The 1026581-nt window shown below is 41.3% G+C and overlaps 6 protein-coding genes across 28 annotated transcripts; 4 read left to right on the forward strand and 2 right to left on the reverse strand.

The window, feature by feature from the left end:
- Positions 1 to 14252: 14252 nt before the first annotated feature.
- On the forward strand, positions 14253 to 85403 carry PTCH1 (patched 1). Of its 3 annotated transcripts, none has more exons than XM_058565452.1 (24): positions 14253 to 14310; positions 24358 to 24550; positions 44201 to 44390; positions 47550 to 47619; positions 47716 to 47807; positions 49195 to 49393; positions 49685 to 49806; positions 50618 to 50765; positions 51550 to 51681; positions 52091 to 52246; positions 52918 to 53016; positions 53532 to 53657; positions 59754 to 59872; positions 60423 to 60825; positions 61232 to 61541; positions 66807 to 66949; positions 69050 to 69233; positions 70674 to 70954; positions 72877 to 73014; positions 76064 to 76206; positions 79757 to 79856; positions 80364 to 80618; positions 82272 to 82827; positions 83363 to 85403. In XM_058565452.1, exons 1-23 carry the CDS (start codon positions 14308 to 14310, stop codon positions 82824 to 82826), a joined length of 4161 nt encoding a protein of 1386 aa, XP_058421435.1. In that variant the 5' UTR covers positions 14253 to 14307; the 3' UTR covers position 82827; positions 83363 to 85403. The 3 variants fall into 3 exon arrangements, with proteins under 3 accessions (XP_058421435.1, XP_058421434.1, XP_058421436.1); XM_058565451.1 differs by lacking the exon at positions 14253 to 14310 and adding an exon at positions 22179 to 22750; XM_058565453.1 differs by lacking the exon at positions 14253 to 14310 and adding an exon at positions 23547 to 23676.
- Positions 85404 to 171099: 85696 nt separating this feature from the next.
- FANCC (FA complementation group C) lies at positions 171100 to 438267 on the forward strand. 8 transcript variants are annotated; one of them, XM_058565471.1, is made up of 18 exons: positions 171100 to 171264; positions 254799 to 254880; positions 268839 to 268965; positions 270382 to 270499; positions 279623 to 279865; positions 281774 to 281858; positions 287336 to 287430; positions 356827 to 356940; positions 357848 to 357912; positions 377369 to 377533; positions 398231 to 398387; positions 407144 to 407196; positions 408528 to 408627; positions 415054 to 415129; positions 417470 to 417551; positions 419927 to 420101; positions 429933 to 430139; positions 436283 to 438267. In XM_058565471.1, the coding sequence occupies exons 5-18, from the start codon at positions 279701 to 279703 to the stop codon at positions 436424 to 436426; spliced, it is 1683 nt and encodes a 560-aa protein (XP_058421454.1). In that variant the 5' UTR covers positions 171100 to 171264; positions 254799 to 254880; positions 268839 to 268965; positions 270382 to 270499; positions 279623 to 279700; the 3' UTR covers positions 436427 to 438267. The 8 variants fall into 8 exon arrangements, with proteins under 8 accessions (XP_058421454.1, XP_058421450.1, XP_058421451.1 ...); XM_058565467.1 differs by lacking the exon at positions 254799 to 254880; XM_058565469.1 differs by lacking the exons at positions 171100 to 171264; positions 254799 to 254880 and adding an exon at positions 171271 to 171381.
- AOPEP (aminopeptidase O (putative)) lies at positions 284697 to 799494 on the reverse strand. 12 transcript variants are annotated; one of them, XM_058565457.1, is made up of 17 exons: positions 796140 to 798130; positions 766954 to 767888; positions 754022 to 754188; positions 728616 to 728769; positions 720602 to 720847; positions 612937 to 613126; positions 608247 to 608353; positions 587054 to 587156; positions 586302 to 586409; positions 562232 to 562275; positions 551658 to 551718; positions 529020 to 529082; positions 528568 to 528642; positions 475497 to 475613; positions 455163 to 455249; positions 453227 to 453371; positions 284697 to 284708 (listed from the first exon to the last, which is right to left on the reverse strand). In XM_058565457.1, exons 2-16 carry the CDS (start codon positions 767748 to 767750, stop codon positions 453231 to 453233), a joined length of 2460 nt encoding a protein of 819 aa, XP_058421440.1. In that variant the 5' UTR covers positions 767751 to 767888; positions 796140 to 798130; the 3' UTR covers positions 284697 to 284708; positions 453227 to 453230. The 12 variants fall into 12 exon arrangements, with proteins under 12 accessions (XP_058421440.1, XP_058421438.1, XP_058421437.1 ...); XM_058565455.1 differs by lacking the exons at positions 284697 to 284708; positions 796140 to 798130 and adding exons at positions 448599 to 449890; positions 799440 to 799494; XM_058565454.1 differs by lacking the exon at positions 284697 to 284708 and adding an exon at positions 448599 to 449890.
- Positions 799495 to 896506: 97012 nt separating this feature from the next.
- Positions 896507 to 922365, forward strand: FBP1 (fructose-bisphosphatase 1). Of its 2 annotated transcripts, XM_058565476.1 has the most exons (8): positions 896507 to 896778; positions 907963 to 908125; positions 909997 to 910089; positions 915849 to 915989; positions 918735 to 918938; positions 919084 to 919221; positions 920189 to 920308; positions 921911 to 922365. In XM_058565476.1, the coding sequence occupies exons 1-8, from the start codon at positions 896609 to 896611 to the stop codon at positions 922100 to 922102; spliced, it is 1221 nt and encodes a 406-aa protein (XP_058421459.1). In that variant the 5' UTR covers positions 896507 to 896608; the 3' UTR covers positions 922103 to 922365. The 2 variants fall into 2 exon arrangements, with proteins under 2 accessions (XP_058421459.1, XP_058421460.1); XM_058565477.1 differs by lacking the exon at positions 918735 to 918938 and having other exon boundaries at positions 896511 to 896778; positions 921911 to 922362.
- Positions 922366 to 932074: 9709 nt separating this feature from the next.
- On the forward strand, positions 932075 to 984328 carry FBP2 (fructose-bisphosphatase 2). 2 transcript variants are annotated; one of them, XM_058565478.1, is made up of 7 exons: positions 932075 to 932261; positions 936896 to 937058; positions 939134 to 939226; positions 953394 to 953534; positions 957602 to 957739; positions 980580 to 980699; positions 983921 to 984328. In XM_058565478.1, exons 1-7 carry the CDS (start codon positions 932092 to 932094, stop codon positions 984113 to 984115), a joined length of 1020 nt encoding a protein of 339 aa, XP_058421461.1. In that variant the 5' UTR covers positions 932075 to 932091; the 3' UTR covers positions 984116 to 984328. The 2 variants fall into 2 exon arrangements, with proteins under 2 accessions (XP_058421461.1, XP_058421462.1); XM_058565479.1 differs by lacking the exon at positions 957602 to 957739.
- Positions 984329 to 999478: 15150 nt separating this feature from the next.
- Positions 999479 to 1003698, reverse strand: CTSL (cathepsin L). Its single transcript, XM_058565480.1, is given in 9 exon segments — positions 999479 to 1000094; positions 1000563 to 1000677; positions 1001325 to 1001481; positions 1001944 to 1002123; positions 1002125 to 1002178; positions 1002363 to 1002382; positions 1002385 to 1002508; positions 1002610 to 1002732; positions 1003035 to 1003698. Coding segments are annotated over 9 exon segments (999 nt in total). The 5' UTR covers positions 1003161 to 1003698; the 3' UTR covers positions 999479 to 999994.
- Between the last annotated feature and the right edge of the window lie 22883 nt (positions 1003699 to 1026581).

Here is a 1026581-nt window from a genome sequence, read left to right on the forward strand (position 1 = left end):
CTACAAGGAGATGCTTTTCAGCAATGCAGAAATCAGAAAGTGAGTTCACACACATTTCCAGTGCTTAACTTTCTGGGGAGGAATTACTATCAGCATCGCCTACACCAGCTTCTTTGTCCTTTACAGGGAGGAAGTTGAGAAAGTCCCAGAAAGTCCTAGACTTTGTTTTAACTTATGGGCTATAGTGCAATCTCAGGCCGCGATTATTGGTTTCTGCTGTATCCCTCTGCCATACATGGATTAAATGCAGGTAAAATGGGGTCAAGAAAAGCAGAGAGAAGAGAGAGAAGTCCTGGAAAAAGATATCAATAGTTGATTAACTCAATCAAAAATATTCATTGAGCATACTTTTTGAGCAAGATATTTTATAATTGGTGATTTAGAAATAAACAGGATGGTCCCTATCTTCAAGGAACTTATAGGCTAATAGAAGATTAATGCGTTATTCAACACTTTTTAGATTGCAAGTATCAGAAAGCCCACTTTTACATGATTTAAACGGGATATTTAACTGATAAAATGGGAACGTACGTGGCCATGTAAATAAAAAGTCAGCACCTGATTCAGAGACTGAAACTGTAATGGGGTGCGATTTCTCTACTCTGTCTTCCAGGATACAGGCTTTAATTTATTATCAGGCTCCAGTTGGTGTTTCTAGAAGCTCCAGATTTAGTAATTATTACAGTTTGGGAATCTCAGTGGGAAAGGAAGATTATCTCTTTCTCAATGGTCCCAGAGAAAGTCTCACTGTGTTTCATTAACTCTGATTGGCTCACATGCCCTTTTCTGAACCACTCACCGTGGCCAGGAGAATGAGACGCTCCAATTGGCCTGGTCAGTCTTAGGATTTGTGCCAGAGTGTAGGATAAAGTCAATTCATCCCGAAGCCCTTAGATGGGGACAAGAGTCCCCCAGAAGGAAACCGAGGTGAGGCAAGCAGAAGAAATGATGAATGGAGGCTGGATATCAAAAATAACAGCCACTATAGCCTGTGTAAAAAGAAAGTTAGATAAGGTCAGTATTGAAAAAGTTTATTTCAAATGGGGGACCAGGGAAGTCTCCTTGGGGCAAGTGACATCTGAGCTGAGTGGCAGGAGTTGGAAGTGAAGAAATAGGATGTCCCACATGAAGGAAACAGCAGGAGCAACGGTGAGAAAGTAGGTCACCTGAGGGGACAGGGAGCCCCTCAGTTTGGTACTTCACAGTGAATGAAGAGGAGCTGAGGTGGAGAAGGCTGCGGACGTGGAGGTGAAGCTGCTCGCAGCCAGGCTGGGCCTTCACCCTTCCTTTAACAAGTGACGGGGAAGTACCGGCATTGGTTGAAAAGAGCTGTGCCTTAGGAATGAGACTTTGTCATCACCTATGTGATGGATTGGAATGGGTGAGGTGGGACGCAGGAAACCAGTTTGAAGACTGTTACAACAGCCCGTGTGAGAAGTCCTGAGTACCTGGGGCCAGGGGCACCTGTGGGAATGAGGAAGTGAATGAACAGGACAGAAATGACAGTGGAAGAAGAGGTGGGATGGGGACTGCTTGGTGACTGCTTGAAAGCGGGTAAGGAGTGAGTTGGGCAAGAGAAAAGAACAAAAAATATACATAAAGTGCCAGGCGTGGATGGATGTTGATGCCTCTGTGTGTGTGTGTGTGTGTGTGTGTGTGTGTATAACAGAGAAAGGAGAGGAATGATATTTTGGCGAGATGATAATTTCCATTTTGACATTTTGAATTTGGGGTATCAGTAGACAACTCAGATAGAAATTTACAAATTTCTGAGTTCTAAGGGAATTTAACCATTAGAAGAGCTGGCCACACTGCGCCCACACCCCCGCATGGCAACAACCTATCTGCTGGATCTGGGTGGTTGCTGCCCCTCTGGACAGGGCTCTGCAGTTTGCCACACTGCCCACCACTCCCTGCTGTTTCCGCTATATGAAGATTGTATTTGTCTGGTTACTTAATTTCCTGTATTTTTTACCATTCAAAAATGTTTAATTGTTTTGGTTAAAATCTGTGTTTCTTTTCTCTTTGAGACTATAAATTTCCTAGCTCTACTAAAAAGGTTTCCCCAGTCCCTAGGTCATATTTTATGTTTCCTAAGTTATACGATTTTTTTTTTTCTTTTTTCTTTTTGCAGGGGAAGATTCACCCCAAGCTAACATCTGTCGCCAATCCTCCTCCTTTTTTTCTTCCTTTTTCCCCCCTAAAGCCCCAGTACCTAGTTGCATATAGCTGGTAGTTCTTCTGGTTCTTCTGTGTGTGCTGCCGCCACAGCATGGCTGCCAACAGACGAGTGGTGGGGTTCCACACCCAGGAATCGAACCCAGGCTGCCGAAGCGCAGCACACCAAACTTCGACCGCCAGGCCATCAGGGCTGGGTCTATATGATTTTTATTGTTTTACTTCTTACATGTAAACACTTACTCTATCTAGAATTTATTTTTGCAAATGTTTGAGATAGGAGTCCAACTGTATTTTCTTCCAGGAGATATTCACTTGGGTCAGCACCATTGAATTTCCCACTAAATCTTTCCCATTGAATTAAATTATCTCGTTTGTCAGATATTAAATTCCTGTACTTACTGGGTCTATTCCTGTGTTCTCTATTCCATTTTACTAAACTATTTGACTTGCCTTATGAGTAAAAGAAGCAAGACAGAAGCAAGACAAAGAACGGGGGCTCTGTCTAGAGAATCTTTCTCTAGGTCCTTTACAGGAGGATCAGGAGGACAGAGGAGGATCAGAGACATGTGAATGGTTTGGAGGTGGGGAAATACAGGCAGTTTTGGTGACATTGAGTTTTGTGTCCTTGGGAAGCAGCCATATGGTGCTGACTAGTTTACCGTTGAATGAGAAGTCAGGAAAGGCAATTGATCAACTATTAGGCCAATAATTTGAAACAAGGAAAGCCCTAGCAGTGAGATAAAAAAGAAAAAGAGATGAAGAATCTGGGCCATAAACACCAACTTTCTGATACTGAGACCAATTTCTGTCCCATTCAGGGAGCATTTTATAGTGTTTCTGCTGGGTAAGGACCCCATCTCAGAGTACACGTGAGTTGGTTGGATGAGTGGCTGTACCTAGGAGAGAGACAGGAGAGAGGTGCAGGTCTCAGCCAAGGGAAGCCCCATTTAGCTACCTATAGGTGCCAAACTCACCATGCAATTGCATCTTCCCTCTAGGCCAGGTGTAGACTAATGGCTCTCAAATTTTAACAGGCACCAGAATCACCTGGAGGACTTGTTAAAACACAGATTGCTGAGCCCCATCCCCAGAGCTTCTGATTCAGTAGGTCTGTGGGGCCTGAGAATCTGCATTTCTAACAAGTTCTCAGGTGATGCTGTTGCTGTCGATCTAGGGACCCCACTTTAAGAATCACTTCTCTAGACTTTAACATCAAAATGACTAATAATTATACTAATGACTAATAATTTAACATCAAAATGACTAATAATACTTGAGAGATTTAAATTTCGTAAGAGAAAACTTTATTTGTGAAGTTTTCTCTGACCACCTCATGCAGAGTTGGTGCCATCTCTGGGTACACTGATAAAGTGACATTTGAGTTGCCTCTGAAAGGAGGCATGTAAAGGTAGGAGGTGTAGGAAGTAGATCGAGGGAAGAGCAAATGCACAGGAGCAGAGGAGTGAGAAAATCAGAAAGCTGCACATGATTCTGTTGGCTAACGAAGAGCAGAGGGCGTGGAGATACAGGTGGAGAGGAAGGCGACAGACACATTCTCCAGGGCCTTGTAAACCACACCAAGGAATGTAGACATGGTGCCTGAGGAAGTCCTCTGGGTAACAGAAAGGGAGCCATTAAAGGTGCTGCTTACTTCCTGGCTGGCCAACTTCTGAATGGAAGAGCCATTGATTGAGTCAGAAGAGCAGGTTTGGGGAAGGAGGAGGGGACGAGGAATTCAGCTGGAGGAGGTGGGAAGGAACGTGCTCAATTTTAGGCATCTGTGAAGCATCCATGTCCAGGAGCCAGTTGGATGTAGAGTCTGAAGCTCAGGGTGGATGGCTGGGAAGAAGATTTGGTCATTGTCCAACCTACAGAGTAAAAGAGTAAGCCAGCAAGAGGAACTGAGGTCAGCAATGGGCCCAGGGGAGCAGCAACCTTTCAGGAGTCAGTGGAAGAACAGGAACCAGCAAAGGAAGCCAGGGAGGAACAGTCAGAGGAGTAGAAGCAGGACAGAGGCAGAGGCAGGAGAACAGAACTGGACCACAGGTGCTGCAATCCATGCATGAGCACACCGAGGAGTGTCAGGACTGCCTCGTGGTAACAGGCTGCCAGTCCTCAGGGCAGCTCCGCTAGCCAAGGACTCTGGAGCCCCAGGGCAGTCTCTCTAGTCCCGCAGCAGCCTTGGTTGGAACTCCCGGAGTGGAGTGAGGTCAGACCACTGAGGTCCCTGTCTGCCTCCAGCGCTTGCTGCTCCATTGTGACAGTGCAGGGTAGCCTGGGAGGTGCCCTCCAGCAGTGGCTGGCTGCAGTGCTTACTGTGAATAAGCCTCCATGAGTAGAGTCGGCTGGGGGAGGTCATGTCTCAGGCATCCCAAATCTCTGTCTTTGCATTGATTGAATGGGTCTCTCTTTTTCACAACTGGCGCACTATTTTGATGGTGTCCGAGGTGGCTCAGGATGATGGCTCTAACCATGGGTGCAGATTAGAGCTTCACGGGTATTGTGAAATGCTTGCTCTGAAAAAAGCCCCATGGTGTTAGGGGTTGCATTGTGTCCCCCAAAAAGATATGTTGAAGTCCTAAGCCCCAGTACCTCAGAGTGTGACCTTATTTGGAAATAGGGTCATTGCAGATGTAATGAGTTAAGACGAGGTCATACTGGAGTAGGGTGGTCACTTAATCCACTATGACTGGTGTCCTGATAAGAAGACAGACACAGAGCCAGAAACACAGGGAGGATGCCATGTGCAGATGGAGGCAGAGATTGGAGTGATGCATCCACAAGCCTAGGAACGTCAAGGATTGCTGGCTGTCACCAGAAGCTTGGAGAGAGGCCTGGAACAGATTCTCCCTCAGAGGTCTCAGAAGGAACCAACACTGCTGACACCTTGATTTCAGATTTCTAGCCTTCAGAACTGTGAGAGAATAAATTTCAGTTATTTTAAGCTACCCTCTGTGTGGTACCTTGTTATGACAGCCCTAGGAAACAAAAACACATGGAAAACTAGAAATCCATTTATATTATCATAAGACATTTCAATGTGATATTTGTCAAAGCAAGAAAGGGAAATTTGCCTAACAAACAATTTGTTAGATTCTTTGAATATAATTTCAACAGGTGTAAATTTTGATTTTTTCAACTTTATTGCGGTATTATTGACAAATAAAATTGTAAGATATTTAAAGTGTACAACAGGATGATTTGATATACATACACATTGTGAAAAGTTTCCCCTATTGAGTTAATTGTCACATCCATCACCTCATGTATTTACCTTTTTTTTTTGGTGAGAACATTTAAGTTCAACTCTCTTAGCAAATTTCAATTATATAGCATAGTGTTATCAACTATAGTCACCATGTTATACATTAGATCCTCAGACCTTATTCATCTTATAACTGAGAATTTATACCCTTTTACCAACCTCTGCTATTTCCCCACCCTTCAGCCCCTGGCAACCACTTTTCTACTCTCTGTTTCTATGAATTTGACTTTTTTTTTTAATTCCACATATAAGTGATACTATGCAGTATTTGTCTTTCTCTTTCTGGCTTATTTCACTTAGCATAATGCTTTCCAGTTTCATCCACGTTATCACAAATGACAAGATTTCCTTCTTTTTTTAAGGCTGAATAATATTCCATTGTGTATATATTCCACATTTTCTTGATTCATTCATCCATTGGCAGACACTTAGGTTGTTTCCATATCTTGACTATTATAAATAATGCTGCAAGGAACATGAGGGTGCAGATATCTCTTCCAGATAATGGTTTCAATTCCTTTGGATATATACCCAGAAGTCTGATTGCTGGATCATATGGTAGTTCTGTTTTTAATTTCTTGAGAAACTCCATACTGTTTTCCATAGTAGCTGTAACCAGTTTACCTTCCCACCAACAGTGCACAAGGGTTCTCTTTTCTTCACATTTGTTATTTCTTGTCTTTTTAATAATAGACAACCTGACAGATGTGAGGTGATTCTCATTGTTTTGGATTTTTTGGTTTTGATTTGCATTTCAATAGGTGTAAATTTTGAATGGTTGAAAATGGTTTTAAATTTTTATCACCTACTTCTGTAAAGTTGTAAATCATAGTAACTAGAAAGAATTTTAAGAGATCATCATTTAAACATCTTAAAGAGATCATTATTAAAGTCTTGGAGACTTCTATTCGGTCACTTTAGGTATAAAAGCAGACATAAAAATTGATATTCATGGAAGGAAGTTTAAGTTTGTTTCTCAATCAAAAACTTGAAAAGATTTTATTTGGAAGTTTTATACAAATTTCATACTTAATATTTTTCCTAAATTTTTACTTATTTATCTTTCTCATAACTTTATAATATAAAAAGATGTAAAATTTCTGCTAATTACCCCACGGATAGGTGCCTTGAGCTCTCCTCTGGTTTATCCCGTTGTGTTGTACCAATATTATTCTTTCTGTGTGTACCATGACATAAAAAGCTGGAAAGCACTGGAAACACTAGAAGGGAGGGTATCAAGAAGAAGTGATTAGTGGAGCCAAATAGAATTATATGACTGCAGAAGCAGGGTGGCATGGAAGTAAGTGCGCCTCTCAGTGGAGGGTGGGCTGGTAGCTTGTTCCAAATCATGAAGGTTAAAGAGAAGTGTTCACCTGTATAAGCAAATAATGAGCTGCAATTTGTAAGCTGCCTTCTCCTGCACTTCTCCAGGCCAATGCTCGTTTGTAACTGAATATTTTATAAGCAGTCTGGCTCTCATGATACTCATAGCTGAGTGACTTCATAATAAACCATCCTATCAACATCACTATTTTATGGATTTTTGCTATTACTCACATGTATAACTCCTAATAGTGTTTGTAGTAAATAAATAATATTGCCTTATATGCAAAAAAACCACGGAAATGTCACTATACGATGACCCCATGCAAGGGTTGACTATATAATGCAGACTTTCTAAAACAAGGTTTGGGCCTATAAAGTAATGTTGCATTCACACATTTCCTGGCTTTAAGCTTGTGTAGCCTCATTCCCTTGGAAAAGATTCCATGGGTTCTAGTCTGTCCCTAGGGTGTTGCGTTGATACAGAGAAGGCGTGAAGGCAGTGGCTCAGAGCTTGGACAGGCTGGGGTCCAGTAGCAGAGACCTGGGTTGGAAAGACAGGATTTGCTCTTGGGCGTCTCTGGCCCTCCCCTCCCCTTCCCAGGAATGCCTTTGCCCTCTCCCTCTGACCTGTCAGCGGCCACTCTCCCTTTCCTCAACACCTCCTCCCCACTCCCGGCCCTCTCAGGAGACAGGGCTCGGGCACCCGTCACAGTAGTCCACGGTTATTTGTTCTCCTTCACACCCCACTAGGCTACAAGTTTGTCTAGAACTAGATGACATCTTTTTAAAAAATGTTTTTATTATGAAATAGATCATAGATTCAAAAATACAGGTATTTATCACCTGTATGTACATTTTAAATAACAATAATAAAATGAATTATTTTTGAAGCTTGCCAATCCCTTCGCCTCCTGTACCCCTAGAGGTAACTGCTTCCCTGAATGAGTTACTCATTCTCTTGCTTTTCTTGATAAGTACTACCTGGCTTTGACCTTTATGTAAATGGAATTTACATGTACATTCTTATGAGACTTGCTTCTCACCTGGGTATTTCACCTAAGATGATGTTTGTAAGATTCATCCATATTGCTACAAGGTAGCTATGGCTCGTTCATTTTCACCTCTTGGTAGAATCCCATTGTGTGAATTCTCCACAGTTTATCTATTCTGCTTTGATGGACATTTTGGTCATGTCCAGTTTTATGCCATTACAAACAATGCTACTGTGAACATTCTTGAATATACCTCCTGGGCTTCATATTTCTCTGAGAGATATACCTAGGAGTGGGATTCGACCTTTCTAGATAACACCAAATTATCTTCCAAAAGCAGTTAACCTGACCTCCACTCCAACCAACAGTGCCCAAAATTTCCCATTGTCTCCCAGTCCTTGACACTTGCTCCGGGTCACAAGCTCACACTTGTTATGGTCAGACTTGTAAATTTTGCCAATCTGATGGGTATGAAATGGTATTTCGTGGTGTTTTTAAGAAGAGGGCTTTTTCATTCCTCAATCCCCAGCACCTAGCAGAGGACTCTGCATGTAGTAAAAGCTCACAGATCTTTTATTTGATGAATGAACAGCAATAATGCAAGGTGACAAATACCATCATAGGAATGTCGAGAACATTTTTGTAAATTAACTGTGTGTCCCTTAGGCCTCCAAATCTAGTTGCACATCAGAATCACCCAGGTGTCCTTTTATTTTCTCATTGACATTTTATTATGAAAAACTTCCAACATACAGCAAAGTATGTTTGATTTTACAATGAATACCCGCACCTAGATCCCACAATTAGCATTTTAACATACTTTCTTTAGTGGGATTCTTTTGAAAAATGCCACTTCCCTAGCGCTGAGATTCTGATTCTATAGCTCTGGGATGGGAGCAAAGAATCTAGTTTTGTTTCTTCGTTTTTGTTTTTAAACTCCCCAGGTGATACTCCTGAGCAGCCAGTCTCGGAAAGCACTGCCTGAAGGAACTCGCTGCAATAAATAAAGAAGACAGATTTATAATTAGCCTAGCAGTGCTCATTCTTTGTGGAGGGAAAAAAGTTCTGCTGGGTGCCTAAAGCCATTTTCTTAGACCTCCAGCATTCCTAGGAGATGTGTCACGCAGAGTCAGTTTTGTTGAGGTGTGGACAGGTTCCCGGGAGGTGGCAGGCAGGTCCTCTCAGCACTAGCCACCGAGAAGAACCTGCTCCCATCCATCCTGACTTCTCCCTCCCACATCGCAGGCAGAGAAAGGAACTTGCCCTTCAGGTCCAAGCCAGATCCTTTCAACGGTTAAGTGCTGTTATGGGCTGAACTGTGTCCTTTCAAAATTCCTATGTTGAAGCCCTAACCTCCAGTACCACCGAAGGTGACTGTATTTGGAGATAAAGTCTTTAAAGAGGTAATTAGTTAAATGAGGTCATGTGGTGGGCCCCAATCCATATGACTGGTGTCTTATAAGAAGAGGAGATGAGGACACAGACATGCACAGAGGCAGGACCACGTGAGGACACAAGGAGAAGACGGCCATCTACAAGCCAAGAGGAGAGGCCCCAGAAGAAACCAACTCTGCTGACACCTTGATCTTGGACTTCCAGCCTCCAGACCTTGAGAAAATAAATTTCTGTTGTTTAAGCCACCCAGTCCGTGGCCTTTCCTATGGCAGCCCCAGGAAACTAACACAGGTATGGAGGAAGAGGTACCAAGCCTGGGGGCACACAGCAGGGCAGGGTCAGCAGGCAGACCAAGCTCCCACCTCCCCACCTCCCCACAAAACAGGCCTCCATCAACAGCTGCTGGGAGCTGCCGGAGAAAGTGCCACCACCCCAGTGCGTTCCCCATGGGGCTACCAAGAAACAGAAACAACATCCTTTCCAGGCCCTTGATCTTCAGAGGGGTCCGCCTCACAAACACAGGGAGTGGCACTGTCTGTATATTTGTGGATCTTCACAGCCACCAACAGGTCTACAGAGCAGCCTGCAGAACACAGCACAATAACAGGGCTCGAGGAGGCTTCACACACGTGTCTCAAACCCTCCCTCTAAAATCTCACCCACACGGAGCCTTTGCCTCACACAACCTCTCTCACTCACAGAGTGGAAACGAAAGTTGGCTCACTCCTCCTGATGTTTAGTCACTTACCTTAAGTAAATGAAGTTTGGTTCTGTGTCTTTTCCCACCCATCTTAATCAAGACAAATGATGAATTCTGAGTAGCAACAATGCCAATTGTATAAAACAGCACTTGTTGTCAGACAGGTTTGTCTTTTGTATTTACTGTATTTAATATCTTTTTCAGTCCTTTTAGGTACAATTAGAACTTTGAGATAATTTTTCTGACCTGCTTGATCGCAATAAGCTGTTTCTCCTGGCCCTGACTCACCACTATCACCACCAGTCAGCCTTGTCATACCTGCCTCCCACAGTTTAGCCATGTCCCTTGGCATTTCATTTCTTATGTCACTCTTCATTGGTAAGGCTGCCCCTGCAGGTCTTCCACACAGGGGAGCTTGTCAGAGGGAGTCCTGTGTGGACATCAGTCACAAGAGCAAGCAACTTGGGTCAGTTCCATTTTTTAAGGTGGGCGATCCACAGGTCTCTCTCCCTGTTTCTTCCTGTCCTGAGACTGTTGTCCCCTCTAGAACACTACAATGCCTCTGAGTGCTTCCCGACTCGGGAATGGGGTCCCTTCAAGCCTTTGGTTTATGACATTCCATGTCTCACTCCACCCCTTTTGTTTCCAAGCCGTTTGTTCAGGTTTTACTGTTTTGCAATCCTGTTTTACTTCTTGTTGTTTAAACAGTTCTCCTTTTACTGTTTTAGTGTATCTTACCATTGTAATTCAATTGTTCATCTAGTCTCATAATTCCAACCAACCACCTTTAAGTATTTCTTACCCCTCCAGTCCTCAAAGTCCTAATTCTACAAGTTGGTTTGGCTTCTGGGTATCTTCCTGACAGGAAGGAGGGAGGGGGCGCGGGTAGGTAGTCATATTAGATTTGCAATCCCTACATTGAGCAAAATCACTTTTTATGAAAGTTTGATCTGTCTGATCCAGCATCAAAGAATGGCCACGCCTAAGGTGACTGACTGTGCAAGAGTGGCATTCACCCCGAGGTGGAAAGCTTCTTAAACGTGGACAAATGTTTCTTCTGAACCCTCAATCATTCATTTGAAGCATTCCAGTTGCTGGAGGTTGCTGTGGGGGAGGGGATGAATGAAAATGCACAGGCACCCGCTTTTAGTGGGAGCCAGGGAAGAAGGGAGTATAGAATGAAGAACGTGTGTGTGAGCCTGCATGTGCCTCTGTGTGTGTGTGTGTGTGTGTGTAACAAGGGTAACTGTCTCTCAAGTAGCAACAGATATTCAGAAAGACAAACAGAGCCAGGGATGACCTTGCCCATTGATAGATTTGATCATGCCCATGTGGTCTGTTTTCAGACCTGTTTCAAAAGGTCCGTCTACTGTCCCCTCCTCTGATGCCCCAAATGTCTCCATCTGGTCCTGCCTTAATGCCCTGAAATCTCCAACTTTGGAACTATTCCTCTGGGTATGGCTCTAAAAGTCCAAGCTAACTTGCAAAAGTATTGTCTAGCAGCCTCATCAGCCGTTAACACCTTGATGCCAATTGGCTTATCAGACTGGGCAGGTTACAGCTGAGCTCTGTTGCCTAGAAGCCTTGTCAGTCACTGACACTTCCATGCCAAGTGGGTTATCAGACTGGGCAGCACTGGAGCTGGTTTTGCGGGGAGATGAGGCACAAGCAACTGTAGAAGGGCGGAGGCAGCTGTTTAATGAGAAGGAGCCTGCCCTGCTGGGGAGTCTCAGAGAAATGCCAAAAGGTAACAACAAAAGGGGCTCTGGCTCTGGAGAACACATATCTTGGACTTGATGTCTTAACATTTCCAGCATCTAAGAGCAGAGGGAAGAGGGCACAGCACCGAGATAATTTTCAAAGACTGATTTCAGAGGAAGGAAAAGAAGGACAGGGTGCTCTTGGGAAAGAGCATTTCCAGCGAGCTCCTGTCCTTCAGGACCTTTTAGGTTCCAACTCCAAAGGTCTCCTCTCCCTGATTCGCTATACCACCCCTGCCCAATTCCAACTATTTACACTCAAACCAAGCTCGTCTTTGCTCCCAATTGTAAACCTGAAATATGATGTATTATTAACACATTCAGTCTTAACTAATGGATGCAAGACCACAAAATCTGGATATCTCTGTAATCCCCCTGTTCAGTGCTATAAAGGGGGTGATTTGATAGGAAGCTCAGTCAGCTTCAGAGCCCCTCACAGCACAGCCCACTTCCAAGGCCCTATACTTGACTTTGTGTTTGTAATTTTGGGTTCCTTAAGCCCTCCCCTCCTAAACTACATAAGCCTCAGACCCCCCCAAACCTGGGTCCACCTCTGATTACCAGCCTTAGCCACACTCAAGGAGCATGTAGCCAAGTGTACTTTCAGGAAGGTCTTCATTTTAATTAGGAAAAGCAAACTTCACAAGTTCTGCTGGAATTTCTCCACAAAACTGGCATTAACTGTACCTAGCAACTCTATATTGTGGGCCATTTAAATGTCCTTTGATAAGCTGTTTCTATTTATTCTTATCCTCCTTTTTCTTTCACATTCTAGACCACTCTATTTGGAGATGTATTTATACCTTCCTCTTCTTTGCCCCACCCAAGTGTATAGCAGTGATTTGACACCATAATGTAGCGTTTCAGAAGGAAATATTGGTGGGTTTGTTTTTCCAATTATTATGACTTTTAGGATCCATGTAGCTAATAACCATTTGAGACCATTTTTTACTAAAGTCAATTGGTGTGAAATGACTTTCTGGATGAGCCTAATTCACAGGGCTGCTCAGCATTCCAATGTTTAATTATTTAATGCGTCTCAAGTACAAAACACTCTGGGAACTCAAATGACCCTATTAAAGAATGGTATATCATCTTTAGAGAAGGGAAATAAACTGTGACTCCTAGGTTGCTGGGTTTTTTAAATAACACATGTGTACACACACACACATACACACACACACCTAATCACACAGTCAGCCCAGAATGAGGTGAGAACAGGCTGGCTTTACTTGAAGACCAACAAGTTAACTCTTGATAGTTTCAGTAAATTGTCTTCCTCCTTGTATCTGTAATTCATCTTTATTCATAACGTGGTCCATTTAAGACAGCACCTTTCAACTGCGTGTGAAGCACAGTCTAGCCTGCAGGTTTGAGCAGATAAAATGTTCAACACTGTAGCAGGGTTTCTCCTGAATAGGACTTGCCATTTAGGGCAAGAGGCTGAGAGGCGTTCTGCACGGACCCACAGCACTTCCGTCTATCCCAATCACCCAAGCTCCCCTCGTTTGGGAAGGCAGCGTGGGTGGGAGCATTTGGGTGGCATACCCCAGAAACCACAGTAATTGGAAAGGAAACAAAGCAAATATCAATTAGTGACTCCTCAGCCAGCTACCAATCTCGGTTTCCAAGGGACCCCACCTTGGTCTCTTGAGAAGAAGCGGCTTTCAGGGACCTCCGACAGAACCGACACGCATCCACACACATCTGGGTGCATTGAACATTTCCCCAGGGCGGGGTGGGGGGGGGGCTCTTGTTATCTGCCTGGCTTCCCTGGCTGTCTGCCTCCTTGTCAGCCTGTGAGCCTGTCAACCAGAAGGCCTCCAGCTTCGCAGGGTTTCCGTGGGAATGCGAGCAGGAGAGGGCTTTGAGAATTGAGGACAGGAAAGGTGGGCTTCTCCTGCGGCGCTCTGGGCATCCCGCATTTCCCGGAGTGCTGGGGTTGCTGAAATGAGCTTCTCTGCTCCCCCAGCACCCCACCTCCCCAGGATGCGGGCAAGCGGCTAAATGTTAGCAAACAATGTGTGTGGGGTGGGGGAGCACAAGGTGGGAAAGGCGAGGCGGCGAGCGGAGACCCCCTGCCCAGCGGCCCCCCGCAGACAGGGCCGCGGGGGGCGGGGAGGGGGCGGCCTGGGCTCGCCGGAGCTCGCTCGGCTGGGCGCCTCCCAGGAAGGCGGGGAGGGGAGCGCCTGTTTACCCAGGAGGGCTGTGCTGATAGCACGTTCCTCGAGTTTACTTTGCTTTCCTTGAGTTTATTGTAAAGGGGTAAAGTTTTCGGATCTGTCACGTGACCCTGACAGGTCCTGCCTATGGCGCGGCAGACCACCCACGCCGAGGGCCATGGAACTGCTTAATAGAAACAGGCTTGTAATTGTGAGTCCGCGCTGCACTCTGCCGAAAGCCTCCGGCGGCCCAGCCCGCCGGGGTTTTTACACTTTCCGTTCCTTTTGTAAAGACGGAGGAGGAGGAGGAGAAGACGAAGACGAAGACGGAGAAAAAGACGGCGATAGGAAAGACAAAGAGACCCGCAGCGACAAGGCTAGGGGGAGACGAGGGAAGACGGGGAGCAGACAGAGGAGCGGAGGACCAGGACAGGGGGGCACGGGGAAAAAAGGAATTGATGTGAAATCCAAGCCCAGCGTCCGCGCCATCGGCACCCGCGCTCCGGGCAGGGCTTGACGGCCGGCTATGGTGAGTGCAGCCGGCGCGGCCGCCGCCGCCACCTCGCCTTCGCGCGGCGTGCGCCCCGGGGACGCGGGCTGGCGGGGCCGGGCGCCCCGCGCGGCGGACGGAGGGCCGGGCGAGGAGCGCTGGGCCGGAGGGGCGGGCGGCGCGCCGGGGCTGGGGGGCTGGGTGGCCTGGGCGGCCGGGGCGCGGGAGCGCCGGCCGCGCTCTCCACGCTCCCTGGCTCGCACGCTCCGGGCTTCCGCCCCCGGAGGCCGACACCGCGGGGCGAGAGGGGGCCGGCGGCGGCGTGCCGGCCGGGGAACGGCTCCGGGGGGAATTCTCACGGAGGGGGTCGCCTGGGATCCCATTTTCACGCTTGAAAGGGTCGCCACCTTGGCTTCCGCTCCTCAGCCTGGTGGTGGCTACTGACCCGCCAGTGGAGGCAGAGCTGGGATGGAAGGGCCGGTGCGGAGAGAGTGACAGCCCGGGGGGGAGGGTGCGGGCTAGGAGCGCGCGCACCGGAGCGAGCCCTCTGGTCTCGGTGGAGCTCGGGGAGACCTGCGGGAGGGCGTGGGCGCACGCTCTCGGACCCACACCCGGCGTTCTCGGCACCCGGCCCGGCCACCTGGTTGAGTGAGACACCCAGGGTTAGGAGAGGAGCACCTTGCCAAAACCCGAAGCTCAAACATCCCCCTCCCCGCCGCCATTGGTGGGAAAAAGGGACAGAGGAGCTTTTTTGAGTTCAGGAAGGGGCCACCGGTAGGAGAGAGGTATGTGTTGACTCTTGCGCCCACGGAATCGGGCGTTCTGGTGCCTGCCACCCATTAAAGAGGTAGGCGGCCAACCCAGTGCTGAGAGGGCTGAGTGTGGCCTCAGGGGAGCCCTGAGGTGGGCCGGACTGATTCAAACCCTTTACACCCGGTGCCAACACTGGGACCACAGGACGGCCAGGGACTGTACCCTGGGGGTGACGTGTCCTATGTCTCCAGGTATTTAAGTTCATGTCAAAAATGACTCCTAGTGTGTGGATGAGCAATAAGTCCAAAATTTTCAGATCTTAATTTCCCTCACCTAAGAAGACCCATATGGATTGTTGTCTATGGAAGACAGGCAGAGACCTCTGTTTTCCTAGACCTGGGAGAGAAGACCATCTTGTTCCCTTTTATCCCTCCTTCCTCCCTGGGGAGGGGAAATATAAAAGAACTAGACATAAATAAACAATAAAGACCCACAATGGGTGGCTCTAAATATTTAATAAATGGCTAACTGAGGTCTTGAACTACTACAATAGTCTTTTTTCAGCATTCTGTGTATGTTCGAATTTTTTTTTGGCTCTAGTAGTTCAACATGCAATTAATTGCCTCCACAAAGAAAGACAATGCTTTTTGGTGTCATCCTTTGTTACTGTAACATTATTTCTGGGTGGTACCTCAGGATAAATTGTTGCCTCAGGTGTATTGTGTATGCATGCTGTAAAACAAGGGTCTTTCAATTGTGAGTTTGTGTGTGTTCTAGTTGTCACTCAGCTTCCTCTCACAAGGCTGTAAAATGCTTTTGAGTCTAAGATCTTTTTATATTAAAATGTTGAATCAAGGTAGACACCAATAGGCCCATTCTCAATTTGGGGTATTAGCTTCATTTCAAACTCACTGTGAGAAGTGTATCTAATTTCTGGTTATAATCTAGTCATAATCTAACCAGCTCTTTGAATAGGAGTTAGCACCATTTGGAATTATTCTGTGAAGAAAAAAAAAAAAGACTGTTTTTACAAATTGTCTTCAACTTTCTACAGATAGAAAAACTGAGGACACAAATCAATATAGATTAAAGTATCTGTCTTCCTGTTTTTATCCTCATTTCTCTCTCTCTCTCTCTCTCTCACACACACACACACACACACACACACACACACACACCTTTTATTTTCTCCCGCCTCTGCCACAGTGTATAAAGCCCTATTGAGACATGTAGGCGTGATGTGTAAACCGGATTAGCAGTATGAAAGAAAGACACACAATAAGCTGGAATTGTTTTACTTTCCTTTCATTTCTCATGCCTATATCTCTAATAAATTTGTTGCTCCAGCAGTGGGTCAAAGGGATCATGTTGCTCAGCTTCTTTTTCATGCAAGACCCAATGGCAGAGATCACTGAAATGAATGGTGTGCCTTCTGCCAAATGCAAAGCTTGATATAGATATATTAGATGGGGAGATAGAGATGAGGCAAGAGAGAGATGGAGAAAAAAATGTTCAAAATCTGAGTCTTTCCAGAATACATCGCTATCCATTAGAGTAAAGTAATGTGGCTAAGAAGATATTTAGAGAAGGGGGGAATCAATATAAGTGTCACTGCAACGTTTTCTTTCAAGTTCATTGTAGGCTCTGAACATTTTCTCTGCAGTTGGTGCCATTCCCAGCAAGAGAGTATCAATAGCTTTGGCACTGCATAGAGTCTAATTCCCCTTTTTGAGCTTTGAAATAAATGTGGAGATTTCTGGGACCTTCTCAGGACATCTCCCCTCTGCCACTCTTCCCCCCACCCCTTACCCAAGCTCACTATAAGCTCAGAAAATGCCTGTGCTCCCGGGTTTGTGCTGTAGACCCCTCATTTACTCCTTTGTGGAATTGGGAGCAGCTTCCCATTAAAGGAGATCAGGAGTAATTAGCAGCATTATTTTGACAAGTTGGCCAGAGCTGTTCCCGTTCCTCCAGTCCTGGGGAGGAGGGAATAGGGGAGGAAACTGAAGGTGGAAGGGGAAAGGGGAAAGTCATGCTTAGGGGTTTTACATTCTGTGGCTGCTGAATCTGTTTTTCCTCCCCCATGAAACCTTTTAGACTCATTTTCTACCATCACCTTTTAAGTAAATACAAAAGCTGCCAATGAGAAAACAATAAGGCATTCGTAGGGAGCCAAGAAAATGTAGTGGAGGGTGGCATACTGGTTTGAATTGACTCAAGACTCAACTCTTATCCAAGGTACCTGCTTTGAGCTGCTCAGGCTCTGGCCCATCACTCACATCTTGTACTCTGGGCTCCCCATCCATAAATAGAATACTACATTAAATCCCCAGTTCCTCTCCCCATCCCACCCTTTCAACAGGAATACTGTGAGACTTAATGTAATGTTTGCAATTCATTGGACTTGTGGAAAAGAATATAAAACTCAGTAGAGATAATTATAACATGGCCCAAGGGTCAAATTACTAGAAAACATTTACCCCTTTATTCATTGGTACTCTGCAAAAATTAGCTAAATTACATTAGATTTTAAAGACCCATTTAATTGGATCTGAGGAACCCGTGAAAAGTTAAATCTCACTGTAGTTTCTCATTACTCCACCAATTCCAGCTCCCACAACTGCTTATCACTGGAATGTCCAAACACGAAGGGCAGATGTTTTATTTCAATGTCATCATTTGGATAATCAGATGTCATTTTTGAGATGTGTGTGGCATGGCCGTGGATATTGGAAGTATTGGAACAGAGAAGGGATGACATGAGGGAATCACATTTTAGTAGTTTAAGGACTCGTTTTGAAAACTACAGACTCCAATGAAATCTTGGATCACGACGGGGAAACCAAAATGACAACTGATGCATTGAGATGAACTTGACTTGGAAAGGGGAAATGGAACACTCAACTGTTGCTCCACAGAGGGCCAGCAACTCCTGCTAGTTGAAAAGGCCCGACGCTCTCACTTATTTGGTAACTCTCAGGAGGGGAGTCAGCTGCAGAAAGCCCATTAAAGGGACTGTCTTTCTTCCCAGCAGACACCTTCGCAGGCCTGGCTCCCCCAGCCAGCCTCATCTCAGGTCTGGAGAATCCTTGTGGTTAGCTGAAGTTAACAAAACCGGTGTGGCACAGCGGCCCCTGCACAGGGCATGCGTATTAAAGCCGACAATGCTTACAAATGTAAATAAGGGCAGATTGATTAGGAACAACATGATCGCTGGGAACGTCGCACTCGCATGCATCAGCAATGAGGCAAATTGGGGGCAGCCTCAGCCCTGACCACCCAAGTCGAGCAGGCTTTTACACTGGCTCCTCTTCCCTTTCTTAAAACGTTACAGAAACAAGGCCAATTAGATCCTCAAAGTAATTCATCTCTGTATATGAAAAAAGCAGACCACAGGGGAAGCGGCGGGTGGGGGTGGGGAGATTAAGACTGCGCTTGTTAAGAGCCCAGGCTGGCGATTGCGTCCTGGAACCGATGGGTAGAATTTACAGGCCTGGACCATTGTCTGAGATGCTGAAAACTTAACCTATCAAACAGCGGGTGAGGGGGCTCAAGGCACTGAAAACCCCGGAGTTCAATGTTCAAAACGTTTAGGAATTAAGTCAAACTGAGGGAAATGAGCCCGAGTGGAAGAGGCTTTGCTATTGAATCGGTGCACATGTAGCGGCAGCTAAAACAAGAGGACATGCAGCTGCGTGCGGAGAGGAATAGAGAACCATTATGTGCGCCTAGCCTGCAATTTCATTTTAGAATTCCATAATCCAACTAGCTATACTGAAATTGCTATAAATAAAAGATTGGGAGGAAAAAGTAATATTTTGGTCTAAAATGTTGTAAAGAAATTTGAAAAGACAAACATAGCAACCTATGGCTACATGGTTACCTTGTCATAAAGCACGCCTCAGATATAAAAAGACATGTGTAACGAAGAATACCACCCCCAAGTCTTTAAAAAATAATTTGCAGCGGCAAGCACGAAATGCTTTGACTTGAAACGTCTGCAGAACCATTCAGTAAGAAAAGCTAGAATAATAAACCACCTTTCCTGTTTTACGCTATTTATCAAACATAAGATCAGGATATTGCTCAGAGAGTAAACTTGCTCTGTGTCGAGCCCAATCCTCCTGCGATGATCTGTATTAATGTAGTGTCATTTTAACTGCACGGTGCTTGTCTTCCTTTCTGGATTTTAGCAGCCCTTCCCGGAGCTGCGCACAAAGTCACGTGCTCCTTCGGAGTTTTAAGTTTTGAATTTCCGCGCCGGCCGGGTACTCCGGTCCTCCTCCAGATCTCGTGAACACCCCCAGACACATCTACTTTCTTGGTCTCTCTTTATTCTACAGGATAACCTACCCCGCCCGGGGTACCACACAATTTTTGCCGGTTCAGGATTGAGGGGGCAGGGCCTCCCACTGAAACCAGGAAGGAGAAAAAGCGAGGGGAAGGTGGCCAGGCTGCGTAGGGAGGAGAGAGATCCGGGAGAAGATGAAAGAGGAAGGAGAAAGGAAAGGGGAGAGGGAAGGGAGAGGGAAAGGAGAGAGGGGAGAACCGCGGAAGAGGAAGGAAGAGGGAGGGTAGGGCTGGCCGATAGGCCCCCTGCGGAAGCCGCATGGGCCGCCCAGGTGGCCAGCGCGCCCCGCTGCAGTTCCTTTCGGGCCGGGGCCGCAGACGCGGGGTCGCTGAATGGGAAGGGATCCGTGCGCTCAGCCATTGGTCGGCCGCGGGGAAGCCGCGCAGGCATTGGGCAACGTAAGGGGGCCGGACCGCCTCCAGGAATGTACTACGGCGCGTCCGGCACGTCCGTCCGCGCCGGCGGAGCGCGCGACTCGCCTGGGCTCCGGGGACGCCGTCCTGGAGACATAGAGCCCGCCCGGCGCGAGGCGAGCGCACTGACATCCCTACCTGCTCTGCTGGGGCCGCGCGGACGCAGGGAGTCCCGGAGCTCGGGCGCGCGCGCGCGCGTAGGCCTCCCAGCCGCCAAGCGCGCGCCGGCCCAGCCCTGGATCACGTGGCCGCGTGGGCTCCGCCTTTTCCCCCGCTCCTCCCCCTTTCCCTCCATCTGGGTTTCTTTCTTTCCTTTCCTTTCCTTCCTTTCTTCTTTTTTTCAATGAACACACACCGTGTGCATCTTAAAGACACACCGCCCCATTTCAAGACTTCAGTCGGCTTCTTGCTGCCGCGGATCCCTCCGCAGTTAAACACCGTTTTTAAAAGAGAAAAAAAAAGGGAAAAAACAAATACTAAAATGAGGCAGAATCGAGGGCTTTTGGGTCTGGACCTATCTCAGAGAGGAACTTAAAAACTTGCAAACGTGATAAAAATAAATTCCACTGTCCAAAAAAATTATTTTTAAATAAGCGGAGCTGTGTAGACAGTTTAATTTGTCTCTGGCCCCAGGATCCACCTCAGAGGGTCTCGTGTTTTCTTCCCCAACGGGAAGCGAATCCCCGGGATGTCTCGGTGACACTGGCCGCAGTGTCCGGACCAGTCCTCGCAATCAGCGCACAATTTGTTTCGAATGAATCCGACATCAAAGCATTTATTCTCCCTTACGTCACGCTATTATTAAATATACCAGGATGCGTACCAGTTTTTGGGGGAAAAAGTTTAAAATACTTTACATAAACAAGGACATGTGGGTAATAAAAGGGGGGTCCAAATGAACCCAAAATAATCAGGAAAACTTTTCTCTCTTTCTCAAGGAAACATTTCCGTTTCTCCGAGTTGTTAAAAGGATTCTGTTGTTTCTCTTTTACATATGTCACATTAAAGATTCAAATATAAACGCCTCTGCCTCCGCGAGACTGCTTCGATGTCTGGATTCCACGTTTATAAAACACTGACTCCAAACCAGGACTGTGCTGCCATGGGGTTTTTTGGGGGCGGGGAGAGGGCGGGAGGGAACAGATTTTAAGAAAGGGTAGCTTTTCCCAATGTCCTTACTTTCCTCTTTAACTGTCCATTTTGTTTATCTTAATGCGAGGCGTTGTTCCCTGCGAGAGCCTACGTCTTCTCTTTAGTTAGAAAAGAAAAGAAAGGAGGGGGAAAAAATCTGGCAAACACTGGCGCACTATCCACCACCCTGTCATTATTGGTGCAGGCCTGGGAATTCAAGCCGGACCTCCCAGTATTTGCTGCAGCTTGAGGCCAAGGTGCCTCTGAAAGGGTTTTCTTTGAGGAATTTCAGAAATTGTTTAAGCGCTTAAAAAAATATTACATTTTCCCTCGTGTCTATCGCGAGGCAAATGCTCGTGGGTGTATGTGTGTGTGTGTGTGTGTGTGCGCGCGCGCGCAAAAAGCGTCTTACAAAAAGAAGACACTGTTGAAAAGAAAAGGAATAAGAAAGAAGGGGGGAGCATTCCTTAATGGAAGTATTGCATGCGAGAAGGTTGGCGCTCTCGGAGGCTCCCCCCGAAGCCGGGGATACACACACTGGGGTTGCCTACCTGGGTGGTCTCTCTACTTTGGTGAGCTGTTGCTAAGCAGCTAATAATAGTCATGTTTGCTGAGTAATTTCTGCCCTCCGCGAGCCAATCGCGTCGCAGAAACCCAAGCCATCTGACAGCCCCGGGGGCGGGAGCTCCAGCCTTTTTCTCTTTCGCTCGCTCTCTCCCCCTCTACCCCCTCCCCTCCTCCTCCTCTTTCTCCAAATGGAGAGAGTTCTTTTTTTTCTTCTTCCATCTCATCTATTGAATCAAGGAGCTGCTGCGGCCGCTGCCCGCTGCACACACACACAGCGGAGTCCCCAGGTCCCGGGAGCCAGAGAAGCGCGCTGCACGGGGGCAGAATGGTCCAGCGGGTCGGCGAGGAGCACAAGAAAGCAGAGTCCGGGACCAAGCAGCCACCGAGAACCCAGCAGCCAGAGCCCGAGCAGCCCGAACAGCAGCTTCAGGAGCCGCCACCACCAGCAGCAGCCGCCGCGGCAGCAGCGGCGGCTGCCCCGGCCCGGCAGCGCTGAGACCCGCCGGGCATCCACGGACCCCGCGGCAGCGGCTTTGCGCTTGCCCTTCGCGGCCGCTCGGGCGGCCCGGGAGGCGCCGAGGGAGCCAGCGAAGCCGGCGGGAGCGGCGGGGATTTGCTGGCGTTTTCTGCAGTGAAGGGGTCGCGGCGCGGGGCGGGGGGCGGGTAGGGGGAGTTGGGGACCGCGAGGAGCGCCGCGCGAGCGTCCGAAGGACAGGCTGGCTCCGCGCGCCGGCTCTTGCCCTCCGGAGAACTGGATGTGGGCAGCGGCGGCCGCAGAGACCTCGGGCCCCCCGCGCAATGTGGCAATGGAAGGCGCAGGGTCTGACTCCCCGGCAGCGGCCGCGGCCGCAGTGGCAGCAGCGCCCGCCGTGTGAGCAGCAGCGGCAGCAGCAGCAGCAGCAGCAGCGGCAGCAGGTCTGTCAACTGGAGCCCCAGCCCCAACAGCCGGCAGCCAGCAGCGTCCTCTCGAGCCGAGAGCCCGGGCGCGCCGGGCTCCCGCAGCGGCTGCAGCAGCGTGCCGGGCCGCCCGGGAAGCCTCGGTTCCCGCGGCGGCGGCAGCGGCAACATGGCCTCGGCTGGTAACGCCGCCGAGCCCCAGGATCGCGGCGGCGGCGGCAGCTGCAGCGGGGCTCCGAGCCGGCGGGCCGGCGGCGGGAGGCGCAGACGGACCGGGGGGCTGCGCCGCAACGCCGCGCCGGACCGGGACTATCTGCACCGGCCCAGCTACTGCGACGCTGCCTTCGCTCTGGAGCAGATTTCCAAGGTGCATTTCAGACTCTCTCCTCTCCTCCCACTTTCTCTTCCCTCCTCTTCCTCTTTGGGATCGCCCCGCCACACACACACGCACGCACGCACGCACTCACATACACACCTCTCCAGGAAAAGAAGCAGACAAGTGGGGATAGAAAAATTCAAACCCTCCCTCCGGTCCTGGGAGGAAAGGACTGTCTGAGGTCCGCAGGGGGTGGAGAGAGTGTGTGTGCGTGTGTGTATACACCCGCCCTCCCCGGCGTGCCTTTTTCCGGAGCACTGGAAAGCGGTCCACAGTGGACCACCTCGAGGGAGGCAGCAGCGCAGCGCTGCCCCGTGCCCCCTGCCCCGGAGCCCCCTCCTCCCGCGCCCCTGCTCCTATTTGCAGCCTAAAACCCTGTAATGCTGCCACATTTCTTAACATCGTGAAGAGGGAGGCGGAGTGGAGGGAGGCGGAGAGAGGAATGGGGGGAGGGAGCCGAAATAAAGGTGGTTTCCTTTTTTGGCAGCCAGTTTTGCTTTTGTTGAGCATGAAATATCTGCTCCCTTAAAAATTACCCTTGGGAGAGGGCATCTCCCCTTTTCTTTTCCAGTTTTTGAGTCATCTCTTTTCAGTGCCTGGGGGGCAAAAGAAAAGTTGTAAACAAATTGCCACCTTAAATCCGCGGTGCGGGTCTGCGGAGCGGCCGGGTTCATTGTGTTTACGAGGCTTGCTGAAATGTGTGGAATCCGGGGAAGGCGAGCACCCAGACGGGGGCCCGCCGGGGCCGCGGCCAGCGCCGGGGAAACGCCGCCGCCGGGAGCAGCCAGGACCCCCGCCTGCGCCGTCCTGGGCCCTTCCCAGGACATGCACTCGGCTGCTTTTTACGTTTAACCAGAAGGGAAGGGAGAGAAGGGAAAGATCCATGTGGCTGCCCTCTTCCGATCACAAATATTGTCGTAAGTCGCAGATGGCTGCCCCACTTCCTAATTCAGCTCACACAGTGTCTCCCAACGCTATGGAAATGCGTCGCGAGTGAGCTCGGGCGGCCGCGCTCACCACGTGGACCCCCACTTACTACCACGCCGGGCGGGGATCAGGATGGGGGAGCCCGCAATACATTGTTCCCAAGGCGCGCTCGCACCCCAACCCCCGTCCCCGCCGGGGCACCCCGAGAAGGGGTGAAGGACGGGGCAGGACTTGCGGGGAAGGGAGCCGTGGTTTGCTGCTTCTTAAATATTGGGCTCCATCGCAGGGATTACGCAGCCCCTCCCTTCCCAGGTCGGGTGTGAATATTGCCTGTGTTGAGTGATTTTTCTTCTCTCTGTCTTGGCTTCCCTTTCCCTTTCTTCTTGCAGCCCCTCCGCCCAGCGCCCCCAAGTTACACGCGGGGATGCTGCGCAGGCCGCGCGTGGGGGCGCCCCTGTTGTCTCCGAGGTGCTGCTCCCACGCTGCAGCCCGACTTTGATTTACGACCAGGACCCCTGTGCCGCTCGCGTCCTCTCGGGCCAGCCTGGGTTCCAGTCCAGAGGGCACCCCCACGGCTGTCGCGGGATGCGCGGGCGGGCGCGCGCGAGCGGGCGTGGGCGCGCGGGCCGCGACCCCCCAGCGCTCACTCCTCCCTTCTGCTTCATCCTCAGGGGAAAGCTACTGGCCGGAAAGCGCCGCTGTGGCTGAGAGCGAAGTTTCAGAGACTCTTATTTAAACTGGGTTGTTACATTCAAAAAAACTGCGGCAAGTTCCTGGTTGTGGGTCTCCTCATATTTGGGGCCTTCGCTGTGGGATTAAAGGCAGCTAATCTCGAGACCAACGTGGAGGAGCTGTGGGTGGAAGGTAAGAGCCCCAGCGCCCGCCGCGGCGCCCTCGAGTCCCCACGCGGGCCCCCTTCCCTTCTTGCAATTGATAGAGATATTTGCCAGCATACACCTAGAGCCTTTCTGTGGAGAGCGAACCCCCCTGCCCGCACCAGGGGGAATTGTTTATTGTTTGGGGGCCTGGCTCCCGGCCAGGCCCGCCCGACAAAGGCCGCGCTGTAATCTACTCGGGCGCTGCGCGGTGCTAGGTGTTGTGGGAGAGAGGGGCGAGGGCGGGCCGGCGGGGGCGCGGGGGCCCCTCCGCGGGACGGACCACTCTGCGCGGCTGGGGGTCCCCGGGGCCCGCCGCCGCCGCCGCCGCCCGCCGCCGCCGCGCCCCGAGACGCGGCCCGGGGAAGGCCTCTCTGCTCCTGGCTCGCGTCCTCAGCTTCCTTCCCTCCCCCACCCCCACCCACCGCGTCCAAAGAGAAAGGAGGGGGTGCAGAGAAAGGCCACCCCTCTGGCTGGAGGGAGTGTGAGCGCCCCCGGCGGCCGCGGGGCGGGCGCAGCGCGGGCCTGCGGAGGCGGCAGCGTGTGTGGTCCTGTTTTTGGACGGCTTTCAACTCTGGGGGAAAAAAACATTTGTCTCAAGGTACAAAAAAAAGGGGGGTGGGGGTGGGGGGAAAGAGTTGGGAAAAAAACAGTAAAGCACAGACTGGAACGCATGTTTGCAAAGTAGATTAATGTTTCCTCGCGGGTGGGGGCTTTTTAAATGGAATTATTCGGGGGGGAAGGCTGCGTTTTGCAGGCTGAGAAGAAATGTTTTAAGAACGTGGCTTTAGAAGGAGGGCATACAGGAGCTCTCCAAGGGGGTTCTGCCACTCTTATCCACATTCCCCAATTTAGGGGTTCTCAAAGCCTTTTTTTAAAAGCAGTCGTAAATTTAAAATGGATCCCCCCCCCCCAGACATTTTACATTCTTTTGGTGATACAGGTTTTTTGTTTTTTGGGTTTTTGTTTGGGTTTTTTTCTGTTGGTTATTTTTTAATTCTTTCTGGAAAGTAATAGTCTTGCTATTTCGAAACATTTGAACCCCTAAACACTGCCTTGGACATCTCTTACGGTGGGAATCGGAGGGAAAGATTGAGGTAATTATGTAGATATTCCAAACCGGAATATCTGGAGCATTCCTAGCGAAAGCTACCTAAGACAGCATTTCCAAGTCTAAGAGTTACCTACGTAGTTGCGTCAGTGATCCCTTTCAGAATGCTATCGGAGGACTAAGAAAACATTTTGTTAATCTTTCCTTGTTTGTGAAGATTGGGCTTTCATTGTTTTGCAGGCATATGGTGGAGTCTTTAGTTGAGAAGTGACAATTAAAATAATAGTCCAAATAAGACTAAAAAACATTCTTGCCCTAAGTAGTTTGGTAATTAATACAATAGTGTTCTTTGAGTTGAATCCATTACCCTAGTTCAGCACTTTAGTATCATTGGTAGATAAAAGAAGGATTTTATTGAGCACCTATGATGTCTTAGCAAAAAGCGTCCTGAGCACATGTAATGTCCCTAGCACTGTGCTAGGCACTGTAAGGGATGCTGAAGTATGTGAGACACTCCCTGTGCACAAATTCACACACTTAAAACTACCAGAGTTGAATGGACTTGCACTAAATTTGAGTTCACAGTTGAAGTGAGCTGTGAAAGTTAAGTGGGGGAAAAAAGCTTCCAGGGAGATGGTGAGGCTAATTAGGGTAACCTGGAGTGAGAGAGGAGGAAGGAGGGAGTTCTAGACGGGAATTCAGACGGCGGGTTAAGCGAAGGCAGAAGCTCAGTGGACAGATGGCAGTGGGAGGCCCTCAGTGAGGTGGGAAGAGCTTGCAGTAGCTGGGATGGGCCCAGGACAGCAGGGCTGTGGTTTGGAAATGATGTGATTGGCTGCACTGTGGGGAGCTGCCATAGGTTCTAAGACAGCAAGGGACGAGCAGAGGGGGCTCCCAGCCCTGTCCACATGTTCCCTTTCCTCTGCTTGTGCCAATAAGTTTACTGAGTGTTGATGATGATGGCGATGAAAGATAATTTTTTGTTGTTTTGAGCAAGCATTTTCAGTAGACCTTTAAGGTTAGAGAGAAGTAATGTGATTCATTTTCTTAACATTGTGTATTTCTAGAATCAACTGTGTTTCTGCATTACACAAGTGATTTCAAGTGCTGGAAGAGGAAAAACATGCTTGGTGGCAGTCTCATGGGCCTCCAGCTTAGAGCGCGTTGGGGAGTGACACCTCAGATGACACTGTTTGCCTTCTGTGGCCGTTGAGCTATTTTCCCATTTCTGTTTTGGCAGTTTCAGTGTGGCTCACTGGGTCTTTGGCCAGATATTATTTACTCAATACTATCACTTGTTGAGCAACCACCATTACCATTTATTATATTTTACCACATGCCTTACAACTCAATAAAGTAGCTATTATCATTGTTATTTTTATAACATGATAGTTTGTGAAATGTTTTTATATATAACTGAATTATTGTCTTATATGACAAATGAGAAACTATGGATCCTCCATGTCTCCAGGTCCACTTGGCCTACTAATGACTAATTCAACTTGATCTCCTATTGCCTTGCCCTTGATTTGTCATTCATTGTGTGCTGTATTCTTCCACTGTAGAAGAAGCAACAGTTTCGTAAATGCGGGTAAACCCAACCAGGGAGGCCACCATACCCTTTGATAATTTTAATTTAAATTCAGAGTAGAGGTAACAGTGAGGAGGTCTTGTTTATGATGTAGTGAGCTTAGTGTCCGTGTTAGCAGTAAGTAGTGTCAGCATTTGCTTTCAGGAGTAAGAATTCCCTGCTCTCCTAGACTGTAGTACAGTAAAATGAGTAGCCACTCGGAATTTAGGTTAATTTTGCATTTTAATCTCTTAGATAAATTCCTCATCACTATCAGCAAAGAAGTCTGTTAGGTGGTGTTTTCTTAATAGAGATTAAATGTTTTGGGCATGAACAAGGGTGCCTGCTACACTGAAAAAACCAAATGAGTAGAGGTTACATATTTCCCTAGTCAGAAAGCAACACAAGAGAGGAGAGCATGAGATTTTAATGGGAGAGGAATGCTGAGGGGCAGTTTGAAAAAATGCTATTTCACCTGTGATTAAAAAAATGACATACACAGATGTATATATGTAGTCGTATCTCTCCACTGCCTCTGTGTCTGTGTGGGCACATAGACTTTGTACATGTTTCCTGGTATCTGCCAAAATAATGTTATCTTGTTAACATAGCTAGCGAATTAAAGGGCTTCATTTGATAGGCTGTATCTTTGATTTGACTCTCGTTCTTTGTTTAACATGCTGGGGAAATGTGGCTCTATAAAGACAGTTTGAATACATTGGCCAATATAAGCTCAATAAGGAAGATTCTCTCCTATGTTTTTATGGCATTGGTGATAAGAATTCTTTGATTCTGTTGTTCAAATGTTCATACAATGACTGCCTTTTAAGAAATTGTCAATATGCATTAGATGCTAGCTTGGGTCTTAGGGTTATAGTATTTGCATGTCAAAAATGTCAAATTGAGCTCACTTGTGAATGGAGTCCTGCGGTTTGGTAACAGAATATGTGGAATGATGTAGTGGACATCTGCTGTTACTGAAACAGTGGTGGCAGCGCGATCAGGGAGAGACTAACTGTTATTTAAGAACGAACACATTCACTCAGCACATGTTCTCAGTGCCTGCTCTGTGCCAGGCACTACACAACGTTCCAGAGAGATGGTGAAAGGCCACAGTCCCTGCCCTCCGGGGACCTCCACCCAGCAGGCACACAGACCAGTAGCAGGATGTCAAAATGGCAGGGACACCTTCCAGGACAGCCCCGAGGGAGGGGCCTGAGCCAGGTACAGGGGCTGGAGAGATTGGGGGGGGTGGGGCCTTCCAGGCTGAAGGAACAGCGTGGGCACAGGCTCAGAGGACAGAGTGTGGCCTCAGAGAGAACTCCGGGTGCTTGCTTTTGGTTGGGACATCGGGGTTGAGGTAGGGAGCCTTGAGACTTGCAAGGTCCAGCCGCATGGCAGGAGGGTCTCTGATGTGTGCAGAGCACTTGGCTGGGGGGTCTGCCAGCTCTTTCTTTCAGCCGTTCTTTGCCCATCTCATGATTTGCACGAGTGTAATTTGCCCTCTAGAGCCTTCCGTGGTACCAGTGCTTCGCCTGGATCTTGCCTTTCTGGGCACAGAAGGGAAATGCTTTATTTTTAATCTTGCCCATTTCTCTATTGGCTTTCCTTTTTGTTTAGCACTTTTATCCTCCTGTTTCCCTTAATATCTACTCCCCACTCCAATCCTCTCTCAGACACAAGTTCATTGTCACGATTCTCTAGTGATAGAAGTTCCTTTCTCTCTCTGAGCTTCTGTTTTTTGCTCAAAGCTTGCTGGCTGCTGGCCTCCTTTACTGCAGAGGGTGACGGGCTTGAGATGCATCCATATTGCCTTGTGTTTGCTTATTAACGTCTCTGGGGGCGAGCGTCAAGGGAGGAGGTCACAAGTTCTGACTTAGATTTTTTTTTAAGAGAGAAAAAATTTTTTAAAAATGTATGCCTGTTGTTTATAAGCACTCTCAAGTTTATACCTTGCTAGCATTATGCTTTCAGTGCTCCGGGCTTGAATTCAGGCAGTTGTAGGAGATAATTGAGCCTCACCACCCCCTCAGTTTAGAGCAAGGTTTCTCACTACTGACATTTGGGACTGGATAGTTCTCTGTTGTGGGGTCTGTCCTGTGCATTGTAGGATGTTGAGCAGCATCCCTGGCCTCTACCCACTAGATGCCAGTAGCACCCTCTCAGTTGTGACAATCAAAAATGTTTCTAGTCATTGCCAAATGTGTGTGTGGGAGGTGGGGTGCGGATGCTCAAAATCACCCCAAATGAGAACCACTGGTTTAGATAATAGATTCCAATAGGTAGACCCATGCTGTGCAGATGAAAGGCTTTTATTATGATGGAGCTGCAGATGCATTGCCGTAAATGGAGAAGAGTTTTATTCTTTAAGATAGCTCTACGACCCTGTCCCCATATTTAGTGACCCAGGTAACTATTTTTTTATGCTAATAATTTAAATTTTTAGTTTTTCTTAGAATTACATTAAATATCAAATGTAAAACACCATGACAAGTTGAGAGACAGAGGGTAGGGGCGGGCCGTGGGAAAAAGAAAAAGCTTTACATTCAAATACTTTTTTTTCCTTCAGGTAGCTTAATTTTGCAGATAGACCTGTTGCATTTCAACTACAGTAGGCTGAAGGTTTTTTAGCATGAAGGCGACTTTGTAAAAAACAATAAAAGACACCACTGAACTTTGTTCATATTGAAATAACAGCTCCTTTCGCAAGCCCATGGAGCACATTCGCTCTTTGGTGGTCTAGTTCTCCAGATGTTCCTGTTACTTCCCCAGGTGCCCTTATGCAGCAGAACCAAAGGGACAGCGAGAGACTGAGGCAGTCAGCCAGAAAGGCGGCATGGGCTCTGCTTTCACTGCCCTTTCCAAGGTTATCACCCAGTCTCTGCTCTCTGAGGCTGTCAGTTTTGGTGCATTTCACAAGGAACAGAAAGAAAGAATAAAGTGCAGCTCCTTTCTGCTCCTAGGTCCCCTATGTACTTTTAAGCATTAAGAACATGTTTATTAGATAGGTGTTGATTAGAGTCCCATAGTGGGCACACACATCCAGGCGGTAGCAGTTGTATTTCTTCATATCTGGAGAAAAGCGATTGAAAAGTTAACACCCGATAATAACTGCTTTAAAAATACCCAGTATCCCCAGGTGCCTTCTCCCCAGGGCAGCTGGCCCTGTGAATCCTCCGAGTCCCTTTGCTGCCTGCTAGTCTTGACCCTCCAACAAGTGGGCAAGCCAGGTTGGGTGATGGGGTGTTTCAGACACACGAATGCTGCTCGGAGCCTCCAGAAGGTGACAGCTTCCAGATGTATGAGCCGCCGTCCGTTTGTTTGGGGTATGCGCCACAGCTGATGGCGAGATTAACGCTGGCTGGACGAGCGATGGGAGATTTGTCTGGTTTCCACAATGCCATGTTTATATTTCGTTGGGATTTCTCTTTCAAGGCTGACCTTCCCGTGACCCCTGGAGCTCTGTCCACTTGGGCTGAGCTGTAACTTGTCCGCCCTCTTTCTCGTGTTGGGGGGTCACAATTCTGCAACAGAATGGGCTGCTTTCATGGCTGCCCCCCACTTCGTGCATGCCAGCTGTCTACCCAGATTTAGTCCCTGAAGAGTAGTCTGTTCTACAGGGGTGAGGGTGGGCTCTTTGATTAAAAAAAAGTTTTTGGCTTTTAAAACAAATATGGAAAATTTTTTTTTATTATTTTAGAGGAAACCAGATTTAATAGAGGCCATTTTGCAGAAATATAGTATTTTAACTCAGCACCATTTTGAAAAAAAATGTCGAGGGAATTCCAGCTACATGACACATCCCTGAATAATCGCCATTCCTGTATGATTCTATTGTTTTATACTGTCATCTCCTTTACCCCTCACTGGCTCTCAGATGCTCTTCTTCCTCAACCCTCCTCCCTCACATTTTATCTCTTTGCTCATCTTCCCCTCCCTTCTCCCTCTGCCCTCCTCTCCCTCCTCTTCCCTCTCTCCTGCCCTTCCTTCCACCCACCTACTCCTAAACTGCCCAAATCCTTTCCTCCCAGTGGATCTCTGGAGTTACTAGTGTGAAATCTGAAATGGTAGTAAATCTTGTTAATCACAGACTGACAGGAGGGAATTAGACAATGTATTATTTTAAACCAGCTGTGGGAGATAGTAGAGGCAGACCTGTTATTTGCATCCATGGGGTTCTTACCTTGGTTCCAAGACTGTCCTCTTTCATAGGGTCTTGTCAGCAGAAGATATGCTTTCCCTATTGAAGAGTCATGGCATTTTTATGGATCTTTGAGGTAACTTTAGAATCCATTGACAAGTGGAGTGTGAAATAAGTGTTGGTCCCCTGTGCTTAACGTGCTGTATGAAATATGGAAAAATAGAGCCCCGCAGCATTTCCGAGATATGGTAAGAGAAACATAAACCAGGACATCCCATCCTAGGCCCCTAGTTCAGGCTCTCCCTGGATGGAACTCCCACCAAAGCCAAAAGGAACATGGAGCTTGGATAGAGATGGAAGAGAACAGATTTCCTTATCCAGATTTTGGCCTACTCTGAGGCATTTGCTGGTCCATCCAAAGGAGAGGTCCTGGAGAGCGGAGGGCTTTGCTCATGGAGCGCTTCTGGCAGTTCAGAAGGAGAGATGGGGATTTTCTCAGTGGGAACCTTCCTTGACCACACAGATATCATCAGGGTCATCAAAATATAAACACTTGTACTACTTGTTCTTTGCTTCCAATCTCTGAATTTGAGTGCTTTATGACAATACTTACTAGATCTTTTTCTCTTAAATTGGATTTAGGATTGTTTTTTTCTTTACACTGCAATATCTCAGTTTTTCTACATATATCTTTAGGCTTGACAGAAAATTAGCCTTCCAAAACAGTAGAATGCTGCCATCGAGAAACTGCTGAACTGTTGTGGAGGTTTTTAGGAGTTTGGTTTACAGAAGGATGCATCCTGTCCTCGGTCTCTTGAGGATGGTGACTGTTGTGCTGTACTTGGGTCTGTTAGAGAAACGGCTGTCGTGTGTGAGGGAGACTGTCAGTGGTGGCATCAGCTACCTGCTAATGAACGACGAGTTTGTTGGAGAGATTTATGACGTGGAGGAGGCAGGACCTTATTTCTAATTCAGAAACCCAGGTGTGAGTTGGCTCAAATAGTCCACACTGCATGTGGGTCCCAAAATACCACTGGCTCTGAGGCAAGGCTTGTGAGAAGTCTCCATACCACAGCACAAGCTTTATTTATTATTGTTAGGACAAATGAAAAGAAACTGTAGACTTGCCCATCTTATCAACCAAGACAGTTTTCAGTTATTGATGAAACATGGACAGAAGTAAGCACAAGGAACTGGAAGTGGGCTTTGTTAAGTCAACGTGCATGATATTTTTCCCCTTAAATCATTGCTTAAGGGCTTCTGGCCCCTGGCTCAGGAATCCTGCCCCAAGATGCCAGATGTATTACACAGTCAAGTACTGCAATGTAAACACTGCTCTGTGCCGTGAGGCAGGGTGGTCCATCGCCTATTTAAGAAGAGCGGGAAGTGAGAGGGAGGGAGAGGAGTTAGCCACTCTGCTTGACAGTGAGCACAGTCCTGGTTGGGTCGTTTGTGTTTTTGGCTGCACAGTCAAGATTTGGAACTACAAAAACCCAGATGAATTAATGCTTTGGACTGGCAAAGAAAAGCAACTTGAATTGGGATGCCAAAGAGAGCAAGATGTGGCTTGGATACTGTTGCTTCACTGGGTCGGATAAGTTTATAAAATGTAGAACAGAATGAGGGAGGAGTTGATAGGGAGAAAGCTGTTGTCTTCATAGCAGCGGCTGTGAGCGTTACTCTTTTCTTCTGCTGTGAGTTAGAGTGAAAGGTGAGCGAAGCAAGGCAAGGAGAGGCCAGCGTGCTCCCAGACCCTGCTGTGTCTGAGAAAGCCTACTGGGTTGGCGCATCTTCACACAGTAAACCCAAGAGGTTTCACAAAGCTGCTCTGGTGTTTTGTAGCACTGGGGGGTAGCGCAAGAAATGTTGCAAAATAAGTGGCATTCCAGTTTACTCCCAGTTTCTCAATTTGAGTCAAGAGTCTACTAATGCTGATCACTGGAGGTGAGAAAGGCCCTGGGCACTTGGGCTGCCCTCCAGGAGGACGAGTCTCCCAGTGCTGCAAGCCGTCCAAGAAGACAGGAATGCCAGATCTCATCCGTGCAGCCACATAGCCTAACACTGCACGTCCTTTAGACTGAGTAAATTCAGGGTTTTTAAAAATTAATATGAAGGTATTCTGTGAGTTAGGAGAAATGGGGTTTCAGTTTGAATTTGAGGAATTGTTAAAACAACCTGCAATAATATTATCCCAATTGAAGAAATGCATTCTATAGAGTGATCCGAGAAAATTGCTTTGAGACAGTGATGAATGATAAAAACAGGAATTTTGAGATTAAAGAAAATATAGGCTTCTTGACTCTCTTTCTCCCTCCCCCACCACTTTTCTGTATTGAATTCTCTCATCTTCCCCACCCCCCATCCCCTGATTTCCTTTGCTCCTTTAGTGGAGAAATCACAAAACTTCACAAAATAGACATAAATATCACACAGTGTCTTCTTAAATAGAAGCTATCTAAGAGAGAAAATAACAAAAGAATTTTCCCTAGCTGCCTAAGAAATTATTTCTTTCCTCTTACCTGATTTTTTCCCCATGAAGTTTATATGTTGTTGTAATAAGTAAAAAAAAATGATAAATATGATACCATCGTTTTAGTCCACACATGATCCAGAAAAAAAAAGTTGCACACGTTTAATACCTCGCTTAATTGCAAACAAAGGCTGCAATTTGAGAGAATTGGGATTAGGGCTAAATATCTATTAACTGCTCTTTCTAGAGATTTGGGGAATAGGATGACCCTTTTTTTTTTCCTTTTTTTTTTTTTTTAAATAGGCTACAGTTTCACATGGCTCCCAAAAGAAATCTCTCTCCCTTTTTGTTTCCCACACCAATTGATTTATCATTTTGCTTGCAAGCAGATCCAGAATGTTAGGGCAAGAACACACTCACTTTTTTCTCGTAACTTTTTTGTTGCGGACCGAAACCAGTTGACTTGAATAAATTTTTCTGAGACCTGAATGTAGCCAGCAACGTGGAAAAATCTTGCCATTCAGGGCTGTCTGAATGTACATTTCAGCCACACAGTAAGCTGCATTGGTAGGCACTGGACTGCTAAATACAACCATTTTTCGCAGCAGCGAGTTAGACAGGTGATTAGCATAATTAGCACCGAGCAGCTATACATATGGTAATGCTGAGTGTGTAAATGCCAGCTGCGGTGTAAAATTTATGTCAGGGGTCGGCAGGGCTGTGCGAAAGTATTGTGTTCCAGCTGCAGGTCAGGGCCGCCAGAGCTTACCTCCTTTTCTGTTGTTGGTGAATACGCCAACAGAAGAGAAAGACAGAAATATAACAGATACGGCTTTGATGGAACAGGCCAGTTCTGTGCAAGAGGGACTGTTCTGTAACACACACACACACACACACACACTCTCTCACACACACTTGCAGAAATCCCATTAGTTTCTCTACAAATTGTGTTTACTTCATGCAGGGTCCACATGAGTGGCAGCCAGGATGGGGGGTTTGGGTAGGTGAATGGGCCAAATGATTTCCTGGGAGGAAAACTTGCAATCACTGAATTTTTAGGAGTTAAGAGTTGTGCTTCTGTTCTTCTCCCCATCCTCTTGCCCCCCCCCCCCCCCCCCCCGCCATTCCTTCCACTACTCCTGCCCACATTGTTTTCCTTCACATTAAAAGGAGGGTCCCCGCTGGATGGGATAGTGTCTGTCCTTTTGAAGAATGGGAATTAACTATCGTGGAGGTGTTAGCGTTGAACATGATAGAAGGTTCCAACAATGCGAGTCTTCCCAAACTGCTTGACTGCTTTTAGCAAAGGGCTAGAAGTTTCTTTGTGTTTGGTGGCAGCTATGCTTATCATTCCACCTGCCACCACTATCAGACCCATTAAATTCTTTATAGATAAGAAAACAGTCACATAGCCTCTTGTTTGAGAGGAGGACAGTCTTGAATGGCTCATGCCCTGGGTGATGCACAATGGGGTAATTTATTGCTGTGACGAGTTCATGCATTTTGCACTAGAAGCATTTTTTCTGGCCTCCTCTCCTTTTTCAGTTGGTGGCTATAAGGAGTGGTGGTGGTGACAGAATATAGTTCACACCATGCTGACCTGGTGATGAAACTTCCTCACAGCACCAGGGGGTCCTTCTGCACTGGCCCCTAATCCAGCTAATCCTGATGGCAACAAAATCATGAAAGTGGCCCCCAGTGACGTGCGTCTCCCCGCACAGATGCAGAGGGAAGGATCGGTGCTGGAGATGAATGGTGCCAGCGTGGTGTTCCATGGGGCCGGGGAGCCTGTGTGCAAAGGTGGAGCTCACGTTGTCTTCTTTCCCGTGCGTCCTCAAGTAGGAGGCCAGTGAAAAGAGACCTGGGCTGGGTAATGGCAAGAAGACTGTTCAGAGGAGAGAGGTGATGTCAGCCCCACAGAAGCTGGGAGAAGGGAACTGGGGTTAATGTTATGCAACAGCCTGAATGCTGTGATAGAGAGCCCGCCGCTGTGTAAGCACTGGGGTTTTGTTGTTGTTATTGGGTTGTTTTCTGTCTTTATTTTTTTAATGAAGACTTTAGGAGGCCTTAACTAAGAACTTAGAACTTGATAAACAACATGCTGCCTTTGGTCCCTGGGTTCCACTTCTTGGTCCAGCATCGCCTCTGAGCAAGCATCTGCTCAGCTTCTGCAGGACAGGACTTAGGTCTGCATCAGCTTGCTGGTAGTGCTTGAGCGTTCAGGGGAAATCATGTTAGGACCTGGGACAGTTCACCGCTGGGCATGTATGCACTTAGGGATAGAGCGGAGCTCCACTCTGTTGCATCCTGCCAGAAGCCAGGAACGTCCTTGCGCCTCCAGGCTGTGACTTCACTCGGCCTGTCTCAGGTGGTGTTGCCTGCAGCCTTCATTTGCCACAGCACCGAGTGACCAATGAAGAATGGGCCTCACAATAGATGCAGTGGCATCTTGGGAGCTGTGGCTCTGTAAGAAACACTGGGTTGGGGGAGCTGTGGCAGGCAGCAGGTCCAGTGCGGGCAGAGTGCTGGGTGACCTGATCGTGTCCGACAGGGTGAGCGGGCAGCTTCAGGGAAAGCCATTCAGAGGAAGCAGCCCGGGTGGTAACAGATGGCACCACAAACGGCTGGTATGGGAGCTTGCAGCAGGCGCCTGCTCGAAGCCTACTGATTCTTCTATTGCACTCGGTCCTCCTCAGGTCTCTGGGGAGGTGTAGGGATGTGTCCTGCTCTTGTTTCTGTGGTTTTTGTCTCCCTGGGCTCACTTCATGAACGCACAGTCTCTCTGGGCTGTCTGATTCTCGCATTTTCCTATGGCAACACCCAAGGGCACAATCCCACCAGGATAAAAACAGCCCAGGAGCTGAAGCAGCAGTTGGCTGGTCATGAATAAAATAGATGGGTGGAAGAGTGACTAAAACTCACAGCCCTGGAGTTTTCAGCCAATTGCCCAAATTACTGAATCTTCCTTTTTTTCAATTTAGAATGGTGCTAACAGTTTTGCAGTTACATCCTTGGAGAGATTTGTACTTTTCACCCTCACAGTAACTAATCGCAACATTGAAAGAAGGACCTGAACCAACTAAAGGGGAAAACATCTCTCTGCAGGCTGTGAGATAGATAGTTCATGGGATTAGTCCACTGCAAATGCTCTCTTGTGTATACACAGACTCCATTTTCCTAATTGGGCTCTGAGTGGGTGCTTTTCAGGCTGAAAGGGTCATTTGTTTTGACTGATTGACTTGTTGAGGCTTTGGGAGAATTAATATCTTCATACAGATGATTGCCTGTTCCCAAGGCTCTGTATTGAGACTGTTCATTCGTTTATTCATCCGACACACTGCGTGTGCCGTGCGCCTGACGCGCCTAGGTGAGTGGGCAGTGGACAGCACCTTTTTGAAAGGACTTGGAATTTATTGGGAGAAGACTTCTGTTGGTCCCTCAGATCATCTTTATGTGGATCACAATGAGCTTTTGCATGAGTGCCACAGGTGTTGATTAAGGTCTGTGCAAAAGGCTTTGTGGAGGAAGCAGGCAGTGGGAGAACGTCCTGAGGGAATGTCTCGCCTACCTTGGGCAGGAACAGCATGGTTTCCCACCTGTACTGGCCCTTCTTCACCTTAGAAAACGATACCTGATTTGATTTGGGGAGGAAAGGATCAGCAGAGCTTGATCAAGAGCTTCTTTGCCAAAGTAATGCTCTCTGCCTCTTTCAAAGAATTGGTTTGACCCTCTGATTTCTGGAGAACAAGATGGCAGAATTTGCAGGTACTGAGGCTTCGGGCCGCCTGTTCTGTGTGTACCCTCATCCCTCCGCCCTCTCTGAGACAGGCCCTCTGGGGACCAGAAGCAAAGTGGGGCCTGTCCACTGCCACCCATGGGGCTCTGCTGAAAAAAACTGTCTCCTCAGTGGTCGTGAAAAATCTGGGAGGCAGTGTTGTTCTTTAAATAAAAATACCCATTATTTGTCCTGTGTAATACTTGTATGCGTTCTAAAAGCTCTAGCAGTGGGCTTGCTGTAGTCTGGGGAATGGAATTTGGCACTCCCAGGCTGCTGTCCTCGGCTGGTGCTCAGGAGCCTCGAGGCTCGCAGGGCACTTGGACTCCGGTTTAGATTGCCTCTTGTCAGCTGGGGGCCTGCAGAGGGCTCCTGACCCAATTCCGGTGTGTGTGGAGGCTTCCCCACACCAGCCAGCAGTCCTCAGACACCAGTAGGGTGTCGGAGAATTCAGCTCAGTTCTGACACTGTCTACCTGGGGATGGAATCAGGTTCCATAGGTTAAGGATTCAGTCCTACAAGACCACCCCTCACTTCAGATGCCAGTTGCAAGTCCAGGTCATCACCTGTGCTTCTGACCGACTGGCTGTAAATCAGAGGTTCCTGTGACCCCCTCGACAGGTCAATTAATTTGCTAGAATGGCTCACAGAACTCGAGAAAACCCGTTTACTCACTAGATTATCGATTTATTACAAAAGATTTTAAGGATAGGAGTCAACAGCCAGATGAAGAGATACGTAGGGCGAGGTCCTGAACAAAATAGCTTCTGTCCTCATGGGGCTTGGGGCCCAGCACTGCGGCACATGGGAGCATTCTGGTTCCCCAATGTGGAAGCTCTGCAAAAATGGGGGCCAACAAGCTGTCCTTTTCGGTTTTTATGGAGGCTTCATTACTAAGTCATAAGATTGACTAAGTCACTGGTCATTGGCAGTTGATTCAACCTCAAGCCCCCCGTCCCCGGAAGTCAGGGGGTGGGACTGAAAGTTCTAGTCCTTTGATCACATGGCTGGTTCTCGTGGCAGCCAGCCCCACTCGTGAGTGGGCTCCAAAAGTCACCCTCATTGACGGAAACAAGACCTTTACGGCTCTGAAGAGAGTTCAGGAACTGAGGACAAGAGACCAAATATGATGACAAAAGATGCTCCTGTTGCTCTTGTCGCTCAGGAAATTCCAAGGGTTTCACCAAATATATCTGAGAAATATACTTCAGTCATCTGAATGGCCAAATATATATATTTCTTATAAATCACAGTATTGCAGTGACCTTGGGCAAGTCGCCTAAACTCTGCAGCCGTGTTTGCTCCTCTGTAAAGTAAGGGTGATGATACATGCCCGGTGATAAACAAATAGATGGATGCCTGCTCAGCTCCTGGGTAAGGGTTTGGGAAATTTCACACAATTGTCAGTCCTCACACCATCCTGTGAGGTTAGTAGTGGCATTTTTATCCTGTTTTACAGAGACAGTTACTACAGTCAGCTATATCGGGGGCTTGTCCCAAATCTCAGTGCCTCAAGTAGAAGTCCTGGGACGTGGAACCCAGGTCTTCTGATCCCTGTTCTCATCACCTGTCCAGTCCACCTCGCCCCACGTTGGTGGGGGAGCGGCACCCATCGAAATAGTTATAAATAAGTAAATGATGAGTGTGAAAGGACTTTGGAATTGAAAAGCAGCTCACAAGTATAAATGGTTATTTTGTGTCCCAGGATCCCAAGATAACATTTTTCCTGAGTCTTGATCAAAGAGGTTTTTGTTATTTTATTATTAAAGTTGCTGTGTTTGTGAGGTGGGAAAGACTATAAGAGGACATCAGAATGTGATAGAGTTGCATGTTGTTTTTGGATCGAGCTTGTTTTTAATTCAGATCCCTACCAAGTAGCTTTCATGTTTATTTTTCTCTTTTTGTCACATGGAAGTCTTTAATTATACATGTTCATTGCAGAAAATTAAGAAATAGAGATAAACCCAAAAAAGGTAAGTGGGTAAATATTATACATAAGCCACCACATAGCAATAAGGGCTGTTCACATGGCTATCAGTTTGCCTACACCTGCATCACACATACTGGATCATATGGTTCATTCTGCTCAGTAGTCAAAAATGACTATGCAGTATTTCATGAGCATTTGATTATTTAAAAAACAATCTTGAAAATGGGAAAGAGAAGGGAGAAAACTATTTCCCCCAGACCACACCTGTAATTTCAGTCACTTGAATGGGTTCTGGGGGGCCTTCCTGAGAGCAGAGCTTCACCCCGATGCGTGAGAAGGAGCCAGAAAGGTGAGGGACAGCTCTGGGCCATCATGCCACTCAGCTGTAATTTAGCATAGGCATTTGCTAGGGCAGCAAAAGTCAGGCAAGTCCATGAAATTCCTCTGTCCAGAGGGGTTTCTGTGTCTGGTAGCTTGTTCCAGAGCACTGTCGGTGAATACTGATGTAAGACTGGATGAATGCTGTGCTGTTTATGACACAGGTATACCCAAGAAGGAGCTAAGTCTACCAGTGCAGCTGCATGAGTGACATAATTGTGGCCTCACCGAGCTCCAGCCAAGCTTGCCTTCTTTCTCTCCCTGCAGCAGGCCAAACCTGAGGTCTTTGCAGTTGTTGGTTCCTCTGCCCAGAACACTATTCCCCCAGCTTTTTCAAAGTCAGCGTAAACATTACTTCCTTTTAGGTCTTCCCTGGCCACTCCATTTGAGGTGGCCTCCCCCGCCCCACGACCCAGTAACTTACATGGCGTTGCCATCCTCATTTCCTCCATGGCACCTGTCATGCCATGAAATTATCTTACTGGTTTGTTTGTCTGTTGCCTGTTCTCTGCACTGGTCACTGAGCCTCTTGGAGCAGGGAACTCACTGGTCTCATCCACCACAGCACCCCACTGCTCAGCAAAGAACACGCATCCCCAAATGCTCCCTGGATGAGTGAATTGTGCTACAACTATTCATAAAGTGAAGTGGATGTGAATTAAACTTTTAAAAAGTTACTGAGTAGTTTTGCAGAAACATTCATATTTGGTTAAATATAAGATGAAATGTTAAGTAAAATATGGCCATGTAATATGTAAAAATAAATCATATTTAACTGTACTGAAAAATATATATAGGATACAGCATAGGTAGTTGAGGAAACTTTAGAATTCAAGGTCTTTCAACTCTAGTTGCTTGGTCCACCTATGATGATAATCTTGCCGTGGTTGAAACCAGACATTAGCAAAATAGTCATATTTATCACGAGAGCGAAGAGATGGAAGGGCCGAAAGGCTTTCAGTTCTAGAGACAGGACAGATCTACCCCTTTATTAAAACGTGTTTATTTAAATACATATCTAAGACATCTGAAAGGTGACACGATGGGGCCAGCCCTGTGGCGTAGCGGTTGAGGTCACTGTGCTCCGCTTCCACAGCCTGGGTTCGCAGGTTCAGATCCTGGGCGTGGACCTACACCACTCGTCAGCCATGCTGCGGTGGTGCCCCACATACAAAATAGACGGAGATGGGCACAGATGTTAGCTCAGGGCTTATCTTCCTCAAGCAAAAAGAGAGGAAGGTTGGCAACAGATGTTGGCTCAGGGCGAATCTTCCTCAGCCAAAAAAAAAAAAAGGTGACATTATGGAGTCCCTGAGGTGTATTTTATATCTTGTAGGAAATAGCATCATTTCTGAAAACCCCTGTGATAAAATGCTTGATCCCTTACGAGGCTGGTCTGGAAGAGTGTAGTCCAAGTTCTTCTAAGCAGCAGGAGCCTCGAGTTTGATTTTTATTTTGTGTGCACTCTTCTCTTGGTCACCACCTTGTTGGTCACAGTTACAGGGGCTTCTCTGCTAGGGCGGGGGGGGGGAGAAGAGGGGTTCTGTGGGTTGTTGTTGTTTGTTGTTGGTTTTAATTCACCTGGAGTTGTAAGCCTCAGTAAAGGTAAAAGGAAGTGTGGCTTTGTAAGCAGAATAAGAAATCGTGTATTCTGCCGATGCTTGAGGAGGCGGGTGGAAATGCGCATGATTTATAGGTGTGTGGTGTAGATGTTGTGTAGCCAGAGAAAGGAAGAGGTGAGCTTTTTTTCAAAAAGGCTATTTGGAGCTTCTTGGTGTGCAGCTTTTCGGAAGTGACCTCTGGCCTAATAATTTGCTTTTTAGCCTCACACAGTTTTCTAACTCTAGAGGATGTGCATTGAGTCTCATTCAGCTCACTAGTTAATTAGTTGGAATAATGCATTGTGATTCCTGCCAGAGGAGCCAGACCCTGCCTGCAGGCAGCTTTGCTAGAGCATCCTGCCTCTGTTGCAAGTGGTTTCCTGGTTTCCCTGTGGTCTTGCTTGAGCTCCAGATTGCTTGTGAGGGCATCAGCAATTCCCTGGGGCATTTGTCAGAGTTTTCTGCACAGGGAGTCTTAATACTTTGGTAACCAAATTGGTTTTGTAACCAACCAATTTCCCTCTGTCTTCCCCTCCGGCTTCCTCCCCCTCCCCTTCCCCTCCCTCCACCTCATCCTCCCCTCTCCCTCCCTCTGCCTCATCCGCCCCCCCTTCCCCTCCCTCCACCTCATCCTCCCCTCTCCCTCCCTCTGCCTCATCCGCCCCCCCTTCCCCTCCCTCTGCCTCATCCGCCCCCCCTTCCCCTCCCTCTGCCTCATCCTCCCCTCCCCCTCCCCTTCTCCTCCCTCCCCTCCCCCTTCCTCCCCCTCCCCTCCCCCTTCCTCCCGCTCCCCTCCCCCTCCCCTTCTCCTCCCTCCCCTCCCCCTTCCTCCCCCTCCCCTCCCCCTTCCTCCCGCTCCCCTCCCCCTCCCCTTCTCCTCCCTCCCCTCCCCTTCCTCCCCCTCCCCTCCCCCTTCCTCCCCCTCCCCTCCCCCTTCCTCCCGCTCCCCTCCCCCTCCCCTTCTCCTCCCTCCCCTCCCCCTTCCTCCCCCTCCCCTCCCCTTCCTTCCCTCCCCTCCCCCTCCCTCTGCCTCATCCTCCCCTCCCCCTGCCTCATCCTCCCCTCCCCCTGCCTCATCCTCCCCTCCCTCTACCTCATCCTCCCCTCCCTCTACCTCATCCTCCCCTCCCCCTCCCCCTTCCTCCCCCTCCCCTCCCTCCCCCTCCCCTCCCCCTCCCTCTGCCTCATCCTCCCCTCCCCCTCCCCCCCCTCCCCCTCCAGTCCCTCTCTGACACGGACAGTGTGTTCAGCCTCACCTCACCGAGTTCCGTGGTGGCCTTGGCCATCTGCATGAACCTGCACAGATGATCCTGTCAGTCTGTGAATCTGGACTGGTTTTTCTAATGAGGGCATTATTTGCTTTTTAGCCTGGCCCCCTTGTTTATAAAATATGCCAAGAGAACTAAACAACCTGCCGTTCCCAGTACTTATTTACTTGCCCAAACCAAATGTTTATGTCCTTGAATACTAAACTTGAAGAAAAAGGGTTCCTCCTCGTGGGAAAGCTTACAGTGATCACTGAAGGTTCTTTCTGAACTATAGCTGAAGGCCTGCTTTTCAGTCAGCATTCAACTTATCAGTGACTTAAGGAACTATTCAGACTCACAGGCTGGCCTTGGAGTGTGTGTGGGGAGGGACTCTAGGATTCTCCTTCTGGTTGCCCATTCTCCAGGCCCTTCCTTCTAGGCCCCTTACTCTTGACCCTCTTGGATCAGAGCACCCTCTTCAGAGCTTCACAGCACCGTTGCCGTCCCCATACACCTGCCCCGTTGAGAAGTGAACCTCCCTTCCCGCCATACCTCCTGGCCCTGGGCAGCATTCTGAGCCTGACTTGTTCTACAGCCGTAATTGAAATACAACCCAGGACCTGAGGAAGAAGACAAAAGACAGTGTGCAGTAACAGTGTCACTGCACCTCATTGCTTTGGCCGGCCTGTTGGAGAGCCGGGTCGGTGCTGGGGCAGGGGACCTGGCTTGAGCGCAAGTTTAAAATCACCTGGGGAGCTTCTGGAACACAGGCTGCCCGCCCCCAAGCAACTCAGAACCTGGCACCTGTGTTTTCTGGACGCTGACCCAGTGAGTCTGCTGGAGCCAGGTTCCGGGACCTGCCCATGACAGCCACGGCTGATGCTCTGGGTTCCTCTCAAGTGCGAGTTCCTCGTGGACATCTAGTATGAATCACATTGTTTATCTTCTCCTGGCAAATTTTGTGCTGAATACTCATTTGCCACCTTTCCTTGTTTCTTTTTTGACAGGGAGAAACATTTCCATGTTACTTTTCCCAGATTATTTAGGAGAAGAGAGTAAATTGAAGCCATTTATTCTGAAATGTGCTGCTGTGGCACATTGTTTATGCGAGTGAAAGAAATTGTAGCAGGTGTTTGCTCTGGTCTATAAGGAAGAGGTGTCTCAAGTGTTCCCTCCTCGCCCCCTTTCTCCCTATGGTGTGTTTGTTAGAAGGTGCAGGAGCACCGATGCATTTGGTTTGTGTATGTGACAGCAGGACAATCACAGTTAATAGATTTCGTGAGTATTTTTTGTGTGTTTGTTATTGGTAAGTTAACATTGCCAATAATAGTAAAGTGAATGTAACTCCCCAAGTCAGCTATGCATTCTCATGACCAGACTTCATTTATCGTGTATCCTGCGCCTCTTAGTGAAATAACAGAATGTGAATTTGTGGGGATTTTGCTGTTCTAACTGAAACCTGTACATGTTTGTCAGTTGGTGGACGAGTAAGTCGTGAATTAAATTATACTCGCCAGAAGATTGGAGAAGAGGCTATGTTTAATCCTCAGCTCATGATTCAGACCCCGAAAGAAGAAGGTGCCAGCGTCCTGACCACGGAAGCCCTCCGACAGCACCTGGACTCGGCGCTCCGGGCAAGCCGCGTCCATGTTTACATGTACAACAGGTGAGGCGGCACACAGGCGGCTGTGCTGGACCCCTTTGTGTTAGTACAGAAGGTTGCCCTTGAAATACACCTGGAGTTAGTGCAAATAGTTTCCTAATGAAATGATTTTTTTTTTTAAATCTTGATTTGTTTCTCGAGTTTGGTAACAAAGCCAATACATTACTTTATAATGTATTTTCAGTAAGTATCTTGGCACTGTACCCAGATGAGTATGGTCCTTCAAGGAGCCATTTGGGTGGCTATACGCCCATTCGAAAGATGTTTCATTGCTTAAGATATTTTTTTTTTTTTTTTTTTTTTTTGTGAGGAGATCAGCCCTGAGCTAACATCCGCCAATCCTCCTCTTTTTTTGCTGAGGAAGACGGCCCTGGGCTAACATCGGTGCCCATCTTCCTCCACTTTATATGGGACGCCGCCACAGCATGGCTTACCAAGCAGTACTTCGGTGCGCACCCGGGATCCGAACCAGCGAACCCCGGGCCGCCGCAGCGGAGCGCGCGCACTTAACCGCTTGCGCCACCGGGCCGGCCCCCTTAAGATATTTTTGGAACAGTTACATTACGAATTGCATTTAGTCAACTTAAAAAGAGTGAGAACAGGAAAGAAAAAGAAGGAAGTTACTTCTTGTGAACTTTGCATTCACTGCAGATACTGACGGTTGGTGTGTGTCACAAAACAGGGCTGAGCCGCTCTAGGGAGTTCCTGACAGGTAGCCAGAGTCAAGTGGATTCACACACAGCTTTACCAAATGTTACCCTTTAGCCTCATAGCTAATATAACAGTGCTGTGGGCGTAGTGAAAGCAGAGGAGGAGTTCTGGAGCAAAGCCAGCAGTCTTGTTTTAATCTGTCTAAACTGAGTTACTCAGGGCAGGGACCACATCTTATCCATTCTTGGACTCCAGCATTTAGATCAAGGGCCAAGTACTCAGAGATTGTTGATTGACTAACTGCCGGGATTGATGAATTTAAACTGGATCTTCTCCCTGAACTGCCAAAATGACTGTCACTAAACCCTGAGTCCAGGAGACCACTGAGTTGGCATTTACTTAATGCCACCCCCTTAGACTTTCAAACGCCTCTTAACTGAGTGATTGGCGAGTACAATTTATTTTTCATAGGAGACATGAGGAAGTGGCAAGTGTAGACATAGTCAGTGGCCAGGGAGAATGAGGGAAGAGAATAAGATGAAAATCTGTACTTGTCCCTGCTGCTGTAACCTCTGCTCTCCATAGTCTTAACTGGATTGGCTCTAAGACCCTTCTAGCTGGAGATAGAATCCTAGGGCCCAGCATGACCTGGGAGAAGGCCTGTATCTTTGGCGCACTCTTGTTTTCTCCTCAATACGCTAAGTTGATGATCATGTGTGCTCTGCTATCCTCAGGAGGTTCCCAGAACAAGATTAGCTGGATGTATGTATGAAAGGGCTTTGGAAGACGTCAGGAGGTGCTTTAGTGCTTTTGTCAGGCTGGAGAGTGCATCCCCACTCCTACTTTCACAGCCCTCCCAGTCTTCCAGGAGCTTGGAGGGGAAGCCACTGCCCCAGGGAAGTTTTGCAAAATTTGCAAGTGGAGACCCCATAAAAAGCCTGGAAATGGGTGTCCCAGAGCCACTGTAAACATGCCCCATGCATTCTTAACATAATGGGACCCTACCTTGAGAGGGCTTGTCACACACTTAAGGAGATGTGAGCGTCTGTACAGTGAAATTACACTCTTAAGCCAGATGGAACCAGAGAACTTTTATGCATTGGAATGATGAACGTTAAAGAACATCTAGTTCAACCCATCTCATTTTTTAGGTGAGAAAACTGGGAATTAGATTAATTAAAGCATTTGGCCAATTTCATAGAGTTATTAAATAGTAGAGAGAGATTTCAAACTCTTTCTTCTGGCTCCAAGCCCAGTGATTTTTCTAATGCACGGCCAGGCCCTTCTCAAGCAAGTGTAAATAAGAGTGAATTGATCAAGTGACATTGAGAACCTACTCACTCTAGATAGTCTGTGTTCACGCTGTGTGAAAAATTAATATATAGACATACGTAGATGGATGAGTGGGTGGGTGGGTGGGTGGGTGGATGGATGGATACCGTGGGCCCTGCTCTCAGGAGCTGACAGTCTAGTTTGGGAAAGGAAAGACATCAACACAGATAAGCGTGTACAAAGCCAAACACAGGCAGTCCCCACGCAGGTGGTCTGAGCAGCAGTGCTCTCGAGTTGAAGAGAAAGGGGTCATTTTCAATAGCGCCAAAGAAAGCTTGGTGGGAAGCTGGCATTTCAGCGGGCGCTGCAGGATGATGGGAAGGTTCCAGAGGAAAGAGGGCAAAGTCTAGAACGCTCCTTTGGGTGACCAGTAAAAGAGACAAAAAAGAGACCAACAAAATAGAGCAGTGTAGAGGGAGTTTATTTTTATTTTTTCTTCTCTTGGATTTCCCATCCCCACCGTTTCCAGATTTCCTATTTTTTCAAGTTAAATTTATCTCCCTAATATACTCACAAAGGCATGGGCTTATATAGCACTCTTTTAGAGATAACAGAACTCTGTAATAATAGGTAGATGGTAGATAATAGGGTTAATTGTTGATCAGTATATATAATATCATTTCCATAGGACAAGATTAGAAGACTGTAAAGTGGGAAATCAACCCACCTGGCAATGTGCTTTACAGCATTCGCGGTTAAAAGCAGGAAAGCTCATGTTGAGCACTATCTGTTAATAAGGACGTTATCTGCCAGTAAAGAAATGTCAGCCCTCTTCTCCCACCTGAATATTTATTCACACTTTATGAACCTTACTAATTTAGTCTCCACTTATTTTGAATCTGTGATAATTCAACTCTGAATTATCTGCCCTGAAGTTGTTTAATGTATGTAGAAAAGCAAATTAATGGTGTAAACAAGATTATTAGGAGAACACTTAGGAAAACAAGACTTTTCAAGTACTTTGGTAGCATTCATTTACATAAACACCCACATGTTAATTACAATTGAGTATTATCTATTCATTAAAGCAAGCTGGTTGAGTCTCTACTTGGCAAAAGCTCTGCTCGCTTTGACAGATGCTTAAAAGTGATCGAGATTGTGGTTCTTTCTATATGTTCTTTAGTTCTGATTTCCTTTGTTACAACGAGAAATTTTTGTCTCTGCTTTTTATTTTAATAGGCAGTGGAAATTAGAACATTTGTGTTACAAATCCGGAGAACTTATCACAGAAACAGGTTACATGGATCAGGTATAATGTTTTTGTTTGTTTGCAAAAAAATTCTCAAAAACACCCCAGTGGTATGCGTTAGCCTCATGTGGGGCCTGTTCTTTTTACTTTTGACAGATAATAGAGTACCTCTACCCCTGTTTAATTATTACCCCTCTGGACTGCTTCTGGGAAGGGGCGAAGTTACAGTCGGGGACAGCATACCTACTGTAAGTGTGGGGTCTTCTGACGTCTGTGATTTCTAAACTCTAGAATGTTTCTGATGTTAGTTTATCATTGTTTATTCTGTTTCAATTTTGATCAAGAATTAAAAACATTGAAATTCCATGTGCACTTTTTGAGTGACTAGTTGGGGGAGAGGGGACTTCTGAGAATGTTTTTCCTCTTTTCAAAAAAAAAAGTTCTGTAGGCATCATTAAATTTCATTCTCTTTTACCAGTCTATTTATATGCAAATAAAATGCAAATTATTCGGAGTATGTGTGATTTTTAACTCTTTAAAATGTACTCAGTTTTGCAGACCAAGCACTTTCATAGGTTTAGCTTATTTTTTAAGGAGAGAATTTATTAGTGGGTAAATGTCAGAACTAAATATTTTGAGTTAAAGTTCGAGACCTTCCTGTGAAGTAAAATTTTAACTAACCTTTCTTTGGGTCACATTAATGACATTTTAGGGGTAAAACTGCTATCTTTGAAGGCGATGGTAGGCGATGCTTCACAGTTTACCAGTTGGATATTATATATACTGAATCATTTAAGGAATAATTGTTAATCAGTGTAGACATTTTCAGTTAATTATGCAAGAGTTAGTGTTTGGGTTATTGTTTCTGTCCTAGCCTGCACGAATCTGCAAAAGCAATTTGCAGTGGCCATACCCTGACCCTCAGTGTACAGTTTTAGATGGGAAATAAGGGGTTTTGTGTTTTCTGGTTGGGAGATTCTGAATAATGACTTCAGCCTGGGTAAGCAGCTACAGTGTGGTTTGAACCACATAACAGGCAGCCAAAAGCCTTTCTCGTCTGTCAACAGCACAAATTCAAAAGTGAGTGTGGGGGGAAGTGGCCTTGATGGCGGTGATGGCAGAGGCGGCAGGGGGCTTGCGGGGTTGACTGCCAGTCTGTCAGAGAGAGCTCCTAAGTATGGGATTATTAAGGGTAATAGAGATCAGATATTTTGATTGATGACAATTACAAAGCATTTATTAGGCTGGCAAGTGCTAATCTGACATTGTGATTCCTCCGCGCCCCCCCCCCCCTTAATTTTGGATCTCAGTCTTCTGCTTAGAGGCACCCATTGGCTAATTTCATTTTTAGGTATTAAATAGAATATATCTGCAAGTAAAGATTCTTGGATGCCTTCATTAATTTATAGGCTCTCTGTTTGCCATCTTCATTCATGAATTATTTTCCTGACTTAGGTTTGCATGCAGATACACCTGAAGAGAGCATGTGTTTTTTATGCCAGGTCCCAGAATCGCAGTATTACCAGAAAGCCTCATGCAGTCCAGATGCAATATATGCAATATACGCAGTCTTGTTACTTTACTAAGGGCTTGGAAGCCTCTTTTCATTGTCCTGCCTCCTAATTTCTTTCACAGAGGTAAGCCTCCTTTACAGTGGACAAACTTTGACCCTTTGGAATTCCTAGAAGAGTTAAAGAAAATAAACTATCAAGTGGACAGCTGGGAGGAAATGCTGAATAAGGCCGAAGTTGGTCATGGTTACATGGACCGGCCCTGCCTCAATCCCGCCGATCCGGACTGTCCCACCACAGCCCCCAACAAAAACGCGACCAAGGTGAGGACAGTCATGAGTCTTCTCAGCAGGGGCAGAGAGGAAAACCTGACGGTCCCCCATTTTTAGTTCTATTATTTGCATTTTTAAGATTTCCTTCTCAACTTTTTTTGTCTATGGAACTAAATTTGTTTATAGAGCTAAATTTTGCTGTAAGATTTGCCATACGCCTTTCATTAGCCTTGTTATTAATGTTCTCTCTGAAACAAATAAGCCCTTAATGCACTGGATTTTAACAAGGCATGTGACCTGCCTACTAATTCCCGTAATTATGTGGTTGTCTTTTTATTGTAGCCTCTTGATATGGCCCTTGTTTTGAATGGTGGGTGTCACGGCTTGTCCAGGAAGTATATGCACTGGCAGGAGGAGCTGATTGTGGGTGGCACAGTCAAGAACAGCACTGGGAAGCTTGTCAGGTAATCCAGCACACAGAGGAGAATCCGAGCCATCTATTCTGTCCTTTCCTCCGAAACCACTTCCCTTCCAACATCTGTATTTGTGTTAATACGTAACTGTTACACTAGCTAGCCGTCTGGTGTAATCGAATATTAGGAAATGTTAGTGGTCCAGACCAGCTCAAAAAAGCACCTTGTGGGGAATTTTTCAAGTGCAGGTTTGTCGTTTTCATCAAGCTGTAGTTAGTGCCTACAGGGTTTTAGAAGATCTGCCCGTTATGTAGAAAGTCAAGAGAGTCTGAGGCAGGCAGAGACGTTGGTCCTAGCAGGTAAGGTTAAGTGAGGTGAGCTAAATTGCGTTACAGACTGTTAAAGGAAAAGACCAACAACTGACAGCTGAACGAGAATTATCCTCTGTGCCCTCGTGGGCTCTGCGCCATCAGGTGTCAGGCGCCCCGTCGGACAGTTCCCCATTGGGAAAGCCGTCGTCTGAGATTTCTGCACAAGCGAGTGTGCAGTGTGAGCCTAGCGTATCTGGTCAAGCTATCTACTCCTCTAGACTTCCTGTTTCATTGACTAGAAACTGAGAAAGGAAATTGCCTATTAATTTAATTTTGGGGTGTATCTGTAAAAGGTTTGTAAGGTTACACCTTTAATATGGTACATCAATCTTTTAAATAAAATAACCATCCAGGTCCTGTTCTAATGGGAACGTGTGCTCGTGTGGAAGGACAGGATGGCTGTGGGTGAGCTGGGGGCTCCAGTGGGATTTTCTGCAGTGAGAACTGCTTCCCGGGGATGCTGATGCTGTGCCTTGTCGACCCCATCACAGTGCCCACGCCTTGCAGACCATGTTTCAGCTAATGACCCCCAGGCAAATGTATGAACACTTCAAGGGGTATGAATATGTCTCGCACATCACCTGGAATGAGGACAAGGCGGCAGCCATCCTGGAGGCGTGGCAGAGGACGTACGTGGAGGTAAATCTGGCGTCCCCACACCCACCTTTGAAGCTGGGTACAAACCCCTTAGTTACGGAATACTTCATTTTAACAACTTTTTAAAACATTTGTTTTTTTCGTTAGAATTTATTTTCAAAACGGCTTGTAATTCTGGGAACTTGGTGGGATGAAACCTTGTTTTCATTTACTTAAAACTGAAAATCTTCGTATCTGGGCAATGCTAATTCTAGTTGGGATGCCCTGAAACAGTTGGAGGAACCAGTTGTGAACTCAAGAGCTAAGGCCGAACAGTGTTAAAAAAACACTCGGTTAGCAAAAAAAGGTGTCTGGAAAACATTAGCAAGGCATAGAATCTGTTCACAGCTGCAGTCCCCTTGGTTAGGTCATGTGACAGGAGCTGGCCTTTGTTTCCCAAGCAGTGACCTCTGCTGAGCTGCATGTGACCTTTTAAAAGTGGCCAGCAAATGGAGGGGGGAGGGGTGCCTGTACGAATGAGTTGTTTGGATAAGGGAGACGACGGGACCACAGATCTGCTGTGGGTTGTGGAGAGAATAGCAGTCTGAGACGTGGGGTAAATAGCAAGTGCTGGGGCGAGCTTCAGTCACACCCGTCACCGAAGCCCCACTGTCTCACCTGATTAGCAATAGCCTTCATTGTCCCAGACCTGGGGCCATTTAATGTTAGTTGAAGTTCAAACCCAAATCATGTAGAACTCTTTCTAATGCACCATTAAAAATTGGGGGTTGGGTGAAGGGGACATGTCCCCTGAGGCCTGTGCATGATCCTTATGTTGTGACCATAGGTGGTTCATCAGAGCGTTGCTCAGAACTCCACTCAGAAGGTGCTTTCCTTTACCACCACCACCTTGGACGACATCCTCAAGTCCTTCTCTGACGTCAGCGTCATCCGAGTGGCCAGTGGCTACTTACTGATGGTAACAATCAATTCACTTCTCCTGGGGGGTTTTGTTTTGTTTTTTAGTTTTTACCTTTCCATGACTGCTCCTGCTTTTTAACTGCTCTTAACATACACATGCATCCAAGACAGAGAGAGCTTGGCTTCATAACGGTTTAGAAAGTGGTCATGTGAAGCGTTTTTTCCCATTTGCAGTTTGCCCATCTTTGACTCATAGCATTTTGTGTGATGTCTGTAATGTAAATTGTTGTTGTTGTTGGATTTAGTAAGTTCTACCTTTTGATTTGGGTGATGGGTGGGGGAAAACATTAGAATCCTCACACATTCTAATGTTTGGCTTTTGTTTTGTGTCTCCCCCTCCTTCCTCTCCCCCTCCTCTGATTCCCCTCTGTTCCTTTACCTGCCCCTCCCCACTGTTCTGCTTGCAGCTTGCCTATGCCTGTTTAACCATGCTGCGCTGGGACTGCTCCAGGTCCCAGGGTGCCGTGGGGCTGGCTGGCGTCCTGTTGGTTGCACTGTCAGTGGCTGCAGGATTGGGCCTGTGCTCATTGATCGGGATTTCCTTTAACGCTGCAACAACTCAGGTACTAAAGGAGCCATCGGTCCACTGTTTGTTGACAAACACCCTTCCCTGGGCCCGGCCCAGCTGGCCTCCTGTGTGTCCATGTCACCTAAAGGGTCTTCAGCCTTTTCCACAAGGTGGCCACATTTCTCAGGGGAGTGCTGTCTCTAAATGGACCACTCAGCAGTGAGCAGAAGATCTGAATGGACTTGTCGATTAGTAGAGATGCTTCATTTGCCGATGGAATTGAGACCATTAATTAGCGCAGTGGTTCTCAAACTTTAGTGTACATTGGCATCATCACCGGAGGGCCTGGAGGGCTCGTGAAAACCCAGACTGCTGGGCCCACCCAGAGTTTCTCAGTCAATCTGGGTTGGGGACAGGGAGTTCCCAACGATGCTGGTCCAGGGATCACGCTCTGAGAACCCCTGCTTTAGATGAGTTCGATTCCTTCTCGTTGATTAACATTGTATGTGGAGCTTAGAAATAGAAACGTACAAGATCTCCTGTGAGCTAAAACTGCTAGACTTGAGGGATTTAACTATCAGATAAAACTCAGTTCTTCACTGTGAGTGAATGTAGTCTGTCCTTTGGGAGGCTGCTGGGGGCGTGGCAGCAGTGACTGACAGAGCTCTGGACTGGTCACAAGTGGGCCTCGCCTGACTGATGCGCTGCGCTCTGGTTTTACCGCAGGTTCTGCCGTTTCTTGCTCTCGGCGTTGGTGTGGATGATGTTTTCCTTCTGGCACATGCATTTAGTGAAACAGGACAGAATAAAAGAATCCCTTTTGAGGTAATAGAAAAACAGAAGAAGAAAGCTTTGGGGACAGCCAAAGGCCCTCCTGCTCCTGAGTGTTTGTCCTTTCATTTTCCTCGATCTGGCCCAGTAAATATTTTAGTCCCGAGTCAGATGACGTTACTGGCTCTAAATAAGTAAAGGAACTTAGAAGAATATCAAGACACTTATTCCAAAGCCCATACTTCCTTCTCTGGGGTTTTTTTCACTTTGTCCCCTTCCCTTCCCCACTTTTAAATCATTTAAAAATTTACTTAAATCATTATCTTCCAGCTTTGTGCTTTGGATGGTAATAACCATGAACAAAGCGTGACTATATAGATGGTACTGAACACTTTGCAGTGCCAGTGTTAGGGGGTGAGGCAGAGATGGATGTCCCTTTCAGATCGCTAACGTCAGCATTGTAAATGACCCGTTGTCTTATTTTGCCGTGTATTTGAAACGGTCACACACTCTGTGCTCTCAGGGGACCCGCCCTGTGAGCGCTCAGCACTGTGGTTTCTCATCCTCAGGACAGGACCGGGGAGTGCCTCAAGCGCACAGGAGCCAGCGTGGCCCTCACCTCCATCAGCAATGTCACAGCTTTCTTTATGGCTGCCTTGATCCCCATTCCTGCTCTGCGGGCATTCTCCCTCCAGGTGAGTTTCTGGGGATGAAGTCTGTGGGGATCCTCGAGCATGCCCTGACACTGAGCCTCCTGGCCTGCTGTTCCCCTCATGTGCTGATGGTGTGGCTACCTGGCAGTGAAGTGGGGTGCCAGCGTCTGGGGCTCCTGAGGGGGTGCTTCTTTCAGCAGTGGCCCTGACACTCCCTCTGAAAAGCACTCTAGGGTCCTTTCATTCCTTTCAAGCCCCGGAGCCCAGATGCCTGTGGCCTGGGTGCTTTCAGGGCCTGCTGCCTTAGGGAGTTGCCCTTTCCTTTCTAGTGAGACTGCAGTAGTACCAGGGCTGCTCCGTGTAGGGTGCCAGTTTACCCTCCTCCAGAGGGTCACGAGTCCTCTGGCTTTGTCCACAGAGCAGCCCCTTCTTGGCCGTCTCTGCTTCTAAACCCCACTCTCCATTTCTGTGTTTATTCCCCTCCCCTGCCGGTCCCCTCAGCCCTAACACGCCACCCTCTCTCTCCATTTCCCTAAAGCAGCCCAACACAAGGCAGTTGCAGAGACAGACTTCACTGACTGTGAAGATGAGGTTGCCGTGCAGCCCAGGCGAGGCAGTAACCTGAGTTGAGTATTAGGTACCGCTGTGTGAGCGTGTAGGCCAATCTCTGCCTGCAGTGGGGCTCGTTGCTGGGCCCTGGCTTGCCACCTCTCTCCCCTTGGTCAGCCTCCACAATCTCTCCTGTCCCCTCTTCTCTTTCCTTTTGGTCCCCTACTCCCCTCTCAGGCTACCCAAGAAAACTAAAACGTCCTCTCCCCTCTTATGCAGAGCAATTTGACTCCTGCATTGTTCTGCTCTCTCCTTCCAAACCAAGCCCTTTCACACCTAGAGGCCATCCAGATATTTTTTTTTAAGCAGAGAGCCAGCTGATATGAATTGTAGAATGGAGCATTCCCTAGCCTGGGGTGCAGCCCTGGTCATTCCGTGCGTGGCCTGAAGTACTGGCGTTGCTCTCCAGCTCCTTGAGACTCACAGGGACCCTGAGATCAGGCGATGCAGCAGATGACACAGGCTGTTTGGCTCGTCTGTGATGTGGTCCTAAGCACAAAATGGTTTAGGGTTTTGATAGCTCAAGGATATTATTGAAGTTTTGTGAACTAAATTCAAATTTTAAAACTTCAGCTGTTTTCCAAGAAAGAATAAGGAGCAATGGCTTTCCCCTTTCTTTATTTCTTTTTTTTTATAATAGGGTATGTAATTCATGAGATGGCCAGATTTTTAAAGGAAACTACTCCTGATGTCACTTTTTAAACTATTATTATATCCACCCCATTCACACTGCTTTACTTCCTAATCGCCAGATGTTCTAGGGATTGTGACCAGGAAGAGAAATTGATAAATCACAAATTAGGTTTCTGTTTTTATTTTTGTCAACATGTTCAGCTCTTTTTCAGTCTTCATATTTGAATTTCATTACTAATAAACACCTAAACAACTAATGATTCTGTTGTGTTTAGAACACTAGACTAGTTTAATATTTAGTGGAAGATATAACATGAGAAAAGATTTTGTACCAGTCATCTGACCGCCAGCCCCCAAAAGAAAAATACTAAAGAAAAAACCTAAAAAATAAAAAGTTTATTTTTATTATAAGTCTATATAAAAGTATAAATAGAAATAGTGAGTGAATAAGTGAATAAAGTTAAATCCGGAACTGGACCAAAGCTCAGGAAAATGAAAATACACCTAACCGCTTAGTATTATGGAAGATAAGTTGGAAATGCCCGCCCAGTCCTTAGTACCACTAGACTGAGAGGGCCTTTGTGCGCAGATATGGGTCCGTGCTGCGCTCTCTGATGTCTTCTTCCCGTTTTATGTACGGCAGATGCCATATTGAGAAACCGTCCTTTCAGCAGTGGGACCCTCTCTCCTGCCCCTCTCCTCTTCTGCTGGCCTTCCCCTCGCTGTTCTTCGTCTGCTCTGCCTCCCGCTCCTTCTTTTCTTCTTGTCCCCGCTCGTGTTCTCCTCTCGTCTCTCAGTACACACTGACGATCCATCAGCACAGTCTCCTTTAGTGATATCCTATGGTGTGGGGTCTGAAAAGCTGCGTGCATTTTCCTTATGCCTTTTAGAAAATCCAGTGCGCTAAGTTCTCCCCAGGTAAGCACCTTCCTGAGATGAGATGAGTCCTGTTGAGTTTGCATTTGTATTCCAAGCCACTGGAGTATCACTGTAGAAAATTGCATCGACGGCCTCCCTGAGTCCTCAGTTACTGCAGGAGGGCTTTCCAGGACACTGGCTCATTCTGTGTCAAAAAACAAACCAATAAAACCAAAAACAAGGGAAAGAGAAAAAAGAAAAGAGAGAATGTGCTGTGATTTTTGCAGTGGCCACCAGAAATTTACACTGGTTCCCTTTTAAATGTATTGACGTTTGAAATTGACCATTATGTAGCTCCCTTTCCTTTAGTGAACCGTGGTAGGTTGTGACTCTGGATATTCATTTGTGTTTATATTTTCAGGATGCTACAGATTAACGTCAACAAGGAGAGATCCAGAGTGGTTCTGTCCAGTAATAAACCCGTGTTACCTGGGGATTTTTCCCTGTAGAACTTTTCCAACTTTGTAGCCTTACCAAAATAAATAGAAATTTTCTTCCCAGAGAAACTATCTTAGATCTCCATATCAGTGTCCATCCATCTGTCCAAATGCCATCTCTATACCAGAAAGCAGTGTCACCCATCTGTAATTCTTTGGGAACCAATGGCCCTGCACTGGGGCTTTGCTGGTAACTGAATAGTATTTGTTCTTCAGTGAAAACTCCCAGAACAGACTGCCTTATTGTTCCTAATGGTAAGAGGGTTTAGATGAGGCCCCTCTAGGCAGGGCCAGTTTGTCTCTGTGCTCTGCCAGTGTCTCAGCGGGGCCACCTTAGATGCTCCCCAGGGGATGGGACATCTCCTTCAAGCACAGGAATGAGGACTAATTCATATTGCAGATTGCCCCCATCAGCTTTTCAGATTTACTTGCAATTTCTTAAACTCCACTGGCTCCAGCGGTGACACTCCTCCTTCCTGAGAAACCCTTGCTGCTTGTTTTCACTGTTTTGGTGCACCTGAGGGGACGCTGAAGTTCTGCCCTTTTCTTGTCAGAATATGTTCTCCCTATATATGTCATATGCCATTTGATAGTGAGTTTAGATGGGACACTGCTTTGGGGTTCTCCTCTCATCCCTTCATTTCAACCACAAACTCCTCCAATTGAAGAGGCCTGGTGTCGGGTACATTCCCCAGCCATGGTGGGAACCCTCAGTGTTGTTCTGGCCAGAATACTGGGGCTACGTGTGTATGCCTGCGTGGCTCTTAGTTTCACAGTTTCTGCCCTCGTCCTCAGGGACTTCTGTTCAAAGTGAGATATACAGAGTTTCTTCTGTGTTCCACTCCAGAATTCTAAACGTGAGCATAATTTAAAAAACAAAACAACAACCAGAAAAACCTGTAAGGATTCCACCTCCAGGACTAAATTTTCCTGGAAAATCTTCTTGAGAACCAGACCTGTTCTTCTCAGCATCCCTGTTGTCTGATTGGTCAGGGGTCCTAACCCAGCCTGTGTCCACCCCCTCCAGAAGTGACCAGATCTGACAAGAATCCCCGGGTCCCGGTTGGGCTGAGGGCTTTGGCATCAAGCCCAGGTTGGAATCCCATTCACTGGGTAACCTGCAGCAGGTGACCTTCCTCTGCACCAGGGGTCTTGATGATTGGGTAGTAATGTCAACAGTGGTGATGACGTCTGTCCTGGTTGCTATAGGAATCGAATGAGTCATGTATCAACCACCGCCCACCGCTCCCCCTTTTTCTTCCCCAACAGAATTTCAAACCCAGCAGGACTAGCAGCTTGTGCCAGGTGTGTCCCTCTCAGACACGGCCTGTCAGATTTCCTCCACGTGGACCATCCTTCCTCCCTGGGCCCGCCAGAGGTCTTTTTTGTCTTCTCCATCTCCCCTAGAAACCCTCCTTGACCACGATCCACCCAATCCCCCGCTGCACCCCACCCCCACCCCGCCACGTGCTCCTCTTCTCGGAGCCCTCTGGAACTGGCCATGCTCTCAGGACTGCGTTCATCAGCCTGGGGTGTAACTTGTGTGTAGGTCTGGCTGTGTCCGTCCTTGGGAGCAGGATTTTGTCTCATTATGTTTGTGTCTCCAGTACCCAGCACAGTGCCCTGACTCTTCTTTTTAAAGTATTTTCTCTTGGGTAAATCCTCGAGTCAAAACAGGGGTTTGCGTATTGAAGCAAGCCTGTCAGGCAGGTCTTTAAGACACGTGCGTCAGAAGGGCCAGTTCATGGGCTTCAGACACTTTGAATTGATGAGGAATTTTCAAGACAGACTAAGAAGAGAGGGGTTAGGTAATTTTTAAAAGGAGACTCTTGGTTATTTTTTGGTTTTATAGACTCATCAGGGAATTAATTATTGAAAGGCATCTCTCAGAATGTGGGCCGGCCGTTTCCCCGCCAGCATAAACTCACAGTGCCCATCAGAAGCCCGGTGTGAAGTCCTCCTCGGGTTTTGTTGTTTTTTTTTTAAATACCTTTATTATGGACTTTCTGTGTGTGTGTGTGTGTGTGTGTGAGGAAGATCAGCCCTGAGCTGACATCCATGCCAATCCTCCTCTTTTTGCTGAGGAAGACTGGCCCTGAGCTAACATCTATTGCCAATCCTCCTCCTTTTTTCCCCTTTTTCTCCCCAAAGCCCCAGTAGATAGTTGTATGTCATAGTTGCACATCCTTCTAGCTGCTTTATGTGGGACACGGCCTCAGCATGGCCGGACAAGCGGTGCGTTGGTGCGCGCCAGGGATCCAAACCCTGGGCCGCCAGTAGCAGAGCACGAGCACTTAACCACTAAGCCACGGGGCCGGCCCCGACTCCTTGGGTTTTGTTAGGTACCACTTATAATCAGGTTTTCTTTTCTCACCCTGAGACGTTTACCTCATTTGAGAAGGTGTTAGAATGAAGCAGTTCTTTGAAAAACCTCATGAGTTTTTTGTTTTTTGTTTTTTGTTTTATAATTTTATTTATTTATTTTTTCCCCCAAAGCCCCAGTAGATAGTTATATGTCATAGCTGCACATCTTTCTAGTTGCTGTATGTGGGACGCGGCCTCAGCATGGCCGGAGAAGCGGTGCGTCGGTGCGCGCCGGGGATCCAAACCCAGGCCGCCAGTAGCAGAGCTCGTGCGCTTAACCGCTAAGCCATGGGGCCGGCCCAGAGTTTTTAATTTTCAAAAAAATTTCTGACGATCTCTTGGTTGCTTAGCATTCCAGTTGCAGTTTTTTATTGTGCTCCTGCTTCCATGCCTTTCTGAAGGGGAGAGCCTTTTCAACTGTCCTGTGTTGACCTATCCCTCTTAACAGCCCAATTGTGTAATTTTTACTAGGTCAGCAGGAGATCTGCCACAGAACTGCAGAACCTAGCCCGTGTTTATTCTAGGTTATGGAGTGACTGTTGAATCTGTACTTATGTATTCTGTATACTATAATCACACACAGGAATTTCTTTCTGCTTAACTCTCCTTGACCTTTCTGTTCCTGTGCTCACATACCCCACAGGCTACTCCAGAGGCTATTTGGAATGTGCCTATTAAAAACCTCAGGGGATATGTTTGAAATTTTATTTCATGTTTTAAAGGTGACATTTTGATATACTCGATCTACTTTGTGTACAGATTTTCTAAGTGTAAAATCAGGTTTGCATGAACTCTTAGAAATGTTCTGAGAGGGAAATGTTCCTTTTTGTTTTAAATTGAAACATCTCAAGTATGTTCTCTTCTGCCTTTGTAGATTTGGTTTGGTCAGGTTGCTAGCAAGATGTTAGTTAAGTTCCTGTGTTTGTACCTTAGGAGTTCATAGAATGAGTAGACATGCGCAAGATCAGAATGATGGGGGCCTGTCCCAGTCAAATGGTCTCCTAATGATGGAGGAGAAGCAAAGTGATGAGAAACTCCAACATCTATTTCCATTTTAAACACTTCAGTAGGAAAGTGAAAGAAAGGTGTTTAAAAACATCTTTATTTTCAAAGCAGTGCTCTGACTGGAAGGAGATATTATTGGTGACCTCTACAATTTTTTTTTTCCTGCCCCTAGGCGGCTGTAGTAGTGGTGTTCAATTTTGCTATGGTTCTGCTCATTTTTCCTGCAATTCTCAGCATGGATTTGTATCGACGTGAGGATAGGAGATTGGATATTTTCTGCTGTTTTACAAGGTACATTTTCTGCCTGCTGTGGGCTTGGCGGGGAATGCCATTCACGGGGCTTGTACCAGTGTGCTGGAGGCAGGGCCATGTGGGCAGAGGATGCTTCCCTGGGGGTACCAGAGCCACTGGGATTCTCCCCTCCTCCTCCCCCAACCGAACATTCTCACGGATCTGATACATAGGATCATTTTTTCTATCATGAACCAGTATTGCTGATGGTTATGAGTGTGTCGTATCTCTGTGGATTAGGGCAGCACAAAGGTTGAAAACCACCCATCTGGAAAAAATACAGCCCTTGGGGTGGGTTTTTATAGGAATTGTGCTTCGACAGGGTTCATCAGCACGTTACTTGATTTTGTCAGCCAAATGCAGGATAACCGTCCATTTGGCCTCCTTTGACTTAAAGATGGATAAATCAGGTGACGTTTATGGAGTTCAACAATATGATGTTCCTCTCCTAAATCAGAGCTATGTAAAATGGATATTATCAGTCACCTGCAAAAATGAAAGCACCCTTCCCTGTTTCGGTTTAACATTTCTATGTTTTCCCTTCTTTCAGCCCCTGTGTCAGCAGAGTGATTCAGGTGGAACCTCAGGCCTACACGGAGACGCACGATAACACCCGATACAGCCCCCCACCCCCCTACAGCAGCCACAGCTTTGCCCACGAAACACAGATCACCATGCAGTCCACCGTGCAGCTCCGCACGGAGTACGACCCTCACACGCACGTGTACTACACCACTGCTGAGCCACGCTCCGAGATCTCCGTGCAGCCTGTCACCATGACCCAGGACACCCTCAGCTGCCAGAGCCCTGAGAGCACCAGCTCCACGAGGGACCTGCTCTCCCAGTTCTCCGACTCCAGCCTCCACTGCCTTGAGCCTCCCTGCACCAAGTGGACACTCTCCTCTTTTGCTGAGAAACACTATGCTCCTTTCCTCTTGAAACCAAAAGCCAAGGTAATGCAGCAAACAGAAGACTCTTCCTGTCCTCAAGAAATAACAGAACAGCCTTCTTTGGAAGTCATTAGACTGCTGCTTCGGGTGGATGTGATATATGTTAGGCCTCTGAAAGAGTCAGTCCTTCTAGAGCATGGGCCGTTTTAATGAGCTCGTCTTTTACAGGAGTTAATCTCTATGTAGCAAGCGTTTCTATGAATTTTAGACATGTTATTCTTCGTGAGCTTGTTTAAAAATGCAATTACTGTGATCTTATGTTTTTCTCTCCAGGAGAGCGACCCCTACATGCTATGTCAGGGCCAGTTTGGTGGTTAAAGTGAAGTAGAAACCAAACAACTCAGCTTTGTCAAGGAAGAGTCAGTTGTGTTCCTCTGGGTCTGATCTTGTGCCTCTTATTCTTTTGCAGGTCGTGGTGATATTTCTTTTCCTGGGCTTGCTGGGGGTCAGCCTTTATGGGACCACCCGGGTGCGCGACGGGCTGGACCTTACAGACATTGTGCCTCGGGAAACCAGAGAATATGACTTTATTGCTGCACAGTTCAAATATTTCTCTTTCTACAACATGTATATAGTCACCCAGAAAGCAGACTACCCGAATATCCAACACTTACTTTATGACCTTCACAAGAGTTTCAGTAATGTGAAGTATGTCATGTTGGAAGAAAATAAACAGCTTCCCAAAATGTGGCTGCACTACTTCAGAGACTGGCTCCAAGGTAAGATGCTGCTGGAGGGCATTCATCCTCGGTAAGCCTGCACCCTCTGGCCTTCAGTGTGTGCAGCTTCCACATGCTCGTTTGTTCATTTGTTAACGTGTTAGATTATAATGTAACACTGACATGTTTCCTGAATTTCTCAGTGTTGCTTAAAACTTAAATAGACTGTTTCTGAGGCAGCCTCCCGAATCTGGCTTTTACCTATAAAATGATGCAAACAGTTCGAACGGGTGACTCAGGAACTTCTATAAGAATTTATGAGTGCACATTAAGAAATGGGAAAGTGTGTTATAAAATATGGAACTGGACGCTTCTAGTGCTCTTTTTTTGCATGGTGGCTAGTTCAGTGACTGAGTGAAATCAAAGTGTTGATGGCTGACTCACTGCCAAATTATAGCTTACTAAACCAGTAGATTTTGCATCATTGGTGAATATAATTTAAAATTCCATATTTTGACCATCTTTTGATTTGGCACATGAAGTAAACTTATAAATGCTTAATCACATTAGTAGTATTTCATAAATAATCAAATTCTGCTTTCAAATGCCTTTCTTAGCTTCTTACCATGCTCTTAAAAACGTTTCTAGGAAATAGTAGTAAACTGGAAAAAAAGTGGTCTAAATTTGCTCCTAACTGCTGACTGAATATGAATGTATTCAGTGATTCCAAGAACATCTGTTCATTTATTTTGTGTTGACACATGCAAAGTGAAGTGGAGAATCAAGATAATTATCCACACAATTCAAGCAAAAATGCTTTTACTGAAATACCCAAATAATTATGGCCCCCAACATTTTTTGGCTTGAGTTATCCAATGATTGTCTTAATTTCCCACTTAATTAGGCTTGTTTAAACACAGATTTGAGTGCCTTTTTTGGTCTTAAGTCAATACACTTGTATGTAAAGATTAAGCAGCCAATTTCCCTGTGAGTTTGCATGAAATGGTAAACAGGTTGAGTTTGATTGAAAATGGTTCAGTACAGTTTCTGGCCTTGACTTGTGTTCCTAGAATTTTCTTCATACGTGTATAGCAGATTTGACCTCTTTTTTTGAGGCAGGCAAAGAGAACTACATGACATTAATATTATTTTTTTAATATGCTCATGAGATTAACTTGAATTTGTTCCAATAATTCCAAGTTATTTTTTACAGTAGTTTTGGAGGCAGTGTTTTTCAGATAATGAGTAAAAAGGGGACCAGACAGTTGAGAGATTCAGATTCCCACTGGCCAAAGACATGCAAATAACTTGCCACAAATGACAAAGAGGTCTGCAGTGCACTGCCAGGATCTGAGCAAAGGAGAGTTCTTGTAGAATTGATTTCAGTGTCTTCAGCCATTCCTTTGGACGCTCAATATGGCACGTTAGACAGCTTGGGAGGGGAGTAAAGGGGTATTGTCTCCATGCAGTGCAGAGGGCTAACCTTTTTATAGTGTATTGTAAATTATCCCTATGCTTTCATCCCTTTTAAAGACCTAAGGCAGTCAGACTTGAGAATCTTTTTAAAAGGTGCATTTGAATCATGTTTTGCTTGCTAAGAGAACAGCACCCACTAGACCAAGTGAGATCCATTCATGCTTGCAAGTCCGGATCCCAGCCAGCCCTAGAACTCTGCGTCTGACTCTTATAAGGTCCAGGAAAGCACCGTACGCAGAATGGCCAGATACTGGGGCCCTTGCTGCCTAGACTTTTTCAGGCCTATCGAGTGGTTGATTTGGTCTTTGAACATTTCTTCCAAGGAAGTAGTCATCCTTGAATCAGCTTTCCTACAAAACATTTTGTGTGGTTGTTAAGTGATGGGACCCTCATTGGTTTTTAATGAAATTAAATAGTAAGTCCATTAAAAACCATGTCATAAACACCAATGCGTAAAGATACATGCACCCCTGGGTTCATTGCAGCCTTATTCACAATAGCCAAGACTTGGAAGCAACCTAGGTGCCCATCAAGGGACGAATGGATAAAGAAGATATGGTATATATACACAATGGAATACTATTCAGCCATAAGAAACGATGAAATCCAGGCATTTGTGACAACGTGGATGGACATTGAGGGTATTATGCAAAGTGAAATAAGTCAGAGGGAGAAGGTCAAATACCGTATGATTTCCTTCATTAAGTAGTAGATAATAACAACAATAAACAAACACAGAGAGACAGAGATTGGATTGGTGGTTACCAGAGGGGAAGGGGGGAGGGAGGAGGGCGAAATGGATAATTCGGCACATGTGTGTGGTGATGGGTTGTAATTGGTATTTGGGTGGTGAACATGATATAATCTATGGAGAAATAGAAGTATAATGATGTACACCTGAAATTTATACAATGTTATAAACCAATGTTACTGCAATAAACAAAAAATTAAAAATAAAATAAAAACACTTCAGAGCCAGAGAAAACAAAAAATAAACAAAAAAAAAAAAATGTCATTCCGTTGGTCTTTATCAACATTCCAATAGTTTTTTGGGTTTTTTTAACTCAAAAATATATAATGCTGATAAAGAAGTTACCTCGCGTGTCATCTCACACACGCACGTAAGGTGAAGATGGAGATAGAAACCACACTATGCGGCATGTCCAAATGTTATTGGTCTATAGTTCACACTGAATTACGCAAATCAAATATAGATTAACATTTTCTTTTTAGGGTCCCATATCGAAGAAGAATTGACAGGTGGGATAATTAGCTCAGAACTTGACACTAGAAAATAATTTTTAGTATAAAATATTTAAAATGAAAAAAGTTCTGGCTAAAACTTCCATGTTTTGCTGTAGAATGTTACAATTCCTTTCTACTCTGTGCATGTGTTGGAACATGAAATGTTGGCCAAGGGACCATGGGACCAAATCCTTGTCCCTTGCTTTGTGTCCAGGATCATATATTGTACATACACTTTGGCCAACCCATTGTTACTTGAGGTTTTTGGTAATTAGTCAGAAAATAATACACTAACTATGAAAGGACTTAACTTTTCTATGAAGCTGGTGACTGTTTCTCCTGCGTCTTTGAATCCCCAGTAGAGTGAATGGCATGTGGGGGGCCACTGTAGGTGATGAGTTCAACTGAATTGCCAGTAGGGCTGACCTCCCCAAATCAGATCTGTCTTCCTTTGTTTCACTCTAGGGGGTCCCCAAAGTCATAGTGTATAAATATGTTAAAACTGCGCTCAGATTTTTGGACTCTCTCTTTGCTGCCAGACATCGTTGGTGCCCGGGTTAACTCTGCTGATCTTACCCATGCCTCCAACAAATGCTTCTGGCCCCATGGTGTGTTCAGGGCACCCTAGAGTGTCTCTGGTTCAAGCTGACCCTGGACTCAGGCTGCCTGCGTTCAAAGCTGAGCCCCAACGCTTTCCTGTCAGGTCACCGTCGTCAAATTACTCACCTTTCCTTGCCTCACTTTCCTCCTCTGTGAAGTGGGAACCTTAACAGGAATAGGGCTCCCTCACGAGGTTGTGGTCAGATCTAAGTGATGGGTAATGGGCATAAACTGCTTACACCCAGTGCATCCGAGCCCTCCAGTGCTGGTGAAGCATGAGCTGCTCTTTAGGATCAGCAAGTCAAGAGGGAAAGGGTTAAAGGACATACAAGCCACGGAGTGACCAAAATTCTATTATGGTGAGGAAAACAGACCAGGCCTTTTTTGGCGGGGTGGGGGGCGGGCGGGTGGCTTCCCTCTCTTGTTTATTTTTTTCAAAAACAGAAAAAAAGGCTCTAGGTAATAAAATAACATCTGTTCAGTACAGCTTGTTGTGTGCATGCCTCGCTATGAAAAACAGTCTGTGTGAGAGTCGGGAGCCGGCTGTCCCGGTGGTCCCCCCGCCTGCGCCCCTCCACACTCGTCCCAACAGCGCCTTCTGTCACCACCGAGCCCACGGTCTGCATCCAAATTGTTCATATAAAAACAATGCCCACAGCAATGTCGTTAGGAAGGTTTAGTTTAAAGAGAGATGGAGACAGAGAGAGAGAGACAGGGTCCTGTGCTCCCCTCTCCCCTGACTTCAAACCCCAAGAGCTTAACCATTTTGAGCACTGATGGAATCAGTTTTTTTTCGGGGGGGGGGGCTGTCTTTGAAGTCCCTCAAGGCGTGTCTCGAAGTAAACCCGTCTCCCTTCTCCCTGGCCGTGTCTAACCCGTGCATGTGCAGCTTGTTCAAAAGATGTGGTTTCCTGAGCTGCCGGGGCTTGAGCGCTCTGCTTGGGAGGTGACTGGGGGAGCAGAGCAATGGGAAGGAGGTGGGGGTGTCAGAAGAGAGTGTGTGCACACTGGTGATCACTCAGACCCTAAGGCTGGGTCACCAGGGCCCTGCTTTCTCTTCCAGCACGCTTATCTCTTTACAGCTGTAGCCAAACTGTCAGGTCTGTAATGATGGTTTTGATTACAGAGGCCAAGCGCAGCTGTGTGTGGTGGGCTGGTGGGCTCACCCATCCCCCAAGCCCAAAAAGCCCTTTCCTTCCCCTCCCCTGGCTTGCGGTTTGTCATCTGTTCTCACAGAGCCCCCTTGTATTGGCCTGTGGCTTCCTGTTCTCAGTCTGATCCAAATTTACCCTGTGAGGCATTTCCCTGCACACACACGCATGCATGAGATCCCTCCCTTCCCTCTCCTCCACGCCCCCTCTTCTGAGGAAGGGTGGCAAAGAGGAAGAGAACAGTCAAGAGTGAATAGGTGTTGGCTGTGATCTTTACACAACCTGGCAGCCGATCCCACAGCTTATATTAGCTCCACAAGTCGAACAGATGGAACAAATTGACAGAATCGTGTTCACTCACCCTGGGCTGGAGAAGCAGCTGAGTTGCTGTTTGAAGTTGGGAGTTTGAATGTGTTTTCCCCCCTCCGAGTGGAATTTCTGGTTGTATTGAAAAAGCCATGGCTTAGCACCGGATGGTGGCGTGAAACGGTTAATGAGCCTGGTGCATCTTGCTCCCCCAGCCAGCCAGCTCTCTCACAGTCTCTCTTTTGCTTTCTTTTGAATGGTCATGGGGTTATTTTTTTTGTAAAGGTAAACATGTATATATTTGTTTCTTAGAAACAAATGTTCCCCCCTCCTGCCTTTGAAGCAATGATTATTAGCGACCTGAAGTTCGTTGTGAGAAGTCTGATAGTATCACTTGACCTGAAGTAGAATACAGATAGAATACAGAGTGTTTGGGGTTGACATCAGCCACTCCCCTGCCCTGCTCCCTGTCCTCAGCCCACCCCGTGAGGACCAGCATCGTTCTGGTTAAGAGTTGTAATGTATTACATACATTTGCCTTTTCTAGGACTTCAGGATGCATTTGACAGTGACTGGGAAACTGGGAAAATCATGCCAAACAATTACAAAAATGGATCAGATGATGGAGTCCTTGCCTACAAACTCCTGGTGCAAACCGGCAGCCGTGATAAACCCATCGACATCAGTCAGGTACTTTCACTGCCCTACACCGTGGGAGTTGCGGAGGGCGCTGTTGAGCAGTGCTTTGGGGCAGCTGCCATAGTGAAGACTGGTTGACAGCCTGCGATCCCAGCCTTGGCCCCTGGGAGACCTGAGGCAGCAGGCACTGTAGAATATTGAGTTGGCTCTAATTCACTTCATCCCACCAGCTAATTGTATGACCACAGGCAAAACAGACAGCTTCACTTTGCTCATCTGTCAAGTGGGGACAAGTGTGTTACCTGCCTCCAGAGCAGTTGTCAAAACAAAGTACAGTCAAGACATGCAGGCTCTTTCAGATGCTAGGAATGCTGTGTTGTCCTGTTCTCTTTCGAATTCTAGTACTTGTTATCATGGTGGTCTTGGTTATATTCAAACTTGGAAAGATGTGTGCATTGGGTAGCAGTCATCTGAATGAACAGAATTTGGGGTGGACGGATGGGTTAGGAGATCAAAGAGGTTACTAAAAGAATGGAGGATTTGTTGCGTGTGGTTCCTTTGGGTCACCCTGGCCCGAGGGGAAGAGAGGGAGGACAGACAGATTGCTGTCATGAGTGAGGCGAATGGAAATGCACATCGTTGGAATCTGAGTGGACTCACCATTCTGCTCACTCCCCTAGGTAATAAGAGCTGCTTCTATTTGGTAATCCTATTCTCCAACTGCAGATGCATCTTCTCTGGAACACTTGGATTCCAGAATTTTCCTTTTGATTCCTCAGGCATGTTGGGGAGTGTGTTTGGACCCTTCAGATTTCAAATGAGTCCAACACTACTACTGCCTTTCCCAGATCCTATTCCCTCTGCTCTTTCTAGCTTACTTGCTTCACCTTCAGGCAGAAAACCGTCATGCTAATGATCTTCCCAGCAGCTCTGTTTATTGTCTCTCCTTTTTTGCTGGCATTAAAGGTGACACATTTACAAAGTACATTGTTCAGAGTTATTATGGAGTGTGAACTCAGTGCTTTATGGCCGCATGCAGCACGCTGTCAGGTTTGACAAGGATGTGGGCAGAGGAGCCTGCCTGAGAGAGAACGGGGGATGCCCGGGTGTTGGGTTGGGCTTTAGGGACCAGGGACACCGTGGAACAAATGTGATTGGCAAGGCCCCCAGACATCATTTCCTCTGCCTGGGAGGGAGAAAAGCGTGCTGCATGCATGGAGGCCATGAGCTGTACTATGTAATTCCAGAGATGGCTTGAAGACATACAGTTGTTACATATCCTGTGGATTAATTGAATCCAGATCCCTGAAATTTAGTTCTCTCACTCTCCTCCACTCTCTTTCTTCCTTCGCTCTTTCTCTGTTTAACTGCTGTCACTGGTGTTTTTCATTTTGTTAAAAAAAGACCAAAAATGTTGGAACGAGGCCTGAATCTAAAGTAAATAGGAAAAAAAATATATGTGCATATGTGTGTGTGCATCTCACAGTGTTTTTTTACGTAAGCAAAGCCCACAAGACCTACTTCAGAGGGAGTGTGCATTTGGCCACACGTAGGATGTGGCCCATTGAGTGTGGCCACCTTTCAGAAGTCACGTTACCCCAAAACATCGTGGTTGTGTGCCGTCCCTTCCACTCTCTGGCAATGGGCACTTTTTGAATACACAGGTCATGGGAGGCTAGTGTTAGCAAAATTTATACAGATGTTGTTTTATTTTTATAGCTCTCCTCCATTTACTGGGTGGCATTTCCTTCAGTGTTAACAGCAGAGGTTAACTGCACACAGACGTGTATGGGGATTCTTGCCAGGTTTTTTTCCCCCTTCCCCTCCTATAAATATGTTTCTCCAGATTGTTCATTCTCTGCCTTGGCTGCAGACAGTCTTTTAGCATTCAGATTTAATTGGTGCAGTCAATTCCTGGGCCATCTGCAGAGCTGTGTGTGTGTCATAAACACGCAGATTATTGCATCCTTGGATAAGTGCATTTTGAAAGAAACCAAAGGTGTTCTATGGGATTTTCTCCACTTTCAAACAGTGAGCATTCGTTTGTTTGTTGCAAACGCTAGTGCAGAGCTCTGCCTTCCTTCTCTCCAGGCAGGAATGTGTTTGCCCCAAACCCCATTCTGAAAGGCCCCTGTTCTTCCCATTTTGCAGTTGACTAAACGGCGCCTGGTGGATGCAGACGGCATCATTAATCCCAGCGCTTTCTACATCTACCTGACCGCTTGGGTCAGCAATGACCCCGTGGCTTATGCCGCCTCCCAGGCCAACATCCGGCCTCACCGTCCTGAGTGGGTCCACGACAAAGCCGACTACATGCCGGAAACCAGGCTGAGAAGTAAGTAGCCCCCCGTTGAGGGCCTTCGGGTTTATGGAGGCGCCTCGCCCCTTTCCCTTTCTTCCAGGCTCAGTCACAGCCCCTGTCCATTGACGCTACCCAGGGTTCAGAAGTGTACGCAGAACAATATATTTCTTTTAGTTGAAAACTCTGAGAGACGGATGAGGGTGTGTAAAGGAATACAACCTGAGCCCCATCACACTGAGAAATAAGAGTCTCCAGTCTCCCGTGTAGCTTGACCGCTAAGACGCCCACCAGGCATTCTCTTGAGTGCCAGCTGTTCCGTGTGCAAGTGGGGATGCCTCCAGGTTGAGTGTTCTTTTACTATTGCAGAGTTTTATTGCTGAGGATCATATGTTTATCTTGACTTTGTCAACTCTGCTGTTGAAGGGATTTTTGGCAAGTCGGGTCACCCCTATAAGCCACCAAGCACCTGTGCTCTGTCAGAGCTGTTTAAACCAGAGCAGAAAAGTCTGTACACAGCAGCGTCCTCTTCCTTTCACCTCTCAGCCCTGACCCTGAAATGTGGTTCTGCGTGGACTTGACTTGCATTATGTTAGAGATATTAGTAGCTTATACCTTGGACGTGAGGCCGAGGGAGGAGGTGAGAAAGAAGACAGTCCCTTTGCAGACATGGCTGGAGAGTCAGTGGGTTGTGCTTCCTTGTATCTAAACCCCAGAGCTTGTGGCAAGCAGCCAAGGCTTGTCTTAATGAAAATTTATAGTTGAGATTATAATAGGGCAAATCATGTTTAGCAAGTCAACTGAATGACCCCGAAGGGTCTGGAACACACACCAGCAGTAACTAAATGCTTGTTGTGTAAGGATTTCTTCCCCTGCTGTTGAAGACTTAGCATTGCATTGAAAAAGAAGCATGGAAGGTTTAAGTGTGTTAGATCACTAAAAGGATAAGAAAGTTAAGCATTTTTCTCAATAAAGCATTTTCAAGTTATTTTGTTCTCATAAGTGATTGAGTAAAACAGTTTGAACTTAGTATTTTCCCTTGTGTCAGTTGAACGAAAAATGCTCCCGCAACTGAATGCTTAAGTTGTTTAGACCCATTACAAAAGTGACTGCTTTTAGAAGATTAAAATCGAAGATTAAATACACTAATCACAGGCTTCTCCCCACCCCCCCAAAAAAATAAAGGTTGATTATTGCTTAAAATTTTTTACACCAAAGATTAAAATTGAAAAGACCCAAAGACTGTCATCGGCATTGTTTGTCCTTTATGTTGAAAGAAACATGGTGAGTGGACTTCCTTGCAGAGTTCTTTCTCTGTGCGTTGCAATTATGGAGAATCCAGGGGCACACATCTGGTATGGCCGATGATGGGAAGTTGTCGCCTCTCTTCCATACCTGGATGGCGTCCATTTGCCTTTCTCAGTATTGCAAGGAACTCCTCACCAGGGCCCCCTCCCTGTTGCCCTCTCTGTCCAGTCCCTGCAGCAGAGCCCATCGAATACGCTCAGTTCCCTTTCTACCTCAACGGCTTGCGTGACACCTCAGACTTCGTGGAAGCGATCGAAAAAGTCAGAACCATCTGCAACAACTACACGAACCTGGGCCTCTCCAGCTACCCCAACGGCTACCCCTTTCTCTTCTGGGAGCAGTACATCGGCCTCCGCCACTGGCTCCTGCTGTCCGTCAGTGTGGTGCTGGCCTGCACGTTTCTCGTGTGTGCCGTCTTCCTCCTGAACCCCTGGACAGCCGGGATCATTGTGAGTTTATTCTGAGGGTCTTTGTGGAAGTCAGATTCCTTTCAGCGTAGCTCTTTCTGCAGCCGGGAAGTCTTGTTTATATCTGGGCCTCTGGAGGAGGGTATAGATAGCATCATCTGTACTGTATTTATTCTGCTAGAGGTGGCGAGGTTCATGGTCAGGTAGAGCCTTTAATGGCCTTAATCCTGTATCCCCTATCCCACAGGTTTAAACTTTCTATGTAAAGATAGGGGAGTTTTAAGCACACTTTACATGACAGCTCTGAGCATTTATTAAATACAAACACTCAAAGCATAATTTTTTTTTAATTCAAGTGTCATTTTGTGACTACATCCCAGACCAAGTATTGAGAAAGTTCTTCTAAATGGAGGGGTAATCGTAAGAGTTAGGACAGTGGTATATGGATAAAATGGTTTTAGGGATGGTTTTGTGTGTTGTGTGTATTTTAACTCTTGGGAGGAAATGATAAACTAGTATTACTAACCTATTTTTTGGCATCCTTTCTCTAAGTATAATTTTCATGTAGAGTCTAATAAAATCATGGCAGTGTTTAACTTCCATGAACTGTGGTACAGCCTTCAAAATGCCAAAATTATAAAAACAGAGACCAGGTCTAGTTTCTGCACCATAAGTCTGTGCAGCAGGTATGTTAAAAGGTAAATGTTTAGTCTGTAGGAGTTTTCATGGTACTTAAGCAATTGATGTTGTCCATCTTTCATTAGCTTATTAAAAGAAAGCAAAGGGAACTTTATTATGCTTGTCCTTCCCCCCACCCACTGCCTGCTGCCCCACCCCCGAGAAGAAAAGATCATTCTCTCCTCTTTCACCCCTGTAAAGTTGTTTTATTTGTATTTTCTCCCCTTTGGCCCAAAAAACTCCAAAGCCTACCTCACAGAGTTTCTTTCCATCTCCTGCAAATTTTTACAAGGCAGATGAAAGATAAATATAAGCTGTTCCGTGCATCTAACTGTTTGCTTTGTCCACTCCATTTGTTCAACATTTCTTCAAAGTGAAGGGGTTCATAACCTGAGCCACATCAGCTGACGACCGGTGCCCTTTCTCCACTTAACTTGCTCCCAAGTCATCCTCACTCAGCCCCTGGGCTCTCCAAACAAAAGCAAAGCTACTTTTACATAAAAGAACTTTTTCTTTTTTGAGGAAGATTAGCCCTGAGCTAACATCTGTTGTCAATCTTCCTCTTTTTTGCTGGGGAAGATTGGCCCTGGGCTGTCATGCCGTGCCCATCTTCCTCTACTTTTATATAGGACACCGCCACAGCATGGCCTGACAAGCAGTGTGTCCGTCTGTGCCTGGGATCCGAACCTCTGAAGCCCAGGCCGCTGAAGCAGAGTGCACACACTTAACTGCTACACCACCTGGCCGGCCCCTAAAAGAACTTCTTTTTCACCCCATCGTATCAGCTTTCTTTAGGATGGAGGATGAGCAACCAAAAACTCTACAGTTTCAACTCAGTATAAGTTCAAAACAGAAGGACATACCTTGTTTTAAACTGTATTAAATCTGTAGCTAGTGACGAGTCCGTATGTGTGTAATTCTTCGTGGGTGGTTCTGGTGGAATAGTTTTGAACATATGTTTGCTTTCTAGATTGCGTATACTGGAAAAACATTTTGCAGTAGAATACTAAACTCTATCTTTCTGTACTCCTTCTACTGCCTTATTGTCCCAAAGTGGCTGTCCCGAAATTGTTCCAAAGCCTCCCTTCCCGGCAGGGAGACGTTCAGTTAGGGAGTGGAGACAGTTGTCCACAGTTAGAGCCAGTCAGAGCCTCCATCGTCTTCAGGTCCCAGTGTGTCTCTGCTCTTAATCTGAAGTGAGGCCACATCCATACTTCATCACCTCCCTTGTGTCAACACCCAGAGTGTGTTTGTACCCAGCCACTCATCTGTGTGTCTTTCTAAAGGTGACGGTCCTAGCCCTGATGACGATTGAGCTCTTCGGCATGATGGGCCTCATTGGAATCAAGCTCAGTGCTGTGCCTGTGGTCATCTTGATCGCTTCTGTTGGCATAGGAGTGGAGTTCACCGTTCACGTTGCTCTGGTATGGGAAACGTTTTCAGCTAAAACTTTATGAAAAGGAGCACATTTCCTCTAGCTCTTATAGTCTGCAAGTTGGGAACTTTCTCATTTTTGCCAACGTCAAGAAACACACCTGACACATGTCACAGTGAAAAGGCTTCAGAGCACAGGCATTCCCTGGGAGTGGCAGAAATTTGGCTGGATTCCTTTTCCTCTTGGTGACCGTCACGAGAAAGGCATTGAAGGTGAAGTGAGCTGGTGTGTTCTAGTGGGCCAGGAGGGATTCTGCTTATTTGGTGTTGTCACTGATGTCACCACAAGTCGTAAAGTTGTCAACTTTGTTCGTAAGACAGACAGTGTATGAGTGGGTGTGTGTCGGCGTGTGCGGGCATGTGCATGCAGGAATACACACAATTTTAAAAACCACAGTAAAAAGCAGGGATGAAATGAGACCACACTCACAGGCATGGTGGGGATGGCATCACTGAGGGTGAAGCGAGTTGGCAGCCGAGGAAGCCTCCTGGGATCTGTGAGCAAAGGCACAGGCTCTTGGCACCGGGGAGCTGCCTCTCCCATCTCAGCTCCCTCTGCCTCTCAGCCTCAGAATTCATGACAGCAGAGAGTAGGACAACTAGTGTTACTCTCTACAGGAATGTTTTTCCCCTCTCTCTTCCTATGCCCTGTCCTGTGAATGCTTTGTTGGAGGAAATTAAACTTCAGGAGGAGTCTTCAATCCAAGAGACAAGCCCATTGTATACATTTATCAGAGAATTATTCAAAAGCCTCATAGCAATGTGTAAATTATGTTGCATCTGTGCTTATAGCCTAAGTTCTTAGGGTTATTGGTAGACATTCAATAAATACTTACTGACTGAATATTTATTCTGAATATTTAAACAGATGTTTCAATGCCTGGCCAGGAAACCCAGCACTGGACTTGGATCCAATTACTTGTATCTCTGTTTTTGCAGTCTCTAGCATTGATTTTCTTGCACCCAACATGTGGCATATGCATGTCTACACATAGGCACATCTCCACACATGCTTCTTTGGTCCTTCCACAGGAGTCTTGCAGGGCAGCAGTTATTTTACAACTTAGAGATTGTAAATTTTCGTGTTTTAGAAGGACTGTTTTGTTGAAGTTATCCTATATGTCTCCCAGTGTATAATGAAAAGCTGATAATGCAGAAACAGTATTCTCTAAATTTTGAGGCTGCCCAAATTACTTTCCTCCATTGAGCTGGGAGGAGGGAAAGAGGGTTTTTAAAAAAGGAAAGCCCACCAGCCTAGCGCTTAGAAAACACACAATCCTAATATCATTTCTTCAAAACGGAGAAAAATTTGCATGTGAGTGAAAAATACACAAGTTATTTTATTCTGATGCAAATGAAAACTACGGTTTCTGGTGGCTAGCATTGCAAACAAGGGCAGATCTATCCTAGAACAGATATTTACAATGGAAATGCCGACTATAGTCTCTAAACTGTACTGGCACCCCAGGTCTCTGCTCATGAGGTAGTATGAACATAAATGCCACAGCATGTTGAATAAACAACTAAGGACTGCCTCTGCTCCTCATGCAAGATGTAATTCTGAGAATTTAAGGAGTCTCAAGAGCTGATGTGGCTTTATGGGGTCAGTGCTTCTAGCCCAAGTCTTCATCAAGAGACCATCCACACACGGGACATGATGTTCTTATCCTATCCTGTGTGTGAATGTCTATTGAAAGGAGGCAGTTACTGCTCTTACAAGGTTTGTAAAATGATGGAATAAGGTTGGTGAAGAGGACTCTTCTTCTGTGAACATCTTCAAGGAACCCTGTCAGTTCGCTGTTTCGGAAGCATAAGTTGTGTGCGAGAGGATATGCCCACCCTGACCCTCTTGGCCTCATGGCCCAAACATGGCAGAGAGCAACATGGTTCCAGATGGTCTTGATGCTTTCTTCCCAAGAGAGAAAGGCGACTCTGTTGACCCTCATGTCTCCCAACTCTGAAAGAGCATGTGCATACGTAGTATGCACTTGAGAGAAAAGTATGAAAACTCATAGCACACCTTTGTACGCTGTTATTTCTTCATCTGTTAAGGAGAATAACCTTCCTGTCCTTCCACAGTGTACATAAGGGATGGGAATGCACCCTGCAATGAGCTGTAGGCCTTGATTTTTAAGGAGCTACAGCTTGTAAAGGCTCTGAGCTGCCTTTTCAGCATATCCTAGAGCAGTCTGAACTTTGAGGCAGAGAATGAACTTGTGCCAGGTTCAGCCCTCCCTGATGGAGTCCCACTGTAGGACCAGGAGGGATCTGACGGTAACTGACCCACATGGAAACGGTCTTGGGTAAAACTCTCAAGCCAACATTCCGTGTAAAGTTCCCATTTTGTATCAATAGCATTCTTGACCTAGAAGAGCTTTAGGATTGCAAAGGAGGCAAGAATATGTCCACACATAGAGTAGGCTTGATTTGAATTTACAGTTCTGTATTTTTCTTGTATACCTTCGTGGTACTTACTAATGTACTACAAACACATTAGTTTGAACAGCGACAAATTCTAACCTCAGCGTAATCATGAGGAAATATGTATTTAGCTCCCAGGTGCACGTGACACCAAATTAAGCCCATTTGGAAGTAAGATCTCGACCATCCAAAAAATCAGGCAAAATGCTGTGCTTTCACAACTGGAGGTCTCCCACGTCAATGGTGTAAGATAATTTGAGTGGGGGAGAAAACTTACGGGTGAGTAGCAGTGAAAAGAAGGGAATATTTTGCTCATTTTTGTATAGTTTTGGTTTTGTTTTTAAATTTAAGGTTAATATTCTTTTCTTTTTTTATTGTTGTTATTCTGAGATTTACATCAGCGCCAAATATGACCCAGTATCATGAGCAGGTCATTTTAGTGTAAGCCTAGATTTAGCTCGTTGAGCAACCCTGATGAAACATTCCAAGAGCTAACCAGGAAGACCTGAGAAGTTCTGTAGAGGCATCTTAAAGCAGTGTATAGCACCTAAGACAGAGCTGACCATCAACGGAGTCGAGTCCAGGAGTCTGACCATGTGAACTCTGCTCGTTGCACAGGCGTTTCTGACGGCCATCGGCGATAAGAACCGCAGGGCCGTGCTGGCCCTGGAGCACATGTTTGCACCCGTCCTGGACGGTGCTGTTTCCACTCTGCTGGGAGTGCTGATGCTGGCAGGGTCCGAGTTTGATTTCATCGTCAGGTAAGGGGAGTGGGAGAGAAGACTTGTTTTAAAAATCACTGTTACAGCAACTAGAAGGATGTGCAACTATGACATACAACTATGTACTGGGGCTTTGGGGAAAAAAAAAGGAGGAGGATTGGCAATAGATGTTAGTTCAGGGCTGATCTTCCTCACAAAAAAAAAAAAATCACTTATTTGCTCGTGTGACCTCTGTTGCTTATTTCCTTCTGTATCTGGTAGATTGCAGCGTGTCTTGTGACTCTTTTTCCCCCCCAACTTTATCAAGGTATAATTGACAAATAAAAATGGTGTACATTTAAGGTGTACAACGTGATGTTTTGATTACACGTATACGTTGTGAAATGATTATCACAGTCTGCAACTCTACTTTTTTTTGAGTTCATTAACTCAGAGATATGCTGAGAAGTGTAAAGACAAGCTCTCTTCTAGAGCTATCTTGGGAGAAAAGATGGAGGTTTTGGGGCTAGCAGTGAAGGCAACTCCACAGCTCAAGGCCGAAGGATCACCCATATCCCAGTTATTGGCATCCCAGGTTAGAAATATCTACAGAAAGAGATGAAAAGAGACGACCGTGTTTCCCATTAATTGACTAAACTTGACCTTCACTTCTTCAAAACTGTAGAAAGGAAAACTTACCAATATCTAAAAATCGTCACCTAGATTTTATTCTTTTAAGAAGTGAAGATAATGTGCCCAGATTTCGTATTCAGGTTCCCACTAAGATTTAGGAAGCCTTAGGATGCCAAAGTATGTGACTTTGCTGTCAAATTTTGGGAATCAGAGCCTAGTGGAGACCTTTTGGAGACTTCTCTTTGGATCTCAAGGCAGGCAGTTTCTGGTGAATTTAATAAAGAATGTGATTTTGTGAAGTCTAGAAGGAGAGCAAGTTTTCCTTTGAAAAGCATTTGAGAACTGCAGGGAAAAACCATTTTCTTCTCTGAACCACATCCACAGCTTTGTGAAGGAGATGCTCTTGGATGTAACACTGCTGCTCCATGGAGGGGCAAGGCCAGAATCATCAATAAATAAAAGATAGTCCAGAAGCAGAGCCATGGTAAAGCAAGACCAAATGGGAGAAATGACTGGCTGTGCGGGATGCTTCCGTAGTCTGGAGAGAGAAACTAAACACGCTTTGCTGGTGTGTGTGTCTCTGATAGGCCCTTCATTTTCCAGTAAAAAGAAAGGGGTTTTATCTTTAAGTTTTAGCCAGAGTTTTTTTTATTATGGAAAAAAGATCACTCCCTTGTTTGTGGCATACCCCACCAGGCAGTCCAGTGTCATGGAGAGTTGGCCTTCCTAGAACGAGGGCCAGAGTTTGCTCCTTGCAGTTTGGTGTGGGATGAGTGAAGAGGTGACATGGCTGTTACAGTGTAGACAGGACTTCTCCTCTCTTCCTGTAACGTGCTTAGGGATCATCCGAGGCTCTCTGGAAATGCAGATGGGATTTCATGGGGTGGAGGAGCAGAGTCTGCATTTCTAGCCAGCTCCCAGGTGATGCCTGTGATGCTCGTCGTCTCAGCACAGACTGTTGATCAGTTCACGAGCCCATTAATGCATTCTTGTTGGTCAATCCCAGAGAGATATATGCCTAAACTAGATCAAGGTTTTGGTCTGGGTTTTGTTTTAAGCTCTTAATCTGACTTTGAGTTTTCCTTTATTTCCTCAGCATACACTTATTTGGACATTGGTAGTTTCTTTATGGTGTAAAAGCCCTATGTCAGGTAGATTTTTCTTTTGTGAAATTTCTCATCCAATTTTCAAAACATTCAAAAGTGCCGTTTCACACAACAGCAAGTAACATGGATCCCATCCTGCTCCGTGTAGCTTACGGTCTTCAGGGGGAAAGACAAGTTCACAGTACACAGTTCAGTGGTTCACAGTGCAAAACTGTGGGAAATGCAAGGTATGCTGGGATCGCAGAGGCTCTAATTCAGCCTTGTGGGGCTGCCCAGTGAGCCACAGAGAAGAAACTCAGCCAGAATTGGAGCAGCCAGCTGGGACCCTGGATGGAGGGCAGAGTCCCACCTCTCTCATCTAACCCAATGGCTTCTTGTTCTCTTCCAGAGATATCAGGGTTCTTGTTTCAAGCACTTAAAAGGGCTTCCCATTTTCTAGAACTGGATGGATTAGCCTGGTGAAGCCCTCACTGAGGTCGACTAAATGAGCAGACATTGTGTACACTAAGCCGTCAGAAATCTAATTGGTCTGTTTATTCTACGGTTAGATGGATGGGATGCAAATGTCTTAATGCCTGCTGCTGATATATGCCTCAGCCTAAGGTTCCAGCAGTTTACATTAGAGCAAGACGTTGGCTGCTTGGTTTTTACTAATGCAGCTCAGAAGTTTCTAGTGTTTACAATAGCTTCGAGGTATTTGTATTTTTATAGGGATTCTCTCTCCTTTCATCTAACGTTGAAACATATATAGACACAGCACAGTTTGGTGCCTGTTCCGTTTTATGATCAAGAGGACCATTAACAGATATCTTGTCCGCCCTCTTCCTGGAACATCCTAAGCTCACCCCTACCCCAGCCCACTTCCAGTAGAATCACCCTAGAAATCGTTAGTTACAGAAATGCACACTTGTGTGGAGCCTGCTCCCGCCAGCTGTGTGGAGTGTCCGCCAGCAGCTCTCCCTGCTGACAGGTTTACCTTGGTATTCATGAAGGATCCCAGACCTTAGCCCTCAATGGTGGGAAAGCAGGGCCACTTGTGCACTCTCCTCTTCTTCATGGTGCTGCGGCCTTTATGTTTCAATTGGCTGACGCAAAACAAGAGTATTCAGAGATGCTAAATTGTTCAACAAAAGATTGGCCCACAGAGCAGCCCTGTCTTTGTGGACTGCTCTCCCCCGCAAATGCCCCGGCAACCATAGAATGGGCAGCGTTTCTTTGCAGAAAGCTGGTTCCTGTGTTCTAAAAAGGTTGCAGTTGGAGCTATTGGGTAAAACTGGAACTCACAGAATTCTAGTTAGAAAGTTGTGATTAATGAAAGCACAGGGAAAGCCTTACCTGATATGCTGGAGACTTAATTAGAGATTCTGCTCTAAGATGCAGAAGCATTTCACAGTGGATTAGCTGCCTGCAGAAGTGGGCTGCTTTTCCTCCTGGGCTAAATTGTTTAAATTCTACACCCTTCACTTCATTTGTTTGCTTCTGCTGGGTTTTTGTGAACGGGGCCTCTCTGCATTGTATTTGTGCTTTCAGTCTGCTCAGCCATTCAGTTCACATTCCATATTTTTCTGTTTGTGTAACACATTCATAAATAACATTACATGCCATGAGATTTCAGCAAATTAACAAACTAATTTTTTTTTCTTCCCTTCACGAACTAACACTTTGGGTTGTGGAATGTAGTCCTCAGAGTCGTAAGGTAAAAAAAGAAAAAAATGCTTATCTCGTGCTGCATTTGAACGCAGTTTTGTAGCACCTTTTCAGTCGTGTGGATTGTGTTAATTTTGGGTTCTGACGTGCTGCAGTATTTGGGCACAGGAAGTTTCATTTCCTTGTGTCACAACAGTGAGTGTTCCTGCTCCTTGTGTCTCCAGGTATTTCTTTGCTGTGCTGGCGATCCTGACGGTCCTGGGTGTTCTCAATGGACTGGTTTTGCTGCCGGTCCTTTTGTCCTTCTTCGGGCCGTACCCTGAGGTCAGTAATTATGCCAGCATGACGTGCAACCCACAGGCCACCTGAATGCTGTTTTTCCTGGTGTCCCTCTAAATTTAGATATTTAGGTATATCCATATTTGCTGATCCTTTACTTTTTCAGTTAACATCTCAATAACTATGGCTTTTTTCTCTTCAGTTTCGTAGTTTGAGGGATGTAGTACTGGTTTGGTTTGTTTTTTCTAAACTGAGTGATTGGCAGCCTGCGTCTTGTAGGTCTGTGTCAACGAAGCGTTCTCCACTCCAGATGAATATCTGGGCTTGGACGAGAGTGAAGGGGGTGCAGCCTGCCTTCCAGTGTGTGAAGGCAGAGGGCAGTTCGTTTGCTCCAGCTGTCAGACCTGAGGGTCGTCGAGGTGGCAGAGGGGGAGGTGAATACAGGGTAGTGGGACAGGCAGAGCCCCTTGGACAGTACTGTGCTTTGAACTTGGAGTGTGGCCAACAGGTAAATGGATGATAACACTTTTAATATGCAGTCTCCTTCAATAGGTGTCTCCAGCCAACGGGCTAAACCGGCTGCCCACCCCTTCCCCTGAGCCGCCCTCCAGCGTGGTCCGGTTTGCTGTGCCCCCTGGTCACATGAACAACGGGTCTGATTCCTCTGACTCGGAGTACAGCTCTCAGACAACGGTGTCGGGCCTCAGCGAGGAGCTTCGGCACTACGAGGCCCAGCAGGGCATCAGGGGCCCTGCCCACCAAGTGATCGTGGAAGCCACAGAAAACCCTGTCTTCGCCCGCTCCACCGTGAGTCATCCTAGGGGGCAGCCCCTGCCTCTCAGCAGCGAGTCAGACAGGATGCAAAAATAAAGTATAGGTTAAGTGGAATCACATGAAATTGCCAATATTTGACTCTTCTTAAACTATAAAAATGTCAGTTTCATACGGTTGGATTTCATACAGATCGAAAAGGGCAGGGGCCAGTGACGCTAACTACACAGAGCATGCGCATATATCTTGTTCGGGCTGAGTACAATTTGAGCTTAAGGGCCTGTGGTAAAGCCTGTCTTGCCTCATTTTTTGTTTTGTTTTGTTTTGTTTTGTTTTGTTTTTTTATGCTGCATGTCATTTTAGAATGATAATTTAAAAAAATGTAGTGGTATTTTTATTGCCGGCAGAAGTAATTTTTTTTCCTACCACTTCTTTTACCTTTAATTGCCCTTGGTACAAAATAATTTCAATTATTATTGTCTAAGACTTTATCCAAAGCTTTTGTGGCTCCAAGCTCACGTTCTAGTTGGCTGGAAGGAGTAGAAAAGCTTAGCCTTCGGGAATTCAGGAAAGCCCTGAGCAGCCTAGGAGCCCCTTCTCCGAGGCTCCGAGCACCCTGGCCATGGCCTGCACTCCATGCTGCCCAGGATGTGCGTGGCCCCCCAGGCCTGGAACACAGCACACAAAACCCAAGGAAGGTGCTAAGGCTCGTGTTGCTCCAGCCGAGGGCCTCCTGCTGTCCCTCCAGGAAATGGGTATTCCAGTCCCAGGCCAGAGCAGCGCTTCCATGAAAGAGAGAGAGGCCAACCAAATAACCTGAATTTTCCTCCTCTTACCCCCCGTGACGACGCCTGCTGAGCTGCAGTGTGAATCTGGTTTTGTTCAGCAGGAGCCTAAAAATAGGTACAAGCTGAACGACTTTGAAGTTGGTCACGGTCGTCTTGATTGATGTGGCCACTGTGTTGCTCCATGCTTTGTATAGAGACCCAGAAACGAGATTCCTAACAACCCGACAGAGCAGCGCTGCCCCATGGAACTTTCTGCGGCAATGGAAATGCTCTCTGTGCTCTCCAAGGCAGTAGCCACTGGCCACATGTGGCTGTTGGGCACTTGAAACGCGGCTAGTACAACTAGGGAACTGAATTTTGAATTTTAATTTAAATGTAAATAGCCATATGTCCCTAATGGCTACCATATTCAACAATGTAGGTATGGGCAGTCCTGCCAGTGTCCTGCATTTGGGCAGGCAAGGGCCAGACACTTGGCAGTTTTAGAAACAGAGAAGCTCAGGGTCTGACTCTCTTGTGCAGGGCGGGGTGCCGGCTTGTGGGAGGGAGGCAGCTCGGATGCTCTCCGACCACAGCCCTGCATTTATGGGCAGCAGCTGTATGTGTCCAGCCAGCTGTGCTGGAGAAAGCCTAGACATAGGGTCCAAATAAGGCACTCCTCTGCCACGTGATGGAGGTTTTGAGAGAGCTGGTTTTTCTTTTGTGGGTGGAAGGCCCCCCTTGGCTCCCCAGGGCCTCTCCCAGTCATTTGTGGCGTTGGCTGAGTGCTTGGTTAAGAAGAGCTGTGTGTGGGTGGCCCGGCGGGAACCGGAGCCAGGAAGGGAGGGCTGGGAGCAGCGGGGGGCACTGCCCAGCCTGGGGTTGGCACTGGCCTGTTGTAACCTGCCCTCACCCTCTGCAGGTGGTCCATCCTGAAGCAAGACATCACCCACCCTCAAACCCTCGACAGCAGCCCCACACAGACTCAGGGTCCCTGCCACCAGGACGGCCAGGCCAGCAGCCCCAGAGGGAAGCCCCCAGAGAAGGCTTGCGGCCACCCCCCTACAGACCGCGCAGAGACGCTTTCGAAATTTCTACTGAAGGGCATTCTGGCCCTAGCAATAGGGACCGTGCAGGCCCCCGGGGAACTCGTTCCCACCACCCTCGGCACCCAGCCTTCACTGCCACGGGCAGCTCCATGCCCAGCTACTGCCAGCCCATCACCACCGTGACAGCCTCGGCATCTGTGACCGTCGCCGTGCACGGCCCGCCCACCTCCGGGCCCGGGCCCAGTCGGAACCCCCGAGGGGGCCTCTGCCCAGCCTATGAGGACTACCCCGAGACTGATCACGGGCTGTTTGAGGATCCCCATGTGCCTTTTAATGTCCGGTGCGAGAGGAGGGATTCCAAGGTGGAAGTCATTGAGCTGCAGGACGTGGAATGTGAGGAGAGGCCCCGGGGCCGCAGCTCCAACTGAGGTGTGTGCGTGTCACGGGTGGGGACCGCCGAGGGCCTTGAGTTGGGCTGCTCAGGAGCAGCGGAGGGACAGAGGGGGATGCAGAGGGCAAAGCGCCCTGGGTGCCTCAGGCTGCATCCTCCTGGAGCCCCCTGAGCATTGGTGTGTCCTGATCTGAACCCAGTGACCTCTTATCCCCAAGGCAGGTTCCAGGCTGGGCGTCTCCCCTCACTGCTAACCTGTGGAGGGTTAGTACAACTTAACTAAGATGCTAACAGCGTCACCTTTCACCTATTTTTCAGTCTTTATTAAAGTGTCGGAACAGGTGTATGTGATAAACACCCAGCTCCACGAATGGTTACAAAGTGAGCACCTCCACCAGCACCCAGATGAAGGAGGAGATTGTGACCAGCCCCCAGAAGCCCCTCAGGCCCTCACCCAGCCCTCCACCATCCTAACTTCTAATACCGTAGATCAGTTTTGCCTGTTTTTGTGCTTTATAAATATACACTCATATACCTATTACTTAGTTTGACTTCCTTTTTTTTCTTTTAAAGGGTGAATAAAATCTGAAGCAAAGAGGCCAAAGATTGGAAGCCCCCCCCCAACACCCCCCGCAAACTGCTTGAAGAGAACCGCTTGGAGTTATAAAGACATGCTGCGCACGATGGCAGTTCTCTGTTACTGTAACCAATTGTATTATTTTGTGAAATATTTCTATAAATATTTAAGAGGTGTACACATATGTAATATACGCAGGAACAATGTAAAGTAGTGTGATCTGGGGTTTCTCCACTCCTGCCCCCAGAGTGGGCAGTGGGGAGGCCGCAGCGGGGCCCCTCCCTCTTTGTACATTGGTCTCTGTGCCACAACCAAGTTTAACTTAGTCTTAAATTTCAGCATATGTTGCTGCTGCTTAATTATTGTATAATTTACCTGTATAATTCTATGCAAATATTGCTTATGTAATAGGATTATTTTGTAAAGATTTCTGTTTAAAATATTTTAAATTTGCATATCACAACCCTGTGGTAGTATGAAATGTTACTGTTAACTTTCAAGCACGCTATGCGTGATAATTTTGTTGTTGTTTATGAGCAGATATGAAGAAAGCATGTTAACCCGGTGGCTTCTCCAGGTGTAGTTGGATGCGGTTCTCCTGTCCAGCTGTGTGAATGCGTGTAACTTCCCAATGTACTGTACTGTGATTTTTTTTTTTCCTCTTGTGTTTCTTTTCGCTGTCTTTAACCCTTCGTGGGCTCTGCCCTAGTCAGGCTGGAAGAGTCAGGGTGTCTTGATGGCCTCGTGCTGGCGGAAGGCTAGCCTTAAACATTGCCTTCTCCTTTTGCCAGACTTGCTTTAACTTCAGGGCAACTCTTCAGATCATTGGCTGCCATCTAGACACCCCAATTCTTGCCTCCAAGGCAATAGGTTCCTTTGCATGATCACTGTGGTGGACGTTGGGCCCTCAGGGTGTGGAGCTAACATCTCTTCATCTGCGTTGGTGTTGACGAGTTAGAGAACATGCCTAGTGGTGAGCCTCAGCAGGCCCAGAGCAGGTACGCTCAAGTACACGGCCTTCATTGTACCTCTCATGACCAGCACACACGCGCGCACACATACACACCAGCCTTCACCCCCACAAAACATTTAGGAGTGGATTGGAAATCTGGAGATAATGACCCTCATACAGGTAGAAACACCTGTTAATTCTGGCGCCACAATAGAGTCAGAGGTGATGTTCTGAGTCTCTACAATTTAAAATCTCCCCCTCTTCCTAAATAGCACAGTTGGGTGGGGCTTTCTGGATCTGTGTGCATCTTCTTTAAAAATAAATAGTGAGCATCCCATGTGGTTATACGGAGTCGGAAGTTCTGTAGGATATGAGCTTCAGAAGGATCCTTCTCAGTGTTTTAATATTAACATTATGGGTACACACTTCCCAAATAAATTGTCTCCTTCCTCTCATCATTATTAGTGTTCTTTCAGAATGTGACATTTATTGAAGAGCAGGAAGATGCTAATGGCATACACCCCACTGAAGAATATATATGGAGGCAGATCTCTCAACGAGGCATTATTTTTAAAGATTTGCTTCTGTATTGATTCTCTTGTCTTGCTCTGAGGTTTGGTCTTCCTCAGCTCTTAGCCAGAGACTAGCAAACATCAGGGATGCAGTTGGTACCCAGACTAAGCTACTGTAGGCATGCTCAAATGGCAGCTCCATTGTGCCCTCCTGTTTTACATGGAAAATCTTAATCTAAGGCAGTGGGCCCCCAGTAGTACCCAGCAGTGTAGTGACCTCAGACCCTAAAACTCGCCACAAAGCTGTAAGATACTAATTTGAAGCCACCTGTGGCCACCAGGTGTGTGTGTTAATATGCCGGGGGCCCTGAAGGCCCCACTGATACTGTTTGCTGCATCTGTCAGCCACACTGTCTGTCTGTCTACCTAACACCCAGCTCTGCTCAGAAAACTTGTCCTGCATTCAGGAGAGAGAGGATGCAAAATTCTGAGGTCTGCTTCCCTCTGGCTCGTGGCATGCCCTTGCTTCCTTCTGAGCCCAGCCTGTGTGGTTGCATGACAGCTTGCATGGCCCCTGCACAGCATGGAACTTTCTCTGATAGTCACATTGGCAAAGGGAGAACTCGGGGGCTGGCAGGCAACTAGAATTTTTCTCTCTCTCCCTCTTTTAAATAGTTTAATTTTGTCTGTCTTGTTTGTTCATTTGGATGTTTTAATTTTTTTAAAAAAATCTTTGCTGATATTTATAATTTTGTATCATAAGAATGTTTTCCTACAGTATTTGTCATGCCAGTTTATAACAAAAAAAAATGCAGGGATTTTATTTCTATTGGAAACACTATTACAGCTATGTTTTACTTTTGAGCAGAACTTTTATTTGTATAGAGTGCTTACTAATGTTAAATAGTTCAGAGTATATAACATTTTCATTAAGGACTCATGGTAGGGTTTAGTGTGAGGAATTTAAAGGAAATAAATATTCAAACTGGGTCTCATTGTCTGCCAATTTTGGCAGAAATGGGTTTGTGTCATTTCAATTACAAAGATAAAAGTATGCCATATAATTTATTTATATGAAAATTTATTTTTGTAGTGTACATAGTAGTCATCAAGTCTTTTGACAGAAGTATATTTTTAAAGAATTTATATGTGATGAATCCGTAATGTCTGGAACTTTGCTGAGACATGAGTGGGGCACACTTTTCATTGTAAAGTACAGCAAGGAAAGAAAATGTTTAACAGTGTTAAGAGAGAGAGCAAGTGAATATTCCGGCAATTGTGAAATGTGTATTAGTTACCATTTGTGACCTAGTGTGGTTCTCATTTTAAACCTTGGAAGGCAAAAATGTACAAACTCTCTAAATATTAATGTTCAAACACTGATAGAAATTCTAACATGAATAAAAAATAATATAACTTGTTGGTTATGTCTTTGTTTATAGAATGTTTTTTAATTAAAATATTTTACAAAGGCAGTTAGTATGTCAGGTCATCATAAACTTGGTTGTTTCTTACTAACCTTGGTAAGTATTTTTTGTTCTACTTTGTGGAGGCATTGTTGATATAAGAAGAGTTCTGTTTTTATTTTCTGAGACCAAAAAAGTTCCTAAACTACCATTAGAATGATCCCTTCTATCTCTTAACATTCTTATTTTTTTATGTGATGCCTAATAATTAGAGGGAACATTTATAAAGACAAATTCAGTGATTATTAAAATAAATGAAGGTGTCATACTAAAACAGTATAGCTGATAATGGGGCTGACTGAACCTGATACAGAATGTTTTTCCTGAGTATTTATGATGTGATTATACCTTATCTTCATCACAGCCATGGAGAAAAATAAGACCAAGAATATTCTCCCCATTTTACAGTAGAAAGCAAGGAGTGGTAGGGAAGAACTCAAGATCCAAATTGCGCTAAGCCTGTGGTGAGGGTTCAGCAAACTGCAGCCCACGGGCCTCCTCCTGTTTTGGCAAAGATTTATCAGGAGACAGATGCACCCGTTCACAAACAGGTTGTCTAGAGCTGCTTTCCGGCACAGTTGAGTAGTTGTGACACAGATTGTATGGCCTGCAAAGCCTAAAATATTGACTAACTGGACCTTTTTGCCAGTCTATCTTAAGACAAGGTTATCGTGGGCCAGTGATACTCAAGTGGGGTCCATGGGTCGGCAGCTTTGGCATGTCCTGGAAGCTTGTTAGAAAAGCAGAAGTGGGGCCGGCCCCGTGGCTTAGCGGTTAAGTGCACGCGCTCTGCTACTGGCGGCCCGGGTTTGGATCCCGGGCGTGCACCGATGCACCGCTTGTCCAGCCATGCTGAGGCCGCGTCCCACATACAGCAACTAGAAGGATGTGCAACTATGACATACAACTATCTACTGGGGCTTTGGGGAAAAAAAGGAGGAGGATTGGCAATAGATGTTAGCGCAGAGCCGGTCTTCCTCAGCAAAAAGAGGAGGATTAGCACGGATGTTAGCTCAGGGCTGAGATTCCTCACAAAAAAAAAAAAAAAGCAGAAGTAACAGTGCCTCTGCAGACCTACTGAGTCCGAGTCCTAGGAGTGAGGCCCAGGAATCTTCCTTAACAAGCTATCCTGGTGGCTCTGATGCACCAGCAGAGGCAAGCCCTACATTCCTTCCAGCTGAGTGTGGCCGTGGTTCATAATTTTACTCGGGCTACACGGCCAGCGTAGGCCAGATCTGGAAACAACACAGATCCTAACTCTGTGTGGTCTTTCCACAGAAACACATGTTCATCTGGGGGAAAGAGTGGAGACCTGTGAACTCTGCATTTGTGTCTGGGAGTCCAGAGAAAGGAATTCCCTTTTTAGTGCTCTTCCGTGGCAGTGGGGCAGGACCTCAGGGCAGGGCGTGGGCTCCTGCCCTCACAGGCAGGGGAGGGAGGTCCACCCCGGGCCAGACCCTCTTCCTGCTGGGAGGGTTCCAGTTGGCCGACTCTGACTTGGGCAAGTTGCTTGAAACCTCGAGCCTGTGTCCTCATCTGTATATAAATTGCAGATGATGAATATCCCTCGCAGACTTCTCAAGGTCAAAAGCAATGATGGTTGTGATGAGGTCTGGACCAGAGGGGATAGTAAGAGTCAACAGAATGAGAATCAGAACCACCTCTGTGGACCCCACACTGACTTCTGGTTCAGTCACCCACTCTCAGCCTCTTCCTGTGTGGTGACGAGGACCATCGTAGAAGAGTTGCTATGGGAAGATTTCATTCTTACCGAGCCCCTGTTTCCAGGTCGAGGTACTACAGTAAACTCGGACAAAGGAATGAGATGCTCTGGAATCCATGTCCTCCCTAGTGCGTACTTTTCGTGGAAAAAATAATCAAGTGTTTAAGCAGGCTTTTCTGACTTATGTCCTCATTTTCTTACCTCCTGGTATAATCAGCAATCTGTTCCTAAGCGCTTCAGTAGTGAATTTCATACATAATGCTCACTTGGTTCATTCAAAAGTCATGGGGAATATGTACTCCCTGAGACTGAGCATGGAAAATATTAATTGCATTAATTGGAATTCAAATTGAGAGAGGCTTTCTTTTAGACGTGATTTATATCACCAAAATGAGCATTCATTGCCATCCAACTTTATATTCTTTTTAAATTACATATACTGAAGTGAGCTAACGTAGTTTTTCATGTTGGCCTAGGGAGAAGTTTTTAATCAGATTTGTGTCCCCAAATCCACCATATTTATTCAGGACTTAGGTAAACATAAGGCCCCATTTTTTTTGGCACAACGGACATATTTAACAGCTTTGGGAGTGCTGCATGCTGCTCAATTTTGGGCAGCAGCCACGTTGATGTAAAGGCAGGTGTTTCATTTTTGGTAACTGACAACCGACCTTCCAAAGGAGAAGTGAAGATGGCCTATTAATCATCCAAAAAGAATGTTTGCCAAGTTTTAATTACTTTTGATGAAGGCTGCACCTAATGAGAACCTGCCTCCAACACGAATCTGTTTAATTGTCCACATTGTCATGATGGAGGGCATGTTGGACGCCATTTTCTGCATAGTTTCTCTGCCAGGAAATGACAACAGCTGCCATCATAAGGATCTTGAAGGGATATTCTGATCTGTTAGGAACATGGTGGACCTCAGGGAAACAGAGAGACCCAGGTCTCTGTTACAAAAAGAAGTGAGCAATAGAAAGGACACAAATTAAACTCAGCAGAGCCAAATCATGTACTTTTGACATGGCAGGGTGTTTTTATTATCATTGATTTATGCCTCCTTCTTAGGGATTCCCTTTCTTGAGGCAAAGGGAACAGGGCCTTTCAGCTGAGATGCTGTGAAGGGAAGCGACCTTGTAAAGCTAGCATTTGCTCTGAGAATGAGACGGACCCCAGGGAGCAGTGCCTCCCAGAAGAGGCAACCAATAGCCTCTTCAAAGTCAGTTGAGCCTATTCGCATTCCTTTTTCCTGGAGAGTGTTCTCTTCATTCGTCGGCTTCCTATCCACAGGACTTGAGGCTGAGGGTCAGGAGTGTGATGTAAGTTAGCAACAATGCAAAAAATAAAGTAAGATAAGAGTTCACAGTAAAGCAAGCCCGGGAAATACCTCTGTCAACAGCACCATCTTCATACACAATGGACAACAGCTTGTATTCTCGTGGAAAGGGGGGTGGTGGATAAGAACCTGTTTTATTTTTATAAAGAAAAAAATCATGTAGATGGAGGAGAAACTGATGAGCACATTCTGACTGATGAGTTATTATATAATAATGAGGATTGCAGCATTAAGCCCAAGTCAAGATGCCAAGAGAATAATCTTCGTAATTACGAGGTTCAGTCAGCAGCAGTGGTAGGTGGACTCCTGTTGAGAGCCTCTTTTGCAGCAAGAGGAGAAGCAAGATGAGGCAGGAACAGAGAAAAGCAGGAGGCTGCCTGCTGTGGATTGAGAAACAGAACAGCTATCCATCAGCCACATCACAGGGGACATGGTCAGATGTCCAGAAAGTGAGGCCAATACTGTGGAAAAGACCAAAGTACCACCAAAACTGGGAAAAGATCATTAAAATGAGGAAGAGGTATGAAAAAAGATAGACTGGAACAGAGAGCCAAGAGATGGTCAAAGACCTTCTCTTTCAAAACATCCATGGGCTGTAAGAGCAGTTGCCAGGCCGTAACACGTGCATTGTGACTGTGCTGAAGTGTCAGTAAGCACACTGGGCCCTTCTATCAATGGATGACTTTTGTTTTCCTGTACAGCTCCCACCTGACATGGAATCGTGGAAGGTTATCATGAATCATGGGAGTTTGTCATGAATCATGGAAGCCTCAGCTATATTAGACCTTTGCCATCTAGTATCCAAGAAATCTGGAGAAGTGATGTGACACACCTAACATTAGCCAACACTTTAATGGTCAAGTCAGATTTAGAACCTGGATCTAGAACAGTCTGATGTTCTTATTCTCTCTTATTGCCCTCTTTTTTTTTTTGTGAGGAAGATCAGCCCTGAGCTAACATCCGTGCTAATTCTCCTCTGTACAGTGTGAGCTGAGTTTTGAGGAGAATACCAATGCAAGATCAAGAAGCCACCAGTCAAACTGGAAAGTTCTTGACAGCTCCTGAACCAAGCCACCACAACACTGCTTCCCAGCAGAAACACTAGAAGCAACACAAATATGGCCCCAGACTCACTTCTGCTTTCTGCTTTCTCTGACTGCACCAAATCAATGGGACTAAACCACATCCTAACCCCTAGCTGCAAAAGAGTCTGGGAAATGTTTTTAGTTCCTCACCTCTGAGATGTAAGATGGTTGGAATAAATGTTGGGCACCAATCCACCACAGTAATAAACAAAGTCCTTCAGCCATTAGGGAGCAAAGCCAGGATTCAAACTCAGGTCACGCTCTTAACCCCCACAGTACATTTCCTCCCATGATCCAGGAGGGTCTTTCTTATCTTTTCAAATTTGGGGATCTCTTCAGTCTGTGACTTGTCTAGAAATATTTCTGATCTCTACTATCTAAATTTGCATGTACCTATTATATTCACAGTTTCCATTGTTGTCATTGGCTGCAGACTTTTCTGATACAGCCTATACAGGAGGAAATAGAAACAACCAACTGTGTTGCTAGTCCATCCACATCGCCTCAGGCATCGGAAAGGCTTCGTTGTGTAGAGCCCTCCTCTTCCTGAGCCTGTCACTTCAAAATGCTTCTGTTTATGGAAGCTAGGAAAGCAGTTACTGGGCAATTAAACCCAGTGGTCTTAGTGATGCTTGGAATTACAGGAACTATAAGAAACATTAAAAAAAAACTTATGGTAATAATAATAGGAAATAGCTGCAATGAGAATGAAGCCTTCCTCAGATCTTCTCTTTGTGTCTTGGTCACATCAGTCCCACACCCCAAAATTCCTAAATACATCCCAGTGCACACTGATGCAGCAGCATGAAGCTCTCAGAGGACCATGACTGTCTGCCATGGGCAGCTCATGCACAAGGCAAGGTTGACACATGGGTCAGTATTACTCCTTCACAACCAGTACACACTTGGAAATAGACATTTTAAAGTCTCTAAAGAGAAGCAAATCAGCATTCCGAGCAAACATCCCCAATATCAAAGTTCATTTGTAAATCAAAACAAATGGATTTTTCTGACACAATTGTACAACTTCTTTTTAGGGAAGAATTCCCACAATAAGCCGTTAAGAGAAATCTTTCTTCATGTGGTTTGTTCAATAAAACCACACATATATATTTGGCTGTATACACAGAAGAAGCCCGATAAGTGACATAGCAGAACCTATATACATATTTTTTTGTGACACATTGATTATCTGGAAGATCAGAAAAAGCCTTGTGGGTCTGCAGAGACCACATGTTTACTGAAACTGAATAAAGTTCGTGATCTATTTATTGATCAATTAAAAGGCAGATTACGAAAAAAGTGGGTACATTATAATCCTGTTTCTGAAAAAAAAGTATCTTTATATAAAAGCAGAGGCAGTCAGAGAGGGTAGACATTTTCAATTATACTGTTCATACAAATAGTATTCAATATTATTTACTGATATTAATGTAACATTATTTCATAATTATTATATATTATTACTTAATATGTTGCATTACTCATTATTTATTATATTATGTTGTTTTATTATATTATTATTGTTTTGAGTGACCATATTTGTGTGTATCTGTATTTTTTAATTACTCTGCAAAAAACTATGTTACAAGGCACTTTTTAAAGATTTTATTTATTTATTTTTTCCCCCCAAATCCCCAGTAGATAGTTGCATGTCATAGCTGCACATCCTTCTAGTTGCTGCATGTGGGACGCGGCCCCAGCATGGCCGGAGAAGCGGTGCGTCGCTGCGCGCCTGGGGTCGGGCCGGGCCGCCAGCAGCGGAGCGCGTGCACTTAACCGCCAAGCCACGGGGCCAGCCCACAAGGCACTTTTTAAAAAAGAGATTTTATTATCTTCCCCCCTCATTTGCTTTCCCTTCTCTTTTCCCTCTCCCCACCCCCTTCTTTCCTCTTTTTCCTTTTCCAACTGGCATTTTGAAAACTATCTTTCTTCAGGGATTTCTTGCAAGCAGCCGAGAGTCACCACAGAAGCAAGGAGCCTCCTGGACGGTCGTGGTACTTGGTGGAGGACTCCCACGTGCTCTGGAGCAGTGACGGCAGCCTGGGCGCTGGGAGATGCTGCGAGGCAGGGCTGGGCTGGGTCTGTGGCAGACAAAGAGGCCGCTGCACATGGGAGGCGAGCAGATGCCAACAGACAGCTTTTGTGAGTCCCTTCATGTTAATTAACTTTTGTGAGAACCTTCATGTTAATTAACTTTGCTTGAGCTTTCCCTGGACTTGAAAGCTTTGGAGTGGTTTGTTTTGTAAAATGCTTTGACTCTGGGGAGAGCCGCTTCAAGAGGGAGAAAAGGAGAAACAAAAAGAAAGAAAGGGAACATTTTTAAGTGGGGCTTTGCTTACTAGGAAATTTCTTTCCTTGGCTCCATCTTTCCCCTCCCCCCACAAAGACTGACTGAACCATCAGCGAGAATTTTAATGGTCTTTTTCTTACCCTAAAAAATAAACCAGAACCAGACTTCCACAGCAGTGGGGACTGGCTTTGCCTCACCCAGCGAAGACAGGGGTGTGTGTGTGTGTGTGTGTGTGTGTGTGTGTGTGTATGTGTGTGTGTGAACACACACGTGTGTTTTAAAGGAAGCAAATTCAAAGTATGAAGAGCCTTGACCTAATTCATTCCAAGTTAGAGAAAAAGGAAAACAGAGCTAGATTTATGGGGCCAGTTCTGTAAGTGAACAAACTCGCCCATCCACAGAGCATCCGCACCCAGGTGAGAACAGGTGTGGCTCCCGGTGTTTCCAAGACTTCCTGTGACTGGACCGGATGTTAGAGTCCAAGAGAGGCTAAGTAAAAAGAGAAAGTGCTGCAAAGTGGAAAATCTAGTCAGCCCTCTAGTTATTTATAAAGTCAACACAGCATCAAACTACTGATTTACCTTTTCTCTCTCATTTGATTATGAAAATTTTCAAACATATAGAAAAAATTGAAAGAATCATACAATTAGCACTCATATACCCACATCCTACACTCTGTAATTAACACTTTGCTACACTTGCTTTTATCACATATGTAACGATCTATCCATCCCTCTTCCCTGTCCATCAAATCATCTTACTTGTTAGGCTTTTTGAAGTCACTAACATCAGTCAGTACACTTAAGCATGCATCTATTAACTAGAGTTCAATATTTGTTTATGGTTTGTGGAATTTTTTAGGTAAAATTTACATACAGTGAAATACACAAATCTAAAGTGGATCTTTTGATGAGTTTTAACAAATGCATACAATTTGCCTTTTTTAAAGATAATTTCAAACTTAACAAAAAGTTGCAAGAATAATACCAAGATCTCCCATCTGCCCTTTACCCAGATTCACTACTGTTTCTAACCAGTTGTAAGTGCACGCCTCATGTACCTTTACATCTGAATAATTCTGTGTATATTTCCTAAGATCAAGGCTATTCTCTTATTCAGGAGCTTTGACTTTGATATGACACTTTTATCCAAACTACAGCCCATATTCCCATTTTTCTTTTTTTTTTGGTGAGGAAGCCTGGCCCTGAGCTAATATCTCTGCCAGTCTTCCTCCACTGTCTATGCAGGATGCTGCCACAGCATGGCTTGATGAGTGGTATGCAGGTCCGCATCTGGGATCCGAACCTGCGAACCCCGGGCCGCCGAAGCAGAGCGCGCGAACTTAACCACTACACCACCGGCCTGGCCCCCACATTCCAATTTTGACAATTATCCCAATAATTTTCTTTAGAGCATTTCCCCTCCAATACAGGTTCCAATCCTTTGTGAATTATGATTTTAAATTTACTAAATGTCTTTCTTTAACTTGTTTAATGCTTTTTGGCTTAAATTCTATTTGTCTTATACCGCAATAACAATCCCTGAATTCTTGTTGTTTCCGTTAGCCTGGCAAATCTTTGTCCGTCTCTTTATTCTTCCTCTTTTTGATTCACTGCGCTTTAGGTGTGTCTTTCGATCACAGCATCGAGTTGGGTTTTGCTATATAAGCCAATTTGAAGATCTTTTCATATTGGGCAAGTTAAACCTATTCACATTTAATAATATGACATATTTGTGGTCTCAATTCCATCATATTATTTTATGTTATTAAAATGTATATTATATTGTATTCGTTGTGCTTCTTTCTCTATTTAGTATATCATCTATATTACTTTTAAAGTTTCTTTTGGTATTTAAGAATTTTTTGTTTTAGTTATTACTTTTGTATTTATATATTTTATAGTTCCCCTAATTCCTTTCTTTCTTACTTAACCTCTTATTATCCAACCCATCAGTGGTATCTTCTGACTCCCACTTATTACAACAGGCAATGTCTTATTCTGCTTTCTTCTGTCTTTGTCCTGTCTCCTCCCATTTTTTAGTTGTATTCTTTCTACTTTGTCAGAACATATAATATTAATATGCTTTCCACCCATGTTCCCTCCCTTGTTTTACTGTTAGCTTTACAATTAATTCTATTACATGCTCACCATTGGTTATTTTGCTGAGGTTTCTTCTGTTATCACTTAGTTGGATGAAGCTCATTCTCTAGTGTATCCTTCAGGAAGGGCATGTGTATAGTATCCTGTGGCTTGGATGACTTAGATGGATATAAAATCCTTAACTAGCACTTTCTTTCCTTATAAAATATATATATATTATATATATAAATATAAATATATATATATAAAATTTTATATATAAAACCCTTAACTAGCATGAGCATGCTGCCTCACTGTTGCCTTACTTTGCATCTGGCTCGGGAGCAGCTGATGCCACTCCTGATGGTCTTACCTACAAGTACCTGGATCTTTTTGCCTGGAGGCTCTGAGGATTTCTTCCCATTGTCCTAAAGTCTAATAGTTTTACTAGGATATGTCTTGGGGATCATAGTTTCATGTAAATTTTCAGAGTTATGCAGTAGGCCTGTTTTATATGTAGACTGAATTTTTTTTTCATTTCCAGAAAATTATCTTTGACGATAAATTTAAACACTAGTTCCATTCCAATATCTTGTTTGCCTCTTCAGGGACCACAGTTATTCATGTGCCAGACATTTTTTGTCTGCCTTCCATTTTGGCCACTTTCTCTTGGACCCTTTTAACTTGTTTATCTCATTTTAATTCTCTTGGTTGTTTGCCTACCTTTCTTCAATGTCCCTTATTAAGTTTCCATTGAAATATATTCTCCATTGGGACTTGTAATTTATTCTTAATTTCTGAGATAATTGAGTCTGTTCCTTCAATACCTTTCTTGAGTTCAATCAATTCACATTGCATTTCTTCCTGTTTTGCATCCACTTCTATTCTTAGTTTCTTTTAAATTTATGATTCTAGGATTTTTAAAACAATCTGTCTCCATATATTTGCTTTAGGAACTTACTTCAGTTTGGAGGGCTGTGTTAAGTTTTTTTCTGCTTTATGAATGATTTTTTGGGGGAGAATTTTCATCAGCTCAAATGTTATGATTAACATTTTCTGTTTTCTTCTTAACAATTGTTTTATAGGAAGTCAATTTGATTTTTTTCTATTTCTAGGCATTTATGGGCAGAGTTCCTTGATAAAGAGTGCCTTCTTACGCCAATTTATTGAAATGCAGTTTCTTTGATGGATGATGTTGATGGCAGTGGTGGTGGTGGTGGAGAAAGGGGATTGATTGGCACAATGGTGTACTGATAAATGTTTAACTAGATCTCCAGAGGAAAAAAGTAGCCTGATTCATGGCATTTGCCAGTTTCTGAGGTGTACATACTCCCTCCATGGCGAATTTCAAGCTACCAATGGGATGTCACTGAACACGGAGTTGGGAAGAGACTCTGTCAGGCCTCGTGAGCCAATATGACTCCTAAACCTCTTGTTTCTCTTTTGTTTTTGCATGATCTTCAGTTTCTCCTCTTATTTTCTTCTTGTCCTGCCTGGCAATGTCTTCAAGGGTACAACCCCTTCTCTATCTGATTTCTCCACTGAAGCTGCAACGCTTCTTCAAGGCTGCCTTTTCTGGCGCTGCTCATTTTAAGCCCCTCTGCTATAGCTGGTGCTCTGAACTACTAAGTCCCAGACACATGTTCAGTTTTTTGACACTTACTGTCAGACTTTTCTGGGGGTGATTTTACCTACGTTTCATGTATTTTTCACTTCCCTCTTATTTCTTACGGGTGGCTTAAGTCTCCCTCTCTCTACTCTCAGCATCCATAGGCTTGCAGTGGTGTGGGACTCTCCTGGAATTTGGTATTTATTTTTCTGTTTACAGGTAACTTGAAGGTCATAGCATTCTGTGCGTACTGCTAATGTTGAAGGCGTGGGTCCTGTGTTGTTTTATTTGCACTACTCGGTGATTTTACGTTGGGAAGTAGATGTATAAAGACGGAGATTTGGATTCAGACAGCCATCATTACCTCCCAGACATGAAGACTCTTCTGGCTTGACTTTTTATTACCAAATTCATTGATTGTTTCAATGTCATATTAATATAGGATGTGAAATGTTCACTTTTCCCCACTTCAGGTAAGATTTATCCCCTTAGGCTAAGTCTGTGTGCCCCGGTAAATAAAGCATGGTTTTGATGAATTGATCCAACCAAAACTTCAGGTCAAGTCTCATCCAGCTGTTCGTGTCAGTCTGACCTCAACGCATAGCAATTAGGCAGAAATGCTTGGCCTTTGGTGGCAGTGGTAGAGGGAAAGGGAGGGAAATATGTTAAAATAACAGCAATTTGAAGCTGGTTTTATTTCTTTATTATTTTATTGAGATTATAATAGTTTTTAACACTGTGAAATTTCAGCTGTTCATTATTTGTCAGTCACCATATATATGTCCCCCTTTACCCCTTATGCCCACCCCCCCAACCCCCTCCTCCTCTGGTAACCACTAATCTGTTCTCTTTGTCCCTGTGTTTGTTTATCTTCCACATATGAGTGAAATCATGTGGTGTTTATCTTTCTCTGTCTGGCTTATTTTGCTTAACATACTACCCTCAAGGTCCATCCATGTTGCTGCAAATGGGATGATTTTATCTTTTTTTATGGCTGAGTAGTATTCCATTGTGTATATATATACCACATCTTCTTTATCCAATCATCAGTCAGTGGGCACTTGGGTTGCTTCCACGTCTTGGCTATAGTGAATAATGCTGCAATGAGGGGTGCATAAGTCTCTTTGAATTGTTGATTTCAAGTTCTTTGGATAAATATCCAGTAGTGGGATAGCTGGATCATATGGTATTTCTATTTTTAATTTTTTGAGCAATCTTCATACTGTTTTCCATAGGCGCTGCACCAGTGTGAATTCCCATACACCGGGCAGTGTATGAGGGTTCCCTTTTCTCCACATCCTCTCCAACATTTGTTATTTTTTATAGTATAGCCACTCTGACAGGTGTAAGGTGATATCTCATTATAGTTTTGATTTGTGTTTCCCTGATGGTTAGTGATGTTGAACATCTTTTCATGTGCCTGTTGGCCATCTGTATATCTTCTTTGGAAAAATATCTGCTCATATCCTCTGCCCATTTTTTGATTGGGTTGTTTGTTTTATTGTTGTTGAGTTGTATGAGTTCTTTACATATTTTGGAGATTATCCCTTGTCAGATATTGCAAATATTTTCTCCCAGTTGGTGGGTTGTCTTTTCATTTTGTTCCTGGTTTCCGTTGCCTTTCAGAAGCTTTTTAGTCTGATGTAGTCCCATTTGTTTATTTTTTCTTTTGTTTCCCTTGCCTGAGTAGACATGGTATTTGAAAAGATGTGAAGCTATTTTTAATTTTGGAATACAATAGAGTAGGGCAAGTCCTCAATTAAAAGCTGTTCAACGTTCCTATGGCTCTCAGGGTTCACAAATGCATTTAATGTTCATTTGTTATTTAATCTCATCCCAACATGTCCCGTATGTGAAGATTTATCCATCTTTGAGTTTACCAAAATACCCAGCACAAATTCATGAGTAAAGCTGTTGATTTATTGATTTGATTTTATATTTTAAAAGGTTTTTTATTTTTTGAGTGCCAACATAGTGATAAAGTCAGTGACTCAGCAAAGCATAAAGGCTACAACATACAATCTGCAACACAGGCTACAATTCCATTTGCTCACACATTCATTTATTCATTCAGTCAGTCAACAAACATATTCTGAGCACAAGTTCCAGGGACTGTTCTAAGGCTTACGGGAAGAGGAGATGAATCTGACTTAGACTCTGCCTTGAAGTAGCTGTGCTCTCAGTTCCTTGCTGCCTTGCTGCCTCCAGTTTCAATCCTGGGCATCCCCTGTGCCTACACGACACTCAAGCAAGTCAATGCCACATTGAAAAATCCAATTTCTTGTCTGCATCTGTATCTTTTGTTTATCCCTGTAGATTTTTGATTCAAACACTGAAGTAACTCACCGTTTTTACGCATCTGTCATTGGGATGGTAAATGTCAGATTTGACTTCTTTTTCACTTTTCACTTCTCTGTTTTGATGCATCACAGTCACAATCACAGTTTTATGGACCTGGAGAAAAATTAAGTTTTCTAACTGCCTTAGAATGGAATATCTGCCACCTAACACAAACACTGATAGAATTTTGAATTTCATCTTAAAGAATTTGCTGTAAACTCTAGTAGGTTGTTTTGATGGAAAGAGATAAATATGTCTGTAGAAAGATTACAATGTTTTTAAAGATCTTGGTCCAAGGTTGCCTTCTGGTAATGGAAAAAAATAATTAGACTTCAAACTAACTGGACCTGGGGTAGTTTGGTTCGGTGAGGTAACATTCTAAATGGAAATTCTGAAAATGAAGTAAGGTAACACAAACTGGATGCCCATCCAAAGGATTTTTAAATGTATGTATGCATGTAAATACATCTTTCGGATCCTCAACAATATGACTTTCCTTGCCGAGATTCTCTTGCACAATATGATATAGGCCACTCTTGGTGAGCGGCCTGCTTTGAAGCGATGCATCGTGCGTGGCTCCTCAGATCTTGTAATTTTTCTCTGTTCGTGACACATTCACCAATATGCCCCCTCAATTACACATGCCCCTGCGGACCCGCGTTCTGCGGCTCCCTTTTCCTTCAGGGACTGCGTGAGAGAGACCCTGTCTGATTTCCTACGCTGAAGTGGAGAATGCTTCACGACCCCTCATCTTAAATGTGCAGCTGTGAAGCTGCCTTGCTTGAGTTGTATAAAAAAAGTTTATCAAGAAGCAAGGTGATTAGAGCTGGAAGGGCTCCACTGGCTATTGAGATTATGGATGATTTTTTTAATACTTTGCTGTATTTTCCAAATTTTTTTCAATGCATGTATATTACTTTTTTCAAAGCCACATGATCAAAATTTATTTTAAACACACACACACTAAAAATTGAAAGGAAATATACTAAAAGTATAGTTATGTGAATTGGAGTGATTTTTATATTCTTCATGTTTTTATTATTTTCTAAATATTATTTTTTAAATAAGAACAATTATACACAAAATATAGCCCATGAACTTCCAAAACCAAAAATCATTCTCTTTAGGGAAGTCAGTGAGAAAGCAGTCTTAGAACTTCTGATCTCTCAATATCTAGATCCCTTGTTTTCATTCTCTGCTTTAGATAACACTTCTTGATAAATGGTAAGATTTAATTTAAGACATTTTCAACCTTCTTGACTGTTTCAATGTTTTCAGCACACCTGACTATTCACTCTGCATCTCTGAGGCTCCCCCTCCCTCCAAAACACATACACACATACACGAACCACATCCCGCCCCCCACACACACGTCACAGTGGTGATCTCTGCGTAGCAGAAATATGATTTTGGTTTGTTTTTGCTTGTCTATATTTTCTCATTTTCTTCAGTGTACCAGTATTGCTTCTATAATAATGAACACTATTTTTAAAACAATAAATTGATCATGTAAATAACTGCCGTGCAGGCAAATAAATAAAACATTGCTCCATATTCTTATCAACACTTGGTATTATCGGAAGTTTCCGTTTCTGGAAATCAGGTGAGTATATAGTGTTATCCAGAGTGGTGTTAACTGGCATTTCCTGATTATTAATGAGACAGCCATTGGTGTATTTATCTAGCTCAGCACAAAATCCACACTGTCTTAATTACTACGTTTTTAAAAAAATAAAATGTTGATATCTGGTAGAGCAGCTTCTCCACCCTTGGTCTAAATCTGTGCTGTCCAATACAGTGGCCACTAGCTACGTGTGTTCACTGAGCCCCTGAAATGTGGCTGGTCCAAACTGAGATGTGCTGTGAGCAGAAAATAGACATCAAAGGCTTAGCACCAAAAAAGAAGGAAAAATATTTTTTAATAATTGTTATATTGATTACATGTTGAAATAGTATTTTGGTTATATTGGGTAAAATAAAATACATCATTAAAATTAATGACACCCGTTTCTTGGGCCAGCCCTGTGGCGTAGTGGTTAAGTGTGCATGCTCTGCTGCTGACGGCCTGGGTTCGGATCCCGGTCGTGCACTGATGCACCGTTTGTCACGCCACGCTGTGGTGGCGTCCCACATAAAGTGGAGGAAGATCGGCCAGATGTTAGCTCAGGGCCAGTCTTCCTCAGCAAAAAGAGGAGGATTGGCATGGATGTTAGCTCAGGGCCGATCTTCCTCACAAAAAAAAAAAAAAATTAATCACATCCATTTCTTTTTACTTTTTTAAATGTGACTACTAGAAAATTTAAAATTACACACATGCTCACATTTTTGGCTCATGTTATATTTCTTTTGGACAGGATCATTCTTGAACTGTCTGGTTTTTCCACTTCTTAAGTCAAAATTGATAGTCACATTTTTTTCCTAGAAATTTTTCCATTTTGTCTAATTTTCAAATGTGTTATCACTAAGTTGTTCATAATGTTCTTTTATGATCTTTTTAATGTCTGCAGCATCTGTAGTGATGTCTCTGTGTATTTTCATAAAATTTCTGATTTTGGTTATTTGTGCCTTCTCTCTTTTTTTCTTGATCAGTCATGCTAGGTATTTGTCAATTATTAATCTTTTTAAAGAACAAACTTTTGACCTTATTGGTCCTCATTTTATGTGTTTGTTTTGTATTTTACTAACTTTCACTCCTGTATTTATTACTTTCTTCTTTTAATCCTCTTTGTGTTTATTTTGCTGTTCTTTTTCTAATTTTTGAGATGTATACTTCAGTTGTTGATTTTTAGACTTTTTTCTATTTTAATATATTTTCTGTTCCATATGTTTTAATATGTATTATTTCATTTTTGTTCAGTTTAAATATTTTCTAATTTCCATTGTGATTTCTTATTTGACCCATAATATATTTAGGAGTGTCTTTCATTATTTCCAACCAAATGAAAATTTTTTCCATGAATTATTGATTTAATTTTTTTTTTTTTTGGTGAGGAAGATTGGCCCTAAGCTAACATCTGTTGCCAATCTTCCTCTTTTTGATCGAGGAAGATTGTCCCTGAGCTAACATCTTTCTCTATTTTGTATATGGGACGCTGCCACAGCATGGCTTGATGAGCAGTGTGTAGGTCCGCATTCAGGATCTGAACCTGTGAACCCTGGGCCACCCAAGTGGAGCACAGGAACTCAAACACTATGTCACCAGGCCAGCCCTCTGATTTAACTTTTAATAATTGATTTCTAACATAATTTCATTGTAGTCAGAGAATATTTCTCTGTAAGATTTATTGAGACTTGCTTTTATGGCCCACTAGATTGTCAATTTTTATATGTTCCCTGTTTACTTGAAAAGACTGTGTACTCTGCAGTTGTTGGGGACAGGTTCTATACATAATTTAGGTTGAGTCTGTTAATCATACACAAATCTTCTATATCATGAATTTTTCTTTCAACTACTGAGAGAAATGTTTTAAAATTTCCTCTTATGGTTATGACTGTACCTATTTCTCATTTTGGTTGTCAATTTTTAATTTAAATATATTTAAATATACAAGAGTATAGGCATACAAATATTTAAAATTATTATTTTTGTAAATCTAGCCTGTATCATTGTGAACTAATTGTCTATCTCTCATAGGCCTTTTGCCTCAAAGTCCATTTAATCTAATATTCATAAAGCTACACCAGCTTTCTTCAGTTAATATTTGCATGGTATATATTTTTCCATCTTTTATATAAAGTATCTCTCTTAAACAGCATGTAGTTGAGTGTTTTTTTAAAAATATATATAACAGACTGACAGCTTTTTGTCTTTTATCTGAAGAATTTAGTCCATTTACATTTAATATAATTATTGGTATATTTTCATTTAAATATACACCCTTATTTTGTGCCTTCAGTTTATCCTACTTGTTCTGTATATTTTCCTAAACTTTTTTCCCTTTTTTTTCATTGACTGAGTATTTTCACATCACTCCCATTTTTTTGTTGTTGTTAGTTTTGAAGTTACACCTGTTATTTCCATTTTATGGTTACATAAAAAATTACAATATACATGTTTAATTGATGAAAGATAAAGTTAATCAATACCTTTCCAATTCTTCTCCAGTATTCCTGATCTCAGTTAATGATAACTCCATTTTTCCAGTTGCTCAGGCCTAAAACCTTGATCAGGGTAGGCTCCATGCATTTGAGACCTGTGCAGTCACACATGGCCCCACACTCAAAAGTGCCTTGGGCTTGGTTTAATGCCCTGCTGTAGCTGTCTTGAAATTCTTCATAAGTTTTGAACAGGGGGCCCTGAAATTTCATTTTGTACTGAGCTCTGCAAATTGTGTAACCAGTCCTGACTTTGATGTGTACTTGACTCCTCCTTTCCCCTCACGCCTCACATCTATTCCATTAGCAAATTCTATTGGCTTCACCTCCTAAATATATGCAGAATTTGACCATTTTTCACCATCCCTCACCCCACTACCACCATCCTAGTCCAAGTCACAATCATCCTTTGCTTGAATTATCAATTTAGAGCCAAGTGATCCTGTGTAAACTCAAATCAGATCATGTCACTCTGCTTAAACTCTCTGAAGGCATCACGCATTACTCAAGGTAAACTTACCAAGTCCTTACCATTACATAAAAGGCCCTACAGGATCTGACCCCTATTCCTTTCCTCACTGAATTTGCTACTTCTCCCTCCAACTCCTCAGATATAGCCACACTAGCATCTCTCCTGTTCCTGAGCACTCTATGCATGTTCCCCCTTCAGAGCCTCTGCAGCTGTTCTTCCTTCTACTTGGAATGCTCTACTCCTCTCGTTGCACCCACCCCCCCGCCCCCATCACACACACCCCAATAACTACATGGCTAGCTTCCTCAATTCTTTCAGGTTGACTCAACAGTCACCTTCTTGGTGCAATCTTCCCTCGCCATGCCATCTATAGTGTAAAAGCCAACACTCAATATTTTACATTCCCCTTCCCTGCTTTATTTCTGCACTTATCACTTTATAAGATACTTTTTTTTACTTATTTTTTTGTTTATTTTCTCTATTCCCACTAGAATATAAGTAAGCTCTAGAAACGACAAGAGTCTTGTCTGTTTGTTTATCATTGCATTCCTAGTGCTTAGAACAGCACCAGGTACATAATAGAAGCTCAAAAACTTTTCTTGAACGAATAAATGAATAATACAAGAATCATTGAAAATCTCAACTCTATGGATTACCCCAATGTATGTTATTGTTGTCTTGTATTTTAAATGTAACTTGTTCTTTAGAAAAAAGTAGATATTATTATTACTGTTTCTTTATAGTCAGTGTTCATTTACACTCACATATATTTTTACCACTTTCTTTGCACTTCATTCTTTCCTGCATTTTAGACCTGCCATCGAAATAGGCCAATGATTTCTTTTTGCCTAAAGTATAGCCTTTAGAATTACAGTTAGTGGGGGCCAGCCCCGTGGCATAGGGGTTAAGTACGTGCGCTCCTCTGCTGGCGGCCCGGGTTCGGATCCCCGGCGCGCACCAATGCAACGCTTGTCAGGCCATGCTGTGGCGGCATCCCATATAAAGTGGAGGAAGATGGGCACAGATGTTAGCCCAGGGCCAGTCTTGCTCAGCAAAAAGAGGAGGATGGGCATGGATGTTAGTTCAGGGCTGGTCTTCCTCACAAAAAAAAAAAAAAGAATTACAGTTAGTAAGTATCCTCTGGTTACAAACTTTCTCAATTCTTTTCTCTGAAAATATTTTTACCTCTCCTTTCTTTTTGGAAGATAATTTTCCTGGTATAGAACTCTAGGTGATAGTTACCTTCTTTCAGTACATTGAAAGTATCATTCCTCTGACTTCTGGCTTCTATTATTGCTGATGAGCTTTCAATCTAACAACTAATCAATCCATTGAAGAGAAATTGTCTTTATTCTCTGGTTGCTTTTTTTTTTTAATTTGTTTTTCTGCATTTTCATTTTGACGTGACCATGTGTGGATTTTTTTTTTCACATTTAGCATGTATTGGTAGGTTGAAAATTGGCCCCCCAAAAATATGTCCATGTCTTAATGTCTGGAATGTGTGAATTTTACTTTATTTGGAAAAATAATATTTGCATATGTAATTAAATTAAGAATTTTGAGATGAGGGCATTATCCCGGCTTATATAGGTGGGCCCTAAATGCCACCACAAATTTTCTCATAAGAAGTAGGCAAAGGGAGATTTGACATGCACACAGAGGAGGCATGTGACTACAGAGGCAGAGATTGCAGTGATGCAGCCACAAGCCAAAAAACACCAAGGGATGCTGGCAGCCACCAGAAGCTAGTAGAGGCAAGAAAGAGATTCTCCCCTAGAGCCCCCATAGGTAGTACAGCCCTGTGACACCTTGAATTCAGATGTCTAGTCTGCAGAAATGTGAGAGAATACATTTCTGTTGTTTTAAGCCACCACGTTTGTGGTAATTTGTTACAGCAGCCACAGAAAACTAGTACAGCAGGTTTAGGGCTCAGTGTGCCTCTCAAATGTGTGAATAGATGTCTTTAGTCAGTTCTAGAAAATTCCTAGCCATTATTTTTTCAAATATTGACTTTGCTATTTCTTTCTCTTTTCTTCTTTTGGAAATCAAATATATGCTATATTTTTCTCACTACATCATAGCTCCTACCTTCTCTTGTATATTTTCCATGTTTTTTCCGTCTCTGTGCTACATTCTGGATAATTTCTTCTGATCTGTACTGCAGTTCATAGATTCTGTCTTTTGCTGCTAAACAAATCTTTTAATTTTATTAAAGCATTTTTTACTTCTATGAGTTTTGTTTGACTCATATTCATATGGATACATGCTTGTCATGCTTTATAGTTTCCTATTCCGTGCAATAAATAAATTAGCATCTAGAAGACCCTGTAAGCTGGAAAACAGAGCTCCTAGAAGCTAAAGGGTGTGCAGTCCCACAACAGCCCAAAGTTCCCTAATTAGCAATAATTAAGTCTGGAGAGAATGATATATCTCAAAAAGAACTGTGGTGTGGCTTCTGCAATGGAGTGGACTGGAATCAAATACATAGAAACCTATAAAGTTTTTTATATTTATATTGGCTAAAGTGCTGCCAGCTCAGACTAAAATGGGGGGTTGATGCTACAATCCTCTTGTCTGTAATTGGTTATAAGATTCTAACTGATATTTATGGTGCCCCCCTCCACTACCATCCCATGTTCCCTTTCAATTCAGGGTTTACTTTTCAGGGTTATTTATCCAGTGGAATGACCCAAACCTTTATTAACAGAGATCTGAGCCCTTGGTCTTGCTGTGGTTCCTCTAATTTTTAATCACTGAACACAGTAAAACCAGTAGGTGGGTCTCTGGGTTCCACTCATACTCCTCCCTGTTCCTGTTATGTGGCACACACCCTATTTCCCTGGAGAATCGGGATAAATCAACCCAGCCAATACTTAATCCAACCTTTTATTTATTTATTTTTTTGGTGAGGCAGATTGACTCTGAGCTAACATCTGTGCCAATCTTCCTCTATTTTGTATGTGGGACACTGCCACAGCATGGCTTAATGAGCAGTGTGTAGGTCCACGCCCAGGATCCAAACCCACAAACCTGGGGCTGCCGAAGCAGAACATGTGAAGTTAACCACTACGCCACCGGGCTGGCCCTCCACTTAATCCAACTTTTGCCTGATCGTTTAGTGGAATGAGGAGCCTGAAATGATTGGTGGAAATCACAGCTTCCAATTCAGTGACTGTGTGCCCAACAGAAGCATTCCTCTCTTGGGTACTAAAATCTCTAAATCAATAGAGCCCAGAATCACAGACGCAATAAACAAAAATTTTGCAAGTGGCAATACAGAAAAATTTTGTAAGTAGGTGATTAAATGTAACAATGAGAGGAACCATGTGCTCTTCAACTCATTAATTCTGGCAATGAGAGAAATCACACCATTGGTCACTGATTGTAAGCATGTACTATATCCCATAAGGCAACATGCCAATCTCACAAGGTGTTATTGGCAACACATCTGAGTCTTCAATAAGCTATTTTGCTATGATGTCAGATGCCTCTGGGTACGTGGGAAGAGAAACCCATTTTCATTTTTCCATTGCCTTTCTTCTTTATGGAGTGAGCTTCTTTGTCAAAAACACAAAGATGCATAATGCATTCAGTAAGTACATGAATGGCATTGCTGGAAGAAGCATGGTGGGTGGGGAAGCTAATCCAAAACCAAAATAAGTATCTATGTAGGTTCATCAATTGCAACAAATGTCCCACTCTGGGGGGGGGGGATGCTGATAATGGGGGAGGCTATGCATGTGTAGGGGCAGAGGGTGTACAGGAAATCTCTGTACCTCCCACTCAATTTTGTTGTGAACCTAAAACTGCTCTAAAAAATAAAGTCTATTTTTAAAAATGAAAAAAACTGTCTCTCTTACATGCCCCCTCCTCCCAGGCGTGACACTTTTGCAGGGGTTCAGGGGTGGTCACTGCTGCTGGCAGGCTGGGCACTCAGGAGTGATGGCACTTGGCCTGGGTGAGGAGAAGTGACATGGTTTGTTCATTGACAGCCTCCTCTACTACTATTGTAGCCACATTTTTAAAAAGCTCTATTGAGCAAGCAGTTGGGAGGCTATGGGAAGAGGCTAACTAATGAAGGGTGGGTCATCTGTCTACCTGCATATTTGTAGCTGCCTCTGTGATAGGGGCCTTTGGGTGACCATTCACACAGGATACAAATATTCTTGCACACTATAACAAAGAAGCCCATTTACAATCTTCTTCCCCAAGTCTCCTTGTCACCACTTCTCCAATCTTTTTCTTCCAAGTCCCTGACCATTTGTCCAAATGAACAGCCACTGCCTATGAGACAATAAAGATCCTCACTTCAGGCAACCTTGTGCCTTTCAGGAAGAGCGAACAATGAGCCGTATCAATTAAAGTTCAGAAAACTGGAAGCGTGTGTTTCACTAATGTCCTGCTGACCCATTGAATCCTCGTTTTAGGAAACCACCTGAGAAAACCATCAGGACCACTTCCAATTGCACAGGCTATCTTATTGAATTCAGATTCTTTGGTAAGTGATCTTGAAAAATTCAGGTTATCTAACATTCAAATAATTGTCATTCCAGAGAGTAAGAATAGAGAAAATAGAGGGGAGGAGATTAACAATGAAATAATGTAAGAAACTTTCCCAGAACTGAAGGATACGAGTTTCTAGATGGAAAGGGCTTAGCACTACTAATGAAAACTAACCCACATCAAGGTGCATCAGTGTGAAATTCAGAACACAACGAACAAAAAAGAACTTCCAATATGCCAGGGAATGTCTTTTTAAAAGGTCACAATCTGAGCCAGCCCTGACAGCCTAGTGGTTAAAGTTTGGCGCTCTCACCACTTTGGCGGGGGTTTGTGTCCCTCACGTGGAACCATACCACCTGTCTGTCAGTTGCCATGCTGTGGCAGCTGCTCACATAGAAGAACTAGAAGGACTTACAAGTAGGATATACAACCATGCACTGGAGCTTTGGAAAGGAAAAAAGGTCAATATCTGATAGACTTTTTCATGCCTTCAGACTTCTTAATTATAACACTGGAACTTAAGAATAATAGAGCAATGCCTCAAAAAAAAGCCTGAAGGAAAGTAATCTCCAATATAGCTTCTATGTACAACAAACTATCAATTAAAAATGAGAGTAAAAAAAAGACAAGTTTGGACATTGCAGTTTCAAAAAATGTATCTCCCATACACCTTTTCTCAGGAAGGTACTGGAGGATGTCCTTCACCAAAATAGGGAAGTAAACCAAAAAAGATGAAGATATGGGATATGGAAAACAGGAAAGTCCACACAGCAGAGGATTGAAGGGAGTCTCTAGGACGCTCGTGAAGGGAGAGCCCAAGACACATCAGTAAGCCAATCGCAGCCAGTCCCAACAGAAACAGCATGACTCAAGGGACAGGCACAGGGAGCACTCTCGTCATCATGCCCTCTGCCATTGTACCACATGCATGCACATAGCGTAAAAAGCCAAATAGTACTGAAAGGCATTAACAAAATACAGTGTTCTGGCAATCAAAAAGAACAAACTACACACAGCAGCATGGATTAATCTCAAAAATATTACGCTGACTAAAAGAAGCCCGACTGCTCAAAATACTTTTTATATAAAGTTCTAGAATTGGCAAAACAAGTCTAATTTATTATGATTGAAATCAGATCAGCGGTTGCTTTGGGAGTATGGAGTGGAATTAACTGGGAAGCGGCACAAGGGAACTTTCTGGGGGACAGAAATGTCTTATATCATACTCAAGGATATTCATTTCTCAATCCCCACTGAGCTATACATTAAGATCTGTGTGTTTTACTGAATATAAATGATACCTCAATAAACTTAACATGTGCAATATGTACATGTGTGTATACACATATATGTGTGTGTGTTTATATATGTCTGTTCTTTGGCTCACCCCTTTCCATTCCTCCCTTAAGAAGATATAAGATGTAGGAACTAGGGAATACAACCCCAGAGAAAGACAAGGCAATTCCAAGGATGACAGAAAAGAAGTCTCAGGATGACAGCTGTGCCATAGGCCCAGACAGAAGGAGAATGGAGGAGGGAAGTCTCCAAGAAAATAATGGAACAGAGAAATTCCTTCATGAGGAAGCCTGGGGACTTTCCTTGTGGAAAGTTGTACCAAGAAGTTACTAAAAGGTGTGGGAAAGAAAGCTAAGCAAAAGAAAAAGAAAGGCAATCATTAACTTCAGGAGGGAAAATGCAAGGAAGGTAACATGATCAGAGTACTCCACAATGCTCAGCTGAGCATAATATTTACATAGATATAATAATGCAAACACTAAATATTAACTAAGGCTAAAATTTGTGACATAATTATACTGGGGGACATAGAAGGAAAGGCTGAGGGTATAATTCCTCCACTATAACATGAAGTCAGTAGACAAAACAGATGAATCAAAAGAGGTCAGGTTACACACATTACTTACAATTATCAACATATAAATGCCAGAAAAAATACCTTAAAAAGTTGAAAGTAGTTGCCTAGTTGCCCCTAGAAAAGGAATGAAGGGTGAGGAGAGCAGAAACCACTGTGTTTTGGCACAAGCTGTTGAATACTATTTCACTTTATAAACATTGTACATGCACTGCATTGATAAAATAAAAATTACCTAAAAATTGTTGTGGATTTTAAATTCTATTTACAAGGCAACGTTACTCTTTTCCCATAAGAGTTCAACTTTCTAAGGAGATTTCTGGAGCAATTTGAAAAAAAATCAGAAGCAAGTTACTAAAGTAGTTTGTTAATTCAAGAGGCCCTACATGCACACACAACAGATACCACAATTTGTCTTTACTCATTTATTTATTCACTTGTTTTCAGAGGTTCAGACTAAAAACAAGTAAACAAGAAAACATTGAAAGCAGCTCAGAAGCAAACAAGAGATCAGAGCACTTACTTCCCTGATGTGAATGGAGCAGGGAATCACTTTCCTTAAGCAATTTGCAGACTAGAAGACCCCTTCACCCCAGAGTCCTAATTATCAGCCAGTCAATTAAATACAGTATTTCCTCAATTCTAAGATCATCTATTCTAAAACCCACCATCCAGTTAATAACAACTTTGAGGCAGGCAGCATGGGGAATGGTTGACAAACCTCCTTTGATGTGAATTGCAAAATGCATCCCAATTCCAAAAATATTAATATGTGAAGACTGTGCATCTCTCAACTGAGGAATACTTTAAAATACCTTATTTTCTGGTCTTGTTCCACAGGTCCCATTTTGGCCTGCTGAGTTCAGTATCTTTGTACAGCTGGGCAGTGACTGCATTATCCCCAGTCTCTCCATGATTCAAGCCATGGTTGTACTGAGTGTTGTACTGAGTGTTGGCTGCCAAAAGCTCTCAACGGATTCCCTCTCTATGATTTACCTTCAGCATAAAAGAGCCACCTTTCCTGAGCTCATACCCCCAGGACAGCTGGCATCCAGGGAATGACAGAGCACGAGCATGACAGCCCAGCCCTCTGAGGGCCCTCTCAGCTCCAAAGCTGCCTGGGGCTGGCTGAGGCCTCTGTTGAGACTGCCCGGAGCTCGCTTCTCCCTCTGCCAATCCTGCTTGCTTCCCCTCCCCTCCACAGAGGTAGACCCGGAGAGTGCTCCCCAGCAGAACTCCAGAATGCAAACCTCCTTCTCAGAGTCAGTTTCCAGGGATCCCAACCTGGGACAAAGTCTAATATCAGACTTTGGCCTTGCCCTTCATGCTGAGGTAAGAATTCCCCTAGTATTTAAGGTTTTTAGGCCTGAAGAGATCATCCCTCCCAGTGCAGAAATGAAACCATCACAGCTGGAGCCTTAACTTACTTCCTAAGGCTGGGGGCTGGTGCTTTTCTGGGCCAAAGCAGATCTCAAGGCTCCTGATGATTCCACTCAGACAGACACAGGCTGCCATCCTGCCTTACCACTGATGGGACACCTGACTGCCACAAGTTGCTTACCGTCCCAGAGCCTCCACGTCCTCACCTGCAAAATGAGGACAAATGAGAGAAGTGCTGGAAAGCATTCAGCGCAGGCCTGGCACATAGCAGGGGCTCAGGGAACATCCCTTCTCATTCCTGGGCCCCATGCCCCCGCCAGGCTGTGCCACATCCTATCACCCGCCCTGACAGGCTTCACTCTGAGCAGCCTACATAAGGTCAGGGAGAACGGGCTCAGCCGCAGGCTCACAGTGAACTCCACCTGGGGCCTGCACTCAGGGGAAGGACGGGCCAGACAAGCCTTTCAAGGTGCGGCAAGCCATGCAGGGTGTGGCCTGGGGTGAGACCGCAAGCCTAGGGAGGAGGCCACTGCATTCAATGAGCCAAGAGGTGTGAGGGGAAGAGCTCAGTCTGCCTCCCATTCCCTTGGGAACTGGAGGGGGTGTCAGGATGCATCCCCCTTCTGCGCTCAGCTGGGAATGAGCTGGCGGAGAATTTTCCCCTCGGAGCAGAGAGAGAATTCTCTTCCCCTCCCCTCTCCCGCCCCCAGCCCTGCCCCATACACTTGCAGCCCACCAGTTCTCTGGGCAACCCTGGTTAGCAGTGTGGGCCTTTCTTTCTGCACACAATTGACGTGGAGAGTCCGAATCTGGTCCATTCAAACACCACATGAAACACTCTGTTTTTGTCACTCAGCTTCTAGAAACATGATCTTATCCAACTGAGGCAAAATTGAACTGGCCTGTCCTCTCCCAGTGACAACATCTGTGCCTCCTCCTGTGGCACGGTGTTTTCTGCACCTTTTACATTTAACATTTCAAATGATTTTTAACAGAGGCTCCTACAGACGCTGAGTTCTGGTCACTTTTTTCCCCCTAACGCTGAAAGGTTCAATTCTTCCATCTATCCATCAACAAATCGCATTGAATGACGGTGCTCAGTGACCCAGGATGCCACTGGAGACAAAACACACCATACATATTTTCTGGTCTCCCTGGAAAATTAGTGCAAACACTTTCGTCACTGCAGAGAAGGAAAACATGCACCGAGAGGTAAAGATTTGCTTTGGTTTTTGTTTTTCTAAGAACAGATTTCCCCCTCCTCCAAACAGTGAAATTTATATTGTTCTTATTTGTCTGCAAATTAGCCAGTTAACTAGAATTCCTGCGCATCTCACTCACTTTCTAGGAGCCAAGGCCCGTCTTTCTCTCCACCTTGTATTCGTACATATTCCTGGATTAGAGTCTTCCCTCCTCCAGCGCTGTTTGAAATTTGTTCCATTTTCACTCTGCCTTACTAAAAGTAGCACTTAAAATATTTTAATTTGAATTCTTATCCCACCTGTCCTGCTTTTTTTACGCTCATTTTAAAGAATCCTCTTTTCTTTATGAACAGCCTGTTTTTAATTCAGCGGAAATCTGCTTGGGTTGCTCAGCCCTCTTTCTCTCTCCTGTTAAATTTTCCCTTTTATAAAGAGATACAATCTAGCCCTCTGGGAATGAAGTGGAGGAGAACCAGGAGCCCCTGCTGCAGTGCAGCCCTCATACTGTACTGTCTGTGAAGTCACCCCCTTGGTTAGGTGGAGAGGACAATTAATCCCTTACTACACAGAAGTGGTGCCTGAATGCTCTAAGAGGAAAATGTTTGTGTCCAGGGTGGTCTATTTAAAACAGTTCCCATGTGATGCAATGCAGCTTGAAAAGGAAATTCTGTCCCATGAGTCATCCATTTAGCAATAATAATTAGCATTTGGGAATCTTGCTTAGAACACCCAGCAGAAGAATATTTTATTGATTCCTTATGAGTTTCCACACTCTGGCTGGGGCCTCAATCAAGGCAACATATTAAAGATTGACATCCAATTCCATTTGTAGGAGTTTGGAGTAGGGGAGGTTTAGTTTAACAGAAAAGGTCTTAGGGAATTTAGAAGACTTCAAATTCAGATAAGCCATAAGTGGGAACTAGTTGTTCAAAAAGCCAATAAAATGTTGGGGTGCATTAACAAAAACATAACATCTCAAACAAAGGAGGTGATGATCCCATTGTACTCTTTGATGGTCAGGTGATATTTGTAGTATTTTTTCAGTTATAGGTGATGAATTTTTAAATAGACATTACAAACCAGAAAGCATCCAAGGAGGACAACCTGAATAATGATGGATCTGGAAACCATACAAAATAATCATATCTAGATTAGCTAGGAGAACAGGACTCTGAGTTAAATAGAATTGGATTACAGTCCTACCTCTAAATCTTAGCAGCTGTGACCTCGTCAAGTTACTTAACCTTGCCTCTGTATCATCATCTATAAAAATGGGGATAATAATAATAATACTCATATCCCGAGGTTATTCTGAGGATTAAATAAGAGCATTCATGTATACCTTGCGGCACAGTGCCTGGCACACAACATGTGCTCAATAAATATTAGATATTATTAATCTTGACAACAAAAATAGTTGTTATGATATAACCTTATAGTTGTGTAGCGTTTTCAGCTTATAAACTGACTTTACATCATTATGATTCCTAATGTTCACATTTAATGTGAGTTAGGCATTGCTGTTCTCATTTTTGAAAGTAGAGAACTTAACCTGCCCCAAAGGACCCTTTCGTTTATGCTCAGCTGCGGAGCACCAATCACCATACAGTCCTCACAACCCAGAGCAGCATCCTGGCACCAGGCGGCAGATAGGTGAAGCTGACCTACGCCTGAGGAGGCGGCGAGGACCGCCCCAAGGGGAGGGTCCTTGACAACAGATTTGACCAATCTTTGCAATCACAAAGCCTCTAGTCGACCTGGCCTTTTGTGTACAGCCGTATCTGTAAGTGACAAGCTACATCTCTAAGATCACCGTGCACTGTTGTCATGCACCAAACTGGCACCAGTGGAGTCTTGAGCGAGTGATTTAACTTCTGTGCACATCAGTTTCATCAGTAGAGAAACAGAGACCCTTCCTGTATCAGACAGTTCATGAATCAAATGTGTAAGCACATGAAAGTCCTTGGAAAAAAATAGAAAGTGCCCACAACAGCATTGCTAAAGTAATATCAAAGCGGATGATATTAGCGTTTAAACATCAAAAACACTCTATGTCAAGGCAACATTAGCTACAGCAGACTTGTGTAAGAGTCACTGGGCAGATGTTCAGATCAGACAGTCATAAATGGAATCACTATTTGGCCCAGCAAATTTACCCGGAGTGGAGGAAAGGCCCCTGCCTTTCCCATGAGCACAGAGCCTTCCAACACAGCAGCCTGGCTCCCAGGGCCTGCCCCGGCCACCCACAGAAGCCGGGGCAGACGCACCCCTCTCCGTACCTCCCCTCTTCATTTGGGGAATCTCTGGACTTCTCTGGCGTCCTGATCTTTCAACCCGCCTCAGCCCTTTTGCACTTCTGCTTTAGGCACCCTTATCACTTCTGGTCCTTCTTCCGGCACTAGCCCTGCCCCCAGAAAGCCTCATTCAGGCCAGCCCCCGTCCCTGGGGCAGGGAGCCAGGGGATTCAACCCCGTGCTCCACCTTCACCTTAGACAGCACCTCAGGTCGTGGCATCTCTGGAGCGGAGGTCTGAGCCTCGAGACGAGGTCTAGAGGAAAGCTCATGTCATCCGTCTTGGCCAGGATTTCACAGATCTGACACCAAAAGCACAGGCAACAAAAGCAAAAACGAACAAGGGAGACTACATCAAACTACAAAGCTCCTGCACAGCAAAGGAACCACCAATAGAGTAAAGAGGCAACTTACAGAATGGGAGAAAATATTTGCAAACTATATATCTAAGAGGCTTATGTCCAAAATATATAAGGAACTCCTACAACTCAATAGCAAAACAAACTAGTAACCTGATTAAAAAATTGGCAAAGGACTTGAATGGATATTTCTCCAAAGAAGATATACAAATGGCCAACAGGTATATGAAAAGATGCTCAACGTCACTAATCACCAGGGAAATGCAGATCAAAACCAAAAGACAACAAGTGTTGGCAAAGATATGGAGAAACTGGAACACTTGTACCCTGTTGGTGGGAATGCAAAATGGAGAACAGCTATAGAAAACAGTGTGGAAGTTCTGCCAGAAATTAAAAATAGAACTACCAGATGATCCAGCAAACCCTCTTCTGAGTATTTATCCAAAAGAATTGAAATAAGGATCTTGAGGAGATATTAGCACTGCCATATGCATTGCAGCACTATTCACAATAGCCAAGATGTGGAAACAACCTAAATGTCCTCCGACAGATGACTGGAAAAAACAAATGTGGTGTATACATGCAATGGAACATTATTCCACCCTAAAAAGAAGGAAACCCTGCAATATGTGACGACATGGATGAACCTAGGACATAACGCTAAGTGAGATAAGCCAGTCACAGAAGGACAAACACTGCATGATTCCACTTGCATGAGGTATCTAAAATAGTCAAACTCATGGAAGTGAAGAATAGAACTGTGGTTGCCAGGGGCTTGGGGTGGGTAAATGGGCAGTTGCTACTCAACAGGTATAAAATTTCAGTTATGCACGATGAATAAGATCTAGAGATCTGCTGTAGAACAATGTGCCTAGAGACAACAATACTGTATTGTACACCTAAAAATATGTTAAGAGGGTATGTCTCATGTTAAGTGTTCTTACTACAATAAAAAATAAATAAATATATAAATAGTCTAGGCAGCCAGGAAATTGTGACTTTTTAGTTTTTTGGTTTTTTTTTTGTAAGGAAGACCAGCCTTGAGCTAACATCTGCCAATCCTCCTCTTTTTGCTGAGGAAGACTGGCCCTGGGCTAACATCCGTGCCCATCTTCCTCCACTTTACATGGGACGCCGCCATGGCATGGCTTGACAAGCGGTGCGTCGGTGCGCGCCTGGGATCCGAACCAGGGAACCCCCGGCCACCGCAGCAGAGCACGCGCTCTTAACCCCTTGCGCCACTGGGCCGGCTCTGTGACTTCTTATTTAAGTGGGGTGGTGCCCACATGCGTGCACGAGTGTGCGTGTTTGTGCGTGCATGTGGGAAAACATGAGAGAAAGAGATGATGTATGTATCAGTTCAAATACATCTACATCCTCTTAGTTTGGGCAACGTTAAACCAACCCTCTGGTTTAGAATCAAGCATACAATATGGCAATGCCAGAAATAAAAATAAAGGTATCCAAAGTCCATTTTAAAAAGTTATTATGCGGGCAGCCGGATGGTGTAGCGGTTAAGTGCGAACGCTCAGCTTCGGCGGCGGTCCGGGGTTCACAGGTTCAGATCTCGGGCACGCACCGACGCACCGCTTGTCAAGCCATGCTGTGGCAGTGTTCCATATAAAATGGAAGAAGATGGGCACGGATGTTAGCCCAGGGCCAGTCTTCCTCAGCAAAAAAGAGGAAGATTGGCATCAGATGTTAGCTCAGGGCTGATCTTCCTCACACAGACAAAAAAATTATTATATATGAGTATATGTATATGTGCAGTGTGTGTGTGTGCATGTGTGTGTGTACGTGTCCATGTTTGAAAGGAAATACATCTCAAGGTTAACGCCAGTTCTCTCTACGTAATAGGTTAAAGGTATTTTTGCTCTGTTTTTTCTCAATTGCATTTTCTAATTTAAAAAATCTTTTACAATGAACTTGTATTACTGAATAATAAAGAACTAATAAGAGCTTTACGACAGCCTGGGGCTGTTGTAACTGGTTCATAGCAACTAGTGTTAGAAATGCTCCAATTTCCAAAAGATGTGAGTTGGCAGGACCTGCTGGTGTCCATCCAAAATCCATTTTCTCCTTGATACTTACCATCAACCCACGACCTTGGGGCAGCACTGGGCCCAGAAATCACTCACTTTCCTTTGCACCCAGGGGTGGTCGGTTCTAATCGATGAGATGTGAGCAGAAGTCACTGAGTGAGGTTTTAACTTTATTCTTGTTTCAGTTTTCTTCTATCATATGCCTGCAGCAATAGGAGAAGTTTGTGGGAAGCACGAATTCAAGCGTTTTTCCTACCCAAGAAAACTTTTTAGTACAGAACAGAAGATCGTGAAAGCCAGGTGGGTAAATACCCGGAAATAGCACATGGGCAGAATCCTTAACAAAGTACAACACCCCTTTGCCCTCCTCACAAAAATGTGGGACTGTGGTTAGACTCCAAATTTGGGAATCTTTTCAATTGATCTAGACAAAGCAGTGGCAGTTGACCAAGGGAAGGGAGGCAGGTGAGTTGTGAGTCTTTTCCTCTCCTGAATTCGGTAATTCTGAACGTCACAAAGGTCCTTTGTTTAAGAATACTGCGTGTTCCAAGCAATTCCCGGAATTTTTAAAATGGCTTCCATTTTCCTGGAGGAGAAGCTTGTAATGATCTGCTTGGCTCTCTGCCCGTATAGCCCTCTACTGGAGTTACTTAACCCCCAACTTGTAGGTTCAGCCCTACTCCAAACCCTGTCCCCAGACAGGGGGAAGCTGTGTTGACCCAGTCTCTCCTGCCTGTCTTTCTTGCTCACCTGGCTCATGTACGAAAAGCAAGGATCCCTGTTAGTCTCTGGTAGAGATGGACATTTACTCCTGAACAGAAGTCAAAAACAAAAGTTGTATTTATTTTTTAAGTCTGTTGGTAAATATAAAACAAAAGTGAAATCTTAAAAAATGAAGTGTTCCAAAAACACTTGCCAAATATCAGCACTCGTTGGTGGTCAAGGTGTTTAATGCATGGGGACCTCCTGCTTCCAACTGGTCACAGGAGGCTTAGGAGATCCTTTAGGATATATTATAATTTTGCAGGAAATATCCCATTTAAAGGGAAAAAAATACTTAAAAAAATAATTCCAAGAAGCCTCCACTATACAACCCTAACACACCACCTCTTCATTTAAAAGCTTGCACATTTCCATACTATCCCATTTTACTCAGACTGGTCAAAACTGTGCTTTTTTTTTTTAATTTAAGGAAAGTAATTTGGTGAAATTTAACAGCCCTAATGAATTAAGCTGAGGAAAATGCAGAAGGCTTTAATAACAGCAAACCTATTGAAATGAAAGAGCCTATACATTGTTCTACTGACAGACTTACTAGCAGAGCAAACCAGATGTAGGTTGCCAAGGGAAGTCCGGCTTGTAAATTGTAAGAAAAGAGTATACTGCCAGGCTCTGCTGGGCTCTGTTACTTCTTCATTAAAATGCACTGTCAATCAGGTTGAAAAGAAATGTCTAATTAACACCATAGGGCACCAAAAAATGTAGTGTCAGAAACTCAGCTGTTACCCCCATTTACAACTGTATCTCTCTAGGCAACTCCATTCCTCTCTTTCAATCCTCCCCCGACAATGGAGCCCCTCCCCCATATTCTACTTGTTTATGATCAAAAGCATCAGAGAAATTGCAAAATGCAGTGCATTACACAATTCCCTCTTTATAGCTGTGAACCAGCTAGAACTAAAGTTTCCAGCGACTTCTCTTCTTTTTATGCCCTGTACCCATGCGAGGACCCAAACAAAATGGGACATAATGAAAACCAACAGATCCTGTCTTAAGATCTCCCCTTCCAACATGCAGAAGAATTAAAAGAGCTCTAGCCTGGGAGCATCTCATCCTGGCTTTACCACTAAACAACTTGTGTGACTTGGGGGATGTTCCTTCACGGCACTGAGCCTCAGCTCCATCACTCATAAAATAGGGGTAAGTAATAAAGTGTCATCGGCCTATGTCAAGGATTGCTTCAAGGATCAAATGACACAGGGTGTATAAAAGGGCTTTGTAATACTTAATGCACAATTATTATTATCCCAGTGTCAGCAGAGTATGTGAAGGCCATCTGTTTTTGGTTAGTAGGAGACTTACTGCATCCTGATGCCTCCCGAAGGGTCATGGTCCCTCAGCTCCCCTCTGCTCACACATTGCTCATACCCAGGCTGTGCGGAGCAAGTGGAATGAGGATGAACCCAGGAATTTAGGTTTGGGGGAAGTTCTAGGAGGAGGAGGGAATATAAGATGTTAATTAGAGACTCTAAGGCTTAGACTAGAATCCTCCCTACTCCCGTGACATTTAGGCACCAAAGAGTGTTGGTTTCTCCATCATAATGCTTCTCCCTCTTCCACACATTCTTTCCATTCTCATTGCTCTTAGGATCACATACTAGTGCTCCTGCCATGGAATTTCTGATTGATCCTTATGTCAACCTCTCCCCTCTAGTCCCTTCTGCACATGGCTACCAGATTAGTCCTAGTTGAACTTCACTTAACAGATGTCAGTCTCACTGTTTGAAGATTTCAATGGTTCCATTGTGTCTGTACACAAAGTCCCACGTTCTTCACCTGGCATTTAAGGATCCCCACAGTTATGCCACTATCTGCTTTGCAGGCTCATGTCTGATCACTTCCTGTTTAAGACTGCCTGATCATTTTGAAGTCTCTTGTTCCTTACTCATACTTTTAATAGCCTCTTTTATTTCTTCAAATATGTTTAACATAGTCTTTGTATATTGTGTGTGTGATTGTTCTAATCTTTGCTGGTCTGTTTCTACTGATTGTTGTTTTGCTCTTACTCATGGTACCTTGTTTTCTCACATGTACTCTGATTTTTTTTTTTTTTTGACTCAAATTCTCTGTAATTTTATCTAAAGGAATTCTTTGAGGCTTGAGTTTAAGGTACATTTCTCCAGAGAGAATTTAATTTGTATCTGCATGTATCTCAGGCACCACCAACCCCGATTCACTTTGAACTAAATTCTTGGCTTAAGATTTATCAAATCACATAGGCAGTGTCAATTTGGGCCACACTCCTCCATAAGGAGCTGGCCTGTGGTTATGAATTTTCAGGGATGTTTTTTTCCCTGAGCTAAAACCAGAAGAGGGCAAATTTCAATCCAGTATCCCTTTGAGGGGCAGGTTTTTGTCTAGGTCTCCCATTGAAGGTGTCTCATATTTCTGTGGGCATCTCCAATCTGACTTCCTTTGTCCCCTGGCACCCTGTGCAGCCCTTTAAAACTAATGCTTTAGGCAGTCAGGGACTGACAAAGGCCCACAGAGCAACAGCTGGCCTCAGTGCTCATCACTTCACTGCATCCATCCGTTTTATACTTTTTGGAATTTGAAGACTTCCCTTACTTTTTGAAAACTTAGCTATACATTAAAAAAGACAAAAAATAATCAAGCATTTCTAGGGACTTTGTAGGGGAGTGATTTTTCAGAACCTCTAATCTACCATATTGCTATTATTTCTCTACAAGACTTCTTGGATCATCCAAATAATCTTCTTGTATTTGAAGCCTGCCATGCACATTGAAGACTCCTCATCATAGCTCATTATGTCCCGTCTCTTTAGAATGCTATAGCCATCCTCCCCTACTTCCACCTTGAGGCTTGTCTAAGCATTGCTCTCTTTATAAGGGCCAGAAAAGGCCCACTTCTTCCATAAAGCCTTTCCTCACTACTTCAGCTTTCTGTGGTCATTCCTATGTGGTCGTTGTTTGTATTGCCCAGTTGTCATTTACCTATGCTGTAATGCCACCTTACCATGTTGTTTATCTTTAAAGATTTTATTTATTTTATTTTTTCCCCCCAAAGCCCCATTGGATAGTTGTGTGTCGTAGCTGCACATCCTTCTAGTTGCTGTATGTGGGACTCGGCCTCAGGATGAACGGAGAAGTGGTGCCTCGATGCGCACCCGGGATCCGAACCCGGGCCACCAGCATCGCAGCGCGCGCACTTAACCACCAAGCCACAGGGCCGGCCCCATGTTGTTTATCTTTAATAGCCACCAGTTATTGAGGGTTTCCTATATGTCAAGCACAGAGCAAAGTACTTCTCATATATTATATCATTTAACCTTATAAAAACCTTAAGAGGTGACTCTAATCAGCAATTATTTGAAGACACTATTTTTTACAGCAGTTTAAGGTTCACAGCAAAACTGAGAGGAATATACAGAGATATCCCATCTACCCTCTGCTCCCACACATGCATAGCCTCCCCCATTATCAATATCCCCCACCAGAGTGGTACATTTGTTACAATTGATGGACATACATTGACACATCATTGTCACCCAAAGCCCATAGTTTACATTAGGGTTCACTCTTGATGTTAAACATTCTGTTGGTTTGGACAAATGTATAATGAGATGTATCCACCATTATCGTATCATACAGAGTATTTTCACTGCCCTAAACATCCTCTGTGCTCCATTTATTCATCTGTCCCTCCTCCAACCCCCGGCCACCATGAATATTTTTACTCTCCCCATTGTTTTGATTTTTCCGGAATGTCATATAGTTGAAATTGTACGTACGTAGCCTTTTCAGATTGGTTTCTTTCACTTAGTAATAACGCATTTAAGGTTCCTCCAAGTCTTTTTATGGCTTGATAGCTCATCTCTTTTTAGCACTGACTCATACTCCATTCTCTTGATGTACCACAGTTTATTTATCCATTTACCTACTGAAGGACATCCTGGTTGTTTCCAAGTTTTGGCAATTATGAATAAAACTTCCATAAACATTCGTGTGCACATTTTTGTGTGGACATGTTTTTAACTCCTTTGAGTAAATACCAAGGAGCACAATATCTGGATCTTAAAATTATGTTCAGTTTTGTAAGAAACTGCCAAATTGTCTTCCAAAGTGGCTGTAATGCATTCTCACCAGTAATGAATGAGAGTTCCTGTTGTTCCACATCCTCACCAGCGTTTGGTGTGGTCAGTGTTCCAGATTTCGGCATTCTGCTCAGTGTGTAGTGATATCTCGCTGTTGTTTTAATTTGCATTTCCCTGATGATGTATTATGTGGAACATCTTTTCATATGCTTATTTGTCATGTGTGTATCTTCTTTGGTGAGGGTCTGTTAAGGACTTTGGCCCATTTTTTAATCATGATGTTCATTTTTCTTTTTGTTGAATTTTAACTTTGTATATTTTGAATAACAGTCCTTTATCAGATATGTCTTTTGCAAATATTTTCTCCCAGTCTGTGGCTTATGTTTTCATTCTTTTGACAGTGTCTTTTGTAGAACAGAAACTTTTAATTTTAATAAAGTTCAGCTTATCCAGTCTTTCTCTCATAAATTGTGCCCTTTGTGTTGTATCGAAAAAGTCATTGCCAAACTCAGGGTCATCCTAGGTTTTCTCCGATGGTATCTTCTAAGAGTTTTATTGTTTTGCATTTTAAATTTAGGTCTAGGATCCATTTTGAGTTAATTTTTGTCAAAGGTGTAAGGTCTGTATCTAGATTCACTTTTTTGCATGTAGATGTCCAGTTGTTCCAGCACTGTTTGTTGAAAAGATTATCTTTTCTCCATTGTACTGCCTTTGCTCCTTTGTCAACAATCAGTTGACTATATTTATTTGGGTCTATTTCTGGGCTCTCTACTCTGTTCCATTGATCTATTTGTCAGTTCTTTCACCAATACCACACTGTTCTGATTACTGTAGCTTTACAGAAAGTCCTGAAGTCAGGCAGTGTCAGTCCTTCGACATTATTCTCCTTCAATACTGTGTGGGCTCTTCTGGGCCTTTTGCGTCTCCATAAAAACTTTAGAATCAGTTTTTGATATCTACAAAATAATTTGCTGGAATTTGGATTGGAATTGTATTGAGTCTACAGATCAAATTGGTAAGAAGGGACATCTTAATGATGTTGAGCCTTCCTATCCATGAACATGGAATATCTGTCTATTTATTCAGTTCTTCTTGATTTCTTTCAACAGAGTTTTCTAACTTTCTTCAAATAGATCTTGTACATATTTTGTTAGATTTATACCTAAGTATTTCGTTTTGGGGGGGGTGCTAATGTAAATGGTATTGTGTTTTTTTTGTTTTATTTTATAATTTTATTTATTTATTTTTTCCCCCAAAGCCCCAGTAGATAGTTGTATGTCATAGCTGCACATCCTTCTAGTTGCTATATGTGGGACGTGGCCTCAGCATGGCCAGAGAAGTGGTGCGTCGGTGCGAGCCCGGGATCCGAACCCGGGCCGCCAGCAGCAGAGTGCGCGCACTTAACCGCTAAGCCACGGGGCCGGCCCATAAATGGTATTGTTTTTAATTTCACATTCCACCTGTTTGCTGCTGGTATACGGGAAAGTGATTGACTTTTGTATATTAACATTGTATCCTGCAACCTCGCTATAATTACTTATTAGTACCACGAGGTTTTTTGGGTTTATTTTGTTTGGTTTTTTTGATTGGTTTTTTGTTGACCTTGGTTCAGTCATCAATTTTTTTTCTTCAATTATTTTATTGAGGTCATAATCGTTTATAACATTGTGTAATTTCAGGTATACATTATTGTTTATCAGTTTCTGTATAGACTGCATCGTGCTTGACACCAATAGTCTAATTTTTTTATCTGTCAGTATACATATGTGCCCCTTTACCCCTTTCGCCCTCCCCCCAACCCCCTTCCCTTCTGGTAACCACAAATCTGTTCTGTTTATCCATGTGTTTGTTTATCTTCCATATATGAGTGAAATCATGCAATGTTTATCTTTCTCTGTCTGGCTTATTTCACTTAACATCATACCCTCAAGGTCTATCTGTGTTGTTGAAAATGGGATGATTTTCTCTTTTTTTATGGTTGAGTAGTATTCCATTGTATATATATACCACATCTTCTTTATCCATTCATCCATAGAAGGGCACTTAGGTTGCTTCCATATCTTGGCTATTGTGAATAATGCTTCAGTGAACATAGGCATGCATAAGTCTCTTTGGATTGTTGATTTCAAGTTCTTTGGATAAATACCCAGTAGCGGGATAGCTGAGCTGTATGGTACTTCTATTTTTAATTTTTTGAGAAATCTCCATACTGTTTTCCATAGGGGCTGCACCAGTTTGCACTTCTACCAGCAGTGTATGAGGGTTCCCTTTTCTTCACATCCTCTTCAACGTTTGTTATTTTTTGTCTTGGTAATTATAGCCATTCTAACAGGAGTAAGGTGACATCTCATTGTAGTTTTGATTTGTGTTTCCCTGATGATTAGTGATGTTGAACTTCTTTTCATATGCCTGTTGGCCATCTGTATATCTTCTCTGGAAAAATGTCTGTTCATATCCTCTGCCCAGTTTTTGACCCGATTGTTTGTTTTTTTAGTTGTTGAGTTGTATGGGTTCTTTATATATTTTGGAAATTAACCCCATGTCAGGTATATGATTTCCAAATATTTTCTTCCAGGTGATGGGTTGTCTTTTCATTTTGTTCCTGGTTTCCTTTGCCTTTCAGAAGCTTTTTAGTCTGATGTACTTCCATTTGTTTATTTTTTCTTTTGTTTCCCTTGCCTGAGTAGACATGGCATTTGAAAAGATGCTGCTAAAACCGATGTCAAAGAGTGTTCTGCCTATATTTTATTCTAGGAGTTTTATGGTTTCAGGTCTTACACTCAAGTCTTCGATCCATTTTGAGTTAATTTTTGTGTATGGTGTAAGATAATGGTCTACTTTTATTCTTTTGCATGTGGTGGTCCAGTTTTCCCAACACCATTTATTGAAGAAACTTTCCTTTCTCCATTGTATGTTCTTGACTCCTTTGTCAAAAATTAGCTTTCCATAGATGTGTGGTTTAATTTCTGGGCTTTCACTTCTGTTCCATTGATCTGTGTGTCTGTTTTTGTACCAGTACCATGCCGTTTTGATTGCTAAAGCTTTGTAGTATATTTTGAAGTCAGGGATTGTGATGCCTCCAGCTTTGTTTTTTTTCCTCAGGATTGCTTTGGCTATTCAGGGTCTTTTGTTGTTCCATATAAATTTTAGGATTCTTTGTTTTATTTCCTCAAAGAATGTCATTGGGATTCTGATTGGGATTGCATTGAATCTGTAGATTGCTTTAGGTAATATGGACATTTTAACTATGCTTATTTTTCCAATTCTTGAGCATGGAATATCTTTCCATTTCTTTATGTCTTCTTCAATTTCTTTCAATAATGTCTTATAGTTTTCAGTGTACAGGTCTTTCACCTCCTTGGTTAAATTTATTCCTAGATATTTTATTCTTTTTGTTGTGATTGTAAATGGGATTGTATTCTCGACTTCTCTTTCTGCTAGTTCCCTATTAGAGTATAGAAATGCAACTGATTTTTGTAAGTTGATTTTGTACCCTGCAGCTTTGCTGTAGTTGTTGATTATTTCTCATAGTTTTCTGGTGGATTCATTAGGGTTTTCTATATATAGAATCATGTCATCTGCAAACAGTGAGAGTTTTACTTCTTCCTTTCCAATTTGGATACCTTTTATTTCTTTTTATTGCCTAATTGCTCTAGTCAAAACCTCCAGTACTATGTTGAATAGGGGTAGTGAGAGTGGGCACCCTTGTTTTGTTCCTGTTCTCGGAGGGATGGCTTTCAGTTTTTCACCATTAATTATGACATTGGCTGTGGGCTTGGCATATATGGCCTTTATTATGTTGAGGTACTTTCCTTCTATATCCATTTTATTCAGAGTTTTTATCATAAATGTATGTTGGATCTTGTCAAATGCTTTCTCTGCATCTATTGAGAATGATCATGTGATTTTTATTCCTCATTTTCTTAATGTGGTGTTTCACATTCATTGATTTGCAGATGTTGAACCATCCCTGTGTCCCTGGCGTAAATCCACTTGATCATGGTGTATGATCCTTTTTATGTATTGCTGTATTCAGTTTGCCAATATTTTGTTGAGGGTTTTTGCAACTGTGTTCATCAGTGATACTGGCCTGTAATTTTCCTTCTTCGTGTTGTCCTTGCCTGGTTTTGGTATCAGGGTAATGTTGGCCTCATAGAATGAGTTAGGAAGTGTTCCATCTTCTTCAGTTTTTGGAATAGTTTGAGAAGGATAGGTATTAAATCTTTGAATGTTTGGTAAAATTCTCCAGAGAAGCCACCTGGTCCTGGACTTTTATTTTTGGGGAGATTTTTGATTACTTTTTAAATCTCTTTGCTTGTGATTGGTCTATTCAAATTCTCTATTTCTTCTTGATTCAGTTTTGGAATTGTTGTTTTGGAAGGTTGTATGGTCTAAGAATTTATTCATTTCTTCTAGGTTGTCAAATTTGTTGGCATATAGTTTTTCATAATATTCTCTTATAATCCTTTGTATTTCTGTGGTATCCATTGTAATTTCTCCTCTTTTACTTCTAATTTTATTTATTTAAGGCTTGTGTCTTTTTTTCTCAGTGAGTCTGGCTAAGGGTTTGTCTATTTTGTTTATCTTCTCAAAGAATCAGCTTAGTTTCATTGATCCTTTCCACTGTTTTTTAGTCTCTATTTCGTTTCTTTCTGCTCTAATTTTTATTATTTCCCTCCTTCTGCTGATGTTGGACTTTGTTTGTTCTTCTTTCCCTAGTGTTCTTAGTGTTCGTAATTTCCTAGTGTTCTTCTTTTTCGGTGGGGAGCGCCGGCACTGTGTTTTCTGAACCCACCGTGTCTGCTGGCGGTTCTGCCAGTAAGGCTCATCTGTGTTTGCCCACTGGCCACAGCCACTTGGTGGGTCACACACAGACACACAAGCGCTCTGGTGTGGGATCATTGCCTTGGCTGGGAACCAGCCAAGCTGGTGCACTAGGTGGAAGAGGAGGGGTCCTTTCTCTTGCATGCGTGGGCCAGCTCTGCACTCACGGGCAGTTCGCCTGAGCTGCTGTGCTTGGTGGGGGCTCCATCATTGGGGCTAAGCTGCACCACTCGGTGGAGAGTGTTCCCATGGGTGAGGCTGCCGCAGCATGGTGGGCACTCTCATGGCTGGACCGCAACTCCAAAAGTGAAAACATTCATGTGCAGGCCTCGCTGCCCCTTGCCTCCTCTTACAGTCATGTGCCAGCTGCTATGTGAAGAGCCATGACCTAGATCACTGCCACTGGGGACAGGGACAGATCTGCTCACCTCCTTCCACCACTTCCTGAGGATCCAGTACCCCCACCTTCAGACGTATGGCTGCATGGATCTCTCAGATGTCCTATTGTGCTTTGTAGGGAATCCTCTGTTGATTAACGAATACCCATTTAGTTGTAACTTAGTAGGGAGAGACTAAAGGAACAACTCACTCTGCCATGATGCTGACGTCACTTCCCTCCAGGTTTATTTGTCAATTCTTTTGGATTTTCTACATGAACAATCACATCATCTGTGAACAAAGATAGTTTTATTTCTTCTTTCTTGATCTGTATACTTTTTATTTCCTTTTCTTTTCTTATTGCATTAGTTAGCACTTCCAGTACAATGTTCAAAAGGAGTGGTGAGAGGTGACATCCTTGCATTGTTCCTGATTTTAGTGGAAAGCTTTGAGTTTCTCATCAAGTATGATATTAACTATAGGTTTTTTGTAGATATTATTTACACAGTTGAGGAAATGCACCAAAAATCTAAACTCAGAGAAGTTAAGTAACTTGCCTAAAGTCATACAGCTAATAAATTAATGGAGGCCAGATTCATATCCAGGACCATTGGATTCCAAATTCTGTACTAAAAATCACTAAAGTAAACCACTTTTGAAGATTCACATTTAGTTTGCACCGTTGTATATCTTGTTCTCTGAGGGTAGAGAACATGTCTCATACATATTCTCAGCATCCAGTACAGTTATTTTTTCAACAAATATTCATTACTTATTTATTAAACCAACATTTATTAAAACATCTACTATGTAACAGACAGCATACTAGCTAGTCTTTGAGTTACAGAGAAGAAGCAGACAGAATCGATGATTTTAAAGAGTTCAAGGCTAGTAATAGAACTTCTGGTTCTGCCAAGATGGTGTAGCTCCTTTCCTCCCAGATCCTCCTCTTACAACTAAAAATCCACAGTCATAACATAACAAAAAAAACAGGTAGTCTCTGAAAGATGGAAAGAAAAAGACAGGCTGCCTCGGGACCTTAGGACTTGAGGAATGGCAAAGCAGTGACTTCCCTAAAATTTCCAAAGGCACCACAACCAACAAAAAAAGCTTCAAAAAAAAACCTATTCCCTCTAGCCAAAAGACCAGAAAAATTGTGGCCTAACAGTAGAGCTTTTTGGCAATATCCCCTGCGCTTTCAGGAAGGCTGAACAGGAGGTTAATCTTCCACCTCATTCTTCCCCCGTAGAATCAGTGGTGCTCTGATTCATATACCATGTGGTATTGGCAGGAGTAAGAGGGCAGCTGATCTTCTAACCCCCCTGCAGAACCAGGTGGCAGTGATTCTGTTCTACTACCAGGGTAGTGTTTGAGAAACCAAACAGGCAGCTCATCTTCCATCTTTTACCTGGCAGAACCAGACTATGCTCCAATTTCCCCATGAGACAAGCATCAGTGGGTTCCAGAAGCAAGTTGGGCCTGCACCACCAGCCAGCAGCAGCAATACATGACAAGGTAGTGTGAAGTGGGGCTTCAAACCACCCCCCATGTAAGGCCTAGTAGGGAGCTAGGCCTTCACCCCCACTCAGCATTAATGAGGTGGAACAAGGCGATGGGAACCTGGCTGTTGGCATTCTGCTTCCCCCCACCACTGGTGTCAATAGGGTCTTACAGAAGCTGAAATCCTGCTCCCACCCTAAGCAACAAAATGGTGTGAGTCAGCCCTCTTCTCCCCCATTTATAGTGGCAGCAGGGCCCTGCAAGGAGCTGATCCCTTTGACAAGGACTTTAAAACAGCCATTGTAAAAATTCAACAAGCAATTACAAAATCTCTTGAAACAAATGAAAAATAGAAAATCTCAGCAAAGAAATGGGCTATATTAAAAACTGAAAATTTTAGAACTGAAAAATACAATAATCAAAATAAAATGCTCACTGAATGGGGTCAACAGTAACAGAAATGACAGAGGATGGAATCAGTAAACTTGAGAACAAATCAATAGAATTTACCCAATCTGAACAACATGGAAAAACAGACTATAAAAAAAATAAAATGAACAGAGTCTCAGGGATCTGTGGAAAAATAACAAAAGAACGAACACTGGTGTCATCAGAGTCCCAGAGGAGAGGGGAGAGAGAGAGACTGAAAAAATATTTGAGGAAATAATGGCTGAAAACTTCCAAAACTTGACAGAAGACATAAACCTACAGATTCCAGAAGCTGAGTGAATCACAAATAAGACAAACCCAAAGAAATTTATGCCAAGACACATCATAATTAAATTTCTGAAAACTAAAGACAAAAAGAAATTTCGAAAGCAGTCAGAGAGAAATGATCCACTACTTACAGGGAAAAACTATGACAGCAGATTTCAGAATCTGAAACCCAGAGGCCAGAAGAAAGTGGCACAACATTTTTTAAAGTACTAAAAGAGAAGAACTGTCAGCCCAGAATTCTATAGCCAATGAAGATATCCTTCAATAACGAAGAGGAAATCATGACATTCTCAGATAAAAACTAAGAGCATTTGTTATAAGCAAAACTACCCTTAAAGAACGACTACGGGAAATTCTCTAAACAGAAGGGAAACGATAACAGAAGAAGGCTTGGAACTATAGAAGGAAAAGAAAAACATTAGAATGAGTAAAAATAATAGACTATCCCACTTCTCATGAATTTCTTAAATCACTTTTGAAGCAAAAACTATAACTCCATCTGATGTGCTGCTCAACATATGCAGAGGAAATCTTTAAAACAATTATATTTAAATAGTGGGGAGGGTAATGGACCAAATGGAAGTAAGGATTCTATACTACATTTGAAGTGGTAAAACTTTGATACCAGTAGATTGTGATAAATTACACATGTCTATTGTAATACCTAGAGCAACCGCTAAGAAAACTACATAAAGTAGTATACTCAAAAAGCTATAAATAAATCAAGATATAATCCTAAAAAAATGTTCAAGTAACCCACAGGAAGGTTAGAAAAGAGAAACAAGAAAAGAAACAGAGGAAATATCAGAAAACAAATAATAAAATGGCAGACTTAAGCCTTGACCTCAATAATTACCTGTCTTAGTCTGTTTGGCCTGCTGTAACAAAACACCAGAAACCAGGCAGCTTATAAACAACAGAAAGCTGTTGTTCACAGTTCTGGAGGTTGGAAATTCATGATCAGGGTGCCAGCCTGTTTGGAAGAGGGCTCTCTTCCAGGTCCCAGACTTCTAGTTGTGTCCTCACATGGTGTAAGGGGCTAGGGAGCTCAGTGTGATCTCTTTTATAACAACACTAATCCCATTCATGAGAGTTCCACCCTCATGACCTAATCACCTCTGAAAGGCCCCATCTACTAATACCATCACCTTTAGGGGTTAGAATTTCAACGTATGAATTTGAGGCTAACACAAATGTTCAGACCATAGCATTACCTTAAATATAAAGAGTCTAAAAATACCAATTAAAAGACAGATATTGACAAAAGGAATAAGAAAATGAACCAACAATATGCTATCTACAAGACTATCACCTCAAATACAACATAGGTAGAATAAAAGCAAAAAGATGGAAAAAGATATATCATGCAAACATTAATTTTTAAAAATAGAGCTGGCTATACTAACATCAGATACAGTAAACTTCACAGTAAAAAAACATACTATAGACAAAGAGATACAGTAAACTTCACAGTGAAAAAACATACTATAGACAAAGAGGGACATTACATAATGATAAAAGGATCAATCCTCCAGGAAGACAACAATCATAAATGCATACACATCAAACATCAGAACCTCACCATACATGAAACAAAAATTGATAGAGCTGAAAGGGGAAATGGAAAAATCCACAATTATAGTTAGAGGCTTCAACACTCCACACTCAATAATTGATAGAACTGCTAGATAGAAAACCAGCAAGGATATAGAATAATTGAACAACACAATCAACCAACAGGATCTAACTGACTTATATAGAACATTCCACCAAGAACAGTAGAATACACATTTTTATTCAAGTCCTTGTGAAATACTATTCACCAAGATAGACCATATTTTGTGCAATACAGTAAACAACAACAAAGTTAAAAGAATAGAAATCACCCAGCATATTCTCTGGCAATAGTAGAATCAAACTAAAAATCAATAACTGAAAAACATGAAAATCTCCAAACACTCGGAAATTAAACACACTTCTAACCAATCCATGGTTCAAAAGAAAGTCTCAAAGGAAATATTTTAGAAATACACAGAACTAAAAGAAAATGAAGATCCAACATATCAAAATTTCTGGGACACAGCTAAAGCAGTGGTGAGAGGGAAATTTATAATACTACATGTTTACATCAGAAAAGAGGAAAAGTCTCAAATCAATAATCTAAGTTCTGATCTCAAGAAACTAAAAAAAGAAAAGCAAAATAAGCTCACAGACAGCAGAAGGAAGAAAATAATAAAAATAGGAGCAGAAATCAATGAAATTGAAGTCAGGAAAACAATAGAGAAAACCAACGAAACAAAAGCTGGTTCCTCAAAAAAATCCATAACATTTATGAATCTGTAGCAAGATTGATGTATTAGTTTCCTAGGGCTGCCATAACAAAGTACCACAAACTGGGTGGCTTAAAATAACAGAAATCCATTCTCTCACAGTTGCCGAGGCCAGGAGCCCAAAATCAAGGTGTTGGGAGGAGTGGTTCCTTCTGGGCACTCAGAGCAAGAATCTGTCCCCAGCCTCTCTCCTGGCTTCGGTTGTTGCCAGCAAGCTTTGGAGTTCCTTGGCTTGTGGATACATAGCTCCAACTTCTGCTTCCACGTTCACATAATTTTCTTCTTTTCTTTTTAGTTAATTTTTACTTTACTTTAATTTAATTTTTTAAATTGAGATATAATTGACATATAAACATCATCTCCTTCTTAGAGTCTGTGTGTGTCTCAAATTTCCTCTTCTTTTGTCTTCTAAAGATATAAGTCATTAGATTAGGGCCCAAGCTAAATCCAGGATGATCTTATCTCAAGATCCTTACCTTGATTAAATCTATAAAGATCTTCATTCAATATAAGGTCACATTCTGAGGTTCCACATGGACATAGTTTTGTGGGCCACAATTCGACCCACTACAACTGACAAAGATAAAAAGATAAGACACAAATCACCAGTCTCTTATTATCCTTTTAATGGCTGCAGGATCTGCAGTGATATCCCCTGCTCATTCCTGGTTTCACTGGAGAATTCTACCAAACATTTAAAGAAGAATTAATACCAATTTACACAAACTCTTTCAGAAAATAGAGGAGAAGAGAACACTTTTGAACTCATTTTATGAGACTAGCCTGATACTATAACCAGACAAAGACAACCCAAAAAAGAAACTACATACCAATATCTCTCGTGAACTTTCACACAAAAGTCCTCAAAAAAATATTTGCAAATCGAGTCCAGTAATGAATAAAAAGAATTATATGCCATGACCAACTGGGATTTATTCCAGGTACACAAGACTGATTCAATATTTGAAAAGGAATCAATGTAATCTACTATATCAACAGGCTAAATATCATACCATCATATCAATTGATGCAGAAAAGGCATTTGACAAAGTCCAACACCCATTCATGATAAAAACTCTCAGCAGTTAGGAATAGAAGGAACTTCCATGTCTTGGTAAGGAGCATCTACCAAAAGGCTGCAGCTAACGTCATATTCACTAGTGAAGTTATGTACCAGTCTCCCTCTAAGATCAGGAAAAGGCAAAGAGGTTAGTTCTCACCCCTCTTATTCAACATAGGACTGTAAGTTCTAGCCACTGCAGTAAGGCAAGAAAGTGAAACAAAGGCATATAGATTGGAAAGGAAGAAATAAACTGTCCCTATTTGCTGATGATATGATTGTCTATGTAGAGAATCTCAAGGTATCTACCAACAAAAACTTCTAGGACTGGTAAATGAGTTCAGCAAGGTTGCAAGATGCAAGGACAATGTACAAATATCAATCCTATTTCTATATGCTAACAATGAACATATGGAAAGTGATATTAAAAACACAGTATCATTTATAATTGCCCCAGACAAAATGAAATACTTAGGTATACACTGAATAAAACACGTACAGGATTTGTATGTTGAAGATTACAAAATGTTGATCAAAGAAATCAAAGAGGACCTAAATAAATGTATTTAGAAACTGTATTCATGAATTGAAAGTCTCAAAATAGTGAAGATGTCATTTCTCCACAAATAAATCTACAGGTTAATGAAATTCCTATCAAAATCCCTGCAGGTTTTTTGTAGACATAGACAAGTTTATTGTAAAAATTATATGGAAAGACACAGGCTTTAGAATAACTAAAACAATCTTGACGAAGAAGAATAAAGTGGGTTGAATCATTCTATTTAAGGCTTACTATAATTGCTACAGTAATACCATGTGATATTGGCAGAGGCATAAACACATAGATGAATGGAACAGAATAAAGAACCCAGAAACAGACCCACACAAATATGATCAACTGATTTTTGACAAAGGTACAGAAGTAATTCAATGGAGGAAGGATTGCTTTTTCAACAAATGGGGCTGGAGGAATTGGACATAGACTTAAATCTTATAACTGATACAAAAATTAACCCAAAATGGATCAGGGAACTAAATGTAAAACTATAAAACTATATATAGAAAAATATAGAAAATCTTTAGGATCTAGAGCTAGTCATAATGTTCTTAGACTTGATACCAAAAGCACAGAACATAAAAGGAAAAATTGATCATCAAATTTAAAATTTTTTTCTGTGAAGACCATGAAAAGACAAGCTACAGACTGGTAGAAAATATTGCAAATCACCTATCTGACAAAGGACTAGTATCTAGGCTGTATAAAGAAGTCTCAAAACTTAACAGTAAAGAAAAAACAAACATCCAATTAGAATACGGGCAAAAGGCATGAATAGAAATTTCACCAAAAAGAATATACGGATAGCAGGGGCCGGCCGGGTGGCGTAAGCGGTTAAGTGGGCGCGCTCCGCTGTGGCGGCCCGGGGGTTCGCTGGTTCGGATCCTGGGCGCGCACCAACGCACCGCTTGGCAAGCCATGCTGTGGCGGCATCCCATATAAAGTGGAGGAAGATGAGCATGGATGTTAGCCCAGTGCCAGTCTTCCTCAGCAAAAAAAGAGGAGGATTGGCAGATGTTAGCACAGGGCTGATCTCCTCACACACACACACAAAAAGAATATATGAATAGCAAATAAGCACATGAAAACATATGCAACATTATTAGCCATCAGGGAAATGCAAAAATTAAAACCACAATGAAATGTCATTACACACCAATCAGATGGCTAAAATAAAAAATAGTGAGAACACCAAATGCTGGTAAGGATGCGGAGAAACTGAATCACTCATATATTTCTGGTAGGAATGTAAAATTGTGCAGCCACTCTAGAAAACAGGTTGGTAGCTTCTAACAAAACTGAACATTCCACTACCATGTGACCCAGCAATTGTACTTCTTGGGCATTTATCCCAGAGAAATGAAAATTTGTATTTACACAAAAACTTGTACATAAATGTTCATAGCAGCTTTATTTGTAATAGCCAAACAGACTTTGCTATATCCATATCATGAAATACTACTCAGCCATAAAAAGGAACTATTGATACATGCAATGACTTGGATGACTCTCCAGGGAATTATGCTGAGTGAAAAAAGCCAATCTCAAAAGGTCATATACTGTATTATTCCATTCATACAACATTCTTGAAATGACAAAATTATATAAATGAAAAATAGATTAATGGTTGCCAGGGGTCAAGAATGGGAGATGGTAGGGGAGTGGGAATGGCTATAAAAGGGCAACAAGAGAGATCCTTGTAGTGATGGAACTGTTCTGTATCTTGACTGTATCACTGTTAATATCTTGGTTGTGATACTGTACACAGCTTTGAAAGATGTTACCATCGGGGAAAACTGGATAAACAGTATATGGATCTCGCTGTATTATTTCTTACAACTATATGTGAATCTACAATTATCTCAAAATTAAGAGCTTAATTTAATTTAAAAAATATTTTCCCACACACAGCAATAGGAGACATAAGTGTACACAGAGAGAGGAATGCAATTCTCCCTACGTAAAGTGGGTAATTAACACAGTTTTCATGGATGATATGGCCTTTGGCCTGATTCTTACAAGGTGAGTGGATGTTCTCCAGATGGACAAAGAGAGAGAGAAAGGGCATTAGAATTAGAGGAAATATTCCTCCCAGATGGGTAGACAAATTTGTCCAGGAAGGGAAAAAAAGAAGTTCCAGATGTATTCTCTCTTTAACAGGCATTTCCAGGGGTGCCTAAGCCCCTAAAAGGAATTATCCAAGAACAGGGATAATCAGAAGGTCAATTTAGCTTAAATGAAACTGTGTCTGTTGAAATCTATTTTAGTAAAATAGATTAACTTGCTAATACAGAATTAGAAAATTTGGAGGTAACTTCTGACCAATAATCAATGTAATGATACTGTTGATAAAATCATTTTTCTCAAATACAATTAGGAAAAATAAATGGGTCAATGCTTTCATTTGAGACTCTGTGACACAAGAGATTTCTACAACAGCATATTTGTTGTAGTGGGATTTTATTTGTTTTTAGCAAGGTGGCAGTGACATTAAGGGAATCTAACCAATCTGCTCTGCCTGAATTCTTCCATAGGGAGGTCTGAGATTCCAGAATACATCATCATTTTGAAATGCAGGTCAACACAAAGATGGGATTAAGATAAGCAAATTAGCTTAGTATCCACATTGGAATGCAAGTCTTCCAAACAGTGGAATATTTCTGTGCTTACTCTTATCTCATCATCTCATTTTCTAGAACGAATTAATCTGCCTAGAGAAGAGCCTTGCTGACCACCAGCGTACCTGGAGATAGATTTTAAACCACAAAACCTGATGATGCTCCAAAACTCAATCATGAGATTCCCCTCAGCATATCCTATTTCCTATAAATAAAGGGAATATTTTCATCGTTAGTTGTAAAACCTGCAATTTCATCAACTTTGACTACATCTATCAGCAACAAAAATCTGAAGTTGGCAAGGAGGCACACATCGCAGGCTGGCAACTGCAATACTTTACACAGGGATAGGGGCATACTTCTAAATGTTATTCATTTATTTTTTGTATTCAGTCTTTGGTTCATCTAGGACGCTTCATTTATTTTCAGACCCCCAGCTGAAACTAGCTTGTCAAGCTTTCATCAGGGCTGGCTGGCCCTAGAAAAATAGAGAAGGAGACTAGCCTTGTATTTGGCCTCATCTCATCTTCCAACAGTTTATTTTCCTCCTTCACCCACTCTAAGCTCCCAATATTTCCAATCCACCCCTCACAATCTACCTACCCTCTCCTAGAAATCTAAGTGGATTTGGCGTGACACCAGCTTGACCAGGGCAGAGTGTCTGAAATGCAATTGAGTCATAGATGAGCTTTTGTTTTAAATCAACTTTGAGAAAAGACACACACCAAAATGTGCAGGTCTGGAGGGATCATTAATTTGGTGGCTGTATGACGATCCAATGCAGCTTGTTTCCCAATTGTCAAATAGCATAGCGATGGGCTTCAAACATACAACATATCTTTACAATGGTGCAAACAACATAAGCACATTGCATGTGCCAGATGTTGTGCTAGGTACTGGGGAGAACAAGATATAATCCATGCCTTCAGGGAGTTCAAGGTCTATGAAGAACATAGGGACCAAAGGAAATAACTACAACGCACAGTTAGTTGCTTCGCCTTAGAGTTTCAATTGCATTAGGCACAAACGTCTGTTGGCACTTACCTCACACCACGGTCTCTCCAGCTCCTAACACAGTGTCAGGCATATAGCAGGCTCTCAAAGCTATCTAATGAAATACTGAATGAATAAACAAATGAACAAGCACAATATTATTGAAGCATATAGAGGGTGGCAGAAGCAATTAACTCTGGCTGGAGGAAAAAGAAAGTTCTGAGAGATGGTGATTTGAGCTTAAAGCATGCTTAGCACAGAGTCTGACCTTGAATGAGCCCACAATCAAAGTCAGATTAAACTCAACTGAGTGGAAGTTTAGGTGGAAAAAGAGAGCATTTGGAGGCAAGGGTGTTCCAGGAAGAAGTACCTCCAGCACCTAGCATAGTGCCTGGCACGTGGTAGGAACACAAGAAGTATTTGTTGAAGGAATGAAGAATGAATGACTGAATGGACAGATGCATGTAACAAACAGTACATACAAAGTCACCAGTATTGTGAAAAATGTAGGCACATTTAGGGAATGGTATATTTGGAAAATTATATAATTATAAAAGAGAGAAAAAGTGAGATGGTTAGAACTGAAAGAATGGAGAATACAAGAAAAATGTAATGCAAGGAATAGAGCTGCTTGGAAACAGAGGAACTGGACAGGGAGAAAAGAAATTTTTCAATGAGAGCATGGGAATGGTACAGGTACTACTGAGTTGGAGGTCTGGTGGTTGTGAGGACTGAACTTAAGGACTGTATATCACCAAGGTCGAAGGAGCCTTCAGGCAACAGAACATTGATTGGGGATAGAAGTATGGTAAATTATTAAGGAAAGATAATAACTCAAATGCTTATGGTCCAGAAGGAGCAGACCTATAAGGAAAATAAAAAGAAGAAGAGTTAGGAAAAAATTGATTGTCTCTAAGCTAGGGCAAATCTGAGTGAGCTTTATTAGACTGTATATTAGTTATCTATTGCTGCACAACAAAAAATTACCTCAAAAGTTAGTGGTTTTAAACAACAATAAACATCTAGTACCTCACACAGTTTCTGTGAGTCAGGAATTCAGGGGCAGTTTAGTGGGTGATTCTGGCTCAAGGTCTCTCATGAGGTTGCAGTTCAAGATGTTGGCTGGGGCTGTAGTCATCTGAAGGCTTGGCTGGGGCTGGAGAGTAGCTCCACCACGTGTCTGTGGGAGTCTTCAGTTTCACCCACGTGGAACTTTCCACAAAGCCACTGATGTCCTTAGAACATGCAGCTGGCTTCTCCCACAACAACTATTCCAAGAGAAGGCAGAGTGGAAACTGCAATATTTTTTATGACCTAGCTTTGGAAATAAAACTCCATCCTTTCTACAATATCCTATCGTCTACATAGATCAGCCCTATTCAAAGTAGGGCCTCCACAAGGGTGACTACCAGGTAAATATCATGGAGGGCTATCTAAGAGGCTATCTTGGAGGCTGTGTTGAAGGCTAGTTACCACAAGCTGCATTCCATATCACCTAATCTGATGTAGTTCTCTATATTTCTCAGGCAGGCAGGTTCAACAAGAGGTGACAAAAGTAGCCTTCCACAGCTCCAGGCTTATGATAGCTTTTTCATAGTTGGTAATCCTTTTAATAGGAAAAACACTGCTTCCTAATAGTTCTAGCCACGCTCCCAAAAATGAGGCTCATTGGCTTGGCATGGGTCCAAAAAACAACAATGAACTCAATTATTGTGATGAGTTCAGGGTGTCCATACAGAAACAGTTCCATCTGAACTGCATGGACTAGGCATGAAGGATCAACCAGCAGTATGGCAGGAACTATTAACTCTGGCTGGTTCTGCTTCTGGCTTGGTTCCCCCAAAAAGAAGAGATGCAGGGCAAACTATAGAAAAGGTGGCAGAGGCCTTCTACAACCCCAGTGTAAAAAACTGCCCACTCTGCCCATATCTAAAGTCTTCCTTGGTTGATATAACACCACATCCTGTATCTCCTTGTGTTTTTTTCATCAACATATTTTTATCATCTGAGTATATTGCAAATATAGATATATGACCCAACAAAAGATGTGCAAGACCTGAAATCTATGAAATGTAATTGAGAGAATTAAAGAAATCCTAAATAAATGCAGAGATATACTGTGTTCATAGACTGGAAGACAGAAAATTGTTAAGATGTCAGTTATCTCCAAACTGATCTATAGATTCACTGTAATCCAAATCAAAATCTTAGAAGATCTTTTTTTTTGTCCAAACTGATAAGGGAATTATAAAATTTATATGAAAATACAAAGGATCTAGAGTAGCCAAACAACATTGAAAAAGAACAAAATAGAGAACTTACATTACCTAACTTCATAAAGCTACAGTAATCAAGACAGTGTTTTATTAGCATGAAGATAGACAAATAGATTAATGGAAGAAAACAGAGTCCAGAAACAAATCCAGATATATATAGTCAGCTGACTTTCAAGAAAAGTGCAAAGGTAATTCCATGAATTAGGATTGTCTTTTCAATAATCAGTGCTAGCCAATAGGATATCCATATGTACAAAAATGAAAATCAGTCTATATCTCACACAATATATAAAGATTAACTCAAAATGGACACAGAACTAAATGTAAATCCTATAACTATAAACCTAGGAGAAAATCTTTGAAACTTTGGGTTGATCAAAACTTTCTTAGAACAGCAAAAGCTCAATATATTAAAAAAAAATTGATGCTAAACTTCATCAAATTAAGAACTTCTACTCTTCAAAAGATTCTGAAAAGGGGCTGGCCTGGTGGCGTGGTGGTTGGGTTTGGTGTGCTCCACTTCAGTGGCCCAGGTTCGTGGGTTTGGTTAATGGGTGTGGACTTACACCACTCATCAAGCCATGCTGTGTGGCGGCAACCCACATACAAAATATAAGGAGATGGGCAAAGATGTTAGCTCAGAGTCACTCTTTCTCAAGCAAAAACGGAAGATTGGCAACAGGCGTTAGCTCAGGGCCAATCTTCCTCACCAGAAAATAATACTATTAACAGAAGGAAAAGAAACACCACAAAATGAGAGAAAGCATTTGTAAATTATATATCTGATAAAGGATTTATATCCATAACATAAAAAGAATTCTCTTAAAACTCAATAATAAGAAAACAACTCGTTTTTTGAAAGTCGCCAAAAGATTTGAATAAATCGATGAAAATATTTAGATGGCAAATAAGCCCCAAAAAAGATACTCAACATTATTAGTCATTAGGAAAATGCAAGTTAAAACCACAATGAGATACTTGTACATACCTATTAGAATGGCTAAAATTAAAAGGACTGACTATACCAAGTGTTGGTGAGGAGCATCTGAAACTCTCCTACTCTTCTGGTGGGAATGTAAAATGGCACAACCACTTCGGTAAACCATTTGGCAGTTTCTTAAATAGTTAAGCAGATAACTACCATAGAACTCAGCCATTCAACTTGTAGGGATCATAGATCCAAATTTCTTGAGGTTTATCCAAAAGAAATGAAAGCATTTGTACATAAAAGGAGTTGTACATGAATGTACATAGCAGCTTTTTTTGTAACAGCCCAAAACAAGAAACAATCCAAATGTGAATCAATAGGTGAATGAATAAAGAAATTGTGATATAAACATACCATGGAATACTACTCAGTGATAAAAGGCATGAACTATTGATATGACACAACATGGATGAAGCTCAAAATAATTATGTTAAGTGTACACCTTCTATGACTTTATTTTTATAAAATTCTAGGAAATTCAAATGAATCTATAGTGTCAAAAAGATATCAGTGCCTACTTGGGAGTAGGGTAAAGGCACAAGGAGGACCAGAGGGGAGGGATGACCAAGGGACAAGAAGACTTTTTTGGGGTGATAGATATGTTCATTATCTCCATTGTAGTAATTGCTTCACAAGTGTATACATGTGTAATTTATTTTAAGACAATTATACCTCAATTAAGGTATTAAAAAGAGGAATGCAAGATCTCAATTTATCTCTCATGTGCCCTCTCTCAAGAAGCTTCTAGAGATGTGCTCCACAAAAATAAGGGAGTAAACCAAGAAAGAAGAAGATATGGGATCTGCATGTATCCATGGGAAAAAGGGAATTCAATGCAGGAGAAAGAAAAGCAAATCCCAGGATAATGGTGAAAGGTTTTCTCAGTGCCACAGCTACTCAGGAAATCTGGAGAGCAACCCGTTCAGATATGACCAGGTCAGAAGGCTCCTGGAGAGATTTCTTCAAGAAGATAAAACTGATAGAATGGCCAATATGTCCTAATATACTGAGAGGAGGTTTATTCAAACTAAGAAGAGTCTGGAGATAATTTCTAGTAGGCATGTAGAAAACTCAGCATATGATAAAATAAGAAAATTATTGACTCCAGGGAAAACAACATTGTGCAAGAAAGTAATGTCTTCTACATGGCTCTGCACTAAATTGTGTTCCTTCCAAATCTACCATCATGAAAATGTCAACAATGCATATTGATCCAGCTAAAATTATTATCTAACTATATTGGGAGGATGGGGGTATAGGAAGTACATGTGTGAGGAGGGGGGTATAGGAAGTAAACCACTCCAAGGATGAAATCCTCATCATCCATAGTAGGAAACAATAGATAAGTTCTAAAGCTGAAAAATCAAAAAGTGGCAACACATGTAGATATATAGAGATAACTACAGAAGGAATATTTAAAAGAACTGGAAGTGGTTGTCCCTCGGGAGGGAAGGGAAAGAAATGAGAAGTAGGTAGGCCAGGAACTGCTGATGTAGGTAACAAGCCTTACTGAACTGTCGGGGGAAGAGGGAGAATCTCCCTCTGCCCTTTCCCTTAAGGTTCTTCTGGCTGGCCAAATAATCAACAAGACAGGTTAGCAGGAGAAAATAATACCAAGTTTAATAACATGTATACATGGGAGAAACTCAGAAATGAGCAAATCGTCCCTCTGTCTAAGCTGCTTGCTTAAGTATTGCAGCTAAAGGCGAGGAGCGTGTTGGGGGTGGGTAGTGGCCTGGGACTTCAGAGGGCAGAAGGACAATTCTTTTCAGGGTCATCTATTGATAATTTGGTCAGGGAGAGATAGAGTTTTTTTGATAAAAAGGGCTTGGTGCCCCTCCCATTGCAACATCTATTTTACATTATCTTTATAGCCATCATGATAGAAGATCTGTTCCAGGAATGAGCCACCATGCCAGATTCTCTAGGCAGTTAGTGGGGGAGGTCAAATATCCTTATTGTCTTCAGCTCAAAATAATCCGCATACCAGAGTGGTGCTTCCTGGGGCAGCTTGCCCTGAGCACCATCAGAACCATTTTACTCAAAATTTTGCATATATATAAATTAGATAAAATTAAGAACTAATAAAATACGGTGCAATCAAAAATACCTCATTTAGGATAGTGGTGATGGTTGCACAACAGTGTGAATATGCTTAATACCACTAAATTGTACACTCAAAAATGGTTAAAATGGTAAATTTTATGTTATGTGTATTTTACCACAATAAAAAATACTCATTTATTTCTAAAAAAAAAAAAATGTGACCAATATGCAAGAATCTTCAATGATGGATGACAAAGACCAGATGGGGCAAGAGGTGGAGGAGGGAAGTGGAGTGGAGTGGAGGAAGCTTTGAGGGTTGAGGACCAGAGAGAACTTGGGTTGGGGAAGAAGATGCATGCACAGTAGTATGGGTAAAGAGTATGATTGAGGGGCCCCCCCATCTTGGGTACTAACTAGGGTTTCACAGATCTGAGGTATGTTGAGTTTAGCTGGCTGAAATTTTACCCTCTAAAATAGTTTTCTGGTGAGTGGGAAGATATAGACCTCTTAAAAGGAATTAGATTAATCTTCTTTCTTTATTGGACAATGCTACACACCCACTGTTAAAGTCTGCTTCTCTCAACTCCGATTCTCTGAGCTGGACAGACACTTCAATAGAAGCATTCTTTCTTCAAATGTGGGACCCCTACCCTGGTGAAGCTGCTTTTTCCTGCCAAGCACTTTGGAAAGAATTTTCTATCTCCTCTTATTCTATGTTTGTTTGACTTAAATATCAAAGGGCGACACCAGATTTTGAGGAGAAGGGATGTGAGGTCTTCGCTCTCCTATGCACAACTACCCACATTTGACAAGTCAAACTGTGAAGATACTTCCCATCTCCTCAGAGAAATCTCCCCTTACCAACCCAGTTTAGAGGTAGTGTTCATTCTGCCCCACTTGTCTCGTGCATATTACAACCCAGAATGTTCTCTTGGTTCTTCTAATGCACTGACTCCTTTGTTCACTGTTTATTTAACCTACATTTTTTCGAACATCTACTATGTTGTACTACTACAAAGATACCTGTGGGGGAGAAGATAGCTGCAGAAACCATCACAATTCAGAGTGAAAGTACTGGAAAGACCAGAAAAAGGAATGGTTAACTCTTTCAAGGAAGGAATACCAGAGGAGGGTCAGAGTAGAGAGCCTTGAGCTGATTCTTGAAGGATAAATATGATGGTTTTTAATGATATAATCTTTTATCTTCCATTAAATTGTGAGCAATTAAAGACAGATATCATGCCTTCTACTTCTCAGTTCCCCCCTCTTCCTGTTAGCCTTGCATGGAGGAAATATTGAATATGCATTTGTGAAGTGATTAATAAATTCATACAGATGGACAGAGGCCCAGACTTCTCAGCTTAGAAATTCCATTTTCAGTGAGCAATTCCCACAGTGTCATTAAGCTTTGCAAATTTGTGTTCTGTGACCCACACTGAGATAGTCTAACGTGACTATTAACTTTTTTTGAGAATGTGACAGGTATGTTACCAAAATAAAAAGGGGAGCTTTTTTTTTTTTTTTGGTGAGGAAGATTGTACCTGGGCTAACATCTGTGCCAATCTTCCTCTATTTTGTATATGGGATGCCGCCACAGCATGGCTTGATGAGCAGCACATAGGTCTGCACCTGGGATCCAAACTTGAGAACATCAGGCCACTGAAGTGGTGAGAACTTAACCATTATGCCACCAGGCTGGCCTCAAAATGGGAGCATTTTATATGGAGATAATAGCTGCTCCTCTGTTATATAAAAGTGCTAATCTTGCTTCCTTTAAACATTTTCAATTTGGGGGCAGAAAACATTCATTGAACTATGGATGTGGTCATATTCCACTAAGACGTGAAATATTTCAAGCTCACTTTTCAAAGTGCAAGTCCACAATGACCCCGTGGGGCAGGTCATTATTGTTAAAAATAACTCATGGGTGTCCATCTGCTGTATCCTTACAGCCACGCCTCCACTGGGAGCACCATGAGTTTACTATTACGTGCTTGGGATAGCATCAGATACTATGAAAGTCAATAAAAGAAAGTGTTAGCAAATCTGTTAACAAATCTGTAAGACACAAATCATAAATTCTGCTTCCTTGTGTGGGTGTCTGCCTCACACACCTACTTGTTATTTTTACCTACGGATGATTCATGAGTCAAGAGAGGGAAAGAAATATAGGGATTGAGGGTGTTTCACGTTTAAATGGTAACACCACACCCCTAAGTGATCCCAGGTGGTGGGTAGGAAAGACATTTCTGGCCTGTGGTGTAAAAACAAGGTTGATCCTGGTTATTTCACTCTATTTTAACACAAAGAGATGGTACATCATATAAAATTATTAGCAACAGTTTGTCCCAGATAAAGTGGATTCCAGGAAACTAACACAACAGTAAATAACATCTGAAGTATGGAACTAGCATGGACCATTTTGATGTCATTCAATATTTTTAGCATTGATACTGAATTTATTTAGGAATTGAAGCAGACAAATTTCTCCCTTGGTGATTAAGAACTTATTGAATTGCAATTTTAAATAACCAAATCTATCTGGCTCCTATCTACTTGAACTGGTTCAAAGTAAGGTTTTTTTCCTTGCTACTGTCAAGGTATGCAAATATATTAAGCACATAATACTTCTCCAGGCTCATTCTTCCCAGATATTTGAGTTCACACTCTTCACACAAGAGAGACACAAGAAGCGCAATACACAAAATTGGGATGATTGTCAACAAGTGGTTCTTCAGGTGGGACAAGTGCACTTATGGAGATGCTTCCCAGCATCTGTGCCTGGTTGTTAAGAGGAAATTTATTCTCAGGCCCTCTGAATCTGCCAGCAAAATCTCTTCTGCAGGTGATTTCCCAGCCTGGTCCTGAAGTGGGGCTGCTCGGAGGGTGGGGTCGATACCTTTTAGAGTAGATCTCCACCTTGAATTCTACGTTTCCACACTCACTTTCAAGATCCACAGCAGCAAGTGCAAACTGCACCTTGTTGACATACAATGTGGGCATATTTATGTAGGTTTCTATTAGACCCACAGTTTGTCGACCTGGCTAACTGCCCAGGCATTTCCTCTCCGAAAATTTGCAGAGGAAGTGGGCAGGGTAGGCGCAGCAGGGTAAAATGTATGGAGAGATTCAAGTGGATCCAGGTGTGATAAGAGGGATGCCAGAAAGGTCATCAAGCCTTGGAATTTGGGAGATAGTGCGGTCTACAGAAGACAGGGGCAGTAGGTTTTTATTTCATTACTTTTAGAAATATCAAGAGTATAGCCCCCCAAAAAGTGTTTTACTATAACTAATTCAGGCAACATTTATTGAGTGCGATTGAGCTAGAAGCTGTAAGGTGCTGGGAACACTAGGATGTTTCTCTTAGGCAGAAATTAGGCAGATACAAAATCACTCAGAAAACATTGGTGGATACACTAGTCAGTGATACAGGTGTATGTATCAGCTAGGATGCTTCTGGCTGGAAAGAATAAAAAGCCTGAGTCAAACAGGCTTAAATGATCAAAGAGATCTGTTGGTTCACTGAACTGAAAAGTCTAGAAGCAGGGCTATCTTAAGGCTTGATCCAGAGGCTGAACCATGTTACCAAGTCATCAGTTTCTTTCCAGTTCTCAGAGCTGCTTGCTGCTTCATCCTGAGATTGGCTCCTCTCGTGGTCCCAGGATGGCTGCCACCAGATTCTAGTACTACAGGCTTTCGTCCATATCCAGCAGGAAAGAAAGATTTTGTCACACCATTACCCTAAAGGTCCTGAGAATAATGCTGACTAAACCAGCATGGGTCATATGACCTCCCATGAGGCCATCACTGTGGCCAGAAGATGGAATGCGTTATCTGAATTAACCTCTAGGTCACATGTCAACCACAGGATAGGAAAATAGTTCAATTTATCAATAAACGTGTTTTTGGATGCCAGGCACGAAAGATGAGGGGACATCTGACTCTGCCGGAGGAGGGGATTGTGTAAGAGGGAAAGAGGAGGTTTGGGAACCCTTGCAGAAGAGGAGTTATCAGCTGGGACCAGAATATGAAGAACCTTGAATGCCATGCTAAGAAATGTGGACTTGCAAACTGTGAGGAAAGACGTTGTTACAGCAAATTCATAGCATAATCCAGATGGACTCACTACTGCCAAAGCATAATTTTCAAAAAGTTAAAACATGACTCGCATATAAATATAGGATGAGTACGTGTCAAAAATTTTATTCAGCTCATTAATTAATGAGGGATCTAGTACGAACGTAAAGCTGGTTTAAAGAGCATCTGAGAGACATGGGTTTATATAGCTCATCAGGAAAGGCACTTCAAAAAAGAAAAAAAGGTTAGAAGAACATTACTAGGTTAGATATAAAACTGGTTAATGTACTTTGGAGCAATGAAATCATAACCTTTGAGGTTATCTTTTCTACCTGAGAGAAATTACTTGCGTTTCTACTGGATAGGACACAAATCTGCAAGTTAATTCTTAACACATAGTGTCTTGAGTCTTTAATAGTAACAAGCAAAGTAAAATAATAGCACAACCTCCTAGACCCAGAGAATTAAATAATCCTTAGGTGGGCCTGTTAAACAATGCTTTAGTATGACATTAAAAAGATAGTCATCCTCTTGGCTTGATTTCTAAGTTTTGGTAATTTTTCTTAATATCAGAGCACTCTATTTAAGACAGTTTGGGTTTTTTAATGGACTTAAACATTGCAGTACCTGCATGTTCATGAATCTTGCCAACTGTGCTTTGTCATTAAAGGAGACTTGAGGAGATCTGCTCAAGGAAAGAGACATTTTGACTGATACCTGGAGTGTGAGGTGATGGAATTCAGCTACTCTTTACTAGAAGGAGAGCTCCCCTGCTACCTGCAGACTAGAGGAGAGTCAAATAAGAGAAGCCAGCAGAAATGAGAAGGCCCAGAGGCCTCTGGTGCCCACGGAGACAACTTTTCCCTGGGGTTATTCAGAAAGCAGCTGGAGTGGAAATCAGGGCCTGTTTCAACACTGCCAGTCAAGGAGACATCATTCTGAAGCCATGCTAGGCTGTGGTAGGCCCACTTCCTGTCCCCTCTCTTTCCCATGAAGTGTTTTGGTTAAGAAGGAAAGACATTCTATACACTTAATAATCAAGTATGGCCCAGCTAAGCCATGTTTAGACCCACATTTTTGGATAACAGATTTATTAATGGGCTGGTTGAGAGAATTGAACCATTTGGTGTTTGGGAAAAATTGAAAATGTTTAAAATAAATACTTGGCATCTTTTCTCTCTGACTGCTGCAATATGTTCATATGTTCAGTTGTTCTTAGGGGTAAAATGTCCATGTTGAAGATTAATTTAATAGAAATTGCAGCTGTTCACTAAAACTATGGTACAAAATATTAAAAAGCTAACTAATATCCATTTGTGTGTGTGTGTGTGTGTGTGTGTGTGTGTGGAGATCAGCCCTGTGCTAACATCTGTCAATCCTCCTCTTTTTTTTTTGCTGAGGAAGACTGGCCCTGGGCCAACATCCGTGCCCATCTTCCTCCACTTTATATGGGAGGCCGCCACGGCATGGCTTGCCAAGCAGTGCATCTGTGCGCACCTGGGATCCGAACTGGTGAACCCCGGGCCGCTGTAGCTGAGCGCGCACACTTAATCACTTGCACCACCGGGCCTGCCCGGCTAATATCCATTTTTATAAAATGGAAAGCATTTGCTTCAAAAGCAGCTCACCAGTCCAAAGACTTTTTTTTATTATTAGAGTCTTAGGTATAACAGTTATCATGCCACACAGAATATAGCCCGTCCACACCCTCTAAAACTAGGATTGCCACATTTAGCAAATAAAAATACAATATACCCACTTAAATTTGAATGTCGGAAAAGCAATGAACAATTTTTTAGTGTAATTGTGTCCCATGCAATATTTGGGACATGCTTGTGGTAGGCAGAAAAATGCTCCACAACGATGTCCGCGTTCTCTTCTCTGGAACCTGTGAATATGTGACCTTACATGGCAAACGGGACTTTGCAGATGTGATTAGTTAAGGCTCTTCAGATGGGGAGATTATCCTGGATTATCTCAGTGGGCCCAAAGCAATCACAAGTGTCCTTATAAGAGAGAGCCAAGAGGGTCAGAGTCAGAGAGAGATTGGAAGTTACTACAATGCTGGCTTTAAAAATGGAAGAACAGTCCACGAGCCAAAGAATGCCAGTGGCTTCTAGAAGTTGGAATAGGCAAGGAAACAGATTCTTTCTAGAGCTTTCAGAAGGAATGCAGCCCTGCTGACACCTTGATTTCAGCACAGTGAGACCCAGTGGGATTTCTGATATATAGAGCTGTAAGATAATACATTGTACTGCTTTAAGCCACTAAATTTGTGGTAATTTGTTACAGAAGCAATAGGAGACTTATACTAAAAAATTATTTGTTGTTTATCTGACATTCAAATTTAATTAAGGCATCCTGTATTTTATCTGGCAACCCTACCCGAAACACCTAAGCACGAAGCAGTGGGATGTGGTAGAAAGCACTCTCACATAGGAGCCAGGAGAAGACTATCAGGATAAAACACTTTACCTTAGGGCCTGATTCCTCAGGTGTCAAACCAGGGGTTTGACCTAGATGATCACTGTGTTTTCCTTGTGGTCCATGATACCATCAAAGAAATATTCTTTTGCCAATACAAAATAAAACAAACAAATAAAAAGATGTTCAGGACAGTTGTCTTCATTTGCAGAGTGTGTTGGTGAATTTGTGTTTGTGTGTGTTCTGTTTTCTCTGTGGTTCTCCTTTAACCGCTCACCCCAATCTGCACTACCCTTTGCTCCATCTGTGTGTTGTCAGATGACAGGGCACACCCTGCCATGGTGGTGCTGTGTCCTTATACTTCTTTCTCTCTCCTCACTGCAGACCTCTTCACGCCTTCTCCTAACTCCAGCTCTGTGACAGACAACGCTAGTTAGCTACTGTATTAGTATCCTACGTCTGCTTTAACAAATCACTGCAAACTTAGTGGCTAAAAACAACACAAATTTATCTTACAGTTCTGAAGGTCAGAATTTCAAAGTAGGTTTCACTGTGCTAAAAACAAAGTGTCACAGGGCTGCATTCCTTCTGGAGACTAGAGAACCCATTTCCTTGCCTTTTTCAACTTCTAGATGCTTCCAACTTTCCTTGACTCATGGCCCCACATCACTTTCACTTCTTCTCCCATCATCACATCTCCTTCACTGACTCTGACCCTTCTGCCACCCTCTTCTAAGCACACTTGTGATTGCACTGAGCTCACCCAGACAATTCAAGATAATCTCCCCATCTGAAGAGCCTTAACTTAACCACATCTGTGGAGTCCCCTTTGCCATGTAAGGTAACATACTCACAGGTTCCAGTGATTGGGACACAGATGTCTTTAGGGAACCATTATTCTGCCTACCACACCCACCCAATATCTGTTCTCCCTTCTTCCTTTCTAACAGACCTATTATTTTGTTCAAGATGACAATAAAATTGGCTAAAAAAATTTATTGAAAAAGTTCCTTTGAAGCTGCATGTGGTCATGTGACATAGTCTAGCCAATGAGATGTTAGTACAAGTCTACTGGCCAATGAAAAGTAGAATTCTGGCTTCCAAGAAAGCTGTTGTTTTCCTAATTAAGAGAAGTCAACTCAGCTGGCATATGCTTTTTGCCATCTTCCATCAACTCTTCATCCTGCATGGAAAATGAATGTGATACCTAGAAGGGCAGCCACTATATTATGAGCAGGAGAAGGAAAATCACACATGAAAAATGGCAAAGCAAAAACGAAGCATCTGAGATCCCTGATGGCATCGTGGAAATGCCACTTTAGCCATAGTCTGCCAATCTCCAGACTTGTTACTGAGAAAAAGGAACCTTTAATTGTTGGCACCAGGGTAATCAGTTCATGCAACTAAATTCAGTGCTACCAGACACAAGTTCTGTTTAAATCCTCACTACTCAAAGTGTGCTCATCTGGCGGTGTGTTAAAATGCAGAATCTAGGGCCCTTCTCCATGTGTATGCATTTGATGGGGCTGGTGTATGCACTTCAGAGTTGGAGAAGCACTGCTCCAGGGCTCAGAGAGGTCAGTGAGGGAAACTGCCCCGGGTTCTTCTGCCCTAGGCTGGAAGGTGTGGTCTGTCTGGAAATGATGCTACCCTTGGGATTTACTGGGATAAATTTCAAACACTGGGAGGTGGGTGCAAAATTGTATATATACCATCTTTAAGTACATTTCTCACCCCCCACACACCATTACCCTGATTTAGTTCTTTCCTTGTTTCTGCTCTAAAGTTGTATTTCACTGCTAGTTAGCCTAAGACCTCGCATCTATTTTATTCAATCAAAACCAAATTTATAAGGACTTGAAAGCTGAGTGAAATCAGGAAAAGGAGGAGGATCACCTCTTCTTTTAAGAACTCTTGGTGTTTGTAAATACACCTGAAATCTCTTTGGTGTGTTTGACCACCTAGATGAAGGAAGTGCCGTACATATATAAATCCTCAGGGAGATTCAAATGAAGAGCCTTTCAACACACTGCATTTCTCATTTCCATAAAATCTCTCAATTTGTACATTTAATAGGGACTGTAAATTGTATACTAATTTCTTTGCAATGATTTCTATCAGACTATTACAAAGAAACACGGACAGCGAAGCACAGCCACCAAGTTTCCTGGGGAACGGAGGAAAACATCAAGGGAGCAGAACTTCTGATTGAATTTGCTCTCTTGAAAACTGTTTTAGGAGGTTTTTGTATTTAATTTAATTAATTTTTCAATAGGTAAATCCAAAAGGTACGAAAGAGTATACAGTGAAAAATCTGCCCCTCCTTCAATCTCTCCCTCTGGTTGCCAAATTTCTCTCCCTCAAGGCAAACACTGTGACCAGTTTCTTGGGAATCCTACCACAGGGGAATTTTGCATGTTGGAAGATGCTAAAAAATGTGGCTGAAAATCAAGAGTGAAGCACAGATTGCTCTGAATTGTACTTGCAGGCCTTCATTAAAATTAATCTTTCTCATCATCCAAGTGCTTTCTGTTAAGACCTTTTGCTGGCATTTAATTTTCCTATGTCACAGATAAAATATCTATCAAGTAAAGATCAAGAGTCTTGCCATGGACTCATCCCAGAGGATTAAGGAGATAGCGTTTACAAAACACTTGGAGACTCGCAGAGGAAGGCTCTGAATACACACAAGTGGTGGTTATAGCTATAGCTCCCTTCTATATAATTTGCATTTTATAATTCTTCCCTCATCCCCAAGACTACCACGTACGTTCCCTCCCCTGCAGCATCTTCTAAGGGTGAGAGGTTAATAAGAAAGGGTGATTGATATAAGGCAGGACTAAGTAGGATGCTTTGAGGATTTTTTTTGTTTGCCTAAAGCTTCCCAACTCATCTGTTCTTTAAGAAACCTAGAATTTTTTCAAAAAGAGAGACACCTAATAGCATAACTTTACAGTTGTGTGACTTCATTTAATAATTCAAGTAATTTAAGAATATTTTCCTTTTTAAAAAAAAATAGGATCCTACTTTATATACTTTTTCTTTCCCTTGGTAGTATGTAATGGGCATCACCATTCTGAACAGCTGCATTGTATAGCATGATTATTTGAAAACAAGAACAGCTACCGTGTTTAAAAGGTACACATAGGAGACTTGGCTCACATTTATACAGTCAAATCAATATGTGTTTTTGAGGGCCTACTACGTGCTAAAAATAAAATAGACACTGCAGAGACACCTAAGATGTTTTTCCTGCCCAATACAAAGGCTTCAGTGAAAAGTGTGAAATGGAGAGATTCAGAGGGAGTTCTCCGGGACCTCAGAAATGCAGGAGGCTGCTTAAATTGCAGTGGTTTGGGAAGACTTCTTGATTTTGTTCTAGACCATTTTCAGTACTCCAGTGGACTTACAGACAAACAGGTAGACTTTTCTAAGAGTCTAAAGAGATAAAAACCCCTATACAAAGATTCTAGGAAAAAGTACAAAACCATCCCTGGCAAGGGATATAAAAATTGTAAGTAACTAAGTAGATAGAAATCAATAGACTTTACTTTCTTTTAAAATACAAGACCTTTAATTATAGCACTGTTGGGCAGAATGCTGACTGATGGTTTAAACCATCTGATCAGCCAAAGTACAAAACAATAATTGCCAGGTACATTCCAAATTAAAGAGCATAGCCCATAAAGATAGTATTAAGAGTTTATATTTCCTTCTCCTTAATCTTGTACTTTAGCTAACCTCCTAGACCCAAGAAATTTCTAGCAATTAATGATTGGTTGAGGTTAATAGTTCTGACAAAGCTTTGGTTCATTGATCCTTCTCAGATTGTCATTAACCTCTAGAATCTGGTCATTAACCTCTAGGAACTGCTAAGTAGGATGCAAAAAAGCATTTTGCCAGTATTATTTAAAAGGCTATATAATTGTTTCATACGTATATTTCAAATGTAAGAAAATGTCTCTCTTATATTGCGTATGTACGTGCCTGATAGTTTAAAGTTTCTTTAGCCTTTTATTTCTAGAATTTTCTTCCAATACAAAAGAATAATTTGACATAAATATATGTATTTTGGGAAAACTATTACTAAGATCTGGCATCCTAAAATGTATTTATTGGCCCAAAGAAAAGAGGGTATAAAATTCACTTAAAAAATGAGAGTGTTTGTTTTTGTCATTAACACTTTGAATGGATTTATTAAAAGTTACAATGACAACAAAAATTGGATTGTAGGTGAATGTCCCCTTGAAAATGGTGCCGTATGTTTCCCATATTCTTAAAAGAACTGAGCATGAAGTATAGTTGAAACACCACAAACACAGGCCAGTTTATTATTGTAACCACAAATCACATTTTCACAGTAATTTGTTCTGATGTAGGAATTTTCGTAAGGAAAGATACGAAGTCTCAGTGGATCATTATGTTGCTCACTCTCGATTCAACATTTAATAAGCTTTCCTCTGATTTTATGTCCTGAGTCCATAAAGCTTATTAAATGACATTTCAAAATTTCTTTCGATGGTGGAAGATTTGGTTAAGTGAAAAAGCCTGTTGGCGTTTTTCCCCTGTAGTTTCCTAATTAGGGCTTCCTTATTACATCACAAACATTAATCACCACATTATCCAGTAACAGATCAGACCTTTCAGATCCTCATTAATCTACTAATAAAGTTATGAGCTCCATTAATATGATTACATTTAGAATGTCACCCTGAGGCACAGTATATCCATTACTGGGCTGAATAACGCAAAAGCCATACATCTCCTCCAGGCTGAAGATGTTTCTGAAATGTCTGCTCTGACAGAGCAGCATTTCCCAAACCCTCCACGTAGAATTCCTATAGAATGTTTACTGGTTTTGTTTACTGCTTTGTTTACTATTTTAGCAGGTGAAAAATTCTCTGAGCAGGATCAAGTTTGCATCTCTACAGAGACCAAATAGCAGTGTTGTTGTCCAGAGCTTGGCTGTTTTCCATTTGAAATGCAGGGCCAGCCCTGGGTAAGAGTGTGATCACCCCATCAAGCAGAGGGAGCGCTGCTAGTTCCTTGCAATCCTAAACCGACCAGCACTTTCTGAACACAAATGTCCCTGGGATGAGTGACAGTGAAAATGGCAGAGCATCTAGTTCACCTGGCCACATCCACATGGCTGAACGTGGCCAGTTCAGATGCAGAGCCTGATGTGGTCTTGCAAGAGCACAGCCAGAGAAAGGAAAGACTCTCCAGCTGTTCACATAGTCTGGGGATCTCTCATAAATGCCTATCATTTTATGGGCTATGGGAGTGGGGGATTTTCTTTCAGAACATGACAGAAAAAAGTCTGAGTCTCTCAGCTAACTTTAGAGTTGAATTCACTGCATTCATGGCTGGATTCGGCAGTTACTTTTTGCATTCTGATTTTCTGTAGGGTAGTATATACCCCACAGAAAGCATGCCATTTCCTACTAGAGGATGTAAAAATGAATAAGCAGTTACGATGTATGCTATATACATATGGTATTTATCATAAGACTCATTTAAGAGAGCTTAAATAAAGATACTCTCAAGGAGTTTTAGAAAATTAGAAAATATTTTCCTGAAAAGAAAATATTGAAGTCAACGAATATTTTGTCCAGAATGTCATATGGAGAAGACAAAATTCAAAGACAGACAAGGTAAAAGAAGGGAAATATCAATAAAGGCAGAGGTCTGTTAAAACAACTTAGTGATCATTGTTTTAAAGACTATGTTTCAAAGATTAGAAATTATGGATTTGTGAGCAGAGTAATGTGGATGACAAATTTTTCAGCAAAACAATCTAGTCTTAGAATTTGGGGGCTCATTTCATTCTTAGGGAAACCCTATATTATTTAGGGAGCTGCAATGAAAGGTAGGGGAAAATAAAATGGGTCTGGAAATAAATTAACAGTTTCTTGGTTTCAGATAGGCATTTCTTAAAGTCTTTCATGATATTCTTGTAGAGCACATGGAGAACTAAGGTCCGGGTAATGGCACAGTTTGGTGGATTTATAGGTGATCAAACCAAAGAAGTCAAAGAGGCAATGTATCAACGTTACATGGGAAGGAAGGTCTTTAAAGAAGAGCTGTAGTGCTCCGCATTTGACCTTGCAACAGAGAAATGTGCTTCTCAGATTTGAAAAGTATGTAAAACTCAGGATTCAAAAAAATCTCTAAAGATTGTACAGATGGACAGAAATCAACAAAAAGAAATTTAATGCAAACAACTAAAAATAAAAACCTGCATTTAGGTTCAAAAATTCCAATGTAAAGTACACAATCTGGCATAAGAAGTTTATAGGAGAAAACAGACACACCCTAGGTGTTCTAATTGATTTCAAGGGGAAAATGAGTCAAGAGCGTGAGCTGGCAAATGAACTAACAAGATCTTAATTTTTGTGTGTGTGTGTGAGGAAGATCGGCCCTGAGCTAACATCCATGCCAATCCTCCTCTTTTTGCTGAGGAAGACTGGCCCTGAGCTAACATCTATTTCCAATCCTCCTCCTTTTTTTTTTCCCTTTTTCCCCCCAAAGCCCCAGTAGATAGTTGTATGTCATAGTTGCACATCCTTCTAGTTGCTGTATGTGGAACGTTGCCTCAGCATGGCCGGACAAGCGGTGCATCAGTGGGCGCCCAGGATCCCAACCCTGGCCGCCAGTAGTGGAGCCCGCGTACTTAACCGCTAAGCCATGGGGCCGGCCCCAAGATCTTAATTTATATTAAAAGGATCATGGCGCCCAGATCAAGGGAAATAATCATCCCAATAGGCACATCCCTGGTGAGTCCACATCTGGAGTTGCACTTCTGTGTGCCACCCTGGGGAGGCCAGGCTAGGCGGAAGGGTAATGGAGAACAGGCAGAGGCCAGCAATGAGGGAGGTGGAGGGAGCGACTGGAGGGACGCTGAGAGAAGCAGGCTAATGAGAATCTAAGTCTTTGAAAGCTCGGGGAAAGGCTTATTTCTTCCATAGTGAAAGTGGAACGTTAGAGGGGCTAAGGGAAAATTTAAAATAAAAGAAATCCACCATTATGCACTCCTACATAATGGTGGCATGTATAAGTGTGGCATGAAGAAGAGAAGGGAAACAGATGGATTTTAAAAGAGTCTTAGGAGAGTTATCAACCAAATGAATTGTGTGGACCTTGTTAATCTTGATTCCAACAACTACTTGGTAAATCAAACAAAGATCTTTTTGAGATAATCAGGGAAATTATATTTTAATAACAGCTTTATTGAGCTATAACTCACATGCCATAAAATTTGCCCTTTAAAAGTATACAATTCAGTGATTTTTAGTATAGAAATAATATTGTGCACCACTCACCACTATTTAATTCTAAAAAGTTTTTATCACCCCAAAAAGACACCCCATAGTCAGTAACAGTCACTGCCATTCTCCCTCACCCCAACCCCTAGTAAGCATTAATCTGTTTTCTGTCTCTATGGATTTGCCTTTTCTGGACATTTCCTATAAATAGAATCATACAGTATGTGGTCTTTCATATCCAGCTTCTTTCATTTAGCATAATGCTTTCAAGGTTCATCCATGTTGTAGCATGTATCAGTACTTCATTCCTTTTTATGGTTGAATAATATTCCTTTGTATGGATATACCACATTTTGTTTATCCATTCATCAGTTGATAGACATTTGGGTTGTTTCCACTTTTTTGACTGTTATGAATAATACTGCTATGAATATTCATGTGCAAATTTTTGTGCAGACATATGTTTTCAGTTCTTTGGGGTGTATACCTAGAAGTGGAATTGCTGGGTCATATGGTAACTCCATTTTAACATTTTGAGGAACTACCAAACTGTTTTTCCAAAGTGGCTGTACATTTTACATCCCCATCAGTAATGTGTGAGGGTTCGAATTTCTCCACACACTCGCCAACACTTGATATTATGCCTTTTTTATTATGGCCATCCTAGTTGGTATGAAGTAGTATCTTATTGTGGTTTTGATTTGTATTTCCCTAATTATTAATGATGGTGAGAATCTCTTCATGTGCTTATTGAACATTTGTATATCTTCTTTAGAGAAATATCTATTCAAATAATTTGCTTACTTTTACGTTGGTTTATTTATCTTTTTATTGCTGAGCTGTAAGAATTCTTTATACATTCTAGATACAAGTCCCTCATCATATATATGATTTGCAAATATTTTCTCCCATTCTGTGAGTTTTTTTTTCACGTGTGTGTGTGTGGGTGAGGAAGATTAGCCCTGAGCCAACATCAGTGGCCAATCCTCCTCTTTTTGCTGAGGAAGATTGGCCCTGGGCTAACATCCGCGCCTATCTTCCTCTACTTTATATGGGACACCGCCAGAACATGGCTTGACAAGTGGTGTGTCGGTCTGCACCCGGGATCTGAACCCGTGAACCCCAGGTCGCCGAAGCAGAGCGCACCAACTTAACTGCTACGCCACCGAGCCAGCTCTTTTCACTTTCTTGATGGTATCATTTGGAGCACAAAGTTTTAAATTTTGATAAAGTCTAATTTATCTAATTTTTCTTTTTTCACTTGTGCTTTTTTCTATGTTTCTATAATTGGATTTTAAAAATTATTTTTCCACCAAGTAACTTAATTTGGTTAAAAATGTTATTAAACCATGAAATAACCATTGTGTCATGGTTGTGGAGGAGATGTTAAATGCAGTACATTTAATTTTATTAAGGTAACTTGGGACTGCTTCCCATGATAAAGACATATAACTAGTCAGCTTCAGTTTTTAAATCCACATTATACTAGCTGTTCAATTACCAAAATGATTTAGTCAAGTTTAGAAGGGAATGGACCCCTCTGGAAATCACTGTGTAAATAGTAACATACATCATATGAAAATTCTTTTCCTTGCCCTAAATTTCACAGAACAGTTATGCTCATGAATAAGGGAAAAAACCCATTATTGCTTCTAAAATTATCCTCAACGTAGTATTACCAACCTGGAAGGTCACCTGTCCTCCCTCCCACCCCCACCAGGGGGAACTAATTAGAATGTGGAGAAGCAATAAACTGATATATATATATATCATATATATTGAAATATATATATATAAATATATATATCATATATATTGAAATATATATATAAATATATATATTCAATACTTTATATTTGAAAATAAAAATAAAACCTTATTTTTATAATTCAAAATATAGAAGATAAAGCTTAACAAATATCTTCTAGGTTCCTAAGAGAAATTTGTCAGAAATGGCAAGGACTGGGCGAGATGGTGAGTTTTATTTGTCCAAAAGACACTTGAGTTGAAAAATATTGGGAACCAGTGTCCCAGTAAAATAAATGATTAATATTATAGAGGGTCAAATCACAATGCTTCTGCCTATAATTTTAAAATGTTTTAGATACTATTGCACAAATAAGCGTATAGAGTAGAACTTGTTTCATTTGATAATCAGTGTCCTCACATAAACTCAATTCCATAATCCTTGGGTCATTATATATAACTATGCACTAAAAATTACATAATACTTTAAATACATGCATTAATCCTAATGAAATCAGTGATTCATCTTCATATAACGAGTAGTTTTTTATAATTACTATAACTAACTACTCTACCTTAACTTTGTTCTCTGGCTGATTCTTACTTTCACCAAACTGAAATTCACACAGATCAAAATCTTATGATTATTTGTAGTGTCAAAAGCTATATCTATTTTCTAGAAGTAGTGTGAGCTGTAAATTTTAATTAGTTTTAAAAGAGTATGGGAAAATCCAAGAAATGACCCTCAAAAGAAAAATGGAAGTGTTTTTCTTTTATTTTTACATAAACATGATTTACTATATTGGACATAACACAAATCACTTCCAATTAAATATGGTGATTAATACATTTTAATTTTTGCTCCCTCCTGAAACCCCACTAAAATAGGGCAAAATAAATTAAAGAGGCATAAACCCAGAAGAATAAAGAAAGCAGAATAGACAACAGCAGAGGCAAGATCTCAACAAAGCTTTGGAAGCCCGCAAGCAGATCAGTGGATGGCATCTATCTTAGCAAGCTGGAAGCTAAAATCTCCGCCTGCTGGGACGATCAGAAATGAGCAGACTTGCACTACTAAACCCTGGGATGGCTCAGGACTTGGAGGTGCTGGGTACTTCAGAAGCATGGGTAGAACTAAAGGCAGGAGGAAAGTTGGTGATGTCGGTGAGAAATAGTCAGCCCCCCAAGCTGCACTCTGCCCCCTGGCCACCACACAGCCAGAGAATTACCTTGCCCTTACAGTGGCAGAAGACAGGATGGGTTGAACCATATGAACTCTGATCTTGGGCCTACACTGCCCAACTTAGGGCAGGGATAAAGTTCTGTACTGAAAAACTCACGTGAAAATCTGCACGCTAAACTGTTCTGCTCAGGTCCCCTAACACTGGCAGTCAGGAATATGCTCCCAGGTAGGAGCTAAGAGGATCTTTTTCTACTGGGAAACTTACAGCCCCCTCCACCCAATTCCATAGGTAGTGATATTTAGGGTTCCCCTACAAAAAGGACAGGTTGACACCTATCACCACCCAGTGAGGCCCACCACTGACAAGTCCTACCCAGGTACATGGAATTTCCAATGAGCCTTTACTGCCTCGACCTTAAATATGAACAGACAAAGTTCATCAGAAGTCTGAAGAAATCTTTTAGTATGGAAAATAAAAGCAGAAAAAAGAAACTCATAGGAAACATAGACAATTCAAGAAAACTTCGAAAGAAGAGGAGATATTGTATCCATGATAGAAACAGATTATAAACATGGAACGTCTAGAAAATAAGCAAGAGCTTTTTGAAATAAAATATGATTGCAGAAATGTGAAATTCAACACAATATTCAGAAAATAAAGATGAATTAAAAGTAATCAAAAGGAAAAAGACAATTAGACAGAAAATTGGAAGATAAATTATAAGAAGAGTAGAGCATCATTTATTCATTTATTCAACCTATCTCCATTGAATGCTGCTTTGTGCCAGAAACTGGCCTAGGTTATTCAGGATGCATCAGTAGAAGATCCCTGCCCTCAAGGATTTCACATGTTAGTTGGAGTAGTCAGAAAATAAACAATAAACCTAATAAGTAAGTAAATTATATACCATGTTAGGAGATAATGCTTTTGTCAAAAAAGAAAAAAAAACAGAGCAGGTTAAAGGAATTGGGAGTGCCGGGAGGGTTTTTTGTTTTGATTTTGGCTTCCATTTTAAACACGACGATCAGGGTACATCTCATTAAGAAGGAACTTTTGAGCAAAGATGTGAAAGAAGTGAGAGGAACAAGAACTAACAGCTAGTGCAAAGGCCCTGAGGTGAGACCTTCCATGGCATGTTTGAGGAAAAGCAAAAAGGCCAGTGTGATGGAGTCCAGTGAGCTAATAGGAGATTAATAGGGGGTGATGTCAGAGCAATAGCAAGAATTCAGACCTGGTGGGCCCGTGTAGGCCAAGCTACGGACTTGGACTGTTTTTTCTGAGTCAAATATGGGGCCACTAGAGGATGTTCGGTAGAGGAATGTCAACTTTGGCTTTTAAAAGGACTATGTGGCTGCAAGGTGGAAGCAGAGAAATCCCAGAGCAAGGCTTTGCAGTGATCCAGGTGAGAGACGTGATACCTGGGACCAGAGGAGTGACAGCTGACTAGTCCTTTTAGAGGAAGATGCAGATATTGATAAATTCAAGAAATCAGTAGGGGTAAATAAACACGAGGGCAGCCACTGCTGAATAAAAATGTCGTATAACTTAAACTAGCAGAAGAAATTGCAGAGTATCCAATGGAACGCAGGAAAGGAGAAAAAAGTTAATGGATTCAGAGATATATATTTTCTGAAATAAATCCATATTACTTTTTAAATTTTAGTTTGCTTTTGTTCTAAGGGTGGAGCCCTGCTGTGATTCACTTTGGAAAACCAGACTTGGGCTCCTGGAGCCACCTCACCTGCCTAGAGTCCAACATATAGAAGCAGAATTTGAGTTTGGGGGAGGGGGAGGCTAAAATGAGGAGGAAGGAGTTAGCCGCCCACCTCTGTGCTCTTGCTTGTTAAGTGTTCCTTCTGACCTTGCTCACAATTTCCCTCCCCTAGTTGTTTCTACCACAGAGCTGGCTCAGTGCTTCCCACAAACAAGGCAGAACGCCTAGAACAGGGGCCGTAAACCCAAACAGTCTTGAGGTCAGCCAAGTAACAGATATGGTAAGGTTGAAAATGTGAAGTCAGATTATAACTTGGGAGTGCAGAGAAAATGCATGTCTTAGGTTGGTGACTCAGAGGCAGGCCTTGAGATGAGCTTCTGTGTGCAAGTGATTTATTAAGGAGGGACCCCTCAAGAAACCAGGAGGGGGATGGAGGAAGAAGGGCAGGGAAGAGGAAGAAACCAAGCAAGGTTTCAATTTCACAGTCTGCACCTGCAGGCAAGGTGGCTCCAGGAGCCACCAGTTTTCCAAAGTGAGTCACCGCAGGGCCCGACCACAAAGGCACAGGGAAGCCAAAAGAGGGGCACCGGAAGGAATCAGCGTGAGAAGTTTAAACGGGACCTGGGCGACTGCCGCCATACTCATGCAGTTTCTTTATTTTGACTCTACTTAATCTGATCTTCCTTATGAACCACCACCCACTGGTTTATGGTGGGGGTGGAGAGTTGAGAGGGAGTTAAAAAATTAACTGTTAGTTCTGACTTAAAGGTTTCAGTCTGCTCACTTAATTTAATCAGTGTCTTTAGTTGTTGCTCAGCCTTCTCAGATAAATGTTTACTTTCTCACTTACCCCTCCCAACTTGCTTCTCTTCTTAAGATGGTATCTTGAGATATGGGGGGTTGAGTGCGTCTTATACAACTCCCTTGGTGACAGAGAAGGGCTGGAGTCTCCAGCTGAGGTGTCCTTTGACTTTTCCAGCCTCTGGACAATGGCTCTAGCCCCTCTGTTTGCAGGTCAACTGGATGTCATTCACCTCTGGTTTGGTCTCTGTCAGTTTGGTCACAGTCTGGGGTGATCCCCTCCTGACTTGGCGTCACATTGGCCTCCACTGGCTGTCAACCTCTGGGTGTGTACCATGTTTTCCTTCCAGCCTTCAGGCTCAGCAGTCACAGGCCCATTTACTGTCCATCACTCTCACCATCAACTCTCCACTCATCCACACTGCTGTAGGGAGCCCCACAGAGAAAAAATATATTTTTTTATTGTGGCAAAAAATACGTAACATAAAATTTTTCATTTTAACCATTTTAAGTGTACAATTCAGTAGCATTTATTTGATTTACAATATTGTACAACCATCACCGCTATTTCCAAAGCTTTTTCAACATCCCAAACAGAAATTCTCCTTATTACTTCTTTCCCTCAGGCCCTGTCACCTCTAATCTATTGTCTATCTCTATGAATCTGCCTATTCTAGATATTTCATGTAAGTGGAGTCATACAACCTTTTCCTTTTGTGTGTCTGGCTTATTTCACTTATCATAATGTCCTCAAGGTTCATCAATGTTGTAGCATGGATCAGAACTTCATCCCGGGCCGGCCCCATGGCTTAGCGGTTAAGTGCGTGCGCTCCGCTACTGGCAGACCGGGTTCGGATCCCGGGCGCGCACCGACGCACCGCTTCTCTGGCCATGCTGAGGCAGCGTCCCACATACAGTAACTAGAAGGATGTGCAACTATGACATACAACTATCTACTGGGGCTTTGGGGAGAAAAAAAGGAGGAGGATTGGCAATAGATGTTAGCTCAGAGCAGGTCGTCCTCGGCAAAAAGAGGAGAATTAGCACGGATGTTAGCTCAGGGCTGATCTTCCTCACATAAAAAAAAAAAACTTCATCCCTTTTTATGGCTGGATTATATTCCATTGTATGCATAAACCTCATTTTGTTTATCCATTCATTTGTTGATGGGCCCTTGGGTTGTTTCCACCTTTTGGCTATTGTGAACAATGCTGCAGTGAACATTGGTGTACAAGTACCTGTTTGAGTTCCCGTTTTCAATTCTTTTGGGTATATACCTAGTGGTGGAATTGCTCGGTCATATAGTCATTCTATGTTTAGCTTTTTGAGGAGCTGCCAAACCGTATTCCACAACAACGAAACCATTTTACATTCCTATCAACAGTGCACAAGGGTTTTAATTTCTCCACATCCTCACCAACACTCGTTATTTTCTGTTTCTTCTTTTTTTTTTTTTTTGTGAGGGAGATCAGCCCTGAGCTAACATCCATGCTAATCCTCCTCTTTTTGCTGAGGAAGACTGGCTCTGAGCTAACATCTATTGCCAATCCTCCTCCTTTTTTTTTTCCCTTCTCCAAAGCCCCAGTAGATAGTTGTATGTCATAGTTGCACATCCTTCTAGTTGCTGTATGTGGGACGCGGCCTCAGCATGGCTGGAGAAGCGGTGCGTCGGTGCGCGCCTGGGATCCGGACCCGGCCGCCAGTAGCGGAGTGCGAGCACTTAACCGCTGAGCCACCAGGCCCGCCCTCTGTTTCTTTTTTATAACAGCCATCCTAGTAGGTGTGAAGTGGTTTTGATTTGCATGTTGCTGGTGACTGATGATGTTGAATGACTTTTCATGTGCTTATTGGTCATTTGTAGATCTTCTTTGGAGAAATATTTATTCAAGTCCTTTGCCCATTTTTAAATTGTGTTGTCTGTCCTCTTGTTGGAGGCATATTTTAAGAGAAGTGTGAGGACAAAAGACGCTTGTGCCTTCAGTGTAGTCCTTACAGAATCTGTACACCTCTCTGGAGAAGGACACGCTCAGACACGCTCATATCCTGGACAGAATGTCTCTAGTGCCTCTGTATTCTTCCCTCAGTTCTCAGTGCTAAAAAAGTGGTGCTTTTCTTTTACTTTTCCTACAATGTATCCTCCTTCTGTCATCAAGAATGACAGGTAAAGTCTATCAGTTGGGTTTTCCTGGCCTAAGCCTAGAGAAGTTACCTCATTTTTTTTTCTTTAGGTATTCTTCTGTATTTTTAATCTCTTCCCACCCATTTAGAAGAATGCCTCTGACTGTACATTCAGAGGCAAAAGAGAAAGGCATGTTAATAATATTGAAAATATTACCATGACACACAAATGAGTAAATGAGGCCTGGCCTTAATGGTGTGTGTGTGTGTGTGTGTGTGCATGATAGGGCTAGCCATGAACTTTGTCTAGAGCAGCACTTCTCAAATTTTAATATATATCCAATTCACCTGGGTTTGTTGCTCAACAGCAACAGAATTTGCAGATTCTGGTTCAGCAGAGCTTTTAACAAGTTCCAAATTGATGCCAATACTGCAGGTCCATGGATTACACTTTGATTAGCAAGGTCTTAGAGGACAATTGACACTCTAAAAACTTTTTGTGAAGATCCCTTCAAATAGTTCCTGGGCCAAACATGAGTTTAGCAAGCAGTTTTCACACTTGAAAAATGAAGGGATACTATTAGGATATCACTCAAGATTTCTATGGGGTGTCTGTACAGGAATCTCAAACTCAAGTGCCTATGGGGTCCAGTCTGAGGCTGGGTGGACTGTTGAGCTGGAGAACCTCTGCCTGTCTACAGCAGGTACTGCTCTTGAACTGATGGTTTCCAGGCAGAAATGCTGGCCCAAAGTGCCCATATTGTCCAATTTTTTAAGAGAAGTGGGATATAGAGAATTTTTTGTGAAATCCTCTGATTTCTAAATGTTTTCAATTAATTTTTTTCTTAAATACCCTTCAAGCTAAACAAAACAAGTCTGTTGGCCAGATGCAAATTTCAGAGTGCTTTCTTACTCTCTAGCAATATTTTGCTAGACCCTTCAGAAATATAAAAGAAGAGGACCTGGTTTCAGCTCTTATGAGTGTGACCTTGTTGGGAGATAAGATATGAGATGAATAGCCAGGGATCATTGCAAAGACATGCGTCTGCAAGTGAGACAAAAAGAGATCAAAGCCATTTAAGGAAGCTGTGAAACCAAGCCCCAGTGAGACTGCAGATACCATCCCAAATCTGAATTTTATGATTTGTAAGTGTCCTCCCTGTGGGAAATAGCCTATTTACTTTGTCTTAGTGGGTTAATTAGTGCTAATGGACACACAGTGCAGTCATTATTGCTCAGTACCAAATTTGATAGTTAAGCAGGTAACAGCGATTTGAAGCAAATCTGGGTCAAGAAATTGACTCATCTGCAAACATTAGTGGAATCTATTGTGAATACTACAAGAAACAAAAAGTCCAGGGCCGGCCTGGTGGTGTACTGGATAAGCGTGCTCTCTCCACTGCTGCGGCCTGGGGTTCGCAGGTTCGGATCCTGGGCACACACTGACACACCGCTTGTCAAGCCATGCTGTGGTGCTTTATATGGGTGGTCCCACATAAAGTAGAGGAAGATGGGCATGGATGTTTGCCCAGGGCTAATCTTCCTCACACACACACAAAAAAAACAAAAAGTCCTTGCAGAAATAAAAAGGTTTTCTAAGTTATATGGGATGCAATAGTCTTCAATACTACAAAAACAACATACAAATGGTATTATGAATTGTTATATGAAAATAGAGTCATGAAAATTTATTTGAATAAACAGATGGGGCGTGGTAAACCGAATAATGGCCCCCAAAGGTGTCCACGACCCAATCCCTAGAATTTGTAATTATGTTACCTTATGTGGCAAAAAGGACTTTAGAGATGTGATTAAGGATTTTGAGATGGTGAAATTATCCTGAATTACCCAGATGGCAAAATGTCATCACAAGGGTCTTTATAAGAGGGAAGCAGGAGGGTCCGAGTCACACAGGGAGAAACTGGAGGATGGGACCATGAGCCAAGGAATGCAGGTAGCCTCCAGAAGCTAGAAAAGGCAAGGAAACACATTCTTCCCTAGGACACCAAGAAAGGACATAACCCTGCTGACACCTTGATTTTAGTCCCCTGAGACTATTTGGAACTTCTAACCTCCAGAAGTACAAGATAATAAGTTTGTGTTGTTTTAAGCCACTAAGTTTGTGGTAATTTATTACAGCAGCAATAGGAAACCAATACAGATGACAAAGAGATAGAGAAGGCAAGAAGCATGAAACAGAGTCCCAGACGTAAACAAAAGGAAGTGGTTTTCTGTTAATGGCACTCTGTCACTTGCTGTCTTGAATTTTTTTTACAGTTAAAATGATTTCCTCTGATTCGCTGAATCTTTATTGGCTTACATGTAAAATGGGAGTGTCATTTTTATTACAATTACATGTGATGAGATTACGTCAGAGAAACTAAATCAAATGAGACAATAAATGTAACATGCTTAGCAAAATGCCAGACACATAGTAGGTGTGCATTAAATGTTAGTTTCATCCTCTTGCCCTCAAAGATCTTGGATCTTGAGGAATGAAAGTATAATAAAGGTACATGTTGGTGTCATCTTTGAAGTTTGCTCCTTTATCATGCAGCAGTTTTTTTCTAGTTTTATTGAGATATAATTGACGTATAACATTGTGGAAGTTTAAAGTGTATGATTTGATACATGTATATATTGTGAAATAATGACCACAACAGGGTTAGTGAACACTTCCATCACCTCACATAATTACTTTTTCTGTGTGTGTGAAAACATTTGAGATTTACTCTCCTAGCAACTTTCAAATATATAATACAGTATTGTTAACTGCAGTCACCATGCTGTACATTAGATCCCCAGAACTTATTCATCTTATACCTGAGAGTTTGTACCCTTTGACCAACATCTCCCCATCTCCCCCACCCCCAAGCAGTTGTTTTGTTGTATGACTTGAGAGTACTGAAACTTTAATTTAGCACATGACTAAATAAAAAGATGTAGTTAACTAGTATTATTGGAAAACACTAGGCAATTAAAGGGTCAGTATGAAACAGACACAAGAATGGGATGAAACTTAATTTTGACTTGACAGTTGCCAGAATTAATCATATCATAAATGCCATAATTTCTTTTCATTTGGAATTTTTAAGTGCTTATTCTTAGCAGTTCTTTAATATTAATTTCATGCTAAATGAATCATTATGAAACACTTGTGAGGAAAATTATTTTTAAGCTCATTTAAAAACATAAGTTATTACTTTCTGCAGGCAATAAAAATGTGCTCCATTAGTTATAACACACCATGATTCGCGGGAATGCATGCTCTAAATACGAATGCATTTTTTACTGAACTAAAGAAAATCAGACTAAAATTGCTTTCATATATTTTTTTGAAGCAGAGTGTATCATTGCTTGATGGAAAAAGGACAGATTTTTGTTTTCTGGGAATTGTTTCAGAGATTGCACAATGATAGAGCTGTTTGTCCATTCTACAATGCTCACAAAATTTCAGTAAGTGGATAGGAGAGTCTCTTGCCTTCGTGTCCCTTGGTGTGGTTTCAGTCCCTCCCCCCGCCCCTTTAATGAAACTTGCTTCTCTCTTGAGTTTATCTCATTTTGACAACTATATATGTATTGATCTATACTGTTGGAAGAGATGTTGATTAAATAAAGATTCCTTTCACCAGACGAAGCTTCACAAGAGCTGAGAATACTTTTTTCTCACCACAGTAACCCCAGATCCTACTACATTGCCTCAGCGGAGTTCAGCTGCTAGCAACAGAGATCTAAAATAATAGTAGTTGAAGCAAAACAGATTTATTTTTCTTTATTATAAAAGAGGTCCAGAGTTAGGCAAACCAGGTGACTCCCATGATTACTGGGGACCCAGGGTTCTTCTATTTCTTTTGCTCTGCCATCCCTATTCCATGACCGTCATCCTTGAGAGTACCTTATGGTCCAAGATGACTGGAACTCCAGCCATCTTGCCCTTACACTAGGTAGGAAGCAGGAGAAAGAGGGAAAGGGCTAAAAAGCTCCTTGCCTATTGTCTTTCTACCTTTTAAGAAGACTTTCTGAAAGTCCCACCAAACAGCTTCCACTTATCTCTCACTGGCTACAACTTAGTGACATGGCCACCCCTAACAGCAAGGGAGTCTGGGAAATGTAGTCTTTTTTTATTGGGCACATTGCCATGCTAATTAAAAGGAGTGTTCTCATACTAATAAGGGGAAGAAGTGGTCAAATGAGATTAATAAGGACAATGATGAGGTTTTTGTCAAGCAAAATTTATTCAATTTACAAGATTGGTCTTTGAGACTTCCCTCCATCTTTTCTTGAAGTTAAAAATGTTTTTTAAAATTGAAATGATGGTAGATTCTTTCCCCCTAAAGTCTTTACTTGACCAAATAAAAAGTTGGTAACTCTGTTAGTCCTCTAATATTACTGACATTTTACTGGCCCAAGAAATCCAAAATCTAGGGAACTCTGACTATATAAGTGACCTGTAAGATTTCTCCCAACTCCAAGATACTCAGACAGATCTGTCTTCAACACAGCCTATATGTTTCATACCTTCTGCTAGGTATCCACTGATTAACTTATCAAGTAGGCTCAGCCAAAGTGCTAAAGCCCAGTGTAAAGAACAGCTACCACCTCCAGGTCCTCAGTCAGCACTTGCTCTGCAGTAAGGGAGAGAAACTCATTAATGTCAGAAGACGTAAAGAGGTGATTGTTGCGAGGATATGGGGGAATCTCATGGATAACTAAGAACCAAAAAATAAGCATAGTCAGTTCGCCTTAAAATTGGGCTTAAAAATAGAAAGTTGGGAATGGAAGCTACCCTCTCTCTCTCATGGAGTAACATGGCCTTTCAACTTCTTTTTTGCTTTTCTCTGCCAACCAACTTTCTTTGATAACGTGTTTTTTCTTCTTACAGTAACTGTGGTTGGCATGGGGTGCCAACCAGGCATGCGGTGCCACAGGAGCCGTGTAAAGGTGGTACAATCTCTCAGTGTTACAACTCCCAAACTCCCCAACAATAGCTTGATTGGTTCAGCAAGGGCCAGTTACCATTCCTGGTTTAAGTAGCTGTGGCAGGGACTGGGGTGATTAGTACAAACATGTCTTCCTAAGGTGCATTCTTTCAGCAGAGCTTAGGGAGTGAGCACATGGGGGGAAAGGGTGGTACTAGGCAACGGTTATAATATATTTCCGTTTTTCCATTAATTTCCACCTCTGGCAGCTGTTTCCTGACCTCAGGTGCTTATTCCCTATCAGGGTGGCAGATCAAAGACCTTCAATATTACTGGCACCATCTCTTGAAGCATTTATGCACAAACATTATTTTTATTGTTTTCTTCTCCAATTCAACACACATTTCCTCAGTCAGAATGTTTTAAGAGAAAAGAATGTTGTGATTAACATGCATGAGCCTCTGGGGTCACATCACCCCCTACCCCACTTCTACCCCACCAAGAACTTGGGAAGTGCTCTGGTACCCAGCCTGGGGCATGAGCAAGAGTGTAGCAAGTAGCAAGAAGCACAAATACCAGAGTCAACCTACTTGGATTTGAAGGTAAGACACCTACTAGTAGAGATTGCTCTGTGCGTCAGTTTCTGTATCTGTGAAATTGGAATATTACCTACCACATAAAATCACATAAGAATTAAAGAAAATAATCAGGCCCAGGAATCAGCCCAGTGCCTGGGACTTCATAAACAGTCATTATTTACAGTTGAGATACCAGAGGCAAATATCAGAGCAACAGACAAGACAGTGTTGAGTGTTAGGGTGTCAGAGAGCCGGAAACTAGGTGGGTGTCCAGACTAATTCTGAAAACATGACTAGTACTACATTGGCTAGAATCCAAGACAGTTGATTCTCTTTGTTGAATTTTGAAGGAAGGTTTGATAATGTCAGGTAGCACTCAGCTGTGGTGTTTTTCCCTCTACAATGTAAAGATTTTAATGTACTGATTCCATTAAAATGGATTCTAATTCTAATTATTTCTAAGGATGAAATAATTTCCACCTACACAAGCCATCTTTCATTTTTGCCACATTATTTGTGAGTGGACTCTGTACTATAACCAAAACCGTTTCTGGAGGCACACATACTCAATTTTATGAGCCAATTAAAAATAGGATTCATATCTAAGTATTTGTTTTCCAGGAAACTTTTCAGGCATTTTACAAAGTGACCATCTCATTACTGCTTCAAGTATTAGGAGAGTGCCATACATACGGATGCCAGATAAAATGAATGTCTATAATTCCCCACAAATTTACATTTGGATATTTATACTATATATGTTACCCATTTAGGTCTAAATATGATGTCCTTTCATCTACCATAAAGTTGAATGAGCCTAGCAACTCTTTATTAACCATTGAATTAAAAAGGCACAAAACCGCAAAATGCCAAGACCTCAATTATTAACACTATAAACACTAGATATGATTTTTCAGCAAATATGTAAAAGAATCTGAGTACCAAAATAGATATTTTCTCTAAAGAAATACATGGTTTAATTGCTTCCTTTGCTGGTAAATGCCAAGACTTAAACATTAACTTGCTCACATTTGTCACCACAAACACAATGCCTTACATCTTATGGCCAAGGTACATGATGAGTGTCACTCAAACATATTTCTCTCTACACAGCCTCTGCTTTGGATTTACCCACAGTGAACTATGCACACATCAAAACAGCACAGACTTCCTTAGCTGGCAGGGAATATTTTGAAGAATGGATTTAACACCTGATTCCTTAATACAGTTGCAGAGCCTGCCAATTTTGTCTCAAATTCTGGATTGGTCCCCTTTTGTAACTCCCTTTAAAAAAACTGTTGCTACCACTAACCTACACACTAACTTTGTCACTTCGAAGCTATATAACCTTGGTAAATTACCTAATCTCTTAATTCAATTTTCTCTTTAGTAAAATGAGTATTCCTTCACTACAGAAGGCTGAAAGTGTCTGAATATTTTTATTACTTGCCTACACTGCCTTGTAGTATTTTTAAAGCACCCGTGAAGTTGTAGTTTTATGATCACGAGGCATCGATTTAAAACAATTTTAAAGCTTAAGGTTAGGTTCCTCAGATTATTATTGTTTACCATTTAAACATCTATGAAAAACCTTCATGCATTACTAAGTTCACGAATAAAAAAAAAATCCAAGACAAGTGAACACTATTGACATGAACGGAAGTTTATAGAAAATGCTGCTTTCCAATTATTTAAGTGGTTTAAACATAGCGCTGAACTGATCTGAACCTGTATCAAACATTCTACGGAACTGATTAACCCAGAGAAGAGTCCTCGTTTGTGAGACCACAGCTAAAAAATCATATTCTAGGCCCTGTCTAGAGGTTTTACCGTCCTGACAAAGACTCACTGTTTCTTAAAAAAAAAATTTCCATTTTACCCCCTCTGCACTTTGAATAGAATCTTCAAATAACTGGTCAATTACCGGGCTTTTTCTCCTCGGATCCTCCCTGCCGTCTAGACCTTGCCCGAGACTAGAGCCCGGGCGGCCGCAGAGGCCCCACTCGCCCCGGAGCCGCTCGGCAAGGCCGACTTCCGGCGAGCAGGAGCTGGGTCCCCAACCCGCCCCGCCCCCACGAGCCCGAGATTCGTCGGAATTTTCCCGCGATGCCGCAGGGGGCGCGCGGGGCCGCTCGCCAGGCCCCAGAGTGCACTGCGGGCACGTGCGCGCGCGCGCGGCTCCACTGCCGAGCAACCGCGGGAAAATTCCAAAAAAGTCTGAACAAAACAAAAAGCCTGTACGACGAGGCAAACCCAAATTTTCAAGCCACAGAACGCGGGCGGTGGCGTCCTTTCCGCCACTGCTCAAACTGCTGAAGCAGCTCTGGCGCGGACCACCCGGTAAGAGAGAGACCGCAGGAGGAGAGCGAAGACAGACGCTTCCCTCGGGGGGTCTGTTGGACACGTTAGAGAGGGAGGGAAGACTCGCGAGAACGTCTGCGCTCTCCGCGCCTCTAGGTGGGCAAGGGGGGCCCCCCGCCGCGGGTAGTAGCTGAGGAGGGGAGGTGAGGAGGAGGGGCAGTGGGAAGGGGCGTGAGGCGGTGCCAGCCCCCGGAGGCGGGGCCTCTGACGAGGGGCGTGGTCAGAGGACGGGACCGGCTTCGGGGGTGGATCCAGCGGAGGGGTCACGCGGAACCGAGACCCCAGAGCGGTGGTAGCTGGGAGTTGGCGTTTTGGTGGTTTTTGTCCGTTAAGCGCAGGCAGCTACGACTTAAAAGGAGAGGAACAAAGGTGAATTTCTTGTTCCCGGGTCCTGGGAGCTTGAAAACCTCGCTTCCAGCACATCACCCTCTTGAGCTGGCCGCACACTCTCCGCCGCCGCCGCCGCCGGGACAACTGGGAGGGGGGCGACGCCCAATTAGGGGAGCCCGGGCGCGGTTGTGGGCCCTCCCGCCCCCAGGCCTTTCTTCCCGAGGGGTGGGAGGTTCTGATGGGCGAGCGTCTCCTCACAATTCTTTCTCTGAACGCCAGGCTGGATCACTTCCAAAGCCCTTGAGAGATTTTTTTGGGGTGGTGTTTATTGGCTTGTTTTTTTGTATTTTTTATGTGGGCGCGTTTACAACCACGAACCCTTTGTGGTCATGTTGTATGGGCTAGACGTCTGGAGGGGGGAAAAGATTTGGAGTTTTTGAAACATGAGAAATTTGGGACCAGAATTTTAAGGAAGGAGGACTAGGAATTTTCTAGCAAAGACCTGTCTGTGCTTTTGTGCTAATCGGAAACTGTTGGAAAGTTCCTGGGTTCCTGGTTTCATTCTAACCTGTGTCCCATTTAATGCAACTTAACTGTGATGTGGTTGACTTAGCATTTATCAGACGAGCAGGGCACTTTTGGGCCACCCAACTTCAGCTATTTATGGATGTCACTCACCTTCAGTAATGTGCAGCTCTGAGCATTTTTTCATTACTCCCCTCAAGAGGAGAAGAAAGGTTGTTACAAATGATAGAATTCATACCATGTGTTGGGATCATTTGTTACATAAGCTTAGATAGAAAACATGTTCATTGTGACTTTATCCATTAAACTTAAATCGAATTGATGTTTCTATCTAATGTACTGTGCCAGATACACATGGGAATAAGCACTCATATACATTACTCATATACATGTACAAGAAAGACTTCATCAAAAAAGAATTTGCTTTCCCTAGTTACATCAAAGGCCTCTTTTCCAGAGTAAAAGTTAGATCCTGCTTCTTTAGAATTGGGCTAATTATACTTTGGTGTATTATACATTTTAATTCATTTTTTCATTATTGAGTCATATTCCTCTTGATTTCTTGAAAAACGTTTACTAAGGCTCCAGAAAAGAAAGGCGAACTGTATGTTGGAATTTTTTGTTCTTTTCTCTGATGAAAAGCATTAACTTGATTGATTGGCTGGATGTGGAAGATGTGTTGCTTCGTGTATGTGAAACTGTGCATGTACATTTTAAAATAGTATTTTAAACCAGTTCCATATTTCAGCAAATAGTTCCAGTAACAATTATACAAATTTTGTATTTATGAAAACCAGCTACAGGGAGGCCAGCCTGGCCAGTAGAAGATTGGATTGATTACTTAGGCCACAGAGAGCACCAGAGAAATCGCGCATGTGTGGCAGTTCCAAGTTGGTAGTGGTGGAGCCTCAAATCAAGCTCAAAATCAGCACCAAATGGATATATAAAATTTTATTTTAGGCTGGGGTATGTATATTCTCTGTCCTCGTTTATGGATCCTGAATGATTGACTTTTTACTATGAAAGAACATGTATAGGAGTACATTGAGTTTGCAGTGTTTTAATGAAAATGCAGTAGGAGAAAAGGAAAAACTTAAAAATTCATCAGAAAAGCTACATAATACAAATCTTGAGCCTTTTATTTTCTACTAAATATCAAACCTTTTTTGGACTCAGTTTGGAAGAGACCTTGCAGAGTTATCTGGTTCATTCTCTTAGGCTCTTCATTAACTCTGCTGGGTATGTAGAAATCATTTCCCTGTAAGATCTCTACTATAGGAACGTCTATAATCTTCCTGATACCTTTCTCTAGTTACATTAAGGCAGATTTTGTATGGAAATCAGCTGTTTGAGACTATGTACCCTGTTTTCTAAAGAATTAAATGATTTTTAGTAAATTTAGTAGATTTTGGAATTGTGCAGTGATCACCACAATTCAGTTTTAGAACATTTGCATCAGCCTAACAAGTTTGCACGTGCAAGTTCATAGTCAGTCCTGGCTCTGGGTTTCAGCCTCAGGCAACCGTTGATTTACTGTCTCTCTAGATTAGCCTTTTCTGGACATTTAATATAAATGGATTCATAAATAAGTGCTGTCTTGTGTCTGATTTCTTTCACTTAGTGTAATGTTTTTGAGATTCATCCATGTTGTAGCATGTATCAGTAGTTTGTTCTTGTTTGTTGCTGAATAGTGTCCCATTGTATGGATATACCACGTTTTGTTTATCCATTCATCAGTTGATGGACATTTGAGTTGCTTCTTTTTGTTGTTAGTGCAGTTGAATTGATTCCTACTCCTAGCAACCCTTTGTACTCCAGAGCTGAACCCTTCTGCCATCTTTTTGCACCATCCTCATGTCTTCTGGCACTATATCAGAGAGTGCTCTGCTGCCATTCATAGGGTTTTCATGGCCAATTGCAGAAGTGGGTGGCCAGGTCCATCTTCCTAGTCTGTCTAGTCTGGAAGCTCTGCTGAAACCTGTCCACCATGGGTGACCCTGCTGATATTTGAAATATCAGTGGCATAGCTTTCAGCATCACAGCAACATATAGCCACCACAGTACAACTAAAAGACAGGTGGTGTGATGTTCTGACTGGGAAACGAACCTGGGCTGTGGCGGTGAGAGCACTGAATCTTAACTACTAGACCACCACGGCTGGTTTGAGTTTCTTCTACTTTTTGGCTATTATGAATAGTGTTGCAGTGAGCATTCATGTGCAAGCCTTTGGTTGCACATATGTTTTCATTTTTCTTGCATAGCTACCTATGAGTGGAATTGCTGTGTTGTATAGTTAGTTCATGTTTAACCTTTTAAGAAACTGCCAAACTGTTTTCTGTTGTGACTGTACCATTTTGTATTCCCACCAGCAATGAATGAGGGTTTCAGTTTTTCCACATTTCCACGTGTTGTGTCTTTTTTTATAGTCATCCTAGGGGATGTGAGGTAGTATCTTATTGTGGTTTTAATTTGCATTTCCCTATTGGCTAATGATGTTGAACATATTTTCATGTGCTTATTAGTAATTCCTAGTGTCGTCTTCGAAATGTCTGTTGAAATCTTTTGTCTATTTTTTAATTGGGTTGTTTGTCTTACTATTGAGTTCTAAGTATTCTTTGTATATTCTGGATGCAAGTCCATTATCAGATATGTGTTTTGCAAATAATGTCTCCTAGTGTTACTTGTCTTTTTGTTTTCTTTGTGGTATCTTTTGAAGCACAGAAGTTTTTAATTTTGAGGAAGTCCAGTTAATCAAAATTTTTTTTTGATTATGTTAGGGTCAATTTCTGTTAACTTTTGTGTGTGGTATGAAATATGGGTCCAAATTCATCTTTTTGTATGTGGATGTCCAGTTGTCCCAAGACTATTTTCTGAAAAAAACTGTCATTTCCCCCATTTCATTGCCTTGGCACTTTTGTCAAAAATCAATTGGCCATAAATCATTTCTAGACTCTTATTTCTGTATCAAGTATCTGTATGCCTATTCTTATACCATCACCACACTGTCTTGATTATGGTAGCTTTATAGTAAATTTTGAAATTGCGTAGCATAAGTCTTCCAGTGTTTTTCTCCTGTTCCAAATTGTTTTGGCTATTCTAGGTTCCTTACATTTCCATATTAATTTTAGTATCGGCTTGTCATTATTTCCCAAAAAGCCTGCTGTGATGGATTTTGATAGAAATTGCATTGACTCTGTAGATCTGTTTGGGGAAGAACTGTCGTCTTAACGTGAACGTGGAATGTTTAGATCTTTAATTTCTCTCGGCACTGTTTTGTAATTTTCAGTGTACAAATCTTGCCCTTGTTTTGTTAACTTTATTTCAAAGTGTTTCATTTTTGATGCTTTGTGAATAGAATTGTTTTTCAAATTTCATTTTTGGATTATTCATTGTCAGTATGTAAAAATGCAATTGATTTTTGTATATTAATCTTATATCCTGCAACATTGCTTGTTTATTACATCAAGCAGGTTTTTTGTGAATTCGTTAGAATTTTCTATGTACACTCTCATGTCATCTGTGAATATAGACAGTTTTGCTTCTCTTTGCAGCTGGATATCTTTAATTTTTTTCTTTTTTCCTTTTCTTTTTTGCTTAGAACCTCCAGTACATTGCAGAATAGAAGTGGGGAGAGTGGACATTCTTGACTTGTTCCTGATCTTAGGGGAAAGCATTTAATCTTTTACTAATAGATATGATGTTAGCTGTAAGTTTTTCCTAAATGCTCTTGATCAGGTTGAGGAACTTTCTTCTGTTCCTAGATTGTTAAGAGTTCTTACCATGAATAAATGTTGGAGTTTGTCCAGATGCTCTTCTCCATTTATTGACATGACCATGTGGTTTAGTTTCTTTGTTCTGTTAATATAATTTATTATATTAATTGATTCTTTTTTTTTTGGTGAGGAAGATTAGCCCTGAGGTAACATCCGTTGCCAATCTTCCTCTTTTTGCTGAAGAAGATTGGCCCTGGGCTAACATCCATGTCCATCTTCCTTTACTTTATATGAGATGCAGCCACAGCATGGCTTGACAAGCAGTGCATTAGTCAGCACCTGGGATCCGAATCTGCAAACCCCAGGCCACTGAAGCGGAGCATGTGAACTTAACTGCTGTGCCACTGTTGTAATAGTTTATGACATTGTGAAATTTTGGTACGTTATTGTTTGTCAGTCACCATATAAATGCCTCCCTTCATCCCTTGTGCCCACTCCCCAACCCCATTGCCCCTGGTAGCCACCAAACTGTTCTCTCTGTCTGTGTGTTAGTTTATCTTCCACATGTGAGTGAAATCACGCAGTGTTTGTCTTTCTTTCTGTGCTTTATTTCGCTTAACATAATGCCTTCCAGGTCTGTCCATGTTTTTGCAAATGGGACAATTTTGTCTTTTTTATGGCTGAGTAGTATTCCATTGTATACATATGCCACATCTTCTTTATCCATTCATCAGTAGAGGGACATTTGGGTTGCTTCCCCGTCTTGGCTATAGTGAGTAATGCTGCAATGAACATAGGGGTGCATGAGCCTCTTTGGATTGTTGATTTCGGAATCTTTGGATAAATACCCAGTGGTGGGATAGCTGGATCATAAGGTATTTCTATTTGTAATTTTCTGAGGAATCTCCGTACTATTTTCCATAGAGGCTACACCAGTTTGCATTCCCACCAGCAGTGAATTAGGGTTCCCATTTCTCCACAACCTTGCCAACATTTGTTGTTTTTTGTCTTGGTGATTATAGCCATTCTAACGGGTGTAAGGTGATATCTTAGTGTAGTTTTGATTTGCATTTCCCTGGTGATTACTGATGTTGAACATCTTTTCATGTGCCTGTTGGCCATCTGTAGATCTTCTTTGGAGAAGTATCTGTTCATATCTTCTGCCCATTTTTTGATTGGCTTGTTTGTTTTTTTGTTGTTCAGTTGTGTGAGTTCTTTATATATTATGGACATTAACCCCTTGTCGGATATATGATGTGCAGATATTTTCCCCCAGCTAGTGGGTTGTCTGTTTATTTTGATCCTGGTTTAATTTGCCTTGCAGAAGCTCTTTAGTCTGATGAAGTCTCACTTGTTTATTTTTTCTTTTGTTTCCCTTGTCCAAGTAGACATGGAATTCGAAAAGATCCCTCTATGATGAATGTCAGATAATGTACTGCCTATATTTTCTTCCAGGAGTTTTACAGTTTCAGGTCTCACCTTCAAGTCTTTGATCCATTTTGAGTTAATTTTTGTGTATGGCGAAAGAAAATGGTCTACTTTCATTCTTTTGCATGTGGCTGTCCAGTTTTCCCAGCACCATTTATTGAAGAGACTTTCCTTTCTCCATTGTATGTTCTTAGCTCCTTCGTCAAAGATTAGCTGTCCGTAAATGTGTGGTTTTATTTCTTGACTTTCAATGCTGTTCCATTGATCTGTATGTCTGTTTTTGACCTAGTAACATGCTGTTTGTATTACTATAGCTTTGTAGTATATTTTGAAGTCAGGGATTGTGATGCCTTCAGCTTAATTCTTTTTTCTCAGGATTGCTTTAGCTATTTGGGGTCTTTTGTTGCCCTATATGAATTTTAGTATTCTTTTGTTCTAGTTCTGTGAAGAATGTCATTGGGATTCTGATTGGGATTGCATTGAATCTGTAGATTGCTTTAGGTAGTATGGACATTTTAACTATGTTTATTTTTCCAATCTATGTGCATGGAATATTTTTACATTTCTTTGTCATCATCGATTTCTTTAAATAATGTCTTATAGTTTTCATTGTATAGGTCTTTCACCTCCTTGGTTAAATTTATTCTTAGATATTTTCTTCTTTTTGTTGCGATTGTAAATGAGATTATCTTTTTGAGTTCTCTTTCTGTTTGTTATTAGCATATAGAAATGCAACTGATTTTTATAAGTTCATTTTGTATCCTGCAACTTTGCTGTAGTTGTTATTTCTAATAGTTTTCCAATGGATTCTTCAGGGTTTTCTATATATAAAATCATGTCGTCTGCAAACTGCGAGAGTTTCACTTCTTTGTTGCCTGTTTGGATTCCTTTTATTCCTTTTTCTTGCTTAATTGCTCTGGCCAAAACCTCCAGTACTACGTTGAATAAGAGTGGCAAGAGTGGGCACCCTTGTCTTGTTCCTGTTCTCACAGGGATGGCTTTCAATTTTTCCCTGTTGGATGTGATGTTGGCTGTGGGTTTGTTGTATATGGCCTTTATTATGTTGAGGTACTTTGCTTCTATACCCATTTTGTTGAGAGTTTTTATCATAAATGGATGTTGGATCTTGTCAGATGCTTTCTCTGCATCTATCGAGATGATCGTATGTGGTTTTTATTCCTCGTTCTGTTAATGTGGTGTATCACGTTGATTGATTTGCAGATGTTGAACCATCCCTGTGTCCCTGGTATAAATCCCACTTGATCATGGTGTATTATCTTTTTAATGTATTGCTGTATTTGGTTTGCCAATATTTTGTTGAGGATTTTTTGCATCTATGTTCATCAACAATATTGGCCTGTAGTTTTCCTTCTTTGTGTTGTCCTTCTCTGGCTTTGGGATCAGGGTGATGGTGGCCTCGTAGAATGAGTTAGGAGATGTTCCATCTTCCTCTATTTTTTAGAATAGTTTGAGAAGGATAGATATTAAATCTTTGAATGCCTGGTAAAATTCTCCAGAGAAGCCATCTGGTCCTGGACTTTTATTTTTTGGGAGATTTTTGATTACTATTTCAATCTCTTTACTTGTGATTGTTCTATTCAGATTCTCTATTCGTGATTCTGTTTTGGGAAGTGGTATGAGTCTAAGAATTTATCCATTTTTTCTAGGGTACCCAATTTGTTGGCATATAGTTTTTCATAGTATTCTTTTATAATCTTTTGTATGTCTGTGGTATCCATTGTAATTTCTCCTCTTTCACTTCTAATTTTATTTATATGAGCCTTCTCTCTTTTTGTGTTAGTGAGTCTGGCTAAGGGTTTGTCAATTTTTTTTATCTTCTTAAAGAACCAGCTCTTTGTTTCATTGATCCTTTCTACTGTTTTTTTTGTCTGTTTCAATTTTATTTATTTGTGCTCTAATTTTTATTATTTTCCCCCCTCTGATGGCTTTGATCTTTGTTTGTTCTTTTTCTAATTCTGTTAAGTGTAGTTGAAGGTTGCTTGTTTGGGATTTTTCTTTTTGTTAAGGTGGTCCTGTATTGCTATGAGTTTCCCTCGCAGGACCACTTTTGCTGCATCCTGTATGAGATGGTATGTTGTATTTTCATTTTCATTTGTCTCCAGATATTTTTTGATCTCGCCTTTAGTTTCTTCAGTGATCCATTAGTTGTTAAGTAGCATGTTGTTTAGTCTCCACATCTTTGTCACTTTCCCAGTTTTTTTCTTGTTGTTGATTTCTAGTTTCATAGCATTGTGGTCAGAGAAGACGCTTGTTATGATTTCAATCTTCTTAAATTTGTAGAGGCTTGCTTTGTTTCCCAGCATATGGTCTATACTTGAGAATGTTCCATGCATGCTGGAGAAGAACGTGTAATCTGCTGTGTTTGGATGGAGTGCTCTATGTATATCTAGTAAGTCCATCTCATCTAGCTTTTTGTTTAAGTCCACTATTTGCTTATTGACGTTCTGTCTGGATGCTTTATCCATTGATGTAAGTGGGGTGTTAAGATCCCCTACTATTATTGTGTTGTTGTTGTTATCTCCTTTTAGGTTTGTTAATAGTTGCTTTATGTATTTTGGTGCTCCTGTGTTGGGTGTTTATATATTTATAAATGATATGTCTTCTTGGTGCAGTGTCCCTTTTATTATTATATATTGCCCCTATTTGTCTCTCATTGCCTGTTTTATCTTGAAGTCTACTTTGTCTGATATAAGTATGGCAGCACCTGCTTTCTTTGGTTTGCCATTAGCTTGGAGTATTGTCTTCCATCCTTTCACTCTGAGCCTGTGTTTGTCTTTAGAGCTGAGATGTGTTTTCTGGAGGCAGCATATTGTTGGATCTTGTTTTTAATCCATCCTGCCACTCTGCGTCTTTTGATTGGAGAATTCAATCCATTTACATTTAGAGTGATTACTGATATATGAGGGCTTACTGTTGTTATTTTATTGCTCATTTTCTGGTTCTGTTGCATTTACTTTGTGTCTCGTCCCATGTGTTTCGGAGTACCAATTCAGTTTGGTAGTTCTGTATGATGGTTTTCTTAGTTTTCTTTTTATTTATCACATGTGTCTCTGTTCTGATTATTTGTGTAGTGGTTACCATGAGGTTTGTATAAAAACTTTCATAGATGAGATAGTCCATTTTCTGACGGCCTCTTATTTCCTTAGACTAAGTCGATTCCATCCCTTTCCTCTTCCTCTTCCAAGTTATTATTGTCACAACTTATTCCATCTTGTATTGTGAGTTTGTTTAAAGTGATGAGGTTATGTTTATTTTTGGTATTTTCCTTTCCTTAATCTTTAGTGCTATAATTAAGTGTTTGCTAACCCATTCTGATAGAGAGCTGCAATTTTTCTGATTTTGTCTACCTATTTTTCTCCTTGCTCAAAGTTTTGTATCCCCTTTGTCTTTTTTTTCAGGCATTAGGGCCTTATTGAGCATTGTAGTGGAGTTCTTGTGGCAATGATGTCCCTTCGCTTTTGTATATCTGGGATATTTGCTATTTCTCCCTCATATCTGAAGGATATTTTCACTGGATAGAGTGATCTTGGCTGAAAGTGTTTGTCTGTCGGAATTTTGAATATATGATACCACTCTCTCCTAGCCTGTAAAGTTTTGCCGAGAAATTGGCTGAGAGCCTGATAGGAATTCCTTTGTACGTTATTTTTTTTTGTCTTGCTGCCCTTGATATGTTTTCTTTATCATTGATTTTTGCCAGCTTTACTACGATATGCCTTGAAGAGGGTCTTTTCATGTTGATATATTTAGGAGACCTGTTGACGTCATTCACTTGTATTTCCATCTCCTTCCCCAGGTTTACAAAAGGTTCTCAGCTGGGCCGGCCTGGTGGCGCAAGCAGTTAAGTGCGCATGCTCCGCTGCGGCAGCCCGGGGTTCGCTGGTTCGGATCCCAGGCGCGCACCAATGCTCCGCTTGGCAAGCCATGCTGTGGCAGCATCCCATGTAAAGTGGTGGAAGATGGGCACAGATGTTAGCCCAGGGCCAGTCTTCCTCAGCAAAAAGAGGAGGATTGGCAGATGTTAGCTCAGGGCTGATCCTCCTCACAAAGGAAAAAAAAAAATTAAAAAAGTTTTCAGCTATTATTTCTTTGAACAAGCTCTCTGCTCCTTTTTCCCTCTCTTATTTCTCTGGAATATTTATAATCCTTATGTTGCATTTCCTGATTGAATCGGGTATTTCTCAGAGAATTTCTTCATTTCTTTTTAGTTTTGGTTCTCTCTCCTCTTCCATCTGGAGCATTTCTGCATTCCTATCCTCAATGTTGTTAATTCTTTCCTCCATATTATCAGCTCTGTTCTCTAAAGATTCCAGATTTTTCTTTATCTTCTCCATTGTGGTTTTCATCTCCAACATTTCTTATTGGTTTTTCTTTGTAGTTTCAATCTCTTTTGTGAAAAACTTCTTAATTTCATTGAATTGTATATCTGTGTTTTCTTGTAGTTTGTTGAGCTTTTTTATGATAGCTATTTTGAATTCTCTGTTGTTTAGGTTATAAATTTTTGTGCCTTCAGGATTGATTTCTGCGTGTTTGTCCTTTTCCTTTTGGTCTAGAGATTTAATATATCTTTGCATGGTGCCTAAGGGCGTTGGCTTATTTTTCCTCCTTCTGAAGATATCTCGCTTTCACTTGCTGCCACTGTGTGGGGGTCAAGAGCTCTGTATTCTGAGCCCGCTGCGATCTGTGGGCACTCTGGCCCACCAGCTGTGCTGGTGTTCTGGGTGGGGGGAGGGGTCTTCCTTTTGTGTACCCAGTCCTGGGGGCTTCTCGTTGTTCCCTCACTGTCTGCTCTCCTGGGGTCCTAGCTTGATGAAGACACCCTTGCAAAAGTTCAGTTCCCTCCATATGGGAATTTCCCATAGGCTGTGAGAGAACTTGGAGAGCTACAGTTTTCCCATGGAGGGCTGCCCCTCCCTCTTCTGTCTCTGAGAGCCACGTGGTTCTGGAGGGGAGGGGCTCTTTCTTTTGCCTGCTCCATCCTGGGGGCTTCTCGTTCTTCCCTCACTATCTGCTCTCCTGGAGTGCTAACTTGCTGAAGACACCCCCGCAACAGTTCTGTCCCCTCTGTATGGGAATTTTCCACAGGCTGTGAGAGAACTTGGAGAGTGACTGTTTTCCTGCGGAAGGCCGCCCTCCCCCTCACCCCCCCCCCCCCAGAGAGCCACGTGGGCTTGGTCCCTGGGTCGCTGTTGTTGCGGAAGGAGAGGATTTCTCCCTACTTCCTTCTACTTCCTCTGGGGGTACCAGCACCTCCACCTTCAGATGTAAGGCTGTGTGGGTCTCTCAGATGTCTTTTGTGTTGTGTGAATATCCTCTGTTGGTATTTGAGTGTCTTGTTTGTTGTATCTTAGGGGGGCAGAGTCTAAGGGGGAAAGCTCACTCCACCGTAGTGCTGATGTCACTCATCTATTAATTGATTTTTTATTGTTATACAGACATTGCATTCGTGGGATAAATCCCACTTGACCATGGTGCATAATCCTTTTTATATGCTACTAGATTTGGTTTGGTAATATTTTATTTAGGATATTTGTGTCTGTGTTCATAAGGAATATTGGTTGGTAATTTTCTTGTGATGTCTTTGTCTGATTTTAGTCTTATGCTAATACATATCTTAGAATGAGTTGTTCAGTGTTCCGTCCTCTTATATTTTCTGAAAGAGGATTAGTATTATTCCTTCTTTAAATATTTGATAGAATTCACCCATGAAGTTATCTGTTCCTGGATTCTTCTTTATGGGAAAATTTTAAATTACAAATTCAGTTTCTTGTTATCGGACCGTTTTAATTTTCTCTCTCTTCTTGAGTACGTTTTGGCAATTTGTTTCTCTCTAGGATTTTTTTTTCATTATCTAAGTTATGTAATTTGTTGACATAAAAGTTGTTCAATTTTCCCTTAAAATCCTTTTTATATCTATAGAGTCAGTAATGATGGCCCGTTTCATTTCTGATTTTGGTAATTTGTATCTTTTCTCTTTTTTTCCTTGATTGAAGTAGCTAAATGTTTGTCAATTTTGTTGATTTTTTTCAAAGAACCAACTTTTTCTTTCATGAGTTTATTGTTTTTCTGTTTTCTGTTCAATCAGTCCCTGCTCTAATCTTTATTATATCTTTCCGTCTGCTTGCTTTGGGATATTTGGTCTTGTTTTTCTAGTTTCTTAGGTTTATTCTTAAGTTATTGATTTGAGACCATTATTCTTTTTTAATGCAGCTGTTCAAAGTTACAGATTTTCTGTTCAAACACTGCTTAAGCAGCATCCCACAAATTTTGATATGTTGTGTTTTTGTTTTCATTAAGTTCAAGATATTTTCTAATTTCCTTTGCAATTTCTTTTTTGACCCATTGGCTACCTAACAAGATAGAGCTGTCATCTTACAAGTGAACAAGTGTTTAGCTTTTCCCAAAATGAGCAGATGCACAATCCCGAGAGTTGTTGTGTTTATTGCTAACTGTATTACTTTTCAAAATGATCCACAGTCCCACAGAACTTCTGTTGCCTAAAAACTAAATTGCAAGTTAACTTCCAACTACTTGTATATAAAATAAAAGTGAGAATGGGAGAGAAGAAAATTTGCTAATATATATACATGAATACATACATATAATAAGCAAATATCCAAAACTACTACAGTCTTTGTTTCTGTAGTTGGCCACAAGGCCATAATTGACAACTATGACTTCTTTCCACTACCTAGTCTGTATTTCCTTTGCCCTCAGCTGGAGCCTTAGATGGTTGTGTTTTTTTACCTAGTGAATAAGCAAACCTTTATTCCTGAAGGATCTGAGCTGTAAAGCCTTCTCTTGCTCTGATTCCAGCTCTACATGTGACTCTATAGGTGAGTCAAAATAGCACATGCAAATGTGGTATATGTTGCCTCCAAAATTCAAAAAGGCCTACCTCAGTGTTATGCTTCTTTGCCTGGTAGATGGTGCAACGTGGAAAACTTATAATTCACCTTGTAGAAGATATCTCAATATGTACCAGACTGGGAATCAGCAAACTATGGCCTGTAGGCAAAATCTGGCCTGCTGTCTGTTTTTGTATGACCTATGAGGTAACAGTGTTTTTTATATTTTTAAGTGTTTGGTGGGAAGCAAAGAAGAATATATGGCAAAGACCATATATTGCCCCAAAGCCTAAAATATTTACTGTGTGGACCTCTACAGAAGTTTGCTAACTTCTGTTCCAAACGATTAAATCCCAATAAGTTCACTGATGTAGGGAACCCATGAATTTTTGTGGGGTTTATCTCCCACCCACTTGTTGGCATATGTCTTATTGAGGCATCTAAAGTACTTTCTACTTCTTGTTCATCAGGTCCAATCAGCAAGTAGACCAATGTATTTTATGTTATGTCAAGACAAGTACCTCTAGCTCCTGCAGCCCACATGGCTTCCCCAGTGCCCAGCTCCTGTAGCTTGACTGTCTCCTCCAGCGTGTGGCTGCTTCAATGTGGGCCTCCTGGGTGCTCGTGTGTGCTACAGTGCCAGACCCCTGGGTGCACCAGGCTCCTCCAGCGCCTATTCCTGTAGTGCACTATGCCAGCAGCACCCTGCCAACAGCTTACCCCAGCAACCCCCCCCCAGTGATTTTGTAACAGGGTGCCTCTAGTGAGACACCTCCTTATGAACAGCTTTTCATGGCGTCATACAGGGTGGATTTCTGGCAAGTTACAAAAGGTGGATTTCCAACAAGTTGTGCTGGTGTAGCACCACAGTGACTTCATTGCCATTCATTGAGCCATGGCTCTGCCCTCTCCAACAAGGTCTAGATCTCATTTTGGGGGGAAAAGAATGTGCTGTTCCTTGGGCACTGTATCTCAGCCCTAGGAGTAAGTAGGTGCACCTTAGATCTGCTGTCCCTATGTTCTTTAGTTCCCTTTGCTTCTGACTAGCCAATCTCTCAGTACTCTAATTCTTTGTTGTAGTGAATATTCTTTATATTTGATTTTCTCTATTCAAATTACTATGTGGTTTCTCTGTCCCGATTAGACCCAGACTGATCCATTGTCTTTGCTTCCAACTTCCTCAAGAAATAGTGAATGGTGGGACTAGTTAGCCTATTCATTTTCTTGAATTGTGAGTAAAACCTAGAGTTACTGCCACTTTTATATGACAAATGGTAGGTTTTGGTGAGAGTATCAGGCTTTTGGATAGTGATGAATTGAGCTTTATATTTCCTTTGTTCCTTCCCAGGCCTTTGAAAATTAGAAACAATACAGGTACCATGGGAAATGGGGTTAGAGAGTAGGAGGGGAGGGGAAGGGGAAAGGAATTGGGCTGTGGATAGCATTATGACATCCAGTGGGCAGGACCCCCAGATGACCTGACTTTACATCTATCTGTCTGATCACACTTCTCATTACCTTTTACCCCATCGTTTTCACTTTTCAGATCCCTGGGATTGTTGTTTTTTCATTTTCCTCTAGAGGCCCAATGCTGATTTTGTAATAGAGAATATATGTGTCATATACACATTTTATGTAAATTTAACCTATTTTAGCAGAATCTGACATCTGGGGTCTGGTACTCTGGTGACTACCCATAAGACAGTTGGAGACTGCTGTTTTTCACACACACACAAAATGATTCAGGGCAGGCCTTATTTAAGAATGTGAGTTTGGCTCTGTGATCCCTTACCTAGAAGGCGCAGAATTGTTAAACTGTTTTGCTTCTGTCATAGGAATTTCAATGTGCTTTTTACCTTAGTGACTTCCAACATCCTCCTGGGGCTGGTTCCTTTTTGTTATTGTTTTGTTGTCGTTTTTTATTTAAAGCAGTCACATTAAATCCTTCTTGTACTTAACCCTAATCCTATCTCTTTGATTCTGCTTGTATACTCACTTGCTGTTCTCATAGATTTCCTTCTTAACTCCTGATTCCTTGGTGATCATTTGTGGTTATGAATAATGACTTTTCCTCTGTCCTTATGCATTCTAGTTCATACTGTTGTCTTGTGTGTGTGTGCCTTATTTCCACAACTTTTGGCCTTTGTTGGGTTATTGGCCTTCGTTGGGTGCCTACCCAGCATCCTCTCCTCCTTTCCTCCTCCCTAACAGGGCCTAGGTTTTCTTTAAGTAGTCACCATTATATAGGCTTTAGAGAGCACTGATCTCACTTGTACCTTTGGGGGTGAACTCTGATTGACTTAAAACAGTCAGCCTTAAAATAGGCAATAAAATTTCCATGGTCATAATCATTGGTTAGGGATAGGCATAAGCTTAAGCAAGTCCAGTCTGAATACATATGAGGTCTCTTACTTGGGATGCTAGAACAGAAGTGTATACTCTCTTTTTGGGTGGTGTGGTGTATAGTGTGACTCCAGTAATGACTGAGGTATTTTGCTATCATGAGAGGAGCAGGGTGGAGAGATGAATCAACTACGAAGTCTGCCCTATCTCTAGACTTGCCAGTTTCTTGAACCAATAAATTCCTTTTATTGTTTTAGCCAGATTTAATTGATGTGGCAGACACATTAACTGCTTACTGGAGATCTGTATCCTTCCTAACATTTCCCAGTTCACTTGTAGCTATGCAGGGCCATGTGATAGTTCTAGCCAGTAGATTTTAAGCAGGTACTTCCAGGTAGAAACATTTAGTAGTAGATGCATGACCTTCTGACTCTCTCTCCTGCTTGCAGTGGTGATTATGGGGGCCAGGTGCTGAGATGTCAGTACCCGTTGTCCTGGATCCATGAGTAAGCCGACCCTTCTCATGCCTTCCACCTCCCATACCCACATTGAACAGACAGCATGAGCAAAAAGTTAACAAAGCATAATTTAGCCTATCTTGATGAAGAGTTGGGTTTCAGTGACTAGAAACCAGCAGCATCCTAGAATAATTCCTAGTGTATGTGGTGTACACAATGCATGCAGATTATACATTCTGATTAATTGGTAAGCCTGTCTGAAAGAATCATTTGTACTTAGCCCTAGCTTTCTGAACTTGGGGTACCCAAACTTGACCTTGTCCAACATGGATTATGATATTTCTTAGTTTATCCCTGCAGATCAGAGTTTGTAATAATAGGCTATTAGAATGTATATTGGGACATTTCCAATTTCTAGTGAGATCTAATTTCTGCTTTTATTTGAAGCTGTTAGCTATGTATCTGTAATCATAGTGTCAGCAGACATGGACGCTAACCCTCTTCCCTTGCCCTGCTTAAAAATCTAACTTTTGTGTTTAACCTTGTCTTCTTGAAAGGTACAGGTATTCCTTTATCTAACACCTTGGGGCCTTGAGCTTAGGCGGTTTTTAGCTGTGTTCCGGGAAGAAATTCTAAGCGACAACCGCCCTGGACCCAATCGCTCTGAAAAGGACCAGACGGGCCTAGACCACAACCACAAGACTGACACCTGCACACATAGGCTGAGAGTTGTACTTAAGTAACCTGCCCTCATTAACAGTGTAAATTCCCCTCCTCTGGGAGGGGCAAAGCAGCCATTTTTAGGTCATGTGATGTATGTAGAAGCATGATTTTTTTTTTTTTTTTTTTTTTTTTTTGTGAGGAGGACCAGCCCTGAGCTAACATCCAATGCCAATCCTCCTCTTTTTGCTGAGGAAGACTGGCCCTGGGCTAACATCCATGCCCATCTTCCTCTACTTTATATGGGACGCCGCCACAGCATGGCCTAACAAGCGGTGCGTCGGTGCGCACCCGGGATCCGAACCGGCGAACCCCGGGCCGCTGCAGCGGAACGCGCACACCCAACCGCTTGCGCCACCGGGCCGGCCCCTGTAGAAGCATGATTTTAAACCACGCATGTGTAAGCTTATGCCCACCTCTACATGTGATGATGAAACTTCCCCTTTGAATATTCATCCCCTACCCCGAGTAAAATTACCCACCTCCCCATGTTCAGGGGGCCATAGCTTTGTGAAATTATTCCCCACGGTCTTCATTTTTCTTTGTTGCATGCTGCAAATAAAAATTCTACTTCGTGAAGCAACTACTTGTGGTGCAGTTTGATTTAACTCCCAAGAAGGGACCCACGTTTGGTCCAGTAACAATAAGCCTTGAGAGTGAGTAACCCTGTATTAGTAGTATAGCAGCAAGACATTTTATTTATCAAATAGTATTTTCTGCAATATTTGACACCCAGAAGAATATCCTGTTTCTGATTCTGATCAGCACCATTAGATTTTCTGGTCATTACCCTAAAAAACGTTGGCAAAGATAGTGAAAATTTTGCTTGCTGATAAGTATTTTGATGAATTGGTATTTTTTTGAAACTATGCAGCCAGTTTTAGCAGTAACAAACATAAAAATGTTTTCATATGAAATGCTGTAATCAGATTGATTTTATTTTAAAATTAGTAGTTGTAAGTTAAGTAAAAGTGCAATGGAACTAACACTGTACTAAGTCCTTTTAGTTTTAAAATAATTTAAGTAATTTGTTTAATTAAATTAATTAATTTTTTTGTGAGGAATATCAGCCCTGTGCTAACATCTGCCAGTCCTCCTCTTTTTTTTTTTTTTTTCCCCTGAGGAAGACTGGCCCTGAGCTAACATCCGTGCCCATCTTCCTCCACTTTATATGGGACGCCGCCACAGCATGGCTTGCTAAGTGGTGCGTCGGTGCACACCCAGGATCTGAACCAGTGAACCCCGGGCTGCCGCAGTGGAGCACGCACACTTAACCTCTTGTGCCACTGGGCCGGCCCCTAATTTTAAAATAATTTGAGCTTTTAAAGAATTATCTATTCTTGAGACAAAATGGTGAAAATGGGACAAATCTTTGAAAATATTCTTATACTTGAGCAGAACCATCTTTGGTTACATTGTTTTGTGGCCACAGTGGCTATGACTAGTTGAATATACATTAGTTATTTTTAAAAACATTTTAATTGAGGTATTATTGATATACAGTGAGCTGCACGTATGTCAAAACACATCAGATTGTACCCTGAATAAGAATTCACCCTTGAAACCATCACCACGATTAAGATAATGAACACATATATCACCCCCCCAAATTTCCTAGTGCCCTTTTGTCATCCTCCTTCCTATTCCACTCCACCCCGCCCCCCGTTCCCAGGCAGTCATTAATCTGCTTTCTGTAACTATAAATTAATTACATTTTCTAAAACTTTATACAAATGGAATTGACAGTAGGTACTCTTTTTTTTCACTTAGCACCATTGTTTTGAGAGTTGTCCATGTTGTAGCATGTATTAACAGTTCATTCCTTTTTATTGCTGAGTATTATTTAATTGTTTGGATATAGCACAGTTTATCTTTCAAGGTAGTTTTCAGTTTTTTCTATACACATAAAACTTATGAATATTTATATACAAGTCTTTTTGTGGACACATGCTTTCATTTCTTTTGGGTAAAAATCTAGGAGTGGAAGGGCTAGATTGTAGGGTAGATGAAAGTTTTAACTTTTTAAGAAATTGCTAAACTATTTTTGAAAGTGATTATACCATTTTATATTCCTGCCAGCAGTATATGAGGGGTTCCAGTTGCTTCACATCCTCACCAATATTTGGTATGGTTAGTCTTTTTAATTTTAGCCATTCTAGTGGGTATGTAGTGATATCTCATAGTAGTTTTAAATTACATTTCTCTAATACAAGTCCTTTGTCAGATACATGATTCGCAAATGTATTCTTCCCAGTCTGTGGCTTCCCTTTTCATTTTCATAATGGTATCTTTCGAAGAGCAGGAAGTTTTAATTTTGATAAAGTCCAGTTTATTGATTATTTTATGTTAAAGTTTGTGCCTCTTGTGTCCTATTTAAGAAATCTTTGCCTATCCCAAGGTTACTAAGATTTTATCCTGTTTTCTTGTAGAGATTTTATAGTTTTTAGCTCTTACATTTTGGATCTGTGATCCATTTTAAGTTCATTTTTATGTATTGTATGAGAAAAGGATTCAGGTTTATTTTTTTACATATAGCTTTCCAGTTGTTCCAGCACTATTTCTTGAAAAGACTGTTCTTTCCCTATTGAATTGCCTTGGATCTTTGCCAAAAATCACACAATGTCTGTGTGGCTCTATTTCTGAACTCTTTCTTCTGTTCCATTGATCTGTATACGTGTTGAATGCCTTGATTACTGTATCCTTTTAATAAGTCTTGAAATCAAGTACTGTAAGTCCTCCAACTTCATTCTTTTCAAAGTTGTTTGACTATTCTAGATTATTTACATTTACATTTTAGAATTAGCTTGTCCATATCTCCAAAAAACCCTCTTGAGATTTTGATTGAGATTGCATTGAATCTGTAGATCGTGTTAGGAGAATTGATAGCTGAACAGTATTAAGTTTTCCGAGTATTCCTTCTTTCATCGTGAAGTATAACGGTAGCTATAGGTTTTTTGTAGATAGCCTTTATCAGGTCAAGGAAGTTTCCCTCTATTCCTGATTTGATGAGAGTTTTTTTTTGGTTTGGTGAGGAAGATTAGCCCTGAGCTAACATCTGTTGCCAATCCTCCTCTTTTTTGCTGAGGAAGACCGGCCCTGGGCCAACATCCACGCCCGTCTTCCTCCACTTTATATGGGACGCTGCCACAGCATGGCTTGACAAGCAGTGCATCTTTCCTTGTCCAGGATCCGAACCTGCAAACCCCAGGCTGCTGCAGTGGAGTGCACAGACTTAACCACTATGCCACCGGGCCGGCCCCTAATGAGAGTTTTTATCATGAATGGATACTAATTTTTGTGACATGCTTTTTCTGCCCCTATTGAGGTACACTTACATTCTTGGAGATTCTATCCTCATGTAACTTTGACTCCCTTTTTGGTAATTCTGGGGTGGTTCTCCACAATTGTCGTTTGTTTTAGAATGCAAGCCAGAGTGTCCATAATGAGGTTCAAGGTCATTACTTTCGTATTTGTTAGCCAACTCTGAGGGACAGGGATCTTTGAACTTTTCTTTTTTTTTTCTTTTTTAAAATTTTTATTTATTTATTTATATTTTCCCCCAAAGTTGTACGTCATAGCTGCACATCCTTCTAGTTGCTGTATGTGGGACGCGGCCTCAGCATGGCCTGAGAAGTGGTGCGTCAGTGCGCGCCCAGGATCCGAACCCGGGCCCCCGGCAGCGGAGCGCACGCACTTAACCGCTAAGCCATGGTGCCGGCCCTGAACTTTTCTTTTTTCTTTTTCTTTTTCTTTTTTTTTTCTGAGGAAGATTCGTCCTGAGCTAATATCTGTTGCCAATCTTCCTTTTTTTGGCTTGAGGAAGATTAGCTCTGAGCTAATATCTGTGCCAGTCTTCCTCTATTTTGTATGTGGGTCGCTGCCATGGCATGGCTGATGAGTGGTGTAGGTCCACGCCTGGGATCTGAACCTGCGAACCCAGGCTGCCAAAGTCGAGCATGACGAACTTAACCACTACCCCACAGGGCCGGCCCCGGGAATCTTTGAAGTTTTGAAGCCTAGATTCTTAATTGGCTGAGGCATCTGTTTATTTGTCTTGGCATTCATTTAATAAATACTGAACACACTCTTAGTCAAAGTAAATGCTAGTTGTGATAACAAACTCCTAAATCTCAGTGGCTTAACGTAATTCAAGTGCTAATTTTTACTGATGTCACAGTCCCCTTTATGATAGATGTCTCTTTTGTGCAGTTTTCCTGGGTGCAGATTTCCTGCAGTCTCCGGGATCTGGGCCCTTTTCATTTTCTGGCTGCACTGACTCAGAGGCCTTTACTTCCAGCCTTGTGTATTGGGGGAGAAGGTAGAAGACTGCACAGGATGTTTTAGGGGCCAGGCCTGGAAGTAGTATACATCACTTATGCCCTCATTCCTTTGGTCAGAACTTAGTCATATGGCCAGCCTAACTACCAAGGAGCTGGGAAGTACTCGGTTGCCCCCAGATGTGGAGAGCACTCTTAAACTCTGTCACACACACCTGTTATGTATCAGGCATTGTGCTAGGTGCTGGGGATATAACAGTGAACAAAATAGACTTGATTCCTGCTCTGGCCAAGGTTATCTTCCAGGATAGATTGAGGGGAGTGTGGTGTCATGGCATCCTTGGGTATTTGGTAACACAAGAATTGCTTAGTGTCTCCTATTTGCCATTGGCCAGATAATTTCTCTTGCTTGACAAAATTTAAGGTAATAATTTTCATAAGAAAAAATAATCCCATTGAATACATTATCATGAATCATAGTATAATTGAAGCATTAAAAAAAGTCACCACAGTTCCTTTCAACCTTGTAATGGTATTTTAAATAGGTATTTATAAACCAAACATAGTAGAGATGGTAAAGCGGAGACCATATCTTCCTGGCAGATATGTTTTGTGTGGCTTGCATGATATTTTAAGGTTTTTTTGAGTCATTTACTAACATTTAAATGTGTAAGCAATTTAAGCAATTTCACCTTAAAAAATCCGTATTTTCAGCCTTGTTTTGGATGAAAGGCAATCTGACTACACTAAATCTGACTTCTCTTTTGGTAGCAGCTGGCAGGAGCTAACTTCTGGCTGTCTTCTTTGGATAGTGCTTTGTCTTCCAGTTGCTTCAAGCCCATTTGATTGTTTTACTCATTTAACTTAACCATTGTGGGCATTTGAATTTATGACCTTTGTCTAAAGTAATTTACTAACTTGAATCATTTTGAAATTCATTCGGTTGTCAGACTAACACTTAGGGAAAAAAATGGGTAGTTCAGAACAAATTTATCATACTTTTCAGGGAAATTACTATAATATTCTATGTTCTCTGGGTTCTCTGTGTTCAAAGTTTCATACCTGTAGAAAAATGTTTATTGTTATTATTCCTGAATAATAGTATAGTTATATCCTTTAGAAATCAGAGCTTTGGTTCTACTGATTTTTTTAATTCAGGATTTTTTTTTTTTGTGATGAAGATCGGCCCTGAGCTAACATCTGCCAATCCTCTTCTTTTTGCTGAGGAAGACTGGCCCTGGGCTAACATCCGTGCCCATCTTCCTCTACTTTATATGGGATGCCGCCACAGCATGGCTTGACAAGCGGTGCGTTGGTGAGCGCCTGATATCTGAACCGGCGAACCCCGGGTTGCTGCAGCGGAGTATGCGCACTTAACTGCTTGTGCCACCAGGCCGGCCCCTTACTTCAGGATTTTATAAGCATAGATTTTTTTTTTTTTTCCTTTTTACTTCTTTTGGTTTCTTGATTCATTTCTAACATTACTTTGGTCACAAGCCCTATTAAATGTGTTTTGCACTTTCTAAATTATTTTCATATAGATTGTATGTGATTCTTACAGTAACCATATGTGCCAAGGTAAGATAAGCATTAAAAAAAAAAAAAATAGAGTGGAGCCTTTTCCAAAATATTAATTTGGACCAGGATTAGGGGGTTCCCAAGAGGTTGCCCAAAAAGAGGATAGCTGCTGAAGAACTTCTGGGGTTACTTCTGTTTGTGCAACTTTTAAATATATCTTAATTATCATGGCATGATAACTTTTTCAGTTAGTGAAAGAGCCCAGCATTTCTGGTTACCTAGACTCAGCTGGTTTTAGCAGAAAACATTCACCTTTGTTGAAATCAAAATTGGGGTGAGTTTATTATGAGCCAAATTTGAGGACCATATAGCCTGGGGCCTTCCTTCCCCAAGGGAGGAAGGGCACCAAAGAAGTGGGGTGTACAGAGCGGTTATATACCATCAAAGAGCATGTATCACATATGATTGCAATGTCCCTTTTACAGTAGTCACAAGATTGCCCTGTCAGATTGCTCTGTCAGCACAGCGATTGATGGACACGGCAGGTAGCAGGTTGGTCTGCTGTCTCGATGGGCGTGGCAGGTCTGTTGTCTCAGGTTGGGTGGTCACAGGATGAGTACAGCAATCAAATCCTAGCCTAGGGAGAAATGCTTATCCTTAAAGAAATGCCAGTGTGGAGCAAGTGGCATCCTTATCTTAAGGGTATTTGTTCTTGTCTTTGGGACATAGTAAATGCTTAAAGCAGATATACAACGCATGTTCAAAGGCCATGTCAGACCCTTTTGGAAAAACAAGGTCAGGCAAAATTAGTTTTAGGCCAAATGGCTTCCTCATGTGCTCCAGTAAATCCTATTGCTTCCCATTTATTTATCACCTTCAATAATAACTTCTCTTTCAGATGTTTACAGAGAAGGAAACTGGGGTTAGTGGCAAAGCTGTTGATTGTTACCCTGGGAAACTAATTCTTGTCTGGTGCTCTTTTCGTTGCACCAGCAGCCCCATGTCCAAGGGTTGCTGATGCTTCTTATTGAAACATTCTTAAGCAAGTCTTTGGCAGACTCTTTCATTGCATCTTTCTACTGTATAAATAGAGGCATTAGAAGAAATGTAATTTTTGAATACTGCCTAACCAATTTCTGCTTGGTAACGTGCCCTGAGACCCTCAATGAATGCCAGCAAACAAATTAGATCCACAGTGTATTTGATATGCGTATCTTTTCCCCAAACAAAATCTGAATTCCACAAACACAAGTTGAGTCATTTTCCAAATGTTTGTATATGAATGGAAGTTTTTGTCCTATCCTTCTGTAACCAATACTATAAAACTTCTGAAGGTCCATGATGCATTTGTTGTACAATGTTAATCCAAAACAAAACTTTATTCTGACTAAACTTGTAGCTATAGAGAGATACCAAACTCATTTCCATTGATCAGTACAACATGTTTGTACCAACCAGATCTAAAAAATGTGTAGAGTGCCATGCTGTAAAGACCTATTACAGTTGTAAACACAAGTGCAGCTGTTACAAATCTAGCAAAACCTCAGATTAAACAATTTAAAATTTACTGAAGATGACATTCCAGACCCATTTTTCATAATATAAACACTCTGGGACATGCCTTTGAAATGAGTGGGATTGTCATTAATATTAATGCCACTGAATTGAAGGCTGGGAAGTCATTTCTTCTCAATCTTTATTTTCACTCCTAATTTTGGAGTGTTTGTTCACAGCCTGAAAAAATTTGATCCTGTTGCTTTGAATTGTAGGAATGCAAAAATATGGTATAAGTATTTTATTCTTTCTTTATGATCTTTTAGCTTAAATGAGTTTGTTAGAATTAAATTTGGCAAAAATTAGCTGTTAATGGAATCCAATTGCATTGGTCAGTTAAAAAAATAAAAAGATACTAAAAATAGTTGACATTTTAGGATTGTATTAGTTTGACATTTTAGAATGCTATATTTAAGGAAAGAGTTTTATTCTAAATGATTCTGAACATGTTAATTATGGTCTTTTCTTTCAGTTAGACCAGAGTGGGACAAGCCTTCAAAATCTGCACCACTCTAATTTGTTTTTCTCCACATTTTCCACTTAGGATGACTGCTGAGGTATCAGTTTGACAATATAATATTTTCTAGAGCTACGTTCTGTGCTCTGATTTCCTATGAAATCTTGTATGCTTTTTGTTGAATTTAAGAGTATACAAGGGTCCTCAGGAAGCTCTTTGACTGAACCGGGCCAAATGGTTCGGGAGGGTGGTGGTTTTGTTTTTGTTTGCTTGTTTCTTGGTGACCACATTTTAAAATTCCATTTGTCTTTACTGAATTTCTTCCCTGGACTTTTGGGGAGGCCTTTAAATTGGGTAATAAAGCAGTTAAATGTCTATTGATAAACTGTCCCTTGTCCTTGCTTAAAAAGAGGCAACATTTATCAAAAGAAGACAGTTGAATCTTTCTCATTTACATTTGTTCTTTAATTTCTGTTAAACGTTTTTCTGATCAAGAGAATTGAAGGCAACCATTGTTAAATATCATGTTGTAACTTAAAGTTGGTCATTGTGGAAGCACATAGCTCATATGGTAATCCCTTATTCATAAGAACTTTCAATATTTCTATCAACATAGAACATTGCTATATCAAAATGACTGCTGCTGTTGTTTCTGTCTCTTTCTTTTCTTTTCCTTTTTTTTTTTGTGTGGAGAGGAAGATTGGCTCTGAACTAACATCTGTTGCCAATCTTCCTCTTTTTGTTGAGGAAGATTAGCCCTGAGCTAACATCTGTGCCCATCTTCCTCTATTTTGTATATGGGACAACACCCATATGCAGCATGGCCTGATGAGCAGTGTGCACGTCTGCACCCAGGATTCGAACCCAGGAACCGTGGGCTGCTGAAGTGAAGCATGCGAACTTAACCACTCTGCCACTGGCCTGGCCCCTCCTTTTTCTTTTTTTTTTTTAATTTAAGAGTTTGTGGAGATTTCTTCTTTTAAAATTTTTCTTTTTTTTAAAATTTTATTTTATTGAGGTCACATTTGTTTGTAACAGTGTGTAAATTTCAGGTGTACATCATTATATTTCAGCTTCTGTATAGACTGCATCGTGTTCACCAGCAAAAGTCTAGTTTCTATCTGTCACCATACATATGTACCCCTCTACCCTTTTTGCCCTCCTCCCACCCACTTCCCCTCTGGTAACCACCAATCTGTTCTCCTTATCTTTGTGTGTGTTTGTTTGTCTCTCTTTGTGGAGGTTTCTTTTAACTCTTTTGGCATTTACATAAAATTCTATATTTTGAGAAGGAAATCTGGGCAGATATAAATAGCCCCTTCCTTTCCTGTTCAAAAACTTCTTTGCAATCATCCTAAGATTTTCCTTCATTACCATCCAATCTTTTATCCTTTCTCTGATATTGGATCTTCTGCTTATTATATTCTTTCTTGGTTTACTCCCTGCTTTTGTTGGAGCACATCCTCTAGTATCTTCTTAAAATGGTGTGTGGGAGGTAAATTATTTCTCGATAGTGGCTATTGAATGTGTCATTATTGCAGTCCCACTTGATTGATAGTTTGTCTGGATATAGAATTCCAGGTTAGAAATGGGCCCTTGGTTAGCCATTTCAATCTGGGAACTCTTGTCTTTTAGTTCTAAGAAATTTTTTTTGATTATATCCTCCCCTCCATTTTCTTTGGAGCTCCTTTATTTGGAGTTTGATTTTCTGATTTTCTTATCTTTCTCCTATTTTCCATCACATTGTCTTTTTGCTTTGCTTTTGAGACATTTTTTCAACATTAAATTCTTTCTTTTCTATTGAGTTTTCATTTCTGCCACTATATTTTTAATTTCCAAGACCATTCTCTGAATGTTCTTTTTGTTAATATTCTCTTCTTGTTATATGGATATAGCATTATCTCCTCTCTACTGTTAAAGATATTAATGTTATGACTTTAAAAAAAGTTTTTTTTTTAAGATTTTATTTATTTATTTTTTCCCCCCAAAGCCCCAGTAGATAGTTGTGTGTCATAGCTGCACATCCTTCTAGTTGCTGTATGTGGGACGCGGCCTCAGCATGGCCAGAGAAGCAGTGTGTCGGTGCGAGCCCGGGATCCGAACCCGGGTCGCCAGCAGTGGAGCACGGTCACTTAACCACTAAGCCACGAGGCCGGCCCTAAAAAAAGTTTTTATAGTTAACTTTAAAGTAAACTTTAAAAAAAGTTTTTAAAGTACCCCCTGCCCCATATGACTTTCATATGGCTTTTTATCAGTATATTTTGGTTTCCATCTTTTGTGTTAGAGGTTTCTTCAGATGTCTGGTTATTTGCTCATATTTAGAACAGGGAACTAAAAAGGTGGTTAGAAGCTCTGAAAGCATGAATGTAAACTGACTTTTAGATTCCCGTTAAGATGATCTGGTTGGGCCAAGTCTTAGGGAACCTTCTCATGTCAGTACTTTAGATTTTTACTCTTAGGCTTATCACAGTTGTTTATCATCTATAAGTCAGACTACCCTTGTTCTAGGGCCCGAGTGGGGTAGAAAACTCCAGGGTAGGGGAAGGTGTGTTTCAGCATTCAGTATTCAACTTTACCCATTTTTATTTACCCCAAAACCCCCCCACCCCTGCTTTGTGGAACTGTAGCCCTGCTCTCAGTTGTGTCTGTTGACTCCTGGTCCAGAGACTCACTGTTTTATTATCTTAAACCACCTCTCTTTGGTCAGGTTGGGGGCTGGGCTGCCAAGAATGGAGATCTAGGGATCTAACTGCCTCTTAGATAGACTTGACAGTTGACCTTATTTTAGCTTCCCCTTCATCCCTATTTCTAGATGTCTCAGATGTCCTCATTTCCTGATCCCGTTGGGGGTCCAGTGATATAAAATGGGATGTAAAATGGGCTGGTTTTAGCTTTCCCATTGTCCCTGTCGGATTCAGTTTTCTCCAGTCTATTAAATCAGTTACCACTAGTCTATCTGCTTTCTAGCTTGTGAAATTCTATTGCTGTTTTCTCCTCTTCTATTCTAGTCTTTTTAACATTATGCCTTAAAAAATGAAAACTAAATTCCTTTACTGTCATTTAATAGGATTTCAGGAAGGAATGAAAGCATATGTTTATGTTCAATCTGCCATCTTTCTCTGGAAGTTCCAACAAACACCTTTCTTTTTCTTCCTTTAATGATTTAATTTTAAAAGTTTAAACTTTTTATCCATCTGTATTTTCTCCCTAAAATTGTTAGCTGGTTATTCCAAATCATTTTTGAAAATTCTGATTCATGTATAACTAATAAAGTGAGATTACCAATAGTGACATTTCTAAATGCAGCTGTGCTACCAGCATGGTGTTCCATTCTATTTGCCTACAGGTCTGATAGATGGTGATGATATTAATTTATTGAATGAACATTTGTTAAATGGCTGCTCTGTGCATAGCATTGCAGCAAGCTCTACTGTAATAGTGAACTACTAAATAGAAATAGGGTAGGCTGGAATACCAAAAAGACATGTTAGGGAAAGGATTCCAATAATCTTCTGTAACTTTGGATTGCTGTGATATGTAGCTATAGACAGATCAATTGAATTGTAAAGCAAACAGATGTAGATGATCTTTTTGAACAAAAGTGTCAAGAAGAACATCAGTCTAAGGATTGATTGATAGGATCCATAGATGTACTTATCCTGTAGGTGATTGGAGGTAAGATTCTAGGGCTTAGGACAGGTGATTGGTCTGAAGTTAAAGATTTAGGGATCACAGGTAGAAGCTAAAGTTATGGAAGTAAATGGAATGGTATGTGGAAAGTGAGATGAAAGAAGGCAGAAGATGGAATCCTATGGGCCACTAACATTTAAGGGTGTTTGGAGGAAGAAGAACCTTCTAGGCAGATTGAAGATGTGTTCTGCAGCTTCTACCCTTGCAGAAAGGTCAAGTAAAATGAAGCTAAGTATGGGGAAGTACCTGGGAACATTATCTTTTACTAAAAGATTTAGAAAACAAACATTTTTGTATTTAAAAAAAATTTGCTCTCCATCTCTTGGAGAATATTCAACCCAGTTATATAAACATTGATATATAGAGAGTTGATGGTCATCTTAACCTGAATTATTGTGATAATTGTAGAAAATAGACTGGATAAGGCCAGGGCTAGGAGAATTATGGGTTGGAGTAGAACCTGGGAAGATTAAAATATAAGAAAATGGGGTTGTTCTACTGGGAATAGATGTTTGGTATGTGAATTAAGAAAGTGGATTGATTAATGTGTTAGGGGTCCCCAAGGCCAGCGCCGGGTTTGATGATTTGCTAGGAAGACTCACAGAATTCAGCATATAGTTGTCCTCATGGTTATGATTCATTACAGGAAAAGGATACAAAGCCAAATCAGCAAAGGGAAAGGGTGCATGGGATGAAGTCTGGAGGAAACCAGGCACAAGCTTCTAAGAATCCTTTCCCTGTGGAGTCACACGGGGTACACTTAATTCCTCCAACAGGGAAGCTCATTAGAGATCCAATGCCAAAGAGTTTTATTGGGGGCTGGTCATGTAGTCATTCTCTGCCTAGCAGATCCCAAAATTCTAGAACCTTAGAAGGAAAGCAGATGTTCAGCATAAATCACATTGTTGGTATAAACGGTTTAGGCACAGTGAGTCCCTCTTAGCAGTTAGGGAGGTGGGGACTTTCTCAGTACTAAGTTCCCAGACTCTCGCCAAGGGCCAGCTTTCCAAGCAGTCCTTTCTAAGGAGAGCAGTCTCAGGCCTGCTATGTTAGCTCTTTTCAGCACAATCATTTTAGGAGGTAAGAAGACATTTTTGAGGGCCAAAGCTAGGTTTTAATCTTGGTAAATTTCAGAGATGTCTGATGGCAGGGTTAAAGCCTTCCCCAGGTGTAAGCTGGTGGTATGATAAGAATAGGTAGAAAACTAAGCCTCTAGAAGATTTGAGTTAAGGGTGAGAAATGTAGTCCATGGACTGTTGGAACTCGTGATAAGACAGCTAGTTATGAGAGAGTGGAGAGTTGTGCTATGGACTGAATTTTGTCCCCTTCCCCCCAATTCATATGTTGAAGCCCTAACTCCCAATGTGACTGTATTGAGAGATAGAGCCTTTAGAGGGATAATTAAAGTTAAATGAGGTCGCAAGGCTGGGGTCCTAATCTGATAGGATTAGTGGCCTTATAAGAAGAGAAAGAGAAATCTCTTTCTCTGTCTCTCTGTGTGTGCACAAAGAAGAGGTCACATGAGCACACAGAGAGATGGTGGCCATCTACAAGCCAGGAAGAGGATCCTCACCAGGAACCAAATCCTCCAGAACCTTGATCTTGGGCTTTCCAGCTTCTAAAACTGTGAGAAAATAAATTTGTGTTGTTTAATCCACACAGTGTATGTATTTTTTGTTATGGCAGCCTGAGCAGACTAAGACCTCAGCTTGATCAAGGTGAACTCTATGTGGAGGAAGAGAATATTAACATGGTGCTGGATTTGTGTTTTTGTTGGTTTTTTGGTGTTTTGTTTGTTTCTCTTTTTGTCTGTTTGCATAGGCAATAACCACATTTGATGATGTAAATTAAAATTAATTAAAATGAAACAAAATTAAGAATCAGTTCCTCAGTTGTACTACCCACGTTTCATGTATTCAATAGCCATATGGGGCTAGTGGCTATGGTTATTGGACAGCATGGATATAGATAGAACATTTCCATCATTGCAGAAAGTCTTGCTGGGCAACACTTTCTAGATATTTGCCTTACACCTCTCCCTGTTTATTTTCAGACTCAGTGATTCTGACCTTTTCCAGGTTCAAGGCATACTTAATGAATACTAAAATTTTTGGTGGGCATCCTTAAAGGTTTTAAAACAATAACACTAAGAAAATGAACAATTACAGTGCAAATTCTACTAAAGTATAATATGTTAAGCTGAGTCTGTAACAGTATCTGTGATTATCATGCTGTTCATTTGGTCACGCTTCTACAGTATGTGTCTTTGGAAGACATGTTTTCTACCCCTGCTGGGGTTGCTTATGTATATTTGTAGTAAAAAGAACTCAGATAAGCACACGTTTGTTCTCTGACACCTGCTTCCCCATTTTACTCTGCTGGGTGTTTTCTCTGCTCTCTCCTGGAGGTGGTAGGTGGCAGATGCTTTAGAAAGAAACATCAGTAACTATGCTGCTCTGCTGAGCACTGATTAGTCTGAGGAATCACAGGCTGAGGGGAGGTCAGTGAAGGTGGCAAACAATCTGGCATTATTCAGAATGGATTGTTTCGTGGGATAATAAAAAGCATAACGTTTGTCAGAAGAGTCGTAGTTCTCTTTGGTACCTATCCCACCAGTGCGTGTCGTTGTATGTGGGAGCTGTTCTTGAGAATTGTCAAAACAACCCTGTAAGTAGGTTTTATTCCACTCCTGAAGCCAAGTGAAGGCGGCACTCAGAAATTTCATATAATTTGCCCCAGGTCACTGAACTAGTGAGTACAGATGGTGGATTCAAACCTTTCCATTGGTCTTCACAGCTGTAGTTTTTTCCACCATAATGCGGCTGGGCTTGGCCAGTGTCTGCTTCTCCCCACTGGGTGGGAGCAGCTCTCTCAAAACTGTGTTCTGTGTGAAAGGAGTTCTGTGTAAATTCCGTATACATTTAGGGTAAAGACTAAATGACCTGGAAGGGGATATTTTTTCTTTTATTTTGTTGTAATTTTTATTTTAATTACCTTGAAAACACAGAAAAAATTTTATAAGAAGGAAAAATCACTCATAATACTAGCACTAATTTTGGGATCGTTTAAAGACTTTTCCTGTGCTTACACATATTTCTTGTGCTTAGACATATTTTTACAAAAATGTTATGCTATTACACGTATTTGTCTGCAGCTTCCTCATTTTTTTTACTTTTATTTATTTTTAATGTAATTTTATTTTTTATTATTTTATTGAGGTCATTGATTTATAACATTGTGTAAATTTCAGGTGTACGCATTATATTTTGGCTTCTCTATAGACTGTATCATGTTCACCACCAATAGTCTAGTTTTATCTGTCACCATACATATGTGCCCCTTTACCTCTTTTGCCCTTCCCCTACTCCCTTCCCCTCTGGTAACCACCATCTTTTCTCCTTATCTATGTGTTTGTTTATCTTCCACATATGAGTGTCATATGGTATTTGTCTTTCTCTGACTTACTGACTTAGCATAATTCCCTCAAGGTTCATCCATGTTGTTGCAAATGGCACAATTTTGTCTTTTTTTATGGCTGAGTAGTGTTCCATTGTGTGTGTATATGTGTATATATGTGTGTATATATATATATGCACACCACATCTTCTTTATCCATTCATCCATTGATGGACACTTAGGTTGCTTCTTGGCTATTGTGAATAATGCTGCAATGAACATAGGGGTGCCTGTATCTTTTTTTTTTTTTTTGGTGAGGGAGATCAGCTCTGAGCTAACATCCGTGCTAATCCTCCTCTTTTTGCTGAGGAAGACCAGCTCTGAGCTAACATCTATTGCCAGTCCTCCTCCTTTCTTTTTCTTCCCCAAAGCCCCAGTAGATAGTTGTATGTCATAGTTGCACATTCTTCCAGTTGCTGTATGTGGGACGTGGCCTCAGCATGGCCGGAGAAGCGGTGCGTCGGCGCTCGCCCGGGATCCGAACCCGGGCCGCCAGCAGCGGAGCGCGCGCACTCAACCGCTAAGCCACGGGGCCGGCCCAGCATGTATCTTTTTGAATGAGTGTTTTCATGTTCTTTGGATAAATACCCAAAAGTAGAATAGCTGAATCATATGATATTTCTGTTTTTAATCTTTTGAGGAATCTCCATACTGTTTTCCATAGTGGCTGCACCAGCTTGCATTCCCACCGGTAGTGCATGAGGGTTCCCTTTTCTCCACATCCTTTCCAACACTTGTTATTGCTTGTCTTTTTAATAATGGCAACTCTGGTGGGTGTGAGGTGATATCTCATTGTAGTTCTGATTTGCATTTCCCTAATAATTAGTGTGTTGAACATCTTCTCCTGTGCCTGTTGGCCATCTGCATGTCTTCTTTGGAAAAATGTCTGTTCATATCCTCGGCCCAATTTTTGATCAGGTTGTTAGTTTTTTTGTTGTTGAGATATATGAGTTCTTTATATATTTTGGAAATTAATCCCTTATTGGATATATGATTTGCAAGTATTTTCTCCCAGTTGGTAGGTTGTCTTTTCATTTTGTTGATGGTTTCCTTTGCTGTGCAGAAGCTTTTTAGTTTGATGTAGTCCTATTGTTTATTTTTTCTTTTTTTTCCGTTGCCTGAGTAGACATGGTATTCAAAAAGTACTGCTAAGACCAGTGTCGAAGAGCGTACTGCCTATGTTTTCTTCTAGAAGTTTCATGGTTTCAGGCCTTATATTCAAGTCTTTAATCCATTTTGAGTTAATTTTTGTGGATGGTGTAAGATAATGGTCTACTTTCATTCTTTTGCCTGTGGCTCTCCAGTTTTCCCAACACCATTTATTGAAGAGACTTTCCTTTTTCCATTGTATGGTCTTGGCTCCTTTGTGAAAGATTAGCTGTCCATAGATGTGTGGTTTTATTTCTGGGCTCTCAATTCTGAGCAACTTCCTCATTAGGCTGAAGAATTTAGGATGAACATCTCTCCAAGTCAGTCAGGAATATTCTTTGTGCTGTTCACTGCTTTGTTATTTTTAAAATGGTTTTTTTGTTTGGTTAGGAAGTTTGGTCCTGAGCTAACATCTGTTGCCAATCTTCTCCTTTTTGCTTGAGGAATATTGTCCCTGAGCTAACATCGGTGCCGATCTTCCTGTATTTTGCATATGGGATGCCACCACAGCATGGCTCCAGAAGTGGTATGTAGGTCCATACCCGGGATTCGAACCTGTGAACCCTGGGCCGCCAAAGCGGGGCACACGAACTCAACCACTACGCCACCAGGCCAGCCCCTAAATTTTTTTTTTTTTTTTTTTTTTTTGGTAAGGAAGATTAGCCTTGAGCTAACATCCGTTACCGATCCTCCTCTTTTTGCTGAGGAAGATTGGTCCTGGGCTAACATCCATGCCCACCTTCCTCTACTTTTATATGTGGGACGCCTGCCACAGCATGGCTTGGTAAGCGGTGCATAGGTCCACACCCAGAATCCCAACCTGTAAACCCTGGGCCACCGAAGTGGAGTGCGTGAACTTAACCACTACACCACCGGGCCGTCCCCTAAAATCTATTTTTTAATGGTTATTATTATACCCACTTTAACCACACTCCTTCATTTTAGCCTCTAGGTCTAGGTCATTTTTTCTTTGAGTAGTGTTACTATGAAATAATTGCAAGAGAGGAACAAAGTCTTAAGTTTGGCAGCACACGGCACCCAATAATTCCAGATGTTTGCTTTTCCCTGCATATAGAAAGAACCCACTCTGATGCTGTGTTTGTTCGTATCATCCTCCCTTGTCTTTATTTCTCTTCCATTTCATTTAATTTTAACCTCAATACCAGGCTTGTTTTGTGCAGTCCTTGGCCTGCTGCTGTGATATCTTTGCCATTGGCTCTCCCTCCAACCCCCAGTCACTGATGTGTCTCTTGGCAGGGAATGGAAATGATGGTGGTCCTCTCAGTTGCCTCAGGAGCACCCCAAGTCAGCAGTAATATTTGGCGTAACCAGTACCAGTGTGGGATAACCACATGTCCCTGGACTGGGATTTAAAAGTTGTCGGTTGTCCTGTGAGCTGTGGTTTAACGATCAACTTAAGCAAGAGATTGAATTTATTTCCTACAGACTTCTTTTTCTTGGTCATCGTCTGACATTATTGCCTTATTATTATCTATCTTATTCCCTCTTATTATCTTTGGCTTAAATTTTCCTTTTAGTAATTGTCCTTTGATCATTTTTTTCTTATCTTCTCCTTCCTATTGCTGATTCCTCAGACTTTTCCCCTTTTCTTAATCTGCCTTATGCTAGTCAGATTTTCCTTCTGCTTGAATGTAATAATCTAGTTTTTTGTTGGATCGGGACAGGAGGTGAGGTGAGGAAGGTGGGGGTAAATATGCGTCCTGCTAGTTGTTTAATATAAAACAAGATATTAAGGAACTTAATTCTGTTTGTATTCCTTGTGTTTGGGAGACTGTAAAATCAGCTGGACACTTTTCAAGTGGCTTTTGTGTGCAAAGTCTCACAAAAAGAGGACTGATAAGTCCCCACTTCCCCGGAGTTCAGGGCGTTTTGTGGGAGAAAGGGCTGGCCCACATAGAAGGTGCAAGAAAAATGTGCCAGCAAATGTGAACCAACATGACAGTAATAAACTGGGATAACAATGACACATACATTGTGAATGGATGATAGATAAAAATGGAAAGACTTTGAGAAGGAGCTGAATTTGAGTATACAGAGATGTTTTATGTTGTTGATAAATAGGGCTGTACTGCTAGTAACTTTTAAATGAAGAAAGGTTAAGTATTGAGTAAGGGATGGAACCTATTCTGGGGCCCAGAAAACAAGGTTTTGTTCCCAGAAGACAATTAAATATGGATAACAATTTCAGTACTGAATTGGACAGGTTTTTACTAACATGTGGTCTGAATGTGGGTTTTTATTATAGGTAACCTTATACCTACAATAGAATAATTGATAATGAAGCACATAAAGGGATATACAGGTGAATCAGACAGAATTTCTTAAAATAAGGTGTTTTTTTAATCTTTGGGGAAATCCTAGTTGAAATTGGAAAATTTTCAACTTTTATTGTTGTTCATTACAAATTATAGGGATTTTGATATTGTTCAGTTAAAAATTCAGTAGATTTTAGGGGCCGGCCCCATGGTGTAGCAGTTAAGTGCACTCGCTCCGCTGCTGGAGGCCTGGGTTCGGATCCCGGGCGCGCACCATCGCACCACTTGTCAGGCCATGCTGTGGCGGTGTCCCACATAAAGTGGAGGAAGATGCGCACGGATGTTAGCTCAGGGCCAGTCTTCCTCAGCAAAAAGAGGAGGATTGGCATGGATGTTAGCTCAGAGTTGATCTTCCTTACCAAAAAAAAAAAAAAATTCAGTAGACTTTAGAAACTAGTTATTAATTGACCTCAGTTCAGCTCATTTTTGTTGCTTTGCCAGAGTACCCTTAAGGTTCAAATCAAGTTAAAAGTAGAGTAAATGATATGTGCCTGTAAGGTCAGACTAAAACTATATTTTTTCCTGTCAACACTTGAATAGAAAAAAGCTGGTTTAAGAACATGACTACAATTTAGAATCTTACTCAAAACCACATATACTGTAGTACTTTTATTTATGTATTTATTTTTATTTTTTTGCGTGTGAGGAAGACCAGCCCTGAGCTAACGTCTGATGCCAATCCTCCTGGGTTTTTTTGCTGAGGAAGATTGGCCCTGGGCTAACCACCATGCCCATCTGTCTCTTCTTTATGTGGGATGCCACCACAGCATGGCTTGACCAGCGGTGTGTCTGTGTGTGCCCTGGATCCGACGCTGCGAACCTGGGGCCGCTGAAGTGGAGCACGCGCACTTAACTGCCGCGCCACTGGGCTGGCCCTGTATACTATAGTACTTTTAAAGCATGGAACCAAAATGTAGAGTCGTTGTGTTCTGTGGCACTTGAAACTACATCTGATATTACTGTATGTCTGTGCTGTCCTGATACAGCTTTTGGATTGTGTTAGTGGTACAAGAATGATTCTTTTTTTTTTTTAAAGATTTATTTATTTATTTTTCCCCCAAAGCCCCAGTAGATAATTGTCTGTCATAGCTGCACATCCTTCTAGTTGCTGTATGTGGGACGTGGCCTCAGCATGGCCGGAGGAGTGGTGCGTCGGTTCATACCCGGGATCCGAACCCGGGCCGCAGGCAGCCGAGCGCACGCACTTAACCGTTAAGCCGCGGGGCCGGCCCAAGAATGATTCTTAAATATAAGTAACGTACATTGCTTGACCGTGCAGATGGTATCAGTTTTGAATCTACTAAGTATAAGAAAACCAGAACAATAAGAATTTTGCCAGTCTGTTTTGACTGATTTTTATTTATTTTGAATGACTCTAGTCCATTTTCTGCACTGCTTCTCTGTGATCTTTCTAAAACACAAATAAATCTAATTATATCACTTTTGTGCTAAAAATTCTTCAGTGGCTTCTCGTTGCTCTTAGAATAAAGTCCAAAGTTCTTACTGTATCTTCTAAGGTCCTTTCAAATCCATCTACTGCTTGCCTGAGCAAGGTGACAGCCTCGGTCAAATTTACTTTTATACCCTGAAGTCCCCCTAACATTTACCATTCATGATGCTTTCTTTTCTTATGAGAAGCAAGAAATTTTATTATGGTCTGTTGTCCATTAGAACGCCCTTGTCAGATCCATGTACTCCTCCTCCTAAAGATATATTATACATATTGCAGTAGGTAGTTGTAATAGTTGGCAAATGAGAAACCCCTATCTAGCAGTTATGCCTGATGATGTTTTAATGTTTTTATTACAAACTATAGAGAGCCTGTCTACTGGGCCTGACACCAGTAAAGTAATGGAGCTAATTAGATGTTACCACCACCTGTCATTTTTCTGCAGAAGAGGTAATACAAGAGTTAACATCTGCTCCCTTTGAAGTGGTTGCCCAAACCTGCCAACAGAGTTTGGCTGTAGGATGTGGACATTATGTCTCCCCCTAAGAGAGTGGGAAAGTCTTGGGAAGAAAGGAAAAAAGGAAAGAACAAAAGAAGGAATGTCAACAGAGGAGGGATAAAAATGGTGAGGGCAAAATATAAAAGCACCAGTAGAGTAATTCCTTGGCTGGTTTCTATTTCTAGATGCCCTAAAATGTTTGTCTTCATTATTAAAAAAGAAGTCAGTGTGTAGACCTTGCCTGGAGAAGGGAGTAATCCCTGATTTTGCCGAGATTCTAAAACAATTGCCTTATGTCTTGTTTGTCTATGCTTTGTCTACTGACAGGTCCTCTTGCCTCAGTCTTTTGTACATGCTGTTCCCTCTGTCTGGAACCTTCTGCCTAATGTTCACTTGATGAACTCCCACGTATGGTTCAGGTCTCTTTCTCTGGAAACCTTCATTGACACCCCAAGTCTGGGTTAAGTCTCCGCTGAGTCTCCTGTACCACAGAGCACTTCTCACAGTGCAACTTTAGTTTATGTTTTAAGTTCAGTGACTATGACTAATTTTACCATTTGAAATGAAAGAGATTTTAGGAGTTTTTCAAGAGGATTGACTAGAGTCATGAGACATTTCTCCAGTCCTGAAACTAATAAAGCTATGAGTTGCCTTTGAACCTAATTACAATTTTGAAATATTTTAGATACACCATACCATAAGGTATTCTGTGGATGAGAGTTAGCCTGCCCCACTCCAGTTGTGAGTGTTTTGAATGTGAATGCCAGTGTTCATGTTTGATGTTCTTTATTTTGGTATATACTTCAGCTGTAATGCTTGCCCAGTCTTTTCCCAACACGTGACCTGTGCTTGTTTGGCTAATTCACTATACACTACCTGCATTTTCTCTGCTTTCTGCCTTAACACCTAGATTCTCCTTGCCCTCTTTAGCACTTAGCCTCTACCTCCCCTCCTGTTAGAATCGATATTTACTTTTATTAACCGAGTGTTTTTCCTTAGTGTTCTCTAGAACTGTTGTTTCTGAGAGCACTTTTATTTCTATGATCAGAGGAATTCAGTATGCTTGAAATACTGTAATCCACTAAGGATATGTAATTTCCTAATTTATACTTTACTAAAACCATATTGGAAAATCCAAGTGAATTTTCTTTGGATAAGAAAAAAATGTCTTGACAAAGATGTATGGATTTGATATGGTATCTAAAGGAGAAATAAAAAAGGAGCATATTTCTTTTCAAATGCATTGTTTTTTTCACTTTATCAAAGTTGTCTTTGTCATCCAAAAGACATGACATTTGGGGCCTCTGTCTCTGTGCTATTTTCCTCGTAGTGAAGCCTTCTGAAACATTCAATTAGTGTGTCTATATCATGATCCTTATGTCATTTTAAATTGGAGTGTGATATAGAGGAGTTTGAATATAGTATACCGTAGATTCTTGATACTTTCAGATTTAGCATGTGCAGTTTTAACTGTTTGCAGTTGATCTAAAAAGTCTTTGACCTGCAGTAAATTGTAATATTGCTGAGACTCATATTTGAGTAGCAGGCACTGTGAGGCAGGTTTGGGGCATGAGGCATTGACCTAGTGCGTAAGCGTAACTTACTCCTCAGAGTCTGCCTTTCAGGGCACCTTTGCTGTCTACCCATCATCAGAGCTTGTGCAATAGTTCTCATGAAGCAGTAGAACTTTTTTTTAATGGTTTCATTAAGAAAACCGACTGCTAGTCCTATTGATGAAAGAGAAGAGAAAATGTTAAGATCTAAGAAAGTGTTAGTTCTTGGTGTGAACGGTAAAGTTTTGGAGAAATTAAAAACTAGGATGTCTATTGTAGTTGTGAACTAAAATGTGAATGAGTCCATGATAGTCATCAAGTTGGTGAACCTGTTTCAGTGAGTACTCTAGCCAGTGTGAAAATTGCTCATCAAGTGAATGAGAAATTGTGAAAGTTGCGTAGGTAGTTTGTGCTCTGAGGATATGAAGAAGTCTGTTCTTCTTCTTCTTATATTATTCTTTCTGGAAATATTATTCAGTAGAAAACCAGGGGCATGGATAAAAAATATGAAACATCAAATATTGAAGGCACTAGTCAATTTCTAAAATAACCTTTAGTGTGAGTAAAGTTTGACTCCGTAATTTTAAGACATGATTTTCTTTGTGTAGTGCGAAGTTAATCTGAAGCATCAACCTAATCATAGTGCTAGGGACAAGTTTCCTCTTGAGTTCTAGAAGATGAAGCTATTGTAGACTGGAAATGTGCTCCACACATGACAAAGATGGAGACAAAACCAATGATGAAGAATATGAATAAGCTGCGTATGGTGTTGTCTAACGTTGTAGTGAAGTCGTCTAATATTGGCAGTTGCTAAGTGACATGTTCACTGTGATATATTGATGAATTGGAGTTTTAAGAATGCTGGAGCAGTAAATTTCTCATTAGCCTCATGTAAAAGAAATTTATAAAAAGCTAGAAAGGGAAAAAATAGTTATTAAGTATTCTTTAAGAAAGCATCTACCACTTTTCATTGTTCTCCTTCAAGCTTTTCACATTTTGGTTTAAAACTGTCTCCCGTATCTTCCACCTCCTGTTTCATTCCTGATATTATCGCTGATGGCCACAGGAGGTCAGAAGGACCTTGCTGAAAATTTATAACCTGCTCTTTTGCACGTTTCGTCCTGGGTGCAACTATAAGGCATGAGTAATAATGTGAAACATTGTCATTAGTCATTTAGAATCATTTTGGTACCTCTGAGTTCAGTAAACAGATGATCCATGCTTCCATAGTAATAATGTTATAAAATATTGAGTTGATTTTGATGGCAGAATTTTATATGACTAGGCTTTTATTTATTAAGGTTCAATTCATGTGTCACCATTTTAACCATTTTAGAGTGTATAATTCACTAGTATTAAGTGCCTTCTCATTGTTGTGCAGCCATTATCACTATCTAATTCCAGAACATTTTCATCACCCCAAAGAGAAACCCCTTACCCATTAAGCAATCACTCCCCATTCCTGCTTACCCCTCTGCTCCCCCGCCACCCAGCCCTTGCCAACCACTAGTCTGCTTCTATTCCTATGAATTTGCCTATTCTGACATATTGTATAAATGGAATCATACAATATATGGCTTTTTGTGTCTGACTTCTCTCACTTAGCATAATGTTTTCAAGGTTCACCCATATTGTAGCATGTATCAGTATTTCATTCCTCTTTATGGTTAAATAATATTCCATGGTTTAGATATACTATATTTTATCCTTTCATCAGCTGATGGATATTTGGATTGTTTCCACTTTTTGGCAATTATGAATAATGCTGTTATGAACATATGTGTACAAATTTTTGTTTGAATACCTATTTTCGGTTTTCTTGGGTCTATACCTAGGAGTGGAATTGTTGTGTCACGTGGTGATTCTATGTTTAACTTTTTGAGGAACTGCTAAACTGTTTTCCACAGTGGCTGTATCATTTTATATTCTCACCAGCGATGTATGAGAGTTTTAATTTCTCCACAACTTGCTAACACTTACTTTCCTTTGTGTCTCTAGTTTTACAAATGATTTTGATTGATACAACAATTAAAGTCTAAAAGAGTCATTTAAATCTTTTAGTTATATTTTGCTCTATAATATAGTTTAGTGGTATTGACAAAGTTCTAGTTTAGTGGTACTGACAAAGTTCTAAACATATTTCTTAATAAGTTCTTTTATATTTAGGAAATGATTTAATTTATAATTAACAGAGATTCATAACAGAATTTTAAACTTTTCTTGAACAGTTTCGTCATAGTAGTAATCTAGTACTTCTTCCTTTTTGCTATTTTTTTGATTCTTCTTTTTTTTCCTAGCTTCTTGAGATGTATACCTAACTCATTAATTAAAAAATTTTTTTTTGTTGTGGTAAAAATGTAGATAACATAAAAATTACCATTTTAACCATTTTCAATTGTACAGTTCAGTGACATTAAGTACATTCACATTGTTGTGTAACCATCACTACCATCCATCTCCAGAAACGTTTTCATCTTTCCCAACTAAAATTCTCTACCCATCAAACAATAACTCTCCATTATCCCCTCTCCCAGCCCCTGGAAACCACCATTCTACTTTTTGGCTCTATGAATTTGACTGTTCTAGGTACCTCATATAAGTGGAATCATACCTATTTGTCCTTTTGTGTCTGGCTTTTTCACTTAGCATAATGTCTTCAAGATTCATCCATGTTGTAGCATGTTTCAGGATTTCATTCTTTTTAATGGCTGAATAATATTCCACTGTATGTATATACCATACTTTGTGTGTTCATTCATTCCTTGATGGACATTTAGGTTGTTTTCACCTTTTGGCTATAGTGAATGATGCTGCTGTGAACGTGAGTATACATGTTCCAGTCCCTGCTTTCAATTCTTTTGGATATATACCCAGAGGTGGAATTGTTGGATCATGTGGTAATTAAATGTTTAATATTTTGAGGAACAATTGTACTGTTTTCCACAGTGGCTGCACCATTTTACATTTCAACCAGCAATGCCCAAGCGTTCCAATTTCACTACAACTTCACCAGCACTTGTTATTTTCTGTTTTGTTTGTTTTGATGATAGCCATCCTAATGGGTGTGAAGTGGTATCTCATTGTGGTTTTGATTTTTAAATTCCTTAATGATTAGTGATGTTGAGCATCTTTTCATGTGCTTATTGGCCATTGTATATCTTGTTGGGGTAATGTCTGTTCAAGTCCTTCATCTATTTTTTAATTGGGTTGTTTGGTTTTTAGTTGTTGAGTTATAGGAGTTCTTTATATATTCTGGATATTAACTTACCAGGTATATGATTTCCACATAGTTTTCTCTCGTTCTATGTGTTGTATCCTTTGATGTACAAAAGTTTTAAATTTTTATGAAGTCCAATTTCTTTATTTTTTCTTTTGTTACCTGTACTTTTAATGTCATATCCAAGAAATCATTGCCAAATCCACTGTCATGAAGCTTTTCCCCTGTGTTTTCTTCTAAGAGTTTTATAGTTTTAGCCCTTACATCAAGGTCTTTGATCCATTTTGAGTTAATTTTGTATGAGGTATAAGGTTAGAGTACATTAATTTTGTAGCCTTTTAAAAAATATACACATTTACAGCTATAAATGCTTTAATTACATCTCACTTGTTTTGATTGTGAAACTATTCCATTTCTTCTTGGAGTTTTGTTAATTTTTGCTTTATGTAATTTGATACTATGTTATTTGGTGTATACATATTTAAAATTATTATAGCATCCTGGTGAATTGAATTTTATCATTATGAAGTGAACCTGTTTCTCTAGTGATGAATTTTTCTATAAAGCCTATTTTGTTTAATAGAAATAGTTACACTGGTTTTCTTTTTGTTAATGTTTGTATCCATATTCAACCAGTCTTTAGCCTTAAGTTTTAGTTGTCACTCTGATAAACACTGCATATTTGGATTTTAAAAATCCAAATTGGTCATCTTTTTTAAACTAGATCATTTAGTCTATTTACATTTAATGTAACTAATGATATAGTTGGATTTAAGTCTGCCTCTTATTTCCTTCCTTCTTTGAGTTCCAACTATTCTGCGTTCCATTTTCTCTCCTTTCTTGCATTCTTTTTGGTTGATAATTAAAAAAAATCATTCCATAGTTTATTTCTTTTAGTTTCAAATGATGTACTCTGTGTCTGTTCTTTTAATGGTTACCTTAGAAATTGCAACATTAATGTTTAATTTATAAAAGTCTAAAACTACTTTTCTTCTTCTCTTGGACAATGTAAATCTTGTGTGCTATTGCTGTTGTGAGTTTTCTACATATATGTACATAATTGCTTTTTTTCTTTGTTCTTTATTATCATGTCTGCCTCCACCTTTCTCCTGGGATAATTTTCCTTCTACCTGAAGAATATTCCTCAGAATTTTCTTTGGTGGTGAACTCTCCCACTTTTTTGTGTGTGTGTGTGAGGAAGATCAGCCCTGAGCTAACATCTGATGCCAATCCTCCTCTTTTTTCTGAGGAAGACTGGCCCTGAGCTGACATCCGTGCCCATCTTCCTCTACTTTATATGGGATGCTGCCACAGCATGGCTCGACAAGCAGTGCGTTGGTGCACGCCTGGGATCTGAACCGGCGAACCCCGGGCTGCCACAGCGGACCACACGCACTTAACCGCTTGTGCCACCAGGCCGGCCCCTCTCCCACTTTTTAAAATCTGCCTGGTAATGTTTTTATTGCCTCTTCATCCTTAAAAAATATTTTTGCTGGGTATAGAAGTTTGGGATTAGCAGTTTCATTCAGAACATTGAGACTATCTTTCCATTGTCTACTATTAGAAGTCAGCTCCTATTCTTAGCATAAGTGTTCCTTTAAAACACTTTGGTTTTTTTGTCTTTTTAAAAAATCTCTGCCTGCTTTTATGATTTCTCCTTTGCCTTTAGTTTTCTTCAGTTTTACTGTCTGTTTTGTTTCTGAGGAGTGTGTTTTGTACCACTTCCCAGAGTTTCCTCCTGGACTGAGCTCCACTTATCCACTCTGGTAGTTGGCTTCATAGCTCTCCCTTTATAGCTCTCTTCTCCTCCCTGTGTCACTTCTCCACTTCCCTATCAGTGTTTACCTTCCAAATAAACCACTTCTACTCAAATCCTTTTCTCAAGGTCTGCTTCTGGGAACCCAAAATAAGGTATTTATCCTTCTCAGCAGTCCCTCAGAAGGCCTAACCTTCAGGCATGTCCAAGCTCCATTCTGAAATGTGTGCTACAGTTAAGGTTAAAATTAAAAGGAATTTCTTTAAATTTGAAACAGCAATAGAGAGTTTATGAATATTGGAATTTTTGTGGAGAATGATTTATGAATTTTAGCATGATCATAAGCTTTAACTATAGATGTTAAAACTTGAAATTATTATTCCCTTGTGAAATGCAAGTGTGCAAGATAGCTACCTTTTTATGGTGTGTTCTCTTTATAGTATACTCATGTGTATTTCTTCAAGGTTCAGTTGTGTAGTTTTTAGGTTCCTATTCCAACCAATGAATATGTAAACATTCAGTGATTGTATGAAAACCATACCTGTTAATTTATTTATACTTCATTGGCAGGAGACAGATAGATAGTGCTACATGTAAGAATTATATATGCTTCTGAACATTTACCTCACCAGATATTTTGAAGGTTCATAAAATTAAAAAAAGAAAAGCTGAACCCCATGTAGTACCTCTGAGGAAACAGTGAAGAAGGAGAAATGTGAAATTAAAAAAAAGAGTGAAGTGCTATAGGACTAATCAAGTAGAAGCACTGGGTGCAAATACTCATCAAACTGCAGTCAAGGTAGAAAAGCATGGGAAATATGTGTCATGACGTAGAGCTTGGTAACGCAAGATATCAGGGCGAGAGTTAAACACATTGCATCTATGTGCTAAGTGCTGTAATTATTGACTATTATGAGATCACGTAAAAGGAAATTTCCGTAAAACATAAAACCACAGATACCTGTATGAGAGTACAACTTGCTAATGGATTTCGTATCAGTGCGTGCTAAGATTATGTCACAGTGTTGAAATGTTCTAGTGGATTTCAAGTACGTGGGCAGATAAATAAAATACATCGACATCTTATTTATAACTATTAAGATCTCCTGGAACAAATAGTTATTACACTAGCCATAGCAAGTTGAGTTTTCTCCTATATATGGTCTTAGTAAAGACAGATGATCTTATATAAAAAAGACATGATAGGGCTGGCCCCGTGGCTTGGGGGTTAAGTGCGCGCGCTCCACTGCTGGCGGCCCGAGTTTGGATCCCGGGCGTGCACCAACGCACCGCTTCTCCGGCCGTGCTGAGGCCGCGTCCCACGTACAGCAACTAGAAGGAGTTGCATCTAAGACATACAGCTATCTACTGGGGCTTTGGGGGAAAAAAATAAATAAATAAAACATTAAAAAAAAAAAGAAGATGATGCTTTGAGGAAATCTTTATTTGAAAAAAAAAGACATGATAAACTTCGACGATGAAATTGTAAATAAAACTCTACTTTACAAATTCTTCTTTCTTGTTGGAACATTAGCTTATGTTTTAGAGAAAGCAAGAATGTTTTTACATCATAAGAAACAATTTTTTATCCTATTAATATTAAATGCCAAACATTTTACTTTTCTATCAGATATCCCTATTCTATTACATAGACTGTTAGGAACTGGGAACATGAATCTGTGCAGCTGAGAAATAAAATTTCAGAGCTCTTAAGAGAAATTATTAATTGAATTTGGGAGAGTGGGGGAAACTTCTCAGCTAGAAAAACTGATTTTACTACTATATAGTAATGGAAGAAAAATGTATACCAAATCCTTTATCTTGGATATCTATCTTGAATTTTTATACGAGGGGAATAGAAATAAATTTTTATTCAGGCTAAAAAAAAAAAGACATATCGCAAATATGTAGCTCCTGTCTGGAACTGTCTGCCTTTTTGCTGTTGACCAAAAAGAAAAATTTCTAGTTTAACTCTTTGAAGGCAATTTGAATGGTTTCCGTTTTGGAAATTATGTAATTTTATATTAAATAGCAGGTGGTAAGGTGGTCAGATGGAAGTGTTCAGTTCATCCAGCATCATCAGATTGATTTGACAAATGGAATTCTTTTAACTGTGTGAAATACATTTTGCTCCCTTTATCCTTTGGTAGAGGGAGATTGTTTGTGGTTTCCCTCCAGAAGTTTGGGTGGGTAAACTTGGGATGTGTAAACAGAAACAGCAGACAGAGAGAATGCCTCTGACAGTGGGAACGACCCATTGAGAATCTTAGATCGAGACTGTTGACACTGGTGATGTGGGATGGGATGGGGTTGTTAGACTGGAGAGAGGAATTAAGCAATGTGGACATAAATGAGGAAAGCAAATGCTCGGAATAAAATGATAGTTGCTTCTTAAGAAAAGAAGCCAAAGATTTTCGGTTGAGGTCCCTGAAAAATTTTGCTTTTGATATGGATAAAATTAAAATTACTCTTTATATTCAACCTTCATTTCCTTTTATGACATGTCATCAGTGATTGTGATGTGGATGAGCATGTGATGTGTTTCTCAGTGAATGGCTCTGTTTCACATGATGTGTGACCTTGAGCAAGATATTTAACCTCTCTTTGCCTCAGTTTTCTCATTTGTAAAATGGGGTTGTGGGGATTAATTGAGATAGATCTGAAGTGTTTATAATTGTCCTTGGCATAGAATAAACACTATGTAAGTGTTAGCTGCTATAATAATAATTATTATTATTATCATCATCATTTTTATTTCAGTAGATTGAGAAAACCTCTTCAGGAGGGAGCTATTTGCTTCTTCTAATAACCTTCTTCTAATAATATTTGATGTATTTTTATAGAAATGAATCAGGAATGAATTGTTTAGTGTTAAGGTGATTTATAATATGTCCATGTTACCTTTGAAAATTAATTTTTGAAAAATATAAGTAACTATGGGTAATTTCTATTTACTTAGCCTTTTTCCAGATTAAAAACATGACCCAATAAATGTCACATAAAAAACATATAGCTGCCTAGGGCCATTTAGTGTAGGGGCAAAGAACTGTACACACCCGAGTGATTCCTAAGGGCATTATTTTATTACAAAGCTGTACAGTAATTCTTAATGGTGGCCAGCCCCTAAGTCATCCAGATTTTAGGATGCTCTTTTATTTTATTTTATTTTTATTTTTTAAAAATTTTTTGTTTATGGCGGTAACATTGGTTTATAACATTGTATAAATTTCAGATGTACGTCCTTATACTTCTATTTCTGCATAGATTACATCATGTTCACCACCCAAATACTAATTACAACCAATCATCAGACACATTTGCCGAATTATCCCTTTCGCCCTTCTCCCTCCCCCCTTCCCCTCTGGTAACCACCAATCCAATCTCTGTCTCTATGTGTTTGTTTATTGTTGTTATTATCTACTACTTAAGGAAGGAAATCATATGGTATTTGACCTTCTCCCTCTGACTTATTTCACTTTGCATAATACCCTCAATGTCCATCCATGTTGTCACAAATGGCTGGATTTCATCGTTTCTTATGGCTGAGTAGTATTCCATCGTGTATATATACCACATCTTCTTTATCCATTCCTCCCTTGATGGGCACTTAGGTTGCTTCCAAGTCTTGGCTATTGTGAATAACGCTGCAATGAACACAGGGGTGCATATATCTTTACGCATTGGTGTTTTCAAGTTCTTTGGATAAATACCCAGCACTGGAATAGCTAGATCATGTGGTAGTTCTATCCTTGATTTTTTGAGGAATCTCCATACTATTTTCCATAGTGGCTGTACCAGTTTGTACTCCCACAAGCAGTGTATGAGAGTTCCCTTCTCTCCACATCCTCTCCAACACATGTTGTTTCCTGTCTTGTTAATTGTAGCCATTCTGACGGGCGTGAGGTGATATCTCATTGTAGTTTTGATTTGCATTTCCCTGATAGTTAATGATTTTGAACATCTTTTCATGTGTCTGTTGGCCATTGTGTATCTTCTTTGGCGAAATGTCTGTTCAGGTCTTTTGCCCATTTTTTAATTGGGTTGTTAGTTTTTTTGTTGTTGAGATGCATGAGTTCTTTATATATTTTGGAGATTAAGCCGTTATCCGATGTATGGTTTGCAAATATCTTCTCCCAATTGTTAGGTTGTCTTTTCGTTTTGTTGATGGTTTCCTTTGCTGTGCAGAAGCTTTTTAGTTTGATGTAGTCCCATTTGTTTATTTTTTCTATTGTTTCTCTTGCCCAGTCAGACATGGTGCTTGAAAATATGTTGCTAAGACCGATGTCGAAGAGCGTACTGCCTATGTTTTCTTCTAGAAGTTTCACAGTTTCAGGTCTTACATTCAAGTCTTTAATCCATTTGGAGTTAATTTTTGTGTATGGTGTAAGGTAAGGGTCTACTTTCATTTTTTTGCATGTGGCTATCCAGTTTTCCCAACACCATTTGTTGAAGAGACTTTCTTTTCTCCATTGTATGTTCTTGGCTCCTTTGTCGAAGATTAGCTGTCCATAGATGTGTGGGTTTATTTCTGGGCTTTCGATTCTATTCCATTGATCTGTGTGTCTGTTTTTGTGCCAGTACCATGCTGTTTTGGTTACTATAGCTTTGTAGTATATTTAGAAATCAGGGAGTGTGATACCTCCAGCTTTGTTCTTTTTTCTCAGGATTCCTTTACCTATTCGGGGTCTTTTGTTGTTCCATATAAATTTTAGGATTCTTTGTTCTATTTCTGTGAAAAATGTTGTTGGAACTTTGATAGGGATTGCATTGAATCTATAGATGGCTTTAGGAAGTATGGACATCTTAACTATGTTAATTCTTCCAATCCAAGAGCACGGAATATCTTTCCATTTCTTTGTGTCTTCTTCAATTCTTTCAGCAATGTTTTATAGTTTTCAGTGTACAGATCTTTCACTTGTTTGGTTAAGTTTATTCCTAGGTATCTTATTCTTTTTGTTGCAATTAGAAATGGGATTGTATTGTTAATTTCTCTTTCTACTACTTCATTGTTAGTGTATAGAAATGCAGCTGATTTTTGTATGTTGATTTTGTATCCTGCAACTCTACCGTATTCGTTTATTACTTCTAAAAGTTTTTTGGTGGATTCTTTAGGGTTTTCTATATATAAAATCATGTTATCTACAAACAGTGACAGTTTCACTTCTTCCTTTCCAGTTTGGATCCCTTTTATTTCTTTTTCTTTCCTGATTGCTCTGGCTAGGACTTCCAATACTATGTTAAATAGGAGTGGTGAGAGTGGGCATCCTTGTCTGGTTCCTGTTCTTAGAAGGATAGCTTTCAGTTTTTCACCATTGAGGATGATATTAGCTATGGGTTCGTCATATATGGCGTTTATTATGTTGAGGTACTAGGATGCTCTTTTAAAAAGACAGGGAATTGTGTAATTGCTTTTGAAAAAGATTTCCATCATGAATACGTAAATGAAATTTTGGCACTTAATATTCCTCTGTAATTTTAGCAACTTCCATTAGGTTTAATATGTTCTTAGGTGCATTGAAATGAAAGATTCATGTATTTTTTTCACAGCCTTAAAGTTAGCCTGAGAGAAACAGAACTCTTAATCTTCCTTCCAGACGTTTATCTTCCTCTTATTTTTTTTTCTAATATACATAATGTGTTAGAGGGCAATGATGGTTTGAAGCTGCCTTGTCTTTTTTTGTTTTTGTCGTTTTGTTTAACCTATGTGATCAGTCAGTTTTTTTTGTTGTGATAGATTTGTTTTATTTTCTTATACAATACAAATTCTCTTACCTGTGAAGAACAAAGTGGAAGAAGGATGACAGTTAAGACTTTGGTATGTAACTGCTAAAGTTATTATTTTAGGTCTCCTAGAAATAATAGCAAACATAATCTCCTTATTTAGTGATGGCTCAAGAACTGAGTAGTAAGTGTTTAGGTAAATGTGTATAGAATGATAAATAAATGAATACGCCTAGATGTGACATATTCAGAAAAAAAGCAATACCTCTCCCACTTTCCTTCTCAGGAGCGAGGAAACCTTTCCTGGAAGCCCCCATTCAAGATGTCTTGTTGTATGTCCTTGGCCAGGATAAAGTCATTGACAATCTGAGTGGGATTAGCCTGATTGACTTAGGTCGAATGGGTGTTTTGGGTGTAAACCACAAAGACCACTGTACTAGTTATAAAAATAATACATGATTATCATAGGAAATTTGGAAAATAATGAAAAGTATAATTAAGAAAATAAAAAACAGCGTCACAGAGATAGCTGTTGTTAACATTGTGGTGCTTAGCTTTCTAGTTTTTGGTTGTATGTGTATATATTTGTGTGTATAAAAGAAAATTGTGGTCATATTGTACATAGTGTTTTATAATCTTAAATTTAGCAGTGTAACACAACCATTTTTCCATGCCACTAAATTATGTTCTTCTAAAATGAGATGAGTGGTTCATTGTGTTCCTTCATATGGCTATATTACAAATTATTTAATTAATTGCTGGTTGTTAGAGATTTAGATTGTTAGCTGTTTTTTACTACTGTAAATATGCAGTGAACATCCTTTTATATCAGTGATTGTGTACATTTCTGGTTATTTCCTTAGGCTGAATTTCTAGAAGTGGATTAATGGGTGAAAGCTCATAAATAATTTGAAAGCTTTTGATATACTTTCCTGGTTACCCTCCAGAAAACTTGTACCAGTTACACTCCCACAAACTTGTATGAGTGGCTATTTAACTGTATTCTTGCCTGCACTGGGAATTATTTTTTAATTGCTAATTTTATAGGCAAAAAAGTGATATTCTTTTGTTTCACTCTGCTTCTTTTGATTACCAGTATTATTGAATACTTTTTCATTTAGTCAGCAATCAGTAGATATTTGTTGAATGGAAGAGTAAATATGTGTTTCTTGACGTGTAGGTTATCTATTCACATCCTTTACATGGCATTATTATTATTATTTTAAATTTTTTTATTATGATATACATAAAATAAAGAACATATAAAGTATGATAATGTGTAAAACTCCATAGAATTTATGACGTTCTGTTTTAAGCTTGTTATTCCAAATATTAGTTTACTTAATTTATAGTATTATAGTAATTTTAAATTGTAGTATCTGAGAGCCTACTCTGGTTAGATGAGTTATTCCATCATAGTTACATCCGCCTTGGAGCTCCTAATTACATATAGACTTCATCTTTGATACTGAGAAATAAATTGTTTCTTTCCAAATTTCTTTATGTTATTTAGTAAATGTTTATGACTCTTCCTCACACTTCTTTGCTTTGGCAACATAGCATTTTATTTAACTTCACTTTCTCCTGGATATCAAAATCTATTTTCCCCTATATAGAATTTTAAATTATTTTCTTTTTATGCTTTTTCCCTTATTCCTTGGCTCAGATTCTCTTTTCTTTGTGTGTGTGTGTGTGTGTGTGTGTGTGTGTGTGTGTGTGTGTGTGTAGGAGTCTCAGCTCGAGTAAATGATATTTTTCTGTTGTTTATTAACATAGCTACTGTTGTTAACTTTTATCTCATTTAATCTTCTTTTTGGTTCTATGAGATTAATATCATTACTCCTTTCTTTTAGAGACAGTGAAATATTTTGGGCCACACAGCTAATAATGATAGAGCTAGGATTGGAACCTAGTTTGTTAGTGATGTGTTTGGATTTCAAATTATAAACTGTACCATGTTTGGTCTTGCATGTAAAAAGAGGCCAAACTAAGTTTCCTAGTTATGGTGAGAAATTTACAGTTTATTTAAATTTGGTTCTTGCTCTCAAGTAGACTTTTCTCCCTATTATTTGCAGCTGGAAAAATAAAAGGCCTCAAATATAATTTAATATAACCAATAAGAACCATACCACTTTTCTAGTCATTTTTGTTGTAAACTCTTGTTTATACCACGTATGACTTGACAGCTGACCAAACCATCTTATATTACCATATTTTGAATGTAGCAGCAACTGGCTTAGCAAAATCTTGAAACCTCCCACTGTGATGTTTTTGGTATAGTAAAGTAAATAACTGTGGGGCTTTCAGGTTTGTGTGGTGCACAGCCTGTCCAGGACAGTGATGTTTATTCTCACTGTTGACTCCCTTGCTTTCACCAGCAGTTTTGCTGACAGCCATTTAGGTTCTCCAAGAGAGATTATTTCTACCTAATGGAGAAATCTTGGAGAAAGGTCATCAGCTTCTTTTTATTAGAAACACAATAACTAATGATAATAGCTAACATTTTTTGAGTGCTTACCATGTGTCAGGTAACAGGTGCAAGTGCTTTCTGTATATTAATACATTTTATTATTCACAGTAACCCTACTAGGTTTTCCCCACTTTACAGATGCAGAAACTGAGGGACAGAGAAGTAAAATAACTTCCCAAGGTCACAGGGAAGTATGTGGCAGAGCGGGGATTTAAGCCTCGGCAGTCTGCCTCCACAGTTGGCCTCCTTAATTACTCTGTTATACTGACGTTTATTAGATGGAAAGAGAGAGGCATGAGTGGCTCATAAATAGCTGTTCACATTTTTTGGGAAAGGTTTGACTTTATGCCTAGTGGCAGCTCAAAATGGTGAAGCAATTGCCATTCATTAAATTCTTAACTCACATACAATGAGTTATTTGTCTGTACCTAATATTGTGGTGGAACACAGTGAGTAAAGCATACTCTTTTGTGTTTATACAGATTTAGGTAAGCTTGCATTTCCAGTAAACAAAATGGTCTCCTAGAAAAACAGTGTTTAAAACAGAACTTTGAAGAGTGTGTTCAGAATCAAAGTAACAGTCACAGAATGATCAAGTAATCTGGTTAATGCTCTAAAATAAATAGTGTAGACTGTGCCTTATTGGTCCTGTACTCCATCCTTTATAACTGAATATTCCAGAAATGGCAGGCTAAATATTTTGGAATCACCCAGACTGGCTGCAGGCAGAATTTGTCTTTGACACCTTCTCATTTCACCTGTCGCAGGCACCTTGGTCTCTTCTGCCTTTCCTCATTACTAGGTGGGGTGCAGTGCCTAAGCACCTTTATTCACTGTCAACAACTCCCTCCTAAGATAGTCATATTAATGTTTAAAAGTATGGTATATCCTCTCTCGGGGCATTTGCATTTAATAAAACGTCAAAGGCCGGGTTACAGAGTTACTTTTGAGATTTACCTCACTCCTTCATCAGGCTCAGGAGATTTCTCCTTCTTATCTTCGTCTCTCTTCCAGCAGTCTGTCTGTTTTGCTGCCAAGTCTAGGCCTCAAGAAGGAGGCTTAGGTAGCCCAACTACCTACCATTGACAAGACTAATAATGGTAATGTTGGATGGTGGAAGTAATTCATTGTTGAGCACAGGTCTGTTCTCACCGTCCTCCTCTTCTCATGGTTGAGAGGTAGTGAATAAGTAAAAACTTAGTGTATCATCTTTGGACATTTAATATTACCCAGTGTCCTGCACCAGGTCTCCTCACCATCTCATCTAAACCACCGAGGTAGTTGAATTAGAGAGATTAAACTGATTCCAACCCAATTTTTGGAATGGTTGATTGTACAATTTTTGCCTATTTGGAAGGCTATCACTTAAAGTGGTCCTTGGTCAGATAATAATTGCTCAGTTCAGTTGTGGCACAATTGCTTCTCCATTTATTCTTACGGCAGTAGCATGTGGTGCAGTCAGCTACTGGCGTGAATTCAGGTCATTAGTAACATTGCTTGGTATCACTAGCAGACCTGGGAGAGAATATAGAGTTAGGATCATAAGTAACATGTAAAGAGTAGATGAATCCAGAGAAATAAATATATCCCTGTTCTCCATCTCTTTTGCTGAGGCATCTCTCATTATCTCTTTGGACTTAGAATTAGAGCTTTTTCCTTGGTAATAGTCAAGACCAATCTACCAGAGCAAGGATATGGTGAGAATGTCAGCCTAGGTTTTTCAAATGGCAAGGGGATAGGCTTTTGTGGTATATGGTGTATGTGTGGGGGTAGAGGGGAGTGTTTTACACATTTGAATATCTACTGCGAAGACAGAGAATCAGTCTTGAGAAATGTGGGCATTGTATGATGGCCAGAGGAAGAAGAGCTCTCAGAGGGGCTGACTTAGAGGCAACTATTGGAGAAAGGAAGAGTGATGCCCATGAAACCAAAGGAGGAGAGCATGTTTAGGGCAAGCATTGCAAACAGTGTTCGATGCTGCCGAGAATGCAAACAAGGTAAGGCCTGAACAATTAATATTGGACTTGTCCCAGGAGATTTGGTAACACAGAGTTGCTGTTGACCTTTGTTCAAAAAGCTTCACACGTTGGTGGGAGCAGAAGTCATTTCTGGAAACTGAGGAGCAAACAATTACTGAGAAAATGGAGCCAGTAGTGAGTGAGTATAGATTGATCTTTCAAGAAACTTGACTGTGAAGGAAAACAAGGAAGTATGATGACATGATCAAGGAAAAAGTTTTTACTTTTATTCTTGGTCAAGATGGAGAAAAAGAGTATTTTAATAGGCCAAGAGAAAAGGAGGTGATGGACAGGAGAACAATGGATAGAGAAAAGTCTTAAATGAGGTGGGAAGGAATTGGAGTAGAGCATGGATGGGAAAAGAGAGGGGTCCCAGAGACCTCAAGGAAGCAGGGAAGGATGCAGTTTCATTTGGAAGTGAGGCAAGTGTGGGGAAGTTGAGGACATTCAGGACAGATGGTTCAAAAGATGGAGAAACAGCTTCTGACTGGGTAGGATAAAGTGAATACAAGAGCTTCAAAAGATTCTGCAATAAAAATGCATATAATTTAAGATTATGCATTTGAATTTTTTTCTGAATTGAGTTATCTTTTTAATTATTCCTAGTGTACCATTGATTGAAATGATGTAAACATTTGATAAATTTTGAAAATAATCTATTAAACATAAAAGTAAAATTTTACATGAACTATGGCTCTTGAGATGAATGGGGTGGTGGTGATATTTTTAGTGCCTTGAGAAATGTATCAGTACTCACCTTTTCAATGGTGCCTTTGTTTGAAGGCCTGGGTTTTACAACCTTAGGACTATTATGTACCATAGTAAGGGTCAGGTGGAGTAAGAGTCAGGAATGGCTTCTGTAAAGGGAAAACATACCTCCTGTGTGTCTCCTCTACTCCTAATACTCTACTCACAGAATATTTCATTTCTGACACTTCTGATCACCCAATGTGTAGCACTTACCCCACACTAAGCACTTCTCAGACACCAGCTGGGGTTCCACAATATCACTCAATTCTGATGCTCTCTACCTAGAGAGAGTGTAAGATCCCACAAGTTAAGGGCTCAGTCCCACAAGACTGCCCCTGCTCCGTGCAGACACAATCACGAGTCTAGGTTGTCACCCATGCTTCTGATGTACCAGCTATAAATCAGGGGTTCCCATGACCTTATCCTTCGGTTTGATTAAGTTGCTAGAGTGGCTCACAGAACTCAGGAAAACAGTTTACTTAATGGATTACTGGTTTATTACAAAGGATAGTAAAGGATACGAATCAACAGCCAGATGAAAAGATAAATAGGGTGAGGTCCGGAAGGATCCTGAGCACAGGAGCTTCTTTCCCTGTGGAGTTTGGGGTGCACCACCCTTCTGGCATGCAGATGATTCTTGTTGATCAGTCTGGAAGCTCTCCAAACCCCATAGTTCAGGGATTTTTATGGAGGCTTCATTACACAGGCATGATAGATTAAATCATTGGCTATTGGTGATCAATTCAGCCTCCAGCCCCTCTCCCCTCCTTGGAGGTGAGGGGGTGTGTGTGAGATTGAAAGTTCCAACCCATTAATCATGGTTGGTTGCCGTGGCAACCAACCTTCATCCTTAGGGCTTTCCAAAACTTCCATTAACTTAGGTGTGGTTGAAAGGGACTTTTTATGAATACCAAGACACCCATTTCACCTTTATTGCTCTGAGGGAATTTAAGCTCAGTAACTGAGGACAAGAGACTAAATGTAACAAAAGATGCTCCCATTGCTCTTATCACTTAGGAAATTCCAAGGGTTTTGGGAGCTGTGAGCCAAAATATATATTTCTTATTATACATCACAGTTCAGCTTCCTTCTACAAAGTGGGAGAAAAATGATTATGACAGGAAAGGGAAGAAAAGAGTCGCTTAGACCTCAGTTCTCAGAATTTTTAGGAAAGAGAATGATACCGCAGATTGAATGTTTGTGTCCCTCCCAAATTCATTTGTTGAAACATAATCCCCCATGTGATGGTATTTGGAGGTGGGGCCTTTGGGAAACCATTAGTTCGTGAAGGTACAGCCCTCATGCATGGGATTAGTGCTCTTTTAAAAGAGGCCGCAAAGAGCCCCCAGCCCCTTCCAAAGTGTGAGGACACAACAAATATATGACTGTTTGTGAGCTAAGAAGCAGGTCCGTGCCAGACAACTGAATCAGCCACACCTTGATCTTGGACTCTCCAGCCTCCAGAACTGTAATAAATAAATTTCTGTTATTTATAAGCCACCTAGTTTGTGGAATTTTGTTATAGCAGCTGGAATGTGCTAAGACCGAGTACATATGAAAGTTGAAGATCAACAAATTGATCTTAAAACTGACTGTGCCAGTTTACTCCTTAGAAAATCTCTGTATATCCCCAGCAGTAGGTGTACCTCAATTTGAAGGCCAGTAGTATAGACTAAAGACTGGAAGCATGGCATTGGCAAAGCTGGGTCAAGGTCTTCTCCCTCTTTTTAAGGTGTTTGTATTTACTGCTCTGTAACACATGGCTCTTGAGTGTCTTCATGTCATTCTAGGTTTAGTTGGGTCAGTGAGTGATATAGGTTCTGAGTTGCCTCATCTGTGAACTGGGGGATTTGAGTTTAGACAGTCCCTAAAGTTGCTTGCGGTTCAAAAACTGTGATTTTATGATCTAATTATTTGTGCAGGCCACTGTTGAAACTGGGTAACACATACAAATTGAGATCAGTTTCATCTCATTTCCTTTTTTTACTGAAAGGTAGATCTGTTTAGTTTTTCCCTTCTATACTCTGATGTGTTAAAAATGATTATTTGATTATTTGAACTCTTTGGAATAATTTTGGGCTCTGCCTTTAAAAAATATTGGTAAAAAGGTCATCTTTCAAAATATTAAAAATTAAATTATATTCTTTATGCATAAGAGTTGCTGGCAGATGTACTGGTTTTCATTTGCTGTTGCTATACCACATATCTGGCTGTTGATTGTTGGTGACACTTTGTTAGAGAACTGATGTTTTTAATCAGTGATGACCCAGGTTCGTAGGCCTGTGTCCAATTTGATGTGGTAGTGATTATCATTTCTTTGAGTTTTAAGACTACCTCTCTTCTCTCCCTCCTCTACATACAATGAAGGAAACTAAAGATTTTGAGACAAGGAGCAAAGGAGGAAGCAAAAAGAGAAAAAAATTAGGGTTCCTTCTATACAGCAGAAAAAATATTTTGATATGTGTAAGAAAGTGAAATAGTTAATGAAATGATTTGTTGCCAAAGAGAAAGAAAGTGAGAATGAATGATAGATGTTTGCTGAATAACATAAAGCATTCTGGAGAGAAACCATTTATTATTGGAACATTTTTAAATTGGAAATTCTGTGTACATAGGTAGGTTTTCCATTACCTGAGTAGGCAAAGCATCTTTTTTATAAAGAGCTTCTAGGAGAGAGATTTCCCCTCAGAAAGAGTACCAGCAACACTTGTGCTGCTTCTTTACAACTAATTTGTCTTGAGCTTTTGGTCAAATTGAGTAGGATTTGTTTGCCAGTTTTGAGTTAGCCCCCCCAAAATAGAGTCAGTTGGTGCCAACCCACTGGCCATCAGGATGGGTTTTGTGTACTAACCTGCATTAGTTTCCCATTGCTTCTGTAATAGATTACCACAAACTTAGTGGTATAAAACAACACAAATTTCCTGTCTTATACTTGGAGGGCAAAAGTCTGAAATCAGTTTCACTGGGCTAAAATCAGGGTGTTAGTAGGGCTGATTCCTTCTGAAGGCTCTAGGGGAAAATCTGTTTCCTTATCTTTCCCAGCTTCTAGAGTCTACCTTCATTCCTTGACTCTTAGCCTCACATCACTCCCCCCTCCCCCCTCTGCTTTCATTGTCACATCTTCTTTTCCTACTCTCTTGCCTCTATGCATCCCTTATAAGGACCCTTGTGATTACATCAGGGCCACCTGGATAATACAGAATAGTGTCCCCATCTAAAGATCCTTAACTTCATCACATCTGCAAAGTCTCTTTTGTCATGTAAGGTAACATATTCACAGATTCTGGGGATTAGGACATCTTTCTTTGTCCTGTTTTTTTCATCCATTTGCCTTAGGTTATACTTTATATTGTTTAATTGTATGGGTAAATGTTAACCACCTTAAATTTTCATGGAAGAGGTTGGAGGTGTTTAAAAAAGGTCAATACTATAAAAACAAACAATTCAGAAAATAATGGAGTTTTGGTCCAGCCCTGGGTTGCAGGTTTTTCCATCTGACTTTGGACTTTAAAAAAGTAATATTAAGGATTAGTTCTTGGTTTTTACTTGTTTCAGTCCAAAATATGATGATCCTGAGGATTCAGAGAATTTGGGAAAATTATGATTTAGCCTCCTCTAGGGTGAGCCCAGGGTTTTGGCTGAGTGAATTAACCAAGTCCCTATATTCAGCCTTGAATGGGTCCCTGAGTTGGTCCTGGAATACCTGATTTTGCTTCTTACAGATTTATAACTCAAGGACAATTTGGGATTACTTTTGACATTGCCGAAAATTCTCTGATTCTAATCGCAAGGTAGACCAGAAATGGTTCCTTCTTTAGGAGAGTCATTAGAGTAAAGAAAAAGCCTTCAGGGCCGGCCCCGTGGCTTAGCGGTTAAGTGCCCGCGCTCCGCTGCTGGCAGTCCGGGTTTGGATCCCAGGTGCGCGCCTACGCACTGCTTCTCCGGCCATGCTGAGGCCTCGTTCCACATACAACAACTAGAAGGATGTGCAGCTATGGCATACAACTATCTATTGGGGCTTTGGGGGGAATAATAAATAAATAAATAAAAATTATAAAAAAAAAAAAAGAAAGAAAAAGCCTTCATCTTTCTGTGACTCCACTATAAACCATTAAGCCATGAGAGGTAAAGTTAATTCTTTAGGGCATTGTTTCTTTTTTTTTTTTTTTTTTTTAATGATTTCTCACTTTTTTTTAAGGAAGATTGGCCCTGTGCTAACATCTGTTGCCAATCTTGCTCTTTTTCTTTTTCTTTCGTTTTCCTCCCTAAAGCCCCAGTACATAGTTGTATATCATAGTTGTAGAGTTGTAGCTCTTCTATATAGGACACTGCCTCAGCATGGCTTGATGAGCAGTGAGTAGGTCCACGCCCAGGATCCGAATCGGCAAACCCTGGGCTGCCGAAGCAGTGTGTGTGGACTTAACCACTACACCACCGGGCCTGCCCCAGGGCATTGTTTCTTAAATGGGTATTCTACATAATACTTTTCCATGGTGTGTGCTTCTTTTTAATGGCTTTATTGAGATATAATTCACATATTGTAAATTCCTCCACTTAAAACATACATTCATTGTTGTTGAGTTCGTTCACAGAGTTGGACAACCATCACCACAACCTAATTTTAGAACATTTTCATCACCCCAGAAAGAAACTTCATACCCATTAGCAGTTGCTCACCATCTCCCTATCCCAGCCCTAGGAAACCACTAATCTACTTTCTGTTTTTATAGATTTGTCTATTCTGGACATTTCATATCAGTGGAATCATGTAATATGTGGTCTTTTATGACTGGCTACTTTCTTAGCATAATGTTTTTAGGATTCATCTATGTTATAGAATGTATCAGTACTTCATTCCATTTTATTGCTGAATAATATACCGTTGTGTGGATATGCCACGTTTCGTTTATCCATTTATCAATTGATGAACATTTGAGTTGTTTCCACTTTTGGTTATTATAAATAATGCTGTGAACATTTGTGTATATGTTTTTATATGAATGTGTGTTTTCAGTTCTGTTGGGTATATACCTAGGAGTATAATTGCTGGGTCATGTGATAACTTAAGGTTTAACATTTTGAGGAACTGCCAGAATGTTTTCCAAAACGATTGCATCATTTCACATTCCTATCAGCAGTGAATAATGGTTCTAATTTCTCCACATCCTCACCAATACTTGTTATTATCTGACTTTTTGATTCTAACTATGACTGGTGGGTGCGAAGTAGTATCTTATTGTGTTTTTGGTTTGCATTTCCCTGATGACTAATGATGTCTAGGATCTTTTCATGTGCTTATTGGCCATTTGTGTATCTTTCTAAGGGAAATGTCTATGCAGATCCTTTGCACATTTTAAAATTTTTATTTATTTATTTATTTCCCCCAAAGCCCTAGTAGATAGTTGTATGTCATAGTTGCACATCCTTCTAGTTACTGTATGTGGGACTCGGCCTCAGCATGGCTGGAGAAGCGGTGCGTCGGTGCGCGCCTGGGATCCGAACCTGGGCCGCTAGCAGCGGAGCACGCGCACTTAACTGCTAAGCCACGGGGCCGGCCCCTTTTGCACATTTTTAAATTGGGTTACTTATTGTTTTATTATTGAGCTGTTCTTTATATATTCTCAGTACAAGTCCCTTTTCAGACATATGATTTGCAAATATTTTCTCCCACTCTGAAGGTTCTCTTTCACTTTCTCAATGATGTCCTTTGAAGCACAAAAGTTTTTAGTTTTTATGAAGTCCAATTTATTTTTTCTTTTGTTGCTTCTGCTTTTGGTGTCATTTAAGAAACCATTACCAAATTCAGTGTCATGAAAATTTACTCCTGTATTTTATTCTGTTTTTATGGTTTGGGCTTTACATTTTGGTCTTTGATCCATTTTCAGTTTTTGTACGTGATGTGAGGTAAGGGTCCAACTTTGTTATATTGCATGTGGCTACCCAGTTGTCCCAGCACCATTTTTTGAAAACGCTATTCTTTTTGCCCTTGGATAATCTTGGCATCCTTGTTGAAAATCAGTTGACTATAGATGTATGGGTTTATTTTTGGACTTGAAATTATGTTCCATTGATCTTTATGTCTGTCCACGTGCCACTACCACACTGCCTTGATTACTGTTGCTTTGTAGTAAGTTTTGAAATCAGGGTGTGTGAATTCGCCACTCTCTTCTAGTTATTCAAAATTGTTTTGTCTACTCTAGGTACCTTGAAATTCTGTATGAATTTTAGAATCAGCTTGTCAAATTTTACAAAGAAGTTGGCTGGGATTCTGATAGGGATTGCATTGAATCAGTAGATTATTTTGTAGAGTATTGCCATCTTAACAATGTTAAGTGTTCTGATCCGTAAATGTGGGGTGTTTTCCCAATTGTATAGGTCTTTAATTTCTTTCAACAGTGTTTTGCAGTTTTCAGAATGTAAACCTTGCACTTGTTTTCTCAAAAGTTATTCCTAAGTTTTTATTCTTTGTGATGCTATTTTAAATGAAATTGCTTTCTTGGATTTCATTTTTGGGTTGTTCATTGACTTTGTATATAAATCTTATATCCTGCAACCTTGCCGACTCATGTATTAGTTCTAATAGTTTTCCTTTTGTGGCTTCCTTAAGATTTTCTACATATGAGATCATATCATCAATGAATAGAATTAGTTTTACATCTTCGTTTCCATCTGAATACCTTTATTTCTTTCTTTTTCTTGCCTATTTGCCTGGGTAGAATCTCCAGTACAGTGTTGAATAGAAGTGGTGAGGGTGAACATCCTTATCTTGTTCCTGATCTTAGGGGGAACCATCCAGTCTTTTACCAGTAAGTATAATGTCAGCTGTAGTTTTTTTTGCAGATGTCTTTTATCAGGTTGAGGAAGTTCCTTTTATTCTTATTTTGTTATGTGTTTTTATTGTGATAGGGTGTTGGATTTCGTCACTTGGTTTTCCTGCATCTATTGAGATGATCATGTGATTTTTGTTTTTTATTCTGTTGCTATAATGTATTATATTAATTGATTTTTGGATCTTAAACTAATCTTGAATTTCTGGGATAAATCTGTTTGGTCATGGTGTATAATTTTTTTCATATGTTGCTGGATTCAGTTTGCTAGTATTTTGGTGAGGATTTTTGTGTCTATATTCATAAAGGATAATGGTCTGTAGTGTTTTTTTTCTTATGATTTTTTCTCTTGTTTTGGTATCAGAATAATACTGTCCTAATAAAATGAATTGGAAAATGTTCCCTCTTTTTATATTTTTTGAAAAAATTTATGAAGAATTAGTATTAATTCAAATTTTCAGTAGGGTTTAGTGGTAAAGCTGTCTGGGCTTGGGCTTTTCTTTGTGGGTAGTTTTTTGGTCATTAATTTTATCTCTTCACTTATTATAGGTCTATTCAGTTTGTCTATTTCTACTTGAGTCAGTTTTGGTAGTTTGTGTCTTTCTAGGAATTTGTCAGTTTCATCTGTTATCTAATTTGCCAGTGTGTTATTCATAGTATTTCTTTTGAATTCTTTTTTTATTTCCACAAGATTCATAGCAGTGTCCTCTCCTTTGTTTCTGATTCTAGTAATTTGAATCTTCTCTCTTTTTTTTCTTGGTCAGTCCAGCTAAAAATTTGTCAATTTTGTTGATATTTTCAGGGAACTAACTTCTGATTTTATTGATTTTTGTCTATTGTTTTCTATTCTCTATTTCATTGATTTCTTCTCTAGGTTTATTATTTTCTTATTTCCGCTTGCTTTAGGTCTAGTTTGATCTTTTTTTATTGTCTTAAGCTGGAAGATTGGGTTATTGATTTGATCTTTCATCTTTTTTATATAGGCATTTACAGCTATAAATTTCCTTCTAAGCTCTGCTTTAGCTGTATCCCATAAGTTTTGGTATGTTGTGTCTTCATTTTCGTTCATCTCAAAGCATTTTTTTTTTTTTAGAGTCTTTTTCCTATTTATTTATTTATTTACTTATTTTGAGGAAGATTGGCCCTGAGCTAACATCTGTTGCCAATCTTCCTCCTTTTTTACTTTTTTTCTCCCCAAAGCCCCAGTAGATAGCTGTATGTCATAGTTGTACATCCTTCTAGTTGCTGTATGTGGGACACTGCCATGGCATGGCTTGATGAGCAGTGCGTAGGTCCGCGCCTGGGCTCCAGACCTGCGAACCTCGGGCCACTGAAGTGGAGCTCGTGAACTTAACCGCTATGCCACTGAGCTGGCCCCTCAAAGCGTTTTTTAATTTCCCCCTGATTTTTTTGACCCATTGGTTATTTAGCAGTGCATTGTTTAATTTCCACATGTTTGTGAATTTCCCACAATTTTTCCCGCTAGTGATTGCTAATTTTATTCCTTTGTGGTGAGAGAACATCCTTTATATTATCTATCTGTTTAAATATATTAAGGGTCTTTTTAAATATCCTGTCCTATATCCACTGTGACTTTGAGAAGAATGTATATTCTGTAATTGGGTGGAGATGTGTATAGATGTCTCTTAGGTCTAGTTGGTTTATAGTGTTGTTTAAGTCTTCTGTTTCCTTGTTGATCTTCTGTCTAGTTATTCTATCCATTATTGAGAGTGGGGTTTTGAAGTCTTCAACTATTAACATTAAAGTGTCTATTTCTCCCTTCATTTCTGTCAGTTTTTGCATGTATTTTGGTGCTCTGTTAGGTGCACATATATTTATAATTGTTATATCTTCTTCCTACAAAATATCCCTCCTTATCTCTAGTAACATTTTCTTTGTGTTAAAGTCTGTTTTCTCTGCTTTCAGTATAGCCATGGTGGTTTCCTGTTTTTGCACAATTTCATGATGTATCTTTTTCCATCCTTTTACTTCCAATTTGTTTGTATCTTTGAATCTAAAGTGTCTCCTGTAGACTGCATATAGATTGATTATGTTTTTTTAATATAGTCTGACAATCTCTGCTTTTTGGTGAGATTGTTTATTCCGCTCACATTCAATGATGTTATTGATATAATTGGATTTATGTCTGCCCTTTTACTTTTTGTTTTCAATATGTTTCTTGTCTTTTTTGTTTCTGTTTCTTCTTTATTGTGTTCCTTTGCATTAAGTGAATATTTTCTACTGTAGCATTTTAATTTCGTTAATGATGCTTTTACTATACTTTCTGAGTATTTTTTTTGTGGTCGTTCTAGGGCTTACCATATACATCTTAACAGAATTAGCTTTCGGTTTATACTAGGTTAATTCCAGTGGTTTGTAGAAACATTAATCCTATAGAGCCTATTAATCCTATGTAAACATATAGCTCTATTTCCTTCTCCCTTTCTTTTTGTGTTATACATATTGCATCTTTTAATATTACAAACACAAAATATATTATTATATATATTACTTTTCCATATGTACTTATTTCCTTAGCCCAATACAGCTTTGCTCCCACACACCTCATTTACACTGGTATTGGCAAATATATCATACATATCTTACATTTCTGTTTGTTATAGGCCCAACAATACATTATATACATAGCGTTTTATACAATTGATTTTTATGTATCAAGAAAGAAAAATAGGCGTTTGTAATTACTTTTACTGGTGTTCTTTGTTTTACTGTGTGGATTTGAATTATCCTTTATGGTCACTTGCTTTCAGTCTGAAGAACTTCCTTTAGTATTTTTTGTAAGGTGGATCCTCTAAGGAAAAAATTCTTTCAGTTTTTGTTTTTATGGGAAAGTACTTCATCTTCATTTTTGAAAGATAGCTTTGCTGGATATGAGATTCTTGGTTGACCTTTTTTTCCTTTGAGCACTTTGAATATATTATCCCACTCTCTTATGGCCTCTGTTGTTTCTGCTGAGAAGTCAGCTGTTAACATTTTGGGGGTTCCCTTGTAAGTAGTGGGTTATTTTTCTCTTGCTGCTTTCAAGATTTTCTTCTTGTCCTTGACTTGCAGCGTGTTTATTATTAAGTGTCTGTTTGTGGATTGCTTTGTATTTATCCTACTTGGAGTTTGTTGATCTTCTTGGATTTTTTTCAATAAATTTGAGAAAGTTTAACCTTATTTCTTTGAATGTTTTTCTGCGTCTTTTCTCTATCCTCTCCTTCTGGTATTCCCATTATAAATATGTTGGTGCATTTAATGGTGTCCCACGTTTCTCTGAGGCTCTCTCCATTTTTCTTCATTCTTTTTTCTTTCTGTTATTTGGCTTGATTATCTATCTGTCTATCTATCTATATCTTCAAGTTTGTTTATTCTTTCTTCTGTCAGTTCAAATGTATTATTGAGCCACTCTAGTGAAGTTCCCCCTCCCGTTATTATGCTTTTCAACTCCAGAATTTCAATTTGCTCCTTTTTCAGTAGTCTCTGTTTATTGATATTCTCTATTTGATGCAACATTGTCATCATACCTTTTTTTTGCTTCTTTAATTATGGTTTTCTTTAGTTCTGAGAACATGTTAATAATAGTTACTTTGAAACCCTTTTCTGAATAAATTAAACATCTTATTGCTCTGACAGGCGGTTTCTGATTCCTGCTTTTTTTCTGGTGTGTGGGTCATACTTTCCTCTTTGTTTGCATGCCTCATAATATTTTTTTGTTAGAAACTGGACATTTTAGATAATGCATTGTAGCAACCTTGGACACTGCTTGTCCTCCTCTACTCCCTTCCACGGCTTGTTATGCTATCTGCTTGTTTATTTCTTTAGTAACTGGCTAGTCTGTTTCCTTCCCACAGTGTTAAGCCTCTGATGTTGTTCCTCGACAGCTTTGGGTATGTCCATAGTCACCCTGGGAAGTCAGTGATACTGGTGGGGCTTTCTTCAGCTCTTTCTTTAACCATACCCAACTGTTGAACTCCACTAATTGCTGGATAATTACTCTGTTTTTTCTCTTAATTGCAATAACATTGGTTTATAACATTATATAAATTTCAGGTGTACATCATTATATTTTGATTTCTGTATAGATTACATCATGTTCACCACGCAAAGACTAATTACAATCCATCACCACACACATGTGCCTAATCATCCCTTTCGCCCCTCTCCCTCTCCTGTACCGCTCTGGTAACCACCAGTCCAGTCTCTGTCTCTGTGTGATTGTTTGTTGTTGTTTTTATCTTCTACTTATAGTGAGATCATATGGTATCGGACTTTCTCCCTCTGACTTATTTCACTTTGCATAATACGCTCAGGTCCATCTATGTTGTCACAAATGGCTGGACTTCATCGTTTCTGATGGCTAAGTACTATTCCATTGTGTATATATACCACATCTTCTTTATCCATCCTCTCCAACACTTGCTGTTTCCTGTGTTGTTAATTATAGTCATTCTGATGGGCATGAGGTGATATCTCATTCTAGTTTTGATTTGCATTGCCCTGATCTGATAGTTAATGATGTTGAACATCTTTTCACGTGCTTATTGGCCATCTGTATATCTTCTTGGGAGAAATGTCTGTTCAGATCTTTTGCCCATTTTTTAATTTGGGTTGTTAGGTTTTTGGTGTTGAGATGTATGAGTATTTATATATTTTGTATATTAACCCCTTATCAGATATATGATTTGCAAATATCTTCTCCTAATTGTTAGGTTGTCTTTTTGTTTTGTTTATGGTTTCCTTTGCTGTGCAGAAGCTTTTTATTATGTAGTCCTATTTGTGTATTTTTTCTATTGTTTCATTTGCCCAGTCAGACATAGTACTTGAAAATATGTTGCTAAGACCGATGTTGAAGAGTGTACTGCTTATGTTTTCTTCCAGAAGTTTCATGGTTTCAGGTCTTACAGTCAAGTCTTTAATCCATTTTGAGTCAATTTGTGTGTATGGTGTAAGATAATGGTCTACTTTCATTCTTTTGCACGTGGCGGTCCAGTTTTCCCAACCCCATTGATTGAAGAGACTTTCCTTTCTCCATTGTATGTTCTTGGCTCCTTTGTCAAAGATTAGCTGTCCACAGATGTGTGGGTTTATTTCTGGGCTCTCGATTCTGTTCCGTTGATCTGTGTGTCTGTTTTTGTGCCAGTATCATGCTGTTTTGATTACTATAGCTTTGTAGTATATTTAGAAATCAGGGAGTGTGATACCTCCAGCTTTGTTCTTTTTTCTCAGGATTCCTTTGGCTATTTGGGGTCTTTTGTTGTTCCATATAAATTTTAGGATTCTTTATTCTATTTCTATGAAAAATGTTGTTGCGACTTTGATAGAGATTGCTTGAATCTACAGATTGCTTTCGGAAGTGGGGACATTTTAACTATGTTAATTCTTCCAATCCAAGAGCATGGACTATCTTTCCATTTCTTTGTGTCCTCTTCAATTTCTTTCAACAGTGTTTTATAGTTTTTGGTGTACAAATCTTTTACCTCTTTGGTTAAGTTTATTCCTAGGTATTTTATTCTTTTTGTTGCAATTGTAAATGGGATTGTATTCTTAATTTCTCTTTCTGCTACTTCGTTGTTAGTGTATAGAAACGCAACTGATTTTTGTATGTTGATTTTGTATCCTGCAACTTTGCCATATTCATTTCTCATTTCGAAAAGTTTTTGGTGGTTTCTGCAGGGTTTTCTATATATAAAATCATGTCATCTGCAAATGGTGACAGTTTCACTTCTTCCTTTCTGATTTTGGTCCCGTTTATTTCTTTTTCTTGCCTGATTGCTCTGGCTAGGACTTCCAGTACTATGTTAAATAGGAGTGGTGAAAGTGGGCATCTTTGTCTGGTTCCTGTTCTTAGAGGGATAGCTTTCAATTTTTCACTATTGAGAATGGTATTAGCTGTGGCTTTGTCATATATGGCCTTTATTATGTTGAGGTACTTTCCTTCTGTACCCATTTTATTCAGAGTTTTTATTATAAATGGATGCTGTATCTTGTCACATGCTTTCTCTGCATCTATTGAGATGATCATGTGATTTTTATTCTTCATTTTGTTAATGTGGTGTATCACATTGATGATTTGCAGATGTTGAACCATCCCTGCATCCTTGGAATAAATCACACTTGCGTATGGTGTATGATCCCATGGTGTATGATCTTTTTAATGTGTTGTTATATTCGATTTGCTAGTATGTTGTTGAGAGTGTTTGCATCGATGTTCATCAGTGATATTGGCCTGTAATTTTCTTTTTTTGTGTTGTCCCTGTCTGGTTTTGGTGCCAGGATAAAGTTGGCTTCTTAGAATGCATTAGGAAGCTTCCCCTCCTCTTCAATTTTTGGAAGAGTTTGAGAAGGATAAGTATTAACTCTTCTTTGAATGTTTGGTAGAATTCACCAGGGATGCCATCTGGTCCAGGAATTTTATGGAAAGTTTTTGATTACTTTTTTGATCTACTTACTGGTGATTGGTCTATTCAAATTTTCTATTTTTTCTTGATTCAGTTTTGGAAGGTTGTATGATTTTAAGAATTTATCCATTTCTTCTAGATTATCCAGTTTGTTGGCGTATAGCTTTTCATAGTATTCTCTCATAATCTTTTGTATTTCTGAGGTGTCCATTGTAATTTCTCCTCTTTCATTTTTGGTTTTATTTATTTGAGCCTTCTCTCTTTTTTCCTCGGTGAATCTAGCTAAAAGTTTGTCAATTTTGTTTATCTTTTCAAAGAACCAGCTCTTGGTTTCATTGATTTTTTTCTTTTCTTTTTTTTTTTTTACTCTCTGTTTAATTTATTTCTGCTCTGCTTTTTATTATTTCTCTCCTTCTACTGATTTTGGACTTTGTCATTTCTTTTTCCACTTCCTTTAGGTGTACTGTTAGATTGTTTATTTGAGATTTTTCTTGTTGTTGAGGTAGACCTGTATTGCTGTAAACTTCCCTCTTACAACCACATTAGCTGTATCCCATAAATTCTGGCATGTTGTGTTTTCATTTTCATTTGTCTCCAGGTATTTTTTGATTTCTCCTTTGATTTCTTCATTGACCCAATCGTTGTTGGTGGCATTTTATTTAATTTCCACATAAATGTGGCTTTTCTGATGTTCTTCCTGTAGTTGATTTCTAGTTTCATACCGTTGTGGTCAGAAAAGATGCTTGGTATTCTTTCAGTCTTCTTAAATTTATGGAGACTTGTTTTGTGGCCTAATATGTGATCTGTCCTGGAGAATGTTCCATGTGCATTTGAAAAGAATGTGTATTCTTCTGTTTTTGGATGGAATGTTCTTTTATATGTGTGCTAAGTCCATCTGGTCTAGTGTGTCGTTTAAAGCCAGTGTTTCCTTATTGATCTTCTGTTTGGGTGATCTATCCATTGGTGTAAGTGGAGTGTTAAAATCCCCTACTATTATTGTGGTACTGTCTATTTATCCTTTTATGTCTGTTAATAATTGCTTTATATATTTCGATGCCTCTATGTTGGGTGCATAGATATTTACAAGTGTTATATCCTCTTGTTGGATTGTTCCCTTGATCATTATGTAGTGCCCTTCTTTGTCTCTTGTTGCAGCTTTTGTTTTAAAGTCTATTTTGTCTGAGATAAGTATTGCTACCCCAGCTTTCTTTTCATTTCTGTTTGCATAGAGTATCTTTTTCCATCCCTTCACTTTCAGTTTGTGAGTGTCTTTAGGTCTGAAGTGTGTCTCTTGTATGTAGCATATATATGGGTCTTGTTTTTTTATCCAGTCAGCCACCCTCTGCCTTTTCATTAGAGTATTTAGTCCATTGACATTTAAAGTAGCTATTGATATGTATGTATTTATTGCCATTTTGTTACTTTTTTTCTGGGTATTTTCGTAGTTCTTCTCTGTTCCTTTCTTCTTCTCTTTCTCTTTTCCCTTGTGGTTTGATGGCTTTCTTTAGTATTATGTTTGGGTTTCTTTCTCTTAGTTTTTTGTGTGTTTATTATAGGTTTCTGGTTTGTGATTACCATGAGCTTTATACATAATAACCTACGTATATAGCAATCTATATTAAGTTGATGCTCGCTCGCTCTCTCTCTCTTTTTTTTTTTTTGTGAGGAAGATTAGCCCTCAGCTAACGTCCGATGCCAATCCTCCTCTCTTTGCTGAGGAAGATGGGCCCTGGGTCAACATCTGTGCCCATCTTCCATTACTTTATATGGGACGCTGCCACAGCATGGATTGGCCAGCAATGCATTGGTCCACGCCTGGGATCTGAACCTGCGAAACCGAGGCCACCAAAGCAGTGTGCGAACTTTGACCGCTACTGCACTAGGCCGTCCCCGATGGTCTCTTTAATTTGACCTCTTTCTAAAAGCTCTACTCTTTTACTCCCCTCCTCCCACATTTTATGTTTTTGATATCACATCTAATCTCTTTTTTGTAGGTGTGTATCTGTTATCCTCTTATCATGGAAATAGATAATTTTTTCCTATTTGTGGTCTTCTCTTTCCCCCTTAGTTAAGTCCCTTTAGCATTTCTTGTAGGATTGGTTTCTTGGTGATAAACTCCTTTATTTTTTGCTTGTCTTGGAAACCCGTAACTCTCCTTCTATTCTGAATGATAACCTTGCTGGGTAGAGTATTCTTGGCTGTAGGTTTTTTCCTTTTAACACTTTAAATACATCGTGCCACTCCCTTCTAGCCTGTAAGGTTTCTGCTGCAAAGTCAGCTGATGGCCTTATGGGGTTTCCTTCTGTGTAACTTGTTGCCTTTCTCTTGCAGCTTTTAGGATTCTCTCTTTAATTCTGGACTTTTTAATTATGATGTGTCTTGGTGTGGGCCTTGTTGAGTTTATCTCTTTTGGTGCTCTTTGTGATTCCTGTACCTGGGTGTCTGTTTCCTTTCTTAAGTTAGGAAAGTTCTCAGCTGTTATTTTTTTATTTTATTTTATTTTATTTTATTTTTGTGAGGAAGATCAGCCCTGAGCTAACATCCATGCTAATCCTCCTCTTTTTGCTGAGGAAGACCGGCTCTGAGCTAACATCCATTGCCAATCCTCCTCCTTTTTTTCCCCAAAGCCCCAGTAGATAGTTGTATGTCATAATTGCACCAGCTATTATTTCTTCAAATAGATTCTCTGCCCCTTTGTCTCTCTCTCTCCTTCTCGGAAACCTATAACAGGGATGTTAGTGTGCCTGATGTTGTCCCAGAGGTCCCTTAGGCTGTCCCTGTTCTTTTAAATTCTTTTTTCTTATAGCTCTTCAGCTTGGGTGATTTCCTCTAGTTTTTTGTCCAGCTTGCTGATCCATTCTTCTGTATCATCTGCTCTGGTTTTGAGTCCCTCTAGTGAAATTTTTTTTGATTTTTTTTTTTGTGTGTGTGTGTGAGGAAGATCAGCCCTGAGCTAACATCCATGCCAGTCCTCCTCTTTTTGCTGAGGAAGACTGGCCCTGAGCTAACATCCATGTCAATCTTCCTCCACTTTATGTGGGCCGCCACCACAGCATTGCTTGATAAGGGGTGCATCGGTGCACGCCCAGGATCTGATCTCCAGGCCTCCAGCAGCGGAGCGCGTGCGCTTAACCTCTGTGCCATGGGGCTGGCCCTCTAGTGAATTTTTCATTTCCAGTATTGTATTCTTCATTTCTGACTGGTTCTTTTTTATATTTTCCAATTCTTTGTTGACGTTCTCACTGAGTTCATCCATTCTTCTCCCAAGATCAGTGAGTATTCTTATGACTTTTTGTTTGTACTCTTTGTCAGGTAGATTGTTCATTTCTGTTTCATTTAGTTCTTTTTCTGGGGTTTTGTCTTGTTCCTTTGCTTGGAATGTATTCCTTTGCCTCCTCATTGTGCCTCTTTCTTTGTGCTTCTATGTATTAGGTGGGTCAGCTATGTCTCTTGATCTTGGAGAGGTGGTCTTATGTAAGAAATGCCTTATGAGGCCCTGCAATGTGCTTCCCTCTCATCACCAGTTCCAAATGTTCCAGGAGTGACCACACAGTCACCTGTGTGGGCTACATGTGTCCTTCTGTTGTGGCAGGTTTTCTCTTGCTGCAGGTGCCCAGGGAGGCTGGGCTGTCCCCCTGGCCGGCTGGTTGTATTGCTCAGCTGTTTGTGGCTGCTATGGACCCTTCCGTCACATCGTCTGTTGTGGGGGGCTCCAGCACAGTTGGCTGCGAGGTCTAATAGCACGTTCATTTTAGGGTTTTTCTGTTAAATGAGTATGCCCCAGCTTGGCTGGTTGTTATTCTCAGAGGCTTACAATTGCTGTAGGCCTCCAGCCTATGAAGTAGTTGTCAGCTCTTTTGGGATTGCAGCTAAGTGGGGCTGCCTGAGGCACAGGAGCACCTAATTGCTTCAGGCTTTGGAATGTGGGGCTGATCCTCTATGTGGCTGTTTGAGAAGCACAAGTATTCTGCAGCTGACAAGCCACACCACCCATAGGACCACACACCCCATCAACACAGTCCTGCCCTGTGTGCATGCCCCAACCCCCTGAAGCGGACCCAGTCGCCCCACTGCAGAGGCCCCATATACTCCACCTGCTCCTCGTGCATGCCTTGTCCCACAGAGGTGGACCCACTCCACCGGTTGCTGGAGGGCTTGCTGTTGGATGGAGTCTGTCCCTAGGGCAGGCTGCCTGCCTTGGCTGAGCTGGATTAAATTGGTGCTCTAGTGGGTGGGGCAGACCCCTGAGCTACCAGGCCAGGGGAAGAATTCCAATGGTGTCTGCCAATGTCTGTGTCAGCATGCCTGTACTAGGTCAGAATAATGGCTGCCACCAGCGTCTAAGTCCCTGGAGAGATCTTACCTCTCACCAAGATGCACCTAGAGCCTATCGGGTGAGTCTCTTTTCACCAAAGGACTGTGCACCTTTCTTTCTGGTGATTTTATGTTGCTTTCCAAAATGGGTGAGTTTGTGTGTGGGCCCTTTAGAGCTGGCTTCTCTTTCCTTATGTCTGATAGCTTTTCTGGGGCTATTCTCTGTTGTTAGTAGCCAGCAAAGTCAGACCCTATGCTACTTGTCTTGGTTGTGCTGGGACCAAAAGATGCTTATAGCGGTAGCGCTCCCTGCTCAGGTCCCCACTTCTCCAGGGAAGGCTGCGTACCTTTGAATTGCTCCCAGGCAGCCGTGAAGTGCCACAGCTTGCAAAGGTGGCTTTTTTTCTCTCCAGAAGGGAATTTCTGTCTCTTCCACCTCAGTCAGGACTGTCTCTTGTTGCAGGGCTTCTTTTTGTCCACTTTTCAGTTCTCTCTCAGGGGTTATTGTTCCAAGAGTAGCTGTAAATTTGTTGTGTCGGTGGGAGGAGTTGAGTTCCGAGTCTGCCTCCACCACCATCTTGACACCATGCTCTTGTTTTTAACAATGCTCTGGGACATAAATTGTTCTACAAACTAATCCAATCAAGTTGTGGCTTCTTTGAAGGAATAGTTTCTGAGGGCAGTGTTTGATGTTTGTTCCAACCCCAAGAGGGCTTCTCCTGACTTATTCTCAGTTATCTCCTGCAAACTAGCTTGCCTGCAGTTAAATCTGTATCTTGAATCTCCTCTCAGTTGCCTTTCATCACATTCTCCATTGTTTATGAAAGTGCACTTAAGCTTGAACTTCTCCGTACTCTGTTGCAGATGAAATCAGTTCCTTTGGAAAGAAACTAGAAGCTATCTGTTGTGGCCTGCTTCCCCCTTCAGGCAAAATCTGTGAGCCAGGGCTCCAGAACTGGGGTGTTGACAATGACAAGCTTCTCTCTGAATGACATTCTTGCTCTAGGATGTGAACACTTGGTGGAGGTGTAGCAGCCTGAGGTCTTCTCAGCTTGCCTCTCCTGCTGTGAAACTGTTGGGGTAGGAGTGTTCAGGGCCCTGTTGTTTTCAGTGTGCCACACCCAAGGTGGAGCTGCCATTCCACAATTGGGGGCTGGATGGAAGAACGAGCCCTCACCTCTCAGTCATACTCCTCTGGGACTTAGCTTCAGCCACAGGCTGAAGGCAAGATGAGGCAAGACGAGAAGAGCTCAAGTCTTGCTCCTCCTGAGAAGAAACGCCTCTGGCTAGTAGCAGAAGGGAGAGGGAGCTGTTCTGGCTGTAGCAGTGTGGAGTGAAGTCTTGCTGAGCTGAGAAGAGGGAAGTAGGGAGTGGTCTTGGTTCAAATGCCACACACTTTCTCCTTTCTTACCAAATTTTTATAGATTTTCTCAGGTAGTTTTCATTTGCTCATTGCCCTCGGGACTATTCCTAGAGGCTTTAAATGATTGTTGTTTTAATAATTTTCACCATTTTCACTTGGGAACAGATCAGCAGAGCTCCTCATAATTGTCATGCTGGAAATCGATCCTCTCTTCCATAGGTTTTTAACAAGTGTGAGGTGATAACATGTTTAGGCTCAAAAAAGTTTAGGGAATGCTCTTTGATGTTCTCATAGTATCCTCTACTTATTCTTTTATATCATTCTTTATATTTTATTATCGTTTCTTGTGTAATATGTTTTTTTTGGTAGAGCAGGGTTTTCTAAAACTTTTTGTCTGTGTTCCACAAGAAGAAATATACTTTGTGTCCTATTTAGAACATACACATATATATTATTTTTTACAAAAGTTTCACCATAACAGCACCTACTCTTTCTTTGTATGATGTACTGTAATAGTTTCCATTCTATCTTACTTCATTAAAAAAGAATGCTTAGGGGGGCCGGCCAGTAGCATAGCAGTTAAGTTCACATGTTGCACTTTGGCGGCCCAGGGTTCACCAGTTTGGATCCTGGGTGCGAACCTCCTCACCGCTCAGCAAGCCATCTGAGGCAGCATCCCACGTAGAAGAGCTACAACTCTACAGCTATGATACACAACTATGTGCTGGGGCTTTGGGGAGAAAAGTGAAAGAGAGGAAGATTGGCAACAGATGTTAGCACAGGGCCAATCTTCCTCAAAAAAAAAAAAAAAGAATGCTTGGTTGCTATCCACTTAATTGATTTCACAACTTGCAGTTTGAAAAACACTCTAGACTAAGGCTCCCTGAGGCAAGGGACTGTGCCTGGGATTGACATTTTATCACCAATCTCTGGCACAGTGCCTGGCACGCAGTAGTACTTAATGAATGTTTTTTGAATGACCATGTGAATGCCAGACTTCTCAGAGTCTTGAACAAGCTATGGTGCACTGAGATGCCCTAAGAGAGGTTAGAGCTTACAGTTAGAAACCTCACTTGACTCCTGAACCCTTTGATTGTGGAGTTACTATAAAAATCGCTCAGAATTAGTGTTTGGGAAATGTTTTTTAGATGAATAAAAGTATGGCTTGGTAAATTTCTTTTTCCAATGAAAATGAATGGTAAAACCCAGGAAATATCATGTAAACATTTCAAACTTTGATAGGATCTTTCTTCTCAAAGGCTTAAAGGAGGAAATCTATTCTGTAGGAAAGAAAGCATAGAAACAAGGAAGAAAATGCAGAGAAAAGTGATTAAGTATGGACTAGTTTATTCTCAGAACTTAACTTTAATTAACCAAAGGTTACAATTATGCTTTTTATATATATAAGTGGAAATTTTTCAGGATGTTGACCCAGTTAGTAGGCAAAAGAACTCATACTTTCTTCGATTTTTTTTTTTGAGATGCCACCCACATAGATGCAGTTAAATCTTTTGAGGATTGCGAAACCAAAAACAATTCTTGGGGCATGACAAGGAATGAGCTAGTAGCAGTTTAAGACTTAGGCCAGGTACATACATACATAATTAAGTTGTTAACTTGAGATTACCTTGCCCGTAATTGAGAGATCTTGAAGATGAGGCAAGGGAGGGTACGAGAAAGCCCAGGCTCCCTGTGACAGAAAGAGGAGCATCTGTTAGAGGAAAGGTTGAAGGAAAAATTGGCCCTTGGAATTAATGCTGGTGGCCATATGGTACTGTTAGAATATCCTGCATTCTGATTTGGGATGAATACTTCTTCAAGAACAAACAAACCCAGCAACAACAAAACTTCACATTTTAGATGTGAGAGGAGATCTCCCCTATGAAATTCATAGTTTTCATTGGAAACGCATATTATCTTGGGGGTAAAGTCAGGGGGAGACCCAATAAAAGCTTTTGTATTTAATTTCCTGGTGAGTGAGGAGTTCACATTAGTAGACTTGGAAGCAGATAATACCTCATAGTGCAAGGAACAGGAATTATCCTCTCCCTCTGGAGAAACCAAGCATCTGGCTGTCTGAATTTATGAAATTGTAGCTCAGAGAACTGATTAATTTTATTATATAGGGTGTGAGGGCTGTGGCTGCTGCCAGATGTAGTTGAGATCCGTTCTTGCCATTCTTACTCTGTTGCTGCTATTTCTTTTTCTATTTTTTTGTTTAATTTGTTGTTTATTGCAGTAACATTGGTTTATAACATTGTATAAATTTCAGGTGTACATCATTATACTTCTATTTCTGCATGGATTACATCATGTTCACCACCCAAATACTAACTACAACCCATCACCACACACTTTTGCCGAATTATCCTTTTCGCCCTCCTCTCTCGCCCCTCCCCCTCTGCTAACCACGAATCCAATCTCTGTCTTTATGTTTGTTTATTGTTGTTATTATCTACTACTTAATGAAGGAAATCATATGGTATTTGACCTTCTCCCTCTGACTTATTTCACTTTGCATAATACTCTCAATGTCCATCCATGTTGTCACAAATGGCTGGATTTCATCGCTTCTTATGGCTGAGTAGTATTCCATCATGTATGTATACCACATCTTCTTTATCCATTCCTCCCTTGATGGGCACTTAGGTTGCTTCCAAGTCTTGGCTATTGTGAAGAACACTGCAGTGAACACAGGGGTGCATGTATCTTTACGCATTGGTGTTTTCAAGTTCTTTGGATAAATACCCAGCACTGGAATAGCTGGATCATATGGTAGTTCTATCCTTAATTTTTTTAGGAATCTCCATACTGTTTTCCGTAGTGGCTGCACCAGTTTGCACTCCCACCAGCAGTGTATGAGAGTTCCCTTCTCTCCACATCCTCTCCAACACATGTTGTTTCCTGTTTTGTTAATTGTAGCCATTCTGACCGGTGTGAGGTGATATCTCATTGTAGTTTTGATTTGCATTTCCCTGATAGTTAATGATTTTGAACATCTTTTCATGTGTCTGTTGGCCATCTGTGTATCTTCTTTGGCGAAATGTCTGTTCAGGTCTTTTGCCCATTTTTTAATTGGGTTGTTAGTTTTTTTGTTGTTGAGATGCATGAGTTCTTTATATATTTTGGAGATTAAGCCGTTATCCGATGTATGGTTTGCAAATATCTTCTCCCAATTGTTAGGTTGTCTTTTCGTTTTGTTGATGGTTTCCTTTGCTGTGCAGAAGCTTTTTAGTTTGATGTAGTCCCATTTGTTTATTTTTTCTATTGTTTCTCTTGCCCGGTCAGACATGGTGCTTGAAAATATGTTGCTAAGACCGATGTCGAAGAGCGTACTGCCTATGTTTTCTTCTAGAAGTTTCACAGTTTCAGGTCTTACATTCAAGTCTTTAATCCATTTGGAGTTAATTTTTGTGTATGGTGTAAGGTAAGGGTCTACTTTCATTTTTTTGCATGTGGCTATCCAGTTTTCCCAACACCATTTGTTGAAGAGACTTTCTTTTCTCCATTGTATGTTCTTGGCTCCTTTGTCGAAGATTAGCTGTCCATAGATGTGTGGGTTTATTTCTGGGCTTTCGATTCTATTCCATTGATCTGTGTGTCTGTTTTTGTGCCAGTACCATGCTGTTTTGGTTACTATAGCTTTGTAGTATATTTAGAAATCAGGGAGTGTGATACCTCCAGCTTTGTTCTTTTTTCTCAGGATTCCTTTACCTATTCGGGGTCTTTTGTTGTTCCATATAAATTTTAGGATTCTTTGTTCTATTTCTGTGAAAAATGTTGTTGGAACTGTGATAGGGATTGCATTGAATCTATAGATGGCTTTAGGAAGTATGGACATCTTAACTATGTTAATTCTTCCAATCCAAGAGCACGGAATATCTTTCCATTTCTTTGTGTCTTCTTCAATTTCTTTCAGCAATGTTTTATAGTTTTCTGTGTACAGATCTTTCACCTCTTTGGTTAAGTTTATTCCTAGGTACTTTATTCTTTTTGTTGCAATTGTAAATGGGGTTGTATTGTTAATTTCTCTTTCTGCTACTTCGTTGTTAGTGTATAGAAATGCAGCTGATTTTTGTATGTTGATTTGTATCCTGCAACTTTACCGTATTCGTTTATTACTTCGAAAAGTTTTTTGGTGGATTCTTTAGGGTTTTCTATGTATAAAATCATGTCATTTGCAAATAGTGAGAGTTTCACTTCTTCCTTTCCAATTCGGATCCGTTTTATTTCTTTCTCTTGCCTGATTGCTCTGGCTGGGACTTGCAGTACTATGTTAAATAGGAGTGGTGAGAGTGGGCATCCTTGTCTGGTTCCTGTTCTTAGAGGGATAGCTTTCAGTTTTTCACCATTGAGGATGATATTAGCTGTGGCTTTGTCATATATGGCCTTTATTATGTTGACGTACTTTCTTTCTATACCTATTTTATACAGAATTTTTATCACAAATGGATTCTGTATCTTGTCAAATGCTTTCTCTGCATCTACTGAGATGATCATGTGATTTTTATTCTTCATTTTATTAATGTGGTATATCACGTTCATTGATTTGTGAATGTTGAACCATCCCTGCATCCCTGGAATAAATCCCACCTCATCATAATGTATAATCTTTTTAATGTATTGTTGTATTCGATTTGCTAGTCTTTTGTTGAGGATTTTTGCATTGATATTCATCAGTGATATTGGCCTGTAATTTTCTTTTTTTTTTGTTGTCCTTGTCTGGTTTTGGTATCAGGATAATGTTGGCTTCGTAGAATGACTTAGGGAGCTTCCCACCCTTCCTCAATAGTTTGGAAGAGTTTGAGAAGGACAGGTATTAAGTCTTCTTTGAATGTTTGGTAGAATTCACCAGGGAAGCTGTCTGGTCCTGGATGTTTATTTTTGGGGAGGTTTTTGATTACTGTTTCGATCTTCTTACTGGTGATTGGTCTATTCAAATTCTCTATTTCTTCTTGATCCAGTTTTGGAAGGTTCTATGATTCTAAGAATTTATCCATTTCTTCCAGATTGTCCAATTTGTTGGCATACAGCTTTTCATAGTATTCTCTTATAATCTTTTGTATTTCTGAGGTGTCTGTTGTAATTTCTTCTCTTTCATTTCTGATTTTACTTTTTTGAGCCTTCTCTCTTTTTTTCTTGGTGAGTCTAGCTAAAAGTTTGTCAATTTTGTTTATCTTTTCAAAGAACCAGCTCTGTTTTTAGTAATTTTTTCTATTTTTTTTTAGTCTCTATTTCATTTATTTCTGCTCTGATTTTTATTATTTCCCTTCTTCTACTGATTTTGGGCTTTGTTTGTTCTTCTTTTTCCAGTTCCTTTAGGAGCATTGTGAGATTGTTTATTTGAGATTTTTCTTGTTTGTTGAGATAGGCCTGTAAACTTCCTTCTTAGAACTGCTTTTGCTGTATCCCGTAAATTCTGGCATGTCGTATTTTCATTTTCATTTGTCTCCAGGTATTTTTTGATTTCTCCTTTGATTTCTTTGTTGACCCAATTGTTGTTCAGTAGCGTTTTGTTTAATCTCCATGTATTTGTGGCTTTTCTGACTTTCTTCCTATAGTTGGTTTCTAGTTTCATACTGTTGTGGTCAGAAAAGATGCTTAGTATTATTTCAGTCTTCTTAAATTTATGCAGACTTGTTTTGTGGCCTAATATGTGATCACTCCTGGAGAATATTCCATGTGCATTTGAAAAGAATGTGTATTCTTCGGTTTTTGGATGGAATGTTCTGTATATATCTACTAGGTCCATCTGTTCTAGTGTGTCATTTAAGGCCAATGTTTCCTTATTGCTCTTATGTTTGGATGATCTATCCGTTGCTGTAAGTGGAGTGTTAAAGTCCCTTACTATTATTGTGTTATTGTCTATTTCTCTTTTTATGTCTGTTAATAATTGCTTTATATATTTAGGTGCTTCTACGTTGGGTGAATAGATAGTTACAAGTGTTTTATCCTCTTGTTGGATTGTTCCCCTGATCATTATGTAGTGCCCTTCTTTGTCTCTTGTTATAGTTTTTGTTTTAAAGTCTATTTTGTCTGATATGAGTATTGCTACCCCAGCTTTCTTTTCATTCTTTCATTTGCATGGAGTATCTTTTTCCATCCCTTCACTTTCAGTTTGTGAGTGTCTTTAGGTCTGAAGTGTGTCTCTTGTATGCAGCATATATATGGGTCTTGTTTTTTTATCCAATCAGCCACCCTGTGGCTTTTAATTCGACCATTTAGTCCATTGACGTTTAAAGTAGCTATTGATAAGTATATACTTATTGCCATTTTTTTAACTTTTTTTTCTCGGTGTTTTAGTAGTCCTTCTCTGTTCCTTTCTTCTTCTCTTTCTCTCTTCCCTTGTGGTTCGATGGCTTTCTTTAGTATTACGTTTGGGTTCCTTTCTCTTAGTTTTTTGTGTATTTATTATAGGTTTCTGGTTTGTGACTACCCTGGGGTCCATATACAGTAACCTACATATATAGGAATCTATATTAAGTTGATGGTCTCTTTAGTTTGACCTCTGTCTGAAAGCTTTCCTCTTTTACTCCCCTCCTCGCACATTTTATGTTTTTGATATCATATCTAACCTCTTTTGTGCATTTGTATCCATTACCCTCTTATCATGGAAATATATAATTTTTCCTATTTGTGATTTTCTCTTTTCCCCTTAAATAAGTCCCTTTAGCATTTCTTGTAGTACTGGTTTCTTGGTGACAAACTCCTTTAATTTTTGCTTGTCTGGGAAACTTTTTATCCTTCCTTCCATTTTGAATGATAACCTTGCTGGCTAGAGTATTCTTGGCTGTAAGTTTTTTCCTTTTAGCACTTTAACTATATCGTCCCACTCTCTTCTAGCCTGTAAGGTTTCTGCTGAGAAGTCAGCTGATGCCCTTATGGGGTTTCCTTTGTATGTAACTAGTTGTCTTTGTCTTCTGGCTTTTAGGATTCTCTCTTTGTCTTTAATTCTGGGCATTTTAATTATGATGTGTCTTGGTGTGGGCCTCTTTGCGTTTATCTTGTTTGGTGCTCTCTGTGATTCCTGTACTTGGTTGTCTGTTTCCTTCCTTAGGTTAGGGAAGTTTTCATTTCTTATTTCTTCAGATAGATTCTCTGCCTCTTTGTCGCACTCTTCTCCTTCTGGGACACCTATAACACGGATGTTAGTGCGCTTGATGATGTCCCAGAGGTCCCTTAGACTGTCCTCACTCTTTAATTCTTTTTTCTTTTACCTGTTCAGCTTGGGTGATTTCTTCTAGTCTTTCGTCTAGCTCGCAGATCCATTCTTCTGTATCCTCTACTCTGCTTTTGAGTCCCTCTAGTGAATTTTTCATTTCCAGTATTGTATTCTTCATTTCTGACTGGTTCTTTTTTATATCTTCCCTTTCTTTGTTGACGTTCTCACTGAGTACATCCATTCTTCTCCCAAGATCAGTGAGTATCCTTAACACTCTTTGTTTAAACTCTCTGTCAGATAGGTTGCTCATTTCTGTTTCCCTTAGTTCCTTTTCTCGGGTTTTTCTCTGTTCCTTTACTTGGAACGTATTCCTTTGCCTCCTGCTTTTGCCTCTTTCCCTGTGCTTGTGTTTATGTATTAGGTAGCTCAGCTACGTCTCCTGCTCTTGGATAGGTGACCTTATATAAGTGATGCCTTATGAGGTCCGGCAGTGTGCTTCCCTCAATTCTGAATGGTTCCAGGAGTGATCCCTATGTGGGCTACATGTGTCCTTCTGTTGTGGCGTGGTTGCTCTCCCTGTAGGTGCCCAGGGAGGCTGAGCTATGCCCCTGGCCAGCTGTCGTAATGCTCAGCTGCTTGTAGTTGTTTTGGTCCCTTCAGTCTCTTTATCGTGTATGGGGAGCCCCAGCACAGTTGGCTGCAAGTTCTAATAGCACATTTGTGTTGCAGTATTTCTTTTAAGTGAGTAGGCTCCCAGCGTGGCAGGTTGTTAGGCTCAGGGGCTTACAATTGCTATAAGCCTCCAGCCTTTAGGTCTTTTGTCAGCTCTCTGAGGATTGCAGCTGGTTGGGGCTGGCCTCAGGCACGGGAGCACCCAATTGTTTCAGGCTTTTGAAGGTGGGGCAAACCCCCTATGTGGGTCTTTGAGAAGCACAAGTCTTCTGCAGCTGACAAGCCCCACCGCCCACAGGTCCACACACACAGTCAACACAGTCCTGCCCTGTGTGCGCACCCCGACCTCCTGAAGTGGACCCAGTCTCTCCAAGGCAGGAGCCCCACACACTCCACCACCGCCCCACCCTCTCCACTCGCTCCTTGCACACACCCTGCCCCACAGAGGTGGACCCACTCGTCAGGATGCAGAGAATCCAGGCAGCTCACTTAGCAGGCCCACAAGTTGCTTGAGGGCTTGTTGTTGGGTGCGGCCAGTCCCTAGCGTGGGCTGCCTGCCCTGGCTGAGCTAGATTAGATCGGTGCTCTAGTGGGTGGGGCAGACCCTGGGCTAGCAGGCCCCAGGGAGAACTCCAGTGGCGTCTGCCAGTGTTGGTGTCAGCATGCCCACACCAGGCCACAACAATGGCCACTGCCAATGTCCCAGTCCCTGGAGAGGTCTCACCTCTCACTGAGATGCACTCAGAGCCTATCAGGTGAGTCTCTTTTCACCAAAGCACTGTGCACCTTTCTTCCTGGTGGTTTTAGGTTGCTTTCTGAAACGGATGAATTTGTGCGTGGGCCCTTTAAGAGCCAGCTTTAATTTCTTTGTGAACCAGCTTTTCTGGGAGTACTCCCCAATGTTTTAGTAGCAAGCAAAGTCAGATATTATGCCACTTGTCTCGATTGTGCTGGGTCCAAAAAATGCCTACAGTGGGAACGCTCCCCAGCTCAGAGCACCACTCTTCCAGGGAAGGCTGCGTACCTTTGGGCTGCTCCTGGGCGGCCGTGAAGCGCTGTGGCTTGTGAAGGTGGCGTTTTTTTCTCTCCAGAAGGGAATTTCTGCCTTTTCCACCTCAATTAGGATTGTCGTTTGTTGCAGGAATTCCTCTTATCCAGTTTTCAGTTCTCTCTCAGGGGTAATTTTTCCACGAGTAGTTGTAAATTGGCTGCGTCTGTGGGAGGAGGTGAGTTCAGAGTCTGCCTACGCTGCCATCTTGACTTCTCTCCCTCATATGATATTCTTGACAAGAAACTGCTGTGTTGAGTGAATTAGTGAGTCTGTTCTTACCTGAAACCTTAATGTTGCAATATTATCTTATAGTGATTTACTTAGTGTGCTGTGTGGTGAAAAGGTCATTTAATGAAGGGGAAAAAATGAGTCGTTGTCCAAAACGTGGTATATGTTTTTAAGGCCCTTATAGCAAGAAGTCATCACCTGAACTCTGTGTTTGCCTTCCAGTTTTCATCCTATCGCTGGCTTCCTTGTACTTCTGAGTTCGCTTCCAGCAGCAGCTAGAGCTCATTTCCTTCTTCACATCTGGCGAGAAGAGAGTCTTTTTCAATAGCTCCTGTGTGAGAGATAGAGTGTTCTAGTATGGGTGATGGAGTAACATTTTGGGCCAGATAATTTTTGGTTGTGGGGGACTGTCCTGTGCACTGTAGGATGTTCAGCAGTATCCCTGGCCTCTACCCACTGGATGCCAGTGGTACATTCCCCCAGCTGTGACAATCAAAAATGTCTTTAAACGTGGTTAAAGCTCCCCTGTGGATCAAGATTACCCTTGATTGAGAACCACTGCTTTAACTCAATTAGAGCCCATTCTTGTCTCACCAAAATCTACTAGTTAGGAAATTTTGGGTCTTAGTAGGAAGGAGGAATGTAGAAAATGGGTGATGGAGAGGTAAACTGCCCATGTCCACTACACCTGAGATTCTAATGAGGACCAAAATTGGGTCAAATCTCGCAGGCTTACTAAATCTTTGCTAGACCCCTGTTAGTATATTCTAACATTATGCTGTTTTGTATTGGACAACTAAAACCCAATATTATATGCTTTTTTTTTTTTCTTTTTTTTTTAATTCTACGGGCATATGAATCCCAGGTTGGGTTTTTTGTTTGTTTGTTTTGTTTTTTGCTTTACTTATATCAACCAGTCAGTTGCTCTTTAGCTTAGAATTTGTCCCTGTGGAACCTCATTCTTTTTCAACAAGTCTCTTCCCTGAGGTTTTCACATTCAGTTGGATGTACCCAACCTGTGACCCTGCCCTGGTTGTCCCTTGCCCTGGGGCATTAGCAAACACACTGTGTGGTGCAAACTGGGCATTTAGCATAGCCGTTTATGCACTAGAGAACTGTGACTGGAATTTTTCTGAAGTATCATTTTTCTTTTCCTGCAAAGTAATTGAAATAGAATTCAGACATATTTATTGTTTTGAAGTTTTTATGATTTCCAAATTAACAATATTGTACTTTTACAGGCATCAGATGACTGATATTTTGGAGGTACGTGTTATTTCTTCCTTGATTGCGTTATGTAGAGGATCACCTCTCTATTTTCATGTGAGTGCCCTGGCTGTAATGGAAACCCTGACTGGTACTGGATGAGATGGTATGCAACAGGAGTGGGAATAAACACAAGCTGCTGCTTTTTCATTACAACTAAGGCATAGAAGAAGTTACATATACAGTGGCTCATGAATTGAGTGCCCCCACCAGACCAAATGACATAGGGGCTAGAATTTATGTGACTTGTTCAAGTGAGCCCGTCAGGGTTTTTGTAATTGGCAGTACCTAGGAGCTTCACGCAAGCAGTGAAGGGCTCCAGAAAGAACCCTATTTTTGCCATGGCTTTAGTTACGTTCTGTGTATGGACAGCATAGCAGAAACAATCAGCTCTACCCTGATGTTATTTATAATATCTCATAACTTGTCTTTCCCTATGTATTTTCTTCTTTATTCTATTTTACCAGTAGATCACTTTGCCCCCAGCTTTGCTGGTCTAGAACCTCTCTGTTCATGTTAAGCTTCTTGAGGGGAGGGGGCTGTTGTAATCATCTTTAAATGAGTTTGAAAAAGCACAATTCTCCAGTCTTAGTACTATGCCTTGTAGGCTTAAAATTTGAATGAGTGACTTGACTTTACATATGTCCTTCCCAGACCCATTAGAACTTCTCCCCTTGAGTTTTTCTCTGTCCCTTGGAAAACAGGTAAGGGAAGAGATCTAGAAATAGTAGTATTCACTAAGGTAGCTGAAGCTGCACAGGAGGGAAAGAAGACATTAGTAGTAGCAAGACTTGTTTTACTGTGGTTATTAAAGCAAAAATGGGGGGAGCAAGGAGAAGGCACACTGTTTCTCTCTCAGGAGTTCTTGGCAAGGGCTCTAGTTTTAAAAGACAAAGAAATAGCCAGTTACCGGCCCCGTGGCTTAGCGGTTAAGTGCTCGCGCTCTGCTGCTGGCGGCCCGGGGTTCGGATCCCGGGCGCACACCGACGTACTGCTTCTCTGGCCATGCTGAGGCCGCGTCCCACATACAGCAACTAGAAGGATGTGCTGCTATGACATACAACTATCTACTGGAGCTTTGGGGGGAAAAAAAAACAAATAAATAAAATTAAAAAAAAAAGAAACAGCCAGTTAGGTTGAAATAATATGAAATCCATCCTTTCGCAGTCATATTTTTCTGAAGCCAAGGTAAACAGTTGAGTAGAGGTGGGTATATAGCCATTTTTCAATAAATGGATTAAATTGTTCCTTGGAACTATTTCAGTAGGTGGTGCTCTTGTGCCATAACATAGTTTTTAGAAAGGTTCTGAGATACCTGTGGCTAGTTCTAGGGCCTGGGTCCCTAGCGATCCCCTTGGGTGACTTGGATAGCATCATATGGGTGGTTTTGGAAGAGGTTTTTCTGTCTGGAAATGAAGCAAATTCAGATCTTTACCTTCTCTAGCTTGCCTGAGCTCTGCTTTCCAGGGGGAACCTAAATGAGAGGTTTACTAATTTTAGAGAAAATTGTGGCTTTAGTCTTTATCTGAACAATTATGATGTGTGTTGTGTGTTACCAATTTTCCAGGACCATTTTTTCTAATTGTGAATCATCAGTGATCCTCCAAATCGGGTTCCTTTCCAGGTAACTGAGGCTATCATTCTTGTTTCTTTATGTTTTCCTTTCCTTTAGCTTCAAAGAAGATGCAGTAGAATGAAATAATATGTGGTAGAAATATAGATGAAAAACATTGAGCTCAAATACCAGCTAGGAATAACTCTAGCTGACAGTGAGCCCTGTTGGCATCAGCCCCTTGCCTCACTTCTTTTAAGTATAGAATGAGTTCCTTGGTCCGATGTTAGTTGTGGTACCATGATAGTGAACAAGGCATCCAGTAAAGTTCATGTTTGGGGCTGCTGGCAGAAGCATGGTGGGCAAGGAAGAGAAATTTAAATCCAGCCCTGAATGTCCATTCAGGGAGTACAAATCTCTTGTTGCCAGAAGTTGCCAGAAACATTTAGGGGTCTGCTTTTTCAGGAAGTTTCTTGGGGTTGTCTCTAAAGTGAAAGACAGTTGTTCACCTTGTATGCACCTACTGTTAAGAAAGAGGCAAAATGCTTGTGGGACTTCTGCATCAGCCTGAGTGTGGGGATCTGAGCTGCTGGTTTCCCCACTGTCCCCGCAGGCTGCCAGGTGTCAGTGGGTCGGCTCATCTGTGCTGCAGCACCAGCAGCCAGCCTCCTGGCCTTTGTGACCTAGCAGATCCAGTGGATGCTCAGGGTGCTCTCTGGTAGCTTTTGAGATTTTCTTTTTGTAATTAACATTTTAGTTTGTGTGGATTTTTTTGATTGATTTATTTAATTATCTGCGTATTTGTTTATCTTTCTCAGTATTTAGAATGTTCTTTTAATCTGAGACCTCATGTATTTCTTGAACATTCTTAGCTTATCTCTTTACATCTGCTTCTCTTCCATTCTCTTCACTTTCTTTTGCAGTGATCCCTCCTCAATGTTTGCAGAGCTATCCTTCATGTTTCTTAACTACTCTTTCATATTTTTCTTCTTTCTGGGCTGCATTCTGAGTGAATTCCTTAGTATTATCTTCAAATTTGCCAGTTCTTTCTTCAATTCTGTCTAGTCTAAGGTATCTTGTGTACTGAGTTTTTAATTTTAATGACTGTATTCTTCGTTTACATAATTTCCAATTGATTCTTTTTTAACCTCTTGTTTTAATTCTGCCTTTTTGTTTTATGATTTCTTATTCTTTTTTAATTAGCTTTTTTGTTCGTTTTTGTTTTTTTTTATGTGAGGAAGATCAGCCCTGAGCTAACATCCATGCCAATCCTCCTCTTTTTGCTGAGGAAGATTGGTCCTGGGCTAACATCTGTGCCCATCTTCCTCCACTTTATATGGGACACTGACACAGCATGGCCTGCCAAGCGGTGCATCGGTGTGCGCCCGGGATCCGAACCCCGGGCCGCCAGCAGCCACGGGGCCGGCCCCTAATTAGCTTTTTAAAAGCGTCTTAAATATACTTATTTTGTTGGACTGTTTTATAATATTAATTTCATTTGAAGTGAGTTAGTAGCCTGATGGCTGGTTTCATTAGCTGCCTTTATTGGCATTAGGTTTCTCCATGTACTTTAGAACTTTGGTTGAATGTCATGTTTTGAATGAGATGTATTTTTTATTGTTTTCCTTCATTCATTCATGGAAACCACTTCTCTTTCTCCTTCTCTGCTCACTCTTCCCTGTTTAGCTATTTTATACTTGTCTCCGTCTGGCTTTCATGGAGCCCCGGTCCAGAACCACAGTGGTGGTATAGTTAACTTGGGCAATTACAGGCTGCTGCATTGCGTTCCTGATCGCTGGCCTGTGCCCTCCCTCCTCCCTAGGCCACAGCTCCATATGAGACAAGGAACTGCCAACCTTTCTTCAGGGATGGGAGTCACCTTTGATCTTGTCTTCAAGCAGTGATGCCAGGTCTGACTCTGTCCTTTGTGGGTTATGCTTATCCTCAAAACCTTGTAGGAGTCATACTTCCAGTTTTGGTGCCTTGTTTTGGATCCTGAGCTTAGGAGGCTCAAGGCTGTAACTTTGAGGACTTACTTCTTTGTGTTTCTGCCCCATATCTGTTTCACAGAAATGTTTATATTATATTTGAGCTTGGTTGCATCTTTTTGGTTTTCTCTTATATTTCCTCTCGTTGCTGTGTGTTTGGAGTAGAGAGGATCCATCCAAGAGTGAATTTACTGTGCCATTTTAACTGGAAGTTATGTGGGCTGAGGATTTAAAGGAAATAAAGTGAGATATTTGGTTTTACATAGTACTAAAAGCTAACCACAAAAATGCTTTTCTGTGTGAGTTCAGTGACCCATAGCATACAGTTATTTAAACTCCTCCTTCAGAGGCTTGCAGCCCCCAAAAGATGAGTGGGATTAAGCAGGTGGGATTTATTAGGACGTCATGGTTCTCTACAAGGATTTCACCTTTTATTTTTCATTGCAATGGTAATTTAAAAGATTCAGTTGTTTGCAAACACCTAAATGCCCACAATTCTAGCTAAATGGTGTCTTAAGATGTCAGTGCCTGCAGTTGTGTTTGTATTGGTGCCAAGTAGCACTACTTTTAGATATTGAAAAATGAACAGAGGTGAAAATGTAAATAATGTGTTTGAGCTGAGTAAGAGATTGCTGTTTCACAGTAATTCGAAAAAAGAAAAGTGATGAGTGAATTTAGCCATCCTCAGTGTATGGTAGGACCAGCAAACTCAACAGAAGCTGCTAGTAGCAGCCAGTACCAAGTTTGCATGATTAGTCCAAGTGAGGTTCAGTAACCTGCATCGTTGATCACGTTGAATTCATTTTGTCGATTGAAATTTTATTCATTTTGCGGATTTGTTGGTATTTAGTTTATGCATTTAAAAAAATTTTGTAATTATATAAGAGTTACAAGCATATCGGCTTTTTTATGTTTGTAAGTATTAAACAGAATAAAAATGATTTTAGACAACTCTGGGAGCTCACAACAGTTTTTTCTTCAAGTTTGAAAAACATGGATCAAAGGGTAACTTAACTCTCCCTGTGCAGTGTAGTAGCATCCTGTGTTTGATTTTGATGTTTTTGCCGGTCTCACTCCCGCTCGTACTTCATGAACTGGCTTAGCTCAGGTGTTGTTTCTGTCTGGAAGTGTCTGACACCCCAGTGCTGGGTGAGGTGCCCCTTCTTGATACTCTCTGCAGCACCACCTGTTTCCTTCTATCCCAACCCTTTTCACAGGGGATTATGTTTTATCTGTTTACACATCCTGATTTCCTCATCAGCCACAAATTGTTTGAGCACAAGGAACCATCTTTTTATTTGCAATGTTTTTCAGAGTTCCTGTTATAAAGTAGGTTCCCAATAAATGTATGGGATTTTTGGTTTGTTTTTGTTTATTTAGTAATAAATTACGAGTAGAACCACGGATGTAAAAAGGCAGAAATAACTTGGAGCCAAGTCACTAGTGACAAAGGCAAGAAGATTTCTAATATTTTAATATCTAATATGCTCCTCAGCCTGTTTTTCTAACTGATCTCATGAAAAGCTCACAGTCTTACTGTCAGATAAGTGAATTGAGGACAAGAATGCAAGGAAAGTAAGTAACCACTATTTCTAACAGACTGTATGTGGGAAGACTGGTATTTTTCGAGTCCCAGCCATTGCTCTTTGGTGCTCTGATGGAGAATAAGGTCAGGGGTTTCTATCTTAGCAGCTCCGAAGGCAAGCATTGTCATGGAGGGATACTTCTACTTGGAAGCCAGATCCAGAGGCAGCTCTTTTCCCCACATAACTAGGAACATGAGTGGGAGAATGGAGCTTAGTAAATCCCCGGACAGAGTTATCTGCTAGATTACATTTCCTTAATTCTTTGCAAAGTTATCTGAAGAGTGTGTACATTGCTCCCGGATTGCCGTTGCTTCTCTGATTCCTTAGATCCAGATTTTGTTTACAAATGAGGTTTGTTTGAAATTTTCTGCAAATTTCAGGTCTGTGTTTTTGATTAGACTATCTCAGAAGCAAAACGCTGATGACTCAAAAGAGAAAAAGCCAGCTCCTCCTAGTGGAACTTTTCTTAAAACCTCATTGTTTTTAAGGGAAAAAATATCATTGTTTCTTTCATCAGCATTTTATGGGAACAAGAATATTTTATTGTGACTTTTTAAAAAAAGCCACAAACACAGAGGCAAATCGACCAATCTTACTTAAAATAATGAAGTAAAGAAACATTACTAAAGTAAATTAAAAATACTGATATCAGATTTTCAGTAAGGAAGAGGAAGAATGTTGTCAGGCTTAAGCATAGTTGAATGTAAATTTTTAAATTTTATATTTGATTATATTTTCAGAGGTTTTAAATATTTTCTGAGAAGGCCATTGTGCGTCTAGTTGATGACATTGATTGGAGACTAGGTATTTGATTTGTCTCTTTTTTTTCTTCCATAAACAGTGTATTTTATAACATTCTGTCCGTAAATCTCTGTTTGGTGCTTATTTCATGGGAGAAGCGACTTCAGTTGACTCACACTCAGGGGAAACGTAGGTCCATGCCCGGGAACCGAACCCAGGCCACCAAAGTGGAACACACTGCACTTAACCACTAGGCCACCGAGGCTGGCCCCAAAGCTCAGTTCTCATTGACTAGAGTTGCATAACATTGTCTGTTCCTACAGTTGGTAGGAGGCAAGTGGAAATACCATGACTGGTCTATACTAGCCATTCTCAAAATGTGGCTCAGAGACCCTTGGGTATCCCTGAGGACCCTTTTGGGGGTGCCAAGGGAAAAACTATTTTCATTACAATGCTAAGACATTATTTGAGTTTTCTACTCTCATTCTCTCACTAGTGTACAGTGGAGTTGTCAAGAGGTTACATGATATGTGATGATGTCATCGCTCTGGCAGCTCATGGAATGTGTGCATGTGTATTCTTGGGTTTTAAATTTTTCTCAGTTTGAATTTCTAATGTGGTAAATATTGATAAATATACAAAACAGAAGCTCTCAGTAATGTTCTCAATAATGTTTAAGAGTGTAAAGGGGCCCTGAGAACAAAACGTTTGAGATCCACTGGTCTACATTAATCAAGATTCACGCCTGGCATTGGGGAAGATCCCAGCCTCGTGGCCATGAGATTCCTGAACAAAACTGATTCTGTTACCAAAGAAGCAGCAGAGGGGTTAGGGCTGTTGGGTGGGTAACCAGCAATGTGTGCAGGACTGTTCTGAGGAGGGGACTTTGGTGGGAAGGTCATGGTGGGGATGCAGGGTGTGTTCCAGGCCCTGCCTCTGCTTTGACTGGAGCCACTTCAGGTCTGTCCTCTTTTATTTTTTAATTGTGGTAAAATATACATACCATAAAATTTACCATTTTAACCATTTTTTAAGTGTACAGTTCAGTGGCATTAATTGCATTCACATTGTTGTGCAACCATCACCACCATCCAGCTCCAGAACTTTTCCATCTTCCCAAACCAAAATTCTGTACCCATTATGCAATAGCTCCCTACCTTCCACATTTCCCCCAGCTCCTGACAAACCCACAGTTTTCTGCCTCTATGAGTTTGACTAGTGTCAGTATCTTCTATAAGTAGAATCATACAATATTTGTCCTTTTGTGTCTGACTTATTTCTCTTAGCATAATGTTTTCAAGGTTCATCCACGTATGTATCAGAATTTCCTTTTTAAGGCTGAATCATATTCCATTGTATGTATATAGTAATTATGTTTATCCTTTCATCTGTCAATGGCTATTTGGGTTTTTTCCATATTTTGGCTGATATGAATAATGCTGCTAGTAACATGGTATACAAATATCTGTTTGAGTCCCTATTTTCAATTCTTTTGGGTATATACATAGAAGTGGAATTGCTAGATCACATGGTAATTCAATGTTTAATTTTTTTAGGAACTGCCATATTGTTTTCCACAGTGGCTACACTATTTTGTATTCCTACCAGCAGTGCACAGGGGTTCCAATTTTTCCACATCCTCACCAACACTTGCTATTTTCTGTGTTTTGTTTTTTTTTTGATTTTTATTGATATTTTAATGGTTTCTAACATTGTGAAATTTTGGGTTGTACATTTTTGTTTGTCCATCACCCCATATATGACTCCCTTCACCCCTTGTGCCCACCCCCCACCCCCACTTCCCGGGTAACCACAGTCCAGTTTTCTCTGTCCATGTGTTGGTTTATATTCCACATATGAGTGAGATCATACAGTGTTTGTCTTTCTCTTTCTGGCTTATTTCACTTAACATAATACGCTCTAGGCCCATCCATGTTGTTGCAAATGGGACGATTTTGTCTTTTTTTATGGCTGAGTAGTATTCCATTGTATATATATACCACATTTTCTTAATCCAATCGTCAGTCGAGGGACACTTAGGTTGCTTCCACTTCTTGGCTATGGTGAATAATGCTGCAATGAACATAGGGGTGCATAAGCCTCTTTGGATTGTTGATTTCAGGTGCGTTGGATAGATTCCCAGTAGTGGGATGGCTGGATCATAGGGCATCTCTATTTTTAATTCTTTGAGGAATCTCCATACCGTTTTCCATAGAGGCTGCACCAATTTGCATTCCCACCAGCTGTGTATGAGGGTTCCTGTTTCTCCACATCCTCTCCAACATTTGTTGTTTTTTGTCTTGGTGATTATAGCCATTCTAACGGGCGTGAGGTGGTATCTTAGTGTTGTTTTGATTTGCATTTCCCTGATGATTAGTGATGTTGAGCATCTTTTCATGTGCCTATTGGCCATCTGTATATCTTCCTTGGAGAAGTGTCTGTTCATTTCCTCTGCCCATTTTTTGATCGGGTTGTTTGTTTTTTTGTTGTTCAATTGTGTGAGTTCTTTATATATTATGGAGATCAACCCCTTGTCAGATGTCTGTTTTGCAAATATTCTCTCCCAGCTGGTTGGTTGTTTGTTCATCTTGATTCTGATTTCATTTGTCTTATAAAAGCTCTTTAGTCTGATAAAGTCCCACTTGTTTATTTTTTCTTTAGTTTCCCTAGTCTGGGTAGGCATGTCATCCGAAAAGGTTCCTTTAAACCCAATGTCAAATAGTGTGTTGCCTATATTTTCTTCTATGAGTTTTATAGTTTCAGGTCTCATCTTCAGGTCTTTGATCCATTTTGAGTTAATTTTTGTGAATGGCGATAGCACATGGTCCACTTTCATTCTTTTGCATGTGGCTGTCCAGTTTTCCCAACACCATTTATTGAAGAGACTTTCCTTTCTCCATTGCATGTCCTTAGCACCTTTGTCGAAAATTAGCTGTCCGTATATGTGTGGTTTTATTTCTGGGCTTTCAATTCTGTTCCATTGATCTGTGTGTCTGTTTTTGTACCAGTACCATGCTGTTTTGATTACTATTGCTTTGTAGTATGTTTTGAAGTCAGGAATTGTGATGCCTCCTGCTTTGTTCTTTTTCTTTAGGATTTCTTTAGCTATTCGGGGTCTTTTGTTGCCCCATATAAATTTTAGTATTCTTTTTTCTATTTCTGTGAAGAATGTCATTGGGATTCTGATTGGGATTGCATTGAATCTGTAGATTGCTTTAGGTAATATAGACATTTTAACTATGTTTATTCTTCCAATCCACGTGCATGGGATATCTTTCCATTTCTTTATGTCATCGTAGATTTCCCTCAATAATGTCTTGTAGTTCTCATTGTATAGGTCCTTCACCTCCTTGGTAAGATTTATTCCTAGGTATTTTATTCTTTTTGATGCAATTGTAAATGGTATTATCTTTTTGAGCTCTCTTTCTGTTAGTTCATTATTAGCATATAGAAATGCAACTGATTTTTGTAGATTGATTTTGTACCCTGCAACTTTGCTGTAGTTGTTGATTGTTTCTAACAGTTTTCCAACAGATTCTTTAGGGTTTTCTATATATACAATCATGTCATCTGCAAATAGTGAGAGTTTCACTTCTTCGTTACCTATTTGGATTCCTTTTATTCCTTTTTCTTGCCTAATTGCTCTGGCCAAAACCTCCAGTACTATGTTGAACAGGAGTGGTGAGAGTGGGCAGCCCTGCCTCGTTCCTGTTCTCAGAGGAATGGCTTTCAGTCTTTCCCTGTTGAGTATGATGTTAGCTGTGGGTTTGTCATATATGGCCTTTATTATGTTGAGGTACTTTCCTTCTATTCCCATTTTATTGAGAGTTTTTATCATAAATGGATGTTGTATCTTGTCAAATGCCTTCTCTGCGTCTATTGAGATGATCATGTGGTTTTTATTCTTTGTTTTGTTGATGTGATGTATCACGTTGATTGATTTGCGGATGTTGAACCATCCCTGCGTCTCTGGTATAAATCCCACTTGATCATGGTGTATAATCTTTTTAATATATTGTTGTATTCGGTTTGCCAATATTTTGTTGAGGATTTTTGCATCAATGTTCATCAGCGATATTGGCCTGTAATTTTCTTTCTTTGTATTGTCTTTGTCTGGTTTCGGTATCAGGGTGATGTTGGCCTCATAGAATGATTCAGGAAGTGTTCCATCTTCCTCTATTTTTGGAATAGTTTGAGGAGGATGGGTATTAAATCTTCTTTGAATGTTTGGTAAAATTCACTGGAGAAGCCATCTGGTCCTGGACTTTTATTTTTTGGGAGGTTTTTGATTATTTCAATCTCTTTACTTGTGATTGGTCTATTCAGATTCTCCATTTCTTCTTGGTTCAATTTTGGGAGGTTGTATAAGTCTAAGAATTTATCCATTTCTTCTAGATTGTCCAATTTGTTGGCATATAATTTCTCATAGTATTCTCTTGTAATCCTCTGTATTTCCATGGTATCCGTTGTAATTTCTCCTCTTTCATTTCTAATTTTATTTACTTGAGCCTTTTCTCTTTTTTTCTTAGTTAGCCTGGCTAAGGGTTTGTCTATTTTGTTTATCTTCTCGAAGAACCAACTCTTTGTTTCATTAATCCTTTCTACTGTTTTTTTGGTCTCAATATCATTTATTTCTGCTCTGATTTTTATTATTTCTCTCCTTCTGCTGGCTTTAGGCTTTGTTTGTTCTTCTTTTTCTAGTTCTGTTAGGTGTAATTTAAGGTTGCCTATTAGGGCTTTTTCTTGTTTGTTAAGGTGGGCTTGTATCGCTATGAGTTTCCCTCTCAGGACCGCTTTTGCTGCGTCCCATATGGTTTGATATGGCATGTTATCATTTTCGTTTGTTTCCAGATAGTTTTTGATTTCTCCTTTAATTTCATCAATGATCCATTGGTTGTTCAGTAGCATGTTGTTTAATCTCCACATTTTTGTCACTTTCCCAGTTTTTTTTCCTGGTTCATTTCCAGTTTCATAGCCTTATGGTCTGAAAAGATGCTTGTTATGATTTCAATCTTCTTAAATTTATTGAGGCTTGCTTTGTTTCCCAACATATGGTCTATCCTAGAGAATGTTCCATGCGCGCTTGAGAAGAATGTGTAGTCAGCTGTTTTTGGGTGGAGTGCTCTGTATATGTCTACTAGGTCCATCTCGTCCAGTTTTTCATTTGTCTAATATTTCTTTATTAACTTTTTGTCTGGATGATCTATCCATTGCTGTAAGTGGGGTGTTAAGATCCCCTACTATTATTGTGTTGTTGTTGATTTCTCCTTTTAGGTTTGTTAATAGTTGTTTTATGTACATTGGTGCTCCTATGTTGGGTGCATATATATTTATAAGTGATATGTCTTCTTGATGGAGTGTCCCTTTTATCATTATATATTTCCCTTCTTTGTCTTTCTTAACCTGTTTTATCTTGAAGTCTACTTTGTCTGATGTGAGTATGGCAACACCTGCTTTCTTTTGTTTGCCATTAGCTTGGAGTATTGTCTTCCATCCTTTCACTCTGAGCCTGTGCTTGTCTTTAGTGCTAAGATGTGTTTCCTGAAGGCAGCATATTGTTGGGTCTTGCTTTTTAATCCATCCTGCCACTCTGTATCTTTTGATTGGAGAGTTCAATCCATTTACATTTAGGGTAATTATTGAAATATGAGGGTTGAATGTTGCTGTTTTGTCACTTATTTTCTGGTTCTTTTGCATTTCCTTTGTTTCTTGTCCCATTTGTTTTGGACTGCCAATTCAGTTTGGTTGTTCTGTCTTATGATTCTTCTAGTTTTCTCTTTGTTTATCATATGTGGTTTTAATTTGATTATTTGTTTAGTGGTTACCTTGAGGTTTGGGCGAAAAATCTTCTGTATGAGATAGTCCATTATCTGATAGCCTCCTATTTCCTTATACTAAGTCAATTCAGTCACTTTCCTCTTCCCCTTCTAAGTTGCTCTTGTTATACCTTATTCTATCTTGTGTTGTGGCTGTGTGTTTACAGTGATGAGGTTAAATTTATTTTTGGTGAATTTCTTCCTTTGATCTTTGAGTTTAGTATTTAAGTGGTTGCTAACCTATTCCGGTAAAGATCTACTATTTCTCTGATTTTGTCTACCTACTTTTCTCCTTACTCCAAGCTTTGTGTTCCCTTTCTCTTCTTGTTTTCAGGCCTGAGGGCCTTCTTGAGTATTTCTTGTAGTGGCGGTCTCGTGGCCATGAACTCCCTTAGCTTTTGTTTATCTGGGAGAGTTACTATTTCTCCATCATATTTGAAGGATATTTTTGCTGGATAGAGTATTCTTGGCTGAAAGTTTTTGTCTTTTAGTATTTTGAATATATCATTCCAGTCTCTTCTAGCCTGAAAAGTTTCTGTTGAGAAATCCGCTGAGAGCCTGATGGGAGTTCCTTTGTACGTTATTTTTTGTTTTTGTCTAGCTGCCCTTAATATTGTTTCTTTGTCGTTGACCCTGGCTAGCCTTACCACTAGGTGTCGTGGTGAAGGCCTTTGTCTGTTAATATATATAGGAGTCCTGTTGGCTTCGCTTACTGGTATTTCCTGCTCCTTCCCCAGATTTGGGAAATTTTCAGCTATTATTTCCTTGAATAGGCTCTCTGTTCCTCTTTCCCTCTCCTCTCCCTCAGGAATACCTATAATTCTTATGTTACATTTTCTAATAGAGTCCGATATTTCTCGGAGTCTTTCTTCATTTCTTTTTAGTCTTAGTTCTCTCTCTTCTTTCATCTGGAGTATATCTGTATTCCTATCCTCTAAAGTACTAATTCTTTCCTCCATATTGTCAGCTCTGTTCTTTAAAGATTCCAGATTCTCCTTTATCTCCTCCATTGTGTTCTTCATCTCCATCAGCCCTGATAGGTTTTTCTTTATGATTTCAATCTCTTTTGTGAAGAAACTCCTAATCTCATTTAATTGTTTGTCTGTGTTGTCTCGTATTTCGTTGAGTGTTTTTATGATAGCTATTTTGAAATCTCTGTCATTTAGTTTATGGATTTCTGTGTCTTCGGGGTTGATTTCTGGGTGCTTGTCATTTTGTTTCTGGTCTGGTGATTTCATATATTTTTGCATTGTGGTTCCTGTGTTGGTTTTGATTTTCCTCATCCTGGAAGTCTCTGGTTGCAATTTCCACCTGCCGCCACTGTGTGGTGGTAAAGGGCTGTGTAGTCTAAGCCCCCTGCGCTCTGCCCCAGTTTTTCTGCTGCGATCCGCAGTTTTGTTTTGTTTTGTTTTGTTTCTTTTCCCCACTGCGATCCACGGGTCCAGTCCAGTTTATTCAGGTCTGCCTCGGACCGCTAGATCTGGTCGAGCTGCAGACTCCGGGTTGCGGGGAGGAGGGAGCTCTCTCTTTTGCCCTCTGGGTCCCTGACGTGGGAGGCTTCTCGTTTGCCCCTCTTTATCCGCTCTCTGGGTTGCTCAGATGTTGATGGTAGCCCTGTGGCTCCTCTGAGCCCTCTGTGCGGGAGTTTCCCACTGGCTGAGAGAGGCCGAAGAGCTACAGTTTCCCGCCGAGGGCCGCCCCTCCCCCCTCTCTGGGAGCCGCGCGGACCAGATCGCTGATCTGATGGGGAGGGAGCGGAGTTCTCCTTACCTCTCCCCACTTCCTCCGGGGGCCCAGCACGTTCCGCTCTCAGATGTGCGGCAGTGTGGATCTCTCCGCTCCAGCTTTTGACTGTCTGGGATTCCGTTGTTGGTCTGTGGCTGTTACTTTTGTTGTATTTTGTGGGGGAAGAATTCACGGGAAAGCTCACTCCGCCATGATGCTGACGTCACTGTGTTTTTTGATATGTTAAAAAAAGAAATAACAGGCCCAAAATGGAGTCATTTGCCCCCATGACAGCAAACCAAGACTTAATTGCAATTTCAACCTCTCCCATGCTGAAATGTCCTGATTAGCACTAGTGAGGTAATCTGCATGATAAGACCCTTGCCTCCCTTCCCTCAAAACAAGATGACCTGGCCTAAAACAATCTGTCCTCTTTTTTTGCTAATAACTTTCTTGCTCCACTCTTTTGCCGACAAAACCTTCCATTTTGTACATTTCCTCGGAGTATCTCTCTACTTGCTAGATGGGATGCTGCCCAATTCATGAATCACTTAATAAAGCCAATTAGATCTTCAAATTTATTCAGTTGAATTTTTTTTTTTAACAGATTTGGTGGTAGTGACGGGATCCAAAGTGAACTTCCTGTGGCATTTGGGGACAACCAGAAACAGAGACGTGGCGCCACGAACCCCTTTTTGAGTTCACTGTCTTTCTTGCTTTTTCGAAGGCCGTGGGTAAGTTCCTCTCAATTTGAGCTCTGCTCTCTTTGTCGAAGCTCCCTATCTAATTGGCTTTCCAGTCCAGGGCTTAGTGGGTCAACTTGAGCTGGCACACTATTTCATCCGGAATCCTAGTCCCTAGCCCTGGTTCAGTCCACATTTCCCCAGTATTTGGCTTATCCCTTTCCCTGGTTTCAGTGCGCTGCCCTCATTTACTGTGGTTTGCTGGTTTAGTCCTTCCTCCAATTCCAGTCCACAGTCTCCATTTACTGGAGTCTGCTGGTTTAGTCTATGCTGGGGATTGCTGGAGGTGCACACAGGGCCTTCTACTGGCCAATCTGCAAGGACGTCTAACCCCCAGCCCTTGGTTCTATCCCCGGATTCCACGTTGGGAACTGCTGATGGTTTAGTCTGCAATTCCCCATTTGTTTGGAATCCTTCTCCAGATTCCATGTTAAGAACTGCTGGTGGCAGCTGCAGTTCTCCATTTGTTTGGAATCAGTCCACAGTCCCCATTCTTTGAGATCTGCTGCTGCAGTCCTTTTCCTAGTTTCTAGTTTTTGGTTACTGCTGGTGTCCACAGTTCCATTTCCGTGGTTATCGCTGGTTTTTGTTAATGTGCACAGGAAGTAAAGGCTATTGCTAAAAGAAAATCTTGGAAGCCAACGAGCTTAGGTATTAGTTTGGCTCCGGGAAATCCAAAGGCCTAGCTAAAAAAAAAATGAGATCCTTTATATCCAAAGACTTGAGCATGCCACTTTCTGGAATACTTGGTTATTTTATGTTTGAAAACTGTGATCTCAGAAGCTGTAAATATTTAGAAAAATGGCAAAATCTTACTAAGCTTATTTTGTGTCCTGAGAGCTTATCTTGGTAGCCATCAGGTTGGGGGCTCTAAAATATGGCTGAATAGAAATGTGAGTTGCACCCCATTTGCGGCTAGACATGGCAGGACGGAAATGTGGGTTAAACTCCATTTGCAGCCAAGGACCTACCAAACTGCTGCCAGCCCTCAGGGGAATTACAGCAGCCTTTATGGGGTATGTTCCAAATAGATAAGATCATTTAAGTAGTACACTTAAAAGCAAGGGGTACGCAGAAGCCTCCAAAAGTTTTCAAAATTCCAAAATAGCCTCATTTAAAGATTCAGTGCAAAAGGCTAATGAAAAATTAAAGGGATAAAAGGTACCTAAAACAAAAGCTACAGCCCAATTCTTGGTGGAATTGGAAACAACTGTGTGTGTCGTGCAAATCTCTGCAGGGGCAAAGATGTGGCTCTAGATGTTCAAAGTTCACCTGCTTTTTTTGCCAATCCCCAAACCTCACCTATTTCTCTCAAAAAGCTTGAAAAGATCAGGACATTGGAAACAGAATTGTCTGCACTTAATCTGTGACTTTGTGATGTAAATTTTGTATCTCCATCTTCTCTAGGACCTAAGAGAAATGCAAATGTTTCCCATCGGGATAGAAAAATAAAAAGAATGAAAGGGGGGAGGTATTTGGAAACTGGGCTTATGAAAAATTTTAAATGTCTTCTCCACAAGTATTAGTAAGTATGAGGTGTCTGTTTGCATCTGTCTGTATGTGTCTATATATGTATGTTGTAGTTGTATGATATATATGTTTACCTCCAGATGTTATTGCTAAAATTAATTTGTAAAAAGAGCTCTACTTAATTGGCTTAAAGAAAATTAAGCACTTTTGTAAATTAAACTCTCAGAAATATGATAAAAACTACTTATTATTTCACCATTATGCTTGAAGAGTATTTTAGCTGGGTGTAGTATTCTAGGTTGGCTCTTTTTTCCTTTCATCACATTAAAGATATGTTTTCTGGCCTTCTCACTGGAAGGTGAGAGGCACAGAGGTTGAGGTGAGAGGCACACAGGTGTCTCTCTGTATCTTAACCATTCTTCTCTATTTTTCCATTGTTTTTATTTTCCATGTTGAATTCTGAATAGTTTCTTCTCATATATCTTCCAAGTTCACTAATTTTGTTTTCAGCTGGATCTAATCAGCTGTTAAACCCATCTGTTGAATTCTTAATTTCAATTATTTTGTTTTTCAGTTCTAGAATTTCTACTGTGTATTCTTGTTCATCTGCAGGGTCATTTTTTATAGTTTTCAGTTCATTGATGAAATTTTGGCTTTTATTTTCATAGGGACCCTTTTTGTTACTTTATAATTTGTGTCTAGTTTTTGAACTATCTGGAATACCTCTTGGTTTTGTTTTTTTTTTGGTTCTTGTCCATCAGTTTTTGGGTTCTTGTTCATGTGTTCTTTTCTTCCTGTGTACTTGGTTATCTTTATGCAATTTTTGTTGTATTTGAAAAATTATTTTTAGAGACCTATGATGATGTTATCTTCCTCCAGCGAGGATTTTTATTTGTATCTTCTAGGTACCTGGTAGCACTGGCAACCTGGGACTACCTTAATTCAGTTTCAGGTTCACAGTTAGGCTATAGTCTGTATGCGGGTTGGTTCACTTCTAGGTCACCCGTACTCTCAGGGTGCACCCTTATGGGGTAGTTTAGTAGGACCTCACTTGGGCAGGCCTGGCCTCCTACTTTTATTCTCTAGCAAGGCTGTCAGAAGAGCTGCTTTGCCGTTTAACCACCTCTTCAGGATCACAAAAGCCTCCCTAGACCTGTGCAACCCTATGTACAGTGATCTTTCTCTGATAATTCCATACTATTTTTCTGATTCTTTGATGATTTTTGAATTATGTTTTTATATTTCATGTAGCCTTATAGAATAACTTTCACCAGGAAGGTTGCTCTTAGTTATATGACCACTATCTGAAGTGGAACTGAAATTGGGTGCTATTATAGCTAAATATGTTTACATTAAATATATTTCATATCATACTTTTGTTTGCCTCACCTATCCTGGTTAATCAAGAGAACTTATTATAGACTTCACTTCCAGCTATTTTAAGTGGTTAGAAGAGCCAGATAAACATATTTGGAAGACGTTAGAGAACTGTGAAGGTACTCAGGACTCAAAGGGTTAAGATTCTGTGGTGAAGGGAAGTGCTGAGTTCTGAGCAGGCAGTATACAGCAGCTTTTCCACCCTTAGGGCATTTGCCATTTCTTGAGAAGCTGGGAGAAAACAGGAACTTGGAAGAGTGCCTGTGCTACAAAGAGTCAGAGAAGTTAGCAGACCTTTTGGCAATTTCATGGGGTGGGAGAGACATATATTGGAGTTCCAAAGGAAACGATTGTTAATCTGACTACCTAAAAATGTAAAACTTTTATACATCAAGAAATATCATAAAAGCAGGAGAATGGATAAAAATTAGAAAATCAAGAAATATCATAAAAGCAGGAGAATGGATAAAAATTAGAAAATCACTGTTTTTCAACCTCTAATGGATCTAAAATGATCATTAGTAGATCCTAAAACCATTAGGGAAAAGGTTGATGGTGAACTTTATAGTGGATGGATTAGGTTGACAATACCTGAAACCGCTGATCATTTTCAACATTATGATACATGAAATAACAAAACGTTATGTTTCTTCTGATTTGATTCAAAGTACACAACACCACAGTGAAGTATTCTTGTAAAAGAATTGACCCTGTGCTAAGAACATGCAATGGAGAAAGGAAAGTCTCTTCAATAAATGGTGTTGGGAAAACTGGACAGCCACATGCAAAAGAATGAAAGTGGACCATGTGCTATCGCCATTCACAAAAATTGACTCAAAATGGATCAAAGACCTGAAGGTGAGACCTGAAACTATAAAACTCATAGAAGAAAATATAGGCAACACACTATTTGACATTGGTTTTAAAGGAATCTTTTCAGATGACATGCCTACCCAGACTAGGGAAACTAAAGAAAAAATAAACAAGTGGGACTTTATCAGATTAAAGAGCTTTTATAAGACAAATGAAACCAGAATCAAGATGAACAGACAACCCACCAGCTGGGAGAGAATATTTGCAAAACATACATCTGACAAGGGGTTGATCTCCATAATATATAAAGAACTCACACAATTGAACAACAAAAAAACAACCCGATCAAAAAATGGGCAGAGGAAATGAACAGACACTTCTCCAAGGAAGATATACAGATGGCCAACAGGCACATGAAAAGATGCTCAACATCACTAATCATCAGGGAAATGCAAATCAAAACAACACTAAGATACCACCTCACGCCTGTTAGAATGGCTGTAATCACCAAGACAAAAAACAACAAATGTTGGAGAGGATGTGGAGAAACAGGAACCCTCATACACAGCTGGTGGGAATGCAAACTGGTGCAGCCTCTATGGAAAACGGTATGGAGATTCCTCAAAGAATTAAAAATAGAGATGCCCTATGATCCAGCCATCCCACTACTGGGAATCTATCCAACGCACCTGAAATCAACAATCCAAAGAGGCTTATGCACCCCTATGTTCATTGCAGCATTATTCACCATAGCCAAGAAGTGGAAGCAACCTAAGTGTCCCTCGACAGAGGATTGGATTAAGAAAATGTGGTATATATATACAATGGAATACTACTCAGCCATAAAAAAAGACAAAATCGTCCCATTTGCAACAACATGGATGGGCCTGGAGCGTATTATGTTAAGTGAAATAAGCCAGAAAGAGAAAGACAAACACTGTATGATCTCACTCATATGTGGAATATAAACCAACACATGGACAGAGAAAACTGGACTGTGGTTACCAGGGGCAGTGGGAATGGGGGGTGGGGGGTGGGCACAAGGGGTGAAGGGAGTCATATATATGGTGATGGACAAACAAAAATGTACAACCCAAAATTTCACAATGTTAGAAACCATTAAAACATCAATTAAAAAAAAAAAAGGAATTGACCCTGAATCTAATGAAACCTTTAGATCTAGCTCTCAGTGTGTAAGCGATGTAGGGGAATAGCAAAAGATGTTAAACAACACCACAGGAGTACAATCAGCCCATGTACGAGAGTGAGAGTTTCTATAGGTCAAGTGTGTTTGTTTTTCCAGGGGATAAATGATATGAAAAGGTTAAAAAAAATAAAAGAGGGGTACTTGTTACAGGTTAAAGGAGACTTTTTTACATCATTTTGTTATAGGTTAAAGGAGAAATATCAATATTGACCATATGCAATGTGTGGATCTTGTTTGGTTGCTAATATAAATAACCCAAATATAAAGGGAAATTTTTAAAAAATTTGACCTTGTACATTTGAACAAATTTGAACAAATTTGAAATTTGGGCTAGTAGATGATATTGTTGGCTTTATTGGATGTGAAAGAGATATTGTAGTTAAGTTTCTTATTGTATTTAAGTCCTTATAAGAATGAGATATAAGGATCAACGTATTTTGGATAGAGTGGTATGATGTCTGTGATGTGCTCTAAAAGTGGAAAATCTTGATAATCGTTTGAACAGGGTAAAGGGTACAGAGGAATTCATTTGGCTGTTTTCTTTGCTTTTTTGTGTATCCAAAAATACTCATTAAACAGTTACCAAAAAAAAATAGAAACGTCATAAACAAAATTTCACTTGTAGCACATAGCTTGTGTTTGAAGTGAGACCATCATAAGCCACGCTCTTTATTGGGTGCAAGTCTGCGGTTTATGAGTGGTGTCACATAAAGAGGCATCAAAGTCGTTTTATTTGTATAGCATGTTTCCTAGCTGTATCTGTTAGACCTGTGTAACTCTTCCACTTCTAAGGAGGCACACCTTGATCCATAGTCTCACTAAGGCTATATGAGAAGGAAGAAGGGCAGTTCTTCAGAGCAAAAGTGGGGTGCATATATATTAAAAGAATAGGAAAAGGATACTAGGTGGGAAAAAAGAACAGATATCCACTACCTTTCACTTGTTGGTTACTTGGGACATTCAAACCTACTGCTTTCCACACGGAACTTTTAAAACACTTCCAACTAACATAATTTAGCTCTCTATTCCTTCAAAAAGGGAGGTAATCCAAAGTAATGCCTGGTTAACGCATCTAGCTTCAAGTCCAGGAGTTCTGGATAATGTCAGTTCCTCTTCCCATCTCTGTTATCTTCTGTAAATTATAGACTTTAGAAAATTTATCTACTAATAATATACTCTATATATGCAATAGTAGGAGAGGGGAAAAATGAAAGAGAAGGGAATTTTTAAAAATTATATGACATAGCAAGCAAGACAGATACAGATAGTGCCCAAAAACCTCACTCATGCATTTTGACCAAAAAAGCGTAATTTGCACATGATGGTAGAGTGCTGCTGGGCACACCCAGCTTTGTGGCTTGGAAGATCAGTCCAGTCACTGAGGCCTGCCATTCACTTTTCCCAGAATCCAGATCTTCCACACACTTTAAACAGCACTGGATCTGCTGGGTCTTATGAGCTCAGTGGCAGAGCATTTCAGCGTGGACCAGCTGTGCAGTGATTGTTGCTCTGGCCGTACCCAGATTTTCTCATTGCCCGGCAAATGGGTAAAGGCAGATAAATGGTCTAAAACCCATGTAGTATATGTTGTCTTCAGAATCTCAAAGATTTCAGCCAGGCATTTTGCCTCTTAGCAGGTGTAAGGTACAGCAATTATCATTCACTTTATTTTTTGTTTGTTTATTATTAATTTTGAGTCAGGAATTAGTATACATGGTGTTCAATAGAAAAGTTACAAAAAGGTGTACAGTGAAACCTAAGTTCCTTTCCTGCACTTATCATCAACCTACCCAGGTCTCCATACTGGAGGCAACCACTGGTACTAGTTTCTTATGTATTCTCATTTTAAAGGGCATATCCTGACTTGGCACAGACCATTGTATCACAAGAAACTTCTTGAAACAGTGGCAGGCCCTGTATGTTCATGGGATTTATATCCCACCATCTGGAATACAAGCAAGGCACGTGTATTTTCCTACTCTTCAGATTCTGTCAGCCTGATATCTTCAATATGGTAGACCAGTGTAATGTGCTGTGTCCTGAGTTGATATCTCTGAGACAGGTGAAAGTGAACTGCTTTCTCATGTCCTCAGTTTATCCCAATGGTGAAATGCATTTACCAACTATATAACTGCATTCTAGGTGCCAAGGGTGGTATTCATTTGCTCCAGTTAGGAACCACATCTAAAAGTGCAGCAGTGGACTTGAGTTGGAGTCACCATTTGATTATCTTTATGATAGCTTAATATCATTGACTAAGACCCATTGGCCCCTCATTTGGGGAGGTAGGGTTCTCTGCAAATCACCAAATTTTTTTTGATAGCCCAGTGGCTTTTACTCTGCCATTCCTACTAGAAGAGTATAGTGAGTCAGGGCAATACCTCATTGATCTGTATTACCTTTTTGTTCCATGGACTTCTGCTTTCCAATTTCCTAGTATGAACAGAAGTTTCACTGCAATTTCCGTTGCCTTGGCCCAGTAGCCGTTCTAAATTCCCCTCCTTTCTCCAAAGGTCTGTTGTCTACAGCCCACTATCTGGTATCAGTTTGTATTATATACCCAATCAGTATCAGACAATATCAGTTTGTGTTCTTTGACTGAAAATCATAGAAAGCTACAGTGGTTAATTTAAGAAAGAAAAAAAAGAATTTATTGGCAGGTCCCTGGGTAAGCTGCCAGAATTAAAGAGAGAGGTGAAAAGCCATTCCTTATTGAGGACATGACATAGGGTAGCTCCAGGGATCTAGACTAAGAGAGTCTTGGAATGACTTAGTTCCATCCTATGTCAATCTACTGAAGATTCAGATTCCCAGCAGAGAGTCTAGTTTGTGTAACTTGAATCATCATCCTACGCCTGGGCTGATGCACAGGTGCCTTGATTAATAGTTAACCAAGACTTGGGGAATGGAGGAAAGGTACTTTCCTAAAGGAAAAGTGAGACGTAACCAAAAGAAAGGAGGAGGAATGCTAAACAGGCAAAACCAACAGATGCCCATTCCAGAGTGTTCAGCTTAGGTAAGTGTTTCTTAGTAGGGGCATCAGTGTTTCAAGTAGAGGGCCTTTGGGGGAAGATCATTTTTGTTTGTGAGCTGCTGTCCCAGTGCATTGCAGTATGTTCAGCATCTCTGGCCCCTGGGCATTACATGCCAGCAGCACCCCCGCTGCTACCATCACAAGCAGGGCACCACCCTTTTCCCAACCACTACCATCTCCTCACTCCACCTCCCCCTCCCCAGATAGGCTATGGAATAGAGCATCCAGGACCACTGCACTGCATGATCCCTAAAACTTTTTCCATTTAAAACAATCAGATGCATTTCCATTGGTAAGCCTAAGGTTGTTTGTAATTTTGTTAAAATAATGTTTCTTGTCTCTTCTATCAAAAAGTTCTTCATTTTAGTGTCTCCAAATATCTAAACTGACCTGCGTCTGAAGCCATATGGAATATATGAGAAATTCGTCAATTTGTTTCTTCAGTTTATTTCTTTGTTTAAGGGCACAGACTTTAGAGCCAGACTCTCTGAATTCAAATGCCACAGTCGTAGCTGTGCTATTTACTAGCAGTTACTTCCTTTGGGCTTTTACATAATCTTACTTTAGGTAATTACATAATTTCTCTGTGCCTCTGTAAAATGAGGATAATAGTACCCATTTCATAGGGTTGCTGTGAGGATTAAATTAGCTAGTATGTATAAAGCATTTAATATATTGCCAAGAGCATAGTAATTATATGTATGTATAAGCTATTACTATATTTTTAAAATGGGATATTAATAATTGTTTCACATAGTTTTAAAATACCTTTAAAATTTTCTATTTTGGAGAGTTACCTTTTAAAAATTAAATTGCTCTACCTGGAAAAGCATTTTGTTATGACGTTTCGCTTAGAACTATACTTTGAAAAGTTTCAGTAAATTATTCATTTCTTCATTCAATATTTATGAGTATTTGCCAGGCATGTGCCACAGTCTAGGAAGATAGGGAATGTACATAACAGTGGAGGCAGCAGTAACTGAGTCAACAAGTGCGTGCCCAGGGTAATTACTGATGTGATGAGAGTTGTGGAGGAATCAGCAGAAAGACCTGGAAGCAGGGAAGGGTTTAGTGTGTTGGTAAAACAGATGACAGGCCTGGACTGGACTGTGATCAGCTGGGGAGAGGCAACATGGCAGGTAGAGGGTGTTCTGGAGCTACGTTTGGCAGGGCCTTGTAGACACTGGTAAGGAGCTGTTATCTTTTCTACACGGGTTTGGGATTTCTTTCCAAGGAAGCTATTGAAGAGGGGCTTTAAGCTGGAGTATTCTAGGTCTGATTTACATTTGGGGAAGTTGTTTTTGTCAACTGTGTGGAGAGTGAATTGCAGAGGTACAGGTGGGACCAGTAGAAGACTCTAGGAAAGAAATGGATGGGGAAGAGATTGGATGATGGCAGTGGAGTTTGAAAGAAGTGGATGAAGTTGAATCAAATCACACGTATTTATTTTGGAGGTAGAATTGGCAGGTATTTGTGATGGCTTGGATGAGAGAACAATGAGAGAAAGGGAGGAATCGGACAACGCCTAGATTTTTGGCTATTATGCCATTTGATAGTATGCATATATTCTCTTTATTAACCTTTTATTTTATTTTAACACGGTCCTTTTCAAAACTAAATTTTTAGTATCATTTTGAAACTTTCATCTTTCTGGTCTAGGTTTTTTTGCACTGCAGCCAAATTGTACAATCTTAAATTTTTTTTTGTTTTCCTGTTTCGTACTGAGAACTTCCTTTATTGATGTTTTTGGCATTTAGTTGGGACCATTTTATCTGTTAATTGTTGCTGCTGAAGATTTAAACTCATTTGTCACTTATAGAGTAGTCTTTTGAAGTTAGATAGCTAGTATCATCCCTGCCTCAGGAAAGTATGAGTCTGTAAAAGCCTGTGCCTGTGAGAAACAGCCCTCCCTTCTCTGTCTGGGTGCTTCCCATGGATGAGCATGGCTAGAAGCTGGGATGGTGGTGGGGCACCTGGAGTTTATTTACGTAGCTCTGCTTGAGGCACACGCTCACTGCATAGCTTCATTATTCTTTTCATCATGTGCTCTAGGTGTGGTAAGTCAGGTTTATGAGTTTTTATTTTCTTTCACTTAGGACTAGTACACCTCCTCAATAATTAGAGTTTATCGTGTTTTACTAAAATATGATTTCTTCTTGTGAATGGAGATCAAGCATATACAGCAGTCTTAAATTATGCAAAGTGTTCAAACTGATGCATGTGGAATGAATTATTTTACTTTTATCTAAGAAATGAAGAGAAACTAGGAAGAAAATTAAGTAAACAGTAATGCATAGAGATTTTTTCTTTTACATCTAAATGAGAAGCCAGAAATGCATGTAAAACATAAGAACTTCAAAAACATTTCTTAGACACAGACTATTATTAAACACTCATTGATGTTTTTGATTTCCCATTACATTAAAATACTCAAATGAACTTTGTATTCAGAACATTTAAAAATAGCTCAATCTTAAAAAGATATAAAGTATTATCAGCTGTGCTTTTTGTATGTAATTAGCATGTGCCTGTAGAGGTATAATGACTTTAGTGTAATGATATTACTCAAAAAGTTCAGATGGTAGAAATTGGAGCTACAGCTGGGTGACACATTTTAAAATAATTCAAAGATGACTCCTCAGAAGACATGCTATTTTAGTCCCTTGTAATTCCCCCCTCACTCATCAGTGGATCGTGAAGGCACTAATAAAAGACACTTGTTAAATGTTTCATTTTTCCCCTTATAGGTTTGATGCGTGCTTGCTGTTTCCCTCAGTGCTCCGCAGGCCACTGGGAAGGTACATCACCTTTTCCCTTTTTCTGAGATGGCTCAAAACTCAGCAGGCCTTTCTTCTGATTATCAGTTTTGGATGCAGAAGCTTTCTGTATGGGACCAGGCCTCCACTTTGGAAACCCAACAAGACACCTGTCTTCACCTCCCTCAGTTCCAGGAGTTCCTGAGGCAGATGTATGAAGCCTTGAAAGAGATGGTAAGTAGTGGACCAAAATAATGAAGTTATTTTGTGACATCAGGGACTCTTTACCAGATTTCACCAGGCCTGAATGCTATCCAGGGTCAAGGACTTGTGGTATTGACCTAATGTGTTGACGGATTAGAAAGACAAATTACCCCTAGGTTATGCAGACAGGAAGTGTTTTCCTAGTCTCTGATTTATTGTGACTTCAGTCTTTTCTTCTTGATTAGTTATATTGTCACATGAGACTTCCTGACCAATCAGATTGTTTTTAAATAAATAAAACTTGGACACTTGCTGTCAGGTAGTAATTGGGGTTCTTTTAAAGGCCTTTGCATCTCTTAAATATTGATAAGTTTGCTGAAATGCTTATTACCCTTTCCTCAACCCTATTCTAAAGTGGGCTCTACTAAGAGATGGTAAATATTAAGATCTTTTCTTATAAAAATTTTAAGTGGTCTTTTCTGGTGAATATTAAGCTTTTGAGTGTCTTCACTATTGTTAGATAAGATACTGTGTTCAAAATTTGATATATTTTTATTTTGACATGATTTCTTATTTTTATTACAATAGATTTTTTTATGAATTAACGTGTTTGCATATTATGAAAATATTATTTGTTTTGTACTTATTTTCTAATTTCAAAATGAAAAGCAGGGGCCAGCCCACTGGCATAGTGGTTAAGTTCACACCCTCCGCTTCGGCAGCCCAGGGTTCTCAGGTTCGGATCCTGGGCAAGGACCAATGCACCACTCATCAAGCCATGCTCTGGCGGCGTCCCACATACAAAATAGAGGAAGATGGGCACAGATGTTAGCTCAGGGCTAATCTTCCTCAGCAAAAAGAGGAGGATTGGCAATGGATGTTAGTTCAGAGCCAGTCTTCCTCACAATAAAAAAAGAAAAATGAAAAGCAAAATTGTCATTTAACCTAGGTGTTCTTGTGTTATACTTTTCTTCCTTTAATCAAAGAAGCAAGTAGGAAATTTGAAGAATAATTTATGATGATATCAGTTCACATGTCTTTAGAAACCAGAAGAAAAGAGAACAGTCTGTATGAATAAACAATGCTAACTTTTAAAATTGTTTTTTTGTAACAAAACTTTTGTAACTTGACCTTAAAGTGGTCCCAGAAAATCTAGGACTGGCCTTGATGCTCAGACAAATGTGAGGAATTTATTGTTGCAGCAGTAGGAAATGTCTGTTGTTTCAGCTTATGTGCACGTTATCTCAGTTTGGTCTTATTTTTGAACTTTCTTGAAAGGTAAAGAAGTGGGAAAAAGGCAAGTTGTACAACAGCATGTATATTTTTTAATGTTAAGCAGTTTTCTATTTGGTTCACCTTTTTTTATGTCAGGTTTTGGGTTGTTGTAGACTGAGTATAATGTCATTTAGCATATAGTAATCAAAATAGTAATAAACAGATATATATCTTTATGCTTTGGCTGCTTTTATTTCTTTTTACAAGTTTCAGAGTTCTTGTCCTCCTAAACCTTCTTTGAAATAGCTCTACTGGAGCTGAGTTAGGAACCTCTTTTATTATGTTAGAATAAAAAATCAGAATGAAGATATGGGATTATATAATATTAATCACCCATACTGTTTTTTTCACTATTTTGTAGTCTGTTATTTTTAAATGAAGTAGCCTTTCCTGACTGTTAAGTATGAGTAAAATAAAGTTAATTTTGTAACAAAAGTGATTTTACCTAAATGTAACCTAGTCTAAGGATGAAGTAAGGTGAATGCTTGTTAAACTTTATTTGAATTACTTACCTAAAGATCTTCTCTAATCCTTTTTTTCCTACTTTTCTAAAATACATACTAAACAAGAAGCATTCAAGCTCCCTCAACCTGTAGTGTCAGTTCAGTCTTTCTGAGTTGCATAGTGTCCCTTTACTGACCAAAACATAATTTTCTTTTACAGGATTCAAATACAGTTACTGAAAGATTCCCTACAATTGGTCAACTGTTGGCAAAAACTTGCTGGAATCCTTTTATCTTAGCATATGGTAAGAATCTATAGCAAGCCCTCTTGAAATACGAACTTCTAACAATAATTTTAATCTTTGTGTTGTTAACAAAATACAGAGCTTTAAATTATAAACTTTTCTCCTCTTTTTCATGGAACAACTAATCAAATTGTATTCATTGTTCCGTTACAAAAATGGCATCCTTTATTGTTGTCCATGTATGTTTGTGTATGTTTATGTAGATACACATGCACATGCACACACATGTAGATCTGTAGGAAAAGAGAACTCCTTGTATTAGAGGGCAGAAATTCCCAGGTGATTATCATAACCTCATTTTTAGTTCAGTGTAAAATGGTTATAATAATGAAATAATCTCTTGTTTCACAATTTCATATTAACTCACATACTGTTTTCCATGTGTAAAATCATTCTTCAGAATCTGAATCCTGCCATGGTTCTGCCATTATTTAGGGGTGACATTTTGGTTTTACCCATGGTTAAGAGGAATCTGGGAACACTCTGTGGGAGATGTTCCTTCACTGACCTCCTGCCTACCTGTCCAACCTCATTTCCTGTTTAATCCTCTACAGACACAACACATGCATTGAGCCAGGTCAAATTACTAACAGTGCCTGAAGGCATGTGATGTCAGGGCTTGTGACATGCAATTCTTTTTGCCTGGAAATCTGTTCTCATCTCTTCTCCTCTTAAACTTTCTTTAAAATAGCCTTGCTGGGGCTGAGTTAGAAACCTCTCTTAGTGTCTCTGTAGCTTAGTGTCTCTCTTAATTATAACAGTTACTACACTGTTTTATAATTGTTGGTTTGCCTATCTGATGCCCTTTAAGACTGAATGCCTCTCAAGGACAGGAACTGTGGTTTTAGTTCTCTTTCTTGTCCTAGGGCCTAGCATAGAGTGGAGCAGGCACATCCAAAGGTGCACAGTTTAGCTAATGTAATATTTATTTTTCATATTTTTTAAAGTCAAATACTAATTGCATAATATAATGATAGTAAAATAAAAAATAAAATGAATATTCCCCTTTGATATTTTAAAGAATTATACAATATCTCTTTCCTAGCCTGTCATAAGTCATTTTAAGAAGCATGAACTAGGTGGGGAAGTGACAACATCCACATTTGGTCTCATGAACATACATGCATGGGTGCACTGCACACACTCAAACTCACCTGCCCACCCTCATCTATTCCTCTTCCTCTCCACTTATGCTGCTTGCTTCCTCTTTCCCCTTGAGCTGACTCTTCCCCCCTCAACTCACTTAGCTTGTTCAAGTTCTTGATCTAAGATGGCAAAGCCATCACTGTATTTGCACACCAGGGCCGCACTTACCTGCCCTGAGTTTATATGTTTCAGCTAGGCCAGTGTTTATCAAACATCTTTGACCAGAAATACATTTTCTGTACATGTGTATATGTACATATACATTCATACACATACACTTATACACACAGGCGCATACACACACATTTCAGAAAAGTATGTTTATTTTTATTATGTGCAACCATATTCACTATCCTATTTTTTTTTTTTTTTTTTTTTTTTTTTGTGAGGAGATCAGCCCTGAGCTAACATCCGCCAATCCTCCTCTTTTTTTTTGCTGAGGAAGACGGCCCTGGGCTAACATCTGTGCCCATCTTCCTCCACTTTATATGGGACGCCGCCACAGCATGGCTTACCAAGCAGTGCGTCGGTGCGCTCCCGGGATCCGAACCAGCGAACCCCGGGCCGCCGCAGCGGAGCGCGCGCACTTAACCGCTTGCGCCACCGGGCCGGCCCCTTCACTATCCTATTTTAAAAATGGTCTTCATCACCCAAAACTGATTTCACAGCCTACTGATGGATCATGACCAAAAGTTTGAAAAACATTGAGCTGGGCCGATGATACTGATGGCGGGAGAAAGGAAGAGAAACTGTTGAATTTCCTCCATTTAAAGTCACCATCCATTGTTAGATACTTCATGGATTGAATAACTGCTTTTTAGAAAAAAGAAATACTATGCCCTTTAAGTGTATATGGTGGATGTAAGACACATCCCTAATTCAGAAATGTTAAAATGTGGGAAAGTTTGTGTTGTAGAATTGAAGAAGTAGATTGAGAGGCATTGCTCATTTTGTGCTGGGCCTGCTCTCTGTGGATTGTGTAATAGATCTGAGTTCTTGATGATAGTCTTGCAGAATAGGCAGTTATGAATTAGAGTAAATAAGTCACTTTCCAGAAACTATGAACCTTACGAAAACATGTTAATTCATAAAAATATCTATTGTAATAAAAATAAGAAATCACGTCACAATGAAAATATATCAAATTTTGAGCACAACAACTTATCTAACAATAGTGAAGACACTCAAAATCTTAACATTCACCAGAAAAGACCACTTAAAGTAATCAGAGCTGGGATCCCGCCCCTCTGAAGCCCATGTTGTTATAATGATCTGCCCCTGTGGATCACACTGTCATGGTTGAGTGTTCCAGTCCTGGCTTTACCACCAGCCAGCTTCACATGCATGTATATATTCACTGGACAGGTATTTACCAAGTTTTTTTTGCGTGTGCCAGGCTCTATGAAAACATGGCTCACAATTTCTGCCCCCCGGAAGCTTCCAGTCAGGGAGAAAGGAGACCTAACATGATCAGCTGAACTCAGCGTGATGGTTGGTGGTGTGGAGCTCTGAACGAGGAGCTAGGGGAAGGAAAGTTGCACAGTGGAGGTCGTGCTGGGGCTGACTCTTGGAGGATAGTAGGTAAAATGGGATTTTCTAAGACAAGCCACTGAACTCACTGGGTCTCAGATTCCTTATTTGTAAAAGAGAGGCTGGACTGATTTGTCCCTATGGCCTAAAATTTGTGTCTGTCTGTGATCTTTCCTTAGCACCTTATCACCATTACACTGGCCCCTTCTGACAACCAGAAACAAACTCTCCATCTCTTTCTGTTTCAATGCTTATGTTATGTTTTGAACTACCCATTAAATTTGTTTCCTGTTTGAGGTCCGCCTTTGGTTCTGGGATCACAGAGGAGACTGACAGGCACAGAACTCCATGAGTAATCAAGTCTTGCCTGTGTTGCCACCGTTGTTTTACTAGTTGGGCACTTTCTTCCAGAGAAGGATCTTTTCTTATGGTTATATAATATCAAAAGTACTTTTTAAATACGGTAACAGTAAACAATTTCCATCAAGGAAAGGAGTAAGTCTTCCATAAGGTTAAGTCAAAACAGGATCAGAAGTAAGGATAATAAAGAAGGAGGAAGAATTTGGAAATGAAAAAACACCACAAAGAGAAGAGAACAAATAGATAATAGGAAAGGAGAGAACACCTTTTATTCATTGCTGTTCTCTGCAAAATTACAGCCTTCACCTCCTTGGAGCTGTGGCTGCATGGTTCTAGGTCTGCCCTCATGATTAACGTAACAGCTAGTTCTCTTGTCCGGACTATTTGTTTTCTATGCTATGTAACAATTTGCCCCCAAACTTGGCAGCTTAAAACAACAAATATTTATTGTCTCAAAAAAAATGCTGCCTTCACACTTTTAAACATAGAATTAAAGTTTAAAGAATTAATTTGGCTTTCATTTGGAATTTCAGTTCAAGATATCAAAAAATAAAATATTAGGTGGCAAATGTATGTTGGTATATTTTTTTCCCTTCCATTCTTTTTTAGAATCCCAATTTGCACTAAGATCTGCTGTCAGTGACAGTCCCCATGATGAATCCTGGGCAGTGTCCCATCCACTTAACTGCCCTGCAGGATGCTCCAGCACCAGGGATGGGCCTGACAGATGCTGTTCCCTGTAGAGTGCTGGTGGCACTCATGAATAACAAGTGATGGCTTGCATCCTTAAATCCCTAAAGCAAAGTAAGCTCGTTAGCAATGCATTGCAGTGCATTGATTCTGGGTAAAGAAAGGCACCACCTGAAGGTTGGGTGAAAGTTTCTCTGGCTCTTTTTCTTTTTGAGAGAAAAATAAAAAATAATACACTTGTTGAATTAAATGTGCAGAATGACTCAACACCTGGGGAAAACGCCCATCTTTTGGATTCTTTTAGATTTAAACTCCATAAACTAACATTTTCTTTCTTCTTCGTTGTCTTTTTTCTTTTTAGTGGCAAGTGTCTGATTTTTGGTAATGCTCCTCATCAGGTTGTATTCTTTTTAACACGGGAAGCTGCTTGTGTAAGCATATCATTGGATGTGTCTGTCACGCTTGTGACATGAAGATAGTTAAAATTGCTTCTCATATTTAAAGCATAGGAAGTACAACAGTCACATTTTTAATCAGTGGCATTGGTTCAACCTGAAGAACCCTAGGATCTTCAGAGGTTAAATTATATGATTCTTGAAATAAGCTGATCTCAGGCAAGCCAATGATGTATTTGAGCTCATAAAAACTAGGAAAAAATGAATATCCCTCAGAATAACTCTTGATAAAGTTTATTCAGAGATGTTAGTTATTAGCAGAACATAAGCTTATGGATGTTAATGGGGAAAAATGGGTTTAAAATTACTATTAGCATCCTTTGGTATGTGGTTGAAAATGCCGGGGTAGCTTGCTGTAGTTTGTATTTTCCTTATTTCTTGTTAATTAAGCCCTTAGAAATGCTCTATTTATGAGACAGCAGAAGATAACAAGGTAAAAGGCATCAAGTGATTCTGCAGAAGAGTGAGTCCAGGTGCTGGGTTTCCTCAGGCTTACCTCCATGGCCTTGTGATCAAGTTCACAGAAAACTAGTGGCTCTAGCTTGGCTCTAGTACGGGTACTGACGTCTTCAGTTTTTAGCCTTCATTTTTGCTTCTCAGTTGTGTTATAAAATCTCCAACTTGAATGGACTCAGTTACCAAACAAGGAAAAAGAAAATGGCTCACCAAGCACATGTTCCCGCCAAATACAAGATTTCAGAGGTCAGCACTGACATCACATATTTAGTAAAGTTTTACATTTTAGAGTAAAGAATACGGAGCATGTAAAAAGCTTCTATTTTGTCCAAACTGTTTGGTATTAAAGAGAATATATTTTAAAACAATCCTTTGTGTTAAATTTATTTTTAACAAGTGAGGGTATTTTGGCAAATGAGAAAATTAAAGGATTAAATCAGAAGTATTGACTACTGCCTATAGCAGTTACGTTGCCTTAACAACGTTGAAATTACTAATGATTTGAAGTGTAAAATAAAGAACTGATCCTGAGAACAACCCAGTTCTTTTAGTTCTTTCCATCATTCTCTTTTGGCTTTAAAAATTGCTGCTGTAACAGAAAGGGGATTGACCGCACACGGCTAAGCATAAGTGATCCTGAACCCACAAGAAGAAAAAACTCCACAAAGTTAAGTTTCACACGTGGTCCTGGATGCTTGTTCTGTGAACTTAGCAGTTTTGGGTTTTCCTAAAATATAATAAATATATTTCCTTTAAATATAATGTTTACAAATTTTTTATATCGATTATCTTTTCTTTCTAATTGATACAACATACTCATTTTAGTTTTCCTTTTTGCAGATGAAAGCCAAAAAATTCTAATATGGTGTTTATGTTGTCTGATTAACAAGGAACCACGGAATTCTGGAGACTCGAAACTTAACTCCTGGACACGGGTAAGAATAAATCTTGCCCTGCACTGCTTTGAATTAAATTGTTTAAAGGTGCGGCTTTGACAGTCCAGTTCTATGATGGTTTAGAAACTTTTTCAAACACACCCTTCACTGTTACATTATCTTGCTGGGTGTAAAGTTATTCAAGAGATTTCGTTTTTGTTTGATTGTGAATTCCATAAGAGATCGATCCTTAGGGTGAACTTTCCCAAGCCTGCAAGACTTAATGTTGAGTGGTTTTAGAAAGTTACTTTCAGGTAATTGAAAGAATGTACTCTCTTTCCTTCTGGCAATTGCTGTCCTTCAAAAAATTGTTTCTCCCTACCAATCTGGTTTAAATAATTATATAATTCCTCTCCAGGTACTTCTCTGCCTCTCTCAGAATCTGTTCTGTAGTAAAACTAAAATTCAAAAGTGCCCTGGGAACAGCAGTCTCTCTTTTGTGTCCTAAAGTGGTGCCCGGGCCACTGTGCTCAGACTAGCACCTGCTGCTTACACCGTCAAATGGGTTACCTAGCTGTGCTAGTCCAGATAGTTGACAGCTTCCTGAATTCCCTGTCTGTTCCTTGCTTCCTCTTGAAGGGCGAGCACAAGTTGGAGAATGTTGTAAGGCTGGGCCGTGGCTGCCCTCGCCATCAGCAAGTTGGCTGTTCTTGTCTTACCCCCACTGTCCTGCTGCAGTAACCCCATGGGCTCGCTGATGCCTGTCATGCTCCATTTAGTGTGCATGTGGTTCAAGTTAGCTACTTAGTGTTATGAAATCACCGCCCAGATTAATGCATATGGTTTTGTCTATCAGTTTGACTGGTGATATCACTCCATTCGCTGCTTTTTACCTTTTCTTTGTTTAATACAAAATTGCTGACAGAAATGACAAAGACAGTATTAGTACTTTTCTGTTAGATTGGAAGAATTGAAGGCACGACAGAAGTGAAAAGGGTTGTGTGAGGGTAGGAAAGATTGCAAAATTTAATTAGAAGGAAGATTAATGTAAAGAGCTGAAGAAAGGAACTGATAAGTAAAATTAGGGAAGAAAAGGTATAAAAAACAAGGCTATAGAAATAGAATAACATATTTAGTCTTTAATTTTTTAAGTCATTTCATATCATAATCATCAATGATTATTTAGGATATATTTTTTATTGGCTAACTCATTAAGTCCTGAAATAGGCCATCTAATAAAGTATTTTTAGAGTGACTGGGTTAACTTTCTTCATTTAACTCATGACTTTATTAGCCTGTTTTTAAATTTTATTCTATGAGTTTCCCTTATTTAATACTGTGTCCCTTTTTCTCTAGGTACTTATTAAGTATAGCACAGGGCGGTAAAGTTAAAACACTCAATTCCTACCTTCAGGGAATTCACAGACTGGTAAGCAGATCATTCCAAGGCAGTGTGATTGGGTTATTGGTAAAGCTGTGTATAGGTGTGATAGTGACACAGAGGAGGGACACTTGTTCAGACTTGAGGGTTTGGAGACGTTTTCTGGGGGAGGTGATATATCAGCTGAGTTATGAAGGATGACTAGGAGAGCAGGTATAGAGTTTTAGGAAGGATATTTCTGTCGACAGAAAGAGCACGTGCAAAGCATAGTGGTAAGGAAGCAAATCTTGTATTCAGGGAACTGCAGGTGCTTAGATATTCCTGCGCTTGGGATTTTGTAGGGTTGATGATGAAGCATAAAGCCTTATGTATCATTATAAGAAGGTTTTATTTTATCTTGAAGGCAGTGGGGAAACCACCAAAGTGTTTTAAACAGAGAAATCATGTGGCCAGGTGTGAGTTGTAGAAACTTAATAGCAAAAGAAAGTTGATTTGGAAGGGGGCAAGGATAGCACTTTGGAAACTATTGTGATAAAAGTGAGAAATCGTGAGGGCCTGAATGAAATGGAGAAGAGGCGCCAGATTTATGATATTAATGAGGTAAATCTCCAGAAGATGTAATGACAGAGTGCAGATGTGCTTAGGTGTAGATGGAGTTGAACATCACGTTCTCAGGAGAGCGAGCGCGTTTGCACATAGAGGGTTGACAGTCCTCAGGGTATGGAACAGTGGAAGCCTTGGGTGAGGGTGAGATCCATCACCCAGGGATAGAACCTAGTGTGGGGAGGGGATGGGGCCTAGGGACAACGTTGGGAGACACTTGCATTTACGGAGTGAGTGGAAGAATGAGCTACACTGTAAACTAAAACGAGGGAGTCAAACAAGTAGAAGGAGAAAAGCAGCAGTGTTTTTAGAAGGAATGAGTAGTCATTCACATTTAATGCTGTAGCACTGCTCGGTCCAATAGAAATAAAATACATACGACATAGGTGATTTTAAGTTTTCTAGTAGCTGCTTTAAGAAATGTAAAAAGAAATAGGTGAAATTAAATTTAATAATATATTTATTTAACCCAATGTATCCAAAACACTTCTTTCAACATATAATCAATATAAAAATTAATGAGATTTTTATAATCTTTTTTTCATAGTAAGTCATTGAAATTCAGTGTGTATGTTACACTTACATCTACATGTTACACCTTAACTCAGATGCTAAATTTCAATGGAAATTGTTGATCTGTATTTAGATTTCATGAAATTTGCAGTTGAAAAAATAGGTTCACATACCCATATTATTCCAAAGAAACTTAAAATGAATCAAGTGTCAGTTTTTAAATTTAAATTTAATTAAATTTTTTTGATGGAGGAAGATTCACCCTGACCTAACATCTGTTGTCAATCTTCCTCTTTTTGCTTGAGGAAGATTAGCCCTGAGCTAACATCTGTGCCAGTCTGCCTCTATTTTGTATGTGGGTCACCACCACAGCATGGCCACCGACGAGTGGTGTAGGTCCATGCCCAGGAACTGAACCCGGGTTGCCAAAGCGGAGTGTGCCAAACTTACCCACTATGCCACAGAGCTGGCCTTAAATTTAATTCAAATGTAAAGAATTAAAAATTCACTTCCTGGGGGCTGGCCCCATGGCTTAGCGGTTAAGTGCGCGGGCTCCGCTGCTGGCGGCCCGGGTTCGGATCCTGGGCGTGCACCGATGCACTGCTTCTCCGGCTGTGCTGAGGCCGCGTCCCACATGCAGCAACTAGAAGGATGTGCAACTATGACATACAACTATCTACTGGGGCTCTGGGGGAAAAAATAAATTAAAAAAAAAAAAATTCACTTTCTGGGGCTGGCCTGGTGGTGCAAGTGCGGGTGCTCCACTGCGGCGGCCCGGGGTTTGCCAGTTAGGATCTCGGGCACACACCGACGCACCGCTTGGCAAGCCATGGTGTGGCGGCATCCCATATAAGTGGAGGAAGATGGGCATGGATGTTAGCCCAGGGCCAGTCTTCCTCAGCAAAAAGAGGAGGATTGGCAGATGTTAGCTCAGGGCTGATCCTCCTCACCAAAAAAAAAAAAAAAAAAAATTCACTTCCTTTGTTGTACTTACTACATTTGAAGTGCTCAGTAGCTACATGTGGCTAGTGGTCACTGTATTGGACAGAACAGCTGTAGAGCATAAAGCAAGATAAGGATTGAAAAGCACTACTTTGATTTAGCTACTAGGAGGAATCGCCTTGGTGAGAATAGGTTTAGTGGGAGGTAGAGGGAAGGAGCCAGATTGTCACAGGTTGAGGAAAGAATGGGGAGGTAAGGAAGCAGAGGTGATAAACTTTGGTTACTCTTTGAAGAAACTTGGCAGTGAAGGAAGGAGAGAGGAGGTGGAAGCCAGACTAGAGCATAGAGTTTAGTTGATTGAAATTAAGAAAGTCCTGGATATGCTTTACTCTGAGAAGAAAGTGCTGGTACAGAGGGGTTGAGGATATGGGAGATTTGGAAAGCAGTTTCCCTCCTTGTTGTCCTAGGCAAGCCTGGAATATTAACTGATAAAAAGATGTTTAGGGATAATATTATTTAACTTTTAGCAATCTAAAGCTAATAACATATACCTGTCACAAATCAGTACTTACATAATCGTATACCGTTAACCATAAATGCAGCAAGACAGAAGGTCGTTGTTGGTTTATGAGTCAGTTGCACATGCTTCCATTTGGATACCCCATTGTCCCAACACCTTTATTAAAAAGTCCTTTCCTCATTGATGTACAGTGCTACCTTCATCGTAAATCAGGTGTCTGTATGTGCGGTTATGATCCAAAATCTCTCCATTGATCTCGTTGTCTGTCTCTGATGCGTAATTTTACGTGTCAATTTGACAGCGTCATGAGGTGCCCAGATATTTGGTTAAACATTATTCTGGATGTTTCTGTGAGAGTGTTTTTGGATGAGATTAACATTTAAATCAAAGATCACCCTCCCTAATGTGTGTGGGGCTTATCCAATTAGTTGAAGTCTTGACTAGAACAAAGATGCTGAACCCTCCCAGTAGTAAGAGGGGATTCCTCCTGCCTAATAGCCTTTGCGCTAGGACGTCAGCTTTTTTCCTGCCTTTAGACTCAAACTGAGACATTGGATCCTCCTGGGTCTTGAGACTGCCAGCCTTCAGACGGGACCTACACCACTGGCTGTCCTTGTTTCAGGCCTTCCACTTTGGACTGGAACTGAACCATCAGCTCTCCTCGGTGTCCAGCTTGCCGACTCACTCTGAAGATCTTGGGATTTGCTCACCTCCATAATTGCGTGAGCCAATTCCTTATAATACATTTCTTTATATAGATAGATATAATCTCCTATTGGTTCTGTTTCTCTGGAGACCCCTGGTTAAAACACTGTCTTTATGCCAGTGCGACATTGTCTTCATTAATGTGGCCTTATAAGTGTCTTGCTATCCAGGAGGCAGTCTTTCCATCTTGTTCTTTATCAAGACAGTTTTGGCTGATAATGAAACTTTGTATTACCATTACCTAAATTTTAGAATCTGCTTGTCAGCTTTCACCAAAAAACAAAATAACTTGTTGGGATTTTGATTGGCATTATAATCAATTAATTTGGTGAGACTCTCAATGGCTGCTATACCCTAGGGGCAAAATTGATTTTTATCAGCTTTGTTTACTGTTAGCAAATTGAACAGTACCTGGCACAGTCAAATTTTGAATGAATGAATGATTGATGAGGTCTATAAATTTATTATTTCAAATGATCTTCCTGATAATTTTGAAAATTTTTTGCCAGCCTCTTTTGATCTTAACCTCTTAATGAGACTTACAGTGGGGGTAGACGTGTCAGCCATACCATTTCCTAGTTATTCACTTATGTTGCATTCATAGTATTTTCTTTAATCTCTGACTTCTTTGCAAGAATCTCTAAGCTTTGTGTCCATTTGATGGTTACTTTAATTAGGTAGTGTAATCAGTACATCTTCCTTGCTGGTCCCATAGAAACTGTAATGCATATATTGAAGTGAATGAAAGCCTGAGGGATCCCTGTGTGTAATGGAACCCCTACTCTTTCCTCAAGATATTGCTTGGACAATTTGTGACATGTGGCCATCTTACATGTAGACTGAGTGAGGCTGCAGCATTGATTCATTTATGAAATATCACTAAAGCTTAATTTCTTCTCATATATAAAAGTTGTAATATTTTCTTCACATCTCAATGGATTATCTTGTGCACAAGTTGGAGTGCACATTCCCAACTTTAGTAACTACTACTCTAATTGCTAAAATCCACAGCTACCTTGGTATATGAAGCTTCTCTCAACCTTTTCTCAATCCTCGTATCCTTCCATTTCCCAATCTCTGTACCCTACGTACCATGAAGGCTATCCCAGGATCTTACCACATTGGCTCTATATATGGCAAACATATTCATAGATGTGTACTTTGCACATTTCTTTTCCTCTGAATGGTTTTTTACCCTTGTTTTTCTAAAAAGCTCATATTTGAAAGATAATTTCAAAAATCTAGCTCATTTGTCCCTTTTCTTTCCCTAGTTCACCCTAAGTAGAATTGCTCTGTCTGCACATTATCTGTAGTTCTTAGTCTTTCATACTGAAGGGAATCATATTATAGGTATCTTTTACCTATATGGTCAAGAGTGGGGACAGTGTCATAGTCATCCTTGTAGCCGAAGTTTATCTTGCTTTATGTCTGTCCTATACCGTCAATGCATAGTAAATGTTTGTTGGATATATGAGTATTGTTGAATGACCAAATCGTATTTTGATTTTTACCAATATTAATTTTTACCAGTTTTTTTAGTTGGTATTCCTCATGCTACCCTGAATAGTAAATCGTGAGTACTCTCTTCAGTGAAAAAATATACCTATTGTTATTGTCAGTAAATTGCTGTTTTGAGCTGTACATCATTTCCTGTAGATTTGGCTGGTGTGAGTCAGTGTGTGAGAAGCTGCTCTGTCTGTGTTGAGTGTGCTGCCTCTCAGATTCCAGCCCTGCCTAGGAGCAGACCCAGGACTGCTGCACTAAGAGGTCTCTGGGGGGACTCGTGGGAGGATCTTCCTCTACCCTGGCTCTGTTTCACTCCTTTTAACAGTAGTAGAACTTATCATTTGTGTGTTTTTTTTTTTTTTTTTAATCTATTTCGGAATGCGATACCTGGGACTTGAAGATCTGTCCTTGTTTTTGCTTCTCCTTCTTATTGTCCTCTTACAGGCTTCCATCCACCAAAGACACACTTTTCGCTTGTCACTTGTTTTCTCCATCAGGACGTCTCTCCTCCTTCTCTTTATCTGCTTTATATATTGACCTCTTGATTTTTCTTTGCCCTTTGTGCACTTTGGTGGATGTATGCCCTATTAGATACTAAATATTTTACTTTTATATCATTAATTCTTTTTTAGTTTTTAGAATACTTTTTTTTCATAAATAGCCTTACTGGGATTTTAGTGTATCTCTTACATGTCTGCCAGTGCTGCACATGAAGAATCCAGTGAGGCGAAGGAGTGACCATTTCCTATGGGAAAGGCCCTGTACTAGGTACTTCTCATGGATGATCTCATATAAGCCTCATAGCAACCCTGAGGAGGAGATAATATTGGCCTCATTTTAATGGATGAGGAAATGGAAACATAGAGAGATTAAGTAGCTTGTTCAAAATTACACAGCTGGTAAGTGGTGGGGCTGCAGTTCAAACCCAGATCTGTGTGACTTCAAAGCTCAGGTTCTTTTGGACCATATCATGTCGGTGCATAGGTATAGAACTGAATGGCTCTGGTTTGGGGGAAAAGTTAAAATTTCAAACATTTTGTCTGGTAGATACACCATGCATACATTCACCATACACTCTGATTTTTGGTTTGGAGAAAAGAGGCATTGTATTATAACACTGTGTGTTAAACTTGCTGTCCCTGAGCCCAAGAAGGCCTTTCTGCCTCTAAATGCATATGATGGTCTTATCCCAATTTTCAGGCAAAGAAATGCAGAGATATAATTTCTTTTTCTTTTATTTTCCCCTACTTTTCACTGTATTAGAATCTAATAAACAATCAGTTTTGTTTTGTTTTTTCCTTAGCAGGCCATCTTCATGCTCTCCCTCTCCCACGCTCCACAGTGCCAGTATCTCCCAGAGGGAAGCTTGTACATATGTCTTGTGATCGTTTTTTTTTTGTTTGTTTTTTTTTTTTTTACATCTGGTGCCTCAGTTTCTGTGGCTGCAGCCTAGGGGACACCCCTTGATCTCCTGGCTCTGGAGACCAGGGGGCTTGTGTTCCTGGATCTCATGGGACTGTAAGAGAGACAGTTCTTGGCAGACTACTGCCCCCAGGGCATTCAGTGGACTGAAACACTCCCAGTCTTTCTGAGAAAGAAGCCTATTTGCGTATCCTGGAGCTTTGGCCTGAGGGGCAGCCTTGTGGTCTGGCATACACCTAGAGGCCTACAGAAGTGCTCTCAGGGAACAGAGGCTGGTGGCCGCAATCTTTGTGCTCTCCCTTCCCCTCACTCCAGCTCGTCAGTATCTCCCAGAAAGGAGCTTATGCCCTAGTCTGCTGCCTCGATTTTTGCAACTGCTGCCAGGGGATATCTCTGTATCACCTGGTGCTGGAGGCCATTAGGGCTTCCGCTTATGGTCCCACAGGACTATAACCTAGTGAAACAGCAGCTGCCACCCTCAGAACACAGCAAGATTCAACAGACCCAGGAGCTCACTCTTCTGTGAAAGAGGCCTATAAGCTTATTGTCATAGCTGCAGCCTGAGGGGCACACTTCTAAATAAACACACATCTCAGGGCTGACTGTAAACCTTTCCAGAGACCTCAGAAGGCAAGCACTATCTTCATACTCTTTCTCTACCACACTCCAGAGCACCAGTATCTCTCAGAGGGGAGCTCTTACACATGTCTGGTGCCCCCAGTTTTTACTTCTGGTGCCCCAGTGTTTGCGGTTGTCACATAGGGGACACCCGTTGATTGCCTGGCTCTGATGGCCAGGGGGCTTGCATTTTGGGTCCCATGGGACTGTAACGATCAGAGAGACAGTTCTTGGTGGGCTGCCACTTCCAGGGCAGTGCAGAGACAGCAGACTGAAACACACTCCCAGTCTTTCTGTGAAAGAGGCCTATTTTCTTGTCCTGGAGCTTTGGCCTGAGGGACGGGCTTCAGGTTTGCCACACATCTAGAGGCCTGTGGAGGTGCTCTCAGGGAACATAGGCTGGGGGTCACCATCTTTGTACATTCCCTCTGTCTTGCTATACAGCTCACTGGTATCTCCCAGAAAGGAACTTATACACTCATCTGGAGCCCCACGTTTTGCAACTGTCACCCAGGGGATATCTCCAGATCACCTGGTCTGGAGGCCAGCAGTGTTTACGATTGCAGTCCCACCTGACTGTATATATTTGCACACTTTATAAAAGCTGCTGCCTGAGGGTCTGGCCTCCAATCAGCCTGAAACTAGTGCTGACTGAGATTCTTCCCTTTGGGACACAGACAGGTCTTGGCACACCCGCAACAACTGGGAGCTATTAAAAGTAAAATAGACTGCTTCAGCAATCACAAAAGTCCCAGAGACAACCAAGAGCTACTGCAGGGTTGAAGATAAGGTTCATCTCCTACATGAGGCCATTCCTTCAAGACTGGGAGAGGTAGGTGTTTCATCTAATACATAAAAACAAACAGAGAGCAAAGCAAAATGAGGAAACAAAGGAATGTGTTTCAAACAAAAGAACAAGATAAAACCTTAGAAAAACACCTTAATGAAATGGAGATAAGTAATTAACCTGATAAAGAGTTCAAAATAATGGTCGTAAAGATGCTCACTGAACTCAGAAGAATAGATAAGCATAGTGAGAACTTCAACAAAGAGATAGAAAATATAAGAAAGTACCAAACGGAAGTCACAGAGCTGAAGAGTACAATAACTGAAATGAAAAATGCACCAGAGGGGTTCAACAGCAAGAACCCTTCTTAGATGAAGCAGAAGAAAGGATCAGTGATCTCAAAGGCAGGGCAGTAGAACTCACCCAAGCAGAGCAGCAAAAAGAAAAAAGAATTTACAAAAGTGAAAATAGCTTAAGGGACTTATGGGACAATGTCAAGTGGACTAATATTCACATTATAAGGGTCCCAGAAGGAGAAGAGAGAGAGAAAGAGGAAGAAAACTTATTTGAAGAAATAATGGCTGAAAACTTCCCTAACCTAGGGAAGGAAAAAGATATCCAGATCCAGGAAGCCCAGAGAGTTCCAAATAAGATGAACCCAAAGAGACCCACATCAAGACACATTATAATTGAAATGTCAAAAGTTAAAGAGAGAATCTTAAAACCAGCAAGAGAAAAACAACTTGTTACATACAAGGGAACTCCCATAAAATTATGAGCAGATTTGTCAGTAGAAACTTTGCAGGTCAGAAGGCAGTGGCAAGATATATTCAAAGTGCCGAAAGAAAAAAACTTCCAACCAAGAATACTGTATTTGGTAAAGTTATTATTCAGAATTGAAGGAGAGATAAAGAGCTTTCTAGACAAGCAAAGGTTAAAGGAGTTCATCACCACTAGACTGGCCTTCCAAGAAATATTGAAGGGACCACTTTAAGCTGAAAAGAAAGGGTGCTAATTAGTAATAGGAAAACATATGAAAGTATAAATCTCACTAGTAAAGGTAAATATATGGTAAAGGTAGTGGATTAACCACTTATAAAGCTAGTATGAAGGTTAAAAGACAAAGGTGGTAAAACTAACTATAACTACAATAATTAGTTAAGGGATACTCAAGATAAAAAGATGTAAAATGTGACATCAAAAACGTAAAACATGGGGGAGTGGGAGTAAAAGTGTAGAGTTTTAGAATGCATTCAAACTTAAGTTGTTATCAAAAAAAAAACTTATCAACTTAAAATAGAATGTTATAAATATAGGTTGTAATATGTAAGCCTCATGGTAAACCACAAAGCAAAAACCTATAGTAGATACACAAAAGATAATGAGAAAGGAATCTAAGGATACCACTAAAGAAAGTCATCAGATCACAAAGGAAGAGAGCAATAGAAGAAGAAAGGAACAGAGAAGAACTATAAAACAGGCAGAAAACAATTAACAAAATGGCAATAAGTACATACCAATCAATATTACTTTAAATGTAAATGGACTAAATTCTCCAATCAAAAGATGTAAAGTGGCTGAATGATTAAAAAAAACAAGACCCATCTATATGTTGCCTACAAGATACTCAATTCAGATGTAAGGACATGCACAGACTGAAAATGAAGAGATGGAAAAAGGTGTTCCTTGCAAATGGAAATCAAGAGAAAGCTGAGGTAGCTATACTTATTTCAGACAAAACTTTAAAACAAACAAGACTTTAAAACAAAGAATGTAATAAAAGACAAAGAAGGGCATTACATAATGATAAAGGGATCAGTACAACAAGAGGATATAACATTTATGCACCCAACATAGGAGTACCTAAATATACAAAGCAAATATTAACAAACCTAAAGGGAGAAATAGATAGCAATGCAGTAATAGTAGGGGACTTTAATACGGCAGTTACATCGATGGATAGATCATGCAGACAGAAAATCAGTAAGGAAACAGTGGCCTTAAACGACATGTTAAACCAGGTGGACGTGATAGATATATATGGAACATTCCATCCAAAAGTAGCAGAATATACATTCTTCTCAAGTGCACATGGAACATTCTCCGGGACAGATCATGTGTTAGGCCACAAAACAAGACTTAATAAATTTAAGGAGATTGGAATCAGATCAGTCATCTTTTCTGACCACAGTGGTATGAAACTAGAAATCAATTACAGGAAAAAACTGGAAAATTCACACATATGTAGTGATTAAACTGAATTCTACTGAACAACCAATGGGTCAATAAAAAAATCAATAGAGAAATAAAAAAATATGCTGTTGGTAATTTCCATTCTTATTTGTTTTTGTGCTGTTTGGGATTTTAAAATGCTAACCTGGCCCAGCTGGGATATCGAAACCTAGGGAAAGAATTATTGTCCAAGTTTGAAGGGTACTTTAAAAGGGAAAATAGCGTATTTTCTAAGGGTGATTAGTGAAAGACAGCAGAGACAAGGTGAAATTCAAGGGCAAGGCCGGGGATGAAGTCTTATTATTCAAACGATACTATGAATAAATAGTGAATTTGGGCTGGCCCCCGTGGCTTAGCGGTTAAGTGCGCGCGCTCCACTGCTGGCGGCCCGGGTTCGGATCCCGGGCGCGCACCGACGCACCACTTCTCTGGCCATGCTGAGGCCGTGTCCCACATACAGCAACTAGAAGGATGTGCAGCTATGACATACAACTATCTACTGAGGCTTTGGGGGAAAAAAATAAAGAAAATAAAAAAAAAAAGTTAAATGGGGCACACCTCATTTAAAAAAAATAGTGAATTTAACAAAATACTTATAGTTTCTTAAAAGTTGCTGTAATTCATACTTGATTCAGAGTTGATTTTTTCCTACCACCACTCATTATGGAAGATGTTTATTGAAGAGGGCATCCTTGGAGAGTGGCATAAGACATCCCTCGTTTTTGTCCCTCCTTAATGTCTATAATTTGACATTTATCTGTGAACAAAAGTGCTTCTGTGGAATCCAGCACCATATGCCAAGGGACCTGGGAGAAGTCTCATCGACCTGTGCATTGGGTAATATATTGGCAGAAAGACCCTGGCTCAGGCTGTGGAACCGGCAGGAGCCTGTGAATCAGTGCCAGCCCCTTTGCCAGGGTGCTTGGAAAATGTTGACTTGAGCAGATATCCACGGATGCAAGAGCCTTGTACAAGTCCAGGTTTCTAGAGGAGAAATTTCACTACTCCGTTGGAGTTGAAATGAATTTTCTTCCTTGTGGCCTTGAAAAAACATCTGCATTAAATTTTGAATTGAATATTTAAAAAGAATTTTTTTGGCTTAAATGATTAAAGGAGCAACTATTTAAGCAGTATTTGTCAGCTTACTAGACACTAAATTCCACAGAATTTAGTGGGGCGTGTCTGTTTTGTTCAGCATTATATTTCTAGCTCATAGCAGGCACAAAGTAAAACACTGCTGAATGGATAAAATTAATTAAATTTAATAATTCAGAATTTTGTCCAGTACAAGTGTGGATGCACTGAAATGGGACCCTGTTTCCTTTCTTGTCTTCTGTGAGAAAGAACAAGATGAGAGTGGAGCTCCAAGGCAAATGAAGCAGCTCCAGTCACCATGATGGCCTCTGATTTGATGTTGGTATGGACCATGATTTCAGACATTTGAAATTTGGAGTAATAGGAAATATGCCTGGATCTTCCATCAGTCAATTTGGCATGAGTGGTAGGACCAGGGCCTGCTGAACTTGTTGTAAGAGAACTGGACAAAAACGTTAAAACATACAGGTCATTTAGTTTTCCTTGAATATAAATTATATTATTTTTCTTATAAAAACTGGGAAACCTTTAGCATTCTTATTTAGAGATAAATTGAAATGTGTTTTCTTTGCATTATATATACCTCTAAGCATAATATTTAAAGACTTGAGAGAGAAAGAGACTAAATTTGACCTGGTTTATGTCCCCACTGTATCTATTAGCTTCATTGTCTTTTGCAAATTACTTATTTGAGCATTAATTACTTCACCTGAACATGCAGATTATTACAGTTTCTACCTCATAAATTTTTTGAACGATTAAATGAAATAATCCATGTAAAGCCCTTAAAAAAATAAAGAAAGAAAGAAGGGATCCTTCCCAGCCTTAGTCTAGTTCACTTTTTTGCACATTCTTGAAGTGAATTTATGTTTGTCACCTCACACTCATTTCCATAGTAGCACACTGAAATGGCATAAACCCAGTAATTGAACGTCACCGCAAGATCATGCCAAAAGAGAGACTGGCCTGCAAATGACACCGTTAGCCATGCTATAGCTTACCAAATAACAAAAGACTGGCCATATAAATTTTTTTTTGAAAAATATCCCTTTCTTTGATTTGCATCCTTATGAAAATTCCTCTTCAATTATGAGCTTTATTATCCAGATTTGGAGCTTTCAAATATAGTGTGACCTTGATTTGATGAATCACTATTTTTAGAAAGCTTCATTGCAACCACCTTTGAAAAACTGACATAACTTACATATTTTATGAACTTGGCTTTTACTTTTTCTGCAAATATTCTAGATAGACCATCTCAGAAAAATAAAGCACAAGATTAAACTAATGTTGTAAAAGTAGTATTTGTTCAGACTTGCAGGATTCAAAGGTACAAACTGAAATTGAATGTACTAAAATGTCCAATTGTTAAAATGGAGTGAAGTTACCCCCCAAAAAAATTTTTTTTAATAAAGTTAAACAGTTTTGCATTGGGAATGATGGTCCTTTATTTCATCCATGGGCTAAATGCAATGAAGAAATCAAGATAGGTGCTTCCCCAGACTTCTCACCCTTGAAACCAGCCTTGACCTGGTGAAACCACTGACTTGCAGGAAAAGCAATTAGATTCCATAGTAGGTGACATCTGGCCTGCTCCGACCAGGGGTCCAAAGCTCATGCAGTATGTGTGATGCACTGCGTCTGTGCTTTCTAAAACAGAGCACTGATGCTCTGTACGTTGCTCTTTCACTGTCCTCCATTGCTGGGGACAGTGGAGGGCCGAATTTTCTTCACTGTGACCTTGAAAAAAACACCTGCGTTGATTTTTGAATTGAATACTTAAAAAAGAACTTTTTTACTTAAATAATTAAGGAAGAAATTATTTCAGCAGTATTTGTCAGCTTACCTAAATTCCACAGAATTGGGCCGTGTATGTTTTGTTCAGCATTGTATTTCTAGCTCATAACAGGCACAAAATAAAAAACTGCTGAATGGATAAAATTAATTAAATTTAATAATTCAGAATTTTGTCCATTCTCTTTTTCCAAAAATATAGGTTACCCAGACTTTTATGTTTTATTTTGAGATAAATCTATTACAAGATCAAATATGGAAAGAGCCATGAAAGAGGTATAAATTACTGAGTATGTGGGTGTGAGAGAGTGTGTGTGTGTGCATGCGCAAGCGTGCGTGCATGCTGACAAGTCTTAAGCTTAAATCTCCAGGTCAAACCTCTCCCCTGAGCTCCAGACTCATAACTGCCTGTCTGATATCTCCACTTGGATGTCCATGAGCGTCTTAAATGTCCAAAATGAATTCCTATCTTTTCTCCAAAACTTATTCCTTCTACAGGTTTCCCTAACTTGGTTGCAAGTGTCCTTCATCCTTCCTGTATCTCAGGTTAAAAACCCTGGAATCATCTGTGGCTGCTCTTTTCCTCTTACATCACAAATCTGTCGATTCTATCTGTGAAATATATTCAGGATCTGACTATTTCTTACCAACTTCACTGCTTCTACCTCCATTCAAGCCACCATCACCTCTCATCAGGACCATTGCAGACCTCATCTGTATTCCTGCTTTCACCCTTGCTCTCCCCTGGTCTCAGTCTGAATGAGCTTTTAAAAGAAGCCTCTGCTCAGAACCTTCTGGTAGTTTTCCATATCACTGAGCGTGAAATGCAAAGTCTGTACTTGCCTTACGAGTCCCACCGTGACCGGGCCCCATGTGCCCTCGCTGATCTTCTCTCCCCTTTTCTCACCTCACTCCAGCCACACTGGCCTCCTTGCTGTTCCTCATATGTACCCAGCAACCTCCTCCCTAGAGTTGATACAACTGTTTCCACAGCTCTTCCCCAGAGAGCCACCTGGCTCCTTCTGGCACCTCTTTCAGGCCCCTACTCAAATATCACCTTATCTGAGAGGCCTTCCTCATCATGCTGTCTCAGGCACTCACTGTCCTTATTTTGACCTATTTTTCATCTTAATGTCACCACTGATTTTTTTTTTCTATCTCCTCATTACCTCCCAAGTAGGTTACAAGTTCCGTGAGAGCAAAGACTTTGTTCTAAAGCCTAGAACAGTGCCTGGCACATAGTAAGCATTCAGTGATTATTTTCTGAATGAGTAAATAACAGTTGATTTTAGGTGGCAGTAGGGTTTCCACTTGGAAAGAAGAAAATGAACAGACAGAAATTTGGGCATGGTCTAGAAAAAAGAATTACTCCAGTTAAGCTGGAAAATAAGGTACTTAGGGAGAGAAGTAGAAATTAAGATTAGAAAAATAGTTTGGGAGAAATTTTGGAGGGCCATGAATGCCAGGTTGAGAGTTTGTTCATCAAATTAGTAGTATAGGAGGATTGAAAGAGCTACTGAAAGTATTTAAATTGTAGCATTGGGGGGGGCATTTGTCGTGATTAGCGTGCCTCCCTACTTTCTCCTTCGCTCTCCTCTAGTCTTTTCTTAATCCTTCCTTCATTCACTTATTCCCTAAATATATCCTGAGTGCCTACTGTGTACCAGCAGATGTTAGGGGATATAAAGACCTTACCTTCAAGGATCAGGTAGTTTTATTGCAGTATAACAAGTGAAGGAGTAGAAGAAGAGCATATACAAGGTACTGTGGTGGCCCAGAGAGAAGGGGGAAAAGCTTTGTTGGGAGGCGGTTGACGGGTTTGCAGGGGTGGTCAGAAAGGCTTTCCGGAGATGACAATTGAGCTTGCATCGTGAAGTACAAGTTTCCAGGTAAGCAGAGGCCCAGGGCATGCGTGGAATTGGGAGGACCGAAAGTGATTTGAGGTGCATGTAGGAAAGTAGGCAGAGGAAAAGCTAGACAAGGCCTTCCTGCTAATGATAATAAGAATGGGCTGTCCCATTTATCATATACTAGCTATGCATGTGAGTTAGGCCACATCCTGATGGGCCAAATGGCCCATACTAAAGAATTTACTTCACGTGGAAGGCAAGGATTTTAATTGGAGGAGTTTAAATTGGGGTGGGGGGCACTTGTATTATATAAATATAAATGAAACAGTGGCTTCACTGTTGAAAATACATTTGAGAGTACAAGAGGGCAGGGCTTGTTACTGATTAGTTGTTAGGGAAAGGAGAGAGGAGCATTTAAGGATAAAGTTGAGGTTTTAGGGGACTAATAAATAACACCTCTGTCTTCTCCAGAGTTAGGAACCAGTTGAGATATAAGATATTGGAGATAGGTAGTTGGAAATCAAAACATCAATCCCTTAACTCTTAAACCAGATTCAAGAATGTAACTTATGTCTTAGTTCAGTTGGTCCCCTCTAGATTTGGTAGACAAATCAGCCAGTCACAGCTAAGCTGAACCACCATAGGCCTACCTGGCAGGGAATGAGCCTACCTGGCTAGTAAGCGTGTTGCAACAGTAGACCAGAACACATCCTTTCTGCAGGTAAGGCAAGTTGGAAAGACAGAGGGAGAGGAATGTATGATGCTGGGCATTTTTAGTTTCTTCTCCCAAATTGACCAAGTAGGTCAGTTCTTCTCCTCGAGAGGAGAGAGTGAGGGGATTGAGAGATGGTGTTAGAGGGCTCTCTGGAAATCTGACTTTGAGTTGGAGATTAGTGTGTAGGGAGTGCTTTGGAGGACAGCTGTGGAGGGGAAAGGAAGGAGGCAGGATTATACAGAGGGAGAAGTTTAACTGCAGTGCAGTGTAAACATAAGCCTCTGCTGTGCCTACAGGGACAGAGATGGGAGACAATTCAGAACTTCCCTGCTTTGGGACAGGAGGGCTGGGCCTTTCCACTTCTGCATCCATCAGTCATTCGAATGTGGCCACCCTGGGAAGGGGGTGTGATCTTGGGCAAGGCAGAGATAGCTGTGGATGATATGGTTGTAACATCACAACATCCTTCACAGATACCAAAACTATTCCTTCTCTTCTTTTCCCTCCTGGGGAGTGGGGTGGACATTCTGTCTTCTCTGGAAACATGAGGACTGGGCAATTTGTTTCCCTGTAAGAGAGAACTCCTAGCTTTTAAACTTGGGTGTCATGGTGGACGGTAGTACCATTCATTGAGAAATGTAAGGGGAAGAAGTGGCAGGATCCTTGAAATAAGCCAAGTAAGAATGTACCAGAGAGGAGGAGGAGATCAGACCATGCTAGCAGCTGTCCCATGTTCCTCTTCTGTGCCATATTCCAGGACAGAGGCATGTAGAGACCCTGTCTTCTGTCTGCCTTCCTTATTGCCTTTCAGTGTCCCTTTACATCCTTGGGACCATAGTTCAGGAAATACAATACAAATCGCGTCCTCTTCCTTTTCTCTTTCTGTCTGTTATTGAATAGAACTGGCCGGGAACAGGCAGCTGAGAAAGGGAAAGTGTGGAAAATTTAGTTTTGTACATGTATTTTCCCCAGGGCTTTGGAAACCACCAAAGCTGTCTGCCCTTACTGTGTTAGGGCAGTGGAGTCTGGTAGTAGGCTACCTAATTCAGGACTTAAGTAAATTCATGAAATGCCATCTGCCCTACTAAATATCATGTTTTTATTTAGTCTGATAAAGTTTTCTTAGCATTTTCTGGTTTTGCAGTATAAATATGGTATTTAGCATTTGCAGGGCTCTGGAAAATGTGAAAATCACTGCTATTCTCATTCCCAGGTATTTTAAGTCCATTTGATGTGATCAGCAGTTCATTCCACACATGAAGTCTAATTGTGAATGTTTTTTATGTCTTTATATGTGCATGTTTTGGGGGAGTGGTAAGTGTCTCCTGAGTCATTAATGTGAAGACACTGAACTTATTATTAAACTTCCCAGAATGAAAATTTGCTTCCTCTGAAGGGGCAAAATGACATACCATTTGTGTTGTTGGCTAGGTTTTTCTTTTTTTCATTTTATTTAGTTGGAGTTCTGCTTATTATAACTCTAAATTATATCAGATTGTTTTTTAATAAGTTGCTACTGCTCAAATAGGCCAGATCAAGACATTTATTGCCAATTAGGAACAGGATGTTTGAGATGTTTAGTGATGTTCTCCGGATGACCTGTTTTATGTTTTCTGTTTATTTTGTTTTATTTTTGTTTTATGATCATGTTGGCTTTTCCATTAAACTATAACTTTAATTGAGTTGGCTTAGTTAATAGAACATTGACCAGATCCCCTTCTCTAACTCCCAGCCCTCTCCTTATTCCACAACCCCCCTCCCCAGTTCTCCTATTGTGCCCCAACCCTAGTCTAGAGTGAAGGGAATTTTTAGATCTGTGCCTCACAGATATGTGCTTCTAAGACACAGGCTAACTTTATTTCCATCTAAATTACCTGGATAGTGCTCCTTGGGCTGTTCAGGGATAAATCCCTGTGAAAAGTAAATTTAAACAGTAATGTCTGTAGTGGAGGCAATTCTTAGTGAATAGCCCAGTGGCTATTCACTAATAGCCCAGTGGGGGCCGTGTGGATCTGCACTACATGCACAGCGTGATCTCTACATCTGTTTTGAGGTTGAGTTGTTTCCCAGAACACATGTGCATTTCTTTAGGGGGCTGACATCCATCCCTCCCAGGATGCAGGCACTGTAAGCTGGTAACTATAACTGGCTTACTCTTTTTGACCTAGAGATTGTTATACTTTGTCTTAGTTTGACTGTTGTTCCTATCAGCTCTGGTTTTGTTTAATATTGACAACATTGGAGTTTCTGTAAATTAGCAGCATGGCAAAAGAACCAACCATATTTAAATCCTTAAATCTTGATTTCCAGGTCTTTTAAAAGCTTTGTGGTTTAAATAATTCTTTACTCTCTGGTAGACATAAGCAGTACTTATAAAAATTCTGGCTATCAGTAGGCTTTCATAGTTCAACTAGAACTACAAAATAACCTCAGATGAGGCACTCTTCTAAGAATCAGAAAATCCAGATCTGTTCTGGCTTTGTTAGTGAGATCTTTTATGACTCACGTACTGTTATTTCCATATCTTAAAAAAAAAAGATAACGAATACTATATGATCGCACTTACATGAGATATCTAAGGTAGTTGACTTCACAGAAACAGAAAGTAGAGCAGGGACTGTAGGGGAGAGGGGAAATGGGATTTGCTTAATGGGTATAGACTTTTAGTTTTGAAAGAAGAAAAAGTTTTGGAGATCTCTTGCAAAACAACGTGAATATACTTAACATTACTGAACTGTATGCTTAAAAATGGTTGATGGTAAAATTTATATGTCTTTTTTATCACAATTTTTAAAATTAAAAAAATGGATAGTTACTGTAAATTGAGTGCTTAGTATGTGCTTTAGATGCATTATCTCTCATTAAGTACACACAGCTCCATGAAGGTGGGTATTACTACCCTGTTTTATAGATGAGAGAACTTAGATTTAGAGAAATAATTTATTAGCTAGTAAGTGGCAGACCACTTTGGACTTAGGAGTGACTCTAAACCCACTCAAAAAATATATTGCCACTGGTTAAACTTGAGCCAGGCTATCTCTAAGGCTCTTTCGCCTTGGAATCTGTGATTCTATGATTCTGAGATGTCCCAGGTACCCTGCAGAGACCCTTCAAGTGAGAAGAAAAGTTTAAATGTAGGTTTAGGGCCGGCCCCGTGGCTTAGTGGTTAAGTGCGCATGCTCTGCTACTGGCGGCCTTGGTTCGGATCCCGGGCGTGCACCGACGCACCGCTTCTCCGGCCATGCTGAGGCCGTGTCCCACATACAGCAACTAGAAGGATGGGCAACTATGACATGCAGCTACCTACTGGGGCTTTGGGGGAAAAAAAAAAAAAGGAGGAGGATTGGCAATAGATGTTAGCTCAGAGCCGGTCTTCCTCAGCAAAAAGAGGAGGATTAGCACGGATGTTAGCTCAGGGCTGATCTTTCTCACAAAAAAATAAATAAATCAATAAATGTAGGTTTAGTTTAGGTGTTCGGAGACTACCCCTCGACCATTTATAGTGACTAAAAATTGCCATACTAGATTTAGTCTGTCATACAGCAGCATCAGGTGCTGTTTATGGGAGGCCAAGTTGTTATTCAAAAGTTAGAAAAGTTAAGATGATGATAGTGATTCCTCCTGTAGAAAGGCTTGTTAGAGACTGAGAAGATCCTTGACCATTTCATTATGTTTCCTGCTTTTTGAGTTTTTAATAACAAGTAGAACTCCTGTTTGGGGTTGAATTGTGTTCCCCTAAATTCATATGTTAAATCCTAAACTTGCATACCTTAGAATGTGACCTTATTTGTAAATAGGGTCCTTGCAGATGTAATTAGTTAAGATGGGGTCAGCTGGAGTAGACTGGGCCCCTAATCCAATATGACTGTTGTCCTTATAAAAAGGGAAAATATGGACACGGGGAGAATACCTTGTGAAGATAAAAGTGGAGATTGGGGTGATACTTCTACAAGCCAAGGAATGCCAAAGATGACCAGGAAACCACTAGAAGGTAGGTGAGAGGCATGAAGCAGATTCTTCCTCACAGCCTCAGAAAGAACGAACCATGACGACACCTTGATCTCAGACTTCTAGCATCCAGAACCGTGAGACAATAAATTCCTGTGATTTAAGCCACTCAGTTTGTGGTACTTTGTTACCAGTGATACAACTTCTAAAATGAAAAGGAAAAAAAAAAGATTAGTCACGGTTCCTGGGAGCTGATCCCAAACAATATTCAAATTAAGAAAGGATCTTTATACATGATGTGAATTATAATAATTTTTATAATTGGAAAGAATGAGAAGCAACTCAACTGTCTAGGCCAAATTATAGCATATCTACTTGATGAAATATTATGTTGTCATTTTGTATATCTTATGAAATAATGTGAAAAAATGTGTATAATGTAAATAAAAAGTTGGATGCAAAATTGTTTATGCAAAATAATAACAACTGCAAAATATGTATGCATTTACTAAGGTTAGAAGGGAACACAGAAAATGAAAAAGCTTTGTTAGGATAGTGGGATTGGGGTGGATTTTTCCTTTTAATGTTTCTTTTAATTTGTTGATTTTGTTACATAGATTTAAGATAACATATTGTGGTTGTAATATTATCTTTTAAAAATCGACTTTATTGAGGCAAATTTCACATACAAAGAGGTACCCTTTTAAAGTGTACAATTTGATATTTTGACAAATGTATACATCCTTGTAACCACCACTACAATCAAGACATAAAACATTTCTGTCATCACAAAAAGTTCTCTGTTGCCCTTTTCCAGTCAATCACTCTCTCAACCCTGGCCTTAGTCAACTGCTGATCTGTTTTCTGTCACCATAGATTAGCTTTTTCTTTTCTATAATTTCGTATAAACAAAATAATATGGTATATAACTCTTGTCTGGCTTCTTTCATTTAGCATAATGTTTTTGAGATTTATCCACGTTGTAGCTTATCTGAATAGTTGATTCGTTTTTTTTGTTGAGGAGTATTTCCTTATATTGATAGACCAATTTGTTTATCCATTTACCTGTTGATAGCGATTTAGATTGTTTCTACTGTTCCAGTAGCTCCACATGTTTACCAACACTTAGTGCTGTCAGTCTGTTTTTGTTTTAGTCATTCTCATGGGTGTATACTGGTTTCCTTTTGTGGTTTTAATATGAATTTCCCTGATGATTTGATGTTAAAGCTTCTTTTCTTGTGCCTATATTTTCTTTTGTGAAGTGTCTATTCAAATATTTTGCGCATTTTAAAAAATTGCCTTCAGGGGCCGGCCTGGTGGCACAAGTGGTTAAGTGCACACACTCCGCTGCAGCGGCCCAGGGTTCACTGGTTTGGATCCCGAGCGCGCACCGACGCACAGCTTGTCAGGCCATGCTGTGGTGGCGTCCCATATAAAGTGGAGGAAGATGGGCACGAATGTTGGCCCTGGGCCAGTCTTCCTCAGCAAAAAGAGGAGGATTGGCAGATGTTAGCTCAGGGCCAATCTTCCTCACACACACACACACAAAATTGCCTTCTTATTTAGGTGTAAGAGTGCTTTTTTTATATTCCAAATACTGTTCCTTTGTCAGATATATATATTTAGGGAAAATATTCACTCCATTTATGGCTTGCCTTTTCATTTCTTAACAGTGTTCTTGAAAGTACATAAGTTTTAAATTTTGATGGAATCTATATTTGTCAGTTTTTTCTTTTACGATTCAAACTTTTTATGTCCTAGGAAATTTTTGCCTATACCAAATTTACAAAGATTTTCTCCTGTATTTTCTTTCAAAAGTTTTATATTGTTAGTTTTTACATTTAGATATACGATCTGTTTTGAGTTAATTTTTTTATATGGTTGTGAGGTAAGGGTAGAGGTTTGTTTTTTTCTAAATTGATATCCAGTTATTCCAGCCATATTTATTATCAGTTTCCTCAAAACTGCTTGAGAGGATTTTGATTGGAATCTATAGACCAGCTGGGGAGAACTGACATCTTACCAATATTGAGTGTTCCAATCCATAAGCGTAGTATATCTGTCCATTTAAGTCTTTCTTTCATTTCTCTCATCAGTATTTTGTAGTTTATAGTGTACCTATTTTGCGTATATTTTGTTAAATTTATGTCGAAGTGTTTTATGTCTTTGGATGCTAATTATTTATTTCATTTTCCAGTCTTTTGTAGCCAGTATATAGAAATACACTTTTGTTTATTGACTTAGTATCCTGGGACCTTGCTAAACTTATTAGCTTTAAACCTATTTTTTAGGATTTTGTACATAGATAGTCATGTTTTAATTTTTACTTCTCCGTCTGTACACCTCTAATTTTTTTTCTTACTTAATTGAACTGGCTAAAACCTTCAGTACAATGTTGAATACATGCTATGGAGAGCGGACGCCTGGACTGTTTCCTGATCTTAGGGGGAAAGCATTCAGCTTTTCGCCATTGAGCGTGATTTTATCAGTGGGTTTTTCATAGATGTTCTTTATAAAGTTGAGGAAACTCCCTTTTATTTATAATTTATTGAAAGTTCTTATAATAAATGAATATTGAATATTTTATTTTTTAAAATTGTGGTAAAGTATATGTAACATAGAATTTACCGTTTTAGCCATGTTTAAGTATACAGTTCAGTTGCATAAAAACATTCAGATTGTTGTGTAACCATCACCACCATCTGTCTTCAGAATCTTTTTCATCTTGCGAAACTGAAACTCTGTACCTGTTAAACAGTAACTTCACATCCCCCACCCACTAACCTAGCCCCAAGTAACCACTATTTTACTTTATGTCTCCATAAATTTGACTATTCTACATTTCTTATATAAGTGAAATCATACAAATTTGTCTTTTTGTGACTGGCTTATTCACTCAGCATAATGACTTCAAGGTTCATCTATGTTGTGATGTGTTAGAATTTCCTTCCTTTTTAAGGCTGAACAATATGCCATTATGTGTGTGTGTGTGTGTGTGTGTGTGTATATATATATATACACATTTTATTTATCCATTCATCTGTCAATAGTCACTTGAGTTGCTTCCACCTTTTGTCTATTGTGAATAATGCTGCTATGAACATGGGTGTGCAAATATCTTTGTGAATATCTGCTTGCAATTCTTTTGGGTATATATCTAGAAGTGGAATTTCTGAATTGTAGTTCTCTGTTTAATTTTTTTGAGGTTGTGCCATACTGTTTTCCATAGTGGCTAGGGCATTTTATATTCCCACCAGCAGTGCATGAGGGTTCTACTTTCTCCAAAACTGCCCCAATACTTTTTTTTTTTTTTTCAATAATAGCCAACCTTTGGGTATATGGGTGTAAAGTGGTTTCTCGTTGTGATTTTGATTTCCATTTCCCTAATGATTAGTGATGTTGAACATCTTTTCATGTACTTATTGGCCATTTATAAATCTTCTTTAGAGAAAAGTCTATTCAAGTTCTTTGCCCACTTTTTAACCAAGTTGTTTTGTTATTGTTGTTATTGAGTTGTAGAAATTCTTTATATATTCTGAATATTAACCTCTTATCAGATATATGATTCTCAAATATTTTCTTCCATTCTGTGGGTTGCCTTTTCACTATGTTGATAGTGTCCTTTTATATACAGAAGTTTTAAATTTTTATGAAGTCCAGATTATCTATTTTTTCTTTCGTTGCCTGTGCTTTTGATGTCATATTCAAGAAATCGTTGCTAAATCCAATGTCATGAGGCTTTTCCACTGTGTTTCCTTCTAAGAGTTTTATAGTTTTGAGTCTTATGTTTAGAACTTCGATTCATTTTGAGTTAATTTTTATATATATTTTAAGGTAAGAATCCAACCTCATTCTTTTGCACATGGGGTTATCCAGTTTTCTCAACACCATTTGTTGAAAAGACTGTCCTTTGCCCTTCAGATGGACTTCACATCCCTGTTGAAAATCATTTGAATATATATGTGAGGGTTTATTTCTGAGCTCTCTATTTGATTCCATTGGTCTCTGTATCTGCCTTTTATGCCACTACCACAGTGTTTTGATTACTGCAGAGTTGTATTAAGTTTTAAAATCTGCAAGTGTGAGACTGCCAACTTTATTCTTTGTTTTCAGATTGTGTTGGCTATTGGGAGTCCCTTGAGATTCCATTAGAATTTTAGGATAGATTTTCTATTTCCACAAAATACAGCATTGAGATTTTGATAGGGATTGCATCAAATTTGTAGGTGGCTTAAGGTAGTATTGACAATAATAAATATTAAGCCTTCCAATCCATGAATATGGGATGTCTTTTCATTTATTGGTGGCTTCTTTAATTTCTTTCAACATTGTATTGTAGTTTCAATTTATGTCTTTCTTCTCCTTGGTTAAGTTTATTTCTAAGTATTTTATTCTTTTTAATGCTATTGTAAATGGAATTGTTTTCTTAATTCCTTTTTGGATGATCATTGTTCATGTATAGAGACACTTGATTTTGTATCTTGCAATTTTGCTGAATTCATTTATTCGTTCTAACAGTTTTTTTGTGTGGAATCTTTAGGGTTTTTTTTATATATAAGATCATGTCACCTGTGAACAGAGGTAATTTTACTTCTTCCTTTCATATTTGGGTGCCTTTTATTTCTTTTTCCTACCTAACTGCTCTGGCTGGAACTTCCATTACTATATTGAATAGAAGTGGTGGGAGAAGGCATCCTTGCCTTGTTCCTGATGTTAGAGGGAAGACTTTAGTTTTTCATCATTGAGTATGATGTTAGCTATGGGCTTTTCACATATGGCCTTTATAATGTGAGGTAGCTTCCTTGTATTCCTAGTTTGTTGAGTGTTTTTATTATGAAAGGTTGTTGAATTTTGTCAGATGGTTTTTCTGCATCAATTCACATGATCATGTGTTGTTTTTTTTCTTTTCATTCTGTTAAGAAGGTTTATTTCGTTGATTGATTTTAGTATGATGAATCATCTTTGCATTTGAGGAATAAATCCTACTTAGTTGTGGTGTTTAATCTTTTTACTGTGTTGTTGAATTTGGTTTGCTAGGATTTTTTTGAGGATTTTTGCATCAATCTTCACCAGAGATATTGGTCTATAGTTTTCTTATAGTATCTTTATCTGGTTTGGTATCAGGGTGATCCTGGTCCTCACAAAATGTTTTAGTAAGTGTTCTCTCCTCTTCACTTTTTTGGAAAATTATTGAGAAGGATCAGTGTTAATTCCTTACATGTTTGGTAGAGTTCTTCAAAATGAAGCCATCTGGTCCTCAGCTTTTCTTTGTTGGGAGGTTTTTGATTACTTATTCAGAATATCTCCGTGTTAGTTATTGGTGTATTTAGATTTTTTCATTTCTTCATGATTCATTCTTGGTTGGTTGGGGTTTTCTAGGAATTTGTCCATTTCATCTACATCATCCAGTTTGTTGGTGTATAGTTGTTCATCTCTTTCATTTCTGATTGTGTTATATGAATCTTATCTCTTTTTTTTCCTTATTCAATCAAGGTAAAAGCTTGTCAATTTTTGTTCTTTGTTCTCTTCAAAGAACTAACTCTAGGTTTCATTGATTTTTGTCTATTTTTCTATTTTCTATTTTGTTTATTTCTACTGTAATGTTTATTATTTCCTTCTTTCTGGTAACTTTGTTAGTTTGTTCTTTTTCTAGTTTCTTAAGGTTTAAAATTAAGATCTTTTTTCTTTTTAATGTAAACATTTATAGCTGTAAATTTCCCTCTTACCACTTCTTTTGCTGCATCCCACAAGTTTTCACGTTTTGTTTTCCTTTTCATTTGTCTCAAGATATTTTCTAATTTTTCTTGTGATTTCTTCTTTGAACTGTTGGTTAAGAATGTGTTGTTTAATTTCCACATATTTGTGGATTTTTCAGGTTTTCTTCTATTATTAATTTCTAGTTTCATTCCATTGTGATTGGAAAAAATACTTTGTATGACTTCAGTCTTTTTAAATTTATTAAGACTTGTTTTCTAGCCTAACGTATGGTCCATTCTAGAGAAGGTTCCATGAGCATTTCAGAAAAATGTGTATTCTGTTATTGTTGGGTGGAGTGTTCTGTCTCTTAGGTCCAATTAGTCTATAGTGTTGTTCAGGTCCTTTGTTTCCTTAATGATGTTATGTCTGGTTATTCTATTATTGAAAGTGGGTTATTGGAGTCTCCTACTGTTATTGTAGAGCTATTTCTCCCTTCTATTTTGTCAATGTTTGCTTTCTTCATATATTTAGGAGCTCTGATGTTTAGTGCATGTATGTTTACAATTGTTATATGTTTTTGGTGAATTGGCCCTTTTATTATTATGTAATGTCTTTCTTTGTCTCTTGTACCTGTTTCTGACTTAAAATCTATATTGTCTAATATGGTATAACCACCTCTGCTCGCATGCTTGCATGACTAATCGTTTTCCATCCTTTTACTTTTAGCCTATACCTGTCCTTAGATCTAAAGTGAGTCCCTTGTAGACAGCATATAGTTGGATCCTGTTTTTTTCACTCATTCTACCAATCTGTGTTTTTTCATTGGGGAGTTTAATCCATTTACATTTATAGTAATGGCTCATAGGAGAGGACTTACTATTGTCATTATGTTTTTGTTTTCTATATGTCATATAGTTTTTTGTCCCTTATTTCCTCCCTTACTGCCTCCTTTGTGTTTAGTTGATTTTTTGTAGTGACATATTTTGATTCCTTTATCATTTCCATTTGTGTAGATTCTATAGTTATTTTCTTTATTGAATCTATTTTAAACTGATATAAATGGAATCTATTTTAAACTGATACCAACTTTCCTTCAATCACATACAAAAATTCCTTTGTAGCTCTGCCTCTCCACTTTATGTTATAGATGTCACAAATTACATCTTCATATATTGTGTACCCATTAACTTAGATTTATATTTACTTTTATATGCTTTTGTCTTTTGAATTCTATACAGAATTAAAATGGATTTGTGTACCTCAATTACAGTAATACAGGATTCTGTATTTGTCCATATATTGAACTTTACTGGGGAACTTTATATTTTCATATGGCTTTGAGTTTATGTCTATCATTCTTTCATTTCGACTTTAAAGACTCCCTTAAGCATTTCTTGTAGGGCAGGTGTAGTGGTGATGAATTCCTTCAGCTTTTGTTTATCTGGGAAGGTCTTAATTTCTCCTTCATTTCTGAAGAACATTTTTGCCAGATATAGTAATATTGGTTGGCAGGTTTTTTCTTTAGCACTTGGAGTATATTATCCACTTCCTTATGGCATGTTTTGTTTCTGCTGAGTAATGCACTGATAATCTTGTGGTAACTTGCTTATTTGTGATGAGTTGCTTTTTTTTTTTTTTTGTGAGGAAGATCAGCCCTGAGCTAACATCCATGCCAATCCTCCTCTTTTTTTTTTTTTGCTGAGGAGGACCAGCCCTGAGCTAACATCTATTGCCAATCCTCCTCCTTTTTTTTTTTTTCCCCCTCTTTTTTTCCCCAAAGCCCCAGTAGATAGTTGTATGTCATAGTTGCACATCCTTCTAGTTGCTGTATGTGGGACGCTGCCTCAGCATGGCTGGACAAGCGCTGCATTGGTATGCGCCCAGGATCCAAACCCGGGCCGCCAGTAGCGGAGCACTCACACTTAACTGCTAAACCACGGGGCGGGCCCCTGTGATGAGTTGCTTATTTCTTACTGGTTTCAAGATTCTTTCTTTGTATTTGGCTTCGACAGTTTGAGTGTTATATGTCTCGGTGTGGACTTCTTTTAGTTCATTCTAGTTGGACCTCTCTGAGCTTTTTGAATTTGAACGTCCAGTTCCTTCCTCAGATTTGGGAAGTTTTCAACTATTATTTCTTCAGATAAACTCTCTGCCCCTTTCTCTCATTCTTCTCCTTCTGGGATTCCCATAATGTATAATATATTGGTCTGCACTGTGGTATTCCAAAAGTCCCTAAGGCTTTCTTCACTTTTTTCATTCTTTTTGTTTTTGTTCCTCTGACTCAATAATTTCAAATGGCCTCTTTTCAAGTTCACTGATCTTTTCTTCTACTTGTTTGAGTCTGCTATTGAACCCCTCTAAGGAATTTTTCAATCCTGTTGTATTTTTCAGCTCCATAGTTTCTGTTTGGATGTGTGTTTTTTTTTTAAATAATTTCTCTCTCTCTCTTGATAGTCTCATTTGTTCATATGTGAATTGTCTGATTTCCTTTCGTTTGCAGTATGTATTTTTTCTTTAACTCCTTGAGCATCTTTAAGACAGTGGTTTTATCTCTTTGTCTATTAAGTCCAAAGCCTGTGTTTCCTTAGAGTTGACCTGGAGATTTATATTGTTCATTTGAATGAGCCATGGTTCCCTTTTTCATTGTATGCCTTGTTATATTTCTTGAAAATTTGTCACTTGAAAAACAGCCACCTCTCTCAGTCTTTACAGATTTGCTTCTTGTGGGGGAAGACCTTCGCTAGTTAGCCTGGCATGAATGCTTAAGATCTTCTCAGGCCTTTTCTGGGTGTGGTTTTCTTGGGCCTGTACATTTGCTTTTTCCAACTTCTCTGTATACACAGCTCCTTTAAAATGTTTTAATTTCCCTGTAAGTCTCGCTCTTGCTTTTTCGCAGGTCTTTGAATGTTTTATAGTTTTTTTTTTTCTGCCTATAATCTTATCCCCAAGCATCTGCAGGTCTTTATTGCCTGGTAGTTTTCACACACTGCAGCACTCATCACTCCTTCTGTGGCTTCCAACCTGAAATCCAGATTGTACCACCGTTTGCGTCTGAGCTCTAAGTCAGGCAATACAGAAATCAGTTCTTTGAGCAGCCTGCAGACATGCTAGAATATTGCAAACAAGTTTCACTCTTTTCCTACTGTTGTGATGAAGGGAACTAGAAATTGGGCCACTTCCTTCTGAGCTTTGCCAGTGAATGGGTGGGGCAACGGCAAGCAAAAATGCCGTGAAATTTCCTACTGTTTTGAATGTGGCTTTTTCTTGATTGGATAGTTGATTAGTTGGTGCAGATCCTTGACTACTTTTCAGAGCTCCCACAAAGCTGTTTTAGTCAGTTTGAGCTGTTTGCTTGATATTTTCAAGGGAGTGTCATTTTGCTAACATTACTCTATCAAATGTTGAATATTTTAAAATGCTTTTTATGAATCTGTTGAGATGATCACATGATTTTTCTCCTTTATACTATTAATGCTAGTATTGTGAATTACATTTAGTAATTCTGGATTGTTAAACCCTTCTCTCATTCCCGAGATAAACCACATTTAGTGATGTAGTATTATCCTTTTTATATATTGCTGCTTTCTACTTGCTAACATTTTTTTTTAAGGAATTTTGCCTCTACATTTATGAGGAATATTGGTCTAGAGTTATTTTATAAAGTCTTTGTTGATTTTGATATCAGAATAATTTACCTTTATTTTCTGAGTGTATGTAGGAATAGTATTTTTTCTTTCTTAAATGTTTGATTAATATCACTAATGAAACTATCTGGTCCTGAACTTTTCTTTCTGGTAAGTTTTTAAATTATGGGTTCATTTTCTTTAATAGGTAAGTTCTCTATTTCTTCCTGAGTCAGTTTTAGTAATTTTTGTCTTTTAAGGAATTTATCCATCCTATCTCTTTTTTATGTGTGTGAGGAAGATTAGCCCTGAGCTAACATCCGACACCAATCCTCCTCTTTTTGCTGAGGAAGACTGGCCCTGGGCTAACATCTATGCCCATCTTCCTCTACTTTATGTGGGACACCGCCATAGCATGGCTTGACAAGCAGCGCGTCAGTCCACACCTGGGATCCAAACCTGCAAACCCCAGGCTGCCAAAGCAGAGCGCACAAACTTAACCGCTACACCACCGGGCCAGCACCTATCCATCCTATCTTTAGTGACATAACATTCCTTTATAATCCTTTTAATATCTGTAGGATATGTAGTGATGTCCTTACTTTCATTTCTGACATTAGAACTTGTGTCTTCTCCCTTTATTTCCCCCATGAACTGAGCTAGAATTTAGCAAATGCACTAAGTTTTGTTTTGTTTTGGTTTTAAGAACAGGTTTTGGCCTCACTGATTTTTATCTAATGTTTTTATGTTTTTTATTTCTTTTATTTCTGCTCTTATATTTATTATTTTCTTTCTTCTGCTTACTTTGGATTTAATTGGATCTTTTTTTCCTAGCCCCTAAGCTGGAACTTAAATACTTGATCTGAGACCTTTCTTCATTTATAACATAAAACTTAAAGCTATAGATTTTCCTCTAATCACTGCTTTAGTTGCTTCTCCTGAATTTTGATACATTGTATTTTCATTTCCTCAAAATATTTCCTAATTTTCCTATGTAATTTTTTCTTTGACTCATTGTTTATTTAGAAATGTGTTGTTTAGTATCCAAATATGTGAGGATTTTCCAGATATCTTTCTGTTAGTGATATGTAATTTAATTCTGTAGATGTCCAAGAAAATATTTGTATTATTTCAGTCCTTTTCCGTTCTCTGAGACTTCTTTTATGGCCCTGAATTTGGTCTGTCTGGGTGACTGTTCCATGTAAACTTGAAAATAACATTGGATGGAGTATTCTCTAGATGTCGGTTGGGTCAAGGTGGTTGATAGTTGTTGAAGATTGTGAAGGATCTGAGATTTTTCCTCCTTACAGGCTAACGAGTTAGTTTGCCACTGTTTCATGCCTGCTGGCAGAAGACATGGAATTCTTGAGTCAAAGACAAAGGACATTATTACAGCACAGCAAACAGTATGACTTTGATGTTTGTGTCTATTCCCCATGTTCCCCATGTTCCATGGGGGAGATGCAGAGTCCCAGGTAAATACTGTTCATACATTGGTTTGAATCACAGCTGAGAAACCCGCAGCTTGGAGTACTCAAATCTTTTATAATAGGCTACAAACTTCCTTTTAGCTGGAGGGAGACATATTATATTGGACAGTAAACAAACCTGCTCTTTGCTTCTGATTGAGACCCTACCTCTCTTTTCTAAAACTGTTTGCTATAGAAACATCCTTGAAAAGATGTTCTGCCACAAAGGCAGTCAGTGTCTCTGCTTACAAAATGTACAGAAATGCAAGAGACTTATGGAGAATTGTCTCCCAATAATAGTGTTCTTCAAGTCTTCTATAGCCATATTGATGTTCTATTTTCTATTAGTTACTAAGAGATAATGTTGAAGTCTCCAATTATAATTGTGAGTTATCCATTTCTATTTTCAATTCTATCATTTTTTGTTTCATTTATTTTGAAGCTTTGTTATTGGGCGCAAGCACATTTAGAATTGTTACGTTTTCTTGATGAATCAGCTCTTTTTTTATTAGTGAAATGTTCTCTTTTTTTTTCCTGGTAATACTTTTGTTCTGAAGTTTACTTTGATATTAAAAAGAAAAGCAAAAAATAACCTTAATCTTTTGATTGGTGTTTGCGTGGTACATCCTGTTCCATCCTTTACTTTGAACATATTTGTGTCTTTATATTTATTTATTTATTCATTTATTTATATATTTTTTTGTGAGGAAGATCAGCCCTGAGCTAACATCTGCCAATCCTCCTCCTTTTTTGCTGAGGAAGACTGGCCCAGGGCTAACATCCATGCCCATCTTCCTCCACTTTACATGGGACGCCACCACAGCATGGCTTGACAAGCGGTGCGTCGGTGCGCGCCCGGGATCCGAACCTGCGAGCCCCCCAGGCTGCTGCAGCGGAACGCGCGCATTTAACCGCTTGCGCCACTGGGCCAGCCCTGTCTTTATATTTAAAGTGGGTTTCTTGAAAGTAGCATATAGTTGGTTCTTGGTTTTTATCCAATCTGACAACTGCTGCCTTTTCATACAGTGTTTAAACATTTCTACTTAATGTAATTATTGATGTGCTGGGTTAAATCTTTTGTACCAGTTGCTATTGCTAAGTAACAAGCCTTCTTAAAATTAGTGGCATAAAATCATAATCATTCTAATGCTCTTTTGGATTCTGTCAGTCAGAAACTCAGAAAGGACACATAGGGGATGGCTTACTCTGCTCCTCCATGTCGGAGGCCTCGGCTGGGAAAACGGAACACTGGTAGTGACTGAATGACTTGGAGCTGGAATCATCTCAAGGCTTACTCACTGCATTAATGGCAGTTGATGATGGCTGTAAGCTGCTACCTCAACTGGGGCTATCAGCTGGAACCTCACACACAGCCTCTGCATGGGACTTCTTGCCTTCCTCACAACATGGTGGCTGGATTGAAAGAAAATGTCTTCAAGAGAACCAGGGAGAAGCTACCTATCCTTTGTAACCTACTCTCAGAAATTACAGAGTGTCGTTTTCACTTCACTCTCTTAGTAGGAGCAGTCACAAGCCCTCACCCAGATGTAAGGGAAGAAGACAGAAACCCCACCTCTCAACGTGAAGAGTATCAAAGATTTTTAGGCCCGTGTTTTAAGGCTGCCACATCTAGCATCTTGCTTCTTATTTTCTATTTTTTTCATTTGTTCTTTTTTTTTCCTATATACCTAACTTCTTAAAAAATTATTTTTACTGTTCCATTTCATTTCCACTATTAGCTTAATAGCTATGCCTTTTTGTTTTATCTTGTAGTGGTTGCTGTAGCACAGCACTGTTCAGTAGAAATATAATGTGAACCATAACTGTATGCCCCATACCTAAATTTAATTTTCTGTTGGGCACATTAAAAAATTAAAAATAAAGAGGTGGAAGTAATTATAAAAATATTTTTTATTTAACACAATACAACCAAAATATTATTTCAACATGTAGTCAATATAAAAAAAATGAGATACTTCATTCTTTTTCTCCATACTAAGTCTTTGAAATTCAGTATATAACATATTTAAAGTAAACCTAAACTCAGACAAGTCAAGTTCATATTTGCCACATGTGGTTAGTGGCTACAGTATTGTGCAGCACACCTCTAGGATTGATAATATTCACATTTTGTATTATATAAGAATACCTACATTACTTGAAAGTATATAATATATGTGTATAATATTACAGCAGTTTCTATTCATTTCTCCTCTCCCAGCTATTGTTTATTGTTGTGGTACATTTTACTTCTAAAAGTTTTATAAACCTACAATACATTGTTAATAATTTTGCTTTAAACAGTCAGCTGTTTTTTTTAACAAAATTGAAAAGTAAGGAAAAAGCTTTTATATTCACGCCCATATTTGCCATTGTCACCCCTCTTCATTTCTTTGTGTAGATGCACATTTTTATTTGATATCATTTTCCTTCCTCTTGAAGAAGTTCTTTTAACATTGCTTTGCGTGCATGTCTGCCATTGAGAACTCGCTCAGCTTTTGTTTGTCTGAAAGAGGCTTCATTTCACTTCATTCCTGAACTACTTTTTCATTGGAGATAGAATTCTATTTTGACAGATTGTTTGTTCTTTAGTATTTTAAAGATGTAATTCCATTGATTTCTGTCTTGCATAGGTTCTGAGAAAGCTGTTGTCATTCTTATCTTTGTTCGTCTGTGTCTTTTCCACCCTGGCTACTTCTAAGATTTTTTTTTTCCTTTATCACAGATTTTTCAGAAAATTGATTATGATGTGTCATAGTGTGGTTTTCTTTGTGTTCATCCTAATAGGATCTTTTGAGCTTCCTGTATTTGCATTCATAGTTAAATTTGGAAAAACCTCAGCCATCATTTCTTTAAATATTTATTCTGTTCTTCTCTCCTTTTCTAGGACTCCAGTTACATATATTTTAACCTACCTGATATTTTTCCAAGGTCGTTGAGGTTCTTGTCATATTTTTCCCCATCTTCTCTCTCTGTCTGCTTCATTTTGGATAGTTTCAGTTGCTATGTCTTTTAGTTCAATAACTTTTACAAAGTTTAATCTGCTTTAATTCCATTCAGTGTATTTTTCTGTTTAGATATTGTATTCGTTATCTCTAGAATTTCAATTTGGTTCTTTTTTTTACTATTTCTTTCCGTATTATATTCATGATTTTCTTTAAGTACTTGCAATATATACAAATAGCTTTTTGAGATCTTTATTTGTTAGTTTCATCATCTCTGTTATTTTCAGCCTCTTTCCTTAGACTGATTTTCTGTTTGGTTATGGGTCATACTTGGCTGCTTTGGGGTATATCTAGTAACTTTTAGTTTGATGCCCCATATTGTGGACATTACATTGTTGAATGTTTTGATTATGTTGTCTTCTTTTTAGTTTATTTTTATCTTGGCAGGCAGTTATGTTCCTTGAAGAGTAGGTCTACCTTTTCCAGGCTTGTTTTTAAGCTTTGTTGGGGCAAGTCTGTAGCAGCCTTTCTTCAGAGCTAACTTTGCCCCACTGCTAAGACGTCACCCTTTTTGAGTCTCTACTGATTGCCCAAACACAGAATCCCAATGGCTTCCCATCTTGTGTGATCTCTGGGAATTGTTTACCTTATTGCTCCCTGGCAATTCTTCCCTGTCTGACATTGTGGTGTTTCACCCTACATATACACAGATTGTTATTCAGCCAAAGACTCACAACCCCTGTGTTGATTTCTGGAGCTTTTTCTCTATCGGGCTCCTGTCTTTGCCCTCAAATTCCAGCTGGCTTTGTCTTTCCAAACTCTAGTCTTGGTCTCCTTAACTCAGTGAGAATTCAGTGCTCTGCTTGTGACGGCTCTCCCTGCTCTGTGGTTCAGAAACTGCATCCATGCAGAAAGCCAGGCTGATCATAGGACTCATCTCATTGGTTTTTCTACTTTCAGGGATCACAGTCTTGTGATCCTGCCTGTTGTCAAGAGTCTGAAAACTTGTTGTCTAGTTTTCTAGTTTTTGGTAGCAGGAGGGTGAATGCAATAGTTTGCTAGAATTAGAAATCCTGAAGACAACTGGAGTGCTTTAAAAACCTTTGAACAAATTAATAAAACATCAAGAAATTTCCAAGTCAGTTTTATAGATGAGCATATATATTATGCTCATATATATATATAGCATATATATATATATGCTACTTGTCCTCTGTATAAATAACATTTTCAGTTTACAAAGCTCTATTGTAACCTGTCCTATTAGCATATAAATTGTAAGAGTTTACAGAATGTACATGAAAGTAAACACACATGAATGTATATGTTTTAAGAGTGTTCTCTAATAATTGCCATTTGTTAAGACTGTTAAATTAAAAAAATTGTTGGGTATCTAGATCAGATGTAACAGGAATTATACCAATTTGAGACTGAGTGTTTTGAAACGGTTATGCACAGGCACTCTGCAATACAGTTGTCTGGGTTCAGATCCTGGGTCTGCCACTTATTAGCTTGGTGTTACCTTGGGCAAGTCACATAACTTCTCAGAATTACAATTTCCCGTTTGCAAAGGGAAAATAATTTTATCACCTCATAGGATTGTTGGGAGGATTAGATGATTATATATATGATGTATGTGTGTGTGTAAAGTTTTTAGAGCAATGCTTGACGTTAAGTGCTCAATGTTAGTTATTATTGTTATTGTGATTGTCATATCAGGGAGCTGAGTTTCTGATTAGATTAAGGTTTATTCCTCTAAATCTCAAATTTTTTGTACCATTTTAATCAAAACATCTCTTGTTTTTTTCAACTGTGGATATCATTGTGCAATTTAAAAGAATCATAACTAACACTCATGTCTACCATCCAGCATTAGCAATAGAATGTTATTATGTTCAAAGTCCTCCGTCTAACTCTCCCTCCTCACATATCCCATTCTCTTTCTTATCTTGAATTTTCTATTTATTTTTGCCTTCTTAAAAAGTATTTTGACCACATATTGATTTAGTCATAAACGATATATAATTTAATTTTTCATGTTTGTTGAATTTCATATAATGACATGTATTCTTCTGCTTCTTGCTTGTTTTGCTCAATGTTATATTTTTTTTGAGATTTATCTTTGTTGGTATATGTAGCTGTGGTGCATTCATTTTTACTACTATAAGAGTATTTTTCTTATTTCTAGGTTTTCTCTGTTACAAACGATATGGCTCTGAATATTTTTGTTCATGTCTCCTAGTTACAGGTGCTAGAATTTCTCTGGGTATGTCTAGAAACAGAAATTTCAGGTTGTAATCTTCAGCTAGCTACTGGTAGGAACAGACCAGAGTGGAAGTGAGTTGTTGCACTAGGCCAGGCAAGGGATTATGGGTGCTTGAACCAGAATGGTTACCAGGTGATGGAGCGAAGCAGATGTATTTCAGATTTTGTTTGGAAATATAATCAACAGGTGTTGACATTATATTTCATAAAAGAGGGGTGGCAGGTGAGGAAGAGGGACCATCAAGGATGACTCACAGGATTTTAAATGGAGATACCATTTACTGAAATGGGGACTGCTCCCAACAGATAAGACATTTTATTTTGTTTTAATTCATACACTGGTATTGCTTTCTTTTTTCTTTTTCTTTCTTTTTTTTTTTTTTCAGTTTTAATATCTCATTAGCTACCATTCTGAATGTCACTGTGCTTGCCTGTAAAATGCACTGTCTCTTTCCAGTATGCTGCTTTAGATCTGCTCTAGACATAAATAACTAAATGGTTTGCAATTATATGTAATGATGCCAAATAAGGACCCAATAGGCTCCCTTAGGAATGTACTGAGACTTGGACTTGATATCTCTCGTTGGTGGAGATTGTTAGCTAAGTTTCAGATAGATAAGGTATGATCCCATTAAGGTCTTTTGTCCATATTAAAGGGGTTTAAGTGCAATGACTTTTGGAGGTAAAAGATCGTAATTTATATGCCAAGGGACAGTGGAAAATAAGGGACATGGCAAATGATATGAAGTCTGAAGCTCTGGATTTGAATCTTGGCCCTGCCACTGGTGAGTTGTGTGTTAGTTTCCTATTGCTTCTTTAACAAATTACCACAAATTTTGTGGCTTAAACAATACAGCATTTTTATCCTGCTATTCTGGAAGTCAGAAGTCCAAACAGGTCTCATTGGGCTAAAATCAGGTGTCAGCATAGCTGCATTCCTTCTGGAGGCTCCAGGAGAAAATCTGTTTCCTTGCCTTTTCCAATTTCTAGAGGCCACCCTGCATTCCTTGGCACACGGCCCCCTCCTCCACGTTCAGAGCCAATAAGTCCTTCTCAGACTGTCATCTCTGGTTCTCCCTTTTCTGCCTTCCATTTCTAAGGACCCTTGTGATTACACTGAGCCCACCTGGATAATCCAGGATGAACTCCCTATCTTAAAGTCAGCTGATTAGCAGCTTTATTTTCATCTGCAATCACAATGTAAAGTAACGTATTTACAGGTTCCAGGGGCTAGGACATATTTGTGCGTGTGCACCTACCACAAAATTGATGCTCACAGGTTGGTCACATGGGCAACTTGAGCAGCTTTCTTATCTATGAAACAATGATAATATCTCCACCCACCTCCAGGTTTAGGTGAGCAGTGTTTTTTGGAGGACTTCAAAAAATATAAACAATTTGCAAATGTTACAGCTGTTATTTTTATTACAATTTATACTGAAGCTAGTGCATGATACAGGAAGACACTTAAAGGCTCACAATCCACTCTAACCTTTTATCTGTGTGTCCATAAATTAGGCACTTTAAAATTCAGGACATTTGTATGAATTTTAGTGCATTCTGTATAATTTGTATAAATGAGATGTTTAACGTATTACACAGACTCTAATCCTCATTTCATTTTTTAAGCTAACTATTGAGGACACTAACGTTACGGACCCAAAACCAGTGGCTCTATTGAAAACTTCTTAAACTTGAAATTGTGTCAGATTTGTAAAAAGAAAACAGCCTCAGGCTGGCCCCATGGCATAGCGGTTAAGTGTGCGCGCTCCGCTGCTGGTGGCCCGGGTTCGGATCCTGGGTGCGCACCGAGGCACCACTTGTCAAGCCATGCTGTGGCAGCGTCCCATATAGAGTGGAGGAAGATGGGCATGGATGTTAGCCCAGGGCCAGTCTTCCTCAGCAAAAAGAGGAGGTATTGGCATGGATGTTAGCTCAGGGCTGATCTTCCTCACAAAAAAAAAGAAAAAAGAAAACAGCCTCCATGTAAGATAGCAGTGATGTAGTAATGGATATATATGGGTGATTTTTCTCTTAAAGGCTTATGGATTAACAGAAGTCACCTAAAGAATTTAATACTTTCCTGTCCCTTGCCTGCTCCCTGAAAAGTTTATTAGAAGATGGAGATTAAGAGCCAGATCAAAATATTGCAATCAGAGCCATTTGTGTCATACTCATAAACTTAATCTAATCTGTATGAGTAAAATTTAAAAATAAACATCAAAAAAGGAACTCTGAAGCAACCTGAGGCCTTTAACTCAAGTGCATAACTTTATAACCTTAAATATATGTATATATATAGTTGTTGTTATTGTTTGTTTGTTTTCCCCTTCCTTAGAACAAAGTAAAATTTAAGTTAAATTAAGCCTCTGAACATACATTACTTTATAGCTGTAAGGTCAATTCATGGCTCACACAGATTTGTGTCATTTCTTATCTTTGTAGCTTTTTGCCACAGGTAAAGTATATAATGAAGTAGGTAGGGGTGGGTTGTGGGAAGTTTGTGACACTGTGAGAGAGAGAGAGAGAGAGAAAGAGAGAGACTTGGGATTGTCCCTTTCTCTCCTTGCCCCATCACTGAGTAGTGGAGCTGCCGCGATTCATAGGAGTGTACGTTCAGGAGAGAGATGGGAAACGTTAAGTCTCCTGGAGGCCAGCACAGTTCAAAGTTGATTTTCTCAGTCTCAGACTTGTGGTTTGGGGGATTTTATGGCTTTTTGAGGTATGTGTGGGAAAGAAAGATCCTCATTCCTTGCTTGACCTGTGCAAATAATCTTCAAGGACTTTGATCGCTGGGAAGAGGGAAACGAGACTGTCATCTGTCCTCCAGATGAAAGGCTCTTCTTGGCAGGAGCGTTACAGAGATGGGTCACGATTTTTGGTTGTTTTGGTTTTATGCTTCTAGAAAGAATCTTTTAAAAAATTCTTATGATTGCTTTGTTTTCTTTTATTCTTTTTGGTTTCTTTCCTTTTCAGTGATAGAAGCCATGGCCAGCTCTCTGTGTGAGTGAGCTCTGATGTAGAGGGGTTTAGGTGGAGGTTTGGAGGTCTTCCTTACTTGCTTTTGGGCCAGGTCTGCCTGCCAATTTCTGGTTGAGCTGACTTGTCCTTTTTTAAAAAGACTTTAAAAAAACCCTTTATGTTATCTTGGCTCCTGCAGAGAAGACCTGCCATGCCATGGTGACAGCTTCCTCGTGGGGGTGGGAGGATGGGGTCGGGGAAGTTGTTGAGCCAGGACTTGGTCGTGCTCCCATTCATTTAGTTCACATCCTTCCTGAATGCCTGTTCTCGGTGTCTTGACTGACATTTATGCACCATCTGGGATAATGCTCCTTGAAAAGTATGCCTTTAAAAGCCACATTCCTGTTTTGAAGAAAATTAGGTACAATGAAAAGCAAATTTTTGATAGAAAACAAAGTTTGGGGGTAAACAGACCTGCAGAATTTTACAACTGCAGTATTCATTGGTATTCTCCTATGTATTTAGTCACTGGACAGATGTAAGGGTGAATTGTTCCTTGATATATGTTTAACCTGCATCTTAGCTACTTATTAGGGGTTTAATTTGGGCTGTATATCTTCTTTAAGAGGATTGAAAGGGAATTTGGAGTGGCATTATCTGTTTTCAGTGTAGCGTTAGATGTATGGTAAGTTAAACCGTTTTTGTGAAAGTTGAAAGTGTAATATTAAAGGTATCCAGTTTTCCAACCATTTGTGCACATTAAAAATAACTTATATTCATGTTCAGTGGTTTTCTTGTTAGACACTGTAGGGGACTTGCCACAACACATACCGCAGATTATAAAAAGACTACAAATTTAATAATTACAACATGGCACAGACCACGCTGGCAGATAGTGGAGTACAGCACTCTCTTTAATCACAGTACTTCCCATAGTGTGGGTGGTCACGGTCCGCAGACGTTTCAGGCAGTCCAGTCCCCTTGTGAGAGGGATTGTGAAGCAGAGCACAAGTAAACAGCATTCCACAGGCTTTTCAGGATTTTCGTTTTGAGAAAGTATAGCATTTCTTTTAGGTTGCTTTTCCCCTTTCTCTCTTCTCCAGCCTCCTCCTTCAAATTTTTGTTGTTTAGATTGTTTACTTTTATTAGATGAAACCTTATTGCATATGCTTTTGCTTATTTTGTCCAGCTTTTTCTTTTTTGCAATAAAATAAAACATATTTAATACTTCAAAAGTCTACTTCAGCACAAAAGCTGAAAATGATCAATAGGATATTTTGATCATTAGAAGTTAGCAACTTCTCATAGCAAGCCCTGGTAAATTGAATTTAATTAATTAATTTCCTTATTTTGTTTTTTAAAACACTTAACTTCTGCCCCTTAATTGTTTCGTTTGATGTTTGTCTGATTGAATGAAAATTTGAATCATTTGCAGTTTTTTCTTCATCGTTCAAGAATGTTGGCCTTGCTAGCCTATTTTGTTCTTTAGTAATCTATTTTACCTTTTTATAAGCTTTTATTGTCCTAGTCCTTAATGTTTATGAAATTGATGAAAGAAACAAGTGATGGACTTGTGAAGTCACTGGTTTTTGTCCATTCACGTGATTTATGGAGTTTATTAAAGCTGTTGGTCAATTTCTCTAGGGAGGAATTATTTTAAATGGTAAATGTGTACAAATGATAATGTGTTATCTCAAGCTTTAACATTTTCTCCCTGCAAGAGTGATTTTTAAAAGAAAGACTTGGAAAAATATAGATATATTAATAAAAGAGCAGTTAATATTACAAATGTGTACTGTTACCCGCTTCTCACCCTTATTGATTTCCTTAGGGGGATACTGTCTTATTGCTTAAAATTATAGACAGGCTGTTCCTAATCTTCATATGTAAAATTATAGACAAACTGTTTCTAGTCATCAATATTTTTTTATAAAACATGATATTTTATATTAGCATATGTAATTAAGTAATATAAAGGAGATATGTTAAAAAAAGAAAATAGTTTGCAAACTTGTATATCATAAGAATAGTCCATAATAAAGTCGTATTATACTGTCCTTTTTTCCCATAAGCTGATTAAAAATGAACTACCTATAATTATAATTTATAATGACATTGTCAAAACCAGCTTAAAGAGAAAGTAGTCATTATACATTTTAGAATAACTTCCTTTTAAAATCATACCTATAAACTGTAAAAAAAATCCAGTGCTGTACATAGGTTTTTGGAGAATTTTATTAAACAATACTTTAGTCATTTCCATTTATGATAAAGCTAATCTAATTCTCTGTTCTGATACTACTTGCCAAGCTTTAGATCACAACGGCTTAATTTCAGAAAAAAATTGCTGGCTGATCTCCTTTGGTATTTTGAAGCTATTTTGGACACCTTTTGTTCTATGGTATGTTACAGTCTGTTTATGGGGAGCCATCGGGTGTTTGATGTGGGACCCTCTGGCAGTGGGGATTGGAACTTGAGAGTGTGGGTGCAACTGAGTCAAGTTAAGGATGCTGAATTTAACTTTCTTTCGGATTTGTCTTTCATTTATGAATTGAAGGATTACATTTAATTTTAAATGGAGTAGGGGTGAGGCAGGTTGGTTTTGGTTTTAGAAAGTACCATTTGGATTTTAGTAACCATATCAAAAGCAGGGATATTGACATTTTTAATTTTAATATTACTGGTTAACATATACTTATGACTGAGCGTTCAGTCTCCCTTTTCATGAGCTTCCTGGTGGGTCTCAGAATTTGCCTTAAGAAACCAAAGTTAACCCTCCTTCACAGAAAATGCGCCTTAGAGTCCTTAATGCCTCATTTCAAGCTCATCTTGCGGTTCCCACAGAGTGGGCTGCATGAGACCCAGTGGAGATTCAGCACATTTTTATTTACAGACATGCTTTCAGAACATTTCTCCAATTGTCAATGTCTAATTAAGCTGATAATGTCTTTATGAGGGAGATTCATGGGTTTTATATAGATGTAGTCCCTTGAACTCCTTTCATAAAAAAGATTCTGAGCAATATGAGAGACATACGTATGAAGACTAGAAGACTGAATGTTCTGTATATTATTTGTTTGGTGGTATCTAGAATGAAATTAAAGCATGAATATGTTACATGAATTTAGACTACTCTTCTTGAAGTTAATTTCCTTTCGTGGGCTTTGGTCTATAAAGAACACGTTAGTGTACACCAGCGTGGTGTTTATATGCTCCTGGTAATATTTACAGTCTTATATCCCCCTCACTCTACCCTAAGTGTAAATATTCATCATTGTTTTTTTGTGTTACTGATTAGCGACTCTCAGAGTGTGGTCCAAGGACCCTGGGGTTTCTAGGACCCTTTCAGAAGATCTGCCATATCCTTCCTTTTCCACCTATGTATCTTTGTGATGCTGGATTTTTTCATAAATTGAATCAAAGCAACATATCTGTTGTGATATGCAGCAACAGATATGAGAACGGTTATCTTCTATTAAGCCAAACATTAAACAGATTTGCAAAAAAATGTAAAACCATGCCACTCTTTAAATTTTTTTTGTTTTGGAAAATATAGGTTTTTTTCATTTTTTTTCATAAATAATATTTCTGTTAACATGTAAAGGGTTATTATTGCTAATGAATTAAGAGATAATATAAAATTTTCTGAGGTTTAATTACTAGTATAATAAATATTGATAGATAAAAACCATATAAGCAAAATCTCTTTGGGGTCCTAAGACCAGAAAATTTAAGAACTGCAATTATAATGTTGGAACTATTGCTGTGGTTCTCGAATCCATCTTCCGTTGGCTTCTCTGAAAGTCTGATCCAAGTGAGCCTATAAAACATATGAAATTAACCCACAGTCATGAGGTTTTAATTAATTGTCTACATTTTCAGGATGTTTTCAAGATTGCCTTTTTATAAATGAAGTATCTATCAAGCAAAGCTGCCAGTGTCCCCTTGTAAATTTAAGGAGGAGCCGTAGGTTACATATAGTAGGTTACATAACATATAGTTATGATCCCTTTTACTTATTTAATTTATATTTCTTTGTAGTTTGACATATGCTGCACCCATCTGCATTTGAATACATGGCTTTTAACAAACATTATAGATTGCCATCTTTCATATATGATTCCATGGCAATCAGAATCCATGACCATTTTAATAAGCATAGAATACATTGTTCTTATGTGTACTTGGGATGTTTCTAACCACATTTGCCTCAGTTACCTAATATTTTTTTTTTCCCAATTGATTTCTGGTTTGGGGATGAAGAAGATAAAGTAACCTGGCAAAATAATATTATTTTTGCTTTTATTCTTACTTTAAATCTTCTATTTTTAGTTTTATCTTGCTTTGCAACTAATCCTTTAGAATGTGGTTACTTCTGATTTGGAAGGGGCTAACTGCTCTATAGAGCAAACTTCTGTATTGGAAATGGAGTCATGTAAAATCTGATCCAGTTACTTTGCCTTTATTTAGAATTATCTTAAATCTTTAGAACAAGTGATTGTTTATCTTAAGTATCTCCAGAAACAGAGTATTCGTTGGCAACTGATGGCAGGGTTGATTCACTGATCTGTGTAGGAAGTTGTCGAACTTCTGACCCGTGCTGGGAGAGCTGGCTCTTTCTGGAGACGGGCCTCTATCCCATTGCACTCTGTCCTCTGCTTGGACATCACTGCCTCTGCTCAGGGAGGTTCCCCAGTTCTCCTCACGGCCAGCAGCACCCCTGGAGTCTTCCATTTAGTCTCCAGTCACATGGATGGGGAGGAAGTTTTCCTCCTTCTCTGAGCTTAATACAGCAGTTTTATATATTTGGCATTGTAGGCGATTTGCATGATAATGAGCTTATTATGCTGTTTGTTGAGTTCTGCCAAATACCTAATTGATGTTTTCAGTTTTCTTCCGAGGTTATAGTAGTCCAGAACCATCTGCCTTCTGTATTACATGGCTACTGCTACAAATGCTTCTTTAAGTAAGCAAAATGTAGATGTGTATCTTATTATAGAAAGTAATGAAACATCGCTAATCTGAGGTTTGGAGTATATTAAGGGACTTGGTTTCTGGAAGTCTTTTTAAACTTGGAAACCTTTTAAACCTGCTATTACCTATAATTTAAAAATAGATCTACAACTGGCTAAGTAGGTGGCCTTCTCTGTCTTGGCTAGTATTAAGAGTGTGGTGTTTCTTATGCATAAAAGAACAAATTTAAATCACTAGGTGCTAAACCAACAGATTTCAGTGTGGATTAGTTAGGAACTGTTGTAGTTCGTGTTATGTGGTGGCATAAATGGTTTTTTCCACATTTAGTTTACGCAGAAACTATCTCTATTCCTTCATCCTCTTCTTTAAAAAAGAAATAGCAATTTTGTTAGTGGATTGCTTTGAAGAAAATGCAGAGGGAAAGGAAGACCTGAACTGGACCTGTGGTTACTTTTCATGAGTGTGGAAAAGCATAGGCCTCAGGGCTTGCCAGGCCTTCAATTCTTTGGCTTGTTTCTTTTTTCTTAACATTTCCAAAGGTTTTGTTAGTGACTTTCAAATGGAACTTCACACCTTGGAAGAGTTCCATTAAAAAGTTGTGTGGTCTTAGCCACAGTAGCAGCATAGTTTATTTTTCCTGTACTAGTTTCACAGAGGTTAACTGAGCTGGAATTGATGAGGGGCTAACAGTACACGGGGTGTGTGTGTCTGTGTGTGTGTGTATGTTATGTGTAGGCTTTTCCCCTTTTGATTTATGTAAAAAAATGCTTTAGCAGAATTAACATTGCCTGTTGCTTAAAAAGGAAGCAATCAAATGATTCCAAAATGCTTAACACTATATTGTTAAAGCTTTCAAAAATTATCGGTCTTTTGTTAATTGTATTTTAATGCATAGTATGAGATTGCATTGTGTGGATTTGCTTTTCTGTTGGGAGAGGTACTACAGTTTACAGCTTGGCATAATCTTAGTTGACTTGTTCTAGAGTACATTTTGATTGTCAGAATCTAAAACAGCACTTGATTGTGTTCATGATTGAGACAGGTTTATTCTTAGTTCAAATAAGTATCTTGAAGTTAAAATAGATGCCTTTTATTCCTTAAATTATATTTTTTAAGAAAAAATAATCTGCTATTTATATATATGATTTGCTTATTATACGTGTAAGTTACTTGAGGAATAGTAAATTTCTAATGAAAATAACAATTATATTAATACTTCAGCTTTTATTGCTGTTTTATAGATTTCAAAGCAAATCCATATATCTCATTTAATTCTCACAACAATCTCATGATACCACACAGCAGGTATAATTATCTCCATGCCATAGATGAGATGAGACATGTAAGGAATTTGCCTGATATCTCTCATTTGGTAAGTGAAAGTACTCCACTAAATGCTTTACTGCTCTTCTATGAAGTGAAACAGCCACTCTGGCTTCCAGGTAGACCTCCTTTGTATTTTACACAGTGATATGTGGACGAGCAACAGCAGTAATATTGTTTATAGTGCACATTTATTGGTTACCTACAAAGTGTCACACACTTTGAGATAATGTCTTAGCTCATTTAATCTCTTCAACAACCTCACTGTTTTGTAAATGAGAAAACTAAAGTACAGAGAGATTAAGTAGCTTTCCTAAGGTTATATAACCAGTAAGTGGTGGGCACCAATATGAACCCCAGCAGTTTTGCTCCAAGATTCAGGATTCCTAACTGCTACAGTACATTAGCTCCCAAAAGTAGTTCATCTTTGATTTTCAAACACCAAATATTCACTGGTATTTCTAATAGCATTTATTTGCTTTTATCTGTAATCTTGAAGATTTGACAGTGAAAATTTAGAAATGAGAAGTTTTATCCTCTAGATTTATACCAAAAGAAAGACAGAGAAAACATTTTTGAATGTTAAATATCTGTTATTATCAGTAGCTATACTACATAAAGCAGATGGATGCCAACCAGTATAAATCATCCTAAAAATAAGACAGATGATTACTAAGAAAGAAAGAAGGCTCATATAAGCTGTGAAAACTTTTACCTGATAGATGTCTCCTCTCTTGTATAGGGAGTTCTTATAATATAAAACTTTGAGGGGAAGTGAAGTGTGGACGAGTCTCATCTAAACGAGAGGGTCGTTGTACCAAAGTGAATGTGCACCTTTCAAAACCCTAGAAAGTAGTCTTTGCTGTAAACGCTCATTCTTGGAATGGAAACCAGGGGCCTCTAATGGTGTTTTTTTTGTGTTTTTCCACTCCTTCATTCCCCAAATGGAATGCCTGTGTGCACCAGGCCCTACCTATGCTGTGCTGAACATACAGTGGTGCTCAAACTGACCCACACCCTGCCCTGTGGAACATATTGTCCAGGGGCAGACTGCCATTAGTCAGTGCTCACTCGGACCACGGGACCACGCTTGGGAGAAGAGTGGCCTGGCAAGATCATGGCAAATAGATGTGAAGTGTTCTTGGCTGGAGATGAAGGGATTCGGGGTTCAGCGGACGAGGAGCAGAAGGAAGGGGATACAGGAAGTAGGCAGCATGTGGGGGGGGAACGTGGTAAGTATGAGGGGCGGAGGGAGGCAATGAGGGCTGTGAGGTATAAGGTGGGGCTGCACAGGCTGACCCTAGGGAGGCTTATTTGTATCTGAGCGGCAGCAGGAGGGCATGGAAGGGATTTTAAGGAATGGGGGGACTTTGAAAGTGTGGCCTGAGTGCAGTGTGTGGAACAGATTGTTTTAAGGAATGGTATGTAGCCAGGTTATCAACCCTTTCAGACCCAACACCAATTTTTTAGAACAGATATTTTATAATACCCCCTTAGCTATCCTGGAGTGAAATTCATAAATACTCTTTCTAAAAAAAGTCAGTATATTGCCTTTACTACAATATAGAGAAAAAATAAAAGGAAAATAATATTGGTAAAATAATATACATTTCAAAATGTAAGTGCTTGGACATTACGACCCTAGAAGACATAATAAACAATCTGAGGTATGTCTCTACGCATAGGTTCTCTGAGAATGTGACCACCACAAATGCAGACTGACATAGGAGGGTGATGTGGTGGTGAGGCGAATACCATGAGCAACCTTGCCTTCTGGGAGGTGATCTTCCAAAATGATAGACAACTCTTGATAAAGCTCTGACTAAAATCCAATAAAATCTCCCCCAGCAGACATGGTAGTTACATTTTTTGAAAAGTTAGAGGATGTCAAAACATGCAAAAAATGCTTTGTGTATGTGTAAAGGAGATTTAGGCTCTAAGAGCAGGTTTCACATACATGAAGGTATAGAGGGACATCTGAAAATTGTGTATGGCACTTCATCATTGTAATATATATTTCTAGTCCTTCTTAACCACTAAACGCCAATAGAGTTACAAGTTAAAAAAAAAAGTGGATTCTGGTTGGCCTAGCCCCATTGAGAACCACTGTTATGCTCTACAGCCTTTTTCTGCCCAAATCTATAACCTTTATAGCCAGTCAAGTGTGGTAGCATTCTAGATATTCCATCGTCTGTAGCTGGTGCTGGGGCATGAAGCATGTCTCCCTCGTGAGTACTGGCTCTGAGTGCCTTTAGTACACCTCTAGGCCTGCTAAGCTATAGCCGTTGCCTCTGACATGGAGCCATGTGCCTATTCTAGGGGTCTGAGTCTCAAGCCTCTGATTATATTCTTGGTTGTAGGCCATCTCTCCTGCTGAGGTTGACCCCTCCCCGAGGGACTCCTGGAAATTGTCCACTATTGCCTGCTTGACTACAATTTTTCGGTTCTATGGGAACCTCTGCTGTTTTGCTTCACCTACCAGGGAGGTCCCTTTGGATGGCTCCATCAGTTCAAAACACGCCCAGATTTGAGGCAGTGTCCCTTGGCCTTCTGCCTAGTTACTCCTCAGGGTTCAGTGTCTCAGCAGCAGCAGTAGTAGAAAGTTCTCCTGGCTCCAGTACCACTGGTTTTCTCACAAGTCAGCCCAGCACTTTCTTCTTCTTCTTCTTCTTCTTCTTCTTCTTTTTTTTTTTGTGGTGAGGAAGATTAGCCCTGAGCTAACATCTGTTGCCAATCCTCCTCCTCTTTTTTTTTTTTTTTTTTTAATTTTATTTATTTATTTATTTTCCCCCAAAGCCCCAGTAGATAGTTGTATGTCATAGCTGCACATCCTTCTAGTTGCTGTATGTGGGACGCGGCCTCAGCATGGCCGGAGAAGCGGTGCGTCGGTGCGCGCCCGGGATCCGAACCCGGGCCGCCAGCAGTGGAGCGCGCGCACTTAACCGCTAAGCCACGGGGCCGGCCCAAATCCTCCTCCTTTTGCTGAGGAAGATTGGCCTTGGGCTAACATGCGTGTCCATCTTCCTCTGCTTTATGTGTGGGATGCCTGCCACAGCATGGCTTGATAAGCACTGCATAGGTCTGCACCTGGGATCCGAACCTGTGAACCCTGGGCCGCTGAAGCGGAGCACGTGAACTTAACCATTATGCCACCGGGTCGGCCCCAGCTCAGCACTTTCAATACCAACAAGCCGTGCTTCCTGCTGTGCGGGCTATATGCAAAAATAAGCATGATTATAGGGCTGTGCTATTAGTATGGTGCCTAACACAGAGGAAACTGTCAGTACATATGAGCTATGATTACTACACAGTTCTCTTTTCTTTTTACTATATTGGGCTTTTTAACTTGAGGACCTTGGACCCTGGAGTTCATAGATGGACATCAGAAGGTCAGCAAACTCCATGAAATTGTATTAAAATGTTATATGTATGCCTAGTTTTCCTAGAAGAAGGTTAACAACTTTCATCATATACTCAGAATAAGTCATGAGGGACTTGTGTTGCTAGCAATTGCAAACTCAAGAATCAGATGAACTTTCCTCCTGAGGATGAGAAAATCTGAACAATATATTAAAAACATGCTTTGAAAAGCTCATAAAATAGTAAAGACTTAGCGTGTCAGGATCCAAGTAAGGAGAGAGGCCAAAGGAGGTGAACCCACCGTTTGGGGCTAGGGGTGTGTACCAGTTCCAAAGTGGGCAATGTTATAAGAAGCAAGGTGCTTTTGACAGTACTGCAGGGTTAGGAGTATAGGAATTAGAATCTATGGCCTACCAATGAGGAAGTCCTGGTGAACCCTTCACTTTAGGTTGGGACCCTGAAAGGATATACCTTAAGAGTTAAGTGTAAACTGAAGTAGACAGGCCCACACAAGGAGTGCAGCTTATCTTAGCTTCAGATCATCTCAGTCACTGAAAGTGGATTAAGGTGATCCTGAATTGCTAGTGCTTCAGGTCTGGCAGAAGCCTCTTTGGAGGAAGCTAATATTACCTTGGTGCCTCAAATTATTGCTACCAACAGTTTTGCAAATGTAGTGTTTGGCACAAAATAAAAATAACTAGGCATATAAAGAATGAAGACAGCAAAATTGAATCGGGAGAAACAACAGACAACAAAACTGACACATAAGGGCTCCTGATACTATGGCATTATAGGGCTCAAACTTTAAAATAGCTATACTAGGAGCCGGCCCCGTGGCTTAGCGGTTAAGTGCGCGCGCTCCGCTACTGGCGGCCCAGGTTCGGATCCCGGGCGTGCACTGACGCACTGCTTCTCTGGCCATGCTGAGGCGGCGTCCCACATACAGCAACTAGAAGGATGTGCAACTGTGACATACAGCTATTTACTGGGGCTTTGGGGAGAAAAAGGAGGAGGATTGACAATAGATGTTAGCCCAGGGCTGGTCTTCCTCAACAAAAAGAGGAGGATTGGCATGGATGTTAGCTCAGGGCCGGTCTTCCTCAGCAAAAAGAGGAGGATTGGCATGGATGTTAGCTCAGGGCTGATCTTCCTCACAAAAAAATAAATAAATAAAAAATAAAATAAAATAAAATAGCTATACTAAATCAATCACTGTAATCCACCATATTAACAATCAAAAGAAGAAAAATCATATTATCATATCATAACAAAAAGCACTTGATAAAATCCAGTACCCATTCATGACAAGAATCTCTCAATGAGTTAGGAATAGAGGGGAATTACCTTAACTTGATAAAGAGAAGCTATAGCTATCAACATCATACTTTATGGTGAAAGATTGAATGCTTTCCCTGTGCTCTCAGAAACAAGGCAAGAATGTCTGTTCTCAAAGCACTGGAAGTTCTAGCCACTATTATATGGCAAGAAAAAGAAATAAAAGCCTATATATTGGAAAGAAAGAAATAAAACTGTCTCTATTTGCAGATGATATAATTGTCTATGCAGAAAATCCCAAGAAATCTACCAAAAAAAAGAAAAAGAAAAAACAACTCTTAGAACTCATAAGTGCATTCATCAGAGTCACCAAATATAAGATCAGCACACAGAAGTCAACTACGTTTCCATATATTAACAATGAACATGTGGAAACCAAAATTAAAAACAGTGGCACTCCTAAGAACGTGAAATACTTAGGTATATATACGTAATAAAACATCTATATGCTAAAAATTATGAAATACTGATGAAACAAATTTAAAAAGACCTAAATAAGTGGAGAGACATAGTGTTCATGCATTGACTCAATATAGTAAGGATGTCAGTTCTCCACAAACTGATCTATAAGTTTAAAACATTTCCTGTCAAAATCCTTGCAAGGTTTTTTGTAGACATACACAGACTTATTCTAAAATTTATATGGAGAGGCACAGGTTCTAGAATAGGTATAACAATCTTGACAGAGAAGAATAACGTGGGAGGAATTACTCTACTCAATATCAGGTTCACTATACTGGCTGTAGTAGTAATAGTAGTTAGATCAGGTAATATTGGCAGAGGCGTAAACACGTAGGTGAGTGGAACAGAATAGAGAACCCAGAAACAGACCCACGCAAATAGGCTCAACTGGTTTTTGACAAAGCAGTTCAGTGGAAGAAGCTCAACAAATGGTGCTGGTGTAATTGGACATCAGCCCAAACCTTACAGCTTATGCCAAACTTAAAATGGATCAGGGACTTAAATGTAAAATGTAAAACTATAAAACTTTTGGAAAAAATATAGAAAATCTTTAGAACCTAGAGCTAGGCAAAGAGTTCTTAGACTTGATGCGAAAAGCATAGTACATAAAAGGAAAACTTGATCATTTGGACCTCGTCAAAATTAAAAACTTCTGTTCTGTGAAGGCCCATGTGAAGAGGATGAAAAGACTTGCTACAGACCAGGAAAAAATATTTGCAAACCACATATCTGACAAAGGACTAGTATCTAGACTATATAAAGTCTCAAAACTCAACAATAAAAACACAAACAATCGTATTAGAAAATGGGCAAAAGGCATAAACAGACATTTCACCAAAAAGAATATACAGATGGCAAATCAGCATGTGAAAAGATGTTCAGTCTCATTAGTCATCAGGGAAATGCAAAAAATAAAACCAATATGAGATATCACTACACACCTCTCTGACTGCCTAAAATAAAAAATAGAACATTAAATGCTCGTGCGGATGTGGAGGAACTGTATCACTCCTGTCTTTCTGGTAGGAATGTGAGACGGATGCAGTTTTGCACTCAAGACAAGTGCCTTACCTGCATCACTCTAGGACCAGCTCTGAAAAGTAGGCTGACGGCCGACTTCTCACAGAAGTAATGAAAGCTAAATGACAGTGTCATGATATCTTCAAATGCTTGGGGGAAAAAGACACATTCTTTTAAGAATGAGACGTTTTAAGACGAACAAAAAGTGGGAGAATTTATCACCAGCAGTCCCACAGTAAGAAAAATACTAAAGTTGTTCTTCAGGCAGAAGGACAATAACCAAAATGATTGTCCACCCAAAAAGTGTTAAGATATCAATGCTGTTTTCATATTCTGCTTGGGCCAGTGAGTTTCAGTCCTAGCTGTACAGGAGAATTACCAATGGAATTTTTAAAAAGTAACCTCCATGTCCTTCTTCAGTAGGTTTGGTGTGTGGCTTGGGTCTGATGATACTGGTGCCCAGCCTTGGATGAGAAACAGCTCGAATGCTGGATTGGAATAATGCAGTGCGGTAGCAGGGTGGTAACTGCAGAATGAGGAGAAAGTGGTATTGTGGCTAAAATGGAATGCATTATCTTCCCTTTACTTGGGCCTCTGCCTTTATACTTGGTGTGTCTTCCTTAGAGCAGCATTCATTTAGTCTCCAGCTTGAAACCCCTCCACAATTCTGACTCCTCCTTTTTTGCTCCAGTCAAACCAAGTCCTGTCCGTTCTGCCTGTGTGATATACCTCTCTATCATCCCTTCTTTTTCAGTCCTTTGCTATCATTGCAATTCAGGCACTCAATGCGTTTTGACTCTACATAATAGCTGGCTATTAGTCTCTCAACCTCCAGTATCTCCTTGTCTTTCAGTTTATCTTGCATAGTGTTGCTAACCCAGTCTTCATAAAGCATAGCTCATGCTGCTGCCCTCCTCAGAAATATCTTCATTGCTCCTCACTATTTATAACATAAAGCTCAAAATTAATACTTCTGAAAATATGAATCAAATCAAGTTATTTTCCTACTAAATACCCTTTAGTTTTGTCCTAAATTCATTCATTTCTGTTGCACTTGAAGTAACATCCATGGTCCCTATTACCACAGCCTATAAGATGGTACGTGATTGGAACCCTGTTTCCTCTCCATCCCCATCTCATACCGTTCTTCTCTCTGCTCACCATGGCCTAGCTACAGTGGCCTTCCTGGGGTTTCTTCAGCAGCACTTTCGTTCTTGCCTTTGATCTGAACTTGCTGATTACTTGGCCTGGCATGCTGTTCCTTCTACAAGCTCTTGATCCTATGCTTGGTCTTCAGAGTTGCCTTCCCTTACTTATCTAAAGTAAACCCATTCTTTCTTCCCTGTTTTTCTCTAATCACAGCATCCTGATTATTTCCACTTATCAATCTCAATATCTTGTTTACTTCGTTATTTCTTCATTCCTCTTCCCCCTCCCCTCTCCGGAACGTAAACCCTGTGAGTACTGCACCCTAAACTGTCTTGTTAACTGCTGTATCTCCAAAGCAAGGTGCAAAGTAGGTGCTCAATAAATATCCTCTAATTTATTTTAATATAGATACATTGTGGTAAAGTTTTTATAGTAAAGCAACTCTCTGACAAGAGAATCTTGTTTTTCTATTGATTTTAACAGTCTATTAATTTATGGTTGTTTTAATGAAATTCTACCTATTCCCATTCTCACCTGTAACGTTTGGATGAATGGAGGTCAGAGAATGTGGTGGAAAATGAAACTGTAGGAAAAGACTGATATCTGGGGGAAAACAAGCTGGAAATAGAATTCTGTAATTACTGCAAGATCCAGGAATCTTTACCTTTGAGTATAGCACTATATCTCTGAAATTTCGTAATGACTTTATGCTGTGTTCTATAATAATTAGTGAAAAAAAATACCTCAGTCAAATTAAAAGTACTTTTTGTTTAAAGGGCATGTCAAAGGAGGTTATATATTTTAACAATTTATGTTTGCATGGTGGTCTATACTTTATTCATACATAAATGCATTTAACAACACCCCGTGAAAAATATGTCTTCACTTTGAAAATAAGAAAATTGAGGTTCTGAATGTTAAGAAACTTTTAGAAAGCTGGCTAACTTGGCAAACTAGGACTTAGGTCTTTGAACTTGCGGTCCGGTTTCTGTTCACTGCTGGGTTTTCCATCACTGGGGTGTCAGGTTTCAACAGAAAGTATCTATGGCAGGAACTCAGCAGTGAACAGTCTTGCTTGTCCTTGAATCTGGAAGTACGTGAAGGTGACTGCTGCCAGGTCAATAGTCTGAACTACGTGGTATCTACCTACCGATTTCCTTGATCTTCTCTGCCTCTCCTGTTGTTAGCTTCAGGAAGTGTACTTGTCCAGTTGGGTTTACCTGAACCACAGTGGTAACTGAGCTTCAGATTTTCACATCCTAGGTGCTCATCCTGTTGTTGTCTGGATCTCTGTTATTGAGTGGGAAACCAGTCTCATCGAAGGTATTACTATATTCAAACTCACAGAATTCCTCACCCATACAAATTGTTCTGCCTCTGAGAGAGCTACATTCTGACACTCCTTCCTCTTGCTGCTTTATGGAAGGTGGACCTAGAGGGAAGAGGCAAGAATAAAAAGAGGAAAACCAGATAGGAGGCTGTGACAGCATCTAGGTGAGAGGTAATAGTGGCTGGGATCACAGTGAAAGCAGTGGCACTGTAGAGAAGTACACTAGTGCCGAGTACCTCTCCTCTGGCAGGATAGGAGACTAGATCGGCTTTTATGGTGGTCAGAGGACGGGACTTGGGGCAAGAGTTGCCCTGTGTAGGCCTTGCGAGGTTTGAACTTCTTCCTGGTGCCACAGGAAGGAGCACCTAGACCTTCTTATCAGCTGCCTTATCAGCTTGCCCAGATGTGGGACAGTGGGGAAAGGGGAACAGTGGGATTTGAAAGCTGTCAGCAGTCAGTCATCAAAAGTAGGTTTAGACTCTCTATGATGGGAGACATCAGTAATAAACGACATCTAAAATCATGGAATTAGATGAGATCTCCTGGGAGATCACTGAGCTCTGAGGACTCCAGTGTTTCAAAATCAGGTTGAGGAGGAAGTACCAGCAAATTAGACTGGGTGGGGAGAGAAACCTGTCAAGTGTAGTGTGCCACCAGCTAAGACAAAAGTGTTTCAAGCAGGCAGAAGCCGGGGATACCATGTGTATCTACACTGGTTGTGTGCCACACCGTGCCATGGTGTGCGGTGCACGTGCACGCTGGAGGCATGCAAGCTGGTGGCCCTGGGAGAAGAGTGAACACTGGGATACTGCTGAGGAGTGAGTGGGGGTGAGGCAGAGGTGGATCCATTGGTTTGCATCATGGATTCTGATGAGTGAATTGGTATGGATAGAAGCCAGAGTAGAGAAGACTGAAGAATGAATGGGAGGTGGATAAGTAGAGAAGGCAAGTTTAGATCACTTTCTCAGGAAACTTTGCTAAACGGAGAGCAAGGAAATAGGCAGTAAGTAGAAGGAGGGAGATGTAGGATCAAGGAAAACCTTTTTTTTTTTTTTTGAAGTTAGGGAGATCTTAGAGCATGTTTGTAAACGGACATGAGTAATCCAGTGATGATGCCGGAGAGAGTGGGAATCAGTGCTGTAGAGAGTCCTGGCGAAGAGGGGAGGAGAAGGGTCAGAGCCCAAGTGGACAACTCCACTTTGTAGGAGCGGAGACACTTCTTACGTCAGAATAGGAGGGAAGACAGAAAACGGGTGTGCAGGTAGGTGAGTTTGTAAACTGGTTGATGATGAGATGAAAGTTTCTTGTTAATTGCTGTTTTCTCAACTATTATATGAGGCAAGGTCCTCAGCCAGTAGTTGCAAGGAAGGGGCAGTGGTGTGGTGAGAGAGAAGACATGAAATAATTGCTCAGGATGTTGCCAAGCAAATTGAGTAGAGAAGCTTAAGCGAGTTGCAAGGCAGTGCTGAGCCCATTCAAGGATTATGATCATGAAATCAGAGCCAAAGCAGTCGGCTCAGGTCTCTGATGTTCTCAACAGTATCAGCTGTGTGGGCCCTGGTAAAGAGAAGATACAGGGTTGGATTCACAAGGGTTGGGGGTTTACAAGGCTAGTACCACAGTACTTTAGAAAGTGAGGGAGGGAGTAAGCAGGGAGTTGAGGGTGCTTGCAAAGGGAAGATCATTTAAGCTTGGCAAAGAATTTATCAAACACCTGACCTGCTTATAGTAAGTATATTTAGTAAAGCATACATTTCTATGTCTTTCTAGGTTATATGATTATAGATATGTTTTAATGCCATTGTTTGAATCATTCATACTGCTATTTAGTTCAGGCTTATTTTCTAACCTTTTGATTTTGGATTTTGGAAAACCAACTCTATTTCCCCCCGTGGAACTAATGAGTGAGCAAGGAAGAGGTTCTGTAAGCAAAACTAAAAATTGCAGACTTTGTTATGGTTGGACCTGTGTTTGGAAATTCTGTGAATTGTGTTATGTCAGCATCCTGCTCGTGGAATAGGCTATGTAAACAATGGGTGTTGGGTGGTTCTATGAATGAGCAGCCTTCCTTCTCGCCTACAGGCTTAACCACTGCAATTCTCCAGATTTATGAGTGTTTATTTCATAGTAAAAAGGGCTCTAAAAATACCAGGCCAGTTATATTTTTATTGTAGATCATTTCATTTAAACTGTAATGGGACATATACATTTTAAAAAGAAAAAAAAAAACATTGAAAGCAGGATTTTGAAGGAAAAGCTAGGGAAATCTGTCTGCAGTAATTTATTTTGACTATGTATGTGAAAGTGCAAGCAGAATGGGAATAACTTTGTTTCATCTTTTAAGTGAGAGCAACTGGTAGAAATATTATGCCATCGTGAGAATATTACAGATATCAAGTTTTTTAAAAGAAATTATTTTTGAATTTGATTTTAAGTATCATTCATAATATTTATTAGTAGTATTATTTTTAAAAATGTTAGACGCATTACACCATAATTTTGAGTTTCCAGAGTGCAATGAGAAAAGGATTAGGGTGGATTAGGCTTTAGGACAAGAAATAAGGGCCCACAAGACATACAGGGAAGGATTATTAGTTGGGGGATGCAAGGTGGACATAAAAATACAAGAGAACGGGAAACTGTAGGGAGTAGAAATTAGTAGGAAACAAAGAGATAGAGAAAACGAACCCAAACACTCAGTTGTTTCAGACTGCCAGATAACAACGCCTTTAGGGATATAAGTTTTATTGATTATAAAGATTTAGAAGTATGACAGGAACAATAAGTACAAAGACACACTAATGTCTTGCCTTTCACTGGGCAGGAATTTCTGCTCTCCAGGAATCCCTGACCTTCCTGATGGGACTGAGCAGTGAGAGTTCTGGGCCTAGTTTCTTCCTAACGATGTCCTCTCCCCAGAAGCAGAGACAGTGTGGGGGGTGGTATTTTGAATCTGAAGTCATGATAGGAGGCAGGGGCAAGAGCCAAGAGGAGTTTTTTTTTTGGAGAGGACTGCATGAAAAATACCAGCGTACGTGCATCCTGAAGTCGTGGCTACAGTGACGCAACAGCTGACTTCCTGGGAACCCTGGAAGTTGGACCTTGGGGAGAGAAAGTGGAGAGCGTATCTCTAAATTGGAGAAATTGAAAATATTTAAGTTTGGTGTAAGCAATTGCTAATGTTTGATTTGTAGGCAAACAGAATTATGAAACAGAATGCATGAAAGACCTCCCTGCTCCTAATAAGGGTAGCTTCTAAACATTGGGCCTGTCTCAAAGAAATTGGGTCAGCCCTGGCACTGAACTGTGGGAATGAACATTTATTTAGCACCTGCTATGAGCCAGATCTCTAGCTGGGTGGTTTACATACATGGTTTCTTTTAGTCCTCCTAACCTTAAGAGGTATTATTTTCTCCATTTCAAAGATAATTTGGAAACTGAAGCTTAGTGACAGTGTAAGTGATTTTCTCCACTTAGCATCAGAGCTGCTAGTTGAACTTAAGTATGTCTGACTCCAAGTCCTGGGATGTTTCCATTCTGAAAGTATTCTAATTCAAGTGCTCGAGTGGTCTTGCTACACAGAATGGTCTAAGGCTTGTCTGGACTGCTGTTATAGTAGATTTTAGACCAGAGGAAGGGTTAGCTCCAGCAAAGGTAGGGAGATGATAGGATGATCTGGGCTTCTCTTTAGTCTGTCTTTTTCCCCCCAGTGCGTAGAGGATAAATATACATCGTTTTTGGGCTGTGGTCAGGTGCTAGGGTGGTGATCCTCAAACTTTACAATGCAGTAAGGTGAGTGGTGGTTCTGTTGGAAAAGCAGATTCTACAGCCCCACACCCAGAGGTTTTGACTCAGTGGACTGTCTGCATGGTAATAAGAAGCCAGATGATTCAGATTGAGGTATCTCTACATCACACCAGGAGAAACACTGAGGTAGGTGACCCAGCTTTCATGCATGGCTCCCCCTCGGTCTCTTCATACATTTCTTATTTGATTATGGCAAACCTAGAGATGATACCCTCACTGTCAGGTAAGTGAATGCGAGACCAGGCATTTGTGATGATTCAGAGGGCAAGAGGTGGACCTTGACCATGATAATGAGGAGAGGGAAGTTTAAGGATACCCAGGACTCAGGAACGGGGTTACCTGGCTGTCAGATTATATTCCATTCTTACCCAAACTGAAGTTTTAAAACATAACAGCTACCACTGATCAAGGATGTGCTGTGAGCCGACACCCCATGCTGGCTACTTCCCACGCGTGTGCCTTACTTAATTTTGTAACAAACCTATAAAATAAATTTTATCATCTACATTTTATTGAAGGGGGAACTGGGGAGGCCTAACACTTTAAACAAGTTACCCCAAAGTCATGTAGCTAGGACTGAAATCAAAGTCCGTTTAAAGTCTCATGACCTTTTTTCTTTCTATTCCTTTATTTTTTAAATTACACAAATAATACATTAATGTAGTCTCACATACACAAAAAATCAAACAATCCAAACATAGCAGGCTTCCCCCAATGTCATACCCCTCCACAGAAGGAATCTCTGATATCACTTGACTGTGGATCCTGCTAGTCTTCTTTGCATTTATATATGAAAATACATTAATTTGTTTTGTATTTCTTTTCACATAAATGGAATGATGCTGGATGTATTATTCTGCAACTTACTTTCTTCACATAATATTAACTCCTGGAGTTATTTCCATGTCAGTCACAAAAGTCTCCTTTGTATTACCAATATTCATCTTTATACCAGAGATGAGAGGAATATTTAAAAACTATAATCCAAACTATTTTAAAAAGCAATATGTGTTTAAACCAGAGCTTCTTAGCTGGGACTCTTTTGCTCTTGAGGAGATTTGGCAATGTCTGGAGACACTTTTAGTTGTCACCACTTGGAGAGGGGTGTTGCTAGTGGCATCTAGTGAGTGGAGGCCAGGAATGCATTGGACAGCTCCCTGCAACAAAGAATTATCAGGCCCAAAATGTCAATAGTGCCGAGATTGAGAAAACCTGCTCATCTTAAGGGTTTTTTAGCAGCCCTGTGAAGGGGGCTTGATGAGTACATAGTTTCTCAGAACTAACCTTAAAAGATTGCTGAGTAATAAATCCATTTGTTTTAAATGGTAGGATTTCAAGTTTTCTGAGGAAAAAGTCAATTACACTCTGGCTTTTTCTCTGATTTGAAATCATATTTGAACTTTTATACATCTCAGAGTATGGCTTATGAAAGCGGCAAAATAATCAATGACTAACTACTTATTGAATCTTGCTTCCCAGCCATGTAATGGGGAAAAGTGTTTCTCAGAGCACGTTTTATATGGTTAGTTTTCCTTCAGTAGCAAATTGTTCACTGAATTAAACTTTGTCCACTTAGGCTCAAGTAGATACAGATTCTGGAAACTTGGAAATCACTTAGCAGTTTAAATACTGGATTGAAATAAAAAGGCGCTATGGTCCTTGCAGATCTATCAGAATGAACTGTTATGCCCTAATAAGACTGATAAGCAAGACTGTTAACTGTTGGATTCCAGGTTGGGAATTGGGCATTGTTTGTTTTCTGTGGCATCATTTAGGTTAATTTATTCAGACTACCATTTTGTGTTTGAAGGAAGTATTGTATAAGTTCTAAGCATAGTCTGTTTTCATTCTTTAAAAAGGCTAACCATTTATTACAACTTTGCTAAGGGATGCATTATCACAATATTTGTAATGAAAATGATGAGGGCTCTTTTCTCAAAATGATTTTAAATTAATTTAAACATGTCTGATTTTCAGAAGGGACATAAAAATAAACCCATCCCTTTAATTTATGACTCATTTCTTCTCAATTTGGATTATTCTAGTATCAAGTGTGCCAGTTACATGTTGAAATATATTTTAATTCTTAATTTATAGAAATAAATACCATGGAAGCTCAAAAATTTTTTTAACTTACAGAATTCTAAATAACTTTTCAAATAATTTGTATCTTATTTCTTTTATAGTTTTATCAACAGCAGTGGATATGTATTTTGTCTCATAATATGGAAACAGTTTTCCTTATAATTTCAGGTATTAAGGATTTCAGATTTTAGAAGTGTTAGCAGTGAAACTACATCTCAATAATGATATTTCCTTCCTGAGAAATCTCAGTATTATGGATGCTTCAGGCTAACAGGCACAGAATAATTACTGTGAAGGTGTGGAATATTTAATTTGCTTTATTCTACTTTGTCACTTAGAACTTTCATCCAGAAGTAACTTGAGGAATTTGTAGTTCTGCCCTGAACAACACGTTGTTTAGTGTGTCTGCTTTTGAACTTCATAGAAATGGAGTCTCGCTGTAGATTTACTTCTGTAATTTCCTTCTTTCCCTCAGCATGTGCTGTGCTTGGCCCCTTGCTTTTCTGTGTAAATTTTAGAAAAGCTTTTGAAGTTCCACCAAAAAATCTGTTTAGGATTGTTAATGGTACTGCTTTGAGTCTATGACAGAGAATTGACATCTTTATGACATTGACTTTTTCTTGCTAAGACCATAGGATAGCTCTCCATTATGCAGGCCTTTAATATATGCTTTTTAAAGTTTTGTAACACTTAATCTTCCTTGTTGTTTGTTTTGTCATGTAGTGCTGTGGGCAGAGCATTGCTAGTCCATTTTACTTTATAGAGAATGACTTTTCTTTTTTTTCAGTGAAGTAATATATTTAGGTGGTGCTTATATATTGGTCTAGTTTCTAGATTGTCTTTCTTGGCAGGGGGAAACGATAACTTAAGATTGTGTTATTAAGAAAATCAGCCAGTTTTCACTATGGTATCTGATTTAGAAAAATATGTGTCACTTGCTTGTGATTTCATTAATTTGGGGATTTTAATATTACTCATGTAAACAAACAATTCCAGGATAATAACACAAGTGTTCTACTAGATATTTACATAAAATGCCATGGGAACATAAAAAAAGAAGTGACTAATTCAGTGTTCGGGTTCAGGTATTTTATATGGGAAAAGAACCTGCCAAGTACTCAAAATAGCAGCATTTCTGCTGGCCAAGGACTGAATAGACCAGATGCTTCTGTAAAGGCTTAAGAGAAGAGAAGATTAACATGTTGTGCTATACCTTGAAGATTAAATTTTTTAGCCAAAAATAATTGAATAAATTGGATTGAACTAACAGAAGCTTTGTTTTGCTATTCAGGTTTGCAGGAAAAAAATTTTTTTAAATGTGTAGATATGCATTATAATTTTTATGTAAGTGTAGCCGAGATGGATTTGTAATTTTCCAATGCTCCTTTCAACAAAGATGGTCCTTGCTGCAGCTTCTCCTGTCTCTTCTCGGTGCTCTAATACTGTGATGTACCCATAGATTGCCACAAGCTTAGTAACACCAATGCAGCATATTATTCAATGAAATTACATCTACATCAGTGTGCCAGGTTCCAGTCAGTTTACCAAATTAAGTAAAACTCTTTCAAGTAAAAGTATAGTAATGTCATGTTTTTTCCAGTATTCTGTGGGTATTTTCTGGACTGAAATTTAGGAAAGCAAATTGTGAAGAGGAAAATTTATCATTTTATACTGTAATGAGGTCACAAAGGAATCCTGCAGTAATTATATTATTCAGTAACTATAAATGAGCAATCCATTCTATTGAGTTTGATTCAGCTAGTGTTTATTGAACACCTATTGTGTGAAATGCTGAGGGCTAGTTAACAGTTGCTCTAAGGAATATAAAGAGTAATAAGACAATCCCTTCCTTGGAGAGCCTGTGGGCTAATGAACAGAATGAGGACTCTCATAACTACAGTGCAAGGTAGAACATGGAAGGCACTGTGAGAGAAATAGAAATAGGATACCATGGAGATTTCAGGAGAACACAGTCTCATCCAGTTGGGAACTGGAACAGGAATCTTGGAGAAAGATGTATTTTGAAACATAGGTGTAATTATGGCAGCTAGAGATGGGTGGGGATTGTTGGGTTTCTCGAGAGAAAAAAAAATGTTACGGAGGTGGGAAAGGAATGGATGAATTTGGTGACCAGCAGGGAGTTTGATGTCATCAAATCACAGGTCTCAAAAAGAAAGATTGGGAGGTAAGTTTGATCAGGTGGGCTGAGGCCCTGTAGGGGCAGGCTGTGCTTAGGAATCCAGCGCAGGCTTGGAGCAGTAGGAGTGACCGGAGCATTTTCCTTGTCTTTGATGGACCACATGACCCCTTTCCTCCCATCTCGCTCTACTCCCTCTCTAATCGTTTCTCTTTCTGTCCCAGCCAACATCACACACACTCTCTTTCCTGTACCTCCTTCCCTTCGCTCTTGCTCTCCTTCCCCAGCTGTCAGAGTCAGCTCAGAAGTCATCATCTCTGGGAGCACTCTGAAACCCTACAGTTGGAATTGATCTTTACTTCCTCTGTTCCCACAGTGATTGTCTTACCCCTTGTTACAGCACATACTGCATTCTGTCTTATATTATGGCTGTTTCCATCTCTGTCTCCCTTCATCAGATTGTAGGGACTTCTTATTCCAACAGCCTTAGTAGAGTGGCTTGAATACAGATCACACTCGATATTATGTTTGTTGAATGAAGGAATAAGGGATCCCTGTTTACGAACAGTTTTTATTTATATTCTATATAAAGAGATAGATGTAATAGAGGACCAAGGTGGGGGAAATTCTAAAAGACTTTAATGATCAGATGAAGAAATTGTTTGGAGAAGCATAAAATATGTGCTCTGTCTCAGTTCAAGAATATTGACCACAGTTTGGCTCTCCTAGCCCTTTGCCTGAGCAAAACCCACAGCCCTTCTTCCATACCCGGACCCTGAGCCAAACCACAGCCTCATAGCTCCAGCTTTCCTAACCCGCCTGTGAATGTGCTGTCTGTTACAAGATGGAGCAGATACAATGAGGCGAGGACAAAAAAGAACACCTGAAAACAAGAGCAGTGGATTTCCCCCGGGGTTTATTTAAAACTTTTCTCCTTGAAAGTTCACCTTCATGGTATAAGCGTTTTTTAAATGGCTTTTCAAACATTAACAGAATTCTTAAAACTCCTACATGAATCAAAATTGGGCTTAAAATGTTTTATGCACAGCTGTGTTGGATCCTGCACTTTCCACCCTTGAAGGATTTTAGATCACTAGTAAGGGTGATGTATTTGCATGTTTTCTTTATGCCTTTCAAATCACAACCTGTTCATTTACATCCATATCCTTTTTGTAGATGTTGATTTCGTGTATTCAGAAACCCCGTTCCTCATCAGCAGAATGAGGGGGTTGGAGGAGAGGGTCTCCAAGGTGGCTCCATAAGCATTTTAAAAAGAATCTATTATCATATGGCTGTAGGAAATAATTTTTGTCCAAGGGCCAATGCCTACAGAATCTTGAATGGTTTTGTGTATAGACTGTTTGCCACTAGGTTATTCTTAGCCATAAGAAATTATTCTTAGCAATAAGAAGTCCTTATCGGTTTTCAAATTTATTTTAAAAGGGTGATTTGGTGGTCTAAAGTTTGAGGTGTCTGTTTTGAAGTTATGTAACCATAGCCAGGCCTTCATATATTGTTTCTTAGGACCTATGCTTATTTTATCCAGGGATAAAACTCTTGTGGCCCTTCGCAAAAATTCGTATTGGGGAATTATGGAAAAAACAGACATAAGGTAAAGCATATAATTTCATTTTACAAAACATCTTCTGTGATAAAAAGTAAGATATGGTAATTGTAGAAACTTTGAAAATACAAGTAGTTTAAAGAAGAAATGTTAAATACTCCTAGAAACAGTCTATGTTAACTATTTGTTAGGTTACAAAATTAATATCACGTTGAGCATACAGTTTCACACCTTGCTTTTCAAATTAGTGTCACATTATCTTTTCTTATGTCATTAAATATCTTTTTACAACATGGTTCACGCTGTTGGATACACCATAATGAATTCAACCAATCCAGTGTTACTGGGTACTCTGGTTGCTTCTAGTTTTTCACTGTTATAAGTAATTTTGCCATGAACCTAAACCTTTCCTTAGGATATATTCTTGGAAAATAAATTACTGGGTAAAAAGATATGAATTTTAATGCTTTGGGCTACACATCATCAAGTGACTTTCCAGAAGACTTTACAAATTTGTGCTCCCAATAGCAGTGGAGTGCCGCTCTCACCACATCCTTGCCAACACTGAATATTATGGTATGGAATTTTTTTTTTTTTTTTTTTTAACAGAGTGGAAGATAGGATGAGGAACTAATCTTTAGGGGCTGGCCCCGTGGTGTAGCAGTTAAGTGCACGTGCTCCGCTGCTGGCGGCCTGGGTTCGGCTCCCGGGCACCCACCGGCGCACCGCTTGTCAGGCCATGCTGTGGCAGCATCCCACATAAAGTGGAGGAAGATGGGCACGGATGTTAGCTCAGGGCTGATCTTCCTCACAAAAAAAAAAGAAAAAAAGGAACTAATCTTTATAGCATTCGATTTAAAAAAAATCAATTTCTAACTATATCATTTTGGGAATTTAGGCCAGGACAGGCCTGCCAATTAAGTTATTTTTATGTTTCCAAGGCCTTAAGTGTAACAGTCAGCTTGTATAATGCAGACATTGTGAATATTATCTAGGGAACTGTTTATGGCTATATATATATTTTTTTTGCTGAGGAAGACTGGCCCTGAGTTAACATCTGTGCCCATCTTCCTCCACTTTATACGGGATGCCGCCACAGCATGGCCTGACAAGCGGTGCATCGGGTGCGCGCCTGGGATCCGAACCCCGGCCGCCAGCAACGGAGTGCACGCACTTAACCACTACGCCACAGGGCCGGCCCTGTTTACGGCTATTTTAAACATTACTCAGGAGTTATTTACAATCCCTGTTCGCACCCTCTGAATCTACTGAATGTCCTAGATTTTTTTTTTTTTTTTTTGGCTTTCATTGGCTCAGCTACCAAAGTAACTCATGCAGTTTTGGGAAGCTACCCTCCATGCACTGATCCAAGGCCCAGGATGTGAGTGCTTCTGGGAGGCACTGGATTACAAGGGGAAAGCCTTGGCGTGGTTTTTCTTAAGACCTACAATCTTAACTGACCCTTAACTGCTACTGCCTTGAAACACATTTGCTTCTTTTCTACATACATTACATTACTTTTTATCTCCACTGGGTCTGTAATACTTTGTGCTTTAATTTTTTAAGGGTCAATCCTGTGAATTATAATGATAGAAGCCACCTGTTTATAGGTGGCTTGATTGAAACTTTGTGTAATTGAATTTTATTAAAAACTGAATTCATGGGATTTTAAGTGAGATGCCATACTTAGAGAACTTAGCAAAGTTGCTCCACACATCGTAAGCACTCTGTAAACTTTAGTTGTCATAATTGTTAGAATTCCCTCACTTAACCTGGTGAAGTGGCTAGAAGAGCCCTCCTGGCAGAGGGACTAGAACGTACTAAAGTCCTGAGGGACCCTCTAGGTCCCCAGACAATCTAGTGAGGGAAAGTTAGCCCCAGGCAGGGGCTGCAAAACTGGTGGGGCCAGGCTTCCTTACTTTGGGAAGAAGTTTGGGCTTCACCATAAGAGTAATTGGGAGCCATAAAGGGTCTTAAGCTGAGGACCAATCAGATTTGCACTGTTATGTTAAAAAACTATTCCAGCTGCCTCATGGAGAAAGGATACAGGGGGGTTCCTCATAAGATTTGGCCATAGAGTAGGTAACCAGCCTTGGGCATGTTACATAAATTCTGTGTGTCTCATTTTCTTCATCTATAACACAGATTCAGTAATAGCACTTACCCTATAGGCTTTGGGGATTCAATGAATTGCTATTTGTAAAGCACTTAGATCAGCTGCCAGTATATAAGCGCTTTAACAAGCCTGGTGGCAGAAAGTTAAGCCCCTCTAGTACTGGCCTCCCTCCATCTGGCATCAGCCTGACCTCCTCCATGAAAAACTGCCCCTGACTCTGAGTCCTTGGATGTCTAGTTTCCAAACCAACCCGGCCTCCTCCTTCCCCCTGCCTGGTCTAGTGTGGGCACTTACACATGGATGTGGCATATGGCTGGCCAGGCTTGGCTGGGCTTTCCTTCACCAGAACACCTGCATTGTACCTCACACAGAGTGTCAGGTCCCACTCTGCCTGCTGAGAGCACCACGTATGCTCTTGGTTGTGGTGAACTAAGTAGAATCTGCCAGTAAACACCACCCCCAAGGGATGGTACATTGGCTGTGATTTACTTCCCCTGGCTTTGCCAACCTGACCACGACTGCTTGCTCTCACCCAGATTGCACTTGGTGTTTGAAAATACCAGGTGAACTCACCTGGGCCTGTTATCAGCTCCTCTTGGCTTTCTATATTTATAAAGACAGCTTTGAACTGAAAGGAAAAAACGTCAAATGATATGCAAGTGGCTTCTATCCAGCCTTTTCTTCACTCTAGTAAGAAGCCTTTTGATTGTGGTATACCTTGCAAAGGGTTCATTTTAACTCGGTAAATTTCCTGCCCCCCCCCCCAAAAGATTCATTTTTGTAAATCATGTTATACATGTTGCTGGGATTTTTTTAAATCATGAATGTCTTCTACTTAGTGTTTCAAAGTTACTTTGTTAACTTGCTATGAACTTTTCTAATTTGAAACAGTAGTTGAGATGTCATGTAGGGACAGCAGGTTTCAACCTATATGACTTAGTAGAGTTCTGTTTTGAGGATACTGAGGCATGTTTGAGCTCACAGAGAAAAAACACCATGGTCTACACAAAAGGGTGCACACCAGATCTGGTTACAATCTTCCCTGGTAGGGAGGGACTGCTATAGAGTTGTGGTGGGAAGAGGAGAGATGGCGCAGAAGGCTTCCTTGGTGTTTCTAATGCTTTATCAAGTTCGATGGTGGGTAAAATTTGTCATTTTATTTTATATATTTTTGAACATGTAAACTAGTTTATGATAAAATTGAAACGAGTGCCATGATGAATTAATAAATATCTACTCTGGGCGTTACTGGTAGTATGTGTTTGCTGTCCTGGTCTGGTAGGGCCTGTCCTTGACCGAGGTGATACAGCCTCTTCCCTAGGTTAGACTGTCCTCTCAGAGTATTTGTATGTGAGCTCACATACACATTTATATGCACATAGACATGTTCATTTTATGTCTAATGTGTATTCACAAAGTGCAGTGTAGGACTTTTTTAAAAAATGTAAAATGACTATTTCTCTGTGAATATACTAAAAACCACTGAGTTTTTAGTGAATTTTATGTTATATAAATTATATCTCAATAAAGCTGTTGTTAAAAAATAAAATATTTCCAAATACGATACTTTTTCAAAAAGTAAATATTTTTTCCTGATTATAAAAGTAGTACATACACATATAGGAAACTGGAAAATGTACTAAAGCAGAAAGAAGAAAAAATATATATACTTATAATAGCACCACCCTACACACACACAATTGATGATATTTTCTTCTATTATTTTTTCATTTCCATGTATAGATTATTTTTATGTTGATGAGATTGTTTCTGTGTATAAAATTTTGCATCTTCCTTTCTTCATTTAACATTTTAATATAACCATTTAAAATGCTATCATAAATTGTTTATAAACATTTTAATGTTGTACAATGAGCCACTGTATGAGGGTATTATAAATTAATCATTCCCTGCTGTTAGACATTTTTCACTATGAGAAATAACACTGTAGTGAACATCTTTGAGTGTAATTCCCATCGTCATATTTGGATTTATTTCCTTAAATGTATTCCAGATAGATTAAAAGTTCTGAATGCTTTTAAAACCTTTGCTATATGTTCTCAAATTGCTTTCTATAAGGCAGGCCTTTATCCACCCTATAAGGCATCTTTGTTCAGGTTGCAAACCTCTGGGTAGATGTAGCCTTGGCAGTCCAAGCTTGGGGGTGGGTTATGGGCTGTGTTACACCCACTCACACTCTCTCTTGGTGCCTTTGTGCAGGTCACAACAGCATTGATGTACACATCCCCATTTATATTCTTTCAGTAGTTCACACAGAGTACCTGTTTCAGAGAACCTGGACTAGCATTAGGTATTCTCCTGTCTGTAAAAATCTTTAATTCACGAAATGAAAAGTGGTATGTTGATGTTTAAATCTACCCTTTTTGTTTATGAGGATGAACATTTATCCATGCATTTCTTGAGAAAATATGTATTTTCTCTTACAAATTATCTGTTCATACTCATTTTTTATGTTCTTAGTGTTTGTCATGTGATATTTTGCACACTTATTTGATTACATATGATCTGTATTATTTGTTGTTAATATTATTCCTAGTTCGTGCATATATTATTTTCTGAAAAACACAAGGTTTTATTTTTATTTAGAAGAACTAATGATTTGTTTCCTTGATTTTCAGTTTACAAAGTTCTTCCCCATTCAGACACATGAAAAGTACTTATATTTTCTTCTTGTTTATTATTTCATTTCATTTTTTACATTGCTCTCTTTAACTTACATTAAATTCAAGTATATTTTGGTGAATAACATAAGGTGAGAATCTAATCTTTTTTCATATAGTTTTCCCAGCACCACTTATTGCATAATATTTCCTTTCTCTAGTGATTTGTGGTGCATTCTTTGTCATGTATTAAATTGTTGTATCTACTCAGATAAAATATTTTGCTGAGTTTAAAAATGATAAAGATCACATTCTTAATATGGTTAAAGCACTGTTCATTCGTTATGTATTTGTGTTTCACTGTTAACATTTATTTAAATGGAATTATTTTTAATGTAATAATTTTAATGCCAACTTATTTCTTCTTTATATCTTGAATCAAAGTGAACTGGGTACTTGGATAAAGTAAGATTATTTGTTTCATAAAGACCACCCCATTTACAAATGACCCAGATTCTAGGCATTATATGTAATAGGCACTTGCATTCACTTTTAAGAACTTTTTCTCTTTGTGTTTTTTAGGGGTTGTTATCTCATATACTTTCGGCATTCAGATTTGATATGAAAGAAGTTGGTCTTTTTACTCAAGGTCTTGGGTATGCACCTGCAGATTACTATCCTGGTTTGCTTAAAAATGTGAGTATTTTTAATTTATTAGTATTGAAATTTTCATTACTCTTTTTGCTGATGGTACATTAAGTAAATGGAAATATTTCACTCCTCCAGGAGAGATGTTTAACTTTTCTATGTTTATCTCTTTTTACCTTGGGCTGACTTATGGCCATGTAAGGAAGAAATGTGAGATGAGAGATTACGAGAAAGAAGAAGGAAACCAGGAGAGGTTATTCTAAATCAACCAACCTCTCTGTCTCTTAACACATCTCATTTATTCTCTCAAAGATTTTTGGGAGAAGAGATTTCCTTAACCAATGTAAACACAGCCTTTTACTGTTGGAGAAATTTTGTATTTAAAATAACCTGATAGGAATTTTATGTTGAAGTAAAAAAATTCAATAAATAACAACCTTGTAAATAGTATTATATCTTTATATCTTAGTGTTAAACCTGTGTTTACTTGTGCCTTAAATTTTAGCCAAATTCAAGAAATTTTAATTTATGATCTTAACATGGCTCTTCTAAGAAACGTTATGAGATTTTTAATGTTTATTAACTATTCTTGTCTTTTGGAAGCTTTATGTATGAATGGCATTTTTAAAAATAAAGAACTAAATTAAGAAAGAAAAAATAATCTAGCTCTAATGTGGTTTTATTTTTAATGGGTTTGGTTTTAATTCTTAGAAAATTAATTATCTATTGCTCATTTGCTTAAATAGGAATATGGAATAGCAGACATTAAACATAAAATCCAACTTATTAGTAAATGTAACTTGGCTGCTTTGTTTTCATTTAGACAATGTGAAACAAGGAGAAGACAGGTGGGGGCGGGTTGGGAATCGCAACGGAAATATCACACCAAGAGAAACAAAACTGATGTAATCCTGTTTGCAGTGTGAGTTAACCTGCAACTGATTTTGTTTTACAGATGGTTTTATCGTTAGTGTCTGAACTCAGAGAGAATCACCTTAACGGATTTAACACTCAAAGGCGGTAGGTGTTAAACTAAACATCCCTCTTCTCAAGTTTCAAAATATATCAGCTCAGTTATGAGAGAAAAATTTTATAATTTTCAAGAAATGCATATTCACAGTTATAGTTATGTTCTATGTGGAGAGGTTATTTTAATGGAATACATGGCAAATTGGTGAGTTTTATCAAACTTTCTCTTTTACTCACTATTCTCTCAACTCTCATAGGGCAGTAAATCATGTAATGTCTCTTGAGCATCCATTGAGTAAAAAGCCCTGCATATACAGTAGGGAACACAGAAGAAAGAAGTGCTCAGCTCATTGTGTGTGCGCATCAGTCACAGAATCAGAATATTTACAAGGCAACAGATATTTGATGTGATTGACCTATTTTAAGAAACATAATATTCCAAAATGTAGACGAAACAAATTAAATAGATTCAGACAAATTAAAAGGCAATTAATCAAATTTCAAAATGTTTCTTCAGTATGTGAAAGAGTTCAAATTGTTTTCATTGGTGAGCATTTCATTTTTAACAAAGCATTAACTAAGAGAATCTGGGGATTGAGGCACCTTGTGCTTTTATTTGTAAAGCTGTTGCCAATTAAAGCTCTATCAGAAATGGTCTTTGCCCTCAGCCTTTAGGAATCCTTTGCATCTAACCCTTAAAGTAAACTATAAAACTCTTAAATGAAAACACTGGAGAAGATCTTCATGACATTGGATTTGGCAGTGATTATTTGGATATGACACCAATAGCACAAGCAACAAAGAAAAAGTAGATAAATTGGACTTTGTTAAAATTAAAAACTTTTACAAACCATAGGATACTCTCAGGAAAGTGAAAAGACAACCTATTGAATGAGTAAAAACATTTGGAAATCATATATCTGGTAAGGGTTTAATATCCAAAATATATAAAGAACTCCTAAAACTCAACAACAAAAAACTCAATTCAGAAATGGGCAAGAGAATTGACTACACATTTCTCTAAAGAAGTGATATAACTGGCCAATAAGTACATGAAAACATGCTCAACATCACTAATTATTAGGGAAATGCAAATCAAAACCACAGTGGGATACCACATCACACCTACTAGGATGGCTATAATTTAAAAAACAAACAAACAAAAATGGAAAATAAGAAATGTTGACGAGGATTTGGAGAAAATAGAAACTTTGTGCGTTGTTGGTGAGAATATAAAATGATGCAGCCAGTGTGGAAAACTGTTTGGCAGTTCCTCAAAAAGTTAAACACAGAATTACCATAAGACCCAGCAATTCCACTCCTAGGTGTATATTCAAAAAAACTGAAAGCAGGGACTTGAACAGATAATCTGTACACCAATGTTCCTAGCAGCATTATTCACAATAGCCAAAAGGTAGAAAACAATCCAAGTGCCCATCAAGCAGATGAGTGGATAAACAAAATGTGGTATGTAAATACAATAGAATAACATTCAGCCATAAAAAGGAATAAAATTTTTATATATGCAAGAACATGCATGGACCTTGAAAACATTATGCTTAGTGAAATAAGTCAGCCAGAGAAGGACAAATGTTGTATGATTCCACTTATACGAGGTACCTAAAATAGGCAAATTCATAGAGACAGAAAGCAGAATAGGGGTTATCAGGGACTGGTGGGAATGGAGTTGTTGTTTAATGGGCACATAGTTTGTGTTGGGGATGAGAAAGTTTGGGGTATAGATTGTGGTGATGGGCACACAGCATGTGAATGTATTTAATGCTGCTGAATGATTACCACTTACAAATGGTTAAAATGATAACTATTATATATGTTTTACCACAATAAAAAAAATAAAACAAGAAAAAGACCAATGTGATACCACTGTACACTCTCCCTCAAATGGCTAAAATTTGAAGCACTTACATTACCTTGTATTGGAGAGGATATGGAACTACTGGCTCTTTCATCCACTGTGTGCTAGAATGTGACATGGTATAACCACTTTGGTAAACAATGTGGCAGTTTATTGGAAAGTTAAATGTACTCTCATTATATGACCCACCATTTCCACTCTTGAGTATTTACTCATGACAAATGAAAACATGTGTATTCACAAATATTCTATACAAATATTCATAGCTGCTTTATTTGTAATAGTTCAAAACCAGAAATAATCCAAAGGACCATGAACAAGTGAATGGATGAACAAATAAAAAGTTATGTTACCACCATTTAAAAAATGAAAGGACAAGTCATAGGCTGTGAGAAAATATTTTCAAATCATACATCTGATAAAAGGCTCACATCCAGAATATATAAAGAACTCAGTAATTAGAAGACAAATAACCCAGTTAAAAAAATAGGCAAACGATTGGAATACATATCACCAAAAAATATATACAAGTGGCTTATAAGCACACAAGTACTTGTATACAAATGTTCATAGCAGCAGTATTCGTAATAGACAAAAAGTGGAAGCAACCCAAGTATCTGTCAACTCATGAGTGGATAAACAAAATATGGTATGTTGTACAGTAGAATGCTATTCCTCAGTAAAAAAGGAACAATCTACTGATTCATGCTGCAACATGCACGAACCTCAGAAACATTATGCTTAGTGAAAGAAGCCAGCCACAAAAGACCACATAGTGTATGATTCCATTTTTTTTTTTTTTTTTTGGTGAGGAAGATTAGCCCTGAGCTAACATCTGTTGCTGATCCTCCTCGTTTTGCTGAGGGAGATTGGCCCTGGGCTAACATGTGTGCCCACCTTCCTCTACCCTACATGACGGACGCTTGCCACAGCATGGCTTGATAAGCGGTGTGCAGTTCCATGCCCAGGATCCGAACCTGCGAGCCCCAGGCCACCGAAGCGGAGCACATGAACTTAAACGCTATGCTACCAGGCCGGCCCCTGTATGATTCCATTTTTATAAAATGTCTAGAATAGGCAAATCTATAGAGACAGAAAGTAAATTAGTTGTTGCCTGGGGCTAGAGGTGGGAACAGGGATTTCCTACAATTGAGCACAGAAGATCTTGAGATGATGGAAATGTCCTAAAAGTGGATGATGATGGTTGTTCAACTCAGTAATTTATTAAAAATCTTTGAATTGTACATTTCAAATAGCTGCATTTGTGATATATAAAATACACCTAAAAAGTAATAAGAATCCGTAGAGTGCATGGAAAGCATTTACAGTCGTTTATTTACACGTCAGGTAAAGACTTTGATTTAGACTTGAGGTTAATGTTGAATAATAGATCTTTTTTTATTTTTTGAGGAGGTTTGGCTCTGAGCTAACATCTGTTGCCAATCTTTCTTTTTCTCCCCAAAGCCCCAGTACATAGTTGTATATCCTAGTTGTAGGTCCTTCTGGTTCTTCTACGTGGGACGCTGCCTCAGCATGGCTTGATGAGCGGTGAGTAGGTCCGTGCCCAGGATCCGAACCGGCGAATCCCAGGCCACTGAAGCAGAACACGCGAACCTAACCACTGTGCCACCGGGCCGGCCCCTGTAATGGATCTTTTGAATAATAGAATTAAAAATTTATTAAAGGGGACTTAAAATATCAATAGGATGCATTGTGTATGTATGGTCTATGCCAAACTCCCAAAATGTCAAGTTGATATGTTTTTAAAACTCAGCTGAGAATAAACAAAAACAAACTAAAAACAAACAAAAAATACAAACAAAATATTAACAGATGGAAAAGACGAGCCACAGACTTAGAAGATATTTGCAGCCTATAAAACAGACAAAGGATTAGTATGCAAAACATAGAAATGCCTACTACAAATCAGTTTTAAAGAGGCAAACATTCCAGTATGGAAATAGACAAGAAATACAAGCAGATCATTACCAAAAGAGGAAAATTGAATACATAATAAACATTTAAAAAATTCTTCAGGAGTGACATCAGCAAGATAGCAGAATAGGAAGCCCCAGTCCTTGTTTCCCCACAGAGAAATTGACTTAATGATAGTATATGGCCCCAAGAGCCTTTATGAGAACTCCAGAAACCAATTAAGAAGTCAAGCTCAAAGTCAAGAACAGCCATATTGAAACGGATAAGAAAGCCATTTTATATCAACCACAGTAGCCCTTCCCCTAAGCCAATCCAGCTTGCGGTTTCTCCCCAGGGAGATAAAGAAAAGAGTGGAATGTGTCCAATGTTCTGGCTTTGTGGGGGCTGCCTGTGGGACTGGTGTCTGTGTTGCCTAACTCTGACCACTGCTGGGGAGCCAGCATACTTTCAATGCCTGGGGACTATGGAGAGTTAAAGAGAGTTCCGCTGCTTTTTGCAGCACCAGAGAATTGACTGCTGCAGATGGAGGTTGGCTCAGGTCAGCATGATTAGGAGAAAGCACTCAACTCTCAGCTTCTCTCTTGGGTGGGAGGCGGGGGGAGAGAAGAGTGGAATGTGCATCCAATGTTTCAGCTTTTGAAGGGGCTACCCTAGGGATTGGTTTCTGTCTTCCTTGACTTGAAGCAGTAACAGAACCAGCATAGTTTGGATGCCTGGGGAGCTGCAGAAAGCAAAAGATCTTAGTGGCTTGTTGCAGCACTAGAGAACCTGCAATACCACAGACAAACACAGAGAGAGGAAGAGATTACAAACTCCTGAAAAAGAAACTGGCAAAGCTCCCTAATTGGGAAATTATGTGCACAAACCCAGAGAAGATGCATTCCCCCCAAAAAGTTTGAAGGACCTCCAGACTCTCTAGCCAGATTGATTAGTGAAAGTCTTCCACTACACAAATCCAGTCCATTAAGACTGGGAGAGGTGACTGTTTCTTCAAATGCATGAAACATAACAAAAAATAACAAGACACACAAACAGGAAAACATGGCCCAATCAAAGGAACAAAATTAATCTACAAACCTACCCTAATAAAGAAATGGAAACTTATGAATTACCTGACAAATAACTCAAATAGTCCTAAAGGAGCTCAGTGCACTATAGTAGAATACAGAAAAACAACTGAACGAAATCAGAAAGATGATATGTGAACAAAATGAGAATATCAACAAAGAGATAGAAATTATAAAAAGACAACCAAACAGTTATTCTGGAGCTGAAGAATATGATAACTGAATTGAAAAATTCACTAGAGGGTTCAACGGTAGACTTGATCAAGGAGTTAACTCAAAGATATATCCTTTGAAATTAGCAAATCAGGAGAATAAAAAGAAAAAAGAATGAAGAAAAGTTAATTAAACCTAAGGGCCTATGGGACACCATGAAGTGGATCAATTAAATGCATTGTTGGAGTCCCAAAAGAGGGAGAGAGAGAGAAAAGGGCAGAGAGCTTATCAAATCTGAGGAAGGAATTCAACATCCAAATTTAAGAAGCTCAAAGAACTCCAACTAGGATGAACTTAAAAAGGCCCACACCAAGACATGTTGTAATGAAACTGTCAAAAATCAAAGACAGAGAATGTTGACAGCAGCAAGAAAACAACTTATCACATACAAGGAAGCTCCCATAAGATTATCAGTGGATTACTCACTAGAAACATTAAGGCCAGAAGGGAGTGGGGTGACATATTCTAAGTGCTAAAAGTAAAAACGTGCCCACCAAGATTGTTATATTCTGCAAACTGTCCTTCAAAAATGAAGGAGAAATTAAGACACTTCCAGATAAACAAAAGCTGAGGGAGTTCATCACCATTAGACCTGCCTTATAAGAATTGTTAAAGAGAGTTTTTCAAGGTGAAACAAAAAGACTCTACACAGCAACATGAGAGCATACCAAAATATAAAACTCACTGGTAAGGCTAAATATATAAACAAATACAAAATTCTGTAGTACTGTAATGGTGGTGCATAAATTACTTTTAATTCTGGTATAAAACTTAAAAGCATAAAAATAACTATAACTATAAAGCTATGTTAATGGATACAAAATGTAAAAAGATATAATTTATGACATCAATAATATAAAACATGGAGAGGGTATATAAAGGAGTAAAGTTTTTGTATGCAACTGAAGTTATCAGTTTAAAATAGATTGTTAGAACCATAAGATGTTTTATCTAATTCCCATGCTGACAACAAAGCAAATACCTATAAAAGTTACACAAAGGAAAAGGAGAAGGGAATCAAAGCATATCACTACAAAAAAAAAAAAATCAATGAAACACAAAAGAAGACAATAAAAGAAAAAAAGACAGAATAACCAGAAGACAGTGAAATGGTAGTAGTAAGTCCTTCTCTATCAGTAATTACTTTAAACATAAATGGATTAAACTCTCCAATCAAAATACATAGAGTGGCTTAATGGATAAAAAACAAGGTCCAACTATATGCTGTCTACAAGAGACTCGTTTTAGATGTAAGGATATACATAAGCTGCAAGTGTAAGGATGGAAAAAGATATTCAATGTGAATGGTAAGCACAAGAGAGCAGGGGTGGCCATACATATATTAGACAAAATATACTTTAGGTCAAAAACTGTTACAAGAGACAAAGAAGGACATTATATAATGATAAAAGGATCAATTTACTAGGAATATATAACAATTGTATATGCACCTAAGAGCAGAGAAACAAAATATATGAAGCAAACACTGACAAGATTAAAGGGAGAAGTAGAAAGTAACACAATAATTGTAAGAGATTTTAATACCCCACTTTCAGTAATGTATAGATCAACCAGAGCAAAGATCAATAAGGAAACAGAGTACTTGAAAAAAATGATAGACCAGTTGAACCTTATAGATATGTACAGAACACTCTACCTAATAGCAGCAGAATACACATTCTTCTCAAGCATACCCAGAACGTTCTCCAGGATAGATCACATGTTAGGCCATAAAACAAGTCCTAACAAATTTAAGATTGAAATCATACCATGTATATTTTCCAACCACAATAGTATGAAACTAGACATCAATAATAGGAGGAAAACTGGAAAATTCACAAATATGTGCAAATTAAACAATGTGCTCTTTTTTTTTTTTTTGTGAAGAAGATCAGTCCTGAGCTAACATCCATGCCAATTCTTCTCTTTTTTGCTGAGGAAGACTGGCCCTGGGCTAACATCCATGCCCATCCTCCTCCACTTTATATGGGACGCCGCCACAGCATGGCCCAACAAGCGGTGCATCGGTGCATGCCTGGGATCCGAACCCGGGCCGCCAGCAGCAGAGCACGGGCACCTAGCCGCTATGCCACAGGGCCGGCCCGCAATACACTCTTAAACCTGAAGAAGAAATCACAAGGGAAGTTAGAAAATATCTTTAGGCAAGTGAAAACAAAAATAGAATATACCAAAAACTATAAGATGCAGGAAAAGCAGTACTAAGAGAAAAGTGTATAATGGTAAACACCTTCATTAAAAAAGAAGAAATATCTCAAATCAACAAGCTTACTTTATACATCAAGGAACTAGAAAAAGAAGAACAAACTACACCCAAAGATACATGAGGAATGAAATAATGAAGATTAGAGCAGAAATAAACTAAATAGAGAATATTAAAACAATAGGAAAAAATCAAAGACACTAAGAGTTGGTTTTTAAAAAAGATCAACAAAATTGACAAACCCTTAGCTAGACTAAGAAAAACAGAGAGAAGATTCAAATAACAAATATCAGAAATGAAAGAGGAGACACTACAACTGTTGCCACAGAAATAAAAATAATCATAAGACACTACTATGAACAATTTATATTGCAACAAATTGCATAACCTAGAAGAAATGGATAGATTTTTTTTATTGATGTCATAATAGTTTATAACATTGTGAGATTCCACTTGTACATTATTATTTGTCAGTCACCATATAAATGCACCCCTCACCCCTTATGCCCACCCCTAACCCCTGCCTCCTGGTAACCACCAAACTGTTCTCTCTGTCCATGTGTTAGTTTATATTCCACATATGAGTGAAGTCATTCAGTGTTTGTCTTTCTCTGTCTGGCTTATTTCACTTAACATAATACCCTCCAGGTCCATCCATGTTTTTGCAAATGGGACAATTTTGTCTTTTTTTATGGCTGAGTAGTATTCCATTGTGTGTGTATATATATGTATCACATCTTCTTTAGAAATAGATTTTTATAAACATACAACCTACCAAGACTGAATCGTAAATTAAAAAATCTGAACAGGACCGGCCCCGTGGCTTAGCGCACTCCGCAACTGGCGGTCCAGGTTCGGATCCCGGGCGCGCACCAACACACTGCTTCTCCGGCCGTGCTGCGGCTGCATCCCACATACAGCAACTAGAAGGATGTGCAACTATGACATACAACTATCTACTGGGGCTTTGGGGGTGGGGGGAAAAAGGAGGAGGATTGGCAATAGCTGTTAGGTCAGAGCTGGTCTTCCTCAGCAAAAAGAGGAGGATCAGCACGGATGTTAGCTCAGGGCTGATCTTCCTCACACACACACACACAAAAATTAAATATCTGAACAGATCTATAACTAGTAAAGAGATTGAATCAGTAATCAAAAACCTCCGAACAAAAAAAATCCCAAGACTATATGGCTTCACTGGAGCATTCTACCAAACATTTAAAGAAAAGTTAACACCAATCCTTCTCAAACTCTTTAAAAAAATTGAAGAGGAGGGAATACTTCAAAACTTATTGTATGAGGCCAGCATTGCCCTGATACCAAAATCAGGTAAAGATACTACAAGAAAACTATAGACCAATATCCCTGATGAATATTGATGCAAAAATCCTCCACAAAATACTAGCAAACCAAACTCAACAACACATTAAAAAGATTATGCAGTATGACCAAGTAGAATTTATTCCTGGCATGCAAGGATGGTTCAACATGAAAATTAGTCAATGTAATACACCTATTAACAGAATGATGGACAAAACCACATGATAATTTCAATTAGTGCAGAAAAACTATTTGATAAAATTCAACACTGTTTCATGATAAGAACATTCAACAAACTAGGAATACAAGGGAACTACTTCAACATAGTAATGACCATATGTGAAGAACCCACAGGTAATATCATACTCAATGGTGAAAGACTGAAAGCTTTCCTTCTAAAATCAGAAACAAAGCATAGATATCCTCTCTCCCCGCTTCTTTTCAACATAGTACTGGAAATCTTAGCCAGAACAATTAGGCAAGACAACGAAATAAAAGACATCCAAATCTAAAAGGAAGAAGTAAAGTTATCTCTGTTCATAAATGACATGATCTTATATGTAGAAAACCCTAAACATTCCACAGAAGACTGTTGGAAGTGATAAATGAATTCAGTAAAGTTGCAGGAAAAAATTAAGACTCAAAAATCAGTTGCATTTATATAAAATAACAATTAGCAATCCAAAAAGGAAATTTAAAGAAAGTCTCATTTACAATAGCATTAAAAAGAACAAAATACTTAGGGATGGACTTAATCAAGGAGGTGAAAGACTGGTACACAGCAAACTACAAAACATTGGTGAAAGAAGTTAAATATGACACAAATAAATGGAAAGGCATCCTGTGTTCACAGCTTGGAAGACTTAATATTGTTAAAAGTCCATACAACCCGAAGCAGTCTATAGATACGATGCAATCCTATCAAAATCCAAATGGCATTTTTCTTTTGCAGAAATAGAAGAAAAATCTTAAAATTCGTATAGACTCTCAAAGGACCCCAAATAGCCAAAACAGTCTTGAAAGAAAAAAACAAAACCTGAGGCCTCACAGTTCCTGATTTTAAAACACATTACCAAGTTACATTCATCAAAACAATTTGGTATTGACATAAAGCTAGACACATCTTAGACCATGGAACAGAATAGCAAGGAAGTTGCAAAAAGATATCCATAATAATGTCATTACTTATATAAAATTTTAAAACACTCAAAACAATGTATGCATATAAAGTTAAAGTGTTAAACTAGACAGAAAGGACCTACACCAGCTTCAGGGGAGTGCTAACTCCTGGGAAAGGGAAGAGCAAGTGGGATGGGAGAAGGGTGTTTCAACTGTAATTGAAACATCTTACTTCTTTAAAATATCAAATAGAAATATTAATAAAAGGTTAGCATTGTAAAATCTGGGCAATGGGTACACAGGATGTTATAATAATTATGTTTTCCATGTCATAAGTATTTTATAATAAAACTTTAAAAACTAAAATAGTGTTACCTAGTAAAATACTAAAAAAGAAAAGATATTAGCCATAATAAAGAAATTATTTCCTGCCTCAGGGTCTTGTTTCCAAATTAGCAGGTGTAGTTCATGAAAAAAATAATCATCTTTAATCAGCCTTAGATTGCTTCGTATTTATTCCTTTTTGCAGTATTTTTTCCCTTTGTTTACGTCTTTTTGCACTCTACTCATATTTGCTTATACTGGTCTTTCCAGACTCTTTCCTCAGAATTATTTGTGCTTTTCATTTGCTCATCCTTGGACAGGAGAAGACAGCAGTTCAGAAAGGCATCTAAACTCTGCTGACCACAAATAGGAGAGCGTGCTGGAAGGTATTAGCTGATATGCTCTTTATAGCTGAAAAACTTCCATTTGTGTCAAGTGGGACCATTTTCTGTGGCAGGTTCATTCCCAAATTCATGACTGTTTCTTTACGAATGATGTTTGTTTTTCAAAAACAACATGAAGGGGCCGGCCCAGTGGCTAGTGGTTGGGTTCGCGCGCTCTGCTTCGGCAGCCCAGGGTTTGTGGGTTCAGGTCCTGGGCGCAGACCGGCGCGCCGATTGTCAGGCCATGTTGTGGCGGCGTCCCATGTCAAGTAGACGAAGGTGGGCAAGAACATTGGCCCGGGGCCAGTCTTCCTCAGCAAAAAGAGGAGGATTGGCAACGGATGTTGGCTGAGGGCTAATCTTCCTCACACACACACAAAAAACAATATGGAAAAATTCCCTGGTGAAAAGCAAAGTCCACTGAAGCATGTCCATGCTGGTGCCCTGGCTGGCAGTAGCAGCAAGGATAAAATGGTGATTAATTTGGTTATTAGTTTAGGGCATTCTTAGTCAAAGCAAATGTATGATGTAATTAGTAAAATTCTTTACTGAATTTACCAAGAATATGAGATGCCTGTGCTAGTAGAATGTCCTGTGGACACTGACGCATCTGATACATTCCTAATTTGCTCTATTGAATGATGTTTACTGTGGAGTGTTTTTTTTTTTAAAGAATTTTAGAATTCAACAAGATAAATTTCTTGCAGGTATTTTTCTGAATGTGTTGAGTTTTTAGGGAAATTCAATCTCTTGGATTAAGTTCACTTGTCCTTATCAGAAGATTGAATTTAAAAAGCAGTTTGATGCCCAACATAATTTTTAAGTCTCTTCATGAGGTTTTAAGGTCCTGCTTTTAAGATCTAAAACCAGGAACTTCTGTTCTCCATTCATAAAAGAACCTGGATCCTAAAAGCTTGTGTGAGACTCAGAACTCTAAGTCTACAATTCCCTAGTGAATTATAAATTCAACCAAGTGTGCTCTCTTGTCTTGACTAGAAACTGATTTCATGAAATCAGGTAGAGAAATGGCATCACGATAACATTTGAAAGAGCTGCCGAATATGCTGGAGCTATTGTAGTTGTTGCCGTCATAAGTTATAATAATGATTAACATATGTATCATAATAATATATAAATTTTCTTTATTGTATATCTGAAGTTTTCTGTACATTTTTAAGATTTAAAAATCAAAGAAGAATCAGAATACAGCATAGTGGGCAAACTACTTTCTACAATCTTGAATCCAGATATTCGCATTATTTATGAAATGTGAGTTTTATCATTACTTTCCTTCCACTAGTTATGACTTCAGATGTTCAACCAGCCAAAAGCCTCTCAAACTTAAACACCATGTAAACAGTGCTATATTGGTTTTCTCTGTGGTTTGTTTGGTTTGTTTGGGGTTTTTTTTTTGTTGAGGAAGATTAGCTCTGAGCTAACATCTGTTGCCAATCCTCCTCCTTTTGCTGAGGAAGATTGGCCCTGAGCTAACATCCATGCCCATCTTCCTCCACTTTATATGTGGGACGCCTGCCACAGCATGGCTTGACAAGCAGTGTGTAGGTCCGCACCCGAGATCTGAACCCGAGAACAGTGGGCCGGCCCCTGTTTCTTTTTTTATAGAGAGCACCTACGCATTCTTTTCACTTTTCACCATTTGAATGTTTAAAGTTCATTTCAAAAGATTCAAAAGACTTGTAGAAGATCTAGAAATTAATCTAATAACTTTGATGCATAAATTGTCAGAGGAACAACAAAAAAAGGAAAATCTGCTTAGTTTCCTTTTGCCTTATTTTTAGAGATATGATAAATGGTCTTGTCACAGCATTTTAAATAGAGTTTCACTTGCCACCAAGTAAAATCAACAATTCAGTGACAGAATGTTTAAATTCTCTCTTCTTCTTTGCTACAAACCATCTAGACAGAGCGACGTTGTGGACTTTCTGAGCATCATCAGGTTATCTGGTAGTTCTGTAGTTTGCTGAAGATGGTTTGGAAGCTTCAGTACAACCACATGGGAAGGATGTTTCCAGCAGTATATGGTTGCCGTTGAGCATTCTGCAGTTGAATTCCTGTGCAAAAATAATTTGGAAGTGCTGCTCTGGCAATCAATCAAGACCTCATGCTTCGTGTAATACAGTCTGGCAAGTATGCATCACTCCAGTTGAAGTTGGATCTCCATGTTCTGGCAAGCTTCAGATCAAAAGAAGGAGCTGTGAAGGCCATGAGCACTTTGAAGCCCTTCAGAAGATTATCAGTTGATGGGCCGGCCCCATGGCTTAGCGGTTAAGTGCATGCGCTCCGCTGCTGGCGGCCCAGGTTCGGATCCCGGGTGCGCACTGACGCACCGCTTCTCTGGCCATGCTGATGCCACGTCCCACATACAGCAACTAGAAGGCTGTGCAACTATGACATACAACTATCTACTGGGGCTTTGGGGGGGAACAATAAATAAATAAAAAATAAATAAATAAATAAATAAATAAATAAATAAATAAAAGAAGATTATCAGTTGGCCTGTTTGCGTTTTGGTAGAACCAAGAGCTACCTGTGTTTACGTGAAAATTGAGAACTTTTCATGAAAATTATTTTTGGACCTTTTTCAGCCTATTTGGGAGATACAATCTGCAGCCTGTAAGCTTCAGTGCTTGCTAAATGCCATTGGTGCCCAGGTCGTCTTTTCCACTCACCCAGTCACCAGTGATAGTCTCTGACTCTCCTTCTTTCTTAAAGATAATGAGAGAAAAGTTGCACTTATAGGTATTTTAGAGAGGAAGATTGATAAAACAAGGCTAGAGGGAAAGATCACCACCTCCCTGCTTCTTTGTTTCAGAGTTTTGGATTTATTATGAGTACATGTAACTCGCAGGCATATTTTTCAGTTTCTCAAACGTTCATAGAGCCCTTACTGTATGCAAAATATTCTGCTAGATTCTGTGCAAAATATACATACGAAAAAGTGTTCTACATCTCACACACACACATATATACAACAACTTTCCTCCTCTCTTATTCCATCTAGTAAGCTCATATATGCCAGAAGCTTAAGGTTTTTACAACTCAAGCTAAATATGTCTTTTTGTTAACAACTTAGATGTTGGACTCAAAAACATATTAATTTTAGGTCTAAAACCACTTTGATGGTGAGTTTGAGAAAGATGTTAGAGCACTACGGAAGACAAATGTTGTTGAAGTGACCTCAGTCATTTAGGAAAGTGGTAAAGAACAAGAAGTGAATTTTAGAAAAGATAAATATTTGAGGAGAAAAGACAAACTGTTCACACATGAGAAGAAATCATTGTGTAGTTTGACAAAAAATTGTCTTTGAGAATTTTACTGTTGATTATCAAGAAAATAATACAGCTAAACTAATAATTTATAGGAATCAGTAAAAATATAAACCTTAAATACAATTCTGTCATATTTCCTTAAAGTATTCAGATTATTACTAGAGATTGATATCTAGTTCTGGGGACTGCTACTAAAGAGGGCATATAGAGCAGCCTTTCTCAAACTTCAGTGTGCATAAGAATCCCCTGGAAAAATGTAAACAGATTTCTTGGCCTCACTCCTGGGGATGCTGATGCTGCTGATTTGAGGACCATACTTTGTGTAGCTCTGATGTAGAGAAGTTGGACAGATCCTAAAGACTAAAGTGCAAGACCTATGAGGAATAGCAACTCTCATAGTCTAGTCAGGAGAGAATAAGATGAAAATGTACTGTAAGAAACTAAATCAAGTGATGAGCTAAGCACATGAATGTCCTAGCATTCACTTTATACTTCCGACTCCTAGAAATGATGGGGGAATTTTAACAATTAAATATATAATGCTATAAAACAAGGGAGGCTTTTGCTGAACCACGAATTATGAGAAAGGCTTACAATCGTAGATAGTGAGATATTTTTGAAGGAAAATACCACAGCCCAAAAAGCTTGGGAGAGAGGACTACTGCAAAAGGTAAACGTTACTTTGGGGATGGATTCAAGGAGTAGGAGGGTTCCTGGCAGCCAACGAGATAACTTGTTGGACTACTGCAGTAATAGCAGCCAGCCGGCCAGGCCCTCATACACTTCTCCTTATCCACTGTCCCCAAATAAGAGACAATAGAGATGTCCTGTTCCAACAAGAAGGAGGGAGGAAGCTTTGGAGGAGAAACAAGCACCAAATGGCTATCAACTCCCAGCAAGTTTGGGAGTGGTCTAATACCCAGAATACAATTTATTGGCAACCCCAACCAGCACTACATCCTATCCCTCCCCAGAAGTACTGGAGGCAGGCTACATTAAACAGAGCATTCATGGAGAGGCTAATGTGGAATCCCAAATTCCAGAAAGAGCGAAGAAACAAAAATCACTAGATATTCATGGAAAACCACCACCATAAGGAAAAATGAACCAAATTCAACAAATAGAAGATGCAAATGCAACAATTAAATGCATTCCCTAGGACGAGCAAGTGGATTTTTTTTAAAAAAGTGTAATTGTCCTAAGAATAGTAAGACAAACTATCAAATGCTTGAAATAGGAATAAGTTTTTTTTTTTTTAAGAGGGAACTTAAGGGAAAAGAAGAAAAACCAATAAACAGGCTAAATAGGAGATACAGTTGAATAGTAAATAATGACTTAAAAGATTGAACCAAGTAGTTCTCCTAGGGTGTAATACAAAAGGACAAAGAGATGGAAAGTAAGAAAAGCTTTTTTGTTTTTTCCTTTTTTGGATAAGAGATCAAAAGGGGATGTCAGGGAAGATGGTGGAGTAGGAAGTGCCAGGAATCCATCTCTTCACCTAGACAAAAATTTTATTGACAGAATCTGTCTGATGTAACTATTTTGGAATTCTGCAGTCTATTTGAAGACTTGGAGCTTTCAGGTGAAGGCTTGGCCAGTAAGTTGTGGTTAATTTCAGCGGTTGTTATGGTAGAGACTACCCATCACCAACCCCCTAGACCTGTGGCAGGCAGCCATACCTATGTTCCTAAACAGGCTTGCAGGAACCAGAGTGGGCAATGCTTGATGAGTTTTGGTATAGTATCGAAGGAGAATATGCACAATTATATGAAGAGGCTATTAAAATACTCCTGCCTTCTTAAATTACATATCTTTGTAGGGCTAGACTGTCTTCATATACTTCAACCAAACAACATATTGCAACAGATTGAATGCAGAAGTAAATATAAGAATCCAACTGTCCTCTTCCAGGCCATATAGTGAAGAGATTTGCAAACATGTAAAAGAGTGCCACTCTTCTCACTAAATATTTTTTTGTTTTGTAAAATATAGTTAGTGTTTAATAAAACGTGATTCATGTTAACATCTCATGGGTGTATTATTGTTACTTTTAGTAAATTAATATTTTAGGTGTCTCTGTTTTAATTTCAAACATGGTAAATATTGGTAGTCTGAACCTCAGAAACAAAAGCTCTTTGGTGTTCTCAGTAATTTTTAAGAGTGCAACAGTGTTTTGAAACCAAAAAAGTCTAAAAACTGCTGTTCTACAGTGTCACAATCAACTTGCACCACCCATGCACATATAACTTCCTACTAGCTTTTTAGTTCCTGACTCTTAAATATAAGCTGACAGGCAATGGTCACCAGTTATTTAAGGAAATAATTTTAACCATATAATATGAAAAAGTAGGAACCATTGAAAATAAAGAAAAAAGATTATTCAAAGAAAAGAACATCTCAAATAAATTAATATCAATTTCTCCATAAAAATAAAAGGTAACATTCATTAAATAAAAACAAGATGCTATTTAAAAAGAAAGGAACCTCCAGAGGATGAGACAAATAGTTCTTGGAAATTAATAATGAGAGAATGGTAATGGAAAACATAATAAAAGGATTAGTAGGTAAAGTTGAACAGTTCTTTCAAAATCTAAAGCAAAAAGACCAAGTGATGAAAAATAACAAAGAAAAGATAGAGAACTGCCCAGGAAGTTTAGTATCCAAAAAATTGGAGTTCCCAGAAAGAACAGAGAAAAGAATGGGTAGGAAATTATCAAAGAAATAATCCAAGAGAACTTTCCTTATTTAAGATTCACTGAGTGCTTAGCACAGTGAATAAAAATAAATCCATACCAAGACACATCACTGAAAATTTCAAAGAGGATATCCAAGAGCCTCCAAGGAGTAAAAACAGGGCTTATGTAAAAGATCAGGATTCATAATAGCATAGGACTTCTGAAGAACATGACTGGAAGCTAAAAGACAGTAGAACCACGCTTTAACAATTCTGTAGGAAAATGACCAGAACTCTATACTCAGCCAAAGTATCAATCAAATGTGAGAGAGTAAAATAAAGATATTTTTAAACTTGCAAGGTCTCAAATACTTTATCTCTGATGTACCTTTTCCCACATAAGAAGAATAAATCAAGAAAGAAAATATGGGATCCAAGAGAGAAGTGAAGGAAATCCCCAGGATGGAGATCCCAAGATAATAAGTGTACAGAGGGAATAGAAAGCAACCTGTCCAGATTGGAACAGGTCAGGAGGTTCTAAGAGAAATTTCTTGAAGATTAAAGTGGTAGAATGTCAGATATGTTTGAAGGTATTACAAGGAGATTACACACTTCAATGGGAGTTTGGGGTTAAAATAATAATCAGTGCAAACAAGCAAACCAAGTAACAGTCATTAAACCCAGGGAAAAACAACATATTGAATATCTAAAATATGAGTTAGGCTTGAAAATGGTTGCCTCTGAGATCAGAAAATGGGAATGGGAGTGCTCTTTTAAAAGCTACTGTTTTTCATAAGCTTTGAAGAGTTATTTGATTATTTATGGTAGTTGTATCTATAAGTTTGATAAAAATAAGTTAAAAAAAATATCCCAGGCTCTTACAATGGTCTACAAAAGCCTGACTTCTCTTCCCCTCCCACATTCACCGCGGTCTCGCCACCTTGGCCTCCTTGCTGTATTCGGATACTCAGAGACTTTGCATTTGCTTTGTGTCTGCTTGCAACATTTTTCTCCCAGATGTGTACATGGTTTGTTCATATACTTCCTTTACATCTCTGCTCAAATGTTCCCCTCAGTCAGTTCTCGCCCTCCTTAACCTGTCAGTGTGCTTTACTTTTCAGCGTGGTGCTTGATATCATCCTGGCATTTCATTCTCTCCATTACTAGGCTGTGTCTTTGCCTTTGTATCGTGAACACCACAGGCAGCCTTGAATATAGTGAGGGTTCAAAAAATATTTATTAAACGAATAAAAATACATTCACTGAAGAGGACATACAGTGGATAACAAACAAACATACTCAATCTCGAAAGTTATCAGGAAAATGCAAGTGAAAGCAATGGGATAATTTTTGTCCAGATTAGCAAGAAATAAAAATAACGAGAATAATATCACTGGCAAGAGTGGAAAGGTAAATTGGTAGTCTTTTGGAATGCAATTTAATATGCAAATATTCACTGACGCACAGTCGGGCCTGTGCAGGGACACCACTGCGGCAGAGTTTGTAATAGTGAAAAATTAGGAGAAACCTAAATGCTTGTAAATAGAGGCACTGTTAAATTATAGGACACATACTTTTTAATAATAGCAAGTCCAAAAATTGAGGGACTGTATGTTCTATATCGTGGTTCCATTTGTGTTTCACAAAACACAACACTAAGTTTCTAGATTTATGATTATATATGAAAATACCTAGAAAAAGATCTAATAGCATACATCCCAAACTTTCATTTTATTGATCTCTAGTTGTTCATTTCTTCATTTAACATCTATTTCTTGAGCATGTAGTATGTGTAAGGAGTTGTCCTCACGTGCTAGGAATAGAGCAGTGAACAGAATAGAGAAAAACGCCTGCGCTCCTGGAGCTGATATCCTAGCAGGGAGAAGCAGACCAGGAACAGTAAACAAGTAAATACATTATAGGTCAGTGATGAAAGGACCCTGGAGGAAAGTGAATCAGGGTGAGAGAGAGAGAAAGTACACAGAGGGGTAGGAGGGCACTCGCTGTGTTAAGCTCTGCTGTCCAGCGGAGCTTTCTGCGGTAACAGACAGGTCCTGTAAATATGCGTCATCCAATACTGTGAGCCGCTAGCCTCATGTAGCTGTTGAACACTTGATATGTGGCCAGTGCAACTGAAAAATGGAATTTTAAATTTTATTTCATTTAAATTAATGTAAATTTAAATTGCCACGTGTAGCTTGTTGCCACAGTATTGTCAGTGCGTTTATATGGGATGGTCAGGGAAGCCCTCACGTAAAGCAACATTTGAGCTGAGACCTATAAGAAATGAGGCTAGCCATGTGTTCCAGGCAGAATGAACAAGAGGGCCTTATCTGGAGTAGTTGGAGGCCTGTAAGGCCGGAGCAGAATGAGCAGGGGTAAGAGTGGAAGGAGATGAAGCCAGAGAAACAGAGGGGGCCCCATCATGGAAGGCCTCCGCGGCTAGTGTAAGACTGTGTGTGTGCTCTGTGTGAGAAGTGAAGCCATTGCAAAGCTTTGAGCAGACCAGTGAAGTGATCTGATTTTTTTAAAAGGTTGCTGGAACTGTTCTGATGGTAAACGATGAGGGTGAGGGCAGAAGCAGGGAAAAACTTAGGAGGCTCGTACAGTAACCCAGGCTGAATGTGAGGTTGAATTAGGGGGCAGTGATGAAAGTGTAGAGAAGTAGTCAAATTAATTGGCAGTAATTACCGCTGGATCAGATAAGGGGCATGAGAGAAAGTGAAGAGTTGAGGATGAACTTCAAAGGCTTTGGCCTGAGCTCATGAGATTGGGAGCACTGGGGGAAGACAATATTTGGGGAACAAATTCCAGAGCTCTGTTTTGGGCATGGTAAGTTGAAGGTGCCTATAGATAGTTATGCCCAAGTCCTGACAACGAGTGACTTTAAAATGGGAGCTTCAGCTGAAGAGTTTCTTCCTAGAGAATTGAGTAAGAGAAGAGAGTTCATAGATGGGTTCAGGTAGCCCTCTTTGTGTGCGAGGCAAAGCAAGTGACCTGTCATCAGCCTTTTCAGCATGAAGATTTTATGTCTCTAAACGTGGCTCTAATATTTGGGTAATTATTTCTTATTTTATTTAATCCATAGAATGGCTCCTGAACGAGTAAGGTCCCTGTCACGAGTTTGTGTCCCACTTGTTACTCTGCCAGATTTTGAACCACTGGTGTTGGCTCTGCTCACCTGCCATGGACATGAACCTCAGGAGGTGCTGTGGCCTGAGTTCTTCGGTGCTGTGAATGAGGCCTTTTTGCTGTAAGTGATGTCTATTTACCCTATCATCCAACTTTGTTTTTCCTTTTCTTAGAATACTTCAGTATGTTGGAAATGCAGTTTTCAAACGTTTTGGTCTCAGTGCTACTTTACCCTTTTAAAGATTATTGAGGATCTCAATGAGCTTTTTTTTTAAACGTGGGTCATATTAATATTTATCATACTTGAAATTAAAACAAATTTTTTAAATATTTATTACTTCATTTTAAAATAACAATAAATTGATTACACGTTAACACAAATAGCATATTTTTATGAAAAACAATGATCTTTTCCAAGAAAAAAAATGTTTAACAGGAATGGCATTGTTTTACATTTTTGCAAATCTCTTTATTGTCTGATGTAGAAGACAGCTTTGTTTGCCTACATGTTCTGCATTCAGTCTGGTGTGATGTGTTGTTTTAGTTGAAGCATATGAAGGAAAATCCAGCCTTACACAGATATGTAGTTGGAAAAGAGGAATATTTTAATAATATTTTAAATATTTAGATATTAAATATTTTAAATAATTTAGAATATTTTAAATTCTTCAGTAGAATAATTGTAAATATTCTCCTTGGATACCCTACCAAAATTTGAAAATGGTAGTTTTTTAAAGGTTAGCTGCAATGTGGAATCTGAAATTATATGAATGAGCTTTTCATACTGTTAAATTAAAATGCATTGATCTGTCTTGCGCTTTCACTGGATCTTTTGCCCAGGCAGGATTGTGTAGCCTTGTGCATGGTGCATTTGGAAATATTGGTTCATTAAGTTATGCAGATCTTCTAAACATTTGACACATTTCATTTTACAGTATCAAAACTGACATTCATTCCCATCACCACTAATCTCATCAGAAATGTCTTTAAGTATTGGGGAGCTGTCAAGCTCATGTTGGCGGAAACAAATTTTCCAAGATTCTAATTTCTGCTTAAGAATTCAAATTTAGCATTGGCTACAAATACTGTCAGTTGTTTTCCTTGAGGTACTAGGGTCACTTTGCTAATTTTTGAGAAAGTATGTGCCAAACACTCAAGTGTGAGTAACCATTGTTTGTCTGCCAGTCATTCTTTCAAGTCAATTTCCATGAAAAAAAAATGTCGCTAGTTGATCTGGCAGCTCAAACAGTCAGACAGGTATTTTTCTTCTAGACAACCATAGTTTTTATGTCACAGAGGTGCTTTATGCATACTTTCCTTCTCACCACACAGAATTTTTTTTAATAAAAAGTATTCTCAAGGGTAAAATTTAATAAGGTTAATATTTTATACTGCTTCACCAAACACATTTTTATGTGAAACTGGCAGTGTCTTTACTGTGAGTATGGAGTGGTGAAGAACACACTGACTGCCATCCCTGCTCTGATTTGTGCCCGGCACTGCAGTTTTACCCACAATTGCTTCTGCACTGTGAGTGCAAACATCAGCACAGTTGTTCAGGAAAAACCATGAGACTCAAAATGATTATTCAACACTTTAAGTATTTCTATACCACGTGTATATATTGCTAGTTTCACCTAAAAGAGCTCCTGTCCTTAGTTGGTGCTGATACCATATGAATACAAGCAACACAGCTAGTCCAGCCATATCTAGAGATTCCATTTTAAGGCAGAAATACAGTTCTGTTGATGAAATGTTGACTTATCACATCTACGTTTGAATTATTTAATTCCTTTTTGTTTGGACTCTGAATGATTGGGCTCAAATTGATGCCGCAGTTAACTAGCACTATAATGGTATTTGAAAACATTTTATTGAATGAGACACAATCAGGTAAATTATTAACATCTATAAAGCCAAGGAAAGAATAACTTTGCTCATATTTGCTTTTCATTTATAGTTTAGCCCACTTCCTTTGCAGTAGATGTCTCCCTCCCATGAGTCAGAGAAATCTCTGATGTATTGGTTTCATCTTTTCCCAGTGAAACAGCTGTGGAATGAGAAAGTGAATCTTTTAATTCCCTTTGTAAAGCCAATGGTCCATTCTCAAATATAATAAAATTTATAAATAAATTTTATTTTTGAATAAAATATCATTAAATTCTGTTTAAAAATCGAAAAATATGTTATATTTATATATAAATAAAAATATAAATACATATAAATATATTTATATCTAAAATAATTTGTATAAAATTACAAAAGTTTTCAAAAAATTTTAAAATAGTGTTCCATGTTCTTGTTTCCCTTTCTTGTGCCTACAAGAGCAAGTATCAGAATATTTATTTATTTTTTTTTACATTTTTTTCCAGCTTTATTGAGATATAGTTGACATATAACATTGTGTAAGTTTAAGAAGTGCAATGAGTTAATTTGACACAGTTTCATGTTGCAAAATGATTACCACCATAGGGTTAGCTAACAGCTTGATCATGTCACATAATTACCATGTCTTTTTTGTGATGAGAACATTTAAGATTTACTCTCTTAGCAGTTATTTCACTTAGCATAATGCCCTCAAGGTCCATTCATGTTGTCACAAATGGCAGGATTTCCTTCTTTCTCATGACTGAGTAATATTCCATTATATATGTATGTATATGTATATACATATATATATGCCACATTTTCTTTATCCACTCATCTGTTAATGGACACTTAGGTTGTTTCCATACCTTGACTATTATGATTAATGCTGTAATAAACATGAGAGTCAGATATCTTTTTGATATCCTGTTTTCATTTACTTTGGATATATACCCAGAAGTGGGATTGCTGGATCATGTGGTAGTTCTAGTTTTAATTTTTTGAGGAACCTCCATTCTGTTTTCCATAGTGGCTACACCAATTTACATTCCCACCAACAGTGCACAAGGGTTCCCTTTTCTCCATGTCCTCGCCAAGACTTATCGCTTCTCTTTTTGATGATAGCTATTCTAATCAGTGTGAGGGGATATTCATTGTGGTTTTGATTGACATTTCCCTGATGATTAGTGATGTTTAGCACCTTTTTGTGTACCTGTTGGACATTTGTATGTCTTCTTTGGAAAAATGTCTATTCAGTTCCTCTGCCCATTTTCTAATTGGATTGTTTGGGGTTTTTTGCCATTGAGTTATAGGATTCTTTATATTTTTTGGATATTAACCCCTTATCAGATATATGATTTGCAAATATTTTCTGTCATTCTCTAGGTTGCCTTTTCATTGTGTTGATGATGTAGAAGCTTTTCGCAGTGTAGAAGCTTTTTAGTTTGATGGAGTCCACTTTTTATTTTTACTTATGTTGCCTTTGCTTTTGGTATCAAATCCGAAAAATCGTTACCAAGACCAGTGTCATAGGAGATAACTATGTTTTCTTCTAGGAGTTTTATGGGGTCAGGTCTTAAACATTCAATTCTTTAGTCTATTTTGAGTTGATTTTTGTGTGGTGTAAGATAGGGGTCCAGTTTCATTCTTCTGCATGTGGCTATCCAATTTTCCCAACATCATTTATTGAAGCAACTGTCTTTTCCCCATTGTGTATTCTTGACTCCTTTGTAGTAATTTGACCATATATGCGTGGGTTTATTTCTGGATTCTCTATTCTGTTTCGTTGATCTATGTGTCTGTTTTTATGCCAATGCCATAATGTTTTGTTACTACAGGTTTGTAATACAGTTTAAAATCAGGGAGTGTGATGCGTCTAGCTTTGTTCTTCTTTCTAAAGATTGCTTTGGCTATTTGGGGTCTTTTGTGGTTCCATACAAATTTTAGGATTTTTTTTTTTCTGTTTCTGTGAAAAATGCCTTTAGAACTTTGATAGGAATGGCATTGAATCTGTAGATCACTTTGGTTTCTCTGAACATTTTAACAATATTAATTCTTCCAATCCATGAGCACGGAATATCTTTCCATTTATTTGTGTCTTCTTCAGTTTCTTTCATCAATATCTTATAGTTTTCAGTGAACAGATCTTTCACCTCCTTGGTTAAATTTATTCCTAGGTATTTTATTCTTTTTGATGCAATTGTAAATGGGTTTTTTTTTAGACAAACTGTTGTTAATATATAGAAACACAACTGATTTCTGTATATTGATTTTGTATCCTACAGTTTACTGAATTTGTTCATTAGTTGTAACAGTTTTTTGGTGGAGTCCTTTAGGGTTTTATATATACATCATGTCATCTACAAATAGAGACAGTTTTACTTCTCCCTGTCAGATTTGAATGCATTTTACTTTTGTTTCTTGCTTAATTGCTCTGACTAGGACTTCCAGCACTATGTTGAATAAAAGTGGTGAGAGTGGGCGTCCTTGTCTTGTTCCTGATCTTAGAGGAAGAGCTTTCAATTTTTCACCATTGAGTATGATGTCAGCTGTGGGCTTATCATATATGCCTTTTATTGTGTTGAGGTACATTCCCTCTATACTCACTTTGTTGAATGTTTTTATCATGAATGGATGTTGAATGTTGTCAAATGCTTTTCTACATCTATTGAGATGATATGATTTTTATTATCCTTCACTTTGTTAATGTGGTGTATCACTTTGATTTGCAGATGTTGAACCATCCTTGCATGCTAGGTCATTGTGTATCATCCTTTAATGTATTATTGAATTTTGTTTGCTAATATTTTGTTGAGGATTTTTGCATCAATATTCGTCATGGATATTGGCCTGTAATTTTCTTTCCTTATAGTTACCTTATATGGTTTTGGTATCTGAGTAATGCTGGCCTTGTAAAATGAGTTTGGAAGTGTTCCCTCCTCTTCTGTTTTTGGGAAGACTTTGAGAAGGATTGGTATTAATTCTTCTTTAAATGATTGGTAGAATTCACCAGTGCAGCCATCTACCTGGACTTTGTTCGGAATTTTTGATTGCTGATTCAATGTCCTTATTAGTGATTGGTCTGTTCAGATTTTCTATTTCCTCACAATTCAGTCTTGGTAGGATATATGGTTGTAGGAATTTATCCATTTCTTCTAGGTTGTACAATTTATTGGTCTATAATTGTTCATAGCAGTCTCTTATGATCATTTGTATTTATGTGGTATCAGTTTTAATGTCTCCCCTTTCATTTATGATTTTATTTATTTGAATTCTCTTCTTTTTTTCTTGGTTAGTCTAGCTTATCAATTCTTTCTTTCATGGATTGTGCCTTTGGTTTTGTATATAAAAGTCATCACCAAACTCAGGGTCATCTAAGTTTTCTCCTATGTTATCTTCTAGGCATTTTATAATTTTGCATTTTAAATTTCAGTCTAGGATCCATTTTGAGTTAATTTTTATGAAGCGTGTAAAGTCTGTGTCTAGATTCATTTTTTTGCATGTGGATGTCCAGTTGTTCCAGCATCATGTGTTGAAAATACAATCTTTACTCCATTGTACTGCCTTTGCTCCTTTTTCGAAAATCAGTTGACTGTATTTATTTAGGTCTATTTCTGAGCTCTCTGTGTTCTTTTCCATTGACCTAGTCATCACTGCCACACTGCTTTGAGTACCATACCTTTATAGTAAATCTTCAAGGTAGTATCAGTCCTCCAACTTTGTTCTTCTCCTTCAATATTGTGTTGACTGTTTGGATCTTTTGCTTCTCCATATAAACTTTAGAATCAGTTTGTTGATATCCACAAAACACTTTGCTGAGATTTTGATTGAGATTACGTTGAATCTATAGATCAAGTTGGGAAGAACTGGCATCTTGACAATATTGATCTTTCTATCCATGAATATCTCTCCATTTGTTTACTACTTCTTTGATTTTGTTCATCAGAGTTTTTTAGTTTTCCTCATATAGGTCTTCTACATATTTTGTTAGATTTATACCTGTGTATTTTGTTTTTGGGGTTATTAATGTAAATGGTAATTTCTTTGTAATTTCAAATTCCACTGGTTCATTGCTGGTATATAAGAAAGTGATTGACTTTTGTATTTTAACCTTATATCCTGCAGTTTTGCTATAATCGTGTGTTAGTTCCAGGAGTTTCTTTGTCAGTTCTTTTGGATTTTCTACGTAGATGATCATGTCATCTGTGAACAAAGTTTTATTTCTCTCTTCCCAATCAGATACCTTTTGTTTCCTTTTCTGTTCTTACTGCTTTAGCTAGAATTTCTAGTATGAGGTGGAAAAAGCATGGTGCCTGGGGACATCTTTGCCTTGTACCTGATCTTAGTGGGCAAGATTCAAGTTTCTCACCATGAAGTATGATGTTAGCTGTAGGTTTTGTAGATATTATTTATCAATTTGAGAAAGTTCTCCTCTATACCTAGTTTACTGAGAGTTTTTCTGTTGAATGGGTTTGGATTTTATCAAATGCTTTTTCTGCATCTATTGATATGATCATGTGATTTTTTTTCTTTTTTAGCCTGTTGATGTGATGGATTACATTAATTAATTTTCAGAAGTTGAACCAGCTATGCATACCTGGAACAAATTCCACTTGGTCATGATGTATAATTCTTTTTATACATTGCTGGATTCAATTTGCTAAGAAAATTGTCCCTCGGTATCCGTGGGGGCTTCCAGGACCCCCTGTGGGTACCAAAATCCACAGGTGCTCAAGTCCCTTACATAAAATGGTGTAGTATTTGCATATCACTTACACACATCCTCCCATGTACTTTAACTCATCTCTAGATTACGTATAATACCTAATACAATGTAAATGCTATGTAAATAGTTGTTATATTATATTGTTTAGGGCATAATGACAATAAAAAAGTCTGTACATGTTCAGTACAGATGCAGCCATTTTAGGCCTTTTGATCCATGATTGATTGAATCCGTGGATACAGAACTCGCAGATATGGAGAGTCAGCTATATTTTGTTGAGGACTTTTGTACCTATGTTTGTGAGAGATATTGATCTCTAAGTTTGCTTATAATGTCTTTGTCTGCTTTTGGTATTAGTGTAATCCTGGCCTCATAGAATGAGTTAGAAAGTATTCTCTCTGCTTCTATCCTCTGTAAGAAATTGTAGAGAATTGGTATCATTTCCTCCTTAAATGTTTAGTGAAACTCAGCAGTGAATCTCTCTGGGCCTGGTGCTTTCTGTTTTGAAAGGTTATTAATTGTTCATTCAATTTCTATAATAGATATAGGCCTACTCATTCTGTTTCTTCTTGTGTGAGTTTTGGCAGATTGTATCTTTCAAGGAATTGGCCCATTTCATTTAGGTTATCAAATTGGTTGGCATAGAGTTGTTTATAGTGTTCCTTTATTATCCTTTTAATGCCCATAGGATCTGTAGTGATGTCTTCTCTTTCATTTCTGACATTAGTAATTTGTGTCCTCTCTTTTTTCTTAGTTAGCCTGGCTAGAGGCTTGTTGATTACACTGATCTATTCCAAGAACCAAATTTGGTTTCATTGATTTTTCTCTATTGATTTCTTGTTTCCAATTTCATTGATTTCTGTTCTAATTATTATTTCTTTTCTTTTGCTTACTTTGCATTCAATTTGCTCTTTTTTTTCTAGTTACCTAAGGTAGAAACTTAGATTATTGATTTTAGATCTTTGTTCTTTTCTGAATATGTGTTCAGTGCTATAAATTTCCCTCTAAGCACTGCTTTTGCTGCATACTACAAATTTTAATAAGTTGTGTTTAATTTTCATTTAGTTCAAAATAATTTTATATTTCTTTTGAGGTTTCTTCTTTGATCTATGTATTACTTAAAAGTGTGTTGTTGAATCTCCATGTAATTTGGAATTTTCAAGTTATCTTTCTGTTATTGATTTCTAGTTTAATTCCATTGTGGTCTAAGAGCAGACATTGTATGATTTCTATTCTTTTAATTTTGTTAAGGTATGTTTTATAGCCCAGAATGTGGTCTATTTTGGTGAATGTTCTATGTGAGCTTAAGAAGAATGTTTAATCTGCTGTGGTTGGGTGGAGTAGTCTATCAATGGCAGTTATATCCAGTTGATTGATGGTTCTGTTGAGTTCAACTATGTCCTTACAGATTTTCTGCCTGCTGAATCAGTTCGCTTCTGATAGAGGGATGTTGAAGTCTCCAACTACAGTAGTGGATTCATCTATTTCTCTTTGCAAGTCTATTATTTTTTTTCCTCACATAATTTGACACTCTGTTGATAGTCACATGCAAGTTAAGGATTGTCATGTCTTCTTGGAGAGTTGACCTCTTTATCATTGTATAATGAGCTTTTTTATTCCTAATAACTTTCCTTGCTTTGAAGTCTGCTCTATCTGAAATTAGTATAGCTATTCCTGCTTTCTTTTGATTAGTGTTAGTGTGGTATATTTTTCTTCATCCATTTAGTATTAATCTATATGTGTCTTTATATTTAAAGTGGGTTTCTTGTAGACAAGGTGTAGTTGGGCCTTTATTTTGATTCACTTTGTCAATCTCTGTCTTTTAATTGGTGCGTTTAGACCACTGAGGTTCAAAGTGATTGTTGATATAGTTGGATTAATATCTATTATATTTGTTACTGTTTTATGTTCATTGCCCCTGTTATTTGGTCCTCTTTTTGTCTTTCACTCTTCTTTGTTGCCTTTTGTGGTTTTAATTGAGCACTTTATATGATTCCACTTTATATCCTTTTTTAGCATATTTGTTACACTTTTTTTTCAACCTTTTTTAGTGACGGCCCTCAAGTTTGCAATATACGTTTATAGCTAATCCAAGTCACTGTAACACTATACCACTTCACAGATAGTGTAAGTACCTTATAATAACAAAACAATCCTAATTCCTCCCTTCTGTCCCTTGTATCATTGCTGTCATTCATTTCACTTATATATAAGCATAAATTAACATATATATACATAAACATATATAATTGAATACTTTGTTCCTATTATTATTTTGAACAAACTGTTATCTATTACATCAATTAAAAATAGGAAAAATAAAAATTTTTATTTTGCCTTCAGTTTCATTGCTCTTTATGTAGGTCTGAGTTTCTGACCTATATTATTTTCTTTCTCTCTAAAGAAGTTTTTTACAACATATCCAGCAAGACAGATCTACTGGCAACAAATCCCCTCAATTTTTGTTTGTCTAAGAAAGTCTTTATTTCTCCTTCACTTTTGAAGGATAATTTCATGGGGTACAGAATTCTAGATGGTGGTTTTTTTCTCTCAACACTTTAAATATTTCACTCCACTCTCTTCTTGCTTGTGTGGTTTATGAGAAGTTGGTTGTAATCTTATCTTTGTTGCTCTATAGGTAAAATTTTTCTCTCTCTGGCTTCTTTCACGATTTTTTTCTTTATCTTTGATTTTGTTATACTTTCAAAATGATATGGCTAGGTATAGTGTTTTGGAATTTATCCTGCTTGGTGTTCTCTGAGCGTTCTGGATCTGTGATTTGGTGTCTGACATTAATTTGGGAAAATTTGTTGTCATTATTGTTTCAAATATTTCCTCTGTTCCTTTCTCTCTTGTCCTTCTGGTATACCCATTACACATATGTTACATCTTTTGTAGTTGTTCTACATTCCTTAGATATTTTGTTCTGTTTTTTTCAGTCTTCGTTCTTTGTGCTCTTCAGTTTTCAGGGTTTCTGTTGATATATCTTCTAGCTTAGAGATTCTTTCTTCAGCCAGTCTATTAATAAGCCTATCAGAGGCATTCTTCATTTCTGTTACAGTATTTTTTATCTTTAGCATTTCTTTTTGGTTCTTTCTCAGGATTTCCATCTGTCTGCTTACATTGTCCATCTATTCTTGCATTTTGTCTACTTTACCTATTGGAGCCTTTAGCCTATTAATCATAATTGTTTTAAATTTCCACACTGATAATTCCAACATCCTTACCACGTCTGGTTCTGATGCTTGCTCTGTCTCTTCAAATTGTGTTTTTTTCCTTTTGGTGTGCCTTGTAATTTTTTTCTTGATAGCCAGAAATGATGTACTAGGTAAAAGGAACTGCAGTAATGTGGCTTTTTGTAATGTGATGGTGAGGTGTGAGGGGAGGAGAAGAGTTCTATAGCCTTATGATTAGTGAGCTTATGCCTGTGGACTGTGAGCTTCACAAGAATTTCTCAGTTTTTTTCTACCCCCTTAGGTGGGACAGGATGGCTAGAGCCGGGTGGGAATTGGTTACATGCCTTCCCCCAGTACGTCAGGCTCTGGTTAACTGGTTTCCCCTGAGGGCTGGCTTTGTTAAGAACAGAGGGCTCTGTTGTATTTAAAAATGGTTCCTTTTCCCCTCTTCCTGCCTAAAGCAGGAGTGGATTTTTCTCCAACGTTTACTCTGAGAACCAGTTCGAGCTCTTGGAGCTTACAATATTATGTCACAATATTTTGGGGGCCCCTCTAGGACCGGGTTCCCCTTGAGTTTTTAACTCTCAGAGCCTCAGTCCACACTGAGCCTCCAGTCCTTTGCTAATTACAGTTCATGTTTTCCTACCCAGCACTGTTTCCCGTGATGGCTTCTACTTGTAGATCTCTGCTCCAGTAAGCCATGATTCCCTGTATTCACTTACCTGTCTCTCTAATCTTGGGGGCGAAGGTTTGCCCTGTGTCCTCTCCTCTCTTAAGGATGCAAGAAGAGTTGTTGATTTTTCAGCCTCTTCTGCTTTTTACTTGTTGTTAGGGCAGAGTGGTGACTTCCAGGCTCCTTACACGTAGAACAGGAAACCAAAGTTTCTATATTGTGCATTTTAAAAAATATAACTACAATACCATTAATATATCTAAAAATTGAAACTAATTTCTTATCATCACATATTTAGTCAGAGAGTAAATTCTCCTGATTCTCTCAATTTTTTTTCCAGTTGGTTTGTTGGAATCAGAGTCCAAAGTCCACACATTGCATTTGGTGGATAGGTTCAGAAGTCTCTTTCAATTTGTAGGTTCCCAATCCCTCTTTGTTTTTGTTTTGCAAATTATTTGTTGAAGTAATATAGTTGCTTTTCCCCACTCTTTAGGTTATAGAGCATTCTACCATCTTGAATGTGATAAAGGGTGCAACCAACCCCACACCAGCTTCAGATGCTCCCTCGGTTTCTGTATACAGCTGGGCCTATTTTATTATTTTTTGTTTCTTTGGCCTGTTGTATTTTCCTGCACCAGGACCACTTTGTTTTAATGGTAGAGTCTTTCTAATATGCTTAATATAAAATAGGGCTAGTACCCCCTCACTTCTCTCCTTTTCAATGTTTTTCTGGCAATTCTTGCTTGTTTTATCTTTTAAATAAACTTTGAAATCAATTTGTCTGGCTCCAGGAAAGATAGCTAGTGTTATTTGGGGGGAGGCTCATGTTAAATATATAGATTAACTGAGGGAAAACTAGCGTGTTTATGATGTTAAGGCTTTCTGTCCACCTGTGCAAGAACACTTATGTCTTTCCATTTGTTCAGGTTTACTTTTGTGATCTTAAGGCAGTGTTTTATATATTTTCCATATATAAGTTTTAGACATTTCTTATTCCTAAAGTTTTTTGTTTGTTTTTTTTTAAAGTTTTATTGTGTTATTCGTTTTGTTTTGGATTTTCTGGCGGTAATAAGTATATCTTCTCCCCATATTCAAATTGATTTTTACTATATTGTTGCATCTAGAAAATGAACAACGTCAAAACCTCAAAAACTTTTGTTCAGAGGATGTAGTTACCAGTAGAATATTTGCCATTTTTTCATGTATAATTCGTAAAAGTTAGAATGTATTTTAATTTCATTTTATATAAATGTTATAATCCAGAAATTTGTTAAGCTAAGATTTAGAAAGAGAAATGGAAGGTTAAATCATTTGATGTTTAAAAAAAGGTCAGAACATAATTTTTATGGTTAAAAAATATATAAAGTCTTTTTTTCTACCTACTCTAAACCTCTGTCAAAATTTACCCAATAAGTCTGAATTTCCTGAGGAGTCTGATCAGTTTTCTTTGCTATTCACATAAGATACTGAGTGATAATCAATTTGAAAGTTAGTGTAATATGATAAGTATGCTTCACATGCATATGGCCCTTCACATCAGGTTCTAATGGCTTACCCCACCAATTTTCATTTTTCACACTCCAAAGCAGTTTTTTAAAGTATTTACTTTTAAGTAAAATGTTCTTTGTCTTTCACCTTGGTAGCTCTATTTCTGATTTATTTAGTAATACATTTCGTCAAAGAATATGGTCTTAGCAACCTGTATTTCCAGTCTTACTTTTTCAACAAGAGTTGAGTTAAAGGGAAATGGGAGGAGAAGACCCGTCGGCATCCACTGTGAAACCCCACAAAGCTGTTTCAGAAATTACTGGCAGCGAGGAGGAGATGTGCTTAGAGAATAGCCACTCTTACTCCACCCGCAGTGCTCAGATGGAAAGCTGAGGGCAGCGGCTCCGTGAGTAGCCCGAATTCCTTTGCTGTTTATTTTACTTGTGATAGCATTTTCTCCCTCAGGAACTAATAAGATTTATTTGATTTGGAAAATTATGTGTGCTAATCCATAGGGAACAGACTGTCCAGAAATGCTGGGTGGTCTTCAACTTGTCCAATTCCTATGGCTTCAGCTCAACAAGTTCCCCAAGCAGTGGCGTAAGGGCTGGAGCCTTTCCATGGACACTTTCCCATAGACGGAGTGTCCCAGCCACATGTTGACACGGGGAGGCTGATTGAATCAGTCAGTGAAAGTTACCACCCCCATCCCCGTCACCCCTCTTCCTCCAGCCCCTTGAACATGTGCTGTGTGGTCATTTAGAAACCACATGCTTTCTTTGACTGATGTGCCCTGCCCTGTGTTTAGCCTTCCAACTATTTGCTTACCCAGTACATGAGTGGAATTTCATCTGTTATACAATTGGCTGGGTGTCTTTGGCCTTGGCTTCCAAATACAGTCATATATTTTCAGAAATGGGCTGCCTGTCTTCTTTTAAACAGCAGATGCTTGCCCCTCTCTGCAGTGTAGCTAACCTAGAGGAATTTTTTCATGTCTTCGCCGAAATGTTAAACGTAACTTCTCAAGTCTGTCCGTGGGGTTGCCATCATAGCTACCTGCAGGCTGCAGATTGTATAAAACCTTTCTGGGAGGGCTCCTGAAATCCTTTCATAAGTCTGTGGAGTACAAGTAATTCATCATGACATGCCCTCTAAGGTAAATCTAAATCCATTGCTTCAAAAATATTGAGAAGTTTGATGATTGGATACAGAATTTTTTCTACATACCAGAATGAATGAGTCAGTGAACAAATGGAAGAAAAAATGGATGTATGACTGATCAACCAACTGACCTCATAGGGTCACTGTGAGCGTGAAATAGTGTGACCTTATAATTTATAATCTAGACTATAACACTTTTGAGAGTTAAAAGGGGTGCCTTTTATAATTATGGTCGGATAACAGACATAAACCTGTCCCCAGCACACCGGGACATGTTTAAATGGGTCCGGTGCCTGTAGTGTGCTTAGCATAATGTCTGGCACCCAGAGTAAAAACTCAATAACTGTTAGCCTGTTGCTATTATTATTATTGACTTTAATAATAATTATATTATTTTTGATAGTGTTTTCTTGGGTTTTCTCAAGCTTATATCTTTTCCTTCTAATGAAAATATCATTGAACTAAGGCCAGATGTAAGCTATGCCCAATGCTGTGACAGAGCTAATACAGCTTCCAAAGATGCTTAATAAGAAAAGAAAATAGGGGTTGGCCTGGTGGCATAGTGGTTAAGTTCGCGGTGGCGGCATCCCATCTACAAAATAGAGGAAAGATGGGCACGGATGTTAGCTCAGGGCCAGTCTTCCTCAGCAAAAAGAGGAAGATTGGCAACAGACCTTAGCTCAGGGCCAATCTTCCTCACAAAAAAAAAAAAAGAAAGAAAGAAAGAAAGAAAATAAATTATAAGAAAAGGCTGACTTTCAGCCAGGCTTCTAGTTTTGTGTTTTTTCAGCTCAGATAAGAAAAATCAGGCTTTAAATGTTGTCAAATAATATAGGTAAATGTCTAAACGAAGAAAAGCTAGTGTAATATCAAAGACAGAAAGTTAGCAAAGAATCAGTAGTAACTAAAACTCCATTTTTATTTATCCATTTATTGAGACTGCTTGACATCCTCTTTTTTTTTTTTTTTTACCTTAATATGATTTGATTACAAAGTTAGTCATTGAAAAAGTTTACTTTTCAAATAAAAATTTGCTGATATTGATTTGTAATAGACATTCCAGTAGGTTTGGGTTTGGGCATTTCCTTTGCTTCATATTGCTGCTCTTTGCGTTGAGAAGTGATTTCTCTGCACATATAAGTATTAATAATGGCTCGCTTTCCTCAAATTTGATATACTTCTTAGATCGAGTTTTCATGGAAATACCCCTTTAGGATGTAATAGAGATATTCTTTCCAGTTGCTTGGAATTAGGTAGTTCTGAGAAAAGTTGATCCCAAGTTTTGTGGGCTTCTCTGGCAGCCCAAACAGCCCTGATCTCTGTCTGGTTTGAAAAGGTAGATACTGTGTGCATTTGTCTTGAGTGGGGAACCTCTTTCCGCTCCTCCTCCTTTACCTTCCCTACCAATGGGCACTGCCCTCAGGAGGAACCTTTCTTGCAAAGAATTAATTCCACATAAAACATTTAGAGCCTAAATTATTTAATAAGCAGCTAGACCAATTTCTTTACTTACTACCTGTCTTTGGAGAGGATGGCAAACAACTACCTCAATAAATTGAGTACTTTGGAGGAATTAAGTACAGTTTTCTGAATGTCAAGGAGGCATCTGTCTAGAAGAGTCTAAGAGCAGGAGAGGTTGGACAGGGCAAAGTGTCTTGTCCAGGCTCCTCTGCTTTGTGTCAGAAATTGTTACTAAAACTCAGATGTTCTAAATAAAAGCACTGACTGGGAGCCTATTCCTGAATGTTTTAAAGGAGAAAATTATAATGTATTACACGTAAGCCTCAAACGCCATATCATTTTCCTAAAACATAGCTATAAGGCAGAAAACTTCCCGTGATTATTAGGTAGGAATTTTGGAGAGCCAAGTTTTTATCTTATCCTGTTTTTCTTGAATTTGCCATTTTCATCAGTATCCAGACTAGATGGATGGAACAAGCATAGTTAGATGAGAAAAAGGACAGCCTTAGAGTTTCTATGACTAATACATGTTGAATAGAATGAAATTTTTCATTGTCCCTAAAAACATTTTTTTCTTTTTTTTTCTTTATTGGCTCTTTAAAATTTCCTCAGAAATATATATTCATTTTACCAGGTCAAACAATACAATACAGAAGTATGTGCAGAGGATGTTAATTATCCCTTCCTTATCACCCGCCAGTACTTCAGGTAACCATACCTTATACCCTTGCAGACATATAGAAATCTATATGAAATAATTCTCTCTCTTTTTTTAAGTAGCTTTTTTTTTACCAACATATCTTGGATATCCCTCAAGGAATATAGATCCAGCTCATTTTTATAAAATAGGAGCATATTCCCTGATATGAATAGACCTTAATTTATTCAGTTATTTGCCAATAGATGCATTCAAGTTTTTTGTCTGTATAATATTGTTGCAGTAAATATCCTCCAACTGATGCTTTTATTCCTGCCAAGCAGATTCACAAAAACATGGTGATGAAGGCCAAGGATATGTGCATTTTAGTTTATTAGGTAGTACCACATGACTTAACCAAAAAGGCAAAGCCATTCCCTGTCCTACCTCTGAGAATACCCGTCCCCTATACCTCCTCCAGCACTGGATGTTCTCGTTCTTTCAAACTTTTGCTGATGTGAGGGTGAAAATGATATCTCCTTGATGTGTTAGTTTACCTTTCTTTACTATTAATAAGGTTGAAAATATGCATTTTTTATTGGCCATTTGCATTTCTTCTTTTGTAATTTGCCTTTTTTCCCCCGAGTTTTATTGAGATATAATTGACATATATTGTAATTTGCCTTTTGTATTTCAAAACCAATCCGGAACACATTTAGAACATTGTATATAATACGAATGTATTGGTCCAACCAAATTCTGTTATGCAAGTGTATTAAGATCATATTGCTTTGGTGATTTCTTCATCCAAGATTGATTATAAAGAGTTAATTCCTTGATGTTTTAGAGCAAAATAGATTTTTTTTGTTAATAGATGATTCAGATATTAAAGATGCATCCATAAATTTAATCATTCACAGCAATTATAGAGTGTGCTCTGAATCAAGGGTAATAAAAAGATGATTCTTAACATACACAGTTTTCAAACTGTGTATGAGAACAGAACAAAAATATTATGTACTTCTAACTTGAGTATAGAACTTATGCAACTCCTATGTAATTTGTAACTAAGCACTATCTTTTAATTTAGATAGTCGATGGAACTACCATTTTACAGTAGCTTCCTTTTTACATTTGTTCACATTTACCTACTGCTTATTCTCAACAGCTCGTACCTTTGTGCTGCCGGGCATTGCTCAGCCGCTGTGACCTGGTGGTAGAAATCACGCTTAAGGCACATGGCTGCTCAGAGAGCTTAGCAACGGTGCCGCCTCTGAAGAACTTACTGAAGTGAGAAACTTTTCTAATGATGTACATATTTATTTCATATGGATCCTGAAAAAGATAAGGTGTGATGAGAGCAGGTCAAATGACATCCCTGCTATTTGGGAAGGGAAAAGCCACTGAGCAGCCAAGTTCTCCCCTCTGCACCTCAGAGCTTCCCTGTCCCTTAGGCTTTCTGGCTCCATGACAGAGGCTACAGGCACCCTCCCTCCACTCCCAAGGGGTGTCCTGCTTCTTCTAGAAAGCTGGACAGAAACCTTTTTCCAGGAGTTTAACGTGGCTAAAATCGGCTGACAACCTGAACTTTGAAAAGACTTCCCTAAACACCAAACGGAGTGAACACAGGGTCCAGACATCTGGCTTACCCGGGAATGCTTGCTATACACTCCCCAGGGCCCACGCCCCATTTTCTGAGCAGCACCCTCCACTCTCCTGACTGCAGAGGTAGAGAGGCTTATATATAACCTGAGGCTGAGGACCAGCTTCAGCATCAGACTTTCTGGGTTTGAATAGTAGCTGTGAGACCTCGGTCCCTCTCTGACCTCAATTGCCTTGTCTATAAAATAAGGATCATAATGGGACCTGTTTTGTAGAGTTGTTAGGAGGATTGAAATACGAGTAAAATGCTTAGCGTCATTCCAAGTAAGCCCTTAATAAATGGCAGCTACTGGTTCTTCAGCCTGTCCCTCTCCTCTGCGTCTGGCCCATCTGCAGTCAGCCTTGCTGTCCTGAAACACCACCTTCCAGGAGCACACAAGGCTACCACTCCTGTGGGCCTCCTGGTGTTGCTCCCATCACAACCGTCCCTCTGAAGACCTGTCTGCAATACTGGCTGTACTTCCACCTCCTCTCCTCATTGATTCTGCTTTTGTCTTCCATCACTCCATCAAAACAGTATTCTTGGGGAGGCCACAAAGGGCCTGAGCAAAGCAGTGCTCGTGGTTCCCTCCGCGTGTCCTCAGTCTCTCAGCAGTGTTGGTCTCTGCTGGGCCTGCCTTCTCTTCCTTGGTGACATGTTCTCTGCTTGTGTGTCTTCTGCCTGTCTGGCGCTCCTCCTTCTTCTGACTGCAACTCCTCTTTCTCCTCTACCTGTTGGCATTCCTCAGGGCACAGACCCAGGCCCTCTTCTCTCCCCACTCAGACTTCTCTCCCTTGGGCTTCTCCTCCATTCTCGTCCTGTTCCATACCAGCTGACAGCTCCCTAATGTATATATCTTCAGCCCAGACCAATCCCAGGAACTTTCAACTTATTTATTCAAGGATGTATTTTAATATCTCTTTTTGTGCCTCAGACATTCTAAATTCACATACCTCGAACTGAGCTCTTAGTAAATCCTTTGCAAATCTTATCTTTCTTTCTTTCTTTCCATGTGAGTAAATGGTATGTCCATCCATCTTGTTGCTCAAGAAACCTGGGGCAACCTTGATTCCTGCCTCACCTTTACCATCTCTCATCAAATTCATTGCTAGTTTCTCTTGATTACTGCTAAAATACATTTCAGGTACTCTTCACTCCTTCTCTGCTGCCACCCGGGTCAAGCCAGCACCAGCTCCCCCTGGACTTCTGTTCTCCCTGCGTCCATCCAACCCTGGTCCCTGCGCTCAGTTCTCCAGACAGTAGTCAGAGTGATCTTTGAAATGTCAGTTGGATCCTAGCACTCCTCTGTTTAAAACCTTCTGGCCAGAATCATCAGAGAATAGAATCCCAAACCCTTCCCTTCCCATGGTACCCCACAGCCTCATCACAAATACCGCACCTTTGCTCGCTGGGGCTTTTCTCTTCTCCTGACCTTGCTCTTCCTGTCTCATGGCCATCATGGCTGCCATTCCCTCTGCTAGAATCCCCTTCCTGCTACTATTCACCTACTAATCCCAGCTCAGCTGGAGAGGCTCTTCCTGACCCCCAGATCTAAATTGGGCCCCTCCTGTTCTTCTCTCTTACCTCAGCCTGTCTTTTGTTCCTTTATCACAATTTGGTGTATGTATGTATGCCTCCCACTGGGCCCTGAACTGCTAAGGGTCTGTTTTGTTCCCAATTGTTTGGCCTGCACCTGGCACATTGAGTGCCACACAGGAAGTACTCAGTCATCTTCCTTGAATGAACGACCACCAGCTCCTTGCCATTGAGTGTAATAGGGGAGGTTGCAGGGGTCCTGGTGGTCTAGTGGTTAAGATTCGGCACTCTCACCACCACGGCCTGGATTCGTTTCCCAGTCAGGGAACCACATCACCCATCTGTCAGTTGTCACACTGTGGCGGCTGCATGTTGCTGTGATGCTGAAAGCTCTCCCACCAGTATTTCAAGTACCAGCAGGGTCACCCATAGTGGACAAGTTTCAGTGGAACTTCCAGACTAAGACAGACTAGGAAGAAAGACCTGGCCACCCACTTGCAAAAATATTGGCCATGAAAACTCTTGAATAGCAGCAGAGCATTGTCTGGTACAACACCAGAAGATGAGAGGATGGCACAAAAAGACGGGGCAGGGTTCCACTCTGAGGGACACAGGGTCACTAGGAGTTGGAATCCACTCGATGGCACTAACACCAAGGCATGGGAATGGCAGCCCAAAGCACTGATGCCACAATAGAGGACATCTAGAGTGTGCACCCAAAATGTGTCAGGTGATGGAGGGTTGCCAGGTTTGGAGAGGTGAGGGAAAGGGATCCTGCAAGACTTCCCAGAAGAACTGAAGCTCAGGGTGAGAATGTGAGATCAGAAAGAGAGTCAGAGGAGGGCCGGCTCTCCATCCCTTTCTCCTGCCCTTCTGCCTGCTCCTGTGACAGTCTCTCCAACTCTTCAGCTTTTTCTAGTCTTGCCCCAGAGTTAATCCAGAACAAGGTCTACAGGAGTTATGCTGAAGAAGAAGAAAAATAGAAACCACTAGTAATTGCTACCCTGTGTCTCCCACCTAGTCATTTCCTGCCCCTGTACCCATTCCCTGGGCTTCACGCCAGCTCCTGCAGAGAAATGGTCCAGAAGTGATGGTGAAGGGAAAGACATTGAAGGGGTTGTTGGGTAATGGGGAACCTTTGTGCCCCTAGCTTTTTTTTTTTTTTTTTTACTTGTGAGGAAGATCAGCCCTGAGCTAACATCCATGCCAATCCTCCTCTTTTTGCTGAGGAAGACTGGCCCTGAGCTGACATCTGTGCCCATCTTCCTCCACTTTATATGGGATGCCGCCACAGCATGGCTTGCCAAGCGGTGCGTCGGTGCGCATCCGGGATCCGAACTTGGGCCGCCAGCAGCAGAGTGCGCACACTTAACCGCTACGCCACGGGGCCGGCCCCAGTGCCCCCAGCTTTTGTTTTTCTTATTAAAAGCAGTAAACATCTTTGGCAGAACCTGAAAGCATTCGGCTGTCTGTGATGCTGCATTTGAAAGGGCAGGAGGCCCTGGAAGAGCAGGGCTAAAAGAAGAAAGGTCAGTCCCAGCAGGCCAGGACAGGCCCAGTCTTCACAAGAGGGCCTGTGGGGCAGCCATGCTGCTGTCCCAGAGCCACTGCCAGTGGTTCAGTTCGCATAGATGTCTCCCTCACGCTCCTTCCTAGGAGGGGAAGTAGATCCCCTGATTCACTGATCTGACACAGGAGGAACTTCCAAATACATTTTCTTGTGGAAATGTAGCTACACAAAATGGTTGGGGTCTGTAGAGTATCATGGTGTTAACAGATCAACTATGGATCAACCAGGCCATAACCACCATTCATGAAATTGTTACTAAAGAAAAACATATTGTAACTTTCAAGCAACAGATTTACAATACAGTTATTGAGCATTTGCTAGGTATCAAGCACTGTGATAATCACTGTACGTGTGTTATCATTGCATTTGATCCTTCTGACAACACTATGAGGAAGATACGGCCATTTTACAGATGAGTAAACTGAGATTTGGAGGTTAAGTAACTTTCCCAAGGTCATACAGTTAGTAAGTAGTGGCTCTAGGACTCAAACCCTGGTCTGATTCCACATCTTCACCATTGTGATGCACTTTCAAACATAACTGTTGCTTAAATTAGGTACTGCATTCACCTGAATATCTCAAGGCTTTTTTCCATCTGACTTTCTATCATTCTCTTTCTTCCATCACTATATATTTATCCTTTTTGAAAGCATTTTTTTCCTTTGAGCATTTCTCTAATTTCTTGAGTTGAAGTGGAAGCATATTCATGTTATTTTGCAAATGAATACTTGGTAAATATTCATTGATACTGTAAATATTAACTATGACCATGAGGAAAAGAAAATTCACAAATTGGATTTGTGATTGCATTTTGAACTCTCTTAATCTTCTTTTTTCAGTAACCCATTTCTATTTAAAATTTTGTTTATTTCTTGCTTAAAGGAAGAAGATTTCTCTCCCCACGTCAGCAATAGTCTGCCTCTGGCTTCGGCACCTTCCCAGCCTTGAAAAAGCAATGCTGCATCTTTTTGAAAAGCTGATCTCCAGTGAGAGAAATTTTCTGAGAAGGATCGAATGCTTTATGAAAGATTCATTGCTGGTACGTGCTGGGCTTTGATGAGGAGAAAAATCTTTAAAGAGGATGCTGGGTATCATCTCTTTTAGTCAAAGCAAGGGAAAGTATAAACAAGAGACAATTGGCAGCTTTTAAAATAATCATGTATCTACATTTTATTTTAAAAATACCTAATGTAGGGGCTTTTCTGCATCCTTGGAGCTTGTATTGGAAACAGGGAGAGATTCAAGGTTTCCTTGATTGTTGTACCTTATACTGCGTATTCCCCAGAATTGACATGAGGACAGACTTTGTTAAAACAATATTTATTTCCACATGAAAAGTAAGTTTTAAAAAATGAAAATCTTATTAGCAAGAAGGGGAATAAATTAACAAACAAAAGCATTCAAAAAGTAAACTTCTGGCTCTTCACTACAGGAAAAATAAAGTACTCAAGAGAAACAAAACAAAACCCTAGAAATATGGTTAAAACAACAAAAACAACTAAGAATTCTGTAAGTTCTCTTTTGATGTAAGCCTGTCGGCCTTGAACCCTCGCTCAGTGCAGTTGCTCCCTCCCTGTCTCCCCTCATACTTGTGACTTCTCAGGCCTGGGAAGTCTGGGGCTCAGTGGGCCGAATGGGCCCCATTTTCTAATCCAGCGTCAGGTGGGTCAGCTCACAGGCAGTCTCAGAACCTGACCAGTCGGGGTGTTTTCCCTCTGTGGGAGGCAGCTCTTGAATTTATATACACTTTTGTAAGAACGGGAATAATGACCAATGTGCCCTGAAAAAACAATTCAAAACCTGCAAGTACCGTGCTCCTGGGGCATCTGTCTCCCAGGAACCTCAGTGGACTCACTCAGTTTCCTCATTAGCTTTTGTAACCTGGGAGAGATCTGGCACAGAGATTTTCTTCCTGTTGTACAGATGGAGAAAATTAGTTCAGAGGGAGATGTTGGACAGTCAGATCTTAAGTTGGTGGCTAGGAAATGGTAGGAGAGAGTGTTCACCTTCCCCACTGAGCTGAGACTGGGGCAGCTGAAGCCCTGTGCATGGAGTGCTCTGAGGTTGGCCGAGTTTACATAACCCCCACCTCCCAGACACCTTCTGTTTATTTAATTCAGTTCGAACTTCCTGTTTTCTTTCTTTCTCTTTCAATTTGGACACTTGTAAGGGAATCATAATTTAATCAGTTGCCTTCTTCCTATATCCTATTTCTCTTTATAGGTCTCAAACATTCTCCACCAGCTCACACGTGTGATTGTGTTTGCCTTCTCCCTTACTTCCTGGGCTCCTCTCTGCCTTCCCGTTCTGGGGCCTCCCAGGTGACTATGGAGAGTGTTGGAGGCGCCAGTGGCCATGCTGCTTTCACCTGAAAGTTAGGTGAAGCCAATTGATTTGAAGTTTACAGTGTTTGATAGGAAAAAAAGAAAGGAAGGAAGGAAGATAGATATAAAGAGTGAGAGAGCCCAAAGAGAGTGTTTTTAAGGAAAATTACTACTTGACCTCACCATTCAAAAGAGTTGCATATTAAGTCAAGAAATAAGAATGCACCTTTTATGAAAATAATTGCAATATGGGCTGGCCCAGTGGCGTAGTGGTTAACTTCACGTGCTCTGGCGGCCCAAGGTTCAGGGGTTTGGATCCCGGGTGTGGACCTACACACTGCTCATCAAGCCATGCTGTGCTGACATCCCACATACAACATAGAGGAAGATGGGCACAGATGTTAGCTCAGGGCCACTCCTCCTCACCAAAAAAAAAATAAATAAATAATTGCAATAAAATTTAAAATAAAGGCTGTGAGAAGCCCCCTAGGAGCCCATTCCAAGTATTACCTTTATTATCAGGTAAATCTCTTTATTTCTAACTTAAATGTACATGCTATAATTGAATTTTCTCTGGTCCTTTTTCGGTGGCAAAATATAGTAACTAAGCTATTTCTTTGCTTTCAAGGTCCTGATTAAATTTTCTTTAAGTCTTTTCCATATAGAAAAATTTCAGTTCCATCAACTTTTCTAAGTTGGTTTGATTTCACAACCTTGTGGTTCTTTTCTGAACCTTCTCCACGTCCTCTTTAACTTGTGGCCCTCAGGCCTGAGCAGCACTTCAGCAAACACAGGACATCGCGGCATCGCGGCGAGGCGAGTGAGAGAGAGAGAAAGCACTGTTAAACATTGCAGTGTATAACCTTCAGTTTCCAGTGTATAGTTTAGAATACTCTCCCCCAGTCAAACTGCTTCGAAGTCAGTTGATTTACAAAAGTGTTTATCAGGATCATGTGTGTAAGGGTTCAGAGCTTCCATGATGGTTAAAGGGGGATTCCAGAGGGTGTTATTTGGTTTAATTTATTGTGGCACTGGCAGGATGTGACCTCTCTGTGCCTTATGGTTCAAGAAGGTAATTACAATACAGAGCTAGAAGTCCCTGATTGGCGTGGGCTGTCCTGTTTAGGCATCTGGGCCTGCAGTGTCAGAAAACCAAGCGGGCTGGAATAGGCCTGTGACGTGACTGAGTGATTAGAAGGGTAACCTGAAGAACCTGCTTCCTAATTGCATCATCTGATTCATTTATCTCAGCACAGTATCTTGGGGCAGTGACAGGCCCATGCAGAAGTATCAGAGAGATCTTGAAGACTCAGCACGGGACTGCTGTGCTTTCCTCCAGAAGAAACTTGATGCCTGTTACATTAGAGTTGGATTCTGAGAGTAATTAAAGTGTGATGGTCTATGTAACTTGTATTTTATATGGAGCACTGTTAATTATGTTTCCATCTCTTGGGACTATCCAGAATTAGCCCTGGAAATTCTATAGTTACCAAAATGTTACAAAAACAAAAGATAAAAGTGTGGTACAGGTTGTACAAAGTGAAATGATCTCCCCAAATGTTCCTCAGCCTCTCAGGGACTCAGAGGCCTGGCATTTTCCATTAAGACTTGTGGATAATAAGGTGCTAATCTAATATCACTTGAGTTCTAAATGCATATATGTTTTTGACTTCTAAAATAAAGTTTTTAAAACTTGTTTACTTTTGAGACTCACCCTTTGGCTTCCATGGGCTGGACTGCCCCCAAGTGCATGGCCACCTGCTGCATTTGGTGGCTCCTAAATAAATTGTGTTATTCACCCCAGTTTGTCATTTACTGTGCAGACTGACAATTTTCAAAAGCAGATAGTCTTGTGTTTCCCTTGACAGAGCAGGCACTGGAAGACCATAGTCCATAGCTTCAGACCTGACCTTAAAAACTGATTTCACCAAAAGCAATGAAAGCCACTTGCTAATTATGCAGCTTTCTTGGCGCTGTTTGGCTCGCCCTGAATCAGAAGGATGTTATGTTTTCCAGTTACAATTGTGTTTGTGGAGCCCGGAAAGCTATTGTTTATATTCTACATTTGAATGAAAAGTGCTGGCTGGGTGGCAGGGTGGCAATGTGCTTGGCTGCCCTGCGGCATGCCAGGACTGGGATGTGTCCTGGTTCCCATGCCCTCTCATTCGCTCCTTCGTCGGCTGACCCCACGTGCCGCCTGCCCCTCAAGCTGAGTCCAGAGGAGCTGCTCCCTTGCCTTTACAGACAGATTTGCCCACAAAAGAGCAGGGAGCAGAGGAGGGAGCAGGGAGAGGGGAAGGGATGCCAGGTTGGTTTTTGTTTTTGTTTATTCAGATTTTAAGTGAGAAAACACTCCTCGTTCTCTCGTACTGAAAGTTTCATAACTCAATTAAAATTAGTTCTTTTATCTTGTCAAGTATACCTCAGTAAAGCTGGGGGGAAATTATTCTTGATCTAATAAAAGCTTAAGAATAAAAAACAGGCAGGTATCTCAGTGTCCTCCATGACCGCCTTGATATGAGATTGGATGGGTCGTCGTCTTCATTCTCCACACAGCAATCGTAGCCCCTTCAAAAAGAAAAAGAAACATCCTTTACACAAAATTCCAAACACAATTCCCCTTTAGTAAAAGATTATACTGAAGAATTAACTCCACATCCTGGATGATGTCAGTTTTCTGTGCTTGAATAACTTCTTACTAATCTTCTAGGGTTTTCTTTTCCTGCTTTTTCATTAGTGGCCTTTTAAGCATTTCTTTTTTGAGCTCTTTAATGTGATGCATGTAATTTAACAAAAGCTGAAATAGATAATTTAGCAGTGGTCAAATAGGAAAGTGTGATGGTGGCTTTTGCTTGTGGCTGAGAGGTGAAGAATCTGCGTCTCTGACAGGAGTTGCACTTTCCAGTATCGACCTCAGGGAGGCACCAGATCCCCCAGCATTGTCTCTGTAAGGAGAGAGGCCCAGATGGCAAGTTCTGTTTTCACCGTTGGGGATGCAGCACTTTGCAACCAGTCAGAGATGAAGGGAGAGAGGGGGAAAAAAAAAACAAACAAAAACAGGGCAGTGGTCGCCCTGGGAGGTTACCGGGAGGCTGAGCCTAGAGGCAGCAGCGGTTGAGGAGCTGTCTTCCTGTTCAGGCTGCACAAGCTAACTGGAGGGAGGCCACTGGGGGAGGCTAGAAAGAGGACCTTCAGACTGGGGGGAGTTTGCTCAGCACCCGGAGCCAGCGTCCTGCGTCAGTGCCCTCAGAGAGCGCGCGTAAATTTAAAACACAAAAGTACATTTGGTACTTGTTAAGTTTTTTTTTTTTTAAAGCCCAGAAATGACAGATTTATCACTAATTAAACAATAATTACATTATGGAGTACTGAAAAAAATTGCATGTAGTATAAACAACGTCTGGTAAAGATTAAAAAGAATGATTTTTCCAAGCTCAAATTTGTTGAAGGAAATTTGAATGTTTTGAGACAAAATAGATTCTAAAATGTAAAAGGGATATTTATAGTCTTATGTTTAGTATTTTGAAAGTAGAAGAGAAGAAAATGACATAATAAAAAATACATATTTATAAAGGTGCCTTATTTTACATGATAGACGTAAAGGTTTTTTATACAAGTAGATTTTGTTAAAAACTAAATTGCTTTTGAACTCAATAAAGGAGTTGACTGTTAAAATGAATCTTATGAAGAATCGACTTTAAGAACAAAATTTTTTTTTGATGAATATAGTCACCCTTTAATTTATATACATATGTTAACACAGGGCTCCTCATGTCAGGCGCGCAGTGGTTTGGAAGAGTTGGCTACACAGTGGGATGGGATTGCCAGCTGGTGGGTAAACTGGAGGGAAAGCTTCTCATCAGCCATTTCTTTTAAACAAATGACCATTCCTGAGTAAAATATTGAAGCTACGTTAAAGTAGACTATGAAGGAGAATCTGTTCCAGGCTTACTGAACTTCAGCTTCTTATTTCTCACTGCAGTCTCCCTCTTTATTTCCTAGGAAAAAATAACTAGGAAGGGTGATAAGTGAAAAAGACTTGAGAAGTTTTTTTTCTGTTTCTTTACTCCTTTTTATTTTTTATAAGAGGCATTCACTTTTGTCTGTGAATTGCCTCAAATCACAGTATAATTTCCCTTTCTAGTTTACATTTTCTCTCTTTCTCCGCCTCTCATATTCTCTCTCTCTCTCTCGCACACACACAGAATCAGAAAATGATAAAAAATAAAAGGAAAGATTTCTTCCTCAGAATTCTGTTCTTCCCTGTTCTCAGGCCTCTTTCAAGTGGCATGTGCCTTGTAATAATCATTGATGAATCAGGATGAAAATAACAGATTAGCCATCAAGGGCAGAGAGCGAGCATCAGTGTTATTTGTACAGTTCCTGGTACAGAGTGACAAGCTGGCCTCTCCCTCGCCTCTCCCACAATGCAGGCCTAGAGAACATGGCCACTGCACATTTCTTCTGTGTTGACTTTCTCTTTTCTTGTTTTGTTGAGGGATAGGAATGAGCTGTCCTTCTAGGCAGAGAGGAGATCAACAATGCAGTTCTGGGTAGTTATGGGATATGGGGAGGAGATGCACACCCAACAGAACAATCTGGGCCATGAGAAAAGGAGGCCAGAGTCTGGAGCGCTCCATCATCATCTCCGTTCTCCTCTGACATTCAGTAAAGGGACTGGGGCAGCGTGAGGGGAGACAAGGAGGGCACAACTCATGTTATTGATGGCCTCCTGATGACATAGTTTCCCTAGACTTGAAATAACCTGTACATGGACATCGCTGGGCCAGATGGAGAAGAGAAGAGCTTGAGAAGGAACAGATTTTAGTAGGATGGAGAAAAACAGACAAACAGATGGAACCCAAGACAGATTTCCTTTTCTTTCCTCGTTTTTATAGAAAAGATAATTGCCCAGATTGTGGGGCTTCAGAGCTGGGTCCGGAGCTCTGGTTGCATAGTAGCCTGTGGTGTGTGACTGTAGGGTCCCATTTTACAAATAAAACAGGACACAGAGGAGTCAAATGTTTGCCTCTTCTTTAGGGGGAAAATTTATGGCTTCCAAAGAAGCATAAATTAAGACGTTAATTCTTTTGGGAGGATTCCCTTGATAAGAAAAGCAGCTTAAATTTGCTTTTGTGATTCAATGTCACTTGGACGCATGCCTGGCCTGTGAGCACTCCCAGCTTCACCAGGGGACTCACTGACCCTGAAATTATGTGCTCGGGCAGTGTAAAGAGGCTCATTTTAAAAACCATCAGTAAAGGCTGTGAGTGAGAAAGAGCTGTTCACAGCTCTGGGATGGCCAGGGAGACCAGCTTTAAAACCAAAACCTCTGCCATTGCTGTTTCAGCAGGGTTCCCTGGCTCCTGCCATCTTACCTGTTTTAAGAGATAAAACGCGTTGTGAAAGCAGGTTGAGAGCAACCAGAGGTGTGAGCGTTTGGACAGAAAAAAGTCTGAGAGTCCATCAACATTGAGGGGCAGATTCCACACAGTGTGGAGACATTTAAAATATTGGATTGAGCTGTTCTGAGCATGTTTCTGCATGAAAGAAAAGTATGTCCAAGCTCTAGTCGACTCTTTTAACAAATTGAGTTAGACTTTCTTGCTTCCCCCCTTGATGTTCATGGTAGCTCTGTTCTACACAATGGGTCATCCTTTTCTTTGGTATTCAGAAATCCCTGTAATTAGTATTGAATGATTTTCTAATGGTTTCTAATTGATAGAGTGTCTCTGGGGTAGTTAGGCCATTTAGAACAAAAGGAATGGTTCTGTTTACCGTTTTCAGTTTTGGTTTTCTACCAGTACATTTTCAGGCTCTGTGTGTCTGCCCGTGGGCATGTGGCAGTGTTGTTTGGTCTTAAATACTCTTATTCAAGAGGCATATTGTCTATATATGAAACTTGGGAAGACTGTTCTGGCAAATTTGATGAATCACATTTCTTCAAGACATGCAGTTTGCTTTTCCCTTCTTGTTGGATTTTTCTATTATAAATGCATAGAAACTTTTATGATATTTTTCTGGGCATATATCCAGTGACCTCTTAAAAACTGTTATTATTTACAGTGAGGCTGAGAAGCAGGGAGGTTAACTGACTTGACTGAGATCAAAGCCAAGAAATACCCTGCCTCTCTTCTGTTGAACTGTGATTCTGCCCAGTTACTTTCTTGAGTGCATAATGAAGTTATTGATGAGAATTTTTAGTTGGTTTCTTTTGGATAAAAATGCACATCAGTGAAGGATTAGGGAGTGTGGATCACTCTACTTAAAGAGTAGAGATTTGTTAACTTCCAAGTCACAAATCTGTCTCTTCAAATAGTTAAAAGGAAATCATCCCACCACTTTAACAAGTGGTAATGCTCTCGCCACAGCCTTCTGTGACAGTCTCTCATGGCAGCCTGTGAACGCTAGATGGCACACGTTCAATGTTAAACTCAGAACGCCAGCGCAGACCCAGTGTGGAAAAGCAAGTCCGTTGAGATAGGCGCCATTCTTTCTTCAGCGTGGTCCGGAAAACCTCAGAGGCAAAGCCTAACCTTTTCTCTTTTTTCTTATTGAGAGTGCTATGACAAAATGTTTCCCAAAGCTAATCCTATCAAGCGCAATATGACTAGAAGAAATTCTCTATAGAGCCTAATCCACTAACATTTGGATGTTACTGTAAAATATCTGTTTTAGAAACAAATGGCATTTTCCTCTGGCTTTACGTTCTGGCCAAAAAGATGTGGAGCCTGGGTCAGGCCCACTGAAGCCCCACACAGGCCACAGTAGGTCAGCTTATGCAGATTTAAACCATCAAAAACTCTCAAAAAAATATTCTCAGAATAAATCAGATGGCTTTCATTATTCAAGATGACAGTGTCTTTATTTTTTTTCATTAACCTTCTTTTCATCTTAAATAATTTAAGCTGCTAAATTCATAGTGCACTAAGGTATGGTATTTAGTCCAGCGTGGTAGTGGTCACTGCCTTCTTCAGTAATAATTCTAAATTATTATGTACTCCTTACCTAGTAATCAGGAATGAAAAGAGAGCGGCCCAGATCTGACCTTGAGACACTTCTAGGCCATGTGAGGAGGTCAGGCACGTGAGCATATTACGTCAAACTAGCAACGCAGGCAGACTGTGTCCTCACTACAGCGTGCTGGTAGAAGGTGTTTTTTAAATTTTCCATGACACTTATTGACCCTTTTTTCTGGATCATATGGGCTTATTATAGAAAATGTGGAACATACAGGAGTATAAAGAGGAAATAAAGTTTGTCCATAATCCCTTTGCCCCAAGAGAACCACTGTTTGCGTTTGTATGCAGGGTTTTTTCCATGCACTGGTGGTACTTTTTTCTAACCCAAAGGAATATGCCCATTTTCTAGACACCAGCACTTCTGGACAACTCATTTGCCTGATAGCAGCAAGTTGTTACTGAAGAAATGCTTCTGATATTTTACTTTCTCATGGTCTTTTTCTTTACAGCCTGAAGCAGCCTGCCACCCTGCCATATTCAGAATTGTGGATGAAATGTTCAGGTAAAAGTTGTGCTGTTTCTGCTAGTTATTGATCTAAAAATGCTCAATTTCCAAATATGAAGAAAAAATTTTGTGGTAGTCTCTGGCTGTACCATGAAGAAATTAGTTTCTGATTCTATTCTTACCCCTCTGAGCTTTTTGGTAAAACCCAAATGTTAGTATATATTTAAAAGCCAATGCCTAAGATTAAGATAGCTTCTTTTTTTAACCTTTTAAAATTCTATTAATAATGGTAGAAAAGCAGAATTGAATTAGATATTAAATCATTAAATATTCATGTAGGATTTTTCTCAGTTCAAAATAAAGGGTAGCAGTGTACTCCCTTCACCACATGAGGGCTGACCAATCTTTTTAAAGGATTTGAAAGCTAAGGAAAACGGAGAAAAATAAATAAATAATGCCATTCTGAAAGAGCTCTTCTGAAAGGCACAATCAACTATGTTGTGTTATCTTACAACACATTAATTTTTATTTTGCAAATACGAGTACTCCTTGGGAAATGCATTGGATTTACAGATGGTAAGAGAAGAGGAGACCACTGGACACCAGGTTGGGTTATGGCTGGCAGTTAGTGGGAGACTGAACCACTCTTGGGGAGCTCGTCACCTGGGGAAGGTTTCTAGCCTCTTTCCTGGGTGCTGGTTCAGCCAGGGTATCCACCCTCTCTCTACCTCCAGCCCCCTCACACTCAGAGTAGAGGCCCCTGGGCAGACAGCAGACACTGGGGAAAGGAATTTTTACAACAGCAAATAACCTAGCACTTGGGTTGGTCTTGAAACATACCAACTTTAAACTACATCAGCACAGAAATAAGAAATCAGAATGCTGTTTTTAGTTGGAGCTAGCAAAATTTGAGTTGATTTTTTTGTTTAAACATAAAGAAAAGTTAGTTGTATGAAAATGCATGGAAACCAAACCAGGTACACGCAGATTCTTCCACCACTTTGCTGGGTGGATTTGGCTGAGCCATTTTACCCCCTTGGGCAGCTCTTTCTCCATTTGAAAAAGCAAAAGGTCTGTTGATGTTGCACGTCCAAGCATACAGTGTGCAAATATTTGTAAAGAGCATTCGGGCCTATGTGGAAGGGATCTGCAGTGGTTAATAATTTAAAAACCAAGGAAGGGTGCTCTGCACATTGCAACTGTAGAAAGTATTTGAAAAGGAGTGACAAATTTCTAGTGCTTTCACACAAGGACTGAAATCTGATGAGCTGAGATACTGCTGAAGCTTATAGCACAAAATGCATGTTTCCACTCTTCCCTTTTACAATTCAGGTTCACGTTTGCAGATAATCATTAAATATGTTATGATCTGGCTTTGCATTGCTCAGGTACGCACTCCTGGAAACCGACGGAGCCCCAGAAGTACTGGCCACCATTCAGGTGTTTACATGGTGCTTCTTAGAAGCTCTGGGAAAAGAGAAGAAACAGGTTTGTTATATTGCATATATTATTCATTCCCCAGAGAAAAAAATGCTGTTAAGAGTATTTGGCTAATCACCAGAAAGGAGCACTTTATTTTCAGTGATTTTGATAGACTGTTTAGCTCATGAAGAAAGCTTCCAAATGAATGCCCCAGCAAAGGTAAAACCATTTTATTTTATTTTATTTTATTTATTTTATTATTTTATTTTATTTATTTTTTATTTTATTTTATTTTACTTTATTTATTTTATTTTATTTCATTTTATTTTATTTATTTAATTTTATATGAGAAAGATTAGCCCTGAACTAACATCTGTTGCCGATCCTCCTCTTTTTGCTGAGGAAGATTGGCCCTGGGCTAACATCCATGCGTATCGTCCTCTACTCGATATGTGGGACGCCTGCCACAGCGTGGCTTGATAAGTGGTGCATAGGTCCACACCCGGGATCCGAACCTGCGAACCCCAGGCCGCTGAAGCGGAGCACGCGAACTTAACCACTATGCCACTGGGCCAGAAAACCATTTTAATTGGAAATAAGTCAGGATAGTTCTTGTCTGCCCTCTGCCCTGGTACCCAGAAGCATTTATCTACTGTTGTGTCAGCGAACTCTGTCAGGCCAGCATGTGCTGCCCTGGAGGATGAGTTTTCCAGGCCTTTGTTGTATGCTGTCTGTTGAACAGGACTCTGCTCCTCCTAAGTCAGCCATAGGTATTCTGGAGTCTGTGTGGCATGTGCTAAGAAGGAAATGCCACTTCTTACAAAATAATACTGCACATTCTTAATTATTAGAGTTTCCATTCCTTATCAGAGACCCCAATGTGAATTGGATTCCAAGAGAGAAAGGAGGTAGTGAGAGCAACAAGGAGAGATTTGAATAATTGTAGAAGAGGAGCTGGGAATGGCAGTGACCAAGAGGTGCGAGTTGGACGCAATCAGTAAGCAAGAAGCCGGGCCTGGGGGCCTGCGGGAAGACTTGCACTGCGGGGCCCCATCGGCAGAGGCACCGTGTGCAACAGGAACCTTTCTACCAGAGAGCTTTCGCCTTCAGGCATTTTAACTGGCCTGTACTTCTAATGGCCACAGACCTAACATTTCTGTGGTGCTTTGCCTGGTCTAGTGCCTGGGTCTCCTGCAGCTTCCTGTGAGGTGCCTCATGGTCCCTGTGATGCTTTCTGCAGTTTGACTGAGGAGAGCAGGGCTGTGATGCTCGGCTCTACTAAAATCCCATACCCCTACGCCAAAGAAACCCTCAGGTTTTAGCAAATGTTTCTGCTTTTTGAGGCAATGATAAATATTTATGAAGTATTTTTTCCCATCCTCTCTTTCCCTAGGGAAGTTAGCTAGACTGTAGGCAAACAACATTATCAATGGTACCCTGCCTGGAATTTGGGAGGAGAGCTCTGCTGAAAGGCACTGGCTGGCCCTCACACTTATTTTGAGGCATAATTATAAATATCTTTTATCTCCCCTGTACATTCGTTATATTCTAAATACATTCTAAATACAATTTAGATTCTAAATTCTAAATCCTTACATTCTAAATACAGTTAGGAGCCAACCTCTAGAAACGCCCCCTTTGGCTCCTGGAACACACCTGCGTTGGGGTGGAGGACACTGGTGAAAGAAGTACTGCTCTGCAGCGTTAGCTTGAGTCTGTTTTTCTTAATCCGCTGTGCTCCTGAGTTGCTGTGTTGGCCTTGGGCACTATGGATTTGGACTGGAGTTGTAGTTGCTTTTAATTTAGAATAGTACCCTGCCCAGGCTACATGTGTCTGGTGGTGTGGAGAGCATACGCTGGGTCCTGGTGGAAGGCAGGGCAGGGCTCCAAAAAGAAACGAACTCATTGCCCCTCACCTTGGGCCCAAAATACGAGAGGAATAACCTCTTCCCTTTGCAGATACCTTCATAGACATGTATGTCATTGCTCTTCCCAAGCTGTTCCTGATTGCCTGCCTTTCTAACTGCTGGCCATTCTCATCATTGATCCCCTGCCTTCCTGAGGGCCCATGTTTAGATTAATCATAATTCTTGATGCATGACGCCCTGTGTCCTATTTGGTCCGTGCATGACCTTCTTTTCTTTCTGTGTTTTATTCATTCATTCATATATTCATTCTTAATAAAATGAATATCTATGAACCTACATCCAAACAAGACCTGGCGCACTAGTAATAACTTACATGTATCCATGTGCTCCTCCTCTATCCTATAGCCCTGGCTTTCAGCCCCCCGGGAACCACCGTCTTGAATTTATGTTTATCATTCCTTTGCTTTTTCTGAAAACAGTTTGATCGTATACATATGATTTCCTAAACCATGTTTTCTTTACTTTGTGGTTGTTTTATAAAATAAACAACAAACGAGAGGAGCATACCATATGCAGTCTTTGAGCCTTGCTTTTCCACTCAGTATGTTATCAAGATTTCACTATGTCGTGTGTGGCATTTTGGGGTGTTGCTGTGTAGTGCTCCATTGGGAAAGTGTGCCACAATGTAGCCATTTTCCTGGTGGTGAGCACTGGGGCTGTTTCCTGATTTTATTTTCTTTTACAAACATTTCTGAACATTCTGGGAGATATACTTAGGGTGGTTATTAGGTATGCAAAAGTTCACCTTCGGTAGTTACTGCCAAAGTGTTTTCATACGTGTTTGTGCCAATTTATATTCCCTCCAGCAGTTTATGAGAAATCCCATTAATCCACATTCTTTCCCATTGTCAGAAATGTTTATCTTCAGTGCTTCTCATTCTCCTTTTGTCCTTTCCTCTCACCCTTGTTTTATTTGGAGAGCACAGTGCCACTCCATCAGTGTGCCCATTCGGACTAGTAAGCAAAAACTTAAGGTTGTCGTGACAAGCCACTTTTTCTGAACTTGCATAATGGCTCAGTACAAACAGCAAATCAGCTCAGGTTCTAGTGGCAGAGTTTGATAATGTACTAGACTAAATCTCCCACAGATAAAAATTGTAAACTCTGAGCAAAATATTTTTTAAAAACTATTTGAAGGTACTATAGAGCAACCAAAAAAGCAGATAGTAACTGGAAGGGATTCAAGCCTTGAAAAAGGAAACCACATTGGGTATTCTTCTAACTTTCCCCCGCAGGCTCTCATGTGATGGGAGGGGGTTGAGTAGGGTCATGGGGTGGCCAGAACTCAAGGCACAATCTGATTAATTTGAGGTGTCAAAAGACTGAGCTGTGGGCTGTCAGAGGAACAAAAAACAGATGGGACAAAAGAAAACATATCAAAAGATAGACCTAAACCCAAACATACCAACAAGTAGATTAATTACAAAAATTAAATGAAAATTAACTAAATATACTAGTAAAAAGGCAAAAATGTCAGACTAGATAAAAAACCAAGACCCAACTATATGTTGTTTTCAAGAGACCCTTTCTAATTATAAAGACACAGATCAATTAAAGTACAAGGAAGGAAAGAGATATGCTATGCAAAGAGTCAGCACCAGAAGGCTGGGATGGCTCTGCTAGCAGCACATGGAACAGACTTCAAGACAAAACGTCTGACCAGAGACACAAAGGGACATTCCATAATGATAAAATGGTCAGATCACCAAGAGAAATACCAATTGTAAATGGATGTGTGCCTAATAACAGAGTTGCGAAATACATGAAGCAAAAACTGACAGAAGTAAAAAGAGAAGTAGACAAATTCCCAGTCACATATAAAATACTAAGAGTGAATTTAACAAAAGGTGTATAAGTCCTCTACACTGAAAACTACGCAACATTGCTGAACAAAACTAAAGAAAAGTCTGGGCTGGCCCCGTGGTTAAGTTTGGCGTGCTCCACTTCAGCGGCCCGGGTTCACGGGTTTGGATCCCGGGCACAGACCTACACCACTTGTCAGCCATGCTGTGGCAGCGACCCACATAGAAAATAGAGGAAGATGGGCACAGATGTTAGCTCAGGGCAAATGTTCCTCAAGCAAAAAACAAGAAGATTGGCATCAGATGTTAGCTCAGGGCAAATGTTCCTCAGCAAAAAAAAAAAAAAACCTAAAGAAAACTTAAATATGAAGAGAGAAACCATATTTATGAATAGTTAAGATGCCTGTTCTCCCCAAATTGACCTATTGATCCCAGTCAAAATCCCAGCAGACTTTTCAAAGCAGAAATTGACAAGCTGATTCTAAAACTTATGTTGAAATGCAAAGGACCTACAATAGCCAGAACAATTTTGAAAAACAAAAGCAAAAAGAAAAAAATCAGAGGACTCACGCTACCTGATTTCAAGACTTTAAGCTACAGTAATCACGACAGTGAGGTATTGGCAAAAAGATAGACATAGATCAGTGGAACAGAGTAGAGTCCAGAAGTATATCTTTAGTGATATCTAGATATCCATATATAGTCCGTCCATATATATATATGGTCAGTTGCTTTTTGACAGAGATGCCAAGGCAATTCAGTGGGGAAAGGAAATTTTTCAACGTAAGGTGCTGAAACAACTGGATATCCATACGGGAAGAAAATGAACCTCTACCTCACAAAACACAAAAATTAATTTGAGATGGATCATAGATTTCAACATAAATGCTAAAACTATAAAGCTCCTAGAAGAAAACGTAGGAGAATATCTTTTTTTTTATTGATGTCTTAATAGTTGACGTGAAATTTTGGTTGTACATTTTTGTATATCTTTTTTGACATTAGTATAATCTAAGATGTCTTAGAAAGGATGCAAAAAAGCACTAACTATAGGAGAAAAATGGATAAATTAGACTTCATCAAAATTAAAAACTTCTGTTCTTTGATAGACATAGTTGAGAAAATGAAAAAGCAAGCCACCAGCTGGGAAAGAATATTTTCAATACATTTATCTGACAGAGAACTTGTGTCCAGAATATGTAAAAATCTCTTACAATTCCCCAAGAAACAACTCAGTTTTAAAAAGTGGACAAAAAAGACTTGAATACACACTTCAAAAAAGATATATAAGTTGGCAATAAACACATGAAAATTGTTCAACATATTTGCCATCAGGAAAATGCATAGTAAAGCCATAACGAGGTAACATTTCACACCCACTAGAAACTAGGCTAAAATTAATAAGATTGACAATACCAAATGTTTGTATGTGGAGCAACTGGAATTCTCATAAATTGCTAGTAGGAGTGTGAAATGGTACAACCACTTTGGAAAACTGTATGGCAGTTTCTTATATAGTTAAACAAGCATCTACTCCATGACCCAGTAATTCCATTTTTATGGTATTTACCCAAGAAAATTAAAAGCACATGTCCACAAAAAGACATAAATATGAATGTTAATTGCAGCATTATTCAAAATAGCCTCAAAATGGAAACAACCCAAATGTCCATCAATAGGAGAATGAATAAACAGATTATGGTATATTCACACAATGACTATTTCTAAGCAATAAAAAAAGAGTGAACTACTTATACATAATAACATGGATGAATCTCAGAAACAAAAACAAAGAAGCCAGACAAAAAAGAATACATACTCTTTGATTCTATTTATATGAAATTCAAGAATAAGCAAAGCTAATCTCTCCTGTTGAAATCAATATATTGGTTGCCAGGGTAGGGTGGAGCCACAAGGGAACTTTTTAGGGTAATAGAAATGTTCTGTGTCTTGACTGGGGTGGTCATAGATTTACGTATTTACCAAAACTCATCAAGTTGTACACTTAAAGCCCATGCACTTAACTTTTTCTAGATTTTACCTCAATTTTTTACAAAAGTATTTCAAAGCTTCTGTGCCTTCGTAGGCATAGATCACTATAGCACTTTGGCTCTCAAAGTATTGTGAGCACCATTGTTGTTTTCTGCTTTTTTTGTTGTTAAAAAACCATGCTGGGAGCCTGGTGGTGTAATGGTTAAGTTCGCGTGCTCTGCTTCGGTGGCCCGGGGTTTGCTGGTTCGGATCCCGGGTGCCAACCTATGCACTGCTCATCAAGCCGTGTTTTGGTAGCATCCCACATATAAAATAGAGGAAGAAGGGCACAGATGTTAGCTCAGGGCTAATCTTCCTCAGCAAAAAGAGGAAGATTGTCAATGGATGTTAGCTCAGGGTCAATCTTCCTCACCAAAAAACCGTGCTGGAATACTTAACATCTCACAACTGCCTTGGAAACTCTCACTTCACTAGAAGATTTATGTGTATAATTGGGTTCATGTGAGGTAAAGAATTGATATAAGGACATCAAGAGCATAACTTTATTTTTCTGAAGTTCCAGAAGGTGATTTTAAAAGGTTCTTTTTTCTGGAATGTATTTACAAAGTTATTGAAAACATGTTTTTTTAAAACAAATGTTTAAGAAAAGACTCTGACCATGTTAGTACTAGTGGGTCTTTTTTGGGCAGATGATGCAAGATTTTATGTTTGCTTAACACCCTTTCTAATCCTAATGTCCATGCCATTTTGAATTTTTTATTCTATTGTAGCTAAAGTTTGCACTCAAGACCTACTTTCCTTATGCTTCTCCATCTCTTGTCATGGTGCTACTCCAACACCCAAAAGGTACGTGAAGGTTGATTCTGCCTGTATTAAATAATTTCTGGGAAAAAGCACTGACAAATCATACCCTTTCCCTCCCAGTTCCAGATCTATAACCAGGGGAGATGGAATGGTCATCACTAATATCCCTTTAGCTCTCAGGGTCTCACATCCTGTGGATTTTGATATGAGAATTTGCTTGACTTCCCAGTTATAATCACTTACCAAAAGAAAGGAAAAAGAAAAAAAATGCCTCTAGTTAGGTTTTGATAGTCTGTTCCAGATGATACAAGGCCTCTGTTGTTGCCAGCGGATCTGCCTGGGTGCCAGGAACAGGCTAAGACTTGGGTGAGTTAGAATAAAACAGTACAATTATTTGTATTTCATTCTTTCTACTCTGTGCCCCTTGTTGCAGAAGAAAAGATAAAATGATGGATGAAGGCAAAGAAATTTAGGGGAAGTTTCTCCCAACCAAGCCAAGGGAAGGCTTTTGAAAGAATTCAGTGAGTGTGTTAGACCATGGCCTTCTCTGATTTCATCTGCCAGCCTCCCAAAGGCCATATCCAGTCAGGGAAGTGATGATTCCATCCTTCATTCAACTGGTGCTGACCGTTAACATGCCTGCGAACTTGTGTTTAGGGAACATTTCAGAAATAGAGAATAAAGACATCCTTCTCCTGAAAGCCTGAAATCTGAAAAAGGGCACACTGACACAAGCACAGACTCTGCTGTAGAAGAAGGCATCTTATCTGACATGGAAGGAAAGAGAAGAGGAAAGAGGAAAATGACAGTAACAATAATAATAATATTTCCTTTTTATGCCATGTTTTGCCTGCCTTTTTCATGAGACTTGAGTAAGTAGATTAATTTGAGAAAAGCAGATGATTCAAAGTTTCAGAGTATTTTACAAAATCCAAATTCCTATTCCTTTTTCCAAAAGACGTAGGTTCTCACCCAGAGGGACCCATCTGACACTGTCCTCTCAGATGCTGGAGGTGGAGGGGCTGATGGGCCTGGTGGGAGCTCTGCTCAACAGTGTTGCAAAACTTACCCTGTGGGAACACAACAGGAAAACTTTAATCAGACAGAAAAGTTAGTGATTCTTTCTAGGGGTGCACCTCACAGCTGAAGTCAGATCAACAAAGACTAAGGTCAGCCCACGTGAGAAGCTGAGTGAGCTCCAGAAAAAGTATCGGAGTTGTTCTTTTTTAAGTTTGGAAATCCATAAACAGAAGACGAAGGTGGTCTATGGGCATGAACCCAGCCTGTTTACCTTTTCCTCTGTGTGATTGCCCTAGATTTATGTCCAAAAATAAATAAGTAAATTCAAGCAGAAGTACAAGAACCTCCTATGGTAGTTCCTAGAACAGTTTTCTGCATATTACTTTTGGAAAAAATGAATGTTATATTCACAAATTGCAGTGTTTTTTTAATAGTAGAATCTTCTATGCATCAGAAATAGATTTTGTGCTCACTGTAAAGTCCTGTGGGGTATAAAAGATGGATCATTTATGAGCCCTGACTATCCAGGAGCTACAAGGAGGGGGACATAAGTATCTAAACAGCTCGTACAAAGAAGAAAACGAAAATGCCCTCACAGGCTGCAGATCAAGAGTTCTGGGATTCCGGGGAGGGAGAGAGAAGACATGCTCTTTAATCTGTAACATTTGTGGAGCAGTAGTAGCCACTCTATCGCTTGCATTGTCTTCCTTATGTGTTTAATTATAGAATCTATCACTACATGGACATGTGGTAACCTTTTTCAGACGTTGTTCAGAACTGCAGATATATACATGCTCAGATATGTTTAAGACCACAGGATAATTGTGAAGCCAGAAAAACTAATTCCAGAAAAGACATTTGTTTGTATGATACCCATGTATTTTTATTTTTCTGGCCTTTTCTTTACTATATACCGGAAATCATATTCTGAATTCATAACAATCAGAAAAACAGTTGGGTAGGCCATTCCTAATTCCTTGTTGACTGTTTTATTACAGTGTCCATGTATTTTGAAATCACAAATTATTAGTGATGGGGTAGGTAGGTAGCAAAGAAAAAAACCCAGGGCTTCTGCAACACAGCATTTCTAAATCCTCTGGGGGGCTGCCTGCGCAGTCTGTCTACTTCCATGGATCGGAGTCAAAGAGCCCTTGAAGTTAGTTCTGTGTAACACTGACAGATCCTTCTTCTCAGGCCTATGAGATGGATACTGGCTGGGAACAGCATGAGAGCAATGGTATGGGTTCCATGGACCAGGAAAGGAAGGCCTTTTCCCCAAATCTCTTCTGGTCTTAGCTGCAGACGATTCCTGATAGGTTTGACTTTTCTTCAGCTCCCTCTGCTTTCTCTCTCCACCAACAGATATCCCACAGGGACTGTGGCACCAGTCACTGAAACATATTTCAGAAAAGCTCAGAGAGATAGTTGAAGACCAGACTGACGGGTAAGCAAACACTGGCGACTCTTAGGTCTGCTTCTCACGTGGTTTCTCTGGATCCCTGTCTTCCCTTTGAGCAAGGCTGACAGGAGAGGCATTGTTGGTCTGTGACCATCCCTAAATAGGTAAGCACATTGCTGAGTGAGAAGTGGAGGAAGCACACGGCCACGCACATCCCTTTGAGCAGCTCAGAATAAATAGCCGTGCATCTGTAAATACCTCATACAGATGTATTTACAGGAGGAAGGGCTGGTATTAGGTTTTGAAATATACAAGCATAACAGTGAAAAGAACAGACCCTAGAAAAAGAGCAGTGCCCACATGCTGCAAACCCCCAGCCATGCAGGAGAAAGGTGCCTCTCTGGTCCTTTGGTTTTCTCTCTACTTCTCTACTCTCTAGGGAAGGAAATTCTAAACTTCTGCACAGTAGGATGAAATGTTTCTTTTTCCATCTCTTTTTAATAAATATTTATCTAAAACTGAAAATCCATTCTAACATAAATTAATTTCTAACATATGGTATTAGGTACCCTCTTGTATGTGTTATTTTCCCAAAAGCATTGACATTTAGGCTCTGCTAAGTTCTGTGTAACATAACACCCTTTGGCTTCCTCTTAACTTGCTTGCTTTTAGTGTTTAAGTATTTTATTCATTGTCTGTACTAGCCTACTAAGACTGTCTTTATATGTTCCTTTTGCCACTCTTCCCTCTTGAAATTCTTTGTAATCTCATCACTGAGCCATCACAGATTATGGTTGGTGCTCTTATGTTTATGATCACTGATGTAGGTTTGGGTGCCAGTTACTCACTCCTACCCCCCCTCCCCTAAGATGCTTACCAATAGAAGAGACAAAAAGAACTGGCGGCCAAGTGGGAATCAGAATACTGGCCATATTAATGACTTTCCACACCTTGGCAGCTCCATGTGCACCTTTTCTGGTTGTCTGTGTTGAAGAGCAGGACCTAGACCCAAAACTTCACGGGAGTCCTACCTAACCTAGATCTGCCTGAACTAGACCTCGGGGTCTATCGGCAGGGAGAGTCTGGGAGCAGGTTTAGGCATTTTCTCAGCCAGCCACATGGGGCTGCCTTGCACACTCAGTTATTGGTAGAAAAGAAGGAGAATGGCCAGGCCCGTCTCTGCCAGGCAGACCATGAGCTGTGATCCAGGGGTGATGCCCACTCAGGAGCAGGAAGCACAAGAGAGCCCTGCTGCTCAGCTGACTCATCCCTGAGGTCTGCAAGGAAGAGACGCCATGGAACCTGTTCCTTGCTTTTGGGACAAACCCAGCCCAACATCAACGTGGCCCGTGGAGCATTAGCTCTCCCTCTTTGGGGACAAATGAGTAAGATTAATACTCCCCTTCCTTCCTTTTTTCTCCCTTGTTCTGCAAGCTAGATTTCAGAACATTCCTTACATGTTCTCAGGGAGGGCCTGGACAGGAGGAAGCAGTGACCAGGGGAGGTGAGCACAGTGCTCAAGGGGATTCCATGGGCCACGCAGAGGAATACACACCCAGATCCAACAAAGACAGAGCACTGTAGAAGGGGCCCAGAACTTTGCTGTTCTGGGAGCTTTCCCAGTTCAGAAGGAAGGTTCTGATCTAGCTTGATCTCCGGCCAGTCGTCCATTTTCTCCAGGGGAGATTTTAAACTGCTGAGATTGTTACTGTGCGAAATTAATGGGTCTACTCTTTAAACAACTATTGGAACTCCCAGTTCCCAGTGTGACAAAAGGATGGCTTCACAAAAGCTTTAACTTTTCCGCATTGATGTATGCGTGAAACGGAAAGAATACAATATACAGCTCATTAAAAATTCATAATTGCTAAAATACCAACCAGAACCTTGTGTTTTGTCAGAAAGGAAATAGCACATGTTTCTGCCTGCGTCCCCATGTCCCTTCTCTGGTTTCTGTCTGGACCCCAGGGAGTCCCCTCATTTCTTGCTCTGGAGCTACCTGGGTGGCTGCCTTGTGGCCAGGAGGCCCCACTCTGCACGGCAGCCCAGCTGTGCGTGCCACGCACAAGGCAGAGAGGCACGCCTGCCAGTTCTCATCTTGCATCATTCCTGTTGGTCGTGGGCCAAAATCTTCCCTTCTCAAAGTCCTGTACTCACTCAGGGTCCCTGGATATAAAGATTTAAATGTCTGAAGACCTTAGGCACATGGGCTTTTAAGAGGCATGCTTTTGAAGGTCCTATAATGGGTTCAGAGTGGCATTGTGAGCTATTTTTCTGAGTCTAACTTGTATTCCTTGCAAGTTGTACTTCAGTGGATAAGAACAATTTAGCCAACCGTTCACAAAATTACAGTTGCTTTAAGAACCAAAAGGAAAAAGAAATCAGTTGCCCAGCTGCCATGTGTTTTGATTCTGTTCCAGGTCCTACGGAGGCCCCTTTGAGTGCTGGTTTTTGTTCATCCACTTTGGAGGATGGGCTGATATTGCGGCTGAGCAGTTACTGATGTCAGAAGCTGAACCCCCTGAGGCCGTGCTGTGGCTCTTGGCCTTCAGCTACAGACCACGTGATGGGAGTCAGCAGAGAGCACAGACCATGGTGGGTGGCAGGACCCACTGCGTGTGGCGTTCAGCGTTGGTTTCGCTGGAGCTGAAAGGATCCTGCAGGAAGGGGCCCTGTAGTGGGTTTGGCTTTCACTAACCCCCCAGGCACCTAAGCACTGAGTGCTCCCAACCCTTGTTGTGGTAGTATGTAGGTGTCCCGCTGGATGAGTGAATGTGTCCTGGGCTTATGGTCGGAGGCGTTTTCCTGCCTTCACTGAGTTCACTGCAGACCAGACCCTGCCACTCAGCTCTCCTGGGAAGCACCGAGGAGACGAGGCACCTCTCTTCTGTCCCCTAGGTCGTTTTATCTGTTCTTACTCAGCTGCCACGTCTGCCCTCCTTTGCAGACACCGCTGGCCCAGGGGCCGCGTCCTCCAGGGAGTGCCATGCAGGGTCTGACGCTCTTCCGAGGAGCTTGTCCTCTCTCTCTGATCAGCGGCCGGGCCATGTCTGCTTCCATCTTGACTTACTGCTTTCTTGGATCAGTCAACAGATCCTCACATTACTGGCTTTGTTTAGAACTCTTACTAAAGTAATCACATGATATTAACCACTTAGCTTCTGAAAAAGCACTTGGTCATTTCCTAAATGACAGAGCAGCTAAGTACAGGACTGGCTAACTATCTGTGGCAAAGACAGTTGTTATTTTATGTGGCATATAATAATTACAGGAAGCAATGCTTTGATTAAAAGCATTGGCACCTCCCTTGCAAACATTTATTTGCTGGTTTTTAAAACCTCAAGTGCCAGTGCTTTTTGCTGATTTTAATAATTAAAGGCAGCAGGTTTCTTTATGTAGAGAGCAGTCCTCCTATTTGCTTGATGTTTTCTGTTGTTGGAAAAAAGCAGAGACCAGTACAGATATGTCTGTATATCTTACTTGTTTGAAGGCTTGCATGGCAGGGGGAAGAAAAAGACTTTTGGATTTAAAAAGTTGAAATTTGGTGATAATTTATTTTGGATCAAAAAATAGAACATTTTTTAGAAATTATCATACTCTACACATGTATTTGAGGATTGCTATCTGATTAAAAAGAAAGCTTTCTATTTCCCTTTTAAAATATCACATTAAACTAATTAAGGAAAATCCTAATTTATGTTTTCATCATCTTATTTTTTTTTTGTAAAACATTTTTTAATTTTATTGATGTCATAATAGTTTATAACATTGTGAAATTTTAGTTGTACATTATTGTTTGTCAGTCACCACATAAATGCATCCCTTCACCCCTTGTACGCATCTCCCACCCCTCCTTGCCCCTGGTAACCACCAAACTGTTCTCTCTGTCCGTGTGTAGGTTCATCTTCCACATATGACTGAAGTCATACCGTGTTTGTCTTTCTCTGTCTGGCTTATTTCGCTTAAGATAATACCCTCCAGGTCCATCCATGTTGTTGCAAATGGAACGATTTTGTATTTTTTTATGGCTGAGTAGTATTCCATTGTATATATATACCACATCTTCTTTCTCCAATCATCTGTTGAGGGACACTTGGTTGCTTCCACGTCTTGGCTATAGTGAATAATGCTGCAATGAACATAGGGGTGCATAACCTGCTTTGGATTGTTGATTTCAGATTCTTTGGATAAATATCCAGTAGTGGGATAGCTGGATCATAATGTATTTCTATTTTTAATTTTTTGAGGAATCTCCATACTGTTTTCCGTAGAAGCTACACCAGTTTGCATTCCCACCAGCAGTGAATTAGGGTTCCCATTTCTCCACAACCTCGCCAGCATTTGTTATTTATTTTTTGTCTTGGTGATTATAGCCATTCTAACAGGTGTAAGGTGATATCTTAGTGTAGTTTTGATTTGCATTTCCCTGGTGATTAGTGATGTTGAACATCTTTTTATGTGCCTGTTGACCGTCTGTATATCTCTGGAAAAAAGTCTGTTCATATCCTCTGCCCATTTTTTGATCAGGTTGTTTGTTTTTTTCTTGTTCAGTTGTGTGAGTTCTTTATATAAGTAACCCCTTGTCAGATATATGATTTGCAAATATTTTCGCCAAGCTGGTGGGTTGTCTTTTCATTTTAATCCGGGTTTCATTTGCCTTGCAGAAGCTCTTTAATCTGATGAAGTCCCACTTATTTATTTTTTCTTTTGTTTCCCTTGTCCGAATAGACACGGAATTCAAAAAGATCCCTCTGAGACCGATGTCAAAGAGTGTACTGCCCATGTTTTCTTCCAGGAGTTTTATAGTTTCAGGTCTTACCTTCAAATCTTTAGTCCATTTTGAGTTCATTTTTGTGTATGGTGAAAGAAGAGAGTCTACTTTCATTCTTTTGTATGTGGCTGTCCAGTTTTCCCAGCACCATTTATTGAAGAGATTTTCCTTTCTCCATTGTATGTTCTTAGCTCCTTTGTCAAAGATTAGCTGTCCGTAGATGTTTGGTTTTATTTCTGGCCTTTGAATTCTGTTCCATTGATCTGTGTGTCTGTTTTTGTACCAGTGCCATGCTGTTTTAATTATTATAGCTTTGTAGGATATTTTGAAGTCAGGGATTGTGATGCCTCCATCACATGTTCTTCTTTTTCAGGATTGCTTTAGCTATTCAGGGCCTTTTGTTGCCCCATATGAATTTTAGTATTCTTTGTTCTATTTCTGTGAAGAATGTCGTTGGGATTCTGATTGGGATTGCACTGAATCTGTAGATTGCTTTAGGTAGTATGGACATTTTAACTATGTTTATTCTTCCAGTCTATGTGCATAGGATATCTTTCCATTTCTTTATGTCATCATCAATTTCTTTCATTAATGTCTTCTAGTTTTCATTGTATAGGTCTGTCACCTACTTGGTTAACTTTATTCCTAGATATATTATTCTTTTTGTTGCAATTGTAAATGGATTGTATTCTTGACTTCTTTGTGAGTTCGTTATTAGAGTATAGAAATGCAACTGATTTTTTTAAGTTGATTTTGTACCCTGCAACTTTGCTGTAGTAGTTTTCCAATGGATTCTGTAGGGTTTTCTATATATAAAATCATGTCGTCTGCAAACAGTGCGAGTTTCACTTCTTTGTTGCCTATTTGGATTCCTTTTATTCCTTTTTCTTGCCTAATTGCTCTGGCCAAAACCTCCAGTACTATGTTGAATAAGAGTTGAGAGAGTGGGCACCCTTGTCTTATTCCTGTTCTCAGAGGAATGGCTTTCAAACTTTCCTCGTTGAGTATGATGTTGGCTGTGGGTTTGTCATAAATGGCCTTTATTATGTTGAGGAACTTTCCTTCTATGCCCATTTTGTTGAGAGTTTTTATCATAAATGGATGTTGGACCTTGTCAAATGCTTTCTTTGCATCTATTGAGATGATCATGTGGGTTTTTTTCCTCATTCTGTTAACGTGGTGTATCACATTGATTAATTTGCAGATGTTGAACCATCCCTGTGTCCCTGGTATAAATCCCACTTGATCATGGTGTATGATCTTTTTAATGTATTGCTGTATTTGGTTTGCCAATATTTTGTTGAGGATTTTTGCATCTATGTTCATCAGCGATATTGGCCTGTAATTTTCCTTCTTTGTGTTGTCCTCGTCTGGCTTTGGGATCAGGGTGATGTTGGCCTCGTAGAGTGTGGTAGGAAGTGTTCCATCTTCCTCTCTTTTTTGGAATAGTTTGAGAAGGATAGGTATTAGATCTTCTTTGAATGTCTGGTAAAATTCTCCAGAGAAGCCATCTGGTCCTGGACTTTTATTTTTTGGGAGGTTTTTGAGTACTGTTTCAATCTCTTTACTTGTGATTGTTCTATTCCAATTCTCTATTTCTTCTTGATTCAGTTTTGGGAGGTTGTGTAAGTCTAAGAATTTATCCATTTCTTGTAGGTTGTCCAATATATGTTGGCATATAGTTTTTCATAGTATTCTCTTATAATCCTTTGTATTTCTGTGGTATCCATTGTAATTTCTCCTCTTTCATTTCTAATTTTATTTATTTCAGCCTTCTCTCTTTTTTTGTTAGTGAGTCTGGCTAAGGGTTTGTCATTTTGTTTATCTTCTCAAAGAACCAGCTCTTTGTTTTATTGATCCTTTCTACTGTTTTTTTGGTTTCAATTTCATTTATTTCTGATCTAATTTTTATTATTTCTCTCCTTCTGCTGACTTTGGGCTTTGTTCTTCTTTTTCTAATTCTGTTAGGTGTAGTTTAAAGTTGCTTATTTGGGATTTTTCTTGTTTGTTAAGGTGGTCCTGTATTGCTAGTAGTTTCCCTCTCAGGACTGCTTATATCTGTATCCCATATGAGTTGGTATGTTGTATTTTCATTTTCATTTGTCTCCAGATATTTTTTTATTTCTCCTTTTATTTCTTCAATGATCCATTTGTTGTTCAGTAGTATGTTGTTTAGTCTCCACATCTTTGTCACTTTCCCAGTTTTTTTCTTGTAGTTGATTTCTAGTTTCATAGTGTTATGGTCAGAAAAGATGCTTGTTACAATTTCAATCTTCTTAAATTTATAGAGGCTTGCCTTGTTTCCCAACATGTGGTCTATCCTTGAGAATGTTCCGTGCGCGCTTGAGAAGAATGTGTAATCTGCTATGTTTAGATGGACTGCTCTTTACATATCTATTAAGACCATCTCGTCTAGTTTTTCATTTAAGTCCACTATTTTCTTATTTACTTTCTTATTATTTCTTATTTATTTTCTTATTTACTTTCTATCCATTGATGTAAGTGGGGTGTTAAGACCCCCTACTATTATGTGTTATTGATATTATCTCCTTTTAGATTTGTTAATAGTTGCTTTATGTACTTTGGTGCTCCTGTGTTGGGTGCATATGTATTTAAAAGTGATAGGTCTTGTTGGTGGAGTGTCCTTTTTATCATTATATATTGCCCCACTTTGTCTCTCATTACCTGTTTTATCTTAAAGTCTACTTTGTTTGATATAAGTATGGCAACACCTGCTTTCTTTTGTTTGCCATTAGCTTGGAGTATTGTCTTTCATCCTTTCACTCTGAGCCTGCGTTTTGTCTTTGGAGCTGAGATATGTTTCCTGGAGGCAGCATATTTTTGGGTCTTGTTTTTTAATCCACCCCGCAGCTCTGTGTCTTTTGATTGGAGAGTTCAGTCCGTTTAGATTTAGAGTGGTTATTGATACATGAGGGCTTACTGTTGTTATTTTATTGCTCATTTTCCGGTTCTTTTTCATTTCCTTTGTTTCTCGTCCCATGTGTTTCAGAGTACCAATTCAGTTTGGTAGTTTTGTATGATGGTTTTCTTAGTTTTCTCTTTATTTATCGTACGTGTCTGTTCTGATTATTTCTTTAGTGGTTACCATGAGGTTTGTATAAAAAATCTCATAGATGAGATAGTCCATTTTCTGATGGCCTCTTATTTCCTTAGACTAAGTCGATTCCATGCCTTGCCTCTTCCCCTTCTAGGTTACTATTGTCACAACTTACTCCATCTTGTGTTGTGAGTTTGTGTTTAAAGTGATGAGGTTATATTTATTTTTGGTGTTTTCCTTCCCTTAATCTTTGATGTTATATTAAGTGTTTGCTAACCTATTCTGATAGAGAGCTGCAATTTTTCTGATTTTGGTTACCTATTTTTCTCCTTGCTCAAAGCTTTGTATCCCCTTTCTCTTTTTTTTTCAGGCCTGAGGGCCTTCTTGAGCATGTCTTGTAGTGGGGTTCTTGTGGCAATGAACTCCCTTAGCTTTTGTTTATCTGGGATAGTTATTATTTCTCCCTCATATCTGAAGGATATTCTCGCTGGATAGAGTATTCTTGGCTGAAAGTGTCTTTCAGAATTTTGAATATATGATTCCACTCTCTCCTAGCCTGTACAGTTTCTGCCAAGAAATTGGCTGAGAGCCTGATAGGAATTCCTTTGTATGTTTTTTTTTTTTATCTTGCTGCCCTCGATATTTTTTCTTTATCATTGACTTTGGCCTGCTTTACTACGATATGCCTTGGAAAGGGTCTTTTCATATTGATATATTTAGATCTGTTGACTCCATTCACTTGTATTTCCAGCTCCTTCCCAAGGTTTGGGAAGTTCTCAGCTATTATTTCTTTGAACAAGCTGTCTGCTCCTTTTTCCCTCTCTTCTCCCTCTGGAATACCTATAATCCTTACGTTACATTTCCTAATTGAGTGAGATATTTCTCAGAGAATTTCTTAATTTCTTTTTAATCTTAGTTCTGTTTCCTCCTCCATCTGGAGCATTTCTGCATTCCTATCCTCAGTGTTGCTAATTCTTTCCTCCATATTGTCAGCTCTGTTCTTTAAAGATTCCAGATTTTTCTTTATCTCCTCCATTGTGTTTTTCATCTCCAACATTTTTGGTTGGTTTTTCTTTATAGTTTCAATCTCTTTTGTGAAGAAGTTCCTGATTTCACTGAATTGTCTATCGGTATTTTCTTGTAATTCGTCGGGCTTTTTTATGTTAGCTGTTTTGAATTCTCTGTCGTTTAAGTTATAAATTTCTGTGCCTTCAGGATTGATTTCTGGATGCTTGTCATTTTCCTTCTGGTCTGGAGATTTAGTATATTTTTGCATACTGCTTGAGGTCGTTGGCTTATTTTTCCTCATTCTGAAAATATCTGATTGCAGCCCCCACATGCCAGCACTGGGTGGGAGGTCAGGAGCTGTGTATTCTGAGCCTGCTGTGCTCCCTGGGTGCTCTGGCCGACCAGCTGTGCTGGTGTTCTGGGTGGGGGAAGGGATTTCTTTCGCCTGCCCAATCCTGGGGGCTTCTCATTCTTCCTTCGCTATCTGCTCTCCTGGGGTGCTAGCTTGATGAAGACACCCCTGCCACAGTTCAGTCCCCTCCATATGGGAATTTCCCACAGACTGTGAGAGAACTTGGAGAACAGTGGTTTTCCTGTGGAGGGCCATCCCTCCCCCCTCTCTCTCAGAGAGCCACGTGGTCCTGATCCCAGGGTCGCTGTCATTGGGGAAGGAGAGGAGTTCTCCTCACCTCCTTCCACTTCCTCCTGGGGTACCAGCACCTCCACCTTCAGACCTGAGGCTGTATAGGTCTCTCAGACGTCTTTTGGGTTGTGTGAATGTCCTTTGTTGGTATTTGAATGTCCTTTTTGTTGTATCTTAGCAGGGGAGAGTCTAAGGGGGAAAACTCACTCTGCCTTGATGCTGACATCACTCCCCTCATCATCTCATTTTTAATAATAATTAAAATATATGAAGCACTAATGATTTATAAAGCCCTTCTATAGATACCTTATATTTGATTCTGCATAAGCTAAGTTGATAGGTTATGTATTAAATTCCATTTTGATCATAGAAATTGACACATACTCACTTTTGAAGAATAGAAAAATATATTGTCCAATAAAATTTAATTTCTAGAAAGTTCTGCATTGGCACATCGTTCTAATAGTTAACCTGGTCTATTTTTTTTTTTTTTTAATGAAACCTATGCATAGTTCTTACTCTGGGGATGATTCAGCATCCTGGATAAAAGTGGATGAGCTCACTCAGAGTGGTTTAGTGCCCTATGTCATTTCCTTCCTGGATATTCTGTCAGAGGTAGCCAGCAGCCTTGTGATTGGAGCCGTGCTTCATATTTGTCATTCCAAAGCTTCTTCCTCCTCCTTGGTGCCCAACCCGAAGCACTGGTATGTGTGCCGTCCCAGGGAGCGAGTGTGGCCCAGGGTGCCTAGTTTAACTAGTAGTACATACCTCTTGCTCTCCTGAGTTTTGTGAGCTTTAATCCCTTTGATGGTCTGTTGGGTGATTCAGAAACAAACTGTGAACTGCCTTTGAAAGCATGATTATGGTAAAATTTGATTGAACTTGACAATATCTGTACCTTTGCCTTAAAAGGTGTAATTAAATCACAGTTACTTGCTTAGCCCCAACAGTGTACCGTGGCTGGAACTGTCATCTCTGCTGGCCATCCTTGAGGTTCAAGAATGGGGAGCAAAGAGTAACTGTCCCTGCCTGGTATGGGTACCACCACACAAAGACCTGCCTTCTCTCTGCAAGCCATGTTCGATGCCAGCCAGTGTCCATCTTCTTTTGCTAGCTTTGAATTGGATCATGATAAAAATAAAAAATATCTGTTTTTATCCCTTAAGAATTAGGCAAGGGTTCATACTCTTTAACACTGTTGTTCCACTTCTAGGAATTATCCTAAGGAAGTAATGAGAGATCCATGCAGAGATTTATGTACAAGAATATCATCACAGCATTGTTTGTAATTGCAAAAATTGGAAATGCCCTAAACTTTCAACAGTAAGGATGTTGGCTAAATAAATTGTGGTATATTCTAACCATGGGATAGCATTCTACCATGAAAAATCATGTTCTCAAAGAATATGTGTTCTAGATATGGTAAATTTCTTGTAGTGCATTGTGAAAAGAAAACTGTAAGATAACAAAACATTGTGTAGTGAGTGCTGAGTTCACAATGCATAGGAAAAAGACAAGAAGAATCTAAACCTAGTTATTAACAATGAGTCTCTTTGGATGGTGGAGTTATAGGTCATTTTTTTTTCTTTTTACTTTTTTGTTCAAATTTTCTACAGTGAGCATATATAAATTTTCATGATGCAGGATAAAAAGTAATACTTAGAAGAGAGAGCTTATATCTTTCTCCTGAAAAAATCAGAAAGCATTTACAGTTATTGGCATTTCAGCTAAAAGCTTGGTGGACATGGAAGGCATTTGAAGGGATGAAATAGAGAGGAAGAAGACCAAGTCTTAGGGAATATTGGACAAAGGTAGAAAATCAATGCCAGTTAAGAGGAAAATGGACATGAAGGCATAGCTTCCTAAGCCCTCACATTTTTGAAGACCCATTTAGATGGCAAGATGGTCTTGGGCTCCCATAGATGCTGTCAGACAAGGAAAGGCTCAGGCTCCGAAGGAAGAGAGGTGGTGAGAGAGTGGCCTTCTCCTGTTGGAAGGCTGCCATTCTCCATGGAAGAGTCCCATGGTGCAGTTTCTCACGGTCTTGTATTGTGGTTAGAATAGCTCACACAGCACTCCTAGTGTACTGGAGTTTATGACAGACTTCATTGAATGTGGCCTTAACTTCCAGGAAAAAAAACGACTCACACAAAATCCATAAAATTGGTCATGGGAATTCTCAGAATAGACCTAAGTCTTCTTTCGAAAATGATGGAACATAGCTATTCATGAGTTCCATGTGGCATTTTGGATCTATGGCTTTCAGTTTTTGCTTTGTTTTCCAAGTCAACTTGACATACCATTGTTACAGCAAGGAGGAATCTCAGCATGAAATAAATATTTTTTATGCAGAAACAATCCACAGACCTATAACAATCACCATTATTATGTGGATTCCACAGACTTGTGACCTCTGCTTGAGCTTTAAACATGTATGCACAGACTGCCCCAGTGTCTAAAACAAAAGGGGTGTGTGTGTGTGTGTGTTTCCTCCCTGCAAAGATAGCAAAAGGCAAACCTCATTCTTATCAGAACATTGGCTCAGCAGAGGTCTGATTGCATGGGGCTTTAATTGATTTGTGGCTGTGATAGTGAGCAAGTCTTCAAGGAGCCTTTTGTTCTTTTCTCCACAATATAAAAATCTGACTACATTCTGCCGAAGACTTTTCTCCATTTCCTTTCATACAAAAAAGGTCAATTCCTGGCATGGTGCCCTGGCTGCTTAGTGAGAAAGACAAAAGAAAGTCAAGAAATTTCCATTACGCCCATTTGTGTTTGTGTGGAGCAGTGTGTAAACTCAAACATGGGCCGCCTCTGTCTGCCCTCCCTCATGCGCCAGTCCTCGCCTCTTTCTGGGGCTTGCTTCAAAGTACCAAATAAGTCCTAGAGCCATGCACGTCCTGAGACTCTTCTCTAATCTCTTACCTTTGTAATTATACTCCCCAGGTGGAGGTGAAGGCCGTGCACGGCCGCCTCATGAAGCTGCTCAGAAGTCCGGCCCTCTCAGCTAGGGATCTGCAGGCTGCAGCTGGGGAGAGCCAAGCCGCAGCCCCCAGACCATCTGCGTGTGGACAGCTGATCAGGCATCTCCTCCTGAACTTCCTGCTCTGGGCTCCTGGAGGCCACGCAATTGCCCGGGAAGTCATCACCCTTGTAAGTCTCCCGTTTTCTAGTACTCTTGTTCTCATTCACATTCCAGGTAAAAGGTGAGTGATCCACCTGAGGGCCCGGCCCTTGAAGAGTGTGTGTACCAGGATGCTATCCAAACGTGGATGGATAGACAGTGAGACCGACAGCTGGGATGGACCCCAGAGCCTGCCCTTTATAACACCTTCATGTCACAGAAGAGAAAATGGAGGCTCCACGAAAAGAGGTGACTTTTTCTAGGTCACATCTTGCTACCAGAGCTCATAGTAAAAGCTAGGTCTCCTGTCTCCCCATGTACTATTCTTTCAGTGACAGTGTACGACTCTCTTGCTCCTCATAAAGAGAAATAAGACTTCAATGAGAATGTGCTCACTGCAGCAGTTCAAAGAATTTTGTTTGTTAATTTAAAAAAGTGTTTGCTAATTACAAAGAATTCCTTCCTGAAGCCCAGCTGACATGAGGGGTAAAGAACGTCCAAGTCAAAAGTGAGCACCGTTCATGACATTGGATTAGGGGATGATTTCTTGAATAATGTCATCAAAGGCTCAGGCAACAAAAGGAAAAAATAGATAAACTGGACTTCATCAAAATTAAAAACTTTTGTACATCAAAGGACACTATCAAGAGAGTGAAAAGACAACTCACAGAATGAGAGGAAAATATTTGAAAACCATTTATCTGATAAGGGTTTAGTATCCAGAATATATAGGGAACTCTTACAACTCAACAACAACAAAAACCCAATTCAAAAATAGGCAACGGATTTGAATAGACATTTCTCCAAAGGAGAAGTACAAATGGCCAAAAAGCACATGAACAAATGCCCAGTACATCAGCCATCAGGAAAACGCTAATCAAAACTACAATGAGGTACCACTCCACACTCACTAGGATGGTGTTATAAAGAAAACAAAACAAAATGGAAAATAATAAGTGTTGGTGAGGATGTGGAGAAACTGGAACACTCATATATTTCTAGTTGGGAATATTAACATGGTGCAGCCACTGTGTAAAGGAGCTTACTGGTTCCTCAAAAAGTTAAACATAGGGGCTGGCCTGGTGGTGTAGTGGTTAAGTTCATGTGCTCCACTTCAGCGGCCTGGAGTTTGCAGGTTCAGATCCTGGGTGCGGACCTATGCACCACTCATCAAGCCATGCTGTGGTGGCATCCCATATACAAAATAGAGGAAGATGGGCACAGATGTTAGCTCAGGGCCAATCTTCCTCAGCAAAAAGAGGACGATTGGCAAAATGGACGTTAGCTCAGGGCCTATCTTCCTCACCAAAAAAAAAAAAAGTTAAACACAGAATTACTATATGATCCAGGAATTCTACTTCTGTGTATACCCCTAAAGAATTAAAAGCAGGGACTCAAACAGATACTTGTCCACCTCTGTTCATAGCAGCATTATTCACAACAGCCAAAAGGTGGAAACAACCCAGATGTCCATCAACGAATGGATAAACAAAATGGGGTCTATATATATAACGGAATATTTTTCAGCCTTAAAAATGAATTAAGTTCTACAACATGGATGAACCTAGAGGACATTATGCTAAGTGAAATAAGCTAGACACAAAAGGACATACATTATATGATTCCACTTATATGAGGTACCTAGAATGGGCAAATTTATCGAGACAGAAATTAGAATAGAAGTTTACCTGGGGCTGGGGAGTGGAGAGAGGGATGAAGAGTTAGTGTTTAATGGGTACAGAGTTTCTGTTGGGATAATGAGAAAGTTCTAGAAACAGATGGTGGTGATGGTTGTAAAACATTGTGAATTTACTTCATGCCAGTGAATTGTACACTTAAAAATGGTTAACACTGCAAATTTTATATTATGTGTATTTTACTACAATAAAAAGAATGCTCATCTCAAAAAAAAAAAAAACTATCAACTTCTTAGAGTTTTTATTTCTGTTTTGGTTTACTTTTTATTGACATATACCTACAACAACTGTACAGCTTGATGAATTTCCACAAACCAGAAATATCTATGAAACCAGCAACCAAATCAAGAAAAGAATGTTCCCAGCACCCAGAGGGCCCCCTCCTCTTCCTTTCCAGGGCAGGTTCTGTTTGAATGTGAATATGAGGCAAGTCCCAGTGACACATGGGACTGCCAAGAACCTCAGAAGCCAGCGCCCAGGAGGTTCTCCTCAGTCCTGGCAGAGCAGTCGATGTGGGGCAGGCAGGCCACAGCAGCCGCCTGTCAGTCCCGCCCCTCACACTCAGACAAGACCTCACAAGAGCCTGCACGTGGCCACAAGCAGAAAAGGACTCCTGTCATGTGCTGGGTGCCATCTCCTCAGGATCCACCCAGCACAGTGATCTATTGTATACTTTTGTAAAATACACTCCTCACTTACTTCCCAGTCCATTTGGGTGGGAGAACTCCACAGGTGAGAGCTAAAAGATGTCCATAGAACTTGGTATCAACGAACTTTCTCTCTGGCCAAGTCTAAGTTATAATAGTTGCTTTTCAGCCACTACCTCAGGCAGGTGATCAAGGTCAACATCAACAGGGGTAAGTCACGTTGACAGTATGTGCCCTTGATGTGATGTGAGGAAAAGGCACTTCACCTCTGTGGTCTTCCTCCTCAGAACCTACAGCCCCAGTCTGATAATGCAAAAACAATTGACAAACCCCAGTTGAGGGACACTTGACAAAATACCTGACCAGCACTCCTCAGAACTGTCCAGGTCATCAAAACAAGGAAAGTCTGAGAAACTGTCACAGCCAAGAGGAGCCTAAGGAGACACAGCCACTAAATGTAATGTGGTCCCAGATGGGTTCCTGAAGCAGAAAAAGGACATGAGGGAAAAACTGAGGAGATCAAAATAAAGTCTGGCCTTGAGTTAATAAAAATGTATCAATATTGGCTCATTAATTGTGACCAATGTACCATGCTAACGTAAGGGGTTAATAATGGGAAAACTGGGGGGGATATATGGGATCTCGCTGTATTATCTTTTTGGTAAAACTATAAATCTAAAACTGTTCCAAAATTAAAAGTTACTTTAAAAAGTCAACAGTAGGCACTTTTGAATCATGAAAGTGTTGGCGGCATTTTTGTCACCTGACCTCCGACCTCCTGCCCATGCCCTGGTCACCTGTGAGTGGAGCTTCAGCCCCAGGGGAGCCCGCGCTCTCTTTCTCCCCCGTGAGCTCTCATCCTGCTCCTCTCCCATCCTGTCACCCTGGGAGTGGGAAGCAGGCCCATGGCTGGAGCTCACCTTGCTCAGGGGTCAGGGAGATCGTGTCCTGGCCCTGCCCAGGGGGAGTGAGAGAACATAACCCAGAGAAACCTCCTCGGAGACACCCAGATCTCTGCTTCAGTTATTCCAACAACCTTTCCGTCCATTCCAGGAATACAGTCCACATTCAAAATGGACTGCCCTCAAGTCTCACACACAGAGAAGCTGCTGTTAATAAGGAGCTAGATCATGTCACAAAGTTCAGGTTTGCCGCCCATGCCAGGCACCCCATTCCCACAAGATCGTTCAATCCCAGCCATACATCAGAGGGAACATGGAAAACTCCCATTCAATTTCTAAGTCAGCTAAGCTGCAAAAAAATTCATTAAAGGATAAAACACCAACGTTTCTCTTCATGCGCTGCCTTCTTAGCAGGTGCTAGCCATCTGGGCACTTCGGAGCCCACTGGGGCCGAGAAGCCTCCTGGATGGTGTCCTTGCAGATGTTCTGAAACAGTTTTTACTAATGTACCAGCCTTCTGACTCGAAGGCTTCCTGCAGTGGCCACAGGACAGGCTGAAGGCAACTCGGCCAACGCAGCTACACACAGGACAGACAGGAGTCCTCTGCACAGTGCCAGTCTCTTGTGGACTTCTGCTCGCCTCCCACCGTCTCATCAGCTTCTCGCTCTGCAAGCACCCTGCAAGAGCTCCAGGCTAGGTCTCCTTGGCCTGGGAGCAGCTGGCGGCCAGACAGTGGACGTGTTGGCTTTGGTGGGACAGCCTTTCTCTTCCAGCAGCTTTGGCTTCACCCCCTCAGGACCCTAGCCCTGGCCAAGCTTTGATGTGAACTCAGAGAGGCCCAAGCAAAGCCAGCTCCCAGGCATGGGTGCTAGCCTTGTCCTTCTTGTGTTGGCATCAGCTTTGGAGAGCTGTGCACGCTGGGCCTGTGTGTGCAAGCCTGTCTCTTCACAGCCTTTCTCCAAGCGGACCCCTAGTGCCATCGGCCCGCCTTCCTGAGTAGCTCCATTTCAACTTAAAAGTGTTCATCCCTCCAGCCTCTGCTGTAGGACACTCTCAATGGACTTTCCTCTAGCTCAGTGTACAGGCCCTAGGAATCAGCTTCTGCCGCATTGGGCTTCCGAGAGTTTGCACTGAACTCCTTCCTCAGAACCCCTGCCCCTTCCCACCCATTGTTCTTCTGCTTCTCTGGCTGCTGGTTCTCTTGCCCACTCCCTGCTCCTTGTTGACCGTCTTCCCGTGTGGCTCTTGGATGAGAATGAGGCGCGAGCCGCCCGGCTGGGGTTTGGATTCCTCCCGCCCCTGCAGCTCATCCTCTCCTGCCTCCTGTCCTTTCCTGAGTTCTTGTGTCCCATCCCCCTCCCCCCCGTCTTCTGTTGCTGGACCACAGCAATAACAGCCAGAAGTTAGCAAGAATCTGAAATACAGCGTTCAGTTCATAGTTGCTGAACTCAAAATGAATTGAACCCCTGACATGACTCAGCCAAACCTGTAAGGCTGCAGCTTCCCTCCCTCAGCTGCAGTGAAGCGGGTCTGTGTATGTGACTAGAGACCTTGAATGGGACAGTATGGGAGTGGAGTTAGCCTGTAGAGAAGATGTGAGGTTAGATCAGGTGACCTCCAGTCGTCTCTAATGGCTACTCCGCCCTGCTTCTGGCTCGGTGGGGTCCCTGGGGTCCCTGGGCATTGCCAGACCCAACCCACGAGCAGGAGGCAGTCATCCCCCACTTGCATTCTAGGTGTTAAGTTAACTCTCATAAGGCGTCCCAGAGAGGCTCACATTGTTTCATTCATGAAGGACAGAGGCTGCATCTGACAAAGGTCATCTACAGCATCTGTGATTTCTGAGTAAAAACCAAGCAATGATAATACAGACGCCAAGAGCCACAATGAACCCCCATCCCCTAGCAGAGCCCAGCTCAGCTTGGGCCAAAGAGCTGATGCTGGTCGAGGTGTGCCCCCCTCCCGCACTGCCACCCATAGTGCACGTGCTGTGTCTGCCTTGACTGCTGGTCAGGAGGTAAGTGGCCTGGGATCAAAGCATTTCCTGGGCTGTGGGACAGTCCCGGGTAAACAGGGCAGTTGCTCACCCCACCAGAAAGGCCCAGTGTGGAGATGGGGAGGAAGCTGACCTTGGGCTGCTGTGACCAAACATTCGACTGAGGATTCTGCATAAACAGACACACAAAACAGATAATATAAATTACTCTCAAAAACATAGGCCTTCTTAATGCGCTGGTGTCTACAAAATCACAGTAAATTCTTTACTAAAGAATTTTAAGCAGCTAAATTTTGAGATTCTTTCTGTTCTCTTTTTGCTCAACTGAAATTCTTAGGAAAATACTTCCTGACACCAACAACTATGAATGCCTTGGGGCCGTGTTTAGAGGAACTAACAATTCCTGTGTTTCCTGCTTCCCTGGAGAGTTCGGTGTTAAAACCTTAGATGCCTATTAAAAAACAAGCGGGCCCAGGTTGCTAGCCCGGGAACGCCATCTATAAAGCTGTCTGTGTGAGAACAGGTGGCATTTTTCCTTTCAGCATTTTACAGTTCGCACATGAGTGCGAGCCTCTTGCAGAAAGTGAAGCCACAGCATGTTCACTTGCCTTTGCTCCCCACAGCAAATAATCCCAAAGCTGGTGACTGGCGTTCCAGGAAACGTAGCGCTTGTCTGTAGCCTTCGTGAGTCTGAGGCCATTCTGTCAGGAGAGGGTGATCATTAGGAAATGACTCTGCTCACTGGGTGGCCAGCCTTTGAGAAGAGCCTGGCTGTGCTATCACCTTGAAAACAGAACAAGAGCCCTTTGGAGCTAACAGGAATGCATCTGCTTTTCCGGGGCAGGGTGGTCACAGTGGGGCCACTGGATGGAAAGCTGTGTCTGTCTGGAGAGTGTTTTAATTTGCCTTCTCTCCTGTCCCCCTTGCAGATGGCGCACACGGATGAGATAACCCACGAGATCGCTAGCTTTCTTGACCAGACCTTGTACAGATGGGATCGTCTCTGCATGGAAGCCCCTGCATCGAGAAAACTGGCCAGAGAGCTCCTTGCAGAGCTGCGGGGTCAAGTCTAGCACAGGCCTGTTGAAGATGTCGCTGCCACGCAGGGGCCCAGGCTCGTCGGGGCCACGCAACAAAATGATGAGACCGCTTCTTATGGCTCCAAGTTTGTATGTAGGAGGAGTACCCTCTCTGAGCCATGAGAACGAGCCAAAAACATCTTGGCAAGTTCCAGTGGTACATATCTTCCCTCCAGTGGTACAAAGCTTCCCTCCACTCGCAAATTATAGAAGCTTCAGGCTGCCCAAAACCTAACAAGTGCTTTAGGCCCAGACCCAGATTTCGCACTAATGGCTGGATTATGCCTCCCGCATTCCCTGTACCTGCCCAGCCCAGGACGTCCATTAGAGATTCACTGAAGAAAGGCTGGATGAAGAACAGAGGCTCATTTCCTTTTTTTCCCATATCAACCAAGATGCACAACATTATTTGAATGTTTCAGAGTCTTTGGACTGAGAGTTTGGTCATGAGCTACTGATCAGTTTAGAAAGTAACTTAGCCCTTTTCCATAGACCTCTTTTTTTTTTTAGAACTCAGGTAATTGTTATTGTATTTCTTTTAATCCATAGGGATTTAAGATAAAGCCACACTCTCTTGCTTCCCTAAGAAATTCTTCATTCAGGAGGGTCAGGATCCCTCAAGCTTCCCTTGGCACCCCCTGAGCAGGTCAAGGAGAAGCAGAGCCCACCAAGCCCAGTGGCAAGGAGTGGTGAGGGGCCGCCGGGCACCGTGGGTGCCTGTGCCGGCCCTGCTGTGGAGAGCACCACTGCTGAGCAGTGAAATCAAGCCAGCCTGCTGCTAGCTTGTTTTGCTTTCTGCCTGCTGAACACTGACTGCTACCGAAAGAGTTCATATTACCTCAAAGATGGCTGGGGGCCGGGGTACAGGATGTGTTCCAGAAACGTCAGATTATGCAACAGTTGTCTTGTGAAAGGAAATGGGAATTGGAAATTTATAATAAAGAATTGGTAGCCCCAGGGTTAATGTTTCTTTCACGTCAGTTGAAGATACTTTTTCCTTTCTGGTTTATTCTTCACTTGCATTGATTTTATGCTCTTTGGTGTATATTCTGTTTGTCAAGGGAGTCAAGACTTTATGTCCACTTTGATTTATGTATTAGTAATCTCCGAATCGCCTTCAGTCCCAGCTGCTGTTTGAGGTATGAGTCAAGTTTTGTTGTATTAGAGGTTGCACTTTCAGGAGAATTATTTGTTTTGGTTATGGATCAGCAAAATTCCAAGTACTTTTGACCTGAGCCTTCCTTTTGAGAAATGTTACACTATGAAATGTGTACTGTTAAAGTACTTTTATCACAACTGCCATCATTCTTACTTTCCTATGCTTCACTTGGAGTTGAGGACCTCTCTCCTATGTTGATTTTTGCTGTGGAAGCTGTGGTCAACCTCTGCGGAGATGAAGAAGGGGCTCAGTTTGGTGGTGGTGAGTAATGCTTAAAGTGAGCGCCTGCCTGGAATCAGACCTCCCCGGGGGGTTGTGCTTCCCTGTGGACTTCCATTCACGCTGTATTTCCCAGCCAACAGTAAAAACAAGACGGTTATCCACCTCACACTGTGTAAGCTACGTTTCTGGAAGATTCCTTCCTGTCCTGACCTTGCCTCAGCCTGTTTGTAGTATCTCCCCATTTCTTTACAAAGCCTCTGCGTTCTCCTGAGCCGTGGACTGGGATCAGAGAACAGAGCCCAAAATGAGAGGGAGAAAAGGCTTTCCTGACCACCTGTTAATACAAAGGTTATGTTTTTCACTGGGACTTGGAGATGTCAATGGAATTTGTTAGCTTTTTAAAATTTGTAATTTGTCTTATATTTTTTCCTTCTAAATAAAAAGTCACACTGCACCTAATTTTGTACTCTATTATTTTTTTTATTTTTTTATTTTTTGGTGATGAAGATCAGCCCTGAGCTAACATCCATGCCAATCCTCCTCTTTTTCCTGAGGAAGACTGGCCCTGGACTAACCTCTGTGCCCATCTTCCTCTACTTTATATGGGACGCCACCACAGCATGGCCTCACAAGCAGTGAGTCGGTGCGCGCCCGGGATCCGAACCCAGGCCGCCAGCAGCAGAGCGCACGCACTTAACCGCTACACTACGCCATGGGGCTGGCCCCGGTATTCTTTAAATATTATAATCTTAGAAAAAGCTTCCCTCCACTCACAAGTGGACAGAACCTCTCAGGCTGCACAAAACCTAGATAGATAGATCTGCCCCTGGAAAAGACCAATTATGGTTTATCCTTTGGGCCTGGGAATCTTGCCACCAGACATCTACAAACTGGGGTCCCATTGGCCAGGAAGAAGGGAGAGTGACTGTAGGGTGGGCAGGCAGCAGGGGCTGCTGAGACCAAATGAAATGCATCAGACATATACATTTTTTTTTTTCTGTAAGTCAGACTTAAATAGTACCATTTAGTGTAAATTGGATTGTTCTATACGTTGTTCTTCCCCCATTTCTGAAAATAGAACTTGTCCAACAAAGCACAGCCCACACCCTCTTGCTTGCTCTGGTCTTTCAGAAACTCACTCATGGCCCTTGTGCTCCAGCCTTCACACGCTCCCCGAGGAGTCGTCGTGCAAGACGCACCCCACCGGTTCCACCTGGTGGGGCACGCGTCACTGTGGCTCCCTGCAGGACCCCAGCCCCTGGTTTCACTGCAGCCAAGCAGTGTACACGGGCTTTCTGGATGGTCACTCTGCTTCCCGACACAGGACACTGGGCACCTCTCGTCATGTCCAGAAGGCATCTGAGAGAGTGGATGGCAAGTGGGTAAGACTCGTTTCTGAAGAAACCCCTTGCCTGGGCAGGCCCAGGCTGGCTCTATGTTTGTGTGTGTTCTTAGCCCTTCTCCACTCAGCCTTATTTCTCACTGGTGGGTCAAGGATGCTGGGACAAAAATGAGATAGCATCCAGGGGACAGGAGAAAGACAGGCTTTTTGTCGAAGTGGAGGAGTCAAGAACAGGGACTTGCAGGGGGACGCTGGGGAAGCCTAGAACCAGGGCAGGCGGCTGGCAGTGCCGTCATTTCAGGACGGGCCAGCCTGGGGGCGGAGGGTGGGCACGGAAGTGTCTGCATAGTGAGGGCAAGGGTGAGGATGCTCGTCCTTCTTCCACAAGGAAGCAGCGAGATGCAGGCTCCAGGCGCACCTCTCCTGGCCTCTTCTCCTCTCTCTCAACTCCTTACCGCCCCACCCACCAGCAGCGGTACTGGAAATGGGCTTCTTCCCTCTACTTGACACTGGATTTAACATGGATTTCATGGACTTCGTCAAACAATTCTAAGTTATCATCACCTTTTATTACTCCTAAAGAAAGAACCCAAATTAGGCAAAATAAATGTGTGTGTGTCTTAAAGCTGCCTTCTAAAATCCAGTTCCACAATTTGTTTATACTGTGAGTCCAAATCATAACCCTCATATACAGACTGGTAACAATGAAGCTTATAACGTAGGACTTTCCTTTTCCCCAGTCCTGACATAATCATGTCTTAGTGTACCTGGTGTTTTAGGTAGGAAATTTCTATACTTTGATACTGAGAGTTTCACACCTCTTAACTTTTCTGTAGAAGTAGTCTCATAAATCAGTGTTGGAAATCTTATTGGCCTCTGATGTTCCTCACATTACGATGAATCCACATGTATCAGCCAGGATTCTTGGTTGCAAGCAACAGAAATGGACACAGTGTTGAAAGTAAAAGGGAACTGGTCAAAAGGGTATTTAAAAGGCCACACATTGTCACGCAGGCAAGGCTTAGTGCTAGTCGGTTGGCAGCGGTGCCCACACCCCGGCTTCAGAACGGTCTGGGGAGGACACTCCCGTGCCGCCTCTGAACCCTGCGGCTCAGCACCCCTGTAGCTCTCTCCTGCATCATCTGCAACCTCCGGCAGTGGGACAGGCCCCTGTGCCCCATTCTTTGAAGCACCGGTCAGAGTCCCGGCTGGCACATCTGACTCGGGGAGCCCAGGTCCCCTGCCTGCACCTAAGCTGTAAGGGGAGCTGGAAAAGCAAGTGTGTGGCTTGTTTTGCTTCTGTGACGTTATTGGATACCTTGAACACCACCAGCGCTACCACCCTCCTACAGGAAGGCGTCAGAGCGCAGGCAGCTGAAGAAAATAAAAAACATCCACAGCACTATATATCGTCTATTTGTTAAGACTCTTCTAGAGCAGCTGAGAAGGTTGCGTCCCATGAAAACAGCCCAACACTCAGCAATAGAGCAAGAAAAGTAGAGGAGGGCCCATGGCAGAAGACCAGTTTGTAGTCACTAGACTGGGTTTCTCCAGTGCAGACCACGTAAGGCTCTGTGGGGCTGTCATGTGCTTCCTAGGGTAGTGAGCACCGTCCTGGCGTCTCCGCACTAGAGGCCAGCCCAGTAGTGACAATCCAAGTTTTCTCCAGACACTGCCAAGTGTCTCCCAGAGGAAACGCCCCACCCCGTTGAGATCCACTGCTCTAACTGGTGGTTCTTCCCTTCCTTCCGGAAAGACACCCTGGATAGAAACACTAACTGCTACAGAGATATAAATTAGACTTAATAGGATCCTAATGAGAACTAGATAATCCAATTCCAAAATTCATATGGAAAAATAAACATTTAAGAACAGCCAGGAAAATTCTGGAAGTGGAGTGGAATATAATGAAATATGCCACGTGTTGGCACATATTCTAAAGCTCAAGTCATTACAGTGGTTTGGGACTTGAAAGAGGGAGCACGAGGAGACTGCTCCTGTCAGGGACACGAGTACCCTTATGACACCAGCCGACAGTTCTCAGGCCTCCTCTGGTCTGGGCAGCACCTAACCCGTCACTCTCCCCTCCTCCCTGACCTTGGCTGGTGAAACATTCTGGGTCTTCTCAGCCTGAGAACTAGTCCCTGCTCGACCCCTGACCGCTTCCTGGTGGGTGCCTCGCCCTGTGAACCCTCACTGTGATATGGGCTCAAGACAAAGTTGACATAAGGGAAGCCATATTGTAGAAAAGAAAAACTGTGTTGTAACTTAGAATGACCTCCCTCAAACTAACCCAGCTGGAGCTGCTCCCTCCAGGAGATCTAACTGCTCTGTGGATTTCACGACCCCTGCTTGTGCATGTACTTCCCAGCTGCGATAAGATGATGACTTTGTTCTTTTAGTTCCTTACAAATGTGATGACCCCCGAACAGAGAGTCTATGCTGATAGCCATCATCAATGACAACTGAAAGATCTGGTGTGGCAACTCCTAGTCTGTAACACCCGAGGGTCAACATTCCGGACCCCCTCCCCTATAACCCACCGGCCTATATAACTGCTATAAGATTTTGTGCCTCCTTAAGGTGGCTCTTTGAGACATTAGTCAGCCATCTTCCCCCTTGCTAGCAAGCTGTAATAAACTGCCCTTTCTCTGCCACCATCTTGCCTCTTGACGATTGGCTTTTGTCTCACAGCAAGCAGATCATGCCCTTGTGTGGTAACAACGGCACTGGGCTTTCACATGCCATCTCTGTGCAGAGGGCCACACCTCTCTCCTGGACCACAGACCTGAGCATCCCACTGCCTGTTAGGCATCTCCATGACCATCTCAGGTTAACACGTGCAGAGCTCCTCCCACCAGCCCCACCCCCACCCCCCGAAACCACAGTCTCGCATGTCAGTTGCTGGTAACTCTGGCCCAACTCTTTAGTTATTCTTGATGCCTTTCTTTCTCTCACTCCCATGTCAAATCCATCAGGACTTTCTTGAATCTGACCATTTCCTGCCCTCCACTCTCAGACGCCATCATCTGCCTGGTCTCCCTGCTCCCTGCCCCGCAGCGAGCAGGGTCTCGGCAATCCCTTTCCAGTGCCATCATCTCACACCACTGTTCAAAGCACTCCAAAAGCTCCCCTCTTCACTGAGGAAAACCCAGCATTCTTAAAATGGCTTTCAAGGCCCTACACAATCTGGACCCCCTTTTGTTCTCTGACTTTATCTCCTAATATTCCCTATGATCCCTTCACCCCCCCCCCACCTGCTCCCCTGGCAGTTACTCACGCTCCAACCCCAGGGCCTTTGCATGGGCTGTCCTGAACCCCCCTAGACATGCAGGTCAGCTCTCTCACTTACTACATGTCACTGCCTCCATGCGGCCTCCCTGACCACCCCAACGACAATGGCACCACACACTCTCCACCCTTACCCTGCACTACCTCGACTTTCGTCCCCAACACCATCTAGACACCAGCTAATCTACTTACATTTACTCTCCACTGACTGGCTCTACCACAAGTGCCTGCAGTAGCTCCTGGCATACAGTAGGCACCCCGCAGACACCTGCTGAGGTCATCTGTATAGGAGTCTAGTCTACGGTAAAGGCCTTTCCATCAACAGGGCTTCTGGAGCACCCCCAGACGGAGCAGTCTGTGGGCCATGACCCAACTTTCTGGATGGCAATCTGTTCATGTGCCCAGCCTCTGGGATTACTAACAAACACTCACTTCCCTGCTCTGCAAAACAGCCTTCTCCCCTCCAGGTGCACTGAAGCCACAATTTCTGCAGTTCTCTCTTCCTTGACATATTATTTAATTTGTTAAAGCAGATAAAATCATAAAGCTACAATTTCTTTCCCTTAAATTATGTCTTTTCTTTACAACCCAACCTAAATGTACACTTGTAGTGTGCCATTAGCAAACACTATAATTGCCTATCTATCTAATCAGTTATCCCCATAATTCTTTTTTTTCTCAAGGCTCCCTCAGACGTAACTGATGTAAGATCTGGGGAGACTTAAATCATGCAGTCAGAACGTGGACGCTGAGGCTCGGGGTGCAGCCTGCGGGAGTCTCCACCGGGGAGGGCTCCTTGACTGCTGCCTTGCAAATCCTGCCAGGAGTGTCCTGGCCAATCTCAGGACACACACTTCTGCTTTCAAGGCCTATTCTGCCAGACCTCTTGCGACAAGGGAGAACTATTAGAGCAGAAAAGAACTTTCTGGAACTCAGAACTCTTGGCAGTGCAGCGAGGGCCCAAGTGCGGGCAGTTCCAGCCCCTCCCGCTTCACCCCACAGGCAAGAACACCTCCTGGGCTGGGCACTACAGGGGCACAGCCATCCCCCAAGGTCCGAGCTGAAGGAAAGTACAGGCATAAGAAGGCTGAAGAGCACAGAAACCACAACGTGCACCCCACTGCCCTGCTTCCCAGGCAAAGCCACCGAGGACCTGGCGGCAAGGCAGCTGTGCGATAAATGAATTAAGACAGAACGTGCTCACTCCATACAATGGAGTAATATTTGGCCATAGAAAGGAAGCAGGGCCTTGGGCTCTGCTCAGCGGGGTGGGCATCTTGCTGAGGGCTGTGCCTGCAGGGGTTAGGGGGAAGCAAGGGCTGAGAGCCATGAAGGCGGGTGCGCTGGGCAGGGAAGGGCGGGGCCTGGACAAGTCTTTGCAGCAGTTGTCCTGTCTCCCAACCCAGGCCTGGGGGCTGAGAAGTTAAACCCCTGAACTTGTTTTATCTCAAAACAGCACTTGGCAGGGATCAGATTAGTGTTTTGTGAGCTGTCTGGAGTGGAAGGAAATGTGTGGTCATGGTCAGAGAGGCCTTTATCTGCCCCCCACACACCCACCACCAACCCACACACCCACCAACACACACACCCATACCCACACCCACACACACGGGTTCCGGTGCCATCAGCAGCCCCTTTCCCAGGCCCCGCCCCTAGTGGGCTCCTTTGGCTGGTCCTCTCACGAGGGCCGGGTTTGCCTCTGCTCCGACGTGCTGATGCCAGGGTGCCCGGATGCCCGACCACCATCCAAGCAGGAGGTGATCCGCAGCCCGTGCTGGTCCTGGGAATGTTCATAGTTTTACGGTAGCTTCCTTCCGCCCCCAGCCATGGCTGATGGCCTCCTCCCTCTTTTTTCATACTCTCTCTAGTCATCAAACTGCAACAGAAATGCCTTATTAGCTGATCAATCTCCCGGATGGCAGCACAGGATGGGAAAAGATCTATAAAACCTCCTCCTTGAATAGTCTCAACTGGCTTCTCCTGCCTTCCACCTTGTAAACCCCCAGGGCCCAGCCAGGGAGGGCCGCGTCACTGTCCTCGGGGCAGTGGCCTGGGGATTGCATTCACGGCCTCCTTATTGAGCCTCACCTCTGGGCACTGCCCTGGGCAGTCCAGGCGGCCTTTACACCCCCAGGCCTTCCGGCTTCAGACCCCACTCCCCAGCCCCGACCTTGGACTGAGGAGGCTCCAGGAAGTCTAGGCTTGGGTTTGCCACCGTCCTGGCACCCCTGTATGGCGTCTTCGCCATGGCTGGGCCCTGCCCAGAGGGCCCCCACCCGCTCTGTGCACCCTCAGGTGGTTCATGGCCCAAGGCGCCCTCGGGGGGGGTGGCGCTCCCAACGACCGGTGAAGCCCAAAGTCACTGCACTTTTCACCCGCTGGCGAAGTGCCAGGGGCAGCACCCCCACCCTGCCTTCTCTGGAGCCGGGTGTGGCAGGCACTGCTACCCCAGGGAGGCCGGCGGCGGAGGCCACAGGCCTGGGACCACGGCTGTCTGGCAGGAGATGTGCCAGGCCGGCCCGGCTCACTTCACAGGGCAGGTCTGTGCAGTGCTATGCTGGCAGACCCCCTCTCACAGTGCTCCTCCCCCGGCAGCTCCATCTAGAGAGCGAGGAGGTGGCGGGCCCGGAACGTAAAGCTCTGAAAACACTGGCCCTTGAGCATAAATCACGCAGCGTTTGCTGTTAGCCGCCCAGGGGGGGTTAGTCGCCTTTGGTGAAGCTGACGGCGGAGGACTGCTGTGTGAGAGCACACCCCACAAGGCTCCTGGCCTCCTCAGGCTTCCACACGGAGTCAAGCAGGTCACAGGAGAGAGCCAGACGCACCAGAAACATCTGCCTGAAACTCTTCTTTGAAAGCTCTGCTCTTTGTATTAAAGGGACGGGTTACTATTTCCGGGTCCTATACTTGGGGCACCAGGTTCTGCCTGCTAATGTGACATCTCTGTACTTCGTTTGGCATGGAGACTATCATTTCAATGTTTTGATTTGAAATTCCAATAAAAATAAGTGCTTTAAAGCCCTATAATCCTAAACTAGAGACCAAGAGGGAGAGGAAGACGTCTCCCCTTGTCCTTCTTCCCTGTCCCCCCCACACTTCCCACCGAGGCCAGCAGTGCTCCGGGCACTGCTCCTGCGCTGGCTGCTGCCCAGAGCCAAGGCCGGGGGGTGGGAGCAGGAGGGGCAGTGAGGCCTCCTGGGGCGCTCCTGCACCCCCTCCTCCGGAAGCTCAGCCCAACTTGGGTGGGAGGGAACAGGGGCTGCCTCAGGCCGACCAGGGGTGACAGCCAGGCCCCGGGCAGGCCAAGTGCAGGATGGGGTACTTGGGGGACATCAGAGGCCTGGCCGCCCGAGGTCTGACTGCAGGTTGACCTGGCCTGTTCCCATACATGCTGGAAGCCGAAGTGGCCTCGGGAAAAGCGTACCCTTGTCCCCAACCCGACCTGCTGTGCGAAGGCACAGGGGTCTACTTACTAAGGGGCAGAGGAGGCTTCCATTTCCGGAGCCTTTGTTCTCTGAGGACAGTGCTTGGCAATTAACCACTTGACTCACTCAGAGGACAAGGCTGCCTCTTCCCGCTCTGTAATAAGCCTGTAGAAAAGCCCGAATTAAAACATTCCTGGTTTTGTGCTGACCACCCGGTTGGGGTGGCGGGGTCCTGCCATCTGCCCAGCTCCTTGGTGCCCCCATGTCCTGGAAGGCTCCTCAACCCTGAGGCCTGGCCTGGGGTGCCTCACAAGGGGCTGACCTGTCGTGGGAGCCCACATGGCCCCCTGTGGCATGACTGATCCAGACGGCAAGCAAATGCTGCCAGTGTGTCAGGGTCAAGTTCACACGCAGCTTAGGAAGGCATACATGACAGACAGAAGGGGCTGGGGTTTCATTGCTTTCACTCGACCAGGGGACCGATGGTGACTTGTGGGATCCTCCTCTGTCCTGGTCCCTCTGCTGGGTGGAGGCATTACCTTGTTGGTAAACAGGCTCGTTCCTATCAGTGTACAGTCAAGTCGCATAACGACGTTTCAGTCAATGATGGACTCTATATAAGAAGGTGGTCCCATAAGACTAGTACCATGTAGCCTAGGTGTGTAATAGACTATACCATCCAGGTCTATGCAAGCACACTATGATGTTCACACGACAAAATCACCTAACAACGCATTTCTTAGAACGTATCCCCGTCATTAAGTGACACGAGTGTATTTCTTACGCTCAGCCTGGAGGGCAGCTCATACCTTCACTTCCACTCAACCTGGGACAGTGACAGGGGTTGGGGGGACTGCTGAAGCCAGAAAAGTGTTTCTCCAGGGGCAGCGGGGATCAGAAATGGTGCCACTAAGAAAGTGTGCCAGACTCCCATGCGGACAGGTCTTTGTGCTGTCCCCATGGTGAGTTAACTGTAGCAGATTCAAGTTCAAGTTTCCATGCTTTACAAAGCAGGTGTCACCTGGCCCTACCCCCACGGAGGCCCATCCTTACAGCAAACTGGGTAGGCCTGCAGGCCTCTCAAATCTCGGCTTGCTGAGTGACGAGACGGGGTGTCCCTGAGAAGTTTATTACTGAACCAACGGTCCACATCCTGAGAGGTACTGTGGTGGTGAGGAAAATCCCCAGCCACGTGGACCCACATTCAAATCCTGCCTGTCACTTGGTATGTGACCTTGGAGACAGAATTAAATCTGTTCAGGCCTCACCCACACTGGGAACTTGGAAAGGGCAGGCTCCCTCCTTCCCTGGCACACCCATATCCTGGGGAGACGGATCATCTTCTGTCCGCCAGGGCTCCTGGGTCCTCTGCAAATACTCCCTCCTGGACTGAGGCAGCTCTCGGAAGGTGCTCCGGTCACGTTGAGAAAGCAACCAGAGCAGGCCACACTGTGCTTTCCAACTCAAATCCCGTTACACGCCCCAGGTGGCCCGCCACAGTTACCAACATGAAGCTTTTTAAAGAAAAAACCAGATGAATCATTTAAAAAATATTGAGTTTTACTCTTAGATAATGTCTCGAAATTGGCTGGAGGCCACTCTGGAATCCAGTGGCCTCTACCAGGCCCTGGCCACAGGTTCCTCTACCGCACACTCTCTCAAGTCCTCCTAGACTCAAGAGGGGCAAGCCAGGAACATCCACAGGATCCCTCGAAACTCCAATGAAGTGGGTAACTGAGTGTGGCTGGAGGGCAGACAGGAGTCCCCACAGAGGCCTGCTTGCCCTTCCGCCCCCGCCACCCCCAGGGGACAACACCCGGCACAGGAAAGGTGGTGATTCAGGGCTTCAGTGTTGATGACCCTTCCGTGAGTGACCACCGCCTGCTGGCCATAACCAGTGGTCAGAGCCAGTTGCAGGACTTAGTGGATCACAGGAGCAAGGTGTCTTTGTGCAAAATCCCATGCGTGTGGCCACTCAGCTCTACCTCAGTGGTTCCTAAAGATGACAAAGTATGGCTGTAACTTTTTGTAAAATACAAGACCAAACCAAACCACGGGGCCAGCTGGACGTCACAAAGACTTGTCCGCATGGGAGTCTAGCACACTTTTTTTTTTTTCTTTTTGTTGTGAGGAAGATCAACTCTGAGCTAACATCCACTCCAATCCTCCTCTTTTTGCTGAGGAAGACTGCTCATGAGCTAACATCCGTGCCCATCTTCCACCACTTTAGTGGGACGCCGCCACAGCATGGCCTGACAAGAAGTGCGTCAGTGCGCGCCCAGGATCCAAACCTGGGCTGCCAGCAGCAGAACACGTGCACTTAACCGCTACGCCATGGGGCCGGCCCCCCAGCACACTTTCTTAGTGGCACCATTTCTGATCCCCGCTGCCCCTGGAGGAACACATTTTTGGCTTCAGCAGTCCCCCCAACCCCTGTCACTGTCCCAGGTTGAGTGGAAGTGAAGCTATGAGCTGCCCTCCAGGCTGAGCATAAGAAATACACTCATGTGGCACTTAACGATGGGGAGATGTTCTGATAAATGAGTCGTTAGGCGATTTTGTCGTGTGAACATCATAGAGTGTGCTTGCACAGACCTGGATGGTACACAAGGGAGTGCTGAGGGCTGTCTGCACGCAGGTGGGCAGGCGGGTGGGCACTGTCTGGGCCCCTGGGCCCTTTCCTGCCCTGCCTGCCTCACAGAAGGCCAAACACACTCACGCCGACCAGAAGGTAAAAGCATTTATTCCAAGTCTTCACAGAAAGCAGCATTCTTATATTTATTCAAATTTAAAAATCAAATTTTGATTTTTCTACCAATATGGTAAACAAAGTACATACCATCATATGCAGAGCACACATAACAGCAAATAGCAAATGCCTAGGAAACCTTCTAGAATGACAGTCACTGCCAAATCATACTGAAGACCAAGTGCTTCTGAAGGAGGCAGGTGTTAAAGCCGCGCTTCACCTCTAACAGCCCAGATGAGCTGGCGGACAGACGCAGCCCCAGAGCCAGGCGGGAGGAGGAGCCGCGTCTGGGCTCATCCCCACTCAGCTCGGCCCCTGGCGCCATCACGCCAACCAACCACGTGGCTGCACCAACCACTGAGACTTCTGCTGGCATTTCAAACCATCGTCCCCTTTGGACAGTACTGGAAGCTCAGTTGCTCTCTTTATTTAACTTCAAACACTTGTGGGAAAGAAAGGCGACATCACCACAGACTCCCACGGTGCTGACTGTGCCTCAGTTAGGGCAAGAGCACCCTAATACCCGGGCCGCCTCCCAGGACATCAACACTCCATTGAAACTGGAAAGGAACTCTCGGGGTGGGAAAGGTGCAACACCAGGGTGCGGAGAATGTCCTCTTCTTACACAATTTTTTTCCTTTTTTTAAACAGTATTAAATTCAGAAGCAAACAGGAATACAAAAATTTTAATCCACTATATTTTATTGTTAACACACCTTAGATTTTTATCCTGCACCTTTACAAAAAGGTACTAAAATTTTCGAAAAATCTAAATAATGAACATATCAATCAAAATAATTCTGCAGAATCCTTCCGAAATGGCCCAGGGGAAGACATCCAACGGTGGTGTTCACTGGTCCCAGTGTAGACAAACCCCGTGACTTTTTGGAATTATAGAAATACCACTGCAGCCACATGCTGGGGGTATCAATGCAAAATGGTCAGCAGGGTTTTTAACGTGTCTCCTATCTTCAATCATTTGCGTGAAAGAACTGCCTTAAACTCACAGCAGAGCTACAATTCAGACTCAGTATCCTGAGGGGGCGAGGCCAGGGCAGGAGACAAAGGCAGCACACAGCCGCAGAGACCATTTACGAGGACCGCCTCTTTCATGAGCCCCTAGAAAGAGAAGCATCAAGACGTGGACCCTGCTGTCGGCTGATGGCTTTAGCAGCCCCGTAATCCTTCCTTTGATGTTCAGGGTCAATGGATTCTGCTCCCACCAGGGCTAGGAGGAGACGCATGAGAAAGAATCTCGCTGTGATCTTTCCTGCAAAGGAAACAGCAATAAAATTTACTGCCGGGTCACAACGAAGGAATTCTTGTAAACGAGTCCCATTGTGACCCGTGCTGTCTGCTTTGGAGAGAGGGCTCTGAGTGGAGGACGAGATGAGGCCTGGCCACATCTCCCAACCCCGAGTGGGGTTTACCGTGGAACCATGTGCCACTAGCTTGGCTCACACACGGCTCTGAAAGCCAGCAGCTGTGACCGAGGTTTCAGTCACAAAACAGAGCCCAGAAAGGGCCCCTGTGAGACCCGCACTCACTCCAACTGCGCTGGGAGAGTGTGAAGGACACCATGAGGGAGGTGCTCGAGCCTGCGCCACACGTGCGGTGCTAACTACCCTCTGCTGCAGGGAGGCAGCTCACTGTGTGCAGAGCTTCAGGCCTCTGGGACAGCCACGCCGCCGGTCTGTCTTCAGGGAGGGGAGTCCCAGCTCCCGGCCTCCAGGCACTTACAGACAGGAAGGCTTTTCGCTCTAGGGCTCGACTCCTGTTCCTGCTGAACTGAGCCAGTGTGTAAAATGAGAACTGATATCAGCTCAGTAGGCACCGGAGGGCGGGTCCAATCGACAGCCCGAAGAAGCAGCGCCTTGGCGAGGCGCTCGGCTCGTTCCGCGCGGCTACAGCACACCTAGACTGCAAATACATGAGAGAGTTCACCATGCTTGGGAAGGGACACCAAGGGTCTCCTGTGGAGCGCCCAGCCCTCCTCACACCAACCAACGGCAGACATGGTTCTATTTGACTTTCGTTTTAGTTTTTTATAATAATTTTTGCAGCTTTCAATACATTTGACCTTTCAGACAGATACCTAATTAGTGGATTTATATTTCCGTAGACTTTTGCTGAGTTCGTCGCATTCACGACAGGAGAAAGCGCATCCTTGTGGCTGAGCGGGTCTCTCATCCTCCAGAATCGTGCTTGGCACCCGAGCTGCCCGCTCAGCTGTGGCCTCTGCCCCAGCAGCTCCAACTTAACTGTCCCCATCTCACCTTCTCTTCAGGTGCAGAACTTAGCCACTGTGAACAAAGCGGAAACCAGTCACTGTTCACCAATCAGCTAAGCTCTGCACCTCATCAGAGAGGTCGTCGGCTGGGCAAAATGAAAGGGCCGGCGAGCATCTTCCACGGCTGTTGGCTTCTTGTTTCCAGAGAAGAGCTATGAGATGCATCTGTTCTCCAAACTGCAGAGAGAGAACTATGGCTTCTGGAGGAGCAGCCAAGGTCGTGGTTGCGTGGTAATCCCTGGCAATGTGATTTTAATCTTAAGTCACAAATCAGCATGCCAGGAACCCAAGCAGCCAGAGCACTCTGGGGCAGCGCCGTGCCTGCCGGGTCACAGCCCACATCGCACGCACCGGGTTCCTCAGACATGAGGCGACGACACCACCTCCAGGCCTGCTACGCTACCAAAGGGGTTTTATTTCTGTCTGTTGCTCATTTACTTGGGAGTCCTAGAGGTATATTTTTTAAATCAAAAGGACTCAGAGACCACTATGCAAATGCCAGTGCAGCTTTGGGACGTGAAATGAAAACCGCACGGCCTGGCCATCCTGTGGCGGCCCTTGCTCAGTCGGTGCACTGCCTCGCACCCCGGGACACGCAGTCTAAGTGGTCTGGGACGTCTGTGCCCCCCGCCCCCAGGTTGGGAAGGACTCCCGACAGCTGGAAGGAGCCACTCAGAGTGGCCTTCGCCACTGCTCTTCACGGAGAAGGCGGGGGTGGGGGCGAAGGGGTGCGCGTGACCCATGTTTGTCTAGAAGGGCGACAACAGGAGGGAAGGTGAGAAAACAGCAGACTCGGGACCAGGCTACTCCTTTGCCTGCTTGGGGCAAAAAATCACAAGGAAGACCCGCCAGCGCTGTGTGGCCTCCACCCCATGGAGGATGGGGACCCGTCAAAGGACAGATGCCCTAGTGCAGCCACACACACTTCCAGAAACACACCCCCTCCATGAAACTGAACGTCCAAAGAGAAATCTGACATCTACCAATGACTGTAGAAGGCTGGCAGCAAGCTAACTGTGTGACTGCTCTGGTTTCACACGGGTCGTCCGTCTTGAACAGGGCCTGAGGCTGCTCGCGGGTCTGTGAGCCGCACGCGGCGGCTCTACTACAAGAGGGCCAGCTGCTGCCATGGCCTCCACTGTCCCCGTTCCCGCACACAGTCCCCTGACTCTTCTGGAGAGCAGGACCATACTCGAGAAACACTTTTTCGCTCTCCTCAGTATTAGAGTTCTTTCAAATAAATAAGACAAACATATTAGACAGAAATGGTTTTTATAAGAGCAAAACATTACAAGCAAACTAAACGTCTAACAATGGGTTAAGAATATCAACATAAAATATTTAATATCCATTAAAATTATATCTATAGAGAAGCTATATACATGAAAAATGCTTGAGATTTGACACTAAATTAAAAAAAGATATAAAATTAGATACACCCTATTATATCATGTAAAACCTTGAAGAAAAACTGAGAAGACACATAAACGATAATGATTGTCAGAGGAAAAAATACACTTATAATCTCACAGTTCTACTTATAAAACTTTATGTACCACTGCTAAATACTTTTAAAATGCAGAAACCCACAGTTAGAAAAACTGACTGCTAGGACGTCAACCTAACAGATAAATTCTAAGCACAATTAACAAAGGAAGTCGTTTAAGTAATTTAGGACTCCCAGTCCAGCATACACTGGGGAGAAATTCTGCTCCAACGCAACCAGGTAAGTTGTGCCTGAAGACACACGGGGTGATGGAGAAGCGAGCGGCACCCTTTGGCCGAGGGCCTCCTGCCAGCCTCATGGGTCAGGCGGGGACAGCCTGAGGAACCTCAAGTTCTCTCACAGCCTGGGAGGAGAAGACATCTGCATGCAACTCAGGATCTGGGATCACCCGGCAGCACACTCCCCCGTCAGACTTCCCCGTGAAGACTGGGGAGCAGTGCTTCTGCTGGGCTCCCCGGCCCACCTCCTGAACCCACTCAAGATGTTCTCCCATGACTTGTGTTCCTACAAATAACAAAACCTGAAGTGGCCATAACAGTGCCAAGAGAGCCGCTCCGCTTGGGTGGACGGCCTCTGCCTTCCAGTGACCACTCGCCCGGGGGGACGAGGTGCCTCGGGGCCTCTGGGCCTCGCGCTCCAGCAGGCATCCCACTGGGCCTGCTCTCCAAGGCCACTCATCACTCAGGTGGGAGCAGAGGGCAGAGGCTGCCGGTGCTTGAGGCTCACCAGTTGGCTACTGACTTATTTGGCTCCTAAGAGGAATCTCTGGTTAGAAGGGAACAACAGAAAAAGGAAAGGGAGAGAATCACCTCTTTAAAATAACATCTCGGCCACCACCTCTGCTGAGGATCTATCCATCTGCTCCCTGGTCAGCTTGAAGCACCTGCGGGCGACCTGCTGCTGCCCAGCGTCCTCACTCAGCATCAGCTCCCCGTAAAGGTATATGCCCATGGCCTGTGGGGGCACAGAGGCCAGAGAGTGTGAGAAGAAGACAGGATGCGTCCACCCCTACACAGAGTCTGTGCTCGTTTCACACGAACTTGCTGTCTAGAAATGACAAAGACCCTAGAAAAGATACACAGTTGAGGAGCTGTACTTCTAGAATGTGCGGTTCAACCTCCGCTTTCTTGTTCTCACTGAAACCCCAAGGAATTCTTAGCTATCAGTCCCATCAACAGAACCCTGGTGATTTAACTGGCGACACGGTGACAAGTGAGCATTTCTCTCGTGATGCCTGTGTCAGAACTGCTCTGGACAGGGACGGGGAGCTTCCCATAAGGAACACCAGGGAACTAGAGCTAGAGGGAGCACATGGCGCCATGTGTGTCACACTGACACAGCACTTCCTCCCAGGAAAGCGTGTCCCTAGGCAGAGCTAGGAAATGAAGACCACCATGTCACATGGCAGCCACGGGCAGGAAGAGTCACCGTGCCGTCCAGGGAAAGACGCCATCGCTGCAGCCCAGCCTGATGGCATTCCCTCAACAGCGCCCACCACCAGCAGACACTGGCCCTTCTGTCTCAGAAACATTGCTGCACAGACTCACATCTGCATTTTCCCTACAGTTTTAAAATCAGCCAGTTATGTTCTGGAAGACCAAAAGATCCCTTTGGTTCCGCCTTCTCTCTTGTTCCAAGCTCAGTTATGCTGGATCACATTCTGCCGGAACAAATTAAAAGGAGGAGCTCAAAGATAGCACAAAATAAAAAGTGGGTAGTGAACATGAGTTCAAAAATGCTTTCCTCAAAAAGCTGAGAGATGGTGATTCTTATCTGGCAGAGATCATGGTTCTAAATATATTGCAGTTAATTTTGGTTTTCAGAACATACTTTATTTAAGTTGCACTTCCATTTTGTCCTTCTTATACCCACCTCTGTGTTTCCAAACACCTCTTGCTCCACTGTGCAAATGTGACATTTCTTCTCATACAAAATCATGTAACTTTCTTTGTGGGAAGACTGAGCCCTTACTTGCGGGCTGCCCCCATACTCAGGCCCTATCAAGAGTCCTTTTGTTTGCCCCACCCCCACCTCCACCCCCAGCTGGAACATAGCCTCATTCGCTCAGCCCACGGTGCTCCACAGACAGCTCGCTCAGAGGCCCACTGGTCACGCCAACAGGAACGAGCTGCAGGCTGACTTACGGCAGCAGACAGAACCTGCGGCATATGCACCACCATAGATGGCCATGCTGGGGACACGTGGCTGGGTGCAGAGGTGGCAAGGAGAACGTCCCCAAACACGTTCAGGCAGGGACATGCATCCGTGGGTTCCTTGGACTACTTTCCCCTGGTGAACAGTGAGGCGAGTTCTTACAGGAAGGAAACTCAGCACAGGGGCCTGGCCCGGCGTGGCAGGTGTGGATCCAGACTGCCCCAGCCAGTCAGAGCTCTCTGAGTGTCATCTGCACACCCACTTTAAATGAGCACGACTGGAAACAGACACACACCATGGCATCACAAGGCCACAACCCGACCTGGGACTCGGAGACGCTGTAAAGTGTGTGCGCTTCACAGCCAGGCAAACCCGGGGGCTCCCGAGGGGGAGCAGTCAACGGGATACCCAGACAGAGGGCCCATCACCGCAGCTCAGAAGTGTGTTAGGTAAGCTCCTACCTACTTCTTAAAAATCTCTGGGAAATGTTTAAATATTTGTATGAAAGAGATGTTCACAACTTAGGTCCCTGTGTTAAGTGCACCAGACAGGGGACAGCATTTAACGTGTCTGCTGCCAAATGAAACTTACCTGATCCTCCTGAAGGAATCTCTCCACATCTTTGTAAGCTTTTGTGTATCTGTGCTTAACAATGAGTTCACACCACCGATGGCGAACCTAAGAAATGAGAGAAAATCCAATAAGCAACAAACTGGTAGGTTTCCTTAGCCTAACAGGTTTAATGACAGAATTGGAGTTAGAAAAAGTTCCTCTCTGAAGTACATTAATGCTGTTGACACTTTTAGTTTTCATATTTCATTTTAGTTTAATTTCTTTTACAAAGAAAGGCATCATGTTCCTGATTGACAGGGCTGTTAGTCAACTTCAGGGGAGGAAAGTGCAGTTTTCAGTTAGGTGTCTTTTGATGTTTTTAAACACAATTTTGCAAGATAACAGATAAAGGCAAAACGTAACTAGAAAATTAAGAGCGCATTCCAGCCAGGCAGCTGGTGCACCATCCTGTCGTATGCTGTCAGTGAAGGTTTCCTTTAGAACCACAACTACTTCATTTCCTGCAATACGCGATCTGGTCCAATGCTGCTGTCTGTAACAATAAACGCAGCACAAGGAGGAAGACACTGCTCTCCACATTCCTGAGGAGGCAAAGCCTGCCTGCTGTGGAGCACGGGGTGTCTGCCCGAGGGAAAAGGAAGGAGAGCAGACCACCTGGACACAAGCAGCTCCTGCTGCACAAGGCACTGAAAACAGACAAGCCAGATGTGGATGCCACTGAGTACAGACAGACTGTACTAAATGTTTACCAGCAGGACTTTGCCAGGACCCCACCCCCTAAACCCGACACACAACAAGGCAGTCTGACCCCGGCACCGGCTGCCTCTGCTAACAGAGCAGAGCCCATGGCCACTCTCGGCGCTTCAGGCACATTCTTTACGGGGAGACTCTACCTGAATTTGGTTTTCAGAACCCAGTCTCAGGCCATTTTCTACCGCATCAAAGCCTTCTCAACTACACCCAGCCAGCAGCCTACCATTTCATATTCCATTATCAGTTCAACATTAACCATACACGGAAGTGATTAAGTGCATTTAAAAAAATCCCCCTTCCATCACTCTTTGTTTTTATTGCCTTTGAAAGAGGGAGACCCTTTATAGTAATCCTTCTGTGGCAAGAGTAAAATGTAAGCAATCTCAACATTTTGGCTGGGGCCCCTGTAAATTATACCATTACCCACTGCTGGCCGGATCTCTCCTTTAATTTACTATAAATAGATTTATACACAAACAATTAGGAAAAAACTAAAGAAACCAATTTTTTGGAAAGAATCCTTGCCCTAGGCCACAGTGCACTCCGGGACAGGGTGTTAACTCGAGGACTCTGGTGGCGATGCCCGTTACTTGCAGGCAGCCAGGCCATCTGCACTTCTAAGGACAGGATGCCAACGAACTTTACATCCAGGAGGGAATTTCAGAGATGCACGGAAATGAGGTAGGAGCCTCGGACCATCACAACAAAAGGGAAGCAGGTTGGATTCGATGGGTCTCGGAATCTTTCCATCTTCAACAAAATGTTCTTTCTTATACAGCCGATAGAAATTAACAGACCATAAAAGGGAAGGGCAGCCCCTAAAATATTCTGAGCAGAAAGAACAAGTGAACAGAGCTCAGAGATGCCAGCTTATCCTGCTCCACCACTCAGAGGAAGCCATCGGAACAATGGGATCTGCTGCCGTGCAAGCACTGAAGGCCAAGCACTGGGAAGGACTCAGCAGCCCCCGCGGACGCCTCGGTATCTAAAAGCCTCAGACACCACCAGCCCTGTCCACACACCAGCAGTGTCTTTATTGGTGAGCTTTATGAACATGGGCGCCAGCTCCCCACAGCAGCCGAGTGTGGCCTGGTGGGATGGACCCACACGGCACAGTCAGAAGACCCGGGACCGCTGCTCTGCCGCCTGCTCTGGGACTTCCAGAAACAGCCTCACTTCTCACAACTGCAAAATGGGGATACTTGCCCTACCTTTTAGTGGGATCATGTATGGAGAACTCCCTCAGCTTCAAAGTGTTCTAATGACTTAGATTTACGTGACCTGCTCACACCACGCCCTTGACGACTGTTCTCTGTCATTCCAAGACTTGGGGACATTATATATTTTTAGACCTAATTTTGAGAATGGAAGGTTTGGCCTCTCATTTTTTCTTCCTGTGCTCTACTTCATCTTATTCACACATACAGAAATAACAAAGCATAAATTAGGGCCTATTTCCTAGTACCCCAGGCAGGCGGGAGGCAGGGGCAATCCCACCACAACTGGACGAAGGTCCAGGAGATGGGCCGAGTGAAAGAGCTCTTTGACAACCAATATGAAGTCAGTATTTCCACTTCTCTTACTATTAAAAATAGTTTATTGTCACGATTAATAATCGATCTAGTCTTCTGACCCCTGGAGGCTAACATGGCAATCCAGGAAGCACAGACCAACTCCCCCAGCCCACTCCACAAAGAGCAGAAAAAACAACAAGCCTTTTCATTACAAAGGAGCTAAACCTATTTTAGTAGTCAACGACAGGATGTTCCAAAGACAGCACAGGGATGCTGTGTGAGGCTGAGGGCCCAACACACAGTTCTTGCTTGTGAGCAGGGTGGTTACTTCTCTTCATATTTCTTTGAGAAACAGAGAAAATCCTTATTTTTTTATCCCCTAAACTCGCAAGGACCCACAATTTTCACGGTCACTTGTCACCATGTGAACGGGGATTTCCCAAAAAGCTGGCAGCAAAGTGACATCTGTCTCCATTTCTCCCAGCAATGTTTCCACGGTGGACACTGACGAAACATCTCCTTTCTCCAGATCCCTGAGAAGCCGAAATCACCCTTGACAGAGGCCCTCACGTACTTGTATCAAGTTCCTTCCTCCAGTGCTAACGGAGGAGACTGAAGTTCTCAGTGCTGGGGCGCCTGAGCCAGAGAATTCAGAAGCAGGTCTCTAAGAAGAAATCTGTCATTCTGTAGATTTGCTCACCTTTATTTTCTAATGAATTAATTAACAGGGGTAGTAGTCACTCCGTCTTTTACCTTCCTCAGGGAGATTAAAAATCAACACTGCACGCGCTCCTGACAGCGCCTGGCGCCCAGGAGGCCCTCCACAGCATCCGCCGCTTCTTGCTTCTGTTCACTTAATTTCAGTGTTTCCTGAGTGCATCCATACGCCAAAACTGATCAAATGACACTTTAAATACTGGCATTTCATTATACTTCAATTATGTCTCAGAGTTGAAAAAATGTAATGACTTCTTAAATTATGACTCAAATTCATACAGTCACTCCAAACTCACGCTAGAAATCACCTGAAAGCCTCCAGTCCACAGACACCTCAGCCCTGAACACCATCAGGCAGTCAGGCAGGCCCAGAAGTAAGGAGCAAGGACGAGCAAGGGGAAGGAGGCAGGGAGGGACGGAGAGCAGGACAAGAAGAAGAAAGCTGAAGAAAATCAGAAAAGGGCACTGTGGAAGGGAGGAGAGGAGAGCTGCCCATGGCGGTGAAGGGCAGAGCCCTCACTCCAGCTGCTCTGTGGCAGGGCGCCACGAGGGGCACTCGAAGTCTTGTTCCCAAGGACGGGCCCATCTTTTCCTCAGTCTTCAGTGCAGAGAGCAGCTGGACCCAGGAAGGGGGAGGTGGGCAGACCCAGAGCCTGGCTGGTCCGGCCCCACCTCCTGCCTGGCACACCAGTGCCAGCACAAGAGTGTACCCACCACAAACGCTGTGCTGAGGGTCCCACAATACATACGGACCATTTAGCACAGTGCCTGGCACACGAATGAGGAAGGATGAAGAAAGGGAACTTAGGTCCCTGATTCTTCCCACGAAGTCACAACAAGGTTGTGATACACAGTAGTGCATATATAGCTGTGCACCCATGAATACTTCAGTCTAATAAAAATTAGTTTGAAAATCTGCTTTTCAAAGTGTTCTGCTCAAGGGACACTCTGAACAGAAAATGATGTGGCCCTCAGTGCACAGGTGAGTTTTAACACAGTGGTGCTAATTTACACCATTGGAAATGGATTCTAGAAGTTTCCAGGTTTCTATAGTCTCCATGAACAAAGGGTGATGAGTGCATAAACATCAGTGCTCTCCGAGGAGTACTCAACAATGTGACTGGTTCTCTGGGTTGAGTGCAGATGGGAGGGTCTTAGATTTGGAGTGCGAGGCTTTAAAAGGTAGGTATGCAAAAGCTGGTTCATGTCAGATCCACATGTGGTGATAGAGCATTAAAACCCTCCAATGATCCATAACTTTTCCAGGATGGTGGACCCCAAACCACAGCAAGGACTCCCACCAGAAGATGGGTATGTCTGTGGTAACAGGCCTGACCCATTGGGAGATCTGAGCAGACAGGTGGCTTGGGTGTCCAGAAAGTATTTTGTAGGAAACACACACACACACAGGGCTCTGGCTATGAGGCTGGTGGCTCATTCATTCCAAACATATTCAGGGCAGCCAACTATGTGCCCTGCATGGAGGAAATGGCATGGGACACAGTGACCGCCAATACAAGCACACACTTACATACAGATGCGTGTGCGCCATCATATATATGCATATAACGTATACATGTGTACACACACACACGTTTCATTTTTTTATACCTCCCCTCTCTATATGCAACACGCTGATATTTTCTGTTGTTTTCTTTACGCTGGTTGGCCATCTACTAAGTTGATTCCATGACCCACTGTGTCCTGACTCACGGTGAGAACACCCAGGCTGGAGGCCGGGCTCTGTCACTCACCAGCCCTGTCAGCTCGGCCAGCTGCTCTAACCACACCAGCGCGGCTCCCTGATGCGGGGGTTAGAAGGGCATCGGCCCCTCTGGGCTGCGGTGGGAACTGATCGAGTTTGCCCATGGCAAGTGTTAGGACAGCAGCTGCTCCCACACAGGAAGGGCTTGTCATCTTAGCAGGAGCATGTTTCTGGCTTTCTTTTCTACTTCAAAGTTCTATTATTTATTGAATTTATAAAAACTTGGGAGCATTAAATCCAAGGAAGCGTTTGTTAACTGGCGAAATGACGGAGGAGAGCGCTTGTCAGATGCTGCTGCTCACTGAGAGGGCGGCCCGGATGGTGTGTGGAGCGAGGGCCCTGACAGGGCTGGGCCCGGGGCGGGACGGGGGGTGGGGGGGTGGGGGGGGGCGGACAACGCAGCCCAGGAAGAAGAGCGAGGCCCTGCCTGCGACTGGACTAGAGCTATTGGGTGAGAGGGTGGGCTGAGTCTGAGACAAGAGCAGAGCAGAGGAGGCAGGGGCCCCGCCCAGGAGGGGCCTGTAGGCCTGGGCAGCTGCCACTTCTCATGCCACCCAGGAAGTGCACCCAGGGGCCCGGCACCCGGGGATTTTCCAAACCATTTGTGAAGACAGATGGTTCAGCCTTGCCCCAGCATCGGCTCCAGTCACGTGGCACTTCTGCCTTTTAAAGACAGTTATCACTGGGGCTTGGCTGAGCTGAACTACTTCTGGCTCAGAAATATGGTACAGGGTGAAGGAAGCCTGCTCCTTTGATTTCCAGCAGTGCTCAAGAAATGACACCTGCCTTGTAGGGTCATTTATATTCCCAAACCACATCTCAGATTCCAGGGACAAGTCCCATGAACCCACGGGTCTCTCTAAGATATAACCAGGACCTTATTAGGACATGCTGAGGCTCCCTCTCATTTAATTGTTCTCTCCTGGAAATAGGAGAGAAAAACTGCCTTTAGCAGACGACGCCCCTCCCCACTCCAATCTCTTCTCAACCTCAGAATTTAATGCATCCACAACCAGTTTCCTACTAAACTCTAAAACAGGGGTTGGCAAATTTTTCCTGTCAAGGGCCAGATTGTGAGCATTTTTAGCTTTCTGGCCTATTTGCCATTATATCACAAAAGCAGCCCTAGACAATAGGTAAAGATGAAACTTCAGATGAAACTTTATTTACAAAAATAGACGGTAGGCTGGATCGGCCTGGCTGTAGTTTGCTGACTCCTGCTCTAGAGCAGAAGCCCAGGCTCTAGGCTCCTGGAGGGAGGCACAGGCGGTGGTGTGGACCCCCAAAATTTACCCACATGACATCACAGAACACAGAGCCGGGTGGAAACACACAGCTGGCCCTGGTGAGCTGGCTACAGCCAGCGTCAGCCCGGTCCTCCAGGAATTCTAGGGTGTCCTGGAACGTGGGGCCTTCCAGTCCTGTTCCTCTCTCTACAGATTGCACTCCTTCTGCATAAGCAAACACGCTCCAGTGTTCCTTCTGAAACAGAGCATCTCTCTGGCCTACGGGCCCAGCACAAACGCAGATGTGAGGTGCCACGTGTGGGTGGGTGCTCCGAGCCTGAGGAAATGCAGCTTCAGAAGAGTGACCCCCAAACCAGCTCACATCCAGTCTCCCCACGCTGCTGAGATGCTCCCCTCTATCAGCCCATTCAGGATGAGGATGCCTCACCACATCCCAGAGCCCATGCTTACTAACACTTCACAATTCTCAGTGCTCTTTTATAGCTTTTATCACAAGTTTTATCTTCAAGTTTTAACAACTTTACTTTCCCTGAAGCCACTTCAAAGAAATAAAAATTCTTATATAGGAATGCTCCCCATGGCCTGCTTATTATCTAATAGACTAATTTTCCAAAGTGGTTTTGAAACTTTTCTTAAATGTAATTCTTCCAACTTTTAATAAAAATGTAATCTGGAACCCCAGTATATAAAGACAGATTAAGGAGAAGAATATAAATGGGTTCTTCAAGCAGTTTAAATCTTCACATCAGGTAGGAAACACCCTAAAATTAAACAGTGAACTCCTTTGTGGGGCCCTGGGTTAACTGAAGGTGGAGACTGAAAACCAGTGTCTTACACAGAAGAGTTACTGTGCCCAAAGAATAAATGGACTCACAGCAGCTGAGGAGACGATACTGCAGGTGGAAGACAATAGATTAGTTCTAATAACTTGGCTAATACCCCCCAACTTGGTTCTGGTAGCCTCCGTGACATCAACAAGGCACATCAGACAGTTGCGTCACAGACAGGATGCCAACCGTGTTGTTCCGTCGCTGTGATCCTGGAGCCAGGGTCTGGTTTGCTGCACACTCACCACCATGCTTGAAACAACACCTAGGGCTCCGAGACACAGCTGCTTCCCTTGCTTTATTTTCAAATGCTTAAAAATTATAAACAGGTAACTTTACACAAATAGAGAACCCAATGAACATGAAACTCTAGCCATTCAACTTTTTTTTTTTTTGTGAGGAAGATCAGCCCTGAGCTAACATCCGTGCTAATCTTCCTCTCTTTTTTTTGCTGAGGAAGACTGGCTCTGAGGTAACATCTATTGCCAATCCTCCTCCTTTTTTTTTTTTCCCCCAAAGCCCCAGTAGATAGCTGTATGTCATAGCTGCACATCCTTCTAGTTGCTGTATGTGGGACGCAGCCTCAGCATGGCCGGAGAAGCGGTGCGTTGGTGCGCGCCCGGGATCCGAACCCGGGCCACCAGTAGCGGAGCGCGCGCACTTAACCGCTAAGCCACGGGGCCGGCCCTAGCCATTCACTTCTGATCTTTACAATAGCAGCAATCAATATGGATATACTATTTTATGTTTTTCCTGTTCTCCACTTGCCACTGTTGGATTTACTAGCTTAGTGTGAGCTACCTACTTTCACTTAAAAACGACTTCAGCATGTCCCCTTCTGTTAATATACTACAGTTTTATTAGTTTTTCAATTCTCTGATGACGCCAGAAACTCAGTCTCCAGTGTGTCCCCAAAAGTCCCAAAGTGTATTAACACAGCCTTTAGCTTTTTAACAAGGCTGTGAGGGGCCAGCACATAGAGGGCACAAGGACATCTGCTGAGACATAGATGGCACGGCTTGGGCCCTGCCCCATCCGGCACACCCACATCTGCTCGCATGATCTGCTATGTCCACACCCCTGAACTCGCCTCGTGGGCCCAGAGTTCATCAGCCCTGGCCTTCATCAGTCGGTCACTTAGAGAAGTGTCTTACATCCTCTCCCGCTCATCCTGCTCTGTGAAACCATCCTGTTTCCCTGTCTGCTTGTTTTCGTATTTTACTTACAGTAAAATGAAAGCTCGGGGAGAACAGGGGCCTGGCACCTTCAGGCCAGTTCCGGGCCCTATCTCAACACCTGGCACACAGTATGCGCTTTTATAAATGTTTCTGAATGAATGTACCACTTTTAAAAACTGAGAATGCTTTTCAGCTACTTGGAAATTATAATGCACGGTTGGAAGCTGTAAAATGCTTTGAAGAATGCCGCCCATCCTCTTTATGACAGGAAGTGCTCCCCTTTCTTTCTAGTCCTTTTGATTTCAAAATTTACTGTTGAAAGGAAAAAAATCTGTCCAGGGAACATGATCTGGGAAGCCCATTAAACCTCATTTAGAATTCCATTTTATATCTGTAAACAGAAAGACCAAGGCTCATGGCTTTTGTGAGTTAATAAGTCTAACACTGCAATAAACAAACCTGCTTTTTCAATTTGTGTCCTTAAATTAGATTTAACTCTGCTTTAAAGTGGGTTTACTGCTGGTGAGAGAAGCCTGCCTGGCAGCCCAGGAGCGGGAAGGCCTTTGCAGAACAGCTCCAGGACAGACAGCACTGCCAACACGTATTCTGTTTAGAGGCATCTACAGTGGTCCAGCATGTCTAATCTGCTCACTCTCACGAGAAAAGACAGAAGAATGGCCAGCTGTATAGCTGTCACGTAGAGATCGCCAACATTTGTATTTGGAGTCTAGCACTTCACCTTTACTGCTCCTTACTCTCAAAGGGCTGCAATCTTAATGTTATTTTTTTAAACTAAAGGGAATTAAAGTTATCCTATTTGTCATCACAAAGCCAGGTGAGTAAATCCCTTGGCCCGGGTTTAAGACAACAAACGAGGTATCGGAGGCTCTCAGCTTTTTTTCAAGGGCTGTTACTAACCTTGCTTGAGTCAGTCCCTAAAGCTCTCATCTGTATGTTAACTAGTTATAACCAGTTATAACTGCAGCTGTGGCAACGTGCAAAACATGGATCATCACACTTGACATGCACACGGAGAGTGACTGTGAGGACTGGACGTGAAGACAAACGCCAAGCATTATAAAAGAGGCAGCCTTACTCACGGATGTTCTCTCGGGCAAATTCTAGCCTTTCTCCCTTTCCTATGGATATGTTATTTTATTTAATGATGTTAATGCTATTAAAGGCAACTGGCACCAAAAAGTAGAAATGGGGAGCTCATGTTGGGTCTACCTTGAAATACGGCACAGCTTGCCTTTCTTTCCTAACAAAGCTGTGTGCTAAAAGGCAATACGTTCCAATATATAATTCTACGATTAGGAAAAACACACTCCATCTTCTTTCTTCATTTCCTTAACATGTGACACATGGTCTTTGCTGAAAAAAGGACTTTCACTTTTGGCAGAGACAGTGACCACGGGTTACCTCCTCTGATAAGCTCAGAAGGGACACCCACGCCTTCTCTTGCTTTCCTCGGGGCAGGCTCGACTCCAGACGGCCTCACCAAGTGTGCTGGAAAGGCTCGCTCTCTCCCGAAGGCATTTCCCTATGTTACTCCAATCACCTTGTCATGTCAGATACTAGTAGCTGATATTCCAGAATACCTGGACATCCAGGAAAAGTCATGCTCCAAAAAATAAGTATTGGACACTGGGAGTAAAAGTGGTAAATAAAACAGATAAGCCCCTGTCCTCCTGGAGCTTATAGTTCAATAGCAAGTCTAAGAAAAATCCAGTGAACCAGCAAGTATAGACCCATACGTTGGTGATAAATGCCATGAGAAGACATAACAGGATGCAAAAGGGGTGAGGGGTGGTCCAGGGCGGTGGTCAGGAGCCTTCCTAAGAAGGGGCCATACAAATTGAGAGCTGAAGGAGGAAAACACCAGTTACTGAATGGGGGCATCGTAGGTCCAGTCAATTTCTAGCCATGACGTGTTCCATGAAAATTTCAACCCTCCCTCCCCCTCTCTTCCTAATGGCTATTTCTTCCAATACTCTTCCCTACAGGAGCTAGAAAAAGGGACTTTAAAAAATAAACCCCAAGACATAAATGTAAGAGCTAAAACTATAAAACTCTTAGAAGAAAACATAGGTATAAATCTTCCAGACCTTCGATTAGGCAATGGATTCTTAGATTTGACACCAAAAGTATAAGCAACAAAAGAAAAAATAGATAAATTGGATTTCATCAAAATTAAACCTTTTGTGCTTCAAAGGACACCATCAAGAAAGTGAAAAGACAACCCAAAGAATGAGAGAAATATTTCTGCAAATCATAAACTAATAAGGGACTTGTATCTAAAATATATAAAGAACAATATATAGCTCAATAAAAAGACAAACCAATTTAAATATGAGCAAAAGATCTGACTAGACATTTCTTCAAAGATGTACGAATGGACAATAAGCACATGAAAAGATGCTCAACATGATTAGTTATTAGGGAAATGAAAATCAAAACCACAATGAGGTACCCCTTTCACACCCAATAGGATGGCTAAAATAAAAGACAGACAGTAACAAGTGTTGACGAGGATGAAGAAAAATCGAAACTCTCATACACTGCTGGGGAGAATGTAAAATGGTACAGTCACTTTGGAAAACAGACTGGCAGTTCCTCAAAAGGTTAAACAGAGTTACCATAGGACCCAGCAATTCCACTCCTAGGTATAGACACAAGAGAAGCCAAAACACATGTCCACACAAAAACTTTTACACAAATGTTCACAGCAGCATTAATCAAATAGCCAGAAAGTGAAAACAACTCAAATATCCATCAACCACTGAATGAACAAACAAATGTGGTATACATCCATACAATCAAAAATATTTGGCAATAAAAAGGAATGAAGTACTGATATGTGCTAAAACATGGATGACTCCTGAAAACAGTACGCTAAGTAAAAAGAAGCCAGTTACAAAAGATCACATATTGTATGTGATTCGATTTATATGTAAGTACAGAATACGCAAATCTGTGGAGGCAGAAAGATTAGTGTGGTTGCCATGGACTGGAGGGTGGGCCTGGGGGAGATAGGAATGACAGCTTAAGGGTACAGAGTTTCTTTTCAGGATAATGAACATATTCTACAATTGATTATGGTGATGGTTGCACAACTCTGTGAATATACTAAAAAACATTAAATTGTACATTTTAAATGGGTGAATTGTATGGTATATTAAGAACTGTTTCTCAAAAAAGCTGTTATTAAGAACAACCCAAGCATCAAGTTGGGAAAGCTTCTTGCAGCAAAGGGTACTGTTCTATGCGGTCCATTTCTGAGAAAACTACCTGGTGTCCTGACAGCTAGGCCAGCTCTGGGCTGCTGCATTCTGGCTGGCTGGTTCCCCCAATGCCTGCAGACTTCCTGTGCTCAGCCTGGGCATCTGCTTCTACCCACAGATGGGCAAGACCACCTGGTCTATGGAATAAAGTTCCACGTGGTTTAAGGATGCATTGAAGCAACACACAGACCAAGTAGCTTAAGAAATCATTTTAGTGCCACTCCATAAAGTTTAGTTGATCTTTAAATTTCGTACTCTGACATACACACAAAATACCATCATTTGTACATAAATGAGGGGCCTTTCATTTTTAAACAATCTGAAATCCAAGAGAACTGTCTTCTCTTTGCTATCATGTACCAACACAAACGTTCACATGATGAGGCATAAGCTGCAGGAAACCACGTAGGCTCTACAGAGCACTGCCTCCTGCAGGGCTCATGTGCTATCTGCAGCATGTGGGTTCCACAGCTTGGAGGCCAGACAAACCTCTATTCTCAAATCCTGGTGTGCCATGGAACTAGAGAGCAAAGAACCGTGTCCAGGAAAGGCACTAGAGGGAATAAAAGCAATCTGGAAAGACATTTGAGCATTTAGGCAAAAGCGAGCCCTCCATTTTAGGGCATTTAAGGCCACTTTACATGTGAATATGGTTTACAGTTGTGAAACAAAATGGCAGTGTTCACAGACAACTGTGTGCTGTTTTGGTGTAGATTTTAGTACAGAAATCTAACAACATATTTTTATAACTATTGAGGGAAGCATAAAGAACCCAGAAGCACCAATAAAACCCCACATGTTGATTTCATTCTCAAGACCTTTAAAGACAAAATGAACATGAGATGTAGCCGGGTTTTGGCCTATACCAAGAGAAGAGCATCAGGGCAATGTTATCTATAAGCCAGAAAATGTATACATCTCTGCATCTTTCTGAGAAAATCTGTACTGACTGGGGGGGACATGTACAGCAAGAGTCGATAATGCCCCTAAAACTTCTATACAACAGAATCTGCTGCTAAGTGCAGTGCAGGAAGCACACAGAAAAGAACAAGAAGTGACCAGGAACTTTTCTAATAAAGTCTCGCTGAACCTGTAGCTAAAAGCATGCCTATTAAACGCTCTTTTTCTTTTTATTTACAGACAAACGTTAAATATTATGAATTGATTATAATTGTTTATTTAAAAGGTCCTTCAAGAAAAATTAGGCAGATTATGCCATCAGTGGCTCATTTTTTTCTTTACCTTCATTAATTATAGATCAGTTTTTGAAAAATCCCTTTATCACAGTACAGCAGGGGAAACTTTATTTGCTGCATAGTTTCCACAGAAAAGTTCCATGGGCACTGAACTGAAAAACAAAGAAAACTCTAAGAAAAAAATGCCTAGATATATCCTCCTGACTTGGAAGGAATGTTCTAAAACATTAAATGTTTCATAAACCAAATACAAAATATACACAAATATAACTAAAGAATTATATAAGAATTCTGTTCTTTCCCATATCATAAAAGGCATGTGGTTTAAAAAGACAGATACATCGAAAGCAACTAAATTACCCCAACTCCTTTTTTCAATCTATGTCCCACCCAGCTGTCAAAATCCTAGAAAGTGAATTACAATGCCGTGTCAAAGGGACAGCTACGCACCTCACAATTGCTGTCTTGGCTTTTTAAAAACTGGATATTAAGTCATGCTATTTATAGGTCACACCCTAAAGTTCAAGGTCATCAGCATTTGACCTTATTTGCAACCTGAGCTTGATCACAACAAGGGGCCAACGAGCCAGACTCCTTACTCCTGTGAAGAAACTGTGACAAACGGCCCAATGCTGGATACGGCAGGTGTCAACCTGCTTTTCTGGAAGCTCCCGGGTGATCTGGCCCCTCATACCTTACCCTGGAAAACCACTTCGCTTTTGCCACACATCATTCTGACCCTCCACAATGGTCTCTTTTATATGTTCAACCTGAAAATCTGCCTCATGGAGCTCTGTTCCACAATGGTGCCTCCTGACAATGCGGGGTAGCGACCAGCCCGGATATGTGTGCACCCAGGGCAGCCTCCAGGAGGGAGGGAGCGAGGGAGGGAGGAGAGGAAGCTGCGCCAGTGGGGGCCTGGAGCGTCACTGAGATGAGGCCAGAGCTCTGGCACTGTTCCTCTGCTTGGGTCTTGGCATCCTTGCACAGTCCTGTGGTCAGTGTAGGGGCCTTGGCGCCAGCCCTGCAGGCTGCCTTCACACATCGTGATTACGGGACCTGCCGTAAGCAAGGCCACAGTTCCTGCATTTATGCTACTGAGATTCTGCACCGAGGCGGACCAAGGAGGAAGGAGGCAGCAAGTGCAGTACACTCACTGCATTTTAATAAATATCAACTGTTGAGCATCTGAAGTGGCAACAAAGCCCAAAGAGATTACATAGAACCTCTCCTCTAAACTGTTCTATGAGGAAAACAAAACAGAAATGTTGTATTTATTTTATAGTAGCCAGAATACTATGGAGAAGCCGCCAGGGGAGAAAAGGGGAACAAGGAGCTCCGTGTGGCAGAGAATGGACCCTTGAACACTCTGCAGAAGACAGTCCCCCTGAATGAAAGGAGTTTTAGCATTAGAGGCAATGGGCAGAATCACAGCTGCTGATCAATTTTAGAATTTAGAGATATGACACCTGGCTAATCCTCTGCTCTCTGCCCTTTCAATATGCCTCTCTAGAGGTCTGTTAATCACGAAATGCTCTCCATTCACTGAAACTATGCTTTTGGCCCAAATGAAACTCAAAAATGAGCATCAGTGTTGTTAGACCATTGTGTTCCTGGAAACACACCTTCCATCTCTGGACTTCAAACAAATGGTGTGGTGTTTTCTTTTCAAGCAAGCAATGAGTTCTGTTACTAAGAACGTATTAGTATCCACGCCCTCCCTGCGTATGTAAAACCCACCAGGGAGGTGGTCATTTTACGTGGTTTTCAAGGGCTCTTGAGGGACACGCAATGATATGAGAAAAGGCCTGCAAGGTTGGATGTTTTTCCTTTTGCAATCAACCTTGAAAGTGTCCTTTTCAGAGCAGAATGCAGAGAGATGCTGGCGTGGCTTTCTCCATGTACTAGTGGTAAAACAGGTTTGTCTGTCCTTACTAATCTGTTTCCTTAGATTTACTCACTACTGCAACTTCAGTTTGCAAATCTTTTTCTTCCCCGTGGAAGATTTTTTTCACTTCTCTCAAGGTTACATTCCTTGGAGCCTTGGGAGAGTACACCTGGGCTTCGGGTGGCCCCTAAATGTTGTCAACCATCGTTCTAGCTGCTCCACTCTGTGCTGTAACCAACTGTTAGGGACTTCATTAGAAGAGAGGAAAAAAACTGCCTTTTGTGAATCAGCTGCTGCTTTAGAGCGATGGTTCTTAAGAAGGGTGACCCTGCCCTCAGGAGACATTTGGCAAGGTCTGGAAACATTTTTGATTGCCAGAACTGGGGGTGGGGTGGGGGCTGCTACTGGCATCTCACGGGTAAAGGCCAGGATGCTCCACATCCTACAGCACACACCAGAGGGTTACCCCGTCCAAACATCTGCAGGGCTAGGGCCCCCCCACCCCAAAAAACCCACCAAGTGCCCAGATCAAGAATTCTGTGACCAGATGCTAAGGGGCTCCCAATAACTGGGTAGCTTACACTCCTTTTCTTTCTCTCTGCCAGTCCTGACAGATTAAAAGAGAAAATATAAAGGTTGTTTCAGCCAAATAACAAAACTTGACCATTTCAGACCAAATGAGAGATGGTCAATCTTACATGAAGAGAAACTATGTTAAAACCACAGGCGCTCACAGATGTTCTCTCACGTCATGTGGTTATAAGCCTGTGAAGGGGTTTACGGCTCCATTTTAATCCTGAGGAGATGGGAGGGAACCTTGGCCAGAATCCACAGGGAGGAAGCAGGAGAGCTGGGGAGGACCTTGACATCATCCAGTACAGCATTTTTCAAACTGTGGGCTGGGATCCATCAGTGGGTCATAAAATCAATCTACTGCAGGCATGTTTTTAAAGAAAATGAAATAGGAAATAATAGAAACTGTAAGAGTAAAGATAGTTTCATGAAGCTCTCTTTACCAGTTGGCTGTGGTCAAAAAAACTAAAAGCCAGCAGTCTAGTCCAGGGACTGCTGTGCAGACAAGGAAAATGGGGTTCCGGAAGGGTGGGCGACTTGTCTGTGGTCACCAGCTATTTGGGGCCTGGAACCTGAGTCCAGCTCACTACTAAGTCAACAGCTCCACTGGTACCAGGTGCTCAGCCTGGGTGTTGAGATGCGCTCAAGACATGGAGAGTTGCTCATATGCACACGAGCAGGTACCATCCTTCTCTTCACGGGAGGCCAGCCACGAGGGTGGTGCCCCTCAAGGGAGAAGGGAGAGGCGGTGCCGAGGGGATGACAAAGACATGACACCCACACTTTCCCACTCCAATCTAGCCCAGGAGGACTCTTCCTTTAAACCAACTGTATTTCCAAAACACAGTAAGGGCATAAACTGATGCTGGTAATGGCCTCTCCCAAAAAATTAATTTTCTGGTTCAACCTATCAACTGTTTCAGAGCAGAGCATGCTACCGTGGGGACCTATCTGACTAATGCCCATCACTCTCATCCATGCCAGATAAGTCAGTGAGTTGCTCTTTCTGCATTTTCCGAAAATTCACCTGAGGCATGTCCCCAATTTTGAAGTGCTCAACTGTAGTCTGTAGAAATAAAGCTGGTTCAAGGTCAGCTGTGGGGCTCTTGGGGAAAGAGGTCACAGAGCCAAGTTCATGGGTCCTCACCTCACTACTATGGGGCAGCTGTTTTTACAGCTTAAGAGACCTAATACAGAGGGCAGGAACTACATTATTTAAAAATGGTAAAAAAGGATCTTAGAAAGTATCTTTTGTTCCAAGAATCAGTTATCCAATATATTTTTACACTTTTATGCTTCTTTATTTGAGCCAATATGCTCAAAACCCGTAGATAACATATTTCTATGAACTTAGTTTTCCTTCAGCTCATTTTCCATCCTGGTTAAAGTAGGCTGGCATGTGGTTAGTAGTTTCTTTGGCTCAGAATATAAAAGATGGTTGACTCCCGTAGTTAGCTTTATTTCCCAGGATAAGGAATGCGAACGTGCCCCCACCAGTGCTCCCACTTTTCCGATAGTGGCAATGAGAGTGGGAAAGCAAGGCACGAAATGGCTGGGATTTGTCCTCCTGCACTTTCCCTTTCAGATCCTGAACATGTGGCATCCCCTCCCTGAGAGCAGACCTGTGTATCCACACCACATGTGATGTGGCACATGGCGGACAGGGGAACGGTGGTACATGCAAACACAACTGGCAAGCAACAGCAGACTAGGCGGCACACTCAGAAATCCAGACTAACACACTAGACAATCTGAACACAACCAAACACAGAAGCAACACAACTACTACAAATATTGAGCTACATAAAGAGAAGAATTCAAAGTAAACTTCCCAGTGGGATTGCACGGGCCCACCCACAGACAGAGGAGGAAGGAAGGAAGGGACAAGGGGGACAAGGGCAAGAAAGCTAAAGCAGTTACTGACCGGAGGGCCCCCGACTCATGGCAGGATCGGCTTCTCACACAGCTGAGACCTTTGGGGATGAGACATCAAGAGTACACTGCTCTGCCAACAAGAGTCTGCTGCACACTGGGCCATGAGGGGCACGAGCCGCGGAAGGGTCCACTCAAAGAGCTTTGGAAATGCTACTGCAGCTAAAATGTAGCAGCAGGCTCACCTTACCAAAAAGGGACTTCACATATGTGCTGTTAGGAAAAACACCAGTCCAAGCAAGAGTCAGGGGAGCCTTTCTGTATATCTTGGAAACATGGGGGAACACCACCCCCCCTTCCCCATCATGAGCACTCCCTACTGTGTGCCAGAGAGATCCCCATCGTCTTGGGGCTAAAGTCTTTCTGTACAGACATCTAATTCAACACCATGGTTTCAGGGCCTGGCAGCATCCTGAACAAAGAGCACCAGGGCCAGAAACCACACTGCTCCTCGCCAGGAAATCTCTCTCGAGCCATTTCCCTCAGAGACGCTCCATACACAACCCGCCACAATCCAGTATCTTCGGAGATCTTTCAAATGATTGCTATTTATTACATATTTAAATGCCAGATAACAACTGAAAGGGACGATCTTTATTTGTTTAGCCTAGGAGAAGCACTGAGAATAAAGTCAGAATTCTCAAGACTCTTTCCATCAAATAACAATTCTTTCTCTCATGAAATGTTCTGTCACTTAAAATAAAGGCAGATGGTTGCTCAACTAAATTCCTGCTAATAAGTGTCACAATAAATCACAACTAATCAAGTTTCTAGAAAACAACCTGGTTGGCCAAAATCCTGTTGCTTTTCTGGTTCTGAGTGACATTTCAAGGAAACGTGACAGTGTGATAAGCTGTCAGTGTAACTACATGCCAGGACCTCAGAGAGCCTGTGAAGGAGGTAAGGCGGTGGCACATTGTTAAAATAAAATCCCAATGGCACACCAAGGCCTCAAGGCCCTCCTTGGTCTAGCCCCTGCCCACCTCTGACCTCAACCCTGCAGGCCAGAGCAGGGGTCAACACACTCCAGATGGAGCAGCCCAAATCAGCCCGCAGCTACGAGTGGTGTGCATGTTTTTAAATAGTTTTTAAAAGGAACAACAACAACAACAACACAAAGAATTATCTTGAGACATGATGATTATACATAATTAAAGTTTCAGGATCCATAAATGGTTTTATTGGAATTGACACTTCTGTTCCTTTAAGCACTGTGTATGGCAGCTTTCGCGCTACAACAGCAAAGCTGAATAGTTGCGACAGAAACTGTATGGCCTGAAATATTAGCTACCTGTTTCTTCACAGAAAGTTTGCTGACTCCTATCCTAGCACATGGCAAGGTCATGCCTTTGCAAACCTGCCGCCACCTCTATGGAAACCACCCCTGGATCCCTGGCTTTGTATGCCCAGCTCCTTCTCGTCCTTAGGTTCTGGCTCAAGTGTCACTTTCTCTGTGTGGCCTTCCCTGACTACTCTATCTAGGGACACCTAGCCCAACTTCACCTTATGTATCTCCTTTGTAGCTCTTCTTTGAAACTGTGTTGTTCGTTTACTTATGAACCGTCTCTCCAGAAAAACATAAGCTTCCTAAGGATGACCCTGGCCTGTTGTGTCCACTGTTGTATCCCTGGTGCCTGGCAGAGTATTTGTGGACCATATGAACACTGACCACACTAGTCATATAAACTGACCTAAGCCATCCTCATGCCCCAGTCTCTTGTCACCAGAGATGCAAGCTGAAGAGACTGTCCTGGCTTGGGGCATCCCGGTGTAGTTTGTGAGACGTAAGAACAAGCAACCAAATAAAGCCTGTTATACCTCTCAAAGGTTTAAGAGGATATATATAACAACCAAGTTGAGCTGTAAGTTAAGAACATGCTGTGTTTAATGCCAGCTGGAAGGGGGGAAAACAGGGCCTATCACCTCACGGCTTCTGGGCATGAGCGACAGGTGCCGGACACCCGCTTTGATCTTCCTGCCTTCATCTGTCCACTGCCCATCACAGGGGCGTGGCTTTTCAGTGGTATTCAGCACTGATTAAAACATAACTTCATGCCTACAAATAGAAACCTCTTTTAAACACTAATTAAAAATAATAGGCTGGCATCTGGAAACTTTTATAAACAAAAAACATTAAAGCTGAAATAAACAGCAACAGTGGGATGTCTGATCTATGCTCAAGTGGGTAGAAAGCTACATGTGTCTTCTCTGGAGTTTTTCAATTAACTTCTGAATTTATGGGGCTTTAAAATGTGTAATAATGTCCCTCTTACCTTATTTTTGGTGAGGAAGATTGGCCCTGAGCTAACATCTGCGCCAGTCTTCCTCTAGTTGTATGTGGGACGCTGCCACAGCATGGCTTGATGAGCAGTGTAGGTCCACACTCGGGATCCGAACCCACAAACCCCAGGCCACCAAAGTGGAGCGTGTGAACTTAACCACTACACCACTGGGCCAGCCCCCTCTTACCTTTCAATCTAATAATGAGCTGGCTTTTCTCAATTTACTCCACTTCAGTGATAACGAAATTAATTTTAATAACATTTTATTTAACCCAACATATCTAAAATACCATTTTGACATTGTAATGAATAAGAAGAAATTGAGATATTTTACTTTCTTTTTTTTTATACTATGTCTTCAATACCCACTGGAATTTCACACTCATAGCACATCTCAATTCAAAACAGCCACATATCAGGTGCTCAGCAGCCACGTGCCTAATGGCCACCACACGGCCCGTACGGCTGTTAGATGTTCAGTTATTGTGAACAGAATACAAACCAAACTTATTTGCATTTTAGGACTTTTATATAAAAGAGCTTCTCTCTTTTTGACTGTGCGCATATTTTTTACTTATGATGACTAAATATGTTAAATATTCATTATTTTATATATATATATATATAAAACTCCTGGAACTCATCTTAGGATTCACACTGCCTTCTTCACAATAAGCTAAAAGATATTTAGGACCACATCATATTGCTTTCCCACAGGAACCCAATTTTGCTTTTCGAACCACGGCTGTTAGATTTAGTTGTCATTTCCTTTACACATGGCTCCTTTCCTGTCCTAACTGAAGGCAACCAAGAAGCTCTGGCACATCTGAGCCAAGTTTCCTTAATGTGCAACAGGACGGCACCACCATCATGCACAAAATGACTCGCCTGAGTTTATAATTCAGAAACACTCCACCCTGCCTGCTCATTCCTTTAGGAGACTCATATCTGTCTTTACGATTTAAGAAGTAAGAGGGAAACACTTAGGACCTCGAAATACCCCAGGAATAGCCAGGATCAGAGGCCCCTGCTGGAGGGAGCACAACCAGGGAAGCAGTTTACACTTTGCTGAAAGTACCTGCTGCCCTTCACTCGAGCATGCAGCAGGGGTGCTGCTAAAGGAAAGAGCAGTTTGAACAGTTTGGGATGCAATGGGACCACTGTCCTTCACCAACAGCGAGGGCGCTCCTGGTTACCTCTGCGTCCTGCTCAGGGAGGTGGTACGTCCTCTCAAGGCTCTGCAGAGTTCGGGGGTTCAGGGTCTTCCGCTCCAAGAGACATTCCAGAAGCAAGACCAGCTGGTCTGGAAGAAGCTGAGGGCAAAACCAAACAGCTTGTGAAAATGCATTCAGCTTACGAGAAATTAAACCCAAATGTTTAGACTAAAGACAGCAAATTCGGGGTAACCTGGGTACTCCCAGCAGTTGTCTGAGACACGGAAGACTGTGGACCTGACTGTGGTAAAACCTCAGGGTTTACCACTGGGGCCTGATTAAGCCCTATTTTCCATGGCTTTTCCTGTCAGCTCTATATTTAGAGCAGATCAAAACCATATCTTTTTTTTTTTAAGGTGTACAATGTGACGATTTAATATATATACACACACATTGTGAAATGATAAAAACTGTATTTACCTTAATAATAAATACTATCATGGTTTACTAGATCCCTTTCTTTATAGCATGCATATGTCAAAAAATGACATTTAGCTTAGACAAAGATTCAAGAAGCCATCTGATCTTAGGCAAACACATGGAAGCTCAACAGAAATCAGCAGCAGCTTTCAGATCTCCTGCTTTACCACATAAATCTTACAGATGTACACCAAAAACTAAACAGCACGTGACCAAACAAGACCCATGTCTCACAGTCTGACCAGTATAAAAAGTATGTTTATTATTCCATTAAAAATAAAAAATGCATGTACACAATTATACATGTGAGCATGTATGATTACACACACACACACACGTACACACACAGTCACCCATATACTGAGTTTTCACATAGCACTGGTCAAAAATGGTGCTACCAGTAAAGGGCAAAGAGAGGAGGATGTTTTCATATGGTATAAAAATAACGCAAACAATTTGTGAAGAAACAATATTTGTAAAATCCAAGAACTTAAAATATCTATCTTACCCACTATTATACCGCAGGGCCTAGATCAGCCGCTAGCACACAGCAGCACTCAAACCACTAATGGAGGAAAAAAATCACTTTAAGATACATCTTGTAGGAACTGAAAATATCTGTTATAAAATCCAGATTTTAAAATTATTACTACGGGCCAGCCCCATGGCTTAGCGGTTAAGTGCACGCGCTCTGCTGCGGTTAAGTGCACGCGCTCTGCTGCTGGTGGCCCAGGTTCGGATCCCGGGCGCGCACCCACGCACTGCTTCTCCGGCCATGCTGAGGCTGCGTCCCACATACAGCAACTAGAAGGCTGTGCAGCTATGACATACAACTATCTGCTGGGGCTTTGGGGGAAAATAAATAAATAAATAAATAAATAAATAAATAAATAAAAAATAATAATTACTATGAATTCCACTGTTCTCTACATATAGCCTTTCTCCATCCCTGCTTATGCCCAGATAATCCTTGTCAACTAAGCCAAATTTTCAGGTCAGGAAATCAGTACTAGAGCAAAAAATATTCATAAGAACACCTGGATTTTAATCCCCATTTTCTGTTACCCTAAAAGAAATTTAAAAAATTACTGGCTTCTCTCCCTACCTCCTCTTTACCTTCTGCCCTCACGTGTGCACTCTGCCTCCCCGCCCCTTTCACAGACACACACTTTTCCAAAATGCACTCGTAGGAAAACCCAGTAGACTGCACACACGACATTCACCACATAACTCCACAAAGAAAGCATTGCTTCCATTTTCTCACTTCATCCTTGTTAAGTTCTAATAAAACCTCTACTTCCCCACGGACAGACACGGATGCACGTCACCTGATTCTTGATCCACCTAAGAGTCATGCTGTGGATCCTCTCTCAGGCTGACAGGAGAAACAGGTGCCTTTAGCAAAAATAGAGTTACAACAGCACTGTCCTGGGAGGTTCTATATGGGGACTCAAAGAACGACTAACAATCTCCTTTCATTATTTCATCTCACATAAGGCTGTAAGATGCTTTAAAGATACCAAATTATTACATAACAACTGATGGCAACAACATTCATCTTCTATTTTCTAAAGTTTTAGATGCATGAGGCTATTTTTGTGATATTAAAAGAAATCCGTTGTTATAAAAGAGGCCAAATCCAGGATCAGCAGGCTCTGGGGAGCCTCCTCACTCAATCACACCACGAGCACTTCACTGCTGGGACCTGTGGGGTGTGACAAGCAGACGGAGGATTCTTACCCAGCTTCTGGCACTCCTGACTGGGCAGCAGAGCTCAGACTGTTCTTGGTCTTTCTTGTGGCGCCTCCTGTGCTGGCTCCATCTCCTCAGGCTGAGCCCAGTCGCCCAGCACCCAGGCCTGACTGGCACGTTCCTTTGGCCCTCCTTGCCCCCCCCCTCTTGCCCTGCAGCCTGCTTCTCCAGATCTTCCTTTCCCATGTTTCAAGAGAGGCCTTTCCCTGGTGAAGGCTAAGCCTTCAGCCCTGGCTCTGAGTTCTCCTAAGGCCGCTCCCCAACTGCCCTCCTGCACTTGAACCCTTTTCCTGGAGCCTGCCCTTTCTCCCCCATGATGGTCTCTTTCCACCCACTCCACATACTTCCCTTTCCAAAGTGTGCTCCACGTAGCTCCCACCCCACGGTGGCCGGGCCTGGGCACTGGTCGGGCAGCAGCCCAAGTGCCTCCACAGGGGCTGGGGAGGGGAGGGCCCCAGTCTGGGTCAGAGTGGCCCATCCAGCCATGCACCCCAGCAGGCACTCTCAAAACCAGTCAGCAGCACTTGCACAGACAGCCAATCCCAGGGCAGCAACAGTGTGATGCTGAGGCCACGCAGGAGGCAGGAAGATGGGCTTCTGGGGAAGGGCCCTGCCTGACAGAGAAGGGACTCGGGGCACTAGGCGCCTGATTCAGCAGAGAACAGCCCTGGGCTGGGGGTGGGGGCCTCATTCCTAACTAAATACAGCAGGAACCAGCCCTGCCAATTTGCAGAATCACAGGGAAGGAAAGAGTCGAGAGAAAAGCATCTCCCTATTATGTGCCCTGGCTTACAAAGAGGCCTATTGTTAGAACTCAAGTTTGGGATTTGGTTTAAACTAAAGAGACCCAGAGAGGAAAGAAACCCCTGAGTAAGATGACTAGCTTGGTCCTCAACTTACCCCGATAGGGTTTAACCAATAAACACAATTCCAGTTTAAAATTGAAGAATTACTAATATGTAAACCTATCAAACTATCTGGATTCATACTTTTAGATCTCTCTGTTTTCTTCTAAGCAGAAAGTTCACACATCCGCACAGAGAAACACAACCAACAGGATCACTGAAAGTTTTTGTCCTCTCCTAATTTTACACAATGGAAAAATATTTAAAGTCAAACCCTGACTTAAGAGGGACAGCTGAAACGAAGAGAGGGAGTCAAACCTTTGCAGTTCCTTAAGTTTAATTCACTCTAATTGGAGAGAGGTAAAGAGCAGGCGCGCACACCCCACCAGGTACCCCTCCTCCTCCAGTAGGCGCCTGACAGACGGCTGCAAGAGCCAGCTTGTTCAGGGGTGGGCAGAATGCAACAAGGACCAACACAGAGACGTGAGAACACTTCTCCCCAGTGCTGAGAGTCCTGCTGGTCCCACTCTTCAGAACAGCCGTGTGTAAATGACTCTCACTTAATAACCTGTAGCCATCTGGCTTTCAACTGTAACTCTTCTAATTCACGGTGGGGGGCGGGGGGTAGGTATTGTCTAAACAATAGAGAAAATCAGTGATCAAATGCTACTTTAGTACACAGACAAAACTAATTCAGCATCTCTCATTCACAAATAAGTAAATAATTTTTACATGAGATCACATACTCTGAAAAGAGGATATTAAAGCAAAACTGTAGGAAGGAGCTGGCTTTAATGTAGTACATTTCTCTTTGTAAAATAAACATGTACCCTGTAAGGCCACCCTACAATGGAAAAGAAGTATGTAATAAACCAAAATGTCCGCAAAGCAACAGAGAGCTATCGCACAGCAGCAAACGTGCTCAGAGGAGCGCGGGGCTCAACCGCCTGGCAGTCGGCACGGCAGCGCCGGGAAATGCTGTGCGGGGCGTTCCACTCCCACCCACATGGAAATCAAACTCAACTTCACATGACATCTAAGCCAACTGTGTTCTAACACGGCTGAGGAGACAGCCGTCACGTTACGGAGTGACGAAGAAAAACACAGCACATGTTTCAGAGCATTCTCTCCTGAGAAAGCAGCTCCTTTCAACACAAAAAGGACCTGCCTTTACTGCTGAGGGTTTAATAGTGCTCACACCCACTTCAACAGTGACAGGAATAGAAAGTCCTTTCCTTTGCACAAACAAGGAATTCATGACGGGGTTATGTTTTTTTCCATATGGAAACCAGCTTGCTATTTTCTAAAATGCATCTGCTTCAGAAACTTGGACAAAATAAGGCTATGGGTGCCAAAGTCATGTGAGCACTTGAAATAGAACGTCACAACACTGTAAAACATACTCGAATACAAAGAATAAAACGCTGAAGGAAGTCAGTCAATACAGATGCTATTTGTTAAGGATTTAGAAGTCTGTATTCTTCTCTAAACATGGAGGATTCCATAATTGCTAATTACCCAGAAATGTACAAAGAGAAAAAGATCTACCTGATATTTTTCCCTGTCAACTTAAGAGTTGAGGCAAGCCGCACTACTTTGAACCATTTTAAAGAGTCCCACAGAGGCTCTTAGAAAGAAAATGTGCATTTTCCAAACCCACTCTCCTAATCTACAAGCAGCCCAAAGAAAACAAACCCTGACTCTTCCAGAAGCCTCTTACTGCTGTCACAGGGGGCATCACTCACTCCCAGTTCCCAGAAGACCACCCACACAACTGAGGCCCTCCACCATTGCTTCCCACTAGCAGGATGCAGAAAAGGACAGCTTGTCTCGTAGATCAGAAAACGTCCCCCACGTGTCTCACCACTCACCTTCCGCAGGCAGGACCCGACACAAGGAGCCCGGCGCACATGGACATCCAAGTCCCACCACTTGCATCCCTCCAAAAGCAAAGGAGGGCACCTCCCCTCGAGGCCCAGCTGGCGCACTGAAGCCACACATGAAGGAAGTCTCTGAGAGGCTCGCAGACAGGGAGCGAGCCTGGGACTAATGCAGCCACGGACTGACAGTGGCGTGAGTTCTATTACGACCCCATTATCACTCTGGGATCTGTGCCCAAACGAAGCATGCTTCCTCCCTGATGCCATTTCCTTTCATCCTGGCTGGAGACTAACAGCAGATCAATGGAGGCAACACATATGACGTCACTTCAATTTACAGCAATGGCCCCCCTCTCTCTCAGTCTGTCTGAAATACACAGAAAGATCAATTCTTCCCAAAAATGGTTAAAAAATGCTTAAGGAGCATTCTTCTTCCAGAAAAGCATTCTCTGCTATATTTGTCTATGTTACTACGGCAAGAACTGTTTACACTGAACAAAAACAGAAGAAATGGGGGAGGGAGAAAAATTTCAAATTCTCCTGTATGCTGGAGACTTGCTGGCTCAAATTCAACACAAGCGGGGTCCAAACCAGAACTGAAGCAGCTGACCTTTGAAAGTCACAGGCTTTCCGGCAGAGGGGCACACTAGAGACAGCAGCTCTCCTTTGCCCCTTGGAATAAAAAGCTAATCCCATGGATATAAAATGTCTTTTTTACAAGATTTCCCCAAAGTCTAACAAATTCCTTTCTATTCTTCCCAGAAAACACAGCCACCACACTATACACCCCCAGGTGTCCCCCGAGTCCACAGGTGTGAGACTCTCATTAAGGGTGACAAGGAACTCTGGCTACAGGACACATGACAGAACTTTAAACCAAGTCATCTTTCAGACACTGCTCTGAACCAAAATAAAACAAAATAAGTAAAAATCTCTGTCGTACAAATTTTCATATGATGATTTTTGAAAATGGGGTAAAATTAAGATATAATTGACAAAGTTCCTCAAAACAAAACAGTTTTCCTTCCTCACAATCCAAAAAGAAACACAAAATCCTAAGAGTATTAGAACCAGGGCACAGCCGACCTTCCTACCCACACAGTGGCCAGGACCACAGCCAGCACATCAGCGTGAGTAGATGGTCTTCTTTCATCCGTCACTTTCTTAACGATAAACACCTCTGTGACAAAAATGAACTATTTTATAATATATACATAGGCAAGTGTCTGCCCAAGAGCTGTTGTCCGCTAAGATATCATGACATAATTGAAATGTTTTTAGGCTACACTAGTAACTTGTACAGAGGGAAAAAACACAATTGGTTTGAATTGCTACCAAAACCAAAGTGAAAACAAACTTACAAAAGAAAAACCATCCTTTACATGTTGAAGCAAAAACTAATACATTTTTAAAAATTGCCAAATTTAAGAATAGAAGTCTATAGTTTATATTATTTGGGGATGCAAATTTGATTTGATTTCATTTGGTGACAAATGAAAGTCACCAAATAAAATAATTAAAAGTGAAAAATAATGTTCTTCAAAATAAAGAAATCAATCAGTAGGCATATATTGGTCCAACATAATCAGTTATTTTTGATTATCAAACATCTTTACGGAGTATGTCTGTAGTAAAATTTTAGGAAGAAAATTCAAGCAGAAGCAAATATTCATATAATTCATTTCACATAGAAAAAAACGCATATTTACTGTATTTTTGGGAACCTATTCTAATAGCTACGGTTTAAAAACACTACTGCACTTTGAGCCATGATTCGGTTGTGGTGCTTCCAAAAGCAACACCACCATGACCAAACAGACACCATTATCAGCAAGCAGCATCTGATTTAATTACTGGCCTAGAGCATTCTCAGGTTTCCAGATTATAAGGGTCAAATTTTCATGTACTAACATTTCCCTAAACTTTTGTAAAAGTATTACCCAAACTATACGCAAAGCATGTTATTTAAACTACATAAAATGCAATCCTCTTGTCAATTCTTATAACCATCGGTACACTAATGGTTTATGTTATTACACATTTTCGAATATAAATCTTTGTAAACACTCAAACTGGAAATTCCCAACTATTTTACAAGAGATGACTAGGATTCATGTCTGCTTCCTCGACCCAGGAACCTGCTAGACCAATAACCAAAGCGGCCTAAAGAAGACCATTCCTGATCTGAATCTTATGCTTCTCAAGGAAATTATCATGAAGAAGAAAGGAGGAGAAACTATAAAGCCTTAGGCGACTCTGCCATGACGATAATGGCATGCTCCGCACAGGGCTTGTTTAAGGCTTTCCAAAAACTCTGCAACACTTGAAAGTACCAGAGAATACTTCTAACTTTTCTTGTATTCACAGGCTCTATTAAAAAATAGAAATCTGCTTCTTTTCATTTCCTTAAAATGAATGCTCTTACCTAAGTTAATAATATATTTATAACTGACATACTTATCTTGAATAAGAGTATACATTTCATGAACCTGAGTTTCTATGTTATAAAAATAGTAATATTTCCTAACTCAAAAGTCTAGTTGTATACTAGCTAATTTATGACCCCCCAAAGTCCAGTATATGAATATACCTTTATTGTGAAAACTGTCAGCTGATTTTGTTGGTCAAAATTGTGGCTATGACATACAACCATGCAATGGAATACTATGCAACTATTAAAAAGAATGGGATGGCACTGTTTCTGTAACATGGTAAGCTGGCAAGAAATGTTATGGGGGGAGAGAGTTAAGAATAGAATGTAGAATATGGTTGAATTTGTGTAAATAACTTTCTAAAGATATACAAAAAGAAATTAAGTAACTCTTTGTGTCAACCTTTTCTCTGAGTAACCTACATGACCTGCCTGGTCTTTTTCTTTTTCTCCTGCTTCTAGCTCAAGCTGAACTATTTTTCTTAAATCATGTTAAACATATTTCCCAATAACTTACTTAATAGAAGATCTACTTTATGAAGAAATTCAATACTGCAATCTAATCCAAGCACTGAAATGTGTAAATGATTAAAGTACATCCTCTATCGAAGTGCTGAGCTAGCAAACTGGAAACCAGTGGCTTCTATAAAGCAAGTCCAGTTAGTTACAGGCAGGTCCCCTAGCAGGAATGTTCACCAACACTCTGACCAGCGTCTTTCTAAGTCATAAGAACAATATTTTAAAACAACATAGATCTCAAAAGTTCTTATTTCAATACTTCCACATAAAGATGAATGCTAATACCATTAAATATAAGACATTAGTCCTGTGAGAGCAATGTTCAACTATTGGAAGAATTTTAAATTTGCCAAATGCTTTGCAAATATATATGAAGCACTGCATCAGTCACATGCTCAGATATTTATGTAGTCATTTACAATATAAATGAACTATCAAATATTTTTAGAGATTTTTTCCAAGGGAACAAACAGTAACTGTAATTTCATCCAAACCCAGAATTTCTTCTTATCTTTCTCTAACTTCCTGTATTACCCCCAATATATCAAAATCAGATAGCTTGTGTGGGATTATTTATTACAAATTTAACACTTTTAGTAAATAACTGTATCAACATTAGATTCATCTTTGTAACATTCCGTTGAATTTATTCTATATAGCCCTATGATCCTGATGAAAAGTAATCTATAATATGCACAAAATTAAGGCATTTATATACACAAATCAGCAATCCTTGGAAATATCCAGTCTGAAAACATAGCTTTTCCTCTAAATTACAAGCAAAAGGGGAAAAACCTAAGCTCTAACTGAAAATACGCTCTTCAGAATCTTATGGACAAAAATAGGGTCCTCTTTTCAGTTTAGACAAAGAATAACTGAGTGCAAACAAAACAAAAACTATATTTTAACTTCTATAAAAAGAACATACATTTTTAAGGCAACTCCTTAAGGACTAGAACCCCATCTTGCTCATTTCATGTGCCAGCTACTCCATGCCTGATACTCACATGTTTATCAAATTTAAATAAACGACTTAATGTCCAATACAGTTAAGGTGGAGTAACAGTAAAAAAATCAACCAACAATTCAGTGATTTAAGTAAATCTATTAAAAGAAAATTTATATAGCTACGCATGAAAATTCAGTCCAGAAATGATTCTCACTTCTAAACTAAAACAAAGCCAAAAAATACACACAAATTCATCAATTTAAAAAGTTTTATAAACATTCTGTATAATAATAGATGTGGTGGATGATTCCTATTTTAAAAGCTAATGGTAAAATGAATGAAATGCCTCTTCAACTGAAATCGACTATAATCAATGAAATGATGGCTCTGCAATATTTTTAAAAAGCTAATAAATAAGCTAGACTGTATGAAAAGGAGCTGTAACAATCCATTTTGCTCCAAGTGCACAAACTCAATAGTATCTCTAAGAGACCTGTCCCTCTGCTTCCCATAGTCTCCTTGTTAAAACTTGTTAAAGATTAAGTTTTCTCAAATTATCAAAATTAACAGCTTGAAAAGAAGTAATCCACAAAAGCATTTTAGCAATGACGATACTAACAAGAGCTGCAAAGCGAGAAAAAGACAAAAAACAGAAGGAGGGGAAACTGAGTCGACCACCCGGTTCTCAGCTTAGACTAACCCCTCAGGCATGGACACACATGCGCACTCAACATATTTTTAAGCGGGGAACATAATTTATACACAAATGTCACTCCAGGGTGCTCATTCTGGTCTAAAACACCAACATTCCATTCCTCTTAGTTCCTGTCCTTCCTTCTTCATAGGCACACGGTCAGAACAACATAAAATTCTTTTTGTTTAGATTTTATTTTCCAATATTCTTTCTATATTTTCTAGCAAATCCAAACTAAGCATAAATTTTAGCCACATGTCTACAATTTGTTGTGGTTTCTGTCATAAAGTTGACAAAGAAACATATTCTTAAATATATGTATAGCCAACCACAACTAAAGAAATTGTGGGGGTGTGAGGCAGAAGAGGCTGAGTCGCCGAACTACATGAATCATTGCTGGAAAAATAAAAAAATAAAGTTGCTTTTACTTAATAAAAATGTGTTGAGAGTACTGTAAATTTACCATCCAATGTTTCAGTTTTCTCACAGAATGATTTAACGTATATGAAGCACAGAAGTCATATTTCACTCAAATTCTGTACACTTTTGGGTTCTAGTCCAGACATTCTATATCCTAGATTAACTCTGAAAAGTTTTACGAGGAATACAGCAAAGAATTAACTTAAGGGTCACTTCTACACTTACAGAAATTCATATTACTGAAAAAAATATGGACTTAACTTCAGGAAAAAGAAAGGCAGAGAACAAGCTTCATATACTTGCAAGAAATGTTTACTTCATTTTTAACTTCTCCTTTTCTGTCCTCCACCTCAATACCAGCTCATCTGAAGGGAATGAAAGCTCTTACTGCGCCAGTATTCTGTCTGAAGGAGAAATGACTGTCTGGGTGGATGCACATCATTGAGAAGGTGAAATAAACAGGTGAATGAGAAACAGAACAATAAAACCACATGGACATAAACAATGCCAGGTTTATTTACCCCAAAATTGCAGGCTATGTACAAATGGCTGAATAATCCATAAGTTACTGTGCTTCCCATCATGATAGTAACTACTCCCAACTAGTAGACTGAAATAGTAAGTGTTGCAAAAATGTTCTTTTAGGGCCAAATGTCCACTTGACTGATATGAGAGTTCAGACATTATAACCTCAAGTCCACTGTGAGCTCCAGCTTGGACGGAGCAGCCTGACGCTGACACAGAAGCAGGAAATCTGAAATTCGGCCTTGACTGCTGCCACGGAAATATTTTCTTATGTGAATTCAAGTACTTGAAAGTCAATCAACAGAAGTGAGTCTTCAAAAAAGCAAGACAGATACTTATTAACCATGGATCTAAAATTTATGGGTCTAAAATCCTAAAATTGCTATCCATGGATCTAAAATCTTAGTAGGTCTGAGACTACCAACACCTTTCCATTGGTGTTGGCAGGAACATGATTTAAACCTAAAACATGTTTTCTAGTAGCAATCTAAAATCTCAAGCATGTCTAAGTTATTCCTAATAGACTCCTAAAGAAATTTCATAAAGATTGTAGCTAAGTTTTATTTTTAGCATGTAAGAAAAATTCAGTATTGGAATAATACATTTTTACAGCACAGAACAACTTTTGGAAATTACAGGAAATGTTAAGACATTTCTAAGTTTTCTGACTGTTCAGTCAATTTTAACGGAGAATAGTCTATGGAAAACCAAACTTTCCCCTTCCCTCAGTATCCCAGCATATCTGTATAAATTAACTTGGAATTTATCTTTAAAAAAAAAAAAAAAAGAGGTAGCAATGAAACAGTTTTCTTTATGAAAGGTTTTAGAAATTTTTCTTATATAATTAAAACTAAAAAGAAAAACTTTTTAAAATGATGTTTACTCTCCACATTTTAACAGAATTTCTGCTACTTTGCTTTTAACATATCAAAGTTACAACATACCAATTAAAATCTACACATTCTATTCCAAAGCGAAGCCTGACTTGTTTAAAACAGATTAAATTGAAAAACCAGTGATCATAGGTCCCCCCAAAATGAAAAGCAGATACACAGATTTTAAAAAGACTAAAATGCAAGCTCACAGGTTTAGAACCACTTTTCTGCTGATTTTACAATGTACGGTCTCATCTCAAAACTTCAAAACTAATAGTTACCTTTGAGACCGAAATAAAAAATGAACAGGCTGCTCCTTCCAGGGCAACCCAAACAAACCTCTCTTCAGAGTCAAAGTTGAAAATGTGGCTTCTTTTATTGTCTGTGGTTAGCTATCTGGCATTTCGTCCATGTTTCCATCTAAGAATGTTCGCTAGGAATTAAGACCAAAGACCAGAACCCCTCTAGATCAGTACACACACTCTGACAGAGAGGAAAGAGGAGCCGAGTTCTCTAGAGACTAAAGTTAACCTATAGACACTTGTGAAGAGGGCTGCACCCTGAAGCAGGAATTTTTGTTACTCTTTTCCCGCTGCGTTTGTCCTTATTAAACGAGCTTTCTTGAGCACATCAGAATGTGATTTGTTTACCTGGTCTTTTTTCCTTGAAGGCTTGGTAAATGTAACAAAAAATTACAATACGACGCCCATGCCCTTTAATGCACTCAAAGTTTAAAATGTTTACAAGTACAGAAGCGTGAAGACAAAGGCAACAGCCCGTCAGGAGCACCCTATAGTACTTTTGAAGGCAACTAGAAATCCCAATGACATCGAATGATACCAGGAGGGTAGTGGGAATGCGGACTCCACAGAACGGGCTGTTAGCTGTGAGCAAGTAAGGGCAGGATTATGAAGCAGAACGAATGACAGTGAACCAAACCTGGCTTTCTTTCCTGCTAAAGCTCACTTGGTGGAAAGACTGAGGTTAAAAGGAGGAAAATGAGAAGGGATTTGGTAGACGGAGAAGCAGCCATCCTAATTCTCCTAATGAACACCAGCTGACGGTGCCGGGCGCCCGCAGCTGTCAGACAGGCCGGGCTGCGGCGGCCGCCCTGGAAGGAGGAAAGCGGCTTACTTACTTAGGCTCCCGTGGGGCGCGGCCGGAGCCTGCAGTCCGCTCCGTCCGCCCGGGCGCCGGCTGATATCCCGCGGCCGCCGCGCCGCCCCTCCTCCAGGGCCAATCCCGGAGAGGCCCCGCCCCGCGCGGCCGGCGGCCGGGGCCCCCGCGCGGCGCCCCTGCCCGGCCACACCCGGCCCTGCCCGGCCCGCCAGTCAGCTCCCACCCAGTCATTACTCTAATTAGAAGTTTTAGTCTCAGCAGTTAAACAACGTACGAACCAGTCCCAACACAGTCTGCAATGCAAACAGCTTTGAGAACAAAGGCAATCACAGCTGTAGCAATTTTTCCTCTAATTTACAGAATGCGAAGACTTTCTCTCACTGCACGTTGTACAAAAAAAAAGGTTTAACCTCTAGTGTACATGCCATTTCACAAGGAAGTTAGCATTTCTGTGGGAAAAAACCGGACCATGCCAGCTACAACTAAAGAAAAAAAATAAAAACCACTGTTTCAAAAACATGATTTTTTTTTTATGTGAGGAAGACCAGCCCTGAGCTAACATCCGATGCCAATCCTCCTCTTTTTTGCTGAGGAAGATTGGCCCCGGGCTAACATCCGTGCCCGTCTTCCTCTGCTTTATATGGGACGCCGCCACAGCATGGCCTCACAAGTGGTGCGTCGGGGCGCGCCCGGGATCGGAACGCGGGCCTCCAGCAGCGCAGTGCGCGCACTTAACCGCTTGCGCCACCGGGACGGCCCCCAAACACATGAATATTAAACGTGTAACTTGGGTCCCTCCTGCAGAACAAATGTTCTTGGATTACCTGGAGGAAGTGTGTAAAAACGTACAGAGATGTAGGAGGGTTGTTTCCCTACAATTTATAGATTATGGGGATAAAAGGGAAACAAACTACCCAGGGCACCTTTCTAGTAAACAATCTGCATAATTCTTAAGTAGCACTGGTGGAAGTTGCTAATTATTCACAGTAATATCAGTTGAATGGCTACTTGTCCGTCCAAAGAGGAAAACACCAAATGCCAGTATTCAGTTTCCCGGGTACAAGTACAGCTTTAATGCCTAATGACTGCATCTTCACGGGGAAAAAACCAGAACATTCCAACAGCACACAAAAGGCCAGTCTTGTTTCCAATCTTAAAGCAATCCCAGTAGATAAAGGTCACCAGAACAAATTCCAACAACAAAATCAAAAACTGCAACTACTACTGACTAGAACAACTATTTCAAAGATTATGTGGAAATTCACTTATTGGGAGTAAGTGAAAGGTAGGCATTTCTTGAAGATGTACTTCACAACAAAACCAGAGAGATACTATGGCTCCAAACCAGGGGAACTCGCAGGAAGGGAAGTGATCAGGCCTGTTTTCCCTAGAAAATTATAACAGTCCATTCACAGCTCTGAGTCTTAAACTCTTCATTCTAGTTTTAAATGTACAGCGGAATTTTCAGGATGAGTAAAATTATAACCGTAAAATATGTACTTAGAAAAATAAAACAAAACACCAAAAGCAAAAAAGCCTTTTTATACTTTATTTTCTCGTATTGGTTTGAGCTTTAACGCAATCTGCATCCATTTTAGAAGAATTACTGAAACAACTTAGAAGTTTATGTGAAAGATAAAAAAGGAAAAAAAAAACATAAGCAATTAACTACTGAATGGAGTAGAAAAATAAACTACAAAAATGTTGTGCAAAATAGGTTATATGACTCATATCTTCCCCTTTCAATATTTTTTTTCAAAAACAATTTGATTTTTTCAGAATTTCAGGTTAAGCAGTTTTCAGTCCCACTCCATGGATTACTAGGATATGCTCTAAAATGTCTCCATTTTTAAATAAAGAAAATCTTAACTGCTCACATTATGGAAAACTAATTTAGTACCTTATTTTGTTACAAAATGCTATCTTTGTTTAGCAGCTAAATTTGCCTCTCTAAATATTAATATGACGAATATCTGAACACCATCTAGAGTTTCATTGTAGTAACTGAGCATTTTAAAAGTTAATTTCTTAAGTCAACTAATTTCAAGTTAAAACAAGTAAAAAGAAACAATTAAAACCAAATGCAAACACTTTCAAAGTTTAATGTGTCTACCTTACCTTTAAAACTTTAATGCCCTGAAAATAAGATGACATTCTTAAATGCTTAGACTAAAAAAACCAGATGAGTGAAAAACAAAAATATAGAAATGACTCCCAAATACTTGTTCTGCAGATGAAATAAACATGATGAGCAACTGAGAACATATTCCCCAAAAATTTATCCTTCTAAAATTCCCCACTGAGTAGAGATCTAAATTTCTAAATGGCTTTCAAGTCTTTCTTAGCTAAGTCGATCTCTTTGTGTACAAGACAGGATACTTCCCTTTAAATGTTAAGAATATTAATAAAGTTTATGTATGTTTTCAAATGTATAAGAACATTAAAATCATTCAATATAATTCTTTAAAAAGATAATTTTTCAGTTTGAAAACTCCATGATATCTACCTTCAGATAATACACAACATAAATATTTTGCAATGAAAGATAAGAATAAAAAAGTTTTACAAACTATACCAAAATGTTCTTGTAAAAGTGAGCATCTCACAGCCGAGCACCCACACTGCTCTCAACCTCATCGCTGACACCAGCTTATTTTAGCATTGACTTTTAAAAGCAAAAACCCATTGTCAATTAAGCTGTTGGTCAAATCTGCAACTTTGCTTTAAAGGTAGAGAGCAAGACAAGATAAAAACCATATACTGTCCTGAGAGTATCTCCACTCAAGACAACAGTTTTCACCAACCAACATCACAGATTTCATTTCTCAATGATTCCAATACTATTGGTTCAAGCCATTTTTATAATTACCATTTTTTCCTTTTGGAAGTCAAATCATTAGCCCTACCCCATGAAATTATTACTATTTTTTGAAAGAAACGTTTCACCCGCCTTTCTAAGCAGAGCGCCATCCTCTGCCTGCCAGCATTGCCGGGGCCACCTGCGCATCACCCTGCGCTCCCACCTCTCTTCAAAGCAGGGGCGGAGACACCTCTCCAAGGCTTTTCAAAGGCAAGTTCCGAAAGGCCGCTATCAATTCCGAAGGGCCCGCTGGGCGACGCTGCCCTAAATCGACACGTTTTGCTCCCCGCTCTCAACTATCTTCCCCTAACTTGCATGACGAGAACTACACTGACATCTGTCCCTGGAGCACATTCTCTCTGAAAGCAGAGAATGACCCAAATTAGCAGCACGAGGACAAGAGATTATGAGTGGGAAAAAACAAAATTAAAGTACCCAGCTGTTTGGGGAGCTCCGGCTGTTTGCAGACTCGTTGACGCGAGCAACGCTCTGGGTTCCGAGGCCGCGGCCCTGGGTGAGCGCGCGGGTCCCTGGACGTCAGGGACAGAGCCCTTCGCCGGAGGACCCACAGGGCATGAGAGGGATGTAGAGAATCTCATGTGTGCCCAAAAGCCTGGCTCCAAAGCCGCAGCACACCTAATACAAGGTTTTTAACCGAAGAAGTCGTGTCGGCTTGGGGCCCCCCGGGCCGCCTTCCATCCTCCATGCCCAGGACCCTGACCCGACACCAGCCGACAGGCCCGGCTCAAGTCCGCCGCTGCGCCAGTGTTCAGGGCGGCCTCGCGGTCCGAGAGTCAGTCCACACGGCGGAGGGGTCACCGGCGGGAGGGAGCCAGCGGGGGCGGGGACACCGGGGCACCGTGGGGAGGCGGTCCAGGCCTTCCTCTCGCCCCGCTGCAGCCTCCTCCCCGCACCGCACGGCGCTGCACCGCCCAGGTCTTGCCTGGTGCCGGCGATGAAACTACCCCCCTTTAAAAACTCGCGTCCTTTCCTCCTTACACAAACAGCAGGCACTGGGGGGGGGCCTTTAGCTGGCGAGTCACCGGGAACCCGGGTCTAATCCTGCCTGGCTACTCACCTAGTGACCTTGGGCACTAGCTCTGCGACATCCGCTCTCTCACTCCTCAAAACTCGACCCAACTCTCAGGGGTGTCAGGAAACACTGTTAGGGCCCTTTCAGTCTAAAGACCCACTTCGCTCCTGGGCGGGAATTTACACCGGGCCACCCTCCTCCTCCACGCTCCTTAAAGACCAACGGCACAGACAAGTAGATGGGGTGAGGAGCGCAACCGGTGACTCTACGAGAAGAACCACTCAACGTAAACCTCCATTCCCCTCCCGCCCTGATTTCCAGCGCCCCCTTTAGTGCAGGCCCCAGGGCCTCATCCGGCCTGCGCTGTTGCAAAGACCTGGACTATAAACGCAATATGCCCACCACCCCCAGGCCAGGTGAGTTTCCTTAATGCACAACTCTGATCCTCACCTTTTCTTCTCTCTGTCCTCTGACTGAAACAATGACTTGTATGCCCCAATGGTGTGTTGTTTAATATGCTTATTTCCAGTTCCAATCCTCTCCTCAACCATTCAACAAAGTTTTTCTGCAGTCAAACTGATATGAATTGCAAATACCTGTCCCTCTGGACTGGAATGTGCTCTCTCTCCTGCTAGAGATCTCTTCATCCTCCCTTCATCTTCATCTCTCTCTCCCTCTCCAAATTACTTTTCAAGGGCTCCTTTTTCAAGAATCCTTCCAGAAACAATTTTTGCTCTCTGGGTTTTCTTCTTTCATTCATTCCCATGTAGGCAGTTCTATTCAGCCACATAACAGAATGGTTAGAGTGCTGCTGTGCATAAACCTGAATTTGAGTTCCTTGTATGCCCGGAATGTCTTTTCTTTGAAACTCCCCACCCCCAGCACAGCCATTTTTGAATTAATGTAACCTGTCTTGCAGCAAGATCAAAGTTTTAATCTTCTGCCCATTAGCATCACTGATTTTTAGCAACTAAATGATGAAAATCTGTTAAAATAGGATCAACTTTAAAAGAGAAATTCAAAGTTAATATATATATATATATATTTTTTTAAAACCTTACATGATTAATTTCACAGGCAAAGAAAGCCATTACAGGTAAATGTCATATCTATTTCAGGGACACTTTTTACTAGGAAGCTGTGAACAGCTTAACCACTGCAGCTCTGCTTTATGCAAACACAGGTGGAGCTTTTCTCCCAGAGAATTCACACATCTGTGATCTCAGCTGACTTGGCCTTGGCCTTGTGGACAGGGGCATATACACTACCCACAATCTCAAAAGAGATGACTGGGGAAGGCAGACACGGAAAACTCAAGCCACTTAACACATGAGAACATGTACACAGCGGTTAAAACTATGTAAAAATTTTAAAGATGTGAGCACCAGAAAGGATGTTTACAGTGTTAAAATAGAGTATCATTTTTACTGGAGGTTTTCCAATGAAGTTGTGTTAATAAAAAAAAGTATAGCACAAAAAATTCACAGGACAAAACATGATTAATTCAATTATTAAGTCAATAAAACTATGATAATTGGATCATTCTTTTGAATACAGAAATGCCAATTTCCCCCAAACTAAAAGTATAAATTATTTGTATGTCACTTAAAATTTCTTTCTATCTAGTAGTTGACATTAGATATTACAGTAAAAGAGAAACCTCATTTAAGATAAAAATATGAATGACTTTCTATTCTGTTATAGTACATATGTGTGTGTACATCTACATATATATGTATTTTTCCTGACAGTATATTACAAACTGTAAGTTTGTTATATATATATATACACAGTTATAACAAACTGTAAGAAGCTATAAAAACCCACTTTTAATAGCACACCCTCTATTTGTCTACCAGCCAACCCTATGAACTCCCCAAATCACTACCCCTTTACATTATCAACAGTCTCTAGTGTGGTAAGCAGGATAATGGCATGTCCTAATCCCTGGAACCTGTGAATATGTTAGGTTACATGGCAAAGGGGAATTAAGATTGTTCATCAACTGACCTAGAGATAGGGCGAGTCTCTTGGACTATCCAGGTGGGTCCACTGCAATCACAAGGTCCTTATAAGTGAAGAAGGCAGGGAGGAAAGAGAGGAACTGAGAGACAGCAGCCTGAGAACTCAGCCTGACCTTGCTGGCTTTGAAGATGGAGGAAGGGGTCATAAGCCAAGGAATGCAGGGACCTCTGAAAGCTGAAAGAGGCAAGGAAACAGATTCTCCCCTACAGCCTCCAGAAGGAACAAAGGTCTGCCAACACCTTGATTTTAGCCCAGTGAGACTGGTTTTGGACGTCTGACCTTCAGATACTGTAAGATGATAAACTGGTGTTGTTTTAAGTCATTGGATTTGTGGTAATTGGTTATAGCAGTAATAGAAAACTAATACATCTGGGTTCCAAGTTCCTCTTAAAATCAACCTCATCACTGCTTAATGTTTGGTTCAACATGTGAGGAAAATAAAAACATCCTTTAAAAGCTCTCAGCTACACCTGAACTTTGATCAGTTTCCTTGAGGGGAGGAGATTTCTTCCAGATCCCTCCCCTCCCCTCCCCCCATTACCCAGCTTTATAGGGAATTTCAGGCTCAATTCTAGTGGCTGAAAAGTTTGCTGGGGTCGGTGGGGTAGGAGGAGAAAAAGGTGGATAGGGGTCTAAAAGCCCTTTTGGGTCTGGTTCCTAACTGCTTGGCTGCTTTTATAGTGCCACAGAGGCCAGGGTAGAGCATGTCAACGAAACAAAGGACAAACATGAAACAAAACGCCATAGGCAACTACGTCTTGATCAAATCTAAGAGTGATTCAAGTTAATAAGTAACATAACCCCACCACCTTTTTCATGGCTTTAATTATTACAGCCAGTAAAAAATATTCAGGCCATCCCTGTTTAGTGATGTTTTATTTACCCCTAAAGGCTAAAGTCTTCATTAAATGCATAAGAGTTGTGTCCAATTCAACACATATGGTGAGATCACAGCCCAGCTTATTGTAGTTTTTTAAAGTGTCACTCCCTCTCCCCCCAAACACACACTTAAACCTCCCAAGCACTCTGAATACACAGCACTTCAATTATGATCTGCCTCTAGCAGATTTTGCATTACTACATCATTGATTTAAAAGAATCTTATTCCAGAATAGTTTCCTTTATTTTCTATTTTTCTAGCACAAATTAATCTTTTCTTGAGGCCATTTCCTACACTGTTCAAAGGGCATGTTACTGCTGTTAATGAGGTCTTTGCCCCCATATGTTCCATTCACACATGTTAAACTTGGCTAAGTTCCTGAATGGCACAAGGCCTTTTGGTTTGAGAAGCTGAGAAAATATCTAAGGAGTAAAAGGAATGGGTAAGAGGTTGGAGGAACCCACATGTCTCCAAGATCAACACCATTACTTTCTTTCTTTCATGGTATAGAGACTTTGTCATGGAACTGCCTGGTTATGTATGATGTTTTCCAAAGTTCACACTGTTATATCTTCCAAAGGGAAACAATTAACCAGCCATATCTTTCCAGGTAAACTCTTCACTGAGGAATGAAATGCAATTCTTTACCATGTCTTACATTAGAAAAGTAATTTTTCTTCAAGCATTTCTCATTAGATCAGTGTTTTTTATATCTTTGGCTGTCATTTGGCATTACTGTCTGTGGAGGTGAAGTGGCATGAAAGGAGCTGGGATCACTCAAAATTAAGACCCTGCACCACTGCAAGAGAGGGAGGCGGAGGTGGGGGTGGTTCTGTTGTGCGTGGCCCCACCTTCATGAACAGGCAACCTGGAGGGACAGGAAGGCATGAGTCAACAGTAGATATTACGTGGAGCACCTCCTCAGAAATAAATGAAGGAGAGGAGTGGAAAGAAGACATCTCTCCATTCTCCCCTTTGTTCTTGGGGATGGTGATAGGTTCTGGGGAAGAAGTGGAAAATGCAGAGCCTGAGACAGTGAGAAGCAGCCCACGAAGAAACACATCTGGGCCCGGGCCTCGACATTTTTCCTTTAGAAAAAGGTGCTTATCATGTGGCTTTACAATGGTCTAAGGCTGGAAGCTAAACTTGGCTTTGTGTTTGTCCGTTTTATTAGCCGAATTGTACACAACGATATATAGCCCTCCTTCGTCTCTAGTTCTCGCAAAAACATTCCTGGTAGCAATATAATTCTAAAGGGGGAAAATAAAACACAGAATAAAGAGGCTGGGCACTAAATTTTACAAAAGACAGGAAAGTAATGGCTGTTTGATTTTGTATGGGCAATTGTTCCCATCAGTGTAGGCGCAGGATTGGGGAAGCAGAGCCCTTCCCTCTGGTGAAGTTGCCAGACCCTGTGCTCCTCTCTGGCCCTCTGGGACTGAGCAGAAACCACCCACGACCTCTTGCTGCTCTGTATGAGGCAGGGCTAACAAGGCCTGTGCTTTCCTCTTCTAGTTCCTTTTACATGCCCCTAATGTTCTTCTTCTTATATTCCCAGAATTAAATTAAAATAGCATCTTTAACATGCTTTAGTTCTGTGGGAAAAGGAAATGTATCAATCATGCAATAACTATTAAAATTTAACATCCTGAAAACTGTTTTTACAAACTCTGAAGAATAAAAAATGTCAGCAATCATCTCTAGTCTGCCATCACCAATCATTACTCTTGACAGTAAATAACACCAGGGGCTATTATAAAGATTTCTTAAAATTAATAACATGAAAAATGAATGAATGACTGAATAAATAAAGAAACAGGATGCCCATACCAGGGAACCATCTAGTACCCCTTCATAAGTTGTTTCTGTACGTACAGCTTGCCCTACAACTATCATTTAAGTAAAATGTTATGTTTTGCTGGTAGGATAGAACTTACTTAAAATTGTAATCCAGTTTTCAGCAAAGCTACATATAACTAGCATTAAAAATAGCGATGTAAAAATACGTGAATGTATGAACTGTTTCTATTACTAGCACAGTATAATTACCGACTTATTTGCAAAAATATCATTCTTAAACCCGCCAATGCAATTTAAGTCACTTAATTTTTATGCCATGAAAATAAAGAGTAACTTATGCTCACCTCCTCTGAATACAGAGATAAATGTAAAGATGGCAGGATGTATGCTTCCTCGTTCCAGCAGTTTAAAGCCGAGAGGCACAAAGGTTAGAACCTTGGCACCAGCTCATTCCCAGATCCCCGAAAGCTGCTGTTACTCAATGGAACAAATCCAATTTTTAAAAACTTTTCTCGTACGTCTTGTTTTTTATCCCCACAATATTGCTTTTATTTGGACCTGTCTCAACTGATCCATGTTACTCAAGATGCAGACTCCAAAAACATATAAAGTGGCCTGGCTGATTCTCTCCTAACCCTCCCTGCCATTATACTATTAAATATTTAAAGGCATTGAACATATACCAACAGGTGTTCCATTTGACTTCTGTCCATCCACCAGGTGCACAATAACCCTTCTTTCAAACCTAGAGCTGGTCTCTCCACGTGAATCTAAATACTGCCTGGTCTAACAAGATCACTTAGATTGCAAATTTACTGGCAACCTTATTAAACCTGCCTCATCTATAAACTCACCAGTTATCTTCAAGTCCAAATCTCCAATAGCAATATTAAGCCACACTGACTCTGTGACTGCTCCTATCATCTTGCTCCTGGTGGCAGGGGAAGCACGGATGAGCACCTGCTCACCCAGAAGTAACCTGGACACTATAATGAGTCCTGAGCGCTTCCCCAAGAAAAGATAACTGAGGGAGACCAATAAAGCCAATACTCAGGGAACCATCTAGTACCCCTTCATGGACTGAGCTTGCTGCTGGCAATAACAAGATCTCACAATTTCTAAGACTCCTAATGCAGGACTAATTAAAAGCACAGGAAAAGAAATCTCCCTTAAAAATAAAACCATTCCCACGAGGAGATCCATTCTCTTGCAGGGGACCTTGGAGGTAGAGTAGCCATGATTTGCTTGCATTATAGAAATACTAACCATTTTGCAACAAAAGGAGTCATTTACAACTGCTGTGTCTTCACTTCCTAGGTTTAACCAACAGAATCTAAATAGCCAGGTAGTGGCGTGGATTTGTTTGCTGTAGGTACCAAGGGTTGTAGCAAACAGGGGTTACGTCATTAGGCTTTCTATAATTTTATTTAGTTTTTTTTTTTGGGGGGGGTGTATTTCTTTACATTCAGATTTAAAATTTGTACAAGTTGCCTAGAAACCAAAGTGCAGAAGAATTCACAGCCTGATGCACGCTAAATTGTAGCTGCTGGAAATAGCATGTTTCCCCAACTACACTCTGGGCTGGGCTCATTCCTATCTACCCTGTCATTCAAGGTTGATGGTATCTAGTTTCCCAGTGAGTTTGATTTAGTTATACCATCACTTCTGGTATAACTGGAGCAAAATCAGTGTTTTTTTCACTCTACTTGAATGCACTTTACTCTTCAGGAAACTTATGTCCCTTCTCCTGTGTCAGGACAGTATGTGTAGCTTTAGACTTGGAAGGTTCAGGCCTAAATGGCAGAGAACTTGCTTTGCATGGAGCACAGATGGAAAGATAGATGGATGAAGAGAAGGTTTTTCACACTAAAAGCATTTCCCACACTGAGCAACTTTCATCTGAAGAGCTCCATGTATTTTGTATATGTCTGAGGTGCCAACATTCCCCACCATGTCATCACATTCCTGGTCACATTTTGTAAATGGGGGCTGAGGCAAAAAACTGGTCAGGATCACCGTACATCAGAAAGCAAAGCCAGATAAACCCTTAGGAATTTATTAGCTTGTTCTCCCAGGTAATGGGCCACACTATTTAGATAAATCACTTATAATGTTGCCGTAGTTCTCAGGACTAAGCACTTCCCTTCTCCAAGCGTGTCTGAAGGCTTGCAGAGAGTAGCTGAAGAGGAATGAACAGTGCTTGCAGGCTTTCCTTCTTAGTTTAGCAAACTGGACCGTTATTACTCCTAAAATGCTCTTGTCCCTCAGCAATCTCCTGGAGAAACCGCCCAGAAGGAAGGCTGTGCTTGACTGACTCCACAAAATTAGGGGTGGAAGAGAAACGTGAATATGCCAGGGGAAAAATGCAAGTTAAACTTCTTGGAAAACACCTGAATTCATCGAGCTTTGGTGCCCAAGACACTGCTTTTTACACCATAATCTCAAACAATAAAACCCTGCACACTCTTTATAACCGAATGTGGCAATACTTTGACAACGACTTTTGGGTGCCAAAGACAAAAATATTTTTCATGGTTATCTGTACAGCCTATCATTTTCTATCAATGAACTCTAATCAGCTTTCTGGTTAAAATAAAGGATGACTTCGGAAAGAATTTTTAAGATAAAATGGTTAGAAGTGGATAAAGGAAAATCCCCTTCTTTTTTTAAAGTCACAATAAAGGCTAAAAGGTGGACAAAAAAATGTTATTCCTGAAACTTCATAAAATAGTTACTCATAACCAAACTACCAACAATGCTGATGTCTTTTTAGTAAAAAACTTCTAATGCCTCTATGGGTTCTCTAGTTTTCATGCCCACTCTTAGGGCGTGATGTTCAAACAAAACAGCAGCATACCTGCTTCGAATGAACAGTTTAATAGATGTTACCACTTTCTGCAGTTGACACACTCAGAATGTGCCAAATCGCAGGGAGCATCTGATCCCCTAACAGATGAATAGGCACGAGATGACATTCGGGGCACTGAATGCTAAGGCAAGCTTTGTGGCCAGGCTGGAAGAACAAGATCATAAGGCTTCAAAACCCACAGCCCCCCGGCTGACTCAAAACCCACTATCTCGAGGTCAGACGTGGAGCTCACCTCGACAGCTTTCCTCCGTCTCTCAGTTAGCCCATGCCTGGTGACATTTGGAACAAACTACAATGTTCTCCCCATGTTAAAAAAAAAAAAAAAAAAAAAACTCCCCACCACTCTGACATCTGCTGAAAGGAATGTAATGCCACAGTTTTGTTTTTTAAGAGCAAGTAAATACACATTTTATTTTATGGCCAATATTTATTTATGATAATTAGGGAGTAAAGAAAGCTTTTTACAAAATGATTAAACACCTTTATAAGGGATAACAAGACCTTCCCCCACCCTCCATTATGATTCCTGTCATTTTAAAGGTTGCCACTCTTAGTAATTTATTTAAAATTTAGGATTTTTTTTTCCATAGGTGAAGATTAAAAGCAAGTAGGACCTCCCAGATAAACTCCATCTTTATGAATTACAACTTCAAAAAAGAACATCGAAAGATTTTATTTTCATACTTTCAAATAACTAAATTCTTTTTAAAAAGTGTCCTTCTGAGAAATCAGTGGTAAAATCTTGAAAAAGCAAACAAGGTCACTGGAAGATTCCAACTGCCTTCAAGCGTAGGCTTAGAGAAACTGTGTTCACACGGGATCATATGTACATCCTCATGAAGGACTCCTTAAACATGGCAGAAATTCTTAAAGACATCTCGATCACTAGATAGTAAAAATCCGGGAGATGTACATCACAAATATGTGTGTAATACTTTGTATTCAAGAAAACTGAATGTGAGCAATGTTCCTGGAGCCTCTCCCTGGGGTCTGCAGTCACTACTCTCACGCCCACTTTCTGCTGAAACAGCGGAAAGCACACGGTAGGAGGTGAGTCTGGGAGAATGAACCGGAGGCGGTACCTGCTTTTACTGACAGAAGAGCTACGCCGCACAGCAATTTCTTTAAAACATATTATCTGAATCTAGTGTCAAAGGGATTCATTTAAAAAACAGCAAGTCACCAATACAAAGGAAGAGATTTACTACTGCTTAGATCTTCAAGATGTTCCTGCTGGTCCTCCACTTGAGTCCAAGCGTTAGCTCTGGTTACTGACTGCTCCTACAGGATGCAGAATAGCAGCAGATTTTTCAAATATGCCAACAATTAAGGTCAAGTTTCAGGAGAAAACTGGTATGTGATTATCGTTAAAAATGTTCTTCTTCCAAATTATTAAATGAAATGCTATGTGTATAGGATGTCTTCCCACTTCTCTCTCAGGTTCATAACAAACCAGAATCATATCAATCAAATCAATCCAGAGAGAATCACAGCAAGGCCTGCTTACCAAGCTCCTCTTTCTGGAGGTCCATATTACACCAATGAAACAGTATCTGCTTTATTTCAGTGTCGCTTGTGTCAAATCAAAAACTGTCAGTCAATCGCATTGAAGGTTTTTGCGGATTGTTCCAACCTTTCTACAATAAAAACAAGAGGATATTTACATCTTCTAAAAAGTGCCGTTAGCCCACATAACAACTGATGAGCCAAAGGAGGCCTCACAGGCCACAGTGTGTGGTTTAAGGGGAAAATTATTAATAGCCAAGTGGACTTTCAGGACTAGCTTATCTTTACTTTCAAACTGTTTCAACCTCACCTCTCATGCCATTTCTGCCCCATTTATAATTCTCTAATTATAAGGAGCATAGGCGCAAATTCTCTCATCTCTATGCTCTGTGTCAGAGAGCTCAATTTGCATTTATCAGTTTCGTCCTTTGGTATCCTGATGCTATTCTATCAAATTGAGGTATATTGCAAGGAAGGACAAAATGGGGAAAAAAATAAGTGTTTTAGTGGGTATCTGGATCTATTTTCCCTTGTCAAGGATCCCCCTTATGAAGACACCTGTCCAAGTTATTATCCAAAAGTATAATAAGAATCAAGTTGAAATAATCACTGCTTACATCCTGGCTTTGAGCAAGAATTAAGAATATGATGAAGTTTCAAATATACCTGAAAATTCTCTTGCTTTCAAATATGTACCCTGAGAACAAAGCAACAGGAATGTCAGGACTCAGAACCAAACTTCTACAAGTTTCAAGACAAACTACTTTTTGAGTAGAAGATAAAGCAGGGACATGTCCTCAATAAATCATTTAGAAAGCAATTCTCTCATTTTCGATGGCTTCAGTGCACTAACACAGCTGATAGCAAAAACGGACAGAGAACAACAAACAAAATTTTAAAATCCCCATTTGGTTAAGCAAATAATGGGATATGATATTATAAATTTCTGTTTATAGTATACCAAATTTAATTGCTCACACATAAATTTTGGGCATTTAACTTCTGGCTATACAATATGAATTTTACTATTTCTGTATGTAAAATCATTATGTATTTCATATTCTATTCCCATTTCTGAAATGTCCCAAAACAAATACAAAAAACAGAATTGTGATTTGCTGAATCTTGCCAAAGACTCAATGCAAAGCTCATATTTCTAAATGTCAAAAATTTCCCACGTCATCATTTTGGTGAAAAGCATATTAAGTAGGTTAAATTTAAATAAATAGGGGGCCGCGCGGCTTAGCGGTTAAGTGCGCGCGCTCCGATGCTGGCGGCCCGGGTTCAGATCCCGGGCATGCACCGACGCACCGCTTCTCCGGCCACACTGAGGCCGCGTCCCACATACGGCAGCTAGAAGGATGTGCAGCTATGACATACAACTATCTACTGGGGCTTTGAGGGGAAAAATAAATAAATAAAATTATTTAAAAAATAATAATAATAAATAAATAAATAAAATAGGGAGCTGGACCAGTGGCATAGTGGTTAAGTTCATGCCCTCCGCTTTGGCGGCCAGGGGTTCACAGGTTTGGATACCAGGTGCAGACCTACACACCACTCATCAAGCCATGCTGTGGAGGTGTCCCACATACAAAATAGAGGAAGACTGGCATGGACGTTAGCTCAGGGCCAATCTTCCTCACACACACAAAAAAGATTTAAATAAATAATTAACCTAATATTTCATTTCAAGAAGAGGGAAATTTTGAGTTATGGAATTGTACCTTCAGTAAATCTCTTAACATGAACAATCACTGACTGATGGAGAGAGGACCACATACACTTAAGCCCATCAATTCTTCTGGTTTATCACAGCACCGATGGAAGAAAGGCAAGCTAAGGGAACATGACAGAGTGGAAGGAGAGGGAAACTGGACAAGGAGATTCTGTGGGAGGGAAGGAGCCCCCCTGTGGAGTATTGTAGGGTAAGACATGAGAATGGAGAGACATGCTGGGCACTTGGAGGGCACAAGCCACCTGAACTGACAGGTAGGGGAGAGACTAGCACCAGAAAGAGGAACAAAGGCATCAAAAGAAGGAAGAAGGGGTGAAATGAGGACACATTAAGCTGGCACCTCAACTGTGCCAACCTCTGGCCTCCATGACCCAGCGGTAAAGAACTGACACAGAGGTTAAGAGCACACGGCAGCGGGGCTATTCTTAGCTATCTGTGTTGGCTGAAGTTGCCGGCACCTTCCCCCAAACCACATCAGATGTGCTTCCAACTGCGCTGTTTCAAGTTGAAATCTCCTTGGGAGTAACGGGAATATCCTAAAAACAGCCATTCTAAAATGAATGCTAGTGTTCTGGCACTTGGCACAATATTAGGAAAACCCTTATCCCCATTACACATACACATGCACACACATCCCTAGTCAGTCAAGACCCCTGGGAATCTCTCAGGACAGCACATCCTATAAAATCAGCGACAAGGCTACACTGTCATAGAATAAAGGCACAGAAGTGGGCACAACTACAGATCATGCTGCCCTGACTTGACCCAGTTGTGTATTAACCGATTTGTTTCAGTGAACGTGTATTTATTCCTAAATAACACCTATTATTTACTGGTTATAAATAACTAGCCTCTGGTACTACTGAAATGTGCCCAAATGATGTCTTGGGCCTCAAAACAACCTACAGAGCAGAGAGTCCGCTGGGAGAACATCAGCTCTTCTGACTAGTCCTATTGGACACCCAAGGTGAGGACAAGCATCACTGTCTTTCGCTGGCTCCTCAAAGGACAGGGGAAAACATCTCCCGAATTCACCCTCCGGCTTCTGTGTCACAGAAACACCTTTGAATGATAGAACTTACTTAACTGAGAACATACCTGAGAGGCACGTTTTAAAGACAGCGCTGCAGGACTTGCCCTATTTCCCTGGAGGCGGAAGCCCACGCTGGTCCTGAAGGGACAGGCCTTCTGATTGGCTGCGCAAGGCCTGACAAACTGGCAGGCCCAGAATGGCTCCCCTGGCCCCAGTACCCCAGAAGGGCTAGGAGGTGTACCTATAGCTCCGGAAGGGGTGACCCGAAAAGGTAGGCACAGTATCAGCAGTTGGCCTCGGATAGTCAGAGCTAGTGGGGTTTTCTGGGACACACAACGGAGAGACAAAGAGTGTTTCCAGGACCACTCCGAGTCATGCTGGAGGGTTTCTGGGCCACCTAGCATTAGTTTGATATCCTGAGACATGTGCCTTCTGATCAGGCCCCTTTCCATGTTCTGGTTAATACAACAGAATGAGAGAAACCACAAAGTACAAAAAGCTACAGGGGACTGAGCAACTTACTCATGCCCCTTGTAAGCACTGGGAAACAACATCTTTAGCAGAAACACATGTAATCAAAAGCAGGGGTAGGGGCTGTGGAATATCAAAGCCCCTCCACTGTGGCACACGGTCCACAAACAGGATAATCCTCCAGACAGCTGGGACCACATGAAAGATGGGGATGCAGATAGTGTTCACGTGTCTGAATTGAGACACTTTTCCAAAAGTGAACCTTAAATGACATGATCTACCAGTGGATCTCCCTCCCATCTCAGCATCTCCAATAATGTTCTCCCACCCTCCAGGAGTTCGGCTGGAAGAGGCTCTAAGGTGCACGGGTGACCTTTAGCAACTGTTCAGTTCCTCATGGGAGTGAAACCCAACAGCCCCTTTCGTCTTGAACGAGCCTGCAGCTCCAACCTCATGCTCCACTAACCGGCCATTGTCAGGGCACTGGCACAGAGCTGTGCTCCTGGCCTCTGATGGATGGTGAGGTCTCAATCAGGTATCAGTTTCTACAAAAAATTGCTCTGAGGGACTTATTTCCTTCTCACATTAAAATGAAGACCTATATGACATCATGTTCTGGAAACATGTGCAGCACACCCAACCAGAATATATTCCGCTATTGGATGTCTGTCAGAGAACGGAGCCTACTTAAGTTTCATGACACTCTTTTCAAACTAAAAGAGCAGATGCAGGAAGAGCAAAAGCAGAGAGATGCACTAACTCCATTTCATTCACGTAAAACAGGTATTAATTGCCAAAGTAGTTAACGCTCTTCACCCACACCAATTTATATTTGATGTGCACTTTCTATGGTAACACTATAGGGCCTGCGGGGGGTGTGTGCCTGCACACGTCAGGGGTGAATTGGACAGTACAAGCACCAAACTTCCTATTAGCCTGGGACCAGCCTTGCTGGTAGGGGTTTTCACCAACATACAGAGAAAGATGGGCAGAAAACCCAGCCAGGCTGGACGATAAAACAAAAATATCAAAGAAGAGGCAAAACTGAGAGTTATAACCCCTTTCAAGAATTGATTATGCTACTCTGAAGTTAAGACTATTTGCATTTTAATAAAAGCCAGAAAACAGGAGACGGTTGCGTAACTGTATATTCCTTAGAAATAAGCTGAGAGTATCAATTTCAGCATAACTCTTCAAGTAGAACAGAAATACTCCCACCAATAGTGGCCAAACAGAAGCTCATCTTCCATAATTTCCATATTGTGACTACAAGCTCAATACACAAGTAACAAGGCGAGCTGGTAGCATACCCTCAGATCTTGAAATGCTGTCAGTTTGATTCACGTTGAGAGAGGAAGAGGAAACACAGCACAGTTGCTGCCACTTTTTATATCAACAGTCACACACACAAAGCCAAAGGTAAAAGAAGTCATCCACAAGCCCTCGTTACCCAATCCTATGATCCATTCACAAGATCATGAGATCAGAGGGCAGTCTGCACTGACAAAAGTTTACTCCAGTACCCAAGAGACTGTTTTCAAACGGATTCTGTAAGGTATACAAGTCCCCAGGAAAGCCAGGACTCCAGCTGCAGTCAAATGCTGAATTCCAGTATTCCTTGTCAATGGCTACTTTTTATAAAAGGTACAGATCTTTCCAAAAAGGCAGATTTCAAAATCACTGAATTCAATTAATTCAAAAAAATTAAAAGTAGCCTGAAGGAACCACCTTTGAAGTCACAAACATAAAACACACTCCCATTCTTTTTCAATAATTACTTTCACTAAAAGACTTAAAGGACAAACACCAAAATGAGGAAGTAGCTCTCTGGATGACTGGATTACTGGTAGTTTTCAATTTTCTTCTTTATACCTTCCTGTGTTTTCTAAATTTTCTCTAATAATATTGCTTTTATAATGAGAAAACAATGTTAATTTTCTTGGCTCAAGTTGGTTTTTTGAAACTAGAAGGGGGCTTAAATATGCTGAACTGAAATAAAGACACAAGAAAGGTGCTACAGCAGAAAACAAAGAGGAGTTACTCTGTGCAGAAAGTGGGAACACAGCACAGCTGCACAGTCCACTCAGCACTCCATCTAGATTTCAACAACCGGAACAACAGAAACCGGAACCCCCAGGGAGCCCCCCCCCCCCCCCCCCCGATCAGCCCTGTTGGGCCTACCAAGAGACTCTCAAAGGCAAATGCCAAGATTCAGTGGAAACTCAAGTTTTTATATTAACAGTGGACTTGGTTATTACAAATGAAATCAAATTAAAATGAATTTCAACCTCCTGTCCCTGAGTAAACCTTTCTCAGGAGCTTCCACGACATGGCTGAACTAACATTCTCCCTCCTCACTGTCTCCCTGAGAAGCTGCTGGCAAAGGTGCTTATAAACATTGAAATGTCCAAAATATCAGTAACAAATGGAACAAGGAGGAGAACAATGATTATTCATAAATCTACCAACTTTAATCGATGCTGAAATTGTTAGGAGCCAATAAAACACGTCTCTCAAACCCAGGGGTGAAAGAGTGATTGGCACAGCACCAAGCGGCTTGGAGTGATGAATGGATGGCAGGTACCTGAGAGCCCAGGAGGGCACCGAGGGAGCAGGAGGGGGAAATGCAGCATGTGGGGAGAAGGGCTCCAAAGAACTGCGCTGCTGAGAAAACAAAGACTTGGAAAGGTGCTGCTCCAGTGTGTAACAGGGGCACAGTTCCTCATCAAGAACACACGCAGACAAAAGGACAAAGGCCAGGAAAGTTGAGATCAGTCAAATGATTTAACGTCTGCGTCTATGCTACATCCCTGAAGAACTCAGTATTGTCATCACAAGGCCCAACAGACAGCTTGATCCTTCACTCTCATCTCTGCCCTATACCTCTCAACCACAGCTCTGCTCAGAAACATGGGGCTGGTCTCTCGACACCTCAGCTTCCTCACTGAGAGGGTGCGTGGTGACAGGGAGGATTCTGTGTTGGTAAAGGCAGCAAGTATACAAGGCTGAATCCTAGGCAATACTACAGAGGTCATGAGAGAACCAATTTACAGAAACTGAGCACAGCTCAACAACAGGCATCACCACGCCCCCACAATTACCTGGAAGCTCTGCTCCACCTGCCTCCCCTGAGAGCTGCCTCCCATCACCTCTGCCACTCCTCTCTAGACACATGGATTTAATATAACCAAAAGCCTGTCATAACCTGGAGCTAATGGCTCTCACAGTATCAGAAATGATGCCTCACTTTTAAAACTACCTGGAAATCAAATTCTTAGATACCCTAATACACATAATACATATAATGGGAGGGGGGACCTTAACAAAATGCCCCATCTGTAAGATAAAGGACAATTAAAAGGAAAGTGGGTCAGAATGCATTAATATGGATTTCAGTATTTACAAGCCTGAATATCCTATAAGACATAATGAAGCAATGAGAGGCCTGGAGAATCCCCATAAACACACAGCTATTAACAAACGGAAGCAGGTGTGCTGTGTAGTTACTCAGACCCAAAAGCATTCCTACTGATGATAAGATTTTCTGAAATGGCAAACAACTCATGGGAAAATTCAACAAAATACAATCTTCCCAGATTTACCTGGCAGTTGCATTCCTAGAAAATTCAATAAATATTAAAACCATGCATATAAAAGAGTTAGGTTCTAAGCTCAAATATTAGACACAGGTTTTTCACCTGTATACCTCTCCAACAGGCACCTGAAGACTGTGCGGGAGGCAGCATAATTCCTTGCCATGCTGGAAAGTGCTGCGCGTTGCAGGCATAACGTTCCTGGACTCAGCCCACTAAAGGCCAGGAGCACCCCCAATCACTGTGACACCCACATGACCCCCATGGGGGTGATTCTGCCCATGAGAACCTCTCTTTTATACCAAACTTCCCCCACATGACAAAGTGCCTATGGAGGCTAGAATAATTCATGCAAATTATATTCAGTTGAGCTTGTCTCTTCAGCTACCAGATCATAAGAAGATCACCTCTGCCATTACTTCCCTCTCTCGGACTTCTGTCACTTGGCACTGGGGTGCCTCTTATCCTTTCTTCCTGGTAGGTCAAGTACCCTCCTGAAGAATGTTGTCTTTACCTTGTCACTGCTAAAACCAACTTTGGACAAGCACAGATTCACAAGACAAATGGGCCTGCAACATGTGTTCTGAGACTCAGGCTTCTGCTCACACCCAGAGTTGGTCACGAGCCTTCCCCATGATAAAAAACCACAATACTCAGTTGTGACTAAGGATGTGGCTTATTTAGAAAAATAAGTTTATTTGATAAACTCACTGCCAAACTAGAACATACCTGCAAATTCTAGAATAAACAAAAATAACCAGCAACTTTCGTCATTTGGTCTTGAGAGTGCACGGTAGTCCCTGCCATGTCAAATGATGTGATAAGTTCTTCCTGTACAACTTTTGTGAGACTTTTGGAACTGGCCCAGATTCATACAAATATTCTTAGCTGCATTTTTAATAAAGAACCCTGAAAAGCTACCTAATTCTATAAATTAGAAACTTGACCGTTTAATTATTTAAAGCACCATAAAACATAGTTCTATAGATACACGTGTCTACTCTACATTAAAACAATGTGTATAATCAGAAATATAAACCTATAACCTTTGGTTTGAATAACAGAAACTAAAAAAAAGTACAAAAAAATCCCTTCTCAAAGTAAACCAATTTAATCTTTAGACAATTAACATCACATACATACATACACACACATCCTCCATACTTTATATCAAGTCTACAAAAAAAACCATAATTAAATGGAATGTTGTCAAACTATTGCAAGCATGACTAGTGGTAAAAGCTAGAGATTAGACAGGATAGAGTACCAAGGACTACAATTTTATTTAATATGCATTAACAATGCTTGAAAAGTTATAAAAAACTTAAAATAGTTCCTAGTTTTCTTTGTGCATAAGAATATCAAATAAGAGTCAAAGGTTAAGGTTACTGCTTAAATACAGCCTGTGGTAAGGATGTGGAGAAACTGAAACCCTCATACACCACTGGTGGGAATGTAACACAGGGTAGCCATTTTGGAAAACAATTTGGCAGTTTCTTAAAAAGTCAAACATAAATTTACTATATGACTCCTGGTTATCTGCCCAAGAGAACTGAAAACACATATCCACACAAAAACTTGTGTGGGTCTTTATAACAGCATTATTCATGATAGCCCCAAACTGGAAGCAACCCAAATGTCCATCAAGTGGTGAACAGACAGACAAAATGTGGTGTATCCATACAATGGAATACTATTTAGGAATAAAAAGGAACAAACTACTGATACATGCTACAACACGGATGAACGTCAGAAACATGCTAAGTGAAAGAAGGCGAATGTGTAAGACCACATTGTATACGATTCCATTGATATGAAATGTCCAGAACAGGCAAATCTACAGAAACAGAAAGTAGATTATTGGTTGCCTAGGGCTGGGGAGTGGGGGGAAATGAGGAGTGACTGCTAATGGGCACCAGGGATCTTTCTGGGATGATGGAAATGTTCTAAAACTGTATTCTGGTGATGACAGCACAACTTGGCAAATTTACTAAAAACCAGTGAATAGTACACTGAATTTCACTGTATGTACATTATGCCTTACACAAGTTGTTAAAAATCCATATATACACATGCACAGAACCTACCCTTGAAGCCCTGGGTAGCTACCAAGTGTTAAATCTGTGTTTTGGTTGTCCCTGTTATTTTCTTGACTCCACCGTGGAAAAGATGACATCAGGCCATTAACATTATAAGAATACAGAATTTTGCTATTCAATTTCCTCTTAAGATAATAAAGGAGCATGGGGGAGGGAGTCACACAGGGGGAGCAAATAAATCTGCTTTTTCCTAATTACGGAGTTCATACTGGGTCGTGACCCTATTAGCCGGTAACCACAAGCAGCTTACTTATTACTGCGTGCTGCCGGCGGGGGAGTGCTGGGGCCTGGGAACGCAGGGAGTCCACTGCCCTGTGAACACAGGACCTTTGTAGTGGGCAAACCCAGGCCAGGCACTAGGCTAAGCATGATAATGGACACTCTGAACAATGAGGAAACTGAGAACTAGGGAAATTCTTATGTTTAGTTCATGTAATAAAATCTAATACAAGCCACTTACCTCCCAAACCTCAAAGTTAGGTTTTATTTGTTAAAATCAGTATCAACTTAATAATTTTGCATAATGAAACACCTCAATTGGGTGAACAGGCATACTGTGTACAATATCCTAAGGCAACCCACCTTGCCTTCCCCTCACATCTCCTAATGAGTCAACTTTTGCCAATGTTCTAGCTCTGCTTTGCAGACTCATGACAGACCCCTTCTTGGCAGGACAAGGGACTGGATGGCATCTGACACTGCTGCTGTGGATGAGGAATGGACTCTGGAGCCGTGTCTGAGCACTGTGGGCTGACGGTACTCATTGACAGAAGGCTGCAAGAAGCAGGGTGACAAGCATACAGAATGGCCCTGCTCAGAGACAGGTCACGGAAGAAATAAGAGCAAGGACAAGCTAGTCAGAATCTCTGGAGTTTTCTGACCATCCATAGCCAGGACACCAAGACCGACCCTGCCACCTACTCACAGGAAGTCCCAGCCAGAAGCCATGGCGCATGTGCCACGTCCACAAGACAAGCATCTTAGGACCAACTTATACGCCCCTGTACAAGTCTCTGAATAGGAAAAAAATAATAATAGCAACTACACAAGTGATAAGCCGGCCAATCTGACAGAAACAGTATGGAATTATTTTAGTTGAAGTTGATAGGACAAAAATCCATCTTATGAAAAGTGAAATACTGTGGAAAAGAGTAGAACAGGCAGGAAAACAGAAATGCTATATTTATCCCCTTCTCTCCCACCACCCTTGAGTATCTCCTCTTTTTTGAGAAGAAAGCAATCAAACTGTTCTCCCTACCAACATTCTCCCTCTGCTCACAGACACACTGGCAGACAAACTGGCCAAAAGGCCCTACTGGTGTGATGGGCCACACGCCCGGCCTGGAGTACACACCCTCTTGGGCAGTGAGTCCTCGTTCAGAGGTCACACAAACACATGTCTGCAAACAGCTGTGGCTTCGGCTGAGTGGCACTTCCCTGGCCTATGAAATCCTTTCAGTTGCTCTCACCGCTCATGGAAAGGTAGAGCACTGCCTGGGAGAAAATGAGGAGAATGTTCCAGAGACCTCCTCAGGGCCCACACTGCCCCTTACTGCGCATGAGCCTGCAGCTGAACTGCTGCTCTCTGTCAACAGAGCTAAGAATATTCCAAGAATGCCAAGGGCGAATAAAAATGACCAGCAGTGTTTTCTCGTGATTCATTCCCCTCATTCCCATCCCATTTCCTCTCTTATTCCTTAATTCCTATTTAAAATAAACTTCACAGGGGAAAAGCAGGGATCAGGTAAGTACAAGTGGCAACCTATAATCTGATGGAGCTAGCTGGCTGATATAACATTTGACATGAAAATTATCCTACCTCTTTCCCATAAAAAATTCAAGCACGTTCATAATTTAGAAGGCATGTGGAGGGGCCAGACCCGCGGTGTAGCGGTTAAGTGCGCGTGCTCCGCTGCTGGCGGTCCAGGTTCGGATCCCGGGCACGCACCCACGCACCGCTTGTCAGGCCATGCTGTGGCAGCGTACCATATAAAGTGGAGGAAGATGGGCATAGATGTTAGCCCAGGGCCAGTCTTCCTCAGCAAACAGAGGAAGATTGGCATGGATGTTAACTCAGGGCTGATCTTCCTCACCAAAAAGCAAAAAAACAAAAAAAGAAGGCACGTGGAGTTTCAATCCTTAGCAATTAGGAAGCCAAAGTCAGTCCAGTGGGTTTTGTCCAATGACCCTTTTAACTACTTGAAAATGAGGGCTGATTATCAAACGTTATGGCTTATCTATAAAAACTTCTTTCTAAAAAATATTGATCCTTGATTTACATAAGCAAAGACATTCTGAGAAGCCTTTTTAAATCATGCATAACACATTACTCATAGTTGAGACAAACACTGGGCCCATTTCTTCAGGTCTAAGTGGGTTTCCATTAGTAAGTCAGCACCTCAGGAAACTTACTAACTACTCTGAGCCAGTTGTAAATAAGAATAGTTACTGTAAACTCAGACCTCGATAGTTGCTGGGGGTGGGGGAAATATCTCAACACTTGTTTTTGAAAGCTTCTTGGAATTCTAAGCGCTCAGGACATCAGCAGGCACTGTACTTCCAGACAGCCAGACCTTTTGCGAACTGAGATCACTTCAGAACCCAAATCAATAAAACAGCTTTGACCACTTCAACTAAAACTCGCTTTGGGGCAGCCTAGTGGAAACTTCCAACAGAACCTGAGGCACTATTTGCCTGGGGCAGAGTGGCCCCACATAGCAGATTCCTGGGTCAGCTTGGGAGACAGATGCACGTCTAGGTGTGGCTAGGACCTGTTGGAGAAGTAACGGGCTGCCTCCTTGGTCTCAATGCCGGGGACACTTCAGCTGGCCCATTGACACTAGGCTGATGTTCCAAACTTGCATCTTTATGGCCATTCTTCCTAGGGCTACATTTCTTGGTCTATCCCACTGGTTCTCAAAGCTCCTTATGTTCTCATAATATACCACAGACAACACATGACTTTAAACGCTGATAATGGTATGGGAAAAGCCCATCACCAGTAACATTAGTAACTGTTGTTGGTAAGCAATGCCCCAGTGGCAGCTCTTCGCTCAATGCTTTACAGTAACTATTTTACAGACGAAGAAACTGAGGCTGACGCAGGCTAGTTTGTCCAAAGTGAAAAAGCCAGTCAGGGTGAAGACAGGATTTCAATCCATCTGTCTGAATATGGATTCCATGTCATAAAGGACTATAGAGGGAGAGAAATGCACTTCACGATTTCAATTTAATTCTAAGAGCACAGATGACCCGCAGGCATCAGCTGCAGCCCACCTCCAAAGTTCTGTGGAGGGAGAAGTTAATGGGAACCACACATGTTCTGGGGAAGGAAGAAAAAAGAGTCCATCCACAACAGATTAACATTTCTCTTGCTTAAAAAACTAGAATTGGAAAACTGCTTGGGAAGTAAATGTTCTTGACAAATGAACTTTTTCCACTGAGCTCTTGTTAAACCAGCTACTTTATTTTGATTTTGAATTACTTCTGATATTAAGATTTACTATAACGAACTGTCTTAAAAAAAATAAGGGAGTATTTCCAAATATGCTAGTAATAGTTTTTCACAGGAAAAAGTGCCACCAAGAATAGCACAGAGATACGTTACTATTCTTTTTTTTTTTTGAGGAAGATTGGCCCTGAGCTAACATCTGTTGCCAATCTTACTCTTTTTCTTTTTTATTTTCCTCCCCAAAGCCACAGTACACAGTTGTATATCCTAGTTGTAGGTCCTTCTAGTTCTTCTATGTGGGATGCCACCTCAGCATAGCTTGATGAGCGCTGAGTAGGTCCCCCAAGGATCCGAACCAGCGAACCCCAGGTTGGAAGTGGAACGTGTGAACTTAACGGCCACGCCCCTGGGCTGGCCCCTTCATTATTCTTAATCCTCATGTAAATGATGTGCCTCACCCTTCAGATTATTGGAAGATCATTTTGAAGACAAGTAATGAGAATACTGACGGTCACGTATATTTATAATATGTCCCCCTCTCTTCTTCGTAACAGTGCATGATCGCAAACAGGTTTGATACAAAAAATTGAAAACTGAGAAATTACAAAAACGTTCAAAATCGACAACAACCACTTATAATTATTTTACTCTTCTCTCCTCCTCCAGTTTAAGAATTTGAACACAAGAGTGATGAGTCCTGTAGCAACAAGTTAGATTTCCTCTCTTCTATTATCTTGAACTCCATCAGGATTACAGCAGTTCCCAAAAAAGTGAATGTGAAGTTAAGCAAAACTAAACAAAAAACATCTCTTTGCCTTCCGTTCTGGAGCCTGGTTTGCCCACCCTCACTGTCTCCACTGAGCCTCTCCCTAGGATGGCTCATGATGACGACGACAACTTGGCATTATGCACAGGGTAGGGCTCTGGGATCGTGAGTCAGAGGCGGGGGCAAACAGCGCCAGCTCTGGAAATAGTGCCTGCAGCTTCTCTCCAAGACGCGAGAGCGGTAACACAGCAGGCCTTGGGCAGAACCTCCCCTGCTTCGAGGTCAAAGGCCAGTGACACAGATAAAGAGTGTGTGTGTGTGTGTGTGTGTGTGTGTGTGTGTGTGTTTGCATGCACACACAATCAAGCTATACATGCACACTGGTACCTCAGTAATCCCTTCTTGGAAGATGGTTCAGCATCGTTTAGATTTCTCTTCCGATAATCTGGTGCTCTATGATTGGGTAACGTTATTGTTGACCAAGTCAGTGACTTAATCTCTAATAAAGACTCACAGTATGCCAGGATTAGCAATGCAGGAGTATCATCCAGTGCCTTCTCTCCAGCACCTTTCATTTTGCTGGGAGGGGAGGGAAGGTACGGTACCTCTACAAGTCTGAAGCAGCTTAGTACTTATCTTTTGTTTTCATCTGCCCATTTTGGGCACTATCATTCTATATCTGTCAGCTGTGTTGCAGAGAAAAGACAAGCAGCTTTTTTCGTAAACTATAATACTCCTACTCACTTTACCCTGCCGACAGTACAGAGAATTCTGGGGAACGAAACCTTTCATAATCCAAGTTCAGTATTAGTTTTATCCATACTGTTTTGGGGGTGAAGGTGGTTTGATCTGGCCTGTAAGCAAACAGCCAAGTCAGAGAGACTGTAGAAAAACTTCACTTAACTCTAAATTTGCAATACATCAAGGTATGAATATGTATAAACATGGAAAGCAGCCTTGCATTTTAGAAAAAATAATAACATATACATTAAAAAATACCTGCACAGACTGAAGGAAAGGCGTTTGTGAGAGTACCTTTACTGTATTCCAAAATAAAATGCCTAGTTATCCGGTCACACACAAAACAACAACATTTTCATGTCATAGTTGTTTGGTCTATGACAAGCATCACAAAAACCTCAAATAATCTGTGCTTGTAAAATTCACTAATTTAATATGAAAAGCAAAATTTCATGTCAACCCTTGCAGACACCCAGCTGCCTCATCACAGAGTCTCTGCCCACTCTTTGAAATGACTGAGCCCTGAAAAACTGCCTCAGTCCAGACCTAACCAAACCAGGATGGGACAGTCCTCCATAAACCCAGAAAAGGCCCTCACTCTGGACGCATGGCTAGGCTGCAAGGGATGGCTTTGTAGGGGCATCCTGAGTCTCCCAGACCTTCTTTCCTGGCCTCCCTCAGGTGTCCGTGCCCTACCTAACAGAGCCCAGGCTGACTTGTTTCTCCTCACCCAGAACGCAAAGCTGCTCCACCTCACACCCTACTTTAGGGAGCTCCCCAGGCAGAAAGTTGAAAAGAGCAAAAAAGGGGACAGACCCGGGCTCTGGGCCCAGGCCAGCACTCTGGCCTATGACCTAAGACCTCTGAGCGCCTCCATGTTCTCACACGTAACTAAGAGCTGGAGTTAGACAGGCTGTAAGGCCTTCCTCATGTCTAACAACTTCGGTCCTTAAAGCCTCCCAAATAAGGCGCTTGAGTTGTTCGACTTTCCATGTGACATTCTCCCTCCTCTGTGTCCTCTCTTGCAGCCCAGCACACTCAAGTGTCTAGGATCTCAAGTAGCTTTCACAACATTATATTCACTAGGACACTTCTCCAATTGCTTGCTTTATAATTTTTCCAGTTATTTGAGACAGCTCCTTGCTGGTGGTGACTTTATTTTCTGAAGCTACCTCAACTTTCCAGTTCTTCCTAATGTTCTATGCAGCAGCACGGTACACCAAGATGAGTGAAATTTCCACAGATCCAAAAACTATGTTCTCTTTAACATTTAGAAACCAACATGACCAAGAATCATTTCAGAGAAAAATCATTTCACAATCACCTGTACTAGAATTGACTTTTGGCACGAAACAAATTGAACATTGCAATGCTGTCTAGCGAAAGGTAACAGAGGTAGTTGGAACCTTCCCTTAGACCAGAAGTACACCATGAAGTGACAACGGAAGAGAAGATGTGCCCAAGAGTCAGTGCCTTTTGTTAGCCTGGTATTTGTATAACCTCCACAGGCCTTCAAAGGAACTGCAAATCAAAATAGTTTGGGTGAAAGAAACAAAAGCAATGACTTATTGAGTATAAAAAATGATTATAGACTGATTTAAAATGGAGCTTTGCTAGAATAACAAATCTTATCAATAGCCTGAAGAACACTTGGGGAGCTTCCAATTTGGAACAGGAACAATGACAATTTATTCTAACAGTGGACAAACTGAAGAGAGATGCAAATGAAACGACAAGTAGCTCTGAGAAATATGACTGGTCTTCTTCAAGAAAGCCAAAAGATAGAGACAAAACATACAAACTTGTAGAAGTGCTACTGCTGTATTTGCTGCAGACCAAGAACAGTTACAGGAAGAAATGAAAGCTGATTTTCTTTAAGTCTGTAAATAAATTTAGGAATGTTTTCCTGTCTCACTATCATGGAGGAGAACAAATCAAATGAATGGTGTTACTATCCACATGCCATCAGGTAATCAGCCTTTCACAATCCTGTTGAAGAGGTGCTCTAAAGCATATTAAATACTTAGTAAGCGCCAGCTGTTTTAGACAAGTCACCTCACTTAACTCCCCCATAAGGCTCTGGAAAGGCAAGTATCTACCCCTTTTGACAGGATGACACATAGTGGCACAGGCCTCGGAAACTAGGCCTGAGCCACCCAAGGCCTATGCATGGCAACTAAGGAGCAGGGAGGGTTACTTCTCCAAGACACAGGCACACCTCTGCAGAAAACAACTGGATTTCATCAGATAAAATTCCAGAGAGGATAAGAATGATCACTCTACAAAGATCAAAAGAACCACACCGAACAAGGCTACGAGAACAAACAGGACCCCGAGTCACAGGCAGCCAAGAGTTAGAACAAAAGCAGGTCGCTGGGACTCCAACTGATGTATGAGGACTCCAGGCAGGACTCCAGGTTCGCTGACTCATCTGAGGACCCTAGGTGAGACGTCTAGATGCTCCACTTACTGCGCTACTGCCTTCTGCTCTATAAAAGGGGGGACAAAAGCGTATTAGGGTATCTGGACACCTTCAGGTCCTCGCAAGAAATAAAAGCATGAAGTACAAAAGCATGGGTCACCACCCATGAGAACGCTTCAAATAAAGAAATCTGACAATCCCAAGTGCTGATGAGGAGGTAGAGAAACTGGGAACCTTAAACTGCTGTAGGAATGTAAAATGGTGCAGCCACTTTGGAAAACAGTTTAGCAGTTTCTTAAAAAGTTAACTCTACACCTACCATATAGCCAACCCACGCCAGTCCTAGGTATGTCTACAAAAAGACAGGTAAATCACTATTCCTAATAGCCAAAAACTGCAAAGAATCCAAACCTCCTGTCAACTCATAAAAGGATCAACAAAATGTAGTACATCCAGACAACGAATGGAACACTACTTTATAATAAAAAAGAACAAACTATTGATACATGCAACACTGCTGAACCTCAAAACATTATGATAAATGAAAGAAGCCAGATCTAAAAGACTAAAGTGTGCATGATTCCACTGATACAAAATTTCTAGAAAAGGCAAAACTGTAAAAAAACAGATTAGGTGCTAGGGGTAGGCATGGGGACTGACCACAAAAGGACAAGAGGGAACTTTCTAGTGATGGAAATGTTCTAAAACTAGATTGTGGTGATGGTTGCACAACTGTTTAAGTTTGTTCAAACACAACGATCTGTATATGGGTGAATTTTACGGCATATAAAATACATACGGCATATAACTCAATCAAGTTGTTGAGACAGAGAATCAGAACCATTATCTTCTGTTGTTTATGGGAGCACTCAGCATCCTTTACCTCTACTGTCAGGAATAAATATTAAAGGTGCGTCTTAAACACTGAAAACTAAAGCTTGTGTTAGGAGACAGACAGGAGAAAAAATCAGAAACCAAACTGTATATGAACACAATCCAGAGGTATGTTCTGTTTTTCTTCTAGATTCTTTCTGCTGTTCCTCTTTAACATCTCATGCCCTTCGTGGATATCATGAATTTCTTTTCTTGGACACCAAATGAAAATTGCCACAGAAAATCAACAGCATGAGCTCTATGACTTCCAGTTATAAATGAGGCCACAAAAAAATTACTGTTGTCTTTTCTACAAAAATGCCAGAAAAGTAAAAAAATATATTCTGAGGCCATTTTCTTCCATTTTATATGATTTCTTTGGTAATAATTATTGCAAATCAGTTTGCTTTCCTGCTTTCACATATATAAAATCTGAATCTTCATAGATGTATAATTTAGAACTTAATACTCTGAGAAACCAAAATTTCTTAATTTATAGAAAGATACACAAAATGTCAAATGATTTGGATGTACTTAAACTTAAGGCCATTTTTTGTGGCCCACCTGACAAGTCCATTTATTCTCATCATCAGAAAGACAGAAGGCGTATATAACTATTTTTTTAAATACGTTTAAAAAAAAAAAGAGGTCATGCTATGTCTGTGGTGCTGAAAGTGTGTGGGATGCTCTTTGAATGACGAAACACAACATCCAAAAATCACGAGAGAGGGGATCTGAAGAGCTCTGGAATTTGAAGTCACCACTCCTAATTCTGAAACATTCTCATTTCTCATTTTGACTTGCAACCAAACATTTAGAGGGAAGGAAAAAAAACCCCAAAACTTAACAATGCAAATATTAGGGGCAAAAACAGAAAGTGAAATAAATTGAAACTTTATGTCTCCCAGTTCAGAGGTGGCCGACACTTGCTGCAGCACCTTGATTTCACATTAGTGAGCCCAAGAGAAATACTAATTGCACACTTTCCGTATGTTCTCCTGAAGACAATCTGAATTCTGAGAACAGAAATTGTAGTATCCTCAATTCTACAAAATAACAAAAGTTGAACAAACTGGAACATATATTTGCACCCTGCTCTCGGCCCATATAAGGCTTATGGACGACGTGAACAGCCCACAGTGATACGACTTCCTCTCCTTACGAGAGACTCACATTGCTCTTTGTACATACCTATGGCACCTCCAACATAGGTTTGAGTGAACACTGTTTTCTACTCTTTACAGGTTTTTACATTTCAACTGTAAACTCTCTGAGGACTGTTTTCCATTCATCTCTGTACTCCTTATTTAGGGTTTTTTATGTTGCAGACATGCAATGAAGTTAGTAAATTGTTTAAATAAATACAGAATTTAATAAAGAATGTGTTATACACAGAATTATAGACAGTATTACATTTCTAGACTTGGGTCTCCAAATCATGCTGATTCATAAGTGTCAGCAGAATTTCTATGATGGGTTCCAGCTTTACTTGCAAAACATAGATGAATTTATTTTTAAAAATTACATATTCAAATAAAGACACTAACACTATTCATATGTCCATCAATCAAACCCCTAGCTATGCTTACAAATCAGGTAAAAGCTTTAAAATGTATTCCGTTAATTCAATTACCCAATTTCCCACCACAACTTCCAGCCTGCATGTGTAAAGGGTTGCTTTATCAAAACAAGGCCCAGGCAGAGAAACTCTAGTCCCGAGTAGCCTCAGGTAAAATGCATCCTATACTCATGTCCTTAGTTTGTGCTACATTGGTTTGGATTTATTTATCACATATTGCTTTGTAAATGATCTTTGATATGTTGTGTGTCTTATCTCCAACAGCCAGAAATGACATCTCCTGTTTCTTTGGTATTTTCCAGCAGCTTCTTGTACAGGGCCTTATGTACAAAAAATCCAAGAAAACATATTGGCTGATTAGACTGATTTGGGTTTTCAGCTCTCCTCATTATCTGAAAAACAGAGCCCTTTAATTTTTTTTCTGTGCACTGTTCTACACATATATAAACTAAGATCATGTAAACTCTGAGTTTTGTGTGGGAAACTAACATCTGATGCGCAAGAATGTGAAAAGAATAAAATGGACCTGGAGTTTTCTACATGAGACATTTTCAGAAAGCACCACTGTTCTTAGACCAGTGGTTCTCCACGTGTGGGTGCAGAGAGCTGCTCACCACATGGCATCAGGGCGAGTTTATTTTGTCAGGATACAGACAAAAGACTTTCGAGTATCCACTTCAGATTTCTCACAAATATAAAGACAACTCAAGTCCGACTGCCCATAAAAGGAAGCACTCTTAATTTTAAAATTTCTTACAACAAGGGACTTTAAAGGGTAACAAGAAAGTAAAATAAACTTAAAGCGCTTTATATACAGTATATATTTGGTCTTCAAATCCACTCACTGAGCAGGCAAAAAATGTTATCATTGTTCTCATTTTACAAACGAGGAAAATAAAGCTAAACAGACAAGTGACAACTGGGAAAACTGACCCACAATGAGACATTAGAATAAAATTTTTGGACTTTAAAGAAAAAAAATCTGAGCGTCCAGGAGAAAAGACCAGGTCACTCTGAGGGAAAGAAATGAGACCAGTATCAGACTTTACGCAAGACAATGGAGTAACATATTTAAAACACAAAGAAAATACGAGCCAAGGATTTTATGTCTAGTTGAACTGACTTTCACGTATAAAGAGCACAAACTTATAAACATGCAAGAACTCAGGAAATATAGTTGCCCTAAGCTCTTCCTGAGAAATTCACTATAGAACTGGCTTCAAAAAACTAAAACGACCAAAGATCAATATAAGAGCGGATGATGAGCATTAAATATAGATTTACCTGCAGACTTAAAACTAAGTAATTTTATAAAGGATATAGTGTGGTATGTAATGTCTAATATCTACATACTCTGACATCATAAATACAGTATAGCTATCAAACGGGGAGGGAATGGGAAGAATATATGAAAAATACAGTCAATTTGTTGACTGTTAAAGGTATTCTCTGGAAGTAAAAAGACAATATTTCAAGTCACATGAAAGAAAATAAAGACGGGAGGGGAAAGAAAAATTTAATATCTAATTTCACTATTGCTCATAGCAGGGAATCAATACATAAGAGCAAAAAAAGTAAAGAGGCAAAAACAGATTGTGTCAAAGTAACCACTAGAACAAAAATACAAGCCTTCCTAAATACCAAAATATGGACCAAAAAAAATCATAAAACTATCAGCAAGAATCAAGGCCAAACATATTCATCTTATAATTAACGTAAATTGGCTTAACTAGCCTATTAAATAAAAGGATTTTCAGATGAAAGCAAAAGTCAAGTGACAAACTCAAGGAGCACATAACTAGGTGGCAGAGTTGGGACCAGTGTCAGCTCTTCCTGGTTCTGGCTCTCTTTATAGAAGAGATGAAAAAGGTGACCCAGAACAAAAGCCAGGGAAGTCCTACCAAATGTGCTTCCATGAAAATCTCTGTCATTGAAAAACAAAATAATTAAAGAAAACCTGGACATTAAAATGTTTTAAAAATGCAAGAGCCAGGTATGACTTTAACAGATAAGTGCCATTTGGGGGATTCATTCACCTAATTCATTCAACAAATACTTATCGAGGCTGCATGTGATCCAGTCCTTTTCTAAGTATTGGAGACAGGAGGCATGAGTGTCATTTTTCCTGTGTGCAGAGACCCACAAATATAAATGAAATACATGTTGGCTAGACTTGAAGATACACAATAGTGTCGGCCTCCTAAAACAGAAGATTAATGGAAACAATGGGAGGCCCTAAACTACACCGACACCAGTAGGTGCTACTAAAATAATGCATCTTATTGGTGCCGTATGATACGAGGCACAAAACAGCAGCTCATTAAAATGCCTTAGATGAGAGTGATTGCCAAAATAAAGCATTCTGTCACAGGAATGTAACTAATGCTTCCTATAAAAGCAACTAAAAAGTCACGAAATTTTTATCTGCCCCCCTCCCCTTTCCAGCCAAACTCTTATGTTTTATATCAACATGGCTTTCATCTTTCATGGCACAGAAGAGTTGATGGCTGCTGGCATCAAATCTGCTAAAATCAACAACAGCATAATTATCTGCACACTTTCAAGTGTTTTCAAAATACATGCTGGTTGGGATTTTCCCAATTTAGAAATGTGTGCTTTATGCTGGTGGTCTACGACTGTCAATAGCCTGGGTTAAAAAGAACTTTTAAATTTTGCCCAAAGCATTCTTTTCTAAAGCAATTATTTGATTTGTTTATACCTCATCTACTTTCACACAGTATCTAACGCAGTCTACAACAGCCTCACATCATACTGCTGGTTTGTGACACCACTTTAATGGTACCCTGACATGAGCTGACACACGTAAGGCACTCAGAACAGTGCTTGACACACGACAAGCGTCAGCTATTATTAATAGTTCTATTCAAAGATTCTTTTTAAAACATGTGAATAAGTGCACAAGGGTAAGTAGATGACTATACTTTAATTTTCCCTATTATGCTAGTCAAAAAGGGAAAGGAATTTTAGTATACTCAGAATTCTCAGATTTTTTTTTAACTGCAGATTCTTAAAACAATAAATCTAGGGGCCAGCCTGCTGGCATAGTGGTTAGGTATGTGAGCTCCACTTTGGTGGCCCACGGTTCGCAGGTTCGGATCCCGGGCGCAGCCCAACACAACACTCATCAAGCCATGCTGTGGTGGTGTCCCATATACAAAATAGAGGAAGATGGACACAGATATTAGCTCAGAGCTAATCTTCCTCGGCAAAACAGAGGACTGGCAATGGATGTTAGCTCAGAGCCAGTCTTCCTCACAAAAAAGAAAAAAGAAAACTACAGAACAGATGAAAATTTAATGGTATAAAATTATACAGATCAGACTTCTTTCCTGAGGCGACGAAAAATACATTTTATCAGCAATTCTTCCATGGTCCAGCTTTAAAAAAAGAATAGAAAGGTAAAAAAAAGCCAAGATCTTGAGAAATGAGATCTAACTTGAGACCTGAGTACACGGAATTTAATAAATTACGTATTTGTCAGGGATTTACAAGGAAAAAAGGGACACCCACAAGTAAGGCTGAGTTCTAAATATTTCAGCGATAAAATAACGAATTGCATATTAACAGCACTGTAATTACTCTGCCTTCCCCCATCACTCAAGTAAGTTGTCATCCAAAGGCACAATCAGTACAACACAAGACACAGCCACTCACAGATAGGTAGGGCTGCTGGTGCCTCTAGAGCTGTGACTCATCAGAATCCATAAAGCTTTTCTACGGAGATCGAGTATCAATGAAGCTATTGTAAGAGATTACAGCTATATAGATGTAGACTAGTTATGAAATCTCACAGGGCAAGAGCACTTTGGAAAAGGGGCAAGGGCACCAATGCCTGGGAAACCACTCAATACAAATGCCACCTAAGAGTGGCTGCCCACGCCTACCATTTTGCTAATGTGGGGTAGTTCCTATAAAGTGAATGGACTCTTGGTTCAGTACTCCCTAAACTCATCTTGTGAAATTCTGCCAAGCTTTGTATCCTCACGGCTCCAGAGTCAAGCCTAACACAGTCACCGTCTGCTGCTACCGGTCCCAGAAACAGCCAGATAATTTTTACTAGTCTTAAATACTGTTTTCCAGAAATCATAAACCAAATATAAAACAGACCTTTGTCACAAAAGACAAACAGCAGTAAAGCAGTTTGTTAAATAGTTTAAAATTTGTACCTACCTTTATCATGTTGAAAATTTCAATATTAGAATTGTAATAAAAGCATCCTCTTAGAATGTATAAAATTTTAAAGGGAGCAATAAATGTGGCAAAATGCATAAACCAAGTTGGGTTTTACATACAATTGAAAAAATCTGTGAATTATTATTCATACCAAGATTATCACTGATTGCAGTTCACAATCAAGTGCTAGAAAGAACAAATGAAATAAAAGTAGAGTGAAAATCCTCCAGAATTTAGAAAGGATATTATCACAAAGAAGACAGTTTCAACACTTTTTTCTCAAAGACTCGGAAAACAGAGTTTATCATTTGGCTCCAACTATAATGGCCAATAAATACTATAAAGTCCACATTTTCGCAACTATCTCTCTAGATTTTTGTTTCACTTGATACTTCAAGGAAAATTTCACCAAATTTTAAACAATTTTACGCTCAAGAGCATTGTTTTTCAGGTTCTGGGAGTGAAAAATAAGGTAACCCTAAAGGGTACTTTTGTTGGAAACCATTTGCACCTAGTATTCCTTATGACTAATCGTAACAGAGGCCAGACAATCTCAGCCTCCCCAAGACTACTAGCTCGGAAGCTAACGCACATAAAGGATTGCTTGTTAATAACAACAGTCAATCTTAGTCTTGTTGAATTTTCAATGTTTTAAAAATATGCCAATGGGGGCCGGCCCGGTGGCGCAAGCGGTTGGGTGCGCGCGCTCCGCTGCGGCGGCCCGGGGTTCGCTGGTTCGGATCCCGGGCGCGCACCGACGCACTGCTTGGTAAGCCATGCTGTGGCGGCGTCCCATATAAAGTGGAGGAAGATAGGCACAGATGTTAGCCCAGGGCCGTCTTCCTCAGCAGAAAAAAAAAAGAGGAGAATTGGCGGATGTTAGCTCAGGGCTGATCTCCTCACAAAAAAAAAAAAAAAAAAAAAAAAAAAAAAAAAATATGCCAATGAACACTTCTGATATCATCATACATACTTACTGATGGCCAGAAATGAGTATTTTAAAATTTGTTCTCTGTATATCATCAGATATGCATCAAGTAGGAAGAATACTTCTTTTGAACCTGAAAATTGGAATTTTCTTCCTCTAAAGGAATCATACAACATTCACATATTTTCCCCAAATAAACAATTTCATAAACTATTATTCTACAGTATATCCTAGTCCTTAAAATACTGGTAAAATTATTGAAAACTTTATATTATTTTACATGTATATATTTATAAAAACATTATATTATTCCTTAATCTTTGAAGTGACAGATAATTTGTATTTTTCTTTGGATCAGTTAAAGACAAAAGCAGAAAAAAAAGTGTTCTTCTTCCAAAACCAATAGCCATTTAGTAAAATCTATTAACATTATTTTTAAAAATACACATTATACAATTCACCGTTGTAATCACCATTGTTTAATCCTCCCCTTGCAGAGCAGGCTGATCTATTCACCCTAATTGTTCTTTGTGAAGTTGTTCATGTTCTCCTTGCCTTTCTGTTGCACAAATTATTCAAACCAAATAAAAGAAACTCAAAATAATTAAAAAGGAAAAATATTAGAACGTAAGGAGAAAATATCTAACGACCAGAAGCAAAAGAGAAGTGAGTTTTGTAATTTAAAATGAAGAAAACAAAAACAGTATAAAGGAATTCAGTTATATGAGTGGAAAAAGGGCTCAATTATGAAGATAAAATGGAAATAAAGGTCAGAGAAGATAGAAGAATATGCGTAAGAGAGAATGATGTACCTTCAGAAAGATAAGAAAGGAAAACAGTAGACAGCAGAGCTATCTGGTAGGTGGGTGGGAATGACACAATGCAGCCGGACCGGCCAGGGAAGGCCGACAGAGCATTTTACATCATTCCGAGTGGTACCTCTCACTCACCCAGTTTACTTTACTTTATTATTCGTTATTCTAACCCACAGCTGAGCACCGGGTAAGTTTGTTTTGCTTTCCCCTCTGAGTTCAGCGAAAAACCCAACTAGTATTTCAAGTTACATCAGGCTATACCTACCACTTAGCACCTCTGAGATTTTCTTTAAGAGGGAAAACAAATATCTCCTGCAAGATTACATTCTTTACGCGTAATTCCTCACCCAATGCCCACTTCTAGACTCTGGCCTTGTACCACTGCTCTTTGTTTTCCTTCCTCAGGCAGGTCAGAAGACTTTGCTTTCCACAACTCAGAGTAAAAATCAGAGGAAAAATGTTAAGACTCTAGCAAAGTTTTGGCTTATTTTATTTTTTTATTTTAATTAATTTTATATTGAGGTAACACTGCTTTTTAATATTATGTAAATTTCAGGTGTACATCATTATATTTTGACTTCTGTGTAGACTACATCGGCCCTAGCATAGTTCAGTACAGACTAGTTCACTCATCTAGGCCTGAAGTGACACCTGAAGATGTAGATAGAGACTCATTTTCTTATTTTACAGTAATGTAATATGAATTAAAGTAGAAAATACCATAGTATTATTTTAATGTTGTAGAAAAATACAGAGGTTGCATGAAAAAGGAGAAATTGACTAATATGCTTCTACTTGTGGTGTGGCAGACATTTTAAAAAGCCTATTAAACTCAACAGTAAGTACCTAGATTCATACTAGTAACACTAGCAAAAGGTTAACACATGACCTCAGTTTGAACACTCATCACCACACAGAATTCGATCTGTATTTCGGCACAGACACTCAGGGGCAATCAGGGGACGCACCTCAGCTCCCAGTGCAGGACAGCTAGCTCTGTCTTTCAGAACCTGTTGTCATGCCTTTGGTCGCTGATTGCACTCCCTTTCACCTCACCCTTGAAAATATCGAATGCTTTGCCTCAGCGAGCTCCAAATCCTCCCCTAGGCATGACAGAGGCAAAACAGTGGGCCAAGGGGTTGGCTGCTGTGCAGAGCCAGGAGGAAAGACTGGAGACACTGAGAGTTAACATTCTCTGATACAATTCAGAAACGTCCCATCTTCTCACCCTCCCCACCTCCACCCTCAAAACTAGTCAGCTTTAAGCTTCATTCCTTGAAAGGAAGTTCGGCACATTGGTCCCAACCTACTTCATTTTCATATCCTCTTTAAATCTGCTGCCCACACTTTCTAAGAGTCAAACGTGCATCCTGTAAGCTCTAACACAACAGCCTCCATGAAGGAGACAGGCTCAGCGAAGAACTCCCATTTTGGGAGGAGGTAAAATCCTCAGTCCCCCCCTCTCGTTCTCAGAAGGCAGCAGTCAGATCATAGGTGTCGCAGATACAGTTACTGCAAGTTCAGATTTAGGTAGTGATGGTATCTAATAATCTGCAAGGATAACGGCTTCCCATTCTTCTATGCATGATACATTGTGCATCTGGGTAATCTTATCTTTCGTTGAAAAAAAAAATAGCTAGAAAATATTTGTTTTACATACTAAGCAAGCCATAATTCTTTTTCCTTCTTTGGACATTTTATGATCTCATTCATCACCTCACAAACATCTAAAAAACATCTAAACCATGACAGTTAAACACAACCTACCATAACATGCCGATGTATGGTCAGAAAACTGAAGTCTGTTTCAAATGACAACTTTTTCTATTACTGTTTAACTGAAGTAACAAATATGACTCTGCTTAAAAAGGGAAGGACCGGGTACCACTTTTCACACACTGAATGTCTACCTGCAGATGACTATACTCCTAAGCCAGTTCTTCCTACAATTCTCTTAGAAGCTACCCTTGGTATCCTCAAATGCACTCTAGAACTTGGGTATCACCTTCATTATGATGGGCTTTGTGCACACTCTCGGACGCTGCAATGCCCATACTAAGGCAACACATCACAGAAGTTGGCAGCAATGCTATCAGCAAGAATTTGGCTTCAGAATCAGGAGTGATTCATCATACATTCTAGCAGCAGAAAAACAACACACCGCTATTTTAATCCCTTGGTGCTACCAAGAATCAAAAAATGGTAAAATAACTAAGCAGAAGCAACAAGAATCATATATGCTGTAACATTTGTAGAAATATTCACTTTTAAGAGTTTTCAATAAAACTGACTTAGAAAACAACAGACTACTTACCTTATTTCATAATATTTATTACAATGACAAATCAAGTTTTAACTTAATACAATTTCAGGAGACAATAGGTAGTCTAAACTTCTGCAGAATAACATGTTGAAATTCTAAATTTAGAATAACTCTCATTTGCTTTACAATAAATAAAATTCCTCCTACTGTTTCAAAAGTAATCCATTTCTTTTATCTTCTCTCTCCATTTTTCAGATGACTCTAATTTAAGGTCTAAATGAGTGAGTGCCACTGTATCTATCACACCCAGAGAAATCTGATACTGTGGGCGACTTATTCAGAACACCCCCCACCCTTTTTTTAGAGTTACCCTAACACTGCCATAATGAATACGACTGGTCTAACATCATAATGGAACCCACTTACGTCCTACTGCTCTACTTAATGAGCATGAAACAAATCTCCACCCCGGCTCATTCTCACTTCAGGAGAACATAGTGTGTTGATAATCACTAGGAATATCAACCAGTGTTTCAATACAACTCGCAACGTGAATTTACGGTTTAATGTAAATTTAAATAAAACTTTAAGAAAAAATGCTATTCTATTGTGCGATCAAGTCTTCAGAGGCAGATGGGGAGATTTATCAAGAACTCCACCCATCACTCTCTTTTGGGACCCCTACCTTCTCAAACACTTCTTCGGTCTCCCTTCGTTTTCGTTTTCGGGGTCTCCGGTTCACTCGAATCCATTTCGCGACCTGAAGTTCAAAAACCACAGAGCATTTTAAAGAGGACGACGGGTCCTGAGGGCTGCCCCTCAACGTGAGACAAGGAACAATCGACAGCCTCGCCACGCGACCTTCCCCGGCGTCACCTGGGGAAACCACAGGCACCTTACAGGGCTCGCAGGAGCTCTGGGCACGCGCGGGTCTGCGGCCAGCCGAGGCCGTGACCTTCGCCCCGCCGCTCCCTCGGTCCCGGGCCGCGCCGGTGCGCGCCCGAGCCCCCGAACCAGGGCCATCTTACCACGGCGGGCGCGCCGCTGGGCCCGGCGGAGCCGGGGCTCCGCGGCGGGGCGGCGGCGCGGGACCCAGCGCCCGCGGAGGGAGAGGAGCGCCGCGCCGCCCGCACTCACCTCGGCGCTCACTTGCCGCGCGAGCCCGCACTCCGCCCCGGCCTGGCGCTCCCTCAGCAGCGGCTGCGGGCGAAAGAGACACAGTCAAGTTTATCCCGGGGCCGCCCCACCCTCCTCCCCGCGCCCCGCCGACTCGGCGCGCTGGCCCCGTACCTCGCCGGCGGTAGGTGAGGGCGGCAACGGGGCGCCATCGCCCTGCCGCCCAGAGTAGCGGGCGCCCGGGGTCCGCAACACCTAAGGCGCAGGGCGGGCGGCGGGTGGCGCGGGGCCGAGGCGGCGGCTCGGGCGGCGGGCGGCGCTGGGCGGGGGCGGGGCCTGCCTTAAAGGTATAGCTGCCCCGCCGCCCTCCCCGCAGGTCGCCCCCGCCCGCGCCCGCGCGCCGGCTATTTTATTGTTCTCTGTGCAAACATCTCTCTTCCTCTCCCGGCCTCCGGCTCGCGCCCGCGCTCCCGCGCCCTCCCACGCGCGGGCCGACCCCGGGCGCGCACGCCTTACCTTTCCAGCTCCCACCCCGCGGACTCCTGGGCACACACGAAAGGGTGTGTTGACCGCTGTGGGAGCGAAGTGCTGCCCGCCCGCAGGCGAAAAGGCTTAGCTCGAAAAGCGCCCCCACCCCCGCAGCCAGCCTGAACTCGCTCCTCTGGTCAGAAACCTAAGAGTCCAGATGGCCTTCGCATAGGGAAAGGAACTTTGCTAATGGAGTTTTCTCCGAGAATGGAGTAGACGCCATTAAATAGACGTTTTTCAACGACCCCCTCTGGACTCTGGGTAGGTGGCAGGTGACCTCCTGGAGGAGAAGCCGGGAGCGCTTAAGAGGCGAGCCCTGCGCTCTGCCCGCGGGTCGCCGGAGCCAACGCGCTTTGGCTAAGCGGGGCCGGTGCTGCACTCGCCGGCCCCCCAACGTGGACCCCCAACGCAACTGGGTAGAATTCCAAAAGGGAACAATCTATCTTCATAATTAGGGGGAAAGTTTCCACCTATCTTATAAAAGTATGCGATACCCCCAAGTTTTTCTGCTGACCCCCGAAAGGTTTTCTTCCCATCGGCATCAGAAGTTGGCTGAACCATACTGGGGGTGAGCACTTGGGGAGAAGAGTCGGGTCGCACTCGTGTTTGGTAATCTTGACCATCCCTTTAACTTGATCGCATTTCTTTAAAGAAAATCTGTTTTGCCCTCTCTTGATTGCTATTCCATCCTTCTTTTAAGATCAAAAGCTTTAGATCAAAGCCAAGATCAAACTCACTACTTTAAATAGAAGCAACTTTGCCATGGAGTATTTTACACAAAGAAGCACTTCTTAATGGAGACATCAGAGTGGAAAACTTTATTTTATCCCTTCACCCCATATTCATAACTGGACTAGTTAAAATTACATTGATGATGCACTTCTATTTCTTAAAATAAACAACAGGTCTGCTCAAATGAGGGATTCTTGACTTAGTGTTTGTGTTTCCAGGAATACAAAACAAAAACTAAGTCTAGAGAGTTCGACATATTAACCATTTTGTATCATTATTTGCTAAGTGCTACGAAATGCATGTTTATTTGCTAAAGATTTTTCAAAGTGTTATTGAATCTTCTTTTATATAGTGTACCACCATCATATACAATTTTTCTACTGTAAAAGAATTGCATAAAAATAGTTAATGCCTTGCAAATCTCAGGTGCACATACAGATAGGCAGGTAAAAATTACAAATGATGGAATGGATTATGTAATTGTAGAGCTGTTTAATTTTAAATTAAAATAAAACTTTGAACTATGTAAGCTTCCATGCTACTAATAACAGTTCCAGAATCAATAGAAATCTATCACTGGCTGACATTTCCCTTACCCACTCTAATTTTTTTCTTTGGGAATTCACTATCCCTAAGAACTCTGATACAAATTCCCCTAAGAACTCTGATACAAAGAGTTCAATATTGACGTACTAAAACAGTACCTGCCTAAATGGACCTTTCTTAAGTGTCATCTTTGTTGATTTATCAACAATTTTAAAACATGTAGTCTTAGAACAAAAAAATAAAAATAAAGCGGAGCGTGCACACTTAACTGCTAAGCCACGGGGCCTGCCCCGAGATGCAGGTTTTAAAAGGAAGTGTTGTAAGAAACTTCCTTGTCTAAGCAGTTTATAATAGCATATAGGACAATGTCAGAGGCTGAGGAAAATGCCATTGCTTTAAAATAAAAGCATTACTTAACCTAGTGGCTGGAGATTACTTTTGGAAGGAAAAACATTTTTCTCTTTTCTTCTTTTTAGTCGAGAGGAAATGATTCCTTTCACTGGACAATGACAGTGATACCAACTTCATACTGTCCGTATGGATGTGTGCTTCTCCCTCGTGGTGAGGCACAATCCAGAGGAATGAGAAGCAGCGGCGCCTTCCTGGTCAACCAGAAGGTGGAAAGGGCAAAGGAAGGAGCCCTTTGATGAGACCCAACAGCCTCGGGTGGCAAATTACACTCCCTTGGGCACAGCAGAGGGAAAACTATCTGCTATAAGAAGTCAAAAGACCTTTTAATATGTAACAAGGTGGAGAGGTCTAGAGCTTTTGCTGGTTTCAGAAGGGCTCTATAGCCAACATATATTCGGAGTAAAAAAAAATTAAAATCAAGGTTAGTTTAAGTTGCAAATAATGACAAGTAAAGATTATAGGCAAAGTAATCAAATGTTTATGTCTTTAAATTTTGCTCCATCATTTTTAAATGTAACATTCCTTTACGATATCTTTTTGATTTTAGAAAAATTATAATTTGTATTATTACCCATTTTGTCTCTGAGTTAGAAGGAATGCCTAATTTCTTTCTGAAGAGGATTTTGGCCCTGCCAAATGGACCTCTTAGTGGAAGTCTTTATAAAGCATAATTTTCAAAAAATGAAACCCATCCCATGCTTGCCCTGCAGTGAACTGGCTAACCAACCCTCTTCCTCTTAGTGACCATAACCCTGAACTCACTGTTGCTCAGAAATTTTTACAGAGCTTGCCTGAGGAAGCTTGCTCAGTTCTTCCATTTCTTGACCCCGCTCTGAGCATCTGATGAAGCATTAGCTATTAGCTGTTGGCTCCCTAGAAAAAGCGCACCTACATCACGCACAGCCCCCCCGACACACACCAATCGTAACGAGGTTCACAGGTTTTTCTGATGCCCAAACTCCTACCCTAGACATTCTAAGATCCTCCTGGATTAGGGCAGACCACCGTACAGCTGGCGCTGGACTGCGTCTTACTGGTGCTCTGTGAAATTCCTTTTATTGTGTTATGTTCTGGTAAGAAGCCATCAACCTTTATTGAGGTGCATTATAAGAAACAGCCCCATAAAATCCATCACAGTGTTTACTGTAAGGATGGTTTTAGAGGGCTGTTTATTACATTAAATAGTAATTTTCTGTGAGGACCCGCAGGAAAAACTTCTCCCTGGTATCAACATCAAGAACAGTTGGACTTAGGCAAATGGCTTGTTTTACCTCACGAACACTGCAAATTGATCCTTTTCCTTCTTCTAGAAAGCTCTGTGACCCTACTTTAAGCCAGGCATAGGAACTTCAGGGGGTGCATATTGTATGCTAATTTAATTCCTGGCCACATCTTATTTCCTACCATTATTTTCATGTTGCTTCATTTTTCTTAATTTACTTTTATCATGCTATATTTTGCTTAGGAAGCTGCCTTGACTGTGTTTTGGACAGGAGTATGAATAAATAAAATATTATGGGTTTATTTCTTCTTTCTGTAATTTTCTTTTTCTTTTTTGGGAGGAGGAAGGGGGTCTTGAAAATTTTTATGGTTCCAGTATTTCTCCCCAATAACAACACTTAGAAGTGCAGTGCAGAAGGTCAGGACATATGCTTATACCGTACTTATAAAATTCAAGGAAAAGAACTGTTAAAACAAAAATTAAATATAATACTATACAAACATCACACAGGACTGATATAAAAATGTTAACCAACCAAGTATTTTATCTCTTTTAATATCAAAACCAGAGGAAATGGGCTTAGACTCCAGGAAGAAGAATGTAAATTGGACATATGGCCAAGGTTACTCACTTAACATGTTGAGTGTCTCCTGCAACACAGAGCCCCAGACTTGATGAACACAACAAGAACGGACACCATCCCCATCCTTAGGAGGTGGTGTGGCCAGGCGGGAAAGCGGCATGGTAAAAGGGGCGCTCGACAGCCTGGCTGGGTTTGAATCCAGGCTCTGCCACATTAGCTGTAGGACCTCTCTAGGCCTCTTTCTCACAGAGTTGTGACAATCAAATGACACCTGTGACGTGCTTATAGGAGGAGGCAGCTATTTTTTATCAACTTTTAGGAAGCAACACAACACAACATCAGTAGAAGCTGGAGGGAAGTGACCTGAGGACAAAGCAAGTCCTGAAGGGCTGCATATACCCGTGACCAGGGAACCTCAGGACTGGGAGGAAGAACCAGTGTGGCCAATTTGTACAGGAACAAGCAATTCACAAAGCACTTGTTCCTCACACAGTCCCATCTTCAGGATGAAGACACTGATCTCAGGGAATTTCAGTACATTCAGTGCTTCATACTGTGGGTCCCTTTGATCCCCTGCTGGAAATGCAGTGCTCTTCCTACTCCAGCACTAGAGCTTAGGGACCATCCAGCACAACTGCCTCACTTCAAATATTTGCTTATTATGTGGATCAGATCAACCTCAGATCAAAATATAGCCTGTAAAATATAATCCCACACCATAAAAGTCTATGGAAAGAGCCATTTTAGGAAAGAGATGAAGTATAGGCCCTCAGCACCTGTATGACTGCACTTTTTTACAGGAGCTTCCCATGCATGGACACTAGAACCTCAGAGTTTCACAGAGGAAATATAAAATCATGTAGGGTGGCTTTAGATCACCCTTTAGTCCCACATTGACTGCTTATTAGACAGGGAGGTTTACCAATGCCCAGGTGGCACTCAGACCACTTAGATTCACGTCTCTGAGAGTGGGACGCAGGAGTCAGTCGTTTTTAAGGTCCCCTCCCCACCGCTAGGGATTCCATTGTGCAGCCAGCCTGAGAACGACTGGTTTAGGTCATTTTACGATGACCCATCTCTAACTGGTTACTATGAAGAAATTCCAGATGTTTGGGAGACATCTAAATTTTAAGATCAATGCCACAGAGGACAGCCACTCATTATGTTCTATTACGATGAGTCCCTTTGGGTGGATACCAAACACAATGCCGGGCGGATGGCTGTTGGGCTGACTCAAGGTAGCATTTCCTATAGCTTACACTTAGGGATTAACTTCTGGACAAGGTTAGTTAAGCACACATACAAAAGAACTAAAAAGAAGTCAAACATCTCAACACTACGCAGAAGGGAAGCAAGAATGAATGGATATTTGACATTTTTAGAGTTTTTTCCAGGTTCATGGTTAATACAATTCTGGGTCCTGAGTGAAAAGAGCATAGATCCTTGTCTTCAGGGAGACTGATTGTAGTGCTGACCTGGAAGACTGAGGTAGTATTTCCCATTCATCCCTTGTAGACAATGTTCTAATTATGTTGATGGCTGCCACCCATTCCCTGGAAACAAACATTTTGCTTTTGGAAGATTGCTGACTAGGATTAGGGGACAGTTTGTACCAATGGAAAAGACCCTTTGCTGTGTGCAAAAGCTACTGTTCCACGCAGGAAGCAACGGGTTGACTTCCTTGAGTCTTGGGCACCATGCTCTAACCAAATGGGCTTCCTTGTTTAGAAAAGACAGACACTACATTGACGCTATAGGAAAACCACTCTGGCAAAATGCCTTACAAAAGATATTAATTACTAATTAAAAACACAAACATATAAGGCCCGGCCCGGTGGCGCAAGTGGTTAAGGGCGCGCGCTCCGCTGCGGCGGCCCGGGGTTTGCCGGTTCGGATCCCGAGTGCGCACCAACGCACCGCTTGGCAAGCCATGCTGTGGTGGCGTCCCATATAAAGTGGAGGAAGATGGGCATGGATGTTAGCCCACGGCCAGTCTTCCTCAGCAAAAAAGATCGGCTCAGGGCCGATCTTCCTCACACACACAAAAAAAAGACCACAAACATATATGTTAACATTTCACTAGTTTGAAAAGCAAACGCTCATGTCTAGATCCCTTTGGTTATTCCCTAAGATGGAGTGGGGGTGGTATCTGTATCTGTAGTGTGCACACAGGGAGTGTCCCTGCTCCACAGCGCCTTTAAAGGAGGCTAGGCGTTGGGAGTCTGTGGCCCCTGGTATGTCTGTTTTTCTTTTTCCAGCAGGTCTATTTTTAAAAACCTTGGCACTCAGACTAGGTTGCCTATCATCTGGCCTCCCAAAGAAACCCAATGAAGTCACAATTTGCAAACAAGAGGAATGGGCCTGAATCATCCTACCTCTATTAAGAAGTAAGATCACACACACACACACAGAGTAAGGAAAGTCCATCACAATTGGAGGGGTGCGGTTGCCGTCCCAAATATAAATAATATATGAGAAAAAGCTATTTTCCAGAATGTTTGTTCACCAAACATTTAGATCCATGTAAGAGGTGTTCCAGGAAAACAATGAGAAGGGCCAGAATTAATTGGCTGCTAAGCTCTTTACTCTTCATAGGATGTTGCCTCCAGCAGTGGATTAAAGCAATGTTCATGCTGTACAGGCTCGGCTGTGTCCATATTAGGAAAGCCCTAGCTCACATCTCTCTCTGTGAAAAAGGATCTGTCCTCCCTCCCTCTGCTCTGCTTCCACCCGTGTGTGTGCAGGTGGGAGAGCAGGAACCGGGGAATGTGAACCTGATCCAGCACTGATCAGCCAACCAGCAAACTTCATTGTTCTTTAGATACCAAACATAACTTCTTTCTATTAGGGATAAACCCAGCCATTCTGCAAACAACACAGCTTTTGTGCTCAGTAGTATGAGATGGAAAAGAACCACAAAGAACATTAGAGCTTTATTAAACTCGTCATAAACACCTCCTAATATGCAGAATTTAAGAATCCACCCAGTTAATTTATATTCATATTAATAATAGGTATAATAGTATAATCTTATAATCTCTTAGCCCTAACAATCTTCTGGTTATTTGATTTTTTATAATTATGAATTTCAATTTATAGTGTAAATACTAAGGTCTGTTTTAGCTTTGCCTTCTATTTGAGCATTTCTTTTGCCACTGCCCTGCTCTCTGAGGTTCAAGGGCATTGGAAACCATGCTAATGTACAACCAAATGTGCTGCTGCTGTTTTTAAGTGCTGTCTTATGAATGTGGCTTAACTATCTCTATACAAAGCCATGTGTAATGGGAAATCCACATTGAAAAATTAGATTTAGGCACCCTCTGTCCTTGCCTAGAAGCTACGTGACCTTGGGCATGTCACACATCGTCCTTGAGCCTATGAAATGTAGATAATGCCACCTGCCTTGCAGAGCCCTGGTGAAGATGAAATGAGATGGCGCATAAAGCAAGAGGCACAAAGTAGACCAATAAATCCTAATTCCCTTCCTCTTTCCCCTCAGAAACAAAAGCCTATCTGGTATTTTGAACCTAACTAAACTTTCAAAGGTCTCAAAATAACTGAGTTGTGACATGATAATAAAAAGCCCCACCTGACCACCACACAGAATCGATGCCACTGGATGGAGCCTGCAGAGATATGACACGTCTGAGTCACTGCAAACAAGTACCTGTCCCTTCCCTGTGGACACGAGGAAACAAGTTCTCTTTCTTGTATGTCTTATTATAAACGAGATCCTTTTGTGTCTGGTCCCATCTCACTCAAAACAATAAGCCCACTGTTGTTACAAAAAGATCACAAAATGAAATTTGATATTTCTACTTTGTTCTCTGAAGGTACCAGCAGGACCAGGTGCTAGATCCAAAACCCCCTAAAATCCTAATAGTAGCTACATGTATTTAAAGCCAATGTAATAATTAAGAACTTGGACTTTTAATTTAGACAGATTTGCTTTTCAGTTTCCTCATCTATAAAATGGGTATAATAATATCTATCTTACAGAGCTGTGACTAGAAGAAGTAAATAGCTATAAGTGTAATGCACTTAGCATTGACCCTACTCAATAAAATGATAGCCTTTTTTTCATTCTGGATGTTCTAATATGTAAAATAGTATACCCCAGTATACTTGGAGGAGAGAGAGAAGGATTAAATAAAAGATACAATTCTAAGAGAGTTACACAACCTATATATTCTTGGATTTACCCATTTACAGCTTCATTCACTAGATGCATCTATGCAAAACCCAGGCAGACATCCCTCAATTACAAAATCAATGATGGTGATGAAGAAATACAATTTGAGGAGGAAAGACCCAGTGAGAACTCAGGAGAAGCCGACTTTGTAACAAATGCAACTAAGAAGAGTCTTAAAGAGAACGTACATCTTTGCTTGGCCGCACGGAACATGAAAAGCGATGGCACACACAACTGAGGAGAAAGGAAGACAACACCAAGAGAAAGGAGATGGAACACTTGGAGAAAAGGCCAGAGGAGTCACTGGACAGGAGAGGCGACTTCTCCTCCTGGAAAGAGGCCACAGGACAGCAGGCCTTCTCCCCGGTGCAGTCCCCTCATCCCTCGGTGCCCTGGAGTCTCAGTCCCCAATGTTGATGCACTGACTCTGGCCTCCTCTCTATGCATTTTCATGCCAATCAAGCTGCTGAAATTAAGAACTGAATTGTGAAGCTTTTGGCATAAATAATGTCATATTGTAAAGCTAATAACAACCAGGACACCCTTAACGCTCTTAAGAAAAACCATCTGATCTATGTAGCCCTCGACGTGGTTTGAAATTTCCCTCGGCCTACAAATGAAAATATTTTTAGCATGTAGCACACTTTGTAACAGACATATAAATGCACTGAAAATATAATTTTAGGAAAACATCTGGGTTTGATTATTTCTTGTTATACCTCAACACCAAATAGGTTCTACTTTCTCAATAATAAGGAACACTGCAACATTCTGCTACAAGCTATGCAGCCATCACTGTGGCAATTTCTCATAAACATTTCATTACTGGCTCTGTTTGTTTTTAATTTTTAAAGCAGCAAATACTCCAATGATTTAAATATAAAAGCAGCAGCATTATTCACAATAGCCAAGACTTGGAAGCAACCTAAGTGCCCATCAAGGGACGAATGGATAAAGAAGATGTGGTATATATACACAATGGAATACTACTCAGCCATAAGAAACGATGAAATCCAGCCATTTGTGACAACATGGATGGACATTGAGGGTATGATGCAAAGTGAAATAAGTCAGAGGGAGAAGGTCAAATACCATATGATTTCCTTCATTAAGTAGTAGATAATAACAACAATAAACAAACACATAGGGACAGAGATTGGATTGGTGGTTACCAGAGGGGAAGGGGGGAGGGAGGAGGGTGAAAGGGATAATTCGGTACATGTGTGTGGTGATGTGTTGTAATTAGTATTTTGGTGGTGAACATGATGTAATCTATGCAGAAATAGAAGTATAATGATGTACACCTGAAATTTTTACAATGTTATAAACCAATGTTACTGCAATAAGCAAAAATTTAAAAAAAAAAGAGAGATCATGAAATAAATAAATAAATAAATATAAAAACAGCATAAAAAATAAGGTGCTCCTTCTGGAGCATTTGGCCATAATGTTTTCCCCTCCTTCAAAAGGCAACATAGAACTCACTGGACGTTTTTCTCCAAAGTCATTTAGGCAACAGACATAAAGAAGTACTTATTTTTATGTCTCAAAATGTATGCTAGAAATAATACTTGCCACTGTACAAGGTAAAACTCACCTGCAGTTTTTATTGATCTGCAGGAATTTCAAGATATTAACAACCCTAGCAAAATGTTTTTCATCTCCTGCTGGTCAAATCTGTTAATATCTGTGAATAATTGATTTGAATTAGAAGCAAATGCCTATTCTTTGTGTGTGTGTGTGTGTGTGTGTGTGTGTGTGTGTGAGAGGAAGATCAGCCCTGAGCTAACATCCATGCTAATTCTCCTCTTTTTGCTGAGGTAGACCGGCTCTGCGCTAACATCTATTGCCAATCCTCCTTTCCCCCCCGCACCCCAAAGCCCCAGTAGATAGTTGTATGTCATAGTTGCACATCCTTCTAGTTGCTGTATGTGCGACTTGCCTCAGCATGGCCGGAGAAGCGTTGCGTCGGTGCGCGCCTGGGATCCGAACCCGGGCCACCAGTAGCGGAGCGCGCGCACTTAACCGCTAAGCCACGGGGCTGGCCCAGCAAATGCCTATTCTTCAATGATCAACCAGCATAAATGCTCTTGTAGATTGACTATTACTTAAGATTTCTCTCAATAATCTTTCAAATAGCAATTTTCCAGTGGGAAAGAAAAGAAATGCACAAAGAGGGTTTCTTGGTAGTGTATATTTGTAAAACACCACTCAGGATGAAAACTCTCCCAATACCACTCCAAACTAAGGGCAAGTTTTCAGTCTGAGGGAAATTCAGCAGACTCCCAGGAGGAAAGGAAGACACTTGGAGGAAAAGTAAACTCTAACTCTCCTCCTCTCAGATGTGACCGGGTACACTTGGAGCTCAGGCCTCAGTGAGGTACCGGGCACAGCATGTAGTGACTGAGGTGCAAAGCGGCTCTAGCCTTCACCCAGGTCAGCTCCCCTCATTCCCCAAAGAAGCAGCGAGGACTCAGAGAAGGCAAGTGGCTCGCCCACAGCCACACAGCTTAATGGTATAGGGCTGCCTCCAAAGTTGCATCTTATGTCTCAATTGTCTCCTTCCTCCAATGTAGGATTAAGCTTGCAGAACAAAGCTTCATTGCAGCACGCTCTGTGAATACAGAAATTTGGATATAACATAATTGACTCTCTTCCTCCACCATCCTCCACTCTTGCTCATTAACCTCAAAATAATGCAGACTTGCATTTTATGCATCAAATTGTCCGGACCCCACTTAAGAGTGTGATGGTGGTGGTTATAATGAGACAGGATCAGAAGCAGAAAACCCTGAGCTTGTAAAGGCCCAAGCTAGAGGACTGACCTGGAAGGATGGAGTCTTCTGCTGAATGAGCTGAACACACTCATTACTGAGCACCAATAAATCATGGACAGAGATATGTGTGTGACAGGAACGTTGTCCTTTTTAAGCACACACTTGGATTTGGGCAGTTTGACAATCACTGACTGTCACCCTGACCTGTGATACACTTGCTGGCTGGCTGCCACCATGCTGTGTCCCTGCCACTCTCCCACTCTGGGTCAGCAGAGCGGACAAAATGAGGGCAAAGCCAGGGATCCTAGTTGGAGTTTGCTTTTGAAAGCAAATAAGAGGATATGGGAAACATCCCTTAAATGCTGTAGAAGGTACATAAAGACACTTTTTTGTTTGACCCATTGCTTTTTCTCATTTGTTGTTTTGGTGACCTGGTATTTATCATCTAATTTAGTTTCCATCTCAAAGAAGGAATAGCTGTATCTTTCCAAAGGCAAAGACCTAAACTAATCTCTACACACACTCACATTCATTCACACCAAAAAAGATACCAGTTCTTCAGTGCAATAAAGCCCAGTATTTCCTATGCAAAATATTCTGTCAGCTACACAGGGTGACCATTTAGAAACATCTAAATGGAGAGGTATGTGTACACCCATGACATATATTTATGAAAAGCCCTGGAAAGTGAGGTTCACAGTACTGCACTCGCTGTGCACATTGTTGCCCACTAAAGAATAGGAAAGAACAGTTCCAAGAAAAGAAGCAGTCATTAATTAAATTAAAAATCACCACTGCTCAGGGCTCTCTGCTGTATTCACTTACTAACTATTCATAGGTTTTGTAAAAACTAAGGCAACGATGGGACCAAGCTGATTTGGATTAAAAGCAACCTTGCTGAAAATACAAAATTTTTTAGTCGGATGGACTGAGGACCGAGGGTCCTGGATCCGAGCCCTGGCTCTGCCACTAACAAGGGCTTCAAGCTTGGGCAAATCAGTACACCCCTCCTGGGGCACAGCTCCCCAAAAGATGAGCTCTCCTTCAAGTCACTCCTAGCCTAGGAGTATAAAGCAGATCGAAAGTCATGCAATGCCAGAAAAGACTAATATTTAAGCATGAAGCAATAGAGGCCACACCCAAGAAATATATACAAAGTAGATATTAAACATACATCTATTTTGTACAACATAATGGCTCTCCACAAAAGAGAAAGAAAAAAGTCTTGTATTCTAAAAGCAGACAAGTGTTCCTGAGAGCTTTCCTCGTCAGCAGGTGCTCTGGCGATGACACTGGCACAAGTCATGAGTGTTGTGGATGGCCACCGTCAGAGGAGCTGCCCAGAGGCCTGGGATGCTGATCTGAACATAAGTGTGTGCAACAATGCTGTGCAATGTCAAAGAGCCAAGGGGGCCAGCGTGTGTGGGAGAAGAGCATAATGCAAATATAGAATAATCTGCCTTCAATGAAGAACCTACCAGACTATGTCCTCAGCCTAATAAAAGAGAGATTGGGGGGTAGTTCTTCTTAAAAAGTAGAATTGGATGTTTTTGTATTGACATAAAGGTTTACAATCTGAAGCTGATATCTTTGTCTTAATTCTTTGAGTTTACATTGCTCCTTCTTTCTAAAGATTTCTCTCCGTGAAATAGAAAAAGCACCGTTATGATGAAATCCTATTAAATGGTACACTCTATGAGAGTTGCAATGTCCTTACTTAAGTGAATCTGTGGGTTCAATATGTATGAACCTACAAAACAGGTAATGCCCGTATGTCCAAACATGGCTCCCCAGACTTTGCTCCTTGAGGACAATCACACTGGCTCCCTTGCACAAGGAGCTGGCCAACTTGTGACCAAGTGGGGCATAGCCAAGTCTCCAGCCACCAAGCATGTTGTCTTCTAATAGACTCAGTCTCCTGGATGAGCGGGGCAAATACAGAAGTCAACTCCACGGGTCCTCCCAGGTCCTGACTCAGGGCAGAGGCTCCTTGTGGGCGCTGGTTTACAGATGCCCCCACAGACTGTGCGCCCATGGGCAGGGGCTGTGCCCTTTCAGCTTTGTATGCCCACTGCCCAGCACAATGCTTGGCATATTGGTTGAACAAATAAACTAAACCACAAAGCCAAATATTTGGAGTTGCAGGAAGAACATAAAATTGAAGGACTCTAAGAGTTTAGATTGTACTCAGCAAAAAAGGAAACTTCTTTTCATAGAATATATTCCAGAATATGACATAATTATAGATTCTATCAGTTGGTCCTAGCCCTGCTTATGAAGATCCTCATTCAGTGGGTGTGGCCTGAGTCAGGGATCTATAGTTTTAAACAGTTTCCTGAATGATTCTGATAATCAGGTCTTGGCATAAATGGACTAGGTGGATCTAAGGGCTTCTAACTCAAGCCTGCAAAGCTATGCTTCTAGAAAGTACCCAGCTTTATCTCTTTATTAAAACCCATGTATGCACAGGTCACTACTGTCTCCATCAACTGGACTGAGCCAAACAGACTTTTCAAAGCTAGTGACTCCTACTTCTTTTTCCTTCTGGTTCAAAAGGCAGAAGAGCAGGTCTATCCTTAGTCCACCAAGCAAATATTGGATTTCTCTCCACAGTGTCACACCCTGGATGCATCTGTGGCCATCTGGGCCACTTCAGAATCTCTATACTTTTTAAAGAAAAAAGTTCTGAAATGCTCTTTATTCACCTGAAAAAGCCATTCTCATATGCCTTCCTCTGAGTTCACTTTAAAAATACACGTTCAATCTGAGATCCCGAAGGATGCAGGCCTCAGTCCTGGTCAGTTTCCTCAGTGTTTTCCCCATCACTTAGCAGGATTCGGGCACATCATCTGCATTACATGAATTGGAGCTTGTTTCACGTGGCTTCCTACTTAGTTCTTTGAGGGCACCTGTAGATGTGCCTCAGCCCATTGCATGTGTTGTGGGGAGACACCACTGGCCATCCTGGTATTTAATGATGCTTTTTAAAAGTATTCATGTAAATGAATAGCTTCTGGTCATGAAAGTTCAAAGTCGAAAACCAAAGAGCACAAGTCTCTCTAACTGTTCCTCTCACTCCATGAGACTCCCTAGTACCCGGGCAGAGGGGAAACGCTTGGCCTTGCATGCAGCGAGTTTTCTTTCCAGCAAGGGTGCTGGCCCACCTGCCCAGTATCTAAGTGCCACTCAAGTACTAGCACTCTTTCCACAGCCTGTGGCTCCTGAATCTTGAGGGAGCTCTCCCTGTGAAGTCTGGCTGTGTCCTGCCTTACTAAGCAATCCCCTTTGCAGAACCTGCTCTCTCTGCAAAGCAGGCAACATTAAACTCGTTCCTAATGAGAGAAAGGGAGGGGGAAAGATCACTCCTCCAAACCGTGGTCAAAATGCATCCACCTGATGCATTTTATCACTATAAACAAGTCACTCACCCTTTTATTATTCAGGGCAGAATGGCCTAGGTCAGAGTGTGGCAGGGGCCAGGGCTGAGAAGGGAGCTGAAAGGGAGAGAGAGCTCACTGGGAGGGTTCTTTCCCCCACCCCTCCCACTGGGAAGCTGCCTCCATTCTGCTGGTCTTGGGGCACTACCCACTGAGCCTTAATCACGCTGATGACAAACTAATTCATCAGCCCCCATCACTGAGATTTGACTTTACCTGATGCTGCTGAAACATGCATACTCAGTTTTCCACCACCAGAAGTCGATTGTCTCTCCTCCTGCCTATAATGCAGTCTCCTCTACCTGTCTTTCAAAGTTGACTTCAAATGGTACCTCAACCCAGTCTGCTTCCACAAATGGAAAATCACCTCTTTCTTCTGAACTCTAAAAGTTAGTTAATTTTCACCACTCATTGCTTTCTGCTCAGGTCAGAGTTTTGTGAATCTATTTTTCCTAGTGAATTATCAAACATCTTGAGGGCAAAGCCTGTGTTGCTCTCATCTTTGAGTCATCCACAGTCCCTCATAAAGGACAGATGTACAGGCTATATTCACGGAAAGAAGAGAAGGGGCAGGGAGGGAAGGCACTGGACTAGGAGGTATGATTTCAGATCCTCAAAGAAGCTTCCTCTTGCAAATCTCATCCATCTGGTCTGGGATGCTTGACAGTTCTATAGAAGCTTAAGCTCTGACACAGTTAAAAAGGAAATCTCCAAGGAAGAGGAAACACTTTTAATCCTTATTATTCAACTGGAGTCTAGTCTTAGACTACTGTGAATGAGATTCAAATCTTTTCTGGAAATCAGGTTTTGAAAGGGAGAGAAAAGAAGGAAGGACATAGAGCTTTCATTTGGGACACCAAAGGAAAATGTCTCCTGTTTCATCATGGTGCCTTATGCTGTGAAGAGATCAATACAGTTGGACAGTGTCAAATCAGATGCCCCCAATAATACACAACGCCCAGCACAGACCTTCAGTTACCTACTACTCTCTGGGAGGACGGACCCTTCCTTCCCACATTTCTCTCTCTCTCACTCCACCAGAGACTTAATTTTTGTGGACTAGATACTAATGTCATTTGGGACCAAAAAAATTATACCAAAAGCATATTCATTCATAGGGGAATAAAATATAGTGAGGTTGACTCGAGTGATTTTTATTGGCCATTTTGAAGGGATTCACAAGAAATACGGAACTAATCAGAGATGTATTGGGAATAAGCAATGTTATGGGCTGAATTTGTTCCCCCCAAATTCATATGTTGATGTCCTAACCCCCAGAACCTCAGAATGTAACTGTATTGGAGACAGGGCTTTTAAAGAGGTGATTAAGGCAAAATGAGATCATGTAGGTGGGCCCTCATCCAATCTGACTAGTGTCCTTATAAGAAGAGGAGAGTAGGACAGAGATTTCTACGTACAGAGAGGAAAGACTATGTGAGGACACAGCGAGAAGGTGGCCATCTGCAAGCCAAGGAGAGAGGCCTCAGGAGAAATCAAACCTGCCCATACCTTGATCTTGGACTTTCAGCCTCCAAATCTGAGAGACAATAAATGTCTGTTGGTGAAGTCACCCAGTCCGTGGTATTTTGTTATGGCTGCCCAAGCTAACTAAAACGAGCGTGAAGCCACAGACGCCAAAAATAAAGGCAATTAGACTAAAAATGAAAGGGTTTTAATAAAATCTCTCCCTGTCTCTTGTGGCTGCCAAGCAGTGTATCACTTTGAGGAGTCTGTGGGAAGGGCCAGGCTCTTCGATGAACAGTAAGTGACCATGGTAACTCATTGACACTGCAGGCTCTGTCAATGTCTCTGAGACATTGAGACTAGAGAACCTAGTCAATGTATCTCTAAGGGTCCCTGACAAGATGGTTAGTCACTTAAAAAATATGAGTCAAACCACTGGACAGCAAATGACAGCAAAATTATTAGGAGCCCAAAAAGCACACCACATTATGGCAACTGCTATTACTGATATAAAAGAACCAAGGATCTCACGGCACATGTAATTTGAAAAATATAATTTCTCTGGTATTTGCAAAATAACCAGTCTCATGACCATTAAATGTAGAATTCTTATAGACACCACTGAGATTGAGTATCCTAATGGGTCTTCAAGTTATGTTGATAATACTATATGATCTGTGTTAAAAGAGGCCTACAAATTATTCCCCTAATAAACCACCTGGCTTTCTCTGTGCTAAAAGCACATCGTGGCTCCAATGACAAAGTCTCTTGCATCATATCCCACCAACTTTCCTCAATTTTGTGTCTGCAGCCTCTTCCCTACAAGAGTTAAGTTTTCCATTACTTGCGTGTGTGGCCTTTGGCAACCTGCAAGTGTTTGCTTGGAAAGAAGTGGCATTTTCCAAGATGACACAACAATCTGCTGTTCTATATTCCGGGAGCAAGCCTGGGAGCTTGAGTTGATTCCTGCCTATTTCTGGGACACTATGTGATGGGCCATTTCTCATCTTCTCTACCCTCATTGCTGCCACTGCTGCCCATGATTTTGCCACTTAACATCTGCTGAGCACTTCCGCCAAAGAGGAGACAAAGCCACAGAAGGGCTGAGGGGTTCACGGGTGTCAGTGTGCCACTCGTTAGTACCTCGGGAAACAGGTTGCCTGGGAGTTGAAATTGAGAGCTGAAGTGAGGCTGGTAATTAGTTCATGCCCTTCTGAATGCCTACTGCAAACAAGCAGTCCATCCATGGATTATAATCATCAGTGCTGTCACAGCAGATTGAAGGGCCTCTACGGATTGCCCAGCTGTATCTTTATCCATACATTTGACAAAAATACAGATGATTTCAATAATATCTATTCAGTGAAGGATTTTAAGGCATTATACACTCAGATTTTAATTCAAATTAAATAGCTTTAGAGCAGCACTGTTCAATAGAAATACATGTAAGCCATATCTGTCATTTAAAATTTTCTAGTTGCCACATTTAAAAAGTGAGATGTAACAGCTAAAATTAATTTTAATAATATATTTTATTGGGTATATATACATTGGATTATGATGTCTCCAAAATATTATCATTTCAACGTGTAACCAATATTTTAAAAACCATCAATGAGATATTTTACCTTTATTTTTTTGTATTAAGTCTTCTAGATTTGATGTGTTTTTATAGTCCATCTCAATTTGGATGCTAAATTTTAATCAGAAACGCTAGGTCTGTATTTAGATTTCATAAGATTTACAGCTGAAAAAGTGGATTCATTCACATACCCAAGTTGTTCCAAACAATAACTGAATTATTAGATTTAAAATTTAAATTCTGATTACATTAAAAAAATCAGCTCTTCAGGTGCACTAGATATTTTTCAAGTGCTGAATAACCCCGGGTGGCTGGTACCAACTGCACTGGACAGTGAGGCCCTGAGCGTCTACTATGTGCATCATAGCAGGCAGGACCAGGATGAGTCAGATGCAACCCTTGTTTCCTTGGGTAGGGGAGGGAATGTATGAGACACATATACAAATAGCAACACTACAAGGCAGGTTAGGATACTTGCTAAATTCCAAGGTGAGAAAACGGCATGCACAAAGGAGGGCTGGTGGTAAAGCTTACAAATATTTGGAGACTGGTAATTATGATTGGGCATATGCTTAGGAGTGGTAGGAGTTCAAGTTTAAAACGGTAGCTTGGGGCAGTTCTGCTGATAGCCTCAAATAGCAGGCCAAAGAGTTTGTTCTAAATGCATTGTTAATGGGAAAAAAGTTTGTGGTGAGAATGGATCTGAGCTGTGTTTTAGGAAGATTCACTTAGGACAGATGTGGATGATGGATGGAAAGTGGGGCAGCTTCGCGGCTAAAAGACCAACTAGGTACTGCCTAGTCCAAGCAAAACATAATGAAAAGATGGAGGAGGTGCTAGGAAAGAAAATTAGAAATTTAATAAATATGTACATAGGCTATCAGGACTTGACAACGTGGTCAGGAAATCAAACAAAGGGAGGAGTCAGAGAGTTCTGTAGCAACCAAAATAAGAAAGTATAGAAGAAAGGCTGAGTGGGGAAAAGTTATTTCTAATGTATTTGCATATGTCTGTCTTAAAAGAAGATTGGAATCTAAGTACATATGGGGTGGTGGGGGGGAGACCTTTGGGCAGACATGAAAAGAAATCAAAATCTATGTATAGAACTGTCAAATTAGCGAATGGGCAACTTTCTTAGAAATAATGTATACTATTCCAATAGTAGGGGGTGGGGTGTGAGTAAATTAAATTATGGTACAGTTAGCCCTCGTATCAATGGGTTCCAAATTCAACAAACCACGGATCAAAAGGCCTACAATGGTTGTGTCTGTACTGAATATGTACAGACTTTCTTTTCCTTGTCATTATTCCCTAAACCATACAGCATAACAACTATGTACACAGCATTTACATTGTATTAGGTATTATAAATAATCGAGAGATGATTTAAAGTATATGGGAAGATGTGCATAGGTTACATGCAAATACTATACCACTTTATATAGAGGACTTGAGCATCTTTGAATTTTGGTATCCTCATGGTCCTGGAACCAATCCCCCCACGATACCGAGGGAGGATGTACTATTCGTTAGAAAGCTATGTAGGGGCCGGCCCGGTGGCGCAAGCGGTTAAGTGTGCGTACTCCACTGCAGCGGCCCGGGGCTCGCCGGTTCGGATCCCGGGCACGCACCAACGCATCGCTTGTCAGACCATGCTGTGGCGGCGTCCCATATAAAGTGGAGGAAGATGGGCACCGATGTTAGCCCAGGGCCAGTCTTCCTCAGCAAAAAAGAGGAGGATTGGCAGACGTTAGCACAGGGCTGATCTCTTCACAAAAAAAAAAAAAAAGCGGGCCGGCACGGTGGCACAAGCGGTTAAGTGCGCACTCCGCTGCGGAGGCCCGGGGTTCGCCGGTTCGGATCCCGGGCGCTCACTGATGCACCGCTTGGCAAGCCATGCTGTGGCGGCGTCCCATATAAAGTGGAGGAAGATGGGCACGGATGTTAGCCCAGGGCCAGTCTTCCTCAGCAAAAAGAGGAGGATTGGCAGATGTTAGCTCAGGGCTGATCCTCCTCACAAAAAAAAAAAAAAAAAAAAAGCTATGCAGCTACTAAAAATTATTGCTCTTGAATTATATCAAGGAATAAGGGAAACTGCTTAAGACATATTTTTAAATGAAAACTTTAAGTTTAGATAATAAGATTAAAATTTGGTTTAAAAAGAATATGCACCTATATGCTCTATAGCACGGAAAATGTGTGGAGGGACACATACCAAGCTGTTACCTAGCATGGATTACCTCTGGGGAGTACACTGAAGGCAGCAAGAGCTTTGATGTTTTACATTTTGCTGTTGCTTGAACTTCCTACAGAGAACATACTATTTTTATTTTTAAAAAGGAAGACAAAGAAAAGGGTGAACTACATATTCATACATCCAGAATGACCCAAAGGATTTATATCAAAAAATTATCTCTGGGTCATTTTCTTATTGCAAACTTTTTTATATTCCAAAATAAATATGTAATACTTCTGTAATCAGAAAGAAGTCATAAAAGGAAATAATCTATAATACCAATGATATAATCAATTTTAAATCTGTTTGCAAAGTCAAAGGTTATAGGGTTGAATGTTCTTTAAAGAGGCTTGGATCCAATTTCTTTTACTTCTTTGGGACTCGTGCTTACTTTTATTGCTGCTGAAGCTATTTCCACATTTTTTTTTTTAATGATTTCCATTCAGTGCGGCCAAAAAGGAAAATGGAGGCCAACCACAAGACAAGCCTTCCTGAGAGAAGACAAAAAGCCTCTGTACCCTGCAGAACGAAAACTTCACCAGGAGAACGCGACTCTTTTGTCATGACTGACTTCAATTGTTGGTGGACAGAAATTTTGAACGAGAACAAAGAGCACTGGAGTGACTTCGGGGCTCTGGTCGTCATTCCAGGCCAAGCACATAGTAACTTTATATTATAATGATGGGGACAAAGAACAAGGTGTCCCATTCACCACAAGCCTCCTGCAGCCAGAGGGTCCCAGGCCTTGGCAGAGCCTTTCACTGAAGTGGAAAGAAGGAACTTTCAAGGAGTGTGAAAGGGCTGTGAGCAAGTAAATCATCATCAACCATATAAACAATGGCAGAAATGGGTAAAGAGATGAAAAGATGCCGTCGGATCATTCACCAATGGAAAGATGTGCACTAAATCAGGGTCTTTTCTGTCTGACACTGTTGTTTTTACTGAACAGTTAAGCACCCAAGGAAATACCAGTTGGATCTTCAAGACAATTTATAGCTGGGTTGGCCTCCTTGCACCTGGCTGTGTTTTGACAGCAGGTTTCGTCAGTTTATAGCAGAGATTCTTGTCTACACTATAAGCTGTCACTAATGCAACTAGACCTTTGGAAAAAATGTACGCTCAGAGGCAAATCTCTCCCTGCCACGTCCCCCTCCCCCTTTTAATGAAAAGCAAAAGCCTCCTGCTGGTGGCAAAGCCTCGTTCTCTTCAGGGGAGACACTGAGCCTCCTGGGAGTGAGAGGGTCAGCCCCAGGACTGCAACTCAAGCGGGGTGAGCCAGCTTCTGGGCACTCAATTAAGGACTCTTTCTTTTCTCTTCCCTCGGGGATAATTGCTGAACAAAGCGACCTTGTTGTTTGGAGCAGGAAATTCGGGATTCTGCTCCCTGAACTCCCAACTCTTCCCAGCTTCCAGGCCACACTACCAATGTCTGGGGGCCTCACAACAGCCTGGCCTAGGAACACAAGGCAGACAGGTTCAGCAGATGCCCCTCAGCCTCACCTAAAACAAGAAGGGCAAAGCTTGGCTATTTACAATCAGACAAACCTTTGTTTTCCTGAGGTTTTTGTACTCAGCCAGCGGCCTGGTTTGGAAGCCACCATCTTAGAAATCACAGGACCTCGTTATAATATATATGAGTTGAAAGCCCTGCCTCCCATGACCAGGTGCTGCCTTACCCCACTCAGTTTGTTTTGCTTTTTTAGGACTCAAGATTTTATTCTTTCTTGTTCCCAGAAGGATTGGGCCAAACAAATAACTTTTAACAGGTGATACACATTCCTGAACCAAAGGCAATGTGTCCTTTTCAGGAATGAGCTCATGGTGGCTAGTGGCCGACATTTTCCCCTGTGTGGTAGAACAGACCAAAGATGTGAGTAGAGGGATGAAAAGGTAATGGAGAACAGCCCCTTCTGTTCCTTAATTTCATGGTTCACAGACATTCATTGACATTCAGACACTCCCAAGGGGAAGCTCATATAACCAGCCATTAAACCAGAAATGAGCAGGCTAACGGGACTGCTTGCCTGGGCCCAGGGCAGAATTTCTCACCACCTGGGGGTCCACTCCCAGACATTAGGGCCCACTATGATGGGTCTGTAGCTGTTCCAGGGGCCAGCCCAGACCAGGGAAGCTCCATGCCTGCAGGGTCCTTTGACCAGGCCCATCGGGAATGCCACCCTTGGACTTCTCAGAGCCCAGGCTCTGGCTAGGTCAGCACTCAGGCTGGTGAGGGGGCTGGGGCTGCCTGTAAGGCTCTGGGAAGCACAGGACCCAGGGAGAGTGAAGGGGAGAAGAGGCTCCAGGCCAGGTGATTCCCACAGAGTTAGAGCTGTCTGGGAACCTTCTCTCCCTCAGAGTTGCCCATGAGCTGAAAGGGAGGGAGAGAGTAAAACCTTCATTAGGAGTGGGTCCTGGTCCCTAAGAGAGAGAAATGAATCTACTGGCTCATTCAGATGAGAACACCAACCTGAGGCAAGGATGCAGAACCAGAGGAGGAAGGTGAGGGACAGCTGCACCGGGGAAATGATGGAGAAACTATGGGTCCCACAGGTCAGAAGAAAGCTGCAGGCAAGCCACTCACTCAGCTGGTTGTATCCAAAGAGCAGAGCTGGAAGCCAGCTGCTCAACCCACTGGGGGCACTGAACTGTTGCTTGGTGACACCACCCAAAATATATATGACGCTTTGCACGACCTCATCTAATACACAGTTCAGGGTCAACCAGCATGTCCACCTATACCACTAGGTCACTTGAAGCAGAGGCCAGACACATCCATGATGGCAAGCTCAAAGGGGTGTGAGGTCATCATTTTCCTGACTTAGGGATACTCCAACTCAGTAAGATGATTACATATACATACACATATATCTCATTGTCGTGATTGATACACTAAGCGGCAAGCTTTACTATTCTCCACAGACTCTCCTGAAGCAGTTATCTTGAGCGCACCTGTGGTATTCCAGAACTCTCAAGCCAGTCTCGGAAGATGTTTTCAACAGACAAGTCAAGCCTTTAAAAATAAAACAACAACAAAAAGTAAAGGATTAAAAAGTTACAGCGCACTTATTACACAGAATGGTCCTCTAACTATTCGGGCACATCCCAGCATGGATCTCTCAGAGAAGTACCTCATCTTTGGAGGAAGAGCAAGGCTGCCCCAGGTTACAGTGTAGAAGGGGACCTAGTCACTCAGGACAGCTTCTCTTCAGCCATAAGATGAAATCTAAAAATCAGAGGCACACCATCATCTCTGCTTTTTTTTTTGGTGAGGAAGATTGGCCCTAAGCTAACATCTGTTGCCAATCTTCCTCTTTTTGCTTGAGGAACACTGTCCCTGAGCTAACATCTGTGCCAATCTTCCTCTATTTTGTATGTGGGACGCCACCACAGCACTGCTTGATGAGCAGTGTGTAGGTCCACAACTGGGATCTGAACCAGTGAACCCCGGGCCACCAAAGTGGAGCACGTGAACCCAACTACTATGCCACCGGGCCAGACTCCATAATTGGTGCTTTTACTGCTTGGAGAGGAACATTTTGGTCGACAGCACCAATTTAGGGAAGACAGGGCAAGTTCACAGGACACATCAGATGTGACTGCTTCCTGGAGAGCAGGGAGCAAAGTGAAATCTGAGCATTACAGTACTTAATGTATAAAAATGAAATTCGAACTTCATAGTGATGATGGGCTACAACAAGCATAAACAATACAGATCATTCTCAGAGCACACAGAGGCTCAGCTGCATGGACCATGTGTGGCTTCCACTGCCTCTGCCTTCAAGCAGGCCCACATTCTGCTTTATTTGAAATACTATCAGGGCCGGCCTGGTGGTGTAGTGGTTAAGTTTACGCGCTCTACTTTAGTGGCCTGGAGTTCACGGGTTCGGATCCCAGGCGCGGACATACACCACTCATCAACCATGCTGTGGAGGTGTCCCACATACAAAAATAGACGAAGACTGGCACGGATGTTAGCTCAGAGACAACCTTCTTCAAGCAAAAAAAGAGGAAGATTGGCAACCGATGTTAGCCCAGGGCCAATCTTCCTCACCAAAAAAAACCCAAAAAACAAAAAACATAGCAGGCAGGACTTGGAGGCTACAGGGACAACTGCTCCTCTAGATGATGAAATACTATGATTGCTTCTTAAGCCTGATCCAAAGTCAGCTGAAATCCTTTTGGTTTCATGCCCTGCTGATTTGAATACTCCCTAAATGCACTAAGTATCCAATATATTTAGGGTCACCAGACTTCAGGTTATGTCTTCCTGTCTTCCTGAAGTTTAAAGCAATTCTTCTCTCGCTTCTAGATAACTTTTGCTCATGACCACTCTCTCCACTCACAGAGGCCTTCCTCGAGCCTTCTCCCAGGCTGTGAGGTGACATCCACCCTGCTCCCTGTCCTCTGTGCCATGGCATCCACCCCAGTTGATGACTGCAAGGTATTTGATCACTTGACTTTTAACTCTCCTCATGGATTGAAGCTCTCTGAGATCAGAGTCCACGTCTGTTTTACTCACTTCCCTAAACCCAGCACTTAAAACAGTCCTTGGTATAAAAGAGAATTCTCACAGATATTTATTTGAATGAATGAAAACACATTTCACTCCATAAAAATTATTCCTTTTAAATTAATCATCACCTTTCCCAGTAAGATATTCCCAAGTTTGTAAGCTCTGCATCTTTTTTTATTTTCTATATTATATACTACATTATATATGTCTCATATTCCCTTCCTCCCTCAGTCCCTCACTCCCTTTTGGACTGCAAAGAAGTCCTAGGAAGATACAGTGCTATCTGCATTTGTTAAGGTGCTGAAGGCCGAGTGCCTCCCCTCCCCTCATGGGTTGGGCTGCAGGCTGGGCAGCAGAGAGAAAGGGAGGGAGGAGCAGGTAGGGGTGGTGCTTGGGAAAAGGTGACTAACTGGGTATTTTCCCTTCCTTTTCTTGCCCAGACTCAGTGGAATTACTGGACGTGCCTCATGTGAAAGGTCAGGTGCCACCATCTCTGGGCCTTTCCCACTGCTTCTTTGCTGTCATTTAATAGCGTCAATCTCAGTTTGAAGGGCCAAGTCCCCTCTTAAGCTATGACAGTGTGGAAGTGTGTGTGTGCACTCATGTGCGTGCATGCACATGTGCAGTCATATGCCTGTATGTGAGTGTGCTCACGTGTGTGGGCGTGTGCATACTCACGTGGGGCAGGGGTAGGGTGACTTAAAGAGAGGAGGCATCTCTCAGAGCACTTTAAATCAAGAGGATCATTCTTTCTCGGGCTTGATTTATTTGGTTAGTTGTAGGGAGAGGCGCTGGAAATACTCCCAACTGGCATAACTGATCTGCCAGGAGGAGGAAAGTGGGGCTGGAGGGGCCACTTAGAGAAGTGTCCAAGGAGACCTGAAGTTGTTTTATTTTCTATTGAAATGTGTGAGGCAGGAAGGTAAGATAGATTTTTATAATTTCCATTGAAGACAGGATGGTCAATGGAAGGCCTGTTGTTGTTGGAATGAATGCAGATGGTGGCAACTTGTCTGGCACCAGGGGTGTGTGTGTGTGTGTGTGTGTGTGTGTGTGCGTGCGTGTGTGTGTGTGTGTGTGTGTCACTTGGTGGAGCTGAGTTTCCGCCCCAAGGCTTGAGCAGTGCTGGAGGCTCTGCTGGCCTCTAAGTTGTCTGTCCTAATTTAGAGTTTCCGCCCCAAGGCTTGAGCAGTGCTGGAGGCTCTGCTGGCCTCTAAGTTGTCTGTCCTAATTTAGAGGCAAGGGCTCGTTTTCTTCCCTGTCCTTCCTTCATTGGTGCTTCTGTCTAAGTGGCCCCTTCATTTGCTTCCTTTCCACCCAGATAGCGACACTCCTGTGTTTGGAGCCCTGGGGCGAAAAGCTCTTGTCACCCATTCCTGGAGAGAGACTCAGGTAAACCACAGAAAGAGGCTGACTCTGAACCGAGCTTTGTTGTGCTGTGGCATTGTAGGAAAACAGGCACTCTTAAAACTTCCACAACTTAAGAGGAAGATGGAGAACTTAGAAAGGATTTAGAAAAGAGCAGTAGTGATGATCAAAGGGGTAAGCACATTGGATCCACGAGGGAGGGCAAGGGAACTGGGATTAAATATCCTGAAGAAGAGAAGTCTGGGGAGTGACTTCATAGCCATTTTTGAGTGATTTTACAAAAGATGGTGAACAGCTGTTGGGCATCCCCATGGAGAAGTAAGAGTACATGGACATAAATTTCCTTCGGGGAATTTTAGCTTAAAGACACTTCTTTAGGGGTGGGATGGGGGAGGGGCTGGGGAGTTGAGTCCTGGAGTGTTACTGAGTAGGGGCCAAGTCCTCACCTGAGAAGACTGAGAATAGGCAAACCCTTCTCTATGTGGCAAACATTTGGGGGATGCCTATTGGGCACAAGGTTCTGTGGAAGACTGAGATGGGAAACCTCAGGGTGTGGCTGGCTGTCTGATAGGGACATATGACAGACACAAGTCAGAATGCTGTCAGTATGCGTAGAGAGATGGGGGACTCTACAAGTGTGGAAGAGGCACCGACGGCTTCAGGTGGGACAGCTGGAAGGGGGACAGGGGGAGGTGCATTAGGGGAGTCTTCTCAAAGAAGGCAAGGCTTGAACTGTGTCATGGAGGAAGGCTGTGCTGTCCCAAACGATGGGGCAGGACCAGCAGAAATGGAAAGAAAGTGTATGCAGGGCAAAGAGAGCAGAGGCAGGAAAGCTCAGAGACATGGTCAGCTGGGATGGCACACAGAATGAGGTAAAAGGGAAATGGGGAGTCCTGTGAGGACCCTGAAGTCCTGCCATTGAGCCTTGGCTTAATCAAGGAGGCTCCGCATCAGGGCTGCAAAATGACACAAACAGAATAGAGTCAAGGAAGAGTAACCGAAGGAGAAGAGGCTGGAGGCAGGGAGACCAAAGGGTAGGCTGTGAATGTGTTCAAATGAGAGGCAATGAGAGGAGGCCTAAACTGATGTGGAATGCTGGGGATGGATGTGGAGGGTAGCAGTGGATGAGTGTCATTGGAAGGGTGAGAGATGGTAGGCAGACAATGGGCCCCATTGCTCTCTGCAGGACGACTTTCCATAGAACGTATATGCCCAAGTATAATCTGTACTACAGTCTATGACCTGGACAACCAGCCAGGCCAACTTTGAGGGTTATTGCACTAAGTATTAAGGCAAATTTTACTTTGCCATACTTATTATTTTCATGCACAGATACCATTACACAGGGACACTAAAGAAAAACAAATAAAAACTCCTCTATACACTGCCAACTAAAGGCATAAAAGTAGTAACTATTGCTTATTGAACACCTACTATGTAACAGACACTTTAAACTCATTTAAACCTCATTTAAACTTTACAATATCTGTGCAAGGTAAATATTATCATCCCCATCTTAGAGATGAACAAATAAAGGTTCCAAGAAGTTAAAGGACTTATCCAAGTGGCCACACAGGTGGCACTTGAAGAGCTAGGATTCACACTTATGTTGCCTGGCTGCAAAGCCCCTGCTTTATTTTCTGTGCTGACCTCAGGCTTCACAATACATCAGCTCGTGATTTATGGAGCAGACAAGCAGAAGGAGAGGGCCTGTGCTCACTCCAGACAACGCTGATTTCTTCCCGCTCATATCTCTCCTGCTGAAGGTGGCCTGGCCTCTGCTGTGGTTGCCCTGTTTGCCCTTCAACTACAGTTCTGAAAAGACAGGGAGACCCTTAGGAGGGGCAAAAGTGTGAGAACAGAAGAGTTCGTCATTCAGCTGCATTCAGGAGCCAAAGACACTCTCCTATGAATGAAAAGAACATGTGTTTTCAGAACACTTTCCCTAGGAAAGGTTCAAAGCATCTTATAACCGTTATCACTTCATTCCTCATAATATCCTTCTGAAGTGGGTGTCAATTGTTGTGTGGCTTTTTAGCAGATGGAGAAACTGCAGCATAAGAAGAATGGACAAAGTCAGCCCAGCCAAAGAGCTAAAGAAAAGACTTCCAGCGTCAGTGCAGACATCGAACTGCACCGATCCTGTTTGCAGATTGCTAATGTGGAATAAGATGTTAAACTATCCAAGAAAGATGAAAGCATTAACTTCTGCTATTAAAAAAATTTTTTTAAGGTAGTGTAAGTGGCCTTACCTCCCAAGGAAATTATGAGAAACTGTGTGAAAATGCTTAATTTTCAGGGAAAAAATGGACTATATGTTTTAGGAAAGAAAATAACATGTATGTAACTTTTGCTGTTTTGATCATAATTATTGAGATGACAGTGGAGGTGAATTTATAGGTCTGGACTTAGATATATAGCAGTGGTAAAGCTGCAAGTTGACTTTTTTCAAATCAAGACACTCAGAGTCTAAGCCAGTAGTGAATGTTTCCCTTCTGAGATCATGTGGCTTAAATAATCACAACAGACAAGCAGAAGCATTTCCACTTCAGTGGGACCCAGGATTTACAGGAAATTACTCTTCTGCATGTCTGATCACTATGGAAATTGATTTTATACAGATAGCTGAAAGTACACAGGCCCACGACGGCACACCCTCCATATTTGTACTAGTGAGTGGTACTTCCCCCTCATTACTGAAGCCTGCTGGGTATCTGGAACAGCAGGTTGTTTTATTCTCTGGCTGGAGAGTTCCCTTGCTGTGCTCCCGTCCTGTAAGGCAACTCCGAGTTTCAGGGGTCCATCGCCAGTCCTATGTGAGCACACACAGTTAACACAGCAGGGGAGAAAATATGCTGGACACCCTGGCATGATGCTGGTTGGAAAATAAGCCGTGTTTAAAGCCGAGAAAGTGACTAATTGCTCTTCTGTTTGTGATGTTAAAGTACATAGAAATAGACCCAGGCCTGAGTGAAAATGGTATTGCACGTGCTGTATTTTCTCGCTCTATTGATTTCTAAGCGTAGAGTGACAAGGTGGGGAGTTGATTATTAGCCATTTCTGCTAGTTGTGCCTATCAACTTGTTGCTGATCAGCAGAAACGTCTTTATCACTCTTGGCTCCCACCTTCACCCTCTTGAGACTCTAAAGATCACATTCTATCTGTGCCTCTAAAGGAAAGCACATGGCCCCAGCAACTTTCATATGAACTAAATGATAGACAAAAGAACTTCGGAAGTGCAGGTACTAGATGCATGCAAGCTTTGGGAACTTCAGTGCTCAGGGTCTGAAATGGAAAATGCCCTTGTTCTGGAATGTAACTTACATTCTGTATGAATTTTTAAATTTTAGGAATTTATGTTTTTAAGTCCCCTCTCTAGATGTGGATACAACTAGTGCACATCTCAAAGCCTTGCACATGGTTACCTATTTTCTTGATCAAAACAAGTCATTGGTGCTTCAGTAGATAATTAAGATTGCTGACGTAACATTTATAAAACGAGTACTCCCTAGCTCCGTGAGGGAGAAACAGTACTGAATTAAAACAAACACATGAACATGCTCACACAAACACAACAACTGATGAACAACGAAAGACTCGGTAGCTGTTGATCCAGGTAGAATAGCAGGTGGGCAGGACACTCTTGTACCAAGGCAGGCTGGGACCCAGGATTTGTCTGAATTTCCTTCTAAGCACTTTTAGATTTGTCTTCCCTTGGTCTCATAAAACATCAGCACTTAAACAGAAAGCTCACATTGAAGACATCTGAAACACATCTCCTCATCTCTCCCCTTTCACCTTCAAATACTCTCCCTTCCACTCCTCTGCTCCATACTGATTCCCGAGACAAAACAGCTGCCCATGTGCTCAGCATTCTTCCGAGTGTAACTGAGTAACAGAGTGTAACCAAGAAGGAAAGGACAGGCTCACGCTGGATTCCTCTATTCAACTTTCACAACCAATCAACCAAGGATTCCCTGCGGCACCTCTGGAACACCCCTCAAATCTGTTCATTACTCTCAAACCCCACTGCCACCATCCCTGCCACGGTTCCAGCTTTAGATCTTTTGAGTGAACTGCTGTATTGGTTTCTAATTGGTCTCCTGACTTCTAGTTTTCCCCACCCTCATCTATCTTCCACACTGCCCCCCAGAGTATCTTTCCAATCTGCTGATGGCACTACTCTACTTAAAACCTTCAGTGGTGGGGCCAGCCCCGTGGCTTAGCGGTTAAGTGCGCGCGCTCCGCTCCTGGCTGCCCGGGTTCGGATCCCGGGCGCGCACCGACGCACCGCTTCTCCGGCCATGCTGAGGCCGCGTCCCACATACAGCAACTATAAGGATGTGCAACTATGACATACACCTATCTACTGGGGCTTTGGGGGGAAAAAAAAAGGAGGATTGGCAATAGATGTTAGCTCAGAGGCGGTCTTCCTCAGCAAAAAGACGAGGATTAGCATGGATGTTAGCTCAGGGCTGATCTTCCTCACAAAAAAAAAAAAAAACCTTCAGTCGTACCTCTTTGCCTGAAGGCTCAAGGCCCTATAGGATTGATGAGACCTTTCTCTGTGCACCTAGAAGCTCCCCAGAGTACTTCCTACGCTGAGTCATAATGATCTGTTTCATGTATGTCTTCAGCAGTAGAGTAGGAGCTCCCTGAGGGCTAGACATGGAATTTATTCCTTTCTGTTCCCTACCATCTAGCCTAAGGCCTGGCAGGTGCTCAACAGAGAATGTTAAATTAACTGAAGTCAGAGAACAATGCAAAGGCAGTATGACAGAAGGTGCTAGCCCCTGAACACTAACTTGCTGGTCTCATTTGAAAACCTTGCCCTGTTCAGAATGGCTTACATGCCTAACAGATGTGCCTGAGGATCAGTTTGCAACACGGCCAAAGATTAGAGGCTCTGGGGGTAGGTGTGGGGCCTTTGGAGACCTAGATAAAATTGGTACAATATGCTGCATAGGTAACAGGGTAAACAGTCTGTTTTAATAGCTGAATTAGATTCTGAGGTTAGTCAGCAGGAAAGAAGATGTTTGAGTTTCAAAAAATATTCTAGTATACCTCCTGAAATAGATTCATTGTAGGAATGAAATTGCCTTAACTTTTAAGGAGAATTGTAAAAAGAAGCTTGAACCTGCTAACCAAAACATGATCCTAACCAGGAGAGGCATCCTCTCAAAGGGTGAAGGTTGGTGGTCGGTGGCCACCATTAAACAGAGACATTGCTCTTAACTTCCACAATCACAACAAAAGTCTCTTTGTGGGCCCACAGTGTGTTGCCTCAATAAATATTCACATGATAAAATCCAGGTCCCCCAGTGCCAGAGGGCTCGGGGCCATCCAAATGAACTCCATACCCTTATTAGGAAGAGGATGAAAAGAAAGAAGACCTCCCAACCTAAAAATGCACTTCGTTGCTTTCATGCAAATTGCTATATTTGTGGCCTAAGAAGTTCTTTTGAAAGAACGCATAATCATCACTCAGAAACAGACTTTGCCAACAGGAGGTAATACACCATTTCTATTAATTTTCTTTTATTTCCTGCATTAGTTCCTAAGGAAATTGCTCCATTCTATCAGAGAACCTGAAAAGTTATTCCAGGGCAGGTACAAAAGAAAAGGGAAAAAAATACATCTTGCAGGTAAACTGCTGTAGTTGACCTTAGGAATAACAGCCACATCTGATGTGATTTTTACATAAAGAAAACCCATATGTCTGCATACAAAGAAAGAATGGTAAATCTGAAACATTTCAGACCTTCTAAAACAAACCACACTTCTTTTGAGCAGCCTCCTGAAAAGCTAATTTTCTTGGCCAATTACTAAAGTCCTATGCAATCTCCTGGATAAGACTTCCTTCAGCATCAAAAGGCATGAACATGAAGAAGTAGAAACAAAAGAATTTATCACATAATATGGGTATGTGAATTCTGTATGATGCACTGGCTTGCTTTATGTGTGTGTGTTCCCATCTGATTAAAAAAAACCAACAAAGACACTTCTAACTGTTGAAGCAAGAACTGGAGGTAGAAAGTAGAAAATGGAGAGTTTAAAACAAAAAAGGCCAGGCAAAAATCTAATGCTAGAAACAAATCTCACGTCTTCATGGTCACTGGATCCTCCTCTGAATTTGCATGTTATCTGCTGGTAGCATAAGCCCTGACACCTTACCTGTTAGACACCCAAGTTAGACTGCCTCTAAGACAGGCTCATCAACATGGAGGTGTCTGGCCTTGCATGGATCTAAGCGTAAGTCTGTGTGAAAGAATTCATTTCCACATTTGGAAATCTGCTACGAGCATAAAAACATAGCTAAAACTGTGGGTCAGAAAGGAGAGTAATGTTGGCTCTTCTTCAAAGAAATCTTTAATTTCTCAAGATGCTCCCCTTTAACATGTGAATACCAATTTTGCTATTAGAAATTGTATTTCAGGGTATTTACTTTTAGTGCCTAAAGTAAGGTAAGAAATTAGAAGGAGGGGGTAGGAAGGAACCTAGTCTAAACTTTGACGTGGGTCTTAAACCTCCTCTATGAATCCCCGCAGGTGGTCAGCCAGACTAAAACCGGACACCTCCAAGGAAGAGAATCTCCTTCTGTTCCAGGGCAGTGAGCTCTATGCAAAGAGCATGGGCAAGAACCAGACAGACCTAATTCCAATCAAAGCCATCTCCCTTGCTAATAACAGATCTTGTGAAGTTACTTAACCTCTGGGAGCCTTAGTTTCCTCGTTCAGAACATAGTGGAGAGCAGAGTCTCTAGAGACAGACGGCCTGGGCACAAATCCCAGCCCTGCCACATACAGCTGTGAGACCCCTGCTGCTTACTCAGTCCCTCAGTCCTCTTATTGGTAAAATAGAGATAGAAACATAATGCACCAAATAGTGTTGTTTGGAGGATTAACTGAGTGCCTGCATAGAGTAACCTTCCAGTAAGTGTTGGCTTATAATAATTCTATGAGTAGGATGATGATTATGAAGGGTGCTGTAATAAGAATTAAATGATTGACTATATGTAGATCCTGGGTACATTGCCTGATGAACAGATGATTATTGTTACAACTCTATCAATCATTAACTGAGCACCTGCTTTTCATATATATTATCTCATTCAATCCTCCCTAAAACTCTGCCAGAGAGGGTGGTAAGCTGAAATTTGGAGGGATGAAGTGAGTTGCTTGGAATTTCATAGTTAGGAAGGGGCAGAGCTGGGTGAGAATCTAGGAGAGATTGACTTCAAATCCCAGGCTCTCATTACTACACTACATTTTCACCTTCAATTATAGTGTTTCCTTATATTAAGCCATGTTAACTAGAGCCACTCTAACTTGTAGAACTTTCCTCTTGTCCATTCTGTTCCACAGCAGCTGAAGTGCAAAGTGTCCTTGCTTTGCCTCCTCTACCACTCTTGGTGCTCCTGACTCTGGGGCTCCCTGCTATGTGCACTGGTTCCCGACATCCACATGGGCCCATCTCTAGGCCCAGTTGGTCATCCCAGTACTCCCACTGGCTGGGCTAGGTCCTTGCCTCTATTAAGAGAGGAAGAGTAAACTTTCTAGGTTGTAACACACCAAACCACGGCAGAGTCATTTTTAACAGTAAAAGTAAAGCTGGACTCTTAATTCCTAAATTGGTCCTCACCGTTTTTCTTCTGGGATGTTCTCCAACAGCATTTGAAGGAAATCCTGGAATAAGAAAAAAGCAAACCATTAAAGATGTCCATCAATAAATAATCTGCCCAAAATCATGCCAGAAACCAAGCGTTCCCAGCTGCTGACAGCTCACCTGCTAGGAAAACTAGGCCTGTGCTTAACTTATTAGACTCTACACTCAATTTATTAATTTACCAGGGCTTCCATCCAATCAGTTAAAGAGATTTGTTTTGTAAAAACCACAAACAAATTGAAAAACGTAATGTTTGGTATTTTTACCTAACCCAACAGTTTATTTCACTTGGCGTTTAACCATTTTTAAAAGGCCAGCCATAGCATAAAGCACTTAACCATGTTCTCCTCTTCACGAGCTTTCCTTAAAGATCCTGCTACATACTGAACAATCTCAACTCCGAGAGGCTACTAACTAATTTGAAACTTTCCTGCATTGCTCTTTGGAGAGATAAAGACAAAAATCAAGATGATTAATATCCCAAACGAGGAACAAAAATGTCACAATTACAAAAATGGTTCACAGGCCCCTGCCTCCATCTGTAGTCTCTTCTAGTGCCACTGTGCAAATCCTCAACTGTTTGACATTTAGGATGATTCAATGATAGATTCTTTTAACCTAAAGACATGACTTAACACACGCACCTATTTTTCCCTTTACTGTGGAAAATTTCAAACACATTTGAAAGCAGACAAAAGAGCATAATTAACTTTTATGTACCTATTAACCCACCGCCAATCTGTCCCATCCACTTACCTCCTGTATTATTCAGAAGTGAATTGCAAACATTACTTAATTTCATCCATTAATGTTTCAGTAAATACTATATCTCTAAAAGTTAAGGACTCTTTTAAAAATAACCACAATACCATAGGCCTAAAAAATTTACATATGAATGTTTAAAATCACATTTAAATTTAATTTGCACCTTGACTATTTTATGACCAATCTTTTCAGCCCATCTAATGGCTGGAATCTTGATTTGGTCTCAACTAGGTTTGTCAAATAAAATATAGGATGCCCAGTTAAACTGGGGGCATACTTACACTAAAAAATTATTTATTGTTTATCTGAAATTTGAATTCAACTGGGTGTTGTACACTTTTATTTGTTAAATGGGTAAGCCTAGTGTTATCCCTCTGTTTTCTGAAGGTTTGATAAGATACATTTTGGATAAATATAGAACATGAAACAAAAACAATATTTAACTTTCTAGGGACTTGATATTGAACAAAAAATAAGAAGTACACTTGAAGTCTTTCTTTTAATAAATTGAAAAAAATCTTTTAAAACAGATCTTTTAAAGAGGGATCTGTGTGTAGGCCAGATGACCAAATATGATACTGCCAAATGAGCGTCCTTCCACATCGAAGCCCCCCGCCCCCTCCCAACCAAGTCTGCAGATCCAGGGTCAGTGTACGGCTCTGAGGAGATCCACTTAACTCACAGGGTGAGATGGAAGCAGCAGCACAGACCTTCATATTACAAACAGATGGAATTACAGAGGAATGAAAATCTGCAAACAATTTGTATGACAAGGTATTCTTTTTCTATCATGGCATTAAGCATAGCCATCACTACACTGGTGAAGCCAGCTGTCCCTTTCTATGTGTTTATGGGTGGTTAGGTCCATTTGTTCCAGAGGCAAAGTCTCCCTATTAAGAGCACTGATGAAAGATTTATTTCTTACAATCTCTGTTCTCCTTCTAAGACATTACTTGTCTATTGCTGCTTCACCTAAAATAAATGATACAAAGAAAAACAAAACTAATATTAAAAACATGGATCATGGAGTCCAAATGGAAAGGGACAACTGCAAATAGAATAATGCCTCACATCTGAAGTCCTTCCTAGCACCTACAGTGGATATATGGAGAAAAAACAAAGGAAACAAGAGTAATATTTAGAATGTGAAGAATTATTTTTGCTGGAGGGTCTTAAAATCATTATTTTTATTATTTCATTATTTTATAAAAAAGTTGAATTAGAAATTAATTTATCACAATCTGATATATTAATAGACTACTTCGCAAATATTGCATTGGCTGACTGACAGTATTCTTGCTCCTTAAAAATCTAAGTACTGTAATGATAATTTCTTACTAATTTCACTTCATTATCTTCTTATAGTCCATATCAACTTACTCCATATTTTTTCAGTAATTTATGCTCAGTTATATGGGGTAAAATTACATTAACTCAATGGCAAGGGGGAGAATTCAATTGCATGAGAAGCAGGAAATTCAAAGTTAACCTTAATTCTGCCCTTTTGCATTGTCCAATTGTAGTTGGATCTTTCTTTATAGGACTGCAGAGCACAACGTTCCAGAATTTTGTGTGAATACAGGAAAGGTGCAGGAGGTCCCCAAGAAACCTTGCTTCATTTTTAAAGAAAGATAGCTGTCCCACCCCCTAGTAGGTGGCCACCTGCCTCTTCCTACATCAGAGCTGAGACCTGCAGGCCACATTAACAGCTAGCTGGAGGCTGCCAATCAATGCTGGGGACAACAGGTCTAGGGAATCACACTGGATCACAAAAACCGAACATCTCTTGAGCATCTCTAAGACATGGTGCCTGTATTCCCACCGGTTATGTGAATGTTCATCTACAGTGCAGACATTCTTCTTCTGTCCTGGGCCTTATCCAATCCATGAAGACACTTGGTCTTATCCAGGCAGTCACTGTACCACCTAACAGTGGAACCAATCCAACTGACCCTTCTTACTCCTTTCATAGACCTAATCTTTAACCACAAACTGCTAGTTTTCCTGGTTCTTTTCGTAAATTGGCGTATAACCATGAAATGGACTCATCATAGAAGCTTTTCTCCGCTCTCCACAACAGAATGACATTTTTATGTCTCTTATGATTATTCCTTCCCTCACCTTTTTTTTTTTTATAATTTTATTTATTTATTTTTTTCCCCCCAAAGCCCTAGTAGATAGTTGTATGTCATAGCTGCACATCCTTCTAGTTGCTGTATGTGGGACGCGGCCTCAGCATGGCCGGAGAAGCGGTGCATTGGTGCGCGCCCGGGATCCGAACCCGGGCCGCCAGCAGCGGAGCGCATGCACTTAACCACTAAGCCACAGGGCCAGCCCCCCTCACCTTTTTTAATTCTTTTTCAGTTCTTTCATCTGTCTTCACTCTTCCCTTTAGTATGTTGGCACCTTTATAAAAGCAACTTACAAATCTTAATTGCACAAGGAGGACTTTCCTTTAAGGCCAATTCTAGGATAAACTGACAGCATCTAGGACACTGACACTGATCTAGGATCATTGACAAAGTCAGTTAGCAACAAATGCTTAGGGGTCCCAATTTGTCACTTCTACAGTACGCCTGAAAAACTAAAAACTTTGGTTTTAAAAGATTAAAACCAAAGGTAGGGGCCAGTCCGGTGGCACAAGCAGTTAAGTGCACACACTCCGCTGCGGCGGCCCGAGGTTCGCCAGTTCAGATCCCGGGCGCGCACTGACGCACCACTTGTTAAGCCATGCTGTGGCAGCGTCCCATATAAAGTAGAGGAAGATGGACACGGATGTTAGCCCAGGGCCAGTCTTCCTCAGCAAAAAAGAGGAGGATTGGCATTGGATGTTAGCTCAGGGCTGGTCCTCCTCACAAAAAAAAAAAAAAAAAAAAAAAAATCCAAATATAAAAACCAAAACAAACAAACAAAAATCCTGCTGTTTTGATAGTAGGCTGGGATGAAATTTTATCTGGATCCTTGGAAATTGTTGGAAGCCCACACTCCAGTCAAAAACCACATTCTTTGAGGATGTTTTTTTCATTTCCTACTCTCCTAATAATCTATACGCTAATCGGGTCAGTCCCAGACAGCTTATTTTTATTAACACCTACCAACACTAAATTAAGTATTATGATTGAAAAAAAAACTACACTGATTTTTGGCACATGGCTAATTTGGTAATTTTTTTTTTTTTATTGATGTTTTAATGGTTTCTAACATTGTGAAATTTTGGGTTGTACATTTTTGTTTGTCCATCACCACATATATGACTCCCTTCACCCCTTGTGCCCACCCCCCACCCCCACTGCCCAGGTAACCACAGTCCAGTTTTCTCTGTCCATGTGTTGGTTTATATTCCACATATGAGTGAGATCATACAGTGTTTGTCTTTCTCTTTCTGGCTTATTTCACTTAACATAATACGCTCCAGGCCCATCCATGTTGTTGCAAATGGGACGATTTTGTCTTTTTTTATGGCTGAGTAGTATTCCATTGTATATATATACCACATTTTCTTAATCCAATCGTCAGTCGAGGGACACTTAGGTTGCCTCCACTTCTTGGCTATGGTGAATAATGCTGCAATGAACATAGGGGTGCATAAGCCTCTTTGGATTGTTGATTTCAGGTGCGTTGGATAGATTCCCAGTAGTGGGATGGCTGGATCATAGGGCATCTCTATTTTTAATTCTTTGAGGAATCTCCATACCGTTTTCCATAGAGGCTGCACCAATTTGCATTCCCACCAGCTGTGTATGAGGGTTCCTGTTTCTCCACATCCTCTCCAACATTTGTTGTTTTTTGTCTTGGTGATTATAGCCATTCTAACAGGCGTGAGGTGGTATCTTAGTGTTGTTTTGATTTGCATTTCCCTGATGATTAGTGATGTTGAGCATCTTTTCATGTGCCTATTGGCCATCTGTATATCTTCCTTGGAGAAGTGTCTGTTCATTTCCTCTGCCCATTTTTTGATCAGGTTGTTTGTTTTTTTGTTGTTCAATTGTGTGAGTTCTTTATATATTATGGAGATCAACCCCTTGTCAGATGTATGTTTTGCAAATATTCTCTCCCAGCTGGTGGGTTGTTTGTTCATCTTGATTCTGGTTTCATTTGTCTTATAAAAGCTCTTTAATCTGATAAAGTCCCACTTGTTTATTTTTTCTTTAGTTTCCCTAGTCTGGGTAGGCATGTCATCCGAAAAGATTCCTTTAAAACCAATGTCAAATAGTGTGTTGCCTATATTTTCTTCTATGAGTTTTATAGTTTCAGGTCTCACCTTCAGGTCTTTGATCCATTTTGAGTTAATTTTTGTGAATGGCGATAGCACATGGTCCACTTTCATTCTTTTGCATGTGGCTGTCCAGTTTTCCCAACACCATTTATTGAAGAGACTTTCCTTTCTCCATTGCATGTTCTTAGCACCTTTGTCGAAAATTAGCTGTCCGTATATGTGTGGTTTTATTTCTGGGCTTTCAATGCTGTTCCATTGATCTGTGTGTCTGTTTTTGTACCAGTACCATGCTGTTTTGATTACTATTGCTTTGTAGTATGTTTTGAAGTCAGGAATTGTGATGCCTCCTGCTTTGCTCTTTTTCTTTAGGATTTCTTTAGCTATTCGGGGTCTTTTGTTGCCCCATATAAATTTTAGTATTCTTTTTTCTATTTCTGTGAAGAATGTCATTGGGATTCTGATTGGGATTGCATTGAATCTGTAGATTGCTTTAGGTAATATAGACATTTTAACTATGTTTATTCTTCCAATCCACGTGCATGGGATATCTTTCCATTTCTTTATGTCATCGTGGATTTCCCTCAATAATGTCTTGTAGTTCTCATTGTATAGGTCCTTCACCTCCTTGGTAAGATTTATTCCTAGGTATTTTATTCTTTTTGATGCAATTGTAAATGGTATTATCTTTTTGAGCTCTCTTTCTGTTAGTTCATTATTAGCATATAGAAATGCAACTGATTTTTGTAGATTGATTTTGTACCCTGCAACTTTGCTGTAGTTGTTGATTGTTTCTAACAGTTTTCCAACAGATTCTTTAGGGTTTTCTATATATACAATCATGTCATCTGCAAATAGTGAGAGTTTCACTTCTTCGTTACCTATTTGGATTCCTTTTATTCCTTTTTCTTGCCTAATTGCTCTGGCCAAAACCTCCAGTACTATGTTGAACAGGAGTGGTGAGAGTGGGCAGCACTGCCTCGTTCCTGTTCTCAGAGGAATGGCTTTCAATCTTTCCCCGTTGAGTATGATGTTAGCTGTGGGTTTGTCATATATGGCCTTTATTATGTTGAGGTACTTTCCTTCTATTCCCATTTTATTGAGAGTTTTTATCATAAATGGATGTTGTATCTTGTCAAATGCCTTCTCTGCGTCTATTGAGACGATCATGTGGTTTTTATTCTTTGTTTTGTTGATGTGATGTATCACGTTGATTGATTTGCGGATGTTGAACCATCCCTGCGTCTCTGGTATAAATCCCACTTGATTATGGTGTATGATCTTTTTAATATATTGTTGTATTCGGTTTGCCAATATTTTGTTGTGGATTTTTGCATCAATGTTCATCAGCGATATTGGCCTGTAATTTTCTTTCTTTGTATTGTCTTTGTCTGGTTTTGGTATCAGGGTGATGTTGGCCTCATAGAATGATTCAGGAAGTGTTCCATCTTCCTCTATTTTTTGGAATAGTTTGAGGAGGATGGGTATTAAATCTTCTTTGAATGTTTGATAAAATTCACTGGAGAAGCCATCTGGTCCTGGACTTTTATTTTTTGGGAGGTTTTTGATTACTATTTCAATCTCTTTACTTGTTATTGTTCTATTCAGATTCTCCATTTCTTCTTGGTTCAATTTTGGGAGGTTGTATAAGTCTAAGAATTTATCCATTTCTTCTAGATTGTCCAATTTGTTGGCATATAATTTCTCATAGTATTCTCTTATAATCCTCTGTATTTCCATGGTATCCGTTGTAATTTCTCCTCTTTCATTTCTAATTTTATTTACTTGAGCCTTTTCTCTTTTTTTCTTAGTAAGCCTGGCTAAGGGTTTGTCTATTTTGTTTATCTTCTCGAAGAACCAACTCTTTGTTTCATTAATCCTTTCTACTGTTTTTTTGGTCTCAATATCATTTATTTCTGCTCTGATTTTTATTATTTCTCTCCTTCTGCTGGCTTTGGGCTTTGTTTGTTCTTCTTTTTCTAGTTCTGTTAGGTGTAATTTAAGGTTGCCTATTAGGGCTTTTTCTTGTTTGTTAAGGTGGGCTTGTATCGCTATGAGTTTCCCTCTCAGGACCGCTTTTGCTGCATCCCATATGGTTTGATATGGCATGTTATCATTTTCGTTTGTTTCCAGATAGTTTTTGATTTCTCCTTTAATTTCATCAATGATCCATTGGTTGTTCAGTAGCATGTTGTTTAATCTCCACATTTTTGTCACTTTCCCAGTTTTTTTTTCCTGGTTCATTTCCAGTTTCATAGCCTTATGGTCTGAAAAGATGCTTGTTATGATTTCAATCTTCTTAAATTTATTGAGGCTTGCTTTGTTTCCCAACATATGGTCTATCCTAGAGAATGTTCCATGCGCGCTTGAGAAGAATGTGTAGTCAGCTGTTTTTGGGTGGAGTGCTCTGTATATGTCTACTAGGTCCATCTCGTCCAGTTTTTCATTTAAGTCTAATATTTCTTTATTAACTTTTTGTCTGGATGATCTATCCATTGCTGTAAGTGGGGTGTTAAGATCCCCTACTATTATTGTGTTGTTGTTGATTTCTCCTTTTAGGTTTGTTAATAGTTGTTTTATGTACATTGGTGCTCCTATGTTGGGTGCGTATATATTTATAAGTGATATGTCTTCTTGATGGAGTGTCCCTTTTATCATTATATATTTCCCTTCTTTGTCTTTCTTAACCTGTTTTATCTTGAAGTCTACTTTGTCTGATATGAGTATGGCAACACCTGCTTTCTTTTGTTTGCCATTAGCTTGGAGTATTGTCTTCCATCCTTTCACTCTGAGCCTGTGCTTGTCTTTAGTGCTAAGATGTGTTTCCTGAAGGCAGCATATTGTTGGGTCTTGCTTTTTAATCCATCCTGCCACTCTGTATCTTTTGATTGGAGAGTTCAATCCATTTACATTTAGGGTAATTATTGAAATATGAGGGCTGAATGTTGCTGTTTTGTCACTTATTTTCTGGTTCTTTTGCATTTCCTTTGTTTCTTGTCCCATTTGTTTTGGACTGCCAATTCAGTTTGGTTGTTCTGTCTTATGATTCTTCTAGTTTTCTCTTTGTTTATCATATGTGGTTTTGCTTTGATTATTTGTTTAGTGGTTACCTTGAGGTTTGGGCGAAAAATCTTGTGTATGAGATAGTCCATTATCTGATAGCCTCCTATTTCCTTATACTAAGTCAATTCAGTCACTTTCCTCTTCCCCTTCTAAGTTGCTCTTGTTATACCTTATTCTATCTTGTGTTGTGGCTGTTTGTTTACAGTGATGAGGTTAAATTTATTTTTGGTGAATTTCTTCCTTTGATCTTTGAGTTTAGTATTTAAGTGGTTGCTAACCTATTCCGGTAAAGATCTACTATTTCTCTGATTTTGTCTACCTACTTTTCTCCTTACTCCAAGCTTTGTGTTCCCTTTCTCTTCTTTTTTTCAGGCCTGAGGGCCTTCTTGAGTATTTCTTGTAGTGGGGGTCACGTGGCCATGAACTCCCTTAGCTTTTGTTTATCTGGGAGAGTTACTATTTCTCCATCATATTTGAAGGATATTTTTGCTGGATAGAGTATTCTTGGCTGAAAGTTTTTGTCTTTTAGTATTTTGAATATATCATTCCAGTCTCTTCTAGCCTGAAAAGTTTCTGTTGAGAAATCCGCTGAGAGCCTGATGGGAGTTCCTTTGTACGTTATTTTTTGTTTTTGTCTAGCTGCCCTTAATATTGTTTCTTTGTCGTTGACCCTGGCTAGCCTTACCACTCGGTGTCGTGGTGAAGGCCTTTGTCTGTTAATATATATAGGTGTCCTGTTGGCTTCGCTTACTGGTATTTCCTGCTCCTTCCCCAGATTTGGGAAATTTTCAGCTATTATTTCCTTGAATAGGCTCTCTGTTCCTCTTTCCCTCTCCTCTCCCTCACGAATACCTATAATTCTTATGTTACATTTTCTAATAGAGTCAGATATTTCTCGGAGTCTTTCTTCATTTCTTTTTAGTCTTAGTTCTCTCTCTTCTTCCATCTGGAGTATATCTGTATTCCTATCCTCTAAAGTACTAATTCTTTCCTCCATATTGTCAGCTCTGTTCTTTAAAGATTCCAGATTCTCCTTTATCTCCTCCATTGTGTTCTTCATCTCCATCAGCACTGATTGGTTTTTCTTTATAATTTCAATCTCTTTTGTGAAGAAACTCCTAATCTCATTGAATTGTTTGTCTGTGTTGTCTCGTATTTCGTTGAGTGTTTTTATGATAGCTATTTTGAAATCTCTGTCATTTAGTTTATGGATTTCTGTGTCTTCGGGGTTGATTTCTGGGTGCTTGTCATTTTGTTTCTTGTCTGGTGATTTCATATATTTTTGCATTGTGGTTCCTGTGTTGGTTTTGATTTTCCTCATCCTGGAAGTCTCTGGTTGCAATTTCCACCTGCCGCCAATGTCTGGTGGTAAAGGGCTGTGTAGTCTAAGCCCCCTGCGCTCTGCCCCAGTTTTTCTGCTGCGATCCGCAGTTTTGTCTTTTTTTTTTTTCCCCCGCTGCGATCCACGGGTCCAGTCCAGTTTGTTCAGGTCTGCCTCGGATCGCTAGGTCTGGTCGAGCTGCAGACTCCGGGTTGCGGGGAGGGGGGAGCTCTCTCTTGCCCTCTGGGTCCCTGACGTGGGAGGCTTCTCGTTTGCCCCTCTTTATCCGCTCTCTGGGGTGCTCAGATGTTGATGGTAGCCCTGTGGCTCCTCTGAGTCCTCTGTGTGGGAGTTTCCCACTGGCTGAGAGAGCCCGAAGAGCTACAGTTGTCCCGCCGAGGGCCGCCCCTCCCCCCTCTCTGGGAGCCACGCGGACCGGGATCGCTGATCTGATGGGGAGGGAGTGGAGTTCTCCTTACCTCTCCCCACTCCCTCGGGGGGGCCCAGCACGTTCCGCTCTCAGATGTGCGGCAGTGTGGATCCCTCCGCTCTAGGTTTTCACTGTCTGGGATTCCGTTGTTGGTCTGTGGCTGTTGCTTTTGTTGTATCTTGTGGGGGAAGAATTCACGGGAAAGCTCACTCCGCCATGATGCTGACGTCACTTCAGCCTTGGTAATTATTTTTCAGTCTTGGTATAAGTATTCAATACAAAGCAGGTGCATGTAGATTCTACTGGATAAACTGACATTGGCTTGATAATTACACAGGATTAGCAATTTCTGTCAGATGTTTTATGAATAATTACCACGGTTATGGGGGAGAGAGGTAGGAGAGGCAAAACGAATAATGGAAATGTTGAAGCAAGGACAGGGTTGGCAGGGTAAGAACTGAGAAGTAATGAAATGGTCAGGAAGAAGTCATTGTTAAGCCTAAGGGAACAGTTTTAGTGGGGTCTGGAAAGATGATAATACCTAAATGCTGGACAGGTTGGGTGTTAGGAAGAGAAGGGATTAAGAAGTAAATTGGAGAAAGAATAAATTGAGGGATTTCTGAGTAAAGAAACTAGATGATAGCCTTCCTTAAAAAAAAACAAAAAAAACCAGCAAAAACTTTACCAGCACCATCCAGACAAGGAAAGAAGTACATAGCCTCATGGCATAAACTTCAAAAACAGACAACTAAGGAAAGAAACATAAGATTCCAACACAGCCTGCAACCCTCCCTCTGCACAACCCCCAATCTCATGCTTAGCAATAGTGGGACTGGTGAATTGCCCAAACCCCACAAATACCCACACATTTGGAAAGAAAGAGGAATATATTTACATTTCCTCTTTTCTTGACTGTGGAGAAACTAGAAAAGTTTGCTAGAGAGAGATGAGTAAAACTTGGGAAATAAATAACTGAGGATGACACTCTTTGATGAACTATATAGGTTCCAGAGCTCCAAGCTGAACTAGAAGGACAGTATTAATTGAGAGAGTACCTGCAGTGGGAAAAAGCTGCACCCAAATTAGATGAAGAGATTTTGGCTGGGGACATGTAACAAAATTTCAAGAGTTAGTGGAACCAAATTCTTGCAACAAAGGTTGTACACAGCTCCAGTGGAACTCTTCCCCTCCACCTCTCCATGCATAGTATACAAGCTTCAAACTGCAGCTCAGAGGGGAAGAAAAATATATCTAAGATGCGTTGGGAAAGAAATCAGAGAAAATGTTCCAAAACATATGAGAATAAATAAAAGGGCAGGACAGGGCCGGCCCCGTGGCTTAGCGGTTAAGTGCACGTGCTCTGCTACTGGCTGCCCGGGTTCGGATCCCAGGCACACACTGAGGCACCGCTTCTCTGGCCATGCTGAGGCCGTGTCCCACATACAGCAACTAGAAGGACGTGCAACTATGACGTACAACTATCTACTGGGGCTTTGGGGGCGGAAAAAAAAAAAAAAAGGAGGAGGATTGGCAATAGATGTTAGCTCAGAGCCAGTCTTCCTCAGCAAAAAGAGGAGGATTAGCATGGATGTTAGCTCAGGGCTGATCTTCCTCACACACACACAAAAAAAAGCGCAGGACAGCACTACTCATATGGAGAATGAGCAAGAAGAAAAGTATGGCAACTATGCAAAAGAATAGAACAAAACCCACATAAAGAGAGAGACAGAAATAAGAAGCATAACAGAAGTCCGGCCCCGTGGCTTAGCGGTTAAGTGCGCGCGCTCCGCTACTGGCGGCCCGGGTTCGGATCCCGGGCGTGCACCGACGCACTGCTTCTCCAGCCATGCTGAGGCCGCGTCCCACATACAGCAACTAGAAGGATGTGCAACTATGACATACAACTATCTACTGGGGCTTTGGGGAGAAAAACGAAGGAGGAGGATTGGCAATAGATGTTAGCTCAGAGCTGGCCTTCCTCAGCAAGAAAGAGGAGGATTCAGCATGGATGTTAGCTCAGGGCTGATCTTCCTCACAAAAAAAAAAAAATAAAAAAAAGAAGCACAATAGAAAAGACAAAGAATCTAGTCTTGAGGACAACATAATCCAAGGAACAGAAGAAAATTCTCCATGAATGCTTTAAACCATGAAATAAATTAACAAAAAATCATAATAAGAGCATAAATTCAGTAAAATTAAAGCTCAAAAACAAGATGACAAAACAACAAAATGAGATGAAAAGAGATATTCCAAAGCAAAGGAAATAAATTAAGGACCAAAACAATACCAGTATAGGAACATTAATAAAATACAAACAGCAAGGAAAAGAACAGACTTGAAAGAAAAAAACAATAATAATAATAAAAATAATAAGGTTGCTTGAGATAAACACATGCCATGAAGAACAAAAAGTCAAAAGCAATTAGAAAATAACAAATATGTAGGACAAAGATGACATAACATAAGGATAACTGGTAACCTTGAAATTCAGAACCCTGCAAGGGAAAAAAAAATGAATGTGTTCAAAGATACGACTGACACCATTTCACTGAAAAAAGGAAGAATAGCAGCTAAGACTAAAAATGCACTCTGTTTTCCAGGAAAAAAAATCTGATGCAGACTCATGGACACCAAGCCATTTTCTGATTAAATTACTAAGCATCAAAGATAAAGAATTCTTCTGTCATTTGAGTGGTATAAAGAGGAAAAGGTAGGCTGACTTCAAAAGTTTCAACAGCAGTATTTAACGACAGAAGGCAGCTGAGCAACATCCACAAAGTTCTGAGGAAATGAAAATGTGAACTAAGAATATTATATCCAGCCAGTTTGTAATTTAAGTATAAAGACAACAGGCAAACATTCTCAAGCACATAAGAACTCTGAAATCACAGAACTAGTGAGTCTGCAATTTGAACATCAATTGGATAAGGAAATTTAGCCAAGAAAGAGTTGAATCAAAATATTCATGAATATAGAAGCATGATAAAATGATGGGCGGTGAATTTAAATATAGAGCTAAGACTATATAACTATGAAAATTATGGTTGCAGCAGATACTATATATGATATAAACCTTAATTGTGTAAAAATATTAATTAAGATAAATTTAGAATGGAGAAAAAGTAGTGGAAGTACATAACTTGCTGATTTTCTCATCTTTTACAGAAGTGAATAAATTGATGCTTTCTAAAAATGAAATATGTGGCTAAAGAGAAAAAAATAACAATTTCAACCTCTTAAAGATTTTTTGTAATTGTGTTTCTTAACCATAGAAGAATCTTTTAGGAAATGATCTCTCTTACATTTATCTGAAATTTGGGAAAGTTCTTTATATTCACTTTAGTTTCTTTCTCATTTTCTAAATTCAAGTAAAATAAAATTTAAAATAATTCATTAAAAAGCACCTACGACAGAGTGACGTCAGCATCGTGGTGGAGTGAGCTTGTCCCTTCGTCTCTCCCCACAGGATACAATGAAAAGGACATTCATAAACCAACAGAGGACATTCACACAACACAATAGACGTCTGAGAGATCCACACAGCCATACACCTGAAGGTGGGGGTGCTGGAACCCTTGGGAGGCAGTGGAAGGAGGTAAGCAAACCTCTTCCCCCTCCGCAGTGGCACTGATCTAGGGCACAGGACCTTACGTGGTGGCCAACGCGAGACTCTGAGAGGAAAAGGGGGAAAAGGCAGCCCTCAGCAGGAACTCTATAACTCTTGGAATTGCCTCCCAGCCCGTGAGAATGCTCCACACCAAGTCGGCTAAGCAATCATGGGGGCGTCCCCACCAAGCTGGGCAGCCCAGGCGGGCAGATAATGAGTGGAGAGCAAAAGCTCAAAGGAACTCGCACTCGAAAGAAAGCACTCCTCCCCTCCACCTGGCACACCAGCTCAGCTGGTCAGCCAGAGCAGGGGCAATCCCCGTCAGAGTGCCAGCGCCTACGTGTAAAGCAGCAGCAGCCAATGGGCAAATGCAGACAGGGCCTGTTGGCATAGCTTCCAACGGACAAGCAAAACTTCCAGGGGTCACGGCAGGCTCAGAACACACAGCTCCCGTCCGCACCAGTGGTGGCAGGTGGAACCTGCGACCAGACACAACCACTATGTGACGGCAAAAGTCTACCCCGTGAAATAGCATGAAGAAATATATTAACCTCCAGACCAGAAGGAAAAAGACAAGTAACCAGAAATCAATCCTGAAGCCACAGAAATTTACAACCTAAATGACAGAGAATTCAAAATAGTTATCACAAAGAAACTCAATGAGTTACAAGAAACTCAGAAAGACAGTTCAATGAACTCAGGAGTAAAATTACTGAACAGAGGGAATTCTTCACAAAAGAGATTAAAATCATAAAAAAAAAACAATCAGAAATGTTGGAGACGAAAAACACAATGAATGAGATAAAAAAAAATCTGGAATCCTTAAAAAACAGAGCTGATATTATGGAGGACAGAATTAGTAATTTAGAGGACAGAAATATAGAAATGCTTCAGATGGAGAAGGAGAGAAAACTAAGAGTAAAAAGAAATAAAGAAATTATCCAAGAAATGTTCAACTCAATTAGGAAATGCAATGTAAGGATTACAGGTATTCCAGAGGCAGAAGGGAGGAAGAATGGAGCAGAGAGCTTGTTCAAAGAAATAATAACTGAGAACTTCCCAAACCTGAGGAAGGAGCTGGTATTACATGTAAATGAAGCCAACAGAACACCTAATTACAACAATATAAAAAGACCTTCTCCAAGACATATAGTAGTAAAACTGGCAAAAGTCAATGACAAAGAAAAAGTATTAAGGGCAGCAAGGCAGAAAAAAATAACCAACAAAGCAAGCCCTATCAGGCTTTCAGCAGATTTCTCAGCAAAAATCTTACAGGCTAGCAGAGAGTGGAATGATACATTCAAAATTCTAAAAGACAATAACTTTTCAGCCAAGAATACTCCATCAAGTGAAACTACACTTCAGATATGGCGGAGAAATAAAAACTTTCCCAGATAAACAAAAACTGGGGGAGTTCATCGCCACAAGAGGCCCCCCTACAAGAAATGACCAAGAATGCCCTCATACCTGAAAAAAAAAAGAAAGGGTTTAAAAAGCCTTGAGCAAAGAGATAAATAAACAGACAAAATCAGAAAATTGCAGGTCTCTACCACAACAAGTTAGCAAACATTTAGTTATAACATTAAAGATAAAGAGAAAGAAAGCATCAAAAATCATTATAATCACTTCATTTTTTTTTTTTTTTGTGAGGAAGATCAGCGCTGAGCTAACGTCCGTGCTAATCCTCCTCTTTTTGCTGAGGAAGACCGGCTCTGAGCTAACATCTATTGCCAATCCTCTTCCTTTTTTTTGTTCCCCAAAGCCCCAGTAGATAGTTGTATGTCATAGTTGGACATCCTTCTAGTTGCTGTATGTGAGACGTGGCCTCAGCAGGGCCAGAGAAGCGGTGCGTTGGTGCGCGCCCAGGATCCGAACCCGGACCGCCAGGAGCGGAGCGCGCGCACTTAACCGCTAAGCCACGGAGCCGGCCCTATAATCACTTCATTTTAATCACAAACTCACAGCACAAAATGGAATAAGTTGTGACAACAATAACTTAGATGGGGAAGAGGAAATGGATGGAACCTGCTTAGGCCAAGGACATAAGAGGCTATCAGAAAATGGGCTGTGTCATCTATGAGATCTTTTATACAAATCTCACAGTAATCACTAAACAAAAAATCAGAACAGAGACACAAATGATAAAGAGAAAACTGAGAAAACCATCATAGAGACCCACCAAACTGAACTGGCAGTCCAAAATACACAGGACGAGAAACAAGGGAAATATAGAACAACCAGAAAATAAGTGATAAAATGGCAGCATTAAGCCCTCATATATCAATAATAGCTCTAAATGTAAATGGATTGAATTCTCCAATCAAAAGACACAGAGTGGCAGAATGGATTAAAAAACAAGACCTAACAACATGCTGCCTCCAGGAAACACATCTCAGCTCTAAAGACAAATACAGGCTCAGAGTGAAGGGATGGAAGACAATACTCCAAGCTAATGGCAAACAAAAGAAAGCAGATGCTGCCATACTTAAATCACACAAAGTAGACTTTAAGATAAAAAAGGCAATGAGAAACAAAAAGAGGCAGTATATAATGACAAAAGGGATACTCCATCAAGAGGACATAACACTTATAAATATATATGCACCCAACACAGGAGCACCAAAGTACATAAAGCAACTATTAACAGACCTAAAAGGAGATATTAATAGCAACACAATAATAGTAGGGGACCTCAACAGCCCACTTACATCAATGGATAGATCATCCAGACAGAAAGTCAATAAGGAAATAGTGGAATTAAACAAAAAACTAGACCAGATGGACTTAATAGATATATAGAGAATACTCCACCCAAAAACAGCAGAATACACATTCTTCTCAAGTGCAGATGGGACATTCTCAAAGATAGACCATATGTTGGGAAGCAAGGCAAGCCTCAATAAATTTAAAAAGATTGAAATTACATCAAGAATATTTTCTGACCATAATGCTATGAAACTAGAAATCAACTGTTAAGAAAAAAGCTGGGAAAGTGACAAATACATGGAGACTAAATAACATGCTACTATACAACCAAGGGATCAATGAAGAAATTGAAGGAGAAGTCAAAAAATATCTGGAGAAAAATGAAAATGAAAATACACCATACCAACTCATATGGGATGCAGCAAAAGCAATCCTAAGAGGGCAATTTATAGCAATATAGGCCCACCTGAACAAATAAGAAAAATCTCAAATAAGTAATCTTAAACTAAACCTAGGAGAACTAGAAAAAGAAGAACAAACAAAGCCCAAAGTCAGCAGAAGGAGGGAAATAATAAAAATTCGAGCAGAAATACATGAAATTGAAACCAAAAAAACAGTAGAAAGGATCAGTGAAACTAAGAGCTGGTTCTTTAAGAAGATAAACAAAAGTGACAAACCCTTAGCCAGACTCATCAAGAAAAAGAGACAGAAGGTGCAAATAAATAAAATTAGAAATGAAAGAGGATAAATTACAACAGATACCACAGAATTACAAAGGATTATAAGGAAATACTATGAAAAACTATATGCCAACAAATTGGACAATTTAGAAGAAATGGATAAATTCTTAAGACTCACAGAACCTTCCAAAACTGAATCAAGAAGACATAGAGAATCTGATAGACCAATCACAAGTAAAGAGATTGAAACAGTATTCAAAAACCTCCCAAAAAATAAAAGTCCAGGACCAGACGGCTTCTCTGGAGAATTTTACCAGACATTCAAAGAAGATTTAATACTTATCCTTCTCAAACTACTCCAAAAAATTGAAGAAGATGGAACATGTCCTAACTCATTCTACAAGGCCAGCATCACCCTGATCCCAAAGCAAGGCAAGGACAACACAAAGAAGGAAAATTACAGGCCAATATCACTGATGATCACAGATGCAAACATCCTCAACAAAACATTGGCAAACCGAATATAGTAATACATTGAAAGGATCATACACCACGATCAAGTGAGATTTATATCAGAGACGCAGGGATGGTTCAACATCCGCAAATCAATCAATGTGGTACACCACATTAACAAAATGAGGAATAAAAACCACACGATCATCTCAATAGATGCAGAGAAAGCATTTGACAAGCTCCAACATCCATTTATGATAAAAACTCTCAATAAAATGGGTATAGAAGGAAAGTACCTCAACATAATAAAGGCCATTTATGACAAACCCACAGCAAACATCATACTCAACAGTGAAAAAGTGAAAGCCATCTCTCTGAGAACAGGAACAAGACAAGGGTGCCCACTCTTGCCACACTTATTCAAAATAGTGCTGGAGGTTTTGGTCAGAGCAATAAGGCAGAAAAAAAAGAAATTAAGATATCCAAATTGGCAAGGAAGAAGTGAAACTCTTGCTGTTTGCAGATGACATGATTCTATACATAGAAAACCCTAAAGAATCCATCAGAAAACTATTAGAAATAATCAACAACTACAGCAAAACTGCAGGGTACAAAATCAACTTACAAAAATCAGTTGCATTTCTATACTCTAATAATGAAGAGAGAGAGAACTAGTAGAAAGAGAACTTAAGAATACAATCCATTTACAATTGCAACGAAAAGAATAATATATCTAGGAATAAATTTAACCAAGTAGGTGAAAGATCTATACAATGAATACTACAAGACATTACTGAAAGAAATCGATGATGACATAAAGAAATGGGAAGATATCCCATGCACATGGGTTGGAAGAATAAACATAGTTAAAATGTCCATACTACCTAAAGCAATCTACAGATTCAGTGCAACCCCAATCAGAATCCCAATGACATTCTTCAGGGAAATAGAACAAGGAATCCTAAAAGTCATATGGGGCAACAAAAGACCCTGAATAGCTAAAGCAATCCTGAGAAAAAAGAACAAAGCTGGAGGCATCACAATCCCTGACTTCAAAATATACTACAAAGCTATAGTAATCAAAATAGCATGGGAGCCGGCCCCGTGGCTATGCGATTAAGTGCGCGCACTCCGCTACTGGCGGTTCGGGTTCAGATCCCGGGCGCACACCAACACACCGCTTCTCCGGCCATGCTGAGGCTGTGTCCCACATACAGCAACTAGAAGGATGTGCAACTATGACATACAACTATCTACTGGGGCTTTGGGGGAGAAAAAGGAGGAAGATTGGCAATAGATGTTAGCTCAGAGCCAGTCTTCCTCAGCAAAAAGAGGAGGATTAGCATGGATGTTAGCTCATGGCTGATCTTCCTCACAAAAAACACACAAAAAAAACAGCATGGTACTGGTACAAAAACAGACACATAGATCAATGGAACAGAATTGACAACCTAGAAATAAAACCACACATCTATGGACAGCGCATCTTCAACAAAGGAGCCAAGAACATACAATGGAGAAAGGAAAGTCTCTTTAATAAATGGTGCTGAGAAAACGGGACAGCCACACGCGAAAGAATGAAAGTAGACTATATCTTTCGCCATACACAAAAATTACCTCAAAATGGATTAACGACTTGAAGGTAAGATGTGAAACCATAAAACCCCTATAAGAAAATATAGGCAGTACACTCTTTGACGTCGGTCTTGGAAGCATCCTTTTGAATACCATGGCTACTCTTGCAAGGGAAACAAAAGAAAAAATAAACAAATAGGACTACATCAGACTAAAGAGCTTCTGCAAAGCAAAGGAAACCAGGAACAAAATGAAAAGACAATCCAACAACTAGGAGAAAATATTTGCAAATCATATATCTAACAAGGGGTTAATCTCCAAAATATATAAAGAACTCACACAACTCAACAACAACAACAAAATAACCCAATCAAAAAATGGTTAGAAGATATGAACAGACATTTTTCCAAAGATAGACATATGACCAACAGGCACATGAAAAGATGTTCAGCATCACTAATCATTAGGGAAATGCAAATCAAAACTACAATGAGATATCACCTTACACCTGTTAGAATGGCTATAATTACCAAGACAAAAAATAACAAATGTTGGAGAGGTTGTGGAGAAAAGGGAACCTTCAAACACTGCTGGTGGGAATGCAAACTGATGCAGCCACTATGGAAAACAGTATGGAGATTTCTCAAAAAATTAAAAATAGAAATACCATGTGATCCAGCTATCCCACTACTGGGTATTTATCCAAAGAACTTGAAGTCATCAATTCAAAGAGACTTATGCACCCCTATGTTCATTGTAGCATTACTCAAAATAGCCAAGACATGGAAGCAACCTAAGTGCTCATCAAGTGATGAATGGATAAAGAAGATCTGGTATATATATGCAATGGAATACTACTCAGCCATAAAAAAAGACAAAATCATCCCATTTGCAACAACATGGATGGACCCTCAGGGTATTATGTTAAGTGAAATTCGCCAGACAGAGAAAGACAAACACCGCATAATTTCACTCATATGTGGAAGATAAACAAACACATGAACAAAGAGAACAGATTAGTGGTTACCAGAGGGGAAGGGGGTTGGGGGTGGGCATAAGGGGTAAAGGGGCACTTATATACGATGACTGACAAATAATAAGGTACAACTGAAATTTCACAATGTTATAAACCATTATGACCTCAACAAAATAAAAAAAAACATAACATCATCCTATTTTTATAAAATTATTTCTAAATATATCTTTGTATCTATACATGTGTGTACACACACAGATACAGACACAAACACATACATATACTACATACAGATGTACACACAGATACATGTATACATATCACATATAACATATAGAAAGAGAGAGCGCAATTTCTGGAATTATGTTCACCTAATACTAATTATAGGTATTTATGGGTATGGGATTTTGAATGATATTTTACATTCTTCTTTGTACTTTTCTGTATTGACTGAATTTATTTTATTTTATTTTATTTTATTGTGAGGAAGATTATCCCTGAGCTAACATCCGTTGCCAATCCTCCTCTTTTTGCTGAGGAAGATTGGCCCTGAGCTAACATCTGTGCCCATCTTCCTCTACTTTATATGGGACGCTGCCACAGCATGGCTTGACAAGCGGTGTGTTGGTCTGCGCCCAGGATCCGAACCTGCGAACCCTGTGCCGCCGAAGTGGAGCACGCAAACTTAACTGCTATGCCACCAAGCTGGCCCCTGTATTGACTGAAATTTTTTATAGTGAGTATGTATCAATCGAAAAAGTAATAATTTCCAAACTTACTGTGGTTCTGGCATAAGCACAGAAATAGAGAGCAATGTAATAGAATTGAGAGTCCAGAAATAAACTCTTACATTTATGGTCAACTGATTTTCAACAAGGTTTTCCAAGACAAGACAATGGAGAGAAGGAACAGTCTTTTCAACAAATGCTCATAAGCAACTGGATATTCACATGCATAAGAATGAAGTTGGACCATCTACCTTACATCATATACAAAAATTAACTCAAAATGGATAAGAGACCTAAATGTAAGAGCTAAAACTATAAAACTCTCAGAAGAAAACATAGGAGTAAATCTTCATAACCTTCAATTAGGCAATGAAGAAAATATTTGCAAGTCATATATCTGATAAGAGACTTGAATTTAGAATATATAAAGTCCTCCTACAACTCAATAATAAAAGACAATCCCCCTAAACTGTCAAAGAATCTAAATAGATATTTCTCCAAAGAAGATATACAAATGGCCTATAAGCACATGAAAAAATGTTCAACATCATTAGCTATCAGAGAAATGCAAATTAAAACCACAAAGAGATACCACTTCATACTCCCTAGGATGGCTATTATCAAAAAGACACATAATAACAAGTGTTGGTGAGGATGTGAAGAAATTGGAAACCTCGTGCATTGTTGGTAAGAATGTAAAATGGTGCAGCCACAGTGGAAAACAGTATGGCAGTTCCTCAAAAAACTGAATTACCATATAACCTAGCAATTCCACTTCTGGATATATACTCAAAAGAACTGAAAGCAGGGGCTTGAACAGATACTTGTACACTAATGTTCATAGCAGCATTATTCACAAGAGCCACAAGGTGTTAAATAACCCAAGTGTTCATCAATGGATGAATGGATAAACAACATGTGGTATATATATACAGTGTAATATTGTGTTAAAAAGAAAAGAAATTGTCAGGGCCGGCCCCGTGGCTTAGCAGTTAACTGCGCGCGCTCTGCTACTGGTGGCCCGGGTTTGGATCCCAGGTGCGCATCGATGCACCACTTCTCCAGCCATGCTGAGGCCGCGTCCCACATACAGCAACTAGAAGGATGTGCAACTATGACATACAACTATCTACTGGGGCTTGGGGGGCGGGGGGGAAAAAGGAGGAGGATTGGCAATAAATGTTAGCTCAGAGCCGGTCTTCCTCAGCAAAAAAGAGGAGGTTTCACGTGGATGTTAGCTCAGGGCTGATCTTCCTCACAAAAAAAAAAAAAAAGAAAAGAAAAGAAATTCTGACACATGCCACAACATGGATGAACCTTGAAGATATTATGCTAAGTGAAATAAGCTAAACACAAAAGGACAAATACTGTATGATTCCACTTGCATGAGGTACCTATAGTAATCAAACTCATAGAGACAGAAAGTAGAATGGTGGGGGCTGGCCTGGTGGCATAGGGGTTAAGTTCGAGTGCTCCGCTGCAGCAGCTCGGGGTTCCCAGGTCCGGATTCTGGGCGTGGACCCACACACCGCTTGTCAAGCCATGCTGTGGCAGCGTCCCATATAAAGTAGAGGAAGATGGGCACGGATGTTAGCTCAGGGCCAACCTTCCTCAGCAAAAAGAGGGGAATTGGCAACAGATGTTAGCTCAGGGCTAATCTTCCTCACAAAAAAAAAAAAAAAGAAAGAAAGAGAGTAGAATAGTGGTTGCCAGAGGCTGGGGAAAGGGAAGAATGTGGAGTTATTGTTTAATGGACACAAGTTTCAGTTTGGGAAGATTAAAACATTCTGGAGATGCATGGTGGTGATGGTTGCATAACAACGTCAATATACTTAATGCACTGAACTGTACACTTAAAAATGGTTAAAATGGTAAATCTTGTTATATATATTTTACCACAATTTAAAAAATTAAAAGTAAAATAAAAAAAGAGGAATGAAGTACTGATAGATGCTACAACATGAACATTCAAAACAGTATGCTAAACGAAAGAAGCCAATTACAAAAGCCCACATATTATATGACTCCATTTATATGGAATGTCCAGAACAGGCAAATCCATAGAGACAGAAAGTAGATTAGTGGCTGCCGGGGGCAGGGGGCGGGGTGGAGGTTGGAAATGGGGCAGTGATTGCTAATGGATATGGGGTTTCTTTTGGGGGTGATGCAAATGTTCTGAAATTAGAGTGGTGATGGTTGCAAAACCTCATGAATATACTAAAAACCACTGACTAATACACTTTAAAAGAGTGAATTTTATGGTATGTGAATTATAGCTCAATAAAGCTGTTATGAAAAACAAAAAAGCTATTATTTAAAAGAGATAAACAAAAGAAAAATTGAATGATTTGGTGGAGGGAGCACTAAGTGTTCCATGGGAAGCTGAAATCAGAACCTCAGAAGTCATGGTAAATGCAATGCACTCATTTAACACTGCAGGATCTTGGTAAGAAGTAGTTTTAAGCAGTAGGAATTTAGGCTAATCAGTCAACCAAGCAATAAGACTTCTGAGCCAATTTTCAAGTTGTCTTTCTAAATACATGTTTAGGAAAACTCCCTCTCCCCGCAACCAAAATAAAGAGAATATAGAGATGAGGACTAGACATCTAGTATTGTTACATTCATGCTATTCCCTCCATGTGTTCAGATTATACACGCACATCCTCACATCTAACATTGTGGACAATGTGACTTCAAAACTGTATATGAGCACAACTGTCAAATATCAAAAATACCCATCAGTCCAACCTGTGCCGAGGCTGCATCCTCTATTCTCTATCAGTTACCAGCACTGTTCTCAGAGCCTCTCCCTCTTTGTTAACTTTCTTGCTATGTGCAGCTCAGCCCCACACCTGTGTAAGCTGACAGGGTCTTTCTCTGATAGTTTTGTGGCCAGGCTGTCTGAATATTTCAGTGTATCTTGTTATTAATCTACTTGTTTATCAAATATATATGGCATATGTACTGTGTGCCAATCATGTCTTAAGTACTGGTGAAATAAAGAGCACTGGCCTTGTTGAGCTTATACACAGAATGGAGGAGATAGAAAAACAAATGGACCCACAAATGAAAACATAATTATAAATAAGGGCATTGACAATGAAGGCAATGAAAAGGGCAAAGGGAAGAGAGTAACAGGGTGGATGCATATCTGTTTAGCTGGAGTGACTCTGAGATTGTGGCATTCAAGTTGAGACAAAAGGATAAGAAGGAGCCAACCTTGTAAACATCATTCCAGGCAAAGGAAACAGCAGGATTGTTTTGTTTTCATTTTTAAAGTCACTTAAAGTGCAGCTACTCACATCACTGTGCACAGGACAGCTTTGGGTTACAATCTGCCCCAAAACTACAGGGAGCTTACCCTCCCTGAAACAACACTTCCCTGTGTCCACTTCATTAACTTCTTATTTTTCCTATTGCATTAAATTGTAAATCTTTTCCCTACTTTTTAATACTCACATAATCTAGTCCCCACATGCCACACCCCCTCCAACTGTAGATCATGGACTCATAAGGACCCATAAATTACCTGGGAAAGAATCAACTGCCCATGAAACGTGTGTACAAATTTTCTTAGAAATGAAAAATAGGCATCATCTCCAAGTCTTTTGGCAAGGAACCAGAGAAGGAAATAGCCCTAGAAGAAAGGAAGAAGAAAAAAAGATGCCTATCATGGGTTGATCAGAAAAATGCTTACATAGTCAGTTCTACCTTGCCCACCAGCACTTTGTGCACATCTAAAATGTTCCATCTGACCTGTCCCAGGCTGCCCTTTATATTCTTACCTGTAAGGTTGGGCCTGGAAATTAAGGATCTACGACTTTGCTTTCAACTCATCTGTTAATGGGATCACCATCTCATTTTTCCTTGGTTTACATAAAGCCTGGATGCCCAACACGGACCAAAAGGGAAAAGGGGCCCAGATCCTCTCTCCCTCAGCTATCAGGAAAGGCCTCTACAATTCAAAATACTTCCTCATTACTCCTGTCTTCTAATTGGAACCTGACAGCAATTTTAAGATGCTGCTCTTCAAAGCTGACATGAAGCAGGGAGAAGGCAGGTGCAGAGAAGGGAATAGGTCAGCTTCCTTTGATGCATGCCTCATTTTTCGGGTATGAAGTGGTTTAATTATTGGACAATCAGATATCTGCCTAGTCAAATGTCATTAAAATGTTGATTTTTTTTCATTTTGTCCCAACCATGTTACTAATCTTGTTTACATGTACACCCTAAAAAGTGCTACACCATAATAACTGGCTTCTGCCACTCAGATGTGCTTACCTTTAAATAATGAACCTGCATGAAGACCTTCTCTGGATTGAGCCCGTGTTTGATGACAGACGATCCCGAATCACTTACGTGGCCAGTTTTCTCTTTGTTGGGTCTGAAATGAAGCAGTAAAATTTCCTTAAAGTATAGTACATTCTTAACTAATTAGACCATGATATCATCTTATTTCTTATTTTCAGAGTTGCTCTACAGCATCTTAATGCTACTCAATAGTACCAAGTATAATTTAAAACAGTTTACATTACCAATTCATACACCGAACAAAGAGGGATTTATATCTGGGTTGGCAACCTGAGGTTGGCTACTGGCAATATTTTACATTATCTTATCCAAGATTAAAGCCTGCCAGACCCTCGAGGAATCTAAGCTCCAATATGAATTATTTAAGAACCTATATACACTTTTCCTTTGGTAGGAATGATGGACTGGGAAATGCAATGGAAAATGTGGCTTTACTTGGAAGAGTAAAGAACTTATATCTTTTAAAAGAAATTCTGAAAGCCCCAATGTTATCCACTTCTCTTGATTTGCATTTAGTAATCAAAAGTTCCTCGAAGAGATATTTGTACTCTGAAGCCATTTTAGAATCACCAAAAAAAAAAAAAAAAAAAAAGTCATAGAAGCCCATGTCTTTAGAACAGGTAGGGACATTAGTAATCACATACGTCAACCTCCTTATTTCACAAATGAGGGAAACTGAGGCACACAGAAATTAAGTCTGCATCCAAGGTCTCACGGCTTGTTTTATTCATTAGGATTGAAACCAATGTCTCCCTATTGTCTATCAGGGTGTTTTCCATTATGCTTTATGGTTTTAATTTTTTTTTTTTTTTTGGTAAGAAAGATTGGCCCTGAGCTAACATCTGTTGCCAATCCTACTCTTTTTGCCTGAGGAAGATTCTCCCTGAGCTAATATCTGTGTCAATCTTCCTTTATTTTGTATGTGGGTCACTGCCACAGCATGGCTTGATAAGTGGTGTAGGTCTGTGCTGAGGATCTGAACCCACGAACCCTGGGCCACCTAAGCAGGACGTGCCGAACTTAACCACTGTGCCACTGGGCTGGTCCCTGATTTTAAATATTTTTAAAAATTCCTTTAATAAAATATAATTATGTTACAGTGAAGCTTCAACTAGCTAAAATCAAAATATGTGACAAGGTATTTGCAGCTTTCAGCTATTCTAAAACCAGTCCCTTATTGGAGAAGCACTGAAGTGTGTGTGTTGAGGTGAGGGGAAGGCAAGGGCTGACTGGAGGTTTGGCACATCAGAAAGGCAGGGGGTTAGTTTTAAAAGGTAGTGTGGTGTGACAAGGTACAGCCTTTGGAATCTGAGAGACCTTGTGCTGAATCTCAACCCTACTTCTTACTACCTGTTACTTAACAGCAGGTTACTTAAATTCTCTAATCCTCAATTTACTCACTTGCAAAATTGGAATAATCCTACCTATCTCCCCAGGTCCTGTGGGGAATAATATTGAAACAATATATGCAAAGCCCCTAGCAAGGGCTGGGGATACAGAACTACTCAATAAAATTAATAAAATACTCTAAAGTTGTTGGCAATAAATATTGCTGAATTCAAGGTTGGTCATCTGATGTTAGAGGCAATGGATTTCAGTGGTTCAACCTCTTAATCCCACATGCCCACAGACACAAACGTGTACGGATGCTGGACCTGAATGGAAGAGCCTGAGAGGACCCAGCTTGCCAAATCAGTCCCTTTGCAGTGTGCTCTAGCTGCCAAGCAAAGAACCCCCGATTAAGTCTCTGCTGAATATTCCAGTACATTAACCCAGCAGACACAAGGCATGGAACCGGCAGATACCTCAAGGAGAGACGACGATCAGCCACTAGACCTAAGTGCATAGTTTCAATTTTTCTACTTGATCCTTGACTTACCTACATGACCATACTTGCAGAAATAACTAGTCCTTTTCATCTTCACTTAAGACTCCACTGAAAAGCATCAGCTTTATTCCTGCTCTCAAGTTTGTCCTGGGGTTGAGTGTTTTTATAAAGAAAGCCACTCTGGCTTTGATAGGGAAAGCCCACCACCCACAGCCTTGGGAGGAGAAAGGCTTCTCAGAGTCAGCCTGAATTCAAACCAGTTTTCCCAGCCCCAAGAGAGACAGAGTTACTATGAGTTTCTTATGCCCTTGAGCTCTGAATTGAGACTACTAGAAGGGGAGGAACATAGAAGATCCAAGTAAATCCCTGCTCCGAAGGCTGGCTTCCAGGCTCAAGTTCCTAATGACGCCTTTAGCTGGTGCTTTCTCCCTTTGCCTAAAAATGTCCTTCCAGAAAGAATCCCTCTCTTACTCGTTTCTTCCACCCTCTCCAAATGAAGAAGTGTTCAAGAAAATTCTTTTATGCTGACAGCATGCAAGGCAACCGTACAAGTCCCCACGAGATTCCTTTTACAGTAGACTTGGTGCTGGAGAGAGTAGTGCCCAGGCAAACTGCAAGAAATCAAAGGGAGTGGTTTTTCTGAGGAAAAGATACTCTACAAGTGGAACAAAGGTGACTTCCATTTCTGTGCTACTCCAGTTATCTCAATGCCACTTACCCCAGGTCTGTGCAGAGAGACAACGCACAGAGAGAAGGCAGGAAACAAATAAACTACCACTACATGCACTAACAGATGACTCTCACAGGTGACTGAAAGAAGTCACACCCAAAAGAGTACCTACAAATGTACGATTCCATTTATATGAAGTCAGAGAACAGGCAAAAAAGACCTATGGGGATAGAGATCAGAACAATGGGGACCTTTGGGAGGGAGTGTTGATACAGTGGGGAAAAAGAGGAGGGTTTCTGGGATGCTGGGATGTTCTATATATTGATCTGAGTGGTGATTTCATGAGGATAAACAGTAAAAATCTATTGAGCCATCTAGAAATATGTGCGTACTTTAGTGTATTTTTCAATTAAAAAGTTAAAAAAAATAGATGCACATGAAACAGTACACATTTTGTGAGAATAAAAGGGAATCAGTCTAGAAAAGGGGCTTTGCTATTCACGTGCCATGAACACATGACTAGGATTAATTAAGCCCTCTATACTTGAGGACCAGTGAAGTATTTTTTTTTAAATGACATTGTGGGAGGCGGGAAGAACGGTGGCAAGTGCAGTTGGCTCAGTCTACTCCCATTCTCATCCACCTTCTTCCTTGCTGCTTGTACAATTAAATCTGAAAAGTTAAATGCTCACTTTCCAAGTGTCCTTGCAACTATAGATAGTCAGAAGACAGAGTCCACGCCAATGAGACCAAAGCATATGTCTGCTGTTGGAAGTGGGGTTCTGGGAAAGCTTTTGCTTTATTTACAAAAGGGGGAAACATGACTGGTACTGCACTTCTTCCCCCGAAACGTGATGGATGGAGCTGCAGCAGCCACCTTGCAACCAGGAGGCAGCAAATCAATATGCTATGGAAACCAGAATGGAATCAAAGAAGGTAGTCTTTGATAGTATCATTCAGCTGCTGGCCAGCCTAACTGCCTGCCTTCAAACTTCTTATTGTATGAAAAAAATAGCCCCAATTGTTTAAGTCAACATTGCTTTACTATTCTATTAATTGTAGCCAGATTCATTCCTAATGGATGAAGAACTGAACTAATACTAACAGCTACCATTTCCTGTTATCCCCCTGTGCCCGGTACTCTGCCAAGCTCTTCTTATGTATCATGTCCTTCTACCCTCACAAGAACCTGATGGGGCAGGTACTGTGACTATGCCCATTTAAAAGCGAAGGAAAGTGAGGCCTGAAGAAGACCACAAATCTAGTAAGTGGCAGAGTTGAAGCTGAAACCTGGGTCCACGGAACACCAAAGTCCTTGCTGCATTCTGGGGCCTCCCCAAGATCTAGGCCCCCATCTTGGTTGTGCCATAGACACGTTGCTTACCCTCCCTGAAGCTCAATTTCCTCACCTGTAAAGAGTACGATGAGGCTCAGATAATGTGAAGCACTTTGTGAACAGAAAAGTGTTAAACATCTCTCAGACATTATACGTGTTTATTTCCTTGGCTGGAATACATGGAATGCAAGAGATCAAGTTACCAAGGTCGTTTGGGCTTAAATGCCCTTGGTTTCTGTTGTACCTGGCACCACATGCAACAACCGAGATTAGCATGACCTTGCCCTGCCCACCTCCTTCCTTTTCCACTGCACTCACAGAAGCAATATGGACATGTAAAGACCTTTCAGATGGCAGTGATATTTGATACACAGTGATTTGATTTGGAATCAAATCTCCTGAAGAAAGGGCTGATTCTGCAGAACCATCACCAGGGATGGGATGTGGGAAAATGCCTCTGAAAGGTGCTCAGGAATGTCAGCTTGGGCCTGAACACCTACTGCTCTGTCACAGTGCAGACAGGCCGTCTCATATTCCTTGGCAGTAAAAGTAAGAGCCATGAGATATCTTCATCCATAAACTCACGACTGTAGTGCTTGAGCCAGGGCCTAAGCACCCCAGAAATGAGACAGAAAGGGATTAATCAGCATTGCAACCCTTTCTGAATATCAGTCACAGCTGCCCCACGAGGTTGACGGTTGGGGAACAGGGCCTCCCTCACTCCGTAATAATGGAGGAAGTTAAATACAACCTTTGTGTAGACACTGGCCTCACAGTACTGATCTGAGTCCCAAACACACAAGTGAGACCTACAGGGGAAGCAGCATAACACACTGGTTAAGAGTTTGGGTGTGAATCTTGACTCTGTTACTTGAGAGCCACATGACCTTGAGGGAGTCACAAAACCCCAGGAAGCTCAGTTCCTTCATCAGGTAAAAGGGGACAATGATAGTGACCATAGCACCTCATTAGGCTGTTGTAGTGTCTGAGAGTGCTTAGCTAGAGTTCTTGTTAGCATTTAGTAAGCACAATATAAATGTGCTATTATCACCATAATGAATTCTGACTGGGGTTCAGGGAGCGGCAGGGAAACCTTCCTCTGAGAGGCAAAGCCATTAAAAAGACATCACCCTATATTTAAGTATGTATGATGTTATCACTGGGGGAAGCTGGGTGAAGGGTACAGGGTACACAGGAACTCTCTCTACTACAAAAAGAGAAGTGGACAAAAGATTGCACACACCTTTAACTAAAGAAATTGTGTTGTATTGAAGCTACTGGAGTTTGGCAAGTTTGATTATCTGTGTGGTTTTCACAACGGATTTAAGAGCTATCCAGCACGAAGGTTTTTCCCCATCAGGGACCATTATCCCGTAGCAGACATGCTACGGATATGACTCTGGTGTTGAAAAAGGCAATTGCTAAAATGATTTAAGACCGAAGGAGGTATTTCTCGAAGGAGCCAGAGGAAAGTGAAGAATGTATATTCTGGCCCCTGATGGTGAAAGGAGCCAGTGGTTGGCCCCTATAGAAGGAGAGGTCAGTGGCTGAAGAGGGAGATGAAGGACTTTGTAGTTGGCAGAACTATGGAAAACACGAACAAACTCCACAAATTTTGACAAGCAGGGCAGCAAAATTAAAGATGAAACTTAGAAAAGCAGGAAGTAATGAACATCAATACACAATCAAAATAGTCCTCAGGTTTTGAATGGCCATAAATCAGAAATTCCTCTCTAAGAAACAAATTCCCAAACAGAGAAAAAACAAGGAACAGACTAATACAATGGTCTGAGCAGTAAGTATATCGCCACATTTAACATAGCAAGAGATAATTTGGATACAATATCAAAGGAGACAAAGAAGAAAATGGAAAACAAAGACATCAACATGACTGCACAGGAGGATTCTGATAAGGTGGATTTTCAGAAGACATGTCCAAAGATGAAAGGGGGGATGCTAGAGAAAGAAGAAAACCAAAGCTAAATACAAGAGCCAGGAGGCTGTAAAATTGTTGCTGGGAAGGCAAAAATTCAGAATGAGCCGATGCTAATGGAGAATGCCCAGGACAACCATACGGGCTTTTGAAGGAATGTTTGGAGCATAAGGAAGACTAGGCATTAAGAGGTGACAGAACGAAGAGAACTACTTGACTCCGCTTTGCTTCAAACTTTCCTGCCAAAGAAAATGATTTTTAAACTGTACATGGTAGAACAAGTATCATCATGTGGGAACTGATGTTTCGTTTGCAGGAACTGAAGCTTGGTACCGGTAGAGAAGGCTTCAACATCCTTCAAAGGAGTTCTGACTCCAGACCCAGGTGAGGGACATGCAGTCACAGATTTCAGGGGGCATCAAATTATAGAGACAACAGGAAAGGAGCTGATGGAGATAAACAAGTGCTATTCTGATTTGCAAAGGAAGAGGGGATAAGAGGAAGGGAGGCGAAATTCGTGATGAGGTTATTTAAGAGTTAGTTTGTGAGTGCTTAGAAGAGAAAATGATGAACTACAGGAGTTAGCATGGGATCTTCAGGGCCACTTCCAGAAATTCACTCTGGGCATCAGGCATCCTGATTTCCACCAGGCAGCTGGCAGAATGGATATGGTGGTGAGTGTATGGTGGTGAGTTTACTGTGGTTGTTTCATGGCCTTATAGAAGGTTAAAAAAGAAAACCCCAAGGCTGTTGATTAATTACTTGCAATAACCAAGAGGGAGTTCCTAGGGCTGTGCCCAAGGAATAATGACTTATTGGCTACCAGATCTGCATATGAGTTGAAGCTGCGAGTCTAGCTGATTGACAGTCAGCATCCACAGTCAAGAAGAGCAACCATAGGTGGAATGAGGATCCAAAATTAATAAAATAGTTAATAACAGCAAAGAGGTTTTTAAAATTAAGCATTTACCTATGAAAAAGTTTTAGTACGTAAGTTGTCTGTAAACTCAACTTGCAGCAAGAGGTGATTAATGTGGCTTCCAAAATAATCAACAAAATGGTAGGTGGGATCAACAGGAGCAATGAGAATGTGGCAGGAAGTACTGCTGGGGAGGGGTCAGACAATGTGGTGAGCAGTGGTCAAGAGCTGGGCTCTGAAGCCAGACTGGGCTCTGCTTTCATCATAGCTCTGCCAGTTACTAGCTATGGAAACGTGGCCAACTGTTTAACATCTCTACGCATCTGTTTCCTCATCTAACAAGCGGGAAGAAAGATGATACTAGTCCCTATCTCATAGAACCATTTTGAGGATTAAACGAGATACGTAGAGTGCTTAGAACAGTGTCTGGCACATCAGAAGCCCTCAGTGAATGTTAATAAGGAGAAAAAAATGCAGGGGAGTTGGAATGGTAAGACTGCCATGAGAAGGTGCATGATATCGGGTCTAAAAATGAAATATGGTATATATGTGACTGTATCCAACTCAATTAATGCTTGTCCTTTCTTTTCTGGACTATCCAGATCAAGGGAAGCAATAATAGTCCACTGCATTCTTCACAGACATAACCTCAAGCATAGTGCTGTGTCCAGTTCAAGTGTCACATTTGAAGAAGGCCACTGTCAACAAAGAGAACAACAAAGGACCAAGCCCAAGAAGGCAAATGTTCTCCCAACCTTGCAATATGTATGAAAAATTTACCAAAACCTGTGACCTACCATCCAGGAAAGGAAAGACAACGGTCTTCAGATATGTGGACTGTTTAGGTGAGAAAAAGGTGAATTCTGAGCTACTCTAGAGGTAAGGGCTAAGAGCACCAGGCAGACCTTACAGGGAGGCAGCTTCCAGCACAATCTAAGGAAGGCTGTTCTAAGACAGGCTGTACCCACAGGGAAGCTGCAGCTTGCTGAAGCAGTGAGATCTGGATCCTGGAGATACTTGGGTAGAAACTGGGTGGTTGTCGGGGATATGGAAGGTGAGGCAAAATCACTTTTTTTGGGGGGGAGGAAGATCAGCCCTGAGCTAACATCCATGCTAATCCTCCTCTCTTTTTTGCTGAGGAAGACTGGCTCTGAGCTAACATCTATTGCCAATTCTCCTCCTTTTTTTTCCCCCAAAGCCCCAGTAGATAGTTGTAGGTCATAGTTGCACATCCTGCTAGTTGCTGTATGTGGGACGCGGCCTCAGCATGGCCGGAGAAGTGGTGCGTCGGTGCGTGCCCGGGATCCGAACCCGGGCCACCAGTAGTGGAGCACACGCACTTAACCACTAAGCCATGGGGCCAGCCCCCAGAATCACTTTTAAGGTCCTTTCTGACCCTAATGTTCTATGATTTTAGGAAATAAAATAGTCCAGAATATATTTAAGCTGCAGCATTTAGAAGTAAACATTATTCATCCACTGCAGTGGAGTCAATAGGTTTGTTATGTAGCCTTGGCCTCGCTAAATCAGCATCAGAGTGATTTTGAATTAAAAAAAAAAAAGCCTAAATGAATTAGAGAAACCTTAACCGAATTTTACTCAATCACATATATTCAGGGATAGATTTAGCTTATGAGCATAGGATCCAAGCAATACAAGTCTTCCATTATACTTCTCACAGGGTTGTATTCTGCGAGAGAGGGCGGAAGAAAGAGAGGTGCACATCCAATATACCTGAACTGGCATCCTCATATAGGAGGTCAAAAGGGGCCTCTCACTCTACCGAGGGCTAAAGTGATCACAATAAAACTCAGGCTATCAGCCTGCTATATACATTCAGAACACAGGAACACAGAGAACCTGAAAATTATAGGAAGCAAAAGCAGAAAGGGTAAAAATGGAAAACTCTTTTTGTACTGCATCAAAAAAACCCCCATGACTTCATCCTGGAAACAGGCAAATGAGACAAATACTGGCTTCATTTTACAAGCGGAGGCTAGAAGCATGTTTTGAACACCAGCAGCATGTGCGGTGCCGTGTGCCGAGATAATGAGAAGGCTCGTCTCATCCTATGACTCAAAGAGGGGCAGATGGTCCGTGGGAGCTGGAAAGAGACTTTCCCCTCCCGTGTGGAGGACGCAAGGCACTAGGGGCAGCAGCAGTGGAGGGCTTGCCTGGGTTTAAGGCCTAACACACACCAGAATGTTAAACAGGATGAGTAGTTGGGACAGCAGCTCTCTTCTCAGTCTTGTGGGTAACTACGTACTATTTAAATCTTATATTTAACATGCTGTGCACTAACAGTAAGTGTAAGACCATTCACCACAGCAGTGATTGTGAAAGCAAACACTAGAAATTACCAAAACGTCCAATGGTTAACAAATGGTTAGACAGTTACGTAACATTCATATCCTGGAATATTCTGCAGCAGTTAAAAAAAAGATCTACATGTGTCAATAACAGAACAATAGTCAGGATTATATTATTAAGAGTAAAATGGAAGGTACAGCATGGGGTGGAAAAAATTAATACACACACTCATGTGTATATACTTGTACTTGGGGAATGCTTTCTTAGAAATGAGTCATCTCTATATGGAGTAGTTACAACACAGACACTATGGAGATGTCTTCCTGGCATCCAGCACTGCAAATGCTCCTTGGATCTCATCTAATGCCCTGAGGACACCTATTGTCTCCTGCCATAATTTCTTCTTCCATCTCTCCTTCAGACGATTGCTGGTCAATCTAAGGCTACAGTGATATTATGAGATGTTATAGAACATCCAATGATTTCCATCCATCCCTCTCTTTTTCAAAAAATTGAGATATAATTCACATATCATAAAATTCACCATTTTAAAAATGTACAGGGCCGGCCTCGTGGCTTGGCGGTTGAGCGTGCACACTCCGTTACTGGTGGCCCGGGTTTGGATCCAGGGCGCACACCGACAGACCGCTTCTCCGGCCATGCTGAGGCCGCGTCCCACATACAGCAACTGGAAGGATGTGCAGCTATGACGTACAACTATCTACTGGGGCTTTGGGGGAAAAATAAATAAATAAATAAAATTATAAAAAAAAAAAGAGAGATAAAAATGTACAATTCAGTGGTTTTTAGTATATTCACAAAGTTGTGCAACCATCACCAGTACCTAATCCCATAACATTTTCATCTCCCCAAAAAGAAACCCCATACCCCCTGGCAGTCACTTTCTATTTTCCTCTCCCTCCAGACCCTGACAACTATTAATCTACTTTTTGTCTCTATGGATTTGCCTATTCTGAATATTTCTGATAAATGGAATCATACAATATGCGGCCTTTTTCACTGGCTTTTTTCTCTTAGTATAATGTTTTCAAGATTTGTCCATTTTTGTAGCACATATCAGTACTTCATTCCTTTTTATGGCTCATTAATATTCCACTGTATGGATATAACACATTTTATTTATACACTCATCTGTTGACGGACATTAGGGTTGTTTCCACTTTTTGGCTATTAACAATAATGCTTCTATGAATATTTGTGTACATGTTTTTGTGTAGACTTAGGTTTTCATTTCTCTTGGGTATATACATAGGAATGGAATTGCTGGGTCATAAGGTAAACTCTATGTTTAACCTACTGAGGATCTGCCAGACTGTTTTCCAAAGGAGCTGTGCCATTTTACATTCCCACCAACAGTGTATGAGGGTTCTAATTTCTCCAAATTCTCACTAACCTTTGTTCTTCTTTTTCATTATAGCTATCCTAGTAGGTATGAAGCGGTATCTCATCAAGGTTTTGACTTGCATTTCCCTGATGGCTAATAATGTCAAGCATCTTTTTACGTGCTTATTGACCATTTGTATATAGTCTTTGGAGAAATGTATATTTAGATCCTTTGCCCATTTTTTAATTGGGTTATTTGTCTTTTTATTGTTGATTTGTAAGAGTTCTTTATATATCTTGAATACAAGTCCCTCAGATATATGATTTGCAAATATTTTCTCCCACTCTGTGGGTTGTCTCTTCACTTTCTTGATGGAGTCCTTTGAAATACAAAAGTTTTTAATTTTGATGAAGTCCAATTTATTGATTTTTTTTCCCCTTTGGTTGCTTGTGCTTTAAAAGTGTCACCTAACTGACCATAAATGGAAGAGTTTGTTTCTAGACTCTGAATTTTATTCCATTGATCTATACGTCTGTCTTTATGTCAGTACCACATTGTCTTGATTACTGTAGCTTTGTAATAAGTACTGAAATTGAGAAGTGTGAGCCTTCAATCTTTGTTCTTCTTCTTCAAGATTGTTTTGGCTATTCTGGCTCCCTTGAATTTCCGTGTGAATTTTAGGATCAGCTGGTCCATTTCTACAAAACAACGGTAGCTGAAATTTCGACAGGGATTATATTGGATCCATAGATCAGTTTAGGAAGTACTGCCATCTTAACAATCTTAAGTCTTCCGATTCATGAACATAAGACATTTTTCCATTTATTTAGTTCTTTAATTTCTTTCAACAACATTTTATAGTTTCTAGTATATGTGTTGCCCTTCTTTCATTGAATTTATTCCTAAGTATTTTATCATTTTTTATGTTATTATAAATGAATTTATTTTCTTGATTTCATTTTTAGATTATTTATAGCTAGTGTATAGAAACACAACTGACTTTTGTATATTGTTCTTGTATCCTGCAACCTTACTGAACTTGTTTATTAGTTCTAACAGTTTTGGGGGGAGGATTCCTTAGGATTTTCTATATATAAGATCATGTCGTCTGCAAAAAGATAGTTTTACTTTTTCTTTTCCAACCTGGATGCCTTTTATTTCACTTTCTTGCCTAATTGCCTTGGCTAAAACCTCCAGTATAATGTTGAACAGAAGTATAATCCCTCTTTTCTATCCTTTCTCTCCTCAACCGTTGGTTTGAAAGGGGAAGGAGCTTCTACAAAACTGGCTTTTAACACGTAGTGGGATATTCTTATTTCGTGTCTTTGCAGCAGGTCCAATCAAATACTTGTACCATTTTTGTCAGCCATTCTGGGTCAAAACTATTGGCCAAAACACAAATAAATGGCAGGGGGTGGGGGTGGGGTGGTGTGCTACAGGGAGTAAGCAAATACTTTGTAGAACAAAGTCAATTTCGGATTATAAGAGAAAGCACTCAGTAGATGAGAGTTTTTCTGAATAGGAAACTAACACTCATTAGTTAAGAAAGTAATGTACATAGCGCTAGGACTGGCTGAGTGCATGAGATATTCTCAAAGGATGGGCAAAATAAGAGTGAAATAGGGGCCGGCCTCATGGCACAGTGGTTAAGCTTGGTGCACTCCACTTTGGCAGCCCAGCTTTGCGGGTTCGGATCCTGGGCACGGGGACATACACCACTCGTCAGCCATGTTGTGGAGGCGACCCACATACAAAATAGAGGAAGATTGGAACAGATGTTAGCTCAGGGCTCATCTTCCTAGGCAAAGAAAAAAAAAAGTGAAATATTATAGATTGGTTTATGTAACTGAATTATTTTTTTAGGAAAATATTGCATAGGCCAATAGTGTTATAATGAATCAGTGCCACACAGGGCAGCAATACAGAAGAAGTATGCATATATATAATACTTATTAAAATTTAATTTCTGAAGGATTCACAAGAAAATGCTAGCAGTGATTATCTTAGGATGAGGACTACAGTGGTAGAGATGAAATTTTATACCTTTCTAAACTATTTTCCTGTTATGTACTTTTATTTAAAAAAAAAAATGGTTGGGGCCAGCCCAGTGGTATAGCTGTTAAGTGCGCATGCTCTGCTTCCGGTGGCCCGGGGTTCACCAGTTTGGATCTGGGGCATGCACTGATGCACCGTTGTCAAGCCATGCTGTGGTGGCGTCCCATATAAAGCAGAGGAAGATGGGCACAGATGTTAGCCCAGGGCCAATCTTCCTCCACAAAAAGAGGAGGATTGGCAGTGGATGTTAGCTCAGGGCTAATCTTCCTCACCAAAAAAAAAATGGTTAACTAAGCAGTGATTATGAACTACTTTACTTCTTATGTTTTTCTATATTAAAAAAAAACGTTATTGCAAAAATGAAACACCATGTACAGTAAGTATGTAATCAGGAGCCTATCAACGAGAATTCTATCCATCCCTTTGAAATACCTGAGTGATGAGTAACTAGAGAATGGTCTAGAAAAATGAAGAGGGAGGGTTATTTGAGTTCAACTATTCAGGACATGTCTGTCGTCTTTGCTGGGTAGAAGAAGTGAGAGCTGAGGGTGTCCCTCCAACAGGAAACAGGAACTGAGTGGGCAGCTCAGTGGAGTGGAGCTGGCCTTTGAAACAGGAAAGAGCAGAGTCTGTTTCTGGCTGGCCGAGAGCCTTAAAGTTTTTCAGAAAATGCTGGCACAGGTATAACAGCCTCCTGTCACGAAAGGGTAGAAACCGTCTACACAGTTAGCTGGCTGGTGTATGTGGTTCAAATAAAGAAAACTGGACAGGGAGAATGTGGTGGGGGGGATCCTGGGCCTGAGGGATGAAGGGTGGAGGGCAGGAATTCCAAGACACAGACGTGGAGACTTTAGAAACCGCACAGGCCAGTGCCTGTGGTCGGAGCTCAGTACGAACTCTTGAAAGCCAAAGGCAAGAATTTTTTTCTTCTCAGGGCCATGGTCAGATTCTACACAGAGGCCAGGGGAGCTGTACAGAGCAGAGCCAGAGGGGACACCAGGGTGTCCCTTACATAGAGATTAGACCAGAAGTAGGTTCCAGAAGGGTATGAGGATTCCATTTGTCTTAGAAGCACTGTCAATTTAATTCTTACCTCAAGCTAGTTTGCGCATCTTTGTTTAATGTGCAGATTTTTTTTTTGGTTTGTTTTTGCTTTTAATCCCACCCTTTCATTGGTAACCAGGCATTCTTGCACTTTTTTTTTTAACATCCTCTTAACTTAGTAAAATTAACATTTTGAATATTCCAGTCAATCGTCAGGAGGAAAGGTAGGTATTTCCAGGCTCTGGTTAGTAAAGAGACAGGAGTGGGGTGCCCTTTGTGGTCACCCGGGGAGGGTGGCAGCAGTGAAGGAAGAGACGGGCCCCACTCAGAACGCTGGGAAGAGGAGGGAACGGGGGAGGGCGAAGAAACCAGAATAAACCTGGAAGGAGAGTAGGGCTGGCTAGGGCATCTTTGTGCCCTCTGTCACTTGCTGGGCAAATTTACCAGGTGCCAGAGGGTCTAGATGATAATATCTAACATGTGTTGAGTATTTACTACAGGTTGAACCATAGGAAATTGACAATATTCAGCCATTTTAGATCCACCAAAAAGGCAATTTCCTGTGGTTCAACCTAACACATGTGTTCTAAATGATTTGCACATACTCATTACATTTATTCCTCACACCCACCTATAAGGTAGAAACTATTATGTTATTATCCCCAGTTTACAGTGAAGAGACTAAAGCTCAGTGTGGTTGAGTAACTCTGCAAGGTCACAGAGCACACACTAGAGTCAGGACGGAACTTACATCCAGGCAGTTGGGCTTCCAGACTTACTCTTACATACCCTATACTACACTCCTGGCTTGAGACCTGAAGACTGGCAAGCTCTGGAGCAGAACTCAGGCCTGCATCATCAGACAGTTTCTCTAAAATGAGGCAGGATCGGCCAGGCCTTGACTAAGAAGGAACTGGGATGTTGCCTTTCACTCTGTTCAAAGCTCTAACAAACTTCACAAAGCCCACATACTCATCCAGCTCCTTTAATGGGTCAATCCTTACCTGCAATCAGGGAGAACTTCACATCATGGTATTAGAAGGCTTCTTTGAAGTTGTATGGATATTGCAATGTTTTGAATAGCCCCAAATGAGCAACTCACTCAGTCAGAGCCTTAGGCCAAATAAGAAGAGGATCCCAAGTCTTCTCAACTCAGGCCTGGGTTCCTGAAACACCACCTGTTTCCATCCAGTCTCTAGACTCTGTCTCTCTGATCATGTGTTATCCCAAAGACTGGGGAATCTTCCTAGAACTCCATTTTAATTACATCATTCTTGGAACTTAAAACAGCTCTTCATTGCCCAGACAGTCATATGAAACTCTTGAATCTGGCATTTAAGGAACTCTATTTCTTATCCTGTGCTTACCTGGTCTACCTTCAGTCTGACAGGTTCTTACATGGCTATCCTCTCCAGCAAACCCATTCTCACTTAAGGCTCAGCGCCACAATCAATTCACTGTTTATGCCTGCCAGGCTCTGCTCATTGAGTTCCCTTCCCTCCACCTCTTCACCAGTCTCAATGCTATCCTCTCTTACCATCCCAGCTCAGGCCTCACATCTTCCAGTGTCCCCTTATAACTAAGACTACCAATAGTAAACTCTCAGTTTTTAGAACTCTGAGGATGCAGCCTAGGATTTGTCTGTCTATTGTCTTGTGACCAATATTTCAACTCTCCAAATAATAAAAAAGAACCTCAGGGACAGAGATCGTGTTTGTCAATGACATTCATTTCTTCAACATTCGAGTACCCACTCAGAGCCAAGCACTGTGGTAAACAGAGATAAACAAGACACAGTCCCCAGGGTTCAAAACGCTGATGAGTGAGAAGAGAGATTTATTGGGTTGGACCATATGAAATTGCTGTTTTTGAAGGTCAAAAATGGTCGAATATTGGCAATTTAATATGGCTTATCCTAAATATAATTATCAAATAAAATAGTAAGGTCAGAGATGGAGATACAAGCAGAGCATTTAGGGGGTACAGAGGAGGGTGACCAACTTATCTTGTCAGGATAAGGTCTGAGACTTTTAGAAGTAAGGGATATCTGTGCTGAGCCATAACAATTTAGAGTCATGCAGCAAGAAAACATATTCTAAATACAGACATGAAAACAGGCATGGAGGTAAGAAAACACAGGCACACAGTAGGTATTATGGGCTGAATTATATCTCTCCAAAATTTTTATGTTGAAGCCCTAACCCCCAGTACCTCAGAATGTGACTGCATTTGGAGATAGGGCCTTTATTTATTTTATTCTATTTATTTATTTTATTTATTTATTTATTTATTTTTGTGAGGAAGATCAGCCCTGAGCTAACATCCCTGCTAATCCTCCTCTTTTTGCTGAGGAAGACCAGCTCTGAGCTAACATCTATTGCCAATCCTCCTCCTTTTTTCTCCCCAAAGCCCCAGCAGATAGTTGCATGTCATAGTTGCACATCCTTCTAGTTGCTGTATGTGGGACGCGGCCTCAGCATGGCCGGAGAAGCAGTGCGTTGGTGCGCACCCGGGATCCGAACCCGGGCTGCCAGTAGCGGAGCGCGCGCACTTAACCGCTAAGCCATGGGGCCGGCCCCGGAGATAGGGCCTTTAAAGAGGTAGTCAAGTTAAAATGAGGTCATTAGAGTAGGCCTTAATCTAATCTGGCTGGTGTCTTTATGAGAAGAGGAGATTAGAACACCAAAAGACACCAGGAGTGCATGCACACAGAGAAAAGACCATGAGAAGACACAGCGAGAAGGTGTCTACAAGCCAAAGAGAGAGGCCTCGGAAGAAACCAAACCTGCTGACGCCTTGATCTTGGACTTCTAGACTCTAGAACATTAAGAAAATAAATTTCTGTTGTTTAAGCCACTCAGTCTGTGGCATGCACATTGCCTTTTGGCTATGGATAGAGTTACGTACTTGAGTTTGTTCCCTATTATTAGGGGATGTCTTTGTCACCAGGGGGTGAGGCACTCATGAGGAGGTAGGAAACGATGTCTGCATTTCTCTAGAATTGTACTGACTGTGGAGGCAGCAGCTAGGAGAAAGAGCCACATCAGACTCTGGGCTTGTCAGCACCTCCTCAACGTGATATATTTTCACGTTTTGCTCAGCACAAGCTTGACTTTAATAATGAACTCAGAAAGAGGGGGAAATGATAATAAATCACAAACAATAAAAACCAACAGAGATTTCTTCTGACACCGCCACAGTAGCTCTTCAACCTGCCGGCCTGTCAAAGTGTGCTAACTGAAAGCGTTTAGACAGAAGATGCTGAATCTAGCTGTGCCCTAGAGACAAGAGGCACTGGAGCCTTTCAGAGGCCCCAGCATCTTCATTGGCAAGAGTCATGACTGCTGCACTGTCAAGAGGGGAGTTTTTAGGCAGCGGGTGGGGAGTGAGTGGGTATGGGAACAGGACAGAGGGGAGCTATGGTAGCCAGGCAGGGCAGCGTAGGATAGCAATAAGACCAGGCTTCGCCTGGCGCACAGTTCTGCCCAGGGCTGGTGGAGAGGTGAGGGAGAGTCTGGAGAGAGCCACTGGGGTCTCGTCCATGGGAAAGGCATCTTTAATAATTAACAAATGAGAAAAGGCAAGAAGTCAGTAACGTGACCCTTAGCATTTTGAAACTATGAGCAAATCACCATGCCTCAAGAGTCTGCAGCCACGCTACAGACTCCCCAGCCAAGCAAGGCTGAGAAGGCTAGGAAAACACAAGAAACTAGTGTAACCACATGAAACTTACAACCAAGTCGATCTAAGACACATCTGATGAGAGTCATGATTGAGCACTGGATGTACTGAAGGCACAAATGGTAAACGGTTTTTATAAATTACTGAAATTAGCAGCAACCCAGAGCCAAACAAAATTTTAGTTTTTCTCTTCTCACTTTGCTAATATTCCAGCACCTATAACCAACACAATGTTGAGTTTTCTTTTTTCCCAATATCTACTGAAAATCACACACATGCTCTCATGTGTAAAAAGACAAAGATGCTTGGTCCAAGAATACTTTTTTTACCCCGACCTTCATGTCCTTCCACAGTTCAAGATACATGGAATATTTTTATTTTAATGCAAATAAATGCCATATTGAGTTCCTTGGAGGCAGGGGGGTGGTGTAGGGAAAAGAGGATAGTTTAATCCCTGAGTTTCAATCCCTGCTCTGCTCTTTATCAGCTGCATGCTCTTGGACACCTTATTCAATCTTTCTGAGCCTTGAGTCACCTAAGTGAAGATGTTAAACAGCCAGCAGGAGAGGTGGGGAAGGACTGGCCAGTGAGGTGGAAGGAAATCAAGGAGAGTGTGACACATAGAAGCAAGGGAAGAAAGTGCCTTTAGTAGGAGGGAGTGGTCACCCATGTCGAAAGCTGCTGCAAGGGTGGTAGGAGAAGTTCCCGTTGCCTCTGGCAACATGGACACTGTATCAAGACACAAACTAAGACTTCTAAATTGTCTTGGTCCCTCATTCAAGACCATGGGGTACCTTGAAAGGAAAAAAAAAGATATCATCTTCGATCACTGTATTTTTTTAAGAGATTTCTTTCCCAAGGTCTTATTTGCGTATTAAAATAAAACAAAATCTGAGAACAAATTTTTACAAATTCTTCCTTTGATTTTCAGTAATTTCTAGGTTCTCTGTGCCCATCTAAGGGAGAATTCTAAGAGATAAGAGTAAACTAAACCCAGACTATATAATTCGGGGCAGGTTCAGAAACATTTCTTCCTCATTGTAAGTGTATCTGATAACAATCTTTTCCATACTGATGTGCAATGAGTCTTTCAAATGGAATTATTTCATGGCTAGCCTAAATTTAGGCAAACATAATTTCTGAATACTAAGAAAAACAAATGCCATAATAAGGCTTCTAGCACAAGGGCCTGAAAATAGTTTTTCTGTTATATTTAGAACACCATATACTATTTCTATTATAATTTCTAATAATATTCTTTCTCCCAGTTCCACACACAAAGGAAAAGCTCTTGGCCATCAGAAGCTGGGTTGATCACAGCTCTGCAGAGTCCAGAGATAAGGTTCTCCTCATGTGTGTACTGATTTCCCATGCCCCTACCCCACGGCAGGACTATGGTCATGCAGAACTGGAGGCATCAAAGGGACTTGAGAATGGAGAAACTGAGTCTTGAGAGGTATTAGGATTGGCACAGTTATACAGCTCACTCATCAGCATGCTCCTGCGTTAGGCACCTTAAAACAAACCTTTCTGACTCTCATCTGCTTCCTCTCCTAGCACAACTTCTCTCACCAAGTCCACACTCACCGTCTCTGCTTCCTGACCTCCCTTCCACTCACTCTTCTACCCACTTCAATATGGCTGCCTTCTCCACCACTCAGGAATAAACGCATGCATGTCGAGGTCATGACATCTTTCACGTGGTCCAACCCAAAGGTCACTTCTCTCCTTCCCTTTTACACACCCCTCAGCAGCACCCAACACCCCACTCCCACCGCCTTGACTCACTTTTTTTCCTGGCTTCCATGACCCCTAGTATCTGGGTTTTCTCTACATTGATTTCCCTAGCTCCTCTGCTGGCTCCTCATCTTCCTCTCAACCTCTTCTCTCACTTTCCTCTCTCCCTGGTGATTTCAATGTGCCCAGAATTTTAAGTATTTATAGGCCAAATGTTCCAATCTCTCCAATGAGCTCCTGACTTGTAGACCCCACTGAGTTCTTAATATTGAAATCTATTTGGCATCTCAAACTAAATGCATGCAAAACTGGAATCTTTATTTTTCCCTCCAAAGTCTGCTCCTCTCAAAGTCTTTGTTCTCTCACCCAATGGCATCACCATCTAAGCAGCTGCTCAAGTCAAAAGCCTAGAAGTCATTCTGGACACTCTCATTTCCCTCTTCTCCACATTCAGTCAACCAAAGACCTGCCATTTCCGCCGCCAAAACATGTCTCAAATAGGTCTGCTTCTTGCGTCTGTCACTGTGCCAGCACCAGGACTTCTTGCACAGACTACTGCAACGTTCTAACCCTTCTCCTTGCTTTCCATCTGATCTCTAGTCCATCCCACAGTGGCCAGAGAAGCACTGAACACAAGACAGATCATGATCCTTCCCTGCTGAAGGCCTAGGAGCGGCTTCCATTGCACTTGGAGTAAAGCTCTCTGACCTGGCTCCTGCCTGCCTCTCCCCGCCCTTAAGCCACACTGCCCTCCTTTCTGTCCCCAGAGCACCAGCACACCAAGCCCCTCCTGCCTCAGGAACTTCGTGCTCCTCAGAGAGGCATTCCTCAGTCTCCTTACTATAAATCACTGCATTCCCTTTGAGCCACTTCTTACCACCTGTAACTAAGCTATGCACGCAACAGGGTCCTCACTAAGTGGAAGCCCCATGAGAGCAGGGACCCTGTCCATGTTGGTCATGAGTTTAGCCATCCCACTGGCTGAGTGAAGAGATGTGCGAATAGTGGCGCGGGGTGGAGAATGCAGGGCTCCTGGCTCTGGCTCTCCTAAACAATGGATGAGTCAGTGCAGTTAGCGTGCAAGCCGGGGACTTCTCCGTGGGAAGAGCAGCCACACCCCATGCTTCAGTGCCACGTAAAAGCACTAGCCAGTCTCCCTGGAGTCAGGCTGAGCTTAGCATTTCCCTCAATGGGCAGTCACTGTGGAGTGGGGGTGCTTATTTAAAAACAAACAACAACAACAGAACTGGTCCAGGCACGCTTCTACCTAGGAGGTGGATTCACCTTCAGGGTTGCCCTGTAAAATGGGGGTGAGGGGCCGGCCCGGTGGCGCAAGCGGTTCAGTGCGCGCGCTCTGCTGCGGTGGCCCGGGGCTTGCCGGTTCAGATCCCGGGCGCGCACTGACGCACCGCTTGTCAAGCCATGCTGTGGCGGCGTCCCATATAAAATGGAGGAAGATGGGCACAGATGTTAGCCCAGGGCCAGTCTTCCTCAGCAAAATGAGGAGGATTGGCAGATGTTAGCTCAGGGCCAATCTTCCTCACACACACGCACACAAAAGTAAAGTGGGGGCATTCCTGGATAGCCACCCCCCCCCCCCCCCCCCCCGTCTGATTGCAGATTCCAAACACTTGGCTCTAGTCAAGAGGGGGCAGGATGAAAGCTTCTGTTGTCATAGCAACCACAGTGCTCCTGGGGCCTAGGCTCCAGGTTTCAGATAAACAACTATTTAGAGAAGTGAAGAAAACAAGCAAAGAAAAATGGTAAGAAGCAGTCCTACAAGTGCTGCAAGACACACTGAAAACCAAATGCAGGAGCTGGGAGTAGAATCCTCCCATGGCACAGGAGTGGCCTCCTGCTGGGATGTATCTGGAACAAAAGGCCCCATTGACACACACATCTGTAACTACTAAACACTTAATAATCAATATTTTCCTAAAGGTTTTTTTCTTTTGGCTTTAAAGGGTTACTGTCTGCCAGGCTACCAAACCCCAACCTTCTCCAAGTTCGCAGTCACCACATAAATTGACTATTAGAACTTCAAACGAAGAATTTGGTCCCGGAAATAGCCCAGTGCTAGTTTTTTCCTGAATGGAGACACCAGGAAAATGTCAGAAGGCAAATTCAAACCCACACTGGGAAAGACTCACAACATAACCATCACATCCCTGGGAGGATGAGTAACTTAGCCCCACCGAATCTAAAAGGGAACACAGCAGATTGAATAGATGGCCCGGAAATGCCTGGAAGGAGTGGAGGAGCAGGAGGGAGAGGAGGAGAAGGCAAAGGATCAGATGTGCTTTACCTCAACACCTGCATCTCCTCAGGGGAGTTCCGCACTTCGTCCTGGAGGCGATGCCAGCGCAGGCAAGCCCTCAGCTCCTGCTGCTCCTGGGCCTTGTGCGGGGCCAGCTGCTTGGGCGACAGACACAGAAAAACACGTGCACAAAACACAGTCACTGTTGTCCTCGTGCAGAGTCAGAGCTGCTCAATGGAGCGGCTGGCTTTGTTTCTGCGGGGAGGGCTCAGACAGCCTCCCTGCTGCGCCTTAAGCCCCATCAGAAAAGTATCAGAGGGCCAAAGGGGCCTCTTAGGTCCTCAAGTGAAGAACCAGCCGCTCAATCTCGTGCCCCTGGTCCCAGAACCTCCCCACCCCATCCCCCTGGTCTGGAGAGAGCAGGCTTCCCTAGAGAACCATTTCCACTCTGATTCCACCCAGCCCTTTTCCTGCTTTGTCTTTCTGCACAGGGTGGGGAACGTCTCTTCCATTTACCTCCTATTTTTCCCAGCCCTCAGTTTTGTTAAGGGCTGTTTACAGTGGAGCCTGCTAATGCAACCCAGATGATTCTGTTTGCACATAACCAGAAACAGTGTACTGCCTGGACTCACTCTGGGGGAGGGGGAAGGACACCGCACTCTGCCCTGCTTGTCAGAATCGGCTGCTGTCATTCTATGTGCTCGCTAGGCCCCACGGCTATAATCTCCGTAAGGGAGGGCAGCAGAACTTCCACTGGGGAGGGAAATGTTAGTATCCATAGGCATTTCTGGAAATTATAGGTCCTAATAGGTCATTCAACAGATATTTACTGAGTGTCTGTTAGGCCTGGGGACTTATGGACACAGACCCTATCCTGAGGAGGCCAGGGGTGGGGGAGTCCATGTAAGAGGACTAACCATCAGAGTGTACTGATAGAAGAGGTTAAGGAAGAACCCAGATGTCCCCTGCCAACCAACGGGGTCAGAAGGCTTTCCTACGGAGGTATGGGGCTTGAGCTGGTCCCCAGGGAAAGCAGGAGTCAGCCAGGGGAGCAGGAATTTCAGGAAGAGGGAAAGCAAGTGCAATGCTCATGGGGCCTGGAAAGAGCATAAGGTGTTTAGAGAATATGAAGGATGTGCTCGGGCAAGGAGCAGGCTACCAACCGGGGAGGAACAGAGGTACCGAGAAGCCAGCAGAGGCCAGATGATCAATAGACTTTGTGTGCCCTGCTGTTATGGACTGAATTGTGTCCCCACCAAATTCATATGTTGAAACCCTAACCCCAAATGTGACTGTATTGGAGATGGGACCTTTAAGGAGGTAATTAAGGTTAAATGAAGTCATAAGGATGGGGTCCTAATCTAACAGGACTGCTCTCCTTATAAGAAGGGGATGAGGGGCCAGCCAGGTGGCGCAAGCGGTTAAGTGCGCGCACTCCGCTGTGGCGGCCTGGGGTTCACTGATTTGGATCCCCCCGGGGGGCGCGCACCGACACATTGCTTGTCGAGCCATGCTGTGGCGGCATCCCATATAAAGTGGGGGAAGATGGGCACGGATGTTAGCCCAGGGCCAGTCTTCCTCAGCAAAAAAAGAGGAAGATTGGCATCCGATGTTAGCTCAGGGCTGATCTTCCTCACAAAAAAAAAAAAAAAGAAGGGGATGAGACACCAGAGATCACTCTCTCCACGTGTGCACAAAGGAAAGGCCATGTGAGGACACAGTGAGAAGGTGGCCATCATCAAGCCAGCGAGGAGAGGTCTCACCAGAAACCAAGCCTGTCAGCACCTTGATCTTGGACTTCCAGCCTCTAGAACTGTGAGAAAACAAGTGTCTGTTGTTTAAGCTTCCCAGTCTGTGTGATTTTACTATGGCAGCCTGAGCTGACTAAGACACCTGTGAAGGAGTTTAGACTTTATCCAGGTTGATGACAAGTTATATGATTCAATCTTGCAACTAACTCAATTCACTTCTCCCTACAGATGCCACTCTGAGCAGAATGCCGGTTTCTACTCCTTGTTCAATGATTTCCCACTCCCCTACTTTGCAGTGCTTGTTAATGCTCGGTGCTGCAAGGCGCAGTCTCCCGGGCAGCAAAGTGACCAATGTCCCTTCATGCCCTCTTCACTAGTGGAGCCCGCTGGTGACCAGGAGAGTCCTGCGAGGCCGCCCACCCTTCCCTGCCCTGAAGAGTGCTCCTCTCTTGCTTGGAATGTCTCCTGCAGGCCCTTGTTGGGGACCAGCAGCAGCTCAGTCTCACTCATCCTTCGAAGAAGGGGTCAGAGTGATGGATGTGCTCTGGAAATGTTTCCAAAATTTGTGCTGGTTCTAGAATGGCCACTTTGTCCCAGGGGCGTTCAGGTGTTCACATATTGAAGAGTTACTGCATGCACCTTGAAGAATGATGAGCCAGGCTGTCCCCAACGCCAGGTTAGGGGAAAAGGAGAGACAGAGCAACCTCAGCTCCTACTTTCCCTTTGAGTCCCCAACAGAAGTCACCTCATCCAAGAAGACTTTCTGGATCTGCTCAGACCTGGCCTCTCCCACCTTTGAACTCACACAATATTTGGCATTTACCTCTCTTTTCTCACTCATTTTCTTTTTCCTTCCACTGTGTGCTTTTCTTATCTTCACAATAGACCATGACCTCTTTCAGAGCAGGGCTGTGTTGTACTCATCCTTTTATCCTACAGATCTAGCACAGAATGGACACATGGAAGATGTGCGGCTGTTGAGATGCAGCCAGGCCGGCTTCATGCCTCTCTGAGTGGAGATGGATGGATTCAGGGCAGTTAGAGGCAGGGTTCAAGCAAAGAGACTCAGGAGTGACCCCCTGGAAGGACAGGCAGGGGGAAGGGTAAAGGAGAACTCTTCAGATGCAGGAGATAAAGGACAGAGAAATTGTCATCAAATGCCTGAAATACACTACAGCATAAATCTCATTGTCTCAGGACAGAAGCACCCCAGGAAAGGGATGGTGACAGAGGCACATATTATACCTTTTTAATCCTTGCTGAATGCCTGCTACGTGTCAGGCACTGTGCTAAGTTCATTCACTCTGCAAGGTTAAGCATTCTTATACCTATTTTACAAATGAGAAAACTGAGGCTCAGGGAAGATACATAACCTACCCACACTCACACAGCTACTGAACAGCAGAGCTGGGATTCTAAGCCTGGTCTCCAAACCCAGCTGCTTTTCCCGAATCTGCCATGTGGCATCTATTCCCGGATCTCTGTGTAGCGGGGGACACAGATGTGCACACTGCTAGCTCTACAGCCAAGGTGTGAAGGGGATGGGAGGAGGAGTAAAACACAGCTCCATTCTGAAAGAGGTCATGGTCTGTTTGTGAAGATAGAAGGAAGAAGGAAAAAGTGAGGAAAAAAGAGATATAAGTACCAAATACTCTGGCAGTTCAAAATTTCTAGAAGAGTAGTATTTTTTTATTTTATTTTTTTATTATTTATTTTTTTATTTTTTTCAGGTGTACATCATTGTACTTCTATTTCTGCATGGACTACATCATGCTCACCACCAAAATACTAATTACAACCCATCACCACACACATGTACCGAATTATCCCTTTCACCCTCCTCCCTCCCCCCTTCCCCTCTGGTAACCACCAATCCAATCTCTGTCCCTATGTGTTTGTTTATTGTTGTTATTATCTACTACTTAATGAAGGAAATCATACGGTATTTGACCTAGAAGAGTAGTATTGAACTGTGAATGGAATGATCAGCCTGGGATATCCAGAGAAAGTGACCTTGAGCTGGTTAGTGAAAAATAAATAGAATTTCAACAGGCAGAAGAAACTGGAACAAAATCATACAGGTATGCGCAAACTTGGGAATTTCAGACAATGTTAAATAGTCTAGTCTATAAGGGGTGGGAATGGTAGGGAAGAGAAGTGACCAAATATTAGGAACCAGAAAATAAGCAGAAAGCAGTTTAGTTGCCATATCCTCATTAGAACTGGTGGCCAGTTCTTTAAAGTAGAAGTTGTAAACTGGGAGCATGTTGACCAGGTCTGCCCTCTGGGTATATTAGGTTTGTATAATATTTTTTAAATTAGTAAATTTCACATAAAAATCTAGATTTATAACTTCCTTTAAAAAACTAGAAGTTCAGGCTGTATTGAGCCCTCCCTTCAACACGACAACAATTGGTCAGAGCTGAGGAATAACTACCAGTTTGCCACAGTCCTCACCATTCCCTAATCTATAACACCAACTGCTTCATTCTTCATTACTTGCCAGCAGACATCTGAGATTGTGACTCCTGATTTAACTTTTAATCTCATTATTAAAAAGGCAAAACAAAACACAGTTAATATCACCACAACCATAACCACAAAGGAGTGCTTGAGTATGCCACAGCATGACCTTCTCTTCAAGTCTGTGCTCAAATGTCCCCTTATCAGAGAGGCCTTCTATTAGTGCCTTCTAAAACAGCACTTCCCCAGCACCCTCTATTGGCTTCATTTTCTTCACAGCACTCGTCACCACCTGACCTGTTATGGATATGTTTGTTTTTCTGTCTATTCTCTCTCCTACTGCTAGATCATGAACCCCACGGGGAGCAGGGATTTTCCTCTCTCCTTTATACAGCTCTCTCCTGCAAACGGAACAGTTGCCTGATGCATAATTAGCACTCAGAGATAACTGTTCAATGAACAAATGACTATGACTAGAATTTGACTCTAGGGAGTGGAAATGCTTGAAACCACATTTAACCTACCTGCTGGGCTCTGGCCCAGAATACATCTTCCAAGTGAGTGGCGAACCCTTCACTCAGCCACTCCTCCGTCCAATCACGGGCCCCAATAGCTAGGCCAAACCAGGCGTGAGCAATTTCATGGCAGAGACGGGTCCCACAGAGATGGCTCATTCCTGTCAGGGTGCTCTGAGAGAGGAAGATGATGTGTGGGCTGTGGATAATGGGGGAAAAAATACACAGTCTTGTTAGAGCCTGTCCTCGTGGCTGCCCCATGGGGCGGCTTTCTCCACCTGGCGAGCCTGTTATTGTCATGTGCATGCTGGATCATGACTGAAAGGCTTGCAGCTTAGATGCTTTTAGAATAAATAAAGTGGCAGTTTACGTTTCTGGCAGCAGTTCAGGTTGCTGTTTCTGCCAAGCGGTTGTCTCCGTCATCAAACAGTTATTACCTGTAATAAGCAACCTGCACCAAAGTTTTACACTGAAGAAATTACCAAGGCAGTGGAAGCATTTACTCTGAATTCTGGACTGTAAAAGAAGAGCAGGTGTGAGAATGTGAAGCCCATGCTGTCAAGAGAATGCTCCAAGAAGACCCTTCAGCCAAAACTCCAAGCAGTTTACAAACAAATTGAGAAGTCATGCAGCAGGACAGGAAAAGCCGAGAAGTAAGGAACCAAAAATTTTCCACTTCAGACTGCGGCTGGTTATGGAGTTAACAAACTAACAGGTGCCATGGACCAGTGAGGTTTCCAAGAGCCTCAGATAAAGGCTGAGTCTCCAGAGATAATGCAAAGATTTTCAATGGTATCATCTCCTATTTGTAGATGTTTTTACATTTACATGACATAACAAAATGAGAGAGAGAGAGAGAGAGAGAGAGAGAGAGTTGGGTGTTAACCCACCCAGGTGTGCAAACAGCCCCAGGGCTGGCACCAGCCAGGGAGATTTATCTAATCTCATTTTCCATACCTTGTTTTAAAACCCAAAATACCATGATCAGAATTACATAGATGAAATGGGAGGAAGGGAAGCTGAAGAAAGAAGAGGCAAATAGAATACCTCCTATGCTTCCATTTATTGTTTATCCAGGACTTGTTTACAGTCTTATTAATGAAGAATTTGCTCTTAAAAAAAATCTCTCCTCCATCAAATTGAACAAAAACAGTTGTGAAACCTTCCAAATTAAGAAACTGTACACACTGGCTCTTCCTGCAAAAGCCATTTGTTTGCCGTCAGGTCAGCTCTGCACAAGCCAGGACTGCTCGCAGGTTTGTCCTCCACCTCCACGGCCACCAGGAGAGAAAGCCCAACTGTAGCTCCCCACCCAACATCACCCATTCAGCTCAGAGTCATGTGTGCCAAAATAGACAGCTTTCATGTGAAATAATAACAGCGCAGGCATGCAAACGAAAAAGTGTCTGCCAGGCTCTTGGCAGAGTCCACCAGAAACCCCAGGAATTAAAAGTGCAATTGGGGCATTCAGGACACATGGTGCAATGCAACAGGCACCAACAGTAGTGCAGAGCATTGCCACAGAAAAAAAACAGAAAGGAAGGAAGGAGGGGGGGAAGGAAGGAAGGAGGGAGGAAGGGAGGGAGGGAGGAAGGAAGGAAGGAGGGAGGGAAGGAAGGAAGAAGGGAGGGAGGGAAGGAGGGAGGAAGGAAGGAAGGAAGGAAACAAGACAGGTAAGAAAGGAAGGAGGGAGGGAGGGACCTGAGAGGCCCAGGAGCTAACATTCCTCTTACTGAGAAAGTCACCCGTTGAGAAGACAAACTGCAACCTGGCATTTTCAAGTAAATGACCCCTTGCTCTGGCATGTGCAGTGCTACAAAGAAAAGCCACAGAAATGTACCAAGTAAATAACATTCCAGACATACTGCTGGCAGCACTTCACCCTTTTGGCTAAAACAAAACAGAAGTAACTTCAGGCCTTGTAAACAGGCTTACAGACAAGCCTGCATCAGACGGGTCCGCCGGCCAGAGACACAGACAGTGCCCACGTAATTACAGAGACTGTATGGCTGACCCGTCCATTCAGCCCAGGAAGGTTACACAAGCTGATGACTGTGAAATCGCATCATGAAGAAAAAGCCTGCCCTGTCCACAGTGACCACTCGCTGCTGTTTTGTCCCAGTGTGGAAGCCTATCAGAGGCCCATTTATGCAAATATCGAAGTCTGCGAGGGCCTGAAGGAATGCACAAAAGCAGCTGTGTGGGGGTGGCATTTCCTCTCCCTGCCCTTTAATTTTTTCCTCCTGTAGTCTTTGTGGTCTCCACCAGACCTCCTTCCCCACCGCCTGCACTTTGCACAATCCAGCCTGGCCTTGGTGCTGCTTGGTTGGGCTCAGGACAGATGCTGACACTGCTGGAATCCCACCTGAATTCCCCCTTCCCATCCTCAATCCTTTGTTCCTAGCCAGGATAAATGTATCTCTTACTGTCCTCTGAGAAAGACTGAAGCTTAAACATTCTCCTGGATCGGAAGGAAGGGCATTTCACTTCATATAAATGACTCTATTATCAATGGAAAACATGATCTTCTTCCTGAAAAGCAATTTTCCAGTTGAGAGCCAGACCCCAAACCCTCCTGCAATGGAGTGTGCCCTCTAAGGCTGGGGCTTACCGGCGGGGTACTCTGGGCTTATATTTCCCTATGAAGCAAATCGCTTCTTTCTTAAAACTAAATCAGAGAAACGGAGTGAAGTTTTGATAACATTTCTCAAGAGTTGTTAACAAAATTCTGACATAAAAGGATCAATAGAATTTTCTTTCAAGGAGAATTTCTTCCTCTCCTTTTGACCCTAAATGTCAGAATTTCTCAGGTTAAGTATAACTTTTAAACTGCTTTTTTTCAAAGTGAGTGAAGAAATTATAACGCTCTTAAGCTCACTTCAAGGAGTAATATTAAATAGTCCTTTACCAACAGATAATCTACTTCAAGCTACCTTCAAAACAGAATGAATGGAGCTGGCCTGGTGGCTCAAGCGGTTAAGTGTGCGTGCTCCACTTTGGCGGCCTGGGGTTCTCAGGTTCGGATCCCGGGCGCGCACGGATGCACTGCTTGTGACGCCATGCTGTGGCGGCATCCCATATCAAGTTGAGGAAGATGGGCACGGATGTTAGGTCAGGGCCAATCTTCCTCGGCAAAAAACAGAGGAGGATCAGCATCGGATGTTAGCTCAGGGCTGATTTTCCTCACAGAAAAAAAAAAAAAAAACAGAATGAATGTCTAGAATTTTCTACTCCCCACTTAACCTTGATTTATAAGTTTCATTCCTGGGCTCCTCACACATTCCCTCGTCTCAGAATAGTAATCATGGTCCTAATCAGCCAGCAGGCCATCAGTCTTCACTCTGACAAGGCCCATTTGAAGATGGGTTTTCTTTTTTCTTCTTTTTCCCTGAAAAGGCCTGTGTCAACTGCCTCTACAAATGCCCAACTGTTGATTCATCATCATTACAGAGGACGGAAGATAATCACTTCAATGACATCTTCATCCTAAAAATGGTTCTTTTTTTTTTTTTTAATCACAGAGTTTATCGTTTTCCCCAAATAAGAGATGTATGGGATAGTAATATCTGCAACTGTCAAAAAGCACAAGGCCTCTGGCTTATATTTTCCCCCATAAATTCTCTTTCGCTGTAAGTGGTCAAGGAGGACAGCAGGGCAGAGGAGGGGGGTGGGCAGAGCAACAGCAGGACACGTGTTCTTGTCGTTTCCCAGGAGACCACCCGCAGGCCTGCCTCCTGACAAAGGCCATGTGGTGCTGTATGTCTGCCGCCTTGCCACTCCGAGATTAAAAATATCATTTCTGGTCTGAAAACAGTTGCTCAAGACTGTTCCTAAAAGCTACCTCCCGACCCAGATTAGAAGGCTGTATCCATTAATTTAAAACATGCTCCTAGCAGGGGAGGAAGGAGTGCCTTCATTACTCTGAGGAACTGCTCCAATCCTTTGGGAGGAATTCAATTTGGAGCGGAAATGGAGAATTTCATCAGATCTTAAGTAGGGGCTGGTGTGTGATTTATTTCTGCTCTGTCCAGGGAGACGTGACCAGCGTGGCCCATCTTGCTGCCCAGGGAGAGGTACAGCACTTATCGGCTCTGGCTCCGTGCTGCTGCCTCAGCAGGTCAGAGCAGGCTGCGGGTAGGATCAAGAGGACGGGAAATTGCTTTTGGTTAAGGACGAGAAGAGCCCCAGGCCACCCCTCCCCTTGTACTGGAGCACATCCCAATTCCCCCCAGGGGGAGCAGATTCACTTTTCATACAGATCCTTGGGAGGTGTGTCCAGGTAACAGACATGATATATTTATCAAGCTTGAACTTACGGGTTCAAAGTTTTCACAATCTCAATAACATTTGGAGCCCAGTGTCCATTACAGAGAGGAAGGAGGAACCAAGAAAAAGGGAAACTGAGGCTCCTTTCCCTCCAAAGTCAAACTGGATAGTTCTAAGGGTCTCATAATCACATGAAAGCAACTTTTGCTTGCATGACTTAATTACTTGCTAAAATTTGGACAACTGAAAAGGAGACTCATAGTAGCCTGGGGCTATCTGAAAGGAAGGACAAATCATAGTTATCCCTCTCTTAGCTTCAGAACATGTTTTCTCTTTCCTTCATAAGGTGTGATGTGATATATGCCAGCAATTCCACCAGTGCATTTATAAATCAAATGCTCAGCTCCCGCTTCTTCATCTCTGCGATGGAACCCCTTAGTCTCTCTCTCGTGGTTGCAGTCCAATGTAGGTGATGCATCTGTTGTCTCAAAGGCAAAGGGGTGGCCCAGATGACCTGAAGGGCCCCTGCTCCCCTCTGGCTCTGAGACTGCTCACTAAGGACTAGTCACCTTCCATTTTCCTCATTGGGCATCCCGCCATGCCACATAGTGTAGTCTTTAAACTGAAGCCTTAGGAGATGAGGGAATGTTCTTTCAGGGATATAGTGAAGCCAGGTACCTGTGAATTACTGTCAACATTCAATAAGAATAGGATTGGGGCCGGCCCGGTGGCGTAGCGGTTAAGTGTGCATACTCTGCTTCGGTGGCCCGGGGTTCGCAGGTTTGGATCCCGGGCGCGCACCGAGTCACCGCTTGTCAGGCCATGCTGTGATAGCGTCCCATATAAAGTAGAGGAAGATGGGCACGGATGTTAGCCCAGGACCAATCTTTCTCAGCAAAAAGAGGAGGATTGGCATCAGATGTTAGCTCAGGGCTGATCTTCCTCACAAAAAAAAAAAAAAAAAATAGGATTACCTTTTGACCTTGTTCCCAAAACACAAATAGATAAAAATAAGTTAATCTTGTTAATTTGCTGTTTTCTTGTTTAACCTGAGAGGTGACTCAAGGGTCATAAGGATTTATGAGCTTGTTTTACAGAAGAAAACGAATGTTTTCAAGGAGGTTACAATCACCAGATAACCAGCCCCCAGCTGCCCTTGATGCCTAGAAATCAGATTGCCCAAGGTTTACCTGGAATGAAAGAAAAAAGGATTAGCCCTTTGTTTCTCCGAAACTCCTCCTGCCAAGCCCCTTAGCTCTATAAAAACCTCTGGTCTCAGAGGGGAAGGGGGGAGGGAGGAGGGTGAAAGGGATAATTTGGTACATGTGTGTGGTGATGGGTTGTAATTAGTATTTTGGTGGTGAACATGATGTAGTCCATGCAGAAATAGAAATACAATGATGTACACCTGAAATTTTTACAATGTTATAAACCAATAAAAAAAAAAGAGTAAAAAAAAAAAAGAATATATACAAAAGTGAAATAGATTCTAAGCAGAGGAATTCAATGTTTTTACTTTATTTTCTTAACTGTATTTGCTCATAATTCTACAATAAATATGAATTATTTATAATTTGGAAAAAAAAAGTGCTGATTTAAAAAAAAACAAAAAAACCTCTGGTCTCTTCTCTTGTGAAGGTAGATTTGAAAGAACCTATCCTCCCACCTTCTCATCTTGGCCAATTCAAATAAACCTTTCTTCCTCCCCAAGCACCATGTCTCAGTGATGGGCTTACTGCGCATTGGGCATAAGAATTTGAGATTAAGAGGCTCAGTATCAATGGGACTTTCAGTAGCTGAGGTGGAAACCAGTTCTAAAAACTTGAAGAAAACTTACTACACCTGATCAACATGAGGATCTAGGCTTGAGAGAACAGGCTAACATTAGTATAAGTTTTCCTTTTAAACTTCTGAATAGCATAGGCAGTAAAATACCTACTCACTTATCTAAATAAATTTTGGCTCAAACTGCCAACATCAGTATAGCAGAAAGTGAGGGAAGCCCCAGGGCCACATTCCATAGACTTCTACCAAAAACACAGTCTCCTTCTAAAGACTCGTATTGCTTGAGTGCTTGCTATGCACCAGGCATTGTATTTTACACACATCATCTCATTTAATCTATTCCATGACCTCAGGAGATAGATTTTATTATTATCCCCATTTTATAGATGATGAAAGTGAGGCACAGAGGGGTAAAGTGACTAGCTCAAAGTCACATAGCTGGTAAGTAATGGAGCCAGTATTTTTACTCACACAGTCTTGACCCTGAAGGCTTACTCTGACTCATTCTGCCCAGGGTCACTGGGTTCAGACCCGTGACTTCTGGGCTCCCATCCCTCTGTGCCAGCTCAAGCCCAGTGTGGCAATGATCATTTGTCTCCCTGGAGTTCCATCTTCAGAGTCCACCCAAGGGAAGCTATCAGCCATCCCCTGGGACTTCTATTCCCTAAATCCATGTCACAGCTAGAACTGGCCCAAGATTACCAGACTTGTGATCAGCAAAGCTTCAGCCTCTTCTTTGTGAGAAGGAGAGAAGGAAAGGAAGGGAGAGGGGGCAGAGTGAGGGGAACATCACTACTCCACTGCTGATGCCCCCAAAGAGCCTAAATTTCTGAACAAAATACCTAGTTCTTCCTAACCATGTCCCATACCAGGAGTCCCTCATGGAACACTGCAAGGAGATGCTTAGACAAGCAGGTGCAAGGGTGCCTAGGTCAGTCCCTAGTGTTGGATTCCAGGAGCCCAGGAAGGGCAACATGCCAGACTGCCTAGTACCTTTCCCTGGCCTCTACCTCCCATCCATTTTTGCTATAGCCTGACTTTTCTTTTTCCTATATAAACTTTATTTTTTAGAGCAGTTTTAGGTTCACAGCAAAACTGAGCAGAAGGTACAGAGATTTCCCACATGTCCCCTGTGCCCACACAAGCACAGTCTCCCCCACTATCAACATCCCCCACCAGAGTGATGCATTTGTTATTACAATTGATGAACCTACATGGATGCTTCATTATCACCCACAGTCCATCATTTACACTAAGGTTCACTCTTGGTGTTGTACATTTTATAGGTATGGACAAATGTATAATGACGTATATCTACCATTATAGTACCACACAAAGTAGTTTCACTGCCCTAAAGATCCTCTATTTTTTTTTCACGGAGAGATGGTTTAAAGCAGGTCACAAACTCCAAGAAGATCTCCAAGCCAAGTAGATAACAAAACGAAGAAAGTGGATAATGAGATGGGGGAAGTAGATAAAAAAGATAAGGGAAGCAGATAATGAGATGAAGAAAGTAGATAAGAAGAGGGAAGCTGATAACAAAAGGCAGGAAGTAGATAACAATAGAGGGAAGTAGATAAGGAGATGGGGGAAGTAGATAATGAGAGGTGGGAAACAGATAAAATGAGGGAAGCAGATAACAAAAGGAAGTAGACAGCCAGATGGGAAGTGGGAAACAAGATGAAGGAAGCAGCACTGAGATTAAGGACATGATAGTACTATAGGGAAATAGGTCACTACAGGAAGGAAGTAGACAACAACTTTAAAAAACAGTACACCAAAGCAAGCAAACCTATGGACAGGAGCTACCAGGTTATAACCTCTGGTTTAAAGCAGTTATCTGAGGTGAAGAAGCTTATGGTTTCATTGCACATTGAGGTGTAATGACTGAGGCCCAGATACTACCAGGGTTCCGTATGGGTGCTCATGGAAAACAGGGAAAGGCTCAAAAGCAGAGCACAGATGACAGTTGGGCGAGAGCGGCAGCTCCTAGTGAGGCACAAGGAGGGAAAAAGGGGTGGCACTGGAGACATCAAAACATTTTTGCCAGCTTCATAGTTTTATTTAGTGTTGGCCCTGGCCTACCGCTAATGGGAAAAATAATAGCACAGCAATGACAAAACAGACTACCTCTGGCTCTAGAAAGCACACACACCACCTCTGCAGAGTGCTTAGCTATTGATGGACACTTTCTTCTGCGTCACTGGGCAATTCGTCCTTAGAGACCGTTGTCTAGATCTCAGCCCTGCATGCTAAGTGGAGACAGTGCTAGCACTCAATGATTAGGAGTTGGCTTCACCTAACTCAGGCTACCTTACCTGAGGCAGGTGGCAGAGGCTGGTATGTAGTGGTTATGTTCATCTAAAAAGCTAAATAAAGCTGCAAGTGGATGTCTCAGGTTTTAAAGCTAAAGTATCAGAGGGAAAACCAGTATTTGAATTTTCCAACTAGATTTAGACCCCCTTCCTTCTGAATCTTAAGGTACATGTTTAATCTAAGGAATCTCTGGCTTCTCATAGATAACAAAGAAATAACTTTTTTTGAAGTTATTGAACACTCTGGTGTTTTGACCACCAGAGACACACCCATACTATATTTATTGTAGTTGAACATGTCTTTTGAATCATCGCTAAATTACTTATAAACTGAGAGCTGTGCATTTTCTACAGGATTTGGAGAACTCTTCTGGTAAGTAATTACCAATTAAAACATGTTGGCAGCCTCCATTGGCACACATGGATGACAAAATGTGATTCTCTCCACTCCCTGATCCCCCTGCTCCAATCCTCCCCAACCAGGGTGATGATGTTTGTTCCTATAAAAAGAGGTAATAAAATTAGCCCCCACCGTGATACAGGGAAAATCTTTATTTAATAAAATAATGCATTTTGCTTCATTCCCAGAACAACAATAAAATGGCACAACTGAGAACCATAACAGCTCATCCAGTTGGTTTTCGTTGCATATACAAGTCTGTTATTTGTGGCCATGTAGAAGCTTGGAAAGCTGCTTCATAAGGGACATATTTTGGCAGCTTGCACCACCCTTAGTAAGAACGGTGTGGTTACAGTTTCCTTTGAAATACAGTGTGAGCACTCTTTAGATCCACAAATCAAGTCTTCCCATGTTCCTTGTCTAGAGCAAGAAATTGACGGGATTTCCCAAAGAGCACTCATAAATTAATTGGTGAGAGGGGCATCAGTTGCTTCCACAACTGAAAGCTAGCATCCACATCCCAGTCAGGTACTACAGAGATCGGAAAACCCAAGATGTAGTCAGAAATATGTCTCAGTGCTGCGCTGAGGGCTGGGGAAGGCACACACAAAGAGAAAGGCTGGTCTGTGCAACTATAGGCCCGAACATGGCAGGGCCTGGCAGACTGTTAGAACGAGGCCTGGAAGCAGATACTGGTGCGGAAGAAAACACGAGTTTCCCCTGCCAGACAGCCACACTGTCAGCTAGCTTTCAAAGCAGGAGGTAATTTTGGTAGGAACAAGCACCAGAGCTACCTTAGGGTGTAGGGTATCAGAATCAGTTCTATAACTACATCAAAATTAGATCTAGGAAAAGAGAACTGAAGGAAGCTGAGTTCAAGTATTCACTGACAGCTGGGATGATGGAGGTGGTGGTGGTGGAGAAAAAGGAGACAAAAAATAAAATAATGATGACGGTGAACTCTTAGACATTGCTTACTCTTTCCCAGGCACAGTTCTAAGCACTTTATGTTCACCAACTCATTGAATTCTAACAACAATCCCATGAGGGAGATATTATTATTATCCCCATTTTAGACACAAGTAAATTAAGCCAGAGAAGTTACATGGCTGGTCCAAGATCCCACAGTTAGTACCTGTCAAAGCTGACTCAAACACAGGCAACCTGGCTCCTATACATGTTTTGCTTGATCAACATCAGCATGTCTCAGAATCACCTAGAGGGAGGGTTGTTAGATAAATACAAGACACCAGTTAAATCTGAATTTCAGGTAAACAATGAATGATTTTTTAGTATATGTCCCATACAACATTTGCTAAATCTGGCAACCCTTCCCAGAGGGCTTGTTAAAATAGATCGCTGGGTCCCCACCTCCAAAAAATCTGATTCATAGGCCTGGGCAAGGCCTAAGAATCTGCATTTCTATGACGTTCCCAGGTGATGTTCATGTTGCTGGTCCAGGGACCACACTCTGCGAGCCACTGATCCACAGTGTGGCAGCTGCATAGTATTAACTTAAAAAAAAAATCCATCACCAAAGTTTCTAAGTGGGAAAGACTTCACCTAGAAATCCAGATTTTCTGATTCTATCTAAAATTTGAAAGATTTAGCCACACTAGGCCCACATTCCCATGTAGCAACTGCAGCTGGCCCTTTCAGAGTCCACTCCCTCCTACCTCCCCACCACTGGCTAAGTCCACTTACCATTTATAATCATGTGTGTGCCTTTTTTTCCCCTTTCTTATAGCAGGATTAAGAGAAAAGTGAAATACTTCTTCTATCCATGTCGCCATCAAAAGTAGGCAGAGAAGACTGTTTCTTAGAGGATGCTCTGCCCATGTACTCATTTATATTTTCTGCCGGACTCCTTATAGGCACGTAGATTTAACCTCCTGTTTAGTTTTTCTTACGAGAAATTCTACCATCAACCTTGTTTATGGCTATGAAATGGTTTAGCAAACTCTTTCTTTATGGAGAGGGCAAAGACACAAACTTCAGCTTAGTTCACGTCAGTCACTATAAATTCTATATTACTAAGGGCAGAATTACTCAGAATTATTGTATTTTTGAAATCCAAACACAGTTTCAGTTATTACTAGTCACTAATAGCTTATAATGAAGGCAGAGCTTGTCAGCTAAGCAAACAACTGGCATGTTTGTTTAAAGTGTAAATAAAAGGAAAATTCATGAATTAAATGAATGAATTCGCTGATTGTTCTCCCGCGGCTGTAAAGGAGCATTCAGCTGCCACAGTATATATCACCACCTTTGTGAAAAGGATTAGCCTGCTCCAGTTATCTTTATCCAGTCGGAGATCTTCTTAGCAGTCGCTGACAAAGTAAATCTCTCTCTGAATTTTTGAAAGTACTCATCTGCATCAATAAATGCCATTAAGGATAAGGGATCACCTGGCTATTGGGGGTTCATAAATAACTGATCTTTTAAGAACAACTGCCATTTTTCCTAGTCTCAAATTGTGACTCCATGAATAGACCAATACGGTATGCTTATGGAGATAAAGGCACAAGATGCCTCATATTTTCCAAGGTGGTCCTAGAAAGTATGGGACAGATGGTATTCTCAGAGGTATTCAACTTAACAGCATTTCCCTTTAAAAGGTAATAAACCTCACCGGAAACCAAAATAAATGAATAAAAGGTTTTGCTCTCCAAAGTCTCCTGGTATTAACTAATCTTTTCCTTTAAAATTACAAGCCCTGCATTTCTTCTTTCCAAACGGAATGTACCAGGTTTATTGGATATCTATAGTTAAATCTCCTTTCTCCGGGATGGTTCCCTTGATCCATCATTCCTTGATGTGTTCACCACAGTGAAAGTATAGGGGAGGATCACAGGAATTCGTCTCCATCTAAATAATTCTTAGTGCCCACGGCCCCATTCCTGGGTGGTTGCCTTCTTGTGATCTGAAAGTCATCTGGATGCGTTTGAAATGTATTCAGCTGCAAGTAACAGAAAAGACAACTAACACTGGCACACACAAGGAGAGGATTTTTTCTTTCCTGTAATAAGACTCTTGGAGAAGGGTGATTGTTGGGGTTGGTTCAGTGACCCAGCAATGCAGCCAGAACTCTAGGTCTTTCTATTTTCCCACTCTACCATCCTTACCATGTTTACTCTTGTCCTCAACGCTTGCCACCTCATCGTCACAAGTTAGCTACCACAGCTCCAGGCATCACTTTCATATTCAACATAGAAAAAAAGGGGGGTGCAGGGAGTGCTGTGCCAGCAACATCTATCCCTTTCATCAGGAAAGCAAAACTTTTCCTAGAAAGCCCATAGTGGTTTTCCACTCATTGGTTATCCCCAGCTATAAGACAGCAAGGGAAAGAGGATCTTTGGCTTTTTCTGATTCTGTGACAGAGGAGGGCAAGAAGAAGGGGTTTGCATATAAGTGTTGGGTTCATCAACCCACGGGGTCTCCTACAGCACTCTAGTGTATTCCTCTTTCTCTTAAACATCAAAGAGTCATTTCTTAGGTCTTTTTTTACACCATAAATACTTTAGGAAGGGTTAATACATTAAAATAATTCATGCTGAACTGTTAATAACATATCACATTATATTTTTCTAGACAAGAGACGTTCTGAACATGCGGACTATGGAATGGAAAAGTATGGATATGTCAAAGACACATTCTACCTATTACCCAACTTAAATTGATGCTGACTGGCATTTGGACTTCTATTTTGCTTTCTTACCCTCCACAGAAGACTGAAAACCTATTAATGCTAAAGGCAGAAATATATATTATGCTGGTTTTTAAGAACTCAGGATTTGGGGACAGAGCCCAGGGTTTGACTCGGGGCTCTCTCACTTACCAGCTGCATCACTATATCAGTTTTCTATTGCTGCTGCAACAAACTGCCACAAATTTAGTGTCTTAAAACAACACAAATTTATCATTTTACAGTTCTGCTGGGCAGAAGTCTGACACAGTTCTCAGTAGGTGAAAAACTATTCTTCTAGAAATCAGGACACTGGTCCTTGTATGTACTGGATGGGAGGTGACTGGAAGGGGGCACAGGGGTCTTCGGGGTGTTGGTCACATCCTGTTTCTTGATCAGGTGCTAGTTACAGAGGTATGTTCAGTCTGTGAACATCTGACGAGCTAAACACTTAAGATGCGTATGCACTTTTCTGCAAGTATTGTACTTCAATAAAAAGTTAAAAACAAACAAACACACAAATATCTTGGAGGTCTCTATTTTCTCTGGAGAAATCAAGGCAAAGGTTAAGCCAGAGTGCCGTCAGTAGGGATAGAAATCAGACCAGAAATAAGAAATGCCCCCTAGCCCTCCAAGTTGAATATACTCCAGGCCAGTTCCCAACACTATATTCTTTTAAATCTCTTGAGCAAAAGTTTTTGTTTTTTTTTAATTTGCTTTTGCCATAGAGTCATATTTCTATTGCAAGTGAAAGGTACCTTGTATCCTTCAGACGCACCTGTAAAAACAGAACTGATACTGTCATATATCCACGTCTGCTTCATTCTCTTTCAGACACAGTGGAAAATATGCCACAATAATAAGTCCCTTTTCCATCCTGGCCAGCTGGAAAATTATGTTATGATTGAAATGACATCATTCAGCTATGACATCAAGCCAGTGGCTACTCAGAAATCTGGGTGAGGCAGTGACAACATGGATATGAGTGCGATTCATCAATGAATCCCACCCTTTTTATTTTATTTTTTGTGTGTGTAAGGAGATCAGCCCTGAGCTAACATCTGCCAATCCTCCTCTTTTTTTTTGCTGAGTAAGACTGGCCCTGGGCTAACATCTGTGCCCATCTTCCTCCACTTTATATGGGACGCCGCCACAGCATGGCTTGCCAAGCAATGCGTTGGTGCGCGCCCCGGATCCGAACCAGTGAACCCCGGGCCGCCGCAGAAGAGTGCACGCACTTAACCGCTTGCGCCACTGGTGCGGCCCCCCACCCTTTTTATTAGCAAATGGCTTTTTTATTGCCATGACATTTTGAAAATGAAACTGCGGCAGCTACATCGTCTGAGGCCATTGATCACCCAACGTCCCTTATCTCTGAAACTAACTACATTGCCAAACAAGACAAGAACGGGAGTAGGGAGAGCTCATTTCAAATAACTAGTTCCAAAGGCAGAAGACCAGGGGCCAGGGCCAGGGCAGTGGTGATTCCCAGGGATGGTTTAGCGTTTCCTCCACCTCTATTAATTGTTTCTAAAGTGATCTCAAGTAATAGTGGTCACAATAACAGCATAAGTACTAGTAAATAATAACAGCATCTGTAATAATATTCTTTGATGTAGAATACTGATGTTCTGTAACTTAATACACTAAGCAAAACCCAGCATATTATTAGGCAAATATAACATCAGGACAAGGTCCTGACCCTCCTCATCTTTTCAACTTTCAGGATGAACCACATGAAACTACTGATATTTGACCATTTTCAACCTCCAAAATTGGGCACTTTCATAGTGCTTATCCTAAAAGATTGTCCCTCCCCCACCTAAGACCCTTCTCTGCAGAAAAGTCAGGAGCTGCCACAAGATCTAGGGAAATTCCCATACTTCTCAAGCAACAGAAAATTAGAAATGCTACTGCATCCTACTATGGAAAAGTGTAGATGACAGGTCCTGGGAAAATCACATTGTGCTGTCCTCAGAAGGAGCTGGACCCTAGGTCAGCACACAGAGCAGCACCGGCTCTGTCCTTTGCCTGCTCAGTGTGAAGCCATGTGCCTTAGGTTAGAAGCAGATCTTGAAGTCAACAGCAGAAGCAGGAGTGGCCAGAACAGGGAGACTGGAACAGCAATCACCCCCAGGCCTTGAGGGAGGCCAAGTGGATCTGGAGCTGATGTGCTGCATGCTGCAAGGCCACCTAAGACCCACGTCTGTACCTGCAAGCCAGAGGGAACGAGGCTGGGACATCACTGCAGAGAAGCTGGAATCCCAACTGGGTGATTTCAGCCAACCAGCCTGCCGCAGATGCCTGACTCCTCCGAAAGGCAGTCAACCCCAACGGATTAAGGCATTAAATGGTCTCAGGGCCCAGTGGGAGAGAGCCCACTGTTTCCTAGCTGCTCCCCACAAGATGAACATGCATGCCATATTTGTTTAGCCAGCTGCAAGGAAAGGCTCTGGGAAAGAGAACAGGTTCATTTTGATGGAGGACTGGACGTGAGGAAGAAAGGTGAGAGCATAGGGAGCACTGTCAAGAAGAAGAAAATTAGTCCATGGTGGGGGAAGAAGAGCAGGAGCAGGAACATGCAGACTCCAAGGCCTGTGCAGAATCTGGCTCACAGCAATTCTGCCACAGCCACAACAGCTGGGAGATGTCCCAGGGCGGAGAGATGAGCTAGCACTGAAGTTGGGGAAGGTGTGAGACTGGTTCTAGAATCCTTGGACACTTCATCTGGAAGGAATCTCAGAGACCCACCCCTCATATTCTACATATGAGAAGACACAGACCGAGAGAGCCAGTGTCCTTCATCCTACAGGGTGAGAGCTGCCTGTGTGCCACAGCTAATTCACATCAGACTTAAGTCTTGCAAGACATTTTATTCAAAATTGTTTTACAAAATCCCAGTCACAGAAGAACCAACAGAGACCCCTTGCCTGAAACTGGTGACTCACTCAAAGATAGAGTGGTGACTGAGGGCAGAAATCAGTATATGCCACGTTCACAAAATGCTTCTGAGATGGATGTCACACCACGTAACAGCAGCTGATTACTAAGACGTTTATTCTGCTAAGACTTGGCCTCTTCTTCTGTTGACAAAGGGCTATCCTTCAGGAAAGGTTCAACCACATCGGTTTGTTGTTGGTGTTCACTGGTTTCACATGGGAGGAAAATTACAACAAAGAAGAAAACATCTCATATTATTTTCTAAGTATAAAAAGTGTCATATCTTTCACAGTTGTGTAACTATAATGGTTTACCTGTTTTCAAATTTTCTCTCTTGTTCTTTCATTCATTTTTTTTAAGGCTCTGAAAATTCACCTTTGGGTTGAACACATCTGTGGAAAGCAAGTTTGGCATAAAGAAAAACTGGGTTATGCTGGAGCATTAATGCAGGTAACCTTAACTATAGTGCTTGCTTTTGCAAACACTATAATGTATGAAATAAAATATTAGTAGCCATTACCTCAGTTCTTCTGAGAACAGACCTGAGTCACAGTTTTTGTGTGGCGTGATTTCCACACACACGTCTCACTGTGAATACTGCTCACGTTACCAGGTGATGGAAGCCTCAAAGCAGGCGAGACCAAGCTGGGTGTGTTTTTATTCCATAATGTCATGGGCAATGCTGCTTATTTTGGCGACCAAGTTCGGTTCTCCTGAATTTACCACCTATTACACATTTTAGGATTAATCACCTAAACACGTACTAGAAGGGTCGGCAAAATTATTTTCAAGTTAGACAGGAAAATATTGGAATAAGATTAACATCTCTGTTATTTATCAGTGGCTAGATCTGCAACTACTCAGCTGAACTCTCTGACATTCGAAGGCACCAAAAGGAAAAAATGTTTGTGTTAACCGATTATTTCCAACGCCTCATATTTGTGCACTACAAATGGACATAATTAGATTTTTAAACTTTGCATGGATGGTGTTAAGTATGCCAAAGACATTTAGCTTCCTGGGTGCTTACGGTAAGACTGGTTTCCCCTTCTTTCCCTCTGCTTGTCCACCATCTTCTTGATAAGCTTTAGGTTCTTAGTGGCCTAAAAACCAACTGTTTGACAGTTTCGTGTATGATGATTATACAGCCGAGTTGAATAAAGAGTGCAAGTCAGTGCCACCCCAGTACTCAGCACATAGTAAACATGCCACAAATGTTAGTCCCTCCCTCTTACACTCTCTCTTAGACTGCTAAGTGCTTTCAAGTCTGTGTTTAGAATTGATTCTTCAAATCCCCCATGAGATAGTGTAAAGTGAACATTCCGCTTTTATTGGCAGGGGGCCGGGAGCAGGGAGGATGGCTAATTTACTCCTCCAGACGGGATCCTGGCACAGTACGAGACTGGACCAAAACTAGCTCTCTTGGCCACAGCTTAGCAGCAGGGCTCCTGAGCTAAATTGCTTCTTTAGGTGGCCTGCCACACTAAGGTGTGTTTTTTAAATTTGTGCAATAAAATTTGGTGTGGTTGGAGAGGTGGCGGCGGATGGGAACCCACCCACAGGCAAATGACGTCAAAAAGCCAGAGGGAAACATTAGGCGTCTCTGTTCTCAAGAAGCTTCTGCTATGTTAAGCAACCAGAGAAGGAAGCCGACTTTCCATTAAAAAACAGCCGCTTTGGCAGTTGTCAGAGACAGCCTGGGGTCTTATACTTCCCCTCTCAGGAAAAGTGGGGAAAATAATTTCCATCAGTTGGAAAGGAAGAAACCTGGAGTAGCAAGTCTTAGAGCTGGAAAGCCATTTGATGCTTATTTGGTGTAATTCCTACTTTCAAATAGCAGATAGGAAACTGAGGTTCAGAGCAGGTTGGGACTGAGCTTCGGCCCCTGGATTTCCAGGGCAGCCCACTCTCTATACCATGCTGCCATCACAAAGCCGATTACCTGCACCTTTGTCAGCGGCTCAGAGGAGAAAGTACCTCGAATTCCAGTTTGCAGAGGGCTTGTTGCAATGGAGGTTCATGGATGGATGAAGGGAGAACAGTCCTGTCCTGTTGACACCCTGAGGCCCAAAATCTTGCTTGGGAAGAAGCTCTGGAGAGGTAGTGTGTATGTGTGTGTGTCAGGGGCACACAACCAGGAAGGCCTTTCCCTCTTATACCTTTGCCCACAGAAAACAACCTGATGTGTGGGGTTAATCACACTTTGCGGTGGACCCCGCACCCTGGAACTCTGGGAAGCCACTCTGCATGAGGACAGGGGCCAACCACTAGATCTCTCAGTTCTTTAGCTTTCTCCTCTGCAGAAAGGACCCCGAGGTAGTAGCAAAGGGACAACTTGAAAAGCAGCATGCAGAAGTCACAAAGCAGGACTGTCCACGTGTTCCACACGTGGCTGCAAGATTCAGCTCTTCCCAGTGTCTTGGGGAAATCAATTAAGTTTGATTTTAAAATACCATTATGTCACTCACAAATGTGTTTGTATTTTCCTTACTAAATTAACTCTCCTATCAGTGACCTTCCAAAAGAGAAATCCTTCAATTAATAAAGTGAATAGTAATACCTTTATAATTTTTAAAGGCCCTTCATATTCATCTTTTCTTTCTCTTTTTAATGGAACCTCAACAGCTTTGTGAAGCTTCTTTCCCTTAGGTGAGAAAATGGAGACTCAGAAAGAGGAAAAGACTGACCTGGAACAGCAAGCTCATGCATGGTAGAGCTAGAACTCAAGCGCAGCTCTTCTTTCTACTACCACTCTGAACACACATGCGGTGTGACCAGCTTTGGTTCCGTGGTTTACAAAGTGATTTCATTCAGAGAACATAAATTCTTGCTCCAAGATTGGGTTAGACAGAGAGGACATAGAAGGCAGATACTGATGCTGAACCATTCATTCATTCAGCAAAAACTGGATGCCTGTTAAGTGCCAGGCCCTGTGCTCGGTGCTTGGGATACATTTACAAACAAAAGAGACAAGGATTGGGGTCCTCATGGAGACCACAGTCTAGCAGGAGGTGACATTCAATAAGCAAAACCTTTCCTTCTGTATTAAGTCATTCACTTCTCTCCCTCTCTTGGTTCCTGTGATTCCACAGTAGAAACTTTGGGTCATGTTTGGCTCTGCACCCCACTGCTTTATGCTCTGCTCACTCCTGGCCTCTGCAGCCCCTCCCCCAAGAGGCTCCGCTCTCCACTCCCCGCCAAAATGACAGGGGTGATGGATGGTTCTGCACAGTGTCTGACTGCTTTAGTCTGAGTGTGGTCAGTTGTTAGTGATGGGTGTTATTATCTGATCAGTGATAGATTTCACTACTTGTAGCTTTCTATCATGGCTTTTACTGGAAGTCGTGTGCGTGTGTGTGTGTGTGTGTGTGTCTGTGTGTGTCTGTGTGTGCGTGCGCGTGTATATGTGTTTGCCAGAGTATATTTTATGACGAGTTTTAACAGGGGTGGGGCAAAAGTGTGAGGTGAGCAGCTTTCCGATAAGGGCTCAATGACACGTACAGGGCCAGTACATTTGAATGACAAGGCTGTCCATCTAAATATAACTACAGAAAAGAAATGACAGAAGAACATGTACTTTTACTATTTTGATTAAACTAGAATTTTAAATTAAGTTTTCTTGTCTATATGCAACTTCCAGTTTCTTGATCTACAGGCTGACTCCTCCACCTTATCTCTCTGTTATCTGGGAATTCGGGACAGTTATTTATTGCAATCCCTACACAATAACCGCTTTTATAACATTTTAAAACCACCTTTCATAAACAATATGAAAGTGGAGTATAAAGAAATCAATATTTTAAATTTACTAAAAGATCAGCGATTGTTCTTGAGTTTGTCATTGAGATGAATGAAAGGCATTCGTTAATCAGGAAAAAAAAGGATGAGAGGAAGAAATCACATAAAAGCATAAGCAGCAACTCAAAAATTATTTTCTTGGTTTATTTTATGTTGTAGCTACATAAGCCATCCCTTTTTGTGTGTCCATCAATAAGATATCTGTTGTGCTTTTGTACAAAGAACAAAGATGCTTTTATCAATTCTCACAAGTCTGTAGGACGAACCATTCATGCTGTCAAACCCCCTAAAACCCTTTCAGCAAATAATGAAATCCATCAGTGACAAATGTCAACATACTAATTTTTTAAATGCAAAACGAAAGCAACATTCAGACAAGGCGCTTCATTTCATGTTATATCAGCACTCCAATTTGTACCAAGTTTATGGCAACCCACGGATCATGCAATATTAAACAGGACTGTATTATAATGACTAAAACTGGAACAATAAACTCCCCTTAGCTAGAATGCTAATAGTGCAGCTGAAAGACATGCTATGATTCTAGTACATCCAACTCCTTCCAAAGTACTAGAAATTCTGTTAAGACACCTATTTCTAATAAAAAGTGGTGATATAACCCAAATATATGGATTTCAGGTGGATAAGAAACTTGAAAAATAAAACTGAAGTCGTAGAGAAGACCTTAGAACTCACTTACTCCAACAAGACCAATTACAGCAAAATGAAATTCTTAAAGGTGTGAAATACAGTGAGAGGATTTTCCTGATTTTTATTGCTGATCATAATAAAAGGGATATTTTAACTGAGACGGTCACATTCCACATTATGGTAGACTTTTTTAAAAAGCCTGAAGGAAACAAGAGGGTAGGTGATGCCGAGGCACAGGGCTCTATCTACGGTGTGAGCTAGAAAGCTTCTGAATAATGTTTCCCCGTGATTTTTTGAAATATAGCTTCACATGATGCCCAGTGTCCTAGAAACTTGCAGCACAAAGTCAGAGACTAGTGGGCCTGGCACAGGCCAGACACACTTGAGTTCAAATCCTGACTCAAGTGCATGATAACTGTGTGACTTCGGGCCAAGTTCTTTACCTCTCTGGGCCTCAGTTTTCTCTCTCTAAAATGATCACAACCACTCTGCAGGGAAGCTATAAGGATTTCCAGTGCGTGTACATTTTTGATACATGAATGTCTTGGCCAGCCTTCTCTCAAATCATTTGACTTCACTTCCTTACTTTTGGAGAGATTAATTTAGTTGGGCTTGTGGGCACCTCAACTGAAGATGCTGCAAAGAGCACCATTTCAGACAAAAAGAAGTCTAAATTGAGTAATAATGGTGTGCAAGCCAAATGGCATCAAATGGCAATCAAAGGTATTTTAGGGATATTTTAAAAAGTGTATCTAGTTTTGATTTCCATGTATCTGCAACCAGTGCAATTACCATAAAGAAAGAGTGAGGACAACGCCTGCTGTGTGCGACCACAGGCCCAGTGGCCACCACCGTCCCTGTCACGGGGCCTGCTGCCCTGTCCCTGTTACCATCTTTAAACAGAAGCAAACAAGCAGAGCTACTTGAAGGAAACCTGAAATGCCAAAAGTTATCACAAAAGACAAAAATGAGCTTCCAATTTTCTTCTTTAAATGGCACACACACACATAAAGTACATTTCTAAGAAAACAGGAAACTGAGGGCCAGAAAATGTTCCTAAATTGTAGTAAAAGAGGTAGATGAACACATCTTTGTAGAAGATAAGTCACACAAATCACATGGCTGATATCTTGGTAAATTCCCAATTGGGCAACTGCCACCTCCCTGTCTAAAATGCCCCTTCTTGTAATTTCTTTTGGATATAATACATTCCCATGCTCAGTCCCAAATGTGGGTGTGCTGTTGGAGGAGACATTAAATAGCTGCTGTGTTTCACCCCCACAGTTACCTGCGCTTTAGCAGTTGACCCCGCTCACCCCATCCCCACTCGGGATGTGTTTCCTGAGCTGAAGCACAGCACACAAAGCAAGATCCAGCCAGCTTCATTATTTTCCTTTCTCACCTTCTAAACATCATTCACACTGAACCCTATTAAGCCTTTTACACCCCTTTCTATATATGTGTGTGTAAGAAATATTAAATGACATAGTCACTGAGAAACTAAAGCACGTCTTTCTTACCTGCTTAAACAGTCAATTAACAGCACAGACAAATCAACTCTAAGTTCTTGATACTCAAAGAGCAGGACCACTGGCATCTCCTGGGAGCTTATTAGAAATGAAGAATCTTGGCTCCATCTCAGAAGTGCTGAATCAGATGGGGCCAGCCCCATGGCCTAATGTTTAAGTTTAGCGTACTCCACTTCAGCAGCCCAGGTTCGGTTCCTGGATCTACATCACTCATCGGCAGGCGGCAGCGCCGCCATGCTGTGGTGGTGACCCACATACAAGATAGAGGAAGACTGGCACAGATGTTAGCTCAGGGCAAATCTTCCTCAGGAAAAAAAAAGAACTGCTGAATCAGAATCTGCATTTTAACAAGATCCCCAATTGATTCATATGCATGTTAAAGTTTTAGAAGCACTTTCCTAAGTGAAAAGAATATGTATTTTAAGTGAAAGTGGTTGAAGAAGGCAGTTTTTGTTTAGTTTAGTTTTGTTTCCTCCTATGGACAGCAAAAGATGTGAAGACCACTGAGAAGCAAAGGGTGGTCCCAAGGATTCAGGGTTAAACCCCACATTTAACAACTATCAGATGAACACCGGCCATACGTGAAACACTGGGCCAACCGGAAGGGGTTTAAGTATGAATAAGCACAGGGTTTGTCCTCCCATTTAAAATATTCACTATTCCCTCAACATAATAAAGGCCATATATGACAAGCCCACAGCTAACATCATACTGTACTGTGAAAAGCTGAAAGCTTTTCCTCTAATATCAGGAACAGGATAAGGATGCCCACTCTCACCATTTTTATTCAACATAGTATTGGGAATCGTAGGCAAATCAATTAGGCAAGAAAAAGAAATAAAAGGCATCCAAATTGGAAAGGAAGAAATAAATCCGTCACTATTTCCAGATGACATGATATTATCCACAGAAAACCCTAAAGACTCGATTAAAAAAAACTGTTAGAACTAATAAATGAATTCAGTAAAGTTGCAGGACACAAAATCAATATACAAAAATCAGTTATGTTTCTGTACACTAATAACGAACTATCAGAAAGAGAAATTAAGAAAACAATTCCATTTACAATTACATCAAAAAGACCTAGGAATACATTTAACAAAGGAGATGAAAGATCTCTACACTGAAAACTATAAGACATTGATGAAAGAAATTGAAGAAGACATAAATAAATGGAAAGATATTCCATGCTCATGGATTGGAAGAATTAATACTATTAAAATGTCCATACTACCCAAAACAATCTATAGATTCAAAGCAATCCCTATAAAAATTCCAGTGGCATTTTTCACAAAAACAAAACAATCCTAAAATTTGTGTGTAACCAAAAAAGATCCTGAATAGCCAAAGCGATCTTGAGAAAGAAGAACAAAGCTGGAGGCATCATGCTTCCTGATTTCAAACTATGTTACAAAGCTATAGTAATCAAAATACTATGGTACTGATATAAAAACAGACCCATGGACCAACGGAACAGAACAGAGAGCCCAGAAATAAACCTACACATGTATGGTCAATTAATTTATGGCAAATGAACCAAGAATATATAATGGGGAAAGGACAGTCTCTTCAATAAATGGTACTGGGAAAACTGAACAGCTACATGCAAAAGACTGAAACTGGACCACTATATTATACCACACACAAAAATTAACTCAAAATGAGTTAAAGACTTGAGTGTAAGACCTGCAACCATAAAACTCCTAGAAGAAAACATAGGAGATAAGCTCTTGGATATTGGTCTTGGCAATGATTTTTTGGATTTAACACCAAAAGCAAATGCAACAAAAGCAAAAATAAATAAGTGGGACTACACCAAACTGAAAAGCTTCTGCAACAGAAAAGGAACCTTCAACAAAATGAAAAAGCAACCTACAAAATGGGAGACAATATTTGCAAATCATATATCTGATAAGGGGTTAATATCCAAATATAGAAAGAACTCATACAACTCAGAAAACACAAAAAACCCCAAACAATCCAATTAAAAAATGGGCAGATGATCTGAATGGACATTTTCCCAAAGAAGACATACAGATGGCCAACAGGTATATGAAAAGGTGCTCAACATCACTAATCATCAGAGAATTGCAAATCAAACCCACAATGAGATACCACCTCACACCTGTTTAGAATGGCTATTATCAAAAAGACAAGAAATAACAAGTGTGGGTGAGGATGTGGAGAAAAGGGAACCCTTGTGCACTGTGGGAGGCAATGTAAATTGATGCAGCCACTATGGAAAACAATATGGAGGTTCCTCCAAAAATTAAAAATACAACAACCATATGATCCAGCAGTTACACTTCTGGGTATCTATTCCAAGAATAACAAAAACACTAACACAAAAAGTTATATGCACTTCCATGTTCACAGCAGCATTATTTACAATAGCCAAGACATGGAAACAACCTAAGTGTCCATCAATGGATGAACAGATAAAGAAATTGTGGTATATGTACACAATGGAATATTATCCAGCCATAAAAAGAAGGAAATCCTGCCGTTGGCGACAACATAGACGGACCCTGAGAGCATTACCCTAAGTGAAATAAGTCAGACAGAGAAAGACAAATATTGTATGATCTCACTTATATGTGGAATCTAAAAAACAAACAAACTCAGAAATAAAGAGAACAGATTGGTGGTTGCCAGAGGGAGTGGGTGAGGGTGGGCAAAATGGGTGAAGGTTGTCAAAAGGTACAACCTTCCAGGGGCCAGACCCGTGGCATAGCTGTTAAGTTCACGTGCTCCGCTTCGGCAGCCCAGGATCTGCAGGTTCAGATCCCGAGAGCAGATTGATGCACCACTTATCAAGCCATGCTGTGGCGTCGTCCCATATAAAGTAGAGGAAGATGGGCATGGATGTTAGCCCAGGGCCAATCTTCGTCAGCAAAAAGAGGAGACTTGGCAACAGATGTTAGCTCAGGGCTAATCTTCCTCACACACACACACACACACACACACAAAAAGGTACAAACTTCCAGTTATAAAATAATTAAGTCCTAGGGATGTAGTGTACAGTACGGTGACTACAGTTAATAATACTGTATTGTGTATTTGAAAGTTGCTATGAGAGTAAATCTTAAAAGTTCTCATTATAAGAAAAAAAAAATTGTAACTATGTGTGGTTAACCAGACTTACTGTGGTGACCATTTCACAATATATACATATATCAAATCATTATGGTGTACCCCTGAAACTAATATAATGTTACATTAATTATATCTCAATTAAAAAAATAAAAAATAAAGCATTCACTATTCTATACTATACTAGGTTAGGTTATTAAAACTGCTATAATGAAAGAATGTATTGAGGGGTATGGGGGCACAGAGGAGGAGGCAATCAATTCTTTTTTAATTTGAGAAAATCGGAACACTCTATTTTTTGTTATTCCCCATTAAAAGCTAGAAGGTGCTATAAATATAAGTCAACTCCACATGAGTCAGGGAGGATTATGAAATTTTGATTTCCTGTTTATTGACAGTGGGTACCAAATTCTACTTAATTGTTTTGATAATGTCTTCCACTTAACCACTTACTGAAGTGATGTTTCATACTATTTACTCAACTTTGCATGAATTAGAAATAGAAACCCAAATGGTAACCACTTCTTGACACAAGGGAATACTGGAAAGGTCAGTTTGCCAAGATCTGAGAGAAAGTGGGCTAGTCCACGCACGGAGCTACTGTAGGAGAGACTTGAGCAAGGTCTAAAAAATGGGGCACCTGGAAAGCATCCCACTTAACTTGTGAGTCAGACCTATCCTCACTGCAAAACTTCCTGATTTTGTTTGAAGTCAGTTCCTGGAATCTCAGCTATATCCAGAACTCAAAGCTAAGTAGAAAACACACTCTGAAGCCAAATATAGATGACATTTGGATTATCTACACTCCTCACTCTCCTCGCTTAGGAGGAAACCTGAAAGTTGACTAAGATACAGATATGCAGAGGAAAATGTTTCAGAGAATTATTAGTATTGAGTACTATTCCAGAGATGATAGTTTGTTTCCCGCTATATCTTCTACCCCAGTAACACAAAACACTTTCCTAATGCAATACGGGGCAGGAGCAGTGAGAAATAGGGAAGAAGATGATGATAATGCAAGAGATTCTCCTGAGAGAGAGAGAGACATAGGGAAGATCTGAAAGGCTCAGAAATGGTGAGAAAAAGCAGCTCTGCATCACCTCCATGAGGGGTGAAGAACTACCAGCTCTCAATAAGATATCATCAGGACCTGAAGATAATATTGTTTTGGTACTTGAAAGTGTGATTTGAAGAATAATATTTACATTAGCTGGCTACCGTATTCATCACAATTGCTTTGGTGGCATTGAAAGTTTACAGATTAGAATATTCATAAACGACAGAATTTGATAGCTAGAAGGGTATTTTGCCACCACCTGTTACCCAGTAGTTTCATTTTACAGAGGACAAAACTCAGGCTCAGAAAGCGTAAGGGACTTGGTAAAGTCCCACAGCGAGCAAGTTGGTGGTGGCCAGTAGTTCGCAGCGGCAGTCACGCCCTGACTCCCTGTCCAGTGCTCTTCATATTATAATAATGGTTCCTAACCTGGGTTCCCCCGACTCCTTTGAGTCTTCTAAGTCCATAGGAATCCATGAACTATGTTCAGTATTTTAAAAAGTTCAATCGAATCTACAGGCATACCTAGTCTTATTATGCTTTGCTTTATTGCTCTTTGCAGATAATTGCGTTTTTTACAAATTAAAGGTCTGTGGCAACCCTGTGTCGAGCAGGTCTGTCAGCATCATTTGTCCAACAGCATTTGCTCACTCTGTCAGATTTTGGTAACTCGCACAATATTTCAAACTTTTTCCTTATTATTATATTTGTTATGGTGATCTGTGATCAGTGATCTTTGATGTTACTATTGTAATTGTTTTGGGGTGCCATGAACCACGTCCATATAAGATGGCAAACTTAACAAATGTTGTGTGTGTTCTAACTGCTCCACCAACCAGCCATTCCCCCGTGTTTCTCCCTCTCCTCGGGCCTCTCTATTCCCTGAGACACAACAATATGGAAATTAGGCCAACTAATAACCCTACAATGACTTCTAAGTGTTCAAGTGAAAAGAAGAGTCACATGTCTCTCACTTTAAATCAAAAGCTAGAAATGATTAAGCTTAGTGAGGAAGGTATGTTGAAAGCTAATAAGGCTGAAAGCTAGGTCTCTTGCATCAACAGTTAGCCAAACTGTGAATGCAAACGAAAAGTTCCTGAAGGAAATTAAAAGTGCTACTCCAGTGAGCACATGAATGATAAGAAAGCAAAACAGCCGTGTTGCTGATATGGAGATATGATATGCTTTAGTGGTCTGGATAGAAGACGAAACCAGCTACAACATTCCCTTAAGCCAAAGCCTAATCCAGAGCCAGGCCCTAACTCTCTTCAATTCTTTGAAGGCTGAGAGAGGTGAGGAAGCCGCAGAAGAAAAGTTTGAAGCTGGTAGGTGTTGGTTCATGAGGTTTAAGGAAAGAAGCCATCTTTGTAACATAAAAGTGCAAGGTGAAGCAGCAAGTGTTGATGTAGAAGTTGCAGCAAGTTATCCAGACGATCTAGCTAGGATAATTAACGAAGGTGGCTACACTAGATCTTCAGGGTAGATAAAATAGCCTTCTATTGGAAGGAGATGCCATCTAGGACTTTCACAGCTAGAGAGGAGAGGTCAATGAATGTTTCAAAGCTTCAAAGGACAGGCTGACTCTCTCGTAGGGGCTAATGCAGCTGGTGACTTTAAGCTGAAGCCAGTGCTCATTTACCATTCTGAAAATCCTAGGGCCCTTAAGAATTATGCTAAATCAACTCTGCCTGTGCTCTATAAATGGAACCACAAAGCCTGGATGACAGCACATGTTTACAACATGGTTTACTGAATCTTTTAAGCCCACTGTTGAGACCTACTGCTAAGAAAAAAAGATTCCTTTCAAAATATTACTGCTCATTGACAATGCACCTGGTCACTCAAGAGCTCTGATGAAGATGTACAATGAGATTAATGTTGTTTTCATGACAGCTAACACAACATCCATTCTACAGCCCATGGAACAAGGAGTCATTTCAACTTTCAAGTCTTATTATTTAAGAAATACATTTTGTAAGGCTATCGCTGCCATAGAGAGTGATTCCTCTGATGGATCCGGACAAAGTCAATTGAAAACCTGCTGGAAAGGATTCACCATTCTAGGTGCCATTAAGAACATCTGTGATTCATGGGAAGAGGTCAAAATATCAACATTAACAGGAGTTGGGAAGAAGTTGATTCCAACCCTCATGGATGACTTTGAGGGGTGCAAGACTTCAGCGGAGGAAGTAACTACAGATGTGGTGGAAATCGCCAGAGAACTAGAATTACAAGTGGAGCCTGAAGATGTGACTGAATTGCTGCAATCCCATGGCAAAACTTAACGGATGAGGTGTTGCTTCTTACAGACGAGTAAGGAAAATGGTTTCTTGAGATGGAGTCTACTCCTGGTGAAGATGCTGTGAAGATTGCTGAAATGGCAACAAAGGATTTAGAATATTACATAAACTTAGTTGATAAAGCAGTGGCAGAATTTGAGAAGATCGACTCCAACTTTGAAAGAAGTTCGACTGTGAGTGAAGTGTTCTCAAACAGTATCTCATTCTACAGAGAAATCGTTTGTGAAAGGAAAAGTCCATCTATGTGGCAAACTTCATTTTAAGAAATTTTAAGAAATTGCCACGGCCACCCCACCTTCAGCAACCACTGATCAGTCAGCAGCCATCAACATCGAGGCAAGACCCTCCACCAGCAAAAAGATTATAACTCGCTGAAGGCTCAGATGATGGTTAGCGTTTTTTTAGCAATAAAGTATTTTTAAACTAAGGTACGTACATTGTTTTTTCAGACATAAGGCTACTGCACACTTAACAGACTACAGTATAGTGTAAACATAACTTTGATATGCACTGGGAAACCAAAAAATTTGTGTGACTTGCTTTATCACAATATTCACTTTATTGCAGTGGTCTAGAACTGAACTTGCAGTATCTCCCAGGTATGCTGTATACATTTGCTGGAAAAAAAGGGAACACATACTAAAGTCTGAGCTTTGGGTTAAATTTATGTTAACTCAGTGCATTAAATCTAGAGACAGTAATTTGAGACTGAAGCAACATAAGGTTTAAAATTTTGTAAAGCTTATTGAAAAGGTTGTCTGTATTTGTTCCTATTTTTTGTTTTTGTAATTTTAATAAGGTAACAAAAAAGTCTCAGTGTAAAAAATTAGCACATGAAGAGGAAAATTCTCTTCTCATCAGTCCTCCACTTGAGTCCTTCTCCAACATAACTACTGCTAAAAGCTTATTATGAATCCTTCCAGAAAATATTTTCAGGTATATAGGACAAATGCATGATGGTCACTGCATCATGTTTGGTAAGTTGACGGTGTTATCTTGGAGCTTCTCTCACATGTAGTTTTGCCTTATTCCCTTTAAAGGCTGCAGAGAATTCCACTGAATGGTGTGGCGGAATGCATTTATCCTGGCCCCTACTAGGAGTTTTGTTTTTACCAGCAATGCAGAAGTGAACATTCTTGCCCATTTACCCACCTATCCTTTGGTGAAATTCCTAGCAGTGGAAGTGCTGAGTCAAAGAGAATACGCTTTTGAAACTGTGGAAATATTGACAAATTGCCCTCAAAGAAGTTACGCCAATTTCTCTTCCCACAAAAAAAATAAGTGAGAATGGCAGGTTCATTTGCACACTTTTGGCTGGGGGGGGGGGGGAGTGCGGGGGTGAAGAATGATATTCTCATTTTGGGAAGAGATATTTTTAAAAATATTTGTTAGGGGCCAGCCCCGTGGCTTAGCAGTTAAGTGCGTGCACTCCGCTACTGGCAGCCTGGGTTCGGATCCTGGGCACGCACCTGACGTGCTGCTTGTCCGGCCATGCTGAGGCAGTGTTCCACATACAGCAACTAGCAAGATGTGCAACTGTGACATACAACTATCTACTGGGGCTTTGGGGAGAAAAGGGGAAAACAAATGAGGAGGATTGGCAATAGATGTTAGCTCAGGGCCAGTCTTCCTCAGCAAAAAGAGGAGGATTGGCATGGATGTTAGCTCAGGGCTGATCTTCCTCACAAAAAAAATAATAAAATTTGTTAGGACATTTTATAAAATAAGGAAGTCAGCCCCTTATTTGTCATGTTGCAAATATCCCCCCTCCCCCATTTGTTTGATTTCTTTTGGTCTTGTTTATGGCATTTGTTTCAATAAAGAAGTTTAAAATTTTGATGTAAATAAGCTTTATCACTATTTCTCTTTATGGCTTCTGGGTTTTAATGTCTGACTGTAAAAAGTTTCCCACATTTTATGAGCATAAATAAATTTATTCATGTTTGTTTACTACTGTGGTTTGATTTTTTTTTTACATTTAATGTCTGATCTGGATTTTTGTGAAAGAAATATGGTATGCAGCTAAATTTCCAAACTGCTTATCAGTTATTTCAATAACATTTTTTTTTTTAGTGAGGAAGATTGTCCCTGAGCTAACATATGTTGCCAATGCTCCTCTTTTTGCTTGAGGAAGATGGTCCCTGAGCTAACATCTGTGCCAATCTTCCTCTATTTTGTATATGGGACACCACCACAGCATGGCTTGATGAGTGACGTGTGCCTGGGATCCAAACTGGTAAACCCTGGGCTGCCAAAGCAGAGCACATGAACTTAACCACTATGCCACTGGGCCAGCCCCTCAATAACAATTTTTGATCAATCCATCTTTTCCTCACTGATTTGAAATGCCACCTTTATTATATAAAAAATTCTAAATGTATCTGAATCTATTTCTGAGTTCTATTCTGTCACATTTCAAGTGCTTAGTTCCTTTCTAGGAACAAACTGTTCTGATTAATGTATCTTTGTAACATGTTTTAACATTTGATAGAACTAGAACCCTTTATTAATCTTAAAAAAATTTTTTCCCATTCATTCTCACATGTTTATTTTTTCAGATGACCTTTAGTATCTCTTTTTACTTTTCTAAAATATACATATATATGTTCATAATCTGGGAAATTTATTGAGGCAAATCTATATACCTTATTATATTTTACATTCAATTTTAATTCTTTTTTATTTAAATAAAGTTTCTACTTTAGAATAGTTTTAGATTTATGGAAAAGTTGTGAAGATAGTATACCCCACATCCAGTTTCCCCTATTGTTAACATCTTATATTAGTAATGATACTTATGTCAAAATATACCATAATCATAATACAATGAACCAACATCAATACATTATTATTAAAGTCCATAGTTTATTCAGATTTCCTTAGTTTTGACCAAATGTCCCTTTTCTGTCCCAGGATCCCATTCAGGACCACATTATATTTAGTCATCATGTCTCCTCAGCCTCCTCTTTGTTGTGACAGTTTCTCAGACTTTCCTTGTTTTTGATGTACTTGACAATTTTGAGGAGTACTGGTTAGGTATTTTACAGAATGTCCTTCAATTTGGGTTTGTGTGATGTTTTTCATAGTTAGATGGGTTAAAGGTTTTTAGGAGGAAGACCACAGACATAAAGTACTACTCTCATCATATCATATCAAAGGACATGCTATTAAGACGACTTGTTGATATTGACCTTGATCACGGGGCTGAGGCGGTAGTAGTGTTTGTCAGGTTTCTCCACTGTAAAGTTACTCTTTTTCCCCCTTTCCATACCATACCCTTGGAAGGAAGTTACCATGCACAGCCCACACTTAAGGGGTGGAGCATTATGATCCATCTCCTTAAGGGGGGGGTTTCTAAATATAGTATTTGGAATTCTGCACAGGAGATTTGTCTATTCTCCCCCATTTATTTATTTATTCAATCATTTATTTATATCAGTACAGACTCATAGGTTTTATTTTACATTTGGGTTATAATCTAATACCGCATTATTTGTTTATTGCTCAAATTGTTCTAGGTTTGGCCAGTGGGAACTCTTTCAGTTGGCTCCTGCATCCCTTTGACATATCCACGTCACTGTCAGGGGGTTTGTTATTTTCAGTACTTCTTTGCTTTCTAGCATTACAGGATTCTATAGGCTTATCTTGTATATTCCCTGCCCCAGTCCTAGAACCAGCCATTTCCCACAGGAATCCTGGTTTCTTTTACTGAAAAATATTATTGGAAATCAAGATGCTGGGTGTCATCTTTGCTGTCGAGACTTCTTTGCTTCTAGGTCTCTGAGCTGACAGAACAATGAAATATATGTGTATATAGGACCTGATGTAGATACACATACTTTTACATGTATCCATCTGTATTTATATTATTTAGTATCATTTTTAAGTCCCTCCTCCCCCACCAACTCAACCTATAGACCTTACTGATACTTTAATTGGTATCAAATTGAATTTACAGATTACTTGGGGTTGTTTTTTATAAGAGCTTAATGTAAAATAATTGATACTTAGAAATATTTTTAGGGCCGGCCCCGTGGCTTAGCAGTTAAGTGGGCGCGCTCCGCTACTGGCGGCCTGGGTTCCGATCCCAGGCGCACACCAATGCACTGCTTCTCCGGCCATGCTGAGGCCGCGTCCCACATACAGCAACTGGAAGGATGTGCAACTATGACATACAACTATCTAATGGGGCTTTGGGGAAAAAAAAAGGAGGAGGATTGGCAATAGATGTTAGCTCAGAGCCAGTCTTCTTCAGCAAAAAGAGGAGGATTAGCACAGATGCTAGCTCAGGGCTGATCTTCCTCACCAAAAAAAAAAAAAAAAAAGAAATATTTTTATGTCTTTCTATTATTTTTCTTCTCTTATGATCCTCAAGAAAGTTTAGGGTTTTCTTCATATATCTCTACACATATTTCTTAGGTTTATTCCAGGAAATATTTCTTGCGTATGCTTTTCTAAATGGGAGTTCTTCTTCCACTATAACTTTTTATTGTTTGTAAAGTAGAAAATTAACCATTTTTAAAGAAATTTATTTTGTAACTAACCATCTTGGGTTTCCTATGTATCTTCTGCAAATAATGACAATTTTGTTCCTCCTTGCAATAATTATATCTCATATTTGTTTGTCTTATCTATTTGTATTGTCTAGAACAGAGATGGGCAAACTTATTTATAAAGGGCCAGATAGTAAATATTGTGGGCTTTATCATATACAGCCTCTGTCACAACTACTCAATTCTGCAATTGTAGTATGAATTGTAGTATGAAAGCAGCCATAGACAAAATGTTAATGAATGGGCAATACTGTGTTCTAATAAAACTTTATTTACAAAAACAGGCAGTTGGTCTACAGGTGGTATAGTTTATTGACCACTGGTCTAGAATCCAAATTATGTTACATAATGACGGTGATGGTGGGTACCTTGTTTTAATCTTCACTTTAAACAGAATGTTCTTGCGTTTCACTATTAAGCATAATGCTAGCTTTCAATTACAAATATACACACACATACACATAGTTTAAATAATGTTAAAGAACTATCCACCTTGTCCTATTTTCTCTACAAGTATTTTTTAGGAATATTGTTGAATTTTGCTAGCAACTACTGAGCCTTGACATCTTTCACCAATAAATACAGTAAGTTATGTTAATACATTTCTCAAGATGGAACCTTCCTTATACTTTTGGCATAAAACTTACCTGGTTTTGGTTTATCATGCTTTAATTATGTTATATATTACTGAATTATTTTTGTTAATAGTCTGTGTATGATTTTTACATTGATATTCACAAATTAGAGTAGTTTGTAGTATGTTATTATTTTAACTTGTCAGGTTATGTTATTAGTATTTTGTTGTCTTCATAAATATAATTTGAATGCATTCCTTTCTACAGAAATATTTTTAAGATTAGGGCTTACCTATTTATTGAAATTTTGAGCCAAGTCACCTATGAAAAACCCACCTGGATCTGGTGTTTTTCTGGGGAAAACTCTTTGATAACTTTCCTTATTTCTTTCATGGATATTGTTTACTTAGGTTGTCTAGTAATAGTTCTTCTGCTATCGATTTTTGGTGATTCATATGTTCTTAGAAAATCATTTATTTCACCTAGTTTGTCAAAATTATTTGTTGAAAAGTTCACAAAGTACTATTTACGGTTCTTTTAATTTCCTCTGCATTTGTTGTTATTTGCCATTTTTCATTTCTAATCTTCTGTATTAGTGAGTTCTTCCCTTTCCCCTCTTAAGCTAGCCAATATCATCTCTGTTTTATTGGTTTTGGCAAAAAATCAACCTTTGGATGCATTTATCAATTCTGGTTTTCTTTTTCATGCTTTCTAATTAATTCATGTCTGCTTTGATCTTTATTTCCTCTGTGTTCTTTAGGTTGATTTTATTGTTGTTTTCTGAACTCTTAGGAACTAATTAGGGCTACGAATTTTTCATCAAGAACAATTTTAGTGTCATTCCCTGGACTGAGCTATAGTGTTTTCATTTATGTATTTTTCTAAATACTCTGTAGTTTAGGTTTAATTTCTTCTTTGATGCAAAGGTTAAGAGAGAAGGTTTTTTTGTTCCTCTTTTATTATTTCCTAATTTTATTATTTTATTGCATTGGGATTAGAGATAGTCTTATTTCTACTTTTGAGGAACTGACCAACATTTTTAGCAAGTCCTCTGATATGATTACTTCTATAAATGTTCCATGAACATTTAAAAATTTTTAAAGCAGACAATTACACATTTTATATCTTTCTTTCTAAGAACAGTATAAAGTTGCTTCTGTATTATTGGTTTCTTAAGAGCAGGAGATCTATGTTATTCATTTTGTATCTCTAATACCTGGTCTTGTGCTTGGTACACAGTTATTGTTCAGTAAACGGCTGCTGAATGAATGAATGAGAGAGTGCTGCCTATATTCAATGGGTTTATTTTTCTGAGGTTAACTGGCTCTGGACAGTGTCTCCTCACACCAACACAACACTGATGGACTACTAAGCCATTCATTCATAGGGATCCATGGTAAAATGAGTCAACAAAAAAGTTAAAACAAGATTTGTAGGTTGTTAAAAACCTGGTTTATATTCTTCTCTTTCTTAAATGTCTTCTCATCTGCTCATTTTATACCCATTTCTTAAGCCTCAAATTCTGACTCAGCCATTTGAGTTCACTGACTCTCCTTTCTCTACTCCTGTGACCTTCACTGACTAGACTCATTTTGGCATGTGATCTAAAGGGCCTTACATTGTTATCCAGCTGTTTCACGTGTCTCTTGGCTTCTTGGTAAAACTACAAACTCCTTGAGAATCTTACATTCCTTTCTAACCTACAACACACCCAGAAGAGTATTTATAAATGCCTGCTGTATCAACAAGAGAAACAAATACCTCAGTTGACATTCTACTACATCATGGTCTTGTGACCTTAGCTATATAATTTCACATCTCTAGGCTCAGTTTTCTATAAGGGCACACTAAAGCCCTTTCAAAGCTTAAGAAATGCAATAGTTTTTGTCATATATCTGATTCTACAAAGGAGAGTGAGAGGCAACCACATTAAGAAAACATCATTAAACATATGTCCACTTGGCCAAGTGACAATAGCACTATCGTTCTACACAGAAGTCAGCAACTGCCCTGCTCTGTGGTTTCTTTCTCTTCCACCCGCTGAATGTGGCCATCCTCAGTTCCCACTCCTCCTTCTTGCTCCACTCACTCAGCTCGCACTCCTCAGCTTGCTCCACTCACCGCCAGCTATCACTAACATGTGTCTCTCAAATCTGTCCCCTCTGGGCCCACCTCTCTCAAACGGCTGTACGCAGTCAACTATCTTCCAGACATTGCACTTCTGGGTGTTGTGCTGGTTGTTCACATTCAATTCACTTAAGCTCATACCTTGACTCCCCTGCCCCCTCAACCCCACAACCAATTCTCCCTGGGACATTCCTACTTGTATTAATGGCCCTGCCATTCTCCTCAGAGTCATTTTTGGTCCCATCCTTTCCCTCAACTCCCACATTCAATCAGTTGTCAAGTCATCAAGAATCCACCTATCCACCACCTGGAATCTATTCTTTCTTTTCTATTCCCATTGTTACCACCCTACCAAGGTTTGCACCATCCCCTTCTTAGGACCACTCTAATTGCTTCATAACTAACCAGTTTCTATCATGATCCGATCTATCCTATACAACATTGCCAAATTAATCTTCCTACAATAGAGTCCAATAGCACAAGATTGATTAACTGCCTTTCATGTCTCTGTTGGCTTAATTAACCAACCAATCAATCAATCACAAGTAGTTCTCCACGTCTTTTCCAAAACACTTTGATACAGGACTTACAAAGATTCATTACGAGCAGCAGCAGAATTGTCTTCAGAACTGCTCTGGAGTGAAACTGGACTCATTTTCCACCACTGTAATGTACTACCAGTGTCCTAGGGCAAATCAGTTAACTATTCTCAGTTTCTTCAATTGAAAAAACAAAAAGGGACAATAATAATGACTAACATTTAATGAGTACTTATTAATGTGAGGTAGTATGCGAAATGATTTATATGTATTAAACCACTTTAATCCTCAACCATCCTTATGGGGTGGATATTGCTTTGATCCTTATTTTTCAGACAAGGAAACTGAGGTTCAGAGAGGTTAAGTAACTTGCCAAAGGTGCCACTACTAGTAAATGGTGAAGTTGAGGCCTAGAACTCAGGTCTCTCTGACACCAGAGACACTTGGTGAAGTTTTTTTTAATCGAATTAATTGTTCAGAAAACAATAGAATGAACAGATCTTTTTTTTTTTTTTTTTTTTTTTGTGAGGAACATCAGCCCTGGGCTAACATCCATGCCAATCCTCCTCTTTTTGCTGAGGAAGATGGGCCCTGAGCTAACACCTATTGTCAATCCTCCTCCTTTTTTTCCCTTTTTCTCCCCAAAGCCCCAGTAGATAGTTGTATGTCATAGTTGCACATCCTTCTAGTTGCTGCATGTGGGATGCTGCCTCAGCATGGCCGGACAAGTGGTGCATCGGTGCGCGCCCGGGATCCAAACACGGGCTGCCAGTAGTGGAGCGCACGCACTCAACCGCTAAGCCACAGGGCTGGCCCCAGAATGAACAGATCTTAAGGGCACAGTGTTATAGGTTTTAACAACTGAATACACACAAGTGATTACCACCCAAATTAAGATACAGAACATTTCCATTAACCAGAAAGTTCCTTCATGCCTTGTTCCAGTCAGTCCCCACCCCAAAGACAACTGTTCTGAGTTCTAGCACATGGATTAATTTTGCCTGTTCTTGAATTTCATGTAAACGGAAACATATGGTACGTATTCTTTTGTATCTGGCTTCTTTTGTTCATCATAATGTTTTTGATATCCATGTTATGTCATTAAGTAGTTTATTCCTTTTTATTGCTGCGTAGTATTTCATTGTACTAATATACCACAATTTGTTTATTCATTCTCCTGTTAGGTTGCTTCCAGTTTGGGGCTATTAAGAATTAGGCTGCTATAAATATTTTTGTACAAGTCTTTTTATGGATATATTTTCATCTCTTTTGGATAAATTCTTTGGAGTGGGAATGTTAGGTCATATGGTATTAGGTGTATTTTTAACTTTATAAGAAACTACCAAAACGTTTTTCAAAGTGGCTGTACCATTTTACACTTCCACCAGCAATGGATGAGAGTTCCAGATGCTCCAAAGACTCGCTAACATTTGGTAAAATAAAATAATATTTTATTTTAGTCATTCTTACCCACCCATTAGCCATTCTTATGGGTATAAATGGTATCTCAGAGCAGTTTGAATTTGCATTTTCCTGATGATTAATGATTTTATATACCTTTTCATGTGCTTATTGACCAATTATAAATCTTTTTTTTTTTTTTGTGAGGTGACTACTTAAGACTTTTACCATACTTTAAACTGGGTTATTTGTCTTCTTTATATATTCTTTATATATTCTGAATATACGACCTTTGTAATGTGAATATTTTGTCCTGGTCTGTGGTAACCTAGTTATTTCCAAAAATTCACAATCAGAATTTTTAAATTTATTAATTTTATCATTTATGGTTAACGCTTTTATGTCCTCAGAAATTGTGCACTCCAAGGTCAGGAAAATATTTTATATTTTCTTCTAGAAGAGTTATAGTTCTAGTTTTCATATCTAGATCTACAATCTATCTCAAACTAATTTTTGTTTATGGAGTGAGATAGGGGTTGAAGTTCATTTGTTTCCATAACGATATCTAGTTTTTTCAGCCCCGCTTCCCCCACTGATTTCTCTTAGAATTTTTGTGAAAAACCAATTGACCATACATGTACAGGTCAATTTCTAGATTTTATATCCTGCTCCACTGATTTATTTGTCATCTTTATGGCAATACCACCCTGTGTTTGGCTTCCATTGTTTCTGAAGAGAGGTCTGCCATCATTTCTAATGATGTTCCCCTGAATGTAATGAGTCTTTTTAATCTGGCTGCATTTTATTTTGTTTTTTATTTATTTTTATTTTTGTGAGGAAGATCAGCCCCGAGCTAACATCCATGCTAATCCTCCTCTTTTTGCTGAGGAAGACTGGCTCTGAGCTAACATCTATTGCCAATCCTCCTCCTTTTTTTCCCCAAAGCCCCATTAGATAGTTGTATGTTATGGTTGCACATCCTTCTGGTTGCTGTATGTGGGATGCGGCCTCAGCATGGCCAGAGAAGCGGTGCGTCAGTGCGTGCCCGGGATCCAAACCCGGGCCGCCAGTAGCGGAGCGCGCGCACTAAGCCACGGAGCCGGCCCTGGCTGCATAAAATTTTAGATTTTCTATTTATCTTTGATAAATAGCGTTCTGACACAGCATACTGGTGTAGTTTTGATTGTAGTTTGTTATCCTCCTTGGGGTTTGCTGAGCATCTTAGATCTGTGGGTCAATTTCTTTGATAAATTTTGTAAAATCCTTGGCTATTATCTCTGTGAATATTTTGTTTTTGCATTCTCTCTCTTTTCCTTCTGGGACTCCAACTACATATGTGTCAGACCATTTGATAATGCCCTATAGTTCTAAGATGCTCTGTTCAGTGTTTTCCTTCCTTTTTCTCTATATCCTTCATTTTATTTCAGATAAATTCTACTGACTTATCTTCACATTCACTGAGCCTTTCTTCTGTGTGTCTAGTCTGTTCTTTATCCCATTATATAAATGTGTCATTTATGATATTTTTTACTTTTGGAATTTCTCTTTAGTTCTTTCTTACAGTTTTCTTTCTGTTTTTGCTGATATTCTCCATCTGTTCATATATGTTATTTATCTTTCCTATTAGATCCTTTAAAAGATTTATCATAGTTATTTTAAAGTCCTTGTCTGCTAATTCCAACATCTGAGTTTTCGGTGGTCTGCTTCTAGTAACTGATTTTTTTTCTTGATTTTGGGTCACATGTTCCTGTTTCTTCACACACCTGCCTGCTTTCCTTCCTTCATTTCTTCCTTCCTTTCTTTTAATTTTGTTTTTTGCTGTATACTCAACTGAGGGTAAAAGAAAAGCAAAAACTAAAGTAGATAATATTTATCCCAGGAAAAGGTATGCCCCTTCCTTTATCAGGCCAAGTCAATATAGGCATATCTCAGAGATATTGTGGGTTTAGTTCCAGACCACTGCAATAAAACAAATATTGCAATAAAGCCAGTCACACGAATTTTTTCGTTTCCCACTGCATGTAAAAGTTATGTTTATACTATACTATAGTCTATTAAGTGTGCAATAGCATTATGTCTAAAAAAACAACGTACTCACCTTAATTAAAAAATATTTTATTGCTAAAAAAAAGCTAACATCACCCGAGCCTTCAGTGAATTATAAACTTTTTGCTGGTAGAGGGTCTTATTTAAAAAAGCAATATCTGAGAAGCATAATAAAGCAAAGCGCAATAAAATGAGGTATACCTGTATAACCTGTAGTCAAACTGTGGCTAGGTTTTGTTGCAGTTTTAGTTTGATTCAGTTCACCACTGGCTTCAAAAAGTTTTGAGGTTAGGATCATTAATTTCTCTTCAGTAGAGCCAATTCCAAGAAGAATCAGATGCTGGAATTATCTCACAAGGATTTTACAGCAGCTGTCATAAAAAAAAATGCTTCAAAATCAATTAAAAATTCTCTTGAAGCAAACGAAAAAGTAGAAAATCTGAGTAAATAAAAAGAAGTTACAGGCCGGCCCGATGGCATAGTGGCTCAGTTCACGCGTTCCACTTCAGCACCCTGGGGTTTGCAGGTTCGGATCCTGGGCGCGGACCTACACATCGCTCATCAGGCCACGCTGTGGTGGCATCCCACACACACACAAAAAAAAGAAAATAGAGGAAGATGAGCACAGATGTTGGCTCAGGGACAATCTTCCTCAAGCAAAAAGAGGAAGATTGGCAACAGATGTTAGCTCAGGGCCAATCTTCCTTGCCAAAAACAAACAAACAAACAAACAAAACAATCTCATTGGACGCATCTGACAGTAGAGTGGAGATAACAAAGGACAGAATCATTGAACTTGAAGGCAGATCAACAAAATTTACTCAATTTGAACAACAGCAAGAAAATAGATTTAAAAAATTAACAGAGCTTCCAGCTTCTGTGGGAAAATAAGAAAAGATCTGACATTCATATCATCAAAGTCTCAGAAGGAGAGGAGGAAGAGTATGGTACTGAAAAAGTATTCAAAGAAATAATGACTAAAAGCTCCCCAAATTTGGCAAAAGACATAAACCTACACTTTCAAGAAGCTGAGCAAATCCCAAAAAAGGATAAACCCAAAGAAATCCACACCAAGACACAACATAATTAAACTTCTAAAAACCAAAGAGAAAGAAAAAAATCTTGACAACAGAGAGAAAAGACACATTATCTATAAGGAACACCAATTCAAATGGCAGTGGTTTTCTCATCTGAAATCATGGAAGCCAAAAGGAAGTGGCACAATATTTTTTAAGTGCTCAAAGAAATGTCAACCCTGAATACTATACATAGCAAAACTATCTTTCAGGAATGAAGGGGAAATAAAGACATTCTCAGGTAAAAGAATATCAAGATAATCTGTTGCTAGCACACCTACTCTTAAAGGATGACTAACGAAAAACTCTTGCAACAAAAAGAAAATGATAACAGAAGAAGGCTGGGACGTTCAGAAAGGAAAGAAGAACAGAACGGGTAAAAATAGAAGTAAACTTAATGGACTGTCCTCTACCTCATGGGTTTCTTTAATCATATTTTATGGTTGGAGCCAAAATTATAACACCACCTGATGTGGTACTCAATGTATGTAGAGGAAATATTTAAGACAAAATATATTTTTAAAGTGGTAAAAGGACCTAAATGTAAGGTTTCTCCACTTCAGTTGAAGGAGTAAAACATCAACAACAGTAAGCTTGACAAATTACATACATAAATGGTATCACCTAGAGAAACCACTAAGAAAACTACAAAAAATGGTATACTCAACATTATAAATAATCAAAACAGAAGGCAAGAAAAAAGAAACAGAGGAATGACAAAGGAGCAAACACTAAACAAATATTAAAATGGCAGACTTAAGCCCTGATATGTCAATCATTACATTAGATGTAAATGGTCTAAACATACCAATTAAAGACAAAACCCAACTCAACTACAGAAGAAACTGTCTACAAAAGACTCACTTCACACATAACAACATAGGTAGGTTGAAAATAAGAGGATAGATAAAAGATATATCATGCAAACATGAATTAAAAAAAGCAGGAATGACTATATTAATATCAGATAAAGTAGACTTCAGAGCAAAGAAAAGTACAAGAGACAAGACTATTAACGTACCAAAAAGATACAGCCATCCTAAATGTGTATGTACCAAACAACAGAGCTTAAAATCAAAAGTACATGAAGCAAACTCTGATAAAAGTTGAAAGGAGAAATAGGTAAATCCACAATTGTAGTTGGTTACTTCAACATCCCACTTTCAGCTATTGATAGAATTACTAGATAGAAAATCAGAAAAAATCTAGAAGAATTGAACGCCGTCGACCAATAAGATCTAACCTGACACTTATAAAACACTTTACTCAGCAAGAGCAGAATATATATTCAAAATGATAAATATTGTATAATACAATTTATATAACATTTTTGAAATAATATAATTATAAAAAATGAGAACATATTAGTGGTTATCAGAGGTTAGGGATGGGGGAGAAGCAGGTATAGCTTTAAAAGGGTAGTATGAGGGAGCCTTGTCATGATGGTATAGTTAAGTATCTTAATTGTGGCAGTGGCTACACGTGGTGGTAGAAGTTACACACAGAATAAAATTGCGCAGAGCTATACACATACACGTGCACAGAGAAATAAATGCATGTATAACTTTCATATGCATGAAATCTGAATAAACTCTGAGGATTGTACCAATGTCAGTTTCCTGGTTTTGATACGGTACTATATTTATGCAAGACATTAACACTGGGGGAGTCTGGGTGATGGGTACACGAGACCTCCCTGTACATTTCTTTGCAACTTCCTGTGACTCTATAATTATTCCAAAATAAAAAGTAAACACACACATACATACATGCACGGTCTCTATTCTATGATGGATTAATGTTTTATGGATTAATGGATTATGGCCAAAAATGTTTAAAATTTCATTTTATGGAGAAGGGAATAAAATTCTAATTGGTTGATACTGTCACCTCAGCTATTATGGATAGATTTTCTTGCTTATTTTCATTTGTACTCCTTTCTTTGTCATTATTTATGTGCTACTGTAATTAAAGTAATCCTGTTTCTAAGGTGTAATATTGGAAAAAAGGTAAAAGTTTGGTGAACAGACATATTTTCTTTTTTTTTTTTATAATTTTATTTATTTATTTATTTTTCCCCCAAAGCCCCAGTAGATAGTTGTATGTCATAGCTGCACATCCTTCTAGTGCTGTATGTGGGACGTGGCCTCAGCATGGCCGGAGAAGTAGTGCGTCGGTGCGTGCCCGGGATCCGAACCTGGGCCACCAGCAGCGGAGAGCGCGCACTTAACCACTAAGCCACGGAGCCGGCCCTGAACAGACATATTTTCAATAGTCAGTCAAAGCAAACAAAGGCCTTATAATTAGAAAACTTGCAGCATGACAAATCCATTCCCAATAAAATCCACTGCTCACTGCCTAATGAGGGAAACTTCCTGTGTCTTCACTGGATTTCTCTATGGGCTTATTTCATTTAAACATGCACAGCCCTAGCTATTATATAGGCTGAAGTTCAAGAAAAAAGCCTAGTTTGCTTTCATTACTTCAGATGCGTTAACACTGCACTGTGCATAGGTCCTTCTGAGTGTGTCTGCTCATGGGCATAAAACAGGACTGAACTACCTCGCTGATTTAGTCATTCAGTGTAACTTCCAGCAGAAACTCATGAAAATTCAATAGCAATAACACTGACATGGTGCCTGCCCTCCTGACACTCTCAATCTATAGTGGGGATCAGTGGGTATGTTTAGCACGTTAGAATTTACATTTTATTTGATCTTTAATACAATTTATGAAGTAAGTAGTATAAGCCTCATCTTACAAGCAAGAGATAAGGCTTGGAAAGATCAAATGACTTGCCCAAGGTCATCAAATACCAGGACTTCCAACTCAAGTCCATCCAACCTTAGGATGCAGTCCTGAGGAATGAAGTGGCCAGAAGTCAGCCCTAGGTCCCAGCTTTCAGAACCTCTGCCTGGGATGGAGGTCCCACAATACCCATCATTCTGTGAGGTCTCCTCTCTCACCATCTCCATATGGTCTTTAGTATGTCAGATAATATTTCTCTGATCTCTATCTCAACCTTCAACTCATGTTTAACATTTTTAACTAATGTTTTCTGCTATAAACCCAAACTATTTCATAGGAGTACACTTATGCCAGACAGGTAGAAGAGTGAGAGAAACATATTTTTATGATACTTAGAAGTAATTATCTTATTCCTATAACATTATTATTCTCATATATAATAATCTGTACTCATAAACAGTATTTTCACACCATTCTTGAACTGGAAATGAAGTAATTAAAAAGCACATGGGTAAAAAAATACGGCCTTTGAGTTGAAAAACTATCCCCCAACACAGCTCTCTACCTTAACAACTCAAAGGGTAGCTAGAAAGGCCACTGATCTTTACCTACCAAAGGAAATCAGTAAGACCATAAAGGTTAAATCTTGAGACTATTAATCAAACAAAATCCTAATGGATACTTCATAAAACTTCTAATTACTGGCAGCCTATTTTCCTATCCTTGGCCTGGGAAATAGTTACAGACGAATTCTTTGACCAAGAATCCATCCTTGATCCTCCTTCCCTACACAGGTGAAAGGAATAAATTCATGTTTGGCAGGGATAATATAACATAGTTGCCCTGTTAAAAAATAAATAAGAAAAATACTGATTAAAACGTCTATTCAGCAAAGCAAGTCTGCCTTCTGTATCTTGGAATAATTTAGGGCTTAAAATCTACTGAATTCCTTTCTAGACCCTTCAAAAATATGTAGAGATTTCTGTCTCTGGTTTTTAAGTTGTAGCATGTGTTACTGAGAATTTGAAGAGCTTTTCCATGGCTCCTTTCTTCATCACACTGAGCTCCTAGTGGGTTGGGACCAAGCCATATTTCTTCTGGCCTTTAACAAATAAAAAGAAAGAAAAAAAAGAAAAAAAAAAAGAAGGAAGAAAGAAAAGGAAAGAAAGAAAGAAGAGAGTCCACATGTCTAGGACACAGTGAGTTCTCTGAAATCAAATGGAAGCAGAATTAGTGCCCAGTCTTCTAAACGGATTGATGAGTCAACATTTGAAAAGTGCTTGAAAGTTCTTAGATGAAAGACCACACATCTGTAGTATAAAGTATTATCATTATAAAAATAACTCAATTTTCCTGTGGTTATTTTTTTTTTAAAAAGAAATGTTCTTCTGGTTGCTGTTTGTAATCAATTAAAAAAAAATACACCACAAGTAGGATATTCTTGTAGGAGAACATTAAATCATCAGTACTTTTCTGGGATTAAAAAAAGGGAGCAGGGGCCGGCCTGGTGGCAACTAACCGCCCAGGCAACTGTAATTTATTAAGTTATACTCTGGTTTCAAAGACATCAGGTGTTTCCCAAAGTGACGAGATAAAGACCACACCACACATATGTTAATTCCGAAGAATTCTAGAATCAGAACTTTAAAATTACATTCTTGGTCAAAAGGTATAATGCCTTTTTTTTATATTCTTTCAAATAACAGAAATAAAAGCAGAGGTTTGGGGAAAGCATTCAAGTATTTTAGCAGGGAGTTTTCTCCTAAGTTTCCTTTGGCCACCAAGCCAAAGCATTTTTGACAGATAATTGGACTATAAATAGTGCCCCTGGAAACCATCAACCAGCATTCCCACCCATTAATTAGGTGATTCATTTTCATCTTGTTTCTTCTTCATTTTTTCCCCCGCTTCCTTTTCCCACCCTTTCCTTGTTGGTTTTTCTTTGGATCATCTATACCTTTGCTATCCTCCTCGATCTATTTATCTGTGTTATAACTCAACGAGCCTAGATATATTTCCTGTTCTCATTGCCTCTCCTGGCCTCTGGGTTCTTCTTTGACAAATCCTCCTGTCTTGCTACTTAACCTCCCTGTAGAGACCTTAACCATCCTGCAAGTGAAAACCTCTCTGGAAACCTCCCCTGACTGCTCCAAATTCCAGTGATTTCTATTTCCCTTAAAGTTCTATGGCAACCAAGACTTGGAAGCAACCTAAGTGCCCATGAAGGGACGAATGGATAAAGAAGATGTGGTATATATACGCAATGGAATACTACTCAGCCATAAGAAACGATGAAATCCAGGCATTTGTGACAACATGGATGGACATTGAGGGTATAATGCAAAGTGAAATAAGTCAGAGGGAGAAGGTCAAATACCGTATGATTTCCTTCATTAAGTAGTAGATAATAACAACAATAAACAAACACAGAGAGACAGAGATTGGATTGGTGGTTACCAGAGGGGAAGGGGGGAGGGAGGAGGGTGAAAGGGATAATTCGGTACATGTGTGTGGTGATGTGTTGTAATTAGTATTTTGGTGGTGAACATGATGTAATCTATGCAGAAATAGAGGTATAATGATGTACACCTTAAATCTTTACAATGTTATAAACCAATGTTACTGCAATAAACAAAAAATTTAAAAATAAAAAGTTCTATGGCACCAATGATTGGTACCACACAATTAGCATTTTATTACTGTTAGATAATCTTTCATGTATTTTCTTTGCAGTTGAGTAGATAGCTACTAAAGGACAGGGAATATTATATCTAAGTCTTGAAAAACATTCCACATAAACTTAAGAAATACTTACTGATTGAGTAGAATGATGGACATATCTCACGGAAAAAAGTTATAGCCTCATTTGGGGATAATAGGATTAGAAGTTAAATGAGTTTTAGATATTTGAACTCTTTTACTCAATAATATAGGAGACACATGGGTATAAGAGGCTAACTAATGGAATATGGAACTTTTGCCTCAAAGAGGCATTTCTATTGCTTCATCAGTTAGTGATCCAATGTTATATGGAAATGAGGCTGCAAAATTCCTCCTAGAGGTTCTGAGTATATGAACTCATGAGCCCTGGGTTTGAGTCCATTTCTGCCATGAATTATCTGAGTAACCATGAGTAGGTTAACCTTTCTTGGCTTCAGTATACTCCTCTGTAAAATGAGGGGGTTGGACAGGTGACCTTTAAAAACCAAACAAACAAAACAAAAACAAGACTAAAGAATGATTAGTATCCTCATTTAGATCTTTACCAGGAAGTATGATAGTTTACCCTGCCAGCAATCCATTTTAAACACATGCCCACTTGGAGGATCATCTATTCAAATACCCAGAGGAAATGTCATCCAAATAAGACCTAGAGAAGAAAAGAAAAGTGATACAAAAATTCTAGGTACTACTTTTATTGTCACCAGAACCATTTACTTCCTACAGATATCTTGTTGGACTATAAAAAACTAGTAGAAAAAATCTTCACCCTGTCATATTTCTTATTACTCTATGAGATATAAGACAGGAGGGGCTGGCCCCGTGGCTTAGCGGTTAAGTGCGCGCGCTCTGCTACTGGCCGCCCAGGTTCGGATCCCGGGTGCGCACCGACGCACCACTTGTCCAGCCATGCTGAGACGGCATCCCACATATAGCAACTAGAAGGATGTCCAACTATGACAATACAACTATCCACTGGGGCTTTGGGGAGAAAAAGGAAAAAAAAAAAAAAAGGAGGAGGATTGGCAATAGATGTTAGCTCAGGGCCAGTCTTCCTCAGCAAAAAGAGGAGGATTGGCATGGATGTTAGCTCAGGGCTGATCTTCTTCACACACAAAAAAAAAGACAGGAAAAAAAACCTAGCTGATCTTCAGTACCAGCAAATATCAGATAGGCAAAATACTTTTACATCTGAAATAATCAGGTTGATAAGGGGTTGCAGAAATTCAAGTGTGCTGGAATGCCAACTTGACACTCCAATGTTAGTAAAAACAGTACATGCCAGAGCTACTTTCTTAAATCAAGCAATCTCTGTGGTAAAGGAAAAGGGATCAAAATATCATGGCGAGCATGCCACTGGCTTGAGGTATGTGTCAGATTTATTGTGGTCGAGAAGATTAAAATCAGCCAGCATTAAGGAGGGTGTGTATGTGCAGCATTCAGATGTCAGGAAGTCTGAAAATTATGCCATCAACCCACAGCGATTCCTGGGTAGATGATAAATAAAGGACACATTTAAAACAGAAAGGATGAAAAGCAGCCAAGGCCTGGAGATAAAGTGATCACTTGAGTTGTGGCACTACCTATGCCTATGGTTAAGAGAGCAAAGCTAAAGATAGCAAGATGAATCAAGGTCATATGAAAGGACTATTATGAGAGTGAGTAGAAAGGTTGCTGACACAGGCTCAAAAATATGGTGTCAGGGTGGGGCATCAGAATGCACTCCAGAATACAGACCTTTTTAGAGAATGGAATTGGGAGTTACGCCAATGTTTCAGAAGGGGTGGGACAGAAGGCTGAGAGAGGGATGGAAAGAAAGAGGAATGGCTGACCATGTGCATTGAGAAAGAACACCACTTAACTGCTGGAGCAGTGGACTTTGGCCTAACCTAATCCAAGCAGAGAGAGGTGGGTGATGGCCTGACCACCCTTCAGAAGGCCAGGCAGGCACAGACAGACCTCAGGTAGAGCAGTGATCCTTTGAGGCCAAAGACGGGTCTATGAAAACCCGAATAATAGTGACTTTTTAGTTTTTCTGGCTCTTCCTTAGAAACCACATAAGCACTAACATTCTACTTCTTTTCCCACTGAGCCAACCCACATCCAATTTATATATTCCCTATCCACAAAAGTCACAGCATACATCCAGTCACCACTGTGCCAGGCATCAGTGATGATTCTTGCCTAAGGCAAGGCTGGGTTGCTGGCTAAACTGTGGCATCAGCAAGCCTGGTTTACTAGAGTGTGGAAAGAGCCCTGCCTCTGAGGCCACATCAGGGTCCAATCCCAGCACACCCATTACCAATTTGGAGACCTTGAGGGAACTGTCTTAATGTCTTTGAACTTTTCTCATCTTTAAAAGGATAAAACAAACATCTATTTTGCAGGGTTGTTGTGAGGATTGAATGGGATTTGAATGTATGTAAAGCACTTAGCATGTGCTGGGCGTGTGACTGGCATTCTAGAAATGGATTATTAATTGATTATTGATTTTTATTATTAATTGATTATTAAGTGATTATTAATTCTCTGTACTCTTCTCCTTTAAAATACAAATCATGTTTCGTCCATTCCCTTTCCCTTTTTAAAAAATTCATGGCCTCAATTCCTACCCTTGCTCAAGTGCCAACTGTCCTTATCATGCCCCATTTTTCCTATTAGGAAAGAAATCAATTGGATAATGTCACTCATATCAAAGGGTGACACTTAATATTACAGACTCTAAAAAGCCATGCATTAATGGGATTGGGCAATGATTACATAAAGGCATAATTTGTGGAGAGATATTCACAGCAGATATGCTGTCCCCAAATGACATTCTATAGATGAGTAATCATTCATTCTGCTTTTGGGATGAGCGTTATCTAGTTTTGATTCTACATCTCTACATGTTTCCTTTCACTAATTCAATCTAATTTGAAGGTAAATGGTGTAACCAAAAAAAAATTACCCACTTCATTCTACATGGCTGTGCCATCTCACACCAAATGATTGCCAAGAGACACTAGTTAACTTTTCCAACACATATTTTGCCCAGACAATGGGCTAAATGGAAACAAAATGAAAACAGATAAGGGTTGATGACTCAAGTCTTCAAACAAATTTTTGGTTAAATAAAGCCTCAGACGTTAATCACTAGACGCAATCCACCCAAGCTAGAAACAGGGCATTCACTAACAATCAACAACTCTCTACAGGATCAAAAACTTGGAACTTTAGAAACGTAAAATTAAACTGGACACAAAGGCTACTGTCACAGCAACACAGACAAGTTTCAAAAACATACAATTGAGAGTAAAAAACAAGCTGCCAGACCTGTACCAAACAATACCATTTACACTCAGTTTTAAAACACAACAAGCAATACTAAACACATGTTTTAAGAGTACATATGTAGGAAGTAAAATAAGAAATGTATGCAGGAAAATGAAAAATAATAGTGATTGCTGGAGGGAGGGGCAGGGAGAGGAAGGAAATTGGGGAAAGTAACACAGGGAATTTCCATTATATTTGTAATGTTTTAGATCTTATTTAGATAATGGGTACCCAGATATTTATTACGTAATTCTCTAAATTTTTTTGTTTCTGAAATATTTCATACTGAAAAAATATAAAAAATAAAAATAATTCTATGACTGAAAAGTGTTGACCTATGAGAGAGAAATAAAGTTAGTTTGATGATATCTGTAATAATACAATGAATCCCAGCAACCCTTGGTTGGGGGGAGACTGGGAGGTTAGATAAGAGGGAGCTGAGCTAAAGGGGAGAAGGTTCCTCCTGAGGTACTTCATTGGTAGGAGCAGGGGGACTTAGCAAGTGCAACCTGAGTCAGAGTAGAGCATCAACCTCTGGCTCATTTCTGCTCTCAAGACCTTCCCGGCAGGCAAAACTAGATGAGACAGGCGAAACATGAAGCCCTACACTTTTTAGGATCTTAGCCTACACTGGAAGTCACCTAAAGTACAGGAGTACTCAGGGCCAACTTCACAGGCATGTGACCTGTGTAGTCACACAGGGCTTCCTGCTCCCCGTGCTTGGTTTAATGTCCGGCTGTCACTGTCTTAAAATTCTTAATAATGTCATTCTTGAACCTGTGGTTCGTAAGTGAAGACCAATGGGAGAATGGAGCACGTGCATGAGCAAAGGAGTTACATGCATGATGTGTGTCTGCTACTGTTCCTTGCTACTCCATCCACATATAGCAGTCCCAGTGCCCATGAACAAAGAATTCTGGTGGAATACATACTTCCTTTCCTAATGTTTTTTGGCAATGTTAATCACATTCTCTTCTGAAACCACCTTTTCCCCAAATATTAATAGGTAGATACAGTTATACTTTTTGGTGGAGGTACCTTGAATACCTTTGGAAGAGTGTGTGTGTGTGCGTGTGTGTGTGTGTTTAGTGCGCGCGCGCGCGCACACTACACACTCAATATAGGGGAGCTTAGAATAGAACCCTCTGAAGCTTCGTTCTGGGCTTTTGGTAACTCCCTAGGGCTCCTCCTCGGATTCCCAATTAGGAACCAGGGTCTGTGGTTTTACCTTTATTTATCCTACTTAAGGCATTTCACAAACATTCTTTGAATGGCTCAAAAGCCTAAGAGGCATGTGATGTGTAACTGTAGTGACTGAAAAATCAATGTTTTGAAATGGATTTTCTCCAAGGTCAGAAAGCACAGTCCTAGAGATCAAAGGACTCAGAAACATTTTTATTCCCAGCAGATCACCCTCCCCACACTGGCAAATTGTGGTACCTCTGGGATATCTAGGTCTGGAAAGAAGTTGAAGTCTACCTGGGGCCTCTAAACTGCTTTCCTGGGGAATGAGTGACACAAGGTGTGCCCATCCTGGTTGTTATAGTAACTAATGCTAATTGATCTTGGGAATTACTGAATTTGGTCAACTGTTTTACCCAGCACTGGGTTTGTTTATTTGAGCTTTGCAATTTTCTTTAATAAATAATCAACCAATCCTTAAATTGGTGGCCATTGTCTAGAGGCAAATCTCCAGAGTATTCTGACTGTCAGAATGGAAAACAACCAGGGGAGCAAGGGTTGAGCAAACAGGAAGGATTTATATTATAAACATGTTAGTGTCCAGCCTCTCATTTTCCTGGCTGGTCTGATGTTGTAGCTTTATTTGATACTTTGACATGGTTGAAACAAAAGGCAACTGGCTTAAATTACTCAGCTATAGGGAAATCAATGCACTAGTACATAAGAAGCCAGGTTAATTCACCGAGAGAACGTTCCTTGATGTTCTGAGTCAGAACAGTTCCTATCAGAGCTGGGAAGACTCTGGGGAGGATGATAAGGGGTCCTGACCTAGTGTCATTCCTAACTTCAGGCCGAGGTGTCTGAAATGGGAGCATTCAGCCGTCCTGGCTAAAAGGCCAGGTGACTCCCAGGCAAGAAAAGAGTCAGATGGAATAGGAAATCGAACAGAAAAATAAACCTATTCTTCAGAAGATGAGGTGAATTTTATCACTGTTTTAATGTATATTCAAAGAATTTAGGCTAAGGAAGGAAAGTAGGGAGGATGCCACGGATGAAATGTTTTTTCGCCAATCACATGGAACGGGCAGACATATGTGTGGACTGCTGAGGTTGACACTGAAGTGACCTCTGAAGGCAAACACCCCAGGAAAACTGTTATGTAAACCGAAATGACTAGACATTCCGGGCTACCACAGCACAGGGCAGGCAGTGTTAATGACGGCCTGCCACCTGTAAATAGCAAGTATTTTTGAACAGAAAGCGGATGGATGCAAATATCCTCTCTGATTTTACATTAGGGACAAAATTTTACATTGGATAAAATTGTATAAGTAACGGAAATCTAAAATAGTTCAAAATTTTAGAGAAAGGCTTTATAAACTTGATTGGTAGTAATAGGAAGACTTTGCTGTTTCAAATCTGAATGGTAGGAACTAAATTTAATCAAAACGGCAGGCTGCAGACTGAAAAGTATATAATATAATATAGACTAATGTGTTATTAGCTCATGTTCACTACAATGAGATTAACTCCCAACAGCAGCATAATCAGATCTTGGTATTTTGCTGGGTTAAATCTATGTCCAAAGGATATAGAGCCAGACATAAGTTTGATGAATTTCACACCAAAAATTTGACTTAAGTAAAACTGCTTTTTAAAAAATCCTCAATTTTATAAACTGATTGTGAATCATCAAACCCTTCGAAACCCCTTAAGTAGTCTAAAAAAGTCCTTTTTGAACATTAATTACTTTAGTGCTGCTTGTATTTTTAATCAACCAATGAAGTTTGTTTTTTTGTTTTTTGTTTTTTTTTGTGTGTGTGTGTGAGGAAGATCGGCCCTGAGCTAACATCTGCCAATCCTCCTCTTTTTCCTGAGGAAGACTGGCCCTGGGCTAACATCCATGCCTATCTTCCTCCACTTTATTTATTTATTTTTTAAGTTATTTTTATTTATTTATTTTTCGTGTGTGTGAGGAAGATCAGCCCTGTGCTAACACCTGCCAATCCTCTTTTTTTGCTGAGGAAGAGTGGCCCTGGGCTAACATCCATGCCCATCTTCCTCCACTTTATTTACTTTTTAAGTTATTTTTATTTATTTATTTATTTATTTTTGTGAGGAAGATCAGCCCTGTGCTAACAATTGCCAATCTTCCTCTTTTTTTGCTGAGGAAGACTGGCCCTAGGCTAACATCAGTGACCATCTTCCTCCACTTTATACGGGATGCTGCCACGGCATGGCCTGACAAGCAGTGTGTCGGTGCGCGCCCGGGATCCGAACTGGCAAACCCTGGGCCGCTGCAGCAGAGCGCGCACGCTTAACCGCTTGCGCCACCGGGCCGGCCCTTCCTCCACTTTATGTGGGACGCCGCCGCAGCACGGCTTCACAAGCGGTGCGTCAGTGTGCCCTCGGGATCCGAACTGGCGAACCCCGGGCCGCTGCAGTGGAGCGCGTGCACTTAACCGCCTGTGCCACCGCGCCGGCCCCTGAAGTTTATTTGTAAAACCAAAGATCTGGTTTTTTAAAAAGCCATATATTTGATGTGCTTCACACCAAAAATCTGCAAATTCAAGTAAACTGCTTTTTTAAAAAAATCCTCAAATTCCATAAACTCACTGAAGGCATCAATCTTGTCCAAGTGCTTTTCTTAAAGTAAACAATCTAAAATATTCTTTTTGAAAAGTGGCTTCACTGATGTTTGTTATATTTTTAATCAACCAATAAGCTTTATTTGTAAAATTTAAGACGGTTTACAAATGCCATGAGGCCTGGGCAGAATTATCAGAGAGGAGCCATGCATTTCCTTTGTGCAGGAGAGTTAATAGGATTAAGGCTTGAAGAACTGAATAAAACCCTGAGCTGGTTAAGATGGATGTATCACATTTCAGGGGTCCCATTTCATAAGCGGCATGCCCCATATTTCATAAAATAAAACATGCTGGTGAGCTTATTTAAATGGTTCTTCAAGAATACATCGATTTCAGAAACTTTAAAAGGGAACGTGTGTCCATTTCCTCTCTTCAGCCATATGGCTTTTTGTACACTCAGCCTGCCTGGTTTTAAGCTTGCTCCTGCTTTGCAGTCAGCAATTCTCTGCTGTGGTCCAGTTACAAGAAGAGAGTATACATTTTTGTGCTCAGAGAATTTTTGTATATGAATTAATAGTTTCTAAGTTTCACAGTGATGCAAATTGCACTGGCCTTAATCATCTGTAAATACAGCAAATCTAAGCTAAAATGCCAAAGACCTGTTATCTTCCTCCAGATCAACGGAACTGGGGGTCTGCAGCTTTCTGCTATCAAGGTGGTTATTATCAAGTATAACTTGTGGTTGGAAATGTTTGGCATTCCTGTCTAGCAGTAGCCCAGAATGTTTAGAATAGATTTTTACATAGGAGTTCAAACATCTGTCCATTTTAGGTCAAATTTCTGTGAGAACTTATGCATACAGTCTTTAAACATATGCAGCTGTACCAGATTAAATGGGAATGGTTTCTTGCATTACGATGATAACAAAAGGTCAAGTTTAAGATTAAGAATATAAGAATAAGGCTAAGAATGGTAAGCAAAATGTATTCCTATTCTATAAAACGCCAGATAATGTTACCAATTAAGAGTTGGGCTTGAAGGCTATTTAAGCACTATCCTAGCAAAGGACTTATTAATTAGCAGTTTATAACACTAATTTGCCTATAGACTAATTTGCAGCATAATTTCATTATAGATTCCTTTCAAACGATTCCTTTGCGATTCCTCTCTTATAGGAATCCAGATCATTTGCAGTGAAAAGTTCCTATTAAATGAAGCTGTATATAAAACTGCAAAGAAACATAACGTCAAATTTTGGAAAGGAAGTTAAAAAAGAATTAAAACAAGCTGTGATGATCTTAACAAAGACACACAAAACCTGTTACTAGGAAGAGTTGTTTGGTCAAATTTCCTGTTTTTTCTTAAGTCCTGGTTTGTTTTAAACATGTCGCCAGCACACAGTTTATTGCTGTTGATTAACGTTTCTACATGTAAAGTCCAGAACTGTTCTCCAGGACTTCTTATTTAAAGATATTCTAAACAATGTGGATTTTCTCTTTCTTCTCCAGATTGTGGTCTTCACTATAATTGAGGTGATAAGCTATGGATTAAAATAGCTGAAAATTAATTTTAGAAACTAGAAAGTTACTCAAGTATGGGTTAATGAAAGAGTCATAATGTGAAAATTCCATAAACTATCTCTGTAACCTTAAACAATTTTACTACAAGATTCCAGAAGTCGACTTGGACTGCTACAAAGCACATCAAATGCAAGCCACACAAGTGTCGCTGATGGCTCTTTGTTTTGTTTTATTCACTTAAAAAAAAATTCTCCTCTGCAAAGACATATCTGAATCTAATGGCAACCTATTATAAAATTTAAATAACTAAATCATGCCATTGTGTGTGAAACATAGGGAAATAAAAATTCCTCCCTTGGGAAAAAAGTATAAAACATTAACATTTTTCTAAGTATTTTATAAATTACACAGCTTTATTAAACACATACCATTAGAAGTTTCTTCCATTACTGACAACACTTTTCTTAATGGTCTTTACATGTTTAAATAAATGGCTCCTGAAAATGTGCATTTATATTATATAAATAAAGCCTTAATTAATATAAACATACCCAGATATAAACTTTTTAGAAACGTCAACTGAAAACTTTCCAGTCTAAATAAATCCTCTTATGAATGGTCCAGTAAAGCCATTTTTAACGCATTCCCCCTAAAAAGCTCATAGAGATTTACAGGAACAATCCAAAAGAGAAACCAAAATAGTTTTGAAGAAGACTGAATGTTTCATTCATCTAATAAACAACTCTAAGCATATCCAATAGATGGAGAGTTTCTGAAACCAACTAAGGCCATGTGATTTTATTTTATTTTTTTTAGTACTTACTATTATCTCATATTATCTTGTTCACTTATTTGTTCTCCTGTTTACTGTTGTCTCTCCCACTTGAACTGTAAACTTTCTGAGAGTAGACACCACATCTGTCTTGTTCTTTGCTCTAACACTTAGCACAGTGCCAGGTACATAGCAAACGCAGAGTGGCTCACCGAAGAATTCATGAATAGTCTGATGACATAAACCTAAAAAGACTCAGTTATTTCAATGTACCTCCCTTTATCCAATTTATCTCATGTGTCAGAATCTCTGTTTTCCCTCTTCGTCCTTAGTACTCCCAAGTTTCCACTGAATACATGGCCACCTGGAATAAAGACTACATTTTCCAGCCTCCCTTGCAGCTAGTTGTCACTAGGCATGAACAAATAAGATATGCAAACAAAAGCATTCTGCATCAGCATCTGCAAAAGCTCCTTGCAAGACAGCTGGTGTGAGCCCTTTGCCCTTTCTTCTTCTTCCTTCTCTCCTTCCTGCTGCCTAGAATGTGCATGTAATGGCTGGAGCTTAAACAGCCCTTGTAGACTATGAGTTGACCTTGAGAATAAAAATCATGTTAGGATGGTAGAGCAGCAAAAGAGAAGAAGACTAGGTTCCTGCCCTGCAGAGTTCCACTCCACTCTGGACTCTTTACCTCTGCCCTTCTTTTACACTGAGAAATAAATAAACTTCTATGTTACTTAAGTCATTATTTTTTTGAGTTTTCTGTCATATGCAGCCAAATCAAATCTTAATGATATGATTTTGAAAATAATTTGAAAAACAGGCACAAGTAGACTTCATGTGTGCCTTTTTTAATCTATTATTTGATAAATACACAGTGAGCTCTTTCCAATAAGTAGGCAAGTATTTGTGAGTACATATTTTGTCCTGAGAATTAAGCCTGATACTATGAGAGAATACAGAGAAATTCAAGACTGGGTTCTTATCCTTAAGAAGTTAATAATTTAGTCAGTGAAAAAGAACATGCACGAACTGCCCATCCCTCTTTCCCAACACACTCACCCAGAGGAAACAACGAGGAAACAATATACAGCAGCAAAGAACAAAGAGTGAAATTGTGCAGGAAGACAGCAATTGTGGAAGAAATTCAGAAACCAAAGGGCCAATGAGGACTGGGGTTCTCACAGAAGGTTCTAGGGAGGAGCTGGCCCTTGAGGTGAGCCTTGCAGGAAGCGCAAAACCTGGGTAGGCAGTGGAAACTGGCTGGGTGTCCCCAGGGTGGGGACCAATATTAGGGAAACCAGTGTTTCAGTAATGAGCACAGCATGTTCAAGGAGACTGGAAGGAGCTCAGCCAGATGTGTGGCCTCTGGAAACAGAGCCCTCCCTTTTCTCAGAATGTGGTCTCTCAGCCTTGAAGAGAGTCCTCAGAAAGGATGGTTACCTCATCATTCACTCTGCATTTAGGAGATGAATCTCGGCTCCAGATTCTTCCTGCCTTGCATACAACACACGCCTGATATTACTTATGACTCCCCGGAGCCTACTCTGCAGTATGTCCTAGGCCCAAGGTCCCAGCTTTTCTTTAGGGATCCTGCTCAGACCTCAGCCCAATAGTGACTTCTTGAAAAATGCGCTTCCTACTATGCAACAGGCACATCCGAAGTCTTGCTTACATCCTCTGATGAGGTGTCTTACATTAAATTGCTAGGTTGAGGTAGCGTGCTCTGCCTCCTATGATGTGAAATAACAATAAAGCCATAGACTGACCAGTCACTGCTTCCACAGAAGAGGCCAGGGAATTCAATTACTTACAAACCAACCACAATCACAGGATAAAGCAGCAACTTTCCTAATGAGTTCCCTTTCGGCTGCTCCTCATAAACAAAGCCATCGTTCAGTTTTTAAAAATCAACCAACCGACACCTTTGAGGAAAAGAAGAGCACTGTTCTTTCCCCCCCCCGCCCCAAAGCCCCAGTAGATAGTTGTATGTCATAGCTGCACATCCTTCCAGTTGCTGTATGTGGGACGCGCCCTCAGCATGGCCGGAGAAGCGGTGCGTCAGTGCGCGCCCGGGACCTGAACCCAGGCCGCTAGCAGCGGAGCGCGCGCACCTAACCGCTAAGCCACGGGGCCGGCCCAAGAGCACTGTTCTAATCTAAGGAAAGACTTGGGCACAACCTTCAATCACAGAACGTGTTTCAGAAGAGCAAGCGCTGTGATAACCACTGAGGAGCCCAGATGAAGTCAGTTAAATAGAAGGATTTCCGTGGAATCAAGGCCCAGCTAGGTTTACTTTTGAGTAACAAAGCACTGACTGAAGAGAGGGCCCCAAGCATAAGAAATTACATAAAGTGTTTTTATATCTGGAGGTTAGGAGGACTGAGGTCTGGTCTAAGGCAAATGAAATCAAACTTCAAATTGAACCAAATGAAACCAAACCAAAATTGGGCCTAAAATGGCTCCCAGGAAACATCCCTGGTAGCCTGCTGGAGCAGACAAACATGGGCCAGGTGTGAGGAGACTTGATTGCTGGTTTGGCTGCACCGCTGGGGAACTTGCTGACTTTGGTATCTTTATCTGTAAATGGAGTTGGACTGGAGATGATCTATTCCTGATACCCACTCTGGCTCCAACAATGACTCTATGCCAATAATAGATGAGTGCAAAGTAAAGAAGGAAATATGATTTTCTCTCTTCATCTTCTTTTCTGCCCATCACCATTTCTCCATATGCCCCAAATCACATTAATTTGCCAATTAATAAACAGCCATCGTTGGTTACAATCTCCTCTGCAGCTCGGCAAATTTCATGCTTATTTGGTGACAGCGGCAGCTGCTGCTCTCCTCAAACCACATCCTTCCCCTTCGTCATGCGGCCTCCTTGCTAGCCACAGTTTGCCTTGGCCAGAGCTCCCTCTGCGTCAGCTTCTACCAGAAACTGCCACCCATATGCGGAGTTCCAGTTCATCAGCCTCTCTGAAGCAGATCCAGCTGGCCAGAGTAGCATTCCAGGTGGTCAAGACCAAAGAATTTCATAGCCTTGCAGGCATATTAAAGCTGAAAGGGACTGCAAAACACATCTAGATTGCTGCCTCCATTTTATCAATGAGGACACTAATGCTCAGAGGGGTTCACTTATCTAAGGTGGCCTAGCCAGAGCTGGAACCTAAATCTACTGATTTACAAGCCAGTTATGATTTTGAAACGACTAACTGAAATAAAAGCTACTATTTATGGTGTGCTCCATGCCAGGCACTGTGCCAAGTGACTTCTTAAAGGTTAACATATACAAACTTTGAACTCAGGATCTTCTCTCCAAATCTGCTCCTCCCCTTGTCCTCCCACCGTCATCAATGGCACCCCCATCCATCTAGCTGCTTATGCCAGGAACTTGGGAGTCATCCTTGACACCTCCGTCTTCCTCATGACTCCCCCAGAAAAAATTCTGAAGTCCTGTCATTTCTCCAGAGCATACCTTGCCTCTCTCCAATTTTCTCCACCAACAGTATCTCCACCCTGATCCAAGGCACCTTCACCTTTTGACTTAACTATGGCCACACTTCTGATCTCACTATCCCACTGCCACCACTCCCGTCCCTGTCATTACATTCTCCAACCAGAAGTCAGAGTAATTCTGTAAAAATGTAAACCAGATCATGTCACGTCCACCCCTATTCTCACCCTGCCACTGCTCAAACCCATAGTCTTCCCAAAATACTTAGGATGAAGCTCGATTTCTATAAGGCCCTGCCTTGTCTGACCCCTGATGACACCTCCAATCTCATTTTACCCCAATCTTCTCACAGCTCCCTAGGTCCTACCAACACTTCTTTCAGTTCCTCCAAAGTTCCAAGTTCCTTCCAACCATAGGCTGTCCCTCTGCATGAAAAGCTCTTCTTTCTACTCCTGGCCTGGCTCACTTGTCACTGTCCCAGATCTTGGCTTAAACATTACTTTCTCAGATGGAAGACCCTGCCAGGAGCCACTCCTTTTGCATAGCATTTATCCGTTTATGGTATTATGCTTTTCAGAGTATTTGTTTAATATCCATCTCCCCAACCAGACCATAAGCCCCATGAGGACAGAGACCATATCTATTTGTCCATCGTTGTAGCCACAAAATTTAGTGGCAGGCACATAGTAGGTCCTAAATAAATATTTGTTGAATTAATTGATGTATGCTCTTAACACTCACTAGATCACATCAGGAGAGAGACAAGATACAGGATATAGTGAGCCTCGATGTTTAGTTGATTCATTTAGAACAAATGGAGTCTGTGATAGGCTAAAAAATGGCCCTCCAAAATATATCCTCATCCTAATTCCTGAAACTTGTAAATGTTACTGTATATGGCAAAAAAGGTGTGGGGGGGGGGCGGGGGGGTTTTGCAGAGGTGATTAAGAATCTGGAGATAGGGAAATTATCCTGGATTATCCAGGTTAGCCCTAAATGAAATCACAAGTATCCTTAAAGAGAGAGGCAGAGGGAGATTTGACACACAGAGGAAAGGGGGATATGAAAACAGAGTAGAGAGGGATTTGAAGATGCTGGCGTTGAAGATTGGAGTGATGCAGCCACAAGTCAAGGAATATTGGCGGCCACTAGAAATTGGAAAAGGCAAGGAAAAGATTCTCCCCTTTAGCCGCGGGAGGGAGTGTGGCCCTGCCAATACCTTGATTTCAGCCTAGTCATACTGATTTCAGACTTTTGGCCTCCAGAACTGTGAGAGAATCAATTTCCATTGTTTTAAGCTACCAAGTTTGTGGTAATTTGTTACAGCAGACATAGGAAACTAATACAGAGTCCACAACATTATTGAGCTAGAACACAGAGGTTTACATCTGGAAAGGCTTTACTCCTTCCCTACGACTCCCATCTGTACTCCCACATACACTGTTCAGCCACAGATAAATATGGCACCTCCATTCTTAGCACTATCTCTTCTATACATTCCCTAAGTCAAGAGTTAGCAACGAGGAATGAAAAAATTACCAGGCAAAAAACAAAAGGAACAGCTAACCACTAGGTGTAAAAATGCTTCAAAGCTCAGGACTTAGGTGAAAACCAAAGCAAACAATGTCTTAATATTACTTCCAAAATGTTTTTGGATCCATGGAGATCTTCCGTTTTCACTTTCACAATACAGTAAATAATTTATAATAGATAAACAACTGCTTTAGAATAGCTAAAGAATCATATTCCATGAAATTAAAGGCCTTGTACTTTCAAGTTCATCTTTCAGCCTACACTTGGCTCATAGTTTTGCCTCATATACTAAAAGTTTGGATTTGGCAGACCGATAACGCACCGTGCTTTGAGACAATCTATAATTTTACAAGACAAAATGCCTAGAAATATAAATTTTCAACGACTCACTTTAACATCATGAGAAGTCAAATAATATGAGGTGAGACATACTGTGAAGAAATACATTTTAACATACTCTCGATATTCCTACCCAGAGGACAGGGATAATTGCCCTCTTGCCAGAGCAGCCATCTTGCTATTATTTCAGAGCTTCCAGATGGGAAAAGGATATTAAGTCGTTGGAAATTAATCCCGCCAACGGAAATCGGAATTTTTCAAAGCTGTTGTCCGTATGGTTCTGCAGTTTAAGATGAACATACATGAGGTGAATTCACAGCAGTTAAAATGTGGTTGAAGAAATGACTATTATAAGAACTGGTGTAAGAGAGCATAAAGAGAGCTCTAGATGACGAGAGGGAAAGAGAAAATATGGTTGAGTGAATTAGGTTAGGTGACTCAAGGTTGCTGAGTCCTGCCAGAGGGCAAGGCAGGAAGGTGAGGATATTTCAATGTAAGAAAATTTCCTGAGCAAAGATGTTTCTCAGAGAGCCCAGAGCATATTTGGGAAGCAGTTAGAGATACTAAAAAGTACTTCACTTATCATAATATTTTGAGAGTAGGAAAGAACTTTGGAGATTGTTTAGCTCAACTGCCCCATTTTATAGACAAGAAACTGAGGCCAACAAGGGTTAGGTTACTTTCCCAAGGACAAGCAGCTGTCAAGTGGCCAGGCTGGGACTCAAACTCAGGTCTGTTAGACTATCCTCTAGCACTCTGTGCTGTGCCTTTCCACATTTATTTCAGACATTAGTGGGTGTCTACTAGCTTAAATAATGATAAATTATCTCTTATTTCTTAGAGGCAAATGAATTTTTAAGCACTGTCAATCTATTCTATAATGAGTTTTAAGTCAATTGCTTTTTACCAATTCTTTTCAATGTGACATTCCAACAGATGTAGCACCTCATCATCTCCCTGCCCCTTCCTTTACCCTTTGCCTCCCCTTAATCTCCTTGGTGGTAGATAGTTATTTGGTCAAATAACTTGTTTGTTTTCATTAAGACTGTGCAGTTTTTACACCTGAGCCATTACCAGCCACCCTGAAGACAAGAGCCTGTATTGACACTGCATCTTTGCCAAGTGCAGGCACTGGTCGGTGAGCGCATGGCCTGAGCCAGATGCACCAGATCAGGCATGAACGTAACCAACCATTGTGCTCAGGGGCGTTAACCTTTCTGCTGCTGTGCCCCCACCCTAGAGCTGGGGTGGATAATACAGCCCAGAGTTCTTGGCTTCCCCAGTGAGAGCTTGCTCCTTGGCCTTTGGTGGACAGAACTCAGGACATGAGTAACTCTAAGGAATAAACCTGGTGTATATGTCCCTTTCTCTTCCTCAGTGGTGACTCATGCACATCTGATGACGGGAGCAGCCTCTCCTTCAGCATATATTCTTTGAGTCTCACTCCCGAATCCAAGAAGAAGATACCTGTGCCTTTGTATAATGTAGTTTTTATAAGGATAAGCTGCAAATATATCCTATCTCTAGGCCATTATTTATCAAACCTAATGGGCATTTGACCCACATGCCAACCACCAGTTCTAGGCAAATTAAAAATAAGATTCCTCTCAACTTTTAAAGGATAAACTACTACATGACATTACAAAATTATTTTAAATAATAAGTTCATATCAGTGACAGGGATGATATGGTTTACAGTATTTAGCTATTCGTCAATTTACATATAATCTCTGTCTTCTAGGTAGTTTCTTTTCTTACTCTTTATTTCTACTAAATTAGAATCCTTACCTGTAGAGATTGTCAGAAAGGGCTACAAGTGTTTGGTGGCTCTGTCAAATACATTTGAATGTTCAGATTCAGCACAGTCCCAGAAATTATGGGATGATTTCTCACCAAGCACTTCTTTCAGGGCTTGGTAAACATAAATTGATGAGCACATTAGATTCAAGACCTAGAAGATGGGGCTGAATGTCCCATCAAGGAAGAGCAACAAATAGATGCCTAATCTACTTTTTGGTTGCATTTGGTAAGCATGTTGTAGCATTTGGATGTGGTTTTAGAGCATAACCTGTAATATCCTATTACTTCTTTCTCTGACTATGAATGAAGATCCATTCATTCAGCAAATATTTATTGAGCTACTACAGACAATGCTAAGTGCTAGGGATACAGTGGGAAACAAGACAAGGTCTCTGTCCTCACAGACCCACAAGGTAATGGGATTTCTCATACTTAATATTAAATGTCTTAACGTTTGGCCCCAAAATAGCATATCGCTTGAGAAAGCTACCTAACTAATAGAAACGGCCTTTACAGACACTAATCATACCATGTTCCAAGATCTTTTGTGAGGCATCTTTACCTCCAGTATGCTACTTGTTGCCCATTTTCCTCATTTTATGAGAAATTATCACACTTTTCACTATTTCTTCCAACTGTAATCAGGATCAAGAGGCAGAGTACAGGCCACCAACTGTCCTCTAAGAAAAAAATAATGTTATTCACATTCTAGTGCAACTTCTTTCACTCATGTAGTAATATCTTTTCTCCTTCCTTACCTATCACTACTGATCCCAACCTACCTTTTTCATTCTCCTTCACGGCTCACAATATAATCATTAACCAAACCAAACCAAACATTCTTCTCTTATGACAAGGGTTTTCATTGAACAAAAACTCATCAAGCAATTCTCTTTCATATAAGTACTGCACATATGCCGAGTTGATTCATAATCTGCACATTATTGGTCTTTCCCAAATGTGAAGTAAAAGATCTGCTAGCTTGTACATACGATAGTAGCTGCTTTTCCATACTTGTACCATGGATATTATGCAATATCCATTTGATGAAAGAATTTTGCCAAATACCCTATCCCGCTTTCTTTGAGAATTACACTTGTCATTAACTTTGGACATGATCTTATGAGCTTTTCAACAGTTGTATGAACTGTGCCTGGTTTTCTCTATGTGGAGTATAGCACTGAATATTGTCTTAGTCATTTTGACTTCTATGATTTCATTGTAGAACTCATCAATCTCATTTTAAAAAACACAATTTTGTATATATCCTGGAAAAACTTACTAGATTTACCTCTTTTGTGTTTAAAAGTGACAGAAAAGCTTCAATGACTTCATGTCACTCTTTGAGAAAAGGACACAGTAAAGTGGGGTTGAATGGACTGCTGGTTCAATGAAATCTAATTTCAGATATTCATCATCGTTCTTTCTTCCTTTTTTGGCCACTTATGTTAAATCATCCTACTCAAGGAGTCATTTGTCCCATCAGCTACAAATATATATTCTATCTTTGCAATGGTATCCTGTTCACTATTTATAGTTCTAACGTTATTATGAGTGCTAATATTTACCTGACTCATCCCATTCTCCTTTGCCCTTCACCATTGAGGCATTGAGCCATTTTTTTTTGAACTGGCAAATAACAACTGTAAAAAAATGAAAATTTATGTGAACAATAATGTCAGATGATGTAAAAATATGTCAGCTGAGATGAACTTCATTTAGCTGACCAACTATTAGCCAAGACAAAGGGATTGACAGTCTTTCTAGCACATATACAATTTTAAGAGGATAAAGATTATTAAGAACAGGATTCCTGGGCCGGCCCCGTGGCTTAGCAGTTAAGTGCGCGCGCTCCGCTGCTGGCGGCCCAGGTTCGGATCCCGGGCGCACACAGAAGTGCCGCTTCTCTGGCCATGCTGAGGCCGCGTCCCACATACAGCAACTAGAAGGATGTGCAGCTATGACATACAACTATCTACTGGGGCTTTGGGGGGAAAAAATAAATAAATAAAATCTTTAAAAAAAAAAAAACAGGATTCCTGTGAAAATAATAATATTATTTCTAATTAGTAAAATGTGTGTGAATAAAATGACTTCACCAATTTATCCTCCAAAACTGCCAAAGCACCTGCAGACCACCTGATAAAATGGGGTGGGGATGGGAGATATCCAATGGGCCACACTGAGAAATTGCTCTCAGCTTTCCAGCTTGACTTAGGTCTGTGTAACACTCAGCCAAAAACTGTCGTGGATTTCAGACCCCACTGTCAACTCAAACTCATGAAGAAGTGTTTATCTTCTCCCCACTATCGCTACCCTATGCCCAACTTCCAGCCAGCCCTCCCACCACCCCAGGAAGCTTGTGATAATCTCCGCTTGATTTCTAATAATTGAAGTAGGGTCAAATTCTACTGCTATTCTAAGGCAGTAGTTCTCAACCTTGGCAACTCATTAGAATCACCTGGAGAGCTTTAAAAAAAAGTACCATTGCCTAGACTCCACCCCAGATCAATTTAATCAGAATCTCTGGGATGGGGTTCAAGTACTTATGGTAAAGAGCTTCCCCAGTGATTCTAACATGCAGGCAGGATGAGAATCATTGCCATAAGGTAGTGCTGCCATAAGGTTATCTCCCATAGTAGCCCCTCAATTATTATGCCCACTGATCCCATCCACCTGCTGGGATCATTATCTCTCATCAAGGCTACTTTGGTGACAAGCTCCCTGCTGGATTCTCTGGATCCAGTGGGTCTACTAATGTTAGTGCCTTTTACATCTACTGTCATCATAGTTGTCAAAATAGTCTTCATCATCTTTCTCTCTGGCTATGTTATTCTCTCTCTCCAGGACTGTGGTTCTCAACTTGACTGTACTTTGGAATCACTGGGGCCTTTAAGGTACCACTGTCCAGGCTGCACCGCACACCAAATAAATCATCACCTCTGGGGATGGGAACCAGGCATGAGTGTTGCTAAAAATCAGCCAAGACTGAGAATCAATACTCTAAGACCACAGTATCTTTCTATGACCACCACATCCAGGTACCCCTATTGAGCTTGGTTCTCAGCTTCCTGAGAGCCATTCTCAACAAGGAACTTTTTTCACTCAAGAGCTTATCATCCCCTGGCAGAGACAGACTTGAAAAACCAATCTTTAAATCACAGTGATGCAAGTGCTATAACAGAAATATTAAAAATCTTCTATAGGACACAAAGGAGGGAGCAATTAATGACCTGTGAAGTTGAGGAAGGTTTCTCAGAGGAAATTATACTTGAACAGGGTCCTGAAGGTCATCAGACCCAAAGAGAATGGGGCAAAAGATATTTTCTTAGAAACATACATTTACTTTTTAAAATATTTTTATTATTGACACACAGTGACACATAGCTTCTATTGTGTTTTTGATGTTAGGACAGTGTTTGCCAATCTTTTTTTTTTCATCAATATATTTAGTTGTTACAGCCATAGGTACATTTTTTCATCTTACCTGTATTTTTTGTGTGTTTACTTTGATTTTTTTTAATAGAATTTATTTTTAGAGTAGTTTTAGCTTCAGAGCAACATTGAGCAGAAAGTATAGAGATTTCCCATCTGTCCCCTGCCCCTACAATGCATAGCCTCTCCCACTATCAATATCCCCCACCAGAGTGGTACATTTGTTACAATCAATGAACCTACATCAACATAGCATTATCTCCAAAAGTCCATAGTTTACATCAGAGTTCACTCTTGGTTTTGTGCATTTTATGGGTCTGGACAAATGTATAATGACATGTATCCACCACCTCCTCTGTGCTCTGCCTATTCATCCTTCCCCACCCCCCAACCCCCAGCAAGCTGATCTTTTTACTGTCTCCAGAGTTTTGCCTTTTCCAGATGTCATATAGTTGGAATCATATAGTACACTGTCTTTTCAGATTGGCTTCTTTCACTTAGTAATATGCATTTAAGGTTCCTCCATGTCTTTTTATGGTTTGATAGTTCATTTATTTTTAATGCTGAATAACATTCCATTGTTTGGGATGTACCACGGTTTATTTATCCACTCACCTACTGAAGGACATTTTGGTTGCTTCACACTAGTACCTCATTGTTTTAATTTGTATTTCCTGGATGGCATATGATGTGGGGCATCTTTTCATCTTCCTAACCTTTTTAATGTCATGATGTGCATGGAAAATATTTGTAAATTCTCTGGATTAAACACCAAGGCTGCTGTGGCTAGAGGTAACAGGCCTGGCACTCTGGCTGTGCCTGGTCCCTCCTGGCCACCTGAGAGCTGAGGGCATCTATAGCTCAGCATATGTGTAACACATTTGCAGAACACCAACATGCCAAGGCACACCCGTGGGGATGCTCCAAATTATGCTATGTTTAGCTACCAGTAACAGAAAGCCCAATTCAAACTGGCCTAAACAATATGGGGGTCTTATTCTCTCATATAACAAGAAGTGCAGGGGCTGAGCACCTCCAGGTTTAAAACATCAAGTCCTACTCAGCCTCTCTGCCATTTTCTTTGCTGTGCCTTATTCTAGGTATTGGCTGCCTCTTTAGACTAGTGGCAAGATGGCTGCCACAATGCTAGATATCACATTCAGATGTGATCAGGGGAAGAAGAGAGGTGTCCTTCCTTATGTGTCTATTTCCCTCAGTGGAGAAATCTTTCTCAGAAGCCTGCAGAATCTTGTCAAATGTCCTTGCCTAACCAGATTCTTGTCAAGGGGAAACGGGACATCACGATCAGCTTGGATGAACCAGGATTAACTCACGGAAATGTGGACAGGATTCACCTTCTCTGAGAAACATAGAGAGAGGTAAACAACCAAACCAAACCAAGGCTCTTCCAGCAAAGAATAAAGTGGGACTGGGTTTTAGGCAGGCAACCAATAGGGTCTGCTTCGATTTACATCATATTAGAAACAGGCTACAGAGCACAGCAGTTAAGGGCCCACACTCTGGAGTCAGGTAGTGGGCTCAAATCCCACTGTACCATTTAGTAACTGGGTCTGTGGGCTTCAGTTTTCTCCTTTCTGAAAAAGGAATAATAAGAGCTCCTAACTCAGAGGGTTGATGGGAGGATTAAATGTATAGTGCTTAAAATAGACTCTGGCACATCTTAGGGTTTAAAAAATGCTAGTGGTCATCTCCATAGCGTCTGTCATAGATTAAAACAGCTAACAGACAGGGACCAGAACTGTGAAGGAGAAAGGTTCTCTCTGATTAGCACTGAGCACAGTGCCCAGCTCAGTTAGGTGTTCAATAAGTTCATTTGGTTTTTCTGCATATTAATAACTTAATTAAAAGGTCCATTTCTTCTTATTGCTAGCAAAAAGATGTTACTGACTAAAAGGTAACATTTTATCACTGGAAATACTTCAAAAAAATCTATTGCTCCCTGAAAAATATATTAAGAGAAGTATAATAATAATTATTATTATTTACAATGAATATTTATTGAGCCTTTACTATTTGCTGGAGACTGTTATAAATGTCTTACATACATTATCTCATTTAATCCTAAAATCAATCTATGGAGTCAGGTTTACCAGTAAAAAACTCTTAAGACTAATCTCAAACAAAATATAGGTTTGTCTTTAAAGTGTAAACATTTCCACAACATAATGTCAAACGAAAATCTGAGCTACCTAATTTCCAGTTCTAAGACACGTTGTTTCCCCTTTCTATTTCCCCTACCCCTATTTTAACATTGCTGAAATCAGGACGTATCTTACATTCAGTGTTTATGTTTACTATAAGAACGCATGTGCGTGTGTGTGTATGTGTGTCCCATTGTTATTAACTTGGTGACGCATTCACAGAAGGGAAGAAGCTCAGCAGTCACAGTCATCACGGATAGGCTCCATGTTTTCCTCATTAACCCTCATTAACCCAATATATGCTAATTAGATGCTCTCTTCTACAGAGGGCCTTAAAATGGGAACTGAATGACTAATTGCAGCATTACTTTCCCCTGGAGCCAGTAGCTAAATAATTCCCACTTTAAACTGTAGAAATTATGTGAAGCAGTTAGGGCTTGAATGTTCAAGACTAAGTGATGTGACCCCAATCCTGCAGGTGGTTCATAGCCAAGATTTATCATTTTGCTTCAGTCCAGGGACCAAGTAAAGAACTAGAAATTCAAGGACACCATTTAAATCCTGGATCTATCATTAATTTGCTGGGTGCTACGGGCAGTTACTGAAATGCCCTGGGCTCTCATTCTTCATCTGTTAAAGGATATCAACTGTCCCTACAGAATGTCTAAGGGTATTAAGAGTAACTAATGAGATTGTTTCGGCTCCAACATAACTCAAATTTTCTCCCACTCATATCTGTTTCCTCTTTTACCACACACGAAGGCCCCAATCTCCCACCCCATTAATGATTCAACCTATTAAGGAAATCAGCTACTTGTCTGGCAGCTAATAACATAGTTCTGCTTCATTATGTCTTGAATGAATTTCATTTTCTTCAATCTTCTATAAGAATCTATTCAATTTCAAAAAGGTAGGTGTTAACAAGAAATCAACAGCATAAAGAGACAAAGAGAGATGTCACCTGGTCCATGGCAACAGCCTCTGACTGTTCTCCTGCCCCCAGGCTTTCTCCACCCAGTCCAGCTCCACTCTGCCACCGGAGTTGTTGCATGGGAAACAGAAGCAATCAACATGGAACTCCCTAAATCTTTCACTTCCAAATCTACCACACGACCTGCACCCACCTCCACGTGTGCCTCCCCTTCTTTGACAGTGGGTGAACCTTTTGTGTACCCATCAAAGACCCACTCTACTCTTACTCTAGATCCTCATCCTTCTTGACACAACAATACATATGGTTGCTGCCATCATCGCCTGTTCTCTCATTCTCTCCTTTCTCATCAATTTCTTCCTCTTTACTCTGATCATTCTCATCAGCATACAAATTTGTCTGATGTAGGCTCTCCTGAAAACACCCTCACTTGACTTTACATCCTCGTCCAGCAACTTCCCTATTCCTCTACTCTCCTTTACAGGACTCATTGAAAGAGCTTCCCGCACTTGATATCTCAACTTTCTTGTCCCCCACTCTCCTTAACTCACTCCAGTTAAGCTTTCTTTCCCACCATTCTATCACCATTGCTCTTTTCCAGGTCACCAGTGATCTCCACCAGACCGAATTCCATAGCCCATTCTCAGTCCTCATATATTCCACTTCTCAGTGGCTGACACACTTAACCACCATATCTCAGTCCTCATACCTCTTTTCTTCTCTTTCTACCTCCTTTCATGATGTGCTCCTCCAGTTCCATGACTTTAATTACCATCTGTATCCTAAAGACTCCCCAAATTGATATCTCCAGCCATGGGCTTCCCTTTGAATTCCAGCTACATTTCCACTTAGACACTTCAAACTCAACAAAAAAATTTTTTTTTTTAATAATTTTATTTATTTATTTTCCCCCCCAAGCCCCAGTAGATAGTTGTATGTCATAGCTGCACATCCTTCCAGCCGCTGCACGTGGGACGCGGCCTCAGCATGGCCGGAGAAGCGGTGCGTTGGTGCGCGCCCAGGATCCGAACCCGGGCCGCCAGGAGCGGAGCGCGTGCACTCAACCGTTAAGCCACGGGGCCGGCCCCAAACTCAACAAATTTAAAACCAGCCTTGATTTTCTCCAACAAGCTTATTCTTTCCCTGCTGTTTCTATCTCAATAAAATGACACCAACATTTTGTTCAGGCCCCAAATCTTGAAGTTGTCCCTGCCTCTTTCTCTCACATCTTACATACAATCCACTCCAAAAATCTAGTCAGCTCTATCTGCAAAATATCCCAAATTTGAACACTTCTTACCTCATTCACTGCTACCACCATAGTCCAAGCTACCATTACCTCTCACGTGGATTTCTCTATTAGCTAGCTTTCTAATTTGTATGCCTGCTTCTGCTCTTAACTACCCCATTCCCCAACCCAAAATATCAGGCACTCATCTAGAATTATTTTTTTTTCAAGGTATAAATCAAATCATGTTCCTCACACAAACCTTCAAGTGGCTTCCCCATATGACCCAGAATAAAAGACCTAGAAGGCCCTACACCATTGGATCCTCAGCAACTTCTCAACTGTACTTCCTACCACTCTTTCCCTTGGTCTTTCAACACTAGCAGCTTGGCCTTCTTGCAGCTTTTCCAATTTGTTAAGTACATTCTTACCTCAGGGGCTCTGCCTCGTCCAGTCCTCACTCAGCTTCTTTCAGGTCTGTGTTCAAATATCACATTATTAGAAAGTCCCACTTGAACTCACCATATAAAACAGCAAGTTGCCTTACTCTCACTTCCCTTACCCTGCTTTATTCCACATAGCACTCTCATTACCTGACTACATTCATCTGTTTATCATTTGTTTCCCCCAACAGAACTTAAGCTCCATGATGGAATAGACTTTGTCTGTTCTGAGCACCTGGAATAGTACTTGGCACATAGTAACTGTTCACTAAATATTTGTTAATTGACAGATTGAATGTATGATTAAATTCTTGGGCTTCTTCACTTTTTCCTGAAATGGACACTTTTTTATTTCCACAAGGCACTCACTCACTGGCTCAGATAACTTATGCTCTGGCCTAACAGGCTTCACACCACACCACCTGAACTCCAATGCCATGGGCAGCCCCCACCTGGCCTGCTCTAGGCTCTCAGACGGCCTTCAGAGAAGGCTCATCTGCCCCCTGAAACCCTGAGTTCTTCCAGGGCACAGATTTTGGATTTATCTTGCATCCTCAGTGCTAAGGGTTTCTCTCATAATCCAAACTATAGTATTTACACTTGGCTTTTTGTTTTCCTCCAATATACCTTCCCATCCCGTCTAGTCTAAAGGCAACTGCATCGATTAGCTGCTTTAAAAAAAAAAATTATCTATAGATTTACACAAGACCCAAAATCTCATAATATTCAAAATATCTAGGATACAATCCAAAATTACTTGGCACATGAAGAATCAAGAAAATCTCAATCACACAGGAAAAGACAGTCAACAGATGATAATGTGGAGATAACAGATGTTCAAATTATCTGACAAAGACTTTAAAGTAGTTACTATAAAAATGCTCAGAAGTAAGAGTGAACACTCTTGAAATGAATAAAAAGATAGAAAGTTTCAGCAAATAAGTAGAAGATATAAAGCAAAAACAAATGAAAATTTTAAAACTGAAAAATATAATAACCAAGATTTTTTTTGAGGAAGTTTCGCCCTGTGCTAACATCTGTTGCCAATCTTTCTCTTTTTGTTTTTCTTTTTTCTCCCCAAAGCCCCAGTACATAGCTGTGTATCACAGTTGCAGAGTTGTAGCTCTTGTATATGGGACGCTGCCTCAGCATGGCTTGATGAGCGGTGAGTAGGTCTGCGCCCAGGATACGAATCAGCGAACCCCAGGCTGCCACAGCAGAATGCGAGAACTTAATTGCTATGCCACCGGGCCACCCCAATAACCAAGATTTTAAAAAAACACCTCACTGAACATCTTCAATAAAAGATTAGAAGTGACAGAGGAAAGAATCAGTAAACTTGAAGATATAGTAAGAGAATTCAAGCTGAATAGCAGAGAGAAAAAATATTTTTTAAAATGCTCAAAGCCTCAGGGACCTGTGGAACAACAATAAAAGGGCTATTATTTGTGTCATTAAAGTCCAGAGAGAGAAGAGAAAGACTGCAGTGCAAAAAAAATATTGGAAGACATAATGGCTGACACCACAAATCTGACAAAAGACATAAACCTACAGATTGAAAAAGATGAGCAAAGCTTAAACAAAATAAACTGAAAGAAATCAATTCCAAGACACAATCATAATCAAACTGCTGAAAACTAAAGACAAAGAAAAAACCCTAGAAAGCAACTAGAGGAATCATTTATAAGGGAACAATGATTTAACTGACTGTGGATTTCTCAGCAGAAACTACAGAGGCCAGAAGGAAGTAACACAGCATTTTTAAAGTGTTGAAAGAAAAGAACTATCTACCCAGAATTCTTATGAAAAATCCTTCAAGAATGAAGGTGAAATAATGACATTCTCAAATAAAGGTAGAATGTCATTAAGATAAGTTCTTCTCAGCAGATCTGCTCTAAAAGAATTGTTAAAGGAAGTTCTTCAAACACAAAGAAAATGAAACCATAAGGAAACCCAGAAGATTAGGAATGAAGGAAGAGCAAGAGAAATGGTAAATATCTGTGTGAAATAATAGACTAATCTCTTTTTGAATTCTTTAAACCATATTTAACAATTTAAAGTAAATATAAGAGTGTGTCATGAGATTTTCAATCTTTGTAGATACAAGAAATAAGATAACTATAACATAAGAGGGAAGGATAAAGGGACTCTTGGATAGACAACTCCATCCAATAATAGCAGAATAGAAACTCTTTTAAAGTGCATATAAAACATTCACCAAGATACAACATATTCTGGATCACAAAAATCTCAAATAAAAAAAAAATTGGAAATCACAAAAAATGTGGTTTCTGACAAAAGCAGAATTAACCAGAAATCAATAATAAAAAGATAAGAGAATCTCCAAACAACTGGAAAACAAGCAACACACTTCTAAACAACTCATGGGCCAGAGAGAAAGTCTCAAAGGAAATTAGAAAATATTGAAGTGAACAAAAATGAAAATATAATATATCAAGGTGTATGGCATACAGCTAGAGCAGTGCTTAAGGGAAATTTATGCCATTAAATGTTTATATGAGAAAAGAAGAAAGGTCTCAAATCAATAGGCTAAGCTTCTACCTTAGGAAACTAGAAAAAGAAGAGCAAAGTAAATTCAAAGCAAGCAGACGAAAGAAATAATAAAAATAAGAGCAGAAATCTATTAAACTGTAAACAGAAAAAACAAACAACAGAGAAAAATCAAAGAAACCAAAAGTCGGTTCTTGGAAAAGATCAATCAAAGTGATAAATATCGGGCCGGCCCGGTGGCTTAGCGGTTAAGTGCACGCGCTCCGCTGCTCGCGGCCCGGGTTTGGATCCCCGGCGTGCACCGACGCACTGCTTCTCCGGCCATGCTGAGGCCGCGTCCCACATACAGCAACTAGAAGGATGTGCAGCTATGACATACAACTATCTACTGGGGCTTTGGGGGAAAAAAAAATAAATAAAATCCAAAGTGATAAATATCTAGCCTGAGGGACAAAGAAACAAAGAGAAAAGAAGCAAATTACCAATATCAGGAATAAAATGATCACTACACATTCTGCAGACACTAAAAGGATAATAAGGTAATACTATAAAAAACTCTATGCACAAAAATTTGACAACTGAGACAAAAGAAAACAATTACATGAAAACTACAAACTACCAAAACTCTGCCAAGATGAAATTGATAACCTGAGTAGTGCTATAACTTTAAAGGAATTTAATTTGTAGTTAGAAACCTTCTGAAAAAGAAATTCTCCAGGCCCAGATGGTTTCATTGGTGATTTCTACCAAACATTTAAAGAATAAATGACACTAATTCTACACAATCTCTTCCAGAAAACAGGAGAGGAAGGAACAATACTCAACTCAGTTTGATGAGGCCAGAATTACCCCGATATCAAAACCAGTCAAAGACAGTCTAAGAAAAGAAAACTGTAAGCCAATATCCCTCATAAACATAAACGCAAAAATCCTCAACAAAATATTAGCAAGTTGAATCCAGCAACATATAAAAAGAATAATACACCACAACCAAGTGTGGTTTATCCTGAAAATGCAAAGTGGATTCAATATTTGAAAATCAATCACTGTAATCCACCATATTGACAATCTAAAGAAGAAAATGCACATCATCACATCAATTAATATAGGGAATCAGCATCTGACAAAGTTTAACATCCATTCATGTTACAATTTCCAAGCAAACTAGGAATATAAGAGAGTGTCCTCAACCTAGAAAAGACATTTACAAAAAATCTACAGCTAACATCATACTTACTGGTGAAATACTGAATGCTTTTTCCTTAAGACCAGGAACAAGGCAAGCACATCTACTCATACCACTCCTATTCAATATCAAGCTGGAAGTCCTAAGAGTATAGTAAGGCAAGAAAAAGAAAGAAAATTCATATAAATTAAAAAAAAAAAAAAACCTGTCCCTAATTTCTGACCCCTAGAACTAATAAATGAGAAATAAGATCACAACACAGGTTAACCACCAAAATGAATCATATGTCTATATACAGTCAGGCACCACATCACGTTACAGTCAATGATGGACTGCATATACAATGGTAGTCCTATGAAATTAGTACCCTATAGCCTAAGTTGTAGTAGGCTATACCATCTAGGTTTATGTAAGTATATTCTATGATATTCACACAACGATGAAATCGCCTAACAAAGCATTTCTCAGAACATATCCCCACTGTTAAGCGATGCATGACTGTACTAGGTATGAAAACTGGAAACCAAAATTTAAAAAGAATACCAGTTATACTAACTCCAAAAAAGTGAAATGCTTAGGTCTTGATCTAATAAATCATGTATAGGATCTGTATGCTGTAAACTACAAAACATTGATGAAAGAAATCAACGAAGACCTAAATAAATGGAGAGACACACCATGTTCATGGATTGGAAGACTGAAAGTAAGGACTCCCAGTAAAGAGTCAACTCTTTCCAAATTTATCTCTAGATTTAATGCAAAGCTGATCCAAATGCCAGCATATTTTTTTTTAGATATAGATAAGTTAATTCTATAATTTATATGGAAAAGCAAAAGAATTAGACTCGTCAAAACAATTTTTAAAAAGAATAAAGTTGGCAGAATCATATCAATCAATTTTAAGAATTATTATAAATCTTCAGTAATCAAGACAGGTATGCTACTGGAGAAGGAAGAGACACATAGATCAATGGAAGATTGATTATAAAGTCCAGATTATAAAGTCCAGAAATAGACCCACACAAATATGATCACTGATTTTTGACAAAGATGCAAAGGCAATTCAATGGAGAAAGGGTACTGTTTCCACAAATGATGTCAAAACATCATTAGACATACATAGGCAAAAAATGAACCTTGACCTAACCTCACACCTTAACAAAAAATTTTCTCAAATTGGTTATAGATCTAAATATAAAGCATAAAACTATAACTTTTTTTAAAAACATAGAAAATCTCCATGATAGAGTTAGGCAAACAATTCCTAGATATAACACCAAAAATACAATAAAAGATTGATAAATTGGACTCCATCAAAATTAAAATAATTTTTTCTGTGAAAGATACTGCTAAGGGAATGAAAAGAAAAGCTACAGAGTGGGAGAAAATATTTGTAATCACATATCTGACAAAGAACCTGTATCCAAAATAAATAATGAACTCTGAAAACTCAACAGTAAGAAAACAAACAACCCAATTAATAATAGGCAAAATATCTGAACAGATATCACACCAAAGAAAATAGCATATGAAAAAATGTTCAATAACATTAACTATAGGAAAATGCAAAGAGAAGCCATCACAATGAGATACCACTATGTGCCCAATAGAAGGACTAAAATTTTTAAAACTGACAATACCAAGTGTTGGCCAGGATGTAGAGCAAGAGGAAGTCTTGTTTACTGCTGATCAAAATGTAATACTGTAAAGCCACTTTGCAACATAGTTAGGAATTTTCTTACAAAGTGAAACATACACTTACCATATGACCCAGCACTGTCTCCTAGATATTTACCCTAGAGAAATGAAAACTTCTTGTTCACAAAAAAACCTGTACATGAATTTTTATAGGAGCTCTGTGCCTGTCTTGAGTTATGACGCAATTACATTTTCCTTGGAAAAGGTGCGTATACATGTGTGCATGTGTGTACGTGCAAATGAACACACACACACACAGAGTAGCAGGAGAAAAAGTGAACCAAATGCACGCAATCTCATCAAACCTCCTTCTCCTGTAGATAAACATGCCTAGCTCTGTACCCACCCTGCACCACTCTCTCTTACCTCAAAATTCCCTGCTCTGGGATTGACTGATTTGGGAGGGGAAAAGAGATAGAACAAAGACAAAAACTAAGAATGGTAGAAGAATCCAGAAAAACCCACTGAAATATCAATCAATTGATCAAAGGGGGCTTTGAATTCATAGCCTGGAAGAGACACTGGGAATAGCCATAAATATAGAATTGCCTTGGCCCTCTACTCCCTCCACTCATCTACTCTTCGGAATTTTACATAGATAGTATTTTGACTGAAGCAAAAAGAAAAAAAGTTTAAGCACTCGTCAATAAACTCTGTGTTAAAGTCTTTGATCTTGTCTAGTTTAAAGAGAAAGAAATAGAGCAAAATTTTAATATAAACAGGAGTCTCTGCATTTCTTAGAGAGGTCTTACACATCTAACTTAAGTCACTGGGAAATGTAGGAAACCAAGTAAGAGACCATGAGAGCAAGTTAGACTTCCTTTAACGGAGAAAAAAGAGAGGCTTATTTGATGGTGGAAAATTTTCTGTGCCCTCTTCCATCAATCACCAGATTCTCCCCAGTGCCCTGGTTGTTTCTACTGATGTACAGACTGTAGAAAAATACTGGTCAAGGTTAGGAAGGCACAGACCAAGGGTGAACGCAGGGCAGGGAACAGCTGAGCCAAAGCAAAACCAAGACTACATTTAGTAACATCAACCCTTAGTAAAGAGTTGAAGTAAACATTGTTGGGGAAAAAAAATCACTCCTGTACGTCTTGTAGTGACACTCCTCTAGCTGGACACATGTCCATCCAATCTACTCTGCTCATTCATTTACTACAACAAAATGCACTAGTTTAAAGGGTACATTTTGATGAGTTTTAACAAATCTGTACACCCAAGTAACCACAATGACAGCCAAGATATAGAATATTTTCCATCTTGCCAAAAAGTTCACTTGTGCCCCATCCCAGTTAATTTGATCTGCCGTCTGTCACTAAAGAATTTACCTTTTCTAGAGTTTCATATGAATGGAATTATGCCTTATGTACTTTTTCATGTCTGGCTTCTTTCAGCATAATACTTCTGAGATTCAACTATGTTGCTAGGTGTATCATCTCTTTATTGTTGAGTAGGAGTAGCATTCCATTATATGGATAGTATGGATACGCCACAATATGTTTATCCATCCAGTTTAAGCAGCAATGGTGTATAAGTCTTTGTGTGGACATACACACAACTTTCATTTAGTTTTAATTTCTCTTGGAAAACTACCTAGGAGTGAAATTGTTGAGCCATTTGGTAAGTGTATGTTTAATTTATAAACCACCAAACTGTTTTCCAAAGCTGTTGTATCATTTTGCATTCCCACCAGCAATGTATGAGTGTTTCAGTTGCTCCACGTCCTTGCCAATACTTGATAATGTCAGTCTTTTTAATTTTATCTATTCTAATGTGTAGAGGTCAACTGAGGTGTCACTGAAGGTCAATTTGCATTTCCCTGATGACAAATGATATTGAGCACCTTTTCAAGTGTTTGTTGGCAATTTGTATATCTACTTTTCTAAAATATCTGTTAAAAAATCCTTTGTCAGTTGTCTTCTTCTTATTGCATTGTAAGAGTTATTTATTATGGATAAAAGTCCTTTGTCAGATATACGTTTTGTGAATATTTTCTCCCAATCTGTTGGTTTGCCTTTTCGATTTTCTTAACTATGTCTTTCAAACAGCAGATATTTTATATTTTGATGAAGTCCAATTTCTCAACGTTTTTCTTCTATGGTTCATATATTTTGCTTCCTAAGAAATCTTTTCCTATCCTAAGGTCATGAAGATTTTCTCTTATGTTTTCTTATAGAAGTTTTATGTTACCTTTTACTTCAGGTTTATGATCCACTTTGAGTAAATATTTACATATTGCATGAGATAAGGGTCAATACTCATTTTTAATATGGCTATCTAGTTGTTCCAGAACTATTTGTTGAAAAGACTGTCCTTTCCCCCCATGAACTAACCTGGTATCTCTGTGGAAAATGAATTGACCATATACGTATGAGTCTACTTCTAGACTCCCTATCCTTTATCATGCCTCTTCCTTTCTCAAGAACCTATAATGACTCCTCACTGTCCATCAGATCAAGCGTAAATTTCCCATTCTGACATCAAAGTACTTAAATCCAACAATCTTCTGGTTCAGCCAGACCTCCCTCAACCCCCACCTCCATTCCCTGAATATACCATTAATCACTGCTGCCCTATCACCCCCACTCATGCCATTCTTCCCGTTGTCCTTGGATGCTCTTCTTACCATCCTTAAAACATTTCCTATCCTTCCTCATCCATGAAGCATTCCCTGGTAATTGTATGTGACAAAAATCTCCCACTGCCTGTAGTTCCTATTATACTTACAATACATGTCAATACCATACCCTTTCATCCTTAAATGTAATTCAATATTTATTCAACAAAGAGTTACTGGCAAGGCATGGTGGTAGGCACTGGGGATAGAGAAAGGAAAATAAAGGGCCATTGCCCAGAGACTTACAGACTAGTGAGGAAAGAATCAAGTAAACAGACAAAAATAATTCAGTATATCTTCTCTTACATTGTTCACTATATCATATTATAACTGTTTCATGATGTACATTTTGTATCCCCAAATAAATATTTCAGTATGTAGCTCTAAAAGAACTCTTTTTTTAAATAAAGCCACCCTATCATAGTTTCTTTGCTTTCCAGTATGACAAGAAACTCCAGGCACAAGTTATAAATTTCCTGTCCCAAATTTGGAAACAATCATTTCTACAAGGAGACCTATTTCATTTAGGTGAGAAATGGTATTTAGAAACCACGAACTGTGTACTAGGGATGCTCATTGCTACTGGGCTGAACACTATTCCTCAGCCTTTCAGTTGCCACAGCTAGGAAATATTTTTTCTCAAGATGATAAGTTCACACAAACACTTTCAATTCAAATTCAAGACTATAGAGTTTTTACTTAACCTCATCAACTTTACATCTGGATCTTCTTTCCCCCATGCCTTAAATCTCAGTTCCCAAAGATGCCAACATGGCTTTATTTGCTTTTTCCTACAATAGACAATAGCCTCAAAACAGCAATATCATCACTACCACTTACGGTAGACAGACCAGAGTAATCCCACCAGGAGTATTCAATCAAATTACCGTACTTAAAGTCACTTGGAATACTCTGTGCAGTTATGCCACCAACCTGAAACATAGATAAGTTCATTTGTTTTGTTTAAAATTTTTATTTTTTAAATTTTAAAAAGATTTTCATTTATTTAAACTAAAAAAAAACCCAAACAGTTCACTCATCTCTCCCACCCTCCACTCCCCCCTCTTGCAACCACCAATCTGTGTTCTGTATGTATGTGACTGTTATTTTATTTATTTCTTCAGATTCCACATATAAGAGAGATCATAAGGTATTTGTCTTTCTCTGTCTGACTTATTTCACTTAGTGTAATGCCCTCGAGGTCCATCTATGTTGTCACAAATGGTGGGATTTCCTTCTTATTTATGGCTGAATAACATTCTGTTGTATATATACATATACATCACAACTTCTTTATCTATTCATCTATCAATTGACATTTAAGTTGTTTCCATATCTTAGCTACGGTAAACAATGCTGCAGTGAGCATGGGGGTGCATATATTTTTTTGAATTAGTGTTTTTGTTTTCTTTAGATAAATACCCAGAAGTGTAATTGCTGGATCATATGGTAGTTTTATTTTTAATTTTTTGAGGAACTTCCACACTGTTTTCCATAGTGCCTGCACCAATTTAAATTCCCACCAACAGTGCACAAGGGTTCTCTTTTCTCCACATCCTCAGCAACACTTGTTATTTCTTGTCTTTTTGATAATAACTGTTCTAACAGGTGTGGTGATATTTCATTGTGGTTTTGATTTGCATTTCCCTGATGATTAATGATGTAGAGCATCTTTTCAAGTACCTGTTGTCCATCTGTATGTCTTCTTTGGAAAAATGTCAATTCAGATCTTCTGGCCATTTTTTAATTGGATTGGTTGGGGTTTTTCTGCTATTGAGTTGTATGAGTTCATTGTATATTTGGATATTAGCTCCTTATCAGATATATGACTTGCAATTATTTTCTCCCATTCAGGAGGTTGCTTTTTCATTTTGCTGATGGTTTCCTTTGCTGTGCAGAAGCTTTTTAGTTTGATGTAATCTCACTTGTTTATTTTTGCTTTTGTTGCTTTTGCTTTTGGTGCTAGATTCCAAAAATCATCGCCAAGACGTATATCAAGGAGCTTACTGCCTATGTTTTCTGCTAGGAGTTTTATGGTTTCAGGCCTTACATTCAAGTCTCTAATCCATTTGAATTAATTTTTGTGTGTGGTGTAAGATGGTGGTCCAGTTTCATTCTGTTTGCATGTGGCTGTCCAATTTCCCAAGACCATTTATTGAAGAGACTGTCCTTTCCCCATTGTATATTCTTGGCTCTTTTGTAGTAAATTAATTGATCATATGTGCATGGGTTTATTTCTAGGCTTTCTATTCTGTTCCATTGATCTATGTATCTCTTTTTATGCCAATACTATACTGTTTTAATTACTATAGCTTTGTAGTATAGTTTGAGATCAGGGAGTGTGATGCCTCCAGCTTTGTTCTTCTTTCTCAAGATTGCTTTGGCTATTTGGGGTCTTTTGTGGTTCCATACAAATTTTAAGATTTTTTGTTTCATTTCCGTGAAAAATGCCACTGCAATTTTGATAGGGATTGCACTGAATCTGCATATTACTTTGGGTAGTACAGACATTTTAACCACATTAATTCTTCCTATCGATGAGTATGGACTATCTTTCCATTTATTTGCATCTTCTTCAATTTCTTTTATTAATGTCCTAGGGTTCAATATACAGATCTTTCATCTCCTTGGTTAAATTTATTCCTAGGTGTTTTTTTCTTATTGTAAATGGGATTGTTTTCTTAATTTCTCTTTCTGATAGTTCATCATTAGTGTAAAGAAACGCAACAGATTTTTGTGTACTGATTTTGTATCAGGCAATTTACTGAATTCATTTATCAGTTCTAACAGTTTTTTGATGGAGTTCTTAGGGTTTTCTACATAGAATATCATGTCATCTGCAAATAGTGACAGTTTTACTTCTTCCTTTCCGATTTGGATGCGTTTTCTTTCTTTCTTTTTTTTTTTTTTTTTTTTACCTAACTGCTCTGGCTGGGACTGCCAATACTATATTGAATAAAAGTGGTGAGAGTGGACATCGTTGTCTTGTTCCTGATCTTAGAGGAAAAGCTTTCAGCTTTTCACCATTGAGTATTATGTTAGCTGTGGGCTTATCATATATGGCCTTTATTATGTTGAAGTATGTTCCCTCTATATCCACTTTGTTGAGAGTTTTATCATAAATGGATGCTGAATTTTGTCAAATGTTTTTTCTGCATCTACTGAGATGATCATATGACATTTATCGTCCATTTTGTTAATGTGGTGTATCACACTGAGTGATTTGCAGATGTTGAGCCATCCTTGCACCCCTGGAATAAAACCCACTTGATCACAGTATGTGATCCCTTTAACATATTGTTGAATTCAGTTTGCTAATATTTTGTTGAGGATTTTTGCATCTATATTCATCAGGGATATTGGCCTGTAATTTCATTTTTTTTGTGGCATCCTTGTCTGGTCTTGGTATCCGAGGTAATGCCAGCCATAAAATGTGGAAGAGTTCCCCCCTCTTCTATTTTTTGGAAGAGTTTGAGTAGGACTGGTATTCATTTTTCTTTGAATGTTTGGTAGAATTCACCAGTGAAGCCATCTGGTCCTGGACTTTTGTTTGTTGGGATGTTTTTGATTACTCAGTCAATCTCGATACTAGTAATGGGTCTGTTCATATTTTCTATTTCATCATAATCCAGTCTTGGTAGGTTGTATGTTCCTAGGAATTTATCCACTTCTTCCAGGTTGTCCAATTTGTTGGTGTATAATTGTTCATGGTAGTCTCTTATGATCCTTTGTATCTCTGTGGTATCAGTTGTAATGTCTCCTCTTTCATTTTTGATTTTATTTATTTGAGTCCTCTCTTTTTTCTTGGTGAGTCTAACTAAAGGTTTGTCAATTGTATTTTTCTTTTCAAAGAACCAGCTCTTAGTTTCATTGATCTTTTCTACTGTCTTTTTAGTCTCTATTTCATTTATTTCTGCTCTAATCTTTGTTATTTTCTTCCTTCTACTAACTTTGGGCTTCATTTGTTCTTCTTTTTCTAGTTGTTTGAGGTGTAAAGTTAGGTTGTTTGAGACTTTTCTTGTTTCTTGAGGTAGGCATTTATTGCTATGAACTTCACTCTTAAAACTGCTTTTGCTGCATCCTATAAATTTTGGTATGTTACATTTCCACTTTCATTTGTCTCAGGTATTTTTTGATTTCTCATTGACCCATTGGTTACTCAGTAGCACGTTGTTTAATCTCCACATGTTTGTAAATTTTCCAGTTTCCTTCGTGTTATTAATTTCTAGTTTCATACCATTGTGGTCGGAAAAGATGCTTGATATGATTTCAGTACTCTGAAATTTATTAAGACTTGTTTTGTGGCCTAATATATGATCTATCTTGGAAAATGTTCCATGTGCACTTGAGAAAAATGTGTATTTTGTTGCTTTTTTGATGGAATGTTCTGCAAACATCTGTTGAATCCAACTGGTCTAACATGTCGCTTTTAAGGCCAATGTTTCCTTACTGATCTTCTGTGATGGATAATCTATCCATCAGTGTAAGTGAGATATTAAAGTCCTGCACTATTATTATATTGCTGTTTATTTCTCCCTTTAGGTCTATTAATATTTGCTTTATATATGTAGGTGCTCCTACGTTGGGTGCATAAATATTTACAAATGTTATATCCTTTTGTTGGATTGACCCCTTTATCATTATGTAATACCCTTCTTTGTCTTTTATTACAATCTTCGTTTTCGAGTCTATTTTGTCTGATATAAGTATAGCTACTCCAGCTTTCTTTTTGTTTCCATTTGCATGGAATATCTTTTTCCATCCCCTCACTTTCAGTCTGTGTCTGTCCTTACATCTAAAGTGTGTCCCTTGTGGGGAGCATAAAGATGGCATTTTGCTTTTAATTTTTAGGGATTGCTTAAAGAATAACTAATTTTATAGTTACGTGCAATATTTACTTGGTTCCAAAGTCAAATCTACAAAACAAGGTGTAGTCAGAAGTCTAGCTCCTATCCCTATCCCTCTCACTCTGTTCCTTCCTTCTACATAGGTAACCACTCTTTAAAATTTTATCATTTATATTTCCATTGTTTTTGTTAAATACCAATGGGATTGATATTTAACATACTAGACACACGTTACCCACCTTGCTCTTTTCACTTAACAGTATATCCTAAAGATTACCACATGGCTTTAGAGACAGTCCACATGCCTTTTTACACATACACAGTGCTCCACTGTGTGGATGTACCATAGTTTCTTTAAATTGGCCCAAATTGATGAGCATTTGGGATTTGGGTTGTTTCCAGTCTTTTGCTGTGCTAATAAATAAATACATACATGAGTATTTTTATTTTTGCGAGTGTATTTTTAGGATAATTTCTATAGAAGAAAGACTTGAAGTTGGACTATTGAATCAAAGGCCTATCTAATTTTGCTAGATACTGTAAATTCCCCTCCATGGAGGTTAAACCATTTTGCATTTCTACCACTAATGTAGATTGCCTGTTTCCACACAGCTCCACTTACAGAGTATGTTGTCAAATTCTTGAACCTTTGCCAGTCTGATAGGTAAGAAATGATACCTCAGTGTAGTTTTATTTTGCATTTCTCCTATGATGAGCAAAGTTGAGCATCTTTTCATAGGTTTAAGAGATATTTGCATTTCTTTTCTGTGAATTGTTTGTTTATATCTCTAGCTCATTGTTCTATATGATTATTGAGTTTATTTTTTTTCTATTCTGTTTTTAGAAGCTCATTACTTATTTGTCTGTGACATAAATTGCAGATATTTTTTCCCAATGAGTCATTTGCTTTGCTTTTTTTTTACTTACAAAAGTATTTTGTTTTCATGTGGTCTAATTTATCAATCTTTTGTTTTATTGGTTCTGGATTTTGAAACCAGGAGGTTTCTCCACTTTCAGGTTAAAAAAGGAATTCACTCATGTTTTCTTCTAGGACTCAACACAACATTTTTAATGATCATCACCTTTCCCCTCTCAGTCCCTTAGAGAATGTACAAAAGTAATCTTACGTCCAGTCAGTTCACATGTTGGAAGTAGCTCATTTCTCATTTTAAAAGTCAAACAACTGATGTAGTTCACGCAGGCACTTTCCTAACACTGCTCTTTCACACGCTCTTGGATTGTACAGGCAAAGCACACACACATGCGTGTGAATATGTAATGGTATATCCCCTTTACAGAGCTCCCTGTGCCCCCGGCAGTCATGAAGTCAGACAGTATCCAAACCACCAAGTGCCCTGAATGCCAAGAGAGAGCTAGAGTCAAGGCATTTTGTTCCCTCTCCATTAAGAGAATGAATAGCAAAGGAAATCTAGATGCAAGGGGGTAATGGATTCTCCCTAGAGCCAGTCAGCATCTGCCAAATGGTCAGTGTGGGTAGAGGGTACTCACACAGATGTTTTGTGGGTGTTTCTATGGAAGAGAGAAGAATTTTGGTAGAAAGAGCAGCTGCAGCCAGCTGCTGAAAGAAACTCTGCCCAGGGCCCTGGCATCATGGGCATGGCCTATTTTGTGAAGTGCATCCAGTGTAGAATTGGGAGAACGGTTTCTTACTTCTCTTTCCAGAGATATATCATGTTTCCCATCTAAAATATTTCTTCATAAACAGGCTTTTGGAAGAATGACTTCCACAATTGCAGTCTGGTATGTGGTTAGACAATGGCCTCACTTCTTTGTATTTCAAAATAAGCCCACAGAAAAGGTCTGATTTTATTCATGTTGAAAAATATAATTTACACAATGTTATAAACCAATGTCACCACAGTAAAAAAAAAATTTTTTTTAATACTTTTAAAGATAAAAAAAAAGAAAAGAAAAATATAAATCAATGATACTTGGATATTTGATAATGATCTAAGAGGAAATAATAACCAGGTCTACCTAGCTTTCAATATATAAAGCAGTGATTCTCATACTTTAGTTACATAAGAATCATATGTATAGATAAATAATATCAGTCTGTTTTCTTTCTTAACAAGCAATCCAGGTAATTCTAAGCAGGTTTCCTCGTATTACACTTTGAAAAAATTCTGCTCAAAGAGTCTAAATCCTCCAAAAGTCTACCTTACCTCCCAAATTTCCGGAATTTCTTTTTTGTCCCCAGGTTCCAAAACACTCTGACACTGATGACTATTTTATTGACAGTTCTATCCCTGGCATCCAGCACAATGCCTGGCACACAATGTGTATGTCATACATATTTGTTGAATTAAGGAATAAAAATCTGAGACAAGTGGATATTCACATGCCAAAGGATGAAGTTCTCATACTACACACAAAAATCAACTCAAAATGGATTAAAGACCTAAATGTAAGAGCTAAAATTATAAAACTCTTAAAAGAAAACATAGGTATAAGTCTTCATAACCTTGGATCAGGCAATGGATTCTTAGATATAACAACAAAACACAAGCAACCAAAGAAAAAAATAGATAAATTGGACTTCATCAAATATAAAAACTTTTGTGCTTCAAAGGACACTATCAAGAAAGTGAGAAGACAATCCACAGACAGGAAGAATAAACATCTATCACAGCATCTGCCTTCATGCTTCCTATAACAATATTCCCTGGCACCAACTCCAAAACCACTGTTCTTCATCCCTCCTTTTCTTGCTTTCTGTCTCTGGTCTTTTCTTTCCCATTTCTTCTCATTTTCTTTCTTTTCTTTTTGTTTCTACTCTGTTTCTCCTTCTTTTCCTCATTCTATGTCTAGGGAATGCAATTTATATTTTCATTTTTATAAATGGGATTCCAGTTTTTTGTTTTTGCTTTGTTTTTTTTTTAACATCACCAGGGAATTTGTTTGAGGGTTAAAGAGCCTGGGTACCACAGAGTCTTTACTATATTACAGGTCGCTTGCTTCTGTATACTTATCCAAGGCTTATGAACAGACACACACAAAGTAGGCCTTTGATCCTGAAAACCTAGAGATCCCACTGGGATGAGGATAAATATTTATCTCTATTTGCTTTTTTCTGTTGGGGCCTGGTTTCTGGCTTACTCAATGTCCTATTTGGCCAAAGACCAGCCAGGTCAGGAAAAGATCACTCCACAGTTCCAGCCTTGAAAACATGCGAGAAGAGCCTCCAAACAGTTCCCATATGAATTTTAAAAGGGTCATCTGAGTACACTGTGAGTATAAGGAATATGTAGAGAGAAAAGACATTCTCTGCCCTCATGCTAAGCTAGAGAAGAAAACCAAATATAGAATATTCTCTTATGAATTTCTTTCCATACTTTTACCTAAGTAAAGACAAGAAACATTCTAGAATGTTCTAGGATGGCTGAAATAGCTATCTGGGGGCTATAGTGGAGGAAAGAGTAAAAGGTCTGAGGTCACACAGACCACAGTTTTCAAATCCTAGTTTTACTACCTATGAGCCAAGCCTCACTTTCCTAATATGTAAAACCAAGATAATAAAAACCTACTTTACAGAGTTGTTGAAAGGATTTATAGATGTCATGTATGTAAAGCACAGGGTATGGTTCCTAGTACACAGTAGCAGTTCAATTTTGGTAGAAATACTAGATATGTCCCACTATCTCTCTACTTAATGGCTCTGAAAACATGCGAGAAGAGCCTCCAAGCAGTGCCCATATGAATTTTAAAAGGGTCATCTGAGTACACTATGAGTATAAGGAAATATGTAGGGAGAAAAGACATTCTCTGCCCTCATGCTAAGTTAGAGAAGAAAACCAAATATAGAATATCCTCTCATGAATTTCTTTCCAGAGCTTCAGGTCCAGAGCTCCAGGTCACCCTGTTCCTAGATCCTAAACTGGAAGCCGTAGAAAAGAAGACACATTGTTCTCTGGCTCCAAAATGGAGACCTGCCTCTGAAAAAAGGTCATGGTACCCATCTCTCTCACAAACCAAATTCACTGTTCAATGGAAGGCAAGATCTACCAAAAGCCAGTTGTTAGTTCCACCAGGCATACTGTATGTAGAGAAGCGACAACAAGCAGATTCCCTAAGCCACTGCTTCTGCAAACATGAAGAATGGCTTCTGCAAACAGCTTGGGCAGGCAGAAGTCTGTAGCTCCCACCGTTGCCATCATCACCATCACTACCCACCACCACTACTCCCCCACTTCCACTGTTGGTACTGCCATGACTACCACCATGGCCATCACCACCTCTACTAGTAACATCATCAGCACTATCACCATGACCACACTACCTTTTCTCTTTCCCCCATCATAACCACCACCATCAGCATTATCATCACGTCATCAAGCAAGACGCTGGCTGCTAGACAAAGAATGGCTAAAGGTAAACCTCCCTCGCATGAAGCCTTAAAGAAGGTTCTATTTGGAGAACTTTTGAATCACCCATGAAAACTGTATCACACTCATCTCTCAGCATGTACAAAAATGGCCCCACCTAAAGCCACTTGCTGCAACAAATGCCACTGAACTGAAGAGAGACTCCTAGAGAGGCAAACTCCCTCCTCCCCTTCCCCACCCATGTGGACCAAGAGAAGGGATGCAGAGCAAGAGCTGGGAGAAGGCTCCCCATACCCGCAAGTGGGTCTGTAATAGGGCTTTGTCCCTGGGCTGCTCACTGTGTCCCAATATGCAGGGCCCAGAAGGTTAGGGCTGAGTGGGATAGGTGAGTAGCCATGACCTCATAACTGTAAGGGCTGGCCATATTGCCATCTGCCAGGAAGAGGCTGCTGTGCACTCCTTAGCCAGGAGTTTTGTTACAATGAACTTAAAGCCCACTGACAAAACAGCTTTGCCAATAGTCCTATGGGAGACTCATGTCCTGGGATAACAAGGCGGGGGGGTGTACTAGGACCCTGCCTGGTGCCATGATGAAAACTGAAACAATATCCTTTCAAAATATCTTTCACAGAGATTTTGCTGTATTTTCCTTTGAAGATATAAAAAATATCAAATAACCTTGTCTACATAAAAAAAAAAATAGATCACCAGTATTTGCTAAAAAAACAAAAAGAAGCTATTTTTATTTCCTCACAACCTTGTAACTTAACAGTTATAAACAGCTAAACTGAATTTTTAATTATCCTTTTTAAAAGACTTTTTAGAAAGTAAAGTTATTCCTAGGCTGATACTGAATATGCCAGGTCTGTAGCTAGAAGCAAATTTTTATAGCTAGTTATAAACCCCTGAAATATGAGTTCATATTGGAAAAGCTGAAGCAACCTTAACTCTAACCATGCCAATAGGCGCCACTTTAATTACAGTCTCAGAATCAAATAAAACACAGTCTCTCTTCTACAGTAGCATCACAAAGAACCCCATTAACTCTCCAATTACTAAACGAGGAAACAACATTCTCTAGAACCCAAGCCAAGGAAAAAAGAACACTGCATGTTCCAACTTAAAACCTTAAAACTGGGCTTCAGGAAGTTACAGTGTGCATAAGGAAGCACTCCCCTGCACAGTAATGTTTACTTCACTTATTTAAAATAAGTGCATGTCGGGCCGGCCCCATGGCTTAGCAGTTAAGTGCGCGCGCTCCGCTGCTGGCGGTCCGGGTTCGGATCCCGGGTGCGCACTGACGTGCCGCTTCTCTGGCCATGCTGAGGCCGCGTCCCACATACAGCAACTAGAGGGATGTGCAGCTATGACATGCAACTATCTACTGGGGCTTTGGGGGGGAAAAAAATTATAAAATAAGTGCATGTCTTTGGCAGGGCTCACATAAGACTATTTGTTTAACAAATAAAGACGTATGTTTCCTGGAGTGTTTCTAATTGGGATCTGAGATCCCACCTCGTAAGAAATTCTGGGTTTGGATACCCCCTGCACCATGCCTTAGACAATGTGAGTATCCCATATTGAGGGGAGGGGAGGGTCTGGTGTTCACAAGGGAGCATGCATATGGCAAAATCTATGGAACAAATGGTTTGTCTCCCACCAACACATCCATCACACTTTCAACAGGAAAGAAAACTGGGAAAGGTCAAAACTATATCCAGTAGGATTTGTAAATTGAGCTATTCAGTAGGCAAGCAAACTTTAAAAATAGTAACTTGGGGGAGGCCAACGTCCCTCATATCCTCTGTTCTCTCACTCGACCCTCCCCAATCTGCCCTGTTTTCCCTGCTGTCTTTGCAACTGCAGTTAAATAGCCCTGTTTTCAAAGCCATGCTAATATCTTGGGAACACCAGGGCAAAAATCAAAGATTCTTTGGCTGGGTGTGTAATATAAAACTTGAAGTTGTTCCTGTTAAATAAAAACAGCCATGTTAATTTTGGTGCCATTGAAAACACAGGAAAACATCATTGCCAAATGCAAAACGGGGGGGAAAAAAGCTCACCAGATGGGAAGCAGTTGTATTTTCAAGACTTGAGAAGGGTATTACAAAAACTAGAGAGCAAAATTGAAAGAGGAAAAAAAATTGTAAAAGAATTGTGGTTTTCTCTATTTAATTCCTTTCCTCCATCAAGGTAAAAGAATGTATCCGTAATTCCCTTTGAGGAGACAGGGAATTCAAGTCTCAGGGGTTTCACTCCCTTCCTCTGTAAATAATGAAACATTTTCTTGCTCCAGCCATGAGCTCCTGGTTCCACCCTTCTGCAAATGCTCTCAATAACACATTTCCGTGGTTTACAGATTAACTGAGCTATGCAGCAACCAGAAAAAACAGTCTGTACTCAAGATCCTGTTTTGAGCTGAATTTGACAAATGGTTGGAAGAGTATAATCGTAGAGGCAGAAATTATTTATTTTCTGGTCCCACCTGGAAGTTAAGGACTATTCCTAGCAGTGTTTACAAGTACCTCTGAGTTCTTAAATATAGTAGATGTCAAACTATACTTGTAATGATGGGTATAATTGCAAGTGATTCGCAGGAGACCATCCTTGGCTGATTTTAACATCTTTGGGCAAGAAACCAGAAAAGGAGAGAAGGAAAGGAAAGCTAAAGACCGAAAACCCTAGAAATCCTCTTTTTAGGGGCCTGAAGAGATTCTGGAACATTGATCTTTTTTTCTGTTATTCCTAAAAAATGTGTTATGAGAGAATGTTTTTTACTTTAATTTTAATTTTGAGGATAATTGTAATAGTGAGTCCTGTCTTACTCTCTCTTGCCTAAACTGGTGTCCATACACTGGGGAAATCACATCAGCCATCTTTGGCAAAAAGTAAAATTACTTTCATCATCATTGCTATTCCTACACACATTCTTTCCCTCACTTTATAAACAGATCTGAAAGTCATCTACACGCCTGGTACTGTGTAGTATGCTGGTTGTGATACAATTCAGCGTCAGGTGAATCTTTTTCATAGATGGTGTTTTTTCATTCCAAAGGCATAGTTTCCACAAAATAACATCTTGGCAGTGTCCCAGATTCTCAGTGAGAGCAATGAGTACATGATAGCCCTGGCCTTGAAACAAAATCCAAGTTAGATTTTCCTAGTTCTAAAGTTACTATGAAATTCTGGTGAAACCTCCAAATTTGAATAAATAGATAGTACCTAAAAATTCACTGCCACTAATGGCCAACACCGTTGCTCACTCTACACCTCCTTCCATTCAGTCTGCCATGGAAACCCAAGAGGGCCAGGGTAGGTGTAGGGGATGACATCAGGGAGGGCACTGAACACCTAAGACTCCCAGGCGGCTCACCAGTTAAGAGACTTCATTAGATCCTCCAGGGAATCAAGATAAGAGGGATTAACAGCCTCTTGAATGGCTGAATTAGAATTCAATGAGAATCAAAGAACTTGGAAAACTGGTTAAATAAAATGAATTTCCAGGAACACGTGCAGACCAGTCTGAAGTAACGAATAACTGACCATGTGTTAATAAAGTAGTAAAAGGGAGCTGTAATGATCTTTAAATGGAAAGCAAGTTGGCTGCCCGGCATAGTTGTTAGAGTTAAATATAAGATTCTGGGATTGATGAATGAAATCATGGCACGGAGGAGAAGTGGTTCAGACTGTAGGCTCCACAGTCAGAGACCCAGGTTGGGTTTCAGCTGTGTCACTTGAGAGCGAGATGGGCAAGACACAGAACTACTCGTTTTTCAGTTTCCTCATCTACAAAATGCCAGTAAAATAGCCTCCACCTGCAGAGGTTGTAAGGCTTAAATGGGACAACACATGAAACATACTCAGCACAATGCTGGGCCTAGAATTAAGAGCTCCGAAAATGGATCCTATATTTACCATGGAGACACCTTTGCAGCGTCCTGTGCCCGGTTTTGGACTTTTCAACTTCTAAGCAATGAAGAGAACTAGCAAGTGATCCAGAAGAAAGCAACTGAGGTGATTACAGAAAAAGAATATAGAAACTATAAAAAGGAACTCAACACTGTTGGGATTATCTAGCCTAGAAAAGCAAAAGCTGGAAGGTTAGTAACAAAGCAATAAAGCATCCCATTATTCAGCATGGAGTGACCAGTGATTCTGCTGCTGGAGTTAGGCTGTGAGGGAAGGTATATTGCTGCAGCAAGAGGAGCATGGGTTAGCTATAAAAAAGGACTTCCTTATAATTTTCTTTCTATGAAGAGCACAAGTCTATTTCCCTCAGATCAGGCATTCATTTGAAAGCACAAAAAAACGACCCTCCAACTACTGCTTCAGCTTCATCACATCCTCGAAGGGGTTCAAGGGCCCTGCCAGGTAGGGGAGGTGACACAAATGATCAGCAGCTCCCCTCACTGCACTGTGACAGTTCTCTTTGTCTGTTCCCTCTAAGTGATGACTGTCCTGCCAAAGCAGCATGGGGATCACTGAATTCTGCGTGTGCATCTACAGGAAATAACTACTGGGGAGATCAACAGGCTGAATGCTTGTGTGTGTGTGTGTGTGTCTCTGCACACACACAGTGCAGGGGCCTACAGCTTATATTAATTTTGTATTTACTAAAATGGTTGCCCTTTAGAGATTTAAAAAAAAAATTTGCCATGCTGATAAAGAACATTTTCTGAACTTGTTCTTTAGTGTCATGCCTCATTAAGGCTGAGATAAATCACGTCCATTGCTTGCCTCCCATTGATGTCACCGAAAAAAATTAGACTATTCTGGCCAACATGAAACCATAATGGGGTAGCAGCCTAGGCTCTGCCTACTATTTAAAATTGAGTTTTGGATAATATGCTCCAGAATTATGTGGGGGGTGGCATATGGACATTCAACTGAGCTTTAAAAAACGTTTCAGCAACTCTGCCACAACTCGACCCATTCCTTGAGGAGCCTGGAAATTCAGACACATTTACCTGTTTCCATAGCCCACTACTTTCCACTTCTCTTTCTGGCATTTCACTCTACTTTTTCTGTATTCAGAAAATACCTGGCCTTCTGCCCAAGTCTGAAGATTAAAACCATTAAAAATCTCTGTCTTCTCAACATCCTCCTATTTAAAAAAGACAGCATTAGCCTTCCCCTTCATTTTTTTCTCAATGTGGTTAAAGAATATTTTCCCTTTTCCTCCTTCAAATTTTCTCATTTGAAACCTCCATAGCAGCATTATTTTATATGACTGGTCACCGGCCTTTTGGCCTGGGCTCAGTGCAGCCTCTTGCCTGCCCACCTCCAAGCCTCCGGCGTAAACGCTCTGCTCCTGGAAGCCCAGCTGTGGGTCCCCACACCAGCTAGTACCACTCACTCAACACCAGGGTGCAACCCAAATAAATAAAACCAACAGCCCAAATTGTACAAATAATATCTAGTTCTCTTAACCAGAAAAATAAATGGCATTTCTTAATGCTATTTAAGAATGTCAAATATGTAGGTTCATTTTTTAAAGAGATTCTCTTTAAATTTCCAAAGTTACTGAGAAAAGGATGAACACAACTTTACAGTGGTTAAAAGTAATGAAACTAGGGCCGGCTCCGTGGCTTAGCGGTTGAGTGCGCGCGCTCTGATGCTGGCGGCCCGGGTTCGGATCCCGGGCACGCCCCAAGGCACCACTTCTCCGTCCAACCCGGGGCCGGGTCCCACGTACAGCAACTAGAAGGATGTGAACCTATGACGTACAGCTATCTGCTGGGGCTTTGGGGGGAAAAAATGAATAAATAAAATCTTAAAAAAAAAAAAAAAAAAAAGTAATGAAACTAAAGAACAACATCATTACAAAACTGCTGAAAGGGGATCATCGTGGCTTCCACCCAGTGTATGAAATGAGGACTCGGGCCTAAATGAGCAAGAGCTTCACAATGACACTTTAGGTCTGGGGTGAGAGACTTACAATTCTTATTTCCATCCCTGCTTTACTGCATGAAGGTTCCTCCAAGTCTTGGTGAACCACACAAAAGTGCAGATGTTCAACTGTTTTTGAAATTTCAAAAACCAGAAATTTCACGTGGTTCCACATATAGTTATAGCACTAGGCGGGGACAAATAAGATGCAGGCACATCTTACTTCCCACAACACGGCAGGGCTATCAACGGAATCTTTGTGCATTTACTGATTCTTTAAAATGTGCCAAGTGCTCAATGCAGCATTGTTTACAACAGTAAAATACTGGGAAACACTCAAAGATCCATATTTTGGATAAATAAACTGAGAACATCCATAGAATAGAATACCATGCAGCTAAAAAAAATGAGAAAACTCTCTAAGGCCTAATAATAGAAAGAAATCCAGGATATAATGGTAAGTGACAAAAGCACAGCATAAACAGGTGTGTGCTCTGCCTCCTTTTGTATAAGAAAAGGGAGGGAGGATAATAATCTACACAACTATTATTGCATCTTCATGAAGAGACACAGGAGGTCATACAAAAAGCTAATAAAAGTACCTAAGGAATGAGAGGAATGGGTAGATGGGAACAGAGGTGGGGAACACAAATAGAAAATTTCAGTAAAGAAACTTAATATTCAAAGGCCTTTTAAGGTTGATTCTTTTGTAAAGTGTCTTGAGCCATTCCTAGTCTGGCCCACAGGATTATCTCAACCAAGACAGACGGGTACTATTTACAAAATTATGTGTGTGCTTCTGGGACAGGGGCCTTGGGAAAGCAGCCTGAGCGGGACCAGTATTCCAAGAGAGCAGTGCAGGAGGTCACCCCACCCCCATGGCAGCTCACCCCCTCCATCCTGGCCTTCTTTCTGACTCAGAGTCTCTCTGGCTCCATTCGGAAGCAGCAGGTGTGGCAACACAGGCTTTTTTCGGAAGTTTCCATCATGTGGTCCTTTTAAGCAGAGGTCAGATAATGCCTCTGATATCCCCAAGAACAGACCAGAGAGGAGCAGACAGGGCTCGATATCTGATCCAAAAGTGATGGGAAAAGAGGTCAAGGATGCAGAGCTTTGTCCAACTGGTCGATCCAGAGCCCCAGGGGGGCCTCACACAGTCCAGGTGGGGGTCCCAAATCCTCAGAAGATCAGGAATTCTTTTCATTTGTTATTAGATGTGGAAAAAGAACTAAGAAATGCATTTGACTTGAACCAAAAATGTCCCGTGGTTTTATTCTGCTGCCTTCTTCAACTTTCTTTTTGGCAGAAGAAAAGTTAACAGGTACCGTTAAACTACTACAGTTCAAGCTACATCCTTGAAGGAAGGCCTAAGAAGAATGTAGATGCTACTCTAAAATGCTCCTTCAGCGAACTGAGAAATTCCATTTGTACAATTTGACTAATCTAGACCCCATAACTCTTTGTAACAAACCGTTCCTGTTTTCATACTAGCATGGTAACTTGTCACATCTATTTTTTTTTCCCTTTGGTGAGCAAGATTAGCCCTGAGCTAACATTCGTTGCCAATCCTTCTCTTTTTACTGAGGAAGATTGGCCCTGGGCTAACATCCATGCCCATCTTCCTCTACTTTATATGTGGGGCGCCTGCCATAGCATGGCTTGATAAGCAGTGCATAGGTCGGTCCACACCTGGGATCAGAACCTGCGAACCCCGGGCTGCCGAAGTGGAGCACACAAACTTAACCACTACACCACTGGGCTCGCCCTTGTCACACCTATTTTTATTTTCTCCCTGGTGCTATTATTTCAGAGAATCACGGACATTTTGGTTGGTAGGGAGCTTAAAGTTTGTGATTCACACTAATAAGCAACACATCTTAGGTGGTTTTTTTTGATCCACAAACTACTAAATTTCTCCAAGCCTACTGAAGCAAGGAACCAATATTTGCCAAGGACCTACTTTGTGCCAAGCATCTTACACATGATCTTATCTAATGTGCACAAGACTCCCAGAGGTGAGCAGTCATAGGATTTTCTTTTTTTCTTTTTTTTTTTCCCCCTTTTTCTCCCCAAAGCCCCAGTAGATAGTTGTATGTCATAGTTGCACATCCTTCTAGTTGCTGTATGTGGGACGCCGCCTCAGCATGGCCGGACAAGTGATGCATCGGTGCATGCCTGGGATCCAAACCTGGGCCGCCAGGAGCGGGGCGCACATACTTAACCGCTAAGCCACTGGGCCGGCCCCAGTCGTAGGATTTTACAAATGAGTAACTGGGCTGGGCTTCACAGCTGTCAACAGCACAGCTACACTGGCACAGCTACATTGACACTGGCCTTTCTGACTCCAAAGTCAGTGCTGTCTTTCCACCACCTCACAAACGTCCCCAGGGGTGGAAGGGCAAACACAGGCTCTGAAGAAGCCTGCAGTAACAGCATGGTGGTTCAAAAGGCTAACCAAGGAGAAATAAATGAAATGAGAGGACTCTAAGTGCACTTGGTTGCCTGGGGCTTGCCTTTGCTTAACTCACAACCCAGGCGTGGGTCTACAGGTTTCTACCGCTCAGCTCAAGCAAACAATCCATCATTAGGATCCACTTGCCCTACGCCACAAAGGCCAAGAGGCACAGAAGCCTAGGCCCTGATCCCGGCTGTCAGCACCTGTTGGGACTCATCACCCCACAAGATAAACTACTCACTGTGCAGAAAGCAGAGTGTGCCCTGCCTGGTGGATGGAACATCATGGGAGGAGCTGGGCAGAGAGACCTCTCTGAGCAGCAGGGATCACAGATCTCAGAGAAGGCTGGGGAGAGCCATGGCAGAGCTGGTCTTGAAGGAAGCTGTGGGGAGCCTGCGACAGCTGGGCCATGGAAAGGCTGAGAGCTTATTTGTGAGGAGCAAATGAGAGAATATATATATGAGGACACTCTACAAGCTGTAAAGAGTTAGTCAGGTGGTATCGTCATGAAAGAATCTGAAGGCTGGAAGGGAAAGGATCCAGAGCTGCTCAAAGCCAATGACTCCTTTTTCCAATCCTAAGGTCTAATGATGCTTCTGTTTGTAGAAGCAAAAAAGGAAGTAGTGCTTGTAAATTAGGGCCCTGGGTTGTAAATGACCGAAACCCAACTCCACCAGCTTGGACCAAATAGAGCCCTTGTTTGAAGGCTCAGAGACCCATGGGAAGAACAGAGGCACACGAGTGAATGCCATTTCTCATCCATATTTCTGCTTCTCTTAACATTCTCTGAGACCAGGTTCCTCCTGGTGACTGGAAACATAGTCCAGTCACTCTCACACCACAAACTTCTCAGCCTCCTCTATTCTTCATTCCAACTGGGAAATCCTAGGTAAGGACTTATACCAAAAGTTAAGTAACAAGATTCCAATACAGAGGTGCCCCTAGGGCAGACGGGATGAAGAGTAAGTGGTTTGCATCCCCTGGAGGGAGACAGTGTGATGCACTGCCATGGCCTGGGAAGGTTCCTGGCGTCTGAGGACGACAGGTTGACAAGCGCTGGTCTTCCTCTCAGATCCCGAGTCAAATCTCAGCAAGGTGTCTAGAGGACTAGACAGAGTCTGTCTCCTTGAGCCACCTCTATGAGCCAACTGAATAGTGGAACACTTTCTGGTGAGGGCAACATCAGAGAGGTAAACATCTACAGTTGAGCCCATTTCTTTCAGACTTTGGAGGAAGTATTACAGAATGGTAAGATGTCCATTTGGTCTTGAGAACAAGCACCTTCTCTCTCATCTCTACCATTAGAAATATAGTACAGATTTCCTTCAGCAACTCAGGGCTTTAGACATGAAAGCCAAGAAAGAGGGGTTTCCTGGATAAACAGTCATCATTTGTATCCTCAAATAACTTGAAACCATCCAAGCACTGGTAGGCATAAGGCTGAATCCAACGGGCTCCTTTCATTGGTCCATTTACTCTCCTTACCCCAACTTCCAGGCACCAGTTTGTACAGTCTCGGAAGGCAGAGGAGACACTCAAAGTTTAAAAACATAAAATTCAAACACATGCAAAAGAGGTGACCCTAGACAACATAGGAAAGGTCAGAATCATTCCCAAAAAGGTCCCTCCCACCCCTCCACCCCCCCACCGCCCACCCGCCAGGGGAGCTGGTTACTAGAACAAGCACAGGGACTGGGGTGGGGGGTCCTGGAGGCTGGCAGGTTTTCTGGGTCTGATTTCCTGCGGTGGTATGGGGACTAGGTCCTGAGCCCCCTACCAGGCAGTGTGTCCTGCTGAACTCTGGGGCCTATAATCTCCTGATTGCTTGCAGCTCTGCAAGGAGATATCAAAGCCAGGAATAAATGGTTTGAAGCCAAACAGAGGGGGTGAGAAAGCAGGGAAGGCTGACTGGGGGTGGAAGAAGTCTGGAGGGAGTTGGGGGCAGGGCCTGGGGGCAGGAAGGGTTAGGCCAAGGGAGAAGAGAAATCAGAATTAAATGAAAACAGTGTTTGTAGCTGGGCCCCTCTCAGTAAAAGTCCTGCCATGCATGCATTAACCCTCCATCGATGAAAACAAAATCCTAGCCTGCCTGCTAGGGCACATAAAGCTTAGGGAATATAATATTTTCCAGGTGGGTGTGCCCAGAAGCACACAAAGGTGCTTGACAGGTCATTTAAAACTGACTGTCAAGGTCAAACAACACCACCTGCAGGTACAACTGAACTATCTTCATCCAGCCCTGCCTCTGGGTAGGGCAGTTTGAGCGGCAGACAAGCCTGACAACTGTTCAAACATACGTATGTGCAACTTAGTTTGCAAATGGAGATATCTGGAGGCTAGAAAAAAGGAAGGGGGGCAAGTTAGCTGCTAACTCCAAGGGGGCAAGGGGAGGGGGTCTGAGTGGTAAATTGCTGGACTGAAGGAAGAAGGCTTTCATCCATGGAGCATGCTCCTGAGGCGGTATTTGGAAATACTGTTTTGCATTGATGGTGTACAGAGCAGAGGCGGTTATTATGAAAGGAAGGGGCCCTTGCCCTTGAGATCTGTTTATTTTGCAATTAACTAGGGGTAAGAGAGGCCTCTTCTGAACCTTCTGCTTGCAGACCTAAAATTTAAACCACATACTGCTGCCCAGGTGCCTGAGGAGTACAACAAAATCCCAAGTTTATGATCTAACTTAACTCTTACATCAAAAAGAAAATATACATGTATGTAAATTGCTGAATGAAACTGAATCACCCCCACCCCTGTCCAAAATACTCAAACCTAATTAAATCAAAGAATGTTAGGGCTCTAAGACGCTCTGCAGGCAATTCTAAATTAGCCCCTTCCTTTTTCAGAGACGAAAACTAGCAAAGAGGCCCCGTGACTTGCCAGGGATCCCGGCCTGTCCCTGGGCCCAGCTCCTGGGGAACACACCTTCCTTACAAGTAACAGACAAGCAGGGACATCACCAGGGCGCTCATCCACCATCCTCTTTCCTCAGTCTGACATTCTCCCCTGAGAGAAGACGAGAAGTCGGCAGGGTACAGAGCCTGTGAAAGCTTCCCAAGAGATCCCTACCTGTCCAGAGACACTCCACACAGTCCCCACCAAACACACGCTGCTCTCTAACACCTGCAGCAGAATCATCCAGGTGAAAGTGTTAACATTGCAGATGCCAAGACCCCACCCCAAACCCACTGAATCAGAGTCTCTGTGGTGGGGCCCAGGTGGCTGCAGGGATCCCAGGGCCTTCGCCAATCCATTAGGGTGTAGGGAGAAATGACAGAATTTCCTTTTATCACTGGTTTTTTCCTCATCCTTTTAAATTCCTATTTTTGTATTTTATAGTGTACCTAATACATTAACACTGTACTACATGTATACAACTTACAAATAAATATAAATATATGGAGGGGTTAATTGTTCAAGGAGATTATACTTCGATAAAAAAATGAAATTAAAAAAAAAAGAGATGTGTAATTAGAAAAGTGTGGGGGCTCCTGCACTAAACTGTGAGCCCATCTTTCTCACTGCAATAAAGCAAGGCCCTTGCCCAGTGCCTGACACATGGCAGGTAGGTCCTCAACCACCACTGACAATAAAAGTTGGATTCCACAGCCAGCTGTGCAATGGACTCCAAGATATTTCCGAATAGAATCATTTCCCAAAGTGTATTTTGAGGAGATGGTTTTTTGAGACCACAATGGTCCCATGAAATGCACATTATAAAGGAGGATCCCTGGGCATTTAGGGGAATACTGCGTATACTGGCCCTGTCTTCGAAAGGCCTATATACACCAGGGTATTAAATCAGGATAATAAGGATATTAAAGGCTTTCTTAGAAGCCCTCCAGTAAAGACTCCATTTTAACTTTGTTTAATCCATTCATTTCCTGAACTAATTAACCTACAGTTCCTTTTCGCACATTATTAGTATTCCACAAAACTAGTCTTCCTTGGAACCTACTATAGAAAACCCTGATTTTAGCTAAAGGTCTCATATTTCCTCGTAGCTGCAGAATCATCAGCATTCATCACATCTGTCTGTTGACATGTATCTACTGAATGAACTCTTAGCTTTGCCCATCCATCCTTTTCCAACTGCCTGCTTTCAACAGGAGGTTCAGAAATCGCACATGTGTGGCAAAAGCCAGAAACTGCAGCTGACTCAGTCTCTAGTAGGCTCTCAGGGCCTCCTCTAGGATCTGCCAACCACAGTCCCCACAACTCAGCAAGCTGGCCTCTAAGGAACAAAGGCCTGGTGGGGGGTCATCAGGCTCACAAGAGCACACCCTCTTCCTTGCCCATCCCAAGTCTGGGCCGGGAGCCCAAGTATCATTCACACTCTCCTGAAATGGAGTTCCAAGATTTCCATTTTATGGTGAAAATGGGAGGTAGCTATTTTCAGCAAGCTAACAGGGAAGGTGAGGGTGGATTTGGCATTCTGTCTTCCTGGAACAATGTCTAGACTTTCTGAGGAGTCACCTCTATAAATAGCACGGTTAGTTAACCAAGAAATGTAACATGTTCTACTTCAAGCTCCACTTGGGTTAAATCAGGGTGGACTTTTGCATTGTACCTGCAAATCCCACAAACTAATCAATTTTTTAAAAAGTAATCCATTTTTTAAAGGAGCGTTTCTTCACATCTTTGGCCTTTTAAAGTGAACACTTCTTTATAAGAAAAGGTAGCTGGGATACTCTTCCAATTACATTTCAGGAGAGGGGTAAAGTGACAAGGCAATTTCTTACCTACTTGATGCAAACAGGCCTTTCTGGCTCAGATATCGGTGGGTTCCAGCTGCAAACTGGCTGTAACACAACAGAGGCAGTGTTCCCCACGATCAGAGCTATTCATACATCGTGCCTTGCTTGAGGACTGTTTCCAGAGTTGGTGTTCTCCCCAAAAGGAGTCTACCATTAAAAGAAATACAGACACAGCTCCACGCCCACATACATACATAACACAGTCCAGAAGTCAGCAGCACTGGCTCACTCAGTGTAGTGGTCTGAGGAGTGAGAACCTGCAAGATTAGGGAATATTCCAATTTAGGTAACTTCGCACACTGAATCTTATTGTTCTTTTTCACCCAGGGAGTGTATGATCTATTCAGGAACGATGCTTCTGTAGAGAAATAAGCGGGAGGGGGAAAAAATAAAAGACTTTTCTTTGCAATGGAAAAATGGAAGGGTAGTGCCGACTGGCCATCTCAGGCTCAAGGGCTGGAAGAGATTAGGCGCCTATGATGACATCAATAGAGAAAGAAGATTACAAATTTAGGTAGAGGGATGATTGCTTCAGGAAGGCCTTTCAAAAGCCTGACAACTTCTCTTGAAGGATAGCCCCAGCAGTGTTCTCTGAAGGTAGGACTGTCAGTCTATGTGTACGGAGAACAGTTCAAAGAAAACAAAACACTTAAGCGTAATCTTTCAGAGGGTGAGGAATTGTGGCGTAATGATGATAAAATGCTACTTCTGGATCTGACAAGCAGCACAGCTGTTTGATGGCAAGAGGAAGATTCTGGCTAAGCCAAAAGCTGTGAGTTCACTCTGCCTGTTGTTCCAACAGAAGAGAGAGAGAGCCTGGCCCCAACATACTCATGTGAACCAGGAATTTACCTGGTACCCAGATTCTATGGCTGCCTCAAAATGAGCCCTCAGTGAATGCTGATCTTTAGGTAGACTCCACGACACTATGATTTCCATGGGGAGACCTTGAAGCAAATATATACACCTCAGAGAGGGTTACAGACAAGTCTTGCCTAAGTCTGAATACCAGGCTCTGACAGCTATCCCAGGATAAAGCACTTTTACTTCTCTCTCTGACTTCCTGGCTCTAAGTGACTTGGGGACATCATATATCCTCCTGCACCTGTGCTGTGAAAAATGGAGCATACACACATCTTCTCCCTACCTGCCTCATTCAGTACAAACTGGTATTGTCAAGACTAACCAAATGATCACAGCCAAGGGCTTTCAGAGTCTCAGAACATCACCTTATAAAAATCAGTTTCTATTTTAAGAAAGAAAAATGAAAGAAACAGAACACATTAGAAGAGGAAAGCCCTTCTTTATAGATGGGAGGGAAACAAAGTCAAATAATTTTCTCAAGAAGAAAAATAGAAATAGAAAACAACACGGAGAAATGAACACAAAGAAAGCAACAAAGGAGATGCGTCTGAGGGGGTACCTTGCATGGCCCTCGCTACTCACGACACACTGTTCATCACTACAGCAATGGCAGGGGTGCCAGTAAACAAAGGATTACATTTTCATAGGTAAAGAAAAGGATGCTATGAGCTGCTTTCTATCATTCACACCTACCTGTTCAAAAAAACAGAGAAGAGTTATACTGGAAAACAGGAGAAAGAAATGCCTCTTCAAAATATTTTTAAAAACAATCCATGTGGAAAGAAATTTGAGAATTTATTCAAGTCTGGGAAACAAACAACAACAATAACAAAGAAACAAAACCCACACAGAGACCCCAAAATCCTCAGCACATCAGAGCTAGCAGAGTTGCTGGCAGCCTTAGTGAATGAAAGGTGCACTAATTTGCAGCTCAAATCAGATTCCTGAAGGAAAGAATCACTATGGTTCCATCCTGCCTTGAAACCGTGGGGGATAACATCCCCTGAAATTTAAAGGATTGTTTAGAAGTATGGTGCTTTTTGTTTGGGGGATCAAAAAATTCAAGTAGAATAACAAAGAACAAGCAAAGAAAAATTCCCAAAGCTGTGAAACCTTGCTACTTAAGATAATGACAGAAATTTATGACTGCTTCCTTCCCTAGCAGAAAGGAGCACAATTAGAAGGCTGAAAACAACAGGCCCTTTGTACCAGCATGTTATGTTTTGCTGATTCTATTACACATTGGCTGGGAGATAAGAATAAACAGGACAACACCCTGTCTAACCCCAAGAGGAGAGGGTGGAGGGAAAGCTGGTGACGTTCGTTCTTGGGCATGTACGTGCATACCATTTCTTCGCAAATTGAGGTACTTAAGACAGTTGTGCATGCAACAGTCAGGAACTAGTATAAGCATTCAGAAGCCTTTTATCGCACAATCAAATATTTTAAGAACAAGCCGTGTGTAATAAGCAGCTTCATAGTTTTTCTCTCCTGTGAAGTGCATTGAAGATATTTAAGTAATTTGTGATTATTTCTCTATGCCCTTTATTTATCAATCCTCTTTTTGTTCAGTCTTTGAAAAACTTAAAAATTAAGATGAGCAAACATACAAACACAGCCTCCCTCCTTGTGACCTATTGTATCAAAAAAGCTTGCAAGGCATCAATCAGCACCCACCAGGGGAAAGAAAGGGACAAAAAGGGAGAGTTGCCAGTCTGGGCGCCAGGTGCTCTGATGCTTCCACAATGGAGCATTCTGCCCAACGATGGCAGATGCTAAGCCAAGTTAAGTTCTAACTAGTGGGTCACTATGGCACCGTTGGTCTCCAGAAAACCTAGAAAAGATTTGATCTCTCTTGAGACCCTCTCCACACACACTTGACTGCCTGGAACCATCACTCTCCACTCAACCTCTGCCATTTCTTAGTGGCTCTCCCTCACTCTTCCCATATTGGTGTGTGGGGGTGGCTCAGGTGACCAGAGCCCTGAGGGACCATGGCATCTCCTGGTATCCAAAATAAGTTTAAGGAAAGCCATTGTAAAAGCTCATTGCCCTCCAGCCACACTGGCCTTCCTTCTGCTCCTCCAGCCCATTACAACCGTTCCCACCTCAGGGCCTTTGGATTTGAACGTCCTCAGCTTGGGATGCTTTTCCACCAGACTGTCACAAGGCTGGCTCCTTCTCCTTCTTCAGTATCATCACAAATGTCACTCTTTAAAGAAGGCTTCCCCTCGCAACCCTAATGATGGAACCTATCCCTAGTCATTCTGTCTTACTTGGTTTTACTTTCTTCATAGTACACATCTTAATTATTTGTTTTTATGTATACTGTTTTCTCTGCTGACTAGAATGTAAGTTTCATGAGGACCAAGAACTCATCAATCTTGTTCACCCTTGTAGACTCAGCATCTTAAATCCTAGCTGGCACACATGCTTAATAGAAATTTACTGCAAGAATGAATAAATAAACAAACAACGAACAGATGAACAAGACAATCTGGGCCGGAACCAGTGGAAAAAAGGTCAAAGCAGAATTTGTCACCTATCATCAACCACATTCCTGCCATTTTTTTTTTCAACTTTCCCAGTGGGACCAGGGGTGAAGCTACATGTGAATGGTAAAGCTGGGAAGCAGGGTCAGAGAAGACATGGCTTTTTTATTTGGTGCTCTAAACATAAAACCACTCTGAAATGATTTGCAGGAGATTCTTGAAATTCAAATAGAGGAGAAAAAAAAAAGAATGTATATCAGCAAGGTAGTTCTGCCAACCTAATTTAGGTAGTTCTAAACCTAATTTAGCCCTGTGACATGTAATTGTGAACTGCTGACAGACAAATGGTGAAGCAAACGAGTTATTATAAAGACATACACAGGTAAGAGTAAGGTGTTAATTTTCAAGCAACTGTCATAAATCTGGTTCCAGGACTTTAGTCCATTAACATTATTATTATTATTATAACAAAGAGTGTAAGCATAATGATGAGCTCCTTTAATGTATTTCTCAATACCTAGGAAATTAGGCTTACTAGTCAATCCCTAGCTGAGACACCTGAGAAAATACCAGGACACAATGAAAATGGCAGAACACCAATTATAACAACATGAAGAGAGCTTTCCTATACATTGGAAAGTTATTTAAAATGCATTCGGATCTTCCTATAGACATCATATTACACTATCCAAGAAATGTATACTCCATAGCTCCTTATGTGGCAGATTCAGCCTCTATGGAGGCAAAAATAAAATCAAACAGAAGCCGAAAGCCCACACGTACTAAATGAGAAAAGTATAGGAATGGAATTGTCAATAGTATCTTAAAGACAAACTAGTGATTTTTCTCAGAATCAGACCGGAAAGAAAGCATCTCTCTCCTGGAACAGGGATTCAGAAAAGGGAGAGAAGGGGTCGATAAGTAATAGCTCCTATTACACTAATAGGTGACAAAAATCATGAAGTGCAGTACTGATAAATGTTCTAGTTACTGCTATGTTTGAAAAGCATTACAAATTCTAAAATGTTGTTTGTTGTATTACCTTCTTATAAACTGATTTGTCATTATCATACATTCAAGTTATACAAATGAGTTTTTTCCCACTTCACTGAAATATCAGAATCAGGCTCAAAAACAGACTCAGAGAGGAGAGTTTTAAGATTATTCATACAAACTAGGATATGTAATATTTAAAATACAGTGAAATCGTTATGGATATTGTCCAAAATTTAAAAAAACTCTTTAAAATAGTTATTAATAATTTACCCATTTTAGTTCATGTGGGAATGTTTACTGTCATTTACCAAAAAAGAATACCAAAATGGTATTCATTATGATTAAGACCTAATCACTAAAGAAATCCAGAGGTATGGAATTTATAATCTTGCATACATGTTTGTAAAATGTGGACTTGAGAAAGAACCATTTAATTTACCAAGAAATCCTTTGATCTCTCACGCATTACAACTAACAGAACAATGGCAAGTTTCAGTGTGGAGGTCTTTTTGGATGGCTCCTACTAGCCTTGGGATTTCTCTATTCCTGTTTAGGGTACAGAGTTGACCTACAAGACTATCATTTTTGTTCCAGCTTTGCTTTACAGAGCCCCAAGCAAAGCCCTGACCATAAATAAAGGCAGCAGGACCCTGGGAGCCAGCTGAGTCATAAATTCCACTCAGTCGCATGTGGCTCAAGGTGTTGGGACCTCGAGAGAGGCAAGCCAAGCAAGTGGAATCAATTTAGGTCAGAGTTAGGAAAAATAGAGTGCTTCCTCCCACTCCCCAACTGGCAGTGGAAGATACCACAATCCCCCCTCCACAGTTCCAATACAGGGAATGGTAACTAAGCCCAAAAAAAAAACATCTAGGCCAGGGCAGACCATTTCCACAGTCTAAAAAGAAAGGGAAAAAAATAATATTTGACAACCAACCACAAATTTTTAAATGTACGGTTCTCCTGTTTTTAAACATAAGAACAGTCTTGTTGTTGCTAAGTTATTATCACCATCACATTTTTTGACATTTGTGCCCAATACTACTTGGCCTTAGGGTACTTAGGCTTATTGCTTTAAAAATACAGAGTTAAGCATGTTTAAATCACTTTAAATATCTCAAAAAAGCAGCAAACACACAGCCTACGTGCTTGGGCATGCAACCTTAAAAAGAGAAGCTTTATAGAATGGCCTGCAGGTCAACAAATTCTAGTTTTGGCAGACTGATGTCAGGAAGGAGTTATAGAAAATAAGGTCCTCTGTAGGAAAAATACTCTGCCTTTGGTTCCCTCAGGTCAGAACTTAGAACTGTTAGCAAACATGCCCTGAAACACTACAACTCGCACAAAGTGCTAAAAACTCCCAAACAAATACAGCCCCTCAAAACTGTATACAAATGAGAAACATTTAATGAACAACCCTTTCTTTGCCAATAATTCTGCTTAAATTAAGTCCAGCATACTCTTCAAAGGGACCAAAGAAGCCCCCTTGTTAAAACAAATTCTATATATAGACATCCAAGACAATTATATGATGCACATAACCAAATATATATAATTATCCTAGTTTCTACATTCCCATTATCTTCATAAATATGGGATAAAAATCAGTCTAAATGACTTTCTCAGACCTCCTCATGGATTAAGACTAGCCAGCCAGCTTTTAAAAAGTATACGTGTATAGTCAAGATGAAAAGCAAATGTTCTGGTCAGTTCTTTTCTACTCAAGGGTTTTACTAAGAATGTGTGCAGTTTTCAGGGAAAACACCACAAATGACAGCTGTTCAAAAGCATGGAAATTAATTGGCAGCATGAATTTCCTTGACTAATATGGAAAAACTTAAAGTCACATGTTATGATGAGCTTATTTTTCCCATCCTTAGTCAAGCATATTCATTGTTAAATGATTAAGATTTTCAAATAGAAATACAACCAAGTAAAATCCTGAGTACATAACCAAGTAATACGCTGTGTGAATGAAACACAGCTACCTATTACTGAATGAACAATGGCATCAATGAATGAATTTTAGGTGTAAATAACACACAGGGAAAGGTTCAACTTGCTGGTTTTGATTTTCCATAGGTAGGAACTCAACTGAGACAATAAGAATAATACACTTACTGTATTAAAAAATAGTAGTAAGACAAGTGACTCCCCTCTAATCCTCCCCAGTTAGCCATCTGCTTTGAGCTATTTTTCTAGCAGTGATGATGGATTTACACTGATCCATCCACAGTCTCTCTGACACAGCGACTCTCAAGTCGTTGCCCTTGTGACCAATGGCGAGACTGGATGAGACAGCTGGTCAGGATTAGGCAAGCAGCCTGTGGCCCTGGAACCAAGTTGTGTTACTCTGTCCAGAGCTATGACCTTGGGCTTATTAGCATTATGCTCTCACCACCTAAGCTAACCAGCCACTGATCAGCCATGATCCAACATATATCACTCTGGGGGCACAATGTGTACTCAATCCCAGCAACAACATGATTTTATTTCAAGGCATTTGGATTGAGTCCAACAGACTCAAAGGCTCATGCATGGTGGAATCTATAGACAGACTGTCCCTCAAGGCAGCAATGAGATGTCCAAGCATGAGCAACCATGGCCCTTCCATCCTAATCAAATGACAGCTCTGACAGAGCTCAGGGAAAGCAAGAAACAGTCAAAGAATTTCCAAAGCATGTTCTCCAAGTGCCACAACGGAACAACATACCTGGCCATCCCCAGACTTGGAAAGTTGGCAGGGACAATGAGTACATCCAGCCTGGAGAACGGGTGTGTTCCCAGGACAGAGTGTGCTGCTGAGAGGCAAGGAGGGATCAGCCGCAGAAGGGTCTCTTGGCAGGCACCCCTAAGGCACACTGGGGCAAAAACCCGATGAGGAATGATCTCCTGAGTGGTGGCAGAAGCAATCTGGAAGCGGCAGGGGTATTCCATGTGACCACAAACGCCAACATACCTGGAAACAACATGAAATAAACAGATGCAGTTTACGGTAAATCAGGTTTATTCTTCTTGCCATGAAGGTGCGGAAGCCTCACAGACGTGGACAACTTCTGAGAGACAGTGCTTCAGACAGGCTCACAAGCAAAGACAGTTCATTTGAGTTCTTGGCTAGTCTGTTTCTGTGCAGTAGTGAAAAATCACAGGTCAAAATACTTATTGATGTGCTCAATCAATTGAGTAGTTTCAATCTAAGCTAAGCGAATGTAGTAAAATCTTTTTTTAGAATAAACAGGGGAAAAAAAACCCAGGACTCAAAACAACCCCCCACCAAAATAAAAAGCAACTTCTGCCCACAGATGTGTTTTTCAAATATCGTCATAGGAAAAATCTTCTTCAAACGAGAGACGATTCATAACTCAGAAAGGAAGGGACAGTGCAACGAAATTAAAGATCCCATTCTGGGATTTCCTAAAATAGAAGATGTAGACTCAGGTAGAACAATGAACCAAATGACAGTATAGGTTTCAACTTTTCAAAAGAACACAATCCATTTTACTGAAAAGTAATCTAGGTGTTCTTTACAAAGCCCATCAAAAGTTGTGCTGTTAAGGAATACAGAGGCACTTTTGATACAATATTTTCCCCAATCCACTTTCAATACAAATGCAACTGAATCAACCTTTTAAGGAAACAGATCAGAGCCCAGCCTGCACTATTTAACGACTGCCAGTTATTCCGTCAAAAGTGGAGGTAAAAGGGAATTCCTAGAGCCTGACTCACAGGCGTCAAGAGAACTTACCTACCCAAAGAATCGACATCAAAGGGAACTCTATTTTTTTACCTATTAACACGTCCTTTATTCAAACACAAAGGAAAGCCCCCTAATTTTCATTTACAAATTACAATTCTAACTATAGGTACTTATTAGATTCACAGTGAATACTGAAAAACCTTAAAATGCTGGCACGTCCCAACATGAGCAGACTGCAACAATAATTCCTCTCCACATTTTTGAAGTGACTTTCACCCATTCAAGGCCAGCACTGCCCAAGGAGATCCACACAGCTGTGGAGAAAAGTCTCACCCTCCACCAGCGTAGTACGTAAAACACAGCTTCCAGCATTGATGTCGTTTCACCACAGTTGAGGGTAAGAAAAATGGATGGAGACTCATAAAAACTTCTGCCAGGATAAGGTGATAGGAAGAATAGAATTATTAAAATTGAACACTAGCCAAAGTCCTTGGATTGATAATCTTGCTTTATGGAGAAAGTGAGTAAAGGTGCCCGTCGGTAAACATTTAACTGAAAAGGTTGCAGTGTCCACCTAATGACAAGTCCTCTACTGGCACATCAATTCAATCAAAGGTCTCACGAAGTGAAAAAAGCCACTTATTGAATAAAACACCATGGTAACTTTTCCTAATGTATTTACATAGGTATATAATGTGCTATCGTAATTTAAGCCTGCACTCTCTATTGAAAAGCTTTCATGTTAAATAATGGAGAAATTGGAGGTGAAGAGGCATCTTCACGACAAAGTTAGGGCATAAGTTTAAATTCTAGCTATGAAAACACAATCTTGCAAGGAGGTATTCCATTGTCTTATCTAGAAACACACCATGAGGCAAGACTATTTCTTGCAGCCAAGAACCCCATAAGTTAGAGAATAGTTAGAGGTAGGCAACAACAGACCAAAAAAAACCCAATTTGTTCAAGGGAAAAGGTGAGTTAAATTCTCTCTGGATATGAATGGCACTAGCTAGGGAATGAAGATTATTCCAGCTGTGTGAATTAGCATCGTTTTTCATAATCAAAGCCTGGGAGAAAATGGAGGATTTTAAGGCAATCAAGCTATGGGTAAGGGAGACCATTAAGGCTCCCAATAAAAATGGAAATGGCATCAGGGAAGCCCCAAGTGGGTTCCAACATGGGGATCAGGAAACCTGGGCTTCAGTGGCTGTTCTCAGACTGCATTAACTGTAACCTGAGGCAAGCGACTCAGTATCTGGGGCCTCTTTTTCCTCATCTCTAACATGCTCTCACAAAAGTGGCTGCAAAGAGAGGGGAGCAATTGACTGGAAAAGAGTGTAAGGGAACTTAGTGGGGTGATAGAATATTCTCTATCTAGTTTAGGGTGTACACAATCGTCACAAATTCATCAAGCCAAACACTTAATATCTGTGCATTTTGTTGAATGTTAATTGTACTTTAATTAAAAACAAATAAACAAAAAGCTTAAAATGGCTTCTAAGGTTTCTTCTGGCACTATGATTCTATGACAACTCACCACATGAGACCCTCTACATACAACAGCCATGTTCCTGAAGCAGTGAGGGAACATTGTACTTTTATAAAGACATGAAGAGTCTTCCACAGAACCAGTTATTAACTCAAAAATGCTGTATCCTCCTTTCACACTAGCCTTCACTTGTTCATCTCTGTATATGGGCTCTCTCAATATCCTCAACAAAGCAAGCATATGTAAATAGCTATTTCTTGTGCCCAGACTTGTAATCAAACATTTTAATAGTAAAGATTAATAATAATACTTGGTTGTTCATTATTAATAATCTGTAATACAAATGATCATAAGAATAATAAACAATAACTCCTACCACAACTGCTATTGAAAATTTACTCTGTGCCAAGCACTGTTCTGAACACTTTATACGCATTTATCCCAATTAATCCACACAACATTCCTCAAGAATAAGAACTACTCTTTTTATCACATCATGAGTCATCATAAGCTCCTCCCTCCTAACACTTCTTCTCCATATACTTCATTATGCTTCTTGAGTAAATTTGGATCCTGGATTTTTCTCGAGGCTGAGCTCAGCTGCTCTGTGGTTCTCCAATTTCCTGATGCTCCTTGTCAATACTGCCCATTAATATTGCCAAGAGTGGGAAGAACTGGTGAAATATATGTTAGCCTGGTACATGATGGGAACTAGACCATTTGTTCTCTCTTATATAATTGCTGGGCTGAAATTATTTTACAGGAGGTCTTTCTAAGGAGTAAGAGTGACCATGTTTTACTCAGAATCACAAGATTGGAAATTGCCTCAAGAGGTTCTCCTTCAGCCATCTTCTTGTTTCAAGAAGGCGCTGTATTGAAACCACCTAACACAAATGTTTTCCTGTCATAGGTTCAAAAGAAATCACTAGAAAAAGTCTCCCTTGGGAATGCATATCCTTTTTTCACAAGCCCTTCCTTGGTTCAACAATTTAGTAAATATTTCCTGCATTCCTGCTCTATTCAAGGCACCTGGCAGGGTGCTACAGTGTACACACATATAAATAAATCTCTGATCCTACCTTTGAGAAGTTTATAGTTTTGTTGGGAGAAAAAATTAAAAATTCTGATAAGTACAGTGACAGAGTAAAATGTTTACACAATTTAACATATTTTAGCAAGAAGAGTAGATGCTTGCTAAAAATCGTAAGTGTTCAAAATGTCACCAGCAGCCCCCAACATGTTGTTGACAATGATGTCAATATATATGATGATGCAGTAGGTCAAAAAGCTGGAGGCATTTTCTTAGGGCATTCAGTGTATTACAAAGCAACATGAGATATGCGCAATAAGAGAGAGAAAGCCGAAATACCCTGAGGGAAAAAGGGCTAAAGAAATCAAACCAAGCCAGGAAAGGATTTTCTCATAGTGAAAGGTATACTGGAAATTGGCATTTTTTCAAATATATATATATGTATTTCCTCCCCCCTCTCTCTCTATATATACATATATATATATATACACACACATATCATATATGTATATATATAAAACTTCTCTTCTACCCTGTCAAAGACATAGAACAAGGGCCTCATCCTCCAAATTCACAAAGCAACTTTTCATAGACTTTACAATTCTAAAGATGACCTCTTCCCCGACCAAGTCTTCCCTTCTTTAGGAAGAACAACCTCAATGCCTTTTCTTCTTCCTGGTGCCTATTTTACATGCTTTTAATCATTTTTGCTGAGTTCATCTGAATTTTATCCAAGTTTCTGCATCGTGCTTACACTGTATGGCCCCAAAGTGAACACAATGCTTTAACAAAGGCCCTGAAAGGTTAAACATAATACAAAGATTTCTCTGTGGCTGGAGAAGGTTATGCTGCAGCCAAATAAAATTAATAAACTTTCAACAGTTTACCTAAGTGCCTTATAACTAATGGATTTACTAAAATGCTCCCTCAAAGCAGGCTGGAGTGTGTGTGGAACTGGAGCTGGAAGAGGGAATGTCCTCCCTATAATTTAGCCACATGAACAGTGATGAAAAGTTCAGTGACCAACACTTTGGGACCCAGATAAACACTTTAGGCAAGTGAAAGCCTGTAGTATGTAAGGTCCCTGTAAAAGTTACATTTACATGAATTGAACCGGTGGTCTTAGGAAGGTCTGAGGTAGAAAGGGGGTTGGGGAAGGCAAGGGGCCCAGATGTGAGCGTAACCAACAACACTGCAGTTGGCACTTCAGACAGAGCACCTTTGCTGGCAAAATTAGCATGTAGCCAGAGATGTAATGGAAAAAAACACAAAGCCACCCTCTGATGACTAAAGACAGCATACATGAAGCACGCAGCCGGGGAAGGATTAAGCAAATGTAAGCTATTATTTTATCAGCAGTACATTTTTGATGGACAAGCACAGCGATAAATGAAGGGAAAACTTAGTCATAGCAGGTCAGACATGGAAGGGAGTGTGGGAGGGACTCCATTCCCCAGGTCTCATATTTCCATACAAGGACAAGCTTCTCTGCAATGGCACCCTTGACTTCTCTCCCAAGCTGATCTGACTGGGTCGGCCACTCTGGGCTTTCTCTTTTCGAATCTGCTTGCCCACAGAGAGGGTACTTTTTGGCATAAGGCAGGCTGTGCACATCTGTGTGGTGAAGGCTGGTAGTAGTCCAGCTGGGTGGGTAAATGGTGGGTAAGTTTGTCTAATTTGGAAACGGAGTTTTAGAAAGTCCATTGAGACTGTACACCTGAGTATTCCCTCAGTCCAGCTTCTGTCAATAATACAACCTTTATTTTGCTCTTCTCCTGTCTGTTTCTCAATTGGTTCTGAACTCATGAGGACAAGAGAGGAGTGATATTTATCTCTTCCCCTAAATCCCAATAGAAATTTCAGATAGCATCTCTTCCCAGAATCCCCACTTGATGTGGCCATGTCCTCCTCCCTTCACAATTACGGATGCAAGAAAAGTGAAAAGCCATTTCAGTTGCTTCTGGGCAGCAGAGAGAACACATAGGAAATGGCTGCTGCCCACTCCTCCACCTCATATCTCTGGGAATACGGCTAGGAGGATAAAATAACACATTTCTTTCTTTGCCTTCCCCTAGTCTTCCTAAGGTACACATTTTTCAACTGCATACCTCCTCCACCAGTCAATCAGCCCGGAGAGCACAGATGAAGAGCAGAATCCTTCTTCATCACGAAGAATTTGAGAACCCCGAGCAAAATCTTTATTGTACAGAGAAGGAAAGTATGGCTTTGCCCAAAGAGACATACCCAAACAGTAGGGATGGCACCTTCAGGCTCAAAGGCAGTGTTCTTGACTTCTGTTTTCTGTTTCAACATGACATACTCCAATCACTAACAGTGGCTCAATCATGGCGCTAACTCTCCAGATGGGAAGGTGGATCAGACTCCGGGGGGGGGGACGTGGATGTTATGTACAGTTTTATAGAGTCCCCAGGTAAAATTCTGAATCACCTCTCTAGAGAGTTGAGCCTGGATGTGAATCCAGGGATTCACTCAGTAGGAATATGAACATGAACAAGTTCTCATATGAACATAAATAAGTATCTTTATCTATGAAACAGTGATAATAAAGCCTATCTATCTTACAGGCTTATCCTCAAGACTAACTGAGATGACATTTAGATGAAGATTTTGCCTGACTTCAAACATACACTGGCTTCTGTATCAATTCAGCATAGGCTAGGGTATGCTGCAATAACAACCAACCACAGTGTTTCAGTGGCTTAACACAAAAAAGTTTATTTTTCACTCATACCAGGTCCACTGTGGATCCAAATGACTCTCCAGGGCACCTGTCCTCCCCATTCAGAAATTTGGGCTGCTCACAATTGCAAAATGAGGGCTAGTAGCAGAGGAAGAGAACGCTAGAGGGTCTCACGTGCAATGAAATGTTCCCACGTGAAAGTAACATATATCACTTCTGTCCACAATTCTCTTCTTCCCTTGAGAGTGCATAAGTAAAATCCAATAAGCAACTGAGGATCCTCTATATAGCCCAGGGAAGACAGTTCAAAATAGGCAAGTTACTGAACAGAAAGTGGAAATTACCTCCCTTCCTCCAAAATGCAAAATGTGGGGGCCAGCCCAGTGGTGTAGTGGTTAAGCTCACGTGCTCTGCTTCAGCAGCCTGGGGTTCATGGGTTCGGATCCGCGCATAGAACCTACACACCGTTCATCAAGCCATGCTGTGGTGGCATCCCATATACAAAATAGAGGAAGATTGGCACAGATGTTAGCTCAGGAGCAATCTTCCTCAAGCAAAAAGAGTAAGATTGGCAATGGATGCTAGCTCAGGGACAATCTCCCTCGCCACAAAAAAAAGCAAAATGTGGGCAATAAGACATGCCTGTCATAAGAAAGGGCTCAATGGCTTTATCTCCCAGCAATACCAACCACTACAGTCATTGCAGTAAGAGTGAAAGCAACAGGGCAAAATAAAACCAACACAAAAGAAATTTGCCCTAAGAGCCTAACTTAGTTGGTTTTCAAGGATGAACTAACCATCTATAGCATTACTCTGGGCTTTCTCCATTGGAAGGTACTGACTTAGTGACTTTCCGTAAATAGGAAAAATGATTAAATTGAGCTTGGGTGTGAAAGTCCTAGGAATGAAGCATGATGCAATGACACACAATTAGCACACTTCTGTGTCTTTCATATGCATTCTCCTTCTCTCTTTTGGCTCTCAAAGCTAGAAATAGCCTCTGGGGAGGCTGCAAATGAATATCCAATGACCTATACTAATTTTTTAAAACTTTAAACTGAGGCTGGCCTGGTGGCGTAATGGTTAAGTTCATGTGTGCTCCACTTCAGTGGCCCAGAGTTCGCAGGTTCGGATCCCGGGCGCAGACCTACACACCGCTTGTCAAGCCATGCTGTGGCAGCATCCCACATACAAAATAAAGGAAGATTGGCACAGATGTTAGCTCAGAGCCAATCTTCCTCACTAAAAAAAAAAAAAACAACAAAAAACTTAAAACTGATTTTCTCTGATCCACTCTGAACAAGAAGAAATTGCTACTGAAGTTAACAGAGCCCTGACCTAGCAGGATTCACTAAGGGAAGGCTACCCCTACCAACGCACTGCTAACAGCAGCCACTGGAACCAAATCAACAGAGTGGCCTACAAAGTAATCCATCAGACAAGCAACTTCTGTTTATTAAGTTGTGTTTTTGACCAAACAAGCACTGAAAACCAAAGTTAAAAGGTGTAGAAGGAGGGAAAGTGTTGAACCTGAGGATTCTGTTGACTTAACCAAACACATAAAAATATTTCACCTGACTTCACAAAGGATTTCATATATACTTCTTTTCTCTTTTTTTCTGCATAAACAATATGCCCAGATTTCTGCCTCTCAACAATCTTTCCCTCCCAGTATGGCTCTTCCTGCTTTGATTAATCACATTTTGGTTTAGTTTCTCAGCAGGGATGACTCACATTCCCAGTACTTGGAATAAATGCATCATACTGCTCCCTTGAGTGTTTGTTTTTCAGCATGTTCCCAAATACAAACCTGAAGTCAGCCTCAGAAGGTGAGAAGGATCTCTCTGTTGCCAGATCATGTGATGAGCAGGTCTCTGGCTTCATTTCTGTCCAGGATCCCACTGCAATGGTGACGGTAGAGGCTGGCATTGGCATGGTAACGTAGTAATGCCAGCTTGAGCACCCTATACACAGAAAGAGAACACCCATAATGAGGCCAATGAATGATTTTGAACCTCACTCTGTAGTTTTTTCTCTTTAGGCACTTGAAGAGCTTATGTGATAAGATGGTATGAGCTAATTCTTGGAGGTGGGTCACGTCAACTGAAGGAGCATTATTCCAGGTCTCAGGGGAAGCCTAAGAGGAATGATGGTTTCAGAGTAGCCAAGGAGGTTTGAATTTCCTTGAAGATCAGAGATCAGTCTGAAGCCCTTCAAATGAGGCTATAAATAAAGGGTGGTGGCTGAGGTGGTCACTAAGAGCTACAAACACAGAAGGGCACAGGTTGTATGTAAGAACATGTCTTATTCATCCTTATTTGCCTAGCACAGTATTTGGCTCTGTTCAACAGATGCTCTGTTGAATGAATGAATGAATGAACAAATGAATGATCACTTCTGTGCTGCTAAACTGTTTCGTCTAAACTCAATTTAAGTCAAACCAAAATGGATATAGAAGAAAACAATGAGACTAAGGAAGGGAGATACCTGTGTTTTAGTTCCAACTCTGAAACTAATTAGCTGTGGAAGTTCAAGTCTTATCCCTTATCCTTTTTACCAGTTAATGTATTGGGCTGGTCCCCCATTCTTCACTGAGCAGATGAAAAACAGGCCTAGAGAGGTTCAACAGAGCCAAGGACTCCAAGCTAGTTTGTAACAGGGCTGGAATTATAGCTGGGGCTCCCCACCCCAGCCAAGGGTGTGCCTTCACTTAGCCCAAACTGAAGAGAAAGTTTTTACCAAAGGAACAAATGATTGACAATTTATAACACTATACTTCCTTATTTCTAAGGTAAGAAAATGATTCTTATGTTTCTGAAATCTGAATGTGTCATACAACCTGATTTAATATAGTGTTTTTTTCTGAGCATCTGTGATAAATTGATAGTCTGTCTTAAGGGGAACTGATATCACCTCATATTATGAAACATAGTTCTCCACTCCTCACGTCCGTGTGGTGGGGGACTTCCATTAGAGGAACACTTCTAGCCTCTATTTCAGCCCCTTCCTAACTCCTTTGCAGGACCTATTCTTCTCTTTCTTGTTTTAAGTTTTAGAGGATTAGACACTCATGGAGTGGCCCGTGGTTGTCCAATTTGGTTAGTGAGTGGATAAGATGTCAAATTCAGGGTCAAAATATTAATATGCCTATATTGGCCAGCAGATCTAACATGACATTTTTCAAAGAGCTTTACCAGTAAAAATCAATAATAAAGGTTAGATTTTGATCTCCATATGCTTAGTTGCTTTGTCTCTCAACTAATTCCGAACTGAGGAAGGTAGAGGGGCCATTATTACCCTCTGAAACTCTACCAACTTAGATCCAAAGAAAGACATTACAGAATTCCTCTGATAAAGAAAAAATATTTAATAGGAAACAAAGACTTAAACTTAAGGAAAAAATAAATATGATATCAAGTTTGAATAAATATGATATGATATCAAGTTTGGAGGTCCTTAGAAGAGATACTTGAAGAAGAAATATTGAAAGGTATGCTCAAAACTGCTGGAAATCCATCACAGAGGCAGCCTTTCTCTCAAACTTGCTTGTAAGTTTCATCCTGCTTCAGGAATCAGAATGGCCACTCTTGAGATCACTCTCCCCACAGCTGACTAAGAAGCTGAAGACATGCTCCTCTTTAAAGAGACAACCAAATCCAGTGATGTTAGAGCCAATCCGGTGAAGTGTGTAGCTTCTAGTGGGCTTCAAGGAAAACCACAGCTTTAAAGAGAATTGCTGGGGGGCCAGCCCCGTGGCATAGCGGTTAAGTGCATGCGCTCCACTACTGGTGGCCTGGGTTTGGATCCCGAGCACGCACCCATGCACCGCTTGTCAGGCCATGCTGTGGCGGCGTCCCATATAAAAGTAGAGGAAGATGGGCACAGATGTTAGCCCAGGGCCAGTCTTCCTCAGCAAAAAGAGGAGGATTGGCATGGATGTTAGCTCAGGGCTGATCTTCCTCACCAAAAAAATAAATAAATAAAAAAATAAAGAGAATCACTGCTCTGATCCCAAGCCAGTAAGAAAAGGGTAAAGACAGTCATAGCATCTTGATAAAATCATGACGTGTATCTGACAAGACATGCTGTACTGCGCCCACTTCTCTCATTTTTCTACCTGCCCAAAACTACCTCATTCTCTGCAACCTGATGCCTCCTCATGGTTGCTCCATGAAGAACTTCAGTTTGGACTGGACAACACAATGAGAGTCGGTGCAAGTTGGAGGGAGAGTAGAGATGGAGGAAGAGGAAAGAAGTTGTAGGTGAGGAACTAAATCTTTTGAACAGTCTTGGTTTAAAAGAAAAATCTCGAATAACTGAATTCTCTTAATCAAAGGGCTGGCTCTGGTCATTCCTTCTCTGAAGTATATTTTGGAGTGCTTAGCATGGGCATTGAATTTTCCTTTTCAAAACCTCAGACCCTTAGGGGTTCAGTAAACAAACAGCAATGGTGAGGCTTTCAGGTAAAAATGGAAGATTAAACACATGAGGCTACCTTTGTTTCCTCCCAAAACCCAATTAAAGGACAGTAAAAGGATTTTTTAAGCCATAAACCAACAAGAAGAGGGGCAATAAAATAGGAGACAATAGCTGCAAAATAGTGGAAGCTAGAATGTAGATGGAAGAGTGACGAATGACAGAGCAGACCTGAATCCTAAGTTAGCAGTGGGCAAAGACAAGAATTCACCTCATTTTATCCCCTAAAAGCCCCAAAAGGCTGGGGGTAGAGGAAGTACTAGACTAAGCTGGACTGGCTGAAGGACTATCTAAGAAGGGCTTAGATCCCTGGATGGCCTCCCCAAGTCTGCACACCTGGGCTATTCGCCCATCCCCCATACACCCCAGCAAATACCTGGAGGTTTATCTTCTATAGAGAGTAAAGGAGAGGTCCTCTAGCCTAGGGGTTGCGGGGAGGAGAATGGCACAGTTGAAGGCAAATCAACGGGATTAGATGAACATATGCATATCAGATGCTGAGACCACCAGCCACCTTCCCTTATTTGGTTCCCAGAATGCTGGCAACCAGGCTTCTACCCTCCAGGCAGGAGAATGAAAAAAGCTGTCGCCCAAGAGAAGGCAACTAAGGCTACTGACAGAGAGCTTTCCTATGATCAACCTATAATGAAGGTCACAGTTAGCAAGCCCTATGCGTGCCCTCAGAGCTTCCAATCAGCATCTTAGTTGCCTACTCCTAAATGCCTGCAGACAAATCAAGGACCTCCAGGCATCTTTCAAAAGCCCCTGATGTAAAACTGAGAGACCAAAACAAACAGAAACAAACAACTTGGAGGACAATGACCAAGCAAGGAGAAGAAAATTTCAAAAAACATCAAACATATACACATTAAGAGTTAAGAGAATTGACTGCAGTGCTGAAACAAGAACAGTATAATATTAAAAAGGAGGATTCCAAAGCAAAGAGAATTAAAAACATGATAGAAGAAAAGAAACACTCAATAAAAGGGGTGAGATGGACTATAAAGCTGAGGAAATCTCCCAGAAAGTAGAGGGAGAAAAAAAAAGACAAGACAAAAAGATGAGGGGAAAATAGAAACCAGTTCAGGAGGTCCAACATCCTAGTAATAGAAACTCCAGAAGAAGACAAGAGAGAAAAGAGAAGGGAGAAAATCATCAGTTAAAAAAATTCAAGAAAACTTCCCCAAATTTAAGGAGTCATGAGTTTCCAGATTGAAAGGGCACACAATACCCAGGACACTGAATACAAACTGACCCGTGTCAAGACTCATCATTCTGAAATTTAGAGCCCTGGGCACAAAGACAAGATCCCACAAGCTTCCAGAAAGAGAAAGAGAGAAAAAAATCACATATAATAAGGACATTTTCAGACAGGTAGAGTTTCAAAAAAAATTCAGCTCATCCCATACCAGCTCATCCCCAAAATTCACACATCCCACACCTCTCACCTTCCTATTCTCTGGAAGCTACTAGAGTATGTAAAGTACGCTTCAAAAAGAGGTACTAAACCAAGAAAGAGGAAGACAGAGGAACCAATACAAAAGAAAAGCAAAGAGAACTTGTAGAATGATGGAGAAGGGCGATCCCAGGAGCCAGCTGTGCACCCAGTAGAGAGCGTAACTCATGGCCATCAGAGCAGGTTATATGGCCCCAGGAAAGACTGCTTCAGGAAGATGAAATTGAGAGAAAACCTGATGTATCTGAGCATCTTGAAAGATTTAAACAACTTTCAGAGAGTCTGGGGTTGGTGAATACATAGAAAACTAAACAAAAGAAAAAAACAAACAAACAATAAGACAGCTATTAACTCCATGAAAAGCTAACACGTTGTACAAAAATAATATGTAACCAAAGTTTTACTACAAGACTCAGCTCTGAGTAACAAACATAGATAAAATAATGTAAATGAAGAATATTGATTTAACCAAAGTTATGGCATTAATGATATTGGGAAGATGGGATTTGGGGAAGGGAGCATGTGTGTGATGGGAGGGGAAGAGAGCTAAATCCTTCTCTGCCATAGTGGGAAGACCAACTCTGAACAATCAAGCATCTTACTGAATGACACAGATGTAAACATCAAATAATCAGCTAAAAGAAGTGAAAATGGTTACTTCTGAAGCAGGAAAAAGAGGGTGGAGGTACTGAGGACTGCTATTTTGGACATGGAGTATAATAAACCCAAGAGAACTATTTGGCTCTTTAAATATGCATATTTTTAATATAAAAATTAAACTAATCATTCAATTAGTTAAAAGGTAATCTTAATAGAAAAACAACAACATTTGTGGTTCTGGATACCAATAAAATGATAAAATATAACTCAGAAGGAAGAAGCACTTTAGAGATAAGGAATAGGCACTCACCTATTACAAAACCCCTGTAAGAATGAAATGCTGGCAGTAATTTTTCAGATATGACACACACACAAAAAAGCAACAAAAGCAGAAATCAACAAATAGGACTATATCAAACTAAAAAGCTTCTGCACAGCAGAAGAAACTAACAACAAAATGAAAAGGCAATCTATGAAACGGGAGAAAATATTTGCAAACCACATATCTGATAAGGAGTTAATATCCACCTTATATAAGGAACTCAAACAATTCAATAGCAAAAAAAAAAACAGATAATTCAATTAAAAAATAGTTAAAGGACCTGAATAGACATTTTTCCAAACAAGATATTCAAATGACCAACAGGTACACGAAAAGGCGCTCAACATCACTAATCATCAGGGAAATACAAATCAAAATCACAATGAGATGTCACCTCACACCTGTTAGAATGGCTATTATCAAAAAGACAAGAAATAACAAGTGTTTGTGAGGATGTGGAGAAAAGGGAATCTTGATGCACATTGATGGGAATGTAAATTGGTGCAGCCACTATGAAAAATGGTATGGAGGTTCCTCAAAAAATTAAAAATAAAACTACCATATTATTCAGCAATTCCACTTCTGGGTATATACCCAAAGGAAATGAAATCACTATCTCAAAGAGATATCTACATTCCTATGTTCATTGCAGCATTATTTATGGTAGCCAAGTCATGGAAACAAGCTACGTGTCCACCAATGGCTGAATGAATAAAGAAAATGTGGTATATTTATACACACACACACATACATACGTACATACAAATAGAGTGGAATATTACACAGCCACAAAAAAGAACAAAATCCTGCCATTTAAGAAAACATGAATGGACCCTGAGGGCATCAAGCTAAGTGAAACAAGATAGACACAGAAAGACAAATACTATATGATCTCACTTACATGTGGAATCTAAAAAAAATCAAACCCATAGAAACAGAGAGTAGACTGGTGGCTTCCAGGGATGGAGAGCAGAGGGAGGTAGGAGGGAAATGGGTGACGGTGTTCAAACTTCCAGTTATAAGATGAATAAGTCCTGGGGATATAACACACAGCATAGTGACTATAGTTAACAATACTGTATTGTATATTTGAAAGTTGCTAAGAGAGTAGATCTTAAAAGTTCTCACTACACACGCAAAAAATGTAACTATGTGAGGTGATGGATGTGTTAACTAAGCTTATTGTGGTAATAATTTCACAATATATACATATACCAAATCATCACATTGCATACCTTAAACAATGTTATGTGTCAATTACATCTTAATAAAGCAGAAAAAAAGAATGGAACACTATGCACAATAGACTTTCTCCCTACGTTTTGCATTGAATTTTTGACTGATTCTTTTGCTGCCCCTCTGGTTCTTGTACCATCCATCTAGCACATGGGCAAGATGAGACTCGTGGAAACAGAAGGAACCAAAACTGCTTTCAAGAGAGAACAGTGCTAACGGAATAACAGGATCCTGTCAGATGCCTGCACAAGGTTATGGAGAATTCACACAGAGTACCAATCACGTCACGTCCCAGCACCTTTATTAGAATGTCTGTACCCTCAAGGTGATGTAGCAAGGGCGCTGGAAGCCATAAAGTGATGTGGCAGGGGAGAGGAAGGAGATTAGCAATTTTTTTAAAAAGTCAGAAACCTTAAACGACCTGAAGTTTGGGAGTGAGACAGCAAAAGTGATAACAGAACCTGAGTCCAGTCCAGCAAAAATATTTTAGAACTGTCTTTGCTCCCTCAGTCTTCTCTGAAGTTAAATAATGAAAAGAAAAAGAGTTTTTCAGGAAATGCATTGAAAACATCACCCAAACCCATCTGTTATATGCTCAAGATGATTTTCTCCTATACAGCCCTCAAGACTTAATTTTTTTAGATTCCTAAAGTTCCTCTACTTAGTAGAGCTCATTTGGAATGAACAGCTTCATACTTCAAGCTTTTAAAGCAAAAAAGTTTTCTAGGCTACCAAGTGACAGTCAGATAAGGGCAGATCAATAGGCTGGGCGAAATAAGAACTGGCCAGGAACCTACTTCACAAAGACCCTGATGAGACTCCTCGTAGAAGCTTCTCAAAGGCATCCAGCCCTGGGCTTCCTGCCCAACCCTAGGTGAGTGCTAGAGCCAGTGCTGTGACAACTGAACGCCTCCAGTGCTCTGGGGGAGGCTGGTGTTAGTTCATTACCATGAGGGCATGTCTAGTATCCTCATTTGGTAGAAAAGTCTCTTTTGGGTTGTCTGCTCATGGATTAGTCCACTGAGCCCAACCGTGCATGAAGACTGCCCACTGCCACAGGGAGCTACTCAAGGAATACCTGACCTCATCTTCAAACCAGACTGCAAAAAATGCAAATAACAAGGTGGAAATACTCCCCAGAAAGGAGAGCATGCATTCCGAAAACAAAGAGAAATGATTTCTGGATTATCTATTGTTTATGATAAGCCTGCCTTGCAAAGAGAATTGATGAGAGTTTATTTCTTTTGAATACATCCATTGATTAAGTTCCAGCTCTGGAATCTGACTTCTGGGGTTCAATTCCTTGCTCCACACTTACCAGTTTGGTCACATTACTTAATCTTTCTATGCACTAATTTCCTCGTCTATAACAAGGGAATAATCATAGTATCTACCTCATAGGATTATGTAAGGATTAAATTATATAATATAGAGAGACATCACTAGGATAGTAACTGGTACATAGTAAGTGCTGAAGAAATGTTAACTGCTGTCCGTTGTTTATAGCTGCCTCCCTCTGTGGCTTGGGCTAACTTTCCGGAGGCAGAGATGAAGAATGTTGAAGGTATGGCTGCCACATGTGCACCGAACCCTGTGGCCTGATGAGGCCCACATATGGGGTTTAAGGTTGAATGGCATTAAAACACAGTGCACACAAAGTGATCCATTTAAAGGAGAATGACAGCCCAAAGGGGGCATCCTGTATGACTTCATATAGAATGGACCATTTGGAGACTATTTAAATGGTGTTTACTTTAAATGAGCCATCCTCGATGAAACAGACAGTGAATGCCTTCATTTTTCTTTTTGATTCAATCCACTTGCCCTAGACTCCCTCGCTACACCAGGTGCAAAACAAAGAGAACACGCTGTACTTGAATTAACCCAGAGTTTTTCCCCTGCAGAGGCCAGAAGCCTATCACACCACTGGATGATTTCACAGCCAGGCCGGGATTCATCAGCAAGACTAACAGGGAGGGGGCGGCAGGAAGGGGCCCAGCGGAAGTGGCACTCCCTAACTGCAGGCTTGAGCAGCCCCCAGCTCGCCTCCCTTCAGGACAGATCCAGTACAGCTGGACCTCCTCAGAAAGATCCCGAACACCCTACGCCACCTTCTCAAGTTGGAACTTAGTTAAGGGGGGAAATCTTTATTCTTCAATTGTCACACAAGTAAGACATATCATATCAGATACTGTTCTTATAATCACTCTAAAACCAAAATAAACATAAAACCAAAATAGACATTTTCATCTCCAAAAGAAGACTGAAATTTTCCTTAAAGATGACTGTTTTTTGCAGGTATGATAAGGATTTCAAATGGGCCATTTTTCAAATCGTAAGAGGCAGTTTAAAATTTAGTTTGAAAATACTTATAACTAGAGAGTGTTAAAACAATTACCCTAATTATTTTTTCATTTACTACTCTAACAAACTGTTCTATGAATAGTTATGAAGATTCTATCTTCCAGCAGAGGAAGAGTAATCATCAGTGAAGAGGAAAAAAGGAAGAACATGATGGAACACTCAGTTCATGGGGGGAGAGAGAATTTTTGTGTGTGTGTGAAGAATATCAGCCCTGAGCTAACATCCCATGCCAATCCTCCTCTTTTTTGCTGAGAAAGATTGGCCTTGGGCTAACATCCGTGCCCATCTTCCTCTACTTTATATTGGACGCCGCCACAGCATGGCTTGACAGGAGGTGCATCGGCGCGTGCCCGGGATCCGAACTGGTGAACCCCAGGCCTACAGAGCAGAGCGCACACACTTAACCGCTGCGCCACCAGGCCAGCCCCGGGAGAGAACATTTTATGCTAAACCTGTGAAAAACTTTGCTAATTATTTGAAAAAACCACTTTTATAAAAAGAAAAAAGTTTTAAAAGAAAAAAAGTCAAGATATACTGTAGTCATTTTTTACATATTGATCATGCCCACTAATAGTAAATTAAATACAAAATTTCTGGAAAGGCATTGTCCTATTCTCAGGGGTGTCTTGGATAAACTTATTCAACATACACCCAAGGCACAGCCACACCACACACAACCACTCTGCTTCCACAGAGACAAAAGCAGATGATTCATCTGTGCATTAATTGTCTTTGAGTTAAGCATCACAGAGAATTTCTTATATTTAAAGAGTTATTGTTTTCACTGAAAATTAAAACAGGCATTTAAATTCTTCCTATTAAAAGCATCCACTTTGTCTTTTAACCTTTGCCGCCGTAGGTTAGACAAACAGCACGAAGCATTTGGAAGCATCAAATTGACACACACTTTTATTTAACATATCCTATTTCTCTACTTAGAGAGAAGAGCCCCTGTTCTGTAGCCCCTGCTTCTTTCCTACCTCAAGACTGCTTCTTTCTCTAGCCACTATTTCTTCATTGCAGAACTTCCTGCCCAAACAATTTCATACGTCAACCTATATCATTATTTTGAAACATCTTTGTATCACAAAGTAAAGATGCTTGACAATATTTACAGGAACATGTATCTAAAGGAATATATGTATTTATAAGTGTATATAGACACACTACATACAATTTATATATTATATATATATTTTGTATATTTATTATAATAAATATAATAGATATATAAAAAGGAGGAAAGCTCCCCGTTTTGGTTGCTCTTCCTCTCTTGGCTTCCTTCTCCAGGTCTTTCAGCAAACCCCAGCAGTTTTTCTTTCACTACTTTTTAGATGCCGAGTCTACACGTTCTGGTTTTATGAGCTAGTGCCACCTCTTGAATACTCATGGCGTGACTGTCTTTCGTTAGTTCTTCTCCACTGTTGCTTAAGGGTGGGAACAGGCACCAGAACAAAGGAGACAGTAAGAACGCCCTGGGCTGGTATGCACTGGCACTGCCTAACCAGGGCATGTGTCAGGTCATGCCACCACTTCTCAAGCACTGATGCCACCCGGCAAGGCTTCAGGTTTCCCTCCCTGCAACATGGTACCGCCTAAGGCACAGGAGATCCATGAGAGAATGACCTTCAAGATCATTCTTGTGAACCAGGTAAAAGAGCGCCACCTACTGAACCAAGAACACAAGCGCCTCCATAGGTTTTGAGGTTTTCCCTTGTGGCTAATAAATACCTAAAGGAATACGTTGCACCAGGCTTGTTATTCCAAGTCTCAACCGCCATTCTGACCTACGACACAGATAACCTTGTTCCCCTTAAACTTAAGTACAAAATGGACCAGCAAACTGGACACCAAATCATACTGCTCCAGATGGTCACAGGTACACTTTAGAACTTTACTCACATGAGAAAATTCATGACTGTCATATCTAAGACAAAAATCCAGAGCCACAGGAATTGGTATACACATGCCTGCTGGAATCATCATTATCCAAAAGAAATCAGGATGACTTCCTGTATGCTGAGTATGGTAAGTGCAGCTCTAGGAGGGCAAGCAAGAACTAGTCAAAAGCAAACCAAAAATGAAAGAAAGAACTGACAAAGATTGAGAAAGTGCAAGGCCTTATGTGAGACCTTATGAGGGAATGTAACAGAGCAGAACACGGTCCTCAATCACCAGGAGCTTTCTAGAGAGAAAAGATGAATGCATTCACTCTGTACTCCTACCCCTTGAAACACACGTATGTGTACTAGCCCAGAATAAAGTTTCCTCAGTTCTAGAAACAAGGCGCTTTCCCTACTTTGCATTATCTCTTTGTGGTGAAAACACTTAATCATAACCCTTCCTAAATGTCTTTTAATTTACCATTTCCTTATACGTAATTCCTGGTTGCATACTGTGGGAGCAGTCTAAATAGTATTGCTCATTTTAAGCCATGAAGAGGGAAAAAAAGTTGGCTGTCAACTGCACACAGAAGGGTCTGGACCCTGAAATCTTGGCTTTTCTCTAGAATTTCCCACACAAAGTCAAGAGAGAGAACATCAGAGCTGGTCTATTGCGCAGGCCAGAGAGTAGCATTTTGCCCAGGATGAAGTAATGTCTACAGTCTCTTACTTTTACACAGAAAGATGAAATCAGATCCTATGCGAGGGCACATATAGTTTTTAACACCTTTCACTTGTTTACATGCTTTTTCTCCTACATTTGGAGGGAGCCTAAATTAGTCAGTCATGTTCATTCACTTGAGGCTTCCCATGAAAAATGCAAGTGGAATATTTTGTTTTTCTAGGAAGTAGGAATAGACTAAATTAGACTCTGCAAAAATAAAACTAAGCAAAAAATTACCAAACGGGAAAACGAGAATGTACTACATCAATTTTTTTCTTTTAAAATCTATTGAGCCTGGAGAAAAGGCATAAACTCTAATCAGAAGTATAACTAAAGAAATGGCCCTGTGACTTTTGTCACTATTGTCACTACCAGTTGTGGTTTTAAATGCTTCTTCCATGAAGGTATTACTTCTGTCTGATTACACAATACATTTATTCAACAAATAAGTACTGAGCACCTATTATAGACAAAGCACTGTATCAGGCATCAGGTCTCCGTGCTTAATAGCTTAGCTACATTTTGGCAGGGAATACAGGCCGACAGTAACACACAGGCGAACATTTCTGTCTGCCCAAATAACATTATGCTGAGGAAGTTAAATAATAAAGGAGCCAAACAAGTCAATCTCAATCTATGACCTTGACTTAGCCTTCTTGAAAAAAGGACAGTGACTTCTCAGCTAATAAAATTCTTAGGCTGGTCATCACCTCACAGTCTAAACCATTAGCCTTTCTTTTTAAAAACAGCTAGGAGAAATGATTTCCCTCATGTAGCAAGGACTCGGAGGTCTTCTGATTTCCGCACCCTGCCCAAGGGCTGCTGTCATTCCTGTTATCTGCCTCATTACATTATGCTGCTCCCAGGTGCTTTGCCTCTTTCGGGAAATCAGCTAGTGCCTGGCAAATGTGCTAATCAGGTTGATGTGTCACTGTGATGGAAACTGTGACTGCCGGCTGGGTTTTACCGCTCATGTTTTCAAAGATGGCTCATCGTTTTAAAGGGCATGTGCACAACAGAGTGCACGTCCTATGAGACCAATCTACCAATCTAGAAAACATGACTTGAAAAGGAAGTAGCATCATCTTGTATCCACATATCCTTTTTCTCTGATGAGTGCAGAGACATTTGGAGACATTATTCCATACTCAGAACAGCCATTTTGGGTCTGGCAAACCCCTTTTTTAGTACTCTTTCCTGGTTGTCCTCTGATAAACCCCAGCTGTGGGTTGCAGGGGGAACTGCAGTATTAGGCATACAGTTCCTTCTCCTTGTCTAACTCAATCCTCCGTCAGTTTGAATTGGTAAAGTCTGCTCAGCAATCATATAAGGTATAAGCGGTATGAACATAAGCAAATCCCAATTAGCATCGACTTTATTTAACTCTGTCCTGAACAGGTAATTCTGAAAAAAAAAGGTCCACAGATATATTCCCGGAGGTATGAAAATTTTTCATGAAAATTTTAAAGTCATTTCTTGTTTTAATTTTTGATAATAGTCTTCAAGTAGATAGACAATGAGAGACAGATATTGAAGGGGTCAGAACACTTTTTTCTGTAAAGGGCTAGTTAGTAAATATTTTAGGCTTTGCGGGCCATACAGTCTTTGTTGCAACTGTTCAACTCTGCCATTGCAGCACCAAAGCAGCCACAGACAATGGTCATGTTCCAATAAAACTTTATTCATAAAAACAGGCAGTGGCCTGGACCATCCAGATATAACTGAGTACTGCCAAACAATTTTAGAGTTTACATCTGCATTAATGTCCATGATTGCCCAGGGACGTGTTGCACTGCTGTAATTATTGAGAGAATGGGGAAAGAACATAAGGGTGATGCTTTTGGTGAGGAAAGTCTAAATGACATCACAGCATGCTGTGTAAGCAAAAGCTTTACAGTACATGGAAGAAAAGTGGTGGAGAACAAGATCACGGCGTGGCTCAAGGTAGAACAGGCACAACTGTCTCAAAAGAACCTTATGGAGCTGTCAGCAAAACATCCATATTGTGAGAGGCAATTTCATTTCAGCAAAACATTAATCTTAACATTAAATTTAAGTTGTTCATTTGAATTTTATTGATTTAATAGTTTGGTCTGTGTTTTATTTATACTTTTACTTTGGCTTTATAGATGTATAAGAGTTATGAGCATACAGAGTTGATATCTAGTCTTATGTTCATAGTTTTAAAAATATCATTCTAAGACAAGTAATTTAAGTCAACCCTGGTGAATCATGAGTTGTTTTTTTTTTTCCCCCTCCAAAAAGAAAAACAATGCTCAAGTTTGAGAAACATTGCCAAACACAAGCCTTTACATCTGAACTGCAGGGCTAAACCATGAATAAAAGTATGTAGGCTTGGTGAGGTGGGGGTAGGGAGAGCCACACGGCATCTTGGGAGGTATAGTTATCACAGGTACACCACCATAGAGAGAAATGGAGGCTAGAGGAGTCCAGGTATCAGTCCGGCTTGAGACTGCAGCGTTTCATGTACTTAATCAATTCAGCATGTCAGGGAACTAAGCAGAGAGGGCAGAAAAAGATCTTACGTGAGCCCAGCAGAACTTCACTAGACAACTGCCAAGAAGACACCAGAGCCTGGATAAAGGAGCTGTGTCCATCACTAACCTCTCATCTGTTGAACTGAGAGGGGGTTTTAGGCAGCACACAAGTGGACAGTGATTGGAGTGAAGAGAAACCCACAAACTTTATCCCGTCTGTTGGTACGTACCCGAGAGGAAAGCCATGAGCACTATGGGAAAAAAATAGCGCAGAAAAAAGGTAAAAGAAAATATCATTCTAAGGACTCAAAGGAAGAACAAGCCTCAGAAATCAATCTACTGTAGAAACCAAAACCAGTTTAGGAAACTGGCATTCCCATTATGATACAAGAAGATATAATTTCTATGAAAAAAATAGTAAAAAGCCATGAGAAGACAATAGGCTGAAATAGTGTAACAGAGTGAGATCAAAAGACAACAAAATAACAGATAAAAAAGATAACAAAGAATTGCAAGGAAACTGTAACAATAACAATTTAAATCTGTAATGGAATTACTAAAGAACAAAATGTCTCTATGGAAAATATAGAGTCTATATAGAGTATATATAAGTGTATAGAGTCTATAGAGTGTATATAAAGTATAGAGTATAATTAAAAAAATGAAAAGGCAAGCCGTACAGACTGAGATAATACATTTGCTATACATATATCTGACAAAGGCTTGTATCTAGAGTATGTAATGTCTTCTTACAATCTAATAATAAAACAACCAAAAAACCCACATTAAATAGGCAAATGATTTGAAGAGATGCTTTTCAAAGGAAGATATAAGAATGTACAATAAGCACATGAAAAGTTGCTCACTATCATTTGTCATCAGAGAAATGCAAATTAAAACCATAAGATAGGGGCAGGCCCAGTGGCGTAGCAGTTAAGAGCGTGCGCTCCGCTTTGGTGGCCCAGGGTTCCGCAGGTTTGGATCCCAGGCACAGACTGGGCAATGCTCATCAAGCAGGGCTGTGGTGGCATCCCACATAAAGCAGAGGAAGATGGGCACGGATGTTAGCCCAGGGCCAATCTTCCTCAGCAAAAAAGAGAGGAGGACTGGCATTGGATGTTAGCTCAGGGCTAATCTTCCCCAGGAAAAAAAAAAAAACCACGAGATAGTATTTCACACCCAGCTGGAGGACTAAAATTAAAAGGACCAACAACACTAAGTGTTTGCAAGAATACACAGCAACTGGACTCGCATACATTGCTGGTGGAATACAAAATGAATATAAAATGATTTCAAACACTTTGGAAAACCTATGTCCACCAAAAGACTTACATGTGAATGTTCACAATGTATTTTTCATAATGGCCAAAAACAATTCAAATATCCATCAACAGGTGAGAGGACAGACAACTGTAGTTTATTTGTATAATGGACTACTATTCATCAATTTTTTTAAAAAGAATAAACTATTGACACCTATAACAATATGGATGCATCTCACAAACATGCTGAGCAAAAGAAGCCAGACACAAAAGAGTACACAGGACTGACTCCATTTATATGAATTTTTAGGAGAGGTAAAACTAATCTATAGATACGGAAATCAGATCAATAGCTGACTGGAGTGGGATTAGGGAGGAATAACTTAAGGAGGGATGGCACAGGCACAAGGGGATTTCTAGAGGGATGGAAATGTTCTACATCTCCATAAGGGTGCTGATTAATTACACAGGTGTATGCATTTGTCAAACCTCATTGAACAAGACAAACTGTATGCATTTTCTTATATGTAAATTATACTTTCATAAAGTTGATTAAAAATAAAGGTACCCACAACTAGCCACATTCTAGAAAGTTCTGAATTACATAAATTAAAAAAAAGTTTCTAGGAAATTCCCTCCAGACAGGAAAATCAGACTACTTTCAAAGAATAAAAAAATATATATATTGAGATCAGATTTCTCCTCAGAAATATTAAGTAAGAGATGATAATGAAAACATTTACTGTATAGTCATTTAAGAGGAAAAAGAAGTCCTAAGAATTTTATAACTAGCCAAGGACTGTTCATAAGTAAATATAACAAAAAGCCAACCTAAATGTGGAAGGGCTCAGAAAATATACCTCATATGTACCCTTCTAGAAAAAGAAAAGATTGAAGCCATTTCCTAGCTGACCGAGAGATGCTTCAACTTAAGAGTTCAACGGTAAAGAGAGTCTAAATACTTACTGCAAATATGATTTGAAACTGGATGAAAATGTAAAACAATAACTGTAATTCCTAGAGGAGAAGATATAATACAAAAACAAAATATAGAGATAATACGCATCCCAAACCCCAAATTATATTAATTAAAACTGGGGAATGCGGGTGAGGGAAGACAACAGAAGTAAATGTCCATTAAATTCCTTATTTGATATAGAGTGAAGTCAAGAGCTATTGGTTAACTAAATTGCGAAACACCGATTTACAGAATACTCTGTAGTCATAAAAATAATGAGGAAGCTGTATGTTCAGATATGAAATTATCTATGAGATAAACATATTCTAAAGGAGAAGCACAATACAAAATGTGTCCAGCATGCCATGACTAGTGCAACAGAAGAGGAAAAACATACTCTACAGAGGAATTGGCGGCCTGGTTGCCACCAGGGAGGGTTATTGGGTAGCTGGGAATTATGAGACTTTATCGCAGTTTTTGTCCTTTGCTTATTTGTAAATGAACCACGTCAAGGTGACCTATTTTTTACGTGTGTGAGGAAGATGGGCCCTGAGCTGCTAACATCTGCCAATCCTCCTCTTTTTGCTGAAGAAGACTGGCCCTGGGATAACATCCACGCCTATCTTCCTCCACTTTATGTGGGACACCGCCACAGCACGGCTTGACAAGCAGTGCATCGGTGCGCGCCCGGGATCCGAAGCTGCGAACCCCTGGCTGCCGCAGTGGAGCACACGAACTTAACTGCTTGCGCCACCAGGCCAGCCCCAATGTGACCTATTTTTAAAAATAAAATTTTAAAATGTATTATTTGTTTTGACTTTGAGAATCAAGTAACCACTCATTGAAGACTCTAGTACATGCATAAATCTAGTTTATGATAAAGGAGATATCACAAATCAGAAAAGATTCAATAATGATCTTGGAGCAACTGATTTCCTATTTGAAAAAAAATAATAATGTTTAGTCTTCATTTTACAACCCTGACCAGAATAAACTACAAACAGATTAAAGAGTTACATTACAAAATTAAACTAAAAATTTTAAATTATATAAAAATATTAGAACAAAACAAGTGAATCTCAAAGCAAAGAAAGAAAGACTCCAAGAGAAACCTACAGATTTGACTCACAAAAATTAAAATCTCCTAGAGTGACGTCAACGTCATGGCGGAGTGAGCTTTCCGGTAAACTCTTCCCCCAATAAGATACAACAAAAGGAACAGTCACAGGCCAACAAAGGAATCCTAGACAGCGAAAAGCAAGATCGGACAGATCCACATTGCAGCACACCTGAGAGACGAATGTGCTGGGCCCTGGGAGGAAGTGAGGAGAGGTAAGGAGAACTTCTCTCCCTCCCCATCAGATCAGGGATCCCCGTCAGCGTGGCTCCCAGAGAGGGGGGAGGGGTGGCCCTCTGCAGGGAAACCATAGCTCTTCCGGCTCTCTCTGCCAGTGGGAAACTCCCACACAGAGACTCAGAACTGCTATAGGGTACCATCAACATCTGAGCACCCCAGGAGAGCGGATAACGAGGGGCAAACGAGAAGCCCCCCATGCCAGGGACCCAGCAAGCAAAAGAGAGAGCCCCCTCCCTCCCGGCAAGCCAGACCCTGCAGCTCAGCCAAGCAGACCAGACCAAGCGACCAGCGGATCGCAGTGAACAGCCAGGGCAGAGCGCAGGGGGCTCAGATTACACAGCCCTTTACCCCCACACAGTGGCGGCGGGTGGAAATTGCAAGCAGATATTTGCAGGATGAGGAAAAACAAAGCCAATACAGGAACCACAATGCAAAGGTACAGGAAATCACCAGACCAGAAGGAAAATGACAAGCACCCAGAAACCAACCCTAAAGACACAGAAATACATAACCTAAACGACAGAGATTTCAAAATAGCTATCGTAAAAAAACTCAAGGAAATACGAGACAACACAGACAAACAATTCAATGAGATTAGGAATTTCTTCACAAAAGAGATTGAAATCATAAAGAAAAACCAATCAGTGCTGATGGAGATGAAGAACACAATGGAGGAGATAAAGGAGAACCTGGAATCTTTAAAGAACAGAGCTGACAACATGGAGGAAAGAATTAGCATTATAGAGGATAGGAATACAGATATGCTCCAGATGGAAGAAGAGAGAGAACTAAGACTAAAAAGAAATGAAGAAAGTCTCCGAGAAATATCTGACTCTATTAGGAAATGTAACAGAAGAATTATAGGTGTTCCTGAGGGAGAACAGAGGGAAAGAGGAACAGAGAGCCTATTCAAGGAAATAATAGCTGAGAACTTCCCAAATCTGGGGAAGGAGCAGGAAATACCAGTAAGTAAAGCCAAGAGATCACCTAAATATGTCCACAGGCAAAGGCCCACTCCGCCACATCTAGTGGTAAGGCTGGCCAAAGTCAATGACAAAGAAACAATATTAAGGACAGCTAGACAAAAACAAAAATTAACGTACAAAGGAACTCCCATCAGGCTCTCAGCGGATTTCTCAACAGAAATTTACAGGCTAGGAGAGACTGGAATGATATATTCAAAATACTCAAAGACAAAAACTTTCAGCCAAGAATACTCTATCCAGCAAAAATATCCTTCAAATATGATGGAGAAATAGTAACTTTCCCAGATAAACAAAAGCTAAGGAAGTTCATGGCCACGAGACACCCACTACAACAAATACTCACGAAGGCCCTCAGGCCTGACAAAAAGAAGAGAAAGGGAATACAAAGCTTGGAGCAAGGAGAAAAATAGGTAGACAAACTCAGAAAAATAGTAGATCTTTACCAGAATAGGTTAGCAACCACTTAAATACCAAAATCAAGGATCAAAGGAAGGAATTCACCAAAAATAAATTTCACCTTTTCACTGTAAACACACACCCACAACACAAGATAGAATAAAGTATAACAAGAACGACTTAGAAGGGGAAGAGGGAAGTGATTGAATTGACTTAGTATAAGGAAACAGAAGGCCATCACATAATGGACTATCTCATACACAAGATTTTTTACAGAAACCTCAAGGTAACTACTAAACAAATAATCAAAACAAAACCACATATGATAAACAAAGAGAAAACTAGAAGAGTCATAAGACAGAACAACCAAACTGAATTGGCAGTCCAAAACAAATGGGACAAGAAACAAAGGAAATGCAAAAAAACCGGAAAATAAGTGACAAAACAGCAACATTAAGCCCTCATATATCAATAATAACCCTAAATGTAAATGGATTGAACTCTCCAATCAAAAGATACAGAATGGCAGGATGGATTAAAAAGCAAGACCCAACAATATGCTGCCTCCAGGAAACACATCTCAGCTCTAAAGACAAGCACAGGCTCAGAGTGAAAGGATGGAAGGCAACACTCCAAGCTAACGGCAAACAAAAGAAAGCCAGTGTTGTCATACTCATATGAGACAAAGTAGACTTCAAGATAAAACAGGTTAAGAGAGACAAAGAAGGGAAATATATAATGTTAAAAGGGACACTCCACCAAGAAGACATATCACTTATAAATATATATGCACCGAACATAGGAGCACCAACGTACATAAAGCAACTATTTACAAACCTAAAAAGAGACATTAATAGGGCTGGCCCCGTGGCTTAGTGGTTAAGTGCTCGCGCTCCGCTACGGGTGGCCCGGGTTCAGATCCCGGGTGCGCACGGACTCACTGCTTCTCCGGCCACGCTGAGGCCGTGTCCCACATACAGCAACTAGAAGGATGTGCAACTATGACATACAACTATCTACTGGGGCTTTGGGGGGGGGGAAGGAGGATGATTGGCAATAGATGTTAGCTCAGAGCCAGTCTTCCTCAGCAAAAAGAGGAGGATTAGCATGGATGTTAGCTCAGGGTTGATCTTCCTCACAAAAAAAAAAAAGAGAGAGACATTAACAACAACACAATAATGGTAGGGGATCTTAATACCCCACTAACATCAATGGATCATCCAGACAAAAAGTCAATAAAGAAATAGTAGACTTAAATGAAAAACCGGACGAGATGGACCTAGTAGACATATACAGAGCACTCCATCCAAAAACAGCTGACTACACATTCTTCTCAAGCACGCATGGAACATTCTCAAGGATAGACCATATGTTGGGAAACAAAGCAAGCCTCAATAAATTTAAGAAGATTGAAATCATAACAAGCATCTTTTCAAACCATAATGCTATGAAACTGGAAATCAACCATGAAAAAAAACTGGGAAAGTGACAAAAATGTGGAGATTAAACAACATGCTACTGAACAACCAATGGATCATTGATGAAATTAAAGGAGAAATCAAAAACTATCTGGAAACAAACAAAAATGAAAATATGCCATACCAAACCATATGGGATGCAGCAAAAGCAGTCCTGAGAGGGAAACTCATAGCGATACAAGCCTACCTTAACAAACAAAAAAAGCCCAAATAAGCAACCTCAAATTACACCTAACAGAACTAGAAGAAGAAGAACAAACAAAGCCCAAAGTCAGTAGAAGGAGAGAAATAATGAAAATCAGAGCAGAAATAAATGAAATTGAGACCAAAAAAACAGTAGAAAGGATTAATGAAACAAAGAGTTGGTTCTCTGAGAAGATAAACAAAATCGACAAACCCTTAGCCAGGCTTACTAAGAAAAAAAGGGAAAAGGCTCAAGTAAATAAAATTAGAAATGAAAGAGGAGAAATTACAACGGATACCATGGAAATACAGAGGATTATAAGAGAATACTATGAGAAATTATATGCCAACAAATTGGACAATCTAGAAGAAATGGATAAATTCTTAGACTCATACAACCTCCCAAAACTGAACCAAGAAGAAATGGAGAATCTGAATAGACCAATCACAAGTAAAGAGATTGAAATAGTAATCAAAAACCTCCCCAAAAATAAAAGTCCAGGACCAGATGGCTTCTCCAGTGAATTTTACCAAACATTCAAAGAAGATTTAACACCCATCCTTCTCAAACTATTCCAAAAAATAGAGGAAGATGGAACACTTCCTAAATCATTCTACGAGGCCAACATCACCCTGATATCAAAACCAGACAAAGACAATACAAAGAAGGAAAATTACAGGCCAATATCGCTGACGAACATAGATGCAAAAATCCACAACAAAATATTGGCAAACCGAATACAGCAATACATTAAAAAGATCATACACCATGATCAAGTGGCATTTATACCAGGGATGCAGGGATGGTTCACACATCTGCAAATCAATCAACGTGATACACCACATCAACAAAACAAAGAATAAAAACCACATGGTCATCTCAATAGATGCAGAGAAGGCATTTGACAAGATACAACATCCATTTATGATAAAAACCCTCAACAAAATGGGAACAGAAGGAAAGTACCTCAACATAATAAAGGCTATTTATGACAAATCCACGGCCAACATCATACTCAATGGGGAAAGACTGAAAGCCATTCCTCTCAGAACAGGAATGAGGCAGGGCTGCCCACTCTCACCACTCCTATTCAACATAGTACTGGAGGTTTTCACCAGAGCAATTAGGCAAGAAAAAGGAAAAAAAGGAATCCAAATAGGTAATGAAGAAGTGAAACTCTCACTATTTGCAGATGACATGATTTTATATATAGAAAACCCTAAAGAATCCATTGGAAAACTATTAGAAATAATCAACAACTATAGCAAAGTCACAGGGTACAAAATCAATCTACAAAAATCAGTTGCATTTCTGTATGCTAATAACGAACTAACAGAAAGAGAGCTCAAAAAGATAATACCATTTACAATTGTATCAAAAAGAATAAAATACCTAGGAATAAATCTTACCACGGAGATGAAAGACCTATACAATGAAAACTAGAAGACATTATTGAAAGAAATCGATGATGACACAGAGAAATGGAAAGACACCCCATGCACATGGATTGGAAGAATAAAAATAGTTAAAATGTCTATATTACCTAAAGCAATCTACAGATTGAATGCAATCCCAATCAGAATCCCCATGACATTCTTCACGGAAATAGAAAAAAGAACACTAAAATTCATATGGGGCAACAAAAGACCCCAAATAGCTAAAGCAATCCTAAGAAAAAAGAACAAAGTAGGAGGCATCACAATCTCTGACTTCAAAACATACTACAAAGCAATAGTAACCAAAACAGTATGGTACTGGTACAAAAACAGACACACAGATCAATGGAACAGCATTGAAAGCCCAGAAATAAAACCACACATATACAGACAGCTAATTTTCGACAAAGGAGCTAAGAACATACAATGGAGAAAGGAAAGTCTCTTCAATAAATGGTGTTGGGAAAACTGGACAGCCACATGCAAAAGAATGAAAGTGGACCATGTGCTATCGCCATTCACAAAAATTAATTCAAAATGGATCAAAGACCTGAAGGTGAGACTTGAAACTATAAAACTCATAGAAGAAAATATAGGCAACACACTATTTGACATTGGTCATAAAGGAATCTTTTCGAATGACATGCCTACCCAGACTAGGGAAACTAAAGAAAAAATAAACAAGTGGGACTTTATCAGATTAAAGAGCTTCTACAAGACAAACAAAACCAGAATCAAGATGAACAGACAACCCACCAGCTGGGAGAGAATATTTGCAAAACATACATCTGACAAGGGGTTGATCTCCATAATATATAAAGAACTCACACAACTGAACAACAAAAAAACAAACAACCCAATCAAAAAATGGGCAGAGGAAATGAACAGACACTTCTCCAAAGAAGATATACAGATGGCCAATAGGCACATGAAAAGATGTTCAACATCATTAATCATCAGGGAAATACAAATCAAAACAACATTAAGATATCACCTCATGCCCGTTAGAATGGCTATAATCACCAAGACAGAAAACAACAAATGTTGGAGAGGATGTGGAGAAACAGGAACCCTCATACACAGCTGGTAGGAATGCAAACTGGTGCAGCCTCTATGGAAAACGGTATGGAGATTCCTCAAAGAATTAAAAATAGAGATGCCCTATGATCCAGCTATCCCACTACTGGGAATCTATCCAACGAACATGAAATCAACAATCCAAAGAGGCTTATGCACCCCTATGTTCACTGCAGCATTATTCACTATACCCAAGAAGTGGAAGCAACCTAAGTGTCCCTCGACTGACGAGTGGATCAAGAAAATGTGGTATATATATACAATGGAATACTACTCAGCCACATAAAAGACAAAATTGTCCCATTTGCAACAACATGGATGGGCCTGGAGGGTATTATGTTAAGTGAAGTAAGCCAGAAAGAGAAAGACAAACACTGTATGATCTCACTCATATGTGGAATATAAACCAACACATGGACAGAGAAAACTGTATTGTGGTTACCAGGGGCAATGGGGGTGGGGAGTGGGCACAAGGGGTGAAGGGAGACATGTATATGGTGATGGACAAACAAAAATGTACAACCCAAAATTTCACAATGTTAAAAACTATTAAAACATCAATTAAAAAAAAATTAAAATCTCCTGTAGATCAGAAACTTATATAAAATTAAAAGGCATACCAAAAACTGGGAAAAATACTTTTTACAAATATGATGAGATTAATATCTTTATTTTATTTTATTGTTTTAAACAGGAGAATAGCTTAGAGCTTTATTTAATGTAAGTCCTATGTGACACGGGAGTCTCCAAAGGAAACGAAGACCTGAAGAAACAGTTAGACCTGGGTACTTTTCTGCTAGGTTTGATGAAGAGTGGACAGTCAACTCAGGAACAACCAGATGGAAGAGATGCATAAGGCAAGGTATGTGGGAAGGGGCACAGAGCTTCCATGCCCTCTCCAGGCACACCACTCTCCGTGCATTTCCACGTGTTCACCAACCCAGAAGCTCCCATATCGTTATTTTTTAAAGAGCCAATCAAATTAAAAGACAAAACAAATTTTTGAAAACCTCAATAAGGCCTCAGTATAAAAATGGGAAAGGAAATGAAGAGACAGGAAATGAAAATGGTTAAGAAACAATAAGGACATGTGACTTCATTGGTAATCAAAGTAATCCAAATTAAAGAGGAACCTTCTGTTACCTACCAGATGGGTGAAGCTCCAGGGAAATGGGGACCCTCGTAACTACTGATGGGGGTAAACTGGTACAACCATTCTAGAAAACAACTTGAGATGGGTACCAATGGCCCTAAACATGTTCAGAACCTTTGAATCAATAATTCTAATTTTATTTTATCTTATTTATTCTTTTCCCCAAAGACCCAGTAGATAGCTGTATGTCATAGTTGCACATCCTTCTAGTTGCTGTATGTGGGACGCAGCCTCAGCATGGCCAGAGAAGCAGTGCATCAGTGCGCACCCGGAATCCGAACCCAGGTCGCCAGTAGCGGAGCGCGTGCACTTAACCGCTAAGCCACAGGGCCAGCCCAATAATTCTAATTTTATACAAAATATCTCCTCAGGAATTCAATGAAACTTTATTTATAACAGGAAAAAAAAACTGGAAACAATAAAAATGTCTAATAATACGGAAATGTTAAATAAAATCTAACATATTCATATAACAAAATATTATGCAGACATTAAAATCATATTTTTGAAAAATACTTAATGACCTGAAAAACATTCAAGATACACTATAAGTGAAAAATGGGACTACAAAACTATTATATGCTAGGCCAACAATTTTGAAATGATAATATATATTATACATATAGATTTTATATACTGGAGGGAAATGCAACAAAATGATAACAACCATTTTCTCTAAAATTATTTAATTGTATTACTTTAACTTTTGTGTAAATTTTAAAGTTTCTGTAACAAGTATGTGGAAGGAGACATCATATTTTAAATAAAGAATATTACAATTACAGAAATTTTACCTGGCATCTACATGCTCAGGATGTCAACTGAAAGAGTTAATTATTGCAATAAGCAAGTAATTCACACACAAATGCATTAGCACTTGACTTCCATCTTTCTTAGTTCAGAACTTCATGGGCAAACAGTGGGTAGAACAGATGCTTTACCAAGAGGACTCCTGGTAACTGTGGGCCGGCCAACAGGAGCACTATTGCTCAGTATAATGAAGAACCTTGTAGGCTCCATGACTAAACCACAGACAACTCAACTGTAACAGTGTTTCCATGACACTTGCCTACCCAGAAAGTTCAACCAAGACCACCCACTTATGGCCCACAAACCACTAGGTGAAAGCAACTGCTGAAATAATCTAGGAATCAATAACTCTGGCATGAAGAGCCCCAAATCCCATGCCCAGGCTCCCCATTGTCCCTCCCCATCCCTTGCTGTTTTCTCTGGCAGGATGTTTTATAGTATGTTCATTCCAACGCGACTAATAAAGAAGCTCTTTAAAGCTGAGAAAAACACTGCGCATTGGGTTCCTGGGTCCAGCATGTGTGCAATACATAAAGAAGCAAAGAACACATATACAGTACCTTCCTGAAGCTGTGTTGGCTTGGCAGAATTTTCCCCACTCATTAAAACAACAAAACATGCAGCTGCTCGCACTGTAGCCTGCCATGTTGACATGGCAACGGGTGGCTCCTGGCATGGAAAAAGGGCCCTGTTGTTTATGGGAGATCCCATAGTATAAACACATGGCCTGCAGAAAAAAAGACAAAGAAACAAAGGGGGAGAATCTTTAAAATGAGCTGTCACTTTTCTCACCACCATGGCAGTGAAGGTTAAGTTGAGCTTTCAAAGAGAAAACATTTGAGGCTTTGTAGTCGACTAGTTTCAAAGCATTTTGAACTGAAACTGCCAAGGGCTGGCTATGTGAACAGCCCAGAGTGGTAATTTCTCCCAAGTGAATTACTTAAATATGTAAAGAGAATTGTTTTCTTTAAGGGGAAAAATATTTTTTGGATAAAGTTTTAAATACTAGTCTGCCAAGTTAAAATTTATATTACCCTTGCTCCTCCCCCTTAGGCCCTTACGCCTTCAAAAGGAAAAGTTTTAGAGACATTCTTACAAACCTTTTGGAAAATATTCTGGAAAAAAAAATATGTTTGGAGATCAGTGAGATATTAATGCTTAGAAAAACAAGCTGGTGGTCTCAAATCCAGTGCTGGCGGGCAGATACCCCCAATCTTGGAAACCACCATCTCAAATGGAACCCTTGTGGGAATCCTTGTGTGGAGGCCAAGAACAGGGGTTGGCATACAAACAAGACTGTAGGTCACAACAACCAGGCTTGTGACGGGAAGGCCAAGTGCACAGTCGTTACCTAAGTGAGTATAGGAAACCAATGGCATGATGTTAGGGCTCGTTCTGTTACAATTAAAAATTGCAAACCCACCCACACCAAGAACGATCCCTTCCATGATTAAGTCACAGTTGACAGAGATGGAAAAGACCTATGAAATCAAAGGAATCCATTCTTCTGACACCACACAGTAAAAGGCACGAAACTGACCCTTAGGAAAATGTTTCCACTTTTTGCTTTTCAGGAGTTATGACAAATATGATGCCATTTTAATCAGTTTAATTTATGGAGTAAATGAATAGAGCAGAGCACTACCTCTCTCGGATAACCTAGCTTTCCTTTTTCGTTAACATCATTATGACTTAACATTCATTGTGTTCCTACAGTGTGCAAGGACACAGAGAATGATGGTCCTACTTCATCAGCCAGGGTCCAGTAAGGAAAAGAGGAAGCAGTCTAGGTCTCAACAAATAGAGGTAATTTAATACAGGGATTTGGTTATACAAGTGATAGAGGAGCTGAGAAGCCCAACAGGGGACAGTGAGGCAACCCAGATATTAGCCACAGTGGTAAGTAGCTGCGACTCCTTGGGTTGGAGGAGCTGGTGTTATTGGGTGTTACAGAATTACAGTGGCAGGGGGCATCTGGCAGAAAAGCCAGAGTCGCAGTGGGGACTGTCCAATGGATGCTGGGGGCAGAGGAGACTCAGTCCTTGCTGGAGAGGCCAAAAGAAGCAGAGAGGGGAGAAGAAACACCTTGTTTCTCACCAATTCCTGCTCTCAAACTTTACACCAATGTCCCCATCAGCCAAACCTAGCAGGAAGCAGAAGACAAGGGAGCCTGGGAAATGAGGTTCCCTGTCATTCAGAGAAGATCATAGTAGGTGCAGAAAATGGCAAACAGGTAGTTGCAATCTACCTATCCTAGAAGTGTACATGCCGTGATAACTCACAGGTTCAACATGGGGCGGGGAAAGAAGGTCAAAATTCAGAAGACTTTCGTCCTGGCTGGGTTACCAACTTATTAAATGACTGTGGTCCTTAACCTCTCTGAGTCACATGTAAAACAGGATAGGGGACAGGTAGGTGATTTCTATTGCCTGTTCTAGTCCATAAACCTATGATTATGTATCCCAAGTTTATAGATCCAAGAACAAAAGCAAATTTTCATGGAAGGCCCAGAATCTCTCATCAATTTCAATAAGTTCTGAGCTCCCATCCTGGTCCCTTGGGTCTTTGGTCAATTGACTTAACCTTAGTTAACTGTCCAGCCCCAGGCTAAGAACCTAACAAGGAAAAGCTGCCTCCTCCCAGGTAGGGCTGGTGGTGGTGGGTGCTCGGTAGGAGGGATGCTGTAGCAGCTCAAATAGCTCAGGTAGATGGGGTCAAGGCATGCCTAGTTCTGAAAATTCTACCTATTAAGTGTTTTGTTTTTTCCCAAAAAGTCCATCTTAGAGAAGGGTCCCAATAAGGAACAGTGAGTATCATCAATGGAAACAGAGTATATTCCCACTGGCCAAATGGCAGGTATAACTCCTGCTTCCTTTGACAATGGCAGACATTAAGAATCTAGGCTCTCTCTCTCACTGAAGCAGAATAGACCCCACAATTTTTCTCAATTCAAGATCTCTAGAAAGCCACTTCCAATCTAAGTAGACTTGTGGAGTTAAGCCTATTTGTGATGCTTATAGGGAAGTGGCAGGCCCTTACCCAGAGATCTCCTAAGACTTTCTCTATCTCATGCAAAGGGGAACATGACCCCATATTATGGTCTTCAATCCTAGGGTTCTTAGGCCAAGTCTGAAAGTGTGCTCTCTTACTGTTGTGCTCAGCACCTCATTTCCCTAGGGTGATTGATGTTACAGTCTTCCCTTCCCTGAATGGGGAATACATCCTCTCCAAACGATGGGCTTGCCAAGATGGTTGCTCTCCTCCTCCCTATAAGGTTGGGTTGGAGGCCATGCTAGCATATTATAACGCATTCCACCTGTGCCCTTAGGTATGTGGTCCCCAAGGCTTCCTCCATCAGCCTCCACACCTCTTCCCTGAAGAAACAATCAGATTTAAGATGAGGTCATATCTAAGAAACTCTGCAGAGGAAGAATCAGACTTAGTGATTTGCTGAAGGGAAGGAAGGCCTCTCTAAGGTAGCCAGCTTCCAAGCTGGCCCCCAACGACCCCTGCCCCTGGTCTTCACACCCTTGTGCAGTCCCCTCCGAAATTGTACCAGGGTTCGTCTGTGTGACCAATAGGATATGGCAGAAGTGATGTGACTTCTGAGATTAGATTATTTAAAAATCTGTGGCTTTCATTTTAGGGGTTCTTTTCTCTCTTTCTCTCTCTCTTTCATCACTTGCTCTGGGGGGAATCCAGCTGCCATGTCATGAGGACACTCAGGTAGCCAATGGAGGGGCCCACGTGATAAAAAGGAGACCTCTGGCCCACAGTCAGTGAGGAACTGAGGCCTTTCAACATCCATGCAAGTGAGTTTGGAAGATGATCTTCCAGCTCCAGTCAAGCCTTGAGATGCCGATGGCCCCAGCAGACAGCTGACTACAACCCTGTAGGACATCCTGAACCAGAAGCACCCAATTAAGCTGCTCCTGGATTCCTGACTCTCAGAAACTGTGAGATAATAAACGTTTTTCTTTTAAGCTCTTCAGTTTTGGAGTAATTTGTTTTACAGCAATAGATAAGAGAATTTTCTCAGGTTTCTGGCTCAAGTGTTAAGATCAATCGTGAAGCTCTTAAACAAGAAAGGAAACTCAGGAAGACAGGCAAGGTCATAGGAAGGGACAAGGGAGAAGGCGAGTTCCTACCTGTTTAATTTGTGGATAAAGGGCTTTACACACCATATGGCAGAGGACACTTGTGTGGACACAGAGATCATGATTTCCTAACCCCAAAGAGCACAGTGTCCAACAATGAGACTGAGTGTCTGAAATCAGACCGATCTCAGAAAATTTAAGAATGATTATTTTACGAAGTAGTAAGTATTGATGTTGCAAGCAGATTTGAGTCCGGGTGCCACACACAAATTTGGGGGTGAGGGGGAATCTTTCCATTGACTGGATTTTTAAAAAGCATGTTATCACCATCCTTTCCTCCTCGATTCTCTACTATTTCCCCTCTCAATGGTCTAGTTCTAGATATTTTGTTCTAGACTTCTGTCCTGATCCCTCTGTCATCCTCTTGAAAGCTCTTTCTGCCATATTGTGCCTGGGTACCTGAACTCTCCCACCAAGGGGATTAGTTACCTGGCCAGGCCCCCAGAAAGCTCTCACCTCCAACCTCTCCACTGTCCTCACAATTCTCTTTTCCTACCCTCCTCTTTACATGGCTGGGGCATCCTTTCTGCTAAAGTCTATGTGGCTTGCCACTTGGTCTCCAGAGCTATAACTCTGAAAGTATAGATCAAGTCATCTATCTAAAAACCACACCCATAAATATACCCATGTCTGATATAAGATTCAATTGCTTTCTTACTGGAATGTTTTCATAAATAGCAAAACAATCACAGAAGAGGGAGGTCCTAGGCAAAATTTTTTGAAAATTGCAGATTCTCTTTGTGCTCCCAGACTACTCCTTTCTTGGCCTTTTCCTCTTTCTCAATTGCAGCTTCACTCCTCCCAACACCCCCAAGCCAAGTGCCAATGACTTTTATAATCAATACTCTTTTGAGCTTTTACAACCTGATATCCTTATGCACATCATGGTGCAAACATCTAAAACAATTAAGAGTCAAGTGACTATATTTTAACAGGAGGTGAAAGCTTTTAATCTCTGGATAAAGCTCTAGCAGTAGAATTTTGGGCATCTGACAGCAAGTAAGAGTGGGAGAATGCGGGATCTTCACGGAGTCATGAAAATCACACTCCCTCTACATGGTGACTCAAGAGTAAGATGGCTCCCATCATGCACACATTCAAATGAGAAATATATGGACGGCTGATTTCCTGCCCCCTTGCCCCAAGAGGGGAGAAAAATCTATGTGCATTTATAAATACGCCCTGCAGTTGTTTGGATGTGTAATCACTGAAATAAATGCAGCTGTGTTTACTCAACATGCACAGCCTTGCACCTCAGCCATGTTGCTAAAATGCTCATGGGATAGATGTGCAAGCACCAGCCTGAAATTCTCTGATGCTTATAACTTCATTATTTCCAGACTGAATAATTCCTTCCAGCACACAAAGGAAAACTCTCACGCCAGGGCTAATTTCACATGCCCTGGGATACATCCACATGGGAGACTCCTTGGGGAGCCCAGTTAACCACACAGGAGTTGTGGGAGTGGGAGGAGGAAACTGAAAATCAGAAAGAAAACAGGGTAACACAGAGGGTGAGAGGCAGGCCCAAGGCAGGCAGTTCTTTGCTGCCATTAAAGAACTTCTAAATTGAGGAAGAAAGAATCTGTCAGAATAACAATTCCTTCAGCTTCTTGTTACATGTTTGTGTGTTCGCAGAGTGATCAAACCAGGATGAGACACACGAACTATGCTGCTATGATCTGAATATGTCCCCCCCAAAGTCTTATGTTGAAAACCTAATGCCCAATGTGATGGTATTAGGACGTAGGGCCTTTGGGAGGTGCTTAGGTCATGAGGGCAGGGCCCTCATGAATGAAATTAATGCCTTTATACAATAGGACTGACAGAGCCATAAAAAAAGACAAAGCCGTCCCATTTGCAACAACATGGATGGACCTGGAGGGTATTACGTTAAGCGAAATAAGCCAGAGAGAGAAAGACAAACACCACATGATCTCACTCATATGTGGAATATAAACCAACACACGGAGAGAGAGAATTGTATAGCGGTTACCAGGGGCAAGGGGGTTAGGGGGTGGGCACAAGGGGTGAAGGGAGACATGTATATCGTGATTGACAAACAATAATGTACAACCAAAATTTCACAATGTTATAAACTATTAAGACATCAATAAAAAAAAAAAAAAAAAGAGGACTCAGAGAGTTCCCCAGCCCCTTCCACGACATGAGGACACCAGAAGAGGGCCTTTACCAGAACCTGATCATGCTGGCACACTGATCTTGGACTTGCAGCCTCCAGAACTGTGAGAAATAAATTTCTGTTGTTTATAAGCCATTCAGTCTGTGGTATTTTGTTATAGCAGCCCAAATGGACTAAGACCAATGCCTTTCAAGGCAGGAGGTCAACTAACACTAATGTGCTTGCTGTCTTCTTAAGGAGGAGCCATCTATAATGGAAAACTTGTGGGATTGACTCAAACCATATATTTTCTTTCTCTTCAGTTGACTACTATATGCACTTGTCTTTTTGTAGTTAGGATGAAACGGAGGTTATTTTGAGTTTAAAAAATGTTTCAAGTTCTACTACTTTCCATAAAATCACCCATTTTCAGAGACTTGGTTATCACCCTTCAGTGACTGGGGAGAAGCCTGCTTCAGGACAAGTGGGTAGGAGGTGATGAGCCCACAATTGTCATGGGTATGACTTGATGGGGTGTTTTTCCACAATGAGGCATGGATCTGGTCACTGGAGGCCAGGGAACCACAGATGTGACAGTTTAGTGGGTCAGATTCTTATATAAGGTTCCCAGGGTTACAAAGTCTTCAGGCCTCCTTTAATTCCTTTCCATTTGTTCTCCTTCCTGCACCTCATCTTTTTTATGACTCTATGTTCTCATTAAACCCAAGTTACAGTCTCCACTGCAGGTGAGCAACCCTCTTGCCTTCTTGTGCCACAACAACCAGGAGCCAAACCACTAAAACAGCAAGTGTCAACTGTGATTCACTCTCTCTCTCCCCTACACACGCACACACACACACACACACACACACACCCTTCCTTATTATATTCTACTTCATGGCACAATTACCAAAACCAAGATTCATCAATCATACTGAACAAATGGCAGATCCATGAAGAATGCTACTTTGACTCAGACAAATTTTGTGTACAGTCAAAATGGACTGGACTAAAGGAAAGTGAGTTTGAGGCAGAACTTCACCACTTTTAACCAGAGGTGTTTTGGGTACAAAACAGCACTTCTCATCTGGAAGCTCCTTGTGAATACAGGATTTTATATGTGGAAAACAGTTGGAGATCCTCAGATGGAGTCTTCTTATTTTACATACTAGAAAATTAAGCTCCAGAGATGTAAAATGACTTATCTGAAGTCATACAGCTAGTAGGCAGCACAGCTCTGACAAGTACTCAGGTCTCTCCGCTCTCAATTTCCAGGTTCTTTTCAAGATACCATGCTCTCGGCTGTAGGTCGTTGTGATTTCTTATTTTCTGTTCATGTTTGCTTATTCATTTATTTTGTCTGGTTGATTATTTTGACTACTTGTTTAAATTAAGATAGTCCATCATAGTCTTTTTCCCATGGCTTGACCAGCATTTCTGGTAGACCTAGGATGTGCAGCAAGGGGAAAACAGGCTAAAAAATAACCTTCCAAATATTTTCAAGTTTGGGATTATCAATTCTTCCTTTCCAATTATACAATGATGTTATAGAATTAATGTATTAACGTATTTCCACTTCGGTTCTCATGAATTTTATTTTGGTTTCTTGAAGCAAGTAAACAAAAAAAAAAGGTATTAATTGTAGAAATGTTCCCCTTAGATCTAAAATCTCTTCCAAAAGATCTTCTGCTCATTCCTTTAATCTTAAAATTTCCCTTTAAGTGAGATATAAAACAACGAACTATCTTACAGCAGGGAAGAAAACATGTTATAACATCTGGTTTTGATGTCAAGCTAAAAATACTCCAAAAGTCTACATCTTCCTTGGTCCAATAGCTGAGCAATAAATATAACAGAAAAAAGTCGTTCTCCTTAGTATTTTGCAAACTTCATCCTGGTCTTATCTAAAACAAAGAAACATCATAGTGATTTAGGAAATTTTAAATTTTAATATTACTTTAAATTATAATGTATTTTCCTAGCCAGTTTCCTTATCTTTAATGATGATCCAGATAATTATAGTTTTTAAAATAAAGTTCCTATATTTAACTGAATTTCCCCTCCAGTCAACTCATGTTCAGTGATATCATAAGCTTAATAAGCCCAGATCTCCTAGGCCACTTGGTTGGTTCCACAACTATTATAATGATCCAAAGAGAAAAGGGAACGGATTACCAGAGAGAATGCTTTTGTTTTTTTTGTGGTGTTGTTCTTTTTTGTTTTTGTGAGGAAGATTAGCCCTGAGCTAGCATCCGATGCCAATCTTCTTCTTTTTGCTGAGGAAGATTAGCCCTGGGCTAACATCCATGCCCATCTTCCTCTACTTTATATGGGATGCCGCCACAGCAAGGCTTGACAAGCGGCGCATGAGTGCACGCCCGAGACCCGAACCTGTGAACCCCGGGCCACCAAAGCAGAGTGCACGCACATAACCACTAAGCCACTGGGCAGGCCCCAGAGAATGCTTTGGTTTTAAATAAGATTTTATTCAGTGTAATGGAAAAAATGCAAGAAAATGTAGAAAGTACACAAACGTTGAATAAAGATTTCCATGTTTAAAAGTTTTTTTCTTCTTAAGTATGTTGAGGATCTAGAATCAAAAAGATATTGTCTTCCTCCTTTCTAGCTTAGCAAGAACACCATTACACTTTCTGGACCCTGTGTCTGTTCTCATCAAAATATTTTTAAAGGGCACACACACTCACACACCACACAAAAGTAAACATCTTTTCCAAGAAGCATGTTGTATCAGATTGTTAGGTATGTGTTTGTTTCATCAGTCGTTTTTTAATGTCACCTAAAATCCAGTGTCTGAATGATAGAGGCAAGAAAGAGCATTTAGGTTCAAGTCACAATGGTGACACCAAGGTAGGAAAATGTAATTTTTATATTTCCCGATATTTTATTTTGAAACTAGAATTATAATGGGGAATAAAAAATTATTGACAATTACTGAAGGAAATACTCTTGTATAGCTTCAAATATATTTTCAGTTCTTCTCCAGAGAATGTTGCCATTTGGTAACAATGGAGGACAGCCCTTACGAAAAGGGGATTTCAGGGTAGAAAGATGGGGACTTATTTCCAAGTTTGAAGTTTATTTTTTTAATAAACTTCATTTTACATCAGTTTTAGATTTATTTTTAAGAGTGCAAAGATAATACACTGAGTTCCCATATAACCCCATACACAGTTTTCCCTATTATACATCTTACATTAGTATATTTATCACAATTGATAAACCAATACTGATACATTATTAACCAAAGTCTAGATTTTATTCAGATTTCCTTAGATTTTTCCTAATGTCCTTCTTCTGTTCTAGGATACTACATTACTTTTAATCATCATGTGTTCTTAGGCTTCTCTTGACTGTGACAGGTTAAGACTCTTTGTTTATGCTGACCGTGAGAGTTTTGAGGAATACTGGTCAGGTATTTTGTTGACTGTCCCTCAATTGAGATTTATCTGATGTTTTTCTCTTGGTTAGACTGGGGTTATGGGTTTTGGGGAGGAAGATCACAAAGATTCCATTTTCATCACATCATACCAAAGGTACATACTATCAACACGACTCATCCCTTTTGATGTTAACTTTGATCTCCTTGCTAAGGGGTTTGTCAGGTTTCTCCTGACAACTGGACAACTGACAACAGGTTTCTCCTGACAACTGTTTGTCAGGTTTCTCCAATGTCAAGTTACTTGGTTTTCCCTCTTTGGAAGGAAGTCACTATGTGCAGTCCATACTTAAGGAGTGAGGAGTTTGGCTCCATCTCCTTGACGACAGACTATCTACATAACTTGGACTTCTTTTACCCCATGGATTTGTCCATTCTCCTCCCTTTCTTTATTTATTCAATCATTTATTTATATCAGTATGGACTCATGGATATTTATTTTATACTTTGGGTTATCATGCAAAACTATTTTCTTCATTTTCTCGCTCAGCTTTGGCCATTAGGAGTTCTTTCAGATGGCTCCTTGGACCTTTGACATACACCCACAATTGTAGGTTGTTGGTGCTGTTGTTTGAGCATTTCCTTATTTTCAGGCACTACAAGATGCTCCAGGCTCATTTTGTACACTTCCTGCCCCAGTCCTAGCCATTTCTCCAAGAAGCCCCGGTTCCGTTATTGTAGAATGGTATTAGAAACCAAGATCCAGGCCCTAGGGTGTGCTCACTACTTCTAAACCTTCTCAGCTGATAAGTAAGGAAATATACATGTTTATGCTAAGCCTTGGAAACACTCATATCTATAATTATTTCTATACGCAACTATCTATATCTATATTAAGCTAAACATGAGTTCATAGTGATGTCTCCAACTCTAATCCACTACCACATGGATCATCCTAGCCTCTTTCTCTTGCTTATGTGTAACCTCCTACTTCAACAGTAAGAAACCTGGCTCCCACAATCTGCCATCCATTCACTTAATTGCTCAATTCTAGTATACATGTATAGTGGTTCCAGAATTGTTAACCTATACCCCCATGAGAAACAAGCTTATCAACTACAGTACAGTATTTATGTACAGTTCTTTTTGCCTTTAGTCTTACAGCCTCCACTCATTTCCAAAGTTACTTAGGTCAGCACCTTTTCCCTGACCCTTTCAGGGAGGTTGTTTCATACATTCTTAACACAGCTGGATTGCTTTGTCACACTCTGCATTCCATCCTGGGATCCTCTGACCTCCTAAATGATTATTTATCTATATATTATCAAACAAAATAACTTAAGTTTTATTCTCGACAAGGGGTAGAGTGAGGGTTGGAAGGGGAGAAGTCACTGATGGAACTTGAAAGGAAAGGTACCAATTTAGAGATTCTCTTAAGTTTCTAATATCTGCAAAAATAGAAATTTATTGAAAGCTAATATAATTCATTTTTTTAAATGTATTCGAAATCTTTGCATACAATAAGGGACATGGTAAAGATGAAAAGTAAGAAAAGCAGCTACCTTCCACAACTGAGACACGGGTTTTTCTAAGAGCTTCCAATAACTTCATTTAATTTTCCTACTTATAAAATAACAATAAAAAGTTTCTCATCCAGGACTAAGACTTTATGATAGGTATACCCATAGTATTTTGCCATTCAAGGGTAAAAATATAACAACGATTTTAGTTTTAATAAATGTAGACTCTATGCCTTGGAGGAAATAATAACCCAAATATATTTTTCATACAATTGTGAAATTTTATATTCTCACACAATTACATTCAAAAAGCACTGTAACACTGATGATTACTATTCACTCATATCACTAAGGAAATATTTCTGTCTAGCAATCTGGGATCCTTGGGTATTTTAAAAGCCTTAAAGTATCCAAACAGTTATCAGTATACACCTAAATTTACTCTTAAGCATACAGGAGAGTTTACAGTAATTTGGTGGCCATTCATGGAAGATTATCTTGACTGTAATAAAATTCCCCCTAAAAAAAGAAAAAAAGGGAAAGAAATCTTTTGAGGATTTCTTTTTAAAACAACATTTATTATCCTTGTAAGACTGCATAAATGCCATTTATTTACTAACATATAACAGCAAACTTCCAAGGACACATTTTAAACTCCTGCCGTGAACATGCATTTTATTGAGTTATCAGCAAAGGAGATACCAAGAGTAAATTCACCAAGTCAACCTTTGCAGGAGCAAGATGTGCCCAAGGACCTCTTACGTTTCTTTACGGAAATCAGCATGTATCTATGACTCATTCCTACTCAACACTTTACATGTAATGTAATTCACAAGTCTAATCTTTCTTTGTAGTAAGCACTGAGAAGAAAGCCACGTTTGAGGCCATTAATGAGTATTTCTTCCAAACACTGTCAATAGTTTCTTCTTCTCCATTATTCTAATTCAAAAGTAAAATATCTGAGAGTATAAAAACTATGACTTAAATATTCAGAGACAGTATATTGTTAAATATTACTGAAAACCCCATCTTTAATAATTTCAAAAAATTCTGAAGACACAATAAGAACACCTGTGTCTTTCCCTCATGGTCTCCCAAGAATATACAATAAATAAATTAATCACCACACTTTTGTACCGACATAAGTTTGTACCAATCCTGCATTTTCCCAAAGGCTTCCTCAGGTTCTAGAAGAAATAAAACAGGAAGTGAACTCATTCCGAGCAGGGCTGGAGACCAGAGCAGGAGGTAAGATTAGAGGCAAAGAATGGGATAATTAGAGCTCCAAGTCGAAGTGATGCTTTAAAAAAAATGTAAAATGAGCTTTGGGGGGTGGGTTGGGGATACCCCTGCCTCCATTAAGGGAGTCCAATGCTATAAAAGAAGGCGGTCAAAACAAGCTCACAGAGATCAGCTATCCTCCAGCCAAGCTCCGCCATCATTACCGTATTGATTTGTAGTATATTAGCACAAAGAAATAGGTAAAATAATGAGGAATCGATCAAGTTTGATTTAAAAATTCACAAATTCTAAAAATCCTGAACAACTGTGGGAGAAAGGGCAAGAAGAAAAGAATGATTGGCTGCCTGGAAATCGCCACCTCCTCAATTTCTTCTCCCCACACTAAAACCCAGGAGTCTCCCTTGTGTCAAATACAAAGGATCACAGCAAAGAAGCAACTGTGGATTCAAGAGGACTGTCTGTCACACTCCTCAGAAACAGGTCTTCCCAGCACTTTCGGGGTTCACATTACAATGACAACTGACAAAGTCCAGGAGGCAGAGCTGCCAAGAGACAGGTACAGTAAGGAAGTCACGGAGCAGAGCCAGCTTTATTTGGAAGCACTTCGCCAGGCTTCACACCCACCCAACTTAGCAGCAGTTTACTCCCTCAGGGGGAGTCTGAGGGAGCTTTGAGAAAGTATTCACTCAGGGACACACATTGCTCCCATCTACAGCGCTGGAAGGTGCTAGCAGAGATCTCAACCGAGAGCTGGGCTCAGGATTTAATCACTAGGCTTGCCTTTCAATCTCCTAACTCAGAAATACAGGGTCTTAAGAAAGTAATCTTTTCATCCTGAATTAAGGGAAATAATCCTATTAAGAGTTCAGTACACCTAGGAATCTACCTGCTTCACTGTGGGTCTAGGGATTTGAGGCTAGATGGGTAATACCACAGAATAAAGGGGAGCATCTTTGCAGAGTTGGTCCCCTGTCTGAGGGCATCCCTGCAAAGGCTCATCTCCCAGCATGCAAGACTGACAGGCAGAGGGCTAAAGAGGGCCGAGATAACCTACCTGCCACTCTGGTCTGAGGTCCATGTAACTGATCGCCCCTGGGGTTTGGTTCTGTACCGTATCCTTATGGCGTGAGGAAAATCACTAGCTGTCTGAGCCCCTGTCTTCCTGATCTGTAAGCTCCAAGCGTCAGTGTCAAACAGGAGTTCCCCACAGCCAGGAGCCTGGCTGCAGCGAGCATAATAGTCTAACTGCTCCCTCCAACGATCCGCAGGCAGAGTCACAAGTTCATGTATAATCTGATTCCTGAGCTCCTCAGAAACAACCGTGAGCTTGGGAGACTTCGTAAATTTTTCAATACCTGGCACAGCAGCAACATCCACCTCCTCAACCTTTAACACAGATAAATCACAGCAGTCCAACACTAGCAAAAAATCCTCACTCTCATGATTCCCTGTGTCACAGCAGTACTTTGAGCTAGAAATCCCAGAAGCCTGTTCCCGGTTGTCATGGTTACCATCTTTACCAGAAGTATCTTTTTCACCTTTGCCACAGACTGTAAAATCATTATATCCCATTTTAGATGAGAAGGTCCTTGTATTTGTCACAGGAATATGGCAGGCTTCAGGCATCCTAAACTTGCAGGCTTCATTTGACTCTGATTGGCAGGTTTCCTCGGTGGAACTACTCTGTTTCTTGAATCTGCTTCCAGACTCAAAGAAAAGCACAATGGTGCCCTCAATGATTTGACTTTTGAAATCCACATCTAAATCCAGTACATAGTGCTTCACAAGTGTGTGGCTGGTATTGGCCATGAGAGGCAGGTCATCTTGGGAAGGGTCCAGCTTTATGTCCATGGCGTAGGTTGTTGTTCAAGAGCTTTGTTAAAATCTCAGAAGGGGCTTCCCATCTGCCTTAATCTTCTGAAATCATAAATGGCTGCTTATCAAAAACCACCTGGTGTCACAAATTATGGTTCCACAACTTTTAGTCCCCTGGCAAAGAAGAAAAACACAATTAGACAAAATTCCAAATAAGATTCTAAATGCTCCTGCAAGTTGACTACCTCCTTAAATAATCCCCCACTGTGGTGGAAGCTCATGGCTACAAGGCAGACTAATCTTTTTGACTGACATCAAAGAAAGCTGCATTAGGAGTTTCTAAAAATATTTCAATTACCAGTGGAATGAAAGGGGCCTCCACAAAGCCAGAAGAATCTTGTTCCTAACTAGAACAGTCCTTGTTTTGGAAAAGAATTATCATTATGCAAAAGCGAAACAGCATCACTGTGCCTCTTGTTTTAAAAGATACTAAATGTATCATTTCTAAGTTTGTGCATCAAAAGATAAAGTGACTGTTTCTCTACTGTGATTCTAAGTAACAAATGTGAATGAAGGCTAAATGGCCTCATATGTTTTATTCTTTGAGAGTAATAATTTAATATATACAATGTAACTCCAGGGATTAATGTACTTTTCACATTAGGACTGCTCTCATATCAGCACTTCCAGTAAATTACAGGAAAATGAGCCAATTTACCAGGAGTGCATTCTAAGTATTCCTTTGAGATTGTTCATGGAGATTTTTCAAATTTATAGTTAAATACTCAAGGTATATCATTACATCTTAATAGCTGAAAATCCATTAACATTCTGGATAATAGCCTTCTTGTGGCAAACAAAAAGGTCTTCTCATTGGGGGGAAAAAAAAAGTATGCAAATACCCATAAAAGAAAGGAGAGAAATTAAAACATAGAAACAAATGTTGTAATAAAATGCCCAAGTTCTTCATAAAAGTTCTGAATCAAATGTATTCTTAATTTATAATAGCAACCCAGCTAAAAGAAAAATTATTTGAAATTATTTCAGTCCCTGCTGTGTATCTCACTTCTTTCAGAGTATACTCATTTTTTATTATTATTCTTTTACCAAAAATGAAAAAGAAATGGCAAGAGAAAAGAAAGAAACCTCTGACAGAGTAGATACGTTAAAAATAATTTTTCTTTTTCTAAATATCAGGAGGTATTCTTTTATCAACTACAAAACACTACTTGCTTGACTTTTCAAGTAAAATTGAGCCCTCCATTTTTATTCTGTTTAACTCCTCCTCACTTTCCTTCCTGCTTTATCGGCCTGTCTACTAGACTCTTTTTTCCCTTCCTTCTGGAATCTCATTCCAGCAATCAAACCTATTGAATTTTCATTTTCTACTTCTCCACAGGCTATTTCCTCATCAAAATCTCACCTAGCCTAAAAAAAAATCTGCCTTCCTGCAGCCTTGTACAATCTGGTTTCATGCTATTTTCCTGTCGTGGAGACCACACTCCCTTTGCATCCCTGTCCTCTAGCCAAAGGGCCTGCTCAACACACTGTTCCCTGAAGATGACCTGACACCATGCCTCCTTGTTTTTTGGACTAAGCCGTGTGCCATACCTGGAGTGCTCCTGGCTCCCACCTCCCATATCTACCTGCCAAATTCTACTTTCCCTCTACACCCAGCTCAAGTGCAATCATCTTCCCAAAGCCTTCCCTGCTCCCCTCTCCCTCCACCACCAAACTGCATGTGGTAATATATATTTTGACTTTAAGAGTAATAGGAATTGAGAGAAATCAGGGATACAAAGAACAGTTTGAGATTACTGTATGGAGAAGCTGGTACTCCTATTGGTCCTAGAAAAGTCAATGGGCAAAGGGAATAAGCCAGGGTATTTTCTTTTCTGCATGACAGCGACTGAACTTGTCAGGTAACGAAAAATAACCTTCAATAAAGCCATTGGCTATATCTATGCAATGAGAAACAACAGATGTTAAAAATTCATCCTGCTGGTATCTGGGCTGCTAACATGCAGTATTTCATTGACTGGGCTCTTGAGAAAAACTTGTTTAACAAAAAAACCCTGAATATACACACACACACACACACACACACACACACAGACAAGAGGAAAATGTGAATCAACTGAGACAAGGGTTAACTTAGTGGCTGTCAAAACTATCATATTTGAAGAATAGTTTAGCATTTGTAATGATATAGAAATAAACATTCATTGTCTAACCCTAATATATTCTTTCATTTACTTGTGAAAATTAATGTAACTTAAGAATAAAATATATTCTGTACAGTAGTTTTCACCACTTCTGTCCCTGGCGGCAGAGAACAGGCTGCCTTAGAGCCCTATCCATCCAAGCCTGTTAAGGTCACGCTGCTTGTCCCTAACTGGCAATCCTTTAGTCCTCTTCAGTGGATTCTTGAGTATATGCCCCATAGAGGCAATTCTAAATCTTTTCTTCTTTTAACTTTCCAATTTCATGCCTGCTGACTCACTCTCAGCTGATTATTTGGCCTCCTACTGAGATGATTTTGAATCTCTGAAACTCCATCATACCTCAAGGATCTCTAGTTCTTCACAACTACTGCCTTCTGATTCAGAGGAAACAATACCCCTTCTCACCAAAGCTAATTCCTTCCCCCTGCATCTCAGCTTTTGGGGTCTGAGAAAGCCAAATAAATAGCACTCTTCTTGCCTATGCAATTTCTGAACACACTGAGAAATAAGATGAGGATATGGTAGACACAGAGCAAAATATCAACATTATTACTGATGAAGGCTAAACTGCAGAATATGGCTTAGTGTGGGAGCCATAGTGTGGGAACCAAAGGTACCTGCAAAATGAATCCCATAATTCAACAGATTTACCCATAGGGTCACAAGCAATGCCAAATCAGGTCAAAGCTCCCAGAAAAGGAGATATCCTCCCCAGGTAAAACTTAGGGCCTGGAGAAGGAGAACAGCCCTCTGTGGTCAGAATTGCTGCCCAAAAGCAAAAGGGAGGAGCTGAGCTGAACAGAGCACAACGAGTTTCTTCTTCTCAAATTTACCAGAATAAATCACTCCACCTCCCTTAGGGTAGAAGAAGTAAGGTGACCAGGAATGTTACAGTAATTAAGCTCCATCCACAAGAAAGGAAACATCAGAAACGGGAAAGAAGCATTCCCCCCAATAGCATCCCCTCCCACTAATTTGGAATCTTGTTTCATTTTAACACTTTTCTCTTGCCAACATATTCTCCCTCTCAATACCTCCATCCTATTCCCAATGTTTCAAACACCCCTAGGCTGCCGTCTTTAAAAACAAACCTCACTATATATCAAATCTTTACGTTGTACACCTTAAACTAATAAATGCTGTTATGTCAATTATATCTCAGTAAAACTGGAAAAAAATTAAAAATAAAAACAAACAAAAAATACATTTGGCCCTGTTGCCCATTTTTAACTAGTCTTTATTTTATTGAATTTTGGAGCTGAAAAATTCCTTAAGGCTCACTTAGTCCAACTCTCTGGTTGGACTCTCTTTACCTAGACAGGTAAAGAAATTTGCCCACGGTCCCCCATTCCTGGTGCTTTCCCTTGGACTTCTCATCCTCCAGCTCTCAAGGCCATTTCCTTCATATTGTCCAAGTCATAAATCAAATGCTACTGCCTAAGCCTTTCTTCCATATCCCCATTCTACCTTTTTTATCTCCTTCAAGTTGTGTGGACTAGAATCAATTTGTATTGTAATAGCTTTGGGGGGAAAAAGAGAATTTTTAAGCCAGTCTCAGAAGATTCACAAGATCACCATCACCTTTGCACAGTTTCCAACCTAAGTTATGCATAATGTGTAAGTCTATCATAACTTGTGCTTATTACACCTATTTCCCACTTGCCTTAGATTCTTCAATGACCTAAATCTCCTTTCTCTGCAAGTACAATAACTCTCACTGATGTCAATCATGGTCACAGTCCCATGTATAGGGGAAGAACTCAAGTGACTGTGGTTGCAAACTCGTGTATGTGGCTACCTTGAAAGGCCTCTCTCAGCAAATAGTAACCATATTTCTAAGCAGTCTGTTGACTTCAGCAATTTTTCTATTATTGTGTTCCAATTTAAAATGCCAACCCATCTCACTGAAGCATTTTTATGTTCTCTGTCATAAGCCATAACATATAAAATTCTCCTCTTTATCAAACCCAATGGTTAGTTTCCAGTGGCTAACCAATGCTGCCTCTAAAATAAGTATACAATGTACTGTGTATTTTAACTGCTTAATGATTGGCTCAGCAACACCATTAATGGCTTTGAAAGGATTAATGTACAGCAATATTTTTCTTAAGAAAGGCAGGGGGGTGGGGGAGGATCAAATACTAAACAGAGCTATGGCACAGCAAAGAAACTGCCCTGCCACTTTCAATCACCCAGACAGAAATGCACATATTTACAAACGTGTGAAACAGCCTCTGTAGAGCCACGGAAAATAATTTCACTCTCCTTTCAAGCTACAGAGCCACGCATAACACTCTCATGGCTCTTAACTTATCCTGCCTCGTTTTATAGTCACCTCCATCTTCCAACAGTTATAAACAATTTGGGACTCCTGATTCATCTTTGTATTCATGACCATGTTATGTACAGTACCTTGTACATAGTAGTTTCTCAATTAATATCTGTGGAATTGATATCTGAGGGTTGTGATTTCAACATCTAATTATTCACGGAACAGGGATTCTAGCTTGAATAGGTTCTAGTAGAAAGTTATTACTTAACAAACATCTTCCTCCAAGAGAGCTCATTTTCTCTTCTCAGGATACACTTCTTTAGGCCATATCTCTTTTCTTGTAAGCAACTCAGGGGAAAAGGAGAAATTTATGCATGTACGCTTATTATATAGTATTGAGCACACTATGCGTAGTTACAAAATATTTAATTCTATAGATTACTTGTTGAGAAGGAGACAGCTTTCTGCTATTCCAAATGTGTTCTTTCTTTAGGATACAGTGATTGCTCTTAATGACAGCCAGTTTACTTGGTGAAGTATACTGTTTCTGGACACAGTTCCTTAGACACTCAAACGCCTGTAGTCATAGGAATATAGCTTATTGCTTGAAATTCAATAAAATAATTTCAGAATTAGAAGGAATCTTAGAAGTACGAATGTATTATTTTTTGTTTAGAAATGTCACACTGACATATTATTCTGTAACATTTCTTTCACTCAGTAGTTTTGAAACATAGCCATGTAAATGCACACAGATCTAGCTTATTTCTTGTAATGCTGGTTAGTGTTCCTATGTGAATATTCCACAATTTATGTATACATTTCCCTACTGATAGATATTTAACTTCTTTGAAAATTTTCATTATACATACAATGCTGCAATGAACATCCTTGTACACTTCTCCTGGTGCACATGTGCAAGTGTTTCCTGGGTAAATTACCTAGAAATTCCATTTGGCTGATATTAATATTTTTATACCTGCTTTCTTTTGGTTTGTTGTTTCCTAATATATCTTTTCTATTCTCTTTATTTTTAACTGTTCTGCATTGTTTTTCCTTGAGTGTCTTTTTAAAGCAACATTTGGCTGCATTTTTAAAAATATTATCATCATTTTTAATCACCAAAATTAATTCATTTACATGAATTACTGTTGTAACAGCACTAATCTCAGCCAATTTATTTTACATTTTCTACCTACCATAATTATCTTTGCTTCTTAACTTGTACTTTTCTACTTTTTGTTGAATTTTTTCTAAATTCTCTTTTTTTCCCTCTAATGTTTCATAAGTTATACAGTCTACTTATTTTCTTTAACATGGCTACTTAAAGTCAATCTCTAGTAGTCTTCTGAACAATACAAGGACCCTAGAAATTTTTATCATTGGCCTCTCCTCTTCCCCACTCTATACCAGCTTCCATATTGTTGTTAATATCTTAGTATCACATTGTTTTTAACAACCCTCATCCAACCTACAAAATTAAAAAGGCAATATCTATTTGTATTTGTTAACCAGCTTTCTTACTCATGGCTGATTCCACTTTTTCCTTCAGGGTTCAATTTTGTTCCAGTTACTATTGCTACTTGACAAATTAACCCAAAACTTTGTGGCTTCAAACAGCAACCATTTTATCACATTCTGTAGGTCAGGAATTTGGGTAACGCTTAGCTGGGCCATTCTTTGGCATCTTATGAACTTGACTATGGCACTCAGTGGTACTCAGCTGGAGGATGCGCTTGTCTGGGGGTTCTGATGTCCAGGGTGGCCACACAAAGACTCTCTAACATGGAGGTCTTGGAACAGTTGGACATCTTATATGGCAGCTGGCAGCCCCCAGAGCAAGTGTTCCAAAGAACCAGTTGAAAGCTGAATGACCTTTTCTGATGTAACCTTGACAGTCAATGTGGTATCATTTCCACTGCATTCTCTTCGTTTCAAAAAAGAGTCATATGGCTAGGCCAGATTCAAAAAGAGGGAATTCAACTCCATCTCTTGATGGGGGAATGGCTAGGTCACCTGGAGAAGAGCATGTAAGATGGTAGATATTGCTATGGCCATTTTTGGGAAATACAATCTGCCACAATATCCTTTTTACTTAAGCATATCTTTAGTAATTCTTTCAGGAGGAGTTCATAAGTAGTAAACTCTTTCAATACTTGTTATGTGTGAAAATGTCTTTATCCTCACTATTGAATGATAGCTTAACCAAGTGTAGACTTTCAGGCCAAGGGTTATTTTCACTTAGTACTTTGAATATATTACTCTACTACATTCTGACATCTCTTTTTGCTGATAAGAAGTTTTTTATTAATCTGCATTTCTTGATATGTGTCTGTTTGTTCTCCCCGGTAGCTTTTATATTTTTTTCGTTATCTTTGATGTTCTACTGTTTCACTCAATGTGTCTAAATATGGATTTATTTTTATTTGGCTTGCTCAAGATTCAGTGTGCTCCTTTAGTTTGAGGACTCAGGAATTCTTTCCACGTATAGCCCTGAATGGACAGCAAATTTCCTTGCCTCTCTATCGGGACAGCGTATGGAATTTTCTTTCTCCATTTAACATAGGGATCACCCCCTCATGGCTTCTAGCTTTATGCAGATAACTCAGTTTCAGTTCTCCACATGTACTGGATCTATGGCTGGGTTACCCCTTCCTTGGTGGAGATCAGGGCCCCAACCCCTCCTCGACCCCAGCTATTAAGGCCTATACTTATTCCTCTGTGAGAGCCTCTCAGGTTAGGCTCCTGCTCATCACATTGACTTTACTTTCCCTCTCCATTTTGGTCAACTAGGATAACCCTTTCTGGGTTTAGAATTTGTATGTGTATGTATATATGTGTATATATAGGTGTGTGTATGTTATTATATTTTATCCAGCACTTCTAAATACTTGAAGTAGGAGGGGTGATTTCCTTATATTTCAGATGATCATATTGACCAGAAGCCCACAGACCCCACTATACCACTTAAATGGTCCACACCCACAAGTCTTTTGGCTCAAGAAGTTTTTTTTTTTTTTTTTTTTTTTTTTTTTTGTGAGGAGATCAGCCCTGAGCTAACATCCGCCAATCCTCCTCCTTTTTTTTGCTGAGGAAGACGGCCCTGGGCTAACATCGGTGCCTATCTTCCTCCACTTTATATGGGACGCCGCCACAGCATGGCTTACCAAGCAGTGCGTCGGTGCGCGCCCGGGATCCGAACCCGCGAACCCCGGGCCGCCGCAGCGGAGCGCGTGCACTTAACCGCTTGCGCCACCGGGCCGGCCCCGGCTCAAGAAGTTTTTATACAGGACATGCTTCATTGTATACCATCATAGGCACCATAGCCCCTTTCATCAACACAGAAACCTAGAGAGATGATTAAAAATTGAAAGGATAAGAATATATGCCAAGAAAGAAGCCAAGATGCAGAGAAAGCTGAATTATATTATTTACTCATTCAATAAACATGTGGAATCCTCTTCTATTCTCTCTGTTATTACTCTCTCCCTCTCCCCACCATGACGTCAAGGAAAACTTTCCTGAATTCGCTGATTAAGCCAAATTCCCCTATTATTAGATCTTCTAGCACTGTGTACTTCTTCATAGCACAATATAGTTTTAGTTTTACATTTGTTTATTTGATTATTTAATTAATATTATCCTTCCCCTTAAATGAAGGGAAGCACCACTTTTGGTAACCATGTAGTAGCTTATATCAGACCAACCTTCCCACTGATAGCACTTATAAACTCCAGACAACAACAACAAAAATCTGAAGGCACATGAGAGTGAGCAAAAAGTTGATAGAAACTGTAGGGAGTTGACACCTGGGAGAAGGGAAAGGCACTGAGTTTTCCATTTTATAGTTTTTCATCTGAGGGTGGGCCCTAGTTGCTGCTACGCAGAGCAGCTAAAATTCAAACTGAAACTTACAGTCTTACCGGCAGAAGAATCAGAGAACAGAGTTCAAGACTGACTCAGTAGCTGGAAAGTAAAGAAGGAAAACTTCAGGGAAGTCAAGAACCCCATATTCTGCATATAAAGTGCCCAGTTCTCTAACTGACCCCTGAACCATGCGTGTGTGAGGCAGACCAAACAATCTATTCGTGGCTAAATAAACTGAACTAAACTGAGATTTCAGCTGCTGCTCACCGCAGGGAAGGCAAAGTTGGAAGTCTGAGTTCAGCCAAGTTAATTGCCTGATACTATAAAACATTAATACTCTTCAGAAGAACACAAAGAATCCAGAGTTACTATAAAGTATGAATCACAATGTCCAAAATAAAATCCAAAATTATTAGACATAAAAAGAAACAAGAAAATGTGACCCAAAAACCAATCAATGGAAACTGACTTGAATGGACTCAAATATTAGAATTAGCAGACAAGGACTTTTAAAGCAGCTATTAGTATTATAATTAAGGACACAAATGCTGAAATAAATGAACTAAAAGGAAAACTCTGCAGAGAAACAGAAAGCACTAAAAAGGAAAGAAAGAAAGAAGAAAAGAAAGAAAGAAAAAGAAAGGAAGGAAGGAAAGAAAGGAGGAAGGGAGGGAGGGAGGGAGAAAGGGAGTAAGACAGAAAGAAAGAAAGGCAGGAAGGGAGGAAGAAAGGAAGGGAGGAAGAAAGGGAGGGAGGGAGGATGGAAGGAAGGAAGGAAGGAAAAGGAGAGAGGGAGGGAGGGAGGAAGGAAGGAAAAGGAGAGAGGGAGGGAGGGAGGAAGGAATGGAGGAAGGGAGGGAGGGAGGGAGGGAGGAAGGAAGGAAGGAAAGAAAGGGAGAAAGGGGGGAAGGGAGGAAGGAAGGAAGAAAGAAATTCTAAAACTAAAGAATACTACACATGGGGCCGGCCCCGTGGCTTAGTGGTTAAGTGTGCGCACTCCGCTGCTGGTAGCCCGGGTTCGGATCCCAGGCGCGCACTGATGCACCGTTTCTCCGGCCATGCTGAGGCCGCGTCCCACATACCGCAACTAGAAGGATGTGCAACTATGACATACAACTATCTACTGGGGCTTTGGCGGGGGGGAAGAATACTATATGTGAAATTAAAAATTCACTGAATGGGGTTTAATAGTACATTAGAGATTATAGAAGAAAGAGTAAGTGAATTTGAAAATATTTATATAGAAATTATACAATCTGAAGAACAGAGAGAAAAAAATGTTGAAAAAAATGAACAAAGCCCCAGGTAACTGTGGGACAAAATAAAAAAGTTTAACATATATAACTGAAGTACAACAAGGACAGGTCAAAGAGAATGCTATGCAAAAAATACTTTAAAAAATAACGAGCAGTGAAAACAACCAGCACCCAGATTGTGGTTTCTAAATACCATTTTCCAACAAAAGGAATCAGGCCTCCTTGGAGAGAAGGCAGATTCTAGGGCTGGGGCATGGAAAATACAAGATGAGTCTGGAGTTTCAGAGAGGCCCCCAAAGTAAGAAGTTAAAAAAAAAAGAGTAAGGGGATCTCAAAAGGACACAGGAACCAACTCGAAAGAGCTTCCAATGGCCAAAGCTGAAACAATCAGAGCAGAAAAATAAATAATGATAGTACTGGATTAGAACCCAAAGAATGAAATAAATATCTACGACTCTATTCTGATATAAACAAATGATTGAATAAATAAATAAATGGGGGTGGGGGTATAAATCTTCCTTACAGAAGAATTCTAAACAATAGATGCAGATACTACCTCTCCCCGGAGATAGAGCTTACTTTCCCTCCCCTTGAGTATGAGCTGTACTTAGTGACTTGCTTCCAAAGAATAGAGAATGGAAAAGGAAAAATATTAAGTTTACAGTAGAGAAAACTGGCAAACACAAACTTAACCATATTATTAAGGTTAATATCACCAGCGATAAGTCATATCAATATCATTATCCCTTGATATGATTCGATGAGAAAGGCACCTTACCTCTGTAGTATTCTTCCCAAAACTCATAACCTTAGCCTAACCATGAGAAAACACCAGATAAACCCATATCAAAGGACATTCTAAAAAATCTGACCAGTACTCTTCAAAAGTGTGAAGGCCATGAAAAGCAAATAAAATCTGAAAAACTGTTAGATTGGAGGAGACTCAGCGGTATGATGATAAAATGTAATGTAGTAACCTAGACTGGATCCTAAAACAGAAAAAAAAAAAAGGACAGTAGTGGAAAAACTGTAGCTAATAGAAGTGTACCAACATTACTTTTACAGTTTAACAAATACACCGTGATTACGTAAGATGTTAACATTAGGGGAAGCTGGGTGATGAGTATGTGGGAACTCTAAACTATCTTTGCAACTTCTTTGGTAAATCTAAAAGTATTCCAAAAGAAATCATTTATTTTTAAAATAGTTAAAATTTTCCAAATTTGGTGAAAGATATAAATCTAAAGATTCAAGAATCTGAACAACCCCAAGCGGGATAAATGCAAAGGAAACCACAACTATGCACATCATAGTCAAACTGCTAAAAACCAAAAATAAAGAAAAAATCTTGAAAGCAGCCAGAACAAAATGACATTACACGCAGGGGAACAACGACACAATGACAGTTGGCTTCTCCTCAGAATTACACTTGACTTCTCAGGAGAAATAATACAGGCCCACAAAACAGTGAAATGATATCTTTTAAGTGCTGAATGAATTAGAGGGGGAGCACATCTGCCTCAAATATATTAGTCCTAAAATCTTACTTATTTTACTAATTTGTTAGGAAGTCCTTATTTTTGTACTTATTAAAATGGCTCCCCATTTCTGGTTAAATTATCCAAAATTCCAAATGAGCAGAGCCTGAACTAATTTGTACTTTATTCAAAATTGATATTTCCTCTTATTTATTTGTTCATCTATTGTTTTTTATTCTTTCTATTTCAAAACAAATATATTCTAATAAAGGTTTAAGCAGCTATTAAGCTCTCCAATCCCTCAGAACTTTTCCTTCAGCTCCTTATTTTCACATCTTCCCCATTTGATAGAAATCGTTCGCTGGTGCCCTTAAACAGTTAATAAACTTTTCAAATTGAAGTCATTTTAAATAGCAGAAACAAGCCTATCACAGGATCACCAACTGTTTCTGGTACAGTTTTAATCTCCGAGTTTAGGATATGCCAGCAGGCCTTCGGTCATTTTATCTGGTTTCCAACATTTTAAGTTTTCCCCTTTGTTCAATCCTTCTTATTTTCCTTTTACTTTGAAAAAAAATACAGTGTTAAAACAACATTAAGCTATACGTTTTAACTGAATAAGTACCAGGATATTCAGAATTTAAATCCCCTCCAGAACTGTAACTCTAACAACCCGCCCCGCCCCCTACATAAATATATGCTACAATAGGGTCTTTCAAGGCAAAACTCATACCCACGAGGGAAGGTCATTTATCACTGAGTAAATAATGCAAGATAACATAATGAAAAAGAGATTTTGCTTTATTCCCTTAACTATAAATAAAAATATGTAGCACTTTGCAGGATTACCACATGTGGTATGATATTAACTTAAATACCAATCTTTAGGCCAAACTGTAAATAAGATAAACTGCTCTCTGGTCTCAAGTTTTAAATAGTCTCTCTTTTCTTTAAATTTACAGCTTTCATGAAGCATATAAGAGTGACGGCATATAATTTGTGATCATGTAATGAAAGACCCTATTGTGATATGTATATGCAAAGAAAACAAAAAACAACTGGAGTTAATATTGTTGTGGGAATTATAAAAAGTGCTTGTGATGATGATCAATGCAGCGAAGCCAAGTCAGAATCAGAATCAAAGACCTTTTCCTGGATAAAGAAAGCAAATCACTGTCAGCTGTGGCTTGATTTATATATTATAACTAGTCCAGAGGGGGAGGGAGAGAGAGGTCTAAAATGTGAACAGTGAAAACAAAAACTGACTCAACTCACATCAGTATATGACTACACTGAACACACTTCAACATGATGTGATATGATGGAATTCAGCTTCTCGGATGGCAGCTTGTGTTTATTCTGGCTATCCTGATCACATCTTAGCATCCAGATGCCATTCCTCTTTCGTGCCTAATGTGTTTATGCTCACATTATCAGCAGGCATCGGGTTGCAAAGATCAGATTGGAAGTGATTTCACTCTATTTTCAAAGAGAAGAGAATTTATCCCTTTGATTTCTACTTGCTTGCAAAGTAGAGCTTGTTTCAGTTTTCTAAAGAATGCCACTTAAACTAAATTATAGCAGAATGATCGTGAAAGGATTCCAGGGAGAATTCATTATAGTTATGGAGAAAAAAAGATTTCACTTTTCTACTCCTTTTTCAAGAAGTCATACTTGCCCATGGAGGCTGCCAGTGAAGGCACCGGAAGGTTATTTACCTACTGAACTCCAACATCTGATTCCTCCTTTGTAGATGTGTCTTAATCAACAATGATTTGTCTCCTGGCACTATCAACAATTAGAGATTTCATATGAAATATTTAAATTTTAAAACTAGAAAATAACCTTCCTATGTCAAAACTGTTAAAGGAATGTCAATAGAACACAACAAAGAACTCATCAATCATAGCACAGCCTGTGGCAGTTAACACTTCTCCTATCAAGTTTGACTTTGTCCTCTTGTAACCACTTTATCCATCCCTCTTCCCTTGGCCTTTGTCAACTTGCTCAAGTTTGCATATCCAGACAACTCTCTGTTATTTAGGGGCAAATAACTTGATTTGTCAGTTTTTTTAAAAAGTGCATTTATGAAAAACTTAAAACTAATGAAAAGCAGTGAAAACATCTATTAGAGATAAACTACTTAGAAGAAATAATTGATATTTACTGAGCGCTTACTATGTATCTGACACTCGCCTAATCTCTTGCAATCGTTTTTATTCTTACTATCCCCTTTTACAGATGAGGAAATGATGCTCAGAGAGGCTAAGTGCCCAAGATTACCAAGATGTGAACTCAAGTAGTTGGACTCCAGAGTGTTCTTAACGGCTATATCCATTGCCTCTACTGCATGGCAATCATACAGAGTAACCACAACCTGCTACCTTGTATCAGTGCCATTTGGAAAACCAAACAGAGGCCCATCACAGACAACAGCAAAGGTGAGCAGGCTCCCCAGGGCTGGGTTCACGGCTGTGAAGGGAGAATAATTGGGTCAGGGAAGGGAGAGGTGGACACAAACAATAGACATTGCATCTCTGCCCAGCTCCTGCCCCATTCTAATACTTAAAGGAAGAGAGAGCTCAATGAAAATGCGAGATCACTAACAGATTACTTTGACAGGTAGGAGTTTTGAGCACTTTTCAAACTTACAATGTTTAGAGCACTTAAAACTTCGTACTTTTATTCTTTTCATACTTGTGATGAATAATGATTGTGTTTCTAAACATTAAAGTTTAACTAAATAAATTTATCCTAAATCTATCTTGTACCATATTTTTATTCTTCTTTTAATCATGATTGGAGATTAAGTAACCCCACTCCATTCCTCCCCCCATTACTTTATTATTTATATACTCATGTTTACTGAGCATTGACTAGAGTAAGAAGTTGAATTTCCTAGGTTGCACCCATGGTCACAATTTTGAGCCATTTTATCAATGCTCTCACTAGGGCTTCTGAGTCCCTGCTCACTTAACTTTGACCACACCCACCACCATCAGCGCTTGACCTCAGTAATGCCCACCTTGTATTTTCCCCGGTTTGAGTCTGCTGAGATGTGCAGATTCCCAGTTTCCCCTTCTAACCATCCTCAGTCTGCCACCCATCAGTAGCTATCTTGGTTACCACACCATTCCTCTTCAATCCATCCCCATTTCCACCCCCCAGATTCAGTCCCACAGCCTCTGTTCTCCACTCCTGCTTTTGGCCATGAAACACTGCTACCTCCTTCCTTCCCACATCTACTTTTCCACCTCTCAGCTGATAGGAGCCTTTGGAGTTGCTCAGGTTTTCCTATTGGAAAAAAACAAAAACAAAATGTGCTTTCCCTGGCCTGGCCCTATAGCTACCATTCTAGCTCTTGACTTTGTTTTACTACCAAACTTTTCCAACCAGCAGTTTATACCTTCTTCTATTTTATGATCACACATTTCTCATAACTGTTGAAATCTGGCATCTGACCACACCACTTCACCAAAAGTTAACATTCACAATGTTTAATTTAAACATTCAGAATGCAAGACTTAATTCTTACCAAATCTAGCTTGACCTCAGTCCTTATTTTCCTTGAGTCTCTGTGGCATCTGACACTATTAACCTTCCACCACCTTGGATGATTCCTGGGACACTGTACTGTCTATATTTCCTCTTATATCTCTCCCTCCAGAACACTGGGCATCCCCCAACCCTCAGTCCTGGGCCCTCTTCTCATTCTAGAGTTTTTCTTTTGCTCACATCTCAGGTACTCAACTAATCATTCTATGGAAATGACTCCTTATCACCAGCTCTGATCTTTAAGTCCCTGTCACCTATCTCCAAAGCAATATTTCTCAAACTATCTGTGGTGAAGGGCTAAAGTTATTTTTCCCCTGTTACAGGTCAATACTTTTGTAAAATACAATAAAAGCAAATCACACAAAAAAAGAAAAGAAGAAAGACATACAAAATATAAATCCCAATTTTTTTTTATTATTAGATTTAACATAAACAAATCAGAACAAACCATAGCATAGGAAAAAGAAAAGAATCACTATACAAGTCTCTAAACGATTACTCTCTGTTTCTGTACTTATCTCCTTGCATACCAACTACAGTTTGTGGGTTGGCACTGGTCGGCAGACTACAGTTGAAGAAGCACAGCTCTAGAGGCCTGCAGGGCATCCAACTGGTCTACCATTCCCTAACACACATCAACTTCCATATTTCTATCTGTTATGGCAGCATCATCTTCCACTGGGTCCAGAAGTTTTGCCTCATCTTGACTCCTCTCTCCTTTGCAATTCTATCCAATCAATTATCAACTTTTAAATTTTATTCCTTCAAATTCTTTCTTTTATCCAACTCTTCTCCACATTGACTGTAACAACCTGATGCAGAAGCTAAGACCACCTACTTGAACTATTATACAACTGCCTTCTAAATGAGTCTTCCTGTGTGGTGAGCAGTGATTAGCAGTGCTATTTATGAATATTTCTAGTTCTTCCTCCCTGGCCCCTCTTCTCAAACACAGAAGAACGGCAATTTCTGGAATCCTTAAAAGTTAGTGACAGCCATGTGACTAGTTCTAGCCAATGAGTTGTAAATGGAAGTGTGAGTGTCACTCCCAGGCCTCGTATTTAATTGCTGGTGCATCATCCTCCAGAGTGTGCTTTTCTCTCTCTCAAGGCAAACAAAATATGAGATGTTGGCTATTCCATCAGCCTGGATATCTGAATGACGGTGATAACCAGAGACCCCCAATTGAGCTGTGATGGACATGCAGCATGAGCAAGAAACATATTTTTATTTTTTTAAACCACAAAGATTTTAGAATTGTTACTACTGCTAACTAAATCTATCCTAACTTACACACTCTATCCCAAGCGTCCCCTCTCTCCAAAACCATACTACCAAGACTAAGGTTCCTGAAGCACTAATTTAATGTCATGTCCCTGCTTTAAAAAATAAATCCTCAAATGAGTTTCTATGGTTTAAAGAAAAAATGCAAACTCCTTAGAATTCAAAGCTCTCACCAATCTATTTTTTCAAACTTATCCTACCAGATCAACTTCTTTTACCTGAATTCAACTTCTTTTACCTGAATTTGCCAGGCTCCTTTCTAGCCACCAGCTCATTCCCTCCCCTGCCACAACAAAGGAACATGGGCTCTCTCTCTTCTCTGTAAGGATCAGTTCTATAGACTCCACTGAACTTTCCTCCACAGCCCTAACAACAGCTAATACTTACTGAACACTCAGTCAGTGCTAGGCTTTGTTTTAAGCATTTTCAATGTATTAACTCATTTAGTCTTACAATAACTCTATGAGGTGAGTATTTTTAAACTCATTTTACAGATGAGGAAACTAAAACACAGAGATTAAATAACTCACTCGATGTTACATAGCTAACACATGATGAAGTCAGACACACCTAGCAGTCTGACCTCAAAGACTGTTCTCTTAACCATTGCCCTCTGTTGCTTCTAGAACACTGCAATCTCCCCTTTCACTGAACTTCCATTACACTGTGAGGATCTTTCTGGCACATAATTTGTGCCCTCCAAAACTAGTCACTGTTTCACGCGTGCAGGTTTTATCTACTAGGCTAGACTGTAAACTCCTGGGGTACAGGGAGCCACTTTATCATTCTTTGTATCATTCAATAAGAAAATGCCCCCCAAGGAGTCACCTCTGTGATAAGCACAGTTCTACTGGAAAGGGTACATATTAATCATGTTTTTTATTTTCCGTATTTTATGATACTTCGACAACTTGGGGCCTTGTTGATCCTGGAGAGACAACCCCTTCCAAAGCTAGCTAATATGCGAACCAACCAATCCAGAGACCACACCTTCAAACACCTCCTTTAACTAACTCTCATACACCAAGCCAATATTCTCCCAACCTAAATCACCCAAGGCAAGATATCAGACAACCAGGAACCACCCCCATAGCCCAGAGCCCTCCGAAATGATTCAAACTAGCCAATCCTAAGTCTGCCTACCCTGCCCTGCCTTGCCTTTTCTCCAGAAACCACAGTCAAGGCTCATACCCATGCTTTCCCCTTGCTCCTCTGCCTCCTGACCAACCCTGGTACTTCCTACGTGTGGCTCTGCATGGCATGCCCCCTTGTCTTGGGAAATGTTAAATAATAAACTTTTCTTTCAAACGTAGTTTGTCTCCATGTCTGTCATTTTATCATACCTGATTAAAACTAAATCCCAGTTATATTTTAAAATAGAGTATCATCCTATCTGGAGGTCCTTGGAAATACAAACTGCACACTTGAGACCAAGGAGGATTCTTATGGCTCTTTCTTGATTTAATCCATCTCCACTGGTGCTGGAAAGAAGGATTTTCAGGGGGGATAGAGAAGACAGAGGAGCAGTACATAGTATAGGTTTGGTGAGCTTTGTGCTCAGCATAAGGAAGACAGAAACCCATCTTGTCTTCTGGTTCCAAGTTTAGCAGTTACTATCTTAGCACTGAATTGGTACCTATAATTGTAAAAACTACAAATCTTTAAATAGACATTTGTTAGGTCTTTTCTATTTTTTCCATAACGATTAGCAGTAAAATCCCTATCCTCAAAAGAGTCTGAAGACAACCATAGGGGCAATAAACAAAGGTGAAATCTAAGGAAAGTGGGGCCAATCTGTAGCCAGTCTTGGGAAAAACAAAATCCCAGGAGAGGAGTTGGCAGTTCTGAGAAGAGAGAAAACCAGGACGAGCCCCTGCAACCTGCCAACAGGAAAAGAGCATGAAGAACCCAATCTGGATTTGAGAAGGAGTCTTAGTAACGAAACTCAACAGGTTTCCTAACACTCTCTCCTGGACAAAGCTAACCAGGATGAACAAAGGCTTAACAGGCACTTGTTGAATGGATACTTCAATCATATAAAATTGAATATAGTTTTATGATACTCATGGGGATTTAGATATAGTCCACCTTGTCATCCCATTAATTTAAAATCTTTTTTCTTGTCCTTCTCTATATTGCCCTTGAGCCAAAGGTGCTTCTTTTCTCCTACAGCGTAAGGTGGCGCAATTTTTCACAGTGCCCTGATGTTCCGGTGTTGCTATGGAATATTTGCACATTTGGTCATGCTCCTTTGAAAAAATGCCAGAGACCTCCCACCCCACAAACACTTCACGTTTCAGAGGTTCAGGAAACAAGATGGGGAAGAGATCCATACAATGGCAGGCCAGGAGAATCCCATTCATCCAAAACTTCCCTAGAATGTGTTGGTCCCAAGCAAGCAACACGCATCTAGAATACCTCAGGAAACCAGGTAGACCAGAGTCTTTCCCCTTGGGGGATTCGGTCAATTCAGAACTCCTCTGGACTATTCACAAATCTTTGAGAAGGAACTTGACCTTTATACACTAATAGCAGCAACAATCAGCAACTGCATCTAACATCTATTGAGTGCTTGCTATGAAACAAGCTAGGCACATTAAGTCATTATTGCATTTACTCCTCACTACCCAATAAGGTAGATCTATCATCTCTGTTTTGCAGATGAGTAAACTGAGGTCCAGAGTGGTTAAGATACTTCCCTAAGTTCACAGTTACTAGATGGCAGAGTGAAATTTAGATTCATGTGGTCTGGCTCCAGATCCTCAACTCTCAGGACTACGCTCTACTGCTGAAGCACAGTCCAACCCTAGATCAAAAAACGCCCATTAAAAGCACAGCGAAGTACATTAGATCCTAAACCCGTAAGTTGAACGAGACAGTTCCATTCTAGCAATTTTCACAAATCATATATTTCTTGGATACGGTTGTTAGATAAAATACACAATGCCAACTTAAATTTGAATTTCAGATAAACAACGAATAATACTTTAGTATAAGTATGTCTCAAATACTGCATTGGACATACTTATTTTTATTTGCTAAATCTGGCAACCTTATTCTTGGGTCTATGTGGTGCTTATAATTCCAACAGTTAGATTAGTTGATTAATTAAAGAGCTATTTTCCATATTTAGTTGGTTTAATTTTCCTGAAAAGCCTCATTCAACTCTGCCCTTCACTAGAACATCGAATTAAAAAAGACCCAACTTTACTCAAACACCCAACTCTATACAGAATATCCATATTTTCAAAACTATTTTTTATTTTAAGCAAAATAACATATACATTATTAAAATAAAATAAAATGGTACTAAAAGGCTGATAATAAAACAAACAGCTGGCTTTTACCACTTCCTTTCCTAAACCGTAGATCCACTCACTCCTCAGGGCAAATAGAAAGAGAGGCCACCAGCCCTGTCACTACCTCCATATTACTAAAAAATAGCCTTATGCTGTTATTTCCTGAGTTATCCATTTTTGGCATTATATATTGAGTTTCTTTTGATAGATGGAGATTTAGTTTCTTTCCACTACTCTCATTCTCCCTTTCTAGTTGTATTACTACTTGTAGGGAAATCAATACATATTAGAACCGTGGGTGGTTTGAAACACCTTCTTAAGAGAACCTTATGCCCATTCCTGATGGGGGATGTCATTATACAACCTTCCTCTCAAAAAAAAAGTCACAGTGAAGACTCTGGAATATTTAATCACCCTCTTTTTTACTCCCTTGTCCCATTGTAAAGAGGGAACAACTGCCTTTGTTGGTAGTTATCCATCCTAAGTAGGTGAAACAAGAACATGCCACTGTCTATTCTTATCCATTTCAAGAAGCCATAACTGAATCCTGGAATAGCAAGGCATAGGGAAAGACAGCAACTGGAGGCTCTTTCCAAAGAAAACAGGAAAAAAAAAGGGGAAAAATGCTTCCTGCCCTATTCTTGTTCATTAATCATTTTTCTGAAAGCTAGATAATAACAATTTTTTTTATAGTTCTATGCAGGAAAAAAATTATAAATCATTTCAGATAAATCTACTCCTACCCCTGGCAGTGAACTTAGGGTACTAGCCTGTAGGCTCATGGACATAGTATTTTCTTAACATTCTTGATGCCTTTTAGGCTTCTGGCACATGGCTTAGAGACTGTGAAAAGATATACTTTCCCCGTATTTTCTCAAGTTCATTATTCTTTGACTGTGTGAAGCTTTAATATGTAGCTCCGTAACTATAAAGGCAGGATTCCTAAATATTATTCAGAAAATATTAATCACAGAACTACAAAATTTTTAAGCCTGTTTGGTTTTTGTGTTATATTACACTGTCCAAGTGGTCTTAAGGGGCATTTTTAACCTAGGGAGACTACTCATGATTTCTCAAAGAATTATATCCCAAGCATCTCTGTACAACCTCCCAGTGAATATTAAACATTCAGGCAGCTTCACTGCTACTAGCAATGTGTTAGTGTCTAGCATAGTGTTTCTCAAACTATGTGTGATGTGAGGACCACACGCACTAGAATCAACCAGGAAAGAGCACACTGGTGGGAGTGGTGCTTGTTAAAAACGCAGATTCTTGGACACTATATCAGGTCTACGAAATCAGAATCTCCAGGGATAGGGGCCAACAATCCAAATTTTAAATAAGATGTTCAGGCAATTCTTATGTATTCCAATGCTTCTGAGCCACTTAGCTACTTAAACCAACTCTTGCTATCTATCACAAAGCCATGAAAACAGGATTCTCAGAAGTCATTGCATATATAAAGTACAACAACAAAAAAAAGAATCAAGAAATAAATATTTAAAATGGAAAAGGAGGCAAGATGAAAAGCTCTCTTCCATTACAGTCTGGTAGAATTTAGATTTCGGTGTGAACTGCAGCCATGAATAGGGGGTATTCTCTACCTATACGACAAGTGTTACCTGTTACTTTATAGTGAAGACACCAGTATCTCTTCTGTCCTTCAACTTGAAACACAGCATAATGTGTAAGAGGAATGCCATCCCTACATAAAGATTAAAGGATGTCCCAGCATGCAATGAAGTTTTCACTCATTCCTTCTCAACACTGTGATTTTGCCACCACAATTAGGCCAAGTGTCTCTGAACTACTTTGAATTTCCTGTGCCAGCGGGTTTCAAACCTGATGTGCATTTTGAGTCATCCTACGATCTTGTTAAAACACAGACTACTGGGTTCCAAGAATTTGCAATTCTAACAAGTTCCAGGTGATGCTAACGCTGCTGGTCCAGAGACCAGATTTTGAGAACCACTGGCTTGAGCCAACTCTTGTCTCCTCCCAACCAGCACTATTTAGTATTCACTGTGGAGTTCAGTGATGCTAAAAAATGGCTCCATTTGGCAAATGCTCTAACCACTTGCTGAAGGGCTTCTTGTGTAGGACTCTTGCTGCTCAGTATCTTCAGACAGTACCATCATTCAAAACTTGTAGCATGGGTGATAAGCTTGGCCTTTCCTGGTAACTCCAGGGATTAACACCCTTCCTATCCCTCCCCCCAACTCCTGGTCTCTGTCTGAACCTACAGCCCCCACTTCCTACCCTACATCAACAGTCTTCTGTTCTCTATAGGAAACTATACTTCCTACTGCAAGAAAGCTGTAGCAAGGGCAAGAGGTCCCTCTGTTCCTGTCTTAGGGAACTACACTTCCTTTAGCAGGAAATCAAGACAGGCTCCTTCCATTTAGTGATTTATTTGGTGACTGTCACAGGGCTACAGCTGTATAGACAACTCAGCAAGGAGTACTGCATCTAGAGGCACAATGAGGTCAAGTATAAACTCAAAGATTCTCAGATCTCAATATTTACATTCTGGTCCTTTGTGAGAATAAATATATAACACAGATTTCTCCATTCAGAGATAGGTCCAGAATTTACACACTACAAATAGGTGCCCCATTCTCTCTAAATGGCTTTCGAATCCATCTCATCAAGGTTTAAAATATACTCCCAGGGCCGGCCCCGTGGCTTAGCGGTTAAGTGTGCGTGCTCCACTGCTGGCGGCCCGGGTTCGGATCCCCCAGGCCGCGCACCAACGCACCGCTTCTCCGGCCATGCTGAGGCTGCGTCCCACATACAGAAACTAGAAGAATGTGCAGCTATGACATACAACTATCTACTGGGGCTTTGGGGGAAAAAATAAATAAATAAATAAATAATAAAAAAATAAGAAATAAAATAAAATATACTCCCAGCATCAAGTTCTAAGTGGTGAAATGAACATGTATTCAGTTCATCCTTCCCAAGAAAAGAGATTTCAACAAATTCCTAGAAATTGAAAAGCATTTGGGAACAAGATAAGAAAGCGCATTTGATATAGCTTAAATATCTTTAGATCTTAGGAGCTCAATTGTCTTTTAAATTTGAACATATAACTAGCACTTAATTTGGAGACCATGTTAAAATTAATTAGGAAGTTTTAAAGGAAAGATTAAATAGTTTGTTTTTCTTTGAGACTCTGAATAATATGCTTAAGGAAAAAGTGTAAACCTGGAGAACAAATACAGAACCACATGGGGAAGGATGTTTTTAAAAGTGTTGGCCATAACCTAGTTAAATGTTGCAAATACTGTATAACATTAGTAATTTACCATGTACTGTAAAAAAAAATTTGACTTTCTTAAATCATTGTAAGCAAATGACTAAACACAACATATACTGTAACCACAGTATTAGCAGAACCTAAAACACTCTCTTTATTAGAAAAGATGTTAAGCTATGTTCCAAATCAAAAAGATTTGTTATAAACAATAGTTGAAGTCCTTGGGCATCCACTTGCTCCAGTGTGACCACTGAAGAATATTCTGTCTGTCCCAGTGCTGAGTGTGCTTGCAGACTGAGCACAGAAATCATTTAGTGTCATCTGCCATGGGAGAGCAACTGATGGGATGTAATGCTCATGCTGCTTTTTAAAGCACAACTTCTTTGACCAAATGTTGTCTTTTGGCATGTTTCTTATACTTAGTATGAACGTCCATTCTCATGGTTTAGAGGGAGCAGCCCATTTCTCCTTTGAGGTGCTAAATCCTAAACACCAAAACAAATCATGTCTGTATGAAAAACTTGTTACCATTCTTTATTGAGGTGATAAATTAATCTTTCTCTTAGAAATCCTCGTGTTTAAGTATGGAAATAAGGTCATAAAATATCATTGTTAATCACCAATAGATAGAAGCTGCTTTTTATACCATATCAAATAGATCAGCTTCCACAAAAAATCATTTGTATGAGAATCAAGTGAAAATGACAAAGCTTTTAATGCCACCTACTTACTTCCTATTTTGCACTGACAACACTTGTGATATAATAACAAAACCTAGGTCAGCTTGTATCTGTGGATAAAATTTTCTTTTTTAATGCTTTGTAAAAGAGGTGGGAGTTAGTACCCATTCTTTCTTGATGAATAACACAGGGTTCATTAAGATAAGGTAAAAAAACAAGTTCCACTGGAAGTATGAATTTATTGAACATAGGAAAGAGCATTTAAAGGCATAATCTACAAGTAGCTTGTGTCCTGCTTACTGAGTCCACCATAATTACTTCTCAATCAACATTGTACATACACATAATTATATGTTTAAAATAAATATGAAACAATAAAGAGCAAAAGAAAACAAACTAGAGGGTTGGGGGAAAAGGCAGGGGAAAAGAAGAACACTTCCAGGAGGTTGTAAGATTTAAGGATATGTTGCCATTTCTTCTGCCAAAGAGAGCAGACTTCATAATGAAATGCCCAAATGCAAAAGAAATGCTCTGAAATTAGGTCACACAGCACAGAACCAGAGTCTTGAAAAGTAGTATACTTTGAGGTAAAAGATCACAAAATCAGATCAAGAAAATACTGAAAAAGAAACAAAAAAGAACTACTCACCTAAAAAATACTACAAAAAATAAGCTGGATAAATTCCATGTCTTTTTAAAACACTACAGGAAGGAGGTACAAGTTCAGAGAATTGATAATGTTAGAAAAAGAGTTGAGAAACAATTAATGGAGAGAGTAAGGAAACAAACATCTAGAAAGTCTTAGTTCTGTTCTCATTCCAGAAACTCTTAGGCTATCCCACAGCTGCTTTTCCAACTTGTTCCATAACTACAGCCGGACTACTTTCTCTCTCTCCCAAAATTCCCTACTCAGTGCCAACAACCTTCGCCTTCACTCCACTCAGCAAACCAATGGTCCATTCTTGACATTTTCACTATTTCGAACAGCTACACTTCTGTAATAGTTACTCTCTACAGCCTAATCTCAGAAAACGACCTCCTATTCTCCCTACTCTTTCTCTTGCTTACTTGCCAATTCTTTTACTTATTTTGTTAAGCCTCCAGTCCCTCGGCTTTTCCATTATCTCCACTCCTTCTGCTCCTTCTGTCTCTAGGAAGCATTTCCAATCAGGGGTGATTTTGCCCCTTAGAGGACATTTGGCAATGTCTGGAGGCATTTTTGATTCTCACAACTGAGGGAGCTGCTACTGGCATCTAGTAAGTAGAGGCCAGGGATGCTAAACATCCTACAATGCACAGGACAGTGCCTATAAGAGAGAATTATAAATGTTTCTGAAGCTGGGAATCCCTGCTCTATGTCCCTCTTTAGTTAACGTGGTCCATTTCTTCAATCACTCTTAGAACATTTTAACCTCAATTCGCTTGCCCTTTCATCCTTCTGATACTCCTGTTCTATAAAACCTAACCCTCAACCAACTGAATCATCCAAATTTTCTACTTCTAAACTTGGTGTACTGAGCTCAACAAAAGCAAAACAAACTTTACCTTTAAGTATGCACCATACTTGCTACATATGCAAGATATTATTGATGCCAAAAGAAACAGGCTGATATGTCTCCTTTGCTGCCAAAATATATCACGCATAACCTGATTCCCATCAGTTTCAAAAACTAAACTTCAAATTGCAAGTGTCGAAGAAATAAAATGTAAGCAAAAGAAAAAGCCAAGAAAAAATGATAACGAAATTGATTATGTATATAAAAATGCTATTTCAAAATAATTTCTTCAGGAATCACGCAACAGAGTAATGAGTTAGCAACAAAATGAGTGTGCCATAAGCCCTTGTGACAGTTAATGACAACATTATGAACAAAAAGCTCTTTCTACCCACAGAACAGTAGCGTGGGAATTGTACAATATCTCAGGTCAAACACCAACACAAATATATGTGCAATATGAGATCATAACAAGTTTCAGAATCTGCTTTTCAAATTCAAAGACAAGGCTCTCAGAGAAAGATAATATGAACTAAGCTGTGAAAACGCATCTGAATTCCACTGAAATGCTATCACCCCAATCAGATGAGAGGCACTTGTTTCCCTTTTGACAGCTTGGGCTCAGCTGCTCTTCCACTGCTTACCAAGCTCAGAAGTAAGGTTCTGTTTTAAAAATCACATAAAAGGAGAGGGTACAGGAGGAGTGTGGCAAGCAAAACAATTTACACTGTAAGGTTGTTACTGACCTAACAGTCAACTCAAAACTTAGGATAAATCATCTCTGGAGCCACAGAACCTGGGTTCAAATCCCAATTTCACCACCAACCAGCCTTGTAATTTTAACAATTCATTTAATTTCTCTGTGCCTCAGTTTCTTCATCTGTAAAACAGAACAATGATAGTACCTACTTCATAGGTAAAGTGCTTGGCACAATGTCTGGCATCCGTAAACACTATAGAAATACTAGGCAATGTTACCATTATTATTATTTTCCTTACTATTTTTAGACTAAATAGTAGGTGAGAAGAAAAAGAACATTATAACGTATGCTCAAGCTCCAGTTTAACATTGTTACCAGATATTCTGTTCACAGCTCAGTAACAACGATATTTCAGTTGATATCTCCATCCCTATCCTGGAGGAGCTCACATTCAAAGCAAATCACCAAGTATTAAGTTCATACCACATGAATGAGACGTATGAAGAGGAATAATTCACATAAAAACAGACACATAGATGAATGGAACAGAAGAGAGAGCCCAGAAATAAACCTACGCAAATATGGTCAATTAATTTATGACAAAGGAGCCAGGCCTATACAATGAGGAAAGGACAGTCTCTTCAATAAATGGTGTTAGGAAATCTGGACAGCCACAAGCAAAAGAATGAAACTGGACCACTATCTTTCACCATACATAAAAATTAACTCGAAATGGATTAAAGACTTGAAGGTAAGACCTAAAACCATAAAACTCCTAGAAGAAAACATAAGAAGCAAGCTCCTTGACACAGGTCTTGGCAATTATTTTTTTAATCTGACAGCAAAATCAAAAGCAACAAAAGCAAAAATAAACAAGTGAGACAACGTCAAACTAAAAAGCTTCTGCACAGCAAAGGAAACCATCAACAAAATGAAAAGGCAACCTACTGAATAGGAGGAAATATTTGCAAATCACATATCTGATAAGTGGCTAATATCCAAAATATATAAAGAACTCATACAATTTCATATCAAAAAAAAATTATGATTAAAAAATAAGAAGATCTGAATTGACATTTTTCCAAAGAAGACATACAGATGGACAACAAATATATGAAAAGACGCTCTACATCATTAATCATCAGGGAAATGCAAATCAAAACCACAATGAGCTATCACCTCACACCTGTTAGAATGGCTATTATCAAAAAGACTAAAATAACAAGTGTTGGCGAAGATGTGGAGAAAAGAGAACCCTTGTACATTGCTAGTGGGAATGTAAATTGGTGCAGCCACTACAGAAAACAGTTTGGAGGTTCCTCAAAAAATTAAAAATATAACAACCATATATTCAGCTATTCCACTTCTGGTATTTATCCGAAGAAAACAAAAACACTAACTCAAAAAGTTATATGTACTCCCATGTTCATTGCAGCATTATTAACAATAGCCAAGACTTGAAAACAACCTAAGTGTCCATTAACGGATGAATGAATAAAGAAATTGTGGTGTATATATATGTGTGTGTGTGTGTGTACGTATATACACACAATGGAATATTACTTTAGCCACAAAAGAGAATGAAATCTTGCCATTTGTGACAACATAGATAGACCTCAAGGGCATTATGCTAAGTGAAATAAGTCAGACAGAGAAAGACAAATACCTTATGATCTCTCTTTACATGTGAAATATAAAAAAATATATGGGAAAAAAAGAAACCCAAGCTCATAGATACAAAGAACAGATTGGTGGTTGTCAGTAGTAGGGGGTGGGGAGTGGGAGAAATGGGTGAACTACTTTTGTATTATTTTTAGTTTAAATAAAAAATTTTTTAAAATAAATAACAGGAAATAAAAAATTTTAAAAAGCATAATTCAATGTGCATCAAAAGTATAGCATTATGGTATATACATGCAATAGAATATTATTCAGCTATAAAAAGGAATGAAATTCTGATACATGCTACAACATGGATGAATCCTGAAAATACTCTAAGTGAAATAAACCAGTCATGAAAGGGTAAATATTGTATGATTCCACTTATATGAGGTACCTAGAATACGCAAATTCACAGAGACAGAAAGTAGAATAAAGGTTACCACGGGCTGGGGCGGTGCGGGGGGAGAAGGAGGGGAGTTGTTGTTTAATAGGTACAGAGTTTCTGTTTGGGATGATGAAAATATTCTGAAAATGAATAATGGTGATAATTTAACAATACTGTGAATGTGCATAATGCCAATGAATTGTACACTTAAAAATGGATGAAATAGTAAATTTTATGTTATGTATATTTTACTACAATAAAAAAAATCTTTAAAAAAATATAGTCTAGGGCTGGCCCCATGGCTTAGTAGTTAAGTGCGCGCGCTCTGCTGCTGGCTGCCCGGGTTCGGATCCCGGGCGCGCACCAACACACCGCTTCTCCGGCCATGCTGAGGCCATGTCCCACATACAGCAACTAGAAGGATGTGCATCTATGACATACAACTATCTACTGGGGCTTTGGGGGAAAAAATAAATTAATTAAAAATAAATAAATAAATAAAAAATAAAAAAATACAGCCTACATCTTCAACAGAAACTTTTAACATGAGTATCAACCTTAATGGTATTAAAATAAAGGATAGGGCTGGCACCGTGGCTTAGTGGTTAAGTGCGCGCGCTCCGCTGCTGGCAGCCCGGGTTCGGATGCCGGGCGCGCACCAACGCACCGCTTCTCTGGCCATGCTGAGGCCGCATCCCACATACAGCAACTAGACGGATGTGCAGCTATGACATACAACTATCTACTGGGTCTTTGGGGGAAAAAATAAATAAATAAAATTAAAAAAAAAAAAAGACTTCCTTTAAAAAAATAAATAAATAAAAAATAAAAAAATAAAACAAAATACAGGATAGATCACTTATTCTCAAGTTCCTAACTATGACACCAAGGAAAGGACAGTCTCTTCAATAAATGGTGTTAGGAAATCTGGACAGCCACCAAAAGAGTCAATATCAGCTCTTAGCTGGCCTTGGTTTAAAATACACACCTGAAAAAGGATACATACCTTGCAAATTTCATACGGAATATTATTTCACTTTGTTGATAGAGTCAATTTTTTTACCTCCTTGAAGAGAAAGAGAAGGAAAGAGATTGCACTGAGGAAACAACTTTATATGCGGCCAACGCACAATGGTGGTTTTATGAGGAGGCACTTATCCACATAGCATCATAACAAGAGTGCAACAGTATACCAGCGCAGGGCACCATAAACGGATGTGTAAATCAACGGATATTCAATTCAAAAATAAAGAGGGTTCCCATGTATTGGTAAGCCATAATTTAAATCAATGAAATATCCTCCAAATTCAAAATAGAAATTAAAAGTCCATTATTTTGATGTACCTATTAAGTAAAATATTTGAAATCTCTACTCCAAACACACCAACAAAAAGGCATATTGCATTACACAGACACAATGAAAGCGAATTTAATAAACTAACATTTCCGCAGAATGGCTTAGGATAAGGGATTCTAGTGAGGTTAATTTAATTCTCTAGTAAACTCGCAATTACCATATATCAAATATTGTTCAAGGAATAACAATTTTCAAAGAATTAGAATGCAATTTTCAAAGAACCTAAGGCCAAAACCAGACTAATAACAATATTTGCAAACACTCATATGGCTGTTATAATATGCTTGGTTTGTTCTGAGTTCTTCACACATACTAACTCATTTTATCCTCACACCAATCTTCTGAGAAAATTGTTCTTATTTTTCTCATTTTACGAATGAGGCAACTGAGTTGTACAGGGGTCAACTATCTTGTCTGGGCTCACTGTGCTGCTAGTAAGTGGCAGAGCTAGGACTTGACTCCTGGAAGTGTGGTTTCCCGGTCCTCCCTTTTAACCACTATGGTTTACCACCTCTTAGTAACATTAAGAAATGGACTACATAAAGTACAGACAAACTCAAAATGCAGAGCAGTTTGGGGGTCAAATATAATAAAAGCCCTGAGGAAATCATATTACAACACAGCACAATAAATGATATTCATAATGACTCCTCTGAGACATAAAAGGTTAAAATATGTTCAATATCCTTAGTGTTTAAGAAGGCAAGGAACTTAGTGCATTTAAAAATTTTCCATTCAAAACAGTCAATATGATTTTCATTTTTAAAGGCGTAAAACTTTCAACTATCCAAAATTACTCACTCCCTGTGGGCTCCAAACAGAAGGGTTGTACTGAGCAAATCTTATTTGCCATTTATCTCATTCTTAAAGATAAGGATGGTGTGTGTGTGTGCGTGTGTGTGTTTAGGTAGACCATAAATTAAGCTTTCCAGGTGTTTTAATTCCCGGTATATGAAAAGTTAATATTAAAGATATTAGAAGTCTCAAATCATTTGAATAGACAAGTGAACAAACTCATAGAATTACATATGACTACTGTAAAAAGCTTAGAATTTGATCATTAATAGCAGAGTTATTTTTTTTTTTTAAAGTACAGGCTTTGAAGTCATACATAGACCTGAATTTAAAACCTGGCTCCACCATTTAGTTACTAGGAATTTTTGGCAAGCTAATTTCATAATTGAGCCTCAGTTTCCTTCTCTGTAAACTGAGAAGTGTCCACTGACAGATGAATGGATAAAGAAAATGTGGTATACATACACAACGGAATATTATTCAGCCATAAAAAAGAATGAAATCTTGCCATTTGTGACAACATGGACGGACCTTGAGGGCATTATGCTAACTGAAATAAGACGACAGAGAAAGACAAATACTGTAAGATCTCATTTATATGTGGTATCTAAAAAAAAAAGAAAACTGATCTCACAGATACAAAGCAAAGATTGGTGGTTACCAGGGGTGGGGGCTGGGATGTGGGTGAAGTGGGTGAAAGGTGTCAAATGTAAAAACTTCCAGTTATAAAATAAATCATGGGGATCTAATGTACATGATGGTGACTACAGTTAATAATACTGTAGTGTATACTGGAAAGTTGCTAAGAGAGATCTTAAGAGTTCTCATCACAAGAAAAAAATTTTTGTAGCTATATATTGTGACTGATGTTAACTAGACTTATTGTGGTGATCATTTCACCATATATACAAATATCAAATCATTATGTTGTACACCTGAAACTAATATAATGTTATATGTCAATTATGCCTCAATAAAAGACTTTTAATTTGTAAAAAAAAAAGTAACAATAATTTCCAACTCAGAAGCTTCTTGTTAAGCTAAGGAGAAAACACAAGCAAAGCGTTGAACACAGTCCCTGAGATACAGCAGATGGTCAGCATGAGCTACTACTGTTATTCCCTAACCTTATTACACTTTGTCCCCCAAATATAAGAACCCAATCTTACCAATTAGCAAGTCATTCACAGGCTTCTCAGAATTATATGAAGTACAATACGTACTACTCAAAAATGGAACATACTACAAGTATAAGAAAATACAAAACCAAACCATCAACCAGATCAAAGATTTCAGAATCCTGCTTCTCCTCCCATATCTATTCTGATTGGTTTTGTAATAATCCGTATTCCTTTATCAACAATATGAATCCTAATTTTTTTTTTTTTTTTTTTTTGCGGTCTAAACATTCTTAGTGGGGTTCTGACGTCTCTTTCTTTTGATGGCTAACTGTGCAAGGGTAATTGTCATCATCGCTTGAATACCAAAAAGAAATCCAAGAACAAGGAACATTTTAGTGAAATGCTATAACTGTTCCATCCATCTCAACAGTTGATTAGACCCATGTGGATCATGTATTATCAGAATAGATTTTCACATTACTGCCCTTTCCCAAAAAATACACGCGTTAATGAGCTAAACTCCAGACTGACAAAGAATGAATGTTCTTTAGAGACACCAAAATTCAAAACTTGGTGCTCCCAGTAAGGATCGTCGCGGGGAGCGAAGGTGGATTTCGCTGCAAGCGAAAATGAACAGAATCGGAAACTGTTCTCTCCTCAAACAAGCCTAGAGATGAGCCCTGTGGGGCTAGGAGCGGACAGGGGCGGGTGAGGTGGGACGGGAGACAAGAGGAAGGGGGCGGCAACTGTAGGCTGAGGAAGGGTCTGTGCGGCCGGCGAGACCAGAGTCGGAGCCCAACGCCACCCCGAGAGCGGAGGCGGAGAGAAGTGGCCACTCAGCCAAGGCCCTAGGACCAGTTTAGCCTCAGGAGTCTGCCTGGACTGAGAGGGAATGTGTACCCCGCTGACCAAAGAAAGATGAGGGTAGGGGCGGGTTCTCGGGCGCCTTCAGAACGGGATGCTGCTGTACCCGCGGCCATTCCGGCGTCGGAGGAGAGGAAGGCAGGGACCCAACAGGGAGCACACAGGTTACCTGTCTCAGCCGCCTGCCCACCGGTCTCCGCTTCCGCAGACTCGGGGTTATCACGGGCTACCCGGGCACGCGCCGAGTGACGTCATCCACGCGCGCCCAGGCCGCAGGCCGCCGGGCCCGCCCCCTTGGGAAGAGCTGGGCTGGGCCGCTGAGGGGAGTTCTGCGCAGGCGCGGAGCTGCCGCGGGCCTGAGGGCGAACAGCTAGGTTTGTTTGGGGCCTTGTAGGGTTGCCCTGTTACCCAACAAACTACTCCTAATTGCAGAATCTTATGGGCACTTAAGAAAAAAAAATGTTATTGAAATACAAAAGTGCACTTCTCTATTTCTTATTTTACTCCCCGTCTGCTGTATATGACTGTTGTTCACATAAACATTCCACCACAGTTTATTAAAGTCCTACTATGTGCCAGGCAAGCACTTCTACAGAATCTGGGGTACAGCGGTGAACAAAACAGACAGTGTGCCTAGTCTCATGGATATTACTTTCTAGTTGGGAAAGCAAACATTGAATAACTCAACAAATACATATGCATTCGTAGAGATCACAAGCGTGTGGAAGGAAAAGAATAAGTTGCTCAGAAACTAAAGGAGGAAGGGTGCCGCTTTAGTGTGAGATGTCAAGAAAGTGCCTTGTGAAGAGGATCATTGAACTGAGAAGTGAAGACAGCTCTGTGAAGATCTGGAGGAAGAGCAACCATGAGAAGGATCAACATTTTGGAAAGCTATGGGGAGGGGACAGAATGTGGTGGTGCCCTTGAGAAAGTGAGCAAGTAGGCTAGGGGAAGAAGAGAAGATGAGATCAACAAGGCAAGGAGAGTCCTGATCCTGCCGAGCCTTTCTGGGTCCTTGTAAGAGGTGTGGATTTTATTTTAAGTGTAATGGGAAGTCACTGAAGAGTTTTAAACATGTAAGGATCTGGTTTTATAACATCACACCAGCTACTGTGTATACAGTGAACTATTGGAAGGCAAGAAAGGATGTAGAAAGAAGAATTGTTTTTGCAATGATCAAGTAAGAAATGATGGAAAGAAATGGACAAAGTAAGAAATAATTTGGAGGTAGATATGACAGACTTGGGGATAGATCAGATAAGGGTGATAAGGAAAAGAAAGGTGTCAAAAATAACTCCTATGTTTTGGGCCTGAGCAAACAGCACAATAATACAGTGTCAACCTTAAAAATAAAACAGCCAGTTATTTTACTAGTGAACCAAGTTGGTTCAGGAATAGCCAAAGAACTGCAATTCCGGGGGCTGGCCCAGTGGCATAGTGGTTAAGTTCACACGCTCTGCTTCAGCAGCGCAGGGTTCACCAGCCCGGACCCCAGGTGTGGACCTACACACCACACATCAACCCATGCTGTGGCAGCATCCCACAAACAAAACAGAGGAAGATTGGCACAGATGTTAGCTCAGGGACAATCTTCCTCATCCCCCCCACCCCACCCCCCACCCCCCGCAAAAAAAAAGACCTGCAATTCCGGATGTGCGTGCTATGGCAGACCACAGGCAAATCCAACAATCAAAGGAGAGGAATGTTATTTTATAAGGAAAAAGGAGGAAATTGGGAGACATTGTTTTGAATGAAAGTCCATTGGAGAAAAACAAGAGTTCAGGGTGGTAATTTCCCAATAATGAGTTGCTGGGGTAGTCAATTTCTGTTTGAGATACAATGTACATTTATTCCTATAATTGAGGATTCTTTTCTGTTGGGGTCTGTAATTGACTATCTTCCTGTTGAGGACTTCTTTCTGTTGGAGTCTGTAATAGGTTATCTTTCCTGTAATTGACCTCAAGTGGTACTGCGTTGGAGTACCCCTTCTGGCCTCACAACTCCATTTTAAATGAGGTTTCCCTTTATTAATTTTCAAATTCTTACCTTTTGATCAAGATCTTTCTCCAAAAGCATTGCTGATTCTCTGCACATAGTGGTTTGTCTCTTGGTCCCAGGAACCTTTCCTGGCTGTCACATCCCACGTCGGAGGGAGAGTGCTAGTGGTTGGAAACCATTTCGGCCTTGAGTAACAAGGAAGGCCAGGAGGGAGAACTCTCAGGCACCTCGTATTCAAAGTCTAGTTGTTTGATGTCGTAAGCATCAGAAATCATTTCAAGTTGTTGAGCTAACATCAGCTTACTAGGTACATCGTGTGCACAAAGATTCAACACACAATAGGTACAGAGTTTAACAATAAGTACACAAAGCAGGATTAAGAACAATACAACAACCCAGTTTGTAGGATAGTTCTAAACTAGGAGCCTACACCTGAGGGTAACCAGATGAACAAATCAAAGACAGTGGGTTATTGGGTGAAATTTAATGCAGGCAATGTGTTTGCTCTCTAATTCTGTGTAATTGGGTCTCCACTTCCCCAGAGCTGTTTATCCATGTGCAACAGGAGGTGTTTGTAACTGCACAGACGCCTCCCTGCTTGGCAAGTAGGTAATTAAGAGCTATATGGTTATCTAAAGCTACCCTGGCCAATGAGTTAAGCGACTGCTGTTTGGTGGCAACGGTTTTGGCAGTGGAATCAGCCAACTCTTTTAGTATTAGGGAGAGATTCCTGATCGTTTGTTCATTGGCACTTACTCCCATCCACAAAAAGAAAGCTCTCCCTTGGAAGGCAAACCCAGAATGGTACATACCTCCTGGAAGTTCTCATTTGAGGCAATTATAGGAATTGAGTGGAACTGAGCAATGAGAGGTTTCTGATTGGTTATGCAGGGAGAACATAGTGGCAAATATGGCAAGGGCACTCTGTCCTTGTACTCTCCAACTGTCAAGGCAATGAGATGTCCAAGCATAAAGGCTATTGTCAGAGCCTCTACATATGCATATGTAAGCAGGGGGTGTACATAAGGCTCCTGCATAAGTAACAGTATCTGTGGACCCATTCACTGGCATTAGGGCATTGCCACCATTTAACCAAGGTTCAGACATTATGTTGTTACATATTACAAGATTGCCTAAATATATGAGTATATCAACAAGTGTACAAATTATCCAATTTACATTGGCCATGCTGCAGAATTTATCATACAAATATTCACAAGATCTTGCTTTCCCTCCCAAGCTTGGGTTAAATTTAAGCAAGGAACAAAATCAGGTGGGCTTAGTACTCTGATTTTATAAAATTGGCCTACAGAACAATTTAAACATACAATGGCATCTGAAATTCCAGTGAAATTGCTTATAAGGTGAACTAGGAAGTCATTACTGTCCTGAACAGATCGAGGTTTCTGATGGCAAATCCAGCGATCAGAGAGGTCTCCCCCTTTTGCAAGGGATTGGAAAATATGGACAAGGGCATTATCCTTCCACAGAAGGGAAGGAGGAAACAAAGTGAGAGACAGCAGAGAAAAAAAAGTACACAAGCTTAGTCCAGACATTGGGGGCAAGCTGTCTACCTCAGCTGTTGGCTGCTGTTTTTCCTAGTCAATTTGGTTTGGAGGCCCCCAGCATTTGTACAGGACTAGACATCAGGTGGAGCCTTCTTTATCTGTGAGAAGTGTATGCAAGGCTCAAGTTCCTGACGTTTGGCTGCCATCTGGGTAAGAAGGAGGACCTAGTATAGTGCCTTTTAAGGAGATTTCAAGGGCAGCAAAAATGGGAAACATTAGTTTGGAGTATCATAGCCAGACTTTAAGGAAACTAGAAGAGTTTAGGATCCAGTCCAGTTTACAGGTATACAACAAAACCTTAAAGACAATTGATAGGACTAGAATTTAATATCTACAAAGGTGAAAATATAATTTCTCTCTCCACAATTGCCCCTATTTTTATTAATCATAGTAAAACTAATTTGTTTGTATTAAACTTGGCCTGATTATTTATATAAAGACAGCAAAAATAATGATTGACTAAATAAGCTTTTTTTACAATTGCTTTGCTGAAACCTTGTAATCAAGGTACTAGGCCAATTTTTCCAAGCAGTTCCTTAAAGATGTCTGGTCATTTCTGAGTCTATGTACATCTTTCTTAAATATGACATTCTAGTCAAAGCCCTGGTAATGTAGCCAATATTTCCAATTGTGTCCTATTATAAGAAGAAGATTGAATTTATGCAAATACATATATTGTCATGAAAAGAATACTTAAGAGGTTCCAAATTCTGAAGGGGTTAGATAGAAAAAGATAAATACTTTAATATTTGTTGTAAAGATACATTTTCTCAAAGTAGAGGAGAAAAGAGATCCTTTAAATTCAGTTCAGTGTGATGATCTTAAAGTTATCAAACGCTTGCATTCTAGAGTATTTGTCAAGATCTTTTCCATGAATTTCTCTGAAGATAAAATATATTCGCAAAAGTGCTAGAGTAAGACAATAACTGTCTGTAAATGACAAAAGATTTAAAAATAGCAATGGCTAAAGATCTGATGACGGTTCATATAATGTAATTGACAAGTAAACTTGGTCATTTTGTGACATACATTTTAAAATTATGACTGATAACACTATACCTGGATATATCAGAATTTCAGGAATTTTCATAAAATCTCTAGATTTATTTTAATAACATTCACCTATATAATATAACTTAAGTAGGCTTGTTATCATTTATTTGACAATGCTTCCCATGTAATTTGACATATGAAAGAATTCTAATTAGTTTAACGTCTCCCTTTTTATAAGAAGAAAGAACAAATCCTTTGATAAGTCTCAGGGGCCCTCTGGAAATTCCCAAAGTTACTTTCAGATCAAAAAGACTTTATTTAGAGTTTGATTTTGGGGAAATGTGTTAAAAATATCAAAAGGTTTGGACACTTGATCAAATAGGACCACAGAGAATTATGAAACAATACTTCATCCATTTAACCAAAGTGACGAAAAGATTTCAAAGACAAATATAGAAGGATATATAGCTATAAAAAGCCTTAGCTCTTCTTAATAGAAAAGTCTCAGCTTTTAACAGAAAGCACAGGAAATAATTTTGGTAAAACATAAAGTCTGTGTTTTCTAGGCATATTACTTAAAGGTAAAAAAGCTTTTACAATCTGTTACCAAAGGAAGACCAAGAAAATCTTGTCCTTTCAACAGAAAAGAAAGCCAAATTTTAATTTTGCATCAGCTTATTTTTGTATTAAAACTCATTTTAATTAAATTCATTTTAATCTTAGCCAGCTTGACCACACATTAAAATTCCTTTTCCAAGATTCCTTTCCACAAACGTTCTACACTTTCTTTTTACATTAAGAGTTTGTCCTATGTTTTTCTCTTTCCCATTCCAAAGTAACTAGCCTCTCTTTAGCACAAAACTATTTTCTTTTCCCTCAACAAAATGCATTTTGATTTTTCATACCTTCTTTTATCAAAACACACATCCTACTTTCCTTGCATATGGAGATATTTCTCTTATTATCTTGATTAGGATTCCTAACCCATAGAATCCTTAATTCCTAGTTAAAAACTAAGAAGTAAGCAATTGTGAACTATATTAGCATGTTGTGGCTTGGAGAACTTATAAATACCTTTTACAAATTTCTAGAAACATGTGCCTTTTTTTGTAGAAAATTTCTCAGCATGGCATAAAACATGTTCACTAATAGACTCAAATATCTTTAGTTTCTCTGCAATAGGAAGCCAAAAGTAGATAACCCTATGTTCAGTAATTAATGTTCATCTTATTTGGAAATGACTTAGATATTCAGTGACCATCTGTTATTTAGTTTAACTTAGTATAAACTTTGACCTTATTTGTATTTATTTAAATTATTTGCTTTTAATAATCATGCTTAGATTTCACATTAAATAGCCAACCAGCATCTTAAGTCACTTTCTTGTTGACAAATTTTGTAACAGAGATAACATGAGATTAATAAACTCAAGTGGAATGAAAGTTGTATGTCTGCATTATATTCAGCATTCATAACTCTGAAGACATACCTGTTTCAATTAAACCCACAATGTTAAACTAGCTTTTATTTACTAAATATTAATCCTAGATCACATAAATTTGAAAACAATTGGGTTAGTTTCCATTATATTTCTGAGGTTTAGGAATACTTAATTTATAAGCTTAATTTCAAGCCAATTAAATAGAGCTCTTTTACAAATCAATCTTAGCAATACCATCCTGAGATAGAAAAACATCACATACATACCTAGATATACATAACATATAGACAGACACAGAGACCTTATAGCTTTCATTTTAAAATTTCAACCATATCTCAGTTACAAAGTTCAAAGGAATAACTTGGTCCAAATTGTGTTTCTGGCAAATGGACTAAGTTAAGGTTACTTGCTCAGATGGCCAAAATTTCAGCACTAGGGGTGGTGGAGAAGGGAAGGAAGGAGATGGCACCAGAGTTGGGGCCCTAGAATAAGACAGAGAAAACAGGGGAAGAGAAAGAGAGGCCTCAGAAGCCATTTTGTCTTCCCTGGGTTTTTTAGTTGTTTCAGCTAATTTAGATATGGTATCTTGTAGTGAGGTAATCTTAACTTTTGTGCACATTTGGAAGCCTTCAGGTACCAATTAAAATAAAGATACCATTCCTTTTGCTTGATTTTAGAGCCATGGTCTACTAATTTGGTTTTAAGAAAAGCAAGTTTGGGGAGATCGAAAGTTCCCCATAATGGCCATTGTAATTCCAGACTACTCTTGGTTAGTTTGGCCCATTTAGTTAAAAATGAGCATGTAGGGGGCTCAAATATAAATGTGTCCAGAGTCAGGAGAGTTTCCCTCAGAACATTGAGATGACTGGGATCGCATTTCTAAAATTTCCTCTGAAAACCAAAGAAAGTTGCTAGAGTCCTAGCCCTGATCCCTGAAAGAATCTAAAAACCAAAGAAAGTAGATGGATTCCCAACCCTGATTCCAAAAGGAATCTGAAAACCAAACAAGAGTCCTGGATTTTCAACAAGCCCAAACCCCAAAAGGAACTGTGCTACCTTCAGAAAACAACTGAGTACTCACTACAATGCCTTGAACCCAAGGACAGAGCCTTGAACCAGGAGGACAAAGTCCCTCTCTCAAACAACAACAACAACAACAAACACATAGATACAGAGATTAGATTGGTGGTTACCAGAGGGGAAAGGTGGAGGAGGGAGAAGGGTGAAAGAGGTGACAGGGCACATATGTATGGTGATAGATGGTAATTAGTCTTTGGATGGTGAACAGGATATAGTCTACACAAAAATTGAAATATAATGATGTACACCTGAAATTTATATAATGTTATAAACCAATGTGACCTCAGTAAAGGAAAAAAAGATCCCTCCCTTGAGAAGACAAAGCTACTCCTGATCCTGAATAAAGTCAGAGAGCTCAGAACACAAAGGGAGCAGAGCTTGAAACCTGAGAGGAGACTCACCAAACTGAAAGTAGGTAGTGACTCAAGGAAGTGATGAGCACAAGAGGCTCAGGTTAGGTACCTTGCTCGATTCTGGGGGCCATCATCTCTCAAGGGTCACCTCCTTTGAATACCACCATATATGTCAAGCTTAAAAATAAAACTGCCAGTTATTTTACTAGTGAAATGAGTTTATTCAGGAATAGCCAAAGAATTGCAATTCCACTTATGCTTGCTACAGCAGGCCATAGGCAAATCCAACAATCAAAGGAGAGGAACGTTATTTTATAAGGAAAAAGGAGGAAATTGGGAGGCATTGTTTTGAATGAAAGTCCATTGGAGAAAAACAAGAGTTCAGGATGATGGTTTCTCATTGGCTGATTTGCTGGGGTAGTCAATTTCTGTTTGGGATGCAATGTACATTTTTTCCTATAATTGAGGATTCTTTCCTGTTGATTTCTTTCTGTTGGGGTCTCTCATGGACTATCTTCCTGTTAAAGACCTCTTTCTCTTGGGATCTATAATTGACTATCTTTCCTTTAATTGACCTCGAGTGGTACTGTGTGGGAGCTCCCCCTTCTGGCCTCCTGACTCTATTTTAAATGAGGTTTCCCTATATTGATTTTTACAACAGCTAAAACAGCATCTAGCATTTCACAAGATTTGCTTCTCCTCCTTTCAACCCTGATCCCTTTGCTTGTTTGTTACCAAGCCCTCTTGGTTCTCCTCTTACCTCTCTGGCCATCTCCCCTCAGTTTCCATCAAGGGGGTCCTCTTCCTTTTCTTTTCTTTATCTCTTTCCCCCTTGATCTTCTTATGCTACATCAGAGGCTGCAAACCCAAAGGCCTACAGTACCCAGGCAATGAACACAAATGAGTGAAACCTGAGGATAGAGGCTATGCAGACCTGGAGTTCATGGTCCCTACTCAGTTGTAGTTGATTTTTGCCAACCAGGAATGCCAGCCCAGTGATGTCAGATCCTTTCATTTTTTTTTTTTAAGATTTTATTTATTTATTTTCCCCCCAAAGCCCCAGTAGGTAATTGTATGTCATAGCTGCACATCCTTCTAGTTGCTATATGTGGGACGCGGCCTCAGCATGGCCAGAGAAGCAGTGCGTCAGTGCGCGCCCGGGATCCAAACCCGGGCCGCCAGCAGCGGAGCGCGCGCACTTAATCTCTAAGCCACGGGGCCGGCCCAGATCCTTTCATTTTTAAAGAGAAATCAATATACAGATAATTACATGAAATCTCCCAGATTCTAAATGTTGGTCACTAATTTGAATTTTTTTAAACTTGTATTTGGGACCAAACAAAACACATCTGCAGGCCACAACTTTGCCTCTTTGGTGGATATTTTCCCAGGGTGATGACTTTGTGTACTCTCATGTGACTACCACCATAAGCTAATAAGTCCCAGGTCTTTCTCTCCACTCAAATGTTTAAAAATTTTCTATTGAAGTACTCAAATTCCACTTAGATGTCCAGTTGGCATCTCAAACTTGACATTTAAAACTGAATTCATTATCTAACCCCACCCCCAAACCCAATCTACTCAAGTATTCTGTCTCAGTTAACAGCATCAACAGCCACCCAGTCACCTGAACCTGAAATCCAGGATCCTCCCAGATTTATCTCTCTCCTTCATCCCACAAGTCCAACCAAACATGACCTGACCTTAATCTCCTCAATATTTATCACATCTGCCCATCACCTCCATCCTAACTCATCACTGCCTTTGCTCAAGTCTTCCTTGTCTCTCTTTGGGCATGTCACTTGACCTCTCTGCTCCTCATTTTTCTCATTTGTAAAATGAGAGGACTGAGCTAGGTGATTCTGAAGATCTGCTCTGTGTGTAAAATTCTGTTTTATAAAGCCACCCAACATATCAGAACAGTTGCCTAGAAATGTTTGTGGGTTTTTTTTTTTTTTTTTTTCTGAGAAAGATCAGCCCTGAGCTAACATCTGTTGCCAGTCTTCCTCGTTTTTTGCTTGAGGAAGATTAGCCCTGAGCTAACATCTGTGCCAGTCTTCCTCTATTTTGTATGTGGGTGACCACCACAACATGGCAGACAAGTGGTGTAGACCCGTGCGTGGGATCCAAACCCACGAACCCAGCCCTCTGAAGTGGAACGTGCTGAACTTAACCACTACACCATGGAGTCAGCACCGAGGTTTTCTTTGCCTATTTTAATACCAAAGATATTGTGACCAGGTTGACAAGAAAAACTGGACTTGATAGAAATAATAAAAAGATGAAATTAACAGTGGTTAAAACTGGAAACAGTTTTGTTAGGGAATAAAAACTGACTGAAAAGTAACTACTGATTGGTAACATTGAAAACTGGAAGAATTGAGAAAAACAGACATGGTAAAATTTCTCATTTATTAAAAGTTGATGGAAAAATAAAATTTTCTTAACAAAATTTAGTTATACAAAGTTTGTGCAGAAATAAAATTGGTCTTGGTTAACTAACTACAAAAGAAAGCTCATAACATGAGAAGCTCTATAATTTTTCATGAAGATAAAAAAAAATACTGAATTATAACCTTAGTGTAAAGTTTACATACAAAAGAACTAGAATTGATTCCAGTGAAAATAATTTTAGTAAAATGGAAAAACAAGAAACAGTACCAGGGCATTACATTAGCATAACAAAATTTGCTCCAGAAAATATTTTTTTATATATATTAAAGAGTTTAATATAGTATTTTAAAGATATCATATAGAATTTTAGGGGCCGGCCCTGTGACTTAGCGGTTAAGTGCGCGCACTCTGCTACTGGCAGCCAGAGTTCAGATCCAGGCACACACCAACGCACCGCTTCTCCAGCGGTGCTGAGGCCGCATCCCACGTACAGCAACTAGAAGGATGTGCAACTATGACATGCAACTATGACATACAACTATCTACTGGGGCTTTGGGGGAAAAAAAAAGGAGGAGGATTGGCAATAGATGTTAGCTCAGAGCCGGTCTTCCTCAGCAAAAAGAGGAGGACTAGCACGGATGTTAGCTCAGGGCTGATCTTCCTAACAAACAAACAAACAAAAAGAAAAATTATAAAAAAAAATAGAATTTTAAACTTTGGATTGAAGTCAAGAGCATGGTAATGTCTGACATTAACAAGTTACAAAAAGGTGGTTTACATGCAAGAGTTTTCTCATTTTGATGATTCAGGGTAAAAAGGACTCAGAAAACTAGAAAAATATGCACTTAAAACTCTGTATACGGCAGTTAAAACAAACAACTAGAGCCAAGACAAGAAGCCACTTGATATGAGCTACATTGTTTTTGAGTCCTTCGTGCAATACAAATCACGACCATGCTTCAGTAGACACTTTATACTGTCTTGTTTGTACTCATAGGAGTAAAGATCCCCTTCCATTGTCTTATTCTCTCCGCCTGTTTCCCATGGTTGTGTAGGCAAAGTTACATTTTACAAAGTAAATTATTATGAAAAAATGTAATTTTTTAAAAGAAATTGATTTCTAAGATTTGACTCTGGTTTATGTCAGACATGGTGTGTGTTCTGTGAAGATTTTTTGTACAACAGTTAAAACTGTAGTTACGTAAGTGCCATCTTTCCTACAGAGAAGATGCTTTGGTTTAAATCTGAAAGATTAAAAAATCCTGATATTTTTATGTCAATTTCTCATACCTCAAAAAACATTTAAAAAGGTAAACCTTAAGTCATTTTGTATTCTTGATACACAAACACAGCAACATCATAAATGTTTCATTTTCAAACATGATTTGGTAAATGTCAACGAACTTTTACTTTTCATAGAAAATAGGTTAAAAATGAAAATTTAAAGAATCAAAACTCTGTCTTTTTTTACTCTCTATCTCTAGTTCTGCTTTTGTAGCTTCAGTCTTTGGGCATTTTTAAATACAGAATTTATCTTTAGATGGAAAAGGATCCATCGTCTTGTAAATGTGAACTAATCCGGCCAGCAAACTGAAGGTAAAATCTACCCCAGCCTCGTTTTTGGCTTATCTTAATTTGCGTGTTAACTCTTAAAGATAAATCTCAAAAGTCTATCAAGAAATTTCTCACAAAAGAAAAGTATTTCAATTGGACCCCAAGAATATTCAGGAAGTTTTATTTTTAATGCCACCATAATCCATTTAAAAAATAGCTTTCTAGAAAATACCATTTTTGATAGAAATTATCGATGTAAGTATAATTTTCATGTAAATGTTTACATTCACATACACAAAATCAACATTTCACAGAATCAAAGTGTCATAGTTAACATCTTGTTTTCATTCAATAGCTCCTGAAAATTCTTAGCTAGTCTTTCAGTTCTAAAACTCATATTTATGAGTATTTATCCACACCACAAGCAGATGTATTTTCCTAAGGTCTGCATAATTGGAGTAGGTATAGCCTGATTTCAGATATACTTTTCATTAATAACTATTTTCCCCTCTGATGCTATCAGCACCATGAAATCTGTGCGTATCCCCACTGAGATTTAATGCATTGGATTTAATTTCAAAAGAACTTCTGACTTGGCTCTGGTGAACTAAGTACGATAGAGGAGGGGAAGACAGACTGAAGGCTGTCCCTCAATATCCAGGCTCTTTTCTTCATAGTAATAAAACCCTCACATTTTAGATGATAGAATATCCTATCTTAGCTGGACACATGGCCACTGAGTAAAGACAATATTTTTCAGCCTCCCTTGCAGCTAGATGTGGCCCTGTGACTAAGTTCTGGTTAATGGCAGTAAGAGTAAGTATAATCCTTGTGAAACACATGGGACATAAATTTATCTTCTTCCCATCCTCTTTTTTGTTGATTGGAATGCAGATGTGTTGGTTGCTCCTAGAGCAGCCATCTTGGGTTATAATTCAACCTTCAGAGCCTTATGGGAAGGCAACAAGGTAGAAAGAGTCTGGATCCCTGAGGACTTTGTGAACAGCCACCATACCAGCTCTGCATTATCTACCTCTGCACTTGTACCAAGAGAAATAAGCCACTCTCTTTTCTAAGTCACTTCATTTTCAGTCTGTTTCTTGTACCAAACCTAACTGATATAAGGCCTAGGAGTCAAAAGAAAAATACATAGTAAAGGAATTTTCAGATTTCATCCATACCTGAAGAGACAAAACAAAAGTCCTCTGGGAGGAACTGGACGCTCCCTTTAGTCACCCCACATCATTGAGACCAGAAAACAAAGGCCTGTGAGAAATACTGTCTGAAGGCAAGAACTCCTAAATTCAGTGTCTTAATAAAGCAAGTACTTTGCATGGTAGCCTCACACATTGTATCTCACCTAGTATCCCTCCTTTCTTCTACTAACAGAACTCTGATTTTTGTGGAAGAAAATCCATTGACCTCAGAGAAGGTAGGCCCCTCCTCCAGTCCCAATGGATGGATAGTTATAAGTCTAAGCCAGTTATGGAATCCATTCCTCTCTGCCCCTTATTCATGGTCCTGGCTTTCCTTACAGCTAAGAGTGGCCGTGTGGCACAGCCTGGCCAATGAGATGGAAGTGGAAGGTTGCTAAGTGCTCCTGGGACAGATTTTATCTCCTAATAAAAAATAGTTATAAAAGGAGAGCTCGCTGACACAGTACTGTTCCTATCTTTATTGTTTGTGAAACCAGCATGAAGGAGAAGATGCTTGAAGCACCCGGCAGCCGTCTTGACCATAGATGGTAATCATGAGGATGAAAAGTCCCCGTGCTGATGAAGGAGAGTGAGAAAGTGTGAGAGCCTATCACTGTTGACACTTTTTTTTTTCATAACAAAGGTTTATTTATTTTTTTCCCCAAAGCCCCAGTAGATAGTTGTATGTCATAGTTGCACATCCTTCTAGTTGCTATATGTGGGACTTGGACTCAGCATGGCCGGAGAAGCGGTGCGATGGTGCGCGCCCAGGATCAGAACCCGGGCTGCCAGTAGCGGAGCGCGCGCACTTAACTGCTAAGCCATGGGGCCAGCCCATTGTTGACACTTTTGAGCTGCTGCCCCAGCCCCTGGTATCTCCCTCTAGACTTGTTAGTAAACAATAGTGCTTCTGGTTTTAGCCCATTAGCAAAGTTCTTTTGCAGTTAATTTTTGTTGTTTGCAATTACAAAAGAAAAAGAAAGAATTGCAGCATTTTTTTGTGTTGGAGATTTAGCTCTTCACTCTTATCCACATCAAGCCTTGTTTTTCATGCTTAAATAGTACTCACTGCTGATGCTTCCACTCTCAGTCCTGTTCTTCTTCTGTAGCTGCCACCATCTTTCTCCACTGAATGTGCTAAATAAATCCTTCTCCATGATTTGCTCTACTGTATACTGGATTTAAACTATCTTGATGATGTCCCTTTTGCATAGCTCTAATACCAATGCAGTTTTTGGTTCCATTCCCACTGTTTTCTGCTGAATTGTAAAGAGCTGATAGAAAGAAAAGGGGTCTTTGTGTTCACTAGGAGACAAGGTTGTGCCTTGCCTTGTTACAAGAGGCCCCAGGATTTCTGGATCTGTGTCATCCGAAATCCATACTTATTCCTGATTCTGTCACTATCTCCATGGCCCCTGCAACTCACTCAACTTCTCTGAACTTGTATTTTTCTCATTTGTATAATGGGAGAATGTTATTAAATGATTTTATGTTTTTTTTTTTAATTTCAAATTTCTACTTTTCTTTTTTTAAAACATTTTATTGAGGTCACATTGGTTTATAATATTATATAAATTTCAGGAGTACATCATTATATTTCAACTTCTGTATAGACTGCATTGTATTCACCACCAAAAGTCTAGTTGCCGTCCATCACCATATACATGTGCCCCTTTAGCCCTTTTGCCTTACCCCTGACCCCTTCCCCTCTGGTAACCACAAATCTGTTCTCTGTATCTATGTGTTTGTTTGCTTGTTGGTATTGCACTTATGAGTGAAGTCATACAGTAATTTTCTTTCTTTCTCTGACTTATTTCACTTAGCATAATACCCTCAAGGTCCATCCATGTTGTCGCAAAAGGCATGATTTCATCTTTTTTATGGTTGTGTAGTATTCCATTGTATATGTGTGTATGTGTATATATGTGTATATATATATATATACAACAACATCTTCTTTATCCATTCATCTGTCTAGGAGCACTAAGGTTGATTATAAGCCTTGGCTATTGTGAATAATGCGGCAGTGAGCATAGGGGTGCATATGTCTTTTCAAATTAGTGTTTTCATGTTCTCTGGATAAATATCCAGAAGTGGAATAGCTGGATCATAAGGAATTTCTATTTTTAATTTTTTGAGAAATCTCCATACTGTTTTCTATAGTGGTTGCACCAATTTACATTCCCATCAGCTGTGTATGAGGGTTCCTTTTTCTCCATATCCTCTCCAACACTTGTTATTTCCTGTCTTTTTAATAAGCCATTCTGATGTGTATGAGGTGATATCTGATTGTAATTTTGATTTGCATTTCCCTAATAATTAGTGATGTTGAACATCTTTTCATGTGTCTGTTGGCCATCCGAAAGTCTTCTTTGGAAAAATGTCTGTTCAGATCTTCTCTCCATTTTTTTTTATCAGGTTGTGTTTTTGTTGTTGAGTTGTATGAGTTCTTTACATATTTTGGATGTTAACCCCTTATCAGATATGTGATGTGCAAGTATTTTCTCCCAGTTTATGGGCTGTCTTTTAATTTTGTTGATGGTTTCCTTTGCTGTGCAGAAGCCTCTTAGTTTGACATAGTCCCATTTGCTTATTTTTTCTTTTGTTTCCCTTGCCTGAGGAGACATGATATTCAAAAAGATATGGCTAAAACCAATGTCAAAGAGCATACTGCCATACTGCCTATGTTTTCTTCTAGAAGTTTTATGGTTTCAGGTCTTACATTCAAGTCTTTAATCCATTTTGAGTTAATTTTTGTGTATGGTGTGAGATAGTCTACTTTCATTCTTTTGCATGTGGCTGTCCAGTTTTGCCAACACCATTAATTGAAGAAACTTTCCTTTCTCCATAGTATGTTTTTGGCCACTTTGTCAAAAATTAGCTATTCATAGACTTGTGGGTTTATTTCTGGGCTCTCAATTCTGTTCCATTGATCTGTGTGTCTGCTTTTCTCCCAGTACCATGATGTTTTGATTACTATAGCTTTGTAGTATATTTTGAAATCAGGGAGTGTGATACCTCCAGCTCTGCTCTTTTTTCTCAGGATTGCTTTGGCTCTTTGGGGTCTTTTGTTGTTCCATATAAATTTTAGGATTCTTTGTTCTATTTCTGTGAAAAAATGTCACTGGGATTCTGATTGGGATTGCATTGAATCTATAGATTGCTTTAGGTAATATGGATATTTTAACCATGGCAATTCTTCCAATCCATGTACACAGAATATCTTTCCATTTCTTTATGTCTTCTTCAATTTCTTTCAATAATTTCTTAAGTTTTCAGTGTATAGGTTAACCTTTTGGTTAAATTTATTTCTAGGTATTTTATTCTTGTTGTTGCAATTGTAAATAGGCTTGTGTTCTTGATTTCTCTTCCTGCTGGTTTGTTGTTAGTATAGAGAAATGCAACTGATTTTTGTATGCAGATTTAGTACCCTGCAACTTTACTGTATTTGTTAATTATTTCTTATAGTTTTTTGGTGGGTTCTTCAGGGTTTTACATATATAGAATCATGTCATCCACAAATAGGGACATTTTTACTTCTTTGTCTCTGATCTGAATCCCTTTTCTTTTTTTCTTTTTTTTTTTTTTGTGAGGAAGATCAGCCCTGAGCTAACATCCATGCCAATCCTCCTGTTTTTGCTGAGGAAGACCAGCCCTGAGCTAACATCTATTGCCAATCTTTCTCCTTTTTTTCCCCAAAGCCCCAGTAGATAGTTGTATGTCATAGTTGCACATCCTGCTAGTTGCTGTATGTGGCATGCTGCCTCAGCATGGCTGGACGAGCAGTGCATCAGTGGGTGCCTGGATCCGAACCTGGGCCGCCAGTAGTGGAGCATGCACACTTAACCACTAAGGCACAGGGCCAGTCCCCTTTTTATTTCTTTTTCCTGCCTAATTGCTCTGGCTAGGGCTTCCAATACTATGTTGAATAAGAGTGGTGAGGGCCGGCCCCGTGGCCTAGCGGTTAAGTGCGCATGCTCCACTACTGGTGGCCCGGGTTCGGATCCTGGGTGCGCACCGATGCACCACTTCTCCGGCCATGCTGAGGCCATGTCCCACATACAGCAACTAGAAGGATGTGCAACTATGACATATAACTATCTACTGGGGCTTTGGGGAAGGGAACAAAAAGAAAAAAAAAAGGAGGAGGATTGGCAATAGATGTTAGCTCAGAGCCGGTCTTCCTCAGCAAAAAGAGGAGGACTAGCATGGATGTTGGCTCAGGGCTGATCTTCCTCACAAAAAAAAAAAAAAGAGTGATGAGAGTGCTTATCCTTGTCTTGTTCCTGTTCTTAGAGGAATAGCTTTTAGTTTTTCACTGTTGAGTATGATGTTAGCTGTGGATTTGTCATATATGACTTTTATTTTGTTGAGGTACTTTCCTTCTATACTTGTTTTATTGAGAATTTTTATCATAAATGGATGTTGAATCTTTTCAAATGCTTTCTCTGCATCTATTGAGATGACCATTTGATTTTTATTCTTCATTTTGTCAATGTGGTGTATCACGTTGATTGATTTGTGGATGTTGAACTATCCCTGCATCCTTGGAATAAATCCCACTTGATCATGGTGTATGATCCTTTTAATGTATTGTTGTATTTGGTTTGCTAATATTTTGTTAAGGGTATTTGCATCTAATTTCATCAGTGATATTGGCTTATAATTTTCCTTTTTTGTGTTGTCCTTGTCTGGTTTTGGTATCAGGGTAGTGTTGGTCTCTTAAAATGAGTTAGGAAGCATCCAGCCCCCTTCAGTTTTTTGGAAGAATTTGAGAAGGATAGGTATTAAATCTTCTTTGAATGTTTGTAGAATTCACTAGAGAAGCTGTCTGGTCCTGGACTTTTGTTTTTTGGGAGATATTTTATTAGTGTTTCAATGTCCTTACTTGTGATTGGTCTATTCAGATTCTCTGTTTCTTCTTGATTCAGTTTTGGGAAGTTGTATAATTCTAAGAATTTATCCATTTCTTCTAGGTTATCCAATTTGTTGGCATATAGCTTTTCATAGTATTCTCATATAATCCTCTGTGTTTCTGTGGTATATGTTGTAATTTATCCTCTTTCATTTCTGATTTTTTTATTTGAGCCTTCTCTCTCCTTTTCTTAATGAGTCTAGCTAAGGGTTTGTCAACTTGGTTTATCATTTCAAAGAACCGGCTGTTAGTTTCATTGATCCTTTCTATTGTCTTTTTAGTCTCTATTTCATTTATTTCCACTCTGATTTTATTATTTCCTTCCTTCTACTGACTTTGGGCTTTGTTTCTTCTTCTTTTCTAATTCTTTTAGATATAGCATTAGATTGTTTAGTTGAGATTTTTCTTGTTTGTTGAGGTAGGCCTGTATTGCTATATACTTCCCTCTTAGAATCCCTCTTAGAATCACACTAGAATAGGATGAGTGGTAAATGAAAGTTGAATATAATGAGTGGCCTGACAGCCATGAGCTGCAAGTCATCTCGGTGACTTGGTTAATATGGGTTAAAGAGATTACTGTAGATTTTATATATAGCCATATAGCAGTTTGGGCCACAGAGCCTATTGCTACAGAGGGCACTGGTGGCTGATGCCAGAAGTAAACAGGGAGGAAAGTCTGTGGCTTGAAGGGACAGGGTCATGTCCAAGAGCACTGAGACTGAAAATGATGCTCTGTTTACTAAAAAATTTTTTAAAAGGCATAGGGAGGAATCAAGGTAGTGTTGCCAAAGAGGATGGAATATGGTGATTTCTAGAAAGAAAGAGAGTGGCATTCATGATGAAATATTCATTTTTTGGTGGACAAGGAGACAATAGATTTCAAAGGTTTCCAATGAACGTAAGCACAGAGCCTTTGGCTTCTAGACAATAGGGTCCCTCCACACTCATCTCTGGTCTCTCTTTTCTTCTCTGATGCTAGAGCACATTCAAGGGGAAAGGGGGTTGCAAGACATAGCATTGACACATTCCTGCTAATTGATTTTGTGTCATACAGCCACATTCATTTTTTTCTTTCAGCAACATTTCCTGAGTGCTGCCATGTATTAGGTACATTTCTGGGCTCTGAGGATACAAAGATGAAAAAATATATCGCTGTCATCAAAGAACTACTGGCTACTGTGGAGACAAAAGTGGTTTATTACATTAGAGGTCATAGCTCTTGACTTGTGTCCTAGATGGGTTCAAATAGCAAAGCCAGGAGATAGTGATGTCAGCAACATGGCAGAGGGAGCTGTTCCCTTTGTCTCTCCCCCTTTGAACTACAACTAAATGGACATTCATTGATCAACAGAGGATACCCACACAGCACATCAGGATGCCTGAGAGACCTGTGCAACTACACATCTGAAGGTGGATGGACTACCACTGGGGAGGTGGTGGAGATAGGTGAGCACTCTCCAGCTCCCCAGCAGCCCTGTCCACATGTGCGACTGCTCTCCTGGTTGGAGCACCCACAGCACCGCTGCAGCCCTGAAGGTGGGAGAGTGCCTCTGCATGACTGCAGAAACAGGTGATGGCAGCCCTGAGCCCCCTCATGATCACTTTCCTGTCAGGTGGGAGAGCCCATGGTGCTGCCATGGTCCCAGGGAGTGGCCTAGGCTCGGACCCACGCGGGGGCCCCGCCCACCAAGCATAACGACCAGTGTGACCTAGGAAGAGGTGGCGGCAGATCTGTGCACCTGGGCGAATGATTTCCTGGCTGCCACAAATGCCCCATGGTACCACTGCAGCCCTGAAGGTGGGAATGAGTCTTGGCAGGACTGTGGGAGCAGGTGGCAGCAGCCCTGAGCCGCCACATGATTGCTTTCTCACCCAGTGGGAGAGCCCACCACCAGTGCTGGTGTTGTCCCAAGGAGTGGCCCAGGCTCAGACAGGCACAGCTGCCAGGGATTGCAGTGGGCTCAAAATACACAGCTCCTGCCCACATCCCATTGGTGGCAGGTGGAATCTGCAACCAGATACTACCACTATGCAAAGGCACAAATCCACCCCATCAAATAGTATGAAGAGGTATATTAATACTCTAGACTGGAAAGAAAAAGACAAACACCCAGAAATCAATCCTGAAGGCACAGAAACTTACAATCTAAATGAATTCTAAATGAATTCAAAATAGCTATCATAAAAAAATTCAATGAGTTATAAGAAAACTCAGAAAGACCATTTAATAAAATCAGGAATAAAATTAATGAACAGAAGGAATTCTTCACAAAAGAGATTCAAACTATAAAGAAAAACTGATCAGAAATGTTAGAGATGAAAAACACAATGAATGAGATAAAGAAAAATCTGGAGTCCTTAAATAACAGAGCTGATATTATGAAGGACGGAACTAGCAATTTAGAAGCCACAAATATAGAAATGCTTCAGACGGAAGAGAAGAGAGAACTAAGACTAAAAAGAAATGCAGAAATTCTCCATGAAATATCCAACTCAATTAAGAAACGCAATATAAGGATTATAGGTTTTCCAGAGGAACAAGAGAGGGAGAAAGGAGCAGAGGACTTGTTCAAAGAAATAATAGCTGAGAACTTCCCAAACCTGGGGTAGTAGCTGGAATCACAAGTAAAAGAAGCTAACAGAACTCCTAATTACATCAATGTAAAAAGAACTTCTCCAAGGCATATAATATTAAAACTGGCAAAAGTCAATGACAAAGAAAAAATATTAAGAGTAGCAAGGCAGGGGCCGGCCCCATGGCTTAGCGGTTAAGTGCGCTTGCTCTGCTGCTGGCGGCCCGGGTTCGGATCCCGGGCACGCACCGACGTACCACTTCTCCGGCCATGCTGAGGCCGCGTCCCACATACAGCAACTAGAAGGATGTGCAGCTATGACATACAACTATCTACTGGGGCTTTGGGGGGAAAAATAAATAAATAAAAAATTAAAAAAAAAAAAAAGAGTAGCAAGGCAGAAAAAAATAACCTACAAAGGAATCCCTATCAGGTTTTCAGTGGATTTCTCAGTGGAAATGTTACAGGCTAGGAGGAAGTGGAATGATACATTCAAAATTCTGAAAGACAGTAACTTTCAGCCAAGAATACTCCATCCAGCGAAAATATCCTTGAGATATGATAGAGAAATAAAAGCTTTCCAAGATAAACAAAAGCTGAGGGAGTTCATCGCCACAAGACGTCCCCCTCCCATAAGAAATGATCAAGAATGTCCTCATGCCTGAAAAAAAAAAAAAGAGTTTACAAAGCCTTGAGCAAGGAGATAAATAGACAGAGGAAATGAGAAAATTGCAGCGATCAGAACAGGTTAGCAAACACTTAGTTATAACATTAAGGATAAAGGGAAGGAAAACATCAAGGATGACTATAATCACTTCATTTTAACCACAAACTCACAACACAAAACAGAATAAGTTGTGACAACAATAAGATGGGGAAGAAGAAATGGATGGAACCTGCTTAGTCTAAGGAAATAAGAGGCTATCAGAAAATGGGCTGTGTCATCTATGAGATATTTTATACAAACCTCACGGTAACCACTAAACAAAAAATCAGAACAAAGACACAAATGATAAAGAGAAAACCATCATAGAGACCCACCAAACTGAACTGGCAGCCCAAAATACACAGGATGAGAAACAAGAGAAATATAGAACAACCAGAAAATAGGCAGCATTAAGCCTTCATATATCAATAATCACTCTAAATGTAAATGGATTGAATTCTCCAATCAAAAGACACAGAGTGGCTGGATGGATTAAAAAACAAGACCCAACAATACAAACACAGGCTCAGAGTGAAGGGATGGAAGACAATACTCCAAGCTAATGGCAAACAAAAGAAAGCAGGTGTTGCCATACTTAAATCAGACAAAGTAGACTTCAAGATAAAAAAGGCAATGAGAGACAAAGAGGGGCAGTATATAATGATAAAAGGGACACTCCACCAAGAAGACATAACACTTATCAACGTATATGCACCTAACACAGGAGCACCAAAGTACCTAAAGCAACTATTAACAGACCTAAAAGGAGATATTAACAGCAACACAATAGTAGTAGGGAACCTCAACACCCTACTTATATCAATGGATAGATTATCCAGACAGAAAGTCAAGAAGGAAATAGTGGACTTAAACGAAAAACTAGACCAGAGGGACTTAATAGATATATAGAGAACACTCCATCCAAAAACAGCAGAATACACATTCTTCTCAAGTGCACATGGAACATTCTCAAATATAGACCATATGTTGGGAAACAAAGCAAGCCTCAATAAATTTAAGAAGATTGAAATCATATCAAGCATCTTTTCTGACCATAATGCTGTGAAACTGGAAATAAACTACAAGAAAAAAGCTGGGAATGTGACAAATAGCAAAGCCAGGATGGTAAGAGAAGATAAACCAGGAAATGAGGATAAAATTGAGGAAGGGAGATGGATGTTGAAAATCCAAAAGAGCTGAAGACAAGGTAGAGTGGAAGAGGCCGAAGGGAGATGGCCTGGGGTATCCCTAGGATGGTCATTCTCTTTGACAGAATGGGAGAGACTAAGTGGTCTGCCAGCCTCAGGCTAGCGTGGGCAGCTGGTCTCAACAACTAGCCCTAACTGGCCAAGAAAGTGCTCAGTATAGATTTATTTATTTCTTGAAAGAAATGGGTCAATGAAAGACAAGACTCTTGTATGACCTTTGTGCCCCATTTGGGGAGGTAGGAAAGGAAATACATGAAAAGAGAAACATTCTGTATAGATAGGACTGAGGGGAAGCATATTCTCTCTACAGCCAGACACTGAGCCAACACAGCACAATGTAATACTTGACCCAAGTATTACACCCAACAGCATAGCTTTAGGAAAACACCAGAAAAGCTCTCTTTGGTGGGTCCCCCTCACAAGATACTGGGTCCCATCACCCTGTAGGAACACTCCTCCTACCACTCATGTTTATGCAGATGGAAGCAAGTTGCACTTATCACCAATGATAGTGTTGGAAACAGGTGACTTGGGGTCTGTTTGCCCACCAAAAATCATTGATTTCATAAGCAGCAGCAAAAACTTGCTATTTGTCTCAGCCTAGAGAGATATATTCCTAAGAATCTGTGGGATTCAACTTGATTGAAGGCCTTTCAAAAGTCACCAAATTTTTCTAAATTCCATCACTGTCAGTAATAACAAGTTTTAAGGATTCTGATTTTAAAACCCACTTAAGATACAAACACTTCCATAAAAGGGTTGATAAACACTAATCTCTTGTCTCCCAAAAAAAGGTTACCACTGGCTGGATGCTTGTATTAGTTGGAACTCTGGTTTCAAATATCATGTAAGGGAATTTATTATAAAAATACAGTAGTGACTCACAGAACCCAAGGGCAGGAATGCAGCTGGGTCAGAGGAACCATGGGAAGCCTGCAGAAATCGCTCTTCTCCCCTCTCTTGTTTTCAAGCATTTCTAATTCATCCTTGTCTCTCTTCCTAGATCTACTTTCTCTGAATCTCTAGCCATGCAATAGGCAAAGGTGGTCATCTCAGAATACTCAAGTTTATATCTCCTCCTTTTAAGAGATAGCAGATCTCTTCATTCCAATTGCAAATCACTAAGAGAAGGAATATGATTAAGATCGTTTTAGGTCAAGCATCCACCCCTAATCCAGTCACCTCTGGCCAGGGGCAAGTCACGTGACACAAACATGGCTGCTGCGTATCCTTTCTCTGGAAAGGGGTGGGAGGAGGGTGATTCCCAAGTTCAAAGTTTTATTGCCAGGAGTGTGAAAATATCCCACTCAGCAGATAAAGCAAATTTCTATGATAACCATGCAAAAATTTCTAGACATCTGGCTCTGGGTAATTGTTGGCCTATTGTGGCAATATGAGAATATTGGCTTACAGAAAGGACAATGATAAATCCTGGCAGCTTGACAGTATTGCTATCTCCTACCCTCTTCTGCATCCCTGGAAATGCTTAATTAAAATCTGCAGATCACCAGATGAAATCCCAAGGTAAATACCTGTATACCCTTTGGGTGTCTACACCTGCAGCATTTGGTGTAAGTAAGGAAGACTATAGCAAAATAGTTCAGTAGGGTTTGTTGCACTGAGTGCTATTTTACTACTGCTGCCAGAAAACTAATGTGATTAATTACATCAAGGAGATCCATTGAGATTATACAGTCTGGGCTATTTTTATGTTCTTTCTCATGAACTTCAGTCTTTTCTAAGTTATTAAAACCCAATTTGAGAGAAAATATTTCTGTTTATTCTCAAGGACTGAAAGGATAGAATCAGTTGAGGAGAATCATAACATAAATCTCTCTGTCTCTGTCTACCTTTAGCTTTTTCAGAGGAAGGAGCCCCATGACAGAGTTGCGTATGGAACAACATGAACTTTTCTCAACGTTCTGATCACCAGTGTTTATATATTAAAAAAAAATCACGTAGCTCCTTCTTGCCCACTGAGTTTTAGAGAGCAGGACATGAGGTGAAGTCACACTGCAGAGACTCTTGGGAGATTCCCTTGAACAGAGAAAGAAAACAATGTTGTGTTCTGCCATAATGTCTCCTGTTTTCCATCAGTGTTTTTGATTTTCCTTCAGAGAAATTGATAATTCAATATTTTCTTCTGGATGAATTAACGGAAGAGCAGACATCAGTAAATAGTTTTGTTGATTGAAACATACTCAGAAAAGGCCTGTGGTCAAAGCAGCTGGTTACTGTGAAGTTCTTCAATAAGGGGAAGTGTAGTAATATTTTGCAAAGGTAATACATAAATAAGGGGAATTTCAAGCATTAAACAATTTTTTTCCCACATTATTAATGTGAATGGATCTAGATAAGCTATGGAACTAGCTTTTGATGAGATAATTATGGGAGGATTTTTGTGTGTGTGTGTGTGAGGAAGATCAGCCCTGAGCTAACCTCCATGCTAACCCTCCTCTTTTTGCTGAGGAAGACCGGCTCTGAGCTAACATCTATTGCCAATCCTCCTCCTTTTTTTCCCCAAAGCCCCAGTAGATAGTTGTATGTCATAGTTGCACATACTTCTAGTTGCTGTATGTGGGATGCGGCCTCAGCATGGTCGGAGAAGCGGTGCGTCGGTGCATGCCCGGGATCCGAACCCGGGCCACCAGTAGCAGAGCACGCGCACTTAACTGCTAAGACATGGTGCCGGTCTGTGGCAGGATATTAATTTGTGGTTTGTTGTTAGTGCTGTAGGAGTGAATGAGGGAGTCTTCTCCCATCCCAAGAAGTCTTTGTGTTCTGCATTTTACCTCTCTAGACTAGGAATGGCTTTTGTGTTGGGAAGCCAAAATTTAAGTCACCTGGATATCAACTCCCTGTCATCCAGGGACGACAATGGGTGACAGGATTGGGAGTAGTCATAGGGCAGAGGCCGAGCTGGCCTAAGAGGGGGAAAGAGTGGGTGCCTTACCCTAAAGACGAGGGATCCCAGTGGTGGAAGGTCAGGTTAGCCTGTGGAAGTGAGGGCTGAGGAGCATTCTAGGAGGAATAGCATATGCAAAGGTCCTGTGGCAGACTGATAATACATCCAAGGAACTTGCAGAGGAGAGGAGGAGAAAAGTAGGAAAGAAGGTTTGAGTGATAGGGAGGGGCCAGGGTTTACAGGGTCTTGTATCTTGTGTTAAAAGATGTTAGTCTTTTTCCTGAGAGAAATGGGAAACCACTGAAGAGTTTTAAGCAGGGGAGTGATGCAATCACATTTACCTTATAGGCATTTTATCTTGACAGCAGTTCTATAAAATAAGGACAAGGCAGCCTCATGGAACTAGCTTGGGGGAAGTTCAGCAACCCTGGAATCTCCATCAGCCACTCCAAATAAACATGCATTCTTATAAGGCAACAGTACGCTTACTATGGAAATGCAGCTTCTAGCCAAGTCCTTAAGCACTCGTCCCTAACACCCCTGGATCTGGAACTGCCACTATGTATGTACTTTTATTATTACTCTCTCAGGGGAAGAAATTGAGGCTTAGAGAGATTAACTTGTCCAAGAGCAAATAGCTAGTAAGTTTTGGAGTGAAGATTGAGTCAAGGTCTGCCTGACCAGTGTACTTGTAGCAGATGCAGTCAGTGCCCCACCCATGTCCCCTTGGCCCACCCAGGAGGTCACCAGCAGATAGTCTCCCTATATGCCCACAGGCTTCTTGCATATCTCTGCAATAGGGCCTTCTCTGGCCACTGGCATCTGTTTGACCTGTGCATAGGGATTTAACCTCCTAGAAGGGACCCTCAGCCAGTGAGGACAGGAGTTGAGAAATGAAGATCCCAGCTTCCTCAACCCTTACTCATATGATTCTGAGGTATGCTCCACAAAGTCTCTCAGAGGATCTCCAGGGGGAATGAGCCTCAGTTGCCCGCAGAAGTAACTTGATCATTAATTTACACTTTATTGGCTTTCCTCCCTTTCCTATCTCCTTTCCCTAATTCTCTTTCAGTGTTTCCTGGGATCAACTTCTGTATAAATTAGTTGCACCTAAATCCTGGCCTCAGGGTCAGTTTTGCAGGAACCCAAACTCAGACAGCTCTTAACCAGTACAGTCTACTGCCTCTCTTAATAGCAGCTGGAGAATTTCCAAAAAATTCCCTTATGAGATCAATTTAATGAGCCTGTAATGGGTACATGCCCTGTATCAGTGGGTACAAAGGAGCCATTTATGACACCTATTTTGTTCCTTATGTTGGGAAGAAGGTGACAACTTCAAAGAGGGAAGCAGGAATAGATGATGGAAAGAGACAGACGATAATTTTGAATATAGGTGGCCCTATACGGGGGTATGATAGAGCGATAGTAGGTATTTCCTAATATATTACTCTTCACTCCAATTCCAGGATATTAAATGTCTCCATCAGGGAAAGTTATGTCATGCTATTAAGAATTAATAATATACACTCTTGGATGACATTACCCTATTAATTCTAGTTCTATCTCAGTTGATCACAAATGCTATTCAGTGTTTGGATGATTTATCAAGATATGAAGTAAAGCTTGCCAAATCTCTAGCTACAGTCATAAATAATTTCACCATCTTTTATTTCACATTTTCATTTTAAAAGGCCATAATATTGGCAGGCTTGTCATGGATAGACTTTATGCCTCAAATTATATTTTGAGCATGAATTCTAATTTTTAAAAATGACATACATTTCATGGTTTTTTTAAAAAGTGTAAGTTTAACGACATGATAAAGCATCTTACCTGAATCTTTCATAAGGTTTGAAAATCTGCTTTACTTTTCTAGACACAGTGAGTGTAGCTTTAGCAGTCCTAAGAGGCAACACCTGATGGCTTAGCTTGAGCCATGACAGTTTCTAGTAAGGAGTAGAGTTTATTTCACAGTTGATTGAAGACACTGACTATTCCAGTCCTGGATTTCCACTGATTTCTGAGCTTTGTTAAAACAAACCACATGGTTTTAATTAAAACAGCATTTGTGTAATTCTGTCTGTGTATGAACACACGGAACTTTAGAATGTCTCGGCATATTGTCACTATTCCTAGTGTGCTGAGGTCCTAGGGTTCTGAGGAGCTGACATGCAAGCCAAGGAGTTCAACTCACTAGAATTCTCTGGATGTGGGGCAGGTTTTTTGAGGTACCCAGAAGTGGAGGAAAACTGTTGTCACCTCCAGATATCCCAAAATAGCAATGGTAAGAGTCTTTGGAATATTTAGTGTCCCATGAACATCCAGATCATTTGCAATTACTCTGGGGAGACTTTTCTGGAATGACTATACTGCAGCAAAACTATGATTAGACTAGATATTCTGGAGTCACAACAAAAGCATAGCATGAAAGGTGGGGTGGGACGAGGGCACAAAGGTTCAGTGGTTCTGAACCATTCTATACAACCCCTCCTAGATATCACAAATCATTTGAGGCAAGACGTAACGGTAGGAAAGAAGAGAGACAGAGACAATTCATGGAGATGCTTGAGAGGCAGAGGCATTGAGAGATTGCAAGGAAGAATTCTCTGTTGACATCATATTCAACTGATCGACATTTCCAAGAAAGAAACTACAAGTGATCATGGTTCAAATTTCAAAACAACTGAAGATGAATGAGAAACTGTGTAGATGACAACATGCACCAACAAATCAGTAGGAGTGGAACAGGGGCTAGACAGACAGCAAGACTGTCACCACCTACTGAACACATGATCAGCTCACAGCTTTATTTTCTAGCTTGATGGAAAATTAGCGACTTTTGTATTGTTGCAGATGACATCAATCAACAACTAACATTTCTCAATTTGCATTGCCCTTTCCATGAACTTTTTTGGTATTTAATTTTTTTGGCACTATCATCATGCTTCTAATAGTTACAAAAACAATCTCCCCTCTGCTGTGAAGTTGCATAAGAGAAGTACCCTCCTTCCCTTCCCCTCAACCCACATGACACCATGCTTATCAGTCACTGTTTATTTTTTAATAGCTTTATCAATTTATAACTGACATACAATAAACTGCACATATTAAAGTATAAAATTCAGTATTTTTTGACGTTGTATACACTTGTGACATCCTACCATCACCCCAGAAAGTTTTTTCTTGTCCCTTTGTAATCCTTCTCTCACACTCCTCCTCCTCCCTAGGCAACCACTGATCTTTTTCCGTTACTATAGATTAGTGTCATTTTCGAGAGTTTCATATGAATGGAAGCCTACAATTTGTACTCTTTCTTGGTCTGGCTTCTTTGACAGCATAATTATTTTGAGATTCATCCATGTTGTAGTGTATATCAGTAGTTCATTCCTTTTTATGGCTAAGTGGAATTCTATTGTATGGATATACCACAATCTGTTTATTCATTCACCTATTGATGGACATTTGGGTTGTTTCTAGTTTTTGGTTATTACAAATAAGGCTGTTACAAACATTCATGTGTTAGTCTTTGCGTGGACATGTGCTTTCATTTCTCTTGAGTAAATACCTAAGAATGGAAGGCCTGGATCCTACGTTTAACTTTTTAAGGAACTGCCAAACTGTTTTCCAAAGTGGTTGTATGATTTTATTTTATTTTTTTGTGTGTGAGGAAGATCAGCCCTGAGCTAACATCTGCCAATCCTCCTCTTTTTTTTCTGCTGAGAAAGACTGGCCCTGTGCTAACATCCGTGTCCATCTTCCTCCACTTTATATGGGACGCCACCACAGCATGGCTTGCCAAGCAGTGCCTCAGTGCGCGCCTGGGATCTGAACCGGCGGATCCGGGCCACCGCAGTGGGAGCGCGCGCACTTACCCGCTTGCACCACAGGGCTGGCCCCGGTTGTATGATTTTAAATGCTACCCACAGTGTATAAGAGTTCCAGTTCCTCCACATACTTGCTAACATTTGGTATGGTCAGTGTTTTTAATTTTAGTAAATTTGTGTCCTCTCCTGGCTGGGAGAGACAGAGAGAAAGTGAGCTCTGGTCTCTCTTCCTCTTATAAGAGCTCTAATTCCAGCATGGGGGCCCCACTTTCATGACCTCACCTAAACTTAATTACTTCCCAAAGGCCCCATTTCCAAATATAGTATCACATTGAGGGTTGGGACTTCAATATATGAATTTGTTGGGGCGGGGTGGGGAGGGGGCACAATTCAGTCCATAGCAATGGTCATTATGATGCAAACACCTGATTACAGCCGTGTGCCACATAAAGACGTTTCAGTCAACAACGACTGTGGTCCCATAAGATTAGTACCACACAGCCTAGGTGTACAGTAGGTATAATGTCTAGGTTTGTCTAAGTGCACTTTATGATATTCACACAGCTAGGAAATCACCTAATCACCTAACTACACATTTCTGAGAACACATCCCGTTCTTAAATGATGAACGACTGTATTGATTTCCCTAAAAGTAGTAATAAAGCTAGAAAGGGAGAATGAAAATAGTGAAAAAAACCCTAAATCTCCATCTATCAAAAGAAACTCAATATATAAGGCCAAAAATGAGTAACTCAAGAAATAACAGTATAAGTCTATTTTTTTCTGATATCAAGGGAGCAACAGGGCTGGTGGCCTCTCCTTACTATTGGCCTTAAAAGTGAATGGATCTAGGTTCAGGAGAGGGCATGGCAGAAGCCAGCTGTTTTGTCTTATTATCAGCCTTTTAGTACTGTTTGTTTTTATTTTAACAACGTGTATTTTATTTTGCTTAAAATAAAAAATAATTAGATTTGAAAATACAGGTATTCTATACAGAGTTTGGTATTTCTGAGTGAAGTTGAGCCTTTTTTAGTTCAATATTCTAGTGAAGGGCAGAGTTGAATGAGGCTTTTCAGGATAATTAAACTAACTAAATATGGAAAATAGCCGCTTAATTAATTGGTCAACTAATCTAACTGTTGGAATTATGTGCACCACATAGACCCAAGAATAAGCTTGCCAGATTTAGCAAATAAAAATAAGTATGTCCCGTGCAGTATTTGAGACATACTTATACCAAAGTATTATTTGTTGTTTATCTGAAATTCAAATTTAATTTGGCAGCATGTATTTTATCCAACAACCCTATCTAAGAAATACATGATCCATGAAAATTGCTAGAATGGAACACAGTAGGGGTGAGAGGTGGGAGATTTTTGTGTGTGTGTGAGAAAGACTAGCCCTGAGCTAATATCCATTGCCAATCCTCCTCTTTTTGCTCAGGAAGATTTTTGGCCCTGGGGTAAAACCCATGCCCATCTTCCTCCGCTTTATATGGGACGCCGCCTCAGCATGGCCTGACAAGCGGTGCTTAGGTCCACGCCCTGGATCTGAACCTGCGAATCCCGGGCCTCCAAGCAGAGCGTGCACTTAACTGCTGCGTCATCGGGCTGGCTCTGGGAGATTTTGCATTTATTTATCTTGGATGGAGGTGGCCCAGGATGGAGCTCAGGGTATTTCTGGAGTGAGATCCTGTTGCTGTGGTGCATTTTTTTCTTTGTCCACTCCAGTCCCCTAAGTCTGCCACAAACAGTTATAGCAAATGCACTTATAATATGAAATGGTCAGGTTGCAATCCTTGAAAATGAATCTTGACCTCCAGAAGATAAACAATTTCTAAGGGCTAAGAAATAGAGCGGTCAGAAATGGAGCAAGTGTGCATTTCTGCTACTTTTACTTCGTCCCAAGTGTGCAGTGTTGTGGGCACTCTGAGCAGGAGAAACTTAGGTTTCTGGTTTTGTACTTATTGTCCAGTTGTGACCCTTACACCAGATTCTCCTCTTCTGTAAATGTAAATAAAATTTTAAAATTATTATTATGGAAAATTTAAAACATATGCAAAATTAGATGGAATAGTTTAATGAGCCACCATGTATCCATCACCCCAGCAACGATCAACTAACGGCTGGTCTTGTTTCGTGTAAATTCCTACTCTTTACCCCTCCCCAGTTATTGTGAAGCAAATTCCAGCATCATCTCATTTCACCTCTAAATATTTCAGTATGTATTTCTGACATACAAGGACTCTCCCTTTTAAGCATAACCGCAACACCCTCATCATGCATACTCCAAAATCAACGATAATTCCAAAAAGCCATTTTAAATAAAATTTGCTAGATGAAACAGAAATGCTGTCCCAGGATTTTAGCCAACACAAACCTTTCTGGTATTAATTAAACAACTTGGCCAAGTTTAAATAGCATTCTGGTACCACTTCAGAGGAGGTAAATTCAAACAATCCAATAGGGTATTAAAATAGCTTTTCATTTTTCAAAGAAATATTACTATTGTTCATTCATTCATTGATCTAACAGATATTTATTGAATACCTATCTTGCTAAGCACAGGACACAAAGATCAATAAGATCTGCCCTCTGCCCCCGAGGCATTGTGGAACAGAGAGGCTTACACCTCACTACCTGTGACTCAAAGCAGAAGGAATGAGCCCGGAGTAAGGACACGAGGTAGAACTAGCAATTGAAAAGTGTTCTAAAGGATGTGTGCCTATCCTGAAGCAACAGAAGAGGGCTTTTCACTGAAGGAATCAGCACAAAAAAAGGCATGAGGAAGACAAAATCTCCTAAATTATTTATTCTTCAGGAACAAAGATGAGGCCTTCCATATCTTTGTGAATCTCCTGCCTTGGCCTGTGACACCTACCACAGTGCTCCACACAGCAGCTATTCAATTAACATTTACTGAAGAATGAATGTAAAATTCACTTTTAACCCAAGTGATTATTTGTATTAATTCTCAGCCAGTCCTAAAATTCCTATGTTATACTGCATTGTTTTCATACACAAAGACCATGCCACAGAACCTCTGCAACCCACAGCAGGAAGAGGTAAGCACTGAGATATTCTACAATGAGGGATCGACTGTGCTGAACATTTTCAGAAGATGCTGCTTCCCTTATGCTCTAGTTTTTTTCATCCACCTAAGCAGTTAGTTGGTGAATTTTTGCTGATCTCCTTTATTAGTTTAAAAGGTGATCAAACTGTCTGTGGTCCCCCAGGTATCATGACTTGCCCATTGGCCTTCTAATGAGCACATATGAAATTTGCTTCACTGATAATTTTCTCTGAAAATAAAAGCCAGAGTGAAGCTTTGCTAACCACAAGATTGAAATTTATTGCCACTGAAAGGTTGTATGTGTGTGTGCGTGTCTGTGTGTGTAGGGTTTAGATGGAGCTGTAAATTAAAACTTGAATAGCTCTCTGTAATCATTACATGGACTATGTCCTGAGTAAGATTTTTTTTTCCGGATTTAAAATGTTTATTGATGTATAACATGCATACAGAAATATATGCAGAAGTCATCCATGTAACCCTCAAAGAATTATTACAAAGTGAACACACTTGTGTGACCAAGAACTAACACCAGCTTCACTCAGGTCCCGACAATCCCTTTCTCCCTCCTTCCTCCCCAAAGGTAACTGACATCTTACCAGCGAACACTATATATTGAGTTTGTCTTCTTATACAAGTGTTATATTACAGAACAATTTAAACAATATACAAAATAAACAAAACAGCATAGTAGGCTCGTCACCCAGCTTCAACAACTACTAATCATCTGCCATTTTTGTTTCTTTCACACTCCATCCCATTCCCACCTCACTTTATTATTCTTTTAGTCCTTTGTGTGTGTGTGGGAGGGTAAGAAGTACGCACACTGAAAGGCACAAATCTGAGTAAGATTAATCCTATCTGTTCCATAGAAGAGAAGGTCTGCATATTTACCAGCTGGCCAGCAGTGTAGTAAATTTATATGGAGTTATTTTCCATATCATTTTGTTTATTTATATAGGCCCGATTAGACCCTTTTAAAGACTTCACTTAGTGTGGCTGTTGAAGACAGCTAGTTTACACCAAGTTCTTCTTGGCACGACTTGAAAGCACATGGTAAATGGTGTAAATAATTGTATGTGATTATACACTGCCAAATAATGTGCATCTGCGAAGACAAACAAAACTTATTAAACAGACAACAAATAGCTGAGGTAAATATCAAATATGTTAACTCTACAAAGTACAGGGCTGGATCTCGTCAAAGTCTTGCTAACTCAGCACAGCTGAATTAAAATAAAAAGAGCCATTTAGACTTAAAAGCAGGGGATCCCCAAGTTAGAAAGTCTGGATTCTGTTCCTGTCTCCATCACTAATTCACTAAGTGACATTGATTATTACTTTGATTTTTGTTTGAGTTTTCCCATCAATGGCAAGGGAATTTCAGGGCTGCTCCTGAGAGCATAGGAGAATGGTCGCCATATGCCTTCCCTAGAAGGGAACAAAGGAGAACTGCTGCTGGCTACCTCCCAGTTTATCCTGCCGTCTCCAAACTTGATGTTTCCTGGAAATTGAGTTGGCCTAGGCAAAAATTGGTGAAGGAGACAACACTTGCAAGATAGGTCACCACTGTGGCCTTGGCAGGGTTTTGGGGCTGGATAACAGTATGGGGACATAGTTGCTGATGACCAGTTCTGCTTCTGAGTGCATATGGGAGAGGGAAGCACAAAGAGTGGGAGACCACAGCAGCCCCCAAGTCTGTAGTCATGCAGGACACTTGTCCTACCACTCTAGAATCTGAGGCATTTGGAACCATACATGTTTATGGCCATCTTTGAGTGTTTTTAATCCAACTTGCTTTAAAAGCAAAGCATTGTCAATGAATTCTCGGATCTCGTTTTATCTACCCTTGTTCCTTTCCTGCCTCATGGCCTGAAATGTCATCTACCTCACACTACAGGGTTCCCACTATTCTCTAGATCAGAAATGTTCAACTTGGCTGCACGTAAGAATCAACCAAGGGGATTTAAAAAATCCTGATGTCCAGGCTTGCACTCCTAGAATCTCAAAGCATCAGTATTTTTTAAGTCCCCTGGGTGGTTGCAAAGTGCGGCCACGCTGAGAAGCACTGAACTAGTGGTCCAAATGTCTGATCACAATTTAATTTAGTGGTGCTCTTTGGAGATTCACTTGAGTCACTTGTGGTGGTTTTAAATGTCACATTTGCCTGGACCCCACTGTCTGAAGATATTCCAAATGCAGCACGCCCCTTCTTTACTGCTTCCATCTTAATTCAGGCCACTACCCTCTGTCTTCTCTACTTCTGCAACGGTGTCTGTTTCTATGGCACCTAGAGTGAGCCTTTGAAGTATAAATCTAATCATTTATAATCCTGCTCGCAATCCTTCACACTTAGAATAAAAGTGTGAAGTGATCACGGCCCATGGGCCCTAAGTGACCAACGTCTACCTCTTTCTCTCTAGATCCATTGCCTCCCACTCTGCCATTTACTCAGCAGCCTCTAGCCTCTGTGCTGTGCCTCTTACATGCCCAGCACATCCTCATCTCTGGGTCTTCGCACTTGCTGTTCCCTCTGCCTAGCATCTTTCCTCCCAGATACACATAGAGCGTTGCTCCTTTACTTCATTCAGGATTTCACTCCTCATCAGATTCCTTCCCTTGACATACCTATCTCAAATAACACCTCCCTTCGTTTTGTCCCCTTACCCTGCTATATGCTCTTTTATAGCTTTTGCCACTTCCAGAAACCATGTTATTTGATGGGTTATTTATTTACTGCCCATTTCTCCCCTAGGAAATGTAAACTCTTTGAGGGCTAGGACTTTGTTTTGTTTGGCTGTTACCCAATATCTGAATAGTGTCTGGAACATGGTAGGCACTCAATACACAGTGAAGGAAGGCAGGCAGGTAGGCAGGCAGGAAGGAAGAAGGAAGGAAGGAAGGAGGAAATGTCCCCTACTTTCATGTCCCTCTCATACTCAGATATATCATAATTATGAAGCTATTTCAGAAAGAGGCTATTTATATCAACCAGTTTTCTCAAATACAGCAACACGTGGATGTATTTTTGCTCTAATTTATTTGCTTTCTTTAATTTGAAACCTGAGTTTCCTTAGATCTCACCAGCCCAAAAATACATTGGGTCACATAAAACATCAATAAAAATTTATTTTTATTGGAAAAGGCGACTGCTCCAGATTAGGGCTGTCGGATTTAGCAAATAAAAATATAAACTGTCCAGTTAAATTTGAATTTCAGATAAACAACGAATAATTTTTTTTAGTATCAGTATGTCCCACACAATTGGGAAGTACACTGAAAAATTAATTGTTGCTTATCTGAAATTTAAATTTGTTTGGGTGCCCTGTATTTTATCTGACAAACATTATCTAAAATGTGATGAAATTTGTTTTAATACAGGAGCGAGTATGGGGTCAGATAACCTGGGTTTGAATGTTAGCTCAGCCACTTATTGGTTATGTGGATTTGGGGAAGTTATTTAGCTTTGTCAAGCTATAGTCTCTAAAAAGGGGATAATAATACCTACTTTGTATTCTTATAGTGAAGATTAAATTTAAAAACTATCTAAATCACTTAGTATATCACCTGGCCCATAATGAGCACAAATAATATTACTCTCATTGTTTGTCCAGGACTGAGGGGTCTCCTGGGATATGGGACTTTCAACGCTAAAACTGGGACAGTTGGTCGTCTTAGTAGCTCTTTAGAAAAAGTTTATTACTGCTATACTACTGCACAACTTTAAGCTTTAAGTCATATATGATGATTGTTTTCTATCAATTATCAAGAAACATCTGGTTGCAATGGAAATTTTTCCAGCTTGTATTTCCAAAAGCAAATTTATTCCTATTAACTCTAGTCACATTTAGATCTCCATTACTAGAAAGAGGTGAGTTTGAGTTCTATGTATTTAGAAAAGCATTCAAGTGCACCGTCAAATGTTGATTAATACATTTTTTTTTTAAGATTTTATTTATTTATTTTTTCCCCCCAAAGTCCCAGTAGATAGTTGCATGTTATAGCTGCACATCCTTCTAGTTGCTGCATGTGGGACGCGGCCCCAGCATGGCCGGAGAAGCGGCGCGTCGGTGCGCACCCAGGATCCGAACCTGGGCCGCCAGCAGCGGAGCGCGCGCACTTAACCGCCAAGCCACCGGGCCGGCCCAGATTAATACATTTTTAAACATTAACAATCACAATGGGGCATTTGACTGCCATACAGTTCTGTGCATTTGTAGTTCAGCCCTTTGTTCTGTGCATCAAAAAAGGCCGTTAAGGAACAATTTATTTCACAGATAAAACAGTGCTAATTTATGCAAATACAATGATTGAAGCAGCAAGGTTCAAAGAAGTTATGTCTTCAACCCTTTAGGTAGGAGAAATGAATAGGATGCCATCCAAAACCCTCTGTTCAGATTATGTCTCTCAAATAGGTGCCTCTGTGAGCTGGTGCTTGATAATGCAGTTGAATTTGGAGAGGAATACATCTCTTTGGCAATGACAGAGAGTAACAGTTACACAGCCTCTGTGTACTGGATTTCCACTTTCAGAGCTAGTCTCAGTAGACAAAGCACAGAAGATTTGGTTGGGGTTTAGGCTGCACCTTAGTGATATAATGGTAAGAGTGTAACCAACAGAAGGTGGGGAGTGGGAAAGGGGGAGACAAGGAGGAGACAAACCACAATTAGGCAACATCCTCATCTTATAAAAGGGGGAGTTGCTGCAAGAAAAACTAGAGATTCAAGAAGATTATTTATTATTTTATCATAATGTTTAAATATAGTATATTATTTACAGTTACAAAGATCATCCATGGAAGTTCTAGTAATTATCATCTAACTCTGAAGCTCTAGAAGAAGTGGGAGGAAGAGACGGGATAGACGAAAGTAAACTGAAACATCATCCTTCTTATCAGACTTAGTAAATAATCTAGCGTCAAGTCAAGTAATTGAGAAATAAGCGTAAAATATAGAGATGAGATGGAAACCACGAGAAGAACTAAACACAGAAATCTTATTTTGTTTTTTAATGACGAGATCTGAGTGGAGAGGCTGAGGCGAAGACTACTGATTTCACCAGGACCTGCTCTGCTTGGTTTACTGTAGTGTGCACAGATTACTTCGATTAAAAAATTCAATAAAAAGATGGTGCTATTGTGGCACAAAGATGTGGTTATATTGTTTTTTTTAGGCAAAAGTGAGACATATTCTCAGTAGTATCTGGTGAGCTTTCAGAAAATTGAGTTAGAGTTGTTTATACTTATTTTGTGCCTCAAAGGCCTTAGAAACTACTTGGCAAAATTCAAAATACTAAGCAAACAGATATTTTAGAAGAGGGAATGAAGGGAAGAGAGAGAAGAAAGAAAAGAAGTCCAAGATCACGTCTTTGATGCCTTCAGTAGCAGAAATAGCACTTATCAGCTTTAAATGCCAAGAACCTTAGGCTGCCCTAAATTGGTTACATATGGAGGAAAACGTCCTATCACCTCTCACACCCATCCTGGTCCTCTTGGCCTCCTCTCGTTCCCCTTCTCTGCCTCTCTCTACCTTCTACACTAAGCAATTTACCATTGTCAACATAAATAATCCATAATCAATCTATAAATCAAAATCATGGTGAGTTTATTATGAGCCAACTTTTGAGGACCATGGCCCAGGGCCTTCCTTTCCTAAGGAAGGAAGGGCACCAAAGAAGTGGGGTGTACAGAGTGGTTATATACTGTCAAAGAGCGTGTATCACATAGGATTGCAATGTCCCTTTTACAATAGCCACAAGATCGCCCTGCCAGATTGCCCTGCCAGAATAGCTATTGATGGAAAATAGCTATTGATGAGCGGGGAGCAGGTCTGCTGTCTAGATGGGCTTGGCTGGTGTCAGGTCTGTTACCTTGAGCTGGGTGGTCACAGGATGAGTGCAGCAGTCAAATCCTAGCCTAGGGACAAATGCTTATCCTTAAGGACATGTCAATGTGGGGGAAGTTGCATCCTTATCTTAGGGGCATTTACTCTTCTCTTTGGGACATGGCAAAGCACAGACACAACGCAGGCAACAGGCCCTTTTGGAAAAACAAACTCAGGCCGAATTATTTTCACCCCAAATGGCTTCCTCATGTGCTCCAATATATCCTATTGCTTGCCATTTATTTATCACCATTTTTCATTTCTCTTCACTTTCCATCTGTATTAAATTTTTTCAGACATGCAATATTATCTTCAATGCATCATTTATTGGCTGCAACATTTAAGAAGGGTATGCCATCTGCAGGGAGGGAATGATTTTTTTTTAAACCCAGAGCCTTTGGTCTTAGCATCAAATCATTGTTTCTCATTCTGAGTAAGTTCACTGCCGGAGAGGATAAGAGTAAATCCCCCTTGGTCCAGCTGTGCATTGAGTACAAATAAATGCGAGCTGGGAGTGGAAGACTTCTGCTTTGCTCTCTGTTTTTCTTTCTGATTTGAACTTGCATTTTTCTCCCAATCAAGAGCTGTTATGGCCCAGCCTGCTCATGGGAATTAAAAGCCTTTCAAGCATAAAGAAGTCCTTCTTAGGGTTAGAGAATCATGTCAAGCTCAGATGCACTTTGTAAGGGACATGTCTCCAATGACTGCCAAATTGTCTCCTTTTGAATTCGCTGTCTTTCCTTCAGCCAACCCTTCTCATTCAAAGATCTCCTCCCATCATCGCCTAGTTTCATGTGTCCCAGGACTGCATTCATTTGCAAAGGCGCTGGCCCAGGGGCAGAGAAGTAAGGGTGGGGGGAGAGAGTGAGCCTCCGTAGTAGGAAGCCAGGTGGGGGACACCTGTCTCTCTCCCCCACCCCAGAAACTTTGAGCAACACAGACACTAAGCCCTCACAATTGTTGCTGTGGCATTGAACTGTGGTGGCAACAACAGTTGTGACTTCATTGAAGAAAGCAAAACAGCTGGCAAGGCCTGGGGGGTGTGCTTCTAATTTGTGCACAGATAGCTTTATAGTTCACAATGGGTTCCACTCACAGGGACTGGAGCCAGACAAAAAAATGCCCTTCCATTGAAAATGTGGCTTCCTTCTTCCCATTGAAGTCAATGTCAAAGTTTGCTTTCGTGAGGGCCAAAGGGTTGAGCCCAACAATCTAAAAAAAGGAAGAGTCACACAAAAAGGCAGTATTCAAGGCCGACCACACTTTTCTCATGAGTTCTGAAGGCCTACTGCCTTCTCCGCGCTGGTCAGTGTGCAGAATAAACTTGGAAGCTGATTTCTGAAAAAGGGGTCTGATTTATGAAAAATGCTGGCATCTCTAGATGGATAATTCCTTTATTTCCAAATAAAAATTTAAGAATTCTTTCTTAGAGAAAGAATTCACCCTTGGATCTACATGGACCAAGACTACGCCTTTCTAAGACTTTCTGAAATAAGAGGAACAAGGTGTGTGCTCACAGGGCCAGGTGGAGGTGGGGGAGGTAACTAGGTAGTTAGTTCACATCTCTTCAACTCACAGCTTGATAAACTGGTCTTGCCTATCACATAAACTTTCCTTTATCACCTTATTCCCTTTAAGTGGACATTTGTCACTTTTTTGCCACCCAGTGACCATTCTCCCTTCCTAATAGTACTTGATATTCCCTTAGGAAATCTCTCTTTCCACATTCTGAGCCCTGTGTTTGGGAGGGATTGACTCCACCTCTTGCTCCAGGCGTGGACTCTGGTTAGCTTAAATCACCTACTCACCTCTCCACTGGTTCCCAGATGAGCCAGTAACCTAACCAGATCCATTGAAGCACAAGGAGATATTTGAGTCCCCTGAGAAAGACAAGCTTCTTCTTTCTTCCACAAGTGCTACCCGGAAAAGATGCTCACTCCTCCTATTGGAAGGTGTGGGGGGAGATCTGAGGTCTACAGCTGCTGCAGCCATTTTGCTACCACAAGTGGAGAGCCTGGAGCGGCCTGTGAGGAGGATGGGATGGGAAGGAGGGACAATACAGTATCTGAGGATGAAGCTGAGACAGAAAGGAACCCTGCTGTCCGTGTTAGGACTGCTAGATCAAGCCTCTTCTGAGGTCAGTATTCCCTGTGGAGATTTCCACTATATAAGACAAGAAACTCACTTTATTGTTTAAGCCCGGACAAGTGGCTTCTCTGTTGCTTATGATGAAATAGTCCCAAATGATACAAGTCCCTTGTTAAGAACCATCTGTACTTCCCCATTGTCTATAAAAAGAGCTTAAATTTCTTAGTTTAGCATTTGAGATAGTCCACAAGTGGAACACAGCCAGCCTTTTAATTCTAGTCAAACTAGTCTTATAGCAGTTCCCATTTGTCCCTTTTCTCTGCTTATCCCTCCTTAAAGGTCACTGCCCTTAAATTTTACATCTTCCCCGATCTTCCCAAGCTGTACTTATCTCTCTTGATCTCTGTGTCCTCTCACATTCTTCTAATTATTATGAAACGAGTGTATTTTCTTTGCCCTTTTCATAGGCTGTCTATGTTGTTAATCATTTTAATGTGTATACAGCTTATCTTCTTGAGGGCAGGTACTACAGCTTTCTGGTCAATATCTATCTCCTAGCATGTAGAACTGTGCCCTACACATAGTAGGTATTAGTAATATGTGCAAGATAGTTAGTGATACTCATGTTTTTTGATCAACAGCACCACAAATGGTTATGTCTGGGTAAAGTTAAGGACTCAAATATTACCTAGACACATGAAAACAATAAAACCAGGAGTCTGGCTAAATAATTTTCACTTGAGAATGAAATGGGGCTACTCCATTTTAAGAAAACCATTTGTATGAAACAAGCTTGCTTAGTGAACTATAACCTCTTAACTCTTCAAATTGTAGGGGAAGAGAGAGAATCCCCCTCTGCCCTTTCCCTTAAGGTTCTTATGGCTGGCCAAATAATTAAAAAGACAGGTTAGTGGGAGAAAATAATACCAAGTTTAATAACATGTATACATGGGAGAAACCAGGGAAAAGGAGTTTCTCAACACAATGGCAGAGATTCTTGTCTTAAATACCATCTTCAGCTAACGACAAAGGAGGATGTTGGGGGTGGGTGGTGTTTTGGGATTTCAGAGGGGAAGAAGACAATTTACATAAAGAGGGAAACGTAAATGTTTGTCAGACAATGCTTTACAGGGCCACCCATGGAGAATGTAGCCGGAGAGACAGGATTATAGTAATCAAGAATATGTAGATGTAAGTCTTCTGTCCTGATAAGAGTTTTCACAGATAAGGTCATCCCCCCCTCTTCCCACTACACAGAGGGAGATACCTTTACAAATGTAAATATTTGATAAACAGAACCTTGTTAAGAATGGGCTTAGCGAGGACCCTGCCAGTCTGTCTACACCCAGAGTTAAATTCCTTTAGGCAGTTTGGGTGAGGTCAAATGTCTGTCAGAGAAAATTTTCAAGGTGGAGAGATATATTTCAGGGTGGCCAATTTTGATCTCCCACAAAATCATAGGGCTCATGAAAACAAATGAGGTAAACTGATTTGACTAATACATCTCTATTATGAAAGCTCACTGGAGCTTGCTCAATTATAATATAATATAATGTAATATAACAATATAACAATATAACATAATATAATGTAATATAATATAGCCCTATAACTCAAAGTTCCTGCCTGTGGTCAAATATGTCTGCCAAGAAGGTGTGCAATTTGGCAGTCCCAATTCTCAGTTCTCTGTAAAGCCTCTGAGTGATGACTGGTCATTCAAGACGCCCCCAGACCAAAAAGTCTGCAGAGTGGCTATGTGATGCTGTTCACTTCCTCATTTCCCGCATGGCTTCCCACCTACGTTCCCTCTGGCTTCATGGAGTCTGTTTACAAAGAGAAGTAAAGGCCCATATTCTGCTTGGTTTTATTGTCTCTCTTTAAAGCTTTATGACATTCTGTGGTATATTTCTCTGGCATTCCAGCATGACCCACAGTACAGTGGAAAGAGGCTGTCCCTGGCATTTCATAGCCTGAACATTTAATGTTTAAACATTAATTTAATTTAAATGTTTAAACATTAATTTAATTTAATCATCATTCTGTGAGATGAAGGGAAAGCTATAAGAAAAGTCCAATTTGGCCTGCTCTAGCTACAGTTGCCTTAATTATCCTCCTTTTTTAATGTAACAGAAGAAATAAACCTTAAGACGGCTGGCCAGGAAAATTAGGAGCTTTCAGGTGCGCTTGGTTAGTATAATTTTTCTGCTGGTAGAAAACATTGTTAAGCCATGAATTTGCTCTCTACCTTGGGAACACAGAGTAGAAGGAGAAAGAAAGGTACACACATACATTTTTTAAAAAGCATTAAGGTGTGCTGTCTGGTACCATCACCATCTTGTCATCTAATTCTTTCCAGAAAGCGTAAGCACTTTCTCTCTGTATTGGTTCCTCCCTCTTCTTGCTGTGAACCTTATAATTTTGTGAAACATAAATATGTAATATTGAGCTGGATTGGATCCACCCTTCACTATAAAGCTGCACTGTCTACATTGGCATCCCCTTGGAGTAATCTTTAAGTAGAGAAGCATTTGGAACATCAGATAGAATAAGGGACATTTTCTCCTAAGTATGGGCTTTATTCTTCTGAGTAAACAGATGCTTTAAAAGCAGCCAAGTCTCCATTTGGTGTATCTGAGTAGGAGTTTGATATTTGCACTGAGAAATACTGAATTCCTAGAACAGCAAAAGGCAATTCAAGAATTTTCTTACAAGTCAGTTAGACTTTAAATCAATAATTTGCATATTCATGAGCAGATATATTTTTTCTAGTACACTCTAAGCATGAAGAAAAAGAGCATCAACCACCAACTCTACATTTTCTGCTGTCATGGCTTGTGATACCCAACAGGTGATATGGTTAAAAATGTAGATTAGACAGAAGGCCCTCAGGGCAACTAAGTCCCCAGACCTGTAATATCTGAGGAATTAGAACAGTCACAGCCTTGCTAAGGTCTCTGATATGTTGTGATCTGTGGATTTGAATCATATGCTTTAAGTCAGCAAGTTACTTGCTGGTTGGTGGGCCTAGCCAGTCATCCGCTCCCAAAGCTGGTTTATTGTTCTCTCCCTCAGGTGGGATAGGCAGTAACTCTGATGACTTGCTAAAAGCGTTTATCTAGAAAAATGGCAACTTCTCTCCTCTCTCACTGCACACCCCTAACCCCCATAAAGACAATGAATGCTGCCAATGGAAATGAAGAGAAAGAGAAAAAATTTAACAAAGAGGTGTATTTATGATCAATCCCTCTTGAATATCCAGGTTACTGTGGCTGTGGGACTTCGGGCAAGCCACCTCACCTCTCTGAGCCTTATTCTTTCCCTCCTTCCCTCGATCCTTCATTGCTTCATCCTCTCATTTATTCAACAAATATTTACAGACCACATACTATGTGTCAGGCACTGGTCTGGGCACCAGGCATTTAACGGTGAGCTAAACAGAGTCACTGGCCTCACGGAGCTTGTATCCTGATGGGGGGAGGGCAGGAGAAGACAGACGGTGAGCCGCAACAGCTGCTTGTCTTCAGTCAGTTCACTGGGACAAATGAAGCAACTTGATTCTGATTCTACCAACAAGACTTTATATTTAATTATTTTAAAATAGGGACTCTTCCTTTTAATTAATCTTTATAAAATATTCAGAAGGGCTTATTCTGGTGCTTTTCTTAGGGCAGCATTCAATATGAAGTAGAGGCAGAAGAGGAAGAGTCAGGGCTTCCTGCACTCACTAACTGTGTTACTTGCAGAGTTCATTAACCTCTTAAACACTCCAGCGTGGCAATAACACTCTCCCTAATCACTTCCTGGGTTAACCTAAGAGGCAGCTGGGGTGAGCTCTGGGACAGAGAACAAGGAAACACAAATACAGATGGGAATGCTGATTAAGGTGCAGTGATGCCAGGGACAAGAAGCAAGAGGGGAAGCATAAGGTCACTTCTTCCTGAGCTTCTTTTCGGTGTCTAAGGGGGTCCAGATCCAACTTTACAATTACAGAATTATAGAAATTCTATAAACAATTATAGAAAGTGTGTTAGACATTGCCTAATGTGAACCCATCGATTGTGGATACACACTGTTCCCTACGTGCTCATTCATTCCCTTGTGGCGCATGTCAGCTCCAGCAGTGGGCATTACCCGACCAAATCAACCAATTTGAAGAACGCCCCCCTCGCCTGCACCTCCGCAGGAATTCTTACTCAATTTGGGCTCTGAACGTTGCATTTGCCTTGTCTTCTTTAGCACCAATATTAATATTTAAAGATATATAAATGATTGCCATTAGTGAAAATTGAACAGACTATTGGTGAAATAAAGCTGTGGGTAGAATATATCTTTCTTGGTTCTTAATCTGTTTTGGATTGAAGACAAGAAAAGACCATAATGGCAAAAGAAAAATTGGCCTAAATGTGAGAACATTTGGCTTTAAAAATATATATATTGTTAAGTATTCACAGAATGGCAAGAAGCCAGGGAAGCACTCAGTGGAGTTTTCCATTCCACTCCCCACGTCCTGTTTGCAGAGTGTGTACTTTTTGTCTTAAAGTGCCATGCTCCCAAGTGGAGCGAGGTAGTCTCTCTTTCTTAGTTCCATGTAAATAAAACAGTTAAGCATGAAGCAAGCAGAATTTTGATTTGAAGAACAGATAAGTAGATTAATAAATGTTAAGCTAACAGAACCCTTTCCCCTCGAAGACCTTGTCTTTGTCAGGGATGACAGTCCGGTCCTAACCCCATGCAGCTGAAAGCTAACTGGCTTTATAATTCCCCAAGCATGGGAGTGAGGCTGGTAAAGAGACCAGGATCAGAACTCACGCTAAGGATGGAATGGTTCTATGTTGTTTCTGCTCTAATTGCTCTAATTGTGAGACTAAAAAATTCCTTTTGGGGGCCAGCCCTATGGTGTAGTGGTTAAGTTCACGCATTCCGCTTCAGTGGCCCAGGGTTTGCAGGTTTGGATCCCGGGCTTGGACCTACACACTGCTTATCCAGCCACACTGTGGCAGACATCCCACATAAAATAGAGGAAGATGGGCACAGATGTTAGCTCAGTGCAAAGCTTCCCCAGGAAAAAGAGGAGGATTGGCAACAGATGTTAGCTCAGGGCTAATCTTCCTCACCGAAAAAAAAAAAAATTCCTTTTGATCAAAAAAAGATGTAAGGCATGACACAGCAATAAAAACTGAGGAACTACTGATACAAGCAACAACACAGCTGAATCTCAAAAGAAGACACAAAAGAGCATGTACTGTATGGTTCCATTTACATGAAGTTCAAGAACAGGCAAAACGAATCTATAGAGAGGTCAGAACAGTGGTTGCCTCTGAGGGTTGGTATTGACTGGGAAGGGGCATGAGGGAACTTTCCGGGGTGATGGGAACATCTTATATATTGATCTGGGTGGTAGTTAGAGAGGTGTGTACACTTATGTGAAAAGTCGTTGAGCTGTACCTTAAGATTTGTGCACTTTGCTACATGTAAGGTATATCTCATTTATTTTTTGAAAAGGGCATCACTTCCAGGAGTCACCTGAGGACACATTTGTAAGAATAACAATGATTGATATATTTATAACATTTGCCAGTCTGCAATCGACTTTCATATGCGTTATCTCTTGATTCTTGCAAGCATCTTTGAGATGAGGTGAGGGAGGCGAGATTCATTGCAGTTGAATGTAATGAGAATAGCCCAGGGACACCAGAGTGCCTCAGTAGCATTCATGGGGGCGTTGATGGCATTTGGTCAGGACATGTCTTCATTGTGTGGGTCTGTTCCATGAATTGCAGAATATGTGCCAGTTCTGGCAAACGTCCTTCCCTAAAGGTCAATGGGATTACCAGAAACACCTTTGCACATTTTCAGATGCCCCCAGGAGCACACTACAGACCCTGGTTGAGAACTCTCGTGCTTGCTGCATCTTTAGATAATAGGGCTTGAGTGCCAGTTAATTCCTAACTCACAGAGGAACTGGAGCTCTGATGATAAGAGGCAGTTTTGTTTGGGCACTGATGCAGAATGGGATGTTAGGCTGGGTCCTCTGGTTGAGCCACTATTCCCCCATTGGCTTGAGGTCCACCACACAGGTCCTGTCACTTTATCCATGGGCCCAGAATCGCACAACGATAAATGTGGTGTTGGAGTGGGGCTTGAGCTCACAGTCTGTTCCCTGGAGGTCCAATTATCTAACCATGTTCCCTTCCTCTGTTCCTCCACTGGGATCAAGTATCTGGAACTCCCTTTGGCCCTGGAACACAGGATATTATCCAGGATCCCTACTTCTGCCCCACACCCTGAAAAGTGGAGCCTCCATTATTGTAGAACCTCCAGCAGGGACTTCTGCAATAGATGAGACTACATAAAGTCACATGAAAATAAGTGACCAAGTAAGTGCCTGAGCCCACTCTCCTTCCCTCCAATCTTGCTCTCAATCCACTACACCCTGGGTTGGCAAATCATGGCCCATGGTCCAAATCTGGCCCACTGCTTGCCAGCCCAAGGATGTTTTTAAAAATGTTTAAGTGGTTACATTTAAAATGGTTATATAAGGATCTACACAAAATATCCTCAATTTTGCCTCTTGGCCCACAAAGTCTAAAATATTTACTCTCTGGGCCCTTTACAGAAAAATTTTGCTGACCCCTGCACTGCCGTTATGCTTTATATCCAGTAGAACTCTGACAGGGTTTATGAACAAAAGCTCCCCTGTTTGAGCAATTGTGACTTCTTTCATACTTCAAGAACAGGACAAGGGACAATATAGAGATCAGCTTTATTAAGATATCAACCAAGCCTATTAGGGAACAAGGTGAGTTAAATGAGAGTATAGAGACAATCAATCACGTATCCTGTTCCACCATTTTAAATCAAATAGTTGCATTTGATCGTCTTCTCACCTGTGCCCCTCTCTTCCATGACAGCTTGACGACCAGCTACTACATTGAGTTGGTTGATATTAAGAAAATCACTCAAGGGGCCAGCCCGGTGGCGTAGTGGTTAAGTGCACGCTCTCTGCTTTGGCGGCCCGGGGTTCGCCAGTTCGGATCCCGGGTGCACACCGACGCACCGCTTGTCAAGCCATGCTGTGGCGGTGTCCCATATAAAGTGGAGGAAGATAGGCATGGATGTTAGCCCAGGGCCAGTCTTCCTCACCAAAAAGAGGAGGGTTGGCAGATGTTAGCTCAGGGCCGATCTTCTTCACCAAAAAAAAAAAAAAAGGAAAATCACTCAAGAAATGGCAGAAGAAGACTGATGTAAAACTTCAGTGATCTGCTTAATTGATTGGATTTTTGCCTTGGGGTTCTTAGGGTACAGACCATTCATTCACCCATCAACAGCCAGGAGGATACAGAGATAGAGGAAAGAAGAGTCCCCTCTCCTGAAAAACTTACTGACAAGTAAATAGATGTTTATACACAGCAATTGAGATGGGAGCAAGAGAGGCATGTGACCTTGCTGGAATGGAGAAGGTGAAGTCCGCGCTAGGTCTTGAAAGATGAGTTCACCTGCCAGGTGAGCAAGATTCAGGGGAAGGGCATTTTAGGCAGAGAAGAGCAGGAACATCTACTGTATAGCATCTATTGTGTAATTTCTTTTTCTTTGTACCTAAAAAATAAAGTAAATAAAGGCATGGAAGCAAGATAGGACATGGGGTGTAGAAAACAGAGAGGATCCTGGTATAGCAGGCACCACAGGCGAATGTGAGGGCAAGAGATGCCTCTAGAGATAGGCAGGCGCCAGATCCTGAAGGCTCTTGTAGGCCGTTCTCTTAAGTTGGTTTCTCCCAGAAGCAGACCCTGAGACAAGGTGAGCAAGAATAGAGAAGGCCGCACTCCGCTACTTCTCCCACAGAGAGGTGGAGTCTATTCCTCACCCCTTAAATGTGGGCTGAACTTAGTGACCTGCTTGACCAATAGAATGTGGTTAAAGGGACATTCTGGGACTTCTGAGACTAAGTCACAAGAAGGCTTGCAGCGTCTGCCTGAGTCTCTTGGAACACCCTCTCTCTGGGAGCTCTGAGCAGCTACATAAGGACTCTGACAACCCTAAAACTGCCATGTTAGAGAGACCACGTGTAGGCCCTCTGGACAGTGGTCCCAGCTAAGTCCAACCATCCCAGAAATCTCTGCTCAAGTGCCAGACACATGAACAAAGCTGTCTTGGATCCTCTGGACTTGCCCAGTTGTCAATTGAATACCAATGGGTAACCTTAGTTGACACCACATGGGACAGAAGACTTGCCCCACTGAGCCCTGCCCAAATTCCTGACCCAGAGAGTTGTGAGATAAAAAAAAATGGTGGTTGTTTTTGTCACTAAGTTTAAGGCAGTTGTTATACATAGCAATAGATAATTGCACTAGTTTCCTAGTGCTGCCCTGACAAAGTACCACAGACTGCGCTGCTTAAAACAACAGAAATGTATTGTCTCACAGTTCTAGAGGCTGGAAGTCCAAAACCAAGGTGTTGGCAGGGCCATACTCTCTCTAAAGGCTCTAGGGGAGAATCTGTTCCATGCTGTTCTCTTAGCTTGTGGTGTTGCTGGCAATCCTTGGAATTCCTCGGCTTGTAGGTGCATCACTCCCATCTCTACCTCTGTCATTGCATGGCATTCTCCTCCCTGTATAGCTCTCTCTCCTCTTCTTATAAAGACACAAGTCATATCAGATTAGGGCCCACCTTAATCCAATGTGACCACGTCTTAACTTCATTACATCTATAGAGACCCTCTTCCAAATAAAGTCACATTCACAAATGCTAGGGGTTAGTAATTCAACATATCTTTTGGGGGGACGCAATTCAACATATAAAAATAACCAAAACACAAAGATTTGAGTGCAAGTAGTTTATTCAGGGGATGATTCTAGAAAGCACTGATGGAAGAGTGGGGAAGTCAGATAGGGAATGAAGAAGCCATAATAATGTGTATTATGAAGCAGACTGCTACTGTGGGCTATTGGAGTCAATTCCATTGGGAAAATCTGAGAGATCATACGGAAAACACCTCAGAGTTAATCTCTCCCTAACCAACCCCCGCTCCCTGCGGCAGGGGCCAGGAAGATGGAGAATTTATCCTTCAATTCCCACCCATCACTGGCTGGGTTGCTCCCTAGGAACATTAGTTTGCTGGCGCTTATGGCCCATTGCCCACAACTAAGAGAAATCCTTCAAGTGAAGAGTAGCAGGTGCTTGTGACAGGAGACTGTGGGCATGTTCTGGAATAGCGAGTGCTAGGGGTTGTGAGTGAGGCACTGATGACCTTTGCTACATCCAAGCCAAGGAGGTTGAATTTTATTCTGAAGGTTGTGGAGGCTAGAGGGAGGGGGAGTTTGACTATTTAATGCAGCAGAGTGATGTGTTCAGATTTGAATTATAAATCACTCTGATGCGAGCTGAAGGAGGCTGGACGCTCCAGTTAGGAAGCTGTATCTGTAGTCCAGAGGAGAAATCATGAATGCACAAGCAAGTGCAATGGAAGCTCACATGGAGAGGAAGGGATAGACTGAAGATATACTTAGAAGGTAGAATCAACAGGATATACAAAAGGAAGGGGAGGATAAATTTGAGGAACTTCTGGAACCCTAAAGGAACTCTGAACATTGAGCAAAGCTAAAGGTGAAATCTTTTCTTTTACAAATAGGAAAAGTTACAGATAAGCTAGCAATCTGCCTCAGGGCCCTTACACAGGCTGTTTCCTCTGCCTGCAATGTCTGTTCCCACACAGTCACATAACCCATGCCCAGGCATGTTGCAGGTCTCTGCTAGAATAACCCCTTCTCAAAGAGGCCTGCCCTGACTACTTAATTTAAAATTGCGAGCTACCTCCCCACTGTCATTTGTCCCTATTGCCCTATCCTGCTTTATCTTTCTCCAAGTGTCATACTCTGACATCTATTTATTTTAATTATGCTTTTGTTTATCATCTGTTTTCCCTCTGCCTAGAACACGAGTTCTGCAATGGTGGGATTTTTGTCTGTTGTGGCCTCATCCCAGCATCTAGAATAGGGCCTGGCACATTGGAAGAAGTCAATACATATTTGTTGAATGAAAGAAGGAACAATTCAAAAAATTATTGTCAAACACAAATGGACTATAGCTGCTTCTGTCTTCAAAGGAGGAGAGGTGGTGATGACACAATTTATACTATAGGAGAAATAAAATTTCTCTGTCACTCCCTTTCCCTTGCAAAGACTGGGAGAGGAAGAAGAAAGGGAGACGCCTGGTGAGGGCACCTTGCTTGGGCAGAGTGCAGGTAGCACTTTATATATGCAAGGGGAGGCATGTTATTAGATGGGGCGTGCAGCAAGAGGGAGGCGGACTGCAGGCATGTATGCAGCGGCGGTTATCAGAAGGAAACAGTTCAGAGAGAGCAGCGAGGGGAGCTTCACTCAGAACGGTAGAACGGTCAAAGGACTTTTCCGAGCAGGTGAGTCTCAGATTCAGTTTTACGGTATTTGGAGTTTCTGCCGTGTAAACCCACCCTGTCTCCTCAAAAACTTTAGTAAAGTCTGCTACAAGCACAGGCCTTGTGTGAAGTTTGGGGGTAAATTGAGGAAAGGATCTGAATTCCACATCTGGGTTGACACATTGTGAAGCAGGGACAGCAAGTAGAGAACCTGAGATGATACAGAAATGAGATTCAGAGAAAGCAGAAGCATAGAGCCGCGGAGGACCCTGAGAACACAGGGCCCAGAGAATTTTTGGAAAATTTGGAAAATGTTTTGGAGGGAACACAATCACTTATCAGACCAGTCACTTGGATTGCCATGACATAGTACGTTCACGTGGCACTTTATAATTCACAAAACATTTTCACAGACATTATGTCATTTTTCTCTTCATCCTGGACAATGGAGAGCCTGGGTAATTTACCCAAGACCACACGAGTGTCAGCGCTAGAGCTGAACTTTGGGTCTTTGGACTGGAAGTCAAATACACTACTGATTATTCCTATCTTTGCAGATTCAATATTTGAGCTTTCAGCTATTTGAGAAGTTCAAGTGATGTAGTAACGATACTTTTGCTGCAGCACAGCCTCAAATCCTCTGTTCTGGGAGGCTGGTCTGCAGGAGGGAGCCCACAAGCTAGTGAGTGAGGCTGGCCACTTGTTCAGTAACCACAGCCTGAGTCAGCTCTGTTTTCTATCCTGTGGGACATGGTGGAGGGTTTGTAGAGTTGGAAGGTCTTGAGATCTATCTATGACAAAGGGCAAAGGGCTAAAACTTTTCTCTTCCAACATATTTTCAGGTGGGGAACTTAGGGATTGCTTTTAAAAAAAAAAACGATTTCAATCACTCATGCCATATTTGAGTTTCCATGGTTAAAAGCATCAATGGAGCAAAAGGTTGGGTTTGGAAACTTTGGGAAGATGTATTTCCACAATCCTTTCTCGGATTAAGCTGTTGCTATGACATCTTACCCAAAGTATCCTGATTCTTTTCCCAAGAGATTGCTCTTCTGGGAAAAAATGCAATGATACTCAAGTTAGAAATGGAGTGTGCCACAAATTACTCTTAACTCTAATTCTTTTCGTTGAGGAGGGGAAGTGTTTGTAGTTGTGGTTATAATTGGAGCAAAAATATTTTATATGGACCCTAGTTAAAATGAGGGAGAAATGCCACTTGAAATTTTCTTTAACATATATGCTTATGAATCAGGTTTGTGAAATGGGACATAAACACACCTATTTTCAATCCAAAAAATAATCCACAAGCAGAACCCAGGATGGCAGTGGTGTGAAATTTAATAGTTTACCCAGATCCATTATAACTGTTTTCTCCTCCTTTCTGTGAACGGCTTTAGTGTGCCCTGAACCCCAAAGGTAAATTTGTAGAAAATTAGCACTAAATCTGTTTCTGGTTAGTGAGACTGGGTAAGTGGGATTTGGTCTCGTTTCTTTGCTTTCTTCCTTGTACTTTTCTGTATTGCCTGATTTTTTATTTTATTTTATTTTTTGTGAGGAAGATTAGCCCTGAGCTAACATCCAGTGCTAATCCTCTTCTTTTTGCTGTGGAAGATTCGTCCTGGGCTAACATCCATGCCCATCTTCCTCTACTTTATATGGGATGCCGCCACAGCATGGCTTGACAAGCGGTGTGTCAGTGCGCGCCCGGGATCCAAGCCTGCGAACCCCAGGCCACCAAAGTGGAGTGTGCACGCTTAACCGCTACGACATGAGGCCAGCCCCTGTATTGCCTGATATTTAAAATTATAAGTATGTATTAAATTTCAAAACAATAAAGTTATTACAAATTAAATTATTACTGTTTCCGTCAGGGTGCAGTCCAGAAGGCAGAACCACTCTGAGTTATGGAATGTGGTTCTATTACCGGAAGTAGACTTTTACACAATGGCAGGTGGTGCTGGAGAAGTGAAGGCTTGAAAGGAAGATCGAGGGTTAAAAGGAGTCAGCTTCCAGTCAACCCCAGAAGCCAAGCACATCTGGTCCCTGAGGTGGGACCACCAAGAAGCAGCTGAAGGAGAAGCTGTTGTCTTTGGGGCTCCACAGTCTGGCATCTGGTGATAGGCCAGAAGTAAGGAAGAAGAGTGAGATAGGGAGCACAGGAGACAGAACAAGCTAGAACCCTCCAGAACCTCTAGGAATGTCTGTCACTATGTCTAACTGTGATGACCTTCCAAAAGTTATGGCTATTGCTTCACTTCTTCATGCAAATTCCTCTTTTGGACAACTCTAACCTGGAAGCACACAGGGAACAGATTCTAGGAAACAAGGTTCCATCTTAACCAACTTGACCTTGGACATCATGGACACCATGAAGCATCATATGTATTTGATTCTGATCAAGGTCCTCAATTGATTGAAGTTGGGCATAAGAAATCCCACATGTAATCAGTTTACCCCATTCTTTATAAATTTAAACCTCTGGCACAGCCTCTTGTGTGCCTATATCTTGTTTTGTCACAACTTGTCGTGTCACAATTGGAAAAAGCTAGATGTTGGAGAGTGGCTGTCTGTACTGTGGAAATAGCAGTATTTTCCCTCCACTGTGTGTAGATGAGGAAAATCTAAACTGACGTACTCACATTTTTACCACTCTTAATGCCGTAGAGTCAAAATCTCATGAACTCCAAATCTGTTTCTGTTCTGTTCATACATCATCTACCAATCAGTGTCAGATCACAGAAATTTCATCATAAGAAGTACAGTGCAGGCATCCAGAAGAATGTCTAACTACTGCTTTATTTTCATCCCAGTGTTTAGCACAGTGGTTACCCAACTGTCTGATAAAATGATACAAAGGTTTTGGTCTTTCAATATCACTCATTTGTTCCATGTTTATTAAACTTCTACTAGGTGCCATGCAAGTATGTGCATTTAGGCTTACAGAATCCATGAGAAGGGAAAACTTTCAACAATGATACCAGAACACAAAAAAAAGAGAAAACCCCAAAGATCCAACGTGGTTGTGTGTAAAAGTCATTCCCATCACAGTCTCTTGAGAAATCACCAACCTTTAAGACTATTATCACCCTGTGATATGATTAGGAGTATCAGTAATATGTACCAGATTAATTTTGATCACATTTTGTTTAGTTCCCCACTTACACTGACTCTGTGCTTTATCAACTCTTGCTTGAGGAAGCGTTGGTATGTGCTTAGGATTTTAAAAATTTTTGGGGATTCCGAGTGTTGCCACAAGGAGGGACTGGCTTTTGTTCATCACTCTATGAAGAGTCTTATTATTTCATAATCACATAATGAGTTCTTGGAACATTCTCTTTAAAAGGATAGATGCAGGATTGCAACAAAATAATGTTATTAAAATTTGATAACCTGAAAAGAGCCATTTGTGGTTCTTTCAGTACTTAGGGCTCCTTCAAGATAGTACTTGCAGTTCTCCTAAAGTGCATTATTTATGACTATAAAGGAAGAGTAAAGAACTGTAAGTTAGCAAAAGAAGCGTTGACCAGTACAAACAAACAATGTGATTGCTTATGGCTTTTCCTCAGTGTAACCTTCGTTCTAGCTCTGTAGTATAGTGGAAAGAGCATGGGCTCTGCAGTCTACCAGAGTTGGGTTCAAAATCTTCTACTCCATCATCGTCCAGCCAAATGACTGATGGCAGGTCATTTATCCACTCTGAGGCTCAGCTTCTTTATCTATAAAAGGGGAATGATAGTTTTTAGTTTGAGCCAAATGATAGTGCTACTACTCAACCATTTATGACTTACAAAAATGACAGTTTTATGTGGTTCAGCCTAGTATATACATTACAGGTTGGTAGGGAATGTTCCTGAAGATGAAGCACTTGGCTCACCACCTGCAACATTCTCAGTGTTCAATGGATGCTAATTCTACTAATGCTGCCTTTTAACTGGTTGGACTTTGGGAGCGTTTATTTGGGTGTCTATATCTATTTTCTTCAGGTTGTACCTTCTCTGAGCTTCTCATTCCTCTGAGCCTTTCTTTTACATCTTTCTAGTCTATTAAGGCTCTTGACACAAACCTTAATCATCATCTTGAACCAACCTTGCTAAATCTACGATCAGTTTCATTCCAAAACCCAAACCACAAGTTATAGGATCAGAAAAAACAGAATATCAAACTGGTGAGACTAGCTACTCAGTCTTGACCTCAGAATCTGTATAGTGGAGAAGATGCAGGAGCATCAATAAAATCTAAATACAGTAAACCCTGCCACATGCTCTAAGTGTGAACTGAAACATTTGGCTGTGTAAAATGTAGGCCGTGTTGTTTGGAGGGCAGCGAAGTGAAACACTCTGTGCAAGATCAGAGGCACTACCCAGTCCTTCCCCATCCTCACTCACGTTCCGTCCACATGCCGTTACTAGGAGGGCCTCATCATGGGCTTCACTCCTCGGGAGTGTCCTAGAGAAACCCTCGGCAGGAACTCTGGCCTGGGAGAAGAGACCTGGGCCCTCGTAAGTCATCTGCTCCTCAGCCAGCTGTGGGAGGGGGCTTCCAATTTCTCATCTGTAAAGCACTAGGAGTTAGAGAATCTCTTAGCCCCTTCCAGGGCTAACTTCTTTGGTTCTATAATTCCATGTTCAGTGACATTGATTGAATTATGGAGTGCAAACTACCCTGGATTGAATTATGTGAATTTTGGTTGGTTTAAGATGTGAGCAAGTATTTGGGGCCTCCTCCCCAAGTACGTGGGTTTTATAGCTCATTATGGTTGGTGTGTGTTTTGCTGAAACAATGCAGTAGTCCCCGCAGTCATTCTGGAAGGTGGTAAGTAGGCTCAAATGTGTTTCGTGAAATCATAAGTGGTTGGGAAAGGCCAGGCACTGCCGGCATTTATCCATTCATTCAATGGAATGTTGGTGTGCCTGTTATTTGCCAGCCACTGTTCTTGGGACATGTGAAAGTGAACAAAACTCCCTGCTCTTTATATTTGGGGGGTAGAGAGAAAGATAGACAGTAAGCAAGAAATAACCCTAATGAACAAGGGAAAAATATGTTAGAAGGCATTGGGTACTATGGCAACAACAGAGCAGGGTAAGGGGCTGGAAAGCAGGGACCCACACATTTCCAAGCACTTCTTGTAGCATTGCCAAGACAGGTCCTGGTCCTCACTGAGCTTCCTTTCTGGCCTCTGAGGGAAGCCTGCAGGCCACATTGATCCCTCTGTGCATTCAGCAGCCACCAGCTCCTGTGGCAGCCATGGTGAGTGGGCTATTGCAGGCACCATGAGGCAGAAAACACTCGCTAGCGCAAACTATACACCCACTGGAAACGACATGATCCACAGGATAGTTACGCATTCGGTTACATCTAGGCATTGAGCGCATACACGGAGGATAAAGACTAGGACAGCATTTCCTAATTTTTTGAAAAGAATTTCCTTAATTTTATGTTAAAAAGCAGCCTAGGAAATTCCAAGAAATGTAGAAAACTTCAGAAGTACTAAATTCTCTTACCCTTGCTCTAGCCAGCGGCTCTCGGTGTCCTCGGTACAAGCAGCCTCAGCGCTGCCTGGGGATTTGTCTGGGCGGCAAATTCTCTGGCCCACCCCAGACTTACTGATCCAGAAACTCTGGGGTGGGGCCCAGCAATCCATGGTTTAATAAGCCTTCCAGGTGATTCTGATCCAAGGTAATGTTTAAGAATCACTGCTAGACCACACTTATGAAAATAATTGATAATTAAAATAATATTTCATAGTTTTAATAGTCATTTTCTCATTTGAGCTGTGCTATGACAGTGCAGAATCAGCATAGCAGACATTATGCCCATGAAAAAATAAAAGCAAAACAAACGAGGATACTTAGGCCCAGAGATGTTGGGTATCCCAGGATTACATAGCTAGTAAGCACTGAAGAAGTAGTGTTGTGGTGTTCTGTTTCCTTGTTCCTCCCAAGCCCTTTCCATTTCATTCTTGTGCAGCCTTCCCTTCTTTTATCCACAATCTATACATACTGGAACTGAGATGTCTGCCTTAAATCCTCAAATCAGTAGGGAACAGAATATAGAGAGTATAGTTGATACGTCAAAACATTTGTGACAAGGGGCCGGCCCCGTGGCGTAGCGGTTAAGTGCACGCGCTCTGCTGCTGGCGGCCCGGGTTCGGATCCAGGCGCGCACCGAGGCACCGCTTGTCTGGCCATGCTGTGGCGGCGTCCCACATAAAGTGGAGGAAGATGAGCGCCAGTCTTCCTCAGCAAAAAGAGGAGAATTGGCATGGATGTTAGTTCAGGGCTGATCTTCCTCACAAAAAAAAACAAAAACAAAAAAACATTGGTGACAAAAATCTCCAGTGTCTGAACTGTAACTTTCTTTAAGTAAAGGGCTTAGAGTTGCAGTTCAATGTTTCTCTCTTTAACAAGAAGAAAGGACCTTGCAGAGTTGGAAAATATTCACTCCAAGTGGCCTCTCAGGTTAGTTAGTGTCTGACTGCTGTTTCCAGGATCTTTCACAAAGGCCCCGGAGCCTAGCGCCTGCCATTGTCCTAGAAGGAGTCACTGGCTGGTGGTGAAGTGGCCATGCGTGGATGGTGTGGTTTTATGATCCACACTGCCATCTTCTGGGGATCTCACCCATAGCCAGCTGTTCCATTTTTAATGCCAATGTTCCAAAACAAAGATGGGTTCACTTATCATCTCCACTGGACCAATTCCAATGAGCTGAAATAATAATGATGACAATGATGATGACGATGATAAAATACAGAGGATGCTGGGATTTACAGCTGTTCTCACTGTTTTAAAAGCACAATCCATAAAGAGTACAGCTGATCAAACAAAAGAGAAGAAAGTACACAAGAGTGTTGTTGCTATTTTTAAACAATGGCAGTGGATGGAATGGCTGAGGGGAGGAAGTGAGGAAAACTTGAAAATACACAGTCCACAGTGATTGGCTCTGGACTGTGGGATCATGAGCACTTTGTAAATTCTTTTCTTTGTTTTCCAAAATTTTCTACAGTAAACAGGTTGTAAGGTACAGCATGGGCTGTGTTTGTTTCCTATAGTTGCCATAATAAAGTACCACACAATGGTGGCTTAAAACAACAAAAATTTATTGTCTCATAGTCCTGGAGGCCAGAAGTCCAAAAGCAAGTTGTCAATAGGGCCGTGCTCTCTCTGAAGGCTTTAGGGAAAAATCTGTGCCTGTCTTTCTCTCAGCTTTGGGGGTTGCTGGCAATCCTCATTACCACAAACTCTGACTCTTCCATCATCATGTGGCCTTCTCCCTGTGCATTTGTGTCTCTTCCTCACTTATAGACACCAGTCATATTGGAGTAGGGGCTCACCCTGCTTCACTGTGACTTCATCTTAACTAATTACATTTGTGATGATCCTATTTCCAAATGAGGTCACATTCTGAGGTTCATGGAAGTACATGAATTTGGGGGGGATGCTATCCAACCCACCATAAGAGTGTTGGGTTCAGATCTCGGCTCAGCTACTGATTAGCTGTTTAATCTTGAGCTATTGGCTCTTTCTGAGCATCCGTATTCTCATCTATAAAGTGAAGACAAGAGTACCAACCCATAGCCCTTTTGTAAGAATGCATATAAAGGGCTTACCATGAGCCTGGTGCAGAGTAAGTCCTCAGCAGGAGACAGCTATTATTTTTGCTTTCACTATCAGAAAAAAAATAATGCTTAACAAATTTGAAGAGAGGGAAAAAAAAGTTTCACGCAGTCTCTAGATCAAAACATGCCATTTAAATCAAGAGATCTTTGGGAGCGCAATTTCTACCTGACTTTCTTTTCCCTCTCACATTATATTTAGTACCTAGTAAAAAATAGAATGTAGCTCAGGAGTCACTGGGTTGTGGTTAACTGATCATTTCTTGTGCAGCAGATTACATGTGGGTCTGTTTCAGGCTCATGCAGGAGGCTCAGAAGATAGACACTTTTAAATCTGACAGTGCCTTCTCTACCTTTCCCATGCTCTGCCACCCTACCACCCCCCGCCCCCAGATGTGTGCAAGCCTGACTTTCCAGGACGAGGTTCATTTTAACTTGACTCCGAGTATGTCCAGGACCCTTGGTGTTAATAGAAGTGAGCTGTAAGATCCACTTGGCAGCAAGTAGCTGCCTGATCAACATGATTAAACTTCTCTTCTTAGGGTATTGGGGATTTAGAGATATGTCATCTGGGAAGGCCATGATATTGACTTATTAGAAATCATTACCATTTTCGGACGCGCTCATTTTCCAATAAGTTAGAAGCTCAAGAGGCCAGGACATTCTGAGGGGAGGAAGGAGGTTGAGAAAACTCCAGAGGCTGACTGGCTGCAGGGTACATTTTTACCTGAGGAAACATAGTCACTGAGAGCCTCTGAGTAGTAACTGATATGCCACCTGAGAAAAAAGCCCCTGAGGCATCAACTGTGGTATTTACATGTGCAAAATGTCTCATGTGCTCCTCTAAAAATGTCCATGTGGCTCTGTGTATACATGTGTTTACAGAATGTGTAAATAAATACGAGTAGAATATGAAACACATGCGCCTGTGTTTATAAAATATGCATCCACTTATGCTAACGGAATTACTTCCGTCTGAGAACAAACGGTCATTATCTACGGAAGTGCTATGAATTTGGGAGATTACTGGAATTTTTCACCTCACACTTGGAGAAACTGAGTCACTAAAGTAAGGTTTTTGTCATAAAGGGCAAGAAACATGGCTTATGTCAACATTGAAAACTTTATTGCTTAAGGAACATATAAGTTGGAAAGAGAGCCACCCTTAGAAATCCCATTTTCACAACAGAGGAAGTTTTAAACTCAAATTCATGTCCTTTGTCTGTTGCAATTGACATCCCACGTATCCATGCACCCGATTTTAGCAAACTTCTCCAGGCCTCCCAGTAATTTCATGTGCATAAAAATCTCTGGGGAGCTTGTTTAAAATGCGTATTTCTGGGCCGGCCCGGTGGCGTAGCGGTTAAGTGCGCGCGCTCCATTTCAGCGGCCGGGGGTTTGCAGGTTCAGATCCCGGGCGCGCACTGACGCACCGCTTGTCAGGCCGTGCTGTGGTGGTGTCCCATATAAAGTGGAGGAAGCCAGGCACAGATGTTAGCCCAGGGCCAATCTGCCTCAGCAAAAAGAGGTGGACTGACAAGAGATGTTAGCTCAGGGCTGATCTTCCTCACAAAAATAAATAAATAAATAAATAAATAAATAAATAAATAAATAAATAAAATGCATATTTCTGAACCCAGGTCTAAAGAGTCCAAGTCTCAGTGAGTACCAGGAATCTGCAAGTGCCCTAAGTGAGGCCGGGAGGCCAGGGACTACGTTTTGAGAAACACTGCTCTAACGTATAAGTGGTGGAATGAGGAGCAATTGTCTTTTTTTTTTTAATGAGGGACAGGATAGGGTAGGAACACTTAGAGGAGACACACATACACAATGGAACAAAAGTCTGTCTGCTCAATGCAACCCCTGACATCCAGCTCCACTGGGGAGCTAAGAGGAGTTCAAGTTGTGGAGTTCCAGCCAGCTCACCTAGAGGTCTACACAGGCTGACGCACCTCTTCAGACAAATCAGTTCACATAGCCACTGCTGCCGGCTGATCCAATGCCCACACTTGGTGAAATAGGGCGTGACTTTTAAACTATGAGTTGTGACCTCATGATATCAGTTTAATGAGTCTTGAGCAACATTTTTAAAAACTTTTGTTTTGAAATAGAGATGCACAAGAAGTTGCAAAGATCTTTCAGAAAGGTCCCGGGTACCTGTCACCCAGCTTCCCCCAATGGCAGCATCTTACATGACTATAGGACATGATCAAAACCAGGAAATCGACTTTGACACAATACATTTAACTACCACAGACTAGTGACTTTACTCAGATTCCATCAGATTTTATGTGCACACCTTTATGTGTGTGAGTATAATTCCATCACATACATAGATTTGTATAACCACCACCATCATAATCAAAACAGAACTACTCCTTCACCACCAAAGTTGATGTTACCCTTTCTTAGCCACCCTCTCTTCCCCCAACCATGCTGCTCATAACCCCTGGAAACCACTGATCTGTTCTCCATTTGAGCAACATTTTAAAAAATGAAATAGAATAGGGCAGAATGGAAAATAAGAGAAAATATCCTAGCATATTTAAAAGTGGAGGAGGAAGTACTGATTTGGGAAATTTTTGTTTCCTTTATATATGTATAAGTATGTATGAAGATGTATTGGGTTGTGTTAGAAAATTTATTTCTTATGGAGAGTTGCAGGCAAAAAAACCTAAACAAACAAAAACTGAGAAACGCTGTGATATTAGACAGCCTGCAGCATCAGCAGACGCTTCCTGCCTCGCTGGGGCTCACAGTCAGCGAATAGAGACTTTTCTGTTGGCTGGTAGCTGCTATTGTCCTCCAGGCCTTTAAATAATGACTCTGCTTCACATATGGATGGAAATTCACCATCTGGACCCTAAGTGTTTGCACATTCCTGTTCAGACTTGCAAACCAGAGGATAAAGGGACCAGGAGGGGCTCAAGGACCATACAGGTTCTAGGCTTCCCTGGGGCCCCGCCTTCCCTGAGGCCTAGAAGCGAGCAGAAGCCAGGAAATAAGTCCCTCAACTCTACTGACTCCCCAAAGGCTGTTTAAAGGAGCAGCTAAGGGTGTTCCCAGAACATTTTTTCATTTATGAGCCATTTAACGGTGTGCGGTGTACACTCAGGCAATTTCAGGAAAACTTAAAAGATTCATCACAATTTTAAGCAAAAAATGTGTTAACATTTTAAATAACGTATTTCATATTAATGACAGGTGTAACATTTCACCAAAAAATAGATATCTGGCTAGAAAGTAAATGGATCGATTCACTGATGAAATTCTCTCTTTGTTTTTTTCTTACTCCTTATTTCTTTTTTTTCTTTACTTTGTGAGGAAGATCAGCCCTGAGCTAACATCTGCCAGTCCTCCTCTTTTTTTGCTGAGGAAGACTGGCCCTGGGCTAACGTCAGTGCCCATTTTCCTCCACTTTATATGGGACGCCGCCACAGCATGGCCTGCCAAGCGGTGCGTAGGTGCGTGCCCGGGATCCGAACCGGTGAACCCTGGGCTGCCGCAGCGGAGTGCGCACACTTAACCACTTGTGCCACCGGGCTGGCCTCCTTACTCCTTATTTCTGATGGATTAGAGCATCCTACCTCAGAGTCATAGGTGACTGAGAATGGCAAGAGTTTGGTGACTTTGTCAAATACCTTCAGAAACTATGGGGAGATTTCTCCTGAGGGGGCCTCTGAGCACCCTGCGGTTGTAACGTTGATGGGCTTATCCTGCTCAAAAGCTGAAAGATGGAATGTTTCAGCTTGGGAGATGGTGGGGATTGGATGGGTGCCCAATCCATTTGTGGATCGCATATATCCCTGGAAATAATTTCTTTATGTTCTGTTGGAACATTTGGGCTTGAGTTTTTAAATATGCCCAACAATACGCCATTGATCTACTTCACCAACGAGTGAAAGAAATCACCTTCAGTTGGGAAGAATCCGGCTCTCAGGGACTGAGCCGTTTGCAATACGGCTTGGTCGCCTTATGAAGTTTGGATAGCCTATTCTCAGAGCTAAGAATTTTTATAGTTCAGGCCTGAAGTGATTGATTCAGGTCTTTTAAGATACTGGAAATTTTGCTGCCAGATGTCACTTGAACAAACTTCCTGGAATCACAGAAACGATCTTTACTGAAATAATCATTCTTCGTTTCAGAACCTCATGTGAGCATTTTTTACTTTGACAGCTGTCATAATTCATTTTGGAAAAGCAATGTCTTGTATTTGCTGCTCATTTCTTGCCATAACGAAAATTGCACCTATAATTCAAATGCATGTAACTGAAAAAATGCATTTGGATTATAGGTACAATTTTTCTCCATTTTCTTAAATACTGACTCAAGATCAGGAGCGTGCTATCGACCATTGGCTATTCTCTGAGGATAAACTGAGTGTGGATTGACATTCAGATGTAGCCTCTTTTCTTTACCTGGCAACACCTCCTCTTGTGGACACAGAGCTCACATCCAGTCAGCATCCATTCCACAGCAGCTCTTCCAGATCACATCACATCTCCCAGGTGCTTTAATCAAACACACACACACACGTCATTTTCCCACACCTTGGGTTCTCATTGGTAATCAGCAATGACAAAGTCATTAATTCTTCCCCCTCACACAAGTACTATGACAGGGACATGGTATGCTGTCCCCACATTGTTTCCTCTTGGCGTTTCCCAGTGTTTCATTTGAGGCCAAAGTATTTAAGAGCCTGTGTGCCTCCTCATCTCTTTCCATACTACAATGATCTTGTTCTACATGGCACAGCTGCAATATGGGAGGGAATCACTCACCTGCATCAGACTTGATAGAGGCATGGTTTCAGGATTTATTTGTTCTTCCATCTAGTCCAGACTAACTTTACTTGTACATAGGCCAAAGGTTGATTCATACTTTGGACATGGCATTTCGATCCAGCTATAAAGTAAAATATTTGCTCATACACATATGATAGCAATGGCTTTTCCACATTTTATGCCATTGGATTTTGTATGATATTCCTGAAGATGTTTTATACAGGAATTTTGTGAAAAAATTTCTCTGCTTTTTCTCCTGGCGTAACATTTGTAAATTTGGGACTGGTTTTATAGGTTCTTGGCAGCAAAGTAAACTACTTGTTTTTATTAAAAGGAATGAGAATTCAAGTGATGTCTCTATGGTTTGGGTCTCTTCTTTGGCCTTAGTAACAAAATTGCATACTGCAAAGTGTTATCTTGTATCTAGAAAAACTCAATGGTTCCACTAGAGAGCTCCGCGTGTTTTGTGTGAAAATAAAGCAAAAGTGTGGCAAAGTTTCATAGAAGACAATACATGTTCAACCTGACTTTTCTTTTTCTGTTTCTTATGTGAAATAATCACTTGTTTGATCCACTCAGACTCATGTACCATATTCACAAGATATTCCTGCCCACTGCCTATATTTGGGTGTTTTTCTGAGTTACAATTGATGTTACTATGCTCATTACTCTCTTCATGTCTCACTGAACTGTTTTTAAAACAGTAATCCAATTTCATATTTGGCAATATAAAATAATTATCTTAACTCAGGTCCTCAAGAAAGCAGAGCCTGAGGCAAGGATTAAAGTGCTGATATTTTATTTGGGAGGTGCAAACCTAGGGCAGTGAGAGTGAGGGAAAAGTGGGTGGTGAGGCAAGAAAAGAGGTGAATCAATGTGACCTACTACACAACTGCGCTGGCCACGGCATCCCAATGAGCCACAGAGAGAAACAGCAGGCAATGCAGCAGACATGTCCATTCCCCAAGGGAGACTTCTCTGGAAGGGTTATAACTTCATGGAATAGGTGGAATTTATCTGCCTAACCCCTTCCTTTCTCCTGTATCCCAGTAGTCAATGTACACCCCCCAGATGGCCAAATGCCTGTCACTTCTGGTTTGTGCCATTTAGCCCCTTGGTGGCTTCTAAGTCTGATTTCTGTCCTCTGTCAAATGAAGACAATTACATGACCTCCTTATGAGGTGTTTTGAGGATTAAACAGGATAATGAATTTAAAACCTTAGCAACTGTAGGTATTCAAATAAATGACTACTAAGGGAAAAGATGATAGGAACCCCTAGGTGCTCAGCTGTTGACCAGAGAGTTCCTATTCATCTATGAAATGATAAGGACCATGATCAGCCAGCCACAAATGAATGGTGGAGACAGCTGGGTGTGGCAAGAGACTTGTAACCTGGTCCAACAGTGATGTGCAGCTATTTTGACCGTATTTGTAAGAGTGGAGAGAAAGGACAGGATCCAAAAATGTTTCTGCAGGAGTAATAATAAGCAAAAATTAAATAACTGGACGGAAAGACCTGCTCTGCAAAGGCCAAACACAATAGCTTATAATGGCTTCCTCAGGAAAATGTCTATTTCAACATTGTTCCAGGAATTCAGAAAATGCTGGAAATAATTTATTCCACCTTGTTTCTGCTTTTTTTTTTGGTAAATATCATGTAGACCAAGAGGAAAAATTCACATCTCCGTCTGTTGTCTCGCTGGGGCAGCGTTGTTCCTTTAAACCTGGGAGGGAATAAAATCAAAGTTCCCGGAGCTGGCTCCTGACGTCTCCCTCACACAGAACTCATTTATTTTGTATGGCACAGTTACAGGTTTCACTGTAGAGTGGCAACCCCACTGCATTTCAGCCAAGAAACTCACACTGAGGAAAAAATACTCCAAGCCCTGTTGAAAACAGATCCGGTGCTAACATGGCCAAATTAAACCCTGAAGCCAAGACATTTAAAAATCGGCGTTCTCATATGGCTTGTTACTTCTTTACATGGCGTACAACGGAATACCTTAATTCTCTATTCAGTCCATTAAGGACACAACTTCTCATTCAGCAAATACTCTTTGGGATTCGGGGTGGGGCTATGGCCATTAATATGCAAACATTGCATGAGCTTCCTACACTCAGGGAGCGTACAACTTAGCTGAAAATGTGTGACAATTAACTAATACAGTAGTGAAAAGGATGCTTTAAGACAATACGAGATTCTGGACTACTGAATGATAAAGATAGCTAAGAACTGGACAAATCAATGGAGATGTAGACTTGAGGCAAAGGTTGAAAGGATGGAAAGGGCTTGGCTGGAGAGAAGGAGCTGAAGGGAGCAGATAGTCTAGGTGAGGGGGAAGTTATGAGTACAGGTCTAGAGGGGAAATGTGCACGCCATAGTCAAGGGGCAGAGTGGGAAATAACGACAGCAAGTGTTTGTTGAGCATTGACTGTCCATTTGGTTGTGCTAAGCCCTTCAAAATTATTCTTGTTTAATCCTCTCAATAGCCCCACAAAATAGGTTTTCTTATCATCTTGTTTTACAGAGGTGGAAACCGAACTTGGAAAGGCTGAGTGACTTGCCCAAGATCAAAGTGTTAGTTACTGGGAGGCAGGGATTTGAACTCAGGACGAGGATTCAGGTCAGACTGTGAGGAGCCTTACATGCTAGGTCTGTGTGGGGTAATGGGTGAGGCAGACAGAATACAAGGAGGAGTGAGCCTCAGTCCTCAGTCTCACAGTGTAGTTGGGGAGAAAGACAAGATTGCCAATCAACAGAACAGTGGTGTGCAGGATGGACTGGAGCAGGGAATGCAGGGCCAGCCATGGGGTTAGAAATGTAAAGTCTCAGGCTGCACCCAAGGCCTACTGAATCAGAAACTCTGGGGGTGGGGCCTAGCAATCTGTTTTAACAGGCCCTCCAGGTGATGTTGGTGATCTGAAGCCTGAGAACCATCTAGCGATGGCTTTGGGAATGGAAAGGACCAACTGGTGAAATGTTGCAAAGGAAGAATTAGCAGAAGTGGTAAACTTCTATCAAGTCAGTTCTCAGGCTCACATAGTCTGCAGCTTGGTGACTAACTGGCTGTATAGGAATAGAAGAAAGGGAGGAGTCAGGTTGAGGGTAATGAGAATAATGGCAGTCAGATTTGGACCCTTTAGACTTGGGTTCGAGTCCTGGATCTGCCACATCCTTCACCTCTTTGAGTCTCAGTTTCCTCCTGTATAAAGTGGAAATAGCAATAAGAGCAACCTCACAAGTGAAATGAGATCAAGTGAGAATCCATGCTAAACTATCAAAAGTTGTGAAAATACAAGCTGTTATTAGTGACAGACATAGAGAGGTAAAGAGGGGCTATGTTCGTGACTTGGTTTATAAGTATAGTATACATATGGATAGACAAAGTGAGGGTAGAATAGCTAACCGTGAATGCCCCTGTGGACAGTTCAAGACCCCAAGGTCAGAGATGGAAATATAGATACAGGAATCATCAGCAGAGAGATGAGTAAGTGCAGGGTTGCTGCTTTTTGTCAGAAAGAGGATTAAAAATAGAAATTCTATATTTATATAAAATACCACACTCCACAAAGTTCAGAATTGTGGGAAGACAAGACACATGGCACCCCCAGATGTGCTTTTGGCACAGTCTAGGGAGCTCCAAATGGATGTGGGTGGGGAAAGCATGGTGGACATGTAAACTCTGAGGATGGGCAGTGCTGCTAAGATGGTTGAGAGGGCAAGTGTATACACTGAAGCAGGGATGCACCAAAGGATAGTTGTAGCCAGTCTAGTATTCAGGTTACAAACTCAGGTGTGCAAGAAATATAACATATTTAATTCATTTATTTATTTTTTTGCTTTTGTGGTTTATTTACAATTAGTGCTTAATTTGAGAAATGTTTTTGGAAGAATAATTGAAATATGACTTGCATACAATAAAATTCACTCTTTTAAAGTGTACAGTTCAGAGGTTTTTAGTGTATTCACCAAACTTGTGCAACCGTTACCACTATCTAATTCCTGAACATTTTCACCACCATTTTCACCAAAGAGAGATCCCATACTCATTAGCAGTCACTCCACTTCTTCTACCCTCGGCACCTGGCAAATGTTAATCTACTTTGTCTCTATGGATTTGCCTATTCTGGACATTTCCTTTAAATGGAATCATATAATATGTGGCCTTTTGTGACTGGCTTTTTTCTCTTAACACGGTGTTTTTAAGCTTTCTCCACATTGTTGCATGAGTCCGTACGTCATTCCTTTTTATTGCTGAATAATATTTCATTGTATAGATATATCACATTTATTTATCCATTTATTAACTCAGGGACATTTGGATTGTTTGCACTCTTTGGCTATTTATAAAAATGCTGCAATGAACATTTGTGTACAAGTTTTTGAGTGGACATATGTTTTCAGTTCTCTTGGGTATGTATGTACCCAGGAGTGGAATTACTGGGTCATATGGTAACGCTGTTTAACTTTTTGAGTAACTGCCATACTGTTTTCCAAAGTGGCCACACCATTTTACATATCCACCAGTAGTGTACGAGGGTTCCAATTTCTCCACATCCTTGCCAATACTTATTATTGTCAGTCTTTTTTCTTATTATTATAATTATCCTAATATGTGTGAAGTAGTGTCTCAGTGTGGTTTTGATTTTGTCATTTCTCTACTGACTAATGATGTTGGGCATCCTTCCTTGTGCTTATTGGCCATTTGTATGTCTTCTTGGTGAAATGTCTTTCAAATCCTTTGCCTATTTTTCATTGGGGTTATTTGCCTTTTTACTATTGAGTTGTAAGAGTTTTTTAATATACTCTTGATACAAGTCTCTTATCAGATCAATGCTTTGCAAATATTTTCTTCCATTTTGTGCATTGTCTTTTCACTTTTTAAATAGTGTCCTTCACAGCAAAAAGTTTTTAAATTTTGATGAAGTCTAATTTTTTTTAATTGCTTGTGTTTTGGTGTAACAGCAAAGAAACCACTGCTTAATTTGAAATCATGAAGATTTACACCTATATTTTCTAAGAGTTTTATAGTTTTAGCTCTTACATTTAGGCCTTTGATCCATTTTGAACTAGTTTTCATATATGGTGTGAGGTAGGGGTTCAACTTCATTCTTTTGCATGTGGATATTTGGTTGTCCCAACATCATTCGTTGAAAAGACTCTTTTTCCTTATTGAATTGAATTCAATTGTCACTTGTTGAAAATCAATTGGCCATAAACGTAATGGTTTATTTCTGGACTCTCAATTCTATTCTGTTGATCTATGTGTTTCTCCTTATGCCATTTCCACACTGTCTTGATTACTGTAGCTTCATAGTGGAAGTGTGAGTTCTGCTACTTTGTTCTTTCTCAGGCTTGTTTTGGCTATTCGGGGTCTCTTGCATTTCTATATGAACTTTAGGATCAACTTTTCAATTTCTGCAAAAAGGGCAGCTGAGGTTTTGATAAGAATTGTGTCAGGTCTGTAGAATGATTTGAGGAGAATTACCATCTTAACAATATTAAGTTTTCCAATCCATGAACATGGGAGTTATTTCTATTTATTTAGGTTTTCTTTAATTTCTTTCAACAATATTTTATAGTTTTCAATATATAAGTCTTGCACTTCTTTTGTTAAATTTATTTCTAAATATCTTAGTCTTTGTGATGCTGTTGTGAGTTGAATTGTTTCCTTAATTTAATTTTTAGATTATTACTAGTGTTTAGAAATACAATTGATTTTTGCATATTGATCCTGTATCCTACTAGCCTGCTGTACTTGTTATAATTTTATTTATTTATTTATGTTTCCCCCAAAGCCCCAGTAGATAGTTGTATGTCATAGCTGCACATCCTTCTAGTTGCTGTATGTGGGACGTGGCCTCAGCATGGCAGGAGAAGCAGTGCGTCGGTGTGTGCGTGGGATCCGAACCCAGGCCGCCAGCAGCGGAGCGCACGCACTTAACTGCTAAGCCAAGGGGCCGGCCCTGCTGTACTTGTTTATTGGTTCTAATAGGTTTTTTTTGCTGTGGGTGTGTGTTCCTTAGAATTTCTGTATACAAAATCATGTCATCCGTGAATACAGATAGTTTTACTTCTTCTTTACCTTATCTGGGTGCCTTTTATTTCTTTTTCTTGTCTCATTGGCCTAGATTTACTTTTTTAAAAACAATAATTTCCTCTTAAGCTTCTATTCTCCCAAGCCGTGGAATTATATTATCAGTCAATTTGGATCTGCCCTGCATTTTCCGGACTTGTGTTTAATTTCTTACGGGGCTTATACAGAATAAAGTCATCAATGGGGGAGGGCAGTTTCTGGTCCTTGGTGCCATCATCACTCTTGTTTTCATCTAATGTTCAGATGTTGATGCATGCAGATCATTGCTATGTCTTTCCTGGCTCAAGCTGCTGGCCTCCTCAGATCTCTAGCTCTCTGTGCTGTGTTGTCACAGCCCTTGGGTTCTCACAAAACGTTCAGTAGCTCCTGGCTTTCTCTGGGCTACAGGAAGCTCTGTTGAGGCTGTCTTGGATCTGTCTGTTTAAACACAACATTGCTCTCCTGGCCTGATGGGGGCAGGAGAACATGTACCTTGGGCTCCCCCTGGGCATGGGGAGCGTGGGTTTCTTTTGCTTGGAATCCCCAACCGGCATGGAACTTTGGTTATTTGTCTCTGAACCTCAGGGTTTGGCTGTGGGTTGGGACCATCTATGGAGCCTGTCTCAGGGGCATCTCATTCCACCATCTCATTCTTCGTTTTCCTTTCTGACTCTCTTAATTTCCCATCTAGAGAATTTCAATGTTGTTGGAGCAGTTTACTTTGGCCCTTTACTTATTCTTCTAAATTGGTAGTTCTCAGTTGGGGCAATTTAACCTCCCAGAGGATATTTGGCAACGACTGAAGACATTTTTGGTTGTACAACCGGGGTGGAGTGGGTGCTACTGCCATCTAGTAGATAGAGGTCAGGATATTGCTAAACATCTTACAATGCACTAGACACCTCCCACAGCAAAGAATTATCTGGGCCAAAATATCAATGGGGGGGGGGCAGAGAAATCCTGTAGTAAATCTATTGTTTAAGCTTTAAATCCTTGAGGATATGGGCTTTTGAAATAATAATTTTAAAAAAAGACTTTAATCTGATTTTCTGTTGTTGCATTGCCATTCCTGGAGCATGGGGTCAGAAGGTCTATTTGACCAGGGAAGAATAGTGACCAGGAAGAAATAACAAAAAACACATTAGTTGAATGCCACATGGCAACGAAAATCAATGAGCCATAGACACACAGAAAACACAGCAACAAAATAATGTTGAATAAAAGAACATAGACAGTACGATTCCATGCATATAAAATTCAAAAACAGGTAAAACTGCTTTGTTGGGATATTCCTACATGGATGGCAACACTATAAAGAAAAGCAAGGATATGATTGCCATAAAAGTCAGGGTGATAATTATCTCTGGGGTAAGAGATGGAAGGGAGTTGTGATGGAAAAACGATAGAAGGCAGGATTCTAAGGTACTGGAGATACTCTGTTTCTTGTTTCCTTTAAACAGGACATTACTGTTTTATAAACTTCTATGTATGCTTCACAATTAAAAAGTAAAAAAAAACCCAAACCACATTAGTCAACATTCAAAAATATCATCCTCCTGGAGAAAAAGTACATAAATGGAAGAGTATGTGAATTTCAAATAAAATCTGGGGTTTAGCTAATAGTACTGTACCAACATTAACCTCATAGCTTTGGTGCATGTACCATGGTAATGTAGTACGTTAGTGATAGGGTCTCTCAGAATGTTTCGCAACTTTTCTATAAATCTGAAATGAGTTCAAAATAAAAAGTTTATTTAAAACAAATCTCATCCTAACATTTATAAATGCTTTCCTCTAATCTTTGATTTTTTTCTCAGTTTTTATTTGATTTTCTTTTGATGATATGATTACAATAACAATGAAAATAACAATAGCTAATACTTGCAAAGAACTGATTTTGTGCAAGGCTCTGCTCTAAGCACTTAGTAAATGTTCCCTCATTTCATCCTAACAGAATTCCATGGGTTAGGGGTTAGTACTAGCCCCATTTCACTGATGGGGAAATAGAGGCACAGCGAGCTGTGTGTGATGACCAGCCCGGCTGGTAGGTGGCAAAGGGTGGACCACCAGCACGGCAGCAGTCTGGCTCCAGTCTGAGCTCAGAACATGTGGTCCTTCCTGAGGGTCTGGGAAATACAGAGAAGTGAAGAAACAAAAATACAGTCCCTCAGACGCAGCCACTGTCTTCACTGCAGTGTGTCGCTTTCCTGCCCTGTTTTCTCCATCTGTTTTAATTTGGTATACTCCAATTTGTAGGCTGATTTTATTTTTACTCTAAACATCATGTCATGAGCATTTTTCATGCCACTAAAAATCTAAACAAAGCATTAAAGTCTACACAATATTCTGTGTATAGATATGCCATGGTTGACATACCTGTATCTAGAATGTTGGGCATTTTTTTGTTATGTACAAAGCTGCCGTGAACATCTTATTCTTAATTTGCGTCTACTACTTTGAATAGTTGCTCAGTTTCTTCTTTTTTGTCTCTTACAGTTTTCTCTGTGTTTCTTACCATAACTTACTGTGCCAAGCAGCTCTATAAAATCACAGGGCACCACTTTAGTATAAAACTTTGCAAGCTTTTAGAATTCTCTACCTCATATCATTCAATATTTCCCCTATCCTTCGAGTGAATCACAGATTTTCCACACTGTGGAAACAAGGGAAGAAATCAAGAGTGATATCTTTCTTTACGTCTGACAAAAGAGGTGCCGAGGTGATGCAGGACTGAGGTGGTGATGGCGATAATTAGGATGAGAAGACTTCAAAGCTTCTAGTAATATACCAAGTGCTCTTGGCATGCGGCATCTCATTATTCCTCTGGCCAGTGCTATAGGTAGATATTTCTACCCCATTTTAAAGATGAGGAAACTGAGGCTCAAACCCAGAGGAAAGAGTGGGCAAGGAAATAGGGATTGTATGGGAGGGGGAGAAACTATGCAGACCAGACCCCTTGGGATATGTGCCTCTGAGCACTTAACGCCAAGATTGAGACTTAATATTTCCTGGGGAAAAACCCCCACAAAACCCCAACTTCCTCAACCCCTTATCTTCAGGGTTGGAATCCTCGATTTATGACATTCTACCCTAGACATTTGCATTTAATTCAGTCCACTCGGGGAGAGGCTGGGGTGGGAGTGTGGTGCGTGCAGATCTAGACTTGCTACTCAAAGCATGGTCCACAGAGCAGCGGCAGCAGCACCAGAGCTGGTCAGACACGTGGGATCTCAGCCCACCCGAGACCCACGGATCAGGATCTGCATTTTAACAAAGTCTCAGGGGATCCACGTGCGCATTGGAGTCTGAGAAACACTGCTCTGAGAGTTTCCTAAGAAGCAGGATTTCCTCACGTGTGCATAAGCCCAGTGTAGTGCCATAAGGCACAGAATAGGTTGTCCAGCTCAGTTATGTTCACAGAGCGGCTCAGGGGATATTGGCCGACAGCAGAGGCTATCACGGGATTCTTTTGAAAATTCAGATGTGGGGTCAGAGAACTTCAGCTCTGCCAACATTTTTTTCTGCCCTATTCCTACTTCTAACTGCAGCCAGTTCTGATGTATTCTAACGTTCCAAGGTTGGGGCTGCGGCAGGAAGCTGGGGAAATCCTATACATAGAAAACAGCCGAGATCCAGCTGCCACTCTAAGTTTCCAAGAAAGGACAATGACCACCAAGACAAAACAATGCTACATCTGGGAGGTAAGGGGCAGACGGATGGTGCCAAGAGATGGTCTCTCCTCATACTTTTTACAGAAGCATGTTTTTCTTTCCAGAACTGACAAGGTCCTTAGAAACGGTGTAGTCCAGCCTCCTTGTTTTACGCGTGAAGGAACCAAGAGCTTTTACTGCAATCAAGCGGCTACTAGCAAGGGCAGTGTTGGTGGTCACATTTGGTTCTTTAGCTTCCAAGCCCAGTCTGCCCTACGCTTGTGTGATGCTAGGATGGGTTGGTACTCAACATCCATTTCCAGCTCCTTCTAGCGTGCCTTACTGCACCTCCTTCAGAAGTAAGAAAGCTCCTTCCAGGCTCTCCTACGTGGGGTTTTGGATATGATCTGGGTTTCTTCAGTTAGATGCCCTCCCAAGATGTCTGAAGGTAGAAGTTAGCGAAAGCCATCTTTCTGCTGGCAAACTCGGTGACGGAGGCAGGATTGTCTGCAGCACAGCTGCTGGGGGTCAAGAGGCATGGAAGGACACTCCTTTTTGCCAGCGCAGATCTAAGACAAGAGATGTGGTTCTGAGGGAACAGCTGAGACCACGCAGCTTTCTGATCCTTGACTTGCATCAAAGGTGCTCCCGAAGGCAGCAGTCCTGGGGCAGCTATTCATTCTCTATCTTCTGATGATGGCGAGGCAGCAGCTCCTGGAGGGCTGTTCCTCCAGCCTTCTGATGTTTTGGTAAGCATGTAACTCACAGTATTAAATCCCTTTCTGCATGAAGTTTTCTGCTGCTGAACCCTGACTGGTACATTTCATTCTCGTAAGTGTGAGGCATAAATTTATAATAAATTATGTTCAGAAGGAGCTCTGCAAAGATCCATGTTTTCTTCTCTCTCTAAATACTCATGCACATTATTTGAAATACAAATGTTTTTCACAACATACTCTTATTTTGGAATTTATGTTACGTCATCATCAGAACATCCTGGACTGTAGGATGTTGGAATAGAAACATTGTCATACCTCAAAACTCTAGGCATCAGGAAAAACGCCAGAGGTTTCATCAATTTGAAATGTGGGTGCTTGCTGAAAGAACAAATCTGACTCAACAAGAGTTACTGGGGATAGGAAAATTTTAATTTTTCTTCTTAACATTTGTATGCAACATTTCTAATGCTGAGTACTTTCTTAGTCACAGTACTAATATGGCACATTTGGCCCAGAAGGTGGTATATATTAAAGCCCATACAAAGGTTTGAAATTAATCGTTTACAGAAAAAATTTACTTCAAAATTCTAGCTTATTTTATTCATCATCATCATCGTCTTTGTCGTCGTCGCTGCTACTTATTAAGATCTTTCTATGCTCCAGTCACTGTGCTGAGTCTACTTTACCTCATGTGCATTATTGCACTGAGTGTCCCCGTAAGGTAGATGTTGTTATTTCCGTTTGACAAATGATAAAACTGAGATCCAGTGAGATTAGGAGTCTTGCTCAAGGTCACACAACTAGTAATTGACAAAGCTGGCATTTGAACCTAGACTTTTTGACTCAAAGCTCATAATCCTTCCACCTTCATCTCCCAAAATAGCATCCACCTGAGAGAATAGGACATTTAGGGTTTCACTTAGCTTTAAGAAGTTCAGGATGTCTGCTGCAAATTCTAATGGAACTAAAGGATGCTAAGGGGATGGCGTTTTTTTTTTTGTTGTTTAATCTTATTTCCTTTCTTGGGGAAAATTTGGTTATGTAAAATTTTTATATGTGTCTTAATTCACGGAGTTCTAGGGAAAGGAGCCAGCGATGGGTACTCACGGAAAGGTAAATCAGACTAAGGTAGGAGGGCAGGAAATGTTCCTTTTTGTTTCTCCCTCTTGACTACCTGAGAATTCTGTGCCATCCACGTTTTGGCAAAGGTTCATAAGGATCTGACACTTGCTGGATCTCACACTTGGTGTGAAAAAAACTCACACACAAAGGGGTGAATGGCACAAACTCAGCAGCCATCAGGAAAAGCCCTCTTCCTTGCCTCCACCTTGGCCAAGTAGCTCTGTGCCCATCTCTGCAGCATCCCGCGTTTTCAGGGCTGTGCTAAGAAATGCATCAGAGTCTCCCTTGTCTGTTCAAATAATCTTTCCTGTTTGCTTCATGTTTATGACAAAATAGATGGGGAGGCAAAACTGCCACCCACAGCAAAGCACTTTATTAGCTTTGGCACTGGAGTCTTGGCCTTGGCAACTGGGTACTGAAAGACTCGGGCTGCGTTTAACTTTGAATGTTGCCAAATACCAAGGCCAAGCAGTTACCCGGCTGCAAACAAATACTGGCTTCCCTTTCCTGGGTACCAGTGTCATGGAGGGGTCAGGGGGACAGGTTGTTCAATGGTTGCATTATCGGCTGTTTGCAAGAACCACTGACACCAGCAGCTATTTTCCCACCAGCAGACTCACGGCTCCTGAAGCCAATTGGCCCTCCAGAAGCTCCACTTCCAATTGGACCTTGTGCTCCAAATCAAACACAACCTACTTCGTAGCGCAGAAATAAGCTAGTTCAGCTTTTGTCAACTCTTTAGACTCGACCTTTCTCCTGTAATCTCTAAGCTTGTTTTCAATAAATGTTTAACTTCTTGATTAATTTCCTTGATTTCTGAGGATAAATTTTCACAACTCAGATAACACGTTCTAAATGCTTGCTGAGCTGTTGGCTCACTGCAAACACTTCAGACTGCTTTTTGTCTCCCTAATACTCTCCCTTATTATGTGGGCTTGATCGTCAATGAAATTTCGTCTTTATGCTTCCTGCTATTTGCATAATTGCCAGCGTTTAAACATGCTTGCTTCTCCCTTTCTTTGCCTTTGGGAAAAGAATTGTTTGTTCAACCTTCACTAAATTACTATTTTTCTGGCTTCTTCATCTCTCATTTCTTGAAGAGTGGTACATAATTAACTCTGAAATTTTGATGGTTTTCACTTTCCTGCGTTTTCTTTGGCAATTCACCTGCTTTCTACTTTCTTCCTCCCTATCTGTTTATCCCGGGGAGGAGGACTTCTCACCCACCTCTTTATTCCATTTGCTTTTTAAAAGGCTTTGTGGTTCTTTGGAAGAAGAAAATGTTATCTGCTGCCTTAGAGCCCAAGCCCTCTCCTCTGTCATTTTGCCTGAGTTCCCTGGTCACGTCCCCCACCCTGGGTACTCCAGTATTGGACTTGGAGGCGCCGTGTAATCCCATGATGGAACCACAGTTAAAGGCCGGATGGATTCCTCCCAGTACTATTGCTCTAACAAGTTCCCATTACCGGCATTTGTCGATATGGGACTGAGACAGCAAAGCTACTGGGAGGATACTTGAAAATGGGAGAGAAGATCTGGATGATGGGGATCTTGGCAGATTTTTTTCCAGTGTTTCTTTCCCCTCCTGCCATACCACAAATAGCCTTCCTTATTTTATTTTTGCTCTTATTATTAATATGTTGCCTTTTCTTATAATAACAAATGATTTAAGCTAGAAATCCCATGATAGGCTTTGTCAATGACCTACACACAGTGTTTTGTAAACACAAATTGAAGAATGCTGTACACACTGTTGTACGTCTTACTTTTCTTATTTAGACCTGTAACTTGAAGATTATTCCAATCCTTCTCTCTCTCTCTGTTCTTTTGTTTTACAACAATAGCATCAGATAGTGCATTACTATTTTCACTTAGCAACATATAGCCATCATGTTTCCATGCTTCTAAATATTTCTTTTCACATGATTTGTAAGAGGTCTGATTTCCCATTGCGGGATTCTGTCTTAGCTATCAGTAACTACCCTTATGCAGTTACGAGGTGCTCCATCAACATTTGTGGACTGGACCAGAACTGACGCATTTTATGGAAAAAGTCAGGTGGTAGATTGGAGTAGTCAGAGGGGGGATTTAGGGAGACTAGATTCTGAGCATCCAAAGGCACCCAGGGGTTTTTACTTTCTTGTTTTTCTTGTTGTTGTTGTTTAATTTCTTTAGAACAACCAGAATTATTTTCAAACCTCTCATCAGAGTGGTGGTGAGCGTTCTTGTCACACCAGGGAGGACAGAGAACTGGTCCTTGGGGTCAGCATTGACAAGTGATTTAGATTTTCTCTCTGTGAGGTGACTGAGGTATGGATGTGCCTGGAAGTCTGCAGGTGGGCTAGACGCTCTCTTGAGGCCTTTGCCAACCCTGTGCTTTTATAAGTCCATGAGAAAATGTTAGAATGATTAACTCACATTTGCTTTAAGATAAAACTCAAAAGACGGTGGAGATATGGAGGGAAGTTACCCTGGGTGACCCTAAAAACTCACAATTTGACTTTCTTTCACAAGTGGATAAGAATACCCTTTTAATATTATATTATTTTCATAGTTCTGAGATTATAATTTTTGAAGCGTAAATCAGATCGTATCACTCCCCATTTATAATGTTCCAGTGCGTTCTCCTTGCAAATAGGATAAAATCCATACCCTTTATTGTGGCTTTACATTGGCGCCTCCTTACTCCCAGGGCTCTGTTTGTCCTGGTCTCCTGTTTACCCGTCTTCAGTGCACTGTAGGATTCCCTCAAGCAGCCGCTCTCATCTGGAAGGGTGCCTTAAAATCACCTGGACTGATGTTTGAAAATATGATTCCTACCTGCTCTTTCCCTCCTCCACCTTCTGAAATAGAACTTCTGTGGGGGTGAGACCCCTAGGCAGGAGTAATATTTTAAAGTTTCCATGGGATTCTAATACACGCCCAAATTTAGGACCTACTGCCTCACAGGAAAGCCTCTGGGCCTCGCTACTGTCCTGCCACCACGTGGCTGGGATCATTTTCCCCTGTTATCCAGGAGTGCTGTCAACTGCGCTAACTCCTCAAAATCCAGGCCAAGGAAAAGAAGACAGAGAGAGAGAGGCCATTCCTCTCCAGTCTACCTGGGGTCTGCCATTTGACTTCTTGCTTCCTGTCTGAGGATTGCAGCTTCACCACATATTCAATCCCACATGTGGACTCATCTTCAGGAGAGACCTCCTCCCCACCCACACCTATGCCCGAACCTGATGGGCTCAGCAGGGCAACCGTATTGGCGTATGACAAAACACAACCCAGTGCGCCCAGCTGCCCCCAATAAGGTCTGAGTACCTGAGGGTGATTTCGAGTTTCTAAAGAACCTGCTGGTCTTTGTGTTTCAGCATATATATTATTAGATATATTAAGCATCCCCATCTGCACAACTCCTTGCGGGTCAAGCGCCTTCCCCCCCCCCCCCCCCCCGCCCCACCATTGCTCCTCTGACTTGGCTGGTTCTTACAGTAATTGTGGAAACCCCCTCCCCACCTCTGGCAGTTAAGCACCAACACCTGGTCTCTATTCCTTCAAGACCTTGTCATTGCCACTGCTCTCAGAGAGCCAAGGTCTGTGACTTCCTCCCCTACTCTCTGCCCTGCCTGCAGAGGTGGCTACATGGAACTTCTTAGTGATGCTGGTGTCCCCTCGCCAGCCCATTACTGACTTGAAGAGTGTGTTCCTTAGGATCTCCCATGGAACACGATCTTCTGGGTGCTCTCAGGTCCTCACATCCACTCCAGCACCCACTTCCCTGCCTTTTGTTCTTTAGTGGAAATTCACATAACAAAAAATTCACTATTTTAAAGTAAACTATTCAGTGGCATTTAGTACAGTCACAATGTTGTGCAACCACCACCTCTATCTAGTTCCAAAACATTTTCATCACCCCAAAAGAAACTCGGTATGCATTAAGCAATCTCTCCCCATCCCCCTTCCCTGCAGCCCGTGGCAACCACCAATCTGATTTCTACCTCATGGATTTACCTTTTCTGGACATTTCACAGAGAGTGCAGGAATTGCCTTGGCCCAGTTTACATACTGTTTTGCAGGATGCCATACCACAGCCACTGCTCAGCTTACTTGAGTCAGCCCAAGGACAACTTTTGGTTATATGCAGGCTGAACCAATAAACTGTGGTTGGGGGAGGCAGGGTCACAGGGCTCCTAGGCAGCAGGGGCTGTTGACTGCGTGATTTCTCTTGGAAGGAAGTGTGAGAAGCATGCAAACATGATACCCTTAGAATAGTACCGGAAAGTCTGCTTTGCTAGGGAGAACTGAGAAACCCAGGGACCCAAGGAGAGAAAGAACGAAGAGTAGGAACACCAAGGAGAGAAGTGTGACAACATAATAATTTTCCAAGTGACTAAACTCGGTTGTCCACAAGACGTGTCTATAACCGAGGTTTCTAAACTTTGGGGCACATCATAATCTCCAGTGGAGTGGCTTAAAAAAACTCCACAGATTTACTAGCTTCTGATTCATTGGGTTGGAGAGAGGGTGTGTTGGGAATCTATATTTTAAATATACATTCCTCTGATAATTTTGATGTACACCAGAATTTGAGAAAGAATGCCCTACAGGAATTTTCAGTAAAAGAAGAACAAAACAATAGGAAATCAAGCCTCTTTTCTGGTTGGAAAATTCCCTCTCAGCTGCCTGCCATCTGTCTTGGCTCTGGGGGGTAATTACAGCAAATGAGAAATTAGGATGCATTTGAAAGCTTAATAATGATAATGATAATAATAATAATAATAATAATAATAATAATAATATTATAAAAGGGCAGTCAGGTACCAGGAATGGAAAGCGAGATAGTCATTTGGAAAAATGGAATCCAAATTCTAATTAGGAATTTTCAAAGAATGTCTCGAGATTTTCAAGCCAATAGGGAGAATCAGGGACTGGGTTTACCCTCCCACCTGAAACACCTGGAAAAAACTGGACAAAATAAAAAAGTGGCAGGATATAAAATCAGTATAAAACCCCAGTTTCTCTATATACTAACAATGAACCACCAGAGGTTGAAATTTTAAAAAACAATGCTATTTACTATAGCATCAAAATGAAATACTGAGGAATAAAAATGACAAAAGATAAGCAAGACAGGTACACTTGAAAAATACAAAGCATTGTGAAAGAATTTAAAGAGTATAAATTGAGAGTTATACTGTATTCATGGGTCAAAACGCCAATCAAAATTCTTGCAGAATTTTGTAGGAATTGACAAGCTGACTTGGAAAGTTCATATGGAAATGCAAGAACCTAGAATAGCCAAAACAACTTTTAAAAAAGAAGAACAAATTTGGAGGACTAACACTACCTGAACAAAGTTGGAGGACTAACACTACCTGATTTCAAAGCTACGATAATCAAATCATATGGTATTGGTGTAAGATAGACAAATAGATCAACAGGAAGATCTATTCCTAGAATAGGAAGTCTAGAAATGAGATGCACACATATGTGGACAACTGATCTTTAACAAAGATGCAAAGGTAATTCAGCGGCGAAAGGATGGTGCCAAACTATTGGACATCCATATGCAAAAAGTTGAACTTGGATCCATACCTTGCACCTTATATAAAAATTAACTCAAAATATATCATAAACCTAATGGTAAACCTAAAACTGTAAAACATCTACTTGAAAACAGGAGAAACCTTTGTGAACTTGGGCTAGGCAAACATTTTTTTAGCCATAACACCAAATCACAATCCATAAAAGAAAAAGTTGGTCAATCGGACTTCATCAAAATTAAGAACTTCAGCTCTTCAAAAGACACTGTTAATATACTACAAAGCTGTAGTAATCAAAACAGCATGGTACTGGCAGAATAACAGATGACAGATCAATGGAACAGAATTGAAAGCCCAGAAATATACCCACGCATTTAGGGATAGCTAATTTTTGACAAAGGAGCCAAGAACATACAATGAGGAAAGAAAATTCTCTTCAATAAATAGTGTTGGGAAAACTGGACAGCCACATGCAAAAGAATGAAAGTAGACCAGTATCTTACACCATACACAAAAATTAACTCAAAATGGATTAAAGATTTGAAATCATAAAACTCCTAGAAGAAAACATAGGCAGTATGCTCTTTGACAATGGTCTTAGCTGTATCTTTTTGAGTATGTCTCCTCAGGCAAGGGAAACAAAGGAAAAAATACACAAATGGGACTACATCAAACTAAAAAGCTTCTGCACTGCAAAAGAAACCATCAACAAAATGAAAAGACAACCTACCGATTGGGAGAAAATATTTGCAAATCGTATATCTGATAAGGGGTTAATATCCAAAATATATAAAGAACTCATACAAACTCAACAACAAAAAAACTAACAATGTGATTGAAAAATACGGAGAAGATCTGAATTTTTCCAAAGAAGAGATACAGATGGCCAACAGGCACATGAAAAGATGTTCAACATCACTAATTATTAGAGAAATGCAAATCAAAACCACAATGAGATACCACCTCACGCTCATCAGAATGGCTATTATTAAAAAGAAAAGAAATAACAAGTGTTCGAGAGGATGTGGAGAAAAGGGAACCCTCAGACACTGCTGGTAGGAATGCAAACTGGTGCGGCCACTATGGAAAACAGTTTGGATTTCTCAAAAAATTAAAAATAGAATTACCATATGGTCCAGTGATTCCACTTCTGGGTCTTTGTCCAAAGAACATGAAAACACTAATTTGAAAAGATATATGCACTTCTATGTTCATTGCAGCATTATTCACAATAGCCAAGAGTTGGAAACAACCCAACTGTCTATCAAAGGTTGAATGGATAAAGAAGATGTGGCATATATGCACAATGGAATATTACTCAATCATAAAAAAGATGAAATCTTGCCATTTGTGACAATATGGATGAACCTTGAGTTATGCTAAGTGAAATAAGTCAGACAGAGAAAGCGGAATACCATATGATCTCACTCATATGTGGAAGACAAAACAACGACAACAACAAACAAACAACACATAGATACAGAGATTAGATTGGTGGATACCAGAGGGGAAGTGGGATGAGGGGAGGGTAAAAGGGGTAAAGAGGCACATATATATGGTGATGGATGGCAGCTAGACTTTTGGCAATGAACACGACGCAGTCTATACAGAAGTTGAAATACAATGATGTATACCTGAAATTTATATAAACCAATGTTACCTCAATAATAATAAAGACATTGTTAAGAGAATGAAAAGACAAACCACAATCTGGGAGAAAATATTTGCAAATTACATATTTGATAAAAGACTTGTATGCATAATATGTAAAGAGCTTTCAAAACTCAGTAAGAAAACAACCAACTCAGTTTTAAAAATGAGCAGAAGATTTGACTAGACACTTTACTTAGGAAGATATACAGTTGGCAAATAAGCATATAAAAAGAGACTCAACATCATTGTTATTTTGGAAATGCAAGTTGAAATTACAAGATACCAACACACACTATTAGAATGGCTACAATGAAAATGACTAACCATTCCAAGTGCCGGCTAGGATGTAGATCAACTAGAACTTTCATACACTGCTGATGGGACTGTAAAATGGTACAATGGCTTTGGAAGACAGTTTGGCAGTTTCTGAAAAAGTTAACCATACTCCTACCATATGATCCAGCCGTTCCACTCCTACGCATTTTCCCAAGAGAAATGAGAGCACGTGTACACACATTTTGCAGCACTTTATTTGTAACAGCCCTGCTGGAAACAGCCCACATCTCTCAACAGCTGAGTAGATGGACAGATTGTGGTATATCCATACACTGGAAAGCTACTGAACTATAAAAAGGAATTAATTATTGATACTAGCAACAATGTAGATAAATCTCAAAATAATTATGCTGTGTGAAAGAACAAAACAATGTACATATTGTATGATTTTATTTATATGAAATCCTAGAAAACACAAACTAATCTATAGTGACACACACCAGACCAGGGGTTGCCTGGGTTTGTGTGGGGTGGAGGAGGAGAGATTATAAAGGGGCAGGAGGAAACTTGGGGGAGCAGTGGATATGTTGATTATTTTGATTGTGAGGGTAGTTCCACAGGTATATACATTTGTCAAAACTTATCAAATTGCATATTTAAATGTGCAGTTTATTGTCTGTTAATTATACCTCAATAAAGCTGTTTCTACAAGAGGAAGATCTTGCTAGGATTCCTCATTTCCTGTGACTCTCCTGTGGCAGCTGGGAGAATGGTTCTAGAGCAGAATCTGTGACAAAGCAGCTTGGCTCTGCTGGCCACACACATCACTGAGGGCATGGCCCAGGGATCCAATCACCTCCAGTGCCTGTTGAGGCAAGAAAATGTTCCAAAGGATGGCTCTGGCTGTATCTGTATGATAATTAAAGCTGCACATAACCCAAAATGGATTAAGTCTCCCCAGCTAATATATCACTCCTAATTTAATCTAATTGGCCTCTGAATGAGAGCCTCAGCCTGCCTCAGAGGCAAAATTTTCCAAATGAAGTGAATTTAAACTGCTAAGTAATTGCAAACTAGGGGGCTTTATCCCAAGAACAATTGTTATTGTTCTTTGATTACTTGCTCAACTGGATTATTCACTCATTACCATTAGAACCACTGGGATTTTGATGTGGTGCCCTTGCGGCACACAAAGTACAAGACAGCTGTTGATTGTCTTGACATTCTGAGTGTTTGGAGAATCTTAAAGCATATTTCAAAAAGCAATGAACAGCCTGTACTACTCAGTCAAATAACCTGCAGCTCTCTACCCCTGTGTTTGGAGTCATCAATTTTTATTTAGCCCCAGGATTTAGGTTATGAGCTCTGAGGTCATCATATTGAACCCATCTCTTTATTGTTCAGCCGTTTTGACCTTGAGATGCAGCCTGCCGTACCTGGGCAGATTCCTGGAGCCAAAATGGGGAGGAAAAAACAGGCCTGTATTCTAGATTGCTCCTCATCAGCTCTGTGATGTGGACACGTTGCTGGACCTCTCTGAGCCACAGAGAGATTTGGTGGGAAAAATATGATCTTTGCAAGAAGAGTCCACCTGCTGCTACCATGCTCAGCTAACTTATTCTCAGGCAATCATTGCCAACTTCGGGTTTCAGTTCCCTCCTCTTGAGCGGTAACTGCTACCTGAGGAGTTGCTGTGAAGATTGAACATGATCACCTATGTGAAAACATTTCATACTTCCTAAAGCTATTACTTTCGTCATCTGTAAAATAAAGGAATTCAATCAGAGGATTTGAGTAGTCTCTGTATTAGTTTCCTGTGGGTGTCATAACAAAGTACCACAAACTGGGTGACTTAAAACCACAGAACTGTGTGCACTCACATTTCTGGAGGCCGAATCTGAAATCAAGATGTTGGCAGGGCTGCCTTTCCTTCGATGGCTCTACGGGAGAATTCTTCCTTGAGTCTTCCACCTTCTGGGGGCCCCGCGTTCCTTGGCTTCTGGCTCCATCACTCCAGCCTCTGCCTCCTTCTTCACAGCACCTTCTCCTCTGTGTTTCTCGAATCTCTCTCTGTCTTTCTCTTATACGGGTGCTTGTCATTGGATTTAGGGCCCACCAGGGTAATCCTGGATGATCTCATCTCAAGATCCTTAGCTTAATTATATCTGTAGAGACCCTTTTTCCAAATAAGTCCACATTCAGGCGTCTTGAGTGAGCATATCTTTTGGAGTCCACCATTCAACCCACTACAGTCCTCTTTAGCATTATTGTCCTAATATTTTGTTCTGGTTGTCAACATTTGGTCTAAACTTAAACTTCGAGTTGTATATTGAGTGGTATAAAAGCAGATCAAATTTGACATTCTCCTACTGACCGAGAATATATATATTTTCAATTTCTATATAAAAAATACATCCAATAATTGGCTACAGTGGGAGTAGGGGCCATATACAGACAAAAACTTATTGATGACAAACTTATGCAAACTAGACAAAGAAATAAAAATTTCAAGCAGCCTGTGGCACCATAACAAAAAAAAAGTCTGGCCAGCAAGGAGTTGGATTTAATTAAGAAAGTTGGAGGAGTGACCATTACCAGTGAGCCAAGTTTACTAGAATCGGTGCCCTTGAGTTAGTGACTTTTGGATTTCTAATTCAGCTGGTAGATGTCTGCTAGTCCAAAAAGCCTCAGTTGAGGGTAGAAAGAGGAAGATGTTAGAAAGAATGCTCCTAATAAACAATAGCAGCTCACTGTATTTCCTTTGCAGTTAGTAATTAAAATTATGCAAGTATTAGGATATCTCCATGTTCTCTGATCCTCATTTTAGAGACTGAGCCACTGAGGAAGTCTAAGGACACAGGATGTGTCATTGGAGCCACAGCCACCAGATTTAATCTAGAGTGAAACGGACATTAGGTGAGCTAGCCTGTTCTCAGACAATGTGTTTTAAAGTATGGGGTTGGGTCCATAACGTGAGTCATCAAGTTGGCTGGATTTCACATTACCTCCAGCCTGTAGACTAATAAGGTCAGGGCAGACTCTCCCTCCCTCCCTCACTCTGGATCCTCCAAGGCATAGATAATGGGAAGTTGCTGGATTGGCGACCATCCTGGTATGTCCTCTCTGTACTTCCTATATCCCGTGAAACATTGCCCATGCTGTCCCAGCTAATGACTCAGTTTCAGAACTCATCAGTACTTGGCTGGGAGGAGAACCCTAAGTTCTCTGATCTCTGTTCCAAGAAAGTGGTACGTGCACAGCCAGTCTGCACTCTCTGAGGTGAATCAAACTGGCAGCCTGGACCTTGAAGAGGAGAGCTCTGGCCCTGAGGGCTGTGCTTTTGGGACTGTGCTGGGTGTCATTAGTTTGCACCTCCAGCTCCATTCTCCATACTTCTCCACCTGTTGTAGGTCCTGGGATGCTGACCTGTATAGGATGGTATCAAGGGTTTCTTTGCTCTCTGGCTACCAGTTGGGTCTGGCCAATGTAGCACCGCAAAGTGAGGTTGGGGCATTTTATTCATGTTCCTTCAGGGTCACCATGGGCAGGCCACATACCTCAACCCAAGGTCTCAGCTCCTGACTGGCAGCCCCCATCCATCCGGCCCTCTTTGTGTATGGGTTCTGGTAACATTCAGGCCTAAGGGTAATAATGAAGTCCTCCCAGTCCTTACTCACTCTGAGATATCGCATCCTTTCTTGTGTCTTACTTTCCTCCTGCCCACAGCCTTGTCAACAGTCCCTTTACACAATTCTCCTGAAATCATCCTATGTTGAGTGTGCCATCTGTTTCCCACAGAGACCTTGACTGATGTAGCTCCTCCATTTATAAAAATTGAAAAATAATGCCTATCTCATGGTGTCTTCAGGATTAAATGGGATAATACACGAAAAGCACTCAGCATAATAACGAGCACATAGTTATGTGCTCAGTAAACGATAGTTCAAGGTGTACTTCAGAGTGAAGCTGGTGTGGCGCATCAATTCAATTCAATTCAGGCCTACCAATATTTATTAAGCCCCCACTAGGCAAGGCATGGAGTCAGCCATTTCCCAGGTTACAAAGATGCATTAGCAAATTCATCAGAGTCTATTCCTTCAGAGAACTCACAACCAGCAGCTTTTCCCCCCACATCCAATCATCATTTGACAAATATTTATTGAGAGCTTACAGTCTTCTGGGTTCCATGTTAATAATACTTGGGGATAAAACAGTGAGTATAATATCCTGCTCTCAGAGAGTAAACAATCAGGTGGGAGGAGAGAGGCATCAATCATATAATTACATCAGTGGGTATGTGTTACACACTGATATAAAGGCTCTGAAAGGAGAAAACTTGTTTGTGTAATGTGTAAAACCTGGCCTGGACCAAGGTCCGGGAATGCTTTGCTGATGATGTGTACTGGCTAAGATAAAAGGATGAGTAGGACTGAGCTGGGCAAAGAGCAGGTGGAGAAGAGTGTCCCACTCATAAGAAACCCCATGTTAAAAGTCTTGGGGAGAGAGGGGGAACCACTTATCTGGATTAGAAAGTGGGAAAGGGGCTGGTGGTGGAATATGAGAGATGGGCGGGACAGATGGCGGGGTTCTGCAGGCCAGGGTTAACATTTTGGTCTTTATTTAGAACAAACAAACAAACAAAGCCATGGGCATATTTTAAACAGGAGGGTTTCATTATCATTTAAAGATTCTGAAAACATTGCTTTGGCTGCAACAAAGAGAATAGGGTGCATATGAGAAGACCAGTTAGGAGGCTTTTGCCATTATTTGGGTGAAAGATGATAGCTTGGGCTGGCATGGTACCAGAGGAGCTGAAGAGAACTGGACCAATCCATAAGACATTAAGAAGACAAAATGAACAATAAAGTTGAGGGTGGATTGAATATAGAGAATGAGGGAGGGGATATCAAAGAAGAATCCTAGGTTTCTGTCTGGTTGATCATGTCATCACCCAAGAGATGAAATATATATTGGATAAAGATTTCGTTTGGTGTGGAAGGTGTGGGAAGATCGTGAGTACAGTCTTGAGTTTGACATATCTTTTGAGACATCTAGCTGGAGAAGTCAAGAAGCAATTGGAACAGACAACACCAAATGCTGACAAGATGTGCAGCAAAATGAACACTCATACACTGCTGGCGGGAATGCAAAATGGTACAGCCACTTTGGAAGGCAGTTTGGTGATTTCTTGCCAAACTAAACATACGATCCAGCAGTCACACTCTTTGGTATTTACTTAAAGGAGCTGAAAACTTATCTCCACACAAAAACCTGCAGAAGGATGTTCATAGCAGCTTTATTCATAATTGCCAAAACTTGGAAGCAACCAAAATGTCCTTTGGTTGGTGAATGGTTAAATAAACTGCTACTTTTAGACAATGGAATACTATTCAGCACTAAAAAGAAAAGAGCTAGCAAACCATGAAAAGACTTGGGGGAAACTTAGATGCATATTACTAAGTGAAAGCAGCCAATCTGAAAATGCTACGTCATGTAGAATTCAAACCACATGATATTCTGGAAAAGGCAAAACTATAGAGAGAGTAAAAAGATCAGTGGTTGCCAAGAGTGGGGTAGGGGTGTGGGACAGATGAATAGGCAGAGCACAAAGGATTTTTAAGGCAGTGAGAATATTCTATATGATACTATAATGGTGGCTATATGTCATTATACATTTGTCCAAACCTATAGAATGTACAACACCAAGTGAATCTTAATGTAAACTATGACTTTGAGCGATGATACGTCAATGCAGCTTCATCCTTGGTAACAAATGTACAATTCTGGTGACTGACGTTGATAAAAGTGGTAGGCTATGCATGTATAGGGCAGGGGGTATAGGGGGAATCTCCATACCTTCTTCTTAATTTTGTTGTGGACCTAAAACTGCTCTAGAAAAATAGTCTTTCAAATAATGAAGCAATAGGATATAGAGGTCTGGAGCTCCAAGGGGAGATCTGAGATGGAGATATGTGCTTAGCAGCCATTAGAAAACAGACAGTAATTAAAGCCACAGGCTGGCAGCGGGAGACTACCTACCGAGAGGGTCCACGGAGAACTCTGGAGTGGTAAAAGGCAAAGCAGGAGGGTGTGTGAAGAGAAACCAGGATAGTGTTGCAAGAAAAAGGGAGCAGTCAACAATGTCTAATGTTCCTGAGAAGTCAAGAGGAGAACTGAAAGTTCTGTTGAGTGTAGCAACATGGAAGTCATCAGTGACCCTGGCAAGAGATCTTTCAATGGGCAAATGAAAGTAAAAGCGAACCAGCAGAATGGTGAGGAAGTTTTTATACTCATTGACCCTTTTCCCATTTTCTCAAGAGATTTGACTGTGAAACGGTAGCTGGAGAGGAGTAAGGGGGTCAAGGGAAGGATTTTGTTTGTTTTCCTTTCAAGATGTGAGGGATTTGAACATATTTAACCAGTAATGAGACAGATTCAGCTGAGAGGAGGTAGTTGAATATGCAAGAAGGAGACAGGCAAACAGTGGGGCAGGTTTGCAGAGAAGGCAAGTGGATGGGCACCAAGGAAGGAAGGACGATCAGATGGGGGCAGATGTAGTTAGATTTCCAGCTTAGACAGGGGAAGTTGAAGAGCTCCTATCTGAAACTCCTATGTAATCAGTGAAGTTGGAGGTGAGGGGCTGGAGGTTTGAGAAGAGGTGAGTGAACTGACTGGAGAAACAAATGTCTGACAGTCTTGAGGGCAAAGCATGGCTTTATGAATTTCTGGTGAGCCCTGTGTATCCAGTTGGTGTGACTTTCTCCAGCAGTCCCCAGTGGAGGGAACAGATAGTTGGGTTTATCCAGGTGGAAGTGATGAAACAACAGGCGGGCAAGCAGTTGGGAGTATTGCCAAGAATATCATTGAAATGACACCTTGTGGAATCTATGCTGGAAAAGGAAGGCTGGAAGAAAGAGGGCAGTGGATTAGGAAAAAGTAAAGGATGGGTACCAAACCCGAGTTCTTCCCTCACTTCCTCTGTAAGTGCTCCCGCAGGTGTCTTGGGGAGAAGTGATTCTGCCTTCCCTCGCTTGATGCAACACTTATTTGTATTCATGATACTCAACAAATATTTATTGAACCTGATATGTGCTGTCAAAGAATGAAACAAAGACCAGCAGAGCCATACATAAATATATAATTATAATAATAATGCTGACTTTATTCACTTGCCAGGCAAGGGAACACACCAGCGAAGAAATTCACTAAAATGTTTTCTGGGAGAAGAAAACTCAGGGTTTTTCCTTCAAGAATGAGGAAACATAGGTTTAATGGTGGCTATGTTAATTAAGGATTGACAACACGCATCCTGGATAGGATGGTTTAAAAAAGGTCTCATTGTTCATTGGTCACAAAAGAGTCTGCAGGGAGTTGCAGTCTGGGTCTAGAATCCTGGATCTCTTCAGCCGTTTAGGACCAGTTGAGGAGAAGCGGCATTCAGTTTTGGTATCTCCTCAGCGTGTGCTGCTCCAAGTGGAAACGTCTTCCTTTCACAGTGCCCTGTACTGCTCCACGCCCGGGGGAAGCAGGAGCGTTCCTGCCCTCCTTGGAGCTTACAGCCCAGCGTGGAGGGCAGAAAAGTAACTGGTCAGGTACAGAGTGGTGTATTAAGTAGATGATGGAGGAGGTCCAGGGGCAGTGAGGGCCCACAGGAGGGGAGCTGACCCAGGGAGCCAGACCTTGGAGACCTGCCCCGTGGCCAGGAATTACCCAGGACAAGTGAGCTCAAGGATAGGGGTGCACTGTTTCAGCTGAGGAAACAGCAGGGGGCCCAGCCTTGAGGCAGGAGAGAGCTGGGGCTCACGCAAGACCTGAACTTGGAGACCCGGAAGCCTGACAGCCTGGCAGCCTGGGCCCCGGGTCAGCTTCTCTGAGTGAGAACCTTGTTCCTCTGCTTATTAGCTGCGTGGCCCTGGGAGAGCTGCTCCATTGCTCCGTACCACAGCTTCCTCATCTGGCAAAGAGGAATCACAGCTGCACTGATTCATAAGGGCATTTGGGATCAAAGGAGATAATTTCATTAAATTCACACTTAGCATGATGCCAGGCCTGTAATAAGCACTCAACAAACATCAGCTATTATTATTACTCAGAGTCAAAGAATGTAAGAGAAGGAAGGAATCTTGCAAAAACATTTAGTTTCACCTCCTTATTTTACAAATGAGGAAGCTCAGCCCAAAGAGATTAAGTGACATTTCTAAAGTGAGCTGGTTTCTAGCAGAGGCGGTCCTGGAATCTGGGCGTTCTCTTTCTCGGTCTCATCTAATGATAGAGAAGCAATACATTCAGTGCCTGAGTCCACATCCCAGCTCTGCTACTTACTGCTTTATGGCCTTAGGCACGAGAGTAACCTGTCTAAGCTTTGGTTTCCTCTTCTGTAAATGGGGCTAAAAACCTCAGTAGGTTGTCATGGGGGATAAACCAGATGACAGGCAGTGAGGACACGTTCAAGAAACCCAGCCTATAGATTCAATATGCCCTCTTTCTGACCTTCCTCTCGTTTGCTAAGACTGACTCTCAAAATGAAGTCATCACTTGGGAGCTGGGCCACAGGTGAGCACCCAGCCCAATAGTGAAATGGTCAAGATTTCCCGACGCATCCTTTGGTTCGGGGCAGTGGTCTTGGAGAGTTTGTCTGACTCAGTAGGTACAAATTCATTGTCACAAAATGCGCTGTAGGAGGAAAGGCACACAAAAGTGCAGGGGGCTGTTTTGAAACAGTGATCAGGGCAGCTGGAGCACGGGAGAGGGAGAAGGGGGAGTTCCGGCTGAAATGGGGGGTTTGGTGACATGTAGTGGTAGTCTTAATGTCCTTCTCAAGAGTTGGATTTTTTCCCCCAGACAATAGGGATCCATGAGAGCTGTCAGAGTGAGGGAGTGGCAAGATCTGAGTGCTTTCAGGAGAGATAAAGCATTAAGGGCAGAGATAGAAGACTAGGGGAAGGAGACTGGTAGGAAGGGGGTGATGGGAGAGCTGTTTCTGAAGCAGAATGAACGTGGCCTGATTGGGCGTGGGGACCGAAGAATGCAGCAGGGCCGAGATGACACCAAGATCACGGGTCTGCGTGATCAGAGAGGTGGCAATGTTGTCTTGCCCAAATACAGTGCTCAGAGACCCAGACTGATTCCACATGGTATCTAAAGAGTGGGGGCCTCGGAATAGAGCAGGACCTACAGACCTAGTTCATTATAACTCTTCTTACACACTGAAGCCTTATGTAGTCAGGACCCTGGGAGAAAAGGAGCCCCGCCCCGATTCCTTCCTTTTCAAGATCTCTGCTCCCATTGGTCTTTACTGACTCGCACTCAGACAGTCAGAGGAGCCCCTACTTGGCATCTCTTCCTCCATTTTCTCTCCACTTCAATCTACCCTAAATGTTACCTCTAGGAAAAGCTGATTTCTGTAACACGTCATTTGTTATAAAACTTTGATGGCCCTCTGCTATCCTCAGTGTTGCTTCTCAAACTGTCTGTGGTGAAGGACCAGTTTTAAAAAAACATTTCCAATCCATCATGGGTCACGGCTTCTGCAGAATACAATAAAAATAAATTTCTAGAAAAAATAAAAAAAGACAAAATACAGTTCCCAATTTTTTATTATTAGATTCAATAGACATCCACTTGTTCTGTGACATTGCTATAACTTTTACTATCAATTTCTGAATTTATTGTGGACAGGTAACAAACCCTGGAGACCAGACCCCACCTGGAGTAGCAAATGCCTAAGGACAATGTTCAAACTCCTTACTGTCACGTTCAAACCCTCCACAGTCTCAGCCAATCTACTCTCCAGGCTTGCTGACTATTCTCTCCATGTTGTCAACCTGGTTTATTCACTGCCCCTAAAACTCCCTTTAGCTTTCTCATGCTATTTCATGTTCCTCCTGGTTCCAGAATGTTCCATCCTGGCTACCAACCCTCGATGCCTATCTAAATCCTAACAACAACAGCAACAGCAGCTGTAGATTGAACACCTAGTAATTTCTAGGCACTGGCTTTTATTCACGATTTCATTGAATCTGTGTAACAGGTAAAGTGCTAACATTTATAATTATTTACATCATTTATAAATTAGAGCAGATCCAGTGTTATCCCCAAACAACAGTCATTGGCTGAGGAATGGTCACCTATCAGACACAGTCAGATTTTGACACTGGATTTTTTGCTGGAACCAGGGGAAGCGCTGAGCTGGTAGGACACAGGTCTGGGAATGCCTATGCTCATACCTGCGACTTCAAGGGGAGAGATGCCTGAGAGCGATGACACACAGAGGAAGGGAAAGCCGAGAGAGCAGAGACAGACACTTGTCTCTTGCCCCCCTTCTAGCCTTCTGTGCTTATTATCGTGGGTGCTGTGATATGCCACCCAGCTCCTCACTGCGGACAGAGGACTTCTTCTCCAGCCCCTGGGGCTGCTGCCTCAGCAGAAGAGAGCCACCTCTCCCATGTCGTGCCCCTTCCCAGGGCAGCCTACAGCCAATGACAGGCTGACTTGGGGATGTGAGTCCTGGCCCCCTTACCCCAACTCAGGACAACTCTGAAGGGTCATCCCAGCCTCAGGGCTCCCTACAGGGCTGGCTGAGCCCTTTACTGCAACTGCACCATGGCTCAGCTGCTCCCTCTTTCCCATCCTGCTGCTGCACTAATCAGCCTGTGCCTAATATTATCAGCAGGGTAAGGAAAGAAAGTGAATTCTTTAGAGAGGAGAATGCAGCACTACTGCGTGAGGTAGAGCAGATGGGAAAAGAAGAATCACAGAAATAGAGCTGGTGTGGGAAGGAGCTTTAAGAAGTCAATGGGTCCAAAGCAGGATGGGAGGAACTTTAAAATCCTGCCGTCTGAGGAGCAGTTAAAGGAACTGAAAATATTTAGTGGAGAAGTAGAGATTTACAAGGAAGATGACAGCAGTCTCCACATATTTGACAGGCTGGGTCAGACTCGTTTTTGCTGGGTCTCCCCGCTTCCACCGGACCCTCCCACAGTCCATTCTCACAAGTTCAGGTCAGGTCATGTCGCTCTGCAGCTTCACATCCTCCAGTGGCTTCCTACCACACTATGGACCGAAGCCAGGTGTCTTGCTACGACCTGTGAGGTCTTTCATAATCTGGTCCTTGCTTTCCTTTCCAGCCTTATCTTCTGGAGCTCTTCCCCTCACCCACCCCTCTAGCTGGAACGGCCTTCTTCTTGCTGTTCCTTGACTACACCAGCCCATTTCTAGCTTAGAGTCTTTGCGCCTACTGGTCTCTCTGCCTGCTCTTCTACAATCTCTTCATTTGCCCCATTCCTTTTGTCGTTCAGTCTTGAATCAAAGACTGAATCATTTCCCAAGAAATCTTCTCCCAATTAGATTCTGCCTTGTTTTATGTTTTTCATAGCACTCTTTGCTCCTTGAAATGGTTTTGTATCTTTAATGTGTAATTCTGTATCCTGACTATCTCCCCGACAAAGAATGTAAATCTCATATGGACAGAGATGTGTCTGTCCTGTTCACCTCTGTAACCCCAGCATGTGGTACAGTTTTGGCACACAGCAGGTGCTCAATAACTATTTGTTGAGTAAAGAATGAATGACCGCATGCCTAAGAAGCAGCTCTAGAGCCAATGGGTGGACAATTCGGAATGCGTATTATTGAAGCTGCAGTGGACAGGCTCAGCCTCGCCACGGAGCCGGCTGCACTTAGCAGGGAACCAGCAGGCCAGTGGGAATGCGGGGTTTGGAATCAGATAGACCAGGGTTTGAGTCTTGGCTCTGCCACTTCCTGGCTGGCCACAGGCCTTGGACAAGTTTTTGACCTTAAGAAGCCTCAGTTCCCTCATCTGTAGAGAGAGGAGCATGAGAGAACCACAGCATAGGGTGTTGGTTGGTGAAAGGCTGTGTCTGTAGCCCCCTGGGAGCGCTGTGCATTTAACAAGAGCTACACAGGTGTTCGCTCCATTGTGTGGCTGTCTAGTTTCTGTCGCTCCAGAGATTACGGGTCTTGTCTCCAGTACCTACACGAGGGCACTGTGGCCACAGGAGCCGGGCACTCACTTATGGAGGGGCCACACTGCTACAATCCCTTTCTCATGAGCCCTCACTTGGTATTTCTTTCCATGTCACTAACTGCCCTCCTGAGGGAAAAGTAAGCAGAAGGCTGGGTTCAGGGGTGGGTGGCGGGGGCGGTGAGTGATGGTCCAGACTGTTACTTCTCAACTTCCTGTCTCTGACACAGACCAGAGCTGACCTCCTGGGGCTGGAGCCTGGTGAGGAAATGGGTGGTGCCTGTTTCTGTACAGGACTCACAGCCATTACAAAATTGGTAATATCGCACACACGACTCGAACCTGCAGTATTGTGTGAATCGGAGTGTGTTTTGTGATGCGAGAGGAGGAGAAATCATTGCAGCCAGCAAAGAGCAACTCTGCAATGGGGTGGGTGACAGCGGGAGGGAGAAATCCCACGTGTGGAGAACCATGCACAAGGTGAATGCCTTCCCCTGGTCCTGCACCATCCTTGGTCTCTGGCTAACACCCAGGTGATGAGTTTATGCATCTTGACCCGAAGAGGACTCGTCAGAGTTATCCAACATGATGGGGGGGACATAATTGCACAACAGGTAAATATAGGCTGAGGCTATCCATTCTCATGTCCCTTCAGCCCCCTTTTGATGGCAAAGGAACTTTCTTTCTTCTGTTCAGATGAAAACACCAGCTGACACTATCTGTATAATGAATGAAAGACTTCCGTAGCATGTACTTACTACAGGTTGGGCAGAGTTCGTAAACACCTTACCTGCATCGCTTGTAGAATCCAACGAGATGGCCACAATCATTAGCCCCAATTTACAGAGGAACAAAATGTTGCTCAGAGAGATCAGGAACTTGCACAGGCTTTCACCGCCAGTACGGGCCAAGGCCAGGACTCAGACCCAGGTGGTCCAGCTCTAGAGTCTGCACATTTCACCACTATGCCAAGTGGCCGGTTCCTAAGGGGGATGGTTTGCCTTGTAGGTGGTGGGCTTCCCATTATTGTGGGTGACAGGGATCAATAACTGAGCTAGACAGAGGTCTCTTCCATGTATTCAGTGCATCCTCTGTGTCCAGCTTGGAGCTGAGCACTCTGCCAACATCATCTCATGTCATGCTCATGACACTCCCGCCAGCTCAAGCAATCATCCTACCTTACAGACAAATAAACTGGGATTAGAGGGATTGGGTACCAGGCTATGAGGGCTGGAAGCTGGGAATCCAGCGGGCCTGCTCAACCCCCATCCTGAGCTCTTCACCTCTTTCCAGGGACAGTTTGCAAGGGATTAAACTTCAGGAGGGCTGGGTTGGACTAGACGACTTTTCCGATCCTAGCCAACCTGAGCTCCTGCGGACTAACACATCTGACACGTGAAGGGGCAAAGTCTTGAACAGAGCTGCTGTTAACAAGTGCTAGGCCAAAAATATTAGTCATCACGTTTCAGATTTTATATTCGAGGAAACATTTCTCTTCTGAGGTGTTTTTTTTCCTTTTAACACCCTGCAGTGTTTCTCCTGAAAAGTTGCCTGAGCAACTTGCCTGAGCAAAGAGTTAAGTGGACCCTCAAGAGGTCTGCTCTCTCTGCAGTGGTATCAATGCCCCCTTGGGCTAAGAGGAGACAGTAACTATCTTTCCTGGTGGTACGACCCCTTCCCGCATCCAGCGCTCCCCCACCTGACAACCCTGGGCACAAGCAGCAGCACGCCGGGTCCCCACGATTGAATCCAGCGGTCAGCTTTCAGGTCTCATCTTGCTGGACCCGTCTGCAGCATTTGGCACACGGGTCAACCCTGCTCCTTGACTCACATTCTTCACTTGGCTTCCTGAGTGCCACACCTCTTGGCTTTCAGCCGACCCCTTCCTTGGTGATCCCTTCCAGTCTCATGGCTCCAAACACCATTCATCAGTGAGGTTTTCCAATTTATATCTCCAGCGTCCACTTCTCCTCTGAACTCCAGAGTCACAAATCCAGCTGTCTACTTGACATTCCCTTGGATGTCTAATAGGCATTTGAAATCTAGTGTATCCCATAACTAATTCCTAATCTTCAACCACACCCCCAGTGTATGCCCCTCCTGGTCTTCCTGGTCGAGGGCCACTCCAACATTCCAGTTGCTCAGGCTCCAACCCTTAGAATCATCCTGAACTGTCCTTCCTCACATCTCATCTGTAAACAAAACTGTCAGCTCTACCTTCAATCCAGGAAGCAGTCAGTTCTCATCATGCCCACTGCTACCTTGCTGGATCACCAGCTCTCAGTCAAGCATCTGTCTTCTCTCTTAGGTCTCATCTTAACACAGCAGCCAGAGTATGAAAGCAAAGGGCAGATCACCCATCCCCACTATTGGAAACTCTCCAGTGGTTTTCCTCTGAGGCAAAGTCAAACCTTACTTGGCTCTCCAGGCCTCACACCTCTATCCTCCCCTCCCCTCTTGGGCCTTATCTTCTCTCTCTCACCCCCTGGATAGCTCTACTCCAGCTCCACTGGTCTCCAGGCCATTACTCAAACATGCCACAAACCCTCACACCTCAGGGCCTTTGCACTTGCTCTTCTCTCTGTGGAAGATACTTCCTCAATCTCCACCAGCTGCTCTCTCACACCCTCCTGCTTTTTGCTCAAATGTCAATTTCTCAGTGAAGTTCTTCCTCACTACTCTATGCAACTCTTGCCCCAGCGCTCCCTGTCTCCATTCCCTATTTCATTTTTCTCTATAGCACTTCTGGCTCAGCTAACATCCTAACCTAGTGTTTGTTTATTTTCTACCGTCTCTCTGTTAAAAGGTAAGGTCAAGCAGGCAGGAGCTTTCTCTACTTTGTTCAGGCTGTATCCCAGTGCATGGGGCAGTGCCTGGCACACAGTACGTGCTCCATAAATGCTGTTCCCTGGATCAGCGTATGAACTGCGGGAGGAGAGCAGCGTGGTGGCTACACAGCGGTCAAGATGTGGGCTAAGAGACTTCTGGCCTCAGCACCCAGGAGACACTTCTCTGTGTCTGCCACTGTTTCCTCTGCAAAACGCAGATGTCGGAAACTACGGTTCCCAACAGCTCTGGAATTACAGGAACCTTGAGAGGAAGAGGCCTGGATTAGAAGGATCCAGACATGGGCGGTCAGACAGGTGAGGGACATGGAAATCCACGTCTCCTGAGGTTGGTCAGAAGAGCCAGGTGACAGGCCAAGCAGGGGGGACAGAGGGCAGGGAGCAGGGACAGGTGGCGACGATGGGGGCGGGGACGGCAGCGGTCAGACCCACGTGCCGAGAGCAGGCCGCGGGGCCGGGCCGCAGCGCCCGCGTCCTCCCGGGCTAGCTGCGTCGCGGGGATCGCCTTCCTTCACCTTCCGAACTTCCGTTTCACGTCTTGGGGGAAAATCCTGACTGCACCTGCGCGCCAGGGTCGCCGTGGGGACTGAAGGAGGTAACGCAGGTGACCCAGAGCGATGTCCACGGCGCCAGCGGCAGTCCAGCGGCGCGGGGGCTGGGGGCCACAGCGGAGGAAGCAGAGGGGGCGGCGGGGGCGGCGACCCGGGTCCCCCACGTCACCGGGGATCGGAGGGGCGGGGCGGCAGTCGAGGGGGCGGGGGCGTGGGCGGAGATGTTCCGGGGCGGGGGGCAGTGACCTGGCGCCTATAGGCTCCCCCGGGACACGGCGGCGGGGACCTGGCCTGGGCCACTTAGGCTCCGAGGGGTGCAGACACTCGGCCGTCGCTCCGTCCCGCCGCGTCCCGCCGCCCGCACCTGCCGCCCCGCGCAGCAGCCCGGCCCCAGCATGACGGACCAGGCGGCCTTCGACACGGATATCGTCACCCTGACCCGCTTCGTCATGGAGGAGGGCAGGAAGGCCCGCGGCACGGGCGAGATGACCCAGCTGCTCAACTCGCTCTGCACCGCGGTCAAAGCCATCTCCACGGCCGTGCGCAAGGCGGGCATTGCGCACCTGTGAGTCAGGCCTGCGGCCGCCCCGCTGCACCCTGTCTGTCTGTCTGTCCGGCTGGGGGTCTACCTGGCAGTCTGATATCTAGTCATCCGGCCCTCCTGCTGTCAGCCTGTCTGTCTGTCTGACAGCTGGGGGTCTCTCCCTCTCTCTCTGGTAGCCCCTCTCTTCAGAAGCCCTGGTTCTGGCTCTCTTGAGCTTGGGGTTCCCACTTGGGGACCTGTCTCCCAGTCCACACCTGCCTCCATCCTGCAGTCCTCTCCCCTGGACTGAGCAGCCTGCCTTGGCACCCCTCTCAGCTTCCTCCTGGTGAAACTGATTGGCCGGGGTGGGCACCTGGCCTGCCTGCCGTACCCATCAAGCCTCATACAGGAAAGTCGTGGAGTGGGTGCCTTTCTTTCCTTTTCTCTTCTTTGACCTCCTTCACTCTCTTTGGCACGGAGGTCCCAAGTCAGATTTCTAATCCAGTATCTCCTTGACTCTACAAGTTCTTTTAGGAGCCAGGGGCCCCTGAGGCAGGCTGGGAGGGAGCCTGCAGGCCCAGAGCTCTCAGGAGCAGCAATGCCGGTGTGCAAAGGGCTGCAGTAGGTGTGGGGTGGGGCCTGAGTTTCTGCATTTCTAGGAAGTTCTTCTGCGGTAGGTGGTACTAATGCTGCTGGTCTGCAGATCACACTGTGTAGCAAAGGAATCAGGGGACATGGGAATTCAAAGGTCACCTTCTTGTGAGGCTTTTTGTAAGTAACACAATACCCTTTGGGTTATTCTGCTGTGCACAAGTATTTTATATTTAGACTGGTCCTCACTGTAACTGAAAGGTACGTGGCTTTTCAGATTGCCCACACTCCCTCCTAACATTTCCCACACTTAGGAACACTATAAAAATTGTGCATGATAGTCATAGCTGATCTGAAAAAGTATAATGCCTGAAGCCTGGATGCCGTTTCTGGTCAGCTGTTTGGCTTGGGTCCCATAGTTTGGGTTGGTGGAGCTAACTCTTAAGGAGCGTGTGTTCATATTTATTTTCAGATGTCAAGCAGGGACGGGCCTTGTTGGAGAGAGACTGGGACAGGTATGTTAGGAAGGTGGTGACTCCATCACTATTTCACCCATAGCCCCTCTTAAGAGTACATTTCTAAGGAGCCTTTGCTTAGGAAACACACTCACTTAAAATCTTACTTCACATTTAATCTGCAACAAGTACAGGTGTCCTCACAGCCTTACCTGCTTTTGAGGACCAGGGGGCTTTTTGAAAAAGAGTGCTTGTCATTTCTTGTATTGTTTTAAAAATACATCAGTACCTTTCACAACCCCAAAGAGAATCAGAAACACAAGATCTGCTTTGAGCTGTATCTTTCCCACCTGTTAAGTAACCTCACATAGTGGGACCTTAGAGAGTGGGATTTTGATAGTGGGTCCTGGGCAAGGGTGCTAATTCTGGCTATGTAAAATACGTATATTTTTAGACCAGATAGTTGTAAATACCCGGTTTTAAAACCATATTGTTGTTATAATTATAAACCACTTAATAAGTTGCAAAAATTCAGACCACTTGAAAGAACACAAAGGGAAACCCACCTCATATCCATTTCCCGGGGTATCCACTATTAGTAATTTACTGGTTATTTTCCCAGATACTTCTTTATACTCATATAAATTATACATGGATATGTATTTACATAGGCCTATTTGTAAATAGCAAACAAAATGAGATCACACTTAACATATTCTTCTGCAGTTCGCGTTCATCATTCACCAATATATTATGAACATCCTTCAATGTCAGGACATATAAATCCACCTCTTTCTTTTTAACTGTTGCGTAGTCTTCCACTGCAAGGACATATCCTGAGCTATTTAACTATTTCCCTATGTTTGGGCATTTCACAGGTCTTTGACTATTTCAAACAGTACCCGTAAACAGGTGTTGATTGCTGGTCGTGTGGGTAGTTGACAGGGGCAGACCAGAACCTAGACACTTAAGTATTCCTGTGGGAAAATAAGAGTTTGGCTGTCTCAGTATGACATGCAGTCAGTCTGGCAGGCAGCAGTGAGACAAGATCTCAAGTCAGGCCTCCAAATTACACTCATTATCGGCTTTGATATCCTGGATGAAAAGGCCAGGTTGCTTGAAGATACCTGGTTAATGCTGAAGGCTTGCCCTAGAAGGGCATGTATCCAGAGGGACAAGATGATTGCGGATTTGCAGGAACCTCCCAGGAACCAGTTATGGAGCTCAGCCGTGACTTCTCATCAGGGACACATCAGGAGTTTAAGCAGAGAGCCCGGGGCGCTCTCTTGCTCTCTCTCTTTCTCTCTCTCTCTCTGTCAACCAACAGTTTCTGTTGTAGCCATCTTCATTGCTCCTAATCAGATGTTCACAGAATCATAAAATTATAAGCTGAAAGACTCAGAAGTCCCCTAGTCCAGCCCCTCTTTGCACAGATGAGGACCCTGAGGCCAGGGAGGATGAGGTGAACTGGCCTGTGGCCCAGGTTGGGGCTCTTTTCACCATACCGCACATCACTTCCTTTATTCTTTAGAAATCAGTTAAAGCTCACCCAACTCTAAATCTCATCTATTTATTACATTTTTTTTTTTTTTTGAGGAAGATCAGCCCTGAGCTAACATCCATGCCAATCCGCCTGTTTTTGCTGAGGAAGACTGGCCCTGGGCTAACATCTGTGCCCATCTTCCTCCACTTTATGTGGGACGCCTGCCACAGCATGGTCGGACAAGCGGTGCGTCGGTGCTCGCTTGGATGCGAACCCGGGCCGCCAGTAGCGGAGCGCTCGCACTTAACCGCTAAGCCATGGGGCCGGCCCCGCCCTATTTATTACATTTCTGATGTGAATTAAGAATTGTATCCCAAGAAGCTATCGCCTTATAGCAAACTTGTTGTTGAAGCCGTATCTGTATGCTCTGGCTCTCCTCCCACTCTCAAGAGAGAAGGGATGACAGTCCAGATGAGGGCTGGCCAGCCTTCTGTTCTCTCATGGGTACAGTCAGCAGCCTGCAAGTGGATCTGATGACTTCATGGTTCAAAGTCAAGTGCTCCCCATTTCTTTGTATTCATTCCTTTGGCAGGAAGTGCTCCTCTGGGGGCTTATGCTTCTGCATTTTGCATGTGGATTTGACTTCCCTTCGTACGTGTTTCCAAATCACTGTCTGAAGAATGCACTGGTTCCATTCAATTCAACAAAATGCTGTTGAAGGCCCGCAACGTACAGAGTTCTAGAAGAGACAGAGAGATGAGAACAACACAGAGCTTATGCTGTAGGAAAAATAAGACAAGTATAGAATCAGTTACAAAACACAATAGAGATTCTGAAAGATGCTTTCCTAGACGTGCCACAAATACTATGTGGATGCAAAGGATTGTGGAGCATCAGGATGGGCATTTGCAATGGGCAGTCAAAGATGGTCATAAGGCCTGATGGCTAGAGAGCATTTTGAGCTGGGCCGTCATGTGAGGAAAGGTATGAGGTGGAAGCATGTCTCTGGAAAGTTTGCTCATCTAGTTTGCTGGAGCACACACGGTGGGGTGTTCGTGGATGTTAAGTTGTGTGTGCACTGGGGAGCATCAAGTGGCAAGGGTGAATACTTTGTATTCCGGGGGGTATGCAAAGGGGAGAGAAGACAGATTTTTGAGTGGGGCAGTGGCATGATTAGAGATTAATCTGGGAAAGATATGGCTGGAAGTATACAGTTGGAAGAGGGAAAGCTGAGACATGGAGAAAACCACTTGAAAGGGGAGGGGTGAGGAAAGCAGCTACGAGAGCTAGAGCTAGGGCCGAGGGAAGGACCCGGAAGAAGCCTGCGTGTGGACCCGGAAGAAGCCTGAGTGTGGACCGGGTGGGAAGGGCAGCAAGGGAGGTCCACACAGTTGAGAGCAGCCATGCCATTAACAGACAGAACAAAGCAAAAAACAGAATTCCAAAGGTGGAGCTGAGTTTTGGAGACTGGGGAAGGGTGAGAAGATGATTCCAACATTTTGGAAACGTTGAACTTGAGGTGTTAAAGAGCTATCCAGCTGGAGACGTTGTCCAACCTGCAGTTGGATGCCACAGTCTGGAATGCAGGCATGAAGCACTGACTACAGATTTGGCCCTGGAATTTTGGTACATTGGCCCTGAGGCAGAGAGAAAGAGGAGAAGAAAATCAGGACCAGACTTAGCAGAACAGGAACATACAGGGCTTAAGAACACATTTTGGAGAGAGATGGAGCTGGGCTTGTTCAGTTTCTGTGAGGATTTGGGCAATTGATGTAACATTTCTGAGCCTCAGTTCCTCCACTTGTAAGATGGAGACAACTGTTTTTTTCAACCTCAAAGAGTTGTGTGAGGATGAACTGAGTTCATTAAATGGGTACCAATATCATCATTGTTTTCCTAGGCTGAAGATTATTTTTTTTATAGACTGATATTTTATAGTTTGCTCTTTAGTCCTTAGGAGTTGCCCACGTGTGTATCAGCAGCCATATATTACAGGCTAGAACATTATATATTAAAACAATGTTGCACCATCTGATTAGGTACAGGAAACCTCCTCTCATCATGCTCAGGTATCCAGAAAAGTTGCTTTTATATGTGGGGTCCTCTCGGTTATTTGATGGAAGAAAATAATGAATAACTTCCGTTTTAATTTTGGAATTACAGATCAGTTAATACACGCTTAAGTTTAACTTCAAATTTGCAGAGTTTACGACATTAAACTTTTGGAATCTTTATCTGATTTATTTTATATTTCTTGAGTTATCTTCTCCACATTTCCAAGAGTGAATTGTAACTTCCTTTCCACACCAGAGGCACAGCCAGCCACACGCCATCCTATTTGTCCATTTTCGGCTGGCATGGACTCAAGTGAAAGTCTGGGTTTGTGGTCTTTGAAAGCTGCTCTAGCTGATGCCTCTCCTTCCATATCTGTCTGATCTGACCCTTGGATGTTCCCGGCTGGGTGAATGGTTGGTCATTTACCTCGCAATCAATCAATAACAAGTCACTGTTACCTTGGACTTGAGTGATAAAGATTAAATAGTAATCTGCCTTTCTTTCTCTTCAGTTGAGTGTTCTGAAATGAGCTTTCCCACCCAGTTCTCTTGTGTGCTGTCTAGAGTGCTGCGTGCTCCACCTGTCATGTTGACAGCGGGAGGAAAAGGGCTGAAGTGACAGAGCAAATCAAGGAAGTCATTGAGAGTTCCTCCCTCAGTGAGGGCCTGGCTCCCATCCTTGTGTCTGGGGCTGTGCTTCAGAAATGTTGTTAAAGGCGGCTTTCCCCTGATCATCATAAATCACAGACTTTATGGCTATGAAATGGCTCGTTCCATTCTAGAATGGAAACCATATGCAAATTTGAAAAACCATGCTAATATTTAATCCACATTTCTAAGGATTTTAAAATGCTGGCCAAATTAACCTATCCTTCTGAGGAGTTCCCCATCATATGAATTAAAATGACTTTTGGCTTTTCCAAATTTTCAGTGAGGTTTACAGTAAAAGTAAAAGAAGAGATATTACAGACAGCAGCTCCTCAAGTTGATTTTTGCTCCAATTCCAGAAAGAGAACTTTTGTGTCTCTAGAGTTTAAAAAAGCACAGCCACAGGGGCTTAAACCCTGACAGGATGCTTCCCCCCTTGAACTACTTGGGCTGAAGAGCCAACTAATTTGAATAAAATTGAAGTGAAATGTCATAAGCATCTCAAATGGAATAATATCCCCAGTGAGACTGGTCACAGGTAGACTCGGAGCACTTTCTTTTGTTGCCAGTTGCCTGTGGCGTGGTTCCTCCCTGGCTTCTTCCCAGGAGTTGCCTGCAGAATTGGTTTGGAGGTCATGGTTCCCCTCCCCCCTTCAACCCGCATTTACTTAGTGGATGCCTGTGGGGCTCATTAAGGACGATGATAGCAGCTGTGGCTGCTGTCAACCAGGTGCATCACATGGATTAGCCCTCGTCATTACAGAGCGTGAAACAGAAACAGTCCACCAGGGAGTTGAGACAACTGGATACATAATCAGGAAGAGGGGGAGGCAGAATTTGGACCCAGGTCTCTGGTGCCGTGTTCTTGCTCCTCAGCATGGTTGTATTACCGCCGCGGGAAGCTGGGGACGGGACTGAAATGATGCCATGTCTTGCTCACTTGCCTGTGTGCCGGGCTCTGTCCTAAGCCCTTGACCTGTGTCAACTCATTTACTCCCCCTCTCTACATACTACAATGTAGACATACTAAATTCCTATTTTACAGGTGAAGAACCAAAGGTCAGAGATGCTAAGCGACTTGCCCAGGGTTGCTTAGCAGGTGGCAGAGCTGGGATTTGAACCCCAGTGGCCTAGAGTCCCAGCCCATGGAGAAAAGCCTGTGATGTTGCCTTTCGCCTTCGTGATAACTTGCATTTAGGCAAAGCATCTTGGGCAGATCAGGGCACTGGCTTATTCAAAACGAATGTTGCTGTCCCTGCATGATCAGAGCCCAACTGCTGCTGATTCCTTTTCTGGGTGGGGTGGGGAGGGAGGGAGCTAAGCCGAAAGGTTTACGACTTGCTCCGGTCAGCCCATTTCTTCACCTTTTGGCTTGTTTCTCTTTGTCTGTTGGTTGTCGGGCACAGTTGGCCCCTGCAAGGCTTTTTTTGACAGGGTTGTCTGATGGTCCCCCACATCCCTGAAGCCTCATTTGCTGCCTGATTCTGGCCCGAGGAAGCAGCAAATTGGGCACTGATCTAACAAAGAGCCAGGGGGTGTGTGAAAGGCACTGGTCAAGCCCCATGGAGGGGGTTGGTGCCATCCTCTCCTGTTCACAGCAGCTGGCATGGAAGCTCCTTCCAAACCGGGCCGGGCTCTCCTGGCGTCTGCCTGGAACTCAGTTGATTCATTTTCCAAGCCCTAGTTCACTGGGCCAAGCAAAAGGCCTGATCCTGTCTGTGGGTTACGCTGCTCTCTCCTCGTGGTCATCAGAATGTATAGTAAAGGCTCTTGTTCATCTGCCCTCCGGGGCCTTTGAGGAAGGATGACTGATCAGAATGCAGAAATTTATTGTTTCTAAGGGGGTTTCTGAAAACTTGTGGAGAAAATAAACTCCATGTGTTCTTTAGCCAATTAGATCCTTGAGGATATTTCTGAGGGCTTTTTTCCTCTGTCGAAGCCGCAGAAGCCTTACCTGCTTCTGGCTTTCCATTGACCCATGGAAACCTGTTTCCTGGGGATGTCCTGCAGCCCTCTGAGGGCTGCTCCTGAGCCCTGTTGGGAGAAGCCTGCCTGAGCGTTCACCTCACCCAACTCGCCGTCCCTGAGCAGAACAATGCAGGGCGGTGGGAGAAACACGAGGCATGGCTAACGTCACGTGCTAAGATGCAACACAAAGAACACCCGGTGATATGGCAGAAGCTCAGTATCACTACTGTCGACATGGCAGCCCAGGAGCTCATTGTCCTGAACGCTGTCTCTACCGTAGCATCACTTCCCTGCACTTTCTCGAAGAAATTCTTAACACCAGCACTCATCAGGGAAAACCCTCCCACAAGACGTCCGAGAAAAGTTATAAAGTGCCTGACTTTTGAGTTTGATGGGGCTAGAATAATCTTTCTCCAGAAGTTTTTTATTCTTCACAAGCAACTGGAGGATAGTTGGAGAAAAGTCCTTCCAGTTAGGACAGAGGAGGGACCCTCAATGGGGATAAGGAGGAGGAAGGGGGAGGTAACCACCCAACCCTGCAGGAGGCCGAGCCAGAGGAGTGGTCAGTTGTCTGCCCTGGTTTGGTGGTGAAGACAGTCATTTTGGTGCTGGGCATGGTGAGTGTCCCCAGTGTTCACCCTGCAGTGTGTTATATGGCTCCACGCGACTCCTATCATGGACAGACAGGTGGTGCCACCCTCTGTGATCCAAGGGCAGGAGCCACCGTAGAGCCCTGGAGCAGCAGTGAGGAGCCTGGCTGGTGGCCTTGGCTGGGCAAGTCAGCCGCCCTGGTACTGATTGTGACCTCTCGTAGCCCACGGCGTGATCTGGGGCTACAGGAGTTGAGTCTCACTTCCGTTTGGCCAGCTGCTGAGTCTGCAGGCTCAGAAAATGCAGCGCAGAGCATCAGGAGCTCTCCCACTTCCATTCAGTCCCACTAAACAAAGGATCGAGACTCTGCGTTTGTGACACAGTCACAGAGAAACTAGTCTGTCCTTGGCCAGTGGGGCAGGCCCAGGAGCACCGCGTACCAGAGCTGGCCGTGCAGGGCCTTCTCCTCTGGTCTCCTCTTGCCGCATTCTGGAGCTCCCTGGATCTGGGTGTCACAGGAAAAAGCCCTCGAGTTTTAAAAGGTTACTTATGAAAATGTGCACAGAATAGCCCCCTCCTGTTTGGAAATACGTGAAAATCAAACTCCCTGTTGTTTTTGGATAAATGACTGACCTGGAGCTCTTATTTGGAGCTGTTACTGGCTGACTTATTTGGGCTCCTTTAGGGCTTTTCCATACCCTCCCTTTCTTATGAAAAACAGACAAAATATCGTTCAGCTTGAATGGCCCCTTTGCAGTGAGACCTTCCTTGACCTTCTAGACCCCTGGCCCTGCTTGCCCCCAGCATCTTGTTTCATTTTATTCGAGCACCTGTCGCTCTCTGACTTATTCATTCAAAGCACTTGTTTGTTTCTTGTTTGTCTCCCTCTCTAGAATATTAGCTCCATGAGGCAGCAGTCTCATCTGTCCAGTTCAGCACTGTGACCCTAGCACTCAGAACAGGTCCTGGGGCACAGTGGGCACCCAGTAAATATTTGTGGAATAATGAACCCTCACACAGGCCTCTAGGGAGCTTTTGAGTAGAAGGGACCTTGGCCTGATGGCTCTTCACCCATCTCCCTGAGCAAGATACCTGAGCAGGCGGAACTTGGGCCACAGTGTGAAACAGGCCTTTCCCATGGCTGCCTTGGTGCCTCGACCATCTGCCCCAGCTTCCTAGGCCTCCCTGGAGCTGTCACATAGGCCTGTCCCCAGACAGCTTCCTAGGCCTCCCTGGAGCTGTCACATAGGCCTGCCCCTCTGGGGACCGGGCAGGTGGCTTTCCCCAGCCCTCCAAGGTATGCAACGACCTTAAGTTGATGGCTCCTATGCTCATTCCTTCAGGCTCAAGTCTCTATTCTCCTTCAGGAATGCCATTCACTCATCCAGCAAGTATTCATTGAGGGTCTACTATGTGCTGGAGGCTGGGATACAAGGGGGAAACACGTACCCTCTGTCCTCATCCTCACGGAAGTAAAGAATAAACAAGGATGGCAGTGTGATGGTAGATGAGGCCTGGGGGACCTCCGAGTCCCTCCGTCCCTCCCACAGTATGTGCAGATCCCCAATGAGCGCTCCCTCTAGAGAGCAAACAAGGGAATTAACATTTTTTTCTCATCTCTCAGGTACCAAGGGCTACGTTAAGCCCTTTGTGTACCTTATTGCATGTAACCCTCCCACAGCACCATGAGATCATTGTCCTCTGGGAGCACGGGCAAAAAGGCAGGCTTGGAGAGGGCAGGACTTGCAGAGCCAGGGTCTGAGCCAGTCTCTGTCAGGAAGCCCATGTTCTTTTCCATCAACGTAGTTCATCTGCCTGAATTAGTAGTGACTTTAACAGTGGAAATCTTCAGCTGGGAAGGAGAGACAACAGGGGCAGTGGTGGTGAGGGAGATGCACTGATCTGGTGAGCCCTGCCAAGCCCCTCTGGTTCCACCCAGAATTTGGCTGCCCTCTTTCTCCACCAGCATCGGCCTCACAATTGAGGTGAGAAAGAGATTATGTGGAAAAGAAGCAAAAGCCCAGAGACACGGGCTATAACTGCAAGACTGATAGATCCCTTGGTCTTTTACTCATGAAACGTGAGTGACGTGTTGAAAAAGAGAAGAAATGGGAGGAGGGATGAGACGCTGTTTTCCATGTGGGCAAGGGAGTGATGCCAGAAGTGGCGACGCTGGAAAATGGGCTTGATGAGACCGCTGGAGCTCCTCCTGGAGAGTCAGGCCACGTGAGGCGTTTGGGTTCGGACAGTTTCTGGTGCGGGCTCAGTTTTGTCCGGCCAGAGACACGCAAGTTATGTTTAGAGAAAACGCATATTCAGGGGTTGAAGTGGTGGATGCCTCGACCATCAGTCCTGGGCCAGTGCTCCTGGCAATCTCAGCCACGGTGGCGGTTGTCCCCTTATCACCCACCTGCCGGTGTTTGGCGGTGTCTTCAATGCTCCGACTCTTTCTCTTCTCACATTCAGTCTCATCTTGCTCTGTGCATCCTTCCTCTACACTATTTCCCCTTCTCTCAGTGTTCCTGTTCAACCCCAGGCTGTGACAACCTGCCTCTTCCCTCATTCTAACGAACGAGGCTGGCTTTTGGACAAACCATTCAGATTCTGGGAATGCCACAATTACTGACTTGCAGGTACCTTGAAAATAAAGTAAAAACTCCAGACTTCCCACTCCCTCCAGCCCCTAGAACTCCTGCCAAGGGCAGCGGGGTGCCCCTCCCAGAGGCCTGGCCTGGGAGTCAGGGGCAGCTGCTCAGCTCCGCTCCCCAGCTCCAGCTCAGACATGCCCACTAGTGTCTTGGAGTGAGCTCCCTCCTCTATAAAGCGAGGTGGGGGGACCAGTCAAAATTTCTTTTCTTTTAGGATCTTTTCAGCTGTGAAACCAAAGACTCCCTTGGCTTTGCTCTCATCTCAGGCTCCCTCCTGCCCAGAAGGTTTCCCTGCTTGCTGTGTCTTTCAATTGATTCATTATGCATTAACCCATGAATTCAGGGGTAAAAATTGGTTCTTGGGGGAGGTGGAAAAAATCAATCTTTTTGTGTATAAAACACAGGTATACATACAGTGCATAAACAGATATATGCTATATCTGTAGTATTAAAATTAAAATTCCATGAGGGAGTGTGATCAGGGAAAAAAAAAAGTCTAAAAAGCCTCCTTAGAGGCCATAATGAAAAAAAGTTGAGAAATATAGATTTAACCACAAAGGTGTGCTGTGTACTGTGACAGGTCCTGGAGAGATGAAGGACAATATTTCTTTCCCTCCAGGAGTCAGTCCAGAGGGATGACCATCTTTCTTGCTCTGTTTCTCCCAAACCACGTGTCTTCTTTCCTTTCTTCTAACTCCTGCTAAATGCCTGCTTTCAGTGGCTTTATAGGTGCATCGTCATATTCCAGTGGTCAAGGCTTATATTTTTGTGGCTTTTCTTCCCTCTAGCTATGGAATTGCTGGCTCCACCAACGTGACGGGTGATCAGGTGAAGAAGCTGGATGTCCTCTCCAATGACCTGGTTGTTAACGTGTTAAAGTCATCCTTTGCCACCTGTGTTCTTGTGTCGGAAGAAGACAAACACGCCATAATAGTAGAACCTGAGAAAAGGGTGGGTCTGCACTTCTGCTGTCGAGGATTTTAATGTGACCATCTTTCTTCCTAGCTTCATAACTGACTCTACTTGTTCAGACAAGCTGGATTCCTAGGAATCACCTTATATCATTCCTGAACCATGTCATCATGTCACACGACCATATCTCCTACTGTCCTCCTCTGTCCACTCCACCACCACAGGCCACGCCATTATCATCTCTCCTGGGTTCTCATACGTGGGAGAGACTCATAGATACTCACACTCATCTCCACGCCTAACTTTTTATTGTCATGTTCAAGGCTCTTCGAAGTCTGGCTCCTATTAACTACCTCTTTTGCTTCATCTCCATCCACCATATTCCCAACCTTCACACCCAACTCTCCTGCCAGTATAAACTGCTCACAATTCCTATCACTGATTCATGCATTGGAATCCTATTAATCTGATTGCTCCTTGAGGGCAGAGAACGAATTATATTCTTCTCTGTATCCTAGCATCCAGCACAATACCTGGTGCATTGTAGGGGCTCAACAATAAATTATTGTTTAAAAATTGAATGAAAGAGTATAGCCAGCTTTTTAGAACAACAACAATTGTATAATAATAAAAACACTATTGAGATGAGAAGTGCAGTTATATGGGCTTACAGTCTTTCCCTGTTTGAGATGAATTGGGGACATGAAGCAGTAGAATTAGAAAAAAGTAGTCAGAAGATGAATTTAAAGAGGCTACCTGATACCCAGCCTTGACCTTTTTAAGAGGGGCGGGGAGCCACATCCTATTAACTTGTTTTACATCATTCCTAGGATACTATTACATGTCAGATTCAAAGTCCATGTTGTTCTCTGCTGGGCTTCTGAAGGTACTTGGCAGTTTTAGGCATGTGGGCTGAATTTGCTGTTTAATATTCTCTATCAGTCAGCCCAAACTTCTCTGACTACAGTGTACCTTCGTGACAGGCATGTTCCTGTTTTCCAGATGACAGTTTCTCCTGCATCAGCCAGGGTGATTTGTTAAGAGCAAGAGGTCAGGAAATCAGAGAATCATCTTAATTTGATGCAGAAATGTAAAAACCACATCTTAAAGTGGCTAATTTGGAGATGAAAAATCCCCAGTGGTGTGCTGGTAAACTGACTCTCTCAAAAAATATCTCTGATTTGTAGCACTTGCCAATTTCAGCTGTGTAAATACTCCCTCGTGGGTGATGTTAAGCTACAACCTGATACCACTAGAAGCGGAGTTGGGAAGAGACGTGCACAATTAGCTCTTGAGAGCCGAGACCAACCAGCCCAACCCAGCACACCACTGAAAATCCCGTTCAAAGAATGGGTCTATAGTGTTCCCATTGCAACAGAGGGCTATTTCCTTTAGGAATTACAGTAGGCATAGTGTTGAAAAATCCGTGCGCTGCAACCCCAGGTGTCATCTATAAGATCTGCATGAGAAGTGTCTTATAGATCTTAACCCTAATGTTGTCTTTGCTTCACCTAAGGAATTATGTTTTCTTTTCTTACGAATAAAGACAAATAAGTGACTAACTTTGTTTCTTCTCTTCCTTTGCCTGCCAGGAAACTCAAACCAAAATTATGATTCATCTATATCAATGATGTAGGAAATTATGACTTATTTATCTATATTCCATCACTTTCATCTACACCTTCTATTCTAAGTTGTGTTTTCTCTGCCTGATGATCTTTCGGTGTGTATATATATGAGTCGTTGTTTTCATTCTATATGCCACCTCATACCTTCCATGACAGAATATAAACAAGACTCACATTTCTTGAACTTTCCCTTAGATTCCCTTTTTTACTCCCTTGGTATATATTCTCTATTTTGTTCCAATGTGTTTATTTTTAAAGTTTTTTTTTTTTTTTTTTGCTCAGGGTAAATATGTGGTCTGTTTTGATCCCCTGGATGGATCTTCCAACATCGACTGCCTTGTGTCCATTGGAACCATTTTTGGCATCTACAGAAAGGTGAAGCCCCTGGTTTGGGATCAAAAGAAAAGTTAATGTTGAGCATCCAGTCCTGTTTCACTGTTGGAGGAGCAGCCAGAATGGGTATCATGAAACTCTGTGAGGCTTGAAATAGGTTTATATTTCAAGATCTGACTTTTCCAGCATTAACTGCATAATGAAGATCCATTAAGTTGTTAAAAGAAAATGTAGTAAAACATGGGTGGAAAGAGAAATATATTTCACTTTTTTAACTATATGTTACTTTCTTTTATGATAGAAAATGAAATTAAAATAAAAGAGACAGTATAGGGTAGTTACTGTGATGATACTACATGAACTGAGAATTGTGAGAGTATGACAACAGTAGAGATTACTTATATCAAAATTGTCCTTTAAGTCCTCTAAATCATGGATCTGAAAACTATGACCCCCAGGCCAAATCCAGTCCGTTGCCTGATTTGCATGGCCTGTGAGCAAAAAATAACCCTTTTGAATTTTTTTTAGTTTTGGTGAGGAAGATTGGCCCTGAGCTAACACCTGTTGCCAAACGTCCTCTTTTGGCTTGAGGAAGATTGTCCTTGAGCTAACATCTGTGACAGTCTTCCTCTCTTTTGTATGTGGGACACCACCACAGCATGGCTTGATGAGTGGTGTAGGTCTACACCCGGGATCCAGAACTGTGAACCCTGGGCCGCCGAAGTGGAGCGCGTGAACTTAACCACTGCACCACCAGGCCGGCTCCACCCTTTCGTATTTTTATATGGCTGAAAAAAAATCTAAAGAATAATATTCCATGACCCATGACATTTATATGAAATTTAATCTTCACTGTCCATAAATTAAGTTTTAATGGCATATTATCAATTCGTTTGTTTACATGTTGCCTTTGGCTGATTTCATGCTGCACTGGCAGGTATAAATAGTTGTGATAGAGACCGTGTGACGGTAAAGCCCAGAATGTTGACTGTCTGCCCATTTATGGAGAGTTTGCTGCACACTGGTGCAGCATGGGGACCCCAGCTCCTGCCCTGGCTGTTCCACCTGTATGACCTGGGCAGGTAACTCTACCTCCAAAGTCTCTCTCCTTCTTTTCCCTTAAGTGTATACATGTGGGTGGGTGTGTGTGGTAGGAGAGCACTCGAGCACAGGGACAAGTGAAAAATAGAAGGAATGCCCATGGCCCAGCATAAAACAGTATGACATCTAAACTACGTCATCTTGGCTTCAGCCCTTCTTGTTTATTTAGAAGTAAAACCTCACAGATGCTGTCCAGGCTGAGCCTGTTTCCTCATCGTAATGGACAAGGCGGTTAGTTCACCTGACCTCCGAGGTTCCTCCCCACTCTCCTATTCTAGATACAGAGGCCGGAACTGAAGAAGTGAGACCGCAATTTGCACTTTATTTTTCCAAGTGACTCACTGTCTAGTATTATCTAGTTGTCTAGTATTGCACCTACTCTCCTTTCAAACATGTGGAAAGTGGGACCACCACGGGATAGTTCTCTGCCACCGCTGGGATGGGTTTTGCTTTTGTCTTGGCTGAGAGGCAGATCCACATCAAAATCAGTTTGAGTCATAGAACTCATGAGTCCTAATGCTCATACAGAAAGGCAAAGGCAACAATTCATTTATTTGCCAAGTCATACCATGAAGCATACATTCCTGTTGTAGACATGGAGGGATGTAACGTTCCCTGCAAAGGATCACATCTATGTATAGCGAGAGAGCTTTGTAGCAAAATTCCTCATGTGGAGGAAGACCTCTGGTTAATGACTCAAGCAAACTAAAGCACTGCTCATGTTTGCCAGCCCATCTCCACCTCAACACCCCAAATAGAGACCTTTTAAAGGGAAAAAACTCTAGAAAACTGAGACACTCACTAGCAACTAAAAAAAATCAAACCAGTTTGCAACAGCAGCTTGAATTGCGAATGCTAGAACACTCAAGTCAACAGTGAGTCTCCACACTCTTAAAAGACTGGGGGAAAAAAAGATGATGAGTCTGACACCCAGCTTTAAGTTATTTCAGTTTTCAAGTCTTATTGATTGTTTGAAACCATTTGAGGGCTTATGGGGCATGAACATCGATGTGTCTGATGCTTCCAAGGAGACCTTTCCTGCTTCCTGCAGAGATGGTTCTGGGCTAGAATTCAGCTCCCTGGTGCACCTGCTCAGTGGCACAGCATCAGTAACTGGAACTGGGAACTGATCAGGCCTCGCCCATGTGGTGCCTGGAAGCAGGCTCCAAAGGGACTTGGAAGAGCATGTGGTCCAGCATTCCACACAGATCCTGCTGCAGAACCTCCCAAGGGGTCACCCAGCCTCTGGCTGGAGACATCCAGAAGGGGTAGAATTCTTCTGAGTGGTTGAGTGACCATCATGGTTAGAATGTTTGTCTAAACATTGAGTCAGAATCTGTCTCCCTATTGCTTGTTTGGCCTTTTAGAGCATCAGAAAATAAGATTTTTTTTTTACATCTTTGGAAATGGCTTTCCTGCCCTCTCCTCCCCTCCTTTTTAAAAATCTTCTTTAAGCTAAACATCTTCATATGAGATGATTTTTAGACTTCTCTCTAGCATGGTTACCCTCTACTGGACACATTCTAATTTACAATGTCTTTTAGAAATATCCAGTCCCCACAACCAAAGCAGTTTCAAAAGTGCTCTAGCGGCTTCAGAATCCACTTTACTTCCCTTAACTGAGCACAGGGAGACTTATTAATAACAGCCGTGTGGAGTGTAGCTTCCTGACCTTGACACTTAACAGCTCTCTGGGACCTTGGAACAGTAACTTCTCTGTGCCTCTTGTTTCTTTATCTGTAAAGTGGAGATACTGAAAATTAAGTATAACGCACTGAAGGTAGTGCCTGTCACACAAAAAGCACTCGATAAATGGTAGCTATTAATATTACTTGTCTTGTTTTGTGTATTAAGATTCAATGGACAATATCACAACTCAAACTTAAGAAAGGATGAAGGGGAGGGAAGGAGGAAAAGGAAAATTATTGGCTCATATAAGTGGAAAGCGCAGGGGGTAGTCTGCTTCAGGTGCAGCTGCATTCAGAGACTCAGACCATCTAATCAGGACATACTTCCTCTCCATCTCCATCGTTTTCCTCCCCTCTGGTGGCAAAATGGCTCCCAGCAGGTCCAGGCTCACATGCAATCCTCTCAGCAACCCCAGCAGAAAATACAAGCCTGTTTTCCAGCAATTCCAACAAGCACATCATCTCATTGGCTCTGATTGGCTTGGCTTAGGTCACGTACCCATCCCTCAACCAATCACTATGGCCTGAGGTATGCAGTGATCTGGTTGGCCAGGCCAGGGTCATGTGCCCATCCCTGGAGGTGAGCGTGAGGGAGGCAGTATTTTAAAGAAGATTAAAGAGCAGAAGAGTGATGGATGCTGGCCAGACAAAACCAACTGATGTTCACTGCAGATTATAAACTCCTTGAGGGCAGGGCTCTCATCTTATGTATTTTTTGTTTGCTAAATTGGCTGGTGCAATAGTAGGTGAACAATATTGGCTGAGATATGGGGACTCTGAGAAATGCCCTGTAAGATCTTCTAAGGAGGGTTTGGCTGCCACTCTGAGGGAAGACTTCTGGTGACATGACAGCCCTACCCCACTTCTGCCTGACTTTCTCCTCTACCACTTCAAGTCTCTAGAATCCATGATGTCTTCTCCTATACTCTTTATGGGGTGATGTGAATTAAAACAAACCAGGTGGTGGCCTGGGATAGGTAGAGAAAGGTAGGGTCCAGAGGCTTTCTAATTTTGCCAAGTGCTTTGTGCCCACTGATTGGTGAGCATCCAGATGAGAATATAATGGATCCCTTGAGAGCAAAGGCATACATTGCTGGGGGTTTGGAAGAGGGAATTCCTGCATTGGAAAGGGCATCAGAATAGAAAAGAATTCCTCCAAATCTGTGATTCCATGGCATTATTTTCTCTGTCTTTTGAGTAGGTGGATCATAGACTATTTTACCATTTCTTGTTCCATGCAAGGAAGTCCAAGAGTAAGATTATTTGGTGACAGTATTTCAGGGAAAGATTTTTACTTGTGCACCTTTGCCATAGGAAGGCCTGGATGGTTATGGGCGAGGTGAACCTCTGGGGGACTTTTCTTATTGGAGAACTGATTACTCCAAGCCTCTAGTGGCCGCCAGTCCATTCACTGGTTTACGTATTGCCTTTGTCTGATTTCGCACTGCACTGGCAGGGTTAACTAGTTGTGATAGAGGATAGTTAGAGGCCTGAGTCCGTCCACTGTGTCACTGGCTATGAAGGAAGTTGGTGCCTTTTTCAAGGTTGTGCACTGGCAAAATTTGGAGTTTGGGAAAACAACTCAAATTTTTGATACTGTGTTTAGTCTATGTTTAGCTGCACTGCACTATCCTGTGAATACAAAGCAAACTAAATCAAATAACCACCCAACCCAACCAACCAACTAGCCACCTAGATGAAAACCATTTATTAAACACAAGGAGTGAGGATGAGGGGGAAAAAGGAGAGAAATGGTTTTTGTGACTCTTCCTTTTATATGAGTAGTTCTTAAACTTCAATGCAAGAGTCACCTATGGTGCATGGTAAAATGCAGATTCCTAGGACCCCCCTTAGAAAGTCTGACTTAGTAAGTCTAGGCTGCAGCCCCAGAATATGCATTTCTAATAAGTATCCCAAGTGATTCTAAGGCAGTTGGTCTTTGGACCACTCTTTCAAAAGCTGTAGGAAGCAATTACCAGGAATGTCTGCCGGGATGGCCTCCCCCTCCAGCCCCATGGTGTGGATGCCCTTACTCACTCTCAACTGGAGTCTCCGGTTGGGGAAGGAATAAATGAAATGGGCAGAAATTGCCCATTCTCGTTTCTGTTTACATTCAAATAGAGAGTATTTGAGCTGAAAGATTTGTTTGGGGCTATTTTGAAGACTGAGGAAGCCAATCAAGTGTTAATAAAAAAGATAATTATCAATTAGCGATTATTGATTAGGAGCCATCCCCCAACACTAAGGAGGTGTTCCCTTCCTTAGTATTGGGCCAACTGTGGGTCACATGATCCAGTGAGCTGTGTTTTTAATAAAAAAAACAGAAAAGATTAGAATGCATGTCATGTTCTAAGTGTAAGTATTGTCTTGTTAAATTTTTGTAGTTGTGTGTGCATGTGCATGTGCAGGTGTGTTGGTACTGGTTTGTGTTGTAAAATTATATTTTTTACTGTGCTTCATGGTCAAAAAAATGGAGAGCATCTGCCCTACCCTGTAATGACTCTGGAGAGATGCTCTAAGTTCCTGTGTTTCTGAGAATTTCTGTGCTGTGTGAGTGATGTGGCCCACACTGCTCACTGGGGTATGTGCTGCAGCTGGCAAGAGCTCATGCCCAGACCCACAGCCCCGCAGCCCTGACTTAATCTGTCTAAATAAAGATAGAGTAGGCAGGTGAAAGACATTGATGCCCATAATAAGATTAAATTAGTGGGAGCTGGCAAGAAGGCATGTTCTTTTTTGAAAGTGATAATGGAGAAATGAGGGAATATCAAATTAGTAAAATTAGAGGAGGACCCTGATTGGAAAGAAGGATCCAGAAGCAGGAAATCTGGGGTATGGTGGGAAGGCTGCTGTGGTAATATAATCAGGATATTACTGATGTATGGAGGAAGGCCCTCTGGGAGGATGCCCTATTTCATTAGGAGATCACCTTGATAATGCATCTTGCTAATGGTTGAACTAGAAAAAAGAAGCACAAAACAAAAACATGTTTTGTTTTCTTTCTTGTCCTAGAATTCTACTGATGAGCCTTCTGAGAAGGATGCTCTGCAGCCAGGCCGGAACCTGGTGGCTGCCGGCTATGCTCTCTACGGCAGTGCCACCATGTTGGTCCTGGCCATGGTGAATGGTGTCAACTGCTTTATGCTGGACCCGGTGAGAGACCCCATGGGAGGTTAGGTGCTTGGCTGGTGGCAGTGAGTGAGCGTCTGTTGTGTGTGTGTGGGGATGGGAGATGGTACGTGGAGGTGGGAGATGAGGCCCGTGGAGGGACAGGGATGATGAGGTGGGGAAGCGGGTGAGGGAGATGGAGGGATAATGTGTGCCTCATGAGAAGATTATTGAGCCAAGAAATAATGTCTGTCCAGAGCACAAGAAGGGGTCTTTGTTCCTAGATTAATTCTTTAGAATGGACATTACTCAACCAACTCAAATGCCCACCGAGGCCAGGCAGGTCATATAAATTAGTGAAGTGTGCTGGGGGACGAAGGCCGGGGCAATGGTAAGGACTGTGGAGAACTGGAGAGGCCCAGTGGTTGTTGCTATTCGGGAATAGGGGCCCAGTCTTGCCAAGGCTTCCAGTGTTTCAAGAAACACTGGCTTTTTAAAAAAAAATGTAATGTTTCTGGATTTGTAAAACACTGTGCTAGCCAACTAAAACACATTCATGGACCTGATGGGGCCTGCATGTTTGCCACCCACTGTACCCATTACTAGCTTATTTTCCCGAGGTGAACGGCATCCCAGCTGAAGCAGTGGATTGCACTGTTTCTTCAAAAATAGCTCCCCAATTCATTTGATGTTGTGCATATGCACGCAGACCTTCAAGTTAACCCGTGCAGCTTTGGTAAGGCTTTGCCTTACCAAACTGGGAAGTGAAAATGAAGAAGGAAATGAGGAAAATTCGTTAATCCACCTTATAGAGAAAAGCTACTCTATGGAGAAGAGCCCAAGGTGCCATGAAAAATCATCACTAATGGTTTTAGTTGGTGGATAATTTCTTCCACATGACTATTAATCAGAATTATTTATTTAGTTAGATGACAGTTTCAACAGAGCAGATAAATGGGGGATAGAAGTCTCTTTAAATATGTGGTGCAACTAAGCCGACCATTGAATGTAAACTCCACAGGATAATCTTCAGTGGGTCTGTGTGTTCATTATGCATTTGGTCCAGTATCCCAAGGGGAAAAGAATTGGGTTTACAAATACCTTTTAGTTTTAGAAATGCCCTCATACGAAATTAGTGAAACATTTTATTTATTCGGTGCTTTTTGTTGACAAAGTGAACACCGGGTACAAGCAGCTGCTGGAATCTCGTGAGGCATGGTGAGCACAGCAGGGCATATAAATCGGAACTGCCTTTGTCCCCTGCGCTCGTACACAACCGGACTTTGCCTCCTTGGAAGTACAAGTGCTTGATAAACACAGGGCTGGGGAGCAGCACTAGGTGAAGCCTCCACGTGAGCGGCCTCAGGGGAAAATAGTGGCAGAACCAGAGCAAAGTTCAGTCTGAGCCCAGGGTCCAGTTTCTGAAACCGCTGATGTTTGCAGATTTCTCTCTCGCCACACATTACTGCTTCCCCAAGCCTCTCTTCCTGGTGACTTCTCTGTTACGTTTGAGTTGATGGATGTGCAGAAAAAATGAAATCTCTTCTTGTTTTCAGACCGCAGACTGGTGTCTCCAGGAGTAAGTTTCTGTGTTTGATGGTCTTTTGCCCTCCTCAGACCTAATGGCCACTCAGTGTTTGGAGCAACAATGCAGCCTCCCCCCCAAGCTCTGTAATATTCCCCTGCTGGCTGCCCTCCATGATCACATTAGCCCTCTGCTCCCTGAAGCCTGAGAGGCGAGCCTCGACCAGCCAAGCGCTCTTGTCATCGTGGCTCCTACGAGGACAGGCTGATGGGTTCTGCTAAAAAGACCGCACGGCTATATTTGTGTTTCTAGCAGGCTTTAACTTTCAAAATGCTTCTCAGTCCCTTGTCTCCACGTACAAGACACCTCTCTCCTTCACGCCTAGCATGCTCTGGCGGGTGTCTGCGAGCATGGCTTCACGAACTCGGCAGCACCGGTTGTGTGATGGCTTCGTTTTCCAGACTTTTTTGTAAAGACATTTATCTATCTATTGATTTATTTATTTTGCTTTACTGATCATAAAAGAATATCTCTACGTATTTGTGGTCAAAATTTTTTGAAATACCAAAAAAAAAAGCAACAAAGCAAAAATGATACCTTTCAATGTCCACTGTTAATTCTAGTCTCTTTTCTCTCCCTTCCATCCTCCCTCCTCCCTGTCCCTCTTCCTTTCCTTCCTCCTTATCTTCCTCCATCTCTTCCTCCTACCCTCCCTCCCTTCCTGCAGGAGTCAGTCTTTGCTATGGGACTAGATGGCTGGGAGACACGTGCTGATGGGCCTTCTTCTTTTTAACTCCTGCCTCGATGAAGCAGCCTTTCTCCCCAGACAGGCAGAGCCTCAATCACCCTCTTATCAGCAACACATAGGAGTCCCAAACAATCCTGTCCAGGACAATAGGAGTTATATGACACTTTCCCCCCAAATTTGAGTCTCCCTTGAAGAACCGGAGCCCTGAAGGCCTCGGCTTAGCCCTGGGGCTGTGGGAAGATGAGTCTGAGAACGCTTTCCAGCTCGTGAGCAAAGGCACCTGAAGTTACACATGCCGTGAACCACAGCTCAGTGTTCTGCTCCTTCCTGTGGCTCCACACAAGGGCAGTGTCACGGAGGTGGACCGGGGAGGCTGGGAGCAGCCTGAGCGCGCTGGTGTAACAGCTGCCCGTCCCTCCTGGCCTCCCACCTCCCGTCTGCAACATTTTTTTTTTTTTTTTTTTGGCACAGGCATACACATCTTCTGTTTGGACACACAATTCTTATTCTCCCTCAGGTCTTGCTGCAGTCTTACATATGTCTGCCCTCCTTATTTCTGTATGGTGTCTTTCTTGTTTTACTGAAACCATTTGAAAATGAAGTCAACAGTCTCCTCTGCCCCGACGACGTCTGCAGCACTGTCGTCTCAGCCTCCCGCGTGTCCTCTCCACTCGTCCTCAGCACATGCATCGTCCCTCGCCAGTCCACAGTTCTTGGAGAGGTGGCGGGAGGCACAGGAGTGCCAGGAGACACTCCCTGTGCTGAAGCTCGGGGGTGACCACAGGCCCCCGCCCCCGGCCCAGCCCGCTCCCTCACCCAGGCCCCGAGGAGGCGGCCCGTCACACCCCTTTCCTTCTGTTTCACAGGCCATTGGAGAGTTCATTTTGGTGGACAGGGATGTGAAGATCAAAAAGAAAGGGAGCATCTACAGTCTCAATGAGGGCTACGCCAAGGACTTTGACCCTGCCGTCGCTGAGTACGTCCAGAGAAAGAAGTTCCCCCCAGTAAGTCAGGGCCCCAAGGGTGCGAGAGGGCCCCTGGGCCACGCAGAAATCTGTTGGTTCACAATTTACCCTGGAGGCGAAAGGCAGCAAGGATGGAAGAGGCTGGGATTCCACTGTGCACTGACCCTGTGAGGAAGTTCCCACCCGGCTCCCTGCTCTGAGACGTCAAAATCCGAGGCTCTGTTCCAGCCTTTGCCACTTTCTCTTGAAAAGAGAAATCAGGATAATAAATCAGCCATCTTGGTGTCTCTCTAAAGAGGTTACAAATTACTGAATACAAAGAGAAGAAAGGGCTGTGTGTAGAGCTGGTTCTATGTGGGAATATCCAATTTTGTCATACTTGCTTAAACGCCGTGGAATGCTGCTGTGCTGTGAGGAGGAGGCCCAGAAGTTGTCAGCGTGACAGTCAGGGCCTTCAGAGCCGACCCAGGCTCTCTCTCCAGCTTCATCATCTCTTGTCCCACCTTACCCTGACTCCCCTGCCGTCCTGAACCCTGCACAGGTACTCTCACTGCACAGGCTCCTCCCCAGGCCTGGGGTGACAGCCTGTGCTTCTCTGCGACGCCAAACCTTTGTGTGGGCAGTTCCCTCTCCCACCAGATGAAAACCTCACCCTTGCCCAGCTCCTTAGCCTGACAAAATCTTCTCAACCTGCAATGTATTGCTAAATGGTACAATTTTTGTGATGCCTGCCTCACCCACATACCCAGCATCAACCACACCCTCCTCGGGGCTTCCGCAGGTAATCTGACCTATTGTAGGGTGTATAACAGCTGTCTCCATTATTCTACTTTCTGCTTCTTAGGAACAAGATTTTCATCACCCTTCCTAGCGCAGCCCCAAACACACACCTTGTAGGTGCTCGGTAAATGATTGTTGGATCAAATAAGTGTAGAGATCACAAAAAGAACTAACTCCCTTTCTTTCTTTTCAGCAATCCTAACTATTGCTGGTCTTGACCTTGCAGGATAACTCGGCCCCCTACGGTGCCAGGTACGTGGGCTCCATGGTGGCCGATGTACACCGCACCCTGGTCTATGGAGGGATCTTCCTGTACCCAGCGAACAAGAAGAGCCCCAATGGAAAGGTAAACAAATCCCCTGAAAGCTGGTTGAGAAGCAGTGGATTTCACTGGCAGCTAGGGGATTGGATTTAGGAAGAGAGAAAGGCTATGATAGGTGACATACTCGGCAGCAGGGCGCTAAGGATGCCTGTGGCACATTCTTTTCTAGATTAAGGGTGGTCCTGGTTAAAGCCAGGGGATATCAGCTAAAAATGGTCTTTTGAGAGCCCTTCGATGCTAAAGATAAGTAACGGTGTTATGTCAGGAGGGGACTCACAGTGCTGAGAGCTTCCAGTGGCCACATGGTGTGGCTTGGGCAAAATGTATTCCATTCATAAAGTGAAATGAAACAGTGCAGCCTCATTACCAAGACAGCAAATCAAATATGTATTCTACACAGAGGTTTTCTTTGATTGCTTTCAAAAGGCATAAAATTGAAATAACTAGGGAGCCGACATTTGCTGCTTGGAAAATGATACCTTTCTAGGGAAGGAAGGAACCTCTGGGGAAACCTGGGGCTTTCAGGTAACTGGTCCTGACTAATGCCTGTCTAACACCCACGGCGTTCCTGAAAGCCATGGCGGGGCTGTGCCTGCTTATGCTGGCTAGGGGACGCCCCGTTTTTCTTCTACACTGAGGGACAGTGTGTTTCCTTCCCAAGTATTGTCCCCTGGTTTTTCCCAATAAACAGATGGTCTTTTTTTTAATGTAAGAGAAGGAATAGGAACAATAATCCCCTTAAGTTAGTTGGAAATCTATATATTTCAGATCCGTTCAGATCTCTGTTTATGGCATGTGGCGTCCAGTTCCTGAAGGCGTTCTTATATATTTAAGACACCGCTCTTGCCATAGCTACCTCAGGCATCCCAACCCATGTGACTAGCCTGCTTTACAGCACTTTTCTCTAATGCCTCAAAAAATTATTCCTTAACACAAATATTGAGGTTCCTCCTTTTTTTCAGTTTTGCAAATCTGGCCATGACACCTGTATGGAACTAGAGTCAGGAAACACCTGCAAAAAGCTGTCTGCTCAGTAGGCAGACGGCATGAAAATGCATACAATAAAAAAGTTAATATTTAAAAGTAAATGCCAAGATGTATAATATACTAAATCCAACCCTCAAGCCTTAGGAGAATTGTGAAAGGAATGTGTACAGAGCTGCAAACAATATTATACTGTTTGGAGGAACCAGTCTGCTTTCCAGATGTCTGCAGCCAGACAGTACTGTGGATTTTTTTATGCTTTTAGAATAGGCAAAGCTCCATCCAAAACACACAGAATCACTCATTAGGTCCGGTTTCCAGGCTATAAAGAGAAGGGAACCATCAGTTCTGCCAAAATGTCATTCAGTCTTGAGTCCAGGTGGTCTGCCTCACATTTGCATCAGGCAATCTGTTGCTGCCTCTGGCTTGATGAATGGCTTAATTTAACCAAATGGTTAAATTAACCATTGGTCTCAGATGCCACCTTGGGGGGAACTATTACAACCTCCTAGAAGGAAAGGGAGTATCAGTTACTATCTTGGAAGCTCCCACTAGCTCTGCACTATTTTGCTATGGAACAAATCCATTTTCTGTGTAATACCCTCTGGTGTGAGGACGCTGCTCTTGGCTCTTGTTTTCCAGTTGAGACTACTATACGAGTGTAACCCGATGGCCTATGTCATGGAGAAGGCAGGAGGATTGGCTACCACCGGGAAGGAAGCTGTACTGGATGTCGTTCCCACTGATATCCACCAGAGGGCGCCAGTCATCCTGGGGTCCCCTGAAGACGTGACCGAGTTCCTGGAGATATATAAGAAGCACGCTGCCAAATGAAGAGCTGGCCTTGCCCAAACCAAAAAGAATTGCCTTTTATTTGGTCCTTTTATCTCACATGGTGCTACTCCATTCTGACTATGCATCACATTCCTAGACAGTAGAAATAAAAAGCACGGATATTTTCACCATCAAATGCCGTGTAATGCCTGGCACCGCCTACCTAAATGCTATCTCGATAAGGCCACTGATGGTCAAGATATATTTTCAGTGGATAGAGGAGAAATAAACATATTCTTCCTTTTTCTAAAAAAAAAAGTCTTCATTGCTTTGTGTCAAATAGCAGTAATAACAGTTAATTCATATAACATTAGATAACTCATGTAATCTTCACAGCAACCTTATGAATTAGGTACTATGAATAACCCATTTCACAGATGATGAAATGGAGGAGAGAGAGGGTAAGTGATCTGCCCAAGGTCTCCATCCAATCATCCACAGAGCTCAGACGTGAACCCAGACGGTCTGGCCACTAGGAGCTAACGTACCACCTCACCTACGTGTTGTCCGTTCAGGTCTGGCTGCGCAGAGTTAACCTGAGCAGGGCTGTGTGTGCCCTCCTGGGAGCTGGTGAGGTGCCAAGTTAGTGGTAGTACCCATCTATGACCTCTTGGCCTCCCAAATGTGGGTGTTACCATCTGAGTCACAGACGGAGGCTTATGTTATTACTCAATGGTGTCTTTTCTATGAAAACATAACACTTTATTGAACTAACAAAGCCTAACAATTCCTGAAGTCTAATTACCATAAGGAAAAGGATTCTTCATCAGAACAAGATTTAAGGAAATACAATTTGTTGCAAGCAAGTGTATTTCTCACTAGGCTCTCTGCATAAACAGTTTCTCTCTCAGCTGACCCTGGTTCTTTCTGGACTGGAATTCCAAGATCATGGCAAGTTATATCAGATATTAAGAAACATCTTAACATCTTGAGCTCTAGATTAAAAATATCTATATATTTCTACTTGTGAACTGAAAACAGGTCTATCTGTGTAAATCCTGCTTTTTTCCCTCCAAACACTCCTCATTAGTTCCACGTTTTTCCAATAGGAAACTTAGTTTTATCTTAAGCATCGGTTCTGCATTTGCCCACTGACTAGACCCAGAGCTAGTATTTCTTCCCCTCCAGCTGTGACGGGCCCTCTCCGGAAAGTCCCCTGACTCACAAAACACCTTTTGATTTTTAACCGTCTTATAACTCAGTTCTCGTAACTTCTGGCTCTCAAAGCACTGAGGGAGACGTGGCGGTCTGGAGCCATGTTCCTGTTATTAAGACAGCTGGACAGGAAATGCTGCTCCCCACTCTGCTGCCATGATGAAACCAAGCAAAACTGCAAAAGATCCCTTTCCTCTGCCGTTGTTTGTAGGTTCTGTGTGATGTCTTTTGATTGAGCCATTGGTTTATTTAACCGAGAGTTTTCAACTGATACTTGTTTGCATTCTGTGGTGGGTGCATCCAGTCTTTCTCTGTCTTTTACTCTGAGAAAAGAGGACAGACACGGACCCAGAGAAACACCAGCACAATGATTTTCCTCTGATGATTCTTGGAATCTCAAAGTTGGATTTGACCTTGGGGACCCCTGGATGCCCTTCACTGATGAGGGTGAGGGGATGGCGTTTGCTGAGCGTCATGTAGAGACTTGGCAGGTACTCATGTCCGCTGGTTGTCAGGCCCTGCAACATCACACTGTCCCTAAAATGGGAGACCCCTGCTACTCCTAATCAAAGCACATAAAAGAAAACGACCCCCTCTGACCACTCAAATGTTTGGCTGCTAGGGATTTTCTATTAGGTTCCCCAGTCACAGCCTTAGCAGGACTTGTAAAGAGGGCCCCATGCCTCCCTGTTCTCACCTACAGGTCTGACTTCTGCTCTTAGAGGCTCCAAACCATACCCCGCACCTTCCAAATTAAAACCATACTTGGCCATAAGCATAAATTCTAAATATTTTACAGCAAATCTGTAGAGGAGTTTCTCCACAACGGCGTATTTGCTGCTTTGTGTCCTTCACCAAAAGCTAAGAAAGCATCCTTCCAGTTTGACTCCAGGGCACCCGTCTGCCCTGGCTTTGCCACCACAGCTAGGCCTGTGGGCATTTCAGGGAACACTCTGTGACCAGGATCGGGGGAGAAGCTCCACATGAGCATCACTGGTTCCTGATTTTCTCCAAAATGAGGATCACAGGCTGAGCAGATTCCCGAAAGATGTCTGCCATGCTACACACAGGGATGTTGAGGCTGCATGAAAAAGCACATGTTGGGCAGGCTCCACATGTGAGGAGCTTGGAAGTCACCACTGCATTTTAGCAACAAGTAAAAGCTGAACAGACTGAAAAATCAACAACTCTTCTTGGATCCATAACAGAATGGAAGACACAGAGCAAACCACTGCCCCCAAGACTGGAGAGACCAACAGGTGAATACAGAGAGTCACAGCTGACCGGAGCAGACTCACGAGGGGAACCGCCAGGGAAACAGTGCCAGGTAGTTTCAATTACCGGAACGGTAATTGACAAATTGCTGGAGGCTCAGTGTGGACAAGTCTGAGAGTTAAAAACTCCAGGGGACCCAGTCATAGGGGAGCTCCCACACTATTGTGAGATTTCCCTCCAGAAGCTCGACCAGATTCCCACAGTAAATATCAGAGAAAAATCCCCTCAGGCAGGGGGAGCAGAAAAGGAACCATTTTGGAATACACCAGAGCACCCTGCTCTTAACAAGGGCTGCCCTCAGGACACTAACTAATCAGAGCCTAACCAGCAGGGGTACTATCAGAGCCTAACCAACCTGGGGAAGGGAAATACCCAACTCCAGCAACTCTAGCCATCCTGTCCTGCCTCTAAGGGGAGAAAAAAACTGAGAAGCACTTGTGAAGTTCACAGTCCAGAGGCATAGGCTCAGTAAAATACTGAGACCTAATCATGGACTATAGAACACTTCCCCTCCCCCACACCTCACCACCACATTACCCAAAGTCTATTTACAGCAGTTCCTTTTACCCAGTACCTCATGACCAGCTAGCCAGAAAAAATTACAAGGCACACCAAAAGGCAAAAAACACAAAATGAAGAGACAGAGCAAGCATCAGAACTGTATATGCAGAGATGTTGGAATTATCAAACCAGGAATTTAAAACAACCATGATTAACATGCTAAGGGTTCCAATGGATAAAGTAGACAGCATACAAGAACAGATGCACAATGTAAGCAGAGAGATGGAAATCCTAATAAAGAATAAAAAAGAAATACTGGAGATTAAGAAACACTAACAGAAATGAAGAATGCCTTTGATGGGCTTATTAGTAGACTGGACATGGCTGAGGAAAGAATCTCTGAGCTAGGGGATATATCAATAGAATCTCCGAAAACTGAAAAGCAAAGAGAACAAAGATTAAAAAAAAAAAAGAACAGAATATCCAAGGAATGTGGGACAACTACAAAAGGTGTAACATATGTGTAATGGGAATACTAGAAGGAGAAGAAAGAGAGAAAGAAATAAAATAAATATTTGAAAAAATAATGACTGAGAATTTCCCCCAAATTAATGTCAGACACCAAACCACAAATCGGGGAAGTTCAGACAACACCAAGAAGAATAAATGCCCAAAAAACTACACCTAGGCAAAACATCTTCAAACTACAGAAAATCAGAGATAAAGAAAAAATTCTGAAAGAAGCCAGAGGAAATAAACACCTTAACCATAGAGGAACAAAGATAAGATTACAGCTGACTTCCTCTCAGAAACCATGCAAAGAAGAAGACAGTAGAGTGAAATATTTAAAGTGTTGAGAGGAAAAAAACTCACCAACCTAGACTTCTGTATCCTGTGAAATTATCCTTCAAGAGTGAAGGAGAAATAAAGAGTTTCTCAGACAAACAAACTTGAAGGAATTTGTTGCCAGTAGACCTGCCTTGCAAGAAATGTTAAAAGAAATTCTTTAGAGGGAGGAAAAATAATACAGGTCAGAAGTTTGGATCTACATAAAGAAAGGAAGAACACTGAATAATCCAAAACACTGAAAAGTAATAAGTGAAGGTAAAATAAAAACTTCTGTCCACACGAAAACCTGCAGAAAGAAGTTTATAAACCAAGATGTCCCTCAGTAGGTGAATGGATAATGCAGACATAATAGAAAATCCAAACACTGACAGCACCAAATGCTGACAAGGACGTGAAGCAATAGGAATTCTCCTTCATTGCTCGTGGGACTGCATTGGTTTATAGCATGTTGGTTGCTTCCAAGTTTTGGCAATTATGAATAAAGCTGCTATAAACTATGGGACATCTACGCAATGGGATATTATTCAGTGCTAAAAGACACGTGCTATCAAGCCATGAAAAGACATGGAGAAACCTAAAATGCATATTATTAAGTGAAGAGCCAATCTGAAAAGGCTACATCCTGTATGATTCCAACTGTATGATATTTTGGGAAAGGCAAAACTATAAAGACAATAAAAAGATCAGTGGTTGCCAGGGGTAAGGTGGGGAGGGAAGAGATGAATAGGTGGAGCACAGAGGATTTTTAAGGCAGTGAAAATGCTCTTTATATATATATAATGATGGATATACATCCTTACACATTTGTCCAAACCCATAGAATGTACAACACCAGGAGCGAACTCTAATATAGACGATGGACTTTGGGTGATAATGATGTACGTTCATTGTTTTGTAAACGATGGTAAAAAAATATACCATCTGGTGAGTGGTGTTGATAATGGGGGAGGCTATGCATGTGCGGTACAGGGGGAAAGGGGAAATCTCTGTACCTCCTCTCAATTTTGTTGTAAACCTAACCTGCTCTAAAATATAAAGTATTTAAAAAATTAAAAAGAAAAAAGCATAGAATGGTGAGAATATGAGTAAAAGGCACAATGGGTAGTACAGAATTAAAATATAGGTCTACCAGAAGCCAGTCCCACTTGAACTTTGTTTATGCATTTGAAGAATGTACGGACCACTTTCCTATATATTTTCTACATATTGAAAGCTGGACTTGGTATAATTATGTTATAGGGAAGTAGAAATTGTATTCTTTACTTTCCATCTTTGTTTTCTGTTATCCTACAAAGTTGCTGCTTAAGCATCAAGCTGATTTCATTGGTGCATGAGAAAAAGTGATGTGATCTGCGAGAGCTCAGATTCCCTGCGTGAAGCAGTAACACGGCCTTCAATGTTCACTGCTCAGGTATGTAGAAAGTACAGTAGTCCTATGGGGGCAAATGTGCAGGTATTTTTTTTAACATTTTGCTATAATCGCATAATTTTTTGCATTTTTACCTGATAGCGTTGTTTCTTGTAATAAACATTTTCTGATTGAAAACCTAAAAACAGCATATGTTGGGATTACATGAGAAAGTGTATGTAAAGCATCAGGGCAGAGTTTTGCTGACAAAGAGTGGTCCCTCAGGTGATCCACTGGAGTCACATTCTAGATCCTTGCCCTCGGGTGGAGGACCCACGTGTAAGCAGGATTGCCTCACCTCTTGGGAGGGTCTGCTTGCCCTGATCTCCTTAGCCTCAGGTCTGTGAGCATCTTTCCTCCGCACCGCAAGGCGGTAGACAGCTCTGTGGTCACTGTGTGTCAGTGGCACTGAGATAAATGTGAGCCAGAGGCACCTCTCCCTTCCTCTGGCCTCACCCCAGCGGCTCTGTTAGTTTGCAGCCTACTGTGTGCCCTGAGAGAACTCTGACATTTGCTGAAAGGTCATCAGCTGCAATTTTAGACCACTGGGTAACTCGAACTTCTAACATTTAAACGTAGCTGCAAAGGTGTGATGGCTGCGCCCAGCTGTCAGCCGGGGCTGGATGGTGGCAGAAATAGCAGACCCTCCCTCGGATCCCTTTATGGACGAGTAGTTGACTGATTGTAAATGGCACTAGTCAATGCTTCTCCCTCCTGATCCCCAAATTATCCAGTCTTTTGCTCATTCTTAACATCCACAGCGTGCTGCGCGCCAGTGCTTCTCCCGGGACTTGTTTTGAATCAATGGTTTGTTAGTCTGTTTCACTTCCAATCTGTTGTGAACTGATACTTTTATAAAACATAATAAAAAGAATTACTGGAAAGGCCAATGAACACATGAAAAGATGCTCAACGTCACTAATTATTAGGGAAATGCCAATCAAAGCCACAATGAGATACCACTTCACACCCGTTAGGATGGCTATTGTTAACAAAGGAGAAAATAACAACTGTTGGCGAGGATGTGGAGACACTGGAACCCTTGTGCATTGCTGATGGGAACCTAAAATGGTGCAGCCGTTGTGGGAAAGGTGTAGCAGTTCCTCAAGAAATTAAACACCGAGTTACCATATGACCCAGCAATCCACTTCTGGGTACACACCCAAAAGAACTGAAGGCAGGGGCTCGAGCAGCTACTTGTCCAGCCATGTTCATGGCAGCGTTATTCCAAAAGCCAAAAGGTAGAAGCAACCCAGGTGTCTATTGATGGATAAATGGATAAATAAAATGTGGTTAGATATATACAGTGGAATAGTATTCAGCCTTAAAAAGGAAGGAAATCTGGACATATGCTACAACATGGATAAACCTTGAAGACATTATGCTAAGTGAAACAAGCCAGTCACAAAACGGCAAATATTGTATGAGTCCACTTACATGAAGTACCTAGAACAGTTAAATCATAGAGACAGAAAGTAGCATGGTGGCTTCCAGGGGCTAGGGATTGAGTGGGAATGGAGAATTATTGTTTAATGGGCACACAGTTTCACTTTGGGAAGATAAAAACGTTCTGGAGATGGATGGTGGTGATGGTTGTACAACAATGTAAATGTACTTAACGCCACTGAACTGTACACTTAAAAATGGTTAAAACTGTAAAAAAAAAATTAGTGGAAAAATGGAATAAAAAACAAATAATTACAAAATATAAGCCCCAACTGATTCATATTAGATTGTAATTTCATTTCAATTTAAATTATATATATATATATATATATTTTTGAGGAAGATTGGCCCTGAGCTAACATCCGTTGCCAATCTTCCTCCTTTTTTCCTTTTTTCTCCCCAAAGCCCCAGTAGATAGTTGTATGTCATAGTTGTACATCCTTCTAGTTGCTGTATGTGGGACACGGCCTCAGCACGGCCTGATGAGCAGTGTGTAGGTCTGTGTCCAAGATCCGAACCGGCGAACCCCAGGCCACCGAAGTGGAGCGTGTCAACTTAACTGCTGCGCCACTGGGTTGGCCCCTAAATTATATTTTTTGTTAAACATAAATTAAATTTTAATAAACATAATCAGAACAAACACAACATGGAAAAATTGCTATAGAAATTTCTAAATACTTTCTACTTACCTTGCCATGGACCAGTACAGTTTGCAGACTGTCCATGATCCTCTTTGTATTTTGTTTTACAGTAAAATGACTTAAAAAATGTACAGTTCTGTGAATTTTAACACGTAGAGATTCAAGGTGCCATCACCATAGTCAGGATATAGAACAGTTCCATCAGGCAAAGTACTCCCTTTTCCTGTCTCCTCCCCAGACCCCTGCCCCTGGCAACTGTGTAGTCGTTCTCTGTCTCTATAAGACTATGGGACTGGCTTCTTTCACCCAGCCCAGTGCTTTTGAGATTCATCCCAGTGCTACATGTAACAACAGTTTGTTCCTTTTTATTGCTGAATAGTATTCCATTTTATGGCCCTACCACAGTTTGTTTATCCATTCACTGTTGAAGAGCATTCACGTGTTTGCAGTTTCTGACAATTATAAATAGAGCTGCTATCAATCTTCGTGAATGGGTTTTTGTGTGAATATACGTATTCATTTCTCCAGGGAAGATGTGAGGTCCACTTTGAGTGGCATTGTTTTGCACCATCAGGTGGGAAAATCTTAATCAGATACAATGTTAGACTTCAAAGGGAACCTGGAAACCAGTCAACAAGGCACCCTCTTCATCTTGCAGTCATTTACTGGCCCAGAACTCCTAATATCCAGCCACTGCTCTTTCTAATAACTATGTCTGAGAAATCATGGTTGATCTCCCATGTGAAAGACAAAACTTAGTTACTTGTTAATGGCAACATGACACGTCAAGATCAAAGAAAGTTCCATTCTACAGGCCTCCCAATCCCCAGAAGCTCTTGGAAAAGAAAAAGACAGTTTTCTGGTTTAGATCCTGGTGATGTCAAAATTAAAATGCTCCGACATAGCAGTTCCTCTTCCAGAGCTGTGTCTCACTGAAGCGAGCTCGCACAAGTACACGCACAAAGAGAAGGAAGCTTGTTGCAGCATGGTTTGAAGAGCAAATGTTTCCAAAATCATCTCACTGTCCACACTGGAATGCAGGACGTCTCTATGTGCCGACATGGATGTGTTGCTACGGCAGACACTTGAGATGGTTGATCCCATACCAGAGACCAACCCCCGAAGCAAGGGATGACCACACGACACAAAGCTGGCCAGTGCTACGTAAGTGGAAGTCTACGGGAAAGGGGGCTAAGGGGGGTTTCTGGGGAAATTTTCTTTCCTAATAAAAAGGAACTGATGTGGTTGGAGCAGCCCTTCTCCTCTCTTTAGGTCTTCAATGTGGGCTAGATGTCCAGAGCTGTGGTGACCATTTTGTGCCCACAAGATAACAAGCTTGGAGGCAAAAGCCAGCTGACCAAGGATTATGAAGAAGAGACCAAGAGAGGTTCCTAATGGAACCGTTGAGTAGCTCAACGCATGCCAGCAGCTACCTCCTAGAGAATTAACGAGAAAATGTGAGAAAAATAAACCCCACAGATTTAAATTACTCTGAGTTTTCTATACTAGCGACTAGATACATTCTAATTGAAATAACTGTCAAAGAAAAAATTAAATTGCAAAGCAATGTGCACATTCTACTATTTTGTAAAATGGAATTATATGTGTACAGATAATGGCTATATATACAACAAAACTGGGAAGGGGGATAATAGCTAACAAGCACTGAGCACCCACTCTGTGCCAGGCACATCTTTTCACTTTTCATCCTCACAACCATCCATAAGGTAGATGTTTCATTGTTATCCCCATTTACAAGTGGGAAAACTGAGGCTTCAGGAACTTTTCCAGGTCATCCAACTAGCAGGTGACTAGCCTGGGACTCAGAGCCAGGTCTGTCTGCCCCTAGAGAAAGTGCTTGGATGACCCTATGCAGACCCCCGCAGGAGCCTACTACCAACACAGCCCCCCACCCCCAGCTCTAGGTTATTTCTAGGGAGTGGGTTGGGGGATGGGCAGGTGGTGAGGATTTTCACTTTTTCTTTATATACTTCTGTAGTGTTTCCTTTTAAATAAGCAAGTATTATTTTTGTTATAAAATTGCAGATGTAGAGAAACTGATAAAATAACTCTGGTGCTAGGCACTGTGCTAGCAATATAATTTTTTCTTCCAGATTTGGAGATCTATTATGGATATCCATCCAGTCACACAGGCTTTTTGGAAATAAAAAGCATCCTTTTCAAACTATGTGAAAGACCTGGATAAGAGGTGCCAGGATTGCCACTATTTATTACCTGACCCTTATCCCAGATAAGATATCTGCCAATCTGCCTCCTATGACCACAGGGGGATGGGGGTCCGCAGTAGATATATGCGAAAAATCCTTTTGAGGCCTTGAATAAGAGGGTTTTATGGGTCATTTTTTAGTGGCTAGATTTCTCATCTCCCACCTGTTACTAAATGGTTGCTTCTTAGGATCTTTAAAGAAAAAGGTTCATCAAGAGAAAGTAGATCAGTGTTTCTGAGCTGCCCGGTTCTATTTACATCGTGCTCATGACCCTGGGCAGCCTTCACAACCAGCGGGGCCGGAGAGATTTCCTTGAGCGCTTGCCCAGTTATCTCAACCACGTGGCCCGGGGCACTTTTCCTTAAAGGGCCTGGCAGGGCCAGCACAGACTTCTCATCAGCTCTGATACCGCGGAGCCACAGCTCTTAAAGATAAACAAGGCTTTCCGCAGGGAGGAAAGAAGGATTTGAAAAATTCCCCGCCGCAATGACGGACAGAAGCCCCTTCGAAACGGACATGCTCACCCTGACCCGCTACGTGATGGAAAAGGGGCGTCAGGCCAAAGGGACCGGGGAGCTCACGCAGCTGCTGAACTCCATGCTGACCGCCATCAAAGCCATCTCCTCGGCCGTCCGCAAGGCCGGCCTGGCCAACCTGTGAGTCCCGGGGCTCAGGGGGGCGCGCGGACCTCCCCTGACCGCAGGGGTCCGGGCCCAGGGCGGCTGGCGGCAGAGCCGCAGGGGCTTGGGCAAGAAATCGGGTCACAAGCTGTTTACCTTTGCGTCCTGGAGGGAAGCTGTGTTTCAAGTTTCTGTCACGTGTGCTTTGGTAAAGGAGCCTTGGACTTACTTGGAGAAAGGAACAAAATATTTGGAGACATGCTACGGAGAAAAAATGTATATAATTTTTCCACTTGCTGTGTATTATAATGGTAAGCTCAGTGGCTTGTTGCATTAAACATGCATTGAATTATCGTGACTCGTATTTGCATTGTCCCTGACCAAAGAAACAGGAAGGAGACCGAGACGTCTCTTTATGCCCTTTGCGGATACGAGCATTTTATAGTCAGGACCTTTGCCAACACACGTTAGGAGCTGGGAATCATTTACAAAATAGATGACTTCCCAGGGCCCGTCCTGCCTCTCCTCTCTCACCGTGGAAAGGAGCCTTCTGCTGGCCGCTTTAAATCTCTTTTCTGTGTCTCTCTTTCTCTTCTCCTCTCGGTGAGCAGGCAGCTGGGGGGGCTGGGCCGGGGGCAGGGAGTGCAGAGGCTCCCGCCCTTTGTTTTCTTCCAGGCACTGCATGAGAACAGCTTCCTGCCGCGGCTGCTGGTGAGCGCAGCCAAGCCTGCCGTTGAAGCTTGTGATAAAAGAAGCCATCTTTCTTTGGGCTTCCGTTTCATCGTAGTGATTCCAGTGGAGGTCCTCTCAGAAGTTGAAGGAAGTTATTATTATTATTATTATGGCTCCCAAATGCAGAAATAACAAAGTCCAATAATTTAAGACTTTTTTCCTTAACAATGTAGTATTTTTAACAGAAAAAAATGTGATAGTGTTATATCACAACATGTAATTATCACAGGATAATTACAGAATTTATTGATATAAGATTTTGAGACCCAGTAATGGGATCCAAGTTAAAGATGCATTATGACCGGCTTTCGCCCCTCTGTGTGTTGCCATGACTGTAGTATCACCTCGTTTGGCAGTAATGGCCACGCTCTACATTTAGGGACCTTCATGGACATGAGGTACAGCCTTTTGCCTCTGTCCTGCCCCTGCCAGGTGATGGGTCCTGCTGAGGGACACAAAGTAGTGACTTTCCTGCCCCTGTATGTGGGCCCTGCTGTGCTTAGAGCCAGTTCCTGGCCGTCCCTGCTGCTTGCTGACCTATCAGGATCATTCACCTGATGGGCACCTCCTCTGTGCAGGATGCTCGGCTAGGCAGCAGCTCCTGCGGTAGGGTTGTACCAATCGGCTGCAGAACTCTGACTTTGTGGCTGTTAGTGTCCAGATGAAGTGGACTCGGGAATTGGGTAATTAAGGTGCCCATCTGACTTGGCTTTTCCTACCATGTGATCATGGGCAATGATCTATTCTCGCTAGGACTTCGTCTTCCCCATTTGTAAAATGGAGAAGACACTACTAGCCCCTAACTCATAGGGTTGTTTTAAGGCTTAGTAAGTCCACGTGACAATGATTTCCACAGTGCCAGCCCGGTAATACATGCTCAGTAGATGCTCGTGATTGCTGTGCTTCCAAGCCTAGGCCTGGGGAAATTTGCCGGCTGGCCAGTTGATGCTGTTGACTGACCACTAGGTGGCAGGCGCAGCCCGTGGAAACAAGACGTCAGGCACCGGCATGTTCTCGGAGGCTGAGGCCTCCTGGCAGAGGCCCCATGTTCTGCCAGTTCAGACGGCATCCTTCCCATTGCTCCCTGGTAACAGACACCCCCCAAAGCGGCAGCAGGAGAAGCCTATTGGCTGGAAATTCCTTCCTTCTAACAAGGTGCTGAGATTATTTTAAGAGGACCTGGATTGCTTCTCGGATTGCTAAAAGGTTGCACTCTGTCCTGGAGCAATTCTGCCCATGGGAACGGGACTTTCACATGTTCCTGCCGCCTTCCCATTGAGGGGGAGGGGGCCTCAAGCCCCTCATTCCTTTGCTTCCCCTTTTTGGGGAAGATATTTCTAGGCCCAAGCTCGATAAATGCAAAAGTGATCAGAAATTCTCACGTTTTTCCTCCTTTTTTCTCCGCTGCTTGCTGTAGAAAGAAGGGACTGCTTGCATGCCTCCCTGGGGAAGCCTCTCCATGGCTTTCTGCTGTCAAAATGGTGGCCCATCCCACTTAGAAATGGTCAATAAAGCTTTAATGTTAGTTAAAGTGGCAAAAGATATTGCTCTATGCTGCGTTATAAAGCATGCGTCCACTCATGATCTAACTCAGAGCCGTTGTCAGGCAATCAGATCTTGTTGTGAATGAGCTTCCACTCTTTCTGGAAGGGGGGGTGTTGGGGAGTAGAGGCAGCAGGATGCGCAGCACCTGGAGGAGGGTGCAGAGGGCCGGTTGGGGGGTGGGGTGGAGGTGGGGTTGCTGCGGGGTTGCAAAGCACATGCCAGAGAACCTGTTTCTCAGCTCTGCTCTCCACAGGCCTCAGGCCCCTGCTTCATTCTCCAGCAGCAGCTGCATCAAGATTCCATATTAAACAAAAGATAGGGTTTGTGGTCCCTTTAGACTCTGATGCAGAATAACCCAGTTTTGTTGTTGCTGTTGTTTCCTTTTATTTTGAACCAGAAGATACAGTTTTTGAGGCCAGGCTACCAGTACTGTTTTCTAAGGCGGCTAGCTCAGCACAGCATAGCCCATCAGACATCAAGTGATGGGGGGCGGGGGGGCGGGGACTGTCAATCAGGGAAGAGAGTGGGAGTGAGTTGTGTCTGCTTAGGGTATGTCAGGAGAGAGGGAGAATCTCCCTCTGTCCTTTCCCTTAAGGTTCTTCTGGCTGGCCAAATAATTAACAAGACAGGTTAGCAGGAGAAAATAATATCAAGTTTAATAATATGTATACATGGGAGAAACTCAGAAATGAGCAACTCGTCCCTCTGTCTAAAGCTGCCCGCTTAAGTATTGCAGCTAAAGGTGAGGAAGGTGTTGGGGGTGGGTAGTGGTCTGGGACTTCAGAGGGCAAGAAGACAACTCACATGGAGATAGAAATGCAAATGTTTGCCTGACAACTCTTCTCAGGGTCATCTATAGATAATGTGGTCAGGGAGAGAGAGAGTTTTTGATAAAAGGGGCTTGGTGCCTTTCCTATTGTAACCTCTATCCTACATTATCTTTACAGCCATCATGATAATAACTCCTTCCTGAAACAGATCTTTTGTTTTAAATTCTTTAGGCAGTTTGGGAGGGGAAACTCAAATATTCTTCCTGAGTTCTCTGAGTCCTTATTGTCTTCAGCTCGAAATAATCCGCATACCAGAGTGGTGCCTCCTGTGGTAGCTTGCCCTGCGCACCGTCAGGTAGATCAGTGGTTCTCAGCCCCAGCTGCCTGTTAGAACCGCCTGCAGATTCCTTCAACAAATAAATGGTGTTGAGAAAGGAAGAGGAAGGGAAATTACTCTGCTGCCATCCTTTCTTCATAATTCCGTGCACACATGCAGAGCATCTGCTCTGTCCTCAGGTGCTGTGGAAACAAATCCAGTGAGGCACAGTTCTTGCCCTTGGCGAGCAGATGATCCAGCAGGAGACATTCCCATGAACAGATTGTGAACCACTATGGAAAGGATGGCAGGGGCATGCCTGGGGTGTGGTGGGAACAGCAAGGAGGACCAGAGAAGCTTCTGGAGGGGTTAGGAAGGCAAGTAGGAAAAAGCTGACGTTGGGCAGAGAGCATTCCCCTGGGCGAAATGCCACGAGTGAAGGTGAAAATAGAGGAGCAGCTTGCTGGGTGCTGGTGGCCACAGGGCCTTTGCCGCTGTTGGAATGCAGAAGGCTCGAGTGGGGTGATAGCCACGTGGCTCTTGGATGGAAGAGCGTGGGGGGTGGGGGTAGCAAACCCAGGGATCGGTGGTAAGGCAGGTGTGTCCCCAGTGGGTTCCAGAGGCTGAGACTGGCCGATTGGGAGTGAGAGGGAGGAGAGGCGATGTCGGTGGGAGAACAGGACTTCCTTGGTGGGGCCTGAGGCCCACAGTGGGGAGCTTGGGAACTCGGGGTGAGACGAGGGTGATGAGACTCACATTTGAGAAGGAACCCCCCCATGAGGCTGGAAGCAGAGAACTTTGCTTGTTAATACTCTAGAACACAAAGGAATTTATAGCAGTGCTTTTTCTTATATGGCTTGGAGTAGTAACAAAGAATGAAATTAAATTAGTTGTCTGTTCCCAAATTTCCATCTTATTCAAGTAACAGGAAACTACAGCAGGGCAGTTTTTGGCCAGTATTTGAGGATAATCAACAAATACTTGAAATTCCAGTGCTGGAAAGCCGTGTCCTTTCCTTTCTGGAGCCCTTTACGATCATGGCAATGTGTCTGCCTTTATGAACTCTCTCTTTCTCGTCACCTCCCAGAGCTGAGTGCAGGTCTGTGTGTTAGTGAGACTGAATTCTAGTTGGGATATTGGGAGAACAAGGGACGATGACAGTATCCCCGGTGTGTGGAGGAAGCTGTGAGCTGTGACTGACTTTGTCTTTATAAGCTGGAGACTCCGGAGCCGGGAAGGGAAAGGAGGGACGCCCTGGGGGTGTCCCAGCGTCCAGGCTGCCCTGAGTGATTCTGCTGTCTCCTTAGGTATGGAATCGCGGGGAGCGTGAACGTGACAGGCGATGAGGTGAAGAAACTGGACGTGTTATCCAACTCCCTGGTCATCAACATGCTGCAGTCCTCCTATAGCACCTGCGTCCTGGTCTCGGAGGAGAACAAGGAGGCGATTATCACGGCCAAGGAGAAGCGGGTGCGTGCGGGGGCCGGGCTGCAGTTCCCGCCTCCCCAGTAGATGGTGCTGCTGAGTCGGGAAGAATCTTCGGTTGCACTGCTTGTCTTTAGTTCTGAGATTTTCCTCTATTGCTTAACTTTTGTTTTCCGGAAACGACGGATTGCATACTTCTTTAGTTGAAAGTCTTTTGCTGTCTAGTGAAAAAAGACTCCATATAACAAGACAGTGACTCATTCAGGAAATAAATCAGCGATTTACCAAAATGCCTCCGTGGGTGGGGTTCATGAGTTTCACTTGTACTGGTAACAGGTGCTGGTTGCGGGACTTGAAAACCTTGAAGTCCCGTAACAGGGCGAGTTCCCAGGAGAGCCGTACTATTCCGCCTCTTATTCTTCCCGTCCCCACTTCCATTCCCCCCCAACACACACTTCCCCGGGGGGGCTTCTGGTTTCAGCAGAGATTTCTTCATGCCTGACAAACTTGGACTAATCTAGAAAAAACGTCATACGATCGTGCGCTTGTGCCTTAACACAACGGTAAACTTGGTGAGTGCAGGCACAGCTGTGGAGGCTGTACTCACTGGGGTTTCACAGACAGTTTATTAAAGAGACAGGTTTGCTGGGGCCAAAAAAATTCAACCCACGTTCAGCTGCGATTCAGTAACACAAAATAAATACTGGGACTATTGACTCTCGTTTTATACATTGGGTGATGGGGAGGAGGTGCCATTTCTTTATGATTAGCTGAAAGAACAGAAAATGTAAAGTCAGGCCAAATTTATTAAGCATCTGCTGTATGCCAGGGACTCTGCAAAGCACTTTTACTCTTGTCTCACATAATTTAAGCTGAATCACACCTATTATTTTCAACTTGCAATTTCCAGTGATATGACCGTGGATCTCTCCAATCTAATCTGCCATTTTCTTCCCCAGTTGGCCTGAACTACACAGGTCTTCATGCTGGTTCCTGAATACTCCACACTTTCTGCCACACCAGCTCCTTGAACGTGTTCCAGCATAGGCTAGATGTCCAACAAATATCTCTTGAATGAATGCGTGCATAAATGAATAGGCTAAATTGGATTATCCACAGGGAGAATGGGGAATTTCCAAGTTTATGGAGTATCCCACTTTTTTGTGCTCCCCTCCCCCAGGTTAAGCAAGGAGAAAAAAAAAAAAGAATACATAAAGCTCAACTTAAGCTAGGGTATTCCTCATTGGAAAGCTGGTGAAAAGTAATTTTAGTGGTGGGAGAACGACTCCCCTTTGACTTGGCCTTTCATTACTGGTGTTTGATTAGCTGGGAGACTCTGGTCCCCACGGCTGAAGTTCTCACAGGACCTTGCACACGGGAGGCCTGTGAGAAGTATCTGGGGATTTCTTTTCATGGAATGGCTGAGCAGCCTGTGACAGCAGTGTGAGTGGGCGCGAGACCCCACCTGCTCTGCCTTCTGCTCTTCACATCCGCCCGGTGGGTTGGATGCAGCAAAACCCACAACAGTGTTTTTATTCTGACATATTTATGCATACAAGCTATCCTGATAAGACAGACCCAGAGGCCCTGGGACATTGTTCTGAGACTTGCTGAAGTCTTTTGGCAAAAATGTTCCAAAATGAAAAAACCCTGTCTGGGGGGAGGCTCAGAAAGAATTATCAATAAATCAATAACTGACTTACTGGATACGGGTAGAGCTAGCCCAAATTTATCTTCGTCCTCGCCATCTCTTCCTTGCAAGCTGCCGATTTCAGACCTGGTGTCCTCTCATACCTCAGCAGCTCGGAGTCCCTAATGGGCCCGGGTAGGAGGGGAGGGCAGAGCCAGAGCAGGTACCAGGAGAGCTCTTTGGAGGTGGATGGGACCTCGATCGCCCCATGTGGGCATCAATTAATCTGTTTATGGGCAGGTGGGCCCTGAGTTGCACAATTCATACATGCGGTACGCTCCGCTCCCATAAGTATCTGCGTTTTCTGATAAGGAGATCCCTTTGCTCTGATCGCTTCTTGGTGCAGTGTTATCCGCCACACTTGGCCGCTTACACAGAGTGTGTTGGTGCAAAGGTGACCTGATCAGGTGGTTCTTCCCTGTCCATTTAGGGGAAGTACGTGGTCTGCTTTGACCCACTGGATGGATCTTCCAACATCGACTGCCTGGCCTCCATTGGAACCATATTTGCCATCTACAGAAAGGTGAGTAGATGGTCTGATCTTTAACCTCCTTCCTCTGGTGGTTTCCGGAAGGTTCCTGGGCTGGGAGCCATGAGTCTGCCCTCTGCCTCGGGCTCCTCATTGGAAGAGTCAAATTGGTAATTTCTCCCTGCCTTCTTCATGGCATTCGTGGGAAGGTAAGGAGAGAGGATAGATGGGGCCTTGTGTTGAAAATCTGGAAGAGACACAAATGTCAGACATGATATTGGTTCCAGGTGGCATCTGAAGGCCCCCGTTTCTTCTTTATGCATCTCAAATCTTCCTGCGTTGGTTTTCTACTGGTGCCATAACAATTTACCTCACATTTAGAGGCTTAAAACAACACTCATTTACTGAAGTCTGGCAAGCATGGCTGGGTTTTCTGCTCAGGATCTCGTAAGGCCTAAATAGCTTCCAGGCTCATTTAGGTTGTTGGCAGAATTCGGTTCCATCCTGTGGTAGGATGGCGGTCCTTGCTTCTTTGCTGGCTGATGCTGGGTGCCATCCTCAGCTTCTAGAGGCTTCCCACATTTCCTGGCTTGTGACTCCTGCGTCCTCAAAGCCAGCAGAGGCAGGCCAAGTCTTTCTCACACTTCTAATCTCTCTCACACCCCCTCTTTGCCTTATCTCCCCTGCCTCCAGCCACAGAAAGTTCTTTGCTTTTAAGGGCTCATTTGATTAGATTGGGCCCACCTGGATAATCCAGGATACTCTCCCTATTTTAAATTGGTAACCCTAATCACATCTGCAAAGTCCCCTTTGCCTTGTAATACAACCTAGGCGCAGATTCCGGGGATTAGGATATTTTTGGGGCTGTTGCACCTACCCCACAAACCTAACAACGGAGAGGATCTTATGGTTGGTTTGTGGCCGTTCATCCAGTATTACCAGAGACTTCATGCCAAAGCACGTCATCCGCCTGTACCTCAACTTAGGATCAGTCCTGCTCCGGTCGGGATGGCTGGGCCTATGCCAGTGGGCTTTCGGGCAGAAGGAGGCCAGGGGCACTTGAGGGTCTCAGGGATTGTTCAGTGGGTGACCTACCTCTGGCTGGTTTTAGAGGCCCCTCTCTCTGGCTCCACAACACACACTCTTTCCACTAAATTACTCACAATCAAACAAAGGCAGACATCACTTATTTTCTATCCTACCAATTTGGCACTAATGATGTAACGTGTGTACAATTAACCTTTCATGTGTGTCTCTTAGCGCTCCTAGATGATAAACTCGGGGGAGGAGTGGGTCTGCCCCACGTCACCTGCTGTGTTGTCTATAGATATTGATATTGCAATAGATGTTTGTGCTCCGCTGATGGTTGTTCAAAAAAGGGGGCCGGAATTTGATTTTCGGAGGCAAGAGCTTAGTAGAAAACTAACCCTAGCAGAATATGTGAGTTAGCCTAAGCTTTCTTCTTGAGAAGAAAGCAAGGAGCAGATGAGTGCTCTCTTCCTCCTGGCTCTGAGAACAAAACGGAAGCCAAGGCAGCCAGGGCGACAGGAAATCTCTGAGGACATTGCTTTCCCAGTTGCTGGTTCTCTTCATCTTGTGAAGAGAGAAAAGGAGCCTTTTGCTGAGGGAGCAGGAGAGAATGACACAAGACACTTTCTCGGTATCGGAGAGAGTTAAAGACTGAGATGCTCTTTCAGAGTTAAGCAACGATGAGCTCGGTGAGGAAAGGAGCTTGCTTCTCCTTTGAGGCACAGCTTAGAGATCAAATAAAGGGATAGCTGGTGTGATGTTTATGAGATTCTGAAAAAAGACACCCAGTTGTATCTTTGAGTTTTAAGTATTGTTTTTTCCCTCATGGCTAATACTCTTGACTGCGAGCATGAGTCAGGCACTGTTCCAGCCACCTGCAGGCACGCTGTTCCCGGGTCAGCCCTCACCTCAGCCCCGTGAGGAGGTGCACACACCACTGTCACTTTTTTCACTGGTGAACAGACCGAAGCACAGAGAAGGTAAGTAGCCCCACTGAAGTCACCAGTCAGTGCACAGCAGGACAGGGATTAAATGGGCCCTCTGACTTGCCATCACCCCTCTTAGCTTCTGAAGACCAACTGGTTTAAAAACAAAGAGCAGTACCGGGGGAGCTGTGCAGGTGTGCAGACAGGGCCTATGGGACATCTCTCTATCTTCCTCTCAATTTTGCTGTGAACCTAAAACTGCTCTAAAAAAATTAAGTCTTTAAAACAAGAAAGAGGACTATTGTTATATATAATATGGGATATTCACACTTGAATTCAGGTGATTTTGAACATGGGGATTTTGTCTTAAATTTTTTAAAAAATGTAGGCTTTGAAAGCTAGTTCAAATAACCATAGATTCCCTCTGATAATATTTCTAAAGAAGGGGGGCAAATTGGAGGAACTAACAAACCACTTTTAGAACGGAAATTATGAAGACAAGACGTGACGAGAAAGCTTTGTGATGCTTCAGCAACGTCTAGTGAGAGAGCAGCTCGCCTCAGAGGCCTCACAGGGCTGTCACAGTGTCTGAGAACCTTGTCAGAACCAGGGAGGATGCCCGTTTCCCACCAGGATTCTGTGATTCTCTGATGAGCATCACGGTAGAAGTTTCAGGAGAGTCAGAGAACTGTCACAGGTGTCTCCTCCCTTTGTCTCCAAGGAGCAGTGCTGAACTCCATTCAGGGCATCCCATGCTGTTTTCAGCCCTCTGTTGGTAGATTTTCCTTTTTCTTGAAGTAGAGACTTGCCATTTCCAGTAAAGTCACAGATTAGACAAAGTGAAAACTCTCCTGCTTCAAAACATCCAGAACTGCTGGATAAAATATGTCATCCATGCCTTTAAATTCATAGCTGAGCTCATTGAAATGAACAACCAGTAAACACAAGGTGAGGGGCAGGGGCCAGAATCACAGGAAGGTGGAAACCAGAAGCTAAGGAGAAGGACCAATGCTGGAGGTGTCTGACGAGAGGAGCAAGTCTTGTGGATCTGAATAATCTAAGGGTGTGGGTTGTAACATCCCTACAGGGTCCCTATAGGGAGACCCCTCCCCCACTATCATGGTGAAGTAACCTTGCCCAAAGTCTACTCTTTCATCGACATAAGACTAGACAGATAGACCAATAGAACACGAAAGAGCAACTAGAAATAAACCCACATGTGTACGTATGTATATGTGGCCACCTGATTATGAAGGGCAACACTGAATTTCGTGATAAACTTCAATAAAGCATGAGTTTATAGAGAGTCACAGGGCCCAGCATCAATAAATGATCAATAATAAATGATGCTGGGCCTGGTGAATCTCTATATAAAAAAAAATGAACTTGACCCCTACACACCACACACAAAGATTAATTAAAGAAAGATTAGAGACTTAACTGTAAAAAGTAAGGCTATAAAACTCCTAGGGAAAAAAACACAGGAGAATATCTTCATGTCTTTGGGGAAGGTAAAGATTTCTTAAACAGGACACAAAAAGTACTAACCATGAAAGAAAAGACTAATAAATTGGACTTCATTAAAATTAAGAACTTCTGTTCATCAAAGACAATGTTAAGAGTGAAAAGACAACCACAGACACAGGGAAAAGATTTTTAATACATATCTCCAAGAAAGAGCTCATATACCAAATAAATAAAGAACTCCTACAAATCAATAAAAAATACTGTCAATCTAAACAAAGCAATGGGCAAAAGACTTGAACAGCACTTCAAAAAAGAGAATTTTCCCCCCAACTGGTTAATAAGCACATAAAAGATGCCCAACATCATTAGTCATCAGAGAAATGGACATTAAAACTACAATGAGACGTCACTCACCCCACCAGAATGGCTAAAATTAAAGAGACTAACCACACCAAGTGTTGAAGAAGAAACTGGAATTCTTACACATCATTGGTGGTAGTACAAAATGATGTAAATACTTTGGAAAACTTTTGATAACACCTGCTAGTGCTAAACATGTGTTTACACACTATCGCCCAGCAAGTCCACTCCTGGTATACACCCAGGATAAGTGAGTGCGTGTGTCTGGTAAATTATTCATCACAGCCCCAAACTGGAAAAAAATCCAAATGTACGTCAACATTAGAATGGATAAATAGATTGTGATATATTCACACAACAGAAAACTACATGGCAATGAAAAAGAACAAACTACTGCTACGTGCGACAATATAGATAAAATTGCAAAGACATAATGTTGAGAAACATAAGGCAGGTACAAAAGAACATATCCTTTGTAATTTCATTTATATGAAGTTTCAAAACAGGCAAAACCAATTATCCTTTAGATGTCCAGGTGATAAAGTCCAGAGTAGAAGTTACTTTTGGGAGACATGATAGTGACTGAAAGAGGGCATGAGAGAGTCTGCTAGTTTCCTGGAAATGTTCTATAAATTGATCTCGGTGCTTATGTGAGTATATGCTATATGTATGTAAAAATTCATATATAGGAATTTATGTATGGATGAGCTGTAAAATTAAGATTTGTGTGCTTTGCTGTACGTGAATTACACCTCAATAAAAAGAAAAATAGTCTACCCTCCCACACCATCTACCGCCAAACACACTGAGCCTGGAGTGATGGAGGTTAATAATATGAAGTGGATTTTTGAAGTCCCAGGACCATAGTAGGGGAAAAACAAAAGTTGAACCTTTCTTTTTTCCATGCACCAAAATAGATCACAGATGAGTTAACAAGTTTGTTGGAAAGGTGGGGGATGAAACCAGAAAAAAAAAAAGAGTATTTTTCTGATCTTGTCTTGATGTAGGAGAAATTCTGTCTAAACATGAAGACAAAAGAAGAAAATAAAGAGAGCTGTAGGAATAATTTTAGTTACCAAAAAACTGCACTGCAAAAAAAAATTGTAAATAAAATTAAAAGGCAGATAATCAAGGAAAATATTTGTAGCACATATAAGGCATTAATATCTTTTATATGTAAAGAGGTATTAAAATCAACAAGAAGATGAATACCCTGATACAAAAATAAGCAAAGACGTAAAACAGGCAACTTACAAAATAAGAAATAAAAATGGTCAATAAACATATGAAAAGTTGTTAATTATAAAAAATGGAAATTAAAAAAGATGTCACTTTTTTGCCTATCAAATTGGCCAAGTTGAAAAGACAATACTATCTTATGTTTATCAGATTGAATTAAAATGAACAGTCTTATTGCTGCTGGTAAAGGTATAAATTAATGCAACTTTCTGGAGGGTAACTTTTCAATATGTATCAAAAGTCTTTTACCCAATATTTTATTTTTTTTTGTGAGGAAGATCGGCTCTGAGCTAACATCTGCCAATCCTCCTCTTTTTGCTGAGGAAGACTGGCCCTGGGCTAACATTCATGCCCATCTTCCTCCACTTTATATGGGATGCCACCACAGCACAGCTTGACAAGCAGTGTGTCATTGCACTCCTGGGATCCAAACCGGTGAACCCCGGGCCGCCGCAGCAGAGCGCGCGCACTTAACCGCTTGCGCCACTGGGCTGGCCCCCCCAATATTTTTATTATTTAGGACTTCTCCTGGGAAGATAGTCAGAGAAACACATATTTATGCACTAGATTGTTCATCTCAGAGTTGTCTTGACATTTTAGAAAATTAAGAGACATCAAAAGAATAATGAGGAAGTACTATAAATAACTCTACACACATAAATTTGACAACTTAGAGGAAATGGACCAGTTCCTCAAAAAGCACACTACTGTTACTCACCCAATATAAAACAGATAATTTGAATAGCCCTATAACTACTAAGAAAATAGAATTCAAAAAAGAAATCTCCAGGCCCAGATGGTTTCACTGGAGAATTATACCAAATGTTTAAAGATGATTTAATCTATTCCAGAAAAGAGATGGGAAAGGAACACTTCCCAATTCATTTTATGAAGCCAGCATTACCCTGATACCAAAACCAGATGAAAGCAGTTCAAAAAAAGAAAACTGCAGATCAATCTCTCTCATGAATAGGTGCAAAATCTTCAACAAAATATTAGCAAATAGGATTCAGCACCACATAAAAAGAATTATGTGCCATGACCAAGTGGGGTATTCCAGTGGTGGAAACCTGGATCAATATTTGACAATCAGTCAGTGTAATCCACCACATCAACAGGCTAAAGAAGAAAAACCATATAATCATATCAATTGATGAAGAAAGACCATTTGACAAAATTCAACATTCATTCATGATAAAAAGAAAAAAACAACTCTCAGAAAACAAGAAATAGAGGGGGAACTTCCCTCAACTTGATAAAGAATATCTACAAAAATCTTTTTTTTTTTTTTTGTGAGGAAGATCAGCCCTGAGCTAATGTCCGATGCCAATCCTCCTCTTTTTTGCTGAGGAAAATTGGCCCTGGGCTAACATCTGTGCCCATCTTCCTCTACTTTATATGGGACACCGCCACAGCATGGCTTAACAAGCGGTGCATCAGTGCGCACCTGGGATCTGGACCTGGGAACCCCAGGCCGCTGAAGCGGAGCTCGAGCACTTAACCACTTCGCCACCAGGCCGAGCCCAGAGCATCTACAAAAATCTAACAGCTAACATCTTATTTAATGGTGGGTGAAAGCCTGAATGCTTTTCCTTTAAAATCAAGAACAAGGCAAAGATGTACAGTCTCACCTCTGTTATTCAACACAGTGCTGGAAGATCTAGCCAGGGCAGTAAGACAAGGAAAAGAAATAAAAGACATAGAGATTGAAACAAAAGTAATAAAACTGTCCCTCTTTGCAGATAACATGATGGTCTATATAGAAAATCTCAAGGAATCTACAAAAAGCCAAAACAAAAACAAAACTAACTTCGTAGAACTAATAAATGAGTTCAGCAAGGTCACAGGATACAAAATCAACATACAAAAATCAATTGAATTTCTATATATTAGCAATAAACACATGGTAACTAAACTTTAAAGTATAATACTCATTATAATCATTCAAAAAATGGAATAGTGTAAATCTAACAAAACATGTACAAGACTTTTATGCTGAAAACTACATTATGCTGATGAAAGTAATCAGAGAAGCCATAATATTTCTTGTATGGAGAGACATACCATGTTCATGGATCGGAGGACTCAACATAGTAAAAGACGTCAGTTCTCCCCAAATTGATATACAGGTTTAACACACTTTCTCTCAAAATCCTGACAAGATTTTTTGTAGATATAGACAAGATTATTCTAAAATTTAAGGCAAAGGAACTAGGATAATTAAAACAATTTTGAAAAAGAATAGAGTAGGAGGAATCACTCTACCCAATTTCAAGACTTATCATATCGCTACAGTTATCAAGACTGTATGATATTAACCGAGGAACAGACACGTGATCAATGGAACAGAATAGAGAACCCGGAAGTGATGTCGCATAATTTATGGCTAACAGATTTTTGACGTTTCGAAAGCAATTCAGTGGAGGAAGGAGTCTTCTCAACAAATGGTACTGGAGCAATTGTATATCCACAGGCAAAAAAAAAAAACAAGGTACCTCAACCTAAGCTTCAAAGCCTATACAAAAATCATCTCAAAACAGAATATAGGTTTAAATATACAATTTTAAAACTTTTACAGTAAAGCATAAGAGAAAATCTCCAGGAACTAGAACTTGGTGCAGAGTTCTTAACATGACACCAAAAACACAATGCATAAAAAACCAAAAATATGTTAATGGACTTCGTCAAAATTAAAAACTTTTGCTCTGCAAAAGACTCTGTTAAGAGAATGAACATACAAGCTACAGGATGAGAGAAAACATTTGCAAACCACATGTCCAACAAAGGACTCATGTTTAGAATATAAAAGAACTCTTAAGACTCAAAGTAAAACACTCCAAACAATCCAATTAGAACATGGGACATGAAGAGACATGTCACTGAATAGGTGAAAATAAATTTCTTGGCAAATAAGCACGTGAAGAGATGTTCAACATCACTAGCCATTAGGGAAATGTGAAGTAAGACCATAAGGAGATATCACTACACACCTTAATGAACACCTGAAATAAAAAATAGTGACAATACCAAATGCTGGCAAGGATGCAGAAAAACTACATCTCTCATGCATTGTTAGTGGAACTGTAAAATGACCTAGCAATTCTGGAAAAGTTTGGCAGTTTCTTCAAAACAAAACAAAACAAAAAACAAAACATAAAAACTAAACATTCACCTACCGTAGGACTCAACAATTGCACTCCTGGGCATTTATCCCAGAGAAATGAAGACTTACATTCACACAGGAACCTGTACATGATTGTTCATAGCAGCTTTATTTGTAATAGCCCATAATTGGAAATAACCAAAATGTCCTACAATAGGTGAAAGGTGAAACAAATGGTGACACATCCATACCATGGAGCACTCCTGAGCAATAAAATGGAACAAACTTTTGATACACGCAACAACTACAGTGGATCTCCAGGGTGTTATGCTGAATGAAAAAAGCTGATTTCAAAAGATCACAAACTATCTGATCCCATTTATGTAATTTTCTCAAAATGACATATTTACAGAGATAGAGAAGAGATCAGTGTTTGCCAGGGTCAGGGATCGGGGGAGGGATAGCATGAGGAAGTCTGTGGTGATGGAATAGTTCTGTGTTGTGATGTGGTGGTGGGCACATGAATCTAACATCTGATAAAATGGCACAGAGCTATATACACACTTGATAATGTCAGCTGCCTGGTTTTGATATTGTACTCTAGTAAAATACATAAAATGTAACTATTGGGGGAAATTGAGTGAAAAGATCTCTCTGTGTTATCTGTGCAACTTCCCGTGAATCTATAATCGTTGTTAAATAAAAAGTTAAACAAAATTTTAGGAAAAACCTAAACTTTAAACAATAGAGATTGATTAAATTTGGAGGTGCCCAAGCAATAAGACTATCCAGCATGCTCATGGTAAAGTATGTATGCATGTATATATATATATATATATATATATGTATGTGTATAAACGTGTGTGTGTGTGTGTGTGTGTGTGTGTGTGTGTTAATTAAGTGCAACAACCATGGGCCAGATTGTACTAGGTGGTAAGAAAACAGACATGAACAAGACAGTCAGTCCCTGCTGCCATGGAGCTTACAGTCTATTTGGGAGGTCAGACATTAAACACACTAATAAAATTGTGTTGGGAGCTTTAGAGGGGAAACACTGAGTGCTATGGCATGGAGTACCTGGAAGACCAAGCATGAGGTCAGGGAAGGCCTCCATGGGGAAGACAGTGTTTCACCTGAGACTTGAAGGCTGAGTTCAAGGGCAGAGGGCCATTCTGGCTAGGAAGAAGGGCCTAGGCAGAGTCCTGGAGCCCAGGTGCAGGGTGGAATGTTCAAGAAGAAAAGAGAAGCTCAGTGTTGCTGTGATGTAGGGCCTGGGTGGGTGGGCATGGAGAAGGGTGTTGGATGAGACTGGTCAGCCAGCAGGGGCCAGATAATGGAAGACCTGATAAAATGAGTTAAGAATATTGGATGTCAAGGCAGTGGGAAGTCAGTGAAATGTTTTAAGGAGAGAAGTGACATGGATCCAAGCAGAGCAAAGATGGAGTGGAGGGATCAGGCAGGGGGTGATGGTCTCTAGGACCAAGTGGTGGTGAGGAGAGAGAGGGGGGCATGGATCTGTGAAGAGTGGCTGCTAGGATAGACTGGACTTAGTGACTGAGTGGAGGTCATGGGTGAGGCGAGGAGGGTGGTCAGGGAAAGAGAGGGGAGGGTGACTCCCAGGTTTCTACTGGGCAGATGATGGTGCCATTTGCTGAGACGGGAGGCAATGAGAGAAGAGCAGGGATTTTGAGAGGCGGGGTGAGACGGAGCAGATGAATTCTGTCTTAGACGTGCTGAGCTTGAGGCGTCTGTGGGATACCTGCGTAGGGATGTCTAGTGGGCAGGTGGCTCCAAGGCTGGGCTCTCAGGGGAGAGAAGATGGAGGTCGGGGAGGCATCGGCACCTGTGTGGGGCCTGGAACTCTGGTTGTGGACGAGATTGCCGAGGAGTGTGTAGGATGAAAAGAGGAGAGAGCTTTATTAGTTAGGACTCTGCTATAAATGGCAGGGATGGATCAGGAAACCCTAAGGCAGGAATATGGCCAGCCTCAGAGAGGGCCTGGACCAGATAACAGTCAGGCCAGGAGAGAGCTCTTTCCCTCAAAGTCTTTCATCTTGCTTTCTTGCCATGTGGCCACTTCACCCCTTCCTCTCTCTGTGGACCAAGTTTTCTCTGATTCTCTCTGGCCAATGGCAGAAAAAAGATGGTCACCCACAGCTCCCATGTTGACCTCAACTGGAATGTTTTAGCTCCAAATCCAGATTTCTGGAACAGAGACTGTGATTGGGCCAGTTTGGGTCAGGAATCTATCCCAGACCCCATTAAATTTGTGTGTCTCAGTGCAGCTGAGAGTCCCCTCTTTAGATAGCACAGGAATTAAGAAAGTTCGTTTTTCACTGGTTAGATACCCCAAGGGCTGAGGAGGAGCCGGGAGGAGCACCGACATTTAAGGGGTAGGAAGTAGAGGAGTTGGCAAAAGCAAATGAGAAGGCACAGTTAGAGAGTTGGGAAGAAGGCCATGTAAGTGTTCCTGGACCCAATTTCAATGTGTGGAGTGGGAGATTTCCCATACAGCACCACACAGTCCTTGAATACAGCAGAATGTCCAAAAATTCAACTGAATTCAACTCAATTCTGCCACTATCTACCCAGAAATAGCATCAGATTCCACAAGTTAAGGATTTAGTCCTACAAGACTGCCCTTCTCCCACCGCTTCAGATGCCAGTTACAAGCCCAGGCTGTTACCTGTGCTTCTGACCAAATGGCTATAGAATGGAGGTTCCAACAACCTTTCTTTGGGTTTGATTAATTTGCTAGAGTGGCTCCCAGAACTCAGAGAAACAATTACTAGATTACCAGTTTATTATAAAAGGATATAACTCAGGAAGAGCCAGATGGAAGAGATGCACAGGGCGAGGTATGTGGGAAAGGATGTGGAGCTTCCATGCCCTCTCCAGGCGTGCCATTCTCCCTGCATCTCCCTGTGTTCACCAACCTGGAAGCTCTCCAAACCCTGACCTTTTGGGTTTTTATGGAGGCTTCATTACGTAGGCATGATTGATTAAATCATTGGCCATTGGCAATTAATTTAACTCCAGCCTGTTGCCCCTCTCCAGAGGTTGGGGTGTGGGACTGAAAGTTTCAACTCTCTAATCACCTGGTTGGTTCTGTTGGCAACTAGCCCCCATCCTTATGTGTTTTCCAACAGTCGCCTCATTAACGTAACAAAAGACACCTTTATCACTCTGAACACTTAGGAAATTCCAAGGGTTTTGGGAGCTGTGAGCCAGGAACCATGGACAAAAACCAAATGTATATGAGAAATTATTTTGACCATCTGAATGACCAAATATGTATTTCTTATAAATCACAATATCTCAGGCCAGAAAATAGGAACGTGGACAGAAGCTCAGGAGAGACGCATCTCAAGAAGGAGACAGCAGCCAATGGATCCAGTGCTGCCGAGAAATCACTCAAGAGGACTGGAAAATGTGCACCTGATTTAGTAGATGGGGTCATATCTGGCAGCCTACAGTGAGGACAGAAGGAAGATAACCAGTGTAGACAGGTATTCTAGATTCCAGGATCTAGATGAAGACAGAGATAGCTGGAGGGAATAGCTGGAGGGAAGTCTTGGGATCTAGAAAGTATTTTTTGTTATTTTTTAAGGCCAGGGAGTTCTGCCAGTAATTAAAAGCCAGTGAAGCCAGTGACGGAGGAGTGAGTCTCTCTAAGCCACAGTGCAGGGTCCTGAGGACCAAGGAGAGGGTGCGATGCTGAGCGGAGGCTGCAGGATCACTGCTCAGAGAAAGGAAATTCTCTAGGCTGGGAGAAATTGGCAGAACAGAACTCCAGTTTTGTACACAGAAAATATGATCTTTCTGCTGGCTGAACGAAGGTGTTTCAGAAGCTTCAATGGGGAAGACTAGAGATTTTAATAAAAAATCTAATAGTGCCTTTGCCCTCCACTTTTCTGAAGGTCCTTAAGATATCATGCTTTAGAACAGTGGTTCCCAACCTTTAGCGTGCATCAGAATCGCCTGGAGGGCTTCTGAAAACACAGATTGCAGGGCCCCAGCCCAGAGTCTCTGATTCTGTAGTTCTAGGTGGGGCCTGAGAATGTGCATCTCTAACAAGATCCCAGGTGATGCTGATGCTGCTGGTCCACTTTGAGAATCACCACTCTAGGGCCTGGTTCTCAGAATCCTCATGTGGCCTAGGAATCTGGAAATAGAACCAATTTATTGAACACGTGCAGGTTGGATGAAAATGTAATTAGTTGCAAAAAAAAAGTGTTAGAAAGAATGCAAGATTGTGAAAGTAAGGAAAAATTATTAAAGGGGACATGCCATTTTTAAAGAAGGAGAAAGTTTGGTTTTACAATAAAACTGTCAGGATGTTACTAGCAAAGGGCAAACTGGCCCCACATTCCACGACAGTGCTGAGAAGGATGCTGGCTTAGTATCAGGAGACGGGGTCCAGTCTAGCTTTATCACTCACTGGTTCCAAGATGTTGTGTGAGTACCTTTCTGACCTCTATCCCTTCTCTTTCAGATGAGCATTAGAAAGCCTCTCCATTGTTTCACAAAAGTCCCATAATGTGCAAGTACTTTGAAAGATATAAAGGCCCATATAAATACAAATTACTATTTTACCCTTAAGAAGTTATTCTTCAGGAGAATTAAGTAGCATATTTCCAACGTGTGAATAATATTTGGGTTCACACTCTTATTCTATTTCCTATTTACATAATTACTAAATGTGTCTTCGTAATTTTAAAGCTATTTCTTTCACTTTCATCACTTTCTAATTCTTTGGAATTTCTGCTCATCAGGAAAGTTCTATGTAGTATTTCCAGACCTGTGTGGTAGCTAAAGACTCATTGGTGTCTAGAGAGAACAGAGTGTAATTAAATAGAGCACAGCATAGCTGTGCCAGAAAACAGACAGTAGAGAATCGAATGACTCAGAAGCAGTGAGGCCAACAATTTCTAATTTAACCCTTGCACACCGAGCACCACCATCTTCAGGTGTGATGGTATGTGAAGCGAGTTTGGAGCCTCAACATATGTCATACGCATCTGCCATAGTCTGTGCAGCTGAATCTATCTGGATCTTTTGATTTGAAAATAGTTGAGTGAAGTCTGCCCACCCATGCACCTCTCCTGCAAAGCTCCTCTCACATGGGCCATCCATAATGATGTTAACTACGGAACCAGAGCCCGAGTGTTTGTCCGGAATTCTCCCCCTCCCTCAAGGGTTTGTGTGTAGTCAGAATCCCAGATGAAGGTGGAGAAAGAACCTAGCATACCCTCCACTCCCTCCTCCACCCTAGCTCAGCTAACCATTGTCCCAAATTTATAAGATTGGATTCGCTTGCCTTTTAGAGCCCAAGGAGGTGGGGAGGGAAGGAAGGGAGGGAAGTCAAGACATACAGGGACAGTGGGTTATGAAATCGAGTCTCAGCTGCGGCCCTGCCCCTCCATAAAGAGATTTGCCGTTTCTTCCTCAGCATCCCCGCCTTGTCCTGTCTCTCTGAGTTCCCACTGACATCATCACTGTTAGTGCTGCTATGCCAATGAGAAAAGCTTCCTCAAGAAACCACTCAGAAGTGTAGCAGGGGTTCTGGAGGGGGCCAGGGACAAGGCCATCAAGGGGCAGAGGTGGGGCTATGAAATAGCAGGCTAAGCTGCCCGCGTTTGACTCCAGCTCCGAGATTTCGTGATGTTGATGAGTTATCCAATCGCTCAGGCTCCAAGTTCTTCGTCTGAACACTGGAGATGATCAAGATACCTACCTCAGAGGATACTGCATAAAATCAGAGCTCAGTGATGTTGGTCGTTATAGTGGCTAAGAAGCATGGCTTGTGATAATTAAGAGAGGCTGTGGTTTTAGCATCTTAGAGTGCTTTTCTTGGCAGGATGCAGACAAATGTGTTCAGAAAACAGGAAGAAATCAAAGCACAGGCTTTGCAATGGCTCAGCTAGAACCATTTGTTGACGTGGCAACTCGTTTCCTCCAGATGCCTTTGCTGCAGCTTGAAATTCTGAGAACTGTACTTCTTTTAGTGGTTCAAGAAGATCTGAGGTCCAGGCCTCTGACAAAGGGTTCTCTCCAGAGACAAGGATGCACCATGTTTCTCTCCTCTCTTCTGCAGACCTCGGAGGACGAGCCTTCTGAAAAGGATGCCCTGCAGCCTGGCCGCAATATCGTGGCTGCAGGCTATGCGCTCTACGGCAGTGCGACCCTGGTGGCTCTTTCCACTGGGCAAGGAGTGGACCTCTTCATGCTTGACCCAGTAGGTACCCCATATGGCTGCATCAGCACTTGGGACTGTGTGGGCCTCTGTGTTTTAATTCCAGTCCCCTGGGTTAATTTCCTGGTCATCCGTAATACTTTCTTCTAGGGCCAGATTGCCAGAGAGTCTAGTTTGGGAAGTCAACACCATCATCAAAAAACATTAAGGATCACTGTCCAAGCGAGGGCATTTGAGGGTTCTACAGGGTCAGTGGTATCACCTCAGTCCCTGTCCTTAAGGAGTTTATTATCCAAAAATGCATTCAAACTCTTTGGTTTATGGGAATACAATGATTGAAGAATCCCAATGCTGCCAATATCCAGACATAAATAAGGATTCTTTAAGGATGGACATGTTCTGTAATCTGTGCCGTCAATACGTTAGCCACCAGCCTTGGGTGACTATTGAACTCTTGCAATGTGGTTAGTGTGACTGGAAACTGGGTCTTGAAATTTTATTTCATTTTAATTAACTTATATAGCAACATGTGACTAGTGGCTACCCTATTGGATAGAAAGGGTTTGGAGGACTTCCCCTAATACGTATGTTCTTCCCAATGGGAGAGCGACTGGTAGAAAGTGACTGGTTTTATCAGGTTCTGTGTTATTCTCCACACTTTCCACAATGAGAAAATGCTCAGTAGTAGAAGGGGAAGAAGCACAACTTCTGGGTAGATGAGAAACATGATGGCACAATGCTGACTGAAGGAAGAAATAATTGGATAAAGACACAAGAGTTCAAAAAATAAGGCTGAGCCTTCCTGGCAAGTGTATGTTAAAAATGTTCAGATGAAATTTTGGAAAATATTTGTTACTTAGAGAATTTCTCTTTTAAATGCTGGATGCCTTGCCTGTCACTTGTGAACTGCTTTGCCAAATATAGTCAGGTCTGTGAAAATTTGAATGATTTTGACCAAAGGCCATTTTAAAGTTTCCAGTGTTCAGTGAGTCTAAAGTAATTGTTCAGTATCTCAGTTTAATTGAGTTCACTGAGCATCTGCTGTGTCCTAAAGCACCGTTCTAGGCAGTGGAGATGCAGCACTGATCAGACAGACAGACATTCCAGCCCTCGTGAAGTTTCCATGCTGGTGCATGTGTGTGGAGAGAGGGAGGTTAGAAAGATTCAAAACAGATGGAGTTAAACTAAACTTTATAGTATGGAAAGTTGGTAACTTTTCAAATACAAACTTTTCACATGTAAACCCATCAGATCAAAACCCATTGCTGCGTCAGTCTGCTGATGCCCTAATTTCTCCTTATTTTCCAAGAAGCAGGCAAAACTCCAGAAATTCTATGGTTCATAAATATTACATTCAGACAATAAGACAACTTTTCTTAAATTGTTCTAGAATAATAGCTGACAGTTATATAGTGCTTATTAACTGTTGGGTAGACACCTGTTCTAAGCAGTTTACATCAATTGGTGCATTTAAACCTCACAGCAGCCCTAGGTAGGTGCTACTGTTGTTCGAATTTTCAGGTGAGGAAAGTGAAGCACAGAGAGGGTAAGTAACTTGCCTAAGGTCACGCTAGTAACTGGTGGAGCCATGAGTCACACTCGGGCAGTCTCGTGCTTAACTATAATATCAGACTGAATTTTGAGTGAACTGCTCTTGATTGCAAGCAAAATATCTCCAAGAACATTCTGAGGTGGTTCTAAATGCAATAGGGAGGTCCTTTGGCTCAGGGTCCAACTGAAGGGTTCTACAGACACAGCCCACGCTTTCCACCTTGAGTCACGACAGGAGGGTGCAGTCTTGACCAAGGCAGGCCCCAGAGCTTGTCTACACATCTGATCTCTGTTTATTAGCCTGAAAACCCTTTAGATCACATCACTCTGCTAAAAAGGACATTTGAGTAAAAGCCACTGTAGAAGCTTAGGGCCTGTTTGGGAGGTTGACTTCAAGTTGCAGTAGCTTATGGCAGTTGTCACAGATGGAAATACCATGGAGGGTGGCCAGCAGGTTACTCGGGCAGGGCCTCACAGGACAGAGTCCCTTGGTGGGTCCAGCAGAGCCTGTTTGCGGGGCTGGTAATTTGATTTTGTCAGAGTACACATTTTGTTCAGGCACAGAGGGACCACCTCATGTTAACCAAACTCTGAGTTGTAGTATAAATCACAATATCAAGGCATTCATTTACAAACAAGAGTTATTGTTGCTGAGTGACAAGGATCTGGTGCCTGATAATCAGGTCTCTTCTCAAAGTGTGTGGGAGGCCATTTTAATAATCAGTGGTGGTTAGTGATCACGCAGTCAGAACAAAGGAATATATTTTCCAGGTTAGGGTAAGACTCTGTGACCATCTCTGTTCCACAATAGGGAACAACTCTCCAGGGGCCTGAGCATCCTCATCCCCAGGCCAAGGAGCGGATAAACAAGTAACAGCCATTGTTTAGATAACAGTTGTGATAAGCAAGAGAGAAAAGGACCCTGGGTCAACTAAGTAAAAGATATTACTGCATTGATGGGAAAGCTGAGGATGCAGGCTGGAATGGGCCTAGGGGACCAGGAAGCAGGAATCACAGGAATGGTCTTGCAGCATGGCCAGTCTGGTCTGGACACCCTTGATTCTGTGCCTCTTGCTCAGGTTTCAGATGCCAGGGAGGAGTACCTAATTTGCCAGGCTAAGTCAAGCTGACCTTGGGCTGGAGGAGGCTCAGATCAGAGTCTTCCTAGAGTGCATCCAGAGTTAATTCTTCAAAGGAAGTTAGGAAGTGGAGCTCCATGCTGGGCTGCTCCAAAGCAACAAATGTCCACAGCAAAGTTACTAAAGCTCATGACCAGAGACCATCAAGAACATACCTATAATAAGAAGATGTTGAGTTTACTGAGCAAGGGTGAAGGCGCTCTACAGGAGCCGAGAGGGTCGTGCTAAGAGGGGTTGGGATGGGCTTATTATAACACATGGGCTTTTGCTTGATGATTCCAAGGAGAATTTGAGAAAGAGAGGGTCAGTTCCGGAGTGAGTGTTGTCTAGCAGTGGGTACAATTAATGATTATATATTTCAATAATTTTTCTCTGGGAGGTGGGAAGATTAAAGTGAGGGTAGAGAGTTATTGGTAGAGAAGCAGTCATCACTCACATTTGGCAGAAGAGAGGAATGTTCAGCTATTTTTGCGGTTGCTGAGTATCCTCCTCACTGTCTTATTTCAGACATGATCAGCGTGGCCTTGTCTCTACATTCTGGGAGTCTTGTCTATGTCCATTAGGAACCTTCTAGTCTTGCTGCCATCTTAGGAGATTTTCACTTTCTCAGTTTTCGAAGTTCATCAAAACTGATTAGATTTCCAGGCCCTGATTTCCCTCCTAGTGACTTAGAGAGACTTCCAGCCTTTCAAAGGGATAGCTGCAGCTAGCTAATCACATCCATGGGGACCGATATCACCAACACTCAGATAAAGGGGTGCCTGAGGGATGTCTTGCAGATAGTGACCACAGTGGCTACAATTTTATTAATAATTCTGAGGATTTCTTTAATTTTTATCAACCAATCATTATGCCAAGTAAATGTAGTTTCTTCTGTATCTCTTCTGAAGGAATTTCTGCTTTTCTCATCTAAGAATTGTTGGGGTACTAGAAACTTTTAATGGTTTCCAAGATTGAGTCATTAAGATAAACAAAATAAGTGGAGCACAGACTAGTGTCAAACTGCATCTCCCACCTTTATGACAAATCCCATCCCAAAATTTCCTCTCATGTTGATGGCCCAGATCTTCCTGAAACATTAGGAATTAACTGAGGATGAAAACTTGGGGGATAAATACAGCTAATTTCCTTGTAAATGAGTAGCCTAGCTCACAGTGAAATTTACAAAGGAAACTTTCCCTGTTACCTTTGAATCATTTGATCTCTTGTTATATTACTGCTCCTGTCAGGCTCAGTGTTGTCACTGTTCTTTATACAACTTATAAAACACCGCTGGACAGGCTGCAGAGGGACTTGGCAAACCCCTGAGTTCTTCCACAAGTCACATCTTCTAACACACTCTGATCGTTGTGGAGTGTGCTAATGGCTTCTGTTTCCTGGTGTCTCTCTTCTTTCTGGTGTTTCTCTTCATCTCTCTAGGCTCTTGGTGAATTTGTCCTGGTGGAAAGAGATGTCAAGATTAAAAAGAAAGGAAAGATTTACAGCCTTAATGAGGGCTACGCCAAGTATTTTGACGCTGCCACCACGGAATATGTGCAGAAAAAGAAATTTCCTGAGGTGAGTGAAGAAAGCCTACAGCAATAGCTGGGAAAATGCTTGTCTCAGTGGGTTTCTGTTTTGGAGGTGGCTTTAGGGGCCTTAGGGTTGAAAGAGGTTAGTGCTACTGTTTATGGCTCTGGTCAGTATGAGAATGGTAGACTCTGCCTTTCTTCATAAGCAATCAATATTATTTATAGCTAATCTTTTATATGCTCTAATATGAGGATGTAGGGGAGGAAGACATATCCTCTACCCACTCTAGGTCCTTCTGGCTGGGCTAGGAATTAAAATCACATGAGTCAGAATAACAGGAGAAAATCAAACAAAGCTTTATAACATATGTACATGGGAGAGACTCAGGAAAAACTGGGTAACTTGCCAAAATGGTGGAGGCTATCATCTTAAATACCATCTTCAGCTAAAGACAAAGGAGGATGTTGGGTGTGGGGGGAGTCAGTTATGGGAGATTACCAGAAAAGCACAGTAAACAAGAGTAAGATTATTGTGCAAATTTAAATCCTAGTCTTCTGCATTGATAAGAGTTTCTAGAGATAAGGTCATCCCCCCTTCTTCCTGGTACAGAGAGGGAAATACATTTACAAATGGAGATATCCCTTATAAATGTAAATGTCTCTTACAAAGGATAACTTCTACTTTTAGAAGTTATCTAAAAACCAAAGTTATACTTTGGTTTTCAGAGCTTTGATAAGAATGGGCTTAGCAAGGACCCTCGCAGTCTATCAATACACAGAGTTATCTATCTGGGGACAGGCCTTCTATCCTAAATTTCTTTTAGGCAGTTGGTGGGGGGGGGGGCGTCAAAGTTTCTTTCAGCATCTTTTGTTCTTGAAAATAATCAAGGCAAAGAGATACATTTTGAGGTGGCCAATTCTGATCCCCCACAAGGGCCTTGTGTTTATCTCACGTTTTAGGAAGCTCTTTGGCTCTCAATGTGATCACTGAGTTCTGGACTTCATATGGCTATTAATACAGCCCAAACAATCCATTAAGTATGTCCACCACACAAAGAGAGCTTTTAAGACAGGTAGGGGAGCAGAGTCAAAGAAGTTCCAGATCGAGTGTGTAAAGTCTGGCCTAAATTGGAAGTGGAGCAAAAGCTTATTTACAAGTGGGATCCTCTCTCACTAAATTCTGGGGGACATCATAAGAGAGCCCCTTTTGTATACGGTGGAAAGGCAGTGGGGTGGTGTGCCAGCCTGGCTGCCCTTAAAGCTCCTTGTGAACTCCACGGAAAAAGAGCTCAGGATTCCATGGGACCAGGTGGCACTCAGTCAACAGGATGCTGGGACCTGGCTTTGCTGCCTCAAACTGCAGTTTCAAGAGCTTTCTTCTTTCTTTGTTTGCTTTTTATGCAAAATTCTCAGAAGTGCAGTTTCCTGTACCTTTTCTTTGTAGGGTAGTATTTTGCCATAGTGAACAAATTGGTCAGATGTCTTGAGGGCAAAAGTAACACGATATGAATTGTGAGGTTGATAAAATCAAAATTATTTACAAATTCCCAGTCTTGGAAATGGTTTCATAGTGGTTCCAATTCTAAGCTAAAAGTCCCTCCTTTAGAACCCATAAAGGAAGATATTTATTTTACCACTAAAAACCAAAACTCCTATGCAAAAAACATACCATAAATCTTTTTAAAGGAGAAGTTGCAAACTGAGAAAAAAGTAATCACCACATATATGATTGACGACAGGAGAGCAGTCTGACTTCACGAGGACCCCTTATAAATCATGACACAAGGATGAGCACCAAACAGAAAACCAGGCAGAGGGTGTGACCATGCATGTCATGGGAGGAATGTCAGTGTCCAGTCAGCACATGGGAAGATGCTAATAAAAAGGAAATGCAAATTAAAATGCAATATCTTTTCTACATAGGAGGTTGGCAGAGATTTAAAAGATAAATAGTGCTCAGGGGTGTGGGAAAATAAATACTCCGATAAATTGTTAATGAAAATATAAATGTCACAACCTTTTGGAGAGCAATCTGGCAATGTGATTTCAAATATTAAATATCCCAAACTTTTGACTCAGCCGTTTATCCTAAGTTCCTGCAGGAATTTATCCTAAGGAACTGATAGGTCAAATTAAAAAAAGGTAAACGTACAAGGGTATGTTATTGCAGCATTGTTTATAACAACAACAAAAGAAACTATTGAAGTATCCATCAGTCAGGGCTGGTTAATATATTATGGGGTGTCCACAATATTCCAGTGAAATATTTTGCTAGACATCTATTCATCCATTAGAAGGGTAAATCCTCTTTTATATTGGTAGTGTGAAACATATCCACAAAATATTAAGTGAAAGAAATGGCTTACAGAACTAAATGTAATCTCATATATATATGTGTATGTATTTATACACCTGAATATACATAGTATGTATAAATGTATAAAATCTCTTCAAAGAATGTGCCATCTTGTTAATAGTGGTTTCTGGGGCCAGCCTCGTGGCTTAGCGGTTCAGTGCGCGCGCTCCGCTACTGGCGGCCCGGGTTTGGATCCCAGGCGCGCACCAACGCACCGCTTCTCCAGCCATGCTGAGGCCGCGTCCCACATACGGCAACTAGAAGGATGTGCAACTATGACATACAACTATCTACTGGGGCTTTGGGGGAAAAAAGGAGGAGGATTGGCAATAGATGTTAGCTCAGAGCCGGTCTTCCTCAGCAAAAAGAGGAGGATTAGCATGGATGTTAGCTCAGGGCTGATCTTCCTCACACACACACATAAAAAAATAGTGGTTTCTGGAAGTTGAGATTATAGAGTTCTTCCTTTTTCTCTATATTGTGTGAATATGTGCAATGATCACATGTTATTGAAAAATAGATCATTCCAATTCTCTTTATAGAAATTATTACAAAACCATTGTCATTTGAAGAGGCAATCGAAGAGTATGCAACCAAAAAATTTAAGAGAAAAAAGTATATCAGGTAGTTGATTAATAGAATTACTATATTCTTTTCCTGGATTTTATGATGTTTAATATAGTATTAATCAGCTTTTTAAAATTTGTAATATACAACATATGTCTTCTTCTATTTTAAATAAATATTCACTTTTGCACCTAAAAAAAGGAAAATAGATCATTCCATTTTGAAAACGAAATGAGCACTATTCATCTTTTAAATCTTTGCCAATCCTTCTCCTTTCTCTCTTTATCTCCTCCTCTTCTCCTATTTCCTGGCAGCACTGATTCCCCAGGGGGTTGGGGTAAGGGCAGCCCCTCCTCACTCAGTATTACCCAGAGAGATTTTTCCAGCCGTGTGCACATCCCATCACCCCAACAGGAAGAGTCAGAGATTTAGGTTCTAGTCTCTTCTGTCAACTGGGCAGGTGACAATGTGCAAGTCGCTTGACCTCTTTGTAAAATTGGAATCCCTAGAAGATATTTAAGATCCTTCCCAGTTCCATTTTAACTTTATCTCCTTCCAAGTACAACTCTCTATTCTTTTAAAAAATTTTCTCTCTTATGTCCTTTCCCATAGCCCAGCTTAGATATTTTGACTAAGGCTAGAAAAAGGACACTAGTGTTATAAGATAAAGCTCCTCTTTCCAGTTTTACAAAGCCAAGCAAATACCTTAAGAGGACCTACAGAATTTCCCAAGAGATGCCCTACAAGTAAGAAAAGTCTATTAGGCCAGTGTTTTTCAAAAACTTTTGACTGTGACCATTAATAAGAAATGCGTTTTACATCTAATTCAGAAGACACGTGCACAAGCACGCATACACACATGCACACACACAACTGAAACGAGTTCAACTGCCTTACTAGTTAGTCTACTGCACTCTAATATATGTTTTCATTCTTTCCTATTCTGTTCTGTTCCATTCCATTTGTTAGATTCCCTTTCATTTGCACAAACATGCTAGTAATGACCCATTAAATGGATTTTATGACCCATTAATGGATTTCCGTTCACAGTTTGAAAAAGTGCTGCGGTAGGCAGCTTCTTAGACGTTTCACTGGGTCTTAAAATTAATCTACAGATTCAGAATGGAGCCGCTAAAATAAAAATAAAATAATGAGAAATATATACATTAGATATAGAATAAGTTAACTTTACTCAGATAGCCCATTAGATTGGCTTACTTCTTCTTGTAACCAGTATGTTGAACAAGTAAGACTTGTGTATTATAATGTAAAAAGTAGGAGTTTTTTTTATCTCCTCCTCACTCTTCAAAATTTGTTCAGTGGGGTAGTCCCTCTTCTGCTCATAGATGCACATTTAGAGAGTTCCCATGACTCTTGGTCACTCTTAGAAAATAGAAAGTCTGGTCATCACTTACATCATAAAAATGTTAGACTATTAAGCCCAATATGTTAATCAACATTTCAATATTGATTTAAAGATGAGACCCTACCTCTGTCCTTAGCCTGAGAGGAATTGTTTGGTCTCTAGGAGGTTTTGGTTTTGCTTGCTTGCTTTTACATAAAATCCCTTAGAAGTTCTGTAAATTGAAGATTAGGGTTTAGTTGGATCTGGCCTCTAAAAGCTTAGTCTAACGTGTAACATATCAGGAGACCAGTGTGAATTCTTGGTAATTTCCTCAGTCAATGCCCAGGAGTCCTGGGAGGGATTTTCTTCGTGATGTAAAGGCAATAATTATTTTGACTGAAGTGGTGTGTGGTGTTGGGAGTGCTTGATTCTGTCTGATAAGACAAACAGAGATACAATGAAACATAAAGTCAGATTCCAGAAGCTCCACCTATGGATATAGAAAGAAATTTTGACTTTGGACAAATGGGGATATCCTCAACAGAGTGGTGGGCACCCTCCTGGGCTGTGGTAGAGGAAGGATGGAGGGAGGGAAGAGGGGACTTCAACCGGGAAGCACAGTTTGGGACTGAGCAGCTGATGCCCAGAAGACAAGGAACCTGAAGGAAATAGACATCAGGCATGTGGGCTCTAGAGGCAGATTGCCCAATTCAAATCCTGATCCTGATACTGTAGCTCTGTAAAGTCATAATCGACATCAGCACTATTCAAAAGAACTTTCTGACAGGAGAGAAATGTTCTGTATCTGTGCTGTCCAATATGGTAGCCACTGGTCACATGTGGCTGTTGAAGGCTTGAAATGTGGCTAGTCTGACTGAGGAAACAAAATCTTCATTTTTCTTGATTTAAATTTAAATAGCCAAAGGAGGCTAGTGGCTACCATATTGGACAGCATAGGTCTAGAAGAAAGGGTATAAAAAGGTTAGCTGTCTGGCCCTGACCATTCTAGTTGTCGACCTAAGGACTGTTACCTTGGGTAGATCCATTCTGCTTAGGTAAGAGCAGGCAGTAACTGAGGGCCCAGGATGCAGGGGGTACAAGGACCAGGTGCCCCAGTGGGAGTGGGGAGGAGGAGTGAGTGACAGTAAAGAGATGGTAACTGGGCTAGTCCTTCTAGAGTGTGAGCTCTTCTCAAAAATGAGAAAATGTTTGACAGAAGAAGAATGCATTCCCTTGTCAGTGGTTATTCTCACTGCAAAAGTGAGAGGTCATTTTGTTAGCAGGAAAAGAACTCTGGAAATAACTTTGGAAAAGAAAAATGAGAGTGTAGAGGCTCAGAGCGTGGCCTGTGAGATCACTCTGCCTCCCTTCAAATTCTGGCTGTAGGACTGTAGGACTCAGCGAATATCTTCATTCTCTGCACTTCCATCTCCTTAACTATCATCCCCACTTGGGGATGATGGCAGTTTCTAATTCAAAGGGTTGTTGTAAGCATGGATTGAAAAAAAAATCCGTGAAAAACACTCAACACTTAGCACAAGGCTCAACATATTTTATCTGTCATTATGACTCTACAAAGGACCGACTTTCAGACAGATTATCTGCTTGGGGAGAACAATGGGAGTGAAGTCATTTAATATACTTAAAGGCTTCTCCTGGGGCAGTTATTAGCACTGAATAGGATCCAGGTTTAACACCAGTTCATTTCCTTTCCTTCTATGGGCAGGGATTAAATGCCTGGGATGAAGCCTTTGCTGCATGCTGTTTGGACTTGGTTGTAGTTAGAGGCACAAAAAGTGGAGAAAATGCACGTTCTCTCTTTAAAAGGGAGTCCCAGTCAAGCCTCGTGTGATTGCAAGTGGAAAAGGTTGTAGCAGTGCAACTGAGGCACTGAAGGTTGAGAATAAAATAATAGATGACTTTTAAAAGAGACCGCATCCCAAAGCATTTCCGGACAGGAGAGGGGACCTTGACACCAAGAGGCTGGAGGTATGCCATCTGACCTGGAACAGGGTATGTGTATGTCTGCGTGTGTGTATACATGTGTATGTGTGTGTATATGCGTGTGTGTGCTCACTTGCGTGTGTATTTTGGGAGGGGAGCAGGGTGATGGTCTAGCAGAGTGGTGTTGCCCATTTCCAGGTGTCTATAGTCAGATGTTCTCAGTGAGGGAAACTTCCAGGAAACTGTGAGAGCCTCAGCTCTGGGAATCTGACACACCCAGAGGGCACCAAGCAAGATTATATCAGTGCCAGTGAAGGAGACCTTTCCTGTCTCTCCCTCCCTTCCCAGCTCCAACCCTGAGAGGCCTGTGGCTGCCTCCAGGGGAACGGGGGAGGAGGACTCTTACTAGGCTGGGAAGTTCATAACGAGTCCCCTACCCACTGCCCTTTGTAACCTGAAGCAATTCTGAGCTGGGGGTGGGAGAAGTTTTAACTGTAAATGAAATTTGGAGGTTTGATGATTAATTTGGACTAGATATTTTAAGTTTTTAAAAGTAAGGTTTTTAATTGTGAAATAATCGTAGATTACAGAAAAGTTGCAAAGATAGGACGGAGAGTTTCCGTATACTGTTCCTCCAGCTTCTCGCGTTGTTAACATCTTAGATTACTTTGGTAGATTTGTCAAAACCAAGAAACTGACATTGGTATATTACTAATAACTAACCTTCAGATTTTATTTGGATTTCACCAGCTTTTCAAATATACCCTCTTTCGGTTTCAAGACTGAATCTGGTACTACCTGGTATTTTGTTGTCAGGTCTCTCCAGTTTCCTCTGGGCTGCGACAGTTTCTCATTCTTTCCTTATTTTTCATGACCTTGACAGTCTTGAGACATACTGGCTAGGTGTCTTGCAGAATGTCCCCCAGTCTGGGCTTGGGGATTTTTCTCTCATGATTAGGTTGGTTTATGGGGACGTTTAAATTTTTGAACTAACATTGTCTTTGGACTTTGTTGGAAAGATATTGGGGTATTGCAGGAACCCAAGGGCAGGAACTCAAAACTACTCTCTCCTTATTGCCTCTGTCTCTCTGTCTCTCTGTCTGTCTCCATCTGTCTCTTCTTTCTGCCCTTTCTTTCTCTGCAGATCCGCTTTCCCTGTTGAGCACAGAGCCAAATATGACTGGCCTAAGGACCCCCAAATTGCATCTCCTCAGTTTGAGGAGCCAGCTAATACTGACGGCCACACTGAGCATCCTCAGCAGAGGGAGTCAATCCAATAGGTCCATCAATCCAATAGGCAGGATCCCTCCCTTAGTCCAGTCAGCTAGAACCAGGGGTAGAGTCCCATACCACAAAGATGGCACCCAGAGATTCCACTTGGGACAGGAGTAGAAGTTCTCATAAAAAAATGATATAGCTGGGCAGACCCCCCGGCCCCCCCACCAAGTCTAATATACTTAAAAGTTAACGTAATAAAAATATTCACCATTAATCGAACCCTGTCCTTATTTTGTATCAGGTCCTATGCTAAGCGGTTTATACACATTAGCTCATTTAGTTTTCACAAAAATCCTGTGAGATATTATTAGTCCCATTTTAATAATAACAAAACCAAGTGACAGAGAATTCAGCAATTTGTTCAAGGTCCTAGCCCTGGTGAACAGCACATACTGGCTCAATATCCAGGTCTGTGTTTTTAATTACTGCTAATGAGTTGATACTTAACAGAACTGGCTAACGTGATGAAAACTGGTTCATGTAAGTAGAAAGATTAAGGGAATTGTCTCAGAAGAAACTGGACCGGAGAAATTCCTTGAGGGATCAGTCAGATTCGGATGGGAAGAGAGAAGGAGAGGAAATACTGTGAGAGAATAGTGATTGGTTTTCATACTTTGGGTCGTTCTTCAGTGTTGGAGGTGACCCCGAAATGCAGACCACAGCCAGTTGTAAAATTCAAAGAATTTATAATGTTGGGAATTATTAGTGATGGTGTCTTTTTAAAAGTACATTACTATTACAAATTTTTACTTATATTTAGAAAATATTGCTAGCAGAAAAACTACACAAGTGTATTAGTTATCTATTGTTGCGTTAATAAACTACCCCCAAATTAGGAGGTTTAAACAACAAATAGCTATTGTCTCACGGTTTCCATGGGTAAGGAATTCGGAAGCAGTGTGGCTGGGTGGTTCTGGCTCAGGTCTCTCTCGTGAGCTTGCGTTCCAGACGTTGGCTGGGACTGCAGGCATCCCAAGGCTTGATTAAGACTGGAGGATTTGCTTCCAGGCTCATTCACGTGGCTGTTAGAAGGTAACTTGTTTCTTACTTGCTGTTGGCTGGAGGCCTTAGTTCCTCACCATGTGGGCCTCTCCTTAGGACATGGCAGCTGGCTTCCTCCAGAGCGAGTGATACGAGAGAGAGAGAGAGAGAGAGAGAGAGAGAGAGAGAGAGAGAGAGAGCGAGAGAGAGCGAGCAAACAAGACCATGAATGACCAGGATGGAAGCTTCAGTGTCTTTTATAAGCTAATCTCAGAGGTGATTTACCATCTCTTCTGCCATATTCTCATGGTCATACAAACTAACCCTGGTACGTTGTGAGAGGGGACTATATAAAAGTGTGAATGCCAGGAAGCAGGGATCATTGGAGACCACCTCGAGGGCTGGCTGCCGTACCTAGGGTAAAAATTCATCTACCTTTTCTTACCAATAAATGACAAGAACTTTTGGAGACATGTTTCTCAGTGTACATACTTGAGAAGCAGATATCTGAATGGTAATATCAAAAAGTTAGAGGATAAAAATGTCCACATCCTTCTCTCTTTAAGAAGAATAAAAAGTTAATAGGAACAAGGTCATTTGAATAGTATCATAAGGCTTTTGAATTAGAAGAAATATTAGGAATTAAGAATTCCCCTTCCATCACTTTATAGATGAGGCACAGTGAGATGAGTGAAGGCTCAGAGTCTCACAGGACAAGTCTCTTAAGGACAAAGCTGAATTTGGAACCCTGAGTCTTTAGTTTGCAAACCTCTGTAGGTCTTTTTGGATTTTGAATGCAATATGCAATAATTTGTCCCCTGCTGTCAATTTCCTTTTCATGAAATTCTCATACCCTATACTCAGATTTTTTTGTATAATTCTGTCTGAAGTCATTTCTATTGGGAATATTAGAAAGCTAGCGACCTAAGGAATTAAGAATCGAAAAAGGAAGTAAACCAGAAGTCGAAGTTGAACTGGAGATTTTTGCAGTGATCCCTTAAAGAAATTAAAAGAAAATTAGGGAAAATAACCTGTGCTCCCTTTCCTCAGAAATCTCTGTGAAGAGAGAGGAAGCAGAGATGAAAGTAGGAGAGGCTAGCGTGATGGGCGTTGGCATGAAGCTGTTGCTTTCTTTTATTAAGTACTTTAATTACTATTTTTAAATACTGAAAGGCCCAAAGAAGAAAATAATAAGTAGTCCTTAATGTTTCCACTTGATTAAAACTCTAATTTCTATTCCTGTTAATAAAATTCAAAAAGTAATATATCTCAAAAAGTTAAAAATAAAGTTACCATATGACCCAGCAATTCTACTCCTACATGTAGACCCCAAATAATTGAAAACAGATATTCAGACAAAAGCTTGTACATGAATGATTATATCAGCATTATTCAGAATAGCCAAAGGTGGAAACAACTCAAATGTCCATCAACTGATCAATGGATAAATAAAATGCAGTATATCCATACAATGGAATATTATTCAGCCATAAAAAGGAATGAAGTACTGATGCATACCCCAACATGGATGAATCTTGTAAACATTTATGCTAAGTGGAAGAAGCCAGACATAAGGAAAAGGTAAATCCACAAAGAGAGAAAGCAGATTAGTGGTTGCAAGGGGCTGGGGAGGGGAGAGCAGAGACTACTTAATGGGTATGGGGTTTTCTTTTTAGGGTGATGAAAATGTACTGTAACTAGATAGAGGTGATGGTTGCACAACATTATGACTGTGCTAAATGCCACTGAACTGTACACTTTAAAATGGTTAATTTTATGTGATGTAAATTTTACTTCAATTTTAAAAAGTAATATAAGATTAGGAAAATTCAAACATTACAGAAATATACAAAATTAAACGTGAAAGCCTTCCCTTCCCTCCTTTACTCTCAGCCAAGTTGCTCTTTCCAGGGATAATCACTGCAAAGGGTTTCCTGTATTCTTTGATCTGGGATGGTGGGGAGGGATTATGTACATCCATCCCTCTGTCTGCTTCCTCTACTCTTTAAAACGTACAGCAAAGCATAAAGTATAGTGTAGTCTCACCTGATTTTTTTTTTTGAACTTGAAGATTGTTCTCTATAAGCACCTACAGATTGATGGCATTCTTTGAAAGGGCTGCCTCTCCTGTGTTGAATGGATAGATGGAGCTAATTCCTTATGGAGAACAGCTTTGGTTGTTGCCGATTTCTCACCACGTCAAATAGAACTGCAATGGAGATGTACACTGGTGACCTTTTGTGAGTGTACCTGTAGGGCAAATTTCTTACTGATGTTGCTGGAGCAGAGGCTATGAACATTTAACATTTTGATATTACCAAATGTTCTTCCAGGAAAGTTACGTCAATCTATACTCTTCGACCGGATATAAGAGTACCCATTTCCTTGCATCCTCGCCAGTGCTAGATATAGTTAATCTTTTAAAATTTTTGTCAGTTTGGGCCGGCCCCGTGGCTTAGCGGTTAAGTGGGCGCGCTCCGCTGCTGGCGGCCTGGGTTCGGATCCCGGGCGTGCACCGACGCACCGCTTCTCCCGCCATGCTGAGGCTGCGTCCCACATACAGCAACTAGAAGGATGTGCAACTATGACATACAACTATCTATTGGGGCTTTGGGGGAAAAAAGTAAATAAATAAAAATTTTTGTCAGTTTGATGGGTAAAAGGATGTACCTTGTGGCTTGATTTGCACATGCTTAATTATGATTTAGGTTGTACAGCTTTTTTTATATTTATTGAGCATTTGTTTTTCATCTTGGTAAATTGCCTATTTCTATCCTTTGCCAATATTGAGGTAGTGTTGTTTCTTTTTCTTGTTGCTTTGTATAAGCTCTTAGTAAATGAAGGAAACTAGCATTTTGCCTGTCATTCATGTTAGAAATATGTGTAGACTTTCAGCTTTTTATGCCATAGAGCTGTTTAAAATTTTATGTGATAAGATTTATTTTTTTTAATATCTAATGGGTTTTGTGTACCAAATCATAAATTAGTGTACTCATATTTTCTTCTTCTGTGCCGTCCAATACAATAGCTATTAGCCTCATGTGACTATTTAAATTTAAATTAATTAAATTTAATTTTCATCTGCACTAGTCTCATCGCCAGAACTCAATAGCCACATGTGGTGAGTGGCTACCGTATTGGACAGTGATGATAAGAAGCATTTCCATCATCACAGAGACTTTTATTGGACAGCCTTAATCTAAATTATTTATGATTTTCTACTTTTATTTTTTTGTGAGGAAGACCAGCCCTGAGCTAACATCTGCCAATCCTCCTCTTTTTGCTGAGGAAGACTGGCCCTGGGCTAACATCCGTGCCCGTCTTCCTCTAGTTTATGTGGGACGCCGCCACAGCAGGGCTTAACAAGCGGTGTGTGGGTGCACGCTTGGGATCCGAAACAGGGACCCCCGGGCCGCCGCAGCGGAGGGCGCACACTTAACCCCTTGCGCCACTGGGCCAGCCCCTGTGATTTTCTACTTTTAAATCTTTATCCATCTTGAAATAATTTTGGTGAAAGAATGAGGCAGGGATTCTATATAACTCTTTTCTAAGCAAGTCCTCTTCCATGCTGATTTGAAATATCATGTTTACCATAAATGAAATTCTCCTGTGTCTTTAGGCCTGTAACTGGATTCTATTCTGATCTATTGGTTGGTTTTTGCATTTCTTCTTCAGTTTAAATATGTAAATATTGTTAGTTCGTGGTAGGTTCTTAGATTTGGTAGAGTTACTCTTCCCTTGTTATTCCTCATTTTCTCAAATGCTCAAGTTACTTTGCCAGATAAATTTAATATCGCTTCTTTCAAGTTTCTACCCAAAAACGTCTGTTGATATTTTCATGGACTACACTGAATTTATGAATTGATTTAGGAAGAACTAGTATCTTTCAAATAACACTTCTTCCTCTCCAGAAGCATAGAGTAGCTTTTCATTTGCTTTAATTTTCTTTTATGTCCCTCAGCAGAGACTTTTTTTTCTTCACGTAGGTTCTGCCCATTTTTGCTCAGTTTACACCTAAGTGGTTTATTTTTTTTGGTTGTTGTTATGAAAGACAAAAGTTATGGGCTGAGTTGAGGCTATTAACTCAAGGCTCGTTTAGAAATACCTGTTCTTTGTGCCAAGTAGGTCAAATACACAGAGACCCAAACACCATAGCTGTCTGCATCTCTGTGATCTCAAGGGCATCTCATTGATGCAAGATGGTGATGGCAAGGCAACCTTTGGGTATTATACCTGACATAGAAGAAAACTAAAATGGTCTGTTAGCTTCTATTTACAGAAAAACTATAATTTTACACATAACACATTGAAATTAAGAGGAAGAATGATCCTAAAGAGTTTAATACTGAGCAACAGAGTAAATTAAAATTAGTAATAGAGCATCATTTATTACTGAAACAGCACAGATTTTCACCAACTGGTGAATGGATAAATAATTTGCAATACATTCATCAAATGGAATAATACTCAGTAATAAAAAGAAACAAACTATTGACATATGCAACATGGATGAGTCTCAAAGCATCATGCTAAATGAAAGAAGCCAGGCATAAAAGGCTGCATACTATACAATTTTATTTATATGACATTCTGGAAAGCAAACACTATAGGGACAGAAATCAGATCAGTGGTTGCAAAGGGCTGGGAGTGGGAGGAGGGGATCCACTCCAAAGGTCAACAGACAAAGTTGGGTGTAATAGAAGTGTTCCATTTCTTGTGGAGAAATGTTCTATTTCTATTGGGGTGGTAGTTACATGACTATATATTTGTCAAAACTTACCAAATTATACAATTAAAAAGAGTCAACTTTATTGTATGTAAATTATACTTGTATAATTTTTTTTTTTTTTTTGTGAGGAAGATCAGCCCTGAGCTAACATCCATGCCAGTCCTCCTCTTTTTGCTGAGGAAGACCGGCTCTGAGCTAGCATCTATTGCCAATCCTCCTCCTTTTTTTTTTCCCCCCAAAGCCCCAGTAGATAGTTGTATGTTATAGCTGCACATCCTTCTAGTTGCTATATGTGGGACGCGGCCTCGGCATGGCTGGAGAAGCGGTGCATTGGTGCGTGCCCAGGATCCGAACCCGGGCCGCCAGTAGCGGAGCTCGCGCACTTAACCGCTAAGCCACGGGGCCGGCCCTATACTTGTATAATTTAAAATGTATTTGAAATACTTTAAGGACTTGCATAGATTCACAGCCATCCTGGTACCATTAACCCTGATTCTCCTTTAAGGTAGTAAATGTTCCACTTGAGACTTCCGTGGAGAAACTACCTCGTGAACCTGTGGATGGACAATTATATACTCTGTCTGTGTTAGGTCTGCCTGCTTATTTGTATTTGTTTGCTTGTTGTTTGGTTCCAAGTAATAGAAACCAATTTCAAAGTATCTTAAGCAAAATAGATGTCTAGGTGTCTCCTAGAGCTGAAGGGCAGGACTTATCAAGGGCAACAAGCTGCACCTGAAAGATGTCAGCACCTCTCTCTTTCTGAGACTGCTTGTCCCTGTTTGTCCTCGTCCCTTGCCAATGCTGGCTATAATGAAATGGCTCCTCTTTCCCAAGTTTGCCCACATCAAGTCACGACTGGTGGCGGGGCTTGCTATTTCAATTGCTAACGCCCGATAGAGAATCTGTCCAGGCTGGAATCAGGTGTTCATTCCTGGTCTGAGCATTTGTGGCCAGGCTGGGGGAGTCCTGTAATTGAAACATGGCCTTCTTATTTTAGCTCATGGGTCTTTGTCTAGGCAGTCACTTAAAAAAGTCTACCACTTTACCTGATATTTAAACATCTTTTTTTTTATTGAAGTATAATTGACATACAATATTATATTAGTTTCAGGTGTATAACATAGTGATTTGATATTTTTATACATTACAAAATGATCACCATGCTAAGTCTAGTCACCATCCATCACCATACAACGTTATTACAGTATTATTGACTATATTCCCTATGCCGTACATTACATTCCTGTGACTTATTTATTTTATAACTGGAAGTTGATCCCCTTCACCTATTTCACTGCCTCCCTGTCCCCTCTGGCGACCACTGGTTTGTTCTCTACATCTATGAGTCTGTTTCTGTTTTGTTATGTTTGTGTGTTTGTTTTGTTTTTTAGACTCCACATATAAGTGAAATCATCTGGTATTTGTCTTTGTCTGACTTATTTCACTTAGCATAATACCCTCTAGGTCCATCCATGTTGTCACAAATGGCAAGATTTTATTCTTTTTTATGGCTGTGTGATATTCCATTGTGTGTGTCCAATCTAATAACCCAGGATTAGTTTTCCTTATGTAAATTTAAAGAAGTTATGAAGGGCCTGTGACTCATGCTTCTCAGCTTTTGCATCCAGTCAAACTCAAATGTGGATAATCTAAGAGGATACTGAGACTGTGGGTGGTGAGGAAATAGAAAGGCTTCTTTGATTTGTGGTAACCATGTGTAAATATTGGGCCTATAATAGTCATGTACTAAACCAATGAGTATAATGAGTACATTATTGAAATAAAAGAAGTGGGGTAATGTATTTTGTAGATTGGATATAGAACTAGGATCACAAACTAGGATTCAGCTGCCTTCAGGGACTAAGCACATAAGATAAGTGTATTAAGTGGGCAGAGCTTAAGACAATAGGAAGTTGTGAGGACTGTGGCTTCTGGAGGGTGTCCCATATAAATGAGTGTCCACATTCTATAACAGCAACAGCAGCAACACCACCACCACTACCACTACTAGGAGGGCCAAGTACAGCATTTCTATGGGCCAAATTGAGCCTACAGGCTGCCAATTTGAGGCTTCCAAATGGAAATGTTGTAAAACGAGACCAGACCAGGCTAGTTCTGTTGGCCCTCAGTCAAAGGGAACACCAGAAAATTGTTTCTGGTCAACCATCCAAATAGAGGAGACTGCCATTAACCACTGAGTTCATTCACGACATCCAAATGTCAGTGCTCTGCCGTATCTGGGGTGGTGGGGTGGATTAGAAGTGCCTTAGATTAAGTGTATTTGAGAGCTAATAGCACACATGTGTAATAGGTTATAGTTCATTTTCCTAGGTCATAGACTAGTTAAGTTCAGAGCAGCAGAACGTAAACTTCCTGTCTGATTGAGTGATTCAACATTTTCTTGAGGAAGACAAGTCATTCTTCCTTCTTAAACATTTGTCCTATTGGGAAAAATTGAGAACTCCTCTTCAGAGCTCTTGAAAAAACCAAGGTTTCTGCTTTCTGACTATCTTACTTTGATTGGGTTGCCTTGAAGAGTCAGTCAGTACTTCTCTAGGTTGGGTGTTTCTTTCCTAAACCTACTTATTTTCCTAATGTAAACTTATCTGACTGTGGAAGTGACACCAAAGAGCCTCATGATCAAAGAAAGCTTATTCAACACCACAGACAAGGAATTGTTTTGACTTTTTATAACACCAGTCATCTGACTCTTCTCCATTTCCTTTGTTGATTCTGCTCTTCAGTTCTCATATCATCAGCTCTAAAATTCCAATGTATAGGGCCGGCCCCGTGGCTTGGCAGTTGAGTGCGCGCGCTCCGCTGCTGGTGGCCCGGGTTCAGATCCCGGGCGCGCACCGACACATCGCTTCTCCGGCCATGCTGAGGCCACGTCCCACATACAGCAACTAGAAGGATGTGCAGCTATGACATACAACTGTCTACTGGGGCTTTGGGGAAAATAAATAAATAAATAAAATTATTAAAATTCCAATGTATAATATATAAGTTTTGTAGCTTGGAATCTGTGTGATATCTTTCTCCTGTCTAATCTCTCCACATGCAGTTCTTAAAATGTCTGTCCCCCTCAGGTGTTCTAAAGACCGTCATTCAGATTCACATTCCTACCTTTGGCTCCCTTAGGTGTAGCTGTCAGAGTGGTGTCATACAGTGGTGTTGATTTGCGGCCACATACTCCGGGGACTTTCTCCATCATTCTTCCATCTGACACAGTTCTTCTGGTTTGATGGGATCTGTGTGGTCCTTCTGCTTTGGTGGGTTCTCCTCCACCCTGGGAATGCCACCAGGGACATGGGGCATGCCCAGGGGAAAGCCCCTTGGCATCCTTTGACTCATGACTTAAGCTCAAGGGGTAGAGGGAGCACCTGAAGCCTTAGGTGCGGTCCAGCCGGAACCACAGGGCAGGAGACCAAAGAGGGATTGGGCAAGGCAGGGCTGGGTGCAGAGTGTGGGCTGACCTCCGGTTCCCTGTGCCTTGGAGCCCTGGGGGTATGAACAATATAGCTCTCCTTGTCAGGGTGAGTAGGGGATTCAGAAATTGGCCGTTCTGGCCACATTTAGCATGATCAACAGAGAGCACCTGGCCCATTCTGAATAAAGGTGGCCAGGGGTATGATAGCCAAGGACTGGGGCCCAGAGAAAGACTGCTATGAAATCTAGACACCCCTTCCCTTCCCAACCTGTATTTAACTGTGGACTGCAGAGGCCCACTGCCCTCTGCGTGCGAATAAGGGAAAACATAAATTTGTTTCTCTAAGGCCCTCCAAGTTACTTCTGCAGAAAATAAAAAATCTGCCAAGGGGGAAAAAATGTCAATGAAAAGATTCTGAGCATTGTTTTTATTTCTTTGCTCCATTCTATACTTAAATTTCTCATACCGGAAGATCTAGAAATGGAAGCTGGCCAACTTTCCTCCTCTGTTTCTCACTTAAAGAAAAAGTTCAAAGAAATTTATTTAATTCCTCAGCTACCTCTGCTAATGAAGCTGTGGTGTCAGGGGGTTGGCCCACCTTGGCAGGTATAGACAGGCCATTTCCTTCACATAAACAAACATGCTGTGCAGAGCCGTGCACATGGTGGGAGTGCTTGCTGAAGCTTGGCTGGGTCAGTGGTGTTATCTTTATAGAACAAAGGACTGTTTTTGGTTGTCACTTATTAGACGCCTCTGTGACCTCTAGAAAACTGGTAATAGTAATCGTCACGAAAAGGAGTGTTGGCCAATATTAGTATTGGCTCAGCTTGGATTGGGTTCAATGCCCGGTGGCCAGGAGACAGCCCTCTACCTCCAGCAGTGCCTGGAACTACCCCTGCTTCCAGGAACAAATGGAAGAGGCGGAACCTGCTGCAAAGGACCTTCTCTGCTTGCTTGTCCCTCAGAGCCACTGCTTCTTCTCCCAGGAGGGAAAACATCCTCCCACCCGCTATTGCGTGATCCTCCAGGACAGAGAGTGTTAGGATTTCTGTGTATATTCATTTCTCATCTCATTCTTTTAAATGTATTTTTTGGGTAAATTTTATAATGTACATAAAATTCGTGGGCATAATTTATAAATAGATCTAATGTTTAACATATGCATGTGTGCACCTAAACTGGTTTCTGGCTGGCTGAGACCATTGCCCCAGAACTCGAGGTTTTCTTTTCAATTCTATGAAAGGGAAAACATTTCTGAAATCAGACACTCACCTCATCCTTCCCTTCTCTACCTCTTGCCATGAATTTCATCCCTCCCGGCCCCTAATACGCTATTTCAATGTTAAAAAGTGTGACTGTAAATTATTGTAGTCTCATATTGCATTATTTCATTAGTTCATTTTGTTGTGTGTATTTTGCAGGGTGATGTCGTGAACCTACTGTTTCACAGTACACTCAAACTATCCGACTAAAGACACTAAAAAGAAAAAGCAGCAGCCCTCTGCTTACTCAGCCAGGTTCCCAGTCGCTGTCAGGACAGTGTTACCAGCTCAGAGGAGCACCGTAAGCAGGAGAGGTGCTGGGTCTGGGGAGGGCTCTCTCTGGTGTAAGTGGCCCGGTCCCTGACATTCCGTGTGTACCCACTCTCTAATATATGTGAACGATATATCTCCCTGTGCCTAAGTGTGGTGCTGGTTGACCAAAGGTATTTTGTTAGAATGTGAAAAGAAGTAAAAATGGAAATTTCTCATATTGGTCCACCTTACAAAGGGTTGATTGAAGGAAAAATATGAAAACAAGGAAGTTTCATTAGAGAAGTTTGGAGAGTTCTCTTGAAGGAATGAAGTGCACCCAGTGTGAGCAGCAGGGTGCTCCTCCACTCCTGATTCTTCCTGAGGCCATTGCTTCCCTGCAGGATCTTTGTGTTCTGGCTGCTGCCCTTCTCCCACACACCACACCCCCAGGAGGTGGGAAGGGGTGCAGGCGCTTTCCTCTCCTCTCTGCCATTGTGGAAGGAGCAGTCCTCTTTTGCCATCTCTGTCCCCTGACAATAGCAGCTTCTCCTGTCCCTGACTGCACACTTCTGCTCAGTCAGGATAATAACAGCTGGTATATACTGTGTCAGGCACTGTTCCAGATGCTTTTCATGTACTAACGCACTCAATTCTCCAAAACAACTACGAGATAAGGATTAATGTCATAATCTTCATTTTACAGATGAGGAACTGAGGCCCAGAACAGTCAAGTAACTTGTCTAAGGTGATTCTATTAATAACTAATAGAGCCAGGATTAAAATCTAGGCCATCAGGACCCAGAGCCCATGGATGCTGTGGAACCCATTAGTGGGTGATGAAATCAGTGTAGGGAGTTGTGATCAGCATTTATTTTTAAATGAAATAGAACAGAATGGAATGAATAGAATAGAATAGAAATTAGTAAATGGAAGAATTATTTTTGCAAAACTCTTATTTCAATCATGTATATGTTTTTGAGTGCACATTGTATTTTGTCGCAAAATGTATTTTTTTTTTTAAAGTTTGAAAAACATTGCTGTGCTATGTGGCTTCTTCCTAAATTCATCAAAACTGTGACATATGACTCTTAGTATCTCACTCCATGCTGACTTCTGCCAACATCTAGAGTGATTTCAGGGTCCACGGGTCCATCCAGTATCTAGTTCTTATAGTTCCTTAACTCCAGATATATTCATCTCCATTTCAACTCATCTAGCTGGTTCCATAGCTAAATTCTAGGGATTATCAGTTGTTAATTACTGCACTTATGAAACTGTAAATGCTCCTGTTTACTCTTCAAACATATTTCTCACACAATGTCTTAGTCTGTTCGGGCTGCTGTAATGGAATGCCATAGACTGCGCAGCTTATAAACAGCAGGAATTTATTTCTGATGGTTCTGGAGGCTGGAAGTTCAAGATCAAGGTGCCGGCAGATTTGGCTTCTGGTGAAGGCCCATTTCCTGGCTCACAGATGGCCATCTTCACACTGCATCCTCATGTGGTGGAAGGGGTGAAGGAGTTCACTGGGGCCTCTTTTGTAAAAGCGCTACTGCCATTCGTGAGGGCTCAACCCTCATGACCTAATATTACCTCCCAAAGGCCCCACTTCCTAATACCACCACATTGGGGTTAGGATTTCAACATATAAATTTTGGGGGGACACACTCAGTTCATAACACACTACCATGACCCAGCCCTGATTTGGAGCTCATCATGTCCCTTGATTCTTTCCTATCCAGTATAGTAGCCACTAGCCACACGTGACTTTTGAGTACTTGAGATGTGGCTAGTCCAAATTGAGATGTGCTATAAGATACACACTGGGTTTCGAAAACTTAGTGGAAAAAGAGAATATAAAATAACTCTTTGGGGCTGGTCCCGTGGCCTAGTGGTTAAGTTCAGCACACTCTGCTTTAGCGGCCCAGGTTCATGGGTTCGGATCCCAGGCACAGACCTACACCACTCATCAGCCATGCTGTGGCAGTGACCCACATACAAAAGAGAGGAAGATTGGCATGGATATTAGCTCAGGGCTAATCTTCCTCAAGCAAAATGAGGAAGATTGGCAACGGATGTTAGCTCAGGGCAAATCTTCCTCAGCAAAATAAATAAATAAAAATAACTCTTTAATAATCTTTTCTATTGATTACACATTGAAATAATAACATTTTGATATATTATTTTAAATGAAAAATGTTATTAAAATTAATTTCACATGTTCCCTTTTACTCTTTTTAATGTGGCTGCTAGAAAATTTAAAATTACATCTTTGGCTTACATTATACTTCTATTGGACAGCACTGGTTTAAATAGTTTGTGTATGGTTTGAATTTTACAACAGTAAGCATATATTACTTTCACACTGAAACTAAAAGATGTTTGCATTTTTTTGTTTTATTGTGGTAACAACACATAACATAAAATTTACCATCTTAGCCATTTTTAAGTATACAGTACAATAGTGTTAACTATATGCACCTTATTGTCCAGCAGAGCTCTAGAACTTTTTCTTCTTGTAAAACTGAAACTCTGTACCCATTGAACAACTCCCCATTTCCCCCTGCCCCCAGTCCCTAGTAATCATATTCTACTTTGTGTTTCTATGTGTTTGACTATTTTAGATACCTCATATAAGTGGAATCATGCAGTATTTGTTTTTTTGTGACTGGCTTATTTCACTTATCATAATGTCCTCAAGGTTTATCCATGTTGTAGCATATGACAGGATTTCCTTCTTATTTAAGGCTAATAGTATTCCATTGTATGTATATATGACCTTAGTTTTATCCATTCATCTATCAGTGGACATTTAGGTTGCCTCCACTTCTTGGCTATTGTGAATAGTGCTGCAATGAATACGAGTGTGCAACTATCTCTTTGAGATCCTGTTTCCAATTGTTTTGGATATATATCAAGAAGTGGGAGGGATGTTTCCATTTTTTTCAAGTTTTTCTTTCCTTTCATTCCCTCTTTGACCATCTTTGCTCAATGTCTGCTCTTTATAATCCTCTGAAACTTATAATCCTTTATAAGTCCTGGCAAAGGTCACCCATGTCTTCGGAAATGTTACCGAATCCAGTGATCGTGTTTCCACCTTATGTTACGTGACCCCTCTATGGCATTTAGCACTGTTTCCTGCTTCCTTCATGAAACTCTGTCTTCCTTGACCTTGTGTCTGGTTTTCTACTCACCTTCCTAACAATCTTCCTAGCCTCTTTTACTGGCTCCCCTTTACCTCTGCCTGCGCTTAAGTTTGGTATGCTACAGGACTCTATTCCAAGCAAGCCTTTTGGCTCACACTTGGTGTCCCCCCAGGGTGTCCCCATCCAGTCCCTTGTGATCACTCCTGTTCTCCAGCTTTCTCATGGGCTTCAGATTCATTTGCTCCTCAGATACCTAGAACTCCACGTGTCCAGCTCTGCCCTTCCTGTTCCCCACCTCCTGTCAACCACCCCCCACGCCACCCCCCACAAGCCTGCTCCTTCCTGACACATGCTGCCTCTACCACCTTACTCTTCCCAGCAAGGTTCTGGGAGTGCACCAAGAGGACTAGCTCTTTCTCATGCCTACGTCTAATCGTTCACTAGGTGTTACCAATTCTGCTTCCTAAATATCTCTCAAGTATGTTCATCTTCTTCATCCCTATGGCCATTAGTCTAATTCAGACCTCCATTTCTTCCCCACTGAGAAGTCCCTTAACTGGCATCTGAAGCTGTTTTGATACACAATATCATTATGTGAATAAAATATAAGAGGCATGCAAAATCGCCCATCTAATTTTGAAGGTAATAACCTGAGTAGTGCTTTCCAGAAATCTCACTGGATGTAATTCACTAAGGGTTTTCGCAGCACCTACTTTATGCTTTGCACAGGCTGTGCCCAGGGAATGCCAAGAGCTGCAAGACAGTCTCTTTCCCCAAGGACATCACAAACCAATGGAGGGGCCTGGCAAATAAATGCTTATAAAATAAATGCATTTTATTGTGGCTGATGCCACACAAAACCCTGGATGCCTGCCCTGAGGAATTTCTGTCTTCCTTTGCACTGTCAGAGAATTCTTAGATTAGACAAAGAAATCTCAGATGGGTCACTGAATGCGGGGAAAAAACAAACCTGCCCAAAGGAGCAATTTAATCAGATAGTCGTGCCTTACCTGATAGGCCTTACTTTGAGGAAAATCATGACCTTTGACTTATTTATCTCTGAACAAATATTTTTTTCATTACATAACTAATGAAACTGAGGTTTACAAGTAAGTGGTTCTATTTCTTTGAATGATTTCTAAAGTGGTTTAAAGTTTTGTCAGTGGATAAACACTGGCTGCAGTAAATGCAAAAGTTGTCATTATTCAAGGTGGTTTGGTTCTTGGAGAGCTAAAAAGAGCTATGAACCGAGGGGAGCCAAGAAGGAGCTTCAAGGAGCTGCCAAACAATAGTTGCTTGCAGACATTTCTTTTTGTTGTTGTTGTTTTCTTGTTAGCTCCTCTCTTAAGATTGCTACAGGATATTGTCTCTTACTTTAAGTAGTCCTACATTTGATGAGTTCAATACTGTTTGAGGTTTGGGGGTTCTTAATGAATGAAATACTCAATTACACAATGTTTTCAGTTCCTAAGCTAGTGGGTGGAGGATAAAGGACCTGGAATGCAGAGGCCGCACCAGCTGGAGGTGTGACCTGGAGCTGGTGCTGGCTAATTGCTTCACTCCCTGCATCTTGTCTCTCCCCTCTCTGCCTTCTAGGATGGCAGTGCTCCCTACGGGGCCAGGTACGTGGGCTCCATGGTGGCCGATGTGCACCGCACCCTGGTCTATGGAGGGATCTTCCTGTACCCAGCAAACCAGAAAAGTCCTAAGGGCAAGGTAATTCTCCTTTGTCCATGGCTGTATCCAGTCAGTGAGTCAGTCTGGATTCCCTTTCTCTTCATGTCTGCTTTTTGGCTACTGCCCTGGCCTTGGCATGTCTGTCTGTGAGTGGGCAGGCGGAAGAGAAATGAGGTATATTTCCCATTAGTGAAATTTAAAACTGTGGTAGAAGGTTTGGAGAAGGAGAAGCCTGAGTTGTTGTTATTGGTGATTTTCACTGGCCTTCACTTCTTCTGGCCTCTCACTTCCAAAAACTGTCATTCACCATGAGTCACCTCTGTTCATCTCCCACTTTCCACATGCTGTGTCTAACTTTTAGCTTCAGCACCAACTGATTTTGGATCATAGACCCCTTTGAGAATCTAATGAAACTTATGGGCCCACTTCCCAGAAAAACATGTGCATAAACATACACATTACACATGTTTTCAGGGGTCCACAGATGTCCTAAAATCCACCCAAGAATACCCTAGAGAGCTCCCTGACTCCAGAATAAGGACTTCTGCTCAGAGCACATTCAACATTTCTGGAAAGGTAGCTCCTGAAAGATCTCACTGCAACTTTATGACACAAAACCAGAAATACTCATATTATTGAGGGGGAATCTTATGATCCAAATGCATCTATCTTGAATAGACCCTCCCACGGAAATGTGTCTGATTTTTAGCCAATCATGGGTAAGTAGGCAAATCAAAGCAAAAACCTGCTATATTCCCTGACACTCCAGCTACTAGCCACATGGATGCATGTCTCTGTGGGCAATGTGAATTACTGGAATGCCAGTAATTTGAATGCCAGATTCAAGGCCACACTAAGAAATATAACAGCACGTGAGACCACAGAGAAGATTGTTAACATGTAGACTGGGTATCAGGCCTTTCTCTTCATGAGGGTGTTAAGCTCATGTTTATTAACCTGTTGAACTAAGAATTACAGATGAGTCTGCATGAGAGGTGCTGGAGGAAAGAAAAGTGTTATGGAGTATTAAATGAGATCAAGTAGAAGATGTGGAAATTCTTAAATAGAACCACTCTTGCCACATACTCAGTTCCAACAGGGAGAACATTAAGATAATTATTACTAATTATTAAAGTGATTTAAAATGAGTCAGAAAATATCCACATATAATTTCGTAAACCTGCCCATAAGCACATAATTCCATACATAGATCTGTACTCCCAGCACCATAACCACCACCCATATTGAAAGCACCATTGGTTCCTGATCTCCATGTTTTAGCTCGCATGCTCTCTGTGTCCACATCTGGGTGTGGGTGTGGGTGGGTGTGTACCCCTCTCCTCCTGTGTGTGCTTGTCCCTATGTACTGTTTAGATTTTAATTGCAGAAAAAATAGATCAAATGGCACGCAGGCCAAGGCACCATAGAGGCCTGGGCTTTGTGTTTTAAGATGAGTTCACTACAACAATGGCATCTTAAGGTCAGCGCACACCTTGGCTCCAAGACGCTCTCTGTGAGAATGCTGTGCTTTTTTTTTTTTTTTTTTTGAATCAACATGGTACAAACAAAGGCTAATTGGTTATAATCTGAGACTTTATTGTCTGACATCCCAAATCTCCTGCCCTCCAGCCCCCAGGGCAAGGGAAAGGGGAGGAAAGAGCCAAGCTCTACAAGCTGCCAGGTCAGAGTCCCCCTGGCCGGCCTGTCCAGGCCTCCAAGGTCCCTCCTGTGGACAGTCAGAGACAAAACTAGCTGCCCTAAGGACGCCCACAAGCACTGGGGCTTCTCTGTGCTCTGCCAGGCTGCCCACTACTCCAAGAGCTGGAGGTCTGGGGTGAGGGGATCGTACACTGTTTTACCAAATGGCAGCAACTGGCCCCTGGGGTCTTAACTTACTCTCTCCTGCATGCCTGGCTCTCCAACCTAGACCAGAGATAGTTCGTTCCTCTTCTTGAAGTAACAACAATTTAAAAATCAGCACAAGATATGACTATTTCTCAAAGTAGTTTCAACATATCTTCAAAATGGATTTGAAGAAAAAAGTGAGACGGAAAGGCTGCACAGAGCTGGGTCAACCACTCTGTAAGCTGCTTACAGAAAAGGAACTTTTTTTTTTCTAATTACAGCTTTTGCACCTATGGGGGAAGGAAGGAGAAGATAGCATGATACTGAGTCAGAGCCTGCAGCTAGCACGTCACACTGAATCTAATGTGATGGGTGTGTGTGTCTGGTGGAGGTGAGAGGGGGAGCAACATAATCACAGACATATCCCCAAAAAGGACATCAATCCAGCTCAATTCAATTCAATTCACCACGTACTCACTGGACACAGGGTGGACACCTGGTGGTTCTCCAGTGTGCCTTTTAGAAAGGGCATTCCTTCCTCAGAGCAAGCTCAGCCCTGCGTCCGTGTGCACAGCTTGCCAAGCAGGCTGCAGGCTGACCTTCCCCCCATTCCTGCCCTCCACTGGCAGCCCTCATGCACGGTATGCAGTAGCCTCGTTTGGAAACTTTCTTTGTGTCAGGCAGGACTGGGAATGGAGATATCACAATGACCAACCAAGACAGACACCGTCCCTGCCCTCAAGGGAAGGTGTCTAAGGAGGAAGGCCGAAGTTAAACAAACCTCAGTGTCATGACTGTTATGAAAGGGGAAGTGCAGGATGCTATCGAAGTGCAAGCAACTGGAGTTAACTTAGCCTAAGTGGCTAAAAGAAAAGGCCACTTCACCACCAGCAAACTATTTAGCGAAGTCAATAGTTGAGATGTAGAGTTCCTCTCCATGATCCTCGACACTGTGGTTATCCTTAGAGACCACTTAGCACTCTCGAGGTGACCTTCCAATCTCATCCAAGCTTGACTCCTTACTAGCCATAAGGCCTCACAGATAGAGGCTCCTATCCAGGCCTGCAGGGTCAGGTCACCTCATTGCTGAACCAACAAAAACTGAGTACCTAGATATCATACTCCCAAGTGAAGAGAAAAGTCTCTCACTAGCGCAAAGGTCACAAGACAGGTAGATGCTGACCAGAGGTGCCCCCAAAGGCATATGTGATGAGTATCAGCTGATGCATCCAGCCTCCTGGAGGGTCTAGATCTTGGATAGCCCAGCCTGCTGAGGTACTCCACACTACTCATGCTAGTACGCTAACGAGACAGACAGAACTTCAGCTGTTGGAATTCCTCGTTGAGCTCTGGGGCATGGCTCAGGATTTTTGGCAACTTGAAAAGCTTGTCCACCTGCCTCTGTTTCTCTGCAGCTCCGGCTCCTGTATGAGTGCAATCCTGTGGCCTACATCATCGAGCAGGCGGGGGGCCTGGCAACCACAGGCACTCAGCCTGTGCTGGACGTGAAGCCTGAGGCCATTCACCAACGAGTCCCACTTATCCTGGGGTCCGCAGATGATGTGCAGGAATATCTCACCTGTGTACAGAAAAACCAGGCAGGCAGGTAGTGAGTTTGAGCCTGTAAGCCCTCTTCTCTCTGTCTTGTATCCTGTCTTAAGGACCCTAGATGAATGCTCAGTGGAAACAGTGGGATGAGCAGCAAAAGGCAAATCCACCGAGTCACAAACCAAAGAGCAGCAAACTGCTCAGGGCAGGTCTAGAAGCCAAAGGCGAATCTATGGTCAGTGTAAAGCGTTGAAAATAAAACCCACATGTGAAAAGAACAACTTTGATTTGTCTTCTGTCATGAACAGCGGCAACTAGGGTTGTAATTCTAAGTCAGTTAGCCCAAGTAATCGGCATCTATCTATGTGTGGGCAAAAAGTACAGAGATCAGTTAAGAATTTCTCTTTGTTGGCTTAAAATCTGAAGCTAGTGTCTTATCCTGTAGTGATGAATGTCTTTTTTCATGAAATAGGTACATGTATTTAACTTATATGTTTATTTAAATATATATTCATATACAATTTAAATGGCCGACAATTTCTTAGAAGAGTTTTTTTCTTATTTTGGATAAGTTTTGAGTTAGACATTTCACAGCTATTAAATTCTAAAATTTTGGATTGAGTCTTTTTAAGAGCAATAACTTGGATAACCAATAACTATTTTAATGGAAAAATGTGGTCCGCTATTGACAAAGCCACAAGTAAATGGAATTAATATTTAAAAATTAATACCTACTTTTCTCAATTCCTTAACTTTGCATTTTCATTTTTCTTGGAAATGTTTAATCTTTCCTAGGGCCCAACAGAGTGCACTGGTTAAATAACTCTTCATTTGTCCAAATTATGTCAAGATTGGGAAGAGGGTGGCATATGTATCAGAAATCTCAGCTGTTTTAACAGGAATTGCTACATATGTATATGGGCCTGGAGGCAAAAATCCTTAATGAAATATTGACAAGTCAAACCCAGAAGTATTTAAAACAAAGATGCATGAGGACAAAGTCAGGCCTAACCGAGAAATTGAAGAATGATTCAACATTAGCAAATCCATTAAAGTGAGGCATTAGATTAAGGAAAGAGGCAGTGGTGTGGAGGTGGGACTAGCAGAAGCCATGGGAGGAAGCAAGGCTCCCCTCTTCCCCTTTAGCTTTGAGTAGGATGGTTCACACAACCCAAAGGCAGATTTCAACTTGGATGTAATTCAGAAGCCAACATTGTTACTCAGTCCACCATGGCTTGGCAGCAGTAACAGAAGTAGCACAATTTTAATACATAATTGAAAAATTTTTATCCTCCCAATAAGGAATAAAGATTTTCTTTTTCTAGGATAAATTCTGATTCTAACCAATGGGCTATTAGTGCTTTATTAGACACTTCATCTGAAACTTTTATCTCAAAGATTCAAACTGAAGGGGCTGGCCTCGTGGTGTAGCGGTTAAGTGCACACGCTCTGCTGTTGGCAGCTTGGGTTCGGATCCTGGGCGTGCACCAATGCACCGCTTGTCAGGCCATGCTGTGGCGGCGTCCCACATAAAGTAGAGGAAGATGGGCACGGATGTTAGCTCAGGACCAGTCTTCTTCGGCAAAAAGAGGAGGATTGGCATGGATGTTAGCTCAGGGCTGATCTTTCTCGCAAAAAAAAAAAAAAGATTCAAACTGAAATCTTCACTTCAAGATCTCTTATGAATACTTTGATTTGGTGAGTTTACAGCACATAGTCTAAAGACTACACAGCCAGGAGAAGGTTTTGTTGGAAACAAAGCTGAGAGATAGCACCTTCAATCATGGTGCATATTGCTTTGATGAATGTGGTGGACACTCAGAGAAAGATCCTTTCACCATCCATATGTGTTCTTCTTCAAGCTGAGACTCTGGGTCCCTGCATGTCAAATCCAAGAACAGGGAACTAGGGAAGAACATGGGACTCTCATTCCATTCTCAGAGGCTACATATCAAAGATTCGAGGGCATCAGGACAAGGGTGCCTTGATGACCAGTGCTTCCATAGGCAGGAAAGACCACTGCTTGGGGTCTCAGGACTAAGTGATCTGAGAACTCTCTCCTCTCGGTTTCTCATTCCCTCCTGGTTGCCTTTCCAGTTTAGGTGCTTGTGTCTGTCTCAGGGGAAATCCAATTGCTCTTTCCGTTTTCAAGCATGCCCCAAAAGTACACTGGCCAGGTCTGGCCCCACCTGGGGAAGGTGGAACCGTTCACTGGTTTCCATTGTACTTTGGACAGATGGGCTTCAGCAACTGGGAGGCAGACCCCTTAACACATCAAAAGGAGAAAAGCCATGTGACCATTTTAATAGATGCTTTTTAAAAATAAGAAAACATACTGCTGCAAATCCGCAGGGAAAGAATGACTGGTGTTCAAATAATTAGCTAGAAACTTGGGGAAAAAAAATAAAACTAGATCCCCAAAACATATTGCAGATGGATTTCAGACTTAAACATAAAAAAATAAAACTATAAAGTTACAAAAAGATAAAAGGACATATATTTATGACCTTAAACAGGACCAAAAGTCACAAAGCAAAAGATTTAAAGGTTAGGTGTGAATACATCAAAATAAAAACACACCACAAATTAAAAGACAACTGATAGCTGAGGAGAAAATATTTGTAACATGTAACAAAAAATGAATATCAAGAATCATACATATTAAGAGGAAAAAAGATAAACTATTCATAGAGAAGTAAACTAAGGATATAAAACTGCAATTTGCAGAAGAGAAAACACAAATAGTCAATAAACATGTGAAAAGATGGTTAGCCTCCCTGATGATCAGGGAAATGAAAGTGAAATGGCATATCACTTTTCACATATCAGATTGACAAAAACCAACAAAGACTGACCCAATAGTCCTACATCTTGGTGTCTACATAGATGCCTGTATTAGCCTTCTTAAAATTAAGTATTATTTGTAACAGCAAAAAGGTGAGAGCAATTTAAATGTCCATCAGTGGGGATAGTTGATCTGTGGAAGGCTATGCAGCGGTTTGAATAAGTTGGGACTTACAAACCCACTCCAGTCCTTTATGAACATGGAAATAATTACCTTCCATGGTTTTATAGAAGGCATTTTTAACTTCAAAATAGACAAATGCAGAAAGAAAGAAATATATTGGCTGACACCCTAAGGCCTTTAGCTTCCCTCTAACCTGATGATGATTAATATGTTGTTTACATTCTGGTTTCATTTTTATCTTGTCATTTCTTCACAAATTTATTGTTTATTTGTTTAAAAGCTTTCAGCTCTCGTCACTTCTTTTGGTCTTCATTCTCTTGTGAAGGCCCCCATGTACGTATAAAAAATCTAATAAAACTAGTATGCTACTCTCCTGTTAATTGTCTTACATCAATAGTTTAATTCTCAGGCCAGGCCAGAGAATCCTAAGAGGGTAGAGGAGAATTTCCTCCCCACTCCAACATGCCCACTCACGTTATTGAGAAAAGTCTCTTTTATGTAAAGTCGACTGATGGTAAATATTAATCACTTCTACAAAATAACTTTACAGCAACCTCTAGACTAGTGTTTGACCAAAGAATTGGGCCCCATAGCTCTGCTGTAAACCCTGATAGTTGTTGATTTTTTTTCTTTTTTTAATGCAAGTGCCTGACTTAAGCTTTGATTGCTGAGGCATCCTCTTCAAAGACGGCATCTGCTTCAAAGATGGCTATCTTGAATAAACACATTGTCAGCCACACGACTAGATAAAGAGCCAGGCTGCCTCCCTGCACCGAGGCACCTTTGTGTTAGAGATCTTGGTTGATTTCAATAACTGACCGTTGGGGTCACTTGTTTTTTCTCTTCCAGTTCTTTAAATTGCTGCTCTTATGTTTTCAATTCACCAGTAAAGAATGAGCCTCTGAAACCCAGGCCCCCCCACCTTTGACCCCAATAAAAGTAGAACTCCAGGCCCATGTACCCTCTCTCTCCCTCCACCCAGGACCTCACTGTGTGGCCCACGTGTGCTGTGTAATTTCCAGGTCGTATAAGTAATAAACTTTTATTTTTTCAAAGTTTCTGATGTTATTGCTGAAGGACATCTTGCAGTCATAATAAGAACCACAAGGGCTGATCCAGCCACAACGCTGGTTGTTGATAGCCTGAGACTGGAACAAAACAATACCTAGCCATGTTGACACAGAATTAACCATCACAGCCTGAAGTACAAACAAGGCAAGGTGGCTAAACTATAATAGTCAGTGAAAAAGGCATTTTGCAAATGGATATGATGCGATACCACTTTTGTAAAATTAAACAAAAGCACAAAAGATTACACGTGGTTTTTGGGTAAAGACAAAGGACTATTAATATCTCTGAATTAAGAATTGTGGTTTTTCCCCTGAGGAAGGGGAATGTTTGTTGGGGAACAGAGTACCCAAAGGGGTCTTTGCTTTATCTCACTTCTTGACTCTTTTTTTTTTTTTTAAACTCTCTTTTAAAACTATGAGAACATATTCATATAAAACTTGTGCATATCATTCATTAATTCATTCGAACAGCAGATTTTATTGTGTGCCTACTCTGTGCCAGGTCCTGTCCTTAGTGCTGAGAACAGAGAGGCAAACAGAACAAAGATCTTGATCTCTGTATAGATTCAGTGCTAATGTGTGGAGAGACACAATAAACAAGCCAAAAAATGAAATGTAATAGTATGTCAGACGGTGATAAATGCTGTGGGAAAAATAAGTCAGGGAAGGGGGAGCAGTACTAGGAGAGGTTGTTTTAACCTGGTTCTGGGCAAGGACAGGCTTCACGGAGAGGGTGACATTCCAGCCAAGTTCAGACAGAGGGGTGGCCCCATCTCTACACATCTGTACACTGTACACATCTGGGGGAAAGCCTTATTACGAAGGGGACAGAAAATACATGACAGGATATTTAAACTAAAAGAATATTTCAAAACATTAAAAAAAAATACTGTATTCAAGCTTTTAAGCATCCTTCTTCCAGGATCTTACTCTCACCACCTCTCAGGAATGGCCTGATCCACATTTGATAGCTGGAAAGGTAGAGGGAAGAAGATAAGTGTTGGTTTCCACCAGGTAAATGGTTAACTCCACCTGAGACTATGTTTTCTGGCCTGTTCCTTAACAAAAGAGCTTCTCAAGCACAAGAGGGCTTTTTGTTTGGAAATGCATCTATCTTCTTGGAAGTTAGACTGATACCCAGGACAGTTTGACAGTCATGTGACAAAAGTCTCCCAAGAATTCCAGGGAGCAATGATGGTGGTGGGCTAAGAGGTGCAGACCAGGGTTACCTCTGTGCACCAGAGCTACCAAAGAAAAACAAAAGTTGCCCCAGGAGACAGAGTACAAAACCCTGGGGGCCAGCCCTCTCAGAGGAGGACTTGTTATCAGAGATCAGGACTTCAGGGTCAGAGAGACCAGCAATATTCCCCCTTAGGAGTTAGGCCCTCCTATGTCACAATGACTTTTTGAGCAGCATATATAATATTGTCATTTTTTTTATTGTGAAATTTTTGTTGTACATTATTTTTATCAGTCACCATATAAGTGCATCCCTCCACCCCTTGTGCCCACCCCTCAACCCCCTAGCTCCTGGTAACCACCAAACAGTTCTATCTGTCCATGTGTTGGTTTATCTCCCACATATGAGTGAAATCATGCAGTGTCTGTCTTTCTCTTTCTGGCTTATTTCACTTAACACAATACCCTCCAGGTCCATCCATGTTGTTGCAAATGGGACGATTTTGTCTTTTTTTTATGGCTGAGTAGTAGTCCATGGTATATATATACACCACATCTTCTTTATCCAATCATCAGTCGAGGGACACTTGGGTTGCTTCCATGTCTTGGCTATAGTGAATAATGCTGCGATGAACACAGGGGTGCATAAGCCTCTTCGGATTGTTAATTTCAGGTTTGTTGGGTAGATACCCAGTAGTGGGATAGCTGGATCATAAGGTATTTCTATTTTTAATTTTTTGAGGAATCTCCATATTGTTTTCCATAGAGGCTGCACCAGTTTGCATTCCCACCAGCAGTGGATTAGGGTTCCCATTTCTCCAGAGCCTCTCCAGCATTTGTTGTTTTTTGTCTTGGTGATTAATAGCCATTCTAACGGGTGTAAGGTGATATCTTAGTGTGGTTTTGATTTGCATTTCCCTGATGATTAGTGATATTGAGCATCTTTTCATGTGCCTATTGGCCATCTGTATATCTTCTTTGGAGAAATGTCTGTTCATTTCCTCTGCCCATTTTTTGATTGGGTTGTTTGTTTTTTTTGTTATTCAGTTGTGTGAATTCTTTATATATTATGGAGATTAGTCCCTTGTCAGATATATGGTTTGCAAATATTTTTTCTCAGCTGGTGAGTTCCCTATTCATTTTGATCCTGGTTTCATTTGCCTTGTAGAAGCTCTTTAATCTGACGAAGTCCCACTTGTTTATTTTTTCTTTTGTTTCCCTTGTCTGAGTAGACATGGAATTCAAAAAGATCGCTGTATGGCTGATGGCGAGTAGTGTACTACCTATATTTTCCTCCAGGAGTTTTATAGTTTCAGGTCTCACCTTCAGGTCTTTGATCCATTGTGAGTTAATTTCTGTGTATGGTGAAAGAAGATGGTCTACTTTCATTCTTTTGTGAGTGGCTGTCCAGTTTTCCCAGCACCATTTATTGAAGAGACTTCCCTTTCTCCATTGTATGTTCTTAGCTCCTTTGTCAAAGATTAGCTGCCCGTAGATATGAGGTTTTATTTCTGGACTTTCAGTTCTGTTCCATTGATCTATGTGTCTGTTTTTGTACCAGTACCATGCTGTTTTAATTACTATCACTTTGTAGTATGTTTTGAAGTCAGGGATTGTGATGCCTCCAGCCTTGTTCTTCTTTTTCAGGATTCCTTTAGCTATACGGGGTCTACTAACATATGAATGTTAGTTCATTCCTTTAGCTATACGGGGTCATACTAACATATGAATGTTAGTATTCTTTGTTCTATTTCTGTGAAGAATGTCCTTGGGATTCTGATTGGGATTGCATTGAATCTGTAGATTTGTAGATTGCTTTAGGTAGTATGGACATTTTAACTATGTTTATTCTTCCAATCCAAGTGCATGGAATCTTTTTCCATTTCTTTATGTCATCATTGATTCACTCAATAATGTCTTATAGTTTTCATTATATAGGTCTTTCACTTCCTTGGTTAAATTTACTCCTAGATATTTTATTCTTTTTGTTGCAATTGTAAATGGGATTGTCTTCTTAAGTTCTCCTTCTGTTAGTTCGTTGTTGGTATATAGAAATGCAACTGATTTCTATAAGTTGATTTTGTACCCTGCCACTTGGCTGTAGTTATTGATTATTTCTAATAGTTTTCCAGTGGATTCTTTAGGGTTTTCTATATATAAGATCATGTCATCTGCAAACAGCAAGAGTTTCACTTCTTCGTTGCCTATTTGGATTCCTTTTAGTCCTTTTTCTTGCCTAATTGCTCTGGCCAGAACTCCAGTACTGTGTTGAATAAGAGTGGCGAGAGTGGGCACCCTTGTCTTGTCCCTGTTTTCAGAGGGATGGCTTTCAGTTTTTCCCCATTGAGTATGATGTTGGCTGTGGGTTTGTCATATATGGCCTTTATTATGTTAAGGTACTTTCCTTCTATACCCATTTTGTTGAGAGTTTTTATCATAAATGGATGTTGGATCTTGTCAAAAGCCTTCTCTGCATCTATTGAGATGATCACATGATTTTTATTCCTCATTTTATTAATGTGGTGTATCACATTGATTGATCTGCGGATGTTGAACCATCCGTGTGTCCCTGGTATAAACCCCACTTGATCATGGTGTATGATCTTTTGAACGTATTGCTGTATTTGGTTTGCCAATATTTTGTTGAGGATTTTTGCGTCTATGTTCATCAGGGATATTGGTCTGTAGTTTTCCTTCTTAGTATTGTCTTTGCCTGGCTTTGGTATCAGAGAGATGTTGGCCTCGTAGAATGTGTTGGGAAGTGTTCCATCTTGCTCTATTTTTTGGAATAGTTTGAGAAGGATAGGTATTAAGTCTTCTTTGAATGTTTGGTAAAATTCTCCAGAGAAGCCATCTGGTCCTGGACTTCTATTTTTTGGGAGGTTTTTGATTACTGTTTCAATCTCTTTACTTGTGATTGGTCTATTCAGGTTCTCTATTTCTTCTTGATTCAGTTTTGGGAGGTTGTATGAGTCTAGGAATTTATCCATTTCTTCTAGATTGTCCAATTTGTTGGCATATAGTTTTTCATAGTATTCTCTTATAATCTTTTGTATTTCTGTGGTATCTGTTGTAATTTCTCCTTTTTCATTTCTAATTTTATTTATTTGAGCCTTCTCTCTTTTTTTCTTGGTGAGTCTGGCTAAGGGTTTGTCACTTTTGTTTATCTTCTCAAAGAACCAGCTCTTTGTTTCATTGATCCTTTCTACTCTTTTTTTAATTTCAATTTCATTTATTTCTGCTCTGATTTTTATTATTTCTCTCCTTCTGCTGACTTTAGGCTTTGTTTGTTCTTCTTTTTCTAATTCTGTTAGGCGTAGTTCGAGGTTGCTTATTTGGGCTTTTTCTTGTTTGTTAAGGTGGGCCTGTATTGCTATGAGTTTCCCTCTCAGGACCGCTTTTGCTGCATCCCATATGAGTTGGTACAGTGTATTTTCATTTTCATTTGTCTCCAGATATGCTTTGATTTCTCCTTTAATTTCATCAATGATCCATTGGTTGTTTAGTAGCATATTGTTGAGTCTCCACAGCTTTGTTACTTTCCCTGTTTTTTCCTCGTAGTTGACTTCTAACTTCCTGGCATTATGGTCTGAAAAGATGCTTGTTATGATTTCAATCTTCTTAAATTTATATAAGCATCCCTTGTTTCCTAACATATGGGCTATTCTTGAGAATGTTCCATGTGTGCTTGAGAAGAATGTGTAATCTGCTGTGTTTGGATGGAGTGCTCTGTATATGTCTATTAAGTCCATCTCATCTAGTTTTTCATTTAGGTCCATTATTTCCTTATTTATTTTCTGTCTGGATGATCTGTCCATTGATGAGAGTGGGGTGTTAACATCCCCTACTATTATTGTGTTGTTAATATCTCCTTTTAGGTTTGTTAATAGTTGCATTATGTACCTTGGTGCTCCTGTATTGGGTACATATATATTTAAAAGTGATATGTCTTCTTTGTAGAGTGTCCCTTTTACCATTATATATTGCCCCTCTTTGTCTCTCATTACCTGTTTTATGTTGAAGTCAACTTTGTCTGATATAAGTATGGCAACACCTGCTTTCTTTTGTTTACCATTACCTTGGAGTATTGTCTTCCATCCTTTCACTCTGAGCCTGTGTTTGTCTTTAGAGCTGAGATATGTTTCCTGGAGGCAGCATATTGTTGGGTCTTGTTTTTTAATCCATCCCACCACTCTGTGACTTTTGATTGGAGAGTTCAGTCCATTTACTTTTAGGGTAATTATTAATATATGGGGGCTTGTTGTTGTTATTTTATTGCTCTTTTTCCGGTTCTTTTGCATTTCTTTTGTTTCTCGCCCCGTGTGTTTCAGACTACCAATTTAGTCTGGTAGTTCTGTATGGGAGTTCTCTTAGTTTTCTATTTCTTTATCGTGTGTGATTCTGCTCTGATTATTTGGTTAGTGGTTATCATGAGGTTTGTATAAAAAATCTCATGGATATGATAGTCCATTTTTTGATGGCCTCTTATTCCCTTAGACTAAGTCAATTTGATCCCTTTCCTCTTCCCCTTCTACATTATTGTTGTCACATCTTATTCCTTCCTGTGTTGTGAGTTCGTGTTTAACATGATGAGTATATTTATGATTGGTGCTTACCTTCCCTTGATCTTCAGTTTTATAATTAAGTGTTTGCTAATCTATTTTGATAGAGGACTGCAATTTTTCTGGTTTTGTAGACCTATTTTCCTCCTTGTTCAAAACTTTGAATCCCCTTTCTCTTTTTTCCCTCAGGGATGAGGGCCTTCTTGAGCACTTCTTGTAGTGGGGGTCTTGTGGCAATGAACTCCCTTAGCTTTTGTTTATCCAGGATAGTTATTATTTCTCTATCATATCTGAAGGATATTTTTTCTGGATAGAGTATTCTTGGCTGAAAGTTTTTGTCCTTTAGAATTTTGAATATATCATTCCACTCTCTCCTAGCCTGTAAAGTTTCTGTCCAGAAATCAGCTGAGAGCCTGACAGGCAATCCTTTGTATGTTATTTTTTTTTTTATCTAGCTGCCCTTAATATTTTTTCTTTGTTGTTGACTTTTGCCAGCTTTACTACTATATGCCTTGTAGAGGGTCTTTTCGTGTTGATATATTTAGGAGATCTATTTATTTCATTCACTGGTATTTCCAGCTCCTTCTCCAGGTTTGGGAAGTTCTCAGATATTATTTCTTTGAACAAGTTCTCTGCTCCTTTTTCCCTCTCTTGTCCCTCTGGAATACCTATAATCCTTATGTTGGATTTCCTAATTGAGTTGGATATTTCTTGGAGAGTTTCTTCATTTCTTTTTAGTCTTAGTTCTCTTTCCTCCTCCATCTGGAGCATTTCTGCATTGTTGTCCTCAATATTGCTAATTCTTTCCTTCATATTGTCAGCTCTGACGCTTAAGGCTTCCAGATTTGTCTTTATCTCCTCTATTGTGTTTTTCATCTCTAAGATTTCTGATTGGTTTTTTTTTTAATAGTTTCAATCTCTTTTGTGAAGAAACTCCTGATTTCATTGAATTATCTTGTGTGTGTTTTCTTGTATTTCATTAATATTTTTTATGATGGCTGTTTTGAATTCTCTGTCATTAAGGTTATGCATTTCTGTGCTTTCTGGGTTGACTTCTGGGTGCTTGTCATTTTCCTTTTGGTGTGGAGATTTAATATATTTTTGCATGGTGCCTGTCGGTGTTGGCTTACTTTTCCTCATAGTGAAAATATATGGTCACAGTTTCCTCTTGCTGCCGCTGGGTGGGGGTCAAGGGCTGTCTATTTTGGCCCGCCTCAATCCGCAGGCACTCTTGTTGGCCCCTGGCTGATCTGAGGCGTGGCTCAGTGGGAGCTGCTGGGAGGGAAGTGTGGGAACAGCTGGAGCTGGAGTGTGGGAACAGCTGAGACTGGAACGCAGCTAGGCGGAAGCAGCTGGGGCTCGGGTGCAGGTGGGTTGAACCAGCTGCAGCTGAAGTGCTGCTGGGCCAAAGAAGCAGGAACTGGAGCGCTGCTGGGCCAAAGAAGCTGGAACTGGAGTGTGCTGAGCCGAAGAAGGAGGAGCTGGAGTGCTGCTGGGCCAAAGGAGCTGGAAGTGGAGTGCACTGGGCCAAAGAAGCTGGAACTGGGGTATGCTGGGCCAAAGAAGCTGGAACTGGAGTGTGCTGGGCCAAAGAAGGAAGAGCTGGAGTGCCGCTGGGCCAAAGAAGTGGAACTGGAGTGCGGTGGGCCGAAATTACTGGTGCCAAGTCAGCTGGAGCCTGAGCACAGGCCAAGCCAAAGCAGCTGGAGCCATGGGGAGGGGGGCGGTCAAGCTGAAGGAGCTGGGGGTGGGGCATGGTCCAGCTGAAGGAGCTGGGGCTGTGGCCTGGTGGAGCTGGGGCAGCTGGGGCCGTGGCTTGCTCCAGCCAGAGCAGGTAGGGCTGTGGCATGGTGGGGCCTGAGCTGCCCACTGCCTCTGGTGCGAGGGTGCAGGTTCACCCTGATGCTGGTTGGGCCCAGGCACCTGAGAGCTGCTGCCTGTGGGGGTGGCGTGTGGTCATGCTGCCCCTGCTGGTGGGTCCCGGGTGCCTGAGGGCTGCTGCCTCTGGGGATGGGGCTGAGCTGAAGCGCCGCTGTGCTGAAGCACCAGTCAGGTGAGCTGGGTTGGGGAGGGCGCTTACTTTCGCCTCTCTGATCTCAGAGGTTTCTAGCCTCGCTGTCGCTCTCTGCTCTCCTGAGGGGCCAGATTGTTGAAACTACCCTCGCAAAAGTTCCGCTCCCTCCGTAGGGGGATCCCCTCAGGCTGTGAGGGGTCTTGGAGAGCACCATTTTTCACATGGCAAGCCGCCCCTCCCCCTCCTCTGAGAGCCGCATGGTCTCAGTCTCTGGGTCGCAGTCCTTGGGGAAGGAAGGGAGCTCCTCTTACCTCCTTCCACTTACTCTGGGGATTCCAGCACCTCCGTCCTTGGGTGTACGGCTGCCTGGGTGCCTCAGACGTCCCCTGTGTTGTGTGAATAGCTTCTGCTGGAATATGAATGTCCTTTTTCTTGTGTCTTAGAGGGGGAGAGTTCAATGGGGGAAGCTCACTCTGCCATGATGCTGATGTCACTCAATATTAAGTCTTATTTGCATCATCTCCCACATTTCCTTCATATCTTTCATATGACATTTTCTTCCTTGCAGAAAAAAACAGGAAACATTTGATGTCATCAAGTGAAAGTGGTGCCAGAGACTAAAGAATACATTAATTATCACCAAGTTAAATAAAAAGAGAAGGAAGCAAAGTGTGTTTTAGGTGCATTTTAATGTGTGAGAATGCCTTTTTATAAGATATCGACAGTCTCCAGTATGGAACCCTGGCCAGTGCTTGACTTAGATGAGAGGGGACATGTGGGGAAGTGAAAAGATACCGAAACCTTCTCGTGTCTTTTTTTCTGCTAAGTCCACTGCTACTGGTGATGCCCCTACTATGCCATTTGGGTTCCTTAAACTTCTCTTATCTTCGTCGGCTGATTTCCTTGTGGACTGTAGCATTTTGTTGAGCTTAGTGGAACCCTAAAAAACTCAGTGAAAACTTGTCAGAATAAAACTCGGTCTTGAAGCACAGATGAGTGGCCAAGAACCATTAAGTTCACAGATTTCTTACTTGTCCCATCTGGACGTGCAGCAAGTTTGACTTGTCCCAGCTGGTCTTGACCAGAGGAGTCTGGTTGTGCCTTCTGGGTTGCTGAGGAGAGCATGAGGTTATCTGTGTAGACCAGGTGCAACAGTATCCTGGGGCTGGCGTAATGTATTAACACCAACTCATTGGCTTAAAGTCACAGAAATTTATTCTCTCGCAGTCTGGAGGCCAGAATTCCAAACTAAAGTGTCTGCAGGGCTACATTCCCTCCAAGGGCTCTAGGGGGGAGCCTACTGTTTAAGGGAAACTTAAACAGTAAGTTTAAGTTTCAGAGAAGTCTCCTGTAAAATCAAAATTCATTTGCAGCTTTATTTCATATTGATTGGCTTATTTTAAAAATACTTTTATGATAGATGCAGTTTGGAACTTTTCACAAGCTTAAATTAATATAAATGTCTTTGACATTTACAGAAACTTCTACCATCTGTTTATTTGTTTAGACATCTGAGAGATCTTCACATTTCCATTCATATCAGCACTGAGACATTTTCTTAGAGTCTTCGGCTGAACTTCCAGGATTCTGTGGACAGCAGTCTGAGCTAGCCTGTCATGATGGAGCCAGAGGACAGTCACAAAGGAGTCCTTTCTAGTAGATTTTCAGAGACTGAATGTGGCAGATTGCATTTTCCAATGACGGCCACAAGCACATCTTGCATCGCACATGCTCTTCTGTTAAGTGACCTTGTCTCTTCCCATCGTGAGGTGGACTTGGCCCCCTCCGCTGGAACCTGGTCTGTCCCTGGTGACGTGCTCCAAATACAGTGCAGCAGCAGAGGTTTCACTGGGGACTAAGGCCAGGTCATAGGAAGACTTACAGTTCCTCGTTGGGGGTTCTGGCACACTTTTCTCCGGGGCAGTTCCTCTCAGAGCCAGCCTTCAAGCTGTGGGAGCCCAAGTCATGGAGAAGCCCATGGAGGCACTCTGGCCAGCAGCCCAGGCTGAACGTCCAGCCCACACCAGCATCTAAGACAGCCATGAGGTGAGCCCCCTTGGATGCCAGCCCAGTCAAACCTACAGATGATTCCAGCACACATGAGAGACTTCCAAAAGAAAACTATGCAGCTAAGGTCAATCAGGAAATAGGAAAGAAAGATGGTGTTTTCAAGCTGCTACGTTTCTGAATAGTTTGTTTTACGGGAATAGATAGCCAGAGCAGTCTTTCACTGCACTCCCCTGTGTGCACAGGTTTCCCTGTGTCCTAAAAACCCATGTGTGGACCCAGCCTCACCTCCCACACCTGAATTCACTAATTTCCCACTTTCTCTAAATGCAGTGCCTCTTTTCTCAGGGGTCCTGACCCCAAAGTCTATGCTCAGACACCTACCCTTTTATCCTGTCTTATTGACTGGCTCCTCTGGGTTCATGTCAGATTTCTCTTCCTCCTGGTGTTCTCAACTACCTCCCTCTCCGACAGCACCAGCTCGTTCTTGAGGGTGGGAATATCTCCTCCACAAGGTGATGACTGGGACACAGTGGGGGCGACATCAATCCCAGCTGTTTCAATGTAGGTCCCAAGCGGAGGAAGGGATTCAGCGGGGGAGCCTCCCAAATCTTCCTGCGACTACACTTGATAGTACTATCACAAAGCCCACAGACTCTCACTCCAAACATATTTGCCATTTTAGGTCAAAAAGTTGGAAATTTAAGCACCTACAAGGGAAGGCCACATTGAGGGTCCAGCATGGCAGATGGTCCAATACAGATGGACTTGACCAGAGGCTTCTGGAGGCCTTGTGGGCTGAGACCCCAGTTGTCTTCCACCTCACCTCCTCATAAAGAATTATGCTGTCTATTGACTAAATACTTCCATCTACTCTTTATATTTCCTTGAGTGAGAGCATGAGAATTTTAAACACAGCAAATGAAACTATATGTGCTTCTTTAGTCTGCAGAATGTAGGGAGTTTTTTGTTTTTTATTTTAAATGAAATCAGGGATTAGGTAGCTAGGTATAAATTTGGACTCAGACTATCACTTTTGATGCTCTCACCTGTCTCCCACCTCTGAGGCCACAGCACTATATTTGAAGCCCAGCCTGAAATCCAGGAGCTTAACCTTTATCCTTTGTGGACCCAAAGACAAACATTTCTTGGCAATCCACTATGTCTGGTCCTCCCCCAGCTGCAAAGTAGCCATTTGGTCTTCACCAGCAGCTGGGGGAGATGCACCAGAAACTGGCTCTGCGACATTCGTCCTGTAACTCAGCTGGGTTGTCACCATCTTGGCTCAAATGATCATGATCTATTAATGACCTTTTCTAGTTTGGAAATCATATGCATGTGTTCACTTTTCTAAAATGTGAAAGTATTTTAATAAATACGTTACCTTTGTCCTTTTAGATCGTTTGTCAAATTTTGCTTCATTAAAAGGTTCAGTCAGACACAGCCAATGGGGAGCTGACATAAGATCTGAGTATTTATAACTAGAAGAGCCAGAAGACCACCTAGTCATTATCCTAATGGACCACTGGCACATTCAGTTACGTCTGTGAGGGCCAATTACATTTTTGACTCTAGAAAAAGTTAATGTATTAAAAACAGAAAGAAGCCTCACCTCTACTTTGAAATTCAGTTTTATTTCTCAAGGTAAAACTATATACATCTTTAAAACATGAAAATTCAAAAGTTATTAGGCAAGTCAATCATATAAAGCTATTACAGCAGTAATTAAAGAAGCGGTAACATTTTACCAGCATAAAATGTCACAACATTCAGGGGCTGGCCCGGTGGCGTAGCAGCTAAGTGCGTGCGCTCCGCTTCAGTGGCTGGGGGTTAGCAGGTTCGCATCCCAGGCGCGCGCTGATGCACCGCTTGTCAAGCCATGCTGTGGCGGTGTCCCATATAAAGCAGAGGAAGATGGGTACGGATGTTAGCCCAGGGCCAATCTTCCTTAGCAAATAAAAAGGAGGATTGGCATCGGACCTTAGCTCAGGGCTGGTCTTCCTCACACACACAAAAAAAGTCACAACATTCAAATCACAATTTGGATCTTCAATGATTCAAGTGTATTATTCCACACGATAAGGTCTGGTCAGTTTAACATAAAATTCCTCCTCTGGATATTCTGTTCTCAGTCAAGTCCTCTAGGTGACAGGATAGCTGGCCAGGTTGGCAATTCCACAGTGGTTGTTCCAGCCTTTGGCCATCTTTATGTAGCCATTCATGCCCCAACCTATACCCCAGCTGAACGAAGAAAGGGTTTTCCATTTTACACAAAAAATCAAACATTTATCTTTATCAACAGTAACGCCTGATACTTAGTACACCAGAGGCCAAGACAGATTTGGAAAGAATCAGGAGAGGCTGCTGTTCTTGTTCGTGGTTGAGTTCTAAACCTGCATATAACTTCTATCCTCAGACCTTTCACAGAACTGCACAATTAGAGACAGAGAAAGGAAACTCTTGGGTCCAGATGTTCAAATTTAGAAATGCAATGGTACCAAAACTATATCAATACCCTAGCATGCTTGAGACAGTCTCTTAATATCATAATCAATCATTAATATGTGTGTGTTCACCCTAAGTTAGATAAAGTCTTCTGGGGTTCCAGAAGTGTGCGTAAGGGTTCGAAGACCTGTATCCAAATACTGATTCCAAACAAGGATTTCCTTTTCTATTTAAAATATAAATTTAACATTTGAAGTTTTATACCTGTTCTTGACAAGCCAATATTTATTATTTGAATCTTTTCCTTCAGAGCTATAGCCAACCACCAGAATGGCATGATTCACATATTCCCTGCTGCAGGCTGGATCATAATAAATGCCTAGGAAAGCAAAATTCAATGCTGGGGTGAGGACCTCCAAGTGACAGGAGACATTAACCCAGCCTATCAACCACAGTAAGGGAGGCATCTCAAAATTCAGTTAAACGACATAAATCCAGGTAAGATTTACAAACAAGATCTTTTTAAATCTAGGCTAGGGATTTAGGCCCTCATTTAATGCTAGCAGAAATACAAATTGGCACAATCTCTTTTGTAAACAACTTGTCAAGAGGCATAAAAAACCACTCCTTGAAACCCTGTCATTCTACTTTTAGGAAGTCAGTCTAAGGAAACAGAACAGAACACAAAATTACTTGAACCAAGGAGATCCTTCTAGTTTTAATCACAGTAGTAAAATTCTTTGGAAAATTTTAAAGGTCTAACAATTGAAAAAAAAGTAAATTAGGCTATACCAATTAAATTATGTAGCCATTTAAATATACTTATGAAGTGCTTAAAATCATAGGGATATGGTTCAAGTAATGTCACATGGAAACATCAGGTACAAATATTACATGTACAGAGTAATGACTATGTTAAATCCACACACTCAAAAATTCTACACTGAATTCTACATACCAAAGAGTCAATTGTGCTGGTGGTTTTCCAATTTTCCTATCTGACTTTCTACAGAGACAAATGCTTACCATCTTTATAGAAGTGGAACGTATCCTGGCTGGCATCTATCCCAGCAGAGACGGGCCCCACAGTTGCCACTGCCTCCATAAGGAACTTCTCCTTCTGGATGTCCAGGAAGCCAGTGTCATTGGCAGCAGAATAGTCAGGCTTGTTATTTGCAGGATTCTTCCTTTCAAAGGTAAAAGGGATGAGACTTCATTCCTACCCCCACCTCCTGGAACATGTGTTCAAGACAGTTTGCAGCTTAATGATTCCCAAGTCAAGTTTGTTATAAAGCATCCCAGGCGGTGAAATGCTATTGGTTGTTTTGAAGTTGAAAAATTAGCTGGTGTCTATTCAACGAGACACTCTCAGTTTACCTGCCCATAAGAAATTTTTCACTCTGGAGAAATCTGAACTATATATAGAATGGTACCTATATCTCCATGTAACATAGCAATAGAACTAGCTATATAGTAACCATCTAAACAGAGAACTGTGCAAGGCTAATATATTCTAATGACAGTTCTGACAGTTTGCAGATATAGATTCTACAATCTAAAATGTGAATTCTAAACATGGAATCTGTTTTCCCTGAAAGTGTTCAACTTTCAAAGGCAGAGCTGGAAAGATAACAAGATAAGGAGCTCCGCTTACCCTTGCAAGATATGGATAGGATTCCTCCGAGTCCAGGCCTCCATTGTCTTTGACGTACTAGAAGGCATTATCCATGAGGCCACCAAAGGAGCCGTCATTGCCTTGAGCCCAAGAGCAGTCCATTAGGTTCTGCTCACTCAGTGCAACAAGTCTGCCAGTTTTCCAGAACGTTATGTCCTTCAAGGGCACCAGTTGCACTAAAAGCCCAACAAGAACCACAAAGACCCTGAAGACAAAATTAAAAAGCTCTCAGTCTACAAATCAAATAGCAAGTTCTTGACAACAGTCCACACATCTGAAAACTCTTAAAAAATAGTGAGCTGCATATTGTTCCACAGTCTACCATAGCAGGAATGCCAATTCCTTTTTGGTTTTACTCTTGGAGAGAGATCTGCTGAATATCGTCATACCTGATCCTTCACAGGAGTTCGGAGCCTTTCTCTCTCCAATCCACAGATTCGGGGTTCTTGGCAGAGAGTGGTTTTTGAAACACTTTCCCCTTCCTGTGCGTCTGGTTTTTAAGGCCATTCATCACCTGCCTGAATTCTTCATTGGTCTTCAAGGCAAATGAAATAGAATTTGAAAAGCAAGAGGTTATTTTGGTAAAGTACTGAAGAGAGGAAGCACAAGAAGTTCAGCAACCCAGGCCACACTCACCATGTCACCAAAGGCCTTCACTGCCATCGTGAAGCCATGTTTCCCTTGGCTGTATTCCCAATTGTGCAGTTCAATCATTCTCATATTCTTCTCCCACACTGCTCTCCTCCACCCTTCTTCATTCTAGAGGCAAATATAACTGAACATCTTTATTTCTACTTAAAACCCAACCCATCCTCACCAAGTGATTTGCAGACAGAGAGAAAGAGAAACCATGGCCAGGGATGGCTTTATACTTCTGGTAGCTGTTCTCCAGCACCCTCACAACACGGATGATGCATGCCCATACTGTGCTCAGTAATGGGTGCCATGAAGTTATTGCCTTGGTAAGAGCCGGCCTCAAGAAGTTACTCTCTGCTATAAACGCCCAGCAGTATGGACCATTCTCTGTGAGGTCCCTCTGGACAGTTTCAGATGTTACCAACCACGCCATATAGTCTTCTATGCGTTGCCTTTCACTGGTTCCATTGTGCATCTAAAATGTGATCATGTTTTGGAGCAGCTGAGGCTATTCCCAAGCAAAGGGCAGCCAGGAAGAGTGAAGGATTCATGTTTCAAAAACCTACGAAGGGAAAAGAAATGAGTATTTAATTAGACCAATCCTTCTAAAAAGCAATCCTACTTTCTTCTGAGATGTTATAGCCACTATGTTGGAGTAAAACATTTATCATCCCAAGTATTTACACAAGAATGTGGAGGAAAGCTAAGGATGTGGGTGGAGAAAAACAGATTAGGTGGAGGTATTTGATTCAGCCACTGAAATGAAAAGCAGCTAGAGAAGTGTTCTAGGACTTGATGCTGCGATATGCTATAATTTAGGGTTTGAGAAGGGTGTGAAGGTCCCTTATGGGTCAGAATCTTAAGGCTACAACTAGAAACCTAGCAAATGGTTGGTCCAGGTGTTTACAAAAGGTACAGAGGTGACCCAGGAAAACCTCACTAATGAGGACACCTGATCCCAAGCAGGGACAGGGATCCCCAGCAGGTAGTGGCCACCTCACACCTCCTTCTTGACTACTGTACAGCAGGGGATGAGATACGCCTTCGAACCCCGCCTCTTGAATTGAAACCTTTCTGAGAGGCCCTCCCAGTAGAAAGAGGGTAGAAGTGCCCCCCCGCGCTCCACCGTCCCCACACTTGGCCTGTGCAGTCGACACCCCCACTCCCTCCCCAAACTGGGGACGCGGTGACGTGGCACCACGGAGCCCAGAGCCCCCAGTTTCGGCGCCGGGACAGGGCCAGGCACTCCTGGGGCTCAGCGCACCAGGCGGCGCCGGGCCGGAGGTGTACCGGGCGGGGGGAGCGCCGCCCCGCTCCAGGGGACGTGGACGGCGGCGCAGGGAGTGGCTGGCCCGCAGCCCGGCGTGCAGGGTCGGGCTGCCGTGTCCAGTCTGGCCAGGCCCAGGGACGGCGTCTCCTGGACCCCAGAGCCCTCGACCCCCAAGGCTGCAGGCCGCGCTGGTTCCCGGGGTGGCCCGCGGCGCCCAGGCTCGGCCTGGGGCGCTCACCAGTGGTACGCGGAGCAGCACGACCACCAGCCACGAGCCCGCGAGTCTCCGCGGTCTGGCTCCGGCCGTGAGACCGCTGATTTAAAGCCCCGGGATTCGGCTCGCCCGGCCCCGCCCCCAACTGCTGCCCGCGCCGCGATTGGCTGCGCCGGCCTGTGGGCGGGGCCTCCGGGCGTGGGACTTGTGGCGCGTGATGAGCCTGGGTCCCAACTTGTCCGCGGGCAGGTGGCGCCGGCCTCAGTGGACCCGCGAGGCGCACTGGGGGCCCTGGACAGCGCTGAGCAGGGGTTGGGCGCCTCCCTGGGGCCTCGGATCAACTAATTACCCCGAATTCTTGCGCTTGCTTTCTGGTTCAAGAAAAGAAGCTTACAGGGAGCGTTAAGTGGATTTCTAGCGTAGCGCAGCGTCCTTTAGTCCTGGAGTTTTTGGTTCAAAACTGCTGGAGGGCCGAAAACAGTATAATCTAGTTTAGTGATTCCTGTTTAATCCACTGCAGGGGGTGGGGCGAGGTGGAAGCATGCAGAGCCCGCGGGCAGACGCCTTATCTCCCGGTTTGTGGGTGGAAGAATCTGGAGTGGAATGGCATACCCCAAACAGGAGACGCGATGGTCGAGGCCCAAATGCGAGGAGGGAAAGGGGACGGAAGGTGGGGAGGGGTCTCCAGAGAAGGCGTGGCATGTGTAACGCTCCTTTCCTGTCTTCCCAGTGGGGGATTCCTCCTCCCTCTCAAGCCTTCCTCAACGCAACAAAACGGGTTACTTACAGAAAAAACTGTTTAATAAAAGGAAGAAAGACGGAAAGTAGAAACTGCTTTTACCTCCCCAGTCTCTGTGGGGAGTCTTTCTCTTATTATGTCTTTCTCACTATCCGGCCTGTTTTTCCTGAGATTTAATTTAAGAAATTTGCGTTAATGACTTTTCAATGATTTCTACTGAAATTTGCATTTAATGTCAAGATTTAAATGACGGTTTGTGAAAACGTTTTAATGGAGGAAAAATATACTTATATATTAAATATTAATTTATATAATTAAGCATTTGAGGAATATACACCAGAAACGTTACATTTGTCATTTTTTATTACGTTAAAAAATATATTCATAGTAGAAAATAACCTTTTAGAAAAAAATCATCGTTGCCTCATGTCCCTTTCCACATTGCCTTTTTTCTATGCATATTTTTAATTCTTTTGATAAAAAGAGTCATAGTTTACATGGACTTGTAAACTAATTTCTATTTAAGATTAAATTGATAAACCTTCTAGAAGCACAGCTAACTACATAATTTTTTACTGTGGTAATATGTATATATTACCACAAATGTCTATTTTAACCATTTTTAAGTGTACAATTCAGTGGCATTAAGTATATTCACATTGTTGTGTGCTCATCACCACTATCCATCTTCAGAACTTTTTCATCTTTCCAAACTGAGACTCTGTACCCATTAAACACTAACTCTGCTTTCCTCCCTCCCCCAACCCCTGGCAACCACTATTCTATTTTCTGTCTCTAGGAATTTGACTGCTCTAGGTAGCACACACAAGAGGAATTGTGTAATGTTTGTCCTTTTGTGCCTGGCTGTTTTACTTTACGTAATATCTTCAAGGTTCTTCTACGTTGTAGCATGTTTCAGAATTCCTTTTTTTTTAAAGGTGAGTAATATTCCATTTTGTGAATGTACTGTGTTTTGTTTATCCAATCATCCCTAGATGGACATATGAATTATTTCCACATTTGATTATTTTGAATAATGCTCTGTCAACATTGTTGTACAAATGTTTCAGTTCCTGTTTTCAATTCTTTTAGGTTTGTACCCAGAAGCGGAATTCCTGGATATGGTAATTCTATGTTTAATTTTTTTCTATGTTTTCCACAGTGGCTGCACCATTTTATATTTCTACCAGCATTGCATAGGGTTCCAGTCTGATATGATTTCCAAATATTTTTCTTGAATTCTGTGAGTTGCTTTTTCATTAAGTCAGTAGTGTCCTTTGATGCACAGAAGTTTTTAATTTTGAGAAAGTCTAATATATCTATTTTTTCTTTGGTTGCCTGTTCTTCTGGTGTCATATCCAACAAAATATTACTAAATCCAATGTCATGAGGCTCTTCCCTTGTGTTTTCATCTAAAGTTTTATAATTTTAGCTCTTATGTTTGGGTCTCTATACATTTTGTGTTAATTTTTGCATATGGTGTAAAGTAAGGGTCCAACTTCATTCTTTTGCATGTGGATATCCGATTTTTCTAGCATCATTTCTTGAAAAGACCATCCTTTCCCTATTGAATGGCCCTGGCAACCCCACACAATTTTTAAGAATCAATTCATTAAAAATTTCATTTTAAGGTCTTTGAGGAAATAGCTCTTCTCTCTTAAACACAACTAGAGGCTGAAGCTTTTAGGTGATTACAAAAGTGTGTTGTATTGTAAGTGACTGGAGGTTAAAAAAATTTTTTTAAATACATCATTGAGTTCAACACAATCAATCAAGAAATCTAAGTGTACATTCTGTGTATGAGTTTTGCAGTTGCCCTCGGAGCACAGCTCCCTAAGATTGCACAGGGTGGGAGATTCTGCTATGGCACCTTGGGCAGTAGCCTGAGAAGAGGCTCTGTGGCAGGTGCTGCTCCAAAGCATGGCGTCCCCGTAGCTTCTGGGAATGTGACACAAGTGCACTGGAGAAAGCATGGACCCTTTTTATTGTGAATGTGCCCCAATTCATTTATACAAGATCTGTTAAGTAATGTATTACAAAAAGATGTTATGCCTAACCATTTTGTTCTTATTCCTTCTCTACTGTCTGCATTTCTTTTCCAAATAACTTAGATGAGTGCTGATTATTAAAATGGTCGCATTTTAGTCAAGTGACCAGTCCTCAATTAAGCTCTGACTTTGTGCTCATTGTCCTTTGCTTGGGGTAGTTTGAGCATTTCTTTAGAAGCAGTCTACATACCCTTTTCCTCACAGTTTTCTCAGGCTCAGCTTTTCCATTTTAAAATCTAAGATTACCACAGTAATCTTGATTTTACAGCAGTTGGGCACTGAACTTGTTAGATCTATGCCAGTGAAATTATGGCAAGCGTCTTGGCGCCGTAGGTAACAAGAAGCTGACCTGTGGCGCTTCTCACCACATTGGTCATCCCCACCCCAAAGACTAAGATCCATAAACTCTCCTTTGGAGGCCAGAGAATCTCCTCTGCAAATCTGACCTGTGCATTCTGCCATCCGCCTGACTTCTCCTCCCAGAGTGGGGGGACATCGTCTGGGCACAGGATGTTGTTAATAATAAAATGCATTTAAAAGAAGTAGTTGTCGCTTCCTTGGGTCAGGACTGTGTGTTCTATACTGAATTATGTGTTTTCTCATCTGGCTGTGTTAGCAGTGATCTCGAAGGAAGACCAGACTCCTTATTCAGAGGGTGGTTAGTTCTCAGAAGTAGAAGCCGGTTCCTCAGTGGATCCTGTGGATTTGAGGATAAAGTTGAGATGTGCTTGAGAGCACAGCTACAGATCTGCTTTGAGGACAATGAAACCAAGATATGGAGACAGCAACTACTAGGGGTTGGGGGAGACACACAGGACATAAGAAAAGACAAACATAAACCACCACAGTGGAGTCAGCAACTCAGCAAAAAGTCCAAAGTTTATGTTGAGAAGATTTCCTTGGTTTTGGTTTTTGAGGGGATCATATAGGAAATCAGGGATGCTTGATTATATGATTCTATTTCCTTTTTGTGTTCTCAAGTTTTTAAAAGAATGTTTTATGTATGTCTTTAGAATTGGGGAATGAATGAACCTCATTTTATTGATACCTGAGATTGTCATTGGAGCTAAGCTTACAAATCTGACGTTTAATTATCACAGGCAAGGTGCACAGCTTTTGTCTCTGAGAAATGATCAAGCAAAGAAACACCCCGAGGCACAGGGCAAAACGCCCTCCTGGAAGCTGGCGGGGTGGGGAGATGCAGAGGCCCAGCCCAGTGTGGGCAGCATGCCTTCTGTGTGGCTCACCTGTCTTTTCCTCCTCTCAGCATGACACCAGGAAGCCGGCGTCAGCGATGAAGTCGAGAGCCTGGCCCCGGGGAGCTTTGGTGTTTTATCCCACGATGGACTCCGTGCTCACATTTCACTTCTCCCGGTGCCCTCTGGCACCTGGAGTCCAGTTTGCCAAGTAAGTGATGGGGGCTGGGGGTGAGGGACGAGTGCAAAGTCCCCAAAGCTCAGCTTCCTTTTCTAAGCCCTGCTGGCCTAAAGCACATTTACGTTATTTCTTCACTTGAGAGAGGAACCTGGCACCACCGTTGATTTGGTATACACCACTGCTGTGACCATCCTCATCTGTAAATGGGGCACATAATAGCACCCATCTTCTAGGGTGGTGGTTCTCAAAGTGAGGTTCCCCCCACCAGTAGCATCAGCATCGCTTCGGAACTTGTTAGAAAAGCAAATTCAGGAACTGCATCCCAGACTCACTGGGGGAAACGTGGGAGATGGAGGTCAGCAGTCTGTTTTCACAACCCCTCTGGTGACTCTGACGCACACTCAAGTTTGAGAACCACTGTCATAGGATTGTTGTGAAGAGTAAATGAAGGAGTGTATATAACATGCTCAGAACAGTGCCTGGCACCTAAGTGTTATTTACCTATTACCACCATCATCATCATCATCATCATCATTGCAGGAACCCTTTCTAGTACTGCTTTAAATTCCAGGAGATGGAGATGCCTTTCCTGTGGAACAAACCGTCTGGCACTCATGTATGCAAGCTGACACTCTTAACAGCACAGAGGTCTTCTCTGTCCTCACCACCTACTATAATGATACAGGGACTGATTTTTAGCTATACCTCATTTCTTTTTTTATATATAGCATCATTTTTATTGAGATATACTTCACATATCATAAAATCCACCATTTTTAAGTGAATATTTCAGTGGTTTTTAGTATATTCACTATGTTATGCAATCATTATCACTGTCTAATTCCAGAACATTTCCATCACCCCGAAAAGAAACTTTGTACTTATTAGTCCCTCTTGCCCCTACTCCCGTAATCTACTTTCTGTCTGTATGGATTTGTCTATTCTGGACATTTCATATAAATGGAATCATAAAATATGTGACCTTTTGTGCCTGGCTACTTTCACGTAGCATAATGTGTTCAAGGCTTATTTATATCATAGCATGTATCAGTACTTCATTCCTCTTTATGGCTGAGTAATATTTCAATGTATGAATTCATCATTTTTTTAATTCATCAATTGATGGACGTTTGTGTTGCTTTCACTTTTTTGGCAGAGGAATGCTGCTATGAACATTTGTGTACCAGTTTTTACATGGAGGTATATTTTCATTTCCCTTGGGTATATACATAGGAATTGGTATGACTAACTTTGTGAGGAAATAGCAGACGTTTTCCACAGTGGCTGCATCATTTACTTTCCCATCAGCAACATATGAGGGTTCTGATTTCTCCATATCCTCTCTAATAGATCTTATTGTCCATTTTTAAATTATATCCATGTTTGTAGGTAGAAATGATATCTGATTGTGGTTTTGATTTGCATTTTCCTAATAAATGATGATGTTGAATATCTTTTCATATGCTTGTTGGCTATGTGTACATTCTTTGGAGAAATGTCTATTCAAATCATTTTGCCATTTTTAAATTGGGTCATTTGTCCTTTTGTTGTTGAGTTGTAAATGTTTTTATATATTCTGGATGTTATACATTTATGAGATACGTGATTTGCAAATATTTTTCTCCACTCTGTTGGCTGGATTTTTATTCTCCTGATAGTTTTCTTTTTTAAAATTGTGGTAAAATACACATAACATAAAATTTACCATTTTACCCATTTTAAGTGTACAGTTCAGTGGCATTAAGTACACTCAAATTTTGTGCACCCATCATCCATCTCCAGAATTCTTTTCATCTTGCGAAACTGAAACTTGGTACCCATTAAATGATAACTCTTCATTCCTCCCTCCCCCCAACCACAGGCAACCATCATTCTACTTTCTGTGAATATACTAAAACCCATTGAATTATATATTTTAATATGGTGAACTTTCTGATATGTGAATTATATCTCAATTTAAAGAAAGAGAGAGAGGGATTGATTGAAATCATTGGACATTCTGTGATGTCTCATAACATTGCTATAATCTAGTGGGGTTGACCAGCAATTGTCTGCCCCTCTCCCAAGAGAGCCCTATAAGGAAATTGAGGAAAAGAGAAATGGTTTGTGGAGAAATGGTAAAAACGAGCATGGAGGTAAGACTTGTCTTAACCAAATGTCTCATCCAGTGATTTCCAAGACTACTAGCATAAGAAAATGATTGGTATCATATAGTTGCATGTACCCCTGTTGAGCACTATGCAGATCTAGGCTTTACACCCAACAGGCAACAAAACCTTTCTGTGAGGACAATGGGGAGTTGCCACCTTAGAATTGATAGTTTGATCATTTTGCCCAATTGATGAAAGGGGAGAAAATTGAGACTTCTCTAAACTTTCATTTCTGTTTTATCTTTTTGGTTTTCCTTTTGGGTTGGAGAAGCAACAAACAATCATTTATGGTTTCTCTTCTTCCTGTTTATTATTTTGATTGAGTGGAAGAGCATTGATAAAAAACCATGTTTTGCTAGAAATAGTAAACTTTGATAACCAAAATCACAGAATATCCCGAAGCTTCCATTTTAAAACCTTCCTCTGTTACTGCCATGTCTGCTTTAAAGCAGTCGCTGGAAAAATAACAAACGAATAGAAACAGTAATTTTTATACCCCTTGACTTCATGGTTTACCACCCAATTACACTGGCTTTGGAATGTAGATGACTCTAATTTTATCTTTGGTAGGCATAAACTTTGGGCAAATAACTTACCCTCTCCAAGCCTTGGTTTCACTCACTATAAATGTGTATAATACCAATGACCTCATAAGGTTGTGTTAAAAATTAAGTGAAGTAACACTAGTTTTGATAGAACCAGCCATCTCCAGAATTCTTCCCTTGAAAATCGACATATCCTTGAGAAATGACGTTCAATCCAAAGACATACTAACATTGCAGTGATTACTGTTGCCATTGAGATATTATCTACTGATCACGTTTTTTGCTTTTACCATTCATCTAGAATCCTACTGTAAGGTATTAGAAAAGTTTTTAACTTGATTCAGGGAAATGGCCCTCAATTGCCATAAAACTGTGGGAGCTGGGATCCTTCCCATGTTTTCCAATTTTTTCACCTTAGTGTCCTAGGAAACTGTCCCCTCCAGGGATTCACTTGGACCTATGAATGTATTTGAAACCTCTAAGAAGGGTGATAGAATTGTAAGATATGCTTCCAATTCCATCTGAGAGAAAGTGGTAGGTGTGAGACAAAGGGTCTTGAAGAGTTTAGACCTAATTCACACAGCAGTGGCCTGGAGTGCCAGGCCTGAGTCCAGCGTGACGTGAATGACTGGGCCTTGCCCTTACCACCAGCCCTTTAGCCAGATCTGCAGGACTGGGTGTTGGCTCCATTTCTTCCTTTGCAAATGATCTGTACTCTATTCCTCCTGGGGATACCATATGAGATGTTGGAGTGGGAAGGGCAGGGGGCTTGGGATAATGACAGCACAATGGCTGGATCCAGGAAATGATGTTTTGTGATTCATTCATTCTACAAATCCTTACTGAATCCCTTTTAAGTCAGCTCCTGTGCTGAGGAATCATGATGAACAAACACTGATATGTCCTCGGTGCTGGGAGAGCTTACCTCCGATGGAGCAGTAGGCATGAATCAAATATTCCCTTTGGATAATATACAGACTTGCACTTCCTTTCTTCCCCATTGACCTAATGGTCTTGGCAGTTTCTCATTTTGTGGGTCCCCAAGTGGTGAGGTTTCCATGTAGCTATCCCAGCCCCCAGATAGAGGGAGCGGCAGAAAGCACGGCAGCCTCCTCTTCTCCAGATTTCATCAGGAAAAGGAGAAGTCCGATAGCATTAAATAAAAGACATTCCAACCAAGGCAACTTGGTGCCCTTCATCATGGGTCAAAAGTGCCTCCTTGATTCAGGTATTCCTGCCCTAATCACAGGGCCCGTCGTCTGCCCCGGGCTCTGCTCGGGCTCATGTGATTGTGACCCAGTGTCTGGTCTCAGTCTTCAAAGAGTCGTCTCAGTGCACCGTGGACCCTCGGGCTGCCCGCACGGTGAATCCCTGTGGTGACCTCACTGTTAACCTTTGCAGTTCCCCTGTGTTAACAGAGAAAACAACGGCTGACCTTCCCAGTCAGAGAGGACAGCTGGTGGCCGAAGGGTGCAGCCTTTGAAATTTTAACCAAAACACTATCACCACCTTAGACTTCTTTATCAGGGCACAAAATGTTCATTTTATCAGAATGGGTACAGAATTCATCCCCTGTCCACCACTGAAGTATTAGGATCATAAATGGCATCAAATACTACAAACTCTTCTATTTTATTTTATTTATTTTATTTTAATTTTTGCTGAGGAAGATCAACCCTGAGCTAACATCCGATGCCAATCCTTCTCTTTTTTTTTTTTGCTAAGGAAGATTGGCCCCGGGCTAACATCTGTGCCCATCTTCCTCTACTTTATATGGGACACTGCCACAGCATGGCTTGACAAGTGATGTGTCGGTGTGCACCTGGGATCTGAACCTACGAACCCTGGGCCGCCAACGCGGAGCACGTGCAGTTAACCGTTGTGCCACCAGCCAGCCCCTAAATTTTTCTATTTTAGATCCAGTGCTGTACCATGGATATCTTTCCTTGTCAATACATACAGCTTTCCATTGCTCAACCATATCATAATTCCTTTAACATTCTCCTTTTCTCTTACTGATGAGCATTTAGATGTTTTTTTGTTTTTCATTTACAAACAATATTGCAATGAATATCTTTGCACTGTAGTGGGAAGAGGGAGAATCCCCCTCTGCCCTTTCCCTTAAGGTTCTTATGGCTGGCCAAATAATTAACAAGACAGGTTAGCAGGAGAAAATAACACCAAGGTCAATAACGTGTATACATGCGAGAAACTCAGAAATGAGCAGCTCGTCCTTCTGTCTAAGCTGCTTGCTTAAGTATTGTAGCTAAAGGCGAGGAAGGTGTTGGGGGTGGGTAGTGGTTTGGGATTTCAGAGGGGAAGAAGACAATTTACATGGAGACAGAAATGCAAATGTTTGTCTGACACCTCTTTTCAGGGCCACCTATAGAGAATGTGGCCAGGGAGAGACAGAATTTTTGATAAGAGGGGCTTGATGCCTTTCCTCTTGTAACATCTATTTTACATTATATTACAGCCATCATGATAATAACTCCTTCCTGAAACAGATCTTTTATTTTAAATTCTTAGGCAGTTTGGGAGGGGAAACTCAAATGTTCTTCCTGAGTTTTCTGAGTCTTTATTGTCTCCAGCTCGAAATAATCCACATACCAGAGTGGTGCATCTTGGGGTGGCCTGCCCTGAGCACCATCAGCACGTGTATCTTTATCGATGTGTGCAAGTATTATTAAAAAACTAATCCCTGGAAATAAAACTACCTGGTGAAAAAAGTTATTCCAATGTGTACTCCCACCTGTGGGGAATGAGAATGTGCATTTCCTCACAACTCATAAACCAGCTCATCTTATAAGCAAAATGCAAATTGACCTAATTTGCATATCTTTTTGGAGGGGGGTCTAATTTTAACTTTATTATTATAAAATCAGAGTACTATTATGTTCACCATCATGTTTATCATGAGCATGATCATTACCATGAATAATTGATGTTAAGCATTTACCGTGTATTGAGAACCATGCACCAGGCACTTTGCAGACAGAGTTGATTTAATTTAATTCAGTCCTCACAGCAACCATGTGAGGTAAGAATTGCTCATTAATTATACAATAGAAAAACAAAATGTGAGTTACTTGTGTGCCCTTCCTTAGGCAAGTAATTTGAACTCTGTACTTCTGCTCTTCCAATAGAAAAATGGAAATAAGATTTTCTTTTTCTACTACATGAGGATGTGTCAAAATTAAAGTACTGTATTATCTGCAAGATATTTTATGATGCCTGTGATTCATTTGCATGACAACTTGAGACTTGATGCATTCACCGTTTACCTGTGCCAAGAAGATGGCAGAATAGAAAGAACACTAAAAAGACACATGGTCTGGGCACTGGGATGTGGCTCCATCACCAGCAAGCTGTGTGATTTTTAGTAAGCCACGTCATCTCTCTCTGGGCCTCTGTTTCCTCATTTCTAAAATATAAAATATAAAAGGAAGGAGTTGGACTACATGCAGTTCAACCATTTCAGAGTAAAAAGGTCTAAAATTATCAGTTTGGTTAAACCTACAATTAGGCTTTAAAAACCTTTTCGTTTATTGTCAGCTCTATTGAGGTATTATTTATATACAATAAAATTCATCAGTTTAAGTGTACAGGTCAGTGAGTTTTGACAGATGCATCCAGTTGTGTAACCACCACCACCACAATCATGATATAGAAATTTCCATCTCTCCACAAAGTTCTCTCCTGCCCCTTTGCAGTCCGCCCCCTCCCCCAAGCCCGGCCCCCGGCCATCACTGATCTCTTTCTGTCACCAGAGCTTTGCCTTTATTAGAATTTCACATAAATGGACGCATACAGTACATATCCTTCTGTGTCTGGCTTCTTTACTTAGCGCAACGCTTGAGATTCATATCTGTGGTTATTAGTGCATTTTGCTATAATTTCATATTGGCTCTCCGTATTTCTTCTAAAATAGACTGTTTATGTCCTTTGCCCATTTTCTATTGGGTCATTGATCTTTTCATTGCAAATTTGTAAAAGTATGTTTTTAAAAAATCAGTGAATAATGTGGAATTGATTTTATTTTTTCTAAAGCTTCTTGAGTGTCTTTTTCCCGCAAATGGCCTCCTCGGAGCAACTGCTGCTGCCCCTGCCAGCCCTGGGGATGCTTCCTCCCTCCCACCTCCCCGCTTGCCTCGGAGGAGCACACCTGGCCTGTTGCTCACACTGCCCAGGGGAGCCTGAGGGGCCTTGGGAGGGGAAAGGAGGGGACCCAGCTCCTGCTTCCGCCTCTGTTCCTTGGCGCCCATCTGGGGGGTGGTTTCCCGGCCGCAGGGTTATAGCTCCCAGCCCTGCTGCTGCTCCTGAGCCTGTGTACTCAGTCCTGGGACCAGAGACCCTGCACGGCCAAAGCCTGGATTTGCTCTGACCTGCAGCCAAGCCTCCTTTTAGTCCTGTGCACTAGGATGTACCAAGGGGGGAGGAGGGATTGTCGCTCTCATCACATTCTGCCTCATTATCCACCATAAACACTCAGAATACCTCCACAGGGCCGGGTGTTATCCGCAGGGGCCAAGTCCAAATCCTTAGTGAAAAGGGACGGCTGGGCAGGTCTGCGGGGCTGGGGGAACAAAGGGTGACGACAGACAAGGTCACTCCAGCCCCACTCAGCCCCAGAGGCCGCCTGGATGCCACCCCCTTTTCTCCTCTCTCCCAGGCTGCACCATCTGTCTCGGTGCTGGGAGGAGCCTGCCGTCTCTCACTGTCCTGCACTGGGCAGCTGGGAGGCGGCAAGCTTGACCCACCACACTGGGCAGATGTGTGCCTCGCTTCCCGGGAGGCTCTTGTGGCCCACAGGCGTTCGGTTCTCTTGGGCACCATCAGCGTGTCACCACTTCATGTGCACCCCTAGGTGAGTGGGCTGTCCCGTACCAGCCTCAGTGCCTAACCACCAAGCGCCTGGTACCCAGGGAAAATACGTCTTGTTGTCCAATTAGCCGATTGGCCACGTGCTAAGGGCACACAACCTGCTTATAAACTAGGGTGACCCTGTTTAAATCTCCGGGAAAGCTTGAGAGTGCCTCTCAGACAGGCGCAAGTGGATTTTGCTGTTCAGTTTTTCTTTTTATTCTGCCTCTGTCTAGTACAAGACGGAACTGAAGAGGATGTAAAGCAGCAAGGAGTAATTTGAAATTAGAATGGTGACAATGATGGAAAAAAATCTCAGTTCAATTCCAATGCCCACCTAAAATCTCTTTCATTAAAGGCTATTAACTGGAAAACTTTTGCATGACAGTCCTCCTAAGATAATTTCAAGTGTGTTTTTGTCCCAGAATTTCTTTATGGAACTCTTTGAAATTCCTATCACTTAACCTTCCTTGGAATCTTCAAATTCCCCAAATCTTCAGAGCCTTGATGGTCACTCACTGGTCAGGGGCATTGTAAAAGCATTCTGGAGATTTCAACTCAGTGGTCAACGATGGCCCTCCCAAATCTTTAATCTGATTCTCAGATCCCCAAAGAGGCTGGGAGCCTTTCTCAGCATCTTTCCTGTGGGAAGACCATCTGCTCTATCTTCTGTTGCAAGATAAGTAACCGCTGTGAAGCTCAATGGTGAGTTACACTGCATGTATTCTATCTTCCTTTTTAGGTCTAAGTGAGGTGAAAAAAGTGCTTTATATGTTTTCTAAAAATTAAGTTTTATCTTACTTTTTAAACAAAAATCAATACAAAAACTTTAACTTAACATTTAAAACAAAAAAATTTAGTTAAATATTAGAATTTTGAAAATAAGGGATTTCTTTCTACACAAGCCAAAGTCTGGTACTTAGATGTATTTCTTTGGGCAATCAGACTCTATCATTTTAGCTCAGGGGTTGCAATATCACAGACAAGTGATATTCGGTCTCTACAATCATTAACACTGTTTAAAGTGTTAATTCCTTTCGATAATAAGGTGGCACTCTCCAGTCACCAAAGTCCCCACCACTCTTACTGATTCCCCTTCAGCACTAATTTGCATTTTCCTGCAGGGCCCTCCGAAGCATTTCACTTTGCAAGCTCTATCTTAGATGACATTGGTGTCTCATCGCTCCTCTGATGTGATGAAAACATTCTGAGTGAAAGAATGAAGAGAGGAAGCCCTGCTCCCGCCATAGCTTCCGCCTCATGGCCTGTCTTGCTCTGAGAGTGAGCAAAAGGAGACAAAACACTAGAAGATTTGTCTGGATCTCACCCTCTCATAATCCAAAGATGCAAATTAAAATAAGGTATCTTTCTACCTCTCAGTTTTGCAAAAGTAAAAAGATTGATGATATTTAATGTTGGTAAGAATGTGGAGAAAGGGGTCCTCTTGTTTGCTTTTGTAAATTGATAGCAATTTTTTGGTGCAGCTACTGGGAAATGTTCATTATTTTTTGAACGTACATACCTCACACATTCAGAAATTTTTATTGTAGTACTGTTTGTGATAGCAGACTTTTGCACATCACCTAAATGTTTATCAATTAGGGAATGCTTAGTTATGGTGACGTGTACAAACATGGAAGAAAGTCTAGCGTTTATGGCTGAGCGCTGTGGTGTTACCGCCCAACGTGGGGCCTACTGCTTGCTGCAAGACATGCCAATAGTCAAGAGGTAAGGTGGTAGGAAAAAAAGGACTTTTTTATTACAGCTTGCTAGCAAAAGGGAAGATGGCCAACTAATGTCTGAAAAAAAAAACCATCTTAAGGAGGCATGAAATCTTAGAGTATATAGACCATTGTGTTATAGGGGAGGGGGTTAGGAATATTGACCTTATGGTGTTACAGACTGGGAGTGCCACACCAGATCTTTGTTTTCACTGAAGATGGCTATCAGCATAGATTCTCTGTTTGGGGGTCATCACATTCCTAAGGAACTCAAAAAACCAAAGTTATCATCTTATCGCAGCTGGGAAGTACATGCACAAGCAGGGGTCGTAAAATCTACAGAGCAGTTAGATCTCCTGGAGGGAGCATATCCAGCTGGGTTAGTTTGTCAGAGGTCATTCAAAGTTACAACAGAGTTTTTCTTTTCTACAATATGGCTTCCCTTATGTCAACCTTGTCTTGAGCTGGTATCAGTGGGAGATCAAAAATTTGCCACCCTGAAATATATCTCTCCACCTTGATTGTTTTCTCTGACAGACATTTGACCTCTCCCACCAACTGCCTAAAGGAATTTAACTCTGGGTATGGACAGACTGGCAGGGTCCTCGCTAAGCCCATTCTTTTCAAAGTTCTGTTTACCAAATATTTACATTTGTAAAGGTATCTCCCTCTGTGTAATGAGAAGAGGGGGAGATGACCTTATCTGTGAAAACTCTTATCAGTACAGAAGGAGAGGACTTAAATCTACATACTCTTGATTACTATAATTTCTGTCTCTCTGGCCACATTCTCTATAGGTTGCCCTGCAAAGAATTGTCTGACAAACATTTACATTTCCCTCTCCGTGTAAATTGTCTTCTTCCCCTCTGAAATCCCAAACTCCCCACCCCCACCATCCTTCTTTGTCTTTAGCTGAAGATAGTATTTAAGACGAGAATCGCTGCCATTGTGTTGAGAAACTCAGTTTCCCTGGTTTCTCCCATGTATACATGTTATTAAACTTGGTATTATTTTCTCCTGCTAACCTGCCTTTTAATTATTTGGCCAGCCATTAAGATCCTTAAGGGAAAGGGCAGAGGGGGATTCTCAGCTCTTCCCCGATACTGCAAAAAGCAAATTCCAAAACAATGTGCATAGTATGATCCCATTAAAAGCCAAAGTAAAGGACCGGCCCAGTAGCGTAGTGGTTAAGTGCGTGTGTTAACGCTGCAATGGCCCGGGGCCCGGATCCTGGCCCCTTGACTGCTTGTCAAGCCATGCTGTAGCGACGTCCCACATAAAGTGGAGGAAGATGGGCATGGATGTTAGCCCAGGGCCAGTCTTCCTGAGCAAAAAGAGGAGGATTGGCAACAGATGTTAGCTCAGGGCTAATCTTCCTTACAAAAAAAAAAAAGCCAAAGTAAAATAAAGTGACTATCTCTCTGTATTTTGATAAATGGACATATGTTTATATGTAGAGAAAATCTACAAGAATATGTAGCAAACTATAACAGTTATCTCTGGCAATGAGAAAGAATGGGCTATGTTGGAAACACTAACTTTTTATTTCATGTTCTTTTTTTTTATTCAGCATTTTTTATTTAAACAAACATTTTTATAAAATTATAATTTTTTTTACAAAAATTGTTATAAAAGTCACGTAGTTCAACGTTTCCCTACCCCTAAAATATAAAAAAGTATACAGTAAAAAGTTTTCTTCTATCTCAGTCCCCACCATACCCATGTAACATCTACTATCAGTTTCTCCTGCATCCTTCTAGAATTTCTTTATGTATCTAAGGAAAAATAGAAATACAGGTTCTTATTCTCACCTGTTCTTTTCCACAAAAGGTAGCACATTATATCCCGTTCAACACTTTATTTTTTTCCCCATTCAACAATATACACTTTTGTACTGTTTGAAAAAAAGCATGTTATAGTGATACCTATTCCTTTGAAATTATAATATATGAGCAATGTTCGGCCTTGGCGGGCAAGGAGTTGCATTTGTACAGCGTAATTACTCATCTTTCGTAAAGATGGCCAGGCCACTTCCAGCGGTTGGAAAGCAAAGCAGTATCTCTAAAATTGAGACAAAAATAGCTATTTCAAGCAGAGAAGTATGGATCAGTAGATCATGAGTTTGCCCTCTAAGTACTGATCTTGCTCTACTTAGAAACATAGTAGGGGGCTGGCCCCATGGCTTTGCAGTTAAGTGCACGCTCCACTACTGGTGGCCCGTGTTCGGATCCTGGGCGAGTGCTGACGCACCACTTCTCCGGCCATGCTGAGGCCGCGTCCCACGTACAGCAACTAGAAGGATGTGCAGCTATGACATACAACTATCTACTGGGGCTTTGGGGAGAAAAAAAAGGAGGAGGATTGGCAGTAGATGTTAGCTCAGAGCCTGTCTTCCTCAGCAAAAAGAGGAGGATTAGCATGGATGTTAGCTAGGTTGATCTTCCTCACACACACACACAAAAAAAGAAACATAGTAGAGCTGTCACTGCCTCCTTCTCCTCAAGTACCTCTGTGACCGTCTCCCGTGTTCTTTCCTCACACATTTGTCTCAAGCACTTCTCCACTGTGAGTGAGCAGTGCACTAAGGGATTGAGTGCAGGGGCTCACAGTCAGCCCCAGCTCTGGGACCTTAGGCAGGTTATGTAACCCCCCTAAGCCTCTGCTTCATCACTGAGGAAATGAAGATAATGATTATATCTTCCTCATAGGATTGTTGTGAAGGCTAAATGAGATAATATGTGTAAAGCATGAACATTTAATACTGCTTTATTGTGAGGTCAAAGACAAAATCCTTCCAGAGGTCTTGCTTAATTTAGAAAGTATTTATTTGAGGATTTGATGCACAGGCAATCCCCACTTATTTCTTTCCTTCCTATGAGCCAAGTCACCAAATTAGTGAAATGAACCATATAGTAGTAAGTAGGTATATATGTTAAAAGCGAAGATATAGTTAGTTTACATTATTAAATTATGCTCCCAAACTGATAAAATTAGGCATACATGTCCTAGGACTATAGCCACAGAACCTATAATACAATCCATTGTCTCATATGTTTGACCTATCATGATAGAGATAATATCACATTTTAAATTACAGATAACTTTTCTTGCCTTATTAGAATTTAGGAGGTCATTTGAGGGGTGCTAAGATGGCTCAGATTTTCTTAAAAAGTGTATGAGATTATAATGAGATGGCATTTCATGTCCACCAAAATGGATACAATTAAAAAGGCGTGCAATACTAAGTACTGGTGAGGATGCGGAACAACTGGAACTCTCACACGTTACTAGTGGGAGTGTAAAATGGCAAAACCACTCTGGAGAGGTGTTCACCAGTTTCTTATGTTAACTATACACCTACCCACTGACTCAGCAATTCCAGTTTTAGGTCTATATCCAAGTGAGAATGTTCAGAGCAGCTTTACTCAAACTAGCTTCCAACTGGAAACAGATGGATCAGGTGTCCATCCACAGGAGAATGGATAGACACACTGTAGTATATTCACATTCAACAATTAGAAAAAGAACAAAATATCTCTACATGCAACAACATGGATGAACCTCAAAAAAGTCAAGCAAAAGAAGCCACAAATGAGAAAGAACATATTATATAATTCTATTATACTAAGTTCAAGAACAGACAAAACTAGTCTTTGGTGACATATCAGAATAGCAGTTACCCTGAGGGAAAGTATTGACTGGGAAAGGGGGCAAGGGAACTTTCTAGAAAGATAGGAATTTCTCTATCTTGATCTGGAGGATAGTTCCATGGGTGTATACATCTGTTAAACTTAACAGGCTGTACACTTAAGATCTGTTCATTCTACTCTATGCAAATTATACCTACCTCCATAGAAACTTTGTTACCACAAAAATGTCAAAGATCAAGGCAAAAAATAAAAAAGAAAGTTACATGGTAAAAAGTAGAAATCTGTATCAGGATATTGAGCAGATTCCTTCCTTTTCTCTGGGGAAAAAAAACGACCTGTAGAAAGTAGCCAAGAATGTTTCTGTTGCCCCTTGACCTGTGCCCAAAGTAAGACTCCTAAACAGCTGTGCTTGTTGATGCGGGTAGAAATAGGAGGTGACAGTAGTCCTCCCTCTGGAAAGTGGCCTGGAAAGGAAAGGCTGGCCTTTAGCTTCCCACTTTCACTGGGGCCTGCAGCCTGGCTTCCTCCCAAGGCCCGGGGCAGCTGCTGCAGTGGGTCAAAGCAGCCCCAGCTCAGGGGGAGCTGCTAGGAAACCTCTTTACCACTCGGGGCCTTGCTTTCGTCCCCTGTCAATTATTCCAAAATACTCAGCTGACATAGGATTTAAATAGCATTCTTTCATCTTTAATGCTGCAGGAGAACAACTAGTTACTGATTTCATGTTTTATTTGTAAAACAATAAAAATCTTCCCCCAGTCCCTAGTCCGTGTTTCTGAAGTAGAGCTCTGGAGCATCTCCAGGAGAGCTAAGGAGCATGCACCCGCCGGGAAGAGCAGAGGAGGCGGACACGCAGGGACCGACTTCCTGCGGGGGAAAGCTTTTCTTCTTCTGATTTGACTTTTCTGTTTGGAAAGTTTGATGCTCTGCTGTGCTGCGAGGGACCTTGTCTCTACTAAATTATACGCCCCAAGTCACTCCATACAAAATAAAAACTCCAGAACAGTGTTTGCTTCCAAGGATTCACAATATGTTTATGCATCTGGGGAAATGTTTCTTTAAAAAATTTATTACTTCAGTCAATCATTTATCTAGGATAGTTATCTGGTCCAGTACTCCAAATTATTGGAGATTATGAGTCCTTTAAATATAATTTTTTTCTTAAAATTAGATTAGATTTTTAAAAAAATGGTAAATATCCAGAAACCTGATATTTGAAGCTGTTTTTTTTTTACTTCAATGGATTGCGTACAATTGAATTCAACATTATTTGTTGGTGTTAGTTGTAAATAGGTCAGGAAGTGAGAACTTGAGAGATGCCTGGTTTCGTTCCTTTCTCATCTTAGCTTAGTAAATTATTAATCCTCTCTCTTTTTAAATGCCTAAATGGAAATCATTATTTAAAATTAATTTTTAGTGCATTGCTAGCAGGAAAAACTCTCCAGTTGCCCAGTGCCTTGGCTAGGAGAAATCTAAACAAAGAGAAGAACCGGCCCCTTCTTCTCCCGCCCACCTCTTCTGTACCTGCAGGGTGGCCGCAGGCAGCTGGGCGCAGGAGAGAAGGCTGCGAGGTGCAGTCAGATGAAGGCTCAGTGAGACCAAGGAAGTAATGCTGGCCCAAGTGCTCGTCACTCAGTGCTAGTGGGACCGTGACGTTGATGGGGCTGTTTCCCAGAATGCACCCCCTCCGTCAGCGCTGGTGAACTGCGCGACCACCCAGGGAGGAGTCAGTCTTTCGGCAGTTACGACTGTTTGTATTCTCCAAGTGAGGAGTCCAAAGAGGTTCCATGACTGACCAGACGTTTCTTGTGTTGAGTTGGTGACATATGTGGGACTAGACACCACAGCTTCTGACTCAGTCCACAGCTCCTTCCGGTTTGCGATGCTGAGAATGAGAACCACGAAGAACGAAATGGCATCATAGTCAATTAGAACATCAGCTAGAGCAGCAAAACGGCAGCCTTAGCTGCTTCCTTTCCAGCCGCCGTTTCCTGGTGAACATTTCCGAGCCCAAACCAAAACCAGTCTCTTCCTTACCACATTCAGGTCTTTACCTCTGGAGTGGAGTTAATTCTGCCTGTTCCAGCTCGTTCTGAAGGCAGCAGCATGACTTTGACTCTACGGAATCCTATTAGTAATCCTTCCACCTTCCCATTCCTGCATTGCCCTCATCTCTTTTATAGAGTTGCCAGGCAAATGTGGCTTAGCAGATGCTGTCATCTGGTCACTCTACTGGGATCTTACGGGCCTTTATCACTTCTCCTATCATTTATTCTCTATTCTAAAACACCATCAAATGAGATGGAAGTGCCAGCTACACAGCTCTTCCCCTGCTACTGTTGGCTCATTCATTGAAAAAGCATGGGAAAGTTGCTGGGTTTCACATAAAGTCTTAGATCATGGGGAATGACGGGTACAGGATTGGGGCAATAAATTCCTTTTGAATTAGGAGCAGCAGAGGAGAGATACAGTATCTTGAACTAAACACTTTAGCAATTAAATTAAATCACTATTTGACCAGAAAGTTGAAGGTGGCTGATGACTTAAAGACTTCACCTCCAATTAATCTATTCTCAGCTTTGTCCAAGATATTTATGTTAAGCAAAGATAGTTTTCCATGACACATTGTTTGCCAGTGTTTACATGCCTGCTTTAAAATAGCCAAAATACTCGTGTAAGTGTCTTATAACACATTCTGCTGTTAGTTTTGAGTTGTTGTCGATTATGTAAGTACATTTAAATACTTTGGTCCAAGAAAATCAAACACTAACCAAAAAAAAGAGGTTAACTAAATTTGGGTGACCTAAATTTGAGTGGACTTTGATTTCAACTCTGAAAGGAACACAATTTCCAGTGTGGACATTTTCTTTGGGCCATTCAGCACAAGTACGTCTCCCCTGGTGATGGCACTTCAGGTTTTGTCTGCCTCTCGCTGGCCACCTGGATTGTCACACAGCTCCAAGGACAGCTGACTGCAGGCTGAAAACATTGCATGAGGTCTGGGATTCTTAAGAGAGGGAATCGAAAAGTTCACACTTTATTATTTTACGCAATATCCGTTATAGTTGCCAAATATTTTACATCTTCTGAGTAGCACCAGAAAGATCCACTAATGGAAGAAAAAAATCATTTCCAGGCAGTTTAACAGGAAGTAAAAGAAATGTTCCCTAGGACCACTTGTGACCTTATCATAGCAGGCAACTTTCCTCCAACCTCTGTGAGGAGATGTTTTATTTTGCATAGTGCAAAGTCATAGCAGCTGGTTTCTGATGAATTTTCCATTGCTGTTGAGCTACTCAATTCTTTCCAGTGTCATCACTGGGCTCAGTTTTCTTTTATCCCATTCCGACGGTGCACCATCGCCATCATCAGCTCCTTCCCGTCTCTGCGCCCTCACAGCTGGCCCTAAATGGCCTTTCCCCCTTCATCTCTCAGTCTCCACCATGAACGCTGTGCTCCAGGCACGCTGCACTGACGACTTGATGTTGCTCTGAGGAGCTCTCGTGTGCCTCATGCCTTTGCCCAGCCTGTTCCTTCCACCTGCAATGCTCTTCCTTCCCATTCTACCTCTTTAAACGTCTGGAGAAATCCTGCTCTTCCCTTGAGCCCCCTATCAAATCCCAGTAAGTGGATTTCCTCTCCCTGCTTCCTCAGCCTCTGGCCCTTAAAGCTATCAGAGTGTCTGTTTCAGTGCTTTATAATTTGGGGGCAACCCTTGCTAGACTGCGCTCCTCAAAGTCGTGTTCAGGTCTAATACACTGTTGAATCCACTATCCCAATGATTGGGTCAGTAGGCGCTTAATTAATAAGTAAAGTTGCGTGCTGTATTAAAAATGTGGGCAGCAGAGCCATGAGGAGTTCCAATTCCCTTAGATTTAACATTTGTCTGATTGGCAAAGTACATCCATGCATAAAGTTGCTCTCATTCTGGTCATTTTAAAAATGAGAAAATAAAACTGAAATATTCATATTTATGTCTATGTTTCTTCTTTTTTTTTCCAGCTAATAATCTGATAATTCAACCAGAGCAGGTGAAGTTTTCTTCTATACTATACATGGAGAAAGAATTTCATGAATAAATTAATGGTCAAACAAGTGCAGGAAATGTCTTTGAGTTATTTAGAAGAAAATATGTTTGTAACATGTTAGCATTGTTATTATCTGCATTCAAATAACCAGAAAATTACAAGTATATCATCTACTTATTAAAATAATCACTCTAATTGGTTCACTTTCTCAGCAATGAGAACAAGGTACTTGGAACTTTCGATTCAGATATTCTACAATTCAGAAATTGTCATCATAATCATCTTGGTAGCATTTGTCACAACTTATGATATGTTAGGTATTGTTAAATTTTTTAAATATATCACTGCATTTACTTTTCACAGTAACTACTACCTGAGCGAGTTTCTGAACGCTTGCTGTCCTTCCCAATGATCTAAAATTGGAGTTGGGGTATTCTAATTTAGTCCATGGAAAGAGTAAGACAACTGACTAGATGTGAAATCTGAGTAATTAATAGCTCAAGTGGTTGTAAGATCTCTTTGAATAGCAAATGACAGAAAACCCAATCCAATAGAGTTAGTTTTTTAAAAAGGAATTCTTGGGGGGCTGGCCCGGTGGCATAGTGGCTGGGTTCACACGCTCCGCTTCAGAGGCCTGAGGTTTTTGGATTCAGATCCCGGGCACAGACCTATGCACTGCTCATCAAGCCATGCTGTGGCAGTGTCCCACATACAAAATAGAGGAAGATTCGCACAGATGTTGGCTCAGGGACACCAAAAAAAAAAAAAAGGAAATTCTTGGGAATGAATTTGGATGTTCACAGAGTTGATGGCAAGGCTGGAGTAACAGATAGGAGTCTGATAGGATTGAAACAACCAGAATCCAGGGCAACTCTGGCATCCACGTAGCAGGAACTGCTCAGCTACATTGTCAGGGCTCAGCTGCTGGAATGAATGGGTTCAAACTATTTCTTCCATCCTTGCATCACTCTGCTAGAGATTCAAAATCCTGGAAACGTCTGCCAGTGTCTCATCCCTTGTCTAGAGGAGGGCAAGGCAGCTTGATTGTAGCCCCAAGATTGCATACAATGGGGAAAAAGCAAGTTTCCCAAAAGAAATCCGATTGCTCCTACCAAGACAAGAGGAAGTGGGTGTTGGTGGCTAAGAAATAACCACTGTTCACCACAGCAGCCCCCCTTAGCTTCCCAAGACACAAATAAGCTTTTTAAAACTAAACTTTTTATTTTGAGATAATTATAGATTCACATGCAGTTGTAAGAAATAATACAGAGAAATCCCATGTACCTTTTACCCAGTTTCCCCCAATGGTAACATCTTGCATAACTATAGTACAATATATCGCAACCAGGAAATTGACGAACTGCTGATCT

Source organism: Diceros bicornis, chromosome 22, assembly GCF_020826845.1.
Source record: "Diceros bicornis minor isolate mBicDic1 chromosome 22, mDicBic1.mat.cur, whole genome shotgun sequence".
Taxonomy (NCBI): Eukaryota; Metazoa; Chordata; class Mammalia; order Perissodactyla; family Rhinocerotidae; genus Diceros; species Diceros bicornis.

What these genes read in the sequence shown, in the direction of transcription:
- PTCH1 (XM_058565451.1), top strand. Translation starts at nt 22,553, where the DNA reads ATGGCCTCGGCTGGTAACGCCGCCGAGCCCCAGGATCGCGGCGGCGGC. An exon ending in CTCTGGAGCAGATTTCCAAG is followed by an intron (nt 22,751 to 24,357) that starts GTGCATTTCAGA and finishes CTTCATCCTCAG; the next exon opens with GGGAAAGCTACTGGCCGGAA. An exon ending in ATAAAAGAATCCCTTTTGAG is followed by an intron (nt 53,017 to 53,531) that starts GTAATAGAAAAA and finishes TCTCATCCTCAG; the next exon opens with GACAGGACCGGGGAGTGCCT.
- AOPEP (XM_058565457.1), bottom strand. Translation starts at nt 767,750, where the DNA reads ATGGACATAAAGCTGGACCCTTCCCAAGATGACCTGCCTCTCATGGCC. An exon ending in AACATCCCAGAAGAAAAACG is followed by an intron (nt 551,719 to 562,231) that starts GTGAGGACCAAT and finishes TTATTTTTAAAG; the next exon opens with GCTTGACTTGTCTGTTGAAA. An exon ending in CCGAAGAAGTGTTTGAGAAG is followed by an intron (nt 475,614 to 528,567) that starts GTAGGGGTCCCA and finishes TTTTGCCCTCAG; the next exon opens with CTTCTTCCAGACCAGCTGGT.
- FANCC (XM_058565471.1), top strand. Translation starts at nt 279,701, where the DNA reads ATGGCTCAAAACTCAGCAGGCCTTTCTTCTGATTATCAGTTTTGGATG. An exon ending in GGATTTAACACTCAAAGGCG is followed by an intron (nt 357,913 to 377,368) that starts GTAGGTGTTAAA and finishes TTTAATCCATAG; the next exon opens with AATGGCTCCTGAACGAGTAA. An exon ending in CCCGGGAAGTCATCACCCTT is followed by an intron (nt 430,140 to 436,282) that starts GTAAGTCTCCCG and finishes TCCCCCTTGCAG; the next exon opens with ATGGCGCACACGGATGAGAT.
- FBP2 (XM_058565478.1), top strand. Translation starts at nt 932,092, where the DNA reads ATGACGGACAGAAGCCCCTTCGAAACGGACATGCTCACCCTGACCCGC. An exon ending in AAGGCCGGCCTGGCCAACCT is followed by an intron (nt 932,262 to 936,895) that starts GTGAGTCCCGGG and finishes CTGTCTCCTTAG; the next exon opens with GTATGGAATCGCGGGGAGCG. An exon ending in AGAAAAAGAAATTTCCTGAG is followed by an intron (nt 957,740 to 980,579) that starts GTGAGTGAAGAA and finishes TCTGCCTTCTAG; the next exon opens with GATGGCAGTGCTCCCTACGG.
- FBP1 (XM_058565476.1), top strand. Translation starts at nt 896,609, where the DNA reads ATGACGGACCAGGCGGCCTTCGACACGGATATCGTCACCCTGACCCGC. An exon ending in AAGGCGGGCATTGCGCACCT is followed by an intron (nt 896,779 to 907,962) that starts GTGAGTCAGGCC and finishes TCTTCCCTCTAG; the next exon opens with CTATGGAATTGCTGGCTCCA. An exon ending in TAGTAGAACCTGAGAAAAGG is followed by an intron (nt 908,126 to 909,996) that starts GTGGGTCTGCAC and finishes TTTTTTGCTCAG; the next exon opens with GGTAAATATGTGGTCTGTTT.